The 1117491-nt window shown below is 39.5% G+C and overlaps 5 protein-coding genes across 8 annotated transcripts; 3 read left to right on the top strand and 2 right to left on the bottom strand.

Moving 5' to 3' along the window:
- Nucleotides 1-35494: 35494 nt before the first annotated feature.
- GPRIN3 (GPRIN family member 3) lies at nucleotides 35495-65976 on the bottom strand. Of its 2 annotated transcripts, none has more exons than XM_086747480.1 (2): nucleotides 65761-65976; nucleotides 35495-40377 (listed from the first exon to the last, which is right to left on the bottom strand). In XM_086747480.1, the coding sequence occupies exon 2, from the start codon at nucleotides 40266-40268 to the stop codon at nucleotides 37887-37889; it is 2382 nt and encodes a 793-aa protein (XP_086603606.1). In that variant the 5' UTR covers nucleotides 40269-40377; nucleotides 65761-65976; the 3' UTR covers nucleotides 35495-37886. The 2 variants fall into 2 exon arrangements, with proteins under 2 accessions (XP_086603606.1, XP_086603607.1); XM_086747481.1 differs by lacking the exon at nucleotides 65761-65976 and adding an exon at nucleotides 50320-50347.
- A 69883-nt stretch (nucleotides 65977-135859) lies between these two features.
- LOC104476273 (heat shock transcription factor, Y-linked-like) lies at nucleotides 135860-157031 on the top strand. The gene is made up of 3 exons (XM_086746760.1): nucleotides 135860-136255; nucleotides 136897-137154; nucleotides 156981-157031. The coding sequence occupies exons 1-3, from the start codon at nucleotides 135860-135862 to the stop codon at nucleotides 157029-157031; spliced, it is 705 nt and encodes a 234-aa protein (XP_086602886.1).
- A 29119-nt stretch (nucleotides 157032-186150) lies between these two features.
- On the bottom strand, nucleotides 186151-261054 carry SNCA (synuclein alpha). The gene is made up of 6 exons (XM_086746595.1): nucleotides 260828-261054; nucleotides 259006-259151; nucleotides 252607-252648; nucleotides 244264-244409; nucleotides 187796-187885; nucleotides 186151-186783 (listed from the first exon to the last, which is right to left on the bottom strand). The coding sequence occupies exons 2-6, from the start codon at nucleotides 259124-259126 to the stop codon at nucleotides 186751-186753; spliced, it is 432 nt and encodes a 143-aa protein (XP_086602721.1). The 5' UTR covers nucleotides 259127-259151; nucleotides 260828-261054; the 3' UTR covers nucleotides 186151-186750.
- A 33120-nt stretch (nucleotides 261055-294174) lies between these two features.
- MMRN1 (multimerin 1) lies at nucleotides 294175-341555 on the top strand. The gene is made up of 8 exons (XM_086746880.1): nucleotides 294175-294735; nucleotides 312059-312178; nucleotides 314465-314571; nucleotides 320070-320168; nucleotides 325133-325306; nucleotides 329841-331820; nucleotides 338841-338987; nucleotides 340125-341555. Exons 1-8 carry the CDS (start codon nucleotides 294209-294211, stop codon nucleotides 340544-340546), a joined length of 3576 nt encoding a protein of 1191 aa, XP_086603006.1. The 5' UTR covers nucleotides 294175-294208; the 3' UTR covers nucleotides 340547-341555.
- A 65825-nt stretch (nucleotides 341556-407380) lies between these two features.
- CCSER1 (coiled-coil serine rich protein 1) lies at nucleotides 407381-1112236 on the top strand. 3 transcript variants are annotated; one of them, XM_086746420.1, is made up of 11 exons: nucleotides 477774-479118; nucleotides 481654-481841; nucleotides 535488-535581; nucleotides 583740-583860; nucleotides 681960-682170; nucleotides 738084-738161; nucleotides 792020-792103; nucleotides 843264-843341; nucleotides 957183-957199; nucleotides 968908-968953; nucleotides 1111751-1112236. In XM_086746420.1, exons 1-11 carry the CDS (start codon nucleotides 477807-477809, stop codon nucleotides 1112234-1112236), a joined length of 2715 nt encoding a protein of 904 aa, XP_086602546.1. In that variant the 5' UTR covers nucleotides 477774-477806. The 3 variants fall into 3 exon arrangements, with proteins under 3 accessions (XP_086602544.1, XP_086602545.1, XP_086602546.1); XM_086746418.1 differs by lacking the exons at nucleotides 957183-957199; nucleotides 968908-968953 and adding an exon at nucleotides 407381-407578 and having other exon boundaries at nucleotides 477763-479118; XM_086746419.1 differs by lacking the exons at nucleotides 957183-957199; nucleotides 968908-968953; nucleotides 1111751-1112236 and adding exons at nucleotides 407381-407578; nucleotides 852712-852849 and having other exon boundaries at nucleotides 477763-479118.
- The last annotated feature ends 5255 nt before the right edge of the window (nucleotides 1112237-1117491 follow it).

Here is a 1117491-nt window from a genome sequence, read left to right as displayed (position 1 = left end):
CAAGCAAGCAGAAACAGCAAGTTCCACCAGGATTCATGGTTTTCTGTGTTGCTGTCAGACACGATGCCACCTTTTGCTGTTTCTTCCCTTTTTTACCCCTGAGGAATTTTATATTGCACAGGCAGTACAGCTGCAGGACAAATTTTTATGCAATTTGTCATAAATATGTCTAGAGCCATGAGAGCTCACATCAGAACAGACACGTTGTGAAAGACTGATGACAAGTCTATGAGACCCACAGGTTGAGTATCACTAGCTTTTATGATATGCCATGCATACCTACCTTTAGTCACACAGTTGTTTCTGATAGTTCTCAGCTAAACTGTTACTTCTGCAAGAAGTGCTCCATGGCTTTTTAACATGCCTATCTTTTAAGGGAGGCCAACGGAATATATTCTCTGGCTGACACACACCCCTACATCATCTACTCTCTAATTCCATTTAACAGTGAAAAGCTAACGTGAAAACACTGCAAAGGACAGGCTAACAAAATAATGGAATTAATCAAGCAAGGGGTAAAAAAAATAATTTTTTTTTCCCTTCTACTTGTTTACAAATAAGGCATTTAACCTCAGATGTTGAAACAACATTCCAAGAGGGAAAGAACAGCTAGGGTAGTGTTAGAAGTTCAAAGGAACTTCCTCACACCACTTCTGTGAATAATCCCATTATCTCTGCTATGCAATATGTTGCTTTAAACTGATTATTAATCATTGTTTCCACTGTGACATCAGAATTCAGCACTCATTTCACAACAGCCCACATAAAAGCAGGCTGCTGTGAAATAAATGTGTATTACCAGCTCTGGCATCCTTGAACGTTACTCAGTTCTCTCCTGGCTAGCCCACATAGCCAGCTACAGGACATTCACTGTGACCTTCGAGGGCACTCATGAGAAGGCCAGTCCAGGTTGCCCAGAGAGGTGGTGGATGCCCCATCCCTGGAAAAATTCAAGACCAGGTTGGACAGGGCTCTGAGCAACCTGATCTAGTTGGAGATGTCCCTGCTTCTTGCAGGGAAGTTGGACTGGATGGCCTTTAAAGGTCTCTTCCAAACCAAACCATTCTATAATTCTATGATTTGGCTCAGTAAAATACTAACTGTAAGGATAAGGAACCAAGGAAGTACAAAATTAATGTGTACTTAAGAAGTGGGGTTACGAGCCTACCGAATCAATGAGATGGAGGCAGTCATACTAATTACAAAATTATTTAAAATAACAGCAAGCTTCTTTAGGCTTACCCAATTATGAAGTTAAACATGTCTGTGCAAAACTGTTTAACATTTGAGGATTTGATGATCCAAGTAATTCTGCTGTGCAGAGAAACAGTATAATTGCAGGACTGTGTGATAATTTTGGTTATGATACAGGGAAAACTGGATTTTTAAAACAGTGATAGAATACCAGGAGCAGAAGTACTGCTGCTGCCACCTCGGCTCCCCGCTTGTAGTGCATTAACAACACAGAAATGTCACCCTGTTCCCCAAAACAAAACTATATCACAGCGATTAACTTTTTCCCAGACAAATCACTATGCCTGCATGAAGTCATGCTAAAAATCACGGTGGTTGTTAAACATATGTGGGAGACTAAAAGCATGAAGTGTGTTGCACAATTTCTCCCTAAGTGCAGTACAAGTTGCCTGACAGCCAAACTGTTCCTGAGGATTTTACTCCTCAGTAACACAGCCTATGCCTGAGTTACAAGGAAAGATGCGCGGAGGCTGGTGATGGTGCCAGCACCTGGGCTCAGCCTGCCAGCAGTCAGGGCTAGCAGCAGTGCCCTGCATCCCGCTCCCCCGGGCGCCAGCACTGGAGGACACAAAATAAATACAAACAAACAAACTTCTCCAAGCAGCTGTGCAAAAGGCTGCCTTCTCCCCCACCAACTCCAATTTGATAAGCTTTCTGCATATCTGTGCTTGTTAATGATAGCACCTCCCCTTCAGCAACACCAGACAAAAATACTCTGGGTTTGGGAGTCAAAAGAAGGATTACTTCCCCCAGGATGGTTTTCTTTTAAACAGATGAAACATCTTAAATATCAAAACCAAATGTAAGTTTGTTTGGTTTTTTTTTGTTTTCTTTTATGAACAAATACACTGCTACATTGTATTTCTGCATGAAAATCAGAAAGTACACTAGAAACTAGCACGTTTTCACTTATCTTCATTGCATTGTCCAAATGGAGAAACACCAAAAAACCACTGGGCAGAACATGGACAGAAAATTAAAATCAGCATTTTTGAGAGCTCATTCACTGAAAGATGGAGCAGGGCTTTGTTGTGTGGCTCTTTCCCAATGTAAATCCTACAGAAATGACAAGGATGAATTTTGAATGTCTTCACAGCATCTTTACCCTTCAAGGCAGGATGTAAGGAGAAGGAGAAATCCGATGTGAAAGTTATGACTGTAAAGTAAAAAAAACCAAATTATTGTTCTTTAAATACAATTTACAGTTTAACCAAGCCTCATCAAGTTTAATCAAGTTCTGCTGCTCAACATTATCATGTTATCTATGACATCCTACTATACTTAAACCAAATTTCCTTTAGAAAAAGTCAATATTTGTTGGAGGCCCTCATTACTACATGCGACTTCTCTGAATGTAGAATACTCTGGATGATGAATACTTCATTACATAAACAGTACTGTAAAACAAACCACAGAAATAATCAGTGGTGATAAGGATTTAGAAATTACCAATATTTTATTGTAGGTAAACAATGAAGAATATCCAGTATCTATATTTTGATATAGTTTTTTTGGGGGGCGGGGTGGGGTGGAGGGGGGAGATTTTTTAAGGCTTATGGCTTCTGGTACTTGAAGTTTCATTTTCTTCCTCTCTTTTCCTGTCTTCCTTTGCTTTCCTTCCCCTCTTCTTGATAACTGTAAACACAAATTTAACCAAAGTGCTGCAGTGCTTGATCCCCACAGAGTTCCCACTGAAATTAACACATCCCGGAGCAGACCTGTGGGAGTGATCAGAGCTATTCACAAAGACAACAGTGCTCCCAAACTGGTGATGGGAGGATGCATCACCTCATAACATGGATGATGCTGGATGGGATATCTGGGTGCTCAAGTCCCTTTCTACCCCTTGTATGCATGCAAGTGGTGATAAGGCCTAAGAAAATGCTGGCTAAATAAATAGCTGAGTATGCTAAACACTTGCCCTTAGCTCAGAAGGAATGGGAGGCTTCATTACAGCAATATAAATAAAATAAATACATATATGACATAGTATTTTCTAACAAAACCTTTCAGGGACTGCTCATTGCTATGTTATGAAATGTAGTCCGTTACTCATTTCAGCCAAGCTGCCAACCACTGCCGGCTAAACATCAGATCAGCAGGGCAAAGGCTTGCCCAGCCACATTGCAGCCTGGATTTCTTCCCTGGCCACTTGAGGCAGAACATTAGTGGGTATCTGATGACTCTTGAAGTTGAAAACAGAAAATAAAGCAGCTTATATAAGTTTATAATTCATTTAGCTGACTAAATCAATAGTCGGCTGTTAGCTGACTGATGGTGAGCTCACTAATCTTTACTTAGTGACATGAATTCACATTGGTATTTTTTGAGAGAGGTTTGCCTCTTACTGTTTTACTGTTGCTGCAAAGATTTAAAATTCGACGTGGAGTTGCAAGGAGCTCAAATTGTTTATGGCAAGCTGCACCATGGAGACCTTTTAATTTCAACAAAGAGAAGAAACAGAATTATTTCAGACCCTTGCATCCCTCAATAACAGCAAATCAGACAACCAGCTATTATTAATGAATTAATGTATCTTGCCAGTATGCATGCTCCAAATAACAGCAACAAAACGAGGTCCCTGCGTGGGCAAAGATCATGGAAATTCATTCCTGCCGAGGAAGAAGGCTTTTCCACACCTGGTCTAAAATCGTGCTTACATCCCCATCTTGTGGCAAAATGTAATGATTGCAAGGCAACAAAAAATTTTCTACTTTATGACCTAGGGTAACCCAGGTTTCACAACGAACCAGTCAGCAGGGATGCACAAGGCACGTCCTCTTGGTCCGTCACTGTTTCTAATCTCACACCAGGTCCCCTGCCTCCGCTTCTCCTGCCACGTCAATAAGAGGGGCCCAAGGAAAACCCTGTCCCGATCAAAAGAAAAAAAATAAAAGCACCCGTTTCCAAAATCTCAGCAAAATCACATTCTGAAGACTTTCTTTGGGTTGGTGTAGAAAGGGTCTCCGTTCCCGCACTGTGCCAGCCAGCTTAGGAAATCTGTTTGCCATACTTTAGAAACAACATCCTCTTCTCAGTTCTGTCCTAGCATGAGAGACCTGAGCTTAAGTCCATTAATTTCACAGACTGCTGGTAAATTTGAGGTCAGGGCTATAAGTAAAACAGGAGTTAAGAGGCACAGGCTGCTGTGAAGATCAGAACAGGGAATAGGTCTGTTTTTCCAGAAGGCCATTTTCTTGAGGGACTAGTCCTATGTTTGCATGGCAAAGCCTTCTTTACTGGGACTTGCATGCTCAGGCTGTACAGACAACCTTGTTATGACGTTTGTATGCACGCTATTGCTCTCTTAAGCCATTTTATAGGAAAATCTTAGGGGCTACAAAACTGGCCAAGAAACCAGCTGAGCATTGCAGCGGAGCTGTTGGCACACCACTGCCCTGGCAGTCTCAATACACTCATTGTTTCTGAGTGTGTATACTCAAAGTGAGACACATTTCGATACTCCCACCACATGCATTGTTTCACCTGCAAGAGACAGCCATATTTCAGAATGGTTAGTGCTTAAACTGGGGGATGTATATGATCACGCTGACCCAGAGCAGGGAAGCACAGTGTGTTGTGTCCCAAACCTTACAGAGAGTTGTGTGTTTTACCCTACATCAGCTGCTGGGACATTTTATAAAGAATTCTGCAGCAAAGTAAACAGTTGAAATATGGAGGCATGGGAAGGTCAGAGTGCCTAAAAATGTGACAAATTTACAGCAGAATAATAATACTTTGTTGGAAACCCTGTGAGAATACTGATGAGTTTTACAAACAGATAAGCAATGTTTGTCCCCTCTTTCCCTCTACATCTCAGCCCCTACCTCAGGGTATGAGTCAACCCCAGCAATTAAACTGCTAAAGATCAACAGCTCTACAAGGAGCGAGAATGGCATTGCTACCCTATCCCACAGTGAAGTACAGGGTCCTAAATATTATGCTTGGTGAAACCTGTACACATGTTTAAAACCAGGCAGATCCAGGCAGCAGCTGACAGGACTGCCGCATCTTAAAGATGTGTAGAATCCCCATGGGATGAGATGAGTGTGGGAGCCTGTGCTGCTGTTGACACACACTTCTGGGATATTAACGGAATGTCTACCCCATTCCAAAGCCCTCAGAAATTTCAGCCTATATTTCCTGACACAGAAAACCAGCATAATCCAGGCTCTGTGTCTGACCACACCTCCCTGCCCAGTACAGGCCAGAAGCCCTGGTTGAGAGGGATGGAGACCCCGCTAGAATCCAGCTGTGAGCTGGACAATGTTGTGTTAGCTCAGCTAACACACAGTAACCAGCTACCTTAGCCAGAAGTGAAGATTTAGACTTAAGCCGACTGAAAAGAGTATCTGAGCTCTTCAGTCTGGGCTGGACTTTGTGAAAGAGTTGCAACATGGCCCAATGTGTTTGGGCTGCTGCTATTTCAAGAGCGCCAGCCACTCCAGGCAACTGTCAGAAAGCAGGGAAGACTTTCCCGGATTCCCCAGGGAGATGAAGAAAAGAGAAGAAAAAAATTGGAGAGCAAGAAATGGTTTTTTGCTATCATGTTTTGGTAAGGGAATTACCTCCAATATTTCATATTAAAAATGTTAATCTTTCAGTGACTAGCTACATGCAGCAGATCAGATAAATGAAATTTCCAGGCAAAAAAAATTAAATGTGTGTGAGCTTAATCTCACAGCTCTTTCCCAGGCAAAGCCAGCAGCTATGTCCCCACTGCTGCCTGCCCAGGAGATGGCTGGTGGCAAAAGCAACACGAGGCAGCAGGGCTGGCTACTCACTGCAGTCAGGATTTTCTGCTCTTCAGGAACTTTCTATTTTTCATTGCCTTTCTGCACGATGAATGTGGCAGGCTCTCCCTTCAAAGAAGCTACTATCCCTGGAAAACTTGCCTGGTTTTGCTGACACAGTTAATGCTCACAACTCCCTCAAAATGTACTAAAATTATTCAGTTTGTTTGCTGAGGATTTTGCAACGTGAGAGATGGAGCCACAAAACGGATTTTTGCCCTGACTGTTACAAGTGAACTTGGTGGCCTCAAAGATGGGGCATCAGCTGGCAAATTATGATCAGAGTAATTCACTCTCTTTCAAATGTAACTGGGGGGAAAAAAAAAAAAAAAGTACTTGCAAATGTCTCCCAACTCAAAATACTCTGAAGTCTTACACAGAGCGGACTGTGCCCATGAGCTTCTAGTAGTTTGACAGAAAACTTTGTCCTTACTGGCTTTGAACATTGCAAGAGGTTGCCTCAGAAGAGGCTGTGAATCATAGGGGCAAGCCAAAGAGGCAACAGAAGTCACATGTGCCTTATTGCAGGGTGAAGTGAAGCATGGTCAGTAGGAAAGAAATGTGTGGGCTGAGCCTAAATAAAACTTATACACATTGGGTGTTTTTTGCTATTGTCTTGAAAATACAAGTCGGTGTAAATAACAAAAAAGTCTCCGAGTACCAAAGTGCAGAGAGCCACATCTGATACTGCTAAAAGGATCCTGCCCATTAATTTGTGTGAGGAGAGAAGCCCACAAGCCAGGATTTGGGCACTGGATGTGAAAAACACTCAACAGGGAATTTGCACTTCGGCTCCATGGTGCAAACATCTAACACTTGCATTAAATCTGATCTTGCTTTAGGAATCTCTGGTCTGTCAGGACTTTGTCATTGCCCATGAGGAGAGCAAGAGTCCCCATTTATACTAAAGATCTGAGGCCTTAGTGTAGCTACCCAGCAGCTCTGCATAGGATAAGAAGGAAGATCTTGTGCTGGTTGCTGTATGAGTTATTTTTAGTTATTTTTAAATTTATCAGGCATTTACCAACTATGTAAAATAAACACTTCAAGAATGAATGACATTTGACAAGCTGATTTAGTGTCAAAGTCAGCATCGCAGCTGAGGCCTACTCAAGTTGCCTTCAAAAAACTGTAAAAAAACTATTGATTACCTGATCTAGTTGGAAATTGTGCATCCTGGAGCAAAGCCAAAGACAGAGTCACACTAGAAGCAAGTTTTGCAAATCTGATTTTGACCAGATTTTACAAACTTACTTACTGGGCTTGTTCACTGCCCTGAAGGCTAGTGCCAAGGATATAGCTGGAGCTCAGCAGAGTTGGTCTGGGAAAGAGAGTTTTCTTCTGAAGAAAATGTTGATTTTTTTTTTTTTTTTTTTTTTTGTAAAATCTTAGCACACACCATTTTGGCTGGAAAAAAAAAAAAAAAAATCAATTATTTCAACTCTGAAGTTCCCCCACCACATCTCATTGACATTCTAGCCAGATGACTCCTGCTCCTATTCTTTGCTTTAGCTGGAAGTCCAAGACCTGCTTTGCCTACAGTGTGATAATGAACCCTGGTGAAAATCCTGGGTTCTGTCATGTGCTTTGTTTCCAGCTGAATCAAAGAAATATCGGTTCTGCTTTTTGAGGCACGGGCATAAGCTCATCTGCAGTACTGTGTTCAGGCCGGCCTCATGAAAGATTAATTTAAATGAAGACAAGTGCAAAAGAGAACTAGCAGGATGAAACAGGGAGGAGATAATTCAGTTTGATGTTCAAAATGAAGACTGAAAACAAATGTGATTTTCTGCCACAACACAGTAGAGGCAAACACTAGAGAAAGGAGAAAGCTATAATATGTGGCACAGCATTAGCAAAAAGTCAAACTGGCATATGTGGCCAGTGAATAATTTTGGGTGGAAATAGTAAATATATTTAAAGCCTAGTCAAGTTCTGAAGTAGCTTTTTGGATGGAGGATTAAAGGCAAGAAACTTAACTAGTCTGAAGGTGGATTCTGCAATGGGGGTGCTGTTGCAGCAGAAAAGGCCCTGGGGACCCAGCAGATTTTTTCCTGTCTGTGGTCCAAGGGGAGGTTCCATAGGGAAAGAAAAATGACACAGCAACCCCAGGTCACAGTGTTTTACAGGAACTGAGTTTCCAAACTGAATTTTTTTTTAGTTTGGGACTTTCCCTTTTTCAACAAAAGAGGACTTATCCATGGGAAGCAGAGATGTTCCACAAACATGCTCATTTAGTCAAGAAGCTGTTTTCCATTGAAAAGCAGTTCATCTGGAAATTTTCAAGAAGCCTGAGTGCTAACATCTGCTTGGACTGTAAACCCCTTGGGCAATGGCCTCGTCTCCTTGTTTCTTCAGTGCCAAAGACCCTTGGCAAGACAGACAAATGAAGGATGTCTGGGTGAGGGAAACCGAGAGTCTGTCCAGCTTCTGCCAGCTTTCTTTTCCATGGGCTGTCAGAGAGGAGAGGGCAAAAAGCGGCCGGACCAGGGAGTTCTGCAACGATGTAAACCAAATGATAAACTTGACCATAGAAAATGCAAACAGGACTTCTGCAACGCACAAGCTCTTGATAGAATAAAGCTGAATGAAAGGGTAAAAGTGATAAATAGCAATAAATTATTGTTTTCAATAAATCAGCCAAGGGTTGTGTCAGACCAAACAGAAGGCATTTCAGGAATCCAGGCTACAGTAAAAAGCATGTAATTATTTGAAAAGTAATTATATTTCAAGAGGAGAAAAATGAGATCGAAGAGCTTGTTTTTCAATGATTCTGTTACAAAATTATTCTGTTTAAGAAGAAAGTAAGTTTTATCCACTGCAGAAGAACACTTCTCTCCTCTGTGCCTGCTCACTCATCCCGAGTCACACAGAACTCTGTATATCTTATACATCTGGAATAACAAATTTTCTTCCTGGAGAAGATGCATCCTCTGACAGGTCTTCCACATTTTTGCAACCTACAAGTGTGCTAGGAAATGTAATTCAACAAGCTTGAGTTAGCACAGAATTCAGCTCAGCTCTTTTGTGCAGCTTTTTAAAAGCTTGGTTATCAGCAAGATATGCAGGAGGTGCTCAGCCACAGAATTCAGATTCATTTCATGATCTCACACTGCCCACAGCTCAGGAGCTGTTCCATGTACGATCCATAATTTTGGGTTGTAACGCAGCCTCTTTGCAATGTCAGCTAGTCAAAAAAAAGCATGCCTGTGTGCATATACACACATGCACGGTGTGCTTCGTGCTGCAAAAGGAAAGAGGATTCTCCATTTCTGGAAGCTTTTGTGAGAAGCAGTGGAGGCAGCAGCTGTCCTCCAGTGTGTCCTGCTTGTCAGAGCCTGGCCAAACAAAAAAGGGCGCTTGCAAATCTGACTCCAACGTGATTGATTGCTCTGATTTACCCTTGTGAGGTTGGTTTTTTTTTTTTTTTTTTTTTTGTCCTACAGCCTTCTTTTCCTGCTGTAGCTGCCAACTAATTTAGTGTCTGTGCTGGCTCAGAGAGGCTGTAAGGTCATTTTTACTGTATCTCTCCCACACAGTGCCTAATGATTTGAAGTCGCAGCACCCTTGCCTGTAAAAGGGAGCATAAAGCAGTGGGGAGTGCTGCCACTTGCTGTGCATGTCCTCTGCAGGGACAGGAAAGTCTCCATGCAGAGATAATTCTGTTTTATGTTTCACAGCCCATAGGAGTATTGAGGGTCACATAGGCACCAGTCAAGGTCAATGGAAACAGTATAGCTTGGCTGTAGATGAAACAATTGTCACCTTAGGGCACTGCAATTATAAAGCCTGCTTTCATTGAATAGTTGTATTCACCATGACAGGAAAGGAGCACAATCCCTCTTTCATGGTGAAGGTATAGACAGATCCTGCAGTGTCCTACTAGCAAGACCTCCATATGCTTCATTAGCAACTCAGCAGGAAAATAGCATGGAGAGAATGTGCCCTGTGAACATCCAAAGCGATGGCCACTTACGGCTTTGACCCCCAGAGGGCAAATACTGCTGCCCATCACCCACCTCACGCACCACAAGACCGTGGGAAGTCACAGACAGGAAACAAACATCCTTCTGATGTTTCAACTCAGCACTCTGAGTTAGCAAGGGGTACCCATTGCTGGTGGCATCAGACCAATTTTCAAAGAGAGTGGTGGAACTGCAGAGGAGTTTAGACTTTCCAAATAATTGTGCTCCCAGAAGTATGAATTCAAGTACCCTCTAGATGCATGTAACACAACAGCTCTTGTACTGTGAATCCTAAACCAACACTAAAAAGGCAATGTAGCGTACAGAGGTATATGATAACCAGCACAGGGATGCAGCACCGAATTGAATTACTCGCTGGAGGACCTTCACTACACACTCTGCTCCTTGTGACCTGTCTTGATGAGTCCACTTAGACTCAGAAGAGGAGAAAGCAGAAACAAGGTCATTTTCATGGGTCTCTGTGGCTTGTTGCTTGCTGTACATACTTGCTAATAATTGTTTTCATGCTGGATTACAGAACACAGCACATGATGGCACTTGTCCTCATGTATCCAACCTCATGGGTTTGCCCAACACACACTCTATTCTTTCCCTACCCAAGCAACTTCTTCCTTTCCCACTATACAGTGGAGGGTGGAAAAAAGATCCCTCCTCACTGTCAGCACATGGAGCCTCAGAGAAAAGTTACAGGTCATTGCCAATGGGCTGAAGACATTTTCACCTGTCCAGGAACACAAAGAAGGTGCCTAGAGTTTGCCTTGTGGCAATCAGGCTGATCTTTGCAGTCAGTTGCTTTTTACAGAGATTGGCAATGGACAGAAACATGCACCCATCAGGGCACTGAAAGCAAGTTCTGTCCTGAGGAGAGGGGCACCAGGGCTCTGCCTGCCAGCTCAGGTCCATAGGGGGGAAATCCACTTTTTCAAGCCACCCTGGTTCATGGCCAGCCAAATTAATGGCATGAAGGCTAATGGGTCCCAGAAGAATTCCAATTAGAGGCATTTGTGATTAATGGCCTGGCGAGAGAGCAGCAGGGGTGCTGGACAAAGGCACTGAGCTGAAAAATATGTTGTATGTGCTGATGGGGAAGGAAGGTATAGCATGAGGAAGCAGGGGAGGTAAGGTCTCATCAAGCCCAGGAACTATTCAAGGGTAAAATTGCCTCTTGTTGCCTGCAGTGAGTGCCCCAGTGCTTCAGCAGTGTTTAGCAGTGCTGAAGTGCTCCGCAAGCACTTATCAATGTTTTAGCAACATTGAATCACAGGTTAGCCAGTTAATTGACTGGTACAAGAAGGATCCCTGACCTTCCCAAGGTGTTCATTCACAGCATCACTGCTGGTACAATTAAGCCAATAGAAGTATCCCCACAGAAGTATCTCAGTTTTTAAGTCACCTTTGTCATTAATATTCATACCTGGTCCTGAGTGTCTTGTAAGCACTTGGATTTTTTTTCCTGTTTGAAGCTATCTAATCTTCAAACCCAGACAGGACTTGTAAGTTCTTCCTTTTTTTTTTTTTTTTTTTTTTTTTTTTTACTTCTCTGTTGAGCTGGTCTTTAAACTGCTGTCACTTACTCACTTTCTCATGGCAGAAGTTTATACAATACCCCCAAATCCTGCAGCAAAAGAACACTATTTAGTCTACGTAGCCAAACACTGAGAAGTGAAGAGGAGCTATAACGAGAGCTGTCTTGTACAGCTTTAACTTGAACCCAAAGGCAAATATATCATTATATAGCCCTTAATGACATGATCACATACTATTTTTCTCCAGAGAACCCCATGGTAATTTACCATGAGGAGTGTTTTCATTTTTGTTGTTGAATGTCTGTCTCTGAGCCCTATGCCAGGCTATTAGGCTGGCTTATTTGCTGCAGAAGATTCAGTCAGAGGATTGCGAGGGGACAACCTCTCTGTTCTTCCCACCCCAGCCCTCACCCCTAACCACAGTCACTGCTGAACCCAGTTGTTGGTTTCTGCCAGAGCTTGGAGATTGTTAGATGGCCCAGAGATACTAAGTTCCTACAGTTGGCGGAGGAAAGGGAAAGAGGTATTTTTCATGCCCTCCTGTCGGGATGGTGGGTATGCGGGCTCGCCCCTTTACAGACACCAGAGACAATCCCCAAAAACCCATGTCCATTTCCAAGGTGTCCTTGGCTCTGCAGTACTGGAAACAACTGCTTTTTTTTTCCTGGTACTGCTAATTCCCATGTTGATGCTGGCCACTTCTGATTATTCTGTTTCCTTGCCTATGATTTTCTTTCTTTCTTTCAGTTCCCCAGGGCAGAGCAGTGGCTCTGCGAATGCTGGAGAGCAACTGGCAGCAGTGTGAGAAATTGAATTCCTATTTAAAAAATTAGATTTCTAAGGGAGACATCCTGTCCCAGAACAACACAAAAAAGGCCAAAGGAACAAGAAAAGTTTACCCTCTTGTCGAAAGGAACAAATCTAGAGCGAATAGTGTGGTTGCTTCCCATAATCAAATCCCAGGGGTAGGGCTGGAGCATCCAGGAACCTCTGTAACACCCACTTTGGAATAAAGCTCCCTCTATGAACTAGATAAGGGATTATGGCTCTGCAGAGCAAAGAGGTCCAAAGTCTTATGGTATCCTGGGAGAGGAAAATAAATTAAAGATTGCCTCATATGCAGATCACTATTAATCTGAACTGTGCAAAGGACGAGGGATCCCGTCATCCTCTGATGCTCAGACAGCTGTTCAGACTGTGCACTGTGCTATGGTGTCCTATTTAAACACATACATTGTATGGTTAATAAAATCCACAATGGTTTATATCAGTTCATGAATTTAGTTTAGGTCAGCCATATCTATGTCTTTTCATCTGTATTCCCTTGCCCGGCTTAGGCTCCAAAAGAAGGTTTGGAAGCATCCACAGCTTGAATCTTAGGGACAGGAGAAACGAAATTGCATTGTGATGGCCTTGGAGAGGGGAAGATGCAGTGAGAAGGAGAAGCTGATGCTGGCCTGCAAATGGGCTTAGAGGTTGACGAGGGCAGGTGGAGAAAACTAGGTAAAGTGCTGGAAGAAATAATACTCCTGTTTTTTGTTACCAATTCAGATGGGATGCTTTTGTGACGCACGTCTGAAAAGAGGGCCCCCATAGCTTGAAAACAGGTCTGCAAAGCGCTGACAGAGATTGGCCATACTGGCTCCCAGGAGATCACCTGCACTGTGAGTGCAGGTGGATGCAGTGGCTCTCCAGCACCACTTCTGGGAGGTGAGGTATCCTCTTATTTCATCAGTTATCTCTGCTATTATAATACAGAGCTTATGTCCTGCTATCCTGAAGACAGTAGATGGTGCTATTGATAACACTATTAATGCATAAATTAATCAAGTGAAAGTATACCTAGATGAACAGTATTAGATGCTTTTGTTTTCCTCATATCCCTCATCTCAAGGAACCTCAGGGCACTTGTAAAAATTCAAAAACTGCATTTTTGTGTCAGCTCATGTTTTACCTCAGTGCAGCTGTAGGGCCCTTCTATGTATCCCCAAGACCTGTTCCAGAGAGAAGACAGAAGATAGCAAACCAATGCTCAGTAGTAAAGAGCCTTGTTTCAACAAGTCTCACTTAGACGTCAAAGATAATTTCAGGAAGAAGGATGCAAACACCCAGATTGGAATCTGGCAGGGCTGATCTAATTCAAACTTATCTCCGTTTTACAAGAGTACCCTTAACAAGAGTGCCTGTCGTCTCTAATCTCTGGGGAAGACCTGTTCTCAAAAGCCAGCACTGATTAGCCTGTTGGCACATGGTAGCCAATTTGCTGCTTTTCAGAACAGGGACCTGTGGTCTTCATCCCACTGCCATAATAGGCTGTTATTATTCTCAAAGTAGCAGATGAGGCAAAAGTCATGGTTTCCAGTAGAGCAGATATTGTGGGAAGACACAGCTCTTGCTGAAAACAATTTACAAAGGCAGCTCCTCCACCCAGAGAAATGAAATGACATCAGCAGTATCACAAAGTTGAAAACACTAATTTCTGACTCCCAGATCATTCATATTTACAGAAACCAGCTAAACTCCTTTTCTACCCTGCACAAAGTTGTCATTACAATCAAGAACCGTGCGTCCTAGCAGAGAGGCTAATGAAGGAATGGGCCAAGATACACAAACAGAGAAGTGTCCCCAAGGATGCTGGACTGGCACATTCAGCAAGACACCCAGCAACATGCTTTGTGTTACCAGGCTTAGAGGAAAACATCCAAGGCCCCATAAAACCAAGACTCAAATTTCTGTAGCTGAACGTATCAGTGCAGATAGGAAAGGCAACTCCTTCTCTGAGGAAAAGAGGTGCTCAGAACTGAGATGAGTGTAAGTTTTTCTGCATATCTTAAGTCTTCTGTGTTTTGAGATCACTGTTTCAGGCTTTATACAGCCCTTTTCCAAATGCATCCAAAACAAACATATCCAGATTTGCAAAATGCATGCCAAGCAGTAAGAACAGTCTGGTCTAGCTCCTAGTCCTCCTTAAAATCACTGCTCTTAGCTCTTCTCTTATTTTCTATAATTTTCCTTTGCTAGCAGCAATTCTTTAAATTGATCTTTGAATGTGTACAATTTTGTACTCTGTAGATGTCTTAGACAAGATTTAAATAGCAGCAGATTGTGTTTCAAGCATTTCACAGTGATGGAAATTAAAGGCCTGTTTCCCAAAGCTTTTAAATATGTGCTTAACTTTGGGCACATGAGTAATACTATTGACAGCAAAGGGATAATTCATGTGCTTTGCTGTACTGCTTCCCAACAGCTGTACAGACAATACAAATGCTTGAGTGATATTAATGGTGTTACTCTACATATTTTCTTAAAAATAAGCCTACAGGAGGGATATCACTTGCGAACATCTTTTAGCAAGGGGTAGGGGACCTGGTGACAAAGGACACAGAAAAGGCTGAGGCATGAAAAGTCATATTTGTCTCAGTCTTCATCAGTAAGACCATCCTTAAGCAATGAGGCCACTGAAACCAATGGAAAAAACTCTGGAGCAAGGAAGACTTATCCTTGATGGAAGAGGATCAGGTTAGGGAACATTTAAACAAACTGGACATACGTTAAGTCCATGGGCTTTGATGGGATGCACCCACAAGTGCTGAGGAAGCTAACAGGTGGTATTGTGGGGCCACTCTTGCTAATCTTTAGAACGTTGTGGTCCTTGGGGAGGTTCCAGAGAATGAGAGAAAAGGAAATGTCACTTCTGTCTTCAAGAAGGTAAAGAAAGAGGATCTGGGGAAGTACAAGCTGCTCTCCCTTGCTTTGATCCCTGGGAAGGTAATGGAGGAAATAAACCTGGAAATAATTTCCTTCATACATGAAGGACAAGATGAGGGAGTAGTCAGCATGGATTTATGAAGGGACAGGCATGCCTGACCAAAATGAAAACGATGAGATGACTGGCTTGGTGGATGAGGGGAGAGCAGAGGATGTTGTTTATTTGTTGAGCAGACTTTAGTAGGCTTCCGGTTCTGTTTCCCATAACATCCTCATAGACAAGCTGATAAAGTATGGGTTAGATAAATAGACAGCCAATTGAAAACTGTCTCAACTGCCAGACTCAGAGAGTTGTGGTCATTAAGTCTAACTGTACCATGAAGCCCAGCTAGAGTCCAGTCCCTAGCAGTGTACTCCAGGAGGATACTGAGATCAATGCTGTTAAACACCTTAATTTAATGATCTGGATGATGGGGCAGAGCCTACCATCACCAAGTTTGCAGATAACACAAAACTGGGAGCAGTAACTGACATGCCAGAGGGTCATGCTGCCATCCAGAGGTACCTCCACATGCTGGAGAAAAGGGCTGATGGGAACCTCACGCAGTTCACAAGGGGGAGCGCAAACTCCTGCACCTGGGGAGGAACAACCCCATGCACCAGTACCTGCTGGGGGCTAAGTGGTTGTAAAGCAGCTTTACAGAAAAGGACCTTGTGGACACTAAGTTGACCATAAGCCAGCAGTGTGTCCTTGTGACAAGGAAGACCACCAGCTTCTTGTGGGGCATTAGGAGGAGCATTGCCAGCAGGTCAAAGGAAGTCATCCTTCCTCCAGCATTGGTGAGACACAAACAGATTGCTGGGTCCAGCTCTGGGCTCCTCATACACAGAAGATACGGATTTACTGGAGTGAGTCTAGAGAATGGGTCACAAGATGATTAAGGGACTGGACCATCTCTCATACAAGAAGAGACAGAGAGCTGGGACTGTACAGCCTTAAAACAGATAGCTGAGGGAGGATCTCAATGTGTAAAAGTATCTGATGTGGGGGTGGGGAGGTAATAAAGAAGATCCCAAATTTTCTCAGTGCTATCCAGTGATGGGACAAGAGGCAATAGGCACAAATGGAAGTACAGGAAATCTCATTTAAATATAAAATTAAACTTTTTTTTTTCCCTTCCTGTGAGGATGGTCAAACAATGGCGCAGAGAAGCTGCGAAGTCTCCATCATTGGAGATACTCAAAACCAGACTGGACATGGACCTGAGCAACCGGCTCTAGCTGACTCTGCTCTGAGCTTGGGGGTTGGACTAGAAAATCTTCAGAGGCACCTTCCAACCCCAACCAGTATATGATTGTGTGAACTCCATCTAGAGGGAAGAGAAAAAAAAAAATCTTCATGAAGTATGAACAGAAAATTCTTTAATGAAATTGGGAAAAGTATTTGATTGTGATTGAGGCGCAATTTATGAAAGTGAGGGGTAGCTCTACTCAAGTGAAAGAAATATCTGCCTAGTTTCATAAGCTTCTAATATTTCTAAAGTTCATTCTTACTCTCATAAAAAAAAAAAGAGAAACAACTTTATCATTTCTATTTTGTATTGTTTGTTGGCTTTGGTGGGGTAAAAGACAGGTCCCACAGGTAAATCTTTGGGTTGCAAGTTGACCTTGAACATTTGTACAACAATCCTTGGCAATCAAGGCAATCATTGTTTTGACTAGGAATGCTTAATACCATTTGTTCTCAACAGTTATTCCAGCAGCAGCCACCACACATCCCATGCTAAATTCAGATTTATATTAAGATTTTTCATATTACTTTTCCTGGTGGGCAAAATATAACTTTTAAAGTATAGCAGTCTACCTGCCTTATTCAGCTCAACCATGAGATAAGGGTCATTAAAATACACTCAAGCTGGAGGCATTAACAGCCTATTATCCCACAAGTGTGGTTTTTGCAGAGCTAACCTTTTAGCTATGTCTTCTTTACTGTGTCTCCACAGATGCCAGTGCTGCTGTGTTTATGTTAAAATCTAACTGGACAGTATATATTTTCATTTTGGATACAGACACAAAATTCAGGTTTAAAACGTCCAAAGGAAAGTTACAGCCTAGCACAGAGTTGCATCCAGTTTCCTTTCTTTTTTTTGCCTTCTGCCTGCAAGGTTACAGGAACACTTCTAAAGCATATCTGCTCTTGTGAAAAGCCCTTTCTGTTGCCCACTGAACTAAAGATTGTTCTGTAATGTCCTGTTTTGTCACAAATGCATTTTAAACTTGCAGGAAATGCCAGTGCAACTCCAGGAATACTTACGGTTCCTCTAGCGTAGGCTTAGCCATATTAGCACCAAGATGCTAGGAAGCCTGAAATGCTCTTAGAAGTATTGTCTCTGTTGGCGAATCAAAGACAGATTCCTCCAGCTCTGGCTAATAGTCCATCTTCTGCAGGCCTAGGAGATTCCTGGCCTCCCTCATCCAGGGGAAGTGTTAAACTGATGAAGCTACCCAGAATTGCAGGAGAGAAAGCAAAGAAGGTTGTTATGGAAAAGAACTGAATATTACTATTTGACAAATTTTAATGATTACCCTCAAACTCATCTCAGCCATATGCCAGTAATACCCATTCAGTTCTGTCCCTAATTCTAGCATATTCATGGTTTAGCGGGAGACTTAGCAGTGTTAGGTTTATGGTTGGACTCAATGATCTTAAGGGACTTTTCCAACCTAAAAGATTCTATGATCTATAATATACTAAGTGCACATATACACTGTTATCATGAGTGCTGAAGCTTGCCACAAGTCTTCCTGACAGCAGAAGCATGCAACCAGTATCAAGGCAAACCCTGCTTTAGCAACAAATGACTTAAATCAACATTTATTTCTCTAAGAATCAAAACTAGAGTCTTCTGCAGGCAAAGGGAAAATAAGAAATGTTGCTAACAGGTGTACAGAAAGGCCAATCACAACGTAACCAAATCAGCAGCCTTAAGATTGAGCTTCATTTTCCCATTGGGACCTAACACAGGGATGGTCCACCACTACTTATTCCAAAGTTGCTCATGATTTTGCTATGCTACAAACACAGAAACTAGATGCTGCGAACAGCAACTCTCACTCATACGCTGCGTAGATGACCATCCCACAATAAGCACAAGGAGATTTTATTTGGTCAGTGCGGATGTTCCCTCTGCTGGCATCGGTACTGGCACCATTGGTTTGTTGTTCGGAACCTCAAGCACTGTTGAGAAGCGAGTTGGTAAACTTGGTTTTCTCAGGCCCTGGAGTTTACAGGTCAAAGTCTGAGGTGTAGTTTTAAGCCATTTTATAATGTATTTATAGCTGTGAACACTGCTGAGCACTGCCCTCATTTTCCACTTAGTTCAAAGGAGAGGTGAAAATTAGGAACAATCTCTGCCTTTTTTTTTTCTCTTCTTCTTCTTTCTCCCCAGTGACAGAAACAAACCAGAGCAAAAGGAAGGCATAGGCTGAGTCTCACTCAAATCATGATGATTGCAATTAGTGCACAAACATGCTCATTAACCAAATGCATTGTAGCCTGATGACCAACGACAGGAGCAGCAGCTGAATCACAGCTGAGCAGGGCTAGATGGGCCTGGGTTTGCTGCAGCAGACATTTGTGGAGTTAGTCTAGCAAGAAGAAACCTATTTTCTAACCCTGCATGTCATGGGTTACCAATCTGAGCAGAGTAACCTGCCAGGTACTAAGCAGATATAGCACCACTGAAACTCATGATAGGAAACCAGCAAAGTTTCTGGAAGGTGTTTACACTCCCAGCCCACCGCAGCCAGTGCCTCTGCGGCAGGGTAAGTAGGAAGAGGCTCACTCTAAAAGCACTTAGAATGTGTGTGCAAAAAGTGGCAGTATTTAATGAAGTGTAAATGTTGCCTCAAAATGCTGCTGGAATAGCACAGCTCTTGATTCCAAGGCTAGAGGCCAAACTGAAGCACTACAAAAGTACACTTGTGGAAAATTTTAGCAGTTATTGATATCTTGTTTCTGTAACACATTTGCCCATGGCTAGAAGAGTTTTTAAACACTTACTAGCTGTTCATCGTTTTCCTGGACTCACTGGTTTGGTGGCATTTGGGTTCTGTAACCAAATCATGCTTCTTCCAGTAGGAGACCAAGGAACTTCTGTCTACTTGGTTTATGTAAGAGATGCTATTGCTAACATATATGGTCTAGTTCAAATAGAAGTAACAGGACTTCCAAGTCCCAGATACTTTGGCATTAGAGGTAAGTACCGTCTAAAATCCTTCTTGGATCAGACTTGGAAACTGATGAGAAGATTTAAGAAAACTGTGTTGATAGGAAAAACAACCTGAACTGTCAGGAAGGAGTGAAGAGTCAAATTTGGTCATCATGAGATGAGGTCTGAGCACTGCTTCTAATTAAAATGTATCTAGTTCAAGTCATAAGAGATTTTAAATTTTGCTCTGGGTTCCTCTAGAAAGGTGGTGGAGCCCCCATCCCTGGAAATGCTCAAGGCCAGGCTGGATGAGGCTCTGAGCAACCTGATCTAGTCAGGGATGTCCCTGCTCCTTCCAGGGGGGTTGGACTAGGTGACCTTTGAAGGTCCCTTCCAACCCTAACCATTCTATGATTCTATCAGAATAAAATATTTTGTCTAGTTCCGAAGGCACTCCAGATACAACAGTGGACAGGCAGTGCTGATAGATGGCTCCTGTGGTGTCTATTACAGGGCATCTGTCACACATATCCCTGGGCTGTTTCTCACTGCTGTTGTTTTAAAGATGACAGACATGGTTTCATTCAGAAAGGTTGTCTATTTATATCCCCTAGACACAGCTTCTTTCACTGCTCTGTAGAAGCTTTATCCAAATGTGAAGGAGGCCTGTGTAATCTGAAGGATGCTTTCTCCATTGAAATAATGGGTACAGGCATGTCTGCCTCGGAAGGCACGGAGGGTAAAGCTGAAGTTAGGGCTAATCCATAAATAGTGGTCCCAGTTAGTTTCGCCAGGCAGTTTTTAGCCAGAGACACACATTGACTTTGTCAGAAACTATGCATGAAAAGTAGCACCTTTACACCTAACGGTTTATAAGCATGTTTTAAGGCATTAACTCTAAGGAGGGAAAATTCACCAGGGACCTGTCAGGTGCTGTCCTGGGCACTGCAGTGAAGAACAGAGTTAACAGCAGATAGCCTTCCTGGGTCAACAATGTCCCAGGAGCAAGAGGGGATATGTGCACAACACATCTAAAGATGAGTGCTTCACAACGTGCCCAGTCCCCAGAATAGCCCCTTAGTTCTTGGTCAGGGATGTTGCCCCACTGAGCTCTGTGCTGGACGTGGAGCTGTTTAAGGGCTCCTCAAGGACCATGGTGTTTGTTTGTTGCTCTGGACCTCAAACGTTGTTCAGAACTTGTGCCAAAGGCTTCCTGCAGGCTAGCCTGCTGCTGGAGAAACATGTTACCCAGGCAATGTGTCGCTGCCCACCGGCTCATCCTCCAAACACAGCAGGACAGACACCTGAAGACTGTTCCTGTGGGAAGCCACTTCTGATACCAGTGGAAGTCTTGACAGCGACTTCAGAAAGGCTAGGATTTTGCAGTGATCTGAGGGTATAAATACAAATACTAAGCAAAAATTTTGAGTCATCCCTCTCGTACCCATTTCTGGTCTTTCCAAGCCCCATCTACCAGAAAGAACAGTATTACTAATTAATCTAAATGCAGTTTTCTGAGCCCTCAGTTTCAACATAGGGCAGTTCTGCCTGCTGAAAATGATGGGCCTGCTGTTACTTTATCCCTCCCTACAATTACAACTTTAATAGTACAGTTTCACTGCAAGATAGTTATTCATTATAAATATTCAGCAAATGAGAATCTGACTAGGTATTAGAGCACTGGGAAAACTTAATTAATTCACTGCAGGGAATGGTGCAGAAGAGATCCTCATAGCTGATGCTTTACGCCCAACAGTAGTAACACTAAGACAATTTCAGCTTGTCCATTAAAACAACAACAACAAAAAATCACAATGACCTGCCAAGACTCACTGAATTTCCTGCTGTTCTCATAATTTTTCCCTAATCTGGATACATCTGAGGAGTTAAAGATACGCTATTAATGCCTTAAACCGACATATGTTCCCTCATCTAATTATTTCTACATGTTTCCTTGAGGAGCTTAAGAGCAGTTAGCTAGCAGATTTAAGGAGTATTGAAAATATTGCTTAGAGCTGAGGCAGCAGTGCACTTTTTCCTTCTCATAGAGGCAAACTGCAAAAAATTGACATTAATGATCAAGTAAAGTTTTCTACAGAGTGTCAATATAATTTAGCCATGAAACACTCTCTTCCACACATGGTCACAGACCATGGCCACTTCACCTGCAAGAAGGTGAAGATCCACAGTAAGCTACAGAAAGCTTTAGGAATCAGCGTGTTATAGACAAAGTAGGAGATACTGAAAGAACCTCTGAAGAAGCACTTGCCCTTGGAATAAGGACTACTTTGCCTGATGTTGAATTCTTTACTACCTCTTGCTTTCACATGCACAAATCCTCTGGCTGCTTAAATGCTGAGGCCTTGAGCTGTCGTCCCCTCAGGGCTTAGGGCTGCCATTAGAGCCTGCTATCCCCTGTCACTCCAGTTGGGTGTATGAAGTACCCAGGAGACAAGATCAGAGCTTCAGCATCTCAGATCGTGCCGCCTTCACAGAGACAAAAGCCACACTGGTGCAAATGGAATATTTCCCCCGCTCTCCCATCTGTTTCAAGGGACTATATAAGCTATGCCAGCTCCACCTCCACAACTGGGCTGTTTCTTCTCAGCCCAGCTGCCCCAAGCTGTTATTAGCTGTTATGCTACTGATCATCATTATCTCTCAGGCACATCTTCAGAGACAAGCTTGAATTTGCAAATGCTCTCTACCCCCTCAAACCATCTCTGCTTGAATGGACCTGTAAGATCTGGGATGCCAAGCGCCTGTTATCATTGACTCTCACTACAGCAGCATGCATCGAACCCCCCAACCGCGCCTGGTGAAGAGAAGGAGCTGTCCTCACCACACTGCTGGAGATACAATGTGCTCACCCACAGCTGCGCACTACCTAATACACATCCATGGAAATGGAATTGCAAGGTCTTTTGACCGTGATCAGCAACACCCCAAATTGTCTCCTTAGTGTTGTTAGCAACTCTGTGTATGGTAGCTACGAGATGTTTCCTGTGGCTTCTTGGCAGACACCACAGCATTGGACTGGGTTTACATGGAGAAGTGCACGTGTTAACCAGGCACAAAACTGCAGGCAGGCCTGCAGCCTTTCCCGAAGCAATATGCCTGCATGGCCTGGCCCTGTGGCCGCAGCAACGTTTCTGAGCCCTGCATGTGGCAGGGAAGGAAACCCCCAGGAGGTTTCAGGGATCGGAGGCAGCTCAGGGGCTAGGCTGTGGCTCTGCCAGCTGCGGTTGTGAAGATCACATCCAGATGTGCACACAGCTACAGCAAGCCAGCAATGCCCCCAGTCACTCCTGAACGGAAACACTATGATAAATAGATAATTAATTAAATGAAGGGCACTTTGGTCGAGGGACCGAGTGCCTCTGTGGGGAGCACTAACAGCCCTGTCAGCGCCTCACAAACACTCAGTGGTTCTGTGTTCAGGTAACATCAAGAAGGGCACTCAGGAGGCAGAGCCCCTTTACAGCAGGCACTGTACAGCCTGCGGCAGGGGGTTGGTTTCCCTACCCCTCTGGTTCTGCAGTCCCAGTACTCGAGGGCTGGAATGAAACAGAACAGTGAAACAAAAGAACTCAGGGCTTGCAGGTGAAGAAATAGTCGATAAACTGGGCTCTGTTAACTCCGAATACTGGATTTCTGGCAAGGGCTCAGTTTAGGTAAGCCTTAAAATGTAGCAGTCTAACCTCCTCCCAAATGTGCAAAGCTCAGTCTCGCTATCTACAGTGCAGCAGCCGTGAGAGTCAGATTCAGGTCTTAGGTGCACTGGCGTACGGAGTTTTTCAGAATCAAAGTCAATTCATCAGCCGCTCTGAAGTGACTGATGCCTTTCTTGCAGTCGATAGCGCTATGTTCATTAACTTCAGCTGATAATCTGACCCTTGGGGTTTGATTCAGACATAAATCTTTAATCAACTAAACACTAACACAAGAAGCTGCAGCTTGTGGACAGCCTGTTGATGAGAACAGAAAGAAAGAGGTGGTTTTCCATGTATGTTTAACAGCTATGGATTTTTTTTTTTTTGTTTTCAAATTTAACATCAGTCAGACCCAATATGTCTCTTTAGAGCAAGCTATATAAACCAGAGTCCCCGTCCTTATATATAAAATCAACACAGTGCAGCTGAGGAGTAGGTATTTATTATTATTCTTGATACACTGCAGTCTCATTACATTCCAGGGCAGTCATCTGAGTTAATTGCAATGCCCAGAGTGCTGGTGATTGCAGTCCAGGGACTGGCTGCACTAAAAGCCAAACAGGATGCTGGGGAATAGGTAAATGCAGATTCTCCTCCAGCTTTCAGAAGGAAATTAAAGCTCTTCATTTTGTTTCCTGGTAAGAATCTCCCTGCTGAGCAACGCTGCTGAGCTTTGGTGCCAGAGATCCTCCTGGAGTTCCCACAGTTCAGGAATTTCTTTAATCTGATCAACTCTTAGGGTCAAGGAGCAGAAGGAATGATAAGACTTCCAGAGGGGAGTCTTACTGAAAAGGTAAAGTAGAGGTGGGACTAAGCTGAGAGGAAATCTGTTCTCTACAACCCCTGCCTGTGATCCTATGAAAAGGACAGTGGTAACGTAACATCCCACCTGGCCGGGGCAGGATGGAGCTAGGGCTTCTTGGGCAAGGTGAGGGTCCTAGGCAGAGCTGGCTGCCAGCCAGCAGCCAGGTTATTTCCATCTCACATGAGGACAGTTTGGCCCAAAGCCCGTGTCGCGGTTTAACCTCAGTCAGTGATTGGCAGATGCCGTGACTTATTCACCCTTCTGCAGAGGGCATGCTGTAAGGTGTCCCTACGTAATGACACCAGGGACGGCGAGGTGCCGTAGGCAGCACTGGGATGCGTCGCAGGTCTGTTAGTGATGCTAACACTGCAGATTTGGCTGCAAGGTACCAATGCTTGGGCAGATTGATAGACAAGCATTGATTTACAAATTCTTCCAGGATGCAGCATTTTTTAATGCATTTAATTAGCAGAGGTTCCCTGCTTGTTTTGGCTGCTTAGCAAAGGAATGCAAGGGCTATCTGCCTCCACTTACTGGGGACGCAGCCTGGAGGCCTTTGCACCCTGCTGAGCCCTGTGGGAGGTGGGTGAGCTCAGCTTCTGGAAGGAACTGTTTTCTGCAAGGTTATGTCCTTTGAGACATGGAAAACCCCAGTGAAGAATAAGTCTTCTGCAGGTTTTATCACCAGAAGGGACCCTACTAGAGACCTGAAGAGATTGTCTGCCTAGTATATGCCAGGGAAACACATTAACTAATTTCTGAACCCAGATGACTGAGCTGGAGCTTACTGGCCCTACCTGAAACACTCAAGTAATTTAGTTGGGCAACATTCCTAGACTCTGGCACTGACACTATTCGGTACTTGCTAGCCAGCATTGCCTCGCTATGGCCTCTGCCCATCACACCCTGTCCAGGCCATGAGCTGATCAACAGCTGAGTGGCCTTTAATAAAACCCCGAAACCATACCTGAGGATTTTGCCTGTTGAAGGCAAGTGGGTTAAAATGCTTGGACTCTCTAGAGAAGCTGCAAAGTGTCCTGCAGTGTGACGGCAGCATTTTCTGACTCCCCTCACATTAGTGCATCCTAGAGAAAAATGTGCTCTGAGACTGGAGGTAACGGAGGGTGCTGGGATTTGTTCAAGGGACATGGAAGGAAAGACTTTCTTTAGATATGGAAGATAACGAGAAGACTAAGGAGCTTCTCAGACGGTAAGGTCAAGACTTAGAAGCCCAGTGCTAGGGTGTCTAGATCACCAGTTGAAGCCTACCCACACAGCAGTGCCCAAGATCCCTGCCGCGTAGGAGTACCTAAGATTCCCTATTGCTTGATGGCTTTGGGATAGCTTACAATAAAAGTGGTGCCTAAGTACGCAAGAATCAAAGTTACCTTCACAATTGCAAGGCTGGCCATTTTGATGGCAATTTCTACAACGTGACACAGTGAGGAAAGTTTGTAGTCCTGAGACTAACCATTCCCTTGCTGGTTTGGTAGGCAAAGAGAGCAGTACTGGGGGGGTGTAATTCACTAGAGTGAGTACTAAACCCTAGGCCAACACACTTGCCCTCTCCACTGCAAAGTCATTGCTGTTGTGAGCAAGAGGCTGTATGCAAGCACTGTACCACCATGACCTTAGAAGTCATGCTTGGTTGATGCTGCCTTTGAGTTTCAGTGGTTTCCTTAAGATAGAGTGATCCATTTGAAAAATTCTTCAGAAAGGTCACCTTGGGAGGAGAGGAAGTTAAGACATCAAGCATGCCAGCCTTGAGCCATGGCAGCAGACAGAGGGGTGAGGGGATTGACTTTGCTATAAAGCACATTTACCAGAACATGATGTTTTGCTGCTTGTGACACACAAGCTGTACATTATGTGACACTTTCAATTCCCCTGGGCTTGAAATACAGTTTGATAAACGGTTTTCAGCAAACTACAGACCAATGAGGATATAAACTGGATCATCACATATCACACAGCTGTATAGACATAAGGAGGGTCACTCTCTCCAGAGCAGACAATTAGCTTTGCAGTTTAAGGGTCCTGCCAAGATCAGCTGTTTCCTCTTGGTTTCTATCAAGGTTTGACAGCTCATTAAAACTTAGGAGGGAAAAAAGATTTGATTTGCTTCACTTAGAAGAAAAGAGTCTCATCCTTTTGCTCAAAGAAGAAAAAGTGACCTTCACTCTTCCCAGCTTTTGTACACTGTGCCATAGCTAACAGCAGGGAGGACCAAATTCTGTGCAGAATTAATGCCCACAGTCTTGTTGGGCTTTAAAATTGATTCTTCAGTCAGATATTAATTTGCACTGGAAGAAATGATGTAAAGCTACCTGCACCTTTAAGGCATGCAGCTGCATCGATTATGCTGAAGGCACAATTTCAAGATAATCTTTGCAGCTTGGAGAGCTAAACCTCAGGGTTTGTTTTTTTTGTTTTTTTTTTTTTTTTTATCCCCACAAATAGAAACAGAGACTGCAAGGCCAGATCCACTTCAGGCCCTGCATGCCAAAGGCACAGGGTGAGAAAGAGTTAAATATCAATGTGACATCATGGCTGGTGCTGCTGAAAGAGCTGTTTGCGTGCAGTGTGTTAGTGTGATATTAAAATCAATGTGTACTGTGTATACCTGCAGGCAATGTTTAGTCCCTGGTAAACAAGGGAGGCAGAACTCACATCAGAGCTATGAGACAGAGGGCTCAATAATTTAGCTCCATTTATAAGACATCTCATTTAAGACAGGTGTCAATCCTATCTAACTTGCCATGAACATTAAAATTAGCACATCTTCCTTCCTCTATTGGAGTTTTAATGCTAAAAAAAAAGTCTGCTGACAATACCTTTTTATATATGTAAAAGCTTTCATGTTGTATTTCTCTAGTACTCTATCAACCTATATTTGCCTTTTGTCTCCATCGAAACCCAGTCAACACTTTTTTTTCCCCCACTAAAACCAATGCAAAGTTAAGATAAACAATCTTCCAGGAACTTATATTTCTTGTTGCAACTATGTGTCTCTTGGCAAGAAAAAAAAAAAGAGAGGAAAACAAGAAAACCTCAGGGGGAAATCCCAGCCTTATGGAGTTCTGTGTGCCTCTCTGATCAAAGTCCAGACAGTTGTGCCTCTTCACACTCCCTGGGCCATCCTGGCTAGTGGGAGCAGAGAAACACCTGCTGCAGCCTTAGCTCTTATATCCTTTTTTGTGGATCTAACTCAATCTGTTATTACTCTTGGTTTGCAAAGCAAGAGCTGTAAGTCCAGCCCAGCATCTCAAACCACTTCATTTCTGCATAGAGAATCTCAAACCACTCAAACCATCAAACCATCTCAAACCACTTAATTTCTGCACAGCCTCTCTAAGAAGCTGCACTTTTCCCTTGTTATGCACTCCACACAGTGCCATGCCTCACCTCTGGGTCCTTCCTCTCAACCCAGGCTCTCCATCCTATCCACTCACCAGATTCAAGTTTCACAACTCTTTGAACCAACCTTGAATAAAGTCATCACACAGGCAAGAATGGAATGTTGCACCTTACCTGCAGCTCCCCTGCTCCTCTCAGCACTCCTGCAGGATGAGCTGTCTTCTCAAGCCACCACCCAAGGCTTTCTCATCTCTCCTGTGAGGAACTCTTGCCTACTCTTACACCTAGGTCTCTGCTGTAACTCACTGCATTTTTATCAACTATCTTTAGGCTCTTGCCTCCCATCTCCCCCTGCTCACTGGGCTTAAGTAACAAAGAGCACTTGTGCCTCTGCTTTCCTCTTACCTTACAGAGTCTCTACTGCCTCTTGGCCTTAATGCACAACACCAGTACACCTGGTGTTTGTAAAGGTGGGGAGAGATGGGAGCCTTCTTTCTCGCTGCTCTCTCTGCCAAGACTGCTAGTCTTACAGGAAAGCTGCTCAGAGATTTTTTTCATCCAATGGGTATTTTTTTTTTTTTTAAATAAGCTTCATCCACATTGCAGCACTTTGGAAAACATGTAAATCACTTGATTTTTGAAAGCCAAACTGAACTGTTTTAACAGTGCTGAAATGCCTTTGCAAAATGTAATTCATTCACCTGGAAAGATGTGGAGCACCCCAGGAAAAGGAGCATTTAAACCAGCCCAACCCTTCTCCTGCAGACCTTTTGCTTTACTATCAAAGCAAAGGCTTGTGCTGTGGTCTTCTTCCCAGTTGCACTTGTCTATTGCACGTGCTGTATTCTCAGACAGGGATACCAAAACCAAACCTCTTCTTCATCCTAGCATCTGGAAATGTAGCTGTTTTTTTTGGGCTTTGATTAGGCATATGACCTTTTAAGGAAATAAGCCACGGCACTGAAAGACCCAAATAATGTATTCAATCAAAGCTTGTCAAACAAGTTAAAGAAGTATGAAAGCTCTTCTGGAGCTGGTATTGGATGCCTGGCAATGGTAGAAAAGTGTGTGATCAGAGCAGAGTGCCAGAAAACAGCAATGCGTACATTGTGCTGCTACACATCCTTGGACAAATAAAAGAGAGAGATGTGCCCCAGTAAAGGGAGGCTTCAAGGTAGTTTTTTGTTTTTATTTTTTAACCTGCACTGGAGACGGAAAGGATTAGCTGTGCTGAAGCTGGAATCAACCTCCACATGTATAGCTATAAAAAAAGCTGTAAGCTATACCATATAGCTCTCTTTGTAAGGGGCAGGTTCTACAAAAGCTCCAGCTTCTGTTTCAGTAGAGATGAGGACCATTTAGGGACTGGCCTCAGTTTTGCAGATTCTCTCTACAGTGCCATCAGTTAGCCTGCAGTAGCTCTTCCAGCCTGTATGCCAGCCAGGCTGGAGAGAAAATGTGCAAAAGAAACAGGACAGATTTTCTCCTTGCAGGCAAAGGAGTGGACATTACGAGATGGTTACCGCAGCTCTGTGCCCATGGGAAGCGTGCCATCTCAGGGAAGTATCCAGTGGAGAAAATATGACTGCTTTCCACTCCAGCTGCACTGCCATGGGGGAATGGGCCAGAGAATCTGGCTTTGGCTTTGCAAGGGAAGAGGGAGATGTGAGAGGTGAGTGGCAGATGGGGAAGAGGCTACTCACCCACATCCACCCCTGGGAACAGAAGCCATGTACTGGCTGTGTTCTTTGCACTTCGTTTGATAATCTCACAATATGTCCCCAAAGCACAGGATCTCACACTAAGAAATGCAAGAATGCAAGAAGTAATATCACTCACAGCAAAATCCAAAAAGTGAAGAGCAGATAAGAGTGAGCAACCAACCGCTTGACTCTTCCACACAATCCTTCAGCATCAACTGAGCCAAGCTGGAAAGCTGGGTGAGCTGGGGAGGAGAGAGAGCGTTGCTTAAGATGGGTGGATGAAGGAGGTATAGCCTGCTGGAGGGAGCTAAGCTGTGGGGGAGGGAAGTTCAGGTGAACACCAGGAAAACTTTCCAAGCAGAGAAGTATATAAGCATGCAGAGCCATGTCAGTAAAGGCAAGGAGATAAACCCATGAAATAAAGAATATTTCACATCATTAACCAAAAATGGAGCAGATACTGCATTTGCCTCAGATAGTTGTAGGACTCATCTGATTACAGTGTCTTGCTTAAAGCTACCATATAGCTCTTGGCTTTCTTAGCCAGCATTTCTCCTTTAAACAACTGGTATACATAAAGGTATGGTCACATTGAATGTGGCGAGACATTTGTATATGACCTGAGCAAGTGTCAGCCCTATTAATTCCCCATTCCTTCTCTGCTGGAGCCAGGAAAAAACAAGGAAGCCTCTCCACCAGCCACTGCCTATAGAACGGGTACTCAAAGCATCCAAAACCTAATGGGAGCCCAGGCATTTCAGTAGGGTGAGTAACCCAATGCATGGAGCTAGTATCTCCCCAGAGGCTTCTCCCTTAGCTTAAGACCTACTAAATGAAAGCGATTTGCCTCATTAGCTAATAGCTCAGTAATTGTCCTTAACAAAGGAAGAGACACAAACTTGAGGGAAGAAACGTGAGGTGCTCCCAAATCCCAGGCAGAGCGGCTTGGTGGATCACCTCACCTCTGCTGTTTCCTGGGCGGACCTTGTCCCTCCTCCTTCCCAAGCCCAGTGTGATGCGGCCCTGCAGTCCCCAGCTCAGCGAGGATGCGGAGGCTTTGCAGAACCCAGCAGCCATTCCTATGCACCAGCCATTTTCTAAGAGGCGCCGAGGAAAAGGCGGGTGCCAAGCAGTTGTGCTCTGGCTGCCAAGGTGTTTTTCACCAGCCCGTGAGAAACACGTCCTTAACGGCTCAGCTCGCTTATGTCTTTCTGATGTTACATAAGTGAATTTAGAGAAAAAGCACTGCCATAAGCAGGTTTCTAATTAGGAAAAGAAAAAAACCCCAGAATTATGGAATTAAGGCAGAACCTCAGCATGAATGACCCAAATCCCGTCCTTGTGCCGCAGTCCACAGCAGGCTATTAGAAAACTTTTTTTTTTAAGAATTCATCACTAAGATGGCACAGCAAAGGCAAATTCCTTTGCAGGTTGGCACCCACTCTCCCAAGCTGCTGATCCCGCTTAATTTGACTCTTGTAAGTGCAAAGGACAACACTTTAGGAAGCAGGGTGCTCTGCAATTCAAGCAGCGGTACTCTCACTACGAACACTGCTCAAATAGGAGCAGCAACGGGGCATACGTTACCATTTCCTCGCTAACAACCTTCTGTTGGTCCAAACATGCAGACTGTCATTATTACTCAGAGTTGCCTACTGTGAGTTACCTACTACCATGCTGGCTATAGGGGTCTCATTAACAGTGGTTTTCTTTGTGGAGAGATCAAGCATCCGTAAGTCTCCACGACCCGACCTCAACAGGAGATAAGAGTGCTCTACACTTCTCACAAATGAGGCCAAATTTACCTAAATACTCAGTTGCAGATTTAACTGCCTACTTTTAAAAACATCGGCTAGTGAAACTAGCACTTTATAGTTCTCCAAGGAGTCATTTGAAATTCGATGAGGAAATCTCAAGTTTTCCACTCACAATACTGCCACCTGCCAGAGTGGTTTTTGATGGTATTTGATGGCATTTGAATCCCTAAAGGCATGGCGGTTTCTTTAGCTGGTTAAAGCAGCGAAGCAGATACCCTGGGATGTAGTGCTGATGGTTGGAAAGCTCACATCAGGATATCAGCTGATGCATGAACAAGAAGCCAGACTTATTCTTTATATATACAGGCACTATCTCACTGGAACTGCTATGTTATATGGTATAAAATCTGCATCAGATGGAAAATGTACACTGGCAATTACTGGCTTGATAGGATGCTAGCTTGTTTTCTGCACTGGTCCTTTTTCTGTTGGGTTGGTCCCCTGGGGTGAGAGATATCAAGGCTTTTTCCCTACTGCATAAAGACTACGTGGATGAAGCAGGAAAGGGAGGCTTCAGTTTTCCTGCCTACAAAGAGAGCTTGCCAATTGTGGCACGCAGCTGAATGAACCCAGCTACCGTGGGGAAACACCCCGCTCCTGGCAGTCTGGGTTCAGGACTAATCTTTGGCAGCCACTGGCAGGCAGGAACCTGAACTGTACGACACGGAATCCAGCAAAGCTCATTAATAAAATACCCTGCGGACTGCCCAAAGCACTGGGCAGCTAGTTGAAGTAGCCTGAACCCTGGCAGCCAACCACAAGACACAAGTACAGAAACACAGTCAAGGAAAAAACTATTTTTGAGAAGAGGGCTCCAGCTTGGGGTGGGCAGTCAGAATGTCCCTGGTAGCACAGGGGCTGTGCAACCACACTACCTCACAGTCTGCTCCCTCTGCTCCTCTCCCTTTTCCACAGAAAAAGAGTATGCTGAGGAGGGGTCCTCGTGCCCCTGGGAGCAGACAGGCACATGGAAATTCCAAACCTGTAACATCGCTGGATCAAAACACTTCACTGTTATCGTACAGTCTTTTGTACTAAGAGATAAAACCTTATTTCCTTTTGGGGAGGAAAATAGTTCAGGTTACTCTGATGCTGATGCTCTTGGCTTTGTACCTGGCGTGCAGGCGTGCCGGCAGGTGATGGTGACAATTCGCTACAGCAGTGACACTGCAGCGCTAAAATGCTGCCGTTCCCACCTCAGAGCGGGACATGGCTCCTGGGGAGCTGAGCTGGATGAATAACGTGCTGCTGTGCGGCAACAGGCTGCTGAAACGCTGGGTGAGTTCATGCAAAAGGGTAGAGCAGTGACCGCCATGGAAAAGCCTGTGCTCATAAACAGCTGTGAAAAGTCAGCGGCACTTACACAGAAGGAAGCAGACGGATCTCTTCTCTGGCAGGGACAGCATGGGGTGGCTTCCACTGCACCAAGCTTTGCAAGATGTCAGGTCTCAGGCCTGAATTCAGAAAGCCCTTTGGAGCTGTTCTGTCTTACAGACATTCACAGATTTAGCCAGAACGGCCAGTGACACTTAAAAGTCCTTTCTTTTCTCACGTCAGCCTACAAACAGAGACCCAGAATAATTAAGACAGTGTTCATTTTATTGTACTCAGCATGGAAACCAAGAGATGTAAAACAGCAAAACATTGAATTCCTAAGGGACTCAATTGAGTGAGTAACATTGCTTTAGCATCACTGTAAGACTTCTTCACATGCAAACTTCTGTTGGTATGTCGTGAATGAATGCCACGGTACACCTGGAAGCTTAACACGAGCTTTACTTCGTACAGTACATCACGTTCAGTCAGTGTAACTATAAACATAATAAAGCCACAATACTATTAGTTGTCATTAGAAGCCCCCAAGTCAGTTTTCTTTTGCTGCTGACTGAGTCACGGCCGTAATTTTTACGGTGCTTGCAACAGCCAGGAATTCAAAGCTCACCCACTCCCTCTCCCTTGAACTCTGAGCAGAAACTCCCAGTGCTTTTCAGTACAGCACTGAGACCTCAACTTCAGACCTCAGACATGATTTTATGTATGTACCATGAAAGCATGGATCTTTCTCTTCCATTTTACTGAAATTACTCTGGGCAGTGTCTAAACTTTTTGGATGTACTTTTGATGTACTTGAAACCATTCATTATGAACTAGGCTAAGGGAAGTGTTGTTAGGAGGACCCTGCAGCAGAAGGGTTGCCTGTTGTAGCAAAGCTGCCGAGAAGCATCTGAGTCATATTCTGCAGCAGACAACTGCTGGAGACATTGCTGGCAGAATTGTCACTTACTTCTATGTCAGAGATTGTCAATATAAGCAGAAAGCTAACAAAAACGTAAGGTCTAGTATTTCAAACAGGACTTAGTTGATGTGATTCTGCTCCTAATGAGCTCAGATGTTTGCTATCACCCATAGCCTTTGTGCAGAAACCAGTTTGTACATAGAAGTGTGGATTTCCACAAAGCTCAGGAGCCAGTGCGCATCTCTGTACACCCCAGTCACCGCACTTTCTGTTGACAGTCTAGACACAGAGGTTGGCCAACAAGGTTTTTTCTTGGATACAGCTGTGGGAATTTTTTTAGAGACCAGATAAGTAGAAAATCCTTGTTTCTGTACTGCAGAGTCATCTAAACTTGCCTCAAAGTTGTGGAAAACACTAAACCTCCAGCACTCAGTCAGAAGGGCAAAGGGAAAAAAATTGTCTTAGAGAATGAGTAATGTATGAGACCTGCACACATGTATGGTCCTTTCCAACACAGACACATGCACACGTAAGTTTATCTACAGCAAACTTTTCCCTAGAGGAAAAAATATTTCCTCTCTGTGTAATTCGGCTCAGTAATAACATCATTTTCTTCATTAAAGATACACTGCACATTGCAAAATCTTCCTTGCCAGGACTTGATGGAAAATCCACATTATAAACTCTGGGACAGAAGAGCTGCTCAGAAAAGCACAAAGCAGATAAAACAATAAATCTCAGAGTTAAAAAAAAAAGTATTATATTCATTTCAGTTTGGCTCAATGCAGCTGTAATACTTCATTCTTTCTTTTAAACATCTATACTGATTCAAGTGGGATAATTTAGGCCCCTAAAAGAACATTGCAGCCATTTCTATGTAGAGGACCTGATGCTCAGGCCCATGGACCACCGCAGCATCCAGTGACTCCCTTAACTTTCTAAGACCATGGAGCCTGATGATCAGTTGTCTCTCATTCAGAGCAGCCATTTCCTAAAGCAGGGTGTGAAAGACTTACCCTGTCTTGGTAACCTTTTGTATCCATTTTTAAAAGGTGTAGAAGGACAGGCATGGAACAACACAATGGAGCTCATAAGCTAATAACATTTGTACTTTCGTACAAACCTTCCATATACTGAGCTAAGTCATGAAACACTGGTATGGTAGATTCCATCAGGCTTCCAAACTGAAAAGCAGTGGCAGCCAGCTTGAATTTTGCATCAATTTCAACACTGATTTTCATTTGGATTTCCACTTCTAACTTTAACACTTCAATATAGTAGTGAGATTCAAGATAAAGCCAGTGTTATCTTTAGAGCATATATTCACCTTTTCTGAATCCCTTGAATATACTTCTATAAACAGCGCATTTTACAAGCTCTTACGTGGCAGTAGCAGTAATAAACCTTGTTTATTAGGTTGTTTGCCTAGTGGTTTTGTTGATTCTTATTTGGATATATCTATACATACTAGAAAAATATACAGCCTTTGGAAATGGTCATTTTCCTAAAAGCCATGCGACACCAACAATATGAAAAATGTGTGAGCTCAGAATGAACAAAGAAGCAAAACATTGGCTTTACAGACATAGGAATGGTAATTCCTTGTGAAGCACCTGCATCAACTTTTACTTCTCTTTTGGTCCCTCCCTCCCCTTGTTTCTCAGTAATTCCTTCTTGCATATTCAAAAGGCTTTTCTTTCTCTGAAATGGAGAAGACACATAATCTCCTCCTTGTCCCTCCAGCTCTTTCCCCATTCTTTTTTTCCAAACCAAATGAGGCACTACGTCAGCACTTGTGCCCAAGGCAAGTGAAAACTTAGCAAGGCAAAGTGAAAACCTAAAATCTTTCCCATGAGATGTGCTGGTGATTGTCGACTCATTTTTGTGTGTTGGTTTTTGGCACATTATTGCTTGGCTTCAAATGCACGCCTGCAGGACTTCTGTGCCCACCAGGCAGTGCCACCAACGTTTTGCAGTTTGTCTTTGCACTCGTATTTACCCAGAATACAAAAGCACAGTGCTCTGCTGACCACTACGGTTTTTCCAGTTATGCCCATGCAGTTGTTCAGATGCATCCACTTAGTAACTTGCCCGTCAGCGCTTTGTGGTACATATGTACTGATGAAATTTTCCTGGAAGAAAGGTCATTTGGGGTGGGGAAGAAGGTGTGAGTGGACAGGCTGGTGAAGACTCACAGCTGGAAGCAGCTGCAGGGAACCAGGAGAGATCTCCCATTCCCCACAAAGAAAAGTTAATTCCAGTGTCGGCACAGCACCCTGCTCATTCATTGCCAAGCCCCGTTTGCTCTCAATAAAGCAGCTCATACCCACATGCTAGAAATATTTTGGAGAGCTTAAGCTAAAGGATAAAGTTCATGGAAATCAGTGAATGCGTGATAGCCATTTATTCTTCTCTGGAAAAAATATAACAATCCATTTATATATCCAGACTGAGCATATTTGTAAAGGGACAGTTCAGAGTAAGCTGGCTCACATAGCAACAGTGAGGAGCACAGTGGAGAGAGGAACGCAAGTTGAGCCAAGGGACACCGTTTCGCAGGAAGACAGCCTGGGCAGCTGCTAGCGAGGGAGGGGCAGAAGGAAGGCGAGAGGAGCAGCGCAAAGCCTTGGACCTGGACAGAACACAGCAAACACTGCGGACAACTTGCGGAACCTCTTCAGGGCTGACACAGACACAACGTGGGAAGAGACAGCGAACTTGCCAACTAACCCTGACCTAGTGATACTGCCACTATTAATCCCACACAAAATTTCACATGAAACTCACATCTCAGACACTGCTAGGAAATGGAACACGGATGTGCCGTAAAACTCCCAAATATATAGAGGAAAACTAGAGTCAATTCAGTACCCTACCTAGGGGCAACACCTTTCACTGAAGTGGGTTAAAATATTTTATCTTACAGTATTTTACCTCTCTGCTATGGAAAAATTGCCCCAAAACAGCTGCTTTGAAGGCTTGGCAGTTGATATACTCAAAAAGTCTGACCTCTGAAATAAAGAGGACTACCTCAAGTCTGCTTCACAGAAAAAAGAAAAAAAAAATTAATACTCATTTACACTGTGTAAACCTGTAACACTTACAGAGTAAGTTGTAAGAGTAAGGTCTACAGATAAGTCAGGTGTGTGGTGCTAGAGACAGAAATAAATTATCATCATGATTCATGAAAAATCTTTAATGGATTAAACATAACCCCTGTTTAACTCTAGTACTCTGCAGGATTACAATATCCAAATCCCCAGTGCTTTGCAGGATTGAAAACTAAATTTTCTACAAACCGCAGGAGTTCCCCAGCCTCCCATCATAAATTCTGGTGGACAGAATGAAAAGCTAGTGGGAAGCACATTTCCCAGGTTGAAAAATATTATTAAGGTGAGAAATGTGACCAACATACACTCGAGACATTATTGTACACCACACTTCTAGAGAAAACAGTCACTAAGCTACATTTATTAGCAGTTTCTACAACTTTTCTAACATTAGAAATACAGCGAAGATTGTCTCAAGATTTCAGTACTTCTGTAAAGTAAATGTTTCAAGTTAACAATATAATGGTTTATAATATAGAGAGCATTAGGTAAAACAAAATACGCACAGGCTAAATAAATGGTATTTGATTTATGAAAGGCAGCAAGAAAAGCACCAAAATACTGCCAAAAAAAGTAGAGTTGGCTAAGGACTTAAAACGAAAAAAAAAAAAAAAAAGAGTCTAACACACTAGATGTGTAGGCTCGTGCACCCAGATGCATGGGATAACCCACACCTACGGGAAAATGTAGAGAGAAAAAAGATCCACACCACTTTTAAAGAGTGATTCAGAGGAGGGGTGCTCAGCACCATTGGAGGCTGGGAGCAGGGGCTGCCCACCCTGGCTCAGGAGCCAGAACAGCTCGCTGCTTTTGAAAGACTTGGCTGGAGCACCACAGCGCGAAGGTGGGCACCATCCTGCTGGCTGCGGGTGCATTCACCCACGTGCTCTCTTGTGCCTCGCCTGCCCCGTGTGCATCGCCTGCTGATACCTTAAGCATGGCTGATGGAGGGGAGGAAAAGCCCGCAGAATAGATCCCTCTCTCACCTCCCCTTCTAGCCATCAAAACCCCACTGACTTAACTTCTCCCAGAGAAATAATCATTCTTCAGCCTTGATCCTCGCCCTTTGCCTGGTTCTCCATTTAAGAGGGAGGGGAAGACCTGGCTCTCTGGGGCTCCCACAAGAACGGTGCCCCACAGTATCAACAGAAGTCAGACTGCTTAGCAGTCAGTGTCCCTGGCCTTTTCACAGACTTGCCTCAGTGTGAGTAACTTACACACCAGGGAAGTTGTCTTGTCTTAAGTCTTTACAGCTGTTGAACCTTAGCTTCACCTCACCTAGCTTCCTCCAGCCCACCCTGTTGTAGGAGACCTCAGGATGCACACAAATAACTTCCCATAGTAATTCTGACCATCTCTCTGCTTCTTGCTTTGTCAGACGGTGCTGCTCTCCCTGCAGCAAGGTGGCAATTTAAATTTGTGCTTTTGCTAAGTGCCTAGCTTTTCATTGGACAGTAGTCAGGATGGGGGCATAATGTGGAAATACACCAGCTGTGGCAATAAGAACGGCATGATGGAGCGCGTGGCTACTCGGAAAACAAAGGGGAATAATTTTCCACTGTTGCTGCATCACAACCCCAATAACACAACTGAACAGCAGGACTCGAGACTTGTGGGGAAGGATTCTCTCAACCCCCACAGACATCTATGCACCCCTGCAGACTGCATCAGTCTAACACAGAAGAGGGAGCGGGTCGGACGCAGCAATTAGGACGCCTAAAATTCTGCAGCATGGACTGGAACACGTTGTGCTGCCTCCCTTTCAGTTTTTTATTTGAGGATGTATCCGAGGAAATGGATTTCCGAGTCTGACTGTTCTGGGCCTGTATCAGTTTCTCGTGTTCCCGTATTTGTCTCTGTAAGTGATTCTGGATGGCAATTCCCAGGGATTCTGGATCGAGGGAAGCACCGTAAACCTCCCACGTCATGCCCTGCTCATCCCAGACAACATCCCTGACATGTTTGGACTGCTTCACCTGCACTTTTGCCTCCATGGCTGGGGTGGGCTGCTTTTTGTTTTCCCCCAGGTTTGGCAAGGCATGAGCTGAAGCAGAAAGAGCGGCTGTGTGAAGCTCACGTCTGGACTCCTTGTCCTGGAGGCCTTGCTGCTGGGGAGCTGCTGATGCCTCCAAGGGAGGGGCGAGACGTGCAGAACTCACACTCAACTCGGGCGTCAGTCCTGCCTGCAGGCTCTGGCCGCCGGCCGCCTGAGCCTGGCCAGCGTTCTCCTGGCCTCTGCTCCCCTCCTCTTCACCTGCGTCCTCCGAGCAGGCCTTTACGTGGACAGCTGCAGGGTGGCTGCTAACATTCATCCCTCCTTTAGGATCAAGCACCACTGAGTGTTCTTCCTTCGGTTTTACCACAGATTGATGAGGAATGGCCTCCCCTTGACTCGCATCCTTACTTTGCACAGGTTTTTGCTCAGAGCTGCCCAGGACCTCCTTCTGCTTGACTTCACTGTCTGTACTACAGAGTAAAGGTAACCGGCTGCTTCCTGGATGACAAAGATCTTGCACGTTGTTCTTGGTTCCTGGGACAGTAGCAGCAGAAGTGCTTAGTTCACCAGCACCAGACCCAGACTGTGCTGGAGTTTGATTACTGGAGTCAACTGCAAGCTGCTCAACAGGGACAGGCTTTGGTGGGACTGGAGCATCCCTTGGCAGCTGCGCAGCATCCTTGCCGTCACGGGCTGCACCAATCATTTCAGCATTACCCACAGATGTCCCTTGGGAGGTAATGGCTGCAGGTGAGAAAGGGAGAACAGGTTTTGCATTATCTGCTGATGCTGGAGACACCACGTCAGATGGGACCCCAGGCAGTTTGACAGGCTGGGTTTGGGCTGAAGCAGTCACAGCCATAACAACAGTCGATTTTGACGTGATACCAGGAGAACACGGGGACTTTTGTTGTGAGGATAAACTGTCAGTAAGTGCAGACTGGCTCAGCCCCAAACCTCCTTGGTAAATTATGTGCAGTTCTTCCTTCTCCTCTGGAGGAGGATTCCCTTTTAAGAAGGCAGCAAGGATGCTGGGACTGGTGGAGGCCGATTTGCTCTCCACAGTAGCCACGGCCTGAACCTCAGCATCTCGCCATGTCCTGATTACTGCTTCCTGAGTTAAAGAGCTGCTCTCTGGCTTAACCGTCATCGTACCTGTTTCTCGGAATCTGGAGAGCTGAGTGGGGCCTGGACTCCCCAGCTCGGCATCTGTGTTGCGTATGGGATGCGGGCTCTCGTGGGTAGACTGGGCCAGTGCCTCACTGCTCTGCGCCACTTCAGTTTTATCTGTGGGATGCAGCTGTGCAGTGTCTGCAGCCCCGCTTTTTGCCTCCAAACCGGTCTGTGGGTCTCTCCCCAGGCCAGCTTCGGTGTGCCTCGCTGGCAAGGCTGACTGACATGCAGCAGAACCAGTCTTTTCTGCTCCTTTGTCTTTTTCCCCTCTTTGTAGAAGGTTTGCCTGAGAAGTACAGCAGGACTCATTACCCCTAATAGGGTCGCCTGGGGAAGAATAATTTAACACCTCAAGTGCTGGCTGATCATCAGTCTCCTGAGGTTTCAAGGCAGAGTCATCCATTTGCGTCAGGGAGCTCGTTTTCGCCTGGCTGCCCTGCACAAACTGCCGGGAGCTCTGAGGGGCTGGCATCATCTCTGGCCCCTGCCCTGCCAAGGGGGCTCCTGCTGCAGTGGTGGCTGGTGCTGCCGGTCCCCGGCTGCCCTCTGCCCAGGAGCAACCGGCAGGCTCTACAGCTGATGGATGCCCCTCCACAGCTTTGCTGGCGGGCCCAGGAAGGAAGGTTTCCCGCTGGCTAGCATCGTCCTCGCGGCATTGCTCACACGTCTGCACGTTGGCAACTGCTGCACATCTCAGGTCAAAGAAGCAAACTCCAGCAGAGCCGGATGGCACGCAGGGGAATCCATTGCTGGCCTTCTCTCCAGTGGGTAGTTGGGGCTGGTGCTTAGCAGCTTGCAGATCTCCCAGGTGCTCCTCCTCTGCAGAAGCTGTGAGCAGGGAAAGCTTGGCAGACCTCAGAGGATCTGGTACAGTCCCCATGGACTGTCTCCGAGATGTGGTTTGCTCTCAGCTTCTCCTCGGAGTTTTCTCACTGGGCGGTGGGTGCAACAGGGCAGGCTGTCGGCCACAGGTTTCCTGTAAAGCTAATCTGTTAATGAAAGAAACATAGTGTTAGCAGCAGTCAGATTTAAGAAGAAAAAGCACCCAGAACAGATTACGCCTGTCACCCTGTGACCTGAGTGGATCCTACACCTTTGCTGAGCACCAGTTCCCCCTTCTTCTCATGGAGAGCCCTCCTCTAACTCCACTACTAACAAGGACGTGCTCATGACAGGCAACAAGTCAATTCAGACTAATGGGGATGAACTCAAACCTCACCAGTAAAAGGAACAAAGAGGGACGACAACCTGCTGGGTGCTGCAGATAAACACCAAGAGAAGCTACTGCACTGAACAGCACCAGGTCTGCACACACTTACTGCTTTCACACTTAGATCCTTTGAAATAATTGAAAGGAAGCCAGCTTGATTAATAAACGGGAGTACAGATGATCTAGAAATCAATTTACGAGCAGGTGGTATGAAACTGGAAAGGGGACACTGCAGCACTGCAGAACAGGAGGGGCCCATGCCATACCCAGTAAAGCACTAGGGTGGGATTTTAAGTAGGTGGAGTGGAGTTATCCAGGTTGAAATCTGGCCAGGGCCGCAGAGAAACTGCTGCTTCAAAGAGGAGGCAATCTCCAAATATGCTTGTTGGCTGGGCTTTCAAAAGGACTCAGCACTGCCCAACTCAAATCTTGCCAGAGATCAAGGGCTGGATCCCCATCAGTGTCAGCAGAGTGATGGTGGCCAGCGATGATATCCCATCCCAGTCTTCTTTTAAACTGCAAGCTACCTATGCCTGTTTAAAAGGCTTTCCCCAGCTTATGCTGCCGGCGAAGCATGGGAAGATGAGACTTGGGAGACACTCTGAACATTTTAGTTTTTTGTTAGCGAGAGGGATGATGCCGGGAAAACGACTGCACCTCTGCATGCCCCTGTCTCTGCAGGCACACAGTGGGGTCTCCTTTGGTACAATACTTGGGAGATGCTGCTGGAAAGAGCTGTACCATTGCTCAGCTGACCCACATCCTCCCTACTCCCTAGCAAAACCAGCAAAAGCCCATTCCAGAAAACATCCCTAACTCTCCTTCCCTCTCTCAGCCTGAATGGCAGTAGACTAACTTCCTTAGTTTCTGTAAGATTTATCCTAAATTTCAGCACCCTAGGGTACTTAGAAAGAGCAACAGGAAAAAAATGCTCAAAGAAAGGAAAATTAAAACAAATACAGTCAACCTATTTTTCTAAGAAAAGGAAAGTGCTGCAACTTATTACTTATTCATTAAGCTTTATGTCTTCCAGACATCAATAATTTATTATTTTTATACTGTCTCTTTGGGCTCTGTCCAACCATAGTCTGCTGGGTTAAGCCAGCCCTGGGAAACTGTGATCTTGCCCCTGAAGGATCCCGAGTTTCTTAGCTGCAGTCTGTGATAGCAGCCCTGCATCTTGCCAGCCTTTCTGGCAAGGCTAATGATTGCGATGCTTTTTGGGAAGTACTGAGTTTACGTAAACAAGACTGCAAATCCGTGGAAGTTTGTGGCTGCCTACAAGATGTCTCCGCTTCATTTCACGCTCACTTTAAAGCCAGACAATGTAATCCTGAAGGAAAGGAGAGCTATTCCAAGCTGAACATCTAATGACCGTGAGGAGAGGAGCAGATGGCTTTGGGCATCTGTTTGTCTAACTTCTGTTACTCTCTTCTTTCCTTTTCCAAATATCAGTGCAAACCAAACCAGTACATACAATTTAGCAGGTCACATTTATTTTTTTTTTAGATCTAGAGTTTATTTAGGAACAACTAAACAAATAATGGAATAAAACAACTCCCCATTTTTAGGATGAGACATCCTATTTGGTAAACATTTTCAGAAGAAATAAAGGTGGCAAAGCAAACCTATTTGGCTCTTCACTATGGAAAAAGAGGGAAAGGCACTGTCTTTAACTCCTACCCACTCGACAGGAGAGCGACTCCTAATTTTTCAGTTGAGTTAGTTCTGCCCTGAACCCCCACATGAATTCCCCCATCTGTTCAGTGGCTCTTCACCAGCATCACTAGAAACACACATTCAAACGACTACCACATGTGCTAATTAAAAGCAATTCTGCTACCAAGTCCTTGACAAATAATGCCAACAGAGGAATTCTGCCCCAAAAAACCCATGTGGACCTATTCTCTGGTGTGGAACAACACAGTATAACCCAGACATTTCTCTTGAACACAGGTTGGGGGGCTGGGTCATTCTACTGCCTAGGATGACTCTGAAAATCAGTCAGTTCATGAGAATAAGGTTTTTATAAAGAGCCATTTCCTTGTTAAGACTCTTCCCTAAGCCATCCTAATAACAGGTGCCAAAGGTGCTGTAGTAGTCTGAATAAATGCGGCAATTTTTGACGATGCTGTTTCTTAAGAATTAATAAAAATCAGAATGAAATATAAGTCTCAGGCAAGAGAAAAGCAAGCAAACACAACTAATTACAAAACTGGAACGGAATTTTGATTATTGAAGTCTTATTTATTATTATCGTCTCATTTTTATTATTGAAGTCCTACTATACAGGAGTGAAGAACAATGCTGGGACCTGTGGGCAACAGAAGAAATTGAAATACAAAACCCAGTAGTAGGCCAAAAACATGTCAAAACAAATCAAGATTGCTGATAAATTTTTCAAGTGTTGTAAGCCTGACCTGGAGGTCAATCATCCAAAATGTTCTTTGATCAGGACGTGAAATTAGTATCTCCACAAAGGTAAAAATAAATTTTTAGTAGTAAGAACAGAATTTTTACACCAACACAGTTCCCCTTCACCTTATTCTTTCAGATCACATTAGTCTGCCTGACCGTGTCAATCTCATCTCAATATAGAATTTTTCTAGACCTTTTGCAACAAGAAGTTTCTAACTTTGACAAAGTCTATGTTTGGCTTATATGGTCTGGGAGGGTCCCAGCATGGCCAGCAGACCTTCAAGGACTCTGGTCACTGAGTAGGTCTTCTTTGTGTGTCTTAAAATAACCAAAAAAAACCCCAAAACCCAAACCTCAAGAAGTTTCCAGGCAAATCAATGCTGACAATGTAAAGAAACTCCTATTTATTTCGGTAACACTCATCTCCCAATAAAACAACACCACAAATTTCCCTCTTGCTGCTTATGAGAATGTCAACAAAACCAGAAAGTCTGCATGTTTAATAAAACAAAACAAGAAACTTGCAGGAAATGCCAGCTTAAGGTTCTGGTTCCCATTCTCTCTTGAAAAATCTGAAAATCTGCAGAAGCAGAAATAAGACTGCCAGCATCTCCATCTATCCTCAATTTAAAAAATAATTTAAAAACAAACAATGAAAAACGATTAAAAAGCAGCTCCCAAACTAATTAAGCACCCCTTCCCTAATTCGGGATTCTCATCAGCTTTCCATTCCTTGAGCCCACTCTTCACCCTTGTCTCTACAAATGGAAGAAAAAAATATTTGTTCTTAACACTTCTAATCTCATCATATCATCTCTCAGGTCATCACAAAAATCACCACACAACTGCATGGGTTAAGGACGCAGATAAACATCTGCTGAACTCAGCCTCCCTTCTCATTTCTTTATCTAAGGAAAAGACAATGGCACGCTTCAGCTCATAGTAGAGCACTGAACATATAGAACGAAGCACATCTCTTTAAATTCTAAACATACACATGCACTTGCATCCTTCTAATTCTACACTCAGTGTTTTTTTTTTTTTCCAGCTCATTAAGTTGTTGTTCTCTGTAAACGCTGTGACTTCCTCTTTTGAGTGTCAAAAGGTGGGTGTTATTCTGTTTGTTTGTGAAAAATTGGCTTGTAGGTTATTTTCTCCTAATTAACCGTGGGACTGAAGACTGGTACTACAAATAAAGGACGGTGCAAACCAAGGACATATTCATTAAAATATAAAAGAGGTTGCCAAAGAAGTAAGACACAAGATACCCAGCTTCCATCTTTCAGCATGCTTTGGGATGCTGACAGGAGACAGACCCTTATGCTGCAGTCATGGGGAAGTAAAAGGCGACAGGGGATGCCTGCAGATACCTTGCGTACATGTGGTTCCCACAAGAGATGGGGTTGGCATTTCAAGGAGAAGGTGTGCAAACTCCCACTTCCCCTCCTATGCCTGGGGTTATCGCAGGCCACACCTGCAAACACCACAGGAACCTGGGCCAGAGACGGACAGGGAGGTGGACGGCAGAAGCAAGGGGTTCCACACTACGGGGCTGCAGCACCCTCTGTGCAGGCAGCGGGCAAAGCAGGTGCTCGCATGTGGTTCTTGGCTTTTGACTGGCCTCTGCCGATTCAATTAGCAGGACCGCTGGAGCACTTTAGCAGATATGGTGAAATACCTATTTACTCCCTCACTGTCCAGTGAACCGATACGACTTTACTCGGCCCAGATGAACAACAGCCTGTTGCTAGGCTGCTTTCAGTGCAATAAGGTGTTTTCTGCCCTTTTTCACTATCCACCTTTTGCTTCTTGATGCTTTTCTGTTGCCTTAAACTGCAACTCACCTCGACTCTGCTCACCAGCTGGGCCCCTCAATATGGTATCTGAGCACTTTTGTTGCAGCATCAGGGCACAGGACTAGCTGTTATGGACCCACTCAATCGTATGACCATATGAAGGTCATAGTTGTTCACACCCAAAGCCTTGTTTGGCTCTATCACAACTGCCCTGAGGACAGAAACAGGGCAACACGTGATAGATGGTGCGTGCCTTATTTGCATATTCACCATTATGTTCCCTTAAACAGCTGGTTGGGTCAGTCACACCCCTCTAGAAGGACAACAACTCAGCTCGACGAGCCACGGAAGAAACGCTGAAGGGGAAGCTAAGAAGGAGCTGGGATGCGGCAGCCTCTGCAGGCAGCATCCAGCCAGGCACCAAGGGTGACAGGAGGAATTTCTCAGGGGCTGGAGAGGACCAGGAAGTCTCATGAAGCTCAGGAGCCCCAGTGCTGGCTGCAACCCTGCCTGGGAGCAAGGGCCTGCCTGTGACAACTTCTTAACTTACCTGTTTATTTTTATTTTTCACTATATTAAAAATTACATTTCTCATTTGTAATTTTTTAACTCTGTGTGTGGGGGGGTTTATTTGAAAAGCTTTTCAATTATTCTTGTTATTTTTTGGGGTAGGGATATTTGCTTCAGAAAAAAACATCTGATTCACTTGAAGGCTTTGGCCAGCCTAGAGTCCTAGCACGCACGCAGATGTTGATCCTCTGTACGCCTTTCCTGCTGCTGGCCATCAGGAGTTTAAGGATTTTCTAAAGCGAAGGACACATTTTAATCACTTTTGGAAATGAATGCACATCTGTTTATGAAACCCCTTTGCCTATTTGGCCTGCTTGCTCAGGTGTCAAGACACGATGCTGAAAAATGGAAAAGGCGGAGTGAAAAACGGAGGATTGTAATGGTAAAAAACCAAGGAAAACTGGGTGACAAATCAAGGGCAAGACGCACTGCTGTTTTTTGCCAAAAAGAGATGGCTGCCAATCAGCCTGACAGCTACCGAAGATTTATCTAGCAATATTTTGTACAAGCCGAATAAATTTATTTTTCTGACTGTTGACTCCTCTTGTCTTGCATCTCTCTGCCAGGTGTAGCCTTAACTCTGCCAAGCACAGAGCGTGAGCACTCCACTTTAGAAGGACAAAGCTCAGCTTAACCTGCTGCCCACCACACAGAGATGATAAAGTGGGTTAAGCCAGTCCTACCAAATGGCACGGCGACCTCTGGGCCTAATCCAAAGCAAAGCCAACTGCTTTGCATCTTCCTTCATTTCGCTGAGCTTTAGATCAAACCTGAAGCACACTCTTCCAAGAGGCCACAGTAACCTTACTGCCGATGGTATTGTCTGCTCAACTAGATGTAAAGCAATTCTGATTAATTTGAAATCCATTTTAAAATATAATATTTACAATATTTTCTCACTGCAGCATGCAGATAGCATAGCTGGATTTTGTTTCTGCAGGTAACTCTTGCACATTTTCTCTTTAAATCTACGCTCTCTGTGCTCCCTACACTCTTGCTGAATTCCTGGAAGTCCAGAAAGGGCAGTGTCCAGCAGACCGCAGAAGAGGCTTGCCAAGACAACCTCTCTCAAGTATGCTCAGGTACTTAGCAGTGAGCACAAGGGATCATCTATCTATAATTTTGGTTCTGCAGTGTTTATCCCAGTTTAGAAACAAGCATCAGTCACTCCATTGCTAACGTGACCTCAGGACAGCCAGAAAAATCAGTATCAGCATCAGCAGCTCTAGACTGGTATAAAAACAAGGCATCCAGGCAGGGCTGAACCAGATTTGGGGTACACCTCTGCTCCAACTTCAGGCTGAAGGGTGCGAAGTAATCCGAGTCCCATGGCTGCCTGAGTGCAGGACGGTGTCGACAAGCTCATCCGAGAATCTGGGCTTGTGAGCTTGAGCAGAACTTTACCCCAACACTTCAAAATGGTCCAGAGACACGTGTGCACTTCAGCCCAGGGACACACGTGTGGGATTATCTGCAGACGGATTTTAACAGTCAGGCCTATAACCACGGATGAATAAAGACTCTGCGATGACCAAGCCTGATTCAGCCCTACTGCCCTCTTGGCAGCAGAATAATTAGTTACCCTTCAATTAGAAAGATGTCCATCTGAAAGGAAGTAGGACTGCAGCTCTGCTCTGAGACAGGATGTTCTAGCCTGCGTCCCATCTGTTCCTTGTGGGCAGCACCCGCCTCGCCCCAGCCAGGAGACAAGCAGCAACCACCATGTCCAGCTCTGATGCCTGTTCACGGAGCCCTGACGGAGCCCCTGCGCTGTTACCAGTGCCTCTAGAATCTCTCAAAAGAGCCCCACACAGGGTCAGAGGGGGCTGGCATGGGAGGGAACGGCAGGAGGGCTGGGTGGCAGCCTAAAAGCGCACAACCTGCACAACCTTCTCCCCACACTATCCCCTCCTCTGCCCCGCATCACCGTCCTGCCCCTCTACTTTCCCACTGAGCTCATGCTCCGCTGTGCCCTCGAGCATCCTCCCTATGGGCAGAGAGGGGTCTTGGGCAGCAGCATGGGGCTGCCAAGACAGGCTCTCTCTTTGCACGCCTCCTCCCAGGGCTACAGCACCTGGTAAGAAGGCTTTCTTTGGTGAGGTGCCTAAGTACGCGAAAGTCCCTGCTGAACACTGGGCTTGCTGCAGAACACCGCCAAGAGCCCGTCAGTCTTTCTCCTCCAAGGTGAAAGGGAAGGATAAATGGCTTTATGAAAACAGCCAAATAAAACAACAACTACATTGGCCAGCAGCCAGCTGAAACAGTCGCATAAGCTACAGCAATGCTCCTACCTCATATCCTAGGCCACCCTAGAGGGATGTGACGTGGATAAAACCCACAGGAATATATATTTTGCTTCTTTTTTATTATTATTAATTGCATGTTACTATGTTTAGCCTTATTATTTATCAGTGCATTTTTTATTTCAGTATCTGACACGGCAAGTGACTTTTAAGGAAACACAGTCTGACTTCAAGGGCAAGCCACATTTCAGGAGGAACATCTGCGTGCACCCTCCTAACATGTGCACATGTGAGGAAACCAGCAACCTGCTGTCCACATCAGGCGACTGACTCCATTTCACAGCAGCTCACTGCCACATTATTTTTCTTCAGCCTATTATTAAGTAAAAATAAGAAGCGGTGTTTGAGGGATGTGAAGAAAGGGTCATATGGACTTTTCAGAAACTACTTTCATGTTCGATGTTGAAGGCACAGAATTGCCCATCAACCAAGTGGGAATTTCATTCCTTATCTATCCCACTATCTTCTTCCGCCTGATAAAAGCATGGTGAAATACAACTCCTCATTAATGCATTTCATGCAACTGAATGCATTTGAACATTGACAGCTGACAAACAAAAGCCCGGTTTTTCAAGAGAGCAGTTCAACAATAGCCAACAAGAAATACCTTTTTTTTCTACACAGCAATGCCCATGTGACTCCATCATAAAGCATAGTGATCATCTTCAGGGGTGCAAGCATAACACTGGCTCAGTGCCCATGCAATTCTTGCTTTCTCTGCTAAGACACCCAGCTAACTAGCAGCAACCAGGATGGTGAGATTTATGTGGACTTCCACCTATTGGGAGCTGGACCAGGACCTGAATCACATTTTGTGTGGCCAGGAAAACATAACTACTGCTGAGCAAGTGTGTCTAGGAAAGGGTGGCTCTATGGGACAAAGGATGTTATCTATTTCTAACATGCTTTCAGATCCTCAGAAGCAAATTTCCTGAATTTCATGATGACCTTCTCCTTAAGAACATTTCCCCAGTGCACTGAATGCAAACACTCATCATATGGCTGAAGTAGCCCCAGCAGTGGTGGTAGCACCTTAGATAGTTGGGCCTGATTTACTGCTGGGTAACCATATTATTGGTGCCCAGAGAAGAGTATAGTAGCAGCACTTTTTGTTTTAACCAACCTTGCAAGTAAGGAAATTTTGCTTTGGAAGAGCTGATAGCAGGAGGAATGTCTTTTGCGTAAGGTAAAAGCCAATGATAATGTTTAACTCTCATGCACAATCTGAGAAATTAACTTATCCTCATATATCATATTATTTTAATGAAGATGCTGGGCTCGGTATTAGAGAAGGGAATAGCTCTATACGTAACAGGCACCTGGCAAAGGACACATCCATTGTCGCTTACAGGCGTTATCCTAACGGAAAAGAACTACTCTAAATGGCATATAATTAGAGGAGAAGGATGCAGAGCCTAACCAGTCATTACTGAAACAGAAATTTGCTGTAGCATGTGATTAACCTAAGAAAGGCACGATGATGATCTCACCATGTCTGCTCTTGCCTCCTGGCTATCAGAAACACAACTAATGTGAATAAAGGGGCTGGCAGCTGAAACAGCTATCACCGTGGCTTTTTTTTTTTTTAAAGCCAGTTAAAAATATCTTGCCTTCTTCCTGCCGCCACCTCAGCTGTTGCTTCCTGTTTCTTCACGTTCTCACTTTGCTCTGCTGCTGTCTGTCATTGACAATAAGAGCAGTAAAAAGAACAAAATAATCTCCTTAGTAAACCGCCTCCTGCTAAACATCTCAAAAAACCAGGAGAGGAAGCGCCATGTGCTGGGCCACTTTTTGTCTGATGTATTGAGGCTCTGCAGGAAACAAAATAGCTGCAAGTTGGAAGCCTTCAGTGTTCAGAGATAAAATCAGAGCCATTCAGTGGCATCTTTACAAGGCCAGCAAATGCTCTTTTGAAGGCAATGACTCAAACCTGTACATCCAGCTAAGGACTCTAACCTGCTCACCTCAGTCACACCAGCTTACGATATGACTTCAGCAGGACCGTTACGTGAAGAGCTGTCATCTCAGACTCTTTTCTTTTTCTTTACTTGAGGCTATACACTTTATTTTGATGAATGTCGACCCCGGTGGAATTGGACCAAACCAGAGACCAGAGCCTCATTCATTATTATCTTTTTAACTGATGAGGTACTGCACATGGGACACAGGGAAGGCAGTAGGTGCTAACCAGCCAGGGACAGGACCATACATCCTAAACGTCACCCTGCCAAGCCAGGAAGACCACCACTTGCCATGTACTGCAGATAGTTGGTGACACCATCACTCTTTACATCCAGAAACGACAGAAGAGCCTAACCCTATATGCAGTGCTGCAGCCATGTGAGGCCTCCCAACCACTTGACACTAATGAAAGCAAACACAAGATAGGAACATGTTGGTAAAATATTACACCTGTAAACCACATCATGTCTTCTTCAGTCTCCACCCAGAACTCACAGATGGCGTTGAAAGATGCATCTGAGGAACCTCCCAGATGACAGTGACTGCCACTGCAGCAGATCTGATCCAGTAAAACTGAGAAAAACATATTGTTCTGGCTCTTGGCTTGAGAAAAAGGACGTACTGGCATTGATACCAATTCAGTATTGGTAAAAATCAACTCCCAGACCTTACCTCACTAACTTTGAGTCCTGAAATTCACTTTAAAACCAGAGAACTCTTCAGGACAAAGAGTGGCTCGCAAGTCTTCTCCATCCACCATGTGGACGTGCTTGAATAAAGAGACTGCAGTGCTTTCCCTGGGTGAAGAAGCCAACTCTGTCACCAAGTCACTGTCTCAACACCTCCGCCTTCCTGCAGCAAAGAAAAACACCAACAGCTGTGCTGTACGAGGGCATATTTTAGGAACAACTTATTTGCAGTCTATCCCACAGGTGTCTGACAGTAATAGCTTTTCAGAACTGCCCTTGCAGGCAGGGTGTAAAAATCCCTTGCACTAACAATCGCAGGAACCATCCTCCCTTCTGTTAGAATTGTCTCCAACAACGGCTTATTCAAAACATGTATTTTTATCCTTAGATTCAATGTGCTTCTATCCTCCCAGCCCCAACAAGGGGGACCTAAGGTATCCAACTGCCTGCAACTTTTTATACTATGTTTTAAACGTGGATTTTCACAGACTTAAGAATAATTACATTCTCTGCTTCTGAATTCTTAAAAATCACAAGAAGACAAATCCTTATTTAGTGTCTGAGATTTCAGAAGCCCCATCTGTGTCAGAACCAAACTAAAACCAGAAATACTTCCTCAAGACAGCAAATATTTAAGAGAGAGTAATGCAAAATCTGGAAGCTAGTTCAATAAAACACGCTGGAAACAGAGACCCAGCCTTTCTTACTTTATAAACCCTTTCAAAGCTAATAGTCAGTTACCGGCGTCGTCATAAGCCAAGGCCTTGCCTGTTGTGGTACAGCACAGCTGTATCCATACCCTGGACCTCTGCCTTATCCATGCCGGACGTATGGTCTGTACTCTGAACCTCTGCAGGGCCTTGATGGCTTATGCATACACAGCTAATGCATACACAGCTAATGCATACACAGCTAATGCATACACAGCTACACATCCCCAGTGCTGTCCAGGGCTGGGATCTTCCAGAGGTAGAATTCAAGGTTTACACTGAGCCTAATGCTGGGCATACCTCTTCTCCTTATTTATTCCGCATGTAAGCCAGGCATATTTACATTTCCAGGTACCAGGTGACTGAAGCAACACACTGTGACAGAGGCACCGGTAAAAGACATCAACTTTGACTTGAATCACTGTCCCTCAGCATGATTGCCAAATTGGTTAATGAGTATAATTAGCATTAATTAAAATGACAGCTCAAACCTTGATACATCACATCTGGGTTTAACAAAGTCTCAGGTTTCCTGAAGCCTGCTGCCTCCACCACCTGGCCGAGCCCAAACCAGGCAGCCCCACCGGCAGCCTGACCAGTTCTCACCGCAGCACCTGTCCCTCCATCTCGCCTTCACGTATGGTGAAGCTACCACCTTCTCAAGCTACACAGAGCTGCTTCATGGTACAAAAGCAAAACATGCCCCCAGCCATTCAAAAAAAAAAAAAAAAAAAGATGTGGCAGCCCCAAGCGATTACTGAGTTTATCACCTAATGCCCAACTCCTCTGCGGAGCAGTTTTAGCTGCCCTTGCTCAAACTGGTGGACTATTTAACTTGCAAATCTTAGAAGTGAGCTGAGGTCAGGCTGTACCTTGCTAGAGCACAGCTGTGAGTGAGCAGGGCCGCGCAACAGCTTTGTCCTTGTTTCTAAGTCAGCTGGAGTGGAAGCTGGCAGGGCGTCAAAAAGACTCATTCACAGCTTAGGGCTTAATTACCGGCCTCGCATTGAGCACAGACGCCTCATGCACAGAGGCATACTTGAAGGAGTGAGAAAACACATGGCAACCTTAGAGTCCGTATGAAAACCCAGACAAGATGGTTTATTTCCGCACAGGACCTTCTTGAAGATAGGCACGAGATACTTCAACCAGTCATCTGACAGCTGTGGATGCACAGCAGGCTTCCTATGGCAATTTATTTTTATTAACATCCTATTATGGATACAATTTCTATTACCACAAACTATCCATACATATGTGATTGCAGACAGACATACATACACACATAAAATTTGATATACGCTAACACAGAGATAGTCAACTAGCCTAATCTGAGTGGTTAAAGCTAGGTGCTGAAATCAAAGGCTGATTGTCAAAAAGGCTGAACAATCAGAAATACCAGTAAAGCCAGTGGGAGCCAAAAGTTGCTTAATATTTTTGAAAACGCAATTTCTTTTGTTCCTGTTCTTACCCAAGAAATGCCAGAGGCCCTAATATATTCTGCCATTTTGCTGGATGCTACATGTGAGAACAGAAATACGAAACATTCATAGCTTAAGCAGGCAAGACAGAGCAGAGGTGGGAACCAGAACTTTTTCTGCCTCTTCTTCAGAAGCTAACAGAGCTGAAGACCACAGAGAAAACTATGCAACTGTCAGCGTCTAACGCCAGTGATTTAACTACAGAACACCTTTCTTCTACATATCATCATCTACTACCAAAAACCCTTTGCAATCATAAGCATAGGAATCTGGCTTTAGAGATCCACCTCTGAAACATTACCAAAAAATATCAAAGGGACGTCTCTCCTTGCTGGATTACTGCCATACAGCAAGTCCGGAGTCTACAAAGACGTAAAGCAGACTGGTAGCTCTGCTAAAGCAGAAGCTAGAAAACCAAACAAGTGTACAGAAGATGCTGCTGCCAGCATTTGTGGAGAAAAAAACCCCAAGCCCACAAAACCCCAAAAGCATCAGCTTAAAGCTGAACAAGCAAAGGATGTTACTGACCTGGGGAGGCCATCCACCCAAGAAAAGTACTTGCAGCCACTGCAGATCTGTAAGTGTTCATACAAAGAGGTAGGCACTTTTGGAAAAGGCTCTTCAGAAAGCTCGGGCAGGGCATGGGATCGGATGGGGTATGAACAGTTGACAATAGAGAGGAGGACATCTAGCGTGAACAGGGCTGGAGGCAATGAGATACTGAGCAAGCGACTCGATTATCTTTTTTTCTTCTTAGAGGCGAGCTGTTTCTTTTGCAGAGAGCAAGGCTGGCAATTTGTTCTCAATGAACCTTCCTATAAACCTGTAGCCTGTGTGCCTGAGCAAGGAGACTCAGAGCAGACCAAGAATGAATGGAAGAAGTATGTGGACAGAGAGGCAGACTGAAGATCAAGATCTTCTTGGTCAGAAGATCAAGTAAGTCCAGGCTATAGAGGTAGGAAACTAAGAGTAATTTATCAGGTATTCCTCCTATAACCATAGTATCAAAAACTCAGGCCCCGCTCCAAGAAACTTGGCTGTCCTAAGGTGAGGAGCTTGTACCTTCCCCTCCATCCCTGCTCAGCTACTGCTCAGCACAGCCCAGGCAATTACGATAGCCTGACCCTCACTACCTCAGTTCTGTTCATTCTGCTCCCTCATCTGGTTATTAACAACTCTAAACCACAGGCGTGGGCAGCCACAGAAAAACTGTTTGGTTTGTTCTGCTCCAAGTCAACAGGAGAAAAACATTTTTGCAAATGCAGACTGCCATGGGAAGTGGTTCCAGAGTGACAGGTGCTTGGTTAGTACTGCAGATGGGCTGGAAAATCCCCCATCACCACTCCAAAACTCTCACCATTTTCCTTTCCCGGAAGGATTCTTTTCCTCTAGTGTGTGGGAGCTTTGCCCTTTATTTTAAGGGAAAAGCTGCAACCCCTGAATATTCATTAGCCCCTTGGTCTTCTCTCTGGGCAGCAACTAGATCGAGTCGCTCAGCTGCTGAATTTCAAGGTCAGCATGCCTCAGTCCAAAGTTTCTCCCACAAAATTGAAGAATCAGGCTAAATGCTGATCCTGGGAACGACAGCCTTCTCCTGCGTGGACTCAACACTTTTATTCCATTTATGAGACTGACCTGTCTCTACAACTGTTGAGTGAATTCTGGCAGGGTAAGAAGGCAGGAGGAGGTAAGAGGTGAAGGGGAGAGCTGCCCTTTCAGAAAAAAAGAGGATGTGCAGGAGAAAGGAAGTCGGTTGGTCTATGTGATACAGAAATTTGTTGGCCTTCTGCCTCCTGGACCCAGGCTTGAATGCTCTTCCAGCACTGATTCCCCATCTGTCTCTTACTCTGTGCTCCTTGCCAGACCATTTCACAGCTTCATATAGCTCAAGGCCAGGAAACTGTTCATAAGAAATCAATGTTTTAAAATAATGTTTTGCACCATGGTATAGCATTCTTTTGAAAGATAGTTTTAACACTGCTTAAATATTTGTGATGGTGACTATGTTCATACTTCTTGCTACCTCATGCTGCACGCTCAACCTGAATGTCATAAGCATTGCTGGTTTTTTTAAGCCTCTGATGGGTATTTTTCCCCATTTCCTGTTTTTTTTTTTTTTTGTAATTGATTAAATCTCTTTCTTTCAATGGGTGACTAACAGCAAATACTATTCAAAAAGCTTCTCTCTGACTATACAGAAAGTATTTTTTCTGTGTATAGGAACATAAGAAACAAAAAAAAAGAAAGCAAATAGATTTAACTAAAAAAACGCCTATGTGCAGAAGGGGAAAGCCCATTTTCCCAAAGACTGCCCTCTTTTCAGTCACAAACAGGAAACCCTCTCTCAAGAAAGGCAGAATTAGTCATTAAATGTGTATGACAGATTAACCTTTCAACCGTCAGCAGTGAAGAATTTCAAATCAAGACGAGGTGACTACAGGAGATGTATCCCAGTTAAATTCTGGTCATGGAGCTCAGCTCAAGAGCCTGTGGATGAAATTCCACATGCAACACACAAAGTCAGCCTTCAAGAGGGAAAAGGAGACAGGAAAGAACACTGCATATATATTTTTGCGCACATTTCTTGTTCAAAATGCTCTCCAAACTAAGCTAACAGGTCCACCCCAAAATACATTTAACTGTGTCTTTAACTCCACTGTGCAAAAGCTTAGCGAGAGCCACTGTATGGTCTGCTAGAAAACAGGTACTTTTACGCTCCTGTTTCCATTCAAGACATGAGGAGAAGTTGTATCATCAACCACCGGGAAAAAGGTTGAAAGAAGCATCACAAAACTGCATAAAAGTGATCAGAAAACTCCTTTCTGCAACCAGACACAGAGCTGACAAGGTCCTGACAAGATCTATTCAGTGTCTTTTTCTCTGCAAATTTTCTACCACTCAGGTCTTTCTTAAATTCAATGACAGGAAGCTCTTGCAACAAACCGTTACATTGAAAACTTTGAGCTGGAAACCCAGTGCACAGCGCACTGCATCCATGCAAAGTAGATGGGAGACAAGTTCTAGATTTGCAGAGGCCATGGTACAACCAAACTTTTAATTCCTGGGAGTCTGTTATCATCATTATCTGCTGTTTAGGGTGGCAACATTGCTCTGTACAAGCCAGGAGCATTTCAGGACCATCACTAAAGGCTGTAGAGGACAAGGATTTCAAAGGGCATGCTACTGGCTGAAGTACCACGGCTAAATATTCCATCCGTTCATCTCTACCTCATCTGCCCTAAATTCATTCTGAAGCAGCTGCCCAAGATAGGATGGCTGAAAGGATGATGTTGTTTGGCTTTGTGTCAGAATGGCAACTATGGTATTTGGAATAATTTCCTATTAATCTAATATCTCTGGTTAGGTACCTCTGGTAAAAGGCCAAATTTATACCTCATATAAACTACGGCAGCCCCATTAATGGGGTTTGCACCAAAGGAATTACAGCCTTTAACTGTGGGGTCAAATTTCTCCCATCTAATTAACTTTTTTTTTTTTCTGAGCAGCATGTTAGCTGCTGGTTCTGATGTGATTTTACAATAACAGGTATGGCTTTGCTTGTCAAGTAGCTGAACTCATGTGGTGGTTAAAGACTAATCTGATTGCTGAAGTTAGATTATAAATCACATTGAAAAAGAAGAAAGGTTTCAACAGACAAAATATGAGACAAACTGAGGCTGAGTAGGTGGGATTCATTAGTCACGAGAAGGCAGGCTCTGCTACTGGAGAAGCAACAACACATGGCTTGTCTTGGAGCATCCGTGCAGATGGAACTGATGAGTAACAGCAAATAACACTTGTTACGCAGCTCACTACTTGGGATCATAGTACTGGAAGTGTAATGTAACTGAAGCTTGCTTTCTTGGTAGATACTTAACAAAACTATTATTTGCTTTGTCCTCCTTTTACTTTATTTTCTTCTCCTAAGGCTCAACAGACATTGTGCGGGCTCTCTCCCTGTCATCTGCGTGTTTGGGTTGGCTGCTGACAGGAACGTCTGCTCACATTCCTGCAGGCGTGTTGATTTGGATGCAGCAGACACATAAAAATACCCCGCATGCAGGAACCTAGCTGAAAAAAACCCCATGTGTCATCTTATTAATACATTCAGCCCACTCATCTTCTCATTAGGGAGCAAGTGTGAGTGTGCTTATTGTCCATCTCTTTGGCAAGCCTCCTGCCACCTCCAGCATGGAAAACTGTAATTCTAAAATTGGTCATTTTATTATGAAAAGATATTTTCCAAACAATATTCTCCTGAGGCCCTCCATATTAAAAGCATCTTTTGAACTAGATAAATACTGTTCTGCTATTTCCCAATATCAACTGCACATGTTTCTATGATAACGGCCAAGCATGGTCCCGCTGGAAGCAACTCTCAAAGTAGACCATTTAATATAAAAGTATTCCTGAGGGAAGGCTCCCAGGCCTTATGATAGGATACTATCTTATTTTATTGCACTGAGAATGGTATAAAGTGGCCCCATGACATAAGGTTTGAATTGGTTCCCTTAAATTGAGGTGTACACTTCATTCATTCCTATCCTGGGCTGCATCAAAAGAAGCGTGGCCAGCAGGTCAAGGGAGGTGATTCTCCCTCTCTGCTCTGTCCTCTTGAGATCCCACCTGGAGTACTGCATCCAACTCTGGAGCCCCCAACAGAAGATGGACGTGGACCTGTTGGAGCAGGTCCAGAGGAGGGCCACAAAAATGATCAGAGGGCTGGAGCACCTCTCCTGTGAGGACAGGCTGAGAGAGCTGTGGCTGTTCAGCCTGGAGAAGAGAAGGCTCTGGGGAGACCTTATAAGCAGCCTTCCAGTACCTAAAGGGGGCCTACAGGAAAGATGAGGAGAAACTCTTTAGAAGGGCCTGTTGTGATACAACAAGGGGTAATGGTTTCAAAATAAAGGGTGGTAGATTCAGGCTGGATATAAGGAAAAATTTTTTTTACAGTGAGGGTGGTGGAACACTGGAACAGGTTGCCCAGAGAGGTGGTGGATGCCCCATCGCTGGAAACATTCAAGGCCAGGTTGGAGGGGGCTCTGAGCAACCTGATCTGGTTGGAGATGTCCCTGCTCCTTGCAGGGGGGTTGTACTAGATGGCTTTTGAAGGTCCCTTCCAACCCTAACTATTCTATGATTCTATTAATCCTTCTGTAATACCCATTTGTTAAAACTTTCCTCTGCATCTCTTGATGGAGCTTGCTTGACTTCTCAGGAAATGAATGAACAGCTTTTATTCCTCAGTCATAGTCTGCAGTGCCTCCTAATGCATTTCTAGCATTATTAGCACATGGCCAAAACCAGAGGCTGAATTTAGCCCCATGAACCGTATGTTTTCAGCCATGACATAAACAGCACAAATTCTGCACAGTATTGACCTGAATTCACCATGTGCAGGTATGGTTCTTCCAAGTCTATTCAGCCCTTGGCTGAGGTAGGTGAAAGCACATTTGCAGTTAATCGTGCTCATGCTTATGGCACAAACAAGTTTATTTGAAGGACTGAACAGCAGGCGGGGGCCCGAAAGCCTGGTCCCTTTATTCTGCCATACCACAGAGTGGGGTGACCCTTCAAAATACCACTTACCCTTTCTGCAAAAATTGCTTTGGTGCTGCATCTAAGAACTGTCAAATGTTATGCCATTTGTAATTGGGATACCAGTCCCTACAGATTGGATGAAAACCGGTATGTTATTTTTCAGAGTACTGAAACGGGACCTGGTAACGCTACTGCTTAGCTTAAGCAGAAATCTGGGTTCTCATAAACTTATGCAGACCTTCATAGCCTGTTTACTGGCTTTTAACAGATACTCCTTAATTATTAAACTCAAGGGAAGGATTAACATTTTCTTTTAATAAATATGGAGATGCCGTGGGGTGGCGCAGTGTTATAAAAAGTTCAGCACTTGTTGTGAAATTCCAGTCTTTCAGGGTGGAATAATTCTGTCATCTTGTTTCCATACAGCCATTCTCACAGTATCATCTTTCTGACAAATATTTTATCACATTACTTCTACTCCTTCCTACACCCCCCAGCATGCTTATTATATTTTATCATTTTCCTAATGACTCATCTCTAAAGCCAAGTCTTTGAACTGTGTGAAGTTTTTAGTGAAACTGATGCTTCAGAGGAAGGGGAGTGACATTAGTGACAGTGATCCTTTAGTTTGTTAAATACTAAGGGCTGGTTATCCTTCAGCATTTTCTAACCTAAGGACTAGGTAGCTCCCCAACAGCCAGACTGCTTCTAGAAGAGCTGAGCTGGGAAGATTTATAAGACCTTTACACCCCTCTACTTTCTGAAATTGGGACCTGGTGATATCTAGGTCATTCCTCTGAATTTTAACTCCAGTAGTCTGAGAAAGTGGGGTCTTGCTAAAAGGCCACAGTGCCCTGCCCACATCATCTTCTTTGCTAGATTTCCTATCTAGTCCATTACACTGACTGTCTGGATTTACGCTGCTGTTCGACACTGCTTTTGGACATACTCCACGGTCAGAGCCCTAGGGCCCTATGGAAGGCGAAGGACCATTCCCTGAGCACTTGACAACCATGCTACTTTTTGGACTAAGATCCCACTGGCAACACACCAGAGGTAAAGCACCAGTCCTTGGACTTCAACACATTTTGCAGTTTCTGTACTAAAACAAAATGACTGCTCAAGAGTAGAAAATCACTTTCAGTCGGTCTGGCTTTAGGTTAAAGGACTTTGCTCACCCCTAAGCTGACAGACATCACGTTTCCCTGGTACCAGAGAAAGCACGCTCCAGCTCTACCTTCCACAATTAGGAACACTCACCTCTTCCCTAAACCATGTAAAATCAGATTACTAACTGGTCTACTGTTCTTTTCCTTTTCTGTTCCACCCAGGAAAGGAAAAATCCATCTGTCTGAAACTTACACCCAACCACATAACTATGCTTATTTGCTCTGCACGCCAGTGTTCATGAATTGACTCCTGTTTATGCAAATTAAGGTAACATCAGATCTTTCCTTATCCATTGCTGGAAATTCCCGCTGTTTCCCCGATAACACCTTGACTGATTTTCTCAGATTTCTACTGATTTTTCCATGGAGCCGCAGGTCTAGTCTTCCATGCAAAAAGGGGGCCTGGAGCCACTAGAAAATTTCTGAATTAAATCTTCATTGACTTCACTGTCATCATTTCAGAGAAGCCATTGCTTTTGATAGTATCCTTTTAAGATTAGTCATAATGTAGCAGAGTATTCATGTCCTCTATTTGAATTTGTTATCTTTTTGCATGAAGAGCAATAAAAGTAATTGCACAGCACCTTGTTTCACATTGCCTTTCTTCTTTTTTAACTTCCCTTTTTAAAACTGAGCTTTTTGTTTGTTTGCACATCAGCATCACTAGGAAAGAGATTTTCACCACTAGAATGCAATCTGGGACCCCAATCCCAGTAACCAGTATCTGCTCAACCTCCTCCAAAAGAAAAGAAACCCACATCCACATAGAGAAAGCCACTTCTTCGGGACAAAACACCAACTGGTGATAATTGCATGGTGATTGTGAAGAGCTGACAATATTAATTACCATCACTGAGCTACAGCAGAATTTCAAGATGCAGGTGTCACAGAGAGAATTCAAGCAAACACTGATTACTTTTCAAGATTTTTAGAAACACCTGATCCGCTTAGCAGAAAAAAAGGTCAGAAAAAAGGGCAAATAATAAGATCTGCCTTTCCAAAGCTGAATGTTTGGTCACTGCTTTCTGCCTGTGATTGGTATATTGGTTTTTGGTTTTTTTTTTTTTGTTTGTTTGGTTTTTTTTCCAGACAATAAGAACACATAACTTCTGATTGCAGGCTCTTTTCAACCAACCTTTCGTACACTAGTTACATCAGTCCTCATCTCTGCTTCCATTGAACAAACGCGTACTCGCCGCTAACTGAACTACTGAGGTGGCTTTCTTAGCTCTTGCTAAGCCCCTCAGGAAACACTGCTCTTCCCCTCATTTCTGTGTCTGCATTAACGTACAGGCACACAAATGAGAGTGTGTACGTTATTACTGTGTAACTACGATCAACCCATAGACAATATGAACCATTTTAAACTTAGCAATGCTGCTGCTTCCTGGATCAGAAGTTCACCAGACTGCAGTGAAGATTCCCATCTAGCAGTGTCCTTCATATCTATTTCACCACAGCTGAGTTTGCCTCCTCAGCAGTGACTGTGAGGGCTGTCCAAGAGGGAGACAAGAAGTATCTCAGCTCAGAATACACTCTTCTTATGATCTTATTCTAAAAAACTTCCTCTCCGCTCCCTCAGCAGAATAAGTTCATCTCCAAAGCTAGATGACCGGGGTGTAACTTAGCTTGGAAAATGAACTGTTACCATTCGCCAAGCGATACAAGCTTTGAGTCTCAGCTCAGAGCTGCTCTCCATCATGTCAGATACAGATACTAACAGTAGGTAGAGATACCAACAGTTTAACAAACCACTGGAGTGTACGTTTGTGTCCCCCTCGATGAACTCCTCCTTGTGCTTCTAAGAGAACAAATTTCAGAGGGAGGAAAGCAGGCAAGGAAGCAAGTAAACTCAGCGGTGGTTGCTACCACATTTTACTAATGTATAATAAATATAGTACAATGAACAGTAAAAGTAATGGGTGTTGCTAACAAGGATATAATAGATAGAGGCTCTTATTCCTGGATCATTCAAAGAAAAACAGGATCTCCCTGGTTGATATTGGCTGTGGTAATCGCTTCCTTACCTGCCACTAAGTTTTGTAACACAGGATGATGGAATTAAAAGATGGGAGAAAAAAGGAGAATTCCATCTCTCCTCTGTGGACAGGCCTGCAGCACCCTGATAGGAGCTTTTACAACAATTCCTTTTAATACTTGTGATTGTTGGCATTCTCCCCTCCACTTATTTTCCCCAGGTACATGTGTCCACTGCTGACAGAGGATAAATCAGGGCCAAATGGTATTATGCTGGTTGCTAGTCGTTACTCCTTCAGTCTCCAGCTTTCCCTTTGCCTCTCTCCCCACATGCCACACGGAGTTCTAAGTGTTTGCGTTGTGTTTTTTCCCTTTTTACTCAGCAGCGTGCTGACCCATCTCCCTTTCAGATATGCTGCCAATTGACAAACGCGAACTCCTAGCTAGGGACTCCAAGAAATGAATCGCTCAACTTTAATATGTAACTGATCATCTGTGATTAAATTTTTAATCAGTACAAGTCTTTGTTTCTACAGAACTGAGTTCAAAGTCCATGTATATGATAAAACAGACACATGTAGCCCTTTTCTATTTTTACTATTTGCAAAGGTAAGGTGTACTGAGATACACTCTCAAAAGCTTTTCCTACTGGAAGCTAATTTAATTTCATTCTGAACATATCCAGAACTTTTTTTCCCCCCTCCAGTATATATTATCAATCTTTGCTTTGTTCTGACTCTCCAAAAGGTGATGTTTACCTAAATGATCCAATGTGTAAGATCAAATATGAGATCAGTTTAGACACCTCGTCACATAGTATAAACACTTATAGTTAGAGCACCCAATTTTTATACAGAAAACAATCCTGGATGGCCTTTGTTTCCTTGCTAATCTTCCATCATCATATCAAAGTACTGCCAATAATGATGCAACTAATTTAAAAGAATTTTGCACAAACAGAACCAGTGCATAATCCTGTAGGGAAGGTATGAAAGTCTGATCAGCTATGAAGTCATTACATGCTGTTAGATAATAGCAGCTCTTAGTCCAGGATTGCTCTTAAACCCGCAAAGGCAACAGATTCAGCCTATATTCCCCTCTGCCTTTAATGCAGGGGTTATAAATTAAGAAATGACTGTGCTGCTAGAAGCACAGTCATACAAGTTACAAGATTTTGCTCTGTCTGCAGCTGTAAGACCATGAGCAGCTTGCTTTTACTCCCACATCAGTGATGACTTTACAAACAAAGCGGAGGCAGGATGTTGTTCTTAATATAACCAGGTTCTTCTTAGCTTCAGCTGCATCTGAGGGAGAGGGTTTATGTTCTTAAAAATAAAGGTGGTAGTAACAGTTGTAGGATCCAAATCTGTCAGATTTTACTACTGCCAACATATTTTGCTAATGAAATCCACCTGATTTAAACCTAGCACTTGTTGGACAGTCTTCAGCCAACACTGTAAGACGCAAAAATACCATCCTCTGCCTGCCCTGGCTGTGTAGGCTGAATTAACAGCCACTGTTCTTAATGCTGGGCTGACCCAGGATGGGCATCATGACTCAAGAGTGGATAAGCTGTGGGACCAGCCACCCTATGGAAATAAATGCATGCTCTTCTGCTTGCAAAAGGACTTGAAGAGAAGACGCAACCTTGAGAAGGTAAAGCCTACGTTGAAAATAAATCAGAGAAATTATCCCAGCTTGGGCAAGAGAAGCTGAGTTTGAATGGATGGGGGAAGCTACCTCCCAGGTAATAAAAGTTCAAAATTTCATACTGGGGGGATACACAATTATATGCATAATAAACAATTCCCAAGATGCTGACTAGCCTGCAGAAAATTCACCACAGTTCTAGAGCTCATAGTGTCATGCTGTTCAATGAGATGTGACATCTGAGCTCAGTAATGGTTTTCAGACCTTTTAAGGGTACCTCATTCATCCTCACTATTCACACTTAGTGTGGTCTTTTGTATAGATGTATTTTCAGGGACATGAAGAGAAAAACAAAAAATCCTGTGTGAAATTTCAAGAAAGCTCATTGTCCTGACATGCAAGTCATTACATGACCAGAATGTACTTTTTCTTAATTTTAACACTTTGAAGACAATTATGTCAGTCTTTCTAAAGGCTGAAACCTGCCATCTTCCTTCATGCAGACAAACCTTACTGACAAGGATGACCTCACGTACTTCGTGGGATGGCCTGCATGTACAGGAAAGGTCTTTAATTTTTGGATCTTTCTTACATCATTCACCCTCAAGTGCACATTGAGCTCTTAGACAGGGTAACTCGAGGTGGTTACAAAAACCACATGCAACCCCCTCCCTCCAACAAAAAAAAAAAAAAAAGCCCACTTCAAAGACTTTCTTACTTTGTACCATCTCCCACAGCAGATGCCTTCAGACTACTCAGCCCATCCTCCCTTTTGAGCTGCCACATGCTACTGGAAAACTTGACACCATCCTGACCAAACCACCCACCTCTGGCCCATACTCTCAGCCACGGTGCTTTCTGAAGAGAGCTATAAACCCATGCTTGGTTCAGCACACTTCAGAGTAAGTAAAACCCACAAAAATTCAAGTTAAAGGTTTGCAACATAATGACAATATATGTATCAGCCGAGACCTCTTACCCAGCAGTAGGATTTACACTTCTGTGAGACAGGAAAGCAAATCTCTTTCTCTCTCACCAACACTTGGAGGCACAGCTGAACAAAAGCAGTTATGAAACCAATTCACTGTAATGGGCGCTTTCAGTTTGCAATTTGTATATTACCCAGCACAACTTCTCCCCCAGTAAACTTCAAATAACTTTTAAGATCATCTGGAGCAAATGCTACCAAGAAGCAGCAAGTCGGTTTTAGCACGGAGGTGCTAGGAAAAAAACTCAGCTGACTTCCAGAGGGTAAACACCAGGGCTCTATCATCGTTCCCAAGCTGCAGACTCCCTGAAGTGAAGTGATAGGAAGGGGGAAAACATTTCTTTAATACAGACAGATCCAGAGTTATGCACGTAGGAAAATTTAATTTAAATGCCCCTCACAAGAGAGGCAACCCGCTTCTGAGAAAACCCTGGCTCGCAAAGAAATGCAGGGATTGCTGCACGTAACTAATGGAACAGAAGTTCCCACCGTGAAGTCGTGGGAAAGAAAAGTTCATACCGTTGGGTGAACAGACAGGGGAATACTGAGCACGCGGTTATTATCTCCGCGTGTGACGCTGGCGAGAGCCTTCCTGGAATCCACTGTGTAGCGCCGCTGGCCGGCGAGGACAAGAGTGGGGGCTCAGAGTAAGAGTGGCCGAACCTCCTCAGGAGCATCTGCGTTCCAGGAAGAGACCAAAGGAGCTCGGCCTATTTATCTCATCAGAGACGACGTTAAGTGGCTATTCAATTACTGCTCTTAAATACTTAGCAGAGAGACATCTGAAACTAGACAGCTATTTAATCTGACAGACAAAGACATTACAAGATCCAGTAGCTAGAAGATGAAGTCAGAAAAGTTCAAAATGGAAAAAAGATGCAAGCGTTTAACAACAAGATTAACAATCAGAGCCAATTATCCAGGAACATAGTAAATCCCCCATCGTTGGAAGTCATTAAATCAAGGCTGCTTGAAGAGGCTGGTGGGCCAGACCTCAGACTCACTGGGGAAGAGTCTGCACTTTATAGCACAGAAGAGGCTAGGCTATGGGATCCAAATAATTCCTTACAATTCTAATAAATCCACCAGCAGCATTGTTATCTTCTTCTGAGGGAAAAAGAAGGATGAAGGAAAAAAGTACCAGGGAAGCCAAGGCCCACACGGGGCACCCGAAGCAGGCTGATCCACGGACAGCACAGTCACACGCCAGGTGCTCTGGCGGTTTTGTCAGCGATTTCACCAGGGGAAGGCCCACCAGGGATTTGCGACCAGCCCCAAGGCCTGCTCAACGCGCCCGGACACTAACACGGGTGGACACGGCCAGGCCAGCCGTCGGGGCCTGTGCTACTCGACTGCAACATCACAGCGGGCAGCCCGAGCGGGCCACCCTCCCGCCCTCAGCCCGGCACCCCTCGAGCGCGGTTTCGGGGACATCCGCATGCCTGTCTCAGGCCAGGGGCTCCCAGGCACCTTCCTCTCTGCGACACCGCGGCCGCGGGCTGCCGGCAGGTTGCCGTGGCGACCGCGCCGCGCATCCCCCCGGTCCGGTGTGGCGGGAGGGAGGCGCAGGGAGGGGCACATAAAAAAAAAAAAGATTAAGTTTTCCGCTCTCCCGGAGACGCGAGAGCCAAATGGTAACCATCAGCACAGGATGAAAGAGGCCCCCTCGGGGCTGCGCTGGGCCGGCCACCCCCACCTCTGAGTGTCCGCTCCGTGGGGCAGCTCCCCTCACCCCCCCGGCACGGCTCGGCCTGCCCGGCACCCCCGCCCCGGGCAAAGCCGTCAGAGAGAGGCAGCCCCCCCCCCCGCCTGGCCACCCCACCTGTCCCCGCGCCGAAAAAACTTGCTGGAGTAGGGGGGTGCGGAGGTGCTTACGATCCCCTCCCCTGCGCTCCCCCCGCCCCTTACCTCCGCGGCGGCGCCTGGGGAGCCGCGGGCGCGCCGCCGCCACGGGCAGGGATGACCTTGCGGAGAAATTCATCATCCGGGCAGGAAAACAAGCCCTTCCTCGGGGTGTGCGGCGGCGGGAGGAGGGCGGGCGGAGGAGGAGGGTTCCGCTGAGAGGGGGCCCTCCCTGCCGCGGGGGGCCGGGGGCGGGGGGGGGGGCGGCGATTCGTGCCCACAGCGAAGAGTCAGCAGCGGCCGGAGCCTCGGGCAGAGCGGCCCCGGCCAGCTCCCGCCCCCCGCGGAGCCCGGCCCGGCCCAGCCCAGCCCAGCCCCGCCGAGCGGGCGGCGGCGCCTCCCGGCCGCTGAGAGCTGCGGCTGGCGGGCGGCTCAGGGAGGCGGGGAGCGCCCGGGCTGCGGCTCGGAGGGCACCTCGCCACCCACCTCCGCCTCAGCCCCTGCACCCCGCCTCCTCTACGAGCCGGTTCTTCCCAGCTCCTAAACCAAAGCTACCGGCTGCGCTGCTGCGCGGCGGGAGGGCTGGGACTGCGCGCCCCCAGCCCGCCAGTTCCGCCAGCCTCCGCCGGCCCCTGCGTGTGCCAGCGGAGGCAGCTGCCTACAGGTCGCTCTCTGGGCAGCCAGGCAGCCGGTCCATCGGTTGTGGAGTTCTCCAAATTCGCAGTGTTTGCGAACGCCGAGCAGCTCCTGTCACACTTTCCGCATGGATCGTTGTTTTTGACAGGCAAATTCGGCTTCCTGCGGGAAGCGCTGCCCTGTTTGCCTGCAGCGAGCCATCAAAAAAAAAAAACCTAAGCAACAAGATTAGCAGCAAAAGACACTTTTTTTTGTGTGTGTTAGGACGCAGAATTGTCTGGAAATCTTTGATCTAATTTCGGTTTATTCCCACCAGTGTGGAATTCTCTCTCTCCCTCTGCTGCAGCCAGAGGAAATGGTTCTGCAGTGCCCAGAGATTCAAGTCAAGTCCAGGTTTTCAACCAGGAAGATTGTAACTCCTCTGCCTTCCTTTATGGATAAAAAGGAGCAGGATTTCCAAAACTACGACAAGCTGCGAGGAGAACTCTGTTGTAATACGGGAAAGATTGCGGGGGAAAAAAAAAAAACGAACAACAGTTGACTAGAGGACCTAAGAAAATAATTTTAATCTCTGATCATTATGAATATCAGTGAATCATATTCCCTTGACCCATATGAATAGACACATATTTTATCCACTGCTCTGCACAACACCCTCAGGCTCAGTTATTGATCCTAGATCTCTTTGACTCATGGGCTAAGAGACGATGAAAAACGTCTTACATTTTCTACTGTGGCGTGTGCAATTTCTTCCCCAACAGTGGCCACTAAGATCAGCACATATTTATGTAATAGCCGTTCCTGAATGTGGCTTTCCAACAGTTATTTAACCATGGAAAATTTAAGAGAGATTTTCAGTATTCACCAACAACGACCACTTTTCCATATGTGCCAAACCGAAATCAGCAGCACTCTTAAGAGCCTGAACATCTCAAACACGAGGGAACCTCACTGGAGGGGGCAAGAGTGGAAAGTACATCAGACTTTTATCAGGAAAAGGAAAAGATTTACAGCCCTAGCACAGCCAGAGGTTTCCGGTAGCTCATATTTACTTCTTTCTTTTTACAATCTTGCTACTTTTTTTAGTGCTTTGGAGGGCTGTATAAAGCTGGACCCTCGCCCTGGTCACGTCGGAGTCGGGAATACAAGGTCAGGTTGGCAAATAGAGTCAGTGTTCAACTCCTCCTCATTGCTCTGCTAAATGACCTATTTTTAAAGAAACATTGCCAAACTTCCTAGAATTAATCCTGCTGCCATTAACATTACTACAGTGAAACTTCCCCTTTCTTGTTAAAGAAGGAGAAAGGCTGGATGATGCAATTTCCTTTTGCCAGCAATTGTACTTTTATGAAGAGGTGGCCGTAGACGCTTACGGACCTTGCTGCTACAAGGACTTCATGGGACAGTTACAATTAGTGTAGTTTTTCCAAACTTTCCTAAACATAAGATTCCTTATCTGGATTCTTAAGAGCGACTCTTTTTGTTAATAATATCCCATCAACCTGAGATACTAAAATCACAGTCTTGTGTCATAGTTCAACCCCAATCGGTACCAGGCTATACAGTCTCTCTCTCACTCCTCCCAACTTCCAGTGGGACAGAAGGGAGAAATGGTAAACAAAAAAAAACCAGCAAAAACACATGGGCTGAGATAGAACAAAAATTAAATTTAACAGCAATAACAGAACAAAACAAAGCAGCAATGGAAAACAAATACAATATAATAGCTTACAATAAATCTCCACACCTAGTTTCTTCCAAGTAGAAGGAGACTCCCCTCAGCACCCTCCTCACTTATATACTGAGCATGATGTCAGATTGATGTCAGATGGGATGGAATAGCCTTTGGCTAATTTGGGTAAATTAACCCCAGCAGTTAGCTAATTAGTTAATTATCCCAGCTGGGTGCCCCAGCCATAGGGGCCACCAGCTCCAGTTCTCCTCCCAGCTCAGGTGAATATTAACTCTGTCCTAGCCAGAACCAGGACATCTTGGCTCTCAGTTAACTAGTTAACTCAATTAATTCTGCAAGCTAGCCAAGCTTCTTGTGTCCTTTGATGTAGCTTTTACACCCCACTGCTATCTGTTCCTTTCTGTGTTTTTCTCCCCACGTCCAAGTCACTGAAAAGTATTAATGCTACTCCCTTCGACAGCTACCTTCCCTGCCCAGGAAGAAATAGCATGCTACAGAAAGGTAAGAATCAGGCTCATCTCCAGGCAGCCCTTTTTTGGCTCTGAAACCATTTGCAGAGTGGGGAATTTCAGCTGTTTTATTATTTATAGCTAATACTTTCCTCTTCTTTGGGAACTACTTTGAGATTAATTGAAGTGGAAACATGGTAGGATTGGCAAAGGCATGTAAGAGTGGTTGACCATCCACCCTTGAAAGTCACAGCGGTAAGAGTCATATGCATTCAGCTGGAAAGGCTGGGAAACATTTCTATGGGTTACTGTGCCCTTCCTATTGTAGGGTCGTGAAGCGCCTTCAGAGCATGTGGAGGAATTGGTCCCAGCGCCTGCTGGAAAGGAGCAACAGTAATTCTGAGGCAAAAAAGAGAGGGGTTGGGGGATTTGTTTGCTCCAAGCCCCTCCATGTCTATGCACTGCAAACCAAGTGCCTGAACGTTTTCCTGTCTAGTTCGGATAAACATTTCCTTCTGCCTGGACAGCATTACTGAGAATTCCCATGCTGCTCTCAACAGTCATGGCTGAGCATGGGGTCTGCTTCTTACCACCTGATGGACGAGGAAATCCCAGAGGAACAAACGCAGTAACATGACTGAAATACAGCTCAACTAATAATCTCTTCCCCATGCCCAGCAGGACATGGATGCTTTTGTTTCCAAACACAGTGATGACCTAAGAAAGCTGAGAAGAGGCACCAAAGAGACTCAGATCATTGCAGAAATTGATTAAGGTGATGGAGTGCGCACATGTGCTCAGGGCATGGCCACTTTTTTTTTTTATCAGCTCTTTTCATGTACCTGTTTTTCCCCATGTCTTTCTCTCTTCCCTGAAGAGAGAAAGCCTAGCATAGAACAGTTTCGTTTGGCACATCATGCAATATTGGTATTAAAGACCTGTAAATCATTTTCTAAACCCTGTTATGGGCTCTGAACTCCACTAGCTGCTGTCCTGATTGCCTGAAGAAGTAATCATATCTCAACATATCAATGTGTCACCATATCATTGCAAACCAGATATTTAGATTATTCTGGTTTATTTATCTGAATTTTTAACTCATTTGCTTAATCACCTGTGAGCCATGGCCAATTTACTACTATTTTTCCCCATCCTTTTGTCTGCTTCGATCTCCAGCTATATACATTTTTTTATGTTAACTTTTTGTAGGTCTTAGTGCAGAAAAGCGTTCATACTGAGGGCAGCACACGGTTGCTTAGCTTGAAGCGCTGTGCTTAGCACTTACTAAAGTCAACAGAACATGCTGAAAATTAAGGGTGTGCGTAGGTCTCAATAATATTGAGAATAATAAAGAATTACACCTTTTCAACTTGCTAGTATTGACCAGGGTGAAAGCATAAATTTAACTGTAGAGGGATTATCTTTTGATATGTATTGGGCCAGAGCCCAGGGTGACAGAAGCCTGGATTTTCTAGGAGCTGTCAGAATACAATTAACCATCAGAAATTACAACCGCACTTCTACAACCGCAAGAAGACTCTTGTAGAATGTTTTAAAATCTCATCTTTAAACTGCATCACCATATGGCTAAAAGAAAGTTCTTTACTGTAGCTGAAAATATAGAGCTGATGACTTTTTAAAATGAGAAGTGGTATAACATGTTGAGAAGATGTGTAGTTGGCCTAAACTAACATAGGCAAAGTTACGTTGATGTAGATGAGGCCTGTTGCTTATTGGACTGCTTCTACAACATTTCTCAATATATTTTAAGTTTTGATGACATTGATACCAAATTTAACTTCTGTAGAAGCCTTTTTAAGTTACAAATACTTCAAAAAGTAAATAAAAGCAAAACCTTTCCCAGGCAAAACTCCATCTGAAGACGGAGCTGAAAAGAGCAACTTGTAACTACAATCATTTAACATTTACAGCTTTGTGAAGGCACTTACCCCTTTGCTTCCCAGTAATGTGAAAAACAAGTGAATGACTGGATGAACATGTTCATTTTGGACTGGGAGCTGAGCCAAAAAAGGTGCGAGTCCTCTGGTATGATAGCTGCAGTCAGCAGCCCTACCATTAGAGACAAGTGTATCGAGGGAGAAAATCATACACGAGGTGACGTGATGCGTGTGTTTTGTGATCATGCACTTTCCACATAACCAGTAAAGCAGAGCAAATATTAATTCCACATGTTACACAGCATCTCCCTCTCCCTCCGCCTCTCACATACCTAATGGGCTGTACTGGGCACCTCACAAATGGATGCACCGTTCAGCCTCAGGAATAACACTCCTGGATCATTAGACTGGGACTGATAACATGGTTTATGGCTAGAAAGAATAGGTTCTGTTAGTCAGATTTCCTTTAAGAATGTTTTCCTTAAACATTATGGTCCTTATTAAAAAAAAAAAAAAAAAAAAGGGAGGATATGAAGAAAACTAAATGGAACAAATAATATGCCACTGTGGGTGAACTCAGTTATTTGGGGTTTTTTTTCCATTTCACAGTGATTCTAAAATGTTATGAATCCATATGCTAGTTGCTGTTCCTCAAGCAGCTATGTCAAGTTTCAGTTGAAAATATGTAAGGATATGAATTTTTACAGCATTGTGAAAACATTTTTGGCTCTCACCATGCACCTCTTGAGGGTCTTTGCTTCTGAGTGTGCCGTGAAGGTTCTCATGGGGAACTTCAGCCACCCCAATACATAGAGGAGGGACAACACAGCAGGGCATAGGTAATCTTGGAGGTTCTTGGAGTGCATCAGCTTCTTCACCCAAGTGACAGAGGAGTCAGTCAGAAGTGCTCACTGGATCTCCTACTTACCAACAAGAAGGGACTCACTGCAGATGTGAAGGTGAAAGGCAGCCTTGGCTGCAGTGACAATGAGATGGTGGAGTTTGGGATCCTGAAGGGAGGGAGGAGAGTGAAAAACAAGCTCAGAGCCCTGAACTTCAGGACAGCATCTTCAGCACTGGCATCTTCAGTGATCTGGTTGTAGAGTCCCATGGGATAAAGTCCTGGAGGGAAGAGGGGCCTAAGAAAGCCCCCCCTTTAATATTCAAACATCACCTCCTCCAAACTCAAGTGGTCCATCCCAATGAGGTGGAAGTCTGTCAAAATGCCAGCAGGCCTGTGTGGATGAACAAGGAACTCCTGGCCAAACTCAGACATAAAAAGAAAGCATACAGAGGTAGGAAGCAGGGACAAGTAATTCTGAGAGGAATACAGATACATTGCCAGAGCATCCAGAGGTGAAGTTAAGAAACTAATGCCCAGCTGGAACTGAATCTGGCTAGGAATGTCAAAGACAAGAAGAAGGGCTTCTATGGGTACATAGGTAACAAAAGGAAGACTAGGGAAAATGTGGGCCAATTCCTGAATGAGATGGGGGACCTGGTTACACAGGACATGGAAAAGGCTGTAAGGATGTCACCTTCACCTCAGTCTTTACTAGCAAGACCATCCTTCAGAAATCCCAGGTCCCAGAGACCAGGGGAGGTCTGGAGTAAGGAAGACAAGGATCAGATTAGAGAATACTTTAACAGACTGGACCTACACAATTCCATGGGCCCTGATGGAATGCACCCACAACTGCTAGGGGAGCTGGCTGATATAATTGCAAAGCCACTGTCAATTATCTTCAAATGATCATGGTGGCTGGCAGAAGTACCTGCTGACTGGAGGAAAACAAATGTAACTCCTGTCTTCAAGAAGGGTAGGAAGAAGGACCCAGGCTCACAGCCTCACCTCAGTCCTTGGAAGGTGATGGAGCAGCTAGTCCTGGAAACCATTTCCAGGCACATGAGGGATCAGAAAGTCATCAGGAGTAGTCAGTGTGGCTTCACCAAGGGGAAGTCATGCTTGGTCAACTTGATAAACTTCTGTGGTGAAATGACTGGCTTGGTAGATGAGGAGAGAGCAGAGCCAGCCTAGGCTTCAGCAGGGCTTTTGACACTGACTCTCTTAAGATACTCATAGAGGAGCTGATGAAGTATGGGTTGGATGAGCAGACAGTGAGGTGGATTGAAAAGTGGCTGAACAGCCGTTTCTAGAGGGTGGTGATCAGTGGCATGATTTCTGGTTGCAGGCCCATCACTAGTGGTATACCCCAGGCATGAAGACTGAGTCAATACTGTTAAATATCCTCGTTCATGATCTGGATGATGGGGCAGAGTGCTCCCTCAGCAACTTTGCTGATGACACAAAACTGGGAGGACTGGCTGATAGACCAGAGGGTTGTGCTGCCATCCAGAGGGACCTTGACAAGCTGGAGAAATGGGCCAACAGGAACCTCAAGCATTTCAGCAAGGGGAAGTACAAAGTCCTGCACCTAGGAAGGAATAACCCCAGGCACCAGTACCTGCTGGGGACTGACCAGCTGGAAGGCAGCTTTGCTGTGAGGGAGGCCAGGCACTGGCACAGTTACACGGAGAGGCTGTGGAGTCTCTATCCTTTGAGGTATTCAAAAGTCATCTGGACCTGGTCCCAGGCAGCCTGCTTTAGGTGGCCCTGCTTGAGCACGGGGGGGTTGGACCAGATGACCTCCAGAGATCCCTTCCAACCTCTAGTAGTCTGTGACTCTGTGATTCCTTTGGTATGATGGGAAGTTTTTTGGTCAATGTGTTGTGACACTTACATTTCCACCCTTAGTGTCTTTGTAGTACATTTGGGTATGATTAATTTCAGATTCTGCTATTTCCATTTCACACATATTCTATATATTCATTACTGTGATTCTAAATGTGAAATAGGCCACACAAAAAAAATAACCCTCTGCCTTCTCAACAAATTAAAACAAACCATTTGATGACTCACTAATTTATACTGTTTACCTCCTTTAATGTCAACAAAACTGAGATCTGGAACAACACATAATCATAATGATTATAGACATAATGAGCTGATTTATTACGTACTCACCACATGGTATTCTGATGCATATTCAACTGTAATGATGTAAAATAATACGACTGGAAAGCCTGTCTGCTCGGACAACCACTGCCGACTGTGAAAAATAAATTAAGTTAATGCGGTATCAGACACATGGGGTCTCTGGATTCAGAGCCCTTCTCTACTTAAATTATATTGACTGTATATATCAAAGTCTTTGATATTTTTAGAATTTCAAGAGAAAAGAAAATCAGCCAGGGATGCTTTTAAGGAGTGGTTGTGAGTGCTTAATATAAATGTAAATGTAAATGAAATACTCTCTCAATACAGTTCTGTGATGGGGGACCATTCTGCAGCTTGTACTTTTGCACTGAGTTTGTTCCAACTGTGAGTCTTGTTCTGCCTCCTTCCTTGGTTGTGTGAAGTGTTATTCCAGAGGGGAACATCCTTTGGCAGGGATACTGCAGCTGCTTTCATACTTTCACATTTCGTCACACAAGATAGGAAATTCTCCTCATGCTACCAAAAGAATAATTCCCTGGACCACTACCAAGGCTGTTTTTGGGTCACAGTTGCCTTCCCTACAACATGGATTTTTATGCTGATTTGTACAACAAGTGAGATGAAAAGCAGACTTAATAGTTGCTGCAAGGTGAGTAGATGAATGATGGGTAGGTGTAAGCATGGAGAATAAGCCCCATGAATAGTGGGGATGAAGAGAAAAGAACTGAAGAGCAGCAGAGGCTTTTGTTTAAATATGAAGAATATGATAAAACCAAGAATAACTACATATACCATACATCAGTCTACAGATGTATGGTACATCTACATCAGAGGCCCAAAAAGATTTTTAAAAATCTGGAATGAAATCACCTGTCAATATGATCTCTAAACACATCAGTACTGCATCGGAAGAGAAAGCCTTACACTCATTCCAGGCAGCTGATAAAATAAAAAATCAGGTGTTTTTGTTTCCTGCATTTATTCACTAATTTTCACCAGAATCCTGCTGACTTATTGTCTCAAGTGTCTGTGATGCAACTCTGCATTATGAAGCAACATTCCTGGTTATCATCTTTAAATTTGCCTGTGCACCCGTTATTCCTGAATTCTATATTAAAAAGTCCGATTTACTTTCTCTAGGCCGTTCTTTCTGTTGCTGTATCTATCATCATCATCTATCTGTCAGTCATCTATCTATAATGTTGTTTTATCTATAATAAGGAAGTCATATCTTTCAATTTTCTTTGCCTTTTCATGCAGATGCATCTCTTGCCCAGCCATGGGGCTAATAACATTACTGGTATCAGAAACAGGCAGTAACTGCTCTATTTATCTGAATATATAGAAATGAAACCTTTGGCTAAAAAAGCTTATTTGTAGCTCAGTTGTGCTCAGTGTAGCTGTTTGTAAAAGCTGAGCTTGATCTTTTCAAAAAGCTTGTTTTGCCTTATTTGCTTCTTTTTTTTTTTTAACCGCAGAAGTAACTATCTCTACTTGATCAAATCAACTGATTTTACAGTTCCTCAGTTTCTAGTAGGTCAGACTCTGTCTTTTGTTTCTCAGGATTATTTTCTGTTTAAGCTTTCATGCACACTATCCGTTCACAATGGACACCCTCATCTACAGGCTCAGCCAGCCCTGTTCCGAGGGCTGCCCTAATGGCCATGCTGCACCTTCCCCGTTGGCTCCTCCAGAACAAGGTTCACCACGGAGTTCACACTGGCTTAGTTTCATTCAAATGGACAAGGTTTGCCTGGGAGTTTCTCCCTCCCTCTTTGTCCTTGTAATTCTTTCTGCTAAGCTAATTTTTCACTGTTCCTTGGTTACTTCCCCTCCCTTGCTACAGGGACCATCCAAACTCTGTCACTAACACCAAGGGCATGACTAATTCAAGCCAGGACTGAACTGATCCATCCGGGATATGTACAGGGCCTACTCTATATTATTTCAGCATTTTTATGACCTGTGAACCTATGGAAAGCATTTTGAGATGGACTTTCTACAGTATAGTCCATCACCGTTTCCCACTCATTCAGCAGGGCCTGTTGTGACGGGACAAGGGGTAATGGTTTCAAAATAGAGGGAGGCAGATTTAGATTAGATATTAGGAAAATATTTTTTACAGTGAGGGTGGTAGAACACTGGAACAGGTTGCCCAGAGAGGTGGTGGATGCCCCATCCCTGGAAACCTTCAAGGCCATGTTGGACAGGGTCTGAGCAACCTGATCTGGTTGGAGATGTCCCTGCTCCTTGCAGGGGGGTTGGACTAGATGACCCTTGAGGGTCCCTTCCAACCCTAACCATTCTATGATTCTATGCAGGTTCTACCAAAACCCATGTCCCTTTTGGCTGTTGGTGAATAGCATTAGGAGTAGCAGCATGGTTATCATCAGGTGGTTTGCCTGCATGTTCTTTAAAGATGTTTTTTTCCTCTGGAGTCTGGGACATCCCTCCAGAACATGAGCTAGTCAAGGTCCAGTGATTCACAGGTAGATTTGGAAGATACCTGTCTCACGGTTGCAGAGCAAGAAGACATTTTCCTGTCATTTCTAAGGAAATGTATGAGTAACAAAAATTGTCTTCACAATTGTTCAACACAACTGACACTGAAGTTTCTAAGTTATTTTGTACTGATTTCAGTGGACAAGGAAAAAATAATGGAATAAGTCACAGATGGCAGATGAAGAAATATTTTACTGTCCTTTTGAAGCCAACATCCCTTAAAATAATTTCAGAAGGGCTTGATTTTGTCTTTGAGCTAAAAAATCTTCAGACTCTTGTTAACCAGGGAAAAGGCACAGGGAGAAATAGCTGAAACTAATTCTAAAAATTTTATATCATTTTGCCTACTGATAACATTTGAATGGTGTTCAGCATGGAAAAAAAAAAGTCATTTTTGCATCTGCATTTAATGGGAATTTAATGTCACATTGCTTTATGACAGAAGCTTTGATTAATCAGGAGCATTCTGAAGAAACTGATGATCTGTGAGTTTAGCTCAGCTCTAGAAGGTTGTTAATTTAAAATTTTAAACCCACTAAGGCTTGTTATTTCTTCTTTTCAGCATATTCGTCCAGAATTCACTGTCAAGAAAATATAAAAACAACCTCACAACCACACATTCTTGGCTTTGCCCACACACATGTGGTAGACTTCACATCATTGCACAGAGCTAAGGAGCCCTCATGCTTGGTGTCACTTTGGGACTTACAGTCTTTGTTATCTAAGAATGTGTTGGCTACGTAGCATTAGGAATGTGTGAATGAATGAATGAAGGTGCATTTGGGTCAATTTCAAAGCTAAACTGCAATCCAGCAGTGTGCCTTCCTATACTTCCTAGGACTGGGACTGCCTGTATATTAGGCGAAATGTTAGCGGTGATGTTTGACATGCAGTGTGGAATTTTTCCTTTCCATGAAAGTTCACTTTAAATACTGCTGTGACAAGAATGGAAGAACAACCAAAAAAGAGAAAGCAAGGCACTTCTCCCTAATATTCAAGATGTGTCAAAAGATTTGAGACAAGTCAAAATGAGATGCTGAGAGTAGCATCCCCTTTTATCCCATGTCATGGCTAAATTACAGAACTTCCCACTTCCATAGGCCAACCTTAAGTAACCTCCCCTCTTGCAATTCTGTCCCAACCTGTCATTTGCCTGCCTGAGTCCAGTCACCTCCTCTGTCCTTTCCCTCTAGGATTGGTAGAACATGAGGTATCTTCTACTAGGGAAGATGTTCTAACCTCTTCTTTTGAAGACAGTAGTGAAGCTTTTCTCAAGAGATGTCAATCTTCTCACCTCGCCATGAATGCAAAAGCACTTCACAGTGTAGCTTACCAGATAAAGACTTATAAAATCTCTCTCTCTTGCCAACAATATCAACAACACTGAACCACCAGCACATTAAGAGGAAAACCACACCAAAATCAACCCCCCAAGCCCCTCCCGCAGCAGAACTGTAAAATAAAAACAAATTAGCTAGACGGTTATCTGAGAGCCTGAATATTTTAGAACAAATTTCTTAAAGATGCGCTCATGAGCCTCACTACAGTCTACAAATTAGTCACCAGAACATTCCCAATTGGCATAGAAATGTGAGTGTTTTGGAACTGGAGGACTCTGCATGTCTCATTGTGCATTTGGGTATGAGCCTTTCCTAGGCTAACAAATGACAAAGGCTGGCTCAAGTGCTTTGGGCAAGATTTTTTTTTTTTATTTTTACAAATATGAGAAAGACAGAAATGGTTCCGTGGTTGGGGCACTGGATCCTGACATTATTTTATATCCATTTGAGCATGACCACAGACCTCCTTCATGACACTAGTCAAACCCTTAGGGCCTCGGTTCTCTTTACTTTACAGGACAGTTGTGAAAAGAAACCCATAAGCACAGGCCAGGTGCTCAAGAATGACAGAATTGAGAGCTATTTGGAGCAAAGGAGATAGCTCTCTGTAAAACAGAGCTGCTGTGGTTTCAGAGGTTTTTTTTTTCTTATTTGCCAGACTTGCAGGGGAGTAGGATGTACCTGAGTACTGTGATCACCAGAGCTGACAGAGAGGATTCAATCTGGGTTTGCTTTTTCAGAGCTAGCATTGCATGAAACAACAAGAGGCAGAAAAATCAGTGGGAGCCATATTGTCAGTCAACTGTTTACAAAACCTGCAGGTTTGATATTTGGGAATACAAACTACTGGAAACCTGCTTCATATACAAAATTGTACCTTTTTTTTAATCGATAAGAAGGCTTGACAAATTCTTTTGGGCTTTAACATTTCTGCCCACCAGGGACATGTGGGAGAAGCCAGCCAGCTCAGGCCATGGACCTCACGAATCTCTGTTCCACCAGACCAGCTTGTTTTTCCCCATTCTCCGGTGAAATGTTGACCAATCTCCCTACCTGTGATGCTTTTTTACCCAGCTTTCTCTGAAAATGGTCCTAAGGTGATAATTTCCGCTGTCTCTCAGGAGGTTTAAATGTTAAAAGCAAAGTACTACAAGAGTGGCATAGTTTGGGTTTTATACTGGGAAAATCTTTTTCAGATGCCTGTAACAGCAGCCCTGTTGGCAACCGTATGCCTTGGGGATTTGCAAGGGAAATTACCCATTTGCCCAGACAGCAGAACAAACATGGCAAAATCTTTCCGGTTATGCTCTGAAGAAGCAGCTGCTGAGTATTAAGGCAAACATACTGACACCGTGTTCCCTTGTCAAATAGCACAGAACTGTTTCCCAGCTGGCAAAACCCTCTGAGCAGCCCAGTGGCTTTCCCTCAATCCAGTTGCCAATTCTTCCCAGTCTCCTACCTCTAGAATAGCCACAAAATCCTCTCTTTACTCTGACTCTGCTATTAAACACACAGACAGGTCTCGCTCTTATGAGTTTCCACTGGACCACATTTCCCCATGCTCCAGCTGGGAATGACCTCAGCCCTCATGTGATGGCACTTTTTGCCTTCCTATCTTTTCCCTGTCTGTGGTAAATGCTTCTGAGTCAGCTGCCGCTTTTTCTCAGTGGTGATGGCACTGGCACTGATGGGATGACTCCAAAATCACAGGCTTGGGACTAGTCCTGCCTTACTGCTCATCATCAGATTCAGCTGGCGTGAGGTCCTGGATGTGGTCACTGAATAGGATGCCAAAGCAGCGAGAGAATAAGGCAAATAAAAGTCATCTTTCCTCTGTGGCTTCCATATCATAGATGAAAAACTGTAAAGCAATCAGCCATTATGGCTAATGCTTTCTGTGGTTACATACACAAACAAACACACACATATATATATATGTAACCTTCTAGGCTAAGATTTTGTGTGCCTAACTCCTAATGCTGCGTGACTGGTTACTTCAAAGGAGTTGAACCTCCCCATTTTTTTTTTAATGCTCAGTCCCCAGATTTAAACCATGTTGGGTTTAAATGAGGGAATTGTACCTAATTTTCTTGCCCGAGTGCTCCGAGCCAGCATCTTGATCAAAGTGAGGCCAACTGGTAATTCTGTAAGAAGCAATCATTATTAGTAAACTGAAATCAATGAATCTCTGGCAATTTATAATGAATAGGAATCTGCCTTTAGCAATAGAGAAAGCCTTAAAGCTGATCTAAACAGTCCAGTGAGACCTCAGCAGTCATAAAGCTGTCATAAGGGGCTGAAGCTGAAAGCTCTGGGTTAAGTGGGCATCCTGGGAACTCACAGAGCAGCACTGCCAGAATCAGCGGCTCCATGGTTGCTGCAGAAAGTCCTGAGAGATGAAGCAGGTAGCTGCAACTTCAAGTAGTCATGAAACTGTCCCTCCTTTTGCTGAGTACTGAGAACTGTGAAGAGCAGGAGAATGAGGTATTGACATGAGCCTGGCTGGGTCCTAGGAAGACACATGCAAGTCCAGCGAGAAAAAAAGATTTCTGAGTTTTCAAAAACAACTGTAAGTTTTAACTCTCTCGTGGTATTGCCTCTTTGGAATACACAGAGGACACATGTTTTTTTTTACTTCCAGCAAAACAGTGTATTTTTATGTGTCTGGGATAATAAACATTTCAAATTTATAGGGATCTTTTTATATCAGCTCTTTGCCTAAGTATAAATCACTTCTACTCATTACAGGAGAAAAAAAAAACATAAATATCACTTGACATGCTTATCACTTACTCAGTTCCCAAGCAAAAGATTTACTGCCTTGCTCCCTGGGTAACATTCTTGTAGTTAAGGGACTCATAGAAAACCTCAGCTGTGAGGTAACCTTATGTATATGAGATGTAAGTCAAGCTATAATAATCTCCATAAAGCTATAGTGTGTTAACTGCCAAACTGCAAAGAATGGATAAGACTCTGCTATTGTTCACTTGACTTTGACGTAACTACTATACAACCCATATTCTCCACAAAACATTATGATGTTTGAGGGGCTCGTGGCCATTTAAATTTACTAGAGAATGGCTTACTATTCAAAATAGAATCTTTTAAGGCAGTGAATTCTTTGCTGACATAATATCTTCAATGTAATAGAAAAGTTTATTTGCCTTTAGTAAATGTCATTTGCAGCTGTAGTCATTGCAGATTTGCTCTAATTCTTTTTAACCTGCATGTATATGCGGAAGTACCCTGCTCCCAGGAGACACCAATAGTCTGTTTCAGGAGTCACCAGTGAGATTTTTTTCCCACTGGGATGTCCCCAGTTTTGTAAGAGTATGTGGTTACTTCACATTATTCCCGCTGTTCTTTGGAAAGAGTTAAATTGCTCATTGGAAAAGCAGCCTGTGAACTCTCTTCAGCACAGGAGATGTGATTGTGACTAGTCTTTGAATGGATCATGCTAACGGACACAAAGGCACTGGCCTGTAACAGATGATGTGCAGCCATTTTGACAATACTATCAGTAATAAAGCTTTATCCTTTGCAGGTCCTCTGGAAGACACTTTGCCCCTGTGTAAGTTATTTTGAGCTCAGCCAACATCAGCCTTTAACACAGGCAAAGATAGACAGTAACTTTAGTAATTATTGAAGACAGTCTGTATTGGCAAGTCTTCTTTTTAAGTAAGTCTTAACAGGATTAATTTCCACTAAGATGAATGAGTTTGCTATTGATACTAATGGCAGTAGGATTATCTCTCTGTACACATTAACAATTGCCTATTATGCATATACATACAAAGAATTCATACTATAAGGAGGATAAAAATGTTAAAAATCTATTGATCGTAGCTGAAGAGCAGTATGAACTAGTCATGCATGGAGAAAACTTAGTTCTGAACCTGTTCATCTGACTCAACTCGTGGTTTTTTTGAGTGAGCTGAATTCTTTGGCCTAGAATAAATGGGAGACTCCTGGGAAATTTTCTAAATGAGCCCTGGAAATCCTTGTTGAGAGACTGAAAGTTACTTCTTCCTGTGACCTGTTCTTCCCAACAGGAATTGCCATCCTCAGGTTGAGTGAGCAAAGTATGTGATGCTTAAAGCCATCTTTATTGTTATTTTAATAAAAATCTCAGAAGCCTTAGGGATTCAAGGAGACATTTCTTTGTGTTTACTTCATTCTGCACACAGTAACCTGCAGCATGGGAGTGGAACAGACAGATAAGAAGGCAGAAAAAAAATAGAGGAGAAGTTAATTCCTGCTTTACTTGGACCAGGAAAAGTCACAAGTCCATTTATGAGTTTCTTGAAAACATTTGTTGGGACTCCGCACTGGATCATGCTAAGAGTCCTTGTGCAGTTGTTAGTGTGGCTCTTTCCTGGTAGTGATAACAAGTCTGTGGCATGAACTTCTTAATTCGTTCCTGTCAGACTTAGTCACACATTTGTCTATCCTAGTTTTAACGTAGCAAGAGTGACTATCTTGCTTATCTTTGAAGTTAGCCTCTGTTTTGAATGTTGGGGTTTTCCTCACTCTTTCCTGGTTCTCTTTTCTCCTCCTGCATTAATTCTTTGTATTTACTTCTAGTTCTGCCAGTTATCTCTGTGTGAAGTGGATACTGAATTTATCATCACTGCAGAATACTTCCAAGGAAGTCTTGGGTTGTTAAGATTTCTATCAAAGGTGCAATCTACACCTTTTGCAGATTATCTTCTCCTCAGGATGCTATGCAAAGTTTTGAACACTGCTGTTCCTTCCTTTCTCAGCCTAGGTTTACCTTTCTTTATCCCAATGTATTCTCATCAGATGATTTTTGACAAGTCTTTTGACCCACAAGCAAGTGTCACTGTCACAGCAAGGTGATGCTGACAAGAACTTCCTATTTTGCCTGCTTTATTAGGAGCATGGCCTTCTGAAGCATCTCAACCAACACATAAGCAAAGCACATCCTGTACTTTCCCTTAGCCACTGGTGACTCTTCAGCATCACTGCCCATGAGCTTGCACGCATCCACCACTAGCTAAATAATTCAATGGCTGCTGAGGGATATATTGGAAAAATTCAATTAGTCTTCCAGAAAGTGTATATTAATGAAGTGTGTCTATTTATGAAACTGCTTTAATAGGCAGCAGGAGAGTTGTTGAGAATCCTACCAAGGGCAATGGGTGCAATTTATACTGCTAACAGAAAATATCACTCACAACTAGAAGAATAAATTGGGTATCACCAATGCAGTGAATGGCTTTCTTGAAATAGGAGTGAGGAACAGAAGGAAAAACTAGTTTCTGGACTACTGGGGAACAGAAGAAAAAGTAGCATCTCAATGGCATTAAAGAATCCATCAAAGAGTTTGAGGCTTTTTTATTAAAAACTGAAATCAAACCTGGATCCCACTGTGCTCTCAGTGTAGCTTAATGGTTGGCAATGCTTCCATGATCTCAGTGGCATTGCTAAGAAGGGACTCAGGTTCAGCTGAGTGCAGTCAGAGGCAGATTCTTTTTAGTCTCTGTGCTGGTTTTGGCTGGGATAGAGTTAATTTTCTTCACAGTAGCTAGTTCGGCGCTACGGTTTGGATTTGTGCTGGAAAGTGTTGATAATACAGCGACACTTTCATTATTGTTGAGCAGTGCTTATACAGAGTTGAGGCCTGTTCTGCTTCTCACACCACTTCACCAGTGAGCAGGCTGGGGGTGCACAAGAAGTGGTGGCAGGGGACACAGCTGGGGCAGCTGACCCCACCTGACCAAAGGGATATTCCTGACCATAGGACGTCACGCTCAGCATATAAAGCTGGAGGAAGAAGATGGAAGGGAGGGACATTCAGAGTTAGGGTGTTTGTCTTCCCAAGTAACCATTACGCATGATGGAGCCCTGCTTTCCTGAAGATGGCTGAACACCTGCCTGCCGATGGGAAGTAGTGAATGAATTCCTTGTTTTGCTTTGCTTGTGTGTGTGGCTTTTGATTTACCTATTAAACTGTCTTTATCACAACCCACGGGTTTTACTTTTTTTTTTTTCAATGCTCTCTCCCATCCCACTCGTGGGAGTGAGTGAGGGGCTGTGTGGTGCTTAGTTGCTGGCTGGGGTTAAATCATGACAGTCTCACTTAAGTTAAGAGAAAGATGGACTGAAGAGGAAAACCTATTTATTTACCAAGACTGATGAGAAGAGCCTAGAGGAATGAAAGCAATATTTTCTCCTGTGTTCATTTGTATTGCACAACTGCACAGATTAAGCATGCCATCTCCAGAGGCAGGCCCCTCCGCATCACCAGTATGAGCCATTGCAGTGGCAGGGCATAGGGGAATTTGCACTCGACGTGCTTGGCTGTTTGCCCCATGCTGCTGTATAACCTCCATTCAGGGGCACCAGAGTGTTTATCAGGACTTCTGTTAGATCACATCTGCCCCTCCAGGCCTGGGTGCACCTCTGCGTCTTGTTCACAGGTGTGAAAATGCAGGGTACTGAGGTGAGTCTGCCACAGCTCTGCACCCTAGAGTGACCTAGCCACCACGTTTTGCAGCCATTCTAATTCTTAGACATAAGTTCTGAGGATGTACTTCTGCTTATTTCTGGTTTATAACATTTAGACCTGGTTTTCTACTGGGTGAAGGCAGGGTCAGGAGCTAGACTTTTCAAGCAATGCCTTGAGTCAGACTGCACCTCATTTTTCAAGGAAAATGGCACAGATGACCTAATTAAGTCAAAGTGACTCTGAAGGATTTTGCAACTTTAACTCTACAAAGTGAGACATCTCTGACATTAGGGATGCTCCTATAAGATGAATGAGTCTTTACAGAATCAGGCTAAGTGTACTGCCCTTTGAAACACTGGCCAAATTTGAAGCTCAAATTTTTTAAAAGTTTTTAACTGCTTGGCACAGGCGAGCATCCCATGCTAGAGAGAGATAAGACAAAGTCAGCTCCTTCCCTGAAACTCACTGGGAGTTTGTAATATTCCAGAAGGAGCAGAACTGAGTCCCTAATAAAAAACCTCAGCAGCCCGTCCTTTGCAAAAACCCCCAACCGTTAGAAATGTTTCACAACAACATTAGAGCACATACAGTTTTCAAATGTTTAATCTTCTGGAAAATACCGAGCATCCCAACATGTTCCTGGTGAGGCCTCCTCTACACAGTCAATTGCTTTTGTTTGAGAAAATGTCCTATCTGTAATTTCTGGGAAAGTAAGTTGGAAACATTTACACAGGCAGTTCTGTCAAACATCCTCTCACATGTGCTGAGCCTTGACGTGCCAGCTTTAACTTACTGACTCTTCAGAAGGTAAAGAAGAATGTGAAGTGAATGGAGACAAACGAGTTAATTTCAAGTCGCTCATACAAAAGAGATGGAGTGTGTTTGTAGAGTAATCAACGCGTTGCTTTTCCGTATAAGTCAGCAGTGTGTGGTTTTTTTTCTAGTGCTGCATGTGCTGTTTACTGACTCGGTTTAATTGTGTTTCCACAGAGGACAGCAATATGCTCGCTTTCCATAGCCACTGAGCTCAAACTTAGCCCGGTCCCATCCAGGACTTCTTCCTGCCTGTATGATGCAGGACAGCCATTTCGGACACATAAAATAAAGGTGCAGACACATAAAATAAAGGTGCAGACCCTCAGGCAACTCAGAGGGCTCATACAATGCAGGGCATGCAGCTGGACTGTGGTTTTTCTGGAGAACTAATATCAATCCAGCAAAGTTCAAGGTTCTAGGGGGTTGAGGGGCGTGCTGCTTAACCTGCTAGACCAGAAACTCCTCCAGAACGTCATGCCATCATGAATGATCAACATTCATGATTTTATCAGTGCTGGCTAGCTCTCTCCCCAAGCAACTCCTGGGCATGCTGGCTGGCAGGTAGGATTCTCCAGGCCCACGCCCAACAGCATTTGCATGCAGTCATTCTGTTGTGGATGATACGAGAATTTAGAGAATTCGATGGAGTTTGCTCCATGGCATTTGGCGTCATCCTTTGGCAGAGGTAGCCACAGACTCAGTCTTTGTTCTGGGGCTGCCAGAAGCACATGTAGTTTCAGTTTCAGGGTGGTTTGCCCTGGCCTCCTCCCCTGCAGCTGCACACTCCTGCCTCTCCCCAGACCAGCCTCCACTGTGAGCAGGACCAGAGGGCGATTCCAGGCAAAAACTATCACTCTCCAAATTATTCATTTTAGCTATATCAGCTCTTCAAAACATCTCACCTGAAGCGTGTAGGGACCCCCCACCACCTCAAGTGAAGGATGGAAGGAGGTGTGAAACCCCCAGATCATAGACTTGGCCTAAGCTGTTGTGGAACTGTACCTAAGTCATGGATGATGTCCCAGTGCTTCTCTACCACTTCTCTTTTCAACGCTGATATGAAAACCAATTGTTTCTCAGTTCTGCTTCAGAAACAAGAAGTGGGCCTTTCAGTTTCTATAAATAAAAGCATGCCCTTCTTACAACAAGACATCATACTCCAAGGTTTAATTCAAAGGGAAGTGTGGTGGTGGCTTTTTCAAGGTTCGAAAGATTAAAGAAATATTTTCATGGATTTCACCACACAGTCGTTACTACTGAAGCAGGGAACTTATAAAAACCAGCGTCCCTAGAAAAACATATTGTCCTGGAAAGGCTGAGTGGTCCCATACAAGAGAATAACTTGTGATAGATACTGTAAACTGATTTGGCAGACAATGTTCCTTATTCCATATTTGCACAAGGCTTTACCAATGAAACTTCTTTCTCTCTTGACACATAGGTGATACCACAGTGTGTCACAGAGCAGCTGAACGGGCAAAACGGGAAGGTTTCCTGCAGAAACCAAGCAGATAGCTCCAGGGCCCTGCCTACTTTTCTTTGTACTGTCACAGAAAGGAAAGTGTCTTTACAGGATTCACCAAAAGCTCTTCCAGCTGAGAACTTCGTGTGGGTCTAGCATCCCTGCAGGACAACTTGATAGCTTGAACATACCATTCAGATTTTACCCACAGAAGTGAAAGCTTTGAGATTCTTCCCTTGAGAAGAACTTCAGGTGATGCCTGGTTGGCAGCCCTCTAGAAGTTAACCTTAGAAGTCCTAAAATCTCCAGTTCCACAAGCAGTACATCTGTAAAGCATGCCCATTATTCACTGCGGTGCTACTCCAGCTGAATTCCAAAGCAGCTCTAAAACTGGTGCAAAATCTGACTAATGAAGTGCTAAATCAAGCCCAGCAAGTGCAAGGATTCAATTCTTTTTTAGTCAAAGCTTTTGTGATTAGGGGTAATTACGATTCAACATTTATACTGCTTCTGTTTCAGTTTTTCTGCAGATGAGATTTGGGTTCTGCACACATAATGCTGTTTAGTTTCAGTAAATATTTCAGTAATAGTATAAGTGCTTTATTATCATGCTGTAAAAATCTGTTGGAACATTTATTTACTAATAGCTCTGAACTGTTCAGAAATGGAGAAAAAAAAAACCAACCCAAAGGCCCAGCCTGGAAATGCATGAATGGGTTTGCAAGAGCACTGTTTGCTTTTTCCCTGTAAGCTTCTATTGCTGCAAGGAAATTTGATTTATGAAGCCTTGAGTCCATGCCTGCTTCAGACCCTAGCCTGTTGCTTAATTTAGCAACAAGGCATCGGCTGTGGATTGGCTGCCCTGGAGCAGCACAGCAGTTGGGCTCGCTCTCGCCTTCCCTTGTGTAAGGTCACTTTCTCCACAAGCATGAACGTGTGAGGTGTTGCATACAAATGGGCAGGAAAAGGCAAAAGCCTGTTGTGAAAACTGTCTGGCTTTCTCGATGTATCAACAATATTCAGCCTGATGCAACTGAAATTACATGCTCTTACTCCTCTAGTCTTATACCTTAAATCTCCCTTTAACTCCTCTTAGTGCCTTTCCCGTCTGATCCCTTGTGATTCTTGTTTGCATTTTTGTTTTGTAGCACCTTTATCCAAGAGGCTTTATCTTGCAGACATTTTGGAGCAGAGACAGACCAGCTGAGCTCCATACTGTTCAGTTCAATAGACCAATGGAAGGTGACACGACAGCTGGCGTAAGTATCCTATCATTAAGCACACGTAGTGAGATGCAAGGGACTCTTACGTCTTACAGCTTCAGTGGCTGGAAGATGGAGGTGTGTTATGTAAAAAACAAGTAACAGAAGGCCTAAAGGGTACAGCACCTAAACTTTAGCTTTATTTTATCCAGGGGGTCTCTCTGTGCTTTCAGACCATCAGTTTCCTTCCTATTTTTACCTTTTAGCCCCTTATGTGCATATTCTTTCTAACGCATCTCAGTTAGGTGTGGAGTAGCTGCAGTCACTCCTAGGAATCAAATGGAGGATATGGTTCATTGTAGAAATTTGCATTTATCAGATGACAGAGAACAGAGATAAAGCAATTTTTAATGACTTCTTCCAGCAAGTGCAGAGCTTACCTCTCTTTAAAAGTTGCTGACCACTTTGGGTGGATTAACATTTTGGTTACTGACTTCAAGAGGTGGCCCGTTTGACTCTGCAGCTCTGTGGATATACACATTGTTTGCAGAGACGAAAGCTGTATGGAGCTCCATAAGCCAAGCAGAGGCATTTCATGGCCACAGGGCAGTCCTTCTGTCAAGCGTCAGGCTTATTCAAGCAAAGAAAAAGTCTCAAGAACCCGTTATAATGAAATCTTTCACAGAATCTAAATATAGACATTTCTGTCAGTTCCCTCATTAATAAATGACAAAGAAGAAAACACAATTGCTGTTTACACAGGAGTCAAATCAAATCACCTAACCTTTATTTAGCATTAGTTTCTGCTATGACTTTTTCCATTGTTGACCTTTTCTATTCCAAGAGAGATCTTTATAACGAATAGTCGGGGATGGAGGGAAAAAAGAAATGAAATTATCTTGCCAAAGTGATAATTGAGCAAGACAAGGGCCATGAAAATAATGTCTTTTCATGCAGCTTGCAAAGGTCTGTGCATACTCAGTCGCCTTGGGCAACGGGACAAACTACGTGATGCTCTGCCCCTCCTAGAGCCCTTCCTGTCCCTGACATCAGCACGGCACTGTCATTAAAACTGTCGTAAAAACATAGATGGGGCTGATGGGCTGGCTGAGAGAAGCAGTGACAGCTGCCTCATGTGTGTCACTGTGTTTTATCACTCCATTACAGGATAATAATAATGATTAGCCTTGCCTTGCTCTCTGAATGGAAAGAGGTATTTTTGATGAAAGGAAATAAAAACTTGGTTCGGGCGTCATGGCCAGGTTTCAAGAATCAACATCATCCATCAGCACAACCCTGACCAGTTATTCTAATCTGTGTTACAATAACGCCCAGCTGGCAAATGTGTGAGACAACCCCTGACCTAAAGGGCTCAATGGTTAAAAGAAATGAGGAACATGATGTGGAGAAGGAAGCAATTTTGGGGTATGTTGATGTGCAGTCCTAACTGAAACGCATGCATACATATGCATATTTCATATACAAATATCGGGCAAGCCAGTTTCTAATTCTGCCTGTCAGACAGTTCTCACTTGTGTGACACTGCGGTACTGTTTACAGACGCCAGGTTGGATGCCCGCTCAGCAGGGAAGGTGGCATCTCATGCAGGTTCTCTGTCGTGGGAACCAAGCTCCTCCTGTGATCTGTATGTGAAACCAGAGTGTCTCAGGTTAGCTCCTCTGATTCAGTCTGTGGTGTTCGTGATGTCCAAACTGCCAATCTAACCAGCTCCTCCATCAATTACCTCCTAGGTTGATCATAAATTTCGCTGCAGTGCACCCACCCATTTCTCTACAATAACACCCTTCCTGCTTTAGTGGCTGCCTTCAAATTCCTCCTACTGCCTTTTCCTTCTCCTAGAATGCTTACAGATAAGTATAACTTCAACATCCTTACAATCACTCCTAACAATGCACCGAGGTGTATATAAAACACTTGCCCTCTTCAATAAGGCAATTGAGTAAGAGACACTAAACGTCTCACTTCATAATTTAACCTGTAATGCAGCACCCATTGCTGTGGTTGGCACTGCCCTTCCTTGCGTTAAGAGACACATTGTTCAGAGCTAAGGTCTCTTGTCTCAATAATTTTGCGTCAGCCATCGGTGAACATCTGCTGCCTTTTATGAGCATTTCTCTGGTAACTTACACAGCATTTTTCACATGGTGCTAAACCGTAAGCACAAATGCTGGACAAACTGATCTGGATAAGGAAGCCAGATAACTGCTGAACTACTCCACCAAAGTAAAATCACTATCTAAAGTTGTTTCTTTCTTTCTTTCTCTTCAGCCCTGAAGTGACTTTCCCAAGTATATTTAGGGAACTATGCCCCTAGTTTTTTAACATACATGCTCCAGTCTGTGCCACAGCACCCTGTTGGAGATGACTGGAGATTGTGCACTGGGGTTAGACATGGGTCCATAAAATAGCAGGATTACACACACATCAGCCCCTAGTAGGCAGTCTACATAAGCCAAAACCTATTGCTTTGTGGTTTCTTTTCTACCAGTTATTTTCCTAGTGTAAAGGTCAGCAGTCTGTGTGACAGATCTAAATGCCTTCTTTCCAATAACACACCACACAATCTTTATTTTCTTACTAGTGTCCCTGGAAGGTTGTTAGCTCATGGAGCGCACAGAGTGGGCAGTGCATGAGGAAGAGAACTGTAGGAAAAGACAGGGCTTTTTCCCTGGGCTTAAAGCATTAGAAAATGAGTCAAAGGTTCTGGGTGAGTTGCAGACTTCTTATTTGATGCTAAGGGGTTTAACACAAGAGACGTGCACAGGGACCTAAATAAAGATTGCAGAGATAATCTCAATTCCTGTATTTTCTGAAAGCTCAAAATTTCAGTCCTCGTGGTCATTAATAATGTGTTTTAAGCTTTCAAGCAAATGTGAAATCTTCCAGATAGTTATATCTGGCAACTACATATACTGGTAGGTATTCTCACAGTTCCTAGCATCCCTCTTTTGCACTTACAGAGGAAGTAACGATCTGACTGCAAACACACCAGCACTAAATGACTTGAAAGTATATGCTGGTACACTGACACATATTTTGTGGCTTGTCTTGGGCCAGGGTCTGCCATCTTTATTTAATTCAGGGCATATCTTGCTCAGGAGATAGTCCAAATGTAATTATATTTTCCTCTGATTTAAGCATAGAGGGAAACAGACATGTCATAAAATGCAGCATGATCACCACCCCTGGAGGTATTTAAAAGACATGTAGATGTGGCACTTAGGGACACGGTTTAGTAGTGGACTTGGCTGTGTTTGGTTTATGGTTGGACTTGATGATATTAAAGGTCTTTTCCAACATAAATGATTCCGTGTCTCTATGACTTTCCTCTTCATTAAGAGGAAAACAGTTCTCAGCAAAGCAAGCACTTTAAGCCATGTCATGGGACAATGGTTTCTGGTAACTGTTCAAATCAGATTCTCAGCTTTCCTCACATGGTACCAGTGTAGGCTACTTTCCCCGCCCCAACTATCTCTAAGCAAGCTTTATTTTTTCCCACTTTTAGAATTTTGTTTCTTATTCCGGTGAGAAGTTCCTTGAGCATGAAGTATTTTTCTTATCTCATGAAATGTCAAGATTTCAGGAATCCTCTCTGTTGCACATGCCACAAAACTATGGGTTTTTTAAGACAGAGTACTTTTTGGAACAAAACAAGGACAGTAAAAATAGCGGACAGCTTTCCTTTTAATCAAATGAACCCCAAGTCTGAGAGAGCTCTATGATGCAAGAGACTCATCTCTTCCTCTATCAGATTAAAAAGGGACTTGAGGTTTTTTCCCCTCCTTTGCTATTTGGCAGTCAGTCTGTACCGCTCCTCAGCTGGAGCTCTGTCACGCTCTGTCAGCTAGCAATTCACTGACCACAGAGATCATGAGCAAGATGGACCCTGCATCCTGTGATTGTATCACTTGCTGGCATGTGGGCCATCTGAACATCGAGCTCTTATCTTGCCTTATCCAAATCAGGTACCAGTGATGACTGAACCACCTGGGGTTTTTTGATCATGGGACAACAGATATTGTATCACTATCTGTCAGTGGAGTTTTTTTTTTTCCTTTTGTGTAGTAAGTTATTGCTCTGTAAGAACTTTAATCTTTGTCTCCCAGACTCCTACACATATTCCAAGGTTGATACGTTATATAATCCCCACATGTAGGCCATCGCCAGAGAAGTCTGCAGGACTGGCTCTTCTGAAGGTTCATTTCCTAGCAAAGCTGACCCACTCCTTTCCAGCCAAGAGAGAACTGTGGGTGGGTTAAGCTATGAAGCAGATATCTTGTGAGAAACTGAGAGAAGGAGAAGATTACAGCTTCAGAATATACTGGCAATTCAAGATCCTAGAAAGACATGCCTGTGATCCACATGATCAGCATAGGGTCTGACTGCACGCTCCTGGTACCAGAGGAAGCAGAAGCAGTCATTCCTCTGTGGGTGTGCAGTGAAATCAAATATAGTTTGGGAGCAATCCAAAGATATCACGTTAATTGCCTAGTGCAACGTCTGCGTGCCATGCAGAGGAAGGAAATGGCAATTTCATTAAGCTTTTTGTGCAAACAACACACCTCTTTGTCCTGCTTAGTTCTTAAATGTTGCTGATAATTTGTCACCTTCTTCATATTTCATTTGTATAAATGGAACTGTCATATTGAAAAAGGGGCACTATTTTCCATTTTAGAATCATTAGCATTAACTGGCACACTCTGTTTCTATTCCTCACAAGACAAAATGTATGTGGTCCTCATGATTCGCCCTTTGGCTTACAAGTTAACAGCACAAAGTGCAAAAATATGGTATTTTTAAGAGTTCTGGATTGTAACAGTCTTCACAGCATCAGCAAAAAAATAACACAATATTCTGACCTATAATTACTTAAAAAAAATATAATTTGTGGTAGAAGCGTAGAACATTTTGCAACGCAGTGACTTTTTAATACCCGCAGATAAATTCCTTTGGGGATGCTTTGAGAAGCATCATTTTTATCAGCCAGACTCTCCCACTGACAGAGAAGGCAGATGGTTCTGCTACACAGAGACATGGTGTAGGAGCCACAGCAGGCAGCAGAGGGACAGCCTGGACGTTTGGACGAAGTCTGCTTGTTTCAAGAGTGATGTAAACACCACCACTGTTTTATGCAAGATCAAGGCTCCCTCTCTTTGCCTTCCTTAGTTAAAGGAATGCAGCTCTTGTTTAAGTCTCAGCTGCTGCTTGAAGACTCAGTGAACTTTTTTTTTAACCTTTAAATATACATGCACCAGGCACGACCCATCTTCATATCTGTGGGGTTCCTCTCCAGCATCAGGTCCTTTGCTATCCTTTCCAGGCTGATTATCTCAAGGTGTCTCTACCTGCCAAAGCTCGTCTCCCCACTCCAATCTGTGCTGGGTACCTGCAGTTGTTCCAAGTCTTCGCTGCCTCCATCGAGTGTCCCACTTCAGCCCTTTGCTTGGTTACTCCTGCCAAGGCATTAAAGGACTTCAAGATCACCTTAACTTTTGACCAATGCTGACACTCTGTGTCATTTACTTCATCTTCCCTTGCAATGGCAGCCGTGCACTATATTTGTGTGGAGAGCTGGAGAAAAGCCTAATGCAAAACTGTAAAAGCTGCCTCAGGAATTCCCAGTGTCTATGAAAGTGGATAGAACCAGCCATCCCTATCTCCTAGACATTTTTGAAACCTGCTTTAAGTGCCTAATCTGTCATGATTTCATACATGATTTACACTGTCAAGAACAACATTAGAAGAGAAAATTGAAAAGGTTTTCGAACCTGAGAATATTTTTACAGTTTCCGATGTAAGCCTTATGGCATCCAGAGTTGCAATTGCAGTTGTGCTGCAATTTCCCTTTTTTTCCTTGTACTTATACACAAATTTTAAATTTTTAATAGAAATTAAAATTTTTAATGGAAATCACAAATTTTCCATGCTTTTGAGGAGAGCTTTATTATTCATGAAAATAAGAATCTTTTGATGCTTCCTAGGATTAGTAAAAATTTTTAAATATTGCACGTTAATACTATTTATTTTTGAAATTGTGAATTTTGGTGACAAAAAGACCTTTGCAAAAGTTTTTTGCTGAAAAATCTTCAATTGGCTATAAAGATAGTTAGTATTTCAATGCTCAAACAAAGATGAAAAGAGAAAAAAAAATAATATCCCTTCTTTGACTAACTCTACTACTTGCTGTAGGAAATCTTTAGCAAAGAGCACATGGACATTGATTCGGAGAACAAAATGTATTTACATGCTTTACCTATGCAGCTTTACCATATCACTGCTGCAGTTTGCTTACCTGTTTTCAGAACCGAACTCCTGTTTGCCAATTTGCCTTTTACATAATTACCTTACAAAAGAACCTTGAGAAAAAGGCCTAAATTGAAAATATTATTTTTTTTTATTTTTTACTCAAACTGATTCCCAGGTTGTGGTTGCATGATCCTTAATACCATAGCTGTACAAATAGAAATCAGCTGAAGCAACTTAAACTGGATCAAGACATTACATGTGGTTGCGGCATTTTAAAATCTGATTTAAGACTGGTAGTTCCTTCAAAATTAGTCTTGACTCATTCCAGTCAAACTAGTTTAAAACAAAACAGTCTTATAACCAGACACAACAGTTTAACCAAAGGAGTAAAATTATGCCTTAACCAGGCTGTTGGTCCATGTTGGGTTTTTCTAGGTAGCAAACATGGGTAGAGAGGACGTAAGAAAAAATGGTTATGCAAATTGTGGGGCACCTGGATCTTTGTTCTGACCCTTCACAGCCTTTCTTAGCTCATCCACCCCCCTGCCCTCTCCTAGCTAATCCCGTGCCAGTTGCTAGCTGGTTTACAGGTGGGCCGCACAAAAAATTGACCGGATATAACTGTAGGGAGGGCCCAGGCCAGAGGCACTTTTAAGGCCAGCTTCGCTGTGTTGCAGATCAACCCAAGGCAGGCTCAGGCACGGTCAGATTGCACCCTCTGCACAAGCCAAGCCTACCCTACCAGCGAGGTAGGAAGGCACGGACGTCCATCCCTCTGCGCACCTGCACAAGCTGTCTGTGGCCTTTGGTGCAGCTGAGGCAGAGCCAGACATTCAGACTGTGGCCAGATGTAACTTCAACAGGTGGTTTGTCAGGGCTATTGGGGAAAGGAATGAAATGGGTGATTTTGCATGGTGTTTCTATTGTATTTCGCCTCCTTTAGCCCAAGGAGTGAGAAGATGTTTTGTGATGTCCTACATCACTGTGGGCAAATGAAATAGAAACAACAATGATGTGTCTGGTTGCACTTTTAAAAGGAAATTGTGGAACGTTTCCAGTCCTATTAGGTTTAATCTCATTGCCTTTTTTTTTTTTTCTTCAAAAGCTAGCAGGCAATGTCCCTTTTTTTTGCAATCGTACTTTAACATGAAAATAGATCACTGCTGAAATACGTAACACTTGGTAGCATTCACCTGCAGTAACTCCATAATCCTGCCACTGACAAGCAATACATTAAAACATGATGCTCAAGATCAATATAAGGCAACAGATGCTAAATACAGTCATCACACATACAATCTCTGCAGGAGGGGCTCCGGCCTTTACATGCCATGAACTAACACCCCGTTGCCAGCCTTCCTCCCATCTCTAGGCATAAGAGATATAAACAAGGGCATATTAGTTTATAGCAGCCCTGTCAGGTATAAGGCTTAAACTTTGGCTCCACACTAGCTGCCTGTTATTATTCTGGCTTTGCACCAGGGTCTGTTAGAACAGAAGAAGAAAAACATTTCAGTCCCAAAGATTCACAGAGAAGAAGGTCTTGGTTTGATCCCATTTTCCTTTTAAGATTAATTGCATGTTTAGTTTTGATGGGCAGGGGGCCAAAAAGCAAAATAACAGCTTCCACCATGAGAACAACTAGGGCCAAGCAGCAGAATTTAAGGCCATCTGGTTCTTATTGCTTCTGGCAGTGAAAATCCCTAACTCTAGCTCAGTCCTTCTCTCATCATCTTGGATGTGTGTTACAGAATCACCCTGTGCATCTCAAAGTGCAGTGTGAATCAAGGGTGTAGATACCCATAGCGCTCAGGACTATCTATGCAAGTGTAGCCGTTTGTAAATACTGCAGTTTACCCTTACTGCTGTTCTGCTCTCTCTCTCCCCCTTAGCACTTAAGATGCACCAACCTCAGTCTCTGATCAAGAAAGAGCAGTGAACACTTCATATGCTCATTTTTTTTATCTGAAAATGTTTGTTCTTACCCTTTGCATGTTTCAACAAAGGAGAAGTGAGCACATTTTCATTTGTTTAGCTCTCAGTAGAAAAGGGATTTGTTTTCCAGTTGGTGGCTGCATGTGGTATAATACAAAATAAAAATTAATGGAATAATACCAATAATCAGTTCTTCACACTTCAGAGAGAGTCAGGCCTAAGGCCATAGCTTGATGTGACCCCAGTTAGAGAGAGGAATCCTGATACAAGATGGCCCAGGAAAGCAGACCATGATGAAAGGATGGTAAGATGGAGAAGGGAATAAAAAGTGTCAATGGAATAATATTCCTCTTTCCCAAAACTGACCTGAGTCTCACAGAGTCCATTGTGTTTGCTCTGAGGGGCTTGACGAGAACTGGAAGATGTCCTGTCATTGCCCTGTTGATGCTGGTTTCACAGCACACCCAGAGAGATCCCTTTGCTCACAGATCAGCTCACCATGGCATGTCAGGAGGACGCCATGCCTCCACCTGTGTCTTCAAAACAGGACACAGCTGGACCATTTGCAAAGGGCCTGAGTTCACCTTGGTGTGCCACAACCCCAGCCCCTAATGCACGCAGGGATAAGCTTATTCAGAGTTGTGTTTTTCCTTCTCAGCATAGTTTGGGCATACTTATTACAGGATAAGCTCTTTTCCCTGCCACAAGCATTATAATAATTTAATCAGCAGTCATCCACTATATAATTTCCTTCCTTCCACCAACACTATCATCCTTAGGTCCAAAGTAATTAGAAAAGCAATTAACCACAAACCCAATTTAGCTAACTAAAATGAGATGAGATATTTTTATTTGTTTGTATGTTACTGCAACAGTAGTAACAATTTTGCATGTTTGTTTTTGCAACGACTTAAGGGGAAACAAATAAGTTCTTTCAAACCTGTAACAGATACCTAGAGAAAAATAACAATAATTACACTTTCAATGTCAAATAAGTATTAGCTCCCCATACCCTGTATTTCACTTTCTTAAAGGGTTTCTGTTTTTAAAATAAATGTGGATAAGTGGTTCCTAGAAAACACTGTATTTGATGGCATTTTTTTTCTTCTGTGCATGAGTGGCCTACGAAAAACTGTTGAGTTTTCAACTGCAAATGCGAATGTAAACCTACCACAGCTTACAGTTTGAATGTGAGCTATTTGCTCCACCTGTTCTGTGTTTGCAAGGTGTGATTCAATCCCCTCCATCAAATGACATAGTTTAAGTTCTCTGTAGTCTGGCAAAAACACCGAAAGGTGAAGAAAAACAAAGTGATTTCAAGGTAGCCAAATATCCTTTCTCCTGGTTAGATAGGGAGGTAAAGTACTGCCTGCCCAAAAGGTTTATAGAGTTTCTGAACAACACATTTAGAGAATAGAAAGAAAACATGATCCTGATGAGATTTCTTTATCTATGGAAAAGGGGACGGGGGAGATCTAGGGGCCTCCTTCTGCATGTTCTGGGGAGCTCCAGGTCTTTGGTTTTTCCTGGCCACTCTACCAGGGAGAAGTACATATCTTTTTCATGCCAAGAGTAAACTTTCTCATCCAATGTGCTGAGCCTTCCTTCAAGGCTGCTTGGGACTGAAGGCATTCACTGTGGGAACAGGTATCTTAGCATAGTTACATTTTGTGGGCTGATAAATCCTCATAGAAGAGGGGACTGGAATGCTAAAAATTCAATCCTGAACTGGTGAGGCTCAACATTAAATAGGGCACTTACACACTGGAGACAGGAATGTAGTGGAAGGCTTTAAAGGAAAATCGTGATGATCTGTGAAGAATTGCACAGTCTTTCGGAGAGAGAACAGTTTTCTTCCTGGCTGCGCTCGCATGACATCCATCTCTTGTCAGATGATCCGTAATGCCACAATATGGCTTTATGGGAGCAGTGCCAAGGCTGGCAGAAGGGGTCTAACATGCAGAGCATGGATCCTGCTCTGAACCTGCCCCAGGTTCCCCGAGGTTTTGATTAATGCTCATCCCAAAGTGTTTCATCATTTTGTTTACCTCTTCAGCTTGGTGCCGCTAATGTTATTGCCACAGCACTGTACGTCTTGAGCTGAACACATCTCCAGTTCTCCTAGCATATCAGTTTGAATTATGGAGATCTCAGTCACTTTGGAGAATTTGTCTTGGGGCAGAGAGCCTGTTTATTCGAAATGCTGCTGAATCTATGCTCGGTCCACATTAGGGTTGCGCAACCAATAAAAAAAAATACATGCAAATTGCCTAAATGCCAGTTTACTTGGAAGCATAAATTAAATCTGGATATATACATTGTCAGATTGATAGGCTTTGCTGCAGGAAAGAATAACTTTCATTTTATGTCAGTATTTGCTTATGAATCTACCAGGAAACCGTTTCCTTGTAGCACAGTCTCTGCCAGCAGCCTTGTGAAGTGAAGCCTTGACATTGCCAATGTTCTTCATCTTTCTGGTCAAGCGCAGAGACCGGCCGGGGCTCGGGAGACTGAGTTTCTGTTCCTAGCTCTGCCACAAGCAGAGCTAGACACAACCTTGGCTGACTGCAGCCAGATCATCTGCAGAAGTAGGCAAATTCTACTTCCCTTCCCCTCCTCTTTGTCTGACGTGACTTTAAATGTTTGGAGTTAGGAGCAACCTCCAGAGGTGCATCCATGCTGCATTGTTGCAGTAGAGCCAGGAGGGAGACAGCCAGGTTGTCCTGAACAAGCAATGTCAAGCAGCTCAGCTGAGACAGAGCCAAGTCACATACTCTGCTTGGCGCTGTGCAGCCAGAAGCACAGCTGGCTTCTACAGCTAGCTAGGTGCCAGCAAGGATCTCACCCAGCTCATTTTTCTATACATCATACAGCATGCACACACCTTTCCTATGCTTCTCCAGCCCAGTATCACAAAGGGCTAACGTTTTACAACGGCTTTGTGGTGTGGGGAGCAAGTTAGTCCAGAACGTCATGGTCTGCTTTAATTTATTTGAGGTCAGGTTCAAGCAATGTGGACAAGCTACAGTTTGTCTCATGAACATGAGCGAGAGAGGGAGCAGTTTAAAGGCTTGGAAGGCTGAAGAAAAAGAGTGTATAAGCAGTTACCCCCTTTGGCAGCTGTTGTACTGGTAAGCAAAAAATGACTGTCCTCATCCTTTCCCAGGACTCAGAACCATGCCCCAACCCCAAAGTAGCCCATAATAATAATTAAACAAATAACCCAAACACCCAGAGTTCATTTGAAGATACCTAATTCTGGCACTCTTTTTATCTCGGAAACACAGAGGAAGAATGAGAAATGTTGCTTCACAAGCCCCTTCTTCCACGACAGCCAGAATTGAAGCAAGGAAGGCAACGGGAAGAGAAGTAAACCTTTCCTGCCAGCCCAGCGTCCTTGCTTCCCTCCTCAGAGCTTGTTTCTTCTGACAGCATACCGGCTGGCTTAGCAACTCTGCCAATGCTGAGACAAGTGCACCGTGGAGCAAAAAAAATGTTTCTTTATAGCCATGTCAGGCTGTCACTCCTCTGCCTTCCCCACTGTTAGGAGCTGCTAGACTCTCTCAGCCATCTGGTGCAGGATTCGAGACTTCCTGCTGATAACCCTGGCCAATCCTGGCATTGCTGTGCACTCAGTGGATGAAGCTGAGACAGGCTTTGAAGTGTTTGTACAAAGCTAGAAAGGCAGTGGAAAGGCTGGAGGAAAACAAGTGGGAAGGCGTGAGGTGGGAACAAGACACGCTGGTGATGAAGGAGGCCTCAGCAAACGTTTCCCTTTTGTACGGGGGGAAAGAAAAGGGCTTTGCCCTTAGGCTTTAGCTGTCATGGGATGCAGCCATGGAAAAATAAGGTGGTAGATGTCATGGTTCCTCTTTATTCCCTGCTGGGGAATGGAAATGCAGACAGATTTCCAGAGAAACACAAGGACTTGAAGCCCTTTGGATAAGGGAGGGTCTGAGAAGCCACCTGCCTCAGTTTCCTCTGCTAGCTCCTCACTGTTGGATGGTATGCACATGTGACAGCTGGGAAGCTAAAGACATCCTTATGTGGTGTATTTAGACTGGTGTGCCAGTGACCAGGATCAGAACCAAGCTGTCCCTGCGTAGTTTGCATGGGCAGGAGAGGAAGTTGTTGCTGCTCCTGCTGCAGAATGCTCTGACCCTAAATTACCCTGGTTTTCTAATGCAAAGAGCTGTAAGGCAGCTGTCAGACCACTTTGTTTATGTACTTTTTTTTCATCTCACTGGTATTCAGTAACCTATCCCACTGAATAAATGATTAATTTGGCCATGTTAGAAGATGTAATTCTTCCCACAGACTCAGTGCTAGCAGTGTTAGCAAAAGCACAGAACATCCCTTTCCCTGACAGATAGGTGACAGCCACCACCATCCTAGATCAGGTTCTGTGATCCCAAACTGCCTACTCATCGCTGTGCAAATGCTGCCTTACAGACACTGGGACAAATTCTTAGCTGGTCTTAGAAAGTCCTGCAGATTCCCTGAAAACCACACAGGGTTTTTTTTTTTAGTATTCCAAAAAAAGAAGTGCCATGACTCAATAGGTGTTCTTCCTGGATAAGGGTCCCACAAGCATACAGCTCCTGGTTGGGTTGGGGTGGTGTTAGGCTATCATTAGCCAACATCAATACCCCAAATAAATATTGCCTTGAGTGAGACATGGATGGGGCTTTCTTCTGAACATTATTACTTAGCAGATATAGTTTTTGTGCAAAGTGATTTGACTCTTCCCTAGTGGGAATGATAGGATGTCAAACAGTTATTTATTTAGTTATCAGTATCTGAATTTTGGAAAGATGTTAGCTCCAGGCAGAGGAAGAAATATCTTCGAGCTTATAGAAAAACTTGAAGTTAGTCAGCTTTAAACAACTCTCAAATATTTCCTGTAATATTTGCAGTGTATATAGTGGATGTAATAGTTAGCACCACCACAGGACTCCAAAGAGAAACATCCTATCTTTCCACAGGCTATCATGCAACTGCTTGAAAAGAATCAGCTGGAGGTATGATTTTCTATTTCCCAGTGAAATGGTGGTGAAATTATTTACTGTCTTCCCACAGTTTCAATTATTTTCCTGTGTGTCTTTACAGGCTCTCTCCACGTGTAAGGCATTTTATTCCTGTACCTCTATATAGAGCGAAGAGCTCATCGGCACAAAGTGGCACAGCCCCACTGACTTTAGTTATCTGCAGTGACTTAGGTCACAGTGGCTGAGGATGCATTTCACGCTACATGCATCTGTGCACCACCCAACCGCATGCCCTTGGAAGTCAACTAAAGAGTGCCCTTTAATTTGAATGCTATTTCAGTTCAGGCTCTAACAAATCTACCTTGGTCCATTCAGGGCAACATCGCATGGACTTCAATATCAATTCACTTCCTGAGCAAGGAACAAACAATATCTGCTCCATTAAAGCTGCAGCTACAGCAGCTCTGAGAAGAGTACGCAGAAGCATTAACAGCATAGAGATATTAGGGCTGCATGATGTGACAAAGCTATAAGATGCAGTACAAAGTCTCCTCAGGCATGAATCAGGCTTACAACTTGAGCAACCCAAGTCTTTCTCCACACCAGCCCCTTCACACAAGAAGCAACAAGAGGTTGCTTTTAAAGGTATCCTTGGAAAATTGTGAAAGGGAGTCAATAGACAAAAATGTGTGTTTTGCCTTTCTTTGCTGCTGGTCCATCTATTTTCATATTCCTTTTATAACTCAGTTAGCTGTTGCTAGAAAAATAACAACAATAGTATGCTGTCCTTTACTACCTTGAACCTCATCTCGTGTCTGGTGGTTAAGGCCAGAGGATCCAAAACCAGGTGTGGAATTGATCAAAGTGCAAACTTCATATCGGAACAGATTCAGGAATTGACCACAGTGCAAACTTCACATCTGAACAGATTCAGGTCTGTGCAGCAGAGCTGGTTCTGGCCCTGGTATCCACCACAGACATGCTGAATTAATAGATCAGCCAGTAGTTACACACTGAAAATCAAATATCTCTTTCCGCATGAGATCCTGAATTGGAAGAATAAAGAACCTATCTCTTCCAAAAGAGCATCTGCTTCTTAAAACTTGACATGAAATAGAACACAAATGAGTTTGGCACTAGAAAAAGATTAGGGAGAATAATTTCAGTAGATAGTAAAATAAGACATCCCTTCTGTGACATGAGAATTCATTTTATTACTTCCTACAGTTAATGTATAGGGAACAGCTACCCTATCATAGCAAGTAAGAGCCAATACAGAGAAACATTTCTCTGTACGTGAGATCTGTAAATTGCTATGCTCAGTCTTTCTGTTAGGCTACATTTCTTGCTAATATTCTTCCATCTCAATAGTAATTTGCCAGTTTGGCCAGCAAATTAAAAAAATCAGCTATATGCTCGGCACCTTTAGAAGTCACCTGCTTAGCCAAAGATATTATTTGCACTACAAAACAGAGGCTTGTGACTGTTCCAGCATTGTGCCTGTAATGCTGTAAGAAGCACCTACATATTATTATCAGTTAAAGAATCATCCAAGGTTACAAAAAACTTTCAGATCTTGCAAAATGATTTTATAGATATGAAAGAGAAACCTGGTGATTTCAACTCAATTTTGCTTTGTGAGAACTTGGCTGCACTGAATTCCCTCTATATCTTTTTATTGACTTTAAAAGGGACAGGGTCTCATTTGTTGATATTTTGTATTTCTTAAAATTGAAAGCCCAGACTGACAGTGCCGGGATGAAAACCCCTGGAATCCAGGGTAGGTGGTAAAAGGAGACTGCACATGAGTGAGTCTCAGTCCCAGCTTCCACTCCCAAGTGCTCTCCAATGTAGTGGCAGGTTGGACCCTGACCCAGAAATCCTTATTCATGCCCAGTTTGGATTAGCTAATATTTTTCCTCCAAAAACTAAAAATATGCCTAGATATAGGTGCCTTTGCTTTCTCTGTTGTTTCTGGAACTGGGTTCTGGGAGAGCAGAAAGAAGAACAAGAAGTATCTGAACTTCAAAAAAAAATCTGATATTTCCTTTAAAGAACTTCAATTTCCTAACAGTCCATGGAGATAGTGCTTTTACAGATATGGTCTGGGGTCAACACGTTCTCACTCTTCATATTCCTGCGCATATAAAAGCTCTTGGCTTGACAGGCAGCTCAGTACCTAGAAATGGCTATTTGTTATTTATGGTGATAATTAAGTGCCCATGTTTTCAAATCTATTACGTATGCAGTGATGTAAGGCTTCTATTTTAAAAATAATATTTATTTATCACACCAGAAGTGGCCAATGTCTGGAAAGGTTATATCGGTAAAGTAAACATGAAGCACTACTGAACGAAGTATAACCTAAATGGTCTGTTTGCATTCAGTATTGCATTTTTAATCTCATTTCCCCATTTTGTTACAAACAGTAAGCGGAAAAACCAATACAGAATCCATAGCAAAAAAAAAATCCAGAGCACTCTACATTGCATATGAGAAAAACGGTCCTCCTCGTATCCTTCTGCTTTGTTATTGACAACAGTTTGTTCCCTGTCGATAATGTTGGTAAGAGCAGCAGGGCTTGCTTTGAGTTCATTTTTTTCCTGTTCCCAGCCTAGCAAGTTTATTAGAGGTGAAAAAGAGGTGGAAAGGAGGACAGGAAGGAAAAAAGGCCTTTATGGTGTGTAGGTTGCACATTATATAATAAATATTTAACACCCTGGTACCCCATAAAGTCTGTGTTCCCTGGCAGCTCTGCCCTCTTGGGATGCAGCCAACAGATAAGGGAACATACTCCACATTCAAGTCCCTTCTTATTACAGATCTGAAGGTCAGCATAAATAAGAACTGGAAAAGCCAAGCAGAGGGTAGAGAGAAAGGTAACAAGAGGTTAGCTGATGTGGAAAGGCATGGGAAGTCAGACTTAATTTCTGAGTCCTCTGTGGACTTACTGCAAGCTATTTGAGAATCTGAGTCCTATTTTCTCAGAAGATGTATGAAAAGAGAGCTACAAGACATGCTGAGCCTACCAGGCAGCTAGAAGATTTAAAATGCTCGCATGACTAAGGTTAAGAGAAAACACTGTGTGTGTCTGGTCTAACCTCCTTCATAACACTGGCCAGAGAAATTTATCCAATGATTTCCACATCAGGCCCAACAGCTTTTGTGTTATCTGTGATAACACAGACTTCCAGAAGACCATCTGATCTGGTTTAAATATCCATTTGACAGAGAATCTGTCAGCTTTCTTGTGCAATTCCTCTCTTGCAACAGCATCCTCATTTTGATAAATGTCCATCTGCTCCTTCCCTTTTTGATAAAATGTGAACATTTAGCTATGTGATTACTAGGTCTCATTATTTGTGATTCTTTGAATCCACTCCAGGTTTCTAAAGCCTTTCCAGATGATCCTAGACGGAGCCTGGTCTGTGTGCACAGCTATAGAAACATCCCTGTCTTCCACTTTGTCACTGATTTTATCTCTAAATCTTCTTGAGTTTAGGGCAGGTGCTGCCACAGTAATCTTAAAAAAAAAAAGTTTTAAGTTGTATTATTGAGGTTAAAATCAATTGAAAGTCATAATCTTTATATGATACTGTAATGGCACAAGGAAGATAAAATTGGCAGCTTGCAATAGGAAACTTAGGAAAATGAAGGTAGGGTAAAATCCTGAAATGAAATTTGCCAAAATCTCTATACAAAGCAAACTTACCTGATTTCATGCACCTCAGTTGACACAATTCTCTTAGCTTCATTTTTCCAATGAGAGTCCAACAGCCAGACCCACAAACATTTTTATAAACAGTGAAAGCAGCACAAAGTAAAGAAGAACAAGGCAAATCAGACCTGACTACTATTGATTTTGTGATAAAGGCTCCATGGAGACCAGCTGTTAATTACCTTTCCAGAGGAGAGACTTGTTTAGCTTGGAGCCAGGGTCGGTTTTTTTTTTCCTTTTCCTCTCAGGTACAACAGACTGTACTGCTAGGATTAGCATAGGATTTAAACTATAAATGTGCAATGGGACAGAGTTATGATTATTCATCCATTTTATTATGGTACTGCTAAAGACCAGGCAAGAATAAGGCAATACACAAAATAGACATGCCCCATCCCAACCGCTTTGCCAGTGAGCAACCTTTCCAGCAGAGTTTAGGATCACTTTCTTTCCTTTCCAGTCAAAGTTATGCCAAAGCAGCACGCATCTGTCCATCTTGTTTTCCTTTCCGCTGCTGCGTTTACATACATTAATGACTTAATTCTGCTGGGTACAGAGCATTCATTACTTAAACCTGCCAGGGATAGAGCTCTCTTGATGTCCACTGCCTTCAGTGTGGGGACAGAGTGGGGACACAGTGCTGCGTCAGTGCTCTTAGCTCTTTTCCAAATAAAACCATCGACCCCTGGTTGTACAATATGTCTGAACTGCGCGTGGTGGAAGACCAGCAAGCAGGGGCAAATGAGGCTTGAAAACCATCTGTTCACTCACCAGAGCCTGACATGGGCTTGACTCAGTCCATGACATGGCTGCTGCAGTGTATGCTGGCCTGCTCAGGTGATCTGAGCTGTTACTTATGGCAATAACTGATGCAAAGCTTCCTGACGGAAGTGTTGTTTTTAAATCCCCGAGTCCCTTTAATAACCCAGAGAGGCGGCAAGCTGAGCTCCCCAAAGCTGTATTCCGACTTCATACATGCAACCTGGAAAATTACAAATGCAAAACGAAGTGTGCAAGCGAAATCGCACTGTTCCTCGCTTCTCAGAATTACTGGGGATAGTGCACAGAAAGCAGGAGCGCACACAACAGGAGGATGACATCGTTAAACTTTGCAAACACACATGCTTTTCCCCAAAAACCTCTCTGCTGTTGCTAAGGATGATGCAGTTTTGCTGGAAGCCCTGGTGCAGAGATCTTCCAATTTTTTTAGCCACCTTGAGAAAGGTCAAAGAGCAGGGACTTGGTGGCTGCAGAGCATGAAGAAGATGGGCACTTAAATGACTCATTTTGTCCAAAATCTCCCTATACAAGATTTAAAAGAGGTGGTGCCTGGAATGATAACCCATAGCTGCTTTCCGATTACCAATACTCACACCATCATTATCTGTGGCGTAAGGAAAAAAGGTGTAGCAGACGCAGCTCTATACAACCAGATGGCAGTACACAGTACAGGAAAATGCATAACTTTGCTTTAAGTTCCAAGCTGTAAGCACAAATGGAAATATGGTTTTGACCCACAGGGAGGACTATGTGCACTAAATCTTGGAAGTCCTCAAATACTGCAACTGCTCAAAGTAGACAGACTCTTCAGTTAGTTGCTCTCCTTCTGCCTGGCGTGCATTTCATGATTTTCTTTGTTCTTGTATAGCAGCACATCTAGTGCAAATTAAGTGGACAGTCTAAACTAGAAACAATCAGCATGATGATCTTGTTTCACACTTCAGCCCACACATAAACAGTCTCTCTACCTTAACAAGCTGCCACTCACAAGGAAGCCAGTGCAATCACAAATTAACAATCTCTGCTTGGTTTTGATTCCATATATATCATGCCTTGAGAAATATTATATCTAAAAATACTCCGTGTTAAGATCCCCTATGTGCTTCAAGCACGGTGTTCTGGAAACGATCTGTAATATTTCACATGTTAAAGAACAGCAGTGGCCTTGGTGAAGAACGGTTTGCTCATTTGTATTTATACACGCTCCCAGCCTAGCAAAGCGGCCAAGGTGACTTTGGGGGAAAAGGCTGCTCAAGTACAGCTGGTGCAATCTGGGCCCCCAACTTTCTGTGGATGCCAAAAGTCATTTGCATATTCATTATCTTTTGATGAGCGCTGCGTGGTCAAGGGAAATGTATTTTCCCCTTTGGTGTATATCTCAATTTTCTCAGCCTTCTGTAAATCTCATGTGCTCTGTATCAATGTGGGTGTAATTTAGTCCATTTACTGTACGGATTAGGTCCTTCCCTCCAGATTAGTGTTTTAAACTGTAAACAAAATATTTGGGAAGGCAGAGAGCCTGGTGGGGAGGCTGCTGGGGGCCAATATGTAATTGCTAACTGTTTAATTAGGAGCAGTCCCTAGGACTTTTCTAGGAGATAAAAGAAGTTGCTTGCTCACCGAGGTGGAGTGGCAGAGGTGCCAACCAGAGTTAGAAATAAATCCAAGAAATTCTGGCATAAGAATCTGTCCTCAGCTGAGATTAAAAAACCCACAGGTCTTCTGTCCTCACGAGGAAGGTGTGTGTTGCAGGAAGGTGAGAGTTGAAGCAATTAATGATCCACTCCTAAAAATGAGACAGAAGCTTCAGAAGAAAAAGATGAGACTCACCAGATGAGCCAACCACTGTAAGTGAATTTGGCCCTGGGCAGGTTACGTTACTGAAAGCTGGATGCACTTGGTCTGACTGCTTTCCTCTAGTAACTCAAGGAACAGGTTGGCTCGTAGCTCTGTAGGAACCATCCTGTGGCTCTCTCTCAGGGCTATTGTTACAGGACAGCAATGCCACTTAGTGGCTTCATGAAAGCTGTTTTCTCTTTAAAAAATTGCCTGTGTTAGAGAGCAATGGACTCGACTGAATAGCAGCTCACTGCTGAATCCTCAGCATACGATTATTTGTTTAAAAAGTAAAACAAATGTTCCAGCATGTTGCAGAAGAAGAAGAATCAGACATCACTCAAATTTTCCTTCTTCATCTTTTCCAGCTCTTACACAAGGCAGAACCTCCAATGGGATGTGCCCCATCCCTGTGTGAGTGCCCAGAGCAGACAGCAAGAGCTCACTGCCCTGGCAGGCTGCTGGGCAAGGCAAGGCTTTGGACACAAAAGCTTGCCTTGCCTTAAGAAGGAGCTCCACCGTAACAGTGGAATTAGAACAACTGACAAAAATCAAGCAGGAAAAGCTCTCTCAGGAGACAACTGGAGGCTGCCTGGCTCTTATCGTCCGCCAAGCATGTTCGTTTCCAGATTTGTCAAGGTGCTGTGCCATCTAGAGGATTTTGATATGCATTTTCCCATGCCTTTCCAAAAAGCTCCTGGGTCTGCTGGCGCTGGCTGGCAAAGCTGTGCAGGGTCGTTGCCAAAGCACCCACGCTGTGAGCCCTGCTCCTGGGCCAAAAGCGCTTCTGGCAGCCCCTGTGTCTGAGAGCCTTGCTCCAACACAGCAACAAGGCACAGCACCAAGTGTATTTGCATGAGTTATACTAAATGCCTCTAAAATGCGCTGCCTTAACAGTCTGAATGTGGCCATCATGGCTTTCTTTACTGCTTCAGTTTACATCCAGGTCTGAGTTACAGAAACAAGGGCACATCTCTACCAAAAACCAGGCTGCTGCTGACAGAGATGCCTGTTACTAGATGAAACAAGAACTTAATCTCTTTTTTTTTGCTTTGTCACATAAAGCATCACAAAGGGAACCACTGTGATTTCCAGCTACCAGTAACTACAGGCTTCGTAGACTACAGAGAGGGGATCCATAGTTTTTGGTGTGAGGTAATTACGGAACACACTAATGTTAATTCTCATGAAATTGAGGCTGTGGACTACAAACAGAGGCACTAGGTATATGGTGGGTGAATATGGCTATTGACTGAAAATGGTTATTTAATCTTTAAAAATGTTAAGTCACTGCAAAATCTTGCCTTCTTTCCTTTCCTGCTCAATAACACCTCAGGTTTCATCTACTCTTTTGAACCAGCCAGCTCAGCCAGATGTCCTCAGCTCTGTCCTGCCCAGTCTGCCTGTCCTGGCACACGTCTGTCTCCTCTGACTGACAGCCATCCAAAGCTGATGGCCTGCCCACAGCTTTCCTTTGCATTGCCAGAGTAACCCCGCACTCTCAGCCCTCCACAACTCCTAATGCCTATGCGATTCTGACCAGTAGACAGAAGAACCAAAAATGAATAGAAAAAATGAAGTCTATCCTATTTTCCTTAGAGTAAATGCAGGAATTGCCCAGGTTTTCACCAGTTTGAAATCATCAGGTGACAGTTCTACAGCCTACATATTTTTTGACTTTTCTCCAGTTTTGACGGCCTCTGCTCCTGGTTTTCTCCCCATTGACCTGTGGGGCACTGCTGTGTGGCTCCCAGAAAAAGGGGTCAGTCTCTTCTGGCAGGAGGTGACTGTTACCAAGTGACTATCAGAGTGCAATGTTTGTTATTGGAGCCGTCACCTCGCACCGTTTGAAGTCTAGGTACGAAAAAAAAAGAGTGCAAATGAAGTGTTATTGCTACAAGAAGTAATCCATTAGCATCATTTCATTCTGCGCTTTTAAATTAGCATGTGCTCGGGAGGCCGCTTGGTAAGCTTTACTCTGCTTTCTGGGAAGTCATTAAAGGATACCAGCTGCAAGCTCTAGCTGATGGTGAGCTAAGGACAGTTCATGCAGGTAAAGTAAGAAAAAATTTAAAGCTTCATCTGTCACTTGAAATGGTCTTTACTGGAAGTTTAAGTGGGCTTTACTGGAAGTTTTAAACCTCTTGACTCCTGGTGCTGAAAATACTTGCTGTGATCTTAGAGGCTGAAATGCTGAAAATCGAAGCACCAAGGTAACAGAAAAATTGTCCTCATACTTGGCTTTTCAGCTGGTTTAGGCAGTGACCTTCAGACATGGTGCCTCCAAAAGTTAAATATCAAGGGCAAGATAATTAAGCAGGTTTAGATTTCACAAGAAAAACTAACAATAGCAGCTTGAAGGAATTACTTGTCTGGTCTCCTGTGGTGCAATAGTTCAGAAACCACAGCTCTCTCGTAGCTATGGGAGGAGCCCAAATAAGTCCTTCCTTTCCTGACATGAACTCCTGAACCTTCAGTGCTGTTGCACTGATCTGCACCAACTGAGGATCATCCATGGCATTTTTATTGAACAAATGGCAAGCATTCCTGTTACAGAAACAAATACTTGGCTGGACCTGAATTGAATAGTTCAGGGTGAATTTTGTCAATACTCACCTCCACTTATAAAAAAAATAAAATTCTGGAGTGAAAGATGTTGGCAAAACTCTTCAGAGGTTATATCTTGTTTGATATTTATGGAAGAAAGAAACAGCTTTACCTTTGCTCCAATGTTGGTTATCCGGAGTTTTTAGTCTACATGCCAGTGCATCAGTGACAGACAGCTGCACAGACTGCTCTTTTCTGATGCTTCACTATTTGGTTAGTAACTTCATAGAAAATCTAGAGAGCTCTTCCATGTCACACTTTCAAAGAGGAAGATGATCTTGCAGATCCAGAATTAATTTATTTTCACCTGGTTATCCAGCAGGTGAGGTCAGAGTCTCACAGGCTTGCCCTTGAGAGGGCAGGCAGCCCCACTATGCCCACATGCTCCAGGCACTGGGCTGAGATCTGTTTCTAACTATCATTAACTTGCTGAGTAACCCTTAGAGAAGTCACTTCCCTTTTGTCTTTTTATCCATGTCCTGTGCGTGTAGGAGCATACAGCATGCAGGGTGGAAATGAGCTATCACTGCATTTCCTTTCCTTCTAGGACATCCACAATGTACTCAGAGTGAATTATTTTCTATTGCAATGAACAGCACAAACCCTTGTCCTTTCAGCCTGCCCAGTTCCTCATCTCAACCTCCCCAGGAGAACAGAAATAATTATTTCAGGGAATAAGTGATGACTTTAGAAACATGTAGAAGCACCAAAGCTCTTCACATTTTATTTTAATCTCGTAGTATCTGAGACCTGCAGAACAAAGCAGAACATGTTTTAAGGTAAAAAGGATTAGATTAGGCAAGTACTCCAACCGCTATAATTTCAGAACCAAAGGGCAGATGTCTATACACATTCATCTGAATTCAACCCTGAAAGAGATGGTACAGCTCCTCTGACTGTAGCTATTATCTGCCTTTCCCAAGCCAAACACAGTTGTGCTTATTCACTAGAGCAGACTAGTAAAGCAGGTTCACTCAGTGCCTGGTAAGAAACAGCACCACTGAACTGAAAGTCAAATTAGTAGACAAGTATAATATATATACAGATTTTGACATACGATGTATTTATCAAAATTAGCCTGTGTTCTATGAAAGAAGAATATGTAGAATGGAGGGACTGTGTGTGGAGAAACAAGAAATTAAAATGTGGGTAAGTAACTGGTTCCCTTCTAGAGAAGGAAACAGAAGGGACAAAAAGCCAAGTCTCAAGCCCCAGAATACAAAATCTTTGCCCAAAGACTTGGCAATTAGCAGACTCGCAATCAAGATCACACATCAGATCTAACCTGTGCCATTTTTGTTGGCCAGTTGCTAACTTGCTGGGTGTCTACAGGCACATAAGCAGAACCATACTAACAGGAGCAAGGCTTGCAGAGGGAAGAGGGCTTACACCTCAAGTCCAGAGTTTGCTTGCAGAAGCTCAGCTCCAACAATCTGATAAAGCCTTCCTGAAAAATCACATTGCTTTTGCTTCATGCTATATTGAAGTCACACACATTTTCTTATCTCACAGGAACATATGAAAGTAAATTAGTTACCTAGGCTAGGAAAAAGCAGTGTGGCACTTGTCCGGGTGCTAAGGTAGTAATAGCAGGGCTAGGACACCTGCATGGGTAACACCTGCCACTTAGGCTTGTGAGCTAGACAGATATTGCACTGGGAGGGGCTAGAGGCAGAAGGAAGAGTCAGGATTTACAGATGTATGGATTGGAAGCAGGTGGTGATACCATTTAAGACAGCTGGTTATCAGCAGGTAGCAGTATAACCTTCCTCTTTTCTTTTTAATCCCCTCCACCCTGCTCTGAAGCTCAGAGCCAAGCTTGCCAGCCCATTCCTGCTGTGAGCAGGGGAGCAGGGACTGACCAAGCTCCAACCCAGCTCTGCATACAGCAGTGCGCAGTCCTCGGCACCAGCTCCTGCTGTCCTGAGCCAGAGGAGGCTCTGAGGTAATTGCTCCTCGTTTCAGCTGGTGGTTTTCCAGAAAGGAAGTTTCATAAAAAGCAATTACCCGTGGAATTTCTTCCTTTAGCTGAGGACTTGGCAGACAAATTAATAACTGAGGCAAGATTAGGCTGAAGATACTGTGCTAAATGGCCTGCCGCTTCATTTGTGAGACTATGTTGTGCGATTCTCTATCGACCATAGTATTCATTGCTTACCTGCAAGTAGTTTTTAGAGAGCAGTGTGGACAAATGGATACTTCTACAAGGTATTAAAGGGCCTGGTTTAATAGCTGTTTGTAAGCATTCTCCTGTTCGTCTTCCAGTAAAACATAGTAATTATTGCCCAGACTTTGATTAGTGTTGGTTGGGGCTTTCAAAGCTGTACTCTAAGTAGAGTGGCATCTCTACGTCCTGCAGTTACGTCTGTTTGATGGTTCACACTTTGTTTGCTGTGTGACTCAAAGAATGAACTCTTTTGCATGCTTTAACCTTTTTATATTCACCAGTCAAGCCTAGAAATCCTTCCCACCTTGTGTTCCCACTGCAACAACTTCCATATGCTATCCCCTACAAGGACTGTTGGCACATGTGTTGTCTTAGCCTGTTCTTTTTTAGATTATTGTTATTATTACTCTTTTTATTATTCTAACTTAGGTTGGCACCTAGAAGCCCAGATGGAGATCCTCCGGCATGCTGAGTGCTGTACAAACATGCAAGACATCACTGACCTTGAGGGCTTTCAGGCTAAACAGGCAGTGGAGATAAAAGGTGGGGCACGCAGCAGTGAAAAAGGCATTATTCAGTGCAATGAATGAAAAGGATTCCTAGTAAAGCCAGGAATAGTGACAAAGCTTCCTGAATCCCTGTCCATGACCCTATCCCCTTGGTCAAACTTCCTTTAACTGATATGAAAGTCTTTTCTGCTTTGTGACTTGCCTCATGGAAGAAAATAATAGGAAGGAATAGTAACAGGAACAACACAAAGATTACAGAACAAGACTGTCCCTCAAGAGAGATTTGGGCAACTGCATAATATAAATGGCATGTTCTAGCCTGGAATATCTGTTTTCATGTCCTCATTTCTCCAGAAGACCTTAAGATTTTTATATCTCAGTTTCAGTTGTCTTCATGAGCTGGCCTGTGGCCCTTTAGCAGAAGGATACACGTTTCCTTTAGGCAGATCTGCTGTTTAAATCAAATAACAAGGAGGAATACAATTCATACACTTGCACACTCAAGCATTGCTCAGTTGCTGCTCCAAACACCTTTGTAGACTCTAGCTGAACAATAACAATGTGTAGGAGAATGACAGAAGACAAATGGGCCAGAACTTACTCCCACTAACAAGAGCAGGCTTAGCTTCCCTAACACAAGTTTTCAGCTGAAGTAGTCCAACTTTCACCATAAAGAGTACACGTCTTTTGACACGGTCACCCTGTAGCTGTTCTCTTACACGTGTTCCCTTTGTATTCATGTAATCCAGTCTGTTTGACAGATGAAAAATTAGTATGATGTGTGGGTCCTTTGCAGACAGCTGGGAACAGTGAGGCTCCCCTGTCATGAACATCTCTGCACACAGAGGCTGGATCTCTACACCAAACAGAACTTTCTGAAGAGGTGGATTAAAAGCTTAAGTAGAAGTGCAGGCAGTGTAAAAGAAAACATGCCTTCAGTTAATGGTGGTCAGAGAAGAAAAATGTGTAAAGGAAGAAGTCTTAAAGCAATGTAAATAAAATAATTTGTTTAAGAAATTGCTGGTGTGCCTGGAAATATCTATGCCCACATACAAATCTGCAGTGTGCAGTTGCAGAGACGAGGGCAGAACTTTTGCTTTCCACAAATTGCAGAGTGCTGCACCTGAGGCACATCCCTGTGCCATGGATTATCCTCCCATCAGAAATGGGAACATGGAAGTAGAGAGAGGAGAAGGTCTGCAAATATATGCTTATTTCCTTAGTGTATTTTAGCTAAGTAAGGTTTGATCTTAGGTTTCCTCAATTCCAGTCCTTTTCTTTTAACCTTTGTCTCATTCTTCCACTTCCAAGAGGAACACCAGCACTAAGGTTAAAAAAAAAACAAATCCCCATTTCCATTCCAATATATACTTCCATATATTTCTATTTCTGTGCACAAAAAGTTTGTTATGTCTTATATGCAAGCAGGGAAATTAGAAGACATGCCCTTAGTCTTTAGGAGTGCATTTTAGAAAGCATGAAATGCAGCCATCAACTCCTTCTGGAAGCTAGATTCAATACCCCACTCTTTTTAACCTGCAAGAAGTTTTGTTCACATATCTTCTTTTAAGAAATCTTCTCTTTCTTCAGAGGAACTAGCCATTACTATTGGCAGTCAGTACCTTCAAACATCTATGGTTTACTGATGTCTGACTACTATTGGATACACCTGAATCTTTTTAAGCGTTGTATGTCTATTAATGTTCACACTGATGTTTTAACCCAGAGAAAGATGCAGTGAATATAACCAAATATAGTATTAGTGGGAGTGTAGCATGCACCAATTTTTGGGCAGCATTTGCATTTATCTCATGAGATTACCCACAGGAGCTCAGCAGTTTCAACACGAATGGCAGAGTTACAGCTGGGGGACAATATAGAAACATATTCTGAAATATACCATCTGTGGAGTGAGACATTTTATTGCAAACTTAGCAATAAAACCTCTCCTTCCAGGAACAAACTCAGTTCTAGGGTGGTTTTTTTGTTATGACAAGAGCTACCAGCACCTGCACATTAGAGGTCGGAGCTGATTTCACCCTACTGCAGGGAGTGGAGGAGAAACCCTGTCTTGCTTAGTAACACTGAACAATCAGTGCTTGCTTTTAATCAAACCTATAGATGAACTTGTGGTGAAAGTTTGGAAGTCTTCCAAGGCTGAAAATGTGTTGTGCTGCTTCACAGCCTGCTCTCAAAGCTCATCAGTGTGTGTCCTAACATGAAACAGCTGGACAGTATCGCTCTTGCTAGTGGCACTTTCCTCCTGACACTGCAGGTGTCACTGTAAAATAGAAAATCTGCACATAACAGACTCCGTACTGGTGACTTTGCAGGGGGATGTACACAACTAGGGTTTATGTGAAAATATGTGTCCTCTGATGACAGGTTAGAAGCTATCCTCTATTCTAATGCTGCTGCTTAAACTGTATTTGGCAGTCATGGTTCTCAAAGGGAGAACAAAATGTTGATGTTACAAAGGCAGATTTTTTCCCTTTCCTGTGATGTTGCCATTTGTGAGAGGAAGTCACAGCATTCCTGGTCTGCAAAACGAAAGGGTCCTTTGTCCAAGTGTAGTGGAGACTGTTCAGAGGTGTAAAAAAGCAATTTGTTCTTTCTCCATCGATTTGTATCTTTCAGGGATGCCTGAGTAACTCTGTGCAGGAGGAGGTTCAAATGCTTTAATTAGGGTGGGTATACCCAGTGCACCAAGCTATTAGGACAATATAAAGAGTAAATCCACAGCAGGCTCCTGTCTAGTAAATGTGAGAGGTTTCTTAACTGTGCTGTAGCATAATTTCATAACGAAGTGAGATTGTCTCCTGTCTCAAGGGTTCATTGTGAGGATAAATGTATTAAAGAATGTGAGTCACTTAGATATTTTAGTTGTAAGGGTCAGCTCAGACACAAAGTGAGATTCATCTCTCACTGAGGAATACCAGTTTTTGCTTGTTGGCTCACTGTATTCTCACTGTCTGATGAGAAGCCACTGTGTAAAGGCCAAAAAAAAAAAAAAAAAATCAGCCTGCCACATTCCCTGATTGCAAGCAAAATGATCTAATGTATCCACAATCAGCCTTTCGTGTCCTGTGGTACTACTGCTGGCCAGAGCCTCACATTGGCCATGCAGGATTGAATTATGAGCCACAGTCCACAGAAGCTGACTATTGCGAGTGTGGGTTGATACCAGCCACAGATCTGAACTCAAGCATATCCCTTCTCATGTCGTACAACCACGTCTCTTACATTTGCCTTCTCTTTTCTGGATGGCTCTTACTTTTCATTTCTGCTCACAAAGCAATGCACAAGCACAGTTGCTAGTAAAAACCAATAGCAGGCTGGTTCGTAGGTCACTTAGCCATTTTGGAAAATACTCTTGGCTTACTATTTATGCACATTCTGGTGACTAAAATACCCTCAAAAATCTACTTCAGGATCTTGAGGTCTGCCCTCAAAGCCTAGCCTCTTTCAGTTAATAGGGGTTTATTATAAAAAGAAACAAAATGAAAACTGTTTTTTTTTTCTTTTGCATTAATTGCAAGTATTTATACCTTTGAAATATCCCTAGGGATATATTTTAGTAGTATGAATTTTGGTACATACATCACTTAAATGGCTCAGATAACTTTAAATTCCAGCTCCAGCTCCTACAACTGCTGCTGGCAGCAGGTCCCTGAGAGAGACAGGATTAGGAGCACTTATGTTCTAGCCATTAAATTGCCTTTATTTCATTTGTTCTTTTTCTTCTAACATGAACATGTTCTTTGCAATCTCACAGGTAACAAAAACTATAGGAAGTATTAAAGCAGTGGGTCTATCTTTTGTCCTTGGATGTGCTTGTGCTGCTCTCACTAATGTCTAGGAGGACATTGTGCCTGATTTCTGGGCAGAAATTTAGTCTTCAGGAGAGCTAATGAGCTGGAATTCAAGCCAGAGCTAAAGTCATGTGTTTGTGTCAGCTATAGCCCCACGAAGATACCTTGGGGGAAAATGCAGACAGACCTCTCCTAGCTATGTGCTACCTTACTCTTTCTCTTGCTGCTAATAGTTGGCATAGAAGCAAAGAAAATCTGGTCTAAAGGAGCCGTTCCATCTCCAGCCTCAAGCCAAGAAGAGCTGTACCTGTGTCACTGTGTCTTGCATTTGTCTTGAAATGTAAAACTGGCTCCACGCTCCAGTTATACCCAGTGCTATGCTGCTGTATGCTAGTGATAACTCCTGCCTAGATAGGAATAATCACTTCTTTTTGTTGAATAGCATCATGTTTTTCCATGTCGGTACTCCAAGTTGTCAAGATAATTTTCACCAGCTAATGAGATCCTCTAAACCTCATTCGCAAATCTTTCCAAATGGGTTTTGTTTGAAAATGTGATACATATTGTCTCTGCCACAGAAAATACAGACAAGAACCAGACCTAAGCAGAGCCTGGCAGAATCCTGGTTCATGCAGCCTTTCACTGGTAAGTATTCTCCTGTGCAGAGTTTCCCAAGTTTTTATGTTTTGTGGTACTTTCCCTAACCAGCTACTGATAATGTCACATGAGGCAGGGCTGAAAGCCTTATTGTCTCTGGTGTCTCTCCATGGAAATTCAGTTGGAGCAGTAGATAAAGTAAAAGCTATGCATGAGCCACAGATGATTGGTTCCAACTTCTATGCATCCCATGTGAAAATTTCACATCTCCTCTATGCCCAAACTAAATGCAACCATGGTAGGAAAATGCTGGCTTCAGTGCACACTTCTCCTGTGCACTGTCATAAGGAAGGGGACTGGTGGACTTTCCATCCCAGCAATTCTCTAGTGGGGTAACCCACTAAAATGGCAAGGTGTTAGATGGTGACACTTGCAGCATCTTTAAATACTGAGAATTTTTTCCTCCTTTGTAATTTTCCATCTTTCTCTAAGCTCAGGGAAGTTCTAGGAATCCATTCAAGCAATTCTGATTAAGCACTCGAAGACAGGGAAAACAGGGTGACCTAATTTTCAAAGGTGCTGAGTGTCCCTGGGTTCCTGTAGAGAATGTAAGCAGATTATAGGCATCTAACTACGTGAAATGACATGTAAAAGTGTTGGCCCATGAGTGGAGTTCTGTGCTTGCGGCAGGGAAAACAGCTAGCACAGAGCATTGCACAGAGAACTTTTCCCTGTGATAAATCACACCGCTTCACTGCATCCAGATCTCTGGAAAGAAATCTAAATGCTACAGTTGAGGCTACCTTAGCTGCAGAGTAATATCTGAAAACAAAGGATGGGCTGCAGTCAGGTTTCAGGCACCCATGAGCTACTCAAGAGCTTCTCTCAGACATTTCAAATTTCATCAGATAATTTCCAAGCTGTCTCTTTTGTTCTGAGGGTGTGCCTGTCATTTCTGTGTACAGCAATTCTTGTCTGACAACCAAGTCTTTAAACAACAGAGAAAACCCCAAAACATTCATTATTTCTCCTCCATGCACACGTTGAATTGTGATCTCCTGAGCCAAGTCTGAGCTTGTAGCAAGCAGAATATGATAGTAGGGATCCCTGCCAGGTCCCAAGACACAGCACAGGAGCCCAGCTTTTGCTCGTTGCGAGGTCAGATGGATCTAAACAGGTCTAAAGACAGACATCATGTGGAAGGCATGGTACATGATATAGGTACCTAAGCTGTGGCAAGTGTTTTCCTGTACCAGTAGGTGATGCTCTTATCATTAACTGTCAGCACTCACACAGGTATCTCCAAAGGCATCTTTTTCACCTGCTGCCCTGGTAACAAGGTGAACCCAGCTCACTGTGCACCATCCTTAGCGCAGCCTCTTACCGTCCCGGCAGCACAGAGTAGTGACAAGAGATTTCTCTACCAATACAAAGACTATACACCTGGAAACTATACTATACACCTGGAAACCCTCCCCACTTGACAGCACCACCAGTTGCTGCAGCCTTGACTGAAACCCAGTTGATAGTTTTGTTTTTTCATCTCTCACAGCCACAGTTTCCCAACCTGTGGAGCAGAGGTAACAATGCTTACACACTTTTCAGGTGTAGTGTTAATGTCTCCAAGCAATAGCGTTCCCTTCTTCTCTCACTCAGCAAGGGAGAAGCTGGTCAACCTTCCCAGCAGGGAATGCGGAAGCTGGTCTACAGTGCTGAGCCATTGGGATTACGTGCCAGTTCTGCCATTTCTGTTGAGAATGAAAGGTTTCAGGATGCTTGCCTAAGAAGGCTGTAAGTTGCAGCCTGTCAGGTGTTCCCAGGGTAGTTTCATTGCAGTGCTTGAGGCTCTACCAGCTTTGTGTCCAAGCCACCTCTTTGCAGCTCTGATGTGCCTCTTCCCATGAATGTGTAGTTGAGACTGAGTGGAACAGCAGCTCTGTTCTGTCCCTCAGAGAGGCTTTATTAATACATTTGGCCACTAATAATTATTTTATTAATGTTGTGGTTGACCTTCATGGAAAGCTGGTTGATCAGATCTAAGCGAAAACTGAGAACTCTATTTAGCACTTCCAGAAGGCTGACCTACCCTGGTAGGTCTTTTGCTATGGGAATGCATGAGATATAATGGACATATGATAGGATAGGTTGCTTTTTTCCCCCCCACATTTGTTTTACTGTAACTACAGTGAGGTCTTTTTACCTAACTTAGCCATTACCAAACCAAGCTGAGCTAACGCTGCTGACTGAGCAATTAAGGTCTAAGAGAATTTCCTCTTGCTCTTCCTAATGCATTTTGTTTCCTCTCAGACAAGAGAGCTTTTGCATATTGTGTGGTAGTTTCACACCACAGACCAGGAATGCTATGTGGTCAGAACACTGGTGTTTAAACATTTAAGTCAAGATTTTAAAGATTTGGGTGGGGTTCTTTTTGCCCATTTAAAGAATTGCATGAGCGGCTGAAAAACAAGAAAAGGAATTTTAAAATAAAATTTCATAACCTTTTTTTTTTTTCTTTCTCACTCTCAGTCAGCTTGAGGGGAAAGTCAGGGCAAGCTGGGTGTTCAATGCAGGAAGAGAGGATAAAGCTGTAGCACAGTACTCTTCTCCTTAATATGTGTAAGTGCACACTTTCCTGAAGTCAATTAGGGATCGGAGCCTCTGAGAAATGGTGCTATTTCCTGCTGTGTAAGGGTACTTGCAGCATTTCAAACTGCATTTTTTTTTACTGATCTTCCTTATTTTATCTCTAAGGTAAACACTCTTAGACGAGAGATACTTCATTTCCAGTTCCAAGTAAGGAGCAGCCTCTTGGAAACCACTCTCAGAGGAAAGAGAAGATGTGATGATGAACTCTTGACATGATAAATTAAAAAAATAGAATAGCAATGAGAAAGACTAGACTGGAAAGACCAGGCTTTGCTCTCTGATGCTGACACATTTTGTTGATAGTGCCTCTGAGTGCTCAGCCCACAGAGCTACTGCTAGCACCTTTGCAAAAATTGATCATAGAGTATGCCTCTTAATTGGCTCAAAGGCAATCTTGTAACACATTTTTTCAAATGGGTGTAGTTAAGTTTGAAGTTTAGGATTACAAAACTGTTCCTGTGAGGCATTTTGAAGTTTTCTATGACAGTTGGACCACACTGGATAAATGTAGAGCTGAGTAAATATGTATTTGGTGGAAGATATTTTTAAAAGCTTTTGGAGTCTCTTTTAAGAATGATGCAAGAATCTCCACAAAATGTGATCTTTTCAAATGCCACAAAACACTGTTTTAATTGTGTAAGTATATTAGAGACATATATTAGTATTAGTATCTTAGTTTTCAAATATTAGTATTCATATATTGGAGTATATTGGGGCATATCAGATAAGATATCCTGGAGAGAGCAAGATCCTAGCTGTCTAGGAAAGTTATATCAGCACCTATTTAAATGTCTTTATTTAGGAAAACCCAAAATTATATTTGCCAGAATATCTACATCTCCATGCTTTTCATTTCCAGGTGGACAGTGATTATTCACAGGTATTTAGCCCAGTATTACCTTCTGCCACCTGAGCTCTGACTATGCTCCAATAAAATCTGGGCCACTGGAGTTCTGCCACTGCACTGCTCAGCACTCAGTACGAGGATGCCAAGACGCCAGGTTAGGGGAGTAATTTCACTCACTTGCCAGCTGTGTGTCATGGTAACAACAGAGTATGCACAGGATCTCGAAAGAACATGCCTGCAAAATGCAGGAAAAAATGTGCAGCCAAAGTTTATTGTGCCAATATTTGAATAACCTATCTATGTGGGACAAAAGTTCTCAAGTCTTCTGGTATTTCACGTGATTCTATTGCTATGATCAGGAACATGGAAAACTACTGTTGCTGGTTTTCCACACTTCAAAGAAAATGGTTGCTTTAGGCAGATTTTACCTTTGACTTGTCCTGGCTCGTATTTTAGGTTAACAGACAGGTTCTGAGAGAGCAAAAAAGATGCATACTGATTTTATTATAATTCCCATGCAGGGATCCTTTCCACTACTAGTGTGGATAAAGCATGCCACTCCAAATACTGTAGACATCTAACACAATCTTCTGTTCCCTTTACTCCTGCATTGCTGGGCAAATGGGTAGATCATTTTAATTTGTTTTATTTTTGATGATATGCCATTCATAGATACTATGGTATAAGGCAGTATAAGGTAAGTAGCTCTTTCATATTCCTGAATTAGTTTTGATCCCCACAGTTCAACACGAATTTACAGACTCTCTAATGAGGTGCCAGGAAATCTCTGTAGTCAGAGAAAGTTTATTATCTATTTCCATCTCAGCCCCTGTTCTAAAGAGTTAGTGAAAAATCTATGAAAGGAATATGTAAAATCCAGAAATTGTGGATGACAGCCATTCTTATGTGCTTGTATTAGAATTATTTTTTGATAGTATCAGGTGGGTTTGAAAGCAAGAGAAACAGAAAAGGAGAAAGAGAACAGGATGGCTTTTTTAAGAGCTCTGAGGTAGCTTAAATCTTTTCATGAAGGAGAATGGAAAATGCATGATTTTCTTTCTGGTAGTCTCAATGGGTTTGCACCCATTTGGAAAACGTGTGCCTATTAAAAATGTGAGTAAGTAGCTGCTCCTGTTTCATCTCAGACAGCTGAGACTTCAGTGCTGCACTCTGTCATGGACACCTGCAATGCTGTAGAAAGAGGTGCAAAACTCAAGAAAGGTTTTCTTTGCCATTAGCTGTCAGAAAAAAAAACAACCCTCCTGTTATCTGGAATAACACCTAGGGCTGCTTCTTAAACACAGATCAGCCCTCTGCATCTTAATGTGATGTACGGTCATCTGACTAAAATCTGATTCCTCTAACTGCCCTTGAGTGAGTGTCCTAAACCTGAATTTTCAATGTTCTTTTACTGGACCGGGAACTTTGTTATCCTTTGTACAGCAAAATGCTACTAACTTTAGCCTTGATCCTGCAAACCGCTTAAATGCATGCTTAAACTTAACAGCACGTGTGCTTGCTGCAGAGCAGCCAGTGCTCAGCGGTTTTCAGGTCCATAATCTGGAGGGAAAGGGTTTTGAAATATTCCATGACAACCGCAGAAAACAAAATTCTTTCAAGCAGCCCAACACAGAGGAAAATATTTTCTTTTGTTTTCTCGGGGAGGAAGGAAATGGAGTGGAAAGGTAGTAAAATCTAAGCATGCTTGATCAAAAGGTACGTCACGGCTGTCAGCCTGTTTTCCGTGTTAGCAGTAATTATGAACAGCCTGCTGAAAGAAGGGTGGCCGGTGCAAAGAAGTGGAGCAGATTTAACTCAACCATTTTCCTCCTGTTTCATTAACACAATACTGAATTCATGCTGGACCGGGAAAGATCAACAAGAATGACAGCAGGGGTCAAATATGACCTGAAGAGGAAGTATGCTGCCCTGACACGGATGGTCGTTACTCAATGGGACATGCATCAGGTCTGTATGTCGGTTTCTGTACGCACTGTCTGTGCTCAGCAGGTAATGAATCATCACCATTCTGGGTAGCCAACTGACACTGGAAGAGGAAGGTGACTGCCTGGTCTTGAGCTCCGTGGACGTGTTCCATGGAAATAAAGATGTATTCTACTTGATTTTTTTTAAAAAAAACTTAATTGATTTATACCAACCTGGCTAGATTCTCTGCATCTCCAGGGGATGCAGGAGTCCTGCAAGACCTGATACAGAACAAATATTCCCGTTCCTTATTGGCACAGAAAACTTAGGATCTACATTTGGGTAATAAAGTGACCTGCACTATGATCTTATCTTTCTCTCTATATTCAGATTCAGCCCATAGGTATTTGAAAAGCAGAAAAGAATAGCAGAAAAGGAGAATTCACACACATAATTTATTTTTTGCATCCTATCAAGGCTGAGAAAGTGGTACCCTTTACAACAAGATTGGATAGTTATTTCAGGAGTGCTCAGAAATGTGAATCTTTCCTCAGATTCTGTATAAGAAAATATACAGACAAACCTGATATACAGAACAATATGCAAGGATAAATATTATGGAAGAAAAAGATGAAATCGATTATAGAGAAATATTACTAGGACATTATTTAGGAATGTAGTAGTTTACTGCCTTAGAAAATTTAATTGAATCAAAAGACTTTTTTTTTTGTCTACTGTGTATAGAAATAAATAATTTTGCCCTGTTTCATTATGGGAGGTAATTGCTCTCCCATTCATACACACAGGCATGTGCCAACAGAATGTCATATTAATCTCTGCTTCTCTTTTCTCACAGGGTAGAATTATTGACTGTGAGCTTTTCCTTTGGTCTTTTTAAAATTAAGTTGAGGTTATCTTACTCATTTCATTAGAAAAGTCCATGTATTTACTTTCCTTGTTTGGTAACCTTGTTTTAAAAACACCTAATTAAAGACATTTTTTTCACACCCTCCTAAGGTAGGTAGAGATGAGGTACCAATTTGAAGCCCTTAGTATTACACACAGAGTGGCAGATAGTATTAAGGGCTGTAGCTTCCCTAAATCAATTATAATAATGTCTTTATTATTCAAATATTAATAGGAAACCATTTATAATACACTAATAATATTTAATGAAGGACTATATCTACAAAAGCATTTAGAAACTTTAGTACTGCCTAAAGGTCCAGTGTAAAGTTGAAAAGTTAACTCTTCGTTCTCTTGCTCGTTTGCCACATGCTTTCTGGAGGTATGTAAAGTTTCTGCAGATCAGAGTTTTCACCAGTGAAATCCCAGTGCAATAAAGACTGAAGCGCAGAGCACTGAGATGCACCAAATCCACAACTAGATGTTTCATTGCGATCTCCCTAGTCTTTAGTGTACAAATTCGCATGTATTCTGACAAGGTAAGTTTTATATGAAGGCAGTATCGTGATTCTCCTGCAACATCTTGCTCTTTCAGCTACTGACTTAATAGCCCAGGCTACCAGAAGCTCAAATTCATCTCCTTCCCCTTCTTGAGGCAGTTTCACTCTGTGTATTTCCCTATTGCTTCGTGTAGCAGAATTGTCTTAACTTCTCTTGGTGTTGCATTTTGTATATGTTAATTACATAGTCATTAGACAGGAAGACTTACCATGTTGATTACCTATTCAGGCATTAGGCAGGATATAAGAATTATATGGTGACAGCAAATTACAGTGCCAGGAATGAATCATGTTTCTTAGTAACTCGGCATCAACAAGCAATCCAATTGCAGAATATGTCCTTCTCGTCCCACCCCAAGGGGAATGCAGCAGCTAGTTGCCTACAGAGTCATTCTTGCTTTCCCCAGCCGACTAAAAAAAATAAATCAGTGCTATTCAGCATTTTCAGAAGTTGCCAAAAATCTTGAAGGTTCAGCACCTGAAGGACCATATTAGATACAACTATTTGCATTTTCAGTAATTCCCCTTTGAAAGTCTTGAGTTTTCATCTTGTATTGAATTGGCACAGCTTCACTTGGTTTTCTCACTATTAAATGTTGCTGTTATCAAAAAAGCTTTGTTAAAAATATTGGTTAGCACAACTACATACAAAAAGCAATGAGAAAGAGAAATGATTTCTCCTTGAAGTGAATGCTGCCTGTGAACTCAGGGATTTGATAATTTTCATTATAATTAATCTAGTGCAGAGATAGAAAGGCTAAATCATAGTGCTCCTTCATGCTTTCTTTCCATTAAATGAAAGAGAATAGCTATTGACCTTTTGCCAGCAGCTGAAATAAATTGGTATGTTCAGCTCGCTGTCTATATGTAGGAGAAAAAAAAGAAGTGCCCTATAAAACATGCTCACTAGCTAGTCCGTCCATTTAAAGACTCTTGCTGACTTCTGCCTTTAAATGCTAAGCTTATCCAAAGCCCCTACAATGACAGGTCTCTTTCACTAACTTTAGTAAAGTTTGGAGCTGGCTCTAATGGTTACACCAGTAAAATAATATCCAGCTTCTGCAGTTTGAAGTCCCAGTTTTGGGGCCTGTTCCTGTGGGTACGTGAAAGAATTAGGATGTGAGCTGTCAATTCGATGGTCCAACCCCTCCAGGGCACTTGGAGGAAATCTGAACTGCGGGAGCTGGAGACACACAGCAGTCACGTGAAACTGCAGGCAGGAATGGCAGCCATGCAAGCAGACGTACCCTCCATCCTCTTTCAATAGAAAGGACAGCCTGAAGGAGAGACTTGGAGTGCAGAGAGCAGCACATGATCCTGTTAGATTAGTCCTTGATTTAGACATCAGAGAACCCCAGGGCCTGATAACTTCATTGTAGGGAACAATTTCACTCCTGTTTTTTTTTTTTTCCTCTACATTTCTATGCTAGACATGGAATGACTGAAATAGGTGTGTGGTTTTATATTCACTAAGCATTCTCTGCTAGTTTACTAGGAATTTCATTTCACCTTATGGAGAGGCTTTGATTTCTTTATTTACTTTTGTTTTCCTTGACAGTAGGAGAGGACTAAATGTTGCTGTCATGATATTGCTGCAAAACTAAGGCCAGAAACTAGTTTGGCCTCTGGACACGTCCACGTAAAGACCGAATATTGTGTAAAGGAATAGCATAACTGGTTTTACTACATTAACAAAGAGCAGAGCTCTGCTAGGCCAGCAGCTGATTAGCATTTAAGCTGTTAGTTAGACACAAACGTTTATGGAAAAAATCCCCTTCCTTCCTCCCTACAAAGAAAAAAAGGCAGGAGATATGGGTCAAATTTTGCAAAAGATGATGGTGATTTTTGGTAGTGCTGAAAATTAGCAGTTTATATCAAATTATTTCTCTATTTCTACATTAACTTAAATGATGAATGCATGTCCTGGTTTTGTGTTGGGGGCGGGTGTGGGGGCACTACAGCGGCAGCTTCTGCAAGAAGCTGCTAGAAGTTTCTCCTTTGTCCAGTTCCTGGGGGATTGCACCCCATGGAAAAGGACCCCATGCTGGATCAGTTCATGAAAGACTGTAGCCCGTGGGAGGGACCCCACGCTGGAGCAGGGGAGGAATGTGAGGAGCTCTTTCCCCAAGGAGGAAGGAGCAGCGGAAAACATGTGATGAACTGACCACAGCCCCCATTCCCTCTTCCCCCCTGTGCTGCTTGAGGCAGGGAAGGAGTTAGAGATAATTTGAAATGAAGTTAAGCCTGGAAAGAGGGAGAGGTGGGGGGAAGTTGGTTTTGTTCTCTCTCATTATACTGCTTTTGGTTTTATTAATAATAAATTGAAATAGTTTTCCACAAGTTGAGTCTGTTTTGCCCGTAATGGTAACTGGAATGTTCTCTCCCTGTCTTTACCTCAAACCTCGAGCTTTTTGTTACATTATCTCTTCCCCATTCTCTCTGAGGATGGGGAGAGTGAGTGAAAAGTTGCATAGCTTGGTCCCAAGTGGGACAAAACTATAACAATGCACTTTTGGCAAGATCTATGGAGACAAAGCAGGTAGAGCTCATAGAAAATCTATCCAGCATCTTCCCTTCTTTTGATTTTTAATGAACAAATTGCTACAAGGTTGGTGACTGCTGACAGAAAAGTTCATGTCAGAACCTATGTAAAATGTATTGTGCAGAGCCCTGGAGGCCCTTTAAGATATGGAAAAAGTCAGGAGATGGTATGGGAATGGGAATGTGATGTCTTGGGTTTACTTTCTTTTTAGATCTTATAGTTTTCCTAAAAATGTAACCATAGGATATTTCATATAATTCCCAAGTCACTGTACATTACACTGGGGAAGTGTGTATACACAAGATATATGCATATATAATATAAAAAAAAATCTAGTCTCTCTGTATTTACTGTCTATATATGCACATCTAAAATGATAGTATGTATGGAAAAGATAATGTTCCAAAAGAAAGAACATAAGAAAAATAAACTTTCAATTTTTAAAGTTGGCTGATTGCTCACAAGGAAATCTAGACACATACTGATATCACTAAACAATAACCTCTCTGAAGTACCTGGAAAATTAACAAAAATTCTGTACTATAACTCCAATAAGAGTCATCCCAAATACTCATCTAAACTAAGATCCAAGTGTCTCAAAACAGATTGTTCTCTATCAGCATGTTTGTTACAGGCTTATATCTGGTGACTACAGTCACAATAGTCTCTTACTTTCACAAGCTATGTGGAGTTCCTGTTTCTAAAAACAAATTAAATGCAATCCTTTCCATTTTGTTTACCAGAATTATCAGCTAAATCATGGAATATTACTTTTCAAGGTTGTATCTGTGGAATCTTACTGAAGGCTGTGCTTCATCTGAGCAACAACATGTGGGCAAGCTATAGTTAATAGCTATGTGTGGTCAGCAGTAAAATAAATTTGTCAGGCAGTGAAAGAAATTAATACCAGTTCTGAAGAGCTGACAGACAAAATATGACCCACTTCATAATCACTAAAAAGCATTTTCCCCAAAACACCTCTCCCTGTAGATCACTGGGAAAAGCTGTGTCAAGCTGCAGTTCTGACTCACAGATGAAAGTGTGAGAACAGGTGCTGCAATGACCAGGACTGTCACTCTGAAGGCTGAATTACTATTTGATGCTCTCACTCCATACATCTCAAAACATTTTTTAAAAAGAGAATAATTTACTGTCATTCTCTAGCAGATTGCTAATGGATCCAAGAATAGCTGAAACTAATTTATCTGAGTTAATAATCCCATGACAGTAGAGAAAGAAACATGATTTAGAATATATTTTTTTTTTCCAGATGGCTAACTGCATATTTGTTGGTAATGATGGAATGATAATAATGCCAGAACAGAACAAATAGGAATTCAAAGAAGTAAGCACCAATATTTACAGACATCAGCAAGAAAGACAGATTGGTATAAAATAGCAAACTGTTCTGTCCATTCTCACAAGCGGTTTTAAGAGAGATTTTAATTCCTACATCTCATTGAGATACATCTCCAGACCAAGTGGTATTTCTTTTTATAAAGCAAAATTGTGCATAGCTGGAGTTTGTTTTCTGTCGCACCATTTCATAGCGTTAGTCCTGAGCCAGTGGCGGTGGTAATCCACATTCATCAGCCGCCTCCAGAGGCTTTATTTTCTCCCATTTGTCTGTTTTCCCCCTCCTTTCTCTTTGCTCCCTGGTAAGCTATGCGAGCTAAATCCTGCTCCCAGGCCTAGTTCTGTAAATCTACAGTTGCCTAATGGAGAGACAACTTAAAATTGGTACGTAATTTTGGCAACCTGCCGCCCACTGCTTGTCCAAAGTTGTTTATAAAAAATGCTGCAAAACCCTAAATGAACAAGTAACAGGCACCGAGTCCTCATTAGATTCTAGAGGTTTTAATGGACTTTCCCTGCAGGTCAAAATCCCACGTGACTCCGTTGCTTTTTCTTTTTTCCTTTTTCCAGTGCTGATACGGTGCTGTGAGTGTTGTGGACACACTGGGAGGCTACTCTGAAGATAGGAGGCTCAGCTGAAGAGCAGTTTAACAACATGTAAGCTTTTTCACTGACACAAGACACTATACATGCCAAACATATGGCATTTTAATCATTAATCACCTGACTATGCCAGCAACTTTCAAGGTTATATTGGGCCTTGCTCAAATGTTATAGCAGCTTTTCCACTCTGAATTTACATCTCTGCCACAATTTAATTATCAGGAACTTCTATAAAGGGGTACAATGGGAGATGCAGTTGTCCACTTACCTCAGTCCAGTCACTGAGGTCGCAGCATAAGGTAAGAAACTAGGACTTCATTTTCCCGTCAGGCCATTCTCTGCCTCAGTAGCAACCTTCCATGGGACTTCAACTGTATCTTGCTGGTGTTCTCACCATGTCTTCTCTTGATCTGGGACTTGGGTGTTAAACCTGGAGATAAAAAAAGTTCCAAAGTCCATCAGCTTCACCACATCTGGTACTGAATCTAGATTTAATGCCAAACCTAAATAGCACGCGCACTCTTGCCAACTTACTGGCATCGTGTCGTACCGGTATTTTGTGCATAGTAAGGATCTTCTGAGGTTTTTTAATGTGTAATTTCTTTCTGACTGAGTCACAGCACAAGGTGGTTTAATTATAAGCAACACTGATATTACTTGAACATGTAATTCAGCTTTTAAAGCCTCCAGCACTGAGGTGGGAGGTACAAGCTCACAGCTTCTGTCAGTGAGCAAAATCAGCTGTGGGTCAGGCAAGTTCCTCTCCCCACTGGCACCACATCAACCACTGCTTGGAACTACCTGGAGAAGCTGGGCACTTGTGACAGCTTGCTGAACAGAGAGGCTTCGGCAGATGGCTTTGAGATGAGGCAGACTTCAGGGTCGCAAGATTTCTTGGGGTGCATTTAAATTAAATTATCTGTTGGCTTTCTACAAAGGACAGTTTTCTCTCTGGATTCCTGAAACACAAAGAAACAGACTACGTGGGGACCTAGGAGAGTGAAGACCAGTAAGCTAGAACTTCATTAGGAGACGTTGCTGTCTCAAAGAGTGTGTCCTCAAGACACTGTCTCAAGGCAGCCATCTTAAGGGGCTGTAGAAAGCTCTTTCTGTGTGAAGTATATGCTTATTTGGGCTATTACCAACTCCACCGCTTCTGTACTCTGCGGTGAAAGTGATATGCCGCACTGTCAGTTAACAGCAATTGATTAACATTGTGTGTAGTTAATAACTGCAACATGTGCAGGATTATTGATGCATATTTTTCAAATGTACATTTTCAGGGGAAAGACATGAGAAGATCTTGATCTGACTTACACCCATCACTGTGTCAAATTTTCTGGAAATTGCTGTTACAGTTCCCAGTCTATGTAATTTTACGTATTTATTATAAAAATGTTACTCAGTATTAGGCACATATTTTACCTCACCACTGAAGCAGGGGCATAGCGATAAACTGTGTCCCTGTTTTTTTTTTTTTTGCTGGATACTGTGACCTAACAATATAAAAAAGAAAAAAAAATGCCAAAGAAAAACACTTGCCACTCTGATTAAAAGAAAAACAACCCTATTTGAATATAGCCTGAGCTGTAGTAATGGATAACTGCTAGCATTTCAGACATTTTGGCTTTGAGGTTCTCAGGGGCCTCAGTCCAGCTAGTGCCATTTTAATACAGGCACCCATTACATTTGGTTCACTCGTGTTGGGTACCACTGGTCTTCCAGTGGACCCTCTGTTCCCCTCAGAAGGGAGTCACCTACAACTATAACCTGTCTTTTTTCCTCGTGGATGTGGCTGTGATATGAGGGGTAGGCCTTTCTGACCTTGGCAACACCTCTAGTGTAGATGGACCATCATCCACATGATCAATGGACTGACCTTCCACATGCAGCGCCTCATACCTGTTGCACAGACGCACCTGAGAAGGCGAGGGGGCAAGGAGGGGTTCACCTGCTGCCCCAAGTGTGGACTTGCCTCCATTCACTCCTTTCTTTAAGTTACTGCCTTCTGCCCGGTGAGGGAAGGATACAGGATCCCCTGGATCTCTTGTTTTTTTTTTCTGGTGGATATTCCTGTTTCAGGGCAGGCAGAGCATGGTTCCACCAGTCTCTCTCTTTCCAGATTCCCTGATCCTTCTTGACCTGTCCACTTCCTCTCAAAGTTCTGCCACCAAGCTGAACAGATCATCTACTTGGTCACACCTCACACAAATGTTCTTGCTACTGCCATCAGGTACTGATGAAAGGCTCTGGCATGCCCTGCAGCCCAAGACGTAGGTGGCTGCATGTTTTTGTGGCAGCTCTGTCTGGGTAGCCACATCAGTTCTGGTGAGAGCAGAAGACACAGCTTTCTGCTGGGTGGTTACCATAGCTAAGCTCCTTCTGGGAGAGTGATGACCACCAATTGAACTGAGCAGCTTGCCTAGGCAACTGACATGTGTTAGACACAGAGCTCACCCAGTCCCATTCCCCACAAATTTATGGTTATTATCTGACATTCAAAGCATAGGCAGCAGCACAGACTGTGAATCTGATGGCATACAAATTATTTTCTTTCTTCTGCTTTCTGCTTTGAATGAACACTCTGAATTGGCTTCTTCTGAAGCAAAATGTTCTCACCAGCACCTGACACGTGAAACACTTTGCATGGCTGCATTTTCTCTAGTTCTAGAATATAATCAGTATTTTATTATTCTGAAGAATGCCTTTATGCTCCTCAGAAATGACCTACCAATTAATTATTCTGTCTTTTCTAAAGACATTCAGTCACTCACAAGCCTACCTTTTTTTTTTTACACTAGAAGCCCTACATTTCCTGATGTTAAAATACATGAATACTTTAGGAGTTGAAATAATTCAATATTTATTTTTTTTACAGACTGCTTTGTAGTAAAAACTATTATAACCTTTGATTGCCCACTGAACATGCCTGTCAAACAGAATCACTTACAGGTGCTTGGAAAGCACAAAGTGGACTGTAATCTGCTGAAGGAAGGCTGTTGTTCAATGTACAGCTATGAAGAAACAACATAGCCAGGCAAACAAGACAACAATGAATATTAGAGAGAACAGTGTGATAATATTGATGTAACTCGAGGCAAAGTGCTGCCAGCTGGAGTGGTGCCGTCTCACACTGATGTTCACACAACTTTGAAAGCAGCACTGCAAGTCATCGTGGATCTAGAGAAGCTCTTAAGTGAAAAGAGATTAAGAAACAGGCTGGGAATTTCTTATAGAAGGCAGTGTACAAGGAAGAGGAGACATAATGATTATATGTAAAAATACAATTGCCACAAAACTTCTATTACCCCATTCCACAACCCCTAAGCAAGAGGCCAGCCAATAAAGGCAATAAGAGGTGAGTGAAAACTGATAAAATGAAACACTCTTCTGCGCTACACATGGCTGCAGAGCAGATCTCTCGCCCACATGGAGACCTTCCAGAAAAGGCTGAGAACACACACAAATTTCATCAATATCCATAACCATACTGGGCAAGCGACAAGAGCCTTTGGTTTCTGCGTGCAACATGTCTCTGACTACTAGAGAATACGATGAGAAAAATTATACCATATTTGTTTGCTGTGACAATTTCTAGTCGGTTCATTAGGTAACTCAGGTTTTACTGAAAATATTTTTAGCATCTGATTTCACATGCTAAGCTGTATGGTTTGTTCAATATTTAAAACATGCATATAGGAGAATCTCCACCTCCTCTCCTCCTTGTGTATATGTGTTTCTTACATCCCAGAAAAGGCCAGATCCTGCCTGGGTTTTTTCCTGTTATTTGAAGTGCAGTTTCTGTTGGTCACCTTGTCATCATGGGGCACATTCATACTGTTCTCTGTCTGTGCTGGAAACAAATATCATGTTATACTTGAACTGCCCAGTCAACTTTCAGCCAATGTATGGCTGCTACTGAGACTTGTCAGCATTGCCATGTTTTAGTAAAGGCTCAGAAACAGTAGTGCTTTCATGTCTTCACTGGAAAATTTGGGGTTTTCCATTCTTGAACATATCCAGACTTTTCCTAGTGCATCATTTCCAAAACTTGAAGCTGTTCCCAAAGTCCCAGATGGGCTCTGTGAGCTAAAGACATAAAGACAGATGTCTCGCTAACATCCATGCTACTCTACACAGTGGCACCCAGGCATGCCTTTAAGCATCATGAATCCTCCAGGATATTACAGCCATATGGAATTGATAGGCATCTTTATCCCAACAGCAGCTTGTGTTGGTTTTGTTCAGTGAGGGGGGGCTAAGGTGGTAGCTTCTGTAAGAAGCTGTTAGAAGTTGCTCCCCTTTGTTCAGTGGACTTGGCCGGGGCCTAGGGCGGACCCGCTGCTGGCCAGGGCCGAGCCAATTGGTGGCAGAACGTTCCCTGGTAACACCTCTGCGATAATGTATTTAAGAAGGGGAAAAATAATTTTTTAAAAATGGAAGAAGATGTGAAGAAGCTGAGCAGGGGCAGAGCAGGGCAGGAGGCCCGAGCCTTGTGGGCCTTGCAGGCCTCACCCTCTGGCCTCTCACCAGGCGGCTGACTGGGCCCGACTCAGCCCAGCTGCAAGAAGTGGAGAGGAGATGAGAAGTGAAGAGAACCTGAGAGGCGTCTGCCTGAGCTGATTGTGAAGAATTTTTTGTGAGAGGAATAGCTGCAGATGCCAAGGTCAGTGAAGAAGGAGGGGGAGGAGTAATGCGGCTCCTGGCCAAGATTCCCCTGCAGCCCGTGGTGATGACCATGGTGGAGCAGGTTGTCCCCCTGCAGCCCATGGAGGTCCACGGAGGAGCAGAGATCCACCTGCAGCCTGTGGAGGACCCCATGTTGCGGCAGGCGGATGCCTGAAGGAGGCTGTGGCCTGTGGAAGGCCCATGCTGGAGCAGCCGGTTCCTGAGGACAGCACCCTGTGGAACAATGACCTGTGCCGAAGCAGGACCATAACCCCCATTCCCTGTTCCCCCCTGTGCCGCTCTGGAGGGGGAAGGAGGTAAGGCTAATTGAAATTAAGTTAAGCCCAGGAAGAGGGAGGGGTGGAGGGAAGTTGTTTTGTTCTCTTCCACATTATCCTGCTTTGGTTTTAATAATAAAGAAACAGTTTTCCCCAAGTTGAGTCTGTTTTGCCCCTAACATTAACTTTAAGGATTTCTCCCTGTTCTTATCTCAAACCTCGATCCTTTTTGTTATGTTATCTCTCCCTGTTGTCTCAGAGGGTGGGGGGATTGAAAGAGAGACTGCATAGCTTGGTCCTGAGTGGGGCTAAATACAACACAGCTCCACGAAAAACACTCTTAAGTTGTCTCTCCCTGGTTTATTCAGACTGCTTCTAGAGGTCAGGTTTTTGCAGAAAGAAAGGAGGGGCACATGTATCCATATTGCACAGTTAGTATAGCAAAATACAATGAGCATTTACAGGGCTGGAGCTGAACCTTTGAAACAGTCCTGGAGGGAGGACTCAGGTCATGTTGTCATTAGAACCCTAGAAAAAATCCACAGACATGCTCAGGTCGTACAAAACATCAGTTCAGGCAGGGCTGGCTAGGCAGTGATCAGGAACCTAACTTCCCTTAAAAAACGTGACTTCCTTGAAAGTAAACTTAGTGAAATTGTATTGATTTGGCAAAATACTGTGTCAGAGGACAAGACAAGGAAAAGAATTCTGACAATACTGAAACATGTAATTTTTCATAATAGCCCACTTTTCATAAGAATTTAGCTCTAGAAATTTTATTTTGCCATTTCCAATTGTATAGTGGAATACAGACTCTTTAAATCGGCTTTGTTTCAGGGTTATTTTTCTGTTCAGTAGGAAAATTAATTTGGAAATCTGAAAACCCATGGTCAATCAGACTTTCCATTCTCTACCTCACTTCTACTCAGATGATTTGTGTAATGTTTTTCCAAGCTACTGGATTTCCTTATGTTGACTGGTGAAAACAAGAACTTAGAGAAATCATCCTTGTCATAGTTGATAGAAATCATTGTGCATAAGGTGCATAAAAGCCTTTGAAAAATCTGACTCCAAGTCTCTATGGTGTAATGTGGAGATACGTGTAGATAAGATTGATGAACAGAAGTTGAGTAGTGAGAAAAACATAATTAGGCTGATTCTGATGTTTATCAGAGTGGAAGGAGCCATGAATAAAAAACAAGCATTTAATCAGCGTGGAGAGATGTGCTCCTAGCTGTACACTTCTTGCAAGCAGACTTTCTTGAAGCTGTTTGTCTGGAGATGCACTGTGCAGCATGGTGGAAAGCTGTGGTGAAAGGAGGCAGAGACAGAGCGCACCTCCGCTCCCCTGGGTGCCGTGCAAACACTGAGCACTTCAGTGGTGGGTCTTTCGTACATCAATAAATCAAAACAGAGGTGTATTCCTATGTGTGCTCCCCTCTCCCATGGAGCGTGCTCGTAAAGACAATATGGGAACTACATATGGTAATGAACTATTGTCCTTTTGACTTACTGGTGGCACCTTTGGGAGTTAAAATGAAGCTGAATGTCAGGTAAGATAATTTCTCCAGGTGGCACCACAGTGTGCTGCACAGAATCTGGGTCATGATTTTCAGGGCTTTTTTCAAAAACCAGGGTGGTCTTGTTCCCCATCGGCTTGTTGTTTGGCACATGGGGACGGCCTGCTCCTGTGTCTTTAACATTTCCTTCTTGAAGAATATCCAGCCTTCCTGGACTCCTTTGCCTTTCAGGACTGCCTCCCAAGGGACATTGTCAACCAGTTTCCTGAACAGGCAAAAGTCTGCCCTCCACAAGTCCAGGGTAGCAGTTCTGCTGAACCTCCTCCTTACTTCTCCAGGAATGGAAAACTGTATCCTTTCATGACTGTTATGCCCAAGACGACCTGCAACCATCACATCACCCGGAAGTCCTTCTCTGTTTGCAAACAGCTGGTTCAGTGGGGTGCCTTCCCTAGTTGGATCCCCCACCAGCTGTGTCAGGAAGTTATCTTCCACACTCTCCAGGAACCTCCTACGCTGTTTCCTCTCTGCTGTATTGTATTTCCAGCAGACATCTGCTAAGTTGAAGTCCCACACAAGAACAAGGGCTAGCGATTGTGAGACTTCTCAAGCTGCTTATAGAATTTTTGATCTGCCTGTTCATCCTGGATGGCTGGTCTATAACAGACTTGTTGGCCTTTGCCCTGATTCTTGTCCATAAACACTCAACCCTATTGACACTATTATTAGGCTCTAGACAATCAAAACACTTCCTAACGTACAGGGCTACCCTACCGCCTCTCCTTCCTTGCTACTGAAGGGTTTATAGCCGACCTCCAACTCAGAGGATCAGTTTGATAGCTTGACAAAAGGTTGAGTTTCCTGGTTTGGGTTCTACAGGTCCTATAGCAAAGAAAAATAGAGAAACCCAACCCAAGAAAGGGGCAGGGGTGCACAAGCACCAGTTTATTTCATTTGCAAAATACATTTAGGTGGCATTTCACTTATCCTTCATTCTAGGGAGCAGCACAGAGAGCCTGCTGAAAGCTGAGAGCGTCACCTGGGTACATGGACAGCCACTACAGAAGCAGCACTACTGAAATCACAGAGCAGGGGTTATTCCACAGAAGAGGGTATGGGCATTTCTGCCCAGGGGAAGGTGCCCAAGGGAAAAACTTCAGGTCTGGGGTGGGCACTTTGATGCCCAATGCAGCCTTCTCCATCCCTTCCCTGAGGACCAACTCCCAGGGGCAACAGGATGCAGCACTGCCCTAGCAGGACATACCAAATGCAAATACAGTTTGATTCACTTCTTGGCTCAAAACAGCTCTCTCCATTGAAAAGAAACCAGGGCTATTTAGCAGTTTCTTCTGTCTTCCACTACCTGTTGCCAGGAGACGGGCGCCATGCTGTGATGACAGAGAACTTTCCAGGCCATTGGCTCCATGGCCCTTCATCCTGCTGACTGGCAGGACCGAGCCTGGCTGGTCAGGCAGAGGGCTGCAGCTGGACGTTTTAGCCTATGAAAATAAGAAATTAAAATGGAGTCGTCTTCATCAGAGACATCCTGGGCTTCCGACTCGGAGGAATAGGATTGGTAGGCTTCACCTTCTCCGGACCATGCAGGAGGTGATATAAGAGCATCTTGTGATGCTGCCACTGGCAGAAGAAAACGCCCTTCAATGTTTGCCTGATGAATCCTGGGTCCCCATCATGCCGGTTATTTTCTCGGAGACTTTTGTCAAGACCAACCAGTCTTCAGCCCACTCCTTCCTCCAGAAGCTCTGGAAGATTGTCCCCAGCCATGACTTCCAGTCAATTTGGTGGGGTGACAATGGAAATTGCATTGTGATAGCAGAAGACCTCTTCAGAAAGGAAGTGCTGGGGCGAAGGGGACACCTGAAGATCTTTGAAACCGAATCCATGAAGGGCTTTGTTCTCCAGCTTAACCTCCATGGATTCTGCAAAATGGAAGGGGACTCTCTCGTATCTATCTCCATCAAGGAGCTGCAAGCAGTAGCAGCAGCAGGGTCTGCTCTGGGCAAGGTACGTTGGTTCCTCCGGACACAAAAAAACACTTGGGAAGTTTGAGGGGGGAGAGAGGTTCATGTCCAGGTGAAATAAGCCTTTAAAAGGTAGAAGATGGGGATGGGGAGCAAACAGACAGTCATTTTCAGGAATTCTCAAGGCAGGATTTAGGATTTAAGAGGAGCAGAAATGCTGAAATTTTGTTATTTCTGCTTACTTTGAATTTGTGAAATGGGAACATAGTCCCATTGTATCTACTTTTTTTTTTGTGCTTGCTCTGTATCTGGCTGCACCAAAAATTTAAATCTTCTTGTGGCATCTGCTTAATGCTGACGAGACACGTATTAGCATTATTCCTGACAGGTCCATTCCATGCTGAGGTGCCTGAAAACTAGTGGTATTTGAGTCTCTCCATCAATTTTTAGGCTTTTAAAAACCCTGCACTTCTCTGCTCCCAAATGCTGAAAACACAAGAGTGGTTATTACTTAACAAAACCCTATCCTAACATTTTGTTCAGCCTTAGCTTAAGGTTTAAAATGCCCCAGAGAGTCCTTTTTAATACCCACATTTGTCTTTTCTGATGCAGATGCTTAGTTATCAGATCTCTGTCTTTCTCCTTCTTGAAATGATGGCAACTCCTTTCCTTTGCATTCTGCAGCTGCTCTTCTACTACAACCCCTTTTTTAAGAGAGATGACCCCAACCTCTTCAGGATGTTTACACCAAGTGCTGGTGAAAGAAAGGGAGCCCCAAGTGCATCCCCCCTGGGCGCCAAGTTGAAGGAAGACCACCCAAGAAAAAGACAGCATGATGGTGAGCTGGTGGTAGGAGCTGTGGAGGAGGAGAATGACCCTCAGACATCTGCAACCAACAGCTCCACACTGACCGAGCCACAGCCTGACACAGCCGCCCAGAAGGTAAGGGCCAGTCCACCTGCACCGAAACGGCATTGCAGCCATGGCCCCGCTGGCATCTGGGAGGCGGCTCCTGCTCCATCTGCGGCTTCACCACACCATGCCACACCTCCTGCCCCAAACAGTCCCTTCACACCATGGGACATGCCACACTTCCATCTGGGCAGCCAGATTTAGCTGCTGTGCTGGTCCCTGGGCTGGCCTGCCTCCATTCAGTGCTCCATGGTTTATGACGGCAGCAGCTTCTGCCGTTCTCATGGCAGGGCCACCATGCGGCCAAGCTCCAACCCATTGCCACTGCCCAGCTTGCACCTGCGGACCAAATACCACAGTTGCTGGCAATGGGGTTGGACTTCAATGGGGGCTGGACTAGAAACAGCAGAGATCTTAGGTAGCAGGTAAGCATCACAGAGGTAGAAATACACTAGCATAGGAATAAGTAATAAGAAATTGTTTGTTGTTCTCATTAATAAATCTTTTCAAGTTGCCTTGTCTTGTCTCTACAGTCTCGCAGTCCCTGTCTCGACACCCAAGGTGGGGGGTGCCTTCAGGGACATGAAGGGCTTGGGTCCAGCCTGGGAAAGCCAAAGGCTCCAGGCACTAGTGGTGCACTCAGCAAAACCCAGCAAAAGGCCAACTCGGGGCTAATCCAGGAGCTGCATCAGCACCCAGGGCCACTCAGACCAAACCAATCCCTCATAGCTTTTGGGGAATCCATGCCCCTTCCTCCCCCAGCTCAGACCAGGGACAAGGGGCAGCAGGCTTGCAGGGAGCAGACTTGGGCTTCTCCTGCCCATCCTACATCACATCTGGGGATAACTATAGCATTGCAGCTGTCAAAGTGATAAATCACAGCTTGGATGAAGAACCTCTCCCCTCAACACAGAATCATAGCATAGTTGGGGTTGGAAGGGATCTTTAAAGGTCATCTAGTCCAACCCCCTGCAAGGAGTAGGGACATCTCCAACCAGATCAGGTTGCTCAGAGCCCCTGTCCAACCTGGCCTTAAATGTTTCCAGGGATGGGGCATCCACCACCTCTCTGGGCAACCTGTTCCAGCGTTTCACCACCCGCATTATAAAAAAAATCTCTTCCTTATTTCTAGGCTTGATCTACCCTCTTTTAGTTTAAAACCATTACCCCTTGTCCTATTGCTACAGGCCCTATCAAAGAGTCTGTCCCCATAAGACCCTCTAAGTACTGAAAGGCAGAAATAAGGTCTCCTTGGAGCCTCCTCTTCTCCATGCTGAACAACCCCAACTGTTTCAGCCTTTCCTCATAGGAGGTATTCTCGTCATTTTTGTGGCCCTTCTCTGGACCCACTCCAAAAGGCCCATGTCTAGCATTTACTAAAGCTTCCTTCAGAGAAGAGGCTTTCACCGAAGCATTTAAACAAGATGCTACATCATAATCCCCTTCCTTTCCACAGAACAGGGAGTTTTGTTTTTTGGTGAGAGCAGACCTGTAACACCAGTCGTGGAGGGTGCTCCACACTTCATTGCTGTTTATGCAAAAAGATGACAGTGCTCATGAGAAATTACATCACCAGTTCACCCTCCCAGCTTCCACACCTCTCTGCTCACAGAGGGAAGCCAGGTGGTTCCACCCCAATTGGGAGCAAAGCCTGCAAGGCTCAAGGCAGCTGCCACTGCCAGGCAGGGCTCAATGAAGCAGCGTGCTGAGCCCCGTCCCTGTGCCAGGACTGGAGAGCCTGCCCGTCCATTTCAGATCCACCCTTGGGTGCCGAGTCTACACTGACATCCTCTGCTCTGGATTTGCAGAGGCACAGAGAGGCAACAGCCATTACCAGAACCCCCTTCTCACACCTTCAGTTACACCATCCTGCAGAGAGACTGTCACTGAAAATAGAACAGAACAGAATAGTTCCATTGGAAGGGTCCTTCAAGATCATCTGGTCCAACTGCCTTACCACCTCAGGGCTGACCAAAAGTTAAAGCATCCTATTAAGGGCATGGTCCAAGTGCCTTTTCAACAGTGACAGGCATGGGGCATTGACCATCCCTCTGGGAAGCCTGTTCCAGAGTCTGACCATCTTTTTGGTAAAAAAATGCTTCCTAATGTCCAATCTGATGCTCCCCTGATGCTGTAGAGAGCAGTGAGGTTGTCCCTCAGCCTCCTTTTCTCCAAACTAGATAAACCCAGGGTCCTCAGTTGCTCCTCAGAGGACATTCCTTCCAGCCCTTTCACCAGCTATGTTGCCCTCCTCTGGACACATTCTGGTATCTTCACATCCTTCTCAAATGGTGGGCCCAGGACTGCACACAGTGCTCAAGGTGAGACCACATCAATGTTGAATATTGCAGGATAATCACTTCTCTTGACTGGCTGGTCATGCTGTCTTTGATGTGCCCCAGGATGCGGTTTGCTCTCTTGGCTGCCAGGGCACACTGCTGACTCCCATTGAACCTGCTGCCAACCAGCAACCCCAGATCCCTTTCTGCAGGGCTGCTCTCCAGTCAATCCTCTCCCAACTTATCCTTGAGCCTGGTGTTACTCCCTCCCATGTGCAGAATCCAGCATTTGTTCTTGTTCTATTTCATGCCATTGATGATTGCCCAATGCTCCAGTCTATCTAGATCCCTCTGCAAGGCCTCTCATCCCTCAAAAGAGTTGACAGCACCTCCCATTTGGTATTGCTAGCAAACTTGCTAACGGTCAAGCCAGATGTAGCCCCATTCACTACAACCCTTGGAGCCCTGCTGTCCAGGCAGTTCTTCACCCACTGCACCATGTACCTGCTCATCTCACAGTCAGACAGCTTGTCCAGAAGTATTCTGTGAGGGACAGCATTGAAAGCCTGACTGAAACCCAGAAAAACTACATCCACTGTCTTCATCTACTCAGTGAGTGACCTTATCATAGAAGGATATCAAACTGGTTAAACAGGACTTTCCCTTGACAAACCCATCTTGACTGTGCCTGAAGATTGCATGATTCCTTAAATGTCTTTCAATAGCACTCAGAATGATCTTCTCCATTATTTTCCAGGTACTGGGGTCAGACTAACAGCTCTGTAGTTTCCTGCATCTTCCCTCACACCCTTCTTGTAGATGGAAATAACACTGGCCAGCTTCCAGTCAGGAGGGACCTTGCCAGACTCCCAAGACCTTTGGTAGATGATCGAGAGGGGTCCTGCCATAACATGCGCTAGCTCTTTCAGTACTCTGGGATGAAGCCCATCAGGCCCCATGGACTTAGGAACATTCATCTGACCCAATGGGTCCCTTACAATTTCACTGTCCAGAAATGGAAAGTCACTGTTCCCACAGTTGTGGTCCTCCAGCTCAGACAACTGGGTTGATAGCTTGACAAAAGGTGGAGGGAACAACATTGAGTTTCCCGGTTTGGGTTCTACAGGTCCTATAGCAAAAAAAAAAGTAGAGGAAAAAGCAGCTGCTGGCAATGGGGCTAGACCTCAACAGGGGCTGGACTAGAAACAGCAGAGATCTTAGCTAGCAAGTAGGCATCACAGATGTAGAAATACATTAATACAGGAATAAGTAATAAGAAATTGTCTGTTGTTCTCAGTAATAAATTTTCTATGTTTACACACAACTATTGGGCAGTTTAAGTGCTGCTATGAAATGCCTCATTGTAGCAAGGGTCCAGAGCATGAACCAAGCACCGCTCTGGCATTGTTTCCTGAGCAAGACTCCCCTAAGATGTGAGGAACCGTTGAGCAGTTTAGGCTGTCTCACACTGGTAGCTGGAGGTGGACCTTTGTGGCAGTAAAAACACGGACTCCGTGGATGGTGTTTCAGAGACCTTTATTGTTAGTCAGCATTAGTCTTTTATAGTCTAAGTTACACGTGAAGTGCACACACTTAATCATCTAATTTGATTGGTAGCAATATACTGTTCACGCACCTTATGCTTCATTTCGATTGGTTATAGCTTTTTGGTTGTCTTTACTATTTTTGCCTTTGGTGTTTCCTTATCTTGTTCTAGTTGCTGTTTTTTTGTTATTGAGCAAGTGGTGATCAAGGACATAGCCCAGATTAGTCAATGTCAAACAGCTGTGCTGCACTCTCTGCCTTCACAGACCTTCAGGTTGAACACCAGCCTGTTCTCCTAGCTCCTTTCTCTTTCGCCCTTTCCACTGACTCCCATTTAACTTTTTAAACTCTTCATCCTGTCAGACATATCTAGAACAGTTCCAGAAGCTGCCACAGCAAATGCAGCCTTAAACAACCAGGCAATAAACATCTGGAAAATGCATACCAGCATCCCTGATTTCTACTGTACAGCTCTGGATTTACAACACTCATTCCTCTTCACAGGGACCTGCAAAGCTGAGCCTTTCTGGACAGGGTAGAGGAAAGTGTTTCTTTCCCTGATACAGGAAAGTAAAATAGACAAGTAGTGAGGACGACAGCAGAGAGATGAACGTATTGTGTTCTCCCAGCTTTCTGTGGTATTAGGTGCTGGAGAGCGGGATGGCTAAAAACGTCCCTGTTCAGCTAATGCAATTTCAAAAGGCTATATCAAATACTTTCACTTTTTATCCTTTATGGCTTGTTTCTTTGAAGACAGCATGGCTCAATTCAGCCTAGACTCAGTGGCTTCAGTGAGGCTGCAACATCCTTACAACCAGGCTAAAATTGTTCCTTTGTGCCGTGTTTCCTTTTTCCTGACCAGTTGTAGCTCCACTGTCTTGGCTTTTAACTCCTGTATCAAAACAGCAATTGCTGCATAAAATGCTTTTGTTGTCCATTTGCAAGGGGTGACCTTCCTTTTCCTCCAGCACAAGTCCCCAGGTGGAAGTGTAATCTTTCACAGCTGAGTGACTTTCAATACACAGGCAAAAGCAGAGTGAAAACTTTAGCATTGTCATTAAAGCTGCTAACTATAAACAATTACTTGTCTTAACAGGGATTAATATAAGAACTAATCCCGTATTGAAAGAAAGTGACACCACTGCAAAGCCTGTCTTGCAGCTGTAATTTCCTTCTGCAAATAGAGCTGTGGAGCTGCTAACCAAGTCAGGCACTCTTCACCAAGGAGGTTATCAACAGAGTGAGACTGCAGAAACAAGCTACACCAGTACTCATGGGAAGAAAACCTGTTTGGTTGGTTGGTTGGTTGTTTTTAAAATTGATTTTTTTTTTTGTTATGAAGACTGTGAATAACTGCTGACATACTATGCCGTAAGCGTTTTGGTGGCTCATTCATGACACAAATTTTACGTAAGACTTCAAATAAAGGGAAAAATGACTAGTGTGTGCAGAACACTAGAACAAATCAGAATAATCTAGGTAATAACTTTTATCTGGTGAATTTTAATGCACAGACAATTCATTGGGAGCAGCAACGATGCAGAACCAACTACTCAGAGATGCACTAGCATAATCAGCTAGATTAAATGCAACCTTGTGAACCACTAATAAGATTACATTTCATTGAGCTAATCAATGCAATATTGTGATTACATGGAGTTAAAATAGAGTATTAGAATAGAAATAAGGCCAGTCATTTAGATGGAATTAATAGTCTGTCTTTTCTCATTTTTACATTTCTTAAAATTCAAGCTTAGTCGTAGTAGCTTTACAAAATCATTTATTTGTTATGTTCTATCTGTTTATTTGCCGTTCACTGGGATAGATTTGTTCAGCCAAGCGGAGGAACTAGTAGAAATCTCATGCTTTGCTTGAGTGTTAGTAAAACCAAGAAATGGGAAGGATATTGATTGAGGGGCATCCAGCAGATGGTTTCAGACTGGACGACCAACTCCTACATGGTTTAGGGACTTGGCTTATTTACTATCTTAATGCTAATACAAGATGCCACTGGATGGTATGAAATGTCTAATCACTGTAACTGCAGCTAGTTGTAACCTTACAAGCTCAAGCTGAACTAAGGGGAGGCCATACTGTTTTGCTGAGTCTAATGATCAAATGTTTAAATTAATTAACTTGCTGAACAAACTACACACAGGAGTTGTTTTTTTTTTCCTATGATTGGCCTCCACTACTAAACCTCTATAACATTTGGAGACACATCTTGAGAAAGACACCGCAGCGCAAGACAAACCATGATGCACTGGTGACCTTCACCTGGCTCCCCTAGCCTCCCTCTGCCTGTGATCATCCTGTCACTTTGCACATTCACTCTTCATCGTGGACAGGGTTCATCCCACTCATCTTTAACCATCAAGATATCTTACAGAAGCAGTTTTTCTCAGCTTCTTCAGTAGGGATAAAAAAATACAGACCTCAATTAGTTGTAAAAACCAGGATTATAAACAGAAATACAGCACAGTGTATCTGCAAATACTTCAAGGTCTATTTTTCATCAGAGGCTGTTTTGCAATTGTCTGGCTGTATTACATTTTTAAATGTAATACTCTGATTACTGATCCATCAAACCATGTGCATTTGTGTCCGGTACATTTTGAACGCTTTCCAGTAGAACCTTTAAGACTTGCAGGTTATGACATCAAACATAATTTTGCTTTCTGTTGCTTTTATATAAATATTGACTTCATTAACTGCCATTAAAATAAAGCAGGACTTGCAAAATTAAGCAGTACATGTAGGAATTATAATACTATGTAGTTTTCCTGAACAGCCGTAGCTCTGCCCTCACTGCTCCATCTATGATTATTTTTATTTATATAGCCAGATTTTAGTTCTCCAGTATGACTTATTTGTGCCTCTAGGCAGTGAACAGATGTGTCTCCCTTTCAAGTCAAAATAAATAATATTGTTCATAGATTATGGTTTCTTCTTGATTCATTCAAGTCTAGATCTCTTCCAAGAGTTGTTTTTTCCTGTATTGTGTCCTCACAATACAGCCATCTTCTGTTGTGGCCTTGTGCTTATACAGCTAGGCCAAATTTGGGGTTTCTTTTGTTCTTATTTCCCAAAGGGCATGTGATACGCTGACCATTATTTTAATCTTAGTCAGCAGTGGGCACACTGAGCATTGTATGATAGGTCTTTACAGGAACTTTAAACAGGTTAAAAGAGAGATGATTCCCTAATGTTACACTTTCAGGAAAGCCTTCCAGCTAAACATTAGTAGTCATATTTAACTTTACCATATGTGACTTTTTCTGGGGCTCAGATCAATATTTTTTTTTAAATTATGATTTACTAAGCTATATTTTTAAAACATGGTACTATTTTTGAATAAGACTCATCATACTGACTTTCTAATTAGTGTAATTAATGTGTTCAAACTGAAATGAAATTACCACAGGGAACTTTGATTCTACAAGAAAACAGTTAGTGATTCTATAAATACATTTTACACCTGTAGTTGTACTTCTTCTACCAGGTAGTACTCTTCAACCCTCAAAGAATTTTCCATTCAATCTCAAAGTAAAAAGATGCCTTTAGCAAAAATAACCAGTAGACTCAGTGACTGTATTTGACATCTGAATCTCTTTTCCATATAGCCACAATCTCAAGAGAGTTTGCTGGTTCTGGTGGTTCATAGAGACATCCCAAAGCTTGACTCATTTCTTTATTTCACTAAGCTAAAGTATTGGGCTGATTTGTTTTTGTTTTGTTTTGTTTTGTTTTTCTTATTTCAAAAGAAATAAAAAATATTCTGAATCTTCTTGGCAGTCAAAATGAGTCACCTATCCTTGCAGTCAGACTTTTACAATTCACCTGGGCTCTCTCTGTTGGCATAGTTTGCCGTCATCTGTGATGCAAGAGCAGAACTATGTAATTTTTGTAGTTGTTCACTTAATTTTTTATGTTATTTATTCCTTTTTATACAGGTTAAAACATCACATAGATGAAAGTAAGGGAGTAATTTGTCCCAACATTAAGCACTGCTTTGCCAAGTGCTTAAATGATGATTTGTTTATGCATGTCAGCTCACCAGTTCCACTTTTCCCTTCATTTCAGGGGAAAAGCTGGATCTGGTGACACAGAAGGAATGTGGAGAAGACCGTCTTCAAAGCTGAACAAAGGAGGAAAAAGATCCTAAAATGAGGGCAGAAGGAGGGATGTGCGGGCACGGTTGCGTGCATGGAGGTGTGCTGGAGTTTGTGGAGGGCTTGTTCTTACCTCAGAGGTGACAGTGGAGGGGGCGGATTGTCCTTGTAGCGGCCAAAGTGGCCAATACCGGGTTTAAGGGCTGTTCTCGCCGGCGTGTCACCAGATGGCGATGTAATGTCAGCAAAACCGAGCGCTCCCGGCAGCTTCCCGCGGTGGGAGATGTTCCCTTTCTCCGGCTGGGTCCGGCACGGTGAGCACCCCCTTCTCCGAGCACGTTTGATGGTTCAATACTTGGTAAGGTCAGATGTTTCCTTAATCAGTCCCCCCTCGCCTCACAAGCTGTGGTCAGTGGGTAAATGCTGTGAGACCTCCTTGCAAATCCTTTTCAGCAAGATGCAAGATTTATTCCTCACACGTGCCCCTTGCTTTATTTTCCCATCTATTTTCTAAAACATAACCAAAATTATTACTAAATATAGCATTTTTTTTCTGCATGTAGCCTGCCTCAATATTTGCACTATGTAGTCTGTTGGGCCAGTTAAGATGTGACAGCAAGAATATCCATGCCTAAGTCTTCCTCGGAAGCAAAGCTCCTGTTACATCCAGTCATCTTGAAGTGACTTGCAAGAGCTGGAAACCTCCAGTGCTCCCAGGTGAGCTGCTTAGGTTGCGTCTTGGACCACCTTTCCTCCACCATAAGGAGACTTTCAGTGTATGAGTTTACAAAAGGATCAGTCACCTCAGATCATATTCCCTAAATTTGTAAGATCTAGCTCTGCAAGAGCTATTAGCCCCTTTGCGAAAAAGGTGTTTGAATTAAAATATGTTAATATAGATTCCACCAGTATCTTCTGAGGAGGCAATTAATTTTCTGGAATCTGGCACTACTGTAGTTGTGCTATTACTAGTGACCATTCTTTCTGACTACTTACATCTCAACAATTGCTTGCAATTCGGCTTGAACACTCAAGGTTGTTCCTTGGGAAGGAGATGAGAACAAATTTTCATAATACTTAAAAGGAAATATTCTCTAAGTGAATTATGGGCCCTTTTTTTTTTGCATTCTGTAAGACAGCACGGCTCTGCAGTACTTTCATAATCATAGATTGCCTTCAAAACCATGTGACAGGTGAAATTTCAGAGTCTCAGAATGAACTGTTTTCATTACAGTAATCTCAGTTTTGCTGGATATAGCTTTCCTTTACCACCAAACTGCAAAGCAAAATTCACAAAAGCTGCACAATTTCTAAAGCTACAGTGAAATGGCTTAATATTGAGCAAAATTTTACAAAAAATTTACCTTCCATTAGTAAACACTTGATTGAAAGGGCCCATGCAACTTTTATGGCAAAGAAAAAGGAAAGAAACGAAAAAGGGATGAACTGCTCAAACAAAGCAAGTCAGAGAGAATTGCAGGGCCCTGGCAGACATGATAACAATAAAAGTGTAGGTAGGTTTATTTTGGCAGGAAGAAGTGATGACTAATCATGCACAAAGGAAGCCTCTATAGAGTGGGAGTTTGAGGTGCAGATGGGGGAAGAAGTAAGAGGACGTCACCAGGAGAAAGAACAGAGAATTTAAATTTTCAGTGTGTGGCTGGGATTCCCTTCACAATGCCTTAGTCTGTGTCAGTAGTACTCATCAAACCCAGAAGCTGCCATGATGGGATTTGAGGCAAATTTGTAGCTACCTTGCAATCTTACAGAGTTAAAAGAAGAATGAGCAGAGAGCATTACATTAGATGCTGAGAGTTTACATTTGACTGAAGAGAAGGAGGAGGAGAGAAACAAGACCATTATCTGACAAATCTGCAAACAGAGCTGCATTCTTTATTACAGCTCTAGAAAGTAAGCACGAGCTGTTCTCTAGGTCATCATCAAAGTAGCAAGCATCAAGGAGTATTCCTGAACTCTACACAGACCACAGCAACCCTTTACCTCCTCAAGTTGTGTCCCTCTATGTAGGTCTTTAAATTAATTAATTTCTGACTTAGAAGTTGACTTTTGTTTGCCTAATGCACTATGCTGTTATACGCTATGCAGAGGAAGATAAAGATTGCCAAATTTATTTTACCTTAAACATATGAGTTTCATATGCCTAAAAAAACCCAGGAGTCACTCCCAAAAGTTCAAACCTGTCTGTTATTATTTTTTTTTTTTTAACCTGCAATTGAACAAGCTGTCATTCTTTTAAGAGCAACTGGGCTTAAAACCAAGACCATGCTATACGTTTGCCTGTGATATAGTGATATCAAAGAGGCTGGACTCGTGCATGAGCAGCTGAAGGCAATTTGTCTCTGGATCACCTGTGTGGACCACTAGTAAATGTTTCCAGGGCCTGCAAATCCCAGCGGGGTGAAAAGAGCTTATTCTGTGAGCCTCATCTGCATCTGTTGAACACACGTGTCACAGGCCACTCTTGGTGCAACCTGAGAACCAACTCCAGATTTTCAGAATTTCCTTGTCTGAAGTGTAATAGAAATGGCTAAGGCAGACTTGAACTGGGAAAAAAAAAAAAAAAAGAAATTCACAAGTGGTAAAGTGTTAAATAACTGTTGGGAATTAGCTGGACAAAAAATACTGCATTTTTAAAAAATAAAGCAGAGCTGACCTTTTAAGAACTGTCTGGAGGGATTTCAGCTCAAAGAAGCAGCTTGAAAAGATAAACAATAGGTAAAAGTGTCCCAGGAGAGAAAGGCAAGAAAAGAAAATATTTAGTCTTTTCAAAGCAATTGAAAACAATCGACCAGCTTAATTGTTGCAAAGATAAACTAGATACTTATGTGATGAACAGCAGACAAGGACACATCACTGAAAGGATGTAAGGGACAGAAAAGAGGGGAACCCCCATCCCCCTGTAGATGATTGATCAGTTTCTTGGGGATGTCTATGCTGTTTTGATAGGTTCTTCTATATGCTGGATGCTGAGCTGGCCACCTCGTTCCTGCACCAGCACACTGGTCAGAAGCATAAGCCAAGATCCTCTGGGAATGCGTACACAGGTGAGCACATGCATGTAAGTCAGGACTAGATATTCAAGTCCCTGCTTAGGCTATATCAGCCTGATCAGATTTTCTACTGGAAATGTGTTGCTTCATCTTAGCCTGGAACCAAAATTAAAACTACTAGAAAATTAAAATAACAAATACGTCCTGAACTTCAGCTATGGAATAACTTGATTATACAAAATACATTGTTCCAATCAATCTGAAGTAGGCTTGCTAGCTGGCTTACTAACATTCTAGTCCAAGAAAGAAAATATATATTCAAGTATCATCTGAAGAACATAATATCCACCAGTTTTACAGCGTGGAATCAGTAAAATTCTAATCCTTAAGCCTATGATCTTGCCTTAACATTTCTGAAACTATAATTATAAAATAATTATAAATTTATAAATAGCCCCCAGAATTATTCAGAACTCAGTCCTATGGCATTTGCAGGGCTTTTCTTGACATCAATAGAGACCAGTACTGTTGTATCTCTGAGTCTTATTGTGTAGTTGTCATAGTTCAGCCTGGATTGGGACCATACTACTCTCTCACTCCCCCCACCCTCCGAGAGAATAGGGGGAGATGATATAAGAAAAACGTCTCGAGGTTTGAGATAAGGACAGGGAGAAATCCTTAAAATTACCGTCACGGGCAAAACAGACTCAACTTAGGGAAAACTATTCATTTATTTCTAAAACTAGCAGGAGAATGAGACAGGGAACAAGATAACTTCCCCCCACCCCTCCCTCTTCCCAGGCTTAACATTATCTCTACCACCTTCCCCCACCCCCAAGCGGCACAGGGGGGAAGAGGGAATGGGGTTCGCAGTCAGTTCATCACATGTTGTTTTACGCCGCTACTTCATTGTCGGGGGAAGAACTCCTCGCATTTCTCTTCTGCTCCAGCGTGGGGTCCCTCCCACGGGCCACAGTCCTTTGTGAAACTGCTCCGGCGTGGGTCCTGTCTTCCACGGGGTGCAGTCCCTCCAGAACAGCTGCCCCAGTGGGCTCTCCACGGGCCACAGCCTCCTTCAGGCATCCATCTGCTCTGGCGTGGGGTCCTCCATGGGCTGCAGGTGAATCTTTGCCCCTCCATGGACCTCCATGGGCTGTAGGGGGACAACCTGCTCCACCATGGTCTTCAACACAGGCTGCAGGGGAATCTCTGGCAGGAGCCGCATTACTCCTCCCCCTCCTTCTTCACTGACCTTGGCATCTGCAGCTGTTCCTCACAACAGGCTGGCAGACGCCTCTCAGGATCCTTTTTACATCTTATTCACTTCTCATCTCCTCTCCACTTCTTGTGGCCGGACTGGGCCTAGTTGGGCCCAGTCGGCTGCCCAGCAGGAGGCCAGAGGGTAAGGCCTGCAAGGCCCACAAGGCTCACACCTCCCTCTCTCTGCCCCTGCTCAGCTGCTTCACATCTTCTCTTCTCTTTTTTTTTTTTTTTTCTGTTTTCCCCTTCTTAAATACCTTATCGCAGAGGTGTTACCATGGGACATTCTGCTACCAATTGGCTCGGCCTTGGCCAGCAGCGGGTCCGCCCTAGGCCTGGCCAAGTCCACTGAACAATGGGGAGCAACTTCTAGCAGTTTCCTACAGAAGCTACCACCTTAGGCCCCCCCCTCACTAAACAAAACCAGAACAGTAGTGTAAACTCAACTTGGGTCTGTAGCCAAATTCTTAACACACAAAAAAAGGTAAGTTCAGAGACACATGAATGTATCTTGAGGCTTACAGACATATTCCTCAGCTATTAAAAAAATAGGGAGAAGCTGAAATTGCAGTTTTGCTCATACATTTATAATTTTCAACACAAAATTTGAAGGGGGATCATCCATCCCTGCTGGGCAATTTCTAAGAAGGAATCTGTGTAATTGTGTGGTACGCACCTAAATTAGAGTGGGAAAACCTGTAAGTCATAATTCAAGCCAACTATTAGTCTAATCAGTCTATCGTATTTCTTGTAAGAAATGAGTTGCTGGAAGGACTTCTCTAAGCTGTTTGGAAGGGCCTGGAAAAGATTCAGTCACTTTACACATCTGAGATTGTCACCAGGAAGAGAAGAATTAGATGTACAATGCTATTATAAACAAATGTTCGGAACCCTCCCAATGTTTTTTTATCAGCCTCTACAATACACAAAGGTGAATAATTTGCAGTGTGAACACAGGGACTGTGAGTAGTAACATTTATCTCGTTAATATTTTCGTCAGACACTTGCAGCCTAGGCACTGCAAAGGAAAAACAAAATAAAATCATTCTTCAGAATTACCTTTGAAATCAAAGTCAACTCTGCTAGGCATGAGTTGGAATTATTCAGAAAGAGCGTTGTGTTTGGAGGTAACTAGGGTTTTTTATAAATCTAATTGGAAATAAAAAGCTATGCCTGATATATCGAAGACTGTATAAATGTTCCCAGTTTGTGGCATGCGTATTCTGTTCTGATCTAAGTAATTTAAAATGCTGTGTACAGAAAGCCAACAACAAGAAATGCAGGACCACAAGAGTGTCTGACATTTCACTCTTGTCCAATTACTTTGAGATCCTGATTTCTTGAGTACTCTTCTGGGTTCCTAGGTACTGAATTAATGAATTGAAGGTGCAGAACCTGACCACACTCTGCTCCAGCCTCTAGAATAATATCCTGAAATCCCTAAACCAGAGCTGGATGTTGGGCTCTCAGAAATGGCAGCGTTCCCATGAGAGAGTTGGGACAGAGGCGCTGGAAGTTTTGGGCTGCTCTGAAGTGATGTGTACAGCAGGGATGCCCGGGAGACAGACATCCTAGGGACTTCCTTGCTCCTCTGTGGACCTCATTGCTGGCAGCAAGAATGATATGGTCTCCTGGCAGCTGCTGAGTAGAGGAAATATTTTGGTTCAAATATACTGTGTTCAGGTGCTTCTGAAATCAAATTTTCTTTGATTTCTGGTTCACAGATTTCTGCTTGAAATAGAAGAAATCAAATTAAAAGAATCAAATAATGTCTCATAAACAGTGGTCCCTGGCTGTGCAGCCTTCTCTGTGTGGTACTGTTCTCTAGAACAAAAGGTGATTTGAGGACATTTCCCATTGCTTTTCTGCTGGTGGGTAAAACAGTAACATGGATGCTGGGTATAGTTATATTGCAGTTTACTTTAGTTCCACAAAACAGCATGAGGTAACCACAGCCTTAACACCTGAAAGAACCATGCACAAGAAACAAACATGCACAATTTTGCCAACATCAATCAATGCAAGAATCTTTAAAACGACGTGTGAAGTGGGAGTAGAAAGCACTCTGGCTCTGCTCCGTCACTGCTTACACTCAAATAGTGCATTAATTTAAAAAACATCACCTGCAGCAATCTCTAGCAGAGCAAAGAAGGAGGGAGAGCAATGAATTTACATCAATGGCTGCTAGTTTTCCCTTATGAAGAGGCCAATTTGGTAAATCTCTACAGAGATCACCAACGGGCAGGCTGCTTTCCTTACCTTTTACTGAATCATGCTGTATCCCTAAAGAATTTCAGCTTCCTGCTCAGTAGCACCTCAATTAAATGATTGCCATAGGAGCAAAGGTGACCAGGAAATTGTGTTCATTCCTGCCCTGAGCAGCACACTGCAAACCTTCTGCTGGTGGGCATCCTCTTCATCCAAATGATGTCTAAGATAGCTAAATATTATTTTGCTGTTTAAAGTGTAGCTTCTGAGAATGAGGTAAAGCGGACATCAGGAGCAGAGTTCCTCCCTCTCCCACTGTGCCTGGCACCTACCGTTCTCCTTTTGCTCTCTAGGCAGCTTAGTGGGCTAGCCTTCGTTCTCTGAGTAGCCGCTGTGTAGTGGAAATACTTTACCAAAGACTGGCAAAGTAGTCTCTGTTTCAGAGAGGAAGCAGAGGAAGTGTGATTTTTGCTTGCCGTCCTCTCTGGCAGCTTTGCCAAATACCTCTCACCAGCAGGCAGAATCCAGCCAGTTGCAAGCCCACGGCACCAGTGCCTCAGAAGAGCTGATATGCTGGGTGGAGGGTACAAGCCCACTCCCAGGGGTATGCCCAGCCTTCTCCAGAGGTATTTAAGACACAAGATATCAGTAGGACTCTTAATGGAAGGCAAGCTTTGGTCAGTTCAGTGTGTACAACAACAGACCCAGAAAATCTCCAGCTTCTCTGGAAGTTGGGTTCCAGTCACCTAAACAATTTCCTTGGATGGTGTCAGTCAGTGCAGTCAGCAGAAAGCAATGCAATTATGCACTGAGCCTAAGCAGAGCCCAAGGCTGGGCTGCCTTTGAAATCACAAAACCAAATTAAAAACAAAACCAGTGACATGCAGAATGACAGCCCTCCTTCTGCATCCAGCTGAATACTACTGCCCCTTCTCCTCTTTAACTGAAAAACTAAAATGGTAAGAAATCTAGATTAAGTCTCAAAGTTTAGGCTGACTTAACAGGTGGTGGGAGTTGGACTAGGAACAGGGCCTACCCTTGAAATGGCTGAGACAGTCCCAATACACACTGTGGTGCTCAGTCTCTCTTTACCAACTGGGAACACTTGCAATCTGAGAAAAGATAGCACGCTCTTCCTCTAGTCAACAAGATAAGAGGTTTCCACTGCTTATACCCAGATGGGCATCCTGGCTGCCTAACTTAAGCACCTGATGACAGCCTGCTCTCTAGAGAAGTTTTCTGACAGTATGGTGCCCCCAAACAAATGCAATTCCAAGTACTTAGAGAAGGTGTGCGTTTGCAACAGCCACCTGTGAACACCATCTGTACTGCTCAGAGATACAGGAGTGAGCAAGCGCTGCTGGGATGTAGCGCCCTTGTGACCAGCAGGTGCCCAGACTCCTAAGCAAGAGGTTGATTCCAGTGTGAACATCCCCTATTGCCTTTGGTGATGATTTCCTCCATATTTCCTTGGCAATTTGGAGGCCTTATTTTGAGCACTGATACCACAAAATACTAAATGAAATAGTCATCTCTATTTGCTGTAGAAAGCAACTCCACAGGCATCTTTTGGCATGATTTACTAGATCATTAAAACTACAGTAAACATTTGTTGAATTATATGAATTAGAGGTAAGGAGAGAATTTGCAAATGTATTTTTGCTCAACTTTGTCTTGCTATTGGCACAGATGTCTGTGGACTATGATTCATGAATACTGTTTTCAGGTCAGATTTACTTTTAAGCCCACAAGTACATTTACATTAAATGAACAACTTTGTGATGCATTTACTCCAGATTTTCTAAGAAAAATTAATCCTGGCAGTTCAAGTTATCCCAGCTGTCAGATAGCCTGCAAAATATTTTTGTCAAAAGCCTTTGCACAGCTTAGAGTGGTCTTTGGGCTTGTTTACTTCATTATAAAAGGCAGAGACGGAACTAGTAATATCATCCTCATATTAAAATCTTTCCTAGAAACAGTTAATATAATTTAAAGAAAATGAATCAAAAAGAGACATAGCTTTCCTATGTTAATCCTTAAGCAGAGCTAATAGGCTGGAATTTACAGAAGAACATAAGCATTCTGCCTATGTTTAAACTTGCTAAATCTTCTTTACTGACTAACAATGTGTGATACAGAATAAGTTTTAGTGTGTGTCTTTATTTCCATTTCAGGAGAGTGAAAAAATTGATTAAGGGTTCTTTTAATAGTTTAATTGAACATCTGGCTCCAATTAAATTATAATAGTGTTTGCTAAGAAGTTTGGTATTTGTAATGTTTTGATGTGATTTAATTGGTTAAATTCATTAGATAATGTGTGTATATTATGCTGAAGATGAACCCTCTCATATTTAAGTGCTATATACTATTACAAACAAATTTGTAACAGTTTGGAAGATTGATTTTAAAAGGTATTACTCAGAAAATTTAGTTTCAGGCTTGTCCTAGAGCTCTGGGCCTGAGCTCACTGCAGAGGGAAGAATACAACAGAGTGGTTTCTGTCTCAGAAGGTCCTTCCTTCAGGATTTTTAATGCTAATGGCACAAAGAGATGTGTGGAGGAGCAAAACTTGCAGCTAGCAATGTTGTGAGCCTTTGCAGCCTTGCGCTGAATTCCATCCATGCCAACATCAGCTGAGAAGAAACACTCTCATCAAATGAATGGTTAAATACGTCCAGTGTGAATATAACTGGGAAGATATAACACTGACGAATAGAGCTTTAAGCAATTGGAGACATCCGTTGCAGTTTTTCTCTTTTGCCTCAAGTACTCAGGTTGTATCTGTCAAGAAACAGAAAATCACAGTCTCTATCTCCATGGCAATGTCTATCTTGCACAGCCCCTTGGAGACACCGTCATCCAATGGAGATCTGGGAGGGGGAAAATATGGTACAAATGACATCACTACAAAATCACTTTACAGTTTTCTCTCTGTGACTTCCCAATCAACACCACCTCTGTCAAATTAATATTTTGGATCATATTTATATCTACAATACTAGACAAGATGCACTTTAGCTCACATTATGTCCAGCAAATCAAATTTCTTGTCTAACTTTTGAGCTTAGTGGACCTCTTCCTTTCATACTCAGTAGTCAAATGATCATATTCTCTCCGGCCCAGCAAAAATACACTTTTGCCTTCCTGAAGCTGCTCAACAGCTGGACAGAAAAGTCTGCCTTGGCAGTAGGTCTTCACATGTTTAACAAAATGGTCCTCACACACCATCCAGAGTACAGACTTGATGTTTCACCCGTAAAACCAGAAGGAGTTTTGTTGTGGACTTAACAAGTGTGGAAGTGGAGCCCTGAGCTCAAGGAATGATTCAGAGCGAATCTGACAAACTCTGCTTCTGTCTAGTTTTGTGTGCAGGGCAAAAGTTTATTGTTCATTTGCCGAATAGGCTTTAATCAGGAGCTATACACTAAATACTGCCTCCAGTAACGCTTTGTAGGGAGTTCAGTTCCTCACTGTAGATGTTTTGAGCAAACAAAGAGATCACCTGGTTTATTTTCATGCCCTTGTTACTGTTCAGAATCATGTTTCTACTGTCCATATTCATTTTGGTGCATGTGCCATTTCAGATCTGACTTTCATTACAGTGATATTCAGCAAAAACTCAAGTGAAGTGTGTCTTTAGGGAAAATATTCCAACTACTAAATGAATTCACTAGAAAGTGTGCAGACTGACTTCACATCACAGGAGGGCTTTGAGACCACTTAAGAGTTGTGACCACACAGAGACTGTCTAAGCTTGCAAGCAGTGTCAGCTCTCTGTAGAGATCCTCTGTTCTGCGCTGGAATAATTCCTAAAAAACACACCTAAAATGTGAACAGTTTTTAATCCAGTCCATCTTGAGATATAAACAAAGGTGAGAATAAAGTTGGACAGCACCTACCAAACTGCTATAGAATATGTCCTGCAGCCTCTGCTATCAAAATGAAACATACAGTATGTTTGGCCAGTAAAGGGAGCTTATTATTTAGCAGCCCCCAAACACATTCTGCTTTGCACTTAATACACTCGCTGCCTGTTATAATTAGCAAAAAAAAAAAAAAAGAGCTTATCTTTGCACTTTAAAAATACTGCTAATCAGTGAACCAAAATAGAAAGGGTTGTAAGCTGAAGTGGGAAGGGAATGGAAGGGAATGGAAGGGAAGGGAAGGTGCGGGAAGGTGCGGGAAGGGAAGGTGCGGGAAGGGAAGGGAGAGGAAGGGAAGGGAAGGGAAGGGAAGGTGCGGGAAGGTGCGGGAAGGGAAGGGGGAAGGGAAGGGAAGGGAAGGGAAGGGAAGGGAAGGGGGAAGGGAAGGGAAGGGAAGGGGGAAGGGAAGGGAAGGGAAGGTGCGGGAAGGGAAGGTGCGGGAAGGGAAGGTGCGGGAAGGTGCGGGAAGGTGCGGGAAGGTGCGGGAAGGTGCGGGAAGGGAAGGGAAGGGAAGGGAAGGGAAGGGAAGGGAAGGGAAGGGAAGGGAAGGGAAGGGAAGGGAAGGGAAGGGAAAGGGAAGGGGAAAGGGAAGGGAAAGGGGGAGGGGGAGGGGAAAGGGAAGGGAAAGGGGGAGGGGAAAGGGAAGGGAAAGGGGGAGGGGAAAGGGAAGGGAAAGGGGGAGGGGAGTTTCAGTAGAATCCTTCTGACACGTTCAAACTGAAGCTGACCTTTCATTAACTTTGTCTTCCAGCGAGTGTATTGCATTATGCCTTTGTCTGAGGACCCACCACTACCAGGAACATTCTGCAGGACACTGGTGCTGTTTGGCTGCAGCAGAGTACCCCTTGGACCTGCTTCTTGTTGCCATGGCTGAAGTGAAAAATGACCAGGGTATTGATATGAGGTCTAATGAAACACATAATTCATAAGGAAAATTAAGGAATCTTAATATGATACTGTTATTGTGAACCAGGGCAAATACTGCAGATAGAGAAAATTTCTAATTTGAGAATGAAAGCTCCTGGTTGGGAAAAAGATAAGAAATTCAGTTTTAAGGAGAATGAATAACACTGTAAATTGCAGCAGGCTTTTCACTATGAAAAAAGTAAGCGAGTGCATTTAATTAAAAATGCTGCTTTTTAATGTAGGAACACGCAGTCTGGGCTGTGTCAACATGCTGCCTGCCTAATCGGAGTATAAAAAGAGCTGGTAGCAGTGAGATAAAGTACAAGCAAAGGCAATGATTTTTTTTTTGTTTGTTTTCCTTTTTTTAATTGCCTCTCTACATCATGGTTTTTTTTTTTTTTATTCCCAGGCATTAAGCAGCCTCACACTTTTTCTCATATTTGTAGTAAATTGGTTCATTCATTTAGGAACTGCAAAACTGTGGGAGATGAATCTAGATGAGAGGGAGTATCAGTAAAGACTTTCTTCCTGCATATTGAGATATTTTGGACTCAGGAAGTTATGGAGTGCTATTGGCCCAAAAGCCCGTGAATTTTTTCTAATTTATTGCAGATTGAGTCTTTGCAGAATGGAAATGGCGAGAAGGGCATGAAGACTCAGTAAGGCTCTCACATCCAGTAGGTACACTGAATGTTTTCTCGATCTGCAGGGGAAGTAAATTTCTACATTGTACATCTGAGACTCTTCCAAACCCTTAAAGCCCTCTTGAGAGAAACAGGACATCACTTGAAGGTGTTTGTCAAATGTTGGAATTCAGTCTGGTGGGCTTTGGCTCAGACTAAGAGGATTCTCACTGTACAGAGTATATCCAAACACTGAATCAGTCAGACTGCGGGAGGGAGGGATTAAATTCCAGAACCCAAATGCACACCTCCAACATCTTTTGACATATTTTCTCATCATCTGGGAATTGTCCATGAAACCTGAAGAGCATAAAAATCAGTCAAGCTCTATTCATGTAGTACCTTTCTAATTTCTCTAATTGGTGCATTTGCACGCCAGTGATGCTGCAAATAGTTTCCAAGTTACAGTTACTGTTATGAAACAAAGAGAAATATTTCAGTTGTTTGCAAATTACAGCATCCCTTTTCTGTAAACTTCAGACTATGCTTTTAGTGCTATGATCTAGTTTCTTTTCTGCATGCACTATCTGGTTAGCAATACAAAACTAAAAGGAAAAATCACAATAATACAAACACGAGCGACTTCTTTCTCAAATGCAATTACAACTTAAAGCTGAAGAGCTGGAGCAAAACAAATTGAATGGTTTAAGTACTAATACTTTTTCACTGTTTATACACAAAAAAGAAGAGGTGAAGGAAATCATTTTTGAAAGCACTGTTCAGTCTCCAGTGAACCACAGTCTGATTAGCCTGTATTTTCTGGTGTATTACACAACCCCAAGTTGGTAGCAGTCCAATGACAGCAGAGACCAGAGACTTCCAGTGGCAACAGAGTCAATAGGCAGTGCAAAGATGTGTATACATTCATGTTACAGGTTCTTAAATGTGAGGTGGAAAAGATTAATCTTTTTGGTGTCCAAAAGACAGAGAAAACTGCTAAAATGCATAACTTTTCATCTGCAATTTTGGAAAAATATCTGAACAGAATATTTTTTTTCCCCTGCAAATTAAGCCCAGCTACTGCTAACTCTACTGTTTCTCTAGTTTTCTTTCCCTGTCAATATTTTCTTCCTGACAACTTCTGCAATATGCACATAGAAAAAAGTGCCAGAACCAGGTGTTTAGCTGACAATGAGTTTGATTTTCTTCCTGCTTCTAAACACAATGGGGGTGAACTTTTGCACACAGATGTACAGTTGAAAAAAAAAATAAAAAATCAAAACAAAACCAAATATTTATTGTTTGATTATCAAGCAACAGTGGTTATTTGTACCTGTTTTCAGAAGAAGCAAGAAACCATCTGTGTCTGTAACACTCACATGAGTAGTATAACAAGTTATACTTGTTAAAGAAACCAGTGTCCTGGTTACCCGGGACATGGAGAAGGCTGAGGTACTCAATGATTTTTTTGCCTCAGTCTTCACCGATAAGGGCGCTTGTCTCACCACCCAAGCTGTGGAAGGCACAAGCAGGGACTGCAAGGATGAAGAACCGCCCACTGTACTCGAAGAGCAGGTTTGGGAACATCTGAGGAACTTGAAGGTGCACAAGTCCACGGGACCTGATGAGATCCATCCAGAGGACCTGAGGGAACTGGCGGATGAAGTTGCCAAGCCACTGGCTATCGTATTTGAGAAGTCGTGGTGGTCTGGTGAGGTTCCCGATGACTGGAAGAGAGGGAACATAACCCCCATTTTTAAAAAGGGGAACAAGGAGGACCAAGCAACTACAGGCCGGTCAGCCTCACCTCTGTGCCTGGCAAGGTCATGGAACAGATTCTCCTGGAAACCATGCTAAGGCACACGGAGAGCAAGGAGGTGGTTGGTGACAGCCAACATGGCTTCACCAAGGGCAGATCGTGCCTGATCAATTTGGTGGCCTTCTATCACGGGGTAACAGCATCGGTGGACAAGGGACGAGCAACAGATATCATCTACCTGGACTTGTGCAAAGCTTTTGACACTGTCCCGCACGACATCCTTCTCTCTAAACTAGAGAGACTTGGGTTTGATGGTTGGACCACTCAGTGGATAAGGAGTTGGCTGGATGGCTGAACTCAGAGAGTGGTGGTCAACAGGCTCGATGTCCAAGTGGAGACCGGTCACAAGTGGCGTCCCTCAGGGGTCCGTGTTGGGCCTGGTCCTGTTCAACATCTTTGTCAGCAACATGGACAGTGGCATAGAGTGCACCCTCAGCAAGTTTGCCAATGACACCAAGCTGTGTGGTGCCATCGACACGCTGGAAGGGAGGGATGCCATCCAGAGGGACCTTGACAGGCTGGAGAGGTGGGCCCGTGCCAACCTCATGAAGTTTAACCAGGCCAAGTGCAAGGTCCTGCGCCTAGGTCGTGGCAATCCCAGGCACAAATACAGGCTGGGCGGGGAATGGATCGAGTGCAGCCCTGAGGAAAAGGACTTGGGAGTGCTGGTGGAAGAGAAGCTCAACATGAGCCGGCAATGCGCCCTTGCGGCCCAGAAGGCCAACCGCATCCTGGGCTGCATCAAGAGGATTGTGGCCAGCAGGTCGAGGGAGGTGATTCTGCCCCTCTACTCTGTCCTGGTGAGACCCCACCTGGAGTACTGTGTCCAGTTCTGGAGCCCCCAACATAAGAAGGACATGGACCAGTTGGAGGAGGTCCAGAGAAGGGCCACAAAGATGATCAGAGGGCTGGAGCACTTTTCCTATGAGGCCAGGCTGAGAGAGTTGGGGCTGTTCAGCCTGGAGAAGAGGAGGCTCCGGGGAGACCTTAAGACTGGAAGCCTTCCAGTACCTCAAGGGGGCCTATAAGAAAGATGGGGAGAGGCTGTTCAGTAGGGCCTGTTGTGATAGGACGAGGGGTAATGATTTTAAAATAGAGGGAGGTAGATTTAGAGTAGATATTGGGAAAAAAAAATTTACAATGAGGGTGGTAGAACACTGGAACAGGTTGCCCAGAGAGGTGGTGGAAGCCCCATCCCTGGAAGCATTCAAGGCCAGGTTGGACAGGGCTCTGAGCAACCTGATCTAGTTGGGGATGTCCCTGCTCCTTGCAGGGGGGTTGGTCTAGAAGACCTTTAAGGGTGTCTTCCAACCCTAACCATTCTATGATTCTATGATTCTAAGTTGTACCTGTGGATACCACAGCACAGGACAGAAATTCGTAAGATATGATGATATGGTATCTTTTAGTTCTGGCATGCACAGCTAGTGAATTTCCTTATCCCAAAATTAAAAAAAAAAAAAAAAAAGGTGACCCAGAGAAATTAAGTCAACATCAGTCTCATGTAAAATAATGAGGAAATTAATATATGATTCAACTGATCGATAGTGAAGGATGTAATTACTGCCATTAACAGTTTTATGAAAACATCCTTGGGCACCTATGGTTTGTTTAATGGAGAAAACTGCAGGTGTGTTGTGTAGCGTACATAGACTTTGCTCAGTTTAGCTTTGTGGCATGTTCTGATAAAAACTGGCTCATATAAATGGATTTGACTTGACAGGCTGACAGATTTCAAGAACATAATTTTATTAAAGAACCATAACTGAAATCATATCGTTTCTAGTGATTTTTTTACATGGAACTATATTAGATGTGATACAATTCAATTGTTTTCACCAGTGATCCAGAAGTACTTTCAAAAGCTTTGATGAGCAAATCTTCAGATGACAAAGACAGGTAGAATGAAAATATTGAGACCGACAAGCAGTCATATAGAACAACAGAGACAATCTGAGAAGCCGGGCTTGGCCTTGAAATTTTAATTTTAATAAGCTTCAGTGCAAAGCACTGTATCTAAACACACAGACTACAGAATAAGCTTAGAGCATGACAGGCTCCATCCTGGAGCAGCCACTCAGGGAAGGCTCTGCCACAATGTCTGGAAATCCCATGCTGAGGTCCCAGTATCATACTAGAACAGAAAAACATGTCCTGCAGCAGAAAGAGGAGTATGTGACTGTGGCACTGGGCTAGGCGTCAGTAATTCCTTTGCAAAGATTTGAACATTATGCAGAAAAGAGTTTCCACAGTGACTTGAGACACAAGGAATACACCTTGCACTTGAAAGGCTTGAGGAGGTCAATTTTTGTTAAGTATCAAAACGAAGACTGAAAGGTGATGTGATTACAATGCACATGTACTTCCTGAGGCAGGGGAACAAGAAGGTCCTGAAATGCTATTTAACCTAGCAAGGAAAAGCATCACTCGCATCACTTGGTGGAAGCTGAAGCCAGAGAAATTAAAAGTAGGAGTAAAACACAACTTTTTATCATGAGAGTAATTAATCACTGACACACATTGTGAATGAAAGCAAGCGACTCTCCATCCCTGGCTGTCTTCAAGAGTGGGTGCCGTTCAGCAACACACTTGGATGCAGCAGAGCATTAGGCTCAAACAGTGGCTAACTTGGTGGCATAGCATGAGCCATAGCCAGGGTAGTACAAGAAGAGCTCTTGCCACTGTTCAGACTCTTAAGGAGAGTTCCCAGTTCACCTCCAGGAGTAGGGCCCACCCTTACACCTGCTGGTGATGGTCTAGGGCATAGCTTTGCTTTTCCTCTATGACCTAGACCCTGCCCACAGTTTCCTTCCAGCAGCTCTCACTCAGAAAGAGCTTTGGAGAGAAGAGTCATGGTCGCACACAGAGTAGAGCTGTGCATGTTCTCCTTGCCTGTCAGGTCTTCCTCTCCCTGGCATGTAAAAGGAGGAAAAAAATGGATGGCTGTTCACATGGCAAGTTCAGCCAGGCACAGCTACTCCTGGAGGCATCCATCCTACTCTGGTGGCTCAGGTCCAAGAGGGCCTCAGAGCTGCCACTTGACCTCAAGGGCCTGAACACCTTATTGTGGCTCCAGTGCTTCATAAACACTGAACAAAAGGCAGTGTCCCTTACCCCTGGAAATCAAATAGCACAGATGCAATAGATGCAAATTTATTGGCAAGTGAAAACAATTCCCATATTTCTGCAGCATACACATGGATTGGCTTTAGAGGCCAATTAAAACAGCACAACAGCTAACAAATTAAATGTGTCAGAAGCATAAGGATAAACATTGCCCAGGAAAAAGGGTAGGCATGACAGTGTAAACCCTACCGCATGTCTCAAGGTGAGCAAGAAAAGAGACACTGCATGGACACGAAGGTCTCAGTAACAAAGCCCTGTGGTTTGAGACAGCTGAGGCTGTGTGATTCATGGCATTAATGATCCTGGCTTCTGGGAAGATCTGGCACATTGTGCGAGAGTTGCAACAGCCAGCTGGACAAGGATCAACACTCTGTCAGCAAGAGCGGCATGTGCTACAGATGGAAATGATTAATGCTGAGAGGAGGTTTGAGGATTAAATGTGCTTATATTAACCTGCGCTGCACTGTTTTAGATTTTTGCCCCTGCACCACCTCAGCTAATGCTTTTCTGATAAGGTTTCCCTGCTTTGTTCTCCAGAAGGAGGTGTGGGGGCTAGATCTGCATAAGTGGTGTCTTAGCAAAAGCATAGTGGGAGTCTCAGGGGTCAGCTTTCAGCCACTGCAGCTCCAATTCTGGTCCTGGCAATAAGTCAGAGCAATCTTGGCTTGTTCTAACCTGTGGCAACCAGTTAGGACCACTAAGGGACCAATGACCAGCAGAGATTTGTCATCTGTACAAAACCCTCCCCCATCCTGCTCTTACTTCTTCCAACAACATGCCTTCTCCTTGGAGTCCTACACTAACAGGGGTATGTTGAGGGTCTTCCAAAGGCCCATCTCACTGAATATAAAGGACAAGCAGAGAGATGAGGCATGAATGCATTTTCCTCTTCCAGAAATTCTGCCTGACGAGCAGAAGGCAGCAACGGCTTCTTTCCTCTTCCACAGACAGACTGTGCTGTGAAGATTTGCCTGCAGCATTGGAAAAGATTGGGAAAGCTGCTGTTGCTGAAACACCTAGCAGAGTTTTGCTTACACAAATTCAATTTTTGGTCAGCAGTTCTTTGCTAATGCAGCAATTCCTGCTATCATGCCATGCATACTGATGGGAGTTTGTAGCCTCTGTGTATGAGATGGACAACAGGGGAAAAAATACCCTTGCCACCTTATTCTACTGAAAATGCCACCAAAAGACAAGAGAGTAGCAAAATCTTTATCCTAGAATGTAAGATTATTTGTAAATTCATGTTTAATATCTCTATTCTTTTGTTTCACAAAGGCCCAAGATGTTAACTACTTCAGGCACAAAGGTACAGAAGAAACTCTGCTAACAGTAGAAGGAAGCTGCTGTAAGGTAAAAAGGATGCCGCACAATGCCTCCCACACACCTAGCTCTACCCTTCATCCATGGCAGTGAAATTAGCAGGGGCAGCACTGTGTCACGTTTGCCTGGGATAATGCTTGAAGATGCCTTATACCATCTCTCCCCATGTGTGACAGCCACTTAGGGCAAGCCCAATGTTGTTCACACTCATTCCTGGGCCAAGACACGGGATGTACAAAGATGCTCTCCTCCTGAAGATGGCTGAACCCTGACCTTCTTTCTTCTGGATCTCTGCATGAGAACATCCCTGCTTCATACATATGATTATATATGATTCAGTGAGAGCCCCACATATGACAGATTAAGAACAGTGATCAGTGATACAGATACCAGTAATTTATATCTCATAATTCCTGAACTTCAAGCAGATGACAGATCTAATGATATTAGTACTGACGTCTGATTTTTCCCCATCCATTGGAATTAACCAGGTTCACCGATGCCACTTAAAAGCCAAATCCAGGCCTATGCCTGAACTTAAATGTCAAGTGAATGTGAGGCCTTTCCATAAATGTCGTATCAACACATTTTTCATAATCTGAAGTATAAGAAACTTAACCAGGCAACAATAATCCAGAGTGCCAGTGTCTGCTGTAGGCAGAAAGCATCAATGCTTATCGACAGGTAGGTGACACTCTCTTCCAGACACACCCTGAGCACCAAGCTCCACTGGAGAGAGATAAAACCCTGATCTCCTGAAGAAAAGCTTTGCAGCTATGATACATGTGACATTTAATATATTACGAAAAATCCACTGAGCCTCAATAAACGAAACCAGATGATCATGGACTTATTAAGCATTTTCCTTTACTGTGCACACAGATCAGAATCATAGAATCGTAGAATAGTTGGGGTTGGAAGGGACCTTTAAAGGTCATCTAGTCCAACCCCCCTGCAAGAAGCAGGGACATCTCCAACCAGATCAGGTTGCTCAGAGCCCCCTGCAACCTGGCCTTGAATGTTTCCAGGGATGGGGCATCAGCTGTCTCTTTGGGCAACCTGTTCCAGTGTTCTACAACCCTCATTGTAAAAAATTTTTTCCTGATATCTAATCTGAATCTACCTCACTCTATTTTAAAACCATTACCCGTCATCCTATTGCAACAGGCCCTACTGAAGAGTTTACAACATACGTCCTGAGAGGAGGCTTGCTTTGATCTGCTGACGGAGACCTGCATCAACAGTTTCTTGTGGGATCATCTTCTGTCCAGTCCTTCTGCTGTGCTTGTACCTAAGAGATCTTTGCTGGTTTGTGTTTGTGCTATTCTATTCTTATAGCTACTGGAAATTTCTTCGTGTGTACCAGCAGTTATTCCCCAGCAGAGGTGATTAATTTTTCATACACAAAACACTCTGGTGTTTTTGAAGGCATTATTTTTTTCTTTTGTGCTCACATATTCTCATGCTGATTTTCCCTCAAAATTATGGCTCAGAATATTATCCTGTCATTTTTCTGTTCCAATATGTCAGGTCTTTTCACCAAAGTCATTGCTATGATATGTAAATCCTAAGCAGTACACTGCCTTCTGCCATACTGCATCCGTCCTTGCTTAAAGACACACTTCTGAGGTGGGTTCCCATTTCAGCACGAGACGGCAGTGAAGATATTACTCCACCTTCGAAGATGCACATTTGGGCACAGGCACCCCCACCTAAAGCAGCGGATGAAGAAGCTCCACTTTTTTTCTGACTTGCCCTGCTTAGCACCAGGTGACACAAAACACATGCAGACCAAAGGTGCAGGCTAGTCACACAGAGATTTAAAGGGTAGAGGGCAGGAAAATACAGATATAAACAGTATCTATACACCAACTCCCCGTCTTGGCCTGGGTAGAAGCCTGGAGCACAAAACCAAAAGCTCTGCTGGCCCTTAGGTGAGCAGCTTGATTTTAAAAACACATATCTAATGAATTACATATATCTCCATTCACATCCCAGTAATGGTTTTTACTTTTCTTTCCCCGTGGACAGCACAAACAGAAATACATTAATATTAATTTAAACCCTAGAGGCTATGGAAATTTTTCAGTAGAACAAAGCCTTACATAGCTTAAGAAATGTAGACTTTACAAATAGAAACATTTCCACTACAGGCAGGGGGAAAAATGGATTATTAAAAGCAATATGTCATTTTCCATTTAAGAACACCACCATCAATAAAATCAGTTCTTTGCCCTGCCTGCGAGCCCCCTTAGAGCCAGACACCATAATTTCCTGTTGGGCTTGGAGCTGTGGCTAAAACGCTAGGAGAAGATTGAAGAGTAACCTGGAGTAAACTGAACAAATAATTTTATTGCAGTACAAAGCCTGCAGGTATCTAAACGCTGTAGATTCCTTCGAAAAATCCCATGCTATATTAAAAGAGTGGTAGGCAAGTCTGCTTCTCCTTTTATTGCTCTGAATTGTCTAACTATAGGTAGGAATATTTTTCACCCAGGACTCAACAATCAAGTACGCATTGATGGCGATTATTGAGCACACAGCAAAATATTCTTGTGAATCGTAAGTTAACAAGCAGCGACCATGAGTGTATTAAAACTAGTCTAAATTAATAGATTTGCAGATTACTATATGCAGCTGTTTCTCAGCACAAGAATTACAGTGTATTGCAGTGACTGCTGTATTCTCTTTAAAGTGTTACTCCTAAAGCTGTATATATTTCCCACAGTTCCACACAGCAGTAGATTTGCAGCATATGGATACTTGACATTCTATATGTAATGTGTATATTTAAAAAAAAAAATCTTTAGTTGTAGAGTTCTGTTCAATAGACATGGAAGTGTAATTGGTGTGTGTGGACAGGGAAGGCTGTAATTTAAGCCCTCTTTAATCTATCAAATCAGTGTATAAGAGCCTTTATGTAACATAAAGAGAGGCTTAACAATCATAATAGACCTGCTTCATTAGAAAAACTCAGGCACTTCCAAAATAACTGAAGCTGATCATCATGAACAAACTGCTGATAAATGATTGAAAAAAAAGCCAACAGGAAAATGCATGTTTTGAAAAGAAAAGAAAGGAGAAAAAAAGATGCTACTCTCTCATCCATTTCAATTGATTAAGATCTTTCTCATGGAAAACAACACTGGACAAAAACAGATCCAGAAAGAAGAAATATCAGCAACTGAGGCAAAACACTATATCAGCTAAAGAGAGAAGTAGGAGCGTCATGCCAATACTTTGAGCAGCAGGCTGTACTCCACACAGGCTTTGTCTAGAAAGCTGATTTACCTTTTATACTTGATAGGCAGTGTTCTAGGAGTTAGGCTAATCACATAACACTTTGTTTCCAATATTTTCAGGATGCTGCACAGGTTGGAAATGTAATACAGCAACCAGTAGCTTGTGAAAGGGTTGTAAAACATAAGCTGAAAGGACAGAAGACATTTGCTTCCATCTTTTCTAAACTGAATTTCCAGCCAAGGCGCTGTTTGGAACTGGATGACAGTGAGAAATCTGTATTGTATTGCCAAGCCGACAGCCAGAACTGAGTTCTTTTACTGACCTGGAACCCACTTTGGACCTGAGACATCAAATGCTCTATCAGCAAATTTTCAATTGTGCTAGCATGAAAAGTCAAATTTTTATTGCAACTCTCCAGCTCTCTGCATTTGCTCCAGATAGAAAAAAACTCATTAGTCGAAATTGTAAATAGTGATAAAAACATATAAAGAGGGAGAACAATAGTACACCCATAAACAGAATCTGTCTTCAGAAGGGAGACATAAAAAGCTGAGAAAGAAATAATGTATTTTATGGAGGCAATAAGAAAACAAAGATAATTAAAAACAAAAGCAAAACTCTTTACTGTTATGATGCCTATGTAATAGCTTCCCTACAGGAAAATAAAGGAATTATCATCTGAATATCCATGTATGGGGGAAGAAAGTTGTACTTCTCTTAGCACCAGAAATAAGTGACAAGTGTTTTCTGGTTTAATTCAGATGAGCACCAAAGAGATTTGACCCCAGCTCCTGCAATGCTAGAAAGATTCTGGTACCGTTCATCTCCAGTCACTAAATAAATGAAAATGCTCTGTATGGTACCTCAGTAGTTTCTTTTGCTGCCAGACTGAGAAGCATAAGGACTTCCAAATATTTTGAGCCTGTAGAAAAGGATTAGTTGCAGTTTTGTGGATTTTTTTTTTTTTATTGAATAGGTCTTTCCTGTTGCTTTTGCAGAAAAAGTAATGCCTTTTATAACACTAAGATCAGGTATAAGCATCTGGTCAGCTGAGAGGTGAAGACCTTATATCCAAAGTAGGTAAAGGGATGACAAAGCCTGCTTGCTTGGAGCGAGCAGACCACTGAGCACCACAAATGACCTTCCTGCCACATGGCTTGAGCCCATGAGCTCTGGGCAGGGCAGAGAGCCCTCCCTGGCAGGGGCAGGGTCCCTGCCACGTCTGCTGCCCCAGTCTCTGAGTAAGATGGTATGCTGGTTTCTCCAGAGAGGGAAACATTTAACTATCTATTCAGCTAATCCAGTAACTGTTTCAATTAATTTCTGTTTTATTAATCCTTTCCTACAAGTGCTTTTAAGTGGAAACAGTCCCAGCCCATGCAACAATTTTCTGGTCACACTGCACTTCTCCAACTCTTCCACCACCTGAGATCCAGCACTCATCACCCACCTCTAAACTTCCCCTCCAGTGATACAACTGTATGTAGTGCAGAGATGGAGCTGCCCATTTTGAGAGCTAAAATGCAAATAACTACCGATAGTTACACCTTTCTTCCTGCCCATTAGGAATATTTTCCAGTCTTCAGGTCTCAGGTGTATTTAGCTGCAGTTAAAAACACTTCTCAGGAATAACACCACACCATAACCAAAGTGCTAGCAGACTGAATCCATCCCCTGGCCCTGTGGGCAGTGATGGACAGAACTGTACCTGCCTTTCCATCTCTCCAGGTACACTTCCAGCTGGAGAGGTGGGGGCAATCTCCCCTCAACTCCTGCCACCTTCCAGTGAAAAACAGAAAGGCAGCTGAAAGCACAGGCTGCAAATGTAACCACTGCTGTAGGGATGCAAAAGATCTCATTTCAAGGCTAATCTAGAAAGCCCTCTGCACTGCACATGGAAATCTGCCAGTGCATTAAGAGCAGGAGGCTTCCTGAGAGGTGACTGAGCACCGAAGAGCAATTTCAGAAAACATATAACCACGCATGCCAGAGTGTATTTAAAGATTGCTTCCTTTTCTTCTATAGCCTGTTATTGTTAATAATGCACCTAAGTTTTAAATGCTGTGCACAGGGTCTCTGGTGGGAAGCAAAGCCTTTGCATATAAACAGTTTAAGTCAACAGTTTTCTCTCCTGCAAGCGCCGTCTGAACCACCAGCTGCATCAGCCAGAGTAAGCATTGCTTTAAATAAATCCATCTGAGACAGTAAGGTGAGGCTGGCAACCAGACACATCCTCCTGGCACAAGTTTTTAAAAAATCCAAACAAAACCAACACAACAGTCCATTTGCAGCTCTGTGGAAGTGCTAAGTCTCACATATCGCTTCCTAATTAGCAGGCTGAGCACTTTTGGAAGGTGGAGCTTTACAACTAAGCTCTGTTTCAGCCCTGTTCACATTGCTTATAACTTCATGCGAGGGCCCACCCCTGCTGCTGCTTCTTCATCTCCCCATCTTTGAGCTCACTGGATGCGTAGTGCACAACAGATGTCTGGAGCTGTCTTCTCTCCTTCCTTCCAGTTATCAATGCCCTGCGGTCAAGTTTCTGCAGAAAGAGCTCTCGGAGCCTCTGTTGTGCCCTCGGCCATTTCTGTTGTACTCATTTCTGGAACTATTTGTGTCACTGGAATAAAATGCCCCAAAACTACTGTCTGTAGGATCTTTACCATGCTTCACCTCTGCCCCTTTCCTTGCTCTCTCCATGATATAACTGATGAGCAAGTCCCGGGAGCTCCCACCTGCCCCCAGCACCAGCACTACTGTTCCCTTGCTTGGGAAGAAAATATACTGCATTTGTCCTCCAAGAAACATGACTTACTACAATTCCAGCGCACAGTTGAGAAGTACTTCACCCTATTTATTATTTTTAGTTAAATTCTGCAAGACATTAACCTAAAATTTAAGTTTTTGGATGCTAACTAGGGCAGGCTGGCTGACTTTTTTCAAAATTTTCACATTTTGTTCACGTTTTGACCAAATTTTTGGCAAAGGAGATTAAAATAAAAGTAAAAAAAAAAAAAACAAACCCAAAATTTATCTTTTGGGATTCTTCAGACTCTTAAAGAAGCACTTTCTATGAAATCAGCAATGCAGCTCAGGTTAAGATACATGCTCAAAACAACTGCAAGTTGATGCAGAATACAACAAAAGCTGTTTCTCTCCCTTCAGGACACCTATAAAACATTTTATCTGTTTGAGTCACCTTGGCCTTTACAAAGAGGTTTTCTGATGGCATCAGAGGAGACAACAAGCCTGCCTACCCCAGACAAACTACCGAAGCTAGCAGACTAACACTAAATTTAAACAGAATCCATTCTTCCTCTCTTAGAAAGACTTGATTAAGTTTCTCAATATTGTATTTGCATCTATATGCACAAAGTTTAATATATACCATTTTCTTATGCTGCTTTTTCTTTTCTTTAAGGAATAACCTAGGGCTGAGGAAGCATCAGAAATTAAAGTATTATGCAATCTTCATCACCGTCAATATTCAAATATTATTTCATACTGTTTTCTTAGCAACTCCTGCTGAGATTCAGAAACAGTTTGCACATATGGATTACTAATTAAGTTCAGTCTCATTCTTCAGCCTCCCCCCAGCCCACAGTGTAAAATATAGTTGTACTTCGGATTTAGAAGACTGACTAATCATGTAAAATACTTATCGTTCATCTATGGAGAAGGCAGTGCTTAGCTGCAGTTTCTGTAAGAGGATTCCTGCCTTCTGCCCCTTTGCACAGCTCTGTCTCAAGAGAGAAGGACTATTCCATGGACAGGGAGCTAAATAGGGCTTCTCACTCATGCAGTCCCAAATCACACAGCCTTCAGTCCTAAGGAGAGTGCCAGGAGGTTTCAATAGCCTGCTCTTTAGGAGGACTGCTTACCGTTAGGAGGTAAAGGATGCTTGACCTAGTATTTGTAGTATGCAGCTGGGAATAAATGTGCATCTCAAAGTGCTGCCTTAATCTAAATCTAAGTTTTCCTACCTTGGCACTGAGTGAAGTCCAAGGCAACCGAGGATGACACAGATATCTTTTTGGAAAAACTTGGCTAGCATAAATATATTTTCACAGACCAGGTAGTTAGCAGCCTCCAGGCTGTATTTTACAGTCTCAAAATAGCTACTGTTAACATTCACTCTCTACTACAGTATCAAAGCATCACAAGACAGAAGAAAAGCCCTGCTACATCTTCACACAGTTACCAGTTTTCAGATTTAGGGTCTTTTTTCAAAAAGCTTTTGTAGATAACAACAACCAGAAAGTTCCAAGCAAGGAAATATTTGTCTGTGCAGCCGTTAAGAAGAGCACATCTGGAGAAGAGAGGGAGACAAAACTTGCAGAAATAGATCGGTTGCATGTCAGAATCTGTCAGCAGTGTGACTCATTCAGCGCTTATTTCTACTGTAATAAATTATTACTTTTCTAGGCTTGAATTTTCTCACTTGCTGTTTTACTACAGCACTGCACGAAATAACCCAGTGCTGAGCATGGCACCACAGGAGTGCCACATGCAATTAATCATTAGCAATATAATTTTGGCAAAGGATGAAAAAGGGTGGTGCAATGTACAAATAACGAAATATTAAAGAAATAAACAACAAAGAAGAGCAGGTGGATTAGAAACAAATGGCATTGCATAATTGCAGTATGCTGTCTTACACTGAGTCATCAGCTTGAGTCCAGCCTGGTTTTGTTAATGCTACTGCCATCCAGCAGCCACTTGTTTTTCCCTGTCTAAACATGGTAGTGACCATAGTCTTTCTGAGACAGAAGGTCTAGATTTACAAGCTCTGTCTCTGTTCTCCCCTTCTTCACAACAAACTTTTCTCTTTTAAATTTCTGTTCTGCTTCCTCAGCTTCACTGCCATCCTCTCTTCATGTCTTATTTATCCCAGCCTTTGTGCAGTTGGTGTAAAATCTAAAAGTAATTTCCTAGAAGCCACAGCTAGATGCTGCAAAGTGTCAGTGAATGCTCATCACCTTGTGCTCAAGGGTGGGTAAGAAGAGAAAGCGGGAGTGCATGAATAGGGATGAAAAAAGAAAGGAGGCTTCTGGTGTGAAAAGGACAGACTGGAAGACTTGCCTTGCTGGGCTTTTGTACAGTATTTTTTCCCAAGACTGGAGAAGGAAGAACTGATTTTTCCCACTTTCCTTGTGGACTTGCCAGTGGGTTTTATCCTTGCTGAAAGAAGAAATTAAAAACTGACCGCAACCCTACATTCTGTATCTCCTTCAAAATGACCGTTGAGGTAGTCCAATGCAAGTGTGACATGGAAGAGGCTTGCTGAAAGTCAAAAGCTGATGCAAGAAATATGAATTCACTGATATGAAATGAGATATATTTGATATAGAGTTAAATGAGTGTTTTTAGAGCTGCTTAAACAGAATGTGCCTGTTTTCTTCCATTCTAATAGATATTGTTTTCCATCAGAGTTACAGACTACAAATGACAAAAGGATCACGACTTCTCATCAATAGTAATTTAAAAATCAAGAGCACTCTCTGTGGTGTGACTGCCTGTAAGTACTGGGCAGGCTGCAAAGACAGTAAACTCCTCCCAAATAAAAGGTCAAACTGAGAAAATCTTACTCGTCTTCTCCATCACACTGGCTAGTGTCTTGACATCTCTGGAGCTAAAAATTTATGAGGTCAAATTTTTAAAAGTATCCACAAAGAAATGCTATTTAAATATACAGGTAAAGCGGTTTAGGTACAAGAGAAGCAGCGATGACGCAGGGAGGAGCAGGCATTGTGATTCAGATGCACTGCGTTGCCTGTATTGAGACCCAGATCTGGAATTAATTTTATACCATTTTGTCACTAGATTAACTGAAATATAACCAGTAAGCTATCATTTGGTGAATCATTTGTTCAAGAAAATCTTGTTTCCGAACAGATTGTCTGCTCCTCTGCTCCTTGTCTGACTGCCTGAACGGCAAATAGTGTTTAAGAAAATAATTTTAAAAAGGCATATTACTGCTACAAATCACGAGAGGATTTTTTTTAAAGTTCTTTTTAAGAAGAGCCTATTCAAAAACAGTACGTAAATGAAGACATATGAATAACATTCTTAATAGGGTTTTTAAAGTATATTCAGACACAGCCCTGAAAGGTGATGCTGGTTTTCAAGATACTCCACAACAAGGTTAGTCTCAAAAGTTGAGAGAGTTATTAATCTAAAATAATAGCAATGATAAATCCACAGACCAGAATTTGCTGTGGAGGGAGGACAGGCCTAAGATATTTCTATCCAGATAGTAACACAGGCAGTTTTAAAACAGCTTCTTATTGCAAGGTAGAAATAATGAAAAGCTGTTACTAGAGTATGTGGTGCTAGAAGTAATATGAAAAATCTTACAAATTTCCATCTAAATTTAAATCCCTCATGGGACAGTGAATTTTGCCAAAATCTCATTTAGCAGAAAAAAACATAAGTTGTAAAGTGGTTTTGGAAATACAAGTGTGGATTTCCTTTCTGTTTTGAAACCTTCCATCTTTACAAACTTAAACTGTATTGTAAAATGCAGTATTTCCCCAGCTCTTTCATTTTAACGGGTTGATCTGTTGTTTTTTCAGGACCAAAGGAACCACAGTAGTTTCCAGTATTTTGCTTATGGAGAACTAATAGCAGTAGCCTGGAATTTCTGCAGTTTTCTGCCTATTTTCAAGCCACTATAGAGACAAACTTCTAATTAACTATTAAAAGCAACAGGCAAGTCTTTAAAGCCAGTCTAATTATCTAGGTAGCTTATAATTGAACACAGCTGGTCATTAGTGCTCATACCCTGCGTGTAGAAAGACTTGGGCTCACAGGGGATGAGATTATCGGTCCTCCTGCAAGGCATCCACACCACCAAGGGCCTTCTGCCTTGCATCTCTGCTTGATGTCTGCAACACGGGGGTGAGGATATGCTTTCTAACAGCACTACTTCAGCAGAGAAGCAGAGACACCTGCCAGAGTGCTCTTGTTCCTCTGTTCAAGAGGTAAGGCGTGATCGTACAGTTTAGGAGGGGAAATGCTTGGCCCTGACCTAGCCGTGACATCCTAACAAAGTGAGAGGCACACCGAGTGCTGCCTTATCCTGCTACTCGATGCTCAGTCGCCAACAGTACTCTATAGGTTACCCACTCTTCCATCAGAAAATGCAAGAACATTGCATCGGAGGGTCAGTACTCCATCCCCAGCAGGTCAGTCTACAATCTAGGGCTTTTTCCAATTAATTCTGAAAAACAGTCAGTATGTAATCTGTGGCAAATGGGAGAATGATGGCATTTAAAAATGAAAGTATTTCACAGCCTTTTCCTGCAATGTTGTTGTTTATTTGCATGGCACTGGGGATATGCCAGATGTTCTAAAAAGTCAGCAGGAACTCTTCTCCCTTTCGGCTTTGTAAATAGCAGCTAATCCATTTATACTCTTTGTCAGGTCTGTTTCTTCAACCTGATATTTTAAAGCCCCTGGCTCAATCGTGTCTAGGACCTGAGGATGCTCTCCTAATGCAGAGAGTAAATAATAATAACTGAAGCACCTGGGATCTCACTATTGTGAAAATGAGATCTGAAACAGGCTGCAGACCTGCCCAGAGAATTTACAATCTCATCAGAAAACACAGAAATGACACCAGCGAGCTGGCTGATAAACTGTACATGACAGTCACAAATACTAATTTTTTTACAAACAATACCATTAAAAATGGCACTGGAAGCACAGCAGTGTGTGAACCTGGATGAATGCCAATAGGAAGGTAATAGGTCCCTCTGTGCTTCAGCAAGCTTTTCTCAAGTGATGGGTAAAGTCTTGTATAGCCACAAAAACTGTAGCAAGATACTTTTGGAGAAGATAAATTTGATACACATCAGCAAAGAGAAAGGCAGAAACTGGAAGCCTGGATGCTCTCAGTGGCAGGAGGAGGAAATGGCTTCTTTTAGGATTTTTCAATAACAAAGTACTGTGCAAAGTGGCATGCAAGAGCAAGGTGACCCCAGTCTCTTTCTGGAGAAGGAAATCAGATTGACAAGCATGAAAATAAACTACTTGGATTGCAATGAGCAGATTAATTCAATCTAGACTCTGAAGTCTGCCTGACTTTTAATTGTCCCTATAGTTAAAAATGGATTTTTGCTTCTCCAGTGCCTGTTCACACCTGGTTCTCACCTGGACCACTTATTCCAAGGTTCTCTTTTGGCTCCGCAAACACAAAGTCGCTACACTGTGACATGTAACTAGAATCACTGCTACAGAACAATAATTATGGAAAAGCTGTATGAAGAATTATGCAGGTTTCCATTTACTATCTCTCTTGGTCTATTTCCCTTCAGATGGCCAAGCTACCTACTTATTATCTGGTAATGTACCCACAAAAAATGAACATGTTCATAACTATTTAGTTTGGAAATAACATAAATGGAAGAGGAGGGAAAAAAAAAGTAATTTTTTTTTTTTTTTTTTTTTTTTTTTTACTTTAGTGCATCTCCAATTGTCCTGACCCTGCATTTTCTGTACATCATGTCTCTAAAGAGATTCCACTGGAAATCAGGGATGTACAAGGTTATGACCTGGTAGTCAATGCATCTTTGGCTTTTTAACTGAACACTGTAAGATCAGCAGAAAGAAAAGGATGAAAGTTAAGAGAGGAAAAAAGGCTATTCTTTGGCAGGAGTGTTTTGGGAAGAGTGTCAGAACCATTCTTGTTTGTGTGTGAAATTCTTTCCAGATCCTGGGGGTAAAAAATGGCTAGGAAGGATACACTCCGGTTCCTAACACTTGGGCACAACAGTACCAGAACACAAACTAGAATCTTGCTCTCCCAGTCAATAAGCTCAAACCTGATCAGAGCAAGTCACAGCTCTCCTCTAGCCCAGGGGTCACTGAAGTAGGGATCCAGGTCTTGCACTCAGCATGAGGCTGGGGCATGACCCCAGGCCAAGGAAGATGGGCACCCATTAATCTTCAGGTGCCCCAGCTGCAAAGTGACATTGTGTAAGTTCATGTTTCAGTTTATTTAATGAGAAAACTGAAGAATTTTTTTGCATTTTATATCTAATGAAATCCATTATTTGCTTTGAGTTTAAATTAAGAAGTTAGGGGAAAAGACCTGCTGTGGTTGCCACCAGCAGAGGATAAATGGGATATTAAAAAACCTCTTGTAGTCATGTTTCCTTTTTTCAAACAAGTCAGCCTTCTATGAACAGTATGGCTTGGACACTTTAGCAGTAATACCTGCACGAAACAGAGAGCTTGCTATCTCATCCTTTTGAATGCACCTTCCAGCTCAGTTGTCCTGATCTTGTGCTGTGTTTCTTGCAGTCAAGATTGCCATTCAGCCCTGGTAAAAGACATAAAAACATGTCACAGGAGAAGGCAAAGGAAAAGAACCATGAAACTGTGGCAACTAGCTACAAATTCATTTTCAGTTCTGTATCTTCTTCTGCCATATTACGTCCACGTCAGATTAGCTTCAGAATTGGCAGTAATAACACCTGTTGGATCTGTGAGCACTTCACAAGTACAGCTATTTCTGCCTTACAGTTGGGGTCATAAATTCAGCTGGAGCGAGACTTTCCTACCACAACACCATAAGCAATTATCAGAATTTGAATTAAAGTCTGCCTTGATATCTTACTGTATTGGTTTTGTGTAGTGGGAGGTGGCTACAGTGGCAGCTTCTGCAAGAACCTGCTGGAAGTTGCTCCCCTTTGTCCAGTGGACTTGACCGGGCCTAGGGCAGACCTGCTGCTGGCCAGGGCCAAGCCAATTGGTAGCAGAATGCTTCCTGATAACGCCTCTGCGATAACGTATTTAAGAAGGGGAAAAAAAAAACTGGAGGAAAAAAAAAAAAAAAAGGTGAAGAAGCTGAAGTGGGGGCAGAGAGGGGGAGGCGCAAGCTTTGTGGGCCTTGCAGGCCTCAGCCTCTGGCCTCCCGCTGGGTGGCCGACTGGGCCCGACTCTGCCCGGCCCGGCTGCAAGAAGAGAAGAGAACCTGAGAGGTGTTTGCCTGAACCGGTTGTGAAGAATTTCTTGTGAGAGAAACTGCTGCAGATGCCAAGGTCAGTTCAGAAGGAGGGGGAGGAGTAATGCGGCTCCTGGCCAAGATTCCCCTGCAGCCTGGGGTGACGACCATGGTGGAGCAGGTTGTCCCCCTGCAGCTCATGGAGGTCCATGGAGGCGCAGAGATCCACCTGCAGCCCGTGGAGGAACCCATGCTGGGGCAGGCGGATGCCCAAAGGATGGGGCAGCCAGTTCCTGAGGGACTGCACCCTGTGGAAAAATGATACCACCAATACTGTTCTGCATATTTCAAAAGGGTCTCCAGAACATACTCAACTCATGAACCTCCAGTTCAGCAGTATTCCACTCACATTTTACTTACTTTACTTATCTGGGAGTCCTATTGTACTAGGGAGTGCACAGTCATGGAATATGCAATGACCTTTTCTCTAGCAAACTTGTAACACGTAAGACAAGACAAAGTGCTTAAAGAGAAAACAGACAAGTGATTTATCTTCACGTTAAATGCTGTTTCTCCCCAAAGTGCACTCCTCGCACCACCAATTCTCTTCCTTCTGATCTATCCACCCTCCTTGAGAGAGCATTTGCTTTTGCTTTCATTTCCCCTCGGCTTACTTGCACTAGCCAGCTAACACCCTCCTAGAGCTGCCTTGCCATCAAGCCACTCTGGGTCAGAGCTGCTCTGCTAACAGTTCTCTATTCAACCTCAGGGTAATTACCTTTATTGAAGTAGCATAGTTTATCTCTCCATGAGAGAGAGACAGGCTACCCTGATGATATAACATGATAGTTTACATGAAGAGCTTCTTCATGGTCACATAGGAGCCAACGTCCCACTGGCAGTCAGGGGTTCAGAAAAGCCATAGAAGGCCAACTCCATGTCATAAGGGTTTGCAAAAAAATCCATTGAGTAACTAGGCAATTATTATTACTAGGCCTTTATTATCACACTCAGTCAAGTGCAACTGGCATTGTGACAAACACTTCAGCCCCTGAAAGAGCACTAAACACAACACAGGTGAGAATAAATGCAATTCTCAACTGATGTAGCTGTATCATCAAGAACACCAAGTCCAGAAGCGTAGTAGCAACAGTGCATCTTTATTAACATACTGTATTTCACTGTAAGGGACCAAACAATGTTGGTAACCCTGCGCTGTAGCTAAGACAAGCCACATCTTGTGGATTTGTAGAGTTCTGTGGTTACACCTGCAAAACTCTGCTAGTGCAGGTTTGGCCTGTCAGTTGCGAGGCTTGGAAGATTTCAAGTATGTTACCCTAGTATTTATATTAAATAGTTTTTAAATGCATTCCTTGAATTTGGAATAATCCCTGCCCCCTCTAAGACCATTATTAAAATAGTGGCACTTTATAGTACTTAATGGTAATGCTCATACATACTTACCCACATGGGTGCACATACACACAGAATATCCATTAAAAATACATATATATATGTATACTTTTATGTATTTGATGTGATCCAGGATGGTGTCCTCATACGGATGTGTAAAATTATGTTTCAGACATATTATAAAATGTATGAAATTTGGAAAAAAATGAGGACAATTCCTTTCCTTCCTTCAAGCATTTTCCAAATAGAGGTCTCTATCTGGTGCAGTCAACAGTACACCTCGATTATAAACACGCAGGCATTGAACAACTCCTAATGGCAGGAAAAACTCATCTGTCCATAAAATGTGTTAATAAAGGAGACTCATTCCTTTAGTGCACAAGCAACTGCCTTTCGCACAGACTGTAACAGACTGGAATTATCATCATATCTGAATTTGTTAAGCTTTCATAAAAGAGATGAATGAAAAAGAAAATCAATGTCTTTGAATTTACTTAAAACCAGCCAATTATTCCAATTAAATATATCACTCTCTTGCTGCAAATCTGGACCAGGAGGGAACTCAATTTTAAAGGGAGTGGACTGAATAAATAGGAAGAGTTTTGTTTCAAGTGTTTTGTGGGAGCTGCCATCACCTTTTTTTACCAATGAAAGTTGCCACTTACTTAGTGGACTGAGATAACAGATTTCATTTATTTTTGGCCTTATTATGAGTATTTGTAAATTATTGTCCTTTCCATTTTCATTATTAGCATGTTTTTCTGCTTTTGCTCAACAGCACTGTCTTGTCTTCTTGCTAAGGCTGCTCCTTGTAAGATTTTTTCTGGTTTTAGGAAGTGGGCAATGTAACCAGTTCAGCAGGATGCTATCTTATCAAACGCTAACATTAGATGACTGTTTTTGTTATTTTTGCAAGGCTTCAGAGAATTGTACAACTGACATTCACATGAATAAAACTCCTGATCAAACAACAGAGGATAACAGTCCTAAGGGCACTGCACAATTCCCTCTTCTATGCAGGAGACTGATAAGATCTGCTTTCAGGCTTTGTTTTATATTTATTAATCTAGAACTCTCCTCGGTCAATTGCTTTTATTTTCTTGGTAGAGAGGACTTCAGGTGTTAGAAAAATAGAAATGGGAATTCAACATAAAAAGCCAGGTGTTCTCAAACAGCACGGGAATTCTGCCTCGCGGAAAGCAAAGAAGCCCTGTTCTGAATTTGCTTGGCTGCTTGAGGTGTCTGTCCCTGGAAGTATTGTAAAACCACGGGCTATTTTCTATCATTAGCCTCTGACACCAGAAGCGCTGCCTGGGGGACGGAGGCAGGCTGAATGCGAGCCAATTCTCAGCAAGGCTCTCACACCTGTTTTGCTTCTCCAACCTCCTCCTCTTCCTTCCTTCCTTAAACAGCCACCGTGCCTCTCTGCCTCAGCACTTCTGGGCAGAGCCTTTGCCTTGCCATGTCTTTGGATACAGTACTGATGGGAGTATCCCAAGGAGGAGAGCAGCTGTGGTCCTTCCTCTTTTTAGATGGAGGGTGAAAGACTACACAATGTACTTGACACAGTGGCTGGAATAACAGTTTGCAGTAAAACTGACACTCAGCAATGGGGATCCTCTGAAAATTCAGCAGATTAGTGGAGAGAAAGAAACCAATGTGGGAGTGGTGAGTGGAGAGAAAAAGAAAAGAAGTTGAGGTATCCCAGCAGTTCGCTTTTCATAACAACATTCTTCTAGTTAAATCTCAAGTTAAACATCAGAAAGGCATGAATGCTCTGGCCTCTTGTAAAGAGAGCTCCTATGCTGCAGCTGAAAAAAAGCACACTCATAAATCTCAGATGTTCACCTTTTCCACAAAAATATGCTCTATAGATGTATCAGACGCTGACTGACTCTGACCTATTCAGAGATGCGAATAGTAATGGAAAATGCTGAAAACTCACTTTTATGCCTCTACTGGAGGAAGCGTTTTCAAAGCATTTCTTCCAACATGGAAGAAATCTCATCTGACCTAGTTTCCTACTCTGTTTGTTGCCTCCTGGCTGTCTCATTTGAGGTTTCACCTGCTGTTTCTCCATCTGCCAGCCTTTTTTAGATCAGAGGAACCTTTTGAGTTACACGTTAAATGTCAGGCAGTCTTGAGAAAAGTTGTTTATATCTGCATTTAAACAGATTATATTTGCTATTAAAAATGCACCATGGACATACTAAAAGTTAAGATCTCGTTTGCTTTTTTTTTTTTACCGTAACTCAAGAGCAAGTCTCCATATGTGAAAACCAATGCTATGAGTTCAGAAGACCTGCATATATGCAAGCAGAATGATGATACCCTGCGAAGACCATTATTTGTGTCTTTTCCGGTAATATTGAAAGCTTCAAGCTAGGGGCCAAAAAGTATCAGATAATTTAGTCAAAGTCACTGGAAGCCCTGTGTGGACTGAATTCAAACCCAAAAACCAGTATTAGGAAACCATCTATGTTCTCCCACTTACCTCCTAAGCTATTCCAGAGCAGAACACAAAGATTTAAGTTGCATTAATATGTCTTTAAATATTAGCATAAAGAAAACAACTGGAAACTCAGCACATCAGTAAAGACTGCCACATGTCATTTGTATGAGGACATCATATGTATCCTGGAGCTATGGGCTTCACATCCATGTGAAGCCAGCAGGAATCTTTCCACTGATTTCAGTGAACTTTGGATCAAATCTTAGAAGTGAACAAGTAGCTCTGCATGGTATATTAAAAGTTTATGAATATGCACAGTTAGCCAATCTGTACCTGTCTGCCATTCTACTCCTGGAAGAATTCCAGCCCTGAATTTCTGAATCTCCCAGCTCTTGGAGACAGAGGTCTCGACTCTGAGTTAGCTGCAGCTTATTGACCTGCTGTCCATGTCAGATGCTTCCATATGAGAATCACAGAGCCTAGACTGGCCACTCTGTGAAAGCCAGGATGAGCAAAATATGTGCTTCCTGAGGAGATGCAGGCATGTTACTTTTCCTTGAGTCTAGGACATTGTAATTTGCCTTAACTTGCCTACAACTGTCTTGAGTGAAAGAAGGAAAGTCTTGGTGAGGGGAGGGGGGTACTTCTTGCCTTATCCCTCAAAAACAGTGACTTGAAAGTCATTATACCAAAAGCACATAACACAAGTGTTAACACTATGATTTACAGGAATAAAAACATTATTACCATGTGCTTAATTAGGAACCATTATAAGACCAATTAAAGCTGACGAAATAGAACAAAAAAAGCAACGTGTGTTTTATTCCCTGGAGGACTGGGATATGGTGAGACTAATTATTAACTCATAATTGGAGGACAGAAGATTGCCTTCAGTTTGAGTTGAAATCTAGGCTCTTAAGGAAAAGAGGGCTCTGAGGTATATTCCTCTCTGGCAGGCATTGCTTAAGCAAATGTTAGCACAACAGGAGAAGCATTTTTTTAATACCCAGGGCAGACACTTACAAAATCTGAATACAGCAGTATCTACTTAGTTCAGCTTACCATCCAACACAATTCTGACATTTGCAACCCGCTGGTCAGTATTCATGTCACTGCAGGAAGTAAGACAAGATGGCATTTAGTTTACCTGGACAGGATGGTCAGAGAGCCCTTAAGGAATCTCATTAAAATGCAGCTTGTTACCAGAGCAGTGCATCACACTGTGCTGCCATGGTAACCAGGGGTCCCATGGACTTTGGGGGCCATCTGAGGGCATGTTTGCAAGAGGCACGAGAACTTAACCAATCACTTATGGTACATTTTGAATGACCTGAAAACTCTGATTTGCTGATGTTACCTATGAAAGAAAATAATGAACTCCTACATGCTCAGACAATGGGCCACTCTCATGAGTCAATTTAATCTTTTTATTGTTTTTATGACATACCGCTCCCCACAGCTTATTTAAGAAGTGCACAACTTATTTGCAACATTTAAGCAATAAAACAGTTTAATTTCATCTCCTAATAAAGAAACAATAGGGCAATCAAGACCTGTGGGCTGTGAATGAGAAGACAGAATCATAGAATCACAGAATGGTTAGAGTTTGAAGGGACCTTCAAAGGTCATCTAGTCCAACCCCCCTGCAAGGAGCAGGGACATCCCCAACTAGATCAGGTTGCTCAGAGCCTCATCCAGCCTGGCCCTGAACGTTTCCAGGGATGGGGCTTCAACCACCTCCCTGGGCAACCTGTTCCAGTGTACTACAACTTGCATTGTAAAAAATTTTTTCTTAATACCCAATCTAAATCTACCTCCCTCTATTTTAAAACCATTACCCCTCGTCCTATTACAACAGGCCCTACTGAACAGCCTCTCCCCATCTTTCTTGTAGGCCCCCTTGAGGTACTGGAAGACCGCTATCAGGTCTCCCCGGAGCCTCCTCTTCTCCAGGCTGAACAGCCTCAACTCTCTCAGCCTGGCCTCATAGGAAAGGTGCTCCAGCCCTCTTATCATCTTTGTGGCCCTCCTCTGGACCTTCTCCAACTGGTCCATGTCCTTCTTGTGTTGGGGGCTCCAGAACTGGACACAGTACTCCAGGTGGGGTCTCACCAGGGCAGAGTAGAGGAGGAGAATCACCTCCCTCAGCCTGCTGGCCACACTTCTCTTGATGCAGCCCAGGATGCGGTTGGCCTTCTGGGCCGCAAGGGCGCATTGCTGGCTCATGTTGAGCTTCTTGTCCACCAGCACTCCCAAGTCCTTCTCCTCAGGGCTGCTCTCAATCCGTTCCCCGCCCAGCCTATATTTGTGCCTGGGATTGCCACGACCTAGGTGCAGGACCTTGCACTTGGCCTGGTTGAACTTCATGAGGTTGGCACGGGCCCACCTCTCCAGCCTGTCAAGGTCCCTCTGGATGGTGTCCCTCCCTTCCAGCGTGTTGACGCACCACACAGCTTGGTGTCATCGGCAAACTTGCTGAGGGTGCACTCTATCCCACTGTCCATGTTGCCGACAAAGATGTTGAACAGGGCTGGGCCCAACACAGACCCCTGAGGGACGCCACTCGTGACCGGTCTCCACTTGGACATCGAGCTGTTGACCACCACTCTCTGAGTGCGGCCATCCAGCCAACTCCTTATCCACCGACTGGTCCGTCCATCAAACCCATGTCTCTCTAGTTTAGAGAGAAAGATGTTGTGCGGGACAGTGTCAAAAGCTTTGCACAAGTCCAGGTAGATGATATCCGTTGCTCGTCCTTTGTCCACCGATGCTATCCCCCTCATCACAGAAGGCCACCAAATTGATCAGGCACGATCTGCCCTTGGTGAAGCCATGTTGGCTGTCACCAACCACCTCCTTGCTCTCCATGTGCCTTAGCATGGTTTCCAGGAGAATCTACTCCATGACCTTGCCAGGCACAGAGGTGAGGCTGACCGGCCTGTAGTTGCCCGGGTCCTCCTTGTTCCCGTTTTTAAAAATGGGGGTTATGTTCCCTCTCTTCCAGTCATCGGGGACTTCACCAGACCACCACGACTTCTCAAATATGATGGCCAGTGGCTTGGCAACTTCATCCGCCATTTCCCTCAGGACCTCCGGATGGATGTCATCAGGTCCCATGGACTTGTGCACCTTTAAGTTCCTCAGATAATCCCGAACCTGCTCTTCGAGGTTCTTCATCCTCGCAGTCCCTGCTTGCGCCTTCTACAGCTTGGGTGGCGGGACAAGAGCCCTTATCGGTGAAGACTGAGGCAAAAAAGTCATTGAGTACCTCAGCCTTCTCCATGTCCCAGGTAACCAGGACACCAATTTCTTTCCAGAGGGGGCCTACATTCTCCTTGGACTTTCTTTTGTCCCCTACATACCTACAGAAGCTCTTCTTGTTGCATTTTATATCCCTGGCCAGATTCAATTCCGTCAGGGCTTTAGCCTTCTTCACCCGATCCCTGGCCACTCGCACAGCCTCTTTGTAGTCCTCCCAGGCTACCTGCCTCCGCTTCCACCCTCTATAGGCTTTCCTCTTCACTTTCAGTTGGTCCAGGAGCTCCTTGCTCATCCACGCCAGCCTCCTGGCCTTTTTGCCCAACTTGTTCTTCATTGGGATGCACCTCTGCTGAGCTTGGAGGAGGTGCTCCTTGAATGTGGACCAACATTCCCCGGCTCCTCTTCCCTCCAGGGCCGCCTCCCATGGCACATTGCCCATCAGGTCCCTGAAGAGGCCGAAGTCTGCCCTCTTGAAGTCTAGGGCAGAGAGCTTGCCGTGTAGTTTCCTTGCTGCCCTGTGGATCTTGAACTCCACCATGTCGTGGTCACTGCAGCCAAGGCTGTCCTTCAGTTTCACATCACCCACCAGTTCCTCCCTGTTGGTGAGCACAAGGTCGAGCATGGCACCCCTCCTTGTCGGCTCCTCTATCGCCTGCAGGAGGAAGTTATCATCCATGCATTCCAGGAACCTCCTGGACTGCCTGTGCCCTGCCGTGTTGTCTCTCCAACAGATGTCAGCGTGGTTGAAGTCCCCCATGAAGACCAGGGCCTTTGACCGTGAGGCTGCTCTTATCTGGCTATAGAGCGCCTCGTCTGCTCTGTCCTCCTGGCCAGGCGGCCTGTAACAGACCCCCACCGTGACATCCCCTGTCCATCCCCGTCCTCTAATCTTGACCCATAAGCTCTCTGTCAGCTCCTCCATCCCCAGCCAGAGCTCTACGCACTCCAGCTGGTTGCTGATGTAGAGAGCGACACCCCCTCCTCGTCTCCCCTTCCTGTCCTTTCTAAAAAGCCTATACCGCTCCATGAATAACAGAAATAAATATTCTGCTTAGGCTGTGATTTCTATTGCTATTTCCTGAAGTATCAGGCATCTGACTGCCCTCAGTTGTTTGTTTTGGTGGATGAGTCCCTGCTAGCACGCTGGGAAAGATCACACTACAGCACTCGGCTCTTCCTCCCAAATCCTTCTGATAGAACAGAACGATTTGTAAACAGCATTAATAATTATAAAAGCAGTATCTTCCATCGTGCCCTGTCCTGACATTAATCTTCCATGGATGCAATCAACAGATTTGACATGGAAGTATTAATATGAATTTTAACAGTAAAGATGTCCAACCCAAGGGATTCTTTTGACACACCACCTGTGAAGGAAACCACCTGTTAGTGGGTTCTTGCAGGTTATCATGAAAGAGGTCTGTGAAAGAGTGCAGGACTTCAGGCTCCATTAGGCAATTTAACTACTGATGAAAATACTGCAAGTTGTTTGAAATGATCACAGGGATTTTTAATTGCTTTGAAAAAAGAGCTTGATAGCAATTCTCCTCAAATAAATTTCCTTAGAAATACAGGGCTAGGACTGGGGAATAACATGGGAAACTGAAGCAACATTTTCCTAAGCATCATGAAACCAATGTGTTCATGTGACTTTGAGTCACAGTACTACACCACCAGTTCCCACTGTATCCAGCTGCGATGGGTACATACCTGGAAAGATCTATTCCAGGTTGAGCATGCTAATACCAGGAAGGTTGCAGAAAGGCAGAAAGGGGCTCAGTTCAAGAACAAGTTGAGAGTTCACCCTCCAGGGTTTAGAGTTTCTTTTTGTACATACCAGTGGCACACATTAAATGGTTGTATCTAAGTTTCCCCATTTATAAAAACAGACAAAAATACTTACCTGTTTTAAGGTCCATGTCATAGAAAACTAGAAAGACTAGCTGTAAGGGAAGTTCAAAATCCTACTCAGGATTAGACAACCTTAAACGAAGAAAAACATTGTATCGTTCAGATTAGAGGCAACATTTGATCCAAAATAACAGATAATAAAATATGAGAGAAGGAAAAACATCTCACATTTAAATCTTTTTACTATATGGAAAAGTATCCAGGCAACATAATAACTAAAATTACCGTGTCTAAAAACAGTCAGTAGACTGTACTTTTACTAAATGGGACTCTATACAAGACAAATTGATTGCAACTAATCCATCACTCTTCTGCACAGCCCAGAGCTTTAACAACCTTGAAACAGTAATTCTTCAAAGGGCCTCAGTTTCCTGATAATCTGCTGCAACCCATTATCAATGGCTTCATTCACTCTCAGGTTCTCCTTCAACAGAAAGTTTATTAGCACTACAAATGAATCTGTTTTGTCAACAAGTTACTCCAGCTGAGGTACCAGCCCTTATACTCTCATTCTTCCTCCTGGTTTTTGGTATAGACTGGGCTTCCATTTGCTGGCTTTGGTCCTCCAGTTCCTTTGCAGAAGCAACACAGACAGTCTGAATGCTTTAACATGGGCTTTTGGAGAGGCAAGAAGGTGTTATAAATCATCACTAATTTAGAAGTTCATTTTAATGGGTTACATTTTATTCGCTTCAGTTGAACACCATTATTTACAGACACAAGTTAATAAAACACATCACAAAACAATAAATTTTCAACAGCTAATATTTATAGGTGCATAGTTCATGCTCAATTCCTTTTTTTAATATGTATAATACATACACATATATATAAAGCTCTCACAATAAGTCATCTCTGCACAGAAAGAATAGTCTTAGGAAACAAATAAAAATAGTATCATAAACAATATCAAATTACTGACAGCCTATCAACAAAACATGTACAGAGTTAGAAATAAGCAGTAGACACTTAGGTGTTTTTATTTAATATTTTCTTTTTTAACTTTTAAACTTGAAGCCACAATATCCACAGCACAACAATGACCCTGCCAACCAGCTTTCATTTCAGCAGGAGGGAAATGCTGAAACAAGGCGGATGCAGTCACAGATACTCCAATCATTGCTGATGGAAGACTTCAAAATACACCGTAAAAACTGTAAAAAAATTTTACGACTGGGCACATTGGAACTCAGCACTTGTACAGGATGGGACGTCTTTAGTAGTAAGTAGATTTCAGGAGATACAAAGGAAGGAAAGGACTCTCATGCTTCAGGTTCATAGTCTTGATACTCTTCCTAATGAGGAGAGCAGAAATCAGCACTACTATTATTTTAGATAAATACAACCTACTTTCACTGCTCGTTCCAGTCCTAGAGGATTCAATGCCAAAATATTACAGATTTTCATGTGATCAGGATCTTGCCATTTATTATTATTTTGTCACATCTTCCAGATACTGTACCTTACAAGCTGTGGTGTTTACAGGCGAATTAGGCTTTTACAGGGGTTAACACACCATTCAGCTGACGTTACCAGGAACTCAAGAGGCCACCCATGGCACTTCATTTGGAGAGGGAGGACCACCTCTGGGCTGAACAGCAAGCCAGGTGCTGCACATACTCATATGAGTCAGTAAATCATTTAAATGTGTGTTTAACTACAGGTATGTGAGCAGCCCCCATAATTTCAGTGATATTCAAGGTGTTAGCAATCAAGTGTGCCTTTAAGTCCTTTACTGGATTGTGGCCCAAATGTTTTATACCTCTCATTTTCAGCCTAATTATCTGCACTACTGTAAAACTGCCACTCCAACTACCAGTGCATCATGCCAGACATTGTAGTAACATTTTACATGGCAGGTTGATGAAAAACAACAAAATAATTTACTCCTATAATTGCATTAACTTAAATGTATAATAATTAATTATTCTGTTTTACAAAGCATGATGCTTTGGTAAATGGCCAAGCTAATAAAACAATCTATGAAGATGCACATTTTCCCATATTCCTTATCAAACTAGGAAAAAGACACAAGTTTACTGTGGATTACTCAGAAACCCAGGCACAAGCGTTTCGAAACACACACAATATTTTCCCATTAAACTTCCTTACTATCAAGAAAACAACTGATTTTCTGATTCCCAGCACTGTGCCTCTGTGAGATCTTGGCCAAAGAGACCACATTTCTGCTGTGCCCTTGCAGCCCCACAGCACCAGCCTGTGCCAGGCTAACGTAACTCGAGAATGCAGCCCCCTCCCGTGCCTTTCTCCTACGTGCATTCACAGCAAATACCACAACGGACTTACCTCTGGAGGCATTTCATAAGCCTCATTCTCAGGATTCACAGGAACATCTGTATTATTCGCCATTCCCTCCTGCAGGAAACCTTCTTCATTCTACATTTAAAACGGAAAGAAAAGTGACAGACTGTAACTGCTTGCCTCATCATTTACACCAAAATACTTTTCTTCCCCATCACTGGTTGACTTCTTGGCCTGTCCTTTGGTTGCGAGATGTTGCCAGGGGTTGTGAAGAGCTAGAGGACATCAGCTCCAGAGAGATCTTTTCCATGTTCTGCAGGAGTATCTATGGGAATGACTACTATAATCTTTCTGAATAGCTGAAGTGCTGATATTCCATTTCTCTCTTGTCTTGGACAGGCCAAGAAGTCAATCCGAATAAAAGAACAGCACCACCATCAACTTGCTGAATATCTCTGGAAAATTTTTTAATTCTACAGAAAATACTTTGATCAAGTCATGAAGCAAACCAAAACAAGTTTTTTGCTCCTTAAGGAACTGATCTGGGAAACATAGTCCCACACAAATTGTTTAAGTAGGTTATCACATTACTTTCTGTTTAACTGCTTGGGGGAATATAGTCACAGATATGCAGAAGTAGTCGTAAAAGCAGGCCAAAAGAATTGGGTAGTATCAAGACACACAAATGAAATACTAATTCAACAGTATATTTTTTAATGTTAGTAATTCAATTATATTTTTTAATGTTATAGACACATCAATCCCCTCATAAATCACTATTTATTTTACAGTTTTAGCCCTTTTCACAGTACATTTCAAAGTGGCAAAAAAAGGGAAAACTACTGTAACTCAGACTATTGCAGTTCAGTTTTAGAACCTAATTGTATTGGGAAAAGCTTCTTTCCTTTAACAGGTCACACCACTATATACTTTCTTATGTCAACCAGCATATTACTGTATGCAGTATTAGTACATGATTCATGGCACTACCTGATACTCTACTTCTTACACTTTTTTTCTGGGCATCTGTTACTGACCATTATAGAAGTGTTTCTATTTTATATAGCAATTTTCATAAGAGTCTCTTGAAATTAATTGGATTGCAATGGTGTAAGGAATAATTTGCTGAGTAAGATTCCTTAATCTTGTCCTAGAACTACAGATACTATTTACCATCTGAAACAAACACAAATTCTAAATTAAAAAAAAAAACATTCAAATTGGGCCAATTCCCATAGTAGTTGTTACTACAGAAGTTCACAGAGAATAACATGAGTTTTGCCAGAATAAAGACTGCTGGAATGTAAGAAAATTTATATGAAAACAGGCAGAGTAGCTCAGTGGAACCATTGTGACCATGGTGATTTATACTGGTTGCCAATCTAGGCAGAAATGCACTAAAAAACAATTACAGACAGTTAGGAAGAAATTAACTTAAAAAAAACCCCTGCAGGCTGGTAGTGTAGACAGAAATACAAAATTAAGTAAGTCACAAACCAGACTAATGAGGTAATTCTTCAAAGTCTGCAATTTATAGGATAGTGATGCTAAATTAAATTTAGGATATAGACAAAATGAGAATAAGAGAAGTTAAACTTGAAACTCTGCAAGTTTAACACAAAATAGAAAATAATACACAAAACAGGTGGCACTAAACCCTTTTTACCCTCACACAGTATTTATCATGCTTCTGCTGTTCACCATTCTGCTGTATCTCCCCATGTATAAATGGTGACTTTATCTGCCAGATATGAATCCTGTTCTTCCTTGGTTTGGTCACGTTTTCTGGCACTGATGCATGTGCATGTACACATGGTTTTCACCCTCAAAGTGAAGTGATGTGCAGCATTATCCATGATGTCCAACATTAATTTCCATAATGTGGATTCTTCTCTCTAGCTCTTACTTCAGACTTTAAAAGGTCTAGTATGAAGATATCAGGTCCCATTGCTTCTCAGTGGGGCCAGATAGGCTTTTTCCCTTAGAGGTAAACAGTACAGCCCATGTGGAGTCAATGCCTATTATTCTGCCAAGTTCCCTCCACGCACGTGCCTGCTTTCAGTTAATACTCTGCATTGCTCTATGGCATAGATAACATGGACAAATTCCAAAAGTCAAAAGACACTGATGAATAAGGTTGCTCACATCTTTATTTAGGCCTGTGTCTTCCAGCAGAATTAATAATTTTGGATGTTCAACATGACAGGTAACTTTTCAAGCATGAAATTGTTAATCAGAAAAAATGGGCCCAATTACAGTTCTGCCCTGGTTTATCAAAACACTCGAGCTCCTAAGATTATTTGATGTGCAATATTTAATTATTTTAGCTTCTAAACATTTTTTAGGAATATTTATGCCTATTTCCTTTTATAGGAAATAGCAACAACCCCTATCAGCTTTGACTGAAATAGCTAAATAGTGTGCACAATGCAAATTTTCAAGCTATTACTGTGTACTTGATCTAACATATCAGCTCTGAGAACCTACAGCTCCAGTCTACTACTCTCCTGTTTAATCCAAAATAAAATTTAATTTCTGCTTGCCCCTATCATTAAGGAACAGCTTCAGCTAACAACCGGTAGTACATCAAGTAAAACTGTGCCCAAACTCAGTCTTGAGGTTGCACGAGGAAGAAAGCATGCAGCTTAATGTCATCTGTAGCAGCAAAACAGATGGCAAGTGAAACTGCCAGGACCATTAGTAACAATGAAGAAAAAGATTTGCTAGCAGAATTTCACGGAAGAGCTTCAAAGCTCATGCACTGTTTGTTAGGAACCTCTGCCCCAAGTCTGGACTGTCCATCAGGATTTCAGACAAAATCCTAAAAGAGTCTGAATTTATCATCTTCTCAAGTTCCTCAGCAAGTTCAGGATGGAGATCCCTCAACAGCTTCAAATAAAACAATCAAGGGCACTAATAAAATACAGTATCAATCACAGCACCGGTATTTTTTCAAATGAAGCACATCATAAGTCATTTCAAACCATCAAGGGAACTCTTTGCCTGGGAGAGGCTTATCACCTTTCTCCAGCTGCAAACAGTACACAAACACCACCTTTCATGTTGATGTCACTGCAGTTCGGATGAGAATAACATTACTCAAGGTCACATGTATTACACTTAAATGTAGAGCATAGGTGACTGCATCATTTTTAATGGTGGCACTCTGCTTCTGATGTACTGTCTCTCCAAAGTTAGGATATGACAAAAGCAAACAACCACTTCCAGTAACACAGAGCCATCCAAGGTACACCTTATATCATTATTTACCTCCTTTGAAACAAAGAAATGCAATTTTATGTTCTCATTATCAATAATTCCATATCCTAATTCAGTTAGGGAAGAGGAAAAACACCCAACAGACAAATTCTTGTCTTAGTATGAAAGACAAATTTTTCTCTTGAAGCCGCCACATCTATTCTTAAACCATATAGAAGAGCATTTTCAGAGGGAAAGTTTCTTAGAAGATCTGAAAAGCTAAACAAAAGCTTCTCAGAGATTAAGTTGGTTTTTAACTGGAGAGCATGAGCTCTTTTGCAGGGAAAACACTTTAAAAAGGGAAAATTACAACTCGCACAATAAGCAAGGTGTTAAAAGAATGGCGAGGTGAGGACGTCTGCTTGTCCCGAGGATTCTCTTAAGAAAAAGCAAATGCCCACCTGTATCTTTGTTCAAAGCACAAGTACTCTGGGTAAGACTTGTATTTCTGCATCTCCACAGAGCCTTGTGTCCTCAGACCCAATATTACAGAAAGCAAGCTTTTGCAGTTAGCCAGAGCAGAGCACACCACACCACTGTTCCCAGGTACCAACAGCAGTGTCAGTTTGTGCTACCAGCACTCCTGCCTGCCTTGACAGCGCTTCATGACTATCAGACTTGCACAGCCCAAGACCCACGTGCTGTCAGTCTACCTCGCAAGCCCATCCACACCTTCCCTAGGAATGAACAGCTACAGTGCACATCCTCACTCCCATTTTGTTGAGTAACTTACATCATTTTCTAAATGAAGGGGAGACAGTGTCCCCTCGTAAAGTGGTACATTTGCATGACCCTAGGGGATAGTTCTGACTCAAGGAATAGGTACAAAATAACTGGTATACAAAAGCAGCAAAAATAAGATGTGAAGTAAAACTTGTTTGCTGCCATGGCTCCAAAAAGCTGATTCCTCCTCCTTTAGTATGGGAATGAATCTTGCTAAGCTGTGTGCATGATTTTGCAATAAAATAGTAACCAAACTAATTAAAAAGCCTTCCTGAAGACCTGTCCCTGCTTAAATTATAGAGCATTTGCCAAAAATTCAGGCCTATTCCTTTTACTAGGAAAACATCACCAAATGCGTTTCTCTTATTTCAGTGGTTTTGGTGAAAACTGTACCCCATTCTTTCCCTTTACCCTCTTTCCTGCCTCATAACACTCTTGGTGGAAGGGGAGAGACTGTTTAAGATCCCCTACACATGGAAAACAGGCCAAGTGGTCTGCTCTGTGCTGGTACCACAGCCACGTCAGCACCACGTGGCGAAATAATCACCTTCAGGAGTGTGCGTTCAGTCCTCTTGGTGACGTGTCTTTGAATGCCACGTTATTGCCATCAGAAGTAAATTATTTTATCTCAAGTCATGGGCAAAAGCAACTTCAAAAGCAAGCATTGTAATTGTAATTTAGCAGATGATCTAAGCATTATAATTTACTATCTCTCTGGCTAGTAACACATTTTTTCTTTCCATCATGAATGCTGAAGGAGTCTTACAGTTATGCATATTCTCATGATTACTGGAGACTAATTCCTTCTGGAGTGATTCTATATTCTGAGATAAATAAACCAGGCTACCAAAGTGTCAGCTCTTCAAATGTTTATACCGGCAAGAGGAGATCACCCTGGAAGTCACTTCCACTAATCACAGAAGTCAGAAGGCACCTCCGGAGATCATCTAGTCCAACCTCTGAGCTCAGAGCAGGGTCTCCTACAGCAGGTTGCTCAGGGCCATGCCTGGTTGGGTTTTGACCATCCCCACAGATGGAGACTCCCTAGTCTCACTGGATAACTTCAATCTCCTTTACCACCTCTCATCAGGTATTTATACACATTGATATGCCCCACCCCCCCCGCTAAACTTTCACATTCATGTTGTTTCACACTTGCTGATTTTCCCTCTGCTCTTAAGACCTCCATGAAATTTTCCATGCAAATATTGTGAGAGGATTTTTTCTCTAGTAGAAAGCTCTGCTGTCCACAATGAATTATATACGTAAAAGTAAGGTGAGGCTTTCCTCAAACACCTAACAAATTAATGTAACATGAGAAGTCATCATTAATTCAACAAATAGATTATTATAAACTCAATGAGCACTGGTCACACCACATCACTTGCCAGTCTGTTATTGTGTGTTTTATAATTACTAACTAGCTGTGAACCAAGATAAGAGACACTATGGAAAAAGCAGTGAACTAAGATAGGGAAAAGGCTGGTTTACAAGATAGTTTTGGTACATCTCTTTTTTAAAGACCTTTAAAGTCCCTTTAGGAAAGTCCTTTGAGACTCAGCAAAATGTTCCACGCAAAGCATTTTTAACATAGTCCAGTTTGTTGTATGTACACACCATCTGGTACCTGGGTGGGCTTGAAATAAAAATAAGAATGTAAAAAATCACATCCAATAGCGTTATTACACTGAAAAATTGCCATGTACTGATAGATTAGAGTAAAGGTAGTATTGCCTCACACTGTACTTCTGAGCCCTGTGCACACCAAGGACAGAACTGGCAGAGAGGTGGGATATGATGCTTGGTGAACAAGCCCAAACAGTGCTTTCCCAACTCAACAATAGAAAGGACAGTCTCATCAGGGAATTTGACATTCCCTGAGCTCATCAACTGGTCCAAGCACCTCACCTGGAGAAGAAGCCATTCCTGCCTCCCGCCTGCCTGATAGCCATGGACATGTACATCTTTCTGAGCCCGGACATTAAGTCTAGCTCAGTCCTAGTGAATTATTGAATTTGCTGTTGTTACAGTCTCGATAATTGTACTGCTAATCTGTCTTTATTATCACACCATTATTTAGAGAGAAATCGTTTATCCCTAAAGCCGTTGGTCTCATGCCTGTTATCGCATGGCATGAGCAGGGCTGCCTTAAGCCCTTACAACTGGTGACTGAATATCCCTCTAGCCTGACTAAACCCATTTCATTCTGGTATTATGCACCCTGTAAGAACTTTCTTCAGGAACTGTCAGTCATATGGTGGAGCTTAAAGAAAAATCTAGGGACTCCTTTTGTATACCCTCAGTGCAGCTGTTATGCATACTGTCCAAATTCACCTCGCGCTACAAGCTGAATAGCAATTAGCTATGACAATGGGCTTAAAATTCCCCTTTCAAATGAAAACAATTTGTATTCTTTCTTCTTCACCAAATATCAGGATAGTCAGGGGCTGGATATTGGACCTATGTGAACAAATAATAATCTTTTCTATTTGGTAACTTATTTTTTTACAAGTATTTTGACCATAAAGCCCAAAACTTACCTGATAGGAGAAAAACCCTTGAACAAACAAGCAAATTCTCTGCAACATGCAAAACCAAGGTATGCTAAAATGGCCTCAATTTATTTACTTTCCTCGCTCTAAGGTATTAAATATGTGGAGCTGATTGGTTATAACTGAGTTGCCAGGTCAGCTTAGGATGCTCTAAAGCTCCTGCTCACTCCTTGTGATAGTCAGTGCCTCCAAGCCTTAGCTGTGAAAGACAAAGCATTAGCAGCAGTCTAGTGGTTTTACCCTAGAGAGATAGAAAGGAGACATATCTGTGCACTAGCTAGAAAGAAGTGAACTCTTTTAATTATCCCTAAGCTAAACACCTAAGTCAAGGAAATTACAAGAAAGCATTTTGTGTGAAGGAAACCAGCTGTTCCAGTGCACAACTCCTTTAGAGAACCAATAATGAAATGGGGCTATAGCCCTCCTCCTTAAATGGAGAGTGGAAGTGAAGAACAGACATTTAATTAAACAAATAAACATTAGTGTAATAGCACAATTCCAAAGAAAGGCTAACATATTGCCTGCAAGTGCTACAGGCTACATTTTGATGAATGTTTTTATGCCCTTCAGTTGGCAATAACAAAAGTTAAAAGGATAAAGACTGAGGCCTATGGAGAGAGGAATGAACACGAAGACTGTCTAAGTGTCTGTGGTTACAGGTCCATCTTGGTGTCTATAAATAGCTGTAAATACTTGCTGTTTACAACAATTTATTAACTGTTGTAATTTCCTAGAAAAAAAAATTCAGTACAACATAGATTGTATATATTTTTGTTTCATTCCTTTAAAATTCCCCATTTAGTATTACTTGTAACAATGAAATTCAGGTCAGGGTAAAACAGGAACACGTCTGTGAGCAATCAACTTTCCTCAAACTCAGATTCATGTTTTGCATTAACCAGCCTGGTAAAGTACCTAATTAGAGGTGCTGGCCTGTTGTTATTTGCTGTTACTTGACTACACTGAGAACCTCCCCGCCACCCAGGTCAGACCAGCAGATCATATAAGATCTGAAGTGATGGACACTTGCATTAATTACAGGTGACTTAAAATAACAGGTTGCCTAGAGGCTGAGTCAATGTGCCATGTAACACATGAAAATACATCCAGAACACACAGCCCTTTCAGCTTCAACCTTTTCAGCTTCCCAAATCTATGGTGACATTGAAAACTCCAAACGTTAGGAAAGAAAAAGTTAGAGCTAATAATTTAGAAAGACTGAAGTAATTTCCAATTGCAAAACAGTAAGAACGATACACGCTAACTAAACATCACATCAGGGGGATGTGGTCACAGCCATGCCTCACTTGACATTCTCCTGAAGAAGGTGGAGAAGCATAGGTCAATAAAAATATTTTAGGGTAATTTATCTGCTCAAACAATATCCACTACCAACATCACGATTTACATTCACAAAATTGAAGTTTCAGAGTGCAGTTTCACATAAATTTTGGGTACACTATTTTCAATAAGGATTTGGAAGAGCAACCAACGACTGCTCTTAACTGTACACTTGAACTTATGCATTACGGAAGAACAATCACAGAATCATAGAATCAGTAAGGTTGGAAAAGACCTCCAAGATCATCAAGTCCAACTGTCAACCCAACACCACCATGCCTACCAAACCATTTCCCAAAGTGCCACGTCTACACATTTTTTGAACACCTTCAGGGATGGTGACTTCACCACTTCCTTTGGCAGCCTGTTCCAATGCTTGACCACTCTTTCAGTAAAGAAATTTTTCCTAATATCCAATGTAAACCTCCCCTGATGTAACTTCAGGCCACTTCCTCTTGTCTCATCACTAGTTACTTGTGAGAAGAGACCAACATCCACTTCACTACAATGTCCTTTCAGGTAGTTGTAGAGAGCAATGAGATCTCCCCTCAGCCTCCTCTTCTCCAGACTAAACAATCCCAGTTCTCTCAGCTGCTCCTTATAACACTTGTTCTCCAGACCCTTCACCAGCTTTGTTGTCCTTCTCTGGACACGTTCCAGGGCTTCAATGTCTTTCTTGAGTGAGGGGCCCAAAACTGAACACAGTATTTGAGGTGCGGCCTCACCAGTACTGAGTACAGGGGCATGATCACTTCCCTACTCCTTCTGGCCACACTATTTCTGACACAAGTGTGTATCAGAATGGATGCTGTTGGCTGCCTTGGCCACCTGGGCACACTGCCAGCTCACATTCAGCCAGCTGTCAACCAAACACCTCCAGGTCCCTTCCCGCCAGGCAGCTTTCCAGCCACTCTTCCCCAACCCTGCAGTGTTGCATGGGGTTGTTGTGAACGAAGTGAAGGACCTGGCACTTGACCTTGTTGAACCTCATACAGTTGAGCTTGGCCCATCAATCCAGCCTGTCCAGATCCCTCTGCAGAGCCTTCCTACCCTCGAGCAGATTGACACTTCTGCCCAATTTGGTATAATCTGCAAACTTACTGAGGGAGAACACAATCCCCTCATCCAGATCATTGATAAAGATATTATAGATGACTGGCCTCAAAACTGAGCCCTGGGGAACACTGTCTGTGACTGGCTGCCAACTGGATTTAACTCTGTTCACCCCCACTCTCTGGGCTTGACCATCCAGACAGTTTTTTACCCAGTGAAGAGCTGCCAGCTTATCTAGGAGAATGCTGTGAGAGACAGTGTCAAAGGCTTTGCTAAGGTCCAGGTAGGTAACATCCACAGCCTTCCCGTCATCCACTAGGCAGGTCACCTGGTCATAGAAGGAGATCGGGTTGATCAAGCAGGACCTGCCCTTCATGAATCCATGCTGGCTGGGCCTGATCCCCTGGTGCTCCTATACATGCCTGGTGAGCGCACTAAAGATGAACCATTCCATAATCTTCCCCAGTACCAAGGTCAGGCTGATAGGCCTGTAGTTCCCCGGGTCCTCCTTCCAGCCCTTCTTGTAGATGGGCATCACACTGGCAACCCTCCAGTCATCTGGGACCTCCCATGTTAACCAGGACTGCTAATAAATGATGGAGAGTGGCTTGGCAAGCTCCTCCACCAGCTCCCTTAGTACTCTCAGGTTGATCTCATCTGGCCCCATAGACTTGTGAGTGTCCTGGTGGCATAGCAGGTCATTAACTGCTTCCTCCTGGATTGTGGGGGGGGGTTTACTCCGTCCTCACCTTCCAGCGCAGTGGGCTGAATACCCTGGGTTAACTGGTCTGACTATTAAAGATTGAGGCAAAGAAGGCATTAAGTACCTCAGCCTTTTCCTCATCCTTGGTGGCAATGTTCCCCCTCATATCCAATAAAGGGCGGAGATTCTCCTTGTCTCTCTTTTTGTTGTTAAAGTATTTGCAAAAATGTTTTTTGTTATCTCTTACAACAGTGGCCAGATTGAGTTCTAGCTGGGCTTTTGCCTTCCTAATTTTCTCTCTGCATGACCTAACAAGATCCTTGTACTCTCCTTGGGTTGCCTGCTCCTTCTTCCAAAAGTGGTAAACTCTCCTTTTTTTCCTGAGTCCCAGCAAAAACTAAAGCTCCCTGTTCTGCCACGCCGGTCATCTTTCCCCCTGGTTCATCTTTCGGCAGATGGGGATGGCCTGCTCCTGCACCTTTAACATTTCTTGAAGAATGTTTGGTCTTCCTGGAACCCTTTACCCTTCAGGACTGTCTCCCAAAGGACTCTGCTCACCAGTGTCCAGAATAGGCCAAAGTCTGTCCTCTGAAAGTCCATGGTAGTGGTTTTGCTGACCTCCCTCCTTACTTCACCAAGAATCGAGAACACTAATATTTCATGGTTGTTAAGCCCAAGACAGCCTCCGACCACCACATCTCCCACCAGCCCTCTGTTTGTAAGCAGCAGGTCAAGCGAGGTACCTCCTCTGGTAGGCTCACTCATCAGCTGTGTCAGGCAGTTACCTTCCACACGCACCAGGAACCTCCTAGACTGTTTCTTCTCTGCTGTGTTGTATTTCCAGCAATAAACAGTCTGAGTTTATTTTTGTTATTCTTGCTTCATAATTCAAAGATACCTTGACAAAACTGACTAAGTGACTGAAATAAACAAGATGCAGCTCAATAGCAAAAGGTGTTAATGTGCTGCACTTAGGTAATCACCAAATCAAAGAGCAAATAGTGCTCAGGAAAAAATTACAAAGTCAAAGAACAACATAAGACAACAATCTCGTGTTACTGCAAAAAGAGAAAGAAAAAAAAAAAGGCAAGCCATTGTCTCATGTATTAACAAGGCCTGTGAGGTAATCTGCTTGGTCTAATCCAGCCCAAGGCGGCCTTCTCCTGACTACAGAATTCAGCCTACACAATGTGCTTTGCAGGGATGTTGGGAGATCCTAAAGGAGAACAGCAGGAATGACCACATCCTAGAACAGGGAGGAAAGATGAAGGAACCTGTCAGGAAAGCATAAGTGAACTAGGTTCATATAATCCTAAAGGAATCGCCTTAATTAGAAGTCTTTAAGAACAGCCTGGCCCTACATCTATCAGGAGCTCCATGGGATTCACTAAACCTGTCTGTCCTCCTGCCGCAATGGAACATTCTCCATTGTATATAAACCCATCACCAAGAACAACCTCCAAGGATGATACCTGAGCTTTGTCTTCATTAAATAAAACTAGAACATAATGATACATGATCGTGACTGATCACATTAACTAAAACACTGGTACACATCAGCTTTGCAGTCGGCATATAAATGAGCAACCTTGTTCGGATTTGGCTCCAATAAGTCAGTAACAATTATTTTAAACAGCACAGTCCCAGTCAAAGCTGCAAAGTTATTTTACCATCATTTATTTAAAACTGTTTGAATATCACAACCACATTCAAACATTATATAATTTTTTAGTGCAGATGAACTCCAGAAGAAGTAATTTTATAGACTCCATGAGTATATATTCTTTTTCCTAAGAGCCAAAATTAAAGGAGGAAAATAAGTTCCCTCTAAAAGAATTCTCCACTCATGCAAAAAGTTCATTTAATATTGTATCATCTGAAAGACCAATCTCTAAACCATAGTTACTTCTCCTAGTCTTAGAAAAAGTCCCCTATACAGAACTGCAGGACCAGTCACCCTCTAGCATCAAGAACAGGATGAGTTCCCATTCCGTTACACACGGCCCCAAGGACAGCACACGTTGCGGTTCTGTAACTCATCTTGTGCCAGTGTATGCACATAGCGATGAAGGAACTTCACTCATTTCCAAGGAAGTTTTTAAAGAAAGAGATCTCTACAGGTAGTGGAAAGAGGGCAGGTTTTACTCCCTTTCACTTTTCTCTAGAGTATGAATGGATAAGCTAATGCAATCAGCGTTGACTCATTTGCTTTTACTCTCCAGCACGTTGAGGTGTGGGCTGACCGGAGAGCTAGTGGCAGCATGGTCACCTTCAACGGCTGTAATTGATTGACAGGACGTGCTGCTAGTGAAGTGGTTCCCCTTCAGCTATTACCAGTGAGCATCTCTCTAAAGTGTTCCTTCAATTACAACCTATTACAGCACTTTACCTAGCCAGGGAATTTTAAAATAAGTTTCTTCTAAGGAAGAAATCAGCATTTGCTATGAAAGACACCTACAACAATTATTTGAACTATAAAGGTTTCAGGAGTATTTCCTGCAATTGCGATGTATTTAGCAGCAGATCAAACAATACAAAAGACTAGAAGGTCAGCCTACATTTTAAAATTTTTATACCTGAAGTATGCCTCTTCATCTAGAAGCAAGTATACAACTATTCAGAGCTTTCACTTGCTTTGGGAAAGATTACTTCACAGTCCAGTGGCAGAAAACACAAACACCACAAACATCTCTTCAGCTTACTCTTCTCCTTTAGAAGAAGAAATAATTATTTTTAATTAAATGGAACAAATTATTAATTTAATAAAGTTTACTTAGTAAGGTGTAGGAGGTGAGGAGACTCTTAAAGGACCAGTACCTAAGTATACAATTCTTGAGTATCTGTGTTTTCTTCCCCTCCTTCCCAGCACTGTTACTGTTATCTTTGCTTTTCAATTCTGGCTTAGATGATGGAAAGCATCAGACTGAAGTCTGCTATCCTCTACACTGCATGAGAGTGGAGTTCAAAGCAAAACAGCCTTTCCCAGGCCAAATTCTACTCTTACCTATGTCAATACAAGTGTGGTACAACTCTTCACCTGACTAAGCCATTTTTGTACTCCTATCTGTACCGCTGAGAGCAGCCTGTCTTTACGATCCTCTTTTGAGACATCTGCTGCTGTTTGACAAGGGATACATAGCACAAAAATCTTCACTAGTACTTCATATATAGTAAATCATAAGAGTGCAAGTTTGGATGGCCTTGAGGAGTCACCTAAGTTGCACCTCTGCTTTAGGCAGGTTCAGCTTTCCCTAAATCATTCCCAACAGATGTCTGCGAAAAGTCACCTCCAGTGACAAAAATACCAGAGCATCCCCAGGCAATCTATTCTTGCACTTAATTACTGTTACCATTAGCATCTCTCCTGGTGTCTAACCTCAATTGCCCTCACTACCATTTAGTGACAGTATTTCTAGTCCCATTCCCAGTGGATGCAGTCCCCTTTCTCTCTGTAGAGAGGGTTTGATACTGGAAAAACTATTATCCTGACTCATTTCAGTCTTCTCTGGACTAACCCAGCTTGATCTGTCCACCCCATACAGCTACCCTGTATCTCTGGTGCTCGTTTATGAGAACTGCACACAAGCTAAGTCTGGCTAGGGCTGGGATGTGGCTGCTTGGTGTTTGGAGCCAAGTCAAGTAGGACAGCGATGCTGCTCACGAGGCTGACAGAGGAAAAGGAAGGCACACCTCAGCAGTGTCTAATGTCAGAAAACTACCTGAGCCAGTGTGTGCTGATGATCTCCTCAGCCACAGATGGACGTTCAAAGGGGAATTGTTACTGCACTGTTTTTACCAGAAAGAGCCTTCTATTAATAAATTCCATCAAACCATCTGAAATTAAAATGCAGAGCTGCTTTTAAAGTATCAAAGAAGCATAGAATTTTAGTTCCCTCTAGTCCTTTCTTATTGTTAACCACAGTAGCTCCCCACATTTCACATGCTCGGCAGGGGTCTGCCCTCTGTGCCTGGGAATGCACTGGAGTCACAGCAAAGCAATCACCATATACTGCTACAATTGACAAGAAGCTTAAGGAAAGGGAAATATCCTCTTCTCCACATCTGATTTTATGACTTGAGAGAGGGAACTCTAACCATACTCCAGCCACAGCCCCATTAATATTTAAGCATGCAAGAGGAAAAAATTATGCATACATGCCATAGAGGTAGCACACACAAAAAAGTAGCTGAGGTAAAGCATTCATTCTGTTCACTACATCCAGAACAGCACCCAAACCACATTTCTGTCAGGAAGCTTTGAGTGAAACACTGCTTAGCAATTGCACTCACTACACTCTCTACTTTGGGGAAAAATTTAAAAAAAAAAAAAAAAGCCAAACCAAACCACTTTTCTTCAGATTTGTGGCATAACAGTCAGTTACGTGTGATTTACAGAAGTTCAGATGAAGTTGTAGAAGAATAATTTCATGCATGAATGATTATCAAAGCTTATTCTATAGAGACAAGGTTGCTCAATTAAAACAGAGGAGGAATTAAGGTAACACACGTCGCAAATCAATTACAGTCACTCCAGTTCTTTCTCCTACAACCCACATTCCCAGTTCCTGCAATGGACATTGATGTGCTGCCCAGAGCAACAGAACATCTTCAGCATTTAGGTTCCCACTATGATGAAGCTCTTTCATATTTTCTATACTGAGGATGATGCGAAAAGACTGCCAGGACAAGTTCATGCTTCAGAGAAAGATGTGCATTTATGATACGACTCCCTGTAGTTTGAAAACAACACAAAAACCTATCTGCTATCAACCATAAAGATGTTTCTCTACATGTGCTGCTTGGTGAATGTTTAGATAAGAATGAGAGCCAGATCTTGAGAACCAACCATGCAGATCTGAACACAAACAACTCACTTGCATGATTGCCACAGCCGGATACCCAAGTGTTTGCAAGTATCAAGCAGCATCACTTAGACACCCAGACAGTGAATTTATGTACAAATGCCATTTTAGAAATGAGCCATACTAGAAAATACTTCTGTGGAATATGAGGCTAAAAGTAAAATCTATCTGCCATGAACAAACAAACTAAATGAAATTCAGCAGTATGCTATATCATCATCTTTTAATCATTATTTTCAAATCATTTTGTTTCAGTTATCTGATGGTAAGTATTTGTGCAAGCTCATCATAAGAGTACTTCAACAGCTGTCATTAAAGTATGACAGTTTTTGTAGAGGTAAAGCCAGTTGATGTGTTTACTATTTCATAATATGCATTGTTCAACAAGCAGATTCAATGAGAAACCATACTACTGAAAATAGCAGTGACTTCTGTTATACATGTGTATCATCATACATCATCATACATGAGTACTCATCATACATGAGTAACAGCTACTACTACAAATATTCAGAAGCATTTTTCTTAATGGATTCTTGCAGAAGAGGAATTCAACACGTTCTTTGCAACGATGACAACAAATGTGTACTGTATGTAAGCAATCTGATAGAAGAAGCTTAAAACAACATTACTAATGAAAGCTTAAAAGCTGATCTACTTGAACTTGAATTATTTTTACACATTTAAATTCACATAAGCACTGATCCAGCAAAAGATTTTCAAGCATACGCTTAAGCAACTAGTTAGTTCCAAGAAAGTCAAAGCTTTTATGTAAGTTTAATACTAAAATAACACTGTAGTGAATCAAGAACTATCTTCAGAAATTCAAAGTGTTTCAAGTAACAAAGGAGAAACTACTTAACAGCATAAGGTATGAGATCTTTGAAATCTGATGCATGCCATTTTTATCCAGTGAGACAGACAGACTCAGCATTTATCCCTCTGTAATTTCCCAAATTACATCAGTGACAGGAGAGCACTTCTACTCTGCCCTTAGTGCAACAGGAGCATTAAGATTCACGTATAAAGGAATGGAATTCAAGCAAAGTGTGTTCCTAATACATGTTCCAATAACCTCATGGAAACCAAGATTTATGTGAGTCAAAGCAAACTTGGGAGGCAATATTCCCCCAACAAGTACTCACTGCAGAAACAGGACCCCTCCAATACTCAAGTGATTTTTTTTTTTAATACTGCTGCTGATTACCCTGTACGAAAGAAAAACGCTCCAGTGCTTTGTGTTGTGTGGGTGATGCTCACATTTCCCAACTGAGTTTATAGCAAGGGTGAAGTATTCTAAATTGCCTTGTATCAGTACAGTGACTCAGTGATCACTGTGCAAGTGGGAGGACTTCAAGCATTTGACATTGCTTCTCATATTCTTGCTGCCACAAATGCAAATGTTAGGGAATTTAAACTGATTTTTATCTTGTCGTTTTAAAATCATAAAAGGGACTTTTGATCATTCAGCAGCCTGTTAAATATTTAGCAGTCAGGAAGAAAGGATTTTCTTTCCATGATTGCTTAACTAGTTTCAAAGCTAATACTAATTCCTTCATGTGAATACAATGCATCACCATTTGCCCATTTCTCCAGAAAAAAAAATCTCCTCAAATTAAAAATTGATCTGTCTCCTAAACTTTAATGAAAAAAAGAAGACAGAAGATGTAAACAGACAGAAGATGAGGTTGTGAACCCCATGAGCTACACAATCTGTATTCAGAGAACATATGTACATCTTGGGGGCTTCTATGAAATAAATTTTAATCATTGTGTCCCCTTTCAAAGTTAAGTGCCTTGTGAACAGTGGCAGGAGACATGCTTAACTCACTGAATGCAGAATTAACACCACCCTCTTCAAAGGTGTAGGATAACAGTCCTGCAGGCACCCTAAGGCACTTGAACATCTTAATCCCATTGAAGAGCATGTGATTGCTTTTCACCACAGTATTAATCACATACTATGAGGACATGTGCCTCTTTAGCCAATGAGCTGGAATCAAACACTTGGCAGCACTGTGATGTAAGCAGCCCTATTGCTCAGGCTCGCCTCTGTTAGCAACCTAAGGAGAGGTGGCTTCTCCACCCTCCCAACACAAACCCTCTCCCGTGCTTGTTAGCATGTCTGTTATATTAATGACTCATCTACAGCGTAAAGCACCAGTTCAGACTTTTCATTAATCACCCTAAGCATGCTGGCTTCTGCAGCTTGCTCAGAGTCCCTGCTCTATGAATAATTCAGGCTTCAGCATTATGAACACAGGGAAGGAGATTGTGGGTCAGGACTTGCACTTCAGCAACGACTTTGTAACTTCACAGAAAATACCTTATGGTCAGAATTCTTCTTTTTTCAGCCCAGTGTTGGGTATCTCCTGGATATTTGTTACCAGCCAAAACATTGCAATCAAAATGTGATTGTTAAATTGCATGGGTGGCCAGATGATCACCGCTGGTGCATTCCCAGTGATGTGCTCGTACGGAGAATTAGTCCTGCACCACAGCCCAGCCTACCTTTCCTGTAGAAAAAGCACTGACTAGCTTGTTCAACATTATGAAAAACCTAGAGCAAATAATGAATGCACTGTACTGTAAATTGATTTATTCCTCAGAGGAAGAAAAAAAAATGTCCCTCAAAATATTCTGCAAAAGGCGCTATATGTTCCACGAGAATGAGAAAGCTACTGAGAAGAGCTGCAGGTTGTGGGGATGAGGTTGACTTTTGATGTACTATTGCCACTTTCTCCTGCATCCCAGCCACCACTAGATTAGATTCACAACTTGCTCTTTACATCCCTTTCAACTTCAATTAACTGCGTCTTAATTATTTCTGTACCAACTTCATTTTATTCCATTTGCCAAATGACTTTCAAAATTAATGCTAACTACAAAGTATCTTGGCCTCATACTCTAGATTTAAACAGGTTTTGCACAAATAAACACCAGGGCAAAGTGAACTGTTAGCAAAAACTAACAACATGTAACTGCTGTAAATTTATGTCCACCCATCAGTTAGCCCATCAATTTGTTCTCTGATAACACTTCAAAACTGCTGTTAATCATGCAGACAACCCAGAGGCTTTATCACAGAGACTAACATAATCACTCTCCTTCCTAACTTCTTATACCAGTAACTGTTCCATTTGATACAGATTAGAACTCAGACACACTAGCACAAGCAACTTGACAGATCTGTAAGTGATGTGTCAAGGCTGTACCACTCCTTGACATATCACTTTCTTAAAATACGTATTTTCTAGGTATCTAGAACGATATATTTGGCAGGTGTATATCTGAGTAGTTGCATTGACTTAAGACCCCATGATCGATCACATATCTACCATGACAGATTGCTTATCTACCAAGACTGTAATTTACCCCAAACCATTGCAACTCTAAAAGCAAAATTCATTAAGGCTACAAATCTTCTTGGAGAGGCTTTTATACAGTTCTAACAGAACACTCAGATGTAAGATTTAATTAACTGGAACATAAAACACTGACACAATTTCAGAGTAAGACTGGTCAATCATACAGTCACAGTATCACTTGAATTCTCCCAATACATATACATTAAAGAGCTGAAACAGCCCTGATAAGGCATAACTGTTCAACTACACTGTGTGAAGGCAAATAATTTTGGTAGGGATTCAGTTCTGCATGATCTCACTCGTTCTGCTGAAAGACATAAGCTACTCCACAGCAGCTGATGGAGGTTTGGTTGTACAGAAAGCAAAATCAAATTTATTAGCTAGTTTATATAGTGAGCATACCAATGGAAAACAACACAAAACCCCAGGAACACTATTAACATAAAAAACAAAGTTCACATTAATTAATAAACAGAGGTCCCCATCTGGGATACTGTGTCCAGCTCTGGAGCCCCTCCATAAGAAGGATGTGGACCTGTTGAAACAAGTCCAGAAGAGGCCATGAAGATGATCAGAGGGCTGGAGCACCTCTCCTGTGAGGCCAGGCTGAGAGAGTTGGGGCTGTTCAGCCTGGAGAAGAGAAGGCTCCAGGGACACCTTAGAGCAGTCTTCCAGTACCTCAAGGGGGCTTATAGGAAAGATGGGGAGAAACTCTTCATCAGGGCCTGTTGTGATAGGACAAAGGGTAATGATTTTAAAATAGAGGGAGGTAGATTCAGATTAGATATTAGGAAAATTTTTTTTACAATGAGGGTGGTAGAACACTGGAACGGGTTGTCCAGAGAGGTGGTGGATGCCCCATCCCTGGAAGTGCTCAAGGCCAGATTGGACGGGGCTCTGAGCAACCTGATCTGGTTGGAGATGTCCCTGCTCCTTGCAGGGGGGTTGAACCAGATGACCTTTAAAGGACCCTTCCAACCCAAACTACTCTATGAGTTCTATGAAAAAAAAAAAAAAAAAAAAGGTAAATATTTTCTTAATATTACAAGGCTGATGAACCTCTCCAATGTTGAAGGAAAAGTAACAAGTAATAGAAGTTTAATTATTAGAGTGATCCTAGGAGAGGAAAGACGTTCATTTTGTCCATCTGTGTGGGCTCATACTGCAGCTGTTCATCACTTCCTAGGCTTTACTCTGTGAAAAATAATCATCATGTGTAAATCTAGTCTCTCCCTTCTCAGTAACCACAGCTGAAACAGTTATTCGGATGTTAGATTTTGGGCTTGTGTGGCCTAGTAACAATTCCTTATTTTTATCTTCCTGTGTCACATCCATCATAACTGCTTGTCACTGAGACAGTTTAAAATTGTTTTATTTTATTCTATTTTGTTTTAAATCTGTTGAGCAATCCACCTACAGATCATAAAATGGAGCTTTTAAAGTGCTAATGCTTGTCTGAGAAGTTTCAGAGTGTAAATTCAGGGAAAATGAAAATACTATAGTGACACACAACTGTTTGGGAGGGATGCAGATTTGACAACAATAGGCCAGGAAAAAAATAGGTGCTCTGCAATGAGCAACTAGCTTTGTTTAATTTCAGGAATATTTCCCTGTGGTGCGGCAGGCAAGAAGAACCTTCTGAACATATAAAAATAATATTTATTTTTTAAAACATCAACAAAGTAACCCAGACATCAACTGAAAAAGCTTGTTTGTATCTTTTGGGGCGCCAGTTCTCAGAGAGCTGGTTAAATTCAGCTCAAGTGGTCCACTTCAGCAAGCCAAAGACACCGATCTTCACATATGGCTCTCTCCATAGAGGAAGGGGAAAGCTTCTGGCAGATTGAACCCAGAAAAGCCTATAACACCACTGAGACTAGAGGTAGCAGGCTAAGTGGGCAATTCCCTAGCACTTGGGTCTTGGAAATGCCACGCAATTCCCATCCGCAGGACAAGTGTCTGTGGCTAGCCTCAAGGAAGTGTTCATTCCTTCTCTTGCCTGCCTAAATAAGTATCTTTTTGGCACAGATGGCTAAGCACAGAAAACAACCCATTTTTATACATGCTACATAAAAGTGATACATTTTGCTGTCAGACAACAGCCCGAGACCTGAGCTCATCACTGCAAGGGGCAGCCCACAGCTTACAAAACTCCCAGCCCAGCTGAGCTCACGTCTCAGGCAGCTTTGCTTTTCTGCCCGAAATACATTTTGTTCCTGCTTCTGTGTTTTTTTTTTTTTTGTTTGTGTTTTTGTTCTTGTTTTTGGTTTTTGTTTTTTTTTTTTTTTACACTTTAGGATCACAAACCACAAACCCAGCAGCCACGTGTTGCCTGCCCCTGACAGTCACAGCTCCTCTAGGAGATGGCCCCTCAGCAAGGACCTCACCATCCCCATTTCACTGTGCTTTTCACCTCGAGAAAGAGTGGTTCTCTAAGGCCTGCCAGCACTGACCTGTTGCAATGAACGGTCCTCTGCCATTTCACAGGAAGATGTCCTGGCCCAAGGGCCCAGACCTTTGGAAGCGGTTAAGCTTCTCCTCTCCACATTCCCAATGTAATGCCTATGCTCCCCCAAGCCCTATGGTCACTAGTGGATGGATGTCAGTGCAACTCCTCCAGCACGCTGGCCTGGTAGTTGAAGATTACCAAAACGCAGTACTGACCAGACCTGCAATATCACTCAGCACTCCAGCTTGGTGAACATCGATGCTGCTGCTCCACTGCTTGGATTCTACATTTTTTACTGACCCTGAGACTTGAAATCTCAGTAAACTATCCATTAGGTGTTTAAGTGTCTCAGCATGCTAAGAGTACTTATCAAAATACTAAAGGAGTTTTCCAGTTCAGACAAAACAACCGTTTATCCCCTTCCATAATGCATTTCTCTGCTTTAGTCACGGCAATCTGATGCTGCTCAATAGCCCATATTTAACCAACTGCAAATTAAAAGTTGTCTTTCTACATGGCAGTCTAAGAAAGTAATTAACTCTAGCTGCTGAGCTTGCCAAAATGCAGAGTGTACTCATCCTGTAGAAATTCCAGACTGAGTTTCCACTGGAAAGTTTTGCTGGATTAGTTGTCCATACTGGGATCATGAAACCGATCCGTCTTTACTATAGTGCTGGCTATACTATACCAGCACCAACTCTCATAATGCAGTTCTTTCACCAGTATCACATACTCTAAAAAACTTCCTCAAACTAAAACTATTTTTTTTACTATAGAAGTTGTATTGACATTTAAGATGAAGTTCCTCAGAGAGGAACCATACCAGTATCTCTCTGGCTTCTAAATACAGTGTTTCCTCAGACATCTATCATAACCTCTAATGGTACATGCAGAATCTGTTCAAGCTTTCCATACGTTGTGAAAGATTTAGCTCTATACCTGCGAGGTTGGGTATAGCATAGATCCACCAGCAGCACTTCTTTGACAAGATTTCTTTCCTTTTCCATCAATTATTAAACTGTGCAGTTGTTTTCTCCCAGAGCCACATGACTGCTGAGAAAGAGCTATTTTGAAGTCTGTAAAGTTCACAAGCAAAACCTGCCCTTTGATGCTTGCTCTTTACAAACTGCACAGCAGGAGCTGGCTCCCAGTACTTTCCCTGAACAACCTCCCTGGTTCCCAGACTGCTTCTTGAGGTTCTTGAAGGAGGGAGTAATGAGCTCTGCACTGCTACAAAGCCAAATAATCCCAGAGGCTTGCCATGGTTTTGAAGTCAAGGGCATGCCATGTTTACTTACAATTTCTGTTTTCTTCAGGAAGTTTTGGAGGGTGAAGTTGAAAATAAAATGCTCACTGTTGATACAAAGAAGTGCCTTCCAAGCACAAACAAATCTTTGTATGCATGCAGAGACACTTTAGGTACCGTGCTGTGACATAACCAGTTGTGACCATGACATAGTGTCTGCTCCGAAAAAAACAATGATTATTTTCAGGTTTTTTTTTTTTTGTGTGAGAAGGAAAAGGTTAAAATTCAGGTAATGTTCTTCAAAGGGCTACATTAGAGATACCAAGATAAGCAAAGCACTCAAAAAATCATGATAAGCCATCTGCTCTCCTTTATCTTCTAATGCCTATCAGCATTACCAATGTTGCCAACATTAGTCACCCTCCTCATGATATTGGGTGTTTTTCTTATGCTCTCAGCTCCCATAATTGAAATTACACAATTGCATTTTATTTAAAACAAATTTTAAAAATTCCGATCCACCCGATGCCTGCAAAAACTAGTGCAAGCCAGAAGCTCAGAAAAGCAAGTTAAAAATATTTAAACAGATTTGGACTGGTAAAATTTATTATGGTATTAAGTACACTCCAGGGACTATTCTTCAGAGTAGCTCAGCTTCCGCAGGGGTACCAAAGGGATAACCAGACTTAAGATCCAGGGTAGCATACTGAATTTTTCAAGCATCTGGTTTTAACTATAACCACAGAATACTTGAAAAATCCTGTTGCAAGCCCCATTTTTACATCGGCACAGCTCTTGACAGAGCAATCAATTGAACCCTCTGCCTTTGGAAACCAGGCAATGCTCAAACACTGAACCGCACATCGATCGCAAGTCTCACTCCCTCCTCACCCAAGCACAGCCTGCGTTAGCGTCTAGGAGAAAGGAGTGAAAGCTCTGCCTCTCCTTCCAACTTTACACAATCAGGGTTATGTGCTACTCAGCTGCTTCACACGGTTTTTATTTTTATGTAAAGCAAAGAAGGTTTTTGCTATTCTTAAGCAGAAAGTATGTCATGGCCGCTGCCTGTGGACCAGGGCACGGCTCATGACACACGCTGTAGGCCCCAGAGAGGTGCCAGTGCACCCTTGGCTGGCAGGGGGAGAAGGACAGCCCAAGCAAGGCTTTTCACCAGACTCAGCATGACTGAGCTGAGACTGGAGTGATTTGGGTCCCTTTAGGGGTAGCTGGCACCTGGAAAACCCCCTGCTCTCTCCTCTTTGCATCCCTGGCATATGTGTCAACCAAAACTGCAGCCCCAGCCTTGGCCTTTAATAAGACCCAAAATGTTTAACCCTCTCATCCTGCTTATCTGTTTGAAATGGAAAGTAGGGGTTGTGCTACCTAAAGCACTCCATTCTCTGCACACTAAGTTACAGCCTGCATCTTGGGAAGTGCAAACTGCTCCATGACTAATATCTGGCTCACGTAAGGCCTGGATCACCCACCGCATCTACCAGAGCCAGAAAACAGAGCACTTGCCCTCAGGTTCAAAGCTATTTTGATGCCATATGTGTTAAGAAAGAAATACGCACAAATCTAGAGAGCTGGTGGAAGCAAGGCTTGAAGGAACATTATGTGATCCTGATTCCCAGGACTGTCGCTCAGCCCAGGCACTGGGGTTTCCACAAGAAAATTTAAACTAACAACACCCACCAGCTCAACTTATTTTAACAACAGCACCCTGATGTCCTGATCCTGCCCAGGACTTTTGCATACACACACTTAAGTTCCTGTAATCAACACAGAAGAATAAATCCAAACATACGCATGGCCCTTTATAGGAACCAAGTCCTGGTGTTTCTTGCAGTGTGATTTGTTGGAGGCAATTTTCAGAGTTGCCTATCTTTTGCTTTCTATATTTTCCAATATGAAATAACATAGTTAGTAATTTCCTTACAACTGTTATAGGTTTTTTTCCCCTCGACTGAGACAGGAAAAAAACAGGATTTCAGAACAGTAGATTGTTTCTTATAATGTCACCTCCCTCTCTCCATCGCTACCAAGACTCCATCCTCAAAAAAACAAAGCCATTCCTCCTCCACACTTAAAACCACTGAACTCATTAACTACTTAATTAATTTTGTGTTTTCCTGCTGCACAGCTGCAAGCTTCAGCCTGTTTTCCAAGTATGAACTTTTTTTTGGTTGTCATTTTTATTACCCAGTTTTGTGCACAGAGGTTTCCTAGGTGCCATGTGAATGGACCCAGGTTTCTTCACAGCAGGAAGTGAAGAAATTGATAGAACAGCAGTACGACAATTAAAACATTTATTTGATATGTCAAATAAAACTTATAGCACCAAACCCAGAAGTTCCTAACTATATTACACTGGATTAAAAAAATATAGACAAAATGTGTAAAATGTACTGGAAATGGAAAATCCTTGATTTAATATACTTTCACTTGGAGATGTTATTAGGTGTATTAGGTTTCACAATATAATTTAAGTGGACAGTAAAACAGAATTGCCTAAATCTTAGACAATTACATCATTATATTTTATCCACTATGAGTAACTCTGCTAGAGAAGACAATAATTTCTAACTGGCTAGTAAAGAATTGTTTTGGATTAATTATCAGAGCATGGTTGGATATTCAAATCCAGACAGCTTTTAGAAATCTGTTTCTCGAAGAACATCCTACTTAGTCAATCTTTTCTGAAAATCAGGCCAGATTTTTATTTATGTATCTGTCAGTGCAGATCATCTACATCAATTTTTTAAATTATGTTTACTCTTTAAGTATTAATTTTAACAAAAAGAAGAAAAAGGAGAGACCACGAGATGATCTGCTTGGTTGATCTCTGGCTGCTACTGCTAGTACAGATGTTAGGGGGAGAGCAGATGTACGTTTGACACACGCAGAAATCTATCTTTTTAAGTGACTACAAACAGATCAAATTGCCACCTAGGCAGTATTCAATAGCTGCTACTAACAATGGTCACCAACACATTCAGAAGGTATCTTTGAATTAATTAGTGAGCTCCCACAACTGGAATAGCTTTCTAAGAAGAAAACAAGCATCTATTATATTGGCACTTTTTCAAGTTTATATTTCACCTGATCAAAACCACATAAGGCTAACGTGCTTGGCATTAAGCAAAAGGCCCAGATCCAAAGTCAGTGGTACTGTTTCCAAAGGCCCAGTGAATATTGGATTAAGCTTGTTGTTGCAAGTTTTCTCAGACTAAAGCTGCCATTTGTCTCCTAGGCTTATACTCTTGGATGCTTAGAAATGACAATAAAAAGCAAAATACGAGGTGTCAGCCTTATCACATCTTATCTGCATCATGTGGACTCCTCTAGCATCACCAATATCCTTAACTTGCATGGCCACAAAAAGTGCAAGTGAAAGTAGCTAGGAAACAGCAGTGGTACTGGAAAGCGTCGTTATTTCAGGATACAGTTCCACAGCAAGTGTAGAGTCAGTGGCAGCATCTTTCTCCACATCCCCAAGCCTTCAATTACCCTATGGTGAACCATGGGGAAATCTTATCCTTGGTTCTAGGAGGGAGAGAGAGGTGAGTGGAGAATGAGGATAAGCAGAAGCAGTGGTTTTTAAGAGTAACCATGTAAACAGAATCCACAAACCACTAGCAAATAACTACAGAACTGCAAGGAAAAAAAAAAGAGATCGAGTCACTATGACAGGCAAATAACTATGGTCCTATCTCTTTGTAGCAACCTTTCCTGATACCAAAAGTCAAACAAGGTGTCCTGCTCTTGCCTGTGAAGTGGGAATAATTAGGGATTCTCAGCAGCCATTTCCCAGCAACAGCTGTAAGAATAGGAGTAGCCTTCTTCTCTAACTTATGAACCTCAAAAAATACGGTTTTTTTTTAAAAGACATTTATTCTGGCATTCACTCGTATACAGCGTTGTACAAATGAGTAGTGTAGATTTATTTTTCTTTTACTTCTTTAAAACAATCATCTATTTAAATATGGAAAATAATTCTATTTATGTTACTTGGCATCTAAGAATTTGGTATAAAAACAAAGAACAGAACCTACGTAAACAAAATGTGTAAATAGCAAGGCAAACACTCTCTTAAGATCTTACTGTGTAAAATCAATATGAAAAAGGAACGAGCTAGCAAAAGCTATCATTACTAATCCAACTTCCATGGTGTAATGAGAGGAAATGTCTCATGGTAGCTTTGGTGAAACTACTAAGCCCTTGTTTTTGATTGCTCTGTTCCTCCAGAGTTTCTGATGGAAAATACCTGAAGTGAGGAAATAGATCTCTCAACTGCTCAAAACCAACAAGGAAATACAGAAAGAGACCTAAAGCTAATAAGATAGCTCCAGACACCTCTTAACATTCAAGCCCTGTTTCCATCACTTCCATGTAATGCTTCAATTTTTTTTTTCCTAGTGTTACCATTACGATAACTACTATGTTACCTATAAGCCCCAGTTATTGGAGGTCTCCATCTTCACTTAATCACCTTCTAGCAGATAGATCACCTCACACAAAATATCCAGTCTTAACCTGTCTTGCACAGGAATGACTTTTGAGAAGAGTGGTGGTTAAAGTCTGCCATGGAGTTAAAGTGAGATCAGACACAGCATCTACACCTCTGTCAACCACATCCATGAATTGTAGTGTTCTGGAAGCTTTACTAATCACTGCGCTGATGTTCACCTCTGCAGAAGTCATCAACTTGCTTACAACAACAGCGTGCCAAGCTCTCACATTTTACATAGACAAGGCAGAAACATACTACAAGCTCTATAGGAAGGGAAATGGGGCTTATAAGACCTTCAGTGATTCAGTGCAAAGCCACAAGAAGTTTATGATACAGCAGAACCATTCCTCCTCCTTCTCCAGCAGCTCCACGGATCCAAATTTCAAAGCAGCTCAAAATGCATCCCAGGCATTTTAAGCTCAAGAGTTCAAAATTAATTTTGCCTAGCAACACGTCCTTAAGTTTTCACTTTCATGGAATTTTTTTCAGTGATCCTTTTTGTTATAGGAACAACTTGTATTCAGTAGCAGCCATTTAATTTACAACTGGTAATGGAAGAACCTAGAAAAAGTTTCACTTGATCCATCCAACCTTGAATTTTCTTCCCTGCTTCCTACATTAATCCTTACTGAATGTCACAGTCCTCATTTCCACCAGAGTAACAATTAATAGAATATTTTTTTTTTTTTTACAGTAAAAGACTATCTTAATTTCTGATTTTCTCTTGACATCCTGGGTTGATGCACAGACTTCACCAAGGGGCCAACTGCAAATGTCACTTCCCATATTTTTGTGGAGCTTCTCTTGACTATGTGTTTATCTGCCATCAGGCAGGTTATCTTGCATTATCGTTAGTTTTTCTGACTGCTTGTTTCCAAGGGCAAAAAAATCTATTTATCAATTATTACATCCCCAAAATTCATCAGCTTCATAACTACACTTCAATTCAAGATTCCTTGACAAAGCCCTCAAAAATTCCATCTTCCCCAGTTTCATCCTATGAATAACTGTCCTTTGAACTCCTTTGTCTTCTATGAATAAAACCTACCTACGTGTGTTTCACATACACAGCACCCTACCAGTCCTCAGTAGAGAAAAAAAGACATGAATCTCATGTAGGAAAAAAATGTTTTTCTCTTTTAAACAGATTTTCAGTGGGAGCCAGATGAAAGTTTGTGTATCACCCAAATAATGTTATTCAGGATGAACACCCCTTCCCCATGCTGCCCCGCCAAACATCCGTTGTTGCTGAGGAAAAAGGAAGCCTTAAACTGTTTTTCAGACACATTCTCCATACTGGATACCTTGCTGGGTAACTTCGCTGGGATAACTTGCTGATGATTTTACGTGCTGCCACAGCTTTTATCTTTTTGCCTGTTGAACTAACATTTTTAAATTTATTTTCAGATGCTGTCCATCTTTGGAATAACACAGATTGTTTCCCAAGTGTATGCTGCTCCCATTATTACCTTAGCCACAGGTTGTGTATAGCTTAATTGGCTGCATCCCCTCATTATTTAGTGTAGGTTACAAACTCTGATATTCATTCAGCCCCCATACTGATCTTTCAAATACAGAAACATAGCCCATTAATTACTTATCTTCAGTCTATCACTGTAGGAGGTACAGTATCTGTCATTCTGTAATCCCTGGCACCTCTGTTCATTGCCTTTAAAAAAAAAAATAAGGTGGAGAGCATGCAACAGTACTGGCTTCTCTTCTGCTCAAATAATGAAGTGAATTTACTTTCTTTTCCTGCAAGAAAATCTGAAGCTGAGTCCTCAAAGTGTAGCTAAACCTATCACCTGCCATTTGTGAGCTCCTCCTCAGGAGTTTTGGTAGGCATGCCACCAAAGCAAAGCTCTAGGTCAAGGCTTCACCAGGTAGCTGATGCAAAGTCCAGGTTGTTCACAGAAGGGTTGTGCTGGCAGAATATACAACATCAGATTTTAGTGGTGCAGTGATTTCTCCATCAGTTTACAGCAGGAGTCATAACTCAAAGAAGTTTTCTGACATGCGTAGCCATTCTAACTCTCAGTTTGTCTTTTCATTCTTTTTTTACTCAGAATCCTTAGTGTTTGTCATGTTGTTCAAAGAAATCAGAGAACCATAATAAAACCACTTCATTTCAGAATTATATATCAAAATGTATTTTAAAGCTAAACAAGTTAATTGAAACATAAAAGGTGCTGAACTCCCAGCAAAGATGCAGAGAAATTAAACCAACATAGTGAACACCACATCTCCTGAAATTCCCAAATAAAGCATACCTTTTCCTTTAGTGACTATAGCTACAGCTTTTAGAAAAATCTTGTATTTTGAATATCTCTCAGTCACTCTGTGGTGGTAAAATTATTAGTATTTAAGATTGGAGGAGTCTAAGAAGTTTATCCTACCCACAAGAACATTCCTTTTGACTAAAAGCTAACAGTCCACGATGGTTTCCAACTCCCACTTCTGAGCTAGGTTGATACCAGGTGCGCCGCTCCTGTGGGCTCCAGCAAGAGCTATTGCCCCACATCTCATGCTGTTTACTGTCTGATGCCTTCTAAGAACTGTGGCTGTTAGAAAGCTACTTGAGGAGTTCATCCCTCCCAGGGCTGGATAACTGGATTTGTTAAAACTGAAATGATTGTTCTTCCTCACCTCTTTTTTTTTTTCCTGAAACAGTCCATAGCTTGGGTGCCTGCAATCACTTGGCAGAGGACAGGGGAGCAGAGGGGAAGACACTGTCCCAGTGTTCTCTCACCACATTCATAATAAAACTTCTGTCTGACCTGCCCTAAGTTGTACTTGTGTGGTTATGCATTTGGGGTCCCCAGACTCTCTGACAACTCTGCACGACATTGGTTTTGAATGTAAGAGAATTGTATCTTTCTCAGAGGCTCAAACAAATGAAACCAATCTTATTTCATTTCCTTTTTCCAAAAGGAGCAATAATTTCAGGGCTCATTGTAGTTGGCGGAACAGTACATCTTATAAATGAAACAACAAGAAATAGTGTTCCCAACAACATATTGCATAATGTAAGACTCTGCGATTTACTATGTTTTTCACAAGCCTTAACATACTGTACTCAGCTATTCACATCGTACTGAATCCTCCTTTTTAGACAAGGCTCCTACACGCGCCATGCTAACAAAGATGACATTTACGAGTTTTGCCATGAGCCTTTTTTATCCTCAACTAATTTTGTCATGGTAGGAGTATGTCACTCATTTATGGCATGCATTTGGGTGGAGTGCGGGGTTTTAATCGCTGTCTTGAGGAATTTTTGTTGTTGGACTTTTTGGCCAAGTCTGTGTTCATATAAAAGTGGTTCAGGATTAGTAACACTGAGAAGCCCAATTGAAGGCACTTTAGAAATACCTATTTCAGGGCACTTCTAATTAATCTCAAATTAGAAACCCTGAAGTTAGAATTCTAATTATGGGTCACTCAACAATTGGACAGTGACCCAATTTTTAATGTTAAAATGACATCACTTATTTTATTACTGCTGAGAAGGAAGCAAGGTAATTAGTTGGTGGTCTTTAAAACGCAACAGGATAACCAGCAATTTAAGTTCTATTTACCTGGAAATAGTCAAAATTGTAGAGTTACCTGCAAATAAAGCTTCACTGAATTGCTTTCTCTACTGCCAAGGATAGGCTTCCTTTGTGCAGAGCATAGAGGTTGATGTGAAAGAACTGCATCATTAAAAAGCTAAAATTGGTATGTTATTCCACTTTCTCAAGCAAACACTGCTTCTTCTCTTTCACAGCCTTAGAGATAGACAAAGAACATCACATTTGAAGGCAACCTTCCCTCTGGTTGCTTCAGAAGAGGGAGTGAAATAACCAGAACAAGCCTACAGAAAAAAAAACCCTAAAAAAATCCAAACCCAAAAAGTAAGAAAAACACCTAGAAGTGAAATAGTTTTGTTTTTTTTTTTTTAAAGTCTAGTTACTCTCCTGCCAAATTTTCTATCACATACTTGACCTGATCTTCAGGTGGTCTAAAATAAGCATCAATGAAAGTCAACCAACAATCACAGACAGTTGCACAGTACTCTGGTACTTTATGAACAAAAAATTACACATCTAGGGTGGGAATCTGAGAACCACACCACACAGGCCCTAAAGCTGCTTTCAGAGGAGAGATCAGTAAATCTCCCACTGACTGCATGGTAAGAGATAAAGGCCAACATTATGCACAACTGAAAATCCTGGGCCTGAAGGGAAACAGAATCACAAATAATAAAACACAAGATAGTCTTGTCTGACAAGATTGCTTCTTTTGCAGAGACTTGCAAAATCAGTGGATTAAGGAGGCAGAGTGGAAGTAATGTAGTTAGATTTTAATGAAGTAGCTGGTGTTTTACCTCCAAATCTTAATTAAAAAATTAATTTACATTTATTTTAATAAAAACAAGGCCTTGTGAATTAAAACTGAAAGGCTGAAAAGAAAGAATACCAATAAATGACAGTATTTCTGTTCGAAGGAAGGTGCCTCGTTGGTTACTAAAGGGATTTTTTTCTTAACATGTTCCTTAAAGATCTGTGACAGAAAAGATAGCATACCAGTCAGAAGTTAAGAAGTGGTAATGAAGTGGAAGAATTCTGAATACTGGTAGCAGAACAGGAACACAAAAATCTAGAAACTGAAATCTCACGCACAAAAGCTGCGGATTTTATCCGAGAAGCCATATCTGTAGTTGTTCATGATCCTAAAGTTTCACTTTAAAAAAACATAGTGTTTCTGGCAGGAAATCTTGAAAACATCAGCCAAGTGTAACTGTTACATACATGTGTGCTCAAAACTCTAGAAAGACCCAAATGACAGCTCAGTGATGCCACCTTTCCCCTTCACTTCTGACTGTTAAGTCTGAAACCTACTGACAATAGTTTAAAGGTCAGCACAATTAACTATCTCATTAAGTCTCACTACAAAAGCAGCATCTAGCTAATGCCTATACATACCCACAATGGCAGATTCCTTTTCCCACCAAAACTTCCAACATCAGCTGTGATGATGCTCTCCACAGAGAGACATTGCTTAGTCTTAATTTTTTTTAAACATAAACAGATGTCCAAATTATTGCACCAGAGCATTCCTGAGACAGTAGCAGTCACATGCAATTGGATGAAGTGGTACTTTCACTTACGGAATTATATTTTTTTTTAAAAACAGAGTATAAAACAACCTAAGGCTTATCATGCAGAAATAGTCAATATGAATTTCTGTCTCAACAGTGCCCAGGAAAGAGAAATTTTAAGACAGTGTCTTTACAATGCCTATTTTTAAAAGTATTCAGGAGAATCTGCAGTAACACTAATCCATCACAAAGTAGTTCGGAACACTCGTACAAACACAACTCTTATAACCATTTCAATTGCATTCACCATTCCTTTTATTTACTTTCTGTTATCATACATATGAAGAGCCACCGCAAATATGCATGCAGTAATGTATTTGCCAGAGTATTTGCACAGTCCCTTCAGAAAGGTTTTGTGAGCTTGAAAGACTTTCTGTCCAAGAACAGGAACATTACATACAATCAGTGACCGAATGCAGAGTACAAATAACAAACTGCAAATAATAGACAGAGCAATCAATTTGGAGCAGCCAAATAATTTTGAATAATGAGCGAATTCACAGAAACTGAAATCTGTTCACACATCATTTGTGGACACAACAGCTGAAATTTCTTTTCTGCATAAAAAAAGTTTAAAAATAAGCATGAGAAAATGTACTATAGGAGAAAGATGGCTACTAGGACCGAGAGGGATGGATTATCTGGTTTTTTTCCCAGTTTCTTATAATCATTCAGTCTATGACAGCAAAACTACAGCTCTACTGAATGAGTAAGTTAGATAAAACCATAGGATTTTCCCTTCTCTCTGATTTCATTACAATGTGAGTATTTTTCAGGAAATGCAAAAAAAATATAGGATTAAGAGCAACTGAAAGAGGTCAGATTTGATATTTTTTCGATCATCAACTTGACCTTCACCCACTAAACAGCACAGAGATGATAAGGAATGATAGGTCATCTGTCTTCACAGATGAAAAATAAAGGACATCAAATAAAATCACCAGTGCCACAATCTAAGTCTTACCATAGGACACTGTGGCTGCAGAGGGTTACATGCATACAAATAACTGCTGGACAAGTTGAGGGGTATCACAGAGAAACATAGCACCTTTCATACAGCCTACTGGCACCTCTGAGTTAGGAAGTTCCTCAGTTGCAAATCCCTGCCGGCACAGGGAGAATACTGTGCAGTGAGGCCACGCCACGCATGTCCTGCATCTTTGAGATGAGACTGCCACGCCACCTCAATGTTTATAGCTCTTCTTAGGTTCTTATATCTGATGCATTTATAAGCAAAGAGACTAAAATGTCTAATGCTAATTTCCAAGGTGAGAGGATGGATAGATAGTTGTTGTAGCAACTGCTCATGCTCTTAGGAAATCAATGTGACTCCTTTAAGATGGAAAAGTTTACTCTCAGTCAGTAGACACCAGGAAGGGGAAAAAAAGAAAGTGGCCAGGGATGACTCACTTATACAAAGCAACATGTTCAAAACAGCTTACGTGTGTGGAAGAAAAAGTACAAGAACTGTCAAAGGCCATTTCTGTCCTCTGTGGGTATGAAGAGAGATATGATGATTAAGAGACTTATGGCTTTTACAATTATCTCCACCACTGGACTGATTCCATTATGTTGGAGGGAAGTTCTCAAGTAGGTAGGGACTGCTTCAGCTATTGTTTTCTCTGGTACTTAGCATATCTTCTTGAGGGTAAGTATACCTGTAAATATCCATTCTTTTGAGAGTGAATAATCCTGTAGATAAATGTCCTTTCCGTTGTTTTGGTTTTGTTTGGTTTTTTTTACTGTAAGATCAATGTCTACTCAAGCTAATGGCAACTGAAATCACAAATAGTGCCACCATCAAGTAAGAAAAATACCTTGGCTGGGGGCTGAGGAGTTTCAGGATCCATCTCTAATTTGTTTTCGCCTTTTTTTTCTCCCCTTTTCCCGCTGAGGAGGAAAATTATTTCTGTCCTTAATACTGAATGCTCACTGCTGTCATTCCCAAGAATTACTTGGGTGTTTATAATCTGGGGTTAAATCATTTGCTCTTCTATAGCAACAGGATGGTGTTGCCTGCTGAGTATGAAACATGTCTCATGTTACAAAGCATCATTCTAGACAGAGGGATTTCTCAGCCTGCTACCACATCCCAAATTGAACACGTCTTCACTCTGACTTGGTTCATGCCAGAACAAATAAATAAATAAATAATTTTTCAGCAGCCACAGTGAATGTTTTTCAGACAGACAAACTAAAGCTGATATTCTTATACATTCTTTTCAGACATTTTGGATCCGAGTAACAAATAAGGCTATGGCAACACATGTTAACTGAAGTTACAGCCATTTGAGTCTGGTTTGACTCAAACAGAACTTAACAAACATTTCCTTTTCACTCAGCAGAGAGCGTAGAAGGCCTAAACTAATTTCTTTCCTTCTAAAATCCACAAACATCTTAACACCGTAAGCAACTTCAAACACTTCAGTGATGGTTATAATGTCAAGAAGCATGATGTTCAATTTAAATCTACATTCCAAACCTGGCCCAACACTGAACACTCTGAAGCACCAAAAGACACAGGTCTGAGTCTGAACAACTCAACTTAATGTCACATTTGAATTTCACGCTGGTCTGTGAGAGTCCCCTTGCCTTTTACTGGAAGCTTTTAAAATAGAAATGTTGTTCAAAGAGATTGCTACCAAGCTTTGTTTTCCTGTTACTGTAAGAAACTAAATCTTTAAAAAGCTGAAGACAAACAGTCATCACCCAAAGAAAATTTTAATTTGTTTAAATTTAAGAGGACAAATGATTCATCAGGGTTGGGCTGTGTCTGACAGATGGCATCAAGATTTCTTTTAGTGTTCAGAAACTGCTGACAGCATGGTTTCTAAAATCCTTTCGGAGTGCTGGCAAATTTTAACCAGTGTAAATAGTTGCTGGTAAAGCCCCAAAGGATGTTCTACTGAGCCATCTAAACACTACCTGTAGGTGCCTAAATTAACTCTGAGGCAGTGAGTCTGTGCTTATATACATATCCACCTTTGGCAGACAATTGGTCGGTTTCAGTTCCCATCTCTGACAACATTGCTAATTGAACTAATTAATGTAGCTTATATTCTTCTGCTTCCCAAACAGCAAGAGAAATCCGGGCTTCCTGCTTTGCATTTCTAACAGACTAGAAGCATCTGTTCTGAAGATGAAAAGTGACGTTTGACTTTTAAGTTCTTTGAAATAATCTGTGTACTCTTCAGTGTAAGGACTAATTGTTTTTGTCAGTTTAAATGTTTGAGGATCCTATTCTAGTGAGCTACATTTCTGTTGCATTTTTTTTTCTTGGATAAAATACAAAATAACTCCCAAAGCAAAAAACCAGTACACCTTCAAAGCCTGGAGAACCATATTCCTCGATCCATCTAAACTACACTCTTCAGGATACAGTGCTACTTCAGACAACAGCACAGGACTCTTCACCCAAATATTACTAAAAACCATGTCATGTTCTACTTACTAGCTTTTACTTCAGTTCATACTGGGTTTGAGGGAAGCACTGTGTGCACTGAGAAGACACTACCTTGTGACTGAGGCATGTGATTTTGATGGGTCTGGTCCAGGATTAGAGGTACAGAAAGAAGCATCGGCACATCAGCTTCAGGCCAACACTGGCCTATGGGCATCCCCACTTCAATGCGACCAGTTAAGGCACGAGGCATCCTCGTCCCCAGCCATGCAAGAGGTAAAGTGATTCACTCTCCACAAGGATCGATCTCTAAGTTAATGCAGTCAATGCTGAGAGACTGACTAGGACTCGTGGTGCTCACTATCTTCTGAGAGTAGAGCAGGACCATCTACTTGTTTTGCTCAGTCCAGACAAGACAGATATAGATGTTGTAGAAACAAGTCACATATGAGCTCAGTGTTGCCAGTTCAGGCTGTCTGAATATGTACGTTTCAAACTGTATCTTCAAATACTAACTGGCATCAAACACCTATTTCGGTTTCCTATCTCTTTTCTCAAACAGAAATAGACATTTCTATGTGGCACTTGAGCCAATCCTGTCTCAATACTGTGACAGAGAGGAAAGACATTGTCAAGAAAAACATGCATAGAATGGTACTACTATCATACCTCATGCTACTGCTTATGTGTTCTGGTAGGAAACACAATCAGCTCAAGTACTAAAATAACACATAAATCACAAGGACGAAAGAATTATTATGCACTAGAAGGTATAGTAAAAGTAGGCAAGGCAGAAGTCTTCCTGTGAAATTAAAAGTGTAAATACTTCGGTGCAAAATTTCACGCACACCTCATCAAAATTTTAAGAGCTGCAGATCTATTATTCTGAAATGTCTCCCTGTTGTAAATGTGTCTCTATCCTTCATCACTACCAGTAATATGACTGATGAATTTTCAAAGAATCCCAACTCCACAGAAACCAAAAACTTCCCTCTGTTCCATTTCTGGCTAAACTCCTTTCCTTCCAGTGATGGACATGAAAGACAAAGACTATAACATAGGGTGTTCTGCCATTCTGTCCTCATAAAATAGCTGCTTGAGAACCCAGAGGTCACTAACCTTGTGACTGAATCACAGAATCATAGAATGGTTAGAGTTGGAAGGGACCTTCAAAGGCCATGTAGTCCAACCCCCCTGCAAGGAGCAGGGACATCCCCAACTAGATCAGGTTGCTCAGAGCCTCATCCAGCCTGGCCTTGAACGTTTCCAGGGATGGGGCCTCCACCACCTTTCTGGGCAACCTGTTCCAGTGTTCTACAACTCGCATCGTAAAAAATTTTTTCCTAATATCTAATCTGAATCTACCTCCCTCTATTTTAAAACCATTACCTCTCACCCTATCGCAACAGGCCCTACTGAACAGCCTCTCCCCATCTTTCTTGTAGGCCCCCTTGAGGTACTGGAAGACCGCTATCAGGTCTCCCCAGCGCCTCCTCTTCTCCAGGCTGAACAGCCCCAACTCTCTCAGCCTGTCCTCATAGGAAAGGTGCTCCAGCCCTCTTATCATCTTCGTGGCCCTCCTCTGGACCTTGTCCAACTCGTCCATGTCCTTCTTATGTTGGGGGCTCCAGAACTGGACACAGTACTCCAGGTGGGGTCTCAGCAGGGCAGAGTAGAGGGGGAGAATCACCTCCCTCAGCCTGCTGGCCACAATCCTCTTGATGCAGCCCAGGATGCGGTTGCCCTTGTGGGCCGCAAGGGCGCATTGCCTGCTCATGTTGAGCTTCTCGTCCACCAGCACTCCCAAGTCCTTCTCCTCAGGGCTGGTCTTGATCCATTCTCTGCCCAGCCTGTATTTGTGCCTGGGATTGCCACGACCCAGATGCAGGACCTTGCACTTGGCCTGGTTGAACTTCAGGTTGGCACGGGCCAACCTCTCCAGCCTGTCAAGGTCCCTCTGGATGGCATCCCTCCCTTCTAGCATGCTGACAGCACCACACAGCTTGGTGTCATGGGCAAACTTGCTAAGGGTGTGCTCAATCCCACTGTCCATGTCGCTGACAAAGCTGTTGAACAGGGTCAGGATTGCTCCATTTGGCATCAGATCAAAAACTCCCATCACCTTGTCTGCTGCTCTGGCAGTCTGAAGAAGAGTCTAACAGCCTATTGTACTCCATAGAATACGGCAGTGAAGACCTAAACCACTTGGGTTGGTAAATGAGGAAAGAGGAGGGGAAAGCAGGGGAAAAAAAAAAAAAAAAAAAAAAAAAAGGTCAGGATAGTTCAAAATTATTATTTCTTACTAGAGAGTTAAAAGGTCTGCATACGGAGTAGGAAATATGCTTGTCTTTTGTAAGGGAAAATAAATCAAAAGTCCGTATATGCTACCACTGACTGTGGCTCACACAAAGTACTAAATGCATATTGATACAATAGGACTTCAGTAAAGCAAACACAGGACAGTCTAGATGATCTGTCCAACAGCACAACTCATATCTGTGCTTTTTTTTATTGTGAAGCGCTTCTGTGCAATGCTTGACTGAACATTATTTTGTATATTCACAATTGAAGAATCAAACAGTTTCCCTGCTCCCTGGCTTTTGTACTTCTTGATCTTCTTACTAATATCACAATTATATTACTACTGATGATCAAGAAGTGGAATAGAGTATTCAGGAAGAAATCTGGCCATGCACCAAATTATCTCAGATTCTCAGATGTTCAGTCTCCACACAGTCTCAAAAACCAGAACTGTTTACGTGTCATAATTAAGTACTCAAAAATCAGAACAATCTTGAATAGAAGGCAGAATAGAACACAAACACCAAGTAAATGGAATACAAGTTTTTATGTTGAGTAGGTTTGACTGACAACATCATCCCTTCCTGTCTTGCCCCATCCCACCTTGCTGTACTCGCTCTCAGAGTGTCAGTCCATGCTGAAGTGGCTGAGTGCCGTAGTTTAGCCCCGATCAGGACCAGACTACACAGTCTCTCTCTCACTGCCCCCACCCTCCAACTGAATAGGGGGAGATGATATAAGGAAAAACAGCTCGAGGTTTGAGATAAGGAGGAAGGAGAAATCCTTAAAGTTACTGTTACGGGCAAAACAGACTCGACTTGGGGAAAACTATTCATTTATTTCTAAAACTAGCAGGAGAATGAGACAGGGAACAAGATAACTTCCCCCCCACTCCTCCCTCTTCCCGGGCTTAACATTATCTCTACCACCTTCCCCTCCCGAGCGGCACAGGGGGGAAGAGGGAATGGGGGTCGCGGTCAGTTCATCATGCGTTGTTTTACACCACTGTGTCATTGTCGGGGGAAGAACTCCTCGCATTCCTCTCCTGCTCCCTCATGGGGTCCCTCCCATGGGCCACAGTCCTTCGTGAAACTGCTCCGGCGTGGGTCATCTCTTCCACGGGGTGCAGTCCCTCCAGAACAGCTGCCCCAGCGGGCCCTCCATGGGCCACAGCCTCCTTCAGGCCTCCACCTGCTCTGGCGTGGGGTCCTCCACAGGCTGCAGGTGAATCTCTGCCCCTCCATGGACCTCCATGGGCTGCAGGGGGACAACCTGCTCCACCATGGTCTTCACCACAGGCTGCAGGGGAATCTTGGCCAGGAGCCGCATTACTCCTGCCCTTCCTTCTTCACTGACCTTGGCATCTGCAGCCGTTCCTCACAACAGGCTGGCAGACGCCTCTCAGGATCCTTTTTACATCTTATTCACTTCTCATCTCCTCTCCACTTCTTGCAGCCGGGACGGGCCTAGTTGGGCCCAGTCAGCTGCCTAGTGAGAGGCCAGAGGGTGAGGCCTGCAAGGCCCACAAGGCTCACACCTCCCTCTCTCTGCCCCTGCTCAGCTGCTTCACATCTTCTCTCTTTTTTTTTCTCCTGTTTTCCCCTTCTTAAACACATTATCACACAGGTGTTATCACGAGACATTCTGCTGCCAATCGGCTCAGCCTTGGCCAGCAGCGGGTCCGCCCTAGGCCCTGCCAAGTCCACTGAACAAGGGGGAGCACTTCTAGCAGTTTCCTACAGAAGCTGCCACCTTAGGCCCCCCCTCACCAAACAAAACCAGAACACTGAGGAAACAGCAAGATAAAAGCTTACTGACAAAGGAAGCAAAAAAACTCAATTGCCACCTTTGTCCAGCTGCCACTGTAACAGCCTTACCATCTTGTCCCTAATATATCTTAGTTTCTTTAAAATCTCACCAATCTTCAAGACATACCAAATTGAGCAAAGAAACAATGGTACAAGATAGAATTGACAGTTGACAGGCTCGAATCAGACCTTCTTCATGCAGCGAAAACCACATATCAAATGGGATCAAGGAATGAATTTAACAGATCCCAACACCATTCTTGCATTGTAAGAATATGATATCACTTGTTGCTCTGTACTATTCCTATTGCTTGATGTTTCTGGGACAGAGCATCTGCCCAGATGACTAATGCTGACTCCCACAGTAGAGAAGATGGTAATCAAGATGCTATGCAAGAAGACAAAGAACAACAAAATATTTTAAAATCACATTTTAAAGATGGAAAAATTACATATCCCATTTATTTCCACACTCTAGAGACTTCTTTCTATTATTATTCAAACAATGTCTGGTGGCAAAACTCTCAATTTTTTTTTTTTGTCAAGGACAATTACTAGAATTTCTCTCTCATATACAACTTTACTAATGATGGTTGAGCTTATTAACAAAAATTTGAACACTACAGCACGCATTGCTCCAACAGTAAAAGCTAAGCAGAAATTAGTCACAACTGTTCTGAACACAGAGTCCAAGAAAACCAGTAAAAACTCTGTATGGAAATATCCCAAGGACTGAGTTTGCTTAATGAAACTATGCACACCTTGTAGCAGAACAATTACAAAAGAGCATACTATGATTGCTAAATACTCTAGTTCCATTTCACCAGTTATATACATACCAGTGTATGTAGTTTAGATTATTTTATATTATCAATATGCCCAATTGTTGAATGCTGAGACTCTTCCTTACTTCTTGAGCAGCCCCAGTAACCATAGTTCAGTTTACCTGCTCACCAAAGCATTCCTGAGTGGCTGAAGAATAGAAGAGTCTTACCCTTGATGCACTTCCAGTTTTAGCATTAACGTATTAAAGCAATTAAGCCTGTCTAGCACTCCTGGACAATAATGATCATGAGAAACATGCACTCAAGCATGAGCATGTTTTTTTTCAGTAAACAACTCTTTCTCACACACACTCCACTGGCAAATGTGTGTCCCAAGTCTTCCCAATGCTAGTCCACAGAGCATGCAAGTGCTGGCTCTGGTCTCCTGCCCTTTGATATTGTGATGAAAGCAGGTTGTGCTTCTTTAGAGCCACAGTTCAATTCATCAGCCAAAAGAAGGGCCTCTTGGTCAGGTTGCCTCACTCCCAAGCTTGTGTAGCTAGGATCCTACTAGCAGACCTTCCAAACTTCTGTTAGTTACTCGCTCCAAAACAAGGAATGCAAAGCCTCATTGTGAGGAAGATTGGTCCTCTGCTGCAAAGATAAACAGGATTTATGCAGTTCTTTGCTCCCACCTCTCAAATCCGTCTCAAATGGTCGCTCACACAGAACGATATGTTGTCAAAGAGCAGTGTGTTCTTCTAACAAAGAGCCAGTGATCAACAGATAGTTGGGCGTTTTGAAAGACAGGCCACAATGTCTGGGGATGAGCCAGCCAAATTCCTTCCTCCCTACAAAAGAGATTTAACACACCCCCCCCCCCCCCCCCCCCCCCCGCCAAATACAATGCGTCTCATGTAATTTCAGAGTGTGATATCTGACAGTCTTACAATAAGGGACATAACAGATGAGACACTAACACAGAAGCTTTTCATTAATATACTACATACAGTAGCTTGAAAGGCAGTCATAATTTTAACAACTACGTTGAAGTGATTTTTGCAAGCAGTGGACAGTTCATGTCAAAACAAAAATTACAAGTTATTTCAAGTTTTCTTCCTTCTAAAGAATCTTTAGTAAATGCTATGACAGGTGTGCTTTTCTCCCTGAATGCCAGATATGCTCAGTTAAATATAAAGAAAGACCCAGAAGTCAACTTAAGATCTTACTTCTCTTGGACCATCACTATATTTTAATAAAGATGTTTCTAGCCAAACTACGTCTTCAGTTTCTCCAGCATAGCCACTCTGGATAAAAATCATATACCTATTTACACCCGGGCAAGCAAGGTAGCCTTTGATAGATTTAAATAACAGAAACTGAGCATTAGGGTAATAAAAAGCCTAGTTTGACTTGTATGTTGATGATTTGTAAGAAAAGCAGGAAAGCATCAATCCAGTTCTGATCTTCTACCAGTCCACCTTGGGGGTCAGAGGCAGAAAGTGGTTACAACTGAGGTATATAAACAATGAACACTCCTGAAACAGTAAAAAGGGGTAAGAGGAGAGACAATACTAAGAAGGAAATTCTTTACACTTTGTTGAAACTCTTGGCATTTCCTTTGAGTGTCAGCATCATGCCCAATGATGCACAGTCACTTCCCTTGCCATCCTGGTGAAGGGCAGATTACTGTCTATCAATACAAGGTGGACATCTTTACTTCTTCAGGATGGCTACAGAGATCATGACAATGGACCAGGCACTCCATGCATCCAAAAGGACAGTTCTCCTCCACAGGACATAAGTGTGTTTGCAAGAGAGACTGACCTAAGGCCCAGTATGAACAGATTTTAACTCACTGGAAATTTCAGAAGGTATTCAGATTTTTTTTTAAACTTGGATAATTAATAAACACTGACAAAGCACAAAGCTGTAGATCAAACTCATTAATCTTTGAAAATTACTTTTCTCTTTCCTTCATACATGCAAACTCATTCAAATACCAGATTCTCAGAATCTGATTCAATTGAACCTAAGATAACACTTTCTTTCTCATTGAGGTAAAGGGGTACTAATGAGGTAAGCTAGTGACATGTCAGCAACATAGAATCTAGGAACATTTGGGCTGATGTGGTGGTTTGTACACGCAAAATATGCTTCAGGTATTGAAGAGCTGGACAGGAAAGCAGTACAAGAGGACATGACACGGTGGACACTGTACAGACCCTTTCAGATAAATTGAAGGTACTGAGATGTGTATGACTGAATGCCAAGTTCTGCCTAGAGAGCTACTCTAAACTTGGTTGAGCAGACTTGCTCACATTTACCTAAGTGATTCAGGTACTCTCAAAGCAAAGGAAGAGCTTTATTTCTCTTAAAAAAAAAAAAAAGTTAAAAAACCAAATCAGTTTTTAAAAACCTGAAGACTTGAAACATTATAATGCCACAGACAACTTTGACCAGGTCCTAATCCTCTGTGCATCTCCCTCCTGAAATCAAGAGAGCTTTTGACAGAGCATCCACAGCTATGATCTGTCTTTGGCTAAATTTGCATAAGATTTCTACAACAGGAACAGATCCTGACATGGGATAAACATTACAGCCTGCAAACTTTACACATAACACCTGACATAAGGGTAATTTTTTTTTATGATTTCTCCATGTAAAGGATAAAGAGCATTGTGGAACTGATCAAGGTGTTTAATATAGTGGCAGCACAAATTTCAGAGCTGCAGGGAGAAGCAGTGACAAAGTTAAAGAGAAAATTTTATATACCAACTAACATTGTAATCTATCTGAAATAACAGTTACATACCTGGCTGTGTAACAATTAGCACAAAGAATACACTACCAGGCTAACAAGATTGACCAGCAGAAACAAGGTGTGTCAGCAGCCTTCAAAAGCATTTTGTCAATGGAGACTGCCAAGCTGGCTTTAGCACCATCTGTCCTGGTCAGAACAGTTACCTTTTTCTCAGGCCAGCTTTAAATACAAGATGTACAGAGAAAATCCGAAGTAACTGAATGTTCTTAACAATCTGTAGAATACACTAACTGGAAGATGACACCTTGACCAGCTACGCTTATCCATTTTATTTCAAGTAGGACCCATAGTTCTCCACGTTCTCTTCTTGTAGCCTTTATACAAGATTAATTGCCATGCGTAATTCTCCTTCAAGAGCCCAGCAAAGGCTTCTGTTTAGTTACTGCTCTTCCCATTATGTATCACTCAAAATCTAGAGCCATAAAACTGAGCTAAGGAACAAAGAAGCCAGGAAAAGATGAACGAACAAATCCACTACTCTCATCTTAACTGCTATCAAGGCGTTTATACCACTCCAAACAGATTCCAAAGCAAGGCCTAAGCTCTTGTTTTTAAACCAGTTTCATCACTTCTCCCAGCCTCCCCTGTTTCTTAGTTTGGGCAACAGCAGGCACTTGCAGCAGTCCAGCCAGCCGCATTATATAGCATACATGTGAAATGAAGCTCAGGGAAAAATCTGCAGAGAGAACTAAGACTTCAAAACCCCATCTCAGATGCATAGATGGTGTGTAGGAGGTGGAAAGAAGCACTGCTAAATCTGTTACCTTTCCTGTGAATGATGAGCACACCATCTCTTCCAAAAATAGACTATGAAGGAAACATTATGCTGATGACCGTGAAAAGCAAGTTCACTAGTGTGGTTTAGACAGCAGGTCAGCTGTATGCGAACACATGCCCTCCTTGAAAGCTACTAGAATAGCTATTACTTATTTTTTAAAAAAGTAAACACATGAAATTTATTGGAAATAATGATGTTTGAAAAAAATTAATCCTCATTTCAATAAGTTGTTTTACAAATTCCAAGCTAACAAGAGGAAACAACTGACATAAAGCTCCTAATAGACATTTCCATCTTCCTCCTGTTGGTCTGACAATCCCATGCTACGCTATCACAACAGCCATCACTACTCCCTCCTGCCTTCGCCCTTTAAATTTCTGCTATGCAATTAAATGCTGTGGAAAAGGAAGAGCTGCTAAATGCATTGGTCCAGCACCATTAAACACAGGAAATGCACTTCATACACATTTCTAAGACCATAGTAGGGATGGGGGTTGAATGGGGGGAATCTTTCTTCCATCTGAGGATCCGTGTGAAATACATTCATATTTGCATCACCTTTCCAGTGACCTGTCAGAATAATTTCCTTCATAGAGGGAAATTAATTCAGCCTCCAGCTCCGTTTGATCACTGATCTTTCTCTACAAAATAATTTACATACAGTATATCTATCTGAACTCTGTCAGTTACATCTGGAAGGATTTGTAAGACGAAATATCGCATGCACAAAATTAAAAACAACCCAACCATTAAAATTGATGCTAACAGGAATCTGAGAAGAAGTATTTGTTCAGATCAGCTACACACAGTATAGTCAGCCAGGGTTAAACAAGCATTTTAGGGTGCAATTCTTACATGGCTAAGATATGCTGGGTGTTAAGTAACAAAACTGAAGTGTTTGATACCCATGTAATACCATTTTTAATTGCTGTAAGTATATTCACTAGGCAAAGCATAAGTGTTTCATGTGCATATTATTATTATTATCTAAAAACTGCTTTAGGGGTGTAAATTCTATTAAACTGGCCAGTGACTGCATGCACGCTTAGAATTAAACCTCATATTTCAACATCTTTAAAGTATTAACTGATTAAAAATGATTAGCTTAATTATAAATACTTCACATTAGAAGCAATCAGAAGTTAGTAGTCAGATCTCAATATTAGAACTGCTAAGAGGTTTTACAGGTTCCGGTCTCCTTCCTAAAGGTTCACACAAAACAGAGAAGCTCCAAGTCTTAAAAGTTTTCTCTACCCTAGCTCAGTTGCCTTTATAAGTTCCTTCCCCAAACATATTTTGCATTTCTAGCTGTAAAAATAATTGTATTTAGATGTGATAGTTTATTTCAGCCACTGAGATCTTCCCTTCTTTGGCTTGAATGGACACTCGCTGTTAGAAATACTGTCTGTATGGATAAGAACACATTTCCCATAAGAGACACCCTGATACCCTAATGGAATTTTTCATACCACTCCAGGGCGAGACACATCTGTTTAGGCCAGAGTGCACCCTTTGGATTCTAAAACCATTACGAGGAATTAGTAAGGAAAAAAAAAATTCACATATCTTCTTTACGTATAAAAGCATACGAAGAAAGGATTACTTTTCACAATGAAAAGGCATAGCAAAGGTTGGACAGAAAAAGCCTAAAGCTTTTGCTTTGTCCCGCAGCCTCCGAAAGAAATACGTGCAGCTGACACAACACTGGCAGGTTATCAGCTGCTCTAGGTGATGCCCCTTTCACACAGGATGGGGCGGGAGGTGGGACAGAGGGATTAAGCAGCTTCAAAGGCACAAATCCTGTTATATGTGCTTCCGAAGGAAACAGTTACAGAATTGCTCCTCTTTCTGTTTGTAGCTAACCTACTGAGCAGGGCAAAATAAGTTCTTTACTGTCTCTGTCTCCTCATCTTGAGCTTCATTATAACATTTCTGACCCAAGCCTGGCAAACTTCCTGGGCATGCGCTAACAAATCATGAGCAAACAGCTCTGAAAGCTAACACCAAAAGCTTGGAGGGCAATCAATATGTCCAACACATTTCAGAACTGGGTTTTCTGCCTGCTCTACTCTTGCAAAAAGCATGGGTTTTTTAGAGGACAACTTTAGCAGCTTACACCTCCAGCCTCCTCACAGGGAATATTTTGCATCAGACAAGCCCCTGGCAAAAAAAAAGGTTTGCAATCTAAATTTTCAGATGTATTTGAGACATTCAATGTAGCTTTCTCCAGTAACAAATTCCTGTCTCCAGATACATCACAGAAGCTTTTGAAACACTTCCTTTGAGACAAGTACTTAAAAATTGAAAAATTATTGCCAACAATCCTTACACAGGCCACTTATCTTTCTCTAAGGGACAGATTAAACAGGTAAGAGCCAGACAGTTTCACGACAGTTTACTGTAGAAAAGATGGGTCACCTCTTCCCTTTTGTTATGTGCTAGCAGCTTTGAAGAAGTCCCAGACATTCACAGACTACATACAAGCTTTTATCAATTAACTCACAGATTGTTTAGGAAGTTCTATCAGTGGTCAAAACAGCCACCAAAATGATGCATATCACATGCCACTGGTATTTGCTGATTATCACTAGTCCTCATATAAACTTCCTTTCGACTAATAGTGATAACAGCACTGCCAGTAATTAGTTAATCCTAATAAAAGCATTCTGCCTTCTTTCTTCCTTCCTCCCTCTTATCTTAATCTACAGGTGGAGTTTATTTGGTTTTGGTTTTCAGAAGATGACATTGGATTGATATTCGAAAAATACAGATCAATGTGTTTCTCCACAGAGAGGTATTTCCTCCACACTTCAGTCCTGAATCATTTTGAAGTTTATACAACTCTCATCACCACAGCAATCCAGGACCTCAAGTTGCCACTCGTACCTATCAAGAATCCCACTGCAGTGCTTTCCTGAATAGAGACTGGCAGACGTATACAGACATTGCAGTGCTTTGCCAAAACATCACTTCAGCACCATAAACTTTCATTGCTAGCTAAAAAAACCTGCCAGCCACAACGTTTGGTTTTTACAACATCAGCAAATGGCACCAGCTATCATCACAAGTCCTCTGAAGAGAATGACTTCCAGATAGGCACTGAATGATGTTGGATACCTGGAGTATCAGAGGCACTTAGTGAACAATCCAGACCGAATGGAATTGTTATGTTTGTGAGCAGCAGGCCTCAAGGACATCACTGAAGCCGCTTGTGAGAAAGTACTGAAGCTGCCTGTGAGAAAGTACTGAAGCTGCCTGTGAGAAAGTACTGAAGCCACCTGTGAGAAAATAATGAGGCCGCCTGTGAGACAGTAAACAAAGCAACCTTGAGAAGAAGGAATACGTGACTGGGGGCTGAACGTGAAGCAGGGTGCAGGTGGAGAGAGCCGTGCGCGTGAACATAGAGACTTAACGAATCATATTTTAGCTAGGAGCGCGTGCATGATATAGTTAACCAATTAGTAGAGAGCTTGCGCATGATACGGAATTAGAAGGGCTATATTAACCGGGATGTATCAACAATAAATTGGCATTTGCTCGATCATATTGGTCATCAGCAGTGCCCGTGACTTCCACGTCAGCAGAATGAATCCCATTTAAGCTCCTTACCTTCCAAGGCTTACACGCTTCATCTTGGCTAGCAGAGGAAAGGAACACTGAAACATGGCAGAAACTGCTAAGGAGACCATTACTGTAACCCAGTGATGTTTGTGAGCTTATAAAACCTGTACCTTAAGTTGCACAAAAATGCCACTATTAAGTTTTCCCAACTATCACGGATTACATAAAACTATTTCCCAACTGAAACAGCTGAATCTTTCACGCAACAGCGGGCAAAACCAGGAATAGTTGGTATGAAGATGAATCATCCCCAAATGAACTTAAACATATTCCTCTCAGCAAGCAGCACCTTCTTGAATATTTAACATGGGATTGGTAACTATTTAGAGCAGGGAAAAAAGAATACATTTCTATGAGTACAGCATGAAATCCCAAGATGGATAAATAGGGAAGACTAGGACACTGAAACAGAACTGGTCCCACATCAGCCTGGGAGGCTTGTGTAATGCAATGGCCATACATACACAGGGGAGACAAACACAGCAGCCTGGTACATGCTACGGAGGCATATTAGGTTAGTTAGAAAGGAAATTGGAGAGGGAAGGAGGTGGAAAGGAGATTGAAGTAAAGAACACAAGAGGGAGGAAAAAGAGCATAGACTGCAGTCAAGCAAACACTTATAAGAAATGCAGAAGTCAGTCTCCTGGTAAAAGAATGGAGAGCGCCTTTTGCTTCTCCCTCACAAGTTAAAGAAATGAAAAATTGTGTTCTGCTATTTGTAGATATTACAAATATTATCTTATTATCATGACATATGAACAATTCCTAGTGAAGAATGTGTTCACGCTTCTATCAGCTAGCAAACAATTGTTCTTGGAGACCAAGGGAGATACGCACCTTCAATTTAAAGATAGGGGTACTTTATTTCTCCAAGGTTAAAGCTAAATCTGTGGTTGCACAATTGCTAAAAAACAAAGAGCAATATGATGCTACCCAAAAGCTCCTCAATGTAATTCCTCCACAGGTAATTAGGAATACATTATGGTCAGAAGTAGTGAAGGCAGCAGCTAGACCCGGAACATCAGTTTGCACTAAAATGTTATCTCACAGCATGAAAGCAATTAGGAAACCAGGAAACATCACAAGACCTTTATATTAAACTCACATTTGTCCCTGAATTAATGAAGAGCAATAACCTCCAGGATATTTAGATAATACCACAAAAGTTTTCTTCCTTTGTAACTCAACCCAAGTTCTGCTTGAGTCACAGATGTCAATGCATGGAAATGCTCTGACACAGAGGAGAACATGGTCTTCTTTTAAATACTGCTATTTTGCCCTCTGAGAAAAAATACTGACAATATGCTCCACAGCAGGAAAGGCATCTTCTCTGCTAACCAGGCAGGCCAAGCACAGGTTGCAATTCAAAATCCTCCCAGCATTTCACCACTCTCTTCAACAAACACAAACTCTAGCACTCCTGCCTGGAGCCATCCATCTTTCACCATCTGTTTTTTCCTGATATTATTTTCTGTGCATATTCATCTCTATCTTGCCCAGCCTAATTTTAAATATTTCAAATAGTGGTGTTAAGAGTAAAATAAAGTTAAGCTACTCATGTCCAGAAGCTCTACCAGAAAATGCACGGACCTGCTGAGAAGGAAGTGACAGGTAGGAACTTACTATAAAGCAAAAGCAAGCTAAAAGAAAAGTATGGAATTTCCTTGCTGGCTTTGCGACTTCTGTGGCCTTCCTATTTATCAACCTGTTTTCTATGAGTATCATTAGCATATTTCATGAAATAAAATTGCCTGTAAGCATCAGAGTCTGCTTCAAGCACTCTGTACTGTTTTTACAGCGCTGTTATCCAGTATCAACATATGCTAAGCTACATACATGGGGCTTGCCATGTATGTACCATTATAGAACTGTATTAATGAAATTGCATTAAGTGGCCTCAACTGTAATTGTTGAGTTTATTTTGGAAACAAATTACAAATCATTGAATCAAAGCCACTTGCATTCCAACACAGAGCATTCATACAGAATTGTAATGCGATTTCACAAGTCTACTGACGTTCATACCTCTATACAACCTGGATGATTCCTGAACCTTCTCATCCAAAAAAATATGTGCACTGTCATGAGGTGGGGATTTCACCATGTACACAAACAATATTCAGAATCTTAATATCATCTACCTGTGGGCACCTGATGATTTATAATAAATTAGAGTTTCCTGTTTCAAGAATATGGATCAGCTTGACAGAATTTGTTACAATGCACATTAGTGTTTTAATACAATACACTATTGTTAATTCTGAGACCAGTAAGAAAGGCCCTACCAAAATAAGTCAGTCTAGCTATGCTACAATCAGAGATATATCAGTTCACTGACAGTCCCACTCCCTTCATGAATTCAAAGAAACAGTTAACAAATGCTTTATTTTAAGAGGAGCTCCTGTGATTCAGCTCCTGAGCAATGTGGAGCCCCTAATGGGGAATCTCTCTCCTCATTCTTCCACTCTCAATCCATCTGCATACATTAAAAAAAGGAAACATTGCTAATTGCTGCTAAATACCCTTTCTATTTTGTAGCAGTCACTCATACATTATGCATACATCAAGAAATAACATGGGAAGGGAAAAAAGTAAAATCTACCTCAAACTATGTGCTCTTCATGTGCTATGATTTAAATAGAAATTTGAAAGCAAGTACTGTCTGACTGATGTTCAGTTGTGACTACCTGAGCAGGCCTTCTCCTATAAATCATGTAAAACACTTCGGCTTCCATGAGGAAGATCTACCGTCTGCTGGTTATCCTACCAGAAACCACAGTATGCAAGCTTTCCAAACCACTGCTGTAATTGCTCCTACAGCTCAAGCAAGAGTGTCATATCGGAACCATGGTGGGGCTCACCCTGAGCAACTAAAAATCCCACCCCTCTGCATTGCACTGCAAGGCAGAACCAGTACTGCTTGGCTCAAGTGAGGAGGGTTAGACCTCTGGCTGGTTGGCAGGCTTGCTAGGGATCTAGATTACATATATTCAATCATAAGCTTATTCACTCTCTACTGTGACCTTACATTAGAGTCCTAAACGGCAAGGAGTAGTTGAGGAGGGCAATTACATGTTGCTGCACCCCTGCAGCCTGCTTCCTCTATAGTGTCTACAGAAAAGTATCAACTCCAAAAGATAATTGGGTGGAGGCTATTTCTGCATTTCCCACGCCAAATTCTTATTAAAGTTTCTTTGTTTAATTCAGGGCCTGGCTTTTTCCTTGTAATAAGTTCTAGAGGAGATGAAGCAGCTTGCTTATTCCAACAAAAGAACAACAGTTTAAGTCTCATGTAACCTGCACTTACTGTCCTGCTTTTCATTGGGGTCTATCAGCCTTTTGGGATATCGGCTGGCTAATAGCATAAAATGTAATGGAAAGGTGGAAAAACTCCCTAATTCCCTTTCTGAAGAGGTAAATTGGATATCTCTGCTCAGTAGCTTTTCCTTTGTGTTTCTGAGCTAAGGTTTCCAAGATTAATCGACTCACCTACGGACTGGGAAGAAGATGGGGAACAGTGATCCTTCAATGAGCCAAGCACTCTGTAGAGTATACTGAGTGTAAAGATGGTTAGAAAACTGAGATTCATATTCTATCAAAATGCATGGTTTCACCTAAACCAAAAATTTGCCACAATTAAACCGATTTCTGGAACCTTATTTACAGAAAAGTGCATTAATAAATAAGTTTTTTAAAAGTTTCAAGAATTTTGCATGTGGCATGTCAGTATTACAGCACAGTAGGAAACAAAATATGCAAAATATATCTCCAAAAGATAACAAGAGACAGAATGAGAAAATGCCTGTTTGAGCTTTTTCAAGTCCTAAGCAAGGCTAAACCATCACAATCATATGCAGGTAGCAAGGAGGGCTACTAAAACAGTGATGGGGACTTTAATGTTAGGCATTTGGACTTTGAGGACTGCTGCTGAAGGTAACTTTAGTAAAAGCCAAATGTTGATTCTAAGCTTCTAGTTATTTCCACATAAGATTTCTACAGGAGGATTTCTAAACAGATCTCTGCATTTTTAAAACACAAAAACATAAGTGTGAAAAATAAAGATTTCATATTCAGCTTTTTTTTTTTTTCTTTTTAAACATTCACACTTTTTTGGGAACGCTCAGGAATCTTAGTTTGCAAGACGACAGAACAGAAATCTTTGAAAGATGAGATATTGCTTGCATTTCAAAATGGGCATTTAATAAAAGCAGAAAAGAAATCTTCATTCTACCACTGAGAAAGAGACGAATCTTCAGAGGCACTTGGAAGATTTGCATTCCTTCTCCCAGTAAGATTGCTCAAATGAACAAATAGCTGGCTGGAATACACTGCGATGCTTGGTATCTTAATCATAACTGAGCTGCTCTCATTTCATCAAAATTAAAAGGTGTTTCATCATGTCTTTATTCTGCACAACGTCTCATGGAGCTTCCCTGTAAAAAGGAGGAAAAAGGCTCCTACATATTGTTGGATTTGATTATGGTGATTCCCCAAAGTGGATTTACCCCAGCTCTAAGCAACGTGAAATTGGCAAAACTCAGTTGTTCATAAGACTAGCTATTCTGGCCTGACCAAGGAAAATAATAATACAAGAAATACTCCACACCTGTGGGGTCTACTGCACCAAATATTTATGCTAGGACAGTGTTTGGCTTCTAAGGAGTCCCAGGAAACACAGGCTGGCACAGGGGGAAGAAAATACAACAAAGTTACCATCGCTTTCATTCTTCTGAATTATTTTTCATATTAAATGCAATTAGCAAGGTTTTTTATTTAAATAACTTTTTCTATGGAAAAAAAAAAAATAATGCCTAATGCCTAAACTAACAACCTTTCCACTTACAGTCGTCTTCTTTCCTTGAAAGCTTGGTAATTAAATCAATGAGTTACATTATCTCCTCTGTAATACATTATCAATATATTATCTGTTACTGTAATTTTATGTTTGTGTTTACAGTGCTATTTACTGTAAATGTGTTAAATTAAGAGACTCTAGAAAGAAAAAGGATTCAGCATGTGTAGATACCAAACACAATCCATATAGATCCTAAACCTGGTAAGGATAAGGCCTGCTACTCTATTTACTTTAGTAAGGTCTACAGAACAGAAAAATCTATCTAACTTTATCTTTGCATGGTACTCTAAGTACCTTGAGGTTTCGGCTTGACTGAAGATTTTGGTGCTAGAACAGTATAAATAAAGTTATCCAGCACAGGAATCGTAGAACTTACCAACAGATTTATTCTTGAGATGCTAGAGAACCAAATGACATGAATTTAGTGGGGTTAAGAATTTAAATTAGTTAATTACCTATCTAAAAATAATAAACATCATAATCTAATCTATATTTTGTCCTCAGGCAATATTATACACTAGATATTCAGTAGCTAGTACCTCGCCATACTGCCTGAATCTATACGCTCGTGCTGAGCTGAAAATCAAATATTCAAAGGATGTCACAGCTTTCTTAATCTAGAAAAAACAAGGTGTTCATTTCTACAGTAAATGTAATTAACGTAATTAATCTTCCTTTTTTTTTTTTTTACTCAATTAATATAGAAGCACAGTCACACTGCACACAAAAATAAAACATGCACAGGCACAGAATAAATTTAAAACAAATGTTTTATCCGTGTAACCCAGTACTTCAGTATATTTTCTTCTCTTAACAGAGAAAAGAATGCATGAAAAAGAGAAGCAACTTCTTTTCTGCTTCCAGGAACAGTCCCATAATTACAAATAGTAGCACTATTATAGGCAGATTTTAAAATTAGGCTCAAATTTACCACTAGTTTATAAAAAAATTAAGCCATTTTTAACAGGCTTTATGAAATGCTAGCATGCATTAGAAAAAAAAATTTTGAGTAGATGCATGCTGGAAATGCATGAAAACTTTTGGAATCTAAACATTATTAATAATTGGTTTGTCCTTTATTAAAACACTACTTGCAGTATGTTAACCCTTTTAAAATGAATACCAGCCTACTAGCTGCCACTGCCCTTCCTGTGTTAAGCAGCAAGTTCCTGCCGAAGCGTAAGGCCTCCAGGGCAGACCTCAGAAAGGCTCTTTCAAGTCAGCCCTGTCACTCACTGGCCTCAGCTGTCACTTTGCACTGCTTGCTGACACCGGCTACAGGGTTGGTAGGTGACAGCATGGTGTGAAAGGAGCCCTCCAGCCTGGCCTCAGTTGGATGGTTAAACCTGTGCTTCATGGTCCAAAGCATGTCAGTATTAAAGGTGGTACTGGGCAACCTCAAAAGAAACTTTGAGAAAGCATTTTCTTAAGAATCTGCTCAGAAGGCAAACCACATCCTGGGTTGCATCAAAAGGAGCGTGGCCAGCAGGTGGAGAGAGGTGATTCTGCCCCTCTACTCTACTCTTATGAGACGCCACCTGGCATACTGTGTCCAGCTCTGGAGCCCCCAACACAAGAAGGACTTGGACCTCTTGGAGCAAGTCCAGAGGAGGGCCATGAAGATGATGAGAGGGCTGGAGCACCTCTCCTATGAGGACAGGCTTAGAGAGCTGGGGCTGTTCAGCCTGGAGAAGAGGAGGCTCCAGGGAGACCTTATAGCAGTCTTCCAGTACCTCAAGGGGGCCTACAGGAAAGATGGGGAAAAAACTTTTTAGCAGAGCCTGTTGTGATAGGACAAGGGGTAATGGTTTTAAAATAGAAGGAGGCAGATTCAGACTTGATATAAAGAAGAAAGTTTTACAACGAGGATGGTGGAACACTGGAACAGGTTGCCCAGAGAAGCTGTGGATGCCCCATCCCTGGAAGTGCTCAAGGCCAGACTGGACAGGGCTCTGAGCAACCTGATCTGGTTGGAGATATCCCTGCTCCTTGCAGGGGGCTTGGACTAGATGACCTTTAAAGGTCCCTTCCAACCCAAACCATTCTATGAATATTGTTATATCCACGGGTAATGAAATGCTATGACTGTTGTCAATGAGTTGAAAGTCAAAATCAGGCTTCCATCATGGCATAAAAAAATGCCAGTCATCACACAAGACTACAGACTTTCACACAGGCAACCAGATTACTATTAGCAGATCCCAACAATGACCATTAGTTTATGTCAGCTTCCAGACACATTTGGATCCAGCTGATCATATGTATTTGACAGTCCCTGATCTTGCAGTTGATGGCAAATAAGCACACTCCTCCAGTTGCACAGAGGCTGAGTTTATAACAGTTGACAGAATAATTCAGGTTGGAAGGTATTGCAGGAGGTCACTGTTTGCTATTATTCAGTTGGAGGATTTGGACTCGATTATGTAGGTCAATGTGAACTTGAACAAACCATTTGTCACATGTTTAGAGATCAACTAAAATAACAGATTATTGGCTAATGCCTTTTAGTCTTCCGTGGAGAAACAGTCTGTAATCATGCTTCGATCCACTTTTAATAGATAAGCTTCAATTGCAATTCCCTGTCAAATCCCATTGCTTGCTTACACTGTGTAAGCAAGGTAAGTGTTCATCTTGCACATGGGATACACAGCCATTTGCTTTAGGACAATCCCAAATAGATGTCTTTAGGAGGAATAATCTGTCAAGGGCACTGTTAGCCATGCTCAGGCTCAAGGAATGAATTTGGTAGTTGTGGTCTCTTACTCCCAGTTTAGAGTAGACTAGAGATACCACAGCCTTAAAAGACATAACCTTATAAAGATAAAACACACAAAGTTACATTGGTATTTTGTTTGTATATCTTCTTGGGACCTTCTCTTACTTCAGAAAGACCCACCCTGTTTCCTACAAGGGATCTGTGTCCTACTGGTATTCTGCATGCCAACACCTGATCCCCACCCAACTGTCAGTTTACCTGGAAAACCCAAGCAAAAACAATCTCATGTACCTCTGAACTGCATATGAATGCAGAAATAATAAGTTGTAGAATATCTTTACATGATTGAATTTTTATATTAACATTTTTGAAATGGCTATTCCTCCCTTGCAAAACCAGTAAGAGACAGAGACACAGAGCAGTCTGTTAGGAGCCGTAGACACTAATCAGCTAGATGGCCATACTGCATGGACGACTGAGAATCTCAGTCTAAAGATACCAGTATCAAGAATCAAATGAATGTTTTTGCGTATCTAAAGAACAAAGCACCAGTTCAGAATAATGACACTATTTATAGGGCTTTGGAATAATATGCATGTACATTATGGATGTTCTTTAATTTCACAGATGTTATTCTATTCTGTTAACAACCATCATGACTCATAGTTAAGTTTTACAATATAAATAACAGAATTAAATGAAAGTCAGCAGAGATTTGCTTCATATTTTATAATTATAAGGATCTATATGTATATGCTAATATTAAGATTAAAAAATCAGGTACGGTCAATACTGAGGTAGGTAATTTCGTATTACGGCAATGATGATCCTTTTGACAGTGAGTCTGAAGAACTATGAACAGAAAAGAATATTCTCAGCATAAAACTACAAAAGAACTTTAGCAGAAACTAAGGGTACAGACTACTGTGGCCATGTCATCTTTGTGTATCTCCTGGCAGTTCACAGACACTCAATTTTGTAAATCTTCAACACAGCTTTTACAAAGGACCACGGCCACATCAAAAGCAACATTTTACTTAGAGCTGAACAAAAAAGCCCCCTAGGAAAACTGCTTTGAAAGAGAACAAAACCACTTCAAGACCAATCCACCACAGTGGAGTAAATGCCTACATTAATACCCCTCTTTCCCCCCTGAACTAAAGCACCAAAAGTATTTGTCAGACAGACGGAAATACACTTCCATAACAGACAAGGATAAAGAAGAGTTTTTAAGAATTAAATTTTAAACAGCTCATCTGGATGCTAACTGGAAATAAGATACACCATAGAACTTCTTCATGTTAAATCCACGTCACCCATATTTTTGTGCAAATACTAATATTCTTCATAATCCTATTTTTTTCTAACACTTAAACGTTCATATAGAAAAGAGCACAAAATGAAGTCTCTTCTGGGTTATTTTTGTCTCCAAACAACACTATACACATTCTGGAAAGTATCATTCCCACCAGCTCTCTAGGGTCACTTTTCACATAGTGTAAGTGGAAGAATATAACTGCAGTGTATCAGCAACAAAAATGCAGTAACACATGGTATTGTGCAAATACTTAATGTTCACCTCGGTGATGGAATAAAAATATCTACAGAGTGTTTTATAGGATGAACTAGAGCAAATTTAATCTGAAAAGTTCAGGATAACTTGGAAGCATTTTTGAGTTTGTGTCACTGTATTAATGGAAGATAGTGACTCTACAGCTAGATCTTGACCTTAGATGCAACGTGTCTAACCAGTCAGTGGACCGGTACACAAACTCTCTTGCTTTTCATCTGCAGAGGATACAAATTGTGCTGTTAAACCTGAGATTTGCTGTTTGACCTTTCAGCTCCAGCAGGTTGCTGTTCTACTCTGAGTTACTTGGAAAAATAGTTATCTTCCCATTCAACTGTACAGAAATCCTACAGCTGCTGACCCCCACGACAGGCTGCTGAGTTCAGAATCACCTCTAGATTGCACTTTAAACCGTGATCCAAATTACTGTTTTCAGAACAGTAAAGTTCCATGCCCAGTCCTACTCAAGTTGCCAAATCCTGCAAGTCAATCAAAATACAAGCTATAAACAGCAGATATTTTCTTTGCTATTCATTTGTTCAGTGTAACAGAAATAATCCTGCATTCATACCACTGACAGACACAAAAGAAAACACTCCATCTGCCCCTCAGTTCAGGGAGGCCACTCATCGTTAACTTCTTCCCCTAGAAAAAGACTGTAATAAACAAACCTGTTTGGCCAACTGATCCTTCTTCACCAAGCCAGTGGCTGCAGCGATGTTCCCTGCTCCTTCCACTGTCTTCTGGGCCACCGCCGTCACTCCTGTCACCACAGCTCCCCCAACATTAGACACTTGCTCTTTGGTCTTCTCAGCCACTGAGGAGAAGCAGAAGATAGAAAAATACATTATGGCTCTGGGAGCTGTAAGTTTTTCAGAGAATTGTGTCTATCACTAACAGCTCAACATCATGAAGAGCCATAAGGCCATTACACTTTGTGTATCCCACGTGAATCTTAAGAAATGAAACTATCCATCTGGTAACACTGGAGCAGCAGAAGTAAAAACAAGCCTTATTTGTGGCTCAATTTCTTTCATGTGAATGACATTTGACATTTTCATTCATGTTTAGATGTACTTTAAGAAAAAAAAAAAAAAGTCATTTAAGGGCCCTTATTCCCAACTCACTGTGTAACATGTAATAATTGCACTCAATATATCCCAGTGTGGAAATGCATTCCAATTAGTCCACCAAACACTTGCTGCATGTTATGGCATAGAAGATAAGATTTTTTACATTAAACTCAAAAGCCATTGATTATGCTTTTCTTATTGTTTTTTTTTTAAATATACTTGATTAATAAGCACAGCTACTATTGCTCAATGAGAGAATTTCAAATGCAGCCTTTTATCTGATTCTCTGAGATTTTCACCCCGCTGCTGATGTGTCCATCTATAATACACTAATCTACAGAAAGACTGAATGCCAAAGATGCCAAAGCAAACTGGATTAATAGCTCATTTCCAAGCCCCAGGGAAACAACAACTCATTTAGCCTATATATACATCATCAGTTGCCATTCTACCTTTCAGAATATCACAGGGTTCTTTCTGCTCGTTCGTCCCCAAGGCCTCTTTCTGACAGCAGCTCACACTATAGAGAAGTCGCTCTAAGAAAAGAGATGGGATGACTTCATGCCTTAAAGTTACACAGCCAGATGTTCGGCAGAAAACCACATTTACTCATCTAAACAAGGGACTGTTCTTCAAAAACATCCAGTATATCATTTTTGTAATTGTAACTAATCCTATACCTTCCTCCAGTTCAAATCTCATCTGATCCATAAAATGTATTCACAGCTCTGTTTGCACTATTTACAAGCACGGAATGCATTCTGCTTGGCAGAGAGGCCACCCTTTCAGAGACTTTTCTGGGAAGCACATATGAAGAGACAACTTTCTATGGATAAATTAGATTTCTTTAATTCCTTAAACAAAGAGTACCAGCTGTCTGTATCACAGGGCACACAGCATAGATTGCTATGATTGACATTAAATAACAACAATTAGAAAAAAGCTGGAAAGGTAAACCATGTGCCTAATACGTGATTTTTATTAAAGACCCAAATAAAATATCTGCTGACTGAAGATTAAAGTAGATAATTTAACATTCATTCTAACTAATTTCAAGTGAAAAGTTAGTGATCGATTGACTTATCTCCCATTATGACCAAAACTCGGAGCTTTCATTACAGAGCAGGACAAACAACTGACTACATGTTGTCTGAAACTAGAAACGAAAAAAATCTGTTCTAGTATCTTCCAACCTATACATGCTAAGAGATATAAATGCACAAGAAATTTAATTGTATCCATCCAGTACTCTATTGCCATGCTGCTTCTTCAAAAAAAAAAAAAAAAAAAAAATCTAAAGTGAGTTTTGCTGAAAAGCAAATGTTGCCCTCGGGGAAGGTCTGACATAATGCTAGCAAGCGCAGAAAGACATCTCTTAAGGTGCCCTATTTGATTATTATCAGCCACAGACTACAAAAAAGCTCTGGATTCTACACATAAAATTTATATAGGAAGTTTTTCACTAGTTCTAGCAAACACCTATCTTAAGGTTTGTGTCCTAGTAATATGTTGTATCTTCCAAAGAATGTTAAGACCTGATTGTGCACAGTCTTTCAGAAACAGAGTAACATTACAAGACTGAAACTTGTTAACACTTTCATTATTTATAATAGCAAGAAGAAATCTCAAACAGAGCTATGTAAAAAAAAAAAAAAGCAGCATCTTGCAAAAATATGTTTTAAAGAGATAATCTCCAAGAAATTATTTTTTTTTTTTTAAAAGAGTGTTTTGGGTAAGTTTCAGTATTGCTTTTTATTTTTCCTCTTTCTCATTCCTTTTCTGAAAAAGGAAGGAAAAAAGAAAACAAAACCAACAGAAGATATATAAATCAAGGTCCTTTTTATATACATTTTCTTCTGTTAATCTTTTTGTATGGAAGTGACATGCACTGCTTTGAAAACTCCCTTTTCCAACACACATTGAATGGCAGAACATTTAAAAGAGACAAATTCAGCAGACTTGATGCTGACAAAGGATCACATGCTCAGCTACTCCCAAGTGGAGTCCTCCCTTCTGATAAAATAATAAGGCATGGTTGCACTGTGTTCATTGTCAATTGTCATATTTAGTTTCATTATCTTAAAAAAAAATAAAATTGCACCTCAAAAGTAAAATACCAAGAAATAGAGTGAAACTGGGTGCACTATGGATGCTGTGATATAAAACACCCAATTCTGGATGCTATTATTAAACCCACATTTCTCAGACTATGTTGTCATGGCAAGTATGACCACCTACTAAAAGCAACTCTCCAATGTCTGCCATTCCCATGATTAGAGTGTTTTGGGAAAGGTTTGCGTGAAGTCTATTTTCTCCTCACAGAAACACATTACCCTAGGAAAGGCTTAGTACATGCAAACAAAACAAAAAAGCAAAGAATCAGGCCACTAACACTGTTACTAGCACAACACGACACCTGATAAAAGTAGTAACAAAAGCAGTATATTTAACATTACTTCTATTTCAGACATAGCATAAGCAAGCTGATACAGGAGGTACCAGGAAAGATCTTTCATACACTGCTTCAGAAATCAGAGCCATGAAGATAAATCCAGCAAACTGTACACAGATTTGCAAAAGCACTCATGCTAGTAGGAGAGAGAACGCGCCTTCTTTCCTGTCTCTGAGGGATACCTGAACACCAAAGTCCCCATCACCAGAGTGACTCTGTAAATAAGCTCCAGTCTGGTGACCCTTCAGCTCTAAAACCCTATCAACAGGAGAAGAAAAACCAAGAGAGGTTTCCAGTCTCATGCATTTTATTACTTACACTAAGTAGTAACAGGGGAAAGTCATTAAGTGCACACAAACAAATCAGTTCAGAATGCAGAGAGTTGATACCAATTAATTATATTAATCCAAATACCAGGTTGTTTAATGATCTTAAGCCATTAAGCCTTTGTAAAGTTGATGTCTGCTTTGCACCACAGTACTAAGCAACAGAGTAAATCAGCTTCTGCAGAGCTCTGCCATGCTATGGCCTGATTACTTCCGTCCATCTATCCAGAGATTGTTTATTCCTGTAAATGATCCTGGGATGGTGAAAAATGACCATGCCAAGGCTAACTTTGAAACGGAAGTTCTGATGATAGCACTGTGCAAAAATTATTAGCATTGAAGCTTTGGTTTCCCTACTTATTACAGACAATTGAGTAATACATGATATCAATGTGAAACCTTTGGAGCAATTCAAAATAAGAACTAGTTGCTTTCAATTTTGAACAATAAAAGTAGATGGAAACCACAGGATTTCTCTGAATTAATGAAATTACTCTTACTGCACTAAATATACTTTTTAATATGTATTTCAGACAATAAGGTTGCCTTAGGTACTTGAAGAATTCATTTACAAAGAAGCCATAAATATAGCAGAGATTTTTTAATTCATACAATGTACTGTAACAAACCTGATGCAGTTGAAACAAACGCAACAGGAATACCAATGACTAAGATCGTTAAGAGGAGCAAGAATGATCAGACAAATAATCAAGCAAAACACTTGGCTATGGTTCATAACTGTCGATATTGTGTCTTGACCTAGCTTCAGGAAACGGACACGTGGTTGAAGTATCAAGGGCTTTTTGGCCCTGATCTTTTGTACGAACTAGTGCTTTACTTTGATTATCAGGAGATGGACTGTAAATATTTCATCTTTGATACTGTACATTTCTGGACACTTATCCCTAGGAGATAAGCAAGATGGATGACTTATGCATTTACAGTCAAAGGCCAGTAGACATGTTAATTAGGCAGGCAAGTCAGATACATAAGCCAACACCCCATAGAACCAAGAAGCAGAGTTTCTTAATCTTCAGAAGTTCTGAGAAAGGGTGACCTGACAAATAAGATGGTCACTGTATTCCTGTGAATCACAGCCTAGTATTCTCATTTTGCAGCGTCTCAATGCCACTAAACCTGGTACAATCAGGTCATACTTTGTTTAAAGCAAGAAACATCTCAAGTCCGGTGTTTTTGGGTTTGGAAAGTAACTCACCAAAAAGCGTAGTCAGTTGTTCAGCACTTTGTGGTGTGTTAGTTTCCAGTCCCCTCACCAGCAAAGGCTTTTAAATGACAAACTATTCAAAAATAGCATAACTAGCAAGATCTTGGAACTGAGACAGTAAGAAAGGACTGACTGCACAACTGTGAACACACATTCACTTTGATTTGTAATTCTAGTTTGCATTTGACTGTCTCCAACCTCTTGAATAATTTTTATTCACATAACAAAATGTGCTATTGCACCTCAGGTTTCACATGATATTAACACCCTGGTGCATCATAAGACCACCAGAACTGGCAAACTCCTAGTCCTATGAAAAGAGACAAGTAGGTCTTCAAAAGTGCCCTAAAAGGCGGTTTTGTCACATCAACTTTAACAGCGTTGATTTAAATGCATTTGATTTCTAGGACAACTTCACTAGTATTTCTCAGTGTCTTCATATTATATCTCACAGCATCGTTACAGTGAACTCAAATCTATTTTTACCCAGCTTCTCTACTTGCCAGAACAACTCTTCATAGACTTGCATTTTTTTGTTTTAATTTTTAAAATGTGCCAAAGCAATTCCTCTGTTCTTCCACTGCCAAGCCCATATTGTTTCATTTTAGAAACCGTGCTCCCTGGATTTTGCATTAGGTTTCCTCTTCTCACTGCTGCATTTCAACCTGCATGTCCTCTGTTCATTTTCCATTTTCACTCCACTGCCAAACTCCTTTCAAACAATTTAATAGGCCAGATGGAAGCAAACTGTGGAACAGTACCCATTGTTCCCAAGCTTTGGGTGTTTCACTTTGTGTCACCTCTTTCCTAAAGTGGGTGAGGAGTAACCACTGTTTTGTCTAAAATTCCCAGTAACTTCTCCGAACTTTCTATTCAGAGGCACAGAACATAACAGATATGCTGTCCTTATTTTTGGCTTTATATTGTTTTGTATCTTCCAGAACAAAATTTAACATGTTTTCAAATCTGTCAAAAAACTCTATTAATCTACTTAAAATTTCCTGTCTCACTACACATATTGCAATCAGATAAAGATGGATACTTGCAGCATTTAAGATCAGTTGTTTCCCTCAGGAGAAGGGAAAGAAATCCCCCACTAGGCTAGCCTACTAGAGAGTCCCAGTGCTTCAGCAAGTTTCATACACGTGCAAACACCCTTGACTTTTATTCTACCACAGTCCAGCTTGGTGAACATCACCTCTATTAACATCACCTCTATTAAGTTGCTTGCTAGTGCTGTCAGCTGCTGTTCCCACATCTGTGATGATGTTAGATATGTGCCTCAAATCTCATTCTACTGCAATCCTCTACTGGTTATAGTAATGATCCCTCTGAATATTTCTCGTAATTGAGGTCTAACAAGCTGAGATTTCAGACCCTGTAACAACAGCATGCATGTTCAGCCTGAGGCTAAACTCTGAAGGACTATCATAGATGTTCTGCTCAGTTTTGTTACTAAAAATACTCTCGACTGACTTCTGAACCATTTATTTGAGTTGTGATATTAATACTGCCATTTGTTTACCTACAGTTGTTTATCCTTTGCATTGGCTTATGTGAGCACAGGTGAATAATACACTGGCTGTACACAGAACAAAGGAAGGAAGAAATTATTTTCTACTCCCTTACTTATTTGTTTTCTAATTCCTTAGAGGAAAAACATCTTACATTTCTTGACCACACATTTTCTTCACATCTCCACAAGTCCACATTTTACAGCAGAAAACTACACATTCTAGTTGAGCACTATGGTTAGCTGAGGTTTCCCTACACTCTGTAGAGATCAAAGACTTGAATTTCTTTTGCCACTTACTACAAATTATTGGTTACCGGTTTCAGTTCATATCTAAAATGACCCCTGAAAATCAATTTAAAATGCAAATGCAGTCTTTTTCAGTGTAGAAATCCTAATTTGAATATACATACCTGGCGTTAACTTCAAAGTTTGAAACTGCTGTTGCTACTGAGAGATTAGGCAGTTCTAAAACTGCATTTCAAAACCCTCACAACTGTGACAAATTCAAAATCAGTTTATCAAAACTCTGTCTTTCCTATAAGCCAGTTCCCTTCTATCTTCCCACCCAACCAGCTCCAGTAGGACACACTGATGAGCCACAAGAATCTTTTAGGGATGGAGGGAGTGATGGGGCTGTAGCAGCATGACTGACTGCAGGTGCAGCAAGCACACCTTATCTGAAACTGTACTATCTGTGTGTTGTTGGAAACAGACCTCAGGCTCGGATGAGGAGCCAGTAAGAGCACAGATGATACTTGGGTGTTAAGCCCACATGGAATTCTCTGTGGTCACAGATCTACCTGTTTAAAGCCCTCTCCCTCAGTCCCACCAGTTTATGAGCAAAGATGCATTTTGTCCATGAGGACAGGTAGATCTCGTCAAGCCATGGCATATCTTGTGTCTCAAAGGCTCTTCCATAGTTATTAAAACCAAAGTTCTGGCAGAGGTACCAGTCCTGAAGCCAGGTATTGATGTATTGGGCACACCTGTTTCTTCCACAGTCTCTCCCCTATCCCTGGGAGGATAGAGGAAAATGCTACCTGTGCTCCTGAATTTTTTAGCAGCCTTCCCAGGGCCCTGAAATCTCTTTTGATTGACCTTGCACTTCTGGATGCAACATCACTAGTACCCACATGAAAGATCAGGAGTGGGTAAAAGTGTGAAAGTTGTACTAAGCTTATCAGTCACCTGGTGACATCCCCAACTGGGGCCCCACAGAGGCAGCAAACTCCCCTGAAAAAGAGGGTTTCCCTGGCCAGCCCAAAGCCCGGCGGCCGCAGCCTCTGACAGGAGCTCCGTCTGTGGGCCTCCACTGGCTCCGTTGGGAGAAGTGGGCGACCCTCGGGTGGGAAAAAGGCCTGGCCGCTGTAAACCACCTGTGCGGCCAGGTGCAGGCTCTCCCTCCCTGTGCGGGTCCGGCCTGCTGCCACTGCCCGGGCTGCGGGCCCCACGGAGCAGCTGCAGCACACTATGGTTGTACAGCAGCCAGCCTAACAGCAGCTCAGGTGCAGCCACGCAGGCTGCAGGCAATGGCAGCGACTGCATGGCAGGGCTGAGTTGGTGACGGCAGAGGTGAAACTCCAGTTTGCATCCCAGTCTCACCGTGGACATTTAAGAGACATGCTGCTGACCCAGTTTGCCTTATATGCAAGCACTCCCTGTGTTGAAGGAGGCTCCATCTACACCATTTTCCTTCATTTGTTGCAGCAATTCCTGTCTCTTCCGCTAGCACCAGTCCCATCCGATTACGAGCTCCTAAACCAGCAGATTGAAGCCCTACTGACATGTGCCTGGGCCTCTCCCCACTTTGCCTTCCACAGTCCTCCTCCAGCGGCATTCCTCTCCTTCACTCCCACCTCCATATCCCACTTTTCTGCCTCCTCAGATCACAAAGGAGACAAATCTGGGCACTCAAACCAGGCTTTCGGTTTCTATAGGTCAAAGTTCTTCATAGTGAGAAAAAAACCCAACAAAACAAAACAAAAAAACCCAAACAAACATCACTTTTTTAACACCAATAGTTTTTAACTTTGTGGCATAGAATAGTTCATCTTCGGCAATAAACAAACAACAGAGAGACTCTCAATTTATCTGTTTCTGCAAAAGCAAGTTATTTCCTTCTGTTTAGGAATCTGGTTTCATTATTCTCCTGGCTCATACTAGCACAGCTTGACTGATTCATGACATCCCTCAAAAAACTTCTCACATAGAAACAACTATATTAAATTTACATATTTGATTGTAAAGCAGTGTATGCATTTTGACAAAATGAATGTTGCTTTCTGACTCTAAATTTTTCTATGTTTTTCTATCATTCAAAAATTTGAGTGCTCTCAAAAAAAATACACAGAATTTTTAACAGCTAAATGGTTGGTTAATTAAATGTAGGGAAGCAGCTGAAATTAAGGGATAATTGTCTTACCTGTTGTGACACCATGAACAACTCCTTCCTTGGTCCTGGAACCTAAACAAAGAAAAATATTAAGTTGAAAATATGTGTTCTTAAGTATCAGTAAAGACTAGATGGATGATAAAGAGAGATGAATACATAGATCATATACAGTTGCATACAGTATTTCCTAAGATTATTAAAATTAATTCAAGAGAAATTCAATCTAAGGGAAAGGGCAAAACCATCAATAAAGAGCAACCGCATAAATGTATATTGACTGCGGAAAGGTGGATAATACTGGAAACACTTCTGCAGTTTATTTCTTGCACATACTCGCTTTCCATTTTCTTAATAGCCATTAATTAAGCCTTCCACTTTTCAAACGCACATGTTGCTGCACAGAAACTGTGTTACTGTTAACGTCCTAATGAGATCAGAGCAAAGTTTCGAGAAGACCCCTACAATTTCATCTTACGGCTCTTCTCTAGATTTCAGTTTGCAGGGGTTAACAACTGTTATGGAACTAAAGAAAGACCTAGAGGTTAAAATCATGGGAGTCTGTAGTGTTAGCCAGATCTAGACAAAAAGTGTTCTGAAAAGGAAACATTAAACAGCAGATAGGATTCAAACATGAAAATACCACTGGGGTCAAACTTAAGGTCTGCCACAACCAGTGTCCTGCTTGTCACAGGCACATGTGACAACTCACATAAAGATTCTGCAGACAGAACCCTAGAGCTAGTGTTAGGCTCAGACCTAACCCAAGATTTTTGCAAGCAATGCAACTCTGCTACCCTGAAGACCAAAGCAATTTCTGGAACATCCATGTAAAAATATCATTACTTTCTAACACACTTCATGAAAGGGAACAATCGCTTGTGTCTTCAATGGAAAGAGAAACAAATCAGTACTTACTGCTGTTGAAAATGTAACTCCATGTCTTTTTCCCTACCAGAGTTCTACTTGTCCTTCTCAGGTTTTATAATTTGGCTATATTTCCAACCCTAACCATTCTATGATTCTATGATTCTATATTTCACAGATTAGTATCCATCTGCGGACTACGATGCTTAACAATGTGCAACTAAGCATTACAGAGACAGCGTTTATGGCTCCTAGTTTATCATCTTACCATAGTCTGACAGAGATAGGATGACTTTTTTTTTTTAATTACCAAACGAGAAATTAACTTATTTGTAATGCAATTTTTAATCTGTATGTCATTCAGTATTTGAGACATTATAATTTGTACTTCTGACTTTACACTTGTAACATTTATATAATTTTAGCTTAACACTATGTACAAAATCATATACAAACTGATATAAGCAGAAACATAGTAGAAGAAAGCGACTTTGTCCACAATTCTTTATAATAATACAATTAAATACTGAAATACAATGCAAGTTCATTCATCAATATGCCCTACTTGCTACTAGTGCCAATTTATGGAATTTAAGCCATGTATTTATGGCACTATCATATTGATTTACAGCATTGAAAAGGCTCTGCTATCCATGAGCAAGAGTAGAATAGTAATCCATGAAAAATAAGCGGGGAAAAAAAAAAAATCTCGCATCAAGTTAAATGACATGTTCTTTTAGCTAGCTAATGAAGAGGTAAAGCATCTGAGAAAGCTTCCTCCCCCTTTACTCTGATTTTCTCTTTTAAAAAAAACTTGTTTTCTCTCAGTGGAAATATTTATCATTTAAAAAATAATCCATTTTATTAAATCTAAGGTGTTAATGTCTAAGGACCTGTTTTAGGACTTCGGTTCTCAATCTTGCAGTACCAGGATATCTGAAGAAGCAAAGCACTTTGAACACATGCTGGAATCCAAGCAGATGACAGTTCTACCAACTTCTAGAAAGAGACTAAGCACCATTCCAGGCTTACAGTGTGTCTATCAGAATACTTAACATTAAGCAGATGCATTTAAATGCATTGTTATACCTGGCCAATATCTCATCCATCTTGTTGAAGTTGCTGCCTGCAAGCCAAGCCACTAACACGTGGAAACCTGTGAAGAGCAAGTACATTGCTCCCTAGGGCTGCTAAGAGATGGATGGTATGACAGAGCTCCCTGAGGACCTCTGCAATGCATGCATCTCCAGAGGGATGTATACAAACTGATTCTTACTTCACTCACCCTGACGTAACACTGCTACAACCACAGCTAATACAGAAATGCTAGTCTCTTTCTGTTAGTGGAAAACGGGCTTTTCTTTAGCGAAAGCAGGGCTCATAGACCCATATAGAACAGTTATGTATAGCCAAATCCATTAATAGGCAAACAACCAGCTAAGCAGTAGTCCAGACCTTACAGCATATGTTTGAGCTAAATACTGTTTGCCCCACTACTGCACGCTTGCATGAAGTAGCTGTTTCAGCAGTCACAGCTACAACAGGCTCTAGAAGCACGTTAGGATCTGCCAGAACAGGCCTATAAATACAATAGTTGAATTTTATAGGATGACTTCTGTCTGGCAGTGAAGGAAAGCTGGTCATCCACATTGTTTCTGAGAGAAACTTGCTGCCTTTCATTCTGGCATTTCCAAAACATCAATAATCTTGCTCATTGTACCCCATGTAACAAGGGGAATGGCGGAATCAGAGTAGGGATAACATAACAACAAAGGAACCTGACACTGACCTACACTATTTAGGTGATGCAGGAGCAATAGTAGTACATAGTAATGCTACTTTTCCTTGCTACCATACACACTTGTGCGAGGGGAAGGAGAAGCCAAAACCAGAATTTTTGCCTTTTGTAATTATAAAAAAAATACAATAGACTCTTCTCTTCATTACTTATTACCATCACTATCATTGTTCCAAAAAGAAGGTGTATATCAGCACTTTGGCAATACACTCATTTCTGGGCTGAGAGACGAACAGACTATTCCAAGCAAGCCCTTCTTGATATTCAGCTCACTTAGTAAGAGATGGTTAAAGACAAGGAGACATAAGTCTAAATTAGGGAAAGGAGAAATCATTGCCTAAGGAAAACACTTGCTCCCAAGTGCAGAAGCCTATTATTCCACCAGACAGACCTTGAGTCCCTAAACTACTCCACTAGCTTTTATATTAGCAAAGGAAAATAAGGAGCCTTATGAAAAAATAATGCAGCAGAGGAATTTGGATGGTCTTGCCAAATAGGTCACAACTGAACTGTTCTACTCTAAGGCCATGTGCCAGCTAAGCACAGGGAGTAGTAAACAACTCGTCCACTAGCTGCCCTGCTCCTGATAAACTATTCCTTTGTTCTGCTAGGGTGTAGCACATCAAAAATGATCAGACTGGAAACATCCATTCCTAAGCACTGAATATGCACTCAAGAGTAAATCGAGCAAATGTTTCAGTTCACTGGTATTGCACACAGATCTCAGAGGAGCTCTTGAGCAGTACATCACTGAGCGCATGCACGAGCATCCTTCTTACTCTCAGTTCCTGGTTTCAAAGCAAGTTGGGGGTAAGTATTGCTACTCATTTCCCTGCCGCTTCACACCAACAGCTCTTGAAGGATACACGGAGACCCTATTTTAAATTTGTGGCATGCACGATGCAGCACAGGACTCCTGAGTCTCAGTCCTCCTTTCCAATCAAGGATCAGGCCATTCTTTGACATAGCCAAAGGTTCTGTGCTTCTATGAGTCAAGACAGAGCCACTGATTTCAACTGACCAGTGCTGTAGTACACCAGCAGAGGAATTTAGGGAAAGAAAAAAAAAAAAAAAAAAAAAACCACCACCTGAAAGTGTAAAAACACAGTATAAACTGTATTAAGTATCTTGAGTATCAAAAAGCGGGACAAAGACAGTGGACTGAAGGAAGAAAGAAGAGACTTTAGCATGGAGAGGGAAAAAAATTCCCAGTTAACCCTCCAATACACTACTCTCCCTCAGAGGTCTAAGTTTTCCCCAGTGCCAAAGGAACTTTTCTTGTGCCAGGCAAAAAAAAAAAAAAAAAAAAAAAAGAAATGAAACAAGTTACAATGACCACATTTCATCCCAAGCAGTAGCTTTTGTTAAGAGAACTCTTACCAGGTAGAATTATGTTACAGTCTTTCACATAATAGTTAACAGCAGCCTGGACAGAAAAGTCCAGATGTTTTTCATATTTACTGAAATTCCACTGATTCTGGTGGGAGATGATATCTCCAGCAGCAATGGTAGGCTGAATGTTACGGAGCCGACTGTTGAAACTGAAAACGATGAACAAGTCCATCTCAGCCCAATGTTGTTAGGTTCTCTTTTGCAAGATGCCAGGCAGCTTTCACAGCATAATCTGGCTGTGAAACTTGTATCTGAAAACCCAATTATAGAGATAGGGAAAGCAAAACCTTCAGGAGCTCTAATGCAGCATGATGCTCCTCTCCTCTGCACATAAAAGGGTTTCACCACCTTTCGCATTGCAACTGTCATCAGCCTACAGAAGGGAGAGATTATCCCACCAGCCTTTGCTAACGCTGCCCAGAAGAGCAGCTGCCCCTGCTGCGTGCTTGGGAAGTAGACAGAGAAATACCTAGCTCCTTATTTCCCCCTTACCCTAATCAATCCTGTCGAAACTTCAGCTGGGGAAAATGTGGCAGGCATAGGCAGGCACATGAGCTGCCAGAGCTCCTGGAGACAGCTTCCAACCAAGGGCTCTTTCGTCTGCACGAGTGAAAACGTGCATATAGCTCCTTCCCCTTGAAAAGCAGGCATCTGCTGTGGGAAGGATCTTTCACCACTACCACAGTCACATGCATGGGTCCCTATCACAGCTCAGGGCTCCGCTGTGCTCAGTATTTTATTCTTGAAATAAATAGCCAGCCTGCTCTCCAAAGTTCAACCTCAGCAAAAGTGTCTCTGAAGACAATAGGAAATCTGTTGCCTTCAGGAGCAGAACTAGGTTCAAACATTATTACAGTCTGGAGAACAGGTCAGACACAAAGATTAATTCAGCACACAATGCAGGTTTCTAATACAAGGAGATCAATGACCCCAGAAGCATGGTCAGGAACTACAGGAAAACAAAATTAAAAAAAAAAGAAAGCCCTACCCCTGAAAAATAACTCCAATATCAAACACGATGTCCAGCAAAACAACATCTATTTTGATATACTGAAAATGAGCAGACACTCGTTTTAAAATAGACTCATCTTACAATTAGTTTTCAAAATTACTGCCATCTCTGTTGGCAAGAGCACCGAGCTTTGCTATGGCTCAGCAAGAGAAAAGTGTGTTCCAAATGAGTAGTCCAAACTATCTGGAGCAGAAATAATTTGTTACAGACTGGCACTAGCCTGCAAGGGCAGAGGGAATCCTGAAAAGACATCAGAATTGCAGAGACCTCACTGCTTCCATTTAAAAGAAATGCCTCCTGTTTTCAATTCTGTTTAACTTCTCTTTGATATCTGTGCACATCTCCCCAGGTACGCACAATGTCCATTATAGAACTGATCTGCTACAAAATCAGCAAAAAAAGAAAGAACCTACAGAAAAGAGTATCTTTTCCCCTTCACTCTTTTATAGACAAACTTTATTTCATGAATAGGAGAAATAGATGCCTTCTTTAAAAAAAAAAAATTACCACTTATTTATGCAGTCTTGGCAGATTATTTTCCTGTGAATTTTTCATGGCAGCATTTACAAGATAGTCCTCTACAGCCCAATACTTGCTAAGTGAAGATGATCATCGTGCAATCAAAGCACCAATTTGGGATTTGAAAAGGATTTTATCCCTGGCTCTGTGCAAGATTCTTGTGTGGCCTAGATAAGTCACTTAACTGCTTTGGTACTTTGGCGTCTACCTGCACTACCACTTTAACTCTAGTGGCTCTTCCTTGAGAAGTCATGGAAAATATCTGCTACAGATATGCAATAGTAAGTACAAAATACAAAGTTAATTTCAAAAGATAAGGAAATGACACTTTGCCATACAAAATGTTACCGTTGACATGCTAAGCAGTCAGCATGGCTTGTGCTCGGTTCCTGAATTAACCTCTCAAGTTTCTTCTCTCAAAATCCCACTTAAAACCCACATGTTCCATGGGATGCTGTGAGGCTACCTTCTGCTTCAGCTTTTACATATTTTTTTAAATTTATTTTTTGTGCGCCAGCTACCCCTTCAGCCTCAACCTAGCAAACTTCTTGAATAGAGTGCCAGCTAGTGACCTGTACTGTTAGGCCCCTCCTAGCACACAACCTCGCTCTGTGTGACGTTACAGCTGTGGCTCCGCAGAGCAGTAATGCACAGCCAGTACAACACAGTGACATAAGAATCAACATTTGGCTCTGGAGGGCACAATTCTCATCTTGCTTGTTTGCAGTGGTCTCCTATGAGTGATAACTTTTTTTTTTTTTTTTTTCAGAATAGGTCTGATGAGGATCCAGCAGTGAACGTCAGGGTACACCAACCAGAAGCATGATCTCTGCTGTCCACTTACCCACATAGAGGACTCCCTCTTTCGTCTTGCCTGCTGCCTCCGCCACACCCTGCTTGGTTTTTTCTGCTGCTGCTACGACTCCCTCCTTTGCCTTGGAAAGCCCTTTCATGAACACATCCATGGCTGAAGAATTTCTTCACACAGCTCTAAAGGAGAGAGAAAAAAAAAACACAGTAGTACACTTCCAGTAAGATTTTTTCAGCTTTTTATCCCAGAAAGGGAAGAAAAATTCATTCAAACCATATGGGATCACAATTACTTTAAAACTATGTCATTTATACCCACATATTATGTAGCTTTCATCCATAGAAAGAACAGTTAAATAACTAGAAAAACAAGGAGTATGATTACATTAATCACCTTTACATTTTCTCACGTGCTGCCATACATAGCGAGCAAAACAGTGCTGCAAAAGCAGTTCCCTCAGCCCAAGAAAGGCTTGGGGATCCTGTTCCCACAGAATCCTACAGGGACGTTGCTGATAACGCAGCTCTGGGTGGAAGATGGATTCATTGAGATGATGAGTCCCTTCCTTGCCTACCAAGGTGTCATTTCCTCCGAAGGACAGTTCCGCTTATGTGCTGATGGCAAGATTTAGCCCCATGGTTTGATGATACTCTACATCTCATCCAGAGGAAAAAGCCAACTTAAAGAAACACTAGCAAGTAAAAACAAAAACAAAAAAAAAATCCCGAAGTACGCCTTCTAAATGACAAATGTCCACTTGTTATTGTTATAAGAAACTGCCATTACAACCCAGAAGGACTGGAGCAAATAGAAAATGCTGCTTTTCCAGTATTCCAGCATTTTGTGCACAGTCCATGTCACTCTTCCGGAAATTTAGTTTTCCCAAAAGGGTTCTTTGCATGTATCAGGACTGAGAAAAGATTTTACTACGAAGCAAGAGCAAGAATGCAGGATTTTAAAAGCACTGCACTAAAGCCAGCAGGTGAGCTCCGTGGCAGCTATACAACCCAGCGCTACACTGAAACTACCAAAATAGTAATTAAAACCAAAAAGCTGGGGTCCCTTCAATAGATCCATTATCGACAGTCCTTTCTCTCCCTCGACCCACACTGAAAGAAGCACTGCCTGTTATTTTCTTTTCTCCGCCGGAGGCTGAGTAGGAGGAATGGATGTCTAGGAAGGCATCCTGGCTGCCGTAGCTTTCTACTAACTCGTGACAGGCATGCGAAGAAAGGCAGCGTTTGTGCCCCTACCAAACTGCCTACTGCACCTGTCACCCGGGGGCTGGAGACAGGGTGGCTGTGGGTGCCTTACACACGCCCAGAAATGGAGGAGGGGGGCGACAAGCCCTCCGGCTCCTCCACCAAGGGGGTCCCCTCACACGACCAGGTGCGGGGGCACCTGGGGACCGCGGATGGGTAGCGAATAATAAATCCACAGACACCTGCAGAGGGCTGGGCGTTGTGACCACGTATATACATACATACATATATAGAGACTGACGGGCACCCATTGAGAAGGGCAGGGCGGCGCGACCGTACCCACGGGCTGCAGCTGACACGCCGTCGGCACAGGGCGGCCACGGCGCCCGGCTTCCCCTCCCTCCCCCATGCCCACAGAACGACATTCAAGAGGGAAAAAAATATATATATACATAAAAATATATGTTTAATACTTTACCTATTCCATATATCCGTACATCTAGTTATATGTACGTATAGAGACACATGCACCCCGATGGCTACACAGACCCAGCCCTCGGCAGCACTGAGGCAAAGCGGGGCCGCTCCCTCCCCGAACCCCCGGGCTTCTCGGCCACAGCGCCCGCCCCACCCGGCCCTGCCCCGCCACTCACCGCCGGGCTCCTCCGCCACCGGCGACCGAGCCGTTCCGAGGAGGCGTGGGGAGGGGACGGGGGAGGCGGGAGGACAAGGCACGGAGGGGCCCGAGGGGAGCTCGCCCCTTCTCAGCACATCCCCAGGGTGAGGAGGGAGAGCGAATTAGGTCTGCTGGCACCACCCCCGACGGCAGCCCCGCAGGCGGCGAGTGTAAGGGAAAGGCGAGGGGCGGAGAGAGGATGCGCCGCGGTGGGAAGGGGGAGAAGGAGGGGCCGGCAGGCTCCCCCCTCCACTCCCCGCCCCCTACTTCCCGCGGTAGGATTTGCGCGAAGGGGCTGCTCTCGCCACACTGCGTCCTGTGCCCACGCACTGGCGTCCTCCGAGAGCGAAGGGGAGACCAGCCGGCTTGGTCGCCCCTTGGCTCCGCGCACACCAGCGCTGGGTCAGAAGGCAAAGAGAGAAGCATAAGAAAGCTGTTGGTGGTGACCGCAGTGCACCTGTTTCCCTTCACCTTTCGCTTCGCTAAAGCCTTAGAAAAATCTCCCCAAGAATCTAGTTGCTTTTCCTTCTACTTCCAAATCTTCAGCCCTAAGTGGCCAGAGTTCAGTGTGGGTGTTCTCACGAGGTTCATGATCCCAGCTCATTTTCAAGTATGGGAGGTGATGCTCTCGCAGCTGTAATTTGGGTCTTAACCCTATTGCACACACACACTAAATCTTCATCCCAAATCAGGAACCCTATGAGAAGCCCCACCTCACTCCTTCCAGGTTTGCCCAGCCCCTACACCTCTACAAGCATTCTCCACCATGTTGTCTTAATTGGATGCATAGAAGTAACTTTTTCCCCAGAAAGGGAAAGCTATCAAACTTCTCTATTTTGGTAGCAGAATTTAGACATAAAAAGCCAAGACCAGTAGGAGACAAGGCATCAGAACAGATGGACCTTCAGCTTCAGTACATCAGTTCATCTGCTGTACAAAATTGTGCAAGACCTGCAGAAACTGTTTGTTTTTTATTGCACTCCAGAAGGAGAAGCAGAAGATGGTACAGATGAGATACAAGGTTGTTAGCTGCAAGGAGCATCCCTCATCCATCATCTTGTGCAGACAGCTGATGCTTGGTTTTGTTTTCATTCTGAACACGTAGCCTCTTGTCAGGCTTCTTCATAAGCCTTAATATTTCTACACTGTTTGGTAAACTTTCTTTTGGTTTGTGCCACTACTACTTTTAATCAACGAAGCATTAGGCAATATACTTTATTTCTTTGTGTTGGAAGGTTTGGACTGGGAATATAAATCATTCCCTCATAATTCTGCCCTCAGGAAAAGCCTTGTAAAAAAAAAAAAAAGTAACCCCAACAATTACATTTTGTAAGGTCTCCCATCTCATTCATCCCATGCAGCACATCCATGCTTATTGCAAGAAGTAGATGTGGTATTTCTCTTTCCTCCCAATTTGGTGGAGAAGAAAATAGCTATAGATTCAGACAGTGAATCAAAATAATATTCTTTCCAGATGTTAACAGTCCCAGCAATTAACTAATTAATAGACTTCAGTATATAAATTGGCTCATTGGGAGCTACTCCCTGAGTCATTCTCTACTGCCAGGCCAGTAAACTTAGACCCCAAATTTGAATTAAAGTGAATATTGCACTCCTTATCTAAGTCTTATGTTCCAAATTTAAAGAAGCCTTTTGTTTCTCTAGCATGTAAGTGACTATGAGCGTGAAATGTTGCTTTTTATTATGCTAATACAAATCTGGATAGACTTATTTTATTTAATTATGTTAGCAGTAACAGAGAATCTTGTATGATAAATATCCTTGTATATTTATGGCTCTATTTCTGAAAACTTCACAAAGAAGAGCTCAGATGTTTGCAACTCCTAGCTTTTGCAAGGGTTCTTTTTTTTTCTTTTTTTTTTTTTGGCTTTGTGTTTATCAAAAGAAGGCATTATGCTCTGCTGTTAAACAAAGTAACAGCTTGTTGGTTAATAAAATCATGCAGCTAGAAATAGAGAGGTAAAGGTAAGAGGGATCAGTTACCACAGCAGAAATGGAGCTTAAAATTTCAGCTGTGGTATTCAAAATAGGCAGCTGTTAAATTCTAAATCAGAGGGTGAGAGGCACAGAAGGAAAAAAAAAGAGTATGAACATTGATACAAGAAAATCTTCATTCTGAAAATGAATCGTACTTAAGTGGAAAACAGAATTAAATTGGTAGGGAATTAGCTTTGCATCTCCAAGGTAATTCCTATTTAAACCGCATTGTCTATGTCAGCTGAGTGGGTGGTTTTTTAGGTTGTCTCCTCAGTACTATTAGTATCACAGTAAGTTCTCCCCTGAAGCCTTTCCTGTCTGAAGAAAGGATAGTAGCAAGCAGATTGCCCACTGATCACATTTAAACCAAATCTTTATTTAATGACACTGTTTACTTTGCATGAGCATCTAGGGCAAAAATCAATTAAGTGGCAACAAAAAAACTCCTTCAATCCATCTTGCATTGCAGGCTAACTTATTGGTTTAGCTGCTAGTGATCAAGTAAGTCTATTTTATCACCATGAAAAGAGCAATTATTGACAATTGAGCAAAACTGATCAGAATTTACTGTCCTCAGGTTAAAAAATTCAAATGTAAAACTCTTCATGTGGAAACACTGGAAAGGTGTTCCTCTTGAATGCTATGCACTAAAAATTGAAAACTTTCCCCTGTTCATTCAGAGAGTGACTCACACAGGCTCTCTGTGTTACCACAGAACTGATAGGTGATGTTACTCAGGAGAAAGGTACCTTTGAAAATCTGAAAAGCTGCAGTATGAAAGGAAGCTGTCCTACGGCAGGCTATTCAGAGGTAACATTGATGATTCCACTGCAGGGACTTTCTACTGATCGCAGGTAATCTGAAAGTCCTCTTAATTTGATAAATCTGTTAACTGTGTGAAACAGTGCAATTTTAATGCAAATACATTTCAGTCTTTGGATTTCTTACGGAACAGTTTACTATGTACATTACTTTAGAGGCAACTGGGAGTTCAGACCATTTTCATAGGCTCTTGCTTGCATTACAATCATTTCTGTTCCCACTCAGGTCACTCTGTGGGCCATGGCTGTCATCACTGACCATCCTGCGTGCACGACCAATTTCTGAGAACTCAAAAAGATGCTCAATTTCAAAAACAGTTTAGTATGACCTTTCATTTGTTTGCAGGTAAGCCTGAGGGTTAGCACATCATTATCTTAGCATGCTCGTAAGTGTTGTAATGTAGTGCTCCAGAGCACACATGTGCCTCACTTGCATGGTGTTTCCAGTGATGTTTACTCAACTCGAAATTAAGCGTGTGTATTAAAGCCTTTGTACAATCATAGACTCATAGAATAGTTTAGGTTGGAAGGACCTTTAAAGGTTATCTAGTCCAACACGCAATCAATCAAGTTGCAAGTTACCATTTCAGAGACAGTTTTCCAGTGGAAGCATTCTGTTTATTAATGTAGAATTTGCATCCATTATTATACAGCAGTTGCCATTTCCAGTTCATTCCTATTGCAAAGAATTCCACTTGGGAACTGTTTTTGATAGATATAACCGGCTGCCAACTATGGGCTGGGTCACTGTGTATCCACAGCCATGCCATGCAGCCATTGAAAAGAGACACAAATAGAGCTGGAGCAGGTTTGCCTGAAATTCAGACTGACATTCTCGATGTCTTTGTGCATAAAAAGTGCTTCATCTCGGATCAAAACCAGAGCATGCACAGAACACTTCTCAGAGACACACCTCCATGACCAGACCTAGCTCCAGCTTTTTTTTTTTTTGGTTGCTGCTCTGCTTCTGATTTATCTGCTCCTCTCTGGCATCAGGTTCTTTCTTTGAAATCTAATTTCTCTGCACTTCCAGCCCTTGTGTTTAACATAGTCAGATCAGACAATCAGGCTAGTCCTTCCTGCTCTCAGCTCGGGCGCACACAGCACAGCATGTACCATCTCATATCTGCAAACTACAGGCCGAGTAAAATACACGTTCATCTTCAGGCCAGAACATGCCCAGTGCAGGTGGATGCGTCAGAGATCTAACCAAAAAAACGGTGCATGAGTGGAGACCGTGGAGGGAGGAGGGCTTCTTCTCTAGGTCTTAACATTTGCAAATTAGACTGCAACTGAAAGCATATGTGAAAAAAAAGCCACCTGTATATCTTAACTGAGATTTCTAAACCTCAAAATCCCTCTTCCAAACATGAATAAAAATATTCTCAAAAGACAAGTTCAACAGAATATTTTAGCATAGGTAAAACATAAGATTTGTCCCCAAAAGCTACTCAGGCATAGCTCAGCCATTTTGGGTTATTTAGTATATGTGTATGTGAGAGAGAATATTTACAAGATACCTATATTAAAAATGTTTTAATTTAGTCAGACGTATATGCCAAAATACCATATTGGAGGTATGTACAGACATATGTACATGTGTGTGTAAACATACTTTTAAAAAATCATAGAATGATTTGGGTTGGAAGAACTGGAGAGATCATCTAGCTTCAACCCCCTTGCCATGGGCAGGAACACCTTCCACTAGACCAGGTTGCTCAGTCTGGCCTTGAACACTTCCAAGGATTGGGCAACCTGTTCCAGTGCCTCACCACCCTCACAGTAAAGAATTTCTCCCTTATGTCTGATGTAAATCTACACTTTTTCAGTTCAAAGCCATTACCCGTATCACTACATGCCCTTGTCAAAAGTCCCTCTCCAGCTTTCTTATAGGCCCACTTCAGGTATTGGAAGGCCACTAGAAGGTCTCTTGGGAGCCTTCACTTCTTCAGGCTGAACAGCCCCAAGCCTGTCCTCATAAGAGAGATGCTCCAGCCCTCTGATCATCTTCGTGTCCCTCCTCTGGACTCGCTCCAACAGGTCCATGTCTTTCTTATGCTGGGGGCTCCAGAGCTGGACCCAGTACTCCAGGTGGGGTCTCACCAGAGCGGAGTAGAGGGGCAGAATCACCCCCTTCGACCTGCTGGCTACGTTTCTCTTGATGCAGCCCAGGGTGTGGTTGGCTTTCTGGGCTGCAAGGGTGCATTGCCAGCTCATGCTGAGCTTCTCATCCACCAGAACACCCCGAAGTCCTGCTCCTCAGAACTGTTGTCAATTCATTCTCTGCCCAGCCTGCATTTGTGCCTGGGATTGCCCTGACCAATGTGCAGTGCAGGATCTTGCACTTGGCCTTGTTGAACTTCATGTGGAAGAAGGTTGTGTGTGTCTCTGACCTGGTAAATATTAGGCCAACTACAATAATCTTGACTTAACTCTAACCAACAGAAAGAGTGGTCTCACAGCTTTATACCACCTCTGTTACAGGTAAAACCTGCCAATCCTTAACCTCCTTTACTTGCAGTCAAGGCTGAAGTTACAGAAATATCACATCTTTCATAGGCAATGGTAACATTTCATAAATTAATTAATTTATCTGGACTAGAAATTCAGTGCTGAGGGGCAAAGCATCTCTGTTTGGGACCTTAAGCGAAGCTGTACTCTGAAAAGCAACAGCTTAAGTGCCAAGGAGGCCATCTGGCAGCATGTTTCTACTCAGATACCCCATACACCATATGAGGCTGACCTAAGGGTGCCTGGCAAAATCAGTGTTGATTGCTCTTTAAAATATTTCCTGTTACACAGCACCAATGGGTTGACTGTAACTGAAAGAATGAATCATCTTCCTCACGTGTGATGGGACATGTTAGTAGCACCTCATATAACTGAAAATGCTAGTGCTAGAAGAGTGAGAATCATCATGCAGGGTCAGGTCTGACATCTGTCTTGTCCCGAATCCTGTTTGAGTGAGAGGCCAGCACCAGATGTCTCTGCGGTCAATGATAAGACTCTGTGCTCTGAAGTAGCCTGCTGCAAATATAGGTATCTGAGCCAGTGTAGGCACAGCACGTTAATTGCCTGTACAGCAGCATTTCTCAAGAGATACACCAGGAAGGCGGCACCTTTCATTAAATATGAAAGTTAGTCAGCAGCAAACTGTTTAAACAAGTGCAAAACCCAGACAGGAGCCTACTTCATTCTATCACACTGTTGTCTTTCTACAATTTCTAAGTTATCTGATACATTTAATAAAAAGTTCTATGTATCTGATATTCACCAACATTTGCTACAGAAAAAGGAGATTCCCTTCTTGACCATTCAGCATATGCAAAAAATATGTATATAAACAATGATATGTAGAACAAGTATGTAAAGACTACATAGTTTGTTTTATTATGTTTTGCCGTATTAATCTACAGGGAAAACTGAAAGTCTTCTCCAGACAAGGCAACGCATCATCATCTTCTCATTTCTCTGATTCCAACATGCAGGCTCCCCAGTTAAGTAGGTTCCTTAGATACTGTTTGCTGGTGCCACTCCAATCGCGAAAAACTCATGACACAGTCATCACTTGCCAGCATTTTTTTTTTTAACACCAACTACAGGTCAAATTCAACTCCCATCCATGCTGACATCAAACCAGAGATTGACTCAGGGGAACCAAGAATAACAAAGGAGATATCTGTATAAGAACATTATTATCTGTTCCGATTTCTTTGGCTCCATTATTTATTACACGGAATCACTTATTGGAATCCTTAGTGCAACCTCCAACCCACAGGCCTGTACCTTCTTGTCTATGTTTCTATTGCCACAAAACCCTCTTGATTTAAAGTTCTTAGTTTAAAGGCAACACCTGGAGTATTAAGATTTATGTATATGCAGCACTAAGTGGGGCACACAGTGACTGCAGGGACCCATTTCAGAGTTCTTCACAAGGGGAGGTAGACTCAGGTTTGGGCACTGTAGACAATAGAAAAAAAGATTATTTTTTTTTCTCCTATTCACGCACAAAATAAATGTACCTGTAAATTTAATTTAATTTAAATTACCATGCCAGGTACAGCCTCAAGGTCAGTTCTTGAAAAGAATCCTACATTAGAAACATTTAATTTTGGCTAGGCTCTCCAATGTGTTTCAATTCACAAGCAGTCTGAAGCATTCACATTTGCAGTGATGCCCAGGAGGCAGAAGAAAAAAGACTGGAAAGATCACTTCAGTAAGGGACAAGTTAGTTAGGTAAGGGACAAAGAGAGGACAAAGCAGCAAACATGGTGGCCATAGTTACAATGAAAGGCCACAGTCAAACTCAAGTCAAATTTTCGTAGGCATCTCAATGAGGAGTTTGTCTAGAGAGAAACTGCAAGTTAGCAGTGGGCTAAGTAAAGGTTTCTGGAGAATGACTTTTCATGCATGAAGATTGATGGAGGAGAGGGCATGAAACATTTTCAAACAATCGTTAACAGTCAGAGGGCACAGGCACCTGGCAGAAGGGAGGCAAGAGCTGGCATGTTGGCAGCAGACAGGAGGTGGTCAGTTAGGTAAGGACAGGCCACAGGGAGCCTCGGGGTGTGCCGTCCAGGAAAAAGAAGGGACAGTCAGAATGCACAAAGAGAGCTGATATGGTGGAAGTAATGTGCTAGGAAAATTATTTCTCCAACAGTTTATTGAGGGGATACTGGAGAAAAGATTGCATTTGTCAAAGTCGGAGTAGAAGCTGTATTTGCCAAAGCCTACAAGCTGTCAGACAATCGGATAATTTCAAATGTCCCAAGCCAGCAAGGTCAGAGTTACAGCCATCATGTCCTACCTCTACTAGGGTAAAAGATCCTAAGTCCCAATTGTAGGAACTTCCCAGGCTGTTTGTCCCATTAGTGACTCTAAGTGACTGTCAGACTGAATGATATTCAGATTTTAATGCTTGGGTGAGTGAAGTCCGTCACTCAAAGCAGCTAAACAAGTGGCCAGATTTTGAGCATTGTTGCCTGTAACAGCCCCAAATTGGCTGCCCCCCAAAACAGGGCTACTGATTTAGTTTATCTAAATTGGCTTTTTCATTAAGACAGTAAAGGCTTTGCACTGTCCTGAAGGCACATTTGATACCGAAAGTTGTGACTCAGATCCCTCAGTAGTCACTCCCCTGCCATGTGCCCTGTATAAGAAATCCAAATAATCTTGCCTGAAACAGCTGAATCTCCTTTTTGCAGTCAGTTCATTGTATCTCCAGGAAGAAAAAAAAATCCTAAAACACTGGTCTGCTTTCATATTGGGCACATGCATTTTTCCCTAGGCCAAAATATGGATTTCCTTTTGTGCTTTGAAACACCGATGCAGCATCTGTGCAGAATCAGTGTCTCAAGAGTTTATCTGCTTCTCGTGGTCCTAATCTACAGGAGATATTAAAAATCTTTTCAAAGCTAAATATGTTTTTTTCTATCAAAATATTTTTTCATTCACTTCTTATGAGCACTCATAACTACTGATGAATGCCCCATTGTGCTTGATGTTTTACAGCTACGATCAGACAATATTCTTTACTCAAAAGGGCTTATTATGTTGGTTGCATGACAAGATACAAATAGGGAAATAAAGCACAGATGAAGGATGTGAGAAGAAGTAGTGAGAATGAAACAGGTGAACCATTCACAGTAACCGATGATCACAGATCACTGCCTGCCAAGGTACCAAGTGCCCTGTGAAATGAGAGTTTAGCATCCCTGTAGCTTTTCTAGCAGTGAACTTAGAATATGGAGTGGATGGTTTCTCTTCAGCTTTCACTGTAATCTTCTCTGCTGTTTGCAGCCAAGGTCCGCATGTGTTCAACCTGCGGCTAACACACCACAAGATCATGCCTTTGTTGCTGCAATTTCAAGCTTCCCTGAAAGAGACTGGTCTGATTTGCTGTACAATTAAAAGATTCCTGGTTATGTCACTGCTCAAAAATGTCTGTGTCAAGATACGTTGAACTTGACGTAACCTTTTGTACACCACACACAAACCCATTCAATAACTTCCTCCTTTCCGTGCCATCATGCACAGTGATGTTCTGGTTAGAAGCAGCAGAAGCTTACTTCTGTTGTCCCTAATCGGGGCCCTCTCACAGGTAATAGTTTACATGTTTTGGCTAAAATTTTAAGCTTTTCTATAGAAACTTTTTATTAAAGGGCTAATATGTTTTCAATGTTTTAATCAATGGTTAATAATTATTATTTACTGCTAATATCTAACCAAGCAGTAAATTGTTTATACCTGTGACATATACTCATCAGTACTATCTTCTGCCATCGCCTCATAATTGTGTTACTAGATACTTATGAAACTCCCTCCAAATATTAAACTTTTTCAGAACTACTTGAAATGGCCATAAATCAGGATTGTGGAGTATATCCTCTTGGTATTCATGAACCAAATGCAGCTTTCATTATTTTAAGACTAGCTTGAATGCTCTGCTGAGGGAAGTCATTCCCCATCATCAGCAAGCTTGTATTTCAATTTGAAATGTGTCTGATGGCACACTTTTAAACTGAACATTCAGCTTCTTAAATGAACTTTAATGTTCTTCACTTAAAATCAGTGTGCTAAATGCCTTAAAGAAATTGTGAGTATTGTATTTCCATTTAGTGATTTTAAAAGATTGTGTTTCAGTCACTACTACTTTTGTCTATTGTGAATAATATAGTATTCACTCTGTGGGGGATGTCTGTGCAGTGAAGTACCAACAGCATCAATGAGAAAATGAGACCTTGACACTTTATTAAGCCATCTCAGTTGGAGAACAGCATTTCCGGTGTCTTTAATACCTTCCACAAGTCAGCTATATTGCTCCTATCCAGCACCTTCTGAACACAACGTCATAATTTTGCAGTTTTGACACATCTAGTGTGTAGTGACCGAAAATCATCCTCACTTGCTTTTGACTTCAATGATCTCCATTGGACTTTACCCTTCTGATTGGGGCTGCCGTTTAGTCCAGCTCTGTGGAAGATTGATTCCTTGCAGGGACCACAGAACTAGCTTTACACATGGCCTGGTATGGGACGCTGAGTCAGCCAAAGCTTTGAGGTGGATCTGTCTTGTCTCTTTTCTTAAAGAAGATCCCTAAAGAAGATCAAGATGTTCAAAAAGCCGGGTATGATCTGAGTAAAATCTAGCCGAATAAACTCAATTTACTAGTGAAGCCCAACTAGATTAGCCCAACAGAAAATAAAAATACTTTATAGCCGACTTTCTTCTTGATTGCTATGTCCTGGCAGCAACTCCTGCTTCCAGATTTGCTTTCAGATTAACTCATTTTCTTTCGGAGTTGCAGCAAGCAAGCCCTGCGCATTCCCCTTTGGTCCCTGGGAAGTTTTTCAGCCCCACCTGAGACCAGTCAGCTGCCCTCTGCTCTTCAGTGCAGTTCCACAGGCTGTGTGAGCTGCAGGTAGTGCTGCATGGTCCTCCCATAGGACCTTTCTCCCTTAACACTCCGTAGCTCCACACAAGAAGTTGCAATCTATTTCTGCCTTCTTGGAGGTCCTCCTGACCTAGTCTTCTTGGGCTATGTCTACACTAAAAATCAGTACGGTATTGTAAGTAAAGAACTGTAAAAACAATTGGTGCTAAGATACAGTGTCCGGAAGATATGTATTTGGAACAAAGATAGAATCATAGAACAGTTAAGTTGGAAAGGACAAGCCCCCTGCAAGGAGCAGGGACATCTCCAATTAGATCAGGTTGCTCTGAGCCCCATCCAACCTGGCCTTGAACATTTCCAGGGATGGGGCATCCACCACCTCTCTGGGCAACTTGCTCCAGTGTTTCACCACCCACATTGTAAAAAATTTCTTCCTTATATCTAGTCTCAATCTACCTCCCTCTATTTTAAAACTGTTACCCCTTGTCCTGTCACAACAGACCTTGCTACAGAATTTCTCCCTATCTTTCCTGTAGGCCCGCTTTGGGTACTGGAAGGCCACCATGAGGTCTCCCCAGAGCTGCCTCTTCTCCAGGCTGAACAGCCTCAACTCTAGAGCATCTAGAACACTTTTGGAACAATGCATTGTAGATGCTGTAATTTGGTCCTGTGGACAGACTACCCATGAGTGGAATGAGCATACCTTTCAATTTATTTTCATCCAAAATAAAAAGTGTGCATACTCTGAGCCTCAACTGTGATGCAAACCAGTAAAGCAGAGTTGAAAGCCTGCTTCGAAAGAGCTCTCCTGATCTGATCTAAAATGGTAATGCACTGAGGTGAATCTCCCCCTAACACAATCACAACTAGAAGGAAAATTGTATTGTCATACGGCCTAAACCGATTTTGAATGTCGTTGTCCAGCAATGAAGCAATAGATCCATCAATGCATTTTGTACGACTCACTTTTGTTTTCTTCTGAGCCGAACAAATGTACACAACTGCAGAATGAGCAAAGGCTCATTTTGTATCAGTTAGAGAATGTCTCTTCATGGTCTCTTTTGTTGCCACAAATGTGGGATTGGGATTGTAAAAGACAATGTTCTTACATTGTATGATAAATTCAGTACACCTTTAATTGGGAATTTCCAATATTGCAAAACCCCACAACTATTGTATTCTAATTCTGCAACAATACTACATTTTCTATGTCTAAGTCAGTTTTGCCACTCTTACTAGAGGAAATAGGGGCGAATTTTAAAGATGATTGGTATTGCTAGCTTTACATATTGGGTAATACAATTCCAAATCAATCTAAAACCAGTAAACCAAGATTCTCAGTGTTAATATAGGGATTCTGGTGCTCCTAGCATTATATCAGTTGTTGTATTCAGCAAAATGGGAGGAGGTTGAGGATTTTTCTTTTGTTAATCTGTTTTCTTATTGCAAGATGCTCAAAAACATTTTAAAGAGTTCTGCTCAGTAAGCAGGTGCATACCTGAACTACACAACCTTTAAGCACATTTCCTGGCCCAAATGTAATCGCAATACAAATTTATAGAAATTATATTGAAGACAAAAATCTGAATCTACTCTCTTGCAGGTGTAGACTTGAAGAAACCACTAGAAACAGAGGAGGAAGAGGAAAAGAAGTTGGGGTAGAGATGAACTGAAAGCTGAGCTTGTAACTGATTATATACATTGCTCTATTTCTCCATTTTATTGTGTCTGGTGTGGTGACTGAGGTGAGCGTGGTCAGCTCTGGAGATAAAACTGGAAACTCCAGTCCATAAGCAAATCTGAAACAAGAAGATTGAGGAAGATGAGAAAGCAAGAAACCTGATTGCCTGTCTAACGTACCCACCTGTTTTCAGCAGAGCAGCTGATGAGGGTAAGAACTGCAAGTGCAGTCCCCTGTTTTACAGTAAGCATTACGAATTTAACCAAGGGTTTTCCAGCAGCACCTTGCTGTCATAAGTACTTGCCAAGTACAATTTCCTTGGAATTTTAAGGATAGTAATTTATCCTACTGACGAAAGAAAATTACATAGTAACAATTTCAAAACAAATGTAATAGAAAATGTTTTGGTTTTTTGTTTGTTTTGGTTTGTTTTTTTCCCACTTTAAACCTTGCTGACACATTTCAAATACATTATAAATCCATTATTTTATAACTTGACAAAGTGTGTTTAAACATGTACTTCAGGAAGGGTTAAGTCTTTTCCTTGATTGAGGCTTCAACAAGTTTGAAACATAACTTTTAAAAGTATAATGTCATTGCAAGACATTTTAATGTGATGACTTAGAAGTTTTGATTTGTCAGAAAAGGATTACCTGTGCTGAAAACTTGCACACCATACTGAAGGATGAGAAACTCACAAGTGTAGTACAAATTAGTTACATCATCAAAGTGCATTCATATAATCATAGAATCATTAGGGTTGGAAGGGACCCTTAAAGGTCATCTAGTCCAACCCCCCTGCATGATAGTGTTCTAAGTAAATTTAATATTACAACAGTTTAAAAATCCTAGAGACAGCCATCTATAGAAAATGTACAGAATATGGCCAGTAGTGTCAGGACTCTTGACAATGAACTGATCATTAATCATACATGAAGTCTGGGTTGCTCCTGTGTGTACTTTAAATTTAAGAACATGCTGATGTGCACTGTTGAATTGAGGAGTTTGAACTACTGGTGTTCGCATACAGAGAAATTATTTCCTACAGGCAGACTACCAGACAAAACTTCTTGGAACACAACAATTTTTAAGCCTTGCCATATTGAAGGATATTGAGGACTACATGCTAATATATATTTGGTGACACTTATACATATATGATCATTGAGAATCTTGTAGCTTTAACTGAATATTGAAGATTTTTTTTTCTTTAAATCTAAAAAAAATTGCAGTCCTCCACTGAAAACTACTATTTCTAGAGCTGTTAATGTAGAACATGGCAGAACTTTTTTCTTAGAAAGAAATTGAGGATCAGTTATTAATTCTGCTTTGGTTACTGGTTGCTTCTCAAGGAAATTGTTTTTTAAACATACGTGCCTATCCTTATCCAAAGCTTGCTGGAGAAAATTGCGAGCGACGGAGGAACGTACGACAAAACACCCAATATGAGTAATAAGCGTAGTTCGATTTATTAGTCCCGGATGCGCATATTTATATTGCTAAGATAAAATATGCCTACTAGTCATTGTGTGATTGGCTTAAGCTCTAATGGTTACATTTGCATATCCCTCCTACTTGCAGTTAGTTAACCTGGAAAGTCCTGTACTTTTCATGTTTTCACTTTCTCAAAGTTGTTTGCGATCTTCTTCAAGGTTGCTTCGTTTACTTTCTCACAGGAAGCTTCATTACTTTCTCACAGGAGGCCTCATTATTTTCTCACAGGTGGCTTCAGTACTTTCTCACAGGCGGCTTCAGTACTTTCTCACAAGCGGCTTCAGTGATGTCCTTGAGGCCTGCTGCTCACAAACATAACAATTCCATTCGGTCTGGATTGTTCACTAAGTGTCCCTGATACTCCAGGTATCAAACAAATCCCCCTTTTTGTTTTGAACAATCCAGACCCACTTTCATCATACGTTCCATAGCTTTCACAAAGCATTTTAAAATATACCCCAAAATTATCAGTGTCAACAGCAAACCCGTCAATAATACCAACCCATAAACTATCAAATCTTTTAGCCAGCCTGTGACCCCCAAGGATTTCAACCAGTCTGTTAACCTGCTTTCCACTTGTATTGCATGCATGTTGCATCATAACTCTGCCAACTGACAGTGTATCGACTTAGAGTGATCAGAAACATTCATGCAACACATCCCTTCAAAATCTTCACATCCATGTCCATGCGCTAATAACAAAAAATAAATGGCTGCTAGATTCTGCAAAAATATCATGATGCATGCTATCCATGTCTTCTAATAATCCTGATAACATGCTAGAGGTTAAATTCATTTGCTTTTGTGCCCAACAAGCTAATTTATTTAAGTTAGCTAAAGTTTTTGCAGTTGCTGCCCAAGGAACAAATAAAGATAATGCTATCCGCTCAGCTGTACTCAACAGGGTTAAATTGCTGTCACAATGGGGAGTCAATACTTTTAGCTATCTTCTTGCTCGCGTATGATTCCGTAATGTTCTCATAGATGGAGCAAACACTATCAATTTTCCAAAATAACATGGTCCTCCTAGAGCCCTTTTTGGTACTCCTGACCTTATTTTACTACAATATCAACTAGGTTCATGGTTGTTTGGGTTTTGGGTTTTTTTGTTTGGTTTTTTTTTTTTTTTTTTTTTTGTGCCAGATTGTCTGTATTGAGTTGTTAATAATTTTTTGCAAGCATGGTATGTTAATGATTATGCCTAGTATGATGCCTAGTATCACAATTCCGATTTTAACCAAGGACAGCAACCACCCAGTTATGCCACACACAGGCTTAGTTAATAAAATTACTGATCACACGTTATACATATTCATGATTACGAAGCAAAGCTAAGTTTCACTACCTTCTAGTAATTTTCTACTATAACATTTTTCTACTATTATAGATATAACAACTCCAGTAACTTTCTTATCTATAAGAGCAATGACTAGTTTTCTGCAGGCCTCTGTTGAAACAAGCCATAAATTCTGCTAACAATGTTTTGTATCTTAAAGCTTCCCTTCTCATTCCATGGCTTTCTTCCTGAGAGCATGATTGCATTCCTCCCCCAAGGTCGGTGTGCTTTCACTGATACCGTACTGGCTCAGCGAAATACCACATCTCCCCCTTCTTTGTTTATGAGAAGAGGCTTGTTTCAATGCTTTATCTGTTAAAGTCTGCACACATTTTAAGACACAGAATATAGATCAAAATACATATATAAAAGGAATGAATAAGCATCCTACAGCTATTAGTAACAAGCTTATATCAAGTCACCAAAAGATTTCTGAATATATCAAAACCGTCACTTTGTTGCTGTTTTTGTACTCCTTTTTGCAAGTTTTGAATACTTTTGTGAACAGATTCCGAATGATCAAACAGATTCATGCAGCAAAGCCCATCAAAATCCTGACAATCATGATTTTGTGCCAATAATAAAAAAAAAAATCTATTGCTGATCTATTCTGTCACTAACCCAACTATGCCAAAGACACCGCTGAGCAAGAGGATGATTATCAGCCGGGTCAGAGCAGAGAAGGGAGACAGGCGCAGCACCTTCAGGGCGTCCCCTGCTGTTAATAACGTGTGCTCTGGTCCCGTCCTCTCCCCCCAGCTCCAAGCCACCTCTGTTTAATACCCTCAGCAGATTCAGTGAAAGAGTACTGACTAGGTGTTGCTGCATGCGTGGCCAGCGCATACAACAAGGCCTGACTAGACGTTGCTGCATGCGTGGCCAGCACATGCAAGAAGGCCTGTCAAAATATGTGCTCTGCAGGCTAACAGCAGTTCTGTTTTGTAAAGTAGCATAGTATATAGAATCTACATCAGTTAACAGCGTTAATAGTGCCGATGCAGTTGTATTTATTTGCTTAGAAAGCCAACAGTCCAATTTATTTAGCATAGTTAACGCCTAGGCACTTGCCACACCAGGTGTAAAGACTGAAGCAGCAATAATTTTACTTAGTTTCCAAAACTCTGTATTATCTTGGCAACCAGATTCCATGCTATGTATGCTTCGTTTAGGTCTTTCATGCTGTCTGGATTTTGATATGTGCTCGCATGATTAAGTCACGCTGTGTCGTTGCAATGTATAGATCTTAAAGCATTTACAATCATTACCCCTCTAGAAACATTAGCTCTTGAATAGTTAAAAAAAAAAAAAATAGACAGAAGCCCATCTTTACTTATCCAAAAAAGTTCCATCTTTTTTAGTTTTAGCACTCAGCACTCGTGGCTGCTGCTGTTTTACACAGAGTTGCCGTCCTACTGGTATCTGGCAGGTCAACCAAACATGTTCTGAAATACCCGCAGACGATACAGACAGGGATCCACTTGTTCACTGCTCCTGTAAAGACATAAGCGTATGCCTTCCCCCATGTTGTAAGAGGGAAGGGTCCTTCCACTTATACAAAGCTCGACTCAGACAGGAGTATCTGTTAACCATGTCAGGGGCGGGGGGGGGGGGGGTGAGGGCGCCTGGCGGCGGCTGTGGCCCTGGGCATGTAGGAGGAAAGAAAACTAAAACCTGAGGTTTAAGACAAGAATAGGGAGGGATCCTTAAAGCCATCGCTACAAGCAGAACAGACCATCACTAAAACCAAAGTAGGATAATGAAAAAAGGAACAAGACAACCTTCCCCCACCCCTCCCTCTTCCCAGGCTTAACACCATCTCCACCTCCCTCCCCTGCGCCCTGAGCGGGACAGGGATGGGGGAGGGGGGTTGGGGAGAGGGAATGGGGGTTGCAGTCAGTTAATCACGCGCTGCTTTATTGATATCAACGGTTTAACAGCTGCACCTACAGCAGCAGCCATGACTGTAGCCTTTTCTTGTTCTAACATTCGCTCGGCAGCTTCCAGCAGTTGCCCTGTACTAGATCCTTTTGGCAGCACACTAAGGGCTCTCTTAGTTTTTTCATTAGCATTATTAAAGGCAAGCATATCTAAGAACTTTGCTTTCATGTCATCATCCAGATCAGGGTGAGCCATAATTGCAGTGTGCAACCGATCAATAAATTTCCCATATGGTTCTGTGGGACCTTGCCTTACTGACGTAAAGGCAGGTCCGGACTTTTCATCGTGCACCCTAGCAAGCGCTCTATAAGCCAAATCTTGGCCCAGTTGTAACACTTCGGTAGCAAATTGCGCTTGCCAATCAGATCGTGTGTAGGGTCCCACTCCCATCAGCATTTGAGTTTGCACCCCGAATAATGGATCACCCTGTTGTCGAGGCGTTGCAGCTGCCCTATCACAAGCAGCCTGCCAGTACTGAAAGAACTGCAGCTGCTGCGACGGTAGCAAAAGCATCGGGACAATCATTCTAATATCATAAGGAGTTAACAACTGTGACAAAAAAATATGCTGCAACACAGATTGAGTATATGATGATTTTAGCCCATACTGAGTAACTGCACTTTTAGCTTCCTTCAATATTTTCCAGTCTAATGCTTGCCACACACTTCTCCCAGTATTATTGGTCACAACTGGAAATGCCATGGGCAAAGGCTCTCCTTCTATCAAAGCACCTCGAATCACCTCTTTCCACTGCACTATCGGATTCAAAACCCCGGCCCCTCCCGCCGGCGTCCCTTGCAAAGGTGCAAAAAGACTGATCTCACCCGATGCTCCATTCGGAACGAATAGGTTGGACGCTGGCAGGTCTCGATGTGGCACAGGCAAAGGAGTTGACAAGTTTCCCAGCGACGCTTCTAGGCGAACCTCTAGGGCTTCCAGCCTTTTTAGCGTCTCTTGCAGCTGTGCGTCCTTCAAGCCGGATGAATGTTCATCCCCCTCTTCCTCACGCCGTGGTGGTAGGGAAGAAGGTGGTAACGGGGGATAAACCGGAGCTGTTGGTGCCGGCGAAAAGGCTCGTGACTCTGAGCCTGCACTGGCGCAGCATGGTGGGGTGCCTGGCGGTGGTGCATCTGATGGTGGTGAAAAGCCTTTGGCAGTTTTTCCCTCTGGTGCCCACATATCTATAGTTATAGGGGCTGTGGCTGCAGTTCCTGGAGTCCTTGCTGGGGCTCGAACCCCCCCACCCTCAGCACGAGCCGGGGCGGCGGCAGGGCTCGTTAAACCCGAGAACAGCATGCTAGTAGTGGAGGTGGACCCGTCGGCTGGAGTTAAGGCCGCAAAAGCAGATGTGGCAACTGAATGCTTGGCTTTCATGCTTATCAATGTTTCGTTAATTAGCCTCCACACGGTGGAGAGTTTGCTCGCCTCCTTTGATCCTTTACTTATTTCATCCCACAGCTCTTTTCCTATCTTTTCCCATGTCGGGAGTTCAAAAGCATCATCAACTGTGGGAATTAATTCCCTTTTCTTTGCCCACTGCAGCAAAGCTTCTAGGACGGCCAAGTCATAACTCAGTCCTCTCATAGACAGCATATGCTGGAGGAGCTTAACCACTGCTGACTCCTCTTTGGTCAGTGTGGACCCCATCTCCTCCCTGGCTGCTCGCCTGGCCAAGACAAGATTCCCTCTGTACCTTTTGTACCTTTTTGCGCTATAGCGACTTCCCGAGTGCCGGGGCAGCACTCGCCTTCGACCGGCTTCCGCCCCCTCTTTTCTTCTTTCCTACTTCGGTTCCGTCGGGATGTCCAACACCGATCTGAGGGTCCCTGTTCAGGCGCCACCTGTTGACGCGGAAGTAACGGACACTGCTGACGACCAATATGATCAAGCAAATGCCAATTTATTGTTGATACATCCCGGTTAATATAGCCCTTCTAATTCCATATCATGCGCAAGCTCTCTACTAATTGGTTAACTATATCATGCACGTGCTCCTAGCTAAAATATGATTCGTTAAGTCTCTATGTTCACGCGCACGGCTCTCTCCACCTGCACCCTGCTTCACGTTCAGCCCCCAGTCATGTATGCCAGCTGTTTTCCTTCTTCTCAAGGTTGTTTGCGATCTTCTTCAAGGTTGCTTCGTTTACTTTCTCACAGGAAGCTTCATTACTTTCTCACAGGAGGCCTCATTATTTTCTCACAGGTGGCTTCAGTACTTTCTTACAGGCAGCTTCAGTACTTTCTCACAAGCGGCTTCAGTGATGTCCTTGAGGCCTGCTGCTCACAAACATAACAATTCCATTCGGTCTGGATTGTTCACTAAGTGTCCCTGATACTCCAGGTATCCAACAGAAAATGGGGAACCTCACATTTCTTGCACCCATTTTGCAATCTTGTCTTTGATGTTGAATAGCTTAAATGGGAAGTTTTCCCTTTTTGGTTGTAGTAAATTAAAAAAAAAACAATTTCACAGAAGAGTTGCTTGATATCTGACATTTTGAATTCTTATGGGAAAACAGGCACATACAAATTTTGTGTAATATTTAATTTCCAGTATCATTCTTCAGTGAATATTGAGAATGGAAATGTATGTGGAAGAGTGAGGCACTTCAGATGAAAATGTTATTTGTGAGGTATACATACTGGTTGTTAAGGTAACAGAAGAAGAAATCAGCAGAAATTTTCAACTAAGCCTAATTCTCATTGAACTCAATGCATTTTGGCTGACTAGAGAGTTCAGTATCTAAAAACTGGAAAGAACATAGCAGAAGGTCAAATACAGAGACGTGTTAATCCTTTGAAGAAAACAGTTGATAAGCTAGCTCAAGTTATTGAACCACTTCTTCAACCACAACATAATGACATGCTCTTCGTGTGCCCCTGTGTAAGTGTTTTGCATTAAAAAGAGAGAGACAAGGCAGGAGAGGAGAGGCAGTGACACAGCAGGGCATCTCAGAGCTTAGAGCCAGGTAAACAGATGTAGAGTCAAGCTTCTAATGTTAACAGCAATTCACATGTTTGGAAGGAAGCCTAAAAGTTTGCAAACCAGATTGAAAGATAGTTCAACAGTAACTAGGTGTGCTGGTTTTGGCTGAGATAGAGTTTAATTTCTTTATAGTAGCTTGTATGGTGTTGTGTTTTGGATTTGTGACCAAAACACTGTTGATAACACAGGGATGTTTGAGTTACTGCTGAGTAGTGCTTACACACAGTTAAGGCCTTTTCTGCCCCTCACACTGCCCTGCCGGCAAATAGGCTGGAGGCGCACAAGAAGTTGACAGGGGGCAGAGCCGGAACAGCTGACACCAACTGACCTAAGGGATATCCCATACCATACAATGTTCTGCTCAGCAATAAAAGCTGTGGGAAAGAAGGAGGAAGGGGGGATGTTCACAGTTATGGCATTTGTCTTCTCAAGTACTCTTTAAGTGTGATGGATCCCTGCTCTTTCCTGGAGATGGCTGAACACCTGCCTGTTGATGGGAGGTAGTGAATGAATTCCTTGTTTTGCTTTGCTTATGTGCGTGGCTTTTGCTTTACCTATTAAACTCATGTGTTTTTGCACTTTTACCCTTCTGATTCTCTCCCCTATCCCACTGACAGCGAGTGAGCGAGCAACTGCATGGTGCTGAGCTGCCCACCAAGGTTAAATCATGACACTAAGGCAAAACTTGGCAAGACTAACATGCAGGAGGCAAGCAACCTGAAGTCTTGTTCTGTTCTTCAAATGAGACTCACTGACAGTTCTATACAGGCTGCAGCAACACAAACAAGCTAACTTTTTCCCTAGGTAAGCCTGCAAACATAGAATACCCTTGGCTAGAGAGGGCCCTTTTGTTTCCATGCATGCTGATTTAGATCTGGAAACTGTACATCACACTGAGCCTCTTAGCAGGGCTGAGTTTTGCTATGAAGCATCCCAGACTGATCTCACTCTCTCCAGCAGACTCAGGTCTTTCTACACATGCCTAAGCAGACATGTTGTTGAGAAAAACACATCTGATCTTCACCAGATTCTCAGCTAGAAAGAATAAGCCTGTCTTTGTGGACTTATTACAGATAGGGTTTTGATGCACGAAATATCTTCCTGTCTCCTTACAATTGCAAAGGAATACTGCAACAGGAACCTGCTGTTCTATTGCTTAACGCTATTCTGCTGTTTCTACCATGAATGCTAAATGCATTGGTCTCTCAAGAAGCCCTGTTCTCTCAAGCAGCTCGGGCTCTCACAGTTTTCTCCCTCTGTCGTATATAGGCTGGCTGTCCGAAATCTGTAATCATAATAGCAGATTAAAAAAGTCTCAAACTCTGCATTACAGTTTAGACTGACAGTGCCGTTAACAGTTGGGTCAATGCTCCATGTTAAAATATGTAATTTTCTTTGTGCATGCTCAGACCATCACCATATTTGGTGTGGGATTTCAGTTCAATTTCTGAGCTTTGTATTACCTCCAGACTTACAAGGGTGCACGTGACATAGCTGCTTCTCTGCAACAAAGCTCTTTCTGAAGAGGGTGTGATATTTAAATGAACAAACGTTTTGGATCTCAGGGTAGCATAGCATAAAGAGGCTGTATGAATGTTTGCATGGCTAATGAGGATAGCATCATGGCCCGAAGGGCACCAATACCCTTAAGTACCCTGAGTAACCTCATTTGGAGGCCCATACCCCCTGTGGGAGGGCCTAGTAGTCCTATTTAAGCTTGGTCCCAGGCCCCAAAGCTTTGCCTGAGCTCACCATGACGGAGAAGCAGGAGCGGGGGCTGCCCCACACAGCAGAGATGGGACAGGGTGCAGGGTGGCTCCATCATGGACAGGGACCTTGCTGACAGGAGGATAGTGCTGGTGGCAGCAATGGGCTCCTGTCAGCCCAGGGACAACCAGGACAGTGCAAGGGGATAAGGGTGGCCTGGGTCACCCCATCAGGGGGCTGGGGTTAGGGCTGGGCACAGGTACTCAGAGGGGTCAGATGAGGCTGCTCAGGGCAGATGAGGCCATTCATGTCCTTAAGACCTCAAGAAACAGAGGGGCTTAAGTGCATATTGCTTATTCTCCCTGCAAATGATTTTTCTAATTAACTACTTATACTGTCTAAAAGTCGCATGCAGGATGTATTCTTATCTTCATGGTGAGTATTGTCCCATCAGAGATGACTGCTCCCCATGGAGCCTAGTGATGCAACACAGAGAAACATGTCAGTAAAGTTTGATTTTATAATCTCTCTTTTATATGTGCTTAAAACCATATCCCGTCTCACAACTAGTCTTGAGGCCATCAAAAACAGCTGAAACTCAAAGGGGAAGGGTCCTGGGCGGTGAGCAGATTGTACTGTGAATCACACACTCGATATATTCTATAATTGTTACTGGATTTTTTCCTTGTTTTCTCTTCCTTTACTGTCCTGTTAAACTGTTTTTATGTCAGCCGACGAGTTTTGCCTTTCTTTTTTCTTGATTCTCCTCCCCATCCCACTGTAGGGGAGGAGTAAGCAAGCGGCTGTGTCATACTTACTTGCCAGCTCGGACTAAACCATGACACCAACATAAAGTTCACTGTAAAAAATTGGGAAAAAAAACCCCATTGAAATACAACATGGTCAAATTACTGGTCCGTAGCCATCTCCCAGCCTCTCCACCAGTTTGCTGGTGACCATAAGAAGGAGATCCAGCACTCAGGCTAGGGGAACCATGATGCTCTGCCACCCTGCACCTGACCAGGACAACAGCGGGGCTGAACGCTGGGGCAGGCTAAAGGGAGTATACACAGATCCCATGTACTAACTAAATTTATTACATGCCTGCCATATCATGATGCACTTTCAGTCAGGTATTCCCGTATTCTTTTATATTCCCTATGATGCCTAGCTGAGTGGCTTTAGGAAGGCTGTAGTCTGCTGCTTTAGATATGCGTATTTGGTTGCACAGCAACAGCTACCATCCCAAGTACAGCTATATTTTCCTCCCCTTTGTTTCACAAATTTATCAGGTAGGACCGATTGAAACTCAGCAAATGTAGCTGGCAGTGGTGAACCATCAGTGAAGCAGGACGTGTGGAAATTGAAACGAGGCTCATAGGGAAAAATTTATTATTGCAAAGGGTGAGCTATGCTATACAGTAAAATGCACTGTTCAGTTCAAGCAGTTTGAAGAGCCAGGAATAAGCCGTCATCATTTCATTTTACTGTGCCTCATAAAATCTGTCGAGCCTGTATTTCCCAGCAGACCACACAACCCATTTTATAGAACCATGGAGCTTCCCAGGAAGCTGGGCACAGCCTGGCCTGCCCTATTCTGTTGCATTTTCTTTGGATTTTCACCAGTAATGCACATCATTGACAGTAAGTCCTTTTACAAGAAATGAATCCACTGAACCCTCTGTCCAGTAGTTGGAAACACCCCCGTGAATGGCCCTGGCAAGGTTTGTGCCAGGCTGAAACACGCTCTGATGGTTTTTTTCCTGCTGCCTCCACTCTGTGCTCACACACCAGACTCTGTTCTGCACTGTGTTACCAGTTTGTCACAGTTTGTCATTTTACCCAGCTGCCAAGGTTACTTTCCTTTGATAACCACTACTTGGCCAGTGCTGAGCGGTTCAACGTCGTGAGTCCTCTGATACAATCCTATGCTTTAGAGCTCCTGCCCTGATCCCATGCATCCTTCATTCTGCATTTTATTTCAGGGTCATAGATAATTCATTCTACACGTAATAACTGCTTTCTATTGTTATGTGTTAAGTATAGATAACGATAAGTGTTACATCATACAATGGAAGATGTTGGATTAAGGTTTAATCTTGAAGGGAAGGCCAAGCCTTGCTCACTCCTAAGTCTTCCGGTGTTCCAGTCCAAAATGGGTTCAAGTTGGGCACTCCAAGAAGTTGTGTTCCCAAAGCCCCTTTGCTGCTCCTGTGCCAAGTTTGAACAGTGCAGTTGATCAATGCTTGGAAAACGTCTTTCTCTGCTCTTTTAAAGTATCTGAATATTACATAGAGGGCTTAAGGAAATCTCAGTGCCTTCCCGGCAAGGCTCACAGAGGCTGCCTGATCTTTTCATAAGCATCTAAAGGCACTCCAGAAGATAGATCAGACAGCCTCACTTTGCTGTACCTTCTGTAGGAACACCGTGCTAGGTGTCACACTGCAGTCTTACATTTGTCAGTTGCTAAAAGAGCTGGTAGCAGGTCCTGCCTTTCAGCTACACGTGATGAAACATATCAGGTTCAATGCATTGCCATTCTAGGTCTGTAGCAGAGCTCACAGAAGAGAGGAAAAGGGTTTCACAGTAAGCTTTGACATTTAAAATCCTTAGCTTACAATGTGGAACAATTTTACATTATTTTTGTTTGTTTGTTTGTTTTGATTTGATTCATTTTGTAAGGGATTTTTATTTTGAAAGCTTCTTCTCAGTTATTGAATTTGTTTCTCTTCCCTTTATTCCCTTTCATCTTTTCACCACTAGTGACTGGGGTGGTGATGAAAAATACACTTTATTAATTTGGGGAATTTTTAACAACAAAAAAAACCCTAAACATTTTGATGAAATAAGACTTTATTATTATTTCTACTTTTTTTTTTTTTTAAGAAATAAACCTCTTCTGTAGATTTACTGGCATGCTCTGGGGATTCAATCTGAAATGTGAACAAAACAAGGAAGCCAGGGTGAGAAATAAGAAATCATGCTTATACACTTGATACAAATTTTTCCAGCTCTTCCATTTGAAATCATGTAGTGGTGCTGGTGGCCACTACTGCTTTCTGTTACTTCCTTTGACCCTCTCTTAACCTCCAGTTTTCCTCTTATTGATACAGCTAAGAAAGAGAGACCTTTCAAATCCAAGCACTCACGTGGCACTTACTGTGTCATGGCTACTATACATGAGCATACATACATATATTTAGATTTAGTACTCACTCCCAAAGCTCATTATTTTCTAAATTAGGATCCTTCAGGCTCCAGTCCAGCTCTAAACTCCCAGCTGCAGCAACCATTGCATAGCACATTAGTCAACCCTCCTTTGCTTTTTCATTCCAAGGGAAAAATTAGTCACTACAACAAATCTACAATTGCTCAAGTTGGAGATTACACACAGAGGTTCCTGTTGCCTTCCTTTTGTTTTTCTCCTGGTGCGTGTCAAGACTGCTAACTAATTTTCTGGGAATAGAATTAATTGCATGGTCCAGGGAAAAGCCTCTCAAATCTATTTACCATGTAATGGGGAAAGCTTCTCTGTAAATAGCAGAGGGCTCACTACTAGTGACTGGAACAACATCCTTCTGTTGCAAGACCAGAGGACTTTGAGAAGCCTACAATATAGATAAGCTTCGCATATTATCAAGTTTCCAGGAAAACAAAGCGTCGCCTCTTATAGTAGCAATCCACATGGCAGCAGAACATGAGATTTTAAATCTGGGTGGAAAGGATATTTTTGAACTCTTGTGTCAAAGGCTAGAATGAAGAGTAAATGTCAGGTGGTTTGGAATATCTTTTCTGACAAATCCATGTTTTTAGCCTTTCCCCATGGCTGTACACTATTTTCTGACTGGAAAATTAAAACACGATCTCACTGGACACATCTGGAGGTGATTTGCTCTACCATGAAATACTGAATCTTAAAGAGCATAGATCTCCAAGTATCTTTATAAGTCAAGGAAAAGGGAGAATAACATGGTAAAGCAAATTCTATAACAGAAACTGAGCAGGTTAAATCAAAATCAGTGTGGGAAATTGGCTCCAACCAGTCATTGCAAATCAGATTAATCTATTATATAAGCATTCAGCATCCTCAGCATTTCTATGAAGCCTGTTCACATAAAAACCTGCTTACAGATCCAGCTTGACAAAACATCTCTCTGCCATAGGACAGCTCCATTCTAAAGCACACTACTTTTACAAATCCCTCTGCAATGTGCAGCTAACTGGTTTGGTCCTGGGATATTCAACTTACCTTTCAGTCACATCTGAATGAAATTAAGACCCTACCACAGCTTGACCCAGTATAATTCAAGACACATACATGCTAGTTGGGAAACACCAAGCCAATCAAGTTTCCTTACTGAACTAGAACATCGTTATTAAACCAAAGCTCACTACAAAAACTAGAGACTGACACATTTATTCCTGTGCAATTCGTACACCCACACTAGGAACAGCAACAAGCTTTAGTCACGTATCCAACCAAACCTGGACAAATTTCAAGCACAGCAGCAAAAATTAGGAGACAGAATTATGGATAAAATTAGATGTAAATTTGTGTATATTGAAATGTCTACAGCTGTATTATCACCTTCCTTTCTAGGTTCCTATCCCACTACGCCTTTTCAAATGCCCCAGGCAGAGTCTGGCACCAGGCCATAGCCTGATGTGTAATGGAAGAACTTCATAGGTATCACTGTTGCAACACTGGGGCCTCAGTGCTGGAAAACGGAAGCAGCAATTCTGCGTATAAAATGATGAAAACTGAATCGACCCACAGGTGCCTCAGATGAGCAAAATGCAGAAAAATGAAACATCATGAGCAAAACTCCTGTGGTCTTAGGAAATCACATGCAGAGTTTTTATAGCAGATTTTTATCTTGATTGTGTCCATTAAGACTTGTTCTTTGAGTATCTTGCACAGCATTCCTTCTGCTTAAAAAAAAAAACAACAAACAAATGGCTTCTCACTGTCCCTTAAAGGAGTTGTGGCTCTCACTCCAGACTGAGCTGCTCAGGGAGAGGGGAACAAATCTATTTTCCCATGAAATACATAACTACAAGGAAAGTGAAAAAAGAGTGTGGTTGTAGAAAGCCAAGTCTGTATATTTGCCATGGAAACAGCAGTGATAAGAAACACAGTGATGGGAGGAATATCAGCTGTCATTTCAGACTGATTTTTCCAGCATGCAGACATAGCAAACTGTAGGTTGCTCCTTATGCAGCCCGATAGACTTGCCAGTTTTATTAGCTTGGCAATTATGGGTTGTTTCTGGCTGCTACTTTTGAAATGTCCTAGATATCCTTTACTATATTTAGGAAATATAAGGAATTAAATGGAAAGGAGAAAGCAAGGGTGGAAAGAGCTCTCACCTCACTCTGGATTCTCACCTTATTTTTGTGGGGCCAGCAGTAGCCCTGATGTACCCATTTCATTTACCCATTTGCCTGTTTCTTTACATCCCGGCACAGGCACACAGTGTAAGGAATGAGAGGGACCTCTTTGGAGATGGTCTAGAGACAAAGCAGTGCAGGCCTTATTCTGGTGTTCTACTTTTTGAAGATTTTTGTTTCTTCCTTACCAGGAACAGCTTGACATTAAAAACACCTCCAAGCTCTCAGAAAACTTTATCGAAGTTGCAAATCCAAATTTTAGCACAGGGTTCCCTTTCCAGAACTGTCACTGCTTCTGTAATTTTCATTTCTCTGTTCTCTGCCTCTTACCAGTTTACTTTCCATGTGAAGCCTTGTTCTCCTTCAGTTGCCTCTCTCTTGCTTCATTATTCCCATCTTTTTGCTACCAAAGCTGTAGTAGAAGCACCCTGATCTCCCTTCTCCTCCCTACTGATGTGAGAAAAACACCAGTCAAACCAAGCAACCAGTTTTGCCAAAGGAAAGAGAAACACATGCTGAATGCAGTCTGTTAGCACCCGACTCTGCGAAATAGAGATGATTCACGCTCCGGAGGAATTAGCAGCACTTGATGACCTGGCCATAATAAGAATGCCAAGGGGTTTGACCACTTCCAGTATTAAGGTAAACGCTCTCTTACAGCAACACTGCTGTTCTGGAAGGTTGGTCACTCCACGTGGAGCCACCTTCAGCTTGGAGAAAGCAGCCCAGAGCAGACATGAATGTGTGCTACCAATAGAGGATGTTTTTACAGCTCTGGTCTTTTGTCACAGCCCTGTCTTCCTTCTAGTTTCCACAGAACATTATTGATCAACATACTAGGCAATGAGCTAGCATGGGAGCTTTTCAGTGCTTATTTCTAGCAGCACCAGTTTGTTTTGCACAGGGTATTGCTAATGAAGCTTTGTCAGTAGCAGATATACATGGGAATTTCACACTCTCAGGCAGATGAAAAGTGCATCCAGGACATTTCTGTCCTTCAGAAATGATTACTTAATCCCCAGCTTGCCACATTCTTTTGAGGGTAAAGCCTTGACTCCTGCGGCCAGCCAAGGTTTTCTTAGTGTTGGATTTAAAGGCTGTATAAGTAACTGTTGCTTTCCTCTGTCTTTTGCTGATTCCTTGGCACTTGGGAATGGTTTGGTCTTCCAGAATTATGTGAGCATTCCCTAAGCTAAAGTATCTCTTAGCACCATCTCCCAGAGGCTGCTGAAAGAGGCTACAATGCTCACCAAAGATCAGTGCCTCACCAAAGATCAGTGCCTCCATCATCCTTGGGAGGCAGTACAGGGAAGGAAATGGCCAAGGTTAGAGCTCTGCACCAATTAGTTATTTTTTTTTTATCTAGGAAAACCCTAGTGTTCTTTTGCATATCACTCATTTCTAGAAATGAAACGCTAGGAACAGCTCACAGGGTTTTTTAAAAAGTAACCCAAACCATTGCCAATTCCCAGTTACCTGATGTCAACTTTGCCCTAAGGTTAGGCTGAAGTTAGAGGAGAGAGCAGTCTCCTTCACTGACTGCCACAGTTCCCACATAAAAGATGTTTTCGATACATGAATGTCTCTGAAGGCTAAAAACTTGCCCACAGGCAGAGTGAAATAATATATTGGAATACATGTTAAAATTACAGCTATTACATGATACTTCAGCAAATGTGTACTCAGGTACTGTAGGGTATTTTATTTGCTTAGTTCGATCAAGAGTGATGCTGATGATGGAGTACGACTCTCTGCCTTAGCTGGTTCCAGATTGCGGCTGAGGCATCAAAACCACTAAAAATTCTTGCTGTAACCATGCAAACTTCACATATTGACATTTAATTGGAAAATCCCTCTAATGCTATGCCCTTTCTATTCAAAGTAACGTTTTTTCCTGCTACTACTATTCTAAGAAAAGTAAGATTCAAAGGAGTTATTTTTGAGAGGGACACAATAACAAACATAAAGACATTTTATTGATTTATTTAATCTTATATTAAAGGTAAGATTTGAAATTCCTGGATTGACTTCTATTAAGAAGTATTCTTGTCTAAGCACGCAATGGTTATAAGCAGTAAAATGTAGCCACTTTGAGCATGATGGCATCTCTTACACTGTGTGCTTTTAATTCCTGCTAACCAGCCATATACATTGGATGTGAGCTGTTAACTCAAAGAAAAAAAAAAAGGGAATTCAGAATTGCTCAGAAGCCTTCAGTATGCTTTTGGAGCTTAGAAGGGAAACATTATGACAAGAACAAGAGACTTTATCTTCTAATATAGAGACGTATTAGAGTTCTTCACATAACTTGGTAAGAATTTCCAGCATCTTTGCAGAGTGGCTACAGAAGTGATTTCTTCTTCCTGATCCCGACGTGCCTATTTTCATGTCTTTAGTGCTGCTCTATCTCATCTGTATACAAGAGAAGAAAGCAAAGTGGCTTTTTCACTGGGCCAGCTCAGCTGGTACCAAGAGGCACTGCAAGCAATGTGAAAAATTATCTCGAGTACAAATGTGTTTTATCTGGGGCAAGGAAAAGCCAAATTCTCCCAGCAGTAGGCACTCCAGTGGAATAAAATGCTAGTCAAGAACAGCTTTCTCACACAGAAACTCTCATTTTTTACCATATCACTTGTGACAGTAGGTGCTACGCAGGCATACACCTCATGGTCTCAGCAGTGTTTTACAGCTGTTGTTGTAGCTGCCAGGATAGGTAGAGAAGATGATCTGGCTGTGCAGCCCTCAGCCTGGATATTTCTGGGGTGCCTAACATCTGTGGATTTGGACTACTCTGACTAAGACTGGGAACAGCTTTACTTCTGGTAAACCTCAGAGAGTGAGGATGATAGAGAGCTGTGAAACAGGCTGTGGCTATGTAGAAGAGGTGAGCTTATAAAGAGGTGAGCTTATAAAAGTTATTAATCTGGAGAATCAACAGCAGCTCTGCCAAAGTGGCTGTGCAGTCTGATAACTGCAGAAGAGAATAAATTTGGTGCTCCCTTTACAGTGCTCGGGGACAACTGAAAGTCCCTAAAGATGGTTCAAGTTAATCAATGACATCAGCAGGGATTTTTCTGAAGCTGAGTGTGTGCCATTAGCAGATGTTAAAGATAAAAATGTTTCTAAAATCCCAGCCTTTGGACAGTTTACTCAGGCTTCAGTAAAGTACTGGCCTTATCTGGAGAGCCACAGCTGTGACCCTGAAAACAAATACTGTTCTTTCTTCCACAGAACTAAACAGGAATAACTTTTGTGAGCAGAAGAGTACTGCTCTTTTATGTAACGTGGCCTAGTGATTCAAATGCCCCCAGGAGTGCAGTTGCATCTTCAGACTCCATTTCCACCTCCCAGGAAATTGCTTCTTTTACCATCCTGTGCGTAGAGAGATGAGAGACTCTCCATCCCTCCTGCTGAATGTGCCAATATACAGAAAAGTTAAGACTCACTGGGTGAAAGAATATGTGTACAACAGCAACCTGAGTGTAGACTCTGAGATGGTCACTTAATATAGCGTGGGAACTTGAGATCCAGTTTCTGCTCCAAGGCCAGCTTTTAAACTTTACAATAAACACCCATGAGGCCAGCCCAACATGCAGGGACTTCAGTAACATTGATACACAACACATATAAAAATATGGCACCTATGGATGTGTGCATAAGGGAGTAAGCACCATCTTGAGTGGGAGTTTTCAGGACCATTTTGAACTTATTTCTACCTGGTTTCACCAAATACATCCAACAGCTTATCTTTTCCTACGTTCAGCACTTGGATGCGAATTAATGCTGAAACACAATCTATAATGAGCTTGGGATTCCTGTCCAGCGTGCAGCAATCTGAAAACGGATATTCAAGTTTCTTACAGCCTCGAGATTGTTTTGCTAAACAAAAACAGCTTCAAGCAATTTTATCTTTTAATCAACAGCCCAGACATGTACTAATAAAATCATATTAACAATAAATTTTCATTTTGGAGTATTCAGACAGGGAAATAAACACTGTTGTGATTAAATCTACCAGCCACCAAAAGCCACTCTTCTACACTGCTCTTCTCTGCACTGGTGGAAATCTGCAGTTGCTTCTCTGACTTTAGAAGGAAAATTAATGCTTGCAGTGGAGTAACTCAAAGCAGAATCCAAGCTTTGTTTGTTATTAGGCACTTCAACTGCATAAATAAACACAGTATGCAGCTGCTGTGATTTTTCTTTTATTATAAAGCCATCTTGCATTTAATTTGCAAATATAGTCAAGACTAATGTACCCCTAATTTTATCTTGGGGTTTCTAAAAATATGAGAAGACAAATGCTAATTCAGGTAATGGTATTAATTCAAAATCTCAAACGTAGAGCTCAAAAAGAGAAATGCTCATATGAAATAGCTTATGTTAGCTTTTAAATGAGATTTATTGCTCATCAGACTGTTTCCTGTATCCTACATTCAAAGGGCATTTACAGATTTTCACTATGAATGAGAAAAAGAGAGGGGAAATAACGTCTCCAAAAGGGAGCACAACTGCATTTCTTTTCTAACATGTATCACAAAATGGCATCTGTTTTACTTGCGCCATAGAAGCCTACACTTTACCGAGACAATAAAACAGAAAAATAAAATCATAGCAAGTGGAATACCCAACCCTTTAGTACACCTAAAAGGCGCGACTATCACTTGGAAACCGAAAGAAACGCACTGTTACCCAGATCTTTCAAAACAGGAACAGTCATCACAGAGGTTTACTTGACTGCAATAAGAGCTAGTGATTTTCTCCTCCAAGTTCTGTTTTGTTGATTTGTTTGTTTTTTAAATTATCTTCTGAAAAGAACTGCAAGTCATTTACCAGCTTTTCCATGGTGTCACTGTTAATCATCAAACTTCCATGGAATGGGGATTTTGCTTCTATTTTTGAGAAAAAAGTGATCTTCAAATAATATGAAACGTGCCCAGGAGATGCTGTTCTGTTCCCAGGTGTGTAAGGTTGCTTTCATAGTCCTTAGGGCAGCACTTCTGTCAGTGGCTAGAGGCTTTCTGAACAGGTTGACAATATCCTCTCAGATCTCTTTGGTTCCTGACAGGTCTATTCTGTTACTGCTTTCTCTCTCCTTTAAAATTTCATGTTACTTTTCTCTGTGCAACTTCTTCAGTAATTACCTTTTCCCTTTCTTTTTCTTCAACGAGAAACTAACTCGCCTTAGTCTCAGAGAGATTCCTTCTCCTCTTCCCTAACTGTGACATTCAACTTTGCAGCTACTAAGGGTAATTTCATAGAGTAACATAGATTGAAAAGGACATCCAAAGGTCATCTGGTCCAAAACCCAACTCAAAGCAGGGCTTAGATCATGTTGCTCAGTGTTTTTTTTAGCTGTGTTTTGAGCATCTCCAGGCATGGAGATCCCACAACCTCTCTGGGTAATACACTCCAGTATTTGTCTACTCTTCTGGTGTAAAAAATTATCTTTACTCTCTATACTGAATATTGATCTCCCCAGATATTTTCTGTCTGTAAAGTTCCCAATATTATATTTAGGCTGCAATTCATATTGGTTTAGAACAATATTAATTGTAATTAATTAACTGTAAAAGTATGCAATAAAAGGGAAGGATCACTCAGTGATTCAGCATATTCCTTTCAGTCTTGTCTATGGGTGGGATTTAGATTTTAGAGACAGGGATTCAGAGATTCATAAATATGGATCTGCATGTGAACTAGGTGTCTAAACTCCAGTTACAGTCATTTGGGATCTAGGATGGGATTCAGCTGCCCCTGTGCCATCTTTGAACACATTTGAAATGCCCTCAGATATCCTGCCCCAGAAGGGCATGTGTCTCCCATGGATCACATACCACCTCTGCCAGCCCACATAGGTGTTTCTTGTATCTTAGAGAATCTGAAATGACACCAGACACCTATGCGCCATGCTATAGAAATACTTCATATACATCATAGATTGAACTACAGAAATAGGATGTGGCATAGCCTATGAAATACAGGTAAATGATTACATTTGAAGGCTTGTGGTACAATTATGAATACAGTGTGAACCTCGTGCTTATTATCTCCCCACTGTGGGCAGCAGGGTGCTTAAACATTCAAACAAAAAGAGAGGTCACAGCAAACTTTCAGCTTTGTGCAGCACACCAGTTCTACCAACTCTTTTCAATAACAAGGTCACAAGCACAAACCATCCAAAGGGCAGATGTGACAAGTCACTTCTGTTTTCTGTACGCGTATATGTGAAAGGAAAATTAGCTAATAATGTCAGTTTTTATCCCTCAGGATTGCTTCACTGTACATATTTTTCCACATTTCTACTGTGCCATTAATCTTTATCCTGTGCCTTCTGCAGAAACTTCTTTTTTTCCTCCCACAAAGGCTGCCAGGCTTTCACTCTGCAAGGGGTCACAGGTTGCAGAGGAATCCACAGAAACAGGAAACCAGGCTTCCTCAGTCAGTTTTGCAACACCAAAACCTGTTTCCTTTCTACAGAAATAAAGCCTGTCAGGGCATCCTCTGGGTAAGCTCGCTGTACGAGCAGCAGCTCAGAAGGAGGGAGAAGCTACAGGATTTCTTGCTTGGAAGATAAATGTGAGGTAACTAGTAGCATTTACAAAACAGCAGAATGAAGGCAATAATCTTCTTGCTGCTCCTGTTACACTTACAGAGTGGCAGCATTGGATTTAACACTCCAGGAAAGCTCTGGACCACGGGCCAGGGTGGTGAAACCCAGACAAGTCACTCAGACTTGACTCCATCTCTGACTTCAATTGTGGGGTTGCCCCACTCTGAGATCCAAGCTGCTGAAGCAAATGCCTCACAGGGACCTCCTTTTGCATCTTCAGGCAAGATTCTGGGAATGAAAGCAGTGAAGAAAACCTCCAATTCTACAACCTCCACCCTTGCAAGCCAGTCAATTGGACATAGTGATGGTGACTCTGACAGAGATAAAATGGGAAGATTATCTAGCAGCAAAGGGACATCTCCACAGAGCAATGCTAGAGAGGTCCCTCTCCAGCAAGAAGTCAGTACAAACCAAGATACAGCTATAGGGAACAAATCTTTCAAGCAGTCATCCCACAGCACTGGTATCATCAGCACCCAGCAGGATGCCAACTCCAAAGCATCTGGCTTTGAAACTACCAGGGGAAAGTAAGGAAAGTTACCTATTTTTTTCTTGTCTCCTGTGTACTGCTTAGAAACGGTTATTTTCCTGTTTATGGTGAAATAATTGGCAAAAGTTCTACTAATTTCAGTAACATTGTTTCTGAGCTTAAAGACAAGCAAGGGATCAAACCGGCAGTATTTACTCAGTCAAAATGATACCTTTGTAACAGAGTAAATACTGCAATAGTTCATTCCTCAGGGTAGTTATCTCAAAACCAGCAGAAAAAGTCACTGTCACACATGGGTAGGAAAGGACTAAAATAGATGCCTCCCTGGTTTATGCACAGTAAACTTTTGTTCTTTTTTTTTTTCTTTCTTTTCTTGTGGGTAAAAGAAATTGCAAACACACTTTTTCATTTGGAATGATCGTGTTTGTAAACTTCTTCACTAAATTGAAAATATAAGCAATTAAGTGTACAAAATGCATCGATGTCTGACAATTTGAAACACCTTATTCTGTGATAAAAACCTATGAAGAGTAGTGTTGCAGATGAATGGGCATTCAGAACCGTATAACTTAATACATAATAGGTATGCATAACAGAGTATATCAGATTGTACTGTCTATTTTATGGCTCTGGAATACTCAATTATTTCCTTCGTTCCCCGATGTCTTCAATTTTCAATGGGGATGTTAATACTGACTTTGGAGGTGTTGCAAGGTTCACGTAATTGCTGATGTATATTCAGATACTGGTAGAAAATGGAAGACACAGAGGATTAGTTGTTTTCCACAAGATTTATGGAGAGTGGGCTTTCAGAATATAGATTTCTTCTTTTGATAGTACTAGCCCAAATGTTAGCATTTAAAAGGAAGAAAAACTCTTTCTCTTAAATTCACATGAAATAAATAAATCAACCCTTACGAATACTGCTACAATTATCTTGCTATGTGTGGCTGTGAGCTGATGTTCCTTCAACTCAAATAAAAGATTCCCATTGCCCTGAACATCTTTTGGATCACACATACATGAGATGATGCACAAAGACCCAAAGGAAAGGAATCCTTTGCCTCAGCTTGGAAACAATACCGCAGTAAGGAGCTGTGTTTCCCAGATAGCTTTCCTAGCATACTCCTTCAGTTGTGAAATCTGGTACAATAACACCTCACTATTGTGTAAGGCAGGGTGTTTGAGTTAACCCAAGTTAAATGGGTTCTCTTTATATGCCAGAGCTGGTAACTGCATCTCCATTAAAATAGGTCTTAACGTATGCTAACCTTAGAGTTTTCAGCTTTCTCAGCTTTTGTCAAAAATACTATTCTAGTGAAATTAATCTGCCAAAAAAAACTATGTGAATTTGCAGGTATTGTTTCTACCATTTACATAAGATATAAATACAGAAAGCAAAAAAAAAATCAGTCTCTGGTGAATGAAGCCTCTTATTTATCACAATGGAAGGCGGTTGCTACTGCAGAGAGGCAAGATAAGCAAATCCTGTACTAGCTAGCGCCTTACTTCATGAGTGGTCCAGGAGCAACTTGCTGTGTAACTTACATAAGGGTTTGGTTTTGTTTTTTTTTTTTTTTTTGAGTCTGTTGAACAAATTAGAGATAAAGCTAGGATTGCATATCAAAATTACAGGAATGTAAGTTAACAGTGTGGCAGTATGAAACGCTAGCGTGGAACAGAACGCTGTCTGCTCAAACTGTCTTTCTCAAACTGCTGGGCTACATAGCCTCTCTCTAGCAAAAGTCTGCAGTTCTAGGTGTGCCTTGATCCCTTTCACATTAAGATTCTTCTGTTGCAAGCCTTGTCTTCCTACCGCATACAAGTTTTTTTACCATCAGCTAAGGTGATTTGAGCTTTTCTTCCTGTGTTGTCAGTGATCTGGATGGTGACTTCAGTAAGTCACTTCATTATTCTGTGTCCTTTTCCCTATGAATTAGACCTGGATGAATAATAAAGTTGCTTGTGACTCATTTTTTTTTCAGTAAAGTAATGAAAAAATGCCAAGCCTAGTGTGCTCAATGTTACAGGTCACTGCTGTGAAACACCTGGAAAGCTACTGCTGAGAAACTATGCGTAAGAACCTAAGCATTTTTATTTATTATGTGCAGGTGTCATCAACTACACCCTAAATCCATTTCTAGCATATATTTTCATTTAAAAAAATATTGCATCTTTATTGCAAATAAAGTTAACGAGATGCTGTAAAACTCCCAATAAAGACATACAGATTTCTTTGAGCTTTACTCATTTAATGCCTGAGGACAGCATGAATGACTCAATAGCAGACTTCATAGTTGTAAAATGTATTACCTCTGAGGATATTTGGAAGTACAATTTGCTTTTTGGTTTTACTTTGAATGAAAGGAACTCTTTGGTTATGGTCTGTATTCCAACTTGAATTTTTGAGTGACCTTGTAGGAACTGCATGACTCTGTAATCCTTTATGGCAACCCATTGTGCTAACATATGTGCAGAGATGCTGATGTTAGGAGGCTCCTAGAGAAGGAACAATAGAGAGAGGTCAGGGAGAGACAAGGGGAAGGAAAACAAAACAAGAATGAGCATTTGTCTTTAATATATTTATAATTTTAAAAATAGCAATACATATACAGTTTTGGAGAGTCTCCAGGGCTGTCAGTTTACCCACAAGGTACAATATGTGTCCATTGTACAAGATTAATTGCCCAAATACCCCTTTCTGAAGGAGGCTCTGGGTCTTACTGACTTACAAAGATTATTCCCTCGCTATCTCTACTCTAGATTATCTGAGGAAAATATTATGTACGCATATCACATGTATACTAGAACTACATTAGAAAAAAAGTTCTGGTTCATCCTGTTTTTGCAAAATTCCCATTAAAATTTCAGAAGAGCATGATTTGGAAATATTGCATGGATTTTCTAAGTCTGCACCTGAAGAATATTTCTGACAACCACCAAGTGTGGCAGGCAGGACACACTCAGATATGGCAGCTAGCACCACCCCAGAGCCCAGATCGCCAGGTGGAGCTATGGTGATTCTATAGTGCCAAGATCAAGATAGGAAGGCAAATCAGTGAGTCAGGATCAGGCCTGGTGATGGTGACCATGGTAAAACAGTCCAGTGATCACTGGGCAAGTCCATAGTGATAAGGTAAGGTCAAAATTAGGCCAGGATGTCAGCTTGCAGGTCAGGATTGGCAGAGGCGCAATGTAGCCCTTGGGTGAACTTCAGTAGGGCTCCTGAGCCCTGTGTGGGTGGAGAACCCAGGTCAGGCTGGTCAGCGTGAATAAGACTCACAAGTGCCATCAGGATCCTGGCAAGTTTCCATTTCATTTTATTGAAAGAAATGCACTATTAAAACTGTCAGAATAAATTCACGTTGTTTTTTTTTTTTTTCATACAGAAACAGAACCATATTTGCAAAAGACCATGACTTTGTTTTAAAAACTCATCCAAGTTCGGCTTTTCAGGTTCCAGCAGAACTTCTAGGGGCAGAGACGTACTGCAACAGACAGTTGTCTGATCAGGAGTACCATTAGTAGGGCTAAAGGATCCAGATTCAAGATTCTGCTCTTAATACAGCAAAGCTTAGCTTTCAGCCTCTCTAGATCACATCTTGATGTGGTGTTTTAAGTGCTAAATATTGGGCATATCCTTATCTCTAAGCCCACTAAACTTTTCCTTATTCTTCACTGGAATGAAAATGCAATGAAATCCTGTTCTTTAGCAGTGAAGTGGAACAATTTTCTAGTTAACCTTAGAATAGGTACAGGATGACATAATTTACAGATTCTGTACCTACTTTCTCTGAAACCCTTTCAGAAGATTGGTTTCTGTGGTGAGGTATCCTCTGCTCTGGGAGGGCCTGCACCCAAGCCTTCTGAAGGATAAGAAAGCTTCATAGGAAGCACATCTGGAATGGCCTAAGGCGAAGGAAAATTAATTTTCTTCACTCCTAGCAATGAATTTGACTTAAGCTCTGAAATGTAAGGCTTATGTCTCTACAAACAAATATGCATATTTATTTTTTTAAATTACTGCCTATCTGCAATTTTTCCTGCTATCCATATCAATGAATAAATGTCGTAGTTCAGCCCCGATCAGGACCAGACTACGCAGTCTCTCTCTCACTCCTCCTACCCTCCGAGAGAATAGGGGGACATGATATAAGGAAAAATGGCTCGAGGTTTGAGATAAGGACGGGGACAAATCACGGGCAAAACAGACTCAACTTGGGGAAACATACTCATTTATTTCTAAAATTAGCAGAAGAATGAGACAGGGAACAAGATAACCTCGCCCCACCCCTCCCTCTTCCCGGGCTTAACATTAATTATCTCTACTACCTTATCCCGCCGCTCCCCCTGAGCGGCACAGGGGGTAAGAGGGAATGGGGGTCGCGGTCAGTCCATCATGCGTTGTTTCATGCCACTGCTTCGTTGTCGGGGGAAGAACTCCTCGCATTCCTCCCCTGCTCCAGCGTGGGATCCCTCCCACGGGCCACAGTCCTTCGTGAAACTGCTCTGGCATGGGTCATCTCTTCCACAGGGTGCATTCCCTCTAGAACAGCTGTCCCAGCGGGCCCTCCACAGGCCACAGCCTCCTTCAGGCATCCACTTCCCCCGACGTGGGGTCCTCCATGGGCTGCAGGTGGATCTCTGCTCCTCCGTGGACCTCCATGGGCTGCAGGGGGACAACCTGCTCCACCATGGTTGTCACCACAGGCTGCAGGGGAATCTTGGCCAGGAGCCGCATTACTCCTCCCCCTCCTTCTTCACTGATCTTGGTGTCTGTAGCCGTTCCTCACAACAGGCTGGCAGACGCCCCTCAGGATCCTTTTTACATCTTATTCACTTCTCATCTCCTCTCCATTTCTTGTGGCTGGACTGGGCCTAGTTGGGCCCAGTCCGCTGCCCGGCGGAAGGCCAAAGGCTGAGGCCTGCAAGGCCCACAAGGCTCGTGCCTCCCCCTCTCTACCCCTGCTCAGCTGCTTCACATCTTCTCTCCTTTTTTTTTTTCTCCTGTTTTCCCCTTCTTAAATACGTTATCGCAGAGGCGTTATCACGGGACATTCTGCTATCAGTTGGCTCAGCCTTGGCCAGCAGTGGGTCCACCCTAGGCCCGGCCGAGTCCACTGAACAAACGGGAGCGACTTCTAGCAGTTTCCTACAGAAGATACCACCTTAGGCCCCCCCTCACCCAACAAAACCAGAACAATAAAGAAGTGCTGGAAAATTAGAGCTGTCCTTTAGCAGCAGAGTGAGAGTTTTTCCAAAGTTCAGTGACATTAAATGTGAGCACCAATTTGGTGTTAAAGAAGAAAATTGATTATATAATCTTTTCAATTGAGTTCATGTGAGATATACACATCTTTTTTAGCCTGTGGAAAGAGAGAATTGCAGTATTTCACTGTATAAAGCAGCTTAAATAACAATGGTGCTATGGAGCAAGTCTGAGGCTGAGTTCTGAGACTAGCACACTCACCCTTCCATTCTGAATCCAGTGTTATTAATTACTATTCAAGGCAGCTCCTGAATACACGAGACATTCATTCAGGCTGTAAATTAACCACACTATCTCCGCAATGCTGGATGGCTCCACATTATTCTTTTCTCTTAGTATGTGCCTATTACACATTTTCCAATTATCATGAATCCACTGAGGGTCTTCATAGGCTTCCCCTGCCATTACCTTGGGTAGCGGTGAGGTGACAGTATTTTATTACTAAACACAGAAGAGTTTAATAAAGTCAGCACCAGGACATATTTGCTTAGGTGTCACATGTAACAGGAGTGCTGAAATATTTCATTCTCATTATTAGACCTCTGCATTTCTCCCCAGAAATTGCTTTTGCCTCTATCAGCTTGGTAGAATTTCTAGTGTACTGACAAATTAAAATGAATGGATAAGCTCAGCAGATGGTTCAAATACACCAGACATGGAGAAACTTGATTTAACTGCCTAGTTAATGCAAGGTTCACAGTCTCTTTCGATCATGTCACTTTTTATGGAGCAGACAGAACAATTCTTGAATCAATTTCTTAAGACTTTGAATCACTGTGCATTTACAATAAATAAAGTCATGCATGGCTTAGGTTTCTGCCTCACTTGATATATTCCCTGTGATCTGTACAGAGGAAAGGAGGAACCTCTTACACTGATACTTAGGTTGCCTTGGTGGCTAAGTGTCAGAGGATGTTTGACAAGCAGTACTTGCTTTGCCCGCACAATGTTGTATCCCAGCCATGCAGCACACCTTTGCAACGAGCTCCTCTTCTCTGGCAGCATCTTGAATGTACTTCTGATGCTTGGCTGTAAGCCCACAATCTAATTTTCCTACACATGCTGAATGCAGTGTTACTCCCACTGCAGTCCTAAAGCAAATAGTTCACTCAAGTGCTGGAATTCACTACTTTATTGCTATTTCATCCACAGAACAAATGTGCCAGTGGACACAATTATGGAGTTCCATAATTATGCATGTGGCATGGTACCAAGAAAATGTAAGCATCCAAAAATAATTTTAATGCACATATTCAGAGATTAGTGCTGTCTTCTGCTGAGTACAGAAGCAAAACATTTAACAAGTGACTGAGACTGCTGACCTGAAGCAGCAAAGCACCTTACCGCATCGTGCAGATGCACACTGTACAGCAGGACTGGTATAGGGCAAGAGCTGCACAAGGCCCATGCGATTCATAGACTTGTTTGATTATATCCATGCTATTATACCCCATGCATTGAGGAAATCTTTTCCACTGCTGATGTCCCATGCACAGAATGAATTAAAGGTCTGTTTGCTCCAATGTGGTGGTCACTTTTCAAGTGGTTCCAGTTCCTGAGTGGGAAAGAGTCATTGAGGGAAATGGTTTACCCAGCTTGCACTACCTATCAGAGAGACCCTGTAGGATGCTTTGTGATTCTGGGAGAGAAGAAATGGTAAACACATTGTCCATACAATTCTGAACTGTGGGTGATTGTCCTGGTTCTGGCTAGGACAGAGTTAATATTCACCTGAGCTGGGAGGAGAACTGGAGCTGGTGGCCCCTATGGCTGGGACACCCAGTTGGGATAGTTAACTAATTAGCCAACAGCTGGGGTTAATTTACCCAAATTAGCCAAAGGGCTATTCCATCTCATCTGACTTCATGCTCAGTATATAAGTGAGGAGGGTGCTGAGGGGAGTCTCCTTCTACTTGGAAGAAACTAGGTGTGGAGGTTTGTTGTAAGCCATTATACTGTATTTGTTTTTCATCACTGTTTTGTTTTCTTCTGTTATTGCTGTTAAATTTTTTGTTGTTGTTCCATCTCAACCCATGTGTTTTTGCTGTTTTTTTTTTTTGTTTACCATTTCTCCCTTCTGTCCCACTGGGGGGGGGCGGGAGTGAGAGAGAGACTGTGTAGTCTGGTCCTGATCAGGGCTGAACTACGACAGTGATGAAGTAATAATTTCTGAAAACTAGAGAAAAATTCCAGAAATAACAAAATCCAAAGCTCTAGTTTTCTGAGGCAGCCTCTCAGAAATGATGGGAAGGCAGAGTCATGACAAACTGTTTTCAGTAGCACAGGAAACAGCATTGGGGGGAAAAAAAAAATCACATCTCTGCCTATGTTGCTTTTGAGACACTGACAAGGTACTAATAAAAGATGAAAAGCCCCAGTATATTTTTCTGGATTATTTAGTTTTTCTGTGATCAGATTCAGATAAGGCACTATACAGATAACTTCTGAAATTTTTTAATGAATATCATAGTCTCTGTTCATCTCATTACACTAACTACTGCATTAATGCTCAGGCTTATCTTTGCTCTTGCTCTGTTTCATCTGCCACAGGAGCAGTGAGGATTAGGAACAGACTGTTTTCCATCTCCACTGATGTCTCTTCATTCCATTGCACAGATTAGGGTTACCGTAACAAACTGGGCACGGTGTTAGGATTTACCTCCCAGCCGGTGCCAGCATTCAGCTCTTTACAACATTTCATTTAATGTACACCAGAAACATCTGCTTAAGTTTGCACAGGAAATGTGCATTCTTATAAATCTGGATATAATTAAAATTTTATAAAGCTAACACTAATTCCTAGAATAGATGGGGCAAGGAAAAGAACAGCAGCAAGGTGTCCCCATGTGTTTTCCAAAGGCATTATCTGTGTTAGAGTTAGAGAATGCAAGTGTTTCGAAAGACAGTTTTTCTGCCAAATCTCAAAGCATTTATTCTGTGTTATACTCCTGGTAAATAACATCATAGGTCATGAAGAAAAGCCTGGGAAAAAAAAATTCACCTTGATTTTCATGGACTTGACTCAGATCCTTTTTGTTCAAGAGCCCCTAAGAAATCAGTGACAGCGTAAAGGTACAGCTCTGTATGAGTAAGTGGCAAACCAGTTACAAAGCAACTGGCAAGGCACTTAACCATTTAATGGTTGTAAATGAGAAAAGAGAAGCTGCCCAAAGCAACATTACAAACAGATTAAAGAACAACATTCAGCCCTGGAATTGTGATGGATCTTCTTTTCTAATATTTCCATTTTGTCACTTTTAAAGGTGCTTTTTTTTTTTGTTAGTGTTTGTCAAAGACATTACTGACATACTGCAGTCTTCTCTGTAGAATAGAAAAGGACTAACAAACCAGTGAAAACCAGTATCACTGAAGGTCATCTGAGAAGAAATGTCAGTAAAGTAGACCAGAACTAGTTTAATTAATTTTGTAGTCTGGGTCAATTAGATGGTGGAAAATGAATTTGTGTTCCAGGGGGAAAAATATAGAATTAAAACTCTTTTAAAGAGTGTTTTGTCTGGGTTTTCAAATGTGTTTCACTGGATGATTCTCAAAGCAGATTAATGGATGTCTTCTCAAAAGTCCAAATTCTATCTGTGGGAAACTGATTATTTTGAAGGGCTCTGAACACAGAGGGAGATAAGGTCTAAAAGAGCTCATCTGATTCACAACAAGAGAACTTTTAAAATGCTAAAATAGATCAGCAAAGTGCTAGATATGTGGAAATTGTGCATTAATTTTTGCAGCACAGGATAGGACACACAACTGGTCACAACAGTAAATAAAAGCTTGGATGAGACATAGAGGCTCTTCACAGTCCAAGGCTTCAGCACTGTACATACAAAAAAAGGAAATGAATGATGAGAGTAGAATTTGTATTTTGTAATAGTCAGAACAAAATGTCAGGACCCTGAGTCCTGAAAAAAGACCATTAAACAAATGATGTAACTCCCTCCACCTGATACTTCAGTGTCAACAAGTCATCTGTTTCTCAGGGCTAAAAACATATTCTATAACATATTTTACCATCACATACTATATTATATTGCATATCAAATGCACTTTTTAGAGGCTTTCCAGGTTTTCCATTCCAATCAGCATGTAAAACAAATTTCCTGATTTGATTTTTTTTATGGTCAGTCCCCAGTGAGTACTGAATTTTTATTTCAACTGAGATTCATACATTTCAGAGCAAAGGAAGCTAGGCAGTGAACCTAAAAAATTCACTGATTTTGGTTCAGGTTTATAATTCCTTTTTGAACTAGAGCTTATATTTTTGAAAGATGACTGATGTTCATTTAAAGATACAGCATTTACCATATCACCAGCATCAAAAAGGTGAGAGGTCTTTCTAGTCACCTAGTGGAGTTCAAAGGAAGTTGCTGAAACCAAAACCTGGTCTCCCATACAATAGCAAAAAAAAAACCTTATGAGGGTGCTTGCTATCTATGTAATCTGAATGTTTATATTATGTCAATCAACATTATCTCTCCTCATCCAAACTCAGCAGGTTGTTTAAAGTGAACTGAAAATATATCACAGCAATGTATTTTTACATAACCTAAATTCAGGGCCTATGCTCTGATCTTCGTGTAACTGTCTTTCAGATTGGGAAAGATCCTAGCTTAAAAAAAAAAAAGAAAAAGAAAAAAATTATTTCATCAACATCATGTCATTATATGTTTTCATGTATGAATGCACTTAACCTACTGTATTCAGAAGAACAATAGTATCATTCAAAGGAGATAGATAGATATATAAGCAAAGATCCAAGGTTCACAGACCCATAGGACCACTCAGGTTGGGAAGCACCTCTGGAGGTCATTAGCTCAACCTCCTGCTTGCAGCAGGGCCAGGTGTGTGATCAGAACAGGTTGCTTGGGGCTTGATCCAGTCAGGTGCAGAGCTCCATGCTCTGAGCTGGTGATTGCACAACCTCTCTGGGCCCTGCTCCTATGCCTGGGGGTCCTCATAGGGAACAAATTTCTCATGCTCAGTTTGAACCTGTCTTGTTTCAGAATGGACCTGTTGTCTTCCTCCTAGGCTGGGGAGAGCCTAGATCCAGCTTCCAAATAGCCTCCCTGTAAGGGACTGAGGGGCTGCCCTCAAAGCCCTCCCTTCCCCAGCCTGAACAAGGCCCAGTCCCTCAGCCTCTCCTTGCAAGGCATCTATCAACTCCAGATGATCATAGCACCTCTCTACATCCCATTTGCCAAGATATAAAGGACAATACAAAATGAAAAGAGGTGTAGAATTGAGATTAGTATTTCATAAACTGTTCTACGAAATACGAATAAACTGCATACAAAGTGAATGAGGCACAACTACAAAGCCATGCATGGACTTTAACAATTACTCCAGCTCTGGGTCTTTTTGTACTGCTTCAGCAGCACAATAATCTCATTTTCATGATTCAGTGATGTTCAGTTGTGCTGATTCAACAGCATTTCTATGAAAAGCCAGGTAATCTAATTTACTCACGGATAAAAATAACTCATTTTCAGATATAATATGAAAGGGGCAGAACAAAATCTATACCCTTTGTTGCCCAGCTGCCACAGCTGTTCCTGTTGAGTGGCTTTAGCCCCACTCACAAGGATCCATGCTTACAAGCAAGTGGAAGCAATCCTGTACGGGTATACCTGATACTCTGTAGCTGGCAGTTTTTGTGAGAGTTTGTTTGGGTTTTTTTTTCTTGGCAATGTACCCAAAGAACAGTTTACAGTGAAAATGTGCTGTGGAAGGGTCCTTGTAGTCTCATAAACTTCCACTCACCGTACGGAAATTATAATTTTTCAATGTTAGTGTAAATTGTGCTTTGCTTTTCACCATCATCAGGTATCACGGTGTCAAGAGGACTAGTTCAAAGCCTGCTGAAGATCAATGGAAACATTTCCATTGACTGCGAACGTACTCAGAAAAATCCTGTCATAGGCCACATAACTTTACTAGCAAACAGTCACAGCACTCCTTCTTTGGAGTTACACAAGTTTATTTCCTTCTTTTGCTGCCCTCCCTCTTGCAGGCCCTCTGCCCTTCCTAACCAGCCCCTGGGAGCCCAGCAGAAGGCGGCCCGTGGCGCCGATGAGCCGTACGAAGCGATGAAGCCCTCTCAGCAACCGTCAGCGGGATGGCGGCCCCGGCCAGGCGCGTTAACCGCCACTGGCAGCTTCTCGCCTCTGCGGGCAACGGCCGCCACCTGCCGGCCCTGCCTGGCAGCGCCTCACGGCCGGCGCCGCTCTCCCCGCCGCGGGCTCAGGATGGCCGTGGCTCCTGCACGGTGGTGACAGCCCGCGGGGGGCGACGGGGTGGGTCTCCCGCCGTTTCTCCGGGTGGGGACGGGCAGCTCGCACGGGGCACCCAGGCTGCCACCCAAGAAGTGGTAGAGCAGAGCATGAGCTCTTCTAATGGCGCCTTCAGCCAGGGTTTAAAGAGAGTGGGTGGCAGGCCAGTGAGGCAATGATGAGTTTAAGGGCTCCTGAGTGTTGTCTTACACTCTCAGAAGTAAGCTTTTTTCCAGCTGAGGGGAACACTGGTGTTGCTGGTACGTACTCATGTACACTGGGCATTGGGTTTCTTGCAATGGACACAGTGCAGGCAGTCCTTGCTTACAGTTGCCCTGAAACTACTTTGGTTTCACAGTTATCTCCAGGATGCATCCTTTCTGTCTTCAGGCCAGTTGTGGAAATGAAGAAATGTTTCATAAGAATGTTTTCTCTGGGGAAAAAGAAACAGGACTGGCATAAGCCAAAGGGAAGAAGAATTTTTCCAAAAGGGTATTAATGCAAGATCTGGATAAGCTGTATGGGACGTGTAGGATCCCAAAAGCTAAAGACAGGCTTGAAGTCACCGTCTGTGTCCCACTGATGTCCTGCCGGTTGTAGGTGCTTTGCACCAGCCACACATGCAGGCTCCATGGCCCGTTAGCTACTCAGGACTTGGAATTTGCGATGGCCACAAACCCCACAGGAGACAGGCCTGCCAAGGCTGCAGTGTAGACATGCTCATTGCTCGCAAAAAAACCCAAGTATTGCTCTTCATACTGTGCCCCACTTCTCAGGAAGGGTCAAATCACACTTGATGTAGAGTTGGGGTAGCAGTATTCTGATTTGAGCTGGAAATACTGCTGCAAATATCACAAGCAAGAGGTTATTTCAAAGGCCTGAGGGCTCAGAGGTACTCTCCTACACCTTGCTACCAGTGAGTTTTCCTGGCCAATACATGCAAGAGGAGGATGAAATCTGTCACTTGGGCTTTATGCCAGTCAACGACTTCCACTGCTCTCTCCAGGCCACATTTCTGTGGTATGTTGTGAGGATTTTGTTTTGTTTTTAAATACAGCTTTCCTGATTGAAATCAGGCTCAGTGCAAAAGAAACACCAGGCTTCTGCAGCTCTCAACAATATCTGCATGTTAGAAGCCTGTGTTGCTGGTCTGGAATATATTATTCCATGGAGGGTAAAGAGGATTTTCAGGTTTAATATCCTGTTATGCAAATCAGTTGTCTTCTGTTCTGCCTTTGCGTTAACACAGCCTGTCATAGTTCTTCTGCCACGCTTCATCTTCTGCTTCTAAATCTACATTTTTTCAGACAATTTGATTTCAAAAATATATTTACATTCTTAACATCTCTTAATGAGCTTATTTCATTGGTAGCGTAAACCTAATTATAAGTCACACCAGGGGCTCTTTTGCTGAGAATATTTCTTCCAGTTTAGCCTGATCAAAGATTGCTGGGCCATGTGAGAACTACAGCTTCAGACATTGCACTCACGTAGCTTAAGAATGAGTTAAATATTTAAAATAGAAACAATCTCCTCAAGTTGAGTTAAATTTATGGTAGAGGCTAGAGACTGAATTCAGACTATCTTTAAAAACCAAGAGCAGTCCTTAACTGATACATTTGGGATGTGTTGTGCTGTGTTTTCCTTTGCAGGCATCTCCAAATGGGCAAGTTCCAGTAGCTGTTACCTTGAAGCTAGGCACCCTCAAGAGTAATGATAATTAGTAGATTTACACTATGAATTTTAATAAGCAGATTAATTTTTTTTTTAACTGAACTCTCTGTATTCCAGGGCTTTAATGAATTTTACAACTGCTTTTTATACTTGTTTTCATTGTTTTATCTCTTCATTGATCACATTTGCTCAGATGTAAAATGGAATTCAATTATGAAAAATTATACCCCAGCTGTGTACTCTGCAGAAAAAGGTGTGCACTGATAACACTGTTAGATGTCTTCTGCTTAATCCCCTTCTCTGATGAGCTGTTGGGTCTTTGTGTGAGGGTCGAGTGCAGACTAGGGAGCCACAAACTCAAGCCCTAATCTCACCGCTGGCTCATTGCAGCTCAGATTTTAAAATCTGACTCCTATAATTGGGTTCTTGATTTGCAGACACAGCAAGCTTAGCACGCAGCTGCCCAAGGTGTTAGCTCTTCGTTCCTCACTTTCCGGACCAAACATGCAACAGTAAAAGAGGTATGGTACTGCATAACATCTTGAGGTGATGTTATCACTTCAGCTGTCTTCTGGTCAGACCTTGTATGCCATCAGTTAATTGCTGAGAGTTATTCAGGAATTTAGGTGTTTACATTCTCTATACCGAGTTTAAATTATAAGCAAACCACCACGCTTAGTCAGAGCTCCTCTTGAATAGACCACTATTGGTCTGGCCCAATATAATTTTCTGCATCTGTTAAGAAATGTTTAGCATCCCTTTTATATGACGAGAGCTTTTGTTTTTTTTTTTAATCTCTGTGCTGCACTTCAGAGAAAAAGACATTTTTTTAATCTTAGGTATGAATATGCAGAACCTCCACTACAGCTGTGAAATAAAAGAGACCTCATGCCTGTAAGAAGAAAGGAGCTCAGTGGCAGGGTCCTGGACAAGCTAACAAGCCTTGAGTGCCCTAAGCAACCTCACCCAAACTCTCCACCCACGCTTACAGGCCAGGGGCTCCATTTAAACCCAGGCTTGAGCCTGTTCTCCTCATAAAGGTGCTTGTCTTTAGTAGTCCTTGTGGACTTGACTTGTTTACCTAGTATCAGCCTGATGGTTGCTGGGCTGCTAGTTGACCTGTTGCTGTCACCCTGCTGCTGCTTGCTCATCTCTGGTGCTACTGTACTGGCATGCTCCTAGTGAGGTCAGTGCCTAGCCTGTGTAGTCACCCCCTTTACTCCTGCCTCATCTTTTGTTAGGGAGAAGCCCTGCTCTCGCTGCTCCCTGATTCTCAGCAAGGAAGCCCCATGGAAAAGCTGCCTTCCTGGTTGTGCTTGTGGAGCTGAGTGCCCTGCCATGTCCTGCTCCTGCTGAACACTTGGCAAGAGCGGGTGCCTATCCTCCCTTGCTGCTGCAGAGGTGTACTGGAAGGGATGGAGCTACAGGCTCTCTCTCTGACTCACTATTGCCAATATTTAACTACAAATATTGTTATTATTTAGTTATTACTGCTAGTCTCAGCAAACCCCCATTTTATATGAAACACATTATGTGTCAATTAAACAATATGTGTTGTGTGAGGGAGCACCCCAATACGACACTGGCAGCAGAAATACTGATAGGTTCAGTCTGTTGGCCTTACTTAGCATCTTACTTCCTAGGTTATTCTGCTGTTTTCTCAGGAATAATTTTCCAAGTAAAGCACTATTCCGTTTAATGCGAGTGCACTGGTAGGATCTCAGTAGACAAAAGCAATCACTTCAGGATAGACACTGATACTGTTTTGTGGTTTGTGCTGTTGTTCTTGTTTGAAGCAGTGTAAATCTGTACTAATGCCAGTTAAGTAAATGGAACTAATCTGATCTTAATTGTATTTTGATTTCCACTCTAAGGAGCCCATAGCAAGACATTGATTTCAGGGCCAGCTGGGTAATGTAAATATATATTTCCTTACTGGATTATGAAACACTAACAGAACTACTACAACTGGAAGCAAAGGTTAGCAGCAAAACATGACCCAGGAAGATGAACTTTAAGTTCTTATATACAAATATTGGTATGGAAGTACTTGCAAGTTCACCAGCCCTACAGCTGAAACAATGTCTTGTCACTAACTTGCCAGGTCAAAAATGAAATATATTTCAGCATGGACAAGGGAATAATGTATGACATTGAGAAAGGCTGTACTAAGTTAGAGGTGAAAAAAAAAATTGCTACTAGACCAAACAGATATTTGTTCCACTGGAAGAAATGCAATAATACTTTCTTCAGGATGCTTTTCAATCTGCAGCTGAAGGACTTCCTGAGATAAAGGTTATAGCTATAATTTTATGTTTAAAAAAAACCCAACAAACCAAGAACACCCTAATGGCATATTCTCTCATGAAGTCATTTAACTGCTTTTAAAAATCCATTTTAGCTTACCAGACTTCCAAAACTGGCACAGTCTATGTTTGTGGAAACATCACTTCACCATTTTTGTTTTCCTTTAAGTGTAAACCTGTTTGTTTTGATGCCTCTCTATCATAAAAAGACCAACTGAATAAGGAACATCATGACTTCCCATCCCTCCTGCTCTTCACCTTCTATTTGTGTCTTTGTTTTCATCTCTCTTTGGTATGTAGGAATGAAATTGAATTCTGTATTCAAACTGTGGGCTAACCATAAATTCATACAACAACCAGGAGTTGACGTACGGAAATGTACTGAAACAATGGTGATTTCTATTTCTTCTCTGGCACTTCCCTAATAATTTAATGTATTTGATTCACTAGTTCAGTTAATGCAAAATACTAAATTGACATATTCAAAGAGCTAATCACAATGACTCCAAGGTCTTTTTTCCTGATTATAGTTAATTTAGGTAGTCATACTATCTGTATAAGGCTCTTTATTTGTACCTGACTGTGCATTAGAAGACCCTTTTCTGACACTTAATTAGTTGGAAATTCATTATAATGAGACTTCTTCAATTCTTCAAGATCAGCTTAGGTTTACTACACAAAATTATTTTGTTTGGCTTTGTGTAACCCTGTCATCTCCCTGTTCACCTGCTTTCCCTCTCATTAATTAATATAATGTCTGCTACAGATTCATGCAGGATTCTGCTGATAAACTCTTTCTTGAGAAAGCTAACTAGTCTTTCACCTCTCTGATTTAATGCCTTATTAATCTGTGACAGGACCTATCTTCTTACTATGTGACAGATTGCTTTTTTTTTCCCCCTCTAATAGCTTTTGGTGAGTGACCTTGCCAAAAGCCTCTGAAAATCACCCTCTTATCTACCTGCTTCTGATCCAAAGAATGCCAGTAGATTTCTGAGGCATGGTTTCCCTGAACAAATGTGTCCTGAGCCATTATTCAGTTTACAATTTCTACTTAATTTTGTTCTCTACTGTAGGTTTTGCCAAGTTGCTTTGTTTAAAAATCTGATTTAACAGTTTGCAGTTTCTTTTAACCTCCTTAGAATCCTTTTTTTTTTTTAAAAAAAAACAGACCTGACCTTGCACTCAGCAACTCCTAGGTCTTGTGCTGCAGTGATCAAGAGTTGGATCCTTTGATATGTGACTTCCTTCTCTGGGTGGGTAGCCAGTGGCACAGGCAAGCATGGAGCTATGGCATGTTATTGCTGTGTGTGGCTTTGACCTCAAAGTGCACTGCAAAACACAGTCCACGTGTATTCACAGTATTGCTGGGGAAAGGGAGGAAGAGTAGAAACGTCTGTTCCTAAAGTGAAAGTTATGGGTGGTTAGAACCTTACTAAACAATTCTTTGAATTCTGGATAAACAGTTTCTATAGTCTGAATTGTAGGTGTATTTTAAAACCTGTCATTACTGCAGTCTAGAAGAGCTTCTTTGTACTTGATCCTCCACAAACATTTACAAATTAAAATTTAGGTTTGCAATATAAGTATATGTAGAGATAAAGAAATTATTATCTGTTTTCTTTGTTGTTAATGGGTAGCTGAAGCACAAAGACTAAGTAATTGCCCAAGACTACACTGGCAGTCTGAGAGAAATCAAACTTAATTTTCCTAACTTAGCTTCATCCCTAAATTATGGGTTTAACTTTCCCCTTTAAGTATCATATATCATCATATTGTGGGAAACATTATTTGTATTTTTAATCATACTTACTTTCCGTCTCTTTCCAGAAACTGGTGTGCTTATGTTCATACTAGACTCTTACCTACAGTGGTAGTGGACAACCTGGAAACCTTCTTATCAGGCAGAGCGAAGCCTTGCACTTGGGGTATTGGATCCTGTGCTCAGAGGTGCGTAGAACTAGGAAAAGAGTACTTGCAAGCACTTTAATTGTCACCAGTTGCATAATTAATATAACCATGACTTTAGAAATTAAAATGAGAACAGGAGGGAGCAGATTAGCATGTTTTCAGGTCTCATCTTAACCTGTCCCTATAGCAAGTATAAAAGCTCATGACTGGGAAGTGTCCTTGAGCTCCACAGTACAGGCTTGGCATGCCTTCACTCTGGCACCCTCTGCTCAGTTCAAAGTCTTCAAATAAGCCCACTGCCTCCTCCCCTCTTTCAGAGTACTGCAAGGAAAGATGCACGTGTACAAAGCTTTAAAGCACATGGGGGAAAGAAAATCCTTTTTGTGCAGTTTTCCAACTTGTGCTTTGTTGGAGCAAAAGGCTTTCCCTGAGAGGTATAAATATTTTTGATATTATCTGTCTGCTGGGTGCTTATTTCTGGCACAGCTTCGATCAGGCAGTGAACCTAGAAAAGTAATTGGCCTGGATGCAACTTGTAAATAATGACTTTCTTAAACATATTAAGATTGTCCTTTGTGGTTTGAGTGCCTTATTGTATTCTCCAAACATTAGATTTCCATAGTAAATGAAACTGGACTTTAATGCATGGGCCTGGAAAATGGCAAACTGAAACAGAGGTTGTAACATATTTTTCCCTTGAAAAATTTCAGAAGCCTCTTACAAGTCAGGTTGACTGTTGTGAGAATTGTCCTCTAGGTGGTATGACAGAACATGCTTAAAGCTTTGAGGTGAAATGAGAACAAAGTATCCTTAGGATCTAGGGATTCTAAAATATAGTTGATGGTACTGCAAAACTGTGGAATGGACTCTGTGGTTGAAATGTTACTGATTTTTTCTAATCCAATCTAGAAGATTCGCAATAACTTTTATTTATTTATTTATTTATTTATTTATTTGGGAAATTAGCTCCTTGTGCTGCTCCTGTAAATAAGTCTCTACTATATACGGTTCTGGGGCTTGTCTACAAGGAGAGTTATTTTTGAAATAGCTATTTCCGATTAACTCCTTTCACGGACACTTCATTTTTGAGTGCTTTCAGGAATAGATTATGCTAATGCAGAATAAGGTGGTTTTATCATAAAATAAGACTACCCATACAGCAAAAGAACTGAGAACTCCCTTGATTTCAGTTCACCTTAATCTTCATTGAGTTCTTGCTGATGAAAAAGCCATTTCTCAGAGGCAAGGCTGGTTGGAGACATGTGCAAAGCTACTGCCAGCTGCTATGAATTTTAATATATATGATATTACATCCCTTGGGAAGGGGTGACAAGATTAACTACAGTGTAAAACAAGGTGACATTTTTTTAATTCATTGGGAGGCTGTTTTTTGGTGTAAGTGTTTTCAAATTTGTCCCCCTTTCTGAAATGATTTAGACAGCAATAGTGTCCAAAACCATTCTGTAACCATTTTATCGTGTTTTCTGATATTCGAGGTATACTTCATGGTAGTGTTTAGCAACTAACAGAACTGTGCAATATTCTTTTTATTCAAGCTTTGTATTTAACATATTAACAGAGGTGAGTAGAGTTGCTGTAGTTAGTTTCCTCTATATCCCCTACTGCAGCATGTTCATTCTAAACTGACTTCTCTGTAATGTTAAGAAAGCTAAAAGAAGTGATGTGGTAGCCAGGATATGCAGAATATATTGGAACACAGAAATAAAATTGCTGCTGCTTCTGCAGTTACATACTATAACAGGAATAACTGAGGCATCACAATTACATAGCCATGCCTTCTTACGCTGACTTCCAGAGTGGAAATTTTCATGCTTTATAGGATTAATATTTGTATAATCTTGCTTAAAATAATCAGTATGGAAGGCTTCCTGTGTGCACTAAATATGAACTGATGTGGCATAAATTAATTGTGAATGCCTTTTTTTAATTGATTTCAAAGAAAATGGTATTTCACAATTGTATTTTTGCCTCACTCTGTCCAGTTTAAGAGATATTAATTGTAATATTTTCCATAACAGTTAGCAGCATTTGACTCCTGAATAAGATATTCAGGTAAGAAGTATGACGGCACTAAATAGACACCAGTCAGGTTCCTTTAAAATCCATGCAGATGATCTGAAGGATGAAATATTAAAACTGTGGTTGCTATTGAAACATGAAACCCCAGTTAGACTTTGCTTTCAGTTTCAAGCAGTTAATGAAAGAATTCATTTGATGTGTAAGATAACATAATGTAGTTATGCAGGTATCTTACAACTCCTATTTGGTCACCTAAAATAGGTTTAAATTGTTCTTGTTTTGCAGGTCTCGGACAACAACACACCAAGCCTATAGAATCAAACATAAAATAGTAACATCACTGGAGTGGAAGTGCTGTCCTGGGTACAGTGGGCAAAACTGCCAATCCAAAGGTGAGTAGAGTTTCAAGGATTTGAAACTATTCACTTCAACAAAACAAACCAATGCAATTTGGTTTGCAAGCAAGTGGCTCTGCTGAAAATCAATACAATTCTTCCTGTTAATTTAAAACCAGGAAAAATGCACAGCAGACAAAAATGCTTTGGGATGTTGACTGTTCCCTGCACATGAATTTCCAGAGCAGCTAAGTAGAATGCCCCTTCCTCTCTCCCACTCAAAATAAAACTCATAAAATCGTCAACCTTATTCCATTTTGCTAAAATATGGAGTTTGCATTCAGTGCATCTCTACTTTTGACCTTTTAGTTATTGAGTATTGCAGTGCTGGGGATATTAAATCCAGGTCGTCTATTGAATACTTGCTATAAAATTAATCTACAGCACTGCGACTCTTTTGGCTTTCAGTTTCAGGCTCTAAAAATGTATTTTAGATATGATAATGTATCAACTTTGTTTCCCTCTGAATTGAGTAGGACTTTTGTTGTTCGACAGTGACTGAATTTTCCTAGGCATTAAACATGACCCCTGTATAATCGTGCCCTTTTTTGACAGAACAGAGTGTTTTACCTCTGCCCTGGTGATCAAACATATGGCAATGTACTATAGTTTAACATCTGTGTAATAGCTATTTCGTTGCTGCTGGCCTTAAACAAGCTGCCCTTGAAAAATAAGATATGGCATCAGCATACATATTTTAAATGAATGAGTATTACAAGAAAGGCCATTAGATGTGGTAGGGAATTCAATCATCAGTGGTAAAGTAGAGGCTGTGATTAAAACTTAATGTAGAGGAATGAAGAAAAATCACTGTTATTCACATCCAGGAGCAAAATTTTTGAAGAGCCAGAACCTCAGCAGGCACAGAATTCTCTTCTGTGCAGCTGAGCGTGGAGTTGGATATTAACGCAGGACACGGTCAGCCAGCAAGGTGTCCAGTGAGCATGGATCAGATGCTTTAAAAGTTTGCTTTGAAAAAATGCAAACGTTAGCAAAAATAGATTTAAAAATGCTTACTGAAGGGCAAGTCTGCAGTTGATAAAATTGAAATGGCATCAAAACAACAAGGAAGCATTGACCAGGAAAAAAAAAAGCTGTATAACTCAATTTGTAGTGGCATCTGTGTAAAAATAAAAATAAAGGGAAGTGTTGTCAAGTGTTACAGGAGCTGGTTTGAAATTACATCTCCTGGGTTCTATTTGCAAACCTCTTCTGGCTTGCTGAATAACTTGAGGAAGCCACTTATAATCTGCATACCCAAGTTTACCCATCTAGAAAATTGAGATGACACTTATCTCGCAGGGGCACTGGGATATTTAATTAATTAATGCTTGTAGAAGTGCTTAAAGAGATTGGGATGAAAGGTGTTATGTCAGAAAGGCTCTTCTTCACGGCTTCTGGAATCCTGCCTCCCATGAGGAGCAGACCACCAGCACAAGCCTTGCCTGTATTATACAATTCCCATGAAGGGACGTCAGCTAATGAACTTGAACAGTTGGGAGCTCAATAGCCTTGTCTTCAGGCACTCTCTTTCTACGACGGCAGAGGCAGAGGCATTGTAAGCTCTGACTGGGGCTCTCCAGAGTCACTGAGCCCTCTGCTTGGCCTCTCTGTACTTGATCTGCTCAACAACAGAACTGTTACTGAAGGATTTCTATGCCAAGGGAACTGGGGAGTTCTGACAATATGTTTTAGATCCTGGGAAGGCACTGTTACTGTGATGTGGGTTGCTTGTAGCAAACACTAATTCAAAACACCTTCTGGTTTAGCTTCTCTCTCAAACCAAGTGAAATCGTACGTAACTATTTCAGTCTGATAGTCTAGGCAGGAGGAAACACTTGTCACCATTTGATAGTTATTACTAGACATCTGTAAACCATATTTTGGTAGCCTCATCATAACTGCTTGGTTATAGCTGCTTCTCAAGGTAATGTAGTAGTGAGTGAGACAGAAGAGCCTCTGGAAGGAGACGTGTTCAGATCGCTAGTTCTAATGTTACCTCCCATGTGGCAACGCATGACCAAATTGTATAAAACATGGATCCTAGTCCAGCATGGACAATGTAATTTTACAAGAAACTTTTTAAGAAGGGGAAAATGTAGACATAATTTCTTACAAATCTCATGAAACAGCACAATATGGACAGTTCAAAAAATAAAACATCATTATTTTGATTTGGGAATATGAAATGCTTAACTGGGAGTAAAACTGCTAAAATGAAAGGGCTTGTAAGTTCTGAGTACAAAAGTTCACGACATGTAATTTTTACTAAACACAGCTTTATTTTAACTTTTCATCCTTAAGCTGGAGCAAACAATGTGCATATAGTAATGTCTGAAAGGAAGAAATCCCAGTTCACTCATGCACTGAACACTATATTATGTGTCACAAATTATTTCAAGGACTGGAAGATGCATCGTCACATATAGAGCAGGCTGCATTCGAATTCAGCTTTGCTGTAGAGTGAGGCTGAGGTGACTTAATGTATATGAATTCATTTCCTTCTGCCCTGGCTGTGGTTTACAGCAAATGGTTGGTTCTCAGAGTTGCTGACAATGCCAGAGCCATTGTTAGCACTGAATTCTCTCACATGGCAGCAATGTCATTTCTCCAGCAGATGGCTGTAAAATGTTCCACACAGGAGCGACTGCTATCCTCTGCATGGGGTGAGCTGCAGACACAAAAGGTAGCAATTCGCCTTGAAGCATAGGGAATGGGAGGAAACTACCAAACTCCCTAGAGGGGTTCCCCTTCAGCCACTCCTTCATCAAAAATGTATTGAGAGAAAAAGATCCAATTTCCATATTTTTAATATAACCTGAAATCATTTTGCACACTGTGTTTAAAAATACATGGAACAATAAATTATACATCTAGGCCAATATATTCAATGATAGGAGTCTAATGTTAAATTCCTGTGTGTGTGTTACCTGATATTTAGAAGTGCTGATGACTCTGAAGCTCCTGGAGGAGCTGGAAGAACTCCTCACTGCTCAATATTTTGAATTGCTCCTTTTTTTTTTTCCCGGTGTTGCTTTGTTATTGTAAATGGCACCTACAAGGTGGATTTAGAAGTTTAATTTTTATTTTCTATTTTATCTTTTTAGCTAAAAGTGAGCATAACATATCCAATTTTTAAAAGGTCTCAAATGTTAGTCATTTGATGGCTATTTCTACCCTAAAGTGTATATATATTAGAGTTTCAGTGTGGTGCTCCCATCACATCTGCTGCTGTTCAGCATCTAGGACAGGGAATCACAGCTGTGGGACCAAGGAGCACATAAGACTTAATCACTGTATGATGCGTCAGAGTGGTTCCTTTGGAAAAGGACTGAGCTGCACTGGAAGAATGATGTAGGAGCAGCTATATTGCCAGTGACTCTTCTGAATTTGTTTCACAAATGAAAACCCTGAATTTCTAATGCTTCCTGAGAAATACCTTTGCTATACAGTGATGAAATTTAATAACTGTACAATATGAGGTATTGTCTCTGTGTGGATTTTTTTTGTGTGTGTGTACATCAGTGGTTACAGTCCTTGCTGCTTTTAGAAGCAGTATAATTCTGTATTGGCTTGCTTCATTACTGATTTGCTCCAACAGCGTGGTACGATGTCCTGGGTCTTACAGGGATTAAGATATCTGAATAGTTTAAAGCATTAGTAAAACAAGCACACAGTGATATATCCTTGAAACTCTGAAAGTGAATAAAAATACAAGGGTTTGGGTATTCCACAATGTGAAGCTGTGAGTGGGGCAGTTGATTTAATAGGAGGGATGAAAGATAAGATGAACAATATAAAAAAAAATCTGATGCCTGTAGCAATAACAGTGGCACTGAATACATTTAGAGCCACAGAAAGATTGGTAAATGGAAGAATAAAAGGACATCGATCAGCTGCTCTTTATCACAGACAAGTAACTGACTCCCTTGTCATAGATTATATCATCACATCACCACCTGATAAATCCTGTGTAATGAATTGGGCTGAATGCAAGTATTTAACTCCTGTCAATAATCGTGCCACAGAAAGATAACAGAAGCTATTGAAATGATAACTATTTGAGGATTTCGTGTTTCTTATCAGCCAATTTCAATAAATTCTCTGAAACTTTAGTCCTTATGATAATTTCCTTTGAGTTCCTGTCCAAATTCTTTGTTCCCTCACCGTTAATTTACAACCTCAGATACCTTATACCATCCTTAAATGTAATCTATTGATCCTCATATATACTGTCAAGAGGTTGATGAAACATAGATAATTTCTTGATTCAGCATTTTATTCTGTTTCCTTGGAAACTCACATTATGGCCAGACTAGGTTTTAATATTTGAATATTTGAAAATAATGTCATCAGATATTTGAAGATTTGAAAATAATGTCACTATACCCAAGTTATTCTGTTTGTACTCACTACAGATTGGAAATCTGTAAAGATTTACTCACTAAAGATTGGAAATCACATCAGTGCCACATAAGTGGCATTCCTTAGATGTGCTCCAGCTGGAACAACATCTACTTCAAAATGCTTTATGAAGTGAGCAAGCATATAAAAATTTGTATGAATTTACACTAGTGAATTTACAACCTGCTTTGTACATATTCCATTTTTTAAAACAATAATGAAATGAAAGCAATGCAGTTAAGCCTAATGCCTAGAGAAGTAAGTCAGGAAGGTAGAAGTCTAAGTTCAGTTCCCAGCTCCATCAGTTGTTCCCTACTTTTTCTGAGTGAAGGCACTTTTCTGCACCTCGGTTTCCCCAGCTGTAATACTGAAATAATAATGTTAGTCTTGCTTTTTGCAAATTACTTTGAGACCTTTGGACTAAGATGTAAAATCAGTGCAGAAGATCTCAGCAGCCATGACCAGAGAAAATATTTACAAACTTATCACCTTCATGAAGTTTTTGAATGTATGTACCACTTGCAAATCTTGGATGACATTTGATGGAACTTGGAATTTAATTATGTTTTGAAATGGTTTTTATTTTCTAGGTGTTGCAACACTGTAATATCACCATTGCCTTTAATGGGAAGATTTCCATGGTTGAAGACTTGTGTAATCTGTCAAAAGAAAAAATATTAGTTTCAACAAACCTGCCTAATTTTGTGGCTATAAAAAACCTAATTAATTTTACAGCTGACAATCTTTATATTATGTTTGTACTGATGTTTTGTATTGATCTAAAATATTCCTCTAGAATTTTTAGTCCTGGATATTTCAAAATTTTGTTCATTATAGGGCAAGTTTTGACATTTTAGTATTAACAGCAACCCTTGACAATCTCAGGAGCCATTTATAAAGCCATCCACTGTCTTCCTCAGTGTGGTCCCACACTGTGTTATAGATGGACTGAGCAGATAACAAAAGTCACTGCAGATGTTTAGGCTTTGGTAAAGTTGATATAGAATAGAGAGAGAAAGCAATTGTTTTGGAATCTGGATTGCCATGTTCAGTGTTTCACTTGCATCCTTTCCTTTTTCTCCCTCTTTTAGCTCAAGAACAACATTCACTCATACACAGCAACCAGGCTGAAAGCAGCAGAACTGTCAGTGAGAAGACACCAAGAGCTACTCAGGACCACAGTGGGCCAGGTCAGCTGTTACAATTGCTATCACCTCTAGCCCACTCACTAAGTCATGAAGATCGCTGCAAAAACAATTCGAGAAAAATCCCTGTCTGCTGAAGGGACTTAAATGAACTGTTAGAATTTCTACCAGTCATGGTTCAGTGATAAGCTTTTCTGATAAATATAGGCAGAAGAAACCGAATTTAAAGGTACCAGTAGCTTAGCACTTATAGAGTGTCTTGTAACTAAAAAAAAAAAAAAAACCAACAGGAAGTAATTCTACAGAGAAATATTTAAACCATTTGATTACTGAGTAAAATAGATGAATTAACAGGAAAGAAAAAGGAAAAAAACAAAACAAAACACATCCAGAAAATCCCCAAACCAACTCTAGGACTAGTATAGACCAGCATTGGCCATGAAATAAAATGTAGTGATGTTAATTGTGCTATCTGAATATGTGATTATTGTTATATATTTTCTTATAAAAATGGATGATTTTTTTCAAAATCCATACGATGATGCTTCAAACTTTAGCAGGGGCAGCTTAGGTTTTCTTTAAGCTGCTCCATCTAGGTTGATCAAATAATTAAGCAACACAGGGGTAGTTTACAGCTTTATACCACAGATGTTTGAGACTGTTTCTTGTTACACTATTCATTTGCTCACTACTGTGTTTACTTCACACTATCTAGACCATAAGGTTTTGGAACATAATGTCAGTGTTTGCAAGGGTATGTACAGACCTCAGCATTTTAAGAAGTAGTTAGTAACAATAATGCTTTTATTCAAATAGTAGTCTACGTTGAGAAGTTGCCTTAGGTGATTGCTGCATCAAAAGCTTCTTCATCTCTTAGTCTCTAGAATTGTTGGCTGTGCTCACTTCCCTTTCTATTTATTTTCCATTACCATCTGTGTGATTTAAAGTTTACCAGCACAAATGTTTCATAAAATTAATTTCATAGTTGTCTGTATAAGTATTTATGGAAACAGAATTTTATTCATGCCAGGTGTGTTTGCACACTCAATAAAGTGGGAGCAGAAACAATTATGGTTTATCATTCCAATTCACCACAAATTCAAATATTAAGTGTTCACTATAAAGAAACATTAAAAAGTATCAATGATTTAGAGGTATTCAAGTAGTTGACAGACTGTCAGACTGTACTATATTCCAGTCTGTAGCACCTGAAGATGTATATGCCTTCAAGGGTATAGAGAAGTTGGTAATGCATAATTATTTAGAAAGTTGGGTGTATTCAGAGAACTGCCAACAATCAGCATACAGTGTTTAAATAACAACAAAGGAAATACGTGAAGCATAGAATCATAGAATAGTTTGGGTCGGAAGGGACCTTTAAAGGTCATCTAGTCCAAGCCCCCTGCAAGGATCATGGACATCTCCAACCAGATCAGGTTGCTCAGAGCCCCGTCCAACCTGGCCTTCAATGCTTCCAGGGATGGGGCATCCACCACCTCTCTGGGCAACCTGTGCCAGTGTTCCACCACCCTCATTGTAAAAAATTTTTTCCTTATATCAAGTCTGAATTTACCTCCTTCTATTTTAAATCTATTACCTCTTGTCCTATTACAACAGGCCCTACTGAAGAGTCTCTCCCCATCTTTCCTGTAGGCCCCCTTGAGGTACTGGAAGACTGCTATCAGGTCTCCCCAGAGCCTCCTCTTCTCCAGGCTGAACAGCCCCAACTCTCTCAGCCTGTCCTCATAGGAGAGGTGCTCCAGCCCTCTGATAATCTTTGTGGCCCTCCTCTGGACTTGCTCAAACAGGTCCACATCCTTCTTATGTTGAGGGCTCCAGAGCTGGACGCAGTATGGCAGGTGGGGTCTCACGAGAGTGGAGTAGAGGGGGAGAATCCCCTCCCTTGACCTCCTGGCCACGCTTCTTTTGATGCAGCCCAGGATGCGGTTGGCTTTCTGAGCTGCAAGTGCACACTGACAGCTGATGTTGAGCTTCTTGTGCACCCCGAAGTCCTTCTTCTCAGGTCTGCTCTCAGTCCATTCTCCACCCAGCCTGTATTTGTGCTTGGAATTGCTAGAGTAAGGAAGTTGTTTCAAAAAATTACTCTCTGCTTGTGGTATACTCTTCAGCAGGGAGTGAGATTGTATTTGTCACGTTAACTTTTGGTGGCAAATTTTATGCCAGTTATTTGGCAATATTCTCTACATACTGTCAAATAAGCTTGTAGTTTACATGGTGAGTAGCCCAGACTAGGGACAAGATGTGAAAGACGGTGTAAAGTTGCCATGTTCCTTGAACTTTCTTGCTACCTCCCTTTTCTTTTGAATCTATGGATGTTTCAGGTATGGCTGTCTATACTGGCTCTTTGTGTATTCATCAGCTGTTATACACTATGGTGTTATTGTTACTCACACAGTTGGCCTATATCCACAAAAAAAAAATTATGGAACCAAATAATAAGGCAAGTTATGTTCTCAGGTCTATATGTTGCAGATGTCAATATACTGTTCTGGTGCTGGGATATTCATGCATGCTGGAAGAACAGGATGTCAGCATCCAGACTGCCACAGGGTTTTATGGAGACAGTACGCCTGTATGTACCTATCTCCATATATGTGTTTTACTTTAAATCATAGTAGACAAATAGAAAAATGAGCATAGGCAGGAGAGGGAAAGACTGAATTTGGCATGGAGATATAGAAAGATATTTCCAAATGAGAGTTAGAAAGGAGAAGGCTGTTGCCCCTTGGTGATGTTGTATAAGCAACCAAGTTTCCCACTGCTGGAGGGAGAAGGGTGTTGTCTACTAAGGCAGACAGGACCCATATGAGAAAATAAGCTTGATCAATAGAACATTAAAACATGTCACTTCTCTTAGTAGGAACTCTGCTTTGAAAAATAACTCTGAAATTGGAAACTCAGAGCTCTATGTTAATCACTTTTCAGTTATTTTTAAATCAAATGGGGTCAATTTAGAAGGAGAGATACTCGTTCTGGCTGCCAGCCCTGCAAACACAACCTTGAGCCAGGTCTGACCGCCCTGGTCTGTCACTCCATCTGTGGCTGCCAGGATTGTACAACTCAAATTCTGTTTCCAGCTCCCACTATGCAGCCATGCCACCTAGAAACCTCACTTTCAGGTTAATCTATGCAGCTTGTCATCCCCCTTCAGTAGGAACTGACAGAAACTGAACTGAAGAAAGTGTTGCGCCCTGCAGGTTAGTTATCAGTTTGCGTGACTTATGAGCCAGTAATGAATTCAAATCACTTTCTCGTAGTAGCAGTTCAACCAGGAGCAGAAGTATCCAGACCTGCCTGTCTATCACAGAGTAATATTACAATGAGGAGTATTCAGACAAAGAAGGTCCATCAACAGCTTGTCTCCACAGTACCAATGGGGAGAATTGCCACACTCTAAATTAGGTGGTTGATTTATAAAGACAATTTTGTGTCCATGTAAGTAGACACCATGGGCAAAATAAACAGCTAGAGACGCTAACATCCTAACCTAAAAAAGACAGCCTTATTCACTAGGCTTTACCAATTATGAATTTTATAACCAACATGCCTCTACAGGTGAGCATTCTCATGGGTGTTGGCACACTTCATCCATGCTGACCAGGTGCATTTAGTTAATTTTCTGAATTTCCCCAAATGCTATTGAGTTAGATATGATACATTCATTTTTTTACATATTAGAATTTTGAATAAAATTCTAGTCAGAAGAATATGCCCTTTTACATATAACTTGGGTTTTTTGGTTGTAGTCTTTATACCCCTGTGCTTCTACATGATATCTGATTATAACAGTTTACTGCCATGGGAATAGACACTGATGCCATAATGAACAGTGACATAAGATCAATAGCAATATTCATAGAATCATAGAATGGTTAGGGTTGGAAGGGACCTTCAAAGGTCATCTAGTCCAAGCCCCCTGCAAGGAGCAGGGACATCTCCAACGAGATCAGGTTGCTCAGAGCCCCATCCAGCCTGGCCTTGAATGTTTCCAGGGATGGAATATGCCATTGTAAATTTACAGTAATAAATATTTGTATTTGTATTTGTAGTGCTAAAGAATCTCTTGCATAGCAGTTTATTAAGTCATAGTACAGCCTGGATCATGTAGGGCAGTATATCATGTGTATAAAGTAGGCCATTTAGGCTGAACTGTTAAAGAGCTGAAGAGATTTTGTAGCCTTGCATACAGGAATTAGATAATTTAATTTTATCAGCATCTTCTGAAAATCCCAGACTAAGTCTAATTCCTGTCAGCTGTGAAACTCAGATGGCTAGCTGAAGTCACGTGGAGTGTCAATTTGCAAGACCAAGGCCTTTTTCACCACTACCTAACTTAAAAGCATCCAACTAGACCTTTTTGTACCTGAAGAGACCAGAAGGGCCAGGAACAATTTGGACAGGTTTTAAAATAAACTTGACTTCACAGGTTGAGCATCTATTCTTAATGATGGACTAATGATTATTCCAAAGTCATTTATCTATTAGCTGTTTTTCTACCTTCCTGCTGTGTTGAACAAGTGTTTATTTTGACTCCAACACTGAAAAGATGATGTATTCCTTCAGACACAAGCCTTGCAAATTCATGAAGCTATGTTATAAATGGTAAGTAAAAATCAATGCCTTTGTGATTGTGTTAAAGAAGATACACTAAATGAGAGTTAACAGAATACCCTGTAGGGTGCTAGGTGTAGGAAGAATGGCATTATCCTGATTAAAATATGGTAACCATTCAAAATACTCTTGTAGAATTATAAATACTTTATAATGGATACAGATGCTTCAGTAATTAGTTACTGCTGTGCTGGTGAATGTCACTAATACATGATACATGAGAAAAATCAAGATGATTCACTCAAGACTAAAAATTCAGAAACTTTTCACCCCACTTTCAGCTAATGCCTCTCAAGTCAATTACTCTTTCTTCTCCACCCCCCCGCAAGATTTTAACAGTACTTTTTTTTTTCTTCTCATTTTGTTCTCTGACCAAGCACTTACACAAAAAATGAACGAGAAGATTAGCAGCCAGGAGATTAAACTGACTTTTCTACAAAAGAAAGTTGACAACATTGCTGCTGAGATGAATGATGTGAGCAAGATGCTTTCTTCTCTGGAAGGCAAAATCAATGAAGATAAGGGCAGAGACTTCCAGTCTTTTCTAAAAGGTAAGAAAAATAAATTAATGTTATCACTCACCCAGTTAAAGGTGCTAGGAAAAAATACATGTTAAAAACATTCATAGACTGTCCTGTTCTATTGCTCAACATTTATAGGGAGAATTCTTTTTTAGTTTCATTTCATAATAACGGGATTTGTTTATTTTGACAATTGTCATGGTGTCTTTTATAGTGACAAAAAAAATTTATGTTCTTGGGTACTACATCGTCTACATGGTAAATTAAGCCACTACCAAGGCATTTTCATTTACTTAGAGCTTGTGCAAATATTCTTATCTCTGTTTTTTGTTTATCCGACAGCTGTTAAAGGAGGTAATATTTGCTTTGCTACTAAGTCCAAGTAATATTCTTTAATACATAATTCACATATGCAGGGGAAAGGTATAAAGAATTCTGTGGTTGTATTTAAACATGGCAAACATCCTGCTGATAATTTGCCTCTGATCATATTAGGCTACCTTCGATAAACATACATGCTCATATTTAATATATGAGAAAGACATGGGCAGGGATCAGGAGGTTGGGTGGACCTTATGCACCCATTCTTTGTGAATCCTACAGCAAGATCTGTTTGTTACCCAACTACAAATGGTGCTTAACAAACAGATTGGGACTGAAGCTTTCGTTTCTTTGATATGCAATGTTTTTCTCATTTTTTTTTAGGAATTGCCCCCAAACTGTATTACACTTTAGAATCCAAAGGATTCTATTGTTTAAAAATAGAATGAGGGAACTGGATCTCCTTACATGATATAAAACTAAATGGAACAATAAGTGCTGTTGCCTTAAATTTCCCAAGTGTGGTCCCATTACTTGTGCTTTCAGTCCTCCTGTCTCCTGAGTTGCTCGTGCCACGTGCTAGATGGCTCTCTTGTACCCTGGATCACGTTTATCCCATCTCTTGCGCAGTGACCCGCTTTCACCTCTCCACATATTGCTAGATGGCATTCTTGACCCTTGGGCATACATTTAATTTGTCTTTGAATATTTCCCATTTCCCTTTTGCTTTCTCTTCATTCTTTTCTTTTATATTCCGCTCATTCTGGCTGTTATTTTCATGCTATTCCAGGAGATATTTTGCTGAATCCTGTGCTCCTGCTTCTCCATGCCCTCCCTATATTTAAGGGTCCAAGTCCTAATTAAAATGTGGAGTACAAAAAAAACCCCATTATTTAACACTTCTCTGTGAATGTGTTTCAAGACTTTATTGTTATTATCTGCCATGCTCTATATTTTGCCTGCTTAGACAAAATCTCCAGTTGCTGGCCCTTTTTTGATTTACGTTCTCAATCTATCTCCTGATCAAGTAGCTCTAATGAAAATGATGCTATCAACTACTTTCTTTGACTCTAATTTTGAGCATTTCAAAACAGGTTATTCTTGGCTTGTACATAGGTGAACAGAAGGAATGAGGGGAGGAAGGGAGAGAGAACAAGGTTAGTGTTTCTGTTGGCTTGTATATATAATGTCAAAGGGCCACTATATTCTAATAGCTGCTCAGCTTTGTATCTGGTTTTGTTAGGAGTGAGGTCTGTTTCTGTGAACAAACAATTCAACAGTGTTTACTAAGTCTTTATTTTTTGGTTTCATCTGTAAATAGACTGGTCCCACAAACATGTTATCTGTTGATACAGAGCAACACTTACTGGAGTAACCAATAAGCTCCTCTAATTTGATTAGCAAAACCTGTTGTGCATTTTTAAAATTGCTTTGAGTACTCAGGAGACTGTTCCTACTTTTTACTTAGAGAAAATAATTTGGTGTTCTGCCTTTAATTTAATAAACTCTGCTTACTTCTTGCTGTTCTTTCTTCCTCCATTCACTCCACATCAAGCCTTTTTATAAACTCCTTTCCTCTTCATTATTAAAATGTACACTCCTTTAAAAATGAACTCAACAATGGAGTGTTAATGACTTCCAAGTCAGAAATGTCATTTACAGCTGGATGTATAACCTTAACTCAGTCTCCTGTGTACATACATTTATTTTGCACATTATTCTTCAAATAATTGAAACTGCAAAGGGAGTATATGTTGACACAAAGTAATTACCCACTTTGGATTTCAGCCAGGGAGTTAAAATTAAAATTTATAATCTCATAAAAAGTGCAAGAGATCTTTAACATTCACAGGTAGTTTGGGCCTTTCTGTTTCAAAACGAGCAACAGGGATGGAGTTACATCCATGAATGTACTGTGTGTATTCTCAGCTCAAGCTTGAGAATATACCCAGTTGTCACCTACAACACAAGTCTGGGTCAGGTCTTTCTATGGAAAGACATGCTCCCACAGCCCCTGGTGAACTTCGGAATAACACTTGCTTACTGCATACCGAGTTGTCCTAGCCAGCAAGTAAGGCAGAAAAAACCCAAAGTTGTCTCTTTTATCAGGTTCCACTCCCTTGATAACAAGAACATTTGAAAATCGCAGCCGATCCTGCAATTTAACTAGAGTAGGAATGAGAGAGAACAAGCTGGCAGTTTCTTGACTGTCACAGAAAGTATAGATCCTGTGGAAGACCTCTCACGGCAGGATGGTCTGTTATCAAGATTTGTTGCTGAGATAAAGAAATTTAATTAATTCCTCACAGAAGGTGTAGAGTAACCTTGTTTCTTTCCACAGCCATTAAACTTACATTCATAGCTCATTGAGTCTCTTAAAGCACAGAACATTTTTCTGCATCATAAAGTAATCTGACCAAATAATCAGTTACAATTATTTCTCTACATGTCAGTTATTTTACTCTGCATTCATATCTTGGTTCCTTCTCTCAGTTGCCAGGACATCCTCATTCTCAGGTATCCTATCTTCCTGGTTTTCCTTCACTGAAGCTCTGTGTCTAAGTGTGCACATTCACATCTATACATTGGTCCAGTCATTTACTTGCTGTTCAGGTAGTAAAACAGTAAAATAATAAAGCCAATCTCAGTATTATCACTTTGTTGTTTTTTATACTTTGTGTAAAAATTGCTGTTACATCTCTGACCAGAGTTGACAGTAATTGAGTTTATTGCTTAGGAAACTTCATGCTATATTTCTGAAGCGGCTCTTTTCTAGGCTAGTAAACTTGTTACTCCTGCCTTAAAAAAAACCCACCATACGAACAAGTGACAGATTTCTCCCCTAAGCATCAGAAGTGTTTACTGTCCATTTTACCTCACATAATGAAGACTGAGACTCATTAATAGTTCATAAAAAGCAAATATTATCAACTACTTTATCTCTGTTACCAGCTAGAAACACATGCACAATCCAAATGGATCTCCTGAATGGAAAAAGTACTGTACTTCTCCCTAGCTTGCTGAACAAAACCACTTTTATTTTGAATCCTTTGCACCTCTGGAGCCCAAAGTTGCATTGCATTTCATGGATCTGATTTTCTGCCATTTTTCTGCTCTTGCTGAGAAATGTACTTTCAAATCAGGTTTCAGAACGTGCCTTGCTATTTTAGAGATGAAGCAATAAAATCCAGTCTATAGAAGTAATCGAGAGGAGAACAGAGGAAGGCAACAGAAGAATTTCTGCCTTTATCAATAGGATTTTATTCAGAGAACCAATGGTCACCCAGGCATTGTAGAGGTTGAAGTTTTTAACCATTATATCACAAGCTGGCTGCAAGTGTTCATAGAGTTCAGAGAAAACGTGCAAAGAACGCTCCTGTGCTTTAGCTGTGCATAGGGGCTACCTTTGAACAAATTTTAAAATTCCTTCTAATCTCACACCAGAGCAGAACTACTGCTCTAATTAATTCAAATCTGTTATGCAGCACTCCAGATGAACACTGTTTTATGACTGTCTTAACCCACCTAGGGCTATACAGGAGACATATTTTGATGTTATTCACAGGAGCAGGACTCTTGCACATTCACCTCTGCCTACTGCTTTTCAGGATCAGTATTCCTAGGAACTATTTAAAGAGTTGTAGTATGCCAGACTAACTAAAGGTTTATACCTTTAAATTGCCTTTTGCAGCAGTTGTCACATTACTAACTTCAGACATTCAATAAAGCTGTTATTTTTATTTTGCTTCTTTCTCACTGTAGTGTCTTGTATGATCACTTACCACATACAATATGATAGGAAGGTAATAATCTCTGCTTTCACTACTTCTTGACCATAATGTTGATAAAGCAGGTGTTTTTTCCTTATTTTCCCAGTGGAGAATGGACACATTTTCTTATGAGCAAGCCACAAAAGCATAGATCTCCTCATTTCAGTACTCAGAAATGGCTTAGCTAGGACATCAAAGTTGACACCATATACACAGTCTGAGCTTCCCCTTTCAGAATAATAGCAAAACTCCTATTGATTTCAGTAGAAACAGGGATGAGTCTTCAAACACTATTAGCTGTCCTTTACATTCCTCAGCCCTAAATTTTGCTCTACGTGTGGGTAAATTGGGGTGAGGATGTGTGTGTTTCACTTTTGTACAGCACTGTTTTTGTTCACATTTTGGAAAAAAAAACTTAGATGTTGCTAACACAAATGGCTTGATTGTCTCCATATTTCTCCTTTTCCCCAAAGGTCTAAAATCCAGAAGTATTAATGATCTAGTCAAAGACATTGTCAGAGAACAGTTTAAAGTATTTCAAGGTGAAATGCAAGAGACCATGGCTCAGATTTTCAAGACTGTGTCTAGTTTGTCAGATGATCTTGAAAATACAAAAGAATTAGTCAAGCATCTGAATGAAACCCAACAAAAAGTTGCTCAGGAGAAAGACAGTGAGCCAACAAAGCTTGACATTCTGGAGCTAAAGAGTCATATGGTGCAGATGAAAGAGGAAATGACCTTCAATTGTGACAAGCCTATGAAAGCTTTACAGGATAAGCAGAAATCCTTGGAAGAGAACTTGAAGTATCAACAGTCAAGAAGTGTCATTTATTATGAGTCTTTAAATAGGACTCTTACTGAGATGAAAGATGCTCATGAACAACTGTTATCAGCTGAACAGTCTTCAAGCGAAGACATCCCTTCAGCAGATAAAGTCACAGAGTACAATGTTACAGAGTACATGTTCACGCTGCATGAGAAAGTAAAGAAACAAGGCATGATGGTGCTGCAGATCTATGATGACTTAAGAGTCCAGGATAGCAAGATCAGCAATCTCAGTGTTGCACTGGAAATGCAGAAAGACTCTGTTCTGAGCGTCTGTGATGACATGATGTCAGAGAGCAGAAGGGATTTCCAAACACAACTGGGAGCAACCCAAGAGAATGTGCTTGTCCTAAACAAAAGTCTCTCTGATCTGATCCTTCCATTAGACAATAAGATGGACAAAATGAATGAACAAATTAATGATTTGTGCTATGATATGGAGATCTTGCAACCCTTGATTGAACAAGGGGTACCTTTTAGTCTGACTTCAGAGTATGAACAACAAATCCAAGCTGAAGCAATCAAAGAGAAGCTTGAAAACCTCACAACTGTCGTTAATGGAATGAATTCTGCAATTAAGGAGCTTTTCAAAACTCAGGAAGGACTTAAAAATGAATCTCAGGCTTATCAGGAACTGTTTGAGAGTCGTATTAATGAATGCTCCATGGAAATAGAAGATGGATTAAACAAGACCATGATCGTAATAAACAGCGCTATTGATTCTATTCTAGATAACTATGTACTGAAAGATAGGCTACATGCTCTAAGAAATGAAACTGAAGTCTGCTGTGGTAGAGCTGAGAAACTGGACAACCTGCTGGCATTCATTCCCCAGTTCCAACGGTTGAATGAATCGCTCCAGGCACTGCTCATTGCTAAGAAGGATGAATTCACTTCACAAGTAGTTCCATCACTTTCTGATCTTCCATATGAGAACTCTGACAAAACTATCCTCCACAATTTCAGAAGATTTTTTTATATTTTGAATGAAACATCATCAAAAGTGGACAATCAACAACAAGATATCAGTCGCCTGGAAGAAAAACTATTTGACTCTGTGGAAGAATCAAGGGACCATGAGGTTCGCCTTCTGAGTGTGGAGTCAAAAATTTCCAAGTTTTTGGCAAACAACTGTGTCTCACTGAAAAAAACCAAAGCTGCCTCAACAGAGAAAGAACAAGTGGTCTCACTTCAGCTCCAGACACTGAGTTCCAGGATCAAGGCACTGGAAGCCAAGTCGATCCGCTTCTCAAACAGCATTCTGCTTCTGAACAAGACTGCTCACGAGGCCTGGGGGCTGTGTCAGGATACCAACAGCAGCATCCAAAAAGTGAATGCGAGTATACCTATGCTCATTAAACTTGCTCAGCCAGATATCCCCCTGCTGCAGAGGGGCCTCAAAGAGCTCATTGAATCTGTGCTTGAAATAAAAGCAGGAACTATCTTAAAAAATTTAACCCAGCATGTTGATATATTGGTGGCAAGTGCAATGAACAACATCACCAGATTTCAGAAACAGGCAAAACCAGTTATAAAGAAACCGACCCTAGCAAAAAAAGGGACAGCAAACATCACTATGAGCCTGGCAAGCCGAAGTCAGAGAAACACGGATAATACTATAGATCCAGGTAATGCATTTTACTCTATTAAAAATTAGGGTCTTTGTAATAAAGGCTTATGTAACCATTGTGATGAACTGAAGTGGCAGAACTTAGTTGAGTGTGAATAAAAAGTCCAAAGAACACCATAAGGAGTGTTTCAGAGGAACCTGAGGTTACTCTAGTTTCTTGCTTACCAGAGAATTTATTTTTCCTATGAGGATACTCTGCACGAGGCATCTAGAAGCTTCATTTAATTTTCATTAATAAATTCACATCTGATCAGTTTAAGATACATGTGCATGCACACACACTCAGCTGAGAACCTGACCTTTCAAACTTAAATGACAATTTAGACAAAATCTAAACTGTAAGAATTTTGTGCCTGCACCTCAAGTAGCAATGTCAGTAAAAAAAACATGCAAGCTGGGAGAGAAATCTGGAGTTGCATCAGTACTTTTCAGTGTCAGCGGGGATGAAAAATATAAAAAACTTGAACCAAGTGAGTACACAGAATGACTGTAATGAGGCTTTTGCCAGCTCCTTCAGTACTTCATTGAGATTATTATTGCAGTTAAAATTACAACAGTGTATTCTTGCAGAATCAGGATCCCAGCCAATAAAGTAGGTTTGACTTGAGTCCGTCTGGAGAACAGCTCAGCTGAGTAGGAGCTGCCGTTCTTAAAAGGGACATTCTGAGTGTGATTCACCTCTGAACTTAAATTCAAATGTCATCATGTGAAATGAATTCAGATGGATTAATTCATAGAAATACAAACTCTGAGTTACGACTTTTGGAATCAGGCTTGAGTGAAAATCAATAGTGCAAGCTAATGTTTTATGGAAATATAATTTCTGGGAAAATACAGAAAATGAAGAGTGGTTAAGTGACTAGAAATCCTCAGAGTACTCTAATTCACATTAAAATAAGTGAGACAGATTCCCAAATGACAGATAGATGTCCAGATACTTTTGAACACCCAGACATAAATATTTTCTTTAAAGCATTCTTAAACTTATGAACATTTCTGAAATTATGTTTGCTCTCTATTGTAAGCAGATGTAGGGGTAGAAAGAGCTACCACTCTTGTTCATGTACTAGAAACCATGGACAATCTCCCTTTCCCTCTCCCTCTCCATGCCTCTTCCCTCCCTTTCCCACCCTCCCTCCTTTGTCTTCTCCTGTCCTAGGTACAGCACTTTTCAGTAATCAATGGAAAGAATCCTTTTTAAAGCCCATGAGTAGCTTGGCCTCTGCTGAAAGCCATTCTCACCAAAGGATTTCAGTTCTTGGTTATCTTTTCAGTTAGAGAGGACACACAGCTATTCCAACAGGCAGTCACACTTAAAAATGCACCAAGATTTGCCAAATTCTTACTACAAATTAATTTGAATATTTTTATATTAAAATGCCAATTCTTTCTCAGTCATTTCTGTTTTCTACTTGTTCCTGCCACTGCACATGACAGAAATTCAAAACCCTTGTTCACAATTAAAACTAAGGGAAAATGAGATACGATGCCTTTGATCCTCCTTGAGTGTTCTACTTTGTCGGAAAATGTAACTAGTGCTACCTGCCTGGAGCACAGGAAGCCACCACCTGCTCTGTATTTTTACTCCACATTGATGAATTAATGTCTTTCTTATTTATTATTTATCTCTTGATGAATTTTAACAAATAGCTTGCTTGATAGCACTGGTGTGTGCTTGCTCTTACAGGAAACGCAGATCTTTGCAGATGTTGAAAAGCCCTATTTTTAAGCAAGGTTTCTATATAGCAATGTTTATGCAGATTTTTCCATCAGTAATGAGCTTTTGCACTCAGTGATATTTCATGCCTAGCATTGCATTTCTGTAAGTTAAAGTAACACTAGTGTCCTAATTAACAAGTATCCATCTTCTGCCTGGATAGATTTTACTTCTCCAGAAAAGCTTTTCTCTCAAGTTCCAGGAGATCAGAGTTATGTGCTGACTCTGTTAAAGTTTCTAGAAGAAACCCCAAGGCATGATTGGCTAATAATGAAATACATTCAAACTTTGATTGTCTTTTTCAATTAAAAAAGATTATAATAAAATTCTAGAAAGAGGTGAGTGACAATTCTCATTGATTCCAAAGTGTTCAATATTTGATCCTACTCTGACAGACTGGGATTGTCATTGGCTTTAATGTGTTCAGGACTTGAACCTGAGGTAATACTTTCCTCAGCAGTCGTTTGAAATCAAGGGAAACAATATGAGTTTGCATCATGTATGCAGGGACATACAGATTTGGAGACTTCTCATGTTGTGGAATGAAGAAAAGAAAAAGTTTGTCAGCTAGAGGCTGCAATATGTGTATGAGGGATGAAAATTCTAACACTTCACCCTACACTAACTGTAATGGCAACTTGGGGTGAATAAAAAAAAGTAATGGTCTTAACACAGCTTCAAGTAGCTAACATAGAAGAGATTACAGCCTTTAAAGAAAAAAATATGCAGTAAATTCTTCATTAGTCTTGGTCATGGATTATGTCTGGTCCTATCTTCCAATGCAGTGTTCTACTGCAGAAACGCGTGATGCAGCGCGAGGGCAGCCCAGCTCAGTTCCCATTTCCTGTTGCCACTTAGTGCTGTGTCTTTCTCTGAAGAACCTAGAGACTGCTGTGCTTTTCAAAGGTGAATGCACTCTCTTGTTTCTTGTCTTGGTTATAGTTTTGCTTTATTCAGATTATGGCACCCTGCCATCAACATGAATAACTGAGAGTGCACCTATGTTACATTTGTGTATTTAAAACAGTGCATCTGTGTGAGAGAGGTAATTTCTTCTTTTAATTCACATTTTCTCTATGTCTTTTTAAAATCTTGTTTTCACGTGATTTCTGACTCCTAACAGAAATGCAAGCTTCCATTGTCACTTTATCATTCAAGCATGCAGTGAAATGAACCTATTTAAATATTTTGCATCTTGTGTTTTAATTGCACAAGTTTGATGCTTACTCTGGTTGTTTGATGACATATACCTCAGTTTTGCATGTTTACTCTTCAGACTAACAGCCAGATGAAACTTTTTTGTTGTTTTTAATTTAGTGATCCTGAAATCACCACACTGGAAGTATTAGATACCTCTGTTTAACAGAGAGGCAGAGTTGCCAGAGTCTAAGTAGCTCAGATCAATCTTGACAATCTGCCTCCATCAAAAACTGGAGATCACAGCTCCTCTCCTCTTTCCTTTTCACCCAAGAGCACTGTGAGGTGAATCTTTGTGCTTTTTTGCACTACGAACACCCTACACAGTGCTTATACCTGCATTCCCTGTCAGGGCCCCCAGTGCACTGATAGCCTTAATTGACCTGGGCATCCTGACCCAGCCCCTAAACTGCACACCCTGCCCATGGGCCTGGGATCCCTATTTCAGCTCAAACCAAAATCCCAGGCTGTTTGAGTCATGCTGGGCTGTCACTAGCCCTGGTTACAATGATCAGCCTGCCACACTTTGCTTGCCACTTCTCCAGGTGAGGCACCAGCCCTGCTGTTACCCTCAGTTCCTGGCTGCCAGCCCTGGTGGGGCTGTCCCTCTCCTGCTGCGCCCGAGCACTCTTTGCATCTAGGCTACTGGGGATGCTCATTGCTTTTATCACTGTCAGGCTGAGAGCAGTAAACCAGAGGTGATTAATAATTGCAGACTGACAACCAGTCTGACCCTGTGTGAGCAGGGTGGTTCAGTAGATTCCCAGGCTCTTCCAATCTCTCAGGGCTTCCCAAGAGACCACTACTGATAACTAAATATTGAGAAAATATTGGTAAGTTACTTCCTGTTCAGACATTTCCAAACTGAACCACTGGAGTCACTTATTTCCATAAGGAAACCATTAAATTGCTAAATATTTGATTTACTTCTAAACAACACTCCAGAAGATACCAACAGAGCTTCATTATTTGTTTGGACAGCATTGGCAGTCTATTTCCCAAAAGAGCTTCTGGCTGCTTGCCCTCCTGAAGAGCAGCAAAACTCAGCATTAACTGCCTCTCCTCACTCCTACCACACTGAGTGTAAATAGCAACTGCATTCAGTTCATTCTCTGCTATTAATAGCTGCAATTTAAGCCTTTAATTTAATTTACAAAGTCTCTCTCTTTTACTCATCTACACTACTAAGTTGTGAAAGATTAATTAAAAATAGGATACGTACTATAGTAGGAAATCCTTTCCTGATCTGAACTTCTTGGCATCTTTACCTCAGCAGAGAATACAGACGTAGTGTCTCAGGATGCCCTTCAGCAAGGAAAAAGTAAAAGAAAATACTGGGCAGAGGAGCAGTCTCAGACAGAAATGACAGCAAAAGCATGCTGTTGTAAGATCACCTGGAGGTTACACAGAGATTACCTGCTCAGTGGAGATCTAGGGCATTTGCCTCTTACGCTGAAAATCCTAACTTGACTCAAACCTCTTCACAGCTTCTCCTGGTTCTAGCAAATGGAGAGGGCTCCCCAGCTGCTGTTAAGCAATGATGCACCTGGAGGGTTAATTTATTTTAGGTAAAGCTGTGTCTGAATTTAATTTAACTCCAAGTTTAAGTTCAGACAAAATCATCCCTCAGCAGACTCTTAAAACACTAGTCTCAATCTCATCATTTCCGTTTTGTGATCTTTTTCCTGTTTCTTGGATTTACTTCTTGTTTATGAAAAGCAGAGGCCAATTAGCAGAGAGGTTGACATGTTGTTACACAAAGCTTTTGTATTTTGGGAATATGATACAGTCAGCACAATCAGCTATTTTCGTTCCTTTTCTGCTTTCCTTTCACACTTGGTAAATATGTGGATGCTTGGTAAATATGAGTGAAATGTTCTGGATGCTTGGTAAATATGAGTGAAAAATGACTTCAATTAAGTGTGCAGCCAAACTATTATCTGAGAAGAAAAACATGATTTCCTCACGTCCAGTTGCCTGTGCTGTGACCCCAGTCATAACAGTCTTAAATTGCTTTATTTCAGGGATTACAGGGTGGATATTATTTTCTGTGAAAAGAATTACTGTTGTGTTTTTAAGTCCATATGCTCCATCAGTGCAAATTCAAGAGGCACTGGACAATGTGCTTAGCATTCTGCTCACTGAACTAAAATTTCTCACAGAAGTAGTTTACCTTAATGCAGCAGTCTGTGAAATGGCTGCATGGGAATCTGAAGATAACTATGAGTATTACTGAAATATCTATGTGAAGATCCAGTTCAAGATTCCGCTGGCAATAAGTAGACCCTTTTATGAAAGGCTTTTTCAGTTCCCATCTACCAATCTAGATTTACCATCACAGGACTGTGTGGCATTTTCTTTTCAGAGCTCTGCTGGTAGTACCTGGCAAAGAAAAGATTTGTTTTCTAAAATATCTGACTTTTATTTGACCAGAGCAAGAGAAAGGAAAAATGTATGGCTTGGGAATGCTTTGTGTTCAAAATTTTTCAGAGCAATATTTAATTTTTAATGTGACCTGAATGTTTTTCCCTCCAAACTGCTATGACAACACATTATACAATTACACTAAGTAGTTATTGTCTCAGAACTCAGCAGCACTGGACTGGCAGATTTCTTCTTATTGACTGGGCTGATCTGGCCAGCTTGTACATAGTCTAGCAGAGAGGCAAGGACATCCTCAGTGAGTCCGCTCTGCTAAACCACCTGTTTGGTATAATTAATGTTGCTTGCAATACAGAACTTTTACAATGATCTTGGTAGATATCCTGGAATTGAATTAGTTATGGGCATGGACAAGTACTGGGATTGGTTTGGAAAGCTTTTAAGATCTTTCATCACCAGTAGCCAGACTCCCCTGCAATGGTTGTGACACATCTGGCTGAGTAATGTCATAGACAGGACAGTCCAACCTGTACACCTGCAGTACAAACCTTTGGTATGCCCAAGGATAAGCTGGCTCTGTTCGAAAAGAGCAGCCTTCTGTGCCTCCACTAGTGAAACCAAACAAAAGCCCAGACGTGCCTGAACCAGCAGGAAAATAATTATTTCTTTTGTCTCACCCAAAGAAGGAAATAGAATTGTATCTGTCAGTATTGTCTCTTCCAAGTTTTGCTGTTTGTTCCTGAAGGACTCTTACAGCATGGTGATCTCCAACACTCTCGGCACATTCCCCATTCTTAGAAAAGATTAATTAGCTGGTCCAACATATTTATTTAATTGTATGATTGCAGACCACCTGATTTTCACTTGTGTCTTGGTTTGCTGTAGTCTGTGGGCTACCATACAAGAAGGGAAGGAGGAGGCTGAGCCAGCTGTGTGGGGCTCAGCACAAGCAGTCCACTGCTGCTGTGACCAGCTGGAAGAGGGAAGTGAGCAGCTGGTGCTGGGTGGACTGCAGGTCTCTGTGTCAGGCTGTGGCAAGAAGAGGTGGATTCTCAGCCCTCCCATCTCCCTGTGGGAATGAATATCCTCCAGACTGAATCTGTCCTGAGGACCACCTGCAGGACCACCCTGCCTTAGATTGTTATGGAAAGACTTATGTAGGGAACAGCAGAATTTCCTAATGATTGGCTGTAGGCAGGCTTTGTAGACTTTAAACCTACATTGCAGGGAGGGAGATCATTGAAATAAGGAGAGCAGGAAGAAAGAAATGAGCAATAAAAGATCAGTATTTGTTGACAAATAGTATTTGTTGTTCAACACTTGTTGAACTGTACAATCACAGCTGTTCAGATATCTTTTGATGGCTCTCATAATGTTTGTTGAGTGAGAGGCTCCAAAGAAGTTAGAATTGTAATATCTTTTATTTTATTACTTGTACTTAACCCTCTGAGTCAAGCAGAACTCAGCATTTATAGGTAATTCTGAATATCTTGGAGGCTAGCTGAGGGTATGCTGTGTTCAGACAAAGAAGGAGGCTGAACTAGTGAAGTGTCTGAACAGCCTGGACAGGATCTGAAGTTGGTCTTCACAGAGAACCTCAGCAGAAATTCTGCTGGCTTTATGAATTCACAGAAGTGGCTTTCCAAATACTGAAAACTTGTGAAGTGTCACTATAATGACATTGTAACTGAGGTTGTTGGTTTTCCTCCCTCTCTATCACAGGGCCGTATTCACCTTGCGTCAGTTCCCCATGCCAGAATGGAGGAACCTGTATCAATGACAGACAGAGTTTTGTTTGTGCTTGTCGCCACCCCTTTGGAGGACTCAACTGCAGTACGAAGCTGGTGAACGACAATTCCCTGAGTGTCGGCAAGTAGAGAATTTAGTAGTGCAATATGCTAGCAGTACGTGCCTCCGTCCCAGGGCCTAATTAGAGAGCATTTGCTGGTCAGAGGTCTCACATTTCACTTTAATGAGTACCAACTCAAGTAGTAGTGTCCTGTGTTTTGGTACTGAAGTCACCAATCCCCGTAGGGGACTCGTGATCTCTTTCTCTAATATGACCAGACAATGGGATTAAATTGGGCTGGGACCAGCCATAATAGCTGGAAAGCTCCCTGCTGAATTGTGCAGCAGGGCAGGGTGCCCAATAGATGTATTTGAACATGATATAATGGAATTCGAAGGAGGAGGTAAAATCACATCTCTGGGGAATACTGGCTGCAGCACAGCCGTAAAAGCTCTCTATACCAGTAGCTACTGTGATGTGTGGGAGTATGGCCTCAAGGAATGATTTTAGGCATGCCTCTGATTTTCATCTGCAAAGGATGCAGCCTTTGAAAGATATTTTTTAAAAAAGACAAGTGGAAACTGTGCTTATTCAGTCCAGAAAACAAATAAATAATTTACATCCAGGCCACATGAAATGTGAATTTTATGCAGCTTTCAGCAGTCATTTGGCTGTTTCTCACTCATGACAGCATATGAATAGTGAATAAAATAATTTGTGCAGTGGCAGGGAATCATAGTGTGCAGGCTCAGCTTGAAGAGAAAAATGTATACTTTTATTCCCTCATTTAACGTCAGGAGTGCTAAACCTCTTCAGTGTTTGTCTAAGATTTGTAGAGAAAATTCTTGGCTTCAGCGCACACAGATGAACAATGAAAGAGATCCTGGGGTGAGAAAAACTTTGGGAGGTGGCGGGAGAAGAAGAAAGAAAAGAAAAATAGCAGCTCCCTCAATGATAACATAGCATAGACAAACGTAAAGTTCCCTTGCTGTTTCTAAAATTATTCTTTTTGTGGGTACATCTAGCACTAATTGTGAAGAAGATTACTTTTTGTACAATACAGAAAAACCTCTGTGTTTATAGAGAAGCACTGTGTTTCAGTTGCTCAAGCTACTAGATGAAGTGACTTCAGAAAAGCTGGTTTTGATCTTCTGTCTGGTCCAAGTTGCCTTTCTACAATTTAACGTTACTTGATATTCTTCTTTATTCCTTTCCAGATTTTTCAAAAGGATCATACAGATATGCACCTATGGTGGCTTTTTTTGCCTCTCATACGTATGGAATGACGACTCCAGGACCCATCAGATTTAACAATCTGGATGTCAACTATGGAGCTTCATTTGCCCCAACAACTGGGAAGTTCCATGTTCCATATCTGGGGGTGTATGTTTTTGAATATACCATTGAATCATTTAGTCCACGTGCCTCTGGCTATCTGGTCATTGATGGAATAGACAAACTCACTTTTCAGGCTGAAAATGTTAATGGTAACAAGTACACTGACAGAGTAATTACTGGAAATGCTTTATTAGAGTTAAATTATGGTCAAGAAGTCTGGCTCAGACTGGCTACTGGCTCTATACCAACCAAGTATCCACCAGTAACTACATTTAGTGGTTACCTGTTGTATCGTACCTAAGTCAGTCGTAAATGTAAACAGTCACCATCAAATTAAGCAACCTGCATGTGAATTTATATTTGCCTTTAAATACTTTATTTCTTTAAAAGCAGTAGGTTTCTCAAAGTAACCAAAGTGACGGCGCTTGAAGTGCTGATTCTGCAAGAAGTTGCTTGGTTGTAGCCATGTGCACATCTACAAAGAAAGTCCACAGGTTGGAGATGAGGGAAAAATAAGCATCTTTCTTGTATAAGCATGACTGGGAAGCACAAATCTAATTATGTTCTACATTTACATTGCATAAACATACTTACACGATGTTGCTGTCAATCAGTTCTCAAGACAAATCATAGCTGATTTTGATTATTCCTTTACAATCTGAGTGCATACCAGAGGTGATGGATAGATTTTGATGACTCAGATGCTAGGTTATTACTTAGCTCATTGTATCAAATGATAATCGTGTATACATTCTGTTTGGAAAACATATATTTCTTTTTAATTTTGCCTGACATTATTCACCACATACTTTAATATGTCAGCGTTTAATTAATTAATGTTTTTTTTTCTTATGTAACCAGTATAATAACAAACCATTTTTTTTATCTAGCAGAAATAAACAAGAGGGAATACCTAAAAGCTGCATGCTGATACATTCACATTAGAGATAAGCTGCTCATTTTTAGCAGTGAATAGAATTAGTCATGGCAAAAACATAATGGATTTGGCGGAGTTTCTCTGTTGCTTGAAGCATTTAAACAACAGCTAGATTTTCCTTAGGTAATATGGTTTTGAGCAAACATGGTTATATTGGCTTCACACAGATTTTGCCATGTAAACTTTGACCTATAAAGTACACAGGGTTAAATGAGATAATCATAGTGCTTTCTAAGTTTGAGCTCTATAAATCTATGATTTTGTTTGTTTCTGCACTATGTTTGCTAGCCACTGAGGCAAGAGGAAATGAACTTTGTCTGCATAAACCCAAATGTGATTTCCAAGTACCTATCCAATAAAAAACTTGTTTTTATATCCTGCTATGACTGCCTGAAAAAACCAAATCTTCAGGTTCGCATCCTTATCAGTTGCAGGGTCCTGGGTTGCTGCAGTTTCTTGATATCCCATCAACTGGTGTGAGTGACCAGGTTTGTTTCTGGTTGTTGCCTTTGTTAATGCTCATTGATCAGGTTTTATGTCTCCCTCCCTTTTCTTATACTCCCAGCTGAAAAAGTAAACTTTCTCACACTCCACATGTCCTTACCTATTAGTGCCACCGACCAGGTTTATTCTCATCAGCAACTCCCTTACCACGTGCCAGGCAGGTTTGTCTCTGCATCTTCTTGTTTATGGCTCCTTTGACCAGCTTCTCTTAAAGGGGCAGACGCTCTCCTTCCATGGCAGATACACTCAGTTATTGTAAACCGGAATGCTCCAGTGATCTATGCCAAGTTATTGAAGCCCAGAATGTTTTGAAGCTCCCTGAATTACTTTGTTTTCCACTGTCAGGACCTTTTCTTGAAAACACATGAGAATCTTCAGCTCTCTTCTTAGTAGTACTTAATGTACCTTACCAGATCTTAAGATGAGTGTGGAGACCGGTCACAAGTGGTGTCCCTCAGGGGTTCATGTTGGGCCCAGCCCTGTTCAACATCTTTATCGGTGACATGGACAGTGGGATAGAGTGCACCCTCAGCAAGTTCGCCGACGATACCAAGTTGTGTGGTGCCGTCGACACGCTGGAAGGGAGGGATGCCATCCAGAGGGACCTTGACAGGCTGGAGAGATGGGCCCATGCCAACCTCATGAAGTTCAGCCAGGCCAAGTGCAATCCCAGGCACAAATACAGGCTGGGCAGGGAATGGATTGAGAGCAGCCCTGAGGAGAAGGACTTGGGAGGATGAGAAGCTCAACATGAGCAGGCAATGAGCCCTTGCGGCCCACAAGGCCAACCGCATCCTGGGCTGCATCAAGAGAAGCCTGGCCAGCAGGTCGAGGGAGGTGATTCTCCCCCTCTACTCTGCCCTGGTGAGACCCCACCTGGAGTACTGTGTCCAGTTCTGGAGCCCCCAGCACAAGAAGGACATGGACCAGTTGGAGAAGGTCCAGAGGAGGGCCACGAAGATGATAAAAGGGCTGGAGCACCTTTCCTATGAGGACAGGCTGAGAGAGTTGGGGCTGTTCAGCCTGGAGAAGAGGAGGCTCCGGGGAGACCTTATAAGCAGCCTTCCAGTACCTAAAGGGGGCCTACAAGAAAGATGGGGAGAGGCTGTTCAGTAGGGCCTGTTGTGATAGGATGAGGGGTAATGGTTTTAAAATACAGGGAGGTAGATTTAGATTGGGTATTAGGAAAAATTTTTTTTACAATGCGGGTTGTAGAACATTGGAACAGGTTGCCCAGGGAGCTGGTGGAAGCCCCATCCCTGGAAACGTTCAAGGCCAGGTTGGATGAGGCTCTGAGCAACCTGATCTAGTCGGGGATGTCCCTGATCCTTGCAGGGGGGTTGGACTAGATGACCTTTGAAGGTCCCTTCCAACTCTAACCATTCTATGATTCTATGAATGTCCATGAAATAACTGAATTCTCCCATGCTGTATGTGGATAAGAGAATCCACAAAATCTTTCCTCAGATTTATAAAACTACACTTTGTTGTTCAAAACTGAAGTGTGCATTCTCCACCAGGAGCAGTGGTCCTGAAGCGTGTCTGTAGGCCTGTGCACGCTGGCTGCCTGAACTACAGAAGCATGCAGCACTGAATGCTATTCTCCCAGCTGCAGGGGGACATCCTACCATGGCTTGTGCCTAAGGACAGCAATTGGGAATTGATGAAAGCTTTCAATCTATGCCTGTTTTCCGAGGCCTTAAATCCTCTAATTAATTGTTAAGGGATCTTGCAGCACATACACAGTTATTAAATACTCTATGTTTCCTTGAAGGATCTGAAAAAAACAGAGCCACTACTTTAAGGTTAACTGCAAATCTTGTTAACAGGTTGGGATGTTTTGCTGGTTTTTGTATTTTTGTTTTCATTTTTTTGAGGCCAAAAATCTTTTCTTCATTGTACCTGATGGATTCTTTATGTACCATGATCCCTGAACAAGCGTACTACAAACCATTCTCCTGTTCCAGACCATATTTTTCTGTAAACACTCAAAATCTTTGATACAACACTAACTCAGCCTACCATATCATTGAATTTTATCAAATATAATGACCAGAAGCCCCAATTCCTCCTTGTATGATTTTGTCATTTTAATGTGTTTAGTCCTCTTTATTCCTGCTGTGGCTATGGCTAAATGGCATGAAAATTACTCTGCAGATGAAATTCAAATGACCCACCAGAGACTGCATCTCTGTTTTAATGTGATTTTCTTTGCCCTGGCTGCCCTTGCCACTAAATTCTTCAAGCTGGGTCCTCATCTTTACAGGCACTATTTTCCCCCAGCAGCCACATACTTTCTATGTTGTTTTACTGGTTTTCTTCCCTATTTTCTTTTCTTCTTTTTTTTTTTCTCACAAAACTCCAAATTCATCGAGGTAGAGTAAGAATTCTGATTAAAACAACATCAGTAGGAGTAAAGCATAGACAAATAATTTCCCTAATAGAAAACAGTACTGAAGCAAATTCTTGTTGTACTGTTTAAAATATGGAAGAAATAATATTTTAAAAATATCATAAACGTACACTTCCCTTTCTATACTGTGCAATAGTCCGTTCAAATCTTTCCTGGAATGTATTAAAACTAAGTATACTTGGCTTTGTCTGTTGTTAAAAGCTAAAATGCAGATTCTTCACTGTGAATGTAGGTTTGCATTGGCCACTGAGGCTTATTTATGGGCCTGTGACTGTGTACCTGGGCTGCCCGGACTAATGAAAGAAACAATACTGAACAATAACTGAGGATCAATAAAATCAGTCAGCCTACCCATTATGCAGAAGAGGCAGCAATCAGTCTGAACTCCCAGGAGAACTTTTTAGGCATCAACCAGGAAAAGTGGTTCCCGAGGCACCTTGTCACCCCTCCACTTCCATTTTCACACTCTGATTTGCATTCTCTAATGATAGCAGGCAGCAAATCTGAACGTTCATCTCTACTCGCAGCCCTTGTGAGGCACCACAAAGCCATCCTGAGCCTTTGTACTTCAGAGTGAGCTGTGTTCTCTTTATTTGGGTGACTCAATAACCATGGCAACATTTTGTCTGGTTTGGCTTTGACAAGCCCATCCAATTTACTCCAGGGCTTGCATTATCATTTCCTCACCTATACCAACCAAGTTATCACTGAACGCATTCCCCAGCCCCTCATATACTTAGCATTCGTGCGGAGATCAGCAGTTTATTTTCCTCACATACTTTTTCTAGCTGAATAGCCAGCACAACCTTACCTTGCTCCAGTTCACACCAAACTTCCCTGCTAGCACTTCTGCCTAATGTTTACCTACAGATGTTGCTGTCTGTCCATACATCTGGGATATTTTTGTTCAATTATTTTTTTTCTCCAAGATAATTATAGCTACATTGGCAGCCAGGCAGGAAGAAAGCCATTATTTCTGAATTCAGGCATTGACGTGAATGCATCTATTAGAAGCAACACTGCAGCTAAACCCCACCAAAATCAGTGGGTGCCTGATGATTAAGTACCTTTCACAGCAGGAGAACAGGTGCTTTGAGACAATTGCAGAGCTGAATCTTCCTAGCAGCTAAATTTGGGCAGGTGAGCACAAAAGTGCGAAACAATGCAAAACAAAATAAGAGAAAAAAAACCCCACTTTTGACACTTCCAAAGAAACCATATACAAAAATATATACCATGCCTTTACACATCTTTCACTGATGGCTCCTACTTGGGTGCAGGAACTATTGCCAAGCAGCTCCATGGATTTCATTAACGCCTTCAGGCCACCAGATGTAGCACAGATTTAGTAAGGTCTACATTTTTCCATCCAGTTTTAATTTAATTAATTCATATCTCTTTGTACACTCGGCTGACTGCTAGAAATCCCAAGCCCCGTACTCCTGTTCCCATGCTAGAGTGTGACCAAAAGCAGAAGACAGGAAACTTCTTCAGTTATTGCTGAGGAAGTTTTTGTCCTTTACTAAATATTCCTGGTGTAATAATGTTTTCAGCAGTTCTATAAGAAGTACAAGCATTTATCACCACTTCATATTTAAAATACAAAGTAGAAGTCCTGTTGCAGTCATTTTTGCTTGGCAAAGCTGCCACTCTCCCTTTTTGTATGCTAGCAGTACTGGCAGGAAAGTTGTCAAGAGTGAGAAATAATGAAATACTGTCTTTAAACAGGACTCCAGTCAAGAGTGCTTGGTAAGAAAACTTTATCAGCAAGCTGCTTCCTAACTGAAGTTGCTACAGATATGTTACAACCAACACACTGCCTCGTAATGAACTTCCTTGCCCTGCTTCCCCACCCTCAGAAATCTGTGGTGGCTGCTAGCTGAAAACAGTCTTCTGAATTCACATATTCCATGTAAACAAACTGAAGTGTTTCTGAAAATATTTATGGTGGTGGTTGCTGGTGAAGATTCTTGTCTTAGGAAATGCAAGTTGCAAACAAAACAGACCATGGCTGTTTACAAACAACATACAAATACTTCCAGAAAGCTTGCTATTCCGATCTGCAGGAGTTGGGAAGCCCTGAAGTTCTTGATGAATACCCAAAGCCTTTTGAAAGCTCCTTGGACCCATGATTGGAAACCAGTATATCTCATATCCACACAGATTTAGCGTGATGGAGGCTTGTGTGTCTCAAATGAAATCATACATTTAACACTAAACATCTGCTAGAGCATGCTTCCTTCTTGTTTAACGGCAAAGTCAAGAACAGTGGCAATTACAAAAAAAAAATTACTAAAATGATGGACATGTTTACACAGAGAGTTATCCTCAGCTCTGTCTGACTCCTCTGCAAATTGCCTTGGAAGGGAACAAAAAAAAAAAAAGTTGTGCTGTCCATTGCTAAGCTACTTATTGCTACTTACTGAAGTGAAAAAATACGTTTGAGAAAATTGTTTAAGATTACTTCCTGACAAAGAAACTGCCATTACCAGCTTGTACGAGCAAGAGACAATTTTCAGGCTCAGCGTTTAGACACCTTCTAGAAGAACACAGTAGACCTCAAGTATGATTTTCATCAATAATTTCTAGAGTCTAAGTTGATCGCTCTGTTACCTTGGCCCCAACACCTGGTCAATACTACAGTTTGTTAATAGGTACACACTATCATAATACATTTAATTCTGGAAAATCAGGAACTATGCTTACAGGAAAATAAGAGAGACCTCACTAAAAGTTAAAAGGCAGCAAAAGAAACTGGAATGCCATCAGCACTCTATTAAATACAGCCTAACTTGGCCAAGAAGTACTAAAGGTCATCCCTTTACAGGTTGAATTATTTGTGTGAGCTAAACAGAAATATGATGAGAGCCATGAGGAATCCTAGATTCTAAAGCAGAAGATACAGATCTAGGACCACCTTTCAATTTGTGGGCTTGTCTTGTTTGCTTAGGTTTGGACTTTGACTTAACCAGTATATATGGCCAAAGGAAGTTCAGATGCTTAAATAATTGTGAAGGAAAGGCAGAGATGCATAAGCCAGGGAAATAACACAGGCTCCATTTGTACCTAGTAAAGCATAAAATAATTTTCACCCTTTTTCTTGTTTGATGTACCTTACAAATAACCACATATTAAACAGTCTGCAAGTTTGTTGGTGTTTTTTTTTTGCAGCAAACATCTGCAAAATTAAACAATTGAAAGCTTTCAAGAAAATGCATAAATAACAATACATATGCCTTCCTAAATAAGGGTGAAGAGAAAAACAAATTAAAACCAAGATATTTTAACATACTCAAGCCATAAGGGAGAGTGTTCATCAACAAATAGGATGCCCAGCTGAGAGGGGCTGTACGAAAGGTGAGCTTTTATAGTGGTCTCCCCTACGGCATAGAAAGGCTTAATTTGGAATGATTTCAGAATAGAAACTAACTTTCCTCATGGAGTTGTTGTCTAGGAAACCAATTTCCATGTTTCACTGTGTGAAGTAGATTTTCTTGTGGGACTTCACCTCTGTGGTGTGAAGCTTGTTTCGTGAGTGTGTGATGTTACCACACAAGTACAAAGCCTCACTACAAATTTCAGCAGAGGCTGAGAGCTTGAACCACTGCTCCCATGAAGCCCCGTGCCAGGCACACTTAGTACATGTTCTTCAGGCTCTCGCAGCACCCATACACACTCGCTGTGTCTCTGAGCTGAACCAAAGCCCTGCCTTTTCTCAGCCTTTCCTGTTTCCTACCCTGGATTTCTTTCTACTTCCTTACTGGTTTTGAGAATGACTGGTCTGCAGGGACTTTGGAAATTGTTTGTGATGCAATATCCTTGCACCAGACTTTTTCTGAACCATAAAATAACCCCAAATCTTTTTTTTTAAATTATTTTTAGTTTGATAAGTCCTATGGGCACCCCAATGACTGTGATTTTAGTTCTGTTACAGTACACTACAAAACTCCCGAAAGCTCACGTGGAAGAAGGGGTAGAGTATTCTTTCGAACTGTTTGTACACAAACACAGTATTTCATTGTTGTGGTTTGTGTGTGGATCCTTTTTTTTCAGGCAGTAACAGAAAAAAAGCTAGTGGAAAGAATTACTTTTCAACGAGGTGATATACACTTTTGTTAGAGGAGAAAGTACATGTGGCTGAGAAGCCATGTAGTGGTCCTCTGTTTTAGACTTCATGCCATGCTTTTAATTTTTACAGATGTATATATAATCTGACCACTCATTTGGTATCTTGTTTCATAGCTCTGTCTGCAGATTACAAAAATATTTGTTTAAGAAAATAATTAAAATACATTTTGCAGTTAAAAATTCTAAGATAGACTTTAAAAATTGTAGCAAAAAGAATCCATCAATTTTTCAGTGTATCTTGAGGGAAGCTAAAAATGAGGAGTTGGTTTTGTAGCCCTTTATTTCTGCTAACTGTATTCACGTTGTAGGAGGGAGGAATGCTATTCTTCCTGCACACAGAGAGCAGCGCTAGTGGCAGCATTAGTGTGGCAAAGTTTTTAAAATCTCAGGCTTAGGTGGTTACAGCAATGAATAAATACGGAACTGTATGTGTGTTGTTCTTCCTGTCTGATGGAATGGAGCTATACAGAGCAACACGTCCACAGTGGGTACTTTACTGCAATGGTGTCTAAAAGAGCAATATGTTTGACAGAAGTAAATTAAATTAACATTTACAGCATATAAAAATTTGAAGTATCAGAAAAGCAGAAGTGCCTGACAGCATTGACAGGTTAAGAGCCAGGCTCCTGCTCAAGTCAAGTTTTCTTGCTAGTCTCCTGCTGTGTTTGTACCTTTTCACCCTCAGGCCGCTGTAAGATTTGATCGTGCACTTCACAGCCTGCATCCAGTGCCATTACTATGAACAGCAATGTCTGTTTGGTGTCCGTGAAGAGTGAAGAGTATGACCAAAACTAGTGAGTGCTGCTAACTTGCTCCTAATCTACCAGTGATCCATCCTAGTGTGGATCACTGATCTCAGGACAAAGTGTTGCCTCTAACTAGTTACACTGCTGTCTTTGTAAATTGGATAGCTCTTACTTCTCAGCTATTGACTAAAATAATGACCTCTGGTGGTAAAAGGACTGTCTTAGACTGATATTTCACCACCATCCAATTCACTACTTTTCTTCCCACTATTATTTTCGAAAGTCCTGGCAATGACAGCTTGCTTATGAAGTCGCTTCCCAGCTTACACCTTTAATGAGAAATCTTTGTTTGAGTTTTGATCTTCCCCCAGCATTATGACTCTGTGGAGTTTCAGCACCAGCCATGTGCTCATGTGTGTTGAGAACAGCATGCTGCAACTGCTGAGGTTGTTGGGCCTGCCTCTCAAGCCCAACAGAATTGATCACAGCAGTTCACCTCTGAAGGGGTCAATACTTCTGCAGTATTTCAGTCTTTCTGTAGTGAATCCCATAGAGTTTCACACTTTTAACTTACTTTCATTTCCTGCCAGATCCCTCCAGACATGCTGTGAAATCTCATGAGGGCTCAATTTTTACATCCATGCCACTCTGATCTTCTATTTTTTTTTGGAGCAGGCAGCACACAACATAACTTCCACCATCATTGTTATACTGGTGACTCACTGGTTTATTTATCAAATGCTTGGGAATTTGCTTTCAGATCCTATTACTTCCCTGATCCAAGTGTGTCAAAGGAAATGTTCTTGGGAATGGCATCTTTCTCTAACACCTCACTACACCTTTGTGTTTGTTTTTAAGGATGTGTGTTGTGTAATCTCTGATGCATTTTGTATTTCAAACACAACTGGCTTCCCATACACCTTTTTAGTGTCTGGTCTGTCAACCTGCTGCTTCAGTCACCCCCAGAAAGCTCTTTCACCTGGGCCTTAAAAAAATAAACTCCCCTTTCAGGGTAGCTTCCCTTCAAGGTTGCACCTGAACAGCTTTCCCTTCCCCATTTCTCTGACAGATGTGTCTCTGCAACACAGGGATTGCAATTACAATTTCCATCTCACCAGCCTGGGCTTTCCTCGCCAGCTTGGAGACACCTGACTTGAGAGCCATGTGAAGAGGAACAATTTCTAGATGGTGGGTTTCACATGGAACCAGAAAGTGCCACAAACACCCAGAGCTGAAGATAAATGAGAGAGTTCTGTCTCTCAGCAAAAAGAAAACCTGCCTTCAGTAAAGCTACACTTACTGGTAACCACAGAGACCCTAGCTCCTAATCTGATGTCATACATGGTTTTATACATTTTTATTGTGAAAAGCAATTTAAAGTACATCATTGAATGATTCTGTTTTTCTCTTCTCCTGGGATCGCTTTGATGTCCAATACTTTCTTGTTGGAGTGGAACTATTTCTCACAGCATTTCAAACAGCTTGAAACTAGGTATTCCTCTGGAGTCCCCAAAACATTTGAAGCTAAACACTTTAAAATTCAAAGAGGCTTTGCTCAAATACATAGATACAAACATGCTTTCACAGAAACAGTTGCAACTCTTTAAAAAAATCCCCTCATTTTCACACTCTGTGGCATTACAAGACTAATTCTCCCTGCAGCTTGCAGATCTAAACTGCACATTTTGAAGTCACAAAGCTTTGCTCTGTTCTCCTAGGAGCTGTGAACCCAATTCCTCCACAAAACTATCCAGACTGTTGAACTGCTGTAATCTTTCAGGAAATAGTGACATTTTGCTTTGGAAACTCACTCTGATTCACTTACATGTTGCCCGTCTTACATGAAATGCCGGATATTCCTGCAAATCTAAAATCCTCCAGATTAAATGTCTTTATCACACATGTCCTCATGATCCTTTTAACTGACCATATGGAATGAGTTTGGGATTTACAAAGGCTAATTTGATAATTATTATATTGTGCAGCTGTACAGAAGGGTAACAATTCAAGACTTAAAACCAAACCCAATAAAAACAGAAGGAAACCATCTTGCTTTTTCTGGACTCTCCTTTCTTTGTACCAAAACCATCTAAAACATTTTTCCCATTAAGATTAAAACAAGCAGCTTGATTCTTAAGCATAGCAATTATTTTTGAGTGCTCTGGCAAGTATAATTACACTGTCAAGAGTTCACTTATGTTCCTTTGGTAGCCATGTGGCTCTGTTTCAGATTTTCAATTTCTCTCTCCTACAGGATCTGCACCCCTTAAGCAGTTGTAATGTTGCTACCAGTCTAATACATTTGTGCTCGTGCCATGATGAGTTGCACGCCACCTGCCCACAACCGTAACTTAGCGCTGAGATATGAGAGCCCATTCCCCGGAGGCTCCTGTTCTCTGCTTCTTAACAGGTGGCTGCACGGCAGGATCTGAACCTGGCAACAACACCAGAAAAAGAAAATGGGAGAGGGAGAAAAGGAGAAGCTATGTTGAGAACGTACAACGACCCCCCACTAAAAGCCTAGGTGTGAGATGCATCCTTATAATGATGAAAGAAAGTATGTCACTGGAATGAAAGAAGTTAGCATTAAGAGAAATGCCTCACAGGGGAAGGAAGGAAAAGGTACTGTGAGCTGAAGGCTGCCATGCTGGAGGAGACCATCCAAAACTGGAAAGCAGCAAGTGACAAAGGAAAAGCAATATTTGACAAGAGACACTGAAACAGGAGAAAAATGTAGGCGGGGGGGGGGGAAAGCAGAATTAAGAAAAAAAAAGTGAGTACAATTTAAAAATTATTGGGGCATTCATGTGATTTGTGTGATTTCCAGAGGGCTAAAGCTCACCTCAAGGTGTGATTCAAAATAGATTCAGGCCTTCTCAAGGAGAAGGCCAGCTGGTGAGCAAGACAAAACAAAGAGCAGGGGAGACACTGAGAAAGCATTTTTGTCCTACTGCTATACTTACAGGCAACTCCAGGTAACCTGCACCTGCATCCTATTGCCACAGCACCTGGGCACCCTGTGATTTTGGGTTCAGTCATTCTCACAAGCACTATGTGGGGAAATTACTTCCACCGTCTCCATTTGCACGTGGGGGAAGGGGCAGAAGACAGCTATATGGCTTTTGCTATCTTTCATTTCATTCATTCACACCAATTTGTTCTGTTTTAAGCTAGATTTTGCCTATTGTTAATGTACTTTTTTTTCTCTTAGCTGTGCTGTCTCTTCAGAGAGGGATGAGGGGATCCACAGCTGCTTTTCTTTCTGTGTGACTTGGGCCATTCTTTAGCTGGGCAGTGCCATTTTACCCAGTCAGCGCATCCTTTTGATGAAAATTAAGCATTTGTATCAGGTTTGCTGGTTTAACACCATGACGGGGAGGGCTGCAAGATTTTTATAATGAGCTGTTCTACAGAAACCTATTGCAGCTTGATAGTGCTTTGTTCCTTTCCCACAGTTATATGCTGTTATATGAAGCAAGAGAGGGAGAAACAAAGTAAACCTCAGGGGAGGCGAAGTGGAACAAGATGGTCTTCCTTACAGGTAAAGCTTGAAAAAAGATGGAACACATGGGGCCCATGAAGGTTGTTTGGAAAAAGTATCTCAACTCAAATAGGAAAACTTGGTGGGAGGATCATCCCACCTGCTCTGCTTTGTCCCCTCCAATTTGCCAATTCCAAGGAAAGAACATCCCTCTCCTTGGGAAACGTGGAGGAGACCTGTTCTCCATTAGGAAGCAAGAGCACTTGTTTGTGATGATTTGAAAGGGAGAGATGACATCTCTTTGAGAGCTCAGAGTTGCCAGATCACCTCTTTCCACCTATCCTGTAAAAAGGAAATCTGTCTGAGAAACCCTGAAACCAGCAAAGAAAACATGAAGACTCAGCGAGAGCATGTCCTGCTCCCTGATCAAAGAGGACAGGATAGTCCCTGCACTACAGGTTTGGGAGTGTGTGGCCTGAGAAAGAGCCAATGGCTGCTGACATTTCTGGGGAAAGCATGGATGCACATTCTGTTTGCGTGGTTCTTGTAGTTTAGCCCTGCTTGGGACCAAGCTACTCAGTCTCTCACTCACTATCCCCCCACTCTCTAAGGGAATGGAGGAAAGATAATAAAACAAAAAGGCTCCAGGTTTGAGATAAGGACAGGGAGAGATCATTAAAGTCACCATTATGGGCAAAACAGACTCGACTTGGGGAAAACTGTTCCTTTATTATTATTAATAAAACCAAAGCAGAATAATGTGGAAGAGAACAAAACAACTTCCCCCCCACCCCTCCCTCTTCCCAGACTTAACTTCATTTCAATTATCTCTAACTCCTTCCCTGCTCCAAGGGGCACAGGGTGAGAACAGGGAATGGGGGCTGTGGTCAGTTCATCACATGTCACTTTCTGCTGCTCCTTCCTTCTCAAGGGAAGAACTCCTCACATTCCTCCCCTGCTCCATTGGGGGGTCCCTCCCACGGGCCACAGTCCTTTGTGAAACTGCTCCAGCATGGGGTCCGTTTCCACGGGGTGCAGTCCCTAAGGAACCGGCTGCCCCAGCGGGCCCTCCTCAGGCCACAGCCTCCCTCAGGCATCCACCTGCCCGGATGTGGGGTCCTCCACAGACTACAGGTGGATCTCTGCTCCTCCATGGACCTCCATGGGCTGCAGGGGGACAACCTGCTCCACCATGGTCATCACCACAGGCTGCAGGGGAACAGACTGCCTCACCATGGGCTGCACAAACCTGGGCTGATCCACAGGCTGCAGGGGAATTCTGGTCAGGAGCCGCATTACTCCTCCCCCTCCTTCTTCACTGACCTTGGCATCTGCAGCCGTTCCTCTCAAGAAATTCTTCACAACAGGCAGGCAGACGCCTCTCAGGTTCTCTTCACATCTCATCTCCTCTCCACTTCTTGCAGCCGGGCCGGGCTGAGTCGGGCCCAGTTGGCCACCCAGCGGGAGGCCAGAGGCTGAGGCCTGCAAGGCCCACAAGGCTTGTGCCTCCCCCTCTCTGCCTCCTGCATCTGCTTCTTCACTTCTTCCCTTCATTTTTTTTTAATTTTTCCCCATCTTGAATACATTATCACAGAGACATTATCAGGGAACGTTCTGTCACCAATTGGCTCGGCCCTGGCCAGTGGTGGGTGCGCCCTAGATCTGGCCAAGTCCACCGGACAAAGGGGAAACTTCTAGCAGCTTCTCACCGAAGCTACCACCGTAGCCCTCCCCACCAAAACAAAACCAGCACAGTGGTTGGAGAGATCCCTGCAGCCATAATCACTTGGCTATGGGTGTGTTGACTTTAATTGTTAAAGATATGGAAAGAATAGGCAGGGGACAGAAATGAACCCAAAGAATGGGTTTTGGACCATTGTTTCATTTAGCTTTTTGTCCCTTTCGTTGGTTATTGCTGTCATAATGCAACTTGCAATTTGTGGGCTAATCTTTCCCTGTGTGCCATCCTCTCTTTGTGCTCTGACTTCATTTTGTAACTTGTGTTTTTTGCGATAATATGATTGTCAAGTATATAATTATTTTTTTCTGCTGTTCTTTCCAAAAGCTTAAGAAAGCATCAGATGGTCTGAGTTGGCACTGTTCAACTGATTTCAAAGCAGGTGAAGCAAAGCTGGCTTGAGGAGCAGGGGGGAGGAGGGATGAGGAACTTTCATCTAACATTACAATGCAAAATTAATAGTGATAGATATTATTCTGTTTCTCATTTTTCGACCAATGCTGTCAAATCAAAATAGATATTAGGAAAGCTTTCCATTTCACAGTCTCCTGTGATATGACACTTTGTTGACAGAAGGATGATTTGTTTGCTTTTCCAGCATCTCTGCACAGTTTGTGCTTGTCACATGGTGAAGCCTTCCTGATTCACTGGGAAAAATACATCTCCTTTTCTTGGTTTTTCGTAAGATCAATACATAGGTCCCTTCTAACTTGAGATATTCTATGATTCTGTTCCATCCCCCAACTCCATTGCAAGTGATACAGGATAAGCAGGAGATTAAAGACTAAAACAAAGACGTGAAGACCCATGTTTATCGATTGCCTGGTTGTGGTGACAAAATTCTATTCAGACTCACTGTAAAGTGCAGAGGTTGCAGCAAAGTGCATCTTGCGTAGATCTGGCTCATCACAGACAGCACAAGAGTGGAGTGAGCATTGACTGCTTTTATCAGATTAAGCAGGAGACAGAGGAAGAAGCAAAAATCAGTAGAGAAATTAAGGTATGAATACTTTTCCTGGAAAACTGTCTATTTAAAGCTGACAAATCAGTCCCTGCCTGTGATTTGACTTGTTTCAGGAAATGACTTTCACATTTAGGGTGAGGAATTTCAGGGCTCAAAAAATGCACTGTACTTGCACAACAATCATGAACTTGTTGATTTGGTTGGGATTTTATTTGCCTGAGTTTCTTACTCTCAGATCTTTTGCCTGAAAAATCAGAGACGGGGCGGGAGGGGGGTGGGGGTGGGGTGGTACTGGATGGGTGGGAAATGTCACTTTTGAGTAAATGCTAAAGTTCTCATTTGAACCCTGGCTTTGTGATCTGGACCTTCAAGAAATAGTCCTGTGAGACTCTTGGAAATGTAGCATTATGTTTGCTTATACTGGATGTCAGGTTTGTTTACCATAGCTGTAAGTTCTTGGCTGCATGGATTATGTAGACAACAACCTACCAGCTATGGTACACAACCAAGACCTTGAGTCGGCTTGCCCATCCTTCTTTTCTTCTGACACAGCATTCACAACTGTCCTGTTGCTGTTTAATATGAATGCAGCAATTATGTATTAAGGTCCCTTCCAACCCTAACCATTCTATGATTCTATGATTCTATTAAATTCACGGATGCGGCAATAACAAAATGTCAGAAGAATCAGTAAGTGTACGTGTGCAAATAATCATGTGATGCTTTTGTTACTGGATTTTAAGTATTCACAGCCCAGTGCTGTATCTTGCTCAAATAACACTTTGCATTTAAATGTAACTCACGGTTAGTGACAGATGCTGAAATAAATATACGAACAGGGAGGTGAAGGTATTAGTTTATATACAGTCATTTATCTTCTGATAGCATGAGCAAAGCTTAAGTCAGATACAGTTAAATGAACTGAAGCTTTAACAGTGTCTTTTGAACTGTTTGAATTAACAAAATCAATCCTCATAAATTAAACTATCATTGATCTATGATACAATTAAGTTCTATAATCAAAATACACTATCGGTGCATGCAGTGTAACCCTACTTGTTCCAACGCTGAATTTTAACCGCTGCTGGCTAACCGCTCCTGCCATGTTGTGTAAGGCTCCCATCTGGCATGGGAGACGCTAACATTGTGATACAGTATTTCTTTTCCATTTTTCAATTTAGGCTGACATCTGCTGGTCTCCGCAACTGGCAGGCAACCCTGCTGAATGCAAACCAATTTGAGGTGGCGGCTCTTTCGTTTTTCCCCTTTGTCATTTTTCCAGAGCTAGGAACGGCAACCAAGCCACTTAATTACAAAGGAAATCCACGCAGAATAATAACTCTCTGGAAGAAGAAAAGCAGGAACAATAGCATGTAAAAGAAAATGAGTTTGACATGATAAATTACACGCATGCATGCTCAGTGTGCTGTGTGAGTACTCAAAGGAGCCAACAGCAGCTACTCTAAACTGGCCAATTAGACCTACACAAAAAAGGTGTTATTTAAGGGCACCACACTGCGGGTGTAATGAGGAGGCTGTGGATGGGAGTTGTCTCTTTTACACTCTCAATAAGGCTGAAGAGAGGGGGAGTGGCACCATGTTGGGCAATCAGCACTAGATATTTGAGCAGGCATATGGCAATGGTCGCAAAGTGCTTGGTGGGGGCGAGAGGTTCCTCCAGCAGCTACCAGCACTCCAGGTGGAAAAGTGCCACACACATCTGGCCGCAACAGAAATGAGAGTTTGCTCTCCACTGCAGTGATTAAATAAAATGAGACACCTCCATGTTCCCAGCTTACTGTAGGTTTCTCGCCTCTGACTGTGATTTTAGAAAAACAAGTTGATTGGCATCTCGTGTTGACTTCAGCACTCCTTGCCCAGCTGGCTAGCTTCAAGGCCATTCAAGTGTACCTCCCATGGTCCAGCCTCCACCTCTGTGGACTCTGAGTTGTATTGTTTCCTGGTTGTTATTTTGGACAGGAATCCATTCACAACCAGCTGTATACCTACTGCTTTCCCACTGTGATTTGGAAATCCTGAGTAAAACCAATCATCTCTGAATGAACTGCAAATCTGTGGAGGTACTGTTACTTGAGTTACAATGCAGATATTGGATAGGCAACACTGTCTGATTCCGCAGAGGTAGTTTGTCATGCACTTTTCAGTTGGAACCATTTGCAACGTTTCTGCTCTTGCCACCTTTCATATCCATTTGTTGCAGCTCTTTGTTTAAGACCACTGGTGTCCCCACTTACCTCAGCAGCTGTATTTCCCACTCCAGTTGCATCACTTTTTCTTTCCCAAGATACTTCCTAAGCGTATGGAAGAAAGAAGGGAAGCTTCAGTTATGCAACAGCAGCTACTCCTGTAATGCCAGGGTATTTCATATGTAGGTTACTGACACCAGCTGTTGTCCATGCCACTTACAGGCTACCTGGCCTTCAGCAGGAGATGCCTAAGAGTTGAAGCATTACCCTGTTCCTCCATGGTGACTAGCCCTGCGTTTTAGCAGGGTGATTACACTGCATCGGCTGTCTGAGCTAACGCCTTGAGACTTTTCAACACGTAAGTCATTGCACAGGACAGATGCACATTAAATCCTGCACTGCAGATCTCCTGAGCTGGTTTTGGCTGTGTAGGGCGTAGAAAATACGCGGTGCTTGTTGTGACAACTCATGATGCTGACATTTCTCCTTTAGAAATTGGGTTGAAGTCCCCACTTCCTTACTTGCAGCTGTAGCTTGGAAGACCCAAGGAAGGCTGAGCCAGTGATGCAGGAGAGCCCTTCCAAAGCTGCCTGCTCCACCTCAGTGAGCTGCCATGGCTGGCAAGGCACTGAGGTGCAGCCGCATAGCAGACACTGCAAGAGAGAAAGGGTAGATGAGATCTAGGCCCTTTTATTGTCCTCCATTTTTCTAACATCATATTATGTCTCACAAGCACTAAGGATCCTGCGGCTAATCCTGCCCAGAAAAGCGGAAGGCCTCCCTGGTTTTGGAAGGAAAAAGCAGAGAAATGTTATACATGCTGCTAGTATTTCAGCCAGGAATCTGAAGTCAAGTTGGTTTTTGGCACGGGTTTAGTGATGGTTGTTAATTGCAATTAACCATCATTGTCTGTTAAGTGCTGAGAGATATGAAAGGAGACAGTGCCACCTCCAAGCATGATAACAATCAGATAAATCATAAGTTGTTGCCAATAATGTTGATCCCAGGTGCTAAGATGCAGCTGAGGCACAGAACTGGGCTTGATTAAGACCCTGCAGATAGTGCTTGGTTAGCATTGATGTGAACACTGGAACAGGTTGCCCAGAAAGGTGGTGGAGGCCCCATCCCTGGAAACGTTCAAGGCCAGGCTGGATGAGGCTCTGAGCAACCGGATCTAGTTGGGGATGTCCCTGTTCCTTGCAGGGGGGTTGGACTAGATGACCTTTGAAGGTCCCTTCCAACTCTAACCATTCTATGATTCTATGATTCTATGATGTGGGAGCCAGCAGAGTCCCTTACATTTCTCTTGCCAAGATAATTCTGCAGCCCTTACAAGAACAGAATGCAATTTCAGAAGTGTCAACCCTTTGGATCCTGACTCTGAGACTGTATTCAGGGAGATAGACAACTGAGCTAACAAGGCGGATTTTTTCTCTTAGTACTTCATATCATACCAGTTACATGAACTATAAAACTACCGGACTGAAGCTAGCACAAAAGTTGTCTTGATATTTTCTAAGATATATAAAGTGTTTGGTTTTTTCCATTTAGATTACAGTTTAGAGCTTTAAATCCTCTGTAGAAATGAGGTAAAAAATAGTAGTGAACTACAAAGCAGGTGCCATGGCAATATCGGTTTAAGCATCAAGAAAATCCTTAAACTACCTTAAGCCTTTAAATGACTTCTTACATAGCAGTTTGGACTGCTATGTAAGTAACTGTAGTGACATTTGGTGCTTCCTCAGGTTAGAGCCCTCTGAGTGCTCCTAGTATCTCTGAATTACAGTTCAGATTGCTCTGTGTAGTTGCCTCCAAATGAAAACGAATGCATTTACCACTGAATTGCTGTCGTACTGCTGGTGTTGGCTTGTCTCACTCTCCGATTCTGCAGACGCCCTGTTTCTATCAGATGTTTAATAGTGACATTAGTATACTGACAGATACACCCAAGTATGATGCAATTTACCAGAGCTGATGGGGAAATGTTCTCAGACGTACACTTGCAAAATGTAGCTCTCTTACGACTTCCGTGATTGCTGTTCTTGGGAACTTCACCTCTCTGAGAGCGCTGATAGATAATTTTCCCTTCCATTCATTCCTCTGCTTATCATAATAGATACTTTCAGCACAGATCAGTGAACTGTGAATCTGAACAGACTCCTCAGCATTTCATGCAGTAGAAGAGAAGCATCAGAGAATTCACATTTGTAACAAAGCTAAAATAAATCACAGCACAGATATCTTGCTAAGGTGGATTTCAGGTTTCAGATTTTCAAGGTCACAGCCAAAAAAATTCCTCAGGCCAAGGTTTTATATCTACCTACAGCTATGTTTTGAGTAGTAGACTTTAAATGGAGTGATACACTGGATGGCTGGATAGACCTCTGAAATTCTCATTTTAATGGATTCCTGTAAATGCAGAGTGATATTTAGGGAGTTGGGCATCCTGAAGTCGGTTAATGGTGGAGTGTAGAATCCCTGTGCGTGTACACAACAAAACTTCTGTGTACATACAAGGTACAGCAGACTAACGGTGCGCCCACAAATTTGTTAAGAGTTTAGCCAAAATCCAAACCAACCATTCCACAGCTGTGTTGCATCTTTAATCATTGATGGAAAACTTCACTGTGGATTTGACTTTCTAACAGTTTCAAGCCACAGAATATGATACACTTAAGATACGACTACTGTGTGTAATCTTGTACTATTATCTCGCTGCTTTTTAGTGCTAACAACATTTGCCACTTGGTTATATGATAGCTACAGCCTTTCTTGTGAAAGCTGAGGTAGGTAATTTCACATTCGTGAAAACCCTATAGTACTGCCTAAGCATTTAGGATATGCTGCGGCAACATCTAATTTTGTGTCATCATAGCTGGTCAGCTTGCATAAATGCTGCCCCTCTTATTCAGTCTCTTTAATAGTGACATTTCTGCTAATGAACAAGGCCTGTATATATTAATTTTCCCAGACTTGAGTGGGAAGGTCTAGAGGATTCCAGTTGATCAGAATCTCATTTGAACTACCAATGCAGTGTTATACTCTGGACTTCTACAGAAATTAGCATAGATAAGAGCCAGAACTGCAGCAGTTCAGCTGTGTAGGGCTTTTTTTCAGATATTCAATTTACAACAAGAATCATCTTTATGTCCTTATGGTATTTCCTTACAAAACAACCAATTCCTTTCTGCTGGAGCTCATCAGGTAAAAAACTCACTGGTAGAAACTGAAGATAATAATCTCTGAAGGCTTCTCAAAGAGCCGAGATGAATATAGAGTTGGCAACCCCTGAACCTGGAAAAAGAAAGACAAATAGAAATTGCTGGACCCAACCACTTTTCAGTAAAGTTAAGACACAGAAAACTCTCCCAAGCATTTGGAGAGAGAAAGGAAATGTTCATATTTCACAGCAAAGTCATTAACAGAACAGGTTCCAAAGCTGTGATGTGATTTTTTTGTCTGTGAGTCCTCCTTTTGCAGACAACATAACCCTCTGAATCAGGTTCTAGCCACTTTAAGACTTCTGATCTAATTTCCCACAGCCTTCTACTTTGTCCCATTTATGCCAATAGAAGAAGTTATGAACCATTTCAGAAGAGCTCAGATGGTAACACTTCACATCCAGTTTGCCTCTGCTGAGCAAGTTTAAGATGCTGGTGGAATTTAATGCACAAGCAATAGCATGCAAACCACCAGAGATTCAAATGGTGACCTGATAGAGCACTCCTGGGGCAGGTGTAACGCAGGCAGAGAGCAAGATGAGGACCTCTTTGCATAACAGAGCTCAGGGCAGCACAGGCCGAGTGAAGCTGGGCCATATGCCAGCTGCTCCTATGGCATCCAACTGTGAGAGAAGAGTGGGTTGTAAGTTGGTGAGGCTGCTCAAAGTCCTTCTGGGACAGCTGATCAAGCCTGACTAGCTCTGAGGATCTGGGGGCTGCAGGGTGGGTGCAAATCCTTTGTAAGCCTCAGCAGTGAAGAGCTCAGGCCAAAAAGCTTCAGTGCTGCTGTAGAGTCTCTGCCTCTGTCCCCATTCAACTCCCCCAAGTACACTTAAGCAGCAAAGCTTAAGCTTAGTTGAGTTATGCGAGCCAGTAAACTTCACCACTTTTCTTGTTGCCCTATTACAATGATAGACCTCTAAAACATTTTTCCTAAAATCAAGACAAGGATTTGTAATTCTTTTACCATATCTCTCCTCTTCACCTCCTGAAGTTGATGCTCTGTGGCTCAGGTGGACTCAGGACTGCTTGGCATGTATGTCTGTGAGGAATATTATGATCTGCACAGCTTTCACTTGACCTCAGGCTTGAGGAGGAAGGATCAGACCCTGAATATCTGAATTAAAGGCTTAACTTTGAAAAGCGCACGACTGAAGTGGTCAGAAGGTCTGCAGGGCACACAAAGCGGGCTATTGTGTACTTGGACTCCTGCATTAGATTTCCGTCTTTTGCCAGCAACCAAGGCTGAAAGAAAGTGCTTGTGTTGCAGGTAACGGTATGAAAAATAATCTGGGATAAGGAGTAAAGAAGCAAAACTCCTTGTTAAAAACTCAGTTTTGCAGAGGCTGCCCTTTCTACTTTATTCCTACAGCTTCTCAGCAATGGAGAGGAACAGCGAGCTTTCCCTTTTGTGGTAACTGAGCTTAGTCTGTTCCTTCTCTATCGCAGTGCCTGCAGTCCTTGCTGTTTTTTATAAGTGGCACCTGTAACAACTATAAACCCTTAAAAGAGGTAGAGCTTCAATTCTATAAATACCAGTGATGCTCTTGTAGGCACATCTCTCAAGATCCCAGCCCTCACCAGCCCGTGCTTCCCATCTCATCGCAAGCACAGGAGGAACGGCTTGCATCCCAAGGCGATGCGGTTTCCAGGCATCTTTCTTCATGATTCACACAGAAACATTTAATTTACAGAACTGACATATTAACTCCACTGGCCTAAAAGAATAAATGAGTAATACTGTAGGGTAGTTCGCTCAACAATGCGAATGTTTTCCCAAAGATCTTTTTTTTAATTGAAGCCATTTGTCATTTTGAATGTAGAATGTATTCATTAGAAAGCAGCACCTCAGAGGGGACTGGAAAGCTCAGGAGATTAGTAACAGGGTACAAAGCTTTTTGCCTCCAGGTTGCCAGTTTCAAATCTGGCCATGTCACTATTGATCAGAAGAAGTCATTACAGGCTGACAGATGTTTGGCTGCTTATGTAGAAGTGACCTTGTCAGATTAGTCAAATTCTTTGTTAAGAGATACGTTCCTACTCTCATACACCAAAAAAAATCCTCATTAGCACCTTGTTGGTAGTTCTTACACCGTCAGTAAGGACAGGGCAAGCTTGTTTATGCAAAACTGGAATTGAGAGGTTTTTGAGCCCTGTGAAGGTTTACTGAAACATTTTCAAAGCATCTCATGATGCACTTTGAATTTTCCACGTTGATTCTATGCTGCATAATTTAAAATGAGTCCTTTTTATAATATTTACTATACTTTGATCAATATGAGCTTTTTAAAAAAGAATTCAAGAACTGAGATTTTTTTTAGAATCAATATATGTATTAACAGTCAAACATTTTCTTAGCAAAAAAAAAAGCATCTGAAACATCTGAAATAACAAAAAAAAAAAAAAAAAGGAACAGAAATACTGCATGTGTTTCTTTCAGCAACTTTGAGAGTAAGGCCCAAAATATTCTTAGTCTAGTGATGAGTGTGTTCTGCAGATTTTGCTGACTGATACTCAGTGGAGAGAGGAATCTTACAACATCACCACTGGCACTTCAGCTCAGCCTGCACCAGCTGATACTTGTAGTTTGAATTAAACCCTTACTCTGCAGGCCATGACAGCCACCAATGGTGAAAGCAGAAAATTCCATTCACAAGGCTCTGTTACCTCTTCTGCATCACCCTTGTCTTTTTAAAACATCCAGAGCAATCACTTTGGAGAACATACCTGGGAATTTTTGAACACAGGCTCTGAGAGGAATCCCTTTCCCTTGTCCTTTTGAAGATCCTACGAGGAAGAAAACCCAACTTGGAACAAGGCTTCCTCCACTGTCCCCCCATTTGGGGCTCAGGGGGACTTGAATCAAGTGAAGAGGAGAGCTGGGGCTCTGAGGGAGATGACAACCCCTGCACAAATAATGTGAGTGGGAAATACACCCTATTGCTTCTCTGAAGAAAGAAAGAAAATGCCAGAAATCCAGTGGGAGCTCGATTTGCTGTAGGGAAGAAAAGGTTGTTTTTGTGAGCTTTGCAGCCTGTGTTGCAAGTTGAGTTTGAGACAGAAGAATTGCTTTGGGTTGTACTTTTTATATCACCAGCAATAAATATCAAAGCTGAATTGATAACTTTGCTGACAGGAAAAATGCAGGTGACATTGGTTCTCTATTGCAAACAGCAGGTAAAGTGTCTCTTGGTCAGTGGGGTGGATAGGCGAGAATTTGTGCTGTAGTGTTTTTTATTCCAAGCCAAATTTTGCTTTTAGGTGACTGGATGAGGTTTTTTCCTGAGTTAAACTTGCCTCTATACAAGGGCTTCACACAGGGTCTTCTTTAAACCATTGTAACCTCTCCACAAGGGTCTTATAGGTTGGTGAGTGCATTAAATAATACCTTTGGGCTGGGCTGGGTTGTTCTGAGAAACACTACATTTTTTGCATACCTTGTCGTATCCTTTAAGCAAGTAGAGCATGTGACTTTGGCTCATTCTGTGTCAAGAACATTTGTTGTAAAATGCCGCAAGGATATGGGAAGGTGTGCCGAGGCTTCTGTGCACCTTCAGCCATTCTCAAGGTGATAAGAATACAGTGGTGCTTACATTACTGACTTAAAAATGGCAATTTAGCCTTTTCGGAGCACAGAACAGCCTGTACAGTTCAAGTCTTAGGCAAAAAGATAAGATAACATGCCATATTTTGGAGTTAAGGATTGTGAATCAGATCATTTAAACAACAACAACAACAAAAAAGAGCAAATATATAGTGTTACAACAGTTCAGCCACCAAGCTTGGTTGATTTGATTTTTCTTACCAATGAGGAGCTTTAACTTGCTTGATATAGTATTTCTTTAAGGTCTAAGTAATATTGAGTCTGAAAGAAATAATATTTCACTATGTGTATTTTAAAATCTAGCTTGCCTTCGGCTAACAACAGCCATAATGAATGCACATCAAGTACTTTTGACCCCACAAATATGATCTTCTGCTTGTGTCCCAGTAGCACCGAAGACAATGTAAAAGATTAGTTTGCTATTAAAATGCATGTGGTGACATCACCAAATTGTATCAGTGAAGGTCAGGTCTTTACCATTGTTAGGGGTCTAGTCCTCTAATCATTTTTCTTGGCAACTAGTATCAGGGTTGGGTTTTTTTTCCAAATTTTGTGTAAGTTCACAAGCTAAAATTTAAATAACATAGAAAATTATACAAATGGAAATATATCCCTATGAATTTCATTGATGTCTACAAGGGAAAATAAAATGATGGATGTTTCAATGTGTTTTCATGAAAAAATGTAGAATCAACAGGCAGTTCTAAATTAGATATCGTGGTCATGAATACTGCATTACGGACCCATATATGGGCCTTGGGCTTTTATGGGCTCGTAATTACATTAAGAGATATCACTTTGACCTAGACATAACTGTACAGGTTATTTACTATGATTATTTGGCTTGAGATTAAAAAAAAACCAATAAAAACTCTTTCAAATACTGTGTGCCAAACATATATCTGATAACATATAGAACAGAGGGTCCCTGGTGACAAAAGGAACAAAGATGGCAGTAGAAAGCCATTTCAGTGTGAATCTGTGAATGGGAATATTGATGGTTTCATGAAGATAATTTTACTAGTCTTTCTGTGATGGTGTAGCTAAACTGAAGTTTGTTCTGCCAGTCTGTTCCACCAGCCTTCCCTTTCAAGGCAGTCAGCCAAATTAATTTAAATCACCACTGAAGGTGTTTCAGAATAACATGGCTAACTTTTCTAAGTGGACGCAAAGCCTTCATGCAGACTGGAAAAGCTGCTTAGCTAGGATATTGCAATGAAGTAATTGGGCAGCAACTCTCTAAACTGCTCCAAAATAATCATGAGTGTTCACAAAGCAGATGAAAGACTCCAAATAGGAGAGCAGAGCTGTATAAGAAGGCTAAAGTAGCAAGACACATGATTTGTTTAAGACTTTCCCTCTATTTGTATTAATTTTGTTTCTTCCTCATATATAAAAAAAAAGAAACAACATCTTGAAACAAAAGGCTAAGAATTTTCCAAGGCCAAAATAAAGGACTCTGAAAGTCCTGTGAGAATAAAATACTGCAGTTACAAAAGACATTTGGAAAAAGAGGATATAAGGATATAAATTTAAATAAAGTATAAGGAGTTAAAAAGCACAGCTTTTTTAGTACTGTTACAACTAGACCAAACGGTCAGGCAAAGGTAGCCATGCAATAAATGAGAAACAGTGAATATGAAGGATTACATCTTCAGGGAAAAAATAAGAAACTTGTAGCACAGCTTAGAAGACATAGCTATTATAGCAAAGATAATTTTTGAAGCTATTACAGGTAGATGCTACACTCCAGGAGATACTGACATACAGAAGGGAAAAATAAGCTTTGCTGACCAAATAGCACTTCACAAAAAAAAAAACAAAAAACCAAAAAAAACCAAAACCAAACAAAAACCCCCACCCATTGCGAGAGTTTACATAGTGAGTGTCTTCACTTAAATTTCTCATTTGCTTCTCACCAGGTTTCCTGTTGAGATCAATACCTGTCCAAAGCATAAACATGTCATTTTATTTTCTTGATGATTTCTTTACATTGCTACAAGGCCTCCAAAGGACAAGTGAGAAAAAGAATTAAAGTCTGGGTAGCCTGAGCTACAACCTCTTGAGGCACTGAAACTAGTGTCAGTATGACCAAGCTGGACTCTGCAGAGCAAGCGAAGGGAGAGGTAAAAGATGGCACTATCGTGCCACTTGCTGTTTTAGCCTGATTCTACTCCAGCTGCTCCCAAGAGCTCCCAAGAGCAGTGTCCCTGGGAAGCTGCCCCCTTTGGCAGGTGCTATCCCTACTCCTTCATCCTTCCCAGTGGAAAGCCAACAAGAAAGCTTGGGCTGGATGTCTCCAGGACCTACATGGCAAAGTGCTCTTTGCATGCACAAACGCTTTCTTGAGCCACGGCTGGGAACAACTAATCGCTTTTTAATCTTACTAACCTATTTGCCTCAGCCGTATGTTGGGGTTAAAATTCCTGCTGATAAGATTAAGTGCTGTCTTGGACCGGTGCCTACATAAATAATAATGCTATTTCCACAGTTGCACTCATTAGAACAAAAGGTAAAAAAAAAAAGGATGCCGTTCTTCCTGCTGTGGGACGCCAGCCAGCTGCTAATTGTCTGCGATCAGAAAGAAGTTCTCTTTTTGCCATCCTTGAGGGGTCTGTGTGCGTTAATATAATTACATTTTACTCTTGCACTGAACTCAACTGTAGTTAGCTACAACGTTTGAGCTAGGTTTTTACCTTTTGAATGCTGGCTATCTGCATGTGAACTCAAGGTTGCATTAACCACGTGTTTTGTCTTCAGCTTTCTTATAAGGTTGCATTTTTAATCTGAGTGGCATCTGCTATAAAATCCCTCTGAATGGCAAAGACGGTCACACCTCAGGTTTAATCCCCTCACAAAGCTGGTGTGTTTTCCCCATTGTCACGCTGTTTGTGACTCAATGCTCCTTTCTGCTGACAAGTGATTCATTATAATTATATGAGTCTGAAAAGTACAGTGACATCATTCTGGTAATCTTTTTATTTTAAAAATTCATCAGCAAACACCAGAGAAACAAAGTGCTAAGTCTGTTGTTTTACTGAATAATCTAAAAAGAAACATGTGTTAGAGACTGAACATTGAAATTGTGGCTTTAATCTTTGGAGGTGCTCTGTGCTTTGTCACCAGCTTAGGCACACAAAACCTGAAGCACAAGCTTAATTTTAGGCACACCTGCAATTGTCCTGTAGTGGCTAAATGCTTCGGTTGCTTTAGCCTTCTGCTAGCAGACTGAGGAGACCGTTGCATGCAACCAGCGAAGTCTGGAAAGCCTTTCAAAGCAAATCATGTATCAAGATGAAACACTCATAGATGCGGCATTTTAAAGCTAAATGTTGAAACAAAACCACCTGTTTTCTCTTACAAAAATAAAGAACCCAAAAGAGACCAAAGATTAACTTTCTAAGTAACAAGGATCTTGTGTAGAATAACAGAGGTGTGCCTGAAACCAGTTTTGACAGAAAGTGTACGATAACATGTGTGACATAGATAATGGTAACATTTCCAGCACTTTTCCTCTGTTTGAATGCTTATTTTCAAAAAACCCATTTCCTTGTAAATCTCTCTGCTGGGGGATGGAAGAAGGGTGGAGTGGAGGAGCATTGATTTTTCTCGTTTCATGAAAGGTATGCAGAGATCGCTTTGAAAATCCTAACTGAATGGCTACAATCGCAAGAAGAGTCTGGCTGATTGGGGAGCAGTGCTTTGCCGAAGGAGCTATGTAGGGCACACCTGCATATATGTCAAATCAGACCTGTCTGTGATGCCGTTCCCAGCTGCGTGTGACGTGAGTTATCTTCACTGTTCCCAAGTCGTGCACTGTTAAGATAGAAATGCAAATTTCCTGATGTCTTCTGGAGTGCCATGGAGGGAAGAAAGCAAGGAAAGCAATCAAAGAGAATATATTATTGGTGACAGCAACTATAATAAGTGAGAGATGCAAGCGTGAACTGAAGATCTTGTTAATGAGAGCATGTGAGGGGAAAGCAGACCACCATGCACGCTAAACCTGCGGCTGGCAGTGGGGGTGGAGAAAGACGCTTAGGGAAAAGAATAACATAGAGCTTGTCCAGTAATATTTCTGACACTGCAACCCTGGCCTTCCAAGCAAGCAGCACGTGCTTCAGCTGGCATGGTCAGAAGCCCTCTGATCCTCTTATTGCTCTTCGTACGTCCCTCCTCTAAAGCAGAGGTGCTCTCTCCCTTTCCCAAATCTCTGCAACAGTCCTGTTCTCCAGTACTGATGCTAAAAAGATCAAAGCTTGGTGCCATTCTGACATTGTGAAATGAATTGTGTAACGACTATTCTTTCAGTTTCCAGTTCTTTATTATTGTATATTCTAATATTTTCAGAGGGAAATGTGTTCTTTATTCAAAAGAAGAGCTTCCAAGTAAAATAATTTTCTTCCCAGAATATTTCTTTCCTAGGGATTTCAAAATTACCATGTTACATTGTAACTCATATTGAAGCCAAGACAGATTTTGAATTACATTAAACCTTTGCCAAATAATATTTTCCTCCTTTTGCCAGGTCTAGTTCAAACTTGCAGGAAGACAGCAGCAGAACAGATCTTGTATTATACATTCATCCCTGCCACTCTTATGCAAGACTTGTAAACAAGAGCGTGTGTCCTCATCTTGGCCTGTAACTTCATTTCACTGCTGCTTTATTTTATTTTTGTTATATTATTATCACAGCCCTGCTTTTTCTCTTTCCCTAGAGGCTCCAAAACCATACTGAAGCAGCACAATGTAATGGTACTGCTATTGTGATGGTAGGTACTTTTCGAAATGCTTGGTACCACTGTTCTGCAATTATTCTCTTCCTAATACAAAATTTCCAGATCTCTTAATTTATACGTTCATGCAACATATATAAGCATGACTCCCTCCGCCCCGCTACCAATCATTCTCTGTACTTAACTAGTATTGGCATTCTTTCATCTATGATTAAGGTGATCTTCTATGATCAATACAGTCTCTAGGTGAACGTTTTATACACACTGTCTTATTAGTGTCTCTCTGCAGAAGTCTTGCCTTTGTATTCTCTACTGTGCTGCATTTAGGACTGCTTCATAATATGCTGAAATTGTAAAATACCGAACCAAGATTGCCAAAATTATCTGCATAGAATTATTATAATGAATGAGATGGAAAACTAGATGTATAGTACCTACTGCCTTTTTCTATATTAGGAATATTTCTTAAACTTTTTATTTCTCTGCTTCCAAGTAGAAACAGAAAATATGGTGTTTGAGTGTACTGAAAATGTTACAATCCAGGAGGGCTCAAATACTGTAGAATTAGGCCCCCAAGTGATGCTTGGGGACATAGGGACTTACAAAAACACAGATGGGAGTTCTAGTGGATGCACCCATCGTACCTTTGAAAATCTTTACCTTGAATTTAACTACTAGAAACTTACTTCAGCAATGCTTAAGCTTCCATACTCTGAATCCTCATGGTGTGTAGAAACAAGCTGTTTCCTGTGTGGTGGGTCGACAGACATCAAAATTTTAATGAAAGGCTTTTATGAATGCGTGCAATGTGTCCATCTCACTCATATTGCTATGCTATCTGAATGTCTCACCTAATGAGTCTGGAGTCCAGGAATGTGCTGATATGTTTAGCAGCACAGCACCATCAAACAAGGCATACAATAAAAATTACAAGTCTCTTCAGGAGAAGTAGAAAAAAAGACTTACTTCAAATAAAAAGTTGTATTGAATTTGGATATGTAATTATATATGAGTGATTTTAGAAATTTAGGTGAGTGTATTATAAATCATACTTAAAAAAAACCTGATACATAAATCCTTTAAATGTTATTTTTAAAATGTCTGGTGACACTTCGCTTTCAGCTCAGGTAAGAACGATAGCATATGTCAGTGAAAGCTCTCTTTTCCCTCTCTAGTAAGGAAAGTAATTTCTGAGATTCTATTTGACAACACTTACGACCAAAAAAAATTAGGACAGTTGAAACAAATTAGTATTTCATACAGAGAAACAATACAGTCATTTTATCAGAAGACTGTTTGAAAAAAACAAAAGGCATGTAGGGCAGGAAGGGATAGCTCCTTTGATGACCCGATTTGAAGAACAGTCATTCATTTGAAATACTACAGACTTAAACGAGCCCTTTTCTCTTAGTCTGACAAGAAACAAGTTTGTGCTTTGCAATATTTTTAACACATACAAACAAAGTGAAATCATTAGATGATTTTTTAAAAAGGCTCAAATAAAAAACTATGTAATTTTTATCCACTTGTCCAGTCCCAGAAAGCTCATACTTCACATGAAGCTCACAGGAAACTAACCTGAGACTTCTGGTAGGATGAAATCTGTTTCCACAAGCATCCTCCTGTTCAGAAGAACTGCAAATCTCTCCAGCATTTGATAAAATAGTTTGAGTTTTTCTGCTTTCCAGCATGACTGCATCTTGGATGGGGCTGTTGGGCTGGGTTTGTTTCTAAGCCCAGTAAGCGCTAACTAAAATATTCCTTCAAGTCTAGTGGAAGACTTAGTACACGTCCTTAGTGGACCTAATTACTACTTAGCGTTCCTTTACAGTAATTGAAAACAGGAAGCAAAAAAGGTTGTTATATCTCCCTGATGAGTTACCTGAAATGACAGAACGGGAAAATGATGAAATCAGGCTTGCAGGACTGAGGTATTATTTTACTCTGCTATACGCATAGTCCCTCATGACTGGAGACATGTCAGGGGTCCGGTAACAGAGCAGCTCTAGGCATTAATCCAAGGCCTTTCAGATAAACTTGCAGAGCAAAAGGAAATCATATAGAAACCAGTAGAGCTGATCTGCTGGAGAACAGGGGGTTTGTCTCCAGCCCCCATTCTGATCAAGATGATGGTGACAGGTAGAGTGACGAGACTTGCCAACTGCCAGCCAGCAGAGCCAGCAGCTGCAGAGGATCTCTTGAAATGTTCACAGCTATCTGCAGCTCTGCTTCCTCATGGACCTCTTACCGGGAACAGCTGTAATGCATTACAGGAAAACCCACATATTAGGAAAAGCCAAAATCCCTAGACAAAACACCCTCCAGCTCTAGCAGCCTTACCCTGCTGGGGACACAAGGCGCCTACGTGCACTTTCTCCTTTCTAAACACACCACTGGATTAGAAGGACCATGAGGGTGATGATTTGAATCGCCACTTGCCAACAGCAGAATGTCTGACTGCCTTATTTTTAATACAGTTTATAAAAGAAAAACTGCTTATACAAATTATTTTCCAGACAGTGCGTAAAAATCTTTTAAATTCAAATGTTAGGAAATATGATTGCTAACTGGAACATAAAAAGGTTAATAATTTTATAATCCTTTTTTTTTAACATAGAAATATATGAATTTCAATAGAAATGTCTTCCTAGTTAAGGAATTGTCCCCTTCCTAATTAGCAATCACAATTCTGTCTGTCAATTCCACATATAAAATAAGCATCAAGCTAGAAAGCAGTCCTGTAGTTCACAATCCTCTCTTTTGTGCATTTATAATTTGAATGCAGAAATCTTTTTGTGGGAAAATCACTAAAACGAGCATCAATATATTTTCTTTTTAGCACAGATGTAAACCTATGTCTGCAGAAACTGCAGTTTTGGTCTTTGCTTATAATGTGTCAAGAACTCCAGCTATTCTACAGAGTACTAAAAGAACCAATTACCAGTCACTTCTTTTTTTACTACATTTCACCTTGATCACAAGTTGATGGCTCCTGCTATGGACACAGAGGGAGGGGGAAAAGGTTAAATCGTCTGCAAAACAAATAACCCTCAGTTTCCTTTTGGGAAAGGCACATTGCAGAACATGGTAGCTCCCACGCATCGGCTACCAGCAAGTTCAGACTAGAAAGCTTGGGAAGATGGAAATATCAAATTCAGATGGGCTCAGTCCTGGAAAGTGCAGAGCAATCAGGCCTGGGTTGAGCAAAGGACAGGCTTAACCACAAGCAACGTCAGAGTCATATGGCAGATAAGAAAGCAACTTTTGTACTTGAAGTTTTATCGTCCATTGAAGTGCTTTTTTGGACAGAGTCCAGAGGTGTCTCCACCTTGCAGGACTGAGCACCTCACATGACCTGCTACCTGCTCAGGTCTGAGTCCAAAGCCACTGAAGGCAAGGAAACAGTGACTCACTGTTAGTGGACACTGCTCTCTCCATAAGCCCTTGAATCGGGCCCTCTCAGAGCAGCAATTTTTCTTTGCTTTCCTGAATGCTTAGTAGGTTGAATTTGAAAAACGACAGAGATTTCGAGACACTTTTATTATTCCTATCTCTTAACTGAAATCTGCTTCTAAAAATTCTACAAGATTATTCAATTACTTCAGCCAACTGTTTCTTTCCTATTATCTAGGTCTTAATTAATGCATAGTCCCTCATGTCTTTTCACCTTTTTCCTCTTCCGGGTGACTGAGATAAGATAACAGTTCATTAACCCTGCCATTATAAAATTCCTGTTGATTTGATTAACCCCCTCATTTATCAGGGGACTTGCTTTTCCCTGGTTCTTTTACACCTATTCCATTAAACAGGTTTTCATTATCACCCTTAGCTTTGTTAGCTAGCGATAACTCATTACACATCTTTTCCTTTCTCCACCTTCTTCTGTACACTGCTGGTTATTTTCTGCTCTGTTCGGTTTTCCCCTCCCATTTTAGGTGTGTCTCTTCCTTTCAGCTCTCTGTGAAGCAAAGGTACATGCATGTTTTTAGCCAGCCACCTGTGCTGTGGTGGTTCTCTCCCTTCCTTTGAGCAGATCTGCAAGTATGGAGAAGATGCGAGGTGCACCCTGGACATGTTCCTCTGCAGACTCACCTCACTCTTCTGCCTCTCTCCCCTTAGACAGGTCCAGAGTACATCAGCCTTAGGAGCAAGCTGCTTTTACTATTGATAAAATGTGAGCTCGATTCATTTCTACTGCTGAAAACGACATCGCGTTATAAATCAAGAGCTGTAAAGATGAGATATATGCTGGAGGGAGGAAAGAAGAAATTCCTAAGTATTTCAGTTATTTGTTGCATGCCATGTTCGGTGGCATATTATAAGTTTCTTCTGTTAAACACCTGCTTCTTGTTCAAGTGAAACTGAAAAAATTGCCACTAGTATCAACGTGACATGAAGGTCTTTTTAGCTACTGGTGGAGCCACAGCTGGAAAGCCTACCTGTGCTCTTTCTTCAGCTCTGCCACCACACTGACAGCACACACAGGATCTGTCCTCCTACACCCTGTTATTTCACAACCCCTTTCCAGTAAGTGCATGATTCAGTTTTTGTTTTCCAGTTTGCTTTTACTGAATGCTGGTGACAGGTGCTGCATAACACATACGGTGCAGAACTGCAGATGCTGAAGCCCGTCCGCAGATTGCTCCCTTCACCGCTGTTAATTCTTTGCCATCAACCTGAGTGATCAGCCTGAAACCCAAAAAAGGCACCCAGCCTACAACACTCAAAAGAAACCTCCGATACCTTCCCGTGATCTCCAACATCTGGAAGATTTCCAGCCAAGGTTCTGCTGATCTGTGCTCACAAGAGGGAGGAAATTCTGTGGCTTAGCATCTTTTGTATTCTTTCACATAATCTCTATTTACGCGACCAAAACACTAGGATTAGAGTAAAAACACAGAAGTAGTCCCAACAGAAATGGCATAAGCCATTATTGCTTATTTCCCTAGAGACCTCATCATGTTAAAACCTCCCAATCTCTAAAATTGGTAGCTGGAGAAGAACAGATCACAAAAGAGCAAAGGAAGACAAATGCCTACAATTGAAATGGAATAAAAATCTGCAAGCATACAGCTGTATCAGCTGGATCTGTGTCAGCCTCTTCTACTTAAAAATGTATCACTGGCCAAGATATCTGAGTGTTGTGTTTATCCAGAGAGTTATTCTCTGTCAAATTACTGGCTAAAGATCAAGTAGGCAGATGCTGGTTTCTTTAATTCTTGTAAAAATCATCAGTTTACCCATTTCAAAGCACTTACTCTACTTTCTCCTGTATTTTTCTTTGTTAACACTTTTCTGTGGCAAGACACTGAAAATTCAAAACATTTGCAGGGTGCCATACACGGAAATAGGAAGATGTGGCTTATAGTCCTTGGCTTCAGCCCATGCCGTCCCTCCACACAGACTCAGGCTCTTCATGCACAGGAGTCCACCTTCACAAACCTGACAGATCATAGCTTAAGCTGAGGGAAGACTGCAAGAGGCTTTGACAAATATGAGGTAAAAAATTAACTTAGAGGCTGGGATTAAGTATGAATATACAAAGACTGGATGCATAAACTGACGTAAGGATGCTACAATGATTTCTAGCTGGCTAGAAATCTAGCTTCTTCCAGAAGCCCAGTCCCAGGAAGGCACTGGCAAGAACAGACTTGCCTGATGTGTGGGTATCTGGATCACAGAAGACAAGGAGTCATCCAGGATTTTCTTTGTAAATCTGTACATCTGGAAAAAGACATAGGAAACATGATAACCGTCTCCCTGCCATACTCTGTGTCTTCCAAGTGTTTCCATACTGACAGCTGGAAATGAGGACCAGAGACACTTAAAAGCTCATCAACCCTGGAGTTCTTTTCTTTTCACTGGAACAACTGCCCACCCTTCTCCTTACGTGCATGGATGCCGCAGAGAAAAGACGCACAAAATAAGTAATAGCCCCCTCTCAAAACCTGAAAACACTGTGAAGCTGATATTTCTATAATACTTGTATTCATCATTCACAGAGCAGCATGATGGGTAGGGTAATCTGGAATATGCAGACAGCTCATTAATGCACAGATATTAGTTGTCATGGGGAATATACTTCCAGCTCCCATTCCCCACAAATTAAGTTTTATAATGAAGTATGCTGTTCAGCACATTATATCCATCAGGATCAGACAATAATTTTGTTTTGTATAGTCTTGTTGATAGATGTCAACGATATAGAGAAAAGCTTATTTTATCTAGTCTATAGTTTTGGAGAAACTCTCCATATGAAAGATGAAGAACCTTAATCCAGAGCTCCCATACTGTTGTCTCTTATCAGACATGTGTCTTGCTTTCTCAATTTTTCTGGAGAGTACCATAAACCATGGCATGGCTGCATACTGCTTATAACAGGATCATTATTTACTTAATCCTCTCATTGTGATTTTTTTTCCTTTGCATTCTCTTTTATAAAGCTCCACTCATATGCCAGCTGGGACACCGCACTTTACAAGGTGGGGCCTCTATTTGCAAATCAAAGCTTTCCTTTTGGACCTATCATTAACGACTTCTATATCTCTTCTTGACTTTCTGTCTCTAGCATGCGTCTTACTCTTACGTCAGTTACTGTATCTTGCCAGTGTAGATGGGTGGCTAATAAGCTATCATGACCTAGATTTTTTAGGAGTTCTATATTGCCTCTAACCAGATGTGACAAGATAATATTTAATCGCTATAGCATTCTTGACATCCACTGGGCTAAATGCCTAAAAGCCACCACTCGTATCAGAAGAGCATGATTGCAAAAGAAAAAGAAAAGAAAGGCTATTTGCCTTTTTCATCGATTGCTGCAGAAACATAGACACACAGCTGTTCTTTCTCATTACTCTGTGGCAGACAGAGCATCGTATTCATTGTTGAGCAAAATAATTGCAGAAAAATAGGAGACATGAAGAGAGGAGAAAGACTTGTCTAATTAGGATAATTTGTTTGGAACAGGAATTTGTAATTGTTCCATCCATGCCTATTGTTCACTTGTGCTATATTTGCTTCCCTATAGCTGAAAATAAGCTTAGAGGTTTTTTTTAATCAAAGAAAACCACCGATTATATCCATTTGGCCTTTATAGTGGGCATTCCTCTGTGACCTCTGCCAGACCACATTGGCATATTACTTGGCTACTGAGAAGCGATATCTGACACAGGAATGAAGTGAGGGTAGAGAGAAGAACTGACTTTTTCAACCCACGACCATGCAGCCACATCTGGAATTGTGGAATGTCTACAATAAATCCTGTCTTATTATCCTGCATATGAAATATAACTCAGCTAATGACCATATGGAGCAGATTAAACGCGAGCAGAGTCTGCTTTGGTAAAGACAGGGAACTAAAGCAAATTTCTTGTTAATTATTTAGACCAGAAATACAGCAACAGATAGTTGGGGGACGGTATTTAAGTGACCTCCCATCAAAAGTTTTAATGTCATATAGGACCCAAGGAAGCTCTGAAAATGCCTGGCACTGCTAAACTATTTGTAACACATACTTACTTTTAAAAGCAATTTGGCTAATGTTTTTGAAAATTATTTAGTTATTAGGAATATCTTGATTTTTCTGTCTGCTCAACTTACAGAATCATAGAATCATAGAACAGTGTGTGTTGGAAGGGACCTTTAAAGGTCATCTAGTCCAACCCCCCTGCAAGGAGCAGGGGCATCTCCAACCAGATCAGGTTGCTTAGAACCCAGTCCAACCTGGCCTTGAATATTTCCGGGATAGGGCATCTACCATCTCTCTGGGCAACCTGTTCCAGTGTTCCACCACCCTCATTGTAAAAAAACTTTTCCTTGCAACACCTTGCAACACTTGCAACACCTCCAAAGGGGATGATGTTTAGATGACTGTGTACAGTAATTATGCAATTATTGCAAGGCAGAGCAAGGTACACTTTCAAAAACTCAAGGCACTCTGGACTTGCTCATAGGAGGATATAGCTTGAGCCAAATGACAAGGTAAATCCAGATGCTGCATTTTTCTGAGTGATACTCCAGAAATGTTATCTCATCTGGAATAGCAGTCTTTAATCATCTTTGCAGCAGTAAAATCAACTGTCAAATAGCATCTTTGGCCTGTATAGGTGGTGGTCCATTCCTGTCCAGCCCAGGCAATTCCATTGATTACTACTGCAGCTCTCAGAAGCCATTTGTTTTCTCATGTATTCAAACTAGTCCTGGTAGGTGATTGTTGCATGAAAGCCTATGGAGTGTGGTTTTTTTCCTGTTAAAGCCATAATTTTTAACTGATTTTTTTCCATAGCACTGACAGATCCCAGCTGCTGTGCACCGTGAACTGTACTGTGCAGACACATAGCAAAAGACATTTCTGTTTCAGGCAAAGCTTTCTGTTTGAGAAGCAAAGCAGAAGAAAGGTGATTTGTAGAAATCTGGTGAGAAAATGAATATAATTTTAAGGCAGGCTTCACAATTTCACAGTAAATTTGAAGTCCTTTTTGCTGCTTTTTTTTCTCATTTTCAAGTTAACATAACAATGGTAGTGAAATGTGAAACATTTCAGATTTTAGGTTTTTGCCTACAACCCTTGAATCTTTCAAAATGCTGAATATACCATACGGGTTTTTTTTTTTGCATTTCTGACAGGCTTCCTTCAGTCTCACTGCCTTCCTAGCTCTGAAGACATTTTCTGTGTTGTCACATATATGACACTGGATGTCTTGGATTATGTACAGCAAAATGTAATTAAAGATACATATTCCACGGGAGAGGTAGAGTCACCAAGGATGAGAAGATTTGCCAATCCTCGAAATGAGGATTAAGGAAGAAAGAGGTTTGCAGAGACTTGAATACATTAATTTTCTTACCAGCTTACACAGCAATTCAGAGCCTTCTATTGTGTAGAGTGTAGTTAGTGCCTTCGTTGACCTGAAATCAAGAAGAAAGGGTGTACCTGTGTGGAATCAATGAATGAATATTTTATTTCGGAGTAAAAGAACAAATATCCTGGGGTTGAAAAGAATAGCTGATAGACTGTATCCAAGGGTTAAAGTGGCTAGGTCACTGAGGGAAAAACACATGTTCCATCTCAGCTTTTGAGACTGCAGTTAAGTGAAAATTAAATGGTCAAGTAGATTATTTCCCCAAATCTCATGGTTTCACAGTGCTTGTTGGACTTTTCTTACCTCAGGCTCATGATGAACTAGATCTGGGAATAAAACAGAAATGTCTCTCCAGTGTTATCTGTGAGCTGTTGAGCCTTAACTCTTAAACCAGCCTCAGTGGTTTACAAAGAGCAAAAACATCTGTGATGAGTAATAGAAGAAAAATATTCCTTAGAGCTATGCTGGAATAGGGAGATATATTGTCTGTTATCCTCCATTGTAAAGGTCTGTAAATCAACTTGTGTATTTCATGCATCTTTTGCACTTCTGTGGATGTGTGAAAGCACCACAAGCAACTACAGTGGTTCTAATACAACTTTGCTCATAAGAGAATGAAATAAATTCAAAATAACAGAGGGAAAACCACTCCACTACAGTGTGATGATTTTTATGATTAATTGTTTTAGATCTCTGTTTCTTTACTTGCAGAGATATATTAGATTTGTGAACAAACAAACAAAAGAGGAGAAGATGTGCTGATCAGAGGATTAAGTGTGGCAGCACATTTACCCCAGTGCAGAGGCTACTGAGCAGGTTACATTATATTACTGAGCAGCAAATACACAGGACAGGTCACAGACTAGCACATAATTTTGGTATCTGCAACAGGAATCTCTGTATTTCTTTCTGAGGCTAGAAAGACATTGTTCCTATTGAATAAATACATATTCTGCCATTGCTGCAGCATATAAAGGAGCCCAAAAGACATCTGATGTTTGGTAGGACTTCAAGAACATGAATCACTGCTTTTGTTTGCTGGAATTTACTTCTTTTCATTCGATCTTAATACTAAGGAATTATTTCTTTGCAGCCTTGTTTCTCCACGCAGGCACAGGCCTGCTTTCAGCTCTGGTGAGCAGCTCCGCACGGCCTTGGTGGGCTGATTCTTTCCAAAGCCTTTCGCGCGCTGGCTGGCTGCATTTCCACTAGCTGCCCAGCCCTCTCTCCAGCTGCTTTTGTTCAATGGGGATGGCTGTCCCAGTGCAGTGCGTACATAATTTCCTGCTGTCACACAGAATGGTCCATGGTGGTTGGTCATGTGTTAAATACGGGTCCCTGCAAGCGTTGCCATATTTCGCGTTACATTGCTTAAGTGTCTCAGTCAAGTGCTAGGCATGTTTTCTACACACTGAAAATCCTTGCTTTGATTTTACAGGAATCCACATGATATAATGTTTTTCCTGGATACATTGAAATTTATTTGTAGAGTCTAAAGAATGAAAAAGCAAAAAGTGCAGCCAGCCTGAAGTTCAATTAAACTTCACATTTTGTCCTGTCAACTGCGCATGCATAAGTGATTTCCTTGTGAATAAAGATTAAGGCTTTTTAAAATTCAGAGATTATTATGAGGGCTGAGCTGTCTTTCAACCCACTGTTTGTTGAGGAAGAGAAAGCAATTCCCTATGAACTTCACACACCACAATAAACCCACATGGGCTTATTTCATCTGATTCTGCAAACATATGCCAATTGCACAGAGCAGGTGATTTATCTTTAGTTCTTTTATTTTGGCAGAGTTTGCACTAGAACCAGTGGGACAGTATCATGAGAATCCATGGAAAGCAAGGTGTTTGATTTAGTCAGGATTTCTGATGGGGGCTACGAGGCATCTCCCCCTCAGCTTCGGCCCTGGTCTGAGAAGTAGCACAGCAGGCGAAGCTTGGTCCTGCTGCTGGTGCATCCTCTCTGGGGTTTTGATGGTGCTTCCCAGACCTTATACACTTACACTGAGCTCCTTTGCAGCAGAGGCTGAGGCTACCCTGCTGCACATCTCACATTCCTGACCTCCCAGAGCTCTATGAGAGGGAGATACAGAAAAAGTTCCTGCCTAGAGTTGAAAAATTCAGATTTGGATCCCCCTGTTTTTGCTTGTCCAGTGGGAGCGATGTCTAGGGCAGCCTTGCATACAACAGCCCTTCCCAATATTTTCCTTTCTTCTCTTGGTCGCATCACCTGGGCACACAGTCCTGTGTTCAGGCAGATCAGCATGGGTAGCTTTAACCTATGATACATGTTTTAAAAGCATACACGTGGCTTGTATACTGGAAAATGCAATGTATTTTTTCTGAACTGAATACCCTGAGTGTTTTGATAGCGCATGAGATCATTATGCCTAGCTTATCAGAATAATTACACTATCAATGACCTTGACTAAGAAGGTCAGATCCTTTTCACTCATCTCCCAGTTTAGTGTTATCTTTTTCATGCAGCTTATGTTGGCACTTAAGTAATCCATACAGTGCAATTAGCAGGGAATGGCTGTGAGTTTTAAGTTGAAAAGTGGGGAAAAATGTAGGTTTTCTCTAGTACACACTTGACTGTTCACTAATTAGCTCCTGTTGTATTATTAACATCAGACACAGACCTCAGGAAATGAAGGCTGGCCTGACAGTGAAAACAGATCACTCAGTGTTAATTCACAGACTATCTTATCTGCAGAAGTTTCTTTCTCTTCTCATAATGATTTATAATCTTAGGTATTGCAGAAGCTAAGAGGGGATTCTTAAAATCTTTTTTTTTTTTCAGAACAATAGCCCTCTGCTATTAACTGTTAATTCATACTCTATCATGAGAAAGCTCTGAACACACTGTTTACAAGAGCTGATTGATTGTGCTGTACTTATTTTTTTTAGAGAAACTACTGCGTAAAGTCTGGGCTTTAACTGTACTTAGAGCGAACACTAAGTGTTCTTTCAGGACACTGTGTGTTCTGAAAAATCATGTGCTACATCTGTCAAATAAGATCCTCACAGTGAAAGTGCCTTTTTTTCCCTGCTGTCTGTGCTTCGGTTCCTTTGCTGTATGACAGAGATACTATCATCCTCTCATCTCACAAAGAGCGCAATGAAAATTAATTAATTTTTGCAATACACCCAGGTATTAGTGTAATGAAGTTCCAGCCCTCATCCCCCCAACTTTCTGTGATATCTGATTCCTTTCCCTCTTACTGATTCCTATTTTGATCTTAGAATTCACCCCTTTAAGAAAAGGCACTTGTTCAAAAATCCAGACAAAAATTAAGAATGAAAGTGTTGTTCAATATCAAACATGTCTTCTATGTAAGGTAAAGACTTCCACTTTCAGCTTATTTAACCATCTTCTGTGAATGAAATAAACATGTTATATCCATTTTTAAAGGTCCGAAAATTTCTATCTTTCAAAAAAACCTTCTCTTTCTGTTCTATTTTACAGGAAATGTATTTGATAAATTCAACTTGAAGGCAAAAAAACCATTTTGTTCCTGAAATAAGAGGAAAAATGGACACAGCTGAGTAGCTAGCACAGCTCTGTAATAAAATAAGCCCTGGCTGCTGCCAATCAGTTCAGCTGAGAGATTTAAACCTAGTCCTCCTTGAGGTGAAAAGCAGCCTTTGGGGCTTGCTATAGGGTTAACTCATATGAGAGTCTCTACTTTATCACTTGAGGGCTGCTGTGGCCTGATCAAATGAGGACAAGAAAAGGCTTTTTATTTTCTTCTTTCTCATTCTCCCTTTCTCAGCAGGTGTAGCCATACTGTTCTTTCCATTTATTTTGCGGAGAAAAGATCTAGCTAAGTGGACTGGCTCTGGCATTTCTAGTCCTGTGTTAGATAAGAGCTGTAACAAATTGCAGGTGAAAGGAAACAGAATGATCAGTCCTGGAAGAATATGGCACTTTTTTTTTTTTTTTAAGTTTGTGATACCTGGAAAAAGTCAGATCAGTTTAATTCCAACTTAAAAGAAATTTTGTTGTTGTTTTGTATTGTTTTAAATCGAAATTAAATTTTAGTGTTTTTTCTTCAAGAGGCTCTAATGTTTTTGCTGTCTTTGCCAGGAACACATGGCTACATCATGAGTCTTTTATTAACAGTATATGCCAGCTGAAAGAGATATTGCTTTTCTTCATTGCTCCTTAACTGCTGTGCAGGAGAGGCGTCTTCTATTTGCTATGTGATTAGGTTGTTGGAGCAGACCTTGTTTCTGCTCATACGTACCTGTGTCCTCTGCAAGTAAGGCCCAAGGAGAAGGTAGGAGAGAGCTGGGAAGAGGCCCCTATGACTGCTCTCAGCTTCCAGAAAGTACAACTACAAGCAGCCAAGTGCTCTACCTCACTGCTCTCAGAGCATTCCTGATACACCTGGAAGGGCTGAAGCAGCAATGCAGAAGTAAATCTAAAGAGTGATGAACAGAAAATAACAACTTCGGTTGAGCAGAAAGGGAGCAAGGAGGAGATGATGAGTTCCCCTGTTTTGTGTGGACTGGGTTCTAACTGTAGCAAAATGACAAAAGAAAATAGCAAATAGTCATACTCTTTTAAAGACACTTTGCATTCATTTTGTTATCTGTATAAAACTGCTCTCAGTTTAGAGTGTCCTAGTCTGGAGTGTTTGTGCAGTTGCCAAGCAGGCATGTGCTTATATTCTGCCTAATTGCCCAATTAGTATGCTGGGGAGATGTGAAATTTCACAGTATAGTTTCAACTTGATCCATAATATTCCACTTATAATAATAGCTAATTAAGAGAATGTGAAATTAAAATGAATTATTATCTAGGGGGACCAAAATGAGAATACACAAGAAAACTAGAAGAAAGATACAGTGGAGAGTGTTGCCCTTTAACATCCTACCTCTATAAACTGCTTTTGAAATACAACAGATAAATCTAGGTATTGGAAAGTCAGCTTAGAGAACAGCCGTGCATTAAGAGCTGCCTAAGCTCCTTTCACTGCAGAAGTAATTATGAAGTTAATACTATTAATATAGATATTGTAGGTTCAAAAGGGTAGATCTAGAAAAATAAGTGCTTTGTGTCTATGCAACCACCCTACTCAAAGCACACATTAATCAAATATTCACAAGATAAAGCAGTGTGAATTCACGTGGTTTGGATCACAGGTATTTTGACTGTTCTTGTACCCCATAATCGAAAGGAATTTAAAAATTGCTATTCTTGAACTCGGTGTATACCTATACAAAATATGTTTGGCATGTAGAATGCACATACATAAAGACCCTTGTAGTTAGCTGTATGCACCACTATACCAGATATTCAAGCAAGGCTCTGTGCCCCAGGATCTCCTTACCTAACCTGTGACTCCTTCCTGCAGAAGAGTTATCCTAGCATTCAGGGTCTTGATGGATTTCCTTTGTGTGCTTGGTTAGTCCTCCCTCCCCATGGTGTATGCAGCGGATGACGAAGTCTAAAATGAAGGATGTGCATTGCTTTCTGCAGACACACTTGCAGAAAACTGACAGAGTATTTGCTAGCTCTTTGTAAAACTTTCTTCTCACTGTTCTTTATTTCAGATGCGCAATGCTTCCACCTATTAAAATTTGTTTTGGAAGTACATGGTCTTAGGTAATGAAACTTTATAGTCCTAGAAATTAAGTAAATTAAATATTTCACCTGGGGTGAAAAGAGGTATTTTCTGCTGAGTTATGTGTATTGTATGATAGTGATGGAAATTCTTATTTAGCAGATTCCACTTCTAATAACAAAGGAGTCACTAGTATCTATTCTTACATTTTTTAGGAAGCTATGGCGCTCTCTCAAGATTATTTCTGCATAGATATTGTGCAAATATAGCTTACCACTAAGGCAAAAAGAAAACATACAGAACACAGGAAAAATAATTCCTCTATGTTACTGTTTACAGGAAGCTACAAACTTTTTTTTTTCCTTTTGGTTTTCCAAGGATATGTGAGGTCCAAGAGGTCAGCAAATAGTATCGCGTTGCATGTCTTCCTGTACTCTGTCAAGGACTTCTCAGACCTCAGGATTACTGTATTGCTGCGTTGTAGCAGCCCCTTTGCCACTGATGCCCAAAGGTAGTGGTGCACTAGACCATACTAGACAGGCAAACTGGGACTTGCTTTTTTAGTGATTTCAGTTTTAGCTTCTGAGCTCCTTAAGAAATATAGTTATGTAAGTATAATTATTTGGTCCCACTGTTTTAAGGTTAATTTCAGGAAATGCTAACTTAATTGGAAAAAAAAATATGATAGAGTTTAAAAAAGACCAGTTGTTTTATTGTTTTCATTTGAAGCCTGTGGATCCACAGTCAGAAAAAAAAATAATGAATATATCATGAAAGACGTACCCAGGGAAAGATTACTTTCACATTTCTGAAAATTAAGGGCCTGCCGCATTAATCCAGGGGGTTACCCATGTCAGCAAACTCACCTCTCAGCCCCTCAGAGAACACAGGCAATGTAAGTTAGGAGCACGTGTTGCCGCTGCTGCCAGGTTGGCCTTCTGGAGGCTGGGAGGGAGTTTAGGTAGGAACTAAGCAACAGACATGAGACTTTCCTACCAGATGGGCCTTTTGAAGATGCTGGCTCTAAAAATCAAACTCTTTGTTTCGGGTGACAAACAGTTCATAAAACTGAGTATCAAACATCTGGCTGTGTTAGTGATCTGTTAAGCTAATATGGTAAAATGTATTATTTTCTGTAGCCTCCTCTAAAAAAAAAATAACTACTTTTACTAATCTGGATTTAAACTTGAACTCATCTACCAGTTGGTATAAAAGTTCCTTAACTTTTCTGCTGCCATGTCTCTCTGAGATGCCAAAAATATGCCATGAATTCAGTGGCATTGAACTTGCCATTTTCTGCTCCTTTCGAAAAGGCAGGCCACTTGAGGAATAACAGATAGCTTTGCATCTACTGCTGATGCTCCTACTAAAATATTATCCCTGTTTTGAAAATGTGATGCATTTGTCTGTATTCTAGCAAACACGTAGTAAAACATGCCTCTGATAAGTGCAAACGCAGACAGAAACCTGTGAAATAAACCCATGATGGTTTTCTTAATCACTGGCTTGTGAAAGACTGCTCGAGGTAGAGAATATCCAACCATTAATTATTGCAGATACCTCTGTTTCCATAAGTGACAAAGCTGCTGATCCCTTCCCCACTCCCTCACCGGCTTCTTGCTGTAAGGAGGCAAACGTTATATTCAACCTCTCTACAGCTTTCAGATTCTACAGGGGCAAATGGCTTAATTATATAGGACAGTTGGAGAGAGTGAATTACTATTCAACGGTGCAAGATTTCAAACCTGTGAAGACATTTCTCAAGATTTTAATTTGCATTTTTCAGAGCTTTGTAAGCTGACTTGAATTATGGCTATGAATGTATCTTGTGAGCATCTGTATTCTGTATACTAGAGTAAGAGTCTTTTGTCAATCTAAATGTAAAAATTCGACCTGGAGTGAATTTAAGTGATTCTTGGGAGAGTCTCTCTGCAAGCTACAAAACTATGGATGGAAAAGTTGCAAGCGTTTTTTTTTCTTTTTAGACTCTGCTCAAGTATTTTGTCTGCTAATAGGTAATTGGAGAAACTTGAATAAGTTAACGCAGGAAGATTTAAGCATTGAAAGTAAAATCTAATTATCAACTATTCTTAATTGGTACAATTAGTGAGCTCAGTGGAGCTAGGTTTTCATATTGTGAAAATTTTGCCATTTGGTGGTGGATCTGTGTTTTCCTGGGGTTTTCTCATTTCCATTCCCCTCCTCCTGCAGAAAACAGATTGCTTCCCCTCCCAGCCCCCTGCCTATTGCTTCTTAAAAGCAAAATGAAAAATGAGTAGCATAAGGGTCAAATTATCCTAAGTAATCAAGAAAGCTAATTATTAATTTTAATATTTACTTTTAAGAGCGATTAGCCATTGGAATAAAAATGCCTGGAGAAAAAAACCCAGATTTTTCCTTCATTTGACTTCCTTAGATCTGGCTATATTTTAAAAAGATAAGATATTGCTCAAACAAAAGCTAGTTATAATGTAGACATTTCTAGATTAAACACATAATTTAGTAAAGCACATGAGTCCATATGAGACATTTATAATAACTCATCTTAACTAGTGACCTTAAAAATATCAGAGGTAACATTTTGTTCTTTGGTATGTGAACGGAACCACCAGATTGCACTCCTGGAGCAGGATTAAATGCTGGTTCCACTTCTAGCTAAAAGAGTTGCCAGAAAGGTGCAGATGTCTGCTGTGGTCAATAAAAACTCTTAAGAACCAATCATCTGAACCCAAGATTCAGCAATACTTAGGAAAAAGTATCGTGAGATGACTTTGGCAAATGCAGGAGCTTTTCCTGAGCTCAGGAACTAGAGGCATCATAACAAACTCTAAAATATGTTTTGTGGTTCAGAAAGGATGATTTAACTGTGTTGCCTACTTGAAACATTTCACTATCCTAGGGCCTTTATTATTATGTGACCCTCTTCATCAGTGAGTATTTGACAGCTTGGACGGGGTGATGAGCATTTTTAAGATACTTGGTGTTTGTCCCTGCAGAATGAGATGCAAAATCTCCTTTGTGTTGTGCGGATGCTGCCATATGTCACATTGTCACTACCCTATTTCATGTGCCATTGACCCCTCCGAGAGCAGGCAGAGGAGGTGTGGTGTTGAGATTCCCCACGTCCTTCAGTCTGAGTCAGTGCTGTGACAGCCACGTGAAGAGCATCGACCTGGGGAGCTGATCAAGAGCTAAAAGATATGAAAATGATTTAAAGCTTTCTTTGTGTAGACACAGAGTTGCCCTGCACACTTCTATCCAGCAATGCAGTCAGGCTCAGTGTGATCATTTTAATGCTGCTTTTCAACACTGAATGCTGTCTGCTACTGAAAGAACTTAGTAAGTAAACGTTTGGTTTATCACATGCTTAGATGATAACATCTATGGTTAGGGCTGATGTGGTCCTCTATTGACTGGTAGACTAGAGTAATTTCTGAATGTATCGGGAAAGAGCGAAATAAATCCAAGCCATCTAAATGCATATTCAGTGAGAGCTACACAAATGTTCCTACTCCTATATAATAGGCTGAAGCAGCTTAAGGAAGGAGCCAAGTGTACTTTGGCAGAAGTAGCAAGTGCATAGAGCCTTCTTCCTTTTTGATACTGTTCCCTGTAGCAGAGAATTCTCTCAGTGCAGGTCCCCACTTACAAAGCAGCGTGCCACCAGACCCAAGGATTTACTACAAACCCAGTTCTTCCGCACCCACATGTCTCAGATGTGGGCATAAAGCACTTCCCAAAACCAACCTCCCCCTGCTTTGGTCTCGAATGCAAACCTGATTTCTGTGAAGCAAATAAAAACTTAGGTGCTTTGCTGTTGCTAACTATTCATTGTAGAAGATTTCCAAGGCTCTGAAAAAAAGTATTAGAATAAATAGCCAAAAAATTTCTTTTATCATGCAGGCTCCAAAAAAAAATCTCTCTTCATCACAGAAGAAAATAAACCAGGATTCTTCTCAGAAGAAAAAGGGCTCAGTTTCCTTTGTGATGTGTCAATGTACAGCCACTCGTACTAATGTGGACTGTGATTACAGTCCTGTGCTGCTTATAAAAATGAGGGCAGAGCTCAGCAGAAAGACCACAATACTGGTAACAGACCCTTCCCCTTTTCTCATAACCATCTTTGGATTGCTGATAGTGTTATGGTTTTGTTTAGTGAGGGGGGGGGGCTAAGGTGGTAGCTTCTGTAGGAAACTGCTAGAAGTCACTCCCCTTTGTTCAGTGGACTTGGCCAGGCCTAGGGGGTATCTGCTGCTGGCCAAGGTTGAGCTAAGTGGTAGCAGAATGTCCCCTGATAATGCCTCTGTGATAACTTATTTAAGAAGGGGAAAATAGGAAAAAAAAAGAAGGAGAAGATGTGAAGCAGCTGAGCAGGGGCAGAGAGGGAGAGGCGCGAGCCTTGTGGGCCTTGCAGGCCTCACCCTCTGGCCTCCTGCTGGACAGCTGACTTGGCCTGGCCCGGCTGCAAGAAGTGGAGAGGAGATGAGAAGTGAATAAGATGTGAAAAGGATCCTGAGAGGCGTCTGCCAGCCTGTTGTGAGGAATGGCTGCAGACGGCAAGGTCAGTGAAGAAGGAGGGGCAGGAGTAATGCTGCTCCTGCCAGAGATTCCCCTGCAGCCTGTGGGGGTGACCATGGTGGAGTAGGTTGTCCCCCTGCAGCCCATGGAGGTCCACGGAGGGGCAGAGATCCACCTGCAGCCCGTGGAGGACCCCACGTCGGGGCAGGTGGAGGCCTGAAGGAGGCTGTGGCCCGTGGAGGGCCCGCTGGGGCAGCCGTTCTGGAGGGAGTGCACCCCGTGGAAGAGAGGACCCATGCCGGAGCAGTTTCACGAGGGACTGTGGCCTGTGGGAGGGACCCCACGAAGGAGCAGAGGAGGAATGTGAGGAGTTCTTCCCCCTACTATGACGCAGCGGCGTAAAACAATGCGTGATGAACTAACTGCGACCCCCATTCCCTGTCCCCCCTGTGCCGCTTGCAGGGGGAGAAGGTAGTAGAGACGATGTTAAGCCTGGGAAGAGGGAGGGGTGGGGGGAGGCTCATTCTCCTGCTAGTTTTAGAAATAAATGAATACTCTTCCCCAGGTCGAGTCTGTTTTTTCCTGTGACGGTAACTTTAAGGATTTCTCCCCATCCTTATCTCAAACCTTGAGCCGTTTTTCTTTATATCATTTCCCCCTATTCTCTCAGAGGGTGAGAGGAGCTGGAGAGAGACTGTGTAGTCTGGTCCTGATTGGGGCTGAACTGTGACAGATAGTTAGGTGTGTTATTATTGTGAATGGTTCTGCCGACACACGTGCTTCTGATAACACACGTCAGCCATGCACAGATACAATGATTACAGGAAGAAGCAAGAACGGCTGTAGACTTGTGTCTTCCATGTCCAACCTCCTCCCACGTGCAGGGCTTCCTTGCAGCCTCCTGGTACCCGATGCTGACAGTCTGTCTGCAAACGTCCATCTGTGTCGGTTCTAAGCTGTCTCCTGTTGCCAGAGATGTGATGGATGGCCCCTGGCTATGCTTGGGGTCATGCTTGAGGCAGTGCTGTTGTACAGTCTCCAAGTTTGGTCTCTGGAAGAGCCCTGGGGAAGCCAGATAATGATGATAAAGATGCAATTTTAAATTTTGCTTTTCCCCTCCTTGGAGAGTCCTGGGAGTCAACTTGTTCTGGGAAGTCCACGAATGACTGACATCGTGAAGGAAGAGACTTTTGTTCAAAAAGTGAGGGTTTCTAGGCTCACCTTGGTGCTCCCAGGCTGCTCTTGAGTTAGTTCAGAGTCAGGCAGCTCATGACAGCTTGCCCTGAGCTGGCTGTCATGGATTTGTGCTTTACCTAGAGCTCTGCATCAGACACTGCAGCCATTTGCTTTGGTTTTCCCTGCCAAACTGCCTCGCAGTGGTCCCCTAGTAGGGGCAGAGTGGGCACATCCCAATTTATCTATTATGGGCTTGTAAACAGGCAGGGGGACTTCCAGACACTCTGTATATCCTGATGGCTTCTTTTGATAGATACAAATGAACCTGCTTGGTGGTTGGCAACAGGAAAAAAATGTACTGGGGAGAAAACAAGCTAGATTCAATTTTTTATTTTCCAACTACTGGTAAAGTTTTCAAAGATTTTTATACCATTATTTCAACTGGTTCAGTTGTATGGTGGGATATTTCCAACCCACTAGCATGTGGGACTACCTGAGTTAGTAACATGATGATCGGATCCTTGGCTGACTTTCTTTTATGCTGTTTTCTACCCACGTAGCAGATCAAGAAGAGTAGTATCATAAGAATTTTACTTTTTACTGCTACCTTAATCCAATCATTTTAAACATATATTGCCTCTTGTTTAACTAAAAACATAACAAGCTTTGCCAGGAGGAGGCCGTGTCTTTGCCCAGTTTCAAACAGAGGTACGAGCACACTGAGCGCGTGAAGGCTGCTGCCAGTCCCGGTGTAAGATCCACATGCAGAGCCCAGAGCTCCCGACCGTTGTTTGTGATTGAACCACAAATCACCCTGCAGCCATCTGCACCCATCAGCTCAATTTCGTAAATATAAAATGGAGTGTAAACGGGTTAAGTGAAATACAGGTCTGTCTCCTTGCGTGCTTGAGATAACAATAGAAGCGGTTGACCGCATTTTCTGCGGATAAGCTTGCTCTCATTTATGTACATTCTCGTATTGACTTGGCAATCTTTAGCAATTGATGCTGTTTCGCTAAAAAGATGAAATACAAAAATGCCCTGTTAAGTGTCATCTGATTTACAATGGGATAGTTCATGAATGAAAAGAAACCATGGGCTTTATGTAAAGCAGGGTACTGCGTAGAATGAATTCCAAGGATAAGCATTCATTTGTGTTGTGTGTTTTATATCTAAATCATAAATAAGACATAACAATTTAAGTCTCCCCTCTGAATTAATCTGATCTGGCTCTGAAACAGTACTGATCGTTACGATCTTTTTTTTTTTTCCCCAGTGCTTACACGGCCACTGGCTGCATTGCCATTTTTGCTGTGCAATTATCTAGTGGCAGTAATTGCTGCACTCTTAAAATAGTTTACCCTGAATTAATGCACATTGTGAATTGCTTAGGTGGTAAACCCATACGCAGCTACAAGAAATATCTGATGATGTTTACGAGTGCTTAAATGCACACAGCTATTGACAGTGTATTTTAATGCACATATTACTATGATGTTTATTCCAATTTAATTAAGTTTTGCAATTAATTTTAGTTATTACTAACCTTGATTAGCTTTCTGCATACTAGAGACATTTACAATAAATACATATAGATGGGTAGTTCTCTGAAAAAAAACCCAAGACTTCAGCTTTCAGCAAAGTAAGTGACTTGAAAGGAATAATGGAACACTTATTTGTTATTAATCTACAGTGCTGTACGCAACACCTGACTATTTAACACACATGAAGCTTAAAAGGAGACACCTGACACATGATCCAGCCCTCCACATGTTGTAGTAAAAGCTGCTCTTTCGTGAGCCAGTATCTGCAAGATTTGTTTTAATGTGGACAAAGCAGTACCTGGAAGCAGCCACAGCTATTTAAGATGATTTAAGGTTAGCCGAGCAATAAAGTTCACGGGAAAAGGTGGGACTTTAAGCGCTAAAGGAAATACGGCTGGTGCTTGGCCTTTGTTAATGAGGCAGTTGTTTTAAGTGCAGGGGCCAACGCTGAAGAAGCAGCAATTTGAAAAAGAAGATGTAAAACAAAAGACAAGGTTAAACGTGCGGCTTCAGTATTTGTAAGTCAGAATACAAAGCAACTCTTGCTTTGCCCAGGAATGGGAAGGGATACCAGGGCTCTACTTTTCCTGCAGTTATTCCTGCTCCTTCCAGACAGGCACAAAGGATGCTCCAGTGGGTTGGGATGAAGGGGAGTTGTTATGGGTGGAAATTGTGCAGACTCTGAAAACATCATCACCTTCCACAACCTCCAGCAGAAGCCAAGGACAGGTTTGGCTCCGAGAACCTCAAATGCCAGGGAAAACTGAAGGAATGTGTATCATCTTGCTTGCTCCTTCTAAGCACCAGCTGACTCAGCCCAACTGGTACTGTATTGGAGGCACTAAGATATAATAGCTCAGTTATTTAAGTTATTATTTCTAGACTGAGGAAGCCCATGTATAATGTAATCATACTGTTGATTTAAAAAAGGAAAAGACAAAACACCATTCTGAGATTCTTCTTGCATCTGCCTGAGTATTCTTAAAAAAAAAATCGCAGTATCTTTCTTCATTTCTTCATGCTGCTTCATTTGCATGTCAAATAAGACCTCAGCGGCTAATTTTGATGACACTGCAAGTGTTCAGCTTTGGTAGACAATCACTGTAAATTGTCATATATTATCAGACAACCATTGACAAACTACCTAACCATGCACTTCATAGTCTAATGTGTAATGATTTTTCTCATGAAATTAAGAAAATTCAAGATCCCTACAAAACTGTGTCTTTTGTCTGGGAATGCATTAAATGCAATGCTGGAAAATGAGAATCGGGTCAGGGAATCTGACTGAGGAATGTCCCTCTGCCCCTAAAGCTTATTTATCCTTGAGACATCAGCTGTATGCCACAGACTATTTTAACCAAAAGTGTTCCATATCTTTATGGATGTGGAACTGGACTTTCACTATAACTGGACTTTCAAGATTATCTTTCTGAACCAGCCTAAAAATTATGCTGATGTTGCAGACATGTCCATCTCGATCTCAGCACTAGTTTTCCTTTCCCTGCTCACTCCGGCTCCGTGAATAGAATTTAAGTATCTGTGAACAGCCGTTTGTTACGTTGCAGCATGAACTTGAGGCAGAGAGAGTAGAGTACGTGCATGTGTATTTTGCCTGGCAGGGGGTATGTCTGTCTCTAAGCTATAGGGAATGTAGATATTGCACTTTCGTATTAGGCACAACAGTAGGCATCAGGCTTTAGAGCTTTGTTTCCAGTCAGTTCTCCTACTCAGTGAGGTGAAGTGATCCATACTAAAGAGATTTTTCAGCATCATCTTAGCAAATGTCAAAGAAACCACCTCTTTATTGTTGACAATTATTTTCCCCAGTGGAATGACATCTTGCTTTTATATGACAAAACAACAGGAAGGTGAAAAGTTGGCCTTGTCAACTGTGATAGAAGATTTGAGCAAATGCACGGTGGCAAGGAATAATTCAATACAGAGGCTTTCTTTTCCTAGAGTATTTTTAGCTTGTATCCTAGAACATGGTTTCACTTTTCTCTATATTGTGGTCAGCAGACAGAAGGAAACATCTCAGATGCCCAATGTTATTACTTGCTGTTACTTATAAACATAGATTTGCATTAGTTCGAAGGGCTGACATAGTACTTGTTAGAAATGTTTTATTTTTTCTAAAAAAGACAGTTGTTTGGAAGAGACTTTTTTTTCATCAGTGAGATTCAAGTATATGTGTCATATATCATTTAAGAAGAAATGAGGAGATGCTATGGAAAGGTCATGTACAAGTTTTACCTCATTTAAGAAACAGTTCACGCTTACCTTTTCAAGCTCCCTCCTTAGGGTTTGGTAACAAAAAAACTACCAGAGCGAGAGCTTTTTCTCTGCCTGTTCCCAGGGTTTTCTGAAGGGCCTCCTTGTCTTTGCTCCTTGCTTCTCTGATCGTAGGATCGCTTCCCCATTGCTCTGCACCGGAGGGCTCATGGGAGAGTCCGTCGTGTGGGGCAGGGGTGTTCCTCAGGCATCTGGCTCAGGAACACAAAGGATCTTGCTGTCTTTATTCCTCAGCTGCAGGCAGGCCAAGGAACAGCTGAAAAATGCTGTAAAAGGTTTACCAGTACATTTCTGTCATCATGTTAGTAGAAATGCTGGGCTTTGTACTGCACGTGCACCTCTTCTCACTGCTGATATAAGATTATTTGGGTGCTAGTTACTTGCTGGTTGACTAGTTCGAAAGCATTGCTTAACAGCTCTTACCTACAGGTGTAAGATTCTGTCATTTCTTCAGATGCAAATACACTGAAAATGCTGCAAAGGGCCAACGTGAAATTTGGGGATCTCTATTTTGAGGGTTTGCTCCAGGTGCTAGACCCCAGGGTGAAGGAAGAAGCAGGACAGAGAGAAATGGTGCTCAGACACTCTTATATGAGGGGAGTGCTTGGAGGATGTGGCAAGGACAGAGAGCACGGCCAGGGCAAAGCAGCTCTCTAGCTCCACGGCCTGACCGGCACCTTTCTCTCTTCTCCACCCAAACACCCATCTCTGTACCCAGCCTGGCCTCTCCCATGGGGAAAGGAGGTACTCGGGTCAAAGAGGTGGTGTTCAGTTACCCAGGAGGTGGACAAACTCGAATATCTGGTTCTGCTGTGGTTCACACGGTCTGTTCACTAAAGAGATCAAAGCATATTTATTTCTGGCACAAGACTGATACAAACTCCTGCGGCTGTATGTCAGCAGAGCATGGATGAGCTCCCTGACCATTTCATTCACTCTAGCCACACCAAAACTTAAACACCCCTCATCATTCCTTTTGGGAAAACAGACTTTCAGCTACCAGACCAGCTTTCCCAATTGATCAGTTCGTAATGATCAGACACATCAAGTTCCCTGGAATATTTGTTGGTTTTGATAGTTGCATTGTGGATCGTCTCTGATTTTCAAGCGCCCAGCTCAGAACAGTTGTGAAAAAAAGATTATCAACTGACTCATCTAAGTTTATGCCATAAAGCATGGTTTGATTCAGCTTAGTGTTTAAGCTATGTCTAGCTGTAGCTATAACCAACTGGTGAATCACCACCCATTGGTGACTGACCATTTATTTCAGTGTTGCTTGGGCTCTGTGACTGAAAAGAAAAAAAAAAAAACAAAACAAAAAAAAAAAAACCAACCCAAAATTATGTTTATGTGAAAGTTAGAAACTTCCTGTCCCTTGGTTCTAACCCATTGTAATCAATGAACTTCATAGCTACCATTCTAATGTTCAAATGGGTTTGTTTGTTCATTTTTTTTTCTTACTTTCCTCAGAATTTTTGTTAGCTTGTGAAGAGGCTGGTTAGTCCACAGCCTTTCCCCCACAGCTCTCTACCACGTCACAAGCTCTGTCATGTGTTAGGGTGACTGGTATTGAGTCATACTTTCTTCTACTGTACCTATAGTTTTTCTACCATAATCATCTTCACTCATATGCTGCCCTGTGTTTTCTTTATTAAAGTAATAATTCACATGCTAATGGCATTTTGTTTGAATTTGTTTCCAAAGGAGTAGCTCTTAGTTGAGATTTTAGTCTATACTTTCCAACATAAAGATCTGTTTAGATTTGTAAGGTTATTTTTTTTTTTAATAGCTGACATAAGTAACCAGCAAGCAGTGTGCTTCATAAAATCCCTCATGAAAAACGATGTGTAGGGTGTCTCTACTATTTGCAGTAGTACACCAGAGACAAAAGCAATGTTAGAGCTCTGATGCCAGAGCCACTGATTCTGGTCTCTCCTTTGCCTGATGACTTTATCTGGTGATCCCTCTTCTACAGGGGCTGATTTGACATGTTGGAAGGTCCGCAGACAAAGGCCTGTCATGGTAAAGGTGCTCCAGAGTGCTGCAGTGCTTGCAAAGGGGCCCGGGTGCTCAGCGGGTCAGGGCTACCTTCTTGGGGTTTCCCTGTGTGTCTTAACACCCAATGTATTTATCATTCAGGGCATCCAGGGGCATCCAGGCTCCATTGGAAAAAAAATAATTAAAAAATAAAAAGTCTGAGGAAGGAATCCTCACAAACCAGAAAAGTCCACATTGGTTGGAACAGCTAGGAAGTGAGCATTAGAAGAAAGACGTGGAATTTATGTATGTGCCACCCACCCCTTCATTTAGGTTCCAAAGTGTGACCCTTTTCCGGGAGCTGATTCCAAAATGTGACATCCGTCGGGTACGTCTTTGAAGTTGGCCCTGCTTTGAGCAGGGCTTGGACCAGATGACCTCCTGAAATCCCTTCTGACCACAATTATTCCTGCCCAGTGGGGACTGGGTGGAGGGACATAGTGCAACATTGCCCAGTTTCCAATGGCTTGTGATTAAAGCAGCCGCAGGCGAGAGGCTCAAGTTCAGGTTCCTGTCCTGCTAGTTTCACAAAAACATGAATCCCTATGATTTGCTCCTCAGAGGGACAGTCCTGACAAACAGGCTAGCAGATACTCTGAGGGCTGAGGTCTCCCTTGGTTTCTTCTTCTGGAGGTGTTTACCTGAAGGTACATTGGGAAAGAGGCAACTGGATGCTGGCTCTATAGGTTACTGCACTTGCCTGCAGAAATAAAAGATCAGGCTAATAAATGTGGAGTTATTCACGCAGGGTAGACTGGGAAGAATAGACAAGAGCTTCCAGGTTTCTGCACTTACCTGAACGTCAGCCAGATGGGTTGCTTGGAGGTCTAGTCTGAATGTGACACACTCAGTCTCCTCACTGGACTAGTAGATGTTGCCATGCCTTTCAAACAGCTTTCTAGCTCTTTGGGGACCATCTCTATACATGCAGTTCACCACATACCGATGTCAAAACCATATTTACGAGAAGGCCACGGTAGCAGCTAGGCCTGTACTGAGGGATAGCAACAGTCCCCGAACGAAGTTGAAAGGTGCCCTCATTTTTCCCTGCAAATCTAGCTCTTGGCACAACAACAGAGAGGCTTTTGAGGCCTTCCACCTCTTTTTTTTTCTCAAGAAAGTCTTACTCTACAATCAGTGTCAGGAAGCTTTCTTCTATAAATACTGCAATAATGGGCACAAATGAGTTTTCCAACCAGTGCTGAACGTCATCTGTCCTGTAAGTGCTGAGTAAATCCTAGAATCTGGTTTTCTAGAAATGTATCCTGTGGTAGGTCAGAGCATATTCCCACAATATGATAAGTAAGAACCAGATAATTTTATGTAAAACTCTCAACTTCTACACATGTGCGCACGTAAAATTCTATTGATACAATGAGCTTTTTATTGCAAAGGAAAATGTTTTCAGTTTTGGGGTTTTTTTTGCCTCTGGCTTGTAGAAGTAAACTATTTCAGTATGCATTTCAAATTATGCACTTTAAATTAATCATGAATTAATGGACTAGTTTATATACAACATGTAGAAATAGTATTTTTTGGCATTTTATTAGAATAAAAGGAACTGTTTGGCAAAAATAGCTTCAGCCCTCAACCCAACTTCTATGTGTAGTTAATTAATGTAAGTGCAATTGAAATAAGTGAGTTTGGACCAAGTCCAAGGAACAAATAGATTGCACTGGACCCAACATTGAAGTCAAAGGTAATTTTCCAATTGATTTTGTTAGATACAGGATCTTAGAGCCAAGAAGTATGCTGCAAAACCTGACTTTATTTCTATTATTAGCGCTGTGTTGAGGATATCCCTCCTTCAGATTTCCCCACCTATTTGCTTGCCCTCCAGTCCTGGTTCCTTTAAACCCAGTGTCTCGCTGAGGGTTTCTGAAGCTGTGCAGGGGCACGGGGAAGGTGCAGGCAGCAGGCTGGGAGGAAGCTTTCTTGCAGGGGAAACAATTTGAACCCAGGCTTTAAGGGCTGAAACTCTTAATACAGCATCCTCCTTGTAGGCCAGTCTCCTGATACAACCACCTTGGTATTCCTGCACTAGAGGATGTCGGGGGTGTTATTTTCCTCCCTGTGAAGAGAACCCGCGTGGTCCTTTTAGATAATTGGGTTGCCGGGTTTATTTTTTGTGCTAATTAGAAGGAAAACATTTTGAAGGGAAGTCAGTCACTCTCGGTTGGCAAGCTGCCACGCTGAGCGGCGCGGGGGCAGGCGCGTTTGCAGCTCTCTTCACCGGCTATAGCGTACAGCGAGGGACAGAAAAAAAAGGTCAGTGAAAAATGGACTGTTCAGTGGAGATGTAAGTAATAGCGATATTAGACCAATAAAGTCAACAGTATGATTTTTATGTACAGCTGTAATTATTTTCCGCTAAAGAGGAGGCAGAAGTATAAAGCACAGCAATTCCCATTGCCAGCAGCCTGCGTAGCAAAATGCCTGCCTCCTCCTCTCCGCCTCTCGCATCCACACATCAAACAATTGCATTAGCACTTCTGCTGCCTTTCTTCTCCCACCCTCTTTTTTCACACTATCTAAAAGCTAAAGCAGAGTGGTGTTGATGGTTGAGCCTCACAGCGAGTTCTGTTTGAACACAGCAAATACTGTCAACAATAATTCAGAAATTTCCACATGCATCTTGAAAGCAAGTTTAAGCAATTTTTAAAGAGACATTTCCCCGTTTGCAAATAATAAACCATTTGTTCTGCTGAGTGCTTCTGAGAGAGTGTCCTTGTAGAAAAGCTAGCTGGTGAAAGTTGGAACAGGATAAAATTCTGTCGCTGCTCGCAGAGAAGTGCTCTATGTAGATTAAGAATATGTATAGTTTTAAATAATATTTTTATATCTTACTACCTTTTTTTGTGTGTGTGAAAAAGCCATTATTCTAGAAGAACAAATTTTAATATTTCATCTTTATTGCCACCTGTACTACTGAGGGAGCGATTGTTAAGGAATGGCAGCTCAGTAACTTTATGTGCTTTCTGCAGACAACTGCTTTTTTCTCAACATGTTTTTAACAGTCTTTAGATCAGGTCCTCTTACCTTTCTCTTTTTAAAGCTGTTAGAGTGTAATTGTCCTCCCATCTGGATTTTATGGTCTGGCTATCAGTGCTATGGATGCTTTAAAATACATAGCTCCAAGCCCTGCTCTGTGCCTAATAGCTGATGCCTAAATTCCCTTTCTGGCAAAGAGACAAGGAAAAACTCTAAATACAAGCACCATCCTTACATAGGGCATGTATTTAGTACTGTGTCTACAGATAATTCACCCTCTGATACAACTCCAGTGCTGCTCCCATTGGAATTACTGGGACCTTTGCCATCAAGTTCAGCAGACACAAGTTCACTTCACTTAAGTATTAGCAAAATATACGTATGCTTCATAGAATCATAGAACAGTTTCGGATGGGAGGGGCGTTAAAGATCATCTCGTTCCAATCCCCTTGCCCTGGGCAGGGACACCTTCCACTAGACCAGGTCACTCAGAGCCACATTCAACTTGGCCTTGAACACTTCCAGGGATGGGGCATCTACCACCTCTCTGGGCAACCTGTGCCAGTGCCTCACCACCCTCACAGTAAAGAATTTCTTCCTTATATCTGATCTAAACCTACCCTCTTCCAGTTTAAAGCCACTACCATTACCATAGCAAGCTTTCTCTTTCACTGAGTCAGTATGTCTTCCACAAGGGCTAAATTTTGTGGTCTTATATAATGCAGATGATAGTCATAATATCTAAATAAAATCTGTGGGCATCAGTTGGTATTTTCAGAGGTCCTACTTTTTACAAAATAAATAGTTCACACAGACTCAAAAGCAAGTGTGGTCTTAAAGAGCACATCCATTTAGGATGGATCACTGGAGGAAGTCTGTGGGGGTTAGTATCACATTTCCAGCATTTTAATAGGATTTAGGTCCCTAGCTCCTATATACTTTCCAGAATATCTCAGACTTGTTTACTGTCCAAAATTTTCAATGAAGACTAGAATCCTGCTGGGCTAAAACACAGACTAAGTGACAATTTCTGCCTGAAAAAATCCTGTATATAAAGACTTCAAAGATAAGATCCAGCCAAAGACGAGAAACCACAGGTTTGTGTAAAAATGTCTTACAGCTACAGTATAGAAAAAGTATTTTGGCTTGCCCTAGTGGTTTTTTAAAATCATCATTTAATGAATAGAATTATCTCATACATTTTTTTTTCTCAAAGGTTAATTCAGCATCTTGGAATTAAGTAAAGGACATGTGACTCCTCAAGTTTCATGGCAGGTATACAAATGTTTATTGAAGAGAGAAGCATTTAGGGACATAAATCCATGCTGCTTGTTGAGCAGCCCTTGGGAGAGAAAGACACACTGTATTTATGTATGTGTGTTAATGAACACATATTTAGTATACTGGCACATTTTACTCAGCTACAACACTCAGGTTTTTATTTTCCATTTTTATTTAATGTCCATTCCAATGGCACTTAGTTGTCTATGGTCTAGGCACAGAGGAGTCATAGTATCTGAAAAATGCTGAACGTTAAATAGAGCTGGTAACAAATATCTTGTTAGTTATTTCATAACTACTCTGCAGATGTATCTCAGAAGGACCCTATTTATTATCAGTATGTGATTCAAAGATTGTCATGATAAATATAAAATTATACTCAGGGGGAGAGTAAATAGGGATATAAAAGTCTGGAAATGTTGTGACACCTGAATTATTATCGCTATATATTAGTGAAATAAGTTCTGTGTTTTGAACAGTTTTTCTTATTGATTTAGTTGTGAAGTGTGTGTATTTGGCAATATTTGGGCACTGCTGAACTCCACAAATTCCTGGTACCTTTCTACTTGCATCCTTTACGCTGCTGTGTTTGCTAATGCTTTTGAAATCCACACTGCAGAAAATTTGGCTATTTTATGCCAATTATCACATTTATGTGACTTATAAATAGGATAAATAATTAAATTACCCAGGACAGGGTAAGAAACTTCCACAGGAGAAGAGCAGTTGCCAGCAGTAGGGAGCCGGTGCCTTTCTCTGAACACCCATTTCCATAGATCCTCTCTTCCAGATGCCTGTTCCCTAGGAAGGGATGTGTGCTTCAGGGACCTGAGCCAAAATACGAGCCTGTTCAAATATTCAGCGCATGAGGCAACACTGAGCATTTCTATATTTGGGGAAGTGTGGTGATTTTTTTTTCCCCTCACACTGACTATGATAGAGCTATACATCATGAGTGTTTGTGATGTTCATAACAATAATACTGTGTAATAATGGAGTATGTAATGGAGTAATAAATATCCTTTAGGATGTGAGCCAAAGCCCAATAAATTCATTAAGCAGACTAGATTTCCAGCCACTAGCAGCAGACCTCACACTTAAATCAGAATCATAACGTGGGTTTCAGTGACTGTCCATCTCTAGTAGAGACTAGAATATTTTTGGAAACCGACATTCAGATGAGATGTTTGAATAAAGAAAATGCCCTCTCTTCCATAAATATGAAGTATGAAGCTAGGCATAATAGGCATGAATGTGAAAATGGATGCATCTAAGCATGTCTTTGCATCTCAGTTTGACTCCACGATGTGAGGGCTTGTGGCTTGATCCCTTCTCTCCTGGAGCCTGGTGATCACGCAAGCCAGGGCAACGGCTGATGAAGTGAAGATGCCCCTGCCGCAACAGCAATCTGAAGTGAAATACAAGGCATCAACCTCTTGCAGGTTTTGGTACAAAATTTGGAAATTTCCGTGCAAGTATTGCTCTGTAAACCCACTATCTCACATTTACATGTATCTGCCTGAGACTGCCTTGCACATGGTGGCAAACACAAAGTCAGGGAGCTGCTGTGGAAGAGGCAATAGGGTCAGACGGAGAAAGCTTTCTTCTAACCCCAGCTCAGCAAGGGGTTAGAGAGACTCAGCTCATTTCAGCATTCAAGGTCTACCACAGGTTGTTTGTGTGACTGCTAAAGATCTAAAAACTAATGTGCTTTTTCCCGTGCTCGAGGAAATATGGACATGGTTTCATACGAACGCCAAACCCTTTGTCTTCCTGAAAAAGGACTGGTGATCATCCACTTATAGCTTTCCAAATTCTTGCCAATGTGGCCAATGCGTAGTGGACATACATTGAGGTGACTCAGAAGTTATTCCATATTTATTTCCAATATGTTTTCCAGGTAGATTCCTCCTACTGAAGATCAAACTGAAAGGCTGCGTGGAAGAACATCAGTAACTGAATGAGCTTATGTACTTTTCTGGGTGTTGCCAAGATGCTGGTTATAGATCATAGAAGCCAGCTGAATAATGTAAAATACATGACACATTCTTCTGGTTTTGATATTAGTTCTTACTCTTTGGCCAATATTTAAAGTTTAACTAGATGTTCTTACTAGTAGATTGGTTTTTAATTTATGGAGGTAAAGAAGTAGAGAAACAGATATTTTCTGCTCTGTAAAGTCAGTATTGATTGACGGGGGCAGGGGGAGAAGTTAGATTTCCAGTAGCAGAAGTGAAAGGGAGAATTTGGGAAGGGAGTGCTGGAAAGCTGGCATTGCTCTACCTGGGTGAACAGTACTGCGCAAAACCTGTGGCATGGAGTGCTTTAACAGTGTGGACCCTTAGTCTATCTGTTCTGGAAGCCTCGTCGTTAAATGGTTTTTTAGGTGTCACACTGCATAGCACATGGGTGCACCCATACATTTCCATGTGTTACCACCTGGCCATCCCACATTCCTCTGCATAATCTCAGGTGATGCCTTCCGCTATATTTTGTCTCGTCTGTGGTCTTCTGTCTGCAAAGCAGAGAAGTTGCTGCTCACTAAACATACGAGGAAAACTTTCATTCCACGCTAACTGAACAACTTCAGGTGCTGTTGAGGCCCAAGGCAAACCTAGCTAACAAGACTTAAATGCAGAATTTGCTCAGCCCCCCAGGTTCAGTGGAACTGTGGAAAGCTCCTGCTGTGATGATGCATTAGAATCACAGATATGACAGAATGAGGCATACATTATTCTCTTTTAATCCTCTACGTTCTGGTACAGAATACCACCCTCAGACGATGTTTTCAATGCTAACACTCAATCTGTTTCAAGTAGAAATAGAGTTTTCCCTTTCAGCAGGTTTCCTTCCTATTCCCATTTTGTACAATGGATAAGTAACAAGGCTGAAAAGAATGCTTGTCAACTTCAATTTTGCCAAACATGCAAATGTTATAAAAATAACCTTTGAAAAATCCCCAGACAAACCAAAATATTTCAACAATTTAAGTAGAAAGATTACAAAGCTGAACAGACAAATTACAAACAAATAAACCCTGGTAGCCTGGAGAACCAAAATATTTTGCCAGGAGGATCCTCCAAGTGAAAGGGCTCAGAACAAAAAGTAAAACTGGCTTTATGCAGACTTGTGTTGTCCAAATCAAAAGGCATGCAAACGCACAAGACAGCCGTTGGATGCTTTTATTAGCTGCTCTTTGTGAAAATACAATATGTAACTGCTTTGGAGTCCTCCAGATTTACGTATCCACGTGGAGCTTCAGGGATTACCATGAAGAACAGGGAGTTTGCTCACCTGCTGCAGGATCAGACCTTCAGCCATTGTGTGCAGATTTTACTGGGAAAATATCTCTCTAAGTTAGTAGTGTTATTTTTTTCACCCAGAAAATTTTGTGAGTGAAACATTAAAATAAATACATTTACGCTTATACAAAACTGCATTCTCAAGTTCTGGCGTATTTCTATATGGAAAAGTAAACAAACCATACCGCTAAGCTCATTGATAGGAATATTAGGGCTGATAAGATTTTCCACTATTTTGATTTGCTCGATAACAATAAAGCACGAAGCTTGCATATCCACAGTGCTTAAAATCAGACTAGCTAAAAAAAAATATTCACAAAGCTGGTTTGCTAAAGAGAAATCTTTTTGCTGCCCTTCTGTAGTAGTTACACATTCACTGGCTTCACAATTTCTAGCAACGAACCATTACAATATCTGTGTTAACTGTTTGAAGCTGTTTGAAAAGAAACAGCAAAGCCAAAACAGATGAACTGAGCGGTTTTATCAGACTAAACAAGGAAAAAAGCAAGGGCACGGGGATTGATCCTTTTTTAACGCAAAACTGGAGATTTTTCATCAAAAGTAAATTAATGTCAGTTATCTCAGTACAGATATAGTCAAATAACCTTTCTTTGTTCAATTTAATAAACCACATTTCGAGAGCATCTATCTTTTTGAATGAATAGAAATTCTGTATTTCTAATTGTAGTTGTTCTTTCTGGCCTCAGTAGTGAAGGTGGTTATATTCCCCAAAAGTCGTGTCATTTGTGCCATCGGTGCTGAAGGAGCCCAGTGACAGAGACTATAAATCAATTTACAGCCTATTTAAAAGCAGGGGACAAAACCCATTGAGCATTAATTTAAAAACTGCTTCAGATTACTATTCTTTTATGATTAACTAAAGTGGACCTCAGTCTCCTTTGAGATTTCAGTGTTAGCACGATAAAATTCCTCGCTTTTAACAAACTGCCTGGTTTCAGTGACAGTATTTATTCAGTACATTGCACATCCATGGCACCATACAGCGAGTGGAAGGTCACTTGCTTAATCCTTGCTCCAAAGGTGTAAGTAGATATGATTGTATGCAATACAAAACCAATACATATTGATTAGCATGACAATGCTCCACCGAACAGATGTTTCTTGAAAGGAGAGTGGAAGCAAATCGGCGCAGGTGGCCTCCTTTGCCCTCTCCTGCGATGGTAAGGTAAACCAGGACCTGAGCATGGTCGCTGTGGTGTAGCAATACTCCCAATGCCAACTTGGCTCACATAATATTGTTAGAGAAAAACCTCCAGTGAAGTCCAGACAGCCGTACATCCCCTGGACCTCCCAAGATGCCCCGGAGTACACCAGTGCCAAGGTGAGATTACTCTCCCAGCCTGTGGCCATGAGTCACTGCTTGGCATACTTCGCTGTCCTCCCAGAGCCGGTTCCTTTGAGGCTCATAAAATGCTCCTACAAAACAAGAGATGAATCTGTTTTACCCCCAAAGGTCTGTTTGTAGCTATGGCTAGCCCCAAATTCCATGCAGTCAGGGTCCCTCATACAGACAACTACTGAGTGTCCAGTCTGTTGAACAAGGCAGACTAGCACGCAGTTCTCTGTGCCGAAGACTTGTCTCAGGAATACAGAGATGCCCGTTCGGCGAAGGGCTGAGGCCTTGCAGAAGATTACACTGGGATGAATGCTTAACCCTGACAAACACGGCTGTTGAAACCAATTTGATCTCACGTGACTCAGCCTCCCCCTTGTGATGGATCCACCCTGACATGTGGGAAAAAAAAAGGTACTAAAAGTGTGAAAAAAGCATGCTCCTCTTATTTATTAGAAAGGACGCAGCATCAAGGACAGGGGATCATGTGAAACCATTGGACAGGCAATAAGGAAGGAACACAAACTGAGAGGGCATGAAAAAAGCAGACAGATGATGCAAGGGAATTAGACATGTCAGTTGTATGGACTTTCAGGACATTTATTTCTCAGTCACTGAGAATGTCTGGTTCCTGGTGAAATCTGGAATTTCCTTTTAAGGCTTCGTTGTGCTAGCAAAACCTAAGAAAGATTTTGGTGAAATGCCATCTCATACAGAGAGGCTTTTTGCTGAAGTCACTGGGGCCACACCAGTAGGAAACTGGTGGGAGAAGAGAATCAGGTTTTGTGTGCTTGGGCAAGTCCAGGGTGTGGTGGCCACAAATGTTCCTCCTCCCATAGCTCCCACAGCTATCTGCTGGGGTCTCAGTTAGCAACCCTACTTCAAAACAGGTGTGGCTTGATGCTTAAGCTTATTACAAAGTTTAGGGCTTCCCTCCCTCCCCCCCACCCCCCCCCGCCACCAGTTCACTAGAATGCCATTTAGAGTTGTAAAAGCTGCCATTCTTCCATATAACCTCTAGCTGCTGGCTGTTTGCCTGTGTCACTGGGCTGATCAATGCCTTGCTGGCTTCCCTGGAAGCATCACTTGTGAGTGTGTCTGGAAGCGCTGCTTAATCACACGGGCTCACCTTTCTGGACAACGGCAGGCAGGAGAGCTTAAAGAAACGGGACAGTTTCTTTAACAGTCGGAGTTACCTATGAGGAGGCTCTGGGAAGCTTCTGCTGAATACAAGGAAGGAGAAGGGTGAGAGACGGAGTTCAAAAACCATGCAAGACTTAGGAGAAGTCTGATTCAGCAAAACACGTGCTCCTCTGCCTCTAACTTCAAGGCTGTCTCAGCTTAATAAAAGTGGCTAAGCAGACTCATAATTTTCCTGACAGCAAACACCCTAGTCTTCACGGAGACGACTCATGCACGTAGAGTTGCATGAACGTTAAAGGCTTTCCTGGATGGTGAACTGGCTCTCAGCAAAAAGACCTGGTTAGTCCATACTCTTGTTTGAAATTCCCAAATTCTGAAGGTAGGTACTTTCAATAATGAACATCTATCTACTCTTGAGGTGGTGTCACGTGAGATTTTTTTTCCTTTTAATTGTGGATGACAGGTCACTAAAAATCTGTTTCTCTCCATGCAGCATCGTTGTGGTACTACTGTGTGCTGTGTACGCCAAACTTTCCTCTGTGACTGTGTAGAACATTTTGTCTGTTTTAGGTTTATAGTCTGACCCAAGAAGAAATAGAAACACCTTTAGCTCTGGTTATTGCATTTCATAGAAGAGTCTCGTGAACATGTTGAACAGATTGACAGAGTTATGTTTAAATATAACTAGGTATGGTGAACTCACTTGTTTGAACATGTAGCTTTTGTAAAGATGTATTTACGAGCATTCAGTTTCCTGACAGTCTCGTACCACAGACACAACTGCGTCTGCATTCTCTCACGATTCTTATCCAGAATTTCAGCAGAACCTCATTGTTGCTGTTAAGTTATAGCTATACTTTGTAGAAACGTGTTTTACTTAAAATTCTTTAAAACTCTAATTGACTCCATTCTGATCTGCATTTCTCTGTATAAGCCTAATAGGTTGGAATTTCTTTGGGTTCTTCAGTTTCAGGATGAGCAATGATGCTACAGGGTGAAGAACAGTTTGTTCCTGTGGAGACTTAAGTCTGCAAAGTCAACGTGTTTCTGCAGGTTGTCAAACTACGCATGTTATTTTTTGTACTACAAGGGGACAGGGCACCTATCTGCAGTCTGTCACTTGTGAATTGTCGCTCATTTCACTCGAATGCTGTCCTTACTGTGGCAAGACTAGATGACCTTTGAAGGTCCCTTCCAACCCTAACCATTCTATGATTCTAAGACAGTTCACTGCAGTACGTGATGCAGGAAGGATCCTGTATAAATTGGCAAGAAAAAATAGCATGAAAACTCAATCATATTTCTTAAGTATCAGTTGTAGAGAGCATGGCTATTCCTCAGTTTTACCTTTTCTTTCTGAACAGAGTAAGGAACTTAGAATTTTAGAATCATAGAATGGTTAGGGTTGGAAGGGACCTTCAAAGGTCATCTAGTCCAACCCCTCTGCAAGGAGCAGGGACATCCCCAACCAGTTCAGGTTGCTCAGAGCTCCGTCCAACCTGGCCTTGAATGTTTCCAGGGATGGAAACTTAACCCATTACATTAGATGCCTGGTAACTGGCGTCTGCCCTGACGAGGGGTTCCCGGAGGATGCTTCCCGCTCCCACAGCGATGCGGACCAGTGCCGCCTTTGGCGTGGAGGCTCCTTCTCCTTCCCAAACGCTGCGTTCCCTTCCCTTCTTCCCTTCCCAGGATCGGCAACGCGCCGGGATGGCACAAAGCAACTGGAAAATAATTACAAAACGCCCGCCTTAAAAAAAAAAAAAAAAAAAGGATGAGGAAGTGAAATCCGGCGGCTCCACCGCCCTACGGGAAAGGGGGAAAAAATAAACACAAATCCCCGAGCAGATGGTGAGGGTAAGCACACCGGAGCGGCGCCGGGTTCCTCCCGGGGAGCCTCGGACTCCCCCTCCGCCCCCCCCGCCCCGTGTTCCCCTCTCCCCTGAGGCGGCCGGGGAAGCTGCTTGGCCTGGCCTGGGAGTGCAGCCCCCCCGAGCCTCCCGTCAGCGGTCCCGCCGGGGAGCCGGGGGGGGGTGGCACCGGCAGGTGGCAAGGCGGCGGAGGCGGGACACACGGGGACGCGCAGCACCCCCTCCCCGGCACACGCGTACACGCACGACCCACACCCCCACGCCACGCCACGCCAGAGAAACGGTTACACTCGTCACACACAGACACACAGACACACAGACACAGACACACACACACACACACACACACACACACACACACACACACACACACACACACACGCACCCACACAGAACAAGGCCACCCCGCATCGCGCGGCGGGCACACGCGCACGGCACCGGCACACGCGCGGAAGCGCCGCCCCGGCCCGCCCCCGCCCGCCGCGCGCACACAGGCACTGGCACAGGCACGGACACACGCCCGGCCGCAACATGACGGACTGACGGCCGGCCGGATTATTCACCCCGCGCCGGTGGGACGCAGGAACCCACCCACCCGGTGAGGAGGAGGAGGAGGAAGCGGCGGCGGCGCAGGGGGCCGGGAGGGTCTCCAGCCCCCGCCGGCGGACGGCTAGCGCCCCGGGCGCTGGAGGAGCCCGGCCAGGTAACGCGTGTGTCGTCCCGCCCCGGTGCCCCGGGCTGAGCCTGCCGGCGCGGCGCAGCGGGGGAGCCGGCCCAGGCCGCCGCCGGGTTCGCGGGAACCCCGGGGGAGGGGGCAGCTGGCGGTGGGGGCCGCCTCGCCTCCCCTCCCGCTCCGCAGGCGCTGAGGTGATGCGGGCGGGTGTCGGCCCAGGGCGCGGGTGGCCGCCCCCCACCCCGCCTGGCCTCGCCTTCCCCGCCGGCGGGGCGGCGGCTCCCGGTCGCCCTGCGCCGACCCGCGGCGCGGCTGCAGCGGCGGCGGCGGCGGAGGCTCGGGGTTGCCGGTGCCGCAGCTTCGCGCTGATCCCCGGGAGCCGCGCTCCGGTAGCGGCAGGGATTAGCGAGGGCGGGGGTGAGGGGGGAGGACACTGGCACTGGCATCTCCGCGGTGGGGCGGGCAGGGACTCGGCGCCCGCAGGTGTCACCCAGGGGTCTGCCCTGGGCAGGGGCAGGGGCAGGGGCAGCGCCAGCGGGGCCGCGGTGCTGGAGGGGGAGGCCGGGCCCGGCCTGCGGCGGGGCGCGCCGACGGGGAGTCAGAACCGCGGCGGCCGCACCTCTCGGGGGGTCAGTGCTGGCCTTGCTGCTGCAGGTGACGGGGAAGAAGATCAGATCCTCTTTTTTTTTTTTCTTTTTTGTTTATTGTTGGTGTTTCTTCTTTCTTTTGTATATTCCACACCCCCCCTCCCCCCCACCCCCGTGTTTATTAAGCGATTTGCAGCAAACCCGTGGGGCTGACAGGGAGAAGTGGTGTCAGAAATGTGGAGGGGTAAAGGGAGAAGTGGTGTCAGAAATGTGGAGGGGTAAAGCCAGGGCATCGGTGGTCGCCTGCGGCCTTTGCCGTGGGGTTGGATTTGGAGGCAGGAGCTGGAGAATGCTGCTCATGTTTTCCAAAAACGCGTGGCACGCTTAAAAAGTGGAGCAGGTGGTGATGGCAGTGCTTATTATGGAAGAGATTTGTGAAAATCCCGTGTTTCTTCTCCGTAGCTTTTGCGTTGCTTCTCCTGGCTGAAAGAGGTTATCGTTCGCTTTCGGCAAGGAAAAGAAAGTTGCGGCGAGTTGTCTTGCGAATGAACGGTGTAGTTCTGCTTTTCCACAGAGAAGGGAACCCTCCCTCAGGTTTATGTCTCCGTCTCGCCTTTGAGATTGACAACAGCGTGTGTCTTGGCATTGAGAGGATCTGTGATGCGCTTTATTTTCTTAATGCACACCTTTATAGTTGAATGTAACTAGAAGGGAGACTCAGAATCTCCTCTTATCCTTTTCCATGGCAGATGTGTTTTTCCATCTATCGTATATTGCACTTGAAGTGTTAAACTCTCAGGGGGTGTGGAGGTGGGGATGTGAGGCAAGGGCTACCAGTTACTTCAAACGATTCTCCTTGCTCACGCTTAAGAAGGAGAGAACGGAACATGTTGTAAAAGCGGCTGAGGAATATATAAAAGTGAAATATTAACGAACTGGAAAAGCTTAGATAGCAAAGACGTTGCGCCTAATCATCAGGAGAGTTCTTGTCCTCTGCACAACTCCTCGTTGTATGTGTCTCTGTAGTACAAATGCAATTCGTATAAAGGGTAGCAATATTTGCATTTATCTAAAAGCAGTAATAGTACATAGTTTTGTTGGTTTTTTTGGTTTTTTTTTGGTTTTTTTTGTTTTTCATTGGTGATCATTTCTGCAGTAGCTTGCTTTGTTTTAGCCATGATTTTTGAGGCTGCTGTAGGACAGAGAATTATTGCAGAAACAGTAAAAAATGTTTCAGGAATGTTTTCTTAGAAATTAAAATGGGAAGGGCTGACTCAGTCCTGGAATAATCCAGAGGAAGGACTAGCCTTAGAAAGTCCTCTCAGAGACGTGTTGATGGCTCTTTTCACCCTGAAGTTGTTATTCATCTCTGGCATCCCAAATGGAGAGCAGCATCCCCTAGACAGGCAGCACTGTCTCAGGAGAAAGGTAATACATGGCGGTCCGGCATCTGTTGAAAGCGTTTCATACAGACAAGGGATGTTTTCTTCAAATTTGGATTCTGTTACCCCTTGGAGTGCAGTGGTCCCCGTAGTTTGAAGAACTTCCCCAGTTTGGCTTGGAGGGATACTGAGTGCGCAGCTTTCTTGGGGGCTTTGGTGGGGGAATTCAGTTCAGTGGGAAAGCTGTCTGTCAGCCCATGGAGGCAAGTCCTGTAGCCCTGGCTGTGGTTCCTGGCGGGACTTTCTGGATTAGCCAGTGCACATTGGCTTGAGCAGGGCCTGCCTTCTGAAGAACTTGGTGCAGGCCTGAGTATAGGGGGATAGACAAGTGGAGCTGTAGCAGAAGGAGGACCTGGAACAGTATGTAGGGTATGTACCACGTCTGGGTTACAAGAGATGACATTTGGTATTAAAGTCTGTTAGTCACAGAAGATGATGAAAAAGCATCTTGTATCCTCAAGTCTCAGCGTATGGTTGTGTGAGAGCATGATCTCCCGTGCTGCATAAGCTCTGTGTGTGTGGTTGAACTTCTCCTTCCTGATTCAAGCCTGATGCCTCACATAAGCCTTTGTAGTTAATAGCTGGAAGTTAACCAACTTAAAATAAATTTGACAATGATTTTGTTCTCTAGATAGAGTGTTTCATAAATTGCAAAAGAGATGTAGAGATGTTACTCTGTCTGAACAAATTCCTACACCTCCATGAAGGTTCACGGAAGACAGTATGGCTTCGTTGGATCAGCCTGCCTGGAGTAGTTGGAAGGTCAGAATTGCATAAGGTCCATGTATGGTTTTTATGTGTTATTGTAAATTGCACAGATACAAGTTACTGAGAAAAGTATTTTGTCAAAATAAGCTTAATGGTAAGCTTAATTGGACTACATGACCTTTAAAGGTTGCTTCCAACCCTAACTATTCTATGATTCTATGAAAAGAAACCAGATAGATGCTTCGAGTCAAATTAATAAGCAGTGCGTACTTTATTTTTGGAATAGCTACCAGCTTGTTAGGGGGGAGAACTGAACTATATCCTCTGTCTTGCAGAAGTTACTGCTTGTTATGAGGTTCAGTGCCTGGGTCTTCCCCTTGTGAGTAGTTTTGCTGTAGTTGGAGTGGCTCGTCAAGGGGCGGGAGGGTGGAAATGAAATGTGTACGTAAATAATGGCAAGTAGGGGCTGGCTTTGTTTCCTGAGAAATAGCTATGCAGCTTCATCAGTTGTTTTTTTTTTTCTCATTATTGCTTTTATTTGGTGGTTTTCTGCAATGATAGTAAGCTAGGTTACCTTGATAAAGTACATATGCTTTTGTGTTAGACTTTAGCTGTTGAAAGTGCTGGCTGTGTGGGATGGCACGTTAAAATACGAACTTGGAAGCACTTAAAATGTGTAGCGAGATTTGTACTTGTAACCTATCGTGTATATTTTTCTGCTTCAGCAAGTACCTGTAACTTTGAGACTATGAGGATGCAGCAATATATTTTTACATGCAGTTGTGTTAAACTTCCATAACTGTTTGCTAATTAAATGTGGTTATTTGTACTTGCTGCTTTTCTGCTTGTTCTCACTGCAGTACATGGCAGACTGTATCGCTTGGGTAATATAAACTCACATACTCTGTGTCTGAAGACTGTAATATCCTTTCTCCATTGTATGGCAACAAAATGTAAATGTTTCCTACAGAGGCTACTGTTTTTAGCCGAAGTGTGATCTGTCCTGTACAAGATAGTTGTTTTATAATAAAAAGCACCAATAGTGTAAGGGAAAAGAAACCATATACAAGCAATAAATAAAAGCAGAAAAATCCTGCATGTGAAGAAAGTGAGAAAATTTTAAAATACATGCTGTAGTCTGTTGCATGTGTTGCATTTGTTCTATTTGTTCTACACAAAAACTATTTAAAAAAAAATACCCCAAATACACCATTGAGGTGTATTGTAAGACCTGAATGATGATGTTTGTGTATCCGTAGTGTTGTAACCTAACCTCAAGGGGTGTTCTGGAAACTTTCCATATTCAAATATTGTAAGTTGACTATGGATGGTACTGTTTTTTTCCCTGGCTATTGCTATGAAAGCCCCTGCGAGTTTGGAGGTATAGATGTATAATTATTTTCTTCATGAATGGGAAATTGAAGCAGTGATTCCATTGAAGTCACACAGATGGTCTGTGATAAAGACAGTTGAACTGGAATATGCATCCCAAGTCACACTGTCTTATCTTAATGACTTAACTGTATTACTGTAGTTTTTTTTTTTTGATATTTTGGATGTGGAAACTTCCTACAGATCCTGCTGCAGGTTTTGGGCTTAAAGTTATACAGCATTTTCTCTATAAAGATTAATTACTAGTGGATTATTTTTTCAGTCTAGGAGAAAAAGCTTTTCCTGGATTTTGTTTTGTTATTAAGTTTGAGGGGAAAGCAGTTCAGTGCTCCTAGAATGTAATGACACTTTTACATTATTTAAGAAAAGACCACTTAATTTTTTATAATGCTGCAGCATATCTGGAATTTGAGATCCCACTCAGACAGTAATACTTCTGAGGGTCACAGCTGTCTTCCAGTGTGAAGAACCAGTTGTGACAGACTGGTAGGAAGCTTTAAAAACTACTCTTTGTCTGTGCATTTTGCTAGCGCAAATCATTGCTTCTGAAAGTAAATTGATTCTAGTGCATTTCCAGCTCCAGCTTTCTTCTTCTCTATTTCTGTTTCTTTCACTCTTGTTCTCAGGCCTCTTTCCTGCTCCTTCTTTGATGTGCCATCTTGAGGTGATCTCTTCAAATGGTTTCGTGTGAAAATAGCAGCTCTCAAGTGGTTTACTGGCTTTGTATAGTACAGTGACATTTAGATTTGGCTGAGAGTGTAGAAGTATTCAACAGGTTCCTCCTTTGTGTGTTGCCTGTGACATAGTCTAAGCCTTGTCATTTGAAGCAGAACCTGTGAAGCAACAACATGTGTGCAGATGTCACCTTCCAATTATGTTAACCTGTCATCGTTAGCTGTGCCCACAAAATCTCAGACCCTGAGAAAGATGTAGTCACCTGGTACAGCCAGAACGTGGTAGGAGGCAATGGCAGCTTCTGCCCCCTCTGCCAGTGACCAAAATACACCAGCATTTTGTAGGTGCTTTGCGTTTTGTTCTGCGTACTAGGTAGTAGCTCCAAATTCTTCAGTGTCTTCTAGCTGTGTTTAGTGCTGCGACTATACTGGGGTTGTACTTCTGAACTGTCCTGACTAATTTGTTTATACACTTATTTAAAGTGTTTTGTATTCATTTTTTACTGTATGACTGGTGAGGAGAGAGGAAGAGAAGAGAAAAGTTTTGCTATCAGTTCCTGAAGACGTTCTGGCCATTTTAGCCAGTGGCCGAGCTGCTGCTGATTTGAGTGGGAGCCTTGGTCACTGTTTTAACAGGTTTTATGACTTCAAAATATGCAGGCTGGATTCTTGATGACCAGCTGAACATGTTGTGGCACAAGTACGGTGGAATTAGACTAACAGTCCTGCCAAAAATGAGATTGCCTTTCATTTTCTTTATTAATTGTCACCATACTTTAGTCTGTGCAAGGTAAATAGTATTTATTCTGCTATTAACACAGAAGCTTTAAATAAGAACTTAATCTGTATATTGAAAGGATGAAAGTGCGAACAAGCTAATTTCATTTGCAGTATTCAGAAATATTAATAAACTGCCTTGGTAAGCAACTTCTTCAATGATATATTAATGTTTTTCTCTTAATATTGCTGAAGGGAGGTGGCTGGCAGAAAATGGCCATAGGGAAAATGATGTGGCTTTCTCCATATTTATTTAAAGTGATGTTGCAAGTCGATGTATGTTCTTTCAGATTCACAGACCTCTCAAATACCTTGAGAGCAGATTATGCCTTCATCTGTGAATGCAAGGTATCAGTTGCGCTTAAAATGATAAAGTAGCTATAGATAAGAAATATCAGTAATGTTAAATTTATAAGATTTCTTGATATTTAAAAGAAGTATTGCTGGGACACACAGCATCTATAGGAAATGGCATTTACAAATTGATATCCTGTAACACAAATGTTAGTTTCAGTATGCATATAGAAGCGTAAATGTTGTGGTGTAATCCCTTGTTGCATGACTACTTGGCTATTTGGAAAAACACCCCATGCAGTATGTGAAAGGACACCTGTATGTCTTCTGGAGGCAGTCTGTGAAGGCGTTGTGATTGCTCCATGTGGGTTCCTTCTGTTACAGGCTAATGAGCTGCCAAGCATCCTGGGTGGGAGAACTATATCGGTATCTTCTAGTCTCCTTTCGTTTTGCTGTTTCCCAACGGAAAAGTAGATGTGGTATAAGGAATGTGGTGTGCAAAACTTACGGCAGGCTCTGCTGTCGCCATGACTAGCAAAATAATGTGGTTTTGTTTTGTGTGAGATCTTGAGTGTTTTGTAGCTGCTGTTAATGCAGCAATTATACCGTGGGTAGAAGACTCCAACATCCTAATCTGTTAGCGTTTTGAACCCCCCCTTTTTTTTTTTTTTTTTCAGTATAGTAACGATAAGCTCTGTGAGAAGTGTTGGCCCTGTAAGCTGATGGCAAAACTGCTGCTGATTTTAATGAGGCCCTGATTATACCCTTAAATCATATTTTTGTGTCTGTTAGTTTGCTTTGTACAGCATTTATTTTTGTCAAGGACTGATTTTCAAAAGTTACAAGCTGTTTTTTGTTAATATCGTTGAATTCTTAGTACCTCTAAAAATCAGGTTATCAAAATTTTTCTTACCGTGAGTTGAGAGTCCAGAAGAGTAGGAATAGCCAGCTTTGTGCCTTTGTTCTACTCCACCACAAAAAGGCTGTTAGAAGAAATTCAGGGATTAGTCACATTAGCCACAAGGTAATTTCTATCCTCTAAGACCTTATCTTAATGTCCTGATCTTGGTCGGATATGTTTTTGGTGGCTGGCTGACTGTGGTGAGATCTCCGCAGATTTCACACCAGTTTTTAGCACTTGCTCATGGCCTTTAATAAGGGAGTAATGAACAATTGTCTGTTAATGAGAGGTTTTGTTATGGATTAAACTTTTAATAGGCAGAAATCAGAACCAGAAGCTACAGGGCTGTTTTAGACTGCCAGATCTGCAGCTCTGCTACACTTGTGTATGTTTTTAATGTGCAGAAAAGGTAGTTTGAACTTTTTTCATTTGGTGTTTGACATGAGCTGAGAGCATGCAAACAGCTACCTTAGGTGGCATAGCTAAAGGCCTACTAACTTGATTATGTATCTCATCTAATTTATACCTATAATAGTTTCAAATTAAAAGTGTTAGCAGATTAAGAAGACTAGGGCATTAATAAGACTGAATTAAGTTTTTAGCAAACCCATCCTGAGAGTTGTTTGCAGGGATGCATAATATTCGCTAGACACTGTAAGGGTCAGTTTTCTGGGGTAAATGCTGCATACGTGCATATATAGAATACAAGTATTCTTTGTGAAAGTCAGAAGGTAAGCTGTGGTGCTTTCACTTGAAAGCTACGCTCTGTTCTAGATGTGGAATAGCGAATGGTTCAGAAAAGATTTCTTTCACTTACTTGCTCTAGTACAGTAAAATCCAAACATAAGTTCACAGCTTTTAAAATCTACTCCCAGATCTCTATAAATACTTAATAACTGAGAGGGTAGAAAATAAGAAAACAATAAAATACTACTCATCCTGGCTTTAAGGAGTTTAATATGTTTTGGGCAAGATGTTTCTGAAAGCTGTTTATTAGCAATAAGACCTTATTTGTAGCCTTAGTTTAAGAGGGCCTCTGGATGAACCAGTCATTGAGGAAGGTAAGCAAGAAGATACTGTTGGAAAAGGGTGTGAGAATTTTAGACTTTTGTCTGTTTTCTCATGCCTTCATTTGCATTTGGTTGAGATTCTGCAGTGTAGCTATTTTATTGTGATTCTATATGCTGTGAAAATAGTAAAGGGGAAAAAAGTATATATAAGGGAAGCAATTCTCTACTCACATTAATGATTCTTTTTTCCTTGTAGTCTGCAATTGCCCAGTGACAAATACATGTGACTTCCAAAATGCTGAACAGCAGAGAAATCGTAAAACACTTACACAGCACTATATCTTTATGCAGCATTTTCTAAATATAGACAAGTCCTTGTCATAAAGAGTTTGCATAGTTAAAATAAAACAAGACTTGACATGACACAGAACAGCTTGAGAGAGAGGCATGAGAGGTGTTGGTGAGGAACTGTGAGGAACTGAGCAACTGTTTCAAGTCAAGGGTTCGAGGAAGGCTTGAAAGGATGGTGAAGATGTCCCACTCCCAATTAAAGGCAAAAAAAATTAAAAAGATACAGGAATTTGAACTCCTTTTATTGCCCAGGTTCTTATTACTGGTTTTCAGAACTACTCTTTCTATTTTAGGTAGTAAAAAGAGTAACTGTATGAAATCAATGAAGATTTTTTTAGTAATAATGAAGGAATTAAAAGCTGTTTACAAATGTATGTTTATGGGTCAAAATCCTCAGCTAGGGTTACAGTACTGCTTCCTTCAATGGGGCCCAACGCACCTGTTACTTGTAGCTCCTGTTTGGCCTTGTATTTGTCAGGCTGAGCGGTGACTGCCAGCGGCCGAGTGAAAGAAGGATGGGGTAGACAGGCAATACAACAGCTTTTGAACTGCAGTGCCTTTAGCACCTCTCCCTTGGTATGTTGTTTTTTTCTCCTTTGTTCCTGTTGAAACTGGTTTTCTGTCCTGGAAGTCGAAAAGGAAGCTTGCAAACCTTTGGTAAATTGTGTTGCTCAGAGAATAGCTGAAAAGACAACAGGGTGAAATTAGGTCGTCCCAATTTCCTATGGCAACAATACTTGCTATCCTACTGTCCTGCAGTATTGTTTGTGTATGAATCTGCACCAGATATTTTTGAACTTTTGGATTGCTTTCAGTGCTTTTTGACAAAAGAATAGAAATCTTAAAACTTAATTAAAGTTTTAATAAGTTTTGAGAAACTGGAGGGGAGAGAGAGAGACTCATGTAAGTTCTCTGTCTGAGAGAAAAGCTGCTTGGTAAGCTCATTCTATGATTAGTATCAAAGATTCAACCTAGGAGAGGAGTCTTTTATGTGTCCTGGCTGCTGGGAGCTTCTTAGACATTAAAATGGACTAACCGCAATATGCAAATCTGTAGGTAACTAGGCCTTGTTAGATCTGGCACTCATAATGATATGTGAGAAAAAAGCCTGAGTGGCTTTCTTAAGGTGTTGGGTTTTTTTTTTTTTTTTGTTTGTGGTTTTTTGGTTTGTTGTGTTTTTTGTTGGGTGTTGGTTTGTGTTTTTTTTTTTTTTTTTTTTTTTTTTTTTTTTTTTGGGTAATGGTCTTCCTCCCGCCCCCTGGGTTATTTTTATGTCACCTTTTTCAAAAGTATAGGATAGAGCACTCATTCAGGGCATTGGACTGATGCCTGCCTGATGAGAATTGGTTTTTTAAACCTGTATGCTATATCTGTTTACACCACCTGAAGATTTGGCTTTGTTTTTAATACTTATCTACCTGAGGTCTCCAAGGAAACATGTTGCAGGTATGGAGTTTTTGTTAAACTCAGCTTTTGACTGAAAAGGTAACAGGTGTTGTGTTTTTAAGTTAGTCTGTTTTCACTGACATCTGGCAAACCTATCAACAGAAGCAAAGGTGGCCAGACTTGACTTCTTTTTGTTGCGTGGTGTCAGAAAAGGATGAGGAAAGCCCGAACAAATCCAGGAAGGTGCAGATTAATTGGTTTTGCTTTGAGCTAAGGCATCTAAGTGCTTGGAAGAACAGAAGACGTCCGCATAGTGAACTGCATATTGGGCGGGCTATAGTGTGAGTGACTGAAGGAAAGATCCCAGTTGCAGATACCCAGCTGAAGATGGGAAACTAGTAAACTGTGCTCTGCTGCCATTCAGCATCTCTCTGGTACCTCTGGTTTAAGGAGGTGTGTTAAAAATAGAGAAGTAGGAGAAAACTTCAGATAGAGGCATCTGTTTTTCTGTGCAGTAGCAAAACACTTACCAATTAGTAGTGAATACAAAATCCAAATATTTGTATTCAAAGAGTGTGCAGTCCTACAAAGTGTTTTAAATGGTTTGTTGCTGTAGTAGAAAAGGAGCTTAGAAATAAAGCAAGGGAGACTTTGTGTCAAGAGAAGCTTAACAGACATATGGAACAGTAAGTTTTCGTACTTCAGTCTTTATGCTAAGATTTAGAAAGCTGAAGCTACAGCTGAACTGTAGCTGATCACAATTTATGATGGAGAACACATAGAATAAATATTGAAGAGAGTGACTGTGAAAAATAATGATATGGTGCAAGTGTTTGGCACAGTAACAACAGCAAAAAGCTCCTCGTGGCTATTTACTTTGGAAAACAGTTTGGGCAGGGCACTAGAGTGATTATTCAAGAGCATGTTTGTGTATAGAATGGGCTTGGTTTGCTCTGTCAGACAGGTGTGCATTACTGTGTTCCTGTAAAACCCATTTGCTGAGCTTGTGTGGAGAAAATGCACCTGTTCCTTGGAATGAAAATTTCAACTGAGATAAACTGATATGCAGGGTACAGAAAAGTGACTCAAGGGTGAAGCATCCTTTTCCAGCTGGGATTCTTTCCTTGGCACTGTGTGATAGTTTTGGCTGTGTTCACGTTAGTTGCGCTTCAGTTGTGCTCTGGTTACTGTCTGTGTGTATTGGAAAGACCTTTTCTAATTTATCAATTATGGATGATTGTTATTCAGGAAAGTTGTTTCATGGGCTGCTTTATTATCTTGAATACTGCAGACCTATGATACTTAGGGGTTTACCAGAGGGATTTAATGACTCTATGGCAATAGAAACAATTACAGGGGTGGTGGAAAGAATCCTTGAATGTATTATTTTTATTTCCCCGGAGTTAATCTTCACATATCAAAGTAAATTAACTGGAATATGCTGCTTAGATGTCTTCTGGATTCCCAAGCCAAAAGCTATTATGAACAAAATGTAATTCTCTTTATTCCCTGTCCTACAATCCTTACTCAAGGTATACTCATAGTGAAGTCAATGTAACTGAACAAAGTAATAACTCTACATACCTTCATGGTATCAAGGGAAAGGCACTAGTCACTGTGATACGTATAGGTGAAATTATTTCAGAAGGTATTTTGCCATGAGTTGCGGTGGTTTGTTTGTTTGTTTTTTCTCTTTTAACTAGAGTGTTGCCATTAGTTAATCAATGCATGAAAAATGAACATGTGTTTTCCCTGTAATGAACACTGTCATAGCCCGTCATATCATTCTGGGAAGATTTTTATAAAGGGTGGAATGTTTTGTTGTGAATCTAGTTTTCAGAATCGATTAAAGACCTGTGGAGACATGTATCGTGCTAGAATGGAGTGTTTGCATGCCTCACTTTGTCCATTTAATGCCCTGAGGGTTTTCCTACTGAGTGGCATTTGCTAGAGAGGTCAGATTTGATGGAAATCGGAATAATATCCTGGCTGGAGATGAAACAGGATATATTTTGTATTTGTTTGTTTGTCTAGGGATAGATACATACAGGGATGAATTTCAGTGTAATCCTCAAACTGTTTACTATGTTGTGCTAATCTCTACAGCTACATCTGATTACAAAAGAAAAAAAAGCCACCAGTAAGCTTTAAAAGTTTCCGCCATCTGTCCTGGTGCCTACCCTCTGTTCACCGTAAGGATGTATTGTGAGCAGCTTGCCAGACTCCTGATGTAGTACAGCCTTTTATGCTGTTTTTGCCTTCTGCCTCCCTTTTGGGCTCTTTCTGTTCAAGTGGAGCAGCATGTGGGTCTTCTCTTTCACCAGAATAATGCGGATCCTCAGATCCTTTCCTTCAGTTGCTCAGCCCGGCAGCTTTGGATCTGGGACCTTCTTTTTGTGCTGTATCTGAAACAACACCTCACGCAGTGAAGTTTTCACAAGGAACAGGTCTCCTAGGTGTGTTCCAGCAAGAGGAACTGTGTGCTTTCCACCTTGTTCATTCTTGAGATCTCGGTGCTCATGGGCTTATTTTACCCTCCATGCCTTGTTAGCGGACTGCATCTCCAAATCCGTCCCACGTAAACGCTTGTACCCTTTAGCTGGCTTTCTGGATTGTGCTCATCCTTTAGCCTCATCTGACATTTCACTGTTCTGTCTGTTGGGAGATCTTGCTGGATTTGAAACCACGGGAGGAGAAGGGTGGCACATACTGCTGCAAGACAATAGCTTTCCGGCAGCTCCTGGCCTACTTTATGGTGCGTATGAGTTAGTGTGGTTGAAAGGAATATGATTGCTTGTGATAGCTGTGGAGGAACAGGCTGTTGTCTTCTGGAGAGCCGAGTAAGGCATGCAACTCACAACATTTTCCGCGCTGAAGCACCTCATTCATCTGAATCACATTTTGTCAATGTCTTGAATGCAGTAAACAATATGTCATTAAAGCTAGTCATGACCTCCATGGGCTTTTGAGAAAATACTATCATTACTGAAAAGCTGGGTTAATCTCTCCCTAAATCCATAAGTAATTCAGGCTGTTACTGTGGTTTCAGCACTCTTCCCTAGAAAGCACAGACTAGACGAGTGACGGAGATCAAGAAAATAGTCTACAGATAGAAATTCTGAGAAATAATCCTATATTTTTAAATATTCAATGAATAATTTATTAAAATATTGTAAATATTTAAAGTGTGTTTAAAACAACATTGCAGCAACTCTCCCCTCTTTGGATTTTTCTTCCTGATTTTTTCAGTTCATGACAGAGGTTTCAGTTATGCGGTTATTTCCCACCCCTTAGGCTGTAGTGAAATGAAGTATTACTTCAAGACATGAAATTGGTGATGTCGCTGCCTGCATACACTAAGGCATAGATACCTAAAAGATTTCAAAGTTCATGGTGGAAATCCCTTAAAATAAAGTTGTGGATTTAAGAGAGAAGCCTGTACTTAATTTGAATTATTCATACAACTTGATGAATGGAATGAGTGCTCTCAGAAAACGTGATTATCAAGCTTTAAAGATGTTTAGTTTAAAGGATTTTTGCCTCCCTATTGTGTACATTCTGCAGATCACTTGTGATGTGAAAAATGCAGTAAAAACGTAGTGTTTATTTGTTTTTTATGCTTAAAATATATTATCTGTGTTTATCGGTTGTAATTGGCTGTGACAAAATTAGGTGTGCCAGCTTTAAAAAAATAGTATTTTTAAACATGCTTTTTGTGCAATGGGTATGTAAATTTGAAGGTTCATGCTAAGGTGTGTGGTGAACGTTAAAAGTCTGTATGTCCAATGAGTGTTACCAAGTATGCAGAAATTCTGACATGAAAACGGTAGGACATGGGAAGAATATTTTTGGGGGGCGGTATCTTCTGTTCTTCCTGGACAAAAGGTTTTTCCCATGCCTAAGGCAGGTGTGCAGGCTGGCTGCATCTTAGGAATGGCCATGCTAGATCAAAGTTCTGCATTCACAAAGCATCCTCAAGTTAAAAGTATTTACAACTGTGGAAATTAAGAACTTTGCGAGAGCGAGTCAAGTCCACAGTGCCTAGGATAATGCAAATTGCATGAAATTACAGTCTTATTCTGGGAGCTAAAGGAATGCTGCTGATCTTCTTTTTGTTTTTTGAACTTTAATAATCCACTGTCTCATGTGGCCGAACAAGGAAGATCTTGTTTTCTGTTTATCAAATGATGGCACCAATTTCTTGGCAGATGAATTAATTTCGGATTCTGTAATATGACTTCAGATTAATATTGGATTTCTCTTAGCTAATGGAATTTTAGCCTCTCAACTCTTTCCATAGGAAGAAAAAAATTCCTCTCTCTGAGGTATTTGTGTTTTAAAACTGATCTCCCCTACTTTCTTACGTAGCATGTGTGTGTTTGACCCCTTAACAGATAATGGTGTGAAAAGCACTGTGGCCATGACTAGCATCCCTTCTTTTCAAAGATCAGTTCGGCTCAAAACGCTTGTTAGTGTGTACATAATAAGAGGAATTCAATTTTGGAGTGATCTGCAGTGCATAATAAAATGAACTCACTTGTACAGGGTTCATCTTAACAAGCTAAATGAAATGTCGCTTGAATAGGAAGCAAAGATTTAGGTCACCCTTAAACTATATTGGCAAAACTGACTTACAGAGGTGGTGGGTAACCAATCCTTATTTCATACAGGGGATGAGACTACAATAAACCGCTGCGTGGAGGAGTACTGAGCGGAACTAAAGGAGGGGTTTTCCCTGCTGTATATTTCGTTAGTGAGACTGCTTGCTGCAATGAGTCAATTTGGTGTCTTACCTTGAAGAATATGGTGCCAGCTTGTGGATGGTTTAAAGAAAGTGAATTCAAGAATCAGGAAGTATTTTACCCTGAGGGGTGAAACAAGGTCTGCTTGATTGAGTTAACAAAAAATCTGCTTCATTGAGGAAAAAAAAAAAAAACACCCCAAAAAACCCCTTGATAAATAGAAATACGGAAATGCAAGTGTTGGTAAGAGGAAGCTTCTTGAAGTAGCAAGGTACTTAGTTATAGTTTTGTAGCTGGAAGGACAAAAAGAGCTTCTATAAAATCTGGAATCTGAAGGAACTAATTAGTGTAGACTGTTATATAGGAGATCTGAAGCGATGCTCATCTTGGTCACTCCATCCCTAAAATCTGAGAATAACGGAGTTACTCTTAGGATGCACACTTTCACATGGCAAATTTTATTTTGAGAATCTGTGATGAATGGATAAAAAAAGTAATTATTTTCAGAGTCCACAGTCCAGTTATCTTCTGTTTGATACTAAAGTATTTTCAGTGTGGAAGCATTTTTCACTGCTCATGTTGATTACTCTGTCCATTATTTTTTTCCCCCACCTTAGAGTAGGAAAATGATCTAGCCTCTTCCATCTTCATGTTATTGCGCACTAGGATAGATTTAATAAGAAAGTTGATGGAGAGAGGTTAATTAATTTAATTGGTTTCTGTGGGACTTAAAAAAATAAATATGGATACAGTTCATTTTCTCACAGAAGGCTGTTTTCTGTAAGCCTGTGTATTGAATTAAATTTGGCTTAAAATCTCTTTGGAGGAACTTATTTTGATATAGCCTAGAAGCTAGGATGGCTCAAGTTTTTGGGGTGAAAAGAGAGATCCAGGACCTGAAAAGTGCTTCCTTCCATCCTTGGCAGCAAATGTCATCTCCCAGGCCGCTGCAAAAGTGCCATCTATGTTATATGCCAGATTGTGTTGAAGAGGAAATGTTCACCTGCTAGGCCTGCGATCACTGCTGGAGCAGCTGTTCTGCATCTCCTCCAGGTGCTGGGCCAGATGGAAGTGTCCTGTGTGCCCGGTACGGCCCATGGGCTGTCCTCTGGGTGGTCTGCGTGGCTAGCCAGCGTTCATAGCTCTCATGCTAAGTTTCTCCTGCCAGCGGTGTAAGCTTGCCATTCTGTTGTGCAAGATTGCACTTAAAGTCTTGTTTTCTTGAGAACACTGAATGAAAAAGATCAGGCATTTTTCCAACTTGGAAATTGAGGGATTGTGGATTTTGCAACCCAGAAGCTGATGTTTCTTTCCCCCGCCTCCCAGCTACGACTACAGCTGCTTTCCTTGCTATCTGCTGGCCTTTTGCCTTTTACATCTGTGGATGCATGCAGTTACAGTCCCTTCCTATCCTCCGTTAGCGGTCTGTGCCAGGAGGAGCCCTCAGAGACCATGGCTTAGCTCCGCTTAGGCTTTGCTGTACAAGCCTGTTGTTAGACAAAGCTTTGCGTTAAATGCACATTTTCATTATGAAAATGTGCATCTAATTTGTTCTTTCAGCTAACTGAAAGGAAAGATGGGTGGCATTTGTTTAATAAAGTCCATCATCATCTGGAGATTAAAGGGGGAAATATTTATACTTCCTCGTATCTTAGTGTATTGGCTCAGTATTTTTATAGAGGTTCAGTGCTGACCTGGGGTTTTATAAGACACTTCATGCAGCCAGTACATGCCTTGAAATTGTTATGAACACATTTCCATATTGACATTTTCTTGGACTCTAGAGGATATCTAAATACTTTACCCATAAATCTGGACCCACAGAAAGTGAAAGTGAGCTTTACCAGTCTTTTATCTGAGCCGTCCAGTACAAAGACCCTAATTTAACCAAGTTTCTCTTATTTGTTTCCACTGTCATTCTCTCTTACAATAAAATACTTAGTGTTTTCAGGAATTTAGTGTATGATATTTTTTTCTTTCTTTCTTGGAAATTATACTTCTTCAAATAAATCTTTATGCCAAGAGTTGTATTCAAACACATCAACATTTCAAGAGGAGAGCAAACTGGAAACATGTGTGGATAATTGGGGCATACTATGTTGTCCACAACTTTGCTGCAGCTGAATTCTTCAGAGGATTGTTGCAGTACCATTTCATGGGGTGAACTGCATGGAGGACATATGGCATGTTTCTTGGCTGACTATGAACTTCTGATATTCTTGTGTATAGCAGAGGCATAATGTTTTTTCAATATAAGTTTTGTGTGTGTGTACATATATGAGAGTTGATTTTATATTACAATATCTTAGAGTAATGTCATAAGGCACAATTAGGCAAGCTATAATTAAACTACTACTGAGTTATATACTTTAGGATGATACATTATTTCCTTTTGGATTGAGGCCATTTCTTTCATGTGGTTTCTGTGTCTGCAATTTCTTGTTCTTCAAAATATGATTAAAGGGCCCAGTAGACATACACAGCTAGTGACGTAGAGGGAAGTTCAATATTTTAATGACTTTGAGGCCTAAAGCCCCCCCCGCCACCATGTTTATTTCTTTAATTATTAAATATCATTTTTAATAATCACATGACAGTCTGTGCTAATGAAATATGACGAAAATAAAACCACAAAATACTGCATCTGTGGAGAAGCTGAACCTTAGATATCTAGGATATTGCAAGTAAAGGGTGTGTTCAAAGGCTGCCCTTTGTGCATCAGCTAGGACTACCGGGATGCCATGTCACAGCAGCAGACTAGACTGGGAACACTGGTTGCTGACTGAGAGGCCAGCTGTAAACGTTTTGGTGACTGAAGGATTTGGATGAGGGTGCCCTGCTCTAAGGACTGGCCTTGTTTCTGCCCAGCATCTGTGGCAGACAAACTTCTGGAAGAGTTTAGAATCATAGAGTGGTTTGGGTTGGAAGGGACCTTTAAAGGTCATCTAGTCCAACCCCCCTGCAAGGAGCAGGGACATCTCCAACCAGATCAGAGCCCCTGCTCAGAGCCCCTGTCCAACCTGGCCCTGAATGTTTCCAGGGATGGGACATCCACCACCTCTTTGGGCAACCTGTTCCAGTGTTCCACCACCCACAATGAAAGAAAAAATTTTCTTTATGTCCAATCTGAATTTACCTCCTTCTATTTTAAAGCCATTAGCCCTTGCCCTATCACAACAGGCCCTCCTAAAGAGTTTCTCCCCATCTTTCTTATAAGCCTCCTTTAGGTACTGGAAGGCTTCTGTAAGGTCTCACGATGTTTGTATAAACTGCTGCAATACCCTGTTCCAGTTTTGGTTATAGCAAAAGATCAGAAGGATCCTCAGGACTTCAGTGGTGCCTACATCAGAAATGGAAATGTGCCCTCATGAAAAAATGTGGACGATGAGTGATACAGGTAGAGAGATCGCACTAAGGGCCTGTGAAGAGGGAATGGAGAAATCCGGGATCAAGGAGTGAGTGATGTTTTGTGTACGAGTGCAGGTTATGTGCCAGGAGCTCAATAGTGTTAGAGGATAACAATAGGACTGCTGACCTTGAATAATGCTCTTTTTGCCATGTGACAGCTGGACAACTGTAGCTCTTTTGGATGAACCTGTTTGGCTGTGGACCATGAGAGGCTTTCTGAGAAAAGACAGAAGCACCAGTGTTAAATGGTCAGCCTGACAGTGGATGTTGATTTGCTTCGCTCTTTTTCTGAAAAAAAAAAAAAAGAAAAAAAAAAAAAAGAAAAAAAAATTCTGGCAAACGTAACACACACTGTGTTTGTGCAAATATACTGTGTAAAACATACATATTTACCTAAGCTTCCATCCTTCTGCCTACATGATTCTATGATAAAGGTGTTTGCTACTGCCTGGAAAAAGTTGTTGTGTGCTCTGTTTGACTAAATGTTTTTGTTAACAGATTTCTGCAGCAGTGATCGTCTTAAAAAATTGGTTAAATTTCTATGATTTTAAAAAAAAATGTTTTTTTTTTTTTTTTCTTGTGAACTGTGGTATAAGTAATAGTAAGACAGATTAAAACTTAAGAACAAATACCTGTTCTGCTATAAGAATATATAGTGCTTTATTAAAACTAATAGCATATATTTTTCAACTACTTTAAAACCATTTCTATCTCCTTACCATAGCAATACCATTTAGTGCTTACACAGTGCCTGACCTTTGCAAAAGCACTTTACAAATATTAATTAATTGTGTTCTGAGGCTGAAAAAGCCGGACAGCGCAGAATGAGGGTGGGAGCAGCGGGGACAGCCAGGCCAGGGGAGCGGAGCGCGTCTTGTTGCACTTCATTGTTTCCTGTGGTAAAGACTATTGTCAGAGGTGCCAGCTGCCTTTCATCATCCTTCCCTCTTGATAGCTCTTATCTTGAGGAGTCCACTCTGCATATTTCTTAACTAATCTCTCCTCATGACAATACACCGTGAAGTTTTGCCTCCTATATACTTATAGGTTCACTGAGATTTTAACTGGAAAACAGCTAATGTGGTTATAGCTATAATGTAGCTATATTCTCTAGGAGTGATTAGCATTTGTCTGGTACCTTCCAAATAAACAGTGATCTCGAGGAGTCTAATGAAGCTGGGCATTTCCCTATTTTGCAGATGTATAAGAAATTAAAGCTCAGAGAAGACAGAATTGAAATAGGATATTGGTCTCCTGACAAATAGCTTCTCCTTAAGTGAATGAATAAGATTGTCTTAATATGGAAAGCAGAAATACTTTGAATTATGAAAAAGAATTATGAAAAAGATGATGATTACAGGACTCAAGAGGTGCAATATATTTCACATTCCATGCTGAAGTCAGAGGGAAGGAAAAGCCTTCCCTGCATGTCGAGTTGGGTTCACAGTAAGGTAGTGCATACACCTGGGAATTTGTGTAGAAAAATGATTGCTACCCTTGTTATTTAATTTAATTAGCAGATTGGTTACAATGGCCAAGCAAGCTAGCTGAATACCCACAGCAAAAGAGACTGTCTCAGACCACACCTGTCACGATTGCTCCGTGCACGTTAGTGGACTTACGTTGATTTTTGCCAGCAGAGGAACTGGTACAAATCTCTGTTTAAACCCTGGTTTTGTTACCAAGCACGTGAAACTGTGTTCCTCCTGAGCGCTTCGGAAGCACTGAAACACTTCTTTCTAGTGCTGTCTTTCACTGGTACATCAAAACCAGGACCGCTGCAGTTACAGATTTTCCTCACCTCCAGCTGCCAGTTTACCGGCACAGGTTTAGCGTTGTGCTCCTCTGCCTTTGGTGAGGTGTGGTTATAGTGTGTGCCCTGGGCTCCTGCAGCCCTCTGAGCTTGTGCAAGAGTTGCCTGGGCTGCAGCTTGCCAAGTTCAAGAGCACTTCTTTGTGCATCTTGCCCTCTCGTGTCCAAGGAGAACAGGATATCATTTCCAGTGATCCCACAGGGGCTTGGAGTTGAAAAATTGAATAGGAAAGGGAAGAAGATGTCAAGAAAGGAGGAAAAAGGCAGATGAAATCAGGAAAGAAGATTTACCTTCAAATGTGTCACACAATTTTTTTTTTTTTTTTTTTTTTTTTAACCTGATACTAGGTTTTTGTAGAGCAATGTCTGCTACAGTTTCAGGACATGATATCAGCGTTTAAACATTTTAAAAAATGCTTTGCTTTTTTATTTAAAGTCAATTTTTTTTTGACCTTGTAGAAATAGAAATTTGAGTAGCTGATGACTATAATAAATTATTATTTCCTGAGAAGTCAAATGGACTCAGCTGAGATGATAATTATTTTTTAATCATCTTTACTGGTGAGGAATAATTAGTCCAATATGTTATTGCATTTCTTCATAGAATAGTTTGACTTGGAAGGTACTTAAAGAGCATCTAGTTCGAACTCCCCTGCCAGGAGCAAGGAAACTTCCACTAGACCACGTGGGTCAAAGCCCCATCCAACCTGGCCTTGAACACTTCCAGGGATGGAGCATCCACCACCTGTCTGGGCAACCTGTTCCAGTGTTCTACCACCCTCACAGTAAAAATTTCTTCCTTACTTTTAATCCAAACCTATCCTCTTTCAGTTTAAAGCCATTACCCCTGGTCCTATCACTACATGTCCGTGTCAAAAGTCCCGTTACAGCTTTCCTGTAGGCCCGCTTTAGGTACTGGAGGACTGCTATAAGGTCTCCCCAGAGCCGTCTCTTTTCCAGGCTGAACAGCCCCAACTCTCTCAGCCTGTCCTCATAGGAGAGGTGCTCCAGCCCTCTCATCATCTTCGTGGCCCTCCTCTGGATCATTCCAACTGGTCCCTGTTCGTCTTATGTTGGTGGCTCCAGAACTGGACGCAGTACTCCAGGTTTGATCTCACCAGAGCGGAGTAGAAGGGCAAAATCACCTCCCTTAACCTGCTGGCCATGCTCCTTTTGATGTAGCTGAGGATGCGGTTGGCTTTGTGGGCTCCAAGTGCACGTTGCTGGCTTATGTTGAGCTTCTCGTCCACCAGCACTCCCAAGTCCTCCTCAGGGTTGCTCTCGCTCTGTTCTCTGCCCAGCCTGTATTTGCGCTTGCTCTTTGCTGTCTTTCACTGCACATATTAGTTAAGCTTTGGACTTTCTATTAGGCATTTTGCAAAGTAAGAACACAGGTATGGCTGAAATAGATCAATTTGTAGCCTATTTAATCCAGTGTCCTGCCTTGTGTAGTAAAGAGTGGCAAGGGCTCCAGCAAGAGTTGGAGATGTGACTCCTACGTAGTCATTGCTTTTATTCCTTTGGAGGTTTGCAAAAGCCCTGAAAGTTGAGATTTAACGAAATATGTGGATAGGATGTTAGTACTGTAGTCTTCAACATTGTCGTCTTCATGAAATTGAACACAGTTTTTCGTTCATTCAGAATTCTAGCCTTTGCAACTGGTAATGGGCCAGGTATCTGGAATCCTTGGTACCCCTCAAGAAATGAGAGCTGGGAACATAAATCACTGTGTTGTAAAGCATCTATGAGTGTGCTGCAACCCCGCAGAATTACAGATTTTTATCATTATCTGGAGCATATTGATTACACTTAAATGACAGAGGGGTATATATATATATATTTTTTTTTTTAATTAAAAAAAGACAACTAGACCTTAACAGCGTAATCAGCATAGAGTATCTTCAGTGTTGGTCTGTTGGCTCTTACTTCAAGAGGCAGTGAAAAATGGATTAACGTCTGTGATTAGAGGCATCTTGTTGTAGAAAAATCATAACTGCCTGGAAAACTAATCTATATGCTCAGGTTAGTTTTAAGTAAAAGCTCACTTTGTCTTTTTGATTTTAGTTTTAGTACCCATCTTTGTTTAATTATGCTCTCTACTACTTTTCAAGTCCTCTCCATTTTTGTGTGTGTAGCTTTCTCTATGATAGTGTATGTTAGGAATGCTTAGGAATTTTTCAGGGAGTCAGAACTGAAGCAGCTAATACAATTTTTTTTTTTTTTTTAAAAGACTGATCTGAATAGGTGTAGTTAAACACCCAGATCATCAACTTAGTAGGCAGCAAGTCCAGTCTTCTTCTGGTGTCTCATTGCATTGTGACTGGTGACACTTGGTTAACATGTTATCTGAGCGGTTTATCTGAACTGATGAGTGGTTAAGTTCTTAAGTTGGTATTTAGATTACTAAGTTGATGTATTGTTTATATAACGTTCTTTTAATCTTTTCTTGATACAGAGAAACAACTCTGCTTTGTTTTCTGTCTACTCATACTGAGAACCTTAGCTTGGAAACACAGGATTTTCTCTTTATTTTCTTGGCAACTTAGATCTTGCAGGAAAGGTAAATCTTATGATTAGAGCAGAAAGTCTGAAGTATTTAAAAAATGTGAGGTCCTGATTGCTGCTTGTTAAGAAAGCTGAATTTCCATATTAGCTAACAGGAATTAAAAAAAAAAAAAAGAAGAAAATGTTACATGATGCTGAGATGTCTTAGTTAAAAGCCCAAGGTTTTTAATCATCTGAATATCAGGTCTGATTTGTTTGTACAACTTTTTAGAAAATTATCAAAGTGGTGTTGTGAGATAGCTCTAGCAGCTTTTTAGAGGTTAAGACATCTGTGCAGGCTAAAAAATATATTCCAGAATAGTAGAGTATTAGAGATCTGAATAAAACATGCTTGGGCTGTTGCATATGCAAATAAAGTTATACTTTCCAGTATTTAAGTAGGCACGGTGCTGATCACTGGTCAATCAGGGGTCACTTGGGACACCTCGGTTAGTGGGAAGAATAATAATGGGTAGAATTTTGGTCTCAAATTTAGGCTACTGTGAGCCTGCAGTAACTCTGTCAAGGACAGTAGCCTCTTTCTATGTTTATATCCAAATAGATGATTATCCAGTTAGTTAAATGAAAGAAAAAGACTGGAAACCATTGAACTGAAAGATGTTTGGCTTTATTAAGGATGTTGAAATCCATGTTGAATAATTGAATGAATATAGAAAGACGACTGATAGGAACAGCTTGTTTTTTCTAGTCATTTGGATATTACTATCAGTACAGTGCTGAGATAGGTTGTTTTTCATCTGTTTGAAACATTCTTTGTGGAAGCATTGAACATAAACAGTCTATATGGCAGTGATTTTTTGCAATTTAAATTGAGGCGTGTGTTCTGTCAGGAAATGTTACTGTAGACTACCTGCTGGAGGTCAGAGAGTTAATATTGTGGTTGGATTCTAACAGGGCCAGCTAATTTAATAACGCATAACAGCGTTAGTAGTTATGTATGCTAAGATAAATGTTACCATGCTTTGCTCTATAAGCTGATTGCTGTAGGGACCTGTGGTACCGCTTCCCTCATCTACTCTAGAACAGCGCAAGAGCTAGTGACATTGAACGGATCAAAAGGTTTCCTTAGAGCTGAATCATCTTTGTAAAAAAATGGACAGTGGACTTAAAGGTTTAGTGATCTCAAGTTAGATGATGAATCTTACATCACTTCATCTGTGGCAATGAGATGCTTGCAATGCAGAGGTGTTACAGGAGGGTTGGCGCAGCACCACTCTATTGCCAAAAAAAAATAGGGTAAAGTAGGAGAAGCTTCGTATGAGTTAGAGAATTTAGAGATGGATTAGGAACTCTAAATGTCAGTACAGATGAGTACCTTGATAGGGAGAAGCTGGTAAGCTTTCAGGAAAAGATGTGTAGAACTGCTGTACTGGGACTATTCTAAGAGCTGATCAGAGATGAACAGCTTTAATATGTTTGTTTACTACTGCAACAGTACACACAAGGAAATATGTAATAAAAATCAAATTTAAAAGTGAATAAAATGTTTCTGGTTTGTTGATTTAACATACTTTTTACAAAAAAATTTGCAGTCAATTAACAACGTGAGAGAAGGCTGCAGAGTACGTGAGCTAGACACAGTCAACTAAGGGGAAAAAAAAAATCTGCTTCTTAGTGTCTGTTTATTCAGGACTGGCTGCAGTTTCAAGTATATTCTCTGTTGATATGGACTTTATGAACGAATATTGAACAGAAGGTACCATGTTTTTTCAAAATGTTATTAGCTGATGCTCAAACACACGATTCAGCAGTTGAGTGTGTGCTGAAATGTATTATAGTCTGATAACCAGTCTGGTATATAGAAGATTTCATTCTAGTTAGATTTTTAATGCTGAGGGGAGAGCTATTAACCTCAAATATAATTGCCTTGTCACTCAAAATACTTGTTATAATAGTCTATTTCCCTCTTTCTGTTGTATTTATATAACAGAATATATATAATTTATATATTTTTGTTATATATTATGTTCTGTTATACTTCTCCCCCCTGCCCCCATATTTTCTTGAAAATAGATTTTCTTTAAATCACCTCTCTTCTACATTTGCCTAATTAGTGGGAAGATGAAGGAATATTGGACATTTTGAATTATTGTTTACTGTACACTATCCTTCCAGTAAAATGAAACATGGATTCCTTACTAAAACAGAGAAAAACAAGAACCAAAAAACGCCACCTGTGGTCTGGCTCAAGCCGTTTAGAGTTGAACTTTATTCATCATTGTATATTTAACTGGAAAATAGGAACCTGCTTAGGCTGAGATATTTTGTTGAGTACACTACCCTGATTTCTGGGGGCTATTGCTCTGGCCAGAGCAGTACATGTGTCGTAACTGTTGGTGTAGTGAGGCTACAGGCTTCTACTTAACATCACCCTAACCATTCTATGATTCTATGATCGTTCACTGTCCTGATCAACAGATACTTCAAGGAGACTTGGTATGTGAATAAGCTAAGCTTCATGTTATACACATTTAATGGATAAGTGAAGAAAAAACGTGCATAGGCTTTTTTGTTTCATTTTATAAAAAAACTTGGTAGAGGACTGTAGAGGGACTTCGGGTTTTTTTTTCCCCATGTTCTTCTACCTTTTTCGATCCTGTAGTTTGTATAGTCACAACAGGGATGTGCAGATGCCTCAAGCCTGCCAATAACAGGGATTCCCTCCCCCCTTCTCAACCTCCATCTGCAGAGCAAAAACCAATCCGCTCATCTAATTAAATATCTAACTCCTTTTTCATGCTGGAGGTTACTGTAATTCTCATGTACTGAAATTGGTCTGGCAGTCTGTTACGGGACACAGTAAATGACTCCCTGTGTAGCTGTGATTGATCTCTCGGAGAGTATGTAGTTTGTCTGGTGCCACTGTCAGATGTCAGGAGCAATGCACAGAAATCAGGGTTTCAGAAAGGATTTTTACCCAAGTCTTTGAAATTGCAGAGACCTTTCAAATCTGATTGTTTAGATTAGAGGCATTGAAGATAGAAGAAATGCTTAGTTTTGAGTGTGGCTGTGTTGGTACACATCATTCCGCCAATAATATAAACATTAGCATTTTTATTCTCTTTGATTAGTGAAAACTTCTTGGAAATTAGGAGTTCTTCATAAACAGATAGGGAAATAGTTAATTCAGTAGCTGATGTAATAATTATGAGGTCTTTCTGTTTATCAGTTGTGTAGTGTTGACTGATATACTTGAATAATTTTTTAAACTAACTTGTTATTAAAAGCTATTTTTAGCATATAATGATTAAAAAAAATACTTTTAAAAATTGAAAAGGCTTTCAAGCTCCTGATGCCTCCTCAGGAAGGAAGGACCTGACTGATTTGTCCAGGAAGAAAGGTAAAGCATAGCTTTGGAACGAATAAAGCCCAGATATATTTATATATAGTGCTAGGTTTAACTTCTAAGTATGTACTTTTTACATCAGAAATATCTTTTACTATTGCAGCTATGGTATTAATGTTGAAAAATACTGAATAGAGCTACTGTTACTGGAATGGGTGATGGTGTGCTCTTTGTTTAAGCCAAATCCTTTTCAGTACAGGAGAGTTAAGTCAGTATCTTAGCTGAAGGCCTGTGCAGGAGATCCCCATCAGCAGGTTGCTTGGAATTTGGGGCAGATGGTTACTAAGCTTTCTGTGCAAAAGTGTTCATCCCTTGGAAATGATATTGATGACACGTGGACTAGGGAGTTCTCTTCTAACCTGATCTGAGGTTAAAATTACTGCACAATTGCCACACTTGGAAACAGCCCAGTGTTCGAACAGTAAAAACTGGAGTGCTCTACAAGTTCCTTGGCAGGAAGGAAGCCTGCCTGCCATGTAGTGGCTCATACGATACCTGAATTCAGTGTGAAGGAATTACCACTTATGGAGAAACAAACTGGCTTCTAGAAAATGGGTACAGCTAGTAAAAGCTCTGCTAGCACTGGATAGATCAGAATCAATATGATAAAAAATGCAAGTTACAGAAAGGGAGGCAAGAACAAGGGTTTGGAAGATCTTGGTTAGCTTGTGTTTCAGGTGAAATAAAAATAAGGTGGTCACCCTTTTCTTTTCCTCCTAAAGTATCTGGTGTTGTGTTTTTCTTTAAATTAAATAACAAAAAAACCCAAGTGAAATTGTTACTTAAGAATTGTTGTCAAGTTCTTTGTGTGTTATTTACACAGAAACAGCCTCTGAAAGGCGGCCTTACAGTTTTCTACCAGGGAATTCTAGTTCCTTGTGTTTGGTAATTGTAATGTTGTTAATTGAGATGTTTTGGCAGGAGAAGTGTTTTATTTTAATAGCCTTATTTAAAATACTTTCTATGTGTGTGGGCAACAATTACAAGCTTTTATGCAGTGAGCTATGTTATATTTTGTTACATTTTGGCAAATGATGAGTATGGATTTATTTTTTTCCACGTCTTAGTGTATTATTAAAATTTTTCCTGTTGGTGAAGGATAGGTGGTAAACTCAACGCCAGCGAAGCTCAATATGGCCAAATGGGTTAATTTTCAGGTTTAATCCCCTGATATGCTTCAGGAAACTTCCCAAGTATTTCCTGCTACACTCAAGATTCGGTGGGCTGTATTTGTAAGATTTCTAAAATAATCTCTGTGTAGCATTGCAGATACGTAATACCTTGGGAACAGTTGAACAACCTCCTGGAAATGATGTCTTCTTCATAACCCTTCCTAATCTCCTGTGTCAGTAGATGCAGGCTGTGAGCTTCCACCTCTCTGGGGCTATGATGCTTTATGACAACTGCGACGTTAGAGTAATTTGGATACTTTCCAGCTAGCAGAGCAATGGCCGTGAGTTTACTGTTGGTGTTTTAGCTTTACTGAACTAAAATGAAGTGTGACTTCAGACAGAATGTTTGTGGGAAAGGGAGGGCTTCTTGCCATCTCTGCTGCGTGTATGGGTTGGTGTGAAGTGCCGTAACACTGCTGGTGTTAGTACTGAGACATGAGCGTGCATGGTAGAAAACTTGTTCTGGGTTACCTGCTTGGAGCAGAAAGCAGGGTTTTATGTGACATCTGCCATCTTGACTTACAGGCCAGTGAGTTAACTGGTCCTGTGACTTGTTACAGCGTTACAGTGCAGAACAGTGTCCCTGCAGTTACTGCAGATCCCATTGGCACTGGTTATCGGTAGGGGAATGCAGCGTGCCTGGACCTGTTGGTTTCTTCTTCACGGAAGGCGAGATGTGATGTAGGGATGTATCTTTTGAAGATGTGTCATGAGCTTCACGAGTAGGGTAGTAAGTAATCATATTTCAGAACATGTTTTGATATTAAAGATGTGCACTTTTGAGGGGAAGAAGCATCCACATCACCTAACTTCAGTCATGTAACTCACATTCTTGTGTTAGAAGCCTATTTTTTCCTCTATGGTCAGTGGAGACAGAGAGACTTCTCTGTAAAGCAATTCAGAACATCTAAATTGGATTACCCCCCTGATTTTCTCCCTGATGGCGCCAACTGTTCGTCATAGGGGGAGCTTAGAGAAGCTAAACTCAGAATAGACTCTGAAGTTAGATAAGGTGGAACTCCTTTACCCTACTTCATTAATGTTTATTTGCATTATATGGTGGAAACCCACCTGAAATTCAGTATCATGACACTAAGCATTTCCTTTTCATTTTGGAAAAACTTCTCCGTAAAACATTGTTGATAAATAGTCAGCAAATACTGCAATTACTGTAAAATAGTGCCTTCAAAATTTCATAGTGTTGGTATATTTATATTGTCATCAAAAGTAAAAAGCTCCAAATGCTTTTGAACATCTCATTCAAGATGAGAGGATAATAAATTATTGTGCTACATGAAAATGTTTATTATGACAAAAGGGACAAAAAGAACTTGGACACTGGTAAAGGAATATGTGATTGTGTCTGCAAAAATTATCTTAATGCTGTCTGTGACCCATGCATTTACGTTTTGGATGCTTTGGAATTGAGAGGGAGTAATGGTCAGAGAATAGTATGTGCATGTTTTTGTTTTTATGTAAAGTAATTGGTTGACTGAATTGAGTAAAGCTTCTCTAGTGTGCGAGTTTTAAGGATGTACATGCAAGTATTGCTTTTGAATCTCCATTGCTGACCGCAGAATTGGCACACAAGTGCAAGATTAATTGCAAGCAGTCAGGCTTTCTCCCTGGCTGACAGTTAGGCACTTTTTTTTTAGTAGTTCTGGTGAGTTGCGTAGGATTGCTTTGTGTACTTGAAGTTAATCATTGGCGAAATGCTTTGTGGATCAGGGTCAGCACATTCACTTCCTCAAAGGATCGGACCTCTATTTGTCGTAATATGTTTTTCAGTCTTTCTATAATTTCCAATTTAAGGGGGATATGGTTTTTTGTGGGGGGTTTTCTTTTCCTTTTTTTTTTTTTCTTTTTAAAATAATTGAAAGAAGTCACCCCAGTGTCAGGCATTTGCTAATAGTTTATTTCAGATTTTTCTACGTTTTCTAAGCTCCAAGCAGAAAGTTCGTAGCCTTAGGGACTTGCAGCTTGATCAGAGGCAGTGTTCAGCTGGCCGGACGTGGGGAGGGAGCCCAAAGGTTGTTGCAGTAAGGTGACAAATTTACCCAAGCTAAGCATATACGTGTCTTGATTCAGTTATTCTGGTGTTACAAAATAATTGTTCACTTAGTTGAAATAAAACATACTGGAATGTAAACATACATTCGTGGAACTTTTTGCTTTACTGATTTTCTTATGAAATAAGAAATGTTAAAAATTAGTCCCAAGTTGACTTGACACTGTTCATCCTATCTGTTGCTCCTGTCTCTTGCAGTAACATATTCTTAGTGCTCTTTATCAAACAGCTGGTGTTTTCATGCAAAAGAAATGTGCCATGGAGAGCAGCAGAATGGCCAGAGACAATTTTGCTGACATTGGACAACAGTATTAAATGAGAAAATGTTTAGAATCTGTCTGTTTGAAATATGGAGTTATATCTCTTTATAGTCCCATAATGAAAGTAAAATCAAATATATAAATCAGAGAGTGATACATTCAGTTGACAAGTGTGGCTTGTCAGAAAGGACATAAAACAGAAAAAATATTTTAATGAACTATAACTCTTTCTTGGGAATATTTGGATTTACAGTAGAGGCAAACATAAATAAAATATTCTTAGAATAATTTACATGATGCTAAGCTGGTGAGCTCAGTGGACTTCAAAGGCTTCATCCCTTCAGAGACTAATACATACATGTATCTGGAGATGAAAATACTTACGGTGTCTGGGTGACTGATGAAAATACTTACAGTGTCTGGATGACTGATTTTTAGGAGCTGTCCTATTGTCGGAAGCACCAATCTGCAAAATTAGAGAATTCAAACCCAGAAAGCCACTGTCTTACTCAGAGTACTGAGCTGGACTATAGACTGCACAGGCTCTGGCTTTGTTCTTTGCTTCCTTGCAATCCGTGTAATACTTTACACCAAAAAACCTGAGGTGTATAACTGGAAAAGGGCCTGAGAACTCAGACAGCAGCATGGCAGTGACCTGTAGTATCCTCGGGGCTGAGAGAAGACCCCGGCGGCGTGGGAGTGGGGCTCTGTCTGGCGGTTGGTGCCGAGTGGGGCATCAAGGCCCCTTCCAGCTCAGCACGGCCCTTGCTTGGCCTCACTCACGGCTCGGGTGCGAGCCGACACACTTTCTGTGCGGTGCTTCCTACCTGCCTGTAAAAGCAACTTTTAAAAGTGTGAACTTTAAAAGACCATCTGAATTGAATACTTCGTGACCTAGTGATGCTAGACACAGCACGCTTAGCATCTGGAGCAGTGACAGAATTATTCTTGATCGCACTGTGCGTGTGTGTAAGCTCTAAGATAAAAAAGCTTGCAAAATGCCTACAAATTTAGATAACTTCTGCTTGCAAGTTGCCTTCTTGTAATGTAGCCTGCCACACTTAACCATTATTCTGTGTCATTTGTGGAGATACAAGTGTATACTTACTTAAAATACTTCGTGTATAAACAGGGATTAGTAGGAGATCATTAAAACAAGTGGGCAAGCTGTTTGATTTGTAAGTGTCCGTTTTTGATGCTGCTAACATCAGTTTTGTTTTGAAGGACAGCATGTTACACAGTTCTTTTAAATGACTTGATACCGTACTCTGCTAGATTGGTTCATGACACAGGGTGTGGGTTTTGGTTGCAGTGATGTTTTTGCAGATTTTGATGGAATCTGTTTTTTTTGGAGGGTTTTTTTAGGTTTTTTTTTTTTTGACAAACAGTTTTATGGATATTTCCATCTGTTACTTGAAAACCAATTGTTTTAAGTTGAAATGAAAAAATAATTTTTTTTTATAGAAGTGGAGGTAGATTAGCAGTCCTTTCTATCTTCAGATATAAAACACTGATTTTTTCGTAGGAACAGGTATTTCATGTAAATGACATTTTGACTTCAAAATGAATTGCTTTGAGTATGTTTAAATGGAAATTTTCATCCCACGTCTGTGGAATATTCTTTTCTGTTCATTATTTGCAAATCTAGTCAGTCTGTGTAAGATTCAATTGTATAGACTGCTCCTGATTTTATGCCAATCTGTGAAGACAGGACAGGGAGTGACAGGGCTAATTACAGTCTCTCATGCTTACTCATCCACATACACTTGCATTTGCAAGTGTAAAATTCAAGCTGTTCTATATGCATCTTGTAGCACTTAATAAAGATACATTAGCTCAGAAATATTAAATATGTGCTAGAGATACTTGGGAAATTTTGAAAAACAATCAGGAGAAAGAACACATGGCAAAATCACACAAGTTTCTCACTGATTGTATCTGTGGCAGCTCTAAAAGCAAAAAGCATCGGCTGGCAGAGAGGATGAAAAGTGCACAAGCTTTTTTGTACTTTTTGTTTGGAGATAGTAGAGTTTTGAAAAGCTGGCATCTGTTTTTGGGTGGTGGTTTGGTTTGTTCTCCCCCACCCCCCTAAAATGATCGTCCTGCAATTTATAAGAAAGTTTTCTTGGATCTTACCACTTATAGAACTTCTGATCATAGCTACTGGAAAGGCTCTGTGGCTATTCTCAACACAATGTGTAGAATTTTTATTTTGATTTAGATTAGCTGTTAATAAGAATTTGAAATGCTCAGTTTACTATTACTGTGAACTAATACAGATACTGCTTTCATAAAAAGTTAGTTAATAATAGATTTAATTAAATCTAGTTGAGTGATCATATCCTGGAGTTGTGTCTTGAGTTTAGTCGATTCTTAATAGTTGTTTAACAGTGTTTGCTCTCTCACAGAAGTGTGTTAATCTCTGCTGCCCCTGTGTAAGTATGCTCTGTAAGGCCTCTGAACTGTACTGCAGAGAAACAAGCAGTGAGGTGAGACCTGCATACAGGTCCTGCAGTGCAGGACCAGACCTTCACAGAGCATTCTGGAATCACAGAATGGTTTGGGTTGGAAGGGACCTTTAAAGGACATCTAGTCTAACCCTCCTAGAAGAAGCAGGGACATCTCCAACCAGATCAGGTTGCTCAGAGCCCCATGAAAGCTGGCCTTGAACACTTCCAGGGACGGGGCATCCACCACCTCTCTGGGCAACCTGGTTCAGCGTTACACCACCCTCGTTGTAAAAAACTTTTAATTTATGTCCAGTGTGAATCTACCTCCTTCTAGTTTAAAACTGTTATCCCTTGTCCTGTCACAACAGGCCCTGCTAAAGAGTGTCTCCCCATCTTTCTCATAAAGCCTGGATTATACTCAGTGTGAATGTTTGTACCCTGAGGACATCTGTCCCCTCCTTGCAGTGGCGTATCAGATCACATCTGTAAGCATGCACAGCCAGTACTGAGACTGAGAGAACTCTCAACATGCAATTGAGAGTGATTTGTAATCCCCTTACTGGAATTTATTTCTGAGTTATTTTTCTCATTTTCATTTAGTTTAAAGCTGTTTGTATTAAATTAAATTGCCTTTTCTTCAAATCCATTTTCTCAGCTTCTTGGCTTCTTAAGATGAGAATGAGTGAAAGCCAAATGTCATGTTGTGACCTTCTAGCTTTCTGTTTAGTGCTTCAAATCAATCAAAGAGATGTATATGTTGTATCAAATACATATTTAAAATGCAGTCTGAATATAGAGATGCGGTGGTGAAATGGTGCAGAATCGATAAAAATAATCTACAGTTCTTGTGGTTCAGCTGCATTGTGTTTCAGCATTGAGGTAACAGAAAGCTGGGGTCTAGGCTGACAGAGGAGAGAGAGAGAACTGCACTGTAGCTGTTAACACATTCCCCCTGCAGAGCCCAGCTTGTGTTAAATATTCAGTTCACTGCTCTGTAACTCCAAACCCATTCCTTCGCAGGATTCCTTCCCCCTCAAGAAGCATTTGCATCAAACGGTGTCACTTGTGCTTGGTACAATACCCTGAGCTGTGGGGGTTGATCAAGTGTAGCTAATGATACAAATTTGATAGCCAGTTGGTGGAAACACCAGGCTTCTCAAGCATCACTATAATATTTTTATTTCACCTAAACATCTTGATGCAATTGAAAGGCATGTGTTTGAAAGCAAGACTGTCCAGTTCCCTGCAATGCTTTTGTGGGGTTAAACTGACTCTCAGTGCCAACTTCACAAAAAAAATGCCTCCATGACAGGCACTTTAGTCACGAGGCTATTAACCCTCCTCCAAAAAGAAGATAAATATTAAAATTAAAGGCACTGTCACAGTAGATACAGCTTTTCTGTACAAAGAGTCTAGGAGGTGGAGTATTGTTCATCTGCTATTTAAAACACTCATTTTAATGGATGCATCTTTTCAAAGACATTCATGGGCCTTCTTTCAATATTCCAACAACCGGTGCCTCCCTGCATTCTGTCTTCAAAGAAAAATGCCTTCAAATGTAATAAACTTATGTCTTCTTAATGAGACCTATAAAAAGTACCTGGTAAACAGAATGGAACATGCCAGAAGAAATACTTACAAGAATCTCACCTTTTAATGCAAACCTAGCATGGGTGCCTGTGTGTGTGAGGAGAGGTAGGTCAGAGGATGTAGGAGCCAGCATGCTGATAATAAGCTCTAGTGCTTCCAGAGCCAAATTCAGTGCTTAGTTCAGACAGCTGTTTGTACCCTACTGTTGGATTTGTATATTTTTATATATTTAAAGTCTCATGAACTGCAACCTGTAGTCGGTATCACCTGTCAGCTTTTCAGTGACCAGTATAAAATGACCTGATGCTCCTAGTTTGTTTCTTTGCATTTTGGTAAAGTTGTGCTGTTTAACATCTCTCTTGGCATCTGCTCTTGATAGCTATTTAGCAGAAGCATCTTGTCTCAGGGACTTCTTTTCTGATGCATATTAGATGATGATGCTTGGGAGTCCTGTATTGTTGCGTATTGTGCTCACTGTCAACAAAATAGCTTTGAATATTGGAGCATTTTTAAGAAAGAGAAGAATGTGGTAGAATTTCCGTAACTTTGGGGTGGTTTTTTTTTTTTTTTTTGTTCAAGCAATTGCTGTAGAAGCCCTAAAAGTGTAGATCTAGAAGAAAAAAGGAAAAAAAAAAAAGAAAAACATGACAAAAAAGGAAAGGTAGAGCATTTAAAAAATGGTCATAGGGCTCAGAATTGGCCTTGTTTTGGTTCTGTTCTGATTTGTTTAAAACATTCTGAAAATAAGTATTCAAAACAGTAAGTGGAAACGTGCATATACTGATTCTCCTTAAAGATTCAGGAAAAGGGTGGGTAAGTTTTATTACAGCAGTACTGATAGAACAGGAAGAGAAAGATCTATCTTCAGGATATTTTCCTGCAGATTTGGAGCTTTTTTTGCCATCCTTCCAACAGTAATGTGATGAAAGCTTCCACACATCTCTGTTTGAAACAGATCTTTCTTGTGCCATGTTCCTACCATCCGCAGCATGGCCCAGGGAGAGCTGAAGCTTTGGCAAGACTGTTTTTTTTTTTTTTTTTGTGTATGACTTTCTCTGGCGAATGACCCTCAAGAAAATAGCCTTCATTTGTGCTTTAGACCCAGAGCCAGCTCGTAATTCATCAAATAGATCTGTTACCAAAGTGCAGTGGAAGGTGGGGAAGCAGGAAAGAGAACAGGTGAAAGAAAAAGGAGTGTTTTTTTAGTATGGGTGTTGTTTTTGTTTTTTTTTTTTTCTTTTAGAATATGTATAACAAAATGCTACTTTCTATTGTGGTGTCCCTTTTTCTCTAGAGAGCACAAAGGTGATTGTTTGGAAAACTACCCGGTATCATGTAATAAACCAGTTTCTTTATCCATTCTGACTAATGGAAATTACGATTTCAAGATGTTAAAACAAGCACTATGCACAACTTAAAATTAGAGGCAATAGAGGAATTAATTTAGTGAATAGCTTTCCAGAAATTTACTACTTCTGTTAAATGATATCCAAGCATTAAATAATATATAGTTATTTCCTTCAAATCTTGGAAGCAGAACTGCTCTGGGCAGTTCTTTAGTCGCTTCCTGTAGAGGAAGCACAAGAAGTGAGTCACAAAATCAGCATTCTCCCATGTTCATCCCTAAAGGATGGAAGGCTTGTAGTAAGTATCACAAAGCCTCATACGTTGGTTTGTAACACTGTGTTTAAGGGCATAAGTACTGTTCTCTTGGATAGTATCTGTTCATGCTACCTCTAAATAGGAAATGATGGGAAAATTTATGAAGTCTTCCCTTCCTCCAACTTGCAACTACTCACAGTGCTATTGAGGGTGGAAGGTGAATGTAGGATAAGATTTGACAGCCATTCAAATTATGTTGCTTGCTAAGTGCAAGGATTTGTGTATCCTAGGCTTGGCTGGTGCTGGCTGCACTGTTACTGTATCTGGAATGCAATTAGTGGTGACAGGGCAGCCTTCACCTGTGTGGAGAAGTTCGATTTGCAAAACAGCACAGACCAGCTTGCAAAAGTCTGCTGCAGAAGGCATGTAAAGGAGAGAAAGATCTTTGTGTAGCCTTGCCATTACAGGAAAGAGATGGTGGGAGCAGTGTGAAAGCTTCCTGTGAAAATTTGGAAATGTGTAAAGGTTCAAATGTTATCCTTTACTCATCTCTCCAGGGAACAAATTTTAGCCTTTTGCTATGAAAGGAAGTAAGGAATAATTTGTTTGAAACTCTACGGAAATGGTAGAGTTCCCTTACATGTACACAGGTGTTTCCTGGATAGAATGCAATATATCCATAGATTAGCATGTAGTTTTGCATGTCTTTGAGCATACTCTGGAGCCATATGAGTGAATGAACTTCTCGTAGGCTTAGAGTTGGAGAAGTAAGGAGTAGCTTTTCAGCCATAGAGTGCACTGGTTATTTCTAACCTAATATTGAGTACTCTAAATGAGTATTACTCATTTTGTTACAAAACCTTTCTTTAACACAGTGTATAGAGATGGACAGGGATTTTTTTTTTTTATAAGGACAGCAAATTAGCAACAAAGAATATTGACATTTAGTGCTTTTGACAAAGCCTTGCTTAACTCATCCCCTAGAGAGTGAGGATGAACAAACCATTTGAGACATGTTTTAAAACTAAGCTGAGCAAAATTATAGCAAGACAGTGTACTGCCACTTTATTCTTGACTGTTGGGGGTTCTTACATGTTGCAGCCACGGTCAGTTACTTAAATCCCTCAGACATCCACGCTGCCACCAGAGGGATGATCCTGCTGTTGGCTTTATCCCAGGCGTCGGCATTGTGTGGCCGCACCATAATAAAGCCAGTGTAAAATTCACTTTGCTTTTGTCTGGTTAGTTTTCAAATAGTTAAGTTCTCTGATTTCATTTATTCTATGCCCTAATAGCACCCATGTCGGCAGGAAAGGGTGAGGGGGGCAGTGAGAGCCACCTGGGTGGGAGGGGAGGCCAGAGCCCATTTGCAGTGGCAGGATGGGTTTAAGTTCCTCACAGCTGTTTGCTGGGGGATTTCGCAGGCCTGAAAACAAACAAACAAACAAAAAGGAAAGTAAACATTGTCTTTTGTTTCCACTGTTAAAGGAAATATTTTAAAAGAAAAAAAAAAAGAAAAATTATGTATTTCTTTCCTTACTGAAATCAAGGAAAAGGAACAGATTCATACTACTAGATCTGATCTGCAATCACTTTTCCTTTACTTTTCAAATATTATTGAGGCACACACATTTGTGACTGATGAACTTTCTTAATGAAAAGCAGTGTGCCTGGACAGCAGTATGACAGCCAGGAGGAACTTGTAGCTGGTGCAGAATATGCTGGCAAATTTATTAGGATGCAGGTTGCATCCCCTGCTCCAGATGTTGTTCTGACTCCCTCTGCAATTCCAGACTGGGCTGTGCTCCTGAATGCTGGTCTTTAACCTTCCTCCCTCAGCTGGCCTCGTGTGAAGGATTACAGCAGAGAAATGTGAGGCTCTATGGGAATTTCCTTTTTTAAGACCTCAGGGTTTGTCTGACCTGTGCTCTCGTGTTTTAGGGCATTGCCAAGCACATAACTGTTCTCCTGTGTGGCCAGTGCATTGCTGCCAGGTAGAATTCCCACTTCTTCATTTGAAGACTGTTTCAACAACCCAGTGTATAAAATGTATTTAACTCGTAGTAAACAAGCCCTTGAGCTAGCTCATGTATTTTTCCAGTTAATTTAGTACTTTACTAAGCGCAGCTACACTCTCCGTTTCTAAATATGGTATGCATTCTGTATCTTTTTCTGTCCATACAGCACATTTGAAAAGGGTTTTGCTAATTACAGTTCAATAGTTCAGACCTATTGTATGTTGAGATCATTCTAATTGCATTCTCGGAGCATACATTCAGCTTGATGGTGATGCTGATGAATTTTTTTTTTTCATTGAAACTGCTACCTCTCATCCATGGAAATGCTTTCTCTCTGAAACACAGCTGCGTTATGATTTGCTGTGGTAAATGTTAATTGATAAATGATAGTCAGAGTCTCTTGTTTGAATCTTATTACAGATTGCAAATTAAAACTCGTAAAGCATTTTTCTGTATGCATGGATGGTACAAGACATGGGGAAAAACAGATTTTGGAAAATATGTGAAAGAACCCACGAAAGGACAGGCAGAACTCTTAACATAATGTTTTTAGCACAACAATGAATCTTATGTTAATCATTAAAGCTAACACTACAGCGACTCCTTTGCTATTGGATTAAAGTGATACACTTAACAATATGTATTTCCTGCTCATTCATGTGTGAAAAATCTTTGTTTCCAGCTTTTGTGAATATATCTAGGGAAAAGGTGATTTATGCTCCTGCTGCATGTGGTTTTACCGCAACTCAAAGCTGCAGCTGCCACATAAGTTCAGCAAACAAAAATCTCCAAGTCAAGATTAAACCAGTTTCCATCTGTTGGAAATACAGTAATTCCTGAATTGGGAGAAGTCTGGGTCCCAGTTCTAGTGACCAGATCTCAAAATCATTACACTTCAGCCAGAAGTGAGAGCTCTCTGGAGTAAATTTCTGTTTGTGTTTATGCATTAGCTAATATCTGTAACTTTACTTTGAATGTTAAATCCACAGCATATTAACTGTCTTTGCCAGTTTTTTTTTATCAATATTGATTTCGGGGAGATAGACCTCTTGTTTTATTTACTTATGGAAGAGGCCATATTGACCCATTCCTTCATTTGAACTGCAATTGTAATTTGGTATTGAGGTTTGTAACGGACTAAATGAGCTGTCTGAACTTTGCACTCCCTGAATAAGATTCAGCAAGCTTTTTCCTAGTCTTTAGAAGAAAAAAACATAGAAAAATGGAGATTTTCATGTAGTTTGAGTTACAAAAAGCCACTCTAATTTAGGAGATCCACATATAGACACGTACACACAGTTGTTCAAGTTTTACTCTTATTTTTAACAATTAATGAATTTGAGTCTAAAAATAGACAAGTTTTTGCAATCTTTCCAAAGTGGGAAACAACTTTCAACTCTGACACTGTTTTGATGTTTGCCCGTCAGTCAGAACCTTGTATCCTTTTGTCTCAATTTATCCTTCTATAATTATTTGTGTCATGGGCTTGTGGCTTAGATAACACCTACAAACCACGCCAGGATATTTGTATGAAAAAATTCTGAAAAATCTTTGAATGGATGATGCTTCTGCGAGGTAGTTTGTAAATAGTACTTTGAGGTCTGAGTGGTGTGGGTATTTTTGTTCGGTTGGTTTTTGTTTGTTTGGGTTTTTTTTCTTTTTCCCATCTTTTTTTTGCTTTTCCCATCTTAAAAAAAGTTTAAAATAGTACTAAAATTTATTCCTTTGCCCTTGTGTAGTTTTTCTAAGTGTGGGGTTTTTTTTTTTTGTAATAGTTTTTACTTGAGGTTCTTTATTGCTTGCAAAGTTCATTCTGTATGTCCGCTGAATCTGAATTCAGTTGTAAAATGTGAGGCCTTGGTTTGTTGCTGTGAGTTGCTGGGTCATCTTCTTTTACTGTAATGTGAAATCAAGTGTTTAGTAAACTCTGTAAGTTATCTCTGCTTTAGAGCAAGGAGGGAGAGAGAGAAAGACAGGATGATGATACTGGCTCCTTGTGGACAAGACCTTTGGGAGCTGCACTTCCTGTTTTCCTTGGATGGCCAGGTAAAAGTGCTAAAGAGGCTCAGAAGAGGTAATGGCCTCCCAGGTTCTGCAATGTACTTTACACGATCTACGAAGAGCAAGATTCTTCATCTTGTAGTGATGGAGTGGTATATTAACATCAACAAGATTTCATTAAAATACTTGCATTTTAGTCAAAAGAGAACAGCAAGAGGACCTTCAACATTTTCAGGAAAGGCAGATGAGGTAATTTTGTTACTGAGGCAAAATGAATACAATGTAACATCTTCTAAAACAAGTGTGTTATGGATTTAGTTTCGAGCTGATATCTACTCAGAAAAATACTTAAACCTATGGTAGATTTTTGTTGCCAACAATGGCTTATGTGACACTTTTTCTTTTTCGTAGTTGTTCTTTGTTGTTCTCTCATCTCAAAGATGTGAAGGAAAACAGGGGTGTTAATGTATTAAAGCATCCCTAACTGTTAGACCACCTGGTGGTTTCCCTGTCTGCTTCCTGCAGTTCCAGGCTTCAGATGACTGCCAAGAATTTGGGTATTCAGATCCTCTTATGTAGTAGGAAGGAGTACTGAAGTGTGTGTTTTTATCTTTATGTTTATCTGGAGTAAAACAAGGATTTTTTTGTTTTGTTTTGTTTTTGTCTATTTGGTTTTACTTGAAGGCATAATGTAACTGTAGTAATGACTGAAAGGCAATTTTTTTTACATGTTTTCTAAAGCCATAGTTACAGGCAAATATTATTCATTTTATCTGAAGTGGAATGTACATACATTCTAAGTGGTACTGGTACAATCAAGTGTTGATTTCAACTATTTCACCTGTTCTGGTTTCTACTGTCATTTAATTTAGCTTCTACCTTAAGTACTTATTGAGAATTTTTTTTTTCCTTCACCTCTAAGAAGGGTACTATTATACTCTTGCAGAAGAAACATTGCAAGTGTTAAATGATTGTGAATGTAGTGTCTGAGGATTAAAGCCCAAACTCCCGTCCCCTGTACAGATATAACGTTTCTTTGTTCTGGTCAATATTATGCCATACATAGTGACAGCAATCCTCACTGACTATGAATCAAGTCAAGCAGAGAAAATACAGTGTTGAAGAGGCTGATAACTGCAATATCTCCATTCACAAACTGCTTGAGATCCTGTTGATGGCATGACTGCAGCATCAGGCTTCAGGTATCTTGATGCGAGTCCTTCTGTTTAAAAACCCTCAGGGAAGAAATACACCTATGAATACTGTCTAGAAGAGTTAATTTGTTCAGAGTTTTCATGTAGCGTAATTTTTCTAATTATGCTACTCCAAAGAGCTGTTCTGTTGTTGGTTTATCTTTCATATATGGGAGATTTTGCTTTTGACAACCAAAAAAGTTCTCTGGAATTTTAAAACTTCAGTTTTTATAACACAGATTTCTGATCAGATATACATAGGGAGGTGGCAAAAGGTAATACCAACAGTGGTAACTTTGAAAATCTTGCAGTAAACAAGAGCATCATTCACGTTTTTTATGTTTGATTAAACAGCTTAGAAAGATGTATTGGTAGAGCTACATGGGTAGTAACAAATGGTTAGGCTATTGTAATACATGTATTAAGCTCTTCAGACTCCCATGACTAAGCCTCCAACATTCAGGTATATTCCGGATCTTGAAACTTTGTTATTAGCCCTCTCCTTGATTGCACGGGACAGGTGTATTTATCAAGCTGACATGGTATGTCTGTAGGTGGCCCGACTTGTCATACGCACAGCATCTGTGTGCATGTGAAGCATGTAGAGTCTGCAGATGTGCAAGGGTCAACACTGGCATATGATATTAAAAAGGACACGCTGGTTACACAGTGTATTCCCTAGGTTTCAGTGAGTGCATTTCGTGTCTAGATCATTTTGCCAATTACCCTCCTTCCAGTGACAGGGAAGGCAAAACACAGGGACATTAAATTATAAGCCTGAAGTCACAAGACGGTCCACTGGCAGGACCTGACTCCACATCCCATAAATCTCTTGTCCATGATATGTCCACAGAACAATAATAAGACATTCGTATTGAATTATTTTCATAAAACCTCTGGAAGGAGCTGCTCTGTTGTTATAGCCACTGTATTTCAGAATGCTTTCAGACATTTTTTAAGCATTATAATTGTGTCTATTCAGAGAAAAGTGGAAAAACCCAGGCCCTTTTTTTTTTTTTTTTCTTGCACTTAAAAAGGCATTCACACCCAGATCCAAAATCCCATTCCAAAGCAAATTTTACAGCTCAATTATTAACCCCTGGAAAAGAACTCATAATGGCAGTGCTGATAGTTCCTTAATTACAGTGATTCTAATGGAACCTGTAATAATAAGGTAGCGCCCAAGTTTGTTGAGCTGCTGTGTCAGCTGTCGAATCCAGACTCACAAAAATCCCTTTCTGGGTGGAAATGTGGTGTAATGCCATTCCAGGGCAACTTGCATCTGCTGTTCTCAGTGAGCATGTATGAATGTATGAAACGGTGTTTTCGTATCATGACAGCATGGCCTGTTGCTGAAAGTATGTCATAATACATTTGCAGTTATCTCTACTTCTTTGAAAGAAAAAAAAAATCATTCCTAGACTAGATAAGAGCCAGTGTTATTCTAGGCAATTAAGAAAGAATTAGCAGTGTTAAAAATAAAAAAGCAATTGTTCTTGTTTGTTATAAAGATCTTTAAGGCAAGTTTTACTTGGAAGCACTGGTATTTCAATTATGCGTAGGTTATAAAGGCGACGTCTTCGTAGCAGTACTTGCCCACACAGTGTGGAAGACTGATATGTACCAGTGACCCAGTTTTCCAGGTCTGTCCATTTTCCATTCTGCTGTGTCATAAGCTAAAGATTTTCTACCTTGTTTACTTTAGACTATAGAAAAGAGTTAATGAGGTTGGACTTGGTGGGAGCAAAGGCCTTGAGCTGGCATTGTGTGTCTGGTGCTGAAAGTTCATCTGGGGAACAAATCCTTTCTCAGCCAAGCTGCCATCCAGAAGTGAGCACTAGGTTACACTTAGTACTGTAGGTAGATCACAGTTATTTTCAGTCTCTAGAAACAGCTGCTATTTGTACTTTTTCTGGGTTGTGAACATGTTGCCAGTACAATACCTCTTAATGCCAAACCAGACATCTTAGTATGGACATTTAAGAATTTGGTTTACTAGCATATAAAAATACATACATGAAAAACTAGCACTTATAGCTATTATATTTCTTTGTTTCTAAAAATATTTCATTTTGGGTTGGTGATGAAACCTCTCTTGTCATTTTCCATCCAAGAATTGATCTAATTGAGCTTCAACTGTCAGTCTCATTGCAACAAGACTTTTGGAGCAGGAAAAAAATAGAAAAGATTGCTGCTAAAACTGAACGTCTTCTGTGTTTGCCTGTGACTTTGAAAACATACTTTCAATATGGGATGAAAAAATACCTTTTTAGAATCATTTTGTGTAGTAAACGGTGCATTTGAGATAACCGTCAGGGTAGTGTTTCTTCAAGGAGCTAATTTTCTTAAAAATAACAGCTCTTCTGATGGCTGTTCAGCCAATCGTATTGATCACTTCAGTGCTACTGGGACATATACTGTGCTTCAAGCATTGATCCGTGACAGTACGAGACTACTTTGGGCAAATAGTCATGTATGAAATTAACTTCTGTTTTATTTTTCAATGAATGTGGTTTCAAGAGAAAAAAAAAAAAGTCTTCACCAATATTAAAAAAATCAGTTCCATTTGGTATTTTAGTTCTAGGGTTTCAATTAGCATTACTTAACTTGTGAAAAATGAGCAAAATTATATTTTTTTTCTTTTTCCTGAAAGTAAGAGATCAAGTACTAACTGAAACATAGTTCAATTTATTTGACTTTCTTAAAGATGGAAGGAACAAGTTTTTTACAGGTGGATTCATAAACATAACTGTAATGGCTAATAATGCAAAGTCTCTTTTCTTTTATGTTATGAATTAAGACACCAGTATCTGATTTTGATGCCATTGGACATCCTTCCTGCTCACATTGCTCTGGGGGGAAAAATAACTGGAAAATGCTTTAATAAAGATTTAAGGGCTGAAGCCATAGGCTTGCATTCTCATAGACAGCTGCTCCTTTAGGTCAAGTCATTGTGAAACCCTCCAAAGAACCACCTCTGAAATATCAGTGAGCTACCTTTGACTTGCAACCGTTTTTATGCTGTTATAAAAGCCAGGGGGAATACCGTGTTTACCCCTGGAGTCTAGCCTAGGAGCACTGTGTGCAGTTCATTGTTACGAAGCTAAATAACAGTATTGATTTTTAGGTGCTAGGGAGTGTGTGCCTGCACAGCTCAGTTTGACAGCAGTCAGTCATTTCTAGTACTTTGATACTGATATCACCAAAATTACAGTTCAAATACAGACATGAAAGTAAAAGCTACACTGTGCCCTACAACCACTTACTGACAATTGCTGTAGAGTTTTCTTGCTGTTTCTATGTTAGTTGTGTATTGATGGCTGTGGTACTGTGGTGGACCGGTGCTGTTTAAATCTTACCAATGAAACCAGCAACAGAAAAAGCTGTTGCAGAAACCCACTTTTGTCATTTAATCAGTAGACAAGACATTTTGGTAATGTGGTGGGACAAAATTCCTTGTCTATTGATTGGGGGATCACAGCAAGAAAAATGCAAGAATAGGTCTCTCTCTTTCTTTCAGCATTTCCAGCTAAAATATCTCAGTTGTTTTAAAACGTTTGTTTTGAGATGTTGATGATAATCTATGAGGCAGGGAAGGGGAAGGTTCTTAATTTATGAAACCAGACTGGCTGTCCCATTTTACCTTTCAAATTTAATGGATTCAAATTTCAAATTGTTTTCCCTTGCCTTCTGTTCCGAGTTGCTAATTTTCTTTTGCTGAGCTATGATAGAGAAGGTGGCTGAAATAAAACTACAAGAAAAATAGCAAAGATGATTAATGTCCAGGTGATAGGGACACATTCTTGCTCTTATCTCTTCTCTTCTATCCCCCTCACCACCTTTCTCCTCACTTTTTTTCTCCTTTCCATGCTTCCAGTTTGTAACTGGGCTTTTTATCTTTTTGGCCTTCATTTTCCTCCCGTTGCTTTCTGCTGAGCTTGGATCCTGGTTTTAAAGAGGTGTCTTATTTTAAGCACTTAGTGACTGGCAATGAGAATTTCTTTGATGAGGCAAATTTTGCATCTAGAGTCTGTTCTCTGGCTCTTGCACCGGTACTGGCTTTCCAGAGGACTTGCTGCTAAATGTGATGCTCATCTCCGATCTAGAAAAAAACTTGGCACTTTTGATTCACTTACTGTCTGTTTTGCATTTGCTTCCCTATGCTGCATTTGGTGGGATACGCTTATCCCTTGCTATGGAATATATTCAAACACTAATATTGGTTGAGTTAATGTTTAGAATTTTTAGTACAGGCAATTGGAGAGTGTTTTGGCTATTGTTGTTTTGTGTTTAGAATCTGGGTGAGGAAGAGTGAGGGAGTTAAATGCTGATGGCTGCACTCGCTAGAGGTGTTTTAAGTTTCATTTGTGAGAGAACTGAATTTCTGCATGGCTCACCAGACTGAACTTCAGCCAAAGAGCTTGCTCTTAAGAAATTCATACTTATAGTTCCTAAGGTGTTTGACTCAATCCCGAGTGTGCTGGCAGTCGTAGCCGCTGCAAGTGGCTGATTTTGGGTCAAAGGATGTTGGTGTATTTTATTATCTTCTGTGTAATAGAAAGATCCAAAATATTGGATAATTAACACCTATGTTTCAGATAGAGTTCAGTGTGTGTGAGCTTCTAAAGTGTGGGCACAAAACAATGCTTCTCCTGATTTTGAAGTGGAAGTGATGTAGTAACACTTTAATCTTAAATGATGCGGGTAGATGGACAAGCAAGGGGTACTTAGGTCTAACTTTCCCTTCCTTGTATGAAGTGGTATGAGTTGTGGGCTCTGTTACTGTATGTCCTATTGCACATCAGGTAGTTCTGATTATGAATTGTGGGGTGTTTACAGAGGAAGTTTCATAGGACACTTGTTGCTGAATGTTGTCAGGTTGGTGTTGCTTCAGTTGATGTCCACTATTATCTTCTTGTAACATGACTGTGGCCATTCTCTCCTGGGAGCGTTGTAGCTCTTTGCACCTTTGTGCCATCACTGCACCTGGCCTGATATGCGCAGACATTTTTCAGCACAATATTTCCTCCTTCCTCATAACGAGAATGCATATATTCTCAGAAGCAGGAGTTGATTTGATCTTTTGCTGACCGAATCAGTAATTACAGCTTCCAATTTACTTTTCCAATGCAATTTAAATAGAGGTTATCAAAATAGGAGCTTGTCTGTGGGATTTTATTTCTCTCAAGTGTTTCTATGTCCCTCAAATAAAGAGACAGACTAGTTCATGTAGCCCAAAACAGAGCATCAGGGAATTGTTTCCAGCTTCTCTTCTAGTTCTTACCTTGGAAATGCTTCTCTATTAGGTACTGTATTCCTCTACAGCCCATTCCTAAACGGGGGAATGACTTGACTAAGTATTCCTGGCCAACCTTACAAGCCTTCTCCTCTCTCATTCAGCATTGTCTTGTGCTTATGTCTGTCAAAAGCAACTCTTGAAACTATTAAACAGTCTTATTTGTGTAAAAAGATTTTATATAATGTCTTGTCTAAGTCTTTCACTTGATCTGCCTTACTTATTTCTGCAGTCTTTTTCACAGTGTTGAGATTTGGTTTTTCCATAATCTCCATAGAAGCACTATGAGCTGCTAATGTTATGTATACTGGTATTACCTGGCCACACTCCACATTGCCCTGAAACTTCAGTGCCTCAGGGGATTGCTTTTGCTTTGCTACAGTGCCTTCTGCATTTACTGCCTTTCCAGAAACTCACTGTGCTGCCTTATATTACCTTCAACTTCAGGCACTGCAGAGGGGCAACCTGGGCTTGTGCTGTCCGGTCAGTTCTTCTGTCATTTCTGTTTCAGTCTGTCAGAGCCAGAGGATTATAGCTGTCACTTTGACTGTTTGCTCGGAAAGCTTTTTGAGGTGTTTTGGATGTTATGGGCTAAAGCTGGACAGTTGTTTTGTAGCAGGTCCTTGGGCATGGTGCAGAAGAGTTCTGCTGGTGCAATGGGCAGGTATCAGGGCCAGAGTAGGAGCTGCCGGGCAGGTGAGTGCCTTGCGCTGCTGTCCCCAGCTTGCAAACTTTACACAACAGAAACTCGAAGAAGATCAGAGCAGGAGCTGCAGGAACAGAGAGGAATAAAACCATAGATTCATCTCTTCTTTGAACAGCAGTTTATTCTTTCACCTTTAGTAATTGCAGATGAGCTGTATGCATTGGCTGGTCAGAGGGAGCATTAGCGCTCAATGATTTGCTATTCAGCTGGTCTGGGTTAAAGCAATGGAGTTCCATGTATTGCCAGTACAGCTGTGTACGTAATAGCTTAAAATCAGCTGCAGAAAGGCTGGTGTTAAGCTTCTGGATTTTCACCATTATCTTTGGTGTAGAAATTGCCAGCAATGCTTTGTTTCTGTGGGCTGAAAGTTTTGTGTTGAGCAATAATACGCTATCTATAATACTCTATTGTATTAAATCACTTTTAGTTACATTTTCAGTACACTCTGAATTGCCTGTGCAACCGTATCTCCTATGTAGCTCTAGGAATACTTTGACAGTTTGACTCCATATCTATTTTTAGTAACCTTGTTCCTAAACCTCACTTTCCTTGTATTTTCCATTTAAAAATCTTATGCATTTTGTTCCTTGTATTCTAATAGTTGTCTTCCTGAGCAAAGTTTAAAGTCTGAGTAGTTGACTGCCTTCTTCATTTCATGGGTGTGTCTGCCTTTTGTTTCTAACTTTCTTCAGATCCTCCGTATAAAAGGAGGTTCTTAAAGCTGCAGTCATAATGGATAAACATGAGACCATAACAGTTAATGTAACCTATTGGCCTGAATATTGCAAATATTTCCTTGCATGTAATTTCCTCAAATCAGACAGGAGCAAGTGTGTGAAAGTGCCATGTGCATTGCATGCCTATTTGTGTAAGAATGAAAATAACTTTAAATAGGCATGCCAGTGTTTGAGCTTTGACCTCCTAATGACTTCCTCATTCAGTAAATTGTGGAATGCTGAGTTCCTGTGCTTGGTGAATTCGGACTGCTAATCTGTCAAAGCTGAGTAAGAGCAAAACCTGTACTTTTAATTCATTGCAAGAATATAAGGAAAACAGAAGCCTTGGTAAAAGGAGTGGTAAGATGCTGAATATCCTTTTTGTCTGTAGAAAACAGATGAAACACAGTAGGACTAATCCATAGCATCCAGTATGTCCACTTGCTTTTTTGTCAAATCAGGTGATTCATCTGCTCAAATAGACACAGGAGTGTCTTGCATGCTGAAGAATGGGTGGTAGTAGAGGACTGGAGTAATAAGAGATTCAAGTAAATATGAAATAATTTACACTCATTCATATTTTCAAATTGGTTAGCACACACAAATTAGCAGGTTTTTGATGGGCATATTTTAGTTGTAGAGCTCAGTACAGACTTTCAGGACAGGTAATAACTCTGATGCTGTCACTCTGAGACTTTATGAAATATTTTTTAATCAAAACAAAGATAATTCTGAAAATATTTATTTTCTCTGGAGGTTAGCCCAATATTGCCAGCTAACCAAGAGAGAGATGTCCTTTACTCCTGTATTATTTGGTCTATTGAGTGACTTTGGGTCCTAGCTACATACTCAGAAAGGAAAAGCTACGGATATAGAATGGTTCAGAAGAGGGCCATGCAAATGTGTGCCCAGATCCTGATATGCAGTGGTAGAGCAACTTGCGTGTGGTTAATGCAAGGTGATGAACAATGCAAGTGCTTCTCAAGTTCCAAACTGTGTGCTGTATTCCCTTAGTCAGCAGTTCCTGTTACAATCGCACCATATGTTCTCAACAAACAGCAGATGTATGGTCTAACAATTAGCAACAGAACTTTCCCACTTGAGGCTTTGGGATAAAACTAAAATAATTCGTAATTGATTTGTGTTCTGTTCGTAAGGCAGTTTTTCTTCTTAGTGCTGTTTGTCCCCACTGCTTGCTGTGCCTGTTTGTGTTTCAGAAGGGTTTGCAACTTAAAGATTTTAGAGCTCATTTATAGACATTGCATTAAATCTTTTCAATAACCCTGACAGGATTATCCATTTTAATGCTTGAATGACTCGGTGACTTCCCTGAGATCACATAAGGCACTGCAGAGATGCAGAGGGACACCGGAGGTGTGCTGAAGACAAATGTTTCTGCGAAGAACAGCCCCCCACAGCTGCAGGGTTGCTGGGGAGCTGCCTGGGGCATAGCATCTGTTAAATGGCACGCTACCACCTTGGAGGCAGTGCTGAAAGACATTGTCTCCTCAGTCTGTTTACCACTTTTGAATACTATATGTTTCGTTAGTAAACGGAATTCCTGTTACTGGGTGTTAATTCCCGTTTACTCATGGAAGGTGCTTGCTTTCTAGTACCATTGAATACTGAGGAGGTGGAAGGTAGGTATAAAGTTATGTCAGAAGAGGGTGAAAGAGAAGGGGAACAAGGGAAGAGGCCAGATTTCCACCGCAAGTTTTGATAGATCAGCTCAGCCTTAGAGTAGTCTGAAGAACATAATCTCAATTAAAAGTCCACTAGAATCAGCCTTGCAGTGGGAAGTGGAACTGGCTGTAACAGGATATATTTTTAAAAGTGTCAGTTAAAATTGTGCCTGTCTAGTCATGTTCTCTAAGAGGAATCTTGTATTGTTTATTGTGAATGTTATGTTAGCCTTCGTAGCCTCCTGAGGAATGTATTGATTAGCTTCCTTTTTCCAATTCACCCTTACAGCTCTATGGAAAAATGTCTAATATGTGTATAATGTGTAGAAATGTATATAATATTTCCTTCAGTAGAAAATTGATCTTACGACTTTCTTACATAGCCATTTGCTAGAGATATATGTAATCCTATGGTACTTTGATTTATAAGTTCTTTAAAATAGTACCAAAGCTGTAAAAAAGGCAAAAGACTTTCCTCTTATTTAATTTTTTTTAACTGTAAAAGCTCTTTTAGCAGTTTTGTCAAGTATGAAACTTGATCTATTCTCTACAAAGTGTTATTGTATCTTTCTGCAGCTTATTTGCAGCGTATTGGAAGTCCATGACTTGTTTGTTTGGTTTTTTTTTTTTTTTTTTTTTTTTTCTTTAATTCTTCTTAAGCCAATCGATAAATGTCAGATCTTTCCTTGGTAGTAATTTTGCAGGCTGTAGATGTTTGATCTCTATCCCTTATGTAGTTGAGGATGAGTCAAGGCTGAATACTTATGTCTTTGCTATGTACAAAGTTGTCAAGAGTGTGATAAATGGGAACAAATGGCATGTTTTTGAGTGTGGAAAAATTTTGAATAGATTTCTTTGTTGCGTCTTGGATTATTTTGCCTTATCGGGCCACTGTGGTATTCAAATTGTCTTTTGAAGCAAAAAGTCCTTCTGTTGTTCAGTGATATTTCTTGATGATATCTGGATGAGTGATCAAACTGTGTAAGATTGCATTATCTGCACTGATATTCTGTACTTTCCTGGAATATGCACTGTAGTTTCTGATGGACTTTTACTGGGAAGACAGTCGTTAAATTTAGCATTCAGCACATCCTATCTGCTGGGTTTTTACTTGCTGTTTCTAATGGAGCTAAAGGAGTAGCCTCCCAAAGTAATTCCCACTTTGATTTAGTTCCTGACACAGTTCCAGATCTTCTCCCACTCAGATTTAATTTCGAAGTGTGCACTATAGCTTTTTTGCCTCTGGACCTATCCAGTAGCTGCTACTAGAGATGTGGATCTCATTTTGGCATTGGAGTTGTCCAGTTATGAGGCTCACCAAAAGGGGTTTGTTCCTCTGCATTTGTCTACAGCTGCATTCATAGAATGATAATTTTTTACTTCTCAAAAGGTGCTTTTTTTTTTCCTTTTTTTTTTTTTTTTGTCCAACCTCTCTGATGTCACTAGAGGAGTTTAAAGCGCAAGTAATATACAAATAATGTGCTGCTGATCTAAGCTGATTTTCTGTTAGATGGCCCTGCAGAGGTTTGACTCCGGCCGTCGATAGAAAGTAGTGCAGTTTAATAGAGGTCAGTTTTAGTGAAGCTGAAGTTGTTGTGAGTTGCTCTGCCATTAACTTTCCAGTCTGCTAAAGATGTCTGTTGACATGACTTTCACGCTGTGCTTCATTTTTGCAGGACAGTCAGATAGCTATGGCTTTGAAACACATCTGTTTTTCTTCTATGCCTTTTCTTCTAAGACTAAATCACTTTCTTTATAAGAAAAAGTGAAGCTTCTAGTCTTCATATTTAAAGACAACAGCTCTCCTGTAAGTATGAAACCACTTCTCTTAAAGCCATGTTTATTTAAGACATGGCATCCTGTCTTTTCAGCTAGAGTAACCTACTTTCACATACTTCAGTACTTTCTCTGCTTACTGGCATGAAATAGCTCACAAAACTGAAAACGCTTTTACCCTCTGTAACCTTTGGTTGGCCCTGAAAAACCACGCATACATTTCTAGTACAGCTGTATCAATTGTATTCGGGAGTGATACTTCAAAATTTCACTCTTTTGACCATTGGATATAAAATGATACTGGAGTGCTTTTGGGTCATGGCCTGCACAGAAGAAAGGATAACCCCTTTCTTGTTTGAAATAGATGTCTTTAGTAATAGTATTCTCTCTCAAATCAACTGGAATTAATGTGTCTCAAAATACGCAGCTCTGAAATTGGGATTATGATAATAAAATGGATATTAAAAAAATCTTCTAGATGTCATCCTGACTCATTGCTGGCTCTGAACTACTGAAGACATTGATGAAGGATTCAAGTAACTGAACTTGAGGTAGAACCAAAAATCTTGATATATAATGAACTTGTACATTAACAGCAATAATTCAGTTGGGGAAACAAGTTGCAGAAGAGTGTTGATACAGTGAAACTATTGCTTAAAACCAAAATGTGTTGCATATATGTTTATTTTCTGCAGAGCTACTGTGTCGTATCGACACAATCTGTCCAGAAGTTCTGAGATATGTTGCTAGCTGTTATGAATAGTGCAAGATTCCTCTTCTGGTGACATTACAAATGGAGTATTCACTATGGCATATTTTTCTGACAAATTTTGCATGACAGCATATGTACATCCCAGCAAGAAATTGTGGTGGTATAAGGAATAGTCTTTACATCTTGTAGTCTGTCCAAAAGACTTCTTGGTTGCTTACATGCATAACCAATCATCCTTTCATGGACATGCTTGTGCATATTTCATTGGGAGTGTGCTACCTTCATGAAACATACCCCAAATCTGAACATGATGGAATTTCACACCAGATTCTGACCAGTTCATTCTTGGCCAGTGACGGGGCGGGGGATCTCAAGCCCCAACAGTACTTCTGTCAGATTTGCCTCCTACCTCTCTGCATTCTCTCATTCATGGGGTTCCTGTGCCCCTGTGTTTGATTTGGGTGGTTTTCCCTTCTTCACAGTGGAAAGTCACAGCTGTTACAGTGATGGGTTCCCAAGTCTCTGCTTTGATTTTTAGTAATATTTACGTTGGCTAAAAGTTGGTCAAAGACGTGATTAAAATACCTATGACCTTGGCTGAGGACAAGAGCATGTTCTCTGTGAATGAAGAGGGATCAGCAACAAAGGAGGTGTTTTGACAGTGGAACTAGTAAGAAGTAAAATTTTATGTCAGTCTGTGCAGGCATTTGGATTTATTTAACTTAGAATATGAGAGCAGTCTCGCGTAATCCTGTGGGACTAATTATAGGAGTAATGTTATTCACAGGCAGTATAGGAGGAGTCTGATTTCTGGGACTGGGCTTTAACTGCTGATGGTGCACTTCTCCTTATTTCCTGCTTTTTCTTTGGACAATCCTGAACAATTAGCATGAATGTGATTTCTCTTTGTTTTGGAGGCACTGTGCAACATCCCTGCACAGAGTAACTTGCCTCTCCATGTTTGAACATTCATTTGATGTTACATTTAGCTTGGAGCTGGTTTCATATAAAACATTTATTCTTGGAGATGTCTCAGTGCATCTTCTGCAGTGTCCTGGCCTCACAGAGCCTTGCTGGAGCTGTGGATGTATGGTCAAGCAGAAAAATGTGTCTTTTCCTCTTCGAAGCTATCATGTTTTTGGCTGAGATGGAGCTAATTTTCTTCCCAGTAGGTGCTGTGTTTTGGATTTAATGTGGGATTGGGTATGTGAAGAATGTTGATAATACACTAATGTTATTAGTTTTTGCTAAAGAGACCAAGGTGAGTGAGTGGCTGCATAGTGCTTTGTTGCTGCCTGAGGTTAAACCATAACTCAAGTCTTTTCCCACATTTTCTTCTTTTCTTGTCTCTGGAGAATGTCCTCCTTGCAGGTAGCAGTGGTGTGGGTGCCTCAAGTACCTCTTCATCAAGTCAGGATTTTCCTTCAGCCTGTAGATCATAGTTCTTGCAGGAGCAGTCGACCTTGCAGCATGTCCCTGGAGAAGCTGAGAGTGTCTGGCCCATTTCCTGGAAATGACAGGGCAGGGGCCTCAGGGAGCTGGGACCTTTTTGACTGGGCTTGGCCTCTCCTGGGGAAACTCAGGCCTGGCTTGGCTGCCCCAGGCAGTAGGCTGTGCGAAGGAGACCTCATACAGGCTCTGTATTGTTCCCCTTGTGGGTCAGCCTGTCTTAATTTCCTCCTCTGTGGCCAAGACCTGCCTCTGCCTCCTAGGGGTGGGCAAAGAGCTGGGGAACAGGCAGAGGACCTTCAGCGGCTTCCCAAGCTTTCTTCTCCCCATGGGCTGTTAGTCCTCGTCCTACGTGTTATTGGCCCAAGGCCTTGACAAGTCCTGGCTCCCAGTGAACTGACACCATCCCATCTGCATGACTTGAGGTACTCAGTGAATGCAGATAGGAAGATAAAGACCTAAAGGTGTGCTAACCAAGAGACATCTCATGTATTTTATTAAGCCTTTTAATTGACCGTAGAAGACCTAAGAAATCTTAATTTGAATTGTAAGTGATGATAAGAAAACCTAATATAACATGAAAGAAGAGGTTGTGGCTAACTGAAAATGTTACAAGATACCAATGTTGTCTGTGGAGTAAAGGCAGAGAAGAAGGAAGGTTGATTTCTACTGACACCCATCAGTGGTCTATGTTGTGTGTAAATACTGTTTGTAAGACTTAAACCCACAATAGAAAACTTCATACCATGGCAAAATAACCATAGTTTTTATATTGTTATTTCATTTCATCTTGCACCTTCATTTGTTAAGTTCAGGTATCTCTTTTGTATTTGAGTTGTAAGCTGACTGAAGTATGGATCATATTTTCCTGAATGTAAGTGTATTGTGTACTAGAGGGTGCCTGAGACAGGACCTGCAGGCACTGGAAACAATAAATGACTTCTGAAATAATAAGCTCTTATTTTTTAGGGTTTTTTTTTTTTTTAATGCTAGATACTTTTGTCACCAGTTAAAGAAGAAAAACTTATCTTGAAGCTTCTTTTAGCATTATTTTTTTTTTAAGAAAAGATTTCATTTTCATTCACTATTTTCTTTTCCTAGGTCTGGTCCCTATCAGATGCTGGAAGATTATTACATTTTTCTTAGTCTACTCTTACACGTGGTATGTGTGAGACTTGCCTTTGTGAAATATGTTATTGACAGAAGAAAATGAGTGAGGCTTACTGTTGTCATCCTATGTCATCACTGAGCATGAAAGCATTTAATATAACACCCTGTGAAGTTATTGTCGTAGTTCAGCCCCGATCGGGACCAGACTACGCAGTCTCTCTCTCTCACTCCCCCCACCCTCCGAGAGAATAGGGGGAAATAATATAAGAAAAACGGTTCGAGGTTTGAGATAAGGACAGGGAGAAAATCCTTAAAGTTACCGTCACGGGCAAAACAGACTCGACTTGGGGAAAACTATTCATTTATTTCTAAAACTAGCAGGAGAATGAGACAGAGAACAAGATAACCTCCCCCTATGACTCCCTCTTCCCGGGCTTAACATTATCTCTACTACCATCTCCCCGCCGAGCAGCACAGGGGGGAAGAGGGAATGGGGGTCTCAGTCAGTTCATCACGCGTTGTTTTACGCCGCTGCTTCGTCGTCGGGGGAAGAACTCCTCACATTCCTCCTCTGCTCCATCGTGGGGTCCCTCCCACGGGCCACAGTCCTTTGTGAAACTGCTCCGGCGTGGGTCCTGTCTTCCACGGGGTGCAGTCCCTCCAGAACAGCTGCCCCAGCGGGCCCTCCACGGGCCACAGCCTCCTTCAGGCATCCGCCAGCCCCAACGTGGGGTCCTCCACGGGCTGCAGGTGGATCTCTGCCCCTCCGTGGACCTCCATGGGCTGCAGGGGGACAACCTGCTCCACCATGGTCTTCACCACAGGCTGCAGGGGAATCTTGGCCAGGAACTGCATTACTCCTGCCCCTCCTTCTTCACTGACCTTGGTGTCTGCAGCCTTTCCTCACAACAGGCTGGCAGACGCCTCTCAGGATCCTTTTTACATCTTATTCACTTCTCATCTCCTCTCCACTTCTTGCAGCCAGGCCGGGCCGAGTTGGGCCCAGTCAGCTGCCTGGTGAGAGGCCAGAGGGTGAGGCCTGCAAGGCCCACAAGGCTCGTGCCTCTCCCTGTCTGCCCCTGCTCAGCTGCTTCACATCTTCTCCTCCCCGTTTTTTTTTTTTTTTTGTTTTTTTTTTTTTTTTCCCCCCCTCTTCTGTTTTCTTCTTCTTAAATACGTTATCGCAGAGGCGTTATCATGGGACATTCTGCTATCAGTTGGCTCGGCCTTGGCCAGCAGTGGGTCTGCCCTAGGCCCAGCCGAGTCCACTGCACAAAAGGGAGCAACTTTAGCAGTTTCCTACAGAAGCTACCACCGTAGGCCCCCCCTCACTAAACAAAACCAGAACAGTTATCTTACGACATTTTTGCAGCTTTTTGCTATAACTATGTTAGCAGTAGTCAGATACAGCAGATTTTTAAAAGTACTCATTGTCCTGCACAGAATTGTGATTTTTTTTTTTTCCCAAAAGATCTCAGTAAGACTGACTAGTTAAGACTGCTGTGCATCAGATGTTTTTGAATATTTCATATAAGCTGGCAGATGGCACAGCGCTGTCACTAGTTCAATTTCTTGGTGACATTTTTAAAGTTCTAGAAATTTCATACAAAATGCATCCTGCTCTGCTAAAGCAGAGAGGTTGGTTGGTGTACTCTGAAGCTGGCAGTTTGCTGTCCGGCAACAGAGTTCTCCTTTGTTACTTCCAAACATTTTCCCTCTGTGGACTGTAACTCCTTATCTCCATGACATGTTGTTAGCGTTGTTTTTACACTGTGCAAAGAGAGTCTGCAAGCAGGACACTTCCTTAAATGAGTGATTTGCAAGTGCAAAGCAACTGCTTGTTGTCTAACACATGCGGTTGACAGTTAGGACTAATGCGGGCTACCAGGCTAAGTATTAATACACTTACCATCCTGGCGAGACTTCTAGACAGTGTGTGCTTTCTCCTGACTCATGCTAGGCATACTTTGGTTATGCCATCTATGCATATCCCCACAAGAATAACAAGTATGTGTACTAAACCAGAATTCAGAAGGTTGCTTAAAGTTTTCAAAGTGTCTTTGCTTAATCTGACTACTACTGTTGGAATTCAGCTGATATTACTCTCTTGAACTGTGATTGCAATTTGCTTCTTCTAACAAAGAAGCATTCCTTGTTGATGTGTTTAATAAGTAGTAGAGCATTTGGGTTAGATAATTTGGTCTTTTTTTTTCTGAAGAACAATAATCAAAGAACACATTCCATTTCTGGAAAATAAATTCTTGAAAATACAAGGAGAGCTGCAAGTGTGCTAAGAGATTCGCTGTTGAGCAAGTATGGTCATTGCTGTATTAGCAAGAGTTCTTACTCACAGAGGCTGGTGTAACAGTAGCTTAAGTGTCCCCGTTCCGGCTTTTAACTTACTAGTTTGTGCTAGTTTGAAAACTTCATTATGTAACAAACAAAAAGATCAAGGAGTACATCAAAATTAGAATATATGGAGATCAGTAGATGTTTTTGTATTCAGATGTAAATGTGCTGTGTTTTGGGAATACATTCACATGTACTGTAGTGTAGGAGGGCCTGGTTCAGCAGCTGTATTAAGCAGTTGTTCTAAACAGAAGATGTTTTCCTTCCTAGTGTGCAGAGTCTGAGTTGTGTGACTGGCTTATTTTCATTTTTACGTTGCTCATTAAGAGACTTTTCCAGAGCTGCATGTCTCAAAATCAGTTTGGGGGCACCTTTGTGAATTACCTGGAATTTAAGTTTGACACTAGCAGACAGTCTGTCTTGCTTTGTGGAGTTATTCTAGCAGGCTTTGTGCAGCTAACAGGTTTTTTGATGCCTTTCCACACTTCTTTGCAGCTCTGGGAACTGGGCAGATTCACAGAATCACAGAATGGTTTGGGCTGGAAGGGGCCTTTAAAGGTCATCTAGTTGAACTCTGCTGCCGTGGGCAGGGACATCTTCAACTGGATCAGGTTGCTCCAAGCCGCGTCCAACCTGGCCTTGAACACTTCCAATGATAGGGCATCCACAGCTTCTCTGGGCAACCTGGTCCACTGTGTAACCACCCTCATTGTAAAAAATGTCTTCCTTATGGCCGATCTAAACCTATCCTCTTTCAGTTTAAAACTGTTGCCCCCTTTCCTGTCACTACAGGACCTGGTGAAGTGTCTCCCTCTGTCTTAATTAAAAGCCCCCTTTAAGTATTGAAAGGCCACAGTAAAGTCTGCCTGGAGCCTTGTCTTCTTCAAGCTAAACAACCCCAACTCTCAGCTTTTCCTCATAGAAGGGATGTTCCAGCCTGCTGATAATTTTTGTGGCCCTCCTCTATCCAATGTTCCATCCTCTGGTATCACCAAGTCCTTCTCCACAGGGCTGCCCTTAATCCATTCATCTCCCAGTCTGTATTGATATTGGGGATTGCCCCGACCCATGTGCAGGACTTTGCACTTGGCCTTGTTGAACTTCATGAAGTTTGTGTGGGCCCACATCTCAAGCTTGTGAAGGTCCCTCTGGATGGCATCCCTTCCTTCCAGCATATCAACTGCACCACTCTGCTTGGTGTCATAAGCAAACTTGCTGCGGGTGCACTCAGCCCCACAATCTGTGTTGTTGATGAAGATATTAAGTAGCATTGGTCCCAGTATGGACCCTTGAGGGACATGGCTCATTACTGGTGTCCACGTGGACACTGATCTATTGACTGTAATGAATCAGTTGTTGGCTTCGCTTTCAGGTGCAAGAAGGCTTTCTGACTGACGTTTTCCATTTTGAAGCAAATACAACTAAGTGAAATAAACTATAATTATTTAATATATAAGCAAGCCCTTATAATAGGAAAAAGCAATCTTAGTAATACAAACTAGAATAGGAATAATATTTACTGCTGGAAGTGTGGGTTTTGTTATCTGTTCACTTGAGGGCCGTGGAGAAGGGATGGGTCTTGACTAACTGCTTTTGCAACAGCTGAGAGACTGCACGTTTGTATTCACAACGTGCTTTATGGTATTTGTAGGCCACTTGGAAGCATGGAAGCACTACTGCTATTTGATATTGTAGAGCTTGGGTGTGATGGAGTAAGTTGTGAACAGACATTATCATGAGCTAAAACTTAACGCTGTCCAAAACTGTGGTTACTCAGTTGTGAGTGCTTATGTAGTAAATCAGATAATACAGCTTAATTTTCTTAATTTTCTGTCCTGCTTACTAATAACTCCCTCCCCCCTCAACTTTCTTACTAAAGCAGCTAGAATATGCTTCATAAAATGAACAACGTGCAAAACTATTTATCTCACTTATCTTGAAAGAGCATAAGTAAATCGGCAAAACCTCAGGTCTGTATAGAGTCAGAGGTCGGTGATACACAAATGTTGGTATCTCCTGAGTTTATATGCAGAAATGGAGTAATATGTACTTCTGAATCCATTTTTAACCTGAAATTATTAACCTTTAAATAATTAGTGTGCAAACTGTTTACTTATTAAGAGTGGTTGAGGTAACTGGGAAATACTCGGGCTTATTTTTTTTACACCTCTTTTATGCATTCAAAACTGTGTTTAAAAAACTCAGGAAAGCGTGGAGACCTCCTGTATTTAGCTGTCTTTTAATCAGAGTTTTGTGTTCGCACACAAGTGTGTGAAATCTGCTTTTGTGTCTCTGATTTTTGGAACTGAGAACCATATGGTATCTTGAGTTTGCATTTCTTAGATCTTCTTAATTGTGCTTGCATAGCAATTAGGCTTGTGCATAAATTTAAGAAAGTAATATATTCATGTCTTGTTACTGTATAAAATATACTACTAATTCATTTCAGCTTTTACAATAACCCTAAAAAGCATTCAGAATAAGGCAATTTGGTGTACAGTTACTACATAATTAATTTAACCCTTTAAAGTTTGTTTTCTGTTTGTTGTTACGAAATGGCAAAACACTGGATGTCCAACTCATGCAGTGAAGGGGGTCTAAATTGTACCCTTGTGCACTGATCCAGCAAATCACTCAGCATTGTGCTTATGCCCCATTGAAGTCAATGGGACCACTCATGTTTTGAAAGTTAAGTATGTGCTTTTAAGTGTTTTACTGAATAGGGATGAGATTATTCTCATTCTTAAAGTCAAGCACGTGCTTAAGTGCTTGGCAGAATTGAATTAGTTAGCATCTATGAGTTAGCACAAGAGAAAATGAACTTTGTAGCATGCTTGTTCAGAAGGTCCTTTTTGTAAGTTCCGGTTGAGTTTGACTGGCTCTGAGATAATGTGATTGAGCAGTAAGTGTCAGTAAACTCTCCTGTGTGATATCGTTCAATGGAATTTAAAAATAAAATAATTCAGGATAACTTTAGGACTCTCCCTTGTTTGGACGTGGTTTTATCTCCAAACTTCTCTCTCTCTCTCTCTTTTTTTTTTTTTTTTTTTCCCCTCCAATCTTTGTCTCTAACTTTTTTGATTTTTTTTTTTTTTTTTTTTAAATTTTCCAGCTGCTCTTTCTTTAACTGTCTATTCTAGACATTTATCTTCTCTCTAGGTTAAGAGGAGAGTTGAATTTCTTCCTTTAGTTTCTGAGCAGTTCTATATTTCAATAGGCATCTCTCCTGTTGGGATGCTTCTTTATCTGTTCTCTATATTCCTCTGCCTTGAGATAGGTCTCCAAATGGCCCACTCTGAATTGACATGAGAGATTATCTCTGTCATCATTTCTCTATTGCCATTGGCATCTTTGCTCACCAATTTTCTGTCTTTTCTTGTTTGCTGAACTTTTTTATATGGTGAAAATTGTTGGGGGCAAAATGTGGGCTACAGATCTGTGTTTTTTAGATATGAGGGAACATGTTGTAAAGAAATAGCAGTTTGTCTTCCTACCAAGCTTGTAGGCATGATGTAGTCATATCAGCTCTCTGTCGTTCCAACCAGGAGGTGCAGCACAAATGCACTGTACCTTGCTAAGAAGCTAATTTTCTGATTGGACTTCCAGGATTGACTTAAAACACTAGCTTTTATAAAAATGCCTTCACAAGTGTCCGTGACCTTTAAGAAAATCAGTCTAGCTTTAAGAGCTACATTTGATGATAAAGGGGAGCAAATGATATCACCTTGGACATAGTGATGGAACCTGATTAAAGACTGTTCAAAGCTGTACAGATTTGTTTTGGTTGACAATGACAAGGCACACCAGAGACATCCAGGAAGGTACAGGAAAAGCCTTAGCTGATAAGATTAACTGTCACCTGCTCTGATCAATTTTGAGGATAATTGTTTGAAACTGTGGAAAATGGTGGTGGAGGGAGGTTCAACTAACAGGTAGCTGTCTTAGTTGTGATAGGCAATATAGCAAGGCAATAAACTTGAGAACAAAATGCTGTTGTAGAAGAGTATTAATAGAATATCTCAACTGAAAGACCTGTTTTCACTGCTTTTGGACTTATGTGTACACTTTCTTGTTTCTCAAGCAAGTTGAATAAAACAAACTTAGTCATCCTTCCAGAGGGGTTGGACTAGATGACCTTTAAAGGTCCCTTGCAACCCAAACTATTCCATCAATGATTTTTTCATAGCAGCCACCATACAGCGTTCCTTTTCTGGAAACAGTCTCCCTTAATATAATCAGTGTTTCTCCTTCCCTGTTATTCTTCCCAAAGTTGCATTTCACTGCTCCCTATCTCCTTCACCTTTTCTTGCTACAACATCTTTTGTATTAATGGGAGTGCCCAGGAGAAGTATTTGGAAATGAGAATTAGTTTTTGATACCCAAATAGTACTAATCTGTGAAACTGATTAGTGTGAATGTGTGAAACTTGTTTTTGACAGCAGCTGTGGACAGGTTGCTTCTTTTTTCTTTTCATACAGTGCTGACTGTTAGAATTGTCTTGAATTTGTAAGGTATTATGTTGATGTGAATAATTTTAAGGAAGATTTATGTGAGAAAGTTGCAGAAAATTAGTTTGACAAACTATTTTGCCTGCTTTTTACTTAATAAAATCCTCCTAAATAATGTTTGATATCATCCAAAGGTCCTTATTTGACTATTTCTAAAATATGAATTCTAAACATGAAGTTAAAATATCTGTTAGGTTAAAATGTTCTTGATATAATACATCATAATTCTCTGATAATGCAGCAGTACTTTTCTGCAACCTTCTGTCTAGTTGGCTCAAGCTGCTTTTGTAGGAAAAACTACAATGTCTGAATATGATCCACGTATTAGATAAGAGGAATAGGTTCTTATGGGTCCTGTGGTCGCAAAGCAGATCATTGCTAAGTGGGAGGAACACAGCTGATGGCTTCAAAGAGCCTTACGCCTCCACTTCACATCTGAATATTTATTTAGTACTTGGGGTAAATGCAGACTGGGATATACCATCTTTCTGTAAACTTTTCTGTGTTGAACTTTGGTCTGAATCCTGACATTAGTGGAAGTCTGTGTTGTTTTGTGACTACAAGCTATGAATTTCCAGAGAGTTGGGTTCCTAAATCCAGAGGAAAGCAAATGAAATGAGATGTATTTTTCCAGGACTCCTATGAACTTCCATGCTGTTTTTTTTTTTTTTTTTTTTTTCTGGTTAGGCAGCTCTGAGTTTGCAAGCTGGCTTCTTTTTCCCCTTTCTGCGCTAATTTTGTGGGCTTCAGTTTAATGCTTAGACCTTCTTAACCTTCAGTTGTCAAAACAAAATGCAGGTCTTTACTCTGTGTGTGTAAACTTGGCGCATGTGGTTCCGGACATTACTGCTACGGCGCTTGATTCTCCTGAAGTGTGCTATACTCGTTGCCACAGAAATGTGAGCCACTGTGTTTTAATGTTTGATTAACAACTCACAATCAGAATTTGAGTGTATGAATATATTCAACTGTCTTGAGTTTTCTTCTCTGTCATTATTTTTATTAGTGAGAAGATAGATTGAAATTACTCTGATAAATCTAATCTAGAAATAATTATATTTTCAATATAGCAAAAGGAGAATTGCCTGAGTCTTTGCTAAGATTCATGGAAGTCTTAAGTAGAACGTGATTCCTAAAAATGTATTCTTCTTGTAAGTGGTGTCCAGTGGAGTACATTGACATATAAAGAAACTAAAGCAATTACTTTGCAATTAAAATAATAAAATTATAAATAATTGGGAATTGTAATTATGAATGCATTTAATGTTCAGCCCCACGAGGCACACATCTTATGTGTGGTGAAACCTGCAGGGAACAGGGATCATGTAATTCCATTTCATGAGAGATGAGTAAGCTGTGAGTACCCTGCCTGGAACAGTCTGAGGATTATCCATTCATTTTGCACCACTAGACTTCTTTCAAGGCACAAGTTGGGAATTGTTCTCTTCTGTTGAGTGTAGGGGAATTTGGAAAAGAGCATTTTTGCTCTTGTTTCTGTGAATGATATATTATTTTGTGGTAATAGAATCAACAGCTGCTACAGTGATGTGCTAGAATTACCTTATTATTAATCAAAGACCAATCTGTTAATTAGTCTGCCTAATGGTAGGCAAAGCTTTAATGGTTTACTTTTGTGACTACTGTTAGCTACATTGATTTATTTTATTTTTAAAAATCCTTTCACTTATCTGGATCCTCTGGAAGAGTTCTGATTACCCAGTCCTTTTCACTGTGAGGATGTAAGGCGGACCTCTATCTCAGTACTCTGTTTGCAACAGCAGCTCTAGGCAGACACTTAGGGAGAAGTAGGAATGGAGCACAGGTGCATGGTTCTTCAGAATTGCATGATTAATTTGTTAGGGTTTTATCAATTTTCATTCTAATCCGTTAAGGGCTTCTGTACTTGATCAGCATAAAAAAAAAAGATGCAAACAAAATCCTGCTTCCATCCACTTAAATTGGGAGTCTGTGCACTAGGAATGATTAGATCATACACTTCCAAATGTTGCTTTTGCAAGAGTTAAAGAAGAATTACAGATGGGGTGACTGAGGCTTACAGGGATGAAAGGCCAAATGGTTTAAATCAGCATGATTCACATCAGTGGAGCCCCATGAATTTACAACAGATGAGGATTTGGTCTGTTTTAATGCAGTTAAGGTCACACGTTCAGGCGGTGACAGAGGTAATAAATGACCGCAGCCCTTGTTGTCGCTGTGGTTGCCATATACATTGCAGAAGGAGGCAGCACTTGAGACTGAAAAGCAGCCAGACTGGAAAATATGCGGGAAGCGTTAGCATAAAAAAAATAAATTGCTGATGACACTGAAGCTGTGATTCTGGAAGATAAGAGGAATAGACACGGGAGAACACAGAACAAAGACTCGCAGTTCTGCTGGGACCGCGTAGTGCTGAGGCACGTGAGATGGTTGCTTGAAGTTAGCAAGAGGTATATGTTTGTAATGCGTTAAAAGACAGGTTTTAGAAGCAGCACATTAAAGCAGAACTTGAATTCACCACTGACTGCACAGATCGGCCAGATGATACTTTAGAGATGCTTATGATGTCTTGTGAGACAGCAGAATATTTCAAGGAAGTTTTTGTGGTTTGGTTTTTTTTTTTTTTGTGGGGGAGATGATAGAGATGCTTTTGAATGCCTGTGGGAGCTGTAGGCAATATTGGTCCTTTGCTTCATGCTACTGACAAATTTTATGCAGTGAACACTGCACCGTGGGGCTAGGTGGGGCTGAGCTTTTCCCAGTGTTTTCCTTATGAGAATACCAGCTGGCTTGCGCAGCAGTGATCTGTTCCACTCGAACTCCAGAGGAAACGGCTGGCAAGGAGTCTCTCCCTTTCTTAATGTCCTGAGCTGCTGTTTTCCGATGTGCAAATGAGTCAGTGCTCTAGTGGGCACGTTACACAAATTTTCCTGCATGAAGGAAAAAGACCATCATTGATTCTTTCTAGGTTACTTTTCCTTTTTGGTTAAAATGAAATACAGCGGAAATTCAAATCACTGTCTGTAAATGAACATATCCCATGTTTATGACTAAATCCTAGTATTTAGTGTGAAGTCCAAACATAAATGTTCTCTTTAAAGCCTTAATTGAGCAACATTTTCTGCTATCCCTAAGCGTGATAAAAACACTACCATGTGCATCATGAGTGGAGGTGAGAGGAGAGAAAGGTGTGAGGGAAGAAGGATGCCATTTGATCTTATTGAATCCTACCCAGCCACCAGACTACCATCTCTATGTCTGCCAAAGACGTCTCAACATGACTCAATGTCTTTTTGTCCTGTTATGTTATAATTTCCACGTGCACTGAGGGACCTGTGTAAGTCCACCTTACTTGTTAAAAGTGAATAATCCCTTACTTAAAACACATTTAGGAAAAGTAATTAGGGGAGTGGAGGTCATGACCTTTGAATCAAAAAGCAAGCATATACTCTTTGATACTTCTATTTTCAGGTTATTATTTATACTTGTAATGTTTCTAATTAAACTATAAGTATTGTAAATTCCAGATGTGGCCTCTAGGTTTGTAGAGATCACTTTCCCTGGTTCTCTTCAGTAAACCTGCAGTACACCTGGTGCAGGCAGGATGAATTTACATACCCAGTGATAATGAGTGAAAGAATGAGTTGCATGTGATGTATTTCCTGCTAACAGTTGCCTTCTGGCTAATCTGAAGTCAAAAGAGATAGATAAAGATAACTTATCTCCTATTTTCTTCTTTGAATGTTTGTTACACAAATAGTAATAGCAGTTATGGACTTATAAAATAGCTATCTTCAACTGCTGCAAGACCAGTCAAAATGGGAGATGAGGTTTTGATGTGTGTGTGTGGCTTCAAATTTATTTATTGCATATTTGCCTGCTTCCCCTCTTGTTTCCTGAAAGCACAGGAGTGTGTGAATATAAAGATAGGCCTGGGCCTATCCTTCCTAGGACTCAGGAAACGGAAAGAAATCTCATGTCTTGCCTTAGGATACCTCAGTGCTTGCATTCTGTGTTCTTTTTTTTTTTTTTTCAGATATATAAATGCTGTTTACAGATACATAAAAACTATTTTGTCCCATCAGTTTTCAGTACAAACAGAAGAAGTGTGTAGAGTTGCCTGTGTATGCATGTGTAGACATACATAATTTTTTGAAGATTTGGCTCCCTATGTTGGGTGTTCTTCTTTTGTTTATAAAACCTGTTTTATAAACAAAAGAGAGAAAAATTATGGAGAAAAACTAAACTCCATGCAAGTGCAGGGGTGGTAGTAGCTTATAAAATTTTGCAGAGAATATGTCTGTGGCCTCTGTTCCACAGAGTACATTCTTGAGCTCTGTACCGTGCTGCAAGGGTTACACGCACCAGGAAAGAAAAGGCAAGAGTGTTATTCACAAAAGCAAATGGAGCTGTTATGTACTAAAAGGAATTTCATTTGTTTTATTTGCAAAAACAAATTGCTTCAGTATCACCAATTCCACCTTTCTTAGCTGGTACTGTCTATTGTACAGGCATTTGGCTCTGCTAGTGTTTTCAGTAGATCTCTGTTAATCCAGTTACATTCTCCTTGATAACAACTCAAGCCCTAAGTATTTATATGCAGGTGTTTCTTTGCTTTTGTTTTAAATGTGAAACAAGACTTTAATGACTTTTTTAGACTCTTATGTTCTCTGTGTGTGCAGGATTGCTCACACATAACGACCTCTGAGAATTATGCAACTAAAAAACAAGTTGCAAACGTACTAGAGAGACAAATAATATTGGAACACAGTTGGAACAATATTCAAGGCAGTACATGCTTGAATGCTGAGGACAATACTGTGCTGGAATCTGAATGATGGTAGCTTAATGATTCGGGTGGGAGCTACAGGCTATGTAAGTTGTTACCCGTTGGGCTAAAGGACTGCTTCTTTAGTAGTCCTGCATTAGGACTTACGTTGACTCACCAACAACTAAAAATATTTATTTTAATGTGTTTTCCTGAGCATTTGTAGTATCCTGAGGTAAATTTAATTTCTGTGAAAGTCTGGAGCCAGCTAGTCTGTAGAGACTCTGTCATGTGTCATTGCCTGCTGCTAAGTGGTAGTGCTCACATGAGGGATGGTGTTTGTTTGCAGTTTAATTCACATCTTAGTCCTGTGTGTTTTGCTTTATCCTCTGATTCCTGATTCAGAGCATTAAGGAAAATGTGTCATCTTCCTTAAACTATGAATGCAGTCTAAAAACCATACCGCTGTGGAGGAGAGAGAGAGGTAGGGAGCAGATGATATTAGTGTTCTGCTCTTTGATTTAATGTTGGGGCCTTTCAGCTGTGTGTCATGTCATCTCCGAATTTACACTTCGGTAGCTAATTGTTTTGTTCTTTGAGTGGAATATATTGTTTGCTCTTTCTAGGAGGAGCATCTTTAAGAAGAACATCTTTAGGAAAGCTTTGTTTAAAAAGTGTTGAGTGTTTGTACTGGCCTGTGCATTACAGGTTTTTGTTGAATAAGCATATATTAGGTTTTGGTATGTACATGTGATTATGTTAATGGTAAAATTCACAACTAATTTGAAGCCCTAAGTTTTGGCTCAATGGCAGGAGAAAAGGGAAAGGCGCTGCCTGCCGCTGTTTCCCGCCCGCCGCCCGTGCACAGGCGGAACCACGGCGCCCCCTGCCGGAGCGCCCAGCCACCGCCTAGCGCTGCTCTGCGGTCAAAACGCTCCCCCCCCCGCAGGGCTTCGGCCCGCAGCCGCTGGGCAGAACCTGAAAAAAAAAAATACTGGGTTTTCTTTTCCAACTGGTGAATACATGGAGTAGATTTCTCTGAAGAGAGTGGTGTAATGTTTTGACAATTTCACTTATTTTAATACTGGCAGGGTTTTTTTCCGCTGTTACAGTCACTGTCTCAAAGTTGAACGATCGGTTTCTTCTAACAAGATACAGTAATACATAAACTACAGAGCTGCTTGTATAATTCTTACCTTGTACGCTTATGTATTTTATACTTATACAACTGCTGTAGGCAAGATAAAGGCCTAATACTGTGTAGGGGGGTTGGACTAGATGACCTTTAAAGGTGCCTTCCAGCCCAAACTGTTCTGTGATTCTATGATTCCTCCAGAGATCTCCTGTATGGAAAGAATAAGCCCCAAGTATAAAAAACTTGATCTGTTTTTTTTTTTCCTCTGGGAATTAAATACATGAATTTAAGATATTTTTGAGATTAATTTGCATTTTGCAAAACATCTTGGTACAGACCAATGTGAAAGTAAACGTTCCATTTTATTAACTTTAAAAATTGCTAATAAGAGGGAAAATGTTTTGTTCACACTTTGCCTGTTTCTCGTTTGCATTTTAGCACAGGAGCTCAGAAACTATGAGCTGTAGCCAAGCTCTTGAGGGTGAGCAGATCCTGAAATAATCCACCTTTACTCTGGCTGCAATTACATGTTTTCAAAATAGTTTCCTTATTTTCCTTCAGTATATCAAACTTTGTGTTGTGTAATACCAGATGCAAAACTGTGCATCAAAAATCCGTTCCATAAAAAGCAAAATTTGAATGTCTGTCTACTGCAGCACTGAGGAAACACTACAGTTTCAGCAACAACTGGACTTTAGAATTAAAGTGTATTACAAAGTAATGGTTTGTGTATTTGACCAAGATTCACAGCTCCTTACAGAATACCGTGTGGCCTGTTTTTTGACTGTTCATGTCGTGTGATAATCGCGCAAAATGTTTTCTCAGAAACAGGGAGCCTGATCTAATTGAAAGCGTTCCTAGACTGTCACTTTTCCTTGATCCTTCGTGTTTACTTGACTTCTTGCTAGTATTCTAAAAACCCAGTAATTTAAGATACCTGGAGCTTTGTATTAGATCCTAGATTGACTATGTAGGATCAGATCTGTTGTCCAGTTTAAAATTGAAAGAGTCATCTGCAATGGCATAGTACCACTGCAAAGATGTCTTTCTCTGCTATTTTCTTTGTCCTCTTTTGCGGCTTTTAAGAATGATGCCAATATGGACGGGAATGATAGATACAGAAAATTAGTGGTTTCGTAGAGAATATGTAGCTGGAGTGAATTTCGCTCCATAAGGGCAACTGCTATAAAGTGGTAAGCACAAGTAATTACGTTAAATGTGGAGACTGAAAGGAAGCATCTCCTATTTTGTTCATAATAGGACATACATGGAAGTTTCCAACTCCTCTACAATAAGTGAAAAAAATTAATGAGAAATCTTATTTCATGAATATCTGAGGGTTTTAATATCTTGAAATATATATTAACTTTTCCTGTGTTGCAAGTAGAGTTGTTACTTTAACTCAGTGCCAAACTATAGCACTTTTACACTGCAAAGTGTGTGTGTATACAAAATAAAAGATATATGCAAATAATATTAAAATATTAATAAAATATTCACAATACTCAAAATATTCAAACAATATGTGCATATAAGCATTCATATGTGCACATACACACACACACACACACACACACACACACACACACACACACACACCCCCCTCCCCTCCACCCCTCCGTGTGGATAGCTGTTGCAGGCTGGAAACAACAGTATATTATAATTAGGTCATATTTTATGGGTGAGGATTTGTGCTGTTAGGATGATAAGAGAAATGTTGACAGTTTATTTGTACTCTTCTTCCTTCCTTGTGTCTTGAAAGAATGAATGAATAAATGCCATTTTGTTATCTGCAGTTATAGGCAATGTATTCTATTAAAAATTGTTATTGCTTGGAAAGCTGGATTATATTCACGGGACAGTTATTAGGAATAGTCTCTATTATTATTTAGACACAGCATTTGTATTTCCAGCAAAAGTTATGATATATGCTTTTTGTTCAGTTTTCTTTTTCCTTCTTTTGTTAACTGAGATAATTTCATAATTATAAACCAAGACTGTTTGTTCTCCAGTGAACTGACAATTAAGGCGCGGCTGGGAGAGAGAAGGATGGGAACAAAAGTTTTATTTGAGTGTAAAATGCCTGTAGTGATGTAATGTATTTTAAAAATATTTTGCTCATCTACTGCAGTTGTAAAACTGCATTCTGAAGTCTTTTTTCACCAGTTATGATACCTTCTTAAAATACAAGGAAGAACCCTCACAGTCTCTAGATAATCTTGTGTTGCATGTTTGTGCATGTCTGTACATATCGGCATGCATGCAAGTACCTGTTCACAAAAGCAAAAAAAACCTCAATACAATAGGACTGGACATTGTTAAAAAACCCAGAGAGATTTGTACGGGGAGAATGGAAAGGGTTGCATGCAGCTTTCCAAAGCTCGTTTTTAGTAGGCTGAATTGTGGACAGACGAACGAGCAAGCTGATGTAAGGTTAACTCCTGTGTGAGTTTGCAGTGCCTCGGCTTCTCTGTGCTGTTGCCTCTGCTTTTGCTCTTGCACTGGTGTAAATGCAAAGTACCATACGTGTCTGTGAAATGGAGCAACCAGGGATGTATCTGTTTGGTGGATATAAAGTTGTTCTCATAACCTGTGTGTGTGCCTGGGCCATGAGTTCTGTCCCAATCAGACTGAATTCAGATTTGGGGTTCAGTCACAGGACCAGGCTGTTGTCTCAGCTTTTAGCTTGTCATCAGAGATCACCAATGACTTCTAGGAATTAATGACCATTCCCAAGCTGTTTCTCTCATCTTAAACTACAAAATTGCTTATTGATTCCTGGTGCTTGTGGATATTGTAGCTGTGTGGCAATGCGTGTTCAGACTGGAGCTGTACTAGCTTTTTAAAAAAAATTACTAACAATGCAGAAAGTACAGTCCAATGTCTAGTCAGAAACAGTCTCTGAACTTACTCATTACCCTTTATTTCACAGTAATATAACATATATGTAGTTTTATTATCCTTAAATACTCTGTTCTCATTTTTATTTTTATATATTTATGCATGTGTATTGTTGTGCATGCATATAATTGATATGCATACGTATGTATTATGCTCTGTATAAATACAGATATTGTATACAGATATTTGTTGTAGCTGCGTAACACATGTTAAATGACTCATTAGTTGAATAAATTTGGTTTTGCACTTGACGTAGAAATATTGTTTAGATAAATAACCTGATTTTTATTCTTATGTGCTGAACACTTACAGGTCACAAAGTTGTACTAAGGCGTTATGCCTACAGCATCCCTTGTTCTTGTATTTATATATCACGTGTTTTTATTGCTCCCTCTGTAGTCCTATCTCTCACAGCAGTAGCTTTTTATAATGAGAACAAAAAGAGATAGAGGAAAAATAATCTTTATGAAATATATACTAGTTCTAGTACATCTGCTGTGCTGATCAAAATAAGTTTTTGTTGCTTAAATATTTATAAGAAATGCCAAGTGTCTGTGTATGAAATACTTTTCACTAATTTAAAAAAACTACAAAAATAGCTAATCATAAGCAGGTAGGCTACAAGAGGATTTCAAATAAGTGTTCAAGGAAACATTAAAGTTCAAATCTAGAAACATGATCCCATATTTTGATAGTAAATTCCTAGAACTTACAGTTCCTTATGAATAATTTCTGGTGGTGCATATTTTAGTTTGACTGCAATGCCAGCTTTTCCTCTGCTATATGGTGATACATACAGCCTTTAGCAAGAACACATAAAGTAATTACAAAAACAACTGAAAGTTCAGTAAAGATTGGAAAATTTAAATCCTCTTTTTTCTTGCAAAATTCTGAGTGTTTAGGAACATGAAATAATGTTTTGTTCTACTCAGATCATGAAAAATTAAGTATCTTCTAAGAGAGGTTACAGTTTATAAGAAGTCTTGTCCCAAGAACTTACAAAAACAAGGACATTTGGGTGATATATTTGTATATCTTTCAGCATGTAGATTTTATACTGTTATCCAGTGTGATCTGTATTGAATAATATGTCATATATAATAATGTATCTCTCGTCTATAGAATGTTTTGAGCCACGTCTTTGCTCAGCTGCTGGCTTTTCAATGCTGCCTATTGAACACCACTTTGAAATTCCAAATATCTTCAGTAATGCACATGCAAAAATTTGCAGCTGTATGTAAAATAGATGTTGGCATCCCATGTATTTAGGCTGACTTAAAACCTGTTCAAGTGGACTTAGAGGCGGAATAATTGATCTTTTTTTTTTTTTTTCCCTTTTTTTTTTCTTTCTTCATCCCAGATTAGTTTATTGGCTGTGAGGAGCCACGAACACTTTGTGCCCTGATGGGGGACTCAGGATCCAGACGATCGACTCTGGTATCTCGGTTGCCAATATTCAGGAGAAGTATTAGCCGGAGACACGACTCCCTTCCTTCCTCACCTTCTTCTGCTAATGCCATTGGTGTCCACACCTCCTCCCCGTCCAGCACTAACTCCAGCTCAGGGAGCACAGGCAAGCGCCGGAGTATTTTCCGCACTCCTTCCATTAGCTTCCATAACAGGAAAGGGAGTGAGCAGAAGCCTGACTCATCTAGTCAGAATGTTAACGTCTCAAATGGCGCCCAGTCCTCTCTCAGCACTTTTCAAAAACTGAGCTTAGAGGAACACATCAAAAGCAGAGGAAGGCATTCGGTTGGCTTTGGCAGCTCGCGTAACAAGAAGATAACAAGGTCTTTGACAGACGATTTTGAAAAGGGAAAGGAGCCCTCAGCTAATAAGAATGTCTTTATAAATTGCATAAGCTCTGGGAAGAATGAGGGTGATGATTCAGGCTTTGCAGAGGAGCAGAGCCGGTACTCTGTCAAACAATCCACACGAAAACTTCTCCCTAAATCTTTTTCATCACACTACAAATTTTCCAAACCAGTTCCAGAGAGTCAGTCAGTTTCTTCTGTGCAGCAGTCCAGGTGTTTGGAGGTTAAATCGTATGTGGAAAGTGAGCCTGTGATCGCCATGTCCTCTCCTCCATGTTCGGCCGAGACGACAGAGTGCTTGGGAAGCTCCTTGCAGTCCCCGCTGCTCTCGGCTGACCTCACGGCTGCCCAGACCCCCTCTGACTTTGTCGCACTGACGGAGGATTCTGTTTCGGAGGTTGATGCTCTGCCCAGCAATGGGACTGGGGTGCTGCTTGCAGACGATTTTGGCCACAATGTGTCTACCTCTCAGATCATCTTTAATCCTGCTGCTGCTCCTGCGAGGGAAACGAATGTTGTGGAAAGTGCTGGCCACTCAGCTGGTGTGTCTCCTGTGAGTCACACAAGCTCGTGTAGTGCTGAATCCAATACATTACTCAAAACCTCAGCTGCTAATCAGACAAAAGTATTGTTGCAAGCCAATGAACTACATATCAATGATGCCAGGCACATAGGAGAAATGCACTCGGCAAATGTACATTTAGAAACCTTTGCGTTACAGCGCAGAGAAGAAGCAATGGTGCTCTCTCCAAAGGCACAAGAGTTGAGTGGGGACAGAGATGAAAGCACGCCGTCCAAGCACATGAGAGAGACAATTCCTGTAATGGAGTCTAAGATTGTTCCGTGTTCTGAACCGCAGTCCTTTAAAACACAACAGGGTTATGAAACAGTTTGTTCTAAAGGTATGTCTTGTGATCTTTTCATTGTTGGGTTTGGTGGGGTCTTTTTGGCCTTGGTTCTTCTGTAAGAATTGTTTGGTTATAAAGTGTTTTTTGTAGAATTGCCAGCTAGGAAGCTCAGCCATTGAGTTGTGCCCTCCTCCCAAAATTGTGGGAATGAAACAAAAGTCTAGGATTTTTTGCGTTTGCATTTTACAATTTGCTAACACCCCTCAGTGTTGTTCGTAGCTGTGCTTTCCTGTAGTAGAAGGTGAATTAAGAAAGAGAGTATTGATTCTCACCTCTTGGTGAAGGCTGAAGCCGGGATTTTTGAGGCATACCTATTTTGGACTTGAGCCGAAGAGTTGTTTGTTTGAAATGGAAACATCAACAGAGAAATAAACCTTCTTTTAGTCTGGTTAAGATAAATAACACTGTTTATCTTGTATTGATCTGGGTTTTGAAATTCCCCAGCTCTTGTTCTGTTCAGCTAATGTTATAGAGTAGCTTGGAGTGGATGTTTCTGTGGCAGACTGAGAAATCCTATTTCTACTTCCATCTGAAATACCATTGCACAAGTTCTCATTATGTAATCTACAAAGTGGGGAGTTAATTACCATCTAAATTTCACACTGGATCTTTAGCTTATAAAAATAAATTTGGCAATATTAACAAGACTAAGTGGAAAGGCTGTGCCTAGAAATCCCAGTGTACAGAGATGCAGATAAATAACTTGAGTGAAGGACACCTGTCAGAAGACATTTATCTCTGACAGTTTATTTTCTCAAAAAACCTAAAGACTGGTGCTTTCTTGCATAATCCTGAGGCTGTATCTGGTGGTCCAAAATTTGTGTGAGTTAAGACTGCATTTATAGTGTTTGTATTAGAAGATGAATGAGTGTAAACTCATATGAATTCATACCCATCTTTTTGCTTTGATGTTTATCTAGGCATGAAGGTTATTAGCGATCAAAAGCAATCTTGCTTTTGAATTATTTGTCACTGCAAGACTTGGTTGGATATCTTGTACAGAAATGGCAATATAAAGTCAAATTAATTCACTAAGTTAGCTTTCACCAGAAGGGACTTCTTTCCCTCAGAACCGTAGTCAATTGGGAGAAAAAATAATTCAATTTATATACGTTACTGGTCCTGAGCACTTGGTTGGTCTTCCTTGCAACAGTGGCTCATCTGTGAATGAGCTCATCCTCTTGAATCTGGCTTAACTAGAGCGTCCTGCAGCACAGCAAGTGAGCAGCTACGAGTGATGGTTAGAAATACGCAGTGCATTTGAAACTCATGCATAGGCAGTTGTATATTTAATCTGTGTTTCTGGAAGGCAACTAACTGGAGTTGATAGAGGGATAGAGGGATTTCTGTAAATGAGATTCATGTTCACAGAAACACTAGAGCTAATGCTGCGGTATATAAAAGTTGATAACTAATGGTTAGGGTTTTATAGTTCTCTTCAAAATGCAAATTTTTTTTTTCCTTGTGTGGTGAAGAATGTATTTAAAATTAGAAACTGGTCAGGTATACAAAGGGACTATTGAAAAAAACACATAAACACCTACCATATGAAATGAAACAAATATAGAAAAAGCTTACGAGGTGTTCAGTAAGATACACTTATATGTCGTTATATCTGTTACAAACAGACTGGTTTGAACATTTGGTTTTGCTAAAACAGTATTTAAAATCAAATGTGAATGCAAAATACTTCTGTGCATGTTTTCTCATCTGTAGTTGGTCTCATAGCTGATATCATTACAGATAGCATCGTGAAGGTGACATTAATGTATGAGTGGGTTTGATGTGCCATATATTTCTTAGTATACCTTTATATATTTTTATGTGATGCAGATCTTTTTGAAAAGCCTTAGAGCAAATGACTGTTCTCTTGCAAAAAGCAAAAGAGAAGATTTTCTCTGTTAAATTTATTATGCTATTACGCTTTTCCCTTTCCCCATCTCCAAATTTGCCCTAACACCTCAAAATGTAACTTTACTCCTCTTTTCAGATATGTTTTTGTCAACTGGAGTTGGGGACTGGGATTCAGCCTACAGGCTGGGTTTGGGGTATGCAGGTGCAGAGCTGAGCTAGGAAGGCCAAACAGAAACTGAAACCAGTGTGCATCCCTGTCCTATGCAGCCGTAACAAGGCTGTGACCTGGCGCTACAAAACCTAGACTTGCCTCTGGACACACTGTAAGGCAAGTTAGTACCAGTGGACCAGTGATAGCTTCTCTGGTGAATTTTACTGGACAGCAGTTTGAAAGTGTCCTAGAACAAGGGAGGAATTAAAGGATGGAGCAAAAGTCTCTCTGGATTCTGTGAGGGGCTGTAGCATGCTGAGTGTGCTAGTCCTTGAGGGCTGAACAGCAGACTGGTGGCCCAGGTGACACTTCTGCCTAGGTAAGTAGGATCTGCTCTGCATGGAAGATCTCTTATGCAATTGCCTTTCAATGTAAGCATTTCAAGCAAAGCAGTGTTCTCATTAAGAAATTATTTGTAGAGAGTAATTAGCTGTAATGATTGCTGATTGCTTCTCTATTTGTAGTTGACCTTGCCAATAGCTTCAGTCCATACCGAGAAAGCAGATTTGTTGAGAAGCGGCTGAGATCCTCTTCAGAAGGTACCGCTGGAGGCAGTCGGCTGATTGTAAAACCAAGGGATGGAAATACAGAAGAGCTTAACAGCCTACGGAAGCAGAGAGCAAGTTCATCCTCTTCAAAAATGAACAGCATGGTGAGTTTTATTCCCATATGTGTAAGCTTTTGCTTTTCTCTGATTAGTGTAACTGTAATGAGAAGCAGCAACTTCACAAGTGATGGATAATAATAAAGTTGGGGAGGAAGCTGTCTCAGGCTTCCAGAATGTGACCCAGGCTCAGCTACAGATAGGAAAAGCGTTTTTTTCAGGGTGTGACACTGTGAAAAGTTTTGAATACTTTCTGTGAAGAGATTCTTTTTATAATAATTTGCCGGTTTGCCTGGGAGAAAAATACTGGGAGAGGGAGCTGCAGGAAAATTCAGTATGACTATTTCTAAGGTTAAATACAGTGGGCTTCTCTGTGGCAACATTTTATTGTTGCTATGTTACTTATTTCGTGGACTTATGTCTGGTATGAGTGAGATGAGATTGAGACCAGAAGTTGGATGGAGAGGAAGTTGTCTGTAAGGAGGCTCATTTGAAAGGTTTGAGCGGTCCCCTTCAAAATTGGTGACAAGTTTGGTTTCACTCTGAGCATAAGGTAAGAGGGAGAGGAAAAGATCTCTTCTGAGAACCTCTTCTGAGGGTCCAGAGGACTGGAAAAGCTAAGACACGTCAGATAACTGCAGGGAGAGTAATTTTGAAACCTCTTCTAGTGAAATAATAGTAGAAGGAACTGGCTGACTGACATGTTTTTGCTTTCCTATAGCCAGTGAGAATAAACATTTTAAGGTGAGTGTAATTTATACTCATGCACGTGCTCTCCAGTGAGAGAAATAAGGAAGGTGCTAAGGTTGAACATTTACAGTAATGTCATCCAGTCTTTAGCTTATGGGAGTCACTAAAACAGATTTTGTGGCCATTATTTGTTTGAAATATTTTATTCAACATACTAGCTGAAGAAGGAGGATTAATTTTGTACCCATATCTGAAAACAGCTTTCCATAGAAAATAAAAAGCTCCAAGCTCCTTACCCTTGCCTGGAATTGCTAAGCAGATTTATGAATAAATGGGCTTTTCCTTTTCACGTTTACATAATAGCTGTTATGTTACAACGATGCAGGACCAAACACATCCTTGAGGGACTCAAATATGAGCACAGCTGCCTCCTTTAAGAGAGAATTTTGGCAGTCTTTCTGAGATGTGAAACTGATCGGTGCAAACTGATGATAGATTTTCTAGTTATGTGCTCTTTTGGTGTAGTTTTACAGGCTAATACAAAAACTCAACAACTCATACCATTACTTAGACAACTTTTGTGACTATGTACTGCTTTAGGTGCCACTAAATGTCTCTCTCCTTAGACACCAAGGAAAGCTAAAATTGTCCTCCTCTGTGAGATTTGTCCATACCTAGTTCCTGGTTGGTCTTTTAAAAAACAGGTCCCCAGAGAAGGATCTGATTTAGTGTGGAATGCCTTTATGGGAACTGTGGTGGGGAAAGTGGGGTTTGGGGCTTTCTCAAGAGGATGTGAAATCTGTCTTTCATCTTGGTAAATCTCACCCATGTGTCTGAATGTATAATCCAAGTGTTCCTTTGTGGCTGGGCTCACAAATGCTGCTGTGGATGACAGGAGAAAATTACATCAGTACCAAGCACATTCTTACTGTATATGGCCGATGCACAACAGATTTTCCAGTGTACCAGTGTCCTGAAGCAGTGATCACTAAAAACATTCAACTAAAGTAGTTGCTTGATGTCTTTTACAGAAACACTTGTCTGTGCACTCACTTCGTGTAACCTGGGCAGACTGGATTACCTAGACTTCAATGACAGGATTATCCTCTTCTTAGAAATATCAGATTGCGCAGTATTATCGGTGTTCACTGATTAATTTTATACTACCTGAAAGGACGGGAGGCAAATTAATTTTAGAAAGAACAGGATTTTATACATCTGCCTTTCTTGTTTCTAGATTGTTGCCAAATAGTAGAAGAAACCTTTGTGCTATTAAAGCATATAGTTATAGCCTGTTTTTCTGTTTTTGCAGGAAGTTCCCATACAAGTTTCAGTGAATAATATCTCATTTTTCAAAGCTGGAAAAAACGTCTTGACATTTAAAGATGCTGTTTCATGTATGCATACAGAACATTATGCAGATGTAGTTCCTGCCCTTAAAAAGGTGGTTAACACTGGCTCAAGCCTGTAAACCTTATTTACATTGTTAGACCCAGGCTATTAGGCAGATCTCTGCATTCGTTTAAATACTAGGTTAGGCTGATGCTGTGGCACTTCATTCTATTAAGCCCTGTATTGGTGATGGGACTGGGGAGGTGAAAACACTGTAACAGCCGTAAGCTGTAGATGGTGATTTGAGTCTCTTCTTCATGTTTTGTTTATGAAATCCATGGCGTTTTTCCACTTCAATTAGCAATATTGCCCACAAATTCACAAGTGTTTGCTCATGCTTATTTGTGTTACAGTCAAGACCAAGAACTTTTACTTCAAGATTAGTGTGCATACTCATGAGTGAAAGTAAAATTATTCCTGCTTTTCCCCCAATACATATGAATATCATCTTCATATGTTATGAAAAATGCTACGTGATAAGTTTTTTTTTGGTAAAAAGTGAGGTTTAAGAAGTAGAACAACCAAAATTAAGACCAACCACAGTCCTCCAACAACCAGAAGGCAAAAGAGTAAGCAGAGTTCCCTGGAAGGAAAATGAATTAAAAATTGAACAAATTGATAATATGTATCTGAACAGCAAAAAGGCACCTTCAAAATACTTGTCACAAGCAATTAATGTTTAACACTGCAGCAGCGGTTTGTTACCAGTGAATTATCCTAACGATGAATAAATACTAGGTAAAGAACTGGAGTTGATAAACAAAGTATTACTAAAAACCTTAACCTAACTTTCTTGTGCTCCTAGAAAAATATTAGTCACTCTTATATGACTACCTGTATTGATTTTGTTCAATTGGAAGAAAATGAACCACAGGTGTTTTAAATGATGGCAAGTTCATGGGGGATTGCTGAGACCTCCCTGAAAAGGGCAGCATTGCTGTTCAGTTCTGCTCTGCAGCACCGAGTGAGTGGTAGTAGCTGCGGATGCTGGTTTTCTGGCATCATCCAGATGTCATATTAGGCTGAAGAGGCTTTGTACCATGGAAGATACTCTTTGCTTGCAAATTGAAGACAGTCCTCCAAGACTCTGTTGGCTTTCTTTTTCTTGTTGGCAGGCAGCGTGGGTGGCTTCTGCTGAGGGGCTGGCAGAAGTGAGGAGCCAAAGAACTGAGAGGATGTTAGATTTTCCTCAGATGAGAAGAAGAAAAAAGCTTAGCATCTGAGAAACTGTTCTTTCTCCTGAACAACTGACTCTGCAGAGTATGATTTGCAGCGCTCTTTTTGAAGGCGATAGGTAGATCTCCTAGATACCAAGTATATGTATCAAATCTGCAAAGATGGTCACCACATCCCCAAAGAGTGGCATTAACTCACTTGTTAATTACTCCAGTAATTTATAATCTGGACAAGAGCAATGCTACTTATTTATGAGTATTCACCTGGAGTGCTGTGTCCAGCTCTGGAGCCCCAACATAAGAAGGACATGGACCAGTTGAAGCAAGTCCATAGGAGGGCTGTGAAGATGATCAGAGGGCTGGAGCACCTCTCCTATTGAGGCTAGGCTGAGAGAGTTGGGGCTGCTGAGGCTGGAGAAGAGGAGGTTCTAGGGAGACCTTATAACAACCTTGCAGTACTTAAAGGGGGCCTACAGGAAAGCTGGAGAGGGACTTTTGACAAGGGCATGTAGTGATAGGACAAGGGGTAATGGCTTTAAACTGAGAGAGGGTAAATTTAAATTGAGTATAAGGAAGATATTTTTACACTGTAGATGGTGGACCACTGGACCAGGTTGTCCAGAGAGGTGATGGATGCCCCATCCCTGGAAACATTCAAGGCCAGGTTGGACGGGGTTCTGAGCAACCTGATCTGGTTGGAGATGTCCCTGCTTCTTGCAGGGTGCTTGGGCTAGATGGCTTTTACAGGTCCCTTCCAACCCAAACTGTTCTATCATTCTAAATGAGATGTAAGGAAAGAAAAATTATTTCAAATTAACTCTGCAAACGTGCCAGTTTTGCTGTAATGTAAATAATGACCTGAAGCAGATGCTTGAGATTAACTGCTTGGATTACTAATTATGTGTGTTTCGTCGGGAGAGTTTGGAAGCCGCCATTCTTGCAGTGACCGATTTCTGCCACACGATGCCACCATTTCACTAAAAATGGTTTTAGACTTTAAAAAGTGCTTTTAGACTTTCAGCATAGTGACACAGATGGTGAAAACTGCAATTCAGGAGACGTTTTTGGAACGGTTTAATGTTGATTAGCCTGTGCAGTGTAATAGACCCTTTTTGAGGGAACATAGTTGATACTGATGCAATTTAAAGAGATTCCTTTTGCTATAGAAACTCTCATCATTTGACTGTTCCAACTATGAAGTCATCAGTTACAGCTTTAAATATTTAGACATAACATGTAGACTAGTTATCTATGTCCCAGAAGGTTGACAGAGGCTATAACTGACCTCTGTGTTCTCCAGCTAGGTGGTTTTTCTTTTCCAGTGTATAAGAGAGGCAAAAAGAAAGAAAGAAAAATGCAAAGCAACATAGTAAAAGACTGAATGACCTGAAATATGCAGCCCTGCAAGACCAATGAAAAGAACGTAAACTGAGTAGTTGAAATGTAGAAGGGAATTAAAATAATCACATAGAAAAATAGAATAGGATCAGACCCCCAGATCACCATAAGTTCATTCTTTAAGAGGATTAGGAGACAGAACAGCAGGAAAAAAGAGTTGATGTGCTACAGTACTTAGAATTAACAGTAAAAATTAAGGTATGTGCATGAGCAACAAAATTATCTATTGCTTCTCACAGTAGTGGCTAATGGGGAAAGATTAATATCCTGAATATCACCTTTACCTGTTGTCGTAGTTCAGCCCCAATGGGGACCAGACTACGCAGTCTCTCTCTCATTCCCCCCACTCTCCAAGAGAATAGGAGGAGATTTGACAAACAAAAGAAAACCAGGAAAAAAAAAAAACAAACACGCGGGTTGAGATTGAACAAAAAGTAAATTTAACAGTAATGACAGAAGAAAACAAGACAGTGATGGAACACAAATACAGTATAATAGCTCACAACAGATCTCTGCATCCAGTCTCTTCCAACTAGGAGGGCCTCCCTTCAGCACCCTCCTCACTGATATACTGAGCATGATGTCAGATGGGATGGAATAGCCCTTTGGCTAATTTGGGTAAATTAACCCCAGCTGTTAGCTAATTAGTTAACTATCCCAGCCATAGGGGCTACCAGCTTCAGTTCTCCACCCAGCTCAGGTAAATATTAACTCTATCCTGGCCAGAACCAGGACACCTGTACTAAAGAAGACATGTTTAAAAAAAAAATTGCCTATTTTTTATCTAAAGTTGCTTATAAAGATTTTGAAATGCTAACAAATTACAGTCAGTCACTAAAAACAGATAATCATAAAGGATGGTATGAATGAAAGTAGCTGAATGTTACTACAAGTTTAAAAAAAAAAATCAAAGGGTTGTTGGATCTCCTAGACCACCCGGCCCAGCTTCAGGATGTGAGCTGCACTGTGCTGCGTGTGTACGTGTGTTTTCACTCTGTCTAGAAGCATGGCTGCATACATGTGGTAGAACGAGACTGCCCACTAACATTTATCTCTCACGGACCTGCCTTTTTGCCTCTTGGCATTTATTTACAAAGAAAATAATCTGTCTTTTGTGACTGCTCCTTTGTGCACGCCTGGCTATCAGCATGTGTGTTATATGACTAAGAGAAACCTCATTTTTCATCTCTTTCCTGTCTCAGTGGGTGAACATTACCACTGTCCTTTCTGTTCTACAGGCCTGTGTTTCTCTGGGCACCCCCTTGAGCACACATTTTTCTTCAGTTTCACATATTTGAATCTTGTCCAAATGTTGCCAGTTTTTTGTTTCACAAATTGAGATTGCAGGTAAAAATTTCTATGCTTACCCTCAGTGCTACATCGTCCTCTCCTTTTGCCTAGAGCAAGGCAACCTTGCTTGCTTGTGTCAATCCAATTAGAGCTGCACAACTTATTTTTCCGAATTACTGCTTTAACTCTGCCATTTCTTTCTTTGCATCTTTCCCATGATTCCAGGATATTAGATAAAACTGCTTGTTGCCAGTTAAAGGACTTTCATGGCCTAAGGTCATCCCAGCTTTTTTCCTCACATTTAACAGTGATACAAATCTTTATTTCCCACTTGTCAAACTGTCAAATAGTTGCATTCATGTTTTCTCCTACACTGCCTATCATGCACTAGGGTAACTGCAGTTTCCACAAAACTTTCTTAATTTCATGTCTCAATTTTTATTTATGTATTTTTTTTTCCTTGCCTACAACTTGCAACACAATACTGAACTGAGTTAATTCTTCAAGATACGTGCTGGTACTGTATTACGGAGATTTTTTGCTTATCCATCCAATGCTGACGCTTAGGAAGAATCCCCTTTTCCTCATGCTTATACTATGCTTATTATCTGAGGATGCTCTGAGTACCTAACATCTCAGTAAGTATATTTATAGTATAAATTAAGAATAGTATATGCAAAAAATGGTGTTGAAATACAGGGTAGTATTTCATGGCGTGCTGCAGGGTTCAATTTCATAACGGGAGAGGTTGAATATGTCAGTTAAACATAATAATAATAACAACAGTTGCTTAATTTAGTATAGAGACAGCTGTCTGAAACTTTTGGAAGATATAACAAAGGTAAATGATTGACACAGAAATAATGAGATGCTAGCAAAAGAGAAAATAACTGCAAGTATTTGAGATTCCTAGTGTATCTCTTGAGGGAGCAGAAAGGCAAAACATAGGTCATTTTAATGGAATTGTGTTATCACCCCTGCTTGGAACGCCTGTTTGTGATAATTATCTAATTAGCAACTGGGGTCTAAATTTTATTTAGGTGTCCTGGATATTCTGTGTGAGTCACTGTACCTAGGTTTTGTTACCTAGGTGATTTGCGGTGACTTAAGCAATTAATAGTCAGATTTCAAGTGTACTTCATAAATGGTACTTGCACTGATGGAGCAATGATCCAAACCACTGTATTCAAATCTATCCTTATATTTGATATTGTGCATTATGAAGCAGCATCCAAATCTGCAACTCATGAAAGTGTGATCAGTGTTTCTCTCAGATGACTTTATTTTTAATGTTTCCTGAGTAGTCTTCTTATCGAGCGCTAGTTCTAACCTAGTTGCTACATTATGTCAGAAACAACAGGATCCAGTGCTTCCATGGGCTTGGCTAAATGTAAATGATTAAAGGGCTAAAATATTTTTTTTTTTGTGTTCCTCTTCTCTGTGCTGAATAGTGTGTTCCTCTACTGAACAGTATGATACTTTGCTGGTGTCTGATGAAGCAATGAGCATGAGTAAAGCTAGGTTGGCTGCTAGTCTAGAGAGGATTGAAGTGATTTTCATATTTGCTCCCAGTTGCTTTAACACTTTTTTTTTCTCCTGCTCTTTTCTCCTTGAGTATGGACTTGACCTTCTGCTTCATACCTTTTGACAGTCTACACTGAGACTGTTTGGAAGCTGAGATTTTTATGCAATCTGTGGCCAACACATTAGGTGGAAGATGCTATTGGAAGTACGATTTGAATGGTTTATGAGTTACAATGAGTGACCAATAGACTTAAAAGTGGAATTGAAGGTGGTTGTTTTTGTGACCTGCAAATGTGACCTGTAGAGGCTTGAGAAAACTGTGTGGGATACACTCCCCATCTATAGGCTGGAGACACATTAATGATTAATGTCTTAACAGCAGATAAGCTTCTGTCTTGACAGCCTGCACTGGAAAGGCAGTGAGTGAAAGGTTATGGAGAGGATTGAAGTGCTCAGGATTTAAGTACAGATTCAAAAAAAAACCCCAAACAAAACAGTCCTTTTTCAGATATACCCAAACTATTGTAAAAATATGAACCAGGTAAGCAAAATGTACACATTTCTTTAATGTTCTCTGCACAACCTTCTTTAGAACTAACAAGGTTATGTTTTTTTTCTGAATAACTGCAACCTGTGGTTAACTTGCTGTACATATATGATCTCTGGTATCTGTCATGTTCCTGCAAGTTTTTTGGTGGTGTTTTTTTTTTTTTTTTTTATAGTTAAGATAGATGTTACATTTTGTTCTGTCACTGAATTATGAGATTTCTGCTTGATTCAAATTCATCTCTACTATGCTGGGCTTCTCAAGGGAGAATATTTAGGAACATCAATTCTTATTGAACTGTTCAAGCAAACCCTGTAAGACAGCAGTTCACCCTTCATGTGAAGGGAACTTGACAGTATTCATTTATAACTAGCTTTGCACTAACGTAAGAAAATTCTGCCTTTTGCAATGAATTTGGGTATTTTGCTCCTTTTTGGAAGGAAACTGTGGAAGCCTTTTAAAGCAAGAACTGTCAGGACTGCTTTGATAGTACGGAGCTGAACAGCGCTATCTAAATAGGAATAAACTGCTGATTGTAGGTAAGTAGTAATTTGGGCCTTATATGCTTAATTTAGCATGGAAAAAGTGGCTTTTGCATACTATTAGCATTGAAAAAATGGAAATGGCAAATTGGGATTTAAGCATTTTGTCTGTGATTTTGTAGGTCAAGTCAACTAGAAACTTTTCAGCTAAATACCCTGTGGGAAATTAATGTCTGTAGTGTAATATACATTTCTTAACATATTAAGAGCTTATAAAAATCAGATTGCAGTTGTTAGACACTTTGAATTAATTCTTGAGAGGAAGTTACTAGCAGAAATTAATGTAGATGTGACTTAATACTTATGACATAATGTTCCATCCGCTTCTTTAAAGATATTATTCCTATAGTCCAAAAAAGGGTAAATTGTTATTCTAACATTGGTGTAATTATACCAATTGAATAGTTATGTCAATACAGGTACAAGGTAGAGTGAGTTATGAGCAATTTTAAATCCCAGAGTAATCCTGGTAGTGGATGGATCTATTTGTTACGTAGTGTAAATAGGACAGAATTAGTTCTTTTAATTCTGTCATGAATTAACCCCAGTGGGCAGCTCAGGACCATGCAGCTGCTCGATTACTCCCTTCAGTGGGATGGGGAGGAGAATTGGAAGGGTAAAAGTGAGAAAACTTGTGGCTTGAGATACAGGCAGTTGAACAGGTAAAGCAAAAGCTGCTTGTGGAAGCAAAGCACAATAAGGGATTCATTCACTGGTTCCCATCGGCCGGCGGATGTCCAGCCATTTCCAGGAAAGCAGGGCTCCATCACAAGTTACAGGTACTTGGGAAGACAGATGCTGTAACTGTGAAAGTCCCCTCCTTTCTCCTTCTTTCCCTCAGCTTTTATTGCTGAGTACAACACTGAATGGTCACGGATGTCCCTCTGGTCAGGTGGGGTCAGCTGTCCTGGCTGTGTCCCCTCCCAACTTCTTGTGCACCCCCAGCCTGCTCGCTGGTGGGGTGGTGTGAGAGGCAGAGAACGCCTTGACTCTGTGCAAGCGTTGCTCAGTAATAACTAAAACATCCCTGTGTTATGGACACTGTTTTGGTCACAAATCTAAAACATAGCACCATACTAGCTACTGTGAAGACATTTAACTCTCTCCCAGTCAAAACCAGTACAAGTTGGATATCTGATTGTGTTGAGTTTTGGTGGCAGAGGGGCTACAGGGGTGGCTTCTGTGAGAAGCTGCTAGAAGCTTCTCTTTTGTCTGGTGGAGCTGGCTGGCTCCAGGGCAGACCTGCCACTGGCTGAGGCTGAACCAGTTCGCAACAGTGATAACACCTCTGTGATAACGTGTTTAAGAAGGGGAAAATAAAAACAGAAGTGCAGGGAGAGAGGGCGAAGGTGCGGGCCTTGCACCTCACCTCCTGCCTGCCCTGCATTAGCCTGGCTTGGTGCAGCAGTGTGGAGAGAGGAGCGAGAATATGTGAGAGAAACAGCCCTGCAAACACCAAGGTCAGTGAAGGAGGAGGAGGAGGTGCTTCAGGTGCTGGAGCAGAGATTCCCTTGCAGCCCATGGAGGACCCCACGTTGGGGCAGGTGGATGCCTGAGGGAGGCTGCGGCCCATGGAGGGCCTGCACTGGGGCAGCCGTTCCTGAGGGACTGCACTCTGTGGAAAGGAACCACACTGGAGCAGTTCACGAAAGACTGCAGCCCGTAGGAGGGACTCATGCTGGAGATGATTTTGGAGCACTGTCTCCCATAGAAGGGGCCCTACACTGAAGCAGAGTAAGAGTGTGAGGAGTCCTCCTCCCAGGGAGGAAGGAGCAGCAGAAACGATGTATAATGAACTGACCACAACCCCCATTCCCTATCCCTCCTGTGCTGCTGGCGAGCAGGAGGTAGAGAAAATTGGAGTGAAGTTAAGCCTGGGAAGAGGGGAGGAGTGGGAGGAAGATGTGTTTAAGAGTTGGTTTTATCTCTTAGTATTCTACTCTGGTTTGATTGTTAATAAATTTAATTGGTCTTCCCCAAGTCAAGCCTGTTTTGCCCATGACGGTAACTGCTGAATGATCTCTCCTTGTCATTACCTCGTCCCACAAGCTTTTTGTTGTATTATCTCTCCCACTTTGGGGAGGGTGAGTAAATGGCTGCATAGTGCTTAACGCCTGGCTATTTTCTTCTGAAGTTCTAATATAGGAGTACTTGCTGTAAGTATTGTCTGAACTAATTTACAGGGCATTGCACTTTTAAAACTACCAATACATGTCCTCTGTCATGTATTACATTAATTTTTCTATTTTCATATTTTTCTGTAATACTTAGGTGTTTATTGAGATTGAAAAATGTAAGTGTAAAACACACTAAATTAACGGATTTTTCTAACAAAACACGTCTGTGTTAGTCTTGCTACAGTCCCCAAATATTTTTGCCGATTCATACTAAGAGAAAGTTTGTTTCAAAGCTGCTCATCTTTTGAGTTGATATTATTTTTAAGGATTTATTTTCCCACATGAAGGGAAAGATTTCTTTCTACAGAGAAATATCTGTTAATGTCTTAAAATACATAATAATGATCAATATTATTTCAACATATAACTGTATTTGTCAAGCAGAAGCAGCTTTGTTCTTTTTCTATTTTATTTTGACTTTTACATTTTACTTTCCTATTAATTATCAAGTTTTCCACAAGCAAAACATGTTCCGATTACAGGCGAGTTCTGTAGCAAAATTGTTATGCAATGTTGTTGATAAAAAAAACATTCTGTAGTCTTCAGTCTGTTTGTACATATGGGCTACTGAAATCTGTATGTCACCACCTATGTGCCATGTCCAAAGAAACAACTCATTTGTTGTGAAGACCTTTGTTTTTGTTCAGTACCTGTCAAGCTGTGGAGATGTGAGAGAGGTCAGGGATTTACCAGGGATTAAACAATCCTCTGACAAATGGAATTAATAATTCCTACTGACTCTCACAATCCACTGAAGTTGAAATTTATCACTAGTGAATGCAAATCATGTAGGTCAGATGGTTCACAGGTAGTTTGTACTCCCTTGGTTTTTATGAAAATAAAAACTGAAAATTGCCTCAATGTTTTTTAGAGAGTGACTAATTTAGCTCCTGTCCTTTTCCTGCTGTCCCTCAAACAGCGTGACCAAAACTGTCTTGTGGTGAGAGTTCTGCAATACTTTCCCCATAAGCTGCTTATTTGTATTCTTTTGCTTATGTGAGAATAAACTCAGAATAAATACAGTATTTTTCCCCGCAGGCAATTCAGGGTAGGGTGCTTCTTTCGGGCCTTTGATCCCTTTGACTGATAAAAAGAAGGTAATGGGGTGAGAAATGGAAATGTTGCTGGGTCACATCTTCACTCTTTATATTTGCTGTCCTTGTCCTGGCAGCGTGCTACTGGAGGCAATGCTAGGTGAACCCTGCATTAGGGACGTGGCAGTGGCTGGAAAACTAGCTGCAGGCCCCAAAAGCTTGCCATTTAGAATGAAAGTGTTTTCTGATTTAGAGTCAAGGGTATGCTAGCCCGTTAAAGATTCAGGATCACACTTTGCATGCTATATTACTGATTGATATATGGAAATTAGGTCTGGGAATGCTTATCTAGGTTAATTCACCTTTTAATGGAGGAATAGGCAAAAATATATCATTCAGGAAAGGAATGAGATGTTAAAACACATTGTATTGCCTCAGAGATAATTTTCTGTATTCATAGCATTCATTAAAACTAATAAAGTTCATTGGAATAACACAGGCCTAGTGAATAGCTTAATATATTTGTTGTTAAATTTTCATTAAACAACCACACACAACCTCCAAAACAACAGAAAACCTTTCTGAAATTAATACACTTTAAATTCAGGACAAGAATTTGTATTTTTGTATTTGAATTCTTGATAAAGAAAGAAAGACTTTGTATTTTTGTGCTTGGAGAATCTTTCTTGAATTTGAAGAATGTGAGTGTCGGATAATTGTCTAGGATTTATAGTTACATAAACAGTCTGGATAGCTGTTATGATTCAGAGCTGATTGGCAGTGAGAGGAACATTGGTACTCGAGAAGTAGTTAGTAATAGCTGGAGCAATTCATTGCATGACACTTAATTAAAATGCAGTGTTTGATTCCAAAGAAAACCTGAGGAGGGGAACTGAAATGTTTAGTAACAGCCTGCTTCAGTATCTTGAACATCTGCAATGGGATGGGGAGTTTTAATCAATCCAAGGCTAATGGAAAATTGTTCACCAAAGTCTATTTGTGTTACTCAGACAGATATCTTGGACAAAAAGAAGGGCTTATGCATGTTTTCAGTTACTCCCACATACTCACCCTGTTATGTCTGATTCTGTAAAACAGGCAGTGCTGTAGCAGAGCTCATATTGTCTCCTAAAAATGACTCCTACAAGATTCTTCACTAGATAACTTTTTTTTTGAGTATATCAAAGGAAATGAGGTTAGTTTTGAGTGCTCCAAAAATTGGAAGTTTGCATTTGCATGAGAAGTCACCTGTCATCTTTTTTTGGCATGTTGAGATTGATAAAAGTAAAACCTGACAGTTCTGATTTCGTTACTGTAACCTGAAATGATCGGATTTTAAGTGTGTGGAATATATCTTGAAGAAATGATCCCAAAATAAGCGTTGTGAAACTTCTGTTGTGTGAAGTAAAATGAGTAAGCAGTGGGAGGGAACACTTAGTTAAATTAAATTGTCTTTATAAATCCAGACTTGACAGACTGCTACCCTGACAGACTTTATAAATTTGCCAACTTTTGGAATCTGGCTCCTTACCGGAGTGGAGGAAGTGGGAGTGGGGAAACTGAGGACCTAATCCAGAGATAAGTGAAGAGGATAAAGAAAGTGTAGGACTTACTGGAGGATGGCCTATGTTCCCATTAGAAAATAAGGAGGATTATGAAAGGAATGATTGTGAAAGGAAGGATTGAAAGTAAGAAAACTGGGATTAAGTAGAGGGTGGAGTTCACTGCAAGTAATGCGGAAAAGGTAGCAATGAAGCATTGGGAAGAAAGAAGTTTAGAGGAAATTTGGGGCTGGTGAAGCTCTGGAAGCCAGGAGGATGGGAAATAGGTCAGTGGAAGGAGCTGGAGAGAGGAGAAGCTTGCTATATTCTTCTGGATTTGTTTCGTAAGGGGAGGCCTAAGGTGGTAGCTTCTGTAGGAAACTGCTAGAAGTTGCTCCCCTTTGTTCAGTGGACTCGACCGGGCCTAGGCTGGACCCACTGCTGGCCAAGGCCGAGCCAACTGGTAGCAGAATGTCCCATGATAACACCTCTGCGATAACGTATTTAAGAAGGGGAAAACAAGAAAAAAAAAAGGGAGTAGATGTGAAGCAGCTGAGCAGGGCCAGAGAGGGGGAGGCGTGAGCCTTGTGGGCCTTGCAGGCCTCAGCCTCTGGCCTCCTGCCGGGCAGCTGACTGGGCCCAACTCGGCCCGGCCCGGCTGCAAGAAGTGGAGAGGAGATGAGAAGTGAATGAGATGTAAAAAGGATCCTGAGAGGCATCTGCCAGCCTGTTGTGAAGAATTTTTTCTTGTGAGGAACGGCTGCAGACGCCAAGGTCAGTGAAGAAGGAGGGGGAGGAGTAATGTGGCTCCTGGCCAAGATTCCCCTGCAGCCTGTGGTGACGACCATGGTGGAGCAGGTTGTCGCCCTGCAGCTCATGGAGGACCCCACACCGGGGCAGGTGGAGGCCTGAAGGAGGCTGTGGCCCATGGAGGGCCCGCTGGGGCAGCTGTTCTTGGAGGTACTGCACCCCGTGGAAGAGAGGACCCATGCCGGAGCAGTTTCACAAAGGACTGTGTCCCGTGGGAGGGACCCCACGATGGAGCAGAGGAGGAATGTGAAGAGTTCTTCCCCTGACGACGAAGTAGCGGCGTAAAACAACGTGTGATGAACTGACCGCCACCCCCATTCCCTCTTCCTCCCGTGCCGCTCGGGAGGGGAAGGTAGTAGAGATAATGTGAAGCCTGGGAAGAGGGAGGGGTGGGGGGAGGTTATCTTGTTCCCTGTCTCATTCTCCTGCTGGTTTTAGCAATAAATGAATAGTTCTCCCCAAATTGAGTCTGTTTTGCCTGTGACAGTAACTTTAAGGATTTCTCCCCATCCTTATCTCAAACCTCGAGCCGTTTTTCTTATATCATCTCCCCCTATTCTCTCAGAGGGTGGGGGGAGCAAGAGAGAGACTGCGTAGTCTGGTCCTGATCGGGGCTGAACTACGACATACATTTTTGTAAATCAGGCAGGAATCGAGGGAGAAGCTGGGGACTAAAGGGGTCAAGAGCTGACAGAACTGGTTGCCAAGAAAAAAATTTTAACCTTTCTGTTACCTGAAATATTGAAATCCAGAGGTTAGTTTTGTTTTCTTTGAATATTCCTTCTAGAGGATGTTGTTCAGAGGAAAATAAGGCAGCCTGTAAAATATGCACTGTTGGCAACAACCTGTCAGGCATTTCAGCTGAAAGAGGGAAGTAATGTAGTTTTCCTGCCATAAGTGTGGCAGTGTGCATGGTAGTATAAGTCTTTCTGGATTTTCATGAGTCACATTTTAACAAGAGTTTTTCCTCCAGATGAGAATAAGAAGTTGTCATTTTTTCTTTACTCTTTAAGGACAGATGTGACATGAAAAGCAATTTGATATTGTTATCAAAGCTATAGCTTTTCTTTTGAAACACTTTACGTTCTCTGAGCCTGTAAAAGGGGAAAGAAAAAAGGAAAAGGAATATTTTTGCATCTTGATTCATAGAGATTTATGCCTGTAACTTCCATTCATGTTAAGTGATCAAAGTTAAATCACAAGGTATTCCCAGCACTTATATTTTCCTTAATTTGTTAATTCAAGTCTTTGTACAAAATACATTTTCACCCTTCAGATGTGACAATTAGGTGCTCTTTTTGTAATAGACCGTAATATTTATTTTTCTGTATCTTTTTTCTTCCTTCACCTGATATTCACCAGGTGCAACTATTTTCAGAGTTGTTGTTTAGACTTGACCTTTGTTCTTCCTAGTTTGCAGGCATGTACCATGGGAAATTTAATTTTCTTTAATTTGTGATGAATTGTTTCCCAAAATGATTTGGCATTCTTCAGAGCAATGTCTAAAAATACAAATGCAACACACTGAAATGGATTCATGAACAGTTTCAGAACAAGACTGAGGCTGTATTAAGTGGATTTAGATGAAGAGGGGAAAAAAAGGCAATTAGTAGAGACCCAAAATCTTTTATGGACAGAATTGCATCCAGGAGAGCATCTACATGCAGATAGAAAAGTACGCTTCTGAAATGAATTCTGTATGTCTACTGTGTTAATGTTTCTAAGGGAATTATGAAAAGATGTGGTGTCATCTGTTTATTCATACTATACTCGTACTGTTTTAACTCTGTCCTTCAGGGCTTCTGCTGGTTAGAAAATTTTGTGGTCAAAAATAACCAAGCAACAGCTGCATCAATTGACCCTGGTTTGGTTCTCTGTAGTCATGGCACCACACTGTAGGGAGTGATGTGGGCAGAGGGGAATTGCTAGTTGAGGGTGGCAAGCAGAGAACTCCACACCCACACCCCCCCCCCCCCAATCATTGTTACCTTAGAGTGCACGTCAAACCACAGCCTTGTGCTGGATATTAGAGACTGACTGCTGCTGGTGATGTGGTACTAGGCGAGTCTCACAGTGATGCAAAGATTTTCTGAGATGCCTGATTAATGTGCCTTTTTCACACCTACATTCTTAAACTGATCACCAGAGATAGGGAGTCAGGACAATTATTTTTCCCCAATGTCAGATGGAAGGTAACTTCTGGAAAATTTTGCTTTCCCTGTGGCTTGGGATTTTCTTTCTATTCTCTGTTCCTGTGCTAGAGGAAACATGTGCAAGCGTTAACGATTATGTGGGAAGAAAAATTAATAAATAAAATTAAGACAGAGTCATGACTGAACTTCAGATGCTGCTTGCTTCCGGGCACATGTTAAGGATGTGTAACACAGTGTCTACTTAATGTAAATTAGTTCTACACTAAATCACTTCTGAAGTTTACTATTGGAAGAAGAGATTAAAAAAAGAGGATTATTTTCTATGATTTGATCATAGTGGGAAAATTTGTATGACTCTTAAACAAAATGTCTTTTAAACAAACAAGAATCATTAGTGGCTGAGAGCTACCTCTACTTCAGACACAAAGCTGTCTGGCTATTTGTTCTGCTTTTCAGGCTTGTAAGAGCAGAAGGGAGGCAGAAGTAAAGTTAATTCCTCAAAACAGTACAGTTTAATAACAAGGTATGATCCAAACTGGTACATTTACATAAAGGAGAGTGTTCCTGAGTTCTTGTGAATGTGTATATTCATAAATATGCATGTAAGTTCGTTTATGTTGATATTTCTTAAGTAAGAAAACAATGGAAAAGTAAAATGCCTTCTTACTTTTCTGTGCCCAGATGCAAAATGAGGAGTAAAATAAGCCATTGAGAAGTGAGTAGTGACCTACAAAGCTTATTTGTGCAAAAGAAATCTTCAGAATAGACAGATTTAGGATGGGAGTTTGTGAATGTCAGATTCTTCATTGCCTGTATTAGTCACTGATAAGATGAGACATTGAATCTCAGCATGTTGGTGTCTTTGTGAGGTTTTTATTTCAAAGAGATACAGATACATGAATAAAAATCTTGAACTTAAGTGAAAGGAATAGTCAGCCATTCAGCCATGGTTCATGAATCACAGCAGTTCTTGTTTTAATAACTTGAGTTGGGAAACTGGATGCCAAACTATTCTGAACTTGATGCTTTAAGTGGACTCAGCTGTCTACTGGAAGGACCTACAGGTGGAGGAGAATAGAACTGAAGCGGGGGTGCTATGCTTACTAACAGAAGAAAGAAAGGCACCATTAATGCATGGTTTTGCTCTCGGATAGCATTCACCCTTCTATACGGTCTGCATAACAAAGGTAATTGTGGCATTATTAAATGGTATGAAGTGATACACTGATTTCTTGAGGCATATTTATTGTTGCACTGTAGGAGGTCTGTAAGGTCTATTAACTAGAGAAGTTCAAAGATATTCGTTGTTGTTCAATATGTATTTAAAAAAAAATTCCATGCAGCAGGGTGTCCGATAAAAGGTTTTAGGATCCTCTGTTCTCCCTGTTATGCACATTTCAGTTTGTTTAATGGAGCTCTCCTTTATGGATCTAACACATGAAGCTGTCCAAACTAAACTGTTCGTGAGCCTGGTGGTTGTTGTTGTGAGGAAAGAAAAGCCAATGATGCTTCAGGTAAGGAAAAACGTTTTCATGATTGGGTGCTTTAATCATAATTGGATGTTTTATTAGTTGATGAACAAACTCATTGCTCATTATTCTGACTCTGTGTTTTGATGCCAAACAGTATTTGTTTACCAAAAATACAACAAACACTACAGATTCTGTTAAGGATTTTGTTCAAGCTTAGAATTGTTTGGCAAGTGACAAAGGAAGTCTGTGTTTTTATTCATTCTATATATTTCAAAGACAGAAAGATGCAGCTTCAGGCACCATTTTGTATAGTCATACTGCAAGTTATTTTCATATTCAAGGTGAACAGAAAGGGTTAGCAGGTCCTAATGTGAATTAGGATTTAATTTCAGACCTGAGTTCTATTTTGATATGCTGTTGCTACATACAGAATTTGAACGCTAGTGTTACAAAATCCTTGTGCTAGTAGTAGGTATTTGTAGGAAATGGTCATACTTCGAAGTTTAAAATATATGTAAAGGAAGATTAAAATAGTAAGTTTTAGTTCTTATGAGTGGCTTCACAGTAACTATGAACTTGAACAGGACTATGTACATAATGATAAATTCCTGAGTGAAAATCAAAAGAATATACATCTATGAACAGAAAAAAAAAAAATCTATGGTATTACCTGAGATCCCTTCTATTTTAGCATTTTTTTCTTAGACAAACTGTTGGAAATTATTTTTACTAATAGAATTTCTAGACCAAAACAGACTATTTTGGTTTTTTTTTTTTTTTTTGTATTTGTTTTTACTAAGGTAAGAGGTGGTGCTGTGTCCAAGCAGAAGGCAAGTATCTGTGTGTCTGGTATGACAAAACTTCAGAGATGATGGAGTCACAGAGTAGAAGAAAGCAGAACATTTACTCATATGTATACGAGAGCTGATATCAGATAACTTCTTGGTACATAAGTAGCCAGAAGTTTCAACAGGAAAAAAAAAAGGCTGATAGATTTCTAGAGCTCCAAAGGACTGTTGGGTCCTCTGGCTAGACCTTTTGTATAGTGCATATCGTAAAACCCTACCAGTTACCTCTGGGTCAAGGACAATGCATTGTATTGGAGTAAAGATACTGAAAGTAGGAAGAGGTGGAACAGCTATGCTTTCACTTGTTAGGTTGTTGCAAAGGTGGGTGTTTTTTAAAAAGAAAACAAACCAAATCCAAAAACCATTTGAAAAAGCATGCCTAATTCCTAAATTAATGGTAACTGTGTTTTCACTTCCAGCCATTAGGCCTCAGTTTGTCTTCAGTACCTAGAATTAAAGGCATCTTTCAGTACCTGGCATTTTTCTGTCCATTAAAGCTGTTTGTAAATTGTAAACAAAGTTACCTTCTTGGCCTTTTCTTCTTTTCATTTGAACAGACTGAGGTCTTTACATATCTTACTTTGCAGAATATTTTGAGACTTCTTATTGGTTTTATGGCTTTTTACTTGGCTCTGAAATTTTTTGGGGGAGGGTGGGTTAAGCAAAAATAGAAAAAGAATCTGTTTGATGCTAACAAAATAATAATAATAAATAATATCCTGTCAAGCATTTGTGAAAATAACTGGTACAGAAAGACAGAAATCACTACCTCATTCCTGTCTTACGGTTGTATATGTAGTTGATAGCTACAATAGCAATGAATACTGTAATATTGCAAGATAAAATACACTGCACCTTCCACGAAGATGAATTTATTGCTGCAAAGTGTATTGACTTCACCTAGATGTGACTAGATAAAATTGATATGAACATCTAGTCCCTCATAAAGCATTTTGCTCAGTGAAGAGAGTAGCTCTTGAAATTTGTGCATACTTGGCAGTTTTCCACTGTACTGTTCCCTGTAAAGCGGATGCAACTATTTGTGCATTAAAGAAAATAAAACGCAGGCAGCAACACACATTTCGTGTTATCAGTTCTATTCACTGAAGTAGAAGTCTAGTTTCAGCTCAGTGGTATGGCATATGAAATTATTCTAGTGTGTTATGGGAATTGACTTTGGATTTTCTTTGTTGCAGCGTTCTGCTGTTCTTAATGGTTTTTATTTGTTTGAGGGCTACATGTACATTTTCTGGAAGGGCTGCTGATCGTAACCACTTGTCTGTCAGCCTTTAAATGAATATTCTTCATCGGTTAATTCATCTGTCATCCGCTTGTGTTGAATTTCACAGACATTGTGAAGAGATATTTGTTCTTGTCAAAAGCTGTGCTGCACCACAGTGCAGAAAGATGTGAGCAGTACAGGTAATGTATTTTATTAGTCTAATTGAAATAGAGGAAAAAATGAACAAGCTTTTGTCACATAAATCCTTTTCAGGACCCGTTCCTTAGGTCGTAAGTAAATATGACGGAAGAAGTGTTTGTGTCCAAGGAGCACATTAGGTTTTTTTTCTAGCTATAAAATTGGTCCAGTAAAAGATATTATTTCTTCTAATAAACCTTCCCTCTCCTAGATCTTTAGTCAATCATGGCTGCAATAATTCTACTAATGTAGTTTTTCAGCAGCTCTTGGTTTTTCATCTCCCTGCTTTTACGTGCCTTCAGCTGACACAAGCAGAATGTAAGCTCTCAGTTTTTCACACATGTAAAGGTCTGGGAAAGCAGTACTACATCAGAAAAATTAAAAATATACGTGGTTAATCAACTTTTTTATACAGCTACTTTTTACAAAGGGGATGCTATTGCTTGTCTCCTGCTGCAGCTATTCACTGCAAACTCTTATTTCTTCATATTTATTTTGTTGATTAAAAAAAAAAAGAGAGTACCTTTCTTAATTTGGCAGTTTTCATTACATTTTTAGGTGAAAGCTGCCAAGCTTTATTATGGGGCTAAGCTCACAAGGGGGATACTTCTGTCATTTCCACACGCTTGTCATGTTATTTTCTCTACACTTGTTAACTCAAACTGTCAACCTATAAAGTGTTCTTATAACATTTGCACGTGAGGTGCTGCAGAAGGTGACATAAGCTAATAGAAGGCGTTCATGGCAAAGGAAAATCTCATTTGTACACATAGTGGAAGTGACGAGCTCAGGGACTTGTGCTTTGATTGCATTGTAATTAACGATGCTTTGTATGTCTTGGTGTGATAGCTGCAGAGACTGCTGCTGTCTCGCAGGTCCTGTCTGACGGGGTCCTTTCTTCTAAGAGATATGGACAGCAGAGTACAATTGAGCAGGTATAGGATCTGCTGGGCTGATGGCAAGTTTTTCTGCTAATCATGCACGCATCACTCATAATCCCAGTTTTCAGCCTTATATCCCATATGTGGATGTGATGGCTGCAGGACTGTGTTTTAAAGCATTCAATTTATTTAGTAACAGTAGAAAAATTAGATGGATAACCACAGGAATAAATGCTAAGAGGAGACCACAAAGGCAGAAAGCTTATAACATATAGCCATATAAAAAAATGGCAAGATAAACCTTTTATGGCTTCTGGAGATGAAGCTTTCTGCACCAGATGTTGTTGAGAACCTGTGGGCTATTTGGTTTTTATTGTGCTGTTTCTGATTACCTCTTTAGACAGCAAAGACATTATCTGTCATCATTATTAAGACATTTCTTAATGTGCTTGCTTACCATTCCTTCCCTTCCCTTAAAGAAGGCAGCTTTTGCTGGAGATGAGTAGAGCTGTTCCTGTTTGGTAGCTGCGGTAATCTGGCGCTTGCTTTGGTTTGCCCTGGTGGCACATTGGCTTAGTTCCCTCTTTGTGAACCCAGAAGAGTCTCCCCATTGAAGACAACAGAAACCTGTGTCAATGCACAAGCCCATTTAAGAGAGAGTCTATGTGCTGTCTCTTCAAGGTTTGTGTCTGTCCCATGGATTTTCCTTCTCTGACATGTAAGATCACTAACCCTGGTGATTTCTCCATGCTAAAGGACTGCTCATGCTTTTAGCTTCTTGTAGAGCTTCAGCCAGTAAAGTACTTCCCTGGCTGCTTTTCCCTTGCCTTTTCTAAGGGCTTGGTGAATCTGGTCTTAACCAAGTGTTTCAAGGGATTGTCATGAACAGCTTCATTTATTCTGAGCTGTCTTGCAACTAGCAAGCAGAGTTGATAGCAGTTTGCATAACTTTCCAACATTTCTCATTTATATACTGAAGATTACGTTTGTGGGTTTTTTTTGGTTTTTTTTTTTTTTGTTTTGTTTTTTTTTTTTTTTTTCACTGAGCAAGTCTTTGAGCCTAGAGCTACAGCTAAACTCTTAAGAATTTTTTTGTATTAACTCTAGTGTAATAAAGAAATTACTTACTATATTGTCTTATTTCTACTGCATATGAATTCAGGTCTTCCCATCTCCTAAAACTGGACGTTTCTCCTCTGTGATCTTGCATAGCACGTACCTGGTAGGACCGATTTGTAAAACTTAACTTTAACTTGTGGTTAATTTCTCTGGAGTATTTTATTGTCAGTGAAGAAAGAGTCCTCCAGGAGACAGTGGCTAATTTCAAGCTTGCTTTGAAACCACATGTAAGTTTTCTCTGTGTTCTTCCTTGCTGACTGTTGAGAGGACCTTAACAGATTAGCCTCATCAGGCTGGTTCATCTTTGAGAGACTGGATCACTATTAAAGCATTTGACCCAGTTTTGTTAATTTGTTCTCTGTGATGGCAAATAATGTGCTATGTGCATCCAGCCCAATTTTTGAGTGTACCACATGGTTGCCTATTTCAACTGGTAGTGTTTGCCTTTCTGTACTGTTGGATTAGCTGGATTCTTAAGTATCTGGAGAGTGTTTTGGCACTCGTTATGTAAATGAGAAAGGTTTTTAACTTCATCTGACCTGAGCCAGTTGATGCTGTTTCAGGTTCGACTTGAGATTCTGTCCACAATAGTTCTGATTTTGTTAAGTGGGAATTGGTTTAATATGGCCAAGTAAATACATAAATACTCTGTTACATTTTAAGAAGTCTCTTTCCTGTACGTGCTGACTGGTGCTGCCATGTGTAATAGATGTGAGCCAGCATTTTTTTTTTAATGCTGTACTTTTTTTTTTTTTTTTTTTTTTTTTAAATTGCTAGGAGATTTTGCATCCTACAGTCTTCTTAGCCTCATTTAAATATTTTTAAAAAATGATCCAAAAATCCTGGCTAGAAGGGTATCAGAGGGCATCACAAACAGTTACAGCAAGCCAGTGAAAATAATTAGTTTAGATTTTAGTTTGATTTCCTGTCCTTAGAGGTCTTTCGGTAAAGAGATGGACTCGGGGAGAGGAAACTTTATTAAAGAGTAGATGTCATCCAGAAATTCTAGTGTCCAGCACTAGGATGTTATTCTTCATTAGCAGATATAGTAGAAACAGTATTTTGGCTAACTACCAACATATATACTGTAAACTGTGAAGCAAACCACCAAATTACAGCAGGTTTTTTTCAGGACAGTTTTCCTCCCTTTAGTCAGTGATCCTTGAAGTCTGGAGGCCATATTCATACCCAAAAATGCATTTGAATTTATCAATTTAAACAGTGTACGGTTACTGGACCCTTACATGGTGTTCATTCCAGCCTCACCCATCTCAGCTGATCTGAAGCAGCTGAAGTCCTCCAGTCTGGTTATCTATCAGACACAACATAAATATTTCACTGCAGACCTGCAAGAAGAAACCGTGACCAGCTTCTACAACTGTTGCTTTGAAATTCATAGACTGATTAGCATTTTTTAATAATACTTCAGACTGCATGTCAGGGAGGTTTAGTTGTTGATGTTATCTCAAATAAAGTTCTGCAACTTTGGAAAAAATGTACCCTCCTTTTTTATTTCCTAGAGCATCATAGTAGCCAGAGCATATGACTTTTTGTCTTCGGATTGTATTTTTTGTTAGAACAGAAGTAATGTATTGGGGAACTCTTAATAAAATCGATTGAAATTTTGCATGAGGAAACACAGGATGTAAAAGGTTTGATATAGCCAAGGATCATACCATTATTCTTCATGACATTCCAATATAAATTGCATTGTCAAATACTGGAAAACACCTGCAGATTAGATTGCTTACTTTATGCTCCATTTAATCCTCTTTCTCCGTATGGCTTTTTAATTTCAAGTCCAGAAAATAAATATTATCAATTTAGTCAAAGACTCTTTTCAATAAGGTTATATTTTTACAATTCTGGAAGCAATACTGTACCCTCTTACTGTACAATCCTGGAATTGCAGACCTGAGCAATGAGAGAAAGAGCACACTAGATTTTTATGGTGTGTAAATAAACCTATAATGTCATCAACTTAGAAGTATCAGTCACAAAGCAAATAGATTCCTTTTTGACTGAGAAAGTTAAAAAAACGTGTTCAAAACAGTACTTCAAGCCCTTTTTTCTTAACATACTCTCTAGGAAGAAAGGGTCAGGAAAAACAGAAAGTAGCATTGCTCTCAAAAATGCCTGAGGTAGTACAAGAATTTTCTTTTCTCATTTTTGAAAAAAAAAACTGACAAGAACTTGTTACAGTAAATGCTCCTAATGCTGGAAAAAGAATCTGATATGAAAAATGCTTGCTGTGTCATTGGCCCCTCACAGAACGTTGAAAAAGGGTGCAACAGGAGTAGGAAGGAGATTACTGGGATTGCAAGCAGGTATTAAAATTCCTTTTTAGGGCAGAATGAATTTTACCTCAATTTAGCCAGTAAGCTGAAAACACAGATGGAGGTAAAGAAAGAATAGGGAAATGACAGATGAAGAGGTAACAGCTTCAGAGAGCAGATATCACTGTCTCTTTACCTGCTCCTCTCTGGTGATTGGGGTGATTTGGTTTGCTGCTGCATTTGGGATTTATTTGTAAATATATGTGTATTATATAGCACTATATCATGTACTTCAGTGTTCCTGCTTACTGGTTCCAGGGTGAAATCTGTTTTAGGCTTGATACACTACATTTCACCCATTATATTCTCAAGAAAGACAAATGATTGTAGGTCTTTGCAAGTCAACGATTCATAAAGAGAACCTTTAGAAATTAGAGGCTCCTTCCTTCTCTTCTTCCTTGCAACGGTATAAACTCAGTGTGACAGGAGGGGAAGAAGGATCAACAGTGCATTGTAATTACAAATAAAGGTGTTAAAACATAAAACATTGATGGTCATTCTGCATAGATGGCTATTCAAGTAATACTCGTAGGATTACATGCAGTTACGGTTCACTGACAACATAATGCAGATGTTTGGCTATTTAACAGAAATACTTTATAAATAGGAAGCTTAACATCGTAAGAAGACAGTTATAGCCTGGTTATTAAATTATTCCATTCCTTTTTGGAAAATCCTGTAGTCACTGTGCCATTAAATTCTCATTCACAGTTGTTCACGTGGAACTCTCCATCACAATTGTTAATAGAACATTGTCACTCATGTTGATGTTTATTTGCCATTTCTGTTTCCTGAGTCCAGGACTGATGGAGATCTGTTTAACTTGCAGACTGTTTATAGTCACGGCATTGCCTTTATGTCTGTACAAAACTGGTAGAATGCTTGGAATGCTGTGCAAATTTTAAAATATTTGCAATAATTTCATCTAGATCTTTGGGCAGTACAGGTTTGCTTACCATAATAGAAAGAAAGTGGTTTATAATGATGTTAGTTATGCTCTATATAGATATGGTGTAATATAGCATGAATGTCTTTGTTGTTTTTCTGAGATACCACAGTGAAGGGATAGTATTAAAACCTGGACAGATTTTTTGAGCTCACATTTCTTGGAGAAGGACTTTGATTTGCTATGCCTGGAGCTGTAGTCTCTGAAAAGGTGAGGAGCTGTTAGCTGTAAGGCTCTTCCTCCTTAGCCTCTCTCATAGGCTTGCTGCGCAGCTTAAGCTAAGTTGCTTAAATGCCTTCTTTTTTTTTTTTTCCTCATCTAAAAAAAAAAAAACTACAGTGATTTTGCTGGCTGTGAAGATGCTGAGGTAATGAGGTATTATCTCCCTAGAATCATAAGATGATAAAAGATATTTTACAGAAGGGTTTTGCTATCTCTTAGACTGTCCTTCTCAGGTTAGTGTCTGAATGTATGCAAGAGCTAAAGCCTGTAAGAGCTCTGGATTTTACTCTAATAGATTCAGAAGCAGCTGTGTATACATGCGTGACAAAAGAAAGGCATAAAAAGATAAACAAAGATTTTTGCTTGTAATTCTGAGGTAGCTACTTCATGTTATATTCTTCATTTTATTATTGGTACAGTTCTACAGATTTCTGGTGGGTTTGAGACTGGAAATATACTTCAAAACTTTGATTCAACAAGTAAAGTTACTATTACATTGTTCAGAATTTATCTTAAATTCATCAAAAATGTCATAGCTAATTTATAGATATCAGTTTGTTTTGTAAGAGTATTGACACTTCATCCCAGTGGCATTTGTCAAGAGGAAAGTAATTTTTTTTCCTGTTAGTGTTACAAGTAATAAACAGAAATCTCCTTTTTTTTTTTTTTAATTTTAGAAAAACATATACTTCAAGTATTAATATTCTCCTAGGTGAAGGAGATACTTACGTGATCTGTTTAAGGATTAGATTTCCTTAATCTGGAAGGAAAAATGTATGTCCTTCCCATAGCGTTTAAAAAACCAACCAGCTATCTACTTAGCCAACGCTGCTCCCTACTTTTTGCCGTAGTAGTACAAACCCCCGTTAACTTGACTGGCTTTATTGCATTTATATTGCTAGAGGAAAAAATGAGGTTTGCGGTGCATTGACTGGCCAAGCACATCCAATCTTAGGTTGAAAATGAAAACTCTGACTCCAGTTAGCCTGCAGGCATGGCTGAACTGTTGTAATGAACCTAAGCTATTTATCTGTAACAGAAAATTACATGTATGCAGAATAAATTTGATAAAGTAGACCTGTAAGAGGAATTTAGCAAAGTACCAGGAAGATTAACTAATAATCTATTTTTTTGGCAATTAGAGGCTTTCATGCTAGTGTCAGAGGTACAGTTTGTGAATGACCAGTTCTTTGGTTTTTAGAATGATCTGCTATTAGATTTTGCATTTTTTATTCTCTGTATAAATATAATATTAAAATTTACCAATAATCCTGCAGGTGCTTTATTGAGGCACATGATAGTTACCTTAGGATATACAATAACTTGGATGTAAAAAACCTCAGCATGAGAATGAATATTCTATTTTGATATGAATAGCAAGGCTTTGCCTGAACAGTGCCTCCAGAGGAACTGTTTGGAGGAAGCATCTGAAGACTTGCATTTTGTACCTCAGATGTAGTTTGACACTGCAGCTTGCTGGGACATCAGGGACCATGATGTTCGGTGGAATCATTGGGAACATTCAGTTGAAGTTGGTTAAATTATTACAATGTGAAATTTTGGTTTTTTTTTTTTTTTTTTTTTTTTCAAAGGAATTTTGCTTTACTGGAAACCTTGCAGTATTATTTTGGCTACATATCAAATATGAGTAGGGAAGCAGCTATCCGTTGCAGGGGACCAAAATGCTGTGGTTTTATTAATCTAGGTAAAATACCACCACTTTTGGATTCTTTAGTAGCCTATGTGAAAAATGCTACATTTAGGCTTAACTGGTTCTGTATGCTCAAAGTGGAAGAGTGGTTTTTCTCCAGATTACTGGATCAAACTTTTTTCCCACTTGAATGGAGATCAGTAGTGATACTGTTGCAAGCAGTACTTTGGTGGCAAGTACATGGGGTGGGTTTTGCTTTTTCCCTTTGCAATACTAATTTTTGTTTGTTTATTTGGATAGTTTAACCTATGGACGTGAAATAATGGTATCCAAGTTATACTAAAATGACAGGCAGAATGAAGCATTTAAGTTTCTCACTGCAGTATATAGATCTGCAGGGGTTAGTTTTCTTGCCTTTTATGTATTTATTTATAAAAAGAAAGTGAAGGGAATGTTAAAAAAGAGGAAATAAACCCCTTGAATTTCTCCATGGAGGATGGATTATAATTTGTTGTTAATTCTGTGTGTTCACTGAGAAGTGCAAGACCCATTATAACTTGCAGTTTTATATGGTTTTACTTGTTGTTGTGTGTTAATATGTTGTTTTTATTAATATGATTGCCCATACTAATAAATTTTAGGTATGTGAGTGTCTGTGCAAGAGCTGCAACAGGTGGTGATTTAAGGTTTTACTTAATGCTTTAATATAACCCTTGATCAAGTTAATGAAACTCTTTATCACCAGGGGAGCAATCTTCTCTGGCTGGGCTCTGCTCTGATCTTACAGATCAGCACAGACTGCAGAACTGTGGATGAGAAACCTAAGTTTGGATTTGCAGTACTGAGAGTATATTATGCTGTGAGGTAGCTAGTTTTTCATTTACCAGTATAATAATAAAATACACTTTTATAGAGTAAGAGATACTGATGCTGAGCTCCATACAGCCTATTGGTAAATAAAGTACTACAAAAATATTGATGCTTCAGGCACAAATAATGAAATAGTGCTTTTTAGAACACTTTTTTTTCAGGTACATTAAACTTAGTCTAGCAGAAAAAAACCACATTGCTGGTGGGCAATGTGAGCCCGTGGAGGTTGTATGTCCTGTGCTTACATTCAGGAGAAGAGTCTGTCTAAACATGAAAAGCCAGGCTCAGTGCTGTGCTTATAGCAGCACAGGAAGAGAGCAGTGGAAGCTGCTGTGCTGGTACATCTTCCCACAGCCCACCCATAGTCTCCTTTTGTATTGAAATATGTATATTTAGTTTTTAGCTACTAATTTACTTTCATTAGTGCCAGCATTCTGCCAGAACTACCAGTAAGTTAGTTTGGTATACTGTTATGGTACAGCAAAGGTGAGCTTGGGAAGAGCTATCTCTGACTGTGAAAAACACCAGCAAGTTACTAGTGACAGGAAAAAAAGGGTTTAAAATGGAAATAGTTAGAACTTGACTTTCTGTAGTGTCACTGGTTGTGATACAGGTGCATAGGTGGCAGCCCAGGAATACCCAGCAGAAGCCAAATAATTGGCCACCTTTCCATGGCTTTTCCCTTTGGCATCTTGAACTTGTCTTTATCATCCCTCATGTCCTAATACCTCCATTCTTTAGCTTATATGTACTGTAGCACATCCGGCTTGTTGGTGCTTTAGTGTTTCTTAGTGTGGCTCCTTTTAATGTTATTGATTTTGCTGGCGTTTTTTGGTATAATTTCTTCTTTTTTTTTTTAAATTTATTTTCTGCTGAGAACACGGGAGTAACTCTATGCATTGGTACACTCATGGAGAGAAAAAAGATATCATGAATGTTTTCACTGAGTGAATGTAGTGTTCAGTTTCTTTAAGCCAGTATAGCACTGGGATTGCAAAGAACCTGTGATAAAAGTTGTGTTGAAAACTGTGTGTTTACTCAGCAGTTTAATTTTGTGGTGCTACATGACCTCCATTCAGCATAGAACTTAGTGTCTATAAGCCCAGAGGCTGCTGAACTGAAAACATATTTTGAATTTATCTTACTCTTAATTTATTTTAGTCTTAATAATCTCTTAGTCTTGACACATTGGAGGGAAGGGATGCAGCGATGGCATCCAGAGGGAACTTGACAGGCTGAAGAGGTGGGCTTGTGCAAATCTCATGAAGATCAACAAGGTGAAGTGCACAATCCTGCACATGAGTTGGGGGAATCCCAGGCACAAATACAGGCTGGGCAGAGAGTGGATCGAGAGCAGCCCTAAGGAGAAGGACTTGGGGGATACTGGTGGACGAGAAGCTGAACATGCTCTGACAACGTGCATTTACATCCTGGGCTGCATCAAGAGGAGCGTGGCCAGCAGGTCAAGGGAGGGGATTCTCCCCCTCTACTCTGCTCTTGTGAGACTGCGTCCAGCTCTGGAGCCCCCAACATAAGAGGGACATGGACCTGTTGGAGCAAGTCCAGAGGAGGGCCATGAAGATGATCAGAGGGCTGGAGCACCTCTTCTATGAGGACAGGCTTAGAGAGTTGGGGTTTTTCAGCCTGGAGGAGAGAAAGCTCTGGGGAGACCTTATAGCAGCCTTCCAGTCCCTGAAGGGGGCTTATAAGAAAGATGGGGACGGACTCTTTGATAGGGCCTGTAGCAACAGGACAAGGGATAATGGTTTTAAAATAGGAGGAGGCAGATTCGGTCTGGATATAAGGAAAAAAAAATTCCACTGGAAAAAGAATTCCACTAGAACAGGTTGCCTAGAAAGGTGGTGGATGCGCCAGGTTGGATGGGGCTCTGGGCAACATGATCTGGTCGGGAATGTCCCTGTTCCTTGCAGAGGGGTTGGACTAGATGGCTTTTAAAGGTACCTTCCAGCCCAAACTATTCTATGATTCCATGATTCTAATATCCATATCCTGATTTATACAGTGGTCTTGAAAATTGCATAACTCTGAAGAGCTATTAGTGGAAAACTCTCTGGTTTTGGGAGAGATACTCCCTGATTCTGGCGTGCAGAAAGATGAACTCAGTTTTCAGCGTAGAGTACTATGTTTGGTTTAGGCACCTGTATCTCCAACATTTGTGAAGCCTGGGGGAAGGAGAAGCAGTAGGAGTGATCAAAGAAAACTCTGAGCAGTATTTGAATGATTTGAAGTCAAATACACTAAGAAGATACATTTGAGGAGGAAGTAATAATTACTTTCAAAATACATTAAAGTCTGCTGGAAAGATGGACGAAATAATTTATTCTCTGTATTAAAAGTGGTTAGGACAAGAAGTATTTGTCTTGATTTGCATTAAGGAGGGTCCAGGATGTGTATTAAGAAATGCTCTCTGATTGTAAGGGTGGTAAAAAAAAGAGGTAGTTTGACTAAGAATATTGTGGAATCTCCATCACTGGAAATCTCGAAGAACGAATTGGATAAGAAGTGGGTAGAAACTAAATACATGTATTTCCTGTTGCCTTGGGGTAGCAGACTTGACTCAGTAATTGCTTTTATCCGGCTTTAGTCTTTCTGCAAGTTTCCATGACTGTGAATTATGTGCTGTGCACTCTCTGTGCAGTTGTGAAGCTTCAGCATGACTTGCCAGCATGTAAGGTTGATGTGTGCAGAAGGCGCAAAGTCAAAACAGACAGGATTTTCAACAGACAGTTCATTTTTTCTCTGAGTGTTTCACAGGAGTGGAGGCAGAAGAAAAAACTGTTGTTAGATAAGTCAACACCAGAAAATCAGCAAGAGTGTGAAGTACTCATTGAAAGCACTATTAGGTCACCATTAACTGAAAGTGTCTTTCCCATTTGGTAGCAGTCATTGCTATTAAGTCACTGGGCCCGTATCTCCTGTCTGAGAGACGTTCTGGAGTCTGTATTTGCATGTGAAGTTAAGGGTTTTATATTAGCTCCTGTGTGCGCGTATGTATATATGTCCAGAAATAACAGCTGTCACAGTGCATGTCTTTCCATCAGTCGCTCAGGGAGTTAACTTAAATGTTTTAACTTTAGCAACCACTGTATTTTTGTAAATGTTCCTACAGTGACATTTTACAGACTTCCTTCAGTTACATGTACCAAGGTATGCTAGCACACCAACAAACTGGTGGAAAACTAAGGGTCAGTTTTGTCTACTAAGCCGATATAATCCAACTCTCTTTTTTTATTTCCCAGAACAAAATTTTCTGCTTTGAGGCTTCAGATATTTCAGGTGGGACTGGCAGGATCAGTCACCTTAAATTCCACTAACTTCCTCTGCCTTACTGCACCCCTTTGGCTACTGTGGAGCCTTGAGCCAACCAGCAATAGCAAAAACTAGGTAGAGGGTCTTTGATGGAATTGAAGCAATCTGAAACTGAGCCTGAATGTGGAAAAAAATGCTTTTGTAGTTTTCTTAACGCATGGAGAAGGTGATAACTGGCCTTGTGTTCAGAAGTAGAATTTGCATTATTTCTCTTTCCAAAAGAAAGTTGGCCAAATCTTGCAAGGAACAAGGTATTGTTATAAACCCTCCCACATCCCATACACAAAATGTTGCTGATAAGGCCATTCTGTTTCTTTTATAGAATTGTCTGAAAGTCCTGCAGGAATAAATTTATCAAGTAGCTTGCATTTTAGGTAGTTGAAAGAATGTATTAGTATTCACTGAATGTATTATCTGCAGTTTAGAAGAGAAATACCTGGTAGTTTAAGATGAGAGCTCTGCTAAGGGTGTCCTGTCATTGCCCCATTTACTACTTCATTTTCTATTCCCTTTCTCTTTCTGCCCTTGATTAAATACTGTGCTGTGGTGCTCATGAGAATAATTGGGATGAGCAGAAGCATTACTAACAGGAAAAAATTGCAGCCTCCAGCAAGTACTTTTTCTTATTAGTCAATGTGCGACCTTATGAGAATGCAATTAATTTCAGATCAGAACTTCACTTTAATGATGTGCTGATGTAATACTACTGTATGTGGGTCATGTGCTCCCCCAGCCCCAGAACATCTGCTGGGCATCGAGATAGACCTTGTCTTATTTTTATATCTGTGATGACCACTGATGAAAGTATGGCTTCTTACACTAATGCTGTATCTTCACTGGGGAATATATCTTGGTCTGAAGCCTAATGCTACAAAACTAGTAGTGATACAATACTTGGAGCTTTTTCGTTACTCAAATCAAAACTCACTGAGACGTCCATTTTGATAGGACTGTATTCATGAGGAGAATTGGCTGTAGCACAGGAATGGAAACCCAAAGTAGAAGTCCCATCTAAAACATCTGGGAGGGACAATGGTATTAAGATGCTTAGTTACAGACTTGCTTCAGAATTAGTGCTTTAAAATAATCACATTTGTGCTGAGCTGTTAGTTGCGCATTTCTGCTGCCCTCTTACTCTTTAATGGTAGTAGAAGTGTTTTTCATTGGAGACTGCACTGTTGGGGCAGTCATTTCATTAATAAGTGAATAAATCCATAAGTACTGTTTCTTGGTCTTGTTCCTAGCTCCTCCTGTTAGTCAATGTGTAGTTCCAGTCCAAAAACCCTTCCTGAAATTTTGTTGGCCTTCCATTTTAAGTTGGTAGAGCATAACATCTATGTTCTGAAAGCCAGCTTCTGTTTAAAGAAATTTCATGACTCCTATCTGTGGATAAAGAATAGTTGAAAGGGTTATTGGGATGGTGTTTGGTTAATTTGCAAGTCTCTGGGATGGCAGGGCAGTCTGAGGGACACTGCATGTAAACCCATGACTACTTTGTTGTCTTTGCCAAGCAGCTGATTCAATGAGTTATTTTGTAAGAAAAAATGAGCAAGTCACCTAGTGCTGCTGCTGCTACATTGCCTTTGCATAAATTTGCAGAGAACCTACTACATTATGGACTTTTTGTAATATGAACTCTGAATATACCTGTGGACAGACCACAAGTTATTTGAAATTCATGTAGACGGTTTTGCTGTTAGTTAGAGTTTACTGACTAGAGACTAAAATCAAGCTTCAGAGCAAATTACAAAACCCTATAATCTTTATTTTTTTTCCTAACTTTTATTCTTAAAATTTGATAGTAGTAATCACTCCCTTATCTGTCAGCATAAAACATAATCCTATGATATTCTAACAGCAGATGCAAATGGGTTTGACATTTTTCTTCAGCAGTACTGTAATAAGAAACTGTAGTGCCATAAAGTAATTTCATAACTCATAAATTTGGAAGTCTGACTCTGGAAAGGAGACACTTCTTTTCACAGTCGCAGAACAATATTCTTATGCATCAAAACAACCACAGAATGGAGAAGATGATTTGTTTGCTTATTTGAATGTTGTTTGAATGAACCTCTCTGTCCGGTGTCCTCAGGTAAATAGTTACTTTTCATTTGTATTTATAATTTCTGTGTTGACTCCCAGCCATGAGCTGGGAACCAAGAAGGTTCAATGGCCCACTGACTAGAAGTCAAGCTTTCACAGGCTTTACACACAAGTAGATAAGGAAGGATTTCTCTACATTCTAAACACAAAATAGAATTCATGATTAAAAAAAACCCAAGAAATAAAAAAAAAAAGGAAAACAAAAGTGTAACATAAAGAGTCTGATGATAGTAAGTGAAAGAATGGGATGAATATTTACTATTCAGAAGACTGCAAATTCTTTCTTGGAGATCATCGAGAGGACAACTTTATTTGGTAAAAAATCCTGTCTAACTTGCCCAAATAAATTTCAAGAAAGTCTCTGGACTTATACAGATGTTTTCTGCTTGAACAAGTATTGAATACAAGAGTTGTCTGTGAAAGGAACTCTAATTTTATTACCTGATTACTACCGGAAAAATATTGCATGCAATAAATAATACATTCATTGTAGTATTTTCAGTCAAGCTTATTTTCCTAATACTGCTTTTGGAAATGCCGTATCATCTCTTGTTTGTGCTTTTTTTTGTGCTTCTAATGTTTTCCTGTAGTTTTCTTACTAGCTTAATTTAAAATACTGGAGAAGAAGATAGGTCTCTTGTTTCTGTAAGCTTTATGCTTATAGTTTCTTGTAGAATCACAAGATCTTTTAGGTTGGAAGGGACCTCTGGGTTAGTCCGACCTCCTGCTCACAGCAGGGCCAGATGTGAGGTCAGACCAGGTTGCTCAGGGCTTGATGAGCCCTGAGCAACCAGCTTCAGGTTGCTCCAGCGGAGAGAAACGGTTGCTCCAAACAAAGGAAACAACCTTTCACGACCAGCTTGGTCTTGAAAGCCTCCAGAGCTGTAGACTGCAGAGCCTGAAGGTACTGTTTCCATACCTGGCTGTCCTTGTGGGGAATGAGCTTCTCCTTATATCCCATCTGAACCTCTTGTTCAGTGTATGCCTCTGTTCTCTCTTGTCCTTGTGCCATGCACCTCTGTGAAGAGCCTGGTTGTCTCCTTTTACCAACCTCCTCAACACTAATGCCAGGCTGCTCTTAGCTCCACCCAGAGCCTTTTTCTTTTACTTCACTTTGTATCACATTGTGTTAAGGGCTGCATTATTACATAAAAGCAGCAAAGATTATTTAGTTAGACTGGAGAGGTGAAACTGGGAGTTTTTTCCTGAGTTGCACAGACAGTCTCTGAATAGTTATCTTGATATGGAATTTAACTGCCTACCAGTATTCAAAAAAATAAATGCAATCTTTAGCAACTCTTCTTTTTGCCCATTGCTGACTTGGGGCACTGGAAGATTGTTTATGTCAGAAGCTGTTATTTTCTCTAAGCTGAGTTGAAGGAGTTTCAGGTATGCAAAAATGAATCTGAAGAAATTCTTTTTCTTTGCTTTGTGCTTGAGTTAAAGCTAACAGCTGGTAGTAGAAACTGTAGATGTTTCCAGTACTGTGTATCACATGAAACAGAAGACAGTGTTCACTATCCTGAACTTTTGTTGATAATGGAACAGAAACATTTAAAATATCAATATGGTATAATGCATAACCATGTCATATAATGTATATGGACACAGAAAGTTATGATTGTTATACTCATTTTTTTTTAATAGCAGTAGGAGAAAATGACAAATCACACCTGAAGAACTTGCGCAGTAGTATCTTCAAATCACCAGGAGTGGGCCACAGTCCCTAACAATATTATGCCCAATTTAAGAGATCCCATGAAGAAATAAGCAGTGGGACAAGTGTTTGTCAATCACAAGCTAAGTGCTTGTTTCTTTTTAAGTGAGACTTTATTCTGAGAGTTAAAAAAAGCCTTTTGCCGTAACTTTTGAATTCCCTATTTAAAAGGTGTTTTTTTTTTTTTTCCAAGTGTAATTCTGAAATATAAATGTTATATATAACAGGCAGAGGGCAGTACCATATCATCCTGTTATTTCTAGTTTGAAAAGAAAGCACAAGTGTGTTTGGTTGAAATCCAAGTATTACAGAGAATGCGGTTGGAACTCGTGCACGCAGAGTTAATTGAAAAGTATGCCAGAAAGCTATCAGGTCTGCCACTGATAACAGCAATAATGATGTACTTCTTAAATTCTGGGTAGCATTAATATTTAAATTTGTATGCCTTTCCATTATAGTTTAAATTTATGATACAGAACCCTGAGGCAAAAATTGAAGGCAATTATGCAGCAATATCAATACATCATTTGTCTCTTTCAGGGATCCAGGAAGATGTCTCTTGATTGTTGTGCCTAGAAATTAATTTTTGATTACTGTGTTTTCTTAGCAAAAACAGACCACCAACTGCAATTCAAAGTCATTCTTTTGGGAAATGCATCAAAATTAGGATCTAGAGGCTTTCTGCAGACTCAAAGCATTTCACCGAGGAACTTGTTTTCCCCCTGAGCCACTCGGTGGCAGCAGGCCTCTTCGCAAGGCTGAAGGCTGATGTCAATGTGCCTGTGCTTCCCAGTAGAAGGCCGCTCGGTTTCTTCTGTTGTATGAGAAAGAAGCCTTTTGGATAAAACAGAAATTACGTTTTCCTTGTTTTATACAAATAACACTGATAATATTTTGGAAGCACTTAGGAGAAGCATGCCCACTCCACAGCGTGGAAAAACCTGTTGAGGCGTGGGGAGGAAAGCAATCGAAGTGCTCAGGTTTCTTAGCAGGTGATGCCTGTGACAAGGAAGCCTCTTTGAGCTTTTAGTTCTGATGACGCCATTGTCGTAGCCAGGGAGCAGTAACCCTGCAATGCTACGAAATTGGCAATGTGTCGTCTTTGGGATCATAAGAATCTGAGATCGCTCAGCAGTAAAGAAGCCTGACAGATAAACTACCGCAGCAAGTCAAATCCTTACATTGAAGCTCGTCAGGATCAACTTCAGAGTCATGTGGTGTGACCTACAGGGAGGAGATGCCTAAAGGCACTGGGCAGCTGGTAGGCTCAGCAGTTCTCCTTGCCACACGGAGACATGCTTTGAGTGCTGTGATGGACAGGCTGGCTCAGCACACTTTTACTCTGCCTCTGTAAGCAGCAAGAAGCTGGAAAAGAAATTTGCAGCTTTTTGAGTAGCAGAGTTAGAGTATTCAGTTGTTGAAAGTTGTTGCTCAGTAGCAATGCAAGTACTATACGGAAGAGAAAATAAAATCCTTCTGTATTGCTGCATAACAGAGGTTAAGCTTGGTTTCCTTTTTACTATAAATTGTCTTGAGACGTTTCAGAAAAGAGTGATTTAATAGTACACAGACATTGTACACAAATGAAAGCTTAACTTCATGCGATATGACACCATGCAAAAAAAACTTGTAAAGATATCTTGTGAATGTTGTGTGTTTAATATTACACTAAATGGTCATTATTTCTGGTTTTTTAGTATATGAACAGTGGCATAAAGACATTGATCAAAAGACATACCTGGTGTTCTGTATAGGCATGGGATGCTGGGAGTGAAAGAAGCCCTTATGGCTGGGGCAGTTAGAGCTCTCCATCTTCCACCTGGCTCCTGTTCTGATTGGGCAAGCAGAATATGATGTGTGGCTGCTCCTGGTTCACGAAAGTTTACATCAAGGTTATTAAGATAAATTACTTTAAAGAAATGTATTTTAACACTTCTAGTGGTGACTTGTGGAAGTTCAGAACTGAATACTTGTTCTGTATGTCCTCATGAGTTTGCAGTAAAGTAGAGGAGGGATGGAGCAGAGAGATGGGGTTGGTGGTCTCCTCAGCTGTCCCTGCTGAATCTCATGCTAAATATGAATGGAAAAAAAAAATCACTTACAGAGTCACTTGTTCTGAAACTTAATATTTGAATAAGCTAGACAGACATGGACTAGGAGCTGGGACGGTACCTTCATATTGAACAGATTACCTGATGTAATGAAGCAGAAAGTGCAGAAAGTGTATCAAAGCTCAGTTTCTCAGTTGACTGATGTTCCTTTAGGTTATGCTGCCTTTCAGGTGTAATGTTTGAGTCCTCCTACTTTATAGCTTCATCAGACTAAAAAAAATAAAGCAAAATACAATCAGATGTCAGGCTTTTCCTCTTGTGTCGTATCCAAACAAGATACAGATACAAGTTTAATATTAGTTATAGTGAGTCAGAAGGCTGTAGCAAGCTATATAACAAAGCAAATCATACACTGGCTCTGATTCCCCTGCAAAGGTCTTTTTTTTAAAAAAGCGGAGTGTCATTGAGTAAAAGTAGATTATCATCTGCTTTTTTTTTCTCCAAAAGGCATGAAATCTATGATTCCTTGACACTTACCCCAACCCATGCAGTAAGTGGAGCATATGAAGGATGCTACTTTTGTCAATGAAAGCGTATCTTCCACTGGAAAGTATTTAAAGGTATAAGTCTGAATCCTGGATTTTTATGGCCCACAAGCCATGGTTCTTTTAATATAACTGTATAAAATAGTAAGAATAGATAATTTTGGAGACCTGTTTTGTACATGGTAAATACATGTGTGTTAGATTTTCTTTGCTTTATGTTTGATAAATTACACAAAAATCTTCATATTGTGTCATATTTTACTTCTGTGGAAAGTGCATGGAAAATCCTATAGATGAACAGTTATTGGCTTTGTTCATGAGTGGTATCTGACAAACACTGTGTGACATGCATTTTTGCACACAAAGATACTGTTTTTAAACATTTGATGCTTACTTTCTCATAGATTAAAATGGATTTTTCCCCAGGAATCAAAATGTTAAAGTTTAATTGATACACTGTATTGTCAGTTTTTGCAGTGCTAGCTTTCTGTCTATTGTGAGGGGAAGGAGAAAAACAAACCCATTACACTTTGCAGTTCATTCTTCTGTGGGTAGTCTGAATCTTCATCTTGAGGAAGGAAGGAAGGATGTGCTGTCAAATTATTTGGAGTGTTGAAGGGCATTTGCCTTGGAGATTAAGTGTAAGACTGGAGCTGAGAGCAGTGTGGGCTCATCACACCTGCGATGAAGTACTGCCCAGGTAGTGATCAGTAGAAGGAAAATGAAGTTTTAATTTTTGTTTCCTTTCTCATCCCCTACAAAAACAGATGAAAACTGAAATTGATTCAATGCGCTTATGGTTGTAAGCGGGTATGTTTTGTTTGATTTGGTTGTGGTTTTTTTTTTTTTTTTTAAAGTGTTCTAGCCCAGTACTTCCAAATGTCTGCCTCTTGCACTCCTAAAATCTCTGCCAGTTGGGCAGCAGGGCTGTTGTGTCTATGTGGCACAGCGATTTTAGGAGGTTAAAGTCATAACTAATTAGTCATCTCTCAGGTAGGGCTGTTCCTTACGCCTTTTATTACCTGGTCATTGGTCTTTAAATGGACCCTGTTCAATGGTGAGTCAGAGCAGGGAGGAAGATCCGGAAATCATGTGTTTGTGGTGACGAGTGTTGCTGAAGCAGATAAACTGGTGTTCTGTATTTGCATTGGTATGTGTTTGACTGTATTGAAGGAACATGCCTGTTCCTCAGTCAATTTCAGTTATTACATGTTTATAAATAATACAACTGTAGCATTTACATCTAACCTTTACCTCACTAAACCTCTGCCTACAATAATTAGTATATAGTTCTCTAACAGCTTAGGATGCTTACTGTCTGAAGTGAATACAGATTTAAAGAAGAAAAACCTCTCCCTTCTGTTAGTAACAGCAGGCTACTTATGATTATGCTGGTACATGCTCGTTCTTTCAGGAGCTGTAAGGATGGACACAAGTGTGGCAGCACAGACAAACCTGTTTAAGAACCTCTGGTTAATTAAGAACTCGATCTCTCTTTTTTAGTCAGTTGCACTAGGTGGACGTTTGCTCAAATGACAATACAATAAAATTAAGCAGTTGCCTGGTACAGCTGAATAAAGGAGGAGCAGAAACTGAGAGTCTTGTGTTCTAGCCCCAGCAGTGCAGCCATCTCATTCAGTGAAGTAGTTTCAGGTGTCTCTGATTTGTCTCCTAAAGGCAATAGAATATTGAGTAGGTCCGTATTAAACAGTGTACGGAAAGTAATCATAGAATATTCACTGTTTGATTATGTAGTAAGCAAATGAGATCTGTATGCACTGGAACTAGGGAAACGTGACTTGCAAGGGGATTTATGTTGTGGGACAGATGGATCAATGTCAGTATCAGAGAAGGATGTAGAGTTCAGCTGAAACTTACTGCAGTAGAGAAAAAAGGATATTTCATACCCACCATTGTAAGATGTGAGTTTGTACAGCACTTTTGCCCATAGCAGATGCACTGCTCGAATCTCACTCTTTCAGTCAAATATCTGCTGTTGCTCAGCTTCTGCATTTTACCTTTAAGACTGCCATCATTCTGTCCAGTTCAGTTCACGTTGGTAAAGAGGTTCATAGTTTCCTGGGGAAAAAAAAAAAAAGAACAAAAAAAGTTTGTGCTTAGACGATGGGATGACATCAACCTTATTCTTTAGGAAAGTAAGCTAATAGTAAGTTGTCATTTGTAAAAGTACATGCGCACTTCCACTGCAAAGCTGGGAATAGTACTGCATTGTACTGAACACCAGAATGGCATTTACATGTGCTAGATTTATCATAATGACTATGTTTGCATGATGGCTCCAATAAATAGGAAGAAAACCAAAACTAATTTTTGGCATAATACAGAATTAAGGCTGTTGAAGGTATGGCCCAGTAGTATTTAATCTTTCTGTAGATTCTACTACATGTTTCTAAAACCTTTTTACCACTGTACTCTTCTCTTACCTTACCCTAAAAGCAACAACAGCTACGGAAGGTGCTTACATGGAGAAAACAATACCCGTTAAAAATAGGGGTATTGACCAAGAAAGAACATGTCACTCTGTTTCGGATGTGTGAAGATGTCTGCTTATCCTGGTAGAAAGTGTTATTAGAACGTGTTGACTGAAGTGAGGTTTTAATCTGAATGAATATCAAGGCAACAAGAGAAAAGCAAGTAGTTTTTACGTCACTAATGTTGGTATAGTACAAGTACTATAGAAGTACTACATTGAAAAGTATAGTACAAGTGCTTCCCCATTCTAGTAAACATTTGAAAATAGTGGCAATCTGCCATTGCCAAGACAGGAAATACTTACTGTGGGATACTTAGTTTATTCTGTAGGGTCCTGACTACATAGACATTGAGGACAAGTCTCTTAAATTAAGACTCCAAGTTCTTGTCATAAATTTGATCATTAGGGTTATATGTTGTTATATGCTGGTGGTAAGTATTCTCCAAATGAGCTTATTGTGATGGCACTACTGAAGCTTAGTCCATGAGGATTTGGTTTATTCACATTATGGGATGAAAACCTATTGTTAGTGCTGAGCAATTCTGGATTTTCATGGTGTTGCCTGTTCAGAGTGGGAGTGGAACAGCAGCATTTTGTTAGCTGAACATATAAATGTCACTATCCTTTTCAAAACAGAAGATTCTGTTTTACGTCCTTCTGAAAGAAAATCATAACTGTACTTAAGAAATCTGCCCTCTGATGTATGTTTTGCTGAGTCCTTTTAAACCTAGGGTTTTGACCAAGAGGCTTATTTTAGGCCTCTTAACAGTATGCACTGAGCACCTGGCATTGATTTGCTGAAAGGAAAAAAAAAAACCCAAGCTGAAGCGCATTAGACTATTAAATTAAAAAATTATTCCAATTAGTACTGGGGGGACTGCTTTCTACCCTACTAAATTACGTAGCTGGGAGTTAATGGCAAGTGAAAATCATTATAACGATAGTCTTTTTCGGTAAGGGTTTGAGAAAGTTTCTGACAGTGTCACCATGACCTCAAAGAGTTTCAATTGCTCTCTATACTGGAGATATGTAAATGTTGATTAGTGAACAAGGTCTTTGGAGTACTTTCTAGCAGCGCTAAGTCTTTCCTGACTGTCTCAGGTCTGACATCTAACTTACCAGTCTAATAAGCTGCCCATCCCCGCATGTTCAAATAGCAGACTTTTCATGTGCTCAGGGTGAAGAATTCTGTGACTAGACAGATGATATTTAATGACAAACCAGAGAGCCTTTAACAGGTAAGTTGCCAATTAAGTGAGTGCATATTTTCATTCATTGCCCTTTTAAACAAAAAATACGCTATGTCTTTGCTATTCTTTTATTATATGCACATTATTTCTGTTAAATTTATAGGAAGAGTGGTAACTGTCAAGGAAATATTGCAGATGCCATTTATACTGCAAAGCCACTCAGTGAACAGAAATAAATGGAAACAGAGTTGCAGGTGAAAGACCCATAAGAGCAGAGTGAAGAACAGGTTTTATGCTTTGCTTTGTACAAAATCCAGTACATAGTTTTTAGAATACTTTTTTTCTTCTGAAGAACCAGACACTGAAACAATCTCTTCAATGCATATATAATGTTATTTGGTCTCCATATGTATGTATGTATATATTATATGTAATGTTATTATTTGAGCTTTCACTGGTTAGAATATCTCAGCAATTACGCTTTCCTGATCTGATAAACCTGACATCAGTCTGATTTGTGAACAGCTATATTAACTCTAGAAAATTACTGAAGGGTTGGATGTCCTGCCAGCAAGTAACAGTGTTTGATGCAATTAACATTGTTAAGGGTTATGTTGTGCTGAAAATGGGCTGTGAATTCACTGCCTTACAGTGGAAATAATCTTTAGCTGCTTCTTTGGGCTCTGAAGAAGTAGTAAAACTAGTGGAGTATTGTTGGGCTGAACAGACAAGGGTGCCCAAAAGCTTAAGGAGTAGTCTAAGTATCTGCCCTAGCCTTAGTTCAAGCAGTGTTTTACCTCTCCAAGAGTGTTGTGTTCTCAGGTGTTTCCACTTAACTTCTACAAGCACATTGTCCCCTTAACAGTGTACTGACTTCATAGACAGGTGGTTTTTTTTGTTTGTTTGTTTGTTCCCCCCCCTCCCCAGTGGGAAAAGGGGATGTGGGAGGGAGTGGGCAGGGCGAACAGGGATGGATACACACGCAAATGATGTGACACAACCAGATTTTGTCAGTTATCCCCAGTTGTGGATGGGGTGATTGGCAGCTGAATGTATGAGTTTGGTCATCTCTAAATATTTTATTCTAAAATAAAATCCAGGTGATCTCTGATACCACTATAGTGTTCTCTTCTTAAGCTGGGCATGTCTGGCAAACCAATTTTTTCTGTTCAGTTTAAGCACCTGTGTAAGTCATGGGAAAGGATTTGACACTGTTATGTAGGTATTCATGCTGTTCTTCTATTCTGATGTCTAGAGGGCTAAATATTTATTAGAATAAAATACATATGTGGTTACTGAAAGTGATTGTAATTTTAAGCATCAAGGAGTTTTGAAAGTACAGAGAAGAGGTAACAAAGCCTGTAAAATACATGCATTACAAATTGTCCAGCAAGGGATGGTTGCTTTTCAGTCTCTGTGAGATTCAGATACCTTTCCAGGATGGAATACTGTATTTTGTACTGCTGATGTTAGTCAAAGCTTGTTACAGGTTGCCTTGCTTCCTCAAGTTCCCAATTCACTGCCCATTCAACTGCAATAACAAAAAATATCTTTCTTCTGGACCAGTAATTGCCATTACAGTTTTTCTTCCAAAAAAAAAAAAAAAAAAAAAAAAGGCAAAACAAAGTAAGTGGGGAAAAGTATGCACTAGTGGAAAAATGACATTTGAGCAGCAGCCTTTCTCAAAAAATGATTTAAAACCCTGTTTACCAGAGCAGCCGTAGGCCAAAGTTACCATGGAAACAGAAAGAATTCAAATAATATTAGCAATAGCATATGTATTATGATATTGCATTAACAATACTGTAACAAAGGGTCACTTGTGGTTTCATTTACAGGGCTCACTTTTCAGTGATTTATCACAAATATTTCAGGCTACAAATTAGAATTAGAAACAGAAGGTTCAGCCTTGAATTTGCTTATAATAATATTGGGAGGGGAAAGTATTAAATTTTCCAGTTACTAGACAAAAATATTTTATATATTTAATTATATGTCTCGGAGAGTTTTCAGTTTTTCATACGTAGCAAATTCTTAGTCTTTGTCTTTTCTTAGAAATAAAATAATGCTCAAGCCATAAAATAGATTATCTTCATTTGGCATTCAAAAGTGCTGACTCCAACAGTATAGATAACACAACTAGAACTGTGACATTTTGGGAAGAGGCTGTCTCCAAGAAAAATCGATTGGTTCTTGAGCTTGATACGATACACGTACCTCTTTCCCTGTAGTGCTTTTCAGAAATACCGAAACCACATGCTGAACAATCTTAGTCCTGTTTGGGGAAATGGGGCTTGAATTCAGCTGTCTCTGCCATATGAACGTGGCTGGTGCTGGCTGGTGCCAGAAGAGGAATTGTTCTGATGTGCTTTGTCAGAACAATAGTATTCTTTAAAGAGATTGCCATGGTTTGCCCCTTAGGAGTGGTAGTGGTTTATCAAGATTATAAATGCTAAGGTTCTCCCTCTTGTATCCCTGAATTTAAATGTTTCTTTTTTGGCAGCTAGGTCTTCACTAGCTGTGTGGTTATATCGTTTTTTTTCCTTTGTGTACTACTGGCCAAGAAAAGGCAAAAAAATGAAATTGAAGATTGATTAGGTGTCATAAAGCAGTTTTTGGCCCTTTAAATGTTGTCTGAAGTGTTTACTTGGGTGCTGTCAGGACCCAGCCAGAAGTTTCTAGTTGCCAAAATTTCAATTGCCAGATAGTTTAGCTGTAAGTTTAATCTGAGTTGGTTTGGAAAAATTTACCTGACCAATCCATGTGTTGAATAACCTGCTGTGCTCACATCTCTAAGGTATATACGAACAAGCTTCACAGAATGATCTAAATTATATCCTATATAAATGCAAGATAGAGATACTCAAGGAGCATTTTCCTGTATTTGGCATAAAAATCTGGCACACAAGATGTAGAAAACTTTCCCAAAGCTATATAATGATAATGACTGTACTAGAACGCTTGCATAGCACTTTGCCTATTACAGAAGCTGTAAAAACATTAACTAAGCCACAAAGCAAATTATGTGTTGCAGCTGCATCCCTCTGCTGGAAGGAAAGCATATGCGTGTATGAGTGAGGGGGGAAAAAAGTCTATTAAAGCAGGCTTTATTTGGTCATTTTGAGCTTTACTGAATTTCTTTAACTGTATTTTTTTACTTTTTTAATGGGAGAGGTTTTGTTTTTCTCTAGGATTCTGTTAATGGAATTATAGATTGATGTATGAAAACCATACACACCTTTTTGTTTTTGAACACAGGAAATCCAATTGTCTTGATTCTGTTTGCAGACAAAGTGAATCTGAGCACTGTAGAATTAGTTGAAAGAATGGCAAACAGTCGGAAAAGTACCTCTCTGACTGAAGTAGTATTGTTTTTTCTTTTATTCACAGACTCGAATCTCAAGCTTTTCTGTTGCATAGAAGCTTGTGCACATTTTGAATGTGGCTTTTACTTTGATATTCTATTGCTAGATGGTTAATTCAAGGTTAGGTGATTGCTGTCTTTGTCTGCTTTGTCAAGAACTGATCCTTATCTAGGCTTGACTTGAACCTGGATTCATTAGAATACTTTAGTAGATGCATAAAGTACACTGAATTTTAAATACCGAGGGCACCTGTTGCCTCCCCACTCTCTAGGAGCCGTTTGTCTGGGCTGCTGGCCTGTGTGTTGCAAGTGGGTGCGTGCACATACACGTACATGTGTGTAAGTGTAGCAGTTAAGGGTGGCTGCGATGGTGCTGTTGAGGAGACTGACAAACAAGGCCAGTTTCACTGGGGGGTGGGTACTGGTTCTGAAGGTGGTTCTCGCCATTGCCCTCACTGAGCTTGTGGGGGCCAAGCTCCTGCGCTCTCAAGCGCAGCCAAGTGTGCTGCTGCTTCCTTCTTTGCTCACTCATCCTTGATGGTTTTGTGCTTCTTCGCCTTCTCCTCAAAAGGAAACGAAGGGGACCTTGTCTGCCTCTCTGAAGGTTATCTTATTTTTGGTACCAGGACTAGTTCTGGTTCCATGACGCACTTTTACCGACTGTTGTACCACCTTTGTTGTCATCTTGCTGGGTTTCTTTTTGCTTGCATGTTTTCCTGTACATCATTTTTGCAAATATGCCACCATCTCTATTTGAGTCCTTGGAATTGCACGTTATTTATATACGGGTGCTTAGCAGTGTTATAAAGTACTTGTGTATTTTTACGAGGTACACTGTCAGTGGCATTGTGTTACAAGAACACTGGCTGTTGCTCCTGCTTTTTAGTGTGCATAGGTCTGAGTTCAAGGCAAGCAGATACTAAGTGTGGCTTTGGTTACTCGTGCAAGGGTGAAGCCATTGGCATTCATGGAGCCTCTTGGGGCAGGTTACACTGTTGCACTATCAATGCTGTGCAACCTGTGGCTTTCAGCTGCCTGTTATCCTCCCTGACACAACAGCCCCAAATGTGTTAGAGACAGCTGGCACCATCTACAGCTGCTGAGCAGCAAGACAAGCCCTTGCAGTTTTGCCATGGGAGGTGGGCTAGTGGCCTCTGGGTGTCAAAGTACGATCCCTGTGCATGCTGTCCCAGTGACAGGAAAGCTGATTAACATGGGAAGAGTGAACATTGGTGCTGTACATCAACATGATATTTGCTTGAATGCTTTTGCCTGTGGACTTCTGAAGGTAGATGCCACTTCCCCCAGTCGTCTGATCCTGGCTGACACCGTGGCTGGACAGGAGCACAGTCATTTCCTGTTTCTACCATCAGCAGTGTTTGGGCTTTGCTGTATTACACTTCTGTGGCTTCAGCGAGCTGACCATATTGTGATAGAATGAAGTCCGTGTTGGGTGAGTGCAAACTGAGACATGTTAGGAGGCTTCATTAGTTGTAATCACTCAGGCAAAAGGAGCAGCATGGCAGACATTGATTTAACGCACAGAGAGAACCAAAAGGGCAGAAACAAGAACAGGATGGAAAATATTGTGTTTCCCTTACACAACCAAAAGCCTGCATGCAAAAAATATTTTGAAGAATAGTATGATTGATCTGAGCTCTATAGTTAGACAGTTCCCTCCACTGATAATTATCTGTCTTTGGGTCTTAAGGGCACATTAATTTATAATCTAAATGCATTTCCACATGATAGCTACAGAAAATGTTCTTACCAAATGTGACAAGATTTATTTTTTCTTTCTGAAGTCTCTTAGTTTATTCCAGCAGAGAATAATATGCTTTTTGGGTGATGCTATGCGGGAAGAAAAGAACACTTTTAAGCTGTTCTTCGTATATGAAAGGCATCCAAAAGCTTTCCATTTGATACAGAGATTTTTAGGCTATTGACAGGGATTCTGTGTTATTTAAAGGTTTTTTTTTGTTTGCTGGGTTTCATGTAGTTTCATTTTCCCTTTGAAGTGTGTGGGAGAGTGCAGAAGGGGAAATACATCATTATGTCCATGAATTATTCAGGTACGGTTCTAGGAATTAACATTACTTTAAATAGCTCAAGGTCTTTCTTTTTGCTTGAGTATATCTCGATTTTCATTCTTAAGCTGATTGTATGCCATGTTTCTTTGCTGAATACAATTTTGATGAAGTACTGTCATTTACCAATCTCAAGAAATCATTTCAAACTTGAAATAAGTATTTAATTCTGATCTTTTCCAGCATCAGATATGCAGTGACCCTGAGTAGATACAGGTGAATTGTCATACACGTGTCTTTACAAAATAATCAAATTATTCTCCCTAGAGTGTGTTTTCTATGTGCTCTTGCAAAAGCATTGATCTCAAATAGCCCTAACATACATTTCTACAGTGAAGAAAAAAGAGATTCTATACTATTAAATAAAAACTAATATACTATTGTACATATAATACTAGAGTGTTTTTCTCTGAGAGGAGTTTTACAAACCACATTTAGTACATTATTTCAGTGGAGAGGCATGTACACTAAATCCTTATATTTTGAAAGAAACCAAACCGGTAAGATATGAAAATCTATATTCAGAAAATAGTTAAGAACAATAACATAGAAGATGATGATCAGAAAGATGTCTAGAGGCCAACATGAGAGGAAAGGAAAACAAAACAAAACCCAAAGCATTTTTTTAAAATTAGTTTAAAAAAATTATTTCTGAATTTCTAAAAATATTTTTGAAAATCCAGTGATTCCTGCGTAATCACTTAGGCAAATGAGACAGGCTATTATAGCACAGGAAAAAGCTTAAAAAAAAAAAAATTCCCCTGGATTTTAGGGATTTCCTGTTACAGTCTAAAGTGACAGCCAAGTAGGATTACAGATTCTTGAGGGGAACTGCATCTGTATGCAACGTAGTTAATGAAGAACAACGGTGTTTCAAAGAGGGGTGCTGGTGACCAAAGCTCATCTGCTTGTTTTGAAATCTGGCAACAGTGAGTATTTTGCATAGACATGCGCCATGGGAAGTGCAGTGACAAAATACTTTCCAGGAAAAAATAGTGTGTTTGCTGAGCACAGATGCAAAGCCTGGTTGAAATATACATTAAAAATTAAAATGTAGTCGATATGTTCAAGTTAATGATAGTAAGGTTATATCAAGGTAAGTATAACCCAAGGTAACTTTCAGTGACTTCTGTGAACACTATCTTCAGCCATGTATGTGCATGACAGAAATGTTTATGAACTGAGTAATTGCAAACATATCAGTGCTTCAGTCTTGCAGCTTCATTAAGTTGCTTACTGGACCCCAGGTTTTTAAAGGTCTTGTACAATCTCCAAGCAATAGTCAAGATTTCGTTGCAGTATCACTATACTGTAATGAAATGAAAATCTCAGTCACTTGTGTAAAAGAACCCTGAAAAATACTGGAAAATGTCAGGTCCCAGTGGTAACCTGTGTGTGAATATGCAAAACTACTGGTCAGAACAAAATCTGCATCCCCTTGCCTGGGAAAACAAAATTTATCAGAGCAGAATCTCCCTCAAGATACCAGCATAGAAAATGAAAAGGAAACAGAAGCCATTGAATACCATATTGACTAGGGACTGAATGTTAGACTAGAACAGAATTAGAGCAAAATTACAAAATAATGTATACAACTCTCCAAAGATGCTGTTAATGACGGAGAACCTGTGTCTGCTGCCTCTAGGACATTGCTGTTACTTTATTATTTCAATAGTATGGAAGCAAGAAGTCTAGAAAAAAAAAAGTGTGAAAACATCGAGAAATGAATCTTGATTGGTGCCATTGCTGGCTGTTTCAAATGGGCAGATTTGTCACCTGAACCAAATTATTCATCTTGGTTTTGTATATTAATTGTAAATATTGAGTTCCACATGGATTTACCCTGCTTTGTTTATATATATTGTGCAATTGATAAGATTTTGCTAGGTCCGTTTTGGGATTGAATTGCATTGCTTAATAAAATAAACTTACTTTAGTGTATTTGTGTACTTATATGTGTGTCTTTATTGCTGTTTTTGAATACCAGAGTAGTGAATTTTTAAATGAGTATACTATAATTCTATAGGCGGTGATTTTGCTAGGTATTTCTGTGAGTAAGTGGAATTATAATTAAAAAAAAAAAAAAACGTGTAGTAAAGAGAGCTTCATAAAGAAGTGTTATTTGCTTTTTGTTGTTTGGTTAAGCTTAATAGTAGATTTGAGACCTGTTATGTTGGGCACTTTATATGTACTTGTGTTCCGGTTTTGTTAGTGAGGGGGGGCCTAAGGTGGTAGCTTCTGTAGGAAACTGCTAGAAGTCGCTCCCCTTTGTTCAGTGGACTCGGCCGGGCCTAGGGCGGACCTGCTGCTGGCCAAGGCCGAGCCAATTGGTAGCAGAATGTCCCGTGATAACGCCTCTGCGATAACGTATTTAAGAAGGGGAAAACAGGAAAAAGAGGGGGAAGATGTGAAGCAGCTGAGCGGGGGGCAGAGAGGGGGAGGCGCGAGCCTCATGGGCCTTGCAGGCCTCACCCTCTGGCCTCCCGCCGGGCAGCCGACTGGGCCCAACTCGGCCCGGCCCGGCTGCAAGAAGTGGAGAGGAGATGAGAAGTGAATAAGATGTAAAAAGATCCTGAGAGGCATCTGCCAGCCTGTTGTGAGGAACGGCTGCAGACGCCAAGGTCAGTGAAGAAGGAGGGGGAGGAGTAATATGGCTCCTGGCCAAGATTCCTCTGCAACTCGTGGTGAAGACCATGGTGGAGCGGGTTGTCCCCCTGCAGCCCATGGAGGTCCACGGAAGGGCAGAGATCCACCTGCAGCTCGTGGAGGACCCCACGCCAGAGCAGGTGGAGGCCTGAAGGAGGCTGTGGCCCGTGGAGGGCCCGCTGGGACAGCTGTTCTAGAGGGACTGCACCCCGTGGAAGAGATGACCCACGCCGGAGCAGTTTCACGAAGGACTGTGGCCCGTGGGAGGGACCCCATGCTGGAGCAGAGGAGGAATGCGAGGAGTTCTTCCCCTGACGATGATACAGCGGCGTAAAACAACGCGTGATGAACTGACCGCGACCCCCATTCCCTTTTCCCCCCCCGTGCCGCTCGGGAGGGGAAGGTAGTAGAGATAATGTTAAGCCCGGGAAGAGGGAGGGGTGGGGGGAGGTTATCTTGTTCCCTGTCTCATTCTCCTGCTAATTTTAGAAAATAAATGAATAGTTTTCCCCAAGTCGAGTCTGTTTTGCCCGTGACGGTAACTTTAAGGATTTCTCCCCGTCCTTATCTCAAACCTCGAGCCGTTTTTCTTATATCATCTCCCCCTGTTCTCTCGGAGGGTGGGGGGAGCGGGAGAGAGACTGCGTAGTCTGGTCCTGATCAGGGCTGAACTACGACAACTTGCTACTCAAGCTCTTCTTATTTATTCCAACTTTCAAACTTAAAATTTAAGTTTTATAGACTCTAAGCTGGAGCAGGTCTAAAAATAATTAAATATTTGACTAATGTGGAAAAGGACTGAAAATTCATGTATCGTGCCTTAGATTTTCTTTGAGTGGTTATCAGAAGGGAAACTGGGAAGAGAGAAAGATGGAGATAGGGAGATAATTGAGGTAGGAAGGAAGCCCTCTTCAGCCAGCCCTGAGTAAACTTTGTGTCCGGGTAACACACTGTCTGGCTGGGAGGAGCCGTAAGTCTAATGCATCTCTATCACTGTAACCTTTCAGCTGTTTCTGAACTATATCTGTGCAAATCATTGCATATCTTCAGATTTCAGGTCATATTTCTTAAGAATTTTAAGATTGTCTGGGCTCAGTCACAGGTAAATGGAATACCATTGAGTTCAATGAACTGTGAGTAAGATACCTAGCTGTTGGATGAAGAACAGCAGTTTATACCTCTTGTTGCTGAAATAATTTTAAATATGAAAATTGTTACTGAAAAGTTACTGAAGCCTTGAGATATTCTTGGACTGACATCCTGTTCTGCCACAGCCATTATCAGTTATCAAAAGCAGCCTGAATCAATGTACAAATTACTGCTTTTTATTCTGAATTGGTAACATTTATAGTATAAATGTTAAACATTTGTTTAAAATAGGAACTTGTTTAAATAATGGTGGTATTTCACCAAGTCAAAGGGGAAAGAGTGGTAGGTAAACTATGACTGTAGCCTGTCTTGACCATGAAAAACTGGGACAGAGGCAAATGATCAAATAAGTCTGTTCACATGTTCTTCTCATAGATTATGATCAAATTTCAGATCAACTGGAAGAGAAAAAGCACTATCCTGTTAATTGTGAATTCATTGTAAAGGCAAAATGAAGAAGTCAATGAAGAAGTCAAATGAAGAAGTCAAGTGGGAAGCAGACACCGGAAGTAGGAAATATGTCTTAAGGCATCTAAGGGGCTATTCCAGAGTCCATATAGAGTTTTTTACTGCAGAGCTTCTGCCTTAACTAGATGGTTTGCTTCCTGGAATAAATAAAAGTTTGCCACCATGAATAGACAACAAAGGTTTCCTTGAGACCTTGATGGAACATGAATTTCTTTTTCTTTATATAGCAAAGCCTTGAAACTATTCAGTTTGAATGCTCTGTAGGGCTTGATATCTCTCTCTTTAAAAAAAAAAAAAAGTTATATTGGGTTATTCTTCAAAGAGTGTAGCAGCAGTAGTGAGGGGGAGAATGGGGAAAGAGTCAAGAGATACTAAACTTAAAAAGAAATTAAGATTGTTACTAATTGTCGTAGCAACAAAGGAGTAATGGATTCTGGCCAGGAGGCAGAGGGGCAGAGAATGTTGGTGTGCTCTCACAGTGGTACTGCTAAGCCGTTCTGTTAAGGTGGAGGGAATAAGATGTGTTCCCACAATTCATGTGTTTGCTGTCAGGATAATGTTCATGTGATGTATATTTTCCTTCTGTACGATGCTGCTTGCATCTTGTGTGGAGGTCTCTGCACTTGACAATTGTTATTTTCTCTACTTGGCATCTGTAAATATAGCAACAGCATTAGCATTGGGTTCCGTATCTCGAAAGAGGTTTTCTTATACTGATGGTAGGTCAGGGAAAGAATGCAAGAAAGTCCTTATATCCCCTGTGTGTTGTATGTGAAAGTGTAGAAAACAATTTGAAGAAATGATTACTCAAAAGGGTTGGATAAGTGTAAGTTGTGAGTGTGAAAAAGATTTGACATCTATTATGTGTGGAAAAATACTTCAAAGAATTAGAAGGAATATAGAAAAATAATGTTGGAACTGGAGTCACGGAGGACTTTTGCTAGTCTGATGTATGCTGCTGTTGTATTTCTCTGCTTTCTGTACAGTAGAGTGCTATACAGAGATCTCACAGACATCTTGATACTTTGAGACAATTCTCTGGCCTCTTTCGCACTGAATTCCCGTGTTCGCTGGGTTACATTTGTGTTGGGAGCATGTGAGATGTATGGGGTGCCAGCATCTAACTTTTTTTTTGCCTGTGAATGGACTGAAGATTTAAGCCTGTTGCAGTATCACTTGTAGATTTGCAAATGAAATACCAGCTGGAGGATGCGTGAATTATCTTTGATTAGGTATTGGTGACTGTGGAGAAAATAATGATATTATCAGGACAAAAGAAATAACCATAGAATAAAATACACATGGGAAGAAAACACAGAATGAGTCTCTTCTAATGCACTGAGTGTAACAACTTTAGGTTGGTAGGGGCTAGAAAAAACAGTTGCCTCATTACCTCATTTTCCAGGATTGCCCATAGTGAGTGTAGGGATGAAGAGGTGAATTGTCCTCCCATGGGTTGCCTTCTCTCTGCTGTTGTGTCTCCCTGGATGGCAGAGAGGAGAGGCTTGCTTCGGCCATGGCTTTGTCTCCCGTTGGCAGTGCATCTGATTGTCATTCCTGTGTCTGGCTGCAGGTACTGGGTGTCCAGGCAGGGCTTTGCAGTGGCTGAGCTGGGGCTGTTTCATAACCCCAGATGAAGCCTAAATAGTGATATTGCTGTACTCAGAATTTCCAGAGTAAAGATGACTACTTGAGATGTAGCTGATCATTTTATCTTCCAAGAAGTTAATCCTGTAGGGAAAGGCATAGTGCAAAAAGCTTCTATTTTGCTCTCATTTGATTGTAGCACCACCGCTCCCCCATCTCCCAGCCCCTGACTTTCCAGAGGATGCTTAGTATAAACTTGCTTTATCTCTCTGTGATTGAAACTTGGCAAACAAAATGAATCACAAAAAGGGAATGCGGACCTAAGCTGCTACACTTCACAGTCAGGCTTTCTTCTCTGTTCGTGTAAGCCCCTACCACCCACCTTAATACTTAAAAATTCATTAATTGATCCTTTGTGCTTGAATTTCCTGTTTATCCTAAATTTGTGTCTCTCTATACCTTGGATAAATAGAACAGTAATTCTCTCTTCAGAGGATATTGGTAATGGCAGGCAGTGCTTAGAATTCCAAAATTTAATGAAAAACAAGTACTGATGCTTCTATGTTGTGCTAAAAATAACATCTTTATGTTTCATTAAAAGTTATGATTAAACTTGGAAAGAAACAAACCCATTATTGCACAGTTAAAAAAAATGGTTATACAGATAGTGTTACTTGTGCTTCTGGGTTTTTTTTTGTTAAATATTTGAGTTCCTGTAAAAACAGAGAATGATGACAAATACATTTCTACTTGGACGGTTGTTTCATTCACTTTCTCACTGGTCCAATTTTCTGTAGCTCCTACCTAAAAATATTTTCTAGATCTAATTGCTCCTTATTTTGTGCAGAACAGTTTCGTTAACACATCTGTCTAAATGCTGCTCCTTTTTTTTTTTTTTTTTTTTTTAAATTGCAATATGTATTAGGATGTTTTGAATAACCTGGGTTCCTGTGAGTTGGATGAAGATGACCTAATGCTTGACTTGGAGTTCCTAGAAGAACAACATCATCATCGTTCTGGTAAGTCAGATAAATATTGCATATCTTCAATGAGGTATTATTATTCTAGAAATAAAAAGTAAATATGTTCAGTACAGTTACCTGGAAATGAAAAAGTAATTTTCTTGGAAGGGGAAGAGCAGCAAGCATTTTGTAGCATTGTTTCTAAATGCATTTACCATTTAACAACAATATACTCTTTACACGGCATTTGGTCTTTGGTCTGTTACAAAATGGAAATTATTTTTACAGCTACAGAAGAATTCCTGCACCAAGGGCAGGCCCATTTGCTCTTCTAGATACTTAAAATGACTGCTGCCTACCAAGCAGTTGCTGAAAAGATCATTGCTGATATAATTGCGATCCCATTTTGTATGTCCCAGAATAACATGCTTCAAGTAAAGAAGCTTTGACTTGAGACGTGAGTGTAACTTGATCCTTCCTCTCGTGGCTGGCTAAGGCACGGTTGCACTGCCTTGATTAATGGCAATAACGAAGGTCAACTCGTGGTGTGTTCAGAACAGTTTTATAATAGGATTACATGAGGTCTTGGTAAGTCGTGGCACCTGGACTGGGGAATCCTGCATTTCCTTTGGCTGTGAAGTGGGACCTAGTCTGTGAACAGGAAAGGTCCTGCTAACTCCACAGGGTTTGGAGAGACTTAAAACGTATGTGATATTTTTACTCGATTGCAGGTAGAGCTCTGAGTTTTGTACTCTGTTGTGATAATCTGTTATGTTAATGACATGCTTTTAAGCAGGAGAAATTATCTCTCTCTCTTTTATCTGCTGTTTTCTCACCCCTCTTTCTCCATCCACCCATGTGGACATCCATGCAGACACATATAGAACTGAGGTTCGAGACATGTGTACCATCTTCAGTTCTGGTCCCTCCTTTTGTGCAAATTTAGCAATGGTTACAGATCAACTGCTTGAATTATGCTCCTGTTTCAAATGTTCTGTGTATGATAATTCTGTGAATGTATCTGAATTATCTCTATGATAATTCTATTTAACCACTGTATTGTGCTTTTTAAGCCTGTTTGCGTATCTGCTTAGAGGATAAAACATCTGTTCCAGTTTATTTGGTGGAAAGCAAAGTAGCCAGAAAGTATGGAGGGTTGTAGCAGCAAGATGTCTGTTCATCATTTCCTACATTACTGGGAGCTAGAATGCAACAAATTAACTGCATAGAAAAGGCCCTTCTAACCAGTACTAAATAATGCTATGAACTAGTTACAGAAAGTGAACTCATGGGTGAAGAAATGTGGGTCAAAGAGCTCCAAAAAGAAACACTACGTTTTATAAGAAATCATAGTTTTTAGACTGACTAATGAATCAAGCAAGTTCCTATTCTTCAAGAGCATACAAAAATCTCTAAAATGACAAATTCAATGAATACAAGGGCTAACATCACATCTTTGACTTGAATATCACAAACTGTTGCTTGGTTAGGAGGCTGTATGCAGCAAGCTGTATCACTGAAACACAGCAATTCTGACGTGTAGCTCCACAGTTAATAAATACAGTTGATGGGCTGGTTAATGGCGAATTGAGAAAGTCTCTTAACTGCCATTAGGAGCTCCAGATTTTTAGAGACACTTGTTAGTTAGGTACGATTTCCAATAGCTTCTGCTTTTAGCTGCTGTGGTTGAAAAGAATAGTATTTGCTAGGGTGAGGATATATCTTTGACTTTCTACAGAAGTTGACAATATAATAATAATTTAACAAAGTAATTGTATTGCATTGATCTACCATAATTTTAGTGACCATTTTTGAATAGGAAATAAGACACTATTGGAAGGATTTCTGGGAGAAATAGGTTTTAAGGAGTGAGTTTTAAAGGAGGGGCTACCAGCCAACTGGCAGGCAGGGAGACGTTGTTGCAGAAAGTGGAACTCTGTTTTAATTAAAATGCAGACCTAGAAATAAGAAAGAGACAAAGATCTGGTACCACTTTTGTTGTTTGAGATATTTTAAAAAATTTATTAATCCAACTAATTTTTCACTTGTGTTCTTGTTCTGTCCTTTCAGCTTTTCTCTAATTGTGCTGGTTGCCCTCCAGCAACCAGCATCCTCATGAAATGGAGTTCCTGCAAAAAGGAACTGTGAACCACGATGAGGGTCATGGAACACTGGAACAGGTTGCCCAGAGAGGTGGTGGAGGCCCCATCCCTGGAAACATTCAAGGCCAGGCTGGATGAGTCTCTGAGCAACCTGATCTGGTTGAAGATGTCCCTGCTCCTTGCAGGGGCTTTGGACTAGATGGCCTTTGAAGGTCCCTTCCAACCCAAACTCTTCTATGATTCTATGATGAGTACTAGAAATTTTAAAAAAGATCCCTAACTTGTTCTCTAACCATACAATTGAAGATAAGGAGAAACCTACAGACCTCAAATAGATGTTCCCACTTTGCACGTAGATTTCTGTGCCCTGCTAATCTTAACACAACTTAAGAAGTCTGGAATTCCCTCGTTTCTGACCTTCTGTCCATACGCGAGTTTACTGCGTTAATTTACCTCTTTTACTTCTGTTTTAAAGGCTGTATTGCCAAGATAAAGAATGTAAGACAGAGACATTTTATTATCCCGCCTAACACAATTGCTTTGAAATGTAATAAAATAATATTTATATAGTACTTGGTGAGTGGAGAGCACTACTGCATACAAATGCAAAATATTAATCAATTTGATTCTCTGAGATTTTTGCATTCTGCTCTTAAACTGGAATATTTAAAACTAAGCATAATATGACATACGTGATAAGCCTTGAAGGTGCCTTTTTATTACTTTAAGTAAATTAGACTTTTAAAATATGCTACAGCGTTGATTTCCTGTTGTAAAATAATTAAGTTAGTCGTTTCTGTAACGGGAAACCATTGCTGCTTTATAGAAAGTGGCAGCATTAATTTAACCTCATTCATTTTCCTCTTCCCCAGTGAAACTTGTTTGATTCCAAGTATTGATTACTCAAATATATAAGGAAGACCTTAATATTCAGTGATATAAGCAGTGGGGGATTTATTCAAGTAATGCACGTTAAGTGTGTGAGTTGTGTGCTTGTGTTGTGCCGTAGCTTGTTGAAAAAACAAATACTTGGTTTTATATGGTTACTGTTGTCATTAAATCATGACTGCAGTAAATAGTAGCCTTTCCTAAAAGTTCACAAAGGCATAGTTATCCAAAGTCTTTTGTAATTTCTTAACTATTTGCTCTATCTGTCGTAAAACCAGAGCCCCTACATCTTTCCACAAGAATGTATGTGTGTAGCTGAGATTTGTAGCGAGTGGTCCAGCTGAAGTCAGGGGGAATACTCATGGTACCGAATATTAAGCACATGTGTGTGTCATCTCCACATCATCTACCCCACGCAGCGACTATTCACGAGTGCAATATTGATTAGCTGTGTACCGAGACTGACCTGTTACATCCATCATGTTGTTGCTTGAATGCTTGCTGAATAGTTTTGAATAATGTAACTCAGTATAATTTTTAGAAGAGATTTGTCTTCAGCCAGAGCTTTAGCCATTTTGGATTTAATGCCTCAGCCTCACCTGTAAAGCAGTGATCCAGCATACGTGTAAAGCATAATTATTTCACCCAGCATTTTTAAAAAAATAAATTATTTGTCTTATTTGGTGAAAAAAAAAGAATTAAAGGTGGAAATGTGAAAGTTTACTTTAGCATCCATCTAAATATTGTTCAACTCCTAAAAAAACCCAACTTTGAGAGATAGAGCACATTTTATTCAAACCTAACTTAAGACCATCCCTGTTAGAAGCTTTTTAAGTGTGTGTTTAATTCTATGTATGTGGTAATATGTGCTTTGATACTTGCTCAAGGTTTATGAATGAAAAAGAGTATACCTGACTTGACAAAATGGCTTTTGATGTGGTTGCAGTGACTCTTATGTGCCCTATTTGTATTTTCTTCCATTAGTGGATGTTGAGAAAGAAGGACCTGTTCTTGGTGTAGCTTTGTGTTAATATAACTGAAAGGAACGAGCATGTGAAGTTCTGATGTGGTAGTGTCGCATTTACGATGTCACACTTGCTTGTGTATACCTAATAAAATAGCATTATTGACTAGATAGAGCATTACTTTTTAAACGTAAAGAGTGGCACAGTAGTGCTGTCAGAAATGAGCAGGGACCGACACATCTTAGTGAAGTGGTTGGAAACTGGGCTCTAACCTTTGTCATATTAGGTAGTTTTTAGGTAGTTTTTATTTAGAGCACATTGTTGAGGTCCAAAACATAGTGTGTTGGACTAGAGTACTCTGTCACAACACAAATATTTGGGGTTTTTTTCATTTAAAAAATACTATTAATTCCACAGGTTACAGTATGGGTTTTGCAAACTTCCAAGGGCAAGGTAGAAATAGCATTTTGGCTTTTGAGATGGATGCACAACTTAAACATACTTATTTGTAAAATTAAAGTAATCATATCAGATTATGATCTTTTAGTAAAATAATTCCACTAGGTATTAGCAGCCTTACCAACAAAAATGCAGTGCACTTGTTTTTAGAAAGTAAAAGTAAGGAATTTTTATTGCATTTCTTTTAAATTCAGATAGCCTGCAGATCAATTGCCATCAGTACCTAGCCAAACTAAAGTGTTGGTGTAATGACCCAGTGATATTAATTAGGTAGTTGCTGAGTTATTTTGAATGTGATAAACAAGCTGTGTGAAAATTCTATACTGGGTTTAGAGCTCCTCCTGTGCTTATTAATTAAATGTACTGATTATTTTAATTATTATTATTTTTTTTTAAATGGAGCTGAGATTAAACTCATTTGGTGTGAATGGGGTTTTTTTTGTGTTTCAGGTTTTTTTTTAGTTTGTTTTTGTTTTCTTTCCTCTTTTTTTTTTTTTTTTTTTTTTTTTTTTTTTTTTTTTACCAGAAGTGGGAGAAATACAGATGCTACTAAAGAAAAAGTACAGAAAAATTCAGTGCTGATAGTGGGTCATTAACACAGATAGTTACAAACTGTAAAACACAAATAAATTTTCATGCTTTTGAAATGTGAAACGTCTTCGAAATGTAATAAAGGAATAGAGAAATATGTTGTATTTATAAATTATACTACTAGTTTTGGCAGCAGAACACCAAAAGCCAGCTCCTCAGCTACGGTCAATCAGCTGGGATTCATTGAAACCAAGAGTGTTAGCTGTTAGGGTGGCGGAAGAGGGGGGGTTGCAGAGTGCCTTTGGCTCTGGGGCCAGTCCTCAGCCAGCCAAAGGGTGGCTCTTGTCAGCAGCCTGGAGTGGGCATCGGTTTCTGTAGAGGAAAGTATGGGCAGTGTGCGTGGGCAGTGAGCTCTGGCACTAGCCCTGCTGTTGTCTGGGTAGAAGGTATCTCATTTTGTGGGACAGTGGCACCAGCACAGAAACTCAAAAGAGGTAAATACCGCTTGCTGGATGTTTTTCCTGAGACTTCTGGCAAAGCTGACCTCCTGCTCCCAAGCAGAAGTTGTCTCTGAGGGTCTGAAATAGTGTGCAGGTAATCCATTCGTGTTTGTCAGTGCAAGAAAAGCAGGTTTTTTGGTGTTTTTAATTTGCCTTTAATAGAGAACAGGAAAATAAGATCCTAACTATGTATTTTGATTCGACTGTGATCTAGTTGAAGGTGTCTGTACTCGTTGCAAGGGAAGTGGACTGGGATGACCTCTAAAGGTCCCTTCTGACCCAGACTGTTCTGTAATGAATCTGTGATTTTTGTCAGACAGCTGCTTAGAACCAGAGAAGAGATACTCTTGAGTAATTTGAATGTATTGCTTTACCTGTGAATGTATCATTGGCAGCAAATCATGTTTCTGTGTTTGAAAATAATCACATATTTTGATTTTTTAATTGAAACTGGACACCCAACTCATTGAGCTTTGTTGAAAGCTTCACCATTCTCCAATGCCACCTTTAGAGATGTACAGGTTAACAGATCAGGTTAAACTAAGGCAGTATCCTTCAGTTTGCTGCTTGAAATGTGTAATAACGTTTCAGTTTATATTTACAGATTTTGAACAAAATACAGATTGTGATGGTAAAGTAACAGCGCTCTGTGTCTCAGGCAAAAAGGAGATCCGCAGATTATTTAGCTCAGTAGCATCTTGCACTGTCACTACAGATTTGTACAGTAAGAGAATAAAAAAGTAAGCAGTGGTAATAATGAACATAACAAAAACTGTTGTGTGACTTCGCTACATTAATTACACCACTATATAGATCCTAATAACAATTAAAAAGGGAAGTTCATGTTAGTTCTTAATTTCGCAAGGGAAAAAGCCTCACTGAATAAATAAATGCCTGCCATTCCTCTGTGAAACTTCTTGTGAAGGGAGAGCAGTATGAGCCAGAACTGTGGCCAGCTTGATTTCATGTGTACATCCGACTTCCAGCATGGCTTTGAAATATGGAGAGAAAGTCATGTCCAGCTAGTTTCTCCATAGCCAGAAAAGTTAGAAACAGAGGGACTTTTGTATTTTCAGAATGACCCATTCTACTAAGCTACACATTTTCCCCTGGAGCATTGTTTAATAAATCTGACACAGTAATGGAATAGCTTAAGGTCTCCAGGAAAATGACATAAAACTTGTATTCTAAACTCTTCTAACTGGGATCTACAGCTTCTGAAAGAGCACTGGGCATGAAGGAAAGGGATTTTTGTGGGCTTTGCAGTGAAAGAATAGGTAACATCACCAGATGAAGAGCATATTTGGGTTACTCAAAAATAACCATTGCACGCCTGTGGCTAGGTGTGTTGTTAGCAATCTTGAAATTTCAGTTACTGAAAGTAAGGAGAAGAAGAAATAATCACTAGAGAAGAAGTTAGTGTTAAATTTGAGTGAAACTGAATAGAAATCACAGGCTCATATAAGGTTAGTCCTCTAGCACCGTCGAGCACCCTGGTGCGTATTCTGGAAAAGAAGTACTGAACTGAGAGTCCTGTTTCTGTTCTGTTATTTGTGTAAATGAATGGTGTAATCTTATTCCAATTTTAATTGAGGAAAAGAAACCACAACCACAACCAATTTAACTTTATCCTAAAACTCTTTCAGTGTATTTTACCTGGAAAGTGCAGCTGCGAACGAGCCTAGTTGATGAGCTGCGGGAGGCATGTAACACTAGCTTCTAGCTGTGTTTCCCTCAGAATATGTTTAAAATGTGTCTGAGATATTATAGATAATTGGCCTGTGCTGTGTGTTCTCAGTGGATCAAGGAAAATACTCAATTTCCTGAGCAGATTAGTATTTTTAGCTCTTTTTCTTGGTGTGAAGAGGAGTGAAGGACTGATATGTTCAAATGGTCAATATAAGTTAGGTTCCATTCCAGCTGATATCATTTTATTAATGATATGTACTTGTAAATCCTATTCAGTTAAATGGAGCAGTTAGAAGATCAGCATCGCAGAACATCACAGCCGTAATTTAGATGCCAAGAGGTTTTTCCTTCATAGACAAAAAGGGCAAAAGAGCACAGTCCTGAACTTCAGGGTTATGAAAGAATACTTTGAGTCAGATGCATTTGTATGGTTATCATGGAGCAATTAGAATCAGAGTCTGTATCTCAGTTTCCTGCTCTTTCATAATTATAGTGTGACATTTACTTACAAATCCTTATTCATATTGGTATGCTCAGCCACCATTTACTGAAAGAACCAGGACAGTAATTAAATCAGGCATTCTGTCTTTCTTCATTCCTTTGATTTTATACATACATTGAGATGAAACATCTTCTTTAATAATATCTGCAGGCAGAAAATAAATGCAATGATAAACATTATGACAAATCAAAGCATACCATCCTATTTAAAACAATTCTGCATTTTTAGATGGCAAAGTTTAAGTAGGGTGCCAAGTGCTGCTTTTCTGTCCCGCTTTGTGAGTTTACAAAGATCTGGACTGGATGTCTTGCCAAAATGGAAATGTGATGAGAACGTAAGAGAGGAGTAGGCTGTTTCTTCTCAGTTTTCTGTGAGTAAAACGAAGAGGTTTAGGGACTAAGATGAACAATTAGGAGCTCACAATTATTCTGCAGAACAGCCGTAACTCAGATTATATAAAAACTGCATCTTTGTACAGCTTCTGCAATGGTCCTACTTCAAGGTCAGGCTGAAACTGTGTATGTCTGGAAAGTGTGAATTAGTGATGGCTTTTGACATTTTGAAGTATTTATCTTTGGGATTCTTGTAGCTCCACTCTTAGGTAATGAAAGGAAGGGTAGTGTGATAGCTAAAATGTGAGTCTAGGTCTCCTACATTGGGCTGGGTGCTTTGATGCAGATTCCCGGTGTTACCGTGGGCTAGTCACAATAATTTACTGGTATGTAGAAAGTAGTTCTCCAGTAGGCACTGGGATTTGTCATTGAGGTTTGGGAGATACTCAAGATACCACTGGAATGAATCTAATTTAGTAAGTAGAGTCATTACAGTCTTTGGAGGCCAATTAGGTTATACTTTATGCCTCTTCATACCTCGTTCCAAGAGGTGGAGCAGACGCTACCATTGCTGTTGCTGGTGTGCGCTGCTGTTACTGCTCCTGTTATTTTTGTCTTTCCTTCTGCTGAAAAAATGCTGAAGCAAAACACAAGTTTCTTTATAACAGGAGGAAAAAAAAATACTGCAAAAGCCTATCATACTCATCAACTAAAGCCTGGGCTCAAAAATAAATTACTTTTTAAATCTTTCCCAAATTGCACCTACCGTCCATCATTACTCAAATATTGGTTCATATCAGCTGTAGTGTTTGAAGATATTAGTTGACTTTGTTGTTGTATATCTTGTACCTGAGTCGCTTGTGATGAGAGAAGCTGTTGTCCCTTCTTTTATCCTTGTGAGGATTCTGTGAAATACTTAATATTGTTTGGATTTTGTTGATTTTTTTTTTATTTTTTTATTTCTGTTTTCCCCTCCAACTTCCCTTGAGGGGGAAGGAATTCACAAATAAATGCCAAGCAGGTAACTAAGCCCTGAGATTTGTTGCAGCCTAGTTTCAGCTTTAGGAGGAGGGGTCAATAGGCAGCAAATGCTTCAGAGGCATACACGGACTTCCTGAGAGTGTTTTTGGCCTCTCAGAGACCCCCAGAAGTCGTCTGTGCTTTTGGATTGTATAGTTTAGCTGGTTTTCTGTAGTATGTTGTAAGAAGGAAAACATATACCTCTCTTTGCCAAAGGAACAATTTGAGATAAACTCTTACAGGTGACATTGAATAAATTTTCTGCTTTTACCTTCTGTACTTAGGCTTGTTCTAGGACTGTTCACTCTGACCCAAAGTGAATAGTGCCCAGCCATCTCCTTCTCACACTCCTGATTTCAAAGTTCTTCTATGCAACCCTCACTGTAGGGAACAGCTTTAAAATGAAAGTTTGTCAAAGCACCTGCTTGCCACCACTCCAGTAGCTTCTGCAAAAGACAATGCATTCATTACGCCTGCTGGGGATAACATCAGTACCACTGGGGTTTGGTTCCCCCCCCCCCCCGTTTTCGTAGCATTGCAACATCTTTAGGAGAGAGAGTCTGTTTCCAGTTCAGATCTAAAGGGAAGTTGAAAATACTCAGAATGCACTTTTGAGAACAAGCCACAGGTGATCTATGGTAGGATGGGTAACATCTGTACTGATGGATCTGCAAGTGGCAAGTTCTGCACAAACTGATATTACACTGAATACTGTGGATATCCTTTTTTTTTTTTTTCACAGAACTAAGCATTTATCAGTTTGATATTTAAAGAGGTGGTGAACCATACATTAGTCTGTGAAAAGTTGGTTGCCAATTATGGTTTCTCAACTTCCAAGAGCATAGTCTGATTAATGGATAATTTGAGAGCTCCTTGAATTTTGCTCTGCAAAGAATTTATCTTTTTCCACAAACAATGGTGAAACTGAAATTCCTTCATATCTGCAGGAAAAAAGAAAAATCTGCATATTCCTGCAGGCAGTGCTTTGCAGACTGGGGAAAACAGATTGCGGACTGGGATGCGGGCACAGGTGCTAGGCAGACAGAGGGGCTGTGCTGGTATAGGCTTTAGGGGTATAGGCTTTTTAGAAAAGACAGGAAGGGGAGACGAGGAGGGGGTGTCGCTCTCTGCGTCAGCAACCGGCTGGAGTGTGTGGAGCTCTGCCTGGGGACGGAGGAGGAGCCTTTATATTAAAGACTGTTTTGACATTGAAGAGCTTGGGGTTGGGAATGATACAGTTGAGTGTCTATGGATAAGGATAAGAGGAAAGGCCTGTAGGAGTGACATCGTGGTGGGGGTCTGTTATAGACCGCCTAATCAGGATGAAGAGAAGGATGAGGCGTTCTATGGGCAGCTTGAGCGAGTCGCGCAATCACCAGCACTCGTTCTTGTGGGAGACTTCAACTTCCCTGATATATGCTGGGAATATCATACAGCGCACAGGAAACAGTCCAAAAGGTTCCTAGAGGGTGTGGAAGATAGTTTCCTTATGCAGCTGGTACGAGAGCCTATCAGGGGTGGTGCCCTGATTGACCTACTCTTTACTAACAGAGAAGGTCTGGTGGGAGACGTGAAGGTTGGGCACTGTCTTGGGCAGAGCGACCATGAAATTGTAGAATTCTCTATTCTTGGAGATGTCAGAAGGATCACTAGCAGAACGGCTATCCTGAACTTCAAGAGGGCGGACTTTGACTTGTTCAGGACGCTTGTTGCGAGGGTCCCTTGGGAGTCGGTCCTTAAGGGTAAAGGGGTCCAGGAAGCCTGGACGCTCCTCAAGATGGAGATCTTAAAGGCACAAGAACAGGCTGTTCCTGAATGCTGTAAGGCGAGCCGTAGGGGAAGAAGACCGGTGTGGATGAACCGGGAACTATTGTTGAGGCTCCGGAAGAAAAAGAGAGTCTATGTCCTCTGGAAGAAGGGACAGACTACTTGGGGAGATTACAAAGAAGTTTCTAAGGTATGCAGGGAGGAAGTTAGGAAGACAAAAGCTCAGCATGAACTCAGATTGGCCACTGCAGTAAAAGAGAACAAGAAATCCTTTTACAAATATATCAGTGGTAAGAGAAGAAATAAGGAGCATTTACACCCTTTACTTGATGCAGCGGGGAATGTGATCACTGAGGATAAGGAGAAGGCTGAGGTCCTCAACGCCTTCTTTACTTCTGCCTTTAATAGGCAGATCAGTTATCCTCAGGGCACTTTATGCCCTAATCTGGAAGTCTGGGATGCCAGGCCGAGTACACCCCCTGTGGTACAGGTGGAGACAGTTAGAGAGCTCCTTCTCCATCTGGACTGCCACAAGTCCATGGGACCGGACGGGCTCCATCCTAGGGTGCTAAGGGAGTTGGCGGGGGTGATGGCCGCTCTCGGCCATCTACTAGCGGTCCTGGTTATCTGGGGAGGTCCCGGAGGACTGGAGGCTTGCTGATGTGACTTCCATCTACAAGAAGGGCCGTAAGGAGGATCCGGGGAACTACAGGCCTGTCAGCCTGACCTCAGTACCTGGGAAAGTTATGGAGCAAATCATCTTGGGTGAGATCACTCGGCATATGAGTGGCATCCAGGGGATCAGGCCCAGCCAGCACGGGTTCACGAAAGGCAGGTCGTGCTTGACCAACCTCATTTCCTTTTACGACTGGGTGACCAGACTGGTGGATGAAGGAAAGGCTGTTGATGTGGTCTACCTGGACTTCAGCAAGGCCTTTGACACGGTCTCTCACAGTATTCTCCTAGGGAAACTGGCTGCCTGTGGACTGGGTAGGTATACCCTTCTTTGGATAAAGAATTGGCTAGGGGGCCGTGCCCAGCGGGTGGTGGTTAATGGAGTCAAGTCCAGCTGGCAGCCTGTTACAAGTGGTGTCCCCCAGGGGTCGGTACTTGGGCCCATCTTGTTCAATATCTTTATTGATGACCTAGATGAGGGGATTGAGTGTACCCTCAGTAAGTTTGCAGATGACACCAAGTTGGGTGGCGGTGTTGATCTGCTGAGGGTAGGGAGGCCCTTCAGAGGGATCTGGATAGGCTGGATCGCTGGGCTGAGCTGAATGGGATGAGGTTCAACAAGGCCAAGTGTCGGGTCCTGCACTTTGGCCACAATAACCCCATGCAGCGCTATAGGCTCGGAGCTGAGTGGCTGGAGGACTGTGAAGAGGAAAGGGACCTGGGGGTGTTGGTTGATGCTCAGCTGAACATGAGCCAACAGTGTGCCCAGGTGGCCAAGAGGGCCAACAGCATCCTGGCCTGCATTAGAAATAGTGTGGCCAGCAGGAGCAGGGAGGTAATCATCCCCCTGTATTCGGCGCTGGTGAGGCCGCACCTTGAGTATTGTGTTCAGTTTTGGGCCCCTCACTACAAGAAAGACATTGAAGCCCTGGAACGTGTCCAGAGAAGGGCAACAAAGCTGGTGAGGGGTCTGGAGCACAAGTCTTATGAGGAGCGGCTGAGAGAGTTGGGATTGTTTAGTCTGGAGAAGAGGAGGCTCAGGGGAGACCTCATTGCACTCTGTAGCTTCCTGAAGGCAGGTTGTGATGAACAGGGGTTTGGCCTCTTCTTCCAGGCAACAAGCAGGACCTGAGGAAATGGCCACAAGTTGTACCAGAGGAGGTTTAGATTGGACTTGAGGAAAAACTTTTTCTCCCAAAGAGTGGTAAGGCACTGGAATGGCCTGTCCAGGGAGGTGGTGAAGTCTCTGTCCCTGGCAGTGTTCAAGAGGCGGCTTGATGAGAAGCTACAGGATATGGTTTAGTAGCTGTGGCAGCAATGGTAGTGGGAAGACGGTTGGACTAGATGATCTTATAGGTCCCATCCAACCATGTGATTCTATGATTCTATGATTCTGTGATTCTAGGAGCTGACAGAGAGCTTATGGGTCAAGATTAGAGGATGGGGACAGACAGGGGACGTCAAGGTAGGGGTCTGTTACAGGCCGCCTGGCCAGGAGGATAGAGCAGACGAAGTGCTCTATATGCAGATAGGAGCAGCCTCAGGTCACAGGCCCTGGTCCTCATGGGGGACTTCAACCACGCTGACATCTGTTGGAGAGACAGCACGGCACGGCAGGGCACAGGCAGTCCAGGAGGTTCCTGGAATGCGTGGATGACAACTTCCTCCTGCAGGCGATAGAGGAGCCGACAAGGAGGGGTGCCATGCTCGACCTTGTGCTCACAAACAGGGAGGGGCTGGTCGGGGATGTGAAACTAAAGGACAGCCTTGGCTGCAGCGACCATGACATGGTGGAGTTCAAGATCCACAGGGCAGCAAGGAAAATACACGGCAAGCTCTCTGCCCTGGACTTCAGGAAGGCGGACTTCGGCCTCTTCAGGGACCTGATGGGCCAAGTGCCATGGGAGGCGGCCCTGGAAAGTTGGTCCATATTCAAGGAGCACCTCCTCCAAGCTCAGCAGAGGTGCATCCCGATGAAAAACAAGTCGGGCAAAAAGGCCAGGAGGCCGGCGTGGATGAGCAAGGAGCTCCTGGACCAACTGAAAGTGAAAAAGGAAGCCTATAGAGGGTGGAAGTGGGGACAGGTAGCCTGGGAGGACTACAAAGAGGCTGCGCGAGTGGCCAGGGATAAGGTAAGAAAGGCCAAAGCCCTGGCAGAACTGAATCTGGCCAGGGATATAAAATGTAACAGGAAGAGCTTTTATAGGTACGTAGGGGACAAAAGAAAGTCCAGGGTAAATATAGGCCCCCTCCGGAAGGGAACTGGTGTCCAGGTTACCCAGGACATGGAGAAGGCTGAGGTTCTCAATGGCTTTTTTGCCTCAGTCTTCACCGACAAGAGTTCCTGTCCCAGCACCCAAGCTGTAGAAGGTGCAAGCAGGGACTGCAAGAATGAAAAACTGCCCATTGTACTTGAAGAGCAGGTTCAGGATCATCTAAGGAACCTGAAGGTGCACAAGTCCATGGGTCCTGATGAGATCCATCTGCGGGTCCTGAGGGAACTGGCGGATGAAGTTGCCAAGCCACTGGCTATCGTATTTGAGAAGTCATGGTAGTCTGGTGAGGTCCCCGATGACTGGAAGAGAGGGAACATAACCCCAATTTTTAAAAAGGGGAATAAGGAAGACCCAGGCAACTACAGGCCGGTCAGCCTCACCTCTGTGCCTGGCAAGGTCATGGAGCAGATTCTCCTGGAAACCATGCTAAGGCACATGGAGAGCAAGGAGGTGGTTGGTGACAGCCAACATGGCTTCACCGAGGGCAGATCGTGCCTGACCAATTTGGTGGCCTTCTATGACGGGGTGACGGCATCGGTGGACAAGGGACGAGCAACTGACATCATCTACCTGGACTTGTGCAAAGCTTTTGACACTGTCCCGCACGACATCCTTCTCTCTAAACTAGAGAGGCATGGGTTTGATGGACGGACCACTCGGTGGATAAGGAGTTGGCTGGATGGCCGCACTCAGAGAGTGGTGGTCAACGGCTCAATGTCCATGTGGAGACCGGTCACCAGTGGCATCCCTCATGGGTCCGTGCTGGGCCCGGCCCTGTTCAACATCTTTGTCGGCGACATGGACAGTGGGATAGAGTGCACCCTCAGCAAGTTCGCCGACGACACCAAGTTGTGTGGTGCTGTCGACACGCTGGAAGGGAGGGATGCCATCCAGAGGTACCTTGACAGGCTGGAGAGGTGGGCCCGTGCCAACCTCATGAAGTTCAACCAGGCCAAGTGCAAGGTCGTGCACCTGGGTCATGGCAATCCCAGGCACAAATACAGGCTGGGCGGGGAATCGATTGAGAGCAGCCCTGAGGAGAAGGACTTGGGAGAGCTGGTGGATGAGAAGCTTAACATGAGCAGGCAATGCACCCTTGCGGCCCACAAGGCCAACCGCATCCTGGGTTGCATCAAGAGCAGCGTGGCCAGCAGGTCGAGGGAGGTGATTCTCCCCCTCTACTCTGCCCTGGTGAGACCCCACCTGGAGTACTGTGTCCAGTTCTGGAGCCCCCAGCACAAGAAGGACATGGACCAGTTGGAGAAGGTCCAGAGGAGGGCCACGAAGATGATAAAAGGGCTGGAGCACCTCTCTTATGAGGACAGGCTGAGAGAGTTGGGGCTGTTCAGCCTGGAGAAGAGGAGGCTCCGGGGAGACCTGATAGCGGTCTTCCAGTACCTCAAGGGGGCCTACAAGAAAGATGGGGAAAGGCTGTTTAGTAGGGCCTGTTGCAATAAGACAAGGAGTAATGGTTTTAAAATAGAGGGGGGTAGATTTAGATTGCCTTTGTCTGTGGCAGCCTGTGTGTCCAGCCATGTCAGTGTCCAGTGCGTGTCTGTGTGTCCCTGGCATATGAGCTCATTTTCTCTGCTGGTTGAAGCTGCAAATGGGCAAAGTGGCAGCAGCGTCGTTCTGGCTGGAGCACAGATGTCCCAACTGAGCCTCCACAGCTGGGCAGGAGGGATCTCCCCAGCCCCAGCGCTGGAGGCAACGGCCCCGTGCAGCATCCTTCAGTCCATGGTGCTGTGTGTATGTGCTGGAAGTAGTGTGTACGTAAATATATGTACCTAGTAGTAGTACGTGTGTAAGTGTAAAATGTACCTGACAAACTGAAGGCATTTCTCTGAGCTGTTTCAGGATTTTAAATACTTGAAATCCTCACGCTCGACTTTTGAGAACTAGTAACAGGTTTTGTTTGTAAAACAGTAACTGCTGAATCTGCAAGGGTGAGAATAAAACAGAAAATTGATAGTAAATGAGTGTAGTGCATTTTGGTTGCAGGATGGATAAACGCGCTCATTTTCTCTTCCCTCTCTAAATATTTCCAGCCCCACAAACACAGTTCACATATTTTTTAGGAAAAAATATCAAAGCACTTTCTTTGTAAAAGTTAAGGAAACCAGAGAGGCCCTAGGACCTGAAAAACCCTTTCAAAAAAAAAAAATATTGGTAGTAAACTTCTCTTTGTTATAATAGATTATGATTTTGCTGACTGTCAGAAACCCAGGCAACATGATTAACTTGTTGAAGATCTTCCTGACTTGATAAATTTTTTTCCTCATAGAGTTTTTTCTTTACAAAAAAGCAATTTACTGTAGAAATACACTTATTTGGAGGCTGAAAAGCAGGCACTGGATAAAAATGAAAGAACAGCTGTGTTGTAATATTATTTTTGTGCTTTTCCCCAAAACTGTTAATTTCACAGAAAATAGTTTGGACAAGCCTCTGTATTTCTAATACATTTTCTCCATGAATAAAACATGAAATAACTCTATTTCTAAGGTTGAATTTTATTGTTTTCTTCCCTATTTAGTCTTTAATTTGTTTGTTTGACTCATTTGGAGATTTTTGGAGGATTGAGGGTTCAGGAAAAGGTGTTCTTTGTGCTTCTTAATACAACATTACTGACATGATGTACTTGTAAATTATAGTTTTTAGGCTAGAATGACATAGATACGTTACTTAACCATCTTATTGTTAGCGTGTGTTAGATTAAATGCAAATAGCTCCTGGTTCTGAGGACTTTCAGTCAAAGCCCCTCAGTTTGTAAATACAGCAGTTGTGTATTCACAGACGGGCTGTGCAGAGCAGTGTGGAGTTACTCACGTGGAGAAACTGGCGACTGTATCACAGTGCAGCTGGAAAGGGGTGGTTTTGGCTGTGGAAGGAGGTTCACCAGGCAGAAGGCATTGCCTTGCAATGACTTTTTGTGCAATCTTGTACCATGATCCTTTGACACTGAGTTATCACAGGTAGTAAATAAAGTAAAGTGTAAATAGAAAGAGTAAAATAAATGAATAGCGGTAAGAAGGAAGAATGGTGTGGGAAAATCTCACCTTCAGCTTCTGGGAAAAATAACATACTTTGGAATGAAGTTGCTTTAAATTTGGTTTAGAATGATATTGCGGCTTGAAAGAAATTTTCAAATTATTTTCCCAGCTTTCAGATACCAGCAGAAGTATTATTCTGTCCCTCTATTCTGAAAAGAAGTCAACAGGTTGAATTAATTCAGGAGCGTGTTCTTCCAGCTACAGGGGTCATAAGCAGGAGCTCTTCGTAATACAAACATGCTTGCTGTGTACGCTGCTTCCCTTGTTCCCCACAGCAAACAAAGTATGAGTAAGAAGTGATGAAGTGTGCTGTGTGATATATTTAGTCTCACAATAGCCTACACTCTTACTAACCTGCAAGAAAAGCTCCTGAGGATTTCTTCTCTTGGTGTACAGGAATAATTAGCTGTTGAATGAGCTCAGTGGCAGGTGCTAGAAGGGTGGCAGAGGGAATGCAGTGAGGCCAGAGGAGATGACAGAAAAGGCTGTGCTTTCTTCCAGTGTGAGAATTTATATTTCCCAGATTTGTAACTGTTAGTAAAGGAGACACTTTCAGTTGTGTAACTTTCTTCTTAAATACAAATGAGGTTGTTTTTCTTCCCCCTCCTCGTCAAATTTAGCATGTCTTTTCTCTCTTCTTTCCTAACAAGCTTTCTGTACTTTCCTGCAGTATGCAGGAGCCTGTGTTATCTTGGACGACATTTGGATTTAATATGATTGCAACTTTAGCCTATGAAATTAGTTATTTCTTTTGCAGATTCAGTTCATTTTAGAGGCGATGTGCAAAAATATCTCTCTGGTTCATCTTTAGTCCTTCTCCTGACCTAGTTCTGTTTGCTTTCTATTAAAGAAATGTATTTTGATGGGCTTCTTTCTGCTTTCTGTTCTTGTTCAGGTCTCACATTGAGGTACGATACACACATCCTCTGTCTTTTCAGTCTTCAGTTAGTTCTTGAGTTCAGGTCACAGTGTATTCAGGTAGCAGCATATTTTGAAACTGTAGGTCAAAGATGGTATGTCTTGCTTGCATCCAAGCTTAAATGTCCACACAACTGAGACAGTTACGTTTGCCAGATTTTTACTGATAAATAATGGAGAATACTGTCTCCCAGTAGACTGTTTTGTTTCTTATGTTGTAGAATAGAATCACCATGATTATTTAATAACACTAGTTGTATTTATAAATTATAGGTTAGGCATTCTGAAGTCGGCAGAACTCCTTGGAGATCAGCCTACTTTCTAATTATGTGCCAGGATGAATTGTCCCTATATTTATTACTACAAAAATATATTCAAAATTGATATCTCATCAGGATTTAGGTCACTGCATTTACTGTTCCGTTCAGATTCCTATCTGTATCAAGGATGATTCAGCATGTTTTACATTTACCACTGATCCCTTTGATTTCTTTTTTTAAAATTCATTATACATTCGGATCTCTTCTATCTCCTTACTCATTTGTGTATATGCACATTTGCTAGTTTGTGCGAGGTATGTTGCTAGTGTATCAAAAAGTACGTAGAAAAAAGACCTCTTTCCTTTGGGAAACAGGAATTGTTCAGTGCTTTAAGAAATTTGCTGTGAAAGAGTCTCAGTGAGGCATTAAGCATATATTTAGCCTGAGGCACGTAACTATCTCCACTGAAGTCTGTGGGATCATACACTTCAGATTTAAGCTCATTTCTAAGTGACCATGGTCCCAGGAGCTTGGACTCTGTTCATATATTGCCTTCTGTGAGACTGAATTTTTGTATCTATTCAGTTGTCATCATTTCCCTTAAATACAGTTATGTTGTGGCTAAAAGTGTATGTAAGTACAGTATTGCGAACAGATATGATAGGAGACTGAACTGTGTAGCCCAGCTGAGGAAATGTGTAGTTACAGATAGCTAATGTATGGACTAATTTATTCTGAATTGTGGTACTAACAGCAGCATAATTTAGAGGAACAAAGGTCATATTATTAAATGAGTAATGGTTATTTTCCCTGAAACAAATTCATGGATGCTGTCTAGCTGTTTAATTTCCTGTGTTTTCTAGGCATGGATATGAAAGAAAAACACTTGAAGATACCACAAAATTTTTGTTTATATTGCAAGGAAAATTAGACTTGGTAGCAAAGCACAGTATGCTTATTTTAATTAAAATGTTAATATCTTTTCAAGAAAAAAATCCTTCAGAAGATCCTCTTCTCTAGTGAGGCTTAGCCCATACAAACTGCTGTTTCTCAGAGCAATGAGGACATCATTTCTGACTCATTCTTAATCATCCAAGCAGTGTAGAAATGTGAAGACTTTACTCCTAATAAATATTTTCCTTAAACAGATTTTTTTTTTTTAAATAACTGCCAATTTTCTACAGCCAGTAGTCTGAGGAGACCTTGAAAACAATTATATAGGACAGCGGAAGAAAACTCACAGAAAAAATAACTTATTCAAGCTTCATTTAGTTGAGGTTCATTTAAAATCTCAGCATGCCTTTTAACCCAATAGACTCCTGTTTAAGAAGTGATATGAGATTGGTTCTTTAATAAAGTAGAAACAGATTAGAACCAGATTAGGTCCCTTACCATCTCTCTTCTTAAATAAATTAATTTTGCTTCTCTTGCGTAAATGTAGTGCCTGAATATTCTACATCTAACAGGAGAAATTGTTGGGCCCTATTTTGTGAATTCTTTTTGTAGCAATTTCCACTGAAATTGCTTCAAGTCAGCCTAGAAGGTGCTACAGTCTGGGTTTCTCCTGAACAGAAGCTTTGTCCTTCTTGGAAACTTTGATCACATATCTGACATAACTAAATTACTCTAAATAGGAGACTGTTTAGTAATTACATTTGATTTTTTTTCTTACCTAAGCCAAACATCATGATCTTACAGTTTTGTTTCTGAATTTTATATCTTGAGCATGTGTTTTCCAATAAATTTTCCCTCTTGGTGACTAAAACTATGTTCATATAGTTAACATATTTTCAAAAGATTTTTTGAGCACAGGATTTTACAGGATTTTCCCTCTCTGACGTGACCTATATGAACACTTAGAATACCTCCACTGGGAAAAAAAGAGACAAAACACACTGAAAGACTTACATGAGTTTATTTTGAAAGAGCTTGTGTGTTGTAGAATCAAATCACGATTTCTGGAAAAGCAGTTTTGTCTCAACAAGCTGAGACTGGATCTACTGATTTTTAATGGCATCTTAACTCTTACCTGAGTAGGTGGTCTGTGCTGTTAAGTGTTTTAACCTCTATTCCTTACCTTTCTGGTTAGGTACCAAGTAATCAAATCACTTATGGAGGTATCATGCACTGATTAAAGTGGTTGTATGGAGTTATAGAGTGCTCACTATTCAAGTGTCAGATTTTATTTTACATAGCAAATACTGTAGGGAGTATTACCCTGTATTTATTGTACAGCTTTGTACAATGTTTGCTGTGATATTTCTTTTCCTTAACTCATACTTTGAAAAATTGTCATATACTGTCCTGAGAAGATTTCAGCGTGTTTGTGTGAGGTAACGTTACAGAAACAAGACTTGTTGCGTGCTGAAAACACTTAAAACCGCTTGTTTATTTTCTTAATTCTTGAGATGGCAGCAAAGGAATGCTGCTGACTCACTACTGATTGCTTCTACAGTTTGTCACTTAGAAATGGGAATAAGAGCAGTTCACGTATTCTGGAGGTGAATGACACAACCGATGTTTTAAAAAGGGAGTTCTCGTGGACAGTGAGAGTTATTTAGTTTAAAGTAATGAAGAAGTAACCTTGAATTTCACTTATCTTCAAGGAGTGAGTTTTCTCTTCCTGTTAATGTAGCAAATGGGGTTTTGTGGTTGTGATCTAGGGATCTCTTCATGCCCTTTACTTGCCGAGTGTTTAGAAAGTAGTTTGGAAGGGAACATGATGTTCAGTACATGTTATTGTACTGAATAACAACAATTATTTGTGTTAGCTGATTTATTTTCAACATTTTTGGTAAAAGGAAATCTCACATTGGTAAGGTAGCGATAAATTCTCTTAGATGCATATTGGCTTTGAGAACACCAACAAATGTTTTGTGTTCTCTGTATAATTTTATAAACTGATCTACTTTAAAGAAATACTTGTGTTAGGAACTTGGTTTCAGTTTCCAAATGAATGCAGAACTGTGCTTTGCTTTTGGAAGTGTCTGTAGCAAACTGGTTGGTAAAGATCTGGTTTTGCTCCAGTTCTAAAATGTGAAACAACTTATTTATCTTATTGTGTCACTGTGCTCCTTGGTCTTTTGTTCAGTGCTTTATGGTGTTAGAGTTGATTCAGCTCTGTTGAAACTGGGGAGGGGCAAGGACAACCTGAATTTCACAGGTTCATATCTGCTAGTGTAGGCTTGCTGGTTTTCTTAGAGATGTAGTGTGTTACATACACTAAAACAAATGGGTGTAAAATATGTTGGGAGGTTTGATTTAGTCACGTACTGTCATTTTCAATAAGTGAGTATTGAGTCAGATGAAAGAATTTATTTCCAGTGACTTTGGAGAGAGTGACATTTGATTCATGTTCCTCTTCATATTTGTATCCAGTAGGGAACTGTCTGGTAACGTGCGATCTCACGTATCTTTCACGTAATTCAGAGAGATTCTAACAGTGCATGAGTACCGTGCAGATTTGTGGATTTCCTGTAGTACCTCTAGTCCAGAAACCAATACTTGTGCTGACACAAAAATGTTGTCGGTTTGGTTGGTTTGGTTGTTGGATTTCTGGGGTTTTTTTTGGTTTTGTTTTTTTTTTTTTGTTCCCCCCCCCGCACCCCCCCCCGGTAAAAAGGAAAGTGTAGGTGAGAAGGGGAGTAATATTTTTCTTGTTAGTTTTAATTTTTATTTTTTTTGACTGAATACAGGTAGAAGCTCTATAAACATTAACAAATGAGTGCATATATTTTAAAATTAGCTTTACTTGATAAATATCCTAAATTAAACCAACATTAACTTTCTCCTTATATGGCAGTCTTTTGTATTCTGAACAGCTCTTTTCTGGTATGTTTTGTAGTCTTCCCAGAAACTGTAATGGAATTGCAGCCCTATTCTGGACAAGCAGAAATAAATCATACAGTTTACAGGAAAAGTGTGTAGTGTCGATTCAGGAAATTTGAGATCTGCTTCTATCTGTACCACAGACTGTCTATATAATCCTTGACAAGATACTCTATTTTCTTTGCTCATCAGTATTTCTCTTTCACATAAGATTCCTGTTGGGATGCATCCTTTATTTCATAGATGTTTATATACTGTGATTCCAAGTGCTATAATATATCCTGCAGTTTAATAGCTTACAGTAAGTATTTGCAAAATAGGATTCTGATGCCAACTAGATTGTTTGAGAAGTGTGTTGTAACAACTTTTATTTTCTGTAATTTTGCAAGTGATGTTTACTCTCAACAAAAGAGAGAGCAAATAGCTTTAAAATTGACAATGATTAAACAAAACGCTCTACAGGGAGCTTGATCTCTTGACTGACAGTGAATAGAAGCAAACAGGAGATTCTGATCTAGAGTATCAGGAATGAGGATCGTCAGGAGCTGAATCCTCAGACTGACAGTGAGCCTAGACTGAGGAAGGGGTGGTTTGAGGGCTCCAGCATTCTGTGCTGTCATTCTGCCTTTGGCATGTCTAAAAGGTGTGCTCTCCTCATATATATTGTACTAATGTATGAAATGTATTTAGTTCACAAGTGTTTATTCTGGAAATACATCCATATTTTAAGTGAAGCTCTTCATCCTGAAGGATCTCAAAACATTTTATGGCATCACAATGCTTAATTGTATTCTTAATTTAAAACCCAATTTAGAAAATAAACTGTAATGAGGGAAAAAAAACCCTGCAAACCACCAAGATGACAAAACTGAGCCATTTTAGTCATCTACACTTACCAGTATGCCCTATAGCCAGTTGTGGATTGAGTTGTTTTGTTACTGTCTGGATCCTATGCTTATAAGACCTTCTCCTCTGTACTGTTTCCTGGCATCCACTACTATCTAAAGTCGCTTCTGCTATAGAAATTACAAATTATAATATTGCTAACTTCTGTTTATTTGCAGAAGGGGAAAAATACTTTCTTTCAAAACTAGAAGAAACAGAGATTTTGAAAGAACACATAATTGACCATCCCTACTTGTGTGAAAAATATTGTGACATCTTTCATCCAGCCAACAAACATAGATTTTATGAGCCAGTGTAAATCACTTTAGTTCTGGAAAAAGATCAGTAGTGTTGGGCTTATGTTAATGAACTAAGCATCTGTCTTTCTATGCCATAACTATGAAAAGGCACAGTATCATCTTGCACAATACTGGGACAGGGAGCCAGTGCTCTTGTCGAAGAAACAGAACTAATCCCTCTCCCAGTGGTTTCTCATTTCAATACTGGTCAGACCTAGTGTGATCTATGTTGTGATTGGCAGATCACAGTCTGGAATACCACACTTGAAAATTGATCAGTTAAATGCAGTCGTATAAATTTACAGTCAAACTGCATGATACTTCTTGTGATAAGTTTCAAATATTATCACTCAACAGAAATCAAGGGTGGAAAGGCATGGGTTTGTACATAATTTAGCATCATGGACTGATCATTTTAATACATTAATTCACTTTGAGGGAGGTCCTAGTTTCCTCAGTATGTCGTGAGCTTTAACTAGGAAAACTGAAGTTCAAAGCAGCTACTAAATGTGTTCTGAGCCTCAGGTTGAAGAATCAAATGTGTTTGTTTAAAGTATAAACCAATTATTCCTAAATTTACTGATCACCATAGTAACCTACATTCATTGTATTTTGTATGAAGTTATTTAAAGCCATTTAGCTGGAAGAACTAAGTGTTGTCAATTATTGATATATGAGTGTAGCCCTATTATATTAATGTGAAAGATTTTTGTAGGGTGAATATTTCTTCATGCATTGTAGTTTCATGTCATTGTCATAATTAGTGTCAGTCATTTAGGCAAACTGTAATTTTGAGAGGTTTTTTCCCTTATTTTTTCTTCTTTCATGTCACTTATACCATGGATTGTATTCAGCAGTTTTGATTTGGTCATGTATAATTGCAATCTTCCTTCTACTAGAGGCATATGAGTTTGTTTTTTCTTCATGTATCTGCCCACGTAGGGTCTGCCTTGGTTGTGTGTGTGGCTTGCAGGAATTTCCCATATTTGAGGACTTTGAAGAGCATGCAAGCATGCCTTTCTCTATGTTTTACTATTGCTAGCTACTTAGAATCATGTTTCTACTCTGTGATTTATTTAATACCGAGAACTCTGTTGGTCAGCCTGTGCCCCCTATCCAGATGTCTGAGCTGTTAGTGAATCAGTTCCTGAGCCTCTGCATTTTAGAACTTCCCGTTTTAAGACAAATGAAGATCAGTGTCAATGTACCTTGAAATGTGGTTCAGGAGATGATTTAAGAGCTACCTAGACATTTTTCTGCATGGGCAGACCAATAGTGGTGATCTTGGAAGCTATCCCAAGTAAGTTGCTGGTGCTATTCACTCAGTCTTTGGTTTGTTTGGCTAAATATCCAGGCAGAAGCTAAGTCCCTAGGACTTAAGCCCTGTCTTAACTGTGGTCCCTGGTTGCTATTAACAGCAGGTGTTCTGAGTGTCTAGGTTGACATCTAGAGATTGATCACTTTTTCCTACAATGGCTCTCACTGCGTGAGTGTAGGCAACTTCAAACTGTTGCTTCTACACCTGGTCACTCTCTCTCCCCTTTTTGCTCTGTCACTGCCCAGGGCTGAAATTCATATTGCCTAATTTTAGAAATCTGCTTTTGAACTATCAAGGACTCCTGTATGCTCAGTGGCTGATGAGCAGCACTGCTTTTTGTGAGACACACTTTAGATGTGCTCATTTCTTTACATGGGCTAAAAAGGAGTCTGAACAACTAACCCAGGTGTAGATACCTGCTGACATGAATCCTGCTGTTGTTTTTGTGGATTCTATCTTGGCTTCTTAAAACAGATGCAAAGGATCAATCTGAGTTTTGCTTGCAAATACAACTGAGTTGTGTTTGAGAAGTGCTAGATGCCTGGTAGGTTCTATGGTAAAGCTGTGGTCACATGCATACTGATATGTATCTGCAGAGTTTCAATTATCTTATTTGTCTTTTGTTTATTTTCCTAGTAGACCATTGCTCTTGCAGAGTCTGATCACAAAGCCTCTTGAAGTTGCTGGAAAGGTTTCCTTGATCCTGGTTTTTCAATGGCTTTTGCTTGCACACTTGATTAATCAAACTGTTGCTTATTTGTTTAATTAATTAAACCCAGTGGTGTTGTAAGGCTCAAAAAGCAATGGAGTACACAGTCTGTAATTGACTGAAATGGGAATTCCATTTGAAGAGCTGTTGGAGAATCAAGTTCATTATGTAATCTTAAAATGCAGACCACTTTGGTTGTTTATGTATGCAGCTCCTGTTCATTATATTGAAATTGAGCTGAAAATTGTTTTCTTTTGCTGCCATTAATTTTAATTTTTAAATTCAAAGCAAATTAAGTTGCTAACTTTGACAGCAATAGAGATGACTTCCTAAATATGAGATAAACTCAATCTCCAGCTATGCCTAACAAGCCTCATTTTACTGGGTTATTTCCAAATACCTGCAGTGAAAGCCAATGTATTTTAAAACAGAATTTGTCATGATTGCTCCAACTAGTGTTAAACTGCCTGTTGACAGCAGTAGGCAAATAACCCTAAAGCTTACTGTTGAAATATTACATGCCAGCTTTACCTCTTTCATTGCTAATCCTCCAGCAGCATTCAGTTCACCTAGTAGGGTTGGATAACACAAAAGTTACAGATGGAGAGAGCTAATTATCTCATCTGGTGCGTTTGTTTTTGTTTGTTTGTTACAGGATGTTTCCTACCGTGTGTTTCCCATCAGCATTCCATTACCTCAGTTATGAGATTGCAGCCAGTTGCCTTGAGAGTTTTCCACGTTTCAGCTTTTGCTTTATTTTGATTTGTATGTAGCATTCATTGATCTGAGTGATGCCTGAAGTGATGCAGAGGAAAAATAGACGGTGAGATGAGTGAACAGATGTGCCTGGCATTCCACTGTTGTGTTTCTTACCTCTGTGACCCTGATTCTTAATCAAAATCATATTTTTTATGATTTTCTGTAACAGATGCTTATTTTAGACTTGCTGGATACTGATCTAAGATGCAGATTTCTTTTTTCTTTTTTTTTTTTTTTTCCCCTTGATGTGGGTAACAAATCAGACTTTTTTTTTCTTCCCTGATGTAAGCAACAGTATTATTTGAACTGTTCTTTGTGTGATGTAGCAGAAGTAGAAGAGATGATCTCGAAACTGCCATATTACTAATCAACTGACAATTTAAACCTCATTGCCATAGAGATTTAGTTCAGTCTCTTAACACATCCAGACCTATAAATACAAGCAGTTACCTCATTGGTTTTGTTTTCATTCAAGACTTCTGTGAAGATGTCCAGACTTTTAAAGTTTTGTTTGATCTCTTACTTCAGTAGTGGAGGAGAGAATGTCAAAAGGAGGAAGTTGCCTATTTTCTCTTCTTGGTTTAATCAACAGTTTTTTTCAATCAACAGAACTGCAAGCTGCTTCTCATTTTTATTAGCAATGATTCATTAGCCTAAAAAGAAACTCATAGGGTGTGTTAAGCATTCTGATGTTGCCACAAGGGAAAAGAAAAAGGTTACAGTAATAAATGGAGCATATTTGCTCTAGAATAATTTTGAGAATAAATGCAGGGCCTCATGAGACTGTCCCATAGACACTCATGCTGGGATGACACTTTCAGTAAATACATACACCAGTCCACGAAATCATACAAATAGTCTTATATATTTGGTGTTTAAATAGAACTCTCAAGGCAAATGTTTTGGCTTTGGCCAGTTAAATTTGTACTTTAACTTTCAGTCTTTGCTTTTCTGTGTTTGACCATCCATGAATGCTTACTAGATGCCTAAATATAAACTTTAATAATACGAATTTCAGTAGTTTAGTTTTTGTGCTTATGTTGCTCTTAAAAGTTAGCTTGTTCTTCTCAGCCTTGCTGTCATTTGCTGAAGTGTACTCCCCAAAGTGTTCCATATTTGCATGGAAAGTAAATAGCAACAGAACTCAGTTGACCATCTGAGGATTGGAGAAGAACTTAGACTCCTGCATATACAATAAAGATGGCAATCTTGGAAGAGTATATTAGAAGTGAGAAACTTCAGCACTCTTCCCAGTCTAAAAGTGAAGATGAGTAGCTCAGTAGTGTGAGTTCCTCCTCTGTGCCCATGTATGTCAGGATCACACATTCATCGGCTTATTCAAGACTGTGTTAGTCGATGTACTTTTGGCTTAGTAGCCTCTTTGTGGTAGAAATCATAATTTTGATTTGTTTACCATAATCCTTAGCATCCGCTGTTTGGTATAAACTGTTCTGGAGGAATACTACTATTACAAAATAATAAAGTAATTAATAACATAAATAATAATATTCTGAAATAAGGAAGAATTCCCTCTGTTATATATGTATCTGTTTTCATAATCTTTGTTGTAAGGGAGAATTTAGATGCAGCTGAAGGATTTCCATGGACAACTAGAGTGTGGAATAGCTGTAAATCCTAGCAAAATAGTGAAGTAAGATTGCTTCCAGATGATCCAGAGCAGAAGAGTTGTATCTATTAACTACTTATATGAAGTTTTCAGTGAGAAGGCAGAAGTTTTATCTGAGGCTTTATCATACTGCTTGTATGACAAATTGTACCAACTTAAGGATATTGGTTTAGAAGCCAGTGGACTATAACTGCTGTCATACATGGACACACTCTTAGCTTGGTTTAACAGTGCCTCACTGTTTTGTTTTAAATTAATTATCACTTCTGTTGTTGGAGCTGTTTTTCATGTATAGCTATCCGCACAATTTTGTCCTTTACTCTTTAGCAAAAGAGGTTGCAACATCCTTTAATAAATTAACTTGAACAACAGTGTGCGAGTTGAGATTCTGGCAGTGCATAGGTCTCCAAAGTCAGTGAATTTTAACTGTAACAGCAGTCTCAACCACGTAAGACTCTCTGATAGTCTCTGAAAATTTCAGAGAAGCTGGAACATAAGTGATATAGCTCTACCATGTGCAGCATAAACAGAGTTACGGTAGCGTTCAGTTATTTGAGTACTGAATAGAGTCTCAGAGGCTTTAATGGAAGAGCTCTGGGAGTATGTGGTCAACTGCAGGTAGCTAGATCTGTCATGCATATGTCCATGTGATGCTTCTTGATATGCTTTTTTATAATGCCTTGAATTGGTAGAGTGACTGTAGAGGACGTAAGCCTAATTGGAAGGTAGAAGAAAGTCTCTAAACACTTTCATCAATGACAGTGTCTGTCAGGGAACATGAAAGACTATTCCTGTGGTAGTTAATTAAGCCTTGAGTCTTTGTAACGAAACCAGCAAACAATTAATTAATGATTAAAATTAACTGTCTCCTTTGTGTAGTCATTTATATACATAATTAATGCTGTAGCATTTTAAGGTGTTAGCTGTCCATTACAGAGCTAGGAAATAAATGGTGGCTTCAGAGGGTATTACTTAAAATTCAAATTAATGTTTACTCCAAAAAGCTCTTAGTGCTAAGAGGACAAGTGGAAGCAAGAGTGAGCCCACCCCTCCAATTTTGTATGACTGTGAAGAGACACCGATCTTGCACAGAGACTACATCATTGTGCATACCTGCTTTAGCTAGCTAGCTAGACTATTTTCTGTTTCTAGTACGTGGATGCTTTATGCTGCATGTGTTCCCAGGCTACCAAGAGACTGATTAAACAGCCATGTCAAACTATACATATATGTGGGATATTAGCACTCAATTCGAGTTATTCCAGTTTTCCTCAGCTAAGGGTCTGTGTCCTGTTTTTTAAAGGTATTACTGTGCTTTGCGTTGCATGACCTAACATCTCAGAGCACAGTTTTTATTTTATAAAAACACTTGGTTACTTTGGGTTCTTCCTTGGGCTTTCAGTGAGGTACAAGCTCCCAGAAGGCTGACGGACTGTTGAACAGACCAAAGTCCAGAGTCCAAAAGAGAGCAAGGTGTTGTCTTTTGTAGTCGTTAAAACTTTTTGATCTATTAAAGCTTTGGTTCAATTAAGTCCTACAGCCTAAGCAAAGCAAAGTGCACATCTGCATTAAAAATTTGAGCCTTAGCTTTACCTTTTCACGTGATGACCAAAATGGAAGACTGGAATTCAGAAAACGTGCACAATGCACTGATCTGCTCATTGGAGTGGGGTTTAGGGTGCACTCAGTGATGAGTTTAGGAGCAATGACAATTTTCTGTTGTGTCTAGCCTCTTCATCTGCACACCATTTCTGTCTGAAAAAGTTTAATTCAAGGTTCACTCAAAATGTACTTTCAGTTTAACTGTGATACCTTGTATGCTTAAGTACTTGTAAAAATCCTTAGAGCTTAATGTAGTCTTTGAGAACAGTTTTTTACTTTATAAGGGAATATGCTTTTATGATCCTGCAAATAGTTTCAACCACAAGCATTGATTGGAAATACAAGAATATAAAGGGAATCAGCAATTCAGTGGCTATGAAGTGTTGGAAGTAATGTGAGTTAAGGCCACAGGATAAAACTACTGTAGAAATATGCTTTGGTAGAAGTTGAGAATTTTTAATTATTTTATTTCTTACTGTACCTGTGACTGTAGCCTACCTAAACTTGGGATAATAAGGAGTTAGTTACATATATATGAAAAATTGAGTAAAGAGGTGATTTTTTTTTTTTTTTTTTTTCCTCCCAGAAAATTTGATTTGTAAGTACAGGGAATCCCTATATATAGATATTGTAATACGAAGGGCAGAATAACATGGTAACCTGGAAATTCTGTTTTGGATTAGAACTATGTCTGCTGTCATCAATTCTCCTGTCTTTACCTGGGAGACCTTAACAGTAGAGAAGAGAAACTCATATTCTTGTAGAAAAGATCTTGCAGAACTTAATGTATTTCCTTTATAATATGGCATGCATTTAAAACGTTTTTACTTAAAACCACAAACATGATAACAGCAGAAAAGGCCAAATTAATCTCTCGTATAACTTTCTGTATCCTGATTATATTCTTAAGCATTAGGGAAAACTTGTGTGGTTTGAATATCTGATCTATTGCAAAATGTGAAGAAATTGTATCCTATCCTTCTATGCCCTCATCTCCACCTACCCCCTAGCCCCTCCGTCAGTGTTGTTGTTTTGTAAGTACCTGAAGCCAGCAAAGTCCAAAAGATGTTGATGGGATAGTTTGTGGTCTTGAGCTGTGACCCTGGTCCACAATGAGCGTGTTGTTGGCAGAATAATTCTCATTGTGTTTATTTGTTCGTGTGTCAGTAAGTTTAATCTTTACTCACATGTTAAATAATTATTTTTAAATCTTATATGATACTGTTGATTTCAGCAGTAATTAACAACCTGGTAACAAGGTATTTATGTCTACAGAGGCTGTGATTTTTAAGTGAATGTTTATCAGTATCCCTAAAAAGCCATGACAATGAAAACAAAATCCTCAGAGAGTATTGCGTTTAGAGTAACTACAGATTTAGTCATATCACTGTGGAATCAACACAAGTTACTGAAAAGTTGAATGATAATGCCTCTTCATCCAGTACCTAATTAATAAAGGATAATCAGATTCAGATAATCAGATTCTTAAACAGTACTGCAAAGTGTACCTCTGCAGCCATTCCCGTTATACATCAGGGTCAGTGTCCTGCATATGCCTTTCCTAGGCCCTGTGGGATTTTTTTTACAGCATAAGGTCTCCATGGTATGTGCACTCTGTATTAGGGAGGCAATGGTACATATCTGAAGCCCTTAAGGAATGTAGATGTTTAAAAGGTTGGAAAAATAATTAAAATTTAAGATATAATCATGGGGTTTTTTTTTCCATAGTGAGCCAAAATGCTTTTTGACATTAGCAATAATTTTGTTGATTGGATGTGGACCCTGGGAGCTAGGTTCTGAGTTAATTGAATATTGGATGAATTTCAAAGGCACAGGGAAAATAAATGGCTAAATATTTTTTTTTTTGTGCTTTTACAAACTTTTCTTCATAGGCACATGGAAAAGCAGTCCACAGCACTTCACAGAAGCGAGCATGTGTTTGTCTATTTTTATTCAGCGTACAAAATGCAGTGCATGCATGTTCTGTGTGCTTTTTTTTTCACGAATATTAGTAACATTTTGCACTTGATTGGACTGAGAACTGGAGCCTTCTGAAATAACCGCCCACTTGAGTGTGCACCTTAATACACAGCGTAAGCCACTTAAGTGGATGGCTTACTTCTTTAACACTGATTAGTAGATTCTTAAAAATGCAAAGTTAGTGCTGTGTTAATGTGAATTTTACTATGTAAAATTTTTTAAGTTGACCGCTGTTGTTAAATATTCCTATCCTAATAGAATTATTAATTTAGGCACATGACAAAGCATTCCTGCATATTATATGCAAGGGTAATTTCTGTTATATTAGACTTTAGCATTCTAACATTGTAATAATAGTAACTAAACTGTGAGAATACCTCTCAAAGGAATGCAGCTGCATAGTCAAAACTCTGAAATACCTATTTAACAGCATGGTAATAGTTTATGTACAAGTAGAGCTTGTAATGTAGGAAGTACTTTTATTTTCTCTATAAAAATATTTCTAAGCTATTCTATCCAAATTGATTTCAGTCCTTGCCTTTGTTGTTTGTTCAGTGAAAAAATGGAAAATTTTCTTTTAAACAGGTTGTCACATTTTCCTAAAATTCGAGAGCAGAGACACTCCATAACTGGGAGAGGAAAGGTCTTCTATTTAGTAGATAGAGACAAAAGCATCAGGAACTGAATGTCTCCAGCTTGCATGTAGAGAAATACAGGCTAACGAAACAAGTGGCCGAAGTTTACCGTCATAGAGCCATAGAATGGTTTGGGTTGGAAGGGACCTTAAAGATCATGTAGTTCCAAACCCCCTGCCCTGGACAGGGATACCTTTGACTAGACCAGGCTGCTCTGAGCCCCATCCAGCCTGGCCTTGAACACTTCCAGGGATGGGACATCCACGGCTTCTTTAGGCAACCTGTTCTAGTTCCTCACCACCCTCACAGTAAAGAATTTCTTCCTTATATCTAATCTAAATCTACTCTCTCTCAGTTTAAAGCCATTATCCCTTGTCCTCCTCTGCTCCAGTGTGAGGTCCCTCCCATAGGGACAGTCCTTCACAAACTACTTCAGCATGGTTCTTTTCCATGAGGCGCAGATGCCTCTCAGGTTCTCTTCATATCTCTTCTCTTCACTTCTCTGGGCTGGGCCGAGTTGTGCCCAGACAGCTGCCCGGCGAGAGGCCAGAGGGCACCTCTGCCTTACCTGCTCTCAGGAGCAGGCAGTAACTGCTTGCAGCCTTCTTCCCTCCCAGAGCCTGGAAACTACACATCAAGCTGAGCATCACTGCAGTGTGTGGTAGGGCCTACAGTCTCTTTCAATCTTCATTGTTTTCTGGGATTTCTGCTGGGTTAAGTCTGGAGCAGTAAGCCTTGCACTAGGAATACGTCTTGTAGTGTTAAAATCCTGGATGTAAAAGTTTTTCTGGGTTTCTTTCTTTTTTTTTTTTTTTGTGAGTCTACAGTGAGTCTAAACATTTGTGAATCTCTGTGTGAGTACCTGAATAAATGCACTATTTTTTAATTAAAAAAAAAATTGGTTTTTGACAGTAAAAGTAATACTCGTTTGGTATTAAGCACTTGAGAAAACAAAAACATTTATTTTTATGCCTTGTATTCACTAGAAAATTGAGTAGAGTAGCAAGAGGTTTTTCTGCCTTTCCTTTCAGTGTCTCTAGCTAGCAAAACACCATTCCTGTTGAGATTTCAAAGCAGGAAGCTGGAGACTGGAAGTTAGTACTAACGCAGTAGTCTCTTGAATCTTGGTTAGTTAGCTGAGTCATTTTATTTTGGAGCCCTTCAATGGAACCCTGTCTCATTTGACAAGCTCTGTTTTAAGTCAGTTCATAATTTCCTGCAGTTTTATTTTTACTTGTTTGGAAGACATTGTGTAAGTATCAGCGTATGGGGTTTTTTGAGAAGAAATGAGCTGTTCTGAGGACAAACATCCACCCAAATAAAATTAAATGTTAGCCTAGAAGTAGGGCCACCCAGTCCAAAATGCATACAAGATGGCTGTGTTTTGCCATCTTTCAAGGACGTGTCACTGAGGATGTACTTGTATGGCTGTGGAAGTGTCCTCCAAATGCTTGTGACCAGATTGGTTTTAGTAGGAATGTCTTGGCCCACAAACGTTTCTTGTGATGTTTCATTGTCCTATGAGAAACTGTAAGACCCAAAAAGGTTGTTACTTCCCTTGTTTTCCACGTGTCAGGAGGGGAGTTCTTGGAGGTTGCCCGATACATTGCTGTGTGCTGAACTTCAAACTGGTTTTGATGAGTTTATTTAGAAATATTTCTTCATTCCCTTTATATTAATGACAAGTTCTTTATTCTGTAACCAAGAATGAGAGAATAGAGCTAATACGTCTGGTAATTTTCTGTACCGCCCTCCGTACATCAGGAGAAGGACCTAATCATTGTTAACCTTCCCAGCAGGCTCCCCATCTTCATATTACAGTCTTTAACTAAGGTGTGGGAAACTCCTACTGAGAACAGCTACTGGGCATGTTAGATGAATCCTGGACTTTACGTAAGGTTTTATTTTTTATACGCTTTGTATACACCTTTTCAATGCGTTTTCTTATTTAGAGGCATAACTGGATGATTTTAATGTTAAACTGTTTTTGCACGATTTCCTTCTGGAAATATTTCTCTTGCTCTCAAAATGTTCTTGCAACTAGAAGACAAACTGCCTCCTCTGGCTCTTTCAGGACTACGTCAACATCAGAAAATCACAAGGAGTAATGCAAGTGTGACCCCCAGAAATGGTTAAAACTGCATCTCTGGTTTTAGCTGCTAGGCCAGATACCAAGCTGAGAGGAGTTATTTCTGATTGATACAGCCAGAAATCATGACTTCCACTGTCCTGAAAAGACACCACTTGTTGTATGCTTTTTTTTTTTTAATAAATAAAACAGTTGAAATAGTTATCTAATGAAGGAAAGTTTCACGTACCCCACAGTAAAGGTATGTCTTTGAGATCTTCATGGCCAACCTTGATGCCCAAATCATCCTGACTCTCAAACTTAGTTTTTTCAGTCTTTAGCTACTTGTTACAACTTTGAATTTCAAGAGACTGAGGAGGGGTGCTGGTCCTTCTGTCATTCTTGACCTTCCTTGGGAGCCACAGTGGACTATGTATATCCTAACTGAAGCTCCAGTGAACCATACCTTACTGTGCAGTCTTTGCTTCCTACTCTATCAGAAGGAATCATGGTTCTGTAAAGTAAGCAATAATTCCTTTCTTTCATATTTGTGGCCTGACATCATTAATAGTGACGGTACGGCTCTGGGAATCATTTGCTAGTTAAGTTGAACAGTCCCTCTGCGGTCTCCACATTGACAGGTTGTAAAATGTTTAATATATTACTTCATATTAAAAACACATTTCAGCAACAATCCCATTAGTAGATCTAAAAATCAAAATAGATGCTCAGAATTCAGAAGTAGTATCAATATCAAATTTTAATATATTCCTCTTTCATAGCATTTTTCATCTGTGGGTAGCAGCTCTGTATATGATCATTGCTATCCACATTGCTTGTATAGTTGTACAGAGGCAGACGGGGAGTGGGACTCAAATGAAACCTTGGTCAACTGTTTAATCCCAGGGGATCGCAGCTATCTCGTAACAGTATTTTATGTTTCATATTGTTATACTAGACAGTATCTCTGAAACCAAAGCTAATAAAGAGAAACTGAACATATGAAAGAAAACTAAAAGGATACAGTGAGAAATCTTTGAGTACAAGATACGTTGCCTGCTTTTAAATCTAAATGGATGCTGATGGCCTAAGTGCAGTAACTTTAGGACGTTTTATGCATGGCATCTCACATCTGTGTGGTGTTATTTTATATATATTTATGGCAAAACTATAAAACTGTATTTCAACTGAAACAGGAGTTGCACTTTTAAATGCAATAAAGTTACTTTAGATAACTGATTTTCCAACTTTTTAATGCTGTTGAGTGTATAAAGCATCTAGCTGGTTCAGATTCCATTGACGGATAGAAATTAATCATAGAGGAAAATTATGAGAGGTGTTTTTAAGGAGAATGATGTGCTAAGTGTGTTTCCTTCGATTTTTGGATCTTTATATTTTAAATATTAACTGTACATGAAATGAAGTATATAACATTCATATTTAAGATTTTATCAAAAGTGAAGTTTTATTTTGATTAATACGTATGATATTTAAAATATTGGGTAACTTCCAAATAATTCTTGTTTTTAAATTTGAGGGCTTTCAACAAATGTCAAGTGTTCATCTTTGGTCTACTCTTAAATTCCAATCAGCTAAGAGCGTAATTGTTCACTAGAGAGAGAAGTAAATTACCTTCTTATACACAGTAGCTTAAAGAACTAGATGGAAGGAGGTTCCAGAATTGGTGGTCGTGCACTCCAAAATGCAAGTAAATCTCTGCGTACTGAGGATCACATTAGTCACCCTCTCTTTGAAGAGACAAGGATAACCTTTGCGCCCTAGTGTCTAGAGTATTCTTGAAGTTAGTGGGACTCCTTCCAGTGAGTGCTAGGATTTTAAATTAGGTTGCGGAGGTGACAGCTGTTGACATTTGGATGAGAATGGAGCAGTGCCATTATGTGCGCTACATTTTAGAAACTTGGGAGCTAATTTATCCAGCCTCGCTATGTAGGTTGCAAGTTTTCTAGAGTGTGGATTTCTGTGTGCGTGTGATGTTTGTGTATGCCATCCTTTAGGATATGTAGTAAAGGGGAGTATTTTCCCTTGGAAACAAGCGGTAGACACTGATGGACACAGGTGATTTTATATAAGGTCAGATTCCCTGGTATTTAGTTGTAGGTAGAATATGGCTCCAGAATCACTGTGGATTAGAAAAAAAGTAGTTTATCTTCATTTTTAGGTACCTCTAGAAATCTGGTCCATTTGCACTCCACTAACTTTCAGAAGGATCTGTTGTACTTGACTGCTTCCTTGCATGCCTCTGGCGTGACATCTGAAGTAAAGAGAGACGTTTTCTCAAGGGAAGATGAAACGTGGGGCTGTGAGTGTGTTCTCACTGTTTAAATAGTCATTAGGCCAGATTCTGCTGGATTCACAGATGCACAACCAGTCTTCCGTATTTGTGGACACTGATCATCTGCTTTGACAAATGCTGTAATGTGAGAATTGAGCTTTCATTTTTTTACTTATAATTAACTAGTTCACCTTGGGTTCAGTAATCCTGAGGCTGATAAATCCGAAGAAAGCTCCAGGTGAACTTGGCCATTTACTTTTTATCTTCAGCTGGAGAGTTGTCCTATGAAAATCAGTAATGTGTGTTTTACTCCTGTTTCCTGTGCATCTCCTGCTGTTTGAGAACATAATGGCTTTTTCTCTGGAAAAGGTTTTTGAGTCATCTTCCTGCCAGCACCTATAGATTTTCCCTGTATTCTCTTCTATATTCATAAAATTTATAGCCTAGATTGTAACTTGGTGGAGTGCGAGAGAAAGGGCACGTAGTTCTTTGCTACTGGGGGAGATAAGGCACAAAAAGATTCAGTGCAGTTCCAAATGATGCTTTAAATAAAACGTCATCCTTCCCCTCCAAAAAACATTTACAATATTTCATCAAATAAAACCAACAGTATCAATAACTGTGCCATCGCTCAGCATTTGCAATTTTCATACTAACATTACCAGTGTACAGTATTGCCTTTAGTTTAAAAGGTGCAGTGAATCTACCTGACCACTAAGCGGCACTCTTTCCTTTTTAGAGCCAGAAGCAGAGGAAAGGTGCTTAAATCAAGGTAAAGGGATAATATGCAAATATATATTTTCTTAATGTCTGGTCTCCAAATTGTTGGTTGCCGATAAAAGAAAAGTGACTTATTTATTCATTCTTTGCTTTGCAGTTGTTATGACTGGTAGAATCTGAACAGATTCTGATGAATTTGTAATGGACTGGGTTTAGGTGCTGCATTGGTTTGTGGGTTTATGTTGCTGTGTTCTGTGAAGAACTTCATGTGTAACATGAAACAAGAGGAGAAGCAACTACATTTCTTTGCAAGTTAGGCTTTTGTTTGATTTGTGTTAGGAATTTGAATGACTCCTCATTGATAAGTTTTCTGATGTTTAACAAGGTTAGAGCATATCTACTGCAGGCCTGGATGGAGACCACTAAGCTCTGGCTATTCTCCTTCCAGTATTAGTCTATCTACATGATGCTTAATTCTCCTGTGCTGACCTGCTGTGAAGATTTTCAGACATATTTAAGTATGCGTGCCAAGCACATGGTCAGTTAACAGACATCTGCAGAGTTATGGCCTATGGAGAGGAAAATATTTTTGGAGGAAATTAAGACCATGTAGTTTTATATCTAATTTTCTGATACATGATTTTTCTTTCACTCTGTTGAGCTCTGTGGGGCTGCAATGTAAATGTCAGTATCAGATTTGAAAATTACAGGAAGAGGAAAATGATTTAGACAAATTTCCAAAGGAAAATAGCCTCTAAAATACCTCCATACATGCTAATGTTATTTTGCTTGCTCATATAATTAAAAAAATGGGTTTACAGGTCAATAACTGAAGCATCTATGTCACACCATTGTAGTGTGACCTTGAGCAATCAACTTTTGTGACTTTCACAGTTGGATAGGGGCCTGATTGATAAAGTCTGGTCTCCTAAATAGCAAAGTGATTATACCTTGCATAGTTATGCTTGTAATGAATCTTAAAGTGTATACTTGACTAGCACACATCTTTCAGAAAGGTATTGGTCTTAATTTTAAACATATCTAAAGACAAACAGCCAGCAATTTTGTATTTGGTTTCCCCCCCCCCCACTATTTTAATTGCTCTTAAAGCTACATTTTGACTGGTTGTATCTTTCTCTGCTTGTTTAGGGAGGTCTGGGATTTTCTCCCATACAGGATCACATATAGTATAATGAGTGCACCCTTCAGTCATCCTTTTGAGGAGCTGAGGTGGTAACCGAGTTGAGCCTGGATTCAGTGACTGCAGAGTCAACAACTTCCTATTTGTACAGCCAAGGCTTGTGTTGGACGTTTTTGCAGAGGCAGCACACTGAGAGGCTGGTTTGCTGTGGACCAAAATTCTACTTCAGTCATGTAGTGATAGTCTGCATTCTTTGTTTCTAGGGGTATAATCCTGTATTGGGCTACATTCAAACACATTATTAGAATAATCCAGTTTAACGGCTCTTCAAGACCACTAAGCTTGCCTGACCTGCCTGTCATTTTGACCTTGACCCTTTCTTACAAGCATAATCTATTCCTATTTCAATTTGACTTTAAAGTAAAATACATTGCCCTCAAAACTTGTTTATATTTCAAGCCTTAGTGATTTTTTAGAATATCTGAGACTTTTAGAGGAAGTGTGAAAAGGCATCAATGTAATGATTATTGTTTTATTGCTTTTCAGACAGATGCATATATTTTTGCTTGGCTTATGTTTTATTTGCAACAGAGATGTTTGGCTAGCAGTCTGTACTTCTGAAAATCAATTGGAAAAATTATGCTGTTGTTTTGACCGTTAACTGGAAGAACTCAGCAGATCACTTATGCACCTAGCAGACCTCTACCCTGGCCTGTGATATAGAACTTATGGAAGAACCACAACATGTACCTGTGCCACATGCCAGATCAGATAACCAAAACAGTTTCATTTGGCCTTGAAGTCTAGTAAATTATATGTGATAAATACAAAGCATAGCAAAATGTGCAGGCTATGTAAATGGGCAGAATTTTAAAAGTGCAGGCATGACAAACACTTAGACAGTCATAGTCTGTTTCCCAGTTTTCACTGTAGCACAGGAGGCTTTGTACCGTCCTCTTTCCACAACTGTCGCTGACCTTTCTTGTCACCTAGCTTACTTGTGAACACTATTTTCCTGATACTGTACGAAACGCCCTGTAAGCAGCCTAGAAAATTCTTATTCTGGTTGTCTTCTGGAGTCCGTCTTTTACTTACTGTCACAACATACCAGTGAAGTGCCTTCACTTTCCAATCCTGCAAACAGACAAGTACTCTTCCTTCAGACACAGGTTTACCTGGTACCTAGCCATAGATGCCCACAGGAAGAAGGTGTCGTGTATTCTGTCTCATCCCAAGATTTAACCTGATGTTCCTTACAGCCTCTCCATCCCCCCTCTTGTTATAGTTGGAGGTGTATCAGATGATCATAATGGTACTACCTTGTCCCTTTGCTGCTGGAGTACTGAGTGACAAGACTGTGGCAGATGTTCTACCCACTTTCCTCATTTCTCCACTGCTTTGTGGTTACGCTGGAGCAGTCAGCTGGAGTAGTAGCCAGCTGTTTGCTTATGCATGCTCACGTGCAAGATTGCTAAGTGACTGCAGAGAGATTTGAGTTGAATTTGCTTTCCCATAGGATCTTAGCCCAGGAAAGGTCCGTAAACACTCCAGACAGAGTCTGAAGACTAAAGTGGAATTGACTTTCCTCAATATGTGTTTATTTTGATTTTCTGAAGAGATTGATTTTGTTTGGTATATGTTGTTGTTAGATTTATTAAATAGTATCAGAAAACTGATTTTAAACAATTTTGACAATTTTAGCCCTAAGAAAAAATGAAACGTTAATACTAGTTAAGTGCATAGTGATCTTGAAGTTTATCAAGGGAGATGTGCAAATATTGGAGTTACTAACTAAGCAAGGTTCCAAAGTCGGGGCAATTTTAATCACTAAACAAAAACAATGACAGCAAAATTCCCTCAAGAGTGGTTGGTTGTCTGGGTTTTTTTTTTTTTTATTATTTTTTTTTTTTTAGAAAAGGAAACCACCCATCTTAGAGGGCAAGGATGTGAAATATATTGTTTACATTTTGTAATAAATTTGGAAGATATATTCCCTGAGAAAAGAGGAGGAGGGCTTTTTTTTGTTATGGATCTTCTAATCATTTCAATGTGCGGTGTAAATTTCTAATACATGGTGTATGAGTGACTTCTGTGAAAGAAGGAATGAGTCAGGAATAGCTATGACAAATGTGCTGCTGTGTGGACTGCTCACTGGGTTGCTTGTCACTGAGGCTGACAAAGGCTGTCATTCTGCAACTGAGAAGACATACAGCTCTACTGGCAGCTGTACCTCATACTCCTGCTAGTGGGTGCCAATACGGTTATAATAGAAAGCCAAATAGCCTTGTACTCTTGCAAAACAAAAATACCTCACGTAATTTTCCTAGCAAGGTTTTTTTTTTTTTTTTGTTAGAAACTGCAGGGAGAGTTGATGTGATTTTCTTTAATAATTTCTCTTGGGAAAGTGTGCCTTTGGAGATTTATCTGTGTATTAATTGTTTAAATTAATTTCTTGTGACTACAGCCATTCAATACAAACAGCAATAAATTAATCTTGCTTGCTTGTCAGTCTTTATTTCAGCTAGGCCAAGAATAATAGTTGAAGCTAACAGACTATGCCTCTGAAAACGCTTGCTATTGAGTTTTGACAGTTTAACTTGTGGTGAATGACAGCCGAGGACATTGTTTTTAGAGTAGTCATTCCTTCAGGGGCTTGTATTGTGACTGTGGAAATGCCCTCCAGGTGTTTTTATATTTCTCCTTTTAGGATGCCAATGTCACAGTCGCTCCTGTTTCTCTCCTTTTCTTGAAGGCATCACATAGTTTAAATAGAAACCCAAACGTGATCAAAAACAGAACTAAAACTATTATTCTTCTCTTGGCTGAAAAGGGAACTTGGAGGCACCTGGCTCTTGTGGCTGGTGAAATCCCTGTGGGGATTTTCTCCATGTCCTTTAGGAGGAGAGATGAGGGTTTCCCAGTTTCTGGCACCTTATGGCTATTGCCAGGGAGTGGCTTTATCCTTTCACCTGAAATTGGCACTTTCAGTAGTATCTTTTCCATTCTTACTGGAAAAGCGAAGGTTTTGGCTATTCTATTTTCTTCTGTCTCCTGAGGCTGTGGTGTTTTTCTTTCTTATTTCCCAGTGAGAGCTCCTGCAGGCAGCCTTGCATCACACTTTGTGGTTCCATTGGTAAGTCAGGACGGCCAAGGGGTGCGAGAGCTTGGGCATGCGTATAGGCCAAGAGCAGCAGATGTGCTACTGGCAGAAGAGGTCTGAGTGAACCTTTGTTTCATGAACCTACCTGCAGCTGTTTTCTATAGTGAATTAATTTAACCAGTTACCTTCAAAGCCTCCTTGTGAATGAACCAATGCACTTATTTGGACCATGTGGTGATTATTACCGTACCTCTTAGACTGAATGATTAAGCCTCCACGTTTTATTCTAGTGGATATCCATGTCATTCAATTATGAGACTTCCTGAAATTTGTCAGAATTAGACATGACTGTTGGGGCTCAGATCATTAGTTTTTCATCACAACCTTTTCCTCACCTATGCACATGGGTTTTGTTCATGTCCATGTCACAAAACAAGACAGACTACAGTGGTAAAAATATAAGCCTGTGACATCACCCTGACTGATAGTGTTGCCAAAAGCTAATGAAAGTTAGTTGTCCTAATGTTAACACTAAAACAATGCTTTTTGATACTGAGAAGCCATACCTACCTACTGGATATAGAATATGCTTTTATTTTTTAAGGTTATTTCAATTTCTTTGTAGGCTGTTTGGAATAATATTTACTTTAAGTAGTTAAGTGAGTAAGAAAGTATTTTAGAAGCAGCCTCAGGCATAAATAGACATCCTTAGAATGTTTTAGGTGTACAGTAGTTACAGCTGAAAAGCTAACCTACTGAATTTTCCGTAATGCAATTGTAGTTTCTCCTGGTGTTGCTAGAGTGATCCATCACTGCAGGAACTGCAACGAGGAGTGGTTGTTTGTGGAGAGATTAGCAGGATGGTCAGAGATGTGGAACAGATTTCGTACAGGAATAAATGCAGATTCTGCAGCCTGTAAGGGAGATGACTGGCGAAAGAAGTCTGCAAAATCCTGAGTGGAAATTGAAGGGGGAATTGTGCGTTGTCTTTTCCAATACTAAAATTGAGGGAGTCAACTGAAACTAGTCGGTAGGAAATTTAAAATGAACTACTAGAAATATTTATTCACACAACCTATAGTTCAGCTTTGTACTCTATAGGATGTGGATGCTACAAGTTTGTGCAAGCACAGAAGTAACTGACAAATTCATAAAATCTGTGAGGGATTAGTAAATACACAGTCCCTCTATTTAAGTGAGTTTGCAGTTGTTGTAAACTGGAGGAGGATGCTTGAGAAGATTAAACAGTAGTTAAAGTTCTACCCTCTCCTTCTGAGAGAGACCAAACTACAGTTGTTCTAAGTGGGCCACCAGTGTCGTCATTTTCTAGGTGATTATTTTGTGAATGTGTTTCCATCACTTACCATCTCGGTGGGGTCCTTGGGCGGCCAGGGCATACCCTTCCATTCAGTGTCAACACTTATGGCAGCATTCCATGAAACGTTAACACTAAAAGAAGCAGCATTTGCTGGTTCCTGGAGTTTAATTTCTTATACATAGAGTACAAGTCAGTAGGCCCAAATTTTACGTGTGGCTATTACCACATTATCACGGTGGCTTGTAATAACAAACAGACTTAGGATGCAAAGGCAAGGGTACAGATAGCCAGTACAGAGCTGCTGGTGTGTTAGAAGAGGTCCCTGGCTCCTGCTTGTTGCCAGGTTTTGTACCCTTCAGCACTGGGTGCCAGGGTGGATAGCACGAAGCAGATATGTGTGTGCAGCCTTCGTGACTACTACAAAACATCCAGGAAAGGTAAGAACCTGATAGAAAGTAGCTCATTTGCCTTCAATGGGCCTGTAATTGTTGCTCTTACAGAATTTCTGATTGTGACTATGCTGTGTTTAAGAATTGGACCTGTGGTTTTATTGTAGAATTATTCCAGCAAACCCTTTGGGGACTGTGAGCATATAGTCTCATTCTCTTAAGTATTCATTTGGCCAATATTGTGAAACGTAGCTGTTTCTAAGGGACAAGAGGCCCTAGAATAACTGGTGAACAAATAATAAAATAGAGATCCATTTAATTTCCTTTTCTTCCCCGAGAGCGTCATCCAATCTAGAATCAAGCAGCAGGAAAATTAGGCTTATTTTTGTTTTTTAATATTAGGCTTTTTTTTTTTTTTAAAGTAGATGAGCAAAAACATTTTTCACCTGAAGTACCTTGACCTTATGTGTTGCTTTAAAGAGACTGAAAATCTCCTTGGGTTTTAGGATTTAATAACAAGGTATCAAAAGATTTCTTGTATTTTAGGGGCTGAAGAAGAGGATATGGAACTGGAATCATACTCTTGGTTTTGCTGAAGTGTTCCATGCAGGTGATGTTTGAAGTTGACAAAGATAAAAGTCTAAACAGTGGTTATTTTTTGAGCCCACTGAATGGACCAAGAATACGAGAGGGCACATCTGTGCAGTAAGGAAGGGATAAGCATGGTGATTAACCACAGTTTTACTGGAGATACTAGAATCAGAAGACTAGATTTTCAAGATTCTATCTTGAAAACTATCTCTAGTGTCAGCAGCTTTCCTGCAAAACCAGCTTGAGTTACATGTTCTAAATGCTCCTTTTTCTTTCCTCAAGTCTTGTCCTCAAAATTAGTTTACTCTGAAATTTACAGTAGATTCTCTCTTCCTTTATGTTTGTGTATTTATTTATTTTTTTTTTGTGGGGTGGTTTTTTTTTTTTAAAGAAAATCTTTGTCTCGCATGTAACAGTTCCTCATCCTCCTGTTTTTGCCTTAATTGAAGAACCTGCTTATATGTTGCATATCTTGCAGCTCTTCCTTGTAATTTGTTCAGCGTGCCTCAAGAGGGTGACTTGTTTCCTGAGCCTTCTCATGGCAGAGCCGCATTTAGGAAACAGTGTGCCAAAATGTGAATGTCTACACTGAGAATTGGTGCTCTGAAGTAATTCAAACATATCTTCTGACCTTCAGTAGTAAAAGAAATGTGCAATTGGATACTTGAGATCCAGACATTGCTCCCCCATGTTTCCGCCCCTGTCTCCTCCAGTGGCAGCTGCCGGATATTTCAGAGCAAAGTATTTAAACCTTCCATACTCCTGGCTTGTTGTCTAGTTTTTTTTACCAAAGCAGAAGTTTTTTGTTATAAAACAGCATTGGTTTCTAGACTTAATCTGTCTTTTAAATGATGAGAGCTGATTATTTGAAAGTTTATAGGCACAAGTGTCAATAATTTGGATTGTTAGAATAAATGCCCAGCTTTAAATCCAGAAATACTTCACTGTTTTTGTCTCCTTGTGTCATGAATCCTTTATGCTTCATTGCACACTGCATATGAACATTTCCCTTCTGTTTTCTCTAAGCAGGTAGTACTTGCTGCTAATTTCATCTAACTGTCACTTGCATCTTGTGTTAAGGGAGACATTTTTTTTTTGACAGTAAGTAGTGATAACCAGATTTTTTGTCTTCTATTAAATAAAGAAGGGAAATAAATGTGTACAATTAACAATGTTTGAAATAGACACTGTAAATGACACCCCTAGAGCTTAAAAATGTTTTTGTTCTCCAGAGAGATACATTATATTCAGTAGCTGTTGAAGACTTCCTGCTATTTAAGGAATTAAAAAAAAATTTCACTGATTGGTTCAAAGTAGAAGAAAAGGTTTAATTAGTCATTCCTCATTGTTCTGGAAAGAAACAGCAAAGGGAAAAAAAACCCCACCTAATATTTTTGTCCTCCAGACACAGAGATCTGTTTTGATAGCGAATGATGTTCTGGGACTGCTTAAACCAACCAGGGTAAATCCAAGCCAGCACACCTAGTGATAAATATATGGGATACTTTGAAAACACTTGGCAGTGGAAGAAAACAAACTGTATGCATCATTAAAGTATAAATTGAAGAACTGGATGACGAATTATGCAACTTCAAAAGCAGTACAGATCTTTTATAATAGTATTATATGAAGTAAGACTGTTTTCTCTTTTTGTAGAGTTGTCCTTTATATGACTTGTAGTTGGCATGTAGTGTCTTTTATTTCACTAAGAAAATATGTTTCTTTAATGATAATACATAGTAAAGATGTTCCTCCAGTTGTATTATTTCACTGCCATTATTAGCTGGTTCACGTAATTGTTGAATTGTGAATAAAGGAGACACAACTGTACTGAAAAATACCATCTCACTTGCATGCAAATAACTTTTTTCAGAAGGTATCCAGTGTATAACACATTCTGAGGTACTAAATATTAGTCTCTCAAATAAATTGCTACAGATACTATAAAATTAGCTGATTGTTGATTGATGTTGATTCCTTGAACAGCTTTTTTCTGCAGTTCTGGAGGTATGCAACAGCAAGTGTGATAATAAACCTCTGCCTACAATATATACCTAACATTTGTGTACCATTGAAAAAATGTAGCGTGTAGATGGGAAAATTTTCTTTACTGGTTTCTTTATTGGAGCGGTGGATATTGTGTACCATGACTTCAGCAAGGCTTTCAGCGCTGTCTCCTGTAAGATCCTCATAGACAAGCTGTTGATCTATGGGCTGGATGACCACCGAGTGAATTTCTAAACTTCTTACTGGCTGTGAAAGTGCAAGTTGGACACATGAGAGGATTTATGGTTAAAAGGGGTAATCCCTTAGTGTAATTGTTTGGTATTGTGAGGTTTGTAATATTTTGAGGATCTAAGAGATTTGGATTCATGAAGAGTATGGTATGTGGATGTCACTAATGGGTTTTTGAGGGAGTAATGTAAGCTGCTTGTACATAAAAAATGAAGGTGTAGAAAAGAAGCTCCACTTAAGAGAAGTTTGAAGTGTAAAATGAAAGTCTCCTTAAGTAAAACAGTGCCCATCCCCATCAATGTTAAAGTTGAGAGTCCACATTTAAGCACATAAAAGGGGATTATACAACTCCTCTATAGCATTAATTATTTAAACAAAAGCAGTTTCACAGTTTTAATAATTTGTGACATTTCTGTAAAGGGTAGGAGACTGGCATTGTTGTCTTTGTTACTTGTAATTTTGTATTGTATCTTGCTTTGTAATTGCCCTGGTAGACTGGGTCATGCAGGGAAAATCCTACCCTGAGATGCTTTCATAGTCACCAGCTGTTTTACACGTTCTAAAGTAATAACTAGATACTCAAGTGGTACCACAGGTCTTTTAAAGAAAAACACATTTTTGCTTTGTCCTTTACTCTCCCATTTTTATTGAGGTTTCAGGTTAAAATTCAGGTACTGAATATCAATAATGGCCTTTGACAAACCTGTCTTTTTGTAGTTCTTTGACTGTAAATCAAGAGTCAAATAGACGTAAATGTTCTTATTTGCACATATTCAGTCACTGTTGTAATGAGAAGATACTGCTTTGTACGTTACTTGTTGCCTACCAAATAGCACCTTGCTAGCAGATGGTCTGCTGGCTGCACATAACATAGTAGAATAAAAATCGCCTTGCAATCTTTTTTTCTTATGTAGTCTCTCTAGTTTAATGTATTTTGCATTAGTCCCCTCCTTAATTTGTTATGCATGAAGCTATAATGTGTATTCTACTTGTGTACCTATAGGCAATATAGTGAGTTCTCTTTGGGTATGACCATGTCTTGGAGATGGGTGTCTGTGATAATAATAAAGTTTTGAGCAGCTCTGAGTTTGCTATGATAGTAATAACATTTTGAGTATGCATTAAACGTAATTACATGTACTCCACAGAAATATTTTCTTCCTGCTAGAATCTGCCTGTGCTCCGGCCGTTTGCGCTGCTTGCTGAATGGCTCAGAATTCCTCTGAAAACCAAGACCTTTGCACTTTTGTGACCTTTCTAGAAATATCCAACCCTGTTCTGACGTGTTCCTTAAAATCTACTCTCTAGTTGCCTTAAAGCATCAGTTATCATTGCAGATGTTTGTTGGGCATGCAGTGTATCTTGATGTGTGCTGAATTCATGCTGAATATGATTTGAGTGCTCAGAGTAAAACACGACAGTTTTTTCTTGACCCAGTCCAGGCAGTATAGATGAAGTTTTACTCCAGTTTTACACCTCTTGTAAGAGGAGCACACATTATGCAAAAGGTATGTTGTCTGTGGGCAGTAAGAAGGAGGCACTTTATTGTGGAGGATGGAATGTAGGTAAGTCATCAGAAACAGCTTTTCCATTGATAAATAGATGCCACAGTTCAATATTCCCACCTGTCACAATCTTGCATAAATGTATGTACTTGTAAAGTAGGTTCTTTCTGACACTGAATTGCTGAGAATTTGTGGCTGTCATCCTTGTTTTACAGCCTATATTATCGGCTGTGTATGTGCACATGTACACTCCACAAAGTAGTTCTGTATGTTATACGTTAAAATACTGTGTGACTCTCTGGTTAAAAGATAGGTCGCCACATTTCTTCTTCTTTCTCTATGATGCATAGTGGTACCGTGATTGTATAATATAAGAAGCTGCTGTGCTTTGTTCAGTGCGACAAACTCGATTCCAACTTTTATTTCACTCATAAAGGTACACCTTGGCTCTAAAGGAAATCTGTACCTTCAGAATAAGTAGAAGTGAGCGGTGACTGCTTAAGTGCTAAATTACTAGTAAAACTTGCAATTTAAAATATGTTTATACATATTCTAAAGGATATGTATAAATTTTAACAAATACAGCCGTCTGTTTGGAGGTTGGGTGCTTTTGGGTAATCATTTATTAGTGCTAATTGAGCCAGATGCTCATTTGAAATACATGATAATTCTTCTAACTCATGTAAGTCATATTATCCAGCACAGCAATACATAGATAATTTGTATTAATGGAAAGCATAAATCACTATATCAGATACCACTCCTAGACCATTTGGATTTGGCCTTTCTGGATTAAAGTCAAACGTAACGGTTGAAGACAAAAAATCATCACTCAGATTTTCTCCAATCTTATTTTCTTACAAAGTCTGAAGTTCTTGAAGATGAGCAGTTTGTCTGAAGATTTACATAATTTCCACTCTCATTTTCAGTTGCTGATGAAAACAAAAAAGTAGTGCATCATATTCTGTAGAGTGTGTTTCATTTGTAGTCTTTTTAGGACTCAGACACACCAGTGAGCTAGAGCGGACTGACATTGTGCAAGGTAAAACCTAGTGAGTGATGATGGCAGTATCAGTCTATGGCAAAAAAGAAGTGCCAATCCAGCACTTTAGGAGATGTGAAAAACAGTGACATTTTCATTGCAGATGACCAAAGTGAAGTCTGATTAATCATTTGCGTTTTTATTTTTCACAGTATGACTTGATTATTTATTTTTCTTCAAACTTTTAAATACGAACTGAGTTCACTCTTTAACACTGAAATTTTCTTGTATTTGCAGTTTGCCGGGAAGACTCATACCAGTCAATAGTCTCGTGTGCTGCTGTAGTACTTACCCCTGTAGAACCGACAGTGGATACAAGGAAAAAGGAACAGACAGTAATGCCTGATGTGTCTAAACAGTGAGTTATTCAAATAACATGATCTTTTGTAAGTGCAATTCAAACATCAGACCAAGTTCTTTCTTGGACATGCATATACACCTCCCTTCTGTTTCATTGGGCGTTTGTAAATGCAGAAATTGGCCTGAGGCTAAGCTGCTTCTTTTGTTCACTGGCCTACCTATTTTTCCAAGGCTTTTGGTAATGAGGTATATAGAGGGAATGGGCATTGATACTCTGAGAAATTGACTTTTTAACATCCTTAATAAGGTGATTCTTTTTGTTTAAATAGTCCTTTCGTTCTTGCACACTTTTTCAAGTCAGTAGTTGATTTTTAGAAAGAACATCATTCCTAAGTGATCTGCTTATCTGAGATATTTCCGTATTTTTCAGTGACTGTTTACTGCTGTGATATGAGATATGATGGCATCTTCAAAAGTGTGGCAGTGGTCTTCCAAGGAAATTCTATTTAATTAAATAGACTGTAATTTGATATCTTGCATTGGATGAGAATCACAACCACAGCATGTGTAGTAACATTTGTCTTGTAATACCAGGCAGGATGGTTGTTTCTTAACGATTGAGTCCTTGGATAAAGAAAATAACTTTTTCCAGGGAAATGAAGTAAACATAATGGTAATGCTTTATCACAACACAAACTTTAGATCTAATTTTAGTCTTTCCTATCTGAATTCAAATATAAATAAATCAGCTGCCAGGACAAAGCAATGACATGAGGAATCCTCCCCTCCATTTCAAGTTCTTACAGGGGAGCATGGGAAAGGAGGCATGGCCCAGGGAACTGGATGTTATGCTTTAAAACAGTTCAGCTTAATATTCTCTGGCCAGATTGTCTGCTGAAAGCTCACACTACAAAGGGCAATGTGGAAAAAGAAACTTCTTAGGCACACCTATCTCTGACCAGACAATGTACTTCTGCTATGTGCTGTTCATAAGTGAAAACAGAAAACCATTGATGTGCTATTAGTGCTTGAAAAAAATATAGTGACATTCAGTTGCATCATTTTAAATTTATGAGGTTTGAAGTTAGGCAGGTGCTTTTGTACTTGATTTGATTGGTGTCTTTGGATATTTGTCTACCTTGTAGTTCAGAGTAGTGATGGCAACACATAGCCCTCTGAGCTGGTTTGTGCATTTCTACTTCAGCTGCCATCACATTTCTGATTTTTATTTTTTAAAAGATATTATTTGCTGTTACATTGTTTTTAGAGCTACAGATCTTGTTATGTAATGAAGCAGATGCAGTAATTTGCTAACTGTTTTCTATGTCAGAAATATTTTCCTGAGCTTTAGGGGATATTTCCAGATGAAGATAAATGATAGGACAAGAGGTAATGGTTTTAAGCTAAAAGAGGGTAGATTAAGCCTAGATGTAAGGAAGAGATTTTTTTTTTTATGGTCAGGGTGGTGGAACACTGGAACAGGTTGCCCAGAGAGGTGGTGGATGCCCCATCCCTGGAAATATTCAAGGCCAGGTTGGACGGGACTCTGAGCAACCTGATTTAGTGGAAGATGTCCCTGCTCCTTGCAGGGGGGTTGGATTATATGACCTTTGAAGGTCTCTTCCAACCCAAACTATGCTATGATTCTGTTCTATGATTCTAAATTTTACATCAGTTTTTCAGACTCTTAAGAATCAAGTCAGATTTTTCTTCTGGTAAATGCATGAATGGACCTGTGTAGAGTTTCTTCAATAATCTTCTGTGCCAAAGCTGTTTAACGGTACTTACCAGCGCAAGATTCTTATGCATGAGTTCAACTTCAGATACATGAGAAGGCTGCTTGGAGTCACAGTGGCTAGCTGAGTGCTTACTGATGGCAAACAGCGTGGTAGGTGGAAGCATTATTGCTTTAATGCTGTTCTGTAGTGTGCTGTTTAGTGCAGATACTCAGTGTAACATCTAGAAAGGTTTAGGTGCATATGTATCCTATATCTGCTAGCTGCAGTTAAGTATATTCCAAAATTTAGGAGGCTTTTTTCGTCTCTGAGATCTTAAAGTTGTAAGAATGTAATTGTTACATCTGAAGACACTGGTAATCCTTTTTAACTCTTGCTGCTTTGCCTAATTCCTTTCAAAAGGAGTTAAAACCAAGCTGATTATATATTACTTTTCACTTATTTCAGTTACAGATCTTCTTTTCCTTTTTCTCTCTCTCTTTTAAAAAATGTTTTCATAAATCTCAGGGAAGATACTTTTTCCCTTAGAGCTACAGCATTGTTATTTCACCTCTGTAATTTTTTGTGCTCCTTAGTGGTGACATGAAGTGTGGTCTCTAACGCAGCCAGGTTGTCAGGCAGTCGTACCCCACTCTAAGATTTGAGTCTGCTTTGACTGTTCATTCAATAAGACATGTTTCAGTAATGTGAAAAATGAATGTTTTCGGACTCTTTTGGACAACCTGATAAAAGATGATGGAACTGTTTCATTTTCCTGGATAACTGAGATGATGCACTATGAAAGCATGTGTCCTTGCTTGGGTAATACGGAGAGTAGAGAGATGCCCAATGTTGCTCTGGAACGACATTGCTTTAAAAGCTATGGTTCCAGCTCAGCTGAGAAACAAGATGAGAAACATCAGCTGAATTACAGTATACTTTCCACCATAAATGTTAGTGATACGTAAGAGGTAGAGGAGGGTAGAATTTATATGCACGCATGCACACGTGAGTTGAGGTCCCATGCATCCCTTCCATGAACTACTTCCTCTGCTTGGTTGAACCGTAGCTGCTCCTAGCACCCCTGAAGAACATAGCTGTCCCTCCTCCCTGCTGCTCATGCTCCTTGCGGGACCCTGCAGCCCCCTACTTGATGGTTCTCTGCTGGTGGATGGATGTGGCACTTTCTCTGTGTCGATTTAAGGGTGCCTGTAGATTCATGTGTCTCACATGACAGGAAATTTTGGTGTCCTGTCTTCTCACACCTGTGGAAACGAGTCATGAGTGCTGCCTGTCTCTCAGTGGACAGAACAGACACAGGTATTACTGGTGAAGAGCATAACCTACTTTTCATGTGACAGGCCACCTGCAAAGGCTGGAAATTCAGTAGACGTGTCTAGGAAGGTAATTTCCAAAGTACATTAGGATGTTTGATTTACTTCAGACTCTAGTGAACAGGTGGGTTTTGCATGTTAGACGTACCTCTACCTAACTGGGATGTATAAAAGTTCTGAAAACTGAATGTATCTTAATAATAGATGTCAATTTCCTTTGATAAAGTTATGCTTAGTGAAACAAAAGCGATTTTGTTTTTGAAAAAGAAAACATTTATTTGAAAAATATTTTCTGCTTGACTTTTGAGTCTTTAATCTTTGTACTTTGTACATAAAAATATGTAACTGGCTATCACTATGCAAAAAATGAATAAAAACTCAAAACAATCAGGGTAACAAACAACAAATTAACTCTACGTTTAAAAGGCACTACTAAGCTGTTACATTAGATTAAAAACTCTTTTTTAATTATCCTGATTCCCTGTCCCTCTGCAATAAAACAGAGAAAAAACAAACCATAGCCCATGGCCATAACCATCCACGGTCTCCTTGTACATCCTGTATTGCTTTTTGCACATAATGGGAAAATGAGTTATTTTGCTGTACTCATGTCTTCTCAGAAATGGAAAGCATTTCAGAAAATAGGAAAAATATAATATTTACGTTTCTTTTATTGTCTGCTGTTCCCTAACCCTAACTAGCTGGAACTCCTGCCTGACATTGTCTCTTGTCTAGGCTGCTCAAAATGATAACCTCTTTCCGCTTTGAGGAAAAACAAAACAATAAACCTGACTCTGATGTTTCTGGCTTTTTTTTTTTTCTCTGTGTCTGGCCACTGCCAAAATGAGAATGTTTGTTTTTCTACAAACAATTATAAAATAAATAACAGTTGTGCGAAGGAAATACAATTGCACTGCGAAGCGAATATGGAAGAAACTTTGTATCTGGTTATAGGATGGGAGCATCATCAGTTTTCACGTTCCTTCTTAATCATAGCAAGCAGCAATTTATAGGAAGGATTGACAGGAAAACAATCTGTGTAAGCAATTGTTTTCAACCAAAGGATTAAGAAGTTCTATACAGCTTAATTTGATCTTTAGTTGCAAATGTTGAATAAGCTCTTTCTGAGAGCCAGTAATTGTAATTACAGCACTTAATATTTTCAATATTTCATAATTCAAGTCCTGTCTTTTCTTGTGTGATGGTGGATAATGCAGGAGGCAGGGGAATGATGGCAATTGTCCTATGGAGGAAAGGTGTTATGAAGACTTTATCTATAGCCCTGCCAAGAAAGCTCCAATCCTCTGCGGATACGGTCATTGTTTGGAAAGCTTTCTCTTCCCTCTGAGAAGAGACTTGGTTTCTAACGGACAATCAAGCATAGGTGTTTCAATCATTGGCCTTAAAGTACTACTGATGTGACTGAATTTAATGGCATTTCATGAAAAAATACAGGGACGGAATGGTGAGCAAGGTGCTTAATGATGCCACTTTGAATCAAAGCATGGAGGATCAAGAACACTACAGCATTTCCAAGTTGAGATAATTGTAATTTCAAATTATGACTAATGCATTGTATCATTGTGTAGCTAATCTTTTTAATAAAAGAAAATTCAGGAAATAAAAATGTGTAGAAATAACACAGCTTTGCTGAAAAGTGGTATGTCTGAGCTCCAAATGGTGAGAATTTATGTAGAACTTTTGGAGTCAGAATAATTATTGTAATTTAAATTGGCAGACAGTATGACCAAAGCTGACTTAAAGCATTGGACTCTACAAACAAAGGACAATGCAATTATAGTCATCTGGAATATAATTTTCCCCTACTTCAGCAGCAAGCAATGGACAACATAATGGCATCAATGACTACAATTTCTTAACTAGACCTGAAGTCATTGTAATAAAAACATTGACACCAAATCACATTAAATTTGGAAAATGGCTCTGTCTTAGCCTGAAGAATCAATAATTTGTTCCATTCACATCCCTAAACTTATATACCTTTATGATATCATAATGTCATCCTGGTTTTGGCCTTTACTCTAACAGGAATGTCCTTCAGAGTAAGATGTATCAGATCTGAGACAATTATTTTATTCCTAAATTAAATTAAAATCTAGTCATTGCCATGCATCTTTCTTTTTGTTTTCTGTGAATCATTATGTTCTCCGCTGGACATATCTGCGATTGTGGGAGCTTTAGTCGTTTGATTTGCTGACTTTCATGTCCAGAAGTTTGCCAAAAAGAAATACATTAAGATAAGTAATTTGGCAGTAATTACAGATCATATTTGAGAAGGTGCCAGTTGTCACTCAGCTAGATACATAAAGGAAGGTGCTTAAGATGTACTTGGTTCAAGAATGGAAATTCTGGCTTGTGTGTACTGTAGTGTCTAGAAGTGTCGACTTTATTTAAATTTAAATTTAAAGTAAGAGTCAAACCACCACTATCAACTGAATCCCAAAGTGGCAGCCTAAGACTCAGCAATGAAGAACTCTTATAAGCTAATGGCCTTGGAGTAATCATTGCAAAGTATTATTGACATACGCATTGTAATTAGAGCAATGAACTATAAGAGACAGTTATGACTGAACAGGACATTTGTTTGAATTTGAATTTTGTGCGGAGATATTTATTATGTGATGAAATGGGAATGATTACATATATATCAAGACTCCTTAACCTCTGGAGGAAGTCTGAGAGGAGATGTGGTTGCAGTAAGTACAATCTTGCCTAGTTCCTTCAAAAGGATGATTACTGTAGCCAATGCAGACAGAGATGGTTGAGAGGTTCTAGGAAGCTGAGCCACTGGAACAGGCTTAGGCAGCCAAACAGCAATTATTTTATCTGGACATCCATATCTCAAGAGTTGCTGTTCTGAATTGTAGCATTAGTCACTTACAGGGTTCGTTATTCTAATAAAATAATGGTGTTTTCCATTGTCCTAGTTGGCAGCTGCGTTTTGGGGCAGCACAATGAAAACAAATGTTGTGGTCTTACTGTCTGGTCTTTTTCCTCATTTCAAAAAATAAGGAAAGCCATTTTTATGATAGTCTAAGCATAAAGTTAGTTCATATGTACTTATTTTGAATAGTGGTTGTTAAATTTGTATTTCAGTAATCAATTATTGTAGCATACTGCAGCAATTGCGAAGGCAGTGTTGTTGTTGCCCTGTTTTGCCTAATGAGAATTTACAGTCGCTCTGAGACTTCAGAGAAGGAACATGCTTTTGAAGTACAGAACTGAGAGCTTTGGGAGAAAGCCCATTAAATTCAAATGGGGCGAAAGAGAGAAGTGCCAGCTGTGCCCATTTATTCCTTTTTCTTGTGTGCTAGTATGTCCAAAATCTTGAAAGGATACAGAAGTTATACTGATGTAAAATTGGGACAAAAATATTTGTTAAACTGGACTTCTTTGACTCAAGCTTGCAGAAAATTAAATGAAGTGCTTAGTCTTAGGTAGCCACTCCAGAACTAGAATTATACTTTCTGGTATGTAAAAGCATCGACTGTTGCTAAACCGTAGTTAAAGTTCTGTTTGAGCCACAGCCAGTGGTTGTATTTTATCATCTCATAAGGAAATTAAGGCAGGTTTGGGTCCATACTTCGGTGCAGCAGAAACGTCAGTTTGAGGTTGCTTTCTCTTAAGTGCTGAAGAGGTGGGGGGTGGTGGTCGGGAAGAGGGGACCAGGGGATAATTTGTTTTGTAATTTAGAAGTCTGTGGTGTTTGTATTAAAGTACAACCCCAGTTCTTACAAATTAGATTTCAAAGCATAATTGCAGATCAAATATAAAAATTAATCAACTATGTTATTACTTGTGAACAATTAAAGCATCGTAAAATGGAAAACAAGTATGAAGTAAATATGCTTGTACATGTAATGCTAGGATTGGAAAGTACTTAATTTGGTTAGACAAATGCATTGTAGATTAAAACTAGAAGAAACAGATCAAGTACATAGCAGAGATTAATTTGTTTCACTGTCACAGTAATTTAATAATAGCTCTGAAGCATAACAAAGAACAGCATTTCTTGACAATTTTTTACTGTCAGTGGAAGGTGGATGAAAAGAGGGATTTCAGGAAAAAAACTAGATAGATTTGCATTTATGTTTGTATGGTATAGATATTGGACTACGCTGTGCTATTTTATAGCTCATTGTACACTTCCAGTGAAAACATCAGATGTTCTTTTGAATCTGATCAGTGAAAAACGGTAGTGTTGTGATGGTGCTGTTATTGGTTTTAATGAGGGTTTTTCTAAACCGTGTATTTTGCAGAACATTCCTAAAAAAAAATCATCCTCTGCAGTGGCTGTATTAGAGTTAACTTTGTGATATTATGGTGTCTTAAACAGGAATACCGCTGGAGTTCAATCAGCGTACTGCTTAAAAAATATAGAAGGTGCTTCATGGTCCTTCATGTTGAGATATTACCTGCATCCTAGAGGGAATTAATTATGTGGAAAGGTATACATACCTGCATGCTATGTTTCACATACCAGCAGTGGCATTTCACTTTTTATTTTTTAAATGTGGAGAGATGCTCCAGAAGTATGTATAATCTAAATATTAGTATTTCTAAGAGCAAGAGTTGCTCTGTTTTGCACAGTAAAAAAGACAAATTAGAGGAAGGACAGAAATAATTTTAAGAACAGTCTCCTTACCCTCCCTTCCAGCTCCAGTTTGTTTTGTTCTTACTTATTTTTCCCTGGAGGTATCAAAGATGTAGAGGCAATATCCGTACTAACTCTTGTACTTGTATGTACATTTTCAGTGTACTTGTGAATAGCCCTGGGAACAGGGATTTTAGTAACCAATCAAAATCCATGTTTACATTGAGAATTGAATACATTGTGATTTACTTGCATGGATTTACTGATAGTGGAGATAGGCTATAGCTAAAAATGTGAAGTGGTACTATTGCTCTTTCTTTTTCTTCTCTTCTGCCTCCTGGCTTTTTCCTGTCAATACAGTGGCTGTGTTGGCCACCATATGGGAGATACAAGACATCTAGCATGTAAATAAAAAAAAAAAAGTGAGCTGGGAAATGGAGAGGTAGGAAGCAGAGGAGATAAAAGTGAAAGGACTCTGCATCAGCGCGTTAGGACACATGCAGCATTGATGCAGTTGGATTGAGACATAAATTTGCAGTTATATTGCAATAAAGTTAAGCTGTAAAGACAAAATATTGTACCAAGCAACAGTGAATTTAGAGTAGCTGAATGCTGCAAAAATTATCTGTACAGTTATGAAGTGAGTGCAAATAAAAGTTCTTCCTCCTGTGCTTCAGGAGCAAGATTAAGCTTTAATAAATGGCTTCAAAAAATAAAAGCAGGGAAGGAGGCCAGTGCTTTTGTCATAGCCGTGAGCTGGCTTTTTCAGAAGCGTATACGTATGCATCAAAGTATGTCATAGGCTACAGCCTGCAGCTCTCTCCCTTTTTTGCTCCAAAGATGAGCAGGAGAAGTAGGAGGAGGGAAATATGGATAAGAGATTAATGGGAGCGAGCTATTGGGAAAAATCAAGGGAAGCGTAGGCAGGGGAAAAAGAGGGGTAGCTTTGAGGTAAACTTTCCCATGTTTTAATCAGTTATGCTTATAACCTCTACTCTTGAAATAACTCTCTGTCTATCTATCTTTTTGTTTGCTTATACAGAAAGACTAAAGGGTGTTCACTCAAAAGTATGGTAATGTTCACCTAACTGTTGTACTGACTTACTCCTCTATTCCCAGCCATTTATTAAAACTTCTAAGTATCTGTTTTTCAGGAGTATTCCAGTCCCACATCCAATTATCTTTTCATTATGTCCCTTTGTATAATATGCATCTTTATATACAATTTTAATATGTGCCCAGGTTACTGCTTTGGAATATAGTGAGTTTAAAAGGGCTCATCTCTCCTGGCAGTAGTAGGTGCAGAGGTGCCAGAGACCTCAAATCGGAGCCACAACACAACCTGGAATAAACATTATGAGAACTAAGAATGAAAAGCATTCTTTGTTTTTTAAAGTGCATTTCTTGTAGTTTCGATTGCATCAGTCTAATGCACACAGTATAAAGGTAGAACAGGAGAAACAGAACTCCTTTTGGACAGATAAGCTAAGTAGTAAGGGATGCGAAGTTATTTTTTCCTACAGTAGTCCTCTATTAATGGGGCTGTATTTTGAGCTTTATTTTAGTAATCTTAATCTAATGTTGTAGTCTTATTTTTCTATTCCTTATCTGGACTTGAATAAATAGAAGTGATTGATATTTTTGACTGGCAAAATTTAAATAGTCTAGATAAACATTTTCAGAGATATGGTCTAGATAAACATTGCTATATTGACTATTTATTGTCAATTCTGACAGAGTGTGTTACAGCACTCTAAAATGTGCCATGTATCTCCATAGGTAAATAAAAACCTCCTAGTTTTCTTGTCCGAGGAACACTATTTGGGATAACTAATGGAGAAGATAGAAAACAGCATTTATGGGTTAGTGAGAAAGCACAGGTGTAAGTTCTGAAGTAAGATTACCATGTTACTTTCTAAATCCTGTGCTGGCATTGTGGGGGCAAATATACATAAAACCAGCATACAAAGTACATTTTACTTTAATATTAGATGGGCTTGAAATGAGTAATGCAAGTATAATGTATAATGATAAATACTATTTGTGATTGTTTTCAAGTTCTCTACTCTTCAGCTGTGCTGCAGTGTAAAATTCTACACTGCCATTAAAATCTGGAGAATAAAGACGGTGCTGATACAAGCCAGGTTATTTTGTTTAAGAAAGCTTAAGTAGTAAGTCGTCATTCTTTGTTTATTCTCTCCGAAATAACTTCTGTTTTTTAACAATGTTACCAAAAGCCAGGAATACAATTAGAGAACTTGGAATTCAGTCCAGGTACATTACAGGAATGAATCACAAAGCTGAGCCTTAGTTCAAAAAGGAGTCATATCCCTATTCAGGCAGGGAATTTTGATATGAGCTCTGGCAAGGCTTGTTTATCCTCATATTTAAAGTTGAAATTATTAAAATTCAGTTGTTAAAAATAAAATTTAATGCTTCCATCTTTGTGCTATCTACATACTTATCCCTGATTTATCTTCTTAATGTAATACTACATGATAAAATACACTAAATGCTTTAAAATCTGAATTATTGAAGGTGAACTTGAATTTATAATGAATGCCTGATAGACTTCAAGGAATCTGTAATTTAGATGGCAACAGAACATGCTGACTCCAGCTACAATAATAGATTATACTTGAAAAGGCAACAATTAAATACGTATAATAGAATGGTTTTGGTTACTATGGGAACAGTTAAAGAAAGGTTTTTCAGCATTAGAAATCACTGTGTGTGTACAAGAGAAATTATGTTCTTCTGAGTCAAAGAAGCTATGAAAGCTTGCCAAGGAGAAGACAAAATAATATGAAATGTTTGCAGCAAAAGATGTTAAATATCTCTCTACAATATGTTAGTGTTTTTGTGTTCCCTCTTCCTGCTTTCCCTCCATTTTTCTGCCACTAATTTTTGGAGTTAGAGATTTTGAGTTGTGTAGAAAAAAGTGCTTTGCAAAGAGGATTAGTGAATGAAAGAGCCATGTGGATGAATTATTTTATTTCTGGGGCCATTTACAAAGAGATCTAATACTATCTCATAAATGTAACTTAGATCAGAGCGTCTGTACTATAGCTTCACACTTTCTTTGGCAGACTTTTATCTTTATTCTCTTAACCTGTAAATAATGAATGTGTAACCTAGATGAGGAAGAAGTAAGGAAAATTATCAGTTCTGTATTTCATAAAAGCTCAAGTGCTTTCAAATGGGATTGCACAGTCACATTATGCATGCTATACTAAGTAATACTGCTAAGCCAGGTGTTAATCTTGTTATTTTTATTATTTCTTTTTTTCTCTAAATGTTATGATCTGTACCTCAATTTTTATATTTGTTAAAAGAATGAATGTCGGACAGGGGAAGTACTTATTGCATCAAGTTTGGAGTAGAGCAAATATTAAATAAAAGCATTTAAAATACCTTTTATACTTGATCTAAATCAGAGTTTTTATACATCTATTGAGGAACCTGTAAAAGCTTAATCATCAGGAATACTCAGTCCTGCATTGAAACTGGCACAATCTGCAAGAGTTTTCAGAAAAACTGAAATTTGGTCCCTTAGAATAAAGGAGACTGTAGCTGAAACCAATTAGCACACTTACTTTCATGATATGACAATTAATTGAAAAAGGAGAAGGTTCTTTGATTTCTTTTAAAAGAAATAAACTTTCTGGAAAATATATTATCCACTATTAATCAAATATGTATTAAACAATACTGTCTTATTTCTGTGTATCTGTTTCAAACTCCAGGTATGGGAATATGTTGATGTTGAACTACAACCCAGCAGTTAAGTAAACTCTGCTAAATATGTCATCTAGTTTTCTGTGCTTACTTGTAAAGTGAGAGTGCCTGCCTTTTGATGCTAAGTACCATACAACTTCTTTATTTCTAGTACTGAAGTAAGAGTACTGTCTGTTGATAAACACACATTTAGGGACACTAAGGGTACATACTTAAAAGTCTCAACTTTTCTTATTTTGGATGTAATATTATGAGACTGATATGTAGTGTATTTCACAGTCGTATATGAGAAAAAAGAAAGACTCTGTGTTGTGGAAAATGCTTTTGCTTGTCTGGGACCTTTACGGTGCCTGTGTGTGCAGTTCCTGTTCCCTTACAAGGGACCTTTAAAAAGCAAGGAAGTATTTTGTATCTTTCACCCACAGTGTTATAAACTGAAATTTTCTGGGTTCTGCATTTTGGGGAAAGAAGACACATCTCTCTACAATTTCTTTTCACATTCACTCACATTCATTTGTTTAGATATTCAATAACCTTAAATTTATCAATCTAACTCCAAATTGCTGTCAAGAACGCATGAATAGAAAAACTACTAGGGTGGGATAATGCTGGGTATGATTGAGCTCAGTGGCTTCTCAACTTCCCAAATATTCATTGACCTTGACATCCTCCTCCATGAAGAAAGAGGATTTGGAGGCTATGAAGCTAGTAAGTTGTGTTACAGATGGTTTTTGTGCTGATCTCTGTTAGTAGTACTCTGAAATTCCCACCAAGCACCACTGTAGAGGCCATGCACTCCAAACGTATAGCTGCTGTGATTATTATGTGCTGCTTCATTACCATCCCGAACCTGTTCAAAGCTGTATTGAAAAGCTGATGAAATTGCCTTTAATGGGAATTGAAACAAATCTGTTGTGCTGCCTGCAGACAAATTGCTAACAGAGCTGAAATGAGTTTAGAACTCAGCATTATCTATTTGAAATACTTCCTTGTTCGAGCCCAGTTTCCCATCATCTAGCCTGGTAGTATCGCAGATAGTCAGGGAGCAGAGCGCGTACAGGTGCTGCTCAGCTCGGCTGTGCCACGGTCCATACACAGCTGGGAGGAACGGGCAGCTTTTCCTGATGTGCTTCCTCTGGCAGGAGAACACCAGTTGGAGCACTGAGAGAAAAATAGGGCTGTTGTTTTTTTTAGCTTGTTGGCAGCTGCTTCAAAAATGACCTCAGAACCTGTCAAAAAAAAAGTAATAAAAGGCGGACAAGTCTAGCTTTAGACAAGAAAAGATAATGAGTGCATCTTTATGGCTTGCTTTCCTCTCTTGGGTTGGAGCAAGCTAACTCAAGCTAACCCTCACTAAGACTTCATAAATGGGATTACAGGTACTCCAGTGATTTTGGGCAGTCAGTATAACCTTCCTTAAACCCTAGAAACAACAGTTAACTTAGTATTTTCTTGTTTTTTTTCTTGGTTTTAGTGAAAAATTTAGTATTTTACCTTGAATGAAGTGCTACCTAACTGGATTGGAGTATGTCTGCGTTTCACTGTTGGCATAAGTAAATAGTTACATACTGCCAACTAGCTATCTGCAAATGATAGCAGATTAATTATTTTTAACAATTTTTCTTAGTTGTTGCAATTGATCAGTGTTCAAGATGCTTTTATCAAGTGTAATCTAGATTTTTTATTTCTTTTATGTTGTAGCCCTCTTTCTTTAGATTCTTCATTGGTGTTGGAGGCAAAGAACCTGATGTTTTATAACAAATTACAATGATTAATGTATCCTGTAAATATTCTTTGTTGTTGACAGTGAATAGAAGAACAGGTGCTAATCTTTGTTCAGTCTTCACATTTTGTTACAAAAGGGGTTAGCTGTAGACCATTTCGATAGAGCTACTACATTTTGTGAGGCTTCTAATCTGGGATCTGTACTTGCTTGCATTAGGACAATCTTTTCTAACAGGCATATATATTTTGTGATCAGGACTGCAGATGAAAACATGCACTTTAGCCCTGTCTATCCAATGAATGCCGATGGGCAGAAAACAGGTTTGCTGTCTTGCCGTCTACTGCTCAGCTTTCTTGGGGTTATGAATCCCATTGTATATTGATGACACAGCGATAAACTTGTTCATTCAAGCACACCTATGAAAAATTCATGCCTGTTGTAAAGATCTGTCACCTTGGATGCATACTGGTGGCTGTGTGAACACATCACATCAGATATTGGTCAAAGGCTGTATTTTTTGAAATTTAGTTCACAATGGCTTTATCCATCTGCCAGAGCGAAAACCTTGGGTCAGCCAAAATTTCTAGGGAAGCTTTGATTGAAGATCATGCCTATCCTGAGGTTGCTACGTCCTCCAGATAGTGATGAACTAAAGTAGTTAGAAGTAGTAATATTGACCCATGAATTATATAGCTAAGTATGTATAAAATGTGACAGCTGTTATACTGTCTTCAAAAGGCTAATTACAGCCTCCTTTCCTATTTCTTATATTAATGTAAATACAGTGGTAAAGCAGTTGAACAGCTGAGATTCACTTTGAAGACTTTAATTTCTTGACATTAAAAGATCTCTTTATTTTAAATGCTAAAATGCTGGATACTGCATTATGCTGAGTGGCTTTGTCAGTAATTTGTACTGCCCGAGAGTAGTGCTGCTGCTCTGACTTCCAAAAACAAGTAGAGAATATGTGCCCCTATACGTATATGTGCTTGTACAGTGGGGGCCGTTAACATGTATAAAGAGTATGTTTTGAAATCAAGTAGGCATTGATTTTCAACTCCCACCTTGGAAATGTGTGTTGGTCCATTATTTTTTGGGGGTTTTTTTTTTTTTTTGTTGGGGTTTTTTTTGTTTGTTTTGTTTTGTTTTTTTGGCTAAAATATGACTATGTGTATTAGAAAAATGACTGGTCCATTGAAATTTAAGCCTGTGCATAAGTCTTTGTGGTAAGCTTGTGCTGTTTTATCCAGTGTTCTTTCATTCAGTAAAGCAAACTGGGATGATACATGTCTGTGAAATGTAAATATGAGTGCTTTTGCATGACAATATTTAAAAAAAAACTTTAGGAAAATAAGTACTGAAAACTGAAAAAAACCCAGAAATTAAAGATAACAGCATTCTTATTTCCAACAGAACCAGTCAGGAATTTTCAGCTATTCAGTGAGAAGATACAAAAGACAAATTAAAACAGATGAAGGTTTTGTCCTTGTAAAAAGTGTATTCTCTCTTCATTTTGAATATTTAAACTGCTTCTTTCTTTTGAGGTCAAGATTGTAGACGAAAAAAATCTCGTGTACAGTTTTAACCATTAAAAAGGAATTTGGTGATCTCTTAGCTTTTCTGTCCTTCATTATACGCACATTTAAAATTCACTTTGGATATTAATGATACTTATAAATCCATTTGCTACCCATAGTGATTTCACTAGAGAAGACTGAAGTCTTTCAGGGTAATAGAGTTCTAACTTAACTATTAGTTATTAGATACTTAAGATCTTACTTCTTCCAGATGGGGATGCTTAATCTGGATCTTAACCACTTCTGATGGATAAAGGTTCCAAATCACATTATTAAAAAGTAAAGAAGTTATTCCCAGTATTCTAATTGAATCAGGTAGTAGCTCTACACCTCGTACAGAAGCTTTCCTAGGTAAGTGTCACCTTCTGCAGACTCCAAACCTTGTTCATTGTGCTTTGGCACTGCACTGAAATCTTCCAGCAGTGAGGGAGGTTTAACTTGTAGTGTTGATGTGTACCAGAACATTTAGGCAAAGATTTCTACGTACTTGCATCGTACTTGCATGGTTTTCTCAAACTGGACATGGAAAACTACCGGTAGCATTCTGAGTTTGCGCAGCATCTCCTTACACCATAGTTATTCTCAGCTGTGGATAGTAAAAAGTTACATTCATGCCTTCCTTATTCCATCATCTCCCTCATCCCAGCCCCACCTTGAAATTAGGATACAACCACCCATCTACTTGCTTTACATCACTCAGGAGAAGAAACCTAGAGCACACAACTGGGGGACAGAAGTGAATGTCTGGAGCAAGAAAATGAAGCAGAAACTTGCTAAAACATAACCACTATCAGTAGAATAAAAGTGTGTGTTTTTTTTTTTTTTTTTTTCCATGGAAATCTGCTTCAGGAGCTTTTTGCCATCACTGTCTTAATCCCTAGCCAAGCACTATGTAGTTGATGTATAGCTTTGAGTTTTGAGGAGATGCTTTGGTGAGGACACGGGGACAGATATGTTTGAAGTCCTGACTAATGTGTTTTCAGGCTACTAGGTGTACAGTATTTACTGTTTTCAAACATTTATTTTCATGTACTTTGAGGTGCTGAAAAATTATGTAGAAAATTTAGCATGCTACAGTAGGTGCTAGTAAGAAGTGTGATTTTTGTAAGAACCCATCCTTGTAAAAGTCAGCACTCTTGAATAACAAACCGTAATAACCAATAGAGTTCACTGTTTTTCACATCTTCTCTTTGTACTTCCTGTGTGAAACTCATCCGTCTGTGACAACTATTAAAATAAATCTCAGCTATTAACAAATCTCAGTAATCATTGAAATAGATCTCAGCTCATTAGGAACTTTGCTATACAGGCTGAAAATGGAAGATGAGGACATTTTAAAAAAATCAATGAAAGTAGACTCCTTATCTAGCTACTGAATCTCCTGATATGTCCTTATCTCCTTATCTGCCTGCTGAATTCTGGATTAAATATATTTCTTGGTCCTGCATGAATTTATGATACCACAGCTGTCCCCAGCAATGTTTCATTAGCTGGTTTTCATGCTACTGTTTGGAAGAGAACCACAAAAGTGTTGAGTCAAGTCAGGCCAAAATCTTAGCATATGGATACAATTCCATACACTGGAAACTCATAAGTTGCATGTGTATTTGCTGTTGTAGTGGAAACATCCACCTTTTCTATTAAAAAAAAATAATCTAATACTGACAAATTAGGAATACATCTTTTATGAAATAAAATTCTTCACTTTAAAAAATTCTATTACATGAAAATCCTAAAATGTCTTTTAGTCACTCTAGGTCGAAATCTTCTCTGAAACACAGTGTTCATATTCATTGCACGTTAAATTCACCTCTGCCTCATACAGACTGGAGCTGTTGGTCATTGCTTTGTTCTTTGAATAAAAGGAATTTGGACAATGGGAGTTGAAATTAGTGGCTTAGCAGAATGGGAGTTACCCATGCATACCTGAGGGCAGGGTACAAACCATTTATGTTTAATTAAATGTGGTGGTCTGAGTGCCAAACAGATCTAATCTCTGTTCATTACAATGCAGGAATGGGCAAATCTAGTTAAGCAGCAGAATAGCAGTACTGTGGGAGATCTAAGGAGCCGGAGTTATTGTTAGATATCTAACACTAGAGCTTCATCTACACTGGGAATAAATTGTATAGGTTACTTTAATTAATGTTGAGTTGTAGATTCCAGTACCAATGAATTTCTGAAATTAGTAGAACAATGGTTGTGGGAAAGAATGGCTCTGTACAAAAAGCATCAGCGAGAGACGGAATACCTTTCTATTAACTCAGTTTTGAGATAAGCATTTAAAACTATTCTAGATATTGCTAAGACTTTAAAAGCTTAATATCTTACTTTTCTATCTATTTTACTTTGTCGTGAGACTTTCTTGGAAACTCACTGATTGTATATATAATTTATAAAAGCTTGATTTATGCACTTTTTTTTTCTAAAGGCTGAAGCAGGGAGTGTTTAATCTTTTCAAAGTGCCATCTTTGTCTCTTAAACTTGGAGTGATACTTTTAACCCAGACAATGCAGTCTTCCTCCGGTGGTTCAAGGCTGATTTTTTTTCAGAATAAAGTCTAGATTTTATTCTGAAATCTCATAATCTGTATGTGGCATATCCTAAGAATGTGACCTAGGGGAATATTTTGTTCCTCCTTAACTCAAAGGATATGGAAACTATTCTGTACTCTTAACTTCAGGGACAATCCTTCTAGGTTTTCTTTAAGGAACCTTCCATGGCATCCTGTTAGGCAGTTAATGAAAAACTCAAGTTTTTATCAGTCAAAGCTATTTTAGCAGTATTAAACACGCTTTTTAAATAGTTGCTAAGAAGCCACATTTTGTGGCTTAAAATTTCCTATTCTTCATTTGTATGCTGTATATTTGACAATACAGAGACAAAACCAAAAAGCAGTCCCAATAGAGGTGGTTTGTTATTAGGTCAGAGACCTTCCCTTAGTTGTAAGCTGTCAGTCACTTAATTTACTGAGCTCTGTAGTGTATTTGATTTACTGAAATGACAGTAGAAAAGTCATTGTAATAAAGCCTTGGGATTTTGCAGGGGTGGGATATGGCTGATTTTTTTTTCCTCAGTCTCCTCTATAATGTATTTCACTTTGGTCTGTATTTCCATTTCTAAAATACCAGTGGTACAGGACCTGTAGTTACTACATTGTCTTTGCCGTGTTTTGTGAGGAGTAGATCTATCACTTGTACTAATTTTTCTTCTGTATAGGTTCATTTATTTAGTCAAAACTCCAGTTGACGTCCAGTGTGCTTGGCAGTAATTGCACAAGTAGAATTTCCTAAAATGTTGCTGCACGAGGAAATACAAATGTATAATTTCATTTATAGAATTGAAATTTGCTTGGTAGCAAAAAAGGATAAGAGAATATTGATTCTATAAATTGTTGATTTTGTGTAATACTTTGCTGACTTAAACTTGGGTTGTCGGTGGTGATGGTTTTATTTTTGGTTTTTTTTTTTTTTTTTGTAATCCGTTGTCATTATCAAGCTAGAAACTAATGTCTTTTTTGGATTTGTATTATTTGATTGGTTGGATTTTTTTAATCCAGAAATCGTGAGGTCCTAGCTGAAGCAAAGTGATTGCATTAAAATATTTTTTCAGCTTGTTCCAGTGAACTCATGCTGTTTGAAGCCCAGCAATATTGCTGTAAATCTCAATTTTCTCACTGTTGTGAGCATTTTATTATAAACACGTTAGAGAGGAAAAAAAAATCTTATTTGGATTATATCAGCATGAAAGAAAAGAGTTGTTTTAAAATGTTCCCTTTGAAAGATTTTTAGTGTTGTTAGTATGCAACAGTGTGCAAGATCTGAGGAGCAGAGAAGTCATTTGCCAACATAGCAAAATATAAAAACCTCATTAGTTTTGCAAAGGAATTTTAGATGGTATATGACACCTATAAAAATGTTGTATTGGAAAAAGATGTTTTGAAATGCTTTTTAGCGCCCTCTGTCCAGACAATGGAAGTTGGTTCTTACAATGTGGTGCCTTTAGCTTGCCTGGCTGCTTGTATGAGGTTATTGTGCATTTGCTGTGAAGTTGCTCAGTCCATCAAACAAATTTTGAGGAAGGAGTTTTTTTTTTGAAATCCAACATTTCCATTCCAGTCATTTGAAATGACCAGCTATATAACCTAATGGAGCTCCGGAGAAAAATCTTATCCTTTTCCAGAGTTATTAGTTTTTTCTGGGCAGGGCATATTCAGGATGTTCAAAGCCAAAGTGATGCTGAGCAGTGTAAGCAGATGGAATCTGTGGAAAACTGTGTATGTTTTGTTTTGATTTGTGGCAAAAATCTAATGTAAAATTAATATTTTATAATTATATAATAATATTTAAGTTTATATATCTTGAATTTAGAAGTTATGTGTGTATGATGAGAACGTGCATCATGTGAAGAATAGCTTCTGCCTTTTAGAAGCCAGGCATGCATATGCCTACCCAGGTAAAACTCCCTGGTATAAATCCTGTTTTGTTCAGCAGTGGAAACTGATGAAGATTGACTTGAGTGATTCAGAATCAAAATTGGCCTCTTTTTTTTCCCCCGTATGGCAGTAATGTAAAAAATCGTTTCCTGTTTAATAATCATAACTTCATATAAAAATATAAGCTCATGTGGATATATTTGGCCTTAGGGAATATCAATAAAGATTAATATCAGACAAGGTAAATAAACCATTGCTTTTTGTTGTTGTTGAATCTGGGATTGGGCAAGAAGTTTCATTTTGTTATTGAAACATTTTATTGCTTTTAAATTTGCAATTGTATCATATATTATACTGTATTCTTATGTTGCAGTATTGTCTCAGTATTTCTGTAGTACTGCGAAGTTGTGTAAATGAACAAATATGATATTGCCAGGCAATTTAATATTACTTTAATGAACAGTACTGCACATTGCCATGTGCAATTGATAATACTTGCTATAGTTGATCAAAAGTGAATGAGAAGTCTCAAGCTTTGTTGTAAAATAGATCACTGAGCCCTCGATACCCACGTCTAACGTGGCTATTTTCAAGCTGTCTTCTCACTCCTTGTATATGACTTGATCTTTACTTCCAGATAGCAAAACCTCGCTGAACATGAGAATAACTTGTTTTCATATTGACTAGTTTTTTATACCTCTTGTGATTACACAGCCCCAGTTCCTCTTCACAGACCTCTTCTTCGAAGTTATGACAATCCTAGATATAAGCTACATGGTTTTAACTTTGTATCTGTCCTTCTAAATCATTGTTTTGCCACCAGATTGCACTGCCCATCACAAATGTAGTTTGTGTAAACTCCAGCCGCTCCGCTCCTCGTGATCTGGCCAGGACATATTGCTAAAATTTAAGATTGTGGGAAAGTTATTTAGAGGTAAGTATTTTACAAATATGCACAGATTACACATTAAATAAGCTAATTTATGTGTCTGCAAAGAGTGTAACGCTGCTTGTGCATCTGTTCAGAATTTCTCAGTTGATGCTTTGTCCTTTGAAGACATCACATGTTCTAGAAAGTCAAATCTTTGTAGCTGAACTAATGTTGTTATAGCAGTGTGAAGTTCTCTGGGTAGATACTGGTCCATCTGTTAATCTTGGTGTGGGTCTTCCGAGAAGGGAATGAGGTAGGCTTAGCTCGTACAAGTCAGCTTCATGTCATTGGGCATAAAAGGAGTTACAGTGCACGTCTGGGAGCGTGAGGGCAGAAGTGAAATGCACACATGCAACCCATGCTTTTGTCCTGGTAGACTCCCCTTGAGACAGCGGCTGCCCTGCTGAAGCTTCTGCTTTGGTGAGTATGTGAAGAAGACTGATGCTGTGAAATTGCACCAGCTGTTGTTAAATTTGCAGTGAGGACGCCAGTGGTTAAAAGTATTGTGACTGTATAATTTTTTTACCATTGAATTGGTGTTTTTTGTACACTGATATTTATAATTTGTAATGGTGATTAATTTAATCCTGATTTACAATTTACAAATTTACAAACAATACCAATGATGGTGTTTTGCTTCAAGATCAACATACTACCTTTCATATTTCAAAATATTCTGTATGAAAGCATAAACTCTTTTCCCTGAACTATAATCTTGATTCGTCCTAAGAGTCAGATGGAGAGCTGCATTCGTTGCCAAATGATAGGATAGATTCCCAGAGAAACCTAGGAAATTAATTATACTGGGCAGCAACCATCTGTGTGGGGTATGGAAGCTAAATTTGTAACAAGTGTTGAAGAAAGTAGATGCTGTGGACACATGGATGAAAGCAGTTGCAATAGCTGGGTTGTGGTGATGCAGGAGATGCTTGGGGACAGCAGAACAGTATGTTGTAACACAGTAGATGTCCTGGTAGAGCTGTGGGAGCAGTCTTGATACTCTACAAATTCTACATCTGTTGACTTGGACATACTGATTTTTTTTTTGTAATGTTTTCTGTTTATAATTATTTTATAATACAAAAAGTGCATTTTATGGGTAGGGTAGCATTTCAGGAACTACAGGTACTTTTGAAATTAACCATTGATACCACCTCTTTCCCCCAAATAAAATGATGTATTTTGTCTGTACCTTTATGGAATATGTTTTTTAAGGCTTTGCCTGAAGGAATTAATGCTCTGCATCTGCAGTAATGTCAGATTTCCATGCTTTATTAATCTCGCAGTATGTTGGAATCTAATGGTACTTTCCTTCATGTTCCCATGTAGTTCTTAATAATAAGGAAGAAAGCTACAAGCTTTAATATTGGAAAAGAAAAGAATATTGGGGGAAAAGGAAAGGAAGAGAGTCACAAAAATACCTCGAGAGCTGGAGAAGGCCCACAGTTCAGCAGTGCTTTCATCATTATTATTATTATTATTATTATTATTATTAATAATAATAATTTGAACTGATTAAAATACTTTTGTAAAGTTACGTGCAGTGAATCAACAACTGGAGGGAAAAAATTGGAGTGAAAGCTTGCCTGCTTAATGTGGCTTTTATGAATACCTGTGTCCCATCTCTTCACGTGACCCTGTGTGCTGTTTTATACAGCACTATAAGTCATGGCACACCAGTTCCGTGTCTGAGTTGCTGGCTAGGGTTCTTGCGCCATCCACATGCTACTTCATGGCACTGGCTGTGTATCAGCAATATAGTTAAGTTTTGCCTTGCCTCTACATCTAAAATACACCAGTGAAGTGCAACTAAGAATTCAAACTGAAAAACCTGTAACTTGGGCAAAGAATGGGAAAAGTTTTATCAATAGAGACTTGTGTAAAAAAAAAATGTGTCTTGGAGAAAGAGAGTGTAGGCTAGCTAAACTTGTATTTTCTGTATGAATTAATGAGCAGTGATTAGACCAGCTGAGGTTCTACAGAAAATACTGACACTTTTTCACTGTATTCTCAATTATATTTGTATCCATTGCTTTAAACTATTCGATGTTCACATGCAAATTTCTGTGCCAAGTGTGGAGTTTGGAGTTCATCAGTTAAATGTGCCTTCAGCCATCTTGTCTGGATGAATGTGATACTTAAATATTGCAAAAAGAGATTTCGAGTCTACTCCAGCGCTACTTTTGAAGGCCCTGCTTCTGGAGTATACAGTGGTCATGCAGAAAGCATTTTGTCTATATTAATGATGATTAGTATTATGATAAACATACTAAGATTTAGGAATCTATCTCTCCTTGGAAATTGTCTGGTATCATCCTTTCAGAACAGGCATTGGAGCTTCACGATGTGCATCCAGGATTCATTCTCGAGTGATGACCTATCAAGGAGTCGTCTTATATCTCAGAGAGAGAGGGAGGAAAAGAACCCACACAATTACAGTAGAGAGGATCCTGTTTTCAAGATGATTTTTTTTTTTTAATCAAAGGACTAATGTTTTAGTCTAATATGCTACATTTGTTTAATTGCAATGAGAAGAGTCAAAGTCTGAGGTCAGATTGCAGGTTGAGAGGTAAAGAGCTAAAAGTCGGTTTCGAGCATCCAGAGTGCTGTATAAAATAAGTTTTCACAATACTTAAGGAAAATAAATGGAAGCTTCACACCTGTCATGTCTGTGATGACTTTCCTTATTGACTCCTTCAGTAGGAAAGTTTAGGAAAGTTTTGGGGGTTTTCTGATAATTTGTACAGAGTGAAATTAAAACACCGATATTACCTCTTTTCTTGCTGATTCTGTACAGAAATAAGTGTGATGAGTATTTTTTTAAATGGTTCATAGATATTACTCAATGCGAAGGCTAATGCATTCTTGAACGTGTCTTCCATCAGAGAAACTGGTGGTATAAGTGAGTGACTCTCACAAAGCCTATCTATTTGCAGTTGCGAACACTAAAAAGTCCTTCTTAATTGCCTCCTTGTGTGTGGACAAGAACTTAAAAAGAAGCAGAATATAAAAGACTAAAAGAACATAATGACATATTCAAAAGATGAAAGATATGATCTAAACATTAAAAAAAAGAGAGAAAGGCTTGAAATCTTTTTGTTTCTCCGAAGTTAAGTAGGAGAACTTTGAAGATGACAGTAATATTCCATTGTGTTTCATCTTTTTCATAATAATGTATTTTGAAATCTGGAATGTGTGTATCACCTAATAATGTTTTTCGGGACTTACATGAGTTGTAATATAAAGCACAATATAAAGAAGGTTTTTTTTTTTTTTTCCCTACTTTTTTTTTGCCGTAGTGACTAAAGACACTATCCTGTTACACTTCAAATAATTCTGACTGGATGTGTACTCAGGTAAAGCATTCCTAAAGAAAAAGGAGGTTGATGCTGGTGATTTGGCAGGTCTCATTCTAGAACTTAGTTGCAAAGTGAAATCTTAAGGGCTCAGAGTCATGAGTTGCTTTGTTTTGCATGAGGTGTAAAACCATGGTTCTGACCATTTGTGGTCATTAAAGATCTCATGATGCTTTCGGGGAAAAACCCTCCTGTCCTGGCCACATTTAATTTTGTTTAGTTCCACAGTGATTACCTTATTCTCCCTGCAGTTTCAATTAGATGTGACATTCCTTGCTTCCCATCCTGAATCCCTGGTTTGAGTTGCTTTAATGTTGTTTAGTCCATAGGTTTCAGCCTAAAGGCAGTTGCAGTGGAGTAGCGATACTGTGTAAGTGGTACAACACGCTTGATGTTTGCTATTCAGTTAGGAAGTTCCTGGATTCATTTGGAAAAATGTTTTTACTAGATAGATAATACAGTTTCAACACCAGCACAGGCAGCATGAATTTACATATACTGGGCAAATGTTTGACTTGTTCTAATTAATCATAGAATCATAGAATGGTTAGGGTTGGAAGGGACCTTTAAAGGTCTTCTAGTCCAACCCCCCTGCAAGGAGCAGGGACATCTCCAACCAGATCAGGTTGCTCAGAGCCCCCGCCACCCTGGCCTTGAATGTTTCCAGGGATGGGAACCACCTCTCTGGGCAACCTGTTCCAGTGTTATACCACCCTCATTGTAAAAAATTTCTTCCTAATATCCAATCTGAATCTACCTCCCTCTGTTTTAAAACCATTACCCCTAGTCCTGTCACAACAGGCCCTACTGAACAGATTCTTTGAAATGGTGACCATGTTGGTGGCAATGGACACGCACAGCACACCCTGTATGTAATAATCTCAATCGAGGAGCTGTAATGAGTTTGTGTTTTCCAAATGCAAGAAGTCTTGACTAATGGTTCAAAAACAGTATTTGACTTTCTTTTCTTTTTCTGAGCACAGAAGTGCAGATTTTCAATATGACAAATGCCAGTGTTTATGTCTGTGCCCACCCAGATTTTACAAAAAGGGATTTTACAAACCTTGGTGTGATATATATCTGTAGTAAATGGAATTACTACTTCTGTTTATGTTATAACAAGAACTCCCTTGATTTCAGAACACTAAATAATCTGAAGTTTTTAATTGATTTTGACACTGTCTTTTTGTAACACTGTGGTCTGTTTAATTTTCCTTTGCGTTGTTTAAAAGGGATGAACGTGACTAGCATACTGATTATTGAGTTTCTCAACTCATTTCCAGTGATTTTCTTTCTTGCTGAAGAGATGCCAAGTTGTTCAACAGCAGAGTAAAACATTTCCCTTATAGTGTCAGAATCTCAGTTTATGTCAGGTGAACTTTGCTGACATTTAGCAAAGAGAGTTTCTATATTGTTGCTCTGTATTTTTGATAATGTTTTTGCAGTGCCTCTTAAAGACAAATGTTACATCTTTGCAGTAATGGTCTTTATCTTTGGGGTAAAGGAATTTTGATATGGAGTGGAAATCATTTTCCTTGATACGACACTCGTATGAATAGCTTTAAACAACTGCCCTGTGTTTAGCACGTTGCTTAGTAGGTCTCTAGAAACCATCAGTCGATAACCTCCTCTAGTTGTTAGATGTGTTTTTAGAATGTATGCTGATGTGTGTTTATGTGCACATAGAACTACCTGCGTTACTATTGCATGCTGAATTTTTTGTGGAGTGATTTCTCCTGAATTTTGTCTCTTTGTAAGCATGCGGGTAATGATGGATCTGCTTATTTTCAAGTAGTTTGGTGACGGCACTTCTGTTAATTCGGCCTTGGCAGGAAGAGCCTGAGCTCCGTCTCGCAGCTTGTGTCTAGGCAGTGTGGCAGGAGAAATTACAGTCCCCTGGCCATGAGGACTGGAAACTGATGGCAATTTCCAATCATTGCCTTTCTGTGCTTTGTGTGGAGACCAGGATACAGGGGGTACACGCGATAGTTAGCAGCTATAAACTCTGGCACACAACACTCAGACCAAAGATGATTTTACCAAATGTATCGCATTCCAACAGAACACAAAATGTTCTTGTTCCATTGTGGAAGATGCAAGTTTAAAGATGGAGAGAAGTGGTCTCTTTTTCTCTAAGAGCAGATGGGGACAGGCACAGGCACCTGTGCCCATGTTAGATCCCCTGAACATATGAGTTGCCTAACCCCCAATCCATCAGCTTGCAAAAGGAGGCTATAAGAGCATGCGTGCATCCTGGGCTGAGGGAACACCTCTGCCATTCCTGAGAAAGATTTCCATTTTAAGGATACAGTTTAAACATGGGGTTGTTGAGGTTGGCCTTTAAGTTGCTTCCTATGGATAAGGCACGGTGTGTTTCATTCTCGGCACATCGTGTGATCTACCTCAAGCTCTAGCTTAGCTTCCTGCAGTTTGTGTGTGTGACCTTTCACTTGCCATCCCAGTCCTTCCTGTCTTTCCTCGTTGTCCCCAGCTTGACCACAAGATGTAAGCCCTCTTTCTGGCTAGGAGGAAGTTTGTGCATAAAAATCAGGCTTTAAATAGAGAGCAAGTTTAAATCTTATCTCTGCCCGATGTGCTGTTTGATCATGATGCTCTGGAAGGGAGAGGAGTAAAGTTTTTGTTTAACATTAATATTTGTGGCATATGTTTCTTTTATTGATATCATTAGCATCTTTATAATACAGTACTGCTTTTACAAACACTGTGCTTCACTTGAAAAGATTTTAACAAAACAGAAGATGGAAAATCTCATATTTAATTGTATTGCTGCATGAAACTCTTAAGCTTTTGCTGCTATCACTTGGACCTTTCACCTCTGTTTTAAGCAAAAATAATTCTTTGAAATGAGTTACATGAAGAAGTCATTATTATTTCATTCAGATGTTGCAGCCAGATTTTAGATGTTGTTTGAGGTGCTGACATCCGCACTTTTGGTAAGCTCAGCAGCTGTTGTGCAGTTACTGCTTCTTAGCTAATGCTTTGAGACCAGCAGATTATTTATATTTCATTAACATTTAATTAGCCCACAGTACCTGTGCCTTACTAATGACAGATGGATACAGTGAACTTGAGGACTATCCAGGTTTTTAGAAGTTATTATTATAAACTTGTTTTGCCGTCTTTATTGTTGCCTGCCTTTTAATAATCTGACATTATGATAGCTTTTATGTTATTTTAATCAACCTTTGGATACTGAAACTTGAAGAGGGAAGTAAATAAGCCTCATTATGACATTAGAAATCACAAAATGCTGTAAGAGTGTAGCAATTATATGTTCTTTAACATGTCTCAAAAAGACCTCTCCCTGCAGATAAAGGTATGGACACAGGCTGAATCATTTGAATGAGAGGCGATGGAAAGTTGGCCATGTTGAATGGGTTGTTTCAAACATCACGTTATCCTTGAAGTACTAGAAAGCAAATCTCACCAAAGTATTTGTTTAAAGGAGCATTTTAGTTATGTCTGCATTCTTTTGATAATGTGACAACGCTTTATGCTTTTAGGAGAGTAATTTTTAATTTTTAACATTAAATTGATGTTATAGAAAATAATAAGGACCCTTTGCTTCTTGTGGTATGATATTAAAATACAGAAAAATACTGCAGCATCGAATTCAGAAATCTTAAAATATTTTCTAGTATTAGGAAGAAAGGAATGAGAAGGGAACACTGCAAAATAAGGAAAAAAATGGTTATTGTTCTGAAAAGCAACAGTGAGTTTGATGTGAAACTCTTCATTGATTTAGTGTGGAGAAGTAAGAGGGCACACTTCTTTCTTGTAGTTCTCAGGAATTTAGTAAATATCCAGAAAACTGGAAGAACAGATGCAACAAATAATATTGTTGACATACATCCACTTTTGGCCTTTTTCTTTATGTTCTCTGTTCTCAGAGGAAACTTTGGTTTAAATCCGCAATTTATTTTCTGCTTAGAAAAATATTTATTATGACTGTTGGATAGAAGTGACTAGAAACAGTTGACTCTTTGCTGACAGAATCTAGAATAGAATTCAAAGCACTGTTCCTCAGCCTGCCAGGAAAATGTGTATATTAAACGTACATTGTATCCACACATACTTTGTTCGCTTACTGCTCCCGTCTGTGAAGTCCATTGGGAGTTACACTCATTACCACAAATGCCTAAATACTAAATCTGGGTGATTTTACAAGGACAATGAAAAAGAAGAGCTGTTGTAACATTTGATTTTTATTTTCATGCCCTAGCTTAAGTTTATATTGATGCCATCAATAAAAAATACCAATAAATTCTATACACTAAAAGATTGCCTGTTCAGACACAATCCGTGGTACCTGCTTGGTTAAATTGATGACTAGTGACTCCTTTGTGATGAAAACCTATCTTTTAAAAAACACTAGAAGTTAGGTCAATGTATCTGTCTCAGCATCATGGGGCCGACAAGAACACTGACCCTGTCCCTGGAAAGAAGATAATTTGTCAAAGGGCAACGTTTTGTCGGAACTCTGCATCCTGTAAAGCTGAGGGATGCTGGAAGGACAAAACACAGTTTGAGCAAGTAAAGGTTGGAAAGACATATATTGCCCTTAGCTTTGCCTGTTGGGATCTGTCAGCCAGTTCATTTAACGTCCTTCTTTCATGGCTGAAATGGTTCACCTGGGAAGTCAGTAGTGAAAATGTCCTCATAAACCCAGAGTTTGCCTGGCTGCCCTATGCCATACGTCATCTCCTGGCTGGAAGAAGGAGGAGTATATCTAAAGCAAAGGAAGACACTGCAAGAAAAGCTGGTTTATAAACCTGCATCAGGTATCATGAATTACTGAGAATGAGGGTGTACGTTCAAAGTAGTTGTCCGTCATTTCTGAATGAAGATATGAAAACCAGAAGGTAACTGTGTTTTCATATATCATATGTGGGTTTTGGGAAAAAAAAACATGATTTGAAAAGAAGCCAATATGAAATAGCCGCTTTAACCACCCCAGAACTCCCACCTGGAGCAGCACAGGGCATCACTCATGTTGGTGTTTGCCACAGCAGCTTTGAACTATTTTCATTTCTAAGTGTGAAGCCAGACACAAAAACTCATCTTTTGGGAGAATAAATATTTTTATTCTGAGAATTCCACAGCAGGACCATTTTATTCACTGGAAAATTGAAAGTAACATTTGTGGTTGAAAATTTATATTTTCAGCCCCCAGAAAGTGGAGGAGATGAAAATAAATAGATTCTAGATTAATTTTTTTTTGTTTTCTTTTGTGCGGGTTTTTTTTTTTTTTTTAAAGGGTAAGCTGTATATCTATGTAAAACTCTTAGAGCTATTATTCTATCTACTAAAATATCATTATGCAGACTAGTTACTGCATACCCCTGGGGATACTGCCACGTAAAAATTCTGATTTTGTAAAATTAATCTCTGTAAAATTGGATAGTAAGCATAAGCAGCAAAGCTCTTGAAGAAAATCTGTTGACTTTAGCAATTACATATGCTGTTTCAGTGCTATCAAAAGCTGATCACAGCTCAAAGGTATTATTTACATGTAGAAATATATTGCTTCTACTTTTTAAAACTCTTGACTAACACAATATTTGTGTATATTCATTTTTGATAACCACAATTTGAAGGGTCTCCTCTTTCTATTTGCAACTGGCAGTTCATAATGTAATTAATTTTTCACAGTTTTACATTGAAAAGAATTTTTGAATTTAAAAATAATACTATTTTGGGGGATGAAAAAAAAAAATCAGCTTCTACACTAGCAGTTACTGCCATCTGCATGATGGTATGTGAAAATGTAGCAGTGAAACTAGACCAGTGAGCAGGACTTGATTTCTTACATTTAAATCTTACATAGTCTACCTAATTTTTACCCCCCAAGTTTATATGTTAATTCTACCATTCACACATTAGTCTGTACGATTAATGCTTTTCTGATATTAGATGTGAATGTGTGAATCCGTATATGTCTCTGACACAATCTGTGTTTTCAGGTACTCAGAATAAATTACATTAAGATGGTCTGTATGATATTACAAATGATGAGGAAGGGTATTCGGCTTTGAATGCTAATTCCAATAAAGTTATAAGTGATTGATTTCATAGGGAGAAGAAACTTTATGAAATTATTTATATCAAAGCTTTTGAAGAGAATATCGTATGTCACAATAAATTGGTGTAATTGTTTGGACATGAACTAAAAAATGAAAGCACAATGCTTTTGAAACAACTACACAAAATTGCACAACTCTTAAAAAGTAAAGCACACTTTTTTCATCTATTTCTTTATCACCATATTAAATCTCCTTTCTGACAGCTAAAAGGAAATTACTGTGATTTAGGGAATGAATCTTTATCGGTAGCTGACAGGCAGAAAAATACGATAAGGCCATACAAACAGTTATTTATAATAGCATTTAGCTGGAAAGTGGCAATTGCTCAACATTTGATTTATGTAATTTTTCAGGGCAGTAGAAATACCTTCTGCAGTCCGTTGGGCACTTTTTATGAACCTGTTACTGAAGCATGAAAGCTTGCCTGCTCACTGCAGAAAGAACAAGATAAATGCAAAACTGGACACTGTTGTATAGCAGATAATGCAGTTACAGATTCTTGTCCTGTTTAGAAATGAGAGTTCCTTTATGAACCTTGATTCACAATGGTATTTAACTGTTGTGGCTTTTTTCTCTTTTCTTTTCTTGCCACTCTTTTTTTTTGTTTTGTTTTTTTAATATTTTTTACTTAAAGTGCACACAGTGGCCAAACTCTGCCTGCAGTTTAGTCTGCTACAATAAATGGGAGCTCGGCACAGCCATTGAGGATTTGCCTGGTACAGACGGAGTGGCGAAATTAACTTCACCCTCTTTTGAATTTCTTTTGTGTTCCTGCTCTCTCGTTCCAATTGAGGAATTAGTTATCATTATGTCACTAGGTGCTTTTATTTAGCTGGTGTTTAGGGTGGGAAAAGGAATGCCCTATCTCTGTCATATGTTTCTGAAAACATCAGTAAAATTGATTGTTTGAAAAATCTAAAGCTCCTCTCTGTGCCATGTTACGTTGCTTCCTAGCCAAATGACAAGTGGAAAAGCCAAAATGTGGTAAGGCTGTCTTTTCCTTTTGCTGGTGTTCCTGGCATGTACTGAGACAGAAAGTCATCTTATGTTGGAATTTTATGGTCTTGAAAAGGTAGGAATAAATAGCTGAATTTTTAGATGTTCAGCTGAACAAGCTGTAGTGCTTTGGGATCTCTTCTGTTCTCTTCTCTATGTCCTCTCAGTTTGCAGGTGACCATAAAAAACTGGTGTTTTGCTCATGCTACATTTTTTTCAGCTGTTGAGCAAAACTGCTTCATTTTGCGGGTATCCAGTGGGTGGACCATCAAAACCTTCAGCAGCCCTGATGTGGCTGACCTCTGGGGTGCTGGAGAGCTGGTAGAATTAGTCTAGGATTTCAGCAAATGCATCCCCGGGGGATCCTCTAACAGAGAAAATGTTTCGATCTCAATAAAATATGTTCAGTTTCAAATCCTGTAACGGTGTGAATACAGACAAGTCAGAGAGATGATATCACCCTACTTCAGCTGAGGAGCTGTCCTGACCACGATTATATCCTTAGAAATGCATTTGCTGAAAGTTGAAGACAAAAATTAATCATTCATTAATCATAGCTGAAGATGACTCATTATGAATTAGCTTTCTGTCAACAAACCTGTGTTTTCCAGTTCTTTTTCCTGCTAGTTTATACCCTCCATCAGCTCCTTTTGTCTCTGAGCAGTACCTTGTACAGTAATAGTGAATTAATGTAGTGTTGTCCAAAAAGGCTTACTGAAGAAGATTGCTACAAGAATTGCACACTTTAAAAGAAAAGTGAGACCTTAGGTTGACATTATTGTGCCCTGCAAGAAAGCAATAGCATCCTAAAACCCAGTTTTTATTGTTGCATAAAGAGTATAGGACAAAATTGTATTTGAACTTTGCCTGTGCTTGCAGTTCTTGACTGGATGTGATCGCTCTCACTGTAGGTTTCCTTTATTTGTTTGCTAAAGCTTTCCTCTGCTTTGCCACTGCTGCTGATGATTTTGCAGTGCCTTCCCTAGCAAGCACCAGTTAATCATAAGGTGCTTAGATTTAGAGTTAGATTTTTTTTTAAGTCTCTTAGTACAGAAATTTAATAGGGGTTTCAGTGCTTCAAGGAAGAAATGTTAAGTAGCCTATTAGCAGAGCTTCTTCATTATATTACCTCATGCTTAGCTGCTCGAATGAAATGAATAATAATTTTTTGCCTTAGCTGGATTAGCTCTACAGAAGCACCATAAGCATCCAGTCAAGCAATTCTGCATGTTCAACTGTTTTTAATACGTTCATTTGAATACTAGTTTAATGTGGTTTACTATGATGTTGCCATCACAAATAATATGGCATATCTTTTAACAGTTTTGTTTAAATTAATTTTGAGCTCACTATGTGTTAGCATGTATATATGTAACTAATGATTCGTGGAGGTGTACATCTCTGTTGCACAATATGCATCAGTTGTTTGAATAATTACATAGAAGCACTGAATGTAGACTCTGGAATAGAAATACTCAAGCGGAAATCCTAATCTGCCATAATAATTTAAAGAAGAAGCTTGTCATTGCCTCTTGTAAATCTTGAAAGGACTGTTATCTTGCAAAGCCACAGCAGCATAAAATTTAGCTTAATGAAATAGAAGTGCTTTTCTAAAATCCTGGATTTCATCAGCTATGGAAATAGGCATTTTAGATTTTTTTTTTTTTTTTTTAAAAAAAGCATCAAAGACTTAATAATGGAGGAGAATTTCTTCTGAAATGCAAGATGTTTTATGGGGGAGTTAAAGAGATCTAGAAACTAGAAAATGTGATGAGAAGGCTCTAAATGCATTGGCCTTACCAGTGGAGAAGACTTTAGTATATACCAAAATAACTAGAAAAAAAGTAGTAAATCCTCTTCTTCCTTGCCCCACCACAATATATTTCCTACCTCTTGGTTAGATGGCTCTTCAGGGAGTGCAATTTTCAGGATTCTTCTGGAGTCAAGTATTTTTCTTTCACGGTTCAGTCTCACATTTTGCGTTTAGCACTCATAAATCAGAAAACAGAGCAGTTTTCTGGAGGAACAAACTTACCCATTGGATCAAAACTCCATAACTTTCTCACATGTGTTATTATTGATCCCTGTGCAGAGTTGTATTTCCATGTGATATAGAGTCCTGTACTGGAGGAAATGGCCCTGTCTTTGTCATGAGTTGACTCTGCAGCTGTATTCTTTTTCCCGTATTTTTAGATTACATCTTCTTGTGCGCTATCATGTTAAAGATCCATTGGGCTGGAGACAGAGGGAAGTGTTTGTCATTTCTTAACATCTTGGCATATTATTGCCAATTCGTCATGTCACATGACATCCAATGACGGGATGATGAAGATCAAACATTACTTGTCAGAGTCATATGACAAACCAGTGCTAAATTATTGAGTCTCGGTTGACAGCAGTTAGTAGTGGAGAAAGCCTTTGAGTCATCAATTACAAAACCTACGAGTGTTAAAAGAAGGCATTTCTTGCCAGGGAAAACTGTGAAATAAATCATTGTGTTGACTCTGCTGGCTTATGTGACATGTTGATTTGCTTTTCTGTCTTTGTCTCTTTTTTTTTTTTCTTCCCTCCTGTTCTTAATCTGTGATTTCTTTAATTCGTCAGTATTTTGCCGTTCTCAGATGAGCATGAGTAATTATCATGCTAATAGTAGGATGATTTCTCTCTAAGGTTCTTATGGCTACAGTCTCTTGTTACCTTTCCTGTGATCAAAAGTCATGATAGGAGCTAAGTTAATAAATTGCATGATTTATAGGTGTTAGGAAGAATCTATGTTTGCATCTCTTGAATGCTTTTGTTAACGTGAGCTACGTGAGATTTCTGGTGTCTGTTGGGGATGACAAGGGATGTCCATTTTGGACATGGGATTTATGTGGTGGATTTTAGAGTTGTTTTTCTGCTACTTTTGTCTGTGTAATACAGTATAATTTTACTTTCTGTGAACTTCACTAAATATTTACCAGTTTTGCTGGGTATTCTTCCCATTAAAGTCACCTGGAATGAGATTTGGGAGAAATGACTGCATTAAGTATGCAAAGAAAAGCAAAGAAAGTCACAGTTTTCTTTTCTGTTTGTTTCTTTCTATTTTTATGTATTGTTGTGAAAGAATTTAAGATATTCCCCTCAGCTAGGAAGGCATTTTACTTCTCTGAATGGGAGCAGTTGCTTGGAATCAGTGAGGGCTCTGTCACTGATACCAGCTGGAACATTAGTTGACTTGTTGCAAAATTTGTCAACAAAACCTGGCTATGTTAAAATACAGTCTACATCTCCAAATATTTCAGGTCTAAGACATGTCAGATATATTTTTCAGTTCAACCTGCTCATTTTTTTTTGCCACTGTTTGAGAATTACAGGCTCATTTGCAATTTTTTTTCCTGAAATACTGTGGCTTGACTATGTTGTTCCTGTGGTATGATGTATTAAACTAATTTCTGCAAAAGTCTAAGCATTTTATTTTTTAACAGTAGTATTTTATCATGGTTATGAAACCAACTACAGTGTAGATTAATAATTCACTTTGTCACATTTGAGATAATAACACTATGTTGTATCTCTTTTAAACACATCTAGTGTTTATCTGGCAGTTCATTTTTTTTTTTGTAAGAAGAAAGAAATTGTATTGAGACTTAATTTTAAACCTCTAAAATAAATTATGTAATAACATATATTTTATTATTATTTTTACTTTAGAAAGGATTCAGGTAATTACAGGTTTAAAAATGACAAAACAAAGTTTTATTCAGTTAGCTTTTTATGTCTTTGCTTTATTATTTTTCTGTTGTTCATATAAGAGAGAAATCAGGAATATTTTTGAAACCTAGCGATATTTCATCAATATGTAAGTTAATCTATTATTTGACACTCTGAACTTACTTTAAGTGTCACATTTTAGACAATTATCTGGGATTACTATGGTGATTGCATATGGTATATGTGCTCATATTAACCAGTAGGCTAATAAAAGTACTTGAGTTAATATTCACTATTAGTGATTCACTGCTGAACATAAACTATTGAATAGTTAGCCCTTAATTTTTATCTACTTTTATGTACTCGTATAGTAGAAATCATTAGAGACATAAGGAAATAAGGAAGACGGAACGAGAGAAAAGTGACAAAGTAAGCAGATGGGCAAAGGATAATTGGCTTTGGATTGTTTCAATCCAGAAATTTAGTTTAATATAATTTTGTTTTTTGAAAGAATGCAAAGTGTGTGGCGTTTAAGTGTCTGTGGTCTCTAGTGAGGGGCAGTATCAGGCAGTGGTACTGCCAGCAGAGAATGATGAAGTGCTCAAGGCAGTAGGGAGAGAAGAACTACTGGAGAAGTCAGAAGTATCTGTGTATTCAGAACTACATTCACTTCCACGAAGAAGATTTAGGAAGAATGTAGATACCTCAATCTATGTATAATAATAATAATATTTAAAGAAATCCCTGAGCTCAGTCATAGAATCATAGAATAATTTAGGTGGAAGAGGTCTCTGGAGCTCTCTAGTCTAACCCTGTGCTCAGAGCAGATCCATTTGGAGCAGGTTGCTCCAGGCCTTGTCCATTTGAGTTCTGTGTATCTCCAAGAATGGAGGTCTGACAGCCTCTCTGACGCCCTCTCCCAGTGTTTGATGACCTTAATGAGAAACAATTTTTTCCATATTTTTAGTAAGACTTTATTATGTTCTGCACCTGCATGTTGCTACGTTCTCCATCTTCTCTGCTCCTGGCATTAGGTAATTTTACATAGCAATAAAACTCTTTTTAAGGCTAAGCAAGCCCTGTTCTCTCAGCTTCCCCTCATACAACATGGTGTTCCAGCCTCTTGATCCAGTGGCCATCTACTGGCCTTGCTTCAGTAGATACGTGTGTCTCATACTGTTGGAAGCCCAAAGCCGGGTGTAGTACCACAGTGGTGGTCTCACCGGTGCCGAATGGACAGGAGGAGTCCCTTCCCTCAACCTGCTGGCTTTGCTGTTGTAGCTCAGTATGTGGTTAGTCTTCATCACTGCTGGTGCATGCTCTGACTACTGTTCACTTCTTGTCAACCAGGACCCTGAAGTCCTTTTGTGCAAAGCTGCTGTCTGTCTAGTCAGTGCCCACTCTATATGAGCGGATGGCGTGATCGCGGGGGTAGGAATACAGCTCTTTTCTTGCTTCCTCCCTCTGGCTTGCACTCATTTGGCAGAATAAATGGAGGAGCATGTTCAGGAGGTTTAGGTGCCTAAATACAATAAAATATTACTGTCAACCTGACAACTGTAATCTTTAACAGAGCAACTGCTGGAAAAAGCAGGTTGTAATCTTACAATTTTGGATGTCTCTACCATCCAGTTTAGTCACCTTAAATAGAAAAGATTTAAGACAGTCTTCTCCTGTAAGTGTTTCACACAAGTTGCTTAGGGGTTGCTGCTCTGAGCCTGTTCTACTTTTAGGCAACTTTTTTTTTTTTTTCCCCCCTCAACTCACTTTATTATAACTTGAAGTGCCCAAGTTAGGGCTGTGGTTTTTGCTCCAGGAGCTGGGTTCTCAGCATCTGTTACCATGTTCAATGTCACAACCTTTAAGTATCTTTTGGATCTCACCAGAAGTGACTGGATCACTCTGCATAATTTACGTGACATATTTAGCTTGTTTTCCTGGCTTAATTTGTGAAGAGAGTACATTTTAGATGAGTTATCTGAATAGCCTCAAAGAATGGCTTTGTCATGGATTTTTGAAATCACAGGCTTAATTATATGAAATTCTTACCCTGGATTCAAAATGTGTGCTATTTTGCCAAGTTGTTCTTATTCCTTTTGTTATTTTTAATATTCCTTTTACTTCTCTTCCTTGCGAGCTGAAACCCATGGTCTAGCATAGCATATTTCCTGTGGGATTTGACTGACTCTTTAAAAGAGTAAACGATTATTTCTCTTTAGTAAGACAGATTAGTGCCCAGTATTCCTCACAAAAATATGTCTTGATGTCACCTCTTTGTTTAAACACATAGTCTGGATATTTCCTACTTTGTTCTTTACAATTATCTCACTGTGAAAGTGCATATGTAGAGCTATCAAAGGAAAAGAATACATTAAAAATACAGTTGTTGCCATTGCTAGTGGAAAATAAGTCAGAGCTGACTGGCAGACTAATAACCTGATGTGACAATGTGACAAGAATTACTGTGCTTTTTAGATACTGACAAATTGTATTGAATCACTACTTACAGGAATAAACTTTATCTACCTTAGATCAGGGTCAGCGGTAGGGTTTGTTTTTTTTTTTCCTTAGCTTCTGTTTACAGTTATGGTGTCTCATAATGTGTGTGTGTGTGTGTGTGTGTGTGTGTATCTATATAAGTGTCAAGGTTGTAGTTACGACATGATAAAAGAAAACCGGGATTTTGTAGGCACCTTGTTAGACCCTTTTAATGCTGGGCATACTACAGTGTTTTGCTATTGCATATTAAAATGTCGACTTTCAAATGATATTTCATGGGCAATTTTTGGCTTGCTTGTTTTTTTTTGTTTTGAATATAAGCAAGGTGTAAAAATAGATCCAAACCAGGAGCTATTTATTTTCCTCATTTTCTGTTCCTAGGAAGAGCTGAAATATAAGAGGATCTCTAAGGTTCACTTGGGTTGGGGGGTAGAGAGGTAAGCAGAAATATTGTTTTGTATAAAGGGAAGGAAGAGACTGAGAAGAGGATAGTGTTAAGGTACAGTTTCTTAAAAAAAGAGGAAAGAATGAAAAAAATGTAACTGTATGCAATCATAGAATAGAATTGAATCATTACGATTGGAAAAGACCTCTAAGATCAAGTCCAACTGTCAATGCAACACCACCATGCCTACTAAACCATGTCCCGAAGTGCCACATCACATGTTTTTTGAACACCTCCAGGGATGGTGACTCCACCACTTCCATGGGCAGCCTGTTCCAATACACTGAACAGTTACTCCTTCCCGTGCCCTCTAAAACACAACTCAAAACAGATAAATAAAGCCCTGAGGAAACGTAGAGCCTTCCAGCAACAGATGCCAGGAGGAGTGACATTTATCTAAGTGGTCTATTTTGAAGTAGTAGGCAACCCAAGGTTCCCAAGTAGGAAACCATGCCTGAGGGAGAGTTAAGAGGTGTGTGGTGGTATTAGCATACGAAAGGAAGAAGGTTGTGTTTTGTAGCAAGTGCTTTCCTGGGAAGGATGCTCTCCAGCTGTGTCCTATCTCTATGTGGAGGTGGCAACTGTGTACACATCACCCCTGTCCTCCCATATGTGCTCTGGTTTTTGTCAAACCAGACAAAAAGGTGCAAAGGCTGAGACTGACTGCAAATCAGCTCTGTTCTGCAGTTTACATATAACATATGCATCTCAGAGGAAACCTGAATGGTCACCAGTTAGTCTGTATGTCAGCTACAGCATGTGTTTGATCAGTTTTTATGATTTATTTCCACCTTTGGTTGGAGATGAAATGTATCACTGTGGGCAGTCTGAAAATAAATTGTGTTTAAAAGAACTTAATTTAGCAGATTTGAAGATCTATTGCAGGCAAACTATTAAGCTAGAGAACAGGCAAAATGTCTTGCCTTATCTTGGAGACTGAACTACATTCAGAAGAGTTTGCTCTGTAGAAATAAACAGATCGTGCTTTGTGCTGTAGCTTTTCTAAAAAAAAATGTTAGTAAACAGTACTGCTGTTTAATAAGGCTGCTTATCACTTTTTTAGGAACAGCACAATTTGTGAAGTTAGTATGTTATATTTTGACAACTCTTACCAGTACTTGGCGTTAATTGAAACAGATCTTTGGAACAGGAGTGTTCAAAACTGAGTAGCTGCAGAGGCTGATTTGATGAACAAGTACCCTAGGTAACAAAGATTGGTTATAATAGTAAGGTTACTTGTTAGACAATATTACTGAAAATTATGTTTAATTTGTAGATCTCTTCCTCGTTCGTCTTAGTCTGGCTTCAGAAACACTTTACATAAAGCATGATATGTGAAACCCTTGTTTTTAGTACTAGCCCAGCTTTGCATCCTATTGCCTTTTACTATTTTTAGTGTGGGGAAGAACTTAGGATAATTTTTACATTTTGACCTGAGACCTGTATTTTTAGGCACTACAATATTTATAAGGTTGTCGTAAGCCACAGGAGACTTAGCTAGTCTCTCAGCCACTTGTCAAGCTTTGCTCTTGAACTGCTTGTGTTTCCAGGTACCATGCCGAAGAGGAGCAGTGTCTGTCACTGTGCTCCACATCTCTTGAAGTAATTTTGTCTTGATTCTGGAAATAAAAACCTGTAGGATTGAAGGCAGGACATATTCAGCAGAGCTTTTTGGTTTATGAAATCATTCTCCTCCGAGCAGTTCAGAGGGAAGTGACTCCAGCATGCCATGGGGCACAGCACTTACCGGCATTTGTGTGGCATCTTGCTGAATGCTTTGAGTGATCCCTTCATCTGACAGGGAAATCGATTGCTCTCTGCAAATACGCTCTAAAAACTGAGAAAGGGGCCCAGTCATTACCCATTGCACCAGAAATACCAGTTCATTACTAAAGGATGGATTTCAAGAAAGATCATAGAAATTATTAAGCAGTCTTTTCAGCAAATGCTTGTATTATATATTAGATTTGAAAAGAAGAGGAGAAAAATACAACTTCCTGAAAGGATGATAGGTAATATAGTGTCTGCCAGCTTTTTTATTTTTCCTTTTGTATATAATGACACAATTTAAGATTAGCTGTCAGATCACATTAGATTCTCAGAAATATTCTGTAGTTTAGATGAAAACAAGTCTTCACACAGCAGGAAGAAAGTGAGAAGAGCACTTATGGCAGTCAAGCTTATAGACGATTGTACTTTCTCTCACACATTTTTTTAACTCCTCTGTCACCCTTTCCCCTTTTCTCTCCCCAATGCTGGTAACAATTGCATCAGTAATAGGAAAGCTGTGGAGTTAAGCTTCATGCACCCCAGTGATGTTGTTTTGATGCAAATAGGGCTCAGTTGCTTTAGCTTCTCATTTGTGACAATCTTTGGGAACAAACCTGATAAATCAAATCAAAGCTGGAAAGCAAGATTAAAAAAATAGACTTCTTGAGTAATGGCCTTGGGGATTATTTTTTTTAATAATTTGAAAGACAGTTAGGAACTTTAGAGTAACATCTTTTTCTAACTGTAGCTGAAATGGAATCTGAAATGCCTCAGGATCACCAGCTATACTGGGATGGACAGACTCCCCCCATAGCTCCTCACGTGCATTTTCTTTGAAGCCCAGCAGTCTCCTCAGGGTTACCCCCTCGAAGTATGAATTCGGAACATGGCATTTGTGTGGCTGGGGGGCACATTCATTTTTATCTCTCTGCTTACCTGGGAGATTTCTATGTTCCCTAAAAGCATGCGCCTTAGCAGCCCTGTGACAAACAGTTTCTGTCGCTTCAGACAGAAGCTAGGTACTAAAATGTGGTTCCAGCACAGATCAGTTGGGCTATGGGTGGAGTTACAGTCTTGACAGAGACTCTGGGGATATGGGGAAAATACCTGCTAGTTGGCACAATCAGATTCTTTACAAATTGTATTTGTCTCACTTTATAGAATAATTTTTATGTGTCTATGGGATTATCATTTCTGACAAAGATGGTTTTAACAATATGTAGAAAGACAGTAAACTTCACCATAGGCAGGAAAGTAACCTTCTAACTGTTGGCACCATTCTAACAAGGAGCTTCCAAGGGTTTCTTCTCAAGCTTCACACTCATTTAAAGCTAAGCTTTCATTTTTCAGAGTTGTATTTGTGTAATATTTCATTTCTACCCAGGAGACTGTAATGGGCTTAAAAGGCATATCATTCTACACTTTTCAGAGAGTACAGATGTTTACTCTTATGTATACGAGTCAGCAGTGCTATTTAATGCTGAATTGGTTGCTAACTCCTCACTATTAGAAGTTTCAGATAGAGAATAGGTGTAGAAAATCCAATCATCAAGAAAAATAAACATTTCAGGGCCTTAGTGAGTGGTATTTCTTAATTAGGTTGAAGACAGAACCTGAGAATCACATAGTAAATAGACTCTGTCACTTTATATTGCCAGTCACACCATGTTACAGTCTGTGTCAGCAGCATTATGGACCTTCACGTCACTAAATGAGTTTGTCTATTGAGCATGGAAGGAAATGTTTCTGTGTGTTGCCAGTGGTGTTCAAATTTTTGCTTTTTTTTGCCTGCGAGATTCTCTGCTGCATCTGGAAAAATTTCAGTGAAGATTGTATCGTACTGTGCCCTGACTGGCCCAACACTCAGACCTGTTTTCTCTTAAAAGCCTTTGTGAGGCTCTGGAGATGGAGGAATCATGTTTCCTTAAATCTTTGGCGCCATTAAAATCTATAAACTTGGAATATTACTTTCTCTCTGACAACAATAACATCATTCACTGCTATTTCATGCTTATCAGTTTTAAAAGCAGAAACAATTGGCTGGACAGTGCTGAGGTGAAGGCAGATGGGAAGAGGCTGACATTACATAAAGAGTGAGTACTTTAGATTTAAACCAGTAAGCTGTTGGCTGGCTTAGTTCTTTTTCTGAATCTGTTCTGCGTTAAAAATGATTATAAATTTACATTTGCCTTAGTTGCCTATACTTAAACGGAGAGCTCATAAATGAAGTTTTTCTGTAAATAACGCAATTTTGTAACTTCCTTATTGTGGGCTAATACATAGCTTTATTTGCACAGTGATATCAAATTTATTTTCACTGTAAGAGTTAAATGGCTACGTTACCTAACTCTCATTGTTTTCTACAACACTCCTAGTCAACTTATAGCATTTGAATAAACAGTTTAGAAAGCTTGAGTGTAATGCAATTGCATTATTATGCTCTGGTTACTTGGCAGTTTAAAACTATATTCTTCCAATTTGGAATTAAAGCCTTTATTGGCAGATGTGGAACTAAGAGTAAGCTGGATATTCTCAAATGATTTTGCTTCTATTTCAAGCTTTTAATGGTTTCTCTTGGCCTTCTTAAAAATAAAATGCAATTTTAGTTAAAATAATTACTTCCAACTGAAAATTCCGTATTCTTTTTGAAATTATAAGAACTAGCTATTTCTAATTTTTGCAAAGGATTTACAGTAAAATTGGCTCAGAGCTAATTCTTTTTCCATTTGATTGAATCCATTTTAAGTTCAAGTAAATTTAGAGCAGTTTTTTTCCCTTTCATTTTTTCTTCTTAATGACTGAGGAGGTAAATTGAGTAGACTAAGAATACTTTCATTGCAGTAGCTTTAGAGTTATAAATCTGCAGGAAAGAGCCAAATTCTTGGCTTCTCTGCATGTTTGAAATACCTAGATTGTATGTTCAAGGTTGGAACGTGTATGCCTGTAGGCATATCTGCATATGTGAGTTTATTTAGTCAGATCCTTCCTTTCTGGGCATTGTACTGGTTGCAGTTTGTACTTCAGTCCTTGTCCTCAGAGCAATCTCCCTTCTCTTTTTGCATTAGCCTGTTCAGTTATTCCCTGTTACCTGCAATAAAAATGAAAGAAATCGTCGTGTGCTCCTGGACTGTTGTTACAGCTGCACCAGCTCCGCTGGTTACTATGTCTTCTCTTTTGTTTGAGGAAGCTGTGAACAGCTATTACAGAAAAGGAGTTCTAAATTTCGCACAAAGTATTCTCACTAGACTGTCCTTTTACTTGTGAATCTGGGAAGTGACTACACAGTAATTTGGGGAGTGACCTTCCAGGACAAATACCATTGCATGTTTCTGGATAATTCCAAGTTGATAATCTCTTGTGTTTTCTACTCTCTTAAAGAGGTTCCCTCTTCCTGATGCAGCAGGTGGCAATTTCTGTCAAGTAGCAGTTAGTAAACCTGTTATAGTTGCCTCTCACTTGTGTCTTCCATGAACCAAAAAGAATATTTCCCTTCTCTCTTTCCATTGCCATTGTCAAGAGAAAGGCAGATACTCAGGTAACATTTGCAAGAACCAAGATGCAGTCACAGTAGTTTTGAGGACTATGAGTCCTGTAACATCAGCTCTATAAAGATGATAAGCCAGAAACAGTTCCTTTGGACTTTAAGGGGCATCTAGATAAAATCTGATAGAAAATCAAAGTGAGATGATTTCACAAACTGTATCAGAGTTCAGGTGAGCTGCTTCTTACTTTATTCAAAGCCAGAGAGCTTTTTTAGCAATCATTGTTCACTGCAAAATGCTTCTTCTCCACTAATATCATGTAGCTTCTGAAGAATTACACTTGCATTTTTAATATTGCCATATTTGCAGATGTCAAATGCTTGATATTAGCAAAATAGCATGAAACCTTTAATTCAGGTAAGTTTCAGATCAAACATAAATGTTTATTTTTGTCCTTATTATAAAGACTATGTTAATGTATTTTTAAAAACAACAACAAAAAAGAAGGAAATAAAAAAAAACCGAAAGCTTAATTGACTTTATGCCACATCAGTTTCTAAAAGTCACCATCTCTGTCCCTGTATTTTATTGACCTTGTATAGATACATTCCTGACCCAGCTCATCAGGAATAATGTCCTCTTTTCTGTCCCAGTTAATTGATTTCCCTGAAATTTATACTAGCCTTTTCGTTGGAGTTCTACAAGACCTCAATTTAAATGCATTTAGACATCCACAGAGCTCTGTTACTGTAATTCAGGGGATGGTTTGATATGCTAACTGAACACCTGCCATGTCTCATTGGAGATACAAATACCTTTTTTGTGATCAGGTGTCATCTCCTGTAGTTGCATGGTCTGATTTTAACTCATTGACTCAACAGAGTAAAAAATTCCTTCTTCCTCTCTTTCTAGATGACTCAATATTTACACTTTATAATAAAGTCTCTCCACTGCTTGAACATTATATACTATATTAACCTATAAAGTGAACAATTCTACATGACACAAACATCTGAATTGGATTAATGTGCAAAGCCTATTAATAGCTCTGGACTGACACCAGACCCAGTGGTAATCAATTGCTTTGGGGTACTACTGAGTTAGTGGCTGACTCTCTATCGCATCATGTGGTGTTTCAGCTGCTGGTGCCAGTGAAACGTTGGATGTAACATTCTCTACAGCAATGAAAGTGTGAGGCTTCTTTTGATGGATTCAACATGCTGTGACAGCGTATCAGAAAGCCCGAGTCAGGAGACAGTTTTCTTTTCAATGTTTTTGATATTCTTTTTCTGTATTTTTCCTCTGTTAGTACTTGTCACACTGCTAAGTTCTCTCTGTCTCCCAAACAATAAGTTGATATCATTTTCTCAGACAATCTAGTTTGCAAGATCTTGTAGGTTTTATAAGCAGCTGTTCATAGACTTCATCTGAACATGGATCTGATGTGTTGATTGCATACAAAATTTAATATTTTGTTTGTGGAAGAAGCATATTGATTTTTTAAAAAAAATCTACTTAGTACTTGAAAGGTCAGAGTGATAATAAGTAAAATTACAGAATTTCATGTGTATAAGGAGGTAGTTGCTGAAATGAGTTTCATGAAATTAACAGCATAGTTATACTTAATCTTTGTTTCTTATACTAGAACTTCACTTGCGCCTATTTCACTCTTCCATTTGACACGGAAGATTTCACAGCTTTGCCTCAAAGATTGCAGCTGCCAAAACGCACTTTCCGAAAGTATACCTTGTCTAGGATGAAGGATAATGGTTTTAAGATAGAGGGAGGTAGATTCAGACTAGATATAAGGAAGCAATTTTTTACAGTGAGGGTGGTGGAACACTGGAACGGGTTCCCCAGAGAGGTGGTGGATGCCCCATCCCTGGACGCATTCAAGGCCAGGTTGGACGGGGCTCTGAGCAACCTGATCTGGTTGGAGATCCCTGCTCCTTGCAGGGGGGTTGGACTAGATGGCCTATAAAGGTCCCTTCCAATCCAAACAATTCTGTGATTCTATGATTCTACCCCTAAATTCTGTTGACTGCCATAGGAAAACATAGTCTTGCCTACATATGAGTACTGTGGATCTTCTGTGTTCTGAATGTTTTGGAAGTCCACATAGACAAATTTGTTTTGGTCAAAGGTCCGGAAGTCTTGACAATCTTCCCTTCTTTGCCCAAACACCTCTACCAGCCACAATTACAGGGGGGTTGGACTAGATGACCTTTGAAGGTCCCTTCCAACTCTAACCATTCTATGATTCTATGATTCTATAATGAGCAGAAGGAGCGCCGTTTTTGAGAGATTGTTTACCTAATAAAGATTAATGGCTTGATTCTATTCAGTGAGTACAATACATTGCCTGCTTTTGCAGTCAACCGTACCATAATTTTATGCCTGTCAGGCTGCTGGTTTGAATGTGTATGATGTAACATGTTTGTGGATGAGAATTTGGGAGCAACCTCAGTCAGCTTCTCTTGGGAAAGTGACTTCAGTAATCACCACCTGAAATTAAGAGGTTTTAAAGTAGACATCAGCATTCATTATATATTAAAATTTTATTCCAGTTCAACAATATTGTGGTTCTTTTGCTTTCTCTTGCCTGTTGAAAATAAAAGGAAAAATTCAGGGAAATGTAGGAGCTGCTAATGTAATGATTATCAGACACTGTAAAAATAAGACCATTTTTAATACAGCGTTTTGTTAAATTGCTACAATAATACATCTCAAAAGTTTTGTTATTTTTTCCCTGTAAATCTTGCTGTCAGACAAAGAAAGTGCAGGAGAAAGACCAGCACTCACTGTGCTTATCTAGTTATTTAATCTTACAAGTCTCCAATTTATCACTAAACCATGCCAAGTTCTGACATTTTCTTTTGTACCAGGAGATTAAATGTCAGGTCACGTGACAAGAAAGTTTCTTATGCCATTTTTTTTCATTCTGTGGACAAGGATACCTGTCTGAACTATTGCTGAATCATCTTATCCTCTCTTGACATGTAAACTCCAAAACTCCAGTTTTAAGTCACGATGATGGCCAAGTTGATGACCATTATACGATTCACTGAGGTCAACCAGGTTTCATAAGATGGTTAGTGGAAAGCTAGTGTGGTCTTCACTAGCTCTCCAAAGACTCTAGTTTTGAGTGAAGAATAGGAAAGTTGTCAGGGATGTTCATTGGGCATTTGATTCGTGGCAGGAATTGTGATTGAGGGAGACGTCATTTCTCCATTTACTCTAATAATGGGTTTCCGAACTTGTTAATTTTTTTTTCTGCTAAGATTAGAAGGGCTTCTTTGCTTCAGCATATTCAAAAGAGCTGAAAATTGAAAAAAATATAATACATATCCCAAAACTGAAGTGCAAAAGGTGAACAAGTAGAAGTGTTGCTGTACTTTTAATGTAATTTGTATTTGATAAGAAAATGCATTAAATGAAAGCTTGCTGCCTGTTTTAGGCAGTAAGTTTGTAATAAGTTATGAAGCTTAAAAAAATAAATCATAAAATGCTGGTTGTAGACATCTTTGAGGAAGTTTCACAAGACTGTATAGGAACTTCTCTGTCAGCTTTTATATTTGGATAAAAAATGCATTTGATATATTAGGAGACAGAATTCTTTCAAACAAGATGATGATTGTAATTGCTAAGGATAAAGCATGCACAAAAAAGCGAAAGACGATCACAACAGGTTAAAAGCACATTGAAAATACAAGACAAAAAGGGAAATAGGAAAAAGTGTATGAAAGTAATTTTAACATTCCCTAAATACATTTCTCTGTCATTTGAAGTCTAAAATTAATGAAACAAAAAAAAAGTCTGAAAGATTGGATGTAGGATGCTAGTGGAAGCATGTATCATGTGGATGTCTCTTTCACAAAGAGACTGAAAAACTAAATGAAGTGTGCGCTGGAATCTGTGCTGCCCTGCTACCCAAGCTGGTAGCTTAAAATTTATTTGGGTATATCCTTGTGCTGGTTCTGTGTAGCAGGGGGGGCTACAGTGGCAGCTTCTGCAAGAAGCTGGCTAGTAGTTTTCCCTTTGGCTGGTGGAGTCGGCTGGGTCTAGGGTGGACTCGCTACTGGCCAGGGCTGAGCCAGTTGGTGACAGTGATAACTCCTCTGTGATAACGTATTTAAGAAGGGGAAAAATAAAAAAAAAAAAAAAATAATAAAAAAAAAAAGAGTGAAGAAGCAGGAGGCAAGAGAGGGGGAAGAGGAGGAGGCACGACTCTTGTGGGCCTTGTGGCCCTTGCCCTCTGGCCTCCCACCGGGTGGCCGACTGGGCCTGACTTGGCTGCAAGAAGTGGAGAGGAGATGAGATGTGAAGAGAACCTGAGAGGCGTCTGCCTGCCTGTTGTGAAGAATTTTTTGTGAGAGGAATGGCTGCAGACACCAAGGTCAGTGAAGAAGGAGGGGGAGGAGTGACGCGGCTCCTGCCAGAGATTCCCCCATTCCCTTGCAGAGTCAGAGGAGTGAGTGAGAAGCTGTGTAGCTTGGTCCCGAGCGGGGCTAAGCCACAACAATACTGCATTAGGACAGTATTAACATTGTGTCCTGCTGTTCCATTTAATTACATTTAATTACACAATTCTATTTAATTACACTGATCTTTATCTAGGTTTATCGTAAGTCTATGTATACAATCACAGTTTGAAATAGAAAGAAAATCCATGAAAGTTATTACTAAAGTCTTAAATAGAAACTCAATGGGAAGTATTATGAAATTTATAAAATAACCGTCAGCTGAATCCTTAATTCAGTAGAGATACTGTGTTCAGTAGAGCCAGACTTCTAAAAACTTTTGAGTGAAATTCTTGTCTTGTATTCAAATAAATGAATTTTGACATAAATATATTTGAATTTATGTACAGATATAATATATATTTAATAACAGAATTATGTATGCAAAGTGCATATGCATTTCCCCTATAATATACTGTTAGTGATGCCACAGAATGTGTTTTGATCCCTTCCGTGAATCTATTTCTTGGATTTCCTCCCTGTTTCTGGAACAAGAGTCTAGTGCCAGGCCGTCAGCCAGCCAGTAAAAGTCTGAGGAGAATTGTTCCCACAGAAAGGCTGGTGCTACTTAATCTACCAGACGCAAGCCACTGTCAGGAAATCCCTTCACCTGTTTTTTTAAATTGAGGAATAAAGAACAGACGAAGTTAGCAACCCCTTTTTTTTCCCTAAGGCTTCAGTAGTTGTTATTATTCTTCATTTATTATTACGGAAGAAACTGTAATCTCCTTGAAGCAGAGATTGTCTTCATATGTGCTGTGATCAGCCACAGCGGTCTTTTGCTTGACACATTGCCAGCAGCAGCATGGCTTTATTAATTAAGTAATCTTTTCAATGCAGTGTTTTTACTATTAGATGTTATTAAATATGTGCATATTACTGTATGAATTTATTAAGAAGCAAATTTGAGGGGGAAAAGGAATGCGTTTTATATTCTATGAACTTTAAATCTAGAAGAAGTTTAAACAACATCAGTGAGAGAATATCTAATTAAAAATGTCCAGGTTAGATCTCCTGAGGAGGACTAGTTGGCAAATGTGTGTACATACGGTGATTTGGGATCTCCCCCTGACCTTTACCATGAATCTTCAGTTAGCTACTGTTAAATTTAGATTTAAAGAATTTTCAGTTTGCTAAAAAATGGCAATATTTATCTTTGTCAACAGGTGGACATAGGTAAACGCTATTTCATAAAGGAATTATTTATTACATTTATGTGAAGGGCAGAGGTCCAATTAAATTAGTTGGAAGGTCTTTTCACTGTTCACTCATCTGTACTAGATCATATGAGAGAAATATGAATTGTGAGATGTAAGATAAATTAGGCTAAAACAACATGAAGTAATGTAATGCCCTACTTTTTATTTTACATTGAGGCTTTTTTGGGGCATGGTTGTTCACCGGTTAATGTTGAACAAAAAGAGGAAGATTCAAAGGAAATCAAATCTGTATGAGAAAGTATAAAAGAATGAGTATGACTTCAATACCGCTCTAAAGGTGGGAGGAAATAAGTAATTATCTTGGAATGCTGAAGTTACCCACTCAAGAAAAAGCAAAAAGTAATAATACAAAAGCGAAACACAAGCAAGAAAACCCATTACGAACAACTAGTGAAAGAGATGGGAAAAATATTTGAAAGTAATGACATGCGGAATAGAGCTTATTCTGACATACAGTATTAAACACGGTGCTTTGCCTAAACTAGAAATGATAAATCCCTAACTGTTTATGAAATAATAGTAGACGTGCTTGAAATGGCTGGGATGAACAGGATGTTTATATAGGCAGTATGCTGTCTGAAATGAGGAAAATTCAGTGCTGTAATGGGTTATGTAAATAAAGTAATACAGATAGTGTTTGAATATAGAGGTGACTAGATCGTCTAATAATTGTAAAATGATATTGATTTTGTTAGCAGAAAGACAAGTTTGCAAAATAATTCTTCTTTGTTTACTGAATATGGTGGGTCTTCAGGTGAGATAGTTGTGTGGATTGTGCTTATATTAACCAAGGTGCAATGAAGCAGGAAAATTAATACCGCATTTTTGTTTTTAGCAGTGTACGTTAACAGCATTGGTATTTTAATCCTTATGTAACAAACTCTTTTATAAATATTTGTAAATGCAAGGATAAAGGAAATTATTGTTATATATTAATACAGTGTTATATATTAATAGAATGAGACTGATTACCTCGTCAAAATATTCTCTTTTGAGAAATTAGTTTTCACTTAAAAGCTATCATGAGAAGAATTGATGTTATACATGTCTACTTTCTGACCAGTCAGCTTTTCTTCACAGTTACTCTCCTGTAATGCTGAACTTTCTGAAGGTGTTGGAATCCAATAAGAATACCAACAACACTCTTATCAAAAATATAGTATAGATCTTGGGTTTTGCTCCACCTAAAGGGTTGGATTGTGTTGATGGTCAGTGTTAAACTGGTGGTTATTAGGTTATACTAGAGTAGAAGTATGCATGCATGTAACTGTACTGCAGGGAAACCACACTTCTCTCTGGAACGGTTACATACATGTATCTCCTTACCATAGGTTTATATGTGTATGAGATGCATCCCAGTGTGGAGAAGCCCTAGCAGGCACACAGTGTTGTACTCCAGCAGTCTGAGAGTCATATAAGGTCTTCTAGGTTCATATTTGGTTGTTACAGTTTACAAAACCCATGTATCACCGTAGGCTGCTGAGAGCTTAATGATCCCCTACTACTTGTAATATTAAGAAGTTCCAGCCAGATTAATTTGCAGCTTCCAGTTCTCTTTACTGTGGAGTAAGCCCTTGAGGCTTTAGTTGCACTGCAAGAAATTAAAACTATAGTTACATTGTTGTGCTTCTCAATTTTTTTTTTTTTATTTTATCTAAATAGTGAGAGACAGTCCTCGAGTACAGACTGGAATATAAACTTCCCCATGCACTTGAGTGAGACCAAATACAATTGTGAGTCATTGGCTTGAAGGCAATTTGCCAAAAAGGCAAATGAAATCTGTTAGAAATGAAGTGTTTCCCATTGAAAAGGACTGTAGTATTTTGCAGATGTCAGTGAGGGCTACAGTCACTGAATGTATTGGGATTCAATAGAAATATCTTAATAGATATATCTCAGGGTGAAGGAAATTGTGAGAAGTACGAACTTCTCTTACTGTTTTATTCCTTGTGATACTGTCTCTCTAAATATCAGTAGGAGAACACATGGTTTATATTTCTGCATCTTACCTAGAAATAAGTTAGTTTAATGAAATATGGTAAGGGTTTAGTTGTGTAAATAAATCAGTGCACACATGTCATTTTCAGTCAAAAATCATGGTTAGATCTTGTAGGTTAAGAGGCAGCCTTCCTGTTTCTTTTTAATGCTATCCTTGTTCTCTGCTTCAATTTTTCTGTTTGTTTTTCCTGAATAGATTAATCCTTTTTGGAGATTTCTCCCCTCGCCCTCCATGTGCATACACAAGTTTACTGAATATTTATGAGATTTTATTTTAAAGGTTATGACCTCAAAATACAGCAGAATTTCTTTCCTGATCGGAAACCTGACATCCGACCTGGTTTTCTTTCAGTTTACGTATTTTTGTTTTGTTTTGTTACTGCTCATGGTGATATAAAACCCTGATATGTCGAGTTCCATTCTCACTGTGTTTGGCAAAAATAAGCCAAGGCCAACAGTACAAATCATGTAAAAGTATACATTCTGGTCATATAGTAAAAAAAGTAAATAATTCATAGATTCTTCCAGCTAGTTGGGATCAGCAGGTCATCATGACTGACCTCTTCCTTAAAATAAGCACTAGAATTTCATTCAAATACTGTTTTACTAGGAATATTATAGCTGTGTGTGCTTATAACTAAATTTAATGGTTTTGCTACTCCAATAAGAGTGGATCAGATCATTATGTAATGAAACTGTATATGAAACAGGTAGGAGATTATTTCAGCCATCAGGAAGCTTAAGAGCATGTATGGGATAAAATGTACACTATGAAAGGCTTGAGGAAGGCAAGATAATTAGCAATACTCTGGTTCGGGAAGAAAGTGCTGAGGGAGGTCTTAGGTCGCTAGTAACAGCATCAAGGGTCATCATTTCTCAAGCACTTTGAATTCAAATCTTAGTTTCAGAAGCAGCTTATGCATTTAACATTTTAGAAGCAATTAACTATTATTGAGATTTAGGATAAGCATCTAATTGTCTTAAATTATAGAATATAGGAAAATTAATTACTTAAGACACCTTCTAAATTTTTCCCCTCATTTCATACCGACTGTGCTCTGGGAATCTTGAAGATCACAAGTGGTCAGGTCCTATGTTTTGTGTGTTTGTAAACGAAAAGGATACAGAGCAAAAGTACTTTTCAATTGTATTATAGTGGTTTCTGGCACAGGGGATTCCTGCTGTTGGTCCCCCAGCACTTTTTACCATTTCATGGGCTAAAATGCTCTTCCAAATTTCTGTATTTCTTTTAGATAAACTACAACAGAAAATAGTCAGAAAGACCAGAGTGTTTTTTTGAATACTGTGAATGGCACAACTTCAATTATTATTTCTTTTTTAGCTTGAGCCCTTTGGTTTGGCAAGTGTTCCCTGATGCCTTGTTTTTGTCCTGTCTCACTCATGCCTCCCTTCATCCTACTTCCAGCCTATTCCAAGGCAAAGGCTGGAGAACACACTTTTTGGAGTCCAATGACCGAATGGTTGCTGTGGATTGGTGTTCTTTGTATTTGAATCTGAGGTGAACTATCTAATCTAATTAATCTTATGTGTGTCAGATAAATATTGTCTCGTTTATAATTATTTTACTTATTTATCTTTCAGCATCAGTTTCTTACGCACACATGTAATTTGCACACAGTAAAGCATTTTAAATGTTAAAATAATATTTCCTTGACTGGAGTATTGCTAATCTACAGGAAAGAGATTTCTGATGCATTTCCCGTTTTGCTTGTGTTAGGAAGATAACTGCAAGGCTTCACAATACTATAAACATTGCTGTGACTGATGAATGTGTGAGGAGCTCCAACAAGAAGATTAATTATCTGGATTACATATGGCTGTGTCAATGCAGATACTCTAATACTTTGCAGACAACTGAAGTGTTTATGGCATTAGCTTATAGCTATAAACAATGTCAAAACCAGAAGAGGACAGTTTCTCAGAGGACCTGAGGACTAGGTTCAGAATTTATCTGAGTACTTCCATGTGCAAAACTGTTCATTTATTGCCTTGATAGATTTCTAGTTTGTTGTTGAACTACTTGATCTCTGTTGTCATCAATGTAACATCTCTTAGGTTTTCAAACTTTTTTGCTAAGAAGTAACATTCGGAGCTTGAGGATGTTAAAAACATATAATGTTATCTTTTAATGGGTGAGTAAGGCCAAAGCAAATTTACATCTTATGGAAAATAAAAAGTAAACAAAAGAGAAGCTGGAGAAACTATCATACAAAAAAGTGCTTCTGCAGCTTCTCTATTTCTTTATTTACTTCCTAGACTTAGTTACTCCATGAATGTAGTTCTGACTCCCAAGTTGTTTGGCTTGGGTTGCCGCTCTGTGTCAACAGCGTTCAGAATATCCTTGACTACTCTCAGTTACTCTCTCCTTTCCATGCAACCCCAAGACTAAGGACTTTACAACACAGGTTAACTTTCTCCTGTGTCAGTGATTGAGTTTTGAAACACAAATCTTTCATCCTCCTGTTTTTCAAAATGCCGCTATACTAGCTAAAACTTTTTTACTGTGCTGATAGATGCTATGGAAATATGGAAAGTAGAAGGAACTGTTTAAATCTGTAGTTTGAAAATGCTTCCATTCAAATGTGGAAATGATTTTTTTTTTTCCCTGTACGATCAGTGATTGATATTTTTTAGAGACTATAAGGGGATTAGATATCTAAATCCGAAGGATAACAGCAGAAGTTGGATGCAGAATCCTGGAAAATCAGAGCCCATGTGAATTGTATTTTGCTACTCAGTTTTGAGTTGCTACTGTCAGTCAGTCTTTTAACTTACTCTGTGCTATCCTTCATCTTACCAATTTTTCTTCAATTATTTACGAAATTGCTATTTTCCTGTCTGTCTTCTGTTCTCCAACATGTTGAATCTCCTTTTTAAAAAACCCACAAACCTACAATTAATTCTTACCTCTTATAGTTTATATTTCAAACAAATAAAACAGTTGAATTTATTTACTGCAAACATAGAGTCTAAAAGGATGTGCTTATCAATATTCTAGAACAGGGGCTTAGCCTTTACCAGAAATTATTTATGAAGTAGTTGTTACTTTTCTTGATGGGTATTAGGTTTCCTGTTGGGATATGATTACACGAACAAGTATAGGTAACTAATTTTTCAAATGTAAGCAAACATTCCATATATATGTGAAACCTGTTTGTGGCCTTTTCCTGTGGAGAACTACAATGCATAACATGGCAGTGGTATGGTCATAGATTTGAGTAGCCCTTGTTCTCTCTAGCCTCAACCTTATTTTCCTTGATGTTGTTCCTCTGTAGTATACATGCATTGAGTATATAATCTCATTGATTCAACAACTAGTCTTTATTTCTCCTTATGGTTCCATGTACATTTATATATATTAGGAGCCATGTATGCCTAAAAATACAACAATAGTGTCATCTGTACTGCCACACAGGTTAAAAAGGAAACCATTACACTGCCTGTTGCCTGTCACCTTTGTAAAGTATTGTTCTGCCAGTAACCATTGATTTTTGTGAATCATTTGGGGCTTATGAAGAGTAGTGATTTGGGAAATGTCGAGACACTAATCACAAGGTGTTATTGAGTAGTTCTTCTCACAACTAGTTATCATTTTTACCAGTAAAACACTTTTAGTGCATAGCCTTATACCTCTCGCAACTGTTGAAAGGTGTGACTATGGAACACAGGTCTGAACACAGACTTCAGCAAGTCTGCATCTGCTTTCAGCTAGCACCTGCAGCCAAAGAGATTGTTGTGGTTTTCCTTTTGCAAGGGCTTACCCCATAAAGTATGCTTGTAAAAGTACTGATGAAAATCTGGGAGCATTTAAGGGAATAATTTTAAAAGATAAGGCTGTAATTTCATTGAGAAACATAAATTGGAATTGTGGCGATATTGGTATTACCTATATCCCAGCAATGAGAGCTTTAAGACTGGAGGGCTAAAACATTATTAGTCCAGAAAAAAAAGAAACCACAATAATCATAAGAACATGATGCTACTTTTTAAGGAGGTAGAATGGAATCTAGTTTCAGGTTTTGTAATTTCTATTGTATATTTTTCCATTGCGTTTTATTTCTTTATTTACTTGATAGCTCTGTATTGTAAATAGAGTGATAATTAAAGCAGAATTCTAGGTGTTTCAGGCCACTCTGCAACAGCTCTTTCCTCTATAAACGCTATTGGCAGCATCAAGTTACTTATTCAAGCCCTGAAAGGAGACTGCTTCCACCAGAAAAAATCCCTGTAGCAAAAGCACTCAACCCTAGTAAACTCACCACCTTGTATAGAGCTGTGAAAGAAATTAGGTCAGTTTGTCTTTGTGGCTCGCTAGACATATTGAACTGTTGATTGTTATTTTTTAAGTGAGTACAGTGAAAAAGAGAAGCTCAGTAAGTTATTTCCCCAAAACCATTTAGCAAGTAAGTTCTTTAAGAAGAAACTGCATCTTTGAGTCCTAATAATGTGTACAGCATCGTACTGAGAGGAAATGCTACCAGAGGTTTAATTTCTGTGTTACTGTTTCCAAGAGCCAAATAACATTGAAACAAAAGACTAAGCAGGGAATAAAATTAATAAAATAAGATTATTCCGATCAATATTAGCTTCATAGTTTGTATGTGTCCAGGAAAATATAGAAATCGGTGATGGAATCACTTGCTGCTTATGACTTAATTTTTTGTAGCATTTTCAAAGCCTCATGTCATTGGTAGGTAGCTGGGGAAGATAAACTGTTTTAACTTTGAGAACAAGGACTTGGTGTCTACGGGTACCAAAAGCCTGAATAAGATAAGAGGGAGAAATATTTGGCAATTAATTCAGAAGTGAGATGGAATAAATTTGTTGTGGAATGAATTAGTCCATGCTAAGGGTTTTCTGAATGCTGGAAGCAACTATTTTACAAGCACAGTGTTTTCTGAATGTCTTTGAAAACGTCTTTTGGAACTTGACAACTCATTGTAGATGTCAGCTTTAAGGTTCAAAAAGCTTGGCATATAAAATTCAGCTTGGAATTGAAAATCTAGAGCAGCTTTCCTGGCAGATGCTCCCAGCAGCATCACAGAAAACTTCCACACTATAGGTGATGGAGTTTTAACACAGTTGTCTTAGTGCTAGATTAATTTGTAGACACTATTCCCTAGTCATTTGGCATTAGGGCAGGTTAAAGAAGAGGGAATCAAGTTCACATTAAAAGGCATATAAACCTTGACAAAAGCAGCTAAGTTAGAGCATATCCAGTACAAACCTAGTCATGCAGTAGCAATCTAGGCTGTTTTCTTGAAAAGGATATAAAGCTCTATTGATTTTTAGCAGATATCTTTTTTTTTTTTAGTGATGTGAAGGCCGTGGGAGAAGACTGTGTGTAAGCCATCGAACCAGTGATAATTTTCAGACAAAGATAAAAATGTGCAGTTTGTCTGATTATTCTCACGGAGTGTTCCAGCCATTAGTGGAAGTAGAAGGTGAAGGTTGTGTGCCTCATTCTCAACCCAAATTTCTCCGATAATTTAAACAAGCCAGTTACTTATTCTGTATACATCATCTTCATGAATGTTATGAAGAATGAAAATATCTGTGGTGTTTGCTTAAACTGGAAATATGTATGGTTTTTCTTAACCTTTCCCACTGATTTCTAATTCTTAATATCATGATAACAGGAGCGTTTGTCTCAGTGCTAGTATCTATAATATCATGTAATGCTGCTTGTCAAATGGAAGCCCTTTTTTTGCCTAGCACAGAAGTTACTGAATTTAAGGATTGACTTTTTGACTTTTCCCATGCCCCTGGAAAGCAAATGCAAGATCTGTGCTGCTACTCTCACTTGTAAATGATGATTTATAATTCTCCCCGTCTGTTTGAGGGCAATTTTTGTTGTCCTTGTACTGTAATAGGTGACACACAGAACTCCTTATCAGAGATTAGGACCCAGCTGTGTTGCTATGAAGCAAGGGTACAAGATTAAGATAGGGCACATCACGTAAAGAGTTTGCAGCAGTGGGAGTGTCTGTACTCTGTGACTGGGATAGCTGTAAACCACTCCGTTCCGTGACTGCTAGCTGTGTAGCTACCACACCTAGAGTCTTATGATAAGAGGAGGGAATATACCCCCTGTATTAGATTTATCTGGTGTTATCTGCATGGCCCATTTTCTTTTCAACACTGCTTTCTCCAGTTCATTCCTTGTTAAAGATTTAATAGGTATTTACTCAGCTTTTGTGTTTTGCAGCCCGTGAGAAGGTCTGTATGATACTATATTTAATCAGTTCAAAATTTGACATGCATATACAGAACCAACATGCAGCTATTTCATTATGCATTTATGTAAATTAATTTCTCATTAAAAAGTTTGTGTTAGTTAAATAGGTATATTATGATATATTCATGCCACACTGCTTCTAAGACAAGTGATTTTTTCAACCTAATGCTAAAGGAATGATTCTCTTCTAAATTGGCCTACATGACAATGGAGACAAGATGAATTAGTCTTTTCAGGCTTTGAACTGTGAAGCCTTTAGGTATTTGAACAGTATTTGATAAATAATTTAGTAAAAACATTGCATACTCTATTGCACATCTACTGATAACAGTTTTCAGGATTTAAAGAATATTTAACATCTCTTACATTTGAGTGCACCATTTTCGATAAACTCCTGCAGGATTTAGAAGAGAACTATGACTTTTCTACAGAATTGACAAACCGCTCATAGGTCTAAATAAAGAATGTTATTTACAATACCAGAGTCAGAAAAAATGTGTATGAAGAAATCCACTTGAGACAGTGACAAGGGAGATTTAGGTACACAAAGAGTTTTAAAAAATGTAAATGGAACTTCCAGGCACTTCCACTATTCGCAAAATCTTTTGTCTAATTTGTGGTGTCCAACTTTACACCTTTAGGCATGCTCAAAGCCAGTTAGTTTTGACATGAATTGCTCTGCATCTGGCTGCTTTTTTTCAGCTCCTTTGGGATTCACAGAATAGGCATTGCCCTGACTTCCTCACCTGTGGAACCAGATGTTAGAGAAATGCTGTAAGTCTTCTTTCAAAGAGCCACTGAAAAAATATCAAGGAGCAGTTTCAGGTTTTGTCAACTTTCGTTCTTATCATAATCTCTTTCACTTGACAGAAGTATTTCTACTAGTTTCTTTGCTCAATGTTTTGGTAGTCTCATAGTATTTCTCCACTTGTACACTCTGGTTTTCTGCTGGAAAAGAAGGCCATAACTAACCTGACAGAAGATTTTGGAAAAGATGAATCCTTGGCTTTTGCTTTATCCAGTAGGTCAATGAGTTGAACACTGGACTGTATTTGGGAAACCTCAGTTTCATTCCTTCTGGTGTTGAAAACATGAAGCCCTACATCCAAGGAGAGCTCCTTGACTTAAGTTAGTATTCCAAGGATATTACATTCCCTTCTGTTGAAGCTCTTCTGTTTAAAATGGTCAGAAAATCAGTGGAGCATTCAACACTTTCTGAAAAACTCCCTGTAGCTTTGTGTTTGAATCATGAGGAGAAGCAGAAACATGTGGGTCAAAGCTCCCTAGGCAGAGGAAGGATTTGAATCCAGGACTTTTAAATGTTCTCCCAAGTTTTTATTATAGGGCTTTGGAACAGAGAGGCTTGGCATCTCATAGATTTCTTTGTCCGCTAATGTGTGTGAGTAGTTACCATAATTTTCCTCTAATGCTTTCCAGTGCTTTCTACCTTAGCATGCTTTCCACCAAAGAAGCCACTTAAATGAGTGTTTTCCAGATAGGAGGAGGTGATTTTTTGCTGTTGCTGTGATCTATACAGCTTAGGATCACCATCTGTACTCTGTTGCTACCTCACATAAATTACTGGTTGTTTAATTTAGGTTTTTTTTCTCATGTCGTTTATTTCCACATATGGAGGTAGCAGCTTTACCAGTAGATAATAGGAAGTTATTAACTTGTTTCACCTTACAATCCCACAACCACATGCTACTATTTCTTATAATAACTTTGGCTTCAGTAATGTGGCCCTTTGTGGGATCTTTCGAGTGTGTTGTGTAATTATATTACCACTACAGAATGAATGTAGTCTGTCATTGCATTACCCTGCTAATCTAATATGGTGATTGGGGTGTTGTTTGTATGATACTTTCCCACTTTTCTTATCTGATAAAATTCTGTTTAAAATTAACTATTTCCTTTTTCTAAAACACTGATGGATTCTGCTCCACTGCACAGCCAGGACTAGGGAAATGTCTGTGAATCCGCTAAAACATGAGTGGTAAAATTGATGGAAATAATATTAATTTCCAGGTTTTAAGGGAACACTATGAGCAGCAGAGTAAAAAAAAACCCTAAACTGTGGGAGTTTCCTCAGTACTTTTAATGGAGCAGTTTAAAAACGTTATTTCTCTGAAATGTTTTAACCTAATATGAATACAGGTAATTTTTAAAGGCACTGCAAAAGAAAATAAATAGCTTTTTTTTTTAAATTATGTGTTACTTGCTGTTTTTTTAACATTGCAGTTTTCCTTTGTAAATTCCTGAGTAAATTAAATATAGCGTAAGTCACTCAAGAAAAGTAAGAGAGAGAGAGAGGCTGAGAATCTAAAACTAGTCAACATATTCACCACGGGCATTTAATTCTTTTTGTTAACGTTTGGTGCTGAATTCGGCTCCTTTCGAGATTATTCTCCTAACTGGCAGATTATGGGTCTCTGAAAGAAGACTGCAGGAAATGCAATTTGCCATCTGTGGGCAAGGTTTTTTTTTGTGGCAACATACCTGTATCAAAAATGGATCTTTATAATTGTGTTGTGTTTTGAAGTAAATGTCCAAATTTTCTGGTAATACAAATCAGCCTCTTAAAATGAAAATTAATGGAGTTTAGCTAATTAAGCCATGTGAGATCTGACCCTGATCTTCAAGATGTCCCTTATTGTTCATAAGAAGACTCATTAGTAATTCTTAAGAAGGATATATTAGTGCTTGCTAAAAATAAATGAGTTTCTGGAAGGTAGAAAGTTGAAAAAAGTTAAGACCTAGTACCATTAACAGATGGAGACCTATATGTAGATATTAACTTTCTGATAATTACACTGGATCACAAGTAATACATGCCCCTCTCTGTTTTCCAGTATTTGACAGTAGTGGTTTCAAATTCTTTGGTATGTGGCTTTCCTCTTGTTGCAGAGACATGCATATTTCAAACCATGAAAGTGCTGCTTGGTCTGCCCTCTCCTATGTTGCTCTGAAGCACTTCAATAAAATGAAGATTGTACCTGTCTGAGATGAAGGGAATACTTTTATGGATTGGTGTAATCGATTCATTCCTTTGTGAACCCAAAGTTCTTTAGAGGGTGCGGTGCCACAAATATTTATGATGTCCTTGAGTTTTTGATTTTACACCAGGTCTGTAAATTAGCTGAAAGATGTGTAAAAATTCATACAGTCAGACAGGTCCCTCCTGGCTACAAACAGACAGTGGCTCAGGAGTATAAATTATTCCTGCTGAGGTCAATCATAATTTATGCTATTTTGCTTCTGCATCTGCTATTCTGAGGGAAAAGAATAGAAAAGAACATTTGCATTTGAAGAAAAACTTCCCCCTTTGCATCAAACTTCATTCACATTGGGAAATCTGTTGTTACAAATGGTAATCTGAAGAGCTTCAGCTGAAATTGGCAGGTCACAGAGGAAAAGTGCTTCAGGTTGTATTTTTGAAAAAGCAGAAAAAATGACCACAGCCTGGACAATTGAACTGTAGAGATCTGCAGAGATGATGTTACTGAGGATGTGTTCTGTGCATTTCACTGTGTGAAAGTGTGAGGTAAAAATATGTGATAGTAAAAGATGGTCACAAGATGCCCAAGTTAAACTTTGTTCTTCCAGTATCACATTAAAAATATAAATACAAAACAGTAAAGAAATTCCAAATTACAGTGTCTAGAGCAACTTGAGTGCAATCTTACTGTGTGACTGATTTCCCACTGATGGCTGTGTGGAGTTGAAAGACTTACTTATGACTTGGGAAGTCTTACATGAGCTTGAGGTTCTCCTCTATATGCATTTGATAGCAATTAAACTGAATTCTGCTCTTTGAAACAGTGAGAAAGCTAGTGGCAGAGTAGTGGTCTAAATATATCATTTTTCTGAAGTTTTTTAATGTTTCTTGGGCTGTCATATTCCAGATTTGGTGAAGGTCCATACAATTTGCAAACACCACCTACTTGCTGGATTTTATTGAACTGAAAACTTGCTTCAGATTTTCAAAGATGCAACATAAAAGATGATGACAAAATTGCTAAAGAACATAGTACTTCAGTTTTGCAGAGTATATAATGAATTCTGGTTTAAAGGTACTGGGTAGAGAGGATGAGAGAGCAACAGAAGCTGGCCTTGTCCTGTTGAAAGCCTTCAGTCTGCTGAATTGTGTGTGATTCTATGATGCCAGAATCGTAAAGCTCTGGAGTCTTTTTTTTGTTTACATTAATAGAAATCCATTCTGTCACGTTTTTTTTTTATCTAATAGTTCTAGATTTACTACCATCTCTGAGAATATGAGGACTTCTAACCAGCTTGATAGGTGATAGGAAATATGTAGTCTGAAAAGTCTGATTTAAAGCAGCTAAAGCTAGCAAACGGTGATTTAAACTAAGTAAATTTCTGACAGAGTGTTGCCAGGAAAAGGAAGCATGTACAAAAATCTGAGTTTTATATTCCTTTGTGTGTTGAGGAATGAATTTGATCATAATTAATCTCATAGGAATTTAATTTGTTCGATGTATGTCACATGCGTATGAAAGCAGAATAATCCTTTAAAAAAAAATACAGACCTATTCCAGTTTCTGTTCTGTAATGTAGGTGGATGCTGGAATTCATGTAATTAAAGTTGTGTTTTGGTGCCAGAAATTGCTTCTGTCTTCATTATGACAGTGAACACATTTTACAACTTCACTGTCTGTAGTTTTCACATTGTAAGTGTTCTTAGCTCACTAAAGGAATTTTTGTAATATACCTGAAGTATACCTAAAGTATACTTCCTAAGGAATACCTAAAAATACCTGAAGTACTTTAAGTCCATATGTTGATAATAACTTGCATGGATTGAAGGGTTTGATGGGATTACAATTTCAGTAGCTTGTTGGCTGTAATTCTTTGCCTAATTGTCTTTGCAGTATTCGAATGAGTAATCTATTTTTCTAGGATGTCTAGCATGAATAAAACTAGCATATAGGAACTGCAGTAATGGAGTAGGAGTCAAGAAAGTAAAGTGAGATAGTTAGACTATTCCTACTAAATAGTATTTCCTCTCTTTGTCTCTTATGGCTTCATGACAATTTTATCTGAAATTCCATACATTACATACTACATATAATAATAGCTCAAACTCTGAATTATTTTTAGCATTTTTCTTGATTTCAACTCAGTCTGATATTTATCATTAAATAAAGGTTGGCTGTGCAGCCGTTATGAGGAAAAGGATCCCATTTTTCTTGATGTCACTTCAAAACTAAAGATATATCTGTGACCAGTGTGGTTAATTCAGGCAAGTATGAACAGGTTATTTAGAAGACCTAGGGGTTGCCTTATCTACAGTTCTTTTTTTTTCTTCTTCTTTTTTTTTTTTAAAAAAAAAGGAAAATGGGAAGAAATAAGAAAATGTCAGCTTACATTGTTAAATTCAGCTTTTTGAGACATAGTAAGACTGGTAGTTTCTATTGGAAATGGACTTTGTTAGTTTGAGTGTGACAAGATATTTCCTTTCCTTTAATATCTAGCTCCCGAAGCTTATTTCGTGTCAATCTAAGAATGAAGAAAACAAAAAAGACACAAGTTTTTTTTTTTTTCCCCTTGCTTTTGTTTAGCCCATTTTTTTTTTTCTTGTTTAGTTAGCTCTCCTAGGCAACGTATACCATACTTCATTTGAAACAGTTCCTCCAGATTAGCACAATTATTTGGAAGCAAAATGGATAACAGTGATTTTTCTGGTATTCATTTTGCTGGGCAGATGTGCTATCTCAGAGTAAGGAAAGCTAGCAGTAGAGGATATGAGCTGTTGGAAATGCATGAGGATGCCAATAACATATTTAATGAACAGGAATGAATGAGTAGGTCTATAGTTTTACTTTTATAAATAAATTGTTACATATTAATACTTACGAAAAGACAAGTGTGTCTAGTGCTTAATCTCCTTTCGTGAAGAAGTTAGGCAGCCTCACATCAGTGCTGTGAGCTGCTGAACAACTCCAAGAAATACCGAACTCCTTAGGCTGCAGAGATAAGCAACTGTGGTATAATTATAATTTCTGATGCCTGTACTGTCTCTAACGAAGGATGAGCTTTTGCAGTGAGATGTAAAAAATTTGCATTTAAAGTTCTCCTCTGTTTTATTTTAAAAGGCAGTTTGTGTCTGAAGAATTGTCATTTACTGCAGAATGCCAAAACAAAAGCATGGAAATTATAGCAGAGTTTACCATTTTCATCATGAATGTTGTTATGGCTTGTAGAATGACGATTTTGCTCCTATTTGTACTCTTTTTTTACATCTATTTGTGATGTTCAGCATGTTTGATCTTGATTTTCTTCCAGATTTCTTTTTTTTTCTCAATAAACAATAAACAATTGTCATGAAGTAAAGTGCCTTTTCTATTCTGTACTCTAATTAAGTATAGCATATAATAGCATCTATCATAATACACTACAGGAATTGCTTCAAATAATGTATACTATATTCCACTGTTTAAGAGATACACTGGAACAAAAATGTGTATGTTACTAGCTTTAGGCTCTCTTTGGAGGAAAAAAAAAAAAAGAAAAGAAGAAAAAGAAGAAATTATGCAATTGAGTATTGCTGCCTGGAATAATTTCTGCGTTTTTCTTACTACTTAGAGAAGAGAATGTAGTTCACAAACATAAATTGTTGCTTCTTTTTATTACATTTCCTTAATTCTAGATGTCATTTTTAATTCTGTTCTTGATGTTTTCAACCTTAGTATTCAGTCTCTGTCTGCATCATATCTGGTTGTTTGCTGTTTTGAAATTCGATACAAATGGGATTCTAAAGACAAATGTCTTCAGATTATATTTTATTGACAAGGTTATTTATATACCAAACATTAAAAACTAGTAGATTTTACATATCTATTGTGAATACTGTAAGACATGCAGAAATTTAAGAAAAGGTAACAGAAAAGTTTGAGGGCTTTTGGGTCACTGTTTCAGAGTAACTGTGGCATGCAACAACTTCTGTTATTTTTAAACATTTTCAGTCGTATGGACCTACTTTTTCACAATAAGAAAAAAAACCCCTCGATCTGTCTTTTTAATGATTCATACTCTCAATTTCATTTTTTTTTTTTTAAACTATGGAATGCCAAAATCCATATGGTGCTTTCCAGGCTGTTAATACTTTAGACTTGGAACATAAAATGTGTCCGCTTTCAATTCACCCCGGGACAGATGGAGCCGAGTGATTCCAGCTTTGCAAAGCCATCATTTTTTCATTTCTTTGAATGGTTGTTTCTTAGGTTCTTTCCTAAAGCAAAAATTTTACTATTAGCAACTGAAAATAGCTGTATAATTTTCCAACCTTTTTAGTTGATCACATTGGAATTGTAGTGGAATTGTAGTGTACTGTCTTCTGCGCAGTAGATTATCGCATTACTACCTGTGGTATCGTTCTCTTCTAATATAATTTCTCTTATGATCGTTGCTATCACAGTCTCATTTCCCCCACAGCTTATCAGCTCTACAGTGGGCTCAGTTACTGTTGGAAGTGGTAGCGGGGTGAAATATTCCCCAATAGTTAGAAAAGTTTTCCTGAAGCGCCAGGGTCAAAAGCTATGGTGTACATCTTTTAACTGTAGTTCAGGTGAAACCTCTTTAGTTCACGCAGCTGGGAAGCCAGAGCTGAAAGACAGGGCGCTTTACCAGAGGTCTAGCAGAATGGCTGTTTGCAGCTGGAGGAGGGGAAAAGTATGATCTGACTTTTGGTGAGTACTTGTGCCAGCTGGAGTAGACCTTGGGGGATGCAATGCTGTCCGACTGGCTGACAGCAACCTCACCCTGCCCACTGCACAGCAAAATAAAAAAGCATTGACTCTGAATAAGAAGAACTAAGTTTCAAGTCACTTGAGCAATGTAAGCTCTTACCTTTCCTTCGTTGTGCTGCAGACACTGGAGACACTTTTTATTACACTATTCAGTTTTGTTAAACCAACTTTTTGCCCCCATTATGTCTAGTAATGGCACACAAATTTTGTGAAGGCACAGAAGAGAACTTTGAGATACATGAATAAATAGCGTCCGTAACCCTTCAAATGCTGTACTAACTGCTCCTGGACTTTTATAGGTGGCTCCAAATATGGGGGAGAAGGGGGGTAAATCAAAGTTTTTTGAGCTGTCCAAAAGCCATCAAAAACTGATTTTCATGGTTCTTAACAGAAGGGGGTAGAGGAGGATGGACATTAAAAAGCAGATCAGCATTTTATACACAGAAATGTTAACATGACTGTAGCCTTTTACTGTGCCAATAAAATGATACGCCACCATAAATTACTAACTGTGAAACATTTGGCTTTATATCATCATTAACATGAAGATTTTTTAAAACTAAAGTGAGCCGTTATTCAGCCATTTGGTTTAATTAGTATTGTTCATATAAGAGTATAAAAATATTCTAAATTAGATGGGCAGTAAGGTTGCTTTTTAAAGCGTTTTTGTTGTCATGCAGGCATGAGTCAGAAATAGTGTTAGGCAATTTGGTTCAAATTTTTGTTGCTTCCTGATAAGCAGCTGAAAAACTAGTTCTGTAAGATTAGTTCCATGTAACTTTCCAGTGCTACTTTATCACAAACTGTTGACACAACTCACTCTGTGCTTCTTGCTTTTTGATTTATTTTCATTTTAGAAAGACACTTGATGCCATTTAAGAAACTAGCAAAGAGATCTGACAGAAAAGCATTTGTTGCACCGTATGGCACTTAAAATCAAAATTGAGCTCTGTAATAAGGAGGAGACCCTTCCTGGGTTTAATTTAATTTGTTTCCCCTGTCAAGTTTAGTGCCATGAATTTTCTGTAGTTGATTTTTATTCTGTGTTCTAGTGGCTAGTAGATCTTTTCTATTTTCTATAAATAGATTGGTAAGTAGATAATCAATGTTTGAACATTATTAATAGAAAACAAAGGAAAGCAACTCCTGAAGCCATCAGCAGTATTAAAAAAAAATAAATAAAAACAATCTCCCTTTCTAAAACTTTGGAACATTACATACCGTACCTAGATGTGCTGAATGAATTATTTTATATACAATGTTTAAAATTGCTATTGGAAGCACTGTCCAGCTTCACAAGGGTATCTGAGGTAAGAGTGCCACCCAAAAAATAAATATATGGCCTTCATCCTAGGCCCTAGGCGTTGATAAGCCATATTACTTATGCAAAACTATTGTCTGCTTGCCTTTTTGTGAAAACCTTGTCTCTTGACTCTTCACAGACAGGGAACAGATTATACTGATAATCCATAAGGAAGAGTTTTCTGGGCACACATTTTGAGCTGTGCCTCTTAACCAATGTGCAAGAAATAATGCTAAGATAATGCACCATGCCATGTCAGTAATTGTGGAGCCCAATTCAGTAACTATGGAACCCAGCACAGCAAGATGCCAATTGCACTGCAGATGTGTGGTCATTAAAATTCATCCTGTACCCCATCCTTACTGTAGCTGTTTTCCTGTAGCAGAATTGGTTTGCCAGGTATAGTGCGGGCTTGAACCCAGTGACTGGTGTTTTCGTACCAGTTCTGAATTCTTCTGTATAAAAAGACTAAAAGCGTTACTGTAACTAATAATGCCAGAATTCAATTTGCCTTTATTGCTCTGTCTTCCACTTGCCCCTTCCTCAGTGTGTAGGTGTGTGTATTCATTGACTTAGGCCAACTGGTAAAGCTGGCATGAACTCTATTTACCCAGATTGGGCTTGACTTATAAATTATCAAGACTAAAAATTATGGTATGTTAAAGCTGTGATCAGAAAGAAGCAAACTATTTGGATCTTAAAGGAGTTGCAGATGTTTTCTTTGCAACAGTCTCTGCTGTCATTCTGTGTGCAGGAAATTCCAAGATGGGAGGTATCTGAGCAGTACTGTTGTTTTCCCTGCCGAATGCTCTGGGGTATGACATTGTTCCCTCAAGCTCTTACAGTACTGTGGCAAGGTCCTTCTAGTACTTGTTGTTTCCAGTCAATTTAAAGTTATAGCACTGAATTTATTGCAAGTTTGCAGGATGCATCTAGAAAATCTGTGCAGTACTCCTGAGTTGTTTGAGGTGCTTCTTTCCAAGCCATAGAGCTCTGTAGCACTAAATTGCAAGGAGAAAGCACAGTCAGAACTGGGAAATGAAGGTGTCTGCATTTTGTGAATCAGACCCAAGCCTCATTAACTGTCTGAATTTTCTTGTGGTCAACTTGTGCGTTTTCTTTAAGTCCACAGAATCTATACAAACAGAAATTGGGCCATTCTGAAGGCACTAACAAGAAATACTTCTTGGACTGTAAAAGTTTGGGGAAATCCAAGGTAACCTCTATAAAATTATGCCAGATGTTCTAGGATTGTGGTTCCCTCACTAGGCCATTGCCTTGGGAGCCTGGAAGATGAATGACTCAGCCAAGGTTAGGACTGTTACTTGAGACAGTTAATAAGGGGTTTAGCAATAACCTGTTCCACCACTTGTAGAATATAGCCAGGTCTACCCTGTAAGCCAGAATGGAGACTGAGTGCTGACACCTGCAGACACTAAAAGACCAGTTCTAAAAGCCTAGAAAGATAGAAGACCCCACAGATTTACAGGGTGGGATGCAGGATTTTTTTTTTTTTTTTAATGTCAGTGGTACTTTGAATATCTGTCTAACTAAACCTCAGTGGAATTACTACTGCCTGAAATTATTGCAATATTAGCCATGCTTCTCAGTTTGCCACAAAGCAAATGAAGAGTTAAACAACGAATCTAATGTAAACAGATTAGTAAAAACAACTACAAGGCCAGGAACAGGTTGATTACATTTATAATGAGAAGGTTACAAGCTATGATTGTGTTTTAGGAGCCAACTTTCTCATCTACCGTAGCTCTTTTAAGTCAAGTGTGATAAGGTTAACCAAATTCCTTCTGTGCAAAGCTGCAGATGTTCCAACGTGTCATACCAAAAAACAGTAGCACAAAGCATTCAATTCAGATCCCGGTAACTGCTCAGAAAACTGAACTGTTTTCTTAGTTGTTGCTATGTGAGTCCCAACTTGTCACAAAAGCCAACTGAGCTGGGTTGCTTTGAGGCAATAGCTCTAGAAGATACAGCGTAATTAACTTGGGTATATGAAGTTGTTACTTGACAGAAGACACCCTAAATATGTCATGTAGACTCCAGGCAGTTTGTCAGATTTCTACAATAATTGTAGCAGATGTATAATTTGTGTGATAAGTTTTAGTGAACTGGGAGGTGCATTTTAAAAAGGAAGAAAAAAAAAAGGAGAAATTACTGATAAGGATCATGGTCCTATAACATGCATTTTGTTTTCAGTAAGGAAGATGAATTTACAATATCCAAAGTGGTACCTTTAAGAACTTAGAAATCAAAAGGCAAAAAAATATTCCAAAGCGGTTTGGAAACAGGAAGTGTAATTCCTTCCATGAGCTGATTTTCAAATTTCATGTGAGAAAGTGAGTTGTTATTTGCAATGTAGAGCAGAAATACAGAACTATTTTGCAGTACTCCGTAAGTCCTGTAGAACATTGATGTCCAGAAGAATTTTTTAGACACTTAATTTCCAGTTTTAATAAGAATTAGTTGCACTCTTTGCAAATCTTCCCCGTTTGCATTGATGGGGAAGTTAAGAGGGAAATGCAGTGGTAGCTGAGCTTTAGAAGTGTTTAAAACTGCTGGTGTCCCAGATGCTTTGGCTTTATCTGTAACAGTTACCACCAGCCACTTTGTTTACTGGCTGTCTTTCATAATCCTCTAGCTCATGATGGGGGCAAAAATGGGAATTTCTGAAGTGAATTGTGTGTCATGGTTGTGGATTTTCTTTGTAACACAGCCCTACAAGTGGAAACATTTGACTGTTGTTGCAAACTGTGGTAAGGAAAAATATGGGAGAGAAAGGAGGAACAAGGGTCAAGAATCAGAAAAGAATCCGTAGTAAACAGCTAATTGAATTCTCTTGTCGGAGTATGTCCTAGAATTCAACTAAGCCTTCCATTTCATGGTGTAAACTTCAAAAGAAGGACAGCTGATGAGGGGTTGGTCTGTTTTTTTTTAATCTCTATTCCTTGTCTTCACCTAGACTACCCATTGCTTAATTACGCAAAAGTTTTGTACTGAAAGACTGGTGATTTAAAACTTAAAACTGATCATCCCCAAACTATTTTTTGTGCTATATTACTACATTGATAATTTAGATATAGTTGTCAACAGTTAGATGCCTTTAAAATATTGGTAGGAAAATCCTTTTGAAACTTCTGATATTTTGCTGCTTATGGAAACCTACTTCTCTTCATAGGTTTGTACAGAAATCGTGTTATTGTAGGCATTTCCTTATAAATTGCTGTGTAGGTTTTTTGTTTACTTGTTTAGATTAGGTTTTCTATTTAAAGATGAATTGCTGAACTTCCTGAAATGTGAAATTGCAAGGTAATGCAAGAAAGCATTTTCAATGGATATTCTGTAAAATCTCTCCCCTGTGACGTTATTGATATTATTGATATATAAAGCAGAAAAATAAGAAGACTTTATTACAACAACAGCAAGAAGCTACAGATTAGCCGAATATTGCGGTAAATATTCATGTTAAAGTTATGAACTGGCATCAGACCAAAATGGTAAAAACCAGCTCATTAGGGAACACTGGTTGCACATGACAGTCACAAATCAGCCTTAAATTGAAGTTCTTTCTCAATCCCGTTAGACAAATTAGCTACTGATAAAATAATTATTTAAAATTAATACAGAACTCTTCATCCAAATTGACTGTGGAACACTTATGTTCCTAAGGAATCCTTCCAGCCAAAGCTCCCAGGTTGAACGGTAGTTCTGTTTAACTAGGTATATGTAGTCTCCAGCCTTGAAAGTGGGGAATATTTTGGCATTTAGGGAACCATAGATGGGGAAGACAGCTGCTTGTGATTGTGATGAATATGGCTGTCATCTTGGAAAATAAAAGTCTTTATAGAAGTCTTTGGTAAGGGGAATTTGGGAGAATGAAAGGTGCAGGTAATCATTGCAGGTAATTAGGAGACAGAATGAAGGTGTTGGTCAGGTATTCCACTGCCATACCTGGGGCTCTGTCAGGCATGGGGAAGACTTTTTTCCCCTCTGCTAGTAAATGCATGCATACGTAGAATCATAGAATCATAGAATGGTTAGGGTTGGAAGGGACCTTCAAAGGTCATCTAGTCCAACCCCCCTGCAAGAAGCAGGGACATCCCTGACTAGATCAGGTTGCTCAGAGCCTCATCCAGCCTGGCCTTGAACGTTTCCAGAGATGGGGCCTCCAAGACCTTTCTGGGCAACCTGTTCCAGTGTTCTATAACTCGCATCGTAAAAATTTTTTTCCTAATTTCTAATCTAAATCTACCCCCCTCTATTTTAAAACCTTCATGAGGTTGGCACACGCCCACCTCTCCAGCCTGTCAAGGTCCCTCTGGATGGCATCCTTCCCTTCCAGCGTGTCGACGGCACCATACAACTTGGTGTCGTCGGCGAACTTGCTGAGGGTGCACTCTATCCCACTGTCCATGTCGCCGACAAAGATGTTGAACAGGGCCGGGCCCAGCACAGACCCGTGAGGGACGCCACTCGTGACCGGTCTCCACATGGACATTGAGCCGTTGACCGCCACTCTCTGAGTGCGGCCATCCAGCCAACTCCTTATCCACCGAGTGGTCCGTCCATCAAACCCATGTCTCTCTAGTTTAGAGAGAAGGATGTCGTGCGGGACAGTGTCAAAAGCTTTGCACAAGTCCAGGTAGATGATGTCAGTTGCTCATCCCTTGTCCACCGATGCCGTCACCCCGTCATAGAAGGCCACCAGATTGGTCAGGCACGATCTGCCCTTGGTGAAGCCATGTTGGCTGTCACCAACCACCTCCTTGCTCTCCATGTGCCTTAGCATGGTTTCCAGGAGAATCTGCTCCATGACCTTGCCAGGCACAGAGGTGAGGCTGACCGGCCTGTAGTTACCTGGGTCTTCCTTATTCCCCTTTTTAAAAACTGGGGTTATGTTCCCTCTCTTCCAGTCATCGGGGACCTCACCAGACCGCCACGACTTCTCAAATACGATGGCCAGTGGCTTGGCAACTTCATCCGCCAGTTCCCTCAGGATCCGCGGATGGATCTCATCAGGACCCATGGACTTGTGCACCTTCAGGTTCCTTAGATGATCCTGAACCTGCTCTTCAAGTACAATGGGCAGTTCTTCTTGCAGTCCCTGCTTGCACCTTCTACAGCTTGGGCGGTGGGACAGGAACTCTTGTCGGTGAAGACTGAGGCAAAAAAGTCATTGAGAACCTCAGCCTTCTCCATGTCCTGGGTAACCAGGACACCAGTTCCCTTCCGGAGGGGGCCTACATTTTCCCTGGACTTTCTTTTGTCCCCTACGTACCTATAAAAGCTCTTCCTGTTACATTTTATATCCCTGGCCAGATTAAGTTCTGCCAGGACTTTGGCCTTCCTTACCTTATCCCTGGCCACTTGCGCAGCCTCTTTGTAGTCCTCCCAGGCTACCTGTCCCCACTTCCACCCCCTATAGGCTTCCTTTTTCACTTGCAGTTGGTCCAGGAACTCCTTGCTCATCCACGCCGGCCTCCTGGCCTTTATGCCTGACTTGTTTTTCATCGGGATGCACCTCTGCTGAACCTGGAGGAGGTGCTCCTTGAATATGGACATACATAGGTACAAGATATACTATGGGGAAAAGGCAGTGTAGTAAATGGCTTACAAAGTCATCAAGAGATAATGTACATGAAATTATGTAAATTTATTTTAAAATTTGGTATACCAAAGCATGTGTGGAAGCTGAAGGAAGGACACTAAATTAGGAAGGTATGGATATGCAACCAGGGTGTATTAGCAGTTAGAGCAGGGCAGACAATTCAGAGTTGGTGTCTAAGAGGAAGGAGGATATGATACTGGTTGGAGTGGATGCAGTGATGAAAGGAGAGGATTCAAGTTAAAATTGAAGGGTATCTGTGCACTTTAAAACAGAAAGCTTTAGGTATGAGAACAGGAGCAGAAGGTGAAATGAAAGGTTGCAAAGTCAGTAGGTGTTGTAAATACAGTCTGGCCTAGGAAAACGTCAAAGAGACCTGATAGCATGTCTGAAACAAAGACCAGTGAATTTCTAATGCCACTTAGATGGCTGTATGTTTTTCTTGGAAGATGTCAGATGGCATAAGATTGGCAATGTAAGGGACAGCAGTATCTTTCGTGAGGTGGAACTGGGGAAAGAAAATGAAGGAAGAAATCCAAATTACATTGATGAAAGTAGACAATGTAGATTTGGTAGAAGTAAAGAGGAAGGAGCTAAAGGAATAGGGAAAAAAAACCCACCAAAAATGCTTTAGAGCAGAGGTGATTAATCAAAAACTAAGGAACTAAGCTTAGAAATGGATTTTAAACTTGGATAAATAAGGCTAAGAATTAACCTCTTCCCAGGTACAAATTCATCTTCCTTCAGTCCTTCTTCAGAAGCCTCAAAATGGTAAATGAGATGTGAGTTATTTGCTACCTCTCATTGAGCTTTGTTCAGCTACCTCCTGCCATGATCTCTTTCAAGCCAGGCTCTAATACCTCCTGTGAAGAAAAAACAAAATTTACTTAACAGAAAAAAAAGGTTGTGATAGTTTTGAAACTATTGTTATGGTTTGTTTATTAAAAGCAAACTAACTCCAAACTTCTCACTGAAACATTTTCAGTTGAATTCACCCATACAGATGAAACGTTTCCTTTTTTTTTTTTTGAGAACTTTTTTCTTCCACAGTCTAGTGCTGTAACTGCTTACAAATGCTACTCCTGAAGACAGCTGCTATTAATATAGTGCGGACTTGACAAATTTGCCCTTTCTGGTCTTCTTGCATGTATTTCCCTGCACTGAATCAAGCTTTTAAAATGTTCTCACTCGTTAAAAAAAAAAGCCTATGAACTGCAGAATTTACGTGCACCATATTCTTCCATTTAAATAGACTCCTGTATAGGAAGAATAGTTCAAACATCTGCAGTCATAGTAAGTCATCTCCATCTCTTTTCTCTTGGATATGTTGTTGCATTATCTGTCAGTCTGTCTGTATTTGAATAAATGTTCAATTTCTTACGGTTTTTTTTTGTTATGAATTTGAGAAAATGACCTTTCCTGATATGCAGTATAAATGGATCCTTATTACTTTTAGTCTTGGAACATTACGCATCATTTCACACCAAACCAGCTGCATGGAAATGTTGAAAAAGGAAAAAAAAAGGCATAAAAAATTTTCTAATTTGATGGTTCATTTCTTGAAATTATGATGTCTCTCAGAGGTAATAACGATTACTGATGTATGCCTTTCTTAATTCAGAAATAAGACGGGGCATGTGAAGACAAACGGGTTAATCTAGGACTCAAATAGATAAACTCAGTCCTAACGCAAAGTGTCCGGGCTGGCCTTCTCAGGCAAAATATGTTTGGATTTGAAAATTTCAAACGTCAACCACTTTATTGATCCCAATTTTGGTAGAGATAAAGCTTGGTAGAAGTTTTATTCTCACATTGTAAAATTTTATTTTCCTGTATGTCCAGAGGCATGTAATATGCATATCTTCAGTGGCTTTCTAAGGGCTCCTGTTTAGTAGGTGCTTACATTTTACTGTACAGGACATAGGGTTTCATTATTCATTTCCCACATCTGCGATAAGCAGCTACATAGTTTAAGGTGTGAATTCACACTGCTGACAAGGCAGGGAGAGGACTTGAAGATTTTTGTATCTCACTCTTTTTTTTTTTTTTTTTTTTTTTTTTAAGAAAAAACCCAAAGTACTGACAAGTCATTTTCTTGGGCGAAGAAATACCATTTGAGTTTATTCAGTGAATTAACTCAAAATAGGAGCTGTTGCTGAGGCACGATTGGCAGCGCCGGAGCCCCCAGCGAGGTGTACGGGGCTGAGTTCCTGAACTGGAGACACCTCGGGGGAGTGGAAAGGCCTGCCAGGAGCTCGCAGCTATAGTTACAGCAGCTAATGAGAGGTGGATGGGGCCAGGAGCAACTGTGGCCAAGCCCTCACACAGCTATAAAAGAAGCTAATGAGGAGGCACTAGCAAGCAGGCAGTGCTGCAGCAGTTGATGTGGCGAGGCCAGCAGGAAGGGTGCTGTACCTCTGCCACCTTGACCAGGGAGCCAGTGGTACTTACCCAGCAGAAGGCTGTGTCCGCAGCTGATGAAGCTTCCCAGATAGAATTCTGAAGGGAACACACTGCCATCCAGGTACCAGGTGGCAGGATGTGCCCTACTCATGTGCCTGTACTGGGTGGCAGTAGTGAGTACACCTGTGGGAAGTGTGCCCCAGGAGACAAACTCCCTATCCCCTTTCCACCCAACAGAAAGCAGTGACTTAAAAGATAGTGGAGAAAAGGTGAGATGTTCCTGCCCAGCACAGCAGGTGCATCTCCTCTGTGACTACCTCACCCTCCCAGGTGCCCTTTTATAATAGGTATGTGGCTCTAGAAGTGGAAGAAACAATGATGAGGATGATGGTCCATCTAGGCTGGAGGTGTCATCAAGGTGAAGTTGGCCTATGCCCTGCATCAAAACCACTTATCTTAAGCAAAAAAAAAGGTGGGTTATTGTCATAGAAGTCTTCAGAGGGGAACAGAAGGCCAAATTGCTGACCTGACCCACTTTTTAGGGAAGTTTGCTGCCTCGCTAGGGCCCAGGTTAAAGATGTGACCCTGATATGGCCCTCGGATTATTATCCATTACTGCTTTTTCATGTAGGCAGCGATGAAATTGCGATAAGTTTAAAGGCAATCAAAAGAGAGCACTGGGATGACTGGGTAAGGGTTCAGGAGCAGAAACGGTGTTTTCCTCTATCCTTCCAGTTGCAGGGAATGGTGTTGGAAGAAACAGGCTGAGTAAGCTGATCAATATATGGCTCCATGACTCGTGTCATCGGCAGAATTTTGAATTTTTTGATCACGGTGTTTTTTCACACCTTGTCCTGAGGTGTCACATATACACATTCTTTGAACACCTCCAGGGATGGCGACTCCCCCACTTCCTTGAGCAGCCTGTTCCAGTGCCTGACCCCTCTTTCAGTAAAGAAGTGTTTCCTAATATCCAACCTAAACCTCCCTTGCCGCAACTTGAGGCCATTTCCTTTTGTTCTATCGCAAGTTATTTGGGAGAAGAGACCAGCACTTACCTCCCTACAACCTCCTTTCAGGTAGTTGTACAAGAGAGCAATGAAGTCTGCCCTCAGCCTCCTCTTCTCCAGACTAAACAGTCCCAGTTCCCTCAGTCACTCCTCATAAGACTTGTGCTCTACACCCCTCACCGGCTTTGCTGCCCTTCTGTGGACTCGCTCCAGCAATGCACGCTTGCAGCCCAGAAAGCCAACCGCATCCTGGGCTGCATCAAAAGAAGCACGGCCAGCAGGTCGAGGGAGGGGATTCTTCCACTCTGCTGTCGTGAGACCCCACCTGGAGTACTGTGTCCAGCTCTGGAGCCCCCAGCGTAAGAAGGCCGTGCGCATTTGGACCCAGAGGCCTGCCCAGCGGGAGGCCAGAGGGTGAGGGCTGCAAAGCTCATGCCTCCTCCTCTCTGCCCATGCTTCTGTTTTATTTTCCCCTTCTTAAACACGTTATCACAGAGGGCTTCTCACCATCACCAGCTTGCTGAGCCCTGGCCAACAGCGAGTCTGCCGTGGAGCCAGTCAGCTCCATAGGACAAAGGGGAAACTTCTAGCAGCTTCTAGCAGAAGCTGCCACTTGCAGCTCCCCCCTGTCACACAAACTCAACACAATTTCCAGTGAAAGATAGGCTCCAGAAAGTTAGCTCCAACTGTTTAATTACAACACAAACTGGAACACTTACCTGTACAGTGAAAAATGAGCTAATTCAAGTGGTATTAAGCAATTGCTGTTACAACTGAGCAGCAAAAGAAAGAAAAATAAGACAGTAGACTGTTTCAGGTGTTACATATTTGATAATGGTTTGCCTCTCCTCCAAGAAAACATCGACGTTAATGCTGACCTGCCTGATAAAATGGACCCAGAGCAGAACTTTATTGAAAGATAACACTTTTAAGTGAAGAAAGCCATGTAGATTTTGGAGAGTTGAGGTCCATCAGAATGTGTTCTGGTGCAAATTGTTCGTACAAAGGTGTGTGACCATGTCTGTTCGTGAAACACTGCTGAAGGAGGCAAGGAGTTAACCATGAGGAAGCCATTTCTTGTATTTTGCCAGCAGGTCGTGCTGGTTATTGCTGCATGAACCTCACTTTGGAAGAATTGCAGCAACTTTGCCAAGCTTGCCTCCTTTTCAGAGATACCCGCCACATCTGGTAGCTGCAGTAGTAGGTTACCCAGTTCTTTGTCTTACTGATTGTCATATTATAAATGTATTCTGTGCATTTTAGAGTAACACCAAACTCACATCCTTCTTCCTGCTGTTTCCCTTTCCTCCCAACTGCTTTCTTTTTGACATAGCAAGCTGTTCTGGCACACAATACTGAGGAGGCATTTACATTCAGGAGAACAAAGGTTTCACAATTTGAATTTCTCAGCTATGTTCTTTATACAGAAGAGCATGTTTGGCACATTTTCCATAGGCAGTGAATCAAAGCCTGCTGTCTGCTGTATATTATTATAATGGGAAGTGTCCCTTTATGTGATCTTTAATATTTATTTTATAAAGTAATATTATGAAGGCTGAAACTCTGTCATTGCTGTTTATACTGTATTTCTGCTTTGGGATAAAACAGAAAAACATCTGCATAGAAAAGGCTTATGGGAACTGTTCATACACCAAGATTTTTAATCTTGGGGCATGAAATGTGTTATATAAAAAGCATCAAGAAATCTTAATCCTGTTTATACTTCAAAAGTTCCCTCTGGGCTTTAAATTTTTCTGACACTGGAGATGGAACTCTTTATGAAAACATTAACAGAAAGGATTTTCACATTAAGTGAAATAAAATCCTTAGATTTTATTCAGAATGAGATTGTATAGAGTGCTTTATACAGCCTATTGCTTTTATGCACTTGGACTGCAAGGATTTTGACCTTTGAAGGTCCCTTCCAACCCTAACCATTCTATGATTCTATGATTTAAAAACACAGGTGTAAATGTCAGTTCTGTGAAGAAACACTGTGTAGCAGTGAATCTTTCATGAATTTCTTAATCAGATTAAAATATTTTACTGATAATGCAATGAGGATTGCAACAGCATTTAGCTATTTGTTGACATTTCTAAGGTTATAACCATATATCTATTTCTTCTCTTCTTCCCCCATATCATTGCTATTAAAAAACCTTCTTAGCTGAGTGGTGACTTCTGCCCATGTTGCCCCGCTTGCAAGAATGATTTGTAACGTGTATTCCATTGTTTTGTTTCTACTATGCCGGACGGTATTTAAGGAAAGTAAACAAATATTATGACTAAGTCTTTCCCGATATGAGCTAAAAATATCACAGCATGCTTAGAAGATTAATGTGGTGGCTGTAATCTGAAAAAAGTACAACAAAATAAGGACAGAGAAGGAACTCCGCATGTTGAATTTTAAGACAGTAGTACGCTTTTAATATGTCAAATGTTTTGTCTCTCTAATTGAGAACATTGTGACAGTTGTATACTTATTATTATTTATGGTAAGCAAGTTACTATGAAGCTCATCTGGGAGACAGTGAGTCTCCGAGATTGCATTTTAATTAACTTCACAGACAGGAGAATGAACTTTGAATTCTTAGAAGCACTTTGACCTAGGCATAAAAATTTTGCTAAATAGCAGAAACAGTAAGAGTTTCAGGCTCTGGTTCCAGGGGTCAATTTCAAACACCGTAGCCCAGGTAAACTTGCAGCTGTATTAAAATAAAACTTTATTCCTTCCCAAAGGCAGCTTCCTTGAGTAATTCATGTGTCATAGCAGTTCTTATCTGTTGAAGAGCTGCCGTAGAAAAACTTTAACTGATAGCTTGGTAAAAAGACTAATCCCTAGTATAGTTCAAATCTTCATTTTCCTAATTCATGCTTTTTGTTATTTTAATATAGTACCCAGTTCTGTATTTGACAACTTTTTGTTTTTCTAGACTAAAGCTCAGGGGGTTTTTTTGTAAATAATCTGGAATGTATGGTGAAATCAAGTAAATCTGAGTGTGATGATCTCATGAGAACAATAAATCTGGATAAATTAGTGCTGAAGATGACTTCAAGATCTGACCAGGATTTTTTCCTTTTTCTATTTTTTTTCTTAAGGGATGAAAAGGTATAAAAATGCCATTTAAACTCTACTCTGTTTGTTTTCAAGTACAAACATAAATGAGCACAAATAAATTCTGTGAACCAGTTTTCACTTATTAACTTGCTTGTCTCATTGAAATGCTTTGGTTTCTTTTTCAAGGTCTGACATCAAACTTCTTCAAGTCAGCTTTGATGCGAAACATAATCTATCTATGCCTGAGTTTTCCATCTGTATGCGGGTGACAATAATTCACCATTTTTCTTGGCTGTCAGTCAAGACTTGCCTGCAGCTGTATACAGTGTGGTTCTCACTTGGGCTGCTTGGAATTATAGGATATCACAGGTGATGCTAAACTGAAGTTAGCCTAAAATACCTACATTTAATCTTCTTCTTCCTTTCACTTACATGTGCTTGGGCTGCAGGACCAGAATATGTAGCTTTTAAAGCAGAATTGTCATTCTGTCTTCATGGATTTTGACTGGTCATGAGTGATAAAGTAAGGCACAGATATGAATGTTGTTCCAGTTGCCTCTCATCACTGAGTACTTAATATATTACACATATTTGCAGTTTCTTTCATTGCTTTTCAGAGAGGTTGTTCTCTGTGTTAGGTACAGTCAAATTGCTCTTACTGTAAATTTCACTTCTCAGATATTGATTTTTCCTTTCCGTGGATGGTTCATTATGTATTTATTTGTTGGTGCTTCAGTGAGGGTTTTTATTTCTGCTTCTGTGTTCTATCTCCTTCCTTATGAGATGCATGTCTTGATGTTTTTTTTTCTGTCCAGTCATTTTTTCTACTAGGAATCACTGGCAAGTAGTGAATTGGTGATGTGTGTGGCTCTTAGGCTTTGGCACTTGGTCGGATTTTCGTAGCACAACAATAACAGATGTTGTCATCACAAGTTTGGAAGGAATAGCGAAAACAGAAGAAGTATTTCCTTATTTTTACATTCAGGCATCAAAGAATAGACTGTTATTGTCGTCCTTCTTTGCTTCCAAGGAGCTATTCCTAAAGAGCAGGAAAAAGTATCACTTATATGTTCAAACAATATTTATATTTTCCTATCACTGTATTGCCCCAGTGAGTTCTCATGCAGAAGCCTCTTTCCATGCCTTTGTCCATTTGCAAGGTTTTGTCTCTTGAAAACAAGTGCTATGGGGGAAGTATACATAAATGTTGGAAAACACTGGCAAGGCAAACTGTTCTTGAATGCTTTTAAAAGAATCAAGGAAATGAATTAATAGTGAGGCTTTTAGCCAGATGTGTGCACCTAGAACCACTGAAACCACTCTTTGCCATCTGCCTACCCTTACCGGAATGTGTTTAGAAGGATAGTTTCAGGGGATTCGCAACACAAAATGAGGTGATAACTTATCTTCGATACCCTTTGTTTTCACATAAAAGTCCTTGAGGAAGGGAGTATTTTTTTGATTATGTACTGTTTCTCTTGTTCTGCATGTTTTCACCTGAGCCCTTGCATTGTTGTTGTGGGTAGCTGAGAGCTTCTTCCTGCTCAATTTGCATGTGTACGACAGGAATCTTCAACTGGTCAAGAAACAGCATTAATTATCTCATGCAGTGAATGCAGTGTTTTGAGACGGTGGCGTGGTACTAGGTAAAACCCACACCTTTACATAGGTGAAACTTGTTTTTCCACCTAAAAAGTTCCCTTCATCAGCAGTAGCCTTTGTTACATCAGATGGATCCCAGCATTCTGCTATGTGAAGCTCCTTCTCCTATGTATCTAAATCTTTATCCTAATTTCTGCAACAATGCAATAGAGGGAGGCAAGAAAAACACTTTAGTGGGAATGCTATGCTAGGGCTTCAGAATATCTATTCAAAAAGATACCGGGATTAGTTGACTCCTAGAGGAGGAGCAGCTCTTATGTTTTTTAACTGGGATGGATGCACCCTTCCCCTGTCTCCCCCTGCCCTGCGCAGGCACAATACGCTTCTGGTTGTGGTGTGCTGTGGTGTTGGGTTTGGCACTGGCATGTCCACTGGCCCTTTAACACAACAGTAAAACGATTGGTAATTTGACCAAGCTGATGTGCTCGTGTTCTGGTAGGAATGGGCTTTACAATCCGCAGTGTAAGAGCTGCCCCTACTCTTTGGGATTTTAGTAGAAGATAGCTCTTTTTTAAAAAATCCCCTGCTTTAACACTGATGGCAAGCTAACTGAAAATGGAGATTTTTTTTCCATGTAGATGTTGAAATTTGAAATTCGGTGGAGACAGTCAGGAGAAACCACAGCTGAAGTTACACAAGTAGTGTGATAAGCTCTGAAATGCCTCAGCAGAATATGAAGTTGTTTTTGATCTCTTTCGGAGTTGGAATATAAATGAAAGGGCACTGCTGAAACACAGATGAACTAGTGCCTCCTGGGCTGGGAAGAGGATGTCCTTCAACAGTACCTCCCTGTACTGTACACTCTATGTTATTTCTCTTCCTCTCTAAAAACTTCTCAGGATATATTTTACGTGTTACCACCAACATTTGAATGTGTGACTGCCAAAAAACTGACTGCTCCTGTAGCCAGGGTTGCTAATGAGAGGCTCAGTACTTCCTTTTCACAATTAAGAAATAGTTTAGTGTGATGATAAAAGATAAAATGTGCCAACTTAAGCAGAGATATAAAGTAGAATTCTTGCCTATGCTAAGTTATTAAAAGTCCACATATTTCTCATATAAGAGCAGTAGCCCCAGGTATTAGTTGTAACTGATGTTTCTAAATTTCAACTCTTAAACTGGACAATGTACTGTTAAAAAACTTGATGAGATTTTTGCTAGTTTAGGAAAATAAATCTACATTTCAGCAGCAACTAGATTTATTTCTTTTAACGTATGTGTACTGTAATGAGCAGTGCACCTCTCCAAGGCTTTAATTGTTTTTGCTGCCAATATCCAGAATAAAAGAGGGAGTATGTACCAGATATTCACAAAATGATAAAATGACAAAACTGCCAGCTACCACACATCTCTAGTACTCATTTTCCACCTGTTTCTATTGATAACCTTATGGGCCTGTAAACAAAAACATTTAAAGTTTAGTTTAATTTGGTTAAATTCCAGGAATCTTGTGGATGAAGAGTATGTATGTATGTATTTTCCAACCTTCCACAGCTTTCACTGTTTTCAGAGATGAATAGAGAGAGACAGAGAGGGAGATGGGATAATATATCAATCAAGGTGCGGAATTGCTGTTTTATCACCTTGGTTATTCCTTGCCATTTCCAACTGTAGTTACCCAGTGTGTGTCTTGAAGGATTGGAATTTAATGCTAGTTAAAATACCAAACTTTTTTTTTTAAAAAAAAGATGTAGCACATACAACATTGGAAATAAAGTAATTAAGTATAGAATGCTCAGCTTGTTGTTTCAGACGATGCTGTGGGGAAAAATGTCATTACACAAATAACATTACCAGTTGTCTCACTTAATCAGTCAAGCAGGATGAAAACAAATAATAGTAGAGACTAATAAAGATACACCATCTTAAACTTTCTTCCTTAAAACTTCTGCTTGCTTCGGTGGCTGCCTTAGCAATTATATTGATACTGCAGTCTCTGCAGTAAATATCCAAGTGACTTCTCTGGTTCATGTTCTGAAGGGTACTCTTGGGTAGCTTAATCGTCCTTGTAGGATCCACAGGGTTCCTCTCTGTTGGTAGTGAGCTGATCACCATTTGTAAAAAGCAGACTTCTAGTCTTCTACTTAAAGGCGTGAGAGTTGCTATTATTTCTTTGGTTATCCTCACTTAGCTTACTTAAAAAATGAAGTAAACTGTGCCTTCTGCTTTACATTTTCATGTTTTCTCTTCTCTTCTCTTTATTATTCCTGTGGCAAGAGCACATGACACAGAAAAACTCTTAGTGGCTTAAGCTGAGGAGCAAGAGTAGAGATCTCCTAACCTTCACCATGTGTTTTGGAGATCTTTGCAATTGCAAAGCAGAGGTCCAGTAGGTTTGGATTAGCTCTTCCCTGTTTTCTAACACATGGACAAAGGTGTTAATTGTCTTTCTTACAGTTTTTGCCTTCATTTAAATGAGTTGCTTCATTTGTCTCTTAGTTAGTCCTGTGAAGGACTTTATTCAGGAGTGATGGGATGAAGGAGGAACCATCTACATTAGGTTAATGAGTGCTTCCTGTAATTTCTGTTTTCTAAAAAGTAATTTGTAATATTACAGGACTTCTAAAGCAATTTAGAAGATCTTTTTGCTTAAACTGTGCTCTGATCTAGGAATTTCTGTTTCCTTATCTTTTACCAACATTGCATTTATTCTCGAAAATTAAACAAAAAGCTTGACAAATGATGTTGTGTAAAAAACGCAGGCTGCGGCCCATCAGGGTTCATTTTGTGTGATGGATGATACTAAAATTTCAAAATGCTGCTTCTAGAACTAATAAAAATGTCTCTCAGGGAAAACTTATATATTTAATTGTCTGCTGCCAGATTTTGCTAGCAAACATTGTGTTTTGCCATATGACCCTGGCCAAGCTGAAAATTTATTTCAGCAAAAGATAGACAGTGGTTCTACTGGGAAGGAGAAAAACTTAATATTGGAGTTTTGTTGAAGCCCTTGTACTAGTGATGGTCAAAGGACCTTCCTGATCAGCCTATTTTCAGTTTAGCGTGACTGTGCTTAATTATATCAATTTATTATGCTGGCTACATGAAGCCTTCCAGGAGAAGAAAAGTAGTGGCTTGTTGGGGGTGTATGTAGGGAGATAATCTCTTTCCTTTCTGGAAACACCTCGGTAGTAGTTTTGAGAGGTTGCTGCCAGGAGTTGAAGTGTGGGAGATGCACGTACACAGACTGTGGGAGAAGGGATGTTAGGAGACCAAAGAAACGAGATGAAATACAAAATTTCAAGGACAGATATCTCTACTCCTCTATATTGCACTCGAGGAATATGAACAATTTCTGGCCACTCAAAGAAAGAACTAGAAATATGTGTTCTACGTGCCATGGGTCTTTAGTGCTCTCATCCGTGTCTGAAGCTTTGACCACACTTTACATCAACTTGCCATTTTAACCAATAAAAAAACTTTTTAGTTAGGTCGTAAAAATCTCCGTAAATGGATAAATGCAGACTCAAAGGCATGGCATTTTGATTTTTGGGGCCTAAGAACTGTGGATTTAAGTGAATGGTACTAGCTTCCCTATGATTTTGTGACATCAAGATTTTTTTAAGAGGTAATTTGGTATCTGGTTCATCTTTCTCTATCGACTCCCCATAAAGCAAGTAAAAAACAGCACATATTTGTCAAATATATAAGATTTGTCAGTCCTGTCAGAAAAAAATGAACTTTATCCTTTTTTGACCAATGCCCTTCACTATATTCACCAGAATGAGATTGTCTGTCCTGGGAGATTTCACAGAGGAGAGGAAGACTTTTATCATTTTTACCATCTTTGGACAGAGCAGTATTTGCATTCTGGGCTTTGTTTAAAAGACAGTTGAAAAAGATAGCGATCAGTGTTTATTCAGCTTAGTGCGAAGAGAAACCTTCCGCTTTGCTACCAGCCAGCCTTATCTGGTTTTAAATGTCAAGTACCCTTCAGTGTGCACAAAAGAGAAGATGAGATAGCATTCACATAGGCCCATCCTGGAAACAGAGACATGGCTCCAGGAGCTGGGTATTCACCCCTCTGTGCAGGCCCTAAGAAGGACCCCCACCTAAATGACCCACATAGAGCACCTCTGAACACAGACTGCTCTGTTGTATATTGTGTTGAACTTGTGACATGAGTCTTAGAGCTGAGACACTCCAGATTAATTACATATCTAATTACAGGCCCAGAGAAAGCCTCTTTATTCCTAGGCATGTTGTCTCCCTCTCTTTTTATTACAGTTTTTCTCAAAATGTCTCATTACTTGTTCAAATGCATAAGAAGACAAAGTTATTTTTTAAAAAAATAATGACACACAAAAAGAAAAAAGAAACCCCACTCAAGTCCAAAAAAAAGAGAAAAAAAAAAAAAGAACAATATTCTCGTAGTAGCAGGCAAATTTTTTTGTTCAACCTTCTGTTACCCTCTCCTAATTAACCATGTCTCTCTTTCTCTTTTTTCCTCTTCTGCCAGTGTCCAATGTCTAGTTGTGTGACATTTTCCCTGTTGATGCATGCACACCCTAAAGTGTTCCTAAGGCTTTGTGTGTCAGATTTAGAGAACGGCAGCCTGGCCAGTAATATGTATGTGTCGTAGTTCAGCCCCGATCGGGACCAGACTACGCAGTCTCTCTCTCGCTCCCCCCACCCTCTGAGAGAATAGGGAGAGATAATATAAGGAAAAACAGCTCGAGGTTTGAGATAAGGACAGGGAGAAAATCCTTAAAGTTACCGTTACGGGCAAAACAGACTCGACTTGGGGAAAACTATTCATTTATTACTACAAACAGCAGAATAATGAGACAGAGAGCAAGATAACCTCCCTCCACCCCTCCCTCTTCCCAAGCTTAACATTATCTCTACTACCTTCCCTCCAGCCCTGAGCGGCACAGGGGGGAAGAGGGAATGGGGATTGCGGTCAGTTCATCACGCGTTGTTATACGCCTCTGCTTCGTCGTCGGGGGAAGAACTCCTCACATTCCTCCCCTGCTCCTTCGTGTTGTTCCACCCACGGGCCACAGTCCTTCGTGAAACTGCTCCGGCGTGGGTCCTCTTCCACGGAGAGCAGTCTCTCCAGAACGGCTGTCCCAGCGGGCCCTCCACGGGCCACAGCTGCCTTCAGGCATCCACCTGCCCCAGTGTGGGGTCCTCCATGGGCTCCAAGTGGATCTCTGCTCCTCCGTGGACCTCCATGGGCTGCAGGGGGACAGCCTGCTCCACCATGGTTATCACCACAGGCTGCAGGGGAATCTTGGCCAGGAGCTGCATTACTCCTCCCCCTCCTTCACTGACCTTGGTGTCTGCAGCCTTTCCTCTCACAAGAAAAGTTCTTCACAACAGGCTGGCAGACACCTTTCAGAATATCTTCACATCATCCATCTCATCTCCTCTCCACTTCTTGCAGCCAGGCCGGGCTGAGTTGGGCCGAGTCGGCCACCTGACGAGAGGCCAGAGGGTGAGGCCTGCAAGGCCCATGAGGCCTGCGCCTCCCGCTCTGCGCCTCTGCCCCAGCTCAGCTTCTTCACATCTTCTCTTCTCTTTTTTTTTTTTTCCTGTTTTCCCCTTCTTAAATACGTTATCGCAGAGGTGTTATCACGGAACATTCTGCTACCAATTGGCTCGGCCTTGGCCAGCAGCAGGTCCGCCCTAGGCCCAGCCGAGTCCACGGAACAAAGGGGAGCAACTTCTAGCAGTTTCCTACAGAAGCTTAGGCCCCCCCTCACTAAACAAAACCACAATAGTATGCTAATGCGAGTGTCTGATGGATTTCAGGTCCCTGAAAGCAAAGACGGGAGGATGGCCTTGCATTAGCAACACGGAAGATGCAGAGTCATAAGTTAAGGGATACTAACATTCAAAGATTGTGAAATGCCTGTATGTGCACAGGCATATCTTTTGAGTTCTTTGTCTTCTGCTTTCAAAATCTATAGGGTGTGCTTAGATCAAAATTTCAAGCTGTATCTGGCAACAATGCGGGCTAGAAATCGACATTTTGTGCAACTTTTATTTAAAAAAAAATTCAACTTATCCCAAAAGCTGGAGTGGTAATGCTAAGTGCCTTGAAAATAAATGAGTTGGCAAGTCCAGTTTTAATCTCAGTATAGATGGAGCTTTGGACAGAAAGTTTTAAGACACACTTCAACAGTTATTAGGGCTGCATGTTACTAATGCTCTCCTGACAAAGAGTTTACAAAAATAATAACTAAAAATATTAATTACTCTTTTAACTAATGTACATTTAATGTATCACAGAAGAAATGCTGGAAAATCTATTATAATATAATAATCTTACTGAATTTTTAATAATTTCCTTAAAGCAGCATTTTCAAGTGTGTTGTCATTATGTTTGTTGCAACCTTGAATAAATTAATGGTACAGGTTATAACAGTACCGTTAAGTTAAAAGAAATAGTGTTCTGAATATTACTGTTATTTACTGTTTGAAATTCCAATATGTGCAGTGCAAAAGAGTTCTAACATCAGACATTAAATTGAAATCATGAGCTATGTGTTTTCAGTGAGATGCACCTTTTCTAAGCTTGCATAATTTTGCACAATGCAGCTCTTCTTGTTATTCTCAACCTTAAAGGAGTGTGGCATTGCAAACTAGAAGCAATTACAGTAACTCCAAATATTCAGGTAATTCAAGCAGAGTCCCCAAAGTAGAGAATGTAACAGCCTGTTGTGGTTATTTCAGTTGTCTACGACAACTGAACTACGACACAGCCAAAGAGTAGACAACTGAAATAAACATTTAATTTTTATGTGACAATCTACAAAACGAAGTTAAAAGGCAGGAGACTTGATGTCCTGGGAGTGAAGAGAGAGATGAGGCATTGTAGAGAGAATGAAGCTTCTGATGGGACATAGTTTGTAAGCACTTGTGTATCAAGTAACACTGCATCAACACAAAAATATCATAAGCAACAAACAACTCAGTGCTGTTATTCAAGTTTTAGCATGCTACTTCTTTCTGTGTGCTGATGTACAAATAATTATTTAGAGAGACTGAAGTATTATTCAGAGAACTGAGCTTTGATTCTTCATAGTCAGACAAACCAAACATCATTTTCGTGTGCCTCTGGCTTCAGTTTGCCAGTTTTTTTAGATGTACTTTTTCATAGCAGGTCACATTATGGGAGAGAGGAGGGAGGAGGAATGTTTTCTTCTATAAGAGGGCAGTATAGAAACACTAATGCAATGCTTGAGTCAAACTAAATATTCTGATTATTTTTTAATGAGTTATTTACATTAAAAAAAAAAATGTTGAAGACCATACTGGCAAAGGCAGAGAAATCTCCTGTAGGTGGGCTAGTTTCACCATATGATAAAATAAAAAGTTTCTGCTGTGGCACTTAGTGATTGATTATGCCATGTAAGAACAAAGCAATTAGGTTAATTTACGCATTAATTAGTTTATTGCTTTCTTTTTGTTTCATCTCTAATGCCTTTGTTTAAAAAATGGAGCATGTGCTTTTGGAGGAATTTAATTTCACTAATTAAAAACCCAAGTGCAGATGTTGCAACACCTGCCTTGTAAGTGAAGCCCTTCTGAATGAGTACAAGCCCTTGGGTAGTTTGAGAGGACACTTGCGAGGAAATAGTGCCCCAGGGGTCTTACAGCTTGCAAGCTTTTATTCGCATATATAGCTGGGGATTTGTTCCTCATAAGTTCGTGGCCTCTCTTTGTGCCAATGGCAGTTTTCATAGGTTGGTGTGTTGAGCTGTGCAGCCTTCAGGGGAGAAGGGGAGGTTTTGAGGTTCTGGAAGGTGAGTGATTCCTGGGGACTTCTTTGTGCTTGTGAAGCTCTCGGTTTCCTGTGTTGGTTTTAAGAGGAGATAATCTGAATGTGAACTATTTACCTCACCTTGGTACCTGGCACTCCTCATAGACAAGATCCAGCTAATGGTTTAGCTCAAAGCGTTGGACGTACAGTTCTTGGGTAGCTTCATGCAATTGCTCTAGAAGGAAATTTCTTTATTTCTTCTGTTCTGTACACTTCATTTACAATCAGTTTTGGCTGGACCTTAGAAAGTATATATTATTTAACTGTGGTAGAAATGCATATTATTTCGCATCTAAGTATATTAGAAGCTGTTGATCATGAAACAACAGATTTCACATCAGTGAATGGACTGAGGAAGACTTCTTTCCCACTTCTTGCTTGAAAACACTGCTCTTTTTTTTTTAAGTTCAACAGTTTCTCTAGATATATGGTTTAACTTTCAGGTTGCCTTGTGTAGAGTCAGGAGTTGAACTTGATTATCCTTGTGGTTCCCTTCCAACTCAGGATGTTCTATGAGTCTCCTTGATAATATAAAAATGTACGTATGCACATGCACACATAGACCTGTATATGCAAGTACTCAGCTAGCTAGAAAACACGTTGCTTGCAACCGCTGTGCCCAAAACAGCATGAAGTTTTTTATCAGCAAACTTCACTAAATAACTGGTGTATTTAATTAGCATTGGTGTTGTATTTCTCATGTTGTTTTGTTACTTTTGTTTAAATCAGGCTTTTGAAGTCACTGTGGCTGTTCAGATGTCTGTCAGTGGAACTGGAAATTTTGTAAAAGATTAATTCAGTAATGTTTCCTAAAAACCTTGTAGAATAATCCAATTTAAACATGAAAAAAAAACCTCTTGTAGATTGCCGTCTTTTAAGACTGAGTATATAGTAACATGCATGTCCTCGATTTCTTTATAAATTATATCCATAAATCCGTTACATGCTTTCATTTATTGATCATAAAAGAGGATTTAACATAAAAGCTCTTTTAACAATAACATTAGGTTCCAACTATTTTATGTGATAATGATAATGAAATAGGATGGGTTTTAAAGTTACCATTTCTTCCTGACATATTAATCAAATTCACTGTATAAAGCAGGTGGAAGGTATCTTCTGAATTTAAACACATCTCCTTTCTATTCATTGTTCTTAAACTGTTAGAAGGCAATGAGAAGGAATAAATTTGTTTAATTATATATGTTCACCAAAATGAAGGTCCATTGTGTTTATTCCATTAAAGAATATTGAACATTATCTTCACTCAGAAAGCCATGTTTGTAATTACTCATTATTTTGGGTGATTATATTGTATTACTGATCATATATTTTGTTATGTGAAAATTTACATAGCTAATGATAAGTTTTAGGATTACTAACTGGAATTTTCTGAACGCCCACAGAGTTTTAACTACCTAATTGTTGTACAGGATATCCCTTAACTCTAACTGCTCAGCTCTGCTGACATTTTAGTCTTATCTCTTCTGGTCCCTGGCATTCAGCTGCCACCTAGTCCTGTAGGCATGTGTATTTTTGCTAGTGGAGGAATGTCTGTGACAATAGCATAATAACATATAGGATGGTGATTTAGATGTCTGTATCTGTTCTCAAGCCCTGGCATGGTTGGAAGCTGGGACTTTTCTGTAATTGGACCCAGTCCAGGATGAGTTCCCTGAATCACCTGCCCAGGATGAGAGCAGGTAGAGGTTGGGATGTAAGGAAAGCCAGCAGAATGCTGAAGGTATTCCACTTTGGATGTTTTAGTAAATATTAATTAGACCTTTAAAACTGACTGTTACGCACCTCAGATGAACTTCTTAGCCAGCACAAAGTATAATGAATTGCCTGCTTGCTTCACGAAAGTGTTCTTAATGCTTAATAGTTTTGTCAAAAGGTAATATTTTGGTTTATGCAGTAGTAGTGTGGTTAGGTGCTTCCTAAATATTTAAAAACTGAGTCAGACAGGACCGTAAGTGAGTGGCTTGTCTCCTTTGTAAAGTGTATGAATTTTCCGCTTAATTTTCTGGTATCACTGGAAGTTCATCTTACTTGTCTAACTCACATCTGTGAATTCTCCCAGGCACTAAGCAAATATTTGTTGCAAATCCTACTGTGCTTTTTCATCTTTTAGTGGATTTAACCTTACCTGTTAACATACCTGTCTTCCCACTGAAGCCTAATCTGACAGTTCTGTAGCTTCTTACTGGGCACAGAAAATTCATTAAATTTTTTTTTTTCTTTTGAAATATACAACATTTTGAACAGAATTTTGAAAAGCCTTGGTAGCCAAAAATGCTGACCTGTGGCAGGTAGTATTTGACAACTCGTTTTTAAGTGAGGGAAACTAGTTCAGTAACTGAATGAAAGGAGTTCGCTTCTTGGAAGGCAGTCGTCATATCCAGTATCCATTGTGATTTTTCCAGCACTTTTTTTTTTTGCATTTTTTTTAACCTTGTAAAAACCAGAAAGTTTTATATTCCATTTGCGCAATTTCTAAAAGCAAGATTCAAGCAGAGAGCAAAGGTAAGGAGAAATGTGGTTTTGACCTAGAAGGTGACAGTGGCAAAACTGTTTTGTATTTCTCCTTTTGCCCAGTACTATAAAGTTTACTGGGCATGTTGGAATCCATGTCATCTTTAATAGATTGGGTCAACATTTTGTCATGTAGTCCTGGGTCGGCTGAGTTGGTGTCCTCTCCAAATCTCACTCCAAATGTACTCCATGGAGCTCACCAAGTGTCTTTAGCTTTTATCTGTGCTGAGGCAGTGCCCAGTCAGAAATATGTCGTGTTTATAAAGGCTGCAGTGACTGCAGGTTGGTTTATCCTTTGTCCAGATAAAAGGTAAGCCTTCTTTTCTTTAGATCCCAACCAGAGATGTAATGTGAGTTAATACTTGCTTTTGTGCATAATTAGGCAGCAATTTATGGTTTGTATACCAGCTGTAAAATAGTTTCAAGAATGATCCCCTGCTGAATTTTTTTTTGGAAAAAATAAAAATAAAAAACTCAAACTCTACCAAAGGCTCAATGCCCAGACAGCCTCATTTACTCTTCCTGGATTGTCTGTAATGCTTTATTTACTGCTGCACTGTTAGTACTTGGAAAAGACCGATGGGGCTTATTCAATTTCATAGAATCATAGAATGGTTAGAGTTGGAAGGGACCTTCAAAGGTCATCTAGTCCAACCCCCCTGCAAGGAGCAGGGACATCCCCGACCAGATCAGGTTGCTCAGAGCCTCATCCAGCCTGGCCTTGAACGTTTCCAGGGATGGGGCTTCCACCACCTTTCTGGGCAACCTGTTCCAGTGTTCTATAACTCGCATTGTAAAATTTTTTTTCCTAATATCCAATCTAAATCTACCCCCCTCTATTTTAAAACCATTACTCCTTGTCTTATTGCAACAGGCCCTACTAAACAGCCTTTCCCCATCTTTCTTGTAGGCCCCCTTGAGGTACTGGAAGACCGCTATCAGGTCTCCCCAGAGCCTCCTCTTCTCCAGGCTGAACAGCCCCAACTCTCTCAGCCTGTCCTCATAAGAAAGGTGCTCCAGCTCTCTTATCATCTTCGTGGCCCTCCTCTGGACCTTCTCCAACTGGTCCATGTCCTTCTTGTGTTGGGGGCTCCAGAACCGGACACAGTACTCCAGGTGGGGTCTCACCAGGGCAGAGTAGAGGGGGAGAATCACCTCCCTCGACCTGCTGGCCACGCTCCTCTTGATGCAGCCCAGGATGCGGTTGGCCTTCTGGGCCGCAGGGGCGCATTGCCTGCTCATGTTGAGCTTCTTGTCCAAGTAGCTGTTTTTTGGATATTATCCGATTACTGTACAGTGTTAAATTAGAATAATGATTAAATTTTCGTAATGGATTCTAGGAGGAAGAAAAGGACCGAGATATCAAGTGATATGTTTCTGTGTGCTAGATCAGGGGATATAAGCAGAGCTCTTGACTCCTGTAGAATTCAGAGAAAGGAAAGAAATGCTTGACATGCTGTTGTAGTTCAGCCCCAACGGGGACCAGACTACACAGTCTCTCTCTCACTCCCCCCACTTCTTGCAGCCAGGCCAGGCCGAGTTGGGCCCAGTCGGCTGCCCGGCGGGAGGCCAGAGGGTGAGGCCTGCAAGGCCCATGAGGCTCGCGCCTCCCCCTCTCTGCCCCCCGCTCAGCTGCGTCACATCTTCTCCTCCCCCCTATGGCTGGGATAGTTAACTAATTAGCTAACAGCTGGGGTTAATTTGGCTGAACTACGACAGTTATTTTGGCGCCCAACGGGGACCAGACTACACAGTCTCTCTCTCACTCCCCCCACTCTCCGAGAGAATAGGAGGAGATTTGACAAACAAAAGAAAACCAGGAAAAAAAAAAAAAACAAACACGCGGGTTGAGATTGAACAAAAAGTAAATTTAACAGTAATGACAGAAGAAAACAGTAGAGTGATGGAACACAAATACAGTATAATACCAGCTTCAGTTCTCCACCCAGCTCAGGTAAATATTAACTCTATCCTGGCCAGAACCAGGACACATGCCCTTATCAGCTGTACTTTACCAGCACCTGAAAAATGGAGGACTTTTTTTCCCTTTTTAAAAAATGTTTAATTTGATTCCATATTTTATGATCACCAGGTTCTAGCCCAAGGGAAAACTTTATGGCTGTGATATAAACCTTTGAAAGAAAAGGGGTTATAATGGAAAAAGCTGACAGTCTCTTAACTTAAAGCAGCACTAGCCATTAGAGTTTGTGTGCACATTTGTGTGTGGGTGTATAGTTTGATAGTGATGGATACTGAACATCATTTTTCTAAATGGCTGACCTTGAAAAATCATAGCATCAGAGTACCAATAAATGATACATAGCTCTAAAAATTGTAAAATGTCAAACAATATGTACCTTGTGACATGGTGTGGTTGAATATTCTGAGATGTCATCCCTATAACTTTTGAAACATTCTCTGTTAGAACAGAAGTAGCATTGAGAAATTGTGTGAGACAGAGGTAGGTGTAAATTTTGATGCAAAGAATGCTAATATGGGTAATTAGCCCAGTGTTTATGTTTTAGTTACCTTTTTATCTTCTCAGAATTGCAAAAGCTACATTTTAGAACTGAGTGAGGAGTTTGACAATTTTTAGCTTCCTTGACCAGAGCTTGAGAATATTTAGGCATTTATCAGTACATTATTTTATACACCCATTGGAATATTAAGGAACAGGCTTTTAAAAGTCTGTGTTTTAAAAGTCAGTTCTGCTAAATATGTGGAAAGACCTTTCTTTTCTTTCCAAAATGTGTCCATGTAAACTGTTGTAAACTGTTTGGGATAGCACATTCTCTTAGTAAGTGAGGGTAGTAAGAGATTGCTCAGAGATTAAGATTCAGTCTGAGGTGATTGTAAGGCTTGACTGTAAGAGAGTCATTGTAAGAGAGCCACGGAGTGCTTTGAACTGAATTTTGGAAGTGCTTGAAGTAGGCAGATTTTTCTGTAAAAATCAGAAATAGTTGCTCTTCTGTGTCTTAGACAGTCCAACTGAGGCATCTTTCTCAAAATAATAATTAGTGATCTTTCTATAAGAGGATCCCTTTAATCTATTTCCTGTTGGTGCTAAAAAATGAAATTCTGGATGGGAAAAAAAGTGTGAATTGAAGGCTATCTAGATTTTTTTTTTTTTTTTAAATGAAAAAGGCTTTCAAGGTGTAACCTCTGTATGGAGCTGATAATATTTTTCTAGTGTAAAAGGACATATGTTTCCTGGTAGGCCAAGTTATGAACAAATAAGTTCTGAAGTATTTATGAAGATCAAATTTATATTTGTTTATATATGTATATACATTAATTTTATAACTAAGCATGCATAAATATGTATGTGTGTATATATAAATGTATTTGTATATGACTATATACACATACAATTGCACAGTCAAGCACTGAAAATAAGAGATCTAAGGCTTTTTAAGACCCTGCTTTAGAAGATAAGTCCTCAGGGAAGGAAGAAGGTATGTTCAGCTCTTCCCATAGAAGCTGGGGTAACTTTTGCTCTGCTTGCAGAGCCTTCCTGATGCCCACAGCATTACATGGATTCTCTTCTGTTAAGCTAGTATCAAGGAGTGCAAGCTCTATGGGACCAATTGTATTATTTTAGGCTAATTCTGCTGTAGCAAAGTCTTGAGCACTGCTGATGAAAACTAAGAAGATTAAACTCCACCTAATCTTGGGATCTTTATGTAAGTGAAGTTCAGATTACCGTAAGCTCTTCAAATCATTGAGGATCAGTAAGAAGGGAAGAATAACTCAAACTAGCTCCAGTTGCAAATCTTTGAGTCCTTTTTAATTTATTTTATTTTTTCCAGTAAAACCCTTTAAAGATAGAATAAGAAAGTTTTTCTTGTTCTACCTTCTTAAGGGTAATAAGGTTTGACATGAGCTGCACAATTTTGTCTCTTCCTTAGCTAGATAGCATGCAGTTGCATTGGATTTATGGAGGCTATTAAAATGTCAAAAGTCACTGATTGATTATTTTAATGCTATCTCACTGTTTCAATAAAGATTGCTTTTGAAATAAAACGCTATCTTAATGGGACTACCATTTTGCTTAATGTGGATATTGTAGCTTCTGTTTTTTTTGTATCCATTAGAAAAGAGGAAATATATTCATGGTGTTTAGTGGATATGTCCAGATACAACAGAAACAAGCCAACAGGCCTAATGTTGCACAGTTTTTCACCCTATTTTTACAAATTTGTAACAAATTTTCTATGGATTTTCAGACTTTATGGTGACAGTAATTCTATGGATATTAAGCTTACTGTTCTCTGTTGTCGTTTGTGGTCCACTTAGATGTATCATGCAGCTGTATAGTAAATATTCCACAGGCTTTATGTTGACACCACTTCAGCAACTTGGATTAGCCTGTTTCTCTATGGCATTGATTTAGAGGACTGGGCAGAGTTGTAAGTATGCCATCTGCCAGACTTCTGTCTGATGTTCATCAAACAGACTATGAGAACCACTTGTTATCTGGGAAGTAAAGTTATCTGGGAAGTAAAGTTATCTGGGAGAAAATCAAGAGCAGCTTCCTACCACTCTTCTCAGCTGTGATTTGTCACTACATCCACAGTTCATCTCAGACCTTTTGAAATAGGCTGGCTCTTCTCTTGCCTAGGAGTCCAAGTTTCACATGTCCAGCTTAGAGCTTCATGGCTCTATAGCCACGCTCAGAGATCTAAGGTGACATCTACATGGGATGGTTCTTTAGTGCACATCTGCACTGCTGACATCCTCTAGAATGAAGAGGTCCTGTCCAGTTTGCCTGTACTGACAACCGAACCATGCCAGGGAATCGTTTGAAAGAGTAATAGCTGTGTTGGGTCAGGCCATTTCAAAAGTGCTTTAACACTGACTGGCTTCCAGTGCCCAGGAACGTTTTCAGGTATGGTTTTATTAAAGCAGGGATGTAGCCTAAGTGTGTGTGTATGTCAGGCAAATTTAGAGCTCAGACAGGAGCCATATATTTAACAGTCACCAAATTATTTTTCTGAAGTATTTTACATTGATAATATTATAGAGTTAATATTGTCATTTAAATTAAATACATTGTCTTTAGACACTAAAATAGACCTTTTGAAGCATTTTATCCACAGTTGCAGAAGTTTGTCTCAGGTAACATTTGCCTGTGAAATATTTTTCTTACAATAAACGCATCTTAGAAGGTGGAAGGGTCCAGCCATCTGTAAGGAGCTCCTGCACTACCAGTTGAGGAACCAGCCCCTTCTCCCATCTGTAAGGAGCTCCTGCACTACCAGTTGAGGAACCAGCCCCTTCTCCAACTTCAGAGGCTAAAACGTGTTTTACTAGTAAGGGGAAACTACTAATTTTAGTTAGAATTTTTTTTTCTTTGCTAAATCTCTACTGCTGCTTTGAGATGAATTGCAGTGGATTACCATAATAATACTGTAATAGACCACCTGGACATTGTTAATAATGAACTTGATGAAATATCAGTTCTGGAATGAGTTTAAAATGAGCTTTTTCCTGCAGTGAGTAGAAGGACTTGTATCAGACAGTGACGAGTTTTTCTGTCGCAGATCAGTTATATTCTTTTCACATAGTTCAGAGGTACTATATGATCTGAGTGCTCACTGTATACCAACTCTGAGTCACTATTTTCCAGTAACAATTGAGTTAGATTTTTTTTAAACTTTTATGACCGTGAGTGGTGATAAGCTATTGTAATGCTTTTCGTACTTTAGTACAAGAATCTGTGTTTGAAAAGATGCTAATTTTGTGTTGAGCAGTGTGATGTCAACATGAAACCCACTGAAGTCATTGAAGGTATTTTCTTCAGTTGAAATTAAGATTTGCTGTATTTCCAGTATATCTAAAGCTTATATATAAACACTGTATCTCTTCAAAGTAAGAGAGTATGATAGGTCTCCAAGAGTACTGCTTGTTTCCTCATCACTGGGGCAGCAGGGTATGGCTCTTGATGCCAGGTTCTTCTCCCTGACAGTATGCTGTAAAAGACTCCTCCTGGGAGGCATTAAGTCTTACCTTGGTCCTTTCTCAGTGTCAGGGTGTTACCCACAAGAGATCTGTTCAGGAGCATGAGGAAGATGAAACTTTGGGGCTCTCAAAATGAACACGCTGAATGTTCTAAGGAATAATTTGTCTCCTAGCCTGCAGGCACTGGGCAGGAAAAAATAGGACCTTTTTGAGTCATCTTACTTGATTTAAATAATGTGCTTTTCTGGCTACATAAATCTTCCTCAGGTGTAGATTTCAGTAGTTTGAATATGGCTTTTTTTTTTTAACAACCCTTAAAAGTGGCCAATGTTATGAAACTTCAGTTAAAAGTTATTTTTTTTTCTTTGCATGATTTATACCTGAAACTTCTTCAAAAAAGGCTATGAATCAGCAGTTGTTTAATATCCTTCGATCAAAAGCACTTTTACCATCCACCTTAGATTATTATTTTAAAAGACGCAAAATATTTTACTCAGAAAGCTGTTTCAATGTATTTAAAATTAAAACAGACTGATTTCATTATTTTATGAGAGTCTTGAAAATCCTGGATTAGAAAATGCTAGTTCCATTGGCTATCATGAGCATCTGTTCATATCTGCCAACTCTTTGGTGCATTTCTTGATCTAACACATTGTCACTACTGCACTTTACATAACTTAAAAAATATAAAAATGAACGATTCATGAAAGATAATTACAATTTGTTAGTATGGCATTGGGAATTGCTTGTCTTGAGAAGTAACATCAGTCCCTTCTTGTATGTGGTTCCTATGAAACCAAAGTTAACCAAGGAAAAATTCATATGGAAAAATCTTCTTCATCTTTCCAAACTACAGCCATGCTGAAAATGCAGAATCAGGTTTGTGTTGCATGAAAATTCAAATGGAACAGAAAACTGGAACTATACATTAAATGAATAATAATTATCATTTTCTTCACCACTTATGCTAACATCTTCAATTGTAGAAAATTAATTTAGTATGAATATGGATGTCATACATTGCTGTGACAACACTTTTGTAATGTAGTAGTAATTAATATGTCACTGTTGCACAGTGCAGCCACATTCTCAGGTTATTTTTGATTCAGATTTGTCCTTTTTCCCTGCTAGTCAAAGAGAAAGTAGGTGCAACATCAAAGTTGTGAATGCTTTCATGCAAGAACAATCCTTAGTGTAACTAAAAGTTACGTTCTGTTCCACCAAAATGTCAAGTAATCTCTATTTAAATTATTTTTCTACTATTAAATTTTTGCTTGATTGTGACTAATTTTTGGCTGATTGAATTTATGGATTCTAGATCATAGAATCACACAGGTTGGATGGGACTTCTGCAAGTCTCTGTTCCAAGTCCTTGCTTGAAGCAGGCCCAATTAGAGCAGGTTACTCAGGGGTTTGCCTCATTATATTGTGAGTATCTCCAAGAATGGGTGTCCCATAGCATCTCTGAGCTTCTGTTCCTTTGTTTGACCACCCTCATGGTAATATGTAAGTAAATAAATAAATGCAGTTCTTCTTTCTGGTCACAGTTTCCTTTATTCCAGCTTCTGTCCTTTGCCTTTCATCCTACTGTTGTGCATCCAGAGGGCCAGCTTGACTCCATCATCTCTGCACCCTGCCAGGGGGACATGGCTTTTGTCAGCAATCAGATTCCCTTTGCCTTCTCTTTGGAAGACTGCACAAAGCTGGCTCTCTTTGCCTCTCCTCATTTATTGTGCACTCCAACTCCCTCACCATCCTGTTGGTCTTTGCTGGACTTGCTCCAGCATGACAAAGTCTTATAGATATCTTGCTCTGATGTTAAAGGAAGATAGTGTGTATGCAGCAAAATAATGATATTCTGTTACCTCCAAAGTCCATCAAAATCTTTCCAAATCTTGCTGTTTTCTTTAATGGATTCTCAGCTATAGCTTAATACTGTTTTGTTTCATGTTCTACTTAAGTAGTTTCAATGGTAACTGACTTTAGAGTGAGTACGGATTAATTAAATTTCAAATTCAACTTTATGGAGTAGCAGGTTCATCTTATGTCACTGGGCCAGCTCAGAAGAGAGTATTTTCTTTGGCGGGTTTTGTTTCTTACTGAGTTTGAAGTCAAAGCATATGGAAGAATGTGATTTAGCTTTTGAAAGTGTATGACAGATTCATTTTTTTATAAAGCTGAACTGAAATAAAATAGACCCATAGCAGTTTTGCCCATAGGATATTTTGTTTTAAGAAAATGGCTTTCTTTTGAAGGGCATGGGTTAGAGCATGGTTTCATTCCTGTAGAAAAAGGTACATTTATAAATATGTTTTTTTTTTTTTGCTAACACTATATGATTATATCTACATTATAAAGGCCATTCATGCTAGCAGGCTCAAAAAGTGAATGTGTATCACAGAATCATAGAGTCATAGAATAGTTTGAGTTGGAAGGGACCTTTAAAGGTCACCTAGTCCAACCTGCCTGCAGTGCACAGGGACACCTTCAACTAGATCAGGTTGCTCAGAGCCCCGACCAGCCTGGCCTTGGAATGTTTCCAGGGATGGGGCCTCCACCTGTTCCAGTGCTTGACTCAAAGGATCTAAAAGACAAAAAATATTAAGTTCTTTTTCATATTTCAGTGCTGATCTTTCTGTTTTCTCTTACAAGGAACCTATCTCTGAAGCTGTCAAAGGAGGTAGACCAAGGAGAAGCCAGGTACCCTCGTGTTAGCCAGCTGGCTGGCAGTCCATCCGTGGAGTGGCCTTTTACTGGTCTGGAAGAAGGTGGAGGCATTGAATCTTTGCCCTTCAGATTGATGCTGCAAGATTGCACAGCTGTAAAGACATTGCTTCTGAAAATGAAGAGGGTTCTTCAAGAGGTAATCACCCACTCATTTGTTAAATTAATAGCTTTCAGCATTAATGAGCTAAGCAGCAGAAAAGGATCAGAAAAGTTTATGAACTTGATGTCTTTTAATATGTCTTGAATATATGGAATTGATGCAGAAGTATACATAGTAGTGCCTCGACATGGTGGAGGTCAGAAAGTTTATACTATAGCAGAATTTAACTGATACTGCCATCTTGGTGTGCAGACTATAAAGCCTTTCTTGAGGTTTTACTGAAAAGAGGGCAGAGGAGATGAACTACTTCAGATCAAAATAAATTGTTTTGTTTTCCTCCAGTATTTTAGAGCTTTTCAGTCTTCTTACTACATTTGTTAATCAGTATGAAGTTGCATGCAGTTTATTTAGAGGAGAGATGCAAAGGAAAAAACAAATTCTCTTAAGTCACAGTGCTAAAATTAAAGGTTACTAGCTTGAGTTTGTACATGATGGCTGAAATCAGATTTCTTAGACCATTCTAACAATTTCAAGAGTCCTGGCTTGTCCTGTCCTGCTTACCCCATGGACTCCTGATGTTGCTTTGGAAATTTTCTTTTGCATCCAATTCCCTTAAGTAATTTAGGAGAAATAAAATTATTATTGGATTGAGGTTTTCCAGCTGTGCAGCTTTGACTCAGATAAATTTTTGACAAGCTTGCATCTTCCTGTTAGTGAACTGCAGCCTGCGTCTTCTTTGAGATCTACAAGAAAGATAATTTTGATTTTATTATTATTATTATTTTTTTAATCTGTACAGTTCATAAAACTACAGAATAATTTAGGTTCAGAGGGCTCTCTGGAGGTCCAACCCCTCTACTCAAAGCAAGGCCAACTTAGAGCAGATTGCTCAGGTCCTTGTCCACTTAAGTTTTTGGTACATTAATGGGGTTTCCACACCACCTCTGGGCAAGAATTCCAGTATTTGACTACCTAATTGTAATTTTTTCTCCTAAGACATAATCAGAATTTCCTTTTTTGCAACTTAATTGTATGATGAAATGCTTAGTTACTTGACTGAGACATTTAAATACAAAAATAAGGCTTCGGCAAATTTTGGATTTTACTGCTCACTTCTTGATTGTCTGTATCTAAATTCAACCAATTATTGTCTTGTCTGAGGTTTGTCAAAGGTTTAGCCATGATAATTATCCATTAATCTTTCTAAGTAGCATGTTTTTGCTGGATGGCAAGCCTCATGTCTTCCAGTTTCCTTCAGTTCACTAGAAGCTTTGTGTGCTACTTGGTTTCTTAATGGATTTTTTTTTTTTTTTTCTTTTTCTGAATCCAGAATTGAAATAATTAATTCTCCATCTGTTCCTGCTTATATAGTGCTGGAACACAGAGTGAATGTAAAGGTTCTTGTCGGCTGCAAAGTATTTGTTGCCCTGTTATATGTAGAATCATAGAATGGTTAGGGTTGGAAGGGACCCTCAAGGGTCATCTAGTCCAATGCCCCTACAAGGAGCAGGGACATCTCCAACCAGATCAGGTTACTCAAAGCCCTGTCCAACCTGGCCTTGAATGTTTCCAGGGACGGGGCTTCCACCACCTCTCTGGACAAGCTGTTCCAGTGTTCTCTCCCTGTCTTTCCTGTAGGCCCCTTTGAGGTTCTGGAGACCACTATCAGGTCTCCCTGGAGCTTCCTCTTCTCCAGGCTGAACAGCCCCAACTCTCTCAGCCTGTCCTCATAGGAGAGGTGCTCCAGCCCTCTTATCATCTTCGTGGCCCTCCTCTGGACCCTCTCCAACGGGTCCATGTCCTTCTTATGTTGGGGGCTCCGGAACTGGATGCAGTACTCCAGGTGGGGTCTCACCAGAGCAGAATGGAGGGGGCGAATCACCTCCCTCGACCTGCTGGCCACGCTCCTCTTGATGCAGCCCAGGATGCGGTTGGCCTTCTGGGCCGCAAGGGCGTATTGTCTGCTCATGTTGAGCTTCTCGTCCACCAGCACTCCCAAGTCCCTCTCCTCAGGGCTGCACTCGATCCATTCCCCGCCCAGCCTGTATTTGTGCCTGGGATTGCCTCGACCCAGGTGCAGGACCTTGCACTTGGCCTGGTTGAACTTCATGAGGTTGGCATGGGCCCAGGGCCCACCTCTCCAGCCTGTCAAGGTCCCTCTGGATGGCATCCCTTCTTTCCAGCGTGTCGACGGCACCACACAGCTTGGTGTCATCGGTGAACTTGCTGAGGGTGCACTCTATGCCACTGTCCATGTCGCCGACAAAGATGTTGAACAGGGCTGGGCCCAATACGGACCTCTGAGGAGCACCACTCATCACTGGTCTCCTCTTGGACATACATGTATGCAAATAAGTAATAAGAATTAGAATATTACATGACATAGCATTTGTAACATTCAGCTGATAACACTGGCAGTATGCTCTGTTGCTTCTAGTATGAATAATTCTATGTTTTGGTCAGAAAAGTTCTTTTTTACTGTAATGGTAAGCGTAGGAATTTTATTTTTAACTTAACAAGTTCCATTAAACTTGTGTAAGAATCTACTGTGATTTTCTATATGGAGGTATGTTGTACCTCCATACTTCATCTTTAAAAACATTCACCAGGTGATCACCACAAAAGGAACACCAGGTATTTCATGTGATTCACTGGAATTTAATGCTCAGTTACTAGTATCTCCTTATGTAATTCATATTGATTTTATGATTTCATTTTACTCATTCAGTCTTTTGCTTGCTTGTTACTTTGTACAATCAAAATGGCCTTTTTCTAGTTCTACAATTGGATGTTATATGCAATATATATATATAATGTGTTGTGATCAGCCTCCCTGTCTTTCAGCACCTTTGAGATGAAATATCCTAGTAGTAGTACACATTGTTCTAGCATGCGTTTTTCTAGGACACAGCTAAACAAAACTCTTAGGTAGTTAGGATGAAATGACCAGTCTGAAGACTATAAAAAAACTTCTGCTACCTTGAGTTGTCATTTGTATTTTGATTTATGATGAACGGCTTGTATAATATCAGTGATAAAAAAGATATGGAGAACGCTGTAAAATGGTATGGGAGTGTACTTTAGTAGCCCCATCTGAGAAGCAGCTGTTTGATATGTATTGTAATATTCCAGTTCTGCTGATAAAAATACACATACTAGTTCTTCAGACAAAAAATTACTTTTCAATGTTATTGTTAAATTACACAGTTTTCATATCTCCATAAAGAGCTAACAAACCTGTCTATTATACAGTGGGCATCATCCATAGTGTAATTGCAGGAGAGTTGAAGACCAATAACAACAAAATACTCACAAGTGATCTTTAAAACATGTCAAAATATTAGGAATTAAACCAAAACCAGAATATGATTCAAAAGAGCATAAGTAGCTAGTTTGAACAACCAAAGAGAAGATGACCTTGAAATATATTACAAATTGATGTTGGAATGACACAACTTGATTATCTTCAAAAATACAGACGTTTATACATTTATGTCACTTTTAAATTATTAGTGAAAGATTCCAGGGAAATATAATTCCATCAAATTGAATATTTTGTTGCAGAATCTGATAAATAAGTCATCTGAGCATATTTGGCAGGCAGTTTCCATGGAGAAGGTACCCTGCTTCCATTGCAAGTAGATGTAGTTTCTGCATCTCAAAATCACTTCCACCTCAACCGGTATTATAAATCACACTTACAACAGTACAGAATTAAAAGATATAAAGAAAAATACTTTCCTTACCATGGAATGCTCATGTATTTTTAGATGCAGTCAAACATTATCTCTGGCAGGCTTACATGTATACAAGTGAAATATTTTATGCCTATAACAGTATAAAATAAGTATATTTGTAAAAATAATGTCACTTGTTTTCATCCACTTCAAAAAATATACAAAGCATGCAATCTACATGGGAAAAATTACATGAGTTATCAGAAAAAAGGCTGCAGTATTTCTGTTTTATAGCTGGTGTTACCCGTAGAAGAAGAAATTACGGTAGTGTACACCTCTTTATTGAAAAATAACGTGTTAATTGATTTAAAATATTAGGCCTGTTATTCAATATAATCCTTCTTCTTGAGCATTGAGAACTACTTTTAAGGAACAATTTAATTATGATCTGCCAAAATGTAATACTAGCTAGTACAATGTGGTACTTTTTTTTGTTGCAGTTGCTTGTAATTGTGTGCAGTTTTTCCATTTAGCTTCTTCAATATATGCTGTACTGTCCTACAGATTTATAAAGCTGTGAGTTTAGCTTGTTATTAGTCTTATCATGAAAAGGGAAGTGGAAGACATGGCAGTAAGTTGCAAGATTGAGAATGTTATTAGGTAATGTATTTAGTAAAAGACTAATGAATGATTATTCAATTAAGAGAACTAATTACTATTTCACTCGTGGTGAAAAAGCCTTGAAAATGTCTACTAATAATTTTTTTTGGCCATGCAAGTCTCATAAGGCAGATTGTCCCCTGATGTTTTGAGAACCTCACTGAACAAAGCTGAAGATAGTCTGGAGGATCCTGGCACATGAGGAAGCTTGGTGGTCCACCAGAAATCAGTCCAGAAAGTATATCTGAATCTGTTCAGCTGTTTTTTTCTCATGGGTGTTGCATTTCTGACAGACAAATCTGTAATAAATGGAGTAACGAAGACTTCTGAGCTGTAAAGTTTCATGAAAAAGTGTAACTGGAGATCAGCAGCATAGGCAGCTTGATAAGAGCCGCTTCAGCATATAAGGCAATACAAGCTGTTGCGTAGCCTATTGGTGATTTACAAGTTCTTGGTCTCCCTTTACTGTCCATCTCACTGATGTTTATTGAACTTGTGTTTTGGGGTTTTTTTTCCCCTCAAAGTCTACTTGATGTTGACCTTTTTCTCAGTAATAACTCTTCTAATTAAAAAAAAAATATATATATCTAGCAAGTTGGATGGGTAAAATTGGTAAGTTCGCCCTCTCACAAGAAATGGATTCTTCGCTTTTTAACTTAAGACAGGCCTTTCTCCTCTGAACTGGTCTTCAACTCAGAATCCGTGTCATCTTTTCTCCTCCGTAGACTGTGCTGTACTTTCTATATTTTACTACACTTCTGGCTACTAATTGATTGCATATATTCAATGAACTTCTAAAAATTAGTCTGTAGCTTCTTCCTCACTTATTGCTGTCAAAAATAATGAATATATAATGCCTCTTTCCCAAACAATATATGGGCTTTCCTGTAATCTTTCAGATGAGTCTGAAGTTATTTCCATCTATTAACTTTTTTATGGTTTGAGTTATAGCTAACTGAGGCAGTGTTGAAGGCTGGCTAATTGAGAGGACATTTAAGGGCATTGCCTTTGTTGAAATCATTGGTAGAACACTTTCAAGCAGAGATACGTGAGGAAGACTCATATGGTTTTGATTTTGTGCCTGGCAGGAGGGGATCTTCATGCTGAAATAAACATAGTGCAGAAAAAATACAGCTATTTTGGGAAAGAATCCATTTAGTCAGTGACAATGAGTTTTTGTTCAAACTGTAGATGGTTGAGCTTGTTGATGAATTTTGCTGACTGTCCCAGTAAAAAGAAAATCTTGCCCACATTTAGGCTTGTTTTTTCAGGTCACATTTTCCCTGTATTCTTTATGAAATATCTGGTTTATCAACTATATAATTCTACTTTTAGATGTTTTTATAGGTCTGTCAGAAGTGACCTTACCAGTTGCTAATCTAGAAAATTAAGATACATTGTCTGTATGTTTGTGTAATTTGGAATATAAATTATTCAGTGCATGCCCATGCTGCTTTCACAGCTCTACGGAACACCATGCAGGCTGTGGAGCTTTAGAAACTGAAGCCAATTGCTACAATTAGCAATAGGGGTAGGTCACTTTGGGCATATATTGCATACTGTGTTTTACTAATTAATAATTTATTTTACTGAGGGAAATTGCAGCTGTCTGTGGTTGTCATTAAAACTGAATGTGTCCAATACAATATTTTTTGATTGAAAAAATTAGAAATGTGGAAAATTATGTCAAAATCACTGTGAGACTGGCCATGACAGTTGCCTGACACTTGGGGGACAGAGTGAGACCACTCAATCAGAAATTAGCCTGTCAGATACCACTGGCTGCATTACTTCTCCCCATGCATCTTTCACCTCATCAGTAAAATAAGCATAATTATAGAGTCGTCTTTTGTGCTACACTTGCAGTCTACTAATGGAAAGTACAACGAGAAAGGTTTTGTGATATTTCGTAGTCTGATTGCTAAGCAATATGAAAGTGGCCTTAAAGTATGGTTTTTAAAGACATTGAAGTGTTTCCTGCAGTCCACTATGAAATGTATTGTGTTTACTAATATTATCTGTTAGTCACTTAGGAAGCAATTGCAAGTTTAAGATACGGTAAAATACTGCAGGTTTTCTTCCTTTTAAGTAACTTTGTAATTAACCACTGTATCATTACTGATTTATTCAACAACTCTGCATTTAATACAGTTCTTTTTATCAAGTAATTCATGCTGGAAATTGGCAATTCCTTCATTTCATGGTATGTTGACACTGCATATACCCATACATTTAAATAATTAATAAGAAAAATGTACTAGATTTAGTAATAGGATTTAATTATATAATAATATTAAATTACTTTTTCATTTGGATATATACATTGGCATACCCTTGCCCAGCTGCTTGCAGAGAGAGAGCAGAACACCCCATTGGCACACTTTGTATGTTTTTTTTTTTTTCTGGTAGCATATCTCAGGATAATGGAGAATATTGGGAGGTGATGGATATAATCAGATGTTCTCTTTGGCAGCGAAGATTATAGAACCACGGAATGGTTTGGGTTGGAAGGGACCTTCAGAGGTCATCTAGTCCAACCCTCCTGCAAGGAGCAGGGACTTCTCCAGCTAGATCAGGTTGCTCCCCCTGTCCAACTCCAACATAATCCATTATAAGATATTTAACAGGATATTTAATAGGAACAAACAAACCTGGTGTTTGTTATTTAGCTAGATAAAAAAACTTCTTTTTTTTCCACCTGCATTTTTTGAGCAAGCTGCATGAGGCCAATGCCATCCCCAACATTGTCAACCACTCTCAATCCTATTGCTTAGGTTTCTTAGCTGAATAAGCCTTAGTTTAGATAATAATAAAAAAGATGCTGGAGAACACTCAAACTATTTCAGTGCATGCAATACAGATTTCAGTATTTGCAATGCTTAAAATTTCTCAACAATTATTAACGGTTGTCTAATGATACTTGGGAAAGCCGTTTACTTGGCAGATCAAGGCATGTTCTCCACTGATTCATTTAGAATACCTGATTTGGTAGAATTTGAGCAGTTTGGGGAATGATTTTAAAGATGAAACGTTAAGTAAAAGGTTATATATCTCTGTATCTTGGAATCATTTAGGTTGGAAAAGACCTTTAAGATGATAGAGTCCAACTATAAACCTAACACTGCCAAGTGCACTACTAAACCATGTTCCCTAAGTACCACATCTACAGGGATGGCGACTCAACCGCTTCCCTGGGCAGTCTAGTCCAATGCTTGATAACACTTTCAGTGAAGCAATTTTTCCTAATACCCAATCTGAACCTCCTGTGACACCATTTTTTCTTTTCCTGCCACTTCTTGCTTGGGAAAAGAGGCCAACACCCACCTCGCTATAACCTCTTTCAGGTAGTTGCACAGAGGTATAAGGTCTCCTGTCAGCCTCCTTTTCTCCGGACTACACAACTCCAGTTCTCTCAGCTGCTCCTCGTAATGCTTGTGCTCCAGACCCTTCACCAGCTTCTTTGTTCTTCTTTGGAGACACTCCAGGAACTCAATGTCCTTCTTGTACTGAGGGATCAAAAAATGAACACAGTATCTGAGGTGCAGCCTCACCAGTGCAGACTACAGGGGGACAATTACTTCTCTAGTCCTGCTGGCCACACTGTTTCTGATACAAGCCAGGATGCTATTGGGCACACTGCCAGCTCATATTCAGCTGGCTGTCAACCAGTACCTCCAGGTCCTTTTCTGTCAGGCAGCTTTCCAGCCACTCTTCCCTTATCCTGTAGCGTTGCATGGGGTTGTTGTGACCCAAGTGCAGGACCCAGCACGTGGCCTTGTTGAACCTCATGCAGCTGGCCTTGGGCCATCCATCCAACACATCCAGATCCCTCTGTAGAGCCTTCCTACTCTCAAGCAGATCAACACTGCCACCCAACTTGGTGTCTGCAAACTTACTGAGGGTGCACTCGATCCCCTCATCCAGATCGTTGGTAAAGATGTTAAACAGGACTGGCCGCAGTACTGAGTCCTGGGGAACACTGCTTGTGACTGGCCGCCAGCTGTGTTTAACTCCATTCACCTGGCCATCCAGCCAGTTTTTTTTACCCAGCAAACAGTACGCACATCCAACCCATGGTCAGCCAGTTTCTCCAGGGGAATGCTGTGGGAAATGATGTCAAAGGCTTTACTAAAGCCCAAGTAAACAACATCCACAGCCTCCCTCTCATCCACTACTTGGGTCACCTTGTCATAGAAGGAGGTCAGGTTAGTCAAGCGGGACCTGCCTTTCATAAACATGTGCAGACTGGGCCTGGTCGTGTGGTTGTCCTGTATGTGCTGCGTGGTAACACTCAAGATGATCTGCTCCATAATCTTCCCCAGCACCGAGGTCAGACTGACAGGCCTGTAGGTCCCCAGATCTGCCTTCCAGCCCTTCTTGTAGATGGGTGTCACATTTGCTAACCTTCAGTCAACTGAGACCACTCTGGTTAGTCAGGACTGGTGGTAAATGATGGAGAGTGGCTTGATGAGCACTTCTGCCAGCTCTCTCAGTCCCCTTGGGTGGATCCCATCTGGCCCCATGGAGTTGTGTGTGTCTATGTGGTGTAGCAGGTTGCCAACCATTTTCACGTAGATTATGGGGGGCTTCATTCTGCTCCCTGTCTTCCAGCTCAGGGGGCTGAGTACCTGGAGAACAACTGGCCGTACTGTTAAAGCCTGTGGCAAAGAAGGCATTAAGTACCTCAGCCTTTTCCTCATCCTTTCTCGCTATCTTTCACCCCACATCCAATCAAGGATGGAGATTCTCCTTAGCCTTCTTTTTATGGCTAATGTATGTACAGTGACATTTTTTATTGTCTTTTATGGCAGTAGCCAGATTAAATTCTAGTTGGGCTTTGGCCCTTCTGATTTTCTCTCTGCATAACCTCACAACATCTTTGTAGTCCTCCTGAGTTTCCTGCCTCTTCTTCAAAGGTTATAAACTCTCTTTTTTTTTTTTTCTTGAGTTCCAGCCAAAGCTCTCTGTTCAGCCAAGTCAGTTGTCTTCCCCACTGGCTTGTCTTTCAGTACACGGGGACAGCCTGCTCCTGTGTCTTTAAAAATTCTTTCTTGAAGAATGTCTAGCCTTCCTGGACTCCTTTGCTTTTCAGGATCTTCATGCCTTACAATAAGTGCTCTTGACAGTATCTTAATTTACTGACACTCTATGAGTACTTAACGAGCATGAGGTTACAGGCTGGGACTGGCACACAGCTCTGGGGTCCTGTGGAGTCACACTAATCTCAGCTCGATGAAAAGACCTTCTGAAATGATACAGCTTGGTTATCAGCTTGTGTCATTGTGCACAATCACAATGAAGTTCTTTTCCAGGCCACATTCAGGGTGTTTTTGAGCCACACTTCGAGATTATCAATCTCAACTGAATACACTTAATTTTTAATATGGAAAAATGGAAAATTTCTCTCCTCCATTTATGTTCTGTTTGTTCCACTGCTGACCTAGTGGCTTAATCTTTGTTGACTCCATACGTCTATGTGTTGCAGCCTTATTGAAGCCAGATTCGCCATGAAACACATTGTCCTTCCATATTTAGAGATTTATATTGATATATGTGTCTACTTCACATATTCAGAGGACAAGTGATTAACTTCTTTCTTACTTCTCCTGTAGTTGCCTGAATGAGACACTTTCATATGACTCTGTGGTGCTCATATGCTGCAGGTCAGCATGGATTTGCATAGCATGCTGCCTCAACCTCCTCAACAGCCAAGTCCCAACAGTACCTTGCAGAGAAGCATTAAAAATAGCAACCCCATTAATATGTAATGTTCCAACATCAGCAGTTCTGTGCAATTGGCTGTGATTAACTTGTGGCTCAAGACCATAAAATTGTAACAGCTACAAAAATGAAACCCTTTTCCCATTTAGTACTTCCATGGTTTTGATCAGTTGCTGTAGGTCAGTCAGCCAAATCCGACCCGACACTCCTTGGCAATGGAGCTGGTCACACCAATTACATTTTCTGATAAATCTGGAAGTACTGAAAAGTGCATTGCAAAATAATGAGCAAGCAATGGAAGAAGTCCAGATTGTCTGTACAAGTCTATAGAAGGAATTGATTATACTCAGGTGTTAGAGCTCATGAGTAATTTTGCACTAAATGACACATTTAGTATAGAGGATAGATGGAACAGTTTCTGATAAGAAAATGAATACTGGCAGATCTAACAAATTCCTGAATGACTTACACAGTTCTTTTAACAAAAAGGAATTGGAAATAGACGTGGGATGAAGATGACTGCACAACACTCAAGCTGTACTCTAACTGAATTTCCTGCAAATTTATTGAGGTTGTAGATATGAAAATACTAACTCGTCAAACAGTTCTGTAACTTAGAGGCTGTTGTAGTTCAGCCATGATTGGGACCAGACTACGCAGTCTCTCTCTCACTCCCCCCACCTTCCGAGAGAACAGGGGGAGATAATGTAAGAAAAACGGCTCAAGGTTTGAGATAAGGACAGGGAGAAATCCTTAAAGTTACCGTTACGGGCAAAACAGACTCAACTTGGGGAAAACTACTCATTTATTACTAAAAACAGCAGGAGAATGAGACAGAGGACAAGATAACCTCCCCCCACGACTCCCTCTTCCCGAGCTTAACATTATCTCTACTACCTTCTCCCCACCCCGAGCGGCACAGGGGGGAAGAGAGAATAGGGATTGCGGTCAGTTCATCACCTGTTGTTTTATGCCACTGCTTCATTGTTGGGGGAACAACTCCTCACATTCCTCCTCTGCTCCCTTGTGGGATCCCTCCCACGGGCCACAGTCCTTTGTGAAACTGCTCTGGTGTGGGTCCTCTCTTCCGTGGGGTGCAGTCCCTCCAGAACGTCTGTTCCAGCGGGTCCTCCATGGGCCACAGCCTCCTTCAGGCATCCACCTGCCCCAGCATGGGGTCCTCCGTGGGCTGCAGGGGGACAGCCTGCCTCACCATGGTCGTCACCACAGGCTGCAGGGGAATTCTGGCCAGGAGCCGCATTACTCCTCCCCCTCCTTCTTCACTGACCTTGGCGTCTGCAGCTGTTCCTCTCACAAGAAAAGTTCTCCACAACAGGCTGGCAGACACCTCTCAGAATCTCCTCATATCTCATTCACATCTCATCTCCTCTCCACTTCTTGCAGCCAGGCCAGGCCGAGTTGGGCCCAGTTGGCCGCCCGGCGGGAGGCCAGAGGGTGAGGCCTGCATGGCCCACAAGGCTCGCGCCTCCCCCTCTCTGCCCCTGCTCAGCTTCTTCACATTTTCTCTTCTCTCTTTTTTTTTTTTTTTTTTTTTTTTTTCCTGTTTTCCCCTTCTTAAATACGTTATCACAGAGGTGTTATCACGGAACATTCTGCTACCAATTGGCTCAGCCTTGGCCAGCAGCGGGTCCACCCTAGGCCCAGCCGAGTCCACTGAACAAAGGGGAGCAACTTCTAGCAGTTTCCTACAGAAGCTGCCACCTTAGGCCCCCCTCTCTGAACAAAACCAGAACATAGACATATTTAGGATGAGGCTTTTAGCTAGTGCCATTGCCTTCAAGGCCAATAGCTTAAAACCAAAAAGAATTATCCTTGTTTAAATATTTTTTCTACTTCTGATGTTTCAAAGTCCTATGTTCCTGCTATATTAAGATTTTTTTTCTTCCTCATCATAGATTTTGGAGATCTCCTGACATGGGAAAATGACTGGTTATACATATTAAGCAGCTAAAACTGATGGTAGGCAACTGTTGCCATAAATGGATGTACAAGAAGAATAAAAATGTGGATCTAGTATTCAGGAAGTGGAGTGCCAACTGTGCGTGTATTTACCGATTTCAGTGTTTGATTCAGTATATATAGATGATTTGGCAGAATTTAAATTTAATCTTTTACTTAATTTTTCCTTACCCTTGATCAGCCAGAATTTATGAAATGAGTGCTAGTGTAGCTGTAGGAGAAACTCTCACAGTTCACAGCATGGATTTTGGCATAGCTCTGTGCTGCAGATTTATTTAATGTTTTCTCTGCACAGTGCATGCCATTACTTTGTAGCCCAGGTTATCAGAACAGTGCTGATCATTTTCCTAGTGGAGGAAGGAAAAGATAAGAGAACTGTTGATATAGCATGCTTACATAGATTCATAATTTTGGCCAAAACAATAGTGCTGATTTTGTGCAGTCTGGTTCCATTTTAATTGATTAAGTGATTTGTTTGAAGGGTGACATGATGATTCCCAGTGATAGAAAAGCAAACCTTTTTTTGGAAAAGAAATCACACATCAGGGACTTATCCTATGCCTGGTTCTGTAATTGTCCAGAGCCGGTTGGTAGGCACATGTGTTTTTTATGAACATGTGTTGTATATAAAGAAATGTTGCTTGTGTCCAATGATCTGTATTTTTGTCCTTTATATACCTTATTGTTACAAATACAGCACTTCTCTGCCTTTGGTCAGAGCCTCAGCTGGGTGTGAAATATCATCGATCCATTTAATCCAGCTGGTACTTGGTGCATTCTCAGAAAGCCGCTCTCTTTATCTTTCTTACTCCATAGGTTTTCAATTTCACTTGAGTTCTCCTTACAGAGACAGTAATCATCTCTGTGATTAAGAGCTCTTGGATAAAAAATGCAAAGTTAGCTCAGGTCTAGGATTTTTTTTTTTTAATTTAAATTGAAAACTCTCCTCTGATTTAACTTCTAGACTTAATAAAGAAATTTAGGAAGTTGTCAGGTAAAAGCAATATCCTCGTTTATGAGCTTAAAAGAGAGGATTTTTCTTTTTATCAACAGTTCTTATGTCAAATTTGTGTGAAGATAATCTAGATAGGAACAAAGATATGTTCAAAAATAACTGATGTTGCCTTAGTAGAAGCTGAGCATGTCATAAAGCAGGTAAGTAAGGATACAGTTCGACGATTTACCTCTTTTAAGCAGGATAGAGATAACTAGAATGAACAGCTAGCCAAGGATCACTTATATTCTAGGATTTTTATTTCTCTTATGTGGCTCTATTTTTCCTGTTCCTATTGGGAAAATAATTGTTTTTTTTGTGTGTGTGTGGTTTTTTTTGTTGTTGTTTTGTTGTTTTTTTTTTTAAATATGAGGAAAATGACTCTCTGGTTATAGCTACAAAATGCTGCTGTGGAAAAAGACAGCTAGGTTCCTATGACTTGCCACCTCATGCAAAATATTTTCCAAAAATTTTTCTTAGCTTTTGATTTATACTATGTTATGAATTTAGATCAGTGATGAAATAAATGCTTATTTATTTATTTATTTATTATCTCCAGTTTATAGCCATGCCAGCCTTGCTCATCTGCTATTAAACTCCTGGCAATAGCACAGAGAAAGCAAGCAGTGTTCATGTCAGTTATTTTGCTAGGAGAATGAACATTTCTTCTTCTCTCCAGTCCCCAGCCACTTGTGGGGCTAGGAGACCTAGTAGTCTCTTTTTTTTTTAATCTAGACTTTGTGATGCAGCTTTGGGTGAAATGGTGTCTCAAACTTGTACTCCTAGCCTGTCTCATATTGAGTTTCTCATGCACAGTGCTAGGGAACAATGGTTGATTTCAAAATAAGACCAGCATGGTGCTCGTAGAGAAAGATAGTTTAGTGTGTCTGGATGTTTTATGCATAGAAGATTTAACCAGAATCATTACTTAAAATCTAAGCACATCAAAGTTATTTACTATTTGGTCCCACTCATGTGGGACCTTTCCTGGTTTGCCTGATTGGAAGGAAGAACTTTGATTCCTTTTGTGTTAGGCTACTTTGACATTTAAACAGAGAGCTACCTTTTTTGGAGTACTCAAACTGAACATTCAAGGTAAAGTCTAAGATAACCCAGGATAAAAGTACTGCAAATAGTACTGACCTTTATAAAACCAGTCAGTTATCCTAAGTATATGCTGGCTAGTTCTCTTTCTCATTGAAGATCTCTTTCAAAGCTGATTGAGGCAAGGGAGAACTCTGCACTGATGCTGGTGAGCTTTGAATAACTCCCTGCATGAATACGACAGTGACATCAAAATTAATTTGTATTTATAGTTTCTATTTGTATGCGGTTGTTCTTATAATTGGCATTTTGGTAGTGCCAGACCACTTTTTTTTTCATTATGATTGTGTGTGCATGTCTGTGGGTAAAATGTGGGTGTATAGCTGTAAATTATTTAGATATTTTACAGTAAATTAGTTATGAAGATACATGTACCTTTCCAATACACATATGAGCATAAAGTTCTCACATATATATCTAAAATAATCCCACTGTCTTTTGCTAATTATGCTGCTGATGGTATTGAATTTGCTGCTAAAAACTGAGACTGTACTAAAAACCTTTAATATAATTCCAAATAGAAAGTATTTTAAAAATCTATATTTCTTAGACTGTTGTTTAGATACTGATCTTTCCTATCCTACGTTGTTCCATCTGTCGTTGGACTGTTCTTTCACAATTGATTTTTCTAATGAAATATGGACAGATATGTGTTTCTTTTGACTTTTGTGATTCATGTCTTTCTTAGTTGTGTCTTTTTTATTGAGCTGCCATTATGTTTTGACAATGCAAGCTTCATAAGTTTATTTTGCCTGGCAGTTTTGCAGGCTGTGTTTTACTGTGTACTATAATTTGCCATACAATGGAATATTTGGCTGTTGATTTGCTTGTATATTCATATAATTGAATTTTTTTTTCACAACTTAAGCATCTTTCTGTTTATCTCTTGATTATAGCTCGTTTAGGCAGCTTCTTGAACAATTTATTAGAGCAATTTATTGGATCAAAATACAATTGTTTACTATATATATCCAAACTTTTCTGGAAATATGTAGTAGTATTTGTATAAATTATTTTCTCCTATTCTAGTCACTTTAGGACTTGCATTATGTGCAACTTAATTGGATAGAATTGGTAAGAATTTGTATACAACAGTATAATAATGTTAGAATTAGTACACAATATTCTTCTTATTGCTTTGGTCTTGTTCAGTTTCCTTCTCCTCACATGTTTCCGTCTGAATACTGTAGAGGATCTTAGAGAAGCATTTTTTAATATCTTGACAGCATTTAGAGATAGAAAAAAATGAATTACGCGAATACCAGGTTTCCATTGTATCCTTAGGCAAACTTGGATGAACTTTGGCCCTATAATATTATCCTGGCATAATACTATGTTCTCCATAGTGTTAAATTGATACTGTTTATAAGTGATTTCCAGAACTGTGGACATATAGCTAAAAAGCAGCGTGCTCTTGCAGATCTACTGGATAACAGTGGAGATTTTGGTGGTTTGATAGAGTTAGTGTCTTAAAGAATATATTTCCATTGGAACTGGAAGAAAGAATCCTAGGCAGGTAGTATGGTGGCAGAATCACCCTAGATCTTCAAAGGCAGTGCTTACTTGCATTTTTGCATTTGGTCTTACAGTAAGACCAGGATATAAATACATATATAGTGAGTCTTCAAAAGCATGTTATCCTCGTGCTGAATTTGTCTTTTAAGGACTCATTCAGTTTTGTCTGTGCAGTGGTTACAATTTAGAATCTTATTCCATTTTCTGTGGACTGAAGATAAAAATGAACCTTTTTGACATGAAAATATCTATTCTTCTAGAGCTGTTTCATTGTGTCAGAATAATCAAAATTTACGTAGCCATAAATTAATTTTTAGTTCCTATCTTCTTTTTGAGAAATGCAATACCAGCAGCGATAGCTTTACTTATGTGTGTCATTCAGGAAGACATTCTGTGCAAGTTACCCCAAAAAAACCCCTTAATTGTATCCATCTTTATTTTAATGTTAAATTGCAATTTCTTGACATAATCTAGAATATAGTTGCACAAAGGAGAGGACATGAAGCAAAGATGCAGAAAAAGGAACAGGAGAAGAGCAGTGAAAGATGAGCTACATGTGTGCAATAGAAATGGTTTGCTAGAAGAGCGGTTGTTTGCGCTAGTCTGGCAGGCCTGCTTCTGTACTTGGTGTTTCCTGAAGCAAGTAATTTATCCTGACAGGAACTTTGCCAGTGCTGCAAGAATCCTATTTCAGTAAGATTAACGCTTTCTCCCTTGTTTCTAAGAACAAATACGCTTTATTTCTTTTTTTTCTGGATCTTCTTGTCATCTGTCTTACTGGTCTTGCTGTGGGTGTATGCTTTAGCAAGTGTTTTTCATGAACTCTGGAAATAAGATCTAGTGACTGAGCTTTTTAGCTTTCTTAAGTATTTTTTTTTCTTATTTTTTCTTATTTTTTTTTTCCTTCCCACAAGACGACATTGCATCATGTGAGAGTTGAGCCTCTGTTCTGCTACCCTAATTACTGCTAGTGTTAAAAGTTTTATCACTTTAGCATATCAAGGACTATTTTTTTTTTTTTCCTTAATGCTATCTCCTGTTGTAAGACTGTAAGCTTCAACCGCAACAGAAGCGAGAACACAAAGGCTTGGAGTAGCCAATATTCCAGACAGCTTTTGGAGCCATAACATGAAGTATTTGTATACTGTCTGCTGAAATTCTCAAATTATCCTGAAAGTACTCTTTGGCCCATGACGTTATTTAACCTCTTCTTGTTCATCATATCTACGGTTACAAGATGACTCACCTGTTTTTGAAGGAAAAAAACATCTTAAAAGGAGCAAAGAAGGAAAAATATGACATGTTTGTAATTATATAACAAACAGGATTTATTCTGAGTTTGGAGGATGCTGGTAGTGAGATTGTGAGAATTAACTTAAAATAAGATGTGTGGGTTTCTTCTTCCTGTGTTAGGTTTTAAAGCAGAACTTTGTTTAGAGAGGTTTCTGCCTAGCAGAACACATTAATAGCTTGTAATACTGGCAGTTAGGGGAGAGGGCATTGTGTGCTGCTGGATACCAGCTTTTGTACCAAAGCACAGTGTTTAGTTTCACACCATGATTGGCAAAGTACAGCTGAAATTTAAGTAATGACATTAATGGAAACAGGGCTAAATTTTTAATTAAATTTGGGCACAAAAATGTAGTTTGTGTGTTTTTCTGATTTTTATGTGGACTCATTCTAACAATTCTTAATCTTCACTGAAAACAACAGATCAGAAATCTGTCATTCTTCTCGATTTCAAATACTAGTCTGCTTCATGTCATGGTCTAACAGCTAAAGTAATCAAATAATCACTAGGACAGTTTTTGCCATGGATGCCTGAGTTCCGGTTTTCTACTTGAGCTGAACACACAGCAGCTCAGTTGCAGTATGGTGCACATGAAACAGATGAAGTCAATCTGGCAACTTGAATTTGCAATTTGTAAAGTAACCACTGCTCAGCAGATGCAGGTTGCTCCTCACGCACTGACCATCTAGAAGGGCCTGTAGAGCCTGCCTGGATCAGCCATCCGGGCTGGACTGCGATGTGAAATAATTGGGGTGCTGTACAGTGGGCACTTCTGCTGACAAACTCTCCCGCTTCTGTTCTTGTATGTAAAGCAAATGCATGCATTAACTTTTCTGATAACAGTGACTTTTTTTTCTACATGGACTTTATCTATCTAGAAAATAATGATTTTGAAGCAACTGAAATTTCAGTAATATTAAATAGTGGACTTGCACCAGTGATTGTGGTACTTTAACTTCTGCTGCAGTAGGTTAGAAGAAAATAATGGCTGCATGAATTTACAGTTACACTCATTTAGCTGCTCTCTTGCTAAACATTTTCTCCCCTCCCCACAGGTATTTTTTTAAAAAAAGCACTGAAGACCTAGTTTAAATTTTGAGAGCTAGGGACCTCAAGAGCTTGACAGAGTTTTCACAGGGCAGATTTCTGTGTCTCTGTTCAGGACAGATGTATTCTGATGCCATGTTTATAACTCTGTTCTTTTGCATACTAACAGGGAATAGTGCCGTCATCAGTTTTATTTTTAACATCTGCCTGTTGCAATTCCTTTGTCTTTGACAAGACCATGAAAAGATTCTTGACTGTGAAAACGAAAAAGCTTTGTTGTTGCTGTTGCCATTTGATTGATTATAGCTCCAAAGTGCTACAGTACAGGTTAGCTCAGGTTAATTCTATTTACCAAATTAATCTTTATATAAAACTAGAATAAGTATTGTCATGCTTTGATGTAATCTTAAGAGTTTTCTCATGCCAAATCAATTCCAGAAGCTAGATGTTTGCAAAGCTAAGTTCATGATGACCGTGTGGCTCTCGCCTGCACTTCCAATGCACCGTTGCATTCCAGATAGGACTCCAGACGAAAGGCTCATTGAGCCTGCTTTCAGAGATACCGATGATGCTGTTCTTGATCTGCATTTGTCATCTGTACTTTAAACATTCTTTTTCTTTTTTTTTTTTTTTGTCCTTTCCATGAGTGCTCCTAGATGTTGTGAATGTTTGTGAATATTTTGTAAACACTGCAAGATACCGATATTTTCCTTTTATTTACTCCATCTAGGGGTGGATTAATTCATAGTCAATTTCTGCTGCTGTGTGTCACTGGCCTCTTGCTCTGTGTATGCATGTTAATTTTTCTAATATCCATCTTTTTCAGTGACTGTCTGATATAGGAAAGGTCAGTTCAAGTCTTTCCATTAACCATAATAGATGCCAATTGAGAAAAGACTCCAAAAGAGTCTTTCCATCTCCTTTAAAATAAATTTTAAAGGGTTTAAAGTAGAATGATAAGCCTCTGTATCCTTTAAAAATTAATAGATAACTGTGCAGTTACAATGGAATTTTGTAGGACTTGAAAGACGTATTAAAAACGTAGCATTTTCTGTGGAACCCTATGCATTGGCTTTGTTGTGTTTTCACCATCATTGTTGAAAGAGAGAAACAGATCATACAACAGGTCATACAACTCTGTGTTTAGGGCGCATACATACTTGTATGCCTAACAATAGCTGTAAAATTTTTACAGTTTTCAGGTTTTGCAAGCTATGTTACCAATATGTTCACATAGTTTTGTATACAATAGTAATGTTCATTGCTTTCAGAGAGAAAATGGAAGAGATTTTGAAGTGCATACATATATATAGAATGACTTCTGGAAGTAGAAAGAAGGTTGTCTTAAGTTCCAGTAAAAGAGAGATAAAAACTGGTGTATATATTCTGAATTAATATATAGTTTCAAGTGAAATCAAATCTTTAGGCCTGATCTCCAGGAATTTTAGTACTACCTGAAAAATTTGCAGTTGTTTATTTGTCTTTGTGGTGGCTTAATCAAATGCTGATTATAAGAAGCAATAGACCTGAGAAAAAAAGGCCAATGTAGCTTTGGAAAGAAGGAAGAAAAAAGTATAGCGTGCAGAGAACAGAAGACATCTCAGTCTACCTGATGTTACCTCTGAGCTGATTTCTTGGTGGGAATAGATTTTTTTTTAATGAAATAACATTTGTGTGGGAGATGAACAAGTTGTGTAAAACTTCCAAAAGGCATTTTTAAGTAGACAATTTTACATGCTTAGCAGCTGTTAAACTATGTCCACTGTTAAATGCCTTCAGGGAGCAGAAGCAGATGTTTTAGAAACAATATACAGAATGGCAAGAGCTTGGTGATTTATTCTGACGAGCTGCTGCTTCTTTCTATTTCAAAACTTCTAGCAAATGTTTCCTGTAGTCTTAGTTTTTCATTCTGAAAAAGATGATAGAAAACCAGGAGATTTTCATGTGGTGCTTTCTCATTCTTTCACACAGAATAGATGTTGGTCTGTACCAAGACTACCGCAAACAAACTGAGATACCATCAGTCTTTTAGCACATGTCAACACAAGGAGCAGCGGGTAACTGCTGCTCTTAGAGGAAGCCCGAGGAAGAAATGACGTTTCATTTACTGCCTTGCTGTTCTTTTGGGCAGGGAAGATCGGGAAAGAGAGGGAAACTAGTATAGCTCTTCAAAGAGGGAATCCAGTTTCCTGCCTTGTGCCTGTTCTGCTGCACTGACTGCAAGCCAGGAAGACTAAACCTCTGCCTTCTCTAGATGTATAGCTTCAGCACATCATGGCAGGAAGGGACAATCCACTGGGCAGTCACTGAGGGAGTCATTAGACCAGAGCAATTTCTAGGTAGGACAAGTAAGCTTGGAGGAGGAAGTAATTTATTCTTCTGTATGGCTGAGAGCACACCAGCAATTTCTGACCTTCCTCTGTGGTTTACGTGTACTAAAAAGTCTTTCTTTATTTTCATATTAGGCAACATTTATTAGTGTTTTGCAAACACAAAGGATGAGAAATACTGCTTTTTTAATTTACCTTTGAATGTGTAATGTAAATATGCATGTCTGCTTTATAGTGCCTCTGTGAATGATCACATGTTTCTCATATGCAAGTTTGCCTCTAAATATTGAAGAATATGTGAGCTAGAACAGATAACTAACTACATATTTCTTCCTACAAGGAGGGCTAGCATTTATGAGACACATATGTCCTACTTCTATTTTCAAATGACGAGCCTTTTCAAATGGTGAACCTGCTTCCTACCCGATGCTCACACAGACGTTTTCTCGTACTTAGAAGTGCATTTGCAGATTGCAGAGCCAAGCAAGTTTCACAGCATGACAGACAAAACTCTAAACACTGTTGCTGAACATAGAGGGAAGACGAAATTATCCTTTTTAAAATTTCTGTCAGTCATTATACATGATGGCAAGCCTCCACTTTAAATTGGAAATTAGTGGAATAAAAATAGCTGGGAATGAAATAAGGGCAGAATTTAGTGAATCTAACCTCTTTGCATGGAATACTACTTTTAAAAAGTTATAAGGAAAAACCCAGAGGTGGCAAAATATGTCATTTTCCGTCTAAAGAAAGATTGATAGTCTTAAAATGTGTCTTATCACGGCAAAAATAATCTTTATGCTAATGGACATTCCTTATAATATTGCCTGTAGGTAATTAGAAATTATGAAAGAGGGCAGGAGACCTTGAGTTCACATTAACAAAGTGATACAGTGAGAGAGGATAGAGAATAGCTAATGTGTACTGCTGTCTGGCAAACAACATAAAGATTATTAAAAGGATATGTAATTTTGATACTAAATCAAAATTGTGGTAGGAAGTAGAAGACTTTTTTTTTTTTCCTAAAAAAAAGGACCTTCCTCAGCTGTTTTTAATGATAGGTTCTTCTTGTATCAGCCTCCTTCACTGAGAAGAGTCTCCCAAAGATGCTGGGACATCTGTGTTTGGTTTTGAATATGATAGGCAGTGCTTTCCATTTATCAGAGAGAATAGAAAGAAAAATACCCATGTGCGAGGGGAAAAAGGATGTTATAGGCACTGATAGGAGTGGTAAGGTGTGGGAAATGGAAAATTAAATATATCCATCATTATCAGACTATAAGGAATAGGAGCCATCCTTCCTGGGGCACTTTACTAATATGTACATGAGAAGGAAATGAGAATATAAGAACTGAAGGACATTTTTTGAAGCAGTATTAAGGTGTAAGAGGAACTGTGTAACCATTTGGTTATATTCAGACATAATACACTGAATTCTGAGAAGCACAGTGTTAGTGTGTGTTCTGAAGCTTTCTCGTGTGATTTCTGTAAGTAAAAAATAACACATTGTAGGATTGAGTGACAATGGCATTTTGAGTTCATCCATCTGTGAGAAATGCTGCACCAGTGCCACTTTCAGTCTGTGGTCCTGCTGGAACTCTGACAGGTTTGGGTGGAATTACCCTGGTATGCTGTAACCAAGAATATATAAACTTGAACAAACACCATGGTGGTTCAGGCACCTTCAATTTCTTCTGGAAATCCAGAGCTTCCACTGGCTTCTAGAATGCAATGTGGGCCCTGCACCTATGTGTGTAAGGATGTAAGAGGGAGTGTGAGTGAGATGAAATTTTGTGCTCTATTCTTGTAATTCCATACACAGTAAGAAGTAAAAAATGAACTGATTAAGACGAAGGTACAATGAATAATATAATATAAGCCTCAGTAAGGATTATTATTTTTGATTAGCGGTGGGAAGTGTCATAGTTTCCCACCTTGTTTCAGTTTTGATGAGAGCTCCTAGGTGCACATCCTGAGGTGGTAAAACCTCACTCCAAGTTCAAGGTGTTCATGGTTCTTGCAGACTTCTACCTTACCATAAACTGCACTCCTTGAAGTTGTGTACACTACCGAGGCATAAAGCAAATATTTTAAAATACTGAAAAGACTTGATTCAGTTCTTTCATTTCTTGTCGAGTGCCATCTAGTATGCCTTATGGTAATCTCATCTACTGTGTAGCTCCAGCTCAAGAAGAGCATATTTGCCAACATATGGCTTAAATATCTTAGGATATCTCAGGGATACTTATATTTAGGCACTTGGACTGCTTCTGGAATCTCAAATCAGAAAGCAAGCGGGTCAAGACAACTACAACCTACCATGTTGGAATTTTTGTAGCACTGTAGAGAGCAACAGAATATAAAGCTGGAGTAATGTTTGCTCTAAATATGTTTGCCGCAGTAGGTCTACTCAAATTCGAGGTGTGTATTCTATTTTCCATATATAAAAAAAAGAAAGAGAATTGTTTTTCCTTTTTCTACTTTCATTATAGCCTTTCTTTTTAAGGAGAAGATCTTGAACAGGCATTAAAAAAAAACAAAACCAAGGCACAAGTGAAAAAATCAAATCCAGCTTGTGCGGAAGTCTCCTTACCTTTTAGGCAAGAAAACCTAGATCTCCATTTTTCAGCATTGTTAAACATGCAGTAAAATAATGCAGTTACAAGATGTAATGGCAGTATCAAGCCCACACAGCTTGGCACTGTCTTCCAGAAGAATCTTTTCATGTGAGGCAAGAATGACACTAAAATAGTACATCTAACAGCACCATCAGTGCTTTTCTGCTGTGTTTAATCTCTGAAGTTGTGAGCTGTTGCTTTTGAAGCTCACATTTCAGCTAGGTGTGCATTAGATTTAGTGAGCTGTTTGATTTCATTACAAGGCATAGGTCTGCTGCGTTTCTCTGACTGCATAATCCACCTGCCTTTGCAGAGAGCACTCCTGCGGGAATCAGAGTGTTCGTACAAAGATGAAAAATTAAAACTTCCGTTTGATGCTCCTTTTATTGAGGCTCTGCAAGAGGGTGTTGAAATACCTACCATGTAATAGGCAGCTGGAGGAAAGTGTTATCCATCAGTGGGGGCATAATGACTTATGTGAATACATATTTATCACTGTATCTGCCGACGAGCTCCAGAGAAGCTCAGAGCGTTCCTTGTGGTTACCCAAGGAGTCATTATTACATTCCCTGTTGGACTTTGATGCTTTTTTTTTGTCTAACACTTGTTTTTATCAGTTTGTTTTTATGCCAAGTGAATGAGCACTACTCTTACCAGTTAATCCTCCTTTCTGTGTAGGAGAAGTAGCCTTCTCAGAGCAGCTCTCTACACACCAAAAAGTACAAACCTGTCTAAAAGAGCTGTCAACACCGAACTGGAAAGGAGCAGACACAGGATATATCTGCAGTGCAGCGGCTGCAGCTTGTGTAGACGCAACGGAGCTTGTTTCAAACTTGAAATAGCTTGTAATGTAGCTGCCACACCATTAAGCACGACGTGAGCTTCAAAAGCTGCCAGAGACTTTGAATAGGCTCTAAGGCAGCTTTAGCGCTGATGTGAAATTCAGGCTGCTCCAGCCTCCTTGCCGGCAAGTGCCCAGATTAGCTCGTTGAGTGCTGGGGACGGAGGTGTCCTGCTGAGCAACAGTAATTTCAGTGCAGCCTTCCCTATGTCTTCAATGCTATATTGGCTTAAGGAACGTCCCTTTTCATTTTTTGGAAAGAAATATGAAAGTGAGTTAAACAAACTTAGCAGAGTTGTTTCAGTTCTGTTATTTTTATCTGTGTTGAATGATGTTACTCGCAATGCAGCAAGTGTTGGTGTGTGTTTCTGCAGCACTCTGGCAATGCATGTTACTGATTTCTCCTCTCCGAGACTTTTAAATGTTGGGTTTTTTTTTGCAAAGAACATTAAGCCTACTAGATTTTAAGTTGGGCAGACTGCTATTAACAATTTCCCATGTATTAGTACTAAGATCTTTTTAAAGTTCTTGTTCATAAACTCTGTAGCCTCTGAAGCTATTAATTCCTTAATAGTAAATTGCCTCATCATTTCTTTCTCAGGAAACAGTATTGTCCCATCTGTGGGATCTTTTCAGGGTATTCCCAAAGAAAGGAAAAAAAAATAGCAGCAAGGTCAAAAATGCTCCAGGATTTCCCACTAGCAATTACATTCATCATATGCAGCTCTCTGGTGGCCTCTTGACCTCACTAATTGCCTATAGTGCAAAGTAATTTTATGTCTAAAATAGCTTATATGCCTGCTAGCTTGGGTGAAGGCCAGAAACCAGGCCAAAAGTTATAACTGATAAATGGGAACAAAATCCAAGCTAGTGAAGAAGTAAATTGGCTTGTGACAGGACTCTGCCTGTCACATCTGAAGCTCCTGTCTTTCTTCCTTTCTTTTCTTCAGATGAGTTAGTGGTTTTAAACCAACTAGCTGGCATTTTGCAAAGGCACGGGGTTTCCCAGCTGCTGTCTGTGAGCTGGGATGGGTTTGTGTTTCTGAATGCTGGTACCATCCGGAGGGAGCCAAGGGCAACCTGCCCTCCCCCCAGTACTGCAGCTTAGCAAGTAAGCATCGGACCACGACGTACAACGTACTAATGCCTTATTCCGAAGAGTCTGAAGACTGGTACATCTCCTGACAAAGTTCTCTGTTCTAGAATGCTCTGCTTCTGCCAACAGTGAGGAAAACTGGGTTTGTGCCGTACAGATAGGCAAAAGGGCGGTGTGAAACCACTTCTCTTCTGTCTGTACGTGCATGCATACACACATACCCACGTGTGCTCTGTCACGCACTTCTATTTCTTAGTCAACATGGAAAGCATCACTTGTTTTGGCAACAATTTTTTCACAGTGTTTAAAAAAAGAAATTAAGTGTCCTGGTTTTCATTGTATTTTGCTAAGAAACAAACCAGTGCGGACCGTCAGCAAACAACTGTCCTTTCTAATTTCCTTTTTCTTTCTCATTGCCTGGTGGCTACGTGGGAAGTACTGACAATCTGAGGAGTAACACTTCTGGTGTGATGCAGATTGTGGGTTCTCCCTTAGTTCAGGTCAATCCCTAGAGTGGTTTTGTTTTTTTTTTTTTTTTTTCCTCCTCTTCTTCTTCTTATAAACTACATCTATCTTGGCTCATACTATCCATGTAGGCAAGATGGATATCCTGAACAGTTAATTTTTTTAAATATTTCGGGATAGTGACTTCTGGAAGATAGGAGCATTTTTCCAGAAATCAAGTCAAATTGGAAGCATTTGGCAATGACATTTCCCTTTGTATGTGTATAGAAAAGCTTTTTTATCCTCCATCTGGATACTATGGGTATAAATTACTATAAATTAGAAGATGTTGTGTTTCTATAATGGCATCTTTTATTCTTGATCCTGAAAAATAAGTATAATTTTCATTCATTTTTAGTGCTAAACTGGGATATCACATCTTCTTTACTAAACAGGGCTTGTCTGCTGAAATGAAGGATGCATTTTACGTTCAGCTTGCCAGAGTGCCCTTTGCTGTCATTCAGTATGACATAATAATAGCTTGGATGTCTTTTGCTTTGCCTGAACCATTTGCAATATGGGAAAATTCAGAAATCATGGTTTTAGTGTTGCTTGTCAAGAGATACTGAAATTGTCTCTTGTTTTATACCTTGACTTTTAATCTTGCAAACAACAAAGTCCTTGTGTATGTACTTCAGTTTACTGAAATAGAAAAAATGTTTTACAGTTTGGGTGAAAGTGTGGCATAAAATAGCATTTAGAAAAATTCTAACAAACCTTTTTAAATATAAAAAGTCTAAAATAATATATAGGGTTTTCATGCTAAAAAAGCTTTCAGTGTGAGTTGTCTTTTTAACTGTAATTTAGGAGTCTCTAGCAACTTAGGACTCTAAAATTTGGATTGTGAAAGAGGAAACAGTTCAATGGCGGTTTATATTTACTATCTAAGATGAAGTGCTAACGTTTTGATAATTTTATGGGACATGTAGATCTAGACGCTCATCAGCTGCCCATAAACTCACATTGTCTGCCTCACAGCTCGCTAAGTACTTCTCTTGCTTTGTCTTTTAAATCTTTCTGCTCTCTTTCTAAATACTGCACACAATTGTAATTTAATTAAAATAGCTTTATGGAAAGAAATCAGTATTGAATTATTCTGAGGCTCTCTCATGATTATTTATCTATGAGTAATATAAAGCAAGAAGGTTGCACTTGTGCACATATTTTATTTAAATTTATTCTGAGAATTGGACCCAAACCAGTCTCCTAAATCCAATCTTGAAATTATGCAGTAGCTGGGATGTTGATCTGAAAACTGTAACTGGCTCGGGCTCTCTGAGGAAATGTTCAAGTGCTGAAGTCAAAGCCAGGCTCTTCACTGGAGGAGGGAGTGGGTGTAGGGTTGGATGAGGCTCTGAGCCTCGTGATGCCAGCTCACCTCTCCCCCTTGGATCTGCTTGTAATGAACGCTCTCTTGTACCCTGGATTGTTCCAGCAGCCAGATGGCATTGGTTGATTAGAATAAGTGTATACTGTTAACTTTGAGTAGTATACTGGCTAATGACAGCAGTTGGTCCAAGCCAGTCCATTAAATTTGTCAGAAATAAATTTTTCAGTAGCTGTTCTGAATAATACGAACACGTAGTAGTTATTAATTTTATTTATTTATCTTAACCTTTTAACTTGTGATCTAATTGCTCACCTTCCTGCATTATAAATGTCACAGTAAAGTAGGGAAATGCTTTCTAGTTTCTGGTGGTATGTTGAAAATAAAGCCTACATAATGGAGAATTAAGTCCCAAAGATACTTTTAAGTTTGTTTTATAAATTACTGATAGTCAGAGCTGAATGTCTTGCTGAATTTAACTTAAAACAGTCTATCCCACTCTCTTTTTGAGACGGGAGGATGGAAAGTCAAAGCAGAGATGACAAGAGTGAGTTAGACTTGGAATAACAACTTAGACCCTGGCTTATTTTCAGATTTCTTCTCTGGAATTCATGGACTTACATAAAGCGTGATCTAAACCACTACAGGGGTCAGTTAAATGTCCTTTACCAGCTATTTGGCCACGTGTATATTCCACACAATTCTCAAAAATGCTTTTGTTTAAAGTAGTATATGAACACATTTTAAAGTCTTCTGGAAGTCAATGGGATGCGAACACTTGCTTAGATTTAATTTGTCTGTCTAAAGAGGGAGTAACTTTAGTGATTATTTAACTCTTATTCTGAAACAGGGACCTCAGTTTATTAGGAAAAAGCCTGTCTACTAACTAGGAATCTGTTTATACGATCATCGATACTGTAAGCATCTTGTTTTAATGTCAGCCTGCAGGAGTTAATGGAACACAAGGAAGAAAGGAAGTCCTGCTTAATGGTCTAGCTATCTGTGTAGATTCTTGTATTTTCTTTTCCCTTCTTTAATGCTTGGAAAGTCAGTAATGAAGCATCTTTTGGGGAAAAGATTGTCTGAAATTATGATAAATATGGTAATATAGGCAAATCTGCCCATCTCTTAAAATTTAAGAGTACTCTTTGAAGGTGTCAAAATATGACAACATTGCAGTCACACCAGTGACTGCACTTTAGTATTAAGTATTTGTTAGCATTGCATATGAAGAGTTACCTGTAAAGTACTGATGCAAATTTGATAGTTGTTTACTTGGAACTGGACGGAATTGCATGTGGGTTGTGAAACCCTCCGAAGAATCACAAAATAAAAATATCCTAACCTGTCCCTGTTTACAGTACTATATTCAAGAAGGAAACCAAACGGTATCTTGTCTATTCTGAGATTAATGTTTGAAGGCAATGAAAAGTATTTTTTAATGTGATGCTAATATTGCAGGTAAAAATGACCTTTCCTTTTTTTAGCCCTGAAATGCTTCTCATTTCTGTTTCTCAAATAACTATTACTTCTGTTAGGAATTTAAAACTGTTATGTAACTCCTCTGCATCCTCTGCAAAAAAAAGGAGGCAGATTTGGAGGCCTTTCTGTTTCACCAGTGGTGTATAAAAGTGATCTTTGCTGTCTTGTTCTCTGCAGAGCTTCATGCATCAGTCTGTTAATCAAGCCTGGAGAATGCCTTGGGCTTCTTGTAGACTTCCCTGGTGCCTGAGGAACCCTTGCTTCCTGCTGAACCACCCTGCCAAAATAGTGACAGTTCTAAAATCTGGGGTTTCAAAAAAGCCAAACGAGGCTTGCAACAATGCACAACTATTCCTCCATATTACTGTGGTGCCATGTGATGGCATGGAGATCAAGTTCCCTTGGCATGCCCCTCCAGAACTGAGATTTTTGTGATGAAGTTGTTTTTAGCTGTGGCATGTGTGAATGACATGAAAGTGATGTAGCGATTAGCTGTTATTTGAATGAAGACTCGTCTTAATTTCTGGATTTGTTTTGAAGAATATAGGGTTCAGATCTATCCTGGCTATTGCTGGCTATTCAACAAAAGAGTAAAATCAAAATATGTCCATATAAAGTAAAATAGAAAATTGATGCAGACATTTAAGTAGGTAGGTAGTTATTTACAGGAACACCTACTGGCCCTTCAATAAATTATTTTAATCGAAACTGCATTAGGTGGAATCTAAAATTCAAAGCACAGAATCTTAGTCTGTTTTGAGATATAATTGAATGACATTCAAAGCAGTTTAATTACATAGCTATTGTTGACAATAAGAATAACCAGCTGCATTCAAGGTTATCAGATTTAACTTCAAAACCAAGCAGCACTTCAAGTTTCTGAATTGAGTTAAAATAAAGGAACTAATATTTGACTTGTATTGTGTATCTCAAAGTATGAAAAAAATGTTTAAATCTCACATATGTGCATCTGTGTATGTATATTAATGTGCATTATATATTTACACCTGTGTGTGTGTGCATGCAAAATTGCTTGTGTTCTTACAAAATATTGTAGAGAGCAATGTGTATACTGTTGCCTGTATAGTGGATGTATTAGAAGATCTCATTTTGGCTCTAAATTTATTATGCATTTTAAGTGGGTAACTTTGTAACTGAGGATATTAGTAAACTTATTTTTACTGTGTACTTGAGTTTGGATTATGTAGGCTTATTTTGAATCAAGCACATGCCCTGCCAAATGGTTAGTACAGTTTGCCAGTCATGTGGAAAAGCAAAAATCTCTATTTGATTAGGGGCTGACAGATATTTACATATATATTTCACCATTTCCAGATACCTTCATGTAGTTGTAAGCACTTCTATTTTTACAAAGCCAGCTCTTACTGATCATGCAGAACTGTTAATGGTCCAGATTCAAAGAAGCTTCAATCATTTAAGAGTGACTTGGGAATTCTGTTGCTGAAATGCTAAACTGGAGTGTAGTAAATGTTGTCTGCCATATTATGAGGTTGCCAGAGTGCTGCCCCGGCTCACGCGAGGATTAGCTCAAGGCTGGGAAATGAAGCATGTCTTCATCTCACTGTTGTCAAAGGCCTCTCATACAAGTTTTTGTGGATCTGTTTGCCGAACACCAATAAACTGGGTCTCCTCAACAATCCCACTGATGATCTTTTTAGTAAGCAACCAGAGATATTGGTAGCAGTGGTGCCTCTCTTTTCACAACATCAGGGTGGGAGGGATGCTGGAAGCCTATGATTATGTGCTTCTTGTACCCAAGGAAATTCAAACCCACTTCTGGCAACTCAGCTAGCGACTCATGAAGGTGGGAGGTGAATGCTCTCCATTCCTCCCTTCAACATTGGTCCTCTGTGCAGAAAAATATCCAAGATTCATTGATTCAGGGTGAGATTAAAAAAGCATCGTGTGGGTATCAGTGAGTGTGATTTTGCATTGGTCTCTGTTCAACACTGATCTAAGAAGGAAATGTCTTTGGTTTTCGTTCTGGATCCAGGAACTATCTTTGTATTTAATGAAGTGTGTTTTATGTAAATTATGTTCTTAGGAATGACTAACCAATCAAGAAGAGTTACCATAAAAAATACTGAAGTAATTTAATGCAGTGCAGAAATTTTTTTGGATCACTGTCCTAGACTAATGTGGAAAGCAGACAGCTGGCTTTAAGTACAGTATTAATATATTGGCATTGGCAGTTAATAAGCCTGTTTCAGTGAGGTGAATAACAAAAAAATAAAAAATACTTCAGAAATCCAATTCTTAGAAGAACAATTGTAAGTTCCTTCTTTCCTAAGGGATCTTAGAAAATGTTATTTTGATCTGTCTTGCCTTCCAGTTTTCCCTCGCACTTAGCTAACTGCAGGTCATATATTATGAACATAGTCTAATACCTAAGTCAGGATCTTGACTTCATTAACTTCCACTGAAGGAGAGATGCTTCTAGCTGATACTCTCATTCATTTGGCAGTTTCATCAATTCTGGAAGAATTACTGCTTTTTATTCTGGTCTGAAGCATTAAATTGGTCACTGAAATTGAATCTCAGATTCTTAAAGAAGTGAAAAATATTCCATAATGTGTAGTTTCTATACTAGCCAGCAGAGATTTTGCCATAGCCTTTATTTTGATGTAGTAGCGATGTACAGGAAATGGACAGCCCACACGACTTAAGGTTTTAAGTAAATTTAATTGACTCCAAGTAGGAAGATAAAGTACTGTATGCATACAAATTTATTGAAGAGTCTCCTCACTTCCCCTCACCAGGAAGAGTGAGAATCTGTCTTAACTATACACAAGTTTGCATTTTCAGCATCAGTTTTCCCGTTCTTCTTTATAATCTCCATGAGCTTCTCTATGATCAAATGTGAATCTCCGCAGCACTTCGTCTCTGTTCCCCAAATACACACTAGTTTTGTGGGCCAGTTATATGAAACCCACCAGCACTGTCTGGAACCATCCTACAATTCGTTAAATGCAAATGCAGAGGCTGTCAGTGGAATGTCTAGAAGTACTTGTCATCAAGCAGAACTGAAAAGAAGCAGAAAGCCTCCCTTTATAGTCTGTCTCCTTAATGACCCTGTGCTAAACCCTGTGATTTGAAACTCGGAGTCTTCTTACCAGCCTGATGTGTCCTGCCCAGGGAACCTGTGTAGTCCGCAGTTCCTAGGAGCACTTTCTGTGGAAGCATTTGTTCTTATTTTTACAGATTTTCCCCTCTTATTCTGAAGCAGATCTGAAGCAGATCTTGCCTTTTTTTTTGTCCCTCAAAGCCACTAGCAGCAGCTTCACTCTCCCTTCCCTCCCTATTTCGTTCCCATAACCTGGAGGCATTTACTCATCTGAGGTATAGTTTTCCCCTCTTCTGTCGATCTTTCTGTTATGTTATTGATAATTATTATTAAGGTCACCCACCTTCACCAAACACTGACATGTGTAAGCGTTGTTAGGTGTCCACTGAAAAAGACTGAGAAAGAAAATTTCCTTTTGCTCTGTTGGAAAACTTTGCCTTTTCTCTAAATAAGGTTTCTGGCGAAAATAAGTTTTTCTTTAAGTGAGTTACGGAATGTTTGAGGTGTTTGTACAGTAAAAGGTACATTGCTACACAGCTGAAGGATATTTGAATGTCTTAAAGAAAAAAAAAAGTAGTCTAACTACAATTACATCACTCACTCTGTGCTTTTCTTTCCAGAACACTGTAAGGCTTCAGTCATGATGGTTTAAGAGTGAGAGGAAATGAAAGCTGACCTGCCTAGGAATCGAGGTTCTGTTTCTATAACTAGTAAAAACTAGGAAGTTTTATGACTGTACTGTACTTGAAAAGGACAGTTAAAAATAATAACCATAAACTATATACACTAGGATGTAGGATGTGTAGCAGAAGTATGGCAATTACAGATTTATGTAGAAGGCAGATTATAAATATGATGTGAATGCACTTATATAGGAGGAGAAATGAACTGGAATGTTCATTATTCTTTTAAGGCAGAGTTAAGGCAATGTCACATTATACATTAGCTTGGTCCCATTATTTGTTGAGTATATGAATTATGGAAGTTATATAACATATAACTGCACATTGTCATGCATTTTGATGATGTATTTTTTAATGATTGTATAAATTCTGTGAATTGTGTGTAGGCTGCAGTTCTCTGAGAACACTTACTGATCCTGGGATTGCACCAGTGAAATAAACTAAAATTTAGACATTAGTAGTTGCTAATAAAGTTGAGATGGAAAGGGCGAGATTATTTCTCTCGTATTAAAAGATTTTCAAAAGAAGACTATTGTCTGCCCGATCTTTTAATTTTGTTTTTACAGACCTCAGATAATAATGTTGTGGTTCACTAGACAGCCAGTTCTTGCTGCTCTTCCAGTGCATATAACAATGGAACTTTGTCAACATGCGTTTGAGGCCCTTAGTTCCAACATTGGTTTTCAAGACTGGTGTCTTGAAGTATGCTGGTGGAAATGAGTTCTGGTTCAGTTGAGGAGTTAGTGAAGGTACACTATTGTACTTTGATTTCTTTAAATTTAATCATTTTAATGTTTAGTTTTCATACATTATGCTCCTTGAATAGTGCCTTTCATTTTCATTTTTCATGAGGAACAGTATTTTAAGTCTTTGAAATGTTATCTATATTATTTTTATGTTCCTCTTCACAATTTCATGTTGTCAGTCTGTTTCACTCGAGTGCAATTGAGCATCTGTCTAGATACTCTCCCTTGGAGTGATGCTTATCATTACATCCACGTTGGGCATAGTTCCTTTCAAATATTATTTTGTTGTTATCTACTGTGTAGCTGGTGGTGAAAGCAGACACCTATCAATTGGAGTTTTGTCAAAGATCTTTCCAAATAAAGAGAGCTTATTCCAGTCTTTCCACAGCAAATCAGAATTTCTTCAGCTCTGTATGTCCTTCATACTGATTTTTTGGACATGGTGCAATGCTATCATTGCTTGACCTTGGCTAACTGGCAAGTGCCCACCAGCCCACTCTATTAGTCCATCTCCATCAACACGACAGGTGGAGAAAAATACATTTAAAAGCTTGTGGGTCAAAATAGGGGCAAGGAGATCTCTTACCAATTACCGTCATGGGCAGAACAGAACAGAAATTAATTTAACTTATTTAATTTAATTGCCAATTAGTTGTAACAGAGTAGAATAGTGAAAAATAAAGCAAAACTAAAGCCACCTTCCTCCTGCACCTCCCTTCTTCCCAGGCTCAACTTCCTCACGATTCTTCTACCTCCTCCCCCACCAGTGGCGTGGGGGGACAGGGAATGGGGGTTGCAGTGAGATCATAATGCTTCATCTCTGCTGCTCCTGCCCCCTAATGCTCTTCTGCTCTACTCCAGCATGGGGTCTCTCCCATGCGATACAGTCTTTCACAAACTTTTCCAGCATGGATCCTTCCCATGAGCTGCATTTCTTCAAGAATTGCTTCAGCATAAGTCCTTTTCACAGGATGCAGTCGTTCAGGAACAGACTGCTCCAGTGTGGGTCCCCCACAGGGTCACAGGTCCTACCAGCAACCTGCTACAGTGTGGTGACCTCCATGGGCTGCAGGCTGGATGTCTGCTCTGACGTGGTCCTCCATAGGCTGCAGGGGGACAACCTGTATCACCATGATCTTCACCACAGGCTGCAGGAGAATCTCTGCTCTGGCACTTGAAGAACCTTCTCCCCCTCCTTTACTGACCTGGGTTTCTGCAGAGTTGTTTCTCTCACATATTCGCACCCCTCTCTCCCAGCTGCTGCACAGCTTTTTTTACCCTTTCTTAATATGTGTCACAGAGGCGCTATGAGTCTCACGGGTGGGCCCAGCTTTGGGCAGTAGCAGGTCTGTCTTGGAGATGTCTGGAGATACTCTGTTTGACATGGGAGCAGCTTCTGCAGCCCCCCACCCCCGTCCCCTCTACAAAACCTTGGCACATAAACCCAATGCAAATATTAAAAATTGGGATGTACGATGGAGGGAAATACCATATTAATAACAATATTAGTAGTTACAAACCGTTGGGGGCAAAGCTGTTTAATTAAAAGAATCAATGCTCTACTCCCTTCTGTATGCCTTTTATTTTCATAATGAATTTTGCTTCAAGATGTGAAATGTCTGGAATTTAATTTCCTTTCCCATTTCTGTTGTGCCTTTTTCTCTGGCCCTTTCCCCTCTTCCCTGAGAATTTATTGTCAAGTTTTGCATTTACAGACTTCGGTCAGACTACTGCTCTTGACCTTGCATCAAGAGTATCCCTAAACACAAGACAGTGATGGAATGGCTTCTGTAGAGCCTCAGACTGAGTACTCACAGCTGTGGGTTTCTGTTTGACACGATATGGCACTCCTCGTGTGTGCATGTATGCCGAATTGTGCTGCATTTCTTTCTGATACACAACAAATATTGCCTGTTGAGTGCGGAATTTTGATGAAAGAGAGGTTTCTAAATGGTTTTGGCATCACTGAGAAAGGAAGTATTTTTGAGATAAATTTGTTGAAAACGCTCTGACCGAAAGCATCTCTCCTAACTAGAATATTTGTGCTTTTGATTTGTGTCAAGGACACCTAAAACCTGAATGCATGTTCCTCTCAGGCTGTCTTTGAAATTCACAACAATTTTAAGACACGCTTAAGACTAGCATCAGCCGTTGAAAGTAGAGGAGAGAGAGCCTCTAGGGCATCAGAGCTTCCCATAATGAAAGCTATTTGCATTTCTTCCCTTTGTGTCAGTGCATTTTTCAGACCTACCTTTATCATATCAAGAAGTCAATAGAATTAATAATTTTTATATGTTGTAGTGTATTTGTATAGCAAGTTTTTATTTGGGCTGTTTGAATAGGTTCTGCTCTAATGGTTAAGCACTGTTAGTATCAAAACTAAGAAGGATTTTAAAAAAAAATCAAAACTGGGTGGGAATGAGGGCAAAGTATGGGAAAAAGCTCTGCTATGTGCATGACCCGGAATGGTTGGAACATGGCTCTGACTGTTCTCAGAGGGAGGAGAAGAGCAGAAGTTCTACACCTTACAAGAAGCAGGTGCTGGAGGAAAGACTGCCAAGCTCTGGGAGGAACCACACAGAATGTCGTGCCAAAGACTGAGAAAATCAGTGTGATTGTGATATTATGCAATATTAATTTGGAAATAACTTAAGCTAACTAATCACCCGTTAACAAGTTAAGGCTGCACACTTCATGTTAACTTTGCAAGTGTCTAGATTTGCTGAGATGAGAATCAGCATGGTCCTCCTTTACTTCTTGTAGGTTATGTTTGGGATCTTAAAACTTCTTTGCCATAAGCACTGCAGGAGAAGTGCAATGTATCATTAACTTTCCCTAACTACTTGTTGAGCAAGCTGCTTTGTGAGCTGAGCAGGAGATGAAGGCATTGTGCTTTATAATCCCATCCCTTTGGTTCTTTTTTCTCCATGACAATTCAGGAGTAGATGTCAGTGACTTAGTCTTTCTACTTGGAGAGTACCAAAAATAACTTAAGTTATCACATTAACATTTTCAAAATTTTTATGTACAAAACATCCCAGTATCTCACAGAAAGCTCTAATACCCTGCTGAGTTAGTAGGATATGAAAGTATGTTATCATGATAGCTGCGTAGTTAACATGTAATGCTGCGGTATTTCTCGTTTTCTCCACCCAGCCTCTTAGAGTTTGCATTAATTCTCTTTTATTGTTTCCTAATTTAGCCTGTAATCTCTGTGAAATAAGTTGTTGTCAGGGATAAATTGTTTATATTACAACAATGTGCTTGCATTGCTTTTATTGTTTATTTTTCTTAGTAAGCTCTTTGTTTCTGATCTGTGAGCAGGTGATTAAAGCTGATAAGGATGAAAAAACATTGTGTGGGTGAAGCACAAATTTGAGATGGTGGCAAATATAAGCTTAGTGCCTGCGTCGGCCATGGGGTCTTTAACTCTTGGGCCATCTATTTACTCTTTACATCTTACTGTCATAGTCTGCTGTGAAAATGAATTAAATGGTTCTAGGCATAATTATCTCTTTTTTTTTTTTTTTTTTCTGTTGTGCCACAGTCAGCCCTGTGTGAATCAACAGGATAACAAGTAGGATAAAGGTTATTGGTTTTCAGTCTCTGAAATGCTTACAGGCAAGAACCGTTAAGTGCTGGTTAGTTAAGAAGCATTCTGAAGGAGTTTGCTCAATTCAATTTTGGCATAAGCAGCTATTATTCAGTTTATTTGAGTTGATCTACATTGATTAGGATAGTTAGTGAGTCTGGCATACTGTTCATTTCCCTTGCACTAGCCAAGAGTGCTTGACTCTACACCACATAATTGATACTTGAGCCTAAATCTTCATTTAGCAGATCTGAAGGGCTGCTCAGACATACTGTAGGAATCAATCAAAGCAGAAAGATTTGCAGGTCTGTGGCCTCTATTTGCTTCTAAATTTACCCTCTTCTCAATTCTTTGTTCCCCACAATTTCTATGGGGCAAAAACAATACAACACCAAACTCTCCCCCAATACCTATGATTTATGCTGATTTACTTGATACTGCTTGCTATGAAGACTTACTGAACTAACTTGGATTTTTTTCCACCTTGACTTCTTTTGGTTCTGGAAAAAAAAGCTCTGTAACTTCTGGATAGTCTGCAACAAATACAGGAGAAGTTCTGTGTATACTTTCGTTTTGATTGCAGACTGCTACTAATGCTTTGCCAGTTTATTTCATTCCCTGTGGCTGCCACTAGGGGGGCAGTTCATCTTGGATGCTTTTTGCTGAAGTAGAATAATAATTTCACAGCAGTGAAGTACAAACTTCATCATAAATGAAAACAGTGTATTAATATCCTGCACATCTGTTATATAGACCAGTTCACAGAGACATCTGCACTTAAAAGTATGTATGCAATGCCATGCGTAAATGGTTTGTGTTCTAGCCCATTCTTCACAGAGATGGTAAAGATACTGTGACAAATGTCTCAGGGGAAAGTAGGAAGAGATAGAGCAATATTTTTAGAAGGAAATGGGAGGTTATAAGGCAGTTTTACGTTGTCTTCTGTTTTACTTTATGTTGCTACTTACAAAACTGAGGATTATTTTACTGAAAATCATTCACATATTTGGTGGTGTGTATCTGATTTTGGAGGCGACTTTTCCTAGGATGGCAGTAAGATGTCTGAGAAGAGGTGATACTTTTTGGACAAGAGAGTGAGATTGACTATTATAGCATCTTCCACTTGTATTAGCTGTGAAGTGAAAACAACTTTTGTTTATGCTATAAAGAAAGAAGGCACAAATAGAGTGTTTCTACCATGCTACATGCAGTTAGGTTTTTGCGGGGTTTTTTTTGGGGGGGAGCTGTGCCACACTGCTGTTCATAGTGTAAGCAGGAGGAAGGTTAATGTTGAAGGATGGTGGTTAGAGTACGCAACATGCAGGATTGATCACATAAAAAGCTAGCAGCATGACTGCTTTGATACCAATAACTATTTCTATTTCTTCTGTTATAAATGGAAACCATAGCTTTAGCACACCCGTAGCAAACAGACTGTATGTTACCAAGTTGTTACGTCTGCCCGTGCAAACCACCTTGAGCTGTGGTCTGTCTGCAGCAACCTCCATCAATCTCCATCACTTCCCTGGTGCAGGCTTCCTTTCTGTCCTCCTGTATCTCGCCCTCTCCTCAGTGATGCTTCCAGAAAGCTTGTCGCTTGGGAATGAAAGATGATGGGATCAGGTGAAGCTTTGCTTTCCAGCCAGCACAGACCTGAGATCCTGAGCCTGCAGTATCACCATCTGGTTTCAGATCAACACACAAGTCTTAATAGTGACCACTTTTGTCTTGAAAAGGAGTCATAGTCAATCTGTTTTGTGTATTAGAAGAGCAAGGGAAGAACACTTCTGGTGATGAATAAATGAGCTTGTTAGTGACCGATGAATAATGTTAAACCATAGTAACAGAGCTTTATGGTTCTTTTTTATGCTTTCACAACATTTATGTGTCTTTTGTGAGATCTCTCAAGCTTAGTCTTATTTGTTTTGCTCACATGTTGAGACTGAAATAACATTGTCAGATAGCTGAGGTGTCCACGTAACTTTCGAACACTTTTTTTTTCTGAAATGGTAGCTTTGTAAGAAAAGAGCGGGGGATAGTAGGACAAAACTGCTCTGTTCACCTCTGTCGATCCGAGGGTCACCAGTAGTAAGGCACAGGGGATGTTCAGTGTGCTGCTGCCTTTTCTGGGGCTGCCCTTCAAACTACAGTCTGTAACTGAAGGCAGCGTGAGTGTCTTTCCATACCAGCTGATGAGGAACTGCTGTAGCATTTTATCGACAGAGAATTTCCTCCTAAGTTCCCTGATGTGCATCAGAAAATGCGTGATATATCCCATCAGATAAGGACAGATAACTCCAGGTGGATATAGCGGGCACATTTTGCTTCTTGTACGTGCCATGTGTCGTTCTCAGAAATTCCCTGCATCTCCTGCCTGCTCTCTCACAGCAGCTGCCCACATTTGTAATTAACAGTCAGTTACTTCAGCAGTCAGCCAGCACGATTGGAACTTGAACAGTTAATTTTTTTTAATACAGAACAACTGTCCTGAATATTTTCCTTGTAAGTGTTGGGTCTTGTATGTGCTGCTGCAGTTCTAGGTTATAAAGATCATGCGTCAGTCCATGTAATCTAGGTGTGGTGTCTTTGGTGCCATTTCGTGTTAAGGACTTTTTTTCTGCTTCCATGAATTTCCTCCTGTGGTTCAATTCCGGTGAAAAGTTCTTTATTTCCTGGTAGAAACTTTTGTATCATACAGCAAATGAACCGTTTCTTCTCACTGGCAGCTCACCACTATTTCCTTGTGGATTTAGTAGTGCCCAGCAGTAGTATAGTAGTGCAATGGGCTAAGTTGTATGGTTTTTGCTTTTATGGGTTACTGTTTTAGGTAGGCTGCCAACATTTTCCCAAGGAATGTGAAAAAGTGTAGAGAAATTGTACTTTAAAGTGTTTTATACCTCAGCAAGACTTTTTGAGACAAAGAAAAGTCACTTCTTCAGTTCAAGGCTGTTTTCTGCACTAAATATAAAAGACCTGCGGAGAAGAGGGTGTGCACGAAAGCTTTGAAGAAAAGGTCACAGGAATTCTTTATAACGGAAAACATTAGGCAGACTGCCTGTAGGTGTCATTGCAAGCTGTCTTGTGCGTACCCGGAGGCCTAATCTGGGAAACAATTAAGTGGGGACGTGTGAGTAACTTTAATTGTGCACCTGCTAAGTCAATAAGACAAACTGAAATCTTTCAGCATTTGTAAGATCTTTAGTTTACAGGTTTCCTTTCAGCTGTTAGAACAAAACCATGTAAATGAAATGTGGGGAGCACATTTGGTGTTATATTGAAAGACATTGAGGAGCTTTTTTACATAATACTTGCGTGGGTTTTGGTTTTTTTTTTTTTTTTTTGTTTTCTGCTCTAAGCAAAGTTATTTTGCTAAGCACATCAATACCTGGACAAATAATTATAGTAGTTTCTCTTTTCTGTTCATTTCTGTGATAGACTTTTGAATCTCAAATTGACACTTTATTTGCTTTTTGGGTTTGGAGAAAATATTTTATTCCATGTTCAGATGTATTATAAACTAGGTGATTTGCATACAATATCAATGCATTAACTGGGAGGAAAAAAAGCAATGGGCTCTGCTGGGAAATGGAACGGATCTATAATTACCTGGTTAATTGCGTTTGTCTATATATTGCACTGAGCACTGTAAACTGTCTCACAAGACATCATATTTTATCTGGTTTATCATCTCTCTTACATAATGTTCCTGCAGGAAAGTAAAAAAACACTTCTTTTGCTTTGTTTGAACATCTGTGGATAGTGAAGCATACATACTTGAGTATATGTATAGAAGACAGACAGACAGACAGATGGCTGTAGGTTTTTTTCTCAGAGAACAGAATTGCGGGTCAAGGTGAAAAACAGCAGTTGCGTGCATTAATGTAGTCTGGTCTAATTTGGTTTGGTTTGGCTATCTTTGTATTAATTTGTAAGCACATGGAATGATTTTATCCTTCATATTGGCTGGTGTCTTGAGCTGATTTCAACCTTTATCTTTATTTTATTTTATTTTGCCTTTTTCTTTTTTTTCGTTATTGGCGGGTATATCAGGACTACAATTACATGCAAAAGCCCTATTGGAGCACACACATGGAACTGTACAAAAAATCTGCCGTTATCTAACCAGGAATAGCAAGGCCTTTCTCTTTTCCTGTATGGATTGCTTCTTTTTTTTTGCTTCAGGTTGTGGTTTGTGTAGCACACTGTGAAGCAGAAGTCGTCCGTCCCTGGAACAAACCAAGTAATAGTGAGGGTGGCGTATTGCTTTATTTTTCACTGTTTTTTTTTTCCCCTTCAGATAGAAGAAATTGTGCATTACCTTCTTCTACCTCCCTCTCCCAAAGAATTCCTTTTGACACTTCCATCCTGCTCTTTTTTCAGCCCATATCAAGATCCTCACTTGTTCTTATTTTTAGGTCTCCCTGCTTGCTCTAGAAAACCAGATGTAAATACTTCCTCCTACTTGTCCTCCTGAACCTCTTACATGTCTTACTTGTCACAAGGCAAGCCTTCTTTTAATATCTTCTAGCTTAAGTGAAGATGATCTCAGTACCACTTTAATGGCTTCTTTCAGATTTACTGAGAGTCCTCTTAGACTGTGCTTAGACTTCTGCCTCTCCAGTCGTCCTGCTTCCTCAAGTCCATCCTTCATCTCCTTTGCTCAAAACCCTTCAGTTTCAAATGTCTACTTCCTAGCAGAATATTCCATTCCCCTTATTTTAGACCTGCCAATCACGTAAACATTCTTCAGGTCTTGTTCTTTTTGGCATCAGTGAGTATTTGGTTCTTTTGCTTCTGACTCTTGGCAGTTTATTGAGTACAGTATGCCCGGGCTCTCTTACCAGCACACTGTCAGATACCATCAGTCACTTTTGTGTCCTTTTCTTCTTCATTCACACCTCACTGAATTACCTTATCTGACTATATTAATCTCAGAGCTTTCATAATCTTCTTCACACATGTTTCATTTTGTTCAAAGAAAATCTGAATGGGTCCAGAGGTAAAGCCCCTGTAAAGTCACATGTAGTGTTTATTGCCCTGATGTCAGTCCAGCCTAACTATACCTTGTAACATACCCCTGAAATTAATTATTTGCACTGTTATGGTTTCTTCTGGAATCAATTACACCATTAGGATGCCATTGTTTTAAGCTTCCTGATTTTTCACACTCTCACAAAATCGTTCCAGTTAAATGCCTTAGTTCTCAGCTCTTCTGAGTGATTCCTCGTTTCAGGCGCACAGCTCATCACAGCAAGCAGTTCAGGTGCCAGCCGAACTGAGGCCGTCACAAAAACTCTCTTGATAATGTTTACATATAGAAATACATAAATTCTTCTTTTTTAAAATAAAATATACAAAATCTACAGAATTATTAATGGCAATCAAATACAAAAACTGCTGTTGATGATACACCACTGAGACTTTTTTCAATAATTGCCTTTTATTGAGACAATCGTTGAGTAAGTGGCAAAAAAAAAAATTCTGTGTAGCGTAGTTCTTTTCATGTCAGAGAAATTATCTTTTTGAAAGCTTCCCTTGCCATCTCCAAGTTTGTGTTGCTCAGTGGAAATGAACTGCAACTGATGTTTATTCTTGTGGAAGCTCCCATGTGTGGCGTACATGTGGATTTGCACAAAATCCGTGCGTCAGAATGTTGATTCCAACCACTACAGTGGAGTAAATTATCAGATACACTTATTTTCCCCATTGTCTGTAAAGTCTTTAGCTGTCATTTAGCTGGGTGAAAATCAAGTCATACGAGGCTTTAGTCATACCAAATCTTACTCTGAATGTATACGTTATTGTAGAATTGAATAAGTAATGAATTATCCAGCATGTTCTTGTTCCAAATTGTTTCAGCCCCTGTGTCATGATGCTTATGAGTTTTGCTATGTATTAATGGCAATATGCACTTTGTAAAGGCCTTGAGGATGTGATAATTACTGAAAATAAAAACCCAAGTATCTCATCCTGCACCAGGACTGTAGATCACGGCAGGATCACTGAAGGTGAGAGAAAGACTCATCCACACATCAGTGATGGAAATTCCTGCTCACACCATTTTTTAAATGCAGTGATGATTCACTATGTGAAAATGGTCTTCTGTATCCCCTGACAACCAGAAACAAAATGTCTCTGTTCTTGTCTGGTGGCCTTCAAGATCACATCTGAAAAGTCATTTGTTTTCACAAGAAAATCATGCAACATTAGAAGCCCATTCCCACCCATTCTTCATAAAGAATAAATGAAAAGTAGACCTCTAGAGTTAGTATTATTAATCAATTATTTATTCTAGATCTTGATCAAGCTGCAGGGCCTTTCTTTCCTGTTATGTGAGTTATTTCAGATTCCATCTGTGACTTTTTCATGCATGAAAAATAATATTGTATTTTATGCGAATTGCTCTTGGTATTTAATGTACGGTTGAAATCTGAGAGATGTGACTTTTGTCCTCAGAATTTCTCAGATTCCTATAGCAACACAATATCTTATTATTTTATTGCTTGACATACTGTTAAATTTTATTCTTTAGTTTGACTACTTAGGATAAAGAAAACAGAAAGTCCGTATCTCACAAAACGTTTAAAAATATGGAACATTTCCTTTAAACATAATACATCAAATGAGTGGCGTACCATTGTGTAGGTAGCTGAAAATCAGAAAGTCAAATGCTTAAAGGCTCATGTCAAAATAAGCACAAAAGACATAGATTCTTTTTCTCAGGCTTGTTTTTCAGCAATCCTACCCTATTCTCTTTCCCCGAAGCATCTAGCAATTGGTCCTATTCTTAGAATTATTCAGATAATAATCACTCAGCAGACTTTAAGCTGAGTTATTAAGAGTACAGTACTTTTAGCCAGAGAATTACATGATGATGTACAGAAGGCTCTGACCTTTTCAAATCTCTGGTTTCCCTGTTTTGCTTTATAAATGTGAAAAAAAAAAGGGATTTATCCAGAGGAGGTGCTTACTGCAGTTAGAATTTGCGTTTTCAGAGCGATGGGTTGGAGGTTAGTTGTACTTCACACTGGCAATTGTGTGAAGAGTTTTCATATGGGAGGTTAGACCAGAACAGTTTATTTACTGCGTGTGTTGATGTCCTAACTGTGTAGTAGCTCCCTGCCTGGACAGTCCAGGGGGAGAAGATGCTTTAGTCCTGGAGAAACCGGCTGACTTTGGCTCACAGATATTAGCCTTACTTATACAAATGCTGTAAGGTGAACATTAAATTTATGCACCTGAGGCACAGATTTAAGTGAGAAGAAGCAGAAGAAAGCTCTGTTACTCTTGAATAAATGATCATGAGAATTGAAATGTGTGTTCATTTTCTACTACAAGCCATTAATCAGCTTTAATTATAAATGTATTCAAATGAGACTGCAGAAGCGATCATAATGCTCAAAGTAGAAAAAAAGTTATCAATGCTATTTTGATGTCATGCATTTTTACTTTTTTTCCCCACTTAATTTTTCCTTGTCTTTTTCCATTGCTATTGATTTCATAAATTGAATTTTATTAGTTGTGATTCACTACTTCAGGCCCCAATTATACTTAACACTCCAGGCAGGCAGTACCCTTCATCTGCTTGAAAAGGCTTGCAAAATAGGAACATCAATCACTTAAATCTGTGACTGCTGGGTGTAAGTCACTGCTGTGTAAATCTACTGAAGGCCCATGCTTGTCTCTTTGAAGATTTGGAATTACATGACATTTTACGTTCAAGGAAAACTCCCTTTTCTCGCCAAAATTGTTTCAAAGTGTTCATTACTTTTGCTGCTTGTCAGAATGAGTGTTTTTTCAAATTGAATTGAGATTATTTACTTGTTCATATAATATTTGGAAATACTGTGCATTTTTTTTTTCTTTTCTGATATTTAGGATCGGTTAGGAATCCATGTGGAAATGGGACATCAGGAATGCATTTGTAGGCATTTGGAATCTAGTATCTTTATGTATGGGGGAGGGAGATATCCTCTGGGGCTCTGCCAGTTCTTGAAGGGCAGTTTCCTTCTGCTTGATTCCACTTCAAGCTGCACAAGATTCCCTGAAAAGAATTTAACAATATCCATAGTTAACTGGTTTACGATTTTTCTTACTTTCAATACATGTACTCAATACATGTATGTGACCTAGATTAAATTTGCATTTGGTGAGATGGTTCCTTTCTAGCATAGCCAGATCATAATTCATTAAAAATGGTATGGTCATTCATTTTCCTACAAAATTCATAAGATTGTAAGCCGGGATGCTTTTATTTCCTGGTTTTGGGATGCTAGACACCTTATTTTCTAAAGTGATATGCTCTAACTTTCAGGCAATCAGGCTTGTTTTTTGAATGTTCCTGATATAAGCGTTTACTGATGATATTTTAAAAGCAAAGTTCTTCTGTTTTAGAAACTTGTGGTAAACAGATGGAAGTAATAGTATTCATTGTTTCCTAGTTTGTGTGATGTTGTAGACATCCTCTGAAAATATATACTTGCAAGTGGCTTTCCTAACCAGAGTATTTTTACCTATATTTATGTTTAGGTACCTGCCTACAATAACCTGTAGAAAGCATTCAGCAAGAGTCCTGTGAAAATTGTTGTTCTCCCTCATGAATGAAACAGTGAACATTTTCTGTTGGATTTTTGTGTGTATCTGTTAAGAAGCTATAGAATGGCATTTTTTCCCCTGCTTACTAGATATGATATTCTCTAACTTCTTTGCAGAGAACAAACAAAGGAAAAGTGATATACAAGCCAGTTGTATTCACTGTTAATATGTTGTCTTTAAGAGCCATCAGTAAAAGTTGCACATTCTCCTTATTTTGATAAAGTATTTTGATGCAGTTTTGTTTAATGTAAGATTTCCCAGAGCTCCTTGTACTGAACTCTGTGTCTCTGGCTATGACAAGGGTTAAAACTGCTTCTGGGCACCTAGCCATCGCCCTTCTAATACCGAAACCAACTAGACTTTATACTACTGAAGGACAAGCATAAATGAGTGAAAGAAATGGAGCCATTACACTACAAAGGACTGAAATGTGACAGCAGAATTTTCTTCTAATCGTATATGGGCAGCTTCCAGACCCTTTGCAACATCACAGTTGCCACAGACAACTATTGCAACATACAGTGTTCCTATATGAGTGTTGTATGTTAATAAAAATATTAAGAAGTTTTTGAAAGCCATTATCATGTGCTCTGATTGAAGCAGAACTTCTTGCAAAAAAGCCCTATGTGTCTGTTATTTGAAGGGTATAATAAAATAGATAGACATGGGTGATAGATATTGATGAGTGTTCCCTCAATATTGGTTTATTCTGTTGAAAATGCAGTGTTCCACAAGTTTTGGTTTTTTTTGCATCTGTGGTGTACATGCTAAAACTTTCTTACATTTGATCTGTTCATTTCCCGTATTCCAGTGCAAATTCTTTGCCGAAAAACATTCGTCTCTATTCTTGGAGCAAAATCCTTTCCAAGATTTTTGTTTGGATGCAGTATCTGATGCAGATAAATAGAAAATTGTCCCAACTTTAAGAGACAGACTGATGAAATTTTTGTGTTGAACTTGGCCCCCGTGACAGGTTGGGAGCAGCAGTAGGGTGAGAGCCAGAATACAAAAGGAGTGATGTGAGCCAGGCTTTTCAGCCCCTCTCTGCTGGTGGACATCGCTTAAACCCAGAGTGTGTCTGCTGCTTGCAGATCCTGTGATCTCTCTGGGTGGTGTTTGATGTCCTTTTGGATATCAGTTTCCCTTGGAGTTCTCAGGAATTCTAGGAAGAAGTTGGGGAACTGGCTTTTCCTTGTAACTCAGATGACAGCTCATGCCTGGAACACAGCAGTCACATGCAGTTCGCTCTTCAGGAGCTTGCCTCTGGAAGCGGCTGATGCAGAGGCAGCCGCACGGCCTCCCTGCGGCAGCCAAGCGGTGTTAGCGCCTGCCGTCACCTCTGTGGGACTGAGGAGTGAGAGAGGCGAGGATGATGCCAAGAAAAACTTCTGTTTTTACCATAACTGAACCCACAGAGATTTTTGTAAGCGGTGGCAGCTGCTGAGAGCTAAAAATGTAGTGGTGGATGCAAGGGGAAGGGAGAAGAAGCCCATAAAATAACCTAAATGGAGCCATGTAGAGAGATTGCCATCAGATAAGCCAGGGTGCCAGCTGCTTGACGGCATAACATGAATATGAATAAACCCCTAGCCTGTAGCATGAGCCTAGGAGTTTGCTGACATGTCTCCTCGTTTGCTTTGACCCTTGCTAATTTATTTTTGGAATAGTTCTACCAAAGCTATATCAAGGAATACTGATTTGTCACATGGTGATTGAGCCAGTATTGTAACCTTGCCTTGCAGAATTACCAAACTAGAAAATAAATAAATATATAACCACAATAGGGGAGATGCATGTACAATAGAAAACAGACAGGTGTTTTTTTTTTTTAAGTATTGTTCATTTGAAAAACTTTTTATATTTTATTGCAGTTAAATGAATGTGAAAGGTGTGTTCCATTTTTCTTCCTGGTTTCCATATTAATGTTGAAGTGTAGGAAGAAATTATACTCATTTGTATTCCTGGACATAATATAAATGAAAAAAAATGAATATTTTATTGCTAATGGCTTTATAAAATGCTATTCAGGTATCTCAGCAAGTTTAATAGATCATTTTATTGCCAATAGCTCAGCAAGTTTAGTATATAATTCCGTTGCAAAACGCAAAAATGAAAGCAAAATGTTCAGCTGAGGGCTCTAAAAATAATGATAATGCAGTGCTGAAGTACTCGTACAGGCAACTTCGACTCCACCATTCCTTGCAAGTTGCATCAGTTTGCGCTGTGGCTTCCCCAGGCTGTACAGAGCTTGGGGCTGAGAAGCTGTGTCAAAATGGAGATTCACTGTGGTGAAACCTGACATATTTTTCAGACATGCAGTATTTAACCAGCTTCACTGTGTATCTTTTCAGTAGCAAACCAATCGTATGGCTACTGCATCCCAGCAACTACATAAAGAGATTCCTTCAGTCAATTTTCTGTGTGTATTTTTGTATTTTTATATCTATATATAACACATATTTTAATATATTTTATATATCAGCCTGTAGGTATGGACTGAAAAGGGATGAGCGTGGGACCAAAGGAAGGGATAAAGGTAGAAAGGTGGGAAGATTTTCAGGTTCAGCTGGATGGCAGAACAGGAGTAGTGTTGGTGATGGGATGGGTGCAGGAGTGGGAAGTACTGTGAATAGAAGATGCTGTGCAAGAGGTAAGAAAGAGCAGACGATGGTTCTTGGTTTGAGCTGGTGGGAGCAGAGGTAAATATTAGACTAGAGAAGGGAAGAAAAGCAAGTAGAGCTAGAAAGACTATGGATAGCTTACTGCCCATGGAGTAGTTTCTGTTGAACTCTCTGCCAGGGTGGGAGTTGAAGTTCCCATTGTGCCTTACCCTTCTTAATCTTTCTCTTAAGAATGAAATCTACTGTCTGAAGATAGAAATGCATACCTCATATTTACAAATCAAGGAATATTTGTTCTGCCTTGATCAGCTCCACTTTGAAACCCACTTACTAAACCAAAAAGCAGGCTTAGCATACTTCAAAACTGCGTCTGTGGTAATCAGAATTTTTATTTCTCAGGAGCTGAAATATAATCTTATATTACACAAAGGGATTCAACTTGCTAAAAACATTAAAGAGCATTAGTATTAAGAACACTGTGAAGCAAATAACATGGCAAAACTTACTTACTAAATGTGTACCTTTTATTTCTAACAACATCATGCAGAAGTAGTGCTGCAGCCAGGGAAAGCATATTTCAAGTTGTTAAATGTCACTTGCTTCTTTTCTTGCAGTGGGGGGGGAAAAAAAAAAAAAAAAAAAAAAAAAAGCTGTCTTCCATGATTTAGCAGCAGACATATACAGATGTTTAACATGTTTTCTTTAAGCTGTTACTGGAGAATTCAAGACAGCTTTGAGAGTGAAACCCTGCATCTAAATAAGTTAAAATACCCTGTCAGAAGTGGTTCCATACTGAAATTGTAAAAAACCTTCTGAGAACTGATGAAGAAGTGAGAATAATTGCAGTCACAACATTTAGAAAGTGTAAAGTGGCTTGTTAAAACCTCAGTGAAATGCATAGCAATTGAAGGCATCTGAATCTTTTTGAGATATACAGAAAAATAAAACAGAGCCTCACATTTAAAACACAAGTGTGAAAATCTGGCAATGTTGTTCTTGACCCTTACAAAGTAAAAGAAAAGTAGAAAACAACTGGACATTTGAGCTGCAAATCAGGCTGGCCTCATTATGTTCACATTTTAAAAATAAGTTTTATTAATGTTATGAAACATTATCATTCACATGAAAATGATAAGTGGCAGGGGAACTGTAGGCAGAAGATTCACCGCAGCATTGCAGGAGATATCACCTATATCCATATGTACATATGGGTAAAGGATGTACTGGACAGTAAAGCACGTGTAGTTTTTTGGACATGAGTTTAGTGTATGAGAAAAGCTGTACGTTAGAGAAATAGCAAGTGCAAGTAGATTTTCGTCTTGAAAGAATCATGTCTTTTTCTTGTAGACTAAAAAAGACATTACATAGTCTGTAAGGAGATCATGAACCTCTTTCAGAGGTTCATATCTGCGGATACTTCAGAGGAACTTACAGAACAACCTGTTTTCGGGAGCATTTTTTTTCCCAGCTCGTCGAGACAGTTATTTCCACATATCCAGAAGCATATAAATGTATATATCCTGTGCATGGTTTTGTCTTCTTTAATGTAACTGTAGGTGCATCTGTTGTTTGTATTAATGTCTGATCTTTCTTGGCTCCAGCTTTTGTGTTCATCCCAATACGTTATGATATGTAACGATGCAGAACATGCATGAATGTGTAAGGGAGGGAGAGAAGGCTGTCCTCTTGTCAGATTGATCCTTCTGCGTGTAATTAATTGATTAATTATTTTCTAAGTGTTTTGTTTGGAAAGGCAGAAAAACGATGGATCTGTATGCAGGGAAGATGTAGAACTTTGGAAGAGCTCAGAGGTAGTTTGCTGATAGACTCTTCTTTGAGTGGATGAAGACATTTTTTTCCAGGTTCAGGCTGTGGCTGTAGGAGTACCAGTATTACTGTTAGTGCTGTGATGCAGGCTTTGGAGAAAGAAAATGTCTTTGTGACTGGAGTAAAAAAAAAAAAAAAAAAAAAAAAAAGTCACTGAGCCTACTGTGTGAGACAGCCATCGTGTTTGCTACAGAACTGAATGCAGTTTGAGAAAAAAAAAATGTGTATGTTTGAACCTGAAAGATGTTCTGCAAGGAAAGAAAAGCAATTGAAAGAGGCAGCCTGCAGATTAAAATCCCAGGAGGGTGCTTGGTTCTCTCAATTGACTGCTGAAAGAGCAGAAAAGGCTGATGTTATATGATATTATTAGGGAAGAATATACAATAACAAAATGTCAAGGCTGGATAGTATAGTCAATGAAGTATGAAAGAAACAATAGAATCTGAAGAGGGAGTAGAGTTTTGCTCAAGGAAATCAGTTCTCCACTGTGTTGTCATCAAAGCATTTGCGTCTGTGAAAGCAACCGCCTGGTTTTCATTAGGATAAAAATATGACTGGAGTTGCACTTTATATTAAGTGTCATAAGTAGCAGTCCCAGCTCACACAGGGACAGTCATTGATGATCCTGTGGTACTCTTCACAAAGATGTTAACCCCCGAGTCGTTGTCCAAATTACATTCTGCTTGCAAGTAGAAGTGGAGGGGGTTTTTAGAGATTAACTGGAGTTGAATTTGCTGTTTGTGAAGGTAAAAGTGGTTTTCTCCTACATATTGATGGACCCTTCATCTGACCTCTGTGTGCCAGGGAGTTATCTGACAGAGGAAACTTGTGTCTCTGTTTATTATGAGTCTTGCGGAGGAAAGTGAGGAATGAAGACAAACTGGAAGGATAAGCAATGAAAAATCAAGGTGAAAATAAAGAGCAGAAAGGAAAGGATATTGGCTGTTAATAAATCTGTTAGGTGGTGATATATACATCATTTTCTATTATGAGAAACATGGCATTTATATGCTTACAAAAACAGACTGGTTTTTTTTTTTTCGCTGTATGTACTTAATTGTAAATGAGCAACCTCCAAATCCTGAGCCTCTATTTAGAGGCTTAGTTCAGTTATCTACTTTGTTTACAAATTTAAAAACATGTTTAATAAGGTGTTATCCTTCTGCCAGCTACCAGATGTTTTATATGCTAGATTTTTTCATAGTGTCACTTTCAGATGTTGAAAAGCAGATAATAATAGTAATTTGTGCCTGGTACTTTGGTATTCTTACACTTTTGCATGTAGTATAAAAAGAGGGCAGATAGCTAGCTTGGTAAATGTAAATATTTGAGTAAATTAAGTATATATTAAATTTAAATTAAACAATGTAAAAATATAATCTGAGTCTAAACTATTTCAAACACTGTAGCCTTGCAACAAACCGTGGACTGGTTATACAATCCTTGTGTTACTTGCTGGTTATGGGCTTTATAATTAATTTAGCCTAATTAGAAGGCTAACAGAGCATCTTTCCTGCTATTTTTTAAAAGTAGAAACAAATAGCAGTCAACAAAAGATCCTTCATCTTGATCTCTCCTTACTGAAGAAAAAAATTTGCAAAATATTACATTTAATATGTTTGTTCAGAGTTCCTGGGAACTTAGAGTCTTCTAAAATAAGTAGTGCTAGACATACAAATGCTTTTAAGGACAGATCAGCATCTTATCTTAAATGAAGTGAAATTTCCCACTGGCATTTCACAGCTCAGGTGATCAGCTTTGCTTAGATTGTGAGAGGAATCGAGGCTAATCTGTCCGCCTGTATACTAAATGCTGACTGAGAATCAGTAGATAATTGAACCACTAAAAATGTATTTGGCTATCTACACCTCACATACTAGCATAAAAAGAGGAAGCAAGAAGCAGTAGCAGCTGTAGTTTATGATTCTCTCCTGCAATGGGAGCAACAATAGCTCAGGTCAGATGCCAGAGCCACGCAGCCTTCTAAGCTGTGGGAGCAGCAAGCGCTAGGCAATGTACCAGGCAAATACCTGAAAATAGTAATGAAATGTCTCAGCTAATAATTGCATATATTAGTAATTAGTAAGAATAATTAACTACATCTACTAATAAAATACATGTGAAATAAGTTTATGATTAACATATGATTAATAACATGATTAATACATGTGAAATAAGTTTATGAATTGCATTTGAAGATGTTAGAAAATAGGCTTAAACGTATTTTAAGGAGGCACTTCCATTCTTAGTGAGTGAGACTGGAGATATTGGGGAAAATTAATCTGACATGGTGGGGGGTGGAAGCTCATTTCATATATCTACTATTTTTTCTTACAAAACTAGTTTTGATTTTGCTGGCCTCAATTGTTTACAGTAATTTTATTTGCAGGAAGTGTGTGTATCAACAAAAACTCTTCATGACATTAAATGATATAGAAACTAAAGAAATCACAGCACTCCAGTAGTATGTAGGGGAACATTGCACAAGCTGGATGAACAACTGGAGCGCTTGGACTTGTGAGTTCCTGATTTCCGTCTTTGTTTTTAACAGCCCTTAATAGCTTTGGGCAAATCACTTCCACTTTTTTTTTTTCCCAATATTATTGATAAAATGGGATAATATTTAAGCACAACATTTCATAAAGATGTTGTGCGGACCCATTAATAAATCCATTTGCAAGTCTTTGGCTACCTTCAGTATATCAAAATGTCACTACTGAGCTTGCTGACTGCACTTATTTGATTTCCTAGTTCTACGCAACTTCCAGGTTATTGAATGATATTTAGTGGCATAACTTATGATATAGCTAAAACTATCACCCTGAAAGTCTGTAAAACACTCATCTGCTACTCCTTAGAAAAAGTGATAAAGTACACAGATTGTCTTTTCTTGTCTTCAGTTATTATAAAGATTTATTTAATCTCTAGCTCTAATATCCACTGAAGGTTTTCTCTGTCAGTATTAACTTCTTAGATCAATACATTGCGATACTGATCTCCAGAGAAGTCAATGCCTGCTGCCTATCATCGCAGTGTTTACCCTTGTTGAAAAGCAGTTGTAGCAAATTAAATCGGCTTCTGTCAGTAGATGATGTACAGTGGACGGTCCATATTTTATGGTACAATTAACAAAGGTTGATACATAGGCCTCTTCCTAGAGAAGACTGGATTAAATATAAGGATTTGTAGTGAGAAAAATCCCAATTTATGATGTGAGGTGATTTTTTTTTTTTTTTCATTTAAGGAACAGTTGCTGAAGACTGGAAGATTACTATTGTTTTCAAAGGAACACGATTTTAACAACGTGCATTTACATAGACTTGATCTTCTGTACTGCTGAAGAACACTGTCTACATTCTCTAACTTGCCGTTAGACAGTTTACATTAGTATGCAGGTTTATGAAACATTCTGTTTTGAGGCAGGTATACACAAGTGGAAAAAAAGAAAAACAAAACCAAGCCCATGACTACTTCAAAACAACTTCGGAAAGAGCTGCTTTCTCTTTAATCTAGATAAAATGGTGGGAAGTTGTCCTCAAAAAGGTCTCAAGCCTGGATCTCTAAATAGGATGCATAAGTGGGAAAAAAATTGTTCTTTTAGATTTCTTTTCTTCCTTTGCCTTATCAAGAATTTTCCTGACAGTTAATCACATTTTTATCATTACTTTCTGAAGATAAGCTGTTAGCACAGCCAATCTTCTCGTTATAGGTGAGACAGTATTTTCTAAACTGTTGTTCTGAGAAATACTTTAATTGCTTGGTATTGAGACATTTCAAAAATGGAGTTTAGGTGATTAAAGCTTTGCAACATTCTGTGCCCCCCAGAACACTCAGAGGTTTCCAATGATGCAGGGAAAAAGTTCAGTCTACAAAATTCAACTGTGCTATCACTGTGCATCAAAAATGCCTTTCAAAATGTTACAGTTATACAGCAAAGTACTGCAAAATTAGGAGATGTCTTAATGTGCCTAATTTTACCTAATATGTATAATTATGGTACAAATGATGTTTAACATCTATTACAAGTTGTAAGATATGATTGGTGTAGCATCTTCTAGTTAATTTATAACTAAAATTTATTAACTTTAAGCCAGACTTAAAGTGAGTGCTACTTTTCTGAGAATGTAATTGATTTAGGCAACATCAAATAAAAAGTCCTCATTGGGTGAATTCCACAGAGGTAGGTTTTTTGCTTTAGACTGCAAAGTGTGATTATGACAAATACCTCATGGACAGTAAATTTAAGTGGGAGGTATGATGTTGTTTGAAAATGTTAATATATCCCTTCAGGAGGGCAAGCTGACAAGACCTCTCAAAGCAGTGATTAGTCTGGAAGGGGGTTTTGTTAATAGCTCGAGAAACAACGCTTTTGATACTGTCTCACTCAATTCTCAGCTATAATAAACTGTGCTGGTGCCACTGCCTTTAATTAATTTATGCTGGTAGAGAAGCTGCTCTGCATTCCTTAGAGAGGAAAATTACTGAAGTTGTTGGAGGGGCCACTGAGGGTATGTATACGTGGACAGCTGTAGCCAGACACAGGCTCTTCTGCCAATGCTCCTGTCTGGCCAGACACAAACTGTTTGCAGCCCAGAAGCGGTGTAGTCACAATTCCCCTACTGATATCCCCCACCTTTCAGCAGGCTTTCTAGTTCAGGCATGGTGCCACATCAGCATGGCATCCAGACCTGGGCTGGCTCGTGTCCAGTCATCACGGAAGAGCAGATGTTTTTCCAAGGCCATTGTGTGGATGTGCTTTGAGGAGTTTTATAAGCAACTTCAGCATCCTCAGGGCTGTTCGTCCTTCCTTACATTCCAGCATCACTGAAGAACTTGCAGCTCGTGTAGTGTACAGGTACCAATCTGCTTTGCAGATTTTCATACTGAGGCAGTTTCAATGCTTAAAAGATTGAACTGCCTTCCTGCGCACTTCTAATTGCAAATTAGGGTGCTTGGTTTGGTTTGGAAAGCAGCTACTTGATTTCTTTTTTCCTCTCTCATTTTTTTTTTTTCAATTCTGTGTAAATTAAAAGACAAATTGTCCTCAGCTGAACTGTTGGCTTTTGAAGCAGAATGTTCTCATAGAGGAGGTCTCTGGTTTTGTCTGTACTTTGAGTTTAATCTAGAAGAGCTATGTTTCACTTCCTTTTAGTAAATATTATCAGCCAGTTTCCTTGATGATCAAGTGCGGGAGTCCGCGTTAAAATTTGTCATGTTTCTAAATACCAGTGCGATGGATTCAACAAAGATATTGGCTTTCTGACATGTTATAAGCTCCCTTATTCCTCAACAGCTTCTTTATGTTCCATAGGTTATAAACTGCCCGTCTCTTTCTTTTTCTTAGGAAATCATTACCATGGCCCCCTCCTTTCTCCTTTACTTGCATCCCTTTTATTCAGCAAGTAACTGTTGTCTTTTCTTTCAGGTATGATGTAACCGATATGTCTCTGATTAAACTCAGTGATTTTCTCAGTAGGTGTCTGTGCTCTCTATTTCAGATCTGACATAGGGATTTTGTACCCAAGAATTTATCTCGGTTCTCATTCTGTACCAGTTGGTTGCAGACTTTGGGTTTATCAAAGGGGTCATAATAAATTCATAGCAATATGAAACCGGATTGATTGATTAATTCCATAAGTTTAATTCATTAAATCATTCTGCATTGCAATGCCACGGTGTGAAAAGGAAATGAACTTCTGGCCCATGCAAACTTCTTTTTTTAATATATATTCTCCAGTACATCTTTTCTGTCTTGTTGGTGGTGGCGGTAGATTTTTTCATTTTGGCAGTTAAGGACTTATTTCCCAAGAAGTATCGTATGTTGTAGTTTTCTGCAGAACAATCTTGGTATTGTTTGTGTATTTTTTCAAATCCAGATTTTGTTCTTCTATCATTATTATCTTTCTAAACTATTAAGACTTTCCACACTTATTTTCATATCTGTCACGTCTATAAAAATAATGACCACGCTAACCAACAGGTTACTGAAATATTACCTTAAAAATAGTGGGGGTTTGGATCAGTCGTTCAAACATTTTGACTGGATAGATCCATTAAAGTGTACTGATTTATTTTCATTATTGACGTTGCTGTTCACTGTTTCTTTCCATGTATCGGTGCTCATTTGTAAGATACACTGACTCATGTGAAAGTGATCTTTTTAAAAATTTTTATCCATATACTTTCCTGCAATGTATTGCTTTCCTGTTAATTTTGCTTCTAACTTTACTATTAGGCTATCCAAAAAATAATAATTTTAAAAAAATAAAAATAGTATATCATAGCTTGTTTTATGTGAACAAATTTTTGTGTTCTCAGTTCTCCTCTTGTATTACTCTTTTGTAGACACAGTATGTTTGCATATTTGTGCATATGTTTCAGTCTTTGAATGGGGAATTCATGTAAAACAAAAAAAATGCGAAGTGCTTACCCATTAGTGAAATACTTACTTTAACAAATTAAAAGTAAATACAGTACAGATTACAGTTGCTTTGTCAATCTAACTCTGTTGGCTTTTCAGTGTTGTTTCTGAGCTTTTTTTTCCCCCCAAAATGTAAAAAGATGTCCGTAGAACTTGATTTGAAATGCAAACTCCTGTGTACTTTTCTTTCAGAGTACAGACATGAGTCCAGCTAGTAGCACCACCTCACTCCCCGTTAGCCCTCTTCCTGAAGAGCCGTTATTTTTCAAGGTACAGTTAATTAATTTCATAATAAATATTGTATATAAATTTTGGTTTATCGTGTTATCTGAAGTACTATGAAGTGCTATTGTTACTGCTTCCTTTTCTTTAAATTGCTGTAGTATCGAGAGATGTTCTTATATATATACACCATGCAGGTTTCAAGAAATACATAAAAGAAAACATTATTGGTTTTGAGAAAATTATTTTTCTGGCAGACTAGAGCTATAAACCATTATTTATAAGACTATGTTTTTATCCATCTCATCTGCTGGTGATACATTTTGATAAGTGCATTCTTGTATATATGTGTATGTCATTTTTCATAAATTAATTTCTCTTTATATTGCTGTGATGGTTTATACCGAATTACCACACAGTTTCTCGCTCACCATCCCCTTCCCCAGAGGGATGGGGGAAAGAATTGGGAAGGAAGGAGAACTCATGGGTTGAGATGAAGACAATTTACTAAAATAACAAGGGAAAACTACAATAATAACAGAATATAAGGATATTAAAATATACAAAGTGAACAATATATGTTTTCTCACCACCCGATGTCCCAATGACCGATACAGCCCGTCCCGAGCAGCGATCACGGAAACAAAACCGAGCAGCAAGCAAAGGAGCAAAAGGGAGCCAGCAAGGTAGAGGGAATGATGCCAGCAAAACGAGGGAGAAAGATGGATGCCAGGAAGGCAGATACCCAGCCTGGCCAGCCCCCACTTATATACTGAGTGTGATGTTTATGGCATGGAATACTCTCTTTGGCCAGTTTGGGTCAATTATTCTGTCTGTCTTTCTCCCAGCTTCCTGCATCTGCAAATTAGTGAGTCTTGGAAAGCAGGACGGAGTCCTTGGTCTCATTCACAACTCATATCATCAAGGTGTTTACCAACATTCTTCACACACAAAATCCAAAACACACCAGCTACTGAGAGGAAAATTAACTCCATACCTGCCAAAACCAGGACAATTGCATTTCAAGTACCTGGTTTAATGAAACAATGATTACTTACCACGAAGATACAGGAGACACTAAAGATAAGTCTAAGAACAGTTTTAGTGTAAATCCAGTGTAAGCCACAGGCCTGTCATTTTAGATAATTTTAATAATAATGGATAAAACAATATCTGTAACTTTGTAAAGTTTAAGCTTTGAGGAACAAGTGACCCTGTCTCACTTTTTCACCTGACTTCACGTTCTGGACATGGGTTGGGGCAATTTCAAGCACAAATACAGGCTGAGGAGAGAATGGATCAAGAGCAGCCCTGAGGAGAAGGACTTGGGGGTGATGGTAGATGAGAAGCTCAACATGAGCAGACAATGTGCTCTTGCAGCCCAGAAAGCCAACCGCATCCTGGGCTGCATCGAAAGAAGCGTGGCCAGGAGGTCGAGGGAGGTGATTCTCCCCCTCTGCTCCACTCTGGTGAGACCCCACCTGGAGTACTGCGTCCAGCTCTGGAGCCCCCAACAGAAGAAGGGCATGGACTTGTTGGAGTGAGTCCAGAGGAGGGCCACAAAGATGATCAGAGGGCTGGAGCCCCTCTCCTGTGAGGACAGGCTGAGAGAGTTGGGGCTGTTCAGCCTGGAGAAGAGGAGGCTCTGGGGAGACCTTATAGTGGCCTTTCAGTACCTGAAGGGAGACTACAAGAAAGCTGGAGAGGTACTTTTGACAAGGGCATGTAGTGACAGAACAAGAGGTAATGGCTTTAAACTGAAAAAGTAGATTTAGACTAGGTAAAAGGAAGAAATTATTTACTGTGAGGGTGGTGAGGCCCTGGAACAGGTTACTTGGAGAAGTTCCCCATCCCTGGAAGTGTTGAAGGCCAGGTTGGATGAGGCTTTGAGCAACCTAGTCTAGTAGAAGGTGTCCCTGCCCATGGCAGGGAGTTTGGAACTAGATGATCTTTAAGGTCACTTCCAACTCAAACTATCCTATGATTCTATGGTTCATGGTATCCAGCCCTGGGACACAGAATGGCCTTAGACAGAGCTCGACTCTTGGAAGAGGTCTCCTGAGGCCATCTGGGTGTCAGAGTGGTGCTGTGGCAGCAAGCAAATAGTTGCCTTGCCAGTTGTTTTCTTAGACAAGGAAGAGGGAACTGGAGTTTTCAGCACCATTGTCTCAAATGTGTGTCATAATATGGACAAAGTTACACCCGTAGGATCATCTCTTTTAAAATTTCCCCAGTAAGTTTCCATCTACTGTATGAAAATAATTAGCAGCTTGGGTTGTGCTTTTGGTCACTTTTTGATGACATTAAATTAAAGCTAAGGAAGGAGAATTAATGAAGTTTGATGATGTAAAGTTTGTGTCTCTCCTGCACATGCCTCCAGCGCAGGAAATACCAGCCTCCTGGCCAACCCCATTAAAAAAAAAAAAAAAAACAAACCAAAAAACAACAACTTTAGGTGTTGTGTTTTGTTTTGGTTTGGTTTTTTTTTTTTCCCATATTTTGTATGTCTGAGCAAGAGTTGTACCCTACAGTTCATAACAAGCTAGCTAGCCAGCTGATTCCTGCTGCTAGAACGGTTAAGGACTATGCTTGCTCAGTGGTTTCATCAGTGGAGGTACAGGTGGGATATCTGTGGTTAGCTATTCACTGATCTTCATTCCTCTTTTGGAGTTTCATGTTTTCGAGACCCCTAGCTCTCTAATCAAATTTGGCTGAAGTAGAGCAATGTTGTGCCAGGATACTACAGCACACACATCTTTTTTTCCTTGTGAAACCACATTCAATGCACATTGAAGTCTACTCAATATTATAAGGCAGATTCAGTAGTTATTGTTTGTCCCTGTGCCTGGGAAACCAGTAAGATAGGTCACATACAAAGAAAGGGGCTGCTCAGCTCAGGTAAAAGTGTAAGAAAAAAAAAAAATAATCTAGCTTCAAATAATTGCAATAAGCTCTCATGCTTAATTTCACAGCTGAAGTAAGCAAACTTTACTCTGTTTGTATCAGGAGCACTCTGACAAATACACCGTAGAACCTTTATTTATTTTTACAGAAAATGGTGCTTTTATAGCTCTAAATCGGTTGTAAATGACTTATTTGAAGTGCAATAGTTGCTCTAATTAAAATATGAAGGTATTACTTCATGTTTTTATTTTATAGTAGAAAATGAAACAAGAAACAAACAGACAAAGAAAAGGGGCACGAAGCATTATTTAATCTTTCATTTTCAGTCAATTTTCAAAATGGGAAACATTTTTCTTTGGAATTCAAGTAGAATGGAGGCCAGACCAGGAAAAGTCAAATACATCTGAGAGCCAGTGCCCTTAAATAGAAATAAAAGTAATATAAAATGTAACAGTTTCTGTTATTTCTCCCTGACTCACTCCAAGAGACAGCAATATTGTTCCAGTAGTAATGTGAATGACTGGTTTTACAAGCCATAACCCTATCCAAGTACTGTCAGTCTATAATATTGGCTTTTGATGATGGGATGATGCATTTCCCTTAGCAACATGATAATAACCTTTCCCACCTCCTTGCTGTAGAAATAAAGATTGAAAAAGAAATTCCATTCTCTGGTTCTGAAAACACGGATTTAACGAGGCAGGACAGTATAAATGCTGTGTCTCTTTGGGATAGTTGAAGATCTCTGAACTAATGAGCTTTTATATTAGACTGTGAAATGAAACCAAGAAAGAAACCTCTTTGTACAAAGAAAGAGAACTGTCCTTTCTTTGATTTTATCAATTCATCTTCAAAGCAAAGTGTGCATTTCGGCATAAAGAAAGAATGCCAGTCCTGTCATCATGTTCTTATTACATCCAACTTCACCAAAGCAGATGTTTGTGATTTTTAATCCCACAGGATATGTGCTCTATAAATATGAAGGAGAACCTAAGCATGTTCAAAAACATTTTAAGATTTTGAATTTAATCTAACGAAAGTCAGAAGCAAGATTCCCATGGGAGTGCTTGCATGTTACATCTCATCTCTGGTAACAGAACTCAGCTACCATTCTCGCAATACATTGCGCATGCTGTGACATGCAGCACTGCCAGAAGGATCCAAATTACATGAGACCGTACTCAGTAGTATTTGGAGGAAGGTCTTTTTCAGTACAGCAAGAGATACTCCACCTTAGTCCATTGTATACTATTGTTTTAATGGAATCTGTATGGGTTTTTTGTGTTAAGACAGTGCCTTTAAAGGAGTGTCAGTGATGCCCAGCAAAAGGAATAGAAGCATTTGAGTAAGAAATAAGGGTAGCCAACTCCAATGGTACTTAATGCTAAAAGCAAACCTGAGAAAATGAAAACTAAAAGTATCATTAATGCCATTCAGCAACTTTCATTCTGTAACTGTTATAAAAAGTGAAATGGCAATAGAAGTTGTTTTTCCTTGAGGAAAGAATGACTTTGCACAGTAGCAGAAGTACAAGCAATTTTTTGTATGACTTTGGGTTTCCATCTCCCTGTGGAGTTAGCAATACACATGCATTTGGAGCAGTGTTCCCTAGCTGTGCTCTTTAAAAGCTTAGAAAAAAAATCCCACTCAGACATGTATGAAGACAGTGAACTTTTGAAAAGCTTTTCTAAACCAATTTTTCATAAAACACTCATAGGCATTTCTTTTTAGTAAGAGTTATTTTATGTCAACTTTTAGCTTTCAATTCTCTGCTGTTTTCCATGGTTAAAGCTATTTAAAAAAGCAAGACCTTTTTGCGTTTTATGGGAAAAGTTTATTTCTTCTCTCACAAAAGAACATCTTCTTTGTTGATGGTTTTGCACTTAAACTTTTCTGTAGGGAGAAATCGTCCTTTGAACAGAAGTTTATCCTTCTGCTCCAGTATAATATTTCTTGAAGAATTAGAGCCGTCTCTTGGGGAAGAAAGGTTACATCATAGCTGAAAAATTTCAGAATTAAGAATTTCAAATACAACAGAGCAGAATGGTATTTGTCATACAACCTTAACTCAAGTGTTGTTCTAGATTATAATAGCAAAACTGTAGCTGGCTCGGATGTGACTGACTTTTAATTATGACTATATATACGTATGCTCATAAGCTGTAATTAAAAATAATCTTGCCTTTCATTTAGAAGATCAGTGAAGGAGAGGGTATTTGTGAAAGGTCAACTTACCAAGCAATGCATCATCTGTTTCTTAGAGCCTATTCCTTTCTCCTACTCATTATAGCGTGCTTTATTATAATAGTATTTTATTATTTTTTATATTATTCTAAAATATAGTGACAGGCACTTTTAAGAAGGGATCTTTGACAGCCATTTAGTACATAAGATATTTAATATTACCTAATTATACATTATGTTATAATAAGCACCAGTCTCATTGGTTATTAGCCACAACCAAGTTGTAAATAGTAACTGTAATAGTAATTTATTATAGCAATGTTTAATTGAGTTTGAATTCCATGATTAATCTCAACCATGCTTTACTAATTGGCATTAAATATAAGAAAAAAGTCCTTACATTCTTTTCTTTGTGCTTTGAGCAAGCTGAGAATTTCAGCATTTATTATCTTACTCTATTCTGACTTCTGTAGTTAATTCTCTCATTGTTAATTCCCTGATTAGGAAATGAAAGTGCCAGCACAAGTGGCAAAAGCTAACAGTCCTTAGCAGTGTTATCACTGCTATATGTTCTAATAAGGTATAGATCTATACTAAATTAGGTGTATACTAACAATTCTGCCATTCATCCTGCAGCTCTACAGGCTCTGTAAACGCAGATCTTTGCAGTCACTATTGGGTATGACTCCGTGATATTTGTGCATACAACTTCAACAAGAGATAAAATTTCTATCTGGCCAATAATCAGATTAATATTTTTAGTGCAGATTTTTAGAATATTCAATATGACAGTCACAGTAATGGTTGCTAGTTGGCCAAGGCAACTTATCTTTCAGAGTGTGACTTTGCATATGTAGTTTAAGAATGAAGGTCTTGTCCTAACTTAGTCAGCAATGTTGACAACAGATTTGACCTATACTTCAAAAAGCTGCTTATGGTAGTTGACACACAGCCATCCTATTTATCCTCTCTTCTTTAAATGCACTATTTCCAATATTTTGAGTATTTGCTGGCACGTTTTTTGAATAAGACAATTTTAATGTATTATTTCTTTTTGTTTTCAAAACAACCTCTGAAATAGGCATTATGACCCATGAACAGATACAGGTTAGGGTTCAGTGATCCTCTTTCATGGTCTGGAGGCCTCATTAGCTCTTGTCCCTCTCATTCCACTCTCCACCTGAATTTCTGCCTCTGCTGAACAGCATGTAAGCTCTGAAGCCTCTGTGGTTTTTGTTTGTTACAGAAATATTTTTTGTATTTCTACTAAAGTGAATAGAGTTATAGAAGTATGACTCACTCAACTCCACCTCTCGTAATCTACCCCCCTCATCTCCAGCTTACTTTAAACTACTCTCTTATCATTCTTCAGTGGTTTAATCAATTCCTCCCACTCTTTACTTTTATTTCCTATATCAGTGTTCACTTTCTCTGTGACTCCTTATGTCTTACTGGTGTAGCATAGACTTTCAAAAGTCATGTCATCATAGTGGCTTTCTGCCTTTGATGAAAGCCTTCAGTTTTGTAATTTCTGAGACAAGACACATGCATCTGATGTGTTTCACAGTCTTTATCATTGTAGTATATGAGATCTGCAAAAGCACTGGATTTATTCTGAAGGTAGGAGTAAGAAGCAGGTATGATGGGTCCTGTTGAAAGAAGTATTTGTGCATCTATTCACTCTCTTTTCCTTCTCAGTAGCTCTGTGCACTTTTCCTCAGGAACATGGCTCTGCCAGCAAATCTGTCTGAGTAGAACCACATAACTGTTTCATCAGTAATATTTGCATCAGGTCATTCAGCAGGGTGTGGATGTGGCTGTGAATTTCTCCTCCTAAGCTTTGACTGATACAAAATGGAGTGAGAAAGAGTGACATCATAAAAACAGAGCTTAATAGAAGAAAAAACCTAAAAACATAGATGTATACTTGCCCTGTTTTCCCTTGACCTAATAATTTTTTTCAGGGTCATACTTTATTCTGGCCTGTAAACTGAGTATGGGAAACAAATTTTCTCTCTCCAACATGCTCTCTGTGTCTGCCATTGATTCTGACTTTTTGCTCATGTTGAAAATACACTACATTTATGGCCAAATTTGAGCATGTCTGTATGTACCTTGTCTTTGTCTCCTGAACAAGCTGTCCTGTACACCGTGGAACAGAAATATCTACCTCTTCCTGCAAGTTTTGAAAGGAGGAGATAAAGGATACAATGAAGCTACTGTACAATCTAAAAATACTGCTGTCCAATGTTAGGAACACTGTATGTGACTTAATCATTCAGGTAATGTTACTGCTTAACTAGTTTGGGTTATTAGACTTCCTTAAATGAAAGTATTTGATTTAGCTCTCTTAGAGGAAATAGGGTGAGCAAGAAGAAACAAATAGACTAAATAAGTCATCTCCCAAGGCAGAGTAAAGACCAGGACAAAAGATTGCCTCCAGGGCTGGGGCTCCATCCTTGTTTGATTAGTGGCACTAATTAAGCAATCTAAGTGTAATGAGGTGTTAAAAATGGGACTGTAGATGAGCGTGAACATCAAGATCCCCTCAATAGATATTCTTTTCTGAGTGACTGATTTATAGTTAAGCAAGAATTTATCACCCAGACAGGAATGGTCTTGAGTGCCTGTAGGTAACATATACCTGGAGCTTCATGTGTGAAGACAGACAAGTATTTACCCATTCTGAACACAAGATGGCATTTCCCGAGAGTACCATTTTCTTTAGGGCTTGGAGTTCAAAGTTTGGTCTGAGAACAAAATACTTACAGAGGTGATATCTGAAGGCCCTAACATTGGAAATGCGAGATCATTCAGGAAAATTTCCATGAGCGCTGAAGAACAGTAATCCTGGTACAAGGACATTTTTACAAGATTTAGTGCTTTTTTTATCTCTTTTTCAAAATATTTTTGTTTAAATTTTGTTGCGGGGACCATAGGTACAACATACGTAATTTTCCGGTGTCATTGATAGAACTACTGAAAGAATCACAGATGGGACAGGGAACTACGCCTGTATTGCCTGATTTCTTTCTGCCTCTGTGCCTTGATCATAGCTGCTTTTCTTTTCCAAATTTTGTGAACATGCATTCTCTTTCCTTTTAGTATGTTTTCCTTAATTTATTGAAACTTTTTTTCATAGAGTGAAGGTTAGTTCCATATGTCAAAATGGGAAGCTATTGGCTTAGGCAAAATCGATGCTTTTAGGTAAGCCTGTCTTACTAAAATCTCCAAAAGAAACCAGAAACACAGATGATGTTTCAATCAAAGGTGTGCAGAAGGGTCATCTTTTTTTTTTCAGTTAACGGAGTTTCCAGTATAACTTAAAAATTAATATAAGCTGTTCCACAAGGATAAGTATTAGGTTTATTCAGGCTTCTTCCCTGTTCTGGTTTCGTTTAGTAAGGGGAGGGCCTAAGGTGGTAGCTTCTGTAGGAAACTGCTAGAAGTTGCTCCCCTTTGTTCAGTGGACTCAGCCGGGCCTAGGGCGGACCCGCTGCTGGCCAAGGCTGAGCCAATTGGTAGCAGAATGTCCTGTGATAACGCCTCTGCGATAACGTATTTAAGAAGGGGAAAACAGAAAAAAAAAAAAAAGGAGAGGAGAAGATGTGAGCAGGGGCAGAGACGGGGAGGCGCGAGCCTTGTGGGCCATGCAGGCCTCACCGTCTGGCCTCCTGCTGGGTGGCCGACTGGGCCCGACTCGGCCCGGCCTGGCTGCAAGAAGTGGAGAGGAGATGAGAAGTGAATAAGATGTAAAAAGGATACTGAGAGGCGTCTATACCAGCCTGTTGTGAGGAACGGCTGCAGATGCCAAGGTCAGTGAAGATGGAGAGGGAGGAGTAATGCGGCTCCTGGCCAAGATTCCCCTGCAGCCTGTGGTGATGACCATGGTGGAGCAGGTTGTCCTCCTGCAGCCCATGGAGATCCACGGAGGGGCAGAGATTCACCTGCAGCCTGTGGAGGACCCCACACTGGAGCAGGTGAAGGCCTGAAGGAGGCTGTGGCCCATGGAGGGCCCGCTGGGACAGCCGTTCTGGAGGGAGTGCACCCTGTGGAAGAGATGACCCACGCCGGAGCAGTTTCACGAAGGACTGTGGCCCTTGGGAGAGACCCCATGAAGGAGCAGGGGAGGAACGCGAGGAGTTCTTCCCCCGACCATGAAGCAATGGCATGAAACAATGTGTGATGAACCGACCGCGACCCCCATTCCCTCTTCCCCCCTGTGCCACTCGGGAGGGGAAGGTAGTAGAGATAATGTTAAGCCCGGGAAGAGGGAAGGGTGGGGGAAGGTTATCTTGTTCCCTGTCTCATTCTCCTGCTAGTTTTAGAAATGAATGAACAGTTTTCCTCAGGTCGAGTCTGTTTTGCCTGTAACGGTAACTTTAAGGATTTCTCCCCATCCTTATCTCAAACCTCGAGCCGTTTTTCCTTGTATCATCTCCCCCTATTCTCTTGGAGGGTGGGGGGAGTGAGAGAGAGACTGCGTAGTCTGGTCCCGATCAGGGTTGAACTATGACATTCCCTCAAGCAGACACATGATCACACAATGAATTCTGATACATACCCACAGGGTAAGCTTTTCCTCTTGAGTACTCTATATTTAAGATTTTTTAAAAAATCATAAAACTTGTAGCATTACAGGTTGCTGAAAACATGTTGTCACTAAGCCTATGAAGAATTATTTTCTTAAAGCTCCATGGGAGGATCCTCATATCCCCAGTAAGAGCACTTTAAGTTCTTTGTCCTAATCTTCTCAATGCAGATAGTAAATCCTCATAATTTCCCTTGGAAATTCCAATGAGTTCAAGTGAAATTCTGTTTAAATCAGTGGTACAGTGCCCACTGGCTACAGTGGCATGTGCCTTCAGGTCATGGATGGCACAGATGAAGTCAGAAGCATCGATTACTTTAGCAGTGAAAATCTATATCTGTACTGACCATTTTAGCCTCATCAATTATTTTAGAGGTGAAAATGTAAATCTGTTTTGACCTTTCCAACTTAAGAGTAATTTTGTGGTTGTATTGTTGTAAGTGAGATAAAATTGGAGTGTTTTCATAAATTTCTTTCAGTATAATTAAAATGTAGGACTGGTTGCAATGCAAGAATGTATTTAATAATAATGGTTCAGTTTCCAGTATGTGTTAGAACAACAGATGTTTTCTTCCTAGAATAAATTAAACTAACTAGGGACTCGGGTTTCCTTTATCCTAGACAAATATTCTCACAGTAGCAGGTGGTCTCTCTCTCTCTTTTTCTGGCCAGTGAATGTACTTTCTGCCCAGAAGACCTCTGAAATACACTTGCATGGAAAATTAACATGTTTTTTTTTTAAAAAAAAAAAAAGTTTAAGCTTCATCAAATAAAGGTTTTCAAATGGGAAATATCTATTTAAAAGTTCCTTGACTCCTCTCTTAACACATGTATAAACAACTTTCCCAGTGTCTAAATAAGTAATGTTAATGACCCAGCCACATGTTTTCAAAAATAATCCTTTACTGTGGGAAATACGGGGTTGGCGTTTTGAAATTCCTGTCAAGTTGGATGTCTCAAAAGTACAGCACTAGAAATAACTGACTGATTTTGATAAGGCTGTCCTAGAGTTTAAAGAGACAGATATTTTGGTGAGCAATTTAGACAGGAGAGGGGGATATATTCTGTTAATTTTAATCACCTGTAGTTAAAGACAGGATTTAATTGCTGAAACACAGACACCTTGTGTGACGTAAGAAACCCAGCTATAGCCTGCCTTTCCTCTTGCTGTTTCTTTAGTAGAGCAGACAAGGTGCTGGGATGTGTTTTGTGCTGCAGTTGTGGTTTTGTTGTATTCCTGGGTTTGTTTTGCTGGTGATTATATTTTTTTTTTATTTATTCTTTGAGTTTGTCCCTTAGCCATGTCATGTCTCTTGGTAAGTTATAATCTCACTTGCAAGCCATGTGTTTATGCTGGACTGTTTAATTTTGCTGAGAAAACTAGCTTCTGTGGAAGGCTTTGGTTGTGTGACACAGTGGAACCAGGTGACTTACAGTGCTTGGCTGGGACTTTGCAAATGCTGCTGTTCTTCCTACCAGCCCTTGCCTGGTTGCATAAAATTAAAGCTAATTCCATGTGGAGGGAAAAAAAAATCCTTTTGTTTAAATATTAGGAGTATAACATGGTTACAGTATTATTGAGGTGAGTTTCTTGTTTCTGAAAGGTGTCATGTACTCTGGTTTTAAGTTATGGCATGTGCAATCCATTTACTCTCTGCCCTTTTCCTTTATTCCAGTACAGTTCAATACACTGATGATTGATAATGAAATATATTTGGGTGTTTAAGGTGACCTTTTTATGCCTTATTAGTTGTTCAAGAATCAAGTTTTCTTTTGCCTTTTTTTAGACAACTTTTTTTTAAAAAACAGGAGAAGTAAAAGAACATCTGTATTTCTTGAGGGATTCTTAAACGTGACTGAATGATCTGGCTGTTAATAGTAGTCCAGGAAAGTTTTTTTTTCTCATCACGTGTCTAGAATAAGAAATCTATTTATTCAGACTTGTTCATTTATCGGAGATTAATAAGAGGCCTGAAGGGTATTGGGGATGGAGACAATAAAATGTGTCAGTTTTTAATTTATTTTTAAAATGTTGAAAACCTAGTTTCTAGGCTGTGGGTCTGTTGCATTGTTGTAATGGGGAACATGTATAGGAAAATGCCATTCCTACTTCAAGTAGCTTACAGATAACTGTGATAATTTTAAAAAAATGTAATTTTTAGATAATACACATTTCTAAATATTTTATTAATAAACAGATACGGATATGATCCACTTAGAAATTACTGTTTTAAAAAAAAAAAGGAAAAGGGAAAACAAGTGCACTGCCTTTGTGCTTGAAGGAGTTGTTAATGGGAGGAGGGAAAGCCTGTAAACAGACTTAGTTTGATTCTGACTAGGTGAATAATGAGCAAAACAGTCATCTGATAGAAATTCAGGGGGAATAGGTGAACCAAGGAAGAAACTTTTTTTTTTTTCCCCTCTTAGATTTGGTATCTTCAAGCAAGGGTGAATGCTATAGATGAGAAAGAATAGCACAATTTTAATTTGGGTAATGTTTTCCAAGTACTTTAAACTTACACAGCTTTGAGGGGAAGAGCTGTACACTGTTACGAGTAGCCTTGTGATAGATTTTAGCATTCTAAACAGGAGTTCCGAAAGACAAAATTAAAGCTAATGAGGGCATAGTGGAAATATGTTCTCTTTATGTATGTGAGATTGTGGACACGTCTGATTCTGAGATCCATATCTGTAAAGCTTGATGTTTGTTCTCATAAAAAGACAGCTTTCCTTTGTGATAAAATAATCATCACACTTCATAGGATCTGGCCTTGTAGTTAATTCCTAGCAGTTTTTGATCTTGGTATGAGCAGAGAACAATGAACGTTTATGTCCAAACAATTGTAGGTTTTGATGGGATTAAGATTAGCAAGGCCATCACAGATCTGAATATAAGAACGATGAATGGATAGGTATCCTTATGTACAGAACTGAGGATTTGAAAAGGGATAGGAGAAATCATTGATGTTGAGCAGTTCAGTGAAGTTCCTGGACAGAAGACAATGAAGTTCATCGCTGTCAGCAGCAGGGTTGCTCTTTGTTAGGAACTGGAAATGGCAGGGACCTCCCCTCCATCCCAGCCAGTTCTTTACTCTTGTAGTATTTACTCTCAGTAGTACTGTTTAGTCCCAATCATAATTTGATTAAAATCACCTTAAAACAAGCTTTTCATCCCCTAATGGTTCTGTTTCTCTGGTGTCTGACTATCTCTGTCATTGGAAATCAACATTACCATTTGTTGTAATTGCTGTATTTCTGGATGTTGTCAGTAACCAAGAAAGGAATGAACAAGCATGATTTATTTATTTATGTATGTATATATTTATTTACTTATTCCTCTACATGACAGGGTCCTTCCAAACCAGAGTGAAGTTACATACTTATGTGAAAGGAAGAAGCATATAATGCTCCACGTGGCCATGTGGAGCAAATTTTTGTTTGTGGTGCTTCTAACAAGATATATAAATAGCCAGTTTATTTCAATAAATCGGTAAATAGAAGTAAGGTTTAGGAGAAAAATCAGTGTATCTAAAACTGAACAAATAGAAGATTGGAGAAGAATAAAGAGTCGTTTTCCAGGCCAGTTAAATATGAAGTTTTTATAAGCAATGTCAAATGTATACTATTGCTGAAGTTTATTCTTTACCTTTCACTAAAATACCTGGAGCCTCACCTTTTTCACAGGCTGCTATGTCTGCATCACATCTAAAATGCCTAGGAAACATTCACTGACTGAAAATCTGCAGGGTATACTTATGTGTTTTATAGAAACAGATGCAATAAAAACATTAAAAAAGATAAATGGGAAGAAAACTGGTGACAGTGAATGTTTAAAATAAAGTAGTTAATTTGGCATGCCAGTATTAAAGAATGTAGGAGTTTTACACACACATGAAAATTACCAATTTTTGTACTATGAGAGAAAAAATTTAAAGATAATTTTAAAGGTAATTGCTATTCCCGATTTCAATTTAAAGCATTTAGTTATTCGTCACCCACCTGTGTCCTACTCAAAAGGCTAATCTTCACATTCAAAACAAGAATTCTGCAACTCCTTTGCTACCCAAATGGAGGAGCCAAGCCCTCTCTGCAAACAGATCTCCCCATTCACAATCACGTGTAGAAAATAGTGATTTCTCTTTAAATAAAAAGTGGTATCTGAGGAATATTTATTATGTTTTTAGATAACTTTCAATTCAATATAGCATTAAAAAGAGAAGGAATTGGTACTGTGTGTGATGTGTTGATTCTCTGTATAGTACTAAAAATTCTCTCCTTACAGGAATGGAAAGATAGCCTGAAAAAAATACTGTTTTTCAAATTTGCATCATATTATTTAATGGGGAATGTAAAGTGTTAAATATTCCTTTGTACAGTTTATTATTAGTTTATTATTATTTTCTATCTACACAATCCTTCCCATATCATATGGAAGTGAATTTTTTTTTAAATGTTTTTTCCTCTCTGGGACCTTATATAGCAAGGGCTTTAAGGATGGAAATATGAATGGCAGGCATTTGCTAAGGAAATTTAGTTGCTCTTCTGCCACAAGGATATGAGGTATAAATGTTCACTTGTATTCAATCCCTTCTCTAGTATTTTCATACACTTTTTTGTGGAAATGATAATTATGCACCTGTTTGTAGGAATGTCTTGCACACCTCCGGGAATCATTCAAAGGAACAGTGCAGGCAAGCTTTTTAAAGTTAGCTTTAAAAAGTATTCCCAGAAAGATCCAAAATGGCAAAAGTACTTGTATCTAAGCAAGTGCATGCCTCACTAGGGAATAGATTCAGTTAAATTGGCTTATGATTATCATTTAAAGTGCATCAAATGTTCTTTTGTGAGGTATCTAAGAGGTTGCTATTTGACTGCCCAATTGCAGCAGCTTCATCCCTTCAGGCTGTATTGCCAGGCTGAAAAATATGACTAAACCTGATGTTGTGAACCAGAGTACAGCTTGATAGCTTTGTCAGGTGCTTGTATCCCTCTGACTGTAGATGATTTCTCAGGAGAAGGGTAAGAAAGCCATGACTGCAAACAAAGGCAGCATTTAATGTCAGTGCAAGCCTAATGGCAGAGGAACAAGTAGTCAAGAAACAGTGGTGTGACTTAAGTCAAAGAAAAGATCAGAAGCAAACAAAGAACCTACTCTGTGTGTTCGAAGAGCTTGGTCTGATGGTTCTGTAGGCACCTGGGCCCTGTGACTTCACACAGCGAGAGCCAAAGGGAGTCGAAGCCCTGCAGTTGCAGTGTTCCTGGGAAGTCAGTTGTGCCAAAGATGCCCAATTCAAGAGGATGGATGAGTGAATGGATGGATGGATGTCAGATAATGTCACATGGACCATGACACTTCTCTCCTGCATAGTGAAGGAATGACATCTCCCCAACTCCCTTCCAAAGCATAATACATGCACTGTGGGACACCACTGACCTATGGTTTGGACCAGTGACTGAAGTAGTAATTAAAAGTACCATCCTAATCAATGTGACTAATGTACTTTGTACCTGCATTAAGTTATTCTGAAGGCAGATTAATGTAGAAGAGATACTTTTAACCTGACTTTTCTACATTACAAAACTTAGAGTGCTGCCAGGGAAATTAATCAAAGGGTTCGGCTGGAAGGATATCCCTGCAGAAATACAATATATGTAAGCTGTGCTGTGATACTTTTCAGCTGTACCAGCCTGTTATTAGCAATTTTTTTTTTCAGTTGATTTGTAGTTTTCATAGGGTCAACTTAGGCTTAAGAATGATTAAAGGAAGTTACCTATGAGTCTCTTGGGTTAAGGAAGTATATTTTCTTTAAATGAATTCGGTAACATCTTCATTCCTTGGTATGGTGATGGAAAAAAAAACAAACAACAACCCAAAAACGTAGAGCATTACACTGTTGAGCAAAACCAAGCATTTGGCAGCATAACCAAAATATTTACATGCACAATGCTTACTGGAACTTGACAATCGTTAAGTTAAATCTGCAGAAGCCATCTTTCTTTGCCCTGCAAGAGTTGAATTTGTCAGGTGGCTCTTTCCATCTGTTTTTTTTTCCCTGTCTTGTCTTAAATAACAGCATGTTCATCATTTTGCCCTCTTGACTCAGTTTTGTCTCTGTGATATCAACTGTAACAGAACAAAATTTATTGCACAAAATACCACATGACTAACACCAGAAAATCTTCCCTCTGTTAATGTCTGTGATGTCACAATTGATGTTAATCCTGTTTTTAAATAAAAGTGCTTGTGCGCTATATGATGAGAGAGAAACACTGCTGTTATGCATAGAGGGGAGGATTCCTTTTGTGCCATTGTAAAAAAGATGTCATAAAAATATGAGCATCTTACGAGATTTCACTGTGTCATACCAGCTTCTTGTAGATTGGCTCTTACTCCTTTCCAATCCTTTGGGCAATTACATTTTTTAAAGCAAGGATTTGGAGGCTTATTGGGATTTTTATGGGGAGCTTTTTTTATTTGGTACTGTGATTCTCTCGGTTGCAGTGTAGCCTTGTCCCCAGTGGTGTTATTAGGAGTCTCCTACAGAGAAGGCTGAACTTCACTTGTTATACCGTTGTTCAGCAGAGAGGAACACGCTCGGTGCTCTTGACAAATTATGATAGCCATTTCTAATACTAAAACAATTTGGCATAAAAAGTAGTATTTACAGTTATCATGGTGGGATAAACAAAACAGTACTTCAAAGAAACGGTTTACAGAAATCACTAACGTTTATTTGAGCTGCAACTCTAGCTGTAAAATTATTTAAAAGCACTGAATAAAAGTCTGATAGATAAAATGACTACAAAAGAGCTTTTGAAAAGGTACAAACCCCTAGTCAGTTACCTGGGAATACAATAGTATACAGCCTTAGCAAAATGATGTGCTTGTAGGGATAATATTGTTTGTATGACAGCTATCATCTCACTACGAAGAGTCAACTGAGAACACCCACTGACACTTTAATATTCAATTTAAAAGTCTGTATTGTTAACTATTTCATTCCTTATCTGAAGAAGAATGCAGCAAGCATTAATGTATCTGCATAATTTCCTACATATTTTTTTAGGAGTATGAACTATTATTTATATGCCAGTTGGGAGCATTAGAAGAACAAGCCTATAAGCCAAGAAAAGCTAATAGACATATTCAGATAGGCAGAGTATATGATCACTAGGAGAAAGGCAAGAAATACCCTGGAAACATAAAATCACATAATTCTGGGGTAACAGATGTCATGCATTTGTGAACCAACTAAGTATATATTATTAGGCTAGAGCTTATTTAAATAATTATTAGACTACAATTATTAGACTTGAAGTCAATTTTTACTTTTTAAACTTCATGCACATAACAGATTTAGGCACATTTTGTGAGGTTCTGAGCTGTGTGATTCTCTGAGCTCTGTTCAACAGCGGTTGCTTGGTATGTGAGCAAGGATCCACAGTTTTGTGAAAGACCTGTGCTGTTTTCTGACAGAGGTGGAATATGGCTGCTTTCTTCTTTCTATTTTAGAGTTGTGTGAAAAACACTTTGAAATCATAGATAATTGTGAAAGTTGGGGATGAATATTGTCCACTATAATTTAAACTGAGAAGACCTGATAATCCAGAACAGAATTTGATAATCCAAAATGACCTTGTTCTAACAAAAAAATAGTTGTTTAGAGAAGGAATGTAAAATACATTTGTATAGCAGATGACCTACAGAATGAATCATTTGCCTGTCAGTCTTTATTACATGCATGAAATTCTTAAGAGGATTTAAAAAAAAAAAAAAAAAGTCACTGCAACAGTGTATGGATAGTACAGATTGACAGGTCTGTCACACTCTGTTGGGCAGACATGGAGTTGTTTCTTGGCTTTCTCAAGGTCATAAACCACCCAAGAGATGTGAACTTCCCTAGTTCTTTTCTTTAACAAGTAGATTATTATTATTCTTAAATTTAAGGGGAGGAGGGGGCTCGAAAATTTTCTAATTTAAGGTAATAAAAGGGACAACTGTACCATGGAGCTTTGAAGTGACTTAAAGAGCTTGTCAGTGACAGAAAATCCACATCTCGTGATCTTCCACTTCGCTGCTTGGTGCTTCTGTGGCTTAATCTCTTTTCAAGCTTGGTATAATCTCAGGTTGCCAGAAGAAGCAATGACATTTCCAGTCTTGCTTCTCTTCTGCCATCACACCTGTTTGTACACAAGATCCCCATTTTAATTTGACTGCTTGCTTGCATACAGGTGGGACACAAGAGCTGTGGTTGAGGAAAGGGCAGGACCCTATCTCTTGGCGCAGGACCTGCTCATTCCAATAAACTATTAATTGAACTGTAAGCCCCACACAAGTGACTTAGAATAAGTGGTAGTATTTTATATTACTAGTCAAACACAACTTTCTTTTTCCTTGTATGACAAGCTAGAGCAAAATTATCTGGATGAAACAACTTTCAGTAACTTTGTAGGTGACAATGATCTGGTCTAGCCAAGAATATCCAGGCATCTTTGAGGAGTGTGTGCACCCTCTGGAAGGATAACTAATGGAGAGCAAAGGTGGCAGGAGCGAGGATGTAGTTTCTCAGACAATGGGACTTTGGTACATAAAGAGAAGCATCAGAAGACTTACCTGAGAAGTGTTAAGGGTGATAGGACTGGACTAGACAGTGAGAGTTTGGCTTTGCACCACTGTCACCGGGCAAATCCAATTTAATAATTGAGCGTAGGAGGTACTGAAGTGTTGTGTGAGATGACTGATGCTTTTCTGCTTAGAAGACAGAACAAATTTTACCAAAGTCCATATGAGGTCTGTATAAACAAAGAAGTCTTATTCTGCTTTTGAGAAGTGCCCATCCTGGAGGCAGGGGGAGGTCGCTGGTGCTTGTGGGAGAGCTAGCCAGCCCGCACCAGAGCGAGGAGCCTCCTCCTCCCTCCAGGGCTAGGTGAGGGAGGCAGCGGGGATCTGGGGCCCGTGCGGGGAGCCCAGGTTACTATAGTGAGGGTGGACACCTGGCCCCCATAGGCAGCTTTGGGCCCTTGGCCCCAGGGCAAAGCTCACTGTGGACAGTGAGTGGGGCTGCTCAAGCCAGGCCTGCAAACCAGTGAAGATATTTCCCAGGGCATGAGAGCAGGTGAGAACTGACTGTAATTTTGTTCAGTTCTCCCTAGAAAACTCGAAAGTTTTCTCTATTTGAAAAGTTAATGTGTTTTTGTTTTAATCCTAGCAGAGCCTTTTGGGTTGTGTGAGTTAAAGGCCCTTCAGACTTCTTTATGGAGTTTTTAGAAAGTTTAATATAAAGTTTATTTTACTGTGCAGTTTACTAGCGGGCTCACTTGGGAACTGATTTTGCCCTGAATGTATACCCACCCAAGGATACAAGAATATATTTCTACAGAAATACTTACTGTAAACATGCTGTCAATTCCTAACTTTTTTTTTTTTTAATTACACCTACTCTTGTTCAGAGCTGCATCTGTGTGGCTCTTAATGAGAGCAGCCTACTCATTCTCTCTTTCTCTTTTGTTTCGTGAGAGTAAAGGGCAATAAAGAAAACGGGAAAAAAGGTAAATCAAATGTCAATCAAAGGTTCTTATCAAGTGCCTCAGAAGAAGAAAGGACTGTATTTACCTGTGATTTTTCAAAAGTAGCGCTGAATTTTTCTTTCTCTTTCTGGGTGGACAAAAGGGAGAAGATTGCAGGGGCAGGAATTTCCATTTGTGGTTTATAAAAATGTATTTAAATTGCAAGTCTTATGCTATTTTAGTAGTTTATTTGTAGGGTAAGATGGTCTTGGGTTGAAGGTACAAAAGTGAAAATCGGAGGATATGGAATGTCTGTCCCAAAAGCTGCGTAACTTTCTAGGGGAGATAATGTAGGTGATTTAAATTCTATCTGCAGAACTGCCAGAGTACATTTATTCTTTTTAGTGGCACAGTGAGACTAATTTTAATCCTTTGAAGTGCTCAGAAGGCAGCCATAGGAGATGTGCAAAATACTAGTACTTGCAAACATTCTAGATGCCAAAATACGTAAGAATAGGGCAGTGAACATGATACAGCAGACTGCATACTGAAAGCCATGGGAGTGCTTACTGGTAATAAGAATATTAATTGACATCAAATAGTCCACGCTAGCATCTCACTGTTTGATTGTTATGAATGTTATGATTTAATTACTACATTTGGCAGGTCTGAGGATAGTCCATCAAACTGGTAGGATTAGGTCTGGTGTGCATGAAAGGGATGGGCAACGTCTTGCCTAATACAGCTATGTCTTAGTTTTTCCTTATCATCAACGTAACAGAGCTTCAGAAGGATTGACACCTTATGTTACAGGTAACATGTTGGAATCACCTTGCTCTAGTTCTTTTTAATCTCATGCATACGATGAGATTAAAAAGCCTGCCTATTTGATAGTTTCAATGAAAACTAGGTTCACCTCTATGTAGCATTGTTCTCTAATGAATAAATTTGGATCAAGAGAGCTGCTGTAAATAATGTATGATGAACAGATTTTGAAAAAGGCTACTAATCTTAAAATTTTGTTTATTAAATTCTTAGTAATCATCTATTACATTACATAAAATCTGAAAGTTTAGGATAGGAGTCTTTATCATTTAATACATTGAATTCTAAGCAACATTTAATTACCAGTTTTTCTCTCTTCAAGTCTCTTCTCCCTCCCCTCATATCACAAGAGGAAACAAGCCGTTCTTCCCTGTTTAACAGATAATGAAATTGAAATAATAATGAAAATTCCGTTACGAAAATTACTGTTTTCATCCCTCCATTTTCATGTCACCCAGGTGAATGAGGGGCTAGGAACAGGCAGAGGGGTAAAGATGTCACATAATGGTAAAGATGACATATGGTTTCATCTTAAAACAAACAAACAAAAAAAAACAAACAAAAAAAAAACCCAAAACAAATTCAAACCAGCAAGGTTTAGTCTTATTTGTTTTCATTAGAAAATAAGCTTAGAGCTGATACTTCTCTCAGAAGTGAAAGGAAGATAAAATTTCTGTATGAAAAGAAAGAGTACAACATCATTAGATGGATGAAACTGCCTGTGAAGACAGCTAGATCCGTGTTCAAATTCTGTTACAGCAACACTAATTTTTTGCTCTTAAATATGTCCATCACATTTCTGTAGCTATTAGAGTAGGATAACAACTTTTCAGTTAATCAATCAAAATTAAATTTTAGTAAAGCAATTAACAAGATGGAGGAAAAAATAAAACTTTAAATGTGTCATAATAGAAAGATTACAGGTATGATATGATGCTACGCCTCATAAGGCATGAGTATTTTTGAGAACTGTAGAAAGGTAATAAATAGCAGGAAAGCCACATGGAAGGAGTAGTAGAACTGCTAGTGACAGTCACCAGATGACTGATGAGCCGTACCCCACCTGCAAGAAAGTCTGAACAGGGAGAGAAGTTAAGGGTGTGGTATGTCTCTTGTTGTTTGGCCAATCTGTATGGAAATGGCATGGCTTAGCAGTTCAGTAATGCTAGTTTGACTGGCTTGTCAAAGGCTAGTTTTCTGATGCAATGTTTAGTCTATACTGGAAAGCAGCTGGCTTTATACTGCCAAATTCCCCTCTATCCAGACTCCGTTCTATAGGGACTGGAGGAGACTGGGCTGGGCTACAGGACCCCTTCAGGCAGCAAGAACTAGATTTGGAGAAGGGGGCTGGTAAGAGACTGGATGGGTTGGTGAGCAGCATCCCTCACACTGCTAATGCGGAGACAGTTTTAAACTGGTTGTTTCTGTGGAAAAGGCCTTGACTACGCAGGAGATGCTCCCGCACTAGGAGCAGAATCATTCTGTGCTAGCATGAGAAAAGTACTCATGGGCAGAGGGTTGAGCAGGGTCCCTGTGATTTCCCTGAGCTGTGGGTTCTCTCACTGGTGGGTCCTGTAGTTGCCAGTATTTTCTCCATGATTTGGAGTGTGCCACCTACTTACGATTTTGGGAAATGATGGGTTGTCCAAAATGCACCTGAGCAAACAAATTGGCTTCAGAATAGAAGCTGACCAACCCTGATCTAAGCAATCAACGTTAAAAGACAAAGTTTACTTGAAGTGAGGGTTTCAGCTAGCTGCAAAGTCAGCTGCTGTGTTTTTCCTGGGTGTATGAACTGTGTACTTGCAGCTGTCTTTTTCAATTCTGTACTTTATGGTGATGCTAAGGGAGAAAACATTTTGTCATTCCATTATATTCACATCAGCTTGCATCTATTAAGTTTTTTCCACTGGACAGTGACACCAAATAATATTTCCTCAGCTCTTCTCCATTCCCAGTCAAATTATTTGGGATATTTTTCCCTACTAAGAAGGTAAAGATCTTTCTTACTTATCTTATTTAATTATTCAGAAAAACAAATAAATTTAGTGTCACTTTTTCAAGGAGTTTTTACAATAAGTTTCTGCAGAAACATTTGTTTTCTCTTGCTCTTGAGAAAAAGGGATGCATCAGCAGGGTCTTAAAAGTTCTACCTGATCAAATGAAAATCACTAAATTATTTTCTGACCTGAAAATGTACTTCTCCATCATTGGGTTTTCCATGGGGGAGGAAGGGGCAAAGAGACAGAAAATTAACTGGCTGTTTGGAGTCAAGTGTGCAGTTCAATGCTGAGGTAAACCGTGAGAATATAGCTGTGGCTGAAGTTTCAAGGTTGTCAGAAGTAAAAGAAATAGTTTTCACTGTTTCCCCCCTCCCCCCCCCGCCCCCCATTTCTAGGTGTGTATAAAAGTAAACAGCCTGGACAGAAATGGTTTGCTGATTTCAGGAAGGAGATTCGTTCTTAAATGTGGCTCTTCCAGATGTAGTTATGTTGTTATTCAAAACTGGCTGGTTTTGGTGAAGTCCTCAAAAGTACCCACTGAGGTAAGCTCCTTAGGTTTTGCTACTTAGCATAAGACATGAGAAAGAAGGATATTTTGAGTGCAAAATATCAGTACTTTCTTCAAGTCAGGTCTTCTAAGAATTGCTGGTACCTAAAATTAAAGATTCCTTAAAAGCCACTGGTAAGCATCTCCTGTACAAAAAAAAGAAATGCTGCTCTTCAGAGCAGTTAGTGCCTGCTCTGGTACATAACAAAGCTTTGTACAGAAGTTTAGTGTTTGAAAATTACGAATAGAGCAACAAGCTAGAGTGCTTAAGATTAAGATGTCAAGAGTTTGTTACATTTGAGTTAGCTTATGCTTTTTTCTTTGTGGGCTGGTTTGCAAACACACATTGTCAAAGGCTTCCAAAGAATTTATAATACTTACTATAAAATCCATTACTGATTCATTTGAATCAGTATTTGAATGTGCCGAAGCGCTTGATATTAGTTAAAAGCAGTCACTGTCCTATGGCACTGATGATAATTAAAATAGAAGAAAATTTACTCTAGTTGTGGTAGATATTTATATAAGTTAAGTCTTTATAATAAAGAAGTAGCTGCACAATTTATTCAGTGTGTGGAGAAAGAATTATCTGAAAAAAGAATTTGCAAATTGTACACAGTTTGTTCAACTTGCACGGAAACATACACTGAGAGATATACAAGATACCTACTTATTTTAGTACATTAAATACATTTCTAAAGACATAGTGCCATAAAAGTCTCCCTTCTTTTTGGAAACCTTGTTCTAATCCATATTTACTGTAGTTCATATGTATTTTTTTTCTGTTTTATAAAGCCACCACAATATGTAAATTGCTCTCAACGTCATACTGCATAAATTTATCAACTGAACTATAAGAGTTAGTTAGAAATGTCCATATAACCTTGGTGTCTTTATCAATATATTGATTTTACAGTAGTTCTCTGATATGTATTAATCAAGTATCCTTCGATTTTCATGAAAAGTTATTTCTATAGCTCTGATGTCTTGCTTAAAGCATAAGAAGTTTTTCTGCACGTGGTCTTTGAACGTGCTTCGACATACTACACTTCTTGAATTAATAAGTATTTTGAAAAATGTAACTTCAGCTGCGACAGCTTCCTTTTATGGTCTTAAAAGTTGGTCTAATATAAGCATGTGCTTATCTTTGCACATATGCTTGGGTGCATTAGTGCTTACCCCTGGCATTTCCAGTGCTGGAGAAATAAAAATCCAGGAGTCATTAAAAGTGTGCTCTTCAAAACGAAAGCAGCCATACTGAACAGGAATGCTTTCTTGAGGAAGGGTCCTAGTTACTGGAACATGATACGTAAAAGCAGAATTCACCAGCACTCAAGCAATTTGGCAACCAAAAATTTTTTGTGTATTTATAACATAACAATATTCTGATTCTAAGTAGGGTAGTAATAGCAGTTATTTCCTTTAAAAAAAAATAGAGATTACCTGGCATTTCTTTATTATATGGCCATGCCAAATTCAGAAGAAAATGTGATAATCTGTCATCTTTACTGGCAATGTTTTTGTCTAGGAGTCCTATTGTACAAACAGAGCTTTAAAAAAAAAGAACTAAAGTGGTGTCATGCCCGCAGATACGTATGGAGATAATTTTAACAAACTTGACGTTTCAGAATGAATAGCCATCACATGGCAACTAGACAGTTCCAATATTGTGCATCTGCCAAGCGAGTGTACAGTAATGAATATCTGCTAAAAGAAAGCACAGACCTGTGATCCCAGAAGGAATGTTTGATGAATATCAAGACCATCCTATTTGTACTTGAAAGATAAATCTATTTGACCTTTCTGATAGGGATACAGCTGCAACCTAATATTTCAAACAAGATACATGTTCCTTTATAATCAGTGAAAAGTTACATGATTAGTAGGTCTTTGGGATACAATATTATTTAATTTGAGTAATGCGTAATAAGTATTTTACACCCTGGAAACATAATGCTACAGATAAAAGATCTGTCAAATCATCATTAATTCCTGAAGATTTCAGAAAACAAAAATTAGATTCAGGAAGTGCTTGACTTAACAGTCTAAATGAGCATAAACTGTTGTTGTTTCAGCCTGACTAGAGTCATGTAACTCTGGTAAAAATCCGGAGATTTTCCTAATCAAATGTTTTCACGATGATATCATTGGAGATTAATTCCTGTTCCATTTGTTCACATATGGCATACTGGCATCTTTCTATTTTGTTCCTGCATTTATAATGACTTTATTAGCTAAGGTTGTGTAGTATTAATGCTTTTTGGAAAGTTAGTGATATATTGAAATTATATATATATATATATATATATATAAAGTGTTTTATTGTGCAGCTGAATTATGAAGTGCTTTTTACATGTACTTTTAAAAACAGTTTGTCTGTAGCTCAGGCAATGAAAGATCCAAGTTTTATGCCTGATCATAAAGTTGTAATTTTTAGAAATTAGTTGTTGTATTTTATGTCTGACTGTAGCAGCATGTAATCCAGAACATCCCTCACTGTGAGACGGCACTGCACTCAGTCTGATCTGCGTAATGTTCTCCCTCAGAGGTTTACGGAAACCCACTCCACCTTCAGCATGAGTCAGTCCCTGAATCCTCCTCACGCTCTGACAAAGGGATACCTTCCTGAGACAATGAGCTTTAGGAAGTAAAAGCCCCATCTTGGCTCCTGGATCCATGCTGAAGCTGTTAGAAACTTTGTTGGCCTTTCTTTCTGGACCCAATTTCCATATCTTTGTGAAATCTCTTAACCTTTTTATTACAATAAAAGTCACCATGGTTTTTTTGTGTATGAGGGGAAGCAAGCGATTGTACTGGCCTCCACCATGGCCTTTGAGCTCTGGAATCCCTAAATACCAAATCCTGTAGTCTCCTACACTTGATGGTTTTTGGGGTTATTTCTGTTTTTGAAACCTGGATTCACATTGATTTTCTTTCTGGATAGAGTAATAATAGTCCTTTATTACTGGACTAATGAGCTACCTAAAAGTTCTCCTCTGAAAGAGGAGGCCACTTCTTGGATTAATATTTTCCCCCACACACTCTCCTTAGTTGGCCGTATGTTTTTCATGGCTGTGCCCCCTTTCATGGCTCTCTGCGGAGGCTGTGCTTGGGACTGCAGCACTCCCTTACCTGGCTCTCCTGTCCCTGCAGCAGGTTCCTGCTGGACTTTCTAGTCATTCCGATTCTCAGCTCTGGGATGTGTAACTTGGGTTCAGCAGCTGAAGTGGAACCTCCTTTAGCCTGTAAATGCTATGAGAATAATCCCACTGTCCTCCCTAGCAGCCTGAATAAAAACAGTTCCCCCACAAACCACAAAAGAACGGACATTTTGCATTGTGTTACACTTAAGTGTTTTATTCTCCTTGTGTAAATGAGCTGATTTTGCAGTCCTGTTCTTGTGCTCTTACATTTTTCCTTCAGGAAATTACAGACTTAAGTTACTAATTGACCCCATTAAAAGACATATTTAATGAACAGATTTTTACAGTTAAAAATGTAATCTGTCAGTCCTTTTGTACTGTGCTTTTAAAAATGTCAGAAGTGTTGCTGAACAATGAGAAGACTGAGGATGAAGAGCCTTGCAGTGTAACGCATTGAACTATTTTGTATGATGTGAGAGGATAAGCTATGATTTCTGCCTACTGATATGATGAGATAGCCAAGTACACTGTTGAGAATAAGCCATACCTGGATTTCAACAGTGAAGAGCTTGAGAAGGGAATAAAATAAGGTGTAATCCATTTTGGGTCCTAGGCTGGGCATCTCAGTACTATTCCCTGATTAGCTAGATGGCCTTTTGGCTGTTCTGTGCTTAAAAATAAATCATACGTTCTTGTAATAGTTTTGCCTGCATTAAAAGGGGAAAAAAAAGTAATCAATATTTTAATTTATTTTCTGTCATGAAGATTATTATAGCGACATAAAGCATAGACAGTGTTTTTGTCAGTGCAAAAATAATACCACCTGGTATTTAATTTCAATTATTATATGAAGCTTAGATTAAATTTTTATTATTTTCTGTCAAATCTGTTTCAAGATATACACATTCATCCATTAAATCACATTCATTATGATTACCATTCTGTTGATACTTGAAATAGGTACCATATAAAGTTATAAAACATTTATGAAATCTTAACTAGTGAAGCTTGTATGAGATGGTGATCCATCCTTTCTGTCTTAGGAGAATGAGCGCAATGCGTGGCTATTTTAAGACACAGGTTAAATTGAAGAGGCATAGGTGAAGAAGTACTCTGCCAGCCACGTGTGGTCTGTCTTTTATCTGAATCCAGAGACTGAAAATAATACAGAAATAATGTATAGTGATCACAGCATTGTCTGGGGAACGGGAAAAAAAAAGGATTAAAGTATTAGGTGTTAGTCAGAAAGACTAAAAAGTATTAAGTGCCCTTCCATGAAACCCCACACTTCTTACCTAGCATCCTGAGGTATGGCCTCCGCACCTCCTTGTGTCATCTCATTTGCTCTGGCCCTTTATTTTCTGTCTGTAATTTTCAGCATCCCCTGGTGTGAAATGATCCTTAGCTTATGCTCCTGTCCAGATGCACTGTCTGCTCAAGGTCCAGTTGATCTTTGTGGGTTTTTTCCTAACTCATTGAAGTCTTATCTCTTATGGTCTGTAACATCAAACTCTTCTCTCTTTCCTTTGCTGTCTTTTTGTTGATGTGAGTCTTTTTCTTTTCCTGCTAGAACAGCAATTTTCCAATGGGGCTGCCTCTCTAAAAATTATTGAATACTCAGAATTTTCCACCATGGGCATTTCTTGATGTAACGCTGACTTCATTCTGTAGGCCATTATTTCCTCTAGATGATTTCTGCAGGATTGCCTTTCTTTACAAGGCAAGAATGAAAGATGAATACTGCATGCAGTCTTTCAGCAAATTACTTTATTACACATCAAAAATCTGAACATTTGATGAAGCATTTATTTTAGATTATTGTACAAGAAAATTACATTCTGCTTATAGGTAATATGACACTATTTACATTACTGTATCTGTTTTGATGTTGATTATTATAAATGGTATCAGAAAAAATAAGTTCAGCTGTTCTGTGACATTTATTCTTTTTGTCTTTTTTTTTCTCTTAATCGTATTTTCTATCAAAAGCTGTAAACTTTTCTTCCACTGATTTTGATAACTTTCTCTAGCTTAGTTTTTCTTTCATGATTTTCCTTATTTCTTCTATCACATCATCTTTCTTGTCTGTCTTATATTATCTATTCTTATATTACATTGTTTATTTCCCTTTCACAGCTGCTTCTCCCTTCCTGTGATTGGAGGGTTGGTTTGTGTCACCCCTTACACAAGCCTGGGCGCTCTGTTAGGCTTTCTGGAGATCTGAGTCTGATAAAGTCTGATTGCTTTAAAAATAAGATGAACCCTTTCTCGACCCGATTTCAACCAGCAGGTATTGGCAGGCTCTGGGAGGCCCTGGATAAGAAAATGTGTTTGAACTGGGACTGAGCTTAATGCGTAGGTAGCCTTTAGCAACTTTTCATGGAGCTAATTAAGGATTTGGGGCATAGAAGCAGTTATCCTGACAAACATTGACTTACTACACCCCTGCATCAGGGAGTAGCACCCCTGTGGGATACCCAAGACCAAGTAAGCAGACACGATGCCCAGAGCCATATAATTTTGAGCTCTGCATCCAATTGCATTACTAGTAGAATGGGATAACTTCAGGTAGGATAGGTAGGAGCCAGTAGATGAAATAAGTGGATAAGAGTAAATTAAAAGGGCAATCCTTACTTGATGCATAATTTCAGGATTTCAGTTGCAGCTACTGGAGAGGATTGTATACTTCATGTCTGCATTCAAATAGATACATTTGTATTGTATACAACAGGTTATGCTCTCTTGAAATAAGCTGGTTTATATATATATTCTTGTTCAGTTGCATCATATAGATATATATTTTCAATATATCTTGGCACCTTCTTTTGCATTGGGAAAGGTCAAGTCAGCAAACTTCCTGTGCAGCAAATGGTCAGCAAATGGTTCTTTTGCCAATAAATTAGAATTCAGTTTACTTTTGGTGACTAGAATTTTGATGCCTTTTGATCTCTCTCATACTTAATGCACATATGCTACTTTACTTTTAATGGACTGGATTATAAAGACTGATAGCATTCCTAAAGCATTTTACAATAGCTGATTTGTAACAGTGCAAAAGGATTTTCCTTGTGAGGTTTACTAGAAAATTTACGATAGGGTTAAACAGTAAATAACTCATGATGTTTTATGAAGAGTGAAATAATCTTACATTTTTGCCGACAAGTTTGGCTACATACCAACAACTTCAGAAGTTGTGAGAGTGAGAGTAAAAAATCATAAACCAGCCAGGCAACAAGATGCCTGGCAGAATACACATTGCTCTTGTAGAGAGCAAAATAGGAATTGCCTGGAGTAATCTTTATGATACTGTAAGCCATAGTGTTTCTCCCATAAGTTGCTTCTTTCCGTTGAATCAAGAAAATCTATGTCTCTGTTTTAATGGAGAAGTTCTGCTCTGGGGTTTTCATTCTATTTCATGTCTCTGCAAAATCATTCTGGCTTTATCTGTTCTCTGAAGTCTAAGCTCATCTCTCTGTAGGATATAAAAAATTACTACTGCTCACAGGCTTACTACTTTGAATACTCCCATTAATTTTCATAACACCTAGTAGTAAGTGCTAAGCCTATTTTTAGTGGCTCAGACTATCAGTGAGTGAAACTGGAAACAGCTCATGGGAAAATCCTCTGTCTCCATACAACTGTGGAGATACAGAGAGGATGAGGATCTAGTTCCGTGGATATTGTGGCAATGGTCTTTTGGTGGAGGGGCGGAGGGTGAATTTTGTACAAAAGTGATTATTTTGGTTTGTTACTGATATTGCATGCAGCAGTGTTCACCTGGCAGGATCTGCTTCTGTGTACGTGGAAGGAAGGCTTGTGCTGCAGCATTACTGGTATTGCGTGAAATGACATCTGTATCTATTAAGTGTGCAGGCAAACTTGTTTAACCTTGAGAATTCTTAAGTTTACTAAAAAAAAAAACAAAAAAAAAAACCCACCAAAAAAAAAACCATTCATGACCTTTACTTGGTAGGCTTATTAAAATGAAAGTAAATAAAACTTTAATGTTTTGCAATTTGACTCAAAGCACAAGCATGCCCCACATCAGATGTTAATTGGTTTCTTTGTTACAGACTACAGATGTGGTGTTATTTTCATAGCCTTTTGCATCAGTTCATGTTGTATATATGGCAGACAAAGGAAGCAAAGGAGTATCCCCTTCACAGAGTAGAGGAGATACTCTTTGGAGGCACCTTTTAGAAAGCTTCATGTGAAAATGAGTCATTGGACCAATGATAGCAGTAAATTCTGACGTTTGCTTTAAAGATTTTAACCTGAGAGACAGAGTGCTTAACACTGTCTTTAAAGATCAGGACCTCATTAGGACAGGTGTTTAAACATAGATATAGATATGGAAATCATTTCTATCCCTAGTTTATAGCCTTAATTAAACTCCTCATCCACAATCTGAAAGGCACTGAAGGACAAGATCTCCAGGACTACATCATGTTCTAAGTCATTCTATAATTGTTGTAATAGGATTTTCACACATATAAATTCCTTTGGGGGGGGGGGGGGGAAATGATCGGGTGAAACAGTGTGTAATCATGAGTGTTTACACAGCAGTTTCACACTCGGATAATTTTCTCTAGCAATTTTAGTTACAATTCCTACTCTTTTACTGCAAAATCAGCCATTTTGTATTTTCAGGAGATAGCATTTGACTTTTATAGGACAAAATTAATGCCAGTGGCACGAAAATATAGCAGCAGCTGAGAAAAAAATAGTTGTCTAAATTCTGCTTGCTTTTCTGTCGGACCGAAGATCTTTGAATGACACGTGTTTGAAGCATTTACAACGGCAGATACGCTCTCAGGAAGAATTTACCAGTACTCAGTGTCCGTCAACTGGAGTTACCCTGAGAGCCATCGTCATCTTCTGTTCAGATTTTCATTTGGTCTCAAATTGAGAAACTTAACTGAGAAGGAAATAACTCTTTCTTCCATTTCTAACTTGCTAATATAAGGTAATTGTTCTGTGTGATTTGAATTGAGCAAGAGGACAACTTTTAAGCCTGAAAACACATACTTAACTGTACAAGAGGAAGTGTAGTCAATGCTAACAGTTGTTAAACACATCAGGGTCTAGTTAGTAGGGAAAAATCCACTTTTTATTTTAGGTGCATAAATATGTGGTCTTTGTTTCAGGCTTATTTTGCTGGTTGTTTTTCATTAGTTATCTTAGTTTAGTCTCTGCCGTGTTATTGATTTTCAAGGATGGGGCTGATGCTTGCACTTGACCTTTTTTAAAAATGTATGTAGAAAAAGTATGAAGTATAGGGCAGTAAGTACTTATTTAAAATAAAGGTGAATGACTCAGGTCTTGTACATCTTAGAAATGGGAGTCCCAAAGATGGAATTTGGCATATAAATTGATAGAGATCCGTGGTGTTATTTAGATAAGTAATTCGTTGTGAACAGGTTAGACTGATGAGATATGTAGGTCTATTTTTCATGAGAGGAGAATAATATGATTGATACTGTAGTTTCAATATGGATTTCAAAAATACATACCTGAAAAAAATATAATGAAACATACTACAGTGAATAAGAAGGACTGTTCCTATCTTTAAAAAACATTGTAATTGGTTATTAAAGCTAGATAGAACTTAAGAAACAGAGAAACATAATTTGTGCATTCATTTACAATTTGTTTTAAATAAATTGGACTTCGTTTCTTCAAACAAATATTTCTTTTTAACAAAATAATAATATTGATTAATGCAATTTATCCAAACACAGCAAAAGTCACCGTAATTTTCAGTCACTCTTGCTTATTCACTTTGTACTGAAGATACCTGAGTATTTTCTCCAACTTGAAGCCCTGTTTGGATTTTCCATGTCAGGTACACAAAAAAAAAATGAAGGAACTGAAATTGTAAGTTTATTTTGAAATCCTAGTTCATATGTTTTTGTACATTCTGAGTATCTGAAGAATCCTGTTACTATTAGTTTTCAAAACAAAACTAAGGTTCTTGTGTACATGGCCAAGTACTTCTAATGACAAAAGCTGTTGCTATACTAACAACTGACCGCGAGTGTTAGAAGCATGACTGTGTCCTTTCCACAGCCAAACTGATGTAAATCGAATATTCAGTGATGACAGGGAATGTCATTCGCATCATTTACAGATTCAGAGACTGGTTCAACAGGGATTTTCAGTGTTCCCTTCACAAGTATACAAATTATTTTCTTACTATGTCTTTATTATTTACAAGACATCTAAACGAGTTTGTTGTAAGAATTTTAAACGTTAGCTGTACAAATGGGTTCTGTTATATAGCCTTATAAAAAGAAAATGGAAGGTGTGCAAATCAGTCCTTTGATATCTCTGAGACCTGTTTTAAAATGGTGTTAAGCTGGTATTATGGTACAACAATGAATGAAGCATGCTTAGTGAACAGAATGAAACTTTTCAGAGTATTTGAACTATAATACATAAGGAAACAAGAAGTGTCTTCACTTGCACGCAGTATTCCCCTACCTCTTTTCGCTCTTTAAAAAAACAAAACAAAACACAACAACAACAAAAACCAAACCGAACTCCGGAATTTTCTTTGGTTTTTTTTTCCCTTCCAAACAGAGATTTATTCTGATAAGTGATAAGCCTTTTGAGTTAAAAGACAAGATAATCCCCTTGCTAAACAAAGCTATAAAATCAAACCATATAGGTCTTACTCCAGGGCAAACACAACTTTTTAGTATGTTGAGTGGCTTTCCAACAAACAGGCAAAAAACAGCCTTTGCATTAATTTTGTGTTAGCAAGGGCAATTGTACTTCAAGTTCAGAGAAAATCAACTCAAAGTAGCAAGACAGAACTGTTCTACAGTGTCTCTTTTATGTTACTGCCTTACTTGAGATTTGATTCTTAACCCCAGTTCCACTCCAGAGCTTCCAGAAAGCTGGAAATAATAAGTATATAATACAAATGAGAACAAGGTGAGATGACAGTAATTTGGCAGTCTTCAAAATGTGAAGAATGATCAGTCTGCATGGATTGGCTAAGTTATGGCTAGCTTTATCCTATTTGCATAAACAATGGTGATGTTGGACAAATTTTACTTGAACAGAGAGGCTGAACATGAGCCGGCAATGTGCCCTTGCGGCCCAGAAGGCCAACCGCGTCCTGGGCTGCATCAAGAGGAGCGTGGCCAGCAGGTCGAGGGAGGTGATTCTCGCCCTCTACTCTGCCCTGGTGAGACCCCACCTGGAGTACTGTGTCCAGTTCTGGAGCCCCCAGCACAAGAAGGACATGGACCAGTTGGAGAAGGTCCAGAGGAGGGCCACAAAGATGATAAAAGGGCTGGAGCACCTCTGCTATGAGGATAGGCTGAGAGAGTTGGGGCTGTTCAGCCTGGAGAAGCGAAGGCTCCGGGGAGACATGATAGCGGTCTTCCAGTACCTCAAGGGGGCCTACAAGAAAGATGGGGAAAGGCTGTTCAGTAGGGCCTGGTGCAATAGGATGAGGAGTAATGGTTTTAAAATAGTGGGGAGTAGATTTAGATTGGAAATTAGGAAAAAATTCTTTACAATGCGAGTTATGGAACACTGGAACAGGTTGCTCAGAGAGGTGGTGGATGCCCCATCCCTGGAAGTGTTCAAGGCCAGGCTGGATGAGGCTCTGAGCAACCTGATCTAGTCAGGGATGTCCCTGCTCCTTGCAGGGGGGTTGGACTAGATGATCTTTGAAGGTCCCTTCCAACCCTAACCATTCTATGATTCCCATATGTACAATTGTCAGACGCTGAAATCTGCTCAAAGCTTATCACCCCTCTTTCACATCTAGGTGGGATGGTGTGGTAGGTTTGTTTTTTTTTCTCTTTTTGCCATTTCACGGATTAAACGGCAGAAAATGTTTCTCTTTACATTGGACTATTAAAATATAAAATTATTCCTAGTTCACATGTTGGACTAGATATTCCAATTCAGTTGCTAAGGATACTGTTGAGCCTCAAAAAGACTGCGTGCAAGAGGGTGAAACATGCACTAACTGACTGGGAGATCAATACTGATCACTCTTAAAAAACACCCACAAAAATCCCTTCATCTATTTTAACCATTGAAAGTAGACCTAGGAATCTTACTGGTAAATATTTTCAGTTTCAGTAGTATTGGTTCACCCTGCCCACTCTCAAGTTATTGGAAATCTTTTGGGAATATAAAGTCCTGGGCTCAAAACCAGTGTGGCTTGGGAGAAGTATACAGTCCGTAATTATGCCTGGCCCGGATGTAATACCAGGATAAGGAGGATTAATGGGTAATAATAATTAAAATAACAATAAGAAGCAAAAGAGAGAACTGAGTTATGATATGGCAACAAATGGAAAATAAAAAAAAAACAAACCAAACCAAAAAACAACCTTAGTTATATTCAGCGATTTTTATTGTCCTTTTTGTTCAGCTTCCTCTTCTGTAGCGTCAGAACAGCAGCCTATATCAGAAGACTTTTGTAAGACTTATTTTTTTGGTATTGTGAGCCAGTGTGCATTAGCAACAACTACCTTTAAGATAACCGCACACAGAACTGTATGGAAGACATCACAGAAATCTGTGTTGGCTATTTTTAGTTCTTTTTCTTGACCTTTCATTTGTGATACTTACGTATTATATTCACAGTAGGAATGTGAAAACACCTGACGGCCAGATGCTGCCTCCCTTGTCGGTCTCATACTCAAGTAAACACCAGTGGGGCTGCTTTCCAAGGGACATGGTGCAAAGCTCGTGCAAAGGAGTGAGAGGCTAGTGACACTTATTTTCTTACAAGAAGCAAAATAACGTTGTCAGTCGCTGTCTTCTATACTGAGAAAGAAACTTATTATTTTATGCTAGAAAATTCAAGAGTAACCAGTGATTTGTTTGTGAAAATTTGAATGAGTGGCTTTGAGGTAGTGGGTATTTGGCGTGGCTGAACAACACAAGGCATGAAGATATCATGCTATGGTTGAGAATTGAGATTACTTTAGAAGCAGTTTTATTTTACATTGCTTCATTATCTCGTCTGTTGTGGGGAGGGGAGGAAAGAAAAAAAAAATCTTTCATCATGCTACTCTAAAACCACCTGAAAATTTTCTTAAAATGAAAAGAATTCCTGTCACTAAAGATATGCTCAGTCATAATTTGCTGTACTTCGTTATGAGAAATTGTATTGTCCATGATCTTATGAATGACCAATTTAGACTATAGTTCCATCACTTTCTGTGTTTGTGAATAGAACAGTGGTATTTATAGGTGTGCCCTTAACATTTGTATTAAAACAAATACCTTACTCTTGATAAGTTGTAGAGCTAAGTACAGCTAATCAGGAATGTAGAGCTTAGGAAGATTTACTGTTGCTTAGAGTGAAAGAGGGTGTACTTGAAATGATGATATGGTAGTCATGATTGTAATGAATTATTAAGCTTACAAAGATTAGACCTTCAACCATTTGCGTAATGATGATGAGACCTTGAATGTGAGTAGGATCTAGGCCTTTAAATGTTAAAAAAAAGTGAATCCTAGAACATAATCCTTTCTTCACTGGGACTTTTACATTTTAAGTGAATTTTCCATTTTTCTCCATCCAAATCTACTATTATTTTACCTGGGGTTTTTTTTTACCTGTTGTTATCTACAAAAAAAAATTTACCTGTTGTTTACCTGCAACTTAAAATTGTCAAGTAATATGTGGAAATATTTGCTAACCTGCAGGATGACTGGGAGAAGAGGCCCACGTATGCCTGAAGAAGTTCCAGTTACCAATTAACATTTTCATCAGAATGTTTGAGTCATAGTTAATTTGCATTAGGATTTATTATCTGAGCAAACCTGACCTATTAAACCTTCTAAGTCTATTACTGTCAGCTAATGTCATGATTACAGGAAGAGTACATGGTGTGCCATAGCAACACGGCTCTTCCACCGAATTTTTAACTTGAAATCACCATTGTGCTGTTTATCACTGAGTTACTAGACATGATAAATTATTTTATGCTGGCCACTGTCACGTCCATCTTTTTAATACTTTCCTGGTCATTATAAGTGCCTTTAGCCTTACAGGCTAATGAAAGGTTCTCATATCAAGTCTGATTACCACTCTAATGTTTTCCAGGCATACTTGGTGATGAGCTTGGCATATGAAACAGTTTCCTGCAGTAATAAAACTAATTAAAGTAGGCAGTCATCCCCGCATCACTCTTTAATGAATTGTAATGAGCTCATTAATCTATCCGGTCTCACTCAGCACATCTATTGGCTAAGCTTCTTTGGGGGTTTGTCAGGATAGAACTCTGGCCTGGGAAAAAAACGGACATGGAAATGCATCTGTTTTCCATTTTTTTTTTTTTTTTTTTTTTTTGTGACAAAAACCAGGAGTTAGCAGAGGTCTGCTGTAAGTGGGATATGCTTTTTAATAATCAGAATAGGAAAGGGTATATAGCTAAGATGCTTTAACAGGGGTGAAAGAAGAATCATCTAGGAACCTAACTAGATGTAATATTGCGCTGCAAGTGACAGCGTAATTAATGCCTCTGGCACATATAATTCACCTCAAATATGACTTACAAATAATATTTTAGTAACTGGATCTCTGGGAGACTAAAGAAATAACATCAAGCTCAATTTTGGCTGAATTTCTTGGCATTTTTCTTTGTTTGTTCAAAATGAGCAGAGAAGAGGTTGCAAGGTTAGACTTCCCAATTGCATAATAACAAATATTAAAGAATTAAATGGTAGGATTTATGAGAGGGAAGAGATGATTCATATGAATATCCATACAGAAGAACCACCTATTTTTCTTAGGGAAAGTTGCAGGATTACAAACTATCTGTAAAAGATCAAGTCTAGCAGTAGCTAATCACAGCTACCCACTGGATTTAACTAGTTCGTATTAGCATTTGGATGCTTTTAATTCAAATCCCACAGGCATAATTACAGTGTTATTACCAGGCAAATGAATCTTCAGTTTACCACCATTAATTTCAACTACTTTATTATTAATAAAAAGTTCTGCAAGATGTCTGCTCCCAGAGTGTGTGAAGAAGTTAAAGTATATACACTGTTCCAAAGCAGAAGCAGCAGACATACTCAACAGTAAATTTCCATTGGTATCTTTGCCACCGCAGACTCAGTTCTTTTCTCATTTGTAACAAAGAAACTTGAATGATGCTCTGCTTGAAACAGGAATTCATTTTAATGCAAACTATTGAACTTTTGTTTCATTTTTCTGGAGAGAGAAAAAGTGCGGGTTGCTCTGAAATCTCAATAAGGCGGTGACCAGGGCAGCCGCAGTAAATGCAGGTGACCTGGGTTCAAGTCCCTGTTGTGAGCGAGAGGAGGCGGAGGTGTCTGTGTCCACCTCCCCGGGGTAACCCCAGCTGCTGAGCTGATGGGTAGGCAGCAGAGTAATGGCTATTCTTCTTTGCGCTCAACAGGATGAAAACGTTTTGCCCTTGTAAGATTCTTCAAATCTGATGAATTTTTATTCAAAAAGGTTGAGGGCTTTTTCTAATGAAATAAACACTTTAGAATAAGAACAGATGTTGTTATAAAATTCCCAGTTGGCTTCAGTCTTAAAGAAAAAGCGGTAATCTGCCACTCGGTTACAAAGGAACAAACGAAAGATGTCTTTGCTTCGGGGCCATTGTTGTTTCCTGTGGTATCTTGGCATTATATTGGAGTTCTTGATGTTTCTTCCTACAGAATAAAATTTTATAGAAACTGTCAGTCAAATTTATAATGCTCCTAAATATATTCCTAGTTTGTTTTTAGGAAGAAGAATGATATGGTTCAGGTTTCCTTTCTATTTATATATTTTATGTATATAATTTGATTTCTGCTTGGCTTCATGAAGTGCTGTATCTCTATATATAGTAGCTCAGAAACAGGAAGAGCAGTTCTGTATTAGCACATTAATTACACCAGTGAGTGTTTTCGTAATTAGACTGTAGTGTTTTCTGTACTGGGCAAACTAGGTAGATATTTATGGTCGGTACTGTATTGTCCTAAGAGACTTAAAATTTGTGGTATCTTTACAAATGTCCTACAACACCATAACTATCTTCTGATAGCTGAATTTTTTTTTTGTCTCAGTTATTTGACAAAGTCTTTTTAAACAGTACTTTTGCTAAAAAAAAACCTTGTTAAGATAAAGATACATCTTTCTTTTGCAATGATCATAATGTCAGTCCAGAAATTAGATTTTCTGTATGTATGCAAAGTTGGTGGTGTTTAAAGGTTGATACAGCTACATGAAAACTACTAGCTAAATGTCACCTTGGTTGAACAAAGGTTTACTCTCAAATAAAAAAATGCATTTTCATTTAAGGTCAATAAATAATTGGTTGTGCAGTTTGTGAGGAGTCACACTGAATGTATATTCTAGTTAAGTCTTTTTCAATTTCTTCAAATTTTTATTTTTTCTGTTCTAGCTTGAGCACTGACATGCAAAATTCAGGGTTCTCTTTTGGATAATCTAGGAAGCTGATGAGAAAAATAAGAGAAAAATAAAAACAAAATATTTAATTGAAAGCATCAAAATAATCAGTAGCATGAGTAGTTTAAATGAAAGTTATCCTCTTGGTAAGATATATGTTAAAAACTATATCCTATCATTATATCCTCATATTTATTTGTATAAGTGAGAAGCCTAGTGATTGACTTTATACATCTCAGTGTGAACTATGTTCACTTTTGGAATAAATGGAGTCAGACTGGTATGAAAGTACTCTGAGAATTGCTGAAGAAAAGCCATGTTTTCATATATATATGAAATTAATATGGCCATGGGTAGACGTGTCATTAGGCATTAACACAACATTTGTGTTTACATGGTGTCTCATGTGATGTGAACAAAGAAGTCCTTTTTGGTAGGCACAGAGCTCAGGAAACCCTTCACCTATGGCAAGTTCTGAGTACCCCGGACAAGTGCTTAACTCTTGAATTTAATACTGGGGCGGGGAGGGTGGTGGGAAGTGGCATGGACTTCTTTATATGGAAGTGTTTGGAATCTACAACTGAAAAGTACCCATAGTTCAAAATATTGTATATATGGGAACTTGGAGGTGGAAAGGGAAATAAGGAAGGATTTTTGTAATCCACTGAAGTGTAACAAAATTACCAAATTAACTATATTTTAAAATGCATGGTTGCCTCAATACTTGCAGTATTATTTTAATAATATAGAAACAAAAACATTGCATAAAGTGAAATAAAGATGCTTTTTAAAATGTAGTTTATATATAATTTTCAATCTATTCATACTTTAATAGGTCCCTATTTAAAGGGGGTGGGGAATTTGTGACCTTTTCAGAGGTACTAATTTTTTAAACTGATTTGGATCACTGCTCCACAACTTATTGTCTCTGGAAATAAGTTGTTTCAGATTGAGCACACAGAAATGGAATTTTATTGGATTTTATGCCTTTTTTTTTTTTTTCTTAACTGTCAATCTTGGCACTAGTTTGATCTCATTCGTAACATCAAAACTCCGAATACTTATGTTGGTCCCTGAAATCACAACGATATTTACACCAGAATACAGCAATTTACACAATATGCTTAGCAGTACAAGGTAATGAGAAATTTTTAGGCATCTCTTCAAGTAATGAAAATATTGGTTCCTATAAACACTTGTTTTGTGTTTGTTCTGCACAAGAGGTTTTTGTGATGTTTTTCCTCAGAACTGGAAAAGCAGAAGTTTGGTCTTTGGTTTTTTTTTGGTTTTTTTTTTTTTTATACTCTCCTTGCATTCTGTCTGAAACTTTCTTGTGATTCCTGAGCAGGAGAAAGACTATCTTAAAGCATAAATGTTGAATTCAGCATAAAATAATGTAAATGCTGTCACACTTTCAAGCTGATAGAAGACAACGATAGTGGACTCAGGCGGGACTTTGACTCGATGGCCTGTGCTGTGTTGGAGCCAGAAGGATCTTTGCTGTTGATCTCCAACCAGTGGAGCCAGAACCCGATTTGGGCTCAGTCTCCGTCCATTTAGAGAAGTTAGGTTTTGTGTAGGGCGTTATGCTCTGCATATGAAGAAATGCATTTACTGGGTTGGCAGTAATAAAACTTCTACAAAAATGTGGCAGTTGGCAGATATTTTTACTTTACTTCTTGGCCTAAATGGTTTTCTCATGCTGCTTGCCAGAAGGAAACTCTGCAATACACCAGTGAAAAAGTGGCTGCACTTCAATTGAGTGAAGTTATGTCTGTACAAGGTTATGGATTTTTACATATATTCTTTGATGTGAATCAGTCTGTATGTACTACATGATTAAGGCTGTTTGCATGTAAGAGTGTGAAGGGGTTTTGGTTTTTCTGATTTGGTACTAGGGCAAAAAAAAAACCAAACATGAATATGATATTTTTCCCTGATGATAATGAGAGTTAATAGAATAATAAATTGTTGAACTTCATGTTTACAATTTAATGTAAAAATAAATAAGCAAGGCCAAAATACTGAAACAAACAACAAAATCCCCACCCTGATTTTTAAAAGTTTTCTTCAAACTAGTAAGTGGCATGAGGACATCCAGAGAATTTGCAATGCTGAGAGTTAATTGTTGTGTAGGGAACCACTCCTGGCAAATAACGTTTTTGGGGGAAAAAAAAAAGGGAAATAAATTATCTGTGTTTGTTTCCATATAAGTAGTAAGTAGATACACCAGCAGCAATGGGGCAACTAGTCTGAGGAATGAGTCTTGAAATATCAGTTGAAGGTAACTGAGAATGAAATGGAATAATGTAGAATAGGAAGTCTCTCATACCAGCTACTCATTCAAATGTGCTAAAGAAACTGATACAAGAAATTGTTCAACTACTAAATCTTGCCCATTATCTGTTGTATGCTTAAATCTTCTTAGCAAAATAACAGATAAAAATAAGATGTCAGGGTGTGAGGTTGTGGTGTTTTTATTTGTTTTGTTGTTTCTTTGGTTTTTTTAAAGTTCTTTTAATCTGTCTTTGTTACCAGGTAAACTAGTAGAAACTGTTCCAAAAAATAGATTTAGTTGGCCCATGAATTAATATAATAAATGAGAGAGAGCGGATTTGACTTTCTGAGATTTTAATCATACCTCAAAAGTCTCTGGAAGAGTCATCAGCATGTGAGTAAGGATGATCTGTTTTGTGTAGTTAACACAACTTCCAAAAAGCTTTCAACAGTGCTCTTCATCAAAGGCTTTTAAAAAAGAAAAAGATGAGTGGGGAAGTCTTCTCTTGGATTAATGGCAGATTAGGTGTAGAGTAGACAAGATATGAGTAAGTAGTCATTTATTAAAAGAAGAATTATACTTCCAGAAAGGTCCAGAATAATCAGAATTCAAATGGAGTATGATATGTTGTAGAAAGATCTCATCATAACAAATGATTTAAATATGAAAGGCAGTTGAGATTCAATGTCAGCAGATACAAAGGAATACACATGGGGAAGAACAAACCTATTTTTCTAAATGAGGAAAGAGATCTTTCAGACTTGAATAGTTCCCTGAAAACACTAGCATAGTACTTACCAAAATAAAAAAAAAGTACATACGGTTGAGTAGTTATTCTTAATAGTTTTTGCAGGGCTCTTGATGATTTAGATACAGGGGCATCATTCCCAAAGTCTGTTTGTTCTGAAGTTTGTGACTATGATTTTAGTTTTACAGAAGGGTTTGTGAGGGAATTTTTCCCTTTCCACAGAAAATGTAGAAGATAATGTTTTTTTTTTTTCCTATAAATCTAAACCCTTAAGAATTATTTTGAATAAGTACTTAAAAATGAATGCAAACCAAAATATCATAGTGCAGTTATGTGAATGGATGGCTAAGCCGCTTCTGGAGTGCGATGTGGAATCTTCATTACCTGGTTCGAATGAATGATACAGTGCAACTAGAAATGGTGGATCATGGATTTTTCTCAGACATACAGGGTGGTTTGTATAAGAAAGGAGGTTATATAGACAAGGGTTCCCAAGCTTCAGACAGATGACAGGAGTTACACAGTAAGTATGCAGACATGTAAAACTATGGCAGACACGGGGAAGATGAATAGGAAATATCCTAACTGAAGAAAAGATAAGAATCAATGACATTGCTCAGCAGTGCATTGGAAACAAAAGGAAGGTTTGGGAGGTTGGGTTTTTTATTTTGCTTGGTTGGTTTGTTTTCTTTTCATGAATGTATAATTTATTTAGAGATATCACCAAAGACATGGTACCACGTACATGAATTCTGGGTCAGGAAGAGCCATAAGGAGAGAGTAAGTGGAGTGGTTATATTGGGGGAAAATATACATTTGTATGTTTGCTACACATTTCCATTCCTGGCTGTTATTCACAATTTCTGCAGGTTAGATAGATCTTGAGGGCTTCACCTGGTATCATCACTCAGTTTTATGTTTTGCAGTTTATTAATCAAGTTGTGCTTCTTCTTAAACACCATGCTTTTTATTATTGCTGCTGAAGAGAGCCAAATTCAACTGAAGAAAAAAAAAACCCACCACATTAATTTGCTCAATCTGTATTTCACAGTTAACTGACAATTGGATCGCTATGAAGAGAGCATGTATTTAGCTCTGAATTCATGAATGTCTGAGGTTAAAGTAGCATAGCCTACATAGTCTCTTTGAATGTTACCTTCATAGTAAAATACCAGTTGTATTCTAGTATTCAAATGGATATAGCTGCCCTAAGTTGTTCCAGTAAAATATACATGCATTCCATGTAATTGAACTTTTGAATTGAATTGAATTTTGCTTCAGAGACCAGCTTCAAGCAGGTAAAACTGCACTGAGGAAGGAAACTGAAGTGAAGAAAAGTGAAGAAAAGCGACCAGAAAAGCTCTTTTTTTAGAGTTTTTTTTTGGAGCCAGCAGCAGTGCTGTGCCTGGGCTAGCAGCTGGCAGCTTGTGGGAGGGCTCCTGATTCACCAGGGGCGGAGCTGACACTGCCTGCTCTTTATCTCTGGTAACTTGCTCTCCGGTTGATAGGCCCCGACACCAACACTTCAAACATGGTCCTCACCAGGAAACGGGCTTCCCACGCGAAGACTGTGGCAACCCAGACAGAGGGTCTGCTCCATAATGTGGCAGTTCAGGTTTCTGGCTGCCGGGAGTGCCTCAGACTGCTGCTGGCAGGGGAGGATGGGAAGGATATGACTTGCGTGCGGTGTGAGCAGCTAGACGAGCTGTTCAGCCTTGTGGTGGAGCTTAGGGAGGAGGTAGATAGACTGCGGACCATCAGAGAATGCGAGCGGGAGATTGACTGGTGGAGTGACTCTCTGCGAGAAAGGCGCAGAGATTGCACTTCCCAGACTGGGGGAGTACTGGGAGTAATGGCTCCTCTCTCTCACCATAGTCAAGCAGGGAGAGACAGCTCGAGAGGAGAGGAGGAATGGCAGCAGGTCTCAGTCCGGCGTCGCAGGCAACCCCCATCCCGACCTACCTCGGTTCCCCTGGTCCCTCTCTGTAACAGGTATGAAGCCCTGAAACCAGAGGGAGAGGTGAGTGATGATGACATGGGAGCGCTGCCGCCAAGCTTGCCCAAGGTGAGGTGGACGGCTCCACGTTTGAAGACTGCCTCCTCCAAGAAAGAAAGGAGGGTGATAGTTGTGGGCGACTCTCTTCTGAGAGGAACAGAGGGTCCAATATGTCGGCCTGACCCTACCCATAGGGAGGTGTGCTGCCTTCCTGCGGCCCGGGTCAGGGATATTTCTAGAAAACTCCCCAGCCTTATCCGCCCCTCTGATTATTACCCTTTATTGATAGTTCAGGCTGGCAGCGATGGGATTGCTGATAGAAGCCTGAGGATTATAAAACATGATTTTAGGAGGCTGGTGAAGTTAGTTGATGGAGCGGGCATACAAGTAGTGTTTGCCAGTATTCCTTTGGTGGCAGGGACAAACACTGAGATAAGCAGAAAAAGCCATCTTATAAATGCATGGCTGAGAGGCTGGTGCAAACGCAAAAATTTTGGATTCTTTGATCACGGGGCGGTCTACTCGGCACCTGGCCTGAGGTCGGCTGATGGGAATTGCCTGTCCCCAAAAGGGAAACGGATACTTGCCCAGGAGCTGGCGGGGCTTATAGAGAGAGCTTTAAACTAGATACGAAGGGGGAAGGGGATAAAGCCAGGCCTGCTAGAGATCGGCCTGGGGAAGTGGTATTGGGATTAGGAGAGAGGCGAGGGGCTCAGCTGAGGTGCATCTACACTAATGCATGCAGCATGGGGAACAAGCAAGAAGAGTTGGAAGCCATAGTGCAGCAGGCAAACTATGACCTAGTTGCCATAACAGAAACGTGGTGGGATTGCTCCCATGACTGGAGCGCTGCAATGGATGGCTACAAACTCTTCAGGAGGGACAGGCAAGGAAGGAGGGGTGGTGGTGTGGCTCTCTACGTTAGGGAATCCTTTTCTGCTACTGAGATTGTGACTGGGGATGATAACATTGAATCCCTATGGGTAAAGATCAGAGGAAGGGCTGACAAGGCAGACATCCTGGTGGGCGTCTGTTATAGACCGCCAAACCAGGATGAAGAGACAGATGAGGTATTCTACAAGCAGCTGGCACGAGCTGCATGGTCGTCAGCCCTTGTCCTCATGGGGGACTTCAACTTCCCTGACATATGCTGGGAGTACAGCACAGCACAGAAGAAGCAGTCTAGGAGGTTTTTGGAGTGCATAGAGGATGCCTTCCTAATGCAGTTGGTCAGAGAGCCCACGAGAGGAACTGCCCCGCTAGACCTGCTGTTTGCAAACAGGGAAGGTCTGGTGGGAGATGTGGAGGTTGGGGGCTGCCTTGGACAGAGTGACCATGAAATGATAAATTTCTCAATTCATGGTGGAGCTTGGAGGGGGAATAGTAAAACTGCTACCTTGGACTTCCGGAGGGCGGACTTTGAATTGTTCAAGAGACTAGTAGGGGGAGTCCCCTGGCATTCAGTCTTAGCGAACAAAGGGGTCCAAGAGAGCTGGTTGCTCTTCAAGAAGGGAGTCTTAAGGGCGCAGGAGCAGGCGGTCCCCCTGAGCCGCAAAATGAGCCAGCGGGGAAGAAGACCGGCGTGGATGAATAGGGAGCTATTCTTGAGGCTCCGGGAGAAAAAGAGAATCTACCGCCTGTGAAAGGAGGGACGGGCAACTGAGAATGAATACAAGGAAGTCGTTAGGATGTGTAGAGGTGAAATCAGAAAGGCAAAAGCCCAGCTTGAATTTAACCTGGCCACTGGGGTGAAAAGGAATAAGAAACTCTTTTATAAATACATTAACAGTAAGAGGAGGACAAAGGAGAATATCCACTCTTTGCTGGATGAGGCTGGGAATGTGACCACTGAGGATAAGGAAAAGGCGGAGGTTCTGAATGCCTTCTTTACGTCTGTCTTTAAAGGTCAGACCGGTTACCCTCAGGGTACTCCTCTCTCTGACCTGGTAGTCTCGGCTGGGGAGCACGCTAACCCCCCTGTGACTCTGGAAGAAACGGTCAGAGACTTACTACTCCAACTGGACTGCCACAAGTCCATGGGGCCAGATGAGATCCACCCAAGAGTGCTGAGGGAACTGGCGGAGGTGATAGCCGAGCTGCTTTCCATCATCTATCAGCGCTCCTTGTTGACTGGTGAGGTCCCGGAAGACTGGAGGACTGCCAACGTGACTCCCATTTACAAGAAAGGTTGTAAGGAGGATCCGGGGAACTACAGGCCTGTTAGCCTGACCTCGGTTACAGGGAAGGTTATGGAACAGATAGTCTTGAGGGAGATCATGCGGCATGTGCGGGATGGCCGGGGGATCAGGCCTAGCCAGCATGGGTTCATGAAGGGCAGGTCCTGTTTGACCAACCTGATCTCCTTTTATGATCAAGTGACCCATCTGCTGGATGAGGGAAAGGCTGTTGATGTGGTCTACCTAGACTTCAGCAAAGCCTTTGACACTGTCTCCCACGGTATTCTCCTGCAGAAGCTGGCAGCCCATGGCTTGGATGGGTACACTCTTGGCTGGGTAAGGAGCTGGCTGGAGGGCCGGGCTCAGAGAGTGGTGGTGAATGGAGTTAAATCCAGCTGGCTAGCGGTCACAAGTGGTGTTCCCCAGGGGTCGGTGCTGGGGCCTGTCCTCTTCAATATCTTTATTGATGATCTGGATGAGGGCATTGAGTGCACCCTCAGTAAGTTCGCAGATTACACCAAATTGGCTGGGAGTGTGGATCTGCCTGGGGGTAGCGAGGCCCTACAGAGGGATCTGGACAGGCTGGAGAGCTGGGCTGAAGCCAATGGGATGAGGTTCAACAAGACCAAATGCCGAGTCCTGCACTTCGGCCACAACAACCCCAGGCAGCGCTATAGGCTTGGGGCGGAGTGGCTGGAGGACTGTGTGGAGGAAACGGACCTGGGGGTACTGATTGATGCTCGGCTGAGCCTGAGCCAACAGTGTGCCCGGGTGGCCAAGAAGGCCAACGGCATCCTGGCTTGGATCAAAAACAGTGTTACTAGCAGGAACAGGGAGGTAATTGTCCCCCTGTACTCGGCACTGGTGAGGCCGCACCTCGAGTACTGTGTTCAGTTTTGGGCCCCTCACTGCAAGAAAGACATTGAGGCCCTGGAACGCGTTCAGAGGAGGGCTGCGAAGCTGGTGAGGGGTCTGGAGCACAGGCCTTATGAGGAGCGGCTGAGGGAGCTGGGATTGTTCAGTCTGGAGAAGAGGAGGCTCAGGGGAGACCTTATAGCTCTCTATAACTTCCTGAAGGGAGGCTGTAGTGAGCTAGGGGCCAGCCTTTTCTCTCGTGTAGACAGTGATAGAACTAGAGGCAATGGTTTCAAGCTGCGCCAGGGGAGATTCATTCAGGCTGGACATTAGGAAATATTACTTCTCGGAAAGGGTAGTCAGGCACTGGAATGCACTGCCCAGGGAGGTGGTGGAGTCACCGACCATGGGGGTGTTCAAGAAACGTTTGGATGTTGTGTTGAGGGATATGATTTAGCTGAGAAGTATTGGTGATGGTTGGACTGGATGATCTTTTAGGCCTTTTCCAATCTTGATAATAATTCTGTGAAATTCTGTGAACTTATGTAGAACATGGCATAGAATTGCATAACGTTTTATGAGGCTTAATCACTCTTATTTATCATTATAAGAGCAGATTCTGTGCTCTCCAAACTCCATTTGATTTTGTGATCAAGAAATGAAATATAGAGCTGTTCCTTTAGATATGGCATTTGAATGTTGTAGTTGCATTGCAAGATACACACAGTGCTGTCTGTTTCTGATACGACCATAGCTTGCACAGCTGATTTGGGATTTTAATAACTTGTTTAATTCATACTGGAAACATCCTCTGTGGTGAGACTGTTTCTGTTGACTCGAGGTGGGCTTGGGAGGTCTCTTTGTCTTGCCATATTGTGCTTTAACAGGAATTTTGGAAGCGTGGACTTCCCCTCACCCTTGTGCTGGGCTTGAGCAACAACTGGCACAGCAGCGTGACACGAGAAGCAGGTGATTTAAGTGTGACTATTGCCTGTAGTCAGAGGCTGGTCTTTGGGAGCATTGTCAGGACTCCAGCCAAGACTAACTGGGCTGGCACCGCACCAAAACAGCAGATGAGCCAAAGAAGCAAAATCAATGTGCTCTGCACATGTGAGGAATTGCAGCCAGCCAACTCGTTTCTCTCTTGGTGTAACTGAAAGGAATTGATATGATAGATATAAATTGATACAATATGTAGAGCTTGAGTGGACACAGGGAAAATAAAATACTGGAAAGTCATACAGTGTACATAATGGTATCGTGGTGTAAATACCTCAGGGAATCATCTCTCAAAGATGGACCAGTGACTTCATTTTGACACCTGAAACAAATAATGCAATCTCAGGTTCACTGCCTCATGTTAAGATCATTAAAACTGTCATTAAAACAATAATAATAATAATAATAACAATAACCAGTAAAACTATTCATGATATGACAAAAACCCTATTTCTGAAAACAGTCTGTAACATCCAAAAGTCTGCTCACATGAATAATCTCAGATATGTAGATTCTTTTCCTTTCAATACAAATGTGTGTGTCAATATGATACATATTAACACAGATGGGGTATGAGTTTGGAGATTGGTAATGGTGTTTCTGTACAAATTTCCAGTAAGATCCACAAAAGTATTTGATGCTTTTCAGATGCCAGGTGGTATAAAGTGAACTGTAAAAAACATCCATAACCCTGTACGTAGTCTAGACTCCTGCACTGCTGGCATAAAAATCCTGTACATGTTAAAATAACCTGTTTTCTTTGAATATTCTAGATGATTATGCAGAAACTTATTAATTTTGCTGTATGAATCTGCTGGATAACTTAAAGGAAGCTTCAACTATTATGCCATTTATGTAGCTTTGTGATCCTGATATTCAGTTTTGAATTTCTTAGTTTAGTTTGTTCCAGGGTGATATTTTTCAAAAACTACATCCTAAGTCATTGCTGATTTTTGCAGTACCTTAAGTTGATAAACAATCTACTTACTGTCGGAAATTCAGCACATTTATCAAATGAGTTTTATAATATTTGAATTTTATGATACTATTTTGGCAGCATATTCTGTTTAGTATCAAAGTAAAATTGCAGTAAATTTATCTTCCATAATACTTGGTTAATTCCGTTTATAGTGCTTTGATTACTGTAAGCACAATATGCCTATTTGTTCCAAAGGACGAAGAGGTATAAAGTAAGTTTTCAAAATGGAAATTATTATGCTTTTTTGGCACTTATGCATAACCTGCTGCAGCTGTACAATTTGTCATCTTGTGACCTGATGTGATGAGAAACAGATTTGCTTTTGTGTTTAACATTTTCCCAGGTGGACAAAATTAAACTAAAATAGGAAAATACTAGCACTGAGACATAGCAATCACTGTCATAGACTACAACTGAAAATAAGTAAAAGGGTGATAATTTGAAGACGTACAAAGATGATAATTTGAAGAACATTCTGACCATAAACTTTTACAATAAAAATAGCAGCTCCATAGTGAATATACACTTAAATATTGGACTTTTTTACCATATCAGAGAATATAAGTGAGGAAAATATGACTGACACATTGCACACATCTGCTTTTGCATTTTTATGAAGTACACCTGGAATTTAGACTACAAAACTTTTTGATTGCCTCTGTTTAATAGAAGAAAGTAGTTTGAAGATGCAGCACTTTGTTTACACAGCGTGCTGTGTCTAACAGTTCTCTTTAAGAATGAGCTGTTATTTGACTTCTTTTTAGAAATCATTTGCAGAGTCCTGGAGAAAACGTCCTGATACAAACGTGCTCACTGCAATGAAGAACACAATTCTTATTCTTTTTTTCCCATAAGTTCATGAACAACATTCATAAAAATAGGGAGAATATAATTATAATATGTAATATGGTATGTAATATATAGTACATACAATTTATTAAGCTTAACAAAATGGCCTCAAAGCTGTAGTGTATACAGTTAGCTTAAGAACACATGCGTAGAGCATATGATTCAATTATTGAGAGTGTTGACTAATATTTTCATAGCATCCATCTTGTCATTGGACTGGTAGCCTTCTGTTCTGGTTTTGTTAGTGAGGGGGGGCCTAAGGTGGTAGCTTCTGTAGGAAACTGCTAGAAGTCGCTCCCCTTTGTTCAGTGGACTCGGCCGGGCCTAGGGCGGACCCGCTGCTGGCCAAGGCCGAGCCAATTGGTAGCAGAATGTCCCGTGATAACGCCTCTGCGATAACATATTTAAGTAGGCGAAAACAGGAAAAAAGAGGAGGAGAAGATGTGAAGCAGCTGAGCGGGGGGCAGAGAGGGGGAGGCGCGAGCCTCATGGGCCTTGCAGGCCTCAGCCTCTGGTCTCCCGCCGGGCAGCCGACTGGGCCCGACTCGGCCCAGCCCGGCTGCAAGAAGTGGAGAGGAGATGAGAAGTGAATAAGATGTAAAAAGGATCCTGAGAGATGTCTGCCAGCCTGTTGTGAGGAACGGCTGCAGACGCCAAGGGCAGTGAAGAAGGAGGGGGAGGAGTAATATGGCTCCTGGCCAAGATTCCTCTGCAACTCGTGGTGAAGACCATGGTGGAGCAGGTTGTCCCCCTGCAGCCCATGGAGGTCCACGGAGGGGCAGAGATCCACCTGCAGCCCGTGGAGGACCCCATGCCAGAGCAGGTGGAGGCCTGAAGGAGGCTGTGGCCCGTGGAGGGCCCGCTGGGACAGCTGTTCTGGAGGGACTACACCCCGTGGAAGAGAGGACCCACGCCAGAGCAGTTTCACGAAGGACTGTGGCCTGTGGGAGGGACTCCACGCTGGAGCAGAGGAGGAATGCGAGGAGTTCTTCCCCTGACGATGATACAGCGTCGTAAAACAACGCGTGATGAACTGACCGCGACCCCCGTTCCCTTTTCCCCACCCCGTGCCGCTCGGGAGGGGAGGTAGTAGAGATAATATTAAGCCCGGGAAGAGGGAGTGATGCGGGGAGGTTATCTTGTTCCCTGTCTCATTCTCCTGCTAGTTTTAGAAATAAATGAATAGTTTTCCCCAAGTCGAGTCTGTTTTGCCCGTGACGGTAACTTTAAGGATTTCTCCCTGTCCTTATCTCAAACCTTGAGCCATTTTTCTTATATCATCTCCCCCTATTCTCTTGGAGGGTGGGGGGAGTGAGAGAGAGACTGTGTAGTCTGGTCCCGATCAGGGCTGAACTACGACATACATGCATGCAGGATATTGTCCAACTCTCGTAGTCTTAACTGTCCCAGCGCAGTGGGTCCCCCAGAAATTGCAGGATGTGCTTTTACCAAGCTGCAAAGGTCCACACAGGAGCTGATAATTGTCACGTTCGGATTTTGGATGAGAGGAAGGCCCCCTTGCGTTCTAGCCGACCTCAGATGAGTCTGGGAGGCTAGGGGCGGCTGGACCGACCTCACACACACCGGAGCGTGGTTTTGTTCATATTCTCAGGAACAGAATTAAGACTCAAAACAGAGTCAAGTGCGAGGTAGCTTTATTAACCCAATAAGAAGTTTGTAAATGGAAGAGAAAGGAGAGAAAGGAAGGAAAGAGGGAAAAGAGTTTCGGTTGTAATAGCTACCACTATGGAGCTGCAGCGTCCCGACAGTTCAGTTCGCTCGATGGGGTGAAGATCCATCCGGTGCTGGTCATCTCAATGTCGATTCCGTGGATGTGTATTCCGGAGAATGTGTATTCTGTTGAATGAAGTGAAGTGTAGAAGTGTAGAAGAAAAAGTCTGAGTCTGTAGTGTCGAAGAAGTGTCTCGAAGAAATCTCTCTGTCTCAGTCCAGAAGTGTCCCTTTTTATGTTGCTTGTTTTCATTGTATTTTAAGAGCTGGTTTTCCTAGCCGCACCGCTCACCTGGTGGCGATATGCATGCCCATTACCGGGTGATCCATTACACGGTGATATGCATGCCCATTACCGGGTGATATGTATCTCTGGGTGCATGCCGGGGGTAGGGCTAGGTTTCTCGGAACCAGCTCTGCATTCAGGTTTGCAAGACAACAGGAGTTGCCTTGCAAGATAACGGGAAGCCATTGCTCGGGTGGTGGCCCGCTGTTTCAACAATGTTGAGACAAATTTTTGACACAGTCTTTTACAATAATTCAGAGTATTGATTTACAAGAACTATGTCACACTGGCAAGTGTTAATCAGAGTTTTGCTGATATGTGGCAAGACACGGGAAAAATTAGTGTAGCCCTAGATATTTTCCTACAAACTGTAACGACAGTTACAATCTATATTGCATGAGGAAATTGTTGCATGGAATATAGAAGTTAAGTGCCTGGAGAACTGTGCTGTGCAAGAGGGGTCAGTCCCCTTTGTGGGTGAGGAAGATCCAGATGGGTGCATGGGAGAGATGAGCTGTGATTTTTAAAAAATTATTATTACTTCATTTATTTATTATTTTTACGTTTAATCTTGGGAAGCTCTGGGATGCAAAGCCTTTCTCAAGCTCTAACTAGTCCAAGCAAGGTCTGCATTGCCTCTTAGACAAAATCTAGTGCCAAAGCTCATCTCAAAAATCTTTCTTGGTCTAGTTGGCATACAGTAGTACATGCCTTATTGCTATATTTGCTTGTGCATGCTTTCTAAAAGCTATTTCTGTCATACTCTTGGTTATGGGACCTTGTTGTTTTCCTTCTCCCACTGTGTATTCCTCTAACCTTTTTTATTTTATGTTAAAAAGGGGAAAATCAGGAGATAGCAACAATGTGAAACTGTACTGACAAAAAGAAGTCTGAATAAAGTAACTAGAAATTGAGGTACAATAGTGTGTTGGTTTTGTTTAGTGAGGGGGGCTACGGTGGCAGCTTCTGCAAGAAGCTGATAGAAATTGCTCCCCTTTGTCCACCAGAGTGGACCAGCCACTGGCCAGGGCTGAGCCAATTGGTGACAGAATGTTCCCAGATAACGCCTCTGCGATAACGTATTTAAGAAGGGGGAAAATGGGGCGGGGGGGGAGAAAAAAAGAAAGAAGAAGCAGAAGAGCGGGGGAAGAGAGGAGGAGGCACGAACCCTGTGGGCCTTGCAGGCCTCAGCTTCTGGCCTCTCGCCGGGTGGCCAACTGGGTCTGACTGGGCCCAGCCTGGCCACAAGAAGTGGAGAGGAGATGAGATGTCAAGAAAACCCGAGAGTCGTCTGCCTGAGCTGATTGTGAAGGATTTCTGGTGAGAGAAACGGCTGCAGACGCCAAGGTCAGTTCAGAAGGAGGGGGAGGAGTAATGCGGCTCCTGGCAGAGATTCCCCTGCAGCCCATGGTGAGGCAGGCTGTCCCCCTGCAGCCCATGGAGGTCCATGGAGGAGCAGAGATCCACCTGCCGCCCGTGGAGGACCCCATGTCGGGGTAGGTGGATGCCTGAAGGAGGCTGTGGCCTGTGGAGGGCCTGCTGGGGCAGCCGGTTTCTGTGTGACTGCAACTCGTGGAAAGGACCCCACGCTGGAGCAATCTGTGAAGAACTGTCCCTATGGGAGGGACCTTATGCTGGAGCAGGGGAGGAGCATGAGAGGTTCTTCCCCCAGGGAGTAAGCAGCAGTGTAAAGCGATGTGTGATGAACTGACCGTAACCCCCTCATTCCCTGTTCTCGCCCTATGCCACTCAGGGAGGGGAAGGAGGTAGAGATAATTGAACACAAATTTAAGCCTGGGAAGAGGGAGGGGTGAGGGGGAGTTATTTTGTTCTCTTTCTCATTATCCTGTTTTGGTTTTATTAATAATGATAAATAAATAGTAGTCCCCATGTCAAGTCTGTTTTGCCTGTAATGGTAACTTGAATGGTCTATCCTTGTCCTTATCTCAAACCTCAAGCTTTTTGTTATTATCTCGCCCTCATTCCTTAGATTCTTTTGGAAAATGATACTCCAAACCAGTAAATTTCTCAAACATTGTAAATATGTCTCTGTATTAGAAACATGTAAAAATAGTGCTTCATTTATAGTTGTACAACCAGCTGCTTGGCTGGTTAGTTTGTTGTATTGTTATTCTTCAACAATTCAGTCATTTGATATCTCCTCTTGGATGTTTATCAGAACAAGACAAAAATATGTGATTGACATTTCTTCTCCAAATAAGGTGTTTAGACTTACATGAACTCATAGAATTGCCTGAGGACAACTTGCACACTACCTCATGGACCTGGGTTTGGCTACAGTCTTAGCCATTAGGTTCATTTTTCATGCAAGTCAATTTGCGTTGTAGTCAATGGTTATATCGCTAAGTGGTAGCTATTATCTTTCCTTCACCCTGTTAATACCAGAATTGCTGCTGTTTTGGCTGATAGGGGACAAAAGATGTATGCATACGAAGGGTGCTTTACCTGTGAATGTCTGTTGTGCTTTCTTTCTCATCCTCTGCAAGATCAAGAGCTCCACTATAATGCTTCAGAATTGATATTTCTCTAATGTTGTTTTGTATGAATAAAATTATAACATTTTATAGCAATTTCTTAACTGAAAATAAATGACCTGATAGGATCTTCAGTAAAAAGGCTTGAAAGATTCAGAAAACAATGAAATGGACTTCTGTGCAGGGAGCTATTCACGTTTCTGTGTAATGTCTTTGGATGCATTAATTTGTTTATGCAGGAACTTAGAATGTGTTATTGAAAATACCACACATGACAAAGGAGAATTGAGTTTCATTACTTGAACGTAATTATCTCTCAATATGTGAAACAGCCTTTTCTTGTCAAGAGCCAAGTAAAAGCATTAAGCCTATTGTAACGTCTCTTTTGATGTTTTTATAGGATGGAATAAAAGATGAATGCTTAGTGCTGAAGCTGCAGCTGAAGGAGAGAGATGAACTCATAGCCCAACTTCGTGAGGAGCTGGTAAGCTGGAGAAACAATTGTTTGTTTGTTTGTTCATTTACCTGATAATGTCACTCATTAAGACCAGAAGCTAAAGAAATAGAATTTCACACCTGCTACAGAATAGCTAGCCTAAGGCTATGTTAGGTCATTCCGATAAACACTGGTAACACTCAGTGTACCTTTCTAGGGACTTGTCAGCCTCTGAAGTGGCTGCCGTCTAGATGCCCTGCTCATAGAAGTTTCTTTAAAAGACTGTGTTGACTGTTTTCTTGTGGTATCAAAGAGGCAGAGAAGTAGTACAGCACTGTATACATATGCCAGAAATCTTGGAAGGGCCATGCACATGTCCTGATGAATTGTGAATACTTCTCCCATGAGCTGTTTTTCACATCTACAAGACTGTTCAGTAGAAAATTAAATAAATTAAATACTTTTTTTTTCCCCTCCATAATAGGTGTCTTTAATTTAAGTAAAATAAGAAATATTCTTAAACTCGCTGAACGTTTCCTTAGCATATGAGCTACTAATGATTGAGTACTACCGTTTTAAGGGTAGACAGAATACTCAAGTGACTGAATGAGATGAAATATGTGATACAGCAATCAAAAAACCTAAACACATGAAGATGCATTTTATTGTGCTATTAAGACTGTACTAACATTATTTTAAAATTTCATTTTTGATGGAACATGATTAAAGGATGTATGTCTTCGGTATTCGGTAAAGGAGAGAAATTTTTCCACCTCTGGTCTCAGATACAAAGAACTTAGACTCTGCAGAGAAAGCATGTTAGGGTCACGACATTCAAAAAGATGTTCAGCACATGCATTGCTTCCATGGAAGCTACAGATGTGCAGGCACCTGTGCTTTTGTATAAGCACTCTTTGGGAGGTGGAGTTGTTTCCCTAATTAGTTCTTAATTAGAACTAATTCTGAGGATCTAGCTCAGAGGCTTTTTATGCCTTTCTGTCTCATGCCTGGTGGCTACCTCAGAGCCTGGGCAGAATGAATTCAAATCCATCCATTGCTGCATCTTCTGTATTCTGGCCAAAACCACCCGTACACTCTTACACCAGCAAAAAATGGCTAAGTTTCAATTTGCATGGGGAAAAATGTAATGCTGCTCAAGGATGAAAGATTCTTTTGCTGTATTAACATCTGCAAAATAAATATAGGTCATCAATATTCTTTGTTTCATATTTGGCTACATTAAGAAATGATGTATTATGTAATTATTATCTAAAATTAAATGACAAAATGGAACATGGGGAGCATCAAGCTTCTGCACAGTCCTGGAGCATTAATTTTGTATCAGTCTAGTTCAGAAGATATACTATTTAACTGATCGACAGTTTTGTCAGAGTAAAATTATCCTGAATTGATACAGTGAGCTATAGCTCATTTGCTGTTAACTGTTGTCAAAGTTCATCTGTATGTATGTCAGTTGCAGAAAAAAGTCCCACAGGGAATTTAGTTCCTGTATCTCATAATAGACAGAAAAGTACATCTTCCTAGGGTCATGAAATAAGGATTTCCATATGAGTGAAAGTAGATATCATGGATTTAATCCATGGTTAACTGACTTCAGTTTTGATACTCTAGGACTTGAGAGAGAGAGTAAAACATGGAGTCTTGAGACCACATATAGTAATTTGTAATACGTTTTTAAAGGACTTGGTATATCTCATTTACTCCTATGAGCTAAGTAAAGCCAGACTGGGAGATGAACGTGCCAGGAGCTGAACTTAAGGTTATGAAGCCTACTAGAAAAAAAAAAAACAAAAACCACAAAAAACCCCGAAAAAACAAACCAAAACAAACGAAAAACAACTAGGAGTAGTGGGTGCCCACAGAACTGGAAAAAAAAAAAAAGAAAGCATTTTTGTGCATGAGGTGTTTAAGGATGGAGTCAATATACTAGCTTGGCCATCTGTGTATTTTTTAAAAATCTCTACTGTGTATTCTTCTGCAGTACTATTTATTAGTAAAAAATTGGGGGGGCTGATTAGTTTAAGAATGTGATGTTTTAAACGCTGCCAGGATTTCTAGAGCGGCTAGAATTAAAGTGACAATCTAGTAGAAGAGCTCACTAAAACACACTTAGAACTTGTGTCAGAACTGAACATTTTGACAGTCTTCACGGAAGAATGCAACTGCATTGCTTTGTTAGCTTCCATGGGATCACTAAAGTCTGCTTATTGAAGGACCTCAGCAGTCTGACAGGGGAAGCGCCCACTCAGCTTAGGCTTCTCTGAAGTTAGGCAGCTATGGAGCAGCTCTTTGCAACTACAGTTTTGATCTTAAGCATCTAAAAAGCCTCAATATACTTAAAGTGACACCCTATTGCTTCCCTGATGCCTGTAAGGAGCCTCTATGAGACTGACAATGCAACTTGAAGTCCTCTGAAGAGTGGGAAGAGCAGCAGGGCTCCAGTCCCTCTGACCACCATCTCTTGCACTGTGCATCCAGTCTACTCTTCATGGATGTGCCCTGGGCCCTGCCACCATGGCACTACTAAATATTGAGGCTCGTCAAAGGATACACCCAGAGTTCCCAATCTCTGGTTTGCTCTGGGGCTTTTCGCAAGGCCCCAGGCCCTCAAAGGAAGCTCCTGCTGCAGCTTCGCCCACCATCCTGCGGACTAACGAGGCTGCTCTAGGTGTTGGGCAGTCATTGCAATCCCCTTTTTGTTTATCTGCCTTCCCAGAGGGAGCTTTTTGTGGTTTGCTCCTCATTGCTTGAGGTGTTCTGAGGAGCTGCATGCAGTGGACTGTTTGGGGAAAGTAAGCTCTCTTTTTAGAGCTGTTAAAAATGAAGTAAATTTCAGCTAGGTATCAGTAAATATCAGCTAGAAAATGCTGATAAAAATGTTTTCTTCACTTATATAAAATCAGCCAAAATTGATGCAAAACATGCTTTAATATTCTGCAAATCCTACAGTTACTTTTGTGTTTGTAAGACTGCAAATATTAGGAAAGTGAATTTTCACAAAAACTTAAGTAGAACAGTAATTTTGCCTAATGAAACTTGTACACCTTTTCACGTAGCTACAATATATTGCAGACATAGCACTTGATGGATAACTACCATTTTTATTCTCCTGTCTTAGGGCAACCCATCTTCAGAACATTGTCATTTTGAATATGAAAATATAATAGTTGTAAATACAGCCTACCTGTCTTAAAATCTTGGCATCATTATGTTAGTTCAGAGATAAAACTTAAACATAAAAATCAAATTGAGTGGGAGTCAGTTTTGTACTTCTTGAGAAAAGTATGTGAAAATCCGTTTTTCCTTGTGATTTTCCATTGAATCTATTCGCGAGCATCCAACTTAAAACCTTTGGTTAATTAGTTTTTCTGCAGAACTCTGCAACTAACCTAAAGTGAACTTCAGGTAAATTTTGGCTCTCAAGGAGCTTTTGTTTCTTTAGTTTTTCTAGAACTTTCTGGTCGTCTTCCCCTCTCCCTCCTTTTTATTTACTTTTTTTTTTTTTAAATTTTTGAAATACTTTTTAAAAAGTGTTTCTACTGCATTTGAGTGCATTATGAAGGGAGGTGGTTCGAGACAGTCAGCATGACTTCACCATGGGCAAGTCCTGCCTGACCAACCTAGTGGCCTTCTGTGGTAGAGTCACTACGTCAGTCGACAAGGGAAGAGCTGCAGATGCCTTCTGTAAGGGCTTTGACATGGTCCCCTACGACATTCTTCTCTCTGAATTGGAGAGAGGTGGATTTGATGGGTGGACTTTTTGGTGGATGAGGAATTGGTTGGGTGGTCACATCCAGAGGGTGGTGGTCAGCGGCTCAATGTCCAGATGGAGGTCAGTGACAAGGTGTCCCTCAAGGGTTTATACTGAGACCAGTACTGTTTAATATCTTTGTCAGTATGATCGAGTGCACCCTCAGCAAGTTTGTGGATGACACAGGTTTAGTGGTACAATTGACACGCCTGAGGGACATGATGTCATCCAGAGGGACCTGGACAAACTCAAGAAGACCTATGCAAATCTCATGAGGTTCAGTAAGACCAAGTGCAAGGTCCTGGACCTGGGTCAGGGCAACCCCCAGAATCAATTCAGGCTGCAGGGCAAAGAGATTGAGTGCAGGCCTGCTGAGAAAGACTTGGGGGTACTGGTGGATGAAAGGCCATTTTCTTTGTTTTGTTCTTTACTGATAATTTTGGATTGACTCTCTTGGTCACCAGAAGTATGTCTGTTGTCTTTGAAGGAATAAATATAGGTAGACAAAGCAGTGTAATTCGTAACTCTGTTCTCTCATCTCCTGGAAAAATACCCTTTTCAGGAATTGGAGGAGAGTTTGACTTCCAACATGTCAGGCATCCAAAACTGCTCTGAAGTTCTTTGGAAATCATGAACCTGAGCAGGAACTTAAAATTTGGGTTCAAAGCACTGTTCTGTCTTAGTGCTGTAGCTGTTTTTGAAAATGTTCTCTTATGCAGAAAAAAAAAAAAAAAGAAGTGAATCCCTTCTGCAGGGTTTGCTAAAAGGATTCATTTGCTTGCTCTTGTTCTCTTTTCACCCCTAAAATTAAAAACAAAACAAAACAAACAAAAACAACAACAAAAACCTGAAAGTCTCAATTTTCCTTGGACACAGAAAGATATTTGAAACCTCAACTGTCTCCTACCAACCTCTCCCTGAAACTGCATCTGTGTGTACCTTTTACAAACGAGTATTTTTCCTCTACAGTGTGAGTACTTCAAGCAGAAAATGTTTTCATGGTATAGTGGCAAAAATAACTGACTGCTGCTTACAGTAACATTTATTCTACAGCTGTCATTGGTACAGCAGCTTTAGCACTGAAAAATGAGCATTAACAATGTTATCCTTTCAACCTTGATGTCCCTGTGTAACTTGAGTCATGTGTGTTGTCCCATCAAAATGAAAAATGTAGTGAGGCAGTTTTGGGCGGATGCTACGTGGAACTGGAGGAAAAACTAGGTCAGGAAATTAATCCCCCTTAGAGCCCAGCTGTTGGAGGTATTTTTCTACTGTGGAAGTGGCTCTTTATCAAATGTTAGACTTTTTACATTTGTAGAATAGCTGGGTACAGGGATAGCTAAGTGAGCTTTACCTCAAGCTGTAAAAATTCATGTGTTAGGACTAGATATTCTAAAATCAGCTCAACAAACCGTAACTGCTCTTTTGGTTGGTTGGCTGTTTTTTTTGTTTGCAAATTGTAAACAAGTTCTGCCTCCTTGTCCAAAATCTATGTCAAGTTATTTGGAGTGGGGAGGGGAATGCAGAGGGACTTGCAGTGTTTGGTGGGGTTTTTTTTTATTGTTAGTTTGGTGTACTGTTTTGTTTTCCCCTATATGTAGTGTATTTCTGGAAGGTAGGATGATGGCAAGCTTAGCTCTTTCCTGCAGGTTGATTTCAATAATTGGCAATTAGCCAATTGCTTCAGTTTTGAAGCATTGTAAAGATGAGTACTTGTTGTTCAGCTTTGAAGTGGGACAGAAGCCCAAGATGCCCTTAAATCCTGCTGATGAACTGTTTATTAAGGACACTCAGGTTAAGTATAAAAATCACCTGGAAATGTAGTTATGCCAGTGTAGATGCCTTGAATTGTACAGTGTTAGAATTACAACTTGTTTTGACAGGCTAAAAGTGAGATTTGGAAAAATAATGAACTCATGGTGAATACCATTTTTTGAATTGTTAGGAAAAAGAAATTTTTATTAGTCCATTCTATTTTTAAATTTTTAAAAGTCACCCTTGAACTTTTCAAGAAATGAAGTAATTCCTATTTGAAAAGAATAATAATCCTTATATTTAAAAAAATAAAATTTCTAGATTAATTTTTACACTGATTACTTATCTGCTCTATATTCTGCTGGTTTATAGTATTATTTTGTTAGCTATTTTATGAGGGGATATTACACACCCATGGATGATTTACGTAAGAACAGGCAGTTGCAAGTACTTTCAAATCCTCTTTCATTCTAATATTTAGGAAACATTAGGAGCAGAAAAGGAACAGCTTAGGTGTACTTGAACATTATTAAAGTGTCAGGCTTCTTTCTCCTTTTTTTTTTTAGTGGAGAATTAATTGCACATATTCCAAAAAAGGCTTATCTGAGCTGTAATTACTCTCTGAATCAGTTCCACAAGACAGACCTGAGTGTGAAAGTGGCAATATCCTATGACACACAATGGGGATTAGGCTCTGATTCCTCATCTATGCCAGTCCCTTGTTCAGACACTGCTAGTCAGACAGGATCTTTAATATTCCTTGGCACTCGTGGAGGTGATTCTACATATTAATTTAAGTCCCTATATCACAGGCCATTGTCGTATCATGGTGTTTGGCATAGATAAATGACTATGTCACTGGCGTAGAGTAGTGTCTTCTGAGATTCTTCTCCTGAGTATTTAATAAAAATAACACTGCAGAAATGGGCAAATTCAAAATAAAAAATTTGTCTAAAGTCTCTTTTGAGACACAGTGCTGAGGCTTATGCTCCTTTAATAACAATGCACACTTGCGCTTGTCTTTGGCAGCAGTGTCAGGTGCAGAATGGTCACTTCATGAGGTGCGCAGTGTTTTAGTGTCGAGTCTTCGACAAATGTGATCTAACTGCAAATGTGATCTAACTGCACTCTGAAATCTCAGATAACTTTTTGGTTTATATGGAAGACAAAAAATAGGTCTCAATGTCACCATTCCTTTTTTCACTTTATTTTTTTTAACCAATTTGAATTAACCAATTTTAGCTCTAATGAATGTATAAAGATAGCCAACTACAGATGAATTGTAAGACAAATGGAAATGGCAGCATCTTGGAGGTGTGGTGGGGAGGAAACTTTTGTGTGTTGCGGTTCACCTGCTTTGTAGATATTACATACTTTTGACTGATGCAGATTTTTTGAGATTCAAATTTATCCTGAAATGAATGATGGTAGATTATGATAATTATATTTCCTATATAGCAGCATATAGAGTGTAGTGTTTGTTTTATGCTATGACTGTGTAAAGGTCGAGGTAGAGCATTAACCTGTGTCCCTGGAGCTCTATGGAGCTGAGCTGCTGTGCCTCACCCGAGGGGCTACCTGGAGCAGTCCTCACCTAAGACTTGCAAAGGCAGTTTTTGTGGTGCAAATGAGGATTTGTACGAAGTCTTGCTGAGTAATTGAGTCAAAAGAAAATTTATGTTGTTTTTTAAGTGCTAGGAATAAAGCATATGAAGAAGGCAGCAAAGAACCAGTGTGATTTTCATATCGTTTTAATTGCTCAAAATCCTGGATTTTTAAAATTCAGGGGTTTTTTTCATGTGTATATACACACATGTGCATGTACATGCATATAAATATATATAGATACACAGAAACATGCACATGCTCACACACACATTCCCTCTCCTAGTCATTGTGCTTCTTGGGTAGTTACTTTCCACTCAAGAATTGCTAACACTTTTTTTATTATAAAGAAGGTTGTAGAAAGAAAGTTGGCTAAAAATATGGAAATACTGTTGTTTGGCACTATGTGACCCTATGGACATGGCCCTATATTTCTGATATTAGATAAATTCTCAAAGAATTACTTAAGCTTGAGCTTGCATGAAGATGACTTCTGTCAGTATCATCTAGTCACATGCTGTTGCATTATGTGTGTTTGTAAGAATAAAAAGAAAAGTAATATTACTTAAATACAATTACCATGTGTATTGGAAAGCTTGCTTTGCTTCTTAAGATCAGCAGTTATATTTGTATGAATTAACAGCTTCAACATGTTGCTAAAGGCATCTGTGTGATGTATTTTTGCTGTAATCATCTGATGTGGATGAGTTTCAGATTAATAAATGCTTTATCCTCAGCTTTGTACAGTAGTGTTTAATGAATAAACTGATACTGTTATTTCTTCCAATAATTAATTTGCTGATTGGGGAAATACTTTTGCTTCTGAAGATGTAGGGATGTCTGTGCAGTTCACTAGGAATCTAATATAAGAATAATGTTTTGCTTGCTCCTGATTTTTTGCTTATTTTTTCCCCAGTTATAGTTTAGGGTCTTGCCAAGTTTTCTTTGTTGTACCTGGGCATGATTCACAGAAAAGTCTGTGCATGCACGCTGGTATAGCAAACATCACAAATGAGAATAATCTGTGTTTTTATAGCAAAATGTCAGTTTTGTTTACATTCTAGTGAAGTTCTATAAGGAAGGAGTGTTATGTGGTTTTTCATCGTCAGTGAATAGTTTTTCTTTCACTCACAGTATATTCCAGCATTTGAAGACGTTAAATATTTTTTGTCTCTAAATGAGACGTTTTCATCCATAAATGAGAATTAGAAAGACTTTAGAATTTAGAAGGAAAAACAGTAAACATTTATTTGCAAACACTTTGTTGTAAGGACTAGGAAACTCTGCTTAAGACACTGAAAAGCTGAACTGCAATCTCTGTCCTTTCCTAAGTAAATAACCTAGCAAGAAATTAGCATTTGTTAGCTCTCAGTAATATTGCTTCACAGAAACTGACTCCATAGGTTCTCTTCAAGTTTTGTGTGGTGGTTTTTTTTGTCATTCTGTTATTACTTGATTTCCATTTGTATGTAAGGAAATAATGTTATTTGAGGCACAAGAGATTTAAGTGGTTTAATTTAACCTCTGTTTCAGAGAGTGAGCATTTTCTTACTGAAGATACTTTTTATACTATGGCATTATGAATATTGCATGGTTCTGAGCATGCTTGAACACTTCCTCAGGTGCTCTGCTTTCTTTAAGAGATAGCCTTTGTGTGGTTTTAAGCTGAGTTAGAGGTGTGATGTGTGTGTGGAGTTTTACTGTAACTTTCAGAGAAGGTACTACTATATACCCAATCTGCCTGTGTGAAGTCTTAGTTCTGAAATTTGGAACGTATTTCTATTATGTCCTTTTCCATAGCTATTTTAGGTTGATTTGCTCTAGAGGCCATGAAGTGGATGGAGTGAAGAGATCCCATTCTTGAGAGAAGTAAAGTAAATAAAGTGTTACTGATCTTCCGGATTTGAGTAACTAATCAACATCTTGAATGTTCTGTGTTAGCCAGTGTGAATAAGGAAGATTAGATCAGTTTCTGGAATTTTGTGGAATTTATTTTGTGGCATATTTTTTAAATTTATGGAGATGGAATTTAGTTTTTAAGGGACAAAGAGTGTGTTGTGGGTTAACTCCAGGCGGCAACTAAGCACCACATAGCTGCTCGCCCACTCCTCACACCCAGTGAGATGGGGGAGAGAATTAGAAGAGTAAAAGTGAGAAAACCCATGGATTGAGATAAAGACAGTTTAATAGGTAAAGCAAAACCTGTGCATGCAAGCAAAACAAAAGAAGGAATTCATTCACTACTTCCCATGGGCAGGCAGGTGTTCAGCCGTCTGGAGGAAAGCAGGGCTCTGCCATGCATGGGGGAAGACAAAACACCGTCACTTCAAATATCCCTCCCTTCCTTCTTCTTCCTTCGGCTTTTATTTGTTGAGCCATTTGTTGATATCATATGGTATGGAATATCCCTTTGGTCAGCTGGGCTCAGCTGTCCCACCTGTGTCCTCTCCCAGCTTCTTGTGTACCCCCAGCCTGCTCACTGGTGGGGTGCTGTGGGAAGCCAAAGAGGCCTTGACTCTTTGTAACCACAGCTCAGCAATAACCAAAACATCCCTGTATTACCAATGCTGTTTCCAGCAGAAATCCAGGACATGTTCCCATAGAATCTACCATGAAGAAAATTAACTCTATCCCAGCCCAAACCAGTGCAAGATCTTATCTTTTTTTTCGTTTTCTTTTTCATTTTCTTTTTTTTTCTTATTTCTTTTTTTTCCCCCTCTTCCTTTTTCCCCTCTCCCACTTTTTTCTCCCTCTCCCACTTTTTCCTCCCTCTCCCTCTTTTTTTCCTCCCTCTCCCTCTTTTTTCTCCGTCTCCCTCTTCTTTTTTTCTCCCTCTCCCTCTTTTTTCTCCCTCCCTCTTTTTTCTCCCTCTCCCTCTGTTTTCTCCCTCTCCCTCTGTTTTCTCCCTCTCCCTCTTTTTTTCTCCCTCTCCCTCTTTTTTCTCCTTCTCCCTCCACTTCAGAACCGCTGGGATGATCTGATTCATCAGCTTCCTTCTCTCTGCATTCAAGTAGCTTAAGACATCTTCTCTAGTACTTTTTGATCTTTATTTGTCAAATCACAGTTGGTATCATGGGTCTGTTTCTCTTGATTTTTAAAGTTAAAATTCATTAATTATTCTGCTTAGCCTTCAAAGTTTAAGAAGTATCTAAACAGAGAGCTTTTTTCACATATGTTACTACCGAAATCTGTCTTTCTACAAAATCATGTAAGCAGTTTGTGGACGGTAGCTCAATGTACTGTTAAACTTATGGGCTTACAACCTGAACATAAATCATATTATTTATTCAATACCATAATCAAATTATTATTTACATCATTGTATTTTAAGGAGTGCTAGGCTAATTGAAAACACGATCCTTCTCTCATGGGATTGTTATCCAAAAATCTAACTAATTATCAGACTCCTAGTATGTCTTATATCAAACTACTACTTAGGAACTGATCATTCTGAATCACTATAAAATATGGATTCAGGTCAGGGTAAGGAATTGAGACCATGTGGGATGTATTGCTAAATAGTATTTTCCTATTGGTGGATAAGGTGCAGATACCGGTTTTTCACTTGGGAAAGATGCCTGAAATCCAGGTTAATGTTTAACTGTGAGACTGAGGCCTTAACATCTCTCAGGAATGATCATCACAACACCTTTTCTACCAGATGCTGTGGTGTTTCCTTCCCCAAATAGATTTATGTACTTAGTAATAAATGAAACAAACACAGAAGAAGGAATACTCAAGACAGGGCTATATTCTCTTATACATACTGCTTTGCCTGTGGAAGCAGTTAAAAGTACGGCATATTATCATTGTTAGATATGCTACTAAGCAAAATGGAATAAAGCTCTCCTGTTTGCTGTCAGAGTCTGTTTGGAAATATAAATAAGCTCCAATAGTACAGGGTTTATTCTTTCATGCAAATAAATTCAATATTAAGATCTGCTTTAAAAACATCTTACGAAATGATCAATGGCACATCAGAGAAAAATTGAGTAAAGTGAGATTAAATAATGGGAATGGAGTTCTGCTTCAAGCAAGCATACATCAGTTGTATTGATTTGTTATTTATGCAAATTTTAATTACAATTGTATTTCTAGCTCTACTTAGACATTCAGAGGCCTTTGGGAACGGATAAGTATAGATTAAAAAAACAGCCTGTTTATCACAAGCACCGAATATTGTGTCTTAATTTGGTACTTATGTCTTTTCCTATACTGCTTTATTGATATGAGTGAGCCCTGGACTGAGACTTACCACGGTTATGAAAGAGTAAAGTCCAGCCTGCTTTTTCATTTAATCTTTCATCCTGTTGGTTAGGCTGTACAAAGGATGGATATTAATGACAAATGATTATTTAGTGGTATAGATACCTGCCCAGTAGGAGCAGGGTTCAGCTCATTTTATGTAAGTTAGTAATAATCTAATATATAGTAAGGGCTTTGACTTACTATGGATTTGAGCTAGATTTAATTTGTTTACTTACAGGTGAAATACTTTGTTTCTGCTGTCTAGTATTCTTCCTTTTTAAATGTGAGCAACTTAGACATGGAGAACCTTGCGGGTTGTGGGTGAGGTTTTTTTGTTTGTTAGGTGTTAGGGTTTTTTCCCCCCCGCCCTGTTTGTTTCTGTCTCTCTTAAGTATAAAAAAGGCTGGTGAGCAACAGTTTGATTTTTCTTGAGCAAGGACTGTAACAGCAAGTTTGAGTAATTCAAGTGAACTCCAGTTTGTGGGTAAGCATTACAAGTAAATATCCCAACAAGACACTTCATATATAGAATTTATATGTATATATATGTGTATGTGTATATATATCCACACAAACACACATATTAAAAAATTCTCTACATGGACAATGGCCTTTGGGATAATCACATAAAGACTTAGCAGAAGGTGTCCTATAGAGCTGAAAAGCCAGCATTACCTCTGTTTAATTAGAATCATAGAACAGCTTGGGTTGGAAGGACTTTTAAAGGTCATCTAGTCCAACCGCCCTGCAAGGAGCAGGGACATCTCCAACCAGATCAGGTTGCTCAGAGCCCCGTCCAACCTGGCCTTGAATGTGTCTGGGGATGGAGCATCCACCACCTCTCTGGGCAACCTGTTCCTAGTGCTCCACCACCCTCATGGAAAAAATGTTTGCCTTTTTCCTTACTTGAATCTTCAGAAATGCTTGAGTAACTACAGTATGCAATGCTGAATTGGGATGTATTTTTAGTGAACTAGGATATGTGTTTAAGAATAAGACTTCTAAGAAAATTAATGTGTAGAAAAATATTTTTCTTGTCAAGAACATGTAATAGTATAAAACTGAAGTGGGTGAAATAATTATGAAAAATAAGAAGGGGGAAGGGAAGGACTTGTATGAGTCATTATAGCTTAGAATTTCAACACTACATGGACCATGTAACTCAGATGAGCAGCAAGCTGAAGGTGCCCCACGGTGCACCAACTAGACATTTCTGTGCTTTGTCACAGTGAAACCAGGATGCAGTTACCCCTTAATGACTCCTTAAAATAAGATGTTGAAGGCTTATGGAATCCCTTTTCAGAACAGACTTATTTTCACTTTCTTTTTCCACAACTTTGACCAATACAATTTGTAAAATTTGTAGGCTATTATTGACATTACTTTTATTTTTATCATTTTATTCAGTATGCATAGACAGGCACGCATGCACTGCTCAAAAATTTTGTTAATGCTTATATCTTGCTATTATAGTTTTTGTGATTAGTATCATCCATTTGCATCCATTTGCTCTGTAGTTTAATAATTTTTGACTTGACATAATATAATTAATAAAAAGGATTCTAATAGAATTGGTCAACAAAAAGAAGTTTATTTAGAAAGGTAAGGAAGCTGTTCACCTCTCCCTGGAGAGTTGCTGCCTCCTGCCCAAGTAGGTACTAGTACACAGGAAGAGGCTTTTGTGTGAGGTAACTTTTAAAATGCGTTTCAGGCTTTTATGTATACATACACTGGTATGCACTAAAAGTGTCAACATAAAATGTTAATAAAAGCCTTCTCATTTAGTTAGCTTGAATATCTCTTCATAACTGTATTGTACCATATGTCTAACTTATGGAACAGCGTCTTTTAAGAGGTCTTAAGGGCCTCACATTTACAGGTTACAGGAATTTAGCTCTGTGAATGCCCTAGCATTTCTTGATCAGCTTTCTTGGTAGTTACTGCAGGCTGTTGTTTATTGGTGAAGAATGTGAAATAAGTATCAAACCCAGTTACTTAACGTTTTGTTATGATTTTTGCTTTTTTTTTTCCCCCATAGTGCTCTATTAATCATTAGCTTTGTGATGCTAGAGTCCTTGTACTTGTATACTCTGATGTGAATAAAATATAGTGTAATATTCCAGAGCCCTGTAGTGCTGTTAGTCTCCCACTAGGCACTTGGTGAAGTGAAGTAGTTCCTAAATTTTACTATAAGTAGTGCTTTACTTCTCAGAAGGCATGGAAGTAGAGTCTTATACTTATGACTAATTAATGCAATTGACAATGATCATGTATAAAGAGATGTCTTTCACAGCTAATCTCTTTTTATGCTAAAGTAAGTGAAAATAAACTTTCTTTTTCTGTGAGATGTTGGCTCTTTTGGTTTTTCGTATGTGAATATTATGAGCGAATTGCATGGACAGGCTTATGCATGCTTCTTTAATTAAAAAAAATAGCATTTATCAATTCCAGTTGTGAGCTGTACACCAACATATACATTGGCTTTCATTCCCTACTGTGTTTGCTTTGAACTTACATGCAATATAGAAAACAAAGTGATAGCATCCCATTCATGTCTTACGATTAGAGCTATGTAATCTCTTATTCCATTGTAGGACTTGAAATAATAATGCAGTCTTTTTTCTCATTACCTTGTGCCAGCTTCATTAGCTGTTTTCTGTTTCTTGCAGGAGGTTGGGAAGCACCTTAAATCGTGCCGTGAAAGCTCTTATGTGTAGGCTTCATTCCTGGCAACTCTTTGGTTCCAGTAATATCCACATATGTTGTTTAGCAGAGACAAGATGTTCTTAAAAAAAAAAAAGGTACATAAACAAAACAAATTCCAAGTGAGAGCTTGTCTACCATAATCACAATTGAGTAATTTTATAATTTAAAAAATATATAAATTTTTGTGACTTACACTTTTTCTCTGCAAGATTCAGTGTGAAATGGTAAGGGGAAAGCAAGCTCTAATTTCTGGTCATGATGATTTATCTGTCAATAAGGGCTAGGTCTTCAGTGGGCGCACATAAGTGTAGCTACTTGATGTGCTGATGAGCTATGCTGAGTTATAGCAAGTCCTGTCATTGTATGCCTAGAGGGGAAAAATGTGAGTATCCATTTTGTCGGCGAATAATATAATGCTTCATTTACTTAATAACATGCTTTTGATGGACAGGTATATTAATGTAATACCTCACAGGTAAAGATGGCTGGCAGCTCACTTTGTCATTCGTTAGATCAGATTGTGTCTTTTGATTTAAAGATGATTTGTGTACTGCATTGGAAATAGAAGAGTGCAAAAAAGGCCAATGTTAACTAAGTTGCGTGTCTCCCTTTGTGATTAATAGTGTGACCTCGTTAACCAAATAACCAAAAGAACAAGGTGTTATTTTTAACATTAGGCTGAAAATTAAGAAAGGAAAAGGTTGACAATGCCATATGCTGTCTCAGACACACAAAAAAACCCACCCTTAATTATAAAGAGAAAGGAAAGGTAGTCTTTCTAAACTAAAATAGCTACAGTGTCAGTCAGGCTTCACATGGTAAAAATGAAGAAAACAAGAGAATAATTTTGAAGGTTTAGTAATTCATTTTGTTTTCTGAGACTTTTTTGGTTTGTGGTAGCTGAAGTGCACAATAGCAGCTATAAGAGTGCAATCACAAAATCAACCAGAATGTCAGATGGCCGTTAGGGAAGATTTGAAAAAATTGTGCCTGAATGCTAGAGAAAATTTCTCTTCCATTCACAAGGTCATCTGTTGGAGGTGCTTATTACTGTCCTTTTCACTGCAACTGCTGTGAATACTGTAATATTTTTGTCACCCAGAGGAATCAGAAATGCATTAAAACACATCTAAGATTTAATGAAACATAGGTAGGAAATGACTTTGAGTGGTTTTTAGGCACTAACATCAGTTTAAAGGGCTGTTTCAGTTTTCCTGAAAAAAAAAGTTTTTCCAAGTCAGAATGTTAGCTTTGACAGAGGAGTTACTAGAAAGCTAAATATGGTATGAGATTTGGTTTGGTGAAAAGAAATTGGACACTTTTTTTTTTTTTTTGCAAACTCTCTTGGTGATTAGGTATTAGAATTATATATATTTATGCATTTATATGTGTTTATACCCAGCTAGGCTTGGGAGAGATGAACAAGGATGAAAGAACACTTGTACTCTTTTGTATCTCTCACTTTCTGTGGTCATTCAAAGGAGGCTCACCCTGCTCAAACTGTATTATTGTCTGTATTTGATTTGGTAGACTACAATTTCATTGTCCAAAAAAAGAAAAAAAATATTTTTCTTTTGGGACAGAGATAGTTACAGTACTAAAAGCAGCGCACAGTTTTGTAATTTAATAGACAGGAAATTTTTGTACATATACAGGAAATACTGTAGTGAGTATCTAGAGAGGTATAAAGCTATCTTTGTAAGGAGAGATGTGCAACATGGTGTCACAGGGATTTAAAACAGTACATTACCCTTTAAGCTTTAGAAGATGGAGTTCCAAACGATCATCTGAGAAGCCCCTACAGTCTATTTAACACAAGGGTTTTTTATTCATTCTTAAAGTGTGGCTGACCAAACCATGCCATCCAGTCCATTCTTTTTAAATGTTGTTAAAAATAATGGTTAACTCTGTTTAAACCGTTGTGGTGATCTCCTTTGTCAGGACTGAAAGTTCAGCAGTTCTAGGCTTTTTGTGTGCAGTTCCACAGCAGTTTAGTAGTTTTCTCCAGATGATTTATGAAAGTGAAAGTGAAAAGTTTATTTTTATCTCTCTGGTGTCAAGATACTTAGATTCTAAAAAATTTAATGCAACCTTTTATGTACTAGATAATTTCTAATAAAAATAACTTTTGTAGTTTTGAAGGTTTTGGAGGAGCTCATCTTAATTTCAAGTAGGACTAGAAAGAAGTGTGATGGTTTAGTGGGCTTACTTTATAAGGCCATCCATTACACCACAGGTGCTGCTTTTGTTTTGTTTTTTCTTTTCTTTTTTTTTTTTTTTCTCCTAATGAACTTTTAAAACATTTCTGGGCATATGGCTAGATTTTGAATCTGCGGAGATGAAAATTCAGAAGACTACCATCAGATTAGCAAGGCAGGTCTACTGATTTTAAGCTTTTTTGATTTCACTTCTATGACAAAATTAACACTCAATTAATTTCAGTTTAAAAATTCTCTCTAAGATCTCAAAGAGGAAAAACCTAAAGATTCAAACTTGTCTTATTTCAAGACAGCAATCATTTATTAGTTAGAAATTTGGTTTAATTCTCAATCAAAGTAAAGGAAATGTATTTGTGATTTTTGTTTGAAGTTGTTTGAAACTTCAGAATTAATTTCAGTATAACTGTATCTTTTTTTTCCCCTTGTTATGTGAACGTTTTTTAAAAACCTGACAAAAGAAAAATGATGTCAAGATCCTAAGATTTGTTACCATAGGCAGGGTTCAGGTCACTGTTTATTAGAACAGCTATTTGTAGCTAGGGAAGTTGTTTGCATTGCTCATGTCATGAGTCTGTAAACGTCTGTTGTTTCTGTACTATGAAGTGGTACTTACCAGTATAAGTAGCAATGAATGTGAAGATTATAGCAGTTGATTCTGATGATCCAGTATCAGCTCTGTGCAGTTTTGTGGGGTTTTACTCTAAATCTGGTCCTCTGGATTGGACCTTCCTTAGGAGTTGAAGCACACAGAGTGTGTTCCTCAAATATATGTTTTGGTTCAGTTTGATGTGAAAGAAGCTGAGTTCATGCACTCAGAGACTGTCATGTGGTATGAACCAAAAGTTGACAGGGAACTTTACATTTTGAAATCCTGTCTGAACTCAACTGTCTATATGAATGCATCCCTAGACTGGTTCAGGTTTTGATGATTTGTTTTGTGGGACTCAGCTAAATGGCTTGCACGTGATTTTACATTTGCCATGACCTGGTGTATGTCATGGAATAAAGTGTAAGGGGACTTCTCCATACTATTAAACCATGGAGATGGTTTGTTTCCTGTCAAAAGATAAGATTATAATCTTTTCCCCGATCTTGGAGCTATGATATGAATTGAGTGTATTCAAGGGCCATTTAGATGAGCAGCTGTATAGCATCATATATGGTTGTATTTCCTTTTTAAGGTGATCTGAAATGGATTCTTTGCACAAATTGAATATGTGATGCATGACTTCAGTAAGCAATAAAAATGTTATTTCTTTGAAATTTGAAGAAAGCACCATGAAATGCTCTGCTGTTGTTTTGAAGTCTCCTCCTTTCTTGGAGAAGCGACCAAAATATTCATTGGAATTCCAAATTTTGCTGCTTTTTGGAGACTGCAAATCACTGAAAGATGCACAAATTGCAAGAGGAAAAAAAATAATTCTTCCTCCCTTAAAGTGTTTAATCTGTTTATAAAAATCCTACTAGTCCCATTATTGTAGCATTTATGTCATTTTGATATCATTAGTGTAGATCTAAAGAGAGAATGGGATCTTGAATGCAGTATGATAGCATAAAATTTTGCTGTTAATGAATGAACTACCACAGAGTTCATTTAATTCTCTTTATCTGCAAATGATTCATTGTAGTAAAAAGCTCTCCAATTCTACAATTTCAAGCGAGTAGGTACAAGTTGCTTCTACAAGTTGATGACAAAAATTTCTGTTATGTTGATTAGGTCAGAGTTGTCCCATGTGATTATGGATACAAAGAAAACAAATTTGTTGTGGAAGAAGTTTATGCTGCTATTTTGTGATGACTATCGGGCTTTACTCCCTTTTAAACTCCTACAGATAGCTCTGTTTTCTATCTCAGTGTTGTTTCTCATTGTATTTCCTCTGAATATGTTGATTAAATAGATATTTTGTATCTTCATTCTGTTTACATCTCTCAAAAGTTCAAAGCCAAAATCTGATTTCTGTATTTATACTGACGGATACTTACTTCCCAAATTGATACTATATGTAGAATATCTTGCTGCACAGAGTAAATCTTGAAATCTGTGTGTTCAAATTGTAAGTAACAAACATAAAAAAAAACCAAAGCCTTGAATAGCTGAACATTACTTAGTTCTGATAGGAGATACTTAAAAATTAGATGTCCAAGTGCAAATGTCTGTCTCCAGTCTTTTAAGTTGCAAAGTGAACAGTCTCTTTAAGATAAAGCACAATAATTTTGGATAATTCATTGAGCCTCTCACAGCCATTATATTTACCAGAAGTTAGGAGAAATGAGGCATCTGGCAGCTGAGTTTATTCCACTTGGGTAACTTGGACTGAATCTCTAGGTATCTAAAGAGCTTTGTTGAAAATCTGGCTCTTACTAAATTATTCATAACTCTGGAATGGGAGGTCACACTCTAGAAAGATTATGCTAAATCCTTGATGACTTTCTCAAACATTAGAAACTTTCAGTTATGAAGAAAGTGAAATCACTTATGTCTTAGTGATGAACAGGACAACTGTGTCCTAAATGCTGTGCGTGTCATTTGTAAGACCTACGTATTCTTTTACCTGTGGTGGTTCTTGATAATTAGAGGAAGGCTCTGGTTTGGGAAGCACTTCAAAATACAGTAATTTACATTTCTCTCATGCATTGAAAACACTGGCATATTCTGATGTTATTATTTTTGAACTACCATTATGAGAATTCATATTAGCTTTTATAAAATTTAAAGAAAACAGTTTACATCTTCAGAAATGTCCTTTTGATAAGATCTTTTGCATTCATTTTGTAGTTGTTGTCAGAACACTCGTGTAGTTGTGAGTTATTTCTTTTTATAAGAGATGGAGGGAAACTGAAAGTTTTCCCCTTGTTGATCATATGTTGTGTGCTTACTGAATAATATGTTTTCTCAATATAAGCAAATCTTTACTTCACTTGTCTTGAAACTGGCTACTTTGAATATATTTAATTTGTGCAAGATTGACTATACTGAAAACAGAGTACTTTGAAAGAGTTGCAGATTTCCCAGGTTTGATCTCACCTGTAGGAGAGGTTGTTAATACAAGTTACCTCTGCGACTGAAACATTGAAAAGGGAAAAAAGGTACTCCTTCTCTCACAGGGAAGGAAAGAGAAATCCTACTGAATTGTAGTGCACAGGGTCAATGGTGAACAAGTGGCTGAAGAGTATAGTTCTGTGGTGGGGTTTCGCTGAACACTGGCAAAAATAACAGACAAAATCTTATGTGAATTCCAGATTGTTGTAGGGTTTTTTGGTTTTTTTTTTTTTTTTTTTATGCTATCCAGGATTATTAATTGCTTGTTTGTTCTCAGGCTGGAAGTATGGTTATAGAGGCATTATCGCTATATAGTGCTTTTCTAAGTCCTGTTCTTTGAAGGTATTGTTTTGAATAGTCCTTCGCTGAAGTAACTTGAACTAAGTCATAAATGGACTCCGTATATTTTATCGAAAGGTTGAAAAAGATGTCTGTGTAACATGTAGTACCTGACGTTAAGTGCTATCATGAGCAGGAAATCTGTGTTTTTTTTCAATTTAAATTAAATTGAAAACTGTTAGTGACAATTGATATTATACATGTACAGTGGACCTGAATTACTGCAAAATGATTAGTGACATAGAAAATTCTCTTCCTGTTAAGTATGATTTTCCATTAGGGCACCTGTTACAAACCAGACTGACTGTCCTCACTGTTATAATGTTTAATTTAATATGTAAAACATTGCAAGTGTATTTCTTTTTCTTTGCTAGAGTGGGAAGCAGCTTTTTTGAAAGCTTTGAATGGGCTATTACATTGTGAGTGAACATGACCAGGATGTACCCATAGCTGGAGAGGTACTGAAGGTGTGTTTTGACCAGACTCCGTAAGTTGAAGGGCTATGATTATGGAGTTAAAGAATACAAGGGCATTAAGAGTGTAACCTTTGCCTTCGTACGTTGTGCAGATCTGCTTATCTAGTTCAGTCACTTTAAGTCCAAATCAGTGTACCCTTAAACACTTTTAGATATTTTTTTAGCAGATTTCTGACCATCTAAGGAACCTGAAGGTGCACAAGTCTGTGAGACCTGATGAGATGCATCTGCAGATGCTGAGGGAACTGGCAGGTGAAATTGCCATGCCAATGTCCATCGTATTTGGGAAATCGTGGCAGTCTGAGATCCCTGCTGACTGGAAAAGGGGAAAGTTAACCCCCATTTTTAAAAAGGGAAATAAGGAACACCTGGCGAACTACAGGCCAGTCAGTCTCACCTCTGTGCCTGGAAAGATCATGGGGCAAATTCTCCTGGAAACCATGTAAGGCACATGGAAAATAAGGAGGTGATTTGTGACAGCCAACATGGCTTCATTAAGGGCAAATTGTGCTTGACTAATTTGGTGGCCCTCAATGATGGAGTTGCAGCATTGGTGGACAAGGGATGACCAACTCATGTCACCTACCTAGACTTGCACAAAGCATTTGATACTGTCTCGCATGATATCCTTGTCTCTAAACTGGAGAGACGTGGATTTGACGGACAGACCACTTGAGGGATAAGGAATTGGCCCGATGGTTGCATTCAGAGAGTTGTGGTCAACGGCTCAATGTCCAAGTGGAGGCTGGTGACGATTGGGGTTCCCAAGGGGTTTGTGTTGGGACCAGCCCTGTTTAACATCTTTGTTGGTGACATGGACAGTGGGATAGAGTGCACCCTCAGCAAGTTTACTGATGACGCCAAGCTGTGTGGTGCAGTTGACATGCTGGAGGGAAGGGATGCCATCCAGAGGAACCGTGACAGGCTGGAGAGGTGAGTCCATGAGAACCTTGTGAAGTTCAACCAGGCCAAGTGCAAGGTCCTGCACGTGGGTTGGGGCAATTCCAAGCACAAATACAGGCTAGGTAGAGAACGGATTGAGAGCAGCCCTAAGGATAAGGACTTGGGAGTGCTGGTGGAAGAGAAGCTCAACATGAGCCATCAATGTACCCTTGCAGCCCAGAAAGCCAACTGCATCCTGGGGAGCATTAAGAGGAGCATGGCCAGCAGGTGATTTCCCCCCTCTACTCTGCTCACGTGAGACCCACCTGGAGTACTGTGTCCAGTTCTGTATGTCCCCAACATAAGAAGGACATGGACCAGTTGGAAAGGGTGCAGAGGAGGGCCATGAAGATGATAAGAGGGCTGGAGCACTTCTCCTGTGTGGACAGGCTGAGAGAGTTGAGGCTGTTCAGCCTGGAGAAGAGAAGGCTCTGGGGAGACCCTATAGTGCCTTCCAGAACGTCAAGGGGAGCCTACAAGAAAGATGGGGAGAAACTCTTTAGCCGGCCCTGTTGTGATAGGACGAGGGGTAATGGTTTTGAAATAGAGGGAGGTAGATTCCGCTTAGATATAAGGGAAAAAAATTTTTACAGTGAGGTTGGTGAGGCACTGGAACAGGTTGCCCAGAGAGGTGGTGGATGCCCTGTCCCTGAAGACATTCAAGGCCAGGTTGGATGGGGCTCTGAGCAACCTGATCTGGTTGGAGATGTCCCTGTTCCTTGCAGGGGGGTTGGAACTAGATGATCTTTAAAGGTCTCTTCCAACCCAGACCATTCTATGAGTCTATGTTCTGCAGTACAGAAGCTGTTGTTGCTTTGAAACTCCAATGTGCTCCTATAGTTTCTCTTCTACAAAATAATTAAACTTAATTTTGTATAATACAAATACATTTACCGCTGTTCAAAAGCTCTTATGCCAGCAGACCTTGCTCTTTGAGCAAGCGGTGTTCATAGCAGAGTTTATTTGTTGCAGTGTGAGTGTGTGGAACTCTATAAAGTGTAGGTCTGAAAGATGGAGCTGTTGAACGCAGCTGGCTTCTACCTACAGCAGCAAACTAATACATGATATAAAAAACAACCATTGTTCCTTTGTATTCCACGTGCGCATTAGCTGCACAGGTGCAAGTTCTATCAGCAGGGGCTTGCCTGCTTCTCACATAATGGTGTGAGCTGTATAAATGTTAAGCACCCAGACTAAGCAGTTGACTTTTCATCAGTGTAAATGCAGTCATTACAAAGGCTACAACATGCAGGTTTGCTTAAGTAAGAAGTTGCTTTCCTAATTAACGCACTGTATAGGGGAGGAACAGTTTAGTTGGTTTCTGCTGAAAAACTGCTGAATTTTTAACCTTGAAGGTCTTGTATCGCTTCTGATGTTCCCATTTACTGAGATTTCAAATAGGATTTCAGAGGGAGCTGGTAACTAATGTAACAAGCAAAGGAAGAATGATTTAAAATTGTTTCTGTTTGCCCGATAATGATTTTTGTGCATTTTTGTGCATTAAGAGACATTTCCTTATTATAAGAAACGTGTCTAAATATAGCACAGAATATAGGTTGTTTATAGGACTTAAATGCTTTCAGTATTAGCTTTCTGTTAGTTCAAAGAGGAAGAGCATTTTGTAGCACTGAAAAAAAGAAATATTTTTAAAGCACAGCTTTATGATAAAGTACCTTAGCGATTAAGACCTTTTAGTGTACTCTGCACAAAGAAATAGTGTAGAAATTGCCTGTGCATGACCGTTAATGTAGTTCATTGATAAATGTTAGCATACAGTCATATAAGGGAAAGAATACAGTGGAAATCAACATAAAATTGATCTGCATTGGAAATTAAGATCTCATTCTTGACTGTGGTTTGTGGATTTGAATGCATGTAATTCTTAGGGTGTTTTTTTTGTTTGTTTCCCAACAGCTGAAACAAAGAAAATAACTTCTGAAATGAAAATCCATCTTTTGAAGGCATACGTTTTCTCATTTACTGAACATTATGAATAACTCTTTTGAATTAAAAAAAAAGAACCTCCCCCTCCAAACTATTCAAATAGGTTTTTTTCAGAAATGATTGTTTTACATGTGTTCTACAAGCACCTGGTCTTGCTTTTGTCAGTTTATCCACAGAAAACTTTATTGTTTTCTATTTGTGTTAAGGGAAGATCTAAGAGTAAACACTAGCTGTGTTATGTAGCGTGCACATGTGCAGCAATGAACAGCCTCAGTTCTGAGGAGCTGAAACATCAGAACTTAAATTGGTTTTGTTAGTGTGCTATATCTTGTTCAGTTACCGTATGAAACTCTTATCAGGTTATGCAAGTTTAATGAATTATCAAATAGCATCGTTAGTGAACAGTTAACTGTGATCAAACTGATTTTGCTATGGAGGTATTTGAAAATCTCCTTATTATCCTATGAGGATGACAAAGTTGCTACCATGTGGGGAGGATAGTTTACAAGATTATGAATGAGAGCACAAATATACTTTGCCACGGATGAGTACAACACCACAAGGAAGTTATTTAATGTGTATGTTTCTGGGTACTTAAATTTCTTACGTCTTCATGACTCGTACCTTTTCGTAATCTAAATGAAAATAACATTTTGATGTTCAAGGCTGGATTATCCACGTGGAGCAAGCAAAATAGTCTGCTTTGTAAGATAAAAAAGTGAACATTTTGCTGTACCTAGCTTATTTCTCTGAAGTGGACATGCCTACTTCCAAAACCACATTAATTATAGAATGAAAGTTAGATTTCATTTTCATGTTACAGGCTACATATGAAATACTGTCTTCCAGATGAATAGCCTAACACTAACCCCTTTAAATACTGACTTCTGTAAAATGACTCTTTTAACCATATTCAAACAAAATTATGCATTTCATATACTCATGTAATTATTTCAGTGATCCTCCTTTATTCAAAAGTGACAGAAATTATTGGGTTTAATTTTTAAAAAAGCATTAGTGGTGTTGTCGATGTGTTAAAGTTGCATCCAACCTCTAATATTACTGACAAAGTACATTGTATTTAAAAACTCTTCTTTATAATAAGTGATAGGTTAACATAAAAGTAAAAAGTAAGGAAGGTTATGAGCATTTCCATACCATCCTCTGGGTCCTTTCCAACTGTAGCAAAGCACTTGAACATTATGTGTGGTTTAAATACATAGAGTTGTTTTTTAATAATTTGAATTATGCAAGACTTCAAAATTACATATGTGTTTCAATGCTTGGTCAAAACTTAGTCTTTAATTTTCCTGTCATTTCATTGTGAGCTATAGTGTATCCTCTATTCTAATGCTTGCAGCTTTCTCCATAAGGGTGTAAGAACCATCACTTATTTCTAAAGATATGAGAACTATCATCAGTTGGTTCAACTGAAATGACCATCCCATAGAGAATCTTGTCTCCAGTAGTGGTCTGTAGCAGCTCCCTTGGGGAAAGAAAATAAGAAAGGGCAAATACTACATGATTGCTTTTCCTAGCAAAGCTTCCTATTTTACAGTAGTTTTCTGGTTTTGAGCATTCTGAGTTGAAGTTTTATCTTTGTGTTTTATGAATACTGATGGATGGTTTTTTTTTTCCCTCTCCAAATCTGCCAAATATGTTTTTGAATCAGTCTACGCTTTCTACATCCATAATATACAGTATGCATGAGTGGCATTATTTAGCAACCTGTGTGTATAGAAATTCCCTGCTTATGGTTCTGCTTTCCATCTGAGCGTTCCTTCCAATTGTTGAATGGTAGGAAACACCTGTACTGGGTTTGTTTGGCAAGGTTTTGATAGTGGGGAGGCTACAGGAGTGGCTTCTATGAGAAGCTGCTGGAAGCTTCCCCCATGTCCAATAGAGCCAATGCCACTGGCTCCAAGATGGACCTATTGCTGGCCAAGGCCAAGCCCGTCAGTGACAGTGGTAGTGCCCTTGTGATAACATTTTTGAGAAGGGGAAAAAGTTACTGTGCAAGAGCAATTACACCAGTTAGGAGAGAGGAGTGAGAATATGCAAGAGGAACAACTCTGCAGACACCAAGGTCAGTGAAGGAGGGGGAAGAGGTGCTCCAGGTGCTGGACCAGAGATTCCCCTGCAGCCCGTGGTGCAGCCCATGGTGAGGCAGGCTGTCCCCATGCAGCCCATGGAGGCCCACAGAGGAGCAGAGATCCACCTGCAGCCCGTGGAGGACCCATGCTGGGGCAGGCAGATGTCCAGAGGAGGCTGTGGCCCATGGAGGGCTCGCTGGGGCAGGCTCCTGGCAGGACCTGTGTGCCCATGGAGAGAGGGGCCTACCCTGGAGCAGGTTTGCTGGCAGGACTTGTGATCCCATAGTGGGGACCCATGCTGGAGCAGTTTGTGAAGAACTGTCTCTCGTGGGAAGGACCCCACACTGGAACAGGGAGAGAATGTGAGAAAGAAGGAGCGTCAGAGACTGTGTGATGAACTATCTGCAAACCCCATTCCTCATCCCCCTGCACCACTTGTGGGGAGGAGGCAGAGAATTCTGGAGTAAAGCTGAGACCAGGAAGAAGGGAAGGGTGGGGGGACGATGTTTTAAGGCTTGGTTTTATTTCTCGTTGCTCTACTCTGATTTGATATATTAAATTAATATCTCTGAGTCAAGTCTGTTTTGCCTGTGAAGGTAATTACTGAATGATCTCTCCCTGTCCTTGTCTTGGCCCATGAGCCTTTTGTTGTATTTTTCTCTCCCCTGTCCAACTGAGGAGGGGAGTGATAGAGTGGCTTTGGTGGGCACCTAGTGTCCAGCCAAGGTCAACCCACCAGAGAGTGGAAGAATAATATCCTGATTCTTTCAAAGGTATGCTTGATTTCTGTAGATATAACACTTCTGTCAGTCTTTTTTACTGAATCTGACTGCACATTCTGCCTCTGCGAGGGATGTTTTTGTTAATTTTCCTTCTTCCTTTTTGATTAAAGGCTAGCAGAATAGTGTTAATCTGAATATAATGAAAAACTGATCCAACAAAAATAAATAATGAGTTTTCTCTCAGGTCAAAGAGCTGAACTAGTTCATCATGTGATCACATAAGTCCTAGATGGGATGCAAGAGGTATATTGGAACTGAACAGCTGAATGGCAGGGGTCTGAGGGAGGAGAGTAAGGATAGATAAGGATGCCTGCTACAGATTAGGTGTAATGTGAAGTTCAGCTATGTCTGGGTAATATGAACATCAGATTTCTTGAGAGTAATAAGTTCTGTCCTTTCAAATGCATATATATGCAGATATATTACCATTTTATACGAGTATGACAGGGACATTTATAGATTGCCAGTCTTTCCGAAATTTAGATTCAGCCAATTTTTCTTATGTCAAGATACTTCTCTGGTTAGGAGAAGTCTATTGTGGTGTTTCTTTAACGGTCTGGATACTGGAGAGATTGTCTCTTTGCTTATGTCACCCATCAAGGTTTCTGGTATTGTCTCAGGTGAGTATGTGATTGTTTTTTGTTTTTTTTTTAAATCTTCAGATTTATTTTCAGAATTAATCACAGAATTATTATCAAGATTGGAAAAGACCTAAAAGATCATCCAGTCCAACCATCACCAATACTTCTCAGCTAAATCATATCCCTCAACACAACATCCAAACGTTTCTTGAACACCCCCATGGTCGGTGACTCCACCACCTCCCTGGGCAGTGCATTCCAGTGCCTGACTACCCTTTCCGAGAAGTAATATTTCCTAATGTCCAGCCTGAATGAATCTCCCCTGGCGCAGCTTGAAACCATTGCCTCTAGTTCTATCACTGTCTACACGAGAGAAAAGGCTGGCCCCTAGCTCACTACAGCCTCCCTTCAGGAAGTTATAGAGAGCTATAAGGTCTCCCCTGAGCCTCCTCTTCTCCAGACTGAACAATCCCAGCTCCCTCAGCCGCTCCTCATAAGGCCTGTGCTCCAGACCCCTCACCAGCTTCGTAGCCCTCCTCTGAACGCGTTCCAGGGCCTCAATGTCTTTCTTGCAGTGAGGGGCCCAAAACTGAACACAGTACTCGAGGTGCGGCCTCACCAGTGCCGAGTACAGGGGGACAATTACCTCCCTGTTCCTGCTAGTAACACTGTTTTTGATGCAAGCCAGGATGCCGTTGGCCTTCTTGGCCACCCGGGCACACTGTCGGCTCATGCTCAGCCGAGCATCAATCAGTACCCCCAGGTCCGTTTCCTCCACACAGTCCTCCAGCCACTCCGCCCCAAGCCCATAGCGCTGCCTGGGGTTGTTGTGGCCGAAGTGCAGGACTCGGCATTTGGTCTTGTAGAACCTCATCCCATTGGCTTCAGCCCAGCTCTCCAGCCTGTCCAGATCCCTCTGTGCACATATATTCTTGAGGAGTGTTTGGAGATTGTTTCCATATTCTCTCAATTTCATGTATGCATATACATCTCGACATTTTCTTTTGCCGGCATTGTCTGAATCAGTATGATGTATGATTTTCTGGCTTCTGGGTGTCTGGTTGCAAAGTATGATTTCAAAGGCTAGTTTTGTTTTACTCCATTCCATTTCTGTCCAGGTTTTTGCTCTCTTCCAATCTGTAGAGAGATGGTGGTAGCAAGATAACTGGGTACAGAGGTATGTCCTTCCTGGTCAGTGGTTTAGTTTAACACCCTGATCTTGATAGGAGCCAAGCAGATGAAAGCAAAGCTGAGCTGTCTACCAAAATAAGTTACAAAAAACCCCAACATTTCTGTGGTAATTTCACTCTTTATTTTTGCCTAAGACAAAAAGAAAAAGAAGTTAGACTTATACTGACTGAAGAGAATGTTGTTTTTCTTTTTTATATTGAGCATAATAATTAAATATGAACAAAATGCATTTACTAAAGTATTGCCGAGATATTAATATTTTATAAGCTGTATTATAAAAAATCTAATTAGTTTCTTTGTTTTGGATCCTTCTATCTAATATACTGTTAATCTAAATGTGGATATTTATTTATTTATGTACATATGCAAATGTTTTCAATATTGCGTTATACTCCTACCAAAATTCCATCAATATTCAGTGTGACTAATTTGTGTCGCTTTCCATTTCCTTGCTTCTATTAATGTGGAATTAAGAAATTAACACTGACTCCATGGGTAATGATATGTACTAACATGTCTCATAAGTATTCATATGTTCTCCCAATAAGTTTTTAACTTCCTTCAGATCTGTTGATGAGAATGAAGTATGCACATCAGTATTAGCAATTCACTGTGATGTGTGTCTCATAGGCTGATTAAGCTCTGCATTTAAATGAGGCTTGGAAATGTCTGTTATGCTTCGGAATGGCAAAGTGTGTGAAACCACTAGTGTTCATATTGGGGTTTGTGACTTCTTTTACTCTCTTCCCAAGAAGCTTGCCGCAGGTCTCCCCCGCAGTCCCTAGCGGAGTACCGAGCTGATTCCTGCTCCTTTCCAGAGCTTTCTTGCTCCTCTTGAACTCTAGAAAGAGCAAGTGTGACAAGCTGGCCAGTAAGGGGTACTGAAGCCTTCAAATAGGTTTTCTCATTGAAGAATAAATGCTTTCTGTGTGTGGCTGTATGTTTCTATGTTTGGCGAGCCACTGCTGCAGTGGCTTGCAATGGATGACTGGGTGTCTGGAAGGACTTTTCAGACATGGAAATGAAAGTTACCATGAATACATACCAACCAAACAGTAGCCTTCCTTGTAACTGAAAAGTAGTAATCCCTTGAAGAGAAATAAATGTCCAATGACAAGCAAACCTTTTATTTTGAAAAGGAGAAAGTGCACTATCTCCATTATTCCATGGGACTTCTCACTCAAATGTGCAAACTGCTTAAGTAGTTTGGCATTTGGTAGTGTCCTGAAACTTGAGGATAAAAGGGCATTTTCCTCACAGGAATTTATTCTGTGAGATATAGCTCTAAAGCTATAAATCTGTTTGTGTGTCTGTTTAAAAAGCCTGTTGGCCAGTTTTATGTGAGAGTTATTAGGAATTACTAGTTTCTTGAGATTTTCTGGGGGAAAACTTAAATGTGTAGAATGTAAGATTTTGTTGGACACAGCACTAATGTATTTTAGGAGGAGATTGTCTGGATTATGATATAATCCATTTCAGTCCTGATTGTAGTATAGTTCATGGTGAGAAAATAAAATATTTTCCATATGGCTTTACCCTGAAATCTTTGGCTATGTAATTCTTAGTATTACTAAAACTTAAGATTTTTATGAGCCATCCCTGTTTTTTTCATATAAAGCAGATATTAATGTAAAAATCTTAAGAATTATCACCCTGTTTCCCCTGGTGCCTTCCCCTCCAAAAAGGGCTTAAATCTTTGTTTTTGGTATTTAATAGTGATCATTACAAAATATAAAGCTTTTTTTTTCCAAAATGGTTTGTTAAAAATTAAAAACATTGAAGTTATGCATGTGTCCTTAGTAAAAATTAACTTCAAGGTAAGTCTTTAAAATTATAAAAACTGTTGTCCTTCTAGAATGTAACAGAGAAATAGAAGAGGGGAAAACACTGAATTTATGTGTCAGAGAATAGTGTGTAGGAAATCTGTAGTCAGCAAAGCTGCTATAGAGCATAACACAGAACATAGTAGTCTTTAATAGGTAATACTTTAGTAAAATATTGCAGTAAGAGTTGCAAAAGATTAGCTTTTTCCAGAGAACTTTCTTGTGTGGATGTTTTCTGTTCTGCAAGGCAAAATAGAAAATAAATTAATACAGTGCTTTTGCAGATACATCAGATCCGTGAAGACTTATTTTTTCTGTAGTGTTGTCCAGTCTTTCACACGTACTTCTATCGATGTTGTCAGGTTCTGAGTTGCTCCTAACAGAAAACACTTTATGCACTATAATGTTGTTGCAAAATGCAAGGTCAAGTGATGCTCCACTAAGCCCATCATTTGTAAGCAACACTTTGAAGTTCCATGCTGCATATATGATTTTTGATACACAAAAGTGAGGTAGTTATACATTTTCAAGTGCTTATCCCTGCAAGTTCCACTATTTGGTCATCAGTGTAGGTTAGGAAAAGACAGTGAACTCTTGATATAGTGTATTACTGTAGCAGAATTCAAGATCTTTTACAGGCACTTGATCTAAATCACTGTTGCTAGAGTAACATAAAATTCTAACCAATATTTGGCAGGCAAGAAGAGGAGGAATCAACTGTCAAGTATTTGGTGTTTTAAGTATAATTATCATGCCTCTTTAGTTTGTAGTTTGTTGGTTTGGTTTTGTTCTTCTCTGGGTTGTAACTAGTGTCTGCTTGAATGAAAGACTGTAATCAATTGAAAGTGTTGTAGATAGAGCTACGCCTTCCAACATCTTGTATCCACAAAGTACTTTGCTTTTTCACAGTTTCCAGTTCTCACTGTGAAATTACAGTGCTTGTTTGAAATTGTACAGATGGCGTATGATTTGCATAAACTTTTATATGAGTATTTTAATGATTGTAACTTCATAATTGTGTTATTAAAGACCAAAACAAGTATTCAGCACCAGGTTTTCACTTGAAAAATCCTGTAAGCAATTGTTTAGAACATTATTAACCATCTTAGACTGTGGTAGGCTTTGTTCATTTTGAGTTTTTGGGGATTTGGTTTTGTTTTTTTTTTTTTTTTCTCTGGAGTCTGAAGGAAAGATTTTGAAATGTTGTTTTGGAAAACAGACATCTGTGTTGTACCAGGTAATCTCCGGTTTTCAAATGTTAATACAGAAGGCTCTTCTGATTCCAGAGTGGTATGAAATAATATGTAATTGAAAGCAGCAGATTCCGTGCTTGCTTTTAGCCCTCAGTAGATCTTAATAGTTTTATTGCAAGGGCATTGGAGTGATAACCAGCTTTCAAGCAGCATGGCTTTCTCAATTGCATGACCCTTTGATGAAATTGTCAACTGCAGTCATACAAGACTGAAATATATCAGGGAGGCACGGTGGTGATTAAAATAAATTTGGAGAAATAAAATTGAAATCTGTTTTAATAACATGTATTTAAAATTTCTGGGAGTTTCTGCATGGTAAAGATGGAGAGTTTCTCATTGTTCTTGCAGTAATTAGAAAAATAGTTGTTTTTTTTTTTTCTTTTCTCTTTTTAGTTAAAGCAAGTTCTAATACAGAGATTTAGCTGATATAGTAGTAATTTCCCAGTTTCCGGTAAGGGAAGCTGCACCAATCCAAATAGAACCAATGTACAAAATGCTTAATTTAATAAAAATAAATTTCCTATACTTGCCTGCCTTCATATAGGTCCTGAGCTAGGAAAAAAAATAACTAGAGGCTCCAGTATACCCCTGTTGGTGGAGATGCCTCCATTATAGAATCATAGAATAGTTTGGGTTGGAAGGGACCTTCAAAGGTCATCTAATTCAACCCTCCTGCAAGAAGCAGGGACATCTCCAACCAGTTCAGGTTGCTCAGAGCCTCATCCAACCTGGCCTTCAGCGTTTTCAGGGATGGGGCATCAACCACCTCTCCGGACAACCTGTTCCTTGTGTCTAGTCTGTATCTGCCTCCCGCTATTTTAAAGCCATTACCCCTTGTCCTATCAAGAACATGTCCTATCATGGACTGTCCTTACGCTTTGTTCCTTTCTGGATGGGTAACTTGAAGTTTCAACTTCCAGTTTCAACTTCCATTACATTTGTTTTCACACTTTTTGCATATGATGTATAGCCATACCTTAGTTTTTGTTTCCTTTATTAATATCTCAAGACTTTCCAAAAGGCATTATTACTTAATCATTCATAAAGTGTAATTTCTTTCTCCTTTTACACATTGTTGTTGTCAAGAGTAATACAATGGTTTAACCATTGTTAGAGGGGTTTTTCTTTCAAATGTGCTTCATAGCTAGAAAATTTTGGAGAAGGTTTTTGTTGTTGTTGTTGTTCCAGCTATTCACCTCTGTGTACTGTATCTGTTTGGACAAAATATCTGCTAAAAACCCTGCTTTATGACAAAACAGTTAATGACTTTTCCCTCTTCTTGCTTTCTCACAAATGGAGAAACTCCATTATACATAATGAAGGATAAAACACAGGAGTAATCTGACAACACATTAGACCAGAAGGCTTCAAATCGATGTATTCAGCAAAGGCTAGAACTGGCTGTTCTATAATACCCAGGTTTGACTGAATGCTTGTGCTCTTTACAGACCCAAAGCTTAAATGACAGTGTGCTCTGAGTAAAATGTGGGGAAGACTAACCATTTTGTAACTGCATTTAGTTCAGTAACATGAAATATCAGTTATTCCCTTAGGTATTGTGTAGTTGTAGATCATAAACTTTTAGCTTAAATTAAACATCACAGCTGGTTGCCTTAATTTGATGCGTTATAGCACAAATGTTTCAACAGCTTGACTAAAATGAACCATACTGCAAATTCAAAAGAAGAGCGAAGGTCAATGCACATGGTGCCTAGTGATTTGCAAATTTCCTTTATTTGGATATATTAAATGTATTCTGTGGAATTTATTTTAGAGGAATGGATAGAACAGATTAGCAAAGGATGTTCAATCAGTTTTGCTTAAAAACAATACGGTGTAAGGAAGCCCAAATTAGTATAGTGCTCTCAAACTTTCAGAAGGAAATTAAAAACAGAAGATCTTCTGGATAGCCAGATCTTCTGGATTCTTTCATACAAGTTTATATAGAAATATGTATTTTATATACTTCACAATCCTAATTTCAAATTAGTTTATCCCGTTAAACTTTTACTTTTTAAGAACATAGTCAGTATGGTTGCTATCTCGTCCACATTCAGGGGGTTTCTAAGTTGAAAGAGAAATCTAAGCATTCAGAGATATCTAATCTATAGCTGTGTTTCTAGCAGACAAAGAAGATGCAGCATTCTGTATTCAAAAAGGCCTGGAATGCAAAGCATCTGCCATGGCTCCCTATCTGTTCAGTGTGAGTCTAGTGTTAAGAATTAATATCTATGTGATAAAAAACACTGACTTGAGCTAACACAAAATGAAGGTAGTCTGGGCGCACTTCAAAATGTGGTATGTTTAATACTGAGTGCTGGAATTTTCTGTAGACTTTAAAATGCATGCAAAATCCATATAGCTGGTCATCTATCTGTAGCAGTACTTGGTGTACATACCTCTATATGAAGCTGAAAAATACGATCCAGCTTTTTTCCCTCACCTAAGCTGTAGGTGATTCTAACTGGTATGTGCTTTAGGAGTTTGATCTGGTTCCTACCAAAGATAATGACTTGTCCTTTGAAAAGCAAGCCCTACAGAACCTTTAGACTGAAGAAACACTGGCAGGAATCTGTTTGTTCAGTTTGCTTATCTGTATTGTTTTTCATTTGACTACTGCCTTGCTTGTCTGAGACAGAAATTGGGGCTTGCACTAGTGCTATTTCTTGGAAGCAATGCATTCTTACACATTTATATGAATTCAGATTTTTTGAAAATCCAGTTAAGTTATAGTCTATGTTCTTCCGTCACAAGGTTTTAATCATGCCTTTCTCATCATATGGTCTTCTGATCTAAATTGTCAGTATTCTTGTATCGGTGGTGCCTGTATTGATGTACTGAAATATCCCAGTTCATACAGCAACTCTTTATTACAAAGCAAAGTTCATACAAGTACCGTTGCTGATAGGTTTTCTGTAGTTAGCAGCTCATGTTCTTGGTAGAATATCTTTATGTATTCAGTTAATAAGCAATGACTGTATATCCTTCATTATTATCTTCTATGGTTCCCTGAATTTTTAGATACTTAATATTTTTTAAGCTTTTTTCCTGTAATATTAAAATTACTTTTTTTTTCTTTCCTGCTTCTATACTTCATTTCTGCTTGCCAGTTTCTTTGCTCTTGCAAAACCAAGTATGGTTTTTCTTTTTCCCCAGATAGGTCATCTTGTGTGGAATTTAAAAAAAAAAACATTAAAATTGTGTGATTAAATGATGAACACTGTGTAACAGTGCATAGCAGGAAAAATTATAGAGAGACTAAATTTCTCTGACTGTAAAGTAAAGCCTGTATTTCTTAAATTGCAAGTGCTTGTAAGTTTATCCTTCCACTTTAATACTGATATGGTATTAGGAATGTGGTCCTTAGATTACTTTGTCATCTGTGTGAAATTAAGCATAGGGTGTTTTTTTTTCCTGTTTTACACCTGAAGCTCCAGTGATGATGTAGCGATTTTGATGTATAATATTTGGATTCACACTATGGTGCCCAAGAGCGAATGTGGTGCAAATTCAGTATTTATAATACAACAACCTTAATTGGCTTCCACATTTGTAGGTTCAAGACTTGCCGCCATGACATGAATTAATGACCTAAAGCAATTAAAACATTTTCATTGTATTTCTTTCCAACATTTTAATAATAGAGAATTTAATTGAAAGTTACTTTGTTAATAAAAAATAAAATGTGCATTCATTAAATAATTGACTTTGTTCTGTAAAAGAAAAGTTACATGCCTATAATAATACCTACTAAATAGTTATGTAAATACACACTGTTATTTTCACTGAAATTAGTTTTTTTCACAAAGCACCTGTTCTTCAATCTCCAGGATATGATTTTCATAATATTTTAAAAAATATCCTGCATTGCCTACAACTTAATTTCTTGGTTTTGTGTTTATTTTTTAAATGCTCCCACTTCTGTGCTAATGCTTCAAGTTTTCATTTGATTTGGTTTTACGTGACGAGTTGACAGCAACAGTTGTTGCTCATTGGCTTTTGAAAACTTAATTCCATTGGTAACAGTATGTTGTGCTGTGAATATGTAAATGTTATTTTAATCTGATGCTATAGATCTATAGATTTTTAATCTGATGCTTAATTCCCCTTTCTCTTCTCTTTTGGTTTAAGGGCATGAATTTATCATACAGCCAAATTTTGGAGACTAAGTGTCTCTTTTGTTGTTGTTTTCTGTCACTAAAGTTAGGCTTCTGGGTTCTTGAAAATTGCATAAGTCTTCAAATACAATTGGTATTTGAGAGTCTCACAGAAGTTAATACAGATCATTGAATTCTTCCAGCATTTGAAGAATGGGTTGTTTATGGGCTTAATAACTTAATCCAGAGCTGTGTTCTTTTAAAAAAAACAACCCCCCCCCAAAAAAAAAAAAAGAAAAACACCCTGAAAAACAAACTGTATGAGTATGTTGCCTGTTAAATAAAGTGCTTTAGAAGTCTTGGTGCAGGCGTGGATAATTTGGAAAAATAGTGCTAGACGTCCTAATCAAGAAGAATAGTTTAGTTGACAATAATTAATAAGAAGTGAATTTTAAATCTGTAAAAACCTGTCTTTGAGGCTGAGCATGAGAATTTTCTGTGCTAATCATAGGGAACTGTGATTGAGAACAGTCTTTTTTCACTAATAGGGTAAGGTGTTCGCCAAAAACTTTTTTTTAATTAAAAGATCAGCATTAACATTATGTAGTCTTTGAACTACAAACACGTCTATCAACCAGATATATGATTTTAAATTTGATAGAATCACTTTACAATGAAGAGAGCCATATTGTTCAAGAAGCTCTGTCCTAAGGAGATATGTAAAAGCTGTTTCTAAAAGAAATATCAGAAAGCAAGAATATCCTATTATCACTTAGTTCTGCCTCACGTTTTTAATAAGCCAGCTATTACACTGATAAGTGAAAAATTCAAATCTGCTCTTTTTATGGGATCGAATTAAGAAGTACCTAAATCATAATATTGTTTATATGACTAAATTATGGAAATATAATTACAAAACCTTGAAGGAAAATGAAGGCTACAAAATAAAGCACCCCCATGGGAAGTGCCATAGTGAAGATTGCCTTCCTTTCTGCTTGTGTTCCTGCTGGCAATAATAAAATTTCCAGTTACATGAGCCACCTTCCTGCCTCCTCCCTCCCCACCCCAGCACTTGAAAGAGGGAGAAATTAATCTTTTGATGAGACTTTTAATGTAGTCGTTGTGTGTTATGCAGTTCAGATTTTGTTTCCTCTTTTCAGCCAAACAAGATTTATTTGCTTGTGAGCTAAATCCTTGGAATAGCATGTCTAAGCCTTGGAAATTTCCACCTTCCTGCCAGAAGTTGCTACTGAAGGAAGGTGGCCTTAGAAATCAGTCAAAAAGTTGTATTTTACATGGGCCAATTTTTGATAACACATTAAACACCTAAAGAAGTCCCGAACCAAAATATCTGGTAAGAAAAACACTGACTGAGAAAGCTGAACTTCAGCACAGTTGTTGCCAAGGGAAAAACTGTCCCTTTTGAGATATAGCAAAGGTTGTCCAGCATTTTGCAAGGTTCTTCTATTAAGGAACAAATAAGAGGGAAATATGTTTATATGGTGTAGTTCAATTAAAAAAAAAAAAAAAAAAGAACCAAGAACAAACCAAACTTGGATTTAGAAAGCAGTGATCTCTATAACACTAGAAATTATGTCTATCACATACAAAACAAATCTTCTGACAACTTAAAATAATACAAATGAACTTTTTTTTTTTTTTTTTAAAATTGCACATTTTCTTTAGAACCTGATTCACTGGGATGTTTTGTGTGAACTAATGTCTGACCGTACTTGATTTCCCACAAGTGTAAAAGCATTTTAAAGAACGTGTTCCTACTTCGGTATGAAAGAGTTTCACAGTAGTTTACGAGGTCTAGACAACTAATTTTGTGACATCCTGGAATGTGTAAATAATAATATTGGCCAAACATGCAGGAAGATGGTAATGTTTTTCTCTAGATTATCCACAACTGTTTTGAATTTGATATTGCAGTGAAGTATTCTCTCATTTGTGCTTGTGACTAAAACATGATGTTGTGCTTATGGTTCACATTTGCGAAAGCATTCTAAAGGATAGATGTGATTTTGAAGCTTCCTTTTTGACCGGGAATGAAGTGATAGGCCGGATATGCTAACCTCGCAGATTGTAATGACACAGTACGCTTGGGGAAATCAGAATTATTGTTCTTTGCAGAGTGGCGTCCTGATACTACCGCTCAGTAACTGTAGGAAACAGAAATTCAGAGATGGATAAAGGAACCATCTGTGTAAAGCAGTCAACTGAAACACAAGAGCAGACATAACAGAGGGGAGTATATGAACTATGTAACCTATACTGTGAGGCAATTTGGTAAGAATCATTGATATAGAACATGGAATTTCTGGTGACTACCTTATTGAATTGCAAAATGAATGAAAATATAAGAGGAAAGGGTGTGTGAGAGAAGTACAGTGCAGCACAACTCCCTCTCTTCCTTTTGACCTTGGATCTCTCATTATTTGTAATTTAAAGACTTCCCTAGAAAGGCAGCATCAAGTCCAATGCGATTCAGAGCCTTTTTTTTTTTCTTTCTGAGAATGTATTACTAAAAATATGTGTTAAATTAAATATTAAGTTTTTTTGTATTTTCCTAGAGTGCAAAAGAGATGCTTACACTCAACTGGGTATAACTTAAGTAGTTGAGACTCTTGTAATACTGATATTACATTAGTATGAGATTCTTCAGCATTTCTTTGGACCACTGCAACTAAATTTCCAGAATTCTGACCTCTACCAGTAAAGGCAGTGCACCAGCAAGACACTTTAGTCCTGCTTGTACACTCAAAATTTCTTTTCACTTCAGCTGCAGAGTGCATCTTCTGCTAGCTCACAGTAATTGAGCAATTAGCGGCAACAAATTTTGCATCGTGTGAGAAGATTGCAAAACTGTCTCACAATACGCATGCAACTGGATTGTCTAAGGGTGCTTCTGCAGCTAAAAGTGATTTGGACTGGAACTTCGGGAGTATTTTTCTCTTTTAAATTGGATTGCATCAAGAACAACAGGAAGGTATAATGGTGCATGGCTTCCATGAACAGAAGGCACCACCTGTCACCCACCACCGGCGAGGTGGTCTTTTTCACCTATGTAAATGTGTATATATATGTGTGTGTGTATTTAGCAAAAGGTTATAACAAATGTAGTCTTTTTCTGTCCTGTCCATTCTGTGCTATGCAGGGTCAGCTTGCAGCACAGAGCTGTGGGGTGTTTTGTTTTGTTTTCTTTCTTGCTGTGATAAGCTAAGTTTCTAGGAATCAATACCAACTGGCTCCTAGAACATGACCTGTAGAGGACTCAGTTTCACCAAAGGCATTCTTACCTCTCTCTGGTGACAGCGCACTACGTTAAATGTGCCAGCTGTGGGGATAGCAAGTCAGTGAAGAGAGTCTTATTTTCTCTTCTGAGAAGCTGGGAATGCAGGAGTGTCTATTGACAAGTGGCATTAACTCTGTCCTCCACGTTTACCTATGTAACATCCCAGTCTGCTCAGCCTTCCTACAATGTGCAGGCTGCTTTGCTTAACAGAGAGGAGTTCTGGAGGTGGGGAAGGTGTAAGAAAGTGGAGTGAAAACCGGTACCGTGCAGTGTGTTGGAGGCTTATACTGCTCTGTTGTTAGTGTGGCTGAGGAGTCCTGTATTCTAGATAATTTTGTGGAGTCACAGCTACAGAAATAGATCTAATTGCAGCTTGATTGTTGGTTGCAGTGTAGCTGCCTGGAGTTTGGCCTATGTTGAGACAGTGGTTGGAAGATGAGGCAGGAAGTGAGGGGCATCACACTACCCTCCGGAGAATTGCTGGCCTTGACTTAAATACATTTAGGGTATAATATAAAGCAAATATATACAATCTGTAAGTTATTCTGTGACAGAGAAAATGGGTGCTTCCCTTGTGGAGAGAATAATAAATAAATAAAAAAAAACAACAAAAAAAACATACAATAAAGAGGACAACAAAGATGTTATATGTTTGTATTTTCATGCATCAGGATGTTGTAAGGCCATAAAAGTATTGGTTCAAAGCTAACTTTTGCAGTGAATTGAGTTCCATTTTTGTCCTCCCCGTGACACCTTTACTATTTTAGTAAGGACTCTAAAGAGAGTGCCATCCCTGGTGCTTTAGCAGCCAATTGCTGTGACTGCCTCTGAATCTGAAGTTGTAATAAGGAGAGACCTTGGATTTAAAGGTCACACGTATTGGAAGCTGAAGTCTAAAGGGAAGAGCAAGAACTCTCGCTGTTGGGGAAAGAATAAAGGTTATTAGTCATGCTGTAGCAGGGAAGGAAAAGGACCAGAAAAAGGTACAAGTAAAGAAGGAATAGATCTACTAGGAGAAAATATGAATGGAAAAAAAGGGGTGCATGAGATGGTCATCTCAAATCTGGTGCAGATGAAAAGAGACAAGAGGACATGAACTTGGCTGAACAGAGTTGAGAATTTTGTTCAGCTTTGTAACAGAAGTTAGCTTTTTTGTTCAGCTTTGTAACATTTGTGCCCTATTCTTAACTCTTTATCGTAAAGAAGTTGTATGGGCAGTTTTGTTCAGATTTTTTTGTGGTCTGTTTTTTTTTTGGGGGGGTGGTTTGTTTGTTTGGGTTTTTTTTTTTGTTTGTGTGGGTTTTTTTGTTTGGTTTTGGTTTTGTGTGCCTGTGAAAGATCCTCTTTCATATAGGTAGTGGAATAGACTGCACTACTGGGTCACTGTCTATAACCAGGTAAGGATTATACATACTAGGCCAACCTAGGCAAGCAGAGCTTCAGTGGTACTACCTGAGCCTCTGGGAGACCAACTGCTGGGCTAAAGGTGGTCTTCTGAATGTAGTCCTCTTATATCACCAGTTTTGATATCCACTGACAGACTAATGATCTCTTCATGTTTCCTTTGCTGTATGTGTTGTGTGTAAATGCTTTGACTAGGTCTCTGCATGGTGTGGTTTCCTTCTAGTTAAGAGTCTATATAATAACTGCAATCAGGACTGGTAAATAAATAAAATAGACAACTAATAGAGCATTGTATTCTAAGCAGCAGGTAAAACTTTGCAAATTAATGGAGCTGAGATGAATATATAGGATCAGATGCCATGCAGGATCTCTGTAGTGCCTTAGGACAACAAGCTGAGGCTAAGATAGAAATTAAATGCACTCAGAAAAATACAAAGGAGGAAAATTGATCTGTTTGTAACATCTGTCCTAGTCCCTGTGTTGGAATTGGAGACTTAGGCTACCAAAGCCAATTAAATCTTGCACAGGTTGGGTGCAGAAGTTAATGGAGGAAAGCAGAAATTTGAACAAAGTAGGAGCAGCATGGTGTGGAGGCACATGTTGTTACCCTAGCCCAAGGTCTCACAAGTTAATTGTAAATTGCTTTTACTACCAGCTTTTGGATGCGCTATAGAGGCTCTTGTAGATGACCTTCTTCTCACTTCTGCATTAATAAAATGTCTGTTTCTTTACCGTGTTTTATAACTTCAATTTGGTTTGAAATTTTGAAAATGTGCCATTTTTTAGCTCTTGCTCTTTTTTTGTTGTTGTTGTTGTTGGCTCCTAGTACTACAAGCTTAACTGAACTAAGAGGAGGAAAAATCTGCACAAAGTATCTTTTATTTATTAAGAAACAAGGAACAACTGGATGAAAAGTAGAGGCAACTAGTTTTCTTGTCCGTTGAAACAGAATGAGCTAGGTGTTTTAGAGACTGATATTGCAATATTTTAAAACAGTGGATTTGATTTAGGCTTTAGAATATAAAATAAGAAAAATTGTACTGGGTCAGTGCAAGGGTTTATCCAGCCCTTCAGCTGTTTGTCTCCAGTGGTGGCCAGAAGCAGATGCTTACAGAAGAGCTGGTACATCAAAGCATGTGATATTTCCCTCACTGCTCTCCTAGTTCATCAATTTGCATCTCAGGGGAGCTCCTCAACTGCTTGTTACCTGATTTTGTTAACCTGCAGATAATCTCTGCTGATTAATTGTCCAATACAGTTTTACAATGTTGGTGGTTTTATACCTCCATTTTCTACTTCAGCCATTCATTGTATCTTTTAACATGCCTGGTTATAAACTACTTTTGTTTCAAAGTGTTTTTGTTTCAAAGCTGTCTTTATTGGTTTACACTTACAGATCAGAGAGTGTCTGTGATCTTTGACCAACAGACAGAATTCAGCTCTCTTCTTCTGCATCTTTACAAGATACTGTAGCGTGTAGCATGTCCTGTCTTCCTAAGCAACACGAGCTTATCTAAAGGCAGCGTTCACAAACAAATCCTTTTTTGATACATACATTATGAGCTGAGACAGCACTGGGGCAGCATCAAGGAACGCTTGTAAAAATGTTAGCAGAACAATTTTATCAACTATAATGTACTAACAGACTGATTATGAACCAATAAAGAGGGTTTATTTGGTACACTGAATTTATGTTATGGTACAAACTGACTCTTAATGTTTCTCAAATGTTACAGGTTTACCTTCATCTCTTTTTCATGTGTTGTTTTGGGAGGCAAAATTAGAATTTATTCCTCTCTTGTCTGAAAAACTCTAAGATAGTATCCGGGTAGCTCTTTAGACTTGTGTAATGTAATTCTTATGCTTTTATGAATAGATCGTAGTTTGGGTTGTTATTTCCCCTCTTCAAACAGTTTTATGTGATGGTTGCTTATGGTCATGATTATAAGTCATCTTTTTGGTTCTGTTATAGCAATAACCTGGGGACCATAGCAATGCATTTTCCTTATTATATACATCAGTGGCAAATAGAGTTCTACTCACCATTTCCTTAAATAAATTGTTTTTAAAAGGGAGGGAAAAAAAAGGAGATATCTTTTTTCACTAATCTTTCCTGAAGATCCTGTAATGCTTCTAGAAAGAGTAAGAAAAAAAAAATTCAAATTCTTCATGCTGTAGCTTCTTTGTGCATATGCATTATACCAAAAACTAGAATGTAAGGATTACTTTCCTTGTACATTACAAGGATTGTTACTATCTTTTGCAGATGCTTGGAAAAGTACAACTTTTGGACGGTGATGAAAATATTTTGTTACATGTTTCATTGCTTTCATCAATTGAAATCAATTGAATTTTTGTTGTCTGATCAAAACTATACTGTTTTGACAAAGTAGTACAAAGCTGCTGAATGTTACTTGTGAGCCTTGGTTAGATGTACAAAAGTGTGTGGAATATCGTGATAATGCGTATTAAAGCATGTTTGTTTTGTCTTATTGAATTAAATAAGATGTACTATTTAATTAAATTTCAGTATCTCAGTTGATGTGAGTGAGTAAGAGTGGAGGGCATGAGTGATGAACCTAAATTCACAGTAAAAAGGTATCTAATGTAATAACTTTTCAGTGTCCATACTGGCATAACCTATGCTATGGCTTCCCCTGAGAGCACATTCACAAAGGGTAAAAGTGCTTTTTGGTGCTTGCTTAAGCAAATAATTGCCTAGGAAAAAGTCTTTGTAGTGCATCTGAGCACCTAGTGTAGTGACCGAAGTTTTTTCATGAGCAATACCGCTCAATCCCATTCTGTGTATGTCTCTTCGGGCTTTTATTGAAGTTCTCTGTTCCTCTGTAGTTCTCCCTGCTCTGCTTTCCCATACAGTCCCTAAACTTCCCTCTGGGTTCCTGAGTGTTACTGGTCTGAAAGCACTGTGCAGGACGGCTGGGCTGGGCTGGGCTGGGCTGGGCTGGGCTGAAGGTGCTGTGTGGCTGTCTAGCAACTGCCCATCTGGCTGACTTGGAGCTTGAAGCTCATGCTGAGGCCCCTTGCCAGCTTAGGTCCTTCACATCTGCCCAGGCAGTGGTTTTCATGAAACTTAAAAAAACTTTAACTCCAGCTCTGTTGCTTGACCTAGTTAGTATTGACAAAAGCAAGTCACGTGCTTGTCCTGTTCTGCAGTGCTAAACTCAAACTGATGGTTCTATGCAAAATACTTGCCAAAATGTACCGATAATTTATTGAATAACTGACATAATGTCACAGGAGGAATAACTCAAAGAATGGTGGCTGTGGGTTGTTTTCAGTATTGCTGGTGTGTTTACAGTGATACAGAGATCACACGTTGTTGCTGTCAGTGAATAAAACTGCAGCCTTATTTATCACAAAGATTCGTATATTTTTGTTGATTTCTGTGGTGGCAGCATTTATTTGGTTTGTATGATTACCTTTTTTTTTTTTTTTAATTTGTTTGACAGACAAATGATCAAAATCTGCCCCATGCAGTTGTTACTGGGACGACTTGAAAATGAGCCTTTGGTAGTGTGTGTCATGTAATGCTTTTAATGCTACAATCGTGAATCTCATTCCTCAGGACAACAATCTGTAAAATTATTGTAAACACTTAGCTGTGCGAGGTTTAATGCCAGAAACCTTCAATAAGCATCAGTTACAATTTGGAATGTTCCGAGTTAATGGTTTGTGCACTCTGTCTAATGCACATGCTGTTAAATCTGTGTGCAAGGTGGCTGGCACTGGCATTAATCGCATGTCCCTGCATGCACAGAGGGAAAGGAAACAGAGGAAACAGGAAACCAACAGAAAAATTTGACAGGCAGTGCACTTCAACATCTCCACTTAGAGGCCTAAAGGACAAAGTGCGTAACGATGATATTTCACATGGTGGGAAGAAAAACATAACAAAAAGTTAATTTGAATGCCTTTGATACTTTAGCAAGTTAATTTAAAAAAAAACTTCCCTGAGTAAAACTTTATATTAAATATTTTGAAGAATCATCTGTTAGTTATAGCTGCAGGACTGTCATAATGTATTGCATTTGTTTAACCAGAGAGTTTTTCCTTCAGTGAATACCGATAGTCACCAAAACCAAGGAGGGAATTATGGAAAGGAGAAAAGAAAAAAAAAATACCCTTCCAAACCAGATGTTTTGGAACAGACTGTGAAATTCTGTTCGTGTACCCATGCAGAACCTGGCAGCATTTAAAATCATGTGCGCTGTGAAAGTGATAAATGTGGTTGCTCTAAGAAGGGATAGAGGAAGGAAAAAAACCTCAAGGTTAGAACCTGCCTGCTTTCTTTGTTTGCCACAGTTGACAGGTTTGTGTTCATTTTCGTGTTAGTTTTGTGTTGTGTGTGAATCATGAGCATACCAACTAGAGGCAGTGCTGTGGCAGTATATTGGAATGAAAGTAGAAATGCGGGAGTAATGGATCTAATCTGTTTTCTCCTAATCTAGGTTCTTGGAAGAGTTAATTCTCAGTATGCTGTGGGAAAGGTAGTGTGCTACTGCTATGAGACAAATACTTGAAATAAATATTTATGTTGTTTAAGGTTTAGGATAGTAATTTTCTAACTTGCAGTTGTTTCTAAAAAACCTGAATATTGGTTTGTTTGGATTAGAAGCAATTTAAATAGAGACTGTGTCTCTCATCTCCATTTTCAGCTAGTAAACTTCGGAAAAACACAACTTAAATGAGGTAAAACCTTGTTATTCCTTATGATTAAGTTATTTTACAGCTAATGGGTTAACAATAGCTGTGTAAAAGAACAGTAACCAGTTTTACACCTTCAGTGGGGCTATTTAATACTGTACAGGTACATAAATGAGAGCTGTAACTGAAGAGAATTCCAATGTTATATCTGTGATGTCCATTTAGAAGAAAATTGTGGTGTTTTATTTAATTGCAAATTCCTGAAAGGAATTGAAGGTGTGCAAGTTGGATCTTTGAACCTAAATGTGTCATCCTGCTTTGCAGTAGTCTTGCAAGTAGTTTTACTGACTACTGTTCACTTTTGTGGGCCCTGAGAGGATAACTGAGCCTGGAAATTCATATCTAAAGCAAACATGTTGAAGTTTAACTGTGTAAGGAAGACTGCTTTTGTGCATAGGACATAAGACATGGACTGTAGATCTATGCAGCACTCCGTAATTCTGCAGGTGGCTTCATGTGTGACCTTGAAAATAAATCACCTATCGACTATTTTTCGTTAAATATTTGTAGGAAGATCAGGTCAATAGCACCAACGGTTTTTTGTGTGTGTGTTTTGGTGCTGTAAGGCTTAGTGTCCCTGGATCACAATTTCTGAATTATCAAGCTGGAGTAATATACTCTCCTAGGCTTGCCTATTGAGTGTCCTATTTTGGGACAGGATTGTGTTTGTCTAGGTGGTCCTAGCGGTGGTGTAGCAGTGATAATGGAAGAACATATGGATTGAGAGAGAGCTAGTTCTTTGTTAGACGAGATAGTATAAGACTTAGGATGTCTTTTTGGACATCTGTATGCAACCATAAGACAATTAAGACTAATAACAATGCATATTAAAAGTTCAAAACTGTGCTTGTAGAGATAACTTCTGCATGAATGACTCTGCTTGATGTGTCAGCCTTTTGGAGGTTTTTATGACTGCGCTGCTACTTGTTTTTTCTTCCCTTTCAATAACTTTCTCAGTTTTGGGGGGTTTTTGTGGTTGTTTTTGAGGGAGATGTCAAGATTGACATCACTTGTTACAGCTGTGTTATTCATGGGGTGTATACATATGATTTTTAAATTACATTGCGTTATTCAACGCACGCATGGCCACATCTGGGCCATATATGAATGTGTGATCTGTAACTTTTTTTTTTATTTTAGAGATGTGATAATTATAAAAAATTCCTCTGTACTTTCTTTTACTGTGTATGTAAATTTATGTATAAGAGTAGGGTTGATTTATTTTAGAAACACAGTCAGGAAATTGCTGCTTGCTATGCAGCTTTACTAAATGAGTGAATGAGAGTAATAAACAATAACAAGATATTGCTTGAAAATATAAGTTATAAATTGTAATGCCACCTGGAAATGGAGTCTTTTGCTTTCTGTTTATGCAACTGATGAAAGGGGAAATAATTAATCAAAATAGGTTTAAAAAAAAAAAAAATCCCTGATCCAAGAAATGTAATTTTATTTTTTTTAATACAGCATAAACAGATATCTGCTGGTGTTTAATGCTGTATCTTAAATATAAAGTCAAAAGCTCAGATGTGTTTGCAAAATCCTTATCCTGAAATTTTGTGGTGGTCTTATGTCCCTGTAAAGGTTTAGTTTTAATTTTGCAGCACATACACACGTGGTAATGGTAATGTTTAGGATACTGCGTGGTCCAGTCAAACAAACAGGAGTCAGAAGGTTAAATTTTTAAGGCTCTTTCACTGTCTCTCGCTCAGTGGACTAGGAGATTAACTTTTTTTTTGGTGTGCTTTCTGTTTCGGATTAGATGGCCTGCACTCTCGAAGCTTGGAGCCTTTTGTTGGTAAGGTTTTACAGCACTCGGCAAAACGGAACAGTTTTTCTCTTGCAGAACTTGGAGATGTAAAGTTGAAGAAAATACTTATAGTTATATGGATTTCAAAACTTTTAAAAAATAATTGTAAGAACCCTCTCTGGCTAGAATCTAGTAAATCGTTGCATTAGTTGTGAGTAAGGCTAGCTGGCCTGTCTAGTGAGGCTTGTAACTTTATTAAGATTTGAAATATTCCTAAATACTGTTCATCTTCAAAGAGCTGTTACGAAGTGATTACACTTCTAGAAGTTGGGTTTTTTCATTAAATGTATTCAGCCTTGGCAGGAACTAGTTATTAAAGTAGTGCAAACTACTTGGAGCCAGGCTTGGCTTAGCCTTTCTTGATTCACGTATGGATACTATGTTTTGGTAGAAATCAAAGCAGAAGGGTCGTTGTCTTTCATTCCAGATACCATACTTAGCATATGCATAGGACTTTGCCTTTGTGTGTTACAAAATAATTGTGATCTAATAACTGAAAAAATATTTCAGTTTGTGTAAGATTTCTGTGTGAAAGCTATGAATCTTCACTGAAATTCTGCGTTCTTTTACTCTTTGTCATTTACAGTGATTTGACAGAACTATAACTGTCAATTAAGCCTCTACTTGTGCACATTTGGTTGCATTCCCACCAAGTTGTCCCTTGTTTTCCTCCTGAACAAAGGGCTAGTCCCCTTGGAGATAGTCACACCCATTCACCACCAGAGTAATGCCTCTAAGTTTGTTGTAGCTTTTTAGCACCTTAGGTCTTAGTACTTTATCTGTTGAGTGTTGAACTGTGCTGCAGCCTGTGCTGGAGAGAGAGCTGGGATTTTTGCTGGGCTTCACAAAGCGTTTTCAAATGTGATGTGATTCAGCTGTACCACAGCTGATCACTAGAGCTATGTTATATATGTTACACTTTCTTTGCAGACAGAGACTCAAACCATAAGGGACTCAATTTCTATGGAAAGAGCTGTCAATTCTGTAGTTTATTGTAGCCTGCAAATTAGATAGAATATATGTTGGAGAGCATTTTTTTTGTGCTACTTGTTATCCCTTTGCTCTCACTGCCTAACTGTTGCTGTTGGTTACGTTTAATCCCAAAGCACATCAGAATTAAAAGACTTTGCATTTTTGTAAGTCTTCTGAAAAAAACCCTTTTCCTCCTGAGTTCTGTGGCAAACATAAGTTGTTACTCAGATTGGGTTAAGTGCCTGAAGCAAGGGAAATATTCACATTTAAGTTGTAAATCCAACTGCAGTGCTGATGCTGACAACTGTAGTCTGTTTTGGATGTATGCTGAGAGAAAACCCAAATAAGACAGATTTGTCTTCATAAAGTTGTACAGTAATCTGTGCAAGGGGAAAAAAAAATCTTTAGTATGTTATCAGCTAGATGAAATAGGTTCTTCAGTGACAAAAGCCATAGCTATACTGGCTAAGAGAATTGTGATTCCTCCAAAACAGGTGGAACAATAAGTTTTGCTGTTGGATTTAGTATGACCATTCAAGGCAATTTTTAGAATTTGCAATTAAACAAAGCACCACAAGTGGTCACCGTGCTGTCACTTATAGGGAATTGGGAAGAGAATGGTACAAAATATAACTTTGATCTGTTTAGTCAAAGCTATGAAAATTGTCTTAATGCTCTTCTGTTCAGGGGAGAAAGACTGTAAAAAGCCAGTCATGTTTAAAGATGTATTATACATCTGTATATATGGTATTATATGTATTATACTGACTCCCTAAATATAAGTAGTCTGGTAGTAACTAACTCCACTTTTTGTCTAGTAGCTGTCTGCCAGTTGTGAAGACAAAAGCACATTTTTCACTTACTATTTTATCTTATATTTCACTTATCTATTTTATCTGTAATGTTTTTACATGCATGTTAATCAGATGATGCCTATTATTTTCCCAAATGTAGTAATAAAATAAGTATATAAATAATGACACTCTTATACTAGAGGTGGTTTGGGATAGAAACTATACGTGAACTTATTTCCATGTGAAGGAATAGCTTTATTGATCATGGTCTGATGTTTTTAACTAGGGCTGTTGAAATACTTTAGTAATTCTCAGTGATTCATGCAACAGCAAATGATGGAGAAAATGGCCTTCCATGTAGTTTCTATCTCCGTCCCCCCAACACAACACTTTTGCACACACAGACATAGATGAGAGAGAAGAGTTGTGATGAACATTGCTGGCAATGTTGCTATGAGTTATCTGACTAAAAAACTACCAACAGCTTTTCTTGCCTTTTTGATAACTAGAATGAACCCAGGGAATGAGAATTTCTCATGCTTTTATCCATTCACTTTGCAAGTGTACTCTTAATGCTATTTATTTTAATAAAAGAGAATAACAACACACAGAAGGGTAAGAAAAGATTTTAATTTATGCTGTATTTTAAAAAATCATCTGAAAGTACTCTGTTTGTCTGATCTTAAAACAATCTAAAAGTATCTCAAGAAGAAATTATTTGGTCCCTTCTTGGTCTGTAGTTATGTTACTTTCACTGGACCAGTAAGATGCTTAGGGGACCAGAGCGTCTGACATTGCAGAAAGTGGCAAAGACACCCATTTTGTTTACCCTGAAAAGAAGGAGGATAAGGAAGGACCTTTTTTCTATCTAATATAGGGAAGTTAGAGCCAACTCCTCTCAGATACATGTAGTGAAAGAGCAGGAAGCAGGATGATGGGACTACTTAACCTTCTGTGATTCTGCAAAATATCTCAAAAGAAAAATGGAGACATTAAGGAAGCACTTTACTGTATTTTGAGTTTCTCAAAATCCTTACATTTCAACACAGACTTAGGAAGAAGCTTTTGGGTAGTTGGGGAGAAGGTGATAGGGTGCAGCGTATCCATTTATGATGTGAAGACTGAGTCACATATGGAAGAAGTCACTAATTTTTCAGTTTTACTAGGAAAACTCTGAAAAAAAAAGATAACTAGTGTTTTAAAATGGCAGGAAGGTCTCAGGGAAGTTTCAGAACTTGAAAATTTGCTTTAAAATGTTACTTTATAATAGTAACTGACTCTAGGAGTAATGATGTGATAGCAATTGAAGACTGCTATAGGAAAATAATGTCCAGGGAACTTACTTCTATGTTGTGAATTAATGTTAGGGTATGCTTTTTGGCTTGTAAAGATCTTTGTTTGACTGATTTGCTATAATTGAGAAAAAAAGCACAGATTTTTAGTTTCAATAGTCAGTTTCCAGTACCTGGACACCTAGAAGTTTGTTAGTCTTAATAAAAAGTAAATTTAAAAAATTGCCTGACTTTTCAGGCTGCTTCTCGCTTAGTGCCCCAGGCTCTTGCATTCGTGGCAGCGCTGCTGGGTTGTTGTCTCATGCAACCTCAAACATATCAAACAGTGTAATAGGTAACGCATTTGCAAATGCAAAATTAATTGATACTTGGACATCAGTTCTTTTAAAGTGAGTATTCTTAGTAAGATTTTTGAAAAGATAGTATTTGCGCAAATATGCAAGTCTCCTGCAAGCAATCTTTGATCTTTGGAGAACACGACCTCCCTGCAGAGGGTTTTTGGTTGTAGCTGGGAGCTGGGATCTGTGTCTGAAATGTTGTGCTGTACATGCGTACGGACAGTAAATCTGTGGCCGAAAGCAGACAGTAGTGTAAATATCTAGCAAATGTTGCCAAATATTTCTAGCAGTTTATTAGGTAGTAAAAACAAGTGTCAGTTCATACTTTTTTTTTTTTGGTGTAAAGTGTGATTAATATGTATTTTTTTTTCTGTAAGATGTGCTACACTTTTACAGAAATCGTTACACTGAAGTTATGTATTTAGCTTGCTTTCTGTAATATGCTGTGCTTTATAGCTCTAAAATTCATATTACGGTGTAACAATTTTATCCATTGAGTTGAAGTACTGGAGATAAGATCATTTAGCTGTTGTCTTCTTCCTGTTGTTTACATGCTTTTGGCAAAAATTCATTTAACATAGGGATGTGCATCTTGGCTTGAAATGAATAACATTTGATTTCTAAAATATGTAAAAGAGATACTTATAAAGGAAAACACAACTCAGTAACTGACAATAATAACATGTCTATATCTTTGTTTTGGTAAAAACAGATTTCTTCAACTTGAGATTTAATTAACTTGAAATTCAGTTTACACTAATTTTGTTTTACTGTAATACATACTGGTCAGTAATATTAAAACATACTTTCAGAAGTTGAGGAATTTGAGTCAAATGTAAGTATTTTGTATGGATATAGATGAAAAATAAAACTGAATCAGTAGACAGGAAAACATACATAAAGCGTGCAGTAAAGGACTTTAGTTTGCTGTTCGTGGAGCCTTACCCTCCTCTGTGCCTCTTCCGGCCTTATCCTGCTTATTTACGGTTGTTTCATCGTATATTTTCTCCTGGAAAAAAAATTAGTATATGTAAGGGCTTGATGAGCATCAACGTTTTTAATCGGTGATGAGTTTTAAATGAAGATCCAAAATGATTTTTTTTTGTGAAGCATAATTGTGTCAAAGCAATCAAATTTGTTTCCTTGAGCTTGTCCCAGAGATTCCATGCCACAGTTCCAAAAATGATTGAGATAAAGAGGAACAAGGATGGGAAAAGCAGAAATCAGTACAATAGCCAATAAATGTTTAGTCTCTGCTAACATCTTTGCGTCAAGTGAGGGGGAAGTCATCTCAGCATTGTGATCTGCGGTGGAGAGTTTGCATGTTCCTTAATGTTTCTTTAAAAAAAAAATGGTTTCTTTGCTGTTTAAATGATGCTGATGTTTGCAAGGGTCACTACTGCTACCCAGTGCTTTGTACCTGTGTCTGCTCTGGAAGAAAGTTGCGTTGCATCACACTTCAGTGACATCCTTCTTGTGGGCCCAGCTCTACCACATAGTTGGACTTTCTGAGTCCATTGTCTGGTTAAGAGAAAGATAAGTTGATCAAAGGAAATAACAGTAAGGAAATCACCTCCCAGTGAGAACAGTGCCATAATAAATCCATTTCTGAACAGCTGTCCATGTATGAGTTTGAACTTGTATTTGTGGCTGCAAAGTCCAGTGAGTAAAAACACGACTGACCTACGATATGTGATTTTGTTTTACAGGAAAAGGCTCAGTCCTTTCAGAAGGCTCTTGTTTCCCAAGCAGATAAATCCACACAGACAGAACTTGTAGGCCATGATGTAAGTAGCTGTATCAAACATTATTTTTTTTATCATCTTTGTGGGTGTTCAGACTTCTATCGGCCTGTTCGCCTGTGCTGCTGTTGTGTCCATGCATTAATTCAGTGAGATTTACTGTAATGCCATTCAACCTTAGTTCTTAAGTGATTCTCATATAACTTCTGAACGTGAGAAGGTAATTACAACTACCTGCCGGCATACCAATACTCTATTAATTTTATACTTTACAAAGAGCTCAGAATTAGCATAAGTGAATGTGGAGGATATATATCAGTGGATTTTAATTTTTCTTCAGTATTCATTTGCACACTTATTGACAATTTAATGAAGTTATGTTTATAATCACCATATGCTGTATAAAAATATTTGAATTTTGGAAGATAATGGAATAAATACACTTTTGCAAAGTGATGTTTAAGTTGTGTTTCATAAAGAGCATGTCAGAATTTCTGCTAGAAAATGAATTGATAGTGTGTATTTTCATGCAAGAATATAGTCAAGGAAATTTCCTTAACTGTTGAAATATTCTTTTTCACAGTTTTTTAAAATGAAAGTATTCTGTCTGTAGGACATGAATTGGATATGTTTAAGAGATTCACTTGTTTATATGAGCCTTCTTGAATACTCTTGATTAAGAATGCCACAATGTGGAATATTTAGCACAGTTCTATTCTGTGATTTGAGCAAAATCTAACAATACTTTTTACCAAAGACTTTTCTGCAAAATAAGGCTGTGGTTCTGGGTTGGTATGCATCAGTATGCTTCTTCAAATTTATAAAAAGAACAGTGAAATTAAAGCAGTCTTTCAAACTTTATTTTCCATATGTTTTGTATTAGTGGAGCATTATAGTTTTGTCTTCTGAGGCTTCAGATAGTCTTCTGGAAATAGAAAAATAAAAATTTCATGTTTTAGTCTGAAAAGTTCTTGAAGCAAACTGCACTTTGGTGTTTTTTCAGATTGTCTTTTAAGCTGATTCAAGCCAGGAGTAGTAGTAGTTCTTTTTTTTTTTTTTTTTAAGTAAAATACTTTGAGCAAAAATGTATTTATAATTATTGTTTTTATATATATTAACACTTGTAGGTTGATTTTTTTCTTTCTTTCGTTATTTTGAGTATTTTTTTTGTTTAGGGCAAATAAGTCAGTACTTTACTCAGTTTTCCGATCTGCACTAATTTCTTTAATTCCTTGCTCATGGGTTGTCAGATATGAACCCTTATGTTCTACTGTGTCTGTGAAATAATATCTGTTGGAAGTTACTGAAACTGTGAGGTGAATGCATTAATGGTAAACAACCCATAATGTTCAAAAGTACCTGAAAACATTTTTGTATGTTGCAGTGTTAAATATCCCTTTCTTCTGGTACTAATTATCTTTAGCAGCTACCTTATTACATCTTACATGTTAAATAAAAGTCTTGAACTAAAATAGAGAATAAGCAATTTCTAGAGCTGGTTTGGTGGTTAGGGTTTTTGTTTGAGTTGTTTTGTTTTTTAAACAGATGTGATTTGTGCATTTGGTTTTTCTCTCCCAAATCAAGTATGTGGCATCTCATGCTGTGGAGATCCATGCTGTTAATGTTTGGGGGTTTTGTTGTTTGTTTGGTGGTTTGGGGTTTTTTTTTTTTTTTTTTTTCCTGGTCTGTGTTCCCTTGGTGTTTGGGAGGCGAAAGGTCTTCTGTCAGTAAAGTAGATGACTGCTGATTCTGCCATAAAAGTAGAAATCCCTGCCCCAAACAGATAGAGTTTTCTGGCTGAGATGTGAGTATTAACGATAATAACAATAATTCTTTAAAATAATTTTCTTTAGCAGCATTCTATTCAACATTAGTGGAAAACATTTTTCAGCTTTCTCTGTTAAAATGGCTCTACCATGTCATGGTTGCAATCATATATTTTCTTATATAGGGTGATGCAATGCAAGAACAAAAGGAAATGTGGAATCTTTTTGTATTGAACAACACATCCACCTGTATTTATCTTGTACAAAGTACTTGTGAAAATTGCATTACAAGGAACTGATTACGGAGAAAGTTGAACTAATCTGCAGGAATAAGACATGTTTACTATCATCATCATAAAAGGAATTCAGTGAAGGAGAATGTGGAAATACACAGTGTTAATGCTTTTCATAATATTATTAAAAACTTTTGACCACTTGTTTATTAGACTGTGCAGCTTTTCTTCAAAGGATACCTGTTACAGGTGATGATAGGTTCAACTGTGTTTTGGTTGTAACCAAGTGACAATTACATTTGTATTCTTTGATTTTATATAAGATTTTAAAGAGCACATTGTAACCCTCTCAAGTAATATATCTGCATCACTTTATTCAGGATGTGCGTAAGTGTGTATAACTGCAATAATATTGTTGTAATGTAGGATTCAATTAAATAGAAAAATATGAAGCAGATCAGAGAATGCAAGATGTAATTTTCACCACATGAGTCACATATGCTTAGAACAGCATACACTGAATACTTAAGATACCTGGTTTAACAGGTGAGTAGAACATTTAAGTTCATTCCCTCATCACTGCAGATTTGCTACTGTAATTAAAAAAAAACCCAAACAATTAAAAAAACCACACCAGGAAGTCACCTGTTTTATTTCTTCTTAATGCAGCTCTAGAAGCTAACAGTAGTCATGTAAAAGTGTTATCAGGAGTTTCTGTAGCATTGTTTCATCAGTGTTGTACAAATATTGATATACACTTCAGAATGCAGTATTTTAGAAATCCTTAAGTTAGTGCTTCTGTGATTAGTTTGGTTTATATTCTTTCATATTGTTTTATTTCACTGTATAAACTTAATAGTTGCATATTTTGCACTGAAAAAGAAAAAACAACCCCGAGGCACTTTAGCCCCTAAAAGAGAGCAATGCCCCAATTTGTTTGACTTCTGGACAATATCTCCAGTAGTTGAGACTATTCTTTAGCCTTGGAGTTCATTTAGATGCATCGTTAAAAGTAAGTGGAAGTTCTAACCTTGACTTAGAGGAGGAATGAATCCTTTCGTCCATAGGGTGTACAGTAATGAAAAAAGACTAGACTAGTTGTATTTAGGAAGGAATGGGTGAAAAAGGAAGAAATGTAACGTTTCAAAGGGAAGAAATGGTCTTGTCTCTATGGAGCTACTCTGAAAAATTTTGAACAGTGCTGACTGGCTGACTTGAGTAAATACTTGTGATTTCACCAGAAAGGATGTTAAATATCTCATATTTTATGTTAGTGGAAGGTGCAAGCAGGGACTGCGAGGATGAAGAACTGCCCATTGTACTCGAAGAGCAGGTTCGGGATCATCTAAGGAACCTGAAGGTGCACAAGTCCGTGGGTCCTGATGAGATCCATCCGCGGGTCCTGAGGGAACTGGTGGATGAAGTTGCCAAGCCACTGGCTATCGTATTTGAGAAGTCATGGTAGTCTGGTGAGGTCCCCGATGACTGGAAGAGAGGGAACATAACCCCCATTTTTAAAAAGGGGAATAAGGAAGACCCAGGTAACTACAGGCCAGTCAGCCTCACCTCTGTGCCTGGCAAGGTCATGGAGCAGATTCTCCTGGAAACCATGCTAAGGCACAGGGAGAGCAAGGAGGTGGTTGGTGACAGCCAACATGGCTTCACCAAGGGCAGATCGTGCCTGACCAATTTGGTGGCCTTCTATGACGGGGTGACAGCATCGGTGGACAAGGGACGAGCAACTGACATCATCTACCTGGACTTGTGCAAAGCTTTTGACACTGTCCTGCACGACATCCTTCTCTCTAAACTAGAGAGACATGGGTTTGATGGACGGACCACTCGGTGGATAAGGAGTTGGCTGGATGGCCGCACTCAGAGAGTGGTGGTCAACGTCTCAATGTCCATGTGGAGACCGGTCACGAGTGGCGTCCCTTAGGGGTCCGTGCTGGGCCCGGCCCTGTTCAACATCTTTGTCGGCGACATGGACAGTGGGATAGAGTGCACCCTCAGCAAGTTCGCCGACGACACCAAGTTGTGTGGTGCCGTCGACACGCTGGAAGGGAGGGATGCCATCCAGAGGGACCTTGACAGGCTGGAGAGGTGGGCCCGTGCCAGCCTCATGAAGTTCAACCAGGCCAAGTGCAAGGTCCTGCACCTGGGTCATGGCAATCCCAGGCACAAATACAGGCTGGGCGGGGAATGGATTGAGAGCAGCCCTGAGGAGAAGGACTTGGGAGTGCTGGTGGATGAGAAGCTCAACATGAGCAGGCAATGCGGCCCAGAAGGCCAACCGCATCCTGGGCTGTATCAAGAGGAGCGTGGCCAGCAGGTCGAGGGAGGTGATTCTCCCCCTCTACTCTGCCCTGGTGAGACCCCACCTGGAGTACTGTGTCCAGTTCTGGAGCCCCCAGCACAAGAAGGACATGGACCAGTTGGAGAAGGTCCAGAGGAGGGCCATGAAGATGATAAAAGGGCTGGAGCACCTTTCCTATGAGGACAGGCTGAGAGAGTTGAGGCTCTTCAGCCTGCAGAAGAGGAGGCTCCGGGGAGACCTGATAACGGTCTTCCAGTACCTCAAGGGGGCCTACAAGAAAGATGGGGAGAGGCTGTTCAGTAGGGCCTGTTGCGATAGGACGAGAGGTAATGGTTTTAAAGTAGAGGGGGGTAGATTTAGATTAGAAATTAGGAAAAAATTTTTTACAATGCAAGTTATAGAACACTGGAACAGGTTGCCCAGAAAGGTGGTGGAGGCCCCATCTCTGGAAACGTTCAAGGCCAGGCTGGATGAGGCTCTGAGCAACCTGACCTAGTCAGGGATGTCCCTGCTCCTTGCAGGGGGGTTGGACTAGATGACCTTTGAAGGTCCCTTCCAACCCTAACCATTCTATGATTCTATGATTCTATGGATATATCGTAATTACAGTCAGATTTGGCTAGCAAGACGATCAGCAAAGTTTGTATCATGCAATCTCCTGCAATACCTGTAAATTGTTGGGTAGTACTTCTAATAGATTTCTCTGTTTTCTCCCATGCAGCACACTGAATTTTTTTTTGACTGAAATTGCTTTAGAGTACTGTAATAACAAGCAAGTGGAAGCTGAAGTCTGTAGCAGTAAAGATAATGTTTCTCATAAATAACTGTTTGAAGTGGAAAGCACACTGTTTAATCTGTTCTCTGTATTAAAATGTTCTAATACAAAACTTAATTACAGGATTAAAACATAAATTTTAAAATAAGTTTTGATAAGGAGGAAAAAGGTGGTCCATGATTATAATTGCTGCAGTCTCCTTAAGTGATTAACATGGCCCCTTTGCTACTTGACTAAACTGAAAGTAAAATATCAAGCCAACTGCCATATGCATTCAAGGGAAGACATTAGAAAGTAATCCAGGTTTCTTAGAAAGCTAATTGCTTTCTACTGCAGAATGTCAAGGGATCTCCGCCTTATGATAGTCCTAAATTTATTCTGTTTTCCAATATGTGTACTGAGAATCATTTAAAACATGTTGGGAGTCTTGCAGGAAGAGCCATGTGCAGAGCAGATTGATGTGGGAGACTGCTAAATGATAAATGATTAATGTGTCTTAAATAATCAATGCCAGTTTAACCTCCTTCACCTTCCTTTGTTTGCAAAGCCTTCTTTTATTGAAAGATCAAGGAATAATTTCTTTCATGTCGATCAGGTTACTAAAACGGACTGGAAGATTAATAGATACAGTCAACTGGCATTGAGACTGATTACAAGATCATGTTAAGTGATACAAGGCTGGTAAAGGCTGCTAGCTAAATAGGTGGTCCAAAGAATCGTACAGGCATCACACAAACACCCTGCAGCACGTGCCATTGCTAATGAGCTTTCATTAAAATGTGTCTCGAAAGCAGAATTAAACAATCACAGTAGAGTTCTCTGTTTCTGTGACCAAAAGAAGCTCAGCACAGCATCACTTTGTCCATCTTTTAAGTCTTTGGATGAAAAGAATCTGTACTTAATTTTATTCTACACAGAGTAGAAATTCCTAAGAGCTGACATGATTTCTACAGTGTCTTTTCTGTGTTTGCCTTGTGCTGGCATAGGTTGCTGTGCTTGTAGAGGTTTCACGTCTCAGAACTGCTTTTCTGTTTGTTCTTTGTCTTTCACACTGTGAGTAAAGCTGATGTAAACCAGTTTTGGACTGGTCCTTAACTCTTTCCCCATTTAATGAGAACCTTTTCCAGTTGAGTGCTCCTTATGTTTTGCATTATGTTTCTAGAGTCTCAGACAACACACTTGTGTGGTATTGCTCCCAATCTGCTTACTGTTCGATTCACATAGCTACAAACGAAAATTACATTTCCTTGGTGATCACTGGCATTGCGTTTACAACAGTGCTGGGTGATATGCAAGTAGACTCTGACTCTGAAAACCAGTACTACCATGTAATATTAAAATTCATAGGTATCCACACTAATACGTTTCCAGGGTATTTGTTTTGTAGCTTGTTGTACCTTACTTTGGACAGCATGCCTCCATTTCCCTCTTAAAATCTGAGCATTGCTTTCTGCAGAGCCTCTGTGTTTCCCCAGGAGGGAGTGAAAGATGTGGAGGTGGATGCTCTAACTGTTCCCCTCCATGTCCCTTCTATGCTCCTCGTCCTCCCTGGCAGCCAGCTAGCATGGTTTATGGATGCTACCAGGGACCTTTCGCGTTGTGTCCTAGGAAGGCAGGTGAACAGAATACTCAAGTGCTTGAACCTCTTGAACTTTCCAGTTTACTCTGAATATGTTCCTGCCCACAGTATTGCATAGTTTGTTACAGTGTGAAATGAGTTGCATTTTGCCACCTAAACCAGAAAATACATCCTGCTTCTGCCCCCACCCTGGAAACTTATGTCTACCTGCTATTGTATATTAGTACTAGATTATTTTTCTCCATTTATTTCTCATTCTTCCTCTGAGTTTGTTTTCTAACATATACTGTGAAATAATGCAGACTTGTGCACAATATACCTTTCTCTAATGCAAAAATATTTTTATAAAATAACTACCTTAAGAAATCAAATAAACCGTTAACCATTTCAGTCTTTGCTTTCCTTGTACTTCTGTGTACCTGTTTATATCTGGATATCCAATTTGTTCTTGGCATGGTAATTGCTTTCCTGCAACTTCCTCTAGCAGTCATTTCCTCTTCTTCTCGTGTCCAATTACCTTTTTTAGTACTCAATTTCAAAATACCGCTTCAAAATCTGCTTGTGTTTTAGGATGTCCTGCTTGTACAAATTCTGCTAAACTTTTAGTCCATTAATAGTGAAATGTTATGCTGAAACTTTTTTTGGTTTTAATGATTGCCTCCCACCAACCCTTACCAAACATATTGCCCCACCATCAGACCCCTAGGTACTTGCTGTTTGAATTCCATTTAACCACAAAGTCATGAACATGAATGAGCTGTTACACCTAGTACTTGCTCACTAGAAGGATAAACAGTTCAAGTTACCAGTGCTGAACTTGCCAGAGGACGCTTGCTTGTGCTGAGGGTTTGGTGTCTGTGGAGCTGTACAAAAACTGATAAGGTTTTCACATAAACAAACTTCAAAAGTAACTGGGTTCTGGGGCAGAAACTGAGACTTGACGTGCAAAAAAAAACCAGGTTTCCACTGATCACTTTAGTTCTGTGGCTGATTATCAACAGGTATTACGCATTTAATTTTGCCATCGCTAGGAATAAAGAACAGTAAAATTTACATTCTGTAGTGGTGCTCAATTAATGTGAATGATTTTCAGTTTTGATTTGTGGAATGCAAGTTTGCTTCTGGCTGCTTGTATAAATAAACTGCGTGCTGTTTAAATGTTTGTAGTAGTATGTGGCTTGATGACATAATAGCTAAGTTTCCATATAAACTAGAACTTAACATAACACAGTAGTCTCTATCTTTTAAAAATATTTTTTTTTCCTGTAATATACTCTGCAATAATAGTGCAGTGTTTTTCTTGCCTGTTAGGTTTTCAATCTTTCTACTTATTCTACATTTTTCTGTCATAAACTTCTTCTGTCTTTGCATCTGCGGTTATGCTGTTACTATCTTGCTTTTAAAGTGCAATAAATTATGAAGTACTTAGCAACAGTAAGTCTGGTCAATATTTCTAACTTTTGCTTAGATGTCTTAGGGTGGGGGAGAGAAGGGGAAGAAGGAAAGGAGGATATTTAGTTATTACTACATACTCATCCTAGAAATATAAATATATATATTTTTGTTTTTAAGGTAGTGCTTTTCCCACTTTTTCTACTTTAGCTCCATCACTGTCTTATCCTTAGAGTTCTCCAGAAGTTTACTTTTTCACCTAAGCATGTCCATATAGACATTTTATCTCATTTCTTATTTTTACTTTACTTTCTGTGTAGTACTTATAAGTGAGTATGATTTAACAAAACGTTATTGCAGCAGTATATTTTCAGCATGTTACTATTACATTGTTTCTATCATAAAAATGTTACCAGGCAGTTCATGACATCTTGAAGTATTAATTAAATGAGCAGTTATCCTTAGAATTGGTAACATATTTTTACTACATCCATTTTGACCTGTTATGCTAAGGAGTAAAAGAAGTAGGACACTGACAAACAAGACCTTTCAATAGTTTTTATTTGATTGAAATTAGAAAACCATCGTTGTCCCACTCCGTTATACCTTGCTGACTCAGTCCGTGTATTATGCTGAATCGTAGCAGCGTCTGATTCGTAAGGCCAGAGAATGGTTTGGGAATATCATAGCAGCACTGAAATATTTTGAATTTGTTCAAACGAACCAACTGAGAACTTAGTAAAGAGCATTCAATAACAATAAGAAATCCTATAACATAACGATGTTTTGCAATATGCTTTGAGTATATTTTCTTAAAAATGACAAAAGCTTGGATTCACCTTGAAGAAAAGATCAACAAGCAGAATTCAGAAATGAGGCATGGGTAGCCACTGTATTGTAAAGCAATGTGTATGGGTTTTGTCATATTAGTACATTTAGAATGAATGCTTTTAATGCAGAATGATCTACTTACACAGTTTTATAATAATTTGGAAATGTTTTCATGTTATGTGCATGCTGCATGTAGATTCCCTGTATTAGCATAAGCTAGCTCATTCTGGTGACCTTTTTCCTGTACAAGATGGCATCTGTTGTACGTAGCTGTTTTCTAACTAGAACTGTCATGTACAAGCTAACGAATCATGTTTCTGGTTTTGTATACATTGTCACTTAATTCCTTGCTACATTGATCGGTGTGAAAGAAGCATTATTATTACATGCTACCTGCATGACTGCCTACAGCAGAAATGATCATTTTTCATTTAACTTTGTGTTGCCATCAAACCATGCATCTTTAAGATTTCATTTCATTTCTTTTTTCTTTTCTTTCTTTTTTTTTTCTTTTTTTTTAAGGCCCTGTGGAATTCCTCATGTTCTGAAGGCTTAGTTTACAAACCTATCAGCATCTCATTCGTTCCATCATTATTAAATTAAAAAACAACAGCTGGACACTCTGCACTTATGGATTTAATTAAATACTGCTGTATATGAAATCAGCTGCAAGTTACCATTACTGTCAGAATTGTACTACTTAACACTATATTATCAACAGTCAAACATCACTTTTTGAGGAGTATTATCTTTATTATTAAATGTGTCTATGAATTAATTATTAGTAAACTATCACAAAGTTATCTGAAATAAAACTCCATTATTCTTACCATTTTGTGCACTTAGTCATCTGTTGGTGATTTGCTACAAGTAAGAAAATCCTTCAGTGATGCTTGTCTATGAGACTTAAAAAAACGTCTTCAAGATCTGGAAACCGAAGGAAACTATTAGTTTTTAAAACTTGTCTTTTCTGTCTTCCGGTTATAATACTTTAGCACCAGTTGTTGAATATAGGGTCAGCACATTTCTGTATGTGGTCTATTTGATCAATGTTCGTAATGATGTATGTAAATTTTATGTGTGATTCAAGAGATATTGCTGCAGGGGATTTGGTAAGCCTTTACAAGGTCAGAATTTACCCAACTTTATCCCAGGAAATAGGAGAGCTATCCTAAAGACTCTAATTTTTGTAATCCATTAGAATCATAGCTTTATTGTACTTTTTTTTTTCTTTTTTTTTCTGAGTACTTCAGCTTCTAAGAGATATTGCTAAGACAGCATCAATGTGAGCAAAGTAAATACTGTGTTTGCTGGATGTACTGAAGTGGATAGCTCCTGTTGTCCAAAGGAGGGGGTGGGGAAAAAAGGCAATTCCTGGTTTATGGCTTTATTGAGCAAGAAATCGGAAGCAAGCTGGAGAGTTCATCACAAATTCTGTCACCAGTATTAGTTGCTTCAGTGTTCCCTTACCTGGGATTGGCTTCGTTCACCCAAGGATGAATTTTTCTCTACGCTCTACACCCACCCTTACCAGGTAAGAAAAAAAGGTGCTTGTGCCAGTAGTATTCATAAACCTTTCCTACTAATACCTTTTGTTACTAGCAAGAGACTACACTTCAGTCTTCTTAGATTTCAGTCTGGCCTCATAGTATGTAATAAGAACAGTTATCCAACAGGAGCAGCTGCTTAGCACCTGTGGCTTTAATTTCAAGCAGAGGATGTACTACTCATTTAAAAATAACATTTCACCAGTTATTCTTAAATGGATCTGAACTGAAAATAAAAGCAATCAACTAAATATTCATGCATGTCTTTAAAGTGAGTGAACCTTCTTCACGGGTGATAATTGCATTATGTTGGTGGATTCTGTACCACTTAACATGGTGTAATTGTTTATCAATCTTGTATCAGCTTTTCTTTTATTTGTAACAGCCACCTTCAGCATCCTCCCTTGCCCTTTTAATCAGGATTCCTGAAACTTTTTTTCATGTATAATTGTGTAGTTGTTGCTGTATTTGTTGGAAGTATCTTGAAAAACCAATTAAGGAGTAAGTTCTGTCATGCTTTCTTTTTTTATCACCATCTTTGTTATGGTAGTATTTTCAGTCCTTGTGGGATATTGTTATCTGGAAGAGGATAGAGAGAATGTTTTTTGTTGTGATACTTGGGCACAGAGATCTGTATTTTGCTTGAAGAAATACATATTGGGAATGAAGAAGGTTCTGAAAAAACTCTAAGTCAGTGAAAGAAGAAGAGTGGAAGAAGAAAAAAAATGTTTTCAGTATTCTGATTAGAAGAAAACTAGTTTCACTTCCTAAATGAACAAGCTTTTTACCTGTTCCTCCTAAATCTTAAGACACTCAAATAGCTAATGTATTTCTAAACCTGTTGCTTGACAGAAGTGTTGCTAGCAGCTGTCATTTCAGTGCAAAACTGAACGTGGCCGTTTGGGAGTAAAGAGCGTAAAAGTTGGGATTTTAACTTCCCCAGGGAATTACCCATCATTTCCGATGTGGTTTTTTTTTCAATGTCTTTGTACTTTCATTTTTCTGTAACTTTACAGAACAGTATGAACCAATAAGAAATTACTCAAGTTTGGTTTTTTGCTCACATAGTATTTGAACGGTCTGGAAAAGAAGTCGTGATTGACAAGTACTGTTCAGATCTCGAGTAGATACAATCAATGTGGGCAAACCCCAAACTTTATATGTATAGACAAGAACTTAGTCTAATTAAAGTCTTAGAAGTGAGATCAAAGATTATTTTATTCTTCTCATTACAGTGATACTAGCATACCTATTTCAAACAGTCAAAAAATTAAATGTACATAAAGTTCCTAGTATCTGCCCCTTTCTTTGATGTATTGCTCACTCTTGCGCAGCCTCTCTTCGTCTGAATGAAGGTCAGTGGCTTCAGGTCAGTCGTGGGAGCAGTAGCACTACACTAAATCTGGTATCACGACTCCTTCGCCAGGAGTCTAGTGTTAACAATGATGATTTCTTTTTCCTTATTCTGGAATCCAGTTGAGATCTCTGATACATTTGTTAACGTGTTGTACGCCTTACTCTTTATTTCAAGTTTACATGCTTTCTGTGTTATCCATACAACTGGTTTTACCATGCTCTGAAGACCTTTTTTCTTGTTTGGTTGGGGTTTTTGGGGTTTTCTTTTGTTTGTTTGGTTGGTTTGGTTTGGTTGGTTGGTTTTTTTGTTTGTTTGGGTTTTTTTGTTTGGTTTTTTGGGGTTGTTTTTTTGTTTGTTTGTTTGTTTTCTTTAATGGTGAGTAACTGGCCATTACTGAGTTCATAGTCCTGGGGCCTCTGGTGTCATCCACTGCCTGTGATTATTTGGGTTGCTTATTATTAGAAGGTCATGCTTCACAGAGTAAGTGCTTGTTACTGCTATCTGTAGGATATGAACATAGAGCTGACAAAGTCACCCTTGTACCCCCACCCCTGCTACCAAAACCTAACCGTGTAAGCCCAATACAAGGTGTTACAGCACACAGCTGTGAAAAACTGCACAGCAGCTAGTGTAAAAAAAGGTAATAGTAACTCGGTCATAAGATAACTCCTCTTAAGAGCTAAAGCAAATGTTCAGGCAGGCCAGACAAAACCAAATCTTGATGCGCATGTTGTTAGCTTGATCCAAAGCCTGTGTCTTATTACAAGCAATGGCAACACTGGGATACAGTGGTAAAAGTGTATTGGCAGAATACTTTATTCTTACTCTGTGCATTGACATTTAACAAGTGCAGAGGTTTGTTATTCTAACTAGCACACATTGTTCTTTCTCCATTTGATGCTTTGCATCAGATCACCTGAGTCTGCTTTCTGCATTTTCCTCCAGGGACTTCTGAATGTTTAAGTGCAATGCTATTTGATACAGCATAGGAGGGGAAAAAGCAGAAATTGAGTCACTGGATTTAAAACTAACACAAGTGCAAAAATATTACAGCTAGAGCAAATATTTTGTGGTAAATGTTGAGAGAATGAGAAGGAACAAGAGTGATTAGAGTTATAAGCAGACAGAGGCATAGACAAGTCTCAAAAACCTTGGGGTGGGAGAGAGACAGGAAGGTTACATCCTACTTGAGTTGAAGGGAGATTTTTTTCATTTGTCAGTGTTGGTTTTTTTTAACCTTAATCTTCTGAAGCAATTTCAATATGGAAACATGCAGAACAGTGTGAATACTGGCATATAAATTATACTACTGCACCTCACTATGCATTTGGTCCAATAAAGAATTCCTGTAGCTTACAAAGTTTACAACAGGTCCCTAAAGTAGTTTGAAACATAGTCATTGAGAGTGTGGGCATAGGTACTGTGTGCATGCTGGAAGGGTTGGAAATTTTGTTATTCTTGAATAGTTAGATCATAGGCTTGTCTTCTGGAGCTGAATTTACCCAGTGTTAACCAGTGTTTTTTAGGTATATGTACAAAATTTGGTCATTTAGATTATAGTTTAAACTGTTCAGTATGCTTTAGAGATTTATATAGGTGTTAAAATTGAAAGAGCTTAAGAGGAAAAAGTTAGCACAAAATATGACCTATGTTACACCAATAATAGAAACAGAAAGTGCCATTTCTATACTTATTAGTAGTACTTTCTCAATGAAAGTGCAGTGAGAAAAATATCCAGGCTGTGTATTCTGTGTTCATTTCAATACAGTACTTTTTAGTATTCATTTATTCATTTTTAGTAATAGAAGTTTCTACAAAATATTAATGCTAATGATAAAACAGCAAGAAGGAACATGAAGAGAAAGGATTATAAATGAGATTTGGGGAGTAGTGGTATGTTTCTTTTGTAGTGTACAAAAAGGCAGTAAATTGAAAACAGAATCTACTGGATACCAGCAATAAAAGGAAAAAAAAAGTTCTGTTTGGCTATTAGGACATGTACTGCAAAAGAAAAAAAAATTATAAGAATATATTTTTGTGTGTGCATGTATTAAATCATGCTGAAGTTGAAAGTGCATGAGTTAGATACCATATTACAACTTTATATTCAGTACCAGCTTTATTACTTTCAGGGAGATATTTATTCATCTGAAAACATCCAGGGAGAAACTTGGTGGTGCTGTTGATGTTAACTGTCATGATGAAATTAAGTGATCGCTTTATATTTGATACTAAAATAGAGGAGCTTTATCTATATTGTGTAATGATGCATACATTGTATTGAATATTTGGAGAGAAATGCCAACACCTTCAATGACATAGTATTGTATTTTAAGCGAAGAATTAAGAAAGCACAGCTGCATCAGAGGAATAGATGATAGAAGCAGTAGGATCTTCATACCTTAAATATATGAAACAATTTTAAGTAACAAGTATTAAAAAGTATCCATGTGAATATATTTGTGCATCTGTGTAATTCTATATTTCATTTTCCAGGTTGTTAAATGTTTGAGGAGAAAAGAGTAATGCAGAGACAAATCTACTAAGGAGTCCTGTCAGGTTATGAATAAGTTCTTCAAAGAGAACCCCTAAGAAATGGCCACATTTCAGATATTACAGAAACAGAACATGAATAAAGACAGGTTTTGCTGGTTAGAGTGGAAGTTTGTGAAAGGACCAGTTCTGTGGTCCTACCTGGCTCCAGTGGAGTAATCTTTTAAGATTCTGTATGTTTTGCAAGCATTCAGGTACCTTGAAAAAAACTCGGGTAATTGCAGAACATGAATAAAAATTCTGAGATGAACAGTTGGGTCTTCAGACATTGTCATGTACCTACTCATACTCCCAGTGTCGCAAGTTTTTTTGAAGGCTTGTGGAACTGTTTCCTGATGCTAGACGATGCATACTAGAGAAACAGTAGCTAACAGGTTAGTTGACAACCAAAGACTGTTTCATATATGTATATAGCAAAGGAAATCCAAGAATATGGGAACTGGACAGAAGTGAGCGCGTTGTCTCTATGTGAGAAGTTCCCTAAACTGCAAAACTAAATATAAAATAAGCTGAAACCACAGATAATGTTATTCATGGAACTCTTTGGACATGATGAGAGCACTGCAGTGAACATGAGGCAGGGCTATGAGGTTAAGTAGCATTTGTTCTTTCCTGCTTCTAATTGCAGTCTGGAACTGAGGAACTGACTGTACTCCAGGAGGTGCTCCAGCATAGGCTCTCCATGGGCCACAGTCCCTTCAAGGCATATCCACCTGTTCCAGTGCGATGGTCTCCACAGGCTGCAGTATGGCTATCTGCTCCAGTGCCTGGAGCACCTCCTCTCCCTTCTTCTTCATGACTTTGCTCAGGGGCTAAAAAACAGGACCTTTTTTTTTTTTCTTCCTCTCCTTCATTCCTCTGCTCTCTAGTATTTTGTCCTTTCTTAAATACGTTTTCACGGAGGTGCCACCAGCTTTACTAATGACTCACCATGTCATTTGTAGGGCCACTGCAACAGTGGGTCCATTGTAGAGCTGCCTGGGAAGCCTCTGTGTCCAGCATGTGGCAGCCACCGATCTCTTCTCACAGAAGCTACCCCGCAGCCTTCCTGCTGCTGATACCTTGCCACATAAACCCATTGCAAAAGCAAGAAAAATCCAAGGTATAACCCCACAGTTGACCTGAATGAGATGAATGTTAATAATCTTGTAATTGTTTTTCATCTTAGGGAAATACTTCCCTGATGTTACAGGTATGAGCATTATAAAATGGTTGATTAGATATCTGAATTTAGGTATTAAGCAAATTCAGAAACTAGTGAAACTTAGCATAACTTCTGTTCCAAAATGCCTAGATACAGTAGGACTGGTGGTGTTAATGACAACTACTGTGCATTCATCCTTGGAGTGAGAGAGACAATGTTGTCAGAACTTCCACCGGTGCATCAGGACAAGAGACCTTTTTTTGCTGCAGGAGATGGGCATTGCATTGAGTGTGTCAGACAGATGGTCCAAGCCTCAGAAAGAAGAGTTTTACAAATAACATTGCTCCTATTTAATTACATTCTCAGAACAATCAGCCTTCATGAAGTACACAAAAATTGGAGTTTTGCTTGCAAGCTGGCCCGAAAAATAAGAATTGTTTGGGACAGTGTGTTAATTGGATTTTTAATTCTTTTTTGGTAGTATTGAGTTAAGAATAATTGTTTGGATTAGAGGTCATTTGAGTGTAGCTGGGACTGCATTCAATTTATTTGAGAGAAGATGATCTTCAACATCAGTGAAAAGGCCTAATTTAAAAACATATGGAAACCAGTATTCACTCCATGTTCTGTTGGATACAGTCTTCTCCTATTGTCATTCAAAATAATCTAGCAATCAAATTCTGTATAAATAGGGCCAAATTAAAGATAGCATATTTTGAAGAAGGTAATTCTGTCCTTGTATTGGGAGTGGATTAATGTTGCATTTAGTATTATTACTATTCTGGAAAATCTTTGACCAAGTGGTGTGCCACATCTTTATTAGCAGTGCTCTATATGAGGTGGTTCTTCATCATGTTTTCTGTTAAATCCATACAACACTTGAGACTATGCAAGCTTAGTAACAAACAAAAAGGAATTGAACAGCAGGTAGGGTTTGCCTTTCAAATTCGGGTAGCAAGTTCTGTGGTAGCCATTTCATAGGAGCATTTGTCAAACATGGGCAATTCAATCTATGGGAATAAACTACTTGGTAAAATAATAATAATAATAATAATAATCTCTTCAGAAATGTGAATAAAATGTGTGTTGTGTATATTGCTTATACTTGCTCTTGTATTGTTAGAGAAGTAAATTTTCAAATATTTTTAAAACAGTTCAGGTATGAAATCAACAGTAACTTAAGTAGCAAAACCTTTAAAAATGTCCTTGTTATGGAACTCGTAGATGTGATTTGTGATCTGACTGATAAAGTAACATGGACAAGTGTGAAAGAAAAAAAAAAAAGAACAAAACTAGAGAGAATAAGGAGGAAAACAAAACATTTATGAACCAATTAGAGTGCACCAACATTCACCCAGTATTTTCTTTGCTTTTTAATATTTCCCTTTACAACAAATATCCAGGGAGATCAATAGATCTATCTTCAGAAGGTCTTTGTAGCTCAATACTTTTACCTAATATTGACCAGTAATAGAGAAAAAGTAAATGAAAAAACAAATGTAGGGTAATGTTACTGGTAAACTTCCCAGTTTTACCAAAGGAGGTTAGGGATATTCTTAACCTGAAGACTGATAGTTGCTGATAGACCTGTTTTTGAGTTTATGCCCCTTCTTATTCTTTATCCCGACAACATCCTTAAAGGAACATATTCTGATTTGAGTTTAGTTTGATTATTCTCCTTTATTATATTAGTTTAATTAACATACTTCTCAGGATCTACAGTTATGATAAAACTAATATCCAATGTTCAGTATTTTTCAATAGGTCTTTTTCGGTAGTTTACTGTCGTTAAAGTTCTTTGAGCATGTTTATGCTGAGAAACAGATTAGGTGTATATTATAGATAGGGGGCATCTGTTGCCAAAATAAGCTGCCAAATGCTTGAATCTAAGAGCTTTTTATACTCTCTTAAGCAAGAAGGGAAGAAATTAAGTGGCTGACTCCATTCCTAAACCGCAGGTTTTTCTGTCTTCCTGTCTCAAATCTCTTGTTGCCATGTCTGCAAATTTCTCTTGCTGTTGGGAATATTTGCAAACTGTTAGTGGTAGGGCTTTTGTTCTGGCTCATTGTTTTCCCCTGCTGTTGCTCCTTTGCTTATTTCCTTTTATCTAGCTCCATTGTTTTTACTCTCTTTCCACATAACAGTCCCATTTGGTGCATCCCCTGCTTTCTTTCTTTTCTATGAAACATCATTTTTATCACCCATAAAGCATGCTTCTAAAACTTCAACAACAACCGCAACCAGAAAGTCACAGTTTTTCTTTTAACTTCTGTTTCTCCTTAGTCTTTTTCTTATTTTTAGGCAGAAGGAAAGTGTAAAAATACATCTAAGGCAAACTACCCATACAGAATAATTCTCAGGGACTAGGAAGTGATATTTTTCCTATAATTCAGAACTCTAGCTGCTATGTTCCAGATCTATGAAAAGAAAAAATTTCAATTTTGTGGATGTTATGGTAATTTTATATATTTTTTTAAATGTCCATAAAATTATATTGGTTTATTCTGTTTTTTATCAAGCAAGAAATTATTGTAAAACTTATTTACCCGCCCTTCGGATTTCTTTAACTATTTGTAACACATTCTGATTGGTGAATATCAAGAGAGCTTTACTGTATGCTGTCAACTTGGACTGCATAGAGAATAGCTGTTTTCAGCTGACCATACAGATGTACAGTGTAATTGAAATACTTTAAAATTCTTTTGGGTATCTACAGAAAACTTTTTTTTTAGACTGCCAGAAGGCTTACTTTGTGCTAGTGCTTTGCAGTGCCTTATGTTCCATAATGTAAAGAATTTTCAGTAGGTTGAGCCAAACACAATTGGCTAAACACAGAGTACTTGTTGTATGTTTATCATGTCACAGAACGGTGGATGATCTTAGACAGTAAATCAAAGGGTGCGGAGAGAGCAGTGACATGGTATATTTCTCGTTCATACTGCTAGTCAATATAGATCTCATAGTTCTTATTTTTGTTGCACACAAATACCCATAAAATTCTTAAACCTGACTTTTAAAACTCTGTGTGAGTTACTTAATGTTACAGTAAGGATAGGAGAATTTAGTATTTCCAAAATACTGTGCAGCTTTCATTCTGCTGAAGACACTTAGTTCAGGTTTGTTTCTATCCTGCATTGTTCTGACTGTTGCTTCTCCTTGCCCTTTGCTTGTAAATAATGAACGTAATGTGCCACTTTACTTCTGATAAATTTAATTAATATGTGATTAGTACCAGTATTTCTGCATAAGCATAAAAACATATTCAAAGACTCAAGGCCATGTGCTCATAAAATACTCAACTTGTTCTTGAATTAATTTGAGTAGATTATTGCAGAACCAAGTAAAAATCTTATTAAATACAGCATACCCATTGGAGATTTTTACATGGCAAGATTTCACCTCCTTTTTGCAGGCTTTTTAAAGGCCAGGTTAAAGAAGTCACGAAACTATCCTGTTGTCTAGAGAATTCTTGCCCAGGGGAAGCACGCTGGTCTTTGAGATTTTCTTAGCCATCAGACTAAGAGAAAACTTCTAGGGAAGTATTTACAATGTGCAGCTCAATATCTGTAGCCAGGGGAAGCTCTGATTTGATTGAAGAACAAAGAAGTGTGGACAGCCTGATTCAACTTCCATGTTCAATTTGGGATGCCAGAACATTGTATTGAAGTATCCCGAGGCATTAGGCTGAGTCACTCAAAATCTCTTCTGCATGTTTTCTTAGTATTTGAGTTTTCTTTTGCACATAGTAAATTTTAGAGTTTTTCCTTTTTGCTAAACGCATTGCTGAAACGCATTAACTACAACTACAACAGTAATGTGACATGTTACTGTATAATTGATAGTTGTATAAGTTTGCTCCACTGTCTGTGTATGTAAGAGATCATGTTTCAAATAACTAGTGAAAAAAAAACTCTCATAGTACATGACAGTTATTCACTCTTAAATGTCTCCCAAGACTGGGTTAGTTCTCACAGGTTAACAAATACGTTATTTCTGAAAAAGATCTATAGGACCTATAGGAAACTTTCCTACAGGGAAAGGGGCGAGGGTGGATGCATTGGGGAGGGGAAAAGGGATGAAGTCTGTACAAGGTATTTAGTAGAATGTTATTTTTTTTCATATTTTTATTCTATTTGTCCTTGAAATGTTCTCTGAAAGCTTTCAATGCTTTCACTTCCTGTTCTTGTAAACTTGGCTTATTGACCAGTTCCGATTTTCTAATCCCCTAGTCTCTGTTCCTTCCTGTATTTTTTTTTCTTTAGTTCCAAGACTTTTTTTTTGTCAGCACTTCGGTTTCCATGCTACTTCTGTGCTCGTTTGTGAACAGTAGTCTTCCCCATCTGCAGTTTTCATTCTTGCTTTAAATCTTTCCTTGGAATGTATGATTTTGGTTTTCTGTGTAGTCATATGGACAGTGCAGAAGCAATACCTTGGAGTGCAAGTTTATCTGGAGGTACCAGTGAAACTAAAAGGGAAGACTTTTGGGTGTAGAACAGAATTTCCAGTTGTAAAAGAAAATATTGGATAATTTTTACGAACTTGTTTTATCTTATTCAGCTTCTATATCAGTTACCACAAAATGGGTTGTATGCCCACCTTAGGAAAATAAACTAAATCGAGGATTGCAGATACATGGAACTTACTAGGAGACACCTAATATGCTAAATTTTGTAGCACATCAGTTCAAATACAGAGAAGTACTTAAGTACCAGCTGTAGTTTGTGGATTTTAATCAAGGTCAGTGTTGGAATTTTATATATCTTTGTAATGTAAATGACCCAGGTACAACGTTTTATGCAAATATGAGGAGCTGGTAGGTTTTGAGAAGAAATAAGTTATTATTTTAAGGTTTTGAGAGGGTTTTTTTTTGTGTTTTATAGAGCTCTTTTTTGTTAGTGTATCTCCATTTTTTCCACCATTGTATTCTCAATTAGCATAATGAAGGTTTCCCAGTGTGAACCTTTTGTACGTGAAATGCACCAAAAACTTTATTTTGTATTAATGAGTATTAATTGCTGTGTTGCTTTTTATGAATACATGAAATTTTTATGTCCTAGAAGTAAGGACTTTCCACTCTATCTACCTGGAAGAAGTTTCACCATTGCTAGAACAGAAATCTGCTTTGCCTTTAAGAGGTGCAGATAGACTGCAGTGGAAGGTGTCAGAGATGGGATCTATCCATTCATTTTGTTTTATAATGGGATCTGAAATTCAATATATTGTTAATTTATTTGTATGGCATTTTTTGTACAGTACTTATGAACACATATATCAAGATTGAAGTAGAAGCTATTTACAAATTATGATAACTAGGTGGAGAGCAATTGCTTGTTGTTTACTTGATTTAGCTCTCCAAATTTAAATTATTTTTTAAAAATTATGCATTGTTCCCCTACTATGCAGTTTAAAGGCTGCATTCTCTATCAGTTTCTATCAAAAAAAATTTGGGATGAGGTAGACAGGTAGTATTTATTTATTGTTACTATTATTCCTTGCACTGTTACTGGAGAGAGCAGGGGACTGCTCATTCAGAACTTGGAAGATCTTATTATCTTTGCAAAATGAATCTGTGTCTTTCCACCTGCAAAGTGCTTGATGAAAACGTTAGAATTTTTTGCATAGTACAGTATACGGTACAATTTGGTGCTGTTTTATCAGAAAGCAGTTTTCTGCCACTGTTTGGCTTTGTATGACCTTTGTAGTGTAATTATGTTCTGATCACATTCATTTTTGTAATGAAATTGTGCGTTACATAGAAGGCCAGAGTGTGAATATTCAGGTATTTACCACTTCTGAGACAGAAAGAAGTGAATAGTTTGTCACCTTTTCTCAGTTGCCTCTTGTTTTTGCACACCGAACTGATCTGAGTCCTGATCTGTGCAGTCATTCGCACTCCACCTGGGTGTTCTGGTTCATCGTAAGTGACGTGCGTTGTAGTGTCTTTTGCCATGGGCAGGATCTATGCTTTTATGTATTTTCATTCACTATGAGAGTTTCTGAAATGATACTGAAGTGTATAGTTTCTTTTGTTGAGAAATAAAAAAAATGATGCTGACTTCATTTATTGAGCAACTGTGATTCATAGTTAATCCCCACTTGCGTATGCTATTACAAACACTAATTCTGTTTGCAAAGACAAATTATGATTAATGCATATCTTGAAATTTTACACCTAATTACACAGAATATAATCTCATAATTTGTATAAATAGAAGTTATAATTTTGAACATTGTAGATAATAAGCAATTTGCTGAATTTACATTTGCATGTGCTAATTAAAGACTGCTTCATTGTATTTACATTCGCAAACAGGTTTTGTTCTCATTACTCAACTTAGTGCTCTGTGAACAGGGGAAAATAGTGTGTCATTTTTGACACAAGTCCAAAAGTACACATCTTAAACCTGATTTTGAATCTAGATGAATCTTTTAATGAATTAAACTTGTTAGTGGCATTTTATTTAACAATTTTATTTTACATAAAAGGGAGGAAAACTCTGGATCCCTCCCGCCTTTTACTGTTTTGATGAATACCTCCTTTTTATTCTCGGGAAGCTAAAGCCTTATGTACTAATAAACTTGATTGTGGTGTGGTGTACAAGTAATGCGTGGGTCACTAAGCAGTATAAGAAATTTCTTATGCTAACAGTAATAGTAAATATATTAATATTTTTATTGAAATACTTTTTTTTGTCTGTTCATATCTACAAGCAGAATTTGAAATCTGGGCTATCTAAAATTCTGAAAGAAAAGAAAAATTCTTGGAGGGTTTAATTTTAGTTTTGCTTTCAGAGGTGGATGAAGTAGTACATATGCATAGTGTGATGAAATATGTAATTTGTAACATGTTAATTTAAGTGAAGTATTACTTTTCAACCATGATAAGTGAAAAATAAAATTTAGCAGGTCTTATTTTTATAACTGGTCTATTACAAACTACGTATTTCTAAATTAAAGTAAAACTCATAGCTGAAACCCAATTATTATCTTGTATTTAAATTCATTCACTGCTTTCAAAGAATTTTACCTTTTTTGAGTTTCCTAGCATGAGTCAAAATGTTATTTATAAACATTTACTAACAATATTTATGAAATACTTATATTTCAACCATCTCATAAAATAATGGCCCTTTAACAGTTATTGAAGATTATATGCTGCTTAGTTAAATATTTGTTGTTTTATTTGATGTACCTGCTATTTTAATTAAAAAAAAAAAAAAAAACAACCTAATTATGGTTGGGGAAGACTTGCAAAAATGTTTGATCTCTGACATTTTAAAAACTCCTATTGTAGTTATAATTGCTACAATACTAGTGTGAGTTTTAAATTTAAATAAACAGGAGGATTCCAGAGCTCACAAGATCTTTACATTGTTGCCAGCATTAACATTGGACTTCATAGTGGCATGTAGTGCAGGTCAGTAATGTAGGTCAGTAATGTAATTTTTTTTTCCTCTGGTCACATAATTTGGTTATGTTGTGGGTAAATTGTCTGTATTAAATATGTGGAAAGCTGTAGCACAGACTAATGAACAGTTAAATTCATAGAAACTCACTGAAATAGCTCAGTAAGCATAATTTAGAGGTTATTCAAATGAGCTAGTGATAACCTTAGTTGTAGAGATGTGATAACTCTCCAGTGTTGTTTTTCCATGGACCATTCTCCTGTCTGTCACCTGGTCTATGAAGTTCAACTTTAGGGATGATGCTGAAGGGCCTGTGGTTATACTTGGTAATACTTTAAAAACTGCCAACTTTGTTATCATTTTCCAGGTTATAATGATTGTTTTTTGTTTGCATTCGTTTCGGAAAACTTGAAACCAATCCTCTACTTGTAAGTTTTCATTATTAGTTACATTTGTTTAACCTTCTGTAGACTGTTTCTTCCCTCATTTAAGTTCTGAAATCAAGCCCTTTGCTCCTAACCTTGTATTAATTCTCCAGATCCACAAAAAGCATGTTAATTGAAGTCCACATCTTGTGATACTGCTGCATCACTGAAATTTCTGCAGTTTTCTGTACAGTTGCCTACCTCACATAGCATGTATCGTTTCCTCAAAGTCATAACTTAAAAAGAGATGGATTGTATTCACAAATGCAAATTTCATTTTTAAATACTGACAATTGTTATTCTCAAATTTGTGGTTTTTTACCTATTTAATTATTATTTTTTTGGGAAAAAAAAAAGTATTTAAAATCAAAACACATTGTATGATAAGTAGAACAACCTTCCCTTCACTGGGATTCACATTAGTTAAATTACAATTATTCAGTAGCTCCCTATTTCTCTGCTATTTTAAATATGTAGTTTACGCATTCTTGTTCTTAAAATAGTGTCACTGTTGAATTTCGAGGACTGTCCGCAAGATGTGATACAATGGTAATTTATGTAATAAATGTTTGCCAGGGACTTAGAAGAGCCAGAAGCAGTCATTGCTAAAGCAGTTCGAGTCTCCCTCTGTGTCCTCATTTAAGGTATTATATTATGCTGTCATAATTACCTAAATGTCACATTTAAATGTTTCATCTTTTTCAAGACCTTAAGAAAGCAGAGACTCTTGCTGAAATTTCAGATAAGTCAGCCTGATTGCATGTACCAGACAAATTTCAGTAAGAAGTCCACTGTAGTTTGTGTATATGTATATACACACAAGTGAAAGAGAAATAAATCAGCAAGACACCCAGAATAATCCTCCTTTTCCTTTTGACAATGGTAAGGCCTCCTGAGATGGCTGCTGTGTTTTGGGGATTGCATTTTAAGACCAGAGATTAATCACTTAATGAAAGTCCAAAAGAAGCAGAAGGGGATGAGCAAAAGTATAGAAACCATCTCTTGTTCAGAGAATTTGCTGGAACCTGGACAGCTTAAAGAAACCATGGTAGAAACTGTTAAATGTGGATGTCTAAGCTAAGAGTTTCTACAAAAAACTGTTTGTGTATCAATCTTTTTGCAGCTTGGGTACTGCATGTAAGCAATGGCTAAGTGGAGACAGCGAAAACTAAGTAGGAAGGGGAAAAATGTCAATAATTCTTTATTAATAGGAACCTGGGAAACAAGATTTATAAGCAAAAGCAGCCTTCAGTGATCCAGAGCTGAGGTTACCTGAGAAGGATTACCCCTGGGCTTCAGTTCTGTCACAGAGGGGACTTGTGTCCTCCTACTGCCCCTTTCAGTGATGCTGAACTGCTCCCTTGTAATGTGGACCTACATCTTAAGTCTGCAAGAAGTAAACAATTTTCTGCTGTCTCAGTTCCGGAGCTGTTTCATGCCAGGACTGCCAGTTGAAAGGGCAGTATCACGGAAGTCGGAATGGTAGGTGATTACAGGGAAGCCTAACTCCTCCCTGAAGATGTAATTCACTCCAGCTAAGCCTGTCACTGGCACTGCCGTAGAATTTGCACCAGCTCTCACCAGACAACCTGGTGAGCCAGCTCAGGAAGGTATTCACTTCTCTGTCATGCTAGTCACCACTGGCTGAGCTCCTGACCTGGCTCCATGGGGTGTTAGAGACGTGCCAGTGCTGGTAAGAAGGTAGCAGCAGAAGGCCCAAAAGACCATTGTTGTAGGCTGCAGCTGGCTGGCGCATCACCTCAGGTCTCCATGAAAGCAAAGGGCTTAAGGATGATATAGTCCTTGCTTGTGTGTCTTTTCTGTTTTCCTCACAGTGAACAGTAATTTTCAGGTATCTGAGTAGTCCATTCTTGGAGAGTTCACCAAAGCAGTAACCTACAATGCAATCGCTACTGCTTGCATAAGAGTGGGTAGAGTTGCAGGACAAGACTGTGGAGCCCAAACTGACCCACTTTATGTGCTGTGGGTCTTGCCAGTGTAAAGAACTGAACTCAAGCTTAACCTGATATTGTGTTGATCCAAGAGGTTTTTGCATGTGAGGTCAGAAGAGTCATGACCTTGACTTGAGAATTCACAGGGATAAGTGGAAACCAGTTTAAATTTTAAATGTGGTGCAAATAGCCTGAGTTCAGGCTATGGCAAGAGTATGTGCATGCTCAGGTTTGTGCATGGGTGGGTATATATTCTTGCCAGCATTTGTAATGTTTTAAATCCTTGAGTAATCAATCTCAAAGTTCCACATAGTGGTTAGTTGATAAACTTGCTTTTTAAAATAAATGGTAGCAAAAGTACTAAATTTGTTAATTGTGTTTTCAACTGGATCATTAAAAATAGTTCAGTTACCATATGTACCATAGTGCCAAAACCCTGAAGGTATTGAAAGGGAAGGCTTAAAGACGTAGTTTTATTTTTGCTAAGAAAACTCAATGCTATTAATGTAAGGCTAGCAAGAGATAAATACCTATTCATCAACACTTAATTTAGACAAATCTATCTTAATGTTTTCAGAAGCACTCATCCTTAAATATATTCCCCAAACTCAACTGAAGTGTCTTTTGTGCTCTATCCTTAATCGAGTGTCCTCCAAACCCCCAAGTATAGGACTAAGAAGATATTTACATAGTATATTAGCTCCAGATTTTTATTTCTTTCTTTTTATGACAGCTATTCAGTCAACTGGTACTAGATCTTACAGGATTAATTGAATATTTTTCTTTGTTAAGTGTAGAGGAAGGAAAGGAAGAGAAGTAACTAATAAGGGTGTAATGGCGCTACACTTAAGGCACTCCAACAGCAAGATGCCACTGAAGTGGTTTCTGCTTTCCATGTAGCATTGAATGTAGTGATCATGAAGCCACAGTGTGAGTCAGTTGACATGTTGAGGGGACTTCACCTGCACGAACTTCTCCTGCAGCATCCTGATCTCTAGAGCTGGCATAAAGGGATGAAAAGGTAGGGATGCAGGAACCCACTGACTTCTCTTTCAGTGCAGCTTGCCCCTGCAACAGTTAGTTGTGGCAAAAGAAAAAGCTGTACCTTGAGCTGTGAGAGGGAAAATATGGACTGAAGCAAGCTGACACTCAGCTTCCCAACACAGTTTGTGAGTGTAACTGTCAGTGGTAGCACAGACAGGTACTCCATGGGCAGAGTCAAGAGCCAGCGTTGCTCACTGGCACAATGGGAAGGAAGCTTTTCACTGGAATCAGATTTTTTTTTTTTCTGCTAAATGATCATAAGCAGAATACTCTCATATGTGACAAGTCTTGGAGAAACATTCTGGTATACTCAATGCCTGGAGAACGTGTCTCATGCTAGTACAGACCTTCCTCGATAGGGAGATCTGGAAGTGTGGTCCTAGAGAACCATGCTGCAAATGTGTCACTGAGGGATGCAACTAGTGACACACTAGCAGTTGACAGCCTGCATTCTTGATGATGTAGTCAATGATGTAAATACCTTAAGAATTATTCCCTTTCTGTTATGGGCAGCTGTTGAAGGTAAGGGATGGTGACGTGGTAATTCTTTCTGAGAAATGCAAACATCAAAAGTTCTTCTCTGAATAGTGTGGTGCTTATAAAACAATCCTTACACTCCACCAGGCAAAAAAGAGCATCTAAAATACCAGACTTGAATGAAAAAGTGGAATATAAGTAAAAAAAGACAGACTTGTCTTGTAACCAGTGAGTCATACTGTATTTTGTTATGGATAATTGGTCAATTGGCTGGCACTTTTGCATTCTGCTCTTCTGTTGGATTTGATTTAAAGGTGTGCCACTTGCTTTCTGTAGCATGTCGACAAAATGCCCCAGCATGTTAATTAAGTTCTTTCTGATTACAGACATGTTTTTGGGTTACTTTGTAAAGATTTCAGAACACCAAGTTTAATTTTGCAACCCATTTCGTTGTGGTATTTTGCATTTCTTTTTCCTCTCCAAACAATCTCAACTCAGATCACACCTTGCTTGACTAGTTCATGCTACTTTTACTACCGTAAAAAGTAAGCACTGTAAAACCTAAACCCTGCACTTATATCATATTGCGTGCTCTCTTTCAAGAAGACATTATGTAGGGAATGGTAGAGAATTTGATCCCAAGGAAGGTATGGTTTATTATTATGAGAAAGAAAATTATTTATGTATGTATATTTAAAAAAATATTTTGTTGTATCTTGATGCAACAGCCGATTTAGGGAGAAGTCTAGTGTTTCCTGGAAATACTATCCCAAAAAGTGTCTTGTTTCATTAGAACAAATGGTGACTCCAAAATTGATCTCTGCAACAGCTTTATTTGGGATAAAGAAAATGTGGAAGGCAGCAACCTCGTATTTCTCTTGCCTTCATAGTTTGCTGTTGCTTTTGCAAGGTACTCTACTTCTTCAGATCCCATGGTGGAGAACACACGCTACACTGTGAAAGCAAGCCTGCAACCTGCAAGCGAACTATTTTGCTAGGGCAGCAGATTGTTTAAATTGTGAGAGATGTGCTGAATTGTAAGATAATGGGTATTACCTTACTAAATATCCCCTGTTGACGGTGCTAGAAATGGTGATATCCAAAAACAACTTGGGCTGGTTTACATGTCTTGTCTCTCTCCTGCTGTACTCAGTACTGGAGGATTGATAAGTACCATACCAGTTAGTCCTTTGAGTGTCTGATCAAGTCTGGGTTTTCAATTTTAACTTAATTCCTGAAATTGTATTTAATGATAAAAAAAAAGAAGTTTTTTTTTAAAAAAAAAAACATTGACATCTTCTGTCAGTGTCTATCAAAAGTTTAATTCTGTTATTAAAAGATTTGAGAAAATTAATGTGCCAACATGAGTGCAAGCTTCAATACGTAACTCATTTCTATATCAAACTTTTACAGAAGTATTAATTCCTATAAAGTGTTTTCAGTTATTTCCTGTGCTGATTTTCAGTGTTACTAGGAGTGGCTGAAAATACAGACAGAAATGTGTTTTTGTGGTTAATGATTTGGAAGAGACAAGATAAAATAGTAGCAGTTAACTATGTATTGACAGTGTAAAATTTATTTTCAAAAAAAAAAAAAAACGATATATTTCATGGCTATCTTCAAGTTTTTACATCTAAAAATGCACTCTAAATTTTTGCCAGGATACTGCATCATTAATGTTTAATAGAGAAATAAATCTAGGTATCATCAGCATAACAATGCTATAATCTTTGGATCTGAGTAATGTGCCTCATGTGGGTGGGCATGAATGGCAAGTGAGATGGGATAAAATATGCAGCTTTATGTAAAGCACTGTGGGGGACTGGTGAAGATCTGAATGCTATTTCTGAGACGCAGGATAGTAATGGCCTATAAAATCAGAGTTACACCGTAAAAGAGACAGCAGTATGAACATAAAAGAAAGCAATTTTTATTTTTGGCTTTAAAAAAAAATCTACAGTGAAACCTTACTATAAACAAACAACAACTTAAACTTAGAATTATTTTCTATGCTACTGCAATTTGTTTACTTAAGTTCAGTAACTTGTATTCTGTAAAGAACAAAACCAAACGTTTAACTGATTGACTATATGAAAAGACAGCAATTTTAATTCATGCTTGTTGGTATTAGGTTTGCAGATTGTATGGAGAGCCTGTCTGTATATCAGAATAGTTCACTTCATTTTCAGAAAGAAATACCACTGGAATCCGAATCGATAGGGCAGCATAAGCAGCAGCAGGGCTTTTGTTGAAGCTTCATTAGCTGATGATACCAATACAAATTTCTGGTGATGATAGGAATTTGAGGGCTAACTACTGGTGTATGCTGCATATTTTTAGTTTGGCTGTACCTTGTGAGTTTTGAGATACCACAGAGACTGATAATTACAAGACAGTGATAACAAGTAAGGTACAGGTGAACTAGAGCAGCCAATGTTTTTCTAAACTTTTTTTCCTTCAGGCAGCTTGTGTAATACTACCAAATTTAGTAGGGAGACTTTTCAATATATTCCATGCTATAAACCAAGGAAAATTCTCTGCTATAAAGCATCACCCTACTTTTCAGGTTTTGGGATTGTGTTTGTGGATTTAGCTGTTTTTGATATTTAGGAGATGGGGTGGTTAGCTATCAGTCCCATTTTCAGTCTTAAATCTTCCAGTGCATTGTTAATTCTACTTTGCATTTGTGTAGAAACATAAATCTAATGCCTTTTACATATGAAGTTGAGCTTATCTCCCTCAAAGGTGCTAAGTAACATTTTTTTCATTCTCATTTTGGTAATTTTTGTCAACATAGGACTACTTTTTCTTTTCATCTGTCTGGCACTTAACTGTCTTCCCACATATTGCATCATTTGCAGATTTAATTAATGGCTTTTTCATTTTATGACTACTTGTAGAAGTCTGATGAAACTTTAATACTCATCCAGCTGCTACTGGAGTAGGCTTTTCATCTACACTAGATGGAATTCTGTTATGATCAGTTTTACTTATGGTTTACCACTGGCTGTGATTCATCAATTCAAGCCAAGCTAGTTTAATTTTGTTGTTAAACTTCCTGATATGATTTACCAGTCGCATTTTATTATTTGTTAAATGTTATAAAATACCTCGAGTCAAAAGCATGAGTAGTTCCAGAGATTTTTACATATTTTCAAGTGATTTGTGAAAATTAAACATTTTACAAGCATCCAGTTAGAAACCAATTAGGAAAAATCTGTTTTTGAAGACAGAAGTCTTCAAACAAAGTCTAAGGTCCAGTGACCCTGAACCACTGTCTTAGGAGTATTCAAAGTATATATCCCGATTTATCCCTTTTAAATGTACCATGAATAAAAGCAGTGTTGTCCTCTGTATTAAATAGAATTGTAGTACTGGAGAAAGAAGAGTTTCTAGACTGTGTCTATGAAGGCCATATGTATTTATAAATTATATTTACATTTATATACTTTTTAAGCTTTTTGTGGTTGTCATTAACTCCAAAGTTTCAAGTAACGGGAAGACTGAATAGCCTAATTGGTTTATTTTTACTTTGATATATAAAGAGATTAAATACAATTAATTAATGTAATAGACAAGTGGACTTTTGGTTGGCCATCTGTAAAATTTTCAAGTCTATTTTTGCTGTCTTAACACTAATAACTCAGGTATTTACCTAGAAATACAGGAAGATTAAGAACCTCACTGAAATGCCTATGTTCTCTATAAGTATTGTGCCTTGCTGCAGCCTAACTAATAAAGTTCCTGGAATTTCCTGGGGTTTTTGTCCTCTGAATTAAACAAATCTGAGTTATTAAAACAAATAGGTCTTGTTTATCCTACATCTACCCGTAGATCCTCTTATTTAGTTTTTATTAAAATATTTTCTCTCCTCTGCTTCTTTTAACAGCGGCAGCTTTTAAAATTTGGAACAGCAATGTTTCTCCATCTTGTAGATATATGTTAAATGTTTGTTTTTCTCCAAGGTGTTTGATTATTCAGTTACCTATGTAAGAAAACTTACATGAGTTGAAGATGTACGCATATCCTTGCTTATTAAGGTAAGCCCATAAGAAGCCTGGGGAGGTAAAAGAGATCTCTGAAAAAAAACCTGTGTAATTTAATAACATATTTCATACAGTTGTAAGCTGTGCTCATTTGGTATAAATATAAGCTAGATAGAAGTGCACACACTCTTTGGAATTTTGTTGAGTTGGATTGAAGATGCTAAACTGTCCATCCTAAGGTAAGGGAAATTTATAGCAGAGCTAGAAGTGTAGCCAAAATACTTTAAAATGTTATCCCGCTCTTAGGAGATAACCATCTTCCATCGCATTTGCTTTATTTGACAATTAACCAAGATGCACTATCAAAAGAAGATGAAAGATCTATTTTTAAAATTTTCTTTCAGACACTGCATCTTTTTACCTTTCAGTTTCATACTGTGCACAAAGTTGGAGGTGAAATGTGTGGCTTTGACCATATCATGCTTGCAGATCTGTCGCAATACTAGATTGTTTGGGATTTACCAGTGAAGAAATGTCATGAATTCCACGTACTTTTTTAATGCACTTATTCTTTTCAATATATTGAAATGGTAATAGCTATTTAAACACTCACTGTAGAATCACTGTGTCCTCCTGGCCTTAAAGTCTTTAAGTGTAAAGCATTGCTAGTATGATAGTTAGGGATGACAGTGCTGCAGATTTTGCATATGACTTTTAAAAGATTCAAGTCACTTAAAATCCTGAACAACCAGCAACAAATATAGTGACTAGTCAAACTTTGAATTTTAAACTTGACTTTGTAAGAATTTAAAACTTTTTAAGTACTTTGTGAGCTAATACCTATCATAAAGTTTTAAAGGCTATTAAACAGATTTAAACTCCCCTATTTGAAGTGAGAAGCCATGTTTTTGCACACCATTAGTTGGAAGGTATGTGTAATAAAAAAAAAAAACAGTTTATTGGGCAATAATGATGAAAGTAGAAGATACTTATTTTGATTTCCTGAGAAAAAGTATTCAAGGGTGTGTTTGGCTTGTAGCTGGAGCCCAGCTCATATGAACCTGATCAGGGTCCCTTCCCAGTGCTGTTGATGTTTCTACAATTTCCTTGCCCTGCAATTTCCTTGAGGAGGGGTGGCCTAGGTCTGTCACCATGCTGTTCCCACGAAAGCCAATGTAGATGAAGGGCTGGTTGCAATTCTTGGCATCACCTTCTAGTGGACTAGTAAGCATCCTGTGATACTGAATTACACCACAGTCTTTTAGTACAGTGCATCTTGCATCCAAACAGCTCGCTCTCTTATAATAAATAACTATGATTGCATGTGTCCTTTTAATGTTCTGTGAAATATGCTGGCAGTGGTGTCTCAAGCTTAAGAACTCATGGAAGTGGCATTTCTTTGTCATGTTTTTGGAAAGGAGTCTTTATTTCATTATGTTTTCTCCCATTTCATTAATAGTTTTCAAAGGAAAAAAAAAACAGAATAAAATATGAGGTAATCACTAGAGAAGGGTTTGAAATCAACAGAAAAGTTTTTTGTTTTGTTGGAGGGAAAAAGAGTGGTGCTTCTTTAATATTTGCTTTTGAGCTACAGGTTGTTTAGCAACTACAAAATAGCTTACAAAAAAAATTGCCACACACAAGCACTCCTTATAGGTATCATTTATTTCTTTATTTATTTAAATACTTCTTGCTACAGAAACCACATTTGACGGTGTAATAGTATAAAATCTTTTTTGTTTGTTTTTATTCTCCGTGCGTGTAAATAGTTCCCTGATTATTTATATGCGTGCAGAAAATGAAGGTGGAAAGCTCCAGTCCTGGTGAATGTAAAGTGCATTGTCTCCCAAAAGATCTGAAAATGATTTTGTTAGCTCTGGAAAGATAGAATTTGGTCTAGGAGGAGCACTTCTGAAGTATTGCAGCAAATAATTTAAGCATCTAAGAATTTTGTAATACCCATTATTAGTGTGCTAATTATTGGCTTAAGCAACAGGAAGATGATAAAGATCCAGACACAATAGTAACTCAGGGCCAGGCTTACTTTACAGTTATTTTAGAACAGAAAAAAAATTGAAATGCAATATTTTTAAAAGCAGGGAGACTTAATTATTTGAATTGTGTGCTGTGCAGCTAATGGAATAATCAGAAGATTAGTGTGTTTTGCAGGAAGACTGAGCATTTTTTTTTGCATAACTTCTTCTAATTTGGAATCTATCGATGAATGGGATTAAAATACCTATGTCTACTTTCCACTCAATTTCTCCAGGTTCTTGTGTGGGTTTTTTTTGTGGGTTTGTTTGTTTGTTTGTTGGTTTTTTTCAGATCATGTAGCGCTAGCAGATGAACACTGTCGATTCTTCTTTTTACCCTGCTATACATACCGCAATGTTTTATAATTTAAAAGCAGACAGTCGGATATAAATCTGTGTTGCTCTGTTAGAGACAGCAATATGGTGCTTCCTCTGCTGGGTAATGCTCCATTGCTGGTTGCAAGGGAAGGACAAGGACAGAAGAGTGTGGAGAACCATAAAGTTGTCCCTCACTTCAAAAGATATGAAGGAAGTTCATTGTTTGGGTTTTTTTTAATTATTATACGAGACTTTCCAATATAAGATTATTTTTTTTTTTTAATCCTGTCATCCCGTAATGTCAGCTTGTTTCTGTTGAGGAGGGGTGTGGGTGTATGTGCACACATGTGCCTGTGTGTGCATCCATCCTTTTGGGAGAGCGAGGAGGTACATCTTCAAGAAATTTTGTCCATAAGCACATGATTATTCCATGTGTCACAAATACCATGTGTTTGTAAATTACTGCATCACCCAAAGTTTAAAGTTATATTTAGGAGGTAAATTAGGCAATTACTTCAGACCTGTTTCGAAGTAAATTGGCATGTTCTAGTTGTGAGCTAGCAAGCATTATTTTTATTCTTCAAGATGTATTGCAACATGGAAATAAAAATAAACCTCAGTCTCGAAGAGGGAGTGCATCACAGGCAAGCACTTGTCAACCTTGTTCTGCTTGAACATGGCAGTGTAAATTGCTGTGTGAACATGATTCTTTCAAACGGCATTGTACTTTTGCATCTTCTTTATCCCTATTTGAGGACTAAAGCCTCAAATGTATGTACATGACAGGTGTAATCTTATTAACTGAGTATTTTCTTTTTATTAAACAATGCTGTATTAATGTGATGGATTCCATGATACATTGTTGGTTTGAGGTGGTGCTTTACACATCTAAGTGAAGGAAGGTGTGAAAAACAGAAGTGTCTGTTCTCGGAGGTTTGTAGCCAGGGTACTACAATTCAGAAAAGCATTGAAGTAGTAGTTTGAGTGACTTGATGAATCCTTTACTAATCCTATTGTTAAGTAAGGCAAATTTGAGGATATATTTAACTAGAGAAACAATTTGATAAGTTTATTTGAATTTTTATATTTTCCCTTCAAGTAGAAGATAAAAAAAGAAAAAAAAAATCAGTATTTTAAAGTTTTTTTTTGTTTGGTTTTTTTTGTTTGGTTTTTTTTTAATTCTAATAGTTTATAGGCCTGGGGGAGGTAACTGTTTGTAAGAGGTGTCTCCAAATAATGTGAAGCAAACAATAGAAGGGATTTCCAAAATGAAGAGTTAGATGAAAGGACATTTGTGAATATGAAACAGACAAGCATTTTTACAGATGGGTAAATAGTGGTAGAGATAAAGTAAACTACTCATTGTAGATCAATGACAGATGAAGAGAGTTATTTTATTTCTAATAAGTTCTTATTTCTAGCCTCCACATCGTGTGATGTTCTCTGCTTCTCATCCTATAATCAAAAGCCTTTCATATACATGTAATGAAAGCTTAATGAAAGTTATATACTTTTCATTTAATCTGATGGAGAAATCAGGATTCTTTAGAAAATGAATATTTATTACAAATTACTAATGAGGTTGGCAGTGATTCAGATGATGAGTTAGAGAACACAATCCATACTGAGAGGTTTTTTTTAAAAGTGTGAAAAAGATTTAGCTATCTGTGAAACAAAGGCTGTGTAACTAGGGTGACTTCAACCCTTGCTTTGATTTTCTTTGGTAACATACACTTAAACTTCTCATGAATGATTGTAGATAGTGTGACTAAATCTTTTCTAACTGATGTTCTTTTTTTTTTCTTCAGAAAAATACAAGTTATATTGTGCCAAGCTAAATAATGATTGTGGCGCATGTCAGAAATAGTTTGAAATTTAAAAATAATTTTTTGGCCCTTTTTTTCAGAGTCTAACTGTACAAGTGTACATCTGTTACTCAGTTTTCATAAGTGCAGATAAATCTCTTGTCAGATTATGAATCTGAAATACAGGAACCATGGCTATTCTAAAAGTAGAATACTGCCCTCTGTATTTTTTTTTACCCTCTCTCTTTTTTGTTTTAAATTAAAATGCTGCTATAATATAACCAAACACCATCTCTTGTACCAATGTCCCACAGGAAATTTTGTTAATTTAAGATAGCATTGGTGTGAAGCAATTCAGAAGAACGCTGGATTAATATTTAAATGTTAGTCAAAGCAGCCTGCTAAATATCGATACATACGTGTGAGAGAGAGAAGTTTACTAGACTTCCTTTTTGAAATGCATATGCAGTTGTCAATTTTAAGAAATCTCCTTTTTTCTCTCAACTAAGTGAGGTGTCACTCATTGCTGGAGTTATATAGTATATTATGTAGACGTTTTTGACCTTGTCTTCAGTTCCTGGGAAAAAAATGTAATAAATGGACCTCATACTAATTCTTTAAATGTTTTGTTTCAAGGGATATCTGCTTTAGCGAAGGATTGCTGGAGCTGCATAGCTGAGGCACCATTTGTGGGATCTCATGGTATCATTGAAGCTTTTATTCTGTTTAGAGCCACATGTTCTCTTATGAAGTTGCTGACGGTATTGAATTTTACAGTGGCTTCATGTGAGAGGAATTGACCCCAGTAAGGTCGTGAGGCTAAAGCACACAAGCACTTGCAATGAGTCAGGAATACACAAGTATTCCTGAAAGTCTTCATCCTCTGAATGGATGGTGTTTTGTTTAAGTGCTTATGTAGTAAAATTAAGTGGAGTAGTTCACTCTACAATTAATCTCAGCACTTTTCACTGTTAAGGTCCCTGTACTCTCTATCAATTTTTACTTAATGTTCTTGTGGCTTCTGGGTCCAGAGCTCCTTAGAATCACTGAAGAATTAACTTTGGAAGGAACCTGCGGAGGTCACCTGGTTGTTGATGATTTACAGAATCCAGCAGAACTGGAGAGCTGGTTGCTGCCCAGGCAGGTTGCCTTTCGATTGCCATAAATTTAGTTTTCTAACTTCTCATGTGGAGTTTTCTGCACAGGTGAACTGTACTATCCTCTCAGGTTAGAATTAATCTTTGTATTGTTCAATGTATTTTTAATTTGTTTACTTATACTTACTAAACACCAGATAAATGATCCACTTCAATAATTTTAATAGTCCTATTAAAGAGGACTTTAAAGCTATTGTCTGATTTTGCTTTGTATCAAACACCTATGTTTTCAGTTCTCAGAAATATCTTACTCAAAATAGTATGTACTTTCCCAACTTTTGAGTCCTATTTTTACATTGAGTGACTTAGGCAAATTTGCCTATGATTTTGTAATCTGAGTATTTGCATGTGTTGTGTTTAATTTTTGGTTTGCCTGAGCAGAAAGGGATGTAGTCCAAGAATAACAGGAAGATACAGGAGAGCTCTCTAAGGCTTCTATTTCCATTTCTGTTTTTACCAAGCCAACTAGCTGTGTTTCTGCAATGGCTTTGAAAATAGGTGTGTCTAATTCTCATATTAAATGATTAAACTGCTGCTGGTATCAGTGTTTAAGTGGTCCAAAGTTTGGCTGTAAGAAACAAGTAGGAGAACAAATGGATATAGCAATTATAGATCTGACTATCAGCATTTCATTTTGCTGGCTGTTACTTTGATACTTTTAGAAATGCTGCCATCTCTTTATTTTCTTCATGGTGTTTTATAAAGGTTGCTATCTAAGAAAATTAGGGGTTTTTTTCCTATATACAAAATTATTTTTATTTTGTGCAAAGCTTGTAAAGAGAGGGGACACTAAAAGTGCTTTGGTGTTTTAAATTCCTAGGACACATAGCATGAGAGTATTTAAAGTGTGAATCATCCTCTAAAAAATAAAATACTGTCCATTTATGGTTTTTTTGTTTTTTTTTTTTTCTTTTTACAACTGGAGTCAGAGTCCACAGTACTTGTTCTTTCTTTAGACAAATTAAGTGAGATAAGTGATTTAATGATACTTTCTCATGAATGAAAGATTTGTTTTTAATAGCTAATAAAAAACTGTATAAGGATGTTATCTAGTATTTTTCTCAGACCTAGAGCACTTAAAAGATGACAGCTTTCTGTTACTAGCCAACGATAGAGGTGATCTAGTGCAAATGTTAGAAATGTGTGAGTTGCTGCTGTTGATTCCAGTGAGCAGCTTTTGCAAAGATGAGGAGTAGGGGAATAGAAAGAGAGAGAAAGAGTAAAATTCCAAAGTTAAGACTCCAAGAAATTTTAAAAAATAAAATGTACTGTCAAACACTTGAGTGTGTCTTATTTATGGTAGCCTAAATTCTGAAGAATTTCTCTTGTCTTCTGTGACCAGGAAAGTCTTATGTTTTTTTAAGATGAAAAAAGAATTTGGTTGGGGTTTTTTTGAGGAAAAGTTGTAAGTAGGAATATGTTCTCTAGTCGTTTTTGCAAACTTTGTAAAAACAAAAACTGAGAGGTGTAAGAGACGCATTTTTTTCAAGAGTTGCAAGCACCTGACCTGATAGAATATTTTTTTCTGTTGCCTTTGTTATTGGTTGAAAATCCATAATAGTTTAATAGTGGGGCAGTAATGACCTAGCATTTTTATAAAATCATGAGCAGTAGACTATTGCAAAGCACTTGCGGGAGGAGAAGGGTAGAACTGAAGATTTCTCATATTGTTATACAAGAAGTCCCTAGGTATGGAGGGTGCTGTGGGCTGCAATACATTGTTTTGACATGACAGCTACCAGGTGTTCCATTTCCATTTCTTTTCATGAAAAAAAAAAAAAAATCTGTGGGTCTGTCACAAATGAAGCAGAACTGATGCTATTGATATAAAATTTCTGTTTAGAAAAGTAAATCCCAGCTGCTGTGTAGCTAAGGGTTAGATAATTTGCTTCACTACAGAGGAAATATAACATAGGTTGAAAATGTGGGATTTTTTTAAATAAAGGTATGTTACATCTGCTCACTAACAACAGAGAAATTCAGCTAAGTTTCTGAAAGTAAAGAGATTCCGTTAATTTAAAAAGAAGCAGCTTACAATGTACTTCATATAAAAACACAGTATGTTCATTAAATAGATGTCTAATACAATATTATAAGTATTTAAGATGTGGATTTCTTTTCTGAGTCAACCTTTATGTGCTTCCTAGAACAATTAAATAATTTAACATTTCTTTTGTTCTCTAATTTTGCTGCAAATGTACAGGAAGAGTTTTTCTTGTCTTTTAATAAGCTTTGTATGTACAGAAACCATATCATATATTAGTTTTTATTTTTTAAATGCTTACCACAGAATGAATACTAAAATATAACCAGTTATTGAATGTCTCATTATAGTACAGTGTCAATCTTGTATGCATATTCCTAGCTGTATTGTATTTTATTTTTCTTGAATGTGGGAACGGAAAAATTGAATTACCTTATCTGAAACTAAACTTGGTATATTAGTGTCTAGTTTTAAAACTACCTGCTTTATGCAAACTGTGGAGTATGGTTCTTCTAGAATCTGTTTAATGGTGTGCATTATTTCCTCTTCTGGAAACCATGCACACCTACACAGATATTTCTCATAAAATTGTGTTTCTTAGGTGATAATGTTGTGATTATAAAACTTCCAAAAGGCTTTTTGCCTTTTGACTTTCAGCTGCATAAATTGTGGGTTGTTTTCTGTCCTGGACTTTGATTTTAGCATGCCAGCTAGGCTGTTTTGTTTCTGCTGGAGGAATTCTGAAATGCTACTGCACGCTGCCGCAGCTTCCCTCCACCCTCCTCCTGTAGGCCAGCACATGCAGTGGATTTTGTGCGGTTCCAGCTTCTAAAATGGTTCTCCTGAGTGCTTCAAGTTCTTGGATTACTGTATTTTAAAGGGAGCATCATTCTCCTTTAGTTTACACCATTCCATGCTGCTGTGATTTCAGTAAATTTGGTGAAGGCCTACCAGCCCATGCTTGTTGCACCGTAAGATATCAAGCTACTGTGGGATTTTTTAAGGTTATTTTTTTTACATAATATAGTATTATAATAGTTTATGATGCAGAAATCTTGGCATTTTCAGTTAATTGCTAGGTTATGAGACTGGGATGCATGTGAGACAAAACACGCTGATAACAAATTGCATGTGTACATTGCACCTGCGTGTATTTGTGATCTCTGGAAGAACACGGTATATGCCTGTGGAGCTCTACTTGTATTGTCCCTTTGAATAACTTTTTTTTTTTTTTGCTCCCTCCTGTGTGGTGCAGAATCTACCTGAACCAGACTCTCCTAGCACTTGTAACTAAGCAAGCTGACAAAAATTAACCCTGGCCCATCAGATTCTTTAGCAGAGAAATATTTGTCTTTGCAGACAGCTTCATTTTAAGACTGTGGGAATGGCTGCATAAATATGATTGTTTGCATTTGTTTATATGAAAGCTTCACACGGAGCTGATGCAGCAACCTGAGTAACTCTCATCTTGATTAAAAGCACGATAGTTTTTCTCTTGGAGCCTGCCATCTCTAAAGGAAGATAAAATCACAACTCTGTGGCCTGATCTGTTGCTTTGTTCACTGAGAATCAGTAAATAACACATCAAGATGAGGAATTTGCTATCAGAATAAGAGTTGCTTAAAATCTTAATTTTTTGTTGTTGCTTTTTATTACTGATGTGGGCCTGAAGAGTTACCTAGCCACTTCTATGACCTTTTTTGTTGTGCTTTGTAACAGTGATGATATAAATGGGCATGAAGCTAATAAAGCTGTTGTAGAGTTGTACTGGGGATCACAGTCCTGCAGGCCTGGCAGGGTAGCGATGGCAATGTGTAATTATCAGGAGACTCGTCCCTGCACCAGTGAGCTTGCTGGCTTTGCTAGGGCTAAGAAGTAGGAGCCAGCTTGTTCACAGCCGTTGTCACCACTTGCAGCCATCTCCTCCTCGGAAGCTTCTGAAGACAAGCAAGCGATGGTCTCCTGTCATCCTTGTATTCTGATTTTCATGGACTCACACCATGTTTTCACCATGAGCAACTGGCAGAGTGTATTTCCTCTTGGTTGTTGATAACTGTCTGACACCAACAAGAATTTTAAGAAAGGATGCTGATTAGAATTGTGATCCCCTAATATATTATTTACATTTATTACAATAATTACCATGTGATTAATAAAATATGTTAGTGTGTTCATTTAAATCACTGCTCTGCTATCACAATATGGTAGTTAAACACAGTAAATACTTCTAATTAGCTAGTAGTTAAATATCATGCATTAATTTTTATATATCACCCATAGGACGTTTAATTAGTATAGTTGGCTGTAAGCTGCTATGAAATATATGGGATGGGTTAAATTATTTAATTATCATAGTTCAGGCGTTTTATAGGAAGGACTATGACCAAGCAGACAAAATCCTCCTCCACTATACTTGGTCTATATTAAAAGTATCCTAGGATAGACTCTCCTAAAATTACTGGTTTAGTAACTGTAAAATAGAAGAATTGTAAAATATTGAAAATAAAATGGTGTCTGAAGTTGAACATCTCCAAATCAGCAGCTTGAAGCTGTTCTCAGACTTCTTGCATCATAAGAAATAGTGACCCTTCACTACTTCCCAGCCCCAAACATCAAAGCGGAATATTGTCATTACCTAAACTTATCTAAAGATAAATTAAAAATCAAATTTTTAATACTTAAAATACCTTTTCTGTACTTTAAAAAAAATACATTTATGGTTCTGTACAGTATCAGACCCTATGTGGAATAGCAAATAGCTGGGAGCATAAGGAGCTGTAGGCAATGGACTTAGCGAGGCTAAGTTTGTCATGGGTAGATTGCCATCTGTTGATAATGCAGCAGCCAACAGTTTATCCTGAAGAACTTTCCTAGTACAGCATCATTATTTTCTGTGTGTTTCTCTCTCTTCTTCCCACACCCAACCCCCAGGCATAGGCTAGTTTGTATTTTAGTACGTGTGTAATTTAAAAGAAATTGTTTATCAAATTTCATAAACTTTTAGGTCCAGAAGGATGACATTAAAGGAGGGATGCTGGAGTTTTCTTTTACAGGTGCATTGTTTTTCTCCAGAGACTTGAGATTTATTGTATTAAGAGGAAGACTTTAAAGTAATTGTATCAATATCATAGTAGTGTCAGGATCACGTGCTTATTTCCAGAGTTTGTTCCTGTACCTCAATGGTCACAACAGGCATAGGAGGTTGGGGAGGTTTTTTTTGTGGGTGTGGTTGATTTTTTTTTTTTTTAATCTCAAAATTTTTAATAATATTAGGTCATTATGGTGAAGTTATAGGTAATTGGGAGTACTGTTAGCATTAGTGAAACCCTTGTGTCTTGTACCCCAACTGGACTAAGACGTTAGCGGAATATGTAACAGCTGTTTAGTTTCAAAAGGAAAAAAATTGTGCTCCCTGTTCCAGAAAAGGTCATTGGAAAACTTTTACACTTTTGGTTCTGATGCGCTGAGTTCGGTATATCACAGAATTCATCTTAGGTTTTATGTATTAAGTGAATTTTGATGTTGTACAAACACAGGCAGGAAAGCTGGAAGATGATTGCCCACAGAAACAGTTTATCTAGACTGTAAACAGCACCAGCAGGAAACAGTAAGTCCACTTCCAACTGCTGGCGGTTGCTGCATTTTGATGTACCAGAGAGATGGAAGGGCAGGGGCTCAACTCAGAAGCTGAGGCATCAAAGCACTGATTTACACTTGAGAAGCATCAGGCAAGAGTCTCTTTTGACCATTTGTCCTTTCACTTTTTCCATTATCTTCCACATAAACCAGAAAAATTAGGACAGCTGGTTGCTGTGAGAATCCCCAGTTATCAGTTTCCAGCTTGGTGATATATCAAAGAAATTTCCATCTCGCTATCTCTGATTTTTCATAAGCAAGTATTTTAAGATTATTTTTAAAAGGCAAATATTGACACAAAAAAAAAAAAGGAAAAAAGAAAAAGGAGTGACTGGTGTCTGTAGATATTCTGATGCTTATACCTTCTGGAGATGAGAAGGGGAGTAAAAATAGTGCTGAGAGCAGAGAAAGGAATTAGTTTTGAATTACTTTAAAAAAAAAAAAATAAAATTGGTAATTGGCTGGGGACATCCAGGCATGGAAGGAAGCTGTGAGCATGCTGAGTGTCAATTGTATGGGAGAGGAATATCTTCCAAGAGTCTCTTATACTCAGCATGATGCTGGGCGCAGCTCTACAGTTGAAATAGATGTTACTAGGCAAACAAGGGAAGAATCAGTGCTGAAGAACATCTCCCAGCTTCTGGCATCATTTATAGGCAGATCTCTAGCATCTTACGACCCTTTAATCCATCTGCAGACTGTTAGTGGCTGAATCTAGCCACCAGTCCCACAGGTAATGTCTAAGATGTAAAGTTTTCTAGTGGATTGTCTGCTTTTGTCATCCCCAGTCCTCTCTGGTTTTTGTGTTTGACATTGAGATATACTGAATTCAGTGGCTGCTGTCAGTACAGACCACTTTCTTCAGAACTAGGAAACTAAGATGAGTATGAGATCTTGCCTCCAGCAGCGCCATCAGGAAAATTCCTGTTGTTTTTTAGAACAGCTATGTTTCTTTGGGGACATAAATGAGTGCTGAGAATATTCATTCAAAACCCTAAACAAATAAAAACCCCCTAGATCTGATTAGGGAAAAGTCTTATAGCCGTTTTATTTTTTTTTTAAGCAAGTAAGTGTTTTCAAAGATATTTTTATAAAATGTTTCTCTATGTTAAAATTTCTTCAAAATGATCTGTGAAAATACTACTGTGGAGATGTACAAAATATTTACAGAGAAAATTACTTCCTCCTCCCTCCAAATTCTCTTTTGTTTACTGCCGATTTTAATTGCTGAGATTAATTGGTTTTTTTCCTTTGTTCACTTCTCAGTTCTGAAAGGTGGTTTTTCTCTTCCGCCACTTTTAATTTGAATATAAAGGTATACAGAGGTACAAACTCAGCTGATTAAGTTTTCTTCAGCTGTTTCCAAGTAGGACACATTGCAAAAGTGTGGGTTGTTGAGGGAGGTTTTTTTTTCGTTATGGTTTTCCATGTTACGTTCTTCCTACAATCTCCACCTATCTTAGCAAAAACTAATTATTTGAAGGCTTAAAGACTGCTACTGCCACATGGTCTCACAGTTAGTGACTGGGTGTAGAAATGAAACAGAACACTAAACCTTGAGGATTCACCTGGCCTCCTTAGCAAGCCAGGTCAGTTTCCACAGTGTTGAATAACAATTAAAGGAACTTAAGTTTGAAGTTGGCTATTTAGAGGTCAAACTACAAAACAAGTTTCAACATCTAAGTGCCATATCTCAGCATAGAAAATGAAGGAGCATAATGCAGAAAAGGGAAAGCAGAGCAGGAGTATTAGTACATGGGATGATGTTTAAAAGTTTTCATTAGCATATACAAGATGCTGGCTTATTCCTTAAGAGATATTTTAGTTGTTAATAGTTGTTTGTTTTAGTTTCCCTAGGGCCATGATGTGCATGCTTAACTTCATACCTATCAGAAGGGCTCCAAGATTAGAACTTTCCACTTCTGTAAACATATAATATATATGTTGTTGCATTAAACGCAAAGGGTCATTTACATTTATACATCAGTGTAATGAATGTAAGTGTCTCCTGTTTTAGAATAATAGGATCACGGAATAGTTAGAGTTGGAAGAGAGCAAGGAGCAGGGCCACCTTCAACCAGATCAGGTTGCTCAGAGCCTTGTCCAACCTGGCCTTGAATGTTTCCAGGGATGAGGCATCCACCACCTCTCTGGGCAACCTGTTTTAGTGTTCCAGCACTCTCACTGTAAAGAATTTTCTTATATCTCGTCTAAATCTACCTCTCTATGTTAAAACCATTACCCCTCGTCCTGTTACAACAGGCCCTGCTAAAGAGTTTCTTCCTGCCTTTCTTGTAAGCCTCCTTTAGGTACTGGAAGGCTGCTCTAAGGTCTCCCCAGAGCCTTCTCTTCAGCCTCACCAGGCTGAACAACCCCAACTCTCTCAGCCTGTCCTCATAGGAGAGGTGCTTTAGCCCTCTTATCATTTTAATGGAATTCCCTTGAGCTGCATCTTCCATTGAAAGATCTCAAACCATTCTTATATTTTTGTCTAATCAGCTTATAATTGAAAAACTCAGAGGTTCATATCCTTAGATATCAAATATTTAACAGCTTAGACTGTCTAACTCTGTGCCAACAATATTCGCTAGACAGACACTTAATGTGAAATCTCATGTGAGATCTAGGAGCCCAGAAGGGAGAACCACAAAAGGTACAAGGTGTTTAAAATCATCTTTGGATATCAGAATTCAAAGTTAATCCTCAAAAACCTGTTTAGCTATTGTTATTTCCTAGGGAGGTACATACGTTTCTGAAATTAGATATTGTGGGATGCAGTTTTGAGGTGCTTGGTGCTTATCTCATTCTTGCTGCTCTTCGTATTCCATGAGTTAGGCAGTGTTTTTCAGTCTCTCTCGCCACAACCACTGCAGTGGTCGTTCTTGCAGCACATGTGTTGGATCATAACCTCCTCTTTCACTGTCTGCTGCTACCTCTGTCAGGAAATAGAGCTGTCCCTCAGGATGCAGGAAACCAAATAATCTGTGCACCTTTCTGCTTGAGGAGGCAAGACTGCCCATCACTTACCTCCCAGGAGCTGATCTATCCACCAGCCTGTTGGATGTCTGTAATGTTCCCAGCAAGTCCCTATGTTGAAGCTGTTGTATTTTCCATATCATTTTAGAGACTTACTTGACCAGTAAGGATACTTTGTGTAGTTTTGGACTAGATATAAGAAAGAAACTTTACAATGAGAGTGGTGGAACACTGGAACAGGTTGCCCAGGGAGGCTGTAGGTGCCCCATCCCTGGAAACATTGCTTGGATGGGGCTGGGAGCAACATGATCTAGTTGGAGATGTCCCTGCTTTATTGCAGGGAGGTTGGGCTAGATGACCTTTAAAGGTCCCTTCCAACCCAAACTACTCTACGATTTTGTAAATATAACCATAAGACACATGCCTGGGAGAGGAAGTGAGAGATCTGGTCTATGCTTTAGTGCATTTCAGGTGTATTGAGCAGCCACTGGAAGAGGGGGAGGAACTCTTGTCCTCCGCACAGTGCAGCTGCAGTGTTCCCATTTTCTGAAAAGTCAGATAGATTCAGTGGGAGAGATCAAAGCTTCCCACTCCATAACACAGGACAGCTTGCTAATTAGAGCACCTTGCTGGGGGAATCAAATATGCAGAGGCTGAACGGGGAAATCAAGCAGCTTTCTCACATTCTGGGTGCAAGTTCTAACAACTTAACTTTTGGTTATCAGTTCTTACAGCTCAGGCTGAAGCATTCTTGTTTCTACTGTCTTGGTTGAGGAAACTTTTTGTTCTGTACCCTGTCTGTTGTGAATTCCATCATGATATTCCTTTTGTTTCACACCCTCAACAAATAACCTATATGCTTAGTCGTTAGGTTGCTGGCAACCACATACATCCTCAAAGGCCTTTTGAGCACTTCTGTGATTTTACTGGGAGTAAGGTACCTAAGCATCTTCAGAAGTGTGTGATCTAAGATGTCACATTTCTCTTTTCTTTACCCTTGCTTTGCTCTAGGTATTAACACTCTGTAGATCTCTTTCAAACTATGCATGGGTGAAATAATTTCTTGTGAGTATAATTAAATTTAAGTTCCAATTGGTTTCAAAGTGTGTGAGCTTTAAATAACAGTTTAATACAACTATTTTCTTGTGTATTCTAAACACTGTAAGGATTTTGTATGTAAATTGTATAAATAGCAATTGAGCGAGATGGAGTTCATTCCAGGATTGGAGCCCATTTAGGATTGGGCTAGCGCTACGTGTAGGGTGAATAAGGCACATAGTACTGAGGCTAAAGCTGTCTTTAAGCACTGTATGTTGTCCACATTGGTCTTCTGTTCTGCTTAAATTTTCAGAAATCTTTCTAATGCATTTAGACATAGAAGTTGAACATATTAGGAAGCAGAGATAGTCAGCCTTGAGAGAGTTTTCACTATGAGCTGAAAAGTTTTTCCTTTGAGCTTTATGTTGTTTATCTGACAAAAGCTGGCTGGCAAGCAGTCCAATGTCAAAAATGAGAAATCCACCTTAAAATTTTGGTGGAGAAGGAGTGAAGCTGTGCTAATTCTTAAGTCTTCTTTATATGCAAGGAAAAATTATACAAGATATTCTACACTAATATGTTTCCAGAATGCTGTGATTATCTGCTCTTAAAATAAATGGACCGTATTTTAAAGTGAAGAAGTATTGTCCACTTTCACAAGTAATCATTTTTAACTATATAGTTTTCTGCTATAGATATTTTCTATCAGACTGAAGTCATCTTGGCTGATGTTTGTCTGTGCACCTGCGTTGCTCTATTCCTGTATCTCTGTTTCAGAAAACAAATGAAGTTATTTTAAAACAGGCTGTTACAACCCATAATACTATTGATGCACATCCTACTGCTTTTGAAAACAGAAATTTGAAGTCTGATGTTACTGTTAACTGCATCAAATGTAATTCAGTGGACAGTATAGTTTGCTTACCGTTCCAGAAAGCTTCTCACTTCTGTCGTGTATTGCATTGTATTAACTACAGTAGGCAAGACACTGTCAGCCCTAACCTTAACCCAAACCCTGAGTGTAGAAGAGAGGTCAGAACTTGCCAGTCAAAGGTTGCTTAAATGAAAACATGTATTTTTGGAAAGGGAACTTCCTTCCCAGGATAGGTATTTTATTCAGTGAAAAATTCTAGTCCTCTGATTATGTGCTAGCTCTAGGTAGGGCAATAGGAGTTGGCCCAGATGTCTTTAAAGGAAAACAGAGACAAGCAGAAATATTCTGTAATCCATTTAATCCCAAATGGTGAATTAAGTTTTGTTTGGTGTTTTTTTTGTTTTGTTTTTTTTTTCCTTGCTGCTATTTCCAAAGTAGATGCTAATAAGAATGCATCTAGATGTCCTGGTTCAGTAAGCAGATGCCAGGGCATGAGCACTCACATCAAGTGCATAATACATTTCTCACAGCATGATATAAGTAACAATTTAAAATCTCAACAAACATCTGGTTTCTGGGGAGATCTTCTGAAGAGGATCATAGCCTTATTCAGCAATGCTATGATAGGGCATACAGGAAAGCAATGAAAACTCTTTAAGATTTCGTACTGTGAAGGCCCTTAAGTACTGGCAGCATTGTATCTGCAGCTCCACAAATGCAGTTCTGTATTCAAAGTGTATCATCATGCAATTTGTATGTAACTAGGAAATAAAATAGAGAAAAATCAAAACTGAACTGGATTTGTCAAAAACATTTTAAAGTAATTTGTGCTGTATGTTTTCTATTTAAAAAAAAAAAATATTCCCCAAAGGTTTCATATTTTAAATGCAAATTGGTCAGACCGGACAGGCTATGGCAGTGATTTTAAAAGCAAGTATTAACTGTAAGTGCTGATTTAATAAACCATTAACCTATTTGTCTTGTAAACATCTTTGGAGAAAACTAATGAACTAATTGTGGGAAAAAATGACTTAATGATGGAACATCAATGTTAAACGTCAGCAGATAACTTGATCCTCTGAGGTTGTGTCTAGCTTGCAGGACATGCCAAGATAGTCCTGGTTTGGCTGAGTGGAGAACCTCTTACAACAAATTCATAGCTCCCTTCCAGCCTTTGTGCCATACTGTCCTCCCATGGGAATCAGCTGTCAGACAGATGGTATGTTCCTAATCCTGTCGTCCAAGGCCAAGAGTTTATATGTGCTTCAGGGTTGCAAGTGTCTGTAACATCAGTAAAAACATAATGATCCCCAAAAAACTCCTCCCTGCTTTTCATATTGTTTAATGAGAAAGGGCACAAGAGCTTATCAGCCTGAGCAAAAGAAGCATATTTGAATCTCTCCTGATTTTGTACAGTAACTGTAATTTTGTTTTATAGTCTTTAACAGGGGTTGGATTTTTCACTTTTATGTATTTTTTTATACCAAGAATATGAATATAGTTATTTTAACTCTTTACATCACAAAATGACAAGGAATACAAAGATGTTACTCCTCTTAGAAAACATCAGGCCCTGCCAGAGAAAAGACAGGCGAACAATCAGGTCCACGCTAACTACAAGCAACATATATTTATTGTATTCCTCTGTGTATTTTACTGAGAATTTCTCCTGAATTATATGTCACATAGAAGAAAGACAGAATTCTAGCTAGAGGATGAGTTACAAGATACATGAACAGGGGAGGAAGAGAGATGAAGAGAAGAACCCCTGATGAAGTGAGTAGTGATGACATGGTAATTTTTGGCCGGAGGAGTAAAGGAGACCAGAGAATAATGTTCAGCGCTAAGATTATTCATCATGCCATATATGTTTTAATACTTCCCAATTGCTTCACAAATCTAATTAATGGGAATAAGTGGTTGAATTTTGATTTGAAATTACTGTAGAGAAAATCCTTCCTGCAGACAAGATGAAGGGTTTGTTACAAAATACATTCTGCATAATGTTATGCTATTTTGAAAGTATTGGGCATAAATAGGGATAAAGGTCAATACGTGCAGAAGACAGTAACTGAAAGGACAAAGAAGATTGCCTTTGGGAGAAGTCAGAAGTTTTAGTGTAAAAGATCTGTGCAAATTAAGCATCCACAGCATCTCTTTGGGGGGGAAGAAAAACTTCCAGACAGGTTATCTAGCATCTGTTACTTTGCCTGCACCTTAAGTTGAGGAAAGCTGTTTCATTGTATTGGCAAGAACTTGCAGAAACTTGGGTGGTGTTTGTGAGTTTGGGAGAGGATATTTTACTCAATAGAAAACAGTGAAAAAATTCTTCATTTAATACATTTAATTATTGCATCATCAGCAATCCAGTAGCGTTTTTCTCTTAGATGGATTAAACCAGTTGTTTGACGAAGAATAATGCTGCGGCAGAGCTTAACAACTTTTTCTTTAGGCTTTGGAGTGGTAATGATTACAAAATCAGGATCTCTGCTGAAAGATAACACCTCTAGCCATTTCAGCCCTGCGATACTGGTTCAGAATTAACTCAGAGGGAAGTAGACCATCTGCTGCTAAAACCTAACACTAAGAGCTGAAGCAATTTCTAGCTTAAAGGGAAAACGTGGACCTGAACCTAGCCAATTAAGGCAAGCAGCGAGAGGGATGGAAGAAATAACTTAAAAATAGCCTCTGGTCCTTTGCTTGTGCTTGGTGCTGACTGCCAGTAGAGGCAGCGGAAAGAATTGACACTGCCAAGAAAACAAACGCACAGAAAGTTCTGTCAAATGCCCCAAAGTAAACAAATGGGAAAGACTAAATATTGTTTCTTTGCTGTTTAATTTAGAATAACTGTACTCTACTATGTAAAGCTTCTCTAGACTCGCTTATGATGTTTAAACTGTTACTGCTCCTGCAATGCTTTATCATAGAACCATAGAATGGTTAGAGTTGGAAGGGACCTTCAAAGGTCATCTAGTCCAACCCCCCTGCAAGGGGCAGGGACATCCCTGACTAGATCAGGCTGCTCAGAGCCTCATCCAGCCTGGCCTTGAATGTTTCCAGGGATGGGGCATCCACCACCTCTCTGGGCAACCTGTTCCAGTGTTCTACAACTCGCATAGTAAATTTTTTTTTTCCTAATATCCAATCTAAATCTACCCCCCACTATTTTAAAACCATTAGCCCTTATCCTATCACAACAGGCCCTACTGAACAGCCTTTCCCCATCTTTCTTGTAGGCCCCCTTGAGGTACTGGAAGACCTCTATCAGGTCTCCCCGGAGCCTCCTCTTCTCCAGGCTGAACAGCCCCAACTCTCTCAGCCTGTGCTCATAAGAGAGGTGCTCCAGCCCTTTTATCATCTTCGTGGCCCTCCTCTGGACCTTCTCCAACTGGTCCATGTCCTTCTTGTGCTGGGGGCTCCAGAACTGGACACAGTACTCCAGATGGGGTCTCACCAGGGCAGAGTAGAGGGGGAGAATCACCTCCCTCGACCTGCTGGCCACGCTCCTCTTGATGCAGCCCAGGATGCGGTTGGCCTTGTGGGCCGCAAGGGCACATTGCCTGCTCATGTTGAGCTTCTCGTTGACCAGCACTCCCAACTCCTTCTCCTCAGGTTTGCTCTCGATCCATTCTCCACCCAGCCTGTATTTGCGCCTGGGATAGCCACGACCCAGGTGCAGGACCTTGCACTTGGCCTGGTTGAACTTCATGAGGTTGGCATGGGCCCACCTCTCCAGCCTGTCAAGGTCCCTCTGGATGGCATCCCTCCCTTCCAGCGTGTCGACGGCACCACACAGCTTGGTGTCATCGGTGAACTTGCTGAGGATGCACTCTATCCCACTGTCCATGTCGCCGACAAAGATGTTGAACAAGGCCCGGCCCAACATGGACCCCCAACGGACGCCACTCGTAACTGGTCTCCACTTGAACATCGAGCCGTTGACCACCACTCTCTGAGTGCGGCCATCCAGCCAACTCCTTATCCACCGAGTGGTCCGTCCATCAAAGCCATGCCTCTCTAGTTTAGAGAGAAGGATGTCGTGCGGGACAGTGTCAAAAGCTTTGCACAAGTCCAGGTAGATGACATCCATTGCTCGTCCCTTGTCCACCGGTGCTGTCACCCTATCATAGAAGGCCACCAAATTGGTCAGACACGATCTGCCCTTGGTGAAGCCATGTTGGCTGTCACCAACCACCTCCTTGCTCTCCATGTGCCTTAGCATGGTTTCCAGGAGAATCTGCTCCATGACCTTGCCAGGCACAGAGGTGAGGCTGACCGGCCTGTAGTTGCCCGGGTCCTCCTTGTTCCCCTTTTTAAAAATTGGGGTTATGTTCCCTCTCTTCCAGTCATCGGGGATGTCACCAGACCACTACGACTTCTCAAATATGATGGCCAGTGGCTTGGCAACTTCATCCACCAGTTCCCTCAGGACCCACAGATGGATCTCATCAGGTCCCATGGACTTGTGCACCTTCAAGTTCCTCAGATGTTCCCGAACCTGCTCTTCGAGTACAATGAGCGGTTCTTCATCCTTGCAGTCCCTGCTTGTGCCTTCCACAGCTTGGGTGGTGAGACAAGAGCCCTTATTGGTGAAGACTGAGGCAAAAAAGTCATTGAGTACCTCAGCCTTCTCCATATCCCGGGTAACCAGGACACCGGTTTCCTTCTGGAGGGGGCCTACATTCTCCTTGGACTTTCTTTTGTCCTCTACATACCTATAGAAGCTCTTCTTGTTGCTTTTTATATCCCTGGCCAGATTCAATTCTGTCAGGGCTTTAGCCTTCCTCACCCGATCCGTGGCCACTCGCACAGCCTCTTTGCAGTCCTTCCAGGCTACCTTTCTCTGCTTCCACCCTCTATAGGCTTTCCTTTTCACTTGCAGTTGGTCCAGGAGCTCCTTGCTCATCTACGCAGGCCTCCTGGCCTTTTTGCCCGACTTGTTCTTCGTCGGGATGCACCTCTGCTGAGCTTGGAGGAGGTGCTCCTTGAATCTGGACCAACTTTCCTGGGCCCCTCTTCCCTCCAGGACTTCAGCCCATGGCACTTTGCCCATCAGGTCCCTGAAGAGGCCGAAGTCTGCCTTCCTGAAGTCTATGGCAGAGAGCTTGCCATGTAGTTTCCTCACTGCCCCGTGGATCTTGAACTCCACCGTGTCATGGTCGCTGCAGCCAAGGCTGTCCTTTAGTTTCACATCACCCACCAGTCCCTCCCTGTTGGTGAGCACAAGATCGAGCATGGCACCCCTCCTTGTTGGCTCCTCTATCGCCTGCAGGAGGAAGTTGTCATCCACGCATTCCAGGAACCTCCTGGACTGCCTGTGCCCTGCCGTGTTGTCTCTCCAACAGATGTCAGGGTGGTTGAAGTCCCCCATGAGGACCAGGGCCTGTGACCGTGAGGCTGCTCCTATCTGGCTATAGAGCGCCTCGTCTGCTCTGTCCTCCTGGCCAGGCAGCCTGTAACAGACCCCCACCGTAATGTCCCCTGTCCGTCCCCATCCTCTAATCTTGACCCATAAGCTCTCTGTCAGTTCCTCCTCCATCCCCAGGCAGAGCTCCACGCACTCCAGCCAGTTGCTGACGTAGAGAGCGACACCCCCTCCTCGTTTCCCCTTCCTGTCCTTTCTAAAAAGCCTATACCTCTCCATGCCGATGCTCCAGTCATACGAGTCGTCCCACCAGATCTCCGTGATGCCAACAAGGTCGTAGCCCTGCTCGTGTGCACGCATCTCCAGCTCTTCCTGTTTATTCCCCATGCTGCGTGCATTGGTATAGAGACACTTCAGCTGGGCCCCCGACAAAGCCGACTTGCTGGCTGGAGCGACAGGGGTGCTACTGCACCGCAGTTTAGGTTCATTTGCACTTATCTGTGATCCCTCCTCAGCTTCTGGACCCTCGGTGCTGGCACTGGCGCCACGCTGACAGCAGTGGGCTGAACTGTGCTCCCCCTCCCCCAGCAACACTAGTTTAAAGCCCTCCGGACGCACCTGGCAAGCCTTTGTCCAAGCACACTCTTCCCCCTCTTGGTTAGGTGCACGCCATCCGCCCCTAGCAGCCCGGGCTTCTCAAAGCACGCCCCGTGATCTAGATACCCAAAGCCCTGGCTGTAACACCACTCACTGAGCCACGAGCTAACCTGCCAGATACGTCTGGCCCTTTCAGGCCCCTGCCCTTCGACCAGGAGGATTGATGAGAAGACCACCTGTGCCCCAGAGCCTTTGACTGTTGTACCCAGGGCCCTGAAATCCCTTTGGATGTTTTTTAGACTGCTGCCAGCTGTGTCGCTGGCCCCCACATGAAACACCAGCAGTGGATAATAGTCTGAGGGCCGTATGAGGCTAGGTATTCTCTCGGTGACATCCCTGATACGAGCCCCCGGGAGACAGCACACCTCCCGAAAGAGCGCATCAGGTCTGCAGATGGGTGTCTCCGTACCTGTCAGGAGGGAGTCGCCCACTACTACCACTCATCTCTTCTTCTTGGTAGCGCTAGTTATCACGCGAGCCGGTCAGGCTGCCTTGCATGGCTCCAGTACCTTTCCCGAGGTGCTGGGTCTCACTTCTTCAGTCTGCAGAGTGGCAAAGCGGTTCTGCAGGGGCACCTTGGGGTTCTGGGGAAGCTGCTTCTTCCTCCTGCTGCGCCTTGCCCTTGCAGCTTTCCATTCATTGGCATCTTCTGCCTGCTTGCTTACCTCGTGTGTCAGTTGCGGGGGTTTTGATTGGTTCACTGGGTGCTGCGGTTCCAGTGCAGACTGTGTCTGGAACCAAGTATCCGTTTATAGTCAGGACTAATTTCTGTGCCAAAAATGTATCTTTGGATAACTAATTTACTTCAAGACTGCAAAACCTAGCAAAAAAAAAAATCAAACTTTCTTGCCAATGCTTCTTTACATGAGTAGCTTGTTTTATTTCTAAATTTTTAATTGAATGGTTTAGATGATCTAGAAAACAAACAAAAAAAAACTTCTATTCAGCTGCCTTTTCAGTTCTGCTAAGAGGAAAAAAAAAAACAACAACAACAAAAAACAAACCTCAAAAAAAGGCAAAATAAGTGCTGGAGCCCTAGACTGCTTGTAATGAAATACCGTGCTCCAGCTTGCTTGCCCATGCCATATTTTCAGATATTGCAGTGATAAATCTACCGTAACTGTGGAATCTAGGTAAATGCAGATCTGACCTTTTGTTTACAGGGTATCAAGGGAAATCTTTATGAGACCACACAAGAGTTTCAAAAGGTTTAGAAACATTACGAGATGGTAAAATGTGTCCCTTGTGGATAATTTTCACAGCAAAGCTCTGACACTGTTTCTCAATGAGCAGTGTCCTTTCTGTAGAAATTTGAACAAGCCATTTGGCAATCATGTTTGAGAAGCAGTTTTGGTATTACAGTTCAGAGGAAAACGGAACTGTGCTGTTATAATTAAGTAGGATTTTAATGTTATTAAAATACTGACGTGCAAATGTTTACTGGATATACAGTTGTTGGTGCTGGTACAATGCAAGATAAGCTAGAAAAGATAACATTTTTGTTTTAGGAAGAAAATGAGTCTAAGTAGGGTATCTTTTATACCTCCTCTGACTTGCACTAGTTATGATTGTTTATCTGGTTATAATTAAAAGCGGGGACTTAAGTCAGCTTGATTAAAAGTCTAGATTGTGTTTCATTATATAAAATGAATCTATTGATTAAAAATAGAGAAAAATCTTCTGAGAAAGAAAGAGGACCCTTGATGCTGAATTCCAGGCAGAAAAGATTAAATCCTGTTCTGCTGCCTGGAAGGAAGTGCCTTAAAGAGCAGAATAGCTGCAGTAGGTTGGGACTCAGTTTTTTTTATTAAAACCTCAGTTCTGGTTTTGGTTTTGTTTTAAATATAGATAACTTCTGTAACCTGATCTGTACAAAGGTACTAATTCTAGATACATTTATATGTATATACACAGTCATTATATCTATTTAACTAACTTACTACAACTACTGCACTAGGTACGAGAGGATCAGGTTAGAGAATACTTAAGCAGACTGGACATAAACCCATGGGCCCTGATGAGATGCACTCACGAGTGCTTAGGGAGATGACTGTTGTCACTGTGAGGCCACTTTTGGTAATCTTTGAATGATTATGGCAATTGGGAGAGGTGCCATCTGGAAAGCAGCTTGGCGGGAGTGAATCTAGGTGTCCTAGTGGACACCAAGTTGATCGTTAGCCAGCAATGTGCCCTAGCTGCAGTGAAAGCTGATGGTACCCTGGGCCACCTTAGGCAAAGTACTGACAGCAGGCTGGGGGAAAGGGCGTCTTTCCTCTCTACTCAGCACTGGTGAGGCCACGCTTGGAGTGCTGGGACCAGCTCTGAGCTCCCCAGTACAAGAGACATGAACATACTGGAGAGTGTCCAACAAAGGGCCACTAAGATGACGAAGGGACTGGAGTATCTCTCCTGTGAGGAAAGGCGAAGTGAGTTGCGACTGCTTAGCCTTAAGAAAGCTCATGGGGATCTTATCAATGTATACAAGTACCCGAAGGGAGACTGCAAAGAGGATGAAGCCATGCTTTTGTCAGTGGTGCCCAGGATGAGTAACAATGGGTGCAAACTGAAACACAAGAGGTTGCCTCTGAACATCAAGAAACAGGTTTTTTTATCTTATGAGGGTGACTGAGCACTGGCTCAGGCTGCCCAAGGAGGCTGTGGAGTCTCCATTCTTGGTGATATTCAAAAGCCATCTGGACATTGTTCTGGGCACCTGTCTCTAGGTGGCTCTGCTTGATCAGAGTGGTTGGACAAGATGACCTCCAGAGGTCCCTTCCAACCTTAACCACTCTGTGTTTCTATAATTAATGCATAATTACTACATACACAGAAAACATGCATGTTGGATGCACCCTGGTATGTGTAATTGCTTGCACGTGGAAATATATTTCCTCTCTCAATTTCAGTAGGGAATTATATCTTAAGTTTTGTTCTGCTTCAAATAAATGTCTTACATGTGCAGTCATGATAAATATTCTATTTATTTTACTATATTTTGCATGTTTCTTAAAAGCCTACTAGAGCTGACTATAGTCGTAATCCTATTATTGTGCTATATACTCACAGTACCGTATGTATGTGTTTCCATCTCTCTTATGAATAATATTCCATGCATGTTACTTATACAGGTGCATATATATATATACACACACAGAGAATATTATTTCAGAAGTATGTATGCATGCATATGCATGAATATGTAAACACATCTCTCGAATGTCATGATCAATGAGAGACACTGAGATAACCCAAATAATAAAAATACCCATAAGACCCTGCATATGCAAAAACTGTTGTGTAGTTTCCAAAGCCAAGACTGCTGCCAAAAATTTTAAGGTGACACTGGTTTAGATAGCCTTTTGTATCTAAGTTTATCAACTTTGAGAAATGCTTAAATATGAATTAAATATGAATTTGTAACTATACTGGCTAATACATGAAGGACATGTTTTTATTTGTCATGTGAATTATACTGATCCCAGTTATCAGCACTTAACTATCCTTTTTCTGTTTGTTTTATTAATGTACAAATTAACCTGGTACTTCATTATTAACAGAAAACAGTTCTAGTGAAGACTCAAATGTTCAAACTTAAGATTGGAAGTATGCCATAACTATGACACAGTCAAGGTCACTTTAAGACCTGGCTGCAAAGAGCATCTAGGTGCCAGCTGGCTTGAAAATGAGTCATCAAGGTGGTGAGCCCATGTTTAGGTAGTCTCTGATGGAATGTTTTGTAGTGGGGGAAAAATCTTGCCAGGAATGAATAGACTGCACTTATGCCGATTCCCATTTATTTGAGGTCTTCTGATATCTTCGCCTGTACAAAGAGACTCATTCTCGGTGGATTTAACTACCTAAACAGTATTATAACTGCAGAAATGCTCAATTCAGCAGTGCTTCAGCTGAATGTGTTCTGTCATTTCAACTTGGTTCTCCTGGAACTACTACGTGTTGTGTGCACATGCAGCATAGTCACTTTGGCATCCCGGTTGTTCCAGCAGGTTGCTACAGCAACAGGCATCTGCAGGGAGATTATCTGGCAAACAGTACTGTGCCTGTTTGCTGTGGAGCTGTGGAAACAGAAGTTAATAAACTTTTAACTTTGCAAACAAGCCAGCATCTGGGGTTGATGCCTCTGTCACTTTGTAGGATCAAGCTGTTATCGTATTTTATGAAATGGGAATAAAATAAAGATTCCCCTGACACCAAAATGCTACTGAAATTATTATTTAGTTTTTTGTTGGGCTTTAAGCGTATAAAATCACCACCTAAGTTACTTAGTGTTGTTTATGGGTGTTGCTGTTTTTGCACACAACCTTATCTGTTGGTGGCCTCAGGCCATTAAATACCATGAGTTGTCGTCTGGTGACACCGTGAGCTTCACAGATACATTTGCTGTGATTCACCAGTTTGTCTGCGGTTTGGCTGTGTGAGGGGAGAGAGAAGAATAACAGATAGGACAGTAAATATCATCTCAATATATTGGTCTGACCCTTCTGCTGATGTTGATTCATTCCTGAGCAGAACAGCTGGCATAACGCTGTTGCCCTGTTCTGTAATGTAAGCAACATGCAGAAAGGATTGCTGCCTGCCCTCCCCTTTTTCCCAAGAAAGTGAGCTGAAGCTTGGCATTATTAGTGCTGTTAAAAACATTGAAGGTTTCTGTTATGTGTGACTGCATTTTTTTTCTTTAAGAACTGCATTTGTAATAAGTGAAACTAGAATACTAAAAGAATACAGAAAATCTCAGCTATACAATAGGGCTTTTCTTTAGGAATTGCATTCTGCATACTTACATAGGAAATTACATTTTTCCACTTAGAAGGACTTAATATAGTGGTCAAAAAATTAAAAATATATTTTTTTTTATATCACTGTTGTGCTAATATATTTCTCTGAAGGCAGACTTGTTTTAACCCAGTCACATGTTGCATTTATTCTCTGACTGGCTTTCTTGAGTGCATATCATAATTATTTTTTTGGTTTAAGTCCACGGTTTTCCCTGTGGCTCTGTAGTTGTTTTGGGCACCAGGTATGTGCTTTTTTTAGTTCATCCATTGTTCATACTGGTGTTTCACCTTTTTAATGTTGACAGCAAAGATGCCAACTAAAGGCCAGGTTTGTTTTGTGTATATATATATATATATGTATTTTTTAAAAATATTACCATTTTCAAAATAGCTGGATCTCTTCATATAACTGACACATTGAATCTTTGATATTGATTGCAGAAAGAGTTGTAGAGTAAGCAACAGATAAACTCTTCTATTTTTTTTTTCTTGTGGTCGAGGAAGATAAAAAGGACTTCGTTTTTGAGATAAAATGGTGGGAAAAACAAGGAACATCTCAGTATCTGTCATTTCACCTAGGTAATGTTTCTGTCTCCAAATTATCAGAACTGGTGTTGCTCACAGACAAGAGCTATAAGTCATTGTCTATTAATGAAATATTTAAACATAAGCAAACAGCAGTTTGCAGCTTTCGTCATGAAGATCTAAGTGTCACGCTTACTGGATTATAAAAGTCAGTATGTTGTATTTTCATTTTCACACTATGACATCCTATTTTTTTTTTTTAATGGGAAAAAGCATTTTAAGGAACAGGAGAAAAATCTAACACACTTTAAAATTCAGTGTTCAAAAGTGTATACTTCTGAGCTGATGTAAATTCATAACACTTAAAAATATTTGGCAGAAGTTAGCATTCTTCTCTTTTCCCCCTGAATAACAAGTAAGACCAGTTCTTTCTGCCTGCTTGCTTAAATAGGGAGCTAGCAGTGTCAGTCCAGACAGGCTGAGTAATGTATGATATTTTTTTTTAAATTCCCCCCGTCGTAGTTCAACCCTGATCGGGACCAGACTACGCAGTCTCTTTCTCGCTCCCCCCACCCTCCGAGAGGAGGAGATGATATAAGAAAAACGGCTCAAGGTTTGAGATAAGGACAGAGAGAAATCCTTAAAGTTACCGTCACGGGCAAAACAGACTCGACTTGGGGAAAACTATTCATTTATTTCTAAAATTAGCAGGAGAATGAGACAGGGAACAAGATAACCTCCCCCCACCCCTCCCTCTTCCCGGGCTTAACATTATCTCTACTACCTCCCCTCCCGAGCGGCACGGGGCAGGGAAAAGGGAATGGGGGTCGCGGTCAGTTCATCACACGTTGTTTTACGCCGCTGTATCATCGTCGGGGGAAGAACTCCTCGCATTCCTCCTCTGCTCCAGCATGGGGTCCCTCCCACGGGCCACAGTCCTTCGTGAAACTGCTCCGGCATGGGTCATCTCTTCCACGGGGTGCAGTCCCTCTAGAACAGCTGTCCCAGCGGGCCCTCCATGGGTCACAGCCTCCTTCTGGCCTCCACCTGCTCTGGCGTGGGGTCCTCCACGGGCTGCAGGTGGATCTCTGCCCCTCCGTGGACCTCCATGGGCTGCAGGGGGACAACCTGCTCCACCATGGTCTTCACCACGAGTTGCAGAGGAATCTTGGCCAGGAGCCGCGTTACTCCTGCCCCTCCTTCTTCACTGACCTTGGCGTCTGCAGCCGTTCCTCACAACAGGCTGGCAGACGCCTCTCAGGATCCTTTTTACATCTTATTCACTTCTCATCTCCTCTCCACTTCTTGCAGCCAGGCCAGGCCGAGTTGGGCCCAGTCAGCTGCCCGGCGGGAGGCCAGAGGGTGAGGCCTGCAAGGCCCACAAGGCTCGCGCCTCCCCCTCTCTGCCCTCCGCTCAGCGGCTTCACATCTCTCCTCCTCTTTTTCTGTTTTCCCCTTCTTAAATACGTTATCGCAGAGGCGTTATCACGGGACATTCTGCTACCAATTGGCTCGGCCTTGGCCAGCAGCAGGTCCACCCTAGGCCCGGCCAAATCCACTGAACAAAGGGGAGCAACTTCTAGCAGTTTCCTACAGAAGCTGCCACCTTAGGCCCCCCCTCACTAACAAAACCAGAACACCCCCCCACCACTTAGAGTTGTTTAATAAAACTCTTTTCTGAACAGGTTCCAAGTCCAGTTAGTTACAGTGAAAATAGTGTCTTCCTGAAACAGGTGTTTTAAAACAACAACAACAAAAAAATCAAGTATTGAAGCAAAGCAGGTAAATCATATCTAAAATATTGTCCAGGCTGAACAACTTAATATATATATTTTTTTTGCATTTCCTCTTAATGTTCATCTACTTCTCTCAAGATCTGCACAGGTATAAACTTAGAGATAGGAAAGTTTTATGTGGTAGGGTACCAAACTGGGATTTGGCATGTCTGTGTTAATGTCTCATATTTGCCATAGGCTTCCTGTGGGATGATTTAGTATTTCTGGGCTTCATTGTCTAACTAGGTCTTGTTTATTAGAATGATATGTTAATGATTTTTTTCTTCCGTTCATTGAATAGCTCGTTTATTCTCAGTAATCTACTTTGAGATGTGATATTTTTCCTGTGAGCTGAGTGTGGCAGAATAATCATAAATTGAACCACGGTCTCTGAAATTGCACGGAAGTGGAACAGTCTGTATTATTTAATTGTTGGACATTAAGGTTTCTTGTTTTATTAACAAAATACTCTGCTTTTCAAATGACTTGTGTACTATCACATGTGGTGTCTAGGCACTGTATCTTAATATGCAGTGTAACGTGAACCTTTCTTAGGTTACACTTAGTAGAATGTCACTGCCCTAAACAGTCACATCAATAATTTTTTAAATAGGTAATTTCTGAGTTTAAATTGTTTAAAGTTGTTCTAGTTCATCGTAAAATATACTGTGAAAAATTCTGTTACCTTTATCTTTTTTTCTAGGTATCGTAATAGAAATTTTTTAAAAAATGATGTCTTCAGGTTTTCAAATATTTTTTCTCTTATAGTTCGTTTTCTTTAAAATAGGACCCTGGGAAGATCTGGGTAATATCATAGTCTGTCTTGCACAAACACAAAGCAGTTGAATTCTGTCCTAGTTTTTGTGACAGACCAGACATCTGTGATAGATTTGGAGCAGGGAGAATGCAGGAACTGACATTACAGCATTTCTCACTGCAATAAGAGTGCTGTCATTAAGCTATGCACATACTTCTTGTCTTGATTTTGTTTTCTGATAAGTTTACCCAACTGCCTTGAGGTGAGATGGGGATGTTTCTTGTTTCTGCTGAAATAACTTCAATATTTAGGTAAGGCCTGGTTTCTAATATGGCCTTCAGAGAAGATGGTTCAAATGACACGCAGAATCCATGTTCAGAAGAATTAATGTGTGATGATGTTGATGCAGTCAAAAATATATCTTCAAAGGTATTCAGAGCTTCTCTTAAATAGGGCTTTTGACATTTTCTGCATTCTTTTTTTTACAGCTGAAATATTATTAAAATATGGACTGTCATTATTTTGCTGGAAGATAGATAGTTACAGAAGATAGATACTTACAAGTTACTCTCTTATTGAAAGTGTTTCAGTAATGCAGGTCACAGTAATTCAAAACCCAGTGTAGACACAGCAGGCTACTACAGATGCTTCTTCTCCCTGCTCTAACTATCCTTTTTGTGCCATTGGTAAAGTGTACAACTATCTGTGGTTTGTAGCTTGGCAATAAGTAAGCGTAGCTGTACAGGTTACTCAACTTTATTGCAAGAAAGGCTGTAACTAGATCAGGACAAAGGATGAGGAGAAAAAGGATATGTAAATGAAAACTACATTTCTCTGACATTTTAATTCGGTCCAGCTCTCTCAGCAAAGGAACACTCTTCACTATTTTAGGCATGAGGGAAATTACATGCTGTCATAGGGGTGACTTTTCATGAATGTGGGAACAAAACATATGCAAGACTAGCACATATTTTTTTATGGCACATAAAAGTCTTTTTATTGTATGGATATGATTTTTCAGCGTAAAACTGGCTTGCATAAGATACCACAAGTCACTGTTTCCATTTTGAATAAAATTTCCTTTGATATTATCCATAACATCCTCATGACTGGTAATTATTTTATAGATTGATTTTTAAATTTGATTGTGAAAATAAAATTAATGGAACACCAACTCTGAAGAAGATATGGGACACCATTATGGGAAATTAGTAATGATTACCCTGGTATGTAGCATCAAGAAATGATATGATGACTGGGTAGATTTGCTGAAAGAAATCAGTAAGGCAAATTCCGCTATTGCCCAGCTGGTAGGGTCCTAAGAAATCTTGTCAAGTTTGAACCTCATCGAGGAACGATCATTAGTCTGGTGTACCTTTCTGATCACATAAACTAGCTACAATTTGTAATGGTGGTAGTTGACAGTGGGGCTCACAATGCACATCCACAGAGAGTCGCATCATAGGCAGGATATCCAAAAAATTAAGTAGCTCAAGTCTTTCTGGGGGAAGCCTTGGTTCCTCATGACCTGCTGTAAGCAAAGTCAATCTGTGGATTTCCTTTCAGGACACTGACTGACTCAGTAATTTGGTTTGTAGCTTGCCATCTAGATGTGCCCCAGGTGCAAGCCTCTAGAGAGAACTTGAGCTGAATGGCATGTGACTCTGGCTTGACACTTGGGCCAACTCTTGCACTGTAGAGTTGTACATTTTAAATTCAGAGCTTCGACACAGTAATTCCCTGTTGCTGTGCACTGATTTACTCTAGCTCAAGCTGTAGCTGTTTCCCATGGGCGGTCATGGGTGTATTACAAAGCAACTATTACCAAAGGTTTTTAAGGTGATTGCTGGCTGTGTCAATGCAAAAAGAAGTTCTATTTGCTTATTGGAGAAAATGGCAACAGCTGAAGTATTGGAAAATAAAAGCAGGCAGTAGTATACTATTAGCTAGCTGGTGAATACTCCTAGAGAACCAATTGCTAGGCAGCACATCGAACTTTGAACATAGCATGCTAAGTACAAATGTAAATTAAGAAGAAAATATTAACATTCCACTTATTTTAAAAGTGGAATATAGTACATTGATTCATTAGTGTGTCCATTTTAATAATGTTCAGTGATGCTTTCCATGTCACTTGCATTATAACTCGTAAGTATGAAGATGTCCATATATTACCAGTCTTTTACCAAGAGTGTCTTGAGTATCTGAGAGGAGCGCTGTTCTTAGTCCATTATTGTACCCTCAAATGTAGTTTGTTAAAATCACATCATTTGTATTGTGGTATAACCTACCTATTTCATCCCTGTAAAGCTGAGTGTCGTATTATACTGCTGAGTGCCATCATTTTCCTCATTCCTGTGAGATACTGGTTTTGTCCTTTTACAGTCCTGCTTATATAGTCTAGAGAAAATGACTTAATATATCCTGTGCTTAAATTTGCAATCTATAAATGGGAAAATGTAAATTTGTGTTCCGACTAAATGGAAGTAGCTTGTACAGAAAACATATGGATAAATGAGGAAGTAAATTCTAGTTCATTTCCTTGTTCATCTCAGCACTGTTTCTCTTATGAGCTTCATTAAATGGTGCAAACTGCATATCTAAAGAATTAGATGATGCTTTTCCAAACAGTTTGAATTAATATTTTCCTTAAGATACTGTAAAAATTAACAGATGTTTCAGTGTCCAAATCCACAGAAAGCTTTTAAAATCTCAGTTGTGAGATGGTTTTCTTCTACTGTTGCCTTTGTCAAACCTCTTTCTCCCAGCTCCCTTCACCCTAAAAACTTTCAGTGAGCTCAAGAGATTAAGTGGGTCGGTTACGAGTGAGTAAACCTGAGACAGAAACAGTTACAAACTCCAGTCTTGGAGGGGGGAAGGCTAATGTCCTGGAACTGGTGGGAATATTCTGATAAAGCTTTTTTAAATTACTCTCTAATTATTTATATATAAAGGAAGAGCTAGAGCAGTGGAGAGAGACATGATTCTCCTTCTTTTTACAGTAGTCACCCACAAAGTAGGAGATCAAGGTTCAGTTATCTATTCTAATTAATATTCATTTACATATTCCATGAGCTCTCAGGGAAGCTGGGACTCGCCTTGGACTATCCTGTAGCTGTGTCCCAGGGAACTGCTGTGCAACATGGGTGACAGAAAAGCCGATGCCTGTCTCAAGGCAGTGGATCTGAAGCCGTGCTCTTACTTCCCAGGGTAATGTTGAGCCCTCAGCTGTTACCTATCCAGATGAAGCCATTTTGGCTTTTTTTTTTTTTCCTTTTGTTAAGAGACTCTTGGCTGACAGAAAACAAACATTGACATAATTATCTCACGCTTAGCACCCTGGTGAAAAGTGTTGGTGCTTTGCTACTGCAATAGTGAGCAGGGCAGTCGTGAGCGAGTTGTGGAATATCAACAGCAGACTTTAGCTAGGTGGACTCTTATGTGTCCATTGTGTTTGTACATTGCTAGGTTCATAGAAGACCTGCAGCACATGATGTCACAATTGTTTATCAACTGAGTGGTTTGCTAGAGCGTAACTTGGCCACATAAGATACAGTTTTCTGAGGTGCTAGAGCCCCCAATAGCTACTGCCTGCACAGAACAGATCAAACTTCTCTACATAGCATTTGTACATGTAAATGTAATTTTTTTTTATGCAGCTTGTCAAAATATTTGAGATTTATGTATCAGCATGTGTCAGTTTGTTCAAGCATCTTTGGCCTGATGCAGAGAGTCTTCTGCAACCACAATATAGGCAATTATTTACTGGCTGACACACAAATAGAGTGGCAGGGATTCACTGAGCTCTTAAGCTCATCTCTGCTAAAAAGGCACCCAAAGAGTCTTTGCTGCCCAGGAAGGCATCAGTCAGGTAGGGAGGGTCCATCTTCCACAGCTCTCTGGATTGTATCCTCACGTTGCTGAGTTGCCGTATCTCACCAACTCCATTGGCAGAGACAAATAGGTGTTTTGTTCTTTTATTTTTTTTCCTTTAGGATTTTATACCTTTCATGGCAGATTGACCCGAGCCAATCCCCACTCCCTTCTCATTTGAAGGTGAAAATAGAAGGAAGGTTAGAAGACTCTGGGATCGATATAATGACAGTTTAATAGGGAAAGCAGGAGCTGTGCATACAAGCAATGCAAAAAGAATAATTAATTCACTACTTCCCTTCAGCAGGGAGATGTTGAGTCACTTCTGAGAATCAAGACCTCAATACATGTAAGACTTGCTTGGGAAGACAAGCACCATAACCACAAACGTCCCTCTTTACACCTTTGTTCCCTGAGCTTTTACTGATGAGCACAATCTCGTATGGTATGGGATATCCCTTAGGTCAGGTGGGGTCAGCTGTCCTGGCTGTGTCCCCTTCCAACTTCTTGTGCACCTCCAGCCTACTTGCTAGCAAGAGAGAGAAAGCCTTGACACTGTTCAGCAACAGCCAAAACTCTGGGTGTGTTTTCAATACTCTTGTAGCCACTAATGCAAAGCACAGCACCATGTGGGGTACTATGACTGAGGGCTGCCTCCATCCCAGCCAGACCCAGCACTCCTTTCATGCTGGTGTTTTTCCTCTTGAATCGCAGAGCTGAAAGCAATCCCACCTCCAGGAGCCTGCCCTCTGACTGTAGTTTCACCCTTCCTACCTCTACAGATTTTCTCACAGGTGTGTTTCAGCCATCTGAGTCAAGGCGGTACAGCTGGGCTGTATCAGAGCCAGGGTTCTTGTTACACAAGCAGCGAAGAAGCCCTTGGGATGGATGAGTGGGTGGGTGGTGGGTATGGGGAAGGAGCTTCCAGCAGGGCTAAAGAGAGATGGGATCACACAGGTTTGTGAAGTTAACCTCATTGCAAATGAAAATCTGCCACCAATTCTCTCCTAAGGTTAAAAAAAAGAATAATCAAGACAGAATTAAATCATCCCTAGTCTTTCCAGCTGGGTGCTTTATTCATTATGGGACACATCAACTTTCTCTTCCTCTGGGGAAAATGCAATTGTTTACTTCTTAACATGCAGAGTTTGTACTTCCTCAAAGTATATCCTTTTCAGTTCTCTAGATAGAACATTAGTTAGTATATGAAAAAATAACTGTTTACAAGTATCCCTATGCCATTATGCAAGCATGCGAAAAAGCCTTCTCAGCTGGAATATATCAGGTATAAAGGGTGACTCTGCTGCTGGTTTTGCTCTATGGGGTCAGAAATCAATGGGCAGACTGTGAAACTCCCTACATGCTTCCAGTTTTGGTTCCTAAGGCCAGCTGCTCTCTTCTGCTGAAAAGAGAGATGCAGGAGATTCTCTGAGAGATGAGCAGGAATGTTATTCTCCACTCTCTTCTTTCCAGGTAGATGTAGCAGGAGCAGCCTGTGCTTTGTGTGTTTGTTGTGTGCAATAAGATGTGTTGCTTTTGTAGTAGTGTTGGATGGGTTCTCACACTCAGACAATGCACCTTTACTCTCTGCTTAGCCCACTTTTTCTGAATATTTTTTTCTTTTGTGTTTTGAATTTTGAATAAGTCAGGCCAATATATTAGTGGTTTTGTTTTTAGGCAGTGCAAGAGGGGGAAAACAGGGTAAAATCTAAGCTACAGTTGTCAAAACAAAGTAAAGTAATAATAGAAAAGTGATATGCTAAGCACTTTTTTGGTGATTGCGAGGGAATGATTGACCATGTAGTAATTTGGGTTACAGTATCCTTCACAAACTCCACAGAGTGTACAATTTGCACATTACCACAGCAGAGACGGAGGCCTGCGGTTGTCCTGAGGCACAGGCATCGATACAGCTCTGCCAGGTGAGCCAGAACAAAGTCCGCCTCTGGCAAAACCAGCGGGGAAACTGCTGAGCTTGTTTCAACTTGGAAGTCATTCTGCATAACTTACAGTAAACACAGAGGAATAATTTAGGGAAGAAAACTAATGCAGACACGAATAATGATAAATGAGAATCCAAAGCTTTGGTGATGCTTGACATTCAAATTTTGGTTCCTACAGACACAGAAAAATCTGCATAATAGTATATTAGGTCAGATTACACAAACTCATAGGTGATCTCCATGGCAAGCTCAGTGTTTTCTTTTCTTTTTAGTTGATTTGTAGATGTTCATTGTGAATGACTTGCAAGTGTTCAGTGGTTAATTAGAAATTTGAATTAATGAAAGATATTCTGTTGAAGAGTGTCTCATTGGTACATTACTTGCTGGTTTCATTTTTTTTTCTTTCCCCACTCTATCTTTTTTACATCTGATTGATCTTAGAGAATTACCCTAAATGAAATTATCTCTGAATTATAAGACTGTAAGTGTGCCACTGAAGTTTTAAGTTCAAGTATCACCTCTTGTGATAAATCTCAGAAGATATTCAAAGCTCAAGTCATTTAGCAAAGCACATACATTTTGACTAGTACCACAGAAATGAGAGGAGGGGACAGAAGCAGAAAGTCGGGAGAGGGGGAACAAGCTACAGGGAAAACCTATTAATTATTTTCATATAACTGACATGGTTTAGCCCCACTCAGCAGCTAAAAATACCACACAATTGCTCACTCCTCCCTCACTGCTTCCCTCACCCTGCAGTGGGATGGGGAGGAGAATCAGTAAAGAAAAGCAGGCAGAACTCCTGGGTTGAGATAAAAACAGTTTAAGAAAACAACAGGGGAAAGGAAAACAGAGGTGAAAAACAAACAAAAAAAAAAACCCCAATAACAGGAAATACTTAAGCACATAATTTACAGTACAATAGCTCGGCTCCCTCTGAGTAGCAGGAGCCTTCCCTCAGCACAGTCCCTGCGTAATATCCTGAGCATGATGTCTCAGGGTATGGAACAGCCCTTTGGCCAGTTTGGGTGAATTGTCCCAGCTGCTGGCTAATTACTAAACTGTCCAGCTGTGTTCCCCAGCCACTGGTGCCACCAGCTGTAGTTCCACTCCTAGCTCAGGTGAAAATTAATTCTATCCTAGCCAGAACCTAAGACAATAACCAACACTCTTACTGAAGTGTTGTCATTAGGAGAATGAACTTTAGCAGCTGAGTAAGTAGGACTTTAGAAAGCTTTCTTAAGCTTTAACTGGATTTTAACCTCAACAACTGACACTTACAAAGCTGAAAATAACTGATTTTAATAGAGGAAGCTATTTAACATAAGATAGAGGTTCTGTAATACTTTCTGTTATATGAATTAGGGTCAAGTAGAAGTGGAACTTTTAAAAAACTTCAGAAAATTGAGTTTGTAGGACTTCCTATATTTACTCCCTTGAGGTAGTATTTGGGAGGCTATTTGGGGTTTCCAGGAAAAGTGATAAATGCAGGCAGATTTAATATTCTCCTGCTAAAGATAATAAAATCAACATTTAAGTGGACATGCTTTCTTTGGAACTGATACCTTTTTCTGATGATTACTAGGTAATAAGAGAAAGAGTTTTCCTGTTGTACTGTTTCTAGGGGCTGCAGAAAGATGATCTGGAGTGATTTAGCAGGACAGATTTTTTTGTGCTCTGAAAGTTGTATTGTCCCATTGTAAATGAGTAGATCTTTTTAAATTGAAAAAGAACGCAAAATAAAAATTCTAAAATAACTCTAAGATCACATACTTTATGGCTTACTTTATTTTTTCTCTTTTATGTCTGTGTGGTGGTTTAGCCCGGCTCACCACACAGTTTCTCACTCACCCTCCCCCTACCCATCAGGACAGGGGAGAGAAATTGGGAAGAAAGAAAAACTCATGGGTTGAGATAAAAACAGTTTACTAAAGTACTAAAAACTACAAAAATAACAGAATATAAGGATATTAATATATACAAAATATACAAAATATACAAAATGAACAATGTACAATTTCTCACCACCTGATGTCCGAATGACCGACGCAGCCTGTCCCGAGCAGCGATAACGGAAATGACACCGAGCAGCAAGCAAAGCGGGGAGAGCAAGCCAGCAAGGTAGAGGGAATGATGCCAGCAAGGGAGAAGCAAAGGATGCCAAGGGTGCCCGAACGGATACCCGAATGGAATGGATCCCAGAAAAGAATGCCCCCTCCCATGGGCAACCCCCACTTATATACTGAGCATGACGTTTATGGCATGGAATACTCTCTTTGGCCAGTTTGGATCAATTATTCTGTCTGTCTTTCACCCAGCTTCCCGCATCTGCACGTTACTGAGACTTTAACAAGACTTGGAAAGCCAGACAGTGTCCTTGGTCTCATTAACAACAACTCGTATCATCAGAGTGTTTTTATCAACATTCTTCACACATGAAATCCAAAACACACACTGGCTACTGAGAAGAAAATTAACTCCATCCCTGCTGAAACCAGGACAATCTGTGTCTGTGTTTTGCTAAAAAAAGGTACTTTTTTTTTTTTAATATATTTTGAAGAGCTTTTCAAAGAGTATTTCACAGGACAGTCAAAAGCTTCTTTCATGTAGATTATAAAAAAACCCTGTTTACTGCCTGTTATTTACCAAGACAGTTGTTAGTGGAAGCCCGAAGTTTTTGCTCATAAATTACTGTTCCAGTCCATTATTTTTAATACTCTGTGACTCCTTTTTCAGCCGTGGAAATATGACTAATTCTCAGTGGTGTCTGTGCACTGTGCCAAAGTTGGATTTCTAGCTTTATTTCCTGCCATCAGAGATGGAGCAGCAGTGAATGTATTACACAATGTATACCCTACACGTCAGATGGATAACTGATGAATGAAAGCTAAAGTCAGCGTGGTCATTCTTTAATTGCTATTCATGTACACACTAGGTAAGTGAATGGCAGTTTGGACATACCTACAACCTGTTACAGCTCTTCTGATATCAGTGTTAACGTAGTCTCCCTTTTGCTAATAGCACTCACATTCAGATGGATTAAGCTGAAAGTTTCCTTGGAAGCTCTGTAGATTCTGGCTTAATTATCTCCTTGAATATCACTGGTAATTTAGAATGTGAGCGCATGATAATTCAGCCTAGCTGAAGGAATGCTTATACTCTTTAGATCCAGATTTCAGAGCTGGATGTGGTCCTGGGAGCTGATGAGAAGAAGAAATTTTTTTGTATTCCTTCCTAGTAGTGAAAAATCAAAAGAAATGTTGACTGATACTTGTACTTTGAAGAGATGTTTCTCTGTGTAAAAGACTTACTTGGGCAATTTGCAGAACATTTAGTGTCCTTCCAATGACAGAAGTCACATTTAAAACTTATTTTTGTTTTAGATTATCTGTTTTTTAACAATTAACTTTTTCTTCGTCAACTCAAGCTAAATACAATTTTAGAAATAAAGCTGATATAAAATAACTGCTTTAGGTTCAAAATAGCTGATCCTCTACACTATAAAAGGACAATATTGTTATTTAGAAATAAAAATGGAACTAGAACAGCTTTGAACATATATTTCAAACTGAAGGAAAGGTAGCATGTTTATTTTTTATGGAGGAAAAAAAGACAATAGTAGTAAAAGTACAAGCTAAAGCTATCTGCATGCATCTTTCTTTACCTAGTGTCACATCTCTCATGTTTAAAGCACTGTGGTGATTTCAGAAATTCAGCAGGTTCCTGGGAGATTAAAATATAGAATAGGTAATAAAGTTTTGTGGCACAACTGGTACTTTTCATGGCCATCTGTCTTTGCCCACCTTTAGTAATCCTGGTTTTATCCTGTTTAGGATTTCAGTACATAATTATACTATATTGACATTCTGGGTGGTGCCCCATCTCAAAGATAGTGTGAAAGGTCATAATATATCCACCATCAGTGGAAGTGCCAGCAGCTTTTCGGTAGTGGCTGTATGAGACAATTAAGTGGATATTTAGAAAAGGGATTATGCAAATAATCTTTATATATAAAAGCTACTGACTTGCATGATGTATAGTACTTTACATAACCGCCGAGATTGTGGTTATATGGGTGGTCACATTACCTCTTTAGATTTTTAAAAATTTTCTGTGGATAGAGACAAATATTAGTCCATTCAAACAGTGAGTATGTATTATAATTAACGTGGTAAGTTTTTCAGTTGACAAAGCATGAATGAAAATCCTCTGCAGAGCTCTAGTGAGAGAGAGAAAAATATCTTCATCTATAAACCAGGTAACATTTGAAGGCTTGGACTGTATTGAGCAGCGCTTGCTAGCAAGTGCTGTGGAAATGGTTGCTCTTTCATAGCTGAGGAAGACTCTTAGCTGCCAATCCTTGGAGAATTATGCAGGGAAGATTTCAAAGATTGTACCTGTCTCTTCCACTCAGAAAATACTTTATCTTACAGGAAGCACAAACTTTGATGAGCTGTGATAATTTAAAACAGATTTCTATCCACAGCCTTGAAAGAGGATGCTGGATCATGCAAGGTTTGCTCTTCAAAACTGAAAGATAAACCAAGAGAACATACATTCCATCTTTATCTTCCTTCATTAGGACAGTGAGAAAATTAATTAAGTACCAGTTCCTGTTCATAGGCAGATGACACTCAATAAAGGCAATGTAAGAAATGTTTGCTCCAAAACTCTGACATTATATCATTAATCCAGTGGCAAGTTTGAAGTACTTGAGTTATTTGTCCTTCCCATAGCTCTTGGGAAATAGAGACATGTTTGATGCTACCACAAAGGCAATTTTTATAATCAGTTTGACAGATAGAGCAGATATTAATTGTATTGTCATTTTGTGGTATAGTAGAAGTTGCAGTTAGTTATATGATCTCATTCTTGATCAGTTTTTGAATAGGCACACAGAAAATAAATGTTTATTATTTTTCGTTGATAGGTATCAGAACAAGATGGATGTTCTCTCTTTTTTCACAGTTTAAATAGAAATCCTATGTATTTGTGCATACATAATCTTATTAAATTTCTAATCAGATTACATCAGCTTTTTCCTCTCCTAAGCAGTCCTCAAACTGTGCTGTTTTCTATGAAACTTGCAGTTTTCCTAAAGAGAAACAATCACTTCATTTCAATTCTGAGGCCTCAGAAGCAATCCACGCAGTGCTTTGAAAATGTTAGATAGAAATATGCCATACACATTTAGAAAATTGTTGCAAGTTGAATGATTTTTTTTTGTTGTTCTATGATGGTAAACTGTTTTTTTGTTGTTGTTGTTAAGTACTACCTTAATTTCTTATTTGTGAATTCCAGTAATATATCATAGAATACAATCATAAAATAGTTAGGATTGGAAGGGACCTTTGAAGGTCATCTAGTTCAACCCCCCTGCAAAGAGCAGGGACATCTCCAACCAGATCAGGTTGCTCAGAGCCCCCTCCAACCTGGCCTTGAATGTTTCCAGGAATGCAGCATCCACCATCTCTGGGCAACCTGTTCCAGTGTTCCACCGCCCATATTGTAAAAAATGTTTTCCTTATATCCAATCTGAATCTACCTCTTTCTGTTTTAAAACTATTATTCCTTGTCCTATCACAACAAGGCCTGCTAAAGAGTTTCTCCTCATCTTTCTTGTAAGCCCCCTTGAGTTACTGGAAGGCCGCTATCAGGTCTCCCCAGAGCCTTCTCTTCTCCAGGCTGAACAGCCCCAACTCTCTCAGCCTGTCCTCATAGCAGAGATGCCCCAGCCCTCTCATCATCTTCGTAGCCATCCTCTGGACTCTCTCCAACAGGTCCATGTCCTTCTTATGCTGGAGGCTCCAGAACTGGATGCAGTACTCCAGGTGGGGTCTCACCAGAGCAATGATCATATTAGGGCGCATTATTAGAATATGCATGCACATCCCATTTGCCTGGATTACAAAGGTTAATGGCACATTATTGTGGTCAGAAAATGCATTTCAACAGCTATATTAAAAGGTTATTACAGCTTCAATTCTGGTTATGATTGGTGGAATTAGAGTTCTTGGAACCTTAACTGAGTCCCATAATGCTATTCTGTTGTAAATGCACCCCAAAATAATGACTTTATCACAGCAATGCTGTCTGCTTATTTCCCATATAGAAGACTGACACAAAGACATGCTAACATTTCAAATTGGAAAAAAATGCATAGGTTTTGTATGTGAATATTTTCTCTACTGTTCTTTTGTTTTAATTTTGTCATTTTCAAAGCATGGATCCAACTGAGTTAATTTGCAATCGTGAGCATTCTGTACTTTATCAAATCAAACCCCAAATGCCTCACGTAACCCTGGAAATGCAGAATATACAGGCTAATGGATAGCTGTGAAAACTCAGGGTGTGTTGGCTTCTCTGCATTTAGAAAGCTGATTGTGGAAGCAGGGATCTGGTTCTATAGGTACTCTTCAGTAACTTCATTGTTTCAGTCATTTCACATCTATCCAGTTTTATATGTATAAATAGCAGGCTCATTTATTATGCAGATGTGATCATTCACTGGGCAGTACCTACCCCAGGCACTGAAAGAAATAGGAGCTATAGGGAAAGGTCTGTGGTTATCAGGTTCTGCATTATGATTCACCTCAATGCGCTGTACATTCATGCTTTACCAAGTACCTAAAATTCAGCGTCTCCTCTCTTGATGATGTTTGACTTTTTAACTTCAGTGATTTCAGATAAACTTTTTATTTCACCGAGACAGAGATTTGCTTGGGATAAAGAAGTTTCATAGGCGGTTGCTGAGACTAAGGAAAGTTGGTTTTGCCCCAGAATAGTGAGTCTGGTAGTTGTAGGCTCTTCTTTTCATCTTCTCCTCAACTTTGCAGCGTCAGCCTGCATCTGATTTCTTACATCCTTATCTACTGTGTCTGCATGGGTATTCCTCCACCTTGATTCTTGCCTTGTCTCTCTGTTTTTTTTCCTGGCACTCTGGATCCTGTGGCCTGTCTTCTGGCTTTCTCCTCAATTCCTTGTCTCTAAACCAAGTGCTTTTTCATTTTCCACACTGCCTGAGCATCTGTGAAATAAGAGGATAATTGGGGAGTAGAGAAAGGGGTTAGCAGCATGTTAAGAACTGCAGAAAAAACTCTAAACATCTGGTGGGAGGAGTGAGTGCCAGCGAAGTCTAGCTCAACCACCTGCGGCATTGTGGGCACATTTGGGACCTGAGAAAGTAGAGTTTGTTTTGCGCATTAAAAAAAAATTAAGAACCTGTAGACACCAAATACTAACGTGTCTATCATGAAGCTACGTGAAGAAGGCTTTTCAGTGGCTTGTAATTTGCTCAAGTATGGATTCCTTTCTATAAGAAAGACAAAGGACATATCCAGGAAACCAAGAGAAGGATTCTCTAACCTCCTAACTCGAAGGCAGTAAATCTTTGAAGTGAATGATGTTGATTTTGGAGCTCTGTCTTAGAGTGCTTTGCTTTGATACCATTCTGAACCTTAGCCAACTTATTTCAACTTCAAATTTTTAAAAAGTCAGTTTGAGGGATGGGAAATATCAGCCTAGGCAGTTTAAAATTTTGCAAGCGATAAGGGCTTGAAAAAACTTTTATCTAGGGAAGTGTTCAGCAACCAGAACAATACATAGAACTGAGCTATCAGCTCAGACTATAATCTGTTTTAGCCTGTGCATTAACATATGTTACTGAAAAGGATTTTCCCAAAGATTAGAAAATAAAAATAAAAAGCCTGTATTAAATACACAATAGCTGTTTAGTTGCAGTAATTCCAGTGGAGAGTTATAAAAAATGCTTCTTGCTTTCTTTCCTAATATTATTAAGGTCTTTAGGATATTTTTGTACAAGATAAACTAGCTTAGTGCTTAAACTAGCTTAGTCTTTTTCACCGCCTGATATTTTGCTTGTGATTGAAGCTGGGCTCTGCTCTTTCCCAGTATCTTCTAAAGGAATGTATGTGATCTCATAGGTGTGGTTCTTCCTTTATTTCAGTGACAGGTCGAGAATGGTTTGAGACCACAGGCATTCATGTGAAACCTGTAGACATCTGAATCTACCGCTCTGTTCTGACTCAGATCCTGCTGTACAAAATTCTAGTGAAGTCAGTGGGAGTTAGGCGTGCTCATGATGCCCCCAAATCAGACCATAGTTGATGTCGGTCTGTACAGGATAGTTCAGTGCTTCACACTTCTGTAGTGATGTTTCTGTGCATGGATATACTCAATCTGACAGATGTTTAAGAAAGAAATGATAACTAGGAAAAGCAGGGATTAATTAATAAAAGAAAAATCAATTCATTAAGCCTGAAGGCTATTCAGTTTTGGTGCATAACGTTGAACATCTCTATGGGCACTTAGATATCAATAACAATGGTTTGGGCAATTTAACTGCTTTCTTTGACTCTTCCTAAAATTGGATATCAGCAGTACTCTCAAGTACTCAGTAAAAGGAAAATGTCAAGCATGAGAGAGAGAGGTTGCCATATAAAAGTCAGCCAGTGGAAGTTGAGTAGGGAGGCATAGTTTTCTATTTCACATATGCAACAAGAGTCTTAAAGACCATCACCCCAAAAAAGGTGAGTCATTGTCTGGCAGAACAGTAGATCCTTTTGGCCAAACGAGGTCAAAAACCTCTCCAGTGCCCATCAGGAAGGTGCATAATAGAGCACAACTTCACTCAGAGTTGCCAGTCAATAGGTGAGTGTGTTCAAAGGGAAAAAAAATGCACAATTGCCCCTGCTTATTTCAGCTGTGCACGTAGTTTGTAATTCAGAGGAAAATTTTCTGGCATTACTGTCATAGCATATTGACTTATTTCTCCTGCTAGTTAGGACAGTTCAGTTCCTTCACATAGACTCCTACAGTTAGATCAGTAGTAAAGAAAACAGCTCATTATTGATCTAGTGATGAGGATATAGAAACTAAATCAAGGCACGTTGAATCAAACCTGTTGACTTTCATATATATCTAAACTGGCGATCTAATCATTGAAGAGAAGTTTATTCTCGTTCAAATCCTTTACATTTACAGACAAGGCCGTCTCAGCTCATAGAGCTCATTCAGGGGAAGCAGCTGAGAAAAATACTTTTTGAGAGTCCTAAATGGTCAATTAAACGTACACATTTACTTAAGCTTGGTGTGTCTGTTTATTGAGTACTCTCTGTAATGGGTGTATAGTCTGAATTATCATTTCTTATTTCAGAGGGAATTGACAAGCTGTGGTCAAGTAGTAGATTTCATTTTCAAATCCATGCCCTGAAATTTTCCTGTTCCTTTTTTGCTACCGACTGCAAGCTTCTTTCCAAAAGTGTGCTATGTGACTATTATATTCATTGTCTCCACAGAAATAATCAGCAAACTCCTAGATGCAGAGAATTTTGTTGCAGTTTGTCTTGGATGTTTGTTTTCCCTTAAAAAAAAAAAAATTAAACAAATGCATCTTTTGCTCTTATCAGACTGTGACTGATTACTATGACTTCCAGCGCTTTTGCAACATTGTTCTGCTGGGACCAAGTGAGGGATATGACCAGCTGCAGCCAATAATTAGGGCAAAGCAAGTTAGTGAGCAGTATACATTTGCCATACTGTATGCAAACCAGATTCACACAATACACCTGGATATTGCAAGTAAAAAAAAAAAAATGAAATGTAAATAAAAAGAAAAATACTGACAGAAAGCCATATCCAACACTGAATATGCATAGTGATGTGTGAAATTATATTCTGTACTAAAAAGAAAGAGAAAGCTATTGTTCTTCCTCTCAGGACTATGTGTGGCTTTAAATGTATTTTACTGCATAACAATAGCCTACAGAATTCAGTGCAGGTACTGCTTAAATGCATTCAAATAGCAGCCTAACCTGAAAGGGATAAATGCATTCAAATAGCAGCCTAACCTGAAAGGGATTGTATCAGTCAGTTCAATGTTGTTACTCCTAGGAGTCATGTAGCACTTGTGAACGTATGCCATCAAAATTTGTCCACCACGGGAGGCAGTGATTATTTGGAGATTTTTATGTGTGTGGGGGTTTTTTTTTGTTTTTTTTTTTCTTCAGTAGTGCTTTTTGTAGGATAAAAACCACTAGAATTGTCTAGTGAGCTGTGTTGGCTTGTATTTGCTCAAGAGCTCTGAGAGTCTGTAGGTGAATGTGCTTTGCTTTTGCCTTTTAAATTACAAGCATTAAGCTTAATCACTTGCTCTTTCAAGTCGTTTTCAATCATGTGCTTTTTTAATATTTATGCTTGCTTTATGCGTGCTGTGGAAAGATTACTTTCACTTATATAATTATATTTAAATTATATGATGGTTATGACACAAATCGGAAAAGCAGCAACTTGTTTGGGGGAAGTATAAGAATGGGGGAGGTAGGTCAGACTGTCATTGTGCCATCTTTGATGAGCGATCCCTTTAATTAGTCATTAGCTGACTTTCCCAGACAGTTTCCCAGTGATGATTGTGTAAATAGCATTATAGGAGAAGGCGTTGCGTGGCAAAAAGGAAAATCTAGCCAACAGTGTCACTCAGAGCTGTTTTTAAATGGATAATTTACAGTCTCATGTCTCTTGTCAGGTTCTTCAGCCAATTTTTCTCCCCCTTGGCTAAGACTTTTCCCTTAGCAACAAATTAGTAGGCTGTATTGTTATATGCTTATTGCTTTTTGTTTAGTTTCTTTCTCAGCAAATAAAAATGTTTTCATAGAATTTGTTGTGATATAAAAAAATGCAAAACTTACTGTCAAAAATGAACTGTATAATTATAATTTCAGCCCCTTCACTAACTCAATTTTTCATTCAAGTGTATTGTCCTGGTCTTGAAAAATATATGTGCATAGATATGTCTCCATATACCTGCATGTAACGTCATTTTAAGAACTATGGTGGATTACAGTTCTAAGCAATGTGATCTTCAGCTTTTTAAGGAAAAAAAAAGTAAGAAATTGTACACATGGTTTGGAAGTAAGAACAGTTTCTCTGTGTCTTCTTATCATCTGGGTATGCTGGTTGAATAAAGTCTTCCTAGAAAAGTAAAGGCCTTCAACCTAAGCCCTAAAAGCAGTGTCTCTTTCTGTCACATCTTGCTATGAATACTGAATTTTTTAATTGTATTCTTCAGACAAGCAAGAAATTGGGATTAACAGAGGAATTTCTTTGCCACAATTGTACTGTTGTATTCTGCAGACTTACAGATAACTGCCAACTGGCATTGGCTTTCTGCCTGTTTCATAGTGTAAACCACTCCTTCTTCCTGAAGAGCTCTGTAAATGTAGTAAAAACCCTTCACAGATTCTGAAGTCTTGATATTATTATTTTTTTTCATTTATGTCTTCCACCGTTTTTTTTAACAGGCTTCTGTTTTGTCTTTCCATGGATAGCAAGCTGTTCTCTTGTGGGTTACCATCCTAATATCTTAAAATTTGTCTTAAGAACTTTTGTTCTTTGTAGCATCAGATCCCAGTAGCTCTGAGAAGTGCAAGCATAGTCTTAATGTTGATCACAGCATCATGATATGATCCTCTGTAACCAAACCAACATGTGCGTTTGTTTGTAAGGTCCATTCTAAGCTGCACTAGTTGTACTCTGCACCATCAATATAAAGGATAATATTTCACATTTGTGGATGTAGGTTAGGCTCTTAACACTTACATCTGGTTGACTTCTTTGGAGGTTACAACACATACTGAAAAGCAGGAGAGAATGCCAGACGTGAGAAGTGGTTTGACTCATTCTGCCCACGTCTATGTTATGCTGTCAAAATGACTCAGATAACTTCTGCATAGCTTTTAAGATGCTCCCCCTGCCCCTGTTAGATATATCCATGCCAACAACAACAAAAAATGTATTCAGACTTCATGAAATTCGCTTAAACTAATATGCTGGTTTGTACTCAGGGATGCTTTACTTCCCGCTACTACCAAAGCAAAAGCCTGTTTAATGCTATGGGAATCAACAGAATTTCTTTGGAAGGAGTAGTTTCTCATGACACGTAGTAGCTTTTCTGTGGTCTGTGCTTTGTGTCATTTTTAAAAACATTGCTATCTAATTGGTAAGAACTTAATTCTGCACACAGTATTTATCTCACAGTAGGGAATACCTCTAGTTAAATGTGGGAACCACCAGATGAAAGCATGATAATTTAAATAATTTCATTTTCTTTGAAGCCCTATTAAACAGTCACTGCTTTGGCGTTTTTCAAGTGGAGCTAGCACTCAAATTGGCATCTTTTTAATAATGTATTCTTCATGTAAATACTATAATTTAGTGGGAAACAGCATCAACAAGATCTCCTACTTACACACTTTCTCAATCTAGTACATTTTATATCAGTTTGTATACTAACTGTCTAGACTGAAATTACTGAGTCTAAATTAAAACAAATATATTTGAGTTGACATTCATATTAGAATCTATAGTTGAATATAGAGGAATAATTATATACCCACATCACTGCATTTTAATTTTGTTTATCTGTTTACATAGAGACACATTACAATCCAAAATATCCTCTCTCAATAAAAAAGTAACTAATTTTTACTATTTGTTACACTGTGTATGACATAAAATAATTACTTTTTATGAGTTGTGGGTTTTGGTGGCAGTTTTCTTAAAAAAAAAAATAGACTATTACACTCTTCAAATCAGTGATGTATATACATCATGTTAAGAATATGAGATAAAAATAGGACAGAAATTTAAAATTCAGTTATTTTTCTCTTTTGTTGAGTCAACAGACTGTAATCATCTGATGCTGTGACTCTCTTCAGGCAAGACTAAACTGATGTGAGTCATAAAAAAAATTCCATTCTCTTCCATTATTGATAATTTCTCGCTTGCATTTGGGTATTCTTTCTCTCATTGAGGCGCGGATCAAACTCTACAACTCAGAAAGAGTTATAAAGCAGGCATGTTTATTCGGCGCCGGGTGCGTGGGGGATCGCTCCTCCAAAAGCACGCACACCGACAGCACATTTTACCAAAAATTTATATGGTGCAGGTATACATATTCATAGGATTGCACAGTAGAGACATACATATGCATAAGTGAGGCGGGGTTATTAAAAAAACACTTGTGTTAGCACTTGAGATCTGTCTCTGGTGGTCGTTTACTTCTTCAGGGGTCTTATCTTCCTCGAAATGAACTTTAGTCATTCACCTATGCTCTCCTTTCACTTGGGGATTTCAGCAGTTTCCCGACTTCTGACCGATTTGCGGTGGAACTAACATTCCGTCCTTTGCTAGACATATTAGTCCTCGACAAATACCAATTTCTTGACACATACTGGTCCCTGATAAGCTTAAGTGAGTTTCAAGGCAAACAGGATTGTTAGGCATTCTCTAGCAGACAGTTAGTCTCCTAAATCAAGCAATATTTAGCAGACTGTTAATTCCCTGTATCATCATCAAAAAGAAACAGGCAAATCAGATAATAGCTGTTCCTCCTGTGTGGTCATGTTATAAAACATTTTCAAAGGTTAATCCGCACAAAATTTTGCTTCATTTGAAGTAGAAATATTTTTATATTTAAGATCAGAAAAGAAGTTGCCATATTGATGTTAGGTACAGATAACTAACCATTAGAGTTTTCTTTTAGCTGTATTATAATCTACTATTTCTCTCCTCATTTATATATAATTAGTTTATTTCCTTCATCTTCATCTACAGGGATACTGAAATAGGTTTGTTGGTTTCAGGTTCTTCTGTACAATGCTGAAGTTTTGTAGTTGTTTATTGTTGAAGATATTTAAAAGAACTGTTTCTTTTTGAATTTTATTAACATCTCTCACAAAAAAAAAACATATGGAGAGGGCTTTTGAATGATTTATGCTAATCTTAAGCAATAAAAAAAAATCAAATTTGGGACCAAATTTGCAGTGAGATTCTCTTGAGAAACTAGTTGTGGAAATGGTCAAATTAGCTTATGGTGGCAAAGCAAGCTCAAATTTAAATACTCTGGAATCTGAGAGTGGTGTGGAGCTTGAGTAATGTGTGTGCTGAAAATGATGTCTGATGAGAGGTGATGTATAGGAAACAAGTATTGTAATTGTATCGTTGTTCCTTTTAGTGGAAGCACGACTTACACTGCAGAGAAAACATGGTCCCTGTGGCTTTGCGCTGGTTTCATTAATTTGTTTACCATCTGCATGTGTTTTGTGGGAGAAGTTTCCCATAACATTACGTTTTAGATCCAGATGTTTGTGAAAGGTTGAATTTTTTATCTAGCACAGCCTGAGTGACGTAACCAGTGGATAAATATTCGTCTGCATGGACACTTTTCCTACCAACAGTTTCTGTGATGGCTGCTTGTTAGTGTCTTCACTACTGACATAGACCAGTTATGTCTTCAGGCTCCCTCTCCCCTTTTCCTCTGTTTTCCTGTGATGATAATACTGTTGGGAGGTAGGGGAGTGGGCAGAATGATTAGGAGAAAATGCTATGCTATGATGAAATAGGAATTGACCTTGTGGTGACACCAGCAAAACTGCAGATCAGAAAAGAAGAAGAAAAAAAAAAACATTGAGGGATTGCATACAAAATATTTAAAAATCAGTTCTATCTTGGAGTTTTGAACTGAGGCAGTTTTTACCTCTTTTCCATCATTGTTCACCTCATTTACTTTTCTGTTATATGCTGTTTAAAGAAAATGGTAACATACAAGAGAAAGATTAAAACAGGCTCCTACGTCTCCAGCATTCTGCTGATAAACTGATCTATTTGTACTCTAAAAACTGTTTTTTCTTTTTATTTGTTTGTTTTGTTTATTACAATCCTGTGCGGTAAGAAACTTTCTCTCTTCTTATTCTGCTTGACTGTCTTAACAAGGCTTTTTAGGGGACTGTTGAATATGTACCTGAAGTGAAAGTTGCTGTGACCTGTTTCTAGCAGAGCTCTGGCTGCCTGTTACTTGGCCTGGGACTTGGTGCAGGTATTTTATACCCTGAGCCATGGCTGGGGTTAAGGTGTTTAGGCTAGTCGATCTTCTGCTGGTTTCATTTTCTATTGGACTGCTACCTGCTATGCTTATCTCAGAAGCTAGCCCTGACCTTAGGTAATAACTTTCATATGGCAAGTCATGAATGTGATAAGTTGCTTGGTTTTGAATAAAAGATAGTGCAGTAGGATCTACAGGGCCAAAAAATAGGTTTAGTTATGTGAGATTTTTAACATGCGTTTTCTAAATCACATGGTAAACATGATATTGACATTTTGGACTGAGATTAATGAACTAATTATCTTCAGTCATTATGTGCAGTGTGCTGGGAATCCTCAAATTAGTTTCTGCCTTCGGTCTCTTTGAATGTGTTTCACATGTATGGCAGGATCGGCTTTCTGCAGCTCTCTCAAGATGGCAACCAGCTATTCGGTTCTTGTGGAGATGATTGCTGAAGTGTGATCCCTCGAGGTTTTTCAGGTATGTCCCAGTTGTTTGATGCTTCCTTCTAATGCCCTTGAAAGCAATTCATTCAGCCCGAAACACATAGTGAACAGCACAGCATAAATGAGCCCAATTTTGGCCACATTAGCCTTGCTTCTAGATCAGCAAGTTTGTAACAGATAGCTGTGCTTCTAGATCAACATCCAAGACAGCATGGTTTTCTAATTCTTTTGGTTCACATTTCAGTGTCTGCCTCATCCACTCTTTTCCTCCCTCAGCTATGCCGTAACTTGTCTCCCCTTTATTCCTGGCAAAACACAAACTGTACCAGCCTGGAAGGAGCTACACTTACAAATACTTCTTTTAAAGATATTTTTCCATTACTTCTTAAAACACAGTTGGCATTCTCTGTGATACTTACCTTATCTTTTTCTTGCTGTTCCCGATGGTATTTTTTGAGCCAGTCAGGAAAATAGCAATTATTTTCATTATAGTCATAGAAGAATTTACACCCCCATCCTCTTTTTTCGTTCTTCCCCCAGAATCCAGTTGGCTTCAAAATGCTCTAATTAGTTCAGAGAAATCACTTCATGCTGTCAGGTAACTACTCACTTGGAAGACCTGGTGAGTTTTACAGTATGGCAGATTTGTCACTGTGTCATAGTGAGACCTTAACCCCAAGCCTGAGCTTTTGCAGGACTCTGTACTTCGCTAGAACTGTGAGAATTCAAACCTGAGAGGAGTTTTCCAGCATGTGGAAGGTCCAGGTCTAGATACTGTTGAAAGTCATTTCCAAGGGAAAGTATACAGAGCAGCTAGGCTTGAATTTTTGGCACATACCCTCTGCAGGAATGCAAGGTAGCCACACCTGCATCACAAGGTCCTTTTATTTCTTTCTTTCTTTAAATGGAAGAATGTAATTATAACGTTGTTATTGATTGTGGAGGGTTTTTGGACAGCATGAAATGCAATAGCTGGCTTCTATGTAAGGTAATTTGTGTGTAGCACTAGAAAAACACTTTCAAAATTGTACTGGTTTTGAGAAAAGTCAATGTATTTCAATTCAGTTTCTGTAATAAAGGGGAAATATGCTTTTCCCAGCAACTGTTTTCTGTCACTGTTCAGCTTTTTTTCAGAAGGAAATTAGTAAGTACTTTGAACTAGATGAATTTGGAACCCGCAGAGGAGTCAAAATTGCTTGATACAAGGAGGGAAAAAAATCACACTTGGGTAGAATCTTCAGAAATAGAAAAAGATATGTATGGAAGAACTAGTCTGTTATTAATTACCTTTTCCACAGACATTTCTGTAAAAGGATACAGTCAGCCTTTATTTTGAGTAGCTATTGTTGATTTGTTATATATCATAGAATGGTTTGGGTTGGAAGGGACCTTTAAAGGTCATCTAACCCAACCACCCTGCCATGGGCAGGGACACATTCCAGTAGACCAGGTCACTCAAAGCCCCGTCCAGTCTGGCCTTGAACACTTCCAGCATCCACAACTTCTCTGGACAACCTGTTCCAGTGCCTCACCAACCTCACAGTAAAAAATTTCTTCCTTATGTCTGATCTAAACCTACATTCTTTCAGTTTAAAGCTGTTACCCCTTGTCCTATTGCTACATGCCCTTGTCAAAAGTCCCACTCCAGCTTTCTTGTGGGCCCCCTTGAGGTACTGGAAGACCGCTACGAGGTCTCCCCGGAGCCTTCTCTTCTCCAGGCTGAACAGCCCCAACTCTCTCAGCCTGTCCTCATAGGAGAGGTGCTCCAGCCCTCTGATCATCTTTATGGCCCTCCTCTGGACTCCTTCCACCTGGTCCATGTCCTTCTTATGTTGGTGGATCCAGAACTGGACACAATACTCCAGGTGGGATCTCATGAAAGCAGAATAGAGGGAGAGAATCACCACCCTCAACCTGCTGGCCACACTCCTTTTGATGCAGCTCAGGATACAGTTGGCTTTCTGGGCTGCAAAGGCACATTGCTGGCTCATGTTGAGCTTCTTATCCACCAGCACACCCAAGTCCTTCTCCTCAGGGTTGCTCTCAATCCATTCTCTGCCCAGCCTGTATTTGTGCTTGGGATTGCCCTGACCCATGTGCAGGACCTTGCACTTGGCCTTCATGAGGTTGGCAGGGGCCCACCTCTCCAGCCTGTCAAGGTCCCTCTGGATGACATCGCTCCCCTCCAGTGTGTCGACGGCACCACACAGCTTGGTGTCATCGGTGAACTTGCTGAGGGTGCGCTCAATCCCACTGTCCATGTATGTTATATACTTGCATGTATTTGTACCTTTTCCAAAGCAAACCTGCAGAGAAGTCCTAATTGTGGTTAAAACTTTGCAGTTATGTCTTTGTGTAAGATGCATTTCAGCTACATTCCTAAAGACTTAGGAATATTTTAGAATAATATCTCTCTTAAAGGAAGTTAAGAAAACCTATTTTCACTTATTTTCTGTATTATCAGAAAAAAAAAAAGATAATCCACATAGAAAAATATTCTCCAGCTTTCAGACTACAATTAGAAGAGTGTAAATTTAAAATAAAGTCACCAAATGCATGCACTAAATAAATTCAGTAGGATATCAAAGAACAAATACTCAAGATATTGAGGGAAAAAAAATCTTAAAGGGAGACTAGATTATTTTTTCAAGCATGACTTTGGCTCCTTCACAAAAATTAAAATGCACTGTGCCTTCTCTCCCTCCTTTGTCCCAAACAGCAGGACCATGTCAGTCTCACATGCACTCGGTTACATTCATAGTAGTAGAGGGACTGTTGAGTCTGGAGTAAGGTTTTTCTATTTCAAAAGAAAGAGAGCAGGCAATTCCTCTGTCACCTGCTTCATCTAAGCCATGGATTAAAAGAAAGGTAATTTTATTAGAAATTCTTTGGAAAACACAAATACAGCAAGTAATAGTTACACTGATGGTCTCGTGATGTTGATGCATGACCAGCTAGTGTCACACTGGCGTTCTTGTGTGCCGCTTGTACACATGTACACAATAGGTATGCATCCTGCCATATTTTCCCATCTCAGAGTCTTGACCAGCCCGAAAGGCAGCCCCAGAGGGTGCAGCATTTAACCGAACACAGCCTCTGACTTGACCTCGGTGCCTGGGGGCTGTGTCAAGCTGCCTCAGAGAGAGGCACGAGTGCAATAAGGGAAGCAGAGGCGAGCAGGGTCGTTAAACTGTGCCTTCCTTTCAGCGGCTGGGCTGAAGACAGAGCTGCAGGTGGCTCCAGGGAAAGTCACACCTGGGATCTACCTTTAGTGATATCAGAGAGCACATGAAGTGAGGCAGGGAACTACTTTTGATTATTTGTGCATCTCTGGATTTCTATTCAAAACAAGTATACAAAATCTGATACAGTAAATTTGCATGTTCAATTATTTCCAGGTGTTGCTTGGGGACTACAAGGTATCATTTCACGTTTTAGGGCATATCTACACTGCATTGTCAGAGTATGCAGGCACTTGAATGGGCGTGGGTAGCCTATGTGGGGCTGAGAACACGGCTCAGATATCTATGGTAGTTAATTTCAAACTAGGTTGAGTGGGAATGAGCTTCAGTTAAAGCACTGAGTGCTGACCGTTTTATATTGTTGTCTTGGAAATGAAACTGCTTTCTTTCTTTCCTCCCTTAAAAAAAAAAAAAGAAAACAAACCACCCATCTACTGACAACAGAGTTGCTAATCAAAGCTTCCAGGGAAAGCTGCTTCTATAACTGAAATATGTGGACCTCTAAGAGAACAGTGTGTACAAAACCACATATTATTTAACAAAGAGTAGTTATGTGTAATCTTGGACACTGTACTTTTCCTACTTGGGAAACAGCAGGACTGGAATCTGTTTAATGTTTCCAGGGATGGGGCATCAACCAACTCACTGGGCAACCTGCTCCAGTGCCTCACCACCCTCACTGCAAAAATTTTTTTCCTTATATCTAACCTGAATTTACCACCCTCTATTTTAAAACCACTACCCCTTGTCCTATCGCAATGGACCCTACTAAAGACTTTCTCTCCATATGTCTTATAAGTCCCATTTAGGTACTGGAAGGGGAGACTTCTCAACAAGTCCGTGTCCTTCTTCTGTTGGAGGCTCCAGAGCTGGACACAGTACTGCAGGTGGGGTCTCACGAGAGTTGAGCGGAGGGGCAGAATCACCTCCCTTGACCTGCTGGCCACACGTCTATTGATGCAGCCCAGGATACAGTTGGCTTTCTGGGCTGCAAGCACACAGTGCCAGCTCATGTTGAGCTGCTTGTCCACCAGTACCCCCAGGTTCTTCTCCTCAGGGGTATTCAATCCATTGTCTGCCCAGCCTTTATGAGAGTTGATATGTGAAGACTGTTAAGAATACACTGATCTTATTAGTTGTTGTTAAGGAGACCAAGGACATTTTCTGTCTTCCCAGATTTTGCTGATGTGAAGGTGTAGGAAGCTGGGAGGGATATAGCCAGTACGGTTGACTTAAAGTGGCCAAAGAGAGTACTCCATGCTATAAACGTCATGCTCAGTATGTAAGTGAGTGTTGGCCGGGGACAGCTCTCGCTCTCACTCATTTCCTGCTGCTCAATTTTGTTTGTGGTCACTGCTCAGGACGGGCTGTGTTGGTCATAGGGTTGTTGGGTGGCAAAATGTTGTGCATCATGCATTTGGTATGTTTTAATATCCCTGTATTATCATGTTCCTTCACTGTCCTAGTAAATTGTCTTCACCTCAGCCCACGAGTATTCATTTCTTCCCGATTCTCTCCCCCGTCCCACTGGGGAGGGGAAGCAAGCAGCTGCAAGGTATTCTATTGCTGACTAGGACTAAACCATGACAACCACTAAAAATGCTGATTATTTCAGGTAGCCTTTGGTGTTTACACCAAGCTCTCAGTTTCTTCTTTCCTAGCAGTGTACCACAATTTAAGCTAACCAAGAGACAAACCACAACAATGCAAGAGCCTGTGGCAGAATTCTGCATTTCTATGCAGGATGTGAATCACAAAGCAAACCTGCTTCTCTTCTGGGCTTGTTAGTTTGGACCTGTTAAATGAGCGAAGCATAAGTCCTCGTCTTTATATTGTTACTTAAATTTCCAGCCTTCCTTCTGTATGAGCAGCTAGTCATCGCTATCTGCTTTAAGTGTCATCTCTGGATGTATCTGTCTGACCTATTTCATTTTAGAATAAATTGTTTTCCTTCCCCCCTTGCTATCTAGATGTCCTAACGAAAGATGCCTTGTTTTAATTCTAAACACTATGGTACTCGGATGAGCAAAATATCAGTCAGTCTTGGAAAAAAGACTGGAAGAAACTTCAGTTTTCGTTTGGCTACTGAAGCAGCTCATTAAAAGACCTATTCTATTCTTGTAAAGGATAAAATTTACTTTTAAGGATCAGGGATGCTTTTGTGGATGTGGTAACTCTAGTAAAAAATTGCTGAGCAAACTTTTTTGGTGTCTTACTTCTCCCTGCTCATACTATTTGAGTTTAAGCTACTACTACATGAAACCTGCTGATGTGCCTTGGGATTTCTGAGCTACTCTGTCACACAATATCTAAAGGTTGTGATTGGAGCCGGATCAGATTTCTTGATCAGGATCAGATCTCATACCCCTCAAAACTAAGATTTCAACTTAACCAAGACTCTTCTACTGTGTGTGATTTTTCTTTATTCTCTGGATTTTCTAGTGTTGTTTTTAGGTTAAAATGTGTATTCAGCTCAGGTTTTGTTCTGGTACATGTTGTCCTCTAATGGAACAATGCACAGCAGGCACCTTAGGAGGCAAAGGGTTACTTGCAGTGCATTTAGAGGACTGGTCTGTTGCAGCAATGCAAAAGGAGAAAATACCTCAGATATTTTTTCCTTTTTCCCTACCCTTCCTTTTTTTCCTCTCCTCCCTGCTGCTACTCCTTCCAGCCTGACCCTAGCCCAGAACTGAAAAGTATAGTTGTTGACCAAGTGCGGAAGAAAGCAAGTACCAATCCATTCGTTCATATAGAGTTTAATTTATAAAAGGCAAAGTCATTTTGAATTGACAGTTTTCATTTACCTTGTATTCCCACTGCCTTTAAGAACCTTCATGTTCTGTGATAAAGGTAGCTTAGAGACTTGAGACATTTGCCATGTTGTCAGCAACCATTTGGAAATGCATCTGTAACCATTTGGCCCTAGCAGACTAACGCATTGCATCTACCGTGTACTCAGATGCTGAACTTAAACCATTATTTAACAGGCAGCTATTTGAGAGGTGGAAAGGTGTGCTGATGGGCTGTTACTAAAGCAAATGCAATCTGAGAAAGTTCCAGTGATTGTTCGCAGAAGTGTATTAAATTGCTTGTTGTTCAGCTAAGAATTACCAGGCCTGCATCACATAATTGGACACATCTCTAATTTGAATGTTTTTCCAATAAAATCTGAAAACTTGTGACTATTAGCTTGGAAACTTCATTTTGAATTATTGACCAAGAATTAATGAATCATTCATAACCTGTGTCAAAATATTTTTATATTGCTCGTATGCCATCCTCCCACCATGTTTCTTCAAATTGGAGGAGAGGGAGGAATTAAAAGGGATTTTCAGTTAAGACAGCAGCAAAATAACAAAAACTTGCATTAAAAGTTATTGAAACTATGAACAAGGATTCAAATTGACTGTCTAATTAGTTCTTGGAATTCACTGCTGGGTACTGTACAAAAAATCTAAGGTGTAGTTAGAATATTAGATTACCAACCTAATTGGGCAGTATAATTTTGCAGCAGTATATAATGAGAATTCAGGCCAACAATTAATTCAGTGGTTCAGCTGGCAGAATTCTTGGGTAGCAGCCAGCTTCGCTTAGAACCTCAATTACATCTTTTCTTCTCCCCGCCCCACCCCCTTGCCTTTCTCCTGAGGATGATCAGCCTATTTTTCTACTACTTATTTTAAAAGGAAATTATTGTGAAATTTCAAAAGTTGGATGACTTGAAAACCACTGCCATTCCCAAACAAATATTAAGTAATTCATGAGGCAGAGGAAAAGGAAGAGTAATATATTAATAAATGGCTTAGATGAAGTAAAATATTTGAATCTAAACACTATATTCTGCTGAGACAGATTTTGTTTTTCTGAGTTATATGAAGTGAATATATAAAGCTCTGTTGAAAAAGCCTTTTGAAGCCCTCATTATTTTCTTTATATTGTGGTTGTAGAATCCCATATATTGTTTTCCACCCTAAAGGATTGATTCTGAAGGGCGTGTGTATGTACACCAAAAAGGTAGTAAGTATTCAGCTTATTCTACAGTGCTCATAAATTTACTTCTATTGGTATCAAAATGCAGGCTGGCCAGGGGTAGCCATACCTCTAAATACCCTTCTAATATATTTTTAGCTGTATGTTTTTGAGGAAGGATGATAGAACACAATTATACATAAATTGTACATAAAATTAATCTTATGTTCAGGAATTACTTCTAATTCAAGTCTGTTTCACTTTATATTAAACATGAACAGAATTGCCAAGTCTACAAACTATTTTCTTATTTGAGACACACTAAAGGGTGCTTCAGTTTGCTGTAATTACTTAAGAGAATAAGCCAGTGCTGAGGCAATTTAAATTATCAGTTTGTATTACAGATAATTTTAAAACCAAGTGACTTCCTCTGGGAGCTACGATTTAGGAACAGTAATAGAATTATGTTTTACGAACATTTCAGTTCCTTTTAGGACTTTTTATGTGGGTTTTTAAGTCTTTGTTTCAAACATAAACCTTGTGGTTTTCCCAGTCCCAAAATATGGGTTTTTTTCATTACCTTAATGGATGCCTTAGTTAAGGAAGCAAATGTGCATATTAAAAGAAACTATCAGATTCTGTCTAGAATACATTTATATTTCTACCCCAAAGTGGGTAGAAACGTTAAACAATGAAAATCACTCAGTAACTGATCCCCTCAAATTTTTCATTCTACTTTTAGCAACCATGTTTTCTGTTATAGGAGTCATTATACTGAAATGCCTTTTTAAGATATTAAAGCAGTGTGCTGCATGCCATTAAGACATGCCATAATATTTTCTTCTACGTGTAAAACTTCCTTCTGCTAGTGCAATTTATCCTGAAGAAATGAGTTTAGGCAGTCCCATTACAGTTTCATATTCTTGTCCATTAGTGAAATATTTACATGGAGGACCTAAGAAGTAAATAAGACAGACATCGTAAGCAGAGAGCAGTGGAAGATTTTTGCCACAAATCAAACTGGAGAATTGCTTTAAAAATACAAAATCAGCTGAAAATTCCTCAGGTGTAAACAGGCTTGTGAAAGGAGTAGAAGCAAATTGTAACGCTAATTGAAGCCCTGTCAGGATGCAAATTCTCCAGTCCTTTTCTACATGAAATTGTTTAGACCTGCGTTCTGGAAGTCGTCAATTGAGGTACTGTGTCTAAAATTACTTTCCCCCCTCCTCCCCCCCTTTATTTTTTGTTTACTATGAAAGGGAATGGAAGGGGAGAAAAGGTGGAGAGGTAACATTCTGCTGCAGCTGTCAAATATGTCACAAGCTGTCCTGCTCTAGGAGAGACTAAAAGCTTATGTTTGTGGTGCCTTCTGACAGTAAAAATTGTGAACATAATTAAAAGATAATAGAATACAAGTGTACAATTCTTTTAATGTTATCCAGCCTTGACAGATCAATGCTGAGATGCTTATTTTTGAAGCAGTTACAAACTGTTTTCAGAAGGGAAGTTCACATCCTATTAATGTTGTCACTATCTGAGCAAATGTTAAGCTTTTAAAGCTTAGGTTTCCTCTCTCTCAGAAAATAGTTCAACCTGTCGCTTGGATGGAGTCCAAAAGTCGTTGCTGCTGGTATTGTTATCATGGTAGCACCCAAAACGTTTTCAGTGCCATACAAACACACACACGTTTTCCTTTCCTAGAAGCCTTGAATTGTCACAGTACTGTAAAATCTCGCTATGGAAAACCGTAGGAGAGTTAATCTAATTTCTATGGCTGCCATTATGCTATTGCTTATGCTATGGTATCCTAACGAGCTAGTTCACGTTTTGTCCTATAAAATGTGGTATTTATTTATGTAGAAGTATTTTTATAGGCTATACCAGAGTGACAGGTCTCAGATATCTGCTCAATGTCCTCCAAATTTTGACTGGAAAATGAAAGTGTTTTCCCAGCTTCGATAGTCATTCCTCACTCTTCATGAAATCTGCTAACAAGACGTATCACAGATGATAAAAGGTACATGCTGCATAGATTAATAATGACCATTTTAAGGTCTGAGTTCTGTTTTTGAAATGAAGGTCTTTGCTGTTTTCTCTCGCATTACAACTTGTGTAATACGGCTTCATATTTCACAGCAGGTCTCCTTTCTCTTGTTCTTCTTTCTAATAATAATAAAAAGCCCAGAATTCATGAAATGCATGCATAGGTTAATCCAGCCGGTTACTGTGCTTGCTATCACTGTATCTCCCTTGAAGTAATTTATTATTTGAGTTGGCAGCAGTCTCGACCCCAAGAGGGTGAGCTGCTGACCATGCTATTGCACTAGTAGCTTTTGATGACCTCCTTCCTTCAAGTAAATTGCATTCCTAATGATGTGTTTTTATAACCTGTTATTGATTAAGCAATCTAAATCCCATTTCAGTCCACATAAACATGCTACAGAAAATTAAAAAAAAAAAAAAGGCAAGAAATAGTTAAGCATGTTCAGTCTGGAAAACACATTGTCTGTTAGAATAGATGCAGTTCAGCCATTTACGGAGGTAGAATGTTAGATGAAGAGACATTTAAAATCTTTACAGCTGTATCAAGCTTGAAGGAAAAAGTGCATAATCGATCTTCCTTCTTAATTTAAAATAAGAACTATAATGCACAGGTGGGATTATATCAGAGATAGTTTCATATCAGAATAAGCTTCAGGCACAACAAGCTTCCTGGAAAAAATAGCTAGTTTGTTAGCCTGTTTATAATTGGTTTTGTGACATGATTTTTATCAGAATCCAGAATGCTAAGTTTCCCTTAGGAAAGGCACTTCAAAGTATTTTCTTAAGGCTAATATAAGACTGTTTGGTCTCCCCAGCAATTGTACCCTTTCAAAAGTATGGTGCTGGAATGAGCATTCAGCTTCATTAGGCTTATTTAGACTGGTTTGATGACTTTTTAGTGGTTAGTCTTTGTGACTAATTTGCATATTATCTGCACACTAGGAATCTCCCAGGAATGGGCAGATGGAGTTGACGTATCTGCTGCCTGCATGATGTACCTTCCCCATGGTTTCAGAAGGCATTTTTCAGAACTTAGAAATGAGAAAGTTGTTTCTGTCTAGCGTCAGTAGATTTGACGAGTGACTTTCTGCCTCTCGCAGAAGAGGCTTCAATAGTTTATTAATAAATGCATTTCATGTTCTTCTCGCAACCTACTACTGCTGTTAGGGTGCAAATGACTCATGCAGTTATCATTTCTTGCTGTGCTGGATGCTCTGTGGATGCCTTGTTACTCTGTGGAGGTAAATAGGTAACTAACATAGGGCCAAAGACAGTAGCAAAGCTGGGAGGTGTGGGGATATGTCACACCGATCTTCATGAATCTTCTACAGTCTTACTTCTTATTCTTGCTTTCAAGAAGCAGGAAACAATAAAACCTAACTGCTCACACAAAAACTAGCACCCTGTACAGAAAACAACTAGCAGAAGATAGTTATGATGAAGATGTTACAGTTTGCATGTGCAAATCTGGAAAGGGCAGTAGAGGAAATAATGGAAGGTCGTAAAAGTGCCTCTCTGGCACTTTTGTGGACTTCCAAGTCTTTAGCTTAAAAATAAATTGTATTTAGAATATTTATAGTACAAACACCCTCTGATAATTTGGAGAGTAATTTTTGAAGGCCAGAAAGCAAGTAATATTTCTTGAGCTATTTGTTTTATTTTAGCTGTCAGATTTAAGATTTTCTATTGCCATTAACTTTACGCTTGTCATTCAGACTGTTAGGAAAAATATGTGTGTTTGCCTGCTTTTCCTGTGATAATTCTGAATCTCATTAAGATTCCTGTGCCTTCTGTCCCCATCACATGAACTTGGAGCTTAGCTTTTTCTACTAACTGTACAAGGACTCGGAACACAGACATTGAAGAAAGAAGTCTGAAATAGAGTATGAATCCCTATCTGTCTTCTTTAAGAAGAGAACAGAGTAGGGACAAATACAGAAAATATTATTAAATCTGTGAATCGGTATTATGGTCTTACTTGGAATACTCTAATATTGTTGCTTACTACTGTAAGCATCAAAAAGATGACTGAAGGAAGGTGGTCACAAAGGTAGTGGTATCATTCAGTTCTAATGAAAGATGAGAAATTCACAAAGTAAAGAATTTGCTTTTTAACACTGAAAATAATCACACTATAAAAATATTTTTATAAGAGGTACTGAAGTTAAAGTTTGGAAAAAAGCATTGCCAGGATTTCCCTTTTTTTAATATAAAATCAATTTTCTGCTTCGTGACAGAATTTTTTAAATTTGGTGTTAAAACTAGCATATTTGAAAAACACTATCTTTTGGAAATAAAAAAGGAAATGCTCCAGTTTCAAAACTTTAAAGTACTTTGTTCATTTATTTAAAAGTATGAATCTCTCCAGCTATAAGCATTTTATATTTACATGCTGTATATGATACCATAAGGCTCAGTGATTATATGAGTTCATCTTAATGTTCCTCTGTAAACCAGGCTTTTATATGCCATCAGTATTCTGTTCTTTAGCAGCAATGAAATTTATAGGTATCTAAAAATATATCAGGCAGATATTTCTGACATGCAATGTAACATTACCCCATTTCCTTCAGTAAAGCTTACACCATTTTATGAGTTGAAGGTCTGGCCACACAGGACTGAAGTACAGCTCTCTACCAAAATATTTTCTAAATCATAAAAAAAAAAAAACCCTCAAATTTTTATTTCTAAGCATTTTTGTTACTGCTCAGATTTCACCTGAGTAGTTCATCTAAGTGTATTAGCTTCACTTTTGCCTCTGTTCCTGTTATTTATTTTGTGTATATTTTGTGCCACCCCAAAAAATATGCTCTTACATGAATGTGCATCTACCCTTTTTTTCCCCTTATGTTACATTCTATGCTGTAGTGCTAAGACCTCACAAAGTGTCAAAAGTATTGCTGTGAATGTTAGGTTAGAAACCCTGGGTAGTCTTTAAAGGATGAAGCATTTACTTGAAAAGAAATCTCTTTTCTGAAAACTTTGTAAGTGTTGTGGAGTTTTGGGTATTCCTGTATATTTGTAGGTGGTAGAAAAAAAGAAGCTGTTATTTAAATAAAACTAATTTTTAATTATTCCAACATAATTAAACACAAGTTTACGTGTACCAACCAGTTGCAACAAATATTTCTATTTTCAAGTGCTTCTGTTTGGTATTGTTAAGACCTAAGGCTGCTGATCTGGGATTACTTTATATACTTTCATTATAAAAATGAGACCTGTATGTATGATGCTAATGAAAAACTGTGATTAGATAAGATCAGTATTCTATAGTCTAAAATCTGAGTTTAACTAAGCTCCTATGCTAGTTTTGTTGCATAAAGGCTTAAAACTGAGCGAAATTCACTTTTCTTCTTTCTCAAGTGTTAGGCTTTAACACTTCCTGCTTTTTGGTAGTAAGAGCTGTTGGCCTTTGAGATGCAAGAACACCAGCAAGACATACCCTGTGCTTACACTTGAGGCTCTGGTTTGGTTATCTGGTTTTCTGCCTGGGCACACGCAGCATGCCGAGTAGGCAGCGTGCTCAAAGTCTGTGGTAACGACTGCTGCGTGCAGACTTGGAGACAGCAATAGAAAGCAGTGGAGCTGAGATGTATCTCTCTTGTGGAAATACATGCCAAAATTTTCATCTTAGTTTAACTTAAAACTACTTCCATTCAAAAGGCAGCATTAAAAAAAAAAAAAAAGCTAAGTACTTACTCTGTGGTTTTCAAAGATCCTCTAAAGACCATTGAATCCATCTTGAATAAACAAATTAGCAAGATTTTTTTTTTTTAGTTACTGTTCAGATCTGTGAATTGTTTTCAGAAAGTTTAAATTTTTGTGAATCCTTGGAAACTGTAAATAAAAGAACTACTTACAGTTTCAGAGCAAGTGCCTGTTTATTTTGATTATTACATCTGTAATGTGGTATTTCTGCTAGCTCTTTAGCATCTGAGAGGTCATCATGCATACAAAGATTTCAGAATAAATTTACTATGCTTCCAAATGTAATTCACTCAAAATCCAAATTGTTTGAACATAAATAGATTACTATTCAGAAAAATTTGCAGTAGTTTATTGATTTTAACATCTCAGTCTATATGGTAACGCCATGAACCACATTTAGAGACCATGAGCTGGTCTTTTTCAGTATATGTAACACTTATTGTAAATGAAATGCCAAGCTTGATGACCAGCATATGGTGCCCAGTCTGAGGTTGCTGTCTGTCATGTGTGTGGATCTTCTCCAGATGATAAAAGTCTACATCTTCATAGAAGATAAAATCCTGCCTATAATTATTATGCTGTTTAACTCTGCCTTTTCCAGGGCTCTTGCATCTCTATTGGAAACTGTAAAGACCACCTGTTAAATGGATCAAACTCATGCCTCCTGCGACTTGACTGGTAGACTGGTTATGTCAGAGGAAGTACAGACATATAATTTCATATTCTTTGATGGTGCTTAGGATACCCAAGGAAATGGAAACTTTGTTTTTCAAGATGAGGTTATATAGTCCTAGAAATGCAGTTAGCTATAATTTATTGCTCCCAAGTCTTTATAGGTATTTTTAAAAGTCAAAATAAATTTTAGTATGTCTTTCAGTAGTGTAAAGTATTTAAATATGTATGTATCTGATATGTAGGACAACATGAAATGTGACTGAAATGGCTGAGGCGGAGGGAAGGCAGGATGAATGAAATATCTCTGTGCCCACAGACTGATTTTTCCTTCACTGACTACTCTAATTTAGAATAAAGTGACCCCAGATTACTGAAATTTATTAAACAAGATATTACTAGTTACAGAAACTGAACTGAAATGGTTCTGCTCAAAAGCTTTCAGGTCATAATCATGTATAATTAGCTTATACATATATAAAAATCATATTAATAAGCTAAAGATTTGAAGATAAACTATCACTTATTTAAGTGTACCAAGATTTCAGGATGACATTTTTTAATGAGAAGTAAATGGTTTACAATATCTGAAATCTAGCCCACATAAAATTAGCAATAAATCATAAATGCACACTGTCTCTGTATATACTTACTTTTATTTGTAATACCTCCGTATGATATGTATTTGTAGTCTAGCATATGTATATACATATCCGTGTAAAAAGAACATGAGGTATAATTGCATAGACAGAAAAAATTACTGTCTGCAGACATCTCTATGTTTATAATGTGTGAATAAGCTGTATATGTAAATCCATAGAAATGTAAATGTTCTGGTGTAAATTGTTTCTTCTTGTAGACAATTACACAGAAATGATACTGTGTATTTTAGCTGCCTTGACAAGCACTAGTATGGCCTAGCATTAAGTATGGGCCCATCTGGATACACATGTGTATGTATTTATTTGTATATAAATGCCTTCTAGTAATAGCAAAGTTTCAGAGGTTAAATTACAAACCCTTAGTATTATTAACTTAACAAATTTTCTGCACAGTATATCACTTTCTTGGCAGATGTTGGCGGGTTCTCAAATGTGTATCATTAAATATATGGAAGCTGTGGTGTTGCTGAGTAAATGTCATTTATCTTCTCCACTTTGGAATCTTAGTGTCACTTTATTATAGCCTTTCTTCAGTCTCCACAGTCTAAGGTATGAGTAATGGCTTGAATTGTGTTCAGTAGTATTTGCATAACTAACTCCTAATGTTTGGGCCTCTTCAAGGTGAAGGCTGGGCTGTGGCTGGGCCAGTTTGCTTTTAGGTTGTTGCGGCTGTTAGGGTGGAGACAAAAAGGCCAATTACACTTTCTCCTGAAAAGGAACTAGGATTTTCTGAATATTATGGACTACAATAGAACTTTTTGCTGAACATAAACTTTTCAGGTATCATGATCTTTATCACGATCATAATTTCTTCTTCTTAATACTAACTAAATGGGCATGAAGACACATGCACACAGAGTTTAGAGGTTTCACTGGCACAGCCTTCCATATTTAAACTATTCAAGCTGATTCCTGTTTGATTTGGGAGGAAAGATACGTAAATTTCAGAAAGTCTGGGAAGCTTTGTTTACTGACTGATGGCATTGCCACAGCTTAGCAATTCAGTGGAGGCCTTCGGTGTGCTTCTCCACCATCATCTAAGTCTAGCCAAAGAGCAATATCTTGAAATCCTAGAAAGACACACGCTCCCAATATATTTTTTTCCCAAACATTGTCAGTCTGTAAAAACAACTTGAAATGATAATTTGGATATAATTATGAAGCTCGGATTACTGTCCTAAGGCTGAATATACAGAGAGATTTTTAAATGGAATGTACCTCCCCATGTGCATAGCAGTAATATTGCTCTATGATGAAAGAGTCCCGGAATAGATCTGAATATAGATAATGACTTGATTTCTTTGTTGAAGTGATAATCCATTCAAAGGCTTTTACAGTTAATTACCTCTAAATTGCTTGTATTGCATTAGGTTATTCCCTGAAAAACAGGACATATGCTAACAGATGAAACAGAGAGAATCTCAAATTGTTTTAAGATACACTGCCTAGCACAGCTGGGTAATATAGTCATATTTCTTACCCTGCTTGACACAGATGCCATGCAATATACTTCTCAGAGGATCATTTTTTTCTTTATAAGTCTTCATCTTTCAAATAAAATGTAATGGATTTTAACCTAGTCCAAGTTCCACCTGTGTATCTCCACTATTGAAGCCCCTTGGTAGAAAACCTATGATCTTCTTTCTCATTAACATTAAAATATTCAGATGAAAAGTGAAAGTAGAAAATTAAAAAATAAATAAGGAGGGAAAAAAGGCTTTGAGTCTTTTCACATACAAAATTTCAAGCTGTTATGTTTGCAGTGCAAAAACAATATTTCTGCTTAATTCTATTTCTTCTGCATTTAGTACAAAGAGAAATAAGTAATTACCTTGCTTGTAGAGCTGCTTTTTTCATTTTGCTATGTGAAATTGATGGTTTGAAATTTTTATAGAACTGGTACTTCTAAAAGTATCATTTTTCATTTCACCCTTTCTATTATCTCAAAGTGCGTATGTTTTGTATTGCCAAATTTTGCTTTGTTTATTCTTCTTTGCACAATTCAGTAGCACTGCCAAATACCACAAATGTATTCTTAAAAACAATACCAACAGTACTAAGTGTGTGTTCTTTAGAAAAATAAACTTACTTTTGTCATTTGGCAGTTTAAAGCTCTTCTGGTTACAGTTGTGTTTTTTTCTTTCAGATGAAGTAAACGTAAAGCTGGATATTTTTACTACACAGCATTGTGGAAATGATGGAATGCACAGTAAAATTGCAAATTAGTACTGGATGAAACCCAGACCCTGATACAACAGAGGGAGATTAGAAATGATTTGTTTGGTCTCTGTGGGGAGGTGTGCCAGATGTCCCTCTGTTTAAACAATCCCCGATGATTAACCCCTGAAACAGTACTCTCCGTAGCTAAGGAACACTGCTTGCCTGCTCTCAGCAGCAGGTTAGGCAGCATACAGGAACTTCATGAGGAAGTGTAAAAGATATCACCCCCTTCTAGAAGCCAGTTTTCAACAAAATACATATAATGTGTGAAAACATAAAGTCTGGGTGAAGGGCATAGCCTTCTATAGGTTATGGTGTCTTACTTCCAGACTACATAATGATGCAGTCCAAGACAATCAAGTAATGCAATTTTAATGTACTTGGTCTGCTTTCTGTTGACTAATGGGTCAGTTAGATCAAAACGGGAACAGTTTGCAAAGTCAGGGAAGGTGATTTTTAAAATGTTACAATTTAATTTAAGTTTCTGTAACATGTCTTTTTCTGTAGTATGATTAATACATGCATGTGCATGTATTCATACACATCAAATCTACATAGCTTTTTGCATGGACTAGAAAAATTATCTGAAAAGGAATGCTGAGATTGTGCGTTAGTGGATTAAAAGAATGGGTGTCGTAAGGAAGAGCTAGGCATGTTGCTGGTGTAAATTGGTATAAGCCTAGTAAAGTCAGAGGATTGGTTAGCTTTAAGACTTTCTTTTGGTTTTGTCTTCTTTGTCTGTATAACACACTGAAGACAATAATAAGCACAGCTTTTTCAGTAATTAATAAATCACTACCTTTTTTTTTAGCAATTTGCAGAGTGAATACCCTGCTTTCTTATGTAATGTTCTGATTTTATATCAATGCTATTATTTTTATTTTTTTTTTAGTACAATATAAGTGAACAGGAACAGCCATTAGTATCTGTGCTATCTTAGTGTGCAAAATAGCAGTAGCTGCTGACTCGAGATGGTGAGGGGCTCGGTACGTGTCAGTGAGAGACCCACCTTCTTACCCCTGAGTGTAGGTGTTGTCCCTGGCCTCCTCTTCAGCACAGTTGAGCGATTCCTGTTAAGTATTCTGTGTGTGCACCCTCCTTGCAAGTGGACTTTTACCTGGAAATGTTATGTATATCATGTATTTTAGTCAAGGTAGCTTAGTTGACTGGCTAAAATAAGTGCCCTTAATTTGCTATAGCTACAGTGCAAAAGCTGCTACTGTGAAAATTAGCTGCATCCCAATAAGTGTCATGATTGTAAAGTGCATTTTTATAGAACAGGAGCTATCGTGCAGCCTTTGAGAGGGCACAAAGGCAGTGGAGACAAGTGCAGTGTTTCTGTCTTTCTGCTTACTTTCCTAAGGTGACCAGGCAGATCCACGTGTACTAAAGGAAGGCATAAGTGTGCCTGTATTTTGTGCTTTGTGGTAGTTGTTAGGAGACCGAGCCCCACCGTTGATGTCTGGAGTGCTTCATGCTGTACAAGTATTCTTTATGGCCATTTTAGAGATCATGAGTGGCAGTGACTTGGACCTAAGCTGAGTTGACATTTTGACCCAGATTTAGCTGATTAGGGAAATATTTCCATTTCAAATTTGGCATGTGCTGTAGACTACTGGGAAAACTAGGGCACAAATTCCCAGAGGGTGGAGGTTTTGAATTGAGTGTGTGTTCAAATGTATGCTTATGTAAGTATGGCACTGCTAAGTCACACACCTATCTCTTTGCTTGACTATTAAATAGTGAAAACAAGACATTGCTCCTTAATTTTGTTTTTATTTCCCCCGCCAAACTTGAAAGTTTAGTACAAATAAACTGTATTCCATAAATACTGTAGTTGTGATTTTTCCATGCCTAGAAGTCAGTGCATTTAAAGACACAATAAAGTTTGCAAAGTGCTTTATGGATAGTAAAGGGTGAAACTATGGTGTTTGTGAATGCAGCATAGCCAGGTAAGCATGAAATTTCCTCAGCATCCATGAGATTTGGCGTTGAACAGTGTGACTAAAGATTGGGAAAGTACTTCCAAAGAGGGATTGTACTCTTGTCAACATTATTACTGCATAAGATAATGGTTAAAGAACTCTGTGGATGCACGCTAATGGTTCTTCTTGTAAAAATTAATCAAGGTGTTATGTGTAATTCTATGTAGGAACTTAGATGCCTGAAATTCTGTTTACATTGTATTTCCTAGCTGTTTGGCCTAAATAATTGCTTACTAGAGGGTAGCTTTTAGCTACCAACTGCTTGCTTACTTTTGTAAAGGTTTCTCTGGAGGAGTTTAGCATTCAGAAGTTAATAGTGAAAGATAACTGAAACAAAACCGAAATCCAAAACCAAAAAACTCAAATGCAACCCCAACCAAAGAAGTGTGTTTACTTGAGAATATAATCACCAAGTTGTTTAGCTCATCACTACTTAAATGACTGTCAGCTTAACTAATTAGTCTAATTAGGCTAGCTGCATAATATATAATAAATATGATATCCTGAAAAATTTTTATTGAATGTATTTACTTCAGTTGTTACACAATTTGATTGCTAAAAGCTGCTTTCTTTAATTTTGAAAAAGTGACATTTTTGTTGCATATATGTTCACAAAACGTAGGCATGATGGACTTAGAGGGAAGAAGAAATACTTTCCAAGATTTGAATGTGATCTGTTCTTTCAAATCAAATAACTCAATATTTTTTTTAAAAATGTATTTTGATTACATATACATCATAAAACTGTCAGTGTTGGAAAAAAGAATTAAAACAAGACAGCTTTACTGCATTTTAATATATCTTTATTATTTAGATATATCTTGTTTCCATAATGATAAGTTTTCTATCCTTTCAAGTAATTCAGCAGGATTTAGATTTCATTATTTCAACATTAATGTTTGGCTGGCTTCTTATAAAGCCCTATTGCATTTTTTTCAGTGCTACTTTATCCAGTCATCCATCTTGATTGTATAATGCAGCAGTATCTATCCCAATATTTAAGCTTGAATCAAACTTTCCATTATATCAATCTTATTTTTTTTTAACCAGCTTCCAAGATTCTCCCACAATAAACTAATCTCTGAAATGGTAAATGATACATCATGCCCAAGGTTTTATTTCTAGGAGAAGTATAGGTATGGAAAGAGTTTTTGACAAGGAATCCTGTAGCTTAAGGGTACCTTGTGCCTGCCTTTATAATACCAATTATTCTGTCTGGTATCTTGACTGAAATGATTGGGGGAAGACACTGTTTAGTAGGCCATATCAAGATATTTTTAATGGGAATAGCAATTCTTGTAGCTAGAAAAGGTCATGCCAAAATAAATGTTTATAAATTGCATTTTTAATCAGTTATGAACATTTTAAAATTTGTACTTCTGAAATGCAGATCAGTAATAGTGAATTAGTAGGTATCACCCATGCCTGTAAAACTTGATCACAGTTTAAGGACTCTTAGGCAGCGTTGCTGCTTGTAGCAGAGCTTTCTTTTCAGGGGCTGGGTAAGCTAGAAATGTAAAATAAACCCTTGGAATTTATTTTTTTTTCTGAAGAAAAATGAAAGATGAAAATAGTTTCACTTCTTTGTTCTGTATTCTTAGGGAGTCGCTCCTGCTGAGGTGTAGAACAGATATCACTTATATGAAGAGAACATTCATAGACAGTACAAGGAGCCAGTTGTCATGGTTGAAAGAGCTCATCTCAAGAAAGAAGCAGTGGCAGCTTCAGAGACATAGCCTGTAGTCTTAAAATTGACACCTACATGTGAAAGTACATATTTATTCTAGGAACACCTGCAATGTGCTGCTAGCATTGGAAATTACATGGAGAAGTTATTCTAGGCTTTGTGGATATCACATAAATGTTTAAAAGTAATTTAAATGTTGTGGCTTCTTCATGAGGTTCAGTTGCCCTCTCCCCACCCCGTGCCCCCTGGTTAAATTTGCTATTTTCTCTTCTTGAATGTAAGCTTCAAGACATGCTGGAGTTTGATTCACTGTCTCTGTTTGCTCTACGTGTTACTTGAACCTTTAAATCATGTATATGATATTGTGCTGCACATCTTTGCGTTTTCTCCTTTTCCAGCCAGTTTGATCATCAAGGAGTAGACACCAGTGACATACTTGTCAAAATAAGAGACTCTCTATCCTATTTCTGATACTGTACAGCCAGCTAAAGAGGTGGAGGAGCACCACAAAATTCCAGTGGGATAAAAGGAATTTCTTTTTATGCAGACCAGACAAGAGCTGTGTGTTGCAGTGGCTGACAGCATTTTTGCAGGAACAGTTCCCCAAGCCATTGAGATGTGGTCAGCATGCTTTGGAGCTGGAGAGTCTCCTTCCAACCCCTCTTTCCTCTCACAAACCTTCTTGTGTTCTAAATGAGTGCCACACTGCACTGATCCTCCCCACCTTGCCTCCAGGTCTCTCACCATCTTAGTGCTGCTCTGAGGCAAGGAAAGAGTCATAGCCATGGAAAAGGAAGCCATTATTCTAATCTAGCAGTAAAATAACATACTTCAGTAAACTTTTATAACTCTTTAAATTCCTGTGCAAGTGGGTGTTTGATATTTGAAGAACAAACTCTTGAATTGTACCTGCTGATGCTTTTTACATTTTACCTTTTTATTGTTATTATTTTCTTTTCCCTTCTTAAGGAGGCTTTCTACAGTCTACCTTCCCTTCCCTTAGGACCTGACACATTTTGCCCTGTTCCACTGAGAATGTAACATGATGACATGACGCCTAGTGACCTGCAGAGTGTGTCAGAGAGTTTTAGAAACAGAAAGGAAGCAAATACTTCAGTCCTGGTATTACTTTTTTTTTTCAGTGCATGAGAAAACATTTCATATGGATTTCTTTGCAAAATGAGAATGGAGGACAGTTATTTCTGACTGCTTCCAGTACATGCCGATGGCTTGTGACTGTGGTCGTCTTTTCTATTTTTTGCTGATGTGCTGGCAACTCACTTGGAAAAAAAGTTCTTTCTGGATTAATTCTGTTTGATTATGCTGATTTTTATCAAGATGTTTTTTCCCACCTGTTACTTTCAATTGGAAAAAAAAAAGTTCAATATAATCAGTAGTTCTAATAGACTGGAAAAAAAACCTATAATCATCAGTGCTGCATGAAGAAAGATCCTTCCTGGTTTTGCTGTATGGTGTTACCCAAGTTTCATTGTCCCAAGGTAGCCAGTTGCAGGAAGCAAAGTACCATTACTCATGGCACAAAAGCCAGCCAACCTCTTGGATTCTTGCTCAGAAAAAAAAATAACCTCAGAAACTGCACTAACTTACATAACTCTAGTCTGGTTTGATTTTGTCTTTTAATGAGATGATTCGCAAGATACCTAAAGGAAGTTGCAAAATACAGAGGAAAGTAAGATTAATAACCAATAGTTTGGCTGTGCCTGAAACTAGTGTTTCTATGGGACTTTCTGTATCAACATCAATAAACTGGCCTTAAATGAGTAAAATAAGGAGGAAAAGAGCAATTGTCTACATGCTACTCCCACTAGAACAAGTCTGTAGACTTATTTGCTTGCAGGTGTTTTGTTCAATTTGGCGAGATGCATTTGGTGAGAAATCTTGAGTTTGTTTCACCGTCTTTTCTGATGAGTTTTGTAAGACTACCTTTTAAGGTAATAAGTGTAAAATACATCATGTTTACTCTCTTGATTTTCTCTTTTATATAGAAGGATGGAAGAATTGATTTATCGGAGGCATATAAAGTCTACAATCTTGCTACAAATTAAATTCAGTATTTAGTCTGTTCTGCATATCACTGAAGCAGACTGATGTTCTGAATCCTCATAAATGCTTTTGTTCTGCTATTATTCAGTTTCCTTCATAGAGCATTTTTCCTTTGATTAAACCCTATACTTAAAACTAAGATGCAGCTCTTGCCATGATTTTGTCCTTGTTTTCCTTTTAAACTGGAGGAAAGGTCATTGAGTTGCAATGGATTGTGTTCTATGAAGAAATATTGCAGGAAAGGTCTAAAGGTAATAGATAGTGTTATGAGTTAAGCAGGAAGGGACATGCTTTGATATTCATTAGTTACTTGTTTAAAAAAAAAAAAAAACAAAACCAAAACCTAACTTCCGCGTATCTGAATCTGAGCAAGAACTGAAACCACAGTCTCATGGAGAGTCAGCAGTTTGGCACACTAACCACTTCCAAAGTGCTGAAACCTGCTAAAAAGAATTCTATAGCCAAGTCAGTGAACTGCCAAAATATAAAAGTAAGGCAAAAAGGTCTGCAGAGTTTTGATTTGAGATTTGGTTTAAGTTTTATTGATTGGAGATTTGTTTACGTTTTTAACATGCATTCTGGACAGTCAGTTTGCACTCTAAGTTGGATATTTCTGTTCTGTCTTGGATAAGTACAGTTACTCTGCCTGGGGCAGTACCTAACCAGGTTGGACTTCAGTATCTGACTCACTCTTCCAACCATTGATCATGGGAAACAGAAATACCATACTCGGTAAAAAGTTTTAGAAGTGAGAATAAATTAGTAACTTAACTAATCTAGGTTATAGTTGTCACAGTTATCAGTTTACATTCACTTACTCTAAATTCTCTTACTTTAGTTTTTATACAAATCAAAATACTACTTGCATATTGTACAAAATGAGACATTTGCTCAGTTTTTGAGAGCAGAACCCTAGATAAGGCAGAGACTAATGAAGCCATCTAGTTTGTCTCCCTGAAAATGTGAGGTTCATAGGTGTATTCTTTAATGTATTGTTGATTTTTATTCTACATTGGTCCTGAGATTTAAAACCAAATTAGTTTAATCCTTTTCTGAATAATGAAATATTAAGAACTCAGGTTGACTCTTCGTATTTCATTGACTAGTTTAACAGCACTAGCATTCAAATGGCTGAGCTTGGCCTTTAATGTTAACACCCTTTTTAAGACAAATGGCACAAATTCCCAGCTTAGCAATGGATTTTTCAAACAATCTAGTTGCTAATGGAGAAGAAAAGCAAGAGTTTGGACATACATTTTCTACACACTTGCAGTGACTGGAATGAGAAGAAAGCAGGTCAGGTTTGGGAACTTTTTAGGCCAAGGGTAGGGCATTTGGAGCTGGTTGATTGACACCTCACAAATTATGTTTGTGACTGAAAGAAAAAAAATGTTACTAAATATTGGTGGGGGAGGAGGGAAAGGAACTCCCATCACATGCTCTATCCTGATATTCAATAATAATACATTTTAGTTTCTCTGGTAAGTGTGGGTTTTGATGAACTGTGGTGTTGTGTGTGTGAAAATGAGTATGGAAGATTTTAACTTTTTTTTACTTTTATTGAGCTGTATGCAAGTGAACTAGCTCTATAATATATTGCATGTTAAAAACATCTTTGATCCAGAAGGTTAGATAATGGTCCCACTTATTTTCTTTCTTTTTCTGTTTTCTTATTAACTCTACCTTGTCCTTTGCAACAAACAGATGTGTTTAGGAAGATAGAGTTTTCCTCTATTTACAAGGGATTTGAAAATGCTAGCTCCAAGCACAGGTAGCTACAGTCAATATTTACTACTGTTGTGGAAGACTGCAAATCCTGTTCATTTGAACGGAACAAATTTTCATCTGAAAGTCTCTAATCCTACTTTCAGATGCTGCCAGTCATGAATACACAGTGTCTGTATTTTACAGTTTGTCCATGAGGTGGCAAACACTGTTGATCCTTGGCTTGTCACAGAGAGGTACGTGTCAGTGTTGCTGGTATTTTTTATGGTAAGTATGGTAGTTGCAGCAACCTTTCTGATGTCTTGCAATAAAACATGGTTTATATTTGCCAGTATGTAGCAGCATCATGATTTCTTTTCTGAAAAAGCTAGTCTAAAAGATTATGGTCCTTGCTTTTATCCTTTGGTCATTACCAAGTCCTGTCTCTGCTACAGTGGCAATTACCACCTGTGATTTAAATGGCACACTGCAGGGAGTGATGAGAGACTGGAACAGGAGGGAGCTAGGAGCAAATTTCAGCAGACTTTTTAAAAGTAATTTGTTGTAAAATGAATCATTATGGATTTATACCTTAGTTTCCATGGAAAAAAAAATATATATCTCTTGAACAGTTTGATTTTTATCTTTTTCCCCTTTAGCAGTTGCTTTCGCTGTCTTCAGTGGTTTCCTCCATTCTGGACTGTCCTTGATAATTCCAGTCCTGTGAGAGAGAAGAACCAGCAGTTCAATTTATGCAGCTGCTAGGTTTTTTCTTGTTAGGTGGTTGGAGGAATCTCTAGGAAAACACAATTCACTATTATCAATCTTTTACTCACATAAATAACAAACTTCATGTAGTTAAAAGGATAAGTAGGGGACATGTCGTAAACAATATTGCTTTGTGAAGAATATCCTTTTGTCTGGTGACGTTGCCAGAAGTTATACAGGAAACAATAAGTGGTGGACCCAATCACCCAGGTCAGTGGCACTAAGATGAGCCCTTTGATCAGCTTCTTGTCGGTGGGGTGGAGCGGAGAACCCTTTGATCAGATTCTGTCAGTGGGTGCCAGATATTTTAAGACTTCTGTACAACCTCTCACCATGTAAGAGCTAAGTATCTTTATTATTGCTAACAAACAAATGAAAGAAAAGAACCAGGGGAGGATTACAAACCAAAAACGTGACCTCTGGTTGTAGGCTCTATTTGCGAGTATAGTATTTGTGGCTGCAAATACAAGACTTGACTGTACAGACAGACCTCTGCACTGCATGGAAAGAGCAGTTGGAGCTTCTGTGTGGAGCTTGCAGGATTAGTGGCAAACTACTGACTGGCAAACTGTATTAGCTTTTAGGAGAAGCTCCTCAAGTAGTTTCTGTGCTTGATATACATGGGAGGGTCCTTAGCTGTTCCTCACACATCTCCCCAATAGGATGTACATGAAAAAAGCCTTATTTAGTTTTTCACAGTTACAGAATTTAGAAATCCATAGAGATTGTTTCTCGCAGGTATACAATTAACTATCAACTCTCTTAGATTAAGAATATGTTACTAAAACAAAGTCTTCCTCTAATTAGGCAGAAGTGTTCAGGAATCTCTGACATTTAGCCTGCTTGATAGCATTTGTTTTATTTTTGTCCTTTAAAGCAGGTCTGCTGCTGGCATTTATATTTGTCCTTGTATTTGGTTTGTTAATTGCTTATGAAGCTCCATATTTAAGGAGTGTCAAGGTAGTAAAGTGATATGTACCTTGTAAAAATCAATAATTATAAATTTAGACAATCATTTTCCTCCAAGATTCTACTTACTAGCACTGGGCTACAACGTTCTTAACTTGAGGTCTGTACTGTTGCATTTTATAAGGTAAAAATCAATAATCAAGCTTAGGTACATTATGACAGTCTACATTTGCCGGATTTGTTATCTGGCAGTTGCAAATGAGGAAACTGAGAGCAACTGTGTGGTTTGCCCAGGGTTGTACCTGAAATCTGGCAGTTTTGCATGTTTTCTGACTTGAGATGAAACCATCAGACCACTTTACCTCTCTCTGAGAAATTGTGTGGAGATGATGCACTGGTCATGCAGAAATAGAAGTTTTGCTGTTGACATTAGCGGGTCAGAATTTCTCTCATGCTGCTTGGATTTTCTTCTATCTTGTTTATCTCTAATGAGTTTTTATGTTGACTGGCAGGAAGGATACACATGTACCCAGAAGGTTATTGGAATAAAGGGCAGTTGCTAGTAGCTACATTATGAAGAGTAGGATAAAGCGGAGGGCGAAGCTGAAAGATAAATGACTTTGATCAGGGCCACGATTTACTGCCTCTATTCATGCATAAGTATTTCCTGATTTTTGAAGGCTGCCTCAAAAAGTATTTTTCTAGCATTGAATGAGTAGCATTTTTTTTTATTGCTAGTAAATATGTGTCCTGAATAGGGGAGAAACATACATTTATTCTTTTACTAGGATAGTATAATTTTAGCAAAGGGGTTAGGCTCTTTCTTTACTCTTCTAGTGTAGGCCATATCTCACTGGGAGTTTTAGAGTCTTAACTTACTGGCTCATGGTTCTCATAGCAAATAAAAATGAGCAATTTTTTCAACTATTTCAAGTAAGAACAGTGAAAGAAAATAAAATACAGAATTTAAGAGATGTAGTCTGACAGTAGTGTTTTACAGGAAATTACTGCTTCTTTTTTATCCTGTTTGTAGGTAGGAGTTTTCAGTGCTTTGCTGTTCTCTGGTTACTGTAACTTTAGTTATTATACTACCATCTAGTAATACCATGTTTATACAATACAAAAGTAGTTTTAATAATGTTAGAATTTTACATTTGTTTAATGCAGAAGGGAGCTAATCCCTTAGGGTCTTATTTCTAAAGAAAAACTAAACTTTGAGGGGGGAAAAAAAGTTAAGATTCTGACTATTCTCTTAAATATTTTTTTAAAATCTGCTTTTCCATCATGATTTGTGAGAGATCCTGAGAGATATACCCTTAAAACTACAAAATACTTTATTTCTGAAAATGTTTCTACAGCATTAAATTCTTGCTGATGCCAAGGATAAAATAGAAGTTGCAGCTTAGTGATTCTTGCTGGGGAACAGAAGGGGGAAACAAACCTCCAGCTGGTCTGGGCCTGAGCACAGTCAGATACACTCCTGTGGCTTCCATCAAGTCATGGGTACAAGCTGTAATGCTTCTCATCAGGTTTATGCCTCTGGCCTCACCTTTAACTATGACCTTAATTACAGTCTTTTGCAAGTCCTTGTCTTCCTATAGAAAACTTTCTGTCCTGCAATTTCACAGAAGAACATTGAATCTCTAAAACAGAATAAAATTGACAATGTTGCTGTTATTTTGTGAGACATACAATGTTCCATGAGCTCCTCAGAAGACATTGGATCACGCGTTTTCTCCTTAGTGGCTACATTCTTAGTCAACAGTTTTGGTACTTGAGATTGGGGCTATGATTATATCTTGCATGGATGAGTTCAATTTGTTGGGAACAGAACATTCCCCACTGTTCTTTGTGGCAGTTTGTCTAATATAGAATAAAAACTGCTGAAAAATGTCCTCAGACTTTAAGATTCTGAAAGATCTAGTTCCTGACTCTACAAATAATTCACCATCAATTACATTTAAAATTATCATCAGTTGGAAATAGGAAAGGGAACTACTTCTGTGACAGACTGATTGAAATGTTTATCCAAATAACCATTTTATGCCTATAATATATCTGCGTTAGTCCATAAACTCTATTAGCTCTGTCATGAAAAACAGTTCCTTAGTGTAGTTATCAAAGAAAAAAATAACTTTGTGCAGTGAACTCTTACCATCATTTAGGTAATTGTGTTTGATAGGTGTATTTGTGTATTGGATGTGATATGGTGCTCATCTAATTTTAGATTACTGTTTCTGGGAGGGATGTAAGAAGGAGAGACAGATAATGTTCTTCTGAAAATTTTGTACACTTAATTGATTATTTTAATAGTTTTAGAAGGCTGTTCCCTTTTTTAACCTTTCCATAAAGAAAAAAAACATATTTTGCAATATCTCATTATCAGAAAATGTGTATTACAAATATGCCACTGTGAATTTGAAATACTCTTACAACATAGTTTTCTTTTCATAGCAGTAAATTCATCATTATGTTGAAATAACAGAGTATTTTACCTCCTGATGATTAGTGCTATAGCTAAATGTTCAAGGTCACTCTGTCTTGGGTGGATTTTATTTTTAACATACACAGCATTTTCATTTAGCTAATCCATGACCAAGTAGTCGTCTTTTTCTTTTCTCTTTCCTTTAGTTTCTTTGATAAAATTTGCCTGGGGATTCATTAAATCTTAATTCATAATACAAATCTTAACTCTGCTCATTCCCTGCAGTGTAACCCATCATCAGTTCCTTCTAGATCTGACCCTTGGTAGAGTAATTGCATATCTTCTACCTCCTTTAATTCTCTTGCTAGCATGGGCATTTCCAGAGAGCATGATTCGTAATTGTCCCCCTGAAAGACTAACATGCTCAAAAAGACCAGAGAGAAACAGTATAGTTGACTTTTTGGTTTGTCTTAAAACATACTCCATCATGTAAAAGCCTTGTGCAGTGTGTTAAACCTATTACCTAGAGGTCCAGCCTGTGAAAAAAAAAAATGAATATGCTTAATTACTTAATTTTCAAAGCATGAATATTTTGTTGGTATCGATGAGAATGCCAGTGCTTAAGAGCAAGTGGGCTTATGTCCTGCCCCGGAGTGAAGGTTCTGAAAACATTTCTATTCTTTTATGATGAAAAATAATCTCATAAATATTTTTAAAATATTTTTAAAACTACTAGAAAACTTGAGTTGAAGGAGTTCTTCTGATGGGTCAATCATATTTGTTTTCCTACCTGATTCAGAAATACAGGAGGAAGGACTTCTAGGAAAAGCTGGTCATAATTCTCTACACTGTAATTCTAGCTTCTGTTTGCTGTGTAATATCAAATAGAATGGTTTTGGTTGGCTGCCTGTTGGGGGAGGGGGCGATGTTGCGGTTGGTTGGTTGGTTAAATCTACATGTTATTTTGGCTCATGGAAGTTCTAGGAAGTGACAGACATTAGAATGAAAAGCCAGTTCTACAGAGGTTGGAATAAATTAGAAAAAAAAAAAAACCCAACAAACTAACTCATGCTGTTTAATGCAACCATCAAGGCTTTTCTTTAATCTTGACATAATTTTGCATTCCCTTCAACGGTAAGATTTCCAATAGCTTCCATGACATCTATGTGCCTTAATATGTTTTAAGCATATAAAGGAAGCATATCTCATTCAGAGTGTGGATGTAATTAATAATGCTACAAGAGTCTTTATCACAAACTTTGTTCTCTCAAAATGTATTTGTCACTGAGACGTCACCTTTCAAAGGTGAAGTGAAAGTGAATTGCTTAATGAAATAGTAATTTTTAGATAAGTCTCTCTAGCCAAAGATGTCCCTTTGGAGTTCAGGAATAATAACTAACTGGGCAAGGACCATGATTTTATATAAATTATTGAAGTTAATACATTATTGAAACTCTGAAGCACAATATACTAGTATGTAACTTAGGGGACACTTTTGTTAAAAGTTAATTAGGTCATTTGCAAAAATAGAGTATTAAAACACCATTAGTTTTTCCCACACTCGACTGTCTGCTGTAGTAACAACTGTTTTTTCCATTTCAAATATTTCAATTTAAAGTGCTAAATTATTCCTTTCTATTTTTTTTAACAAGAAAAAGCAGCTTATTTTTTATAAGCTAAAAACCCCCAGAAAAAAAAAAATCTACAAATTGTTTCTGTTGATCCCAACAGATGGCATAACCAGTTTACAAATGTACATGCAGTGAGCACTGTACATCACTAAAGGTGTTAATTTTTCTTTACCACTGTTCTATTCCTTTTCTGTTCAAATCAAAAAACAAGTCAAAACTCTGTTGCAATGTAGAAACATTATTCTTGAGTCATGTCTTAAAGTGTTTGTTAAAACTTATCTTTGTGAAACAACAACATCTGTCTGCTGCAGTTGCTGCTGCTGCTTCAAGAAGCACTGCTGGGCTGGACCATTTGGGAATTTGTTACAGTTGTTGTGGAACCTCCCTTTCCGATTAACTACTTATGTTCACTCCAGTTAGGATCTCTGAAGAGGCTGAAGTGGGACTACTTGTGTGTCATTTTAGGCTCTTACAAGCAGGGGACTAATGTGTGGCTGGTCTCCTACAGCCTGAATTGCTGACCAATATGAAATGCTCTACTGTTGTGTGATCAATTATTTAACTGTAGAGGAGAAAATACCACATTTTCTTCTCCCTCTTTGAATAAGAACTTGATCATAGAGTTTCTATGTGTTTTAGTGATTTTTTTTTTTAAATGTAGGGCACAGCTATTGTATAGGAGGTAATACCCACACACTTTCCTCCTCTTTCCTCAACGATTGCATGTTGCCCATACTTAATGTGTGTTTAAAAAAAATATTTACAAATATCAGTGTGTTATGACCGTGTGTTTCCATTGCATTACTCACATTATGTGAGTATGTGTGGGAACGTGAGTATGTCAGTATGTATGGGAATGTACTTAGGAGGACAATCACAGGTAAATCTGTAATCAAATGGATCCTATCAAAAAGGTTTTATATTCCAAAAAACCAGCACTTTGAAAAGTGCTGGAAAACTGTATAATCTCTGCTGCAGGGGTGGGGAACAAGGGTCAATGTTTCAAATGCAGAAAATTTGAGTGCATGAAGACCATGGAAATTTACACACTCATCTACTGCTGCTATCTAAGAGTGGAAATAAGCTTCAGCTTACTGACTTCAGATACTTCCAATGTACGGCTGGATAGCGACTGTTATGAGGGTGCTAAAAATACTCTCGATGGATCCCAGAGCAAATGTGAGTCCCATTTCTTTTGTGACTTGAACAGTACAGATATACTCAGTATAACATGTAAAAAATATATGTTCACAGTTTAGAAAACATCTAGAGTGAATACAGTAATTTCTATCTTGCCACAATTGTTTGCCATAGCACTATTATACTTTGTCTTTTCCTCTGTGAATCAGAGCATTTGCATCTTACAGGTGGTATTTCAATATTGCATTCATTACACTGCTCTTCATTGTAACTGACTGCCATCTGGAAATTTTCTTGCCTGGGAGTCTCTAAGCACAGCGTAGTTGATTGGTTTGAGACCTTGGTTTGAGTCCTCTTTGGACTCTCTTAAAAATGAATACTACTTTGTCTATTTGTATTGTATTTTTTTTCCTACTAGGTAATTACATTTACATATTACATACCTAGCAGGAAAAAGAGAACTGACACTTTCTTCTATTTCGTTATCATTATAAGGGTCAATTAAAAAACAAAAAAAACCAAACAAACAAAAAAAAAAACCAAAAAAAAAAACTTTAAAGGAAAGTTTGTTTCAGAGACTCCTAATCCAAGTGTATTTATGTTTTATGGCAGGTGTTTCAGCAATTATTACTAATTGGAAGATTAGATGCCGTTGCTATAGCAGCATTTTTATTCACTAATTGGTTTTGGCACATTTTAACTAGCACTAGCTCAGCTAGACACAAAGCTATTCAAATGTGACATAGAAAGTTTGTGTGGAAATGATGAGCCAGTACTGGGAGCCAGTACATTAACCTTCCACCTCTGTGGCCCTGGGCACAACCCAGGTTCTCTCTGGGAGCACAAGCAAGACCTTAATGGCCTCATCCACGTTAGAAAAGCAGAAGAAAACAAGAAATTGGTGAAATTCTGAGCTACAGCCCTTCAATTCAATTCTCATTCTTCATTTCTATTTCGACTGTATTGGTCACTGCAAGGTCAGCAAACCCATGTGCTTTTCTTTTTCAAACTGCTTTGCAGCTGGCTTGATCTCCTGTCCAATTGCGAGTACATTGTTGCTTATATTGGGTGGGTGATATGTTTCCTAGCTGATCTCCAAAACCTTTGAACTCTTTTTTCCTTGACATTTTTTGTGCTTTTTCCTTTGGTTCCTGCAGAGAATATTTCTTGGGGCTTGTGCCATTTAAGTTACATCCATGTACAATGTAACATTTATTTTCTGGGCAATTTAGGTTTTCCTTTGAGTGCCTGTTTGCATCAACTTCATGGTAGGGTGGAGCTCCACTGACATGCTGCAGACTGGAGAATTTTCATACTTTAAGCACCTTATTCGCTTTTTGAGCTTTGAAAGGTAGAGATTGCTATGTAAAATTCTTGATTTTTTTTTTTTCTTCTCAACTTGACCTGGATTTTGTGAAGATTTTGAAGTCTTGGAGGTTAGTAGACTTCGAAAACCATCAGCAGTTTAAAATCTCCTTGCTTCCCCCCTGCTCACCCCTGCACTTTAGCAGGCTTTTACATCTGCCCTTCCCTCTGTAACTGTAGGTACCATGTGAAGGAAAGAGAAGGGTTGCATAAGAGTAACTATGGTTCCTTGGCAGGTGTATCTCTTTACCATCCATCCTCTGCCTTTTGTGTGTTAGAGTGTTTTTGAGTTTCTGAAAAAGAAGTTGGAAGAGCTTCTTAAAGCAAGGATAGTGTGAAATATTTCCCTGATAGCTTTTGCAGTTCTAATTTTTGTTTATTTATAATATTCAAACTAATATTTTAGTGAGATGCATACTCTGGCAATAAGTGCTCAGAGGTACAAGTTTTTTGATAGTATGACAAATAGCCCATTGGTACTGTTACGAGAAACTTTTGAATTCTAATGCATGGAGTGTATTCAAAGTTGAAGGGAGGGGGTTTCTTTGATTTCCATTTAAATGTTTGTTAAATTGAGAAAAAATGTGCCCTCAACCCCCAGAGAAGCTGCTGCATGTATACTTCATGCTCTTGGTAATACCTCCTCCTTATTGTAGTAGACATTATTTAAAGGGAGAGGGGAAACATTTTGAAAACCCATGTTTGTCATTATCTTTACAGCTGTCATTCTAGGACAGTCTTGTCTGTCATCATTTGTTCTTAATAGCTGTTTTCCTTTCTTTGACAGTAATAGCCTCAAGTCTATGTGAAAAAGAAAAAAAAACCACCCCAAAATAATAAGAAAAAGTCAAGGTAACTCCTGTCAGTGATACAGAAAACAAACAGATGTTACTGTCATTTTTGTGGTACTTCTGAAAACTTTGGTATGGTATCAAATCCCATGTGTATCTATGTGTCTAACTAACACTCCCCTCACCAAAAGACCCCTTGCCCCACTATCTTACCTTGTCCTTCAGGTTTGAATTCTACTGTGTTTAATAATCTCCTTTCCAGTAGTTACTTTTTTTCACATCTAACCTCATCTGTCTGTTTTGTAGTAGAAATGTATACATGATTTGGGAAGTGATGAAGTTTCAATTAGAAGACTAGACACAGCTTGACTGTATCTCCAGCTGCACAAAGCTGCGTTAGATGTCGCTCTAATCAAATGAGAATTTCAAAGATACCCAAACTTACAGCCAAAATGTCTTCATCAGTTTGGAGTTCAAAATAGAAATGTCACTTACCTTATATTTAGTCATATTTGGAGCTATGTTTATTAGAAGTAATTTCCACACAGCTACTAGCATCATCTGAATGCAGTAGCTGAGATCTTCTTAACTTTGGCATTGTTACTGATTCTAGTAAGAGAAGTCGACATTTAGTCCACCAAAAGATGATGGATAGCCTGTATTACATGCCAAAAATGTTGAAATGCTATATTGCTCAGGTCAAATTATCTTTCATATATATGTGAAACTACATGAAAACAAAGACAAGAAACAGCAAAGCTAGGTCTAATAGCAAACTTCCACGATTGACCATCTGGTCAATAAAGAAACATATTTTATTGTATCAATTCAGAAGCTCAGGTACTGAAAGAAGTAGATCAAACTGTGAACACGTCAGTCAGACTACGGTTTAGATGTGGGAATCGTAAAAAACATTTTATTATTTTAATGTGCCTGTTGGGTTTTTTTCATTATTATTTGTAAGATTCAACTGCCAAGATTCTCTTATCTACCTATTTTGAAAACAACAACAACAAGAAAAGATATTATTTTGAAGGGAAAGAATAGATAACAAAGATAGCTGTCTTCAGGAGCTGAGAAATTAAGACATTTAATACCAGGTGGTTAGAAATTAAATTCTGAGAGCTTGTCACACTGCCTGTAAAATAAAAATCAAAATGAGATTTATCCAGAATCCTGTCCCTTTTCTTGAATAGTATGTGTTTTATTTATATTTTAATTTGGTTTTGAAGCAAAGCTGAATCAACAGTCAGAAAAAAAAAAAAAAGTAGTCTTCTACTTGAAGGTGATACAAATTAACATAGATCTCAGCAGCAAAATCTTTCTCAAATAACAGTTTGCTTCAGCTCTGAGGTGTAAGAGGAGAGCTTGTATCCAATCAATTTTTGATTTTTCTATCAAGCAAGGACAATAAGGTTTCTTCCCTCCTTGCCTACCCCATCCCTACTCCCCAGCAGTATGGTTTTATTGTAACATGAGCATTTGACAGTTAGGTCCAGGTGTACTAACACCATTTCACGAGGGCCATCAAGCATTGATCCAATGGCAACTGCTTTCATACTAAATGAGATTTTTCTTGATAAAAACTACATCTTCTAATAACCATTCATTTTTTTATTGACAGTCAGTAACCTTTTTCTTGTGTATAATTGTGTGATTTTTATCTATACATATTTTTCAACTGTAATCCTCAATTTGGTGATGAAGCTATCAAGTTAATTTAATTAAGCAAAAACTCACCTAAAAATTCTATTAATGTTATTTCTATTATCATCTTATTCATATTATCTACTAATGTTATTTGTGACAGGTAAAATTAAAACAAACTCAGTTAAGCAAGAACTTTTAAAAATGTTCTCATACAGCTTGAGGTGTATGTAGGTGCCTTAATTCATGTGGGCAACTAATATATACAGAGAGCTCCATACTGTATTTGAGCTTACAGAGGAGGGAAGTACTTTGGGATGTGAAAGATTTCCAGTGACTTTTGGTCAGACCTGTAATGTAATCACATTGAAACCTGCAATAGTAATTGCATTCATGTTGTACAAACTTCATATTCACCCCTTAAAAATAAGAAAATTCATTTGTCTTGCTGGGATATTTCAGACAGGGACCACTACAGGAAATAGTATTCAGAACTATGGAAGTATTTATTTAATGTGGCAAGGGAAATGTTGCAGGTCTGCACTTTCTAAGCATGTGAATAAATTTGCAGTTTGCAATAGGGAGAAAAGTCCAGATTTTACACATTCATCTTTCATTGGCATGTATTTCTTTTTAGCATTAACAGTGGTTGTTTGTTTGTTTGTTTGTTTGTTTGTTTTTGTGAAAGCACAGGAGGGTTTTTTTTAAAAAAATAAATGAGCTGAAAAGGTAGCAATAAACATATGCTTCAACATTAGGTTCTGACTCTAAATTAAAATTGGAATGTGAATCCTTGAGGATTCGGTTTAACTTTATACAAACATTTACTGCAGTGTTATATTCTGATCTAGATATAATCAGCCAGTAGTCTTTGCCCTTCTCTGTGTTGAATTTTTAATTTAGGGGTGATTAAGTCAGAATTCATTGTTGATCTTTGAGGAGGAGGGGGAAGTAGGTGACCAGATGAGGTCTCTTCCAAACAGAATGGTGCTGATTCTGTGATAATCAGTCAATAGGATGTGCATACATCTACACTATATATGTTTTTGAAGTGTTACTTGTATATTCCAAATATACTTTGCATATATATACATATATGTGTAAATATATATATGAAAACAGTTGTATAGAAAGAAGGAGGAGCAGCTAAAAATGGGGAGCAAAAAGAATTAACTTCATGAACAGAATAATTTGCCCTTTTTGTCTCCCTTTGAATCTAACGAAGAAATTTTCCTTTGGTCAAAGTAGGGAGTCATTTAGGCATAAATAAGACCAGTCTTAAAAAAAAAAAAAAAGCAAAACCAAACCAAAACAAAAAAAAAACAAAACCAAAAACAAAAAAAACCCAAACCAAAACAACACCCATCAAACCCTGTGTAGCCATGTCTCAGAATCACTATGTATATTCCTGAACAAGATCAGAATCACCCACAGGGCACAGATTCCAGCCAAAGATTTTACATCAGAAATGATATCGACCCCACTTGGAAAGTTAATGCACTCTGAGAGGCAGCAAGATACCCATTGCTCTTTAAGTCATCTACAGTCCTGTACTAAATGTAAGGAAACCAGGACAGGCATGCAGGAATTCACAGTTCTGTAAGGAATTTCTACGTAAGCAATTTGAGCAGATTGTTATTGCTAGTAAGATAGTTTTGAAGAAGCATCCAATTAACAAATGCAAAGTTGCTATACAGAAACATTAGTTAGATTATCCATTTGAAACAATTGTCTTATTGCTATAACATAAGAGACTATAGGTACCCGGAAGTACTGTTACTGCCTTGTCTGATTGTGTCTAGATCTAACATGATGTGTATAGTTTGGCCTTATGAGACTGCAATCCAAACTGTGGTCTGAAAGTGTATTTTAGGATCTTTCACGTATATGCGGAAGTGGATTGTTGAAAAGTGCATGTGAATGTTGATTCAGAGTTGAAAATGTGCCAAGAGACTGCTAGTAAAATATTTACTGATAAACTTTAGGATGGAAATGTGTCTTCCTTATTGAGCTATAACTTCAGTTTGGAAGATATTTGGAGGAGGAACATATTTATTTTAGTATATCCATAGACTGTGGAGTTGCATTTGCTCTTGAGGCTATTTTCTTTTAGTAATTTTGTTCATGCCTGGCATAGCTTTCAAAAAAATTGAAAATAAATACGTGTGATTGCTGTGTTATCGTCCTGAATTGCACGTAGCTTTAAATATTTTTGAGCTGTATGAAGGCCTTGTGGTATTTCAGGACACCATAGGAATAATATTTTTTCTTGTTTCTTTGTTTAAGGTAAAATACATTGTGATCTGAAATCTAATAAAGAAAAAAAATAAGATAAGCATTTTTTCAGCAGAGGGATTGTAAAGACTGAATGTTGGCTCTTGTTAGAGTTGGATAATGCTATAAAAGAGATTAAGTTGTAAACAATTGCTTGGGAAAAGTAGTGGGGTTTTTTGTTTACTTGGGTTTTTAAATATTTTCTAATCCTATCTTTCTAAAAGGAATAAGAATTTCTGTTCTGCTTCTATTTTGTTTTAAAGTCTTGGTCTTCCTTTTTAATGCTACTACTTTGACTACAATTTTTGATTTATATTTATGCAGATGATTATTCTTCCAAAGTATCAAACTCTTCTACCTCTCTGTATTCAAATGATCATTTCTTCAGCTTCTCAAAATGAGCATGAAGGATAGATGAACTCTACATAAGTAGAAATGGTCTCAGCATTTAAAATTTTAAAGGGGAATTTTTTAAAATGAGAAATGGAGGCTAAAAAGTGAAGGCTAAAAGACAGTATATGAATTTCAGGTAGAAAACAGGACATAGCTATCCTGACAAACATAGTCCCGTTGAATCAGCTCAAACAAAAATAGGTGATGTGACAAAGAGCAAGTTTTTCTATCAAAATAGCAACAATCTTAAAAACAAAATGAGTGAATTTCCATGGCCTGAAATGAAGAAACCTACAGCAGGCACTTCAAGGATTTATGGAAAAATAAGTGGTGGGACATTAGTACCAAAGCAAAGAGTTGAGTAGGGACTGACATAGTAAAATCAGCTCTTACAAGCTGCTTTCTAAATGCAGTTGGAAGAGGCAATACTTAGGTCAAGGGGGCCATGGATCATATTATGGTAGTGAGGAGATACTGGAGAGCTAGATATGTGTCTTCAGTCATGCAAGGGCTTTTGAGTTGTTTGTTCTCAGAATGGTTGAGTGTGCACAATAAAATTTTGTGATTAAGAAGGTGTTAATGAATAAGTTTCTTGCACCAAAGCTGAAACTTGGGAGAAAGGATATGAAGGGATATGAAGTTAGGTAAAAGTTTGCATGTTTTAGAATATGATGGCACCATGATATCTGGAGACATGCTAATGTTGTTATATTGAATTAACTTTTTTTTTTTTTTTAAGAACCATTTAAGGGTGACATTGTGTTGGAAAAGTGGTAGATCCAAGTCAGCCTTTCTCAACTCACTCTGAACTCGCTCTGAACTCAGAGCACCAGCACGCCACTCTATGCATCATTTCATTAATATAATCAACCAGTGAAGTGCTGCATGATACAAGTGAAAGCTATCATATCAGAGCACAACTTCCCATTTTAATATTAGCTGTGTTTATTAAAAAAAAAAACAACACATTCTGCCCTTAAAGGAGAATGTGGTAGTGATCCAGCAAGTTGTTATGTCCCTGAGCAATCTTACGTATCAGTGGTATTAAGCTATCCTGTATTGACAAGGAATTATCTTTCAGAACTCTTGTGAGATCAGCTGAAGATTTTTAATGTGGCAATAATTAAGACTTCAGTATAGCCTTTAATTTAAGACTGTGCTTTTTATTCTTAGTAGTGCTCTGAAATATTCTGAGGTATCAGTCTCATTTCTATGAGAAAAAAAGGATATGTTCATTTTCAAAGTTCATGTCAAAGTATTACGTGCTTTGTCTAGGGATAATGTTGCCTACCAGGAGTAGCCTCCATAAAAATCATAATCTGGGATGGGGGGAGGTGGGGTTGATTTTTTGATTGTTTGGTTTTTTAATTAATGTCTTTTTAACCATGTAGTAGGTGTTGGTTTTCTGCTCTCAGAGAAAAGAATACATTTATTGGAAAAACATTAATTTCATGGGCAGTGAGCTCTCTCTTATTTTCTTGTGGTATTGATTGGTCTGTTGTGGAGATTCCTCATAGAAAGTGACACAAGAAGAACAGCAATGTTTATGTAGTTATGCTGCAGAGGGGGTATTCAGTTCAGCTCAATTGATTTGATCATTTTTTTATTGCAGTACTCAGACTTACAAGTTGCTCAAAGTGAACCCAGAGGACTTCAGTCCCTATATACAGTTAATAACAGGTGAACTCATAACTTCAGAGTTGAGAGAGATGTAGGAAATGTATGCAATTGCTAAAGTGTTTGTACTGAAAGGCTTCATTTGAGCAGCAAACTAATACATACTTGGATGTTTTGCTTCGTTGAATAGGTTGCAGTATGAACCCCTTTCATTTGGACTTCCTTGCTGCTGTTGTCCCAGAATAGCTGCAGTCATAAATGTTTAGGCAAGCTGGTGTTTATGGTCATTACTTTTAAAAATTGACAGTAACTGAATTTGTTCAATGTGAAGATGTGAGAAGTAAAATAGCTGTGGGAACTAAATGCTAGATTCCCTTGCTGAGTTCATTGAAGCTTCCAGTGAATACTTAAGTGCGACTTCTGACAGAAACTGTGTCATACTCTCACCTTGACAAGATTAAAAATTGATAGTGTTTTCAAAAAGAACTGAGTTTTGTAATGTTCTGGTTGCATTTCTGAAAGCTAAGTGAAAAGAAATTATAAATGACTGTCTGAAGGAACCTAAACAGAACAACAGTGTGTCTGCTTGTCTGGCACATAAAATCCACATTCACTTTAGGGATGTCTTGGGTAATCAAACGTTCCTGCATTAACAATGAGGAGATGCTGAGGAGACGTTATGTGGAGGCAGAAAAGATGAACTAAAAGCCTCTCATTTTTTCTTTGTGGGGAACAGAGACTGTCACACTGAATCGCATGGCACAGGAGCATACAGAAAAATTAGTCTTTGCCCTGCTTCCAAGGGGAACATACCTTCTAGGGAATCTATCTTAAGCATGAGTTAACTAGCTGATTAGTGCTTGGTTCAGCATCTGATGCTATGGTAAATACTACACACAGAGCACAGAGCTCTTAAGCTTTAAAAAAAAAAATTTCAAAAAAAGCATCTGAATGTACCTTGCATCTGCATCTGCAGATAGAAGATGCTGACTGGTTTAGCAGTCCAGTCCTAGAGGATGAGCTCTGGCCCTCCCAGGACAAGCAGAGCCAGCAAGCACTTTGGACTGAAATTTAAATACTTGGGTTTTTTTGTGACACAGGATGTAAGAAGTAGGCAGGAATCAAGACCCAACCAAGTGCAATTTTTTTGCCATACTTTGTTCATGTGAAAAGCAGTCCTAAAAACTGCATTTCCCTCATCTGTGCACTGAATAGGCCAGGTGTTACAAATGAGCCATCCTGACAGCTTCACCTCTAGAGGCTCTCAGATCTTGATGGCTTCTTTTTTGGCTGCCTAAGCTCTGACTTTTCAGGTACTGATGACTGTTTTCTCCTGACCCTGTATATTCAAAGATGAAATGTAGGGGCTCTCCATTTTTAGGCCTTCCCTCCAGAAAGGTCTCTGATCACAAACAGCAACTTCTTTTTTTTGTTTCCTTGGACTGACACATTAATTGGCTTATGAGGAAGTGTAACTTACTGCACTTATTAGACTATTTTTGTATTTGTTGGAAGCGTAATGTATGTAAGTAATATTAAGAATATAATTTTTAGAAGTTAACCCATGTGAAATGAATTAGCAGAGAGAGTTTTATTTATAGTATGTTAAGTCAAAATGATCTTTAGAACTGATTGAAGGGGAATAGAAAAAGTTGAAAAATACAATCATCATGAAAACTTTTTTCCTGTTTCTCATCAGTGACAGCATGGACTTGGTAGCATTTTAGCATTAAAAAAATAAGTGACATGGAGCTGATTTAGGTAAAGTGATCAACCAAAAAAAAGTATGTTTACACAATGATCCCACAATGTTGAATCTGTGCCTCAGTTCTGTACACTTACATAACAAAGATTTAGAAGATGCCATTGTTGATGTTTTATGTTCTTCTCTAAAAGAACTTCAGAAAGTTTTCAATTAAAATGAGTTACATACATTTAAAATGTGTGGAAATGCTTAACATAGATCAGTGTCCTGTGGTGAACCTAATACACCCGACAGTATTTACGCATGAATCCAAATTCAAATTTTGCTGTATGCTAAGAGCAGTATTTTGAGAGATGCTATCTGGCAGTAATCTGTTAGTTAAAATTATGCAGGAAAAAGGTACGGAAGGGTTAGCCACTTAGAAGCTTCAGATGAGTATGCTAACTTCTATAAATCATTAACTTAGTAACTACAAGGTAACTTGTCATCTGCAATGCCTCTACATTATTAATAGCATTATCTTGTCCCTGTATAAAGCTGTACATTTCTAAGAATCACAGGGCACTTGGACTTAATAAAGTATTTTCCGCTGAAGCTATCATGGAAGCCTAGGCACCTCTAGGATTAAGTGTTTTACCACACAGGGAGGACAGAAAAAAAAAGCTAAATGTGATTAAAACTGTGGAACTACTAAGAGTTCCAGCAGAGCCTGTTCTTTTTTTTTGTGGAGAATGTCAGAAACTTTACCTTGTTTTGAAAAATGCTTCTCATCATTGTGATAGATGATACCGAAGGATAAAACTGTTCTATCATTCTATAACATATTTATTTCTGGAGTATGAGGGGACAAAAGGGAAGGAAGGTCTAGTTGAAAGATAAAGGCATATATCGTTTTTCTCCCTGGAAAGCTCTTTACTCTGGAAATCAGAAACATGAAAAAGTAATGCAGTCAAATTCATTGGCATCTTGCTTTTCAAAGGAGCATTATGTCGTTACTTAATTGGTGTCAGTAGTGATAATAGTAACCCACAATGAATAATTAAATTCCCAATTCCTTCGTTGATGGATTTATGTAAGTTGAGATTGTTTCAGTGTTTTCTTTTTGATTCATGCAGGGAAAAATATAGATGCTATGCATTCAAAGCATGGGAAAAAAAAGTACTTTTCACTAAATAAGCAAGCAGTCAGCTACCCATTGTCTGACCAACTTACTTTGTGCTTTTTATTTTATATACAGTTTCACAAAGCATTTAAATGTCTTTAAGGTATCACTACGTACCTCAACTTTACTGTAAAGCTGCCTTTAAGCGAAGCAGAACAGCATATAGTTGGCAGAATGGGGAAGCTCTGGTACTGCCCGTGTGCAATGTGTCTTCTTCAGTAGTCCTAACTTTGCTTTACATGAATATGTACATTCTTAGTATTTCAAGTAACTGTATTTTGTTTTCAGAAGACTTGAGGGAGCACTGGAAATAATTGGTAAAGCCTTAGTAGTCACTGAACAACTGGTTTAAGCACCAAATGTACAGCTAGATTGGTACCCAAACCCACTTATCCTTTGGCTACTTTGAGAAGTTAGCTGGAGGTAAAGGTGCACTTTGGCAGTGCTGAAATAACTCCACAAATAACTGGAGTCAGGGGATAATGCACTTGTAGACCACTCACTGCCTGCCCTGGAGGAAAGGGCTTTGAGTGTGCTGCCTGCTTCCACTGTTTTCCTGGTAAATAGGAGAGCTTTACTGCCTTTTCCTGGCAGTGTACAGAACCTTGAAAATGAGGGAGGCAGCTAGTATATTTTTTGCTGCGTCAACACAAGTTAACTGCATCTTGCCCCCTTAGCTACTTGTTGCTGTGGCTCTGACCTCTTTCTAAAGTTGCAGGAAGGAGTTAGTCTCAGCAGTGACAAGCTTGGGGTGTAGTGAGACAAATGGCTTCTGCAGAGCTACCCGGTGCTGCGTGTTTCCACACCGTAGCAAGCTGTGGTCTCAGTGGCACAGCCATAGCATCTGAAGTGATGAATAATCCTAGTTATTCTGATTTTCTTTAAATGAAGTGGTATGGGAGCAGTGGTGTAAAGATGGTGTCTCTCTGGGGCTTTCTAGATGTGCATATATATGCTTCACTCTTAGAAGACGTGAAAGAGAAAATTGTCTCAAAGAACAAATGCCTAGCACTATCTCAATGCCTGGTAAGTCATTTCCCAGCCTTGAACTTAAAATGATGGTGGAAGTCAAAATGACTTCAAAGGAAGACAAGCTCCACTCAAGTCTCATAAGTTTCAGGTGTCTGTTTATTTTGGAGGGGTTTTGGGGTTTGTTTTTTTTAAGGCAATAAGTGCAATCTAAGTATTACTGTAATTAGTCATTTTTGACTACCTAGTCCAAATGATCAGTGTGCCCTTTTACATTGGGAAGGAGGATGCAGTCTTGGACACAAAGTCGAAGCAAAGCTCTGATTCGTGATCTAGATTCAGAATGAGACAATGTATTTGTTTTAATGGTCCTCTTCAAATTTTATACATTAGAGTGTCTCTTTTATCCTCTTAATCTCTTTCTGTTTTTTGGGGGGGAGGAGAGAGTGGGGATAGAGCATCGTGTTGGGAAGAGGCCTTCCTACAGATCCCAACCGGTATGACTTGCTTGGCATTTGATTCATATTTTCTTTACATGCACAGTTGGTATTTCAGAGATGTGTGGTAATTACTGGCATAATACAAAAAAGTTTAAGCATTCTGTCTACTGAAAGAGCATGCTGCATATAATGATCGGAGATTTTAATAAAGCTGCTTCCTATCAGCTGTCGTCAAACTGACCCAGTGTGGACTTGTTAAAGAATTTTGGAAAGAAGATGAGAAGGAAGTGGCAGAAACCAAACTGTACTGCGCTCGCTCTCCTTCCTGCCTGTTTGAAATGTACTTTACCTTCAAACAGTGACAGTATCAGCTAAGACATTGATGTAATTGAGCCTTCTTATTTTTGTAAAGGAATTTTTTTTTAATATATACTCTGTATGTTGTCCTTTCCATCAAATTTAATTTCTGAGAAGTGTGAGCATGCCTGCCTTATGCTGATACTTTTTTCTGTCTTCTTTCTCTCTCCTTCCTTTTTATCTCTTTTTGGTTCGTTGTGTCCACTGATGGGTGGATTACCAATAGAAAGTTCCGCACTATGATTTATGTTTTTCTGAACTGGTAGGAACTGCCGTTCTTCAGTAAAAACAAGCTTCTGTATCTAAACAGTCTCTATTTAGTTTCACTGCCTTCATTTTCTTCATGTCTTGTCATTTTTTTTCATTTGCTGCTGCTGTTAATCTGACATCCTTTGCTCCAAAACAAAATGTGTTTTATTTACAGGGCACAGCCTTTGGAAGTGCTCCTGTACCTTCTCGCAGGCAATTATGTGAGTCTCTTAAATTCCACTCTGTGTTGTAAAGATGACTATGTGTTCATGTGCTGTAGCATGGCATGCCAATATAGAGTTAATGCCCAGAGGTCAATATTCAACCACTGGTGTTGCATATTGCCTGTAACATGTTTGCAGCTAACAGCTTCTATTGACCCCTTATTTATTTATTTTTCATGTTTTGTTCAGCACTTCATAAATTGGGGTTGCGCTGTGCACTATAGAGTTGCAAGAAGGGAAGAAAATACCATAATGACTCAAAGTCTGGAGGGGAATAATATCCTCAGATCCTATGTTCAATATATTAATGAGTACTATTGCTAAAACTAAAGAATCTCTCTTTTCTATTTTTCAAATTAATCTCTCCATTGTAGAAACAAATGAAAAAGAGTCTGGATCTCAAAAAAATTAAGAAATGGAAAATCAAACAATGTGGTGTAAGGCAGATGTTACTGAGACCAGCTATGTTTCTTATAAGACCTTCCTTCTAATTAATTTGAAGAACAAGTCCATCCCCTGAGTTGAGGGGGAAAAGGAACTTTTATAGAGGGATCTCATTCTTTATTTTTTCCTTAAATATGTTGAAATATTGACAATAGATAGTATTTCTTTGAAATAACAAAAAATTCCCCCTGTTGTCCACCCAAAACCCCAAGAAATCACAAACATAATGTGCTCTACAATTTTTTAAAAAGAGAAAAGCTTACGTTTTAGATCAAGATGATCTCTCTGCTGCTTTAACAATGTGCGTGTGTGAGTGTGTATGTTAAATACATAGATTCTCAGAATACCATCAGACTTTGAGATGAGGACTTTCTTACATTTGTTGAATCTATTTCCGTCTCTTTCCTCCTACGCTGAGTTAAGTGTCCATCTTAAAGACATTGGTGTCTTCCATATGTGTATAATAAGCTACAGCCATGCACTGCATTATTATAATTGCTATGCACTGCATCACACCGCTGAATGTCAAATGGATTCATCATAATATAACATTACAGGCTTATTCATAAAATATAGTGCAGTTTGAACGATGCTTCATTGTTGGCAGTCTTGAAATGTGTTGCTTGCATAAATTCACCAATGCTGCTCTTGTGTATTCGTAGGAAAATATACATTTGTCAATGACTGTGGGTCTTGCAAAAGTAACAAAAAATACGATCCGTATATGACTGTCCTTCCTTTTGTGCAATTATCTAAGATGTTCCTGTTCTACTGGGTATATCTAAGGGGAGAAAAAATATCAAGATGAAACACTGTTCATAAAATACAGTTGTGCTCCTATTATCAATATTTAAGGTATGATTGAACAAATTAATATTTTCATTGTATCCTTCAATGCTGAAGTTCTTATTTTTATCCAGTACATATGACACTGAGCAGTCTGCTAAAATGAAAATTCAAATTGCTCTCTGATTTACTTTTGTTTAAGTTGATCTTGCCACTGGTCTACCTGATTAACAAAATCAGTGAAGGCTTTGGAAGCACACCAGCATGATAACATGATTTAGCATGCTTTGTTAGAAATAATTGTCAGTGTGCATGGTACCACTGTTGATAGCTTCCTTCCTTGTGTGGAGTCCCTGTTTGAGATTAATGATTAAGCATCACATAGCGAAATGTCTTAGATTTAAAGATAAGGGAAGGTGTGGGAAGGGCAGAATAAAATTTGTGCACCTAAATGAAGATGCAGAACTGTGAAGTAAACAGAGGAATGAATAATACTTGAGTTAAATATGTGGCTGAATAGGTTGGAAGAAGTGGTCAGAATCTCTGTGATTAGCTCCTGAAATAACGGTAAAACTAACATCACTGAAATGGTGAGATGGGAAAAGTAAGTTTGAAATCGCATGCATAGAGTGTGTCAATGACTAAACTGTGAGGCAAATAGAAGCAAAAGAAACACATAACTAAGAGAATCTGTAACATTGGGGGCAAGGGGGAAATACTTCTGCCAGCAATTTTCTGCTTTTATGTGCACTAGGAGGAAAGATTATATGGAACTATGAATATATTGTGGCAAAGTTCTAACAGGAAGCTAAAATTAGAGTTTGAACTTCCTAAGCTAACTTCCTTTTCTAGTCACTGGTGATAACTTTTCTGGTCCTTGCAAAACATTGAATATTACTATTGTTCATGTACAAAAATGGGAAATGGAATGTCTGAGAATTCAGAGCGGGATTACTACTGGACAAATGCTGTGTCCTGTCACATAGAAACTCAAAGGTAGGCTCTGTTTTCTTCCAATTGATGTTACTAGTGATTCTGCTGTAACTCCACCACAGTAGAAGAGGCAATATTAATTTGATCTGAGTTCATGTGACATGTTTTATAGACTACTGGGGACTTGTGGATGCTTCACCTCCAGAGTGAGCAGGGTAGGCTCAATGGTGGTATTGAGAGTCACTGAGAAGTCATGCATCTCTGGACTTCTGAAGATGTCATGGACATTGAGTGGCATCTGTGCCAATGCTGTCTTATGACATTTCCTCTTGTAGCCCAGGGTCCAGAAAAGCTGCTGGTGAAAAGTGGCAAAGTGATGAGTGATTGAAACTACGATGCTGTTTACATAAAATTGTAAAATAACAAGAGACACTAAGTACAAGGATAACTAAATAATTCCAATATAGAAGTTAAGACTCCTTTCCATAAGATGAAAACTGCCCTTTTGAAATGGAATAGGTTGTGACTTCATTTCTGTTTTAAAATGAGGATACTAGCAGAAGTGGAAATAAAGGGCCATACAATCCAAACTGACAGTAAGTATGAGATCATCTGTAATTAGCAACAAAATAAAATGTGAGGACAAACTGAATGAGGAGTCCAAAGTGAATACAGATGTCATCAGAACTCCATTATGATAGCTATATGACGTAGCTTTGTTCTTTGAAGTATTGCTGACCTAAAAGTAAGATGCAGATTTACAAAATACAGTTATGACTAAATAAAATGTTATAGCAAAATGAAACAGAGCTCCTGATTTTAGGGCAGAACTGCAATATAATTGCTCTAGGGAGAGAAGAGCTGTCATACTTTCTTCTGTCACTTCCCCATTACATGGAGCAGAAGCACAAATACACCAGTGAAACTATGCAATTTACACTACCAGAATATTTTGTTTGCATATTACCTGAAGATAAGTAAACCCCACAATTCTGAAAATACACATTTTAATTGCAAGAATTCCTTTAAACTGCACTTTTCTCCTGAAAAAAAATATGTGTTAGAATCAGGTTTTAAGTTTATATCCTCTGTTAAACCACTGGATTAAACTAGTGGGCCTTGCATTAGATGACAAAGCTTTAACTTATTAGTATATATGGCACTTTTTATCAAGACTTTATTCCAAACATTTTCCTTCTTTAACCTGAAATGTCCTCAAACTGTAAGTATTTGAGTATTTGCCAATTGAGAGTGAGAGCGGAGAGTATTTTTTAAGAAAACATATTGTCAATTACATGTAATTTGAGGAATGAAAAATGCTAACCAGTTTTGATTAGCACTACTTAGAAGAAGAAATCAATGAGGAGAAATATCATAGAAAGAGCCTTGCTATAATAGATGTCCTGAAACACAGTAGAATCTCAACAAAAATCAATACAGTTATATGGTACCTGGCAATCAGCTTTACAGACAGAACAAATTGGATCAGACGCTTGGAATAGCCATGTTATATCCAAAGAATTTCATACCTTCTAACAATAAAAAAAGTGCCAAAACCTAATGCTGTTAAACTAACCTTTAGATGGGGGATTTCATACAATGAAGAATTGACTGTTAAAAATAAAAGTAACATCAAAATAAAAGGAAGCAAAATCCTTAGTTTCTTGATAAATGGCACTTTAACATGATAATCTCACAAAAAAAAAGAAGTTTAATTACTTGGGGGAAACATAAATACTTCAGAGTTTTAAATTCAGCTGTAATGATTTTTTTAAAAGCATAAATTATGGCAGAAAATATGAAGAATGGAAATTACAAGATTTAAATCCCTAGCGTAGAGAGTTCAAGTGATAAAACAATCTTAAAGAAGTATTTGCCCACTGCCAAGATATTTAGAAAGAGCAGATGGCTTCTTTGGTTAACCAGAGAGAGAAAACAAGGAAGGTGTATTCAATGCTGAGGAGTTAACTGTTTTCTCGAATCATGATGCATTGTGGAGGAAGAAACCTTTTTTGTAGGAGTGGTTTTCTAATGTAGATAAAAACCTCAGGGTAGTAATGGTGAATGTGTGGTTTGCAAATAAAAAGATTTAAAATGTCTTCTTTCAGAATTTTGAAGGTATTTAGAAATGAGCAGGCTAACTTACTGGTAAAAATAGATTCTCTTAGAAAAAGTACTGGCAGTCATTTTCTTGTACAGTTGATCAAAATATATGGACTCAAGAAATGTAGTTTGGTTAAAATAATATCTAGAAAAACCTTATTAAAAAAAACCTGCATGTTTGCAAAGTCCAACCATAGTATTTTCTGCAAAGGTTTATCTATCAGAATTCTATTATGTACATGATAAAAATTGTGAGCATAGGAGAATAACCTTGTGTGTTTTGAGCTTTATGAGGAAGTTTCACCCTCACAGAAGGGTGCAAAACTCTCCCCCAGCTATAGGCCAGACACAAGTTCTCCAGACTGAACATCTGACTAAGGAAATGTTAAATGTCTTAATCTTATATGGGATCACGAAATTCAGTGGTGGATCGGTGGATCTCAAAGTCTATAGTAAAACTGGTATCAGTCATTTGATGGGTTTCAGTTTGAAGTGATGCAAAAAAATGTCATCTTTCATCATAATGACAAAGGTCTTTGCACAGTAAAATTTACGACAACTTTATTGAGGTTAGCCAACCTGACTAGGCTGAGGGCTTCAGGAAAACTTAAGAGGGTTTACCAGGCATGTGCAGCAGGATGGCAGATTGTTGAGAACAGCAGTGTAAGCAATTAGATGCTGAAAAAGTAAAGAATTAACCTGTGAAGATGAAAATATTTTGTGTATGTCAAACAATATGCAATTTTAGTCAGCTCTAGAAAAAGGTATATGCACAGTAATACCTTCTGTAGGAGAGCTGCAACAATAGCTTTGCTTCATTCCTGAAAGATGATAAGTCTGGAAGAATGCTCAAAGTCTGAAGCTGTTCAGATGTTCTCTTTGCCGTAATTCCTTCCAAACTTTATGACAATTATCCTGCCAAACCCTGGGTACTGCTGCCACTGTGAGCGGTACTGATTCATTGGGCCTCTCTAAGCTGTGCAGATGGGAAATCCCCAAGCTTCACACAAACCTGACCTATCAAAGGCTGTGTCTGCCTTAATGTAGTATAATAGAAGCTGATCCAGAGAGTGAAGTGGTTGGGGCTGATGCAAAGGAAGAGAAGTTGTCTTTGTCTATCATTTCAGACTAAGAAAAATACAGTTGTGCAGCAATGAATCTGAATAACTTGGTGTGTTAACTCAGAACTCTGCATGGGTAAGATTTTTGTGAGTTAAGGAATCTTTGATAGGTTCTCTCTTAAAGATTTTGACTGAAGTTGTGGTTTTGAGGGAGGTAAAGTTCCTGATATTCTTACAGAGTGTGTTTAAATGTTTACAAGCTATGCAGAGAGGTGCACTTAGAACTGCTTTTGTGACAAAAAATCCAAAACTCAATTACTGTAAGATAAATAGGTTCTTCTACTTAGAATCATAGAATCATAGAATGGTTAGGGTTGGAAGGGACCTTCAAAGGTCATCTAGTCCAACCCCCCTGCAAGTAGCAGGGACATCCCTGACTAGGTCAGGTTGCTCAGAGCCTCTTCCTGTAGAAGTTCAGATTTATGCCTGATCTGTAGATCAATTACTGTCTGGCTGGAGTTTAGAAACATATCTGACTAACTGTAAAATACTTCCAATGAGGTTTTAATAAAGTAATTCACTCTTAAAAAAATAAGCAACAGTAATAAAAATAAATTATATAAATAGTTATAATCCTTAGCAGCTATTGTTTTACATTTTTGCCTCATAATTCTTCATTGTAATATTTTTAAAACTGGCCTCATCTGACAATCACTTGCTAAATTTAATTTAAAAATTCGTTAGAAAATGATCCGTTTAACTGAATAGGCTTTTAATCAGTTCTTTTAGCTCAGTAATACAGTCTTAGCAATTTAGACTTATTCTAGTGTAATCACAAGTTATAGTCCTGTTAACTGCAGTGGATGTAAGATCATGCTCTGTTTTTGCAAAATGAGAAAATACATATTCTGACAATAGTTTTATTAATACATTATTATTTTTAAGTCTTTCATTTGTGGGAGAGAATTCTAATTCTTTTAACAGCAACTCTTGCTTTCAGTTTGTTTCTATGGAAACAAACATTAGCACAGTGAAAGTTTTTTAAAAGTGATTATTTTAAAACATTGGGGACTGGAGAATTTATTTAAGCAAATTCAGAAGCCACTCAAAAAAAAAAATTGATCTTAGATATAGAACAGAAATAAAAGGTTTTTATGTTCTAGCTTAGCATGTGCGTTTTATTTGCCTTGTTTTTTAATTCCGTGATTGAAAAGAATGATTTCTTCTTTAAAAAAAAAAAATAATTTTTATTGCATTTAGATTGTGCTAGTACAGAACTCAACAAGAGGAGCATTACACTGAGGGGTGTGTTTCTGTACCTACAAGCATTGAGGAATTTAGAAAAATGATTTTTTTGTTTTCATCGGTTTGTGCTTGATGAGGGACAATAGTATTAATTACAGAAGTATGTACAGTGGTACATTGAAAATCTTCAAGTTTGATTTGCATACTACACCTAAATATGGAAGAAACAAAACAAGTGCATTGTTGTTATCTTGGCTATCTTACCCTTCAGCACCACAAAAATACCATGGTCATAATTTCATTGAAAAAATCAGATACTATTTTTTCTTTAAATAAAATAACCCTTCAAAAACTTAGTCTTTAATCATTGAAATAAATAGTCTATCAAAGTAGATTCACCAAATTCAGACATAATCAGTTTTTCCTGTCCTGCTTTGCATTCATGGACTTGATTACACTTTAATCACGGGAAAGTAGAATACAGAAGCCATGAGCTAAAGAAAGTGCTTGTTCTGTTTGTTGCTTCTACTTTCACTGCCATTAAGTGTGTAAAAATGAGATACATTCTTTTACATTTCTTTTGAAAGTTAAAAGATTAAAACTAAGGTAATCCATTGAAATTAGATAGGCTCTTGCTAAACTAATTTTAAAGCTCTAGACAGTTTTAAAAAGAAAGTGTTCTGCTCTGAGCTTCTTTAATTACCTCAAGTATTGTAATTGTGTGGTTTTGGAAATTCTGTCAAGTATTTCAAAACATCTGTGAAATATAATTCATTATTAATAAAGGTGTAAAATAATTTCTATATGAAACCCTTTAGTCTTCCGGGTTTTTTGTAAGCTGGTTTTTTTCCCCATGAAAATGAGCAGAAATGGTAGCCTCCAACAGACGTTGTTGGACACACATGATGGTTTTTTTTGTATTTCCATTAGTAATCTCTGTGGTGATTATGTCTGTGGTCACTACAAGAGGGAATAATACCTCGCTTCCTCTAACATCCCAGAAAAATACACGTAATTGAAATGATGAATAACTGTTTTCCTTAAAGACTGAGCTCTGCTCTATGTTTTCTACAGAAATTCATGAAACTTTTACATGAATTCAAGGAATTGTCAATTCCATATCTCTAACATTAGAGCTTGTGTCTACAAGAAGGTAGCTTTTAACTATAGTTCCTTAAGAGTTTGTGACAACTTACTAGCTGGTTGAGAGTTAATCTTCTTGATATTGCCAGACAATATGGCAAGGGGCACAGGCCGTAAATTACAGCTTGACAGGTACAAAATGAGCATTAGGAAGAACTTTACGGAGGGAGAGTAGTGTAGCTCTGGAACAGGTTACTTGGGTTGTAAAATCTCCATCCCCAAAGATTTTCAAGATTTGGTCAGGCAGAGGCTTGCCTAGGCTCACCTGGAGTTCGTAGTAGTCCTAAGCAGGAGGCAAGGGAAGATGACCTCCAGAGGCTTTTTTTCAGCCAGTGCTGGGGAACATGGGTGGGGATGGAAAAAGGGAAAAAAGAGGAAAAAATCCAGTCCTCTGAAGCTGTGACTTTCTTCAGAGTTTATTTTCTGTTTGCAAATTCATTTGCCATTAATGTAAGAAACTTCAGCTGCCCAAAACAATATTTTTTTTTAAAAAAAAAAGTTAATTATTGGTTTCATGTTCTTCAAATGAGATTGACTTTTCGAAGTGGTGATACACTTTTTTTTTTAAACCTAAAATGTGCTAAATAATTCTTGAACTAAAGTAATATCTCATTTTAGGCCTAACAAAATATTTCTGATTGTTCTGATCTTTTTAGTTCAGACATCAAACTGAAGAGTCTCTTATTTACCTAACTGTGTTCTGAGTAGCGAAATTTTATCTGATACATCTCTATCAGGAGTAAACTCCATGATTCATTTATTCTGAATAAATTACCTGTCAAAGTAATCCTATTTCCTATTATTGAATTATCTAAAATCTGACTATTTTGGAATTGAAATGAATTGTCAGTATACGCATGCGTTAGCTTTTGCTTTTTCGATGGAGTAATCTCCCTCATTCAGTACTTCCCCTTCTGACCTCTGTAATGTTGCTTCTGTTCTGGGCTCTTTCACAAACAAAAAAGTTCTCTTTCTCCAGGTGACCATCTACTGTGCTACAATGATAGCGATACCTATTTTCAGATTTCCTTTTGTTAAGTATTCCTGTGAAAAACTTTTCGTACTAGCAGCTTAAGTGTTCAATTATTGTAAGTATTCTGTTGATCACATGGTTAGCAGATGTTTTTATACAGAAAGCATCAGGAAAAGTAAGAAAAATTACTTGCAGAAAATTGATGCTTTAGTTCATTAATTAATATAGTAAGATAGTAGAATATACAGCAGTTCAAGATAAAGCTTCCAGTGAAAGAAATTCTGGTAGAGAAAGGATGCATTAGGATGAGCAATGAACATTATCTGCTGAGAAAACATAAAACCTGCAGCTGAAAGGCTCTTTCTTGGGACCTTTGAGTGTCAGACACGACCACTTCAGGTGCTGGTCTTCTCATGAATGTGGGAACAGACTGAAGCAAAGAAGTCTCAGGCAGAATTGAAAATAAAGAAAATATTTCCCCATGTTTTTCTGATTTAGAGTATGTGTAGTCATAAGAAAAAATGTTATTTCATTATATGAGGAATTACAGCATTATTTTATGTTGAGAACTTACAGCCTACACACTTGTATTTTAGTTACTTTCGGTGACATTCGGCATTTGCAGTCATGGAGACTGAATTTGCTTTTTTTTCTTTCTTCATTGTAATGGATAGTGCTTTTCTCTCATATGTAGTTAAATTAAAAACTTGTATTCATTGTTTTGGTCAGTAGTTCTGTCTTCAGGGGATTAATGAAATTTGGGACTGCTGAAGATGGTTATTTAAATTACTGAATGGCTTAATAGGCAAGTCAATATTAAAAAGTTTTCAAGCCATTCCCATTAGAGTATGTTAAACACAGTGGAGAAATTCTGTGAAACTACATTTATTGGCACACTGCTGTTTGTTGCATATATGATTAGAGATACCATGATCACGTTTTGCTTTGCCATAACTACAGATGTGTGTGGGCTGAATAATGAATGATGCCAGTTGTTGCTCTCCTGATATAACTATTAAACCATTAGCAGTTTTCTGTATAGTACTTAAATCCACTGGATAGATTAAAAAACTGATGCCTCTAATCAGCTTCTGGTACAGAAGGCATGATCTTTTTCCCCAGATTTCCCTTCTAAGATTAGACATGTGCCATTATTTCCATGACTCTTGCATTGTGTCAACAGTGAATAAAGCAGGCTGATAGACATTTTGCTTCAGGTGGTTGAAAAGAGTTAAAAGTTTCTCCATGGTACTTGAGCATGCTTATGAATGCACCCTTTACTGTTCTCTCCCTCACAGATATAGCACAGTCTCTACCTTTCTTGAGAGAAGCTAGACAAATAATCCACTCTGTTGTTCCCTCTCCTTTTCCCTTTGTTGTTCATTTTGTTGTTTTCCCATAAAATGAATGGATTTTATATGCTTCATAGATCACTAATTAGAATTACTTCTTTTTAATGTGACAAAGCAAGACATTGCTAATCGTTGAATTATTCATGGGTATTTATCAAGTTCACCCATAGGAACTATAAATACAAATAGTGTGGTATGGTTTGTTAAAAATGAACATTTGGTATCATGCAATTTTAAGTAGCAATGTGTATAATATTTTATATGAGTATATGGACTCAATTTATGCAAGTTCATTCTTCTTTCAGTTTTTTTTTCTAATAAGCTTTCCCTCCTCTTCATCCACTCATTTCTAACATCTGGAAAGTGTATATGGCTTTACTTTTGTGGAAAAGCCAGTTCATTATTGTCATTTGGTCATATCGCTGAAGCACAAACACACAGGAAGAGAATGAGAGGGTTTTATGTGTTTTGTTAGAGTCATCTGTTGTTGGGAAATAAATATCTACTGAATATTTTCTGGGAATTATTTCAAGCATTTGTTATAAGAAAATATAGTAAAAGCAGTACTCACTACAAAACCTTGTTAAGCTTTTCTATAAAGCAACAATAATTTTTTACATGCCTTCTCTTCAACAGGTTAATAATTGCCTTAGTTTTGTTGTTAAAATAGCATATTATATAAAGTTCGGTGCTTCCAGAATTATTTTTTTTTAAATTGATATTCGTTGACATTCGCCTATGTATCTGATCTTTGGGGTTTTAAAGAAGCGTAATTCCAGAGAAAACAGATGTAATTAATGTAGTAAAAATAAACTCTACCATATGTAAGTAAGATCTGATGGGATTTTATTACTTATTTTAAAGTTAGAGGTTTGGGCAGTGAAAATTCTTGTCTTTGTGGTAACAGGATAGCTGAAGAAACGCAGTGGTGATTCCATAGTGGAAAGAATTGTTCTATTTCCCATGTGGGGTCTTGTAGTCACTGTCATTCCTCTACTACAGTCTCCTGCTAGCTCTCCCTGCATTACTCTGGGAATGACTCCAGACATGGATGGGAGAACCTGAATGTAGAAACACTCTAACTTGTACCGTGCAAGTATTTGAGTCTTCCTCTCCTTAACAAAAGGATGCAGTATTTCACAGTTTTACAGGCAAAAATTGTAAGAAGGATTAACAGAGACCAGTATTTGTTAGGATAGTGAGTATATGCATAAATTTGGCCTTATGCTAGCATTTAATATTTTAGTAATCAGATTATCATCATTGCCCTTCTAGGCTGCTTATATTTAGTTTTTATGTGTAGGTTTAGACATTGAAATTAAGGGATCAGGCACTTAAACTAACTGAAGCATGACTCCAAACAAGAAAAAATGCCATCATCTGCACAAACAAAAGTGTCGGGAAGACAAGCATAGGCAGGAGTACAAAGACATGTGGTTCACTAGCTAGATACAGAAGCAATCCAAAAGACTGAATTTGTATATTTTGGTATTCTTTCCACGAGGGTTGAGGCTAAGTCAGCTTGTGCTGGTTGTGGGTTTACATACAGAAAAATTCCATGTTTCAGTGTCCCCATGTGTCCCTGCCTGCTTCTGAGTTGGCCTTTCAACGCAACCTGTTCTATCTGTGTTGTATCTCCTGTAACCTCAACAATAGTTCCTGATGTGAAAAGCCTTATTATTCTATATAATTTATTCATAGAGTCTTTTCAAAGAAGAAATAAAAATCTTTGGATGTTGAGAAAAGAGATAATATTACTGGAAGATCAGCTTGGTCAATACTTGTCACTAGCTAGTGTTTTGTAAGCCTCACTAGCTTACAGCTTGTGTCTGAACTTTCATTCTGTGAGCTACTCCTTTTGTAGATAAAACCTTGACAGAGATCTTCAGCAAGTTGTGATTTTTCTCACTGAGGCTTACGGAAAGCTTTTAAAGTTTGAATTCATTTGGATATTGGCTGTCTTGGCCATGTGCAGCTTATCTGCTAGCATCAGCTTCACCTGCTGTTGTGGTTTAAGCCGGCCTGCAGCTAAACACCATGCAGCCAAACACCACGCAGCCATTCACTCACTCCGCACTCAGTGGGATGGGAGAGGGAGTCTGAAAAAAAGAGGTAAAACTCATGGGTTGAGATAAGAACAGTTTCATAATTGAAATAAAATAATAAATAATAACAATAATTTCTAATGAAAAGGAAAATAACAAAACCAGAGAGAGAGAAACCCCAGGAAATACAAGTGATGCAAATGAAAAACAATGGCTCACCATCAACTGACTGATGCCCAGCCCGTCCCCAAGTAGCGGCTGCCACCCCCTGGCAACTTCCCCCAGTTTATATGCTGAGCATGGTGTCATATGGTATGGGATATCCCTTTGGCCAGTTTGAGTCAGCTGTCCTGGCTGTGCTCGCTCCCAGCTTCTTGTGCACCTCTGGCTTTCTCGCTGGCAGGGCATGAGAAGCTGCTAGTAATAGCAGTCATATGTTTAATCCTTGACTTAGTGTAAGCACTGCTCAGCAACAACTAAAACATCCGTGTGTTATCAACATTATTCTCATCCTAAATCCACACCACTACGCCAGCTAATAGGAAGAAACTTAACTCTATCCCAGCTGAAACCTGGACACCTACTCACTCCTACCTGAATGAATTATAAACAGCATAATGCATACTCAGTCTCCATTAGAAAGGGTGAAGCAGACTTCTTATGAAGAACACATAGGTTGAGGCTAAACAGAATTTTGTTTTGCTTTTCTGCTAGCAGCCAGGGCCATCCTTGAGGAGGGAAAGAGTTGCCAAGTGATGAACTCTGAGCTTGGGGTGACTGTACATGAACCAGATCTCCTGTCTCCTCACACTGTTTGGTAGCCCTCAACTATGGCATGTACAGTTGTGCCTTCATACCAGGTAATATTCTTGCTTACCAGTTTATGATTGTAAGTAAAATTACAGTCAAGTTGTTATTTTAACTGTAATTGGCTGTACTTTAGCGTAACAGGAAAGACTGTGTAAAAAAGAGCAGTACCTTCTTTTTTCCTTCTGCCTTCTTAAATTACTCACACTGAGACAGTAGGAAAGTGTTGCAGATTTTTGTTTTAAATTGTCAACGTCCTCATGTGATGTGAATTATTGATACAGATGTAATGATTGGATGCTAGTAATAGCAGTCATGTTTATTTTTTTTTCTACTGGCTCTCCTTGGCTCGGCCTCTCAAGCGTTCTATGAGGGCAGAACACAGAGACCCAGGAGGTGGGATGCTCGCCTGGAGGGCTGTGAGTCTCCCCTCTCAACTTCTCATAGAAGATTTTTTGTTTGCTAATGTGTCTTTCAGCCAGGCAGGCAGTTATACGTGCTTAACTTCATGAGTGTGAATAGAACAAAATTAGACTGTTCCCGTGTATGACTAAATATGTCTGTGTTCCTGGGATAAGGGTGGGGCTATTTCCATCCCATGACAGATTTTGTGTTTTCTTGCCTCAGCCCTAACCACACAGCAGGAGGATCAAGGCATTTAGGAGGACCTCCTGTGACAGTGAAGGGTTTTTATTAATTTATAAAATGCTTGTAAAAACTTGAAAGATCTCACATCCAGCTGTCAAACTTACCACCAAGTTGCACATCAAATGATCTGTTAGAAGCAATGGAGCTGCCCCTTTACTGAAAGCTTCAAACAAAGTGATAACTTCAGTTAGATATCCAGGTCAAATATGAGCACAGGTCTCAAGATTTGAAAAATTATTTCTCTGCTTATCTTTGTGAAGTCTTTTTTATTATTTATTGAGTATGATATTAAATACTATGTTTATGGTAGTATAGGTGTATCAAATATTTTTAAAGGAACTTTCAAACATAGCCACAGAATAAAATGAGACTCAAATGTGGATATTTTACAGTTCATTTTGACTTCAGCACTAAAATAAACTTAAATAAAATTTGTGTAGTAAATCGTATGGAAGAAAACAATAATGTGAAGAATACTCTGCAGTATTAATTTGTCTGAGAAGGAAAACTGCTGAATTCTGGGTACTTCTGTGTGCCAAACGTATGTTTCATTGCCGTAAGCATAAGAGACCTTCCTACAGGTTCTGCGTTCATGTTTACATTGAGCTATAAAGTACAAAATTAACCACTGCAGGAAGCAGGCTAATAATGTTATTTCCTAATGGACTTGCAATGTAATTGAATGAAGATTCCCTAAAAATACTTAATAATTGCAGGATGAAGTGCTGTGTTGTAGTTTTTCAAGTATAGTGTTGAAGCAGTTGCCCTGCTTCTGAATTAGGAGGAAAATAAAGAAAAGCAAATATGGAGTAATTCTTCATACTGCTTATTTTGTAACTAACATTTTGAAGACTGATTTGGGCTTTTTTTCCTTTGAAAAACAACAGGCAGAAGACTATTTAAATACTGTAATTTATCTTTGATGGATGTTGTATTTAAAGCAGCTGAAAGCAAATAATTTGAGCATGTAGCAATTAACATTCTGATCTCACTAAAGAATTTGCATATGCTGACCCTCACCATCCAAATGTGGCTCTCAGCAGGTATGAGGTCTAGTTTTCGTTTCAGTTGCAGAGGAAGAATGTTATACTTTCCTATGTTGATTTGATGTGAAATGCCAAGAGATTCTACAAAACTGTTTGTAGCACATCCAGATTTCAGTGGCCAAATCTTTTTTTTTTTTTTTTTTTTCTATAACGGAAGGCTGCAAGCTTCCCTTTGGGAAGGTATAAAAGGAATCACGACCCAGTGACATGTCAAGCCTTGTCTTTAGCCTAAATAAGGTGAACCAAATATTACACATTTTGTATAAATCTTCATTATTGCTGATGATGTGAGTCCCACCCCAAGAACAGTGTGTTTTCCCCATTCTGTTTTTAATACTTGTTGGAGAAGAATCAATGGCACCAAAGGGACTCTGCTGTGCTTAACTGATTTCCTCAATGGCAGTACAGCAGTAGTACAAGTACAAGATTTTGCCAAGCGTGTGGTGTGAAATGGCCATTCAGCTCCCCTGGAGTCTGGATCAAAATGTCAAGAAATGCAAAAGGCAGGTTTGTGTTCTTTTTTTTTTTTCCATGAGATCCTGCAGCCATGTAGTCGTATTTTATGTGTGTGTGTTTCTGTAACACCTTATTGAACAAACATGGTCCTGCATTGCTTCCTCACAGACATCTCCTAGTGAGAGATAAGCTGTGAAAGAAGTGCGCTGGTGATGCTAAGATAGAAAGCTGTTTTCTTCAGAAGAGAAGGTCGAGGGCTGGGTAGACAAGATCACTGTGAATTTGTTGACTCAGATTTTAGACAGTAGCTCAACCTCAATTATGAACCAGTAAATAAGCAATAGCTTGAGAGAGCATGCTTGTAAAGAAAAGGTATAAAATTATTAAAATTAAATAGCCAGATTGAGAACAAATAATTCTGTCTACATATCGTTCATACAGATTTGCCAATATTTTTTTTTTACAAGGACTGGTTTAGATAATAATGAGCTGTATAGGCTAATCCCTTGATATTTTAGATATGTTAATACCTAAATGTCTATGTTTACTTTCTGATGTCATTAATGGATTTCAGACTTGTTCCAGTTATATATATGGAGAGAAAAAGGCTCTTCATGTAATAAAATACTCCTATGCATTTATTACCAGTTTACTTAAACATGCTGAACTCTATATCTTATTCTTGTTAGAGAGCATTACCTAGCAAATAACTGAAATGTTTTGATGTAGGAAGCTACTGACAGAATGAATATTGAAGTTACAAAGGGTTCTTTTCTCAGAAGTGGGATTATTTTTCTAATGCTGACTTTCTAATAAAACTTTGAAGGTACAAGCTTCCTTTTGCTTTTAGTATCTCAACAACAACATATACCAGATGTGGTCTTTCCCAAAACTCTGCACTTGTGATACTGAGTTTACATGAAATAACACTGCCTTGTAGTATTTAGCTTAATTCTGAAATTAAACTCATCTATTTCAACCATTCAAGTTAGTCTTGCTTGAGAAATATACAGCATCTCCAAGTAAAGTAAAATTAGGAAAATTTGAAATGAAACGAATATTTAAAACTAAGTGATGCTTTCTGGATATCTAAAGATGAAGTCGTAAATAATGTCAGTTTAAGTACTGCTTTCTTTTTGTTCACCTTTTTATTCTTCTGGCTAGATTTTAAGTTAGCAACTGAGCTTTTCTGAAAGGGCACTGATGGCTACCTGGAGCTGTTTTAAAGCTATTATTGAAGAAAATGTTTTCTTTGACAACCGTAAGCCAAAGTATGCTTAATAATTGCATTTAAAAGTAACTTATTGCCATGCCATCATGTGATTGCAGTCTTTTCTTGGCTACTAGGTTAACTTCTCAGGGTTGTATAATGAAGAATAAAAAAAAGATTTTTCTAAAATATTTTCTCTCTATTGTAATATTAAAATACAAAATAGATTCAATGGTTGGGGATCAGTGTGTGGATTGTGAGTAAGGTCTGACTGTGCAGAATACATCCACAAAATAAAGTGCAAGTAGAAATCAGTTCTTAGAATGATCCAGTAGGTTTTAGTTTTGGGTTGATTTCCTCTCACCAGTAACTTGAAGTGGATTAGATTAAGTTCATGTAGCTGACAGGGTTGTGCTTGTGTTACTGTGATAGTCGACAGTCCATACTAGAGTTAGTGTCTGTTGACTGCCTGTTTATTATTGTCCTACTACCCTTCGAGCAGCTGTGTGAGCTGTGGTGGGGCTGGTTGTTTCTGCAGCCCTGTGAAGTCCCCAGGCACGTTCAGCATCTCTAAAAAGTGGATCTGCTGTACCAGAACACATGTTGCAACAGCCTTCTTTTTTTAATTTCCATATAACTGTGTAGGTTATTACAAAATAAATATCAATGAAAATTTATGCTGCATTTAGAAACATAGTGCAATGAGTAATTTTGCTCTAATAAGACTTTCTGAATATATGGAAGCACTGTTATCATAGCAGTTAAAACAACTTGAAATGGCAAACTGTTGCGTGTGTTGTTTCATAATGTGGTACCAGACCTTTTCATTTATAATCATAATACGTGTTTATGCAAGCCCTTAAAATAGTTTTGTTTGGAGTAAAACATCTATTTTATGATAATATATTCACTTGAAATATAATTAGAGAAATCTTGAACAAAATATGCATTAAAACTTAGTTGAAGCTGATATTTTTTAAGTAGTTCCGTTTGAGCAGAAAATGAAGAAATATTGGGGCAATGACTCAATAAGGTGAAAAGGAAGGAAGAAAAAAATCAGAATGCAAAATTTTATCGGGGTAGTTTGACTGTTTACTTCCCCTCTGTCACCCTGCTAGCCTTACCAAGTGCTTTCAAAATGACACATAATTGCTGGTTTTACTCCCTTTCTGGTACAACATGACATTAATGTAGTTGAAGACACTGTACATTATGCGCTAACCGTTCTGTATTGGTAGCAAAAAAAAAAAAAAAATCACATTGACAGAATTTAACATTGGCTTTTACAGTTTGAGAAAGTGTAGATGTGTTAATATGTTTTGCGGAAGAAACAATTTTCCATGTTCTCGTTATTGTTTGCATTTTCTCATAGACCAAATGATTTTAGTAGGCATTGGGAAGATATGTGCTTAATTAAAGCAATGAGAAAAGCCACAAGGAAAGTTAATATCCATTTACTGTTGTCATTACCATGAGAACTTCTATGGCTTCAGTGGTAATTCTTTCAGAAGAGTGAATTGTGTCAGAAAAGAGCAGTCAATGGCAATGCTACATCACTTGTTGCCAAAAACAAGCCAGTAAGTCTTGACCAGTGTTTCCTTTACTAGAAATTAATTACCGTTTTACATTTCAACAACTAAAACGAGAGGTGAAACAGTGTTACCATGATGTTAACCTTCTTGCAGCACTCCAGGCAAACCAACAGATTCAGGCTCTTTACTATTACATTATACTTCATCTTGATCTAAACGGAATGTAGTTTAAGCTATGCCCTTTCGGTTAGGGTGTAAGGGAAGACAAGAGGCAAAATGCCACTTTTCATTCCCATCAGTCCAGATCTGCATGGCCAAACTCTTGGTTCTGCAGCTGGCTTTTCTTGCAAGGTCAAAACCTCTGCCCCATGAAAGCAGCTGGTGAGGTTATAAAGCGGGGCAACTGACCATTTTCCTCAAAAATTAAAAAAAAAAAAAAGATTAAAAAATTTCCTTGTTTAACTTCTTAGTGCAGTCAGCCTACTGCCTCACTACATTTGCCAAGAGTTATGCAAATTTGAGTCCTACTAAAGAAGCTTAAGATGTTTATCTAAAGCTTATACAGTTGTCCTTAAAGCTACACACAGCGATGGAGATCTTGCAAGGATAAAGACAGACTTTGGGATCACCTCTTACTCTCATAAGAAAAATTCCTGAGAGAACTATTTTTTTTTCATGGGAATGGTGGCAACTCCTTTGTCATCATACCAGGAAATATATCTGTAATTTTACAGTGCAAACTCTTCTGCTTGAAGTATTTTGGGGCCAAATTAAAAAGGAGGTTTCCTGCAGCTTAGGCAAGTATCAGCTTATTTCACCTTATCGCGGCCTTTTTTTTCCTTCTTCATCACCAGCCATCATTCAGAAAACAATGCAAGTCATCACAGGTAAACAGAATAGTGTACAACCAGACCTATGACGGGAAACATTAAATGCATCATGTGATTTTACATTCACAACTGAAATCAGTGGTATGAATGCAAAACCGTTAAACCAAACAGATTTGTTACAATCCAATTTCCAGCACACATTTTGCAAAGGCATCAGGGTGATACACAATATAAAATTTTGCATGCTGGTTTCACCTTGAGATTCTGACATCAAAAGTATGAAATGCTTATTTATGCTTCAGACAAACATTAACCGCTTTTTTCAGACTTAGCTTAAACTTTCCTTATCTTTTTTTAATCACGTAGTCTCAGAGATTTGAATTTTGCTTTGAATTTTTAAAGTTTATTATGAATTTAAATGACTAGAAGTATAAATTATAATTTTCTCAGTGAGTAGATTTATGTGCTTAGCTTTATTGCTTTTCCTGGACACTGAAATGCTGGTCCACTGATAATACTGATTTTAGGATTTCATCCACTGGCATTAATGATTTTAGCTTTACTAGAGTTTTGGGGTTTTTTTCTGTCAGTTATAATTTTTCCTTGATTGTTTGCATCTGTGGGAGTAATTTTGAGACGCCTGACATTTATAAACATATATTTCATTGATTTCAAGTCATCTAACTGCTTAAGATGAACTGTGGTTCATAATTGGTAGAGCAATTAGACGTTGTTATCTTTTTGTAAAGTTGGAGTAAGCTGTTGATTTTAATTAAAAGACAATTCATAGGATTGCTATCAATACACAGTTTATGTAATGACAGCATGGGGCAAGGACCTTTCTCTACCTTGATCACGGAACGACTAAGTTGAAGGAGAGATAGAAGTGTTCTTGTCCTCCTGATTTAGGTTGAGAGCTGCACCAAATCTTACAGAAAGTAGGGTTGTAAAAACTTTCTTTGAAGTATGAACAGTAACACATTTCAAATAAAATAATTGAAATACAATTATAGATTAGGCTTAACACTTTCAAACTGTCTTACTAGGTTGTGCCCAGACCTAGGTCAGGCCAAGAAAGTGAGACTATGTTTTTATGACTTTTCTTGAGTGTCTGATGAGATGAGAAATAATTTTGGTACTTTCCTACTCCCTTATAAATCATTTGATATAATTGGATGCCATTAAGCATACATTAACCTATGGTCTTTTAATAGGATGAAAAGAGAGAAAAAAAGAGAAAAAGATGAAAGACCATCTTTCATATCTTTGGTGCAGATCTGTCTGAGCTAACACTTAGCCCACGTATAGTGTGTGTGTGTAAGCAATAGTCATGCCACATTGTATGGAACGAAATCTTACATTAAGCATTATGAATAAACTAATTTTGTAAAGGGACTTAAGCCTTTGGTGGAAGAAATATTTCTGGTTGTCAGTGAAGTTTAAATAATTCACCTAAGGACTCAGTGTTTTTAGAATTTTCTTGGTGAAATGTAGTAACTTTCAAGCCAGCGTACTTTGTATTCTCATTAAGTTTTCCTTGCTGTGACTTATTCCAAGACAAGCTTTCCATTGTACACAATATTAAAGAATGGAGAATGGTACTAGATTCCTTTACTACCCCATAAATGGAGTGTATCATCTTTGCACTAACTAAAGATTGGACTGAATTTGAACCTTTAACATATTTTAGAAATATACATGCACCTATGAATTTAACCTGTTTAACTCTTTCAGTACTTTTGTTGCCACTGTTATTATTAGGGAGCTGGGCATTGCTGTGAGGGCTGTATTCTGAGCTGGAGACACCAAGCAAATTACGAAATTTCAAGTAATTATTTATTCTCAACTACTATTGTTTGGAATTATCTGGATGGCTCTTATCTCTTGTGTGCAGATCTATTCTGGCTCACTGAGGCCAGCCCTAAGGTCATCTGGTTAATTCTAACAGTTGCAGGCTGGAAAATATCTTAGTTTTACTATTATTGTACCAAATAAAGAGCTACTACAAAACACTCTGCTTCCTATCCTAAGTTATTTTGGTGTATCTGAGCATAAGGCAAACAGAACAAAATCACAAATAGTTTGTCTGCTGCATCACCTCCTGACTGCCAGGTATCTTCCTTTTTCAGGTTCTTTAAACACCAATATTCTCAGTTTTAGGTGTGCACTGTTTTTCTCCTACTTCCTGCAAAACCCAAGAAATTGAATAGATACACATTAATTCCAACATAGCAGACCTCACAAACACAGTATTACTTTGGTTGTTCACCTATTGTCGCCTGTTTGCTTGGGTTTGTTATTTTACCTTTTTTTTTTTTTAATTTATTTGTGGTTTAAACCAGAAGCTTCTTAAGGCATGAGTTCAAATCCTCTGACAGACTCTAAAATATCTAGGTTATTCTGCTGTGTTGAATCCATAATGTTGTAAATTCCATTTAATTATAACAACTAATCAAACTTGACATAGCATTCCCTTTGAGTGAAGCACAAGTGAGGTTTATTTAAAAGGAAGTTGTTTGTTTGCATTCTTTCTCATAAGAGCTATAAATGCAAGGAGAATATAGGATAAAAGAAAAAAAATATATTTGAAGTAGCATACTTTTTTTTTTAGTACTACCTTCTAAGAAATAACTCTGTTTTTATATTTAGAAAACCTCAGTGTCTAAAGAACATCATTACACATGATAAATGAACTTTAATGCAAGAAAATTGTGGGTTCTGATATAATACAGTCATTAAGTGATATTCAGATAGCATTACTTAAGTGCTCAAAGGCTTCAAAGTCAGTGCCAATCATTTGATCCTGGAGTGAAAGCAGTTGATAAACTGCTGTGTTCATCTGTGGAAAGCAATACGGATTGCTGGCACTATTGATTTTAGTGCTGAAAAGCAGAAAGATAATCTCTCAGGGGAGTTTACCCTTTTAAATACCAACTAGAGCATTAAAATTACACCTTTATTTAATATTAGTTTTGGAAGGGAAATGGAGAGTGGCATTTATTCCTTGTTTGAATCAAGATACCATGTCAGAGATGGTATCATATTCAACAACAGTGTTCTAAGTCTATGAAATATTCCACAGACACAGCAAATTTCAAATCAGTATATGAGCCTAAAACCAACTGCTATGAGTTTATTTAGACATGCATCAGTTTATGCAAGTGGAAAGGCAACTGGCACTTCTGAGGCAAAGGAGATGTTAGTAGCAAAAGGAGCAATAAGATGCTTAGTGTCTAAAGAAAAGAGAGACAAGAAATAATATGTGCTTCGTTCACAATGGAGGCAGGAAGGAGATAATTATGTTATAATTGTGTACTGTTATGTGTAGTTGAGGTTCTCCTAGGAGAAGGGGAAGGAGGAATGTCTGGGAAGTATTTACTCCAGTGGTTGAGGAAGAGGGTCAACAAATTGTGTACATATTGCTTTACACTCAGGCAACACTCATCAGCTATTCCTGATGCATTTTGCTTCTCACAGAAGATGCCTTTGATGGTGAGCTTAGTCAGGATGGTGAACTGCTTCAATTGTAGAAAACATGGCTCTGGGAAGATTTCTTCAGAGATGGATCATCTTCTGGTGCTAGGGGTAACTGTTCAATGTCTTTTAGTAGAGATGCTACGGTAGGATAGGATGTGGCGTCTGGGGTGTACAGTCACTGATGGTGTATTACAGTAAATTCCTGTGTGCTATTCAGGTGGTTCTTACAAACATGCTACCTGTTCTCCTATAGGAGTGCTTCAGACAGGTGAAGGTAGTGCTTCCAGGACCAGAAGTACTCAATATTAATTGTCTGTTTACTTACATAGAGCTACATAATGTGCATTTTTTAAATTATTATGTAAGATGGCAAAAATATAAATGGCATCTGAAGCTTAATGTATTTTTCACCACCAACAAATATTATCTTGTAAACCAGGGTTTAAATATAGACACTTTTATTCCCATTTTGTAGAAGCTTTTATCAGTTCTGGTTTCTCAGACAGTGAATGTAGCAAAAAGTGCATCTTAATTGGTAAGGGATGCTATATTCTACACTGATTGTGTTAATGTGATTTATACTTCTCTCCTTTCACAGAGCAATTCCTGTGGAGGATTAAGCATCTCCAGCAAGTTGTTAAGCCGGCAGAGTTTGGGATATTCCTTGTCCCTTAGAATTGTTCCCATTAGTCCATCCGTAGCATAGCTGGATAAATGAATAGCTGTATCCTGTGTGCCCTGCTCCTACTGTGCTGTAGGATGCAGTTCTGCAGCTTCATATGTAGACACAGCACGTGTGTATAAAGTATCCCCAATATGTTTCTGTTGTTCCATGATTTTCCTAACCACATTATGAAAATTTGTTGTCTTACAGACTGGAATTCTTGGAGAAAGGTATTCCCAGACAGGCTATAACCTCGTGGTTGAATTGCATCTGGTGAATAAAGCAAACCACACATGGAGTGGGAGGAATAAGGTGCTGTGGGAAGTGGTGGCTGAGTCAGCTCTGGGAGCATTAAGGGATTAAATATGTTTCACTACAAAATTTGAGGATGACATACTGTATTCAGTAATGAAAAACATACAAAAAAGTTCTCATCTGTCTTTTAAATTAAAGTGTTGTACCTTATAAAATAAAAGGAAGATAATATTGCAATATTTTTATAATAATTGGGAGCCTCTTGAATTTTCACATTAATTGGAGAGAGCTTGAACCGGGTTTGTTAGAACTAGTGGAAGAAAGCACAGAAGTTTTCTTTTGCTGAAGTCAGTCCAGAGACACAATCAAGACCAAGGAAAGGCTGGGAAGTTAAGCTGACTGACTACCTGATGCCAGGATAAGTGCATGAGCTAATTTCTGATTCTCGCAACGTAAAAGGTTTCTAGGAGATGGAAACGGAGCCTGTGCTTGTGCCTACTGACACGAGGAGGTTTCAGGGTGATGCTACTGCCCTCACTGCTTCCTCTGGGGAGATTAGGAACGCTACCATTTCTTTTACTTCATCGTCTTCAAACAGTAAGGTCAGCAAAAACCTAAGTTAGCATTGACACATGAACTCAGTCTTGTACTTTCCTCCCCTCCGCCCCACCCCCCTCCACGTGTAGAGTAATGTGTCTGGAATCACCTGGTATTTTTAAGACTAGCAAAAAAATCACCTGTGAATACAGTGGTTTTCTTCCACATAGCAATATAGTTGAGAGATTATGCCTTCTGTTATTTGTTCTGTGATTAATTAGTCCCCAGGAATAGTTTCATGTTTCTTGGTCCTGATACTTTACATAGAAGCAACTCCTCATAAATCCATTCTTTTTTTTTTCATTTATTTGTTTAAAATAAGAGCATGGGTTTGGAAGTACCAAACCTTAGTGTACTGGCACTATCTTTGCATTAAAAAAAAAAAAAAAGGACACTGCCAGCACTCCAATCAAATTCTGAATATGAATATTCTCCTATATACAGTATGTATTTCAGTTTTTCAAACTGAGTATTAAAGCCATGAAACAGCAGCACAAGCAATGCAGACAAGTTTCACATACAAAATCACGTTTGTGGGAGTTTAGGTACCAAATCTAGCAAATAATTCGAAGACCAACTGTGATTGCTGGTTGATGTACAGATGCTCTGACGCCTTGCAGAAATACTAATGACATAACTTTTTGCTTGGAAGTTCAGAACTTTTTGTGTAAGGATTTGATTTCATAGAATCATAGAATCATAGAATGGTTAGGGTTGGAAGGGACCTTCAAAGGTCATCTAGTCCAACCCCCCTGCAAGGAGCAGGGACATCCACAACTAGATCAGGTTGCTCAGGGCCTCATCCAGCCTGGCCTTGAACGTTTCCAGGGATGGAGCTTCCACCACCTCTCTGGGCAACCTGTTCCGGAGTTCTACAACTCGCATTGTAAAAATTTTTTTCCTAATATCCAATCTAAATCTACCTCCCTCTATTTCAAAACCATTACCCCTCGTCCTATCACAACAGGCCTTACTGAACAGCTTCTCCCCATCTTTCTTGTAGGCCCCCTTGAGGTACTGGAAGGCTGCTATCAGGTCTCCCCGGAGCCTCCTCTTCTCCAGGCTGAACACCCCCAACTCTCTCAGCCTGTCCTCATAGGAGAGGTGCTCCAGCCCTCTTATCATCTTCATGGCCCTCCTCTGGACCTTCTCCAACTGGTCCATGTCCTTCTTATGTTGGGGGCTCCAGAACTGGATGCAGTACTCCAGGTGGGGTCTCACCAGGGCAGAGTAGAGGGGGAGAACCACCTCCCTCGACCTGCTGGCCATGCTCCTCTTGATGCAACCCAGGATGCAGTTGGCCTTCTGGGCCGCAAGGGCACATTGCCTGCTCATGTTGAGCTTCTCGTCCACCAGCACTCCCAAGTCCTTCTCCTCAGGGCTGCTCTCAATCCATTCCCCGCCCAGCCTGTATTTGTGCCTGGGATTGCCATGACCCAGGTGCAGGACCTTGCACTTGGCCTGGTTGAACTTCATGAGGTTGGCATGGGCCCACCTCTCCAGCCTGTCAATGTCCCTCTGGATGGCATCCCTCCCTTCCAGCGTGTCAATGGCACCACACAACTTGGTGTCATCGGTGAACTTGCTGAGGGTGCACTCTATCCCACTGTCCATGTCACCGACAAAGATGTTGAACAGGGCTGGGCCCAGCACGGACTCCTGAGGGACAATATAATGGCTTCATCATAAATGCAGAAAGTAATGTGATAAAAGTAATGATTGTATTTGCAAACCAATAATTTTCATTGACAGTGTTTGTACAATCTGTTAAAAAATCCATTATTTTCAGAATGGGTATAATAAATTTCTTTTAAAATATTGAAAATACTGATTAATTATGGTAATCAATTGGTATAAAACTTATCGGATTACATAGAAGTAGTTACTATAATGAGTTTTGCAGCTTGAAATATAAATAATCCTTCTGTACTAGGGTGAAAAAAGCTCACAAATATAACCTTTTTTATTACATAGCCTTAAAAGAGGATTATGGAGATATAATACCTCCTGCTATACAAAAGTCAGGGCTGTGAAAGGATTCTGTATAGTTGTCTCATATTTCTTCATGACTTGACTACTTTCTGTGAGGGATTTAATGACCTTTTGTTATGTAGATCTCTGTAGTTTTATCACACTCAGTTTATCTTTTTTTATTCCTGCTTTTGTGCAAGTAATTTAAAGCTCCCTAATAAAGAACAACTGAAAATCTCTGAGTTGCACCCATCATATCAACTTTCCAGAGGAACTTTTTCTTTCCCTGCATGCATGGATGGAGTGCCATGCAGGCATGTGCTCAAGCACAAGTAGGCGCTATAATTGCAGATAATTGAACTTATAATTGATCTGTTTTTTTTTCTACTTTCATCATACTGCAATTCCTTCTTTGTGCTGTTTTTTGAGAGTATATACCTGTCTTGAACAATGCAGTGGGAGAACATAAAGTGGGCACTGCTACACTGTGTGCTACATTGACCGAATTTGAACAAACCCACTGCCAAAAAGTCTGATACAGTTGTATTATCTCAGACACACAGTGGAGGGTGTTTTGTAACTATATCTGTTCAACAGAGGTCTTAATTTTCCCCTATCACTTTTAAAAGCAAGCTAGGGTAACCACAGGACAGAGAAAGAGGGCTGGCCATAGTCGTACTCGTGCTGTTCCCTCACGTGTTATCAATGTACAGCTCCTTCATTAGGGGTCAGCAAGAAAGCTAACCTACATCTGGTATAGCTCCCTTAAATGTAGAAGTGGACATTTTTATTCTTTCTTCTTTCTGGTGCTACTGAGCAATCTGGTATTTCAAATAGGCCTGAGGGTCGGAAAATCTCAGTAATTACAGTTCTGAGTGCATATCATAAAAGCGAAGTACAGAAACAGGTAGGGACAATAATTCCTGAAGCTTACTCTTTTGAGGCTTCTCTTCATACAACTTGTAAAATCTGACAATTATTTCAGGTTTCAATATTTCCATCCTTGTTTTTGCTAGCAATGGAAGATGCTTAAAAAAAAATATGAGTATAGACTTAAAGACACTTAAAAGAAAGACTATTCAAGCATGGTTAGGATTTAGTTTTTGTTCCAGAAGTTCCCCTTTGTTTTGCTAGTAGAATTTGGCCTCTATAAACATTTGACAGCTAATAAGAAGCTCCTTATACGTAAGTAATATTTTGTTTGTACAATTTGTTTTTGCAATGTTTTAAATAGGAGAGGCAGTAATATGTATCAGTGAGTTTTGGTGAAAGAACCACACAACAAAAAGATCAATGGATTGTTTAAAATTGAAACCACTTCTGTGGAGTGTTTAGGTCAGCTGATGCACCAGTTATATGAGTGATCTAGTACACCTTATGTCCCAATGATCCCCCTTATTGCTTTTTTCATTCCTGCCAGCTCCTTTACAGTATTATGAGGCATGAGCCTTTTGGAGCAATAAGTTTTTCAGGTGTTCTGTAGGTCATGGTTTAGTGAAGCAATGCCTTTACTCACAAATGTTTTGTATATGCTAATTTTCTATGTCTTGGAGAGGAAAGTGAAAGCTTATCCACGAGCTCTTGACTGGCCCATAGTGGTCCTGTCCAGATATTTTCTTAGGTCCCAGGAGTAATTATTTCTGTGTATCCTAGTAGTTTGTATTAAACCAGAGGCAGCCTAGACAATATAAAGCATTTGAAAAAAGTAAAGTGAGGCTACAGGGATGTGTACATGAAACACAACTGCTTTTGGTCTACTGTATGTTTTGAAGACAGTGTTCATTTTATGAGGGAAAACTGTACCCGAAGTGTATTTGAAACTGAGCTTACTGGGATGTACTACCACAGAAATATTTGTTGAGTTGGGTTTTGCTGCTTCACCTCCTGCTAAAATGCAAAGAGGAGTAACAGAGCACCAAATACAGCCCACAGAAGTTAATGGTGCTTTAGATAGATTTTCCATCCTTTTATTTAGCTAATCCTCTGTTCTGCTTTTTCTGCCACCTTTTTAATTATGAGGCCAGTGAAAACAGAGGAGTCTTTTTTATCATCAACTTTATGAGACAGATAAAAGGCCAAGACAGAAATATGTTGTTGGTCAAGGTTGCTTTCAGAGTTGTTAACATTCCACAGAAAAACAGAGTTTAAAGTATGTGGCACAGCCTTGTAGTGCGATGTCTCAAATCAGACTCATGGTCTCACCCATTTTTTGCACTGAACATTGCTTACTTGCATTGGCAGTATTCCATATGGTTAATACATGAGCCAATTCACAGATCTTTCTTCTTCTAGTACTTTAATTTTTCTTTGCTAGGAATAATGTGCCTGCACATCCTTAGTACTTGGCACTGTTCTGTTTCTCTTTCAGTTGTAGACAAGAAAAACAAGCTGAAATCACAATTAAATATTAATAGCCTAGGATACTGGGGATAGTAAAGTGATTCATTAGTTTTATCTTGGAAAATGGAGATGTTTATTCATCAGTCACAACTTTATGAATCAATTGTTTAATGGGAAATTAATCTATTTTTTTAATTTGAAAGAGTAATTGTTTGACATTCTTTTCTCTTGATTAAATTCTAGCTCTTCTAAGTATAAGGAAAAAGTGCAAAAAGAAGCTTGAATTCTTTCACAGGAGCAACTGATTGCACTAAAAGCAACTATGTCTCTTACGTGTATGCTTAGTCATCTATAGGGAAAGGGCAGAGTGTTTTCACACATGAATCCAACAGTAGAACCTAATTATACTGAAGAATAGAACAGAATGAAGAGTTCACACAGGCTACAGAGCCTGCGTAAAAGAAAAAGAAGTTTCAATTCCTTGGCTAAAATATACACACAGAAAATTAGTTGTATTAAGAATCCTCCTTACAGTGTTGATGTGAGAGCCTGATGTTATTTAGAGTCATAGATTGACTTGGCATTGGATATTCATTAGATTAGCCCCCTAAATGCAATTAGATTGTTAAAGGAACATTGTTGTTGATTGTTAAAAGGATTTTTAAAAGGAACATGAGGACTTCATTTCTCCAATTCTGGGCTGCTTTCTACAGTATTTTTTTCTAAATAAGAGCGTATGAATGTCAGCTTGCCCTGTGTTATCTCCAGTAGTGGTCCATAGTCCCTATTATACTGCCTTCCCCTATACTTCCCCACAGCCCAGGTATTATCAGCTCAAATTCATATATGTTTCCAGCTATGTCGTAACCCTGAATGGTGTATTTTTTCCATACCGATTCTGTTGGTTTTCTAAGTCAGTATGCAAAGTAGTCCCTACAGTGAGGGTAGATAAGTATGGCTTGCCACGATGCTTCACAGCACAGAGGGACTCTATACTTTACCAGTTGCTGAAGATATGACTTATTTAACAACTACAGATTGTATTCAATTAAGTTTGTATCTATTTCCAGTAAGCATAGCTGTAGTTGAGATTTGATCAAATTTTAGGTATCTTCATGAGGGAATTTGTGACCTTGTATTTTCTTTGATCCTGATGCTGTTCTTTGGAATTGTGAAGTCAGGACCTTTCTTTTTTTCTTGTTCTTTTTTTTTTTTTTCTCCTCTTTGCTTTCATACACACATCCATCACTCTTTACAGGCACCTAAGGGCCATGGAAAAAATAGCCCTCCAGTCAGAGGTTTCACCACTTCATCCACAGTCAACCCTCACATCATACTTTCTCCTATTGCTGTAGCCTTCAGGCTGCCTTGATCTGGCCTATGTTATCATTAAGTTGGGATAAACACTTCACAAGATCAACTTTCTTCAGTCCCTTGCCTACCTGCTATTTGTCTGGGTGGCTTCAAGGCCTCCCACTGATTCTACAGGGTGTATTTGTGACATGTGATGTGCTGTATGAAGAACCATCTCCTTTTGTTTGTTCATTTCATGGAATCATAGAATAGTTTGGATTGGAAGGGACCTTTAAAAGTCATCCAGCCGAATTCCCCTGCAAGGAGCAGGGACATCTCCAACTAGATCAGATTGCTTAGAGCCTCATCCAGCCTGGCCTTGAACGTTTCCAAGGATGGGGCATCTACCACGTCTCTGGGCAACCTGTTCCAGTGTTCCACCACCCTCACTGTCAAAAACTTCTTCCTTCTATGTAGTCTGAATTTACCTCCTTCTATTTTAAAACTATTATTCCTTGTCCTATCACAACAGGCCCTGCTAAAGGGTTTCTCCTCATCTTTTCTGTAAGCCCCCTTTAGGTACTGGAAGACAGGCCACTATATGGTCTCCCCAGAACCTTTTCTTCTCCAGGCTGAACAGCCCCAATTCTCTCAGCTCTGTCCTCATAGGAGAGGTGCTCTAGACCTCTCATCATCTTCATTGCCCTCCTCTGGACCTGCTTCAACAGATCCACATCCTTATGTCGGGAGCCTCACAGATGGACTCCAGTACTCCAGGTGGGATCTCACCAGGGTAGAGTAGAGGGGAAGAATCACCTCCCTCGACCTGCTGGCCACACTTCTTTTGATGCAGCCCAAGATGTGGTTGGCTTTCTGAACTGTAAGTGCACGTTGCCAGCTCATGTTGAGCTTTTTGTCCACCAGTAGTCCCAAGTCTGTCTTCTCAGGGATGCTTGCCATCAATTATCCTAAGTGGATAGTTCACTCCTAGCAACTTCTTCCATATCCCATCATAATTTATTTTGTATTATGAAGTGCCCTTGTTTATTTTGTTGTTCCTCACACAGGAAACCTTTCCATATTTTGATAGTCCTTGCTACCCTTCTTTGGATTTTCTCCATTTCTTAAAATTTCCAGTGTATCTTTTGTTTTCTTGTGCTGCTGAGCGTTGAACTGATGTTCCACAGAGCCACAGATCATAATGCAGAGATGATCTCACTCTGGCCACTTTGTGCCCATCCAGTCAGCCTTGTAATGTCCTGCGTTTTTTTTAACAGTCAGCCTTTGCCCTCTTTATCCTGAATAACACGATACCATCGACAAACTGTCATCCAGCCAACTCCTATCAAGTGGAAAATATTTATTCTGATGTACACCAGTTCTAGACTTTCTGGTATTTCTAATAATTTCCCTAGTACAGACTTCAACATCTGTGAGTCCCCAGATCTGTCACATATTTTCCTCATCAAAATCACATTTATCATTCTTCAGTCCTTAGATGCCAAGGCATCTAAGCATGACAGAAGTAGTAATTTAGCTATTTCATCCCTGGGATCCTTTAGGATCCTTAGGCAGACACCATCTGGTCCTGCCTCTGTTATTTTCCCCCATTCTTCTTTACAATACTAACTCCCATGCCCATCTTTTTCTTAGTTTTATACTCTGACTTACTGGACTACTTACTGCTCAAAGTTCAGGGGTAGGGTGGTTGGTTTTGTATTTCTGCCTATTTCTGATGAGTCACACGTCTACTGAATAGTCGTAGTGTTGCCTGTTTCCTCCTCCTGTTACTCCAGTAAGATGGGTTTTTCCTGTTGAAAGGAGTTTCACGGTTAGCTCATGCTGGAGAAGTATGTAGCGCTCGTTTGGGGGAAGCAGTGTTGTATTAGTTATTTGACATACTTCGGAGGTTAAGACTGTCAACAGATTTTGCTGATCGTGTATGATATGAAAATTTCACTGAACATACTTTTAAACGAGGTTTTGTGTCTTCTAGAGGCCTTTAAAGCTGTATGTGATGTATTAGTATCAGAGACAATAGGCTTGATGCTGCAGGTTAGTATTAGTGTTTGGTAACTGATAGGTGTTGAAGCTTCTTCCCTAACAGGGAAAATGGTGTATTCAAATTTGTCTTTGCTGCTGCTAAATAAAACAACCTCAACAATGTTTTCACAGTGAAAATGAAATGTCAAACCTTTAGCTTTGTTCAGGTAACTTTGTTGAGGCTGGAAAATATAAAACTACCTGATCTTGGATGTGTTTCTTTTTGACGTTATTTATTATTCCCTAAGTCAGAGGGGAAAGAGTTTTCTTATTTTCACACCAAAGAAGAGGAGAATTGGCTTTAAGCATTTCAAGTGTTTCTAACAGGTTTTGAAAAAACGAAAATTTCTGCTGGATTCAGAGCTTATGTAGTTTCATGAGAGTTTATTAGTTTATCTCAAAGGATTACATTCAGAGCCTCATTACAAGGTTTGAAAGGTTTGCAGACTGAAACAGGTAGTGCTACCAAAAAGGTTAACTAGCAGCTACTCTAAAGACTGTATCAATAAATATTTATATTTTAGCTTTATATTCTAAAATAGAAACTTCAAAACAAAAAAAAAACATTTGTAGGTAGAACTCAATAGACTGTATTTTGGATGATATTTTAGATTTCTAATTTAGCATTTTAGTTACATTGCTGAAGTATATTTACTAGTATGGAGATCTCCATTATGCAAACATCACAATGTTTTCTGTAATGTGTTGTAAACAAAGACTACTTATTCTAAACATGTATAGGAATTGCTTTTTACTTAGCAAGAAACAGATTAATCTCAACTTGTTTTAGAACTCAAGAAACTTGATGTTATTTTTCAGTCCTGTATCATAAATGACAATGAAATTCTAGTAGGAATTAAATAAATATATACTGTGTAATTTAAAGGCAAATAATATAAAGCATTTCCTGTAATCTTGATTCTCTTCTTATTATTACTGTAGAAAAAAAAAATTCTGAGAAGCAAGCTAACAAAACAAATAAGAGAAGAAAACAAGAAGTCTGATAGGCTAAAAATATCAATATTATTATGTTTTTTCTTTTACTATGTTATCGTTATTATTAAAGTGAGATTTACTAGCTGTCTTTATAAAATCTTTTGAAATTTATCTTTTTGCAAAATGAAACATTTTGCAGAATTAATTATAGCCTGATAATATGTAGCCCTTTTTGCTAAACTAAAAGTTTTCTAAACATTCAAACCCACATTTAAGCTATTTTTTTGACTCAATAAATCTTTAAGGATAGTTGTATCACAGAGAAATGGTCTCTGTGCTTGTGTCTAACCAGCCGTTCTTGTCAGAAAGAACATCTTTGCTAAACAGCTGCATAAACATTTGGGATACTATTGTTATCAGAGAAATTGTCCAAGTGTGCGTGTTTTTAAAACATACCATTGTGCTTAGAGAGAGACCCTGGGAAGAGAAGTTGAATACCATACAATACACAATCTTAATCGGCTGTCACAGCATGTTAGCCACTTGTTTACCAAAGCAGCATCTAAATGAAAATATAAGTTAGGATATTTGTTAGAAAAAGTTATTAGCAGGGGTTGCACTACTTACTATTTCTTTAACTTTTGTGTCAACATATTGCTGGGAAAAAATCATTTTGAAAATAATTTCTTCTGCAATTCCTTCCTATGATTTACATTTCCAATTCTGTCTTTGAAGTGGAGCAAAGAAGCAAACCCCGTCTTTCTGTTTGCCCTGTAATTTAGTTTGAAAATATTTTCTCCTTTTGAAAAGTGAATAAATTTATGTTGTTGAAGTTCCTTTAATCAATAAATGCTGCTGCTTAACGATCTCCTCTTTGGAGAGCCTGGGCCTGGCCTTGCCATTATACTGCCATCTTGCCATCCTAGCCCTGTCTGGGTATCAACCGAGCAAATTCTTGGGTCCATTAAATTTGTTTCTGTTTGTTACTCAGTGGAAGACTAATAGAAAACAGCAGATCTGGCTGACTGAGGGTTGCTGTCGAAGGAGGGAGAGCATCCAACTTACTGGCGAAGCTTCTGAACAGAGTTGGACAACTCATTCCCAAAGAAACCTAGAAGTACACAAAGCTCGCTTGAAACGTGGTTCAACAAAGTTGAAAGGCACACTCATGGCCAGTTTCCAATGAAGACAGGCCGTCTACCCCTAAATTATGCAATGTCATGCCTTGGCTATATTTCAGGTGATGGCAGGTGGTGCCAGGACTTTGAAGCTTTCTGGGTGTGACTTAGGCAATTCTAACTAAAAGACAAAACTTTAAAAAATATTTGAAGTTGTCTTAAATTCGAGGAAAGTTAACATACAAGGTTTCTAACCTTATAATATCTCTGTACATACATCTGAGCCAAAACTGAATCTAATCCTCTCCCTTTATGCTTTGTTGTTTGAAGATATTCCTACTAGATTTTGAGCTCTGTGTTTTGAACTCCTTTTCAGTTTTAAATAAATCTCAATTTTCTATCATGTATTTCTTTAGGCAAATATGAAGTAAAACTTGAAGTCAATGACAGCTGCTGTGGTTTCACTTCATAAAAATTGAACGTTGAAGACCCTAACAAAAAGCCTTGAAATGTGACTAAGCTCTTAGGCTTGTAGTATTTGACCTTTTTGTGACTCTAGGTGTGAGAATGATATGATGTCGATTAGCATGATTGTTTTCTCTCTAATAGTTACAATACACACTCAATTGTTTTGCTGCTGGTGGAAGTTTCCATCTTCAGGTGTCTGTCTTTAGGATTGTCTGTATTAAATGCTAACATAGTTCTAAACCACCGTTCTCACCAAAGTTATTCTTGGTCTAATTTGCTACCTTCTTAGAGTAACAGCTTTGCAGCAGGGTTAAAACGATGTTTATGGCTGTGGGCTACCTAGCCGAATATCTTGGAATCTTTACCCTTTCTAAGAGATGAATCTACATCTACAGCTATTTTCTTTGGATTTTCTCCTTAAACTTCTTGATAGGTGAGCAATGCTCATAGCTGCATTGACTCTCAGGTGGGACAAAGGATATTTGGGTCCCTCTTATGAAAGGGGGGCAGGAGGAGAAACATATTTTATCCTTCTACCTGCAACAACTTTAAATACCTATACAGTCCTGCTATCTCCATAGAAAATAAAAAACTTCTTGTGCTCACAAGTGGAGTTCCGTGTTGTAAACAGACATTCCTGGGGCTATCTGATATATAACATAATAAGCAATGAAAAAAAAAAGAAAAAGGAAAAAATATAACAGAAAAAAAAGAAAGATAATTTTAAAAATGCCTCCTCATGTTGCAAAGGCAGTTGACGTTTTTCCGTGCAAGTGAAGAACCGGCTTAAGAGACAAAGTCTGCTTTGGTTAGAAAACCTAGGAGAATGCTCAAGAAGAATTATTCCTTATCATCAAATAAATACTTTGTCATGACAGAACTGTTAGTTCTGAAGGTTAGATTACTTCTCATATGAGTTTTTGCTTGATATAGATGCACAATTAAATTTTTCTCACCAGGAGATAGATATTTTTTTTTAATGTATAATTGGATATATTAAAAACTCTTTTTAAAGGTGGCATGGAAAAAAAAAAAAGAAACTGTAGAGGAGAGACGCTAACTAAAGATCCTACCATAATGTTCTCTCAATTATAGCAGTTCATCTTTTATGCATTCATCACACTTGGCATTTGATTACATCAAATTTTCATTGGAAATATGGAGAGTGGATTCCCACTCACTTTGTCATGGATAGGCCTGAAGAAAGAAGTGGGTTTGCAAGTTGCTCTGAAGGTGGTGAACTCCAGAGCTCTTCAGACCTATTCAGCAAATTAGTCATACTGTACCAAGTCAAGTGACCAATCTTCTGTTTTATGAGCAGTGTTACTCTGTATGCTTTCATTCTTCTTTTTACCCTTGAGCACTTGGTAAATGAAAAGCATCTCCAGTAATTGCGTCAGTTTCATGAAGACCTTACAAGTTGTAGAATGAAGTACAGAAATTGAGCTGGAGTTCAGTAGGAACTTAATAGGTGGAGGAATTGTGTGGATTTGGGCAGTTGGGTTTCCTGGGTGATACTCTGTGTCTCCTTGAACGAAGAGATCAGCTGTATGGCAGGGTTGCTGTGGCTTTTATAACATGAGATCCTGCTGGGTCTGTACATCTGTCATGGTTGTAAAATAACACTGCTGAGCATGCCCTAAGTGGGCAATATATTCTGTGTGCGCCACGGCTCGTAAAACTGACAGCATCATTGAGGACAGAAATGACATTTAGTTCAAAATCTTGGACGTTGCCAATTTCTGAAACTTTCATGTTGAAAACTCTACTGCTTAGCTATGAGGCTGAACAGAAGAATTAACAAGATGGTACAAATGATGTCCCTGTTCCTGGCAGGGGGGGTTGGACTAGATGGCCTTTAAAGGTCCCTTCCAGCTCAAATTGTTCTGTGAAATCACAATATACATATTGCCATCATTACTGGGTGATTTTCAGTAGGAAATCTAGAAGTGAAAACTTGAATAGCCTTCAAAGTGTTTACATGTGCACTTTTGCAGATCTATGCCACCTATTATTCAGTAAGTGACATTGGTTACTTTCTTGTAAGAAAATTCTAGTTAGCCTTCAAAAGACTTTGCAAACCCAGATTGCTTTTTCTCAAGCCTGGACTTGGAAGATGAATTCTAAGGGAGAGTGTCTGTATGTATCTCAGTAAAAAAGCAAATGTGCCCAATATGGCCTTCTAGGTCAGTGAAATAACTGAGTTAATAACAAGGCATGCTGTTGTACATAAAACTATGCAGTTTGCCAGATTGAACTAATTGTCATGTTCTGATCTCCTCCATGGAGGACATGGGGTATGCATATGTAAGTTGAAATGTCCTAACAATTACGTAATTATTTAATACATATATGCATGACACTTCTGTGTTGCTATTGAATAATAGTTTTCAATGTTATGCTGTTGTATGATCTTTAGAAGACATTTGCAAAAAGACATTTTTTTCAGTTTTGAAAATAAGGCTCTTTTTCTTTCTGATGTTATTGGAGTTTTTTATAGTTAAACGTCATAGAACTATAACTGGTCTATAACCATCCTTATTACATATTATTAATGCAAGATTGATGACCAATACAATATCAAAAACTCCTGACAAATTTCCATAACTTAAAATAATCATAACTAGGATTTTATGCTATAGCAAGGGTGAATAAATCTGGGAAGGGAAAAGCCTTCCAGAAGGAATTACATAAATTAAGTGAAATGTTCAAAGTAAGGTCATTTTTTTTTTTTTGTCTGATCGGTGTCCTCAGAGAGAAACGTGAGACACATTTTATTTCTGAGCAGTATCTTTTTATTTACATCCACTCAACTCATTAGCACAGTAAAAAATACAAGATCTTGTACTAGAGCTGATGAAATAATTACTGCAAGCTGGATCTTTAGACACATTGTACAAGTTAAATGTACAAAATTCATCCGTTAGGATCCCTTGCGCCCCTGATTTGTCATTCACTCCCAATTAGGAATTTTGTGTAGAACAAAACCAAAAATCCCTCAAGGACCAATTCTTCAAAGTGTTGAGCATATTGAGATGGCGGACATCCCTTACTTCAACTGGAGTCATGTCTCAGAAGTTCACACGTTTGTTCAGGCTGATGTACTGGAGTCTCTTGTAGCCACAGTAATCATTGGGGTATTTTGATATTTATCCAGTGATGTTCTCATACCACTTTTTTAAAAAAAAAATGTGTTTGGGTTGCATGAGATCATTTTTCTGTTGCACAGAGTTGGTTTCTTTTTATACATTTACACATAATTCATAATGGTCAACCAGCTCTAATGGGCTTTTGTCATCTATTTAAAAAGTTCAATTTTCTCTTAAGTAGGTCTGTGGTAGGTCCACACCAGTGTGCAAGCTGGAAGAGGGCTATTCTCCTGCAGCTTTCTTTTTCTGCCCTGAGTATCTTAGTAAAGCCGCAAGCATGTTATAAACTTTAGCAGACTGCAATACTCCTAACTGCTGCTCTAGCTTGGGGTAATCAGTGTACCTAACTGCATCTTTCATGATTTCCACAGGCTTTTATAGCTGAAAATTTTGAAGTGGTTTTAAAGCATTTGCTGTATTTAACACAGATGAGGGTCTAACCAGACTGAAAAATCCTGAGCTTCTGCAAAAAAAAAAATGGTACTCAGCACCCCTTGTAATACAAGGAGGAGTTGGCATATACTGGGCTCCATATGGAATCCTACTAGCAATTTTCTTAGCCCTTTCTTCTTCAGTCCATCTTATTTTTCATCATATAACTTCTTTCTTTCCTTTAAATTATAACAGTAACAGTTTGGGATGAACTAGTGATAGATAGGGTTCTACATATTTATCCTCTGGGTTGGTGGAAGATGAAATATTAGATACCATTTTGCAATTATGCTGCTGTCAAGTTTAGGTTTTATATGGTGAGAAGCAATACAATATTTCGATAGGAAAATATGTACTAATGTTAAGTGAGTGGAGGAGATAATTCTGATGAAATGAAATCCCTATAAAAATCTGTGTAAAACTAATTCATCCTCTTGAATAGCTGCTGCAATGTACCAATGAATTTAGTTAGCAGCCTTGAGGTTTCAAGAGAAAATGAAGGGAAGTTTGTTCTTTGCCCAGAACAACTCCAGAGTAATGTTAATCGCTCTCCTGATAAATCAGCTAAGCAAACTTTAAGTTTCAGATAGAGTTCTAATACAGCGATGTCAGCAGACTCTGTGGCTTTCAACAGGGTCTTCTAGAAGGTGCCAGATGTGGGTCCTTGCTAAAACAGTGTGTAAAGGACAACGTTTGCGTGCTTCTCTTGCCGTTTGCTGAAGGTACCTGGCACCCAACTCTTGTTTTACAGGACAATTGGATTGCTGTTTTGTTTTATTAAGGCCACGACTGTGCATGAATCTCTGACACCCAAAGCACTCCTACTTTTACATGAAAAGGCAAATCAAAGGAGGAGCTTGGTGAGTTTGGAAAGGAAGATTTTTCAAGTCAGCAAAATGAATGGAAATAAATGGATTGATTAATTAAAATCAACATGTCTACTTATGGAGTAAGGTACTTGAGCATGATATATATGAGGAGTTACTACACCAGACTCTTAGATCCCTTGCTTTGAGAATTAAAAGTCTCATTCTGAGTCTCCAGGTTGAATACAAATCCTTGTGAGCCTGCCCCTGTTAACTTGTATTCTGTCACTTTCCCCAAGCATTTGAAAATTTCAGCGAGGCCAAACTCACAAATCCCTTCCCTTAACCTCCTGTTTTTGTGCTATCACTACATGTGGAGTTAATCCCCATGAAAATTTACTAATGTGAATAATGTGAATCTTTTCCCAGTCTTCGTATAAATCTCTCTCTTACAGTGCCATATAAAATTTATTGACGAAAGATTAAATGTGCAGTACTTGCATGCTGGTTAACCATCATAGGAATAATTAATTGTAACTATTCCCTTTCATGCCAAAAGACTTATTATATGTGCTCCATTGGGGAGACAATATGAATTGTTTTACCAAATGCTAGACATTTATTTAGGGCTATATCTTTGATTTGGAGGTCTGTTATAAAGTGTCAGGAAATCTATTTATATCATGGAAGAATTTATAAACATTCATTTTGCAACAATTCCTATAGAAGGTTTCCAAGTGATTATTGGATGTTTCCAGAGAGCAACATTTTTTCTTCCCCAGTAGAGACATAGCCAAGACAATTGCGAACCATTCAAATTGGGACACACCGAGAAATATAGTAGTGATGATATTCATGAAGGAAATTGCATGGAAAAAAAAATAAGGAAAAGAACAAATTGTCTTCCTAAAATGGGAAACAAGACCTATCTTTTTGATACAAACACTTTTTATTGTTTCATCTGGGAAAAGTAGTTTACAGTGTAGAACAGTAGTAACAAGGATTCTGAATTAATTCCTAGGCAAATGGGTGGGAATCAATGTAAGGGAATGAGAAGTGAGATGTGGAAGAACAGAGTTTACCCAGCAGAAATTAATGAAAGAAATTCCCACTTGATGCACAGAGCACAGAGCACAGAGCGTTGCTGACTGACCGAGCTGAAAGGGTGTCACAAAAGAAAAAAACCCTCGGAGGAATCAGTCCTGTACTGTTTTCAGTCTGTTTTGGCCAGTTGGATGGAGAAAGTTTCCCCTCAGTTGCTCTGTGGAGCAGCTGGTCTTGCTGCTGGGTGGCTCTCCCCTGATCCTCTACTTTTTAATCTTCCTTAGGGTTTTGCATATTTTCATGTCAGTGTTTGCCTTTTGATTCTTACAGCTGCTAACAGCAATGAGAACAGTTTGTCCCAAGGCTGTGTAGTACTGCGGGGAAAGAGGAAAAAATGCCTTCCAGGACTTCCTGCAGACTACCAAAACCAGTGATTAAGTGGCGCAACTTCTCCATGAGTGAATTTCAACAGCAGACAAAAAGATGTGCCAGCCCCTTGAGAGTGTTGATGAATCCGTATGGGAGTATGAGATAGCTCCCCTTGCAGAGGAGGAGTGGGGGATTAATGGACGTTTATTTAAATTATTCCCCAGTCTCATCTTTTTATTGAAATTGTAATAAAATGTAAGGTGGAAATCAAGCCTAGGAACGTGATGTGTATTTTAACGGTGGTGGGTTTGCCTGTGGCTGCAGCCAAGCGAGCTGTGACAGCTTTAGATGGCTTCAGCGGGACCACTTGCACTCAGCAGTTTGCTGAATTTTAATCTTGATTCTGGTACTGGTTTGCATTTAGGATTATTTTTATTCATGATATTGGATCACCCCTGTTATCAGTCCTCAGCAGGCTTTTTTACTAGGATTTTTAGTTTCAGTTACAGGCAGCTTGGTTAAAAGCTATTTGTTTAGGGATTTCCTTCAGTCCTTAGTGGCATCCAAATAATATTAGAAGGCATTTAAATTCTATCAGATAACCATGGTTTTACTGACGTACCATGAAAATTTTAGCAGAATTTCAATTTGAAACTACTGCCAAGTTTCCCAATTTTAACAAAAATACTAGAAAGAGGTAGCATAAAGCGGTAACTTTGCTGCCTGCATCAGTAAATTCAACTGCTATTTCATCTTGCAGCCTTGAACTTCATATGTGATTACAGTGGCTTTGGTTCTTTGATTTATATGTGACTTTAGAACATAACTTTTTGCGTCAATCTAGGTTTTAGTTCTGTGTTTTATTTTTAGACTTATTTTCTTGGAAATTGAAAGCTGTGATGGTGCACTAAGGAGAACAGTAGCATAAAAGAACCAACTTGCAGCGATTCCAGCATTTCACTTCTTTGAACCATCAGTTAGGCTGCACGATATATAGCAATTTTTCTTTGAAACGTGGGATTTGAGTCTATAATCTAATTATTGCTGATTTAGAAAGTAATTTAAATTAATTTGAAAATAGTGTTAATGATTTTTCATGTAAATCAGATGAATAACAGGAAAAATTTTTCATCATTATATGGTTGCTTTAGTTGTATTTGGTTTCTCAGTTTTATTCATTTGTTATGTTGTTCAAATTACGCTAGTAAAATATATGAACCAAAATCCCTACATAGCACTTAAATTATATTGGCCTTAAAAAAATACATTTTAAAAATGCATGATGTAGATATAAACTCAGCTCTTAGTAAACAGAATTGCGTCATTCTTTATAATGAATTTATTTTTTCTTCACTTTTCATCTTAAGGGACCTATGTCCTAATTTTTACATTTATTTCCAAATTGATGTTGTTAAATAGTGTTCAGAAAATGGACCCAGTCTGTGTATACAGAAAATACATGATCTGTGTATACACAAAATGTACAATATATACAATGTATATAATATACACATAGAATAACATGTGATATTAAGAAACGGTTAGAAAGTTAACAAATAGTAAAGAAAAGAGTACAAATTCAAAAAATTATCTTTTTTTTTGCACATGTACTAGCAATTTTAGGCGTCTCTAAGACATTGAATAACTGAGAGAGATTATTTAAAAGGTTCAGAGATTCAGCAAACCAAGTAATATTAACATCTTTAATTTCTCATGAACCTATATTCTGACTAACAAAAAAAAACCAAACCAAAAAAAAAAAACCCAAAAAAAACATAACAGAAGCCCAGACCTTATCGCTGTATTTCTAATTGTGAATCCAGAAATGCAGTCCCTCAACTTCTTTCACATTGAGCGCTGTCTGTGCATGAGGGGACACTGCAGTTAAATATGCAGCCCTTCCCTCCTCTCCACAGTCAGTAACTGGCTATTTACTCTTAAAGAAAGAAAAAAAACCCGATACAATAAATAACAAAACCAACTCTTCGTAGTGTAATTTTCTTTATATCTCTTTCTATAGATGGCTTTGAGCGGTGATTACATCTTGGCAATTGAGTCTACTCCTTAAATAGACCAGAGTATCATAAAATTTGTAAATCTGATTTTAGTGTAACACAGGTAATTAAAACACTATCTATAAATGACAGATTAAGATCGGTGCTTTACCGTAGTCTGAGGTTACCTGCAGTTTTATTTTTCTGGCTAGCTGTGTATCACTTGAAATGCTGTATATGGGAGTTGTGAACAGCCATGCTACTGCTTGACGTTGCATTTGCTTTGTTGCCAACAGTGGTTAAAGAGGTCCCCTCTCTTTGCTGCCTCCCATCCCCGCTCGCCCCAAACTGCAGCAGATCCCTTCCCTTCAGTTACGCCATGGCCTTTTTCAGGGAGGATCAGTGAAGGACAAGAAAGAAACGACAGAAACCTTCTAAGCAGCATTTTGGTTGAAGAATGCATTATGGGGAACCAAATACACATAAGGCCAAAAAAATGCCTGGAATAGGCTTTCTGAAAGCAGATGGATCATGCCATTCTTGTTTAGCTCCCCTCCAGTACCATACTGAACCACAGTGTCAGAGCTTGCTGTGCTCTGTGCTTCTCTTACCTCTCCATTTGTTTCTTCCTTGCAAAATAGTGAGACTGATACTGTAAAACAGAAGATACAGTCAGGGGGTGAAGTTTTAGCGGAGGTGGTTTTTTGTTTTGGTTTGGTTTGTTGTTTTTTAAATATATATATATATTCTTATGCATATCTGTGTCATGTATCCTTCTCTGGAACTTTCATATAAATTTTAAATGGCTGTCTTTGTGTTGTTTTAACTGAGATTTTTCTCCCATGATTGCAAAAGTGTTAAACATCTCACTCCATGAATTCACAACCTAACGTACTGTGTAAGGTTGAGATACTTGACGACAACAGAAACCCAGTTGTGCTCTGGTGACAGTAATGGGACTTGTTTCCACAGCCTGTAATACTCTAATTACGAAGGGTAATATCAACTGAAATGTATCCACAGAAGACCAGTCTTTCTTTACTGGAGTTACAAGTGGAAAGTAATGAAATGTCAGGGTGAGGTCGGTAAAGATGATCAGTTTAGCTTAGAGGTCTCAAAAGTGAGTTGGAGGGAGCATTTAATTCTTCAGTGTGTCCATGAAGTTTTCTAGTTGTTGATCTTTGTAATATGTGTTTTAATATCATTCTCATTCCTTCTCTCTTTTTTTCTTTCTTTTTCCTTCCATCCATCCATTGTCACATATTGCATTCTTGATTACAGTCTATGTAATCGTTACCACCGTGTGAAGGCAATTCCCCACATCACCAGGTACGGTGTCACATGTTTCTGGAAACATGTATGTCTGTTTTCAAACCTTGTCAGTGTTGTGCATCGTCATAGCAAATTTATTTTACATTAGCCTCTTTTCTTCCTCTCTTCCTTTCCCATTGGGTATGAAATAACATTTCTGCAGCAAAGTGGTTTTTAAAATTAATTTCTTTTTTAAAAAAATATTTTAAAAAAATGTAATCTAATGCTCTGGAACGAAGAGGTACTGTCTGTCTAATGGGCTACAAAGCAGTAGTATACAGGTTTTGGATTGTCCATAGATCATGGCCGGGGACTTGTAATCTTTTTAGTGGATTAGCATCTGCAATTAAGTTTCATTTTTGGAAAATCCCTGCGCTGCATTGTTCAGTTAGTTTTTATTGTGATTGTGAATGCTTTCTGTTAAGTGCTTAATACTCAGCTGTAGTTTTCACCTCTATAATGGTAAACACTGATGAATAAGTAAGTACTTTTGTCATTCCTTATTGTTCTGTGTATCCAAACTGTCATTCATCAGTGTTTATGTGGCTTTCAGAAACATGTTGTGTGCAGCTTGCTATATGGCTAGCTGATTTTTTTTTTTCTTGAGAAAGCAGCAAGATCCTGAAGATACTCATTGACATGCAAATTTTTTTAACTTTCTAATGATGTTTCTGAACATCACTGGCTTGTAGCTTGATTGCTTTTGCACTTTGGCAGAATAAAATTTCATTAGAGAGCCGTTGCACGTAAACCATTGTTAGTGATAATGGGAAACCATGTCTTACAACCTGTTTTTCAGGAATAAAAATTAATGTAATTAATGAATGTGAGTTCATGAGCTTATGTGCAGTTATTTGACATAGACATGTTAAAAACATGAACGATATGTTTCTAAGCATTCTTCTTACAACAAGAAATAAGAAAGAACACAAGTTCTTTCTAAATGCAAGTTACAAATCCATAGTTGGTGAAAATTAATGTAACCCCATTGCTTCTGATGGTGACACATCTCGTACACCATCTGAAATGCCAGTCCTTTCTATTTAACATTTGTTTTGAACAACTTGCAGTCCTTATGACTCTCTAAGCTACAGCATACCTGGAGGCACAACTTTTTCTGAATGAGAAAAAAAATCTTAAAGCATGATCATTTCTAGGCTCTTTAGTCATCTCTCAATTTTCCCATTCTTATCTTCAGTGTCTCTGCAGCAACCATTTAACAGCATAATCATTTTCCCATATAAACATAATTAACTTGCTGTTTAAGTTCCTCTTTTAGGAACTTATACAATAGGAGCTGTTTTGTCTTCCCCCCCAACTTCAGCCTCTAAAATGGTAATAAATATTAGCAGGTCAAAAAAGGGAAGTGGCAAGTATTTCTTTTTAAGGTAATACTTTGAAATAGCTGGATTTATGTGTACAACTTTTTCTTGTATTGAGTGATAACAACATTTAGAGCTGCTAGAGTTCATCTCAATGCCTCATTCACAAGCTTACACTAGAGATATTTAGGATGTACATTGCCATAAATAAGACCTGGTCCTAAGTAGCTGCAAACTGCAAGGTACATTATTGCGAGGTCAAACCTAAATGAACTGTCATTGCTTCCTTGTTATGTTCCAACTTGTATAATTACATTACCTTAATGGATTTTCCCTACTTATTAGTAAGGTAAAAGATGTAGGATATAAAATTAGCTATTAATTGCCTCAATTAAGCCAATGGATAAGGATCATGGTTCAGTTACGGTAATCATGTGGGTTGGTAGCTTTGTTATGGTACCTGCTATAAAATCACATTTTGCAAAAGCACAAATGTAATTTGATTTAAAATAGTTAAAAATTGATTTGTTTTGAACAGTGAGCTTCCTAGAGAAGGAAGAACTGGAAACATTGAGATAACTGGAAATATGTGTAATGGATGGATGAATAGTTGTATGATTGTGAGCCTAATCCCACTGGTAGGCTTGGTGGTTTTGTAGCATTCTTGGATTCAAATTAGTAGAGACAATTTCACATTATATACGCTCTTTGGGTCACAAAAGCACACAGTATACCTGTCACGTACTTATAAGAAGATTTAAATCTGTTTGCAAGTTTACCCTTTCCACTTTGACTAGGGTTTTGCAATCTCAAGATAATTTCTGAAGTCCTCTTGATTTATGGTGACCATATGATTTCAGCAGCTATTTGAATTTTTTAGCATAATCTTTAGTCCGTTGGTCAAAGTTCAGTAAATTATAGGCATTGAAAATAGTTTGGAAAGTGAAGATACATGATAATGTAAAATATGCAGGTCTGTATTTTGCTTCTGGAAACAGAAGCAAAGTAGCACCAGTGCTAATAAAATCTACAAAACATTTCTACCTATTTTCTGCATTACATGTTGCTAGCAAGAGAGGAGGGCAATTCACACAAGAGTGTTATTATAGTGTATTCATCATGAATTTGCAGAGAGCTGAGGAAAAAAAATATGTTTAGCTACTGTTATTTTAATTCTAATCTTTGCAATCTAAGTCTTCTCTGATTATATCAGTTAGTATTATATTATTTACCACAAATATCCTCTAGATGATGGCGTAGAATAGCTAGCACTTTTTAGATGTAATCAGTACTAAATTAGGTTATTCAAGGGGTACTATTTGTGTCTGGCCTATGCTACTGAACTTTTTGTTCAGTATATTTTCAGTTGTAAAGCCTTTTTCTTTGGTCACATCTTGGCAATTTGAATTACCTCACTGAGACTGTATGACTATTGGCATTTAAATGCTTCATGGTTTTATCATTGCTTCTTCTATTTGGTTTCTAAGACATATAAAAATATATTTTTCTGTGGGAATGGATTGCCTTTATAATTAATGCTCTACTTTTTCATTAAACATGTTATTCTGTGATAAAATTGAGATTTCTAAGTATTTTTTCCCCTCAGATCATTAAAAATCTGACAGAGGATATTCTTATAAGGCTGTTTCGGATTTATGCAGAACATATTAAATTCTAAAAAAAACCCCAAACCCCCAAAGACATTAGTTAAAGATCTCTGGAGTCTCACTCATGAAGCAGCTGAAAGTCTGCACACTTATAATTGTGAGGAAAATCAGAAAATCAAATCTGTCTGTAATTTTATTTTATAAGGAAAATAATACTCAAGTTTCTCTGAAAATGTGCTTGTGAGTGAAGTTGGACTCATACACTTGTTTGGAGTATGAATGCTTGATCGAATTAAGTGCAGACACTGAATCATGGTGATCAGATGTTCTGTATTAACAAGTAGCACTTTAAAAAAAAAAAGATTAATTTTTGTAACTCAGAACATCAGTTGCTATTGTTTCAGGTTTTAATGAAACAATTAACTTTTGGCACACTACTATAATGGACAAGTGCCAGAGGACAGAAGCAAAGGGTGGAGTGTTTCAGTAAATCTAAACAATAGATAAATTATATTCAAAGTCAATTTAAATGTCATTCTTGTTGTTTTCAAGTCTAGTCGGAGTCCTTTAGGGATCTTAATTGGTGTTTGCCAGCACAGACTGGGGAAAGGAACGTCCCTGTTTGCTCGGTACACGCTGCTGCCCTCCGCTACTGCAGTTAGGTCAGTTGAACTTCATATAGCTCTTTACTCTCTTGCTGTTTTTCACAGTTCTAATTTCAAGTGGTTTATTAAATGAGGGTAAATTTCTCATGGCTTGGTGTATTCCTGTGAGCCTTAGATAATTGGAATAATAACTTTATTTCTATTTCCACTCGTCTGAGCTATTTAAGAAGATACGGCAGGAGAATAGGCGGAGGCATTGCATGTTTTCTTCTTTCCAGCTGTATGTCTGTCATGCAATATAACTGCAAATCAAAGCTAGACAGTGTGCCAATAACTAGGTCCAAAATGCGTCTCTCTCACATAAGTTATTTATGCATACTGCTAATTAGCCATCAAGATTTTTTCCACTGGAGGAGAACAGATCCATGTTTGTGACACCATCAAAGGTCTTAAAGTATGGGCAAGGACGTCTGTGTCCATGGCTCCAGGTCTCCTGCTCCTCAGGAGGACATTCTGGCTTTCAGTAATAATTTACACTTTAAGATAAGGATAGTGCCATGGGTGTTTGTGGCTTGTAATTCCAGGTCATTTTCTGAAGAATGAGGTGATTGAGTTTAAGCAGGATCAATATGAATAAAACTTTATTTTGGGAAAATTTACTGCTTTCTCTCATGCTCACTACTCACAATATCCATACAGTGCTGATGGGCTTTTGAAATTGTCTGTATTTCGGGCTTTCCAAAGTAGCAATTCTGTCTTATTTTTCTTTCTTTTGTTTCATTTCTTAAACAAAACTTTTTCATTTTTAATTTCAGATATTTCATCCAGGAAAACATGTGTTTCTACTAATTTGTCTAACCAAGCCTTCTTGTTTTCCTCAAGTATTTTAATGTTTATTTATTATAAAATCATTTAGATTGGAAAAGATCCTTAAGATCATAAAGTCCAACCATAAAGCAGAAAAAAACCTCACATATAGAAATAATATAAGGGAGACATGTCTGCTCAGAGGTGTAGCACTTGTTTCAAATAAATGACAAGTTAGTGAGAAATCCACGAGAGATGTAGCATTTAAATGTAGTCAAATGTGTTTGTCAGTATTTGGGGAAAAAATATAGCAATTAAATGAGGAATATGACAGAGAGCAACCATGATGGAGAAAAAGTTGTTACTGGCAATTCAACTCACCTGCATAGGATGTAAAGAGATTGTAAGCGTGAGGAGCAAAATGAAAGTTGCCATTAAGTCATGGCTGTAGATATTTTAAGAAGGATTTTAGGTAGAATCAAGATCTCAACACCCATACTGTTATTCAGACTTTTACTCTTCTGCCCCCTCCAGTTCTTCTACTTCCCCTTTTTCTCCTCAGTTGCATATAGCTCTGGTGGCCAGCCTCACTTGAAATGCAATTTCTTGTTTTAGTCAATTGCTGGTCTTTATAATGCCAGATTAGGACTAATGTCTGCTGAGTGCCCTCACCTCAAAGGTCCTAAATTATGCTCTGTATCACTTGTGTTCTTTCTGAGACCATAAATCTCTCCATTCGCAATGGCACAGTATCATCAGGGTGAGCAGTGAATACTCTGCTCTCCCTGACCCTCTGACAGTACCAGGGTCTCTTAGTAGGCGTTTGGAGATGACCAACTTCAGTCATGCAGCTGAGGAGGACATAAAACCAATATTGTTTAAAAAAAACGACCCCATTCTCCTCCTGTTTTATGCCAAGTGAGAGGTCTCTGCTTTTCTCTCCAAGACCTGATGGAGGTTTCTCCCTTGCCAGGGAGGATGCAGTGAGCTGGGGCACCCCATGCGTGCAAACATTACACCCCTGAGTCAGAAGCTTTATCACGAGAAGGGATTACCTCCGCCTTCAGCAGGCAGTTTATGAAGCACTCTTAAGAACTAAATCAGTAATCCAGGTGCCTAATTAAGGATTATGGATTTTCTCCAGGGCTCAGAATTTGAAAATGAGTTGCCACCTTGTCCATTGTTGGCTTGTCTAAATCTTTCTTAGAGTCTAGCTTGCAGTCAGGTGTAAAAAGGGTTACAGGAGGCAAAACGGGCAGAGAAGGAAAGAATGGAAGTGAAAAGAATTCTGAGAGGAATCCAAAGGGATATTAATGACTAAAATTCACTTTTGTAGCACTTAAGATGAGGAACATTTTTTTTGCAACAAAACTTCTTGTACCATACTATGGTACAGAACTCGGCAGCAAATCAGTGCTGGGGAGTTACAATGACAGTATTTGGGAGAAGGAGTCATTGCAGTACTCCTCAGAGGATTTTGCCACACTGTTTCTTTGAATTTCAAAAGCAGATATGCAGAGCATAAAGATGATATGTGTATTTATACACTTATTTAGGAAGCTCCAGCTTTATGGAAACTTCAGCGACGTGTTTAAGGGACAGTGATTTATTAGCTACTGTCAAGGAAATCCCTGTGAGCAGGAAGGAAAAATTGCAAAAGTTGTGAAGAAGACAAGGCGATAAAGGAGAGAAAGAAAGAACTCCAGCTCACAAGTGCATATTTGATTCCAAATGCTGGAGGCCCAGAAATCAAATCAGAGTGAATTAAAGCATTCAAATAAAAGAGTAAAACTCAGAATATAACCTGAACCTGTGATAATAGTATAATCTATGATTATGGTACGCTTTCAGGTTGTTTTTTTTAATATTTCCAGTGTAGGATGAACAAAACCAGTAAGTTCCCATTTCTACTGTTAGGAAAAGAACTATAGCATTTTAATAATTCTACAAATTAGCTTTAAAAGCCCTTCAGTTGAATATCTTGTTATTGACCATAATACTTCTCTGCATTCTCTGACCAATGGAGGAAATTTTAAATATGAAGTGTTACCTGTATGTAACATTTCAAAAGAAGATGTAACTAGGTGGAAATGATAGTTATGCATTTATCATTGGACATGGTAGAAAATGTTAGTCAGAAACTTACTAATTTTTCTATAAGAAAGATGCTGTCACACTGTCAAACATGCCTATACAGTGCTTTATGGGATCATTTTTTGTATCTGTTTTCTGTTTCACAGAAACAGCACAGATTGAATTGATTCATATTTACATAAATTTCACGTTTATTTTTAATCGATAGCAAATCAGGGATTTGGTTTACAGAGCAGCTGTGCCATAAATTGCAACGACACAAGTCAGGTAGGGAGAAATTTTGACATTCATGAAGACAGGAGTTAGCAGTCAAGGGACAGACAGATGGGAAACTTCTTTAACCAGTTTCGTTGTCAGTCACATAACCGATGTGATCTTACATCTTCAGAAGGCGGGAAAAAGTATTCCTTTAGTATGTATATACAAATTTAGAATAAGATTGTGCAAAAGACCATGGAGATACGTGATTTAGGTCTAAATGAGAGATCAGTGAAGCTGCCAGCATTAAAACACACTGAATAAGACCAAAATAGGAGTGTTGTGACAGCACTGCAGGCACCAGGCCTACTACTCCATGCAAATCCATCTTAGCGGGCTTAGTAGTCAAAACCAGTTGTATTTTGTAGTCAGAGTTGTATGCAGTCTTTTATGGGGAGCACAAAAGTGAGGCAAACATAACGGTATAATTTTAAAGATTTACTGAACTGTGCAAATTTAGAGTGAAAGCTGTAGATTTAGAGGACACTCAGTAGTACAGGATGCAATGGGAATGGCTAGTTGTTTCAAATATTCAGCATATTTTAAGCTATTCAGTCAACCAAGTTCTTAAGAAAATGTACTGAGCTCCAAAAAGGGCAGTGAAAATGTGAAGCTTTGCTTTTATGTGAAGCAAAATATGCTGAGATACAACTAAAAATGTAATGTGCAATAAATACAATAGGCTATTTATTAGAAAAATGAGAGAGAATAATTTTCAATATGGAGGAAATGCATTATACACAGCAGTAGTACTGAAGCTATACACTTCTCAAATTAAGTTTACACTTTCAGGTTAGAAAAATTAGTTGAAAGTGTGTTGGGAAATGTGAAATTTTCATTGAGACTTTAATGACTTATTTGCATAAAGCACAAAATAAACAAACAAACCTGAGACTGACTTTTATAGATATACTTTACTCTTGTATTGTTTTAACAAAATCTTTAATTGACCTCACAGTGTGGTGGTGGTAAAATGTGTGTGATACAGTTAGGTAATGAGATGGGCTGTTTAATAAGGCATTAAGAAATAAATAACAGATGTGATAATAAACAATGATTCAGTCTATGTAGTGTAAAACGGATGAAGTGGTGTCCTTAAGGACCACACAGTGTCATTTTTCATTTAAATTCATGTTCCAATTTAAGAACAGCGGTAAGATAGTAGTAAGAGTCATACCAATTGTATTAATAACTTACAATGTTATTAAAATATGTGTGAGTAATAAGAGAATATTTTATTACTTAAATTTGCTCTTTGTGTTCTTGGAAGCAATTTAGATTGGCAGAGCTTGATAGCACACTAATCCTCTATTAATTCTGATCCAAATGAACTTGTTCTTGTCTGTGTTGTCGTTTAGGCATTTCAGGAAATCGGATAATCTAAAGCCATAGGCAAAGATTTCATAAGATGATTCCAAAATCAAGCTATTGGTAACAAACATCTACCTTTTTCCCTCTCCTCAGTAAAGGACAATTTCCTCATGCCTTGCTCTCACTTGTGGCTCACTCTACTTATTTCTTTCTTCTTTTACATCACCTTCATCCTGAAGGGAAGAGTCAGTTTTACACAGTTCAAACTTTGCCTTGCCCATTTGCTGTATTGAAAAAGAGATAGATGTTGTGGATGATTGAATAGTTTCACACCCTTACAGGGATAAATAAATTTGTAAATAATTGTACACTATTGGGGGGGGTTAGTGCTTTGAAGAAGAGATGGTTTGCAGAGCATGCACACTAAACTTTCTACTCCTTCACAAATGAGCTGCAGTGAATTGATAATTTTTCTCTTGTCTTGAGCTAACATTTACATGTTCACAAAATCACCACAACTCGTGATGCAATTTTCAGCTTCAATAGCAAGTGAGGACTAATAATAAAAATAAATGAATAAACAGTTTTTAGAGGCAAGACACAAAGCTTTTGTTGCAAAGATAGCTGGGAAAGCTTCATCCAGATTTTCACCAGCACTGATGCCCAAATGTCCAACAAGAAAGTTTTATGTCAAATACAATGCAGAAGTTAAACACCTCCCTTGAAATTAATCTTGATGGCAACACTGTGAACACCTAGGGGAGTAATTCTGCAGCCTTATAAAGCTGTTTATGGGTCTGTAATTAGACAGCAATCAGTCAGTGCTTGACATTTTAGCACTTCAACCGGCTGCAATGCAGAAGTGCCGAATTCAACTACAAATCCCTCATTAAACTTCACTAAAACAGGATTACTGACTGTTATGACTGTCAACATGCATTTTATTTTAAATAGTTATCAGAAAAGTGATTGTAGTTCATTCTATAAATATGCATGTTTCCTCTACCCATTTTTTAAAAGTTTTTAGCTATGCTATGATACATATTAAGTAGGATGAGGTCATGGAGCTTTCTGCTTGGAAACAGTACACAGTTCTGTGCCAGTTAAAATCCTTAGCTTCAGTTACAAAGAAAAAATTAAGATGTGCTGTGGAGTGAAACTACAACGGTGAAAGATTAATTAGCTAATATTTGTGAAGCTCTGAAGATAAATCAGGCTATGCAATGTGTGTGTTAAGTATTACTGCAACAGGGTCACTAAATGCATGATTGAGAGTCAGTTGGAAGGTTGAATTTTTTCCCAATTCACTCACTTCATCTGAAATCTTCCATATTGTGAGGACTTTGCAGTTAGGCAAGTAAACTTGCATGATAATCTCCCTGGCACTCGTGGATCAATACTACTCAATTAGTTTAGCTCACTCTTCTTTCAAAGTCTATTAGTGCCTCTATATGTCTCATCACACTAAATCCTTTGGGGGGAACTGAATGGTGAATCATTCTTCATTTGCAGTTGTCTCTGGAAGACAGAAAATTGAGTGTTTTGGGGGCACTGGTGATCAGTGAAGGAAAATTCCTTTTGTAAAGTGGTTGATACCTGGAGCTAAAAGTCTCTGCCTAAGCACATCACAAACTATAGACTTCTAGATAGAAGAGGTGTAGCAGTGTGTGTGTACCTCTTAGTAGACAATTCAAAAATGTCGTAGTTACATCAAGTGCCAATCCAGCATAAACCCACCGTTTGACTCAAATAATTTTGACAGGTTTGTTTTACGTGGGAAGCCTTACGTGGGTTCAGGCATGGCCTAACCATTATTGGCATAAAGACATTAAAACTACCTTTTCTTTTGTGTTGTGCATTCCACCTAAAATATGATCTTGGACTTGTGTAAGGTGTTTACCAAATTTGCATTACGAGGTGATCTGGGAGTTATCATGGTTGTTAAGAACAGTGACAGGCTGTCGTAGACTACGCAGTCTGCCAATCTGTCCAGGGACCAGAAAGGGGAAGCTAAGTAGTAGTATCTAAGTAGTAGCAATCTATTTTGACAGTGATAACATCGGGTTTTTTTCATTAATTTTACTAACGTATCTTGTAGCCATTTACTGGACTTTCATTATTGTCCTTGTAGCCACATTTGTAGCCTTAATATAGACTTTCCCAAAGGGATGCTTTACTGTTATCTTCAAGCTTCTACATTTACTTCATGTTTCAATATCAAAGTCTCTTTGCTATGCAGGAGAATTCCTTCTTTCTCGTCTCTCACTCACACAGTTGGGAAGCAGAAAGCTTAACCCCATGGCAGTGGTGTTCTACCCAGTGAAATCAGAGGAGCTACAAAACAGCTGGGCATAGTGCCTTCGTGGAGAACACTCTTCCTCTGATGATGCCTTGTTCCTCTCTGAGGGAACTATCCATCAGGATTCCTCAAGCCAAGACTTGCACCTTCTATGCGAGACCAGCAGAGCTCAGTTGTAGTTGTAGTTAGACACTACAGTTGTAGTGAATATTGTAAACTAGGACACTTGTGAATATTTCAGTTGCTTTTCTGTTGACGTCAGAGAAGGAAGTTCCAGGTTGCTGCATGATAAATAATGGAGACCTGTGATTTATTTACTATTTATACACTCTGTGTTTAGCAGAAGTAAGAGCACAAATTGAAAGTCCTGTGTCACCATAAAATTTTCCTTTACTCATTGCAGTTATACCATAGCAACAGCGTACTTTTTGCTTAAGGAGGGTTTGCAAAATTTTAGCCTCTAGTTCTCTTAAACTCTGTAAAGCTGTGCAGTGCTGCCATATTCAGAAATGATGGAGATATATTATCAAGCTCCTTTTGTGAAACAGATTGAAGAGTTATGTTTTAATTCTGCCGTAAGGCCTGGAAATGCCTTCAAATGTAATTGGACTTAGTATGCCCAATATGAGTTATATTCTTTGATTTTTACATTTTTAAGAACTCTGATTCTGATGTACAGTAAAAAAAAAAGGAACCATTTATCCACTCTTTAATTATTAGTCAGATAGATGGTGTGGTCTGATGTTATGGGAGGATTTTTTCATCTTCTCTGCTGGTAAAAAGGCCAACAGGATAGTTGAAGGATAAACGTATGATCAGGGAAATTCTGCTTTCATCATTTCAGACAGAGAGCAGACATCTTTTCTGATGGAGAGAAAGCCTTTGTCTTCCTGGAGCTGTGTCATTCCATTTAAGCAATTCCCTAAATCTCACAATGTACATATATGCTCTACACCACAGATCCGTAACTGGCTGTAACAGCCAAACTTGAGTGTGATGACAGATTTTCTCATTTTAAAACATGTGTACGTCCTACTGCACATTTGACTCCTGTTGCTGGAACCCAGAAGGAAATGTCTTTTCCAAGAAGTCAGAAATACCGAGAAACATTATGCTACCTAATTTTGTTTTCAAATAAGTGCTGTAAGTTAATTCCAAGTAAACATTTCTGTAGTTTCCACTTGCTTGTTGGTAAAGATAGTGTTTACTGTTTTCTTCCAGAGTTTAGTCATCATTTTACTATACCCATAACATTAGTAAGAATGCTTCTCTTCCCCTTCTTGGTATTCCCATGTTTTTCCAACTACTTTGAGGCAATAATGCACGGTCATAATGTACACCCAGAGGTTCTCTTATCTGCTGTGTTTAATACTTGATTTAAATTTATGGATTTTTTTTTTTCTGTCAAGAGATCTAATGTTGTAGAAATGTGGTTGTAGAGTGGGGTTTTTTCTACGCAATTGTTTGGATTTTCCAGCTTAAATATTTTGTAACATAGAATTTTCTTGTGAGCATCTTTATTCATCATTGGGAGCTTGGATTCTATAACAAAGAAAAACTTGATATTTTTTGCCAAAGTTTGTATTTTGTCATTTAGTCTCAGGTTAGGCAATTTTCTGACAGTAAATAACAGCTGTCATGATTGTAATGCTTCGGCTGATTATCTTGGGACTAGATCTGAGCTCTTGAATTTTTTTTTGTTTTTTTTTTTTCCTCATTGAACTTCTTACTCAAAAGGTATTTTGCTGCTGTTGGCTGGTCTGCAGTCTCCAGTAGTACAGACAACTTATAGTTTCCTGGAAACAATCACTTCTTTTCAACACTTCTCAAGAACACATTTGTTATCATTGTCACAATTACTGCATGCTGGTGTTTCTTCTGCATTAAATAAAATTTGGATCTTATATTGATCTAAAGGTACAGTGCATGTACTGCCACTCTGCAAAGTGATGACTTTGTGAAGTGTTTTTCCGTGCAGTTACTTTGAACTACTTTTCTATTTCACAATAGATTTAAAAGTACATTTAGATTTGCCACACTGTTTGTTTGCGCAGCACTAGAGCCCAAGCCTCATCACACAGCTGTGATGGATGGCTACAGTGGAAACGAGGGAGGTGTTCTGTTAAACACCTGTGGCACCCACTGAGCAGAGAAGGTGGCGGGTGAGAAGGGGCTACTAAAGTCTTACCCACATGTAAAATCTCTGGGGAGATTGGCTGCCCATGTCTCCATCCCTTACTGTTAGCTCAAGAGAAAATTATTTTCTCCCCATCAAATATTCTCTTTATTTCTAATGCAATTCAATTGCTGTTGTATTGCTGCCTAATTCACGCTTGCTGTATTCCCTGTGTCCCAAAGTCTGCATGACATTATACCATAAATGCTTCAGCCTCTGTTAAATCTTAATGAGAAGCAAAACTGACTTGAATTAACCAGGTCTGACTATATCAATATTTTAACAATCTAATTTATGACTATATGTAAAAAGAGACTTGTAATTCAGAGGATTATCCACTGTTATATAAGGAGGGGAAAAAAAAAAAAACTCATTATAACATTTTAATGCCTTTCAAGGCTTTCTGAAATTGAGTTCTCCCTTGGTTATACTTGCAATCAGAAGGGTTTTTATATTTTTATTTTGTTTCTGTTTCATCTCCAACCTTTGTAAAAAAGCCCTCCGGACCAGTGGAATGAAACTAGGAGAAACTAGCAGGTTGTTCCTGAAATTAAGGACCAAATTGTCATGCTACTGTATATCTCTAGAAGGAACTAAGAGTCTGTTAAGACTCCCTTGTTCCCCAAGATTTACATTTAATGGTGGAACTTGCTTCTGCCTCCTTTCTTATTGAGAGGTTTTTGTAGCACAGTGAGGCTGATACTAATCATTTCATCTCTCGTGCCTGGGAAGGTCATGATTAAGCTGTTTTGAGCTCTGTTTTCCTGTCTCCTCTCAGCCCCATGCTCAGGGGTTGTGACATAAAAACGAGCAACCACAAAACACTTAGTGTTTACATGACAGTTGCTCTCTTGAGTTATGTTGTGAAGGTATAATACAACTTTTGTATGAGTTGTATATTTATATCACAAGTATAATACTTGTCAGATAAACAAATGTGACATACTTAAGGCTACCTGTCGTTTTTCTTTATTGTGTGTTTTCCTAGAGCTTGTAATGTTTTGGACAGTGCTTTCTCACCCTAATGTAATCTCTCTAGAATTTTCACTGGTGTTACTGAAAAATATTTTTAGTGAAAATGCCAAAGGGCACATCTACACCCAGAATTTTGTAATCTGAGTCTAGGCTTGATTGCCGCCATCTTATCGAAATCTGATGAACTACCGAAGAGGGAAACCAAAGGCTCTGCATTTTCTTCTCTGAAAATGTCAGCCCCATGCACTGCCCAGAGCACAGTAATTATGTACCGAGAAAAAAGGTAACGAGTTCAAAGGTTGAAAAAATTAATTTTTCTTGGTTGTTTTTTTATAGTTATTCCCCAATATTAAGCATATTTGTAGAAAAGAGCTGTCCCACACTTGTTAATTCAGAGTAGCTTCAGAAAGCAGACTTAAATTGTTCCATCTCTTTAGTGGTCTTTCCAAACTATGAATAGCAAACCTGTCACTACTTGTGACAATTGTTGTAGTTTTTTGTGGCCATATCTTGGCTTTCACCTTTGTGATTGATTTACTATGTCTTCTTACCTTTTGAGTCTTAGTGAAAGTACAATAGTCCTGAAAAGGCAGAAATTTTACTCTCAAAAAAAAAAAAAAGTATCTTTTTCAAACTGAAGCTAGGCAGAAGTTTGGAGATGTCTACAAGCACTGGTTTTCCATAGTTTGTACGATTGCAGTTTGGCACTTGGCTGGGAACAGGGCCAGGCTTATGAAATGCTTCTTGAAAAGCCAGCTCCCTAGCTGACCTTCAGACTGTATCAGCAATACAATGGACAAAGTCTTACAAAACCTGCAGACAAACTTTGCAGATTTTTGCATTCAGGTTTCTATTTCCACGCAAGACTAATTTAAAAAAAAAAAAAAAAAAAAAAAAAGCTGTTCACAAGTCCAATTGTTGTCAAGCAGCATCTGCAATCCTATGAAGAATAAGAGATAGGTATCATTATTTTTGTGTGCAGTTTGAAGAAAAAAAAATATGAATAGCTATTGCTTTGAAAAGCTTTTCCTATGTAAGTATTGTGATTCAATTCAGCTGTTTATTAATGTTTATTTATCCCTCCTGTAATGGAGGGATGTGATCTGAGCTCAGCACAGAAAGTTTAAATCTGTCTCTGAATCTTTCTCTCCAGAGTAAATAAAAAGAATTTATATGAATAGATTTTTCAGGGCATGTGTGGAGCTTCATGTCTCTTTGTCTCTTTGGAAGTGCTTCAATTTGATGCAGTAGGCACAGGGCAGTAAACAGCCATACATACCAGCGTAACAAAAGCACAGTATAAGATTCAGGTTTCTGGTCCCAAAGACTCAGTGATCCATTTTCCAGCTTCAGTCCACAAAGTATTGTTTCTCCTGCCTTATTCAATCTTAAATTTCAACTTAAAAGAAATCTGTAAAACATCCTGAAGTTTGGCTGAATACATTGGATCTATTTGCTGGAATGACAACTTTTCCATACTTCTGAGGGGTTGTAAAATCTCTTCTTGGGCCAGCTCCCTTCTCCCACTCCTATGTTAATTCATTAAAGAGCAACCTGCTTGTGCATTCTTTATCTTTCTCAACTGATAACATGTCAGGTAAGAAAAACTATTTAAAAAGGCATCTGAGAATGAGTTGGTTATATCTACCCATCTAGAATCTGCAGGACCCAAAATATTCCACATTATCATGCTGCAGTTGTAATGACTGTTTAAAGAGCTAATATTGTTCCATGGTCTAATAGATGCAGCTGCATTATTTGATTATTTGATTTGATTATTATGAGTATCTTGAGGTTTTTTTGCTTCTCCTGTAGTGACGTATCCATTCTGTAGGACCGTTGTTACCTCATAAAATTACAAATTCTCTGTTCAGTGAGTAAGTATTAACAGTATTGCTAATGAATATCTTTTTATGAGCTGAAAATCTGCTGTGTTGCCAGTTAGTATATTAGAATAATTTATAAGACAATTGACAATCTGCCAGTGATATTCTATTGTATTGGCTGGTCATATCAATAAAGGTAAATATTGCCTTCAACTGAAAAGGCTGCCATTCATAGTGTAATTCATTTTTTATTGTCTGTGTTCTCTGTACAGCCCCACAGCTTCTCTTAGAGCTTCTATTAAGAAAATAAGATCAATTACTCAATGTAAGTGCTCTTATTTTTAATAAGAGAATGTTAGTCTATGAATCTTCCATGCTGACAACTGTACTGTAGTATCTTGGCTCTCTGGTAGTTTAATTAATAAACATACGTTTGCTCATTGTGTCAGAGCAAGTTTATTGGTATAATGAAATAATGTTTTACTGATGAATGAAACCCTCCAAATCTTCAGCTTGCTTAATTTCTTAGCATGAAAATGAAATGGTTTTCTTTAATCAAACAGGTTATTCTTTAGGTGAATTTAACATAGGGTTTTTTCCATTAGTATGTTTTCATAGAATTATTTCCCTTAATTTTGTCTTTCAATTAGCTCTGTGAAATATTGCAGTTGTGAGCTTATTCAAGTTTTTAAATTGATTCCATTTTGTTCATAGATGCGCTGAAACATTGCCAAGAATTGTAGACAGTTAGTTGGGTCACTTTTACAGATAGCTTTAAATGTTGATAAAATATAAAGCTTTAGAATACTATTTACAAATATTACTTGTTGTAATTTGGATGATCCATGCTATTTTCCCAGGTTAGAAGAATTCCTTTAACATAGAGCTAAAACAAAAGTTAACTTCCATGTCCGAGTCCTAAAATGTTTCATAAGTCTTGGTTTGTACAAGTAAACCATGAGCATATGTATTTTCTAGTACAAGTATATGTTAAATTTAATTAAGTTATAATTCAGGGTATTGTTATTCCTCTGTATGTAATTTTCTTTCTCTTTCCCATTTCCTCAATCTGTTTGATGTTTGGAGACACGAAGAAGTTAAAGAATTCTATTTTTTTCAGAACCCTAAAGGGAAGTTTGCTTTTGTTACTCATTTCTGGGAACACCTGTGCGCTGCGGAGTTTAATTGGGCTACAGCTGGTGTCACTGATGTGTGGAGCGAGCAGGGCTTTGCAGTCTAACTGGAAATCTTGACATTGTTTGTCATTGGCTGATTTCTAAGCTATTGATGTACTTAAATAAGTTAGAAGGTGTTCTGATTTTTAAGGAATTGCATTCTCTGTCGACTGATAATAGCTGGTATAGGAAGATCAAGGCTCTGAATGGTGACCATATTGCATACTAGCACAGAACAGGTCTGCTGAGCACCCATTGAGTTTAATTGCTGTTTGAGAAGTTAGATGGCCATCTTACAAACACTGAGGAATCACTGATCAGCCTCTTAAAAATGTTGAGGAGAGTTTTATATAGAAGGGAGAGGAGCTACATGTTATCTGGCTTCAAAAGTGTGATTAAAAGCAAGTCACCTGTTTTCTCCCCTAAGGAGATTCTAGAGTACTGGGAGAGTGAAGGAAAGAAGGAAATAAGATGAGCTATGCATCAAATATGCTGATCAGAAATAAGAGAAAATCGGAAAAAAAATCAATTTAGGATTAGCTTATTAGGTATGGAATATATTAAGTTTAGAAATTGTAATAAATCAAGTAATATTTAACTTAAAGGGTTCTTCTGCTTAAGGGCTGAATGAAATCAAGTAAGGAATTCAGGGTATTGTTCACTATGCATAAAAGATGACCTACTGTTCTTTTTCTTACACACTTTAATACCATAGGTTTGCTAGCTATTTTACTCAGCAGTAATGTATGTCACTACTTGAAATTGCAGACAGTGGCCCAACTAATAAATCCAGTTTACCAACTTCCGTGGTTATTTTGAAAGTAGTTCAAAGCAAATGATACACCCACGTGCCCTCTTGCAGAGAAAAGAGCATCTCTGGCATGGTGGGTGGTAAGTGATAAAGCAGTGGGTCTGGCTACTGTCTCTGGTCTGCTGAAGAGCAAAGGCTTACTTGTACAGCTGAAATAATTTCAGCATAAAATGCCTGTGGTGGCCCTGAATTACCACAGACGGACTTAGCTGTTGGCACTTTTCGAGGATGTGCTGCCAAAGGACCAGCTGCTTTCTGTAGGAGATCTGCCATCTGGAGCTTAGAGAGTGATCCCTTTGATAGACATCTCTGGCAGTGAATGATGAGCCACATGTAATTTTTCCTCTTTTTCTTTTTTTTTTTTTCCCCACCCTGAAATTTTGGATTTTATACAGTAAACTTTGTGGAGAGATGTTGAAAAATTTCTTTTTTCTCTGGCTTAACAGTGGGGGAAGTTATCTGATTAGTTGTTTGGGATTCAGCCTTAAATAAGTAAAGTTCGAAGTTAGAAATTGTATCAGAGGACTGAGGGCCATGTCAGAGACTAGCAGCCAGGAAGTCCCTTGATAGAAGGAAGGTGAACTGATTGTGTTCCAGATAGGAAGCTATTAAGGATTTTGTTTTGTATGTGTTTAAAGACTTAAAAGAAAGAACTTGAAACATGATGAAATACTTTGCTGAGCTGGAGCTGCTAAAGAAAGCAGTGAACTTGGGAGTGATTTAGACAGGCTTGGCTTCAAGTTGGATGGATTGATTTCCAGTTCCATGTACAGAAATATAGAATAGCAATAACATGGGATAAAGGACATAAAAGTGGAACATGCACTTGCTAGCCAGAAGTTAATAAATATTGAGCAGGGTGGCAATCTGAAGATAGGAGTAGATGCAATTGTAAAACCTCTGTGCTAGAGAGAGCAAAGAGTAATGACGCAGCATTCTCCTTGTAGGTCTAACTGCTGGCTCAAAATAAGATCTAATACAGATTGTTTGTGGATCAGCTTCTTCCTAGCAGAGCAGATCTATGTTTGAAGTGTTACACAGAGTGCAAAGATATTATGGAAACATAAGAGGGAAAGCATGATACTTCTTCATGAAATAATTTCACGTGACCATTTGCTGCAGTGTAGTTCCAGCTCAGTTTATCTTGACGGGGTTCCTGGGGCATAGCAGGGTCTACATGGTGGCCCCCTCGCTGTCTGGTGAGGTGGTGGGTCATTCACACCTTTCCACGAAAGCAAATTGGCTCCCTGTGAGTTTCTGCTCCAGTTCTCTTAGTTGTTGTAATAAGCTTTCTTAAGGCATTACAGTCCTGAAACATCCTCCTGAGCAGCTGGCAGATGTCTAGGAAGAGCTGGTCCTTTTCAATGCAATCCTGGGCTTATCAGTGAGGGCTAGAAGCTGGAGGGCAGAGCATTTCAGTGGATGCAATGGTGAATCAGCTATCCATATCTATTTTGCCCATGATTTGCTTTATGACTTTACTTTATGCTTTCGCATCTCTTTATCATCCTGGCTAGCAAACTGGAAGTTATTCAGATAAAGACAGCTCCTTGCCACGACCTGTAAAAGTCCTACAACAATACGACTCTGGTCTTTCTCAAGATGCGTATGTACTACTTTGATTTACAGAATCTTTAGAAGCCAACTGTTTGTTTTGACAGTGGTAGCAAGGAGTTTACAAAATTTGTGCTGAAGGAATAACACTGAATTTAATTTAAAGCTTTATTTTACGTGGCTTTCATTTTGTACATTGCGCTCATCCTTTGTGATACAACAAAATAATAAATAATTGCTGCAGTTAATTAAAAGTAGAAGTACAACTGTATTACTCCATTCTCTGGAAATGCTATTTATTTTGTACAAACTTCAAAACAAGAGAGATAATTTCTTTTATATAAAGGTGTACATAAGTTATGAGAGGAGAATTCATCACAACCTTGTTTTCCTCTTTGAGAGCTTCAAACTATAAACTCTTGTACTTTTTGGTGGTATGTGGGCCTGGCAAAAGAAAAGAGCAAGTGGATATTTACAAATGATTACTCACTAAGGAAATTACTTTTGTTACATGGGGGAAGCTGTACCATGCTGAAATACAAGTGATGGTTTTGGAAATGTTTTTAATGAAGTTTTTATTGAAAAGAGGAAGCATTATGTGTCTTAAAAACATGTGGTCTAATATATGAGATATGAGAAATGCCACTCCATGAGTATTGCCCCTGAATTTCAGCCTGGCTGGATCTGTCTGCCTGTACCAGAACAGGGCTCGACGCTGTTTCTGCCCAACGCCACCTTCAGTGATGCAATAGTCGTACTGCAGTGTCAAATTTCACCGTTATTCCTTTGGCTGTGGTTGCTGCAGTTTCAAGAGATTGCCAGCACTTGTTACCCACCCTCTGAGGAAGGGTTAGCAATGCCACAGCAGGAGCAGTGGACAGAAATGCATGTCTAGAGCGCCATGCCCCCTCCAACAGTCATCTTTGTGCTCCGACGGTGAGCTGCAGCCACTGAGCCCTAGGCACGCCATTTGTTCCTTCTGCCTGTGCTGCAAGGGGCAGTCGTTTTTGACAGCAGTGGGAAGCAGGGCCAAAGTACTCAGGGGAGGGATTTTTTGTGGTATTTTGCTGTGATCTTCAGCAGACAAAATTCCCATGCCTTGCTTTCTTGCTCTTGTTAAGAGCAACAGTTAATAACTCATTCGTATATGATGTTCTTGAAGAATCACAAAGAAAAGCCAAGGTAGAAATGGACATGATCTCTTCTAGAAAGTCTGGAGGCTGGTGGAGCATAGTTGGGAATTATGCCTGTATGATTGCCCAGGGTCTTATGCCCTGCCCTAGGCATTAGGTCTTGGCCACAGTCAGAGGTAGGATGCTGGGTTCCCACAATTTTGCCTATTTCCTCTGTGTTCTCTTGTTCCTAAGCAGCAGGCAAGAAACTTGGAAAGTCTGTAAAATAGAAGCAAACTACAATGGCAATTAAAAAGAAAATATTTGAATTCACTGAGGTACAAAATGAACATAGCAGTGATCATACAATTTTATTTTGATTTTTTTCTTTTTTCCAAATTATACTGCAAGTGATCCTTCAGAAGACATACCAATAGGCTGCTGGTAAAACATGAGGATTAGGCCTGCAGCAGATGAAATTGAAACAAATCGAAGTAACAAAACTGTGGACACTCAAAGCTAGTTAAGAATGAGAAATATTACTGTTTCTGGATCTGTCAAAAAATAGTAAATATTAAAAACACATATTTCTGAACTGCAGCGTAAATACCTTTAGTCAAAGGTTAATTCAGTCTGAAAACAATATTGCATCTTCTTGTGTAATTGTCGTAGTTCAGCCCCAATCGGGACCAGACTACGCAGTCTCTCTCTCTCACTCCTCCCACCCTCCGAGAGAATAGGGAGAGATAATATAAGAAAAACGGCTCGAGGTTTCAGATAAGGACAGGGAGAAATCCTTAAAGTTACCGTCACGGGCAAAACAGACTCAACTTGGGGAAAACTATTCATTTATTACTACAAACAGCAGGATAATGAGACAGAGGACAAGATAACCTCCCTCCACCCCCCCTCTTCCCGAGCTTAACATTATCTCTACTACCTTCCCCTGCCCAAGCGGCACAGGGGCGAAGAGGGAATGGGGGTTGCGGTCAGTTCATCACGTGTTGTTTTACACCGCTGCTTCATGGTTGGGGGAAGAACTCCTCACATTTCTCCCCTGCTCTGTTGTGGGGTCCCACCCATACGCCACAGTCCTTTGTGAAACTGCTCCGGCGTGGGTCATCTCTTCCATGGAGTGCATTCTCTCCAGAACGGCTGTTCCAGCGGGCCCTCCATGGGCCACAGCCGCCTTCAGGCATCCACCTGCCCCGGTGTGGGGTCCTTCATGGGCTCCAAGTGGATCTTTGCTCCTCCGTGGACCTCCATGGGCTGCAGGGGGACAACCTGCTCCACCATGGTCGTCACCACAGGCTGCAGGGGAATCTTGGCCAGGAGCCACATTACTCCTCCCCCTCATTCTGAACTGACCTTGGCGTCTGCAGCTGTTCCTCTCACAAGAAAAGTTCTTCACAACAGGCTGGCAGATGCCTCTCAGGATCCTTTTTACATCTTATTCACTTCTCATCTCCTCTCCACTTCTCACAGCCGGGCCGGGCCGAGTTGGGCCCGGTTGGCCGCCTGGCAAGAGGCCAGAGGGTGAGGCCTGCAAGGCCCATGAGGCCTGCACCTCCCCCTCTGCGCCTCTGCCCCCGCTCAGCTGCTTCACATCTTCTCTCCTTTTTTTTGTTCTGTTTTCCCCGTCTTAAATACGTTATCACAGAGGTGTTATCACGGAACATTCTGCTACCAATTGGCTCAGCCTTGGCCAGCAGCGGGTCCGCCCTAGGCCCGGCTGAATCCACTGAACAAAGGGGAACAACTTCTAGCAGTTTCCTACAGAAGCTGCCACCTTAGGCCCTCCCTCACTAAACAAAACCACAACAGTAATACTAGCTTTCCATTTGCACTGTTGGCAAGTTTTGCAGCCACTTGACTTTACCAGCAGCGTGTCTCAGATTTATCTATTAATTGAGTGACTTTGACCATAAAATGGATCTGGTTACAGATGTGGGCATACAGGAAAAAAAAATATATTTTTAAGATTTAAATACTGAAAAATTAGTAAATAGTTTTTAGCTCAGAGAAAATTTCTGACCGAAAGGATTTGTCTGGGAAAGGTATCACAGAAATGGAGTTAGGAATGGAAACTGAAACTTAAAAGTAACAACTTGCTTGTGTTATAATATCTGTTATATGTATTTTTATATATATATATATATATAGTTTGTTAGGTGTAGTTCACATATTTTCATTTCTTATACTCAGTTTCTGCTAATAACAGCTGTTTTATTCCAGCACTGTAATTGCTTGTAAGATAGGCTTTTCCTTTTATCAATTTTTCATCAGGTTTTCTTTTCCTTTTAAGGTGATATAGTAGATTCAGGATGTTATGCTAAGTAAAATAAAAAAACTAATTTCTGCTATGCACCTCCTGTAAATAACTTACTAGTGCTCTTTTCCCTCAGAATTACTAATAAGAAACAGATTCTATGATGGTCTTGTAAGACAGAGTTTGGAACATCTGTTTTCTTTTATGTGCACACCTCACACCTACTGTTGTGAAACAGGCATTCTTCACTGTAAGTGTTATTTGTTGATGCTTAAAGGTTCAATGAATAATTCAGCCCCTTCACCCTTCTTGCTTTGTTGCACACCTATTGAGCTCTCAGAGCAGAGTCATATCAATAAATTCTGACTTACTTTACAGCTCCAATTTCATGCTTGACCTTTCCTAACATACAAGCAAAAAGAAATAACAGAAAGAAAGAACGTATCTGTACAAATCGTTCTAGCAAACCTCGTGTGCGTGTAATAAGCCCTTCCCATCCCTCCTAAATTAGAAAGGATTGTTACGAGGAGTCTGCAGGCAAACCCTGTTGTTACAACTACGTCCACCAATGCCTGGATGAGAGTTCAAAAATATGATGAAGTTGCAGAGCACTGTAGGTGCTATGTTTAAAGGTCATGAGCACCTCACTGTGTACATACCTAAATAAAACATCTGTTATGGAGAGAAGCGGAACCATTCAGTCCCTCATTTAGGAAGCTTAATTTCTGCATATGTGTACTTATGGTGATTGCAATTATCTTAAAGCAGTCAGGCAGGTAGATCATCTGCATGTGCCTATAAAATTTTGGTTGTAACAAAATATGAAGGAACTTACTTTATCATTAATTGTTAACAGGTTTTGCAACTTGTTAATTCACATAATCTTTAGTTCGCTAAAAGCTGATTATGCGCTGAAGGGTCAGCAGGCAAAACAGTGGTGTTTAACCTTCTGTACAGAAGAGTTGTCCACACTGGAAAACTGAGAACTGTTCAGTAGGGCCTGTTGTGGTAGGACAAGGAGTAATGGTTTTAAAATAGAAGGGGGTAGATTTAGATTAGATATTAGGAAAAAATTTTTTACAATGCGAGTTATAGAACACTGGAACAGGTTGCCCAGAGAGGTGGTGGAAGCCCCATCCCTGGAAACATTCAAGGCCAGGCTGGATGAGGCTCTGAGCAACCTGATCTAGTTGTGGATGTCCCTGCTCCTTGCAGGGGGATTGGACTAGATGACCTTTGAAGGTCCCTTCCAACCCTAACCATTCTATGATTCTATGATTCTAACTATTGATATTACATTACTTTTTAATAGATCTTCAGAATTTGTTGATTCTCATGATTACAGGAGGGGAAGTCTCTGGCACCAACAGATAGCCATTCAGGTGACTCTGTCCTGATTTTCTTTGGTAGCTTTCATGCGGTCAAAGATAGTTGCAAGGATTGTATTCAGACTCCATAAAAGAGTCTATGGTTTGGTCCCCAGGTCCTGCTCTGGGATGCAGAACTTTTAGTTAGGTTTGATATCTGCTTCTGTTGGAGCAAGTCCTTGTATCTTTCAGTAGATGATGTGAAGGATTTCATTGCCCATCCGTCAGGTATACCGATTTGATCCATGGTGCGTTTATCGGTTCCCTGATAGCATCTGCCCCTAGCAAGCTGCCTACCACTAGTGTTTGCACACCAATACATACTTTTTGGTATCTTTCCTTCTGGAAGGAGCTGTTTAATATAAAGCAGTGCACAATAAATGGTTTGATGGCAGAATCCTACTTGGCTCCTGTACTCTGTGAGAAATAGATTTCTCATTAATTTATCAGTTTCATACCCTCCATCCTACTCGCAAGCTGCTTACTTGTTGCAGTAAGTCATTGAATAAGCCTAAAATGTATTGTATCTGTTTTCCTGGGGAGAACTATACAAATTTAAAGACAATCTCCTGATTTAATAGAATTCTGATGTGTACTTGAAAATTTGCTGCAGATTCAGTAAGAGGTGCTTTACTGACTCAGCTGATGCCTTTACTTACATAAGAACAATAAAATCCCATGGAAGATTGGTATGAGGGCCAAAAAGAAAATATTGCAATGGTCACAGAAGTACCAGTTTGTTAGCTAATATACAGTTTCAAATATGTGAGGCTATATTCACATGTTGCTATAGTTGGTTTAGTTTGGAATGAGGCTGTTAGTGTGACTTGGTAATCCATGCTGTCCATAGGAACAGTGTTCCAGCAATGATACTAATTTTGAAACATGCCATTTGGTATCATTTGCTTCAGAAATGCTGTTTTCCCACTGGACCCAATGTAGCATCGGACATTATTTACTAAGTACCTTTTCTTAACTACTTCTGTCAGATCTGTTATTTACTGTGGCCAACTACTGCAGCAATATAAAGTATAAGGAAGAAAAGTTTCTCATGATGTGCTGATCTGTCCATAAGCAATCCATGTAAGGGAACCTGAGCATCTAGAATCAGAAAAGACTTTTTTGTCTTCTGAGAGTTGCAAATTTTAATTTAAGTGATTTGAGCAGTTGTGATATTTAGCATCTTGGGTTAACAGTGAGCAAAGTAATTTAAGTTGCACTGAAGGACAGATTTTAAAGGAGGTTTTGATGACAGCTTTAACCAAGATACAGTATTCATAGAAGTGAATATTTATTAATTAGGAAGATCCATTGGCAGGTGCAATGAGATTTAAAAAAAAAAAATTAGGAGAATTTATTTTTCTGGCTTTTTGTTCTCTTACAATTTGTACTAAGTCTGATGATGAATAATTGAGGTCAGATTTCCAGATTTGTTTAGCATTGACCTAAATCAGGTCCTGCTAAAATCACTGTGAATTCTAACCATGTTTTAAGACAAAGGTGGCTCTGCTCAGTTCTATATGTATGGTTTGGGGTGGAGGTTGGGTGTGTGGCTATGAATGTATTGAGTGATCTTTATTTATTTAGTTCCACAAGTTAACTTAAACATTGAAAAATATGTAGAATGTAGTTTTAAAGGGGCAAAATATAATTAAAATTCCAGTTAGAAAAGAGGGTGCATTCTTTGCAGTGTGTTAGTATAAATCCTCCTGTCATAGCACATGTTCACAGCTTCAAAGCAAGAAGAGACATTTACTTGCAGTTTCATTAATAATCAGGAGTCATCATTTGTGATGGAAACATTTGGCTTACAGTTAAAACTAAAGGTAATACTGTTAAAGTAAGTGTTGGAGATATTAAAGCCCACGTAACTGAGAGCAAATACTGATGTATTTCACTGTCGGCCATCTAAGCTACATAATGTGTCCTTATTTCCTTCTAGAAAAGTTATGTATATTTGGAATAATAAATATTCCCTGCTGAGGTCTCTACTAAGTTAGTGTACTAGGAGAAACAGACAGACATTTATTTATTTATTTATTTCCCCCCTCATGGTTAACCAGGTCTCTTAGTGCAAATAGCAATTGACTTCTAGTTTTCCAAATGTTAATGAACTCTACTACTACTCCACTCTTTAGGGGCATTCATTATAGCGGGTCACAGAAATGCGTTAAAAAATAGACATTTTGTAAGTTGTGTCATCTGGCACTTACTGTTTCAGTTTTCTGACAGGATTTTTGAAGGAAGCCACAGAAGTTTGGTGTAGTTTGTATTTATTCAGTGAGATTTGAATGCATTGATCAACAGGCTTCTTTGAAAATCTAACCTTTAGGTTTACAAAATCAATTAAGCGACCTCGAAGCAGTACTTCTGTTGTAATTCATGGACAGCAGAATGCGTACGAAGGGGAAAAATGAAAGTGAAAAAAGCTTTGAGGCACGTAAGTGACTTTGAAAATTCCTCTTTATTTAGGATCAAAGATTAGACTGATACGATAGTTCTACTTCTGGGTTTCTTCTCCTGTCTTTGAGATGCTTTAAGCTGTTCATGCAAATCCTAGGGATCTCTACTGGTTCTTGTTGCTTATGAACATACACTACTTAAGAGAGAATGGAATGAGTAATTCTTAATAAAGTTTATAATAGATTATTATATCTATTTCTGGCACATAATACCTTGTTTCAAAATAATCCTAATAAATTTAGTGGAAATAAACCTGAGAAATAATCTCTGCTGTAACTGCACTAAGGATTTCTAATTCAAGTCTGATACATAACTATAAATATTTTACACACTGTAGAAGCATTGAAAAGCTATTCAACCTAAGGAGTCAAAATAAGGAGCCTAGTTCTCCATAGTTTTTAAAATTGTCATGTTAGCATCTAAATGTACACACATAATATTTATTTTTCTTTCTGTTTTATATTAAGTGAAGTATGTCTGCCTTTCTTTGGTTTCAGATAGGTTTGATTTCTACACTGTGATTTCCAAGAGTGTGCAGGAGATTCCTATAGTGTGCACATCAAGGCTGGCAGTCTCCTGGTGGGTTCAGCGGGCTTTTTCATTCACCTGTCACATTTGCTGAGCTCTCAAGCTCATGGGTTGTTTTAGAAACAGAATGTTTCCATTCATGCATGGAAATAGGTGAAAATGCAGCACCAGTCAGTATTTGAAAGATAATGTATTTGAGCATTGAGTGTGTTCGTGCATTTTACTGGAGCATCTCTAATTCAAACCTTACGAATGTGAAGCTGAAGCTGGAGTGTTGAACTGCAAATCTAACCATAGCTGAACAGAAAATATCTCCATATTCATTACACAGCGGAAAATTGTGCCACCTCATTAAAAAAAGAAATATTTCGGCTGAAAACCAAAGGCACATAATGTTTTCAGAAGAAACCTCTTGTTTTCAGTCTCCTAAGAAAAAGTTATAAGAAGCAAATACTTTTCTTAAAAAAAAAATAATCAAACCCAAGTTTTCCTTTAAAAAAGTTTCTAAGATATTCATTCTTCATTCTTGTTCCTTCTTTCCCATTGACAATGCCTTGAGATACTCACTTAATCTCTTTGTCTTTTTTCCCATTCTTTCAAGGCAGAGTAGTAAGATTCAATTGTATCTAAGTATTGTGAGGAATCAGAAAACAGCTGAAAGGATCTTTAAAAGCAGTAAACAGTATAACTTGTTTTTAAATGTCTTCATAAAGTAAAAGCTCAAGTTTCAAACTGTCAAATTAAATTGTTGTTTGTCTTTTTCTGAAGGCATAGACTCAGTTAAAGCATGTACCAAAGAAAGCAGTGCGGGAATGCTATTGAAATTAAAAAAAAAAATCATTATATTATCTGGGAGCATGAGTGAATGGATAGAAGTGGAAATTAATGAAAGCCTTCTAGTGGCACAGGCTGTAATTGTACCATGGTGTTGGACTGTATTAATGTAAATGGTAAGATGGCATGATTCTAGCAGTTGTAGTTCTGCTAATTGTTTGCATTTGTGGCTTAATGATGCTAGAAAGAAATTGTGTATTTCTCAGTAAAATACATCTAACTGACACTTAAGCAGGCATTATGTTCAGCTCTGAACAAAGTGGCTGTAAGCTGAATGTAGCTTGCTTTGCAAGGGTTTGAAGCAGCGCTGACCTTTGAGATTCCCTGAGGGGAAGGAACTGTTATTCTCTTGACTTAAAATGTATTGCAACAGTTCACATGCTAAGCAGCATATCCATTAGACAGAGTGCTGTAGACTCACAGGAAAGTTGCATCTCTTACACATTAATATTACCTAATACCTTTCTAAGCATAGCTGTGCATTTAGTCGGTCTTGCCAGACGTGCTGTTGTCAGGTACCTGGGCTTGACTTAATGGGAAAAAGAAAACTTTAAAGATGAAATTTGCTAATGAGAATAAGGATTCTATTTAAAATGTCTTTAAAAAATAATAGAAGTATTAATTTCAAGAATGACACAAACATAATTACATTATATAGGAACACAGGACAGATAATGAGCATATCCGTTATTGAACACAGTGCCTTGGAAAAGGCTAGTGATGCCCACAAAGTCCCAACCTCACATGTAGAACAGAGGCAACTGTCTCTGGCAGTCTCAAAACTGGTAGTAAAAGACTCAAAGCAGAACCTTTAACATGCCCCTAGGTGAGAAGACAAGAATGTTGCTAACGTGCCAGGGCCCTGCAGCGTTGGTGTTCACAATAAGTAAAATTGCCTTATCTATGGCGTGTACCAAAGCCCCAGTGATGTTACTGACCTGATGGGAGCAAAGAAGTCCCTGCTGTCCCCAAACTAGCAGTTGGTTTGACTCTTAAGCGTGAGAGCAGATATGCATCAAGTACCTCAGAAATGTTAGTACTACTAACTGGTACCAGTTTACCTTGCATTACATCCTACTTGCAATTGCAGCAGTTGTGACAATTGAAGGTAAACTATGCATCAAAAAATGAAAAGGTCTTCATTCCTAGCACTGACAAGTTTCCCTGTGCAGAACCAGCAGAAATAAAAACACAGAAATAAAGATGTGGTAGAGACTTGCACCGTCCTTCCCGTAAGTTTCTCAAGTTCCAGCCTAAAACAATTGATTTTCCTGCCCTGCTGCACTGTTTGGAGGACGGTTCCAAAACTCCTTGTTTTCTGACCTAAGTATATTGCAAGACTGACTGGTTTTGATACATTGAAAATCACACTGTATAGATGTACTGCATCAGAGTATTTGACAACTGGTACACTGCCATGTTACTTGCACTTATCAGCTGATCATACCAGCTGCACACACTAAAAGGGAATATAAATGTATATGATAATATATAGCTACGTTATGAATAATAAGAATGCTAATAGTAGTGCAAGCTATTTAATACACAGAACCCATGAATGGGGTGTGCTAATACATTACCAGCACATACGGTGCAACAGAAATTATCTCCCTGATTTTCTAAGACCAAGATCTCATGTGCAGGCCAAAAGCCCTTTTCATTTTTTTTTTTTTAAAGTTGAAGGCAGTCTTTATTGTTGGTGTGCAGTGACAGACTTTTGAAATCTTTTCCCACTGAATACCCACGAGAGGAGAACCAAGGATCAGTTCTTAACATGTGAATTCTCAGTGGGTCTCGTGGAGAGATTTCAGGATGGAGATTGTTGCCGATACCAGCTCACCTTGACTTGTGTAGTTTTTCTCTCTGTATGTGGTTTTGACAGTCCTTTTGAGGGGTGAGAAATGGCTCCATATTTGCATTTTTAACATTCATTATGGAGAAGCTAGGAGCCTGTGGTTTTCAATTGCCTTTCTAACAGTGGTCAGATGATGAAGACAATCTGTTTAACAAACTGGCATGTAAGATAGCTTTCTCCGTATGTCACACATTTGCCATTCCATCTGCTGGATAATAAGCCAGCAAAAACCCAGCCTGACCAGCCCCTTAGGTGATCTTCTTACCGTCTTCCAAAAAAACCACCAGAAAAAGTAACAAACTCATTCAAACTTTAACATATTTTATTTCATTTAGTGCTTCCTGTTGTTCTTGATACTACATCATGTAAAGCAAATAGGCCTAAATCAAGTGTCTGAAGTAAGCATTATTTTTCACTTTCTGTCCTTAAAGAAGGAAACATAGAAGGTTATGAGAATACGATGTGCACACCAATTATTTGTAACATGTACAATAAGCTAGTGCTTTTTCTTTTTCTTCGGTCAATTAGCATTAGTGAAGGAGAGTCAAACTCACAGTGTTAGAAGAGAATGTCTGGTTTACCAGCAATAGCAATAACAGGGCCAGACAGACCAATGAAAGTTGGTCTGTGTGACTGAACAAAATACGGAAAAATGCAAAGAGAAATTAAGGCACACAGCAATTTGCCAACCCGCATTTTTAAGAGATATTCCATCTAATGGAAGGTGGAAAACCTTGACAAGAATTGATTTGAATGTATTTTTCTAACTAAACAAAAAATCTACTTCATAAGTTGCTGTAAAATTGACATTTAATGTTAGTGTGTTTCAGAACTTCCTTGATATGTGGTTCAGCTATTCTTTTAACACTATTTCACTAAACGTAGTATTGTTGATTGCCAAATGCTAATAATGTTATGCTGAAAACAGTCAAAATTGGGTTCAACGTACTGTTTGACAGTGAATTTAAGCAGTTTTGTATGCGGTGTTCATCTTATAGTTATTAAAGAAAAAAACTAGTAAAAACTTTGTCATAACTAGAACTTACAGTAATGATGCCTTCTAGCCCTGGAGACAGTTAAACAGATCTTAACCAGGTGTTCTCCTGAATTTTTTAGCTATAGCCTATCTACAAAGCTGCACAAGCACAGCAATAAAATGAAGGTTTAGTTTATAGCATTATTTGGGAAAAAATACTTTCAGAGTACATCGTGGAAACTTGTGCTTTAAGGAAAAGTCTTAGTTAAGCAGAACTCTGCTAGAAAATCCCTTCCATTTTTTAGAATTATTTGAGGAGCTAGAAATGATAGTAACAAAACACTATGATTTAATGGATGTTTGACTATAAGATGTTCTCAACTCAAAGATGGGATCACTAGCTGCAAAATTCTTACTTGCATCCTTAATGGCAATTATCGTCTCTAACATTTTAGTTTTATAGTGTGAATAGAAGAGTGCATGCAAGCACAAAACAGATTTGCTTTGAACTTTTTTTATTAGCTTTTACAGAAATCTTCAAGTAGTGCATACAAAATTGTGCATCATGCAGTCTATCTAACATGACTGAAGCTCTTTTATTATCAAACCATAAACAGGCAGGTACTGAGAAGTCCTTGGGAGGATGCATTGTCCTTTGGAGGGGCATGTGTGCATAGTGTTGCTAACATACCCTCATCTAGTGTGAGAAATACAGGGGCGCATTAGAGAAGTTCACTCTTCTGCTTGTTAAAGCCCCTTTTCTCTTTCTGTAAACGTAGAGTGGGACAGCCATTTGTTCCCAGTTCGCAACTCCTTAAGAGGATGCCATTTCTCCAGTTCAATTTTTTTTTTTTAAGTGAGAATAAATGCATTAGTTCTTGAGCCAAAATTTCTCCTTTGACAGACAGAATTGTGCAACATATGTTAGCCACTCAAATCTCAGTGCCATGAAGACCACGTAAGAGCTTCAAGAAAAAAAGGTGCTGTCAGTTGATGAAGTATTGCAATTTCCTTCTGTTGGAGCAAAGGAACTTCACGTGGCTCCATCTCTACAGTCATATGCTGGTATCGAACTTCATGATTTTGTTTGCTATGCTGTTTCCAGTTTTTATTAGCTCTTGCACAAATCTTCAAGTAGTAAGAGCTTCTCTTCTGTCCCTGACTAAAGTACTTGAAACCTAACTCTTAGGAAGCACTGCAGAGAATAGAGGGATGACTTTTATTTTTTCCAGGAGAGCAGGCGTTGCTGAAACAGAATGTAAATATGGATGGATACTGCTGCGAGGAGAGCATTATAAAAGTACATATAACACAATGAAGGGCTACTCCTGCAGGAAAAACTGAACCATAGCCTAGTAAAAAGGAGAGAGTTAAGCTTTTGATTACCTTTTTTACTTGTAAACCTCTGTAGTTTGTACTTGATGTTAAAATGTAAATTAAGAGTTAACAGCAATTGAGGAGACTTTATAATTTTCATGTTTCATTACTTATGACTGGTTCCTGACTCAGAGAAGTCCCTTTTTAAATGAAGATGCCAGTTATAATTGCTCTGGTACTCTGTTATACCTGTTATCCTCAGATACAGCTGCATCCCTTTTATTTTCTTCTGTTTATTTCTGAACTGTCTGAGTGGAATGAAAACTTGATGCCAAGCTATTGATAGACTGAAAAGAAAAAAAAAAAAGAGAAAGGAGATTGCGTGGAGGCATGTAAAGGAAGACAAGTGGTGGGGAGAAAAGCTGTGTGCTGTTCATTCAAGTCTTCTTCAGGGATTTGAAATTACCTACATTTAGTAAGTTGTCCCAAATGAACTTAGGTCTTCTCTCGGAGCAGTTATGTAGCATATCTAGCCCTAGTTTCTGTAGCTAATCTCACTGGTGCACTATGCTAACCTTGAGTGTAGTGCAAAAGAACAGCAAAGCATTTGGCTGCCATGTGTTTTGCTATAACAATAAAGTTATATTTGCTGGGCAAGTGATTTATTGGGTGAACATCATTCCTGAGGTAATATGAAGGTCAGTGAGTGTGTGGTACCATCACAGAAACTTAAAACAAGGCACAGTGACCAGAATGAAAGTGGCTGCCTCACTCCAATATGATTTGAATTTTGTAAAGTCAATACACTTCAAAAATTACGGGGGGGTTTGTGTGGAAAGCATAATCAAAGAGCTAAAATAATTTCCTTGTCTAGGTGTCTTTTTCATGCTAGAATTGAAATATTAACACCAAACTTTCATAATTTTGTTGCATTACATTGTATAAGCGTTTGCAGATTTTGTTCATAGCGTAACCTCAGGTCAGAGGAGATAAAGAGATGCCAATATGGACAGATCCAAGCATTTTATACAGAGGAGGTGGGAAATGTGACATCGTAGAGCAGTACTTAGTATGTACTGCATTTGCAAAAGAATAATGTTTTATTTTTCTACACTGATATCTTCCTCTGTTTTTAAGACTGAGTTCGTCCAGGTTATGGAGGTATGCAGAAGGCTGAAGGTGTGTAGTGCTGGTGTGATGTGTTGCCCCATGTTTCCCTGGGGAAGATTTTGATGTGTGGGGTACTGATGTCCTGCAAGTGGACAGGTCTTTCTCAGCATAAAACTGCATGGCAGACTGTTCTAGCAGTGATTATTATCTAGTGATTATATTATCTAGAGTATTATATTATATTAGCAATGATTATATTGTCTTGAGTATTATCCCAGAGCACAGAATTTTAATTCCCTCTTTGCAGATCCCTAAGTGACTGAACTATTTTAAAGGAGCGTATGTTAGCACTTTCATATTCCTCATTAAAAAAAAAAAATAGCAGATTTTCTGAAAATCATCTTGAGTTTTTAGGAATAGGAAATTGGGAACAGAAGAGTCCATTATGCATCACAATTTGAGTTCCATTTAAGATCTTTGTAGAAACAAGTTTGATCAATAACAATTTGATTTAAGGTTAAAGTTTGTATTGGAGAGATTGGTATTTTAAGGTTTGAATAATCATATGAAAGTGAAATACTAAATTGTTCATTCCTTTACAAAATAAAGGTTGGATTTTGTAACTTTTCTATATTTTCCTTACTCTGAAAGTTTATTTTAAATCTCATATTTCTGTATATATTTTGTGTGTGCATAGTCGTCATTTTGTCCAGTACACCTCTGTAGTAATATGCCTTTTTATGCTGTAAAAACATGTCCTTACAGCTACTCCAGAAATTGTTTCATTACCTTCTAAGTTGCCTTTGTAGCCTAAAGTGTAGGTTTTTTCCCTCCTCTGGTAGGAAACCTAACTTTTTTCAATCCAAAGGAAATGAAAATGTTCCCAATTTTTACTTGAAATTATGTTATTTTTAATTCAAAACCAATGTTAATTTTATTTAAAACAGAGTGCTATGGTGGGGTTTTTTTTCCGTTTCAGGGTTTATTTATTTTAAAATAAGAATAAAGAAAGAGAAATGCAGGGCTAACCTTTAAAGCCAGTCACAGTGTCAGAAAGCAGAAGGACATCATGCTCTCAGTTTAGGTAATGTGTAGCCTAGGCAATGGGCACTTGGATTGAATTTTTTCCTTGACTGAACATTTTAAAATCACAGTTTCTGTCTCCTGTGCTAGCCATAGAGTTACGATGTATTATAATGCAGTGACTTACTTTCAGGCTTTTCTGCTGGTACTTTTCTGTGGTTTGTTTCTTTTTTTTTTTTGGTCATCATTGGGGAAGGAAAAAGAGGGTATATAGTTGGGTATGAACACTTGGGAAAGCAGTGCCCATATTTCAGTCCCTATTTCAGCACATTTTCAAGTTTTTAAATGAAGTACCAATAGGAAGAATGATGAGTCTTATCTCAGAATATTGTGCAGCCCTGTGGTTATGACCCTTGCTCAGATATGGAACTTGGCATTCATTCTTTTTAATATAAAGATCCAAATCTGTTTTGTCTCGAGCTGGGGCTATTTGATACTCTGCACTATTCTCAGAACAAATACTTTGTGCTGAAGAAAGGAAGTGTCTGAAAGTTATCTTCTCATGAAGTGATATGTTGGGTTGTTTTGTTTGGTTTTATATTTAAACCACTTCTTTTCCCTTTCTGCAAGATTGAAGGATGAGTATTGTCTCTGATAGGGACCCTCATGGCTGCAGTTTCTCACATAAATAAGGCTACCGTAAAGATAAAAGACTTTAGACAGTGTTCAAAATTTTCTGTGGTATTTATGTCTCATTTCAATAGAGTATATGGCTAAATTCTTTATCTGTTTTGAAATTATAGTGGAGAAGCTAAGACTTCCTAAGTTTAGGTACAAAAAGTGAAATCAAAGTGAAGGATATAATACATACTGTAATGTAATATAACATATATGATGGTCTGCATAAACTCCTTTTATGCCAGAAAAGAGATTTTTACCTATTCCAGGGATTCTTCTGTAACTTCTTTCCATACTGATTTCACTCTCTTCACCAGTGGCTCAAAATTGATCCTACTGTTTATGCAAATACCACATGCAGTACCTGCTTTGCGATTATAACTTGTGACCTTAGGCTTGAGTCTTCGTAGACAGTCCTAAGATACATAGTGTTCACATTATTCATGACTGCTGTCATTGCAAAGTCATCCAAATCGTAATTATGGAATTTATATGTGCTATGGTGTACTGACAGTTTTATGGGTTAAATTAATCGGAGCATCTAAAGATAAGTTTGTTACTTGCTGCTTTCTTCTTATTCCTCCACCCCATTATGATTAATGAGCGCTTTTCTTTTCGCAGCAGACTGACATAATTTTAATGATGTTTCTTCTGTACAAGCTTTAATTATATTTTATAATCTATGATACATTATACTTTCTCTTTCTGTGTACTAACAGGGTGATAATCTTCTCTCCAGGCTTGTGCAGATGAGGAGTGATGAACAATATAGACACAGGCGATTTTTCTCTTAAAAGGAATGTCAGCCATTAATGTAACTTTACTTGCTCTCAAGCTGATTATATTCTTGAAAAAACTGAATTTTCAAGCAGCATTTTCAGAAGTGAATGGGAAATAATATACAAAGTGATATTATATTTAATTATTATAACTATACAACATAAAGTAGAAAACACTAGGGTGTTCCTGATTTGTTTGACATACTGTGTATTTTCAGTAGCAGTATTTTAGCATTCATGTTGCTTTGAACATTCAGTATTTTCCAGCATGATGACATGAAAAGGCACTTTGGCTGGTTTGGTGTCATCGTGGTTTCATGAAAGCCGGTGATGTAGGGAGAGGTTTGCTACTGAGCATAGTTTAATTCTAGACAGCTTGAGCGTGTTAGGTGAGTTAAAGTTCACAGATATGAATGACCTTTTTAAACAAAGAGTTCAGATTTTGCTGAATTGATGATCTTTAGGAATATTCCCAGGAATTAGGGTTGTCTAATGCCTAGCTGAAAAGCCCAGGTGCAGAATGCCCATTATTTTCTGAATGTGCATTTAAGGGGAGGGTCACTTCTTTTGACCTTATAAAGGGATACAGCTCACATGGAAATCTATCTACTTAATGTAAAAGTGCTACTAGGACTTAATTTCGCTTTTCAGATAATAGGCGCTTTGCGAGCATCGCATCCAGGTTCTGCAGTGTCTTTTGCCTTGAGGGATATGCAGGAAAATGTCAAATTAGGCCACTTTTACCTATTTGTCTATTTAAAATGAGTACACTTGTGTTCACTGGTGTTCTGAGAACAAAAATATGTCAAACTTCACAGACAAGATTTTAAATAAAGATGGAGAGATAATCCAGAGAAATAAAATATAACTTTATATTCATAAACATAGAGTTATGGATTATATTTTTACAATTCTGCATTGAGATTTCAGTATGGTAATCTCATTCCATAGCCTGGCATTTAAAATTCTTCTCTTACTTACACTAACATAAATTAAGAGAAACAAAAGTGGTTACTTCCACCTCTGTATCACAAAAAAAAACAGATGAGCACACAGTTTCTGATAAATTATTTAGGCCTCAGATTTTTAATGAGTGATGAAGATAGGAAGGTTTTTTTTATCATTACTGGGTATATGCATTTTTTAACTTGATTTTCTCTCTCCTCACTTTTCATTGATCTTACCCTGTCCTTCTTTCTCCCTTTCCCATTTATTTCTTTCTTACTGATACCTGGCATCAGTTCATCTTCTTGAGGTGCTCTCTTTTAATATATTTTTACTCTCTCCTGTTGCCTATACTTTTTACTTTTTCCTGCACCTATTTATGTGACCATTCACATTCTTTACAAGGAAGAAGTGGTACTTTTTATATGCCTGGAATATCAAATGCAGAAAACTTTATTTTCCATTCAAAACTGGATGAATAAGATTAAATTTTCCACAGAATAAATCTTCTGGATAGTTTTTGTCATAGAGCAAAAATGTTTCATTTTTATCATTTTTTTCACATTTCTGTTACGTTAAAATCATCATAATGTTACACTTAAATATGCTTTTTGATTGCTCTAAAAATATCTAAATGATGGTTTAAACTATCAGAATTAGTGAGAAAAGAATTACATTATCAGAACAAGGAAGTCAATTTATTTTCACTCTTTCTGATGAAAATTTAATGTAATCAATGTATTGTCCTAAAAACGTTTTATTTGGGTGGAGCTGCATTTAACTTTCTTACCACTAACTTCTCTGTTACAAAAATTGTAAGTGGCTGTAAAGGATGGTGAAGAAAAATAAAAGCCTACTATTCTTGCCAGTTTGCCTAAGACATCCACTCCTCTCAAAGGTGCTTTGGATAAATTTAATGCAGTAATACAGAAATAAAAAATAAAAAATATAAAAAATAAAAATATAAAATAAATATATATAAATATATATAAATATATATAAATATATAAATATAAATATAAAATATAAAAAATATAAAATATAAAAAAAATATCTGGTCTTATTGGCCTCCCGGCTGTCACTTCTTTTACTATATTATCTGAGACTTTACTCTGTTCTTAAAATTGATCTTATTTTCTTTAAGCAATCAGCAAGAGTTAGTTGCAAACAATTTAGTCAGTATTTCCTTAAACTCTTCACAGAACATTGCAGGATGAGAAGTGGTAATCAAGAACCTTCTGCAGCTGACATTTTTTCTTTTGTTATTTTTTACTTTTTTTTCTCACCTATCTATAAAGCACAGAAAATGTTGCTGTCGTTGAAACGAGGTTGAATTACAATGTGGTTTAAAACTTGTGGACCAGATTAAACTGGAGAGCCTCAATAGCCCCGGCTGTGCGTGTCTCTAAGATATGAACATAGCTTTAATTGCCATGTTCGTAACTATAGCGTCTAGATCAGTGGAGCGGGAGCAGCTCAAAATGTGATGGAGGAAAATAGTGGGTATATAACTACTGATGCTTGTTCTTATTGATTTAAATGTATGTTGGATATATTAAAACAAGCCGCACTCAGAGCAATGTTTCAGTTGACTATTCCATAAAAATTCCATAGGAAGGACCATGTTCTTTGTAACACTTGCTTGGGCTGGAAGTAATTATCAGAGTGTGAGGGTTGGAGAGGTATGTATGTATGGTTGGTTGCTGTTTATAACTGGCAGAAATAAGAGGATCTCATTTGCAGTACCATTTATGTTTTCTTTTGAAGAGGGCTTTCATTGTTCCTACATAAGTCACTTTCTCTTTTCTTATAATAGTTATAATTTTCAACTTACTGCACATTTTAAGACTTATCTGCATATTATGATAGTTAAGGAGAGACTTTCCGTCTCTCTTTCACCTCTTAACCCTGCCTAGCTGATGAAGATATTGCATCTGCTTCTTGAAAGGATTTCCTTTATTCCATTATACTTGGAAATTATGTCATCGCCCTGAATGCTCATATTTAAAGAATAAAAACCCAAACCCAAGACTAAGCTTTGTGGCACAGGTGGATTCACCTTTTACCTTCCTCCATTTCTAATAATTACCTCTTACTAAGACTTTTTTTTTTTTTGTCTGTAAGTAGACTTTAACTCATTTTAATTATTCTTTTCTGCTCTGGCACTCTGACACAAGCAATCAAACCTCACTGCAGACATGAATTTTACACTGTGAGACTGTTTCTCACTTCGGACAAATCATATCCATTACTTCACATTTTTGCTTTCCAGTTCAATAATGTGCTTGGAGGAACTCAAGAACGTCTGACAGGTGTGATCCTCTTTTTATGGATCTGGGCTGGCTGGCCCTTACTTCACTGCATTTTGTATATAGTACTTTTCTCTTATTAGTGTGTCCTTGCAGCTGAAGACAGAATCATGCCTTGATCTTGTTGGGTTTTTTTCTTACCTATGGGGACATCTGCACATACTGGCCATCTCCTAGAACTCATTCAGCACTGTGTGAATGACAAAACCACGTGCCAAAGGTATACCTGTTTCATTAATTTCCGGGCCTGTGTCTCTCTAATTTCTTTCAGTGCACCTTTCAGGTCTCGGTTACCAGCACTCTGAACTATGTAATTGATTTAATCCATTGATTAAATATTTACTCCATGCCTGAAATCATGCCCCATTATCAAGTGTTCTTTTACCCTGTGGTAATGAAAATAGTAAGTAAAGGACTTCTGTATCAAAAAGCTCTCTCTCTCATGGATTGACTTCAGCTTTCAGTGTTTAAAATATAGGCAAAGAATTCATAAAGCCTCTCAGCAATTTGATTTCATCTGTCACCACGATGTCACTCTTGTCCCTTAATGGTCCCACTGTCTCTTCATCAAGTTGCTTATATCCTGGGTATTTTAAAGACCTTCCTGCAGTTGATCTTTACTTTCTGTGCTATTTTTATTTCATTGGCTGCTTTTATTCCTTCTCATCCATGCTGAGATTGTAATTTAATTTCTGTTTGTATATCTTTCACTCAGCCTCCTTCACTGATAGTTATAAGTTCCAGTAAGACTTTTTCTCAATCCTTTTGTCAATCTACCTTTCTAGCCAAATGTCACAGAGCTGTGGCATTGCAGCAATGTATTATTTACTTTCCAGCTCCTATAATCAGTGTCAATACTATCTGTATGTTCAGTTATTCATTCTCAATTCCTCTCTTTTCACTTATTCTTACCTTTCTTCTTCATTCTGTTTTCTTCCATTTAGGTAAATGCGTAGTTTTAACTGTACCTAACTTTGATAGTATATGTCTTCTCCCTAACAACTTCTTTTTTGATCAGTTTTGCATTGTGAAGATTCTTCTCTGCCTTAAATCACACCTATTCTGTTGCTTTTTTTTCTTTTCCCTTGCAATTTGATATATATGTTGAATTTAGTCACATTCCAGATAGTCTAGCATATTGTGCCCCCCGGTCTTATTACTTCAAATAGATACAATCTAGGCTCTATTTCTCTGGATAATTTAAATTTTACACTGCTATCATTTCAGCCTTTTAAAATGCTATTTTATTAGTGCAGTCATTTCAGAGTCCAGTTGCTCTTTCTGCTGAGGATAAGGCCGACAATCTATCCTTATAACTAACTCACCATCTGAAGCTTATTCAGCTACCATCCGTACTAGTTCTTTTCTGTCTTCATTTCTCTCCTGTTCCTTTCTCAAGGACTTCTAAGTCCTCTTTGATGAATCAGGCTCTCTCTTTTTCTTTGTTGTTAACTGTGTAGCATATATCCATATTTTAGTTTTCTGCAATATAATACTGAATATTTTCCAGACAGTTTTTGTCATTGCATGATAAAGAGAATTCCTTGCAGTTCTTAACTGGGAACTCAACATAGCTGAATGGAGTGGGAATTCAAATGTCAGCTGTTCTTCAGAAGACCTAGACTATGGGTGATAACATGAGTGGAAACCCAGATCATTTTGCATTCTAGGGTATGCTAGAGTAACTCTTGAGTCAATGTCCAACAGCTCCCTTTCATGTAGAAATGTAATGCTAAGCCACCCATTCAAATGTTTCCCTCTGTGATACCTATTTAGGACATCAGTGAACACACACTACAAGCACCAACAGCTCAGCAATACTGGCAGTTATTGATGAACTTCAAAAAATTTTGAAACTTTTATCAGCTACTTCTGTTGCTACAGCAATGCTGTAAAACCAAACATGACTCAACTTGTCCATTTGTTTAGCTTCACAGGAAGCGCTTTCTCCTGTCTTTCTCTCTACATCTGAAACCACAAAGCTACACATTTATTCTCTAAAGAGTAATCCTTAGTACTGTACTTAAATTCTGTTCCTGTTCTATTGACAGATTGCCATCTGACATGGGGTTGCTTATGTGTCAGTACTTAACGTGGCTGTCCTCCAATTTACTGGTCTCTCCTGTTGCACTTTTTTTTTAACATCCAAATTTATGATGTATTTAAAGCATAAACCATTTCAGGATGTTTTTCTGTAGAGTGCTGAGTAGAATCAAGTCATGCTTTCTTCTGATTTGTTCTTGTAGAAATATTAAAGGTTAAGGGCAAGTAATTTTTGCAGTTTTTAAAGGGAAGGGAGCAGAAAGGTTAAGTAAAGGATTGTACGTGTAGTATTGTTAGTGAAATTACACTGTAGCTTCAACTTTTGTTTTCGGGCATTCCACTGTCACTATAATAGCTTAAATTAATTATCTGCAGATACTAATTTGAACTATCTGCGCAGATACTAATTTGAACTATCTGCTACAATTAAGACAACTCACATTCTGTAAGAAAACTCTGAACCACCTCTAGCCAGTATCATAAATACTAAAAATTGCTGTAACAAGTGCTGTCATGCTGGCTGACTGCAGCCTGCTAGCCCTGGTCTCATGGTGTGACCCCAGCTCAGCCCCCTCCAGCTGCTCACTGACTTCCCCTCATGGAGATGGGGGAGAGATTCAGAAGGGTAAAAGTGGGAAATCTTGTGGGTTGAGATAAAAACAGTTTAATAGGGAAAGCAAAGGCAGTGTATGCAAACAAAGCACAATAAGGAATTCATTCACTACTTCCCATCAGCAAGTGAGTGTTCAGCCACCTCCAGGAAAGCAGGGTTCCATCACACATAATGGGTACTAGGGAAGACAAATGCCACAATTTCAAATATCCCCCTTTCCTTCTCCTGCTCCATAGCTTTTGTTGCTGTGTACAATGTTATATGGTCAGGGATGTCCCTTTGGTCAGTTAGAGTCAGCTGTTCTGACAGTGTCCCCTCCCAGCTTCTTGCCCACCCCCGGCCTGCTTGCTGGTGAGGCGATGTAAGCAGCAGGAAAGGCCTTGGTTCTGTGCAAGTGCTGCTCAGTGATAGCTAAAACATCTCTGTGTTACCAACAGTGTTTTCGTCACAAATCCAAAACATAGCACTATACAAGCTGCTATGAAGAAATTTAACTCTATCCCAACCAAAACCACTACAACCAGGGAAAATATTTGTGGTGTTTTAACAGCTTCCTAGCTCCAGAGCGGTGGCCCATTAAGAACAAGTTGCATATTGTTGTCTGACTTTTGTTCAGTTCTTATGAAAATTGAAAACTGCTCCCGTTTCCATCCAAACCTTATTGGTGAAACATATACAGTCTTGTGGATGTGAAGAAAACAAGGAATTTTTTTAATCAAAATAATACTTAAATTTTTGTTCATTGTAGTAAAAAACAAGAAATATTGCTTTGTTTAGAGAAAAGAAAAAAGGAAAGTCTGTTTCAAAGTTTCTAAAATTTCTCTCTGTATGTTCTATCAAAATTACTCTCTGACTTTTAAAAATGTAACCCTCTAATTGTTTGCCTACTATGCCCTTCAGTTCTCTATAAGTGGGATGTAGGCTTCTAGGAGTTTTTCCATGTCGGTGTAGGGAACATGGACTAAAATGAACTCAGCACTGACGCACACAACTACTGTTTTTACATGAGCAGCATTAAATCTATCCATTGGATAGATTAATTTGAGACTGAACCAATTTTTCCAGCCTTTTTGTATCTTTTTTTTTTTCAGATTATATTAAGCTAAACAGGTAAAGCCAGAAAACTTGTGCTTTAATAGATCATATTAACACAGTGCATTAAAGAAAACCTTTTTTTGGGAGGGAAAAGGGAAAGGCTAAGCTTTTCATTGTGGTAGGGTGAGAAGGAGATGTAGTTTTCTTCTCTCTAGATCCACAGTGAAAGTAGCCCTGCATATGTAAATAAAATTTTCAGCTTAGTTTGTGTGATAGCAGTGAAACCCATTGAAATTCAACACCTGTTTAAGATGAAGTGTTATTGCCTATAGGCTGTTGCACAGCACGCCTTTGAGAGATTGCTGGGAGTAGAGAAAGATACTGCCTAAATGACAGGTCAGAAGAATTATCAGGTTGCAGTGAGTCATCATTTAGAATAAATTAATTTGGCGTGTATATTTTATATAATTTTACAGCAATAGTGGAAGGAAATTATGTTTCCCATACAGTATTTCCTAGTCAGCTGAAGAGCCCTACCTTTGTTATAGGCATAATAAATTTGCTGAATTGTAATTAATTTAACTTCCCACTGAAGGAAATTGTTCATCTGGGATATTCTTTGTACTTCACACCTACCTGCCTCATTTATATAACAAAAAACTGACTCAGTAGAAATTTACTTGCAGCTGGAAGGCAAAATTGAACGTTTGTGTCTCGCATCTGGTTTAGTAACAGCCTAAGGAAGCCCTTACTGAGAAAGTGAGTGAAGTTCACTGCTAAGAAGTTTTTTGAATGTTTCAACCACTGTTGGTAGAAACACACAGAAGTGTATGTATGTCAAATAACATGTGGACTAAAAATAGTTAAGAATCACATTCTGATGCCTCTTATTAAGGATGGTAGCTGTAACATTGGTTTTAGGAAGTGTACAAGGTAAAGCTTCAGAAGTTAGGAGATAATAGATTTTTTTTTTCAGTTTTGCTTGTCAAATAAGTTACTTAATGTTTTATAGATTACTCATTTAGAGAACTCTGCCCACAAAAAGTTCATTTTTAGGAAAACCTGGCAGTTCGGAGTTAATTTTACACAAACTTCACATCACCATTATTAAAATAGATTTCTGCATTTAAGTGTACTTACTATTTAGGCTGGATTTAGTATGAATTTGTTTTATTTTTGCAAACCTTTTCTTTAGAAACAAAATTATGTTACTCAAGCATCAATTCTTTTTTATCAAGAGCTTAATTTTCAAATTATCCATGTGGCAATAATTGATTGCAGGTAATGAATAGGATTTTCTTTTTTTCTTTTTTTCATTTAAGAAGCCCAACATTTTAAAAAAGTATTATGTATAGTTGTTTAAAAAAGTACTGTTTCTTCAGGTATACAAGTTAAACAATTTTGTCCATAATGTGTGGACAAAGCTTACTTCTGACCAATAAGAATGCAGAAAAATAATTAAAAGATAAAATTTATGACTACCATGTTTGGGAAAAATCTTCATACATCAAAATGTACAAAGCATTCAAATCTTTTTAAAATAAAGAAAAAAAAAGATTGTTAATTAAATTAATTACCTAATGTTCTGTTGAAAAATCGTTTTTGTCTTGAAACTGCTATTGAAAATGTAATAAAGTATTTCTAGGTCTTAGATTTAAAAAACTCTCTTTTCCATAATGTCTGTATTTTGTGTCAAATTTTAATTCAAGTTTGCCTTTGAAAACATGTCAGATATACATCTTCAAATCAGTGTAAAGGCATTTATTACTAATAGTTGCAAGTAATTATAAAAATTACATTTTTTAGCAGCAGGTCTTTCATTAACTTTAAAAGCTAGTCTTTGGCATGCTATCAGCATGGAAAGAAATTGCAGTAAATACTTGACTGTAACTGGCATGAATACATAAACACTGATAGAAATAACTGTATTTGGCTAAAAAAAAAAAAGACTATGGCCTCAGATAGGCTTTGGTACAAATGCAGTTTTCCCAACTATAAAGGTATTTCTCTGTGTCATACAACTTTCCTTTCTATACTCTGCACCACTGCTTATCTCACAGCAACTTTTTCCCTTCTTTTAGTGACAGATGTAGAAGTCAAATTTTCGTGTTAAAGTTGGTTGAGGTCTTCTGCTGTTCACCTGGAGAGTCTTTGGACAAGATGTAAATTCCTCTTAATCAGCATTGTATAAATTGTTTCTCCTCTACCTCTCCCCATGCACACCCCCTGACTCTTATTTGGTTGCTGAACTCTGCAGAGCATTTTGGGGTACAGAAGTGTTTGTATATTTGGAAAAAAACATAGTTTGCATACATACGAAGACTTTGCTAGTGCACCTAAACCATAACTTTATGGCAGTTTGTCCACTAAATTCTCCCTTGCTTTCCCAGAGAACAAAAAACTGTGGTCAGGTATGGTAACCATCGTTATTCCCATAAGCACTTTCCGGAGAAATGATCAGTATACTCTCCCTCTATTCTCAGAGTAGGTAATGTTTTTTTCTAAGTGTTTGGGGAAATGCAAGAAGAGGCAAAGTTAAATGGATTTACTTTGTGGTGATCTCCCATAGGGCTGGCATGTACTGTAGGTGGGATGTGTGGTCACTTACCAGAGAATCTTACATTACTTTCAAGGGAGAACTTTAAACTGACTGAATGAAGAACAGAAAGTCCGAGAATAGATAGCAGGAGATTTATTTACATTCTATCCTTCATAAAATAATGCAGAAGTCTTTATTTTCAAATCTTTATGTTTCTTTTCCTGATGTATCTCTTGCATCACTTCTTTTTCACTGGCATGAGAAGTACTGGGTTTCTGTTAGTTGTAGGTTTAACTACATGCAGCATGATTACTTTGGGCTTTTGCATCAGGTATATCTGTATATCCCTGATATACAGAAGGCATCTTCTGGCTTTGTGAGAAGAAATAAACATTCATCTAAGATTGGAGAAGTGTGGAGCCAGGCTGAGTCAAACCTAATCCACTAACCACTGACAGAAACAATGGAAGGAGTGTCCTGAATCCATCAGGGATTAAGAAACATGTGTCCCTGAAGAAATGTGGAGGTTCTGGTCAGAAAAGTGCAGGTTAACAACTTGGATGAAGCAGGCTGACATGATAAATATGATCGAAGACCTTCTGACAAGTTTCTGTCTTTCAACTACTCAGGTAACAGCATCAAGCCTCAGAGAGAATCTCCAGATTCTCTAATAGCATTTTTGCAAAAATAGGTGAACCATTCAGTGTGGTTCAGGGAATGAAAGTTTTCTGTTACCTATGCTCTCTTATCTCTAATTTCATAACATGGCTTCTATTTGTGCCCTATATCAAACCTATCATAAGGCAATAATTAACAGACAGAAAAAATTAAACACATGTCAATCATTGCCCTAAGTCCAACATGCAGTCCCCTGGGTTCAGACCTGCAAACTCCAGGCTGAGTTTAATAGATGAGTTCCTGCAGTGTCAAACACACTACCAAAACACTCAGTACATGTTCCTTGCAGAAGTCTTCACACAGAAGTGTTGTTTCATTCGGCAGGTAGGAGCCTCCCCAGTGTGTACAACACAAACTTGCAAAGAGCAGTAGGTTGGGGTGCTGAGGGAAGTAGGAAGCTGTAATGGATTTGCTGCTGTCCCTTAGAGTATGGACGCTGTGAGGGAAGCTTCAAAAAGGAGAAAATTAAGGAAGTTTAAAATATGCAAGGAAGCTTCAGACTTAAAAGGTAACATGAATAAAGACTGGTTTAAAAGGAAGGATACAAGAGAGGGAGCTTGCCGGAGGAAGAGAGCAGTCACTGTGTTGGAGACAGCGGGAGTACAGAAGCTCCTGAAAAGTTGCTCAGGACTTTGACAGAGAAAAGGCAGTAAGCTAATGAGAAGATTTGAGAGGATCAGTGACTGTATACAGAAGTAAAAATTATTTTAACTTCTGAGGAAAGAGATTCTTGGAGGTAGGATTATTTTACGTACAGTCAGCATAGAGTAAAAGTGGTTCAAAGAGTCAGCAATGGTAATTATTATGCTATGTCTGGTTTAATATTGAGTAATTGAGTGGCATATTTTATAATCATCTTCACACAAAGACTTTTTCAGGATTTACAGTAATTACTATCTGTTTAGATATTCTGCTTTTTTAGAGGATGTCTCTATTCACTTAGCTAATTTTCTTTTTCATAATATTTGGACAATATTTTACTTTACTAACTTGTGTATTTTTAACTTCAGGGTTTCTCACAATCTATCATGAGGCAAGATATGATAATTGGACGTTTTGTAGGACCGTGATGCTACAACTTTTCAAAGAGATAGCAAAATGTCTGCTAAAGAATTGACAGTGAAGTTAACAGAAGATCCCCCTGGTTGAACTGAAATGCTTAGTCCAGACGTGCTGTTGATGTTCCAGGAGTGGACACTGATAATCAGTATAAGCTTCAGATGTTGGCCCCGCCTATCAAGAGAAAAATAGATGGCAAATTTTTCACCTCTGTACTTGTCACACTCACCACCTGTGAGAGTTACCTAACCCACAGGTGTGTAAAGATCACAGTGGTGAGAATCTCAGGATTCTGCAATATATTACAAAAGTAAATGAAATATGTGTATATTAAAAGTTATTACAGAATTCCAACTAGTGAAGCAAGTATACTTACGAACCTTTACCTGTGTATGTGCCTATAAATATATTATGTGAGATGCGTAGAGATCAGCAACCTCATCTAGTTGAAGATGTCCCTGCTGCTTGCAGGGGGGTGGACTGGATGGCCTTTAAATGTCCCTTCCAAACTAAACCATTCTGTGATTCTGTGTTACTGGTAGGACACTCACCAAACCACTTCCAGCAGTGGGCTAATGGGCAACGGAAAAGTCTTACAACAAAGATGACCCATGTCACAGAGTCCAGAGTCAGACAGGTGTCCCCAGCCAGGATCCAGGCTGTCCAGGGGATCTTGTGAAGACAAGCTCATTTTGGGTAGGTAGTAAGCTACTTTTTGTACCTTTTTGGTGTAGATATGTAAGTGGGTGTAGATTGTCAAGTTCTCAGAATGGTTGTTCCTACTCCTGTTTTCCTGGAAGGTCACTTGTTATCACAGTTTCTTTCTCCTGCACCCAGCAAGGTTCCTTTGTCCTGCCAACTACTCCCCATCAAGAAGGTTTCCCTATCAAGAAGGTTTCAACAGAGCTTATCAGGGATGTCTAGGGGCTCCTGGCTAAGGAGATACCCTCCTTTGTCCATATGTGTGGCTGCTTTGTCAAGCCCTCATATTATACTTTAAGATAGGAGTAAAATTTGCAATTCAAATATAAAATGCAACGTTGCAGTAAAGGAAATATTTTATTTAATTAAAACACTTCTTTTTAATATTTGTTGCTGTTCTTTCCTGATGTGCAAATTTACCCATGTATAGAGACACTACATTTTCTGAAGCACCCACTCCCCTAGTGTGCTGTTTGCATGAGAGAAGTGCTAGTTCAATATTCATAAAAGATGCCTGGTACATCCTCCTCTCTATACTTATCTTTTACTTGCAAATCTTTGTATTTTTGTTCTTTTTTTTTTTAGTCACCTAGATTAATGCATCCATCTTTCCTATGGAATCATAGTCATTCAACACTTAGGTTGCCAATTTAAAGCCTTTTCTGCAACAATAGTTAGTAGAAGAGCTTCAAAATGAGCAGTACTGAGTAATACTGGATTGAGATGGGCATGGAGAAGGCTAGTTGCTTCCTCAGCTATGAACTCAGTTATCTCAGACTACTAGAATAGGAGCTGTACTGTGACCCGTTGGAGAGCAAGCAAGCACATGGTGTATATGCACATGTAAGAAAAAAAGAGATTCATCTGCTTTTTCACTCCCAGCCATTCCTGTCTCAATTTCTGGTACTTCAGCTTCAGAAAGTCTGGACATTCAGTCACCCTGCACTTTGTACAACATTGAATTGGCAAGGCAGCTGGATGGTGAATCTGATTTTCTTCTGTGTTTAGCTTCTCTCTCCTCTAAACAGGAATGATAGATCTACCCTTTTCAGGATGCTTTCACTTATTCAAACATTTTTGAAGACCTGGGTATTCATTGTGGTAAATATTAATAGATTATAATGTAGTTGAATTCTTAGACCCCCTCAGAGTGTATGCTCAGTCACTTTTTATTTTTATTTTATTGAGGTGTTGTTAAAAATGTATTGGATTGTCTAGAGATAAATTTTGAGTCTTAATCTATTGTTTGCTGCTGTGAATGAATGCTCTATAGAATTAAATGAAAAAAAAAAGGTGAAAATACCACCAGAACAGTTTTGCTTTGATTTTAGTCACTTTTCACAAAGTAGTTGCAAGATTGCAGCTTTTTTTTTTTTTTTATACGATAAAGTAATATGTCTGGCAGTACATCTGAGAGAGTTATTTTGCACAGTTATAGGCATCACATTAGTTGTCATTTATATGTCTCAATGTATTAGACAGAGAGAGAGAAGGAAACACAGGACAACTCTCATTCGGAGTTGCTTTGAAGGATAGAAAGTGGGTAGAGGATTTTCCAGTTACTGGAAAAGTAGTCTGATTCACTCAAGGAACAGCACAATTCTCAGAAAGCAAAATTCTCTGTATATTGATTATGAAACATGGAATACTAAAAACTGATTAAAAATTGTGCATGTGCAGGGGAAGGCAATAAGGGACTTGAGGAGAAGTGAGATGAGATAAAGAAAGGAGCAAGATTTTTGCATTTTCACGGATGTGTAAAAGCAGTGGTAAGAAGTCATTTGAGTTTCACTCATGTTTTTGCATTTACATTGTCTTTCATGACAGAATCAGTTATGTTTTATATTAACAGGGAAATAGAGCTTAAAGATGTGGGATTTTTCTGAAACACAGATACAAGTTTTGAGAAACAGAATACATTCCTTTTTCCATTATTTGTCAATAGAGTCTTTGGGGGAAAAGTTATCAGCATTGATACATTTCTTGGAAAAAGAGAAACTTTCAAGTTTGAAATGTAAAGTGAGATAAACTCCAGAAAGCTGAACTGAGATGGGAGACACAGTGCATGCAGGAGAGAAGACTGCAGGAATGGAATATTGTTTCCATTTTTTGCAAAGCACAGAGTATATGCAGTTTTGACTGTTTGATGCTCACTCACATGGGCACATCCTGATGGTTCACCTTTGCAACGGGAAGTGCATGTTCCTTTTCTGGGTTAGTTCTACTGAGAAAGAAGTAGAACATCTACTGTAATTTCCTAAGTGCAAAATTTATCAAAATGACCTAATAAAATTTTATAGCATTTTTGAAATAAAGGAACTGCTAAAGTGTATAGCTAGAACATCTTTGAGACATCTTCAATAAGAACCGGATTTATATCCTGAATTATACTTAGCTATATCTTATTCCACTGAAGTCAATAGTGCTACAGAAACAAGAGTTACAGGTGTCAAAGCATAAAATACTATCTTTCCTAACGAGGGTCTTGATCCACTTCCACAGAAGACAATGAATGTACTCTTAACTTTCATGAGTCCATAATTGACATCTTGTTACATAGAGATCTCATACTAGTTAGAATTCTTACCATGAGCAGGTGTAGAAGGCTTTTTTGTCTATTTGAACTCATGGACTGGACTTGTAGCTGATAGAAATTTATGTGCTTTCATTAGAAAGCATAGATATACCCTGACCAAGAAGACTGTGAAGTCAGGCTTCTAGAATCGCTCATGATAAACACTATCTTATGATGCGTGAGAGGACGATGCCACACAGGGGGTTTGGACTAGATGACCTTTGAAGGTCTGTTCTAATCCGAACTATTCTATGATTCTTTGAAATAGTACTGCAGCTTTTTTCCCATCCTCCTCCGCCATGCTCCACGGAGGAAGAAAGTTCACTTAGCCAAAGCATGAGTGGCTTCACCTAGATGGAGCGAAGGGAAGATTTGATTAAGTCTTCCTGCATATGCAGTCATTAATCAAGCACTTTTAAAGTACAGCTTAACCAGCGCATTATATAGTAGATTAGAAACAATGGGAAATTAGGCTTAATTTGTTCTATTCCTAGATGATCTAGTGACTTGCGGACTACTCTGGGTGAGTCAAATTCTCCTTCTGCCTACATTTCCCTAATGAAGAGTAAGTCATATTTACCCAATTGGTAGAAGCACAGTAAGATATGCCTTCTCAGTTCTTTGTGACATATTTTAACTTGAATTTAAAACTTACTTTGCAACCTGCTAAACTTAATTCACTGTGAAAAAAAGGAAACTTAAGCTTAGTAGAAGAAAAAGAGGAACATTAGCCAGTATGAAACTAAGTCTTCAGTCAGAAATCAAGAACAGTTTGCTTCCATATTGCTTTTTCTGTTTCAAGAATACTTGTAAGAGATTCAAAGATAGGCAGTTCCAAGAAAGGTACAAGATATTTCAGTCTTCACTGGTACACAGAAGGATTTTGGAGGAAAGGCTAGTGAATGGAAAGTATGCCAAACACAAGTATGAATTGGAAGAGGAGTGTCTGGAGAACAGTCCTGCCGAAAGGGATCTGGGGTCGCTGGTCAACAGCAGGTTCAGTAGGAGCCAGCAGTGTACCCTGGCAGCCAAGAGAGCAAACTGCGTCCTGGGGCACATCAAACACAGCATGACCAGCCAGTCAAGAGAAGTGATTATACTGCTATATTCAACATTGATGCAGTCTCACCTTGAGTATTTTGTGCAGTTCTACACCTCACAATTTAAAAGGAAGTTAAGGTATTTGAATGTGTCCAGAGGAGGGCAATAAAGCTGGTGGAAGAGCTGGAAGGCATGTCCTGTGAGGAGCAATGAGGACTCTGGGTTTGTCTAGTTTGGAGAAAAGGAGGAGGAGGGGTGACCTCACTGCTCTCTGCAGCTTCCTGATGAGGGGGAAAGGGAGCTGCTAATCTCTTCTGCCTGGTATCCAGTGACAGGACGCATGGGAAAGGTTCAGAGCTGCACCAGGGGAGGTTCAGGCTGGACATTAGGAAACATTTCTTTACTGAGAGGATGATCAAACACTGGAACAGGCTTCCTCGAGAGGTGGTCGATGCCCCAAGCCTGTCAGTGTTTAAGAGGCCTTTGGACAATGCCCTTAATAAAATGCTTTAACTTTTGTTCAGCCCTGAAGTGGTCAGGCAGTTGGACTGGATGGTCATTGTAGGTCACTTCCAACTGAAATATTCTATTCTGTTCTGTTCAATTCTGTTCCATTCTATTCCATTCCAAGTGAAGTTCCATCAATAAAAGGGTCTCTTCCTTGACAACCAAGATAACTATCAGAATCACCTTTGAATCTCTTGATCATGAATTGTAATATTAGCAGCACAATGTTTTCCTTGATATAGTGTAGACATAGTGTACTTTTATATGGACAAGAAACAACAGTTCACAGTAGTGTCATTTTTCTTCAGTCTGCAGATGGCTCAGTTTCACTGAGATTAATATTACAGGGAAGGCTAAAAGGAGTACTTAATGCAGCGCAAGTAGTAGACTTTCTTTATTCCAGCTTTATAGAAGTGGGGGAGGAGAATAGGAAATGATAGCAACCCAGTAATCAGTTTATCAATCAGCTTTACTGTCATCACTAAATGTCACTGTCATCAGAAGATACTGTTCCAGAATACTTTAGAGGACAAAAGGATGATTTGACAGGCTCAGAAAAGCTATGGATTGTGGAGAGAATAGGAGAATATGGGAAGGAGTGAATTTACATGTCTGAATTATGACAGATTTATAGTTTAAATATTTCCATATATTAACTAATAAATTTGTCCTCTTTTTGCTTGTATCTTTGTTAAAAAAATGATAGGGAAAAGTGAAACTGTATTTTCATGAAGTCACGGGCAACTCTGACAAATGTATTTTTAATGTAGGAGAAAGAATAGAGAATGATAGGATCATAGGATCGTTTAGGTTGGAAAAGACCTTTAAGATCATCTGGTCCAACTGTTAACCTAGCACTGCCAAGTCCACCACTAAACCATGTCCCTAAGCACCACATCTACACATCTTTTAAATCTCTCCAGGGATGATGACTCCACCACCTCTCTGGACAGCCTATTCCAATGCTTGACTACCTTTTTGGTGAAGATATTTTTCCTAATATCCAATCTAAACTTCCTGTAGGGCAACATGAGGCCATTTCCTCTTGTCCTGTCACTTCTTGCTTGGGAAAAGAGACCAGCACCCACTTCGCTACACCCTCTTTCAGGTAGTTGCACAGAGGGATAAGGTCTCCTATCAGCCTCCTTTTCTCCAGACTAAACCCCAGTTCCCTCAGTTATTCCTCATAACACTTGTGCTCTAGACCCTTCACCAGTTTCATTGTTCTTTGGACACACTCCAGCACCTCAATGTCTTTCTTGCAGTGATTGATTTCCTTCTCAAAGTATGTCTGGGCTTCTGGGACTCCTTTGCGCTTCAGGACTGCCTCCCAAGGGACTCTGTTTCTTAAACCAGCCAAAGCCTGCCCCTCAGAAGTCCAAGGTGGCAGTTCTGCTGACCCTCCCTCCTTACTTCTCCAGTATGATGCACTAAGCATGATAGTGTGCTACTCTTTAGTTGTTACACCCCAGTAACAAGTAATATTTTTGCCTTTTCTCTGCTGTTTTGAACACAACTTTATTTGCTATAATGGTCCTGATCAGGCAAACCATTCCACACAAACATATATCACAATTAAATACATTAAATAATTTTCTTTCATTGCAAATACATGTTCTACTTTTTTTCAAATATCATTCATTGAGAAATTAATTTTTATGTTACTTTTATTTATTTATTTAGTGCCTCTTTAAATAATGGCAAGGGTTGTGTTTAGCAAGGAAACAACAGAGACTGGCAAGAGCTCTTTATTGTAGAAATCAGCAAGTCGTAGTCCAAACAGGTGGCAGTGGGGATGTTGAACAAAATGTTAGGTAAGGCATTTCTGTGTGCAATAATGAGCTTTTCCACTCTGGAGAATAGTTATCGGTTCCCCTATGTGCGTTAAGCAGGTAGCTTAACTTAGCTATCTGCTAGAGCTAGTGCTTCTAGACTTTGGAAGGGTAACAAGATCACTGTGGAAGGAGGTCTGGTCTGAAATTTCTGTCTCTCTGCAAGAGCACTAGAATAATGGATTTTGCTATGTCATTTGGAGCCAATCTGCTCTAAAAAGTTATGCTATAAATGAATGCTCTGCCACTGAAGTTGGAACAAGTCAAAGCTGGGCTCAAAGCAGAGCTTGTCAGACAGTTTTTAATAGTTTGTCAGACAGTTTGAGTAAGAGACCCTGTTGTTTTTGCAGACTTCCACTATCTTTATGACAAAAATTATTTGACTGATAATAGGGCTTGGATTCTCATCTTTCAGTGTTTTCCTTTGAGCTTGCTTTCACATTGTAGCAGCATTAAAAAAATCTGCCTTGACTTCTTATAGTTCCTTTCCACTAATGCATAGGAGAGTTTTGGTTACTCGCAACAGCAGCTTTTAAAAATGCCAGAGGGAGGCTTGGGAACTAAGGGCGTAATAATGGTACACCTACTGCAATCATTAGATACAAAAATTGCTACACTATATTCTCCTCTTGTGAATAAGACATGAAAATGTTTCTACATGATCTACATGCAGACCAATAAATATACAGGGAATGGGAAAAGCCATAGGTGAACTGTTCTGGCATGATAAGTAACTGGTTTATTATACAAGTAAATGTTAACAAAGACAGTTTTAGTGCTTTTGATTCAGCCCTGTTTTTCAGCTGGCTTATCTAAGACGGAATTCAGTCAAATGTCAATTTAAACGAACAGCTTAAAGAATTATCAATATGAAGGGCAGGGAATTGCAGGTTTATTTTTCTGTATTACAGAGGAATCAAAGGATTTTGTCTTCTTTATGAGCTGTCACTGACAGAAGTTTAATTTAGGAAGACCTGAATTCTATCATGTGGCATAACAGTGGTTCAGCACAGTGCTGACTCTTAGGCAAGCTGTAGGTTTTCTGTATCTTTTTCTGTTGTGGTTTTGGTTTTTGGTTTTGGTTGTTTTTTTTTTTTTCATCAATTAGAACCAATAATAGGAGTTCCAAATTTTGAAACCAGTTCATGTAGTTTTAGGAAGAACATACATTTTGGTTTGGTTTTTTGTGAAGAAAAAAAAAAAATCAGCGAAAGTTCACAGTTCATCTATTCTTAATACCACTGTCATCTTAAGCCTGTAAGTAGTCTTGCTGAAGTCAATGACAGTTGTTTTAAAATGCTTCAAATTAAGACTGTTGTTTTAAGTGCTTTTTTAGATGAGAACAAGTAATTACTAAATTGCATCACATCATATCCATCAAAGAAACATTAAGTCTTTGTTATTTTTATGCTAAGGGACACCTGAAATAAAAGACCCATCTTGACCATTAAAAATATTAAGCAACTGATAATTAAAATACTTCTCTATAAACTTTTATTTAATTTAATTCAAATAAATCAGCTATTTGCAGATAGAAATGTGGTGGAAACAAATACTTAATCTTTATTTTGACTGCTTTTATTTGAAGAGTTCCTCATTTGCAGTAGTAAATACTTGTGGACAAATATTTGTATACATATTTAATTTTAAGAATTAACCATGCATCAGAAAAGAACTAATGCTGGTTAAACAAATACATTTTCATAAGAATGAAAGTAAATGAGGCATGTGTAACCTCTAATGCCCAACAGCTCAGGAAAAATGGGCTGACTTTATAAAAGTCATTATGAAAAATGGGTACAAAAAGAGTTTACATAATAGCAGCTAATGTGGTACAGCTAAGCATCTTGACAGAAGTGGGGATTTAGTTGGGGGAGGAAGGATCAGAAAATGCTACAAGAAACATACTACTTTCTCAACAAAAGATCCAGCTTCACATAAAAGCCCTATAAGAAGTAGAACTTGACAAAATGTCAATGAACAAGTTCAGCAAATATTCACTTCATGAAGTTAGACCAAATTAAGTTAATACATTGAGGTCAAAGAGAGAAGCCAACATTGTATGCAAATAAAAATATTCCATTTGATATTTTATTTAAAAAATTAGTGGAAAGCAACATTTTTTTTGTTTTGCTTCTTTTTTTTAAGTAGAAAAAAAAACAAAACAAAACAAAACAAAAAGCTAAGTTTAGCATTTTTTTCTCTTTTACTGCCCTTTGCACATGAGAAATAAATGGCTTAGGACAGATCTAATGAATGTGTTCTAAAAGATAGCAATAAATCATAAATTAAACGGAAACACAAAGGTTTTTTTTCTTATAGATTCACAAGTATTCTCTGAGGCAGAAAGTCTTGCAGATGTTAATTCTGTCAAATGGAAGCATTCAAGGCCAGGTTGGATGGGGCTCTGAGCAACCTCGTTTAGTTGGAGGTGTCCCTGCTTCTTGCAGGGGGGGTAGCCTAGATGGTCTTTAAAGGTCCCTTCCAACCCAAACTATTCTATGATTCTTTGGTAAATGTCAGATATTGAAGCTTGGACCAAAATTATATCACATTATAAACATAAATTCCATTCTGCTCTGGCAGTCCCCTTTTCTCTGTAAAGAGATATAATGCAACAGTAGTTTGAACTGCATCCTTATGTACTTCACATGCATATGTGGTGTGTGTGCTCACAGTCGCCCTGTGAAACCCTGATCTTGCCACACCCAATGGAATGAATCCGTTCCTCAGTATTTTGGCTGCTTGTTTTTTTTTTTTTAGCTAAGGAGATGGGTTCTTTTTATAAGTACTGTGGTTTTTTCTCTTAAGTAGTCTGCAGATGTGTTTTCTTCTATTCTTCCTGAAATGCTACTTTTAGTACCAGAATTGGATGATCACAGAATAGTTTATAAAACCCCCACCAAAACCAGAGTCTATATTTAATTACTTAATGGCCTGTCGATTTCTTACAAGAAAACAGCTCCTTCTTTTTCAGTGTTCATTACCTTTGCAAAGATAATTTTTAGCAGATGCCTGAGATTATTATAAATATGAACATTACAGTTATGTATATGGATGTCTCCATAAAATCTGTGGAATTCACTGGCTTTTTCTATCTAGTTACAAATTGTATTGAATAAATTGCTTGTTTGCACATCTTACACGATTAAATTTGCTGCAAGCTGCTTGCCTGCTCTTTCACCTTGCTTATAATTTTTTGTTTTAAATGGCAAAAGACTGCATTTAGTCCTCCCATTAAGCAGATGGTTTATTATGTTGTGATAATTTTCTTTGGAAATAGTCTGTTGGTGCTTTAGTGTTAGGAGGTTAGCAGATGCTATCACACCGACTTTATCTCCAACTCGTCATCTGCTCTTTTTCACTTCCTCACCTGTTTGCAGTCATCTTTGTCCAGCAACATGTCCCTAGCGCAGCATATGCCCTTCACATTTTCCAGATGACTTTCAGAAGCAGCACTGACCTGATGTTTTGAAATCATAGATGTGTGTTTTTCCTTTTTTTTTTTGTATATTTTTAGTAACTTGTAATAGGGAAGGTACATTAGCAATGATGGTAAGGAGTCAGTGGTTTGACTTCATATTTAAAGTTTTTTATACCCCTTAGGAGCTAAAGGAGAACTCAAGTTTAGGAATTGGGAAATAAGAAGCAATTGCAGCTTTCTTTAGTGTAGTACCTTTTTAGTACCTCTTACTTTCTTTAGTACCTCTAGTGTAGAGGTAATAAAAATCTGGAGTATCCCTAAATTCACTTGAGTCTGTAAGTTCGAAAGATTATATTTTCTGGAGCAGGAGAGAACAGAAAAAGCTGAAGAATTTAGGACAACAGCAGTAAGACCTGTCAAACATTTGGACAAATAAACAGGAAAAAAAAAAACATTTCCAGGAAAATTTTCCTCTACACTAAAGGCTTCCGTCATTCTAGGGAACAGTCAGTCTTCCCTTTCCCCAAGCCACTTTTTTTTGGCTCTTTCTAATGCCCCAGAAATGCTTCCTCATAAATCACAGACTAAATCCGATTTGCAAATGTTGACCACCAGCTCAGGTGACATTTACTTCTAATTGCCAAACTCAGGCTACAATACTACTGATCTTGTTTTCCTAATCATTTACCTTCTTTATTTTGGAGCAAGACTAGCATAGCATGGTTGGTTGAACTTAGCTCTTAGTTCAGTTAGAAGATACCAAATCTGTAACTATGAGAACTCTATTAATGAGAGAACTCCTCTTTCTCTGTCCTGGCTGGTTTTTCCCCTGAATTATTCCATTAGGTGTTCAAGCTTTTGCTTAATTCACAGATTGATATGTTTCTGCTCATGCATAAAGCTGCACAGAATTGAAAATAGCATAAGACTTCAATCTTCTAATATAATTAAACAAGGTAAAGGGAAATAGTGTTTTGCACAATTACAGTTGCATTTACAAAGTAACAGGTAAATCTGCATTCTATTAGTTTTGAGTGAGGCTGCAACCTGAACAGGGTACTGATAAGAATCCTTACAAAGCAGCAATTGATTACTGCTCAAGATCTCATGGCTAATCAAGCTGCCATGGCGCAGTGTGTTAGGCCTTTCTTCCAATCCATTGTTTTTCTTCTGAAAACCCATTCCTCAACAGCCATGCCTCTGTAACAAAACACTGCCTTTGAGCTGCTGAATCCAGTTGCTGTCTTTTAACACAAACTGTTTGGAGAGCAAGACTAGGTTTGAGTTGAACTTTTGAACTCAGTTTTTGAGTCGAGGTGAGGATCTGAATATGAAAACCATAACTTAGAATAAGATTTTCATTAAAAATCTGTTATTAAAGCAGTTTTATCTTTAATCCCAGATGTAATGCAAGCATAGAATTATCACTTTTGAAATGTTTTTTTTTTTCCGGTATTCATTTAATTTCATTCTTTTTAGTGTTTATTTTCTTAATAACTCATTTTCATAACATTCTGCTTGTGTCTTCTCTGAATCATAGAGTCCCTTTAAAATTAGCAACATCTGGTAATTGTGCAGATTAGCGTTACAGGAGGCACAGCATCCGTTAATGTTTGCCCTGAAGTTACATATTTTAAAGGACAGTCCTTGAAAAAATGTATTTATGAATTTCTGAGCAGCAGTCTGCATTTTTAAGGATATTTTAGGAACAAAGTGCAGCTATTGCCATATGAAAAACACAGTATCTGTACAGTACAATTTGATGTTCCGTGCAGTATATCTGGTGATAACTCACTGTCACACTGATCTTCACAGAGAAACTCTGTATTCCAAGCACTATATGAAGAGCTCTAAGGATAATGGATTGAATTGTGCTATCTGCATAATCGCAACTTCTGGTATACAAAGCAGATGCATTTATTTTCTAACAGTACAAAAGATTTTTAATCTAAAATCACATACAGTCTCTGAGCACCTTCTCTGCACCAATGTATTACTCTTAGTACTTGCTTCTATGCCTATGGACTGACATAGTGTGAGAATTTATCCAAAAATGAAGAATTATAATTGTAAAAGCTCAGCTCTTAATCCTGAAGCTATGATTACAATCTTGTCATGCTTTTGTTCCTGTTTTCTGTTCATTCGTGTTTTTATAAGTGACGATGTTAGATCACCACCTCCTAGCTTCAGTCCATTATGGTGTCCCCAAGTGTTTCTTCATGAGTTCTCCTTGTCTTATCCTCTGTGACTGCTGCCTTAGTAGTACTTACGCACTTTCCTGCATTACATATCACTATACAAATGCCAGTCTAAAACACACACTTGCTTTGTACTCGCCTGGCCAATTCCTTACTTTCTGCGTGTCTCTTCTTATATATATTCCTGTTGCTTTTAATTTCCACTCATCACACTCAATATGTGAAATCAATCCTCTACTGAGTCTTCCCATTTATGCCACCCTCTGAAAATTAATTCAAAATTAAACTACCTTGTCTTCCATTTTGGCTTTTCTGATTTCTGTAATGTCTGAATCTACTATTTCAACTTTTTACAAGGTTGTTGGCCAAATGTGTGTCATCCACTTTCAAGAGAGGTAAAAGCAAAAACGTTTTTGTCATTTCAAAGAAAACAAAACAAAAAAAAAATCACTTCAGCAGACAGCTTTAGTATCAAACTGCCTGGAATTAGCGTGCTGGATCTTGCTGTGGAACAGAGCCCCGGTCAAGGCAGTGTGTCACTGAAGCTACGTGGTAGTCAGAGGTCACAGAAGACAGTCACCACTGAGTGTTCTTATGCAAAGTAGTTCTGCTTTGACAGATTGTATGAGAGTTCAAAAATCATGGCACACCTATAGAAAAAAAGTATTTTTACCAAAGGTTTCTAGCATGGGAAGCTGCAAGTAAATATGAGGGATTAATGTGCAGTCTACCTGCTAAGACCTTAGGATTTTAAAATGAAAATTTTCTTTATAAGAATACACAGGAAGAAATCTGTCTCTTCTTTCAGCAAGTACTATAGCTTCGTAAAAGAATTATTTCCAGATCTGTGATAGTTACTGGGAGTATAGTCTCTGCCGTGTGTATATATACAAATGCACACATCCATACTTATATAAAAATAGCATTTTATTAAATGTATTTCTGTTCTCATGTGTAGGACTCCTGCAGTTTGTCATCTTGTTCTTATGGTTGCATCTGAAATGTGCTGTTTAAGCACCACCCTACTGGGATAATTCCCTATTTGCAGTACTTAATATCATAGAACAGTTTGGGTTAGAAGGGACTTTTAAAGGTCATCTAGTCCAACCCCTCTGGAAGAAGTAAGGACATCTCCAAACAGATCAGGTTGCTCAGAGCCTCATCCAACCTGGCCTTGAATGTTTCCAGGGATGGGGCATCCACCACCTCTCTGGGCAACCTGTTCCAGTGTTCCACCACCCTCAGTGTAAACATTTTTTCCCTTATATCCAATTTGAATCTACCTCCCTCTGTTTTAAAACTATTACTCCTTGTCCTATCACAACCTGCCAGAGAGTTTCTCCCTGTCTTTCTTATAAGCCTCCTTTAGGTACTAGAAGACTGCTATAAGGTCTCCCCAGAGCATTCTCTTGAGCCTTCTCTTCAGCTTCTCCAGGCTGAACAGCCCCAATTCTCTCAGCCTGGCCTCACAGGAGAGGTGCTTCAGCCCTCTGATCATCTTTGTGGCCTTCCTTTGGACCCACTCCAACAGGTCCATGTCTCTCTTATGTTGGGGGCTCTAGAGCTGGACGCAGTACTCTAGGTGGGGTCTCACGAGATTCCCCTCCCTCGAGCTGCTGGCCACGCTCCTCTTGATGCAGCCCAGGATACAGTTGGCTTTCTGGGCTGTAAGCACACATTGCTGGCTCATGTTCAGCTTCTCATTCACCAGTACCCCCAAGTCCTTCTCCTCAGGACTGCTCTCAATCCATTCCCCGCCCAGCCTGTATTTGTGCCTGGGATTGCCCCAACCCATGTGTGGAACCTTGCACTTGGCCTTGTTAAACTTAATGAGGTTTGCACGGGCTGACCTCTCCAGCCTGTCAATGTCCCTCTGGATGGCATCCCTCCCCTCCAGCTTGTTGACAGAACCACACAGCTTGGTGTCCTCAGTGGACTTGCTGAGGGTGCAGTCTGTCTCACTGTTCATGCCTCCAACAAAGATGTTAAACGGGGCTGGACCCAATACCCACCCCTGAGGAATGCCGCTCTTCACTGGTCTCCACCTGGACATTGAACCATTGACCACCACTCTCTGAATACGGCCATCCGGCCAATTCCTTATCCACCAAGCGATCCATCTGTCAAATCCATGTCTCTCCAGTTTAGAGAGAAGGATGTTGTGTGGGACAGTATCAAAAGCTTTGCACAAGTCCAGTTAGATGACATCAGTTGCTCATCCCTTGTCCACTGATGCTGTAACCCTATCATAGAAGGCCACCACTGCCCGTTGTACTGGAAGAGCAGGTTCGGGATCATCTAAGGAACCTGAAGGTGCACAAGTCCATGGGTCCTGATGAGATCCATCCGCGGGTCCTGAGGGAACTGGCAGATGAAGTTGCCAAGCCACTGGCCATCATATTTGAGAAGTCGTGGCGGTCTGGTGAGGTCCCCGATGACTGGAAGAGAGGGAACATAACCCCAATTTTTAAAAAGGGGAATAAGGAAGACCCAGGTAACTACAGGCCGGTCAGCCTCACCTCTGTGCCTGGCAAGGTCATGGAGCAGATTCTCCTGGAAACCATGCTAAGGCACATGGAGAGCAAGGAGGTGGTTGGTGACAGCCAACATGGCTTCACCAAGGGCAGATCGTGCCTGACCAATTTGATGGCCTTCAATGACGGGGTGACAGCATCGGTGGACAAGGGACGAGCAACTGACATCATCTACCTGGACTTGTGCAAAGCTTTTGACATTGTCCCACACGACATCCTTCTCTCTAAACTAGAGAGACATGGGTTTGATGGACGGACCACTCGGTGGATAAGGAGTTGGCTGGATGGCCACACTCAGAGAGTGGTGGTCAATGGCTCAATGTCCAGGTGGAGACCGGTCACAAGTGGCGTCCCTCAGGGGTCCGTGTTGGGCCCGGCCCTGTTCAACATCTTTGTCGGCGATATGGACAGTGGGATAGAGTGCACCCTCAGCAAGTTCGCCGATGACACCAAGTTGTGTGGTGCCGTCGACACGCTGGAAGGGAGGGATGCCATCCAGAGGGACCTTGACAGGCTGGAGAGGTGGGCCTGTGCCAACCTCATGAAGTTCAACCAGGCCAAGTGCAAGGTCCTGCACCTGGGTCATGGCAATCCCAGGCACAAATACAGGCTGGGCGGGGAATGGATTGAGAGCAGCCCTGAGGAGAAGGACTTGGGAGTGCTGGTGGATGAGAAGCTCAACATGAGCTGGCAATGTGCCCTTGCGGCCCAGAAGGCCAACTGCATCCTGGGTTGCATCAAGAGGAGCATGGCCAGCAGGTCGAGGGAGGTGGTTCTCCCCCTCTACTCTGCCCTGGTGAGACCCCACCTGGAGTACTGTGTCCAGTTCTGGAGCCCCCAACACAAGAAGGACATGGACCAGTTGGAGAAGGTCCAGAGGAGGGCCACAAAGATGATAAAAGGGCTGGAGCACCTGTCTTATGAGGACAGGCTGAGAGAGTTGGGGCTGTTCAGCCTGGAGAAGAGGAGGCTCCGGGGAGACCTGATAACGGTCTTCCAGTACCTCAAGGGGGCCTACAAGAAAGATGGGGATAGGCTGTTTAATAGGGCCTGTTGCGATAGGATGAGAGGTAATGGTTTTAAAATAGAGGGGGGTAGATTTAGATTAGAAATTAGGAAAAAATTTTTTACGATGCGAGTTATAGGAACAGGAACTGGAACAGGTTGCCCAGAAAGGTGGTGGAGGCCCCATCTCTGGAAGCGTTCAAGGCCAGGCTGGATGAGGCTCTGAGCAACCTGACCTAGTGGGGGATGTCCCTGCTCCTTGCAGGGGGGTTGGACTAGATGACCTTTGAAGGTCCCTTCCAACCCTAACCATTCTATGATTCTATGATTCTAAATTAGGCACAATTTGCCCTTAGTGAAGCAGTGCTGGCTGTCAGCAGTCATCTCCTTATTTTCCATGTGTCTTAGCATGGTTTCCAGGAGAATTTACTCCATGACCTTGCCAGGCACAGAGGTGAGGCTGACTGGCCTGTAGTTCCCTGGATCTTCCTTGTTCCCCTTTTTAAAAATGAAGGTTATGTTTTCCCTTTTCCGATCATCAGAAACCTCACCAGACTTCCCAAAACTTCTCAGATATGAATATCAAACAGTATATCCTGGTTTTCAGTTGTCACAATTTTTTTTTGTTTCTTTAGCCATAACAATAAATAAATAACTGAACAGCCAATACTGAGGAGAGGGAATGTGCCTATTGTTATTGGAATTAAAAAAAAAAAAAGAATTCTCTGGGAACCGTTGGTCCTCTTGTCAGTAGGAATACAAAAACGTTAATCACACGTGAAGAACTGAGGTAACTGTAGCAGTTTGACTATATCATTGTCAGCGTTCATCCCAAAAATGTATCAGATCATATGTGACATCCCTGTCTGTAGAACCTATGTGTATGATGAATCTTCTCCTTAGGGTTTTTGTCAGCTACTACCAAGATTGTTTCGCTCCCTGCATATTATAGGAGTACAAACACATTCTTCTGTATGAACACACAACTCACACAAAACATTAAACCAAAAAAAATACCTTGAAAAAAGGGAGATAAGGAGAAAACCTTCATTTATATAATGCGATACAAATCACCATGTCTATGATTGACTTCTTTATCAGCAGTTTTAGGTAGGATATTAAAGCAAAAACAATTTTAAATAAATCAAGAGAACAGCAGCAATATTTGGAGTAATAGAGCCAGTGAGTAAAACTAATTAATACATAGCATGGTGGTCTGCATGGATAGCATTAATTGTTTTTATTATCATATTTCTTGTTTGATTTGTTAAGGTGGTATACTTAGTTGCAACTCTGGGCAGTCACAGATGGCTGGGTATGAAGTGTGGGGTTTTCCATAGGTGTGAAAAGACGAGTACCTCTAGTGAATCATATTTCAGTCATCAAACAATTGTTCTTGTCATTTTTTTTTCCCATCTCATTCTGCTGGTAGTGTGAATTTTTGTGTGGTCATATGTTTCCTGCATTTGTCCCGTGCACTTGAAATGAAATCTAGTGCAGAAAACACTATCTCTTTGCTCAAGGTTATTCTTATTTAAAGTCTGCATTACAGTACTCAGTAGTAAACTGGGACAAATGTCTACCTTCTTGTATGGAATTGTCTTTCTTCAGAATTTGCCTTTAACATCTTTATTTCTTCTTGGAGGCCACTTCCTTCTTCCATTAAAGCAAAGGAAAGAAATTCTATGGATGTGAGTCGTAGTATTTGAGCAGATGGTGATCGATGATCAACTTAAGATAGGTTAATATAAGACAAGACTGACCATAGTTTTCTCTGCAGTTATAAACATGTGTATAGCCATATAAACACTGCTCATTACTGGTTACTGAGAAAGGCCTCGATTCAAGACCCTCAAATGTGACAGGTAGGATACGTAAGTCATCTCCTTTATCATACTTTATTGTTTATTGTCAAAAGCCAGCTACTATCCTGACTCAATATGCTTTGTGAAGTCTGATAAAATTTTGGAATGAGTAGAAGTTTTCATAAATTCTTATCTTCAAACTGTAGGCAATGTTACCACAAAATTGTGGCCCAGATAGTTTCTCCTCTATGTAAGTTTGATGGAGCATCATGAATTCACTGGAGCTATATTAGATTATTCCTTGTGAGGCTTTTAAATAGATTGGGAAATGAAAATCAAGTTTTCCTCAGAAAGTATCGCTAGTCCAGTGATTTCTTATGAAGGTAGCATCAAATAGATGAATGCTATTTGTTTTCAAATGGGAAACAGTTAAATTACTGTCATCTGTTTTACATCTGAGGCCTAAACATGTACTAATTTGCTTTCTGGGGCCTTCATAATTGCCCTCAGTCATTAAAGAAATGAGTCTTTCAGGTTTTCTATTTAAAGAGAGAAGTAGATAGTCCCTATGTGATAAGCCTAAGCAAACTGTATAAAGGCTTTAGATATTGGGGAAGAAAAGGACATGACACAGAATGAGGGTAACAGCTTCCTCTTACATTACTTCCAAAGACCGTAAAATTTAGTTGTTACTGTTACATATGGGCTACAAAAGGCGCAAGAATAACTGCTGGTGGTGAGGAGCTGTAATGGCAGCATCTTGTTGAGGTAAAATGTTTTAAGTGAAAGCTTTGTCAGTACTCTGGAAGGTAAGAGAGAAAATCTTTATCAGTTCCAGATACTGAATAGTCCCAGCAAACAAGAAAACGTGTTCACAACAGTGGCAAATTCCTACCGACGTGTGGGAGGAGTCACTCAAAAAGTGTGGATCTTTACTGAGAGTTTTTATTTTAAAAAATAGCAGTATTGGGTGTGATTTAAGCACCAATGTTACTTCCTAGGCACATGGATCAAGTGACTTCTCAAAATCTTGCCATTTCTGTTTCCTTTTTATCTCTTTTTATTATTAATATTATTGAACATTATACTTAATGCAGTGGGATTGATATGATATTTACATTGTATTTGTTCCTATCTCTAATTACAGAACAATGAATGCAGGTGGAAATTATACTGAAAGAGAAGGAAGTGGTCATTTCAGTGTAAGCATTAGAGCTAAACAATACAGTTGGAAAGCATTAAGTATTCCATATTCATGTACATTAATGCAAATTGAAGGATCATTTTTCACAAAACCCTTTAATGATAAATGATTCTTTGCCATAGACAAAAACCCAGGCTGCTGAGTTTATCTCATTTTCCACAGAGAGTTACGAATTTGGCAGTGTGTTCATCCAGTCCAGTCCAGCCCAGCCCAGCCCCATATATTTCAGCCTAGCCCCATATAAACTCAAGACGTAATCTCCCAAAATGAACATTACATTGCACATAATATCATTACTGGTGAGAGTACACCTAAATGCACACATCTTTCCAACAAAAAACATGTATATCTACCAGTAGTCACTGCATTAAGTGCTGAATTTAGGATATTAAAAACCATACACTAAAACACATGAAACAGGTATTTCTAATTCCACTGAACTTAAAGTATCTTACTGCTCTGTCACATTGACCTTATTATGTGAACTTTATTGACAACTTACTATTTTTAATGTATATTTTAGAATCATAGAATGGTTAGGGTTGGAAGGGACTTTTAAAGGTCATCTAGTCCAATCCCCCTGCAAGAAGCAGGGACATCTCCAACCAGATCAGGTTGCTCAGAGCCTCATCCAGCCTGGCCTTGAATGTTTCCAGGGATGGGACATCCACCACCTCTCTGGGCAACCTGTTCCAGTGCTAAACCACCCTCAGCGTAAAAAATTTTTCCTAATATCTAATCTGAATCTACCTCCTTCTATTTTAAAAACATTACCCCTTGTCCTTTTTCAACAGGCCCTACAGAAGAGTTTCTCCTGTCTTTCCTGTAGGCTCCCTTGAGGTATTGGAAGGCCCCTATAAGGTCTCCCCGGAGCCTCCTCTTCACCTGGCTGAACAGCCCCAACTCTCTTAGCCTGTCCTCATAGGAGAGGTGTTCCAGCCCTCTCATCATCTTTGTGGCCTACCTCTGGACTTGCTCCAACAGGTCCACGTCTCTCTTATGTTGGGAGCTCCAGATGGGTTTGCACGACAGCACAATAGAGAGGGAGATTCACCTCCCTCGACCTGCTGGCCACACTTCTTTTGATGCAGCCCAGGATACAGTTGGCTTTCTGGGCCGCAAGGGCGCATTGCTGGCTCATGTTGCCAAGTCCTTCTCCTCAGGCCTGCTCTAGGTCCATTCTCTGCCCAGCCTGTATTTGTGCCCGGGATTGCCTAAGCATTTCTTGTTCAGCAGCTTTATGTTATATAGAAAACAATTGTATCTTTCAGCTTTTCTTATCTGTAGCATTATTATTATTGCATTCTTATGAATATGATGTGTTATTGCTTGAGAAGATCCTTCAGCAGATTTTAGGTTTGTACCTTTCTGTCACTCTGCAGAAAATCTTGCTAGTTTTTTATCTCTGCTTTCACAAACAGGTGTGGTTCAGGTTTCACAGCTCCATGCCACTGGAACTTTTTCTCGTGGTTGCGCGTCAGAGCAGCATTGAGCAGAAACACCATTGACATTTGTGTGACTTATTGCTATCAGCCTTTGCAGAGAACTGTTTTTCTGTTTTCTTTTGTGGGGGCATAATGTGATGTTTCAGATGAAAAGCTGAAGAATTTTATGTATGATAGATGCTGTTATCTTTCACTGTCCCAAAAATATCAATCAGCAGATTTATCCATAGGTTGAAAATAATTTGTCAACCTGCTTAGTCACTGCCTTCGCTTTTCGTAGTGTGAATTCCTGTAATGCACATTCTGTAATTGAAATGTCATCAGCTGCATTTCCAAAAAACATATTTCATAGTTTCTTATTAATGACCATTTTTATATATAAATATTGCTAATGCAGTACTATTTTCTCTTCTAGAGTTCTGGTTTATAAATGACGTTGCCACAGCTCTTGATGTGCTATGTATTTTTCTAGGGTAATTTCTGACATAAACCTGTGATTATTATTTTTTTTAAAAAAAAAGAAAAGAAAAAGAAAAAGAAAAAAAAAGTTACTCCTCAATTTCCCTTTGACTTTAGTACTGAACGCAAGACATTTTTTTTTAATTGTTTTTTCCTCTAGAAATAGATAGTGGAACAAAGGCTACATGCTGTTTAATTTTTCCCTAAGGATGTTTTGTAGCTGACACACTTTCACGGTTGAATTGGATGAATCAATTCAGCATTAGAAACTTGCAAAGAAAATTCTGAGAAACAGTGGAAAAACTGTTCCCGGTGCCGTGTCTCCATTTGTGTCATTTAAGAAGGAGAATTCTAACAGTTTTTTAAGCAAGTCCATGTTATACCTCTGGCGCTAAGCTGAAGTAACCCCAAAGCAAGCTCATGTTCCCAAGAGTTTCATCCTGCAGTGACAGTTTTGCCAGTTTTGTGTCTCAATCTTACTTCTGAGTCTTGAGATGCATGTTTTAGTATATGTTTGAGCTGACTTTCCTCCTAGTGTAACTGCAGCTGATTTTATGCACAAGAGCTATTTGCAGCGTGGAGATGGGATCTTCTGGCAGCTTATTCCCTCTGTGTGGGCACCACCCACCAGAACTGGCACCTGTGAAGTGCACTGCTTGTTCAAGGTGCAACATGGACACACAGGTCCCTAGCACAGTACACCAAATCAAATCTTATTTAAAAAAGAAAAAAGAAAAGAAAAGAAAAAAAAGAGGAATGAATACAAATTGTGGCAAATTAAATTTCATCTGAGCCACCCCCCCCGCCAAAAATCAGTCTTCCAGGTCTTATCCCATCAGTTTACGAATTGTTTGTTCCAGTGACATTGCTCATCGTTAGAAACATGCACTGTAATTTTTTTTTGTTTTGAAACTGTTTCTCTTGGTGTCCAAGGAGGACAAATATGAATGGGAAAAGGTGAGAAGCAAAAAAAAAGGATAAAGATCTGATCTTGATGAACACAGTATATGTAGGGAAACAAGGAAGATCTGTAGCTGGAGCCTAATATTCTGTTTACACCAAATAACACCTTACTCAATATGTGGTCTCATTGAATTTCATGACACTCATTGAGACAGTAAAGAAGTTCAAAATTACTATAAAAGGATTTTTACATAAGGGAGAATAGGTATAATAAAATTGTTATTGGTCTATGAGTGATCTCAAACCATAAAAGGCAATTCATGTGATGGTGGTTAAAAACAACCATAAATGAAGACAACTTTGAATATAATAATTTAAAATTTATTTTGGACCATGAACAGAAAGTCACGTTAGTAGTAATTCATGTCCTTGATGTTATGGGTCACTAAAACAGTCTATCTTTTTATATATTTATCTCCAGCAAGAAATAGATGTTAATATGCCACATATATAGGTGATAAAAATAGGAAATTAGAAAGAGGAAGGTTTGGCTTTTTCTTTAGTATACCTTTATGATAGAACAGATGGATTTGATTTGTTATTCCATGAATCCTTAAAAAGCCCTTAGTCTTCAAACCATAGAAGGCATCTAACACAAGTCATAGTTCTACTAGGTGAAGAAAATGTGAAAATAAATTTCAGAGTTTTTTCCTTTCTTTCTGTCATGTACACTATTTGTTCTTGGCTTTATTGGTGTTCTTGGTTTACAGGAGAAGCAGAAGTGTACAAAGTTACACTTTTATGGCCTAGATGGTGGAAAAAAATCACTTTTATTCCAAAAGCAACCTAGATTAGTCACAAAAATCAGCTTAGAGGAGATTTTCAGCTACAGAAAATCCTAATATCATAGAGCTAACCCGACCAGAGCAATACAGATAGGGCCTTGTTGCAATGCGCAACTGTTTCTAATTAGTCATGCTGTGCTAATTCCAAACTGCAGGGGTTGCAAGCACTACAAGTTTGCTTATTAATACTTGCTAAGTCTTTTGTGGCTTTCCTCCACCAAGGTCCAGTGGAATGGATGCCAGAAAAGCTGATGAAAAAGCCTATAGTCAAGGAATTACATGCTAAAATAGAAATAAATAAGTAAACAAAAGCAGAAAATTATGGCAAAGATTCCACTGGATACAAGCATACAAGAAGTAGTATTGGTGTTCATCTCCTTCAAGGGAATGATTGCAAGTTATGCAGTTAGAATGAGCTGCACTTTAATTACGCACATCAGAATTCTGCATGTGAGAAAAAGTAACATTTTCCAAACTGGTGAGAAGACAAAGGCTTGTCACTAAAATTAAAACCCAATGAAACCAACATCTCTGTTCCATTCTACCCTTCCTCACTTCTTATACCTTCCTCCCCTTCACGCTTTGAATTTTTTTTGTTATTTTTCTCTCAACGTTCAATATCAGTAATACTTTCCTTCTGGCTTCTAAAATGTTATTCTCCACATTATGCAGATCAAGAAAAAGCAAGTGCAGAGCTCTAGATGCACGTTTGATAGTTCTTTCTAAAAATAGGTGGTCTCTATGGCAATATTTCACAGTGCCCTCGAAGGTGAAAATTCAGTTTTGCTAAGCAGAAGTCTTTCAGCAAAAGTGACGGATCTGACTTCTGTAAGGAAATTGCTATTGTCAAAGCTGTATATTCTAAAAGTCAAAAGAATTCAGAGGAATATATCTTTTAAAAAGTCAGGAACTAGAGAGACTCTTCCCCTAGAAACTGTTGCATGTTACTGTTTCATTACCTGGATATTATTCTTTGTCTCCTTTTATTCAGCTCTACAAAATTGCATAGTTTGATTTTCCTAATTTATTACAAAGATCTTTATGAACTATCTAATCTATTATAGAAATGAAACACTGAAACAGCTCTCCTGATCACTTCAAGAGTTGCTTGTGTTTTTAGAAGATGTCTCAATATTGACAACTCACATATGGAACTTGTGGTAATGAGCACCTTTTTTTTTTGTCTCCCTAATCAGAAGCAATTTTACTTTTATCTGATCCAGTTCTGTTATCATAACTCACTGAAAGAAATGCAAGTTTCGCTTTAATCAGGGCTGAAAGATTGGAACCTTCATTGCATTCCCAATAAACTGTAACTCTTCGATGTGATGTTTTGTACTCTTGTTTTGGCTTCTGACAGAGCTGTGGTGGGAAAAAACAATCTCAGAGTAACACGTCTTTAGTGGACATCAAAGTATTTCCTGTGTGTTAAGTCAGGTTTTCAAAATCACAGTCTCCTGTCTACCTGTATTAACTTGCTCATCTTTCCTACAACTATATAGCTGAGATACATGCAAATCAGATACTGAAATGCATATGTTGTCCCTAAATGTGAGCTTTCGGGGACCAGATTAGTTTACTTTAATGCAGTGATTACTTATCTACTTGGTGCACACTAGTGTATGTGAAATATAAAACAGAACTCAATCTTGTAGATTCACAGAAGTCTTATGATGTATAAAGTTGCAGAGGTGATGGCCAAAAATATTATTTTTTTCTTTCCTGGTTATAAATTAGGTAATATCCAAGAGGAAGAAGATAGAAACTGTGAGCATAGGATATGGAATTTTACTTCACAGAAGTATAAATATCATTCAAAAGATTATCAGAGTAAAGGGAGGAATGAGGAGGAGTACAAAATAGGTTTGTAGGTATCAAATGTAAAATAACTTTATATTGACTGATTGACTTCAAACAAAAAATATGTGTAAAATACTCCACGATACCAGCACACTAATATGAAAATGTGTTACCTACATTCTATTAAATCAACAGACTGAAATTTCACATTTTAGGTTGCTGGTGGAGCAAAGGGTAACATCAATCTTACAACAGGAATATGAGAAATTTCAAAATTGTACCAAAATACAAGAAGGTTCTAAAAGTAGAATATATTAATTTTATCAGTGTTTTTAGCTCTAGTAAAATAGTCTAATGGCTGTGATGCTGCCAACAGATTATCATTGTAAGAATAAGAGAAAATATCTGCTTATGACAACAGTTCAGCATACTCAATTCATATGTCCTCTGGAATCCATATGCCTCTTTTTGTCACTCTGTGGTATGGCCTTCATTAAAATTTAGCAGGCTAACTTCATTCTTAGGTATAAGACCATTTAAAATAGTGGAGGTATACCATGAAAAAGTAGGACCCCTGCTTTCAGCAAATGACATTACAAGGATAAGGTAAAGTATTTGTTATGCACAATTCTTGTATTATGGGATTTGCTAATATTGGTACTGGTAGAATTTTAAATTATGTTGCTGTACTCCCAGAGTCTTGTAGCCTGACATGTATGTGCAAGACAGGAAATAACAAAGTGACAGATCCACAGTACTTTGACATCTATTCTGGGTCTTATGTAGGCAGTAAATAGGGTATTTTATATCACTTTGTCAGCTGTATCTTATTGAGTGTTTTTTCATTAGAAGACACTAAGAGCTCTGTAGAATAAAGAGCAACTGGAGGTGGAGATAAAGAAACAGATTGGTTATGTACTGCTTTTCAGTGTGCAGTACATATGCACATGTATGTATAGAACACTTATAATCTTAGTCTTTGTCAATGCTTGGTTGCTTTCGTAATAGCAACCATGAAGTTAGAAGCTTTGGGAAAGCCCTAAGATTCACGCATATGATTTTCAAGTGTCAAGTCTTGTCACATCAGTACCTAGTGTATCAGACCCTCATAACATCAGAAGTAATCTGTATTTACATATAGTCCTGCTATACTGAATTAATTTAGCAAAAGCTTGCCTGAAGAATCTGTCTAGTCCTCACATTATTCAATAAAACTTCTCAAGTATGTGCTATTTAATTGATTATGAAGCCTCATAGAATCATATAAAACCAGTTTGTTTAAATCAAATGCGGCAAACTAATGTGAATTAATTGTTCTATATTTGCAGCAATTTTAGCATGATTTTGCATGAGCATTGTATGATTAGACATTGTGATGGGAAATATATTAGATGTTGTTATGGGACTTAACATGAGAATATTGGAACCTGCAAAGATAATTTGCAATGCTGCTCCTGTTTTTTTTTTTGTCTTAGAAATAGAATTTAAAAGAATCTATAACCAGAGTAAGTTTAGCAACATTATTTTTTTTTGTAGAAGATCAGAAAACCACTAATTGGAATGAGAAGCTACCAGAACAACATGAGAATTACTTTCTCTGTTAATGAGAAAGTGACTGCTTGATTTTCCTTGGTCTAGGCTAAAAAAGAGACTTTTAAATGAATTTTACTTGGGTTCATTCTTTTCTGTGTCACATGCTTGATGCATATTCTTAACATTAGTTTTGACAGAAGAGGTTGTAGATATTTACAAAAATTCACATCAGAGGGTAGTGAGAGGGAATTTATTTACTTTTTGTATGTGTATTACATCTCTTCCCTGAAGCACTTCATATCCCAAGAGTGATTTCCTCTCCATTATGAATCATTTTCATATCCACTGAACACTGAAACTGCTCTTCAGATTAAGAATAAAAAATACATTTTTAAGGAAACAAATCTGGAAAGCAAAGGCCTATGCACAGTACTTACATTGCTGCAAGACTTTTTTCTTCTGTAAGTATGAGGAAAAGCCCACCAAGTCAGGAATGGAAGGGTTATGAGAAGCTTACTTTTCTTTTATTGTTCGCACTGATAAAAGAAGGAAACTGTGAGATTTGAAATGCTACTATCAAACCTAAAAGACAATAGTTTGTTGTTTGAGGTGCTGAAAATACACTTCAGGTTGTACTGAATGGCTCTGGTAAAAAATTTGTAAGTAGTGTACTTCAATGAAATATAGTTTGAAAATGCCTCTAAATGAATTATTTTGTGCTAATAGTCTGCTGACTTTTTTAATTTCAAAGAGTGTACTACGAGTCAGTTCCTTCCATCACTGTCATTACTGTGTTCAAGTTAGAGAAATAGAATTTATAGACACACCAAAAAATACATCTCATTATTCATTGCAAATCATCAACATGCCCAGTGAAGATCAGCTTTGACCATATTTTTGTGCATCATGTAAATAGCAAAGCTATGCAAAGCATATTCATTGATGGTTTTATGAACAGAGATCGAACAAAGTTCTGTTGAATTATTAATACTTAATAAATTTTTCCTTTATGTACCTCCCTGTTTGTTTCTTTCTTTCATCCATCTTCCAATAAGGATATTGAAGTTTGTGTCATATACTATAGGGTTTTTTCCCCTCATCCTCTCCCTGCCCAGCATTTTCTGCCCTTTCTTAAACACACTTTCCCCGAGGCACCACCATCTTGGCTGAGGGCGCAGCTGTGCCCTGCCGTGGGCGGGCTGGAGCCAGCTGGAACCGGCTGGGTCAGGCCTGGGGCAGCCTGGGCCTCTCCTCACAGAGGCCGCCATGCAGCCCCTGCCACTACCAAAACCTGGACACCTATACTCAATACAGACACATAGAAAGATTATGCAAAACAGGGTCTATTTAAGCTTCATTACCTTCTCTTTTGCTTCCTCCTGTGGAATAGTATAGGCAGGTAAAGCTCTCCGTGCTGGAGTGCAACAAGTCCCGTTAGACCTCACACTGGTGTAGCCACCATAGCAAAAATAAAATTTGTCGGCTGGTGAAAAGGATAAAACTTAGAGACTGCTGATTCAAGGATGAATGTTCTCTAATTAAGTTGCAGAATACAATATAATGTAATCTTTACTAACGCTTTGTTAGTAATACGTTGTTATAAGACTGAAAATGGAACATAGCATGCATTGTTCAAGTTGACTGTTTTATTACACAGCGTAAGCGAACTGCAACTTCTGTTTCTTCTTGTGAGGTTTTACTGAACAAGATCGTTACAGAATATTGATTAGTCATAAGAATTACAATATGTTCCTCATTACTGCTTGACTGAACAAAATTAAGAAAATAGCAAAATAATTTGCTGTAAGTTATAATCTGTCGTGTTGTTCCCTTGAAAATACAGAGGTTGCATTTCAGTCTTTCGCCTGGAAATTTGAACCGTAATGTTAAACTGGAAATTTGAAAGTTGATTTTCATAATGAATATTAGGAATTATGTATGGGCTCTAAGCTCTCAGTTTTGAACAAGTTTGGGTCCAGATTTAATTTTAACTCCCACAAGATTATAGGTTTGCAGCTTTACTGTTTAAAATACAGTAAAATTTTATACAAACTCTGCCATTAAAATCCGCATTGTTTTCTTTTGAGGACTGTTGACTGTGCTGCTGTACAACAGTCTTGTCAACAGAATGAGACACTGTACACTTGCTGAGAAAGAAATGGGCTGAAAATATTCTGTAGCTGTTTCAGAAGTGAAGCTTAAAGCATTATCTATAATGCAATGTACAGTGTATGCTAAGTAAATTAGTATTTCATAAAAGAGTTTGATGACATTTTTAAAATACTTAAAAGAACCCCCTTATATCGTGGAACTGCTACCACATTTGAGTTGTTATTCTATGTTTTTCCTTTTGTTACTACTTCCAATATTTTGTAGTCTGAGCAGTTTCAAAGAGCCACATTTCTTGCTTTAAATCAGTTGTCAATTTTAATGCTAATGAATTTAACTTCTTGAGGGGGGAAAAGGATGGAGTTTGATCCTTGGCTGTGAGAGAGTGTTGGCCACAGGGAGCTGGTCATAAACCACAGCAATCTAAACAACTCCCCATCCCCTGTAATGTGACAAAGAATCTCAGTGGCTGGGATTGTCATTATTCCGACATCAAAGAGTTGCAGCCCTAGGACAAGGTTCTTTCTAGCTATAACAGAACTTCTAAGGTGAGTAGGTATCCCTGCCTTGGTAGCACAAACAGGAGTTTAAGATCTGAAATATCTAGAGATGTCTAATTTTAAAGACTTAATGATATGCCAAAACCCCATGCATTGCATCACAAAGACTTTATGTCTTCTTTATGATACTATTTTTTCTGTAAAGAACATGGCAAACTGACTGCCATGTGCTGTGAAATTAGAGAACTGTGACAATTTTCACTGAAATTGTGATCCTAAATTGATATTGAGAGTACAATAGATGATTGTGCTCTACGTTATACAGAATCTTTTCCTGTTCCATTGAAGTCTGTGATGAAAGAGAAGGAAGAGACAAAGACCACAGAATTACGGCAACCCAGTGGGGTCCTGACCCAAAGCCCAGTGAAATCAAATTAAGTTTTTCCCATTCGTCTCAATGAGGACTGAATTAGCTTGACTGTGAGTAAGCTGCTTCATGAAGAAATTTAAGAAAAATAAAAAGGCTTTCTGTTACAAATTAATTAGCTTCCCTTTTTTCCCTTCTTTATTGAAACAACAATAGGAAATAATAACATGAAAAACTCTGTTTACTTAAAGACTCCCTAGGACTTAGTCTTCAAATTGATTTTAAATACTACATCATTACATTTTATTAAGACTTTTCAAAAGACTAAATACCATGATATCCCTTTCAAAAAGAATCAAGTGGAGTTACACAGACTTGCGGAAATTGTGAAAGATCCTTTATAATTCCTCCAGACATTTTTTAAGGAGTTAGTACAAAACTTTAACAAAGCTCAAACCTCAATCATTAGAGAAGTCTTTTGAGGTTTTTCTACTTTTATGTAATGAATTTTAGTGGGGTTATTATTTCCATTGAAATTCAGCCTGCTGTCCTGCCGCATGATAATGGTACAATTTGGCAAGAATACTGGAGCTTAATTTTAAAGGAGGAATTATATTTTGGTTACTTCCAGGTAAGCACTCAGTATTACTTGGATATATCACTGCAGGATCAGAGTAGCAATATAAGCGTTTCTTTTAAAATGTCTAATATATTAATATAGTATTAAGGAGCCGTCTTTCAAGCAGGGACCTAATATGCTCTGGAACTCCCTATGCACTAAAAAACTGAGAAATAAATCTCAATTGCTAAAGGTCTGATTCAGAGCTCTCTAAAGTTAGTGAGTCAATTTGTAAATTCCTTGGTAAGGAACTACTGAGTTATATTATTTAAGGGCTGAAGTGGAGCCTAAGAAGCAGCTTACGAATTTTCTATAACTGGAAATATAAATTAGACCCTTTCTGCATATTTTTAAAAGTTAATGTATGCGATAGTTAGCAATGCTGAGGAGGAAGGGCAGAAGTTACCCATTTCAGACAGGAAAGCAATCCTGAATGAATGAGGAGACAGTAAAAGTAGCCATGAATTTATATGAATTCTTAAAGAGAGGGGGAAAAAAAAAAAGAAAAAAAAATAAAGAAAGGGGAAAGTGGATAAGGAGTTGGCTGGATGGCCACACTCAGAGAGTGGTGGTGAACGGCTCAATGTTCATGTGGAGACCGGTCACGAGTGGTGTCCTTCACGGGTCCGTGCTGGGCCCGGCCCTGTTCAACATCTTTGTCGGTGACATGGACAGTGGGATAGAGTGCACCCTCAGCAAGTTCGCCAATGACACCAAGCTGTGTGGTGCCGTCGACACGCTGGAAGGGAGGGATGCCATCCAGAGGGACATTGACAGGCTGGAGAGGTGGGCCTGTGCCAACCTCATGAAGTTCAACCAGGCCAAGTGCAAGGTCCTGCACCTGGGTTGTGGCAATCCCAGGCACAAATACAGGCTGGGCGGGGAATGGATCGAGACCAGCCCTGAGGAGGACTTGGGAGTGCTGGTGGACGAGAACCTCAACATGAGCAGGCAATGCGCCCTTGCGGCCCAGAAGGCCAACCGCATCCTGAGTTGCATCAAGAGGAGTGTGGCCAGCAGGTCGAGGGAGGTGATTCTCCCCCTCTACTCTGCCCTGGTGAGACCCCACCTGGAGTACTGTGTCCAGTTCTGGAGCCCCCAACATAAGAAGGACATGGACCAGTTGGAGAAGGTCCAGAGGAGGGCCACAAAGATGATAAAAGACTTGAGCACCTTTCCTATGAGGACAGGCTGAGAGAGTTGGGGCTGTTCAGCCTGGAGAAGAGGAGGCTCCGGGGAGACCTTACAGTGGTCTTCCAGTACCTCAAGGGGGCCTACAAGAAAGATGGGGAAAGGCTGTTCAGTAGGGCCTGTTGTGATAGGACGAGGGGTAATGGTTTTAAAATACAGGGAGGTAGATTTAGATTAGAAATTAGGAAAAAATTTTTTACACTCAGTGTTGTAGAACACTGGAACAGGTTGCCCAGAGAGGTGGTGGATGCCCCATCCCTGGAGACGTTCAAGGCCAGGCTGGATGAGGCTCTGAGCAACCTGATCTGGTTGGAGATGTCCCTGTTCCTTGCAGGGGGGTTGGACTAGATGACCTTTGAAGGTCCCTTCCAACTCTAACCATTCTATGATTCTATGAAAAAAGGAGAAGACGAAGACAACCAGAAGTTTGAAGCAGAGTTAAAGATGTTTCTAACAAATCTGTTCAGACTGCTGATGGAGGTATACACTCACTTCAGAGAGCTTTAACTTAGATATCAAACAAGGTTACTGGAAAACTCATAGCTTAAACATGTGGCATTAAAAGAAGTCTGTAGGATTTTTTTGAAAACAGTATGTGCAATGAATGTAAGGTTATATGTATGGAATACATACACTTTATACAGTAGTTCTTAACAGCCTCAGGAAACCATTCTGCTGCATTTTCTGCAGAGTTCAGAGACTTGAAATAAAAATGAGGATCAAGGGATTCTTATATTGTGGCAATTTCTCCATTGCAGTGTCTAAGCTTCCATTACAATAGAGAATGTGGGAGTTGGATGCAGATTTCCACTTTGCATCCTTACTTAACAGCTCAAAAACTATGATTGTGTACTTAATGATCTGCCTTTAAATATTCTCTGATAAAAATATCTGCCTCTAAAATCTGAACATACACGTTTCACTATATATAAAGACGAGAAAAATAATTTCTTCCTTCTAAATTGTCTGACATGCTATCTATAAAGCCAGGGACAACAAATTCTCACTTGATACTTCTGGGAGTTGGTAGCTCTCATATTTCCCATTACTCAAAAGTTATCAGAGGAGGGAAAGAAAAAAAAACAAAACAACAAACTCAACCAAAAAAGCCTTTTAAGTGTATTCCTTAAAGCCCTAAACCTTCAGTAAGAGTCATGTAGGTATATGTTTGACTACAGAAATAGATCCACTGAGCAACCTCTCTTTGTAAGCAGCTAGCACAAGTGTATACAAAAGACTTAAATCCTAGCTAAGCACTATTTTCAGGGATAAGTATTCTGGACACCTTACAAGGACTCTGTATAAAATAGAGAGTTTAATCTGAAAGCCACAGCTACTATTCATCTGCTGTACAGCTTTATATCACCATCTGCAATCATTTGTCTAAATTCAAGATATCCTCCCAGAAATATGTAAAGGAAAGAAAGATTTAATTGTGAAAAAGGCTTTGTCTGGGTCATTACATCACTTGATTGTGAACAATGTGTATAAGAAAAAAAAAAACTAGTATCTTCATTGTCAAGATAGAAATATTGAAGTAATTCAAAGTTGTAAAATTTTTGGAACAGCATTTTTCAATAAATGTAACAGCACATGGAAGTGATGCTGATTTATTTGTCCTATATTGAATAGTGTGTCTGAGAGTAACATTAAAGGTGATAAATAATAATCTGATAAAGACTCTGTCACATTTTAAAAGTAAGCAAATGCCTGCCAAACCAGAACAGATGGAATTCAGGTGTTGCAGTACGAGAGTGCATTAATAATTTAATTATCTTTTGTGTAATAACAAGTGATGAACCTTTTATTGGCTCTGTGTAAAAGCCAAGGTATCTTTTGCGGGGAGCAAAGGGGTAAGAAACATGCTTTTCTGCACTGGAATCGAGAAAACCTGAGTAAATCCCGGGGTTGAAAGATCCTTTTATAAAATTAGGAAATCGTCAGTCCTCTGTGTCTCATATGCCTATAAGCTGATAATTCTTCCTTTTTCTCCCTTGATTGTCATAGAATCATAGAATGGTTAGGGTTGGAAGGGACCTTCAAAGGTCATCTAGTCCAACCCCCCTGCAAGGAGCAGGGACATCCCCAACTAGATCAGGTTGCTCAGAGCCTCATCCAGCCTGGCCTTGAACATTTCCAGAGATGGGGCCTCCACCACCTTTCTGGGCAACCTGTTCCAGTGTTCTATAACTCGCATCGTAAAAAATTTTTTCCTAATTTCTAATCTAAATCTACCTCCCTCTATTTTAAAACCATTACCTCTCGCAACAGGCCCTACTAAACAGCCTTTCCCCATCTTTCTTGTAGGCCCCCTTGAGATACTGGAAGACCGCTATCAGGTCTCCCCGGAGCATCCTCTTCTCCAGGCTGAACAGCCCCAACTCTCTCAGCCTGTCCTCATAAGAGAGGTGCTCCAGCCCTTTTATCATCTTCGTGGCCCTCCTCTGGACCTTCTCCAACTGGTCCATGTCCTTCTTGTGTTGGGGGCTCCAGAACTGGACACAGTACTCCAGGTGGGGTCTCACCAGGGCAGACTAGAGGGGGAGAATCACCTCCCTTGACCTGCTGACCACACTCCTCTTGATGCAACCCAGGATGCGGTTGGCCTTCTGGGCCGCAAGGGCACATTGCCTGCTCATGTTGAGGTTCTCGTCCACCAGCACTCCCAAGTCCTTCTCCTCAGGGCTGCTCTCAATCCATTCCCCGCCCAGCCTGTATTTGTGCCTGGGATTGCCACGACCCAGGTGCAGGACCTTGCACTTGGCCTGGTTGAACTTCATGAGGTTGGCACAGGCCCACCTCTCCAGCCTGTCAATGTCCCTCTGGATGGCATCCCTCCCTTCCAGCGTGTCGACGGCACCACACAGCTTGGTGTCATTGGCGAACTTGCTGAGGGTGCACTCTATCCCACTGTCCATGTCACCGACAAAGATGTTGAACAGGGCCGGGCCCAGCACGGACCCCTGAGGGACGCCACTCGTGACCGGTCTCCACATGGACATTGAGCCGTTGACCACCACTCTCTGAGTGCGGCCATCCAGCCAACTCCTTATCCACCCAGTGGTCTGTCCATCAAACCCATGTCTCTCTAGTTTAGAGAGAAGGATGTCACGCGGGACAGTGTCAAAGAATAAGTGTCATAAGAATAATTGTATTAATATTTGTGAAATAATCATATAACAGTGAGTAGGGGTTGTATGAGTGGAGAAGTTAAAATGAAAAAAAAATGAGCAAAGCCAAACTGCCGAAAGATGAGACACTCCAGTGCTTTATTCCTGGTATCATCCTTGCAACTGACACTTCCGTAATATGGATAAGAATGTTTTACATCCTCCTGTGACCAGTAGGTTTTCATAGCAGCATTTACTGAATCATTTTATCTCTCAAATTGAGTAATAAATTTTATCTTTACATTTTCTTTTTAAAACCTGAAAAATATAATGTTACACTTCTGCGGGAATTTTTTTTTTTTTAAATCACCCTATAGGACAATATCCTATATCTGTCTTTGAACAAATCTGATTTCAGAGTTGAAGTCAATTGACCAGTTAGTGTGTTGAGATTATATAGAACCCATGTAAACCTCATGCAAATTTGTTTGTTCCCATGCAATAAGTTTATCAATAATTTACTTACTAGAAAGAATAATGAAGGGCTGTTTGTGTATTTTAGGGCTTGATTATTATTTGTCATTATTTACTTGAAGACAAGAAAATTGACCATGGTGATGGCTTTCATTTAATGGCCTAATAGGACCTAAAATAGCTGGATATTTATGGCTTTTTCTTAGTGAAGTAGTGAGGAAGTTCTTTAACAGCAAAATTAATAGTTAGATGGTGACCGTGTGAAATTCCAAAGTTGATAACTCCCACTGATGTTACATAAAAGAGGAAGTTTAGCCAGTACGTGCAGCAGCTTCCATGCCTTGACAAATGAGAACCAGGAACCAAAGTCTCAGAGATGAACATGGCAAATCCAGTAGCCAGGCAGACTGGGTGGAGGTGGTAATGATGTTGCACTAGGAGTATAAAGGTTATAGTTATGTACAGGGACAGCTCTGGCACTGGAAATGGGTGGGATCCATTCCCCGCAGAGCTTTATAATTCCCCTTTGTCTACAGGAGTCTTGCCTTCCCTTCAGGGCCCTGTGCCCATGGTGTGTATGCTAGCGTCACAGCACGGTAGAAGCAGAACTATTGTGCGTATGGCAGCAGAGTGTGGGAAGAGAAGGTGATGGATCCTCACCAAACTTTCTTGCATAACCCACTTTCTCTTGCCACGTTGCTGCCCTTTCATAAAAAAAAAAAAAAAAAAAAAAGATCTTGATCTCCCTTTTTCTCTTTGGCTGATTGTTCTGGCTGCTTTCCTTGTGTGAATAAAAAGCATTTGTACAACCACACGGTGAGCTTGATCAGTGAACTGTTCTGGTTGAAAAGTAACTTTCACATAGAGAGATTTCAAAGATGTAATTTTCAGCCATGCTAGCTTCCTTATCTAATTCACTAGGTAGGCACTAAAACACTGATATCAGGACAAGGGAATCAGCAGGCAGGAATGGTTGGGAGTGAGGCTACCCCTGCCTCCTGAAGTAGCAGGAAACATTTACTCAAAATTAAACAGTAAAGATGAGAAAGGTGCAAAACTTAACACAGTGGGGTAAGTTTTGCATGTGTGGGATTGTGCCTCATATTGGCTACCATAATAGTGGCCATTTTATTTAATAATGTTTTCAAAAATGTTGTTCACAAAAGAAATATTCTGCAGGGAACCCCAGGCTCCCAGGGCAGAAGTTTAAATAATGCTCTGTGGAAGCTATACCCTGCTTTTTAGTGTGAGCTTGAGGTTATTGCCTACAATGTAGACATCCTGTTGCCTCATGTTTGAAAAGGAAACAATAAAGACAGTTAAACATAGCAATATACAGTCTCAATAGAGGCACAGCTGTTAAATATCAGATATTTCTGGAAAAGGCTTTGGAATACTGTGCATTTGCTATAATTCACATGCAAAACATTGGCAAGATCGGGACATTAGTGTTTTTAATGCCACACCCCTATAAATTATCTTATTCTCATACCTCATTTCCTTGTCTTCCCCTGGTAATTTTTAAGGACTCGAAATAACCTATAATTAGCAAAGTCTACTAAGAATACCTATTTAAAGGCGGAGAGTACCACATCATCTTCTTTTATATGTCTTTTTCTGATCTAGCATTTTACATGCTAAAAAGTCAAGCTGTTGTTGCTTTCTGCTAGTAATAACCATAAATGTTAAGAATGAAGTGAAAATAGCTTAGCGAATTACCATATTTTTTTTCCCCAAGAGAATGAAATAAAGTATAATAGGTGTTGTTTACAGCATTGTGGACTAGTTAGATTTAGTGTGCTTTTTACTTCATGTATACACTGGCTATATGAATCAAAAATGGTCAAATTCAGCCATTACATCATGTCAAAATTTCTAGCAACATTATGGGACTATTACCTGCGCAATCCATAGGTTTCATATTGGGACATCTATATTTCGATGAGGCCATAGACACAGTCCCAAGTGTGTGCATGCATACATGTGTATTTAATCTGACCTGACCTGTTCTTACACTTCTTGTGGGTGAGGAATTTGTTATTTGCAGTAGATTTTTTTCTCCTTTTCCTTTATACTTTTTGGTATCTGTGTGAGTTCTTTTCTTTGCATTTGTGAGATTTATTATAGGCAACATTATTTGAATTTTTTTAATATCAAAAGCTGTACAGAAGGAAGTAGAAATATTGTCACTAAATGGGATCGTAAATAACAATCAATATTTTTTCTGTGTAAATATATACTAAACATAGAAAGAGAAAAATGTCTATGTTTGTACTGTAGGTATAATTTTAAATTTTGTTTTCCTTTATGTGGATGTACGAGTCTACTTGATCTTATTTTAAGGTGATATTGTGAGATCTTATTAAAATAAAGCTTAGTGAATGCTATAAGGTTAAAAAAAATAGAAAATATTAGATGTCCTTATCAGAGCTTTCAGGAGGACGTGGTTTAATGAGAACTTATAATGAGACATTCTTGTTACAGATTCCTGTAACGATGTGTGTGGAACTTACAGCATAAATTTTCTTAAATCCACTATTAGGATTTTAAAGGAATGCTGCTCCATCTTGAAATGAAGGTGTTAAATGTGGTCTATTTTTCAATTAAATAATTTCTGCAGAGAAAGGAGAACCTACATTGCTGCTGCTTAAAAGCAATTTCATTTTTGCGTGGGCACGTGATGTATTTTTATTCCCATATAAAGCTGAGTATTCGTGTACACTTTCAGCATTCAGCTTCAGGTACGAAAAAGAGAGTGTTTTTCTTTCCACATCACAGCTGCTTCCTATTTATTTTCTAACACGCGCTTTTCTGCATTTAAAGGGAAGCAGTCTGAAAAGTTAAGATCCCCATTTCAATTCAAAACCAGTTTGCAAAGGAGTCAGTCAGGGCTTTTTTTGCAACGCGATTTTCTCCATGTATCACTGCGTCTTGTGACAGGATTTCAAGCAGCCAGTGTTTCCCATTCCAAGGCAGTTCATGGAAAGGGAATCACAGAGCGCCACGTGACAGGTCAAGCTTGCAGGAAAGTTATGACTCCCACTTTGATAATCTCCTCCTCTTCTGGCACCAGCGTTCAAATTCTTTGGAGCTCAGGGCAGGATCAGTTCTCTGCACTGCAACCTGCAGTGAAGCACAGTCAACGCTTTCTGTTGGTGTTATTTGACATACTGTTGCTGTGACTGTTTGACAAATCGATTTTTGGCATAGAAGTCACTGCTGTTAAGTTCCTCTTCCTTGTAGATGCACCTCCGGGAAAAGGAGCAAGTGGAAAAAGAGAAGGACAAGGAAGAAGAAGATGAAACAGAGATGCTGCTTGATCCTGAATTTTCTCAAAGCAGCAACTTGCTGTGCACTAAGAAACAACTGCTTGTGGTAAAAAAAAAAAAAAAAAAAAAAAAAGACTGTGTTGCAGGTTTGGGGTAATCAGATTTGGTGCAGAGCTTCTGCATTTTATTTCCTTCCCTACTGCTACACAGGCAGCACATCAGCAGTGTCTGCTGAGAAGTGTGTAATTATTCCTACATGAAAAGCCACATGTCAGCTGTTAACCTGTTTGGCCTGGGGAGGTGAACTGTTGAGACTGCCCTGACGGAGTGGCTTTGTGCTTCTTATTACATGTGGCGGGTAGCAGTTGGTGGGTGTCCTACTGTTTGCCGGTCTTTCTGAGACTGCTAGTGGCTCTGCATGCAATTGCTGAGCCGGCTGCAGGGAAATGTAATCTTGGGACTATCCTGGCAGCAGGAAATTAGATATATGTTAGGACAAGTATGCTCTGTTGTGCTCCAGTCCCCCAGAAACAATTGATTCATCATTTTTACTCATGGTTGATATGGAAATGTTTGTGAAGTGGGGTTTTCAAAATTTCTGCTTGATATTCCTAATGAAACAAGGGTGTTTTTTGAGCACATTTAGCAGCATAGGCATGAATGGCTTCAGTGTACTTGTTTTTACTCTGGGACACCCTGCTTAATCTCTGTTTCTACAGCTGAGGAAGGTTTTTGCTTTGGCACCAGAGCAAAGAACTGCCAAACTAGTGCCTAAGCATCTTCCAACAGAGATTGTGTCTGAGCCTGAATGGCAGATGATGTGCACTAGCTGGACACCTGGAGGCAGCAGAGTGGATTTGTGCCCTGAATTATAACAGTATTCCCTATTTCCTGCAAGGTTTATGAAAGTGAGGGGAAAGGTTTGCTAGTGACTGAGAGGCAGAAATGCAGGAATGAGATGAGTAGCTTTTAAGATATCCCCTCCTAAATAATGATCACCTAGGATGCATTGTAAGCACAGCCTGCGTAGCCTACTTCGGATGTGCTGTTGGGATATTCTGGGGAGTTGTTTGTTTGTGCTTTGTAGGCTTTTTATAAGTTGGTGGATGTCAGTCAAATGTGAGGCTATCTTTTATCAATCCCCAGGGTGTGTGTGACTGTGTGTACGCACATTGTCCTCCTTCATGAATTTCAAATATCACCTGTCTTTTATCTTGCCGTGTACAGTGAATTGGAGTGTCTGGTATCTTGCCTTAGACAGCTTTGTTGTCTATGTGCCAATTTTTGTTATCCTGCTTCTAGGGCTTTGGGGAGTTTTAAACATGCTGCCTTTTTAGCCACATTGGCTAAATGTTTAGCCAATTTAAGTATTGGAGCCTCTCAACCAATAGGCAGATTCTTTGCCTGTGGTTACATTTATAGAATCATAGAATGGTTTGGGTTGAAAGGGACCTTTAAAGGTCATCTAGTCCAATCCTGCTGCAAGGAACAGGGACATCCTCAACCAGATCAGGTTGCCAGAACCCTGTCCAACCTGGCCTTCAATGTTTCCAGGGATGGGGCATCCACCACCTCTCTGGGCAACCTGTTCCAGTGTTCTACCACCCTTATTGTAAAAACATTTTTCCTAATATCTAATCTGAATCTACCTCCCTCTATTTTAAAACTGTTACCCCTCGTCCTATTGCAACAGGCCCTGAAGAGTTTTTCCCTGTCTTTCTTGTAGGCTCCCTTTAGGTATTGGAAGGCTGCTATGGATCCTTTATAGATAAATGATGGTTTTAAAACAGTGCTGGTTTGGCTGATGGGGGAAAACTCTAAGAAGATTTGCAACACCAGTAGCGCTATAAAATGGAGGAGTTTCGGCTTCATGAGGATTTGAGCTTACAGTAAAAAGTCTCATGGTCAGGTCAGAGATCTCTCCTCTTGAGAATGGTTTGAGAGCTACTTGTTGCTGGAGTGCCATGGCTGTAAGCAAAGGCTTAAGCTGGTCAAAGGACTCACCTTCTGGAAAAATTTGTGTTCCTTGCCAGACTTAGTTGTAAGCTTTTCTGGTCTTATTTAGGACTAATGCACTGAGTCAACAGACTTCAGGTCTTCAGCCCTGGTGATAGTGTGTAAATAAGAAGAGAATATAGAAAGTGAGCTGCAGGCTTTATGTGTATGCAACTTCCGAGACCCCATCCTGTCCAGACTTTTGCTTCTCACTTGTGCATTTAATTTGATCTCAGACTAGCTAATACCTTCACAGAACCACGGAGTGGTTGAGGTTGGCAGGTCTTTTTGTCCAAACCCTGTGCTCATGCAGGGCCACCTAGAGCCAGTTGCCCAGAAACATGTCCAGAGAGCTTTTGATGGCTTTTTCAAAGGATAGAGACTCCAAAACCTCTGTGGTCAACCTGTGCCAGTGCTTAGTCACTCTCACAGTAAAAAAGTGTTTCCTGCTGTTCAGAGGGGACTCCTGTGTTTCAGTTTGTGCCCATTGCCTCTTGTCCTGTCACTAGGCCCCACTGAAAAGAGCCTGGCTCCATCCTCTTTGCACTTTCCCTCAGGTATTTATACACATCAGTGAAATCCCCCTGGGCCTTCTTTTTCAAGCTGAACAGCCACAGCTTTCAGCCTTTCCTTACAGAAGAGATGCTCCAGTGCCTTAATCGTCCTTGTGGCTCTTCGTTGAACTCTCTCTGGTATGTCCATATCTCACTTGTACTGAGGACCCCAGAACAGGACCCAGGTCTTCAAGTGCAACCTCACCAGCACTGAATAAAGAGGAAGGATCACCTTCCTCATCCTGCTGGCAACACTTTGTCTAATGCAGGCAAGGATACAATTTGCTTTGTTTGCTGCAAGGGCACAATCCTGGCTCATGTTCAACCTAGTGTCCACCAGGACCCCCAGGTCCTTTTCTGCCAAACTGCTTTCCAGCCAGTCATGTACTGGTGCATAAGGTTGTTCTTCCTCATGTGCAGGCCTTTGCAATTCTCCTTGTTGAACTTCATGAGGTTCCAGTTGGCCCATTTCTCCAGCCTGTTGAGATCCCTCTGGATGGCAGCATGACCCTCTGGCATATCAGGCACCCCTCCCAGTTTCATGGTCCTATGCAGACTTGCTGAGGATGCATTCTGCCTCATATTCCAGATAGTTAAGAAGGACGTTAAACAGGACTGGACTCAGTATTGGTCCCTGGGGAATACCTTGTATTTCTAAAATGTGTCTTTGATATACAGCTCTAACCAAACAGATATTAATCTTTGAAGACTGCTAATTAGAATAAATATTTTTTCTTCTTTTTTTTTTCTTAACATGTATTAAAAAGCCTTCTTTTTGCAAAACGGTGTATTTGAACAAATTATTTTGGTTTTGAGTTACTTAAAGTAATTTATACCCTTTATTTGGCAGGAGGGATAAAAGGCTGCCATCACGACAGCATGTGGTGCTCAGACAAGACAAAAACATACTGATCTCTAATTTATATAGTAGTAAATAGCCTTGAGGACATGCTTAAGTTCATTCCTGCTCAAGACAGTGCAATAAAGCCAGTAGTAGTTTTGCTAGTGAATGAAGACCATGATTTCAGTTAAACGTTTCAGAATTTAGGAGTTCTATTAACATGGTATTTAATGAAATAAGTTGGCAAACAGCAGAGGTTAAGAGTTGAGCTGATGTTTATGACACAAGAAGCCTAAAACTCTCAACCACTTTAGCAGCTATTATGCAGCAACTGGTAAGTCAGCAATACTACATTAATTTACAGCTGAAGGTCCTAGAAACCCAAGTGAGCAAATAATTTCCAATACTTTTTTCAAGTAAGAGACCCACAGTATGGGCTGTAAAGAAAAGAAAATGTAAACTTTTACATTTAAAGAGAAAGCGTATGCTGCAACAGACAGCAGGTAAATGCCTCCTTATGCGCATTATTACAGAAAGTTGGAGGTATAATGTGAAATAAAGTCTTGCTAATCTTCCTTATGCTAGGCAAATCAATAGAGAAGCAGAAACCAATAAAGGTATTTCAGTGGTTTTGCCAGAATTTTTGATGTTGGTTCTTTTAGAAGGAAAGACAAACTAAGACATTTCAGTAGGTGCTTATTTATGTTTTTGCTTCTTTTTGTTTGTTTTTCCTTACTAAGTTTGTGTTATGTAGTTTTGCTGAAGGAAATAAGGAGCTGATATGCTGAATATTTTGAAATAGCTACATTAGTTGTTTGCATGTTTCTAGGAAAGTAAGACAGAAAAGAAGGTTATTTTTCCAGGCAACATGATCTTGGTACTACAAGGTTTTTGTGAAGTGTAGGTTCTTTGTCATTTTGCAAGTTGTAGTGGGTTCTTCATGGTCATGCGTCCTGTATATATTTACAAAAGAGAACAGGACCTTCAAATCATACATATGATACATGACCAAAACTTTTTCCACATGGGTAACTCCAAACCCAACCAGCACTTCCTCCGAGAATTGCCTGTACCTAAATGTCTTAGATACTAGTCCCCTCTGTTCTTTAGAGACACTTCATCTCCTGGTGTATTTTAGCAGCAGTTTTGCCAGCAGATATTGCTTATTTTCTTTTATTCAAATATTAATTTAGGATTTGTTACCAGAATGTAGGAGTATTTCCAGTAAGGATCTGGATTGCAATGTTATAAAAAAATCTTAGTGGATTATGAAGAAATAAAACACATTTTTCATTACTTTAAGCCCTTAAAGTTATGCTTTATTTCTACTCCCTTTTTTTGGATTACATGATTTCAATAAAATAAATCTGTGGCTTCTACTGCAGAGAAGGTCAGACAAGATGATTATAACGGGTTTTGCTGGCTTTAAAATACATGAAATATATGAAATAGTTTTACCTTGTTAGAGCTGACTTCCCTGAACACTAAGTAGTATATCTTGTAACGAACACCATGCTACATTAGCTGTTTTAAAGACATCTGAACTGAATGAACCCTTATAGAAGTACAGTGAAAATGCTATGAAATATTTTTCATATTTCATGTAATCCACTGGTGCAGGCAGAAAGAGGTTATTTTCTGTATTTATCCACTAGGCTATCTTACCTATATGAAACTGAAGAGAAATTTTCTATCACCACCAACCATACACAATTTTGGAATTATAGGAGATAGGTTTCTGGATTCTTTTAAGAACATGACAGAAATTATGTCGTTCAACTTCAGACACTAACTGTTTTGTTACAGCCGTCTCTCTCATATAAATCAGTTGTGTGTTCACGTTTCCTCTACAATTACTTCTACTTCTTGGCTGTGAGACCCTTCCTCTCCCTGACAAGATTTTCTTACTGTAAATATATTTGATATTGACAGATGGAGATTAGAGAACAGAATTTATACACACCGATTCCATAAATTCAAATACGTTCTTGCGTCAGTTGATTTAAAAGAAAAAAAAAAAGTAAGTTATTTTTAGCTGTGGTCTCTGGGTTTTAATTCCTTGTGCTGAATTATTCCCTGCTCCAAGACAATCCAATTTGTTCTTTCCCTATTTCTAAATTTTCTAATACCTAAAAAACCCTAGACATGGAATGATTCGCTCAGCATAGATTTATAGCTGTCATACATAGTAAGATCTTTGAAGAAAATATTTTAAGATAAATTTTTCTATTACAGATAAAATCTGATTTACTGAACAACATCCTATAGTGCAAAGTTCATACAGTTTTTTTTTTTTCTGACTGAATCCTACAGGCAGGGAGTCAGTATGTTCCTGGAGCAGTAATGCTTCGTCCTGTCATAGGAGTCGAAACTATTTCTGCATGTTGTTGAACACACTGAACCTGACCAGTTAAGGCTGGGGATTGATTGTAGGTCTGTGCCTGGGCTGAGAGCAACCTGATCTAGCTGAAAATGTCCGTGCTGCTTGCAGGGGGGTTGGACTAGATGGCCTTCAAGGGTGCCTTCCAACCCTAACCATTCTGTGATTCTATGTTATTTATTTTTAGCCACAGAAAAGCTTAGTTATGGAAATATACATTATGGATAAAACAAATCTAGCTACTGTGTGATTTTTCATTCCTAAAACAAGTGTCCTTAAATATATATATATAAAACTAAAAATAATATTTTATTTTTCTCTTCAGGAATGTCTTGGTCTAAGTAATTTTGTCATAAAAATAAAAAGTCAAGTCAATTAAAGGGCAATTAGGATTTCTTATCTTGTCATAAGGAGAAAATTTGTTAGTCCTTTGATTTCTGCTTTGCAGACTATATATTGAGCTGAGGGATAGTGTCACTGATTAACATGACAGAAGCCAATGTATGCAATTTCCCCTGCTGTTCTTATAAGTTCAGGCTCTCTTGCTTTCAAAACTAAGGATGCTAATTTATGATACTCAGTTTAATTGAAGTGGTTTTTATTGTTGTTAAAGAATGTAATGTAAAAAGGTGAGTGTTGGCTAAGTACAATTTGTCTGGGGTTTTGAGTGTTTTTTTATGAAAGATCAAGCAGTGCCTTTTTTAGAAGGCATATGTTCATTAGAAATTTGATATATGACATTCACTAATTGGATGTGAGACAAAAAGTCCTGAACTTAAAGATAAGTATGTATGATTATTTTCTTTACAGAAAGTAAGATAATAAAAATAGATAATAAAAATAAACAGAGACACAATAGATTTGAGTTCCTCTACATCCAGTTGATAAAGCAAAAGTATTTAAGATTCTTATCCTAAACATAACAGGGATACATCTGTAAGCATAATGTCTAACGCAATTCTCCACTTTTTAAATGAGAATTTATAAGCAATTAATGCATTCAGTGTATTTTTTCTTTCTTTTCCTAAGAGTATGTTTCAGATATAGAGCTCCATAGTATATAGACAATTGAACATTTCATATTTAAATCTGTTTGAGACTACTGCTCCTAAGACAACTGTAACCTGGTGTCTTGCCTCACTGAATACATAATCATGAAAAATTCCTTTTACATATGGAATTTCTGGTACTATAGGAAATCATGTTAGGTGATATAAAAGTAGGAAAACCAATAACTGTATAAATAGAATCTTGGTAAAAGCTAAACATGTGTATAATAGAAGATAATTGTCAAAGGTAATTGCCACCTACAAGTCAATTTTAATTCAGATGATCTACAGATACGATAATCAGGTTTTTGTGACCAGATGTCAGACCTGAGGCTAGAAATGGACTTCACAGCTTTCAGGCAGCTGGTCATCAAAGAAATAGATTAGACACAAGGCAGAGATCTTTGAACAACTTATTGTGTCTACATGGCACATCAAACGCTGTACAGAAATACTAGTATGGCTTGCAAACCTGTGTTAGCATAGCAATAAATGTCAGCTGAGTAGCATGCTCTTTCAGAAGGGCTAATTAGCACTTGTGCAGTTTTCCTGCTTGTAATTCCAGAGCAAGCTCATGTAATGTTTCCTCAGGACCTTTGTGTCATACTTCACTGCTCACACTGCACAAACTGTGGTCTTACGAAGTGACCCTGGTGTTCCCATGAATCCACGTCTTCATTTTCTATCAGTTCATTTTGCATCAGTTATGCAAAAGAGGACCTCGAGTGTAGACACCTGTGACTTTCTGTATGATTGTAGCTAAAAGCATGGCACAAGTGGCCCTTAATTTTTGATTGCACCGAGATGGAGAGGCCCAGAGTGGTGGGTGAACATGGGACCTATCCAGTTCTCTTGAATGGAGCCTAGAAGGTCCATGAGCAAGTCTGACGTGAGCACCTTATTGTAAACTCTACTGCCTGTAATCAGAGGTGGAGCCTGTGTATAACAAGAACTTAATAAAGGTATTTTCCTCCTCATTGGCTGCAATAGCTGTGGCTACCCAAAGAAGCTGAGTGGGTAGGAGATCAGTAAAAAAAGATGCCAAAGGCATCAAGAGGGACAGAGGTGTTATGAGCTGGAGATGGGGGAGCTAGTCTTTGCTAAACACAAGATGTTTCCAAGATTAGGGATTAAACAAATTTTTTAAATGAGGGTAAAAGTCCATTGCATCTTTCTCACGATTTTGTCCTCAAGTCTGAAATAAGAAAACTCCATCTGTTAAAAATTACCTTTTCTGGATTGACTTCCTTGGGGAAGTCTTAGATATAAACTGTGTACTATGTAAGATTTGTTATCTCACATAGTATGTCCTACTGTTCGGTAGTCATATAATTGAAAGATCCACACTATTTCATAGCTTTTCATTTTCATTAGTATTTTTATAGTTATTTACTATAAGCCATAAGGTATGACAAGAGGTATTCAGTATAATCTAAATGAATTTTGTAGTGTTTTGGAAGAATATTACTAACAGTGGCGAACAGCTCCAGAATTCCAGATGTTTAATTTGGGAGGCATGTTAAACAGATGTAAAATGTAAAATTTCCTATTAGCTTTACTAATGAGAAAAATCTTCCAGTTAACCCTAGTAATGCAGTATTGAAAATGCAGAGTAGTGATTCACTGAAAGTTACTGAGATTAATGGTTTTTTCCTTCTTCATAAGCCAGCATTACAATTTTTTACACCTTATTGCCTTAGCTGTGCATTATTACTCATATAAATGAATATTTTCAAGGATAATCCTATGCTGAAAAGATTAATATCTTATTCCAGCCCTTTGTGGATTACTTGTTGCATTGTATCATCAATACCAGAAAATTCTTTTAGGAGATCAGCTCACCACCATAGTTCACTTGTATTCAAACAGCCTGTTGGTTAAAAGGGCATTGTAGGAAGAGGCATGTGTTTTAGCCTGTAATAAAATTTGCTTTCAGTAAGTAGATGAAGATGTTTGAAAGGCACAAAGCGAAATGTTTCTGATTTATGTTGACTGCATTCATTTTTGTAACGGATGACAGCAGAGCTTGTAAATTGATCAGCAGCTGGTTCTTGCCCATAACCTGTTGGTACTAGTCAATGCCTTATTTTTGATACACTGGGATCTATTTCTTTCATGTGTCACGTGTTGCCAGAAGGCAGCATCCGTTGATCAATGGGTGCAGATCTGGGTTTTAAAAGCTACTCTAATGGTCCAGGTGCTACTGAAATCAATAGGAGTGAGTGCTTTTTAAGAGACCTGAATGAAGAACAATTACCTGCTGCAGCTAAATTACATTTTGCATTGGATCATATCTAGGCTGGAAGCTGGTAAGCACAAAAGTGAGGAAATGTAGAAATTAAAGAGCTGACATAGTGACGGATGTGGCATACCAAATTACTGAGTTAACCTGTGTTTTGGTAAACTAGATCTGCACTTATATAAACTATCAGAACTGTGAAAGGCTTCTGAAGGAATATAAATTCAAAAGCATGATGCAGGGCTTCGTCCTTTCCATCCGTCAAAGAAATATACAACTTTAGAAACTTGTTTTGTTTCTGGACTTGTTTATATTGCTTTATATTTTATGAATTCTGGTCTAGACTGAAAATGGAGGCAGTTCTGCAGAAGGTGCTGCAGTCCAGCTGAGACCTGAGAAGGCGCAAGTGAGCTTTGCTGGGCTGTATAGTTAATATTACATTGGAGGACACATTTTACATTCTTTGTGTACCTGCAAACACAAAATAATTAAGTGGTAGAAAACTTGAGGTAATCCAGGATCTCTTCAGGTTCCTGTCAGAATAATTACTCTCTCTAGAATGTGCTTTTGTTAACACCTCTGAAAGCAAAAACCCTTTGGGGTCATAAAACCTTGTTCTTCAAATGCACTGTTGTTGGTTGGTTGGCAGGATGCACTGGGTACACTGGTTAAGAGGGTATTTTGTTTGGTTTTATTCTCTATGCCTGCTGTCAGAATGATGTATTTAAGAAAGTTGCTCCTCTTGGAAGAATTACATTATAGGCATCTAAGACTCCCCGATGCCTTTGGGCACAGGCATCTTAAAAATCTGTGTCCTTTTTGGGTATTTTTGTAATTCATGTATTTTTCTGTCATTTTATATCAGTCCTTTATCACAAGATAGTCAGAAACAATAAAAAATTTTTAATGTCTGTAGCAGTAATGTCTTGTCATTAACTCTTGTTGTATTTCACTCATTAAGTTTGAAAATGGAAAGTGATGAATGGCTGTAGCAGGTTTTTTAATAACATGTCCCATTCTGAAGCTTTCTGTAAAAGTAGTCAGTTTTCATTACTTCAAAGTGGGTCATTGAGGGGGTTTGGATTTTTTCTTGATATAAGAAAAAGTTACCAGGATGAGAATTGCAAAGAGGAACACTCAAAATAATTTATGGAAAAATATTTTAAGAATATTAAGTTCATATTTTTATTAAATCTTAATGTATTTAGCACCAGTGTAGAATAATCAAACCTAAAATATTTAGATTTTCTCATATTCATGTACTTTAAAACGCTGGTGAACATGGTACAACCTATCAAAATTTTACAGCCAATCAGATTTTAGTAGAAATCTTTCTTTTTGATAAATAGATTCAAGCAAGAAAGTGTGCAATTTTTTTTTGTTTAATCTGATCAGGAAATTCAAATCCAGATGTTTTCTTAAACTTTTAGACTTGTTTGAAACAAAAGGAAGCGCTTTTTTTTTTCCCCTCTCTCCATATATTTAAAATGGGCTACTTTTGAAAGACATTTCAGAGCCACATTTCATCCTAATTGCAGCCCGTTTCCTGGGTCCACAGTTAGGCAGACTGTGGGGTGGCATCGAGGGATTTCTAGGGTAGAGAAGTTGTTGGTTCTAGCTGAGCTACTGAAAAATAAAAGGGAAAGAGATGAATGGATTTTTTGCTTCAGCAGTTACCAGCTGGCAGATCGGCTCCTTGGAGCACTGCCACGCAGCAGTTTACAGCAGCCCTGCATCTGCTCTAGGCTGGGCTGGAACACAACTGGCGTGAAGCCACCTTCAGCTTTGGACAAGGACTCAGCCTTCAAATTGGCAAACAGATGCAGTGGGATTGTGGCTTTGCTCGCTCCTGTCTAACGCTAATAGAATGCAGTTGGTACCTGAAAGTCCACAGCAGAAAATTTGTGTGAAACATTTACAGGAAGATAAGGAGAAATAGGTTAAAATTAAAAGTTCAAGTTTGTTCAAAGTATTCTTCTTACTGATGCTGCATGTGTGGTTTTTACTTTTCTGGATTTCATTCTGGGTATTTTTTCTTATTCTAACCAGATCATGAGGAGTCTAAGTAACTGTAAAATGGCCCAGCAAGAAAACTCAGTTGGACTATATGCTTTCAAGCTAAGCTACCTGAATTCAGCAAATGAACAACAACATACATTTTCAAATCTGTATGTTGTGATTTTTATAAAAATGTTTGAATTATAGCAAAGAATAATTTGCATGAAATTCAAAGCAGCATTGAATTTTTTGTTTACAGTATTTTTGGGGATTAATAATGTCATTCGGGGTGGTGGAGAGGATTTCTTGTTGATTTTGACTCCTATCTGACCACTCTTTTCTCTTTTCCTGATTAGAAACTGTTCTTAAGTAATTTGTCATAGATAACAATGATACTATTGCTTTTTGGCAATGTTTCTATTAAAATCTCTGTTCATTCCATGACTAACAATGCATCTGATAGAATGAGTCTGTCTTTCCTTGTTAACCACCTGTGTCTTATTGTTGGAGACAGGGTCAAACCAATGTCTTAGAATACTGATGGCATATTCTAAATTTCTATTGATGTTTTAAAATTTAGGTAAATTAGCTCTTAATTTGTCACTACCTGGTATTTGTTTAATTATTGAGTAGGGGGCAATTTTAGCAAGTTACAGCTTCACAAAAACGAAGACCTTCCCTCACCACATGTATATTATTAAATATTTATTTATACATATGCACATATTGGCCAACAACCAGAGCAAATATTTTGGATACTTACAAACCCAGCATGTATTCTCTAAAATTAAAATATTTCATGTGAAATATAACCTTGATAAGGAAGAGGAAAGAAACACCATAGTGCCAGTCATTCAAAACAGAGCATTTAACCAAAATAAGTTGAAATAACAATAATGTAATCATGCCTTGTACCTTTTACTGGCACTCGGTTTCAACAGTAGGCCTGTTTTTGAACATGCTTCTGCGCTCCTCATTTTTGACACCAGTTGATTCTTCCGTATTTGCTTTAAAACCTACCTTGTTGGTGTAACTCCTGTCATAAGAATTTTGTCCCTACAAGTTCTTTTTTTTTTTTTTTTTTTTGTTCTATTTCAAGAAACGAAAGTAACTGCTAAGCCATTCTTAACACTACAAGACAACTTGTATCCAAGGCCTCCAGCAATGGTCATACTTCTCACTGGAAGTGACCTCTGTATCCAAGGCTACAAACGTCCACAGCAACATGCTTACACTCCGATTATTCACATGTCATGCTGCTTATGACTGAGTAATCTCACTGAATGAAGACAAGAACAAGAGTAGCTGCTGATTAAACAGATAAATTTTATGCTTTTGCTGGCACTTCGGTAGCAGCTCTAGGAAGAGAAACAGTTCCTAATTCCTAGACCTTTTATTGAGCAATGTATAACACCATGAAAAGCTCTGAGGCATTTTCATTAAAACAAATATATACTGATCAGAGTACAGGATCAGTGTCTATTTTTGTCAGTGTTGGGGGGAGGTTATGATTCATCTTAAATATATTGTAATGTTTTCCATTAGTTTAACTTCAATTCTCGGACAAAAAGTTGAGGTAGATAATCAAACAAACTATTTATATGCACAGAGAAGAAAACGAGATGAACAAGAGCCAACATGGATTACAAATCAAATTAATTGCCAAACCAATCTAATTTTATTCACCAGCATAGTAACAGGCCTTCTGGCTCGAAGAAAAGCTGTAGATATCAAATTTCTTGCTTTTAGTAAGACTTTTGATGCTGTTTTATAAACATACTCTGCAGACTAAATAAAACAAATATAGAGTAAATTGGAAAACTGCCCTTGGAAATTACTTACCAAGGGCCCAATGTTAAAACAGAAGGCTACAGTAAGTAGAGTTTTGTAGTATTTGATACTATTCATTTCCTACCTGGATAATGGACTAGGGAATATTATTATTAAATTTACAACTTACGTGAAGTTGGGCAGGATGGAAAACATACTAGTGGATAAAACTGGAATTGAGAATGATCATGATACATTAGATAAAGGATCAGAGAAAAAATGAGGAATTCTGTTGAATTAAATTCAACAGAGGCAAATGAGGAATTAGATTTATGTGACAATAATCAGCTGAACAACTTAGTAATAAGTTCGTAGAAAAAATCTTGGAACTGTTGTGGACACCCAGGTGAACATGAGTGAACAATTTCATGCTGTTGAAAAATAAAATTAGTAACCTCATCCTGGAATTATTTTTTTTAAAAAAGGAGATGCAGAAGTCCTTCATAGGATTAATAATACTTCTTCTGCTTGATAGTGGTAGGGGATTACCTTAAGTACTGTACTCTTGGGCGATCTACTTCAAGGAAAAATGTGGAATTACTTCAGAGAATCTATAGAGAAGACAAGTATGAATGTCTCAGAGTCTAGAAGATGAGTCCTATGAGAAAACTTGACAGCATACTTCAAAGACATAAACAGCTATTCAGAGATCAAACAGCAATTCTTTCTTCATTTCCATGGTAGAGGGACACAGAAGGAATAAACCTGCAGCCAGAAAGATTCAGTTTAGACAGTAGGAAGATCTTTCCTAAAAGTAAAGGTAATGTAGTGGAAAAGGTTAGCTGAGGAGGCTGTAGAGATTACATCGATGAAGGTCCTTAACAGCTAGTTAAAAAAAATCATGTCAGGAACAGCACAGGGGTAAGCTGATGCTAACCAGAAGTGTAAAATAGACTAGATGTTTCATCATGAACAACTTCTCAATTCTATGGTATCAATCTTTAGGTTGTCAAAGGGCATAGGGTAACATATGGTAGCTCCAGAAACATTGCCCTGACACAAATGCAGGGATTTTTGACAGGACATTGATTTTGTGTCTCTTGTCCCAGTAGGAAGATTTTATTTACTGACCTAGAAATAATTTTTTTTTCAAAAAGTAATTGAACTTACAGACGAGTCTCCCCAAGAATGATTCCCTAGGAATTAAATTTAATTTCAGCTCAACATCTATGTGCTATAGGTGTGAAATCTTAAGTGATGTTTTCCAGAAGTGTTCTACTCCCATTTATGAGTCTGGGTGCAACGCAGTACTGAGTTGAGTGGGAAAAATGTTATGCTGGTATGAATAATTTGTAATACTATCTCTGATGCCTAAAATACACTGCAATACTTGTATCCAAACCTGCATATGAATCTGCATAGAAGCATGACCATTAGCCTGCCCACGCTAAGAAGATTATGTAAGCTGTGAACGTTGACTGTATCATTCTTCTGTGTTGCCCAAAATAAAAATGCGTGTGAGGTGATACAGATTTTCCTGAAACAATATATACAAAGTTTCCTATGGAATCATGGAAACATCATGAAATATTTTTAGCAAAGTATTGTTGTAAAGCTTGGGAGTATTTCTTATTTTCTCAGTTTTGTTCTGCGACGTCAAAGCCTGTATAGCAATGTGAATGTCAAGAAGCTGCTACTATGTCCTTTCAGAGTTCTGTTGCGGAAGACATATATGGAGTAAAATTGGACTTTTGTTGCAAACGAAAGTCAGAACTACGTGCTTTGACCAGTACCAGGGAAAGTGTCACAGGGATAAAACAAAGCCAAATGTGTATTCCAAAATAACTTTTAAAATAAAGTACAATTGATGCTATTATTAGAATCCTTCTTCACATGACTGCAGCTTAGTTACCGTAACCTGACTAGTTCAAAAAGGAAAAAAAAAAAAAATCAGACGTGCAGTAATTGCAGTGTAAGTTAAAGATTTCCTTGAAACATTGTATCTGGATATGTATCTGGAGAAGTTAATGAAACACACACACCCACTCTGCTTTTTTTTTTGCACAGCAATTGTTTGCACAACAATATTCGATTACAAAGGACAGTAGAGTTTAAGTAGGTTACATCAACAACTTTTGAAAGTTACATACAGCTTTCAGGTATTTAGTTCTTGTTGGGCAAATTGGTGTCATATATGTTTTGCAACGACATGTAAAGAGATGAAGCTTTCTTACAAAGCCATGTAAGCTCAAAGCTCAAGTTCCTCTAAGGACCAGACTTCTGAACATTCATATCTTGGCCAGTGCTATACCTCAGCCACAAGCACATCTCCCTGTAAGCTGAGTTCCTGGGCATCACCTCTAGAAGCTACCCAGTACAGTCATGGAACAGGCAGAATCCTGCTTTGACTACGTTAGCATTTTCCCCTCAACACTTTATTTTACTTTATACACTAAGAGCATATTTTTTTAAGTTCATGAGAGAAGGTCCCACAGCCCCATCATCTCCTCCCCAGCCAGATGTTCTATGGAGGGCAAAATGAAGCATCACTCTAAGTGCACAGTGAAAATATGCAGTGATCTGGCTTGCCACGTACAGAAAAATTCCCCTTAATGAAACAAATACGAATGCACGCAAGCTCACACAGCATCAAAAGTTGCTAACATGTTGGAATCCTTCTTACATTGTGTTATTTTCAGGCAGATGAAATAAAATTATTACTCTGCTCTGGCAGAGCATTTTGGCGTGTATTTGACTGTAAGTACACAACAAAACACCTAGATTCAAGCAGGAATGAAAACTGAGCATGTTCTGAGCTTAGCTGAGGCATGAAGATATTCACAAAAGATGTTCTTTACATTTTGTAAGTATTTGAGAGTATTAAGAGTTGGACTCCATGCAATCAAAATTCTTGTTGTTTCATCATGTGAAGTGCTTTTGCAAATCTGTTTATAATTCGTGGAACCTTTTTATCCAATTATTATGTTCTGAAAAAAAAATCTCCTTTTATTTAAACTATTTTTGTAAAGAAAATGCCCAAATCATTATCTATAATAAGTGTTTTTCAATATTTGTTCTGTTAAATATGAAGGAAAAATACTTCTATTTTATGCTAGCAGTGCTTTGGGAGTTTTACCAGCACTTGAAATTCATCTTTCATTTTAATCTGCCAGCCCCATGTGCTATACATCTGTAGTGAGGAGTGTTTTATATACTCTATACTATTTTCATAGTACGTTCTATTACTAATCCTTTTTTTTTGTTGGTTTTTTTTGCTTCCCCAGGCTACATATCCAAACAGAATGGTGAGCCAAAATCTCAGCACAAGGGACAGAAAGTCAGCACATACTCTCACCGAGGACCCTTTTAGATATTCATCAGGCAACCAAGCAACGGTCTATGAAAGCAAGAGCTGTCAGCTGTCTAATTTGTGTCTGAGCAACCTCTTGAAAGAGAAGGAGATCGTGGAAGTCATCAAGCATACTAGAGACTCATACGAAACCCTCACTTCGGAGGTCACACAGAATGGTTTGGCCACCATGGCACCAAGTGCAGCAAAGCCAGCATCCAAGGCAGACAGCTACCCAGTGTTCTCAGGAGCTCCAAAAGACCAAACTGCTGTACCTCGGCAGCACACCACTTTCACAGGAAGGCTTGGGCAGCCTCCGAGGGGACCGATCTCTTTACACATGTACAGCAGAAAAAATGTTTTCCTCCACCACAATTTACACACAGCCGAGCTACAGACTTTAGGTCAACAAGATGGGTAAAAAGGTGCTTGTCTGTAGGTTTCATACTTTCCCATCTGGGACTGTGGCAAAAGGATAAACTAGATGATTGTTAAATAACTATATTGATTTGTCACGCAAAAGTCACCATAGGTATAATAAATGGGACCGTTTGGCTGGCATTGCTAGTCCAATATTGGCTAATTCATTTTTTTTTTCTCCTCTGTAAGCCACTATCATTCCCTGAAGTTCTAGAAGGTGATCTTAAACAATACTGTGTGTGTTTAATAATGTTACTGTTAAAGTAGATGTGAGGAATGAATAGATAAGTAATTAGTAAACCCTCTTGAATTTCATAGAAAGTAGGGAAATAAGGAGTCAGAAATCTTTGAAGATCCACTTTTTACACTTTTTTTTTAATACAATGAAATTTGCTCACTTGTAGAGATGTGTTACCACTTCCTGCCGTATGTATTTTAAGAATGCCTTGTGCCACAAGTAGAGGAAATGACTGATTCTCCTCTAACAGCAAAGTTCATAGAGGCTCACCAGGTATTTGAGTCAGTAATCGGGTCCCAAACTGAGGACACCAACTTGGTCCCTGAACCTTCCCTCCCCCCAACTTTATTTAACTACATTTTTTTGAATATTTTTGTTCTATGAGGACATCTGAAGTTGCAGTGATGTTTGTGCTTTATAGGCACTGTATCACTCATGGCACAATGTGACATTCTATGCTGTGTAATGTGTCATATAATTTAATTTCATTTTCTAAACCAAAAATGGGTGAAAGACTAAAGTAAGAGAAATTGTCTTATTACCCAGTCCAAATTACCTATGTAAGTTGTAATTTCTGTAGATAGTATCATCTGCACCTAACAACTTTGTTTATACCAGCTCAGTGGGCTTGCTATTCTCAACATGTTACGCACAAGTGAGATGAATCTAATGCTACCTGACGTGCAGCATATGCTGATCTCATGGGAATATGAAGTCATCTGATCACACCATAGAACTTGTAGACTTGTCAGTAACGAAAGATCCTGGTTTCCCCCTTTCAGAAGACTTGAAAACAGGCATCTCAGTCAAGTTACTCTAAACATGTGGTGTATACTAAACATGACACTTAGTTTACAACCTATCTGATGGAGAGTAATCTGAATTATAGTAGGACATATAGTTAGTAGTTTGTAAATAATCTGGCACATTTAAGTGCAATTGGGGCAGATCTGAGACAAGTCACCTCTCTCTTTAACTGATGATTAATAATGAAAGACAAGAGTGCAGCACGTTCTCACACCAAGAAACAAACCGATGTGACTTAAATGAAGTAGCATATAATTAAAAATGAAGTTTCTGTACAGCACTAAAAATGCTGTAACTTCTAAAAGGTAAGTCACATAGGGCATATAAAATGAATTAGTCATACAAATTTTACCTAGTGTTAAATATATCTGCTTAACTACCTAATATTCGATTAATACAAGGATTGGTTAGAAGAGGAAATTAGACTATGAGCTTGGCAGATATTTTGCAAAGTTAGTTCAGCAGCCTGAACTTCCAGTATTCTATTTATTGAGGATTTTAATTTGGTAAGAGCAAATTTTATGACGTTATCTAATGTTGAAGAGAGCAGGTTTTGTCTAAATAGTCTGTAGTGGTAATTTTGGGTATCCAGAGATAGATATATAAGAATCAAGACAAACATTTGCCAAACTTCATGTGTGCATTGCTGCTGCCAAAACAGAATGTGCAAAAACTGCAAATACAACTTAACTGAATTAACTATGTGTATTCAAGATTCCTAGTCCTGCATTGAAACTCATAATTTAAAGGCTATTAAAAATTTCAAAATAGTAGTAACAGAATTTCTCTACTTAGAATTGTGTTTTCATCTGAGCAATCTCCTCCAGTTATAGTAGATTGAAAGGACACTTGGTTCTTACTAACAATACATTTCAGTCCTATTCATCTGAAGAGTTGATGTATGCAATTATATTTCAGATCTGTAAATAAATTAACATACACTGTAATCAAGGATTTTTTTTTCCAGGATAGAAATGTACTATACTACATTTAAAAAAAAAAAAAAAACAAAAAAAAAACCCAACCAAAACCTGACAAAAATCTCTTTAATTTTAACTTATGTGCTGTATCTATAGTTGTTTATTTCCTGGAAAAAATGGACTTTTGGATTACACTTTATTAAAAAGATCCATCTATACATTTCAAAAAGAACATTTTAAATGCTACTATTTTCTTGGAGAATCTTTTTTAAAGCTGAAACGTAAAAAAAAACCTGGAGAAAACAGTTCAATTAAAGTGAGGGATATTTTTAAAATGTCATCTTGAAGCTGTTTTGTATCAGTATTTTCAGCATTGCTATGTTATTTGTAATACTAAGTGTAAATCTCACCCAGAGAAGGGTATTAGCCACATGTTAATGTACAGTACAACAATAACTGTAAACCAGAGGTCCTTTGTTTGATCCTCTTGTGTATATAGTAAATCATAAAGAAACAGCATGTGGACATTCTTTCAGTGAATTGATTCCTTTGTACTAAAAATCTCTAGTTTTTTAAGAGTTCCATGTATAAAATGATTTATACATTTCTCCAAGGCTGTACATATCCAAAGACATGACACCAGGGGGAAAAGGCACTTATTATTTTTTTCCATGATTGTACATTTTTTCCCTTTTTTTTTTTTTTTATGTTTCTGTACAAGAAAGCATAACTGTAAAGTTTCTACTGAGACTTCTTGTTCCTTCCATGTCTTTTGGTGTGATAGAGGGCATTTTAAGGAGGAGGAGATCCCCAAAGAAAAGCTGTTTCCATTTGAAGCAATGGAATCAATTTTTTGAAACAATCACTTGGTAAAAGAAATAGTAGATCTGTGCCCTAAAAATATTTTTTAGTAATTTAATAGAGCCACACCTGAAATGATATATTGTCTCCAGACTTATCCTTACTTCCCTTACTAGAGTGCTTCTGCGGGATGTGTTTATAAGATTCAATAACATGCTAGCGCCAGACCTGGTCATAAATTATTAAGATGGGAGGAAAACACTTGTCCAGTACTGTTCTTACATTTAGCTTCGTAGTGGAAAGGGTTTTTTGGTACACATTATGCATGTGAAGTTCAAGCTGTGTGCTTGTGCATACCGGAATAAGAAGTCTTACTACAAACTTTTCCTCTATTTATGCTATTTAGCAGCATCTGAAAGCATCTTGCGACATAAATTTCTGCCACCTTTTAAAGACAGGCCAACTTTCTATACATAAAATGAAACAGCTGGAATAATTTATGGCTTTCCTTCGAAAATACACATATCCACATAAATGTTAGAAGGGATTTGCTTATGTGTCTTTTTTTTTTCTAGAAATTTTGAAAAAGTATATCCAGACTGAGGTGTTCACGTGAGGTTTGGATAAGCATTTGAAAGCTTACCCTAGGATGCTCACGTTTGTCCTACAAGTTCATTGCAGCCACTACCTAAAAATTTGTATTTTTTCCTTTCCTAAAAGCCAGTTTGGAAGTAGTGATTTTTGTCTGCACTGATTCACTTTATGCTGTTAAATACACAGTATACTCTGCAAACTAATAAAAACTAGGCTATTTACAAATCAGTACTGTAGTTTATATGACATCATGTAGTATGCCATGTCTCCACTGGTTTGATTAATACAACATTGACTTCAGTTAGACTATACTGATTTCAGTCACCTGATGATTGAGATTGTGGCCTTTAATCCACCTAGTTGAGGTTTATGCTTAGGAGATCTCTGAATTTGGAAATCTTTCCGGGTTTACAGAAAAGACAAGAAAATATTTTACCTAAAAATGCCAGTTCACAATCTATAGCAAATATACTTCTTTTTCCTTCGTGTCTGAAAGCAAAAAAAAATACCTGCAAAACTCTTCATATATCTATGTAGGTCATAAACAATCCAGTAGAGTAACAGTGACCTCTAACAAAACTTTGAAATAAATATCTGGAGAAAAAAAAATCCAGGAGAGCCTTCTTACAGGCATTTGTATTGGTTCGAAAGCATAAGTTCTGTATCTGAGCGCATTAATGAAATATATCCTATGGCCTCTTTCCCTCTCGCTACTGATGATTTTTTTCTGGAGGAGAATTCACTGTTTGAAGCTTGTCCCAGGTAAAATAGGCAGTGCAGAGTGAGAAAGTACATTGAAAGTAATGGTGAAGGTCTCTGAGGTTTGAGAAGCACACAGCATCATTTCCAGGATGTATTTTAATGTTCTCCAATCAGCAAGAAGTTGGCAGGGATCCCTCAGGGGAAGAATATGCTCAAATCATGCAGGCCATGACTACCTTTAAACTGAGTTTGCTCTAAAGTGTCCTGTGTAAGACTAAAATAATTTGGAAACTTCAGCAGCTGTAGAATGTATCTTGCTGATATTTATTTTTTTTAAGATATATTTTTCTGTGAGAAATACCATATGGTGTTTTTAACCTAGTAAACTCTATCTGTTTGGATCTTACTTCCTCACTGGTGATCTGTCCAGCTTGTGAGAGTGTATCCACCACGATGCATATGATACTGGCTCTTATACTGGATATCTACCATCTCTTAGGGGCTAGAGATTTGCAGTTTATTTTCAGTCTAGGGCAACTATCTGGATTTAATTATCTTCTTCAAGGATCTTCTGTTGTTGCAAAGATAATGGTAAAGGAACTTATTTATTGAAATGTTTTGGAAATGTTTTGTGGTTAATTTAAAAAAAAAAAAACACACTTAAAATATCTCTCTGTATCAAAAGAAAAGAAAAAAAAAGAAAAAAAATGTAACTTTTATCAGCATAAATTTCCTCTAAATCTGAGATTCTTAGTAGCCTCAGCTGTCACTTGCTGTACAGCTGTGAAATATTTTTGGACTTGCCATTTTTCTTACCTTAATTACTAGCAAGTCATTACCCTAGTTATGGGGGGTTTTGCCCTCAGTCCTGTGTTTCAAACACACAGGAAGGACTGTTGAGGATTTCTGCAGAAGTATTCCTGTTCTTATGAAAGCAGGGCAACAATAAACTTACCTGAGGGCCCCTGTATTATTCCTGGGGATGGAAAACCTATTCTGATTGATCTTAACTATGAAAGATTTTTGAGAATCTGATGGATGTGGCAAGTGTCTTATCTGTTGATTTTCCAAATGCATATAGAGGTAATGAAGCAGAAAATTCTCCACTGAGAAGATTTTTCTAGTGCACAAGTAATATCTCCTTATATTTTGTATTGTGACCATTGTTATGTGTCTCTGAATTTCAGAAACATT

This window comes from Chlamydotis macqueenii, chromosome 4 (assembly GCF_036417535.1).
Source record: "Chlamydotis macqueenii isolate bChlMac1 chromosome 4, bChlMac1.mat, whole genome shotgun sequence".
NCBI classification, from domain to species: Eukaryota; Metazoa; Chordata; class Aves; order Otidiformes; family Otididae; genus Chlamydotis; species Chlamydotis macqueenii.
Note: the sequence above shows the minus strand (reverse complement) of the source record. Positions and strands in the feature narration are given on the sequence as shown.

Coding starts and splice junctions, on each gene's coding strand:
- GPRIN3 (XM_086747480.1), bottom strand. CDS start 40,268: ATGGGGACTGTACCAGATCCTCTGAGGTCTGCCAAGCTTTCCCTGCTC.
- LOC104476273 (XM_086746760.1), top strand. CDS start 135,860: ATGCTGCCACTGGCAGAAGAAAACGCCCTTCAATGTTTGCCTGATGAA. Junction 136,256..136,896: donor CAGGGTCTGCTCTGGGCAAG/GTACGTTGGTTC, acceptor TGCATTCTGCAG/CTGCTCTTCTACTACAACCC. Junction 137,155..156,980: donor CTGACACAGCCGCCCAGAAG/GTAAGGGCCAGT, acceptor AATTTATTGCAG/ATTGAGTCTTTGCAGAATGG.
- SNCA (XM_086746595.1), bottom strand. CDS start 259,126: ATGGATGTGTTCATGAAAGGGCTTTCCAAGGCAAAGGAGGGAGTCGTA. Junction 252,649..259,005: donor AGAGGGAGTCCTCTATGTGG/GTAAGTGGACAG, acceptor TTCTTTGTTTAG/GTTCCAGGACCAAGGAAGGA. Junction 186,784..187,795: donor CTTATGAAATGCCTCCAGAG/GTAAGTCCGTTG, acceptor TCTCCTCATTAG/GAAGAGTATCAAGACTATGA.
- MMRN1 (XM_086746880.1), top strand. CDS start 294,209: ATGAAGGCAATAATCTTCTTGCTGCTCCTGTTACACTTACAGAGTGGC. Junction 294,736..312,058: donor TTTGAAACTACCAGGGGAAA/GTAAGGAAAGTT, acceptor GTCTCTTTCCAG/AAACTGGTGTGCTTATGTTC. Junction 320,169..325,132: donor TCAGGACCACAGTGGGCCAG/GTCAGCTGTTAC, acceptor TCTCTGACCAAG/CACTTACACAAAAAATGAAC.
- CCSER1 (XM_086746420.1), top strand. CDS start 477,807: ATGGGGGACTCAGGATCCAGACGATCGACTCTGGTATCTCGGTTGCCA. Junction 738,162..792,019: donor AAGAGCCGTTATTTTTCAAG/GTACAGTTAATT, acceptor ATGTTTTTATAG/GATGGAATAAAAGATGAATG. Junction 968,954..1,111,750: donor ACCTTCTCGCAGGCAATTAT/GTGAGTCTCTTA, acceptor TTGCTTCCCCAG/GCTACATATCCAAACAGAAT.